This window comes from Sus scrofa, chromosome 13, assembly GCF_000003025.6.
Source record: "Sus scrofa isolate TJ Tabasco breed Duroc chromosome 13, Sscrofa11.1, whole genome shotgun sequence".
Classification (NCBI taxonomy): domain Eukaryota; kingdom Metazoa; phylum Chordata; class Mammalia; order Artiodactyla; family Suidae; genus Sus; species Sus scrofa.
The window spans coordinates 106,814,450-107,967,882 of record NC_010455.5 but is presented as its reverse complement, the minus strand read 5'-3'; the positions used below and the strand labels follow the sequence as shown (position 1 = coordinate 107,967,882).

The window sequence follows — 1,153,433 nt, the reverse complement described above, 5'->3', positions numbered from 1 at the left end:
TCTCAACCCATCTTAGTGCCATTGCTTCCATTTTAAAAAAAAATCAGTTGCAACAAAGCAAGGCACAACAACTTTAGATGTTCAATAGGGGTTTTAATTGCAAAGATTTCCTCTGACGTGAGTGTTAATGAATGTCAAAGCAATAGCATAAAAAGACATTACTAGTTTAATGATTGATAGAATAAGAAAAACACAAGGTCTTTTGTCAGATAAATGACTACTGTTTGGTGTTCCTTTACCTTAGGGATATCAAAAGTGATCTCAAGATAGGTAATAATGGCCCAGGAACAAGGCAGCAAGTCATAATGTAGCCTGTTATAAAATAACCAAAGTGGGGAGGCTAATTAGTGTGTATTAGTGTACTTATTTTCTCACTTGGCAAACTTTGCCATTATTTCAGCTTTTCAGGTTTGTTTGGATTCTTTGTGGAAACTTTCTATTTCTGAAGACTTTAAATAAACATATAAAATTTTATGCGACTGCCTTTGTACATCTTCAGTCTAAGTGTATCACCAAGGAAAACTTAAATATTGCTTCAACTCTTTGAAAGAGCACAGCTGGTAGTGTTTGGTTTTATAAGATGATGCTGTGACACAAATCCAGAAGATGAAAGGACAGCAGTAACATCCAACAATCCCAGAGTAATGGTCATCAATGAGTTTTGTCTTAAGCAGTAGTTTAAAACCTTGGGGTAGCCAATGCTTGCTATGCCCTGCTCTTAGAATGCTGAAAGAATCAGTAGTGGTACATACTCTACCTGATTCAAATCAACTTTTGCTCCACATGTTGTTAAATATGAGAAACTTAGTAGGTTAGTTCTCAGGTTTCTTACAGGAAAACAGCCGAAATTTCTAAAGTGCCCAGTTGATTCTTGTTACTTCCTTTTCCTCACTCCTCTATTCCTGTCATTTCATTTCTTGTCTGCAAATCAAGTCATTTTTTACTCCTTGTAATTGACACTACGAAAAGCTAGTCAATGATACCGGAGTGAGTTTCAGGGAAATGGGGCATACATTTCAGTGGGAAACTCTGCCAGTTTGGCTAATTGCTATTTGCTCAGAATATCATGTGCCTACTGATGGTCTATGAAGAACTTGCATAGATGTAATCTTGCTGGCAGATCCACATCTGATACCAAGTAATCTTGGCATCTGAAGGAGCAAATTTACTGCAGCTGTTGAGGGGCCGTGAGAAACCTTTCTTCTGTGTCCTCCAGCCTGTCACCAAAAGGATCTCTTTGGCGTTGTTACTCTCACTCCCACTCGCTGTTCTCCAAAGATGAAGGAGTGTTACAGGCCGCCCCTAGTCTCTCCTGTTGATTCTCACATGTCCAACCAGCAAACTTACCTTAAGATCATTGCTATGAGAAAGGAAACAATAACTTCCGGGTCGCATAGCCAGAGGAGAGGGGCAAGGGATACCACATTATGCTGGGAAGGGGTCTCTGAGGGTCTGGCCAAGAAGCAACTGAGCCTGAAAGGGCTCAGGTTTCATTTCCCCTTCACTCTCTAGGTGTTTCACTTACTGGAACAGATTCCTGAAAGCTAAAGGTATTTTACCAACCAGGGTATTGTCAAATCAGGCCAAAGCAAGGTTAGGGTGGTTAAAGTGGACAAAACCATTGAAGCTTCACCTCACTGAGCTTAGCTGACATAGTACTATTATGTGAGAGCTGAAAGGCTTGAAAAGGAAGTCTCACCTTCTTCCTCCACTCCTCCACAAATGTCCTTGTAGTTGGAGTAGCTTTGTTTCCTATTCTCTTTGTGTAGTCATTTATAAAGGTCTGAGAGAAGGTATCTTTACTTTTTTTGCTTTGTTTTATTTCTGTGGAAGTGGAGAGTGGTCTGGACGGAATGTCCCAGATAGAATTTATCCAGGAACTGAGTATTTATATTACCTCTAAGAAGAAGAAATGAAACTTTTTCCCAGGTTTTTGAGGAAAAATAAGATGGATGTTCAAACATTAAAACAGAGAATTCTCAGTTTACTTTTGAAATTTTATTTGGCCTTGCCCTCAGTATACAGAAGTTCTGGGGCCAGAAGTCAAACCTCTGCCACAACAGCAACTCAAGCCACAGCAGAGACAACATCTCCTTAATATGCCGAGCCACCAGGAAACTCCTCTGCTTGTTTATTTTACCTTACTGCAATGTTGTTTTTAAGGCACAGTGAAAACATTTTCTATAAGTAGTATGAGATCCGTACAACAAAGTAATTCTTTTGTGGAATCTTAACTTTCAAGGACTATCACATTGCATTTTGACAGTGATACTGTACTTTTTAATGCATATTTCCATAATTATACTTAATCCTCTGACACATTCCTGATACTGCTTTATAATTTTAGGACAGCAGATACAACTTAATCCTCTGCTAAACATTTAAGTATGTTGAAATTTGGGTATGCTGCCACCAGGTGGTGGCAAATCCTTTGAGTCATGTGTTAACTATAATTTAGAAGGTTTTCTTTTTTTTTTTTAGCCTTTTTAAATAAAAGCAATTAAGAATCTTTCTTTAAGGAATACCTTACTCAAAAGTCCAAATAAAAGATGGATAAATAAGTTACTACAGCAAGAATGGGGTAGGAATTTCAAGACCCAATGTCTGTGCCCACCTTTTTTTCTTTGATGATCTCTGAGGAACTATAGGAGCACAGTTTGAAAGTTACCACTCTTAATTATAATGTGTGCTTTTTACCTGGCATTAGGTATTTTTTAATTAAAAAAATAACAATTTAAACTATTAAAATGATGATCATCTAGAACAGGAAGAGTCTAGGAAAGCACTTTTTAAAGCTGGGAGGAGAGGAAAGATCCTTAGGATTCAGTGTGGTCAGGTGAGAGAAACAGACATGAGCAAGAGCATAAACAGAAGCCCAGACTGCTGAGAGCCATGTCCAAACAAAGCAAGCTCTATCTGGGCAAAGTTAGGACATACAGGAGATTCTGGAAGAAGAAGAGGGGCAGGTGTGTGTGTGTGTGTGTGTGTGTGTGTGTGAGATTCTCCTGAGAGACAATGATTGGTTGAACTTCTTTACATTTTTAGATTCATTATTGTCCAATTAATTAATTAGTCCAAAAGCTAGAGCCTGGGATCCTAAGTGAGAGGTCACCATCTTCCAGACTGCCAAGTCCTAGGCACTCTTCTGTTTTTCTAGTGCCTTCTGTCACAGGTGACTAGAGAAGACAGCTAGAGTACAAACTACGTGTCTGCCTGTTTACCCGCTCCATGCGATGGGTCTCTCCAGGCTATTGCAGCCACTTGTCTTGGGCCATGTATTGACCATCCTTTTTGCTTTGTTGGTGATTACACACCAGCTCCCTCCCAAACAATCAATGTCTTAGTTAAAAGCAGTGTTTTTATCTGCCTTTGTCTATCTTTTCCCAGGAAATACATGCATGTAGATATCGCAAACTCTCCCAGATGCTATTTTTCTAAAAGCATTCTTTTCTCTCAAACTATCTTTATTTATTTATTTATTTGTCTATTTATGGCCACACCCAAGGCATATGGAGGTTCCTGAGCTAGGGGTCAAATCGGAGCTGCAACTGCCAGATTATGCCACAGCCACAACAGTGCAAGACCTGAGCCATGTCTACGTGTTGCCACCTATACCACAGCTCACAGCAACGCTGGATCCTTAACCCACTTAGCGAGGCCAGGGATCAAACCTGCCTCCTCATGGATACTAGTCAGATTCCTTTCCACTGAGCCATGATGGGAACTCCAGAAAATATCTTTAAATGCAGAATCTAATTCATCCTTTGAACAGAGAAGTAGATAAGGTAAATATAATAATATAACTATCCTACAATACAGGAAACCAAGATTGTGGGATCATTGAATGGGAAAAAATCACCAACCAACCAAACAAAACCCCCAAGAAACAGTTAATGATAAACCAGTGAAACAACTAGGGCATCTTACTAGAGTTATTCTAAGTTACATAGTTGCTGTAAGAAATATATGTATGCATATGTATGTATGTATAGATAGGTTGACTTGTAGTTCATAAGACTGTCAATTCATTGATTTAACAAATATAAACTGAGTACCTACTATGTTCCAGGCCCTATTGTGGAGTGTAGACAAATTACATGCCCTCCTGAAGTTTTTTAGTGGGAGAAAAGACCAAATTGACCAAATTGACCAAATTTGACCAAACTGACCAAATTGACCAAAAATGGGCCAATAGATAAACCTTGGTAAGGAAACTGCTCTCAAGATAATGAAGATGAGCAAGGGGACAGAGGGTAAAGGCAGAAGGGTAGCAGGCAGAGGAGCTGGTACTCCAGAGAAGGGGCAAGAATAATCCCTCCCAGAGGGGACGTTTGAACAGAGACCTGAAGGCCACAATAGAGTGAGCCATGTGATAGATGTTGGAAAAGACTTTCAGGCTAAAAGAACAGCAAGGGCAAAGAGCCCAAAGAAGGAACAAGGTTGTTGTTCAAAGGCCCAGTGTCCAATCCCTCCAGGCTAGAGTGAATGAATGAGGGAAGAGTGGTGAGATAGGAGGTATCATCTCTAAGGCCATGGTGAGGGGTCTAGATGGAGTGTGATGTAAGAACAGGACAAAACTCCCACTGCTGTGTGGAGGTAGATGGTAGGGAAGTGTGGAAGCCCAAGACTGGGTTAGGAGCCTCCTCTGAAATTCCAGAAGAGTGCTGATGGTGGCTTGGATTGGCAAGTACTGCTCATGCCAGCCTACTCTTCTCTCTGAATCTGTGTGCTCTGTTGATTCCTTTCAGCAAACTCCTCATGGGACAGGTATTCTCAAGACAAGGAGTAGCCATTTATGTGATAGTCATGAAAATATCTGCTGTTGGTTATAAGATGCCCTGGAACTGAGGTCTCGGCCAAGTCCCTTCACCTCACTGAGCTTAGGTGGTCTACATAGCATCTTTCTGTCAGACCTTTCTCATGTCTGACAGCCTCTGAGTCCTAATTTCTGTGATTGAACCTTAATGAACTCCACCACCCATGATGACCACAAGTGTAATGGAAGCCATTAGAATGCCCCACATGCCTCTGAATTGAATATAATTTGATCCAGATCTTTTCCACTCCTTGAGAGTCCACAGATATTCTGCAATGCCCCATATCCCCAATATCCTATCAGACTTATTTGGGGAACTCTGATGACAAGAATGGTCTCTGGGTAGAGAAGGTCTCACCAGAAGTCCCCTCCCCTTTCTAGACCCTATTGTCATACAACCTGTGGCTCGCTTAGATGTTCATTTGAATTTTTAAAGGCCCTCTTAGATGTTCATTTAAATCTGACCTTGAGGGTCTGGGAGGTACATTGGGACTTGCTTGTATCTTCTAGAATTAGCAGAGAGATCACAGTAAAATTCTGGCATCTTCTTCAGCAAACAGAAAGTAAGGGGATATCAACAAATTTTAATCATGAGTTTCAGGAACGGTGACTGTAGCAGCATTTCATCCTTCCTCATTAAATAGATGCTTCCTCATCCTCTCTCAGTTCAGTCTCTTTAAAATGTAAAATACTGAATCAGTTGTCTAAGCATTTGCAGTCTAGTATCAGGGTCAAGTTTCATGTCCTGGACACAAAAGTTAAGCAGTAAATTCAACAATATAAAACTATTGACATAAATATCAGCTCTTGAATTTTGCCTGAAGTACACAACTCTCTCTGACATTAGTCATGTGATGCAAATCTGTAGCTTGGGATACCTGATGGTCAAGGTGACACTATCATTTGGACATAGACTCTAATAGCTTATGTGGAACTTGCAGGACAGCCATCTCCACCCCAAACAAAGCAGACAAACTTATTGGGTCGGTGTGTATGCACTGCTTCCAAAAAAGCCTTTCAGGAAATTTTGTACATTGGAAGCATGAAATAGAGCCCATGAATAGATGCTCTGATGAGGACTCTATGAAATGGGCTAATGAACTTACCTTTTAGTTTTGGAGATCTTGGCTTAGGTTACAAGGAAACAGATTTCTCAGGTTTTAATATGTTCCATACCAGACATTTGCCTCCTTCTAAATATAAACTGGTCTCCCTCACTACTGATACAGAGGATTGAGCATTTCTGAAGCAGGCTGAGGTAGCCAAGGAGAAATCTGAGAATTTCCTGAGGAACTTAGAGGAAGGCATAAGCCAGGTTTTATGGCAATTGTATTTACTATTGAAAAAATTAATAATCATTACAGTCTTATATAGTATATAATATTATAATTAGTTATTATATATGACCAATTCTCCCAGGAACTCCATTATTCCTTGATAGTGAGTTGGAGATTGAGTATTATAGAGAAAGCCCTGGGGAGCTGGGCTTACTCAAGTGAGGGAAATGAAGGATAAAGAGTGATTTACTGACTATATTCAGATAATGGGTTTTTCCCATAAAGAGATGATGTTGGACTACTGTTCAGAGAAGTTTGAGTAATATGAAATGAGCTTAAACTGAAGGATGCAGGATTTAGGTAAAGTATATACAGAAGGATTTCCTATTAATAAACGGAATTTAGCAGAGATGGATTCCTAGACACAAAAGTGGTAGTGGTGGTAGGAAGGTGGCTAGTATCTGTTGAAAACATGAGAAAATCACCAAAAGTAAATGAAAGTATGGAGTGTAAATCATGATTTTGTTTATTCTGGTACATTCCAAAAATTGAAACATTTTCATCAGGATAGAACCAAAAACCCACCACCATATCCAAGTATATCTCATGCCCCATGGAAAGGGACTCAAAATATAGAGTGATAACAGATGTTGCTCAGACAGAAACTAAAAAAAAAAATGATTTTTACTATTATCGAAGAATGTTTACAGTATTTATGAATCTAGAAATATTGCTTTATTTGACTTTCATGGCAGAGCCTATTCAAAATTAAAATATATATCATCAGCCTTATTAAAGTTTGTTGAGTCACCCAAGAGTGTATTTCTTTACTTGCCTCCACAGTGTCTGAGACAGATCACTTTTAAAATTTGTGTATGTGGCTGTCACTAGGAGGTTCATCTCAGGCCCAAGTACCCAGTCTTATAAATTCAGAATTATTTTTAATGTGTCCTGTGGGTACATATTTGTGGACTCCACAAACTATTTTTTTCTCTATACTTTTAAAGATTATTTTAAACATTTGCAATTATGAGATTATATTCAAAGGGAAAGCTAGTAAATCTGGGTGAAATGCATTGCCTCTTCTTAAAAATAATTCCATTATGAGACATCTATAACCATCCAAATCAACTTTTTTTTTTTTTTTTGTCTTTTGTCTTTTTGTCTTTTTTTTTTGTTGTTGTTGTTGTTGTTGCTATTTCTTGGGCCGCTCCCACAGCATATGGAGGTTCCCAGGCTAGGGGTTGAATCGGAGCTGTAGCCACCGGCCTACACCAGAGGCACAGCAACGCGGGACCGAGCCGCGTCTGCAACCTACACCACAGCTCACGGCAACGCCGGATCCCACTGAGCAAGGGCAGGGACCGAACCCTCAACCTCATGGTTCCTAGTCGGATTTGTTAACCACTGCGCCACGACGGGAACTCCCAAATCAACTTTTGATTTCAGTTTTTTTCCAGCAAATGTGTTTTTCCCAAAATTCCTTGAGAGTGTTCCCGATAATATAAAGAGGCTTTGTTAACATCTGAATATAGTATACTTTAATCCAGGTTGATATGCTTAAGATTAGTGATGTTGGCTTCTCAAGATGTAGTCTATGCACAGAACCTTACATTAGAGGGCAAAGCAATCTCAAATAGTTAGAGCTCCTGAAGCCTTCGCTGCGGTGGAATCATGTCCTGGAGGATGGCTCATAAAGTTGCTTTTAAATTATATCGCAATCTGATGGCTCCAATAGATTTTAGCCTCATTCAGAAGCAGGGTTTATTTTCACATTTCCATAGATAAGACACATAGAAATGACTAGCTGAATAAAAGTTGCTTCCCAACATTGCATGGAACGTTGGAATTTCTCCTTTCATTTCCTAAGTCCTCCTGTGCCCCTACCCAAGCACTACAAAACTCATCAGACATCTGATCATTTGATTTTAGTCAACTCCAACTGGCCACTTAAATGCCTGGAGAAATGAAGGTTGCATAGCCTTTCAGGAGTAGCTCAAATGGCTGTTTGTTCAAAGTACTTGCTGAAGCAGAAACAACTCTTTTTGTTTTGAAAGTATGTTAATGTGATAATGAAATGCACAAAGCAAAGAGGTTCATCCATATAAATGGGTCATTTAAATAATGAGCAAGGAGGAAGGATGTGGTTTGGTGTCAGTACTGATTAATTAGGACATAAAAATAAATAACCATCCCCACACTGGCTGCCTCCCTTGAAACTTACTCTATTAGTGGGCAATGAAGTTAATGCAATTGACAGTATAATTACAGTTAGTTAACAGAACAATCCATGAAGAGGCTCTTGCTTCTTTTACAGCTTTAATTAGCTAGATAGCATCTCTGTTAATTTTTTTATCTCTACCTTGCTAATCTTCTGGTCTTCATAGAGAATGCTCGTGTTTTCTACTAATCTCTCAGATTGCATTGGATGTTAGATATAAATATATAGTTTGTTCTAGGTCTTCAAGTCAACTTTTATTAAATGTCTTTCATGTGACATTCTCTGAGCACACATGTGGTGGTGAGTTTATAGGCATACACTTCAGAAAAATGCAACAGTGTTAACCAGTGACTTTCTTCTACTCTAACCCTTTTCTCTGGAATCTTTGCACCTTTCACAGACATATTTTCAGAATTTATTCCCTCACCGAAGAGGTAAACCTCAAGGGAAGTTAATTCAGGCTATTTTACACAATCATGATTGAGGATAATGTAAGGTAGTTGAAAGTTAATAATCAACTCAGCTTCAGATACTCAAGAGATCTATTAGCATCACTAGAGGTCACAGAGACTACTGGAAGGGCATTTAGAGCGCCCCCCCCAACACACACACATACACACACCAGATTACATAAGACAACAAAACCTCCCATAGAACCACTAGGAATGTCTCCCCATTCCCATAGTATATCAGTAAGAGTGAATGTGATTTGGTTAATATTTTCTTTTTACTGTTAAATGATGAATCTGAGGCTGGTTTTCATGTAGAACAAATCAGCTGTAAGTTGGTGAATATTCTTAAAGAACTAATTTCATTCTGGTAGAGAGAACCTTTTCAGTGTTATTTTCGAGAGCCTATTTCACCCTTCCAGTGTAGACATAACTTTCTTATATTGTGCAAGGAAAGAAAAAATCAAAATTGAATTGTGTTTTGGAGAATAAACAAGAAAAATGCTCTTCATATTGCAGCAATGATTGATGTCTTCAGATCCCTTCTCTAAGATTTATATTTTATTTATTTATTTATTTTCCCTGCATATTCCCCAGGTTTTCAGTTCAAAGTAAATTTTCAAGATTTTCTTGACCAAAACTTGCCCCTTTTCTCTTTCCCTCTCCTCTCTCTCTCTGTTTCGCTCTCTCAGTGTAAAACACAGAGAAAGCAGAATGTTCTGTTTTTTTCACAATGGTTCATTTGTATTCTCTGAACCCAAGACTAAGGCAAGTTGTAATGTCTAACTGTTTTATGTCACCACTGAGGTAGCAGTGACATGCTGACTGCTGATGAATAAATATATTTATCTGGCTTCTAAACCTGCATACACTGTTGAATAATGAGCAGATGTTAACAATTACTCTAAATGTCCTGGATATTTTGTAAAACTTTTATCAAACTTAGGATGGTTTATTGATTTTGTCAGAATCATGCCTTGGGCACAAAACATATTGTCATTTGGGATTCAACATGGGCAAAATGGATGTCCATTAACATTTTAAACTCAGACACCAGGGTCTTGCTTCTGGAACCTTCTGAACAATAGGTCTCTCTAATACATTCTCACTCGACCTGCATAAAACAAAGCATGTCCATTGGCAAGTTTTCTATAGCCTCACCTTTTAGGACATGGCACAAAAAAAATAGGACTGAGAAGTAATGGGCATGAAATTCTAACACCAGCTCCATGCATTTCAGGTAAACATTATATCCCAGCTCAGTGAAAACTACCCATGTTTGTTTTTAAAATAAATGAACAGAAATCTATATTCCTATTTCTCTGGAGTTATGTTTTGTAACATCAAGCCATTTTAGTTGAATGATACAAAAAGTCACTTTGAATTCAAATATAAAATAAGGCCATCCATCATGTTAACAATTTAATTACCTGAGTATATATTTTTCCAGCAAAAAACCCCATTATTTGTTGTGTATCTTATTACTGAGCCGTTGCCCCGGGACAACTTGGCTGTCATGGAGCAGGCCTTGTGGTAAGAAAAGGCGAGATAGGGAGCAGATAGGCAAGCCGTCCTCGGCCGCCCTGCCAGGCCCACTCGAGCCTGTATTTGCTTGAGGCCTCACCTGTTAGAGTCCCTGTAAGCTCTGACAGGGAAATGGTGACTTGTAAAGGCAGCCAAGCATGACGGAGAGAGTGAAAGGGTCGAATGGAATAGAAATGTGATATTTTCTATCTTCTGAGGGCCCAGGAAATAGGACTCCAGCTGCCCGGCTGGGGTTTGGCATTCGCCATCACACTGAGTGTGAGGAGAGCAGGAGATTTACTGTCTAGGACTCATGGAGGAAGCCAAATAAACAAGGCCCGGGCTTTCTCTGATCGTTCAAGTATCTGCCTTCCCAGTACTGGATTGAGGACTAAGGAATAATTTCATCATAGAGGAAATGAGGAGATTAGAATAAAGGGAGGCAAAGTGGAAAAGAACAGCTTCTGGGCCTGCTCAGGGCACTGAGATTTCAGGGACTCCCCCACCCCCCAGCTCTTACCAGGTGGTGGGCAAATGTCTGTGATGCCAGCCTGTTTGCTTTTTTTCCTTAATCGCACGCTCTGTTACAAATACCTATAACAACACACACTAGTCAAATGACAGTATAGCAACAATCCTGTTTTGGGGATTTCATGGGCACAGGGTGGGTGGCAAGGACATTTTTTCCTGCTTTTACTGTTTGGTACAACATGGTGGTGGGCAGTTTGATTTTGGCCTGCCCCCTTGCAGGGAGCATTGTCAACTAAGGAAGACAGAAAACAAAGACCAGACTTCAACCAACCATTTATTCATGCTGCCTGTTTCCTGGCTGGATAATGTTACAAGAAAGGAAGGTGTTCTGTCCTTACTAAGGCTCTGAATGGAGGATAATTCTTGCATTTCAGAGCTGGGGCCTGATGAATGACTCAGACAATAGCGCTTGCTGGAAAACTGTGGGTATGAATCTTCCAGGTAGCAGGGGGTGAGCTGCCCAGTGGAAAACCTTTGCTTCTGAACCTTATCCAGGTGGCCCTCCTGGGCCTGCCCCCGCCCCTCCTTTGTCTTTTAATTTCAGGACACAAAATTTGAGAAATAATCCTCCAGTTTTTGCCTGAAGAGCTGCTGATCATTTTATGGTTAAACAAAGGCATGGCAGTTTCTTCCCAGGAGATTTCACCAGAGACAAATCAGCAATCACCAAAGATGACAAGGAGAGGGTAGTAGTTCTCCTGAGTTCCTTGATAACTTTACAAATGCCTCTGAGTTTCACAGCAAATGCATGTTTTCATAAATGGAAACAAATAAAACAGTAGGCAAGGGCTTTCTCAAAAAGCTTGCCAAGTACATTAAACGCACAAAAGTACATTCACAGTGAAAGTTGGTTGAAAACAGCTGTTTTAAAGGATTTGGGGTGGATGCAGTTAACAGCATCATCATTATAAGGCCTGAAGTGAACGTGTTACTGATTACACCCCATTAAGAAGTTGGAATGTGTTCCCCACAGCACATGCTGTCTGAAAAGAACAACCAGCTCCGAAACACTTTCTGAGAGGTTGTGCAGACCTATCTATAAAGATAAAATTCTCTGGAAAATGAAAGTACACCTTATCTTAACCAATCAGAATATTTTTAACAGCGTTGTTTGAGTGGCACTTTCCTTAACGTCCCTTACCTTTCCCCCAGGCCTTCCCTGCCTTCTCCAGTCACTCTATTGAAGTTGTAGGAGAAACCAGAGATGAAGGAAGTGTGGGGCGTCAATTGGTTACAGCATGCAAACCCAGCTGGCCGGTTTGTTTGGATGTAAAACATGAGGCAGTACTGGCTCAGCCCCTTATAGAACGTGTTTGCCCTGGGAGCCAGAGCGCTCTTCAGGGTGGGTCGGAAGGCTGCGGTGGGGTGTGTGAAATATGGAAAATTTAATAAGGACCGTGGGATTACGGCTCTGAGGAGTCGTGTTCACGTGTTGAAAGGGCACTGTCAGAGCGCCGCGGAAGCCGGGCTGCCGCATGTCTGCAGCTCGGCTCTTATTGTTCGGCCCATGTGCGTACTGCCTGTCCACCGTGGCACTGGAGGGGCTCCGCAGACACTTTTTCTAATGGCTCTGAAGCCTCCCAAGGGCCCTTGGGGTTAGTTGGGAAGGAATTTAAGTCCAAGACTCTGTAAGGAAAAAAATGGGGGGGGTGTTTTTCACCTTTCCACACATCTTTAGGAAGGGTCAGGTTTCTCCTCGTGATGAAAGAGACACCGCTGGCGACTAACCTCTTTTCACTCCGTGGGGGCCACTCTGTGGGTCACCTTAGGAAGGGCAACCTCTCCTCTCCCACTTCCAGAGCTGGGAGTCACTGTCTGAAATGAGGGGAAGCACCCCATTGGCGGGGGAGGTAGGGGTGTCCTACATGCACATGAAACAGATTCAACTGCAACAACGCTAATATCTAATGCTATGATTATAGAATAAGAATTTTGTTATTATTTCACGTCTGTGAAGCATGTTCAAGTCCCGTCAATGGGACTTTAATAAGCTCTAGAAACTTTGTGAGCCCCTGTGTCCTTAAAGAGAAGAACAAGACCTACCATATATAATTTTAGTGAGCAGCACATAGTAAGTATACATGCAGATGTGGAAATGTACATATTTGTGTGTCTAGCTTATCTATCTATATATATATATACACATATACAAGCATATGTATGTATGAACGCGCACGTGTATGTATTTTGTGTGCACATACGCTTTAGAAAAATAGATGTCGGCATTTTTGCTGCAATGATCCCTTGGGGACTTAGGGACCCTTTGAGATTTCAGATTGTGAGAGAGGTCTCATTGTCTGCTGAAAGGAGGAGAAGGGTTCCTGGGAAAATCCTTCTCCCCCAACCAATTTGGGACTTTGGAGACCCTCAGGGTTAAGCTGAGGCAAAAATAGACTTTTTCGACTAGAGCACAGCCCTGCCCAGAGTGAGCAGTGATCCTAATCTAAACACTCAGGCTTCCCAAGGCTGCTAGAATGTGACCTAGGGATTCCTGAAAGGCTGCTGCACACCAGACTGTAATATCTACCAGCGTTGGAGTATCACAATGCAGTTCCCTGTGTGGTAACCTCAAGTGCATCTTCCTTTAGGGCAAGGTTCTCAGAGTGTGAAGGGTTCTAGTCCAGCAGAATATTGATGGGAGTGTTCTGAACTCAACAGAGAAATCTGGTGGCAGAGCCTGGTGCGGGTCTGTGCACCTGAAGGAACTGTTTCTAATGGGGACACACTTTACAAAGCACCTTTTGTCCCAGCCGACAGTGAGTGTGGGGGAAACTAGTGGAAATGGCGATAAGTTTATTACACCAAAACTTTGATGTCACAGATAAACACATTATTGATAACAGTGCACCATGACTCTTAGGAAATGTTTTTGATAACGTGACACAAATATTAGTATTACCAACTATCAGTAGAAGTCGTTTGCCACACACAAAAAAATACAGTTGATTCTGAACAAAGGGAATGGTTATGGGTGTCAGCTCTGAGGCCATGTAACTATGTAACTATGTCTATCGCCATTTCCTTTTTCAGTGACTTATGGAGAAGGTAAATCATTTTAAGATGATCTTAAACTTGAGCTACATGGGAATGCATTTCAAAAATCATTTGGTTTTTATAGTAAAATTAATTGATTACTCATTAAAAAGGAGAGAGAACCTAGGAAGATTGGACCCAGAAATTCTGAAGATGAGATTTATGATGAAATATTTCAGCTTGCCAAATGGTATTGAGCTAAAGATGGGTTCTTTCACATGTGAACTTTATTCTGTTTTATTATTAGTATTACTGTAATTTTAATAATTGAAATAATTTGTTTTATCCTGGTGAGCAAGCTGTTTCTTCTTAATGTAAATCATTCTTAATGTAATAATATACTCATTCTCTCCCCAACCTCTCATTCTTCCCTTTTCCCCTCAATTCTATAATCACTTATTGAACATCTACGCTCTATTTGCAGTTTAAGTAACTAGACATATGAAAAGAAAATAGATTGAGTTCCTGATTCTGAGCAATTCATATGATTTCTTTTGTCCATATTCTGGAGGTGATTGAAGTAATCATATCCTCTGGAAAACATTGCCCCCATGGACAATATTTTCTTATAGGAATTACACTCCGAGACGGATTCCCTGACTGTGTTGGTCACATGCCAGGGGCTCCAGAAGATGATTTTTCAAGGTCATCTTTTTTTTTTTCTTTTTTTTTTTTTTGCCATTTCTTGGGCCACTCCAGCAGCATATGGAGGTTCCCAGGCCAGGGGTCCAATTGGAGCTGTAGCCGCCGGCCTACACCAGAGCCACAGCAACTCGGGATCCGAGCCGTGTCTGCGACCTACGTCACAGCTCATGGCAATGCTGGACCCTTAACCCACTGAGCAAGGCCAGGGATCAGACCTGCAACCTCATGGTTCCTAATTGGCTTCATTAACCACTGAGCCACGACAGGAACTCCTCAGTGGGTTAAGGATCTGGCATTGCCATGAGCTGTGGTGTAGGTCACAGATGCGGCTCCAGTCCTGTGTTGCTGTTGCTGTGGCTGTGGCCGGTGGCTGTAGCTCCGATTTGACCCCTAGCCTGGGAACCTCCATATGCTGTGGGTGTGGCCCTAAAAAGACAACAAACAAACAAACAAAAACTACTCACTCTAATAAACCATTAACATGTGGCAATGTGCTAGTCACCATATATTTTTTTAAAACGACTCTGATGGTAATATTATCTTTCCCCTGTATTTGAGTCTGTGGGTCTGTGCAGCACAATATTAGAGGGAGATCTTCTGGAAGGAATAGAGACTTGGGATCCCTGAAACCACACCTTATGGGCTACTGTGTGTGCTGCTTACTTGCTTGGGCTCGAAAAGAGCCTGTTGAGATCTAACACTGGATAGGAAGGAACCCGAAATGAACCCAAAGAAGGTCATCCAGTCTATCGTCCCTTCCTTTCTAGGCTGGACAATACAGACAGATAGGTTTGCACTCTAAATGATCTCTACATCCTACCGCAGGCACCTCTAAGTGATGGAATTTGGGTGTAATTTTAAAGATAATGGTTATTTGACCATGAAAAAACATGGTTAAGGACAAGCTCCTTGGGCTTGTTGAATGAGCAGCACTTAACAGGTTCTTTTTCCTCTTCTTTGTTTCAGAAGAGTGGAGGAGGGAGGGTTGTGAATTCGTGGAAAGCTTGGAAGTACAGGAATACAGTCCAAAGGAAATAATATGCAAAAAAAATCCAAAACAAACCCAACAACCCTGGTGACTAATGTTCTGATGTTTTCTCTGCAAATTTGTCCCTTTGACCATTTCTACATTTCGAGTTCAAAGAACTCTTTTTATAGACAAAGCATATGAATTTGTTATGAGACAAGATGATCCCAATGATAAAATGACCTCATGTCTATCTGGTATGTGCTTCAGAATTCATGAAGCGTTTTTACACTTGTTATCACATCTAACTCTTTTAGCTAATCACGACTTGTATCCTAAGTTTATGGAGGAAAAAGTGGAAATTCCAAGAAGTAAGTGACAGAACTAAGGACCTTGCTCTTTTTAAGCCTATAGATATTTCCTTGATCTCAGTACTTCTCTAACTGTAATGTGAATGCATTTCCCTCAGGGGCCTTTTTTAAAGAAGATTCTGTTTTGGCAGTTCTGGGATGGGGCTGAGATTCTGCATTTTTAACAGGTTCCCAGTTGATGCTGATGCTTTTATCCACAGATCATTCTTGGAGTAGCAAGATTTTGCAGCAAAACTGGTTCCTATGCAATGTGGTTAAAGACAGGTTTGCTGAACACCTTGGTGTAGTAGATTTCGGATGATCAGAGCAAAAATTTCAAAAATGGCTATCTCTGTTTTTCAGCTGGGCCACCACAACAATCCCTAACTCTCTTAGCACCTCTTCCCTGTCCTCAGCTTCCTCCGCTGCCATCAGTCTTTTCTGTCTAAAACACTCTCATCACTTCATTCCCAGCTGAAAGGCCCACAATGATGCTCCATTTCCAATAGGAGGAATTGGGACTTTTGAGCACAGCATATTAGGGCCTTCACTCTGCCCTTTCACCTTCATCTCCTGCTGCATCCTACATCCCCCCGTCCATGTACGCTTTCTTCCATCCACCCCCAGTACAGTTTGTCTGCTCTTTTGCTCCCATGGAATTTCATTTCTAAATCTCTTCTAGTTCTTCACCCAATTATTTGTTTATACACATCTCTCATTAGGCTGAGAAAAGTCATAAACAATTATGTTTGTAAACTTCTTACAAGGTAGTAGTGGAGTCTTAAATTTTGTGTGTGTCTGATGTCTGGCATTGTTCTTTACATAATGAACACAATAAATATTCATAGAATGGGTGCAGTAGATGCTTATAGAACCACAGGCATGTTGGATTAGCAGGTGAGATTGGTGAATAGTTATAAAACTTGAAAGAAAGTGAATAAATCAGGCTTTGAAGCTTGCCTGGATTTTGCAACAAATTGCTTGAGATAATCATTTTATGGTTAAAGAAATGCTTGAAAATTACAGACCTCACAGAGTAGTTTATTTGGCTGGTCTTGACCAATGAATGGCATGTTCAGAATAAAAGAGAAAGATAGCTCTAGCTCTAGATTGCGCCTCATCTTGTGGCCTATTTCAGAGATTTTTTTTCCCCCTTCCTGCCAACTTTATTTCATTCAGAAGAGTTATAGTTTGGATGACTTATGACTGATTATGATAGCTGGCCCATTTGTCTTTCTCCCCTTTGCCCCTCTGTTCTGTAATTTCTATCTGTGGGACTACTGTTCATTTCAAAGAGATCTCTTTGGAAGAACTTTAAGGGATGGTGCATTTAAAAATTTTGACTCTTTCCTAACAACAATAAAACACTAGTTGTTGGTTTTGCAGGCAAAATAGCAGAGACTTTGTCTTTGGGAAAGCAACAGAAATGTCAATAATCAGAGTGGTAAGATTGTTCTTTTAGAACAGCAGTATTGTGTTTTGGTTAAGAAAAGAAACAAAACAGAAAGTCACCAGGCAACCTTACTGCTAATTAAAATGTAGACTGAATATTAGATAGGACTTATAAGATGTGCTTAAGTAAGTAGATATTAACTAAATAGCATTATCTTTGATTTTGTTATCACAATACAAAAATGATATGTGTCTACAGTTATATTCTCACTCCCACAAACACATATCCACATACATATACACACATGTAAAATATCTTTAATTTCCTGGAATGGAGTTCTCCAGCATTTCTACTGTTGGAAATCCAGAATGTCACCCTTTTCTTCTTTTTTTCTTTTCTGCTTCCCAAATTTCTTTGTGCTTCTCCCACCACCCACTTAGCCACTCTCTCTCCTCTTCTCTCCCTTCATCTGTAGCACACATTTCCCTCTCAGCAACTATTTAACAGATGACTTGCTCTGATCTTCTGTGTGCAGTAGGAGGAGGGAGGGGAGAATGATACTGAAGAAATTTACCCAATAAATTCCAATGTTATAGCCAGGGAACAAGACCTTTGATCCTAAATACAAGGCCAAAGCCTGATTCAAACCACAAGAAACGTTAGGATTTGTGGTCAGACCCTAGTCTGACTCTGAGTTGCTGAGGTCCTGGTTATTATAATGGTGGATGAGGTGTAGGGAAGCAGAGCTCCTGACCAATTTGGAGGAAATGCTTAGAATTTCAAAGTAAAGGAGTTCCCGTCATGGCACAGTGGTTACTGAACTGGACTAGTATCCATGAGGACGCAGGTTCCATCCCTGGCCTCAGTCAGTGGGTTAAGGATCTGGTGTAAGGATCATGAGCTGTGGTGTAGGTTGCAGAAACGGCTTGGATTTGGCTTAGCTGTGGCTGTGGTGTAGGCTGGCAGCTGTAGCTCAGATTTGACTCCTAGCCTGGGAACCTCCATATGCCTTGGGTGAGGCCCTAAAAAGACCAAAAAAAAAAAAGAAAAAAAAAGAAAAAGAAATTCAAAGTAAAGATCAACTTAGAAAGACACTTGGGTGAAGTAAACCAACCCTAAATGGATGGCTTAATTTAATTTAACTAAACTCTTGTCAGATAGAGAGGGTAAAGACTGTTCAGCTTTTCCATTCAGAACCAACTTAGGTAAGTACACCTGAGCCTGCCCTGGACAGCACATAGGGGGCCCTCTACTGAGAGGTGTTGGGTGTGGCCAGCAGTGCAACATTGTTCATGGTTGGAATGTTCAAGTTTTCAAAAGACTGAGTGTTTTCTGAATGTTTTGACACCTCTGGAAAGACTCAGACAGTTTCCAATATTTGATCTTTCAGGGTCAGATAAATGCTCAGTGGCTGAGGCAAGGAACTGACTGGAAGCAGAGTGAGTGGGTCGCTTGTCAGAGACCTTGTTTCTCCCTCTGGACCATGCTAGCCGAGGCTTCTCTAGAGCAGCTCCGTCTGCCCACTCAGCTTCCCCCTTTTCCTTATTTCGTTGTCTGTCATTCTAGCATATTGGTTATCAAAGTATTAGAGAATTCATATGAATAACCTTGTAGTTGTGTAAGTGAAACTACTGAAAATTTCCATTCATCCTTTGGAAACAACCCTTAGGTTAGTGTCTCTGAGATTATACAAAAACTTTTATTTTCTATGTCGAGTTTTATATTACTACTCTCAAAATGTATTTGGAAGCCCACTATGTACTTACTGCATTAATTTGGCACACTGTGGTGTAAAATTACATTGAAGCACTAAAAATAAATTGGACCCCATTGTAGGCATTTAAGATTGGATTTGTGGAACTGGACTTGTCTAATAAGCAAACTGACTACATTACCAGATATTTTGGCAAAATCAAGACTAGCCTTGGGGTGAGCACAAAACTCTGATGACAGCCTTGTGAATGTCAGGACGCTTACAACTAATATAGCCCTTTAAAGAGAGAGCAAGAAATAATGGAGTATTAGGGTTCCTGCTGTGGCACAGTGGATTAAGAATCTGACTGCAGTGGCTCAGGTCATCACGGAGGAGTGGGTTTGACCCCCTGCCCAGCACACCATGTTAAAGGATCCAGCATCTCTGCAGCTGAGGCATAGATCACAACTATGGCTCAGATTCAATCCCTGGCCCATATGCCATGGGTGTGGCCATAAAAAAGTAGTTGAATTATTGGCAAACATATTGGTACAGAACCTGGAGGAAAATGTAAATATAATGCACGAATGAAATCCCCTTACATCCTCCTTGTAAAAATGTGCTATCACTCATTCAACAAATCCTTCCTGAGAGTTTGCTTTGTTGCAGGAACTATGATTGGTAATGTGTTTATAAGTGTAGCATCTATGATGCTTCTCCACTAAGAGAATCTTGAGTTTGTCCACATAGAAACACTTTGAATCAGAAGGATAATTAAGATTGCTTAGGGTTAGGAAAGGAAACTTGAAGACTGACATGATTAATGGAATGGATCTAAATCTTGCTGGAGCAGATGGCACAGGGGGCATCTGTCTGGGAGAAACCCTGGTTAGAAGTCAGGAAGACTGGTTTGTGGTATGAGTTCCCTTGCTGCAGTCTTATTTCACAGCTGGAGCAGAGTTCATGTCTGGGGCCCCTCTGAGAATTAGCCATCATGGAGAACAGAGAACCAAGAGGAAACAGAAGTAATATATATTGAAAGGCTTAATCTGATCCCTTGCCTGTCTTCAAAGGAAGCTTCATTTGTAAAGGACATGCATGATTGTAAGAAAGGACCCCCATTAGGCACTGTAGAATTAATGAAAGACTCTGTGTCCAGTGCCTCTGGTGCAGGGAGGTTAAGGGACTTGCTCTGTGTTAAGTTGGGATACACTGATGGAGCGGGACTAAAATTCATCTCTTGGATCCTTTGCTCAGTAGAGCACAATTCCTTTCTTTTCCTATAAATTAAGATTTATCTGACAAGATGCTTCCACATGGTAACAGAAGAGTTAGAACCTGGCATAACAGGGTTCACGCTCAGTCAATTTTGTTGGTTTCTTGTCTCTTATTCACTTCTTTGTTTAGGGGAAGGGGTGATGTTTGAATTCTCCGAGTGCTTATAGAGTCAAGGACAAAATGAACTATTCTGGAAAGCTACTAAGGGTGAGGATCAGAGAGACACCATTGGGGCAGATAAAACTGACATACCTGCTTCCTCTCTCACTCTACTGTGTTTGAGAATTACCCTCATAACCTAAAAGAATAGAAGAAGCTTCATGGAATGAAAGAAATCCTGGAACTCCCAGCAAATATGTGATGTCAGTGTGTGTGTGTGTGTGTGTGTGTGTGTGTGTGCAGACTTAAAACATTCTTTTAAATCACAGTTAGTTTGATTGTTCCCTAAATGTTGTATATTTAGGGTGCTTCCAATTTTTGTTGTTGATATGAACAGCGTTTCGCAAAATCTCCTTATGCATGCCCTTTTGGATATGTGTGAGCAGTTGCAAAAGAATAAAAAAGACCTAAAACACATCATCTGATGACAGTGGTTGTCTCTGAGGAGGGAGAGAGGACATGAACAGAGTTGTGGTTAGAGGGGCTTTAACCTTATATATAATGTTGTACACAATTTTCCAAGCAAAATGCATTGCATATATTTCTTGTGCAATTAAACTTTTTAGAAATGAATTCTTGGCTAGGTATCCTTAGGCATATAATCTAATGAATCTGATTTTTTTCTTCTCACTTTTAAGATACCACCTGCCATAAAATCCTGGATGTGAGGTATGGCAGACAAATGCAATGTTAAATGTTACAGTGCTTTGTAAAATGCTAAATGCATACGTTCAAAAGACTCTTATTCTAACATACCTGGATTTCAGTCAAAGTACCAAGGTGTCTGCAAGAAGTAAATATTCCAGTGAGTGTTCCCTAGCTTTGATGAAGATGTCATCTGGATTGAAAAAAAAAAATTGAATTGTATTGTAAAACTGTAAATAATCAATTCAATATGATAATGAACATATAATTTGAAATTTCACAATCACTGAAACTTGATTTTATTACCATTGTACTACTTAGAATAGCTATACTTTTACAATTTGCATTGCAGATTAGTTTAATCTCTAACTCACCCTGGATATTATAGTTTCTGGAGGCTTAGTTCTGTACAGCTGTCATAACCATGTGACCACTCCACATATGTGAGCATATGGACCCACACATTATCAAATGATAGCAGTAAAACAGAAAGAAAAGGAAGGGAGTGAAATCAAATAGTGTATTTCAAATGGATATTTGTGTATCATTGGAAAAATAAGATATTTACCAGGATATCCATTTTCCGACATAGAGAATGACCTTGGGACATTATCAAGCCCTCCTGCTCACAAGATATAGCATACTTTAAATACTCCAGGCAGGAAGCTTTCCAAAAACAAACTCAGTGTGAACACCTGGCCAACCATTTTCATCCTGAGCAAATGTCAGTAGTAAAAACTTTAGCACATCTTACCCCATAAAGAAAGAAAATGCTGGAATTCCCATTGTGACACAGCAGAAACGAATCTGACTAGGAACCACGGGGTTGTGGGTTCGATCCCTGGCCTTGCTCAGGGGGTTAAGGATCCAGCGTTGCCATGAGCTGTGGTGTAGTTCACAGACATGGCTCAGATCTGGCCTTGCTGTGGCTGTGGCATAGGCTGGCGGCTATGGCTCCAATTGGACCCCTAGCCTGGGAACCTCCATATGCCTCGAGTGCGGCCCTACAAAGCAAAACAAACAAAAAAACAAAAAGAAAATGAAAAAAAAAGAAGAAAAAAAAGAAAATGCCTACTTGCTCTATTCTGCTTAAGAATGACACTTTCTGTGGCAATCTGTTTTGAGGCCAGATCAAATGATGCCAGGTAGTTTTGACTTTGTGTTTTATTTAAAGTCCTTGCCTTAATGTCATTACTCTGGGCCATCCACACCCTCCTGGTAGGTCCTAGGGTGAATATTTCTCTGTGTAATGTCATGCTTTAGCTACTCCAGAGGATATTCATGCACACGCATGCACACACAGACACACTCATACTTACACATGTACCTTTCCAGGTTGAAGGACTTCAGTGTGAACTCTCCCTGAAACTTGGCTACTTAGCCTAAGTATTGTCCTGACTGTTTTCTGATTTTTTTTTTCTCTAAATAAGGATTAAGCCAAAGCAAGAATAAATGTTTTTATAGTTTGAATACGCCACTCCCTATTGTGCACTTTTATGGGGCCATGGCTTTTTATTTCAGTTTATATTGTGTATCAATGCTCACTTTAAAGTCCATTATGAGCTCTGGAATCTGACCTGTCCATTAGGCTTTTCTGCAGTGATGAAATGTTCTATAGTCTGTGCTGTCCAGTATGGCAGCCGTCAGTCCTGTGTAGGTATTGAGCACTGGAATGTGACCGTGCAAACGAGAAACTAATTTTTTTTAGGGCCTCACCCTCAGCATAAGGAAGTTCCCAGGCTAGGGGTTGAATCAGAGTTGGAGCTGCCAGCCTACACTATAACCACAGCAACACCAGATCCAAGCCTCATCTGTGATCTACACCATAGCTCACGGCAATACCAGATCCTTAACCCACCTAGTGGAGGCCAGAGATCAAAGTGGCATCCTCATGGATACTGGTCAGGTTCGTTACCACTGAGCTACAATGGGAACTCTGAGAAACTAATTTTTTTATTGAAGTATAATTGATTTAAAATATTGTGTTAATATGAAGTTTTAAATTTTTTATTTTTTAATACTTTTCGGTGTAAGTAGTCACATATGGTATATACATATATGACAGTATAGTTATAGAGCATTTTGCACATTCATACTGAACTAGAGAAACATAAACATTTATACATTTATAATGTAGCCTTTTCATGTGACAACTACCCTGTTGGCTCTTAACATTATTTAGTTTACCTCTGCAATTTTTTTTTTTTTTTTTTTTTGGCCACACCTGCTGCATGTGGAATTTCTGGTCCAGGGATTAAACCTGCACTGTGGTTGCAACCTGTGCCACAGCAGCAGCATCCCAGGACCTTTAACCTGCTGCACCACAAAGGAACTTCCTGGAATTTGGATTCTAATCTCCAGGGTTCGTTTTGCCCCAATCTTTTGATTTTTCTCTACTCAACCCACAGACCACCTTTAGCTAGTAGGTATTTTTTCTTGAGGTTCATGAGGTATACAATACAAGTTTACAGAATGGCTTCCTTAGACTTCTAGTTTTTTTTTTTTGTAGTGATTTTTATTTTTTCCATTATAGCTGATTACAGTGTTCTGTCAATTTTCTGCTGCACAGCAAGGTGACCCACTCACACATACATGTATACATTCTTTTTTCTCACATTATCATGCTCCATCACAAGTGACCAGACATAGTTCCCAGTGCTACACAGCAAGATCCCATTGCTTATCCATTCTAAAAGCCTTAGACTTCTAGTTTTTATGATCAAATTTATTTGGATTTAAACAAATAATGTTTCTTGAACATGTATCTTCCCTTTCTTGAAAATCAGACATTCCAAAATGAGTATGGATCCTCACTCATCTTTGAGGAACTTAGGAGAGGTGTGACTCATCCCTTCCTGCCCGGCCAGCTTTGGGAATGGGGCTTAGTGGCCTCCACACAGCCATGACTTAGCACACCGGGGACAAAGCCTTTCTTCCTCCCAGGGTTTCCAAGAACTAACTTGCCAGTAAGTAGGCACTTCCGGTTGCCCTGTGGGGTTTAGGATGAGCAATAATTCTCCAGAAGTGGGTAGAATGTTGAAGCAGTAAACACGCAGATTGCATGCTGTCCCCACCCTGTTCTTCACACATGCCGCCTGAGATAATAGTCCTGTAGAGAAACCGCAGCGTTCCCAAGACCTGCTCTCAAGCACCTTCTCTTTACTTAGAGACCAACCAGGATGCCCAGAAAACATAACTGATACCGCCTAGATAATTATTGACTAGTTTTAGTATTAATGGTGGGGGCTGCATTCGTTGTCTCTTCCTGGTTGCGCTTCACTGATGTAGTTTGCTTCTTTCTATGTAGAAGCACGATGGTTTTCACCCTTTGCGATGAGAACTTCAGCGACCCAGACAAAGGTAATTTGCTCAAGCGCCCCCACAGCATGGATGGTTTGGGCATTTCCAAACATTCCCTTTAACATTCAGCTCTGTGATTTTGAATGTGCAGGTGGGGGCCAAAGGACAGAATCATAGAGTATATTTTGTATACCTTCGCTTTTTAACAGATGTCCTGCATTGTAAAATGCCTTATGGGTGGCAGAGGGGTGCTGTGGAAATGTCTTTATAAATATCTAATGTTCACATAAAACGTCACGTGGGCAGCAGAAGCACAGCTTAGTCAATGCTGTTTGTTTGGAAGTTCTCTTCTGTAGCTTTCTATCTCTTTTCATCTTTCTGTGTCTTGAGGAGGTTGATGTTTCTTGCAGAAGTTAATGGGCTAAGGTGTCTCTCTCTGTCCGCCTTGCTCCCTTCTGCCCCAGTGCCTGCTCTTCCCCATCCTTTCTGCCTGCCCCCTCCTGCCCTCACCAGATATGAGGGAGGTAGCACCGATCTCCTGGACGCGGTGCCCACCCCAGGACCCTTTTCTCTCACTTGGAAAAGCGTGATGGATGGGGTGTGGGGAATTACATTGCCAGACAAAGAGAAGTAGCTCAAAATTTACGTTGAAGTAAATGTGTAGCCACTGACTTTCAAAGGTCATGGGGGGCCAGCCAGATGTGTAAATGATTTGCTTTCCCTTTCTTCACACTCTTAACCGTGAAGTTGGCCTCCACCTCCCGTTTCTGAGATGGTCTCCTCAGTATGCAGATATAATTTTAAAATTATACCAGGACCTTATCGGAGTATATCTTAGGGATTATCTTGGTACAGAATAGTTTATCCTCATTTAGCATTATGTTTCTTTAACCATAAAATATGATATTTCCTGTCTCTATAACCAGGTTCCTTGTGTCCCTATTTGTCTCACCTTAGAGTATTTTGGAGGCAGTGAAAAGAGTGATAAGCTGGGTTTCTGTCACTAACAAGCTATTGGTGGCTCGAAAGAGCTGTGCTAGGTGATCACCATGGTTTCTTCATCTCCAGTCAGTAATTCTCTTCTTTCCAGAGCCTATGACACCCTGATTCCCATCTCAGCCACTTCTTCTCTGTCTCTCATGAACCACGTGAGACCTCCGGGAGTCCCTGAGCCTTGCTATGAGAATTAACACAATTTCATATGCCTCAGGAAGGACTCTCTTTGCATTTGCAATGTGAATTCACACTACCCAGGGGTTACTCTTCTGAGAGTATGTGCAGGTTGAGTAGAACAAGAGAAGCGCAATGATTATACCCCGCCATGAGTGGGTGATCAATCGTGCAGGTTTCCAGCCAGATTTTGAGAAGTCTACATCACAAAAGTCACCTTGGTGTCACACCCTGAGGAACTCTGGGTTAATGTGTGGTGAACAGAAATATCAAGTTTATGCCTATAGGGTAGTTTTCATTGGCATGGGTTTAAGCACAGAAAAAAAAAAAAAATGGCCTTGGTAGTGTTAATTTTTTTATGGGCAGTTGCACGATAGCTGGTCTTGGAATGTTAGCAGCACTGTTGCAGAACTGAAAGTGCTACCCTGAGACGTTTTAAAAGGGCAATAAATATCTGGTTTTAAAACACAGACATTAAAAAAATTATAAACTTGGAAAGTCTTTTTTTTTTTTTTTTTTGGTTGTTGTTTTAACTTTGAAGGGTTAAAGCCGCCTTTTCCTTCCCTGACTTCTCAATATCAATGAGCAATTGTTTGGCTTGGTAAGTTAAATGATTCTTTGATGATTTGACATTGAAATGTTTATGCTTTGACAACAACAACAAAAAAAAATTGCCTGTGATGAGACCGTGTCCCCTTATCAGGACAATTTGACTTCACTGGCTATGCCCAGGGCTGGGTCCGTATCTCTGTGCTGTGCCAAGGACAGTCCTTTGATGTGGAAGGAGTGGCTCTCAAGGAGGGAGGTGGTCATTTCAGACCCAGATTAGCTTGAGTTTGACACATGTGCAGAAAGCCAACTGCCACACCAAGGAGCACACTGGGATAGCCATCTTGTTGGATTGGCTCCTATTGGAGAAATAACACTAGTCCCTACTATTATCTATGTGGAGAGGGGTCTCAGGACAGGGAGGGTGGTACCTCACACTTAAATGTGGCCGAGAAGGCCTCCATTTCTTGTCATCACTTTTAAATCATAAAAACAGTATTCTAAAAAACTTTAAAAATTAAAAGCAGTTTTACTATCTTAACTTTTGTTTAGCTCTGCCTAATTAATGTTCTTATCATTTCATCTTTTTCTTTCTTAATACTTTATCTTAAATAAGGGTCTGTGTTTTCCCATTAGCTTTATAATCATTATTGTAATTACAAATATTAGTTTATCCATGTACAATAATTTACTTTCTTTTCCCCCTTTTATTAGTCTCTTGCATGATTTATAATTTTCAACATGAAATGTAATACTACAGCCAGTAAACTAGCAAATGTAGTTTTTACTGTCATTGAAATGGGAAATTCCCAACAATAGAATTATAAAGACAAAGAATGTAAACAAACATTTAAATTTTTTATACACATTATACATATTTTATATATATGTATGTATTTCTTTCCTTGCCACCTCAAAGGCTTCTAACAGTTTTCAAAACCTCTAGCATATGCATGTACTTATTTGCATTGCACTGAGTTTAATATTTAAAATATATTTAAATGTATAAAATTTAAAATTACAATTATGTAACACATTGCATAATTGGCACCTTATAATAATATAATATGGAACCTTAAAATTTCTTTGTGATGAACCTCAGTTATCTGTGAAAATGAGTAATTTGTTTAGGTTCTTAGGATTTTTCTTTTATTTGAATATCTATTCCTCTTCTCTCTCTATTAAAAATAAATTTGACTTAGCAAGCTAGCTAGATGCTGACCCTTTGGTCAGCATCCTTTTAAAACTTTATCTTTCATTATCCAGATTCTGATGCCAGACCTTAGGCTAGAACATTGTGCCTTTCTGATTGGGGGGTCAGTGAATTTGCAACTATTTTCTGTTGTTCATTTTGAATGTTCGCAGTGAAATGATTCTGTTTTAAATGACTGCTAGTAAGAAATGGCAAAAAAAAAAAAAAAAAAGAAAAGACAAAAAAAAAAAAAATGACTGCTAGTAAAAGGCACACAGCAACTATGCTTTGGGCCAAGTGAGTGTGAATAAAAACTATGTGTATATAAACATGAAGGGAAGATTTAGACAACAATGTTTCTGAATCCACTTAATGGTAAGCTGTGTCCTAAGAAAACCTACTCTCTTTTTAAAGTCCAAATAAAATTGAAGAAACCAAAGGTTTCACATAACTAAAAAGAGCACCAAAGAACTAGAATAATTAGCTTTAGTTGTCAGAAAAATCCTTAAAAATTTGAGAACCTTCTCAAGATGTAGTTGAATGCCAGAGGCCAAGGATACTTTCAATTTCCTGGCATTATGTGGGGTTAGATTAAGAACTTCTGTTAAAGGGGGCATGACCAGGACTTTTATTGAGCAGGATGCCAAAAAGATAGGGAACCTGTTCTCATTTGGTAAGAGATTACCTGAAATCCAGTTGTGCTTTCTACCACAACTAACCTGTAGAACATGGTGACAGTTTTCATTTTCCAGTCACACCTTGAGTGTGTTTTGAGTTCATCATAACTGAACTAAGTGCATTTGAACTAAAGCATATTGTCCACCTACTATTCTGACATTGTTAGCAAGGGGATTTTTTTAAAAGGTGACTTCTATGACAATGAGCCTATCCACTGATATGTTTCTTTTTTGAGCTGGATACAAAGATATAGGATAGAGAAACAAGCAATCTTTTCCAGAGTTAGAAACTTGGCCCCGTGATTCCAACACTCATTTAATCATTAACTTAACATGCTACCTTGGGTAGATAAAGCATTCAACAAACTCTCCATGCCTAAGTGTATTAATCTGGGAAAACAAGGGCAGCCACATAATGGCAGCCTAACCACCGAGGAGAGTAGCATTGGAACACACCAGTAAGCATGTGGAAAATGGGTTCTGTGTGGTCCTGAGTAATCCCACTCCAGTTTTATAGTAATTTTATATATTATATATCTATATTATAGCAATTTGTACGTAATAATGCAAAGTATTATTCAAAAACTCGATACGGGGTGCTAATTCCCTTTTTTCCTTACAGAACTCCTTGACAATGCAGCCCCTTGGTCTAACAATTCCAGGCTTGACTTACTGCTGTTTCCTAATTAAATCTACTTAGTAATTGGAAAGAACTTGTGTGTCTCCCTTGTCCCCATCCCTCTCCCTACCTGAAACTCTTAAACAAGCATTGGGTATGTGGTAAATGGTGCGTTTTAATAAATGTTTTGTAAAGGCCAATTATTCAGTCAATATTGAATCGGGTGATAGGAAATACGGCTGCTTAGCTACAGGGAAGATGTCTACATACTATTGGCATCTGTTGGCTAGGTAATGTTCTTAAACGGCCTGGCCTTCCTCCAAACTTTGATTATTCATAAATCTGTTGAGTGTGGTAAATTGCACTATTAGCGTTTAATCTTTTATTGAAGCAAACTCAGGAGACTGAAATCTATTTGCTTTAGCAAGCTTGTTCACTGATAAATGTATGATTTAAAATTTTCCTTTTGTGAATTCCTCAGTGCAAGAAAAACACAGCTGGGCACAGCACAGATCATATTTATCTTTTCATTAACTAAAGTACAAGAAGATAGTATCATTGGAGGCTTATAAGGAGGGATTGCTAAAGAACAGTCCTCCTTCTGTTTGCACACCCACTTGAGAAAAGCTTTCCAAACAAGCATTTGAGATACTTGTGAGAAAAGCTAGTTGAATCGTCAAAAGAAGACCAAGGGAATGTATATAAAGTGGTTGGATTTCAGATAACATTTTCCCCCTGAGTGTTCAGATTGGTTAAATATTAGAGGAAGGGAGATAATGACACTGTTTGTCGCCATAAACCTAGACATACATCTTTTTTCACAAGGTTGGTATGAAAGGCATATCAAAGATTTTCCATCCCAGATGCTTTATTTTCAATGTGGTAAAGGGCATTGTAGGTAGACAAAGATTTCTGGGCTCTGCCAGACTGGAGCACAGAAACTTTGTATAGACTTAATAATAGATATAATTGTTTGCTTCTTGTGAATAACGTAATAAACTAAGTGCCTGTCATTGTGGAGATTTTTTTTTTTTTGCTATACCCATGGTATATAGAAGTCCCTGGGCCAGGAAAATCAGATCCAAGCTTCAGCTATAACCTATGCCACAGCTACAGCATCCTCAGATCCTCAACCCACTGCACCCAGATTGAACCCATGCCTCAGCAGTGACCCAAACCACCACAGAGACAATGTCATATCCCCAAGCCACTTTACCACAGTAGGAACTCCTAGGATTTTTAAATGTACGTATTTAAATTTTTCAGCATTTATTTCTTTTGCTAGAGGAAAGGTTATGAAAAATTCTGTGAGACTATGGGGGTATGTATATGAAATGTGCACTAAACCAGGCTGATAGGGGAAATCTCCCAGAATGGAGTAAGTGACTTCTAGCTTTTATGGGTTAATAAATTCTTCAGGTGGGAGAGTAAGATGAAATTATAGGAATCTTTTCCTCCTTTCCCTGCATCCCTGGATCATGAGGGATGACACTGTGTTTCTGTAGTACCTCCAATCCCTGGCAAAATGGCATAAACACCAATCCAATATCAAGTTTTTTTGTTTTTTACATGGGCATTTAAGAATGCTGTTGGAAAAGTAAAGATGGGCAGTTAAAAATCACAGCTAGTAAAATGAAAGGTATTCCTTAAGCTCATCTAGCCCAGCTTATTTAGTCCATAAAGAAGAGAACTGAGGTCATGAGATGTAAAGAGAGCTTTCCAAAGGCCACAGGGAAGGGCAAGGACTAGAAGCTAGGCCTCCAGCCAATACTTTTTCAACTTCCTTGTTTTTATCTGTATGAGTGACAAAAACAACAAAATAGTGGCTTAAAATTGAAAAGAAATATGGAGACCGGCAGCCAGTCACTGATCTGGCAGTTCTATGATGTCATTAGGAACCCCCATCTTTCTAGCTTCCTACCTTACTATTATTAGTTATGACCTGCATCCTCGTGTTCTCAAGATGGTTGCCAAGTGCCAGCTACCTTGTGCACGTTCTAAGCAAGAAAAAGGTCAAGAATAACAGGGAAGAATGGTGCATGCCAGTAAGTCAATTCCCTTTGAAGGGCATTTCTGGAAGCCCCCACCCATTGTTAACTGTCTATAATCTAATTGACCAGAACCAGTACAGCTGCAAGGAAAATTGGGAAATGTAGTCCTTCTTTCTTTCCTTCTTTCCTCCTTTTCAGCCTCCTTCTCTCTCTCTCTCTATCCCCATCTCCCCTTATTTCATGCCCTAAATAATATTGGATCTATTATTAATTGAGGTCAAAAGGAAGAACTTATTGGGCAGGCAACTTTTTGTCTCTACACCCCTATATTTTATATTAAGTAATTATTTTAGGGTTTGGAAGCATAATACTTGACAACATTTTTTTTCTTTAATTATTTCCTCAAACTCCCAGTATGAAAAGACCAGATATAATATGGGATCAGAAATTCAGGTTGCTTAATGTGAGTGAAACAATGGGAAGTAACTTAGGAACTATGGTCTCTGAATTGTGTGTTGGCTTTCCCTGTTCAGTGAGACGTTGTTTCCACTGGCTTGAAAGCAAGCCTGGCAATGAATACCATGCTGACTTCACTGAGACATGCTTTATAGATAACTAATAAAAACCATTTAAATATTTAGAAGTAAATAGCAAATAATTTGCTTACTTCACCCTGCATGTTTAATGGGTACATAATTTTCAAATGCCTGAAATTACAATCCCTATTAAGTAATTTAGGACCATGACTAACAATGATAGACTCTCCCAGGTCCTACTGAGGAGAAGAAAGTGTACTGACACATAACTTTACTAGCAGATGCGTTTGTGGACCACACTGAGGAGAATTTATTTGCCAGTATCTCATTGGTCCTGAGATTTCCAGAGCTGTCTGGCTATGAATTTGTCTGTAACTAAGGTTACCTTCGTTTGTTAGTTCCTTTTATTTATGTTGAAGATAGTCATTTAGGGTAAGAAATTACCAAAGCGAAAACTCTTCAGAATTCAGGCTGGCCGCCGTGTTCCTCATAACTGGCACACTCCATGTGTAGTGTTTGTTCTTGGCAGGATACAGATAGGAGACCTCTGAAGACATCAAGGAGGTTTTGAGAAGCAATAATGCTGAAAGACTCCCACACCCGGAAATCCATTCATGTCACTGTGTGCCCTTAATGAAGGATGGCTTTACTGCCCAGTGCTACTGACTCCTTAGCCACTGACTAGCCTAGGGCCATAAGGAAGTACAGGAATTGTGGAGAACTGGAGTCTGATATATTGCCTGGAATACATGGGAAAATGTAGGCTGGAATAGGGTAGAACCCATCCTCCCCCATGAGACCTTTCCTAAAGTATTTGACACCAAAGGCATTAACTTACCACTTTATTCTCTTTCTGGTGCTCTCAGATGTCACCCACTCCTTCATTCCAGTTTCTAACCCAAAAAGAACCTAATGGCAAGGCTTGTGAGCCTGACTCCTCTGATTACTGCTGTGTCAAATTCCAAACCCACCATTCTGAAGATCGGGACCTTTAGAACTCCACGGTAGAGACATTCATATCGGTATCTACACAACAGTAGAGCACTTCTTAAGTGCACTTTGCCAGATAGTTGTCACACATGCCTGATATTCCTGCACTATATTGTGAATATAGTGACTTTTCAAATAATAGACTTTCTCTGGAGCCCACATCTGTCTATAGGCACAGCATGTGCGGCCGTCTGTCTGGATTCCATCATGCCGGCTGCCGTATCTTATCAGTGCAGAGCCCTCTGAAGAGGATCCTGTATATTAGTCACAACATGACCTGTATGACCAGGATCAGCCCCCACCAATTACCCCACTGATGTGCAGTGATTTAGAATGAACAAATCAAAGATGCCATTATTTATCACATATGGTAGCCCAGGATAAAGTTGACAAAATCTTTCCCCCAATTGGGCTTGATTTATACATCAAGAATATTGGCAGCTGAGCCTTCTCTAATGTCTTTCTGTTTTGCTGCTGCTTAAGCAGATCCTAATTGGCAGAGATGCTGGCAGGTCTAGGTCCTGACGAATGTAACTGCTCAGAGCAACAGTTAGCCCTGCGCACAGTCCCCAGCCAGGATCCTGGCAGAAGTCCATGGGAATAATCTTCCTTTGGCAGTGGCCTGAACAACTGTGGAAAGGACTACTGTCCATTGGCAGGATGAGAATGGGTCTCTATTTAACACATTAGGTTTAAATACTCACTCTTTCTGTAGAAAGCTTCAAAAGCTTCTACAAAATAAATAGATTAACCTAATATCATATGTGATGATTTGGACACTGTATTTGAGGCAGAGGTATGTCTCATAGTGAAAGGGAATGAGATGCTACAGGAGAAATAGCCCCTGATGATCTGCATTTCTTAGGCAAGTTACTTAACTTCTATGGATCTGCTTCCTTATCTACCTAACAAATGTTTTGGATTAGATAGCTTCTAAATCCCCTCATAACATTCTGTGGTTCCATTTAGAGTAGACAGTTTCAGAAATGGACTCACATTTGTACCTGATACTTTGCTATTTTTAAATTCATTTTTTTAAATTTATTGCACCATTAGTTCCACATAGCACCTGAGGCAGCTTGCAACAAAAATACAAGTACAAAAACAAACAAACAAACAAATAAAACTCACAGACTACTAGCATAAGATAAATACTGAGGAATAGGGAGAAGGCAATATCTTTAATAACCAGTTCTGAAAAGAACTGTAAGAAAGCACTGGCTTTTTATCTCTGAGCTCCCCAGCAGCCAAGGCAAAAAGCAACAGCACTAATTTATGGAAGAGAAAATGGCACGTGGTGTTTATTTTCCCTTGTTGCATGTTAGATTCCCCAAGGATTTGGAAGTATATCATAACATTTTTCAGAGTTTACTTAGATTTCAGGTTATGATTCTAAGGCTATCAGTCCTGGACTAGAAAACCTACCATCTGAATCTATCCTGTGTGGAAGTGATCATATCCCTATTCAATCTGTTAATTAATACCACTGTTTGTTTTCCTATCTCTGCATTTACTTTACCTATCATCTTGGGGAAGAGTTTTTTCCCCACATAAAATAAAAAATAATTTTTGTTTTTTATCTTTCTATCACATAGTATGAAATTTTACATATTAAAAAGAAGAAATATAATTTTATTTAAAAATAAAGTTTTCATTAAGAGTGTAGGATTTATACCCATGTTCCCCTACTTCCCCAATTCCTTCATGCTAGATCAGATATAGGGACATTATTAGGCAAGCAATGGGTCCCTATTTTTAGCTACTATAAGCAATCTTAATGACTCTTTGATAACCTAACTTCCACTTACTTTAAGAAAGCAAACATAATTTTCTTTAATATTTCAGTGGTGAAACGAATTGGAATCTAGAATTAACATTTCTCCTTTCTTTCAACCATGCTATTCATGAGTAGAAGAATGTTTAAAAGTAGGCTGTGTGTGTGTGTCTATGTGTTAGTGTGTGTGTAAACTGCTTTGTGTATGATGTAAAGAGAGATTTACACAAGCAGCTCCTGCTCTTTGAATTTTCAGTGACAGGACTCAAATACTTTTATCTTGAAAAAGAAGTAACAAATAGCTAAGGTATACTCAGCTCATTGTTTAAAGGCAATTTATGGGTTTTCCTGTTTTGGATCAAGAGAAAAGGCGGGAGAAAGTATTTGGTAAAGAGGAAGGCAAACTGGGGAAGGGAGTGCTTGTTCTCTGCCTACATCAGCCCCCACAGAGGTGGCAGCAGCCTGGTACATCTTTAATGTCACTCATTGTCCCCTATAGAGGAGATATGCCTCTTTGGGGCAAAAAGAAAACATGTTATTTTTTCTGTCACTGTATTAGTCACAGTCATAAATGTCAGTTGCCTCAACAGGTAAATCCCACAATCTCGTGGTTTAACACAAAAATTGTAGCTCTCTTGCTTAATCAGTGTTCAGTGCTGGTTGGTGAAGGTTTCCCCCAAAATGGGCTTGAAGACCCAGGTTTCTTTGTGATGCTACACTTGCAACACAAAGCTTGTAATTTCACCCTGGGAGAGGAAGAATGCAATGGAAAAGAACCAATGACTCTAAAGTTCCTGGATTGAAGTGACCTATCACCTTGGTTTGCATCTCATTTGTCAAGCTTAGTCACATGGCTCTAGCTCGGTGCAAGAGAAGCTAGAAAATGAGTATGAAATAAGGAATTGACATGACACGGAAATTGGAGACATTATTTCCTAGCTATCTGAGAAATACATTGTGTAACCTAAAATTGACTTCCAAGATGAATCAGAGAAGGCTTCCTGCAGGAAGCATTTGAAACGAGCTTTTTCATTTGAATAGCAATTTGGTCAAGAAGGACACTTCAGGCACAAAGGCTTATTCTCCTGTTGTGACAAATACCAAAATATTTTCCAGTGTACTGTAAGATAAAGGTGTACTGTAATCACTAAAGTGTCTTTGATCAGCAGTAGTTTTTGGCCAGGAGTGGGAAATTCTTATTATTTTTAAAATTTAAGATGTTGCTATTAGAAGTTACAGTAGAAGCTCCTAGAAGGCAGCTTGTCTGTCTTCTGATTTGTCCATTGACTTATCCCCGGCTGAATTAGAGCCTGGCTCAATGTAGACAGTACATAAGTATTTGATGAGCAAATAACAGAATTTGCAAAGGACTCAGCCCAGTGTGTCTCTTTCCTTTTTCCTGAAAACAAAACAAAACAACCAATGGGTAATCGATTCTATTAACATCATCTCTTCTGGAGTTCCCATCGTGCCACAGCAGAAACAGCTCTGATCTGGCATTGCTATGGCTATGGCATAGGCTGGCAGCTGTAGCTCTCTTTGGACCCTAGCCTGGGAATCTCCATATACCATGAGTGCGGCCTAAACAGCAAAAAAAACAAACAAACAAACAAAAACAAAACATCATCTCTTCCCAGTCAAAGATGGAATATTGAACCAGTATTTTGAAAGGAGTGTGGGTTTTTTTTTTGTGCAGGTAAAATCAGGAAGGTAGGCATTGCCCACCAAGTGGTTAGAACCACGGACACTGTACCACCGATACACACTCCTTTTTAAGTTCCTTAATTTGTAACGTGCATTTAGGAGGAACTATGGCTGGTCTACACAGAACTTTGAATGTCTTACATCAATAATTTGATATGTTGTACATTAGTCAATAAACACAGTGCTCCATGCATGTAAAAATCTGTTATTGAATAAGAGCCAAAGAAAAATAATTCAGATCTTTCAGTAAAACAAAAATAGATTTTTGTCTTCTAGAATACAAAAAAACTTTGTTTTTTGTAACACTATAAAATTACATTAATTTAACGTTTATTTAGGATCTAATAGATCCTAAATCTGTTAAGATCTAACAGACAGAGACTGTTAATGTTTATACTATTCGTAAAGAAACAACTTGAGAAGAAAATTTATTGTGCAACTAGGATCCCAAAGAGAATTAACAGATTACTTAGAGAAAAAGTAGTCTATGATCATGGAATGTTTTTCATTGTTTACTTCACATCTTTGGAATCATTAGAACCAATCTCTAACCTATACACTGAATTCTGACACACAATAGTGTCATCTTTTTATTAGTGATTTATTAACCATCAGTCCTAAGTATGACTAAGTAGTTTAAAACGTTCAGTGACAAAACTTAATAACAAGTACAACCAAACTTGTTTCTCCTGCTTGCAAGGAAATTTAAGAATAAATATTTTCATGTCTTGTTTCTCTCAGAAGCTCCTGTATTGACCAATGAATAGAAAAATATAGATTGTGTTTCAACACATATTATCATCCTTGACAAGTGTAGAAGCTGAAAAGGGGGAAAACAAAGCTCAGTGTATAGCTATTTTAGGAGACTTTGATCATGTTGGAATATGGGCAGTGGGAATAAAGACTGATAAACTCATAGAGTTCTTTGCCATGAAGCCTACTTAGCATGAAGCCAAAATAGAGAAGGATAGGCTTACTTTTCGCAGATTTAACCAAGAACAATGACACCATTTGCAACCACGGTACAGAGCCAAAAAAAAAAAAAAAAAAAAAAAATCACTGCCAGCATGCCAATGTATGCTCCCTAGAGGATAACTGGAAAATGAGAAACGCCTGTCGGAGATTAAGTTCTATTTCTAATGGAAGCACAAAGCAGACTGATGTCTTTTTAATGAAAATGAACATATCACAACAGATAAGTTATTTGTTAGCTTCAGTGGGGACTCTTTAGAACTCCAGTCGTTGGGTATATGCTTCTTAAAAGGCAAATTTCAGAATGCTACGAGCAAATTTAGCGAATTTTGGAACCAGTGTAAATGAAGCACTTAGTGGACCATGTGTCAAAGAATCCAGTGTTATCTAAAAATAAAGGGGCACAAATCTATTAATACCATCAGTGTTGCCACAGCGGTGGCAAAGAATGCAGCTGGGGCTCTGTGGCATGTGTTCGATCCCTGGCCCAGGAACTTCCACATGCCATAGGTGTGGGCAAAAAAAAAAAAAAAAAAAAAAAAAAAAAAAAAAAAAAAAAAAAAAATTAGAAATTAATGACCATTTTCTCCATTTTTATACCTGCTTTCCTCTTAATAGGTAACACTAAAATAGTTACTTTGTGTCAGTCACTATTCCAAACACGTTATAAGCATTCATTCATTAAACTCTCGTAAGAACCCATTTTACAGGGAAGGACAATGAGGCACAAAGAGGCTAGATAACTTGACAAAGGTCACACAACTACTGGACTGTGAAGTTGAGATTTCAGTCCGTACAGTTGGGTTCCAGAGGCTGGGCACTTACCCAAGTACATCACCCTGTGTTTAGTGAATATATTCTTTATTGAATGCTTTTGGTCATATATTCCTGGACTCAGTAGACCCTTTATTGAAAAATACAAGATATTTTGAGGGAGAGAAGAAAAAGCATGGTCAATACATTAATGGTAGAGTGGAGAGTGTTTGAGGGCTGGGATTCCAAACCTCAGGCACCACATTGTCAGTGTTCAGTATATGACCTCAGTCTTATGTATAAAACAGGAATGCTAAAATGGGAACTTGCTTGGGCACTTAAAAGTGTTAAATGAGATGAAACATGTGAATACATTATGAAGGCACTTTTAACTGAATACAGATAATAGTGAATGTTATTCATCTTAACGCCTCATATGACCTGATAGGTCTTAGAATTCTATAGCACACTGAAGGTGCTTCAGTTCTTCATGTAAAATTTTGATTTTATGGCTTTGAGTGATACATCTCTATTGGCCATTCCTCATTCACAGAACATTGGGAAGGGTATACTCAGATTTGCTAGATAAAAATCCTTGGAGTAAGCATCATCTAAAAGGTGACCTAGGGAGTTCCCATTGTAGCTCAGTGGGTTATGAACTCAACTAGCATCTACAAGGGTGCGGGTTCTATCCCTGGCCTCGCTCAGTGAGTTAAGGATCGGCGTTGCGGTGAACTGGGATATAGGTCGAAAACACGGCTCGCATCCGGCATAGGCTATAGCTCTGATTCACCCCTAAAAGCAAAAAAAAGTGAGCTAGTACAACCTAACCAAAACAACAACAACAAACACAAATACCCCCCCCACACACACACCCAAAAGCAATAACTACAACAGACTCAGAAGCCCAAAGATCAGAGAAAGTATCCAAGAAGGATTTGATGAAGAGGTTGGAGCAGGGGAGCATCATCTAAAAGGTGACCTAGGGAGTTCCCATTGTTTAATATGGCCATCAACCCAGCAGAATTCAGAAGAACTGCAATGGAGATACAGATGGATTTATCTTTTTCTAATGAGCAACTGGAAATAACCTAAGACTTGGGCAAGTTGCCTTACTTCCCTAGGCTTCTATTTCAAAACTGTGAGGAAAAGGTGATCATGAGTCAGTCAACTCTAATGTCCCTCCTAGCTTTACACTCTGGTTTCTAAGCTCCTTCTATGATTCTCTCCGAATGCATGTGTCATGAGTTTCTAAAATCTACTTTTTCTTTTAAGGTATCCATTACCTCTGCTTGCACAGGGTAGTTGCCTTCTTGTGAAATAATGTATCAAGATAAGTGTGTGTCAAAATACAATGTATATGTTACATATCTAGAGAGTAGAAGTGATCATCAGCACAATTCAGGCAGCTTTTCCCCAGCTCACTGGTCTTACTTGATGACAGAGAAAAGGCCAAATTATTTTGTGACAGAAGGAAAAATGGGAAGGGAGAAGAAAATAAACTTAATTATCCAAGGTCTTTCCTTAGAGAAGTAATCATTTTTACCCTCCTTGGCTGAATTACCATGGTCCCCAATTTGGAAGAATTTGTATCTAAAAATTGGGCAAAAATTGGTCTGCACAGAGTTTGTTAATTTTCTTCAATGAGGCCTTGAATAAAAACCTGAGGATTGAATAGCTGACTAGCCTTTGTCTAATACTGCATTGAATAAACTATTACACTAACATAAATATAGAGTGGTAACAGGAGATTGATCAACTTTGGTAGAGAATTTCAGCTTTGATGCCAGAAATTCAAAATTCTCCTGGCAGAAGAGAAGGATACACTTAATGTTTTCTGGAAGAAACATGCAAATTACCTCATTCTTAAACACTCCCTAGTGGCCATTATTATTTTCTTATCCCATTCCCAAGTATTACTCACAAAGTGGTGGGAAGGGATGACCAATTTCTTAAAATGCTCTTGACAGTGTTTGGTGTTTATAATGTACATTGTAGCCTTAGCTGAAGGCCAGGTACATTTACACCAGGCTATTCATACTTCTCTGGCTTTGCTCTTTTCTTCTCTTTTCTTTTTATTTCTTCTATTTTCTTTTCTCTTCATTTCTCTTCTTTCCTTTCCCTTTCCTTTCCTATTGCTTCCCTTTACTCTTTATTTCTTTCCTTTTTCCTTCCTTCCCTCCCACCTTCCTGCCTTCCTGTCTTCCTTTCAGCATAGATATTTTAATTCACTTTTTAAAAATCAGCTCTACATTGTATGAGTCATTCGTCTTACATCCATTATCACTGTGCTGGCCGTCTCCCTGGAAGGCGGCCATGAAGCTGTCTCTGCCCAGCTCTTGCTGCCCTAGGACTTATTTCAGGAGACTCAGCATCTTGGCATCTTAGAAGTTAGATGGCTCTAAGCCTGCTCTGCTAGGACTGGGACCCTGGGAAATCACAGCTCTTGGCCTCCCTTTTCACATCTGTAAAATCATGGAAATGAGGGCATGAGAAGGTAAGAGCAGACAGCACTCTCTCCCATCTCCCCTGTCCTGCGGTTCAGAGCTTCCTTTGCTGAACATCCTGCTGATGCCCGAGCATATCTGCTTGAAAAAAAAAAAAAAAAAAACACTTTGCTATCAACATCCAACATTTTCCTGAGTGGAAACATGTCACCTCTTAGACAAGCTCCATCTTCTGCCAACTTGAGATCTGTGCTATTGAATCCACTTATTTTCCTCTTACATTTTCTCAGTAAGTATCAAGGCCTGCATAGCACTTATTTCCTTGAAATGACTGTTAGAAATAATGGATCAAAGAACAAAATCATATGTTGCTGCTGAAATGTGTGTGCCACTGAAGTATTTTTTATTTCAGGATAACATATATAACCTTGAATTTTAAGTTCAGTAGAACAGGCAATGTATTTGTTTGGAGGGCAGGACCATTAAAGTCAACTTTTTTTTTTTTCTTGTTTGAATTGGATAAAATTGTAATATATCCTTGACGTCACAGTAGCACCCTAGTGGTTATCATATTGCATTAGTTACATGAGTTTTCAGGGAACATTATACAGTATATACTGCCTCCAGTAAATACACTAGTCATGCTTATGGTTACATAGTCAGCGCCAGGAAATTTAGGATGACATTCCCTGCAGGTTGGTAATTCGACCCATTATTTATATTGGTTTGATTTGAAACTAGATGAGTTTCAAATATTTTTGAAGAGTTTTCTAACAGAATTCTAGAAAAATTAGAGAAAGAATATTTAAAATGGATTAAACATCTTTAGGCTTTTTTTTTTTTTTTTTTTGATGTCACCTAAATTTTGTCATCAAGTCATGTCATTGAGAAAGTCAGGGGAGATCTTAAGCTGAACATAAGGTACAAACACATCCCATCTATAAATTGAAACCATCCATAAATAAAAGTCTATCTTGGGTGTGTACTTACAGCCTGCTCCAGGGAAACAAAATTATTCCAATTCTTAAAAAATGGAGAAAAAAAATAGTAACAAGGCTGTGATAGAAGAGTTGAAGCAGATGTGGAAATTGTGGAACATCATCTTGGCAGTTGAAGTAGCCTTACCAGCTGGATGTCTTCTGAAAGTGGGAATTTATCATGTTTAAGCCAAAATACAGAAGTCAGGACTTGAAAATGGTTGTCATAACAGCACAAGACTTTGATGCAAACACTAGATGATTGCAATGAACTTGACTGATAAAGTCTGTGTTGCCATAATGAATTAGGACTAGATTTGTCTGAGCTTCTAAATTAACTTCTTGCTCCCAAGGAGGACAAAGTATTTCATTTCCTTTAGCCTATTTGCCTCATAAGAAAACAGAAAAACAAAGAGGCTGGTCATTGAACATTCCCCTGAGTGATGCCATTTTGTTTTTTTTGTTTAATACTCTGCAATTACCTATGTCTCCCCAGAAGAAGGTCCCCATACCTAGTGTCCAAGGGAGGCAGTGCAAGCACAGGGAAAAAAAAATAAAAAAGGTCTGTGGGTTTATTTGCTTGTTTGTTTGTTTTTGCTAGTTTAGAAATGGTATCTGACCAGGAATGGTTGCACGGCCTTCTAATTTATAAAATGGATGCTTCTTGGTTCACTAGATTGTTGTGTTAGTTAAGTGAGATATTGCGTTGGTTTTGTGTCCCTGGGCACTTGGTGGATATCAGCTTTTCTTTCTCTTCCAACTCAAGCTGCTTGCTTCTCTGTCAATCATGAAAACCATTGTAAGCAGTGTGAAGAACTAGTCACTGTGTGACTAGGGGAAAGTTATCTAGACATGAAGGAGTTGGGTTATTAGGAGAGGCAAATAGGTTTCAACTCTCATGCATCCTTTCCTTTAGTAGATCTCTGATCCTTTGGATTATTTTAGAAGCTGCGGTCTGGCTCCACGGTCTGCTAGCAGCAATGCCAGCCATGCATTGTGAGGAGAGAAGGACACACGTGGGTCTTGGTTTTGCCATTGCTGGACTAGATGAAGACCAAGACCACATCTAGAGCTATCATTCTGCTCTCCTGTTTGCACCATTTATCAATCTTCTTTGTCTACTTCCAACTGTTTCCACTGCCCTAGAACATTCTAAATCTTCTGGAATGTTTTCCAAAGGTTTTTTTTTTTTTTCCCTCATTTTCCTTATGATACTCAATAGATATCTTTTTCCTTTTTCATGCCTTATGTGAGGATTTATCTGAAAGTAATAATATCATGTCACTATTAGAATGTAAGCTTCAAAGGGGCAAGAACTCCAGTTGTGAATGTTTGGAGCAAAGTAGGTGAGTATCTGCTGAATCAGGTAAGGAAGGACCCTGGAAGATCTCTTGGCTTGAGAATCTCAGACAGTGACCTCACCACTTTAACAGCACATTGTCTCAGAAACAAAAATTTTTTATGCATTTCATTTTTTTTTATATTAAGAAACCTCACTGAGTGATACTTTCCACACTCTGTGGTGACAGTGAATTATCCTGAGTTTTCCTGTTCCTGAGTTTTCATGTTCTTGACAAACATGATAATATTACTTTCAGATAAACCCTCATATAAGGTATGAAAAACAGACAAAGCTATCTATTGAGATATCTATTGAGTATCATAAGTAAAATGAGAAAAAAAATTCTGGGCTAGAGTAAATGCTAAAAGTCAGTTCCTAGGTTTAGAGGCCAAGTCCTTTGATGATGCGTTCCTGGGATTGCCTTCCCGGAAAGGTATTTGGAATATGCTAGATGATTCATTACACCATAGACCTCAGCCTTTATTTTGCTTCCCAAAGACAGTTTCTGGTCGATTACAGATGTTCACTCCAAGATTTTCACTTTCCCCTCCCTGAGACTTAGTGCTGAAACATTGTTGTACCCTAATGGCAGTGGGAATTCAGAAGAAAGAATTCAAAATGATACAAAAAAAAAAAAAAGGCATATAATGGTGATGAGGACTAACTTATACATATGGTTTTGACAAGAAATTATTAAATATAGGAATTACAGTGTCATTATTCTTTGGATGATCATAATATGACTCATCATTTATGCCATTGGATTCAATTCAGCTTAATCTAATAAGAATGTAATGAGTGCCTGCCATAAGCCTGGCTGCGTTAAGTATCACTGGGGTACAAAGAAGTAGAAAATGTGATGAGGATAGGCTGTTTGATTACTCTTTTGTTAGGGTTCATTTTCTTAATATGTTTTTGTTGAGCTTATATGGAGGCATTAAGTTGTGTTGAGCCACTATAAGAATTATCATTGCCTTTTTTTTTTCTGGGAAAATTGTCCTGAAAATATATAAATTTAGAAAATAATAAAGTATATATGTATTTCATAAGCAATAAAATTTTCTAAATAAATATGCAATGCATAAATCCATATTTTTCTACCATGAAATACATAACTTTAAGGTCCTAATAATTAATATATTTTCTACTGGTGTATGTTCCAAACAATCTTTAGAAAATAAAATCAAATAGCTCAAGAAAAAAAAGTAACAGCGGTTGCTTATTTTGCAAATGGACTTGATGAGAATTCCTTTTTTGACAAGCCAAAGAGATATTTCTTGTGCCTTTCATTAGTCGGCTTTAGTAAAGTTCATTTTTTAAAATTTAAATTGTCAGTCATTGTCTAGATGCAGACAGATTCGCAAAGGCATATGTTTTTAAAAAGATAGCAGGCACTTTTGTGAAGTTGAAATTTCCAACCCAATTCAAAGCTTTTGGCATTGGATTAGCATATTGTGCTCATGTTCACATTCATTTATTCTTGGCAGGTTGCAACTTCCTGGTTTTTTTTGGGGGGGTGCTAAAAACCTTTAGTTTAAAAAAAAAGCTAAAAAAACTTCTAGTTTTAAAAGAGACTCACAAGGCTTTTGAATGTCAAATGGCTCTTACATAAAAAATATCTGATGAGTTAAGTGTAAAAAAATAAGAAACATATGGATTAAATTTCATTGAAAAGGCACATGGGCTTAAAAATTAAGGAAGAAAGTGCTTGGCAAAATGTGGTTTTGGTTTTGCCAAATCCAGAGTTTGAGAATAGATTAAGACATTGAACAAACCCAAAACATCCCTGGCTTTAGCCATCTGCTAGCCTGCCATCTACAAAAGGCCTTCTAAACCTGTTGATGACACCCAAATTTGCAGTGTGGTGTATCCTAGTGCCTTTGTGGGCCAGCTACCTGGATTGTGTAAGTTCACAGCCCCAACCTTTTAACAGATTTGTTATGACAATACCTCTAAGCATAAACTTTTAATAAGGAAGGAATTAGTCTGAGACATGACTATTATTAATTCAATATCTGTTATATTTAAATACACAAAGTAAGCATTTATCAAACTATACATTATAGTTGTAAATGTTAAACTCGTTTTATATAAAATTTAATGTTGTATGTGAAATTTAATATTTATTTGAATGTTACTATATTTAAATATTTTATCATATTATAGTACAGGCTATTTATGTTCTTATGTACTTGGGCATATCTCATATAACTTCACTCTCTGATCTACTGAAACACCTTTTCTGTTCTCTTCTGATGCCTAACATTTATAACATTATCATGGCTAGCTACATCTCTCAGACTTCAAATTCCTTTTGTGAGAATTTTTGTCTGATTTGAATTCTTATGTGTCAAAGACACCTAGGCTAGTATATCTAACATTAGATGAAATTTATTATATCTAGGGATAAATATCTTACAAAGCACTTTATTTATTTGTTTGTTCGTTTATTTATTTATTTATTTATTTATTTATTTATTTATTTATAGGGCAGCACCCATGGCATAGGGAAGTTCCCAGGCTAGGGGTCAAATCGGAGCTACAGCTGTTGGCCTACGTCACAGCCACAGCAACGCCAGATCTGAGCTGCGTCTGCGACCTACACCACAGCTCAGGGCAATGCTGGATCCTTAACCCACTGAGCGAGGCCAGGGATCAAACCCTAATCCTCTGGATCCTAGTTGGATTCATTACTGCTGAGCTAGGATAGGAACTCCCAAAAGTATTTTAATACAGTCTTTAAAAATGAATTATTATAACCATCCTATCCAGAGCTATCTCTTCTGGGTTTCTTGTATCTTTAGAAATAGTATAATTTCATATTTGATTAAAATTAACCTATACCCACTTCTGATCAAGACAGGTTTATAATTAATTTCCAACATCAAAATCTGTATTTAATAAATGTGTAGCAAAGACTATGCAACAGATATACAGTACATGATATATAGGGTTTGAGTTGTCTTTTTTCCTCTGTTTCTTCAAAGACAATGTAGCAATAAGTTCATATTCTGAGTAATTAGAACTACCCTGAAAACATACATGCTCCCACCCACAGTCAACAAGGCTTTTAACAAATGAGCACAGCTTCACTTTGCAAGCAGTAGTAGAATGTGCTTACATTTTAATTACACACATATTCAAAAGTTCCAGGCCTCTCTGTAATGCTGTCCACATTTCATGCTGGAGACACTTGGCCAAGACTCGATTCATATGTCCTACAGGGTTACATATGATGTGGCTCCTCTCCCACTGGGTTACACAGGATATGAGCTGGATCCTGGCGGCTTCTGAAACAAGAATGAGAGAAGCTCTTGTGGAGTGAATTTAAAGAAAGAGAAAACCTTTCGCTGGCATTGAAGTCACTGAAGTTTGGCATGTGGAGCAGGGAGTAGACCTTGGCTCACAGAACTGAGAGATAGCTAAACAAAGATTTGTTCAATTTGATAAACTCCCTGGCTGAGACTGCCTTGCCAACTTTCTTTCTAAAGCAACTTTTCACAGCTGAATTATAAAACCTTGAAAATCAAGGGTTTGTAATGGAAATGCTGACAGATGCAGCTAACATTAAGTTGTACCAACCAAGCATTGCTATCATATTTTATAACTGTCTGAGAAGCCTACAGAAAGGAATGGTACATTTGCTTTATGGGATCCATTTCCTTTGCTAAAAACTACCAAATGGCCTCATGATAGGCTCCTTCACACGTTAGAACTCTTGAGATAAATATATATATATAGATATAGATATCTCTCTCTATATATATAGATGTATGTATTTTATAAAGAGAAATGTTGAAACTACCAACTTCCTACAAAGCTTGAAAGCAACTATTGCCTCTTCCCATATTCTGGTTTCAAACATGATAAAGAAAACTCAGACCCTGCCCTTGGTGCCTCAGTATTCATTATCTCTGTGTCCTTGGAAAACTGTTCAACTTTTTAGCAATTTTACAAAAAAAGATATTCAGAGAGATGAACCTTCTTTGCAACTTTTGAGCAAAGAGAAAAATTTACTTGAATATCAAAGTGTCCATTGTGGGACAGTAAGCAAGAGAAGATTTTAATACAAAGTGTTCCAATCATCTTAAAGGTGGTATAATCTTTGTACAGGTATGTGAGTACTAATTTACATTTACACATCTTTTTGAATTCTTACTGCTTTTTAGTCAATCCTTAAATTTGATTTAAGACCAAATATTGACCATATTTCATGTGTACGCAAATTAGGTTTCATAAGCAATTGTTGGTTAAAGACCAAAGGAATAATTAGGAAGTAATTACTCACAGAAATAACAAGCTACGATGTTGCTAATCCTTCTACAATAGCTGTGAGTGGACACTTGGATTTCCGAGAAAAATGAAGAAGGTTTAAACATAGTTTAAGTTCTAGAAAAATCTGATGGATATCCGTTACTCTAATAGTCATGAAGGAGAAATGATTTCTCTGAAGGCAAAAGAAGGGCTGGTTGGTGAAACATTTGCCTTTTGTTCTTTCATTTTGCATAAAGGCCTTTACTTGGTTTGTGGGTTCCTCAACAGAAAGGAGAAGTTACAGTTAACAAATTAATGAAAACCAAGTGATGCCTTTGAAGAATTCTTAAGTGAACCTTAACCAATGCCTTGGGCTACATGTTCAATGTGAACAAAAAAATTAAGGTGAACTGGCCACTGCTACTAAGAGTCAATTGACAGAATGCATGGGTCATTAATTCTGTGTCCTTTGTTTTGTCAGTGTGTTTTTGTGAGGCCTGGTAAAGAAAGTAAAACCACTGAAGCTGAAAATTGTCTGCTCTGTAGCTCATTTCCCCTCCCAGCATGCACTGACCCAAGGGAGTGGGCTTCAGGTCAGCCACCCCCATTTCCCTTCGAAACACTCCTGGCTCCTGCAAGTTTGATAACAGACCCAATGGGTTGGTGGAGTGGTTAATTCTTGGCAAGTTTGTGCTTAATCATATGCAGAATCTAAGCACCAATAAAAACAAGATGTCCGCTCACACAGTTTTATTGTATTTTTTTTTTTTTTTTTTTTTTTGAAGCAGGGTCTGTAACCTCGGTTTCATTCAATTACAGAAGGGGAGAGAGGGAAACTTAAATTGGTTGGTTCACCTTAATTCCCTGTCATGTCATTACCAATAATCCCTGAGGGCCTCCTTCTGGTTTTTTGTGCTATGAATGAGTGATATAAAATTCCCATAATATTGGAGTGGCATCCTAGGGTTCTGCTGAGCTTTAAACCACGTTTGAAGTCACTGTAACCAAAATGTGATTACTTATCAACAATTCTATAATTCTAATTCAATCAATACAATCCAGACTTGCACATTTTATTACCGCATACCTTTATTTAAAAACAGATTCTTAAGGATCAAAGTTTTTAAAAGCTCATTGCTATATCAGGCCACATTTTCAAATCCCAGCAATGCTTTTACAGTCCTTAAAGTAGAAGGCTATAGATTGGCCTGAATTAGAGTGAACATACTTCTGCCCTGGGCAAGGAGCCAGGCAAGCTTTGCAGATCTTAAGCAAGGAATATTTGTAGGTCTTGTTGATTGAATTGTTCATAGTAGTCCAGAGATCATAGAATTGTGTGTTGTTCTGTCCTTTTCTTCGGCTATTTATGTCTGTGTACTTTGCTTATCAGTAGCACTAGTGGGTGGCACTACACATCAGCCAGAGAAATACAGTCAGAGAAAGTTCTGTTATGAGAGTTTCTTTCCCATTTCTATAAGCACTCATTCTTCATTTATTTGACTTGGTAATCATTTTGGTTTTCGTTCATTCATTCATTCACTCACTCATACAATCAGCAACGATGCCAGGTCCATGGGTGGTGTTAGGTAGACAAGGATAAATTAGTCTGTAATTTAAGAAATTTCAATTTGTGAGCTTTTAGATATATAAATAAATATGATATGTTGTAGAATATATTGGGAGGTAGAACCTTTTGGGTAGGGGGAGCCTGGAACCAAACCTATTGGATTGGCCAATGAATTGACTACGGGAAGATGAATTGACTCGTATTAGTTTTCTAAGGTTACCAATCACACACACACAAAAAAACCCCACAGACTCATGGCTTAAACAAAAGAAATTTATTTTCTCATAGTTTCTGAAAACTCCAAATCCAAGAACAAGGTGATGGCAGATCTGTTTTCTTCCAAGGCGTATCTCCTTGGCTTGTCGATGGCCGCCCTCTCTCTGTGAACTCATATGGCCTTTCCTCTGTGTGTGAGTCCCTGTTGCCTCTTTGTGTGTTCACATTTACTCTTCACTTGAGGATATCAGTCAGGTTGGTTTATCACCCCCCAACCCCCATGATCATTTAACTTACTCAGTTTTACTGGTCCTAGCTCCAAATTCAGCCACATTCTGAGGTACTGGGTGGGAGTTAGGGCTTCAACATATGAAATTATGGGATGATACAATTCAACCGATAACAGTACTGAGAGAAGAGGTGAATGGAGAGATGTCAAATAGACATGAAATAAAAGGGTATTCCCTAACAATGCTTAGAAATGCATTCTTGGGAGTACCCCTTGTGGCTCACATAAGGATGCAGGTTCAATCCCTGGCTTTACTCAGTGGGTTAAGGATTGGCAAGTTGCCATAAACTGTGGTGTAGATTGCAAAAGAGGCTCAGATCCAGCATTGCTGTGGCTGTGGCTGTGGCTGGCAGCTACAGCTCCAATCAGACCGCTAGCCTGGGAACTTCCATATGCCATGGGTGCATGCCCCCCCGCCAAAAGAAAGGAAGAAAGAAAGAAATGCATTCTTGAACATGTTATATATCATGTGTAGAAACAATTCTAAGATCAAGCATTCGTGCCATGTAAATGTAGACTTAGTGGTTTTAGATAATTGCACATCTACTACATACAAATCACTGAGCTAGGCTTTGCTTTAGGAAGACACAAGAAAGTAGCCAAAGCAAATCATTTGGGGATCACCTAACTGTTGAATTTCAAAATCTTCATCAGAGGGTCTCAGTTCTAAGTATGCATTATAATTATCCTCATGGATTTGGATTAATTAGTTTGGAGTAATTTTCACAAATAGTTTTATGTGGTTCTAATGATGTTAAACAGTTTAAAATTTGTTTAAAATTCTGACTTCACAAGTAGTAAAAATAGTAGTAGCTAATATACTGTTTTTCTTCTATGGCAGGTACAATCCTAAGCTCTTACACATATTGTTTTATTTAATCTTCGTAATGATTCCACTGTAGGTATCATTGTAATAATTCTCATTTTAGAGAGTAGGAAATTGAGCAGCTTGGGAGAGCAACTGGCAAAAGTCACCTCGCTAGTATTGTATTGACCCAAGTTTTGGTTTAATTCATTTCCACCACATTTTTAACGAAGTAATTTAGAGAAAAGTGTATTTTGTATAGTCAGCTTTAGTGTCCAGAAATTTAGTTTAAAATTGCCAGTAATGTTTTTTTTTTTTTTAATTTCTCAGTGTCTAAAGTACTATAGCGTATCCATCACTTTTTCGTCTGCATTTTGTGGATTGTGAGTTAAGTACATAGTGTTTAATAAATGTTTATTGTCTAAATCACTAATAAATTTTAGAAATTCTTTTAAGGAATAAATTTAAAACATATTACATTGTTACAGTAGAGTCCTTTGTTAATCCTGGAATACAAGAATTAGGTAGATAGTTACCTTTTCTGCTGTACAAGGATCCTTTTAAATGGTAGGTAATTGCCAGAGCAATGGTTGTGTGTTTCCTATTATTACTCATAGGATCTGGAGCTAGCACCAGAATACATAAAGAACTGGTCTTACGTCTTTCATATAATGAGATAGCTTATTGCAAAGAACAACAGAAGTAAGAAGCAAACATATTGGAGGAGAGGTAAAACGCAGAACGTTAGTAGATGGTATTATTTCCTTGAGTTTTACAGGGAAGTGATAGGATTTAACATATCTCTAAGAGTGGTAGTAGGCTTGTGTGCTGCATCTTAGTAAAGAGTTGCTGTAACAGCTGTGGCTTGGGACGCTTACCTGTCCATGGAGCCTCTAGTTTCCACATCAGGCATCATCTGCCAGATAAAGGGCTTAGGAAGGTTGTCCAAATATAGTCTGAGCCTGAGACTTCTAGCTTCTCCCCTGCCCAATATTGTATTTATGTAGCTTACAATGTGTTTTTCTAGGGAATGGGATAACTTGTTCAATGGCCTTCTTTATTTACCAAAGCAAAAAATTGTTTTGTTCATTTGATAATGCTTTTAGATAAGTAATAGTTTTAATTTTTTTTTTCTCAGCTAGTCTCAAAACCTTCCTCTACACTATGGATTATTTTTGAAAATCTCCTATTTTAATTGTATGGTTGCTTATTATCTTTAAATCAGACTCAGGGTCTGTATCTAAGAAAGTTCCATTAACTCCAAAGAGAAATGTTCACTTTTATTTGGGAAAAAAGCCTTGGCAGACAAGTGGGGAACTACCAGATGGTGAAGGCTGTGCCACATGGATTATAAGTTTTTCCCTCTCTTCTTATTGATGTCTTAAGTTGAACATGTTCCATCTGTACACTCTCAATAATGAATAGCGACTTTTTTATTGTAAAGGTAACAAATTCCATATAGGATAAATTAATTCAAGCATATAATGAAATGTGCAAGACTCAATGCTCTGTACTGTGTAGATTTTGAGGATTATGTAGGGAAGTGTGGAAATCCAATACGATTTCTAGAGCAAAGCATATTTCTACTTGGGGAAGGCATTTAAAAAATTCTCTTCCTAGACCTCAATTTTTATTCTCCGAGGGATTAAAAATCTGAGTGATGGGATGTAGACATTGTTCGAATCCGATTTATCTTTTAACTTATTAGTTTTAGGAAAATGATCATTTAAAACTAATTACTATCCTATCACCCACAGTAAATTATTTTCCTATCACACAACTAAATAAAGAGCTCTAAGTCACCTTTCTTATGTGTTGCCTACTACCTAAATCCAGCTTGTCATATGGAGTATGTAGATAACATTTTAAAATTTCTTTAGTCCTAGTTTTGGTCTTTTGGAGGCTAACTCTTCTGATTTGAATTTTTTCTTCTATTTTGTGGCAAGGATGGTGGTTTTTCTATACCCAAACACTAGAATGACTGTTCTGTTGCTTTTTATGTATTTCATTATCAATGCTATTGTGATAACTAATGCCTACACTTTATAATAAGAACAGCAGATATTAAATTTTGCATATTTTAAATTATTTTGGCAACACTGAATCTTTCTTCTGTCTCTTGTTAAATCGGTACCCCAAACACTTCCAATGGAAAACCAATAAAGAAGTCATACCATTCTTTTATTGTTTAAGCAGGATTAAAATTTAAGCAGCTGTTTGGCTTGGTTACTACATATATTTTTAAAGCCTTGTTTCTTAGGGGGAAGGAGGTTGTATATATCAAGTGTTTGTGGCAATATGCTTTGAAATACTGACTCCTTAAATAGCTCAAGACCCTTGGTTTTAATTTCTGTTGTGACAATCTTTATTTTCTGTGACTGTTTTCTTTGGTCCCCCTTAAATCTGGAATTGGAAGTTACTCTTTTTTTTTTTTTTTGCTTACAGATAATTGAAACTGACCAAACTTGTTAAAGTCAAAACCAACAACGCCAGGCTTTATTACATGCTCCCGTGTTTGGTCCAAGACTCTGGGAGATTCTGCAAATGGCACAATTTATGCAGTGGCATGTCAGAAACTTAATGCTGTGATTTTCCTCTTCCTAATGGAGTATTAAGAATCTAAAGGACCTGAGCTGTTCACGTGGACTGAATCCCCACGGCTTGGGTGCAGAGGTCTCGCAAAAATTTAGTAAGTGAGAAGGAGAACAAAGATTCTTAGTTGGAGGGGAAAAAAATTGGATCGCCTGTGGCTGAGAAGCTGAGGGGGACAGGTAGGCACAGTGGGGTGCAGGATAATGAGGCACATGGCAAATGTGATGCACAGATGTTAAGCCAACTGTAGCTCCGGCTCCCAAAGTTGTGCATGCCACAGCCCCGTGCCTTGGGGCTATGTCTACACCAGAACATTTGGAGCAGTAAACGACGGCAACATTAGGTTCAAATTAATCTATTACTCCAGAGCTGTGAAATGTTGGTTGCTTGTTTCAGAATTACATTGCCTGTGGGTGAAATGTTTTAGGTAGATTTTAATGCAAGCTCATGGCTTGCTGAGGAGATTAAGAGGAGAAAGGGAAATTAGAACAGTTAGGAGAGTTGCGGAGGGGCACATTTCTGGTTAAAGTATATGAAAAAGTATTACATATTTCACGGGCAGGTCTGCTCTCCTGTTGGCCACCTGCTGGGACCGAAATATCCCACATCATAATGAAGGCAGGTTTGCAGAAGCCTTGTAAATACTTGAGCCCTGCAATTGAAGAAGGCAGACAAAGGGGGCTTTGGGGTCTCCTGGAGAATTTTGAGGGTTAGACCTGTCAGGCGGGTGCTCCAAATGAATTCAGTAATTTATTTTTCTGCACTTGTTAAGTGGAACATGTAAAATTTTGCATTCAGGTTTTTACCTTCATGAGTTTATACTCCCGAGTAACAGGTAGCCTTGCAACTTTCCAGAGTATGTTACTGAGTAATCTTGTCCCCCTCCCTCCACCCTTGGTCCTTCCCTGATATTGGCAGGTCCATTTTCACAAATCTGTGTGGAACTCAAACCCTATATTTTCCCAAAGTGGAAAAACTAAACCTCGAATTAACCTGGAATTTTTCTGTCAATTAAATAGAGTTTATTCAATCAGAATGGGGAAAACTGCTTGGAAGTATCTATAAAGAATTTTTTTTTTTTACAATATTGTAGTTTTTCTTATAAAAACACTTAATTGAAATGCCTAAGAGCTGCCCAGCACAAAAGTCAATAAAAACCCTAGAATAGAGTTTATAGGGGTTGTCTATGTACATAATTAAATCCTTCAGGCACTTTAAAACTCTGCAAAATAAATGGTTATGCAAGAATAGCCTGCTGAGAGAAGAAATGCTTGTATCAGCTTTAACCAGCTGCCCTGTGTTCCATGTTCCTGGGTTGGAATGAGAAAGCTATTAGGACACTGGAAGACTGCAAGCCACATACAAATCATCTTTGTTACTGACACTTGGGGGAGTACTTTATGGTGGCTGTCAAGACCAATACAAAACATGGTCTGTGCCTGAAAAAGTCAAGTGCCATTATTTAAGAAGAAGATGTTAGTAATCCGAATAACTGAACAACATCCAGGATCTTCATTGAGTTTAGCTGCTACAGAAGCAGATTTATTACTGGGTCTGACTTAAGTAAATTAACATGTAGGTTTGCATTCTACATTTGATGGAATAACAAAGGTTAATTACTTGCAATGATCTATGCTGGAAAAGGAGTAAAACAGGGAGAACTGTATTTAGATTTAATTTCACTGTTCTTTGGGGAATACTTTTGAGGGGATGGGATTATTATGGGGGGGGGCAGAGGAAGGACTGCTAAGGGAAAAAAAGCAGTCTAATGAATGTAACCAATAGAAAAATTGTAGGTTTGTTTCTCTCCCTGGCCCTCAAAGTTATGATAAATGATAGCACAAGGAAAAGATAACCTACCATGAGAGTAGGATCACCAAGGCCAAATACTAAAACTCCCAGCTGACTGGCCTATACACTGCAGCCTCTGTTCATGTTTATTTTTTCTGCTCACTCTTGGTTTCGTCAATCAGTATGATAGACGATAAGTCCTGACTAGAGCAGCCCGCGTCCTGCTCTCTCACGGTGGGTAGCATGTTGTGGTTGGCGCCAAGCAGTCGGAGGATCGCCCGCATCAGGAGCACCAAGGGATGAGGTTCCGAGCAGTCTTCCAGCAGCCGGCTCCTTGGAGAATAGCAGGCAGCGGCGTTATCAGCCCAGACTGGAGTTGCCAAGAAACTGACCACACATTAGTAGCTTTGTTTGGGTAGAGTCTAAAGGGGCCGTAGCTCACCGACTTGAGACGCTTTCTGTTAAATCATCCCTGGCTTTAAGTGTTAAAAGAAAGCTTGTTCAAAAAGAAACCATGGGCTGATTGCCGCAGGCACTCCTATGACAAGGAGCCTGAGTTAGGGATTTGTGCTGTGCGCTGCAGACGGACATCAATTTCAAAAGCAAAGTAGGAAGAAGACTCCTTCCTTCGGTCTGCCCCTTAACTTCTAAAGAAACTATCTCCTAACGTGCAAAACGATGTTAAAACGCCTTTAAAGGAAATCTGTACACACAATGGGGAGCTTTAGCTAGCTGGTGACATATGAAACACTGCTCAGTGAGCCAACAGCTCATCAGATAAATGGAATTTCCTGAATGCTATTCACAGATCACTAATGTTGTTTATCTACTCTCTCAGCACTAATACTTTTTTACGTTTCATCCTAGAAGAAGATTTTTACTTTTTTTCCACCCATCGGAAACTTTCAGAAAAATTTTAGGATTGTTAATTTTTTTTAAAAATTCATTTTGTAGACACTTGGAGACTATGAAAAAATCAAGAATGTCTCGTCCTGACTTGATTCACTGAAGTAGCCAAAGTGAAATTCTTTTGAAATCTTGTGATGCAACATTGGTCAAACATTTCCTGTTCAACATTTTTTTTCCCTAGGTATTAGGGGTTCTTTTCTCAAGAACAAATGCTTCGGAAATCTGGAGCTCTCCATTTTTGTAGGAAATTTCAAATAAGTGATTAGCCCACCTTCCCCCAACAGTAATGCTGCTTGATAGAAAGAGTAAGGTAAACTTGACAGTTTTCTTTGTGAAGATAATTTTTCTCCATTTTAGAAATTACATTAATGTGCTGAAGAATGTTCCCCCTTACCTTAAGGTCCATTCCATAAACAAAATGAATACTTTGTGATGATAACTCTTTATACCTGGTGTTATTACTTATAGCTGCTTGATGTACGCTAAGATGAAACTTAACACTGGAATATTAGTTTTATTTCACTTAATTATGTTACCAAGAGCTCATGAACCCAAAGATTTAGGGTTGGTCTGTTTCTAGTTATCCTGCCAAGTCTTTTACTTGATGGAGGGGGTCTGTTTCATTCTACTTGGCCTCTCCACCTTTGTAACCCCTGGTTTCCTCTTTTCCTGAATCACAAGTTTACGTTCTCCCCTTCTGTGAGAAGATTGAACGCTTATTCAACTCCAAAATGACTACGGTCACAAAATATCAACAGTAATTTTAATAGATCTTTGCCTATCAAAATATTGTTCCTGAATAATAGGGTAAAGGTAGTTGTGGCTGCTGATAGGAAGGAATCTGACTATTAATAAAAAGCAGACAAGGGTCTTGAAACAGTACTTCCACTGTTACAATTTAGACACTTTATATTACTTTATTTAGTGCAACACCTGCAGCTACTCACATTGCTGGTGGCTGAAATAATCCAGGTCCACGCTGAGAGAGTATTACAATTTCATTGTGCTATTTGTGCTTACTGTTTAAGCCTTTCTCACAGGAGAAAGCATTAGCTAAGTGTACAGTAGATAATAAAAAGGGGGATTTGGACTCATCTGTTCCCTTTAAATCTGTCTAATAAAATCTCCCTTTGTAATTAGTAGTTGACTCCTTTTCTACCACTGGCTGGCACCTGGAAGTGGGTAGTGGCACAAACTGGAATTTGCAGAAGTTTTATCAAATGTCTCCATATTTCATGGTTTTATGGATTATGCCCTCTTCTGAGCCTTGGCAACAGTACACAATTCCTAAGACCCACTTCTGCAGATGCTATGGTAGATTTCGCATGGAAGATGTTTGCAGTCCCAACAGGAGAAAGAGGATGCCTCATTTTAAAGCAATAATAACTCATTCTTCATCTTTAATTGAAAACTTAACTTAGGTTTCACTGGGGTGCCTTTGAGGGATGCACTAGTTTCTTTTTGACCAAAAATGCTGGTAACTGTGGGTCCAAGGACATAGTCTATGAAAACTTCAAGTTTTTAAGAAACTTAAGCAAATTTCTACTTTAGGCAAAAAGGTGGAGTGGGGAGTGTGTATGTTGTGGTGCTGGTGGTGGGGGTGGCATATGCTGTAGGCTGAAACCAAGCCAGAGGTAATTTCTTCCTCATCTTTGTTGGAACAGCTCAGAGTTCAGGGGGATTCATACCCTTTTGACTTTAATTGCTCTGGGCCCACTGAGGCAAAGCCATGGTGCTCTATTTGTTTTGGGGTCAAAGAGGCAATCACAAAGGCCTTCAGAATATTTTCAAACATTTGGGGGAGATAAACAGTTTTCAGACATTTTATAATCATAAAACTAGTTTCTAGATAGTTGTCTAATTTCCTAAACCATGCTTGCTGAAGTTTATTTGGCTATTGAAACATTAAGCTTAACCAGTCATGTTCTTTCTACTTTATGAAAATGTAGACAGGAAATTATCAGCAAATTGCTTGTTTAGAATTAAAGACAGGAAATGAACTTCAGCAGTTGAATTCTTGTAGTAAAAAGCTTCTACCTAAAGCATAAGTAAAGCCAGCAAACCTTGCTTTTATTTTTAAGTCTGGGCTTTGTTATATCAACACAATAGATTTAGATTCTCTGTCCTTTTTTGCCTCAAAATTTCCATGTTGCTTTTTACAATATCCACAACTATTTCTTTTACTAATTTCCTTGTAATTTTTAAAATGTAACTGGTGTTTCCATTCTTTACGTATTTGGAAAAGTATCATTTCTTGGGTTAATCTATTAATGTAGGCTATGACTCAGAATTAGTAACTTTGTTAATTTATTTATTAAGACATAGAACAATCTGAATATCTCCTGAAGTTCCCACATTAGTTTTTTTTTAATCTGAAGTTCTAGAACTTTTTATTGAAATCTTGATTATAATTTAATATATAGTCCTAAATAGTTAATAGTGGTCCCTTGAGGTGAACTTTTGGAGTTATTACTTTTGATAGTTATTACTTAGATTTTATTCTTAATATATTATACTGTTAGTATGACCAATATATCAGTGGTATCTACAAAGTAATTCCTGTACTTAATTTTCTTTTATATTTTTGCTTTGCCATTTTTATTTCTCTATATATTTCAAATACTCTAATATTCTTTAAAGTTTCCCTTATTGGTATTACATTATTTAAATAAACCACAGACATAATTCTTCTCCAACAAAATGATTTGTACCATGTCTGACTATTTTGATTACCTTTAAGGAAAAATGAACTGCTTTGGATTAAACAAGAAAGAACCTCAAACTTTAGCCAAACTTTGAACATTCATTCAACTTAGCTTAAGGAAGTCAGAAAATTCTGTTTTTGTGATTAGTTTAAATTTCACTTTAACAGCAATTCAAATTTCTTAACACTTCTTTCAGTATTTTGGAACTTATGAAAGGTGATAATTACCCTACATTCCAAAAATATATATATTATTCATCTATTATTATAGATTCTTATTATATATCTGTTTTTCTTAAGATGTGATATATTCAAATAAGATTTAAATAAGTATAAGACATTCTTTGTATTTATTTGAAGTTAAAATTTTAAAGGATCAATCATATTAAATTTTATCATATGTCAGTTTATAATCTTTTGTTAAATGACTAAATGGTGGTTTAAATATTTGTAGATATTATTCTGTCACCATTTTGAAAGTAAACACTCACTTTTTTCTTTCTAAATACTCAAACTGAAATTTCTTTAATTGGATTCTATGGAAGATCTTATTTAAGAGAAAGGTGACTTTTAATCAGATTTATTTTTCTGGATGGGTTTAATGTCTTATGCAAATCTTTATAACAAAGTCTAGCTAAACCTTTGGAAAAGATTGTCTTTAAATTATTTTATTTAGTAATTACTTTGTTCAGTGATATATTTGTGGATTTTTTTATTTGTTTATTTTGTGGTTTCTGTTTGAGTTTACCACAGTAATCTGAGGTGAATCGTAAGTTTTAGCTAGAACATGCCTAAGTATAACATTTTGTGGTCCTTTCAGGTTACAAAATATTAAATTAGGTATCCTTAGTGTTTCATAGCTCTCTTCATATCACTGTGAATCTAAAGTAGTTTCCTAATATATGAATCTAGAAATCTAATGAAAGGAACGTGACTATATTCTAACTAGTAAGATGTGTGACTTAAATCTCAGATTTGAACTAGAGCTGGCATCTGAGGATAATAATCGACATTTATTAATTTTGAGGGATGGGGCGTCTTTGTTTTTGTAGGAGAAAAATATCTTAATGGTAAAAGTAATACAAGTAAAATAAGATGCCAATACTGAAAATCTCAGTATAAATTTTAAAGGATGTTGGACTTAAAAAAAAAAAAAAAAAGAAAAGAAGGAGTTCCCATTATGGCTCAGTGGTTAGTGAATCTGACTAGCATCCATGAGGACGCAGATTCGATCCCTGGCCTCGCTCAGTGGATTAAGGATCTGACCTTGCCTGTGAGCTGTGGCATAGGTCACAGACAAGGCTTGGATCCTGCGTTGTGGTGGCTGTGGCATAGTCATACTTGAGCCATAGCCTGGGAAGCTCTATAGGCTGCGGGTGCAGCCCTAAAAAAAAAAAAAAGATGAACTGTAATTAAAACTTTAAAATTAGCTAGGAAGACTTACTTTAGACTTTTGTTCTGGTGTGCAATTATGTGAAACGATGTTTGGAGAGGACATTTGCATTTATGATAGACATTGTTTTGTTTATGTGACATTCAACAACTAGAAAGGGCCAGGTGGTCTTTTTGGTGATGAAGACTCAGCAATTACCATGCCAGACAAATTTCTTGCCCTCATGCAGCTTGTACACTATTGGGGAAAGATAGCATATTGATAAAGATAGTTTCAGATAGTAATTAGTACTACCAAGATAATAAAACATGTTATGGAGAATGAGGGATTAAGGGTGACCAGATAGCATTTAAAATATACCAATTTTATATTGAATACTATATAGTAAGTTATACAATCATTATCTAGGTAAAATCTTTTGGTACCTCTTTCACAATAATTCTTTTTTTTTTTTTTTTGTCTTTTTTTGCTATTTCTTGGGCCGCTCCCGCGGCATATGGAGGTTCCCAGGCTAGGGGTTGAATCGGAGCTGCAGCCACCGGCCTACGCCAGAGCCACAGCAACAAGGGATCCGAGCCGAGTCTGTAACCTACACCACAGCTCACAGCAACGCCGGATCCTTAACCCACTGAGCAAGGGCAGGGACCGAACCCACAACCTCATGGTTCCTAGTCGGATTCGTTAACCACTGCACCACGACGGGAACTCCTCTTTCACAATAATTCTTACTCCCATATTTGAGCAATAAGATAGTAAAATTCAGTATTGTTTACACCAAAAGTGTTTCACTTTTAACTGGAGTAATTTAGTTTTTTAATGTCATCAGACCAGAGAAATATTCTCATGGAAGCTAATTCTGAGTCTTTTGCTTGTAGTCTAACTGTTATGAACTATTTTTATAATAATGTGATGTATCATAGTCATTTCTTAAAAAGTTGTTTTCTACCATTCCCATATCGTCCTAGTGGCTATCCAGTTATTTACAGAAGTCTTGAAATGTTGTATTCTATGTTTCATCTACTCAGACTTAATTCAGGAGGAGCTTCATCCAGATGTTTTGTTTATTTGTTCCCCAATTACATGTATGAGATTTCAGAATTTATGAGATCACAGGTCAAGTGAAAGGTCACAGTGGAGAGGTCAAGTGAGAAGCTAGAATTTGCAAAACCAAAGAAATGACAGGACAGTACCAAATGAAAGGTCGAAAGTCAAGTGACAGACTCAGAGCAGATGAAAGCAAGTGGTATGTTTGTTGAACGTCTGAGCGTAGTGAAGTGTCTCAATATTCATGTGCACAAAGTCAAAGTTTCCTGACCTAGGAATTCACAATTAATAATCACGTGCCACTTGTTATTATACAAGTGTATCTTATTTATTCACAGAGAAAAGCACCGTTATATAAAGTAAAAAGTAAAAAGCATTCTCATTCATTGATCTTCATCAGTCAGGGTTACCCGTTTCCCATGAGAGCTCTTTACGACACAGAGCCTCTGATAGGGGAAATTCTGAATAGCTTTTTCTTTTTTGTCAGGGTAGGAAATATGCACACAGCAGATCATCTGAGATGTGAAAAAGTTTACTTAAAATCAGCCTGAGAGTGGATTTCTTTTCTTATAGACTTCCAACTGATACTCCCATGTGGATTTACTTTTTACTTATCATTCATTTCTCTGTTCACTCATTTGTTTAACACATATTAATTGAAAGCCAAGTCATCTTGGTTACTTACATTGCAAAACTTTAAGATAAAGTTTACTTGTGAGGAAGTTTCTATTTGAACATGGCTGGGCCAGCCTTTCCAAATTGTATGTACCCACTCAAACTTTCTTGATAGTACTTTTTTTTTTTTTTTTAAGCAAAATGACTTGATTCTAGGACCTATGAGTGAGAGAGTAAATTTTTGTTATTTTGGGGAACTAAGAATGAAGGTGTAAAAGACCTCTGTTTTACATGGCTATGACACATATTATTTATGACTACTATATTAATTTATTTGTTCTTTCTGTAAACAAAATTATATATTTTCCTCTGTCCTGGTAACAGAAACATAGCAGTCTCTAGTTCTAATTTAGATATGTTGTCATTTATCCATAGAACCTGTCACTTTATTTTTGAAGAATAATAAACACTATTAATATACTTGGGAGTTGTGTGTGGTGTGTTTGTATGTGTGTGTTTGTGTGTGTGAGTGCATTTGTCATTAACAATAAATGGTTCTTTGGGGTTTAAGGGTATTTTGTCAGTGATTTGTTTTATGGGTCATACAAAGTGACCATTCTTCAAAAGCTAAGTATTTAAGGGGAGTTTCTTTCCATACTCTAGAAATAAAAAGCAACATTTTATGACAAACTAAACAAATAAATTAATATAATAGGGATCTCTAACTCTGAGAGAGAAAAATCCACCATAAGAGATCTTGGTTTATATAGAGCCCTATGTTTTCTGATGTTAGAGCACATGATCTTATTTACAGGTAAAAATCACATTGATGATAATAGAAGTTTGTGGAAAGTGAACAGGAGTTTAGTTTCTACCAAACTATAAAAATCAGCCTTTAAATCATAGAATAAGTACTATCATTGTCCAAAAGCAGTGTTTATTTTTCCTAAGTTTTGCCTTTCATATCACTCTCATAAATTTTTTTTAATATATACTTTGAAAAGTTAAGGGCAAGCCCTGAAGGGTGAAATATTGCAAACCAATTAAAAACAACTGAAGTGAGATTCTAAAATACAGGAGTTTTCCAACTCATGAACAATATTTAGAGAGCTGGTTAATTTTAATTCCTCTGGGAACCATAAGTCTGGGCATTAATAGGCTTAGAGTGATAAAAACGGCCATATACTATGCACATATAGATGGTATTGTCAAAAAAGAAGCAATTAGTGGCAAAGAAAGCATAAGTATGTACACATATGGTGAGCAGGTTGAAATGTGAAATATGGTCAGGAATAAGAGCCAATGACAAAAAAGAAGTGGAAGTTGGGCTACTGTTTTAACTTACACAATGGCAAATCAATGATTTGCACACAAACAGATCAACTTAGTGACTGTAATGTACTAAAGAATTTTTAGTACATTTCTTAGAATTTTCTTTAATCAGCATAGACTCTACAGTATGTAGCTTCTTTCATTTCCTTCTCTTTCCTTTCTCTTTTTGGCCTTTCTTTGTTTTACTTTTCTTTTCTTTCTCCTTTTCTTCTAGTTTTCCTCCTAAATCGCTTTCCTATCTCTTCTCTCTAGCCTTCCTTCTTTCTCTTCCCATCATTTTCTCAATGACATAATTGACTAAATTGATAGTTTAATTCAACTGGCTTAACTTCAAGATATGGAAGCCTCTTGATGGAATCCAAAAGGCTAATTTTTCCCAACCAAAAGAAGGCAGCAGAGAAAGGGGCCAGATGACTCTTGACATCTTTCTCAGGGTTTAGCATTAGGATGGCACAGAGTACCTCTTGGGGGATGTGAATGCACACCTTCATGAGCCCCTTATTTTAGGGCCTGTGTGTCCACCTCCAAAATCTGTCTCTTCTTCTTTGTAGAAAATTATACCACAAGCACGTTTCTATAGAAAATTGACCCGAAGGGACACATTTACATTTCAGTTTTTTAAAGTTTTACAGCTGTCACTATAAAATGTAACAGGCAGTTGGTAACCTTATCTACTATGTTATAGATTTTGTGTCACTTTCAAGAGAAATAAGTGGATGTGAAAGGGAAGTGTATTTTAAAAATCTGATAACCAGCAACACATATTTTACTCCTCCAAAGTTAGGAAATTGGGGGACATGCCCAGGTTCATTTCCAGCATGAAAATCACATTACTGTGACTAATTTAGGTGCAGAATGCATTTTTTTTTTTCTTTTCTCTCTCGCTCTTTTTTTTTTTTTTTTTTTTTTTTTTTACAATAGAAGGCACTGTAGTATGGAATAAATAGGAATCATTTTTAGTATTACTCTCCATCTTAACCCTGTTTATTTTGGCTATGATTCTTTGGGAGCATGTCATCTTTCCCAAAACCCAATTGCTAAAAGCTGGTTTCACTGGCAGAGAAATAAAAAGACAGTTGAGGGAGGTTGAGGGAGCACTGCGATTAGTGTTGCGTGTATGGAACTGCTTATCTGCCCACAACTGGGTCTGAGGAAACTCTGCTTAGTATTTATTAGGAGTTGAATTTATATGAGAAAAAAACAGATGCTCATTTTTTGCTACCTTTCCTTTTAAAGTTTAATGTGCTGTAAAATACAAGGATCTGTACAATTAAGAAGAGGGTGCTTTACCCTTTAACATGTGCCAAATGCCTCTCACCTCCCTTTTCTGCAGATGCCCTTCTGTTTCTACAAAGCATCCAATAATAAGTCCATCTCCAGATGAGATCCCCAGTTCCATATGACCTAAGTTGCCATAATGTAGGTGACATGACTGGAGGAGTTCTCAAATGTGAGAGCAGGAATCATTTTCTGTATTCTTTGGTGTTGGTCTAGGATTGCGTGCTATGTTGGGGATCCAGGTACTAAACAGAGAATCCTTCAAAAGCAGCTCCAGGGTGCCCCATGATAATTGAAATGTGGGAGAACCAGTATCAGACGTCAGTATCTTTCGTTTGGATTTGAAAACAGGAAATGACTTGGCATTTCTAATCTTGACTGGGAGACAGACCCTGACTCCACAATTACAGAGCATAATTACTCCAAGCTCAGTCTATGAAGAACCCCCAACTGCTTGCTGAGGACCTGCCAGGAAACTGACCTGGGTGAATGGTCTGGAAGAGAACATGAGGTGACAAGAGGCTGAGATGCCATTTTCAAGTAAATCTACATGAAAGGGCTGCTTAGAAAGGTAGAGGTTGTTAAAATCAGCTTGGCACAGGGACATGCGAGAGTTTAAGCTCAGAAAAACTGGCAACAGGCAGTGTTTGGGGCCTGAATCAAATATTCATTGAAGTTTTGAATAGTGTGGTTAATACAAAAATCTTTTACTTTTATTTTTTATAAATTCTCATTTCCAAACCACACCACAAACATAGTTAAGAACGATGTATATACATATGTATGTTTTTCAAATGGTTACTGGATTTCCTTGTAAAATGGGGTTGTGGTCCCTTATTCTCCCTCCTGGACCCACTTCCTCCTGTGAACGCATTACTCTCTATTGATGTGCCTGATGTTACTCTCTCCAAATTCAGAGCTCACTGTGTGATTCTTATGCCAGTTGCAATACATAAGTTCTTTGAAGATTCCACCCCCCTCCCTTTTTTTAAAGATCAAACTTTCAGCTATTAAATTGGCTCCTAACAAAAGCTTTTATTGTGGTTTGCTTATATCATGCTTGGAAGGACAGCAAATAATAGGTTACAGTAATGGAGCTGGAAAATTTCAAAAGACATGATTCTTGTGTCCAAGTCATTTTTCACTTTGTTGTAGAATGGCCTCAAAATGGCAGTTTGGGGTATGGTCTTTCAGAAAGCCCACCAGAATTTGGAATAATTCAAAAAGGTGAATTCAAGAGAAAAATGAGAAATTCACAGAACCTCTGGAACTGAATTTCTTCTCACATGATCAGAGAAGAGGAAAAAGCTTTGAATCTCTTATGGGATCTAGCTACAATGGCCTGTCTTCTTGACCTGTATGCACTGGGTTAGGGGCAATGTTGCCTGATGTACGAGGGTACCAGGTATGGTGGGCTTGGGCCCCCCAGAACTTGAGCACGAATGGCTTTAAAGTAGCATCAGGAGTTCCCGTCGTGGCGCAGTGGTTAACGAATCCGACTAGGAACCATGAGGTTGTGGGTTGGGTCCCTGCCCTTGCTCAGTGGGTTAACGATCCGGCATTGCCATGAGCTGTGGTGTAGGTTACAGACGCAGCTCGGATCCCGCGTTGCTGTGGCTCTGGCGTAGGCTGGTGGCTACAGCTCCAGTTGGACCCCTAGCCTGGGAACCTCCATATGCCATGGGAGCGGCCCAAGAAATGGCAAAAAGACAAAAAATAAATAAATAAATAAATAAATAAATAAAAATAAAGTAGCATCATTGGGTATCACATTTTGAATGCTAGAAAGATATAGGATTAACCACTTAGACTGAAAAAGCCTCTTATTACTGAACTTTGAGATACTGTCCAAACTAGACCAAATCATTAGAATAAACACCTACATTTGCATATCATTTCATTAAGCAAACAAAAAAATATGGTGAGTATTCACTCTAAGGAATAATATCCCAATTCCCTGCCTGGCCATGGGGCCATACATGATTTGTCTTTCTACCTCTTCACTCACTTCCAGTGCTCTAGCCACACTGGCTTCCTTTTGGCTCCTTAAAGGTTTTTCTTTCTGGGGCAATTGTTCCAGCTTCAGGTCTTGGCTCAGTATCCCTTCCTCAGTAGAGACTTCTATGACCACAGCTGTCTAAACTTTCCTCCTATTTCTCCTAATCTTATCATTCTATTTGTTTTATTTTCTTCATGGCACTCACCAAGGGCTACAAGTATCTTGCCAGTTTACTTGCATATGTCCTTGTTATGGTGTGTTCTTCAGCCCATGAATATAATCTCCTGAAAGGCAGGGAATTAGAGAGTCTTGTGTATTTTCTCATCTCCAAAGCTTAGCCTGGGGCCTGGTGCAAGGAGGTGTTCAATAAAGTTTTTTGAAATCAATGAATAGGTGAATGAAAAAATTGTATAAATAAAAGAATGAAAATATATACAGTAGTGCATGAATTGTGTTTCTTTTGAGAAGCTTTCAATCAGCATCAACAGATACAACAAAAGGAAAATAGGAGACTATAATTGAGAAAAATCAAGACTGTAGATATAATAACATATAGAACTGTAAGAGATGTCATTTCAGCCAAGAATATTTTGGGAATCCTTTAGAGAGGAAATACTGCTAATGATGGAATGAATGATAAAGGGGAAAAAATGCTATTTAAAGAACAATGTTTTTGAATGGAGATAACAGATAAAAGTTCCAAGGGCAAGTTAAATAATTATATTACTTATGCTATTATGTTCATACTAAGAACAAATTTAGTCTCATTGTCACTACAGCTCCTGTGGGGTGAGGTGGGGCAGTGGTCAGTGAAGAGAAATAACCTTGTATGTGGCAACAACTGTTCTTGTCTACTGTGGAAGTGAGCCAAGGATTGGCCATCACAATAACCAAGTAGAAAATAAACTTGAATTATCCTAGTGTGAGAGTTAGATTATGGACTCTAGAAGTTAAAAGCTCCACTTTCTTTTTTCAGCAAAAACCTTGAGGCCAAACCAGTCAGTCCCATTACTGTGGGTTCTTTCAGACCAGGATATAACCCTTCTAGAAAAGAGCTCAAAGTGTGATTTGGAGTTCTGAGGAGCAAACTTAATTTTAGAGCCTGATGCTTAATAGATGTTCATTAAACATCTTTGGAGATTGAATTTAAAAAAAAATGAGGAATTAAGTAGTAATGAATTGGTATCTTGAAAATCCATCCAAACTTCCTTTAGGAAGACTGGTCTATTTATAATATCCCCCATGAAGGCAACCTTTGACCTAGTTTCCCAAAGAAAAGCAAATGGTCCTCTGTGTAAAGTGCGATCACTTCATCATCATATTACTAAGGAGGCAAGACGCTTCCTACCCACAAATTTCTCAAGAAAGGAAAAATTGGTATACTTGATAAAGGGCGCCCACCAGATGGGCTTTTTTTTTTCTTTTTGGAACTAACAGAGAACATTTAGAGAAGGGCCAAGATGGCAGATTTGAGTAACAAAGGTTTGGCCTAGAGGGAAATGAGGTGAGTATGTGAGTTAATGGCTTCTGAAAAGAGGTACCTGCCTCAAGATATCCAAAAGATTTTCTGTAAGATGAGAGGTAAATGCAAAGAGAATATTTGTATATTCAAGTATAACCTATAAGGAGCCCCGTGAAGTAATTCTTCCTTGGCAGAAAATGCTGTGGCATGGAAAGCAACTCAAAAATGTAATTAAGGAGGTCTCTGGTGGCTCTGCGGGTTAAGCAATTATCACTGCTGTGGCTCTGGTCACTGCTGTGGTGCTGGTTCGATCCCCTGCCTGGGAACTTCCTCATGCCTACCAGTGTAGCCAAAAAGATGTTATTGATTTGAGTTCTTTGGCAATTTTTAATCTTCTTTTATTTTGGATTCTTCTTTGTTTAGTTCTATTGTATTTAATCAATTCCATGTTTCATAAGTATTTTTGACCAACATTAGATGATGACATGAAAAGAATTCATAGCTGAAGGAATAGAGAATTAATTCAACTAATTAGAAAATAGTCTTATATTAATGTGATTTAAAGCACAACAGTGCCTGGTTGTAGAGGCTTATGAGAGAGATACACAGACTCTCATACTCATGGTGAGGGGGGCATGAGCAGAGCAGCTGCCTTAGCCAGGCCACTCAGAGGCCCAGATTTTAATGATGACCTGCATGAAGGGACCAGAAGCTATGAGAGTGGCAGAAATAGAATCCACACCTAGGCCCTCATCAGCTCAGTGGGCCTGTCTTACCTCTAAGGACCCTCACCTGATTCTGTCTGTGGAGACCAGGGGGGTAGTATTTGCAGTCTCTCTGTGGATTCAGCCCATCACTGGAAGCTCTGAAGGCCGAGCAAGAGAGGCCATGGCCAATTGAAGAACATAATTTCTGGGCCTTTGGGTTCGGAGCATTTGTTAGGATACTGTTGTGGCTTCTTTTGTGTCTGTTGACTGCCTCTTCACTGGCCTGTTTGCATGACCACCAGCCAGCTCACAATCAGAGTTGGCACTTTCTAGCTAGGCATGTCATATTTTCAGGTGGCCTAAGGAAGCTCTTCTTATAAGGGGTTGGCAAGGTTGGCAGCTTCCTTCACAAGCAGAGCAGATTTTTATGGACCCCTTCTGGAAGATTTTACTACAAGTAAATGGACAGTTGACCAGAAAGCCAGAACTAGTGTTTTCAAGCTAATGCCATAATGCTTATATATATGTGAGTGTGAAAAGCCTGGATCATATATAATCAGCATGTGTTTTATCGAGTGAGTTTGCATTTTCTTTTAAAAACACTGACTAGCATCTTCACTGTGTCCAATATTGTCATATCCAGTGAGCTAAAATAGTAATGCCTGGTGTGAGCCTCAAGAGTGGTTTGGGATTTAAAAGGTGCATTTGAGTCAAGAGCATAAAAAAAAACTTAAACTTTTAAAACTGCGGACTATTGTATCCCTCTAACTCCAGAACAGCTCTGTCTAATACTGTCCAACTTGGCAATAAAAACAAAATGAAGAAAGCCGAAACACTTTTAGACTCACACCAAGTATGCAGTATTTCAGCCTGACAGGATTATTCCTTGGCTGGAGTGACTTATGTTGGAAAGGGAAGTTTGCATGGAAATGCCTTTGAGGTTAATTGTAATGTCATTAGTGTGATGCTATAATCACATCTCTGAATTTCCTTCATAAATTTCTTTTCTATTTTTATCCTGTTTTTATTTTTAATATACTACTTTCTTGAAAAAGTCTACTGTAGTCTTGCAAAAATACACCCTTTTCTTTTTGAGCCTCTTGAAAAACTGGTCTCTGCATAAATTTTAGTTGATAAGAGCATAGTAAGCTGTCCTCTCCTACTTTTCAGCTCCTTTTTATTCCTTCATCAGAACGTCCTCCTGCATAATGAGTGACTTTAAATGATCAGATTCAAGTGGGGGCAGGTATTGCTCTGAGGTTAGGAAAAATAAGTCATGTGCTGGTATTTCCATGATGACTTCCCACTACAGTATCATCCGAAATAAGGCTTAACCACCATAGATAATTCTTTTTAAGAAAATCATCTATTCAGCCAAATCTGTGGTAGATTTGTGGCACAGACTACAGTAGAGGAGGAACTCGGTGGAAACCACAGAAATTGCTCAGGAACGCTGCAAGATTGTTCTAATCAGATTTCTTCAAGCTACTTGGGCTGTTGTCAGTTCTCTCTGTAGTAACACGGAAGCACAGGCGAGGGGGTGGGGGGACTTGCCACTGGGTTCCCTGGAGTTCCCAGCATTGTCTGTTCTGTTGACCTTTGAGTGCATTTGTCTCAATTGTTCTTGAGCTCTGGGAGAAAGACTCTCAGATGAGAAAACAATTATTCCCACGGGGGACACAGCTCCAAGCCCACCCTTTGTTTGGGGCTCACTTTCACAGTGATAAAAAGTCCCCTTTTTGCCTCCAGCCTGCTGATTCCCACTTCTGGAGATGGATCTTGAATGGGCCTCATCATGAAATATTGTCATGTTTCTAATCTTGCTTCCTTTTCAAGACAGGCCATTTTTATTCCAAGGCTTGGCATTTCTGCATCTGTATCAATGACTCTTGGAGCTGATGTCCCCCCCTCCCATCACATTTCCTGAGCAAAATGCTGCATCCAGCCTGCTGCTTTGGCTCAGCTTGCTGAGAGTAGATCTTAAAGGGCTCACCACTCAGGTGTGTTATGTTGTGGTCCTAGTGGGAGTTACAATGTATTTATGGCATCCGGGTCCCCAGAGCCAGAAAACAGTCATACTGAGATGCCTATCAGTTCCTGCTGTCTGCTATAAAGAAAGGGAAACCTGTACAGAATTTCTCCATTAGAAACAGTTACCCAATAGGGCATTGGGCGAATACATTCTTGGTGGAGGAAAGATAGGATATCGTATCCAAATCACAGCAAGATAGGAGGCAGAATTTTAAAAATAAGAATAGTGAAATTCAGAATTCATACCTATGTGCACTCTCTCCCTTTCTCTCTACACATATCTTATAATCGAAATATTACAGAGAACTTGATTTTGCCTTTTCCAGATTATAAGAACTGAAACTTTTTTTGGTTCATTAAAAACTGTCTAGGCCTTTTCTCTCCGGTAAACCATTGTCAATGTTACTACTCTATGGGGAATCCCTGCTGTGGCTCAGCGGTAATGAACCCGACTAGTATCTGTGAGGATGCAAGTCTGATCCCTGGCCCTGCCCAGTGGGTTAAGGATCCGGTGCTGCCATGAGCTGTGGTGTAGGTCGCAGACATGGCTCAGATCTGGCCTTGCTGTGTCTGTGGCATAGGCCAGCAGCTGCAACTCTGATTTGACTCCTAGCCTGGAAACCTCTATATGCCCCATGGGATTGGCCCTAAAAAGACAAAAAAAAAAAATAAATAAATAAATAAATAAAAAAATAAAAGAAGAGGAAGAACAAGAAAATATTAGTACTCTATGCAGTTTTAACCTACTTATCTCTTCCTCTAGCAACCCATAATCATGGGATATTCTGTAAGATGAAATAATGAGTTTGATCAAATAGCCCCGTTCTTTTTCAAAGAAGGAAGATTCAGTGTCTAGCCGGTGACTTGCCTAAAGCCACACAGTGAAGAGACTGAAGACTGATAGAGGTTAAGCCCCTCCTATGGGGGGAGGAGCCTTTTCATAGTGTATGAACATATTTCTCAGACCAAAAGATGTCAAAGACTCTCCTGCCCAGCAAAACAAAACTTTTCTTCCGAAAATGGGGGAAATAGAAGTGCTTTTAGTACAGTTCCGAGATACACCACAAGTCAGTTAAGTTCCTTGCAGTCTATGTAAGATCTCTGTATGTGAACGACCCAGAGAACTATGCTCACTTCCCTTTCCATTACTGATCATCGTATATAATCTCTTGAATGAAAAGAATACATTCACATTGCATGGAGATATCTAAAGGGGAAAATGTAGTTTCAACCTTATGTTACAGTGTTAGTTTTATGACCTTGGGCAAGTTACCTAAATTCCCTATTACTTCATTTCCTCATGTATAAAACAGGGGGAATAACTGCTCCTCCTTGGCCCATAGTAGATGCTTGATAAATATTAGCTCCAGGCACAGAATGAGTATGAAGAATTTACAGAAAGGTTTAGGAAATAAAATCTATGTGATTCACGAAGTTTAAATAGATAAAATGCTTTATGTGTACTCCTCACAAATGTCTGTATTCGTCTTCATGATAGATCTAGAAAAAGAACTGCTCTTTGAAGCTGCAGGCCCTGTGGAAAATCACATTCTGCTTCTGTCCCTTAGTCTTTTTCCTCCAGGTGAAATTAGGTATAATGATTCCCTTAATGGGTTCATGCTTACTCACAATGTTCATTTCTTTCTCTTTGCACTTAGATTAAAACAGAAGTGTAGAACACTCCTCGAAGAGAAGAAGGAGATAACTGGCCATGTAGGGCAGTGCATAATAGGCTTGATGAGAGAGGTAGTGGAAGCTTACACCCTGGAACCAGGAGCCCTTTGCCAGTTTTCCTTCTTCTATGTCCCAGACATTTTTGGAACCATTCCCGTTGTTTGTTCCTTATTTCCCTTACCAGTCTGTTGCCCTTCGAGCAAGGATCTTAGCATATGCCATCTAATATTTCATCTCCATCTGCAAGACCAGATGATGGGAGAAGGTGCCCTTGGTGTGGGTCCTGTTTTTGTTTGGTGTTGCCTATCTGCAAGAAGATACAGCCAAGACTACTAACCCTTGATAAGGCAGAGATGTTTCTGTCCTAGGTACTTCAGAAACATAAGCGATCCTTCTTTCTCTTACTGACCACTTCAGCTTACTGTGTCTTCATTGGTTTGGAGATGGTAAAGGCCAGGCCTGTTCCTCTAAGTGGCCGAGGTGGCAGAATCCTCACTTAGCTGACATTAGTTCTTAACATACAAGTTATGGGATGTTAAAAGTGGAATCCACATATCTCTCCACTTAAGATATATTTCATTTTTTCCCACAGCTTAGATATTCTTAATACTGTATAATTGTGTATCTCTCATGCTAAAATTCACCTGTGGATACTGAATGATACTACTGCTCTATAAAATTCATTTTTAGAATTTTCAATCCCAAATCAATTGATTCATTAGGATTGTCATGATTATCTCTGTCTTGATTTACTTGAAAAGTGTGTTCACATTAAACAAATATTTAAGTATGAGAAATACTTCAATGTACTTTACAGTCTTTTTTTTTTTTTTATAAAACTTAGTTTTGGAAAATACACACATACATTTTGCCAAGAACTTGCCCCTTAATGTTTAATCTTGTGGCTTTCAGGGGAAATCTAATTTGTATCCTTCGTTTATGCTCAACTCAACAGATTGTTGCAGTGTCAGCCAAGTGCTGGACAGCCTTACCATCCTGTGGGGCTTTTCAGGTTTCTTAATTCTCTGTGGGCCCCGTTGCCTTGCTTTTCAATCTCTGGTAGATCACAAATACTGTAGGTTTAAAACTCAATCTAGCTATTTTAAAATTAAGAGATACTGTAAACAATCACCTATCTCAGCATTTAACAAGACCTGGGAAATGATTTTTCTCCCTTCTTTTGACCCCCAATGGCCTCCCTATTTTTCCTCTGTGGTTTGCTGGGACAGGTCTAAATATGGTGACTGAGGTGTAGGGTTTCCACCAAAGAGAAGTGATTGACTCAGGATAGAACTATGTGTTTCTGTGTATGGATGACAATGACCTGCTAAATGTCTTGAGGCTGGGCTTTGAGAGCACTAAGGTTTTGTGGCTTCTCCCCTGAGCCATTCAAACACAGAAAGCCCTCTCTTGGGTGTGTGTTATTGAATGACCTGCAAAGATCCACCTCACTCCTTGCCATTGCTTTGAATTTCTGGTCACTTGACTCTTGTTCACATGCTTCATCACGGCTGGGTCTTTGCTTTTGCGCAGACACTCTTTGGTTGGTCTAGAACATAAGCTTAAGGAGCAGTATTATTGGTGATGAGAGGGAGAGGGGAATGAAGACTTGAATTGGGCCCTATAGGAAACGATATTCTCCATCACCTCTCAGCTTATTCTCCCCCTAAATTCTAAGCTACTTTCCATCATGCTCTTAGTACAGCTGTCCCACCGCATCCTAGATTGAAGGCCAAAGTCAGTGTGTGTAGTTTGGCTTTTTATGTTTTAGAGCAAAGACTGGGTATTCTTTACCCTGAAGTGGTCTTTGTCTTTTTTTTTTTTTTTTTTTTTTTTTTTTACGAAGTATATATGTTTTTAAAAAAGAAAAACTAGGAAGAACCCTAGGACATAGCAATCAAACAGAGCATTCAAAAGAATGCTTAAAGGGGGCTCAAAAGAAAATTCTATTTTTCTTTTTTTCTTTTTTTTTATTTTTCCTGACCAAAGCTTCTGTGTTTTATACCTGTCAGGAGCTACAGGTCACCCTCAGTGCTTTCCCTCCCATGCCCAGAAGCTCCCTTCCCTATCTCCCCTAACACATCCATCATTTCTATGGCTTTGCCTCTGGTTGGGCCTCTATCCTTTGCCTTGGTTGAACCTCTATCCTGCTGGAGGCCTACCTGAGGTCCTAGGAGTCACTATTAGTGGGTTAGAATTTGAAGGATGATAGAGAGGCTTGTGAATTCTTACACAAAGGGGATACAGTTTTCTGATACCCAGAGTAAAGCATGAACAGTTTTCCTATGTACATATTGTTGAATCAAGTGATTGTTGCTACCAGTTATAGGGTTCTTGTTCTCTTCTGGTACAACTGTATTTCTTTGTAACATCGAATATAACTCTAATGTACTGTGTCACATTATTTCTAAGGGTAAAGGTATCTAATTTCCAAGCAACACACACACACACACACACACACACACAACACATATATATACATATTTGAATTTATACAACCTACCAAAGTTTTAATTGGAAGCTATTTTACTCCCAAATGTCATTTAACAATAGAGGACTTTGAACATGAAATTTGCACAGCATAGAAGAATGGATCCTTCTAGCCATTCTTACACCATAGAAACAGGATTACCATATTCATTCCTATTACTTCATTGATGGAGAAACTGAGGCCCAGAAGGATGAAGTCATGTTTTCTCCGAGTCCTTAATATTCCCTGACTTTGCATTTTCTTTAAAAAAAAAATGTAAAAAAAAAAATCTAATTGTCCTATGGAAGAAGGCACCATTCATTCTTAATGGAATTTCTTTTTATTCAATTTTGCGGTGTCCGCAACGAGATTATAAAAACAATAATTTGATTTAGAAATCTTTCCAGCTTCAGCAAGGTTACTTTGTGGAGTTGTAGATAAATGACCAGAAGAAAACTTCACAAAATTAGCGTTTACACTTAATCTGGCAACGAGCTATAATTTGATTGGTAAAAAATTCACTTGGTGTACCTCTGGCCCTTTGCTGCTGGATAATGAAAATTTATATCTGCGTTTCAGACATCTGGGGAGGGCCTGACAGCTTTGGGGCCGAATGAAAGATGATGTCACACTGACCCCTGTCAGCATTTCCTCACAGACTGGTTACCCAAAACCCAACAGCAGTCACACTTTTTTTTCCCCTGCCAGAGCAGACCCTCATTTTATTTTGGAAGGTTAATGACACTGTAAATCTAATAGGCCATTTTAGTGCCATCATGTGGATATTAAAAAATCATATGACCAGTCAGGGCACCATATGTGGGGTTTGTTGTTGTCTAATGGCAGGAATGAGAGGCTGTAACAAGGCACTGAGGGCAGCCGAGGTTTGGAATTAATTTCAAAACCATAGGTACCTTTAAACTAATTTGGAATCTCTGCTAATGATTATTGCTCACCATTTCAATTAAGTTTGCTTTAATAAACTAGCGAATATTGGGTAATAGGGTACCCCAGAAAGTTCTTTATTACTTTTAAATTTATCAGTAACTCCTCTTCTATGGAGCAGTACTGACCAATGGAACTTTCTGTGATGATGAAAATATGTTCTCTCTGTGCTGTCCAGTGTGGTAGTCTCTAGTCACATGTGGCCGCTGAGCACTTTAAATATGGCTCGTGATCTGAGGAAATGAATTTTTAAATTTAATTAATTGAAATTTCAATAGTGACATGTACCTAGTGCTTACCATCTTGGCTAGAACATCTGTGGAACAACTATGAGAATAGACCTGGAGTATCAGAAAACAACAACAAAATTACCATTTCACCCAGGCCTCTGGTCTGCCTCTCACTGGTGCCAAGCTACTTGGTGACATAGATGAAGTCTGGTTTATCTTTGTATCTTCCATCACACCTTCAAACAGAGTCAAAACATGTAGAACAAAGGCATGGATAAGTGAATGAATGCAGTGAACACATGGGTAATGAAAAAAATGAAAGCAAGAAATTTAAATGATTGTTCCTATTTTACATTTCTTGCTGCCTCTGAAAGGCAAGTTAGGCAGAAATCATAAAAGTTGAAACCCAGATGAATCGTTACCAATTACTTGGCCCAACCCATTCAAAATCAGACCAAGCAACTTCCAAAAGCTGCCTGCTAACCCTCCTTGAAACATGTCTTTCAGCTCCATAGGCCCAAGCAATGCATGGACAGTTTCCAGAGCCATGATTCCAATTCTTGCACAGAAAGAAGTTGGGAAGGGAGGGAACGATTCTCCTTGGATAGTGGGATCTTTGATTGTGTGGCCAGACAAAAGCATGTAAAGAGACACTGGAAGAATCGTTAATTGAAGTATTTTTGAGTAATCATTTATGACTCTTATCTAATGCTACCCTCATAAAATTATGATCAGGGTGATGGTTTAGTGATGATGATAATAATGGTAGCACTATTACTTAACATATATTTACTGCATACTGTTTCAGAAATGGTGATAAATTATAGGCAAGGATTATCTTTGTAATCCTTATAATACTATGAGATAGTTCTGGAATTTCCCTATTTTAATGATGAGGAAAAGGAGAGAGTGTAAATAGCTTGCTAAAGGTTATGCAACTAGTAAAAGGATTTTGAATCCAAACAGCCAGAAACCAGTATCTATGCCCCTGAGCATTATTCTATACACTCTTTCCTTAATCTCTCGCCTTGGTTTTATTGATTCATTTATTGACTGAGAAAAGAAGCAAATATGTTTTATTTTTTAAATAAATATTAAGCCTCCTAATTTTTTTTCTTTTTTTTCTTTTCTTTTTTTTTTTTTTTTTTTTGTGCCTCAAAGAAACTTATAGCTAATGCTATAAGTTTACCTTGTAATATGGGAATGATTTTAGGAAGACTTGATATAGAGTGATATTCAGGGGAAGCAGAACAATAGAAAACTCAGTACCTCTATCCATAAAGTTCTTTTCAAGTGACTCCTTTGATTTTGTGACACTTCATGTGTGCTTGTATAGCAAGTGAGGATAATGTGCTGAATTTTATGGTTGTTGCAAAAAAGGCCACAACAGTGACACTAGAAAGTACTGGTGTGCTACAGACCTGGCAGGTCCGACATACTCAAGAGCACAAACACAGGAGCAGCTACTCAAGTGGGGCTGGGTGGGTGGGTATTATGGAAGAATTAGAGTGTTCATTGCTGAATCTCCAAGCTCACCTAAACCCATTGTAGTGATAAATTTAAATTCAGTAGGGTACAGCATTCCCTGTGGAAATAAAACTGTAAAATTACATAAAGAGAGGAAATTTAAATTCCCAGAACGAAGGTGGGCAAGATAAAGCAGGATTTTTGCATACCTTGTACAGGATGGTTAAGAAATAAAAGTTAACAGTGATACAGACCTCATTGGGTAGCATTTGAACACAAAATAGAAACTTTTCCCAATCTGGCCCGATTTTCCACAGGTTTTGAAGTCAGTGTGTGAGACCACAGGTTATGGGCTTTATCTGAGAGACACTCTGCCTCCCCCTGCCTCCGCATGGGTGCATAGCACTCCTTGGGTCATTATTCATTTCAATCAGAAAGGAAGTGTCCTTTTGTGATCCCTGGCATCACTTCCTGTTTTTCTTTATAAACTTCCCACCCAAGTGTGGCATTAATGGGATCATTGCCCAAAGTAACTTTCCATTACATTGGCAAGTCACTAAGGTTTTTAGTGCCCAGATACACCTGATTTTAGAGCCCTCCATTAAGGATTTAAAAAATGTTGCTCCAAATTAAAGAGCAGCCCTGCTCTTTTGATTACTCTGCTGAAAGTTTTATTTTCTTTATTTAAATATTTTTTCAGAATGTCACAAACTGTCACACAGCTTTGATTCAATGGATCACTTTTACTGTATCTTTTCAGAATTCATGGATTTTAAAAACTTTATTTTATATCCTATTTTTTTTTTTTTTTGCCACATTAGTGGCTGCTATGGCTCAGGGACTGAACCTGAGCCACAGCAGTAACCCAAGCCAGAGCAGTGACAATGCCAGGTCCTTAACCCACTGAGTCATCAGGGAACTCCTTACAAACTTTATTTTAAAAGCACAAAGCAAGACTCCTCTTTCCTCCAACATAAAAATGTAATTTTTCTTCTAGATCCTCAACCTACAAGCTATATTATGAAAGTTTTATCCTGACATGATTTAAGTGGTGAAATTATTACTGTCATAAGTATTAACTTCACTATACAGTTATTAAAAAATATTTAATCAGAAGCACTGAGAATTTATAATGCATAATGAAATTGTTGTCAATCCTTTAGCCAGGCTCTAAATATCTGTTATATTTGAGGTTGAGATAAACTAGTCTATCTTGGTATTTTTATAACTTTTAAATTAGACACCATCTTAGGTATTTCTTGTGAATAGTTTATATTAATTGTGGACAATTTACCAAAACTGAAGAATTTGCTACTTTGTCTTTCTGAACTTGAGCAGCATGAAGTACAATGTTCTAGCTTATTGCAAACCCCCAATGGAACCCTGTGTCTAAATTTTTCCTCTTTTTGTGTTATGCCTTCTTGCATCCACAAAAGCGTTTTATCAAAAATCAAAGGAAGGCCCTGGGAAAATAAGTCCAAGTCTACCTTTAGATCACTTGAATAGGCAAGAGGTAAGAAATAGGATCTGTGGAGGTCAGACCACGTGGTCTGTGCTTACTCTGGCATCATTTTGTCACCAGTTCATCCTCTAAGTCTGTGGAGCCCATTATCTCCATTGTGGATGATTTGCCCTCCTGTTATCTAGCTATGCAAGAAAGTCAAGTCAGCCCATCAGGATGGAGTGTCAGTTGTTCCATATGGTACCACTCCTGTTTGTGTGGCTCTTAGTGACTAAACTAGCTATGGTGGATTTTTGTGATTTTTAAATTACAGGGCAATGTATTTATTCTCTTTTAAGTAATCCATGTAAATAGTGCATGTGGAGAGGAACTTAATTTGCTCTTTTTTTATTAAGAGAGAAGTTTGCTTAAATAAGTAGTGCATTTATTTCTCCTCACTTTAGAAATATATAAAAAAAAAACCCAATAAATTAAATGAAGGAAGCTGGGAGAAAACCACGCCATCTTATGACCTGGTGGCCAGTGATCCAATGTCACTTCAGAGATCTGGGAATGTTTCAATGTTTAACCTTTAAGATACACCTATACCTAAGCACTGCTAGAAATGACACAATTGATTTCTATCTAGGGTCAGTAGGATACAAAGAGATGATTTTTACTTGCTAGAGTGGTTCAGGTAAGTCTTCCATACCCACAAGTTCTGAATCTGGTTAAAATAGTAAATTCTTTAGGGAAAAATAGTTGAAGTGGTGGTCATTTCGACATCAAACAATGGCAACCAAATGCTATTTTCCCCATCCTCCCATTAGAAAGATTTGGAACTTAGGAATCAGTGATAGCAGCCAGCAAACTTTCTTATTGTGCAACAAACAAGAGGTGGAAACACTGTTGAGTTGACTCCACTCAGAGGTCCAGAAAAATTAAGGTTGACACTAAAATAACTTTGGCTTACACACGACTCACAGCAACTGCTAAATAATGAAAAAATATGTCTTTTAGGTCTAAAATTTTCTGGGTTGTGAGAAAATATGGAGCATAAATCATATCAAACTATTCCTGGCATTAGGCCTTCAGGATGCATTTGTTTGAAATCAGGGGCCAAATTGCCTGGAAGAGCGAAAACTGCTAGATGCCAGTTGAGGCGGAATGCCAGCCTTGGAACTGACACATCATTTCTGGAGCGATCCATATGCAGAACCTGAGTTTGCCTTCAAAGCGGTTCCCTTGAATTGATTTTGTAAATTAACAATATTAGGCCTTCTGTAGGCTAGAAAGTACATTAGTCACAAGGCTCTTACTTTACCCAGCAAGAAAATCTATTGTTCTTTTTCAGGAAAATGGTCCTGGGGAAGGTTGAGGGTGATTTTGCCACATCAGGTAAATGGAGTCACAATCAGTTTCCAGGCAGGTTTAATGAGGAATTTTAAGATAGAGAGTGAAAATCAAAGTGCATAACTGCACTAACCGACTCTTAAAGGAACAGTGCACCGGCTTCAGTTTTTACAAGTGTCTGTGACCATCTTGAATGAATGCCAAGCATCAATTGTTCTGAGTGAGTAAGGACATAGGATATGGCAAAAACTCACAGCAATTTATTACCAGAATGGTTTAGAAGAAATGGAGGATTTTAGAAAAGGAGAATTTCCACGGATTCATGTTTAAATTTACCATAAGTGATTAATCTTTGTGTTCTATTTTTTCTCCAAGGTCTGTTTTACACACCATGTAAAATTGCTTCTTTAGAAGAAAGTCTCCTTTTTTCAAAAAAGGAAAGGGGGGTGGGGAAGACAAGAAGCCTCCTGGAAAATACTTCATAAGGCTTCTTCACACTTGTTTTTTGTTCTTTATTTATGGAAGAGTTTAATACAAAGGATATTGCATAAGAAATAAATAAATAGCATAAAATATGATATAAACTTAAACAATCATGGCTACTTTCAGTAAATGGTACTGGTTTTCTAAAAGTTGCCCTTCTATTTTCAAACTTCTATAGGAGAAGCTGGTGCATTTGGCTTTCTGAATCTTCTTGTGCTCTGAGTTTTGCAGAGGAATTCTACCTGGATTTTAAAAACATATATAATATAATATAATATATATATCATATATTAAAGAATATTTTCCTTTATAAACTTTCAGATTTATTTATTTATATGGTAGAAAATAATAATGATATTGGTACCTATAATTAAAGGAAATGTATTTATTATTAAATCCAGGTAAAAATAGATGTTTTCAGAATCATCCACTACAACATTTCTTAAAATTCCTTTTAAATTGTTTATCTCATAGGTTACTCAATGACTTGAAATAATGGTTAAAAAGAGAGAGTTAAAAATAAACAAACAAAAATCTTTTTCTCCTCATTGAAGTGTAACCAAGAGCTTATGAAAGCCATCCCTGAAAAACGATTTAAGAATTTGTTTTTAATCAAAATGGAGTTTCCTAGCATTAATTTTCTTTCTTTTTTTTTTGTTTTGTTTAAGTTAAGAATAAATGTAGTGCTCTTGGGCTCCATTCTTCTTGTTTACAAACATCACTATGTCCCTCCAAATGTGTTTTTTTTTCCATTATTTAATTAAGTCAAATTGGACAAATATATACTGGGCACCCCATGTGTGTTTAGGTTTTGCTGCTGGCACTGCAAGCTGAGTAAGGCTTGCTTAATCCCACTGATACCCATACATGCTACTTTTCTTAAATGTTGGCTTTTACAAAGCCACAAAGGGGAACAAATATAGCTGTATTGCCTGCCTTCAACCAAAATGCTCTAGCAATTGAAAGATTGAGGCAGTGTAGACACGCAAAAATGCTTTGAGATCTTTAGATGAATGGTATCATACAGATGTGTATTATTGCTAATTCTTTGTTCTCAATCACTTGTTTTCAAGGACACTAAAATCCATGTAGCCTCTAAAAAAGATAAATAAGGGCAAGTCACTTTTCTTCCTCCAGTCACAGACTAAAGAAATTATTTCAGATAATATATGGCCCTTCAGCCATGGGAGCAGGAAGTGTTTACTGCTGAAGTCGGGGTCCCAGTTGGTAAAATAAACGGAAACTTCTGGTTTAGTTTTAGGACCCTCTTTCAAATAAAAACTTCATTTTCTCTAGGCAAATAAATTGATTTAATCTTGTATTATTGGCGAAATGTTAATAAAGTCAGGCAGTTTTTAGAGTACAAAAATATAACTTTGCTCTCTCTCTCTCTTTTTGCATTAAGGGCCAGCTAAGTTTGTTTAAAAAGAATCTAAAGAGCCTATGGCATTTCCTTCTCCAGCGATCTTTAAAACTGGTTCAGGCTCATCAGTTGGGAGTTAATCAAGTGTGTCCCTGTTTGAAAATGGTCTCCCATATCACTCTCTCAATAAGGAGAAAGTTGAGAATGTAGAGTCAAAGTGGAACAAAAATGTGGTTGTTTCATATGGAATAAACATTTTTTAAAAAAGGTGAAATAAAAGATAATTTCAAAACATAAAACATGATAAAATTAACTAAGCTCTCATGTATTTCTTTTTTTTTGTTTGTTTGTTTTTTGATCTAAAATACTTATAAACCTGAAACTTGACCTAGCTCTACTTTTCATTGGCATATTTCTCATGTTTTCATTACTTTAAAGACCAATTACTCAAATAGCTATATTTTGAGCACTTAAAACATGTCTAAAAGCTACAGGCCAAGCATAAAGTAGATAGACATTATCTCTGCCCTCATGGAGCTTCCATTCCAGTGGTGAAAACTGACTTTCTATCAGTAAATAAATAAGTAAATTCCAAACATTAAAAAATAAGGAAACAAAATGATGTAATGTGGAGTTCCCATCATGGCGCAGTGGTTAATGAATCTGACTAGGAACCATGAGGTTGTGGGTTGGGTCCCTGCCCTTGCTCAGTGGGCTAAGGATCCGGCATTGCCGTGAGCTGTGGTGTAGGTTGCAGACGCGGCTCGGATCCCGCGTTGCTGTGGCTCTGTCATAGGCCGGCGGCTACAGCTCCGATTAGACCCCTAGCCTGGGAACCTCCATATGCCGCGGGAGCGGCCCTAGAAATGGCAAAGAGACAAAAAAAAAAAAAAATGATGTAATGTGACAGTGCCTGGGGTTAGACATTGTGATGGAGAGCGGCTACTTTAAAGGAGGAGGTGAGGGAAGTTTCCCTGAAGATAAGTTGAGTGAGACCTGAAGGATAGAAGGATCTGGTGATGTGAAAATCTGGCAGGAGAGCATTTCAGGCAGAGGCAACAGCACATTCAAAGGCCCTGAGGAAAGGAGGTGGCCATGTTTCTGGAACATCAGAAAGGCCAGGAGCTTAGTAAACAAGGGGAGAGTGGAATAAAAGAGGCTACTTGGGGGCTAGAATTTGTCACAATGTGGAGGTAGCTATGAACTTTGTCTCCCTGTGTTGTTTTGTATTCACACTGTTTTAGGAGACAATGCAAATGGTCACTTACTTAGTTTGGTCCCCTTACAAGCAGTTAGGCACACGTGTTTCACCCTGTCTTTTATTCATTGACATTATAGTTAACCACAACCCCTGTCCTGCAAACAAGGGAGAATGGTAGGACTGTATATAGGTCATGGTATGAGTCCGGATTTTACTCTAGATGCAGCAGAAAGCCATCAGAACATTTTAACAGGGGTGGCATGATCTGATTATGTTGTCTGAAGATCACACTGGTTGCTATGAGGAGTACCAAGTATAAGGATGTTAGTGGAGAGACTGCTGCATTGAATGGTGGTAGCTTTGAGGAAGCAGAAGGGGTGGGGATGGGGTGGGGGGGAGGGACATGTGGACAGTTTCTAGATATATTTTAAAGAAAGCCTTTCTGATAGATTGAGTGTAGATAGAAAAAAAAGAAATTGAGTGTAACTCCCATATGTTTGGCTTGAAAAAATGGACAACAGGGGGAGCCATTTTGGGGGGTAGAGATGACTGAGAAAAGAGAGGCTTAGTGAGGGAGGGGGTGAGGAAGGAGGTATGGCAGGAGTTCCATATGGAGGGAACTCAGCTGGAGCTATTCTATGCAGCTCTAGATGGAGATGGCCAGTAGGCAAGTGGGTAGAAAGGTTTGGAACTCGAAAGTGAGGTCAGGGCTAATGATATAAATTTGAGAATCATGAGCATAGAAGGTCTTTAGAGTCCTGGAACTGGATGACACATCTTTAGAAAAGAGCACAGAGAAGGAAGAAGGTCTAAATTTAAACTCTTAGGTCCTGCAACATCTAAAGAAGGAATCAGTAAAGAGACAAAGTCAGAGTACTCTGTGAAGTAGGAGAACAATCAGGAATGTTATGTCATGCAAGTCCCTGAGAGAACCTATTTTAAGAAAAAGGTGGTGGTCAGTGGTGCTACCAAGGAAAATGAGATCAGAGAGCTCTGATTGGTTAGCTTGTCAGAAACACAGACATACAGGGGCCCCCTGCCTTCCCTGCCAGTAGAAGACAAACAATTGGGATGGCTGATGTGTAGTGTGGTATTTTGTTTGTTTACTTTTTGTTTTCATTTTGTCACTAATCTGTCTGACCACTGAGATAATGTCTCAAGCCTCCAAGGCCAATATTAGGCCCTTGAAAGTAGAACAATGCATCTCAAAAGAGAAGGATCTCATGCACTGCTGGTGGAAATGTAAAATAGTGCTTCCACTTTGAAAAACAGTGTTGAAGTTTCTTACTGTGTAGCCTAGCAATTCAGTCTTAGACGTTTACCCAAGAAAAATGAAAACATATGTTCACAAAAAGACAGGCAGACACATGCACTGTACTGTTAATCATAGCATCAGAGAACTGGAAACAACCCAAATATCCACTAATAGTTGAATGAATAAACAAATCTGGTGTTTCCTGCACTGGAATACTACTCACCAATAAATAGGAAAGGTCGATACATATGCAGTGGCTGAATCACTCCAACCTTGTGCTGGGCAAAAGACACTGGACACTAAAGAGTACATACTCTCTAATTCATTTATATGAAATTCTGGAACATGGAAACTAATCTATACTAATCAATAATTGCCTGGGGTGGGTGGTGGAGAAGGGGGGATTGACTGCAAAGAGACATGAGGGAGCTCTCTGGGGAAATGGAACTGTTCTGCATCTCGATTGTGGAGTTGTTGCATGGTTTATACACTTATTAAGAGTCATTGACCTGCTCACTTAAAATGAATGAATTATATCTCAATAATATTGATTGCTTGGTAGAGAGAGAGATAGACTGAGATCACTGTTTCTCCTGATTAGTTTCTTTAGCCCTAAGTCATTTTCTTTTCTTTTTTTTTTTTTTTCCCACTGTACAGCAAGGGGGTCAGGTTATCCTTAGAAGTATACATTGCAGTTACAGTTTTTTCCCCCACCCTTTCTTCTGTTGCGACATGAGTATCTAGACATAGTTCTCAATGCTATTCAGCAGGATCTCCTTGTAAATCTATTCTAGATTTCTTATCACATTGGTAAGATATTCTCCTTCTTAATTACTTTGAGAACTATTTTTGTTTACTGTTTAAAATCTATCAATATGTCACTCGATTACTGATGTCTTTTGTATATTGATATCTGTTGAATATTCCCATAGAATTCTTGACTGTAATGCTTCTGTGCCTTTAGAAATAGGTTTCTTCATCTTTACATGACTCTTTTATCCTTTAACATGTAAGGTGATTTATATAAGATATATCGAAATATGTTCTAAGTGCTGACATCATTAGTTTGGGATATCTATAGCAATGTTATTGACTTGACATCAACTATGTCTCAAATTCCACTCTACCTTTCTTTTTCTAATAACTTATGTCTTCAATCAAAAATAGAGGCTGCTATGAGCTTTTTTTAATAGAAAACTGGGGAGAGGGCATTTTATGCAAGCAGCACCACAAATTTCAATAAAAGTACTCAACTCTTTTGCTCAAAAAATTATAGTGTATATAATTTTTAGCAGATTGCATTATAGTAGAAAGATGATGGGCTCTGGAATAGAATTGGACTTGAATCTCAGACTTGCGTGCTACCAGCCAGCCCTGTGAGCATGTGCAAGTTCCTTATGCCCACTGAGTTTTAATTTCCTTATCTGCTGAAAGGTAAAGTAGTAATTACTTTTCTATCTTGTTATAAGGTGTAAAGATAACATATGTAAACTTGCCAGCACAGTGTCTGACTTGTTATAGGGGCTCAAATGTGAGGGTTGAAATTCTATATGTTACTCCTGTTATCATGCACATTGTCAGTGTGGTGGGGGTGGTGAGGGAACAGGGAAGAACTGCTTCTGAATATTAAAAAGAATGCAGGTACTGGTTAAAATATCTCTGAATACTAAACTGTAAGCTTTTCAATGCAGATGAATTGTTAATTTGATGAACTGCTAATTTGATGATTTGATGAATTTTAACAGAAGACACAAGCAATTAGATGTTAATTACCAAAATCTTTTGTGAAGTTCATAAATTTTTAGCTTTTGAAATGATATCAAGAAAGATCATCGATATCATCTACACTAGGAAGCATTCTCGTGTTCTTAGAAACAGATATAACAATCTGCATATAACACACACACAGACCATGCACTCACATATACACATTATATGTATATATGTAGGGGCTTTTTTGTTTGCATAAGAAAATTATATCTTTGGACCTTATGCAAGTAGGATTCTGAAAGCTAATAAAATTTCCTGTTACCTTGTAAAATTTTGTAGATTCTTTCCGTTAACATAATATCTACATTAAAAAAAATAGTTTCCTATGTGAGTAATTGCTGCTCTTCTGATTTTACCAGATATTAATTATAGTTTATTCTCTGCTTAAGCTCAGCTCTTACTGTAAATGTGACTTCCGTCCTCTGTGTATCCAGATGGGATATTCTGAGATAGTCTCTTCTTCCTGAGGATATGGAACTCCTTTCCAGGAAACATTGAGAACTATTCTTAACCTGGACCTCCTATACATCTTGTGTCATCCTTCAGAGATACTGCACCTTTTTCTGCTGCCTGACCTGTCATTTATATGCTCACTGTTTATTTCCCAGCTATTTTAGGAAGACCTTTCTTCCTCAATGATGAAAGCACATTACCATGAAGTGAATAGCTACAGATAATCTTTTAACTCCTTTGTTTAGGAAAGAGGTCACTATGTTTCAAGATCTTTTTGTTCTTTACCATCTATCATCATTTTGTTTGTCTAGAAACAATTTAAAACTGCTCCTCAAGCCATTTTCTTTCTTTCTTCTTCTTCTTTTTTTTTTTTTTTTTTTTTTTTGGCCGCACCTGTGGCACATGGAAGTTCCTGGGCCAGGGATTGTCAAGCCATTTTCTATTATACATCATTTTTCTACCCCCAAATATGTTTAATATTTCCATTTGAATATACTCAAATCATCAATTACCTTCTGGACCAGTGTTTTTAACCCTGGCCATTTACTAGAATCGTTCCGGGAATTGTTTTTCCAATACTATGCCTGGGTCTCACACTTAGAAATTCTGACTTAATAAATCTGTTGTGGGGATCAGGCTTAATAATTTTAAACATTCTGCAGGTGATTTTTGAGTGAAGCCAAGGTCTGAGAACCAGTGTTTAATATGCACAAAAGTTTTGCAAGTTTTAAAACGCCCTACCCTTCGGATAGAGGTTTTCTTGTACCTCTGAAGAGTCACTGCAGTGCAGAACTAAGCACTCTTTAAATCAGATGACCAGGGGTAAAGAAAGCCATAGTTGCTGATGACCCTGATTTTTTGAGTTTTGCATTTATTTTTCACTGGGGTCATCTTCCACTCGGCAGGGAATCGACCAAGTAAGGGCACTATGTTGGAGGAAAATGTGCTGATACTACAGAGAGGGAAATGTGTACGATCTGACCTTACTTCATCCCAGCCTTGCCACAAACAAGCTTGGATTCCTGGGCAAGATAATCTCCAGACAGGATTCACAAATATGATGCATTGGGGCCAGGATGATAACATGAATGTGTGAAACAGGAAGAGTGGACATGGGCACAGCAGAGGACTCACTCCCATTTTAAAGGGAACAGCTGATGCTCCGCCCCAGCCAGTGTTACAATGGGAGAATGCAAGTTATGTGTGTTCAAATCTTTCCATTTTTTAAAGAGATATAGAAATTCTCCTTTTGGGATGATATTTTCCAGTTACTTATTGACATCATTAGATTCCAAATTTTGGTGTGCCTTACTTATATTGGGGGCTTAATTTGGCCCTCTGGCTACCAGTTTGCAATGTCTAGGGTTAGATGATTTCTAAAATCCTTTCAATTGTATCATTCTAAGATTCTAAGAGGTCTAATTTGGATCCAACAAGAAAACACCCTCTTAAGATGGGAAGTTCCTATTTGCATATGTGCTTCTATTAATTTTTCTCTTCTTAAACCTTTCCATTTTCCCCCCTTATTCCACGGGTCCTGGCAGCTCACCCTTTCTATTTGGATTCATCCTAGAGTTGACATCTCAAGAATTTATGCAACTACTGCTATAATACACTGTATTTACAGTGTATAGAGGATCCTGGTGTGGTGTCAGAGGAAAACCTTGTCTTAACTTTTCAGAAGGGAATGGAATGTACAGTACGGTGTGGCCTATAAATCATTTTCAAATTAGTATTCTGTACATCTGGAGAAGAGTACATTTCTACTCATGCATAAATTGCCTATGAACACATTTCAAAAACCTACGCTTAATCTTAGCAATGAACATTTCAAAAAGTAAATTAATATCTTCAAGGGGAAGAAATACAGTATATTAAACAGGAACCCACTAGAAACTCGATAGTTAAGAGTCTGTCAGCGTTTCCATTATAAACTCTGTTTTTTGAGGGGTTTATAACTCACTTATAAAAATTCATCGTAGGCTGGGACTTGGCATGTGAGGTCTCAGCCCGGCCGCTTGACGTGATATTAGGTCTGAAGGACCTCAGACTCTTGTCAACGGGATACTATTTTAAAGCTCCAAGATGAGGTCTAAATAAAGAGAGGGAGTGATTTAAACCCACAGAATTCAGGAACTGCAGAGTAAAACTAAAATAACCTGCTCAAAGATCAGCAGGTTGTGGCTTCATTTTGCAGAGCCCACTCCATTGTCTACTCTGAACTGTACATCTTATACTGTGTAGGGCAGAGCTGCCTTCATTTTCTGATCTGGGTCACACTCAAAGTAACTTTAATTCTCCTTTCAACAGCTTAATATATTGTTTGCTGAGGTTACAGGTTGGGATGAATGTTTATAAATGAGGCTAATTAACATTGAACTTGTAACTCTTTTTTTTTTTTTTTCTTTCCATTTGAAAAAAGGTATTCCTAGGAATGGAATATAAAAATGTCTTAAGCCATTGTAAATTTCTTGTGTAGATAGCTCTGTGATATGTTGCAGAGTTTAAATTAGCACAATATGTATTCATTTAAATATTGATCTTTAAGGAAGTAATGTAATAAATCCGAAGACTTTTTTGCATTACTGTTTATATTAGGCCTACTGTAGATTAAGAGAGACAGTTGCCTTGTAAATTTGCTTGAAGAGTAAGCAGGGGCATATAAATAATTCTGTTTCTAATTATATAAAACAATGATGATAAACTATTGGGAGCTCAGACGATTGTGCAGAGCTTGGCTGAATCATGGACCCACACCAGGCCTGTGAATAACTGATGTGCAGCTGGCAATTGGGACTATTGTTTAGACCAGGAAACCAGTGAAAAAGTGGCACAGAACAAAATTCTATAAATGTAGCTCCTTCAAAATGTAGTTCCTTTCCAGCTGTAACGTTTCTAAAGAGTTACCAAAACTATTTAAAAACATAAAAACACAATTGTTGGGCTTGGTAATGGTAGCAATTTGTCTGTAACAATGTTAAATATGTTGTGGTAACCTTCACAGGGAAAAACCCTATGGATGGACTTGGTTGTGGTTTGGGGTTTCCACCTTCTCCCAGTAGTGGTTCCTGGGCTGTGGCATGAACTGGCCTTTGAACAATTTGATAGCTCAACCAAATTTCAGCTAGGAATGTTAAAACATAATGGCTGAAGATTAAGAATAAATTTACACCTAGGCCATATAATTCCATGGCCAAGATCAACCCATTCCCCTTAACATTCCCATCATCTATTCAGGAGTGTAAATATTCACATGAAAGTGAGGTTGGTCGAAATGTTTAGCTTATATTGGAAAACATATCTGCTAAGCAGCTGAGAAATGTATTCATTTCAGTCTTTCCATTTGACAAGGCTCATTCTCCCAAGTAAAATACTAAGAATGCAATGACAGCAACTGAAGCCGTTCCATTTCCTCTCCTGACTTTAATCTCTCTGTAGGAAAAATATTTCTTGAAATGCTATAATGTGTGCATATTGACACTCTTACTTAGATTGTTAAATAGTTTTGACCTTCCATTTATTCAGCAGAGTTCTTTTAATGGTTATTTAAAAGGGTGTTTATTATTTTCATGATTAATAATGATTATTATAATCATACAGTGCTTTTCAGTTTATAGTGTTGCATTATTATATCATTACATCATTGCCATCATTATAAGAACTTCAAGAAATGAGTTGGATCAATGTTATTATTTTTTATCCCAATCTTTTAAAAGATGAAAAGAAGTTCAATGAGGTTAATTGATTTGTCCATGTTTACATATCTACGATGTGTCAAGCCTAGACTCCAGTCCAGTTATTTGAACTCTAAATGCCATGTTCTTTCCACTGTGGTTTTAAAATGACCCATCTTTTAAAAGGGCTGCATTTAGCATGGGAAGTCCCGTGGAAGATGTGTGTAGATCAACTGGCATAATGCACATCAAGGATTCTTATTCATCTCTGGCTGTTTTCTGTCGAGTTGAAGTGGGTGGAGTGAACCACAGACAGTTCTGGATTTGTTTTTAATCAAAGGTTCCAGCAAAGTTCGTAGGTTCACCTTGACCATGCTTACCTTTGATACAACATGGAAACCTTTAGTAATACAGTCAACAGGTGGGAAAGAAGAGGAAGGTGGGGAGAAAGGCAGGATGATGGCTATGGTTAGTCCCCAGGGCTTTCTCAGTTTACTGTTTTAGAATTTTACTTCTTCATTCTTTGCAGTCCCCTGTTTAATACATTTCAAGAAAATATGCCTAATAAATCCATCTGCTTGCCTGGCAGAGCTGATTTTTTTAAAATGATTTTTATTTCTTCCATTATAATTGGTTTACAGTGTTCTGTCAATTTCTGCTGTGCAGCAAAGTGACCCAATCTCTCTCTCTCTCTCTCATACACACACATACATATATATATATATACATTTTTTTCTCACATTATCCTCCATCATGTTCCATCATAAGTGACTTGATATAACTCCCTATGCTATACAGCAGAATCTCATTGCTTATCCACTCCAAATGCAATAGTTTGCATCTATTAACCCCAGACTCCCAGTCCATCCCACTCCCTCCCCCTCCCCCTTGGCAACCACAAGTCTATTCTGCAAGTCCATGAGTTCCTTTGCTGTGGAAAGATTCATTTGTGTTCATTTGTGCATATATTAGATTCAGATATATATCACATGGTATTTGTCTTTCTCTCTCTGACTTACTTCACTTAGTATGAGAGTTTCTAGTTCCATCCATGTTGCTCCAAATGGCATTATTTTTTTTTTTTTATGGCTGAGTAGTATTCTAGCAGAGCTAATTTTGATTCTCAGGATGTTGGACTTAATTGTTAACTAAATTTTTACTAGTGGCAAGACATTTGGCCAGATGCTCTTAGTGTTGGAAGAGCTTTGGGGAGTGAAGATTAGGGGGGATTTCTTGAGCTGTGTGGAAACTGAAGCAGTCCATTGTGTACTATCTCCTTGGACATTCATGCTTTGCTACACCATGGCTGGTTAGGGAGGACTGTACCATAGCAATGATAACCCTCTTAAAGGGTGTAAAGGCCTCTCTATGCATATCTTGGGGAATCAAGGGTATTATGTATTGGAATAAAACTTTGGATGTTGGACTCTTGATATAAAAGTGCTTCAAACTTTAGCACATAATATGGAGTTTAGTCTGTTTCGTTTCAAGGCTTTGATTTAGTTAAAGATTTTCTGGCCATGCTCTAGGAAGGAAAACATTGTATAGTAAAATAAAACACTAATGACTCAAGAATACTATTTGACACCTAATTTGATGATTGCCACCCAAAATTATTTTCACCAGTTATAAATCAATTACGGGGCGTAGTTATAATTACATTAATAACACTGGTTTGCTTTTCCAAATCCAAATATTTTATGATGAGGAAATGTTCTGACTCTAAATGGTTTTAATTAAAAAACCAACCCTTTTTTTTAAGGTGGTAAGGGAGCATATTTTTTGTCTTCACTTTTTGTTTTTTATGAACATGGTTTTCAAGAAAAAAAAAAAAGTAATGATTATAGTAAATTACGGGAGTCAGGCAGTGGGGTAATTAACAGGTAATTATCAATAAACAATTTAACCACAAAAGCTTGGATCCCACCTACCACTTGTCAACAATAAAAGCTTAGTAACTCCACATGCCATTGGAAACAGTGTCTACAGGGAGCCCCAGAAAGGACTGCTAATATAAATAAACAATTCTTTCTTGGGAGAATACACAAAGGGCAGGCTGTGAGTGACCACATGGAAGAAGGAAAGAAAAATCCAGTAGACAGGAAAAATATTAGGAAACCAAACATTTGGTTTCAGATTTAGGAGAAAAATATGAATGTGCTTGGTACTGAAGCCAGAAAAATTATCTATGAATGTCTTTCTCATCCCATACATAAATTTTATATTTCTTTAAGCATGGTTAGAAACATAAGATTATTTAGCCAACCTGGCATTTTGACACAAGGAAAAAGTGGACCTTATCCAGGTTTAAATATAGTCAGCATGCTTTAAAGATTGAATGATTGGTGAATAATCCACCATAAAATATATTATTATAGAATTCTACAGCTAGGTTTCGAAAGCACCTCTAAACTCTATACAAACCTTGATTTGAAAACACTTTTTCAAAATGGGCCAGGTCTCTAGTACTGTTGCTTGAGGGGGCAAAGTTTTCTAATAGTTAATGAAAAAAGAATCATTTGATTCAGATAAAAAGGCCTTCATAAAATGAATAATATAACCCTGTATTTCCATTTCATTTTAGTTCTGTTAATGTGGTGTTGGAATACAATTTGAAACTTGCTAAATCAGGGATTGAATTTTATTCTAGAAGATATTTTTCTCTTTCTGAATTTATTTTGTCTAAAATATAGACACATATACTTCCTGTGTGTCTCAAGTGACATTTGAATATGTCATAATCAAATGAACTTGTTGAATATCATCAACACCTGGTGGTGTGCTAGGAATAAAGCAAAATGCATTAAGTATATATGTTCTCTGTCATCTAAGGTGTGAGAGATAAAACTGTCATAGAACACATTTGAAAGATGTACCTGCAACTGAATAAACATTGAGCAGATGTACATATTCAATAAAGACTTCATTATCTACAGGTCAAGGGCTATGTGTAGATTGTGGAGTGATGAGAGTAAGCCAGCTTGTGGGAGTTGTAAGATTTGATAAGGGAACCTTGAGGAGAAATCACCATCTGACTGCTGGTTGGTCAGGAAATTTGGGGGGAAGGTAGATTCCATGCACCATTTGAACGATAGTTTGCAACAAACCTGGCACAGAAGGGCGAGGGAGACCATTCCTGGAGAGAGACAGCAAAGCTAGGATGAAACTATGGTCTCAACAAAAGGTGCAAGTCTGGGTAAGCAGTTGCTGCTGAATGATCTGGGGCAGACCTAACTCTAAGGCAACAATTTCAATGTTTAGTGTAATATTTAAAGTCTCACAAGACTTAATTTTGCAAATACCTGACTTTACTGTGCCCTGCATTTTGCCTGAACTTCACCTAAGATCGTTTTCATTTCTCTCTTGCTTGGCATTATGTCTGCCTAAATTTTTTCCCTCAGATTGCCCACATCCAATTGCATTCATTAGAACTTAGCTAAATGCCCAGTTTCCCATGGTTTTCTTAATTCCCTTTTGAATTTTTTTTTTTGAGACAAACCTAGATCTTGTTAAAAAACCCTCCCACTGTGTCTTCTGTTTCTAAAAAGTAATTAAATAAAAAGCGAGGTTTGGATCCATCTATCATTTAATTTGAAATTACATATGAATATAGAGAGGAAAAGTGACTTTGAAAGATCAATTCTTAAATTTTGATTTAAGAACTGTGTTATTAGCTGAAATAATATGAACTGAGTCCATTCTTTTGACCTTTGTAAAGTCTAACCTAGTCAATTATTGCAGCAGAGCAGGGAACCAAAGAATGGCTTTGAATCGGTCAGACCCAAACTGATTTAAGTTTGCATGTGGTTAAATAGACATTAGTTAAAAATAATTAATTCTGTCTTTGACCTTTGAAATGAGGAAGGACATTCACAGTCCTCCTCTGCACATGTGAATCTACTTAACTCATTTCATTACTTAAAATAGAGGACATTTTAGTATGCCTTAATATTAAATATCTTAAATAACATAAGCAAAGTTGTATTCTTCCTAAATGGATGCTGTCAACAACTTTCCCTTAGATATTTAGAGTCTACATTTTTCACAGCTCACCAAGCTGACTTTTGAAAACATGTGTATATTGAGAGTGTGTTTTATGAAATGACCACTAGTCAAATCTCTTTAGCACAGTTTGGCAAGATTCCTCTTGGGAACTTATGAGATCATTGATTGTTCCCCTCTAGGTTTTAGGAAGACCCAGAAGTGGGTGTGGTTATACTGTGGTGTATGTAAAATATACAGTGTTTTGAGGAGAAACTTCTAAAGTGCACCAAAAATGCTTGCTGTCAAAAGAATGGTTTTCTTTTCCCCTTTCCTCCCATCATTTTTCCTTCTCCATAGTTATCGCTGGAGTCTACTCAGCTATTGCTGGGGTAGAAACAGAAGGGAAAGAAGTACCTCGAAGTAGACTTTAAACTAACAGTAACTCATAATGTAGCCTTCATTTCATTCTCCACTCTTTCCAAAATTAATTTCTAGGTCAGGTGTATTTGGAGGGTTTAAAAAGTATGCTCCATATTTCCCCAAACATCAGTTTTCAATCAACAAATGAGAGACCAGGACAGATGTCATAGGAGACACAGAAGAAACAGGCACATAGGAGCCTGTCAATAAATATTTGGTGAACAAATTAATAAATGCACTTCATCTGGGCCCTTCTACATCCCACCCCTGGTTCCCTCTTCTTTATCTAGAAAAGTCTTATTTGTCTTTTGGGTTTCCATTTAATTGGTACTCACAGGAAAAATTCTCCTGACGGCTCTTCACAGACTAAATTATCTTCCAATACTGAATTTCTACCATATCTTTTATCAAATTTTATTGGAATTTGGTGTTCAGTGCCCACCTCCTCTACTGACCAAACCTACTATGTGTAGTGTTTTGTCCCCACTTCCTAATAGAGTAATTGGCAAAAAGGCCCTTGAACATGGAAAGGTCGGAAGGAAGAGTGGCCAGGAAGGAGTTCCTGTTGTGTTGCAGCGGCAACGAATCCAACTAGGAACCATGAGGTTGCAGGTTTGATCCCTGGCCTCACTCAGTGGGTTGAGGATCTGGCATTGCTGTGAGCTGTGGTGTAGGGTAGACACAGCTCGGATCTGGCATGGCTGTGGCTGTGGCATAGGCCTGCAGCTGTAGCTCCAATTTGACCCCTAGCCTGGGAACCTCCACATGCTGTGGGTATGGCCCTAAAAAGACCAAAAAAAAAAAAAAAGAGGGAAGAGTGTCCAGAAAGTAGATTTCTACTGAAAAGAGAAAAAAAAATGAATGTTGGAAAATATCTGCAAAAGAAATGAATCCATGGTGAAGGAAGTAGTTAGATAAAGGAAGAGATGCTTGGAATAAAATGTGGGGAAGAGAAACAAAGACTTCGCAATGGAACCTTCATATCTAAGCCGTGGATGAAGTTACGGCACCAGAATAGGAAAAGGAAGTAAGTAAACAAAAAAGAGACTAAAGAAAAATTTATAGCAACAGTAACCATAATTTAAAATAAAAAACGTATTGTAACAGTGATGATTTCATCCATTTTTTTTTTTAATCTGACCTTACCACCACCCCCAGGCAAGGAGAAAGCAAAGCAGAGTGAGGGTTTGATTTAAGTTATGTATCCCCCACAGAGTAAAAATCCTATTTTATAATAGGTAAGTATAAAACATTTAAACCTTTTAAATAAAGATGACGTCTATTGTTATAAATTGGTCCCACCGATTTGATATCATCTTTTATTGTCATAAGAATCATAAATAGTGTACATATCTTTAAAATCCTTTTTTTTTTTAACATTCACACACACACCTTTTTTTTGGGGGGGGGGCAGGGCTGAGCCTGGGGCATGTGGAAGTTCCCAGGCCAGGGATTAAAACTGCACCACAGCAGCGACCTGCGCCACTGCAGTGATAATGCTGGACCCTTAACCTGATGCAGCACAAAAGAATACCCCCACACATATTTTTTTTTAATCTAATTTAATGTTGGTAAATGAAATATATATTTTAAGATTTCCATGAAAACAAACATGCTTTTTATAACATTTTGCACAAAGGCGTATAACTTGTATTTGTTTTATTAAAATCTACCATCCTCAGAGATGAGTTTAGCATGGACTTTTTACTCTGCCTCCAATTAGATAGCTATAGCACAATAGCTCATTAAAAATGTCACAGAAAGATCAATGATAAATCAAATTCATGTCATAATATTACATTGATACTCTCCTCAGGGTGGGGGGAAAAGTGATGTCTGCTATGGCATAGTAGCAAACCACAGTTTTTACTTCTTTTTTTTTTTTAGGGCCACCCCCAAGGCATATGGAAGTTCCCAGGCTAGAGGTCAAATCGGAGCTACAGCTGCCAGCCTATGCCACAGCCACAGCAATGCAGGATCCGGATCTGCGACCTACAACACAGCTGACAGCATCGCTGGATCCTTAACCCACTGAGTGAGGCCAGGAATTGAACCAGCAACCTCATGGTTCTTAGATTCATTTCAGCTGTGCCACGAGGGGAACTCTGCAAACCACAGTTTTTAAAAAGGGACAGTTGGGAGTTCTCTGATGGCCTAGTGGCTGAGGCTCCTGAGTTCTCACCTCTGTGGCTCTGGTTGCTGCTGTGCAGCATAGGTTCAATCCCTGGCCCAGGAATTCCCACATACTGCCTATGTGGCAAAAAAGAAAAAAACAAACAAAAAAAAATAAAACAACAACAACAGGAGAGAACCTGAAATAAACATTGCAGTTCTCATTTAAAAAAAATTAAAAATAGGGAGTTCCCGTTGTGGCTCAGTGGTTAATGGATCCCGCATTGCTATGGCTGTGGTGTAGGCCAGAGGCTACAGCTCCGATTAGACCCCTAGCCTGGGAACCTCCATATGCCACGGGAACGGTCCTAGAAAAGGCAAAAAGACAGAAATAAATAAAATAAAATAAAATAAAATAAAATAAAATAAATAAAATAAAATAAAATAAAATATCAAAAAATAAAAAGGGGCAGTCATTTTCAGAACTCGTTAACTCTGAGCATTTATTTAGATCATCACTTCTCAAACCTAAATTGTCTTCTTCATAGTTTGCACACATGAAATGAGCACGCATGCCCTGATTACTCTACAAGTTCACTTGCCCTCTGTAGGTAATTCTAAGGAGCACCTATATGAATAGATAATTTTATGATGCAAATCCCAGTTTCTTGTGACTCTAATGTGGACCTTCTGGCTTTAAAATTATATAGTCTATAGTGGTCACTAACATTTGACTGGGATAGCCTGTGCTCACAGAAGCATGACTGCAGTCCAAAGCTGCTAGGAAATGTTTCCTAAAACCTATGAAGCCACAGGATGAGCAAATACCATCTGAAGTGGACGGGGACATACTGGCAACTCTAATTATTTATTATAGGTCATACATTGCATATTATTTTTATTTAAAGTGTGAACATGCCTCATTTTTGTTTTTGCCCTCATTACCGCTAAGCATGATCCTTGTTATCAAGACTTCTCAACAATTAATTCCAAAATTAGAAAAATGGTCAATACATGTACTCAGCAAAAATAAAAACAAGACCATATTAGTATTAAAGCTTTATGAAAATTTGAAGCATTCTTAAGAGTGAGCAGGGGCGGTGTGTGTGTGTTTATGTATTTATCACAAAACATTTGTATCTAAAAACTCTATTTTTCAAATTAAGGCTTTATTATTGTTGTTTTTAAATTTTTCTTTCCTCTTACTTAGAAAATGATGTTTCAGGACATATGATAGCTGGAAATTGGGAAGGAAACAGAACTTATGAGCATCCAGTGAGATAGAGCTATAAAATGCCATCTCATGTAGGTCAGTCATATTTAAAATTATGTTTCCTTTAGTGAAGAATGTACACACTGATAAGCTATCTCAGATAATCAATGGGCATAACTTCCTCTGAGCTCTGCTCATGCTGGATCCCTATAATTAGTTAATAGTAATAGGAGAGAAGGAACTTGAAATACTCACTTCTATTTGATAACTATAGAATCCTGGCTAAGTACGAGGTTTAGCCAGAGAGCATATTGGTTTCAGCAGACTATGGTAAAGTTAATTAAGGATGATTAATGGAGCATTTTCCTTCCAATGATATCTGTGACAGAACAAAGCTGTCTGAGGCTTGTCAAGCAGAATTTGAGTTGAATGAGTATTTATGTGATCAAATCTGAAGGCTGCCTCTTGACAGAGCGAGGTTTCATCAATCAATTGCTCTGGCTCGCAGTGGTGGGAAATTGGTCTTTCCAGTAGGTTCTGTTCCCATCCCCCATTTTTTTTCATTCAATCATCCCTCAGGCTACAATGCATCTTTAGCTTTTACCTCTGACCACCTTAAGGGCTATCAGAGAAAAGTAACGGCAAGAGGGAAAACATCTATTATGATGGTTATTTCTCAGCTGAACTCATGCAATTGATTTCTTTTAAGCAGAGGGTTATAAAGTGACATGGGGCTGTGCAAGGAATTAATTGACATTAATAAAAGTTATTTTACAGCCTGACGAGAAGTGATTGTGGGCTTAGTCAAAAGCTATCTATCACATACCTGTACCCTCCTTTTGGGGCTTGTACCTTTTTCCTCATGAAATTGTAAGGTGTTTCCTATGCTTCTGAACGTCGGTTAATTCTGAGAATAGACTGAAGAACAAACACAGCTTATACTTCGGGTTTTAGCTTTTAGCCATATTCTACAACCTGAAGTAGTCAGATTTGGATTCTCCATGCAATGGCCACTCTCCTCGCAAGGAAAGACACAGCTGGCCAGATCTCCCTGGACAGCAGGTTCATTTCGCACTGAGGATATGCAGAATCTTGTCCAATTACAATGGAACAGTGACAGTGGAGAGATATGAGCAAGGATTAACTGAAAGAGAAATATTTATTTTGCAAGGTTTATTTATGCAAGTGATTTCCCATGAATTATCTGATTTGATGCTCACAAAAGTTTATGCAAACAGGGGAGCTGGAAGGTTTCCTATAAAATGGATGTGGAAATTGAGGTAAAAGAGGTTTTAAAACTTGCTAGAATGATAGGGTGGTACGTGGCTGAGTTGGCCTGTGTGTTTAATTCCAGGCACTCTCACCATACGTTTCTATCTCTTTTGTGGACTGTGGTCTTTTTTGTGTCATGGCCCACTGCCTATTTTGCTCTCTTTCATGATGGCATAGAATTTGCACCCAGAATCTAAGTGTAATCATGTGAGTTTGTCATGGTCAAAGCCACTTGAGCAAATTCAAGTCTGCTATTATGCGAGCTGATGCTATATTTAATTTTGAAGTTGAATAACTGCAACTGGGAGCAGAATATTCCTGGCACAGATAAGCATAGGACTGTTGGTGCTTTCAGGAATAACACCCAAAGTGCATATAATCTCTTCACAGTGTCAGCATGAGATAATACCAACAAATTCAGCTTCCCAAGAGTAGCCCAAAGCAATTCCTAAGGCATGTTGTTTAGAAGAAAAAATATATGCATGCATGCCCCATTATTGTTGTTGTTATTTATTGAGATGTTTATAAAGAGGCATTTTGAGGATTTGGTTTTTATATAGCAGAGAAGATTCTTTTTTGGTTAATTATTTGAAAATTTCACTTGTTTTGCAGATCATGCTTACTCATCTTGAAATATCCATTGATTTTTAAAATCTCCATTCTCACCACAATTGGAAAGCGCATCTGAATAACCAGGCAATAAAATTCACATTTAGTTTTATATAAAAAATGTTGTAACCATTAACCAATACTGTATTAGTATTTGTGGGGAAGGGAAGTTTTGTTATCTTTGTATTTTCAGAGGGCAAAGTTAAATACAAAAAAGGAAAGTAATTTACTAAAAGGATTGTCATTGGATTAGATCAATTCCACTTATAAGTTACACAAACACAAAAGGTGATTAGTTTTTTGTGTCTGAACTGTGAGTTGAGACTTGTAAAATCTTCTTTAAATGAATAATTATTTCAAAAATTCAAGGTAAGCTTTAGCTTTTCAACCCTATTATTCTTAAATATTTCATGAAAAATGTTATTAATATTTTTCTTCAAATCTTTTCCTGTGAAAATATTGAAGAGTCTTGCTTTCATTGGTTTTCCTTGTCCATTTTTTTTTTTTTCTTTCTAGGGCCACACCTTGGCATATGGAAGTTCCTAGGGTCGAATTGGAGCTGGCCTACACCCAAGCCACAGCAATGCCAGATCTGAGCCATGTCTGTGACCTACACCACAGCTCAGGAAATGCTGGTTCCTTAAGCCACTGAGCGGGGCTAGGGATCGAACCTGAATCCTCATGGATACAAGTCATGTTCATTTCCACTGAGCTGCAATGGGAACTACTTTTTCCACATATTTTTGTGTAATAATATCAAAGACCTCTTTCGTGTTTCTAAACATTTTTTAAACTAGTAATTCTTCACTCTATAAAATCTTTTAAGATATGAAAACTTATTTATTTTAGCTTTAGAGGAAAAATACAAAGCAGAGAGTGTTGATCCAAAGACAGCAACACAAAGAACTGACCTCTTCAGTCCTTAGTTTATTCATGCTGTCCATTTGATTATGCCAGCAAAGCCAGGGATGTCCAGCAAATGCGCAGGAGAGAACTATTTATCTCCTTGTTATGTGCACTGTATTTCTAAGAATACTCTTGGATTATAGTGGCTTTATGGGTAATCATACCACGGTCTGACCTATAGAATTTGCAGTGTGACAAAACCCCTAAGTCTGTGTTGTGTGAACTGTGTCAGGTCTTTCTCCATTCAGTATTTAGACAATTAATTTTTAAGATGCATGTGCAGGATATTCAGGTCTATTACATTGTAAAAGTGAATTTAGACATATAGCTCTGACCTGGTGAAATAATCTAGTATCTAGGTTCTGTACTTCATGGTCTTTCCATGTTTAACCCAGGCCTACTCCTTTTCTTGGATTTCTATCACTTTGATAGCATCTCCTCCCCACTTCATCCAAGTCACTGCTAAAATGACTGAATGGGATCAGGCAATTTTCAGGTTGCTATTGAACTATTGGTTGTCCCTATTTGCATATTTTTGAGCTCCAATATCCAACAGACTCCAGTGATAAAAATGAACAAAACTAGGTACCACATTCATATCTTGCATGAACACATTTGTCATTTTCTGAATTAGAGTAGCAGTATAGGCAGTAGTAATTCAGGGTGGGTCTTTCTGCAGGTTTGGTGACAAGCACTGCAGTTGAAAATGGATGTTCACACTATCTGCGATGGTATGAAAGCACTTCCAATTAGAGGAGAAAATTTGGTTATTCAGTGGACATCTTTAATTTGGCAAGCTGGACCAGTTTAAACTCTCTTGATTAATTCTACATTATCCAAAGCAAATATGGCAAAATACTGGTTTGGCAGTTGACAGTTTAAAAATGAAAAGGAATGTCTGTGCACATTTTTTGTATATTCTTTTACAACAATATCCATATTCTTTTATAATATTTTCAACTGGGTTAATTACAGGATAATAAAACAGAGCAAAATGGTCATAATTTTCTTCACATGGAAGAGGGCACAGGAGTATAGGTTAAAAAAAAATATTTTTTTTGGCACATGGAAATTCCCTGGCCAGGGATCAAAACCACACCACAGCTATAACCAGAGCTACAGCAGTGAAACATAGGATCCTTAACCTGCTGAGCCACAAGGTAACTCTGAAAAAAATGATGAAATTTTGGAAAATGCTGAGAAAATTTTCTCAGAGAGGAAAAAATGATATATAATATATGAATATAAAGAGAAATACATAAATAAGAATAGATATGATATATTCCTTTAAATTACTGGTAGTTATATCTGAATAGTGTTATGTCTAAAATTTTCTGCATCACTACCTTGAATTATTAAATCCATTTTAAGTATGGGCTCTGTAGTCCCAATTCAATAGTTCTAAAAAAACTTTGAACTAGAAACAAACAGACAAACATTAAAATGTGGGTTCTCAGTGAAAAAGTCAAGACTTTATTCCAGACCTACAATGAATCTTTGGCTTTGATCTCAAAATTTGTGCCCTCGGTTTTGCATTTTTAAGTTTACTTAGTGCCTGAACAGTTTAGTAAGTAAAACGTTTTCTTCTAAGGCCAGACAGAACCAGCAAAGAAGACAGCTATTTTCTGCCTTTGAAATGGCACTTCTGTCTACCCTAGTCTTTAACCTCAATGCACATGCATTTTTCCCAATTTTTCTGAGCAATCCAATGTATTTACAGTGTAAAAAATCCCACTAAATGAGATTTTGATGCTTTTGATGGTTTTGCTTAACATTCCTCCTTTTCACGATGTGACAGAGATTTTTTTTTTCGTTCTCATTTATCCCTTTCTCTCTTTTACCCCTTTCACTGCCCATTTCCCTACCTTCTTTTTTTTTTTTTAAATAACAATCCAAAAATTTATATGGAACCACAAAAGACCCAGAAATGCCAAAGCAATCCTGAATCCCTACCTTCTTCTGCCACCCCAAACAAAACCACCTCAACATGTTATTCTTCATTTCATCACCAGCCTCTAAGACAGAACACTGCCCTCTTCCATTTTATCTGGTCAACTCTATTTTCCTTTAGGTTTTAACTTAGACCTGACTTCATCTGAGAAATCTTATATATGCCCTCCTGGACCCTTTGCCTTCCACCCTCACCCCTGGTGCAGGGAGGTACTCTTCTTATGTGCTTCCTTATTATTTTTTGGTTTCTTGGTCCAGGGATCAAACCCATGCCACAGCAGCAGCTCAAGCTGCTGCAGTGGCAATGCTGATCCTTAGCCTGCTGCACCACAAGGTAACCCTGTACTCCCTTAGACCTGACAGTGCCTCCTTATGTGTATCCACCAGCATACTAGACATTCCCTGAAGCCCAGGCCCACAGCTACCTTGTTCATGGTCATGCAGCTTTGCATAAAATAGGAGCTCAGTAAATAATAAGGAATGAGAAGAAGCAAGGAAAAAGGGGAGAGAGGCACAATCGCATTTTATAAAGAAGAATTTTAAGAATTCTCTCAAATACAACTTTAGATGGAGCACAGCTACCTACCAGGAATCCACAGCAGAGCTGGATAAGGAATTAGCACTCCAGATGGCAACAGGCCCTCCTATTTAGTGGCAGAAGCAGTACACCAGATCACAGACTTCTTATGTGTAAAATCAACAGTTTTCACACATGGGAAAGTCTGAGAGTAAATTTTTCTCCTTGGTAAGGTGAATTTATATTGACACACAACATAATTAGCTCCAGGGCCCCCTTTTCTACCAGGCTGGTCATTTGTAGTGGCTTGGCTCCTGTACATCTTTATCACCGGCCATCTTCAGCCTATGAGCTGAGGACCTGGGCTGCTTTTATGGATCATAAAATCTATTCCAAATGTTTCTGAGTTGCCATTTTTACCCTGCTTTCTAAATTGGCTGAAGTATGATTAAGAGAACTAGCACCTGTTTAAGAATCGAAAACCTCTGTTGAAATCTTGGCTCCATCATGTATTAACAGGTGACCTTGGACAAGTCATTTCTCGGAACTTATTTTCCACATCTGTGCAATTGTTCAGATTTTTGAGATGATTAGACTCATATGAAAATATGTTGTAAACACTCATCACTACTGAGGTCACAAATTGGTACAAATTGACAATAAGATCATGGATACTAAGTTGTCCATCAAGAGGGATATTGAGTTTCTTATGTCGTGAAAAATAAATCATAATTTAAGAGGCTTTACTTAATTCTGGAATTATAAAATGGGATTCGGAATGGGTGGGTGTCTATGTAAAGAGACATTCTTAAGTGCTCCCTCTTGTTTTGAGTACCTCTGGAAAAGGCCTCCGACTTTATTGTTTGCTACTCTAAAAATTTACCCAGATTTTTAAAATACCTTGAGTCCTGAATGTTTAGATTTAGATTATATTTATATTATGGTTGAGCACCATTGCCTAGATATGTGAATACTATTTTTGTGTGCAAGTAAGCTTAAAAATTGACTGTCTAAATATTTAACCAGAGTTATTTTAAAAGAATTTCATTATTTATCTTCTTTATGATTTATATTATCACATTCTGTGTCTGTAGTTATGGTTTATCATAAGCAGCCCATCTGCTGCAACAGCCAAATTGGAACATTCATATAAGATGAGTTCAGATATCATAAACATGACAAGAGATGGATTACATTTAGTCTTTCTCCATGTTTAACCAATTTAATTTGTTTCCTATGCAGAAGAGGCTCTAAATTTACTTAATATATGTTAGCACTTAGGAACATAGTTAGAAACAAGGTGAAGGTCTTAACCTATTCATAAATAAATGAGAAGATTCCTGTCGGAGTGAAAGAGAGAGAGAGAATTTATGTCAAACAATCAGGAATTTAATACATAGTGGTCTTTTAGGATGTCCAGTTTGTGTACATACTCTTAAGGCGTGATTACGAATAACTTCACTTCCTATAAACAATGTGACTAGAGAAATTACTCACAGATACAACAAAAAGGGGAAGAAAGGTAAGACGTTTTAACTAAAGCCAATAAGTGAATTACTTTCCCTGAAAAGGTTAAAAATGGCAGATTTATTTTTCGTTGCCATAATATTTGTCTTTGTTGGGCCAGCTATCTGAGGTATTCTCCAGAAGATTCAGGGCTCATTGAGACGTCACCACATGACCCCAGGTTCAAAGTTACAGCAGAGTCCCAAAGGATTTTTCCCTTCTGCAGTTTGGGGACTCAAGGAGCCCTCACTGAAGGCTAAGTCTGTTGGCTGAATAAAAGTATTGATAGCGCTGTAGGGAAAGCTTTCAGTGATTATACTGGATTTCCTTCTGCCCTTGGTAAAGGTCAAGTAAAGGACTTTTTAGTGCAAGCAAAAGAGTCATTCATTTTTCACTCTTTAGGTAAAGGACTTGTGTCATATTATTAGTGAAAATGTGATTAACTGTTAGAGCAACATAGGTCTTAATGATCTATAAAGCCATTTCTCTCCAAGTTATGGATTCATTGCTCTGCAGTACTAAATATATGTTGTTCTAGGATCAAGCAAGTCATGAATACTAAAAATAAAAATAAACATATTTCTTTGATGATGATTTATGACCAAACAATTTGGAGCTAATACATTCACATTATAGGATGCAAATACAAATGTGACACAACTGAGTGGGCCTTTAAGATGAAGTGTCATTACTTTAGGAAATATGAGCAGTGCCTCAACTTCATCACAGCTTTTGCAACATAATGTTTTGAGAGCCTGTGACTGATGTTTCAACTTGCAGCAGTTTGGTTCTTAAGTTCCGTACTTAGGAAGAGAATGGTTTCATTCAGCCTCGTTGATGACCTAAAAACCCATATGTGGGGATATTATATGCCATTGTGAATTAGAATTTGAAGTTGGTAAATGGGATTGGGTCGCTCTTTTCTGGTTCATAATGAGCACAAAGCAGAGCCATGACAGTGGCAGATTCAGCCACCAGAGCATCACAAACCTCTGTCCATGAGAGCAGGCACCCATATTCCTTTCACAGGCATCACGAATACTCCTGTAGTGGTGTTGCTATCTTGGTGATCCAGGGCAGTTATTTTCCCATAACAGGGCAAAACTGTCCAGTTACCCCAAAATTACTCAGCACAGTAAAAAGCTATACAGAAGCTGAGCATGTGTATGTCAAGTTTGACTTTGTTTTCTTTTTTCAGGCTCTGCCTCTTCTCCTTCCAGGTCCACAATTTCCTATTTATCTCATCATTCCTCTCATTCTTTCTTCTGTTTATTTTTTTCATCCCCTCTCCTTTCCTTTCTTGGATTTTTCTCTCCCTTCCCCTTTCTCCATTTTGACCTGTTTCTTGCTTTCCGAATCAGGGTGGGAGACAAGCTGACATTAGGTATATTGATAGTTATAGTCTTGGCTCTGTCAAGAACTTGCTTCAAGGAAAGAGGTTTTCTGGTGTCCAGAGAGAACCACATTCCTGAAAACTGATTACGTGACTCTCTGAATTCTTGTTTTGGTATCGCTAATTTTACTACTGGAATCTAAATGGATCCATTATTTTCTCAGCAATTCTTTTCCATTGGCACAAGGTGAATAATAAGATGGCTAAAACGGTATTTGCGCAGAGGTCTTGAAAAAAATAGCTTAGCAAGTCAGAAGGAGGACAAAAGGAAGCAAATGATGGAGCAGAGTATGCGTTCTCTGAGCCCTGCAGACGGCTGTACAGGTTAGACTGCCCCAGTGTGCATCTAATTTATGTAGCTGATAACCCAAGTTAACAGAGACCCTGGCACTATTATGGAGGTAATATTTTCTCAAGGATGTACAGTCTTAAACAACTTCTTCCTGTATTAGGTTTATACATGCTTTTCTTTAACATAAAGCAGGTATGTCTGTTCTCTTGTTCCATTTCATTTTCTTGGAAAAATAAATTTATTGCAGGCCAGCTGACTGGAAATTCTGCTTACTGTTTACGACTGAAGTTGCTCTCCCCCCCTCCTGTATTACCCAGGGAATTAGTTCAATATAGAGTCTTATTCCACACCCATTTCTTTATTTTTCCCCTCTCCATCCTTCTTTTCGGGGTTTTGTTTCAAAACCTATATTGCCACAGAGCAGCTGGTAGCATTTAGCAACCACCTGCACAAGTAGTTCTGTTTCCAATGGAAGAAAATTTAGCTTACATAAGGCAAAAAAAACTGTAAGGTGTCGGCTTTTCCATTTTTATTTGTATTTGTGTACACTCTCTTACTCATTGATGAATGTTCTGCTAAGTGAAACTTAACTCCTTGGTAAAGAAGGAGAAACAGTGTGGTGTGGCAGTCATTTGTTTCAGTAAGGGTTGGTTAAATTGAAACTCTGTCAGTAAGGCGAGAGGTTGATCATAGCCAGGAAGAGACTCTTAAAGTCTATAACTTCTTTGAAGGGTGAGAAGGCACCCTCTTGCATTGGAAACTTCTACCACGATTTTCCAGGCAATAGTCCCTCTACAAGACCATGATGAGCATCACAACGTGTGCTGGGTTCCCATGAAAGGGATTGTACAGTCAGACCTTTAATACCTAACAGGAAATAAATTACCTTCCTATTGCTTGGGAATAGGTTTAAATCTCTAAGTTTTTATTAAATTCTTCACATAACTATACACTGAATATTGATCGTAACTGCACTAGCTATGACTAATGTGTCAAGTAGTGACTTTTCTTAAATCAAGGTAGCTATTCTGTTAATGAAACTCCAACCTATGGCTAGCCATCTACAAGTAATATCAGATGACTAACTTATGTAAAGCCTACTGCAGCTCATAAGTCATTCATTTTTGCTGCTTACCCCTCTCATTTAATCCTCAGTTGCCTTTTTTTTTTTTCTCTAGGTAGAGGAACTGAATTGGGGAAAGGCTATGTCACTTGGTCAAAGTCACTTAACTAACTAGTAAGTGTAAACTCATCCAGAGTTCTGGCATTGTCATCTTTTAAGGAGAAAAGTTAGCAGGTAATATTGATTCACTGAGGCTTAAAAGTTTTGGGGAGCCTCAGAATATAGTTATGAATTATTCTATTCAGGAATATGAACCATGCATAAATGCTAGATTTCATTTTAGGGAGTTCCTGTCCTGATGCAGTGGTTAACGAATCCGAATAGGACCCATGAGGTTTCGAGTTCGATTCCTGGCCTTGCTCAGTGGGTTAAGGATCCGGCATTGCCACAAGCTGTGGTGTAGGTTGCAGACACGGCTCAGATCCCGCGTTGCTGTGGCTCTGGAGTAGGCCGGTAGCTACAGCTCCAATTCGACCCCTAGCCTGGGAATCTCCATATGCTGCGGGAGTGGCCCTAAAAAAGGCAAAAAGACAAAAATATATATATATATATAGATTTCATTTTAAATCCCTTTGTGAGAAGGACAGGATCCTAGAAGAAATTTAGTATGATATCATGGCTTTACAGATTCACCAAAATGTATGACCAAGACAACCTACTAGTTAATGACAGTGCTGAGGTTAGAACCAAATTAATTCATTTTCTTCTTTCTTCTTTCATTCTTTCTCCCTTTCTTTCTTTCTTCCTTTTTTTTTTTTTTTTTTTTTTTTTGTCTTTTGCCTTTTTAGGGCTGCACCAGTAGCATATGAAAGTTCCCAGGCTAGGGGTGGAATTGGAGCTACAGCCGCCGGCCTATGCCACAGCCACAGCAACTCCGAATCCAAGCCACATCTAAGACCTACACCACAGCTCATGGCAATGCCAGATCCTCAACCCACTGAGCGAGGCCAGGGATCAAAGCCGCATCCTCATGGATACTAGTCGGGTTCATTAACTGCTGAACCACGATGGGAACTTCCTTCCTTCCTTCCTTCCTTCCTTCCTTCCTGCCTACCTTTCTTTCTTGCTTGCTTTTTTTCCTTTCTTTTTTCTTTCCCTCTCCCTTCCTTCCTTCTTTCCTCCATCCTTCCTCTTTTCTTCATTCCTCTTCTTTTATTCACTCCTCTCTCCCTTCTTTCCTCCCTTCTTCCTTAAATATTTGAGCCATATTCTGAGCCAGTTACTGCTCATCTAATCTAGGTATTGGAGATAAACCATAACTGAGTCATACTCCTTCCTTGCCCTCAGGAGTCCTGGTCCCTCAGGAGGAACTGCTACCATGCTGTCATGGCAAAAGTATAAGATATTATGTTTGGGCAATGATTGGGAGGGACATGCACCAAGTCTAGAGGGAGTCAGAAAATGTTTCCTTGAGGGAGGATATCTAAACTAACACTTGAAGGGTAGTTGACTTTGTTCCAATGAGGGGGAGTTACACAGTGGCGGAAAAGAATGTCCAGGTCTCATCCCAGAGGCAAAAGAAAGCATAGTGGAATCCGTGAACTAATAGAAGTTCAGCGTGAATGTGGGAGGACAGGCATGGTAGTGAGGGATGAGACTGAGTTGAACCCCCTTTAATAATAAATTTAATTCAACTGGCATTTGATGCTTATAAGATACCATCAGGAGATATGAAGTTTGTAAAATAATACTCTTTAATTAAAATACAATAGTCTAGGTTAGTGAGTGGTAAAATGAAAAGTCCCCAAACAAAGGATAGAGATTGTGAACTTCCCTTGAGGGGAAACAGAGGAGAAAAGGGTCATGATGGACCACGGTAAGCAAAGAGGGCTTTAAGGAAGATTTTGAAAGGTAGGTAGCATATCTCTAGATTATTACCTTTGTGCATTCCTTTTCTCCACCCAAGTCTATTTCCTCAAGTTCCATTCTGTCTTCATTTACGGTGCCCTGTTTTACCTGTGTTACTTGAAAAAGTCAGTAATGATCCCCAAAGACAAATTCAGGGTATTTTTCAGTCCTTGGTCCATTCTAATGTTCTTTCTCAGGACAATTCTCTATTTCTTTGACACTGTTCCTCCTCTGGCTTCTGGATAACCACTTCCTTCTGGGCTGCCTTCTAATTTTGTCTCCTTATCTTCCCCTTCACAGACCTCAAATGGTCCCCAGGGTCCAGACCTTAGCCTTCCTTTCTTCTTGTGGTCTTTGATTTTCCTGGGTGATAGTCACCTAAAAATGTCATTGATTTATCGATTGAGGACACTTAAATTGTCTTCTTATGCTCCACACCTACAAGTCCAACCTCTTGCTGAAGATCTCAACATGAGTGTCTTGCCCCACTTCAGATGAAGTGAGGCCTACCCATCCTAATGGTTAATGGTTTCATCATCTATCTTGTTTTTCAAGATAGAACTTGGAAGTCTGTTTTGCCTTCTTGAATTTCATTTTCTCTTTACCCACGTTCACTGACTTGCTAAATTTAATATTCTACACCCCAGAGCTTTTTTGAGTCTGCCTAATCTTCTCAAATTATACCGTCTTTCCCTTAATTCAGAGCTTCACCACCTATTGCTAAAATTGGTCTCCCTTCCATGCCAGACCAGACCATCCTTTCCAAACATCAAATCTCAAAATTAAGATAGTCTTTTATTTGCTTAAGGGACTACTCTTAAGATTTTGCTTGGGGAAAAAAAGTGTTCTGCAGCTAAAATGTATTGCCTTATGATATAGCAATACTACTTCTAGGCCTATATTTGGAGAAAACCATATTTCAAAAAGATACATGTCTTCCAATGTTCATTGCAGCACTGTTTACAGTAGCCAAGACATGGAAACAAACTAAATGTCCATCAGCAGAGGAATGAATAAAGCGGATGTGGTACAGGAGTTCCCATTGTGTCTTAGCAGAAACGAACCCAACTAGTATCCGTGAGGATGCAGGTTCAATTCCTGGCCTTGCTCAGTGGGTTAAAGTATCCAGCATTGCCATGAGCTGCAGTGTAGGTCACAGACAGAGCTCAGATCTGGCATTGCTGTGGCTGCTGGGGTGTAGGCCAGCAGCTGTAGCTCCAATTCGACCCCTAGCCTGGAAACTTCCACATGCTGTGGGTGCAGCCCTAAAAAGAAAAATAATGTGATATATATATAATGGACTATTAGCCATAAAAAAGAATGAAATAATGCCATTTGCAGCCATGTGGATGGACCTATGAATTATCATGCTAAATGAAATAAGTTAGACATAGAAAGACAAATATATGATATAACTTATATGTGGAATATAAAAAATGATGCAGATGAACTTATTTACAAAACAGAAACAGACTCACAGACTTAGAAAACAAAGGCGAAATGTGGGGAGGAGGGATAATTAGGATTTGGGATTAACATGTAATCAACAAGGACCTACTGTATAGCACAGGGAACTCTACTCAATCTTTTTTTTTTTTTTTTTTTTCCCACTGTACAGCAAGGGGGTCAGGTTATCCTTACGTGTATACATTGCAATTATAGTTTTTTCCCCCACCCTTTCTTCTGTTGCAACATGAGCTCTACTCAATCTTCTGTAATAAGCTATATGGGAAAATAATCCAAAAAAGAATATATGTATATGTGCATATATAACTGAATGACTTTGCTGTACACCTGAAACTAACAAAACATTTAAAATTAACTGTATTCCAATAGAAAATAAAAATTAAAAAAAAAAACTTTCAAAAATTAGGAAGCCAAACTCTGCAGCCTGATATACATGGCCTTTGGTGGGCCCTAACTCTGTCCCCTCTCTCTGGCCCTCACTCTAATTTCATTCACTCAAAGTCCTTCTGACAGCACTGTGCTCCACCACTCCATGCCTTTGATGATGCTGATATCTGCCATTGGAGGTCCTCTGTGTTTGCTCTCCATTTTCTCCACCTTCTCTATCTGGCAAATTCCTGATAATTTAACTCAAATATTGATCTTCTGGCTATCCCTGAGAGAGGAACCTGCAAAAAGACATTCTTCACAAATCTCTTCTACAATCCTTAACATATAAGTTGCCTCTACCTCCAGATGGCTTTTCCCATGGCAGAGAGTGAGTCTTACTCATATTTGTACCCTAGCTGGTGGGCGGGCATCTATGATGCAGGAAGTGCTGCTCAGTTCGTGCAAGCTCTGGCTGCAACTCAACCTGCTACTGTTGCTATAATCACAAAGCCAAAAGATATTTTTTGGCCAAAAGAGTGAAATGTCAAGAATGGTACTTTAGGAGTTCCTGTTGTGGCTCAGCATGTTAAGAACCTGACATAGTGTGTGTGAGGATGCAGGTTTGATCTCTGGCCTTGCTCATTAGATTAAGGATCTGGTATTGCTGCAAGCTGCAGCATAGGTCACAGATGCCGCTTGGGTCTGGTATTGCCTTAGCTGTGGCATAGACCTCAACTGAAACTCTGACTTGACCCCTGGCCCAGGAACTTCCATACCCTACAGGTATAGCCCTAAAAATTAAAAAAAAAAAGAGAAAGAATAGTATTTTAGGCATTTAGGATGATTTATATTAAAGTAAAGTGTAGAATGAGTAAAAAAGGAAAAGTCTGGAGCAGAGTGATGGAGTTGCACAGAGATTCTCAATCTGGAGTTCCCACTATGGTGCAGTGGGTTAATGATCTTGCTTATTTCTGTGAGAGCACTGCTTCGATCCCTGGCCTGACACAGTGGATTAAGGATCTGGCATAGCTGTGCCTATGGCGTAGGTCACAACTGTGGCTCAGATTTGATTCCTGGCCTGGGAATTTCCATATGCCATGGGTGTGGCTGAAAAAGGAAAAAAAAAAAGAAGAACAACAAAAACCTATGGCAGATTCATTGCTGAATTGATGACATGAGAGAATATATCTCAGAAGAGAAAGTTGGAAGACCAAAGTGTATTCATTTTCTTTGATTATCTCAGCTATGGCAATGAGTGCTTTTGTCCATTGCTCTCATTGTGTATTCACTCCATGGATTAGCTATTGGTTACACCACCCCTCTCCATCCCCATCACATTACTGGAGAGATAATAGCAATGGCAACAACCTACCCTAGCCTAGTGTACACTGGGCTGGACATTTCACTCCCATCCCCGTGTGAGAGATAGTGAGATAAGTACTATGACCTTCACTTTAGAAATGAGGACCGTGGGCCTCAGAGACATTAATTAGCTCAAACAAATCCTCTTAGTTAGGAAGTTATAGACCTAAGGTAGGAACTCAAATCTGTCTAATTCCAGAAACTTACCTCTATTGCTCTCACTTCTCCATCTCAACAAGCTCTGTTTAGCCAAATATTTTTTGGATCGAATATCTGAATACTCACAGGGGTTCAGGTAGTATTTCCTTTGTTAATGCAAATCAGGGAAGTTATAGTTCCAGAGAAAAGAGTTCTCTAGATATCTGAAGCTCACGTCTTTGAGCTCTGTAGCTTCTATAATGGTACCCTAAATCATAAAAGTTTTCTAAAAACTGTTCATCCAACAAGCTAGATAGTCAATCTTGTTGGATTCTTGTCCCAAATCAAAGTAAACTGGCACTAAAAAAGACTCTCTTTTTTAAAAAAATGTGTACATTTTGTCACAGGGGCTTAATTTCTGTGCTGCCTAAATTAAAGGCAACTTTTCCTGCATTTTGTCAGGGTTCACGTAGCTGACGTTGTTAGACAGAATTCCTGCAACTGTAGACTCACATTTGCTTCACTGCTTTAAACAAGTTGAATCTGTTAAAATTTTCAAAGTGTGGTCCCTAGACCCTGTGCATTAAAAGTCAAGATATTGTTTTAAAAACGCAGATTTCTGGACTCAACCTCAGATCTGTTGATTTAGAACTGTTGGGGATGAGGCCCGAGAATCTGCTTATTTTTATGAAATAACAGTCACCATGAACAGGAGTAGAGTGATGGCCCCTTGAATCAAGTGAGACTAAAAGTGCTAAGCATGGTCGTTAAAGTATGCAGACATTTAATAATAGCTGTTAGCCTTGGCAGCTCTATTTTATAGTATGGCCTGCCAAATGCCTTTCAGCTAGTGACCTTCTGTGGTAATTAATCTCAAGCATATCAGCTCTGTAAATGTTTAGATTCAGTTCAAGCAGCTCTAGCACCTGCCTAAGTAATCCTTCTTACCCGTCTCTATTTTGTTTCTTAGCTTTGATTTGCATTTCTCATCTTAAAATATGTAGAAGTCATTTTCTAAGAGCCTCCTCTGAGCCAGAGTTGTCTCTATATATCTCATTTAATTCTCCTAAGAACCCCCAAAAGAGACATTATCAGTCCCATTGCCCAGATGGGAAAGCTGAAATTTTCTTTGCTCAAGGTCACAGAAGCAGGGAGTTGGGACTAAAGTTTAAATCCAGGTCACCTGACTCCATAATCCATAATCAGCTTTTTCCAAGTACTCCAGGTTGCTTCATCTCAGTTAGCTTCTTTCATGATGTTTCCAAAAGGGGGATCCAGATGCTTGCCATTCAAAAGCCCATACTCAAGAGGCTAGGTTGGTGGAAAAGAAAGTCTGCTTTATTTCAGAGGCTGGCAACTGGGGGAGAGGGTGGACTCGTGTCCAAAGGCTACCTCCTTCCTGACAATCAGTGGGCAAGAGCTGGCATTTATTTATTTATTTATTTATTTATTATTTTTATTTTTTTTTTAATTTTATAATGATTTTTATTTTTTCCATGATAGCTGGTTTACAATGTTCTGTCAATTTTCTACCGTATGGCAAGTTGACCAGTCACACATAAATGTATACATTCTTTTTTCTCACTTTATCACACTCCATCATAAGTGACTAGATATAGTTCCCAGTGCTATACAGCCGGATCTCCTTGCTTACCCATTCCGAAGGCAGTAGCTTGCATTTACTAACCCCAAATCCCCAGTCCATCCCACTCCCTTCTCCTCCCTCTTGGCAACCACAAGTCTGTTCTCCATGTCTATGATTTTCTTTTCTGTGGAAAGGTTCATTTGTGCCATATATTAGATTCCAGATGTAAGTGATATATGGTATTTGTCCTTCTCTTTCTGACTTACTTCACTTAGTATGAGATTCTTTAGTTCCATCCATGTTGCTGCAAATGGCATTATTTTGTTCTTTTTATGGCTGATTAGTATTCCTAATCCAATCATCTGTAGATGGAAATTTAGTTTACTTCCATGTCTTGGCTACTGTGAATAGTGCTGCAATGAACATGTGGATGCATGTGTCTTTTTCAAGGAAAGTTTTGTCTGAATATATGCCCAAGAGTGGGATTGCTGGGTCTTATGGTAGTTCTATGTATGTTTTCTAAGGTACCTCCGTACTATTCTCCATAGTGGTTGTACCAGCTTACATTCCCACCCACAGTGCAGGAGGGCTCCCTTTTCTCCACACCCTCTCCAGCATTTGTTATTTGTGGACTTATTAATGATGGCCATTCTGATTGGTGTGAAGTGGTACCTCATGGTAGTTTTGATTTGCATTTCTCCCATAATCAGTGATGTTGAACATTTTTTCATGTGCTTTTTGGCCATCTGTATATCTTCTTTGGAGAAATGTCTATTCAGGTCTTTGGGCAAGAGCTTTGAAAGGGAAGTTTCAGGTGTGTATAGGTGGAAGGAAGGGACTACATGCAGAAATAGCACAGTCAGCTCTGACAGTCATCTTAAAATTGGTCATGCAGTTGTCTGATCAATGTTACCTTGAATGTTTTAAGTACAGTAAGTCTTAAATTCCAGAGTTGATTTGTTCCCATTTCTTTGAGGCATGTTCTCAAAAGTGTGGCAGTTTATGTCATGACTATAGTCTAGTCATCATGTAGTAAACTTCATTCATCTAATGGGGGTCTCGGTATCTATAAGACAGTTCAAAGGATATGACTCAGAATATTATCTATAGCCTGTGAGGAGGAGGAACTAAAGGTCCCTGACTTTGCTTAATGGCTAGAGTATTATTATTTGGTCTTGTTTGACTATTTTCCTTTGCCTCTGCATTTTCTCGCTTCTCTTATTAAATTTATTCTTTGACTAAAGTTTTTCTACAGACAAAAGACAGGCAGAGGACATGGTGGGGGAATGATCATAGGGTCCTGCTCCATTTCACTGATAGATATAGCTTCAGTTTAAGCATCCTGTCTAGGACCTCTGGGATACCACTGTCATCAAGACTATTTCTGTGACACATATGTATGTGGTAGTTTTCAGATCCTCACCTTACTCACAAAGTTATATCCTAGGGAAGAGCAAGTAATTGGTATCACTTAAACATGGAGGCATAATTGGAGTTCCCATTGTGGCTTAGTAGTAATGAACCCGACTAGTAACCATAAGGACTCAGGTTCAATTCCTGGCCTTGCTCAGTGGGTTAAGGATATGGTGTTGTTGTGAGCTGTGGTGTAGTTTGCAGACTCAGCTCAGATCCCACATTGCTATTGCTGTGGTGTAGGCCGGCAGCTGTAGCTCTGATTCAACCCCTAGATTGGGAACTTCCATATGCTGCAGGTGAGGCCCTAAAAAAAAAAAAAAAAAGAAAGAAAGAAAAAAAAACTTGGAGGCATAATTAAAATCTGGATTTATTTTTAATAGAAGGTTTTTTTTTAATATATATGTATTTCTTTTTACCAGTTTCACTAACCTAATGTGCATGAAGAGATGACCTTTCTCCCCCAGCATCTTTGCTGATTTTTTAGTCAGTGCTGACTAATAGGGTTTTCTGCAAAGACAGAAGTGTTTATATCTGCATTGTTTACTACATTTAGCATGAGCCACATGTGGTTATTGAAGTAAATGGTTGATGTGACTGAGGAACTGAGTTTTTGTGAAATCAGATTGTTATGATCATTATACAACTACAGATGTGATAAATTCATTTAAGTAATAAAAAATGGAAAATAAAATAAAATAACATTTGAAACTTAATAATTTATATTTAAGTTTAAATAGCTGCATGGGGCTAGTGGTCACCATGTTGGACAGCATAGGCCTAGATAGGTCTACAGGAAGACAATGATATCTCGTAGCTAAGGATTCAAATCTAAAGCCAAACTGGCTCGTTAGCCTGTGTGACTTTGTTCAAGCTCCTTGATATCCTTGTTTTTCATTACCTTAAATATAAAATAACAATAATAATAGTACGTGCCTCACAGGTTAGTTATGAGGATTACGTGAGCAGCTTTATGTTAAGATAAGCATAATGTTGAGCACATAGTAAGGGCTTTATCAGTGTTAGCAACTATTATTTTACTGTTATTAGTTTGACTTCCTAAATAATTCAAAGTTTTCTGCCTTTTTTTGTGATGTGAAATCCATTTAGAAATGTTGACAACATGGTAGCTGCTTAGTAAATACATACTGAATCAAAGGTTTTAAGTTGGCCAGATTTAGGACTTTTGATGCAATCTTGGAAAATGCCTTCTCTTCTTCAGTGATGCAATAAGAAAGTACAGGTCTGTTTGCTGGTCAAGATGCCTGAGAAGAAAAAGAAGTTAAGAGGATCTAATTCTTACTAAGAAAAAATAAAATTCTCTCATCTCTTGTCCCATGCGACTCAAATACCCATGATGTTAAAAAGTTCCTTTCAAGTTTGATATGTGTGAGGAGGTGATCAAGGAAAGGGGCATGTTAATAGGACACATGATAAGGAACAGGCAATCATTTCTCATCAGGCATTATAAATTGATCTTGGTAATTTTTGTCAGCTAGTCAATATGTAAGTACCTTGTGTATTGAAATAATCACACACACCTAATGATACTTGTGCACCACATATAGTATGTGTATGTGTGTACAGATATTAATTTTGACATTAAAATTAGATAGTAAAACCTTTTGATGTAGTGCCAACTAAGTCTGGCCACAATAAATTGAATATTTGAACTACCTTGGCATGCCTTAGTTCTATAAGGCCTTGTAAATGGCTATACAAATATTTTCTAAATGGAAATCGTATTAGACCTGAGGTTTAGAGTACAGCAGATAGGAAAGAGAAGTGAATAATCGCCTTTTTATTTTGTGATCATATTAGAAATGCCAGACAATGGAAAAACTAGTAAAATTAAAAAGGAATTCCTAAAGTAAAACAACATCCTGGCTCACAAATTGTCTTTCTTCTTAGTCTGCATTGCAGATCGATGTTGACTACACTCCTAAGGGCTCAGTTGCATAGAGAATGACTCAGGCTGCTAAGCTTAGGCTGGGCTGGACAGAGTTGGAGCAGGGGGTGGGATTCAGGAGACATGGTGCTGTCAGTGAGAACTCATGCCTGCTTGGCTGGCAGCTTAAAAAGAGAAACCAAAAAAAAAAGAAAGAAAGAAATATTATATGTCCTTTTAACAAGCTGAATTGAAGAACTTTTTCAGGAGAAAGGAACAGAGGCCCTTCTGAAGAGTTTTACTGGTCACAGTTGCCAGCTCATACCTTTAATAGCTGGCAAAAGGTGCCCTGCATAGATGTTTTCCAGTTTACTATAAAGTGATTCTCTCCTTTGAAAAAACTTTGGGTGGCATGCTCTTAGATGGCCCTATTGGTACAGTCTAGTTTAACTGTTGACTTTGTGGTGATTTTATTATTCAAGTAGGCCCCACCTATTGTTGCAGAGGTCAATGAGCTTTTTCACTGCATTTCTTCTGAACTGTAGCCCCTGGTCAACCACACTCTTTCTTCTTAGGCAAACATTCTGCAGCAGCTGGGTTGGAAACTATCATTCCACACATCACAGCAGATCTCAGACAACTTGAGTTAATTATTCCCTGTTGACTGGCTTTGCCATTACTAAAATCTCTTTTAACACACTGACATTGAGAGTGGAAGTGTAGGGTTTCTGAACGCTCAGCACAAGAGCTTTTGCATTAATATCTCATGGTTTATTTCATACAGCGAAGGCCTGTTTGTGGTGTCTAAAATTTGTTTAAACATAAATTGCAAAGAAAAGCATGGCTGACATGTTATAGCCGTATATAGTTAAGAGAAAGGTTGTGAATAGACTTAGATGCTTTTTAAAAAGTCCATTGCTTTTATAAAAAAATTTTTTTTCTGCCTTTCAAGTGCCTGTCAAAGAGATTTTAATCACCCTTTTTTTTTCATTTTTAAGAATACATTTATGTTTTATTACTCTGTTAAATAAATAATGTAGGCCCAGTGCATCTCAAACTGAACTTTTCATGATGTTTAATACATTGTAATTTTGCGATTAATAGTGCCTAATCTGAATGTCCCGTGAAAGCTTTGTGAGTGAGAGGTGTTCAGTGTTATTAAAAGTTAGCAACCTCACAAAAGGGACAGTTTGGTGATTGTTTCCAAGGAGCTTTATAGGCTCACAAGTTATAAGAAAAACAATAAAACTTTGGCATTGGATAGCTGGCATAACATATCCTAGGATTTATCACTACCTAGAAATTAAGTAAAACAGAGAGAAAGAACCAAACAATTTATGTTTCAAGAATTTATTTTGAAATATTAAGCATGGAAGAACTTAACATGTGGGCACTATTGTAAAGACAGCGTATGTTTAGTGAATTTTATTTTAGCTGGCAAACACTTCCCGATCCACTAACTACCTGGCCGGAATCTTCTGCTTCTTTCCTGGCCATACACTATTTTCCCCACCCCAGCTCCAAGCTTCTACCTTGTGCTGTAGACCCACTGAAATGTGGTAGGATTGACTCTGAGGAACCAGGGTCCTCCTTGACAGTGATATCTTGACTTTGTTCTATTTGCAGGTTAAGGCACATCATCAATTTCACATGTAATGTTAGATCTGATTATGTCTCTCTTCTGTCAAACCCTCCAAAGGTTCTCCATTGCATTCATGATAAAGTTCAAAGTTCACATCATCACTTATGAGCCCCTCCATCATTTGGCTCCTGCCAACTTCCCAGCCTCCCATCTCTCTCCATTCTCCAGCCACTGTTCCTCTCTTAGTTCCTTAAACTGCCCACAGTCTCTTAATAATTTTGTATATAGCCATTCATTCATTCATTCATTCATTCATCTATCCCATATATATTGAGTACTGATTGCCGAGTACCACGCTGATTGTTAAGGGCTATAATAGATGGTAAAACAGACATAATCTGTAACCTCCTGGAGTTTGTAGACCAGTCAGGAAGCAGAAATAGAACAAATAACCACAAACGCTGTTCTCTCAGATTCTTTTCCTTGCACGTGGCTATCTCATTCTTATATTTCTTGTCTCATCCTTTCTTGGGCAAGGCTTTCCTGATCCTTCCTCTAGATTAGAGCCTATTGATATATGTTAAAGCAATAAACAGAATCAAATTAATCAAAATTAGACTTGCAGACTTAATAAAAGCCCAACTTGATTCTGTGGCTTGTGGGTTCCTCTTTAGTCTTCACTAGTCATCTTTAATCCCTGGGTAGTGTTTGGCTCCTCTGGTATAAGGCCTAGATCTTTGGGTGAGAGTCTGGCCTACAAGACAGAAATGAATGTCTGAAAAAGTTAGAGGGAATCATTTGTTGAGTACCTATTTGTCATAAATATTTTACTCCAAATAAAATAAAGATGACTCTTGAAACCATGGGCTTGAACTGTGTGGGTTCACTTATATATGGATTTTTAAAATAAGTATGAACTCTATTATTACATGATCCAGATCCATAAATGGCTGAATTGCAGATGCAGAACCACAGATAGGGAGGGCTGACTCTAAAGTTATATGTGAATTCTTGACTGTGCAGAGGGTGGGTCCCCCAACCCCCCCCCATGTTGTTCAAGGTTCAAGGGCCAACTATATTTGATCTTTATGCAAACATTGTGAAATGCGTACAGAGAGGGGAGAATATAGGACTACAGACGAAAACTCTAGAGACAGACCATGTAAATCTGCCACTGGGACCTCCCTGTTTCCCCAACCGTAAACTGAAAATAATAATACCTCTTTCTTAGGATTGTTGGGAAATTTTTCATTGTATAAGATAATATTCACAAAATCATCAGAATATGCCTGGCCCATTTTGAGTGTTGGCTCTCAATGCTATTCCTACATTATAGATAAGGAGAAGGCTTGGGTAATTTTTGAAGATCATAAAGCTAGAAACAGAAGGTAACAGAGGCAAGATTGAAACACAAGTCTATCCAGTTTCAGACTATTAGTATCTACTCTCTACACCAGAGCAGGTAAATATCTGCCCAGTAAATGAAGGTGACAGAAAGAGCAGTCAATAGTTACCAGAAGAGAAAGTGTCTGCATTTAACTGAGTTTAAGGAAATGGTCTTCATGCTTGGTTTCTGTGAATAAAGTTGTGCTTGATTTCTTAAGTAATGGCAGCAGTGGTCATGTGAGTTATATACCAGATAGTGGCTTAAATCCCGGGGAAGCAGCATATTCTTCTATTTAATTTAAAAATACTATGTGTCAGGTTGAAAAGGGAAGATAACAAAGGAATGACCTTGTCTTGTGCTGATAAATTACTTTCTCCATATATACCTTCAGGTGGACACCACTCTACAGAACCTTGGATCTGGTGCCTTTTCTTAGGAGGCACAAGGAGTCATGGTTTGACTTGATACAGATAAAATGTCTTTTAAAAATTGTCCATAATTAACATATTCTTGATGTGACTGATAATTTACATGTAAAATTATCGAGTATATATTTTTCTTTATGTAAAGATGATTTTACTCAAGTTTTTTTTTTTTTTTTTGCATTATGTCCTTTACAATTATTATTTGTTTTCTATCTATCCTCTGTAAGAATCCAGAGTATTAGAAAGGGAGCCTCTATAATTTTGATGTCATCCATCCACTCACATTCCTTACATTAATATATAACTGTATAATGTGTAACAGTGCTTACTGGTATGATTATTACCAATTTGTTCAAAATTTAGTTCAACCTTAATTGAACAAAAGTATAAGACATTTTTTTTTTCTGGCCTGGGAAATCTTAGAGTTTACTGGTAAATATATATAAATAGATATTAAGAAAACAGATGTGTGGCTATGAGGCTGTGAAAACACAGAGAAATGCCAACGGCTGGGAGTTTGGGAGTTTGCCCTACATTTCTGGAGATGAAGACTTTAAAATGATGCGTATGAGTTTAGCCAGGTTAATAGAGGGTAGAAAGGAGGTGCTGAGAAAATAGAGTCTGCCTAAGCAAAGGCTCAGAACATGAATGTGAGGACTTAAAGACTGGTCTGTACTTATTTATAGACTGCAAAGCATGAGGTAGAGAGTAAGATCATAGTTTGACACAATTGGTGAGGAATGCATGGAGTGTTCTGAGTACCATGTTACGTTCCTTGGCCTTCAGTCTGTCAGTAATGGACAGTCAGTGAAGGATTTTTGTTTTATTATAGTTGATTTACAATGTCAATTTCTGCTGTACAGCAAAGTGACCCATATATATACACATGCTTTTTCTCACATTATTCTCCATCATGTTCCATCACAAGTGATTAGATATAGTTCCTGATGCTATACAGCAGGATCTCATTGCTTATCCACTCCAAATGCTAGAGTTTGCATCTACTAACCAAACTCCCAGTCCATCCCACTCCTTACCCTTCCCCCTTGGCAACCACAAGTCTGTTCTCCATGTCCATGAGTTTGTTTCTTTTTATTGAAGGAATTTAAATAGTGAATCAACATGGTTCAATTTGTACACAAACTAAATCACTGGCTGTGTTTGGCAGAATGGGTCTAGTGTAGGCAAGAGCCTGGATGCAAGGAATAGAGTGTGATAATTAAAGATAGAGAAGGCAAGCAATAATAAGAAGCACTAGATATGAGAAATCTTAGGAAATACTGTTGATGAGGCTTGGGGATTGGCTGGATTTGGGATGTAAGAGAAGTATGGAGTCTAAGATGGTGCACACCGGAGAAAAGATGTGAATGCAAGATGTTCTCAGAGTTGGCCACTCTGAATTAAGGTGCTTCTAGGAGTTCCTGTCGTGGCACAGCGGTTAACAAATCTGACTAGGAACTACGAGGTTGTGGGTTCGGTCCCTGGCCTTCCTCAGTGGGTTAAGGATCCGGCGTTGCTGTGAGCTGTGGTGTATGTTGCAGACTCGGCTCGGACCCTGCATTGCTGTGGCGCTGGCATAGGCCGTGGCTACAGCTCCAATTAGACCCCTAGCCTGGGAACCTCCATGTGCTGCGGGAGAGAGGCCCTAGAAAAGGCAAAAAGGCAAAAAAAAAAAAAAAAAAAAAATGCTTCCAGAACAACTGGATATACCTTTCTGGAGTCCAGAGGAGAGCGTGTGATAAGAAACATTGTCAGCAAATTATCAGCTTAGGGAGAGAGGGAGGATGAAAGCTTTGAGAAAGGGTAGAAGAGAACCTAGGGGGTATATTAAAAGGAAAATGGGCTGAAGACAAAACCCTGGGAGAAACCCAGCATTTACTCAGCAGGGAGAGAAAATAACCCCAGTGGAGGATCCAGAAAAGGAATCAAGAGTAGGTGAGTCATGAATGCCAAAGAAGTAGACCATTTCAAGGAGGAAGTAGCTATTAGTGTCAAATGCTGTCATGTTCCTATGCTAATTTTTTTTTTTTTTTACTCCATTACTAACAATGAAAATAAGTATGGTTACAAATAGGGCCAAATATAAAAATATGGTCTCTCCTTAGGGTAAGCTATGGAAATACAACATTTTCATGTAAATGAAATAATTATAATAACCATTCTTTTATTTTTTTAAATTTTTTAATTTTTATTTATTTATTTTTTTTAATTTTATTTTCCCACTGTACAGCAAGGGGATCAAGTTATCCTTACATGTATACATTACAACTACATTTTTTTTCCCCCACCCTTTCTTCTGTTGCAACATGAGTATCTAGACAAAGTTCTCAATGCTACTCAGCAGGATCTCCTTGTAAATCTATTCTAAGTTGTGTCTGATAAGCCCAAACTCCCGATCCTTCCCACTCCCTCCCCCTCCCATCAGGCAGCCACAAGCCTTTTCTCCAAGTCCATGATTTTCTTTTCTGAGGAGATGTTCATTTGTGCTGGATATTAGATTCCAGTTATAAGTGATATCATATGGTATTTGTCTTTGTCTTTCTGACTCATTTCGCTCAGGATGAGATTCTCTAGTTCCATCCATGTTGCTGCAAATGGCATTAGGTCATTCTTTTTATGGCTGAGTAGTATTCCATTGTGTATATATATATATATATATATATACCACATCTTCTGAATCCAGTCCTCTGTTGATGGACATTTGGGTTGTTTCCCTGTCCTGGCTATTGTGAATAGTGCTGCCATGAACATGTGGGTGCATGTGTCTCTTTTAAGTAGAGCTTTGTCTGGATATATGCCCAAGAGTGGGATTGTGGGGTCATATGGAAGTTCTATGTATGTTTTCTAAGGTATCTCCAAACTGTTCTCCATAGTGGCTGTATCAGTTGACATTCCCACCAGCAGTGCAGGAGGGTTTCCTTTTCTCCACAGCCCCTCCAGCACTTGTTATTTATGGATTTGTTGATGATGGCCATTCTGACTGGTGTGAGGTGGTATCTCATGGTAGTTTTGATTTGCATTTCTCTTATAATCAGCGATGTTGAGCATTTTTTCATGTGTTTGTTGGCCATCTGTATGTCTTCCTTGGAGAACAGTCTATTCAGGTCTTTTGCCCATTTTTCCATTGATTGATTGGCCTTTTTGCTGTTGGGTTGTATAAGTTGTTTATATATTCTAGAGATTAAGCCCTTGTCAGTTGCATCATTTGAAACTATTTTCTCCCATTCTGTAAGTTGTCTTTTTGTTTTCTTTTTGGTTTCCTTTGCTGTGCAAAAGCTTTTCAGTTTGATGAGGTCCCATGGGTTTATTTTTGCTCTAATTTCTATTGCTTTGGGAGACTGACCTGAGAAAATATTCATGATGTTGATGTCAGAGAGTGTTTTGCCTATGTTCTCTTCTAGGAGTTTGATGGTGTCCTGTCGTATATTGAAGTCTTTCAGCCATTTGGAGTTTATTTTTGTGCATGGTGTGAGGGTGTGTTCTAGTTTCATTGCTTTGCATGCAGCTGTCCAATTTCCCAGCAATGCTTGCTGAATAGACTTTCTTTTTCCCATTTTATGTTCTTGCCTCCCTTGTCAAAGATTAATTGACCATAGGTGTCAGGGTTTCTTTCTGAGTTCTCTATTCTGTTCCATTGGTCTGTCTGTCTGTTTTGATACCAGTACCACACTGTTTTGATGACTGTGGCTTTGTAGTATTTCTTGAAGTCTGGGAGAGTTATGCCTCCTGCTTGGTTTTGGTTTCTCAGGATTGCTTTGGTGATTCTGGGTCTTTTGTGGTTCCATATAAATGTTTGGATTGTTTGTTCTAGTTCTGTGAAAAATGTCATGGGTCATTTGATAGGGATTGCATTGAATCTGTAGATTTCTTTGGGTAGTATGGCCATTTTTACAATATTGATTTTCCCAATCCAGGAGCATGGAATATCTTTCCATTTCTTTACATCTTCTTTGATTTCTTTGATTAAGGTTTTATAGTTTTCGGCATATAGGTCCTTTACCTCCTTGGTCAGGTGTATTCCGAGGTTTTGATTTTGTGAGGTGCAATTTTAAAAGGTATTGTATTTTTGTATTCATTTTCTAATATTTCATTGCTGGTGTACAGAAATACAACTGACTTCTGAATGTTAATCTTATATCCTGCTACTTTGCTGAATTTATTAATCAGTTCAAGTAGTTTTTGGGTTGAGTTCTTAGGGTTTTCTATGTATAGTGTCATGTCATCTGCATACAGTAACAGTTTTATCTCTTCTCTTCCTATATGGATGCCTTTTATTTCTTTTGTTGGTCTAATTGCTGTGGCTAGGACTTCCAAAACTATGTTGAATAGCAGTGGTGAGAGTGGGCATCCCTGTCTTGTTCCAGCTTTGAGTGAGAAGGCTTTCAGTTTTTTCCCATTGAGTATTATATTTGCTGTGGGTTTATCATAAATGGCTTTGATTATATTCAGGAATGTTCCTTCTATACCCACTTTGGCGAGGGTCTTGATCATGAATGGATGTTGGACTTTGTCAAATGCTTTTTCTGCGTCTATTGAGATGATCATATGATTTTTGACTTTTTTTTTTTGTTAATGTGGTGTATGATGTTGATTGACTTGCGTTTGTTGAACCATCCTTGTGAACCTGGGATGAACCCTACCTGGTCATGGTGTATAATAACTATTCTTTAATTGATAATTATGCAATTCTTAGAGTTTATAAAGTGCTCTGGTAACCCATATCACTTTTTTTTTCCTCATGAATCCAATAAGACAAGCACTGAGCCCTCAAATTTCTCCCCTTTTTCCCACCTTAGAAGCTGATGCCCAGTGAGGTTCAGAGACTGGTCACAGCTAGCTGCTGGTGAGCTGCAGAGCTTGGACAATACAGTGTAATGTCCTCAGCCTCCTGACCCACTGGGCGTCCATGAGGAATCCAAACATGACGGATTGTATGTATTCCTTTACATATTCCATGGATACAAAATCTTCACATCCGCTCTTCAGGTTTATTGCTTTCCTCCTAATCATGAGCACTCAAAATCTTCAATTTCATAAAATTGCAATCATTAACATGTCAAAAACCATTTTATATAATATCTTTTCTGTTCTTTTTTCCATATCCGTAGGAAAAAAAATACAGTCACAATTTGTGTCTTTTGAGATTCAATTTATTTGGGGGATAATGTCTGAACGCTTAAGGCCTTTATATACAAGGATATCTGCAGAAGAGAATAAAGCAAAATCCCATAATACAATGGAAAGAAGAAAAGAAACTGTCATTTGTCCCTGTTTTGCAGAATACTGGGAAACCTTATATTGAACAAAATAGATAATAATCTGTATAAATCAACTCAAAAAATTAATTCCAGTCTTTAGAGGTGGCATGACTACATTACCTGGTACAAGGTCTCTGCCATACTAGCTCTTAAACAAGAATAGCATTTCTGTGTCAGGTCAAATTGTGGGCAGACATTTAAAGGTCTTTTTTGCATGTATCCTTCCTAGTAAAAATTTATAACATCTAGGACAAATAGAGAGTTCCTCTGGTTTCTCATTCCTTGATTCTTTCTTTGTCAGTGTTTCCTATTAGATTTCATTTGAGTTTCCTGTCTTGTATTCCACTCTGGATGGAGCCCATTGAATGTTGGTTTAATTTCCTATTGCTCATTCTGAAGTGACCTGGTGCTCCTTTAGTATTAATGTTTTTTCTCTTGGGAACTTTCTATTTTGCTGGAATCAGTTTTCTGGCTTCCCTTGAGAAAACTAAGGCCAATAGTTCTTCCTCGCACCACCCTTTCACCTATGTTCTTAATAGTTTTCTCTAGTACTTCTTCCAGGCAAGTTTCCTTGTTTCTCTTAATGGACTTTTCCATTTTACAATAGTTGAGGAATAACTTCTTATCCTTCTTATTATGCATTTTTATCGTTTCCTTCCTCTGCCTCAGAGTAACATGGTATAAGTGCTTGACAAATGAATATCAAATTATTTATTGTAATGATCATTTATTTCATTTCTAATTATTTTCTTCTGAATCCATTTCTAAATAGATATTTAAGATTATTTTTATACTTTTTTTTTTAAAAAGGAATACAGTAGCTGTGCTACAAACGTTAAAGAGCTTAATAATGGTGTTCTAACACAGTGTTTCAAACTTGTATTCATCAAACATGTATTGGGTACTTGCTACATACGAACCATGGAACTAGGCATTAAAAGAGATATGAAAATGACATGGACCATGTCTCCAAGAAGAATGAAATCTAACTGGGAATTTAGGATTAATAAAAATCTAACATTCTACCTTGAATTTTTGTTGGTTATTAATAGATTTCTTCATGAAAACCAAAGTAATTTAATTCATTCTTAATAATCTCAGCAAATATTTCTAACAGAAAAATACAGTAGCACTTTACTTGCAAAATTTTCTTCCTATGGCTCTTCACTATTGCTTCTCCTTTGCTAAATAAACAAACGAACACATAGATAGATAAGGTATTTTTCTGGTAGAAAATTGGCATGTTTAAAATTATGTATGTCTGTACTTAGAAAAGAGAAACATTCTTAAAATAACACAAGAAATTTGTACGCTTACAATGATATCAAAATGAAAAATTCTAGGAGTACATTTTGAAATTTCCAATTAATTTAACAACAGGGTAAGCCAAATATCTACTTCAGAGTTTTATTATATGTGTATAGAAGATAGTTCTGTATTTTACAAATGGAAAACATTGCCCACTAGATTTAGAATTTGTAGTCTCAGTCTCAGAATGGAAAATCAAAAAATCTATAGTGTTGGCCATTTCTTGGTGGAAAATGACATTATGGATAGAATCTCAAAAGCACCAGTAAGTTTATTTAAAATGGGTTAGTACAATTAGTTTGATTTTCCTATTAAGCTGCCGAGTTCAACAGTGTACCCTTCTTCAATAATATGAGGGGGAAATGACTCCCCAGCTGCCACTTTTATTTGAAGAGACATGGAGTTCTCCCAATCCTAGGTAAAGTATTGGGGGAATTCCCTTTGGAGCTTTGTGCAATATTTCCAGAATTAGAAAAGCTGGCTCATAACACAGAGTATAGAAATCACCATAGCATTAGCTACTTTGTGCAGAATGGAAAAAAAAAAAAAATTGGCCAAGTTCACATTTTTGGCACTCACAAAAAAATGTATATACCTTTGAATTGTGCCTTCATTTGGCTTGGTATAATTAAGTGCCATGGGAAACAATATAATTTCAGGGTTACTTCTGAGAGAACGGGGAGGCTCTGTGTTGACTTTTAAGGTCTCGGAGAAACAGACAATTTTAGTGATTAATTTTAATGTTATCGCTAAATCAACAGAGGTAAAAATAGAATGATTCGATCAGAAGGGGAGTTTGCAGCATTAGGCATGTATATGAAATAGCTTTTGTGACAGTCTAGGGATTTGATTTCCAGTATGAACTACATAAATGGCTAAATATAATTTTCCTAAAATATTACTTCATTGGGCCAGTCGTAAGATATCATCTTGGCCTTTGTATTTTGACTGGCTGACATTTTCTTCTTTCCCATGAAAAAAAAAAAAGGAGAACTGCCTTCATAGAGAATTGAACAGAACAGACTATGGTGCTGCCCCTGTCTGTTTAGTAAGATAAACTTCTGATAAGATGGTTAAGCAGGAAGTTGAAATAGTTCAGGGAAACTAAAGGCTACCTCTTGCTCTCACTATCTGGGACATATTATTTTACAGTTTGAAATTCTATTTTGAAGGTTTCTTTTTTTTTAAGTACAAGATGTACTGAGGTTTCAATGATACTTTAGGTTTCTTTTCAGTGGGTATTGAGTAAGTGTGTGAAAAATGTCAATATTTTTATGTGTATTAACACTCTGAGGTCAGAATAAACATTTAGTAATGTGAGAGAAAGTATGCCACTTGGGTTCTGGAATGTTTGGAAAGAACATAGCAGAACACACTTGAAAGTATAATTACCATAATTTCCACTAATAAATAGTTTTTTAAGTATATTGATTTTTTCAGCCCAAATTAATAACATTAACTTCTTGATAACCCCAGATGTTGGTTTTCTTATCATAGTTTCACATCTTTCTTCTTTGTAATATGTCTGAATTAGGGAAAGATTTCACCTGTGACCCAGGATAAGATACTAAGAATCATATTTCTGCTAAAGATCATGTGTAATTATTTTCCCTACATCAAGAAATAAAATAGAAAACAAGTTCTCCTTGATAGCTATTTTCTCAGCTAAAGCACATTATCAAATTTAATTTAATCTATGCTTCTGGATTGAACTTGCGCTGGATAAAGGAGAAATATTACCAACAGCTTTTTAAAGTATAGAAACCAAAATCTGAGCAAGCATTATTTTCTTTGTTCTTTCCCACATGGCAATTTTTCTATTAATAATATGTCTGAATTTAACTTGGATGAATTTTATCTGTTATGTATTCTAATTCATAAATATTTTGCCCTTACTATAGCCTTTCAATTTTTATAAATGTTAAAAAAAAGTTAATTCTTTGTATGGAAATTTGACTTTTTTCCTTGTATTGCAACTCTTCTATGTGACTTGCTAATCGTCTGGTTTTAGTCATAAGAGCCCCCTCAATGAAAACCAATGTATTGTTTTGTTATTTCTAGCCCAGTCTGACTATAAGGTTTAAGTACCAAGAATCTCACAAAGTGGACTAATGAGGTCTCCAAGAGTTTTGACACTGGAAAAAAAAAAAAAAGATTATAGATGTAGGGTCAGCATAGAAACTTTAAGTCAATATAAGAAATGAATTTAGAAACTTTTTGGTAACCAATTACACTGCAGTTGATGTTAACAAATCTGACCTAGCAGGATTTTAATCTAGAAACTGATGGCACTTACCGATTACACACCTACAATTCTTTAATATCTCTCAGTCAAACCAAAATAAAACAATACCATAATTTAATAAAGAACAAAGTAGCTTAATTTGAAGTAGCATGAAAGAAAAAAAACAGATAGCACTCTAAGATGGGAAATTACCAGCATTAGCTCTGGAATCTAAGGCATTTTCAACAAAAACTCATTATGAAAAGTCTGAAAGTGATTTTAAAAATTCTTCTAAAAATGATCAAATTATTTAACAATAGACTTGCAGTTATTTTGAAAGTATCTTTTTTCCCTACCAATGTTTTCACATGAGAAGCTGCTATTCTCTTTCATTTCTCAGGGATTTTATTTATTTCATTTATTTCACTTATTTCATTTCACAGAGAATATTTTAAAGACATGTTCTCTTAGGGGATCAGAGTCAGTAGCCAAGTGGGTAATAACACTGTTGATTGAAATATGGAACCTGGAAGGACAAATACTCAAAAGCCATTTGAATGTGTACATTCTGGTATGTTTTATTAAAAACAATTTTAAAGTTGTGGTGGGGGCGTATGTGTGTGAGACACAGAATTAATTTTCCTTACATTAGGGTTGCATGTCTATTCATAGATATATAGGTCTTATATTTATAAAGTTAACTTTCAATTATCTAAGAACAAGTTAACTTTTCTTGGAGTGCATAGATTAACTACAGTGAAAAGCAATCATCGATGATTTGTGAAAGCCATTTACATGACTGTTAGTTAGCTACTGTATTCAAAGTTATTTATTATTTAGAACTTCACAATAGGTGATAAATACCAAGCATCTTTTCTTCTACCATGTGGGATTTTGTGTTTCTTGGACCCTCCAGTGTGTCACATCATGGATTCATGCTATCTTCCTCCACTCTCTACCCATCCTCAGCACTTTGCAATGGCCCTTAGAAAGGCTAGAAGCTCCCATCGCTTGGAATAGAATGAATAGAACAGGAGGAGGTAGGTGAGGAAGGGAAGGTACAGGGAATGAAAGATACATTTCTATTCAATTCAACCCCTAAAATCAACACAAACAGAGAAAGACAAAAGTGAAATTTTCTAGGAAACAAAAATAAATAACAGATTATAAAAGCAGACGGTGACATTTTTACCGTTTCTTGCCAAGCAGTTTACATAATTTATGTACGTTTATGAACATAGTTTGTTTACATGGTTCGTACGGAGAGTCTGCAAACTTTTGAACCATTGTTTTTATTCTTTGGGTAGTAAAATAGTAAACCTGCTGTTAAGTGTATGATGCACTTTAGCTCAGTACACTCACATTAAATAACTATTCTACAATATTTTGGCTTTTTTTTTTTTTTACAGTGATTACTTTTGTTTTCACATTGAATTGACATGTGTGGTTGCCATCCTCACACTCCTTGTTACCTTACTTATTACAGTCACATTAATAAGTACTGACACATAAATACACTTATATACAACCCCTTGTCTGGGAAGGGGTTTCAAAAGAATTGTGAAATATTTAGCTCTGAAAAAACTCCACTTGAACATTCATTTGGAGGGATGTTGAGAGAGTGACAAAAATTTAGGCACTTCAGATAATATGTACTGTGATGTTCATTTGCACTTTTGAGAAAGCTGTAAGAGATTCTGAAAATAAGAATGCAATCCCCTCTCACTGTCACACTGTTATTATTATTCCAATGTACACTAACCTGTTGTTTTCTACAACTGCCATACATTAAATTAAAATACTATATTTTTCAAAGAAAAATTTTATGTTTTGTTCAAGGATAAGTTCTTTCAGCAATCACTGTTGTAAGCGTGACCTATGAGAAAGCTGGAATAATAATGGAAAGCTCTTAATACGAACAGGCGGCAAGAACAGGAAGAAAAAGGGGAACCTCTCTGTGCAGGGAGAGATGGGATCCTTCAGTGAGAGTGGAGTTCATGATACACATAGTATGGCCCAGCTGTTTGGGAACATTAAAAATCCCTTCACTTAAGCTGTTGAAAGCTGCAAAAAAGACCAAATGTTTTCCATCTCAAAACACATTTTACTTAGCTGTGTTTTGAAAGCTGTTATCTAAACACTAAAAAAAAAAAAAAAGAAAGAAAGAAAAGAAAAAACATATTTTAACATGATTTCTTCCTTGGGTGCAAATCAGCAGTTATAATTTAATTTAGGGAAGAGAGTGAAAAAGGTAGAAGGAAAAGGCACATTTCATTCTCTTACCTTCTTGTTTATCTTTCCTTAAAGTACTTGAAGGACATAAAACTGGGGAATAAAAAAGTCACCAGCATACAGTTTTGTTAACTTATCTTGTGAACATTAAACATTATGCCTCAAATTTCGTATGGTACATAAAGTGTTTCGCCTGCAAGATCGTGTATACAGCACTTCAAAAAAGCCAGGAGGACAGCTCACTAAATGTAATGGATGTGTAACGGCAGATCTTTAGATCTCTTGTATTTAGCATGACAACTCCGGGTTCTTTAGGTGCTTTAAACATGATATCTGAAACCATATATTTTTTTTCCTAGTGATGAAAAACGTGGACTAATTACAAGCTTCTCTTATGCTATATAAATGGCTTGACCATCCCGTGCGATTGGAACATTTTGATTAGACTGTATCTCCTTTGGTTGCCAGCATTAATCAGTTTTACAACTTCATTGTCTTCATACATTTTCATGTTAATTCTCCCTAAAGGGAATACTCACTGAGCATAGTCACAGTGGAAGTGTGTTGTCTGATGGTGCCATAAACAATTTATTTCTGTTAACTAACAGTTTTAAAACACGAAGTCTTAGAAGCTTTCCTATTACATCCATCCTCACCAAAACTTCAAGATCTCTCATTTAGCAGTTTCCAAAAGATATCCTGAAACAAAGGAACCTATTCCCACTTGAAGACTTATTTTCACAAACCGCTTTCTTTCCTGTGAAAACTTAATGCTGGCTATTATGTTGACAAACCTTTTTCGGGAAACTTCACCACAAACGTGGCATAGACAAGGAGTATGACGTGAGGTCAGTGCCTTGCACCCAGGATGCAGATCACAAGTGGTTTTTGATGATAAAAGCACACGGAAGTTTCAAACGGTGTAGATAATCAGATAAGGAAGCAGATAGCGTGGGCAGACATGCTAGATTTAGGAGAAAGCCACCACTAATGACCTTCTTTGGGCTATGAGACGTAATTATTGTTTAATGACATCATGTTAAAAATCAAGTTTTATTGTTTTTATTAGCAACCCTATTATGAAATTTATAGTTGAGGACAGAAAAGTAAGATTTTTTTCTTTTATTTTTTATGTTTTTACACAAATCTAAGTGGAGAATGTAGGATACACTTTCTAGGGTCATTTTTGAAAACCTTAGTGGATTAGAATTTTACTTCTAAGAAGTGCCCCTCTTCTCTATTTCCAGTTCTGAATTCCCTTTTTGTGTGTATTTTCCTAACAGACTATAACTAAAATAATTTAATCAATGAAAGGATAATTGAAAAAATGTAAGATGCCACAAACAGGCATTGGTACACATTTGTTCTTACTCCGGTTATGATTGATGCTTGGGAAAATCATGTTGCTTCTCTGGCCTTCGTTTTCACATCTACAAAATGACTGTGTTAATTAAACATGTGCAGTATAAATGCACTTGTGTCCCAGGAGTCTAACTGGAAAATATCCCTAGTGAATATTTCCTTTATTTATCTGAGATTTATTATTAAACTGAGGTTAGTCTTCCTTAGGATCCCTATCATCCAGTGGTTGGCTCAGACTGATGTTCATTGTCATCTCCCAATTTCAGACAGATGATATCTTTGGCAAATTATCAGGCCAATCTTTTAGGTCTTAATGTCTGAGGTGGTATAGCCTTGAGAAAAGGTCATAGCAGACTATGTAGTCAGATTAATCAAGATTTGAATCTCATCTCTAATACCTACCAGTTGTGTAACTTTGGCCAAGTTATCTATTCCATCTTACAGGGTTCATTTTTGTCATCAGTAAAACAAGGATAATAATCACTTATGGATATTGAGTTATTAAAGGAAATGATACATAATAATCACTTGACATAGACTAGACAATATTTTACCATCTCGCCATCATCTTTTGTTTCCATTACTTTCAATAGCTGGCTAATTGGTCACCAGTGTCCACTTGCTCCACTCCAATATGTTTGCCACATTGTCGCCACTGTGGTTTTTATTTGTTTTATTTTTCAAATAATTTTTATTTTTTCCATTATAGCTGGTTTACAGTGTTCTGTCAATTTTCTACTATACAGCAAAGTGATCCAGTCACACGTACATATATACATTCTTTTTCTCACATTATCCTCCACAACGCTTCATCACAAGTGGCTAGATATAGTTCTCAGTGCTATACAGCAGGATCTCATTGCTTATCCATTCCAAAGGCAATAGTTCATTGTGGTTTTTAAAGATGAGAATTTGGCAAGGACCATGTCTTGTTTCTTTTAAGAATGAATGACTAAACAAGTGAAATTAACAAGACTGACTAATGTTAGAAGTAAACTTTTTTTTAGGGCCACAGCCACTGTATATGGAAGTTCCCAGGCTAGAGGTCCAGTAGGAGCTGTAGCTGCCATCCTATGCCACAGCCACAGAAACTTCAAATCCAAGCCATGTTTGCGATGTCCACCACAGCTCATGGCATAGACAGACCTTTTAACTTACTGAGTGAGGCCAGAGATCGAACCTGTGTCCTCATGGATACTAGTTAGGTTCATTATCACTGAGCCAGATGGAAACTCCAGAAGTAAACTATTTAAATACATTTTATTTTTTTCTAAGCTAATGGATCTATTTTACCTATATTTCCAATCAAAACCAAATAATTTACAAAAAAAAAGTGATTACAACACAGAAAACAGCAGTGGGTAATATGTATTTAGACATTATGCTTATGATTTAAAAATGTTTTCTGATTTTTGTTATGGTTTTTATTGTTGTTTCTATAGAAAATCAGTTGACTATGCCTGTAGTTGTTTAAAAAAATAGGAAGACTTTATCTGAAAAAAATGTTTCTAGTTTATCTGTACAGCATTACCTAGAGATGTACCTTCAGTATGTTAGAAGTTATTCTTAGATTAAAAAATAATTATTCCAGAAATTTCTTTAGCTTACTTACTGTTTTTAGATTTTACAGAACAATAATTTTTCACTATTTCTTTAATTTATGCTGGAAAATTCACCTAGCATAGAGCATAAATCTGTTTGATACATTAGGATACACCAGAAAAATTTATCTCTTTGTTTAGTATACACACATGAATAGACTATACCTAAACTACTACAGTCTGTACTTTAAAAACATATGAAGATGATATGGGGATGACAAGGACTGATAGGATGCTGAATTTTATCAAATATATTGAATAAACATTAGAAATACATTTAACCTAATTCTGGCACATGGAGTGCTCCTTAGGAATATTCCATTCCACTCTCCCCAGCCACTCAATGAGCAAAAGTCTCACTTCTTCCATAAAGCTTCCCCCACCACACCAGCCTTTGTGCACCTCTTTCCTCCCTGATCTCTGTAGTGCTTAACTCGAGCCACATAACGTAATAATTAATGACTTACACTTGTGTACTATTTGATATTTCTTCAAGTATCTTAGTTTTTTATCTCTCTAAATAGATCGTCTGGTCCTTAATAGCAAGAATGATGGTTTATAGTAATGTTTCATTCCTTCTGACTTCTAAACTTTAAACAGCAACGTATTTAGTAGGTCATTTTCAACCTGTGAATCAAGAGCCAAGGAATTGAAGAGAGTGGTGTGGGATTTGGGAGATATTCCAGAGTTATTGTGAACCCCAGAGTCCATGTAAAATGGTCTGTGTGTACGTGTATGTACATGTGGCTATATGTACACAAAAGGAAATTAGAAAAAGAATTTCAAATTTGATATAAACTTTTTAACTTGTAATAAGTTCATGATATATTGTCACATGCAGAGAAAGGAAGTTATAGAGTAATACATACAGTATAACTGTTTAGGTGAAAACAAAGCATATATATATATATATATATATATATATATATATATATATGTATAGATTTATTTTGTGTGAACAAAGAATACGACAAGAAAAAAGCCACACAGGACTGAATATCAACTACCTCAGCATGGTGAAATGCCTTTGTATTGTGTTATTTATTTGGTAAAACAAGCATGCATTGCTTTTACAATTAGAAAGACCACAAAGAAAATGTTTAAAAATGAAAACTGCAAAGGAAAGATTAAAGTGAAGTAGAAAAGTAAATAAAATTAAATTTAAATCCTGCCTCTTTGCCTGGATGGATGGAGAAACACTAGTACAGGAGAAAAAGCAGTAGCTAAGAAGTTCTGTCTTCTGACCATTAGTCTACTACTTACCAGCACTGGAACTTTAGACAAGATCTCTAATGTCTGCATCTCTTTTATAATTTCTATTGTGATAATATTACTAAGATACTTGAAGAAATATCAAATAGTACAAGTATGTCACACCTATCTCATGGATTTACATCATTCATGACTTAACTAATTTAAGTGAAAGCCCCTTGCAAAAGATAATGTGTTATCCCTACTATACTCTCTGTCACATTTGATATGGTTTGTTTGTTATGAAAATCTGGCAATCTTTCGGGGAGTCTGTAGAAATGGAAGCCAATAGTCACTCTACAGAAGTGGTTGCAGCTCCCAGGAAAGCTTCCGCTACAAAGGAAAAGGGGCAAGGTCCTAATCCATGGCAGTGATTGGAAGGGAGAGAAACATTGACTGCTAATATCATTTTTCATTGTTGCCTTTGACACTGATATTGTTGTATTGCCTTTTTTCTAAGTTTGGGCTAAAATTAGGGAAACTCTTGCTAAACAATTTTCTAGAGTACTTTTATGTTCAAAGATCAACATCATAGATCATTTTATACATAATAACAAAATCAGTCTGAATCTACAAAGCAACTTAACCCTAATTTGGTCCATGCTCCAAAACCAGTTGAAATCTACTAAGTGATGGCTCTGTAAACAGGAAACAAATCTTTCTGAAATTCTGTTGCCATACTCTCAGCACTCTGAAACTTATGATCACTTGTTTTATTTGTTGGTTTGTTTTCTTCTTTCAATCTAAGATAGCCTGAATTCCAACAGGCTTTGGAACTCTTTCCATTTGGCCTTCTCAAGTTTTATTCACTTGCCTCTCAACTTTATGGCTCTTGGGATATTCTAATAAGTTTATTGGGCAATAGTTCACAAAAGGAACAAGAGGCAAGCATTTGTTAGATGGGGGTGTGAAACCACCCCTTTCTAGCTGCAAAAGGGAGAGGGAAGCTGAGGCTTAGGGCAGGCTCCGGGTGGTGCTCATCCATGGGCCTGATTCTCTGATAATCAGGGGAGACTAGGTGACTGAATTCTCCATATCCACCAAAGGTCTTTGGATGGTGTTTTCAGTATTGTTACATAACAAATTACCCCAAAACTTAGTGGAAATGTATTGTCCTCAGAGTCTATTGCTTAGAATTCAGGAGCTGCTTAGCTAGCTGGGTAGTTCTGGCCAGGGATCATCAGGTTGTGATGAAGACAGCAGCTATAGTCATCCAAAGAATTGACTGGCACTGGAATATCCAACTCCAGTAACCACCCACTTCTGTTTCTAGCTGCAAGCCAAGAGAACAAATTCGTATACTCCAAACTGAACAACTGCTGAAATCCTGTAGATTCACACCAACATCTTACTCTGTATGTATGTGTGTGTGTGTGTGTATATATATATATATATATATATATATATATATATATATTTACCTTTTCATTGACTGCTTTAGCGTCCATTTCTCCTGTTTTCTTCACATTTTGAAGAACTGTATCTTTTAATGACCTACTTCAAGTACTGACCAAAATGTACTTCAGTCTTAATTTGTTGAAGATTTGTTTTAAAAACATATATAACTTCCAATAGAATCCTGATGATTCCTAGTTCTCTTCATGTGCTTCCTTTTACCTATGTCCAGAATATTCCTTTCTTAGGAAATATTTCTCCCCCACTAGGATGGGGATTCCTAGAGTATTTGCTAAATGCCATAATGAATTTGCATTTCCACCAATTATTTTGGTTATTTTTCTCTGGTTCTATATGTTTCCATTTTGTTTCTCAAAAAACAAACTTCTGCCTGAGTGACAGCAAATAAATTAGGATAAAAAAGTGCTTGTTCCTCTTCTGATGTAAAGATGTCTATAGAAAAAAACATAGAGGGTGTTTATATAGAAGGTGACAACTATTTCATAGAGTTCATTTAATATTCAAAATGCTAATTTTTATTAGGTGCTTGTAGATTATATTCTAAGCACTGAGCTAAATTCTGTGCATGGATTAGCCTGTTTAATACTCTCAACAGCCCTATAAGACACTATCATTATCCTCATTTACAGATGATGAAACAGAGGTGATAAGTGATTTGGCACATGTCACTCACCTAGCATGTAGTGAGGCTGTGATTTAAATCCAGGCTGTCCTGAGTTCCCATTGTGGCGCAGTGGTTAACGAATCCGACTAGGAACCATGAGGTTGCGGTTCGGTCCCTGCCCTTGCTCAGTGGGTTAAGGATCTGACGTTGCCGTGAGCTTTGGTGTAGGTTGCAGACGCAGCTCGGACCCTGCGTTGCTGTGGTTCTGGCGTAGGCTGGTTGCTACAGCTCCAATTCGACCCCTAGCTTGGGAACCTCCATATGCCGTGGGAGCGGCCCAAGAAATGCCAAAAAAAAAAAAAAAAAAAGATAAATCCAGGCTGTCCTAGTCTAGTGTATATGCTTATTATACTGTTTTCCCTCCTTGTGATTTCTACTGGGTTCTGTCAATTTTTGTTGTACAGCAAAGTGACCCAGTCATACACACACACACACATATACACACACACGCACATACATTCTTGATAGATATGATATCTATATTATATATGGATATATAATATCCATTGTTTAGTTCTAATAACTTCCTATGACATAGGAAGCATTACCACAATTTAAAAGAGATTGAAAGAGAAATTCAAGTTTAAGCACCTAAGTACCACATAACCAGAAGCAGACTCTATCCAGGGCTCTAACATCAGAGGGCTATGACTTAGCAGGAGGGGATAAGACTGATTGTCCACGAGCCCAAGTGATTTCATATTTGCAGAGAGGAAACCTGTGGCCTACAGAGCCCTGGGCAGATCTTGCTTCATTATGGTAGCTAACCACATTCAGCCCATCAGCTTCCCTGCTAAAGGCCATAAGAGGTGGGACATTTGTGAAAACAGACGACTGCATTGCCACCACATCCTAGTTGTGAATGATTTGACAGCTGGGTCATGTGAGTTATGAGCCACTGGGATCACCTGGACCACATTAAACAAAATTATCTGGAACAGGGGAGTATTTGAAAAGAAATGTTCATTTGTCTTCCACAGGTTCTTTGACTGGAGGACACTTTATTTGTCTTAATATTTATCTTGTCACTCGAATAGAATACTTTTCAAAACCTAAACCAAGTTTAACAAATATACATTTTACTGAGGGCTTGGATTCTACAGTGAACAAGTAATCGAAAATTAAGTATAATCAAAATTTCTCTTGCTCAGCCCTTAAATCCTCTGATGTTGATATAGGTCGCCTTGGCTTTGGTTGAGCATCAGAGAAAGTGGTGTATTTGCATTTAGGTGCTGCATGGTGTGAAAAATACATATCTCTAAACCTAGGAGTCACACTCAAGGCAACAAGATACCCAGTACAAAAGGCATTGAAACACTTATTCCTACTGAGTAAACGAATGATTCATGTCTACATCTCATGCTCTTTGCTGGATAAAGGATCATTTTTTTTGGCCTTTATCTTGCACTCTCTCCTCTATCTTCTCCATCTCCATCTCTCTCTCTTTCTATTGGTTCATAATGGTTGAATATTAGTAACTTGAATGTGTATATGTTATGTTACAATGCCACTGGGCTTTCCAAGATGGAAATTTAGCAAAATATATTTTATAAAGGCTTTTAATGACTTAAAAAAATATTCCAGCTTTGGTTATTAAGGAGATATGTATAGGAAATATTAAACATTTATTATGATAATTTCTACAGAGACAACAAAAACGACAAAATTAATGTGAATGGACATGTTACTTAGCTAAAGGACTTAGTGAATTATTTAAATTTGATTCACCCAGCTTCTTTTTTTTATTTTTGAAGACATATGAAATTTGCTAGCACTTATAAGAGTGGGGAATAGGGAGGAAGAATATGAAACTGAATAAGATACAAAGTAGTATTACACAAAGCATTAATTTAAAAATTAAAATCTCTAGTCATTTTGGTATTACCTTACTAGGCTCATAATTTTGATTTTCTCCATCTCAGAACTAGGTTCCATGGTTTATTTGTAAATTGATATTCCAGATCGCATGGGGAGAGAAATTATGTGTGAATCAAAGTGTGTTTTCTCTTTTCTTTTTAAGTTTTCATGTCCTTTCTGGCATGTTCCTTTCTAGTAGGCACTTCATTAGCAAGTGTAGATTTTTTTTCCAGTCAAGAACTACACACCAAAACACAAATACCTTTGAGAATCTGCATCTTGAAAACTGACCAGTACTTAATTCTTGAGCTTATAGACAGCCTATATCAGGATTTTATTTGAAGTTGAAGAATCGACTCAACAAAATTTATGGAAAGGTTATTTTTAAAGTCACACCTGAAATCATGTCTATGTTTTCATAATAATACTGAGATTATTGGTACTTTAACCACTACTGGGATGTTTTGACATTTTACCATTTACTATGTATCAAAAGTTGTGACACTCACTAAATGGATTATAAACCTCACACTTTTCTGGCTCTATAGAGGTTTTAGTTTTTAGTTTCAAAGTATCTGGCTATGGTCATTGACATAATAAAATGGAATTTTCAAATTTCCAATGTAGAGAAAATATAAATGTTTCACTAAATCATTGGTAAGTACTTAGTATATTGATTGTTTTTTGGTAATCCTGCAACAGGGACATCATAACTAGGGCCCACTATCAAACGTGGAAGTAGTGCAGTAATTCCAGGCCAGAATTGCCTCACCATCCTCTCCCTTTGTTAAGCATTTGCCTCTTTAGCTATAAGCGCACCCTTTCAATAGATCACCAGTTAATTCCAACCATTAGTGCTCTTTACAGGGGAAATTGCGTGGTTGCTCCCGTGAAACGTCCTGTTCCACAGGATGATGAGTTAATTCATCTGGAACAACATTGGTTCATCAAGGTTTGTGGTTTATCTAAAGATCCAATTCCTATAATTTTGTATCCCATCTGATTTAATGTCCACTTAGTTTAGCAGTTAGACAGCCATTGGCAGGCATGACACATGAATCCAGTATCAAAAAACTGGGGACAAGGCCAATTCTTAAATGTTTAATTCAGGAATTCATAGACTAAGATTAAATGACTACTTTCCTTTCTCCTGGGTAAATGCATATCTAGATAATGCCAAATCTTGTTAAGAAAATCCTAAATAATATAAAACACTGTGGTGTAAATAGGCCCATGGTAAAAAAAAAAAAAAAAAAAAAAAAATCTATGCTTTAGAAGGGCTTATATTGGAACAGGAGGGGGAGGGCTTGTAATGGAAGACGATGGTTGATTCTCAAATGAAATTATACACATTCCTCTGGAATATTCTCAGACCATATACTCAAGTAAAATTGTAACAGTTCACAGGCAAAGGATCAATTGGCTGGAGTTTACTGATAACCAACTTTCTTTGTGTGTTTGATAGACCTTCCAAATTCAAGTTGAATGAAAAGTTGAGGCTTGATTTTGTCTCTCTTTATCCATTATTATTATTTTTTTTTAGTAACTTTTTTTTTTTTTTTTGCTATTTCTTGGGCCGCTCCTGCGGCATATGGAGGTTCCCAGGCTAGGGGTCCAATTGGAGCTGTAGCCACCGGCCTACGCCAGAGCCACAGCAACGCGGGATCCGAGCTGCGTCTGCAACCTACACCACAGCTCACGGCAAGGCCGGATCCTTAACCCACTGAGCAAGGGCAGGGACCCAACCCACAACCTCATGGTTCCTAGTCGGATTCGTTAACCACTGCGCCACAATGGGAACTCCTAGTAACATTTTTTATCAAGAGTGAAAACTGTAGGTTAATAGAAAAAAAATAGGGGAATGCTTATCAGTTTTTTTTTTTTTTTTCAGCTTTGCTGAAACAGATGAACATAATATAAAACTTTATTTCCAAAATTGTTCCCCTTGGGTGTTCTGGTAGAAGGGGGAAGAGGCTTTCCTATGTGCTTAAATATCTTTATTGATGCTCCTTTAAACAAGCCTGAATAGGTTTCTTTGCTGAAGGATTTCTTAGATTTCTAGAGTCTTAGAGCATTTACGAAGTTGATGGAGTTGATGTTCATTGTGAAGCTCTAAGAGGGAGCCATCTCTTCCTCATTTGACCATAGAACACATGTTCAGGGAATACCTGGTAACAAGTTACTTATGAGAAAATGCTGATGCCAAGTGTCTTTCTTGCCACCAAGCAGCTTATAGGTAGGTTGGCAGATGACAAAAATATGCCAAATGACCCTAAATATGATAGCTGACTAGTGAGTGATTTTAATAATGAGTACTGAAGAATTTCAAAGAAGGGAGCCTGGAAGGCTGTGTGTGAGCTTGATAAATAGAACTTTGACTTCTTTATCTATTGTTTCATCTCTTGAATGCTCTGATAAGTAAAATGAAGGGCCCGAATGAACACAGTTAAAGGGCCCAGGTCTTCTACTCACAGCTTGAGTTGTTAACTGGTGCTAAAAATTTGTTTAGTGGGAAGAAGCAGACAGTGGGGCCTAGAATGATAAAGTTGACATCCAGTTATAGAGGAGATTGTATTTGAATTAGGAGGATTATTTTCTAGCAAATCAGGAACAATTTGTGCTTTTATTAGTATGGTTTTACTTTTTCTTCTCTCTCTCTTTTAACCTTTTGTCTTTAGGTAAGACACAGCATTGTCATAACTTTGTTACTCAGGAAGACTAAATTTTGGTATAAAGATGCCACAGAATTCAGGTCTAAAATGACAAGGGCCTCCATCAGTTCAGTGCCAGTGTGAAAGTGAAGGTCCTGGAGAAACAATTTAATAGATTGACCAAGCCAACGACTGCTCAGTCAGGATCAGGAAAAGGGAAGCGTCCCAGATGTTGTCCAGGGTTGGTACCCAGGTAAAGGGCCAACTCAGATGGTTGTTACAGACACATAAATATGAGTGTATAAGGGGAGCAATGAAGTGCTACTCCTAGGAAGTGGCAGTGATGGAAATTTCTATCTCTACATTTCCTAAAAGAGAGTTACTGGTGCATCAATTGATTCCTATGGGGGAACAATAGTAAATCATCCAGTTTCCTTGGATATTAAATATATCAATTCCTCATATATTTGGCCATAATTAATTCATCTTGCCATGCAGTTCAAAGGTAGTTTTGCCTATTATGGAAAGATTCTACTCAGGATACGAATATGAATAAAACTTGAGTCCATCCTTAAGAATCTTACAATGGGGAGTGCCCATCATGACTCAGCGGAAAGGAGTCTGACTAGTATCCATGAGGACACCAGGTTCAATCCCTGGCCTTGCTCAGTGGGTTAAGGATCCGGCATTTCCATGAGCTGTGGTGTAGGTCGCAGATGTGACTCTGATGTGGCATTGCTATGACTGTGGTGTAGGCTGGCAGCTACATCTCTGATTTGATCCCTAGCCTGGGAACCTCCATAAGCTGCAGGTGCAGCCCTAAAGAGATCAAATATAAAGGATTTTTTAATGACCCTTTAACGAGCACCACTCATGATTTTAATAATGGATACTGAAGAACATTACAGATCCAACTGTAAAGTAAAGTAGGACTGACTATTAACTAGGAAAGAAGTATGGATGATTTGGGATAGAAGATAAAAAGGTCAGACCCAGTTATAGGGATCAGTGTACATAAAAAAGTGGTGGCTTTGAAGGGTAGATAAGACTTCATCTGAGATAATCAAGGCAAAATAAATTATAGTCTGAAGAACAATAATGATTATAATTACATTAATAATACTACTACTAATAATAATAGCTATTTTTAATTGATCGTATGTTGTGTGCCATGCATGGTTCTGAGTGATTCACATACATTGCCTCATTTCATTTTCAAAAAATAGTTGAAAATAATTAGGCAACTGGAACCCATTGAAGAATTTTGTGCTGGGGAGTAACAGCTGATGCTTGGGAAGATTAACAGTGTTGAGCATGAACTGGTGGGTAGGTGAGTGATGGTCAGAATAGCAGGTCATTGTAACATTCTGACTAGAGGTGACAAGCAGCCAAGCTAAGCATCCAAACTAAGCAGGAATGAAAACCAGGGAAGGACCTGATACATTTTTTTTCAACAAATGCCTGTTGAATTCCTACTACATGTCTGACATTATATTAGGCTCTGGGCAATAGAGACAAATAAGTTGAACCCAATTCCCACTCTCCTGGTACCAAAAGTCCACCAGAGGACATAGTAGAAAATAAATTTCTGGGCCTTGATAACAAAGACAGATAAAACTACTCTTTGTCTGTGTGTGTCCATGGCCTCCTACCCCAGTTTTTAGGGCTCTTGGATCTCAGTGATATTTCACCCCTGTCTCAGAATCCTCCCTCTTCCTGATTGGCAGAGAACACAGTGGGTGGGTCAGAGCAAACTCAGCTGCAAGCCAGACAGAGACTGACATCCTCGAGGGTAGCACAGCTTGAGAGAAAAAAAACATTTTTCTTAAAATTCTTCTCTTCCATAGGTCATGGTAAGGATTAGGGCAACTGACTCTGGAATGGAAGGAAGAGGATAGAAAAATACTTATACTTTGCCTTTCCCCCAAGTATAAACCAGACTATCTTCCTCATTGTGTGTATATGTAAGCCTATTCTAACCCATTAGACAAACACAAAAACTGTGAAACTTATAGTGCTTTGACCTGTTCCCATGAACTCAGAGCAGTTCACACTCATATTACTCAATTCATTTTCCCAACCTCCTATTTAGGCTGATATTATGAAACTTTCATAGAAACCAACCCAAAGGTTAAGTGACTTACCCAAAGGCACACAGCTAGGAGAAGAGAAAGGTCTTCCAATTCACTTTTTCCACAAGATTGCAAGTCTAAAAGAACATTGATTTCACACTGGTGGTGTTCCTAAAACCTCAGGAAAAAAGCTGATCCTGGATTTCTTACATAATGTGCTGTCTTGAAAGATTGAATTAATTTAAATTGATAAAATAATAAAAAATTAATTCCTAACAGTTGAGGTTAATTCCCAAAGCCTTAATTTAGTACCTTAATTCTTTGGCCTTCCTTAAAGTTAGGAAGAAGGAGGCATTTGTTTTTTGAGACTAATTATAGTCAAGATCCAAGTTGTCCTCCATAAAATAAAAAAGATAATAGTAATTTTTGCTTGATGATCTAAAAGTGCTTATTGTCTGAACAACCAGATTGATGCATTACATGTTTTTTGTGAATATTCATTTCTCAGTTTTACGAATGTTTGTTTGCTCATCATTTTTTTTCCTGAATGTATCTTTTCATGCCTATGCATCATCACGTTGAACATCTCTACTTTCTGGGAATAAGAAAGAGAAAAGTAGTATTTTGTCTCCTTTTCTCTACCAAAATTTTACAATATATTTTTTTAAAGTTTTTATTTTATCGAAGTATTTTTATTCAAACTTGGTATAAATTTTTTGTTGTTGTTGTGCTTTCGCCACAAAATAACCACTCAGCGTAATAGCTTAGGACTGAAATACATCAAAATAGACCAACAAAAAATGTTTTAAATATGGCGGCCTTAATTGGAGTTTAGGAAATAAATCTTCGGTATAATAATTTATTCACTAGAGCTGTTGTCTCAGCAAAGTATTTCATCTTAGTTTCCATAGCACTGCTAGGCATTACTAAATATATTTAAAGTCAAAGTAAAAAAAAAAAAAAAATCGCTTTCTTTCTGGCCAAAGATATTATATGTTAAGAGAATGGTCTGCATTTTTAAAGAAAGATCAGATAGGTGATTATGTTTGCGTAGTTAATTAATAAAAAGGGAGGTAAGTAATGATTCACTGGGGAAACTTCTATCACAGTATCTATTATGAGGGATCCATGCTGGAGGGACAATAACGGGGTGCTAATTCTGAATGCACACAGGGCCATCCAACCAGGACATCAAGATTTGTAGGAAATCAACCCTCCAGCAGTCCTGGCAAGCCAGACTGACCCCAGCAAATGAAAATAATCAGAAGTAATTAGAAGCGTGCTGGACTGCTCCTCGGAGAGCCGGGCGGGAGAGTAAACATGCCTGAATCCTCGAGCCACTGCAAAGGCCCATGTCTGAGCTGTTAGGTGCCCTGACCTTGTCCACATAAAGATGTGATTTATGAAGTGCAGGGCACAGCAGCAGGGCTTCTGTCTTCTCCTGGAGAACCAAATTACCGAGGTGGAGATTAACATGCTTTCAGTCGGGCCCATTTCCAAACCAAGGGAAATTTTTTATTTACATTTTTTTTACCTTTAATTTCCTCTTTTCTTTTCTTTCTTTCTTTCTTTTTCTTTCTTTTTTTTTTTTTTTAAACAGCTCCCCTACCCCCACCGATTTAAAAAACAACAAACAAACAAACAAAAAAAAAAACCAGCAAAGTCCATCAAGAGAGGCCGGAAATATCTCTCCTGGGCAGTTGTAATGTGTGTTGGTGACAGGACATTCAGCGCTCTTTTTGTTTGTAAACTCTTATTTCGTGTGACTGTTTGGCTGGGTCTACCTACCCAATATCACAAAATTCACCTCCAAGTTTAGGAAGGCCAGCTTGTGGATTACTCCCCTGATTAAAACATATACATTAAAATTAAACAAAATGTTACTTTTGATTGCATGGCTTTCTGATCTAGTTTCTCTTGCCTAAATGTGATGCTTCATTACAAGCCTTACTCTAGTAATAAAGAAGATTTGATAGAAGAAATTGTAGATGGTCAAGAATTTGGTAGGAAAGAAAAGGAGAGAGAAGTTGGAGTTTCTGAACTAGGAGAAGTATTTATATGTGAATTAGTGGGAAGTCTCCTGAGTCCTAAAGACACATTAATTTTTTTTCCTTATCTTAGTCTCAGTTAAGCTAGGTAAGGTTTTACAAAATCCAGTTCTGACATGGAAAAGGAAGCATTGATTTTCTTAAACGCACATCAATATCCATACATGAAGCTAATTTAATTAGCAAGCAGTTATTGTTCAGCCAAATGTCAATTTCTCAGATTATTTCATGCTTCTTGACATGAACTGTATGCAACAGGATTTAACAGGATCTCCATGAATGGAACTGCACTTGAGAAATGTAAAAATGCACTTGTACATTCTTGAAAAGCTACAAAAAAACAGTGTTAAAAATGTCAGGCTTGGAGTTCAGTGCATATTTAGCCTCCTCTAGAAACCCAAAGCTGCAGAATTAAGGGAACTCTACTTAGGCTGAGGTTATAAAGTGCCTTCCTCTATAAACTAAAAACGTAATGTTAGGGTGAATGGGAACATACTTTATTAACTTTATGGTATTGAAAACTGCCAGCAAGTTGTCTTGTTTTTAAATATTGTCCTCTGCAGAGTGTTACAGGGCTGTTTGTCCACAGGAAGCCTATTAAAAGTGGACAGTGCAGTCATTTCATCTGGCTTTGGCTGGACTGCTTTTCTTTCCTTTAATGATGTGCTGGAATGTACCATGCCCATAGGGTCTCCATTAGCAGAACTTTTACTTCTGGGACAACCATGAAGTTTAAGGCTTAAAAGAGGCATCAGCTTACAGTCTTGTGGGAATCACTTGAATACTGGAGCACTAACTTCTTACTGCTTTAACTAATATATTGACTTATTTTAAATAAACAGTTACACAATGAAGGCAGAGCCAGTGGCCTTATTGGAAATCTTTGAGCCTTTTAAAGATTCTGCAATCCATGCAGATGGGAGAGGAAGGAAGGGGGTCTGAGGAGGGTTTATGCCCTTTTCAAACCAGGAAGAAAACGCATTAACCTCTCCCACCCCAACCCTGCCATCAGCCAAAGGGGGATCTTTACAGCTCCCAGAAAATCTATCAACTCACACTCAAACCTCATATTTTCCAATGCCTTTTTCCTGGTAAATAACAATTAACAGAACAGGGCGGAAAAAATAATCATTCCTTCTGGAAAAATGTTTTTAAAATATGATTTTTTTTTAAACACTGCTGATGGATCACAGTATGTTCTGCTTTTAAGGCTATACATTTGTTATTGTATGTTCTCCTATTCTGCCCCTTAATATTTAGATCATCTGTGCTGATACATGTTTGCAAATTAAAACTGGTTTGAGATTATAGTAAAACCATTATTTTTAATAGCCCATTTGGAGGGCAGCGCTAAACACTGCAGAACACGCATGTTACTGATTACTGCTGAGCAGACAGCGGCTTTTGCAGATTAATTTGTAACTGGGAACTACTGTAAACAGATTTCACCAGAAATCCCAAGGAATAAAGGGAATTGGTGGTGGTATTTGTCTCCTTGTATTTATTTATTGTTTTAGAAACCTCCTGATGGAAAGCGAGTTAAGCGGGGAGAAAAGCAAGACCCCCTGCAAAAACCTTTTCCTCCAGCCTTGTCTCCTCTTCCTTGTCACTTTTAATCAGGGGAGGTAGTCAGGGTCTTCTCTTAAAGGGTTATTATTGAAATAGCCAGAGGCTCCTTTCCTGAAAATCAAGGCCTTTCCAACTACTCTGGAATTTCAGACCCTATCTTTAAACTTCCAGTTGTGTCGTCAGAAAAAGGGAGGTGATTTGCCTTTCCGTGAAGTTATTACAATACAATCAAAGAGGAGAGGGGGCAGGGTGGGGGAAGGAGAGGGAGAGGAGAGAGAGAAGAAATATTGAGATTTGATGCAGGTCCTTTAATCTTTCTCACAAGTTATTCAATAGAGAACAAGACATGATGATGATAATAATGATAAAATAATGATGATATTAATAAAATAATGATGATGAGGCTAAATAACCCCCTATCTCTCTAGATCAATCTTCCAAGGACTCAGAGAGAAAGTGTTAACTCTCTTGGCTCTATTTGGGGAAGAGTTTCATATGTAGAAATAGCCTTAGCTCAGGCGTGTGTCTGAGGGTCTGGACTGTAGGGTGTGCACGCGACCGGGCTTGAGGCTCCGGAAGGCTCGGGATCGTGCGCGAAGCAGAGGGCAAAGCCCCGCTGCCCGCCCCGGGAGGGCGGCGGCGGGTTCACCTGGGTGGCTGGAGCCTCAGGCGCTGCGACTTAATTCGGGGCGCAACGCCATCTACCGTCCTCCTGACGCACATGCAAGTACCCAGACCTTGAAAGTCGCCCCGCCTCCCCGACCCAAACCCAATATAAGGGAAAAAACTCAGAGGCCCTTTCCACGAAATCTTAATTTAGCCAGGACCTGCCACTGATTCCACATGACCTTTTGTTTATCCGCCGACGTTTCCTCCTTTTCAGAAAAGCTTTGTGAAGGGCAGGGAGGTGGGGGCCAGGGACTCGGGCGGGGGATTGGGGTGTTGAGCTCTCAGACCCCCTGATCAGGCCGCACTGTCTGAAGCAATCGGTTCCCCAGATTACTTGTATTTAATACACAATGCATCATAAAACAAATCCCTCATCCTGACAGGAAGAAAATAGAACAGCTCATAGCTCGAGCCGGTCCAATTTATGGCTAAATTAAAAAAAAAAAAAAAAAAAGGCTCCTACAATGGGCAAGTTGAGGAAGGGCAGGAAATCAATGGCAGCAAACCCGGAGCTCTTAAAGGTTCTCAAGCGCCGAACTCTATGGGAATATCTGACTAGGTTTTAGGTTATTTACAAAGGATTTTTCCTGTCCTACCTACCACTGCTGTGCGATTTTCCCTCAAACAATGGCCATTATCTGAAATAACAGTTCAATGTCACAGATAACAGGCCACCGAAATGAATTAGTCACCACCTCTTGTCATTTTCTACCCGCCCCCCAACATCCCTCCTTTTTGTTACTATTTTCGTTTTTAAATCAGCATTTTGGGGAAATATAGATCTACTAGGTTTATGCGTCTGTTTGCACTTGGAGAAAACAAAAGGGACTTGTACTGTCTCCTTTTGCAGAAGTTTAACATAAACGTGCTTTCCATTCCCTCTGTCTTCCCTCCTCCCCTTCAAGTGTCCCTTGACTCGCTTACTTTGCTTAACTTTCCATTGTTGAGCTGAGAAGTTGGATTTTGTCCATTTGTTTTTATGAATGGGGTTCTGTGATAAAAAGTGTTTATTTCCATTTAACCAATGGATTTTAACTAAAATTTCCAAGGATGGCTAAAGTAAATCCTAGACCCTTTTTATTTTTTCACCCATTCCCTATATTCTTTCTCCTAATGTTATTTCTGAAATGTGTTGATAAAAACTCACTATATGTCTTAGAAAGTTATTCATCACCATGTAGTCTCCCTCACCCCGACAACATTTATGATGTTAAAAGTTAAAAAATAATCTGAGTTATCAAATTGCTTAATTCCTCTTTGGGGCGTTCATGATGTTTTAGTTAATGTATCAAAGAATATGGCAAAAACTCACCAGACATTTGCCAACCTCTCTAAGCCCCATAATACACTCTATTTGGTCAGGTTATATGCGAGTAATGTTTCAGATTTTTAAAATCCTTCTAAGAAAAAATATGATTTAAAAAATAGCATGCTCTTCTGTTGATCTAACTATATGATAATGGAGGGAATAGAGTAAGAAATTTCAATGATAATAAGTACTTAGCAGGAAACTGGAAATGTCTTTTTCAACTTTTTAGATTACTGTTTTCTGAGAATTTCCTGGCTAATTATGTTTAGCAGAAGCCAGCCTCTCTTAACCTTAAATCTCATCCTCGCCCCCTCCAGCGCCCCCCCATTGCACACACTCTCACACCCCGAAAGCACTTCTCCACCCATCACTCCCATCCCCCAACACACACACACACACACACACACGCACACACGCACGCACGCACGCACACACTTATGCTCTCGGACACCCGAAACAGAGGATATTTCCCTGGGGAAAGAAATCCTGCCTGGCGAGATCTCCCCATTGGTTGTTTACCCGGAGAAATCTACATGTTTAAGGGGGATGGTGCATCCATAATCAGTCTGTCCCTATAGGTCTGGGTCTTGGCGACCTTTTTGTGACCTCTCCCGCCGGAGGAGGCTGCTGTCACTTTAAAAATTTACTGAAGAGGATCTTTCTGGGCGGCGGGAGATAGCTCCCTTTCTCCCTCGCCCCGGGTTCTTTCTGGATGGCCGAGCAGATCCTCTTTAAAGAGACAGTTCATGAAATAGAAACCCGGCGGCAGAGCTAGGAGTTGCGAAAGGGGACGATCCCGTGAGGGCTAGGACCGGGGAAGGCGCAGCGGAGGATCAGAAAGGGGGCTAGAGCTTCCCTCGCCTTCCCAGGCCCCCCACCTTTTCAAACTCTCCTCCTCCTGCCTGTATCTCCCCCTCAACTCCCCTTGGAACTGGGAGAGAGAAGTGGAAGAAGTTTTAGTGGGTTTCAGATAACTTTCATTACACATCGTGCTGATAAGAGCAAGAGAAAGTGAGAAAAGAGGGAGGTGATGTGAACCAGAAGGAATAGCTCGGAGCTCATTTAGGAGGGGGGGGGGGAGCCAAAACACACCAAACCCAGGTCACCCAGACGAAAGGAGACTTCATTTCTGGTCTTAAAAATACACTGTTGGCGGACAATAAATCTGAAACGCGTGGTCCTGGCGAGCAGATCCCAGAGACGGACAAAGTTATCAGAGACCGTTCGGAAACCGAGACGCGAGGCTTTTTTTTTTTTTTTTTTTTTTTAACATCTCGAAATGTGGCTCAGGATCTTATGAAAGGATTTTCATGCAGGAAAGCTGGGGCTGCTGATTATTTTATTTTGTTTAATTCTTCTGTGATTGCCTTTTATTGCTGAGTTGAGGCCATAGAAATCTTAAGGTAAGAGAACTCACTTTAAAAAAAAAAGTCTTGGCGATGTGCATAGTTTGTTACTTCGGACAGTTTCCTGCCTTGGCACCCCTTCTCCGGGGCGCCCCCCGCCCCCAGCCTCCTTTTCCTACTTGCCCGCAGTCTCGCGGAGCCCTGTGCTTATCTACGTTGCCGGGACTGGCGATTTCCTTGTTCCTCCTGTGCAACGGTGCGGTCTGGACGCGTCTCCGGGGTGGGTCGTCTGGCCTTCGGTGGGTCTCTCTGCGGGCTGTCGGCCTCCTTTCCTCGCGCTCTTCTCCTACTTCCCCTCCCTCCGTGTGTCTGTCGGTCGGTATCAGGGACGCAGAAGGTGGGGTTGCCAAAATCTGAATTCCTGGCACCGGCCACGCGACTTTGGAGCCGCTTTCGGCGGAGTTCCACCTTGCCAAGTAACAGCTTTGCTGTCCAACATCGTGTGCTGCTTCGCGAGAAAGTCACATTCGGACCCTTTGGCTAGGTTGTGGGGATTTTTTTTTTTTTTTTTTTTCTTTTGCTGTTGGTGTTTTGAAAGGGCCTTTCTCTAAAGTCCACCTAAAGGGAATTCTTTTTTTTTTTTTTTTTTTAAGCTATCTTTGGAACTCGACAGCTTTTAAAAACACAGGAGTGTGTTAGATGAAATGACAGAAGATGTGTTACTTTATTTTATTCGAGATTTCCGAGACGATTAAGACATTTGGGAGACAAATGCAGTTCTGTTAGCAAATCAAAAGCGAATATTCACGGGGGGGGGGGGACGTTTCTGGGTAAAGTTAAGCTTTTGTCTTGGGGCAAAAATACGGAGAGTAGGAAAGTTAATATGTTGGTGAAATATTTGAATAATCATGTAATGTATATGTAAAAAGACATTCTTTGGAAATGAACCTGTTTTTAAATTAATTTCACTGTTGACAGTGGCAATGGCAATAATGTTAACACGGAGTAAAATTACACCTAGAATTTTCATATGCAGTACCTAACTCCCTGCCCGGCAAAAAGGGGATGCTGGAAAGCTAAGAAGACAGATGATTTTTTACTTTGAAATTAGCAAGTTTTCCATGTCTTTCTGCAAATATGAAATGGAACTAGTGTTGCATTTCACTAACTTCACCCTATTTCCTTCATTAAATATTTCTCTAGTGTGTCAGTAGAACTGCCTTTCTTCTTTTTTTGCTAGTCAAGAAAACAAACAACAAAGATCAACAAGAAATCAAACAAACCAAAAACAACAACAACAACAAAAAAAAACAGAACAAAAATCCCAGCCTCTTATTATTTTTAAGTGTGTATTGCTGTTGTTATTTATGCTCCTTTTAGACATCTGAGGAGGGGGCAGATCTCAAGTTGCCATTTGAGTTGCTCATCATTGAGTGTTGAAGAAAACAACTTAAAGTTTGTAATTTTATAAATGAGAAATTGTTAAAATCTGTTTTTCTCACTAGAGAGCATATTTTAACATAGACTTTTTGCTATTGTTAGTGTGAAGAGGTGTCCTTGAAAAAGACTTGATGTGTGTGTGTGTGTGTGTGTGTGTGTGTGTGTGTCTGTGTGTGTGTGTGTAGCAATTATTATCCCTATCTTCTGTTTCAATTTTTCTTTTTGAAATTGTGGGACTACTTATTGCCCTTAATTGCCTCATGGCCAAAGACTTATTCATAATGCCTCTTGACTAGAGCCCTCAGAGCACTGGGCTTCTTGAAGTTTGTGGTGAGTTAATAACTTGAATCTGCAGCTGGGTGATTGCCTGAATTCTGTGCAAAATTACTTTTGATTCTGTATACCCATGAGTTTAGTTTTAACTTTTATAAGTATAGATACAGCAGAATTCTGGGGGGGGGGTTAATTCATTAATTTCTGTTCTAGACTATATTGTTTAGTCTTTGATAGGAAACTTCCTCAAGTTCTCATTAACTGATTGACATGAACATTTCCAGCCTTCCTAGTTATTCACCATCAGGTCAACTACTCTGCGGCTTTTATTTAATATTGATGTTTAAAACATTATTGCTGCTAGTGAATCCGAATAGCCTCATTTAAGTACACAAAAAAAACCTTAAAAATGGACATTTCCTATTTCAGTTTTTGTTTAATAGGTCTTGTAAGCAGTGATTAATATTTAAGGTAGGCCAAATGTAAAATCTTGTGAAAATAAAAATATACAACCATAAATAATGATGACAATTTACCACAATATTCTTATATATTTCTTACTTATTCACAAGCCAGGTTTGGTCTTTTACTTACAAAACGTGAAACTGAAATATGCATTGGCATGTGTTAACTAAAACTTTAGGTTAACATATTTTGCATAAATGTTTACCAGTTATTTTCATCTGTTTTTCTTTAGTTTGGTCAGAAGCATCAATGAGACAAATATTATTATTTCCTTCAATTAAGGTTGTGATTTAATTGCTTCATGGTAGTGCGATGAAGACTGAAAAAGAATTTAACAATATTTAGATTAAAGATTTTTCACTGAATTAATTTCAAGTGCAAAAATGTGCAAAGTATACACTTAAAAGAGAAGATTGTCAGGATCTAAAATATTGACTTACTTGGTTTAGAATTATTATGTTAATATATATTGTTAAATATTATTTTTTGTAAAAATCACTTTGGATAAAATTCAAGCAGTAGCACTCATTTATGCACAACAAGAAATTGAGCATTTTTTGAAACCAAGTAATCATTTTTTGTAATAATCTACAATTGCTTTTCTCCTTTAAAAGAAGTACCTTGACACTTCTAAGATAACTTACTATTATTCCTTCTCTACTAATATGCATGGTGTCTGACTTTTTTTCTTTTAAGGATTCAAAGGAGGAAATATACATTTGAATAAAATAGTTTCAAGCAGTTAGCTATCCTAATGAAAGAACTGATATGGAAATTGATTGTTCTCATCTTCTTCCTTCTAGATCTTAGATGAGTTTTGCAATGTGAAGTTCTGCATAGATGCTAGTCAACCAGATGTAGGAAGCTGGCTCAAGTACATCAGGTTCGCTGGCTGTTATGATCAGCACAACCTCGTTGCATGCCAGATAAATGATCAGGTATGTTGTTAAGATTTTCTTGTCTTTCTTTGAGAGCACTAAAGTATCAGTGAAGCCTGAAGAATAAAAATAACAGTGAATTGCAGTAGACCCTTGTGGCCTGTTTGTTGATTTGGTGAAAGGTAATGCCCAAATATAAGATGCAGAATAAAGTCATTTTCAGTACTACTCTCTTTCAGTACTTCTTTTGTAAAGTGGTTTATTCACCTTGTGGTAGTAAATTTCATAAATACTGGGTTTTTTTTAGTGTGATTGAATGATTTAAAAACTGAATACTACTTATTACTAGCTGTACTTTACCTTTTTTTTCTTTGCCATCATAATAGAGAGACATTCATAGAAAGAATTGAACTAATCAAGAGCGCTGAATTTATGCAGAAATTGGAAGTGATACACTTAAAAGATTATATAGTATTTTATTTTAACTAGTAGGTAGATATACATGTATGATCTATGTGTGAACTTTGCTGATTATGCATTTGATTTGCCAGGTTTTAAATGAGACACTTTTACTTTTAGATGAATCAAATACATTTTTTTTGTTGTTGTTTATGTGAAAAGTTTAAAAATATCACTGCTGAAAATTGCTTTATGGAGGCCCTGCAGTGAGGTTAATGTCAATAACAATAACTGTGAAACAAGATCATGAAAATATCATGAAACATATTTTGCACTCAATAAAGTGAGGTTATGAATCTTGTAACTTGGTATGACAATCCCTAAAACAACAAGAAGTTCACTCTGTCAATTTTTGTTTTATAAACATCATTGGGTTAGAATATAATTATATTATCATCATTTATTTCTTTTAAACTGATGGTCACCTAAATCAAATATGTTTTCAAGACCATATTAAAATGGTTGCTTGGCAAATCTACTATGAAAATCACCATCAAGAGAAAGAAAACTTTAAATTAGATGTTTCCAATTGAAAGCTGGTAAGTACTGCTAGTGTCATATGGTCTAAGACTCTATTTCAATCAATGCTATGAAATTATTCTTTGACATTTAACCAGCTACCAGATAATTTTTACTGACTAAACTGTAGAAGAGGTAGTAAATTATAAAATTAGGTTTAAATGGGAATCATTTAAAAATCTTCAACATCTATCAAAAATAATCAACCAATCAATTGTTTTTTTCCCTGTGCCATAAGAAAACAAGAGGCATTATTGACAAAGGGAAACATTATTAAATTAGCTATTGATTATGAGCAGAAAATAACCCAAGTCCATCATAGGAGTTACTGTCACCATCAACAACCTTTTTTTTTTTTTGAGCACTGACTGTTTAAAGATGCGAGAAACACAAAGGTGTTGTACATAGGTGTTGTAAATGGGTGAATTGTGGGTGTGATGTTTCCCAAAAATGGAACTGGAGGACCTCAGAAGGTAGCCTTAAGATGAAATAATGTAATTCTATCATAAACATTATTTGCTATCCATATTTATTGATAATAGGAGCTATTTCCTTAGATAAAACTGTTGTAGGATCCGAGGAAAGATGGTTTAAGAAGGGGAATTGTGGCCAGTGTATTTTTTTCATTTAATATTTATGTGTCTAATATTTTATCATAAACATACTCTTGTCCTTGGGAAATGTGATTGCATTAAAAAGGGAAACTATTTTGTTGTTCCTAAGTATGAATTAGATTGCTTATTAGAGTAGGCATTTATAATTTTCACATAGTTACTTTTGACGTACATGTTGTAAAATGCATTGCTTTGGAAAGAACATACACTGGCTTTGTATCTTAATGAATAGCATGTTAACCTATTTTAACTGAAGAATCAGGGAACATAGTTAATCAGGAAAAACATAAAATGCCAATACTAGATGTATACTATTATTTCTGCAAGTTCTCATTTTAAACTTATGTGTTTTGCTGGCAGAAATCTAAGATGGTTACAGAGTGCATATCAAATAACGTAATTGTGAAATTGACATTACATGGTCAAGTAAGTTCACCCATAAACAACAGAGAGAAAAAAGTCAAAGTCAGATTTGTGTGATAAACATATATGCATATGCTCACACTTAACCCAGTTGACAAGACAAAAGAGAGCAGTCACCCAAATAGTGTATGCATATGTTATAAACATACTCATCTATAAGCATGTATGCACATTTCTAAAAGCCAATTAAGACTAGCAATTCCAGGCAGCTTTGAAATGTGAATGTTGGACTAGGTACAAGGATAAAAGAGCTGACTAAAGAGATTCTCTAGGTCTATTTTTTCACTCTCTTTTCCATGAGGAATAGGAGCTGCCAAATGGTGAATAAGCACAACTCATCATATAATGAACTGTCTCCTTATGTAAGATATTATTTAATATCCAGATATAAAGAGAGACCCTGGATCAGGAGTAATTATTAAACAATAACAACATCCACTCACCTGCACAACACAAAAGCAAATGAAGCAGTCAACAAGAAACTGTAAAGTCTTCCTCTTTGCCCTGATTCTTAGATAGAGCTCAAGTTTATGAAATGAAATTTAAGTTCCGGGCTATATATAAAAAAAGAAGAATTTCAGAGGAGTCTTTCAACTGCAAACTAGTCATTGTAAGAATTAGGGCATCTAACAAAGAAGGAAAAGGATGACCTAAAACAAAAAAGAGCGTTTAAGTTATAGTTTACTTTTACAAAGGTATGTATTTTTTAAAATTCTAACATTAAAAGATCAAGGTTGGTAATTTTAGATCAGCCTTATAATGACGTGAAGGGATCCTATAAAAGAGAATAAATGTGTCTGCTAAAGATGATAATGCAGTTTGATAATAGTGGGACAGTCAAAACACGTAACTGGATAAAACTCATATTTAATTTGTTGGGGTGAAGAAATACTTAGAAACGGCCTGGGTTTTGATTTTCAGGTCAAGCTGATAAAGTATGTAATCTGTTTTGTATCATAAAAACAAAGGCTATTCAATTAACATTTTCCTAATACCTCTCTACAAACATTTTATTTGAGAAGATTTTCCTGAGTTTAAATCTTCCATGAGATTTCTTTGAGTTATTTTATTGCAGACTTTTTTTTTTTTTTTTTTTTTTCAGGCCAGAGCTCTGTGGCAGCTTGCTTTCTTGACAGTGCTGCCTAGAAGACTTGAGTTTATCGTTTTTAGATGTCTTTCTCATTTCATATTTTCAAAATTATTGCAGTGATGTTTTTGGAGGTAGACATTCTGCAAACACTGGCGTACCTGCTAAACCGTAATTTCTAAGTAGCTGTAGCTTCTGACTGATATTCCTATTCCCTCCTGAAAATATTGTATTAACTAGAGTAATTTATCTTTGTAAAAGAAGGCCTCACCAAAGACACTAGTAAATTAAGACCACAGTCACACTTCAGTCTTAAAATAGTAGATCCCTTAAAAACACTCAAAGCTCTTTATCCTTGAAGTTCTAATTATTTTTTCCCTTTATTCCTTAAAATTCCTGTTCAGTGTTACGTAGCTATACTGCTAAGGCCCAGCTTTTAGCTGGGAATCTTACTAAGACAGACAATGCTTCACCATTTTTACATTTTAAGGGTCTGAATTTGCCCCTGGTTGAAAATTCAGACCTGGCACTGAGAGGCACATCAGGGAAGGAGCAAAAGCAGTGAGTTGAATGATGAAAGTTCTTCCCAAAACAGGTCCTCAAGAGAACCGAATATGCAGAGGAAGCATGAAAATGGTTTATTAATTATTTAGAGGTTTCATTTACATCTGCGAGTACCCAGGTGCTTAATGTCAAGTAGGCCAAACACCTAAATGATTTGCTATTGTTGTTAACCTAGATGTTTTGATGTCCTCTCCTTTGACATCTTGAAGGTATCTCACTTTTACACACCATTTTGTTGGTTGCATGGAACATGTTGCTTAAGTTTGGTCTCACCCTGCTCCTGCCTTTCCTCCATCATTTGGTACATTTCCTCACACCTCTGCTGTGCCCTTCACCTAGATCTAAGGCAGAGGAACTCATGGAGCCCCTAGGGACCTCAAATCAGGCCAGTTCTTTTCTATAATATGTTCACAAGTTTTGTGTGCTTAGGAACACTTGTGTCTCTGGACACAAGTTTTCCTCTGATACTTCTTCCTGGTAAAACCATATTGGTGATAATCAGACAGGTCACTATGGCCCAATATGTGTAAGTGGACTTTTAAGATTCACCCAAGACCTGCCTTTCCACTCATGATAATTAGAAGGATCTGGGTGTGTGCTTTGGGGTAGCATTTTCTAGGTGTGTGTGAATTCTGTACCTTAGGAGGGAACACAGTTTCGTTCAGACTCCTGGCCTGCCCTAACATGGTCTCCAAGTGGAATAAAGTTCTCAGAAACCCAAGACATTATTAATCTTGTCATTTACACAAGGTGATAAGTCCTTTCATTTTTAAACAGGCCCTTGACAGCTGGTATTTAGTAAGTAGAATAAGAGACGTCTGCTGTTCACTCTGAAGAAAACGAAATGTGTCGATAAGAGATTATCTAATTCCTGATGAATATTTTGAAGAAATAAGATCTAGAAGGAGTGCCTCTAAGAGAATACAAGGTCAGAATTCTCTTAGGAGATTCTGCCAGCTCCTTTGTGGTTGAGGAACAGCAGCAAGATTCTACAGTGTTTTCAGTTGGAACAGGCATTGTTCTCGTTTGTGCTTTACCTTATAAAGTTTTAACTGCTTCCAGGACCATCACGGCCGAATTGGCACACCCACTTTCCCTCCTTAGGTCCACATCAATGGTTCTATCAGGCTGCAGTGACACTAGGGTAGTATTATTAGTGCAGGCTTATTATGGGCTCAATTATCACGTTATTTTCTTTGGCTTTTTCTGAGAAAAAAAGGTATGCTTGCATCATTCAATTAATGCAGTTTGTGCAAAAAAGCAGGGAAGATCAGCCATGTAAAAGCAAAAGGTAATATCTTAGGCTCTTTCTACTTTTTAAAACTGTTGGCGTCAACTGTCAGGTAATTTGTTAATTTGCTCTTCCTTTACAAGGATTTCTGTCCACATTTTCTATGACCTCTTTTGATGTTAGAATTATTATTGGCTTTGGCCATTTTTTTTGCTTTGCTTTTAAGTCAAGTTCCACTTTTATACCAAAGTTATGCTCTGCTGTTTTAAGATGAATGCCAGCTGGCAGTGCCCAGAGATTGGCTTTGTGAGCGGTGCCTAAGCTGACTTTGGGGGATGTTGTCTGGCTGATAAGTTACTTCCTTCACCCCAAGATGAAACTGTCTCAGACATAGTTTGTCATTTGATATTTACATGATAAAGCGAGTACCTCCCCCTCCAAAAAAAAAGTTTCCCTCATGTAATAATGCCCAGCACACAACATAATACTACACAGAATAGGAATTTGCATTAAGATTCACATACCACATAAGGTGAAAAAAGATGATCTGAGGTATTCTGTACACATTTTAAGTAATTAATGTTTACATGTACACAACAATTCAGGAAGATCCCAAAGCTTCACAGCTATACTAGACTTTAGCTATTTCTAGCATGGCATCAAAAAGACAGTCATAAGAATGCATTATAAACCATTAAGGAGTAAGATGTGTTGGTTAAGAACATAAGAAAGCCTCCAGCCTAGTAAAAAAACCAAGGTGGTCTTTAGCTTCCTCATTGCATAATGATGGAACTCTTCCCAATCATTCTGAAACTGCCCAGAGTGATCAACTGTCAGAGTCAGATGGAATGGCCACATTAAAGACAGGTGGCTAATAGTATTTCTTGTGGGGTCTATAGAGAGATCCTTAGAGGTTATTAAACAAGACAACTTGCAGAGCTTCTGGACTGGGTACACCATAGTTTCCAGGTATAATAAATAATTAGTGGATCCTTATCGCTTGTCCTATTTTTGCAAACTAGAACAACAGTCAATTCTCACTGTTTTGCTTCATCCAATAAATTATACTTGCTTTCTCTTCATGTTATTAACAAAGGGATAAAAATGCGTACGAGTGGGAACTTCCCCTTTATTAATAATTTTGTTCTGAAAATAACCAGCGGATACCTGTTTATTTTCTTTTAGAAGCAGATATAGTGAGACACTATACTATTTTATAGTTTTTAGATTTTTCCTTAAAAATAAATACAGGATATTGTATCTTTGGAGAAACTAAGGAAACTAAGGATGGTTTGTTTTGGCGATGCTTAGCCATGATAATGCTTCCATTCTGTTGGACAAATATCTTTACATTCTGTCATAAGTCTCTCTGTCTGCTGGATATTTTTTGTTATCTCTTACTAATCAGGATCAGAATGTGTAATAGGGTCCTTCTTCCAGGGGTTAAAAACTTGATATCACTCCTACTTTTCCGAATTGGGATGCCCCACGTTTCTGTGGAGAGATCAGGGGTCCAGAGGTACAGACTGTGTTTCCTAAGGCCAGATCTTGTCTCTGTGGACTAGATGTTACCTCGGCGGCACCAAGACTGACAGATGTGTTCATATCAAATGTTGACTTTGTTCAGATATGCAAACTGTCATCTACCTCCCCTCCCACTTGCCCTCCAGACGTTAAAGTTCCATTCAGCTTTTCCTAGTCTTCAGACTGATAAATGGAATGAAGCTATGGAAAATAAAGCATTCAGGCAGAATGTTGGGAGCTGGCAGGGGAAGGAATCAACTGTCAACTTCAAAGTGAAAAGGCAGCAATAGTCTGAAAAAGTTGTCTCTCCGTACAGATTTTGCAGGGAGTATATTTCTCTATTATTTCAATTATTACAACTTCCTGGATAGGTTGAAGGTCACACTTCTACCATTTTCAGACATGCCAAATGCAGTCTATTAAGCATAAATAAAACTTCCAGTGCTTGACCAGGAAAAATAAACGGGGATTCATAACAATAAGTCCTTATTCATCTATTTAAAAGTAAATGATGTTTTCTTTCTTTCTTGTTTTCCCTCTTGTGCACTGAATTTTTCTTCTGTCTCAATAGTGCAAGTGTAATACTTTAAATTGATTCAAGCGCAGAAAACTAGATACCAAGTCTGGTCTGATAGATTCTAGATTTTTCTGTTTTATAGGATAATAAACAAGAACTCACATTATTTTACCATTTATAAATTCGAATGGTAGCATCATCAATTTGATGGAGGAATAGGGTGAACAAGGCTCTGACAGTATACAACAGAATTAATCTGAAAGTATTTTATAGACTATTACCTTTCCTATCAGAATGTTTCTAAGTGTCCATACTCTCTTCAGTAGCTGTCCTCTTGGGCTTAAATAACAAAAGAAACTGACTGTTTAATGAGATGTGATTATTATATAGCATATGGTTATATATAATATATATTACATATAATATGCAATTTATAAAACATACAATTATATATAACTTATATGATATATAATTAGAACTAATCATATACCATTAAACATTAATTTATATTTGTATGTAAAAATAGATTACCAATACCTTGTATAGATTTTTAAATTTCCCCAAAACATAAACTTTGCCACATTTATAAGCCATATATAAAATATAGAACATATCCAAGCACATACATACTTATATGTAACATTGTGTGAAAGTATACCTTTTGGCAGTCTAAAATTTGCTAAATCAAATCCACATCACCACTGCCTTTTACTTCTAGCTTAGCTTTGTGACTATCAAATGACATCTTTTTGACTTTTGGAACTGATTTCAAGGTTTGATTAAAATAAATTAATAATAATAATTTTTAGAGTAATTCTTCATATATGTATAATATTATATTCATGCCTTAAATTTGAATTTTACCAGTAGTAAAAATGAAGAGTTTGAGGGATTTCTAGTTATTGTTAAATATCTGAATGATTTAGCCTTTAAAAAGCACACTAAGAAATTTCACTCGGGTGGTATTTTAGCAAATTTGAAAAATGAAAGAGTACAGAAAGATCCATTAAAGCATTTACTATAATATTTATTATTATATACTGAAGTATTCAGAGATTCAGATATAATATCCACACTTACAAGGATAGAGATACAGCTTTCTGGAAAAATTTTGAAGAGTTCAGCAAAATATTTGGAAAATTAAATTTTTTTCTATGGTAAAATGAAGAGCACCTCAGCTTTCAAAAGTTTCCAATGCAGGGAGAATTAGGCCATGTTCATAACATGTTGTGTTTTTGGAATTTGGTGTATTAGCCACCAAATAGAAAACTCTAAAGGAGTTAACACAGTTTTAAAATATTTATCATGACTTTTAAACAATGGAACTCTCGTATAATTCCATTTTTTATACTTTAAGGCCCTGTTCCTCTAATTTCTCACCTTATATTGGGAGGGATTGAGTTTTTCTGTTCCAATAGAGCATTCTGAGAGAGACACAGCAAAATAATAAATCAACAACCCTTTTGTATCCATTCCAACTTTTTTGAAGTGTTCGAGACTTTTGAGCCCCTCTTTAAATCCTTGAATTGAATTCATCCCAAACTCGCAGATCCAGGACATTTTGGTTCCAGATAACTTTTTCCATAAAACCCCCAATGGAAGAGACAAGTTAACTCTTTTATGGAATTTAACAAAGTAATTGATTCCCTTCTATTTTCCTCCAGCACGAAACCCAGCAGTTACATTAGTAGTGTCTCTGCTTTTGGCATATAACTCAGATGACATATAACTCGTAGGACTGCAAAATTTTGAGAATACAACAGTTTTAAAGACATTTAGATGATATTTTTATAAGCATAGCCAAGGGTATTTAATAGACAAATCTGCGGGAGACGCTACATAAATCACTTCTGTACTTTATTATATCTTTATTTGCCAAAAGACCGACTTTATAATATAAACGCATAGATGTGGTATCTTATTTTCTGAAAGACTTGATTCCTCCAAGATTACATTCCATCTCCCCCCCACACACACATAATTGTTTTGAGGTGACAAATTGTCATTATGTGTTCATTTAAACTACTCCTCACACTTCTCAGACGCCTGCTGGTGTATTATTATCTCTGTTAACGTAAACCCTCTTTATATGTGGACGTCTCTGGATTCGAGTATTCGAATTATACTTTGGGGCCGTTGTGATCATAGGAGGAAAAATGTAATTTTACTTAAGTCTCTCTAGAACCCGAAGGGATGGAATGTTGTGAAGATGGTAAGGGGTAGCAACACCTTGAGGAAAACACTGGGTTCGTAAGGGTGGTAGATGGAACTTGGAGGCACTTTCTTCCTGTGATATGAGGAAGCATGCCCAGAATTTGCCCTCATTACGCCAGGCGCTTGCCAGTTCTTTTCAAACCTCAGTTTCATGAGCACCATAAAAACTCATTTAAAATTGAAAAGAACACCCTGAAGTTAAAAACCCACTCTGCCTTGCCTTGCCTCTCGTGGCCTGGAATGTCACCTTTTACCTCCAGTGAAAAAAGCCAACATCAACACTCTTCTGTGTCTTTTATTTTTTATGTACTCAATACGGTTCACATGACAATCTGGACACTTAAAGGGAAATTACAATAGTGATCTATGTCCCGGCAGAGAGAATTGTCTTTCTATTATATAGTTGCAATGTATCCATCATTTTCTTTTGTTTCTTGCACTGCTCGTTGGATTGAGTAAGTCTAAAATGGAATTAAAAGAGACATGATTAATAGTAGACTCCAAAGCAATCATGATATCCTCGTACTTTCTCCCAGTGATCTGGCATGTGTGTCTGGGCAGCCTTCCCCTGCAGAGACAGTTGTACTCATTTACAATCTTGCGGGATATTGTCTCTTTAACCTCACTATTTCCGAGAAGCCACCGAAAAGTTCTAATATGTCACAATTCAAATGTCAACATGTTGTTGGAAAGGAAGCTAATAAGTTAAACCTTTGAGAGATGCCAAAAGAAGAGGTGATTCAAACTGTTGAGAGAAGTCTATTGTTTTCAAAGGGGAAATAGAACTCTAGAATGAAACAGGGTACTTATGAGCATTTAACTGGAAGGTTTAGGGGAGAAAAAGCAAACGCACACTCATTTTTTTTTTTTTTAACCTGCTATCTTTTGAGAGGAACTATTCCTCTCCGTGTACTTCCAAAGAATGGAAAATGTGAAGGTTAGGATTAATAAGGTACAACCTGCAAATTTTCAGGTTTTTGATAGAACCAGCACATAACAAAAAGTGGTTTTCCTAAGATAGTCTGGATTCTATCTGTGGATAGCGATAAAGACTCTAAGGTTATTATAAAATATTAGAGCAACATTTTATGTTTGGCATTATTATCTATAGACCAACCTCATGGTAAAATTACTGTTGCATGAAAAAAAGTGATTTTATTTTGACAGGAAAGAAACTAAGCAGAAAATGCTCCTCATTGAGTTATTTTTTGAATTTAGCACAATTTCGTGCTCTGGTCCTTTTAAAGAAAAATAAACAATTGGACTTTAGAGCCACCTACTGGAATGAACAGGCACGTACTTATGTTTAATGTCCTCTGTTTGCAAAAGAAAAACAGATAAATATAATTAAAGTTATGCACTCTCTCTTGATCTTATAAGACATTAAATTACTCAACTTTTCTCAGTTTGAAATATCAAGTGGTCCTGCAAGAAACCACAGAACAATGTTTTCTGAAACAGATGCCTCCCATTTGTTAGTATGGTGTACCAATTGTGTTATGTGACTTTTCTCCTCATTGGATCAAGATTGAGTAGAATTGAATCCCTACTTTTGTGGTTGTCATTGTTGCTTTTGGTGGTGGTGGTGGGGTGTGTGAATGTAAATGCTTTCATTTTCACCAGTTAACTGTGTAACTTTATTCTTCATAACGTCTATCTGGTTGCGGAATTGTTGCTTGATAAATAATCTTAGAATTAAAGACTAAGAACATTTTATGTTAAAATGGAAAAGCACCTTAAATATTTTCATGATTAAATCCTTTTTATTTTGACAAATAATTGACATATAACATAACATTAGTTTCAGGTGTACAACATAATGATTCAATGTTTGTATATGCTGCAAATTAGAATTAAGTGCTTTTATGAATGAAAAAACTCTAAAGCCTGGACAAGTAAATTGGGCAATGACTTAGCTAAGGTCACAGAGCTGGTCAGGGGAAAGGTGGGCAGTGCTTAGAAAATATAGGTCAGGGTTTTTTCCACACTTGCCCCACTGCTTTTCAGTAAGTCATTAATGGATTTATTAAATACTTCCTCTCATCAGCAATTTGCTAGAAAGTAAGGGAAATAAGCACCACCCCCAAACTCTGGTAAATGAATCAATTGAAGGCATAATGCCTGCTTTCAAAGAGTGGAATCAAGAGCTGGGTTATGAAACCAGGTCCTGGATGTGCAAGTACCACATCTGAGTGGTGAAAGAGGGATTAAGTTTTCAAAAAAACAAAATACTCTCCTTTGACTATGTTCTGTACAGAGCTTACTGTCATGGTTCTTTATGATGTGTCCCTCCAACCTAGTACCTTAAAAGCACTTTGTTGAGAAGGTGCTATTTTGGAGAACATACTCAAGGAGAGGGTACTTGTGCCCCTGTCAGCCTTGGTTGGACCACTGCTGAATAACAAGAGACACATTCAACTCTCTGAGTACATGTGTGGTTCACTAGCAGAAAGAATTCAGAGAAGGGATAGTTCTTTGTTAAACATTACACAGGGTGTATGTAACACAGCAAGCCTTGCCTTAAGGAAATTTGACTTGTGAAGTGGGAGTTGGAAAAGATTTGTGAGCTGGCATGAGAGTCACAGCTTTCCATGTATCATCAGGGGGCTAATTTTCAGTATATAAAACAGGATGTCATAGTTCTTTTGATGACAATAAAAAGGAGTATTTCTGTTAAGGTGTGGGAAAATGTACAGTTATCTGAGTGGATATCTTGCCCTTTCTTAATATTCACTTCTCTTACTCTCTTTCCCACCCCACCCGTTCATTGTCTCTTGAAGATATTTTACAGAGTAGTCGCAGACATCGCACCGGGAGAGGAGCTCCTGCTGTTCATGAAGAGTGAAGACTATCCCCATGAAACTATGGCACCGGATATCCACGGTTAGTACCACTCATGCTTCCATCCTACCCACCCTCATTTGGAGCTTGTGATGGAACACTCAGAAGGATCCATCACACTTGGTGTTGGTTAGTTTCCCTGGCTCGTCAGTGTCAGTTTTAAGGAATTCCTTCTCATAGAGTGGTTATTTGCTTGGTTTGTCATCTGGCTGCTATTGCTGTGAAGCTAAAGTAAGCAGAGGTCTCCTTTGAAATGGAGGGCAAAGGAATTTTGAGTATTTGGACTGAAGCATCACATAGTTAAACCTCCTGTCTATGCTTTAGGTTGTGGTGAGAAGGCTCTCACTGTCTGAAAGTCCATCCAGGGAGCTTGGTTTTGGGCTTTTGTAAACCTAGCAGTTGTTCCTCCTGTCTAATATTCTATTACTGGGAAGCATGTTTCTAACGTGAGTAAAGTCCTAGCATGGCCATGTGGGAGGGGGCTGGGGGTGATGAGGGTTGGGAGAAAAGTACAGATGAGGAAATTTTAGAGCCAGAGGGATTTGTGTTTGTCGGAGATCTGTTCTAAATCAAAGAAAGAGGGATCGAAAAAGAATTATAATCACTAGTGATACATAATCAGGTCAGAATAAAAGGAAATTTTATTTGTATTGATTTGTATCACTGAGATGAGAATTTAATACTTTTTTCTTTCTTTTTCCTATTTGTCTCTCTTAATATGATTCAATTCAACATAATCTAGTGGTGTCTTTAGAGTGTTTTATAGTTGGAAGGACAACTGGATGGGTTCCCCATCCCAACTTACCAAAGAGGTGGGGATCGCTCCACTTCCCAAATGGGAGAACCTCAGCCTCTGCTCCTGCAGCTCCTATGAAGGAAGCGACCACTGTTGGCTAGCTCTTTGCTTGAAAACTTTTTCCTTTGGCTGAGCTGCATTTTGCCTCTATATAGACCACACTGGTTGTATTCTGGGGAGACTTTTGGAAACTGTTTTCTTCTTAGAAACTGTGACAAGTAAATGACATTAGAAACCCAGAGTTGTCAGCTAGCCTGGTAGAGTTTGAGCCTGAATGGGGAAGCTGACCCAACACAAAAGCACTCTTTGTCAGCAAAGTATGCTTAGATGATTAAAAAAAATGTAGTTTTAGCTTGAGACATCTTTCATCAGTGAATGTTAGCTCTAAAAAGATTTTCAAACACTTTTTTTTTGAAATATAAATGGTTAGTTTATTATTCTAAAAAGCCCAAGTAGAGGTGACTATTTTTCTTTTAGGGTTACCCTTTTATAAATTACTTGTCTTTATAACACACTTGAACACATCAGTTGCTTATACCACGTATGTTATACATAATGTTTATATGATTTGTATTTCATACTTCTAGGATTTCATGTTTCTTAGGAAAGAAAATAAAACACATGCATTTTAACCTACTGTATGCTAGATGTTGTATGCTCACCATTTAGTGTCTTATTTAATCTTTTATACATGGATGAAACCTGTAAGAAAGAGATTGTTTCCATTATGCAGGTAGGGAAACTGAGGCTACATAAGCCTAAGTAAATTGGCCGAGACCACATGACTAGAAAGTAGTATAGAGTCAGCAGTCAAACCAAAGTCTTGCTGTCTCTCAAGTCCATGCTTTTCATGTGTTATGTGACCTGGAGGCTCTGTTTGTGTTCACATGACTGGCCAAGATCCTAAATTTAGATCTTAAATATGTGAATGGTGTCACGGACTGTAGGAAATGTTTCCATTACCTAGTTTAGGCCATTGAGAAACCTGTCTTTAGAGCTGAGGTGATTTATTTTAGAACACCTTCCTCCTCATTAACCCTCTGAGTCCAAAATGGACAAACCCTACAGAATCTGCATACTGATTTCTTTACTCTTCTGCCCCCTCATTATTGGTTTAGTTTAAACTAAGCTAGTGTGGTATGTGGATTACAGCAACAACATCTCATTTGACCTCTCCGCTTGGCTTCTCACACTGAAGGGGGCAGGCCCACTTTCAGTGGCTTTCTGCTCCCTTCTTAGCATGAACCAAAAAAGCCCCCAGTGACCTGCTACCCTTGCTAACTTCATTTCCCACTCTTCCCCTACATGCGCCCTATAAACCTGTCATATTCCACTCCAGTTTCACCTCTCCACCAGCCTGCCCTGCTCTTTCTTGCCTTCATCATGGGCCTATGCCAGTCCCTCTGCCTGAATTGTCCTCCCTCAGCCTGCGTCACCTGGCTGATTCTTCCACATTACAAAGCCTTTTCTGAACCTCTCTCCGTCAAGATAGATGGATTTGGCACATTCTTCTGGATGTGCCTTCGGTCCTCTGCATGCATCTGTCATAAAATCTATCACACTGTTTATTCACATGTATATCCCCTTAGGTTTCTTATGTATTCATTCCCTAGCAAAATTTTGCCTCACCTTCAGTAGGTAACTAAAATATCCCCTCAAAAACATTCGGTCAACAAATGAGTGGCTGTAGGTCCTGGCTGCAGGTCTGTAACACAGGGATTATGTACTGTGCTGTTGTCCTCCATGGCTGTCTGCACTATGAGCTATTTGCAAGACTTCTGTAATTGTGTCTGTGTGGTCAGTGCAGAATATGGCCTTATGTGTGGGCCCAAAGCTATTCCAATGGAAAGAATAGAAACAATGCCCTCACTACCTGACTCTGTAACTTTGTTATCTCTGGTCTCCACTATTACCATTTCTTTATCTTACTGATTTAAAGTGCAAATTCATGGTATGTTGGCTGTTTGACAAAGCCATGCCAATTAGCACTGATCCTGGGGGAACATAAATGAGCTTAGAAAAGTGCTAAAAACATGCTGTGTCCCACTCTAAGTAATGATGAATGTTAAGGCATTTCCAAGTGGATTGGTATTAACCAGGCTTAAAGATGCTCAGATAGGGACTCTGCGTCCCATGTACCCTACTGGTAATGAGCCACAATGAGAAGAATATGGGACAGAGATGGCTTCAAATTCTGACAAAATCACTTATATCTATAATCCCTGACTAGTTACTGAACTTCTCTGAGCTTCAAAACCCTCATCTGAAAATTGGGATAAACATCTGACCATATAATTCCTCTCAGTCGGGTTTTAAGTACTATCAGTAATCCATGTACAGGGTTGAGGAAGTAGATAATGCCCAGTAAGTGGTCATTATTACTTTTACTCTCCTGTGCATATTAAACCCTGGAAGGGTTTCATCATAAAGTTTTATTTGATAATAAGACTACACAGTAACCATAGCCATCATTTATGTTATTGCGTTAGGCTGTATCCTGGCTTCTTTCTGTATATGATTTCTTATCCGTGTTAACATGGAAGTAGTGGAAAGGACAACCAAATACTTTCTATTGTGTCCTCCACAATTCAGTAAGGACTGCTGGTTTGTGGTCATGCTTCCTGATTGCTCCATACTGGTAACACCTGAGTTATTTTTGCAGAAGAACGGCAATACCGCTGTGAGGACTGTGACCAGCTCTTCGAGTCCAAGGCTGAACTAGCAGATCACCAGAAGTTCCCGTGCAGCACCCCTCACTCAGCATTCTCAATGGTGGAAGAAGACTTTCAACAGAAACTCGAGAGTGAAAATGATCTCCGAGAGATACATGCAATTCAGGAGTGTAAGGAATGTGACCAAGCTTTTCCTGATTTGCAAAGGTTAGACATGGCATGTTGCACTATAGAACGTCTTTATTTACTCCACAATAAAATGCCATTATGCTGAATTTTCAGAATTTATGCAGATGAGAATTTTGGAACAGCAATGAGTCAGGCAAATGTGTTAGTGACAAGTTTAGAAATCATTTTTCTCTAGAAATTCTTACCTGCGATATATTTGCAGGGAAGTTTGAACTAGTTATTTTGATGTCAGATAGAAAAAAAATAAGTTTATTACTATTTAGATAGTGTTATTGGCAACCAAACATTTAACATCACAGTAAACATAAATTAGGAGAGGAATTAAGAGTGCTGGAGCAACAACAATGCTAATTAATCTAATTATATACCAAGCAGTCAAGCTACCCCCCTCTAGAAACATTCAGATGATAAAAAAAGAGACAATTCTGGTACCTACTTAAGGAAAGATAGATGGTCTTTTGATCGATCAATGTAACCTGTGGATTTAATTTTTACTAATTATCTAACCCGCACCTACATAAAAGAATAAAAGAAGCATGCTCAGGGCAGAATAAGTTGAATTTTCTAAAAGGGAAAAAATAAGCATTATCTAAATGAAATAATTCTTTAATACTTTTTTTTTTTTAATGTTGCACACATAGCATATGGAAATTCCTGGGCTAGGGATTGAATCCAAGCTATATCACAGCTTCAGCAATACCAGATCCTTTAAGCTATTGTGCAGGGCCAGGGATTGAACCCGTACCTCCGCAGAGACCTGAGCCGCTGCAGTCAGATTCTTAACCCACTGTGCCATGATGGGTTACTCCCTTAATACTTGTTTTTTTAAAAAATAAAAATCATATTTCAGTGATGTATTAGCTTTTTATATAGCCTTTTGAATTTAATCAAGAATACTTTTTATTTCTGGTAAAGAAAACATCAACCCTAGAACCTATGTTTTGAAAGCTGTATTGATAATTATGCTACAAAATGGGCTTTCAGATTATAGAGGTGTTTCACCAGCTAATAAGTTTTTTTGTTTGTTTCTCCCTATTAGTTTTTACCTTGGTCCACAAGCAAGTTTAATAATTGTATTCATTACTTTGCTTTTAAATCTGGAATCCACAATTAGAATTTCCACTGAACATAACATCATTGTATTTAAATGGGTCTGAGGGTGTATCAACTGGCCTGACTCAAAGGTGTAATTACTCACACTCCACTTCTTTCAATTTACCTTTTTGTTTCCTTTCTTTCCTTACTTCTTCCTCCTCCTCGTCTCCTTCTCACTTCTGTTGATTGCTTTGTATCTCTCTTCTCATAGGAAAGGATTTCATGTGGCAGTCTTTCATTTTAATGCATAGATGACCAAAACGGCATCAACTACATAACCCATTCCTTAAGGAGACTGAATCAAAGGAATGATTCTCCCAAGCTTTGAAAACCTGGTCTTAATTTAGTTGTTAGAGAGAAAACATTAGGTGGCCTAGGAGGGCTTTCCTAGGACCCTTTAAATTCATCTTTACTACTTAATATAAATCCACATAGAGAATAAATCTGTTAGGTAATACATGGATTTGTAATAAAAAAAAAAGTCACAGCCTGTCTCCTAAATGTATTATGTCCAAATTAAAAACTAAAATGAGGTTAATAAGTATCAGTAGGTAAGAAATGTATTGATACTGTGAAGCAGTATCTCTAATGCCAGAGAGTAAATATATTTCCTTCTATTTTGTTATCAAAAATAATGGACAGTATTATAAAACAAAAATTGACAGACTGAAAACTAAAATACTTCTTAGGCAGAGAAAGCTTCTTATTCTGACTCCGTGTAAGAGTAAGCCTTGAGTCAACGCTACTTAATGCCAAAACCAACTGTCAGTTTAGTTCCTTCAGTCAAACATTCAGTAGAAAACAGTAAGGAAACCTAATTATCCAGCATTGGATGAACCCTCAAAACTCACTTTTCAGTAGCTTAGCCAGCTGTATATATCACGTCCATTATGCAGCTTGCTGTCGATCATCCAAGTGGTATTTTGGGTTCTATAATTTAGCCAGTGTAGAACATACATGCCCTGAATATTTCCCACTTTATGGAATCAGATATTGTTGCTTTATATGTTAAACAAATGAGAAATCCTTTTTCAACATGGTACATGATTATGTTTTGTTATGATTTGGTTTTGAATCTTTTGCATAAAATATTGAGAAACAAATAACAAAAAAGGGGGAAGAAATACAGGTTGATATGTAAAAGATGGAAAGAACCCAGAAGGCTAAATAAAACTATACGTTGGGATAAAATTCTACAAAAAGTGAAATTTCGCTAATGACCAAATGGGTACTTCTACTTATGAAAGCAAGGTACTTTTGCTTTTGTGAGAACTGCTTGCCTTTTTACTTTCTGTCACTGATTAGCTGATAGCTGATCATTCTACAGAGGATTATGGGTTTTATGGTAGATTAGAAAAAGCAAAGAAAAGAAAATTTCCCTTGTTTTGCTGTCTTTTTCCCCCTTTTGTGCTATGTATTATACCCTTAAAGTAATATCATGTGGTTGGAGTTTGGAGACAAAAATAAAACTCAGTGCAGAGGACAGTCTTTTTCCACTAGGTTTCAGAGTTTATGATTTGAGATACATATTGGAATAAAATATATGCCATAAAATGCCATGCCTTGATGGTTTGCTAAAGACAATAGTTAGAATGGCAGTCTGTACAATGATTTTGGAAGATGTCCCTGACTCAGCTCAGTGTTAACTGCTGTTGTTGATATCTTTCTCTTAACTCTCTTATTAACATTTCAACTTGTGTAACAAACAGAGGATTACATATTGTAGATAAAGATAGGGCCGTTCTTGTGACTTCACACACCTGTACTCTCCTGGTACCTTTTGTTCGCAGAGATATCGCCATTGGTGCTCAAATAGAATAACCTTACCAAGTCGACTGACTCATAGGGCAGGAAAATTAAGTTCATGTGCCAGTATGAATAGAATTGGAAGGAGGAAGCTGAGGAGGAGAAAAATATAGAAAGGTATTTCCGATTTATCAAGATATGAGAAAGGGCATTTCATTTTTTCATACACACTCCCACACACACAGTGTTTGCAATCACTGGATAATACATTCTAGGCGCACAGAGGTCTTAATTGATTCTCAAATGTATAGTGTTAGCTCACAGAAAAGTAAAACATGGAAAAGAAAGAATGCTCACAGGTTTTTTAAATACCTTTTTATTATAGAAGATCTCAAATACATACAAAACTAGGGAAGATAGTGTAATAATCCCCATATAATCAGGTTGTTCAATAATTATCACATAAGGCCAATCTTGTCTCAGCTATACTCATTTTGAATTATTTGAAACAAATCCTGGACCTTTTGCCGTTTTACTCATAAATAGCTGAGGATGTGTCTTGTAGAAAGTAAGGACTATAAAAATAAATTCACTTTAAAAACAATGGTTCCTTAATGCTATTAAACATTCAGTCAGTGTTCAAATTCCCCTAGTTATTTCATTATTTTTAGAGGTTTTTTTTTTTTTTTTGGTTCTAATTAATATCAAAATAAAGTCTACCTTTGCAGTTGATTGGTCTGCCTCTTCTATTTCTCAAGCTACAGGTTTTCCCAAGTCAAAATCAGTAAGTATTATAGTCTTGCATTAGAGTTTATATATAGAAGAAATGGAGTGTTTTTTACTATAGCATTTCCTCTGGTGTGTATTTTACTGATTACATCCCCTTGATATTGTTTAACATCTTTCTCTATCCCCTCTATTTCCTGTATACTCATAGTCACATCCCAAGCCTTGATCAGACTTAGGCTTAGTATATTAGGAAGAATACCTCATTGATGACATCATTTATTTTCTTCAGGGGGCACAAAATGGATTGCCTAGTTTCATTAATTCTTTAGGGGCTGCAAAAAGAATGTGTTCTACTTCCCTCATTCTTTCATTATTTATTATCTGGATTAATTCTATGTAGAGAAACTTCCCCTCATTGTTTATTTGCTCACCCTGAAGTACAGTTCGTCTAGGAAAGGCAGGATATGAGCACGAGTTTTTTCCTTTATTTACTAATTTTCAGAATAATGATTTGGCTTCTCAGCTTCTTCCAGGGGTAACTGGTGAGGTTGCATTTGTGTGTTTTTGACTATCATTACTGTTAAAAGATAAGTTTATTATTTTTATTAATCCTTAAATTTCCCCATGTTTTGTCAGTGGATGTCTCCCTCAGGCTGGCACCCTAATTATTTGACATGATCTATGACTTTCTTGTTTTTGGCCTTCATAAGATGTTCTAGGCCCATCTTGGGTATTTCATGCCTCAAGTTTGAAATCAGCTCTTTCTCTAAGGGCTTTGGTTACTTCATTTGGGAGTAGTATCCTAGCATGTTATATGTGTATATTCAATTATCAAAAATGTTGCAAATGTCTTCTGACTATCACATTAGTCCATTATCTATAATATTTGCTTTTTATTATATTCATGCAGATTCCATATTCAAATCTTAGAGGGGGGAAACATTTTGAAAAGGTCAAAAATTCTAAGCTTTAAAACAGGGGGAAAAGAAAATAGTGAGTTCACGTCATGACTCAATGGGTTAAGAACCCAACTAATATCCCTGAGGATGTGAGTTCAGTCCCTGGCCTTGCTCTGTGGGTCAAGGATCCAGCATTGCTGAAAGCTGCAGCATAGGTCACAGATGCAGCTCAGATCTGGCATTGTGATGGCCATAGCATAGTCTGGCAGCTGCAGCTTGGATTTGACCCCTAGCCTGAGAATTTCCATATGCTGCAGGTGTGGCCCTAAAAAGAAAAAAAAAAAGAAAAGAAAAGAAAGAAAGAAAAAACATAGAAAACTATGTGTGTGTGTGAGAAACTTCTAACCATGTTTTTCTTTTGAGGGGCTTTTTAGTACATTCACTAAGAATATCATATGTTTTCTTTCCTCCCTAATTCATATGTTGTATATATATTAAAAACCTTAGGTTATTATATATATATTTCTAGATAATTGTTCTATTTATGTCTACTTCTATATCTACATATGTATATATTCATTCCTTGGTCCATCTGTCCAACCATCTGTTATATTGGTTACACTGGGAAGTTGCCTGTTGAAAGTGAGCTCACAGCTCACTTTCCCATATGGTGAGATGGGTAGGAATAAAAGTACTTTTTTGAATGTAGGGGTTTTATCCATTAGGTAGACTACCTTCCTGCATGTCCTTAAGCGCTTTCCTAATGTTTTATGTTTGAGTGTTTGTGTTTGAATTAAGTGAATTACAGCAATACGTGTTGCAGTTAGAATTGTGTAGTGAATCCAGAACTGGACAAACAGCTAGTTGTTTATCATGCCTCTACACTGGCAACTAATCTCTGCTAACTGAATCATATTTATTTCCTAACCACAGGGGTACGTCTCTGGATTGCTGAGAGACACAGCCTTGGGAACATAAAATGTACTTATGTCTGTTGCAAGCCTGTTTCCTCTCTTTCCTCCCCGCCTTGACTCCTTTCCCTTCTTCTTTCTTTAATTGCCAGTTGGATTAGTAATAAAATGACGTTCTGTTTATGAATGTGTTCTCAGTCACCATGTCCTATTAAATCAATTGTTCTCTTAACAGCCTGGAGAAACACATGTTGTCACATACTGAAGAGAGGGAATACAAGTGTGATCAGTGTCCCAAGGCGTTTAACTGGAAGTCCAATTTAATTCGCCACCAGATGTCACATGACAGTGGAAAGCACTATGAATGCGAAAACTGTGCCAAGGTACAGTGAATTTGTAGACTACTTGGCCTCTCCTTGTCATCCTGCTCTCTCTTAATCCATCATTTGCTACGATATATAAAAACAAGCCTTGAGAAGGGAAACTATAAATATCTTGAGAAAAGTAGACTGAGTGTTGTATGCTAAAAGGCATTAGTACAGTGTATAAAAACACTTAGTGGGTATCCTTTTATTTTTGTAAGGGAGGAAGTAAGGCTTAATGGTGAGTTCCAGAACTAGGTGTCAGACATCCTTGGTAAATTCCTGGTTCCGCTACTGGCTTTCCAGCGTGGGGTTGTTTTATAGCCTTATGGAGAATGAAAATTTTATCCAATGCACATTACTGATTTCTTTTAATAGCAGTTTGTGAGGAAGTCACATAAAGTTTCTGAATGCCTATTCAGAAAGAATGGAAGACTCTTACATTTGCAGAGTTTTTTCCACCGAAGTCCCCACTGTAAATTATGACTTGGTTCTAATTAAAAGTGTAGTGCCTTAGTGGCCAGGGCTGAACAATGTTAAGAGTGAAAGGAAAGCACTCCACCTTGACCGTTTCTCTGAACTACGGGAACAGCAATTCACATCATTGAATTTTCATGTTTCTCAACTAACTAAAAGATGTCCTGGTGTTATGAAAATTGATTTCTAAACATTTTTATCGCATTTGAATATCTTTTTTTCCTGCCAGTAGAAATGGTGACACTTGACATTATATCTAGGGACGTTTTGCACCCTGTGTGGGTGGCTTTTTCCTTTTTCTTTTTTGTTTGTTTGGTTTTTTTAGTGCAATGTCCAAAGGAATGATTTTAGCTTAATGGTAACTTAATGAAACACAGTGTTAGAATTTAACCCCTAGGGGAACTCCTTGACTAGGTTTGCGACGCTTTGCTCAAAATCCTCCTAGTTTTATACCTAGAGGGTCTTTGTTTAAAGGATGAAAATACCACATCATTTTTAAGAATGTCATAGCTGGCATTTTTAAATTCGATTCCATTTACTCTAAATATTATCAAAAAGCCCTTGAATGCACTATAATAATGCCATTAATTATTTTGTTCAACTGATACCAAGGAATCCTTTGTGCTAAGGATACAGAGCTAAATAATTTACAGCCCTGACCCTAGAGAGGCTCACACCTGGAAATAGGCATTTTGTTTGGTCTTTGGCGAAAACCAACATACAAGAACAAAACAAATGCACAAAATTCCTTTTTGAGTCATTCCCGGTCTTCTTTCTTGCATCCTTGAGTTAAGTTTCTTGATTAATCAGTACTCATTTCCTAGCAGGTTTTCACGGACCCTAGCAACCTTCAGCGGCACATCCGCTCTCAGCATGTTGGCGCCCGGGCCCACGCGTGCCCGGAGTGTGGCAAAACATTTGCCACTTCGTCGGGCCTCAAACAACACAAGCACATCCACAGCAGTGTGAAGCCCTTTATCTGTAAGTTTTTAAACACTCCAGCCCTCCTTCCTGCATCTGTCTCTCATCCAAAAGGCACTGTGATCAGGAGAGTGGCCACGCATGGCCGTGAGGGGGACCTCCGCATTAGCGGTTTATGATCTCATCCAGTTGGGCTATTTTCTGTTACAAGAAAATCTTTTATAACTAGATCTGTGGAATTTTGTCTGTGATCCCTGGGGTGTTTTCTTTTAGATGAAATCAATAACAGGTAGAGAAAAGAGACGTCGTTAAATAATGTAAAGGAAGCGTCCCCAGGATGTGGGATTTAATAGAGACGACCAGATTTGTCTCACACTAAAAATGTGCGTGGCTTTGTAAAACAGCAAATAGCCAACACCACTAAACAAGATGAAGGGATTAAAAACCTCTTCTGGATCAGAAAGAGCTAGAAGAACCCCACCTGGCAAGTAGGCTTAGGAATCTGTGTGGATGTGTATGACCGTATGTGTGTGGAGGGTGGGAGGATGAAATACCCTTTAATCTGCCCTGTGCTGCTGAACACAAGTTGTGGAGGGGTAGTTCTCAGTTACTTAAAAAGCAGAACATTTTCACTTTGATGCAGGACAGGCTGCTTCTGTGAGCCACTGCACTAAAGCCAGAGTACAGGCAGTGGGCTTCCAGGGGACATCCACGCTGGCCATGTACTTAGAACTTTCCTGTACGGAGCCCTTTTGTAGCACACTTCGAGTAAAGTACAGCTCAGCCCTCCTTTGCTTCTTCTCCAGCCCACCCACCCCTGTTCTCTGTATGGTCCTGAAATATTTCACATGGAAAATCAGTTGTTCTCAGTCCACTGGGCAGAGGCTCTGGACTTTTGATCCACTACTTAGCCGGGCATAGAAACACAGTGACTCACTGAGTTGTGTTACAAACTTGAAGACAGATTTTGGATCCCGATAAGCATAGAACTGGATGAGGCATACAAAGTAGTTGGCCAGTCCTCCAACTTGGGAACCCTGGCAAAACAGTTTTTAAGACAAAGACTTGATGGTTTGTAGCAGGTAGAGGAGGCACTATGACAGGACCTGGTGGAAAAAACCTAAACTTCAGTGCCAACATGGAGATGCTGGAGACTAACTCTCCTCCTTTTTGCCTTGACACAGCTCTCTTTTGTGCTTCCAAGCACCAGGAGGGCTTTTCCTTCCTTTCCAGCTCACCTTCGTCCCATTTTGCTCATATGTTCTTCTGTTCCCTGGGTAGAGTGAAGAGGACTAACAGAGAAATAAAAGTGTGCTCCAGTCTCCCTTGCAGAAGCTCTGTTGAAAGTCGTGGGAAATAAAGTATACAATGGAAATTTTAGACCTCTTGTCTCAAAAAGACATTCCTGACATTACATTCACAGTGCCCTAAAAATGCACTTGCAAGTGCTACAGGCATACGTAATTCATTTATTTCTGAAAAACTTTTGATAAATATATTAGGTTTTGATGGAAAATAGAGAGGGATAGACCACAATGAATCCCGATCACCTATTGAATGCCTTCTTTATTATTTAAAATAAAAGTCAGAAAATATAGATTCCAATCATCTACAATTCTGGAATCTGGAATTTTAATTGTGTTGAGATCAAGTGTTTCACTTTCAAGCACTATAGGGTGTTCCTTTCCAATCAGATTGGGCAGACTCTTTCCCATGAATGTATTTTCAGTAATTATTGGTAAATTTAAATAGCAGATGGCATTCTTCAAATATAAAATCTGACAGAGGACCATGGGGTAATTATGAATAATAGCCGTGTAATTTCAGAACAAAAGAGAAGTTGGTGTGGAGACTTTGGAGTGGAGGAGGTTCACCTAGAGTTGATATCTGTTTCTCACCAGAAGGCCACACACCACGATTTACCCCCACTGGTGTGTTTATGGCAACTGTCTCTTATTACAGTGTACCGCCAAGCTTGAGCCCAGAGTCACCAGTGCTAAGGTAATTACTCACTGCCTTTACAGAAACCTCCAGCCTTCCCAAATAGAAACCACATGCTCTAATAGGCCGAATATATTCAAAATACCTCTTAATTTGTTTAATAAGTAGAAAAATGCAATGTTAACTGCTGGCTAATTCCTTATTACTGAGAAAATTACAGTAGAGTATAGACTTCAACATCAATTGATCCACTTACCTGGAGGCCTGGTGGTTTGTGGTGGGCCAGGCCAGGCCTTCAAGTGAGAAAAACAAAGCCTTTGCCCTAAGGAGACATCCTAGATTCTATGTTCCTGAGACCTGACACAAGCACTGTTCATAACAGAACATACAATCAGCAAAGTCAGATGCACCTTCGGTTACTCCAAGATAGAGGAACTCTCGATTTTCTTAAATCTATCCAGCTGTAAGAGAAGCTATAAGGCAGAAGTTTAGAGAGCAACATTTCTTTGCCAAAAAAATTGCAAACCTTCCAAAAACTTACACTTTGAATGCCCATCAAGGTATTTTCTCAACGCCTTCTAATGCCCAGAGGAGAGGTGTCATTTCCTTAATGAGCACACATTTATAATTCCATCTACATTTTATTTACTATTTCTTATTATTGCTCATAGCTGAATTAGTATAACTAGTGTTAAGTCTCAGGTTTCTACCCTCTACTTCATATGGTTTTAATTAGTGTTTCAAAGAATTTAGTGTATATATTTATTGTATATGGTTAACTGGTATATACTTTTAGAGCATACTCTGGTCAGTATATTCCAATAGAATAATTTGAAATCACTCACATTTCTTCCCGTTAAAACACGTGTTACAGTCTCTACAATGTCATGAATCATTCCCCAGCTGAAAGCGCCTTTAATATTATTAAGCATGTTGATATGTGTAGCAATGCATTTTAATTGTTAGTAGTAAAAGAAATAGATATGGAATCATTTGCTACTTCCTGTTTGGTGGTATGTGGGGAAATCCAGGTTCTGGATGAGTTTTGCATGACTGAAGGTCTATGAAATCTTCTTTGAATGTTTTTTTATTTTTAAATTGTCATCGTTTTGACTTAGAAGCTTAAAGGCAGTCATCACATGAAAGAAATAAATGTTGCGTTTTGTCTTCAATTTCATTTCTTACAAAACTTTGTTTTAACAATTACCAACAAGGCATATCATGTTTCTGCATGTGTGAAACGTGCACAGAAGCATTAAAGTACGTTCACACAGAAAGTGGATTCATCTTTACTAAGGTAACACAAAAGACATGATGCTTAGGAAATGGATACTGTTATCCTGAAGGACTGTGAAATGAGTGGGATTCTTACCTAGCAAAGGAGTTCATAAGGTTTATGGGGCTGGGTCTTAAAATGTACTTAGATCTGTTCGCACATATGTGAGGAAGAAACTGTTCTACTTTTGGGGGCAGATTCTAGGGGAAGAGGGTTATTTCCCAGCCACACCCACTGTTGTGCTTTTACTGAGCTAGTGCATTCAGAGCACTTTCCCCTGCTTACCGCAGCTGGCTGTACCACAGAGAAGTCAAGCCCCCAGATAACCAGTGAAGATATGACAGCGAGTGGACATGTTTCCCAAGGACGGGGGTTTCATAAGTGCAGGAAGGTTAGCACAACCACTGGTGTGAGGGGAAGTCAGAGGACGTGCTCATAGTTCATGGGAACCAGCAATGCAGGATGGGCTACATTCAACTCAGTTTCCTTTGCCGGCTTAAAATAGAGCCATTGTAAATTATGTCAGTCTTTCTCAAATCTTGAAAATGATTGTTAAAAATGTCTCAGAATACACAATGTGCATTGTTATGTGGCTTTGATGTGTGAATGATGAGAGCATATGATATAATACAAATTAAATAATGGTAGAGCAGTCACAAGTTTTTTTTTTTTTTTCCCCCCCACAAGGGGAGAGGGAATAAAAGTGAAGTTTCTGGTCAAGGGAAAGGCTATTTCATTTTGTTTTGGTGCTACAATACAGAATTCTTTAAACGGTCTAAAACTATAAAAGGGTTCCTGTTCTGTTTCATGTTTAGTGTATCTTATGAATTTAATTTTAAAGATTGTGTTAGTGTAGAAATTGGGTGGGAGATCGACGCGTGCTGGAATTTGACTTTGGAAATAAATATTTAAATACGCAAAATATGTGCAAAATATTATGCAGTGGGGGTGACAGAATATTTATATATATATGAAATATTTGTGCTGTCTCAAGACATTTGTCAGGTTGGATGCCTTGCTTTGGAATCTAGTGAAATGGGGTTTTCTGTGTTGGGAGCACCCAGATTGGTGCCTCCAACGTCTTTTCCTGGCTTCCTAATTGAAATTTTGGGTAAACCAATTGTGATACTTGCTAAATTCAGAAGCAATTGCCATAAAGCCTGAGATTCTTTTTTGTTGTTTGCACACAGGTGAGGTCTGCCATAAATCCTATACTCAGTTTTCAAACCTTTGTCGTCATAAGCGCATGCATGCTGATTGCAGAACCCAAATCAAGTGCAAAGACTGTGGACAAATGTTCAGCACTACGTCTTCCTTAAATAAACACAGGAGGTTTTGTGAGGGCAAGAACCATTTTGCGGCAGGTGGATTTTTTGGCCAAGGCATTTCACTTCCTGGAACCCCAGCTATGGATAAAACGTCCATGGTTAATATGAGTCATGCCAACCCGGGCCTTGCTGACTATTTTGGCGCCAATAGGCATCCTGCTGGTCTTACCTTTCCAACAGCTCCTGGATTTTCTTTTAGCTTCCCTGGTCTGTTTCCTTCCGGCTTGTACCACAGGCCTCCTTTGATACCTGCTAGTTCTCCTGTTAAAGGACTATCAAGTACTGAACAGACAAACAAAAGTCAAAGTCCCCTCATGACACATCCTCAGATACTGCCAGCTACACAGGATATTTTGAAGGCACTATCTAAACACCCACCTGTAGGGGACAATAAGCCAGTGGAGCTCCAGCCCGAGAGGTCCTCTGAAGAGAGGCCCCTTGAGAAAATCAGTGACCAGTCAGAGAGTAGTGACCTTGATGATGTCAGTACGCCAAGTGGCAGTGACCTGGAAACAACCTCGGGCTCTGATCTGGAAAGTGACATTGAAAGTGATAAAGAGAAATTTAAAGAAAATGGTAAAATGTTCAAAGACAAAGTAAGCCCTCTTCAGAATCTGGCTTCAATACATAATAAGAAAGAATACAGCAATCATTCCATTTTCTCACCATCTTTAGAGGAGCAGACTGCGGTGTCAGGAGCTGTGAATGATTCTATAAAGGCTATTGCTTCTATTGCTGAAAAATACTTTGGTTCAACAGGACTGGTGGGGCTGCAAGACAAAAAAGTTGGAGCTTTACCTTACCCTTCCATGTTTCCCCTCCCATTTTTTCCAGCATTCTCTCAATCAATGTACCCATTTCCTGATAGAGACTTGAGATCGTTACCTTTGAAAATGGAACCCCAATCACCAAGTGAAGTAAAGAAACTGCAGAAGGGAAACTCTGAGTCTCCCTTTGATCTCACCACTAAGCGCAAGGACGAGAAGCCCTTGACCCCCGTACCCTCCAAGCCTCCAGCGACGCCGGCCACAAGCCAAGACCAGCCCCTGGATCTAAGTATGGGCAGTAGGAGTAGAGCCAGTGGGACCAAGCCCACCGAGCCTCGTAAAAACCACGTGTTTGGGGAAAAGAAAGGAGGCAACGTGGAACCAAGGCCAGCGTCTGATGGTTCCTTACAGCATGCTAGACCCACTCCTTTCTTTATGGACCCTATTTACAGGTAAGGGTGGATGGGAGACCACTCCATGTGGACAGACCGACAAAAGGTTGTTTTTACATGCTGCAAAGTTATGGCTTTTAACAAACCGTTTTTATTATTGTTATAAAGCAGAGAGTGAAGTTGTTTGATCTAGTGAATGCATTTTTTATTCAGAAAGTCAACTCATTAGGTTTGGACTTATTTTTGGATGTCTCTGAATTTGGGGTTTTGGAATAGGCCCATGGAGTTCTTTCCCTTGACAATAAATTTATTTTTAAACACATTTTTTAAAGTGGAAAATATGGGAAAGCCGTATTTAAAGCAAGTTGTCAAGTGGCGGCAGAATGAGGCTCCTGAAGGATTAATGCAAATATGTGTGGGTACTTAAATGGGTCAGGAAGGAGATAGGGCATAGAACAGCAAGAGTTTACTCTTTGTTAACCTACCAACACATCCTTAAGAAGTACTGGTGCTATTTTGTTCCCCAGTAAATCTCTGAGGAGCCCCATGTAAATGAAATATTAATCACAAAAAATGCCTTGTACATAACGTGAGTGGTCAGCTTAAAAGATACATCTCTGTTTAATGCCTTCATTATTCAGTTTCGTTTCATGCATCCAAAGTTTCTTTTTTGGGGGGTGGGGAATAATGTGTTTAACAAAAAGTCTCTTTGGCAGTACTCTGTAACACTTGACCATTCAAAATAATTTCATTTTCAAGTACTAGTTTTCTTCAAAATGTATGAATAACAATAATTATGCTTATTAGTACATCTTAAGTATTACCAAGCATTTTCACATTTACTTTCGCATTCAGATCTTGAACATTGTCAAGATTTAATGGAAAAATGTGGATAGTTTTTTATTGGCCTTACTTAAGCTGGCAGTATTTGATATTTTTGCCTGATTCTTTTTTATAAAGAGATAATTTTGTTCAACTCCCTCATTTAACAGTATTTATTGAGTTCCTATTAGTTAATAGTTACCAGAGCTGCAAACTCTTTTCCCTTAAAACTCTTTTTCTACCCTTATTATTTATAGTACATTCACCAAGAAACACTGACGGTCTGTTAAGGATCACCCCTACTTGAACGTGACAAGGAGACTAGGAAGGGACAATACAAAAATGTCTCAGAGCCATCCTTACCATGCCTAGGCACTATTTCCAATTATTATGTTTTAATGTCTGTGACAGTCCCTTTATGGAGAAAGAAAAAGAAGAAAAATAAGGGCTTCCATACTTTGTGTGTAGCTTGTATGTTACACATGTCTCAGCCCTTTGTGAAGATATGCCTCAGCTTTTCTTTCTTAGACCCTCCCAATGGCAATGGACTTCCAGTTCCTCCACATACCCATTCCACTCTTCTCCATCACCTCCTCACCTTCCTCTTGTTTACTCCAATCTCAATCTGCTCTCTGGTATGTCAGTCTCAGTTAAGGTCTTGGACATGTCATTTTATGAAACTCATGAAAGGCCATAACAGTTTTATTGTGAGACTTGGGTTGAAATCCCATGTCTTAAACTTTTTTTATTCATCCATGAAATGGGTATAAGAGTACCTATTTCATTAAGTGAAACAGTGTAGACAAAACATAGCATCTAGGAGTTCCAGTCATGGCTCAGTGGTTGGTGAATCCAACTAGGAACCATGGGATTGCAGGCTTGATTCCTGGCCTTGCTCAGTGGGTTAACGATTCCTCTTTGCCGTGAGCTGTGGTGTAGGTTGCTGATGCAGCTCGGATCCTGCGTTGCTGTGGCTCTGGCGTAGGCTGGTGGCTGCAGCTCTGATTAGACCCCTAGCCTGAGAACCTCCATATGCTGCGGGAGCGGCCCTAGAAAAGGCAAAAAAAAAAAAAAAAAAAGACAAAAAAACAACAAAAAAACATAGCATCTATACAATTTTAAGAAGTAGGAGCTGGTTTTTTACATTCATTTTTTTATTTTAATGATCTTAATTTTTTCCATTATAGTTGGTTTACAGTGTTCTGTCAGTTTCCTACTGTACAGCAAAATGACCCAGTCACACACACACACACATATACATTTTTTTCTCACATTATCCTCCATCATGTTCCATCACAAGTGACTAGATATAGTACCCTGTGCTATACAGCAGGATATCATTGCTTAGCCATTCCAAATGCAATATTTTGCATCTGTTAACCCCAGACTCCCAGTCCATCCTACTCCCTCCCCCTCCCCCATGGCAATCACAAGTCTGTTCGCCAAGTCCGTTTTGATTCTATTTTCAAAATACACCTGTTTAATGGTTTTTTAAAGGAAATTACCAATAGTTGGTGAAAGAAATTAATTCAGTCTCCAATGTCATTTCCTATATGCCTAACAGATAATAGAATGACAAGCATTTCTAAAGCAGAAGGGATATATAGATATGTTTTATAATGTCTCTCCCTATTTTCAAAACTCCCTCGTCCTCTTCCTACCACCCCCTTTTACCAGCTCTGTGCATCAGCAGAAGCAGTGTCCAAAAAAGACGCTTGAGTCTCAGAGTAGCTAGCAGGGTGTAGAGGATGCTTAGAAACTCTCCTGCTGTCATTCACAAGTGGAGAAGAAATGTTGTGACTATTTGAGAAGCACCTTCTTGATAGAAAATGACTTTAATTTTTAAAATGAACCCTATTCTGATGCTTTTGAAATTACCGAGCATTTTTGTCTACGTTTGAAATGGAAAGGTACGAATTTGTGACCAAGGCCTCTGATTTCATGACTTCATCTTTTACATTTCCTCATTATTATTATTATTACTAGTCATTCAGTAAGATTTTTCCATTATAAAAAGGACCTTCTTTCTTTGAGTGCCTAGAAGTGCCATGAGTATTCTTCAAGAACTGAACAGATGTCTTTATATTTTTTATTAGTGTGCTTCCCAGCAGCCTACCATTTGCTTTATTGTTAACTGTTCTGAATGTCAGTGATTATGCAGTGATTGATATATGAGACCGATTCATCTCCAAAATCTAATTTTAACCTTTCAGAGTAGAGAAAAGAAAACTAACTGACCCACTTGAAGCTTTAAAAGAGAAATACTTGAGACCTTCTCCAGGATTCTTATTTCACCCACAAGTAAGTATTTTGAATTTGAGCCTTCAAGCTTGTAAACTAACTTGTTGATCCTGAAAAGCAGGTGCAACAAAATGAAAGAAATCTTGAGAACATTAGGATTTCCTATGACGCTGGTGTGGAAGAACACAGGAAATTCTAGCAGAATTAAAACCCAAACTCTTTAAAGAAAAACTAATTAATATAAGTGTAAAAATAACATGGTTTGGGTGTTAAATTATTCTCTATTAACTACATACTGAGCCAAAATGTATTTTGGAGTGAGCAGAATTCAGTTAAGTAATTAAATATCGATGTTGTCTTTCAGGTTTAAAAAATTGTGATAAAAAGAAATGGATCATACTGTGTCTTGTCCCAAACTCATGAAGGTCGTTTGAGTTCTTTTAGGGTTTAGATAAAAACAGGAAATGAGTCTACCTGACAAGTTGTTACCATAGAGGGTGAAGGAATTTATCTAGAGACCACTGGGCATTCCAGCAAAGTTCTGTAATTGTACAAGAATTCACCACAATACACAGAGCTATTTGCTGGATGGAGTTGTGTCCATTTATCAAAATGTATATAGTTTCTCATTGCAAGGAAAATAGAAAGCAGTGTTATCTAATTGGTTCCTCTTTATGTCACTATGTATTTGGTCATTTTTTAAATGACCAAATCAAAATATCAATCAAAATATGGAGAATTGTATTGAAAGAAGAAAGATACCTTGAACCTGGTTTCTTAATGATACTTTATTTTTTATTTACTTATTATTAAGGATACAAGTTCCTATCTTTGTAGATAGTAAATAAACAGTATTTTTATGAAAATGCTTGGGAAAAGAGTTAACTAATCTATTTCATTATATTCAAATCCAAAAATTATGCTTCTCTAATAAAAATGGTAGACTTCTACACAAGCTGTCCAATAAAAAGTTATGTGGTGATTAAATTAAATCATCTTAGAATATGATTCTCCCCCTCCCCACAGCCCCCACTTTCTCTGTTACCTCTTCTTTTTTCATTTTTTCAAGTCCCTTCTCAAATTCTGGACAACAGAGTATGATAGCTGAAATACCATATTCTGGGTTAGTTAGAGAAATCTATCAGAGCTCAAAAATTCTATTTCAAACTGAAAATATATGCTTTAGTATAAAAAGTGTTAAAATATTCCAGTTAGTATTCATTTTATATAGAAAGAATAAGGAATGGTATCTTTTATTAAATTACTTTATGGAAAGAAGCACATTCTAAAATAGTAAGTGTTGGAGTTCCCGCTGTGGCACAGTGGTTAAGGATCTGACTTCAGTGGCTCCTGTCACTGCAGAAGTGTGGGTTTGATCCCCAGCCCCACGTGGTGGATTAAAGGAGCTGGCATTACCGCAACTGCAGTGTAGATCACAGCTGCTGCTTGGATTCGATCCTTGACCCTGGAACTTCCATATGCCACAGGTACAACCATAAAAAATATAAACAAACAAACAAATAAATAAATAAATAAAATAGTAAATGTTTATCAGGTACTTATATTTAGGTTGATCTAAATTGCACTTGTTGTTCTCATAGGCTAATAAACCTGAACATAATATTCATTTTGTGTTAGATATTAGACAAAAGTATGTCCCTCTTGAGAACTTTCTGACTGAATGCTTATAAGGTTATTATAGTTATCTATGTTTAATTACAATAAATTGTTTTCTTATCCTAATTATCTTTAAAATCTAGTGACTAATTTCAAAATTAAGTGCTGTGGATATATGCTATAAGGGAGAAAAAAAAAATTGGGATTCAGTGTCTTTGAGAGGTTCAGTCTACTAGGCTCTTGGGTTCCTTACCTGTAAGATAAGGGATTTGGGCTTAAGGTCCATATCCTCTCTGAAATTCAAAGCTAGCGCAGGTAAATTTACTGGTTCATCAGATGGGCAGTTTTGCCTACCAATAACTTTATGTGGCCACACAGCTATTATGAATATCATATATGCATATTTTAATCAAATAATATAAGAAAATCTGCTGTTTTTGTTTGTTTTCGTTTTGTCTTTTTAGGGCCTCACCCACGGCATATGGAGGTTCCCAGGCTAGGGGTCTAATCAGAGCTGTAGACGCCGGCCTACACCACAGCCACAGCAACTCGGGATCTGAGCTGCGTCTGTGACCTACACCATAGCTCAGGGCAACGCCAGATCCTTAACCCACTAAGCGAGGCCAGGGTCGAACATGTGTCCTCATGGATACTAGTCAGATTCCTTTCCGCTGAGCCATAGCGGGAACTCCAAGACCTGCTATGTTTTAATATTCCCAAAGTTCGTGAAGGATCACAAAAGATGCAGAACATGTACAGTGCTGGGAGCACAGCACTCACTCGCTCAGATGGTTGTAAATACGCCTGTGGGAGCACAGTGCAGAGCATTTCCTCCCTCCCTAGAATGTTGTGTCTCGATGTAAGGGACTGCCTACTGCTGCATGTTGCTATCAGAACAGGCCCCAACAGTGATCATCACAACATTTAACACATCCTATGTCACGAGTGCTGACCAGTCAGAATGATTCTCCTGCCATTCTGGAGCGGGGTCCTGGAAGCCCCTGCGGCACTAACCGTTAAGGCTTAGCTGCTGGCCAGTGGGCTGTCTGAAGGGTCCTTTGGGAGGAGACCCACTCAGCAGGAGAACGTTCAGGGTGCCAGGGGCAGAGGCTGTTTACCAACAACTTCAGAAGCATTTTGCTATGTTGATAACCATCACAGCCGTTTTCATGTATAACGACTGTAACACAGAGACACCAGTGACATAAAGAGTGTCACCTGGGAGAAGCTCAGGTCTCTCTGTTTTCATCAAGCCTTCAGACCAGTCTGTTCTTTAAGAAAATCTTTTGCAAATATTTCGAAGTTTCAACTGAACTTTTTTGTTCTTTCTAGTACTCTAATAATTCCATCCAGCCTCAAGATCCACCTTCCGACAAACAAACAAAAACAAAAACAAAAACTACCCAGGGTTTGGGGCCAGAAATAACTGCTTTCAAATGATTTTACTACTGATTAGCAAACATGCTTCCATCTAAAGCAATGCAGTTCATCTCTCTGAACCTTCTCTGTCAGTGTAGGGAACACCCCCTCCAGCCTTACTCAGGGAACTGTAAGGATCAGTGTTTGTGTAATAACATGTTTAGCATTGTGCTTGGCCTGTGGAAGGACCTAGATGAGGAAGAGCTGCTATTTTTATTGGATGCAGATATTCTACTTCGAATACAAAGGAGTGTCAGTAAAGTGTCCTCCTGCCATCCCCTGAGCCCAGTTTCTTTGGTGGGGCTACCAAGTATCTAGAAGTACTTGGAAAGATGCTTACTGTATGGTGCTGCCTTGTTAGGTGGCACGTAAGGGTGGCACAGAGCAAGAAGCCACAATGCAAGGACTTGCCTCTGCTCCCAGGGCTTGCCATGATAGTATAGCTAGATAAGTGCTTGGTCAAGGCCATTTATTACTTCATTTTTCACTTAAAGTGTATTGGACCAAATCACTTGTTCCCTCTAGGCCCTCCTTCTGTATCTTCATTTTCAGAATGAGAATAATACCTACGCTATCTATTTCTCAGGGTTTTTATAATAATAAAAAGGAGACTGCATGTTCTCAACACCTTAGGGAAAACATAAATAAATAGATATGTAATTACTTGGTAGTGGTGTTCTCTAGGCAAGCCTGATCTTACAATTTTGGATGTCTTTGTATTCTGACCCTGTCCCCACCCCACCCCTTGTCAGTGCACAATTCCTAAGTAATGATGGGCGAACACCTCAATGGATATATATTTTTTATATCTTTTATTTTAGGTCCGCACCCGCAGCATATGAGGTTCCCAGGCTGGGCCACAGCCACAGCAACACCAGATCCAAGCTGCATCTGTGACCTGTACCACAGCTCACGGCAACGCCAGATCCTTAACCCACTGAGCAAGGCCAGAGATTGAACCTGCGTCCTCATGGATGCTAGTCAGATTCATTTCTGCTGAGCCATGATGGGAACTCCAAATCCTCAACCCACTGAGCAAGGCCAGAGATTGAACCTGCGTCCTCATGGATGCTAGTCAGATTCATTTCTGCTGAGCCATGATGGGAACTCCATCAATGGATATTTATTAAATTTTATTGAAAGATTACTAGGCCATCTTACTGCCTTTTGGAATAATATGTATTTTTTTAAAAAATTCTTGTCAAAAAGTGTCTAAATTCCTCTCATTTCAATTCTTTTTTTTTTTTCGGTCTTTTGTTTTTTTAGGGCTACACAATGGCATATGGAGGTTCCCAGGCTGGGGGTCAAATCAGAGCTGTAGCCAACGGCCCAACAGCCACAGCAACACACAGATCCAAACTGCATCTGCCACCTACACCACAGCTTGCAGCAATGCCGGATCCTTAACCCACTGAGGGAGGCCAGGAATCGAACCTGCATCCTCATGCTAGTCAGATTCATTTCCACCGAGCCACCATGGGAACTCCTCATTTCACTTCTTAAAGAAGTATGTTTGCTCTGCCAAGCCGCTAGAGGACATTTAGCCCTCATTTTTTTTCTTACAAATAAATTGTTTTGATATAGGAGTGAAATAAATACTGTAGACCTTCTCCTTGATATGTGGTTGAAAATTACTTGTGGAATCTTAAATTATAATTTTGGAAAGAAGATGACAGCCACAGGAGGTGAGATGGAGGGAATGGTTATTACCCTATGGTCTTTGGAATGTTCATTTCACTGGGTACTTTGCACTTCAAGTACTTTGCATTCACATTGCTGGCTCATTTGAATTGCCATAGAAATCACTTAGCAAGTACACTGTTACATAACTGGCCATTATTCCTTTATTTGATTTCCCTATACTTTAAATACTACTTATGGTTATTTATCTATTTTATTTTCAGATATTTGGCTATTTGTAGATTTGCAACAAAGACTTTGTTTCAGTTCCACTTGTCATTTATTCATTTTTTTATTGTCTTCCTTTTAAAGTGTCTACTTGTTACTACATCCCAAAGAAACTTAGTCTTTTCCCCAGTTATCATTTATATATTGATGTGAAAATCACTTGTCTTCTGCCCTTCATCTTCTATTTTGCTTTCAACAAGTGTTTCTTGTGTTAGTTTTCTTCTGTCATAAAACTTTGATCCTTAAAATCTGTGTATCTTCTTTATTAAAGATGCCATAACTTAGGAAAGCAAAATATACTCCCTTTAACTAAGCAAAATGATATTTTTAATGATATAACTTTGTGTTTCCTGGAAAAGCTTTTGACTCACTGAAGTTTTCTCCAATGATTCTTGTCATAAATAACTAGACATTCATGGTTCTTTTAATTAATATCTTTTGATGTTTGGACTACTGTTGATCCAGTCCCAGGCTAATAGAAGTCAAGTAGCCTATTTCCAAGTGTGTTGCCTTTTTATTACTCAATGAGTTACATTTGAGTAAATATCTTATTTTCCTTGTTAACATTGTAAGAATGCAAGAGACTAGATTTTTTTTTTTTTTGCAAGGAATTGCTTGTTTTAGTTATAAGTAAAATTTAGGAATCTCGTTCTGCAGTGAATAGAAACAAATAAAAAAGGAAGTATCTACTTTGCTACTTAAGATTTGGTAGTAAGTAGTATTTAGCTTACTGTATTACCACTAAAGAACATTCTGTTTATAACCTTGATTCTAAAATGTAATTGAGGTAAATAGAGGAAACTCAGCAGTGTTATAAAAATATTTAAATTTCATTTCCAAAGCTTTTACTCAAGATATAGTTACATGATAAGCAAAATTACTTAGTATAAATGTCAATTTCTCAAAGGATAGATTGCAATAAAGATACCGATACAGAAGTAATTTTTTGTTTTTGTTTCAATTTTGCTCCCAGTTCCAACTGCCTGATCAGAGAACTTGGGTAAGTTTCCTACTTATATTTTTGACTAAAATAATATAGCATTAAAAGGAAAATGACTAATATTATAAATTTCTGTATAAAGACTTCAGAGCCCCTTTCCATTAAATGATATGGCTTTAGCAAACATATTTCCAGCTTTGTCAAGCTGCAAAATACTTTCTGTTATAGTTGGACATTTGGTGTGCTATAAATTGTTTACAGAAAGGAATTTACTCTATAAATCTGATCCATTCCATGATGTAGAACTCTTTCTGGGCACTTGGGAGCATGATGTTAAAAGAGGCTTTGAGATGGGGCACCAGGTGGAAACAACCATTATTTGGGGGAGCCTGTATCAGCATGTTAAAGATGCTTTTGATAAAGGCTTCAAAGGATAAAACCTGAACTTATGTGTAGACACAAGCCAACACTGGAATTCATATCCATGTAACCCAGGGCAGAACTTGGTACTGGCTGTTTGGAGCAATAAGACCAAATGTTTACATTCTTATCTAACTAGTGAATGTTTCTGTAGCGGTGAATCCTACTTCCATAACTTTCAATTAATATGTCCAGATACAGTCAATTGTCAGTTGATATTACTCAGGGGCAGCTTTATTTTTTATTTAAGATACAAAAAAAAACATGATTTATTCAGTTTTCACTCCCAAGTTAAGTCAATGGAAATATACATAAATAACATATATGACAAAATTTCCTCTAAGTGCATGTGATTTTACTCCTTCATTCTCTTCTTCACTCAATATTATGCTTATTCTGGAATATGGGTAAAGTCTTGGAATATAGTTCAATTTTCCTTTAGTCACCATATCATTATATATAAATTAAGTTAGAGCACTTTGGCACTTACCTATTTCCTCTATCTGATGTTAGTTTTCCTTTACCAGAAATTCTTCCATTTTATTTCTTCTGTGGAATATGTGGTGAATGGTGATTTTTCTCATCCTATTGACTTTAAAGGATTAAGTTCATTTATTTCAAAAGTGTACGAGTAGTGCAAGACAGAGACTTCCTTATTAGGCAACGTTATGCTGTAGACGATGTTGTTCTTTGATTATCCTGGCCTATATTTCCAGTGTTCCTTGTCTGCCTTTCTTGGCAAAGGTCTGCCCTGAGTGTCATGCCTCATTGTCCTCATTCTTTCTAATGTAGAGTAGTACTTGCTCATAGCTTTGCTGTTAGTGGCTTCAGGCAGGGATGCTGTCTCCTACATGAATGGCCAGTGTTTCTACCAACTTACAAAACCAGCTCTGATATAAGTTAGACACCCTTTCCTAACAATACAATGGTATAGCAACTGCCATTGCAGTGCTTTGGAATAACTCCCATTCTTTGAATCAGTTTTTTCAGAGCAATAATTTATATTTGTATCATAAAACCTAGATATTAGTGGGAACTATTAAAATATTAAGATTTATAAGTTTTAGTGGTTAAAAAGCCTACAATTTTATAATCATGACTGCAGAATGTGATACATGGAACGAGACAACCCTAAAACATGAATATTTATTTTTCGCCCCCAAATGGCTGGGTTTTTAAGATTTCTCAAGATTATCGCGTGAATAAATATAGAAACCTACCAAATCTACAAACTTTCCCATCATACGTTATTTACGAAAAGTTAGTTATTTTGTGATAAAGGCATGTATAATCTAATTTGTGCAACTTTAGGTCTCATAATTCATGGTGCCATTGGTCATATCATTTTGTATAATCAGATTGTCACTTTAATAGTTTTAATGAGAAACCTCTTTATGTCATCAATTATTGGCTGCCAGATTAAAAAAAATGTTAAGCTAAGTGCTTCAGACCCAGCTGATGATATCTTGCCTGCTGAAATGGTTTTAAAAATACTTTATTTGACTGGAGAGATAGCTACATTTTTTGGTAGGAGCTAGGGAATTGTGTCTAAATATTAGTTTGCGTCAGTATAAAGTTAATAGCCTCTTGGGGACTGGAAGGGGGTGAAATGACTTCCTTTTCCAGACATCTGGCTGCAGATACCATCAACAACTATTATATATGTAAATAAAAGTCACCGTTCCATAGGGAAAAAACCTTTCATTTACTGATCAGAGGTTAGCCTATGACATTAATAGGACGTAGGGCAATACGTTTCAAAGATATATGATCTGACTTTTTCCTCCCCCCCTTCTCAGCAAATTTCATATTGATAATAGTACATATTGTCCCTTTCATTGTTTTTTTCCTTATTGAAAAGTCTGTCTAGCTAGATTGTGTATCCCAATTAACCTTGATTTTTAAAATACCAAGTCAGACTTTAAAACGAATGTCACGGAGTTCCTGTTGTGGCAAAGTGGAAGCAAATCCAACTAGTAATCACGAGGATGCCGGTTTGATCCCTGGCCTTGCTCAGTGGGTGGAGGATCTGGTGTTGCCGTGAGCTGTGGTATAGGTCACAGATGCGGCTCGGATCCCACGTTGCTGTGGCTGTGGTGTAGGCCAGCAGCTGTAGCTTCAATTTGACCCCTAGCTTGGGAACTTCCATGTGCCATGGGTGTGGCCCTCAAAAGCAAGGGAAAAAAAAAAAAAGCAAATAAATAAATAAATAAATAAATAAAAGAAATAAAATGAATGTCACAACTTGCTACTTCTACCAAAATGCATGTATCCCAGGAGGAGTATCATATGAGTCAGCCCAGACAGCTAGAGAAAGTTGGAGTTTTGACCTATACACTGGATAAAGCTTGTCTTAATCCAACACCTTAATCCAAGATACAGACTATGATTGATTTTTGGTCGCAAAATTACTAAACTACACCAACTAGCAAATATCTGAGTCACTTCTATCTGTCCTAATGGGGAAACTTATTCCTTTCAGCTGAGGTCAAGTGCTATGAGAGCAGATCTTAGAAAGATGAAAGAAAGGATTTAGTTATGGCTTTTATGTTGCTTTGGTGGTGCTAGCTAGAAAGAAGGTGGTGTGTGTGTGTGTGTGTGTGTGTGTGTGTCTGTGTGTGTGTGTCTGTGTGTGTGTGTCTGTGTGTATGTGGTGTTAATAGCTCCCCTCAGCTCACGGCCCAACTTCCTTCTCTCTCTCTTCCCCATTCCAATTTAATCCTCTTTTCATTTGACACCAAGAGCCGAAGGTGGGGGTGGCTTATAAGAGAGACAGTTGGGCAACCCATATTCTTTTTCTTATCATCATTAAGAATGCTGTTATTTAGTCATCAAGCCCATAATATATTTTCTTGTTTCTTGATGCTTTTCCCAAAATGAAACCGTTTGAGGTAAAGTAATCACAGTGATCATTCTTCAAAAGGAGCTATTAGCAGCTACTAAAGCAAGACACATTTCTCAACAGCCAATTGCTCTTAAATAACTTGAAGGACTTGTAGTTTATATGTGCTGGAGATGAAAGCCGAGAATAATAATAGTCATGAGTAAGCTATTTTCCATATAAAAGGAAAAGTGTTTCTATAAGATGTATTGCCCCAGGAATCTGAGTGTGTCAGCAGGGCGGACACTCAAATGATTTAAAACCACTAGATAATGAAACTTTACTCAAATATTAAATGTACATAAATAAAACATTTATAATCATCACCCATGCACTTACTATTCTTCCCAACAAATATATGCGATCATGACCCTTACCCCTGCTTGTTACTGCTAATCAGCTTGAAGGCCAGAGGTCATTTTTCACTCAGACAGTTTATTCCACGGAGGGTGGAATATCAAAGTGATTTTCTGCAAGGAACAATTAGAAAGAATAAATGCAAATAAAATAGTATCATAAAATATTTCTGGATTGATTTTTAATAAATAAAATCCAAAGTCATATGAAAATGCTAATGCTCTGGCTAGAGGGGGATAATAACCATATTCTGTAGGGACAGAGTTCCCGCCAACCTCTCTGAGCGGCATCATCATTCCATATCTCTGCCCTGTGATCAGTATGTGTCAAAATCCTTCATAGTGACAAATGTGCTGTCCACTTGCATCTGTGGAGAATGTTTTAGCAGCCGAGTGATTATGAATCAAACCCCTGAGCTTATAGCCCCTACCACCTCCCAATGCATTCACATTTGTCGTCTGACAAGTAAATGTATCTTGACTTTCCTCTGAGATTTTTTTTGCACTGTGTTTGATGAAAGACATTTGGCAAATTGGCAGTGGTACCCTGTACGTTGCAATTTGTAGCTAGCATTAGGAGTCCGGGCATGAAATGAGAGGGCAGGCTCCAGGATAAGGGAAAAGAAAGAGAGCTAACTACGACATGAATAGTCATTTGAGGAATCAAGCATACAATATTCCCTTTGTAAGAAGAGAATCATGTTGAGGCCATTTCTGTTAATATTTTGCTCTAGCTTAAGAAGTCCTTGGTATTCTCTTCAGCCTTTGTCCATTTAATATATATTTTGTTAATTTTCCTTTTGAGTATAGAGCATTGCCTTTTATTTTTAACCTGAGTGCATAATAAATTAGGCCTCCAACTCTGTCTTACTATCTTATCAGCAAAAGAATCATTTTCTTGGGTTGAAGAGTTGCTTGAATGTGCAGTTGTTACCATTTTTAACCCTTGCGTGGAGTCTTCTGGTCTACCACCCCAGTCCTTTGAGAAACATACAGAGTGCCTATAGAATGTAAACACCCTTTTAAAAACAGCTTTCTAAGTTCTCCAGTGGCATAGTGCCCTGAGAACCAAATAAAAAAAATGCGTGAGTCGATTTAACAAGATGGCCTGAGAGTTTGCTTTTTCTACTTAAAAATTCAATAGTAAGCAGCTTCTAAATAAAATGTGAGCATGGAGGAAACAAAATTTTTGGAGGGTTGAAGGAAGGGGAACAGTGGTCTACTATAGGCAATAAAGATCAAGCTACCTTTAAAAGTAGTTGCCATCCTCAGATTATGACTCTGTCAAATAAGTGTGCAAGTGGACAAAAGCTTGAAGATTATAAGCAAAATAAATGAGGTTGTTCAAGCAGAAGCTCTAGGCAGGATAGTTTTTCTTCAAGAATACTGCTCTAGGAGTTCCCATCATGGTTTAGGAGTAATGAATTGGACTAGTATCTATGAGGATGTGGGTTTGAACCCTGGCCTTACTCAGTGAGTTAAGAATCTGGCATTGCCGTGAGCTGTGGTGTAGGTCGCAGACACGGCTCTGATCCGATGTTGCTGTGGCTGTGGTGTAGGCTGGCAGCTGCAGCTCTGATTGGACCCCTAGCCTGGGAACCTCCATATACTGTAGGTGTGGCCCTAAAAAGACACGCACGTGCGCACACACACACACACACAAGAATACTTCTCTAAGAGTGTGGTTACACTAACAGTTTCACTTATAATGGCCATGCCAAGTTATATGAAGTTATGATAATATATAAACTGTCATTTCAAGTCAATCTTTGTACAGAACAAATTAATATTTTACCAAAACTCTTTGTTTAAGATCCCACTTAAAAATCCAGTATATCCCGGTATTAATTTAACATAGTCTCAGGCGAAGGACCTCTTACACATTTAATTTTTTCTTTCTTCATTACATACCTTTGGCTTAAGCTGTAACTTTGGAACATTGGATGTTTTTCATGCTGTGAGTTTTTTTCATGGGACTCCCTACTTCCTATGGTTTTTAACACCTAGGGAAGGCATACAGGATCTTTTCCTATAATTTCTAGTTCACTCTCGATGTCCATAGAGTGATATTAAAGCTGTCTCTTAATTTAATGAAAATCTAACCTGGCTTTATTATGTCTCATGTATTTCATGGCTCAGTTGTATAGCAAATTATTACAAAACAGTCTAACCAAAGTCTTGTGAAAAAGTTCACTTAGCATTTTATAACCTTGGTTCTACCTTTGTTATCTTCAAAATCAGTGAATTCTCTGATTTGTTTAATGTTGGGACACTCCAGTCTCTTTCTACAGCCCCTTGCATTCAGAAGATTTGATGCTTCCGTTTTTATTAAGGATTTCTCAGTTTGCTGTAGATGGGAAAAAAGATGTCTGACTTGTTCTTCATGTTCTTGTGCTTTGCCTTTCAGATGTCAGCTATTGAAAATATGGCCGAGAAGCTGGAAAGCTTCAGCGCTCTGAAACCTGAGGCCAGCGAACTTTTGCAGTCAGTTCCCTCCATGTTCAACTTCAGAGCTCCTCCCAACACCCTGCCAGAGAACCTCCTGCGGAAAGGAAAGGAACGCTATACCTGCAGGTAACTGCAAAGTTAATCATGGCCGGCTTTCCAAAAATCTCCTCCCCTGATTTCAAAAGGCCCTGCTGTTTGTTTTGGAAATTATTCTTGATCGGATGATTAATAGCAACCATGATAGATCTCAAGCACTTCAAAGTATTCTTTATGTAGAGATATAAAAATAGTGGCTTAAAAAATTATTATTAAATGAGAATTTTAACACAGGCCATTTGGTTGTGATAAATGAGCTTGGAAGCAGTCCAAATGCTATCTACTTGTTTCACTTTGATATTTATTAATTTTCTTTCACAGTTAATTATTTTCATCCAAAGGTATAATACTACTGTCCTCAAGCATGCATTTATTAATTGTCATGGCATTGAAGAATAAGGCTATAAATGAAGGACGAATAAGGTCAATAAGTGAAGAAAGCTAGTTAATAAGTTTCTTGTTACTCATCAGTAGTACAGTAAAGCTTTTTTTGTTGTTTCTGTTTTCTTTTTTTAAAAAATAAATTGCGCTTATAACTTTCGAATTGTCTTCAGAAATCTGTGGCATCTGACACAGGCATATCAATTTATCTGCTCTTTGGAAAACGTGTCACTTTCTTTCCAGAAAAGCTTTTATAGGAACATACCTTGATGGATGAGGTCTTAGAATCTTGTCTGATCTGATACCACTCAATGTACAGAGAGTTGTCACTGTGACTAACATGTAAAATGAGTTCAAACATTTGAAATCTGTTTACATCAACCTAGAATCACAGGCTCTTGTCATTTTTATCCCCTTGTCTGGTTCAGTTTTGCGAATGTGAAGATACAGAGTTAATAAAAGAGGCGCATGGGGGTCATCAAAACTCAAGTCTATTGTCATAAACTGCTTGCTTATGCACAAGCAAATTCACCCGAACCTCGTAAGGCAGCCTGTAGTTGTAGAGTTATTTATATCTGTAGAATGGCTTTGTTGCAAATTTTAAATACCAAGGACATGTGAGTTCCATGCAAGATTAATTAAGTCAGGAATAAGCATCTGGCTTCTATGCAGTCTGAGTAAAATATAGTCGATTGTGCTGACTTTCTCTTGCAAACATCTTTTCGTAACAGATACTGTGGCAAGATTTTTCCAAGATCTGCGAACCTGACACGGCACTTGAGAACCCACACAGGAGAGCAGCCTTACAGGTTTGACAATGATTTTTGCTAAATATCTTGATAAATATTATAAAATTAAAGTGGACTCACTGCTGCAATTTTAAAAGAGGCTACTTTGGTGCAGGTCTGAATGAATGTCTGTTCAATGTTGAGTCAGAGAAGAATTAACTAATGGCTAGGATAAAAATCTAGAAAAGTCCTAATTTCTTGGATCAAGTCTTCTTACATCTCAGTTTACAAGTTCTGGCAGTGTTTAATACAGAATAAGCATCTAAAAACTGTTAGCCATTTTTAAAATGAAGTGCTCTCTCTTCTAAATAATTCATGCTATTTTTATGCATTGTGCATAAATTGGGCATCATCTAAATTCATGCTATTTTAATTGACAATAATCACAACCTTGCAGTTTCTTTTTTCCATGTCTTAAATCTCTCTTAGGAATTAACAACCTGTATATGTCTCAGTACAGCTAAGTCAGTGTCTGTGGGTCCCATTAGGAGGGTTTAAAGAATAAATTTTAAACCTGGAGAAGAGTAAGAAACTGTGGCGCTATAGATAGAAAAGATAAAACAGAATATGTTACAGAAAGGGAACAATTCCATCAACAATTTCGCAAGTGATTTTTTTTTTTTTTTTTTTTTTTTTGTCTTTCTGCTATTTCTTGGGCCGCTCCCGCAGCATATGGAGGTTCCCAGGCTAGGGGTCGAATCGGAGCTGTAGCCACCGGCCTACGCCAGAGCCACAGCAACGCGGGATCCGAGCCACATCTGCAACCTACACCACAGCTCACGGATCGTTAACCCACTGAGCAAGGGCAGGGACCGAACCCACAACCTCATGGTTCCTAGTCGGATTCATTAACCACTGTGCCACGACAGGAACTCCGCAAGTGCTTCTTAACTTATTCTGTTGAATGTCAAGATCAGCCATATGACACAGGACACGTGTTTAATATTTTTTGTTTTCTAAGAAATGAAAATAATCACTAGTCTCACTTCTGGTTTTAAAATGTCACCTACATTGTTTAATGTGCAGTGCCTTGCACACAGTATTAGGGCCTCATGAATATTTCTTCAAAGAATGAATGTTATTTATCTTAAGTAATAGTGTACTTTTATTCTTTATTTTTATTGCAATTCTTAGGTATTGCATATATGTAAAATTATTTTTATCTAAATGTGTACTTTTTTCATTAAAATAAATTGGTTATCAGCTTTCAAAGACTTTTTTTATGTGCAAGAATAAGAAAATGGGCAGACCAATGTTCCTTTGAAGATAATTGAAAATTTAGGAGAAAACTAGAGGTATTTGAACTCTGAAAATCACAAAATGTTTTCTTACAAGTTCGTGTTTTGTACGTCACTAATCATAAGTGATATATTTAATTTGTATGTGATAGAATGCACTTGCTATAATAGGTCTCAGAGAGATAATAAAAAAGGGAAGTGATTGCCCTTTTTGAGAAAATGTCATGTCCAAGGAATTCTGCTTAAGTGGAGTAAAGATTTCCACTTACATTTTGTTATGGCCCAGGGTCTGGTATGCAATTATGATATCATGCTCATTTTACTCTTTTTTTTTTTTTTTTTTTTTTTGGTACCTGAACTCAGTGGTTTTATTCTATTCCATAAATGGTGCTATTATTGTAAGTGTATTTTTAAAAACTCAAACCAGAATTTTGCATAGCTGAAGATCTTAAACAATTATTTGTCCAGCTCCTCTGTTTTACCAGTGAGGAAATTCAGAGCCACAGGTGCTAATTGCCTTCTGTAAAGCCTAGTGTTAATAGATCTAGAGTTGGGGAGTTTCCACCATGGCTCAGTGGAAATGAATCTATCTAGTATCCATGAGGACGCAGATTTCATCCCTAGCCTGGCTCAGTGGGTTACCAATACATCATTGCTGGGAGCTATGGTGTAGGTCGCAGACACAGCTCTGATTCTAGCCTGGAAACCTCCATATGCTGCGGGTGCAGCCCTAAAAAGACACACACACACACAAATTGAATCTAGAATTAAGAGCCAGGCCTGGAGCTCTCAAGTCAGGGTTTTTAATCTCAGACCATGATCTCAAAGGCTCCCTTGATCCTGGCAGGAAGGCTTAATAGTTATAGCTCATGAGAGTGTTATATACTCCTTTGTAGAATTTCTGAAACTTAAGGTCTGATTTGAGTTGTTTTTTAACCATCTACTAATTTACTGGAGTAGAATGGAATAATTTTTTATTTAGGAGCACTCAACCTTTTGGCCAAGATATATATATATATATATATATATATATATATTTAAATTTTTTTGCAGAGGAAAGATACAAAATAACAGTTAATTTTTGGTCAGAACTTCTTAACAGATTTTGCTAATATTAGCGTAGATGATATTTATTAGATTTAGAGCATTTGTGCATAGCAGTGGGTTAAGGAGCCAGCATTGTCACTGCAGACTCTTGGGTCACTGTTGTGGTGCAGATTCAATACCTGACCTGGGAACTTCCACCTGCCCTGGGCACTCCCCCCCCCAAAAAAAAAAAAAAAAAATTAAAACAAAGCATCTGTGCATTTAAGGGGTCAGTTGGAAGCATGTCAAAGACAAAATCTCTCTTCATAATTTGTGTAGAAAGTATTTTGAGTGAAAATAGTCCTAAAGAGTTTGATGGGAGTTTATATTTTCTTCATTAGTATTTCCTAGGTTGTTCTAGATAGGATAATGCAATTGTGCTAATTGTACTGTGGTTCTCATTGCAGTGGGCAGTTCACAGAGTTATTGCAGAGGAGGCTAACACTCCATGTATATACTTATGTTTTCCAAAAGCAGAGGCTTAAATATTACAACTACTATCAATGTGGGGTTTTACCTATTTAAAAAAATCAATATTATATTTAGGAAAGTTGAGGAAACTTATGATGCCAGAACGGTTTTTTAGGGGGGAAATTAAATCAGCCCTTCAGTTGGTTTACTGATACTGTGCCAAAATAACTAGCTCAACATATTTATTTTCCCCACTGAACTAATTATACTTCTGGCATCATGTAGAGACAGCCGTAGCGGCCCAAACACTTCAGGAGGCTCAGGGTGGTTTCTAATATAGAGCATTCGGAAGTGGGAGGAAGGAGGGCCCTTCACACATGGAAGAATGAGTTGAGTTTTTTGGCTGCTAAGTTGGGAATTTTCACTTAAAAGTCATCTGGGCAAAGTGTTTTGTTTTTTGTTTTTGTTTGTTTTTTGTTTTTCTTTTAAGCAGCGTACACATACAAAAAAAAAAATCATAGAAACAAATAATGAAATTTTACTTTAAAATGCCAGAGAAGAAAGTCTCATCAAGAACTACTTTTTTTTCCTCACCGTATGAACTGGTAGGGAAGGGAAGTGGGGGTTACATTTTTATTTTATGTCTAAAGGAGAACTTGAATAATTTATTTTTTACCATAAATATCATGTAAGGAAGAAACAATTTAGCCAGCCAATAGCAAGTGCTTTCCTGAAAAAACATACCTGGTTCAGAACTGCCATAGAATCTAAGAAAAATAGAATGGGAAACGAGGGGAGGAGATAGGGGGAGCCTGAAAAGAGGAGGTTACCAAAGACCGTTGTTTTTATTTGAAAGGAGAATTTAGCAGCCCTCTTACTTTCTTTTGTAACAGTTTAAAGGGTAATAGAATGAAGGTTTTGGAGCTCCTATCGCTGCAGATTATGAAAACCAGTATCGTTGGTATCAGACTAAACTATTCACATTACTCTGGTTTTAAAAGTTTGGAATATTGATTGTTATTTTGGGGACCATAACAGAATTTCCTTTAGGATTAGCAATCGTGAAAGTGAATTTGCTAAGTGAATTTATTTAATCAGGCTCTGAGAAATTAAAAAATGATCTTTTGTACTTTTTTTTGAAGAACATGTAAATCTGTTTCATGGTTGTAACAAAGTAATTAATTGTATTGTCCTAAACATAAGATAAAACTGTTACTGTTTCTTAATGTCTTTAATTTCATGAGCTTTATTTAAAATATTAGAGCTGATTTCCCTCATAAACTTGTGAGTAATCAAATCATCAATATCTTATAATGGTTTTTCACAATGTCATGAACACATTTAATGCCACTGAAATCTGTTTATTGGGACTGAAATCTTGGCTGTGTGAATAGTACCCTTGCTATGCCTTTTCTCAGCTCTGTTCTTTCGTAAGTGTTAGTTTTTTTGGGTTTTTTTTCCCCCCTTTGGCCATGCCCTCAGCCTTTGGAAGTTCACGAGCCAGAGATCAAACCCATGACACATGCAGTGGCAATGCCAGATCCTTAACCTGATGTGTCATAGGAGAACTCCCATGGATGATAATTTTATAGATCCGGTTTACCAGTCTTGAGAAATGACTTTTGATTTGCTTGCAAATATTTTCTGTGTTTGTTTTTCAGATGCAAATACTGTGACAGGTCATTCAGCATTTCTTCTAACCTGCAGCGGCACGTCCGCAACATCCACAATAAGGAGAAGCCCTTTAAGTGTCATTTATGTGATAGGTGTTTTGGTCAACAAACCAACTTAGACAGACACCTAAAGAAACATGAGAATGGGAACATGTCTGGTAGGTAATCAGTTGTGTTAAGAGGAGGAGATGGTGGTTTATTTCTCTTATTTTCAAAGACAGTTGTGATCTTTCTTCTCTCATTCCATTTTGACAGGAGAATCAGATCCTGTCTCCTGTTGTGAAAATTTGCAGCATGTTCCTCTTGGGATATTTTTTTGCTTTTTTTGTTTGTTTGTTTGTTTGTTTGTTTTTTAGGGCCACATCTACAGCATGTAGAGGTTCCTAGGCGAGGGGTCTAGTCAGAGCTACAGCTGCCAGCCTATGTCACAGACACAGCAACGCCAGATCCAAGCCTCGTCTGCGACTTACACCACAGCTCACAGCAATGCCAGATCCTTAACCACTGAGCAAGGCCAGGGATTGAACCCACAACCTCATGGTTCCTACTCGGATTTGTTTCCACTGTGCCATGATGGGAATGTCCCTTGGGATTTTTGAATGATGCGGATGATGTGATCGTTGAATAACATCCAATTCAGAGCCTTTTGGGGATGATTTAATATTCTCTTGGATTAATCTCAGTGGTTAATTTCAAGCAAAGAGAACCGTGACCCGAACTCAAGAGGGACTGATGAGTCAAGATTTCCTAAGTTGCAGGAAGCAGACTTTCCACCTTTTTGTACAGAATGTGACCCCCAGCCTGGCAGGATGTCCACCACAGAGCCCCAGAATATCACACTCTGAGTGTTAACCTAGAGAGCAGGGCTGCTTTTGCAAAAGTCCTGCAGTTCAGAGAACCTCTCCAAGGGAACTTCTTTTGAGATTAGTAAGAGAAGATTATCGACAGGATCAGAGTAACCCATTGCAAATGGCAGTGCTGGGTAGTTTTGGTCACAAATTCTGATGTAGAATTAAGTTAGGATTGGCAAAACAAAAAACCAGAACAAACAAACAAACAAAAACTACCTTCCCTTTAATCCAGACATAACCAGTGCATAGTTAGCAGAAGACATGGTAGGTTTTCTTGCCTTCAGCTTCTAATACTTAGATAATAAGGCATTAACTAATATTAACCAGCTGGCATATGTTTGTGACACCAGCCTCTGTAGCCACAATTTGTTTCTGGAGAATTAAGAAGATGACTTGGCGGTGAGGGGAGGAGGCGTACATAGTGTTCAGGAAAAAAATTTTAAGAACAGAGAAAAGTTGGATTTATACAAAGTAGTAATCTTTACTAAAGGAAATTATTTTATTATTAATCCTTCTTCTACTGTACAGGCACGTTGCTTATGATTTTGGATGAACTATATACTGTTTGTTTCCCTTAAAGCCAAAAACCTAACGATCTTGGTTTAAAAATAACAGATTTTTAAAGACAGTGGTCTAATCACACACAAAAATGGCCATGCTTTCTAGTTGTGTACACCCTTACATTATACTACTAACATTTTTCTATCGTTTCACAAAAAATTAAGTTAAAGGTATAATATGTCAACGTTGAATACTTACTTTTTGGCCCAGATTATAACCTCCTTAAGCTGAGGGGTGTCCAGACCTCTCATTTTTGTCATCTAGACTATTGGGATGCACTATTAAACTGTAGATATTTTGTAGGCAAGATAAACAACGTGAAGCAAATGTTGGTATAAAGCTTGGCCACGTATTATAAAGTGTTTATAATTTGTAAATTTATGGAAATTTTAGAACAGTCTTGGGATACAAGTATTTTGATTCCAGTTTTATAAGTGAGGAAGCTGATGATCATTCTGTAACCAACAGACCCAGTATATTGTCTTCTTAATACTATATACCAAACCTATGTTGGGACTGTTATGGTCTGCATCTACTCACGGCTTAGCCCACCAAGTCAGAATGCAGCATTTCCAGCATGTTTTCAGTCTTTTTTGGTAACATACTTAAGCACAGGGTAATAAATACATATTCACTGCAACACAGAGGCATCTCCTCTGGCATAATGTATTTAAGATCTCTCTATAATTTGCCTTACCCTATATTCTCACGCTATGAATAAAACTGTCCCCATGTCATGGTGGGAAGTGAATGAAGCTACTAGGAGAAACAGCACCTTGGGGAGACTGTACTTCATGGTTTCAGTGGTTCAGAATATCCCCAAGGGACTCTCATGTGCATAGGGACTGTGACAAAAGTGGGAAGACCTTGACCTTCTAAAGTTGTCATTATTAATATTCAAATGAGCTTGTTATAGGAAACAACACTGACTAAATGAAGAAGGCATGAGATTCAAAAGAAGTTGCCACATAAATGATAGTCTTTTTCACACAGGGTCCTCTCTCCCCACAGGTACCGCAACATCATCGCCTCATTCAGAACTGGAAAGTACAGGTGCGATTCTTGATGACAAGGAAGATGCTTACTTCACAGAAATCCGAAATTTCATTGGGAATAGCAATCACAGCGGCCAGTCTCCCAGGAACACAGAGGAGAGGTAAAGTCAATGATTTCTGAAATGGGCATTTTCAAATGCATTTGCCATGCTCACTTTTGTGAAGCTGCTGTTACTCCTGCCACCAATGGCTGGTATTTACTTAGTGCAGATTCAATGCCAAATATTCTTTTAACCATTTTATGTGTATTAATTAACTTAATTATTCTAATAATCCTATGAGATAGGACTGTTATTATGTAATTTTATCAGTGAAGGATGGAGACATCAAAGGTTAAATAACTTGCCATAGATCACAGAAGTAATAAATGGGATTCAGCCTGGGCTATCTGGTTCCAAAGCCCATGCTTTTACCTTTCTGTTTCTCTTGCTAGCAAATTAGAATATTTTATCAAAACTTGCCAAGTAGAAGGGAAAGCCAGTGCACAGGTTGAGGTGAATCACTGATGAATAGTTGTTGCTATTATATATCATATGACACATAATGGATACAGATGGTATGTGGCCATACATATTAAATAACTATATATATATATAATCTGTATGTACAGGTATATATCTATAATATGTAGATATTTAGATGTAAAATATTAATTGTCATCCAAATATATTTTTAGAATCCATTTGTAACTTCTTAATAAGATTCTGTCACTCCCTTATATGCTTTCAAGTGGATCCTCATTTAATTCTGACATGTTTGTTTCAGTGGATATGATCGTCCTTGTTTTTAATGACCCAGTATACTGGCTTACCCTTGTCATTATCATCATTGAGCATGTATAGCTTAATTCATAAATAAAAACCTTTAATGCTGCTGATAATAATAATTGACACTTATCTAGGTATGTTACATTTTATGTGATATAAGCAAAAAATTATTTTACCCAAACTACTGGATTTAATTTTTCTTATCTATAATTAAATATCTGATATTAAGAACTATGTTTTTCTGAACATAACTATACAATGGCCTGTTAAATTAAGACGCTCCAATGTAAATTTTAATATAACATGAAGTTCATTAATGAAAGTCCCATTACTTTTTATCATGCAGGTGTTGTTGTTAGTGTCCTCCATTTTTAATGCTCCTAAAAGTCAAAGTTAATTCTTTTAGGGAGTTTTTCCACTAAGGCAAGTATCAAATAAACATCATTTTCCAAGATTACATAAAATTATATGAATACTTCTGTTCCTCACCTTGTATAACAGTGTCTTTAGGGGAACAAGAAGAGGGTAGCTGTTATTACGTGACCTTTCCCAGACTCTAAGAAGTCTGATAAAAGCTACAACGGTGTGCAGTTGGATGTATCTTTCCATCTGCTTAGCCATTTGTGTGCTTGTGTGCATGTGTGCATCTGTGTGTATGTGTGTGTGTGTGTGTATGTGTATGCGTGAGAGAGAGAGAGAAGTGAGGCAGAAAATCAGAAATACAAAGTAGTAAGGACAAGTAAGAAAAGCAGTCATGCTCTTACATTTTGGTAATGCTATTTACATGATACAAATAAGAAATATTGAACACAAAGCACCATTTGTGTTCCGAGATGCCTATTTAGATTTCGAGCCCTTAGTGGGAGATTCGTGAACCATATAGCTCAACATCTGGCTTCAACATGTCTAAACAGCATGGAAGTAAGAAGACTGAGTCATCTAACTTTTCTCCCCTCAACTCCTATCAGGCTATTTTTGATGAATAATTTATCCCCCATAAATTGCCGCATTTGAAAGCATAATTAACAAATAGATTTTCTTAATCGCGTTGCCTTTGTTACTTTTGGTTTTCATCCATGCACGCTTTTGTTCTTTTACTTTTTCTTTCATTTTTTTTAAAAATAACAATTTTGATCCATTCAAGCTAGCAAGTTGGCAGTGTAACTGGAAACTAATAATTTATGTCTGTGCAAAACATGTTTTCATCATTCTTTGATAAAAGAAGTCAAGAGACTGGTTGTATTAAAAAAAAACTTGATGATATGGCTTTTCTGGTCAAATGAATTTATATTATGTGCATCTGTCACACCCAGGATTGTTTTATTTGTATGTTTTTTGCCCTGGGAAATCTAAATATTAAATTATACTCATTTTTTTTAAATGTGGGAAAATGATAGGGGTCCATTGCTGATACCTAATTTTCCATAATCTGAAAAATAGTTACATTAAATATGAAAACTGTACATGACTATATCAGCAATTTAGCAGTCTCAGCAAGTTTTCTACATTGGTAATAGGTAAAGGAGCAAGACAAAATGGAAAGGTTACGAATGGGCCGGGAATGAACATTCCTGGATGCCTGTGATGGTGTAATTTCTAACAAGCTTTTTGTACTTGGGCAGGTGCCTTAACTTCCCTGATCATGGATCTTTAAAAGGAGGAAGTTAGGAGGAGATATTCAAAACATTTATAATGGTTTATAACTTCATTTCAACTTGAAAATCTTACAATGAAATGTAAATTCAATTTACACATATTTCAGTGTTTACTTGAAAGCCCCCAAAGTTTATCTTAGTTTCGTAAATACTCTCAAACATATTAAAAGAAGACTATTATGTTATTAAACTCTTTTTTTATGATTAAACTTTTGAGATCACATATTTCAATCCCTGCAACTACAGACTAACATATTACAAATGACTTTTTAAATATAATCTTCTTTTGCATCATTATATTATACATACTTGCTAAGTAAGCTTGAAAAGATATTTGTACAATTACATTTTTCTGTAATGGTACATACCAATCTCAGTATTACCCTGGGAAACACGGAATATTTTTGCATTCAGACATTTTACATTTATTTGAACAAAGTGCAAATAAATGAGCTCTCAGTCACTTCCAAGTGCCTTATACCACCAATGTCACCTAGAAGTAGCAAATGCTGATTGGTCCTTGGCAGCTACTTTAACTTTTTTTTTTTTAAACTCTTAGATTCACTTTAAGCATATGTGTTGAAGTTTTGGCAGTGTTGCTCAAGGATATGGGTTTTCCAGAAATCTATTCTTTTAAATGCTGCATACTTATATGGTAATTAGGTAACATTTTGTAGAGAAAACATTTGTGTGCTTTTTATATCATATATAGCAATATAATTTTATCAACTAAAGGCTGATAAGAAATAGGAGGCTGAGATTGTTTTCCTAGTTCTGCCAGAGGCTCCATTTATAATATGAATAATCATGCAATTATTTTTTCCTTCAGTTTCTCATTTATGAGGTTACATTGTGTTCCCACGGTTGCCGTAATCATAAACAACAAAATTTACTCTAGAAGTGTTGAAAATCTAAATTGTTGTCAGGAAGACAAGATAATAGACCTAACTTCATATTTTAAAAAGACACCAATTAAACCTCTTTCTTTTTATGCTTTCGAAAGAATGAATGGCAGTCACTTTAAAGATGAAAAGGCTTTGGTGACCAGTCAAAATTCAGACTTACTGGATGATGAAGAAGTAGAAGATGAGGTGTTGTTAGATGAGGAGGATGAAGACAATGATGTTACTGGGAAAACGGGAAAGGAACCAGTGACAAGTAATTTACATGAAGGAAACCCCGAGGATGACTATGAAGAAACCAGCGGCCTGGAGATGAGTTGCAAGACATCCCCAGTGAGGTGAGAAGCAAGAGTAGGTCCTCATAGGGTTATAATTCCTGCCACTCTATTCTCCCGTTAAAGCAATATTCCAGGTGATAAGCAATTGGTGAGCAATAAATCATAAAAAGTAAATTTGAATTAGCAGGGCATACACAGTGGATTAATTTTTAAAAGACGGAAATAAGGTGGCCATCAGCAAATCCGCAAGCATATAAATACATTGGCATTTGTGGAACTCTGCTTCGTCTGAAGAAGGAAGTGTAAATGAAAGTTATGAAAGTACACAATCCTTTACTGAGGCACTACCTCTAAAATTCAAAGAAAAATAGAGATTTCAACATTATCTAATTTATCCATTTTATCTGATGTGTTATTAGTAGGATATTATTGAGATAAATTTCACTTTGATAGTTATGGAATCTGTGTGGATAAATAGATGTTTAAATGGAAAAAATTACCCCAATAATTAAAGTGATAAGAGTATTATATTTTCATATGGATAATTGGTGCCAAATGAATATCATCATAACTGGCTTTATTTTAAATGGGAACGATAAACGTATGAATTCTGTCTCCACTGCATTGCTGACTTCACATGTCATTAACTTTAATTCTTTATTGAAAATATATACTTGCTTTAGTTAGGAAAAATCTTAAAAGAAATATTCTTATAAGATAGAATATTTGTAAGCTTTTCAAAGAACCCAGGAATTGATGCAGGTGACTTTATACTGCAAATATAATAAGTTTGAAAAGTATATAGACTCCAATGAAAAGTGGTTTGGTTGGATAACAAACTGCAAAAGAAAAAAAAACCCTCTGTGCTTTCCCATTGGTTCATTTTAGGTATAAAGAGGAAGAATATAAAACTGGACTTTCTGCTCTAGATCATATAAGGCACTTCACAGATAGCCTCAAAATGAGGAAAATGGAAGATAATCAATATACTGAAGCTGAGGTGTCTTCTTTCAGTGCTTCCCATGTGCCCGAGGAACTTAAACAGCCGTTACACAGAAAGTCCAAATCACAGGTACATACTTTCCTGCAGTATAGCATCATGGTGACACTGTGCCTTTGATTCCCAAAGGCAGATACTCTTTGCAATGTTCTCAAATCTGAGCAGGTTCAGATGTTTTGTATGTGACCAAATCCAAGATAGTTAACCACCACAGCAATTAATATGACTGCATTCTGCACAGAAACTTCTGTGACAAACTCTGACTTCCAGTAATCCTCCTTTTACTTTGCAATTACCTTACTTCTATAGATGCTCCATAATGTTTACTTGCACCTATTCGTATATGACTTCAGAATTATTTTCTAGTTGCTTTTGTGTCTATAATTTTTGTCACCCTAATAGTATTTGGAGATTTTTGGAAAGTGAGTTCTGCCCTCTATTTTTATTTCTGGTTATATATAGTTAATTAACAAGTCATCTAATGATAGAATTTAGCAGTCAACAGAAAATCAGGGATGAAAATGAACTGCCAAAAGTCTGTAGCAACTTAACAGCAAACTTGGAAATACACCCTATCAGTTTTTGTTGAATGAGTGAATGAAGAGAACAAGTTCACTGGGGTCTACAGCATTCTATCAGCACTATGGTAACTAAAATAAATCCACTTAAGGATCTATAAATACCGTTGAAAAGAGCCTCAGTTCTTTTTTCACAAAAAAGGGAGGTCAGTCCTTTCTACTTGACAACCGCACTCAACCAGGTTGTTTATTCAGGTCAGTTTTCAAAAAGAAAAAAAAGAAACTTTCCGTTGTGACGTATCTCTTGGTCACTTTGGACTAATTGTTTGATCCAGAATTCATTTTGGAAATTCCCTGACATATTAAATCATGTGACCATAGTAACTTCTACATTTGGAAATTTCCTATTTGGCTTAGAAATTTGGGGCTGGTCCTAACAGCAAATGTCATATCTCAACTAAAATGAGGAAAACAGTATTCCAGTGGGATAGTTCCTATTGTGGTTCAGCGGGATAAGAACCAGACTAGTATCCATGAGGATGCAGGTTTGTTCCCTGGCCTCCCTCGATCAGGGGATCAGTGTCATGACTTAGATCCCATGTTGCTGTGGCCGTGGTGCAGGCTGGCAGCTGCAGCTCTGATTGGACCTCTCATTCACCTGGGAACTTCTATATGCCACAGATGTGGCCCTAAAAAAATTCTTTTATAATTATTGCACCCCAAATTATGAGACATTATAAGACACAATACTTGAAAATTCTGGGATTGTTGTAAGTGATAGAAAACAAAGGGTCTTGGGAACCCTGAGATAAGGGAAATGATGGATTTCAGTACCAGCATGTTGATGAATAAAGTAGGGGTTTGATATAGCTCAGCTGGGCTAACAATTATTATCACAAGAAATACTAGCATTTTGCAATTTTAGCTCATCGTTTTTTGTTACTTGATAATGTCATAGATATATAATCAGTTTGAAAATGATCAGGCCTTTTTTGCAAACTGACTTTATCTCAGGAAACTATTCATTCATTCATTCAGTCATCATAACCTGTCAGTTATGTGCTTGGCCTTGATCCTTGTGCATGAAAATGTTTATTTCCTTTGATTACTAAAAGGCTGACATTCCATATTTACCATTTTCTACAACTTGAATGGAGTTATATGCTTTACTCAAAACTCACTTATTTACTCCATGATTTGTATAGTGATTGAATCCAAAATAGTTGACCAAGGTAATAGTGGCTGCCTTCTGCATGGAGTTTTCCCTTAAAAGCCCTCTCCTACAAAAAATTAGTTTCATGATAGCAGGTTCTATCAGTACATAGGTGCGCTGAACTAAGCACTTTATATAAGTTAGTGTTTGTGGTTCCTCTGTAACTATTGGAGGTCTTTGTTTTTAGTCACATTTCATCTGAGGAAAGTGACCTCGAAAGGTTATCAATTTTCTCTGTACTCTCTTTTTTCTTTCCACGTATCAGAATGAGTTTTATTAAAATCATTTTGGAATATTCTTTATCTTGATCTCTGAATGTGGGTACATAATTAGAACAAATAAAGTTCAATGCTCACTTCACCCATCCTTTAAATTCTGCAAAGGACAAGGACTCTATGTTATTTATCCTTGATTCCCTGGGACCTAGTACAGTGCCTGGCATGGAGTAGATGCTTAAGAAAGATATGTCTGCTGATGAGATTTTGTAGAGGTCCCGAAGGCAACTTTTTGCCTACATAAAAGTCAAATGTATACATTTAGAGCAATGACCCAGCAAATCAAAATCAGCCTGTGAGGGCAGATTTTCTAACTGAATGCCATGATTACAGAAGAAACCACAGACCGGCCACATGTCTCAGCATGACTCCCAGAGATGAAATTCTGCTTAACAACAGAGGCATTTTGTCTTTGTTTACCGACAGTGGAATGTCTTTGGCAGGACTTTAGTGATTCCACTTCAGCAGCATTTTGACAAGCAAGTTTAGCAGTGGATGAGACCAACAATAGCAAATCAACAGTGAAAAGTTCACCCACAAGTCAAGACCAAACATTTCATTTGAATATTTGACTTGGCAGCACATGGGGGGATTCTCTGAACAGTCATGTAGGATTTGACATGATAATAGGGGAGAAAGAGAACTTCCTCACAGAGCACCACTGTGCACCTCCTGCTTGGCAGGGATTGGAGCACAGGGGTTAGAACTTTGCTGGGTCTTGCGCTTTGTTCTGTTTTTTTGGTAGAACCGACTAGATCGATCTCAGCTTTCAGGGTCTTTGGGTGTCAGCATTGTATGTTTCAAGCATGGAGAGAAAGTGGAGAGAGGACACCGGGTTGAAGGTTGGGCAGAAATGTTTCACTTATTCATCCTCCACTGTCTGGCTGAGTGGCTTTGGACAGGTTGTTTCACCTTTTGTGCTCTCAGTTATCAAGTGCAGGAGTCGGCTGGACTATTTCCTCCATAGACCTCAGTGCTATCAAGGCAGGCCTGTCTCTTATTTGTATTTGTAGTTACAGTCATAAGTATGCAGTAATGTTTTTGGTGAGTTGCACATGTGCATGAACAGTGGATGGATGGTTATTGTATTTATGGTTGGGGAGGGGGTGATTCCTGTTTCTTAATAGAGGCAATCTTGACACTTTAGGTAGGATCATTATTTTTTTGTTGTTGTTCTGCAGATTGCATCACTTTGTGGCCCCAAGGCGCTGAAGGCCAGCACTAACTCCATATCATTATAACCACAAAAAAATGCCCCGCACTTTTCCAAACACACCCACAAGAGATGCTCTTGCTCGGGGTCCCTTCTTTTCCTAACATTCACCCGTGGTAGCCTTCAAATTTATAAAGTGATGCTTTTCAAATAAATGCCATTTACCGAGTCTTTCCTTTTCACCCCAGGCATACGCTATGATGTTGTCATTGTCCGACAAGGAGTCCCTCCATCCTTCATCCCACAGTTCTTCCAGCATGTGGCACAGTATGGCCAGGGCTGCGGCGGAATCCAGTGCCATCCAGTCCATAAGCCACGTATGACATTCCCAAGGTCGACCAGAGTGGGACCAAGTCCAACAGTAGCATGGCTCTTTCATGTAGGACTATTTAAAAGACTGCTGAGCAGAATGCCTTAGAAACCTGAAGGGTCACTCATGTAAAGTCTGGGGACCTTAAACTGAATGATTGAAAAAAAAAAAAAAGAAAGAGAAAGAAAGAATGAAAGAGAAAGAAAGAAAGAAAAAGAAACTATTTATTCTCGATATTTTGTTTTGCACAGCAAAGGCAGCTGCTGACTTCTGGTGGATCAATGCGACTTAAAGTGATTCCGTAAAAGTGAAAAACTTGCTGGGCAGAAGGCATCTTCCAATTCATCTTGCCCTTGGGAGTGGGGGGGTGAGAGGGTGGTGGAGATGGCAGCATTGATAGGAATGAACACTCCATAGAAACTGAATTCTTTTTTTATACAAGATCACCTGACACATGATTGGGAACAGTTGCTTTTAATTACAGATTTAATTTTTTTTTTTTTGCTTTGTTAAAGTTTTATGTAATTTAACCCTTCAAAGACAGAAGTAGTTGGATGAAATGCACACTTGATTATTATAGAAACTGATAACAGGGAGTATTTGTTTCCTATTAACTTTTGCCTTCTTAAGTACATTGTTTAAAACTAGGGGAAAAGGGTATGTGTATATTGTAAACTATGGATGTTCAATGCTCAAAGAGGTTACGTCAGTGAAGTAGCCTGTTCATCACCAGTACCGGTGTACCACTACACGAATAGGTTTGCCAAATCCTTGTAATAACATCTTAATTTTAGACAATCATGTCACTGTTTTTTAATGTTTAATTTTGTGTGTGTGTTGCGTGTATCATGTATTTATTTGTTGGCAAACTATTGTTTGTTGATTAAAATAGCACTGTTCCAGTCAGCCACTACTTTCTGACATCCGAGGCACACCCCTTTCTGAATTTCAAGGACCAAGGTGACTCGACCTGTGTATGGGAGTGCCAAATGGTGTTTGGCTTTTCGTAACATTCCTTTTTGTTGTTGTTTTGTTTTCCTTCTTAATGAGCTAACTACGAATAGATGCAACTTAGTTTTTGTAATACTGAAATTGATTCAGTTGTATAAACGATTATAATTTCTTTCATGAAAGCATGATTCTTCTGATTAAAAACTGTACCCCATATTTTATGCTGGTTGTCTGCAAGCTTGTGCGATGTTATGTTCATGTTAATCCTATTTGTAAAATGAAGTGTTCCAGACCTTATGTTAAAAGAGAGACGTAAATAACAGACTGTATTCAGTTATTTTGCCCTTTATTGAGGAACCAGATTTGTTTTCTCTTTGTTTGTAATCTCATTTTGAAATAATCAGCAAGTTGAGGTACTTTCTTCAAATGCTTTGTACAATATAAACTGTTATGCCTTTCAGTGCATTACTATGGGAGGAGCAACTAAAAAATAAAGACTTATAAAAATGGTTATTTTTTTTCCAGTCTGGTAGTTTCCCTTCCCATGCAATTTTGGTTTCCCTTTGGGACCCAGTGATTTAAAGATATGCTGCCTGGGACCTTGATGCCCTAGTAGATATGTGGAATGTAGAGCATGTGTGTATAGTTTTGAGATGACATGAAAGATAGCCCTTGCCCCAGAGGGAGTTGGACTGTCTCCTGCTCATTGTTCTGGACTTTCTCCATGTGGTGCAAAGCCAAGGCTCAGGTGCTACATGGTCCTTGGGATCAGTCCACATCTTTGGCACCCATTCTGGTTAGGACAGAGCAACGTACAGTTTTTCTTCTCGATTTTATGTAACGTGTGCCAAAAGGTGTTCTGTTTCTTATCTTTGTTTTTAATTACCCAAATTCTGTTAACTCCTTCACGAGGGGGTGGGACCCTTTAACTTTCCTATGATCCTTTCAAGTCTGTGTCCACATGCAAAATATCATGTTTTTATGGCTATAATCAAAGAGTAGATGTGATTTTTAAGTTTTTCCTTTACAAAAAAAAAATCCACTGCATATTGCTGTAACTTCTTCAAAGTAATCATTTTGCAGTTGCTCTAATAATATTCCATCAGGTTTGATCTACTATGAGTTCTTCAACTATTTCATTTTTTGTTGAAAATTTGTTTTTTGCTTCTCCCTAATGTATGCAATTTTAATTTTCATGCACCTAATTGTTTCTGAGTGTTCGTATATGTACACACAGGGTTGGACTGTGAAGCGTGGTGTTTCTGTGTGATAAATTCTCTCATGGGGGAGCCATTTTGAATATTTTTTTGTACATTCAGTACGATGCCAGTGGTTTTAGAATATGGTTATTTCAATGTGGCTGGCTGTAGAGGTTTTAACTAGGCTTGCAGATTCAATAAGTATGGAACATAGAAGTAGATCTAATTGATTTGTTTGTTTATTCATTCTTAGCCACAATGCCAGATACAGAGAGAAACTTCCTCACATCCTTTTTAAATGTCTGTAGTATAGGAATTAAATATATGCGGTAAAAGTGTTGATTTTTTAAATAGAATGTGGGTGGAGGAAGTACTCAGAAAATACTCTAAAGCTATAAATCTGGTCCATACTGGGGAGAAGAAGAATCTAGTGTTTGAGATGTAAGAACATCGCATTTGAGAAAGTGGAGACTGGGAGCCCATTGTGCATTTTCCTTTGTTTTAAACAAAATACCTATAAGTTCTGAAGCAATTTGAATACTCCCCATTACTGTGTTCTTGTTAGACTGTGAGCATGACATTTCAGTTGTTTGCTAATGCTAGTCCTCCAAATTCCAAAGAGGCTTTTGAGCCTTACATTTCTGCTTTCTTTCGCATTCATCTCGCCAGCATTCCTCCCCCTGCATGGCCCTGTGGGGAGGCCATGAGATGCAGCGGAGACAACATTGGATTTGGAAGCTGAAGGCCTGGGTTTGAGTTCTGGCCACTCCATTATTTTAGTGGCTTTGAGGTCTCAGGCAAGTCACATACCTTTCAAAATCTCATCTGTGAAACCAGGGTAATAATATCTGCCTTTCCTGCTACTTTTCTGGGTTTCTGTGAATGTTGAAAATCAAAATACTTTTTTTTTAAATATTTAATAAAAGTTCTACACATGTAGGCACTCTAATTTTTATAGTCAAAGTTAATAGAGTGTGTGTGTGTGTACAGGTATGTGTACACACATATACATATACAAACACTATGCTAAGGAGAAATTTTTAGATTATAACAAATCTATTCCAGGGTATACAAAAATGGATATGAACTGTTTTGGGGGGAAAGGAAATGTTACAGATGTTTCTTGAATAAATACATCACTTTGAAAAACAAATTCAGCCTCTTGAAAATGGGAGCCATCTTGTCTAGTTGTTCAGAGCCCTCAAAAAATTCAAAGACAATTAAGAACACACATTCAAAGAATAACACACTCATATTTTTATTTTCGGATAATGACCATCAATCTTTTTTTTTTTCTGTACAGAATAAATAAAATGAGTTATTCATTTTTTTATATCACTTGCTATGCCAATGTCATGCTGGGAATGTGTTTCTCCATTACCTCAATCAATCATCACAGCCAGCCTGCATGCAGGAAGCACTATTCCTGTTTCACAGATGAGGAAACCGGAACTCAGAGAGCTTAAGAACCTAGTTCAAAGTCACCCCACTGGGAACTGGCTGGCAGAGAATCCAGGGGTGCCTGGCTCCTTAGTCCACACCCACTTAAGTGTCTCAGACCTCCTGGTTTGGGCACAGCTAACTAATTCCAGGAAGGAATGTTCCAAGCCAAGGCTATGTGCCCACAGAGTAAGGCTGTTGGAGATGTACATATGCCCCAGAGACAGTTAGGCGTCTGAGTCTTGGCTGTGAAGAGTTTGGAAGGTGAGCGCCAAGCACTGGTTCTGAAGCTTTTTCTATTCAGGTTATCTCAAGTCAGAACCAACAACACTAGTCCTTTTAAGAGATTCTAAATACTTCCTTAATAAGAGAAGGGCCTGAGTAATCTTGCTTATAATTTTTAGCAGGTATCTTGAGCTTCCTCCTCATGCTTTTTGAAAAAAAAGAAAAAAGATTTACTCCAAACTACATTTTGAAGTTATTAATATGGCATGAGTTAAGCCCTTTCTAAGATGGTTAGCCGACTCATCGTGAGAGAAAGCAATTGTGAAAGAAAGCATCGTGAGGGAAAGCAAAAAGAAAAAGCAAACATTAAAAAGCATATTTATGTTATTTTATTCAAGTCTAAAGAGTTCTTAATGGAAGGATTGTGGGGAGAAGTGGGAAGAGTAAAAGAAGAAAACTAATCAGCTGGGTCCAGGAGCCCCTAAGAGAGTTTAGAGAGCCAGCCAGCTCTTCCTCCAGAGACTTAGGTCAGTATTTAACTGTTCATTATATTCTGCATAACTCATTTCTGAATACAAGAAATTGTCTTTGGTACAACATTTAGAAAATGTATGTAGGATGGTAACTATCAGAAAAATCCAGAAAATAGCAAGTGCTGACAAGAGTATAGCGAGTTGGAAAACTTGAGCATCATTGGTGGGACTATGCAATGGTGCAGCCAGTATGGAAAATAGTAAGGCATTTCCTGAAAATATTAAAAATGGAATTATCATATGATCCAGCAATTCCACTTCTGGGTATACATCCAAAAGGAAGCAGGGTCTCAAAGAGATTTTGTACACTTGTGTTCATAGCAGCATTATTCACAATAGCCAAGAAGTGGAAGCAGCCCAGATGACCACCAATAAATGAATTACATAAACAAAATGTGTAGTATACAATTAGTGGAGTATTCTTCAGTCTTAAAAAGGAATAAAATTCTGACACATGCCACAACATGGATAAACACACTAAGTGAAATATGCTAGTCACAAAAAGACAAATACTGAGATTCCTCTCACATGAGGCACCTGGAATAGTCAAATTTATGGAGCTGTGATGGAATGGTGGTTGCCAGTTGCAGGAGGCAGGGAGGAATTGGGATTGGTTTTTTAATGGTTATGGAGTTTCCATTCTGCAAGATGAAAAGAGTTCTTGGAAACTGGTTGCACAACAATGTGAATGCACTACTGAATTGTACACTTAATACAGTTAAGATGATACATTTTATGTTATGTATATTTTTTACCCCACCTAAAAGGAAGAGAAAGAATACAATCCCTCCCTCTTCTTAAATGTGAAAGAACCTAATTCAGTTCAACTCAGAGAAGCAAATTACCTGGTAGACATAAAAGAGCTCATAACAATTGAAGGGAAACCTGGAGAGCCATGCCTAGAACATAACCCAGAACCTAACCCAGAACCAGCAGGTAGACAAAGCCAGAACCCACAGGCAGCCTCTTAGGCTGTTATCATCAGGATGAATCAACTACCATTATGTTCAGCTTTTTTATTGTCACTCTATGTCAAGATTAAAATTCTATAGATAGAGCAGGAATTTGGCTCTACTTGAAACCCTACCTGATCAAGAGCACCATTAAACTCATCTAAAGGTGAGGGGCAGGAAAGGCCAGTTCTCATACAGTCAAACTGACAGCATCCTCCCAGATAAGTGGGAATAATTTTTGGATGTCAAAAACAGCATATAAATATCCACACCATCTGCATGATAGGGAAACCAACAGATACATAAGGGGCAATATTGTCAGGGCAGGACACAAGAGTTGGTAATGTCAAGGGTAATCAGAGGGATAGCATGATAGCACATGCAAAAGTAGAACTGTTCCAGAAAACATGGGACTTATCCTCATAGGAACAATTGTTTCAAAGAATTCTTAAAGTCAGGATTGTGGTTATATTTTTTTAAGTGTTTCAACTATGACTCCTACTGATGACTGTACCAAGACTCACAACAAAACTATAGCCAAGCAGTCACGTGCTACCCACGATTCAAGCAAATTGATTCATAAAAAGATTTTGCAAACCATGCAATAATCATGGTGAGTAGGAAACTAAGGCATTTCTTTGAGTCAAAAGCATTCAGTAAACAAAAGTCTGGAAAGGAAACCAGAAAGGACTCTACATTATTTTAGGCAAAGAGGGATTGACTGCAAAGCGTTCCATAAAAAGCATCAAAAGGGCTGGAAGAGCAGAAGGAAGAAAAAGATGTAAGTCAGAGACTAGGAAGTGGCCTGTGACCCTCACCATGGAGTCACTCTTAGTGCTGCCTTCTCACCTCCCACCACTGCCTTCCATTGCATCTCACTGGAAACAGCTGGCAGGGGAGTTTGGGAATGAGGTTTTTAAGCATCCAGGCCCCTGTGATACAGAGGAATTCTGGGAAAGGTGCTGAGTGCCAACAGACCCTACCTGGCATAGGACAACCTAAACTAGATGTACATATTTGTTTACTGGGGGAATCCTCCAAAAACTTCACATTTTTTTAAAAATTTTTTACTTTTTATTTATTTATTTATTTTTGTCCTTTAAGGCTGCACCCATGGCATATGGAAGTTCCCAGGCTAGGGGGTGAATCAGAGCCTGAGCTGCTGGTGTATGTCACAGTCACTGCAATGCAGGATCTGAAACACATTTGTGATCTACACCGCAGCTCATGGCAATGCCAGATTTTTAACCCACTGAGCAAGGCCAAGGATCAAACCCTTATGGATACTAGTTGGATGCATTTCCACTGAGCAATGATGGGACCGCCCACATTGTTTTTAGAACAGATGTCAACACATCATCACGGTCTCCAGGGCCCTCTGTGATCTAGTCTTTGCCTACCTCTCTAGTCTTTCCCACCTGCCTATCTGACTCACATGTATTCTATTACTTTCAGTCATCAAGTTCAATTCCACTTCCAGGGACTTTACACCTTGTACTCTGAACTTGGAACACTTTCTTCTGTCTCCTTCTCAGTTCAGACTGACGTCTCCCACCTCCAACCCCAACTCCCACTGCCCTATTCTTGGCTGGCTAAATTTACCCTTCAGGTTTTAACTTACCTTTTACTTTTTCAGAGAAACTTTCCTTGATAACATCTCACTCTTCTCCATCAATTAATGTCAATTAAGTAGCCCTGCTGTTGTCTCTCATCAAATCATTTACCACATGTTCAACGCAGCCATTACAATTTGTAATAGATAGATAGATAGATAATTTAAGATTTCTGCTCCTAAATTCTTAAGCTCCTTGAATGCACTGACTACATCTACTTGACCAATGTTGTGTCCCCAGTGACTAGTACAGAATGTGGCATGTTGTGGCTATTCTCAAATTTTATTAAATCAATGGATAAACTCCAAACCATTCTCTGTGGTTACCTCCAGGATTAGAGGAGAGAAAGTAACTTTTTATAATGTATACTTTTATTGAAATTCTTTCAACAAGAATGATTTACAACCGTGTTTACAAAAAACAAAACCATGTATTTCATGCATACCTCATGACCAAGAGACTCTCAATTCTAAGAATTCATCCAGAGACATTGATTAGCATTACACACTAATATCTTTATGCATGGATATTTAAGAAATATTAATAATAAGAAAACATTTTATCAACATAGAAGTCAAAAAAAAAAAAAAGAAACTCAATGAAGTAAACTGAGCTATGTGTTCACTACCATAGTTAAGCACATGGACAGATAATCTCAACCAATTTTTTTTTTCTTTTGGCCACACCTGTGGCATATGTAAGTTCACTGGCTGGGGATCAAATCTGAGCCACAGAAATGACCAGAGCCACTACAGTCACAACACTGGATCCTTAACCCATGGCACAGGAGAATTTCAACCTATTAATAACTGAACAATCAGGTTAAAAATACCTGGAGACTATATACTCTAACATTAGTTAGTAAGATTATGAGTGAATTTCATTTGTTTTTTCTTTTTGCTTATCTACATTTTTACATTATCTAAAAATAAATATGTGCTGCTTTTTAAATAAGAAAAACATTATAAAAACCAACAAAAAGGCTTCTCCCAAACTATTAAACAGTACAAAAGAGGATAAAAAGGCGTTTTGTCTGAGACAGTGACATATATACTTTCAGATCATCAATTTTGAGAGTTGGATGAGGCCAAACTCCTCACTATATAAGTGGCAAGTGTGAGATCTAGAAAGAATGATAATGATTTTTACAAGGTCACAGAGCCCATGTGGAGCCTAAACTCAAGTTTCTGCCTTCTAGGCTACTTCCTTGTAAACCATTCTCAGGGTGAAGAGTGGGGTGGAGTGGTGTGCGGTGCAATTCTAGTGTTCCTCAAGGCAGCTGGGGTCAAGGGTTTCTATACCGAGTTCAGGGGCTGGAGTTCCTCTGGATAACCCTAAATCAACACCAATGCCTTAAGTGCCAGACCCTACTTGAAATTGTTGTTATATTCAACATAAAGAAAAGGATATGCATCTATCAGGCAACACACTTTTGCATCCTATAAAAATAGAGTCATGGTACCCATTTCAAGCATGTTGATTCATGTTGATTTCATTTCATTTGGAGTTCTAACTACTCATCAGAAATGGGACTGGTACCAAGCTCATATGAGCAAGAAAGAAGTGGTCAGAGGCATCTTGTGTAAAAACCCTGCCCCAGCATGTCATCTCAGAAGACAAAGCTGACTATTAATATGTTCTCTACATTATCTCCCTGCAGAATAAGATTTTGGCTTCTTCCAACCATCTCTCATAGGCAGAAACATTGCTAAATCAGGATAAATAAATGGTGAGAACGAGGAATCAGAGACCCCCTCAAAGAAGCAGAGTTAGGAGTTTCCGTCGTGGCACAGTGGTTAACGAATCCGACTAGGAACCATGAGGTTGTGAGTTCGATCCCTGGTCTTGCTCAGTGGGTTGAGGATCCGGCATTGCCATGAGCTGTGGTGTAGGTCACAGATGTGGCTCGGATCTGGCGTTGCTATGGCTCTGGTGTATGCTGGTGGCTATGGCTCCGATTAGACCCCTGGCTTGGGAACCTCTGTATGCCACAGGAAGCAGCCCCAGAAAAGGCAAAAAGACCAAAAAAAAAAAAAAAAAAAAAAAAAAAAAAAAAAAGAGAGAGAGAGAGAGAGAGAAAAGAAAAAAAAGAAGCAGAGTTAACAGGGCTGGCAGGGGCCCAGCTAGTGTCATGACCTTGTCAAAAAATATCTGTTCGCTACCATCATTGAAGTCACCCCGGCCTGTGACAGTCACATGCTCCTCACTTAAAATAATAATGGAATATTCTAGAAGGCGTAACATAGTAAGTGATTTCAGTCAGCATTATTTTGATTATATTATATCAGTGAATCTGATCCTTTTCTCTGTGGTTAGCAAGGGGAGGCCATATGTTTTTGAAGAGGGCAGAGTAGGGTGAAAATGGAATGCAGGGGACAGATTTGAAACTCCCTCTGAATGGGCAAAACCGGGGCTGGTAAACCAGGAGATGTCGGCAGCAATCTGAGTGGGCTTCTGTTGACTGGCATGGGAGAAGGTGTTTTAAGATGCAGAAATGAGTGAAGATTGTTTTATTTTGTTTTGCTTTGTTTTTGTCAAGGTCAAATTCCTCCATCAAAATTCACTTGCCAAAGGCAAAAGTAAGGATTAAGGTCTTCAATTAACAGATTGGAAAAAAAAAAAAAAAACAGAACAATAAGTTGGAAATCTCAGAGAAGAATTTCTGATAAGCAGATCCATGTGACAGTGTACATAGGATGTTTCAATTAGCTCTGTGGCTTTGTAAACCTCTTTTGAGTTAAATTGATAAAGATCCAAATTATTTCATTCTGAATTTCTTCAGGTTGGTCTTTACAAATAAGTATTCTTGTGTGAGTGTTAGTGATTCAGTGTCTACTGTTATTTAAACTAGTAAAGCGTTGGTATTTTCTTTACTGTTCTTTCATGTTCTTAAAATCAAGTCCAGGAGTTCTTGTCATGGCTAAGTGGTTGGTGAACCCAACTAGCATCCATGAGGACTTGGGTTCGATCCCTGGCCTCGGTCAGTGGGTTAAGGATCTGGCGTTGCCATGAGCTGTGGTGTAGGTCACAGAGGTGGCTCGGATCCCACGTTGCTGTGGCTGTGATGTAGGCTGCCAATTGCAGCTCCAATTTGATCCCTAGCTTGGGAACCTCCTTATGCTACTGGTGCAGCCCTAAAAGACAAAAAGATAAAAAGACAAAAACTAAAAAATTAAATAAAATCAAGTTCAAAAAACATTGTAAATATGACTAAAACGTAGTTGCCAGGTCATTTCATCTGTTTTCTTAAAATGACATCCAAAGATATTTTTTAAAAAAAGAATAACTAGAGAAAGTAGAATTTCTCTCATGAATCTGCTCACTTGTAGAAGAGATTTAGGATTAGCCCGAAGGCTTCATTTGCAACCACAGTTCTCAGAAAAGCAACTGCAATACGGAAAGTGCATGGAGGTGGTATCATTTTTGTCACAGACTGGCTGTGTGATCTCATCCAAGAACAGCTATTCCCAATTTTAATAATTTAGATATCACTACAATTTTTGCTCCATTTGCATACCACCATCATTGTTTACTTTACATGTCTTACTCTTGATTTACTTTTTTATACTTTGATAATTTTGTCTTTTTTTTTTTTTTTTTTTTTTTTTGGAAGCATATGGAAGTTCCTGAGCCAGGAATTGAATCCAAGCCACAGGTGGGACCTAAGCCACAGCTGCAGTGATGCCAGATCCTTAATCCACTGCACCCAGTAGGGAATCAAACCTGCACCTCGGCAGCAACCCGAGCCCCTGCAGAGGCAATGCAGAATCCTTTACCTTCTATGCCACAGTAAGAACTCCAAGAATTTTATAAGTAGAAACACTTTTTTTCATAAATATCACTTAATTGTAAAAATAAATACAATGAAAAACTATGGCGATATTCTTAGATTCTAGGGAGAGGTTTGTCATCAAAGTTACTACTTTCTGGGTGTATGGAAAAGAACATGTTCCTGTTGGGAGGGTCATATGACTAGCTGTCTAACAGACTGTAAGGCAAAGTGACATATAGCAGTCTTGTGCCAAATAATTTTGTTGAAAATACACAGTTCTTTCATCCCCCTCCTCTGATGTGGCAAAGAAGAAAGCTGCAGGTTGCTGACAATGTAGCTATAAGATGGTAAAAGCTCAGCCTTGGTCTCTCCATTCCAAACAGCAACCCATAAGGCTATGAACTGTGACTAAGAAATATACTTTTGTTCAGTTCAGGCACTGAGACTTTGAGTGTGTTTTACCCACATAAAACCTGACCAATTCTGATTAATTCAATACCGTTGCCCATTTATGACTGTGGTCTACTTATGCTTAATTGGAAAAGGGGGATATGAGGAAGTGTTAGGAGGATGTTAGAGAAGTATTAGCTCTAGTTTGAGACTTCTTGATTATGATGAACAAGTTAAGAATCATTGAAAAAAGGAACAATGTCAAAACATACTGGGCAAAATATGAAAACTCTTTGATCTTTTGTTACTTTATCAGAAAATGACAGAAAATAGTTGGCTCCATGATGATGAAATAAAAATATATGAAGATGGCTATTGCTGAGAGTACAATCAGAACATTTTAGTGGGTATTATTTTTAAGCTGTATACTACACAATGTAGCACAAAGATATACTGAAGGGCAAAGATGCATTTAACACTGCTCTAGGCTCTAGAAGATATATGAAACAAAATGGTACTTGATGGGGCAAGTCTCTTTGAACTTATGACATTCCTGTAGAGACCCGAATGTTGGAAAGTACTTCTCCATGAAAAATTTGGCTGGACTGTGTAGAAGGCAGAGAGGAAAGTGTATAAAGACCCTCAGATACCCTGAGAGGTGTGGTGAAAGAATAGAATTGGGGATATCAGATAACCCAGGTAATAAGTCACAGAAGAGGTAAAGAAATATCTCATTTGGGTCAGTTTTTCAAGGGAGAGCCAATAAGGACCTACTGATGATTTGGCCTGTGGGGTATTCAAATAGTACTTAAATGATAATTATTATTTGTTGAATCTTTAGTATGTATCTAGCACTAAGGATAATGCTTTTATTTCTTTTTTCGTTTGTTTTGTTTTTGCTTTTTAGGGCAGCACTCATGGCATACAGAGATTCCCGGGCTAGGGGTCGAATCGGAACTACAGCCTCTAGCCTGCACCACAGCCACAGCAGTGCAGGTTCCAAGCGGTATCTGTGACCTACACCACAGCCCACAGCAATGCCAGATCCTTAACCTTTGACCAAGGCCAGGGATCAAACCTGCAACCTCATGATTCCTAGTCAGACTATTTTCTGCTGTGCCACAATGTGAACTCCAGCTTTTATTTCTTTTAATTGTCAGGACAATCATACCCATGAGTTAATATTACTCTTCTCATTTTATCATCTGGAAAACTGAAGGTAAAGAAGTTAAAAAACTTACCCAAGATTACATAGCAGGTTAATAAAAGAACTGGGAACCCATCCAGTTGTATCTGTCTCCAAAGACTATGAACTCAACCTTTTATCCTGGTGATAGGGGATGCTATTTTGCCTTCCCATTGATTAATCAGCAATTACATTTTTCTACATCCACTGTATTCTGCTTCTTGTCTTTTGAATATTTGGAATCTGATCATGAAGACAACATAAGATATATATCCTTGTGCTCAGAATTTTGCCTGTGTAAACAGAATAGCTTGCTAGAGGAATGCAAGGCTTGAGGGTTGCATGAACAGTCCAGCTATGCAGAGTAGGATGGATGCCACTTAACTTTGACCAATTACTCACATATGTCTTGAGCATGAAAACTATTTGTTGGTTTCCTACAATTATCCATGGAACAGTGCAAGGTTCTGGGTCACTTCAGGGTAGGTGGTTGATTTCCAAACAAAGTCATTTCTGTATGTACATGAATTTGTGTGAGTGTGAGGGGGTGGAGAGGGAATGCAGAGGGCCAAGTGAAAAGATGGGTGGATTAGAAGTTGACTAGTGGGATGTGTCACCATCCAGTTAGCTTTAAAGAGGATCTCAGTAAATACATGACAGCAAGAGAAAGCACAATGCAAAAAGTTCATGATTTGAACCAGACATACCCGTATAAGGATTGCAGCTTTGTTATTAACTAATGTAGGGCAATGGGGGAATAGCAAGAATAACAGTAACTACAACACAGTGGGGAATAAGATTGCAAATATTTTTGCATATGAAGCTTTTGGTGTATAACTCATGGGTTACTATAATCTCTCTCTCTCTCTCTCTCTCTTTTTTTTTTTTTTTTTTTTTTTTTTTTTTTTTTTTTTTGTCTTTTTTAGGGCCCCACTGGTGGCATATGGAGGTTCCCAGACTAGGGGTCAAATCGCAAATGCAGCCACCAGCCTACACCACAGCCACAGCAGCACAGGGTCCAAGCTGCATCTGCGACCTACACCATAGCTCACAGCAATGTTGGATCCTTAACACACTGAGCAAGGCCAGGGATTGAAACTGCATCCTCATGGATACTAGTCAGGTTCATTAACAGCTGAGCCACAATGGGAACTCCCCCCTTTTTTTTTTTTTAATTTCATTAAGTTATCTCATTCATCTTGGTGTATAGGTAATACCTGCTTTTGGTAAAAATTTTAAAAATTGTAGGAGTTCCCATAGTGGCACAGTGGTTAACGAATCCGACTAGGAACCACGAGGTTGCGGGTTCGATCCCTGGCCTCGCTCAGTAGGTTAAGGACCCGGCGTTGCCGTGAGCTGTGGTGTAGCTCGCAGATGTGGCTTGGATGCGGATCCCAAGTTTCTGTGGCTCTGGTGTAGGCCGGCGGCAATGGCTCCGATTCGACCCCAAGCCTGGGAACCTCCATATGCTGCGGGAGTGGCCCTAGAAAAGGCACAAAGGAAAAAAAAAATAAAAATTATAAAAGGGAACACAGTAAAATATAAATTGTCTTTCTCCCTTGTATCTCAGCAACCTGGTTACCTTTCATAAATGTAAATTCTGTTGTATAATTCTTATATATCTTTCCAGAAGACATGCATATTACTTTTTTACTTTTTTTATTTCTCCCACAGATGGTAGCATAGGATATTGGTTTTTTAAAACTTAATTTTTCTTAGAAATTATTACATGTAAATTCAAACAGTTATCTTACTTTCCTCCTTCTCCCCTCCTGCCTTCTCTTCTCCTTTTTTCAAGTAATATTTTGCTGTACAAAATTTGATTGACCAATCCCCTACCAATGAACATTTAGAGGCGTTTCCAATATCTTGTTATTGGAAACAATATTTTGTTTTTTTGTTTTTGTTTTGCTTTTGTTTTTGCCTTTTCTAGGGCCGCTCCCACGGCATATGGAGGTTCCCAGACTAGGGGTCTAATCAGAGTTTAGCCACCAGTCTATGCCACAGTCACAGCAATGCCAGATCCAAACTGCATCTGCGACCCACACCACAGCTCACGGCAATGCCAGACCTTAACCCATTGAGCAAGGCCAGGGGTCAAACCTGCAACCGCATGGTTCCTAGTCAGATTTGTTAACCACTGCGCCATGACGGGACCTCCTGGAAACAATATTTTAATGAATATCCTGGTAAAGAGTCATAGACTTGTAAGGTCAATAAGTACAGGTAGGAATTCCATTGTAGCACACTGGAAACAAATCTGACTAGTATCCAAGAGGATGCAGGTTCGATCCTTGGCCTCAGTCAGTGGGTTGGGGAACTGGTGTTGCCATGAGCTATGGTGTAGGTCTCAGATGCGGCTCCCGCACATCTGTGGCTGTAGCATAGGTGGTTAATGATGTGGCTAGCCTAAAAAGGAACTTCTGGGTGCTAACGTGTTCTTGTTCTTAACTGGGGTGATGGTTACACCTGGATTTTGGGAGTATTCACGTTATGATCATTCATTGAGGTAGGGCTTACAATTTGTGCCTTTTCTATTTCTGCATTATAATACATATATATGTGGGGTTCCCACTGTGGCTCAGCAGTAACGAACCCAACTAGTAACCATGAGGATGCAGGTTTGATCCCTGGCCTCACTCAGTGGGTTAAGGATCTGGCATTGCTGTGAGCTGTGGTGTAGGTCTCAAACACAGCTGAGATCTGGCCTTGCTGTGGCTGTGGCATAAGACAGCCCCTCTGATTGGACCCCCTAGCCCAGGAACCTCCATATGCCATGGGTGCAGCCTTAAAAAGCAAACAAACAAATAAGCAAACATATATATGTATACCTATGTAAACATATAGATACAGGCTTTTACCTTAATCAGCTTATTATTTAACTATTAAGTTTAAAAAAATCAAATCATTACATATCTTAATAAATATTTTTTAAGAAAATCCACTGGCCTCTTGTCTGAGTCCCTTTTCCTGCTTTTATATGCACATAATTTGGTTTTCAGTGTTTAAATAATCATCTATAAACAACATTCTTACATTGCTATAAGAATTTATTATGTTCTGTTCTTATATATATTCTATATTTATATACTTATATGCTTTAAGTTATATTTATGAATTGGTTTCAGTTTTAGATACTATCCTCAGATTCCTGCTATGGAAAATAACAATTTAACTCCTACATAATCCTTCCATAGTACCTCCACCTATCTTCCCAGCATAGTTATATAACAATTACTAGATAGCTCAAAATTAAATGTTTTAGGAGTTCCCTACATGGCGCAGCAGAAACAAATCCAACTAGGAACCACGAGGTTGCGAGTTCAATCCCCTGGCTTTGCTCAGTGGCTTAAGGATCTGGTGTTGCCGTGAGCTGTGATGTAGGTCACAGATACAGCTTGCATCTGGCGTTGCTGTGGCTCTGGCATAGTCTGGCGGCTACAGCCCAGACCCCTAGCCTGGGAACTTCCATATGCCATGGGTAGGGCCCTAAAAAAGACAAAAAAAATGTTTTAAAATTATGATAATATTATATATATTATTATATAAATATTATGCTGATGAATATATTTTATATAAGATTATGTAAATATTATTCATAGCTGAATCATGCATAACATTTTATTTTATGTTAACTATTTCCCTGCTGGGAAAACTTGTCCTAAAATCTCTAAATTACATCTAAACTTTTGAAATCTGTTCTGATACATCTTACCAATGAAATTTTATTCTAATTTAATATACTCATTTTATATATTTCCTCCCACTTGTTTCCCATAATTCGTTAAACTCTGAATCCTTCACCTATTGTCTGCAAGTTGAAGCCTCCTCATATGGTTCTACTAGTGCCAGCTTAATGCTGTTCTTGGCAAAACTTCCCTCCAGGATGTTTCCTCTGTGTTTGGGTTCACAGCATCACCTCATTGAAACACCCGCCTCTACCTGGAATCTTTGACCGAGGCCTGTCATTTCCTCCTCACTAAGTTCTCTATCTGTTCCATGTCTCCTTGCTCCTTTTTTTCCTCACCGTCTCTACCTTATTTTAGCCCTCTTTGTCTCTTGTCTCTTGCCTGGCTGATCAAGTAGACCTCTGCCTGATTTCTCTGGTTCCAGCATGTTCATATTCCCACCAGCTCTGCCTACTACCAGCTGCTTTATTTTTCAGATCAGAAACCTGATCATACATTTTAAAGACATGTAAAATGCTATGCTAAAACAAGAATGAGATAACCTGGAAAAATTCTCATGGTCCATGATCAAGTAAAAGGCCCCAAGCAGAAATGTGTATAATGTGATTAAAATTTTGTAAAAGTTAGCATATACCTGGAAGAAAGACATCAAAATGTTCATTATGTATGTGGCGCATGAGAGGATGTGTGGGTCTCCCTGCCCCAAAGTGAGGAAAAACTGGAAATTTTGCTGACTACCATGCAATAGACCATGGGCACAGGCACAAAAGTCTAATCAAGGACATCTCAGAATGCTCCACGGACCCCAGTAACATAAAGCATACATGCTGTGGAGTTTAGTCAGGCAGATTATGGAAGGAAGCACATTTTGAACAAAACAAATGGCAGTATAAGAGGCCAGAGCCCCAGAAAGAATGCTGGGTTCAAGGAATTGCAGAGAGCCTGTTTTGATTGGGAACTGTCTGTGTATGCTTACAGGGTAGCAGATGAGGCTGGAGAATCCACATGGCTACATATATCTAGAGCTATGTGAACACCTGGGATTTCTACTATAGGTGACCAGGAGGAGCCACGGGAAGAATTTAGCCATGCCAGAATGTGATCAAATTGAGACTCTGGAAAGCTTACCTTAGGAGAAAAGTCTGCAGTGAGCAAGACCGGAAACAGAACAATTCATTCGATAGTTATCAAAATTTGCAACTGCTATTCATAGCAAAACAATAATTTTTAATTTGCAACCTATGTGTGGTACTGGGATTTATAATAAGAAATATATATTTGGTTTTCATCCCCAATTCTGGCTCAGAGCTTTAAAAAAAAACTCTTGAAATTTCCTAAGTGATGAGAGTCAATAAATGTATCTTGTTATGTTAATGAGGTAACTATAGATCACACCTAACAATGGAGGCTGGTTGCCAATGGATCTGACCAGGTGACTAAAGGGTTGGAAAGATTAGTACCTCCCCTGTCTTCTAAGGATGGCAGAAGGGCTGGAAGTCAAGGCAATCAGCAGTGGTTAACGATTGAATCTATCATGTCTCAGTAATGAAGACTCTATAAAATTCCCAAAGGACAGGGTTTGGAGAGCTGGTGAACACATGGAGATTCCAGAAGAGTGACTAGTGCCAAGAGGGCATGGATGCTGTGTGCCCTTTCACTACTTTGCCCTCTGTGTCTCTTCCATCTGGCTCTTCCCGAGTTCTATCCTTTTATAATAAACAGATGATCTAGGAAGTAAAATATTTATCTGAATTCTGTGGATTGCTCTAGCAAATTAATGAAACCTGAGGAGGGGATGATTGGAATCTCTGATCTATAGCCAGCTGATCAGAAGCACCGGTAATAATCTGGACTTGTGATTGACATCTGAAGTTGGGGTAGGGAGCACCCTTGCTTTCAATCTGTGGAACATGATACTAACTCTGGGAAGACTATGTCAGAATTGAGTTGAACTGTAGCCCATACAGCTGATGCTGGATTGGTGTTTGTTGCTTGGATGTGTAGGGAAACCTCGCCCCAAACACAAGCACTGGAATGCATGTCAGAATCCTTACTAGGCAATAAATACAATCTATATATCTGTACATATGACCATGTTTGTACAGAAATACAAATGAATCAAAAGTTTCAATAAATAGCAGTTGCTTTTAACTCATGCATTTCACTCTGATATTTTCTGCCCTATTCTATTCCAGTTTTTAAAAAGTGTTGGTCTTGGGAATTCCCATGGTAGCTCAGTGGGTTAAGAATCCAACACAGTGTCTGTGAGGATGTGGTTTCAATCTCTGGCCCTGCTCAGTGGGAGAAGGATCCAGCATTGCTACAAGCTGCAGTGTAGATTGCAGATGCAGCTTGGATCTGGTGTTGCCTTGGCTGTGAGGTAGGCTGGCAGCTGCCTCTCCAATTTGACCCCTAGCCTGGGAAATTCCACATGCAAATACAGTTACAAAAAAAAAAAAAAGAAAGAAAAGAAAAGAAAAGAAAAAAGGTGGTCATGATTCACTACATGAATTTTATAACCACTAACGGATCTCATTCTAGAGCATGATCAAGACTGAATTGAGGAGTGTTATTATAATCCATGGGAGAAATGGTGGCTATGTATTAAAAACTCAATGTCTTAAGAACTGTCTGAAAGAGAGTAAGGGAGAGATGACAGTCAATTGGGATTTAAGAAGTACTGTCAATAGGAGTTGGTGAAAGACTAGATATGAGACAGAAAGAAAATCATACTCAAGAATACGTTCCAGATTTTTGTTTCAGGAACGAGGTAGAAAGTAGGGCCATTTGTCAAAGTGAAGAATGCAATGGGAAGAATGTGTGTGAAGGCAGGTGGAGTGAATAACTAGTTCAACATTGCCCATTTTGAGCCTGAGGGGCGTGTGAGACATTAAGATGGTATTGTGCAATGGAAAGAATTGTCTGGATACAGGAAAATGGGTCTAGGCTGAGACCCTTTGAGGTAAACTATAGAATTGAAAGTGAAAAATCTATAAATGATTGGGGAGAATTAGACTGAGAAGAAAATAAGCTCAAGGACAGAATTCTAGGAAATATTACCATTCAGATGATGGACAATAGACTAAGCACTCATGAAAGACAAGAAAGGGCAGAGAGGAAGAAGGAAAACCAAGAGACAGCTGTGGGATGCTGAGGGAGGACAGTCTAGAGGAGAAATTGGCCAATAGCGTCAAATATAAAGACCTGGAAAAGGATCTTTGGTGACTTTAATGGTAAGTATTGCAAGAGAATGGTAACTATGGGAAGCTAGCTTACCCTTGATATTAACGGGTCCAGGCAGGAGTATTAATAAGGGCAAACATACCCTATGTCTAATATCTAAAAGCTGTGAACCAATAGCACAGATTGTTAATGATGTTCTTCCTTTTTTTCTTTTTGTCTTTTTAGGGCTGCACCTGGGGCCTATGGACGTTCCCAGGCTAGGGGTAGAATCAAAGCTGCAGCTGCCAGCCTACACCACAGCAAGGCAGGATCTGAGCCACATCTGTCACCTACACCACAGCTCACAGCAACACCGGATCCTTAACCCACTGAGCGAGGCCAGGGCTCAAACCCACAATCCTCATGGACACTTGTCAGGTTCATTACCCCCGAGCCACAATGGAACTCCATTGTTCTACATTTCAAAGTTGACAAATATACCCATACCACCAAAGCCAGGCTTGAATTTTTAGCTCTTGGATTCCACAGAGTTCTGCTCTGGATTGTGTTAGCTTGGAGAGGTCAACCCCAGCCTACAGGAGCCCCCACCACCTTTTTTTTCCTCCCACCCTGTAACCTGCGTACAATGAGGAACTTTGCAAACATAACACAACTACAGCCACCCAGCCCTCAAGTCCAAATTCCCTCCACATCTCTTTCCCTGGCAATTTTCCCCCTTTAGCTACCCCTTAGCCCTTGGGGTACGCCCACCAACAGTGCAGTCTGCTTTCTAGAGAGCAGATGGGAGAAGCAAACCCCAAGCTCCACACTCCCCCAAGAAATAATGGGGGAACAAAAGCTTATTTACATGCTAGAGGGAAAAAATTAACCTTGAGGGACTAGTTGAGAGGTGGAAAAGAGTGATTAACTGACCTAGCAAGTCCCTGTTGGAGATAACAGGGGTCAATATGTAGCACACAGTGGGGACAGGAAGGGAAGGAAATTATGGATCCAGGGTAATTTGTAGGTGGAGAGGGATTTTGATAGGGCACAAAGCTTATGCTTTTGTTTTCTCTGTGAACTGGGAACCGGTCTCTGTGGAGAGAAAAGGGTTGAGCTTGAGGGGGCCTGAGAAGAGAAACCCTGAAAAATACAGTTGCTTTTCTGAAAAAAAATCTCCATTGCAGTAGCAGGGAGAAGTGCTCAGAGAGGCATGAAAGCCCACCAAGTGGCCGTCAGGACCAAGCGAAGTTTGGAATAAAAAAATCCCAGGTTGCTACAAATTGCACGACTGAGAGATTTTTCTTGGCTGTGAAGGAACAAGAGATGTAATGTTCACTACAAGGTAAATGCAGGATCTTTCGCTCAAAGGTGCTTTGGTGAACATTTAATGGGTAATTACATGATTATGTCTGAGATTTTTTCCTTAACATCAAGTCACAGAAAATGGAAATGGAAAGGCTCTCCTTCCTCTCTCCAAAGCGAAATGGCTTGTTATAAGGGACTCCAAGAATGCATGCCTCATTTCCAGTGTCCAGCATAAGGAAGAAGTCTCCCCTTCCCTTAGGAATTATTTCATAGCCTAACAGTTATTGTAGCCAGGAAGCTTATTTTTTCTCCTCTTGATATTTAGTCCAAATTATATTCTTCTTGATTTCAACCTATTATTGTTAGTCATTTCCTCATGGTTAACTTAGGAATCTCTATCCCTTCCTGGTATTTGCACCTTCCAAATATTATGTCGACTTATCACCTGACCCGGCGATAACTGTTCAAAAATATACATTTTTGGTTTATATATAGGATGATGGTTTTACATCCTATAAACACACTATACATGGATGTCTAGGGACTCAAGAAAATACACTTTTGTGTGAATGAAAATATGTAGGCCATATATACCTGATATATGTAATTACAATCTTCATAATCATTCATTTCAGATTTGCCAACTCGCACATGTGGAAATGTTCAATTTGTAATGTGATTATAACACAAAAACAAAGCATGTTTGATACCTGTGGCTTGGTCGTTTCATGGTAAGTGCAGAAATTTCAAAAAACCGTGTTACGTTTCATATTCCTGGCCAAGTCAAACTCTGAAAGTAGCTCTATAATTCTTGGGGAATCTCTTTAAGCAGACTTGTGTCAAGGCCAATTAGAATCCAAACAGCCTTTTTCTAATTGGGGTGAGGTATGCAGCTGAATAATTCTGTCATTAAGCAAACCCCTTATAAAGGTTACAACTCCAAGGCAAACCTCAGCCCCAGGGCTGAATAAACACAGGAGGGTAAGGAGTGCAACATTCCATGCCTGGCACCTTCGCCCCAGAAACCCTGGAGAGGGGGGTTAGGGATTTCTCTTTATGCTATATCACCATCCACTTCTCCCCATGTTCCCTGCCTTTTTTCATACCTGGCAAAGATATAACAGAATTTAAGGGGGCAAATTTAAAATTTTCATTAGCTTTCACCTTATCAAGAAGCCATATTGTTTTTTTCTTTGTGGAGGAAAAGGGTATCATTTGAGTGTTTTACAAAACTGTTTCAATTTTGGGGTAAGCCCATCTCTTCCAATGGCATTCTTGGTTTATTCCAATTTGAACTCTTGTTTTTCAGACCTAATTCCTCCTACTTCTCATGTCTCCAGCAGAGAGAGGTGCTCAGAGAGGCATGAACTAGGATACTCCGTACAGTTCCTCTCTCTCTCTCTCTCTCTCTCTCTCTCTATCATCTATCTAATTTATCATCTACCTATGTCTTTGTTCATGCAATTGCCTCTCTTGGAAATACTCAGCCATTAATAAAACTTTGCACAGGCTTGAGAAGTTTGCTAACCTGGTTCAGATCTTGACTCCACCAGCTATAGATGATGTGATATTGGGTAAGGTATTTAACTTCTCTAAGTCTCACTTTCATCCACTGTGATGAGTTGACTTTCACATTAACCTTACAGGTTTTTGGGGGTATAAATTAGATTAATATAGACTAAGCATTTAATAATAATAACATTTCATCCCATGGTGTAGGTTGTGATCTCTGAGAAAAACTTTGAAATGGAGACTTGTATTCAGGGGTTTTATTAGGGAGTGTTCTTGGAATCAATACTGTTGGGAGTGGAAGAAAGAAGGACTGGAGAGGGGAGAGAAAAGTAGAACTGTGATGGAGCTACAATGAAGATCTCAGCCCATTTTATGGAGTGCTTTGGAGCTAAGCTGACCTTTCCAGTTGTCCCCAGTTGGGGCAAGGGGCAGGTCCTTTATATCCAGCATCAACCGGTCATTGGATGAGGGCAGGTCCTAGGAAGGGAATGTGGTCTTGGGTAGGGTGATTCCTTTCATCTGAGGGCAATTTCCAGTAGCTTATGGACTGGGTGATTAATATTGAAGTGGGAAAATATGCATACCACATTACAACATGTATGGAGATCACTCTTGGCATTGCTTAAATCCACCTTCTGGGAGTAGCTCCTTCATGATTCTGATGCCCATATTTTCCTGGAGAAACCTAAAAGAAGAATGTTAGCAAGATGAACTCCAGCTGCTACTGTTGTAGCTGGTATTGAGGCTAAAACATAGATTATTCTCCCAACTCTATCAGCAATTTTAAAATTCCCTTGTCTAGTGCATATGCTTGTCTAGGCAACTTACCTTGTGCAGATGACCCAGACTGATATCTCTTGATCTGTGTTGCTTCATTTCTCCATTTACGATCAAAATTGGTGAAGAAGTATCAAGAGACAGCCAGGTAGATCACATGAGTTCCAAGCATATTCTTCCCTGCTCCCTTCGTGTGATGGCAACTCTCCCTCACCTGGTGATCAGGGTTAATTCTCCCTGATAGCATAGTCACCTCTTTCCTTGATGCTGGTCTTTTGACATGATAAGCCCAAAGTGACTAGGCAGCAGCTGTGGCTTCAAGTTAAATGTAATGTTGACTGATGAAAGCATTTTCTTCTGGGAATCAGGGCTTCTAAACCTGCAGGTGTGGAAAATACAAATTCCCCTAGTCTCTGGGAATCATGGTAGTGGGACCATTCCTATTTCTACTCCTTGGATCGTGAGTAGATTCTTCAGGTATTCTATGTACTGAATGTGTCATTTCCAAGCTGGTCCCTTAACTACACTCTTCCATTATTCTATTAGGCCAGGTAGGTGGTGCAGCACAAGAAATGCCCTGTGGATTCCATGGTCTTCTGTCCACTGCCATACTTCCTTTGCTATAGAATATCCTTTAGTCCAATGCAGCATTGTGTAGGATCCCGTTTTAGTAATGAAACCCTGCACACCCTCAGCTAACAATGCTAGTTTAGGTCCTCAAGCAAAAAAGACAAATCCATACTTAGAATTTCCTACCACCAATTTCCTTTTTCAGTACCACCCATGAGTGATGCAGAAGCACTGTTGTCACTCATTTTTGGCCTATAGAAACAGTTTAAGTCAATCCATCCATGAATCTACCTCATGGGAAGTTTTGACATGTCTCAGATCACTGCAGCCCAAAGATCTGCATTGCTTGGCAGATCTAATCTTCACTGGGTTTATGTCTAACCTGGAATGAATATGTCTTACAAAGATCTCTAATATACTTGCTGCTTCTTGATCATTCTAATTAACATGACATCACCAATATGTAGGACAAACATGATTTTTTGCATAATCAGTAGAGTGCAGATTTCTTGATGATCCTCTGACAGGGGGTAAGAGTTAAAATAATCACAAGGACAAGGTAATACATATACACTATTGTCTGTCCCAAGAGAATGTGAACTATTCCTGATCTCCCATTCTGGTAAGATCAGAAAAGAATGCACTTTACTAGATCAGTGGCCATATTCAATGTACTTGAGGCCTTATTATCTATTCTAGTAAATATACCGTATCAGGCATATCAGCTGCTAGTGGGGCTACTACTTGGCTGAGATTTAATAGTCCATCGCAATCCTCCAGAATCCATGTTTTGCCCAGTTTCTAGACCCGAGCTTCTACCATTTACTTGCAAAAAGCGAAAAGCAAGCACTTCAATAACTATTAAATGCCCTCTTACCAGCCTCACTGACCTTGGTGCTTACTATAACAACTGCCCCACCTGGCCTCTGTTATTATTTTTGCTCCTATCATCCCTGTTGTTATCAGGGAGCACAGTTCCAAGGTCACTACCAGTGGACATTTTAACAACTGCACTAGTGCACAAGTGGAATTTTTTTTTTTTTTTTTGCTTTTTTGGGGGCCCACCTGCAGCATATGGAGGTTCCCAAGCTAGGGGTCCAATCGGAGCTGAAGCTGCTGGCCTACATCACAGCCATAGCAATGCAGGAATCCAAGTTGCGTCTGCAACCTACACCACAGCTCCTGGCAACACCAGATCCTTAGCCCACTGAGCGAGGTCAGAGATCAAACCTGAAACCTCATGATTCCTAGTTGGATTAGTTTCTGCTACACCATGACAGGAACTTCCACCAGTCAAATACTATTGGTGCTCTCTTATCATTCTTGATGAAATCTTCAATGCTGAGTGTACAGGGGTGATTCAGCACCAAAATTCCACTTGTGAGGCTGTCTGGATAGATAGATAGATAGATACATACATACATAGATACATAGATACATAGATACATAGATGGTAGATAGATAATAGATAGAGAGACAGACCAGTAGATAGATAGATAATGTCTTCTCTCTCTTCAGAATTTGACTTTTTTGGGGGGTCATACCTGCAGCATATGGAGGTTCCCAGACTAGGGGTTAAATCAGAGCTACAGCCTCCAGCCCACACCACAGCCACAGCGACTTAGGTTCTGAGCCGGGTTTGCAACCTACACCACAGCTCATGGAAACGCTGGATCCTTAACCTACTGAGCAAGGCCAGGGACTGAACCTGCATCTTCATGGGTCCTAGTTGTGTTTGTTAACTGCTGAGCCACAAAGGAAACTCCCAGAATTTGACTATTTTAACACCTTCTATTACTTTTATTCAAGCCATCCCAATATCCTGTCTTGGTCCATAGTACTCTCTTTATCTGAACCCCAACTCTCTCTCTGCACTCCTCTCTGAACTTTCTTCTCCTAGCTCACTCTATTCTAGCATAAATGTTACCTTAAGAGACAAGGCATATGTGGAGTTCCCATCATGGCTCAGCAGTTAGCAAACCTGACTAGCATCCATGAGTACATGGGTTCGATCCCTGACCTCGATCAGTGGGTTAAAGATCTGTTGTTGCTGTGAGCTGTAGTGTAGGTCGCAGATGCGGCTTGGATTCCGTGTTGCTGTGGCTCTGGTATAGGCTTGAGGCTACAGCTCTGATTGGAACCCTAGCCTGGGAACTTCCATATGCCATGGGTGCACGTAAAAGACAAAAGGACAAAAAAAAAAAAGTCATATCTGCTCTGCTTATCCTAAAGCCACTTCCCAGTATTCTCTATGTCCTTATACTCTTATATTTTCTTTCACAGCATTGTCATTAACATTATACTAGACATGTATTGGGTTTTTTAATATTTTATTTTATTTTATTTTATTTTATTTTATTTTATTTTATTTTATTTTATTTTATTTTATTTTATTTTAATGGCTGCACAGGTGGCATATGGACGTTCCCAGGCTAGGGGTCTAATCAGAGCAACTGCCAGCCTACACCACAGCCACAGCAATGCTGGATTTGAACCACATCTGCAATCTATGCCACAGCATGTAGCAACACCAGATCCTTAACCCACTGAGCGAGGCCAGGGATCGAACATGTATCCTCAAGGACACTATGTTTGATGCTTAACCCTGTAAGCCAGAATGGGAATTCCAACATGTTTATTTTCCATATGCTTATCTTCCACACTAGATTGTACTCTGTGTGAGGTCAGAGTTTGTTTTATTCCATTCTTTATCCTCAGGTACTAAAACAGTACCTGATATACCATAGGCATCAATACATACATATTTGTCAAACGAATGAATGAATTATTGACTTCTTAGTGTTATTTCACATTGATGATCTTTGTTAGGCATATTTATAGGTTCTGACTGAACCAATGTGGGAAGCCGCAGACCTCTATTAAGTTCAGAATTGTCTTCTCTCAGTTAAATTTGGCTTGAATTTTAAGACAAAAAGCAACATTCTATTTTCTAAGTGGCCCAATTTCCTTTTGCATCGACATCCATTTTGAAGCATCTATTGTGCTGTGAACTTTGTTCTCACAGAGTCTATTGTTTGCCTTGCACCAACATAGAATCCCTTGGAATTAAAACAAAAGGGATTAAAAGAGATATCGTATCACCCCTTTTGCCAAGGTTTCTTTTCAGCTCTTGGCATCTAGATTCTCACGTATTCCCATGGACAGTCTGATCTGTTAAGCATCTTGTTCTCTCCATAATCTTTCTGCTACCCAGCTGGGTGTTAGAGAAAACAAAGAGAGGTGGGGGTCACTAAAATTAACTTATTCTTGTAAATCTCTTCAGTCGAATTATTTAGTGTATGATGCATGAGCATCTTAGCCTTTTAGTTGCTTTCAATGTTTAAGTCATCCAATTTCAAATAATATTTACCTATTTAGATATCCACCTCTCAACTGGCAAATCTACAAAGAAGTTACATCTATCTGTGCTTTAGATATTTATTCAAAGTCTTTTCCTTGTGTTTCTAGTCAATATCTAGTGGATTCTCAAGGAGATTAATGCATAGGAAAGAAAACACTAATGTTTTATAGGTCAACTTCAGAAATATTCAAGTTTTAAAATTTTGGCCAAGCTGGGTGAACACCTCATTGTTTCCATTTTATTTTCTATTTTTGTATATTTGATTAACAATGCTATTATACTATAATATAAACTCCCAGAGGGCAAGGACTATTTTCTATTTTTTTACCCTGTATCCAAAATATCTAGAATAATTCCTGTCATATATTAGGTACTTGATGTATAAATTTCTTGAAAGAATTAAGATCTGTAATTTTTCCTGCTTGTCTGACATGTCTTTGTACAAATGTTTAGTTATACCAAACATAAAATTTTTATTGCTTTTCATCTCCATGGAGAAATAATCTAACATTTTTTTTAAGGTATGCTTTTGATTTTAGAAGTTTTCACAAAGTATCTAGCTTTCCTTAATTATGTTTACGGGTTTTTAAGATGTGTGAAATTTCCATCATCTCTGAAAATATAAGGGAATTAGAAAGTCACATCTTCAGAATGCCTGGCATTAGATTCTAGATATCCCCAATACTTTGTTTTCTTCACAATATTTTTTGAGTTATATTTTAGATCAAGCACTGTTCTCACTGGACATTAGCAGGTATCCACATTGAGTTTATACTCTGGAGGAAAAGACAGACATTGAACTAGTGAATTCAACTGAGTTGAAAGTTGCAAGAATGATGACTGTGTGCCATGGGTGCAAACATTCAACAAGTGTGACCTCCCAGAAGACATACTACTTAATTTGAAATATAAAGGCTGAGGTAAAGTTATCCAACTAAGGAACAAGCATGTTCAAAGATCTTAAGGGGATAGAAAATTTGATAAATTTCCTTTTTTTTTTCTTTTTTCTTTTTTTTTATATTTTTAGGGCCACACCAGTGGCATATAGCTCCCAGGCTAATGGTCGAATTGGAGTTACAGCTGTCAGCCTACACCACAGCCATAGCAACACAGGATCCGATATCCGTCTGCAACCTACACCACAGCTCATGGCAGTGGCAACGCTGGATCCTTAAACCCATGGATTGAATTGGCCTCCTCATGAATACTAGTCAGGTTTGTTACCACTGAACCATGATGGGAATTCAGTAAATTTCCATTTTTCAAAGTAATCTGTATGGCTAGACCACTGAAAACAAGGAGCAAAATGGTATATGGCGAAGTCAGAGAGAATGGCAAGACCCATACTGTGTGGATTCTTGAAGGATATTTGATTTTGACCTTAGAGACAGATAAGTCATTTTAAACATGACAACAAAACTGGAACTGATTGGAAAAGTGGCTCTACGTGCAGTGTGGAAAATGGAGTTCAAATGACCTTGAAATGCAATTTAGGAGATATTTGATATATTTCAGGTGTGAGATAATGGTAACTTGGACTAAGGAGACATTAAGAGTGGACATAATAATGGACTAAGGTGACCTTAATGCCAAGGGATGATTATTCAGTCTCTGCTCTACTTCCAGCAATAGGGCATCACTTTCATGTTCTAGAGATGCTAGTCATCATCTCCCTCATACTCTCTTTTAAAAGGATCTGCCCCTTGTTCTAGCACTTGGCTAAAGGTCTTGGTAACTGGAACAAACCCACTTTGCACAACAAATTGACTCAGGTGTGGTAAACTGGACTCAAAGAAGAACCAACAAAATCCTGTTGAAAGAATTTGAACCATAAAACCTAGAAATGAAGGCGAGATCCTACTGGGTCTTAGAATGCTAAGGGAATATTGAGACGGTCATGGGGTTGTTGCCGTGGCAAACCGAAGCCACATGCAAGTTGAAATTATGGAGGCAGAGAAATCAGAAATTTCTGAGGATCAAAATCATTCTGCAGAGAGAAAAATGTAGTGGATTTAAAGAGAGGGACAGGAATCCCCGTCGTGGTCTAGTGGAAACAAATCCGACTAGGAACCATGAGGTTGCAGGTTCCGATCTCTGGCCTCGCTCAGTGGGTTGAGGATCCGGCATTGCCATGAGCTGTGGTGTAGGTCATAGATGCGGCTCGGATCTGGCATTGGTGTAGGCCGGCAGCTACAGCTCTGATTAGATCCCTAGCCTGGGAACCTCCATATGCTGAGGGTGCTGCCTTAAAAAAAAAAAAAAAAAAAAAAAAAAAAAAAGGGACAAAAAGATTAAAAAAAAAAAAGTAAAGAGAGAGACAAAAAAAAAAAAAAAAAAAAAGATGAGACTGTTTCCCAACAGAAAGAAAGAGTAAGAGGAGTCCATGTCAGGTCAAAACTGTGTCAAATTTTGGTTTCTAGGAAGCCCGACTGCACTGCTTACAGCTGAATTATGTGTCTCCTTATTCTTTTTGCCCTCAAAAATCTACTGAAGAAATTATTCCAGTGTAAGAATTTGTTAATTGCAGACTTTTGATAACTGTCAGAAGTATTTTCATAAAGAAGATTCTCATTTTTAACATCCATTGGTTACAGTTTTCCTCTATACACAGAGTTGCATCTTCTTGTAACTTATGTGGTTCTTGGGAACCATACCTTCTAATTCCTCTATCGTATCACTGTCCATTGAAGATCTTATCTCCATTTTCTCCTCTCTACACAAAATATCCATTAATACTTTAATTGTTCTTAACATGATTTAATTTTCAGATCGCTCCCCTATTTTGTCATACTTATGACTTAATCCTTTTGGAATAAGTGGTCCAGAATTAAATGAAACACTTCGCATATGATCTGACAAGCTCAAAGTATCATAAGGCTCTCACTATTCGAGGTAACTTTACAGTTAAATAATTGTTTTTCAGAAGATTTCTTTTTTTCTCTTTCTTTTGCTTTTTTTGTTTTTTTTGTCTTTTTTTCTTTTAGGGCTGCACCCACTGGCATATGGAGGTTTCCAGGCTAGGGGTCCAATCGGAGCTGCAGCCCCCAGCCTGCCAGAGTCACAGCTACATGGGGCTCGAAGCTGCGTCTGCGACCTATACCACAGCTCACGGCAACGCCGGATCCTTAACTCACTGAGCGAGGCCAGGGATGGAACCTGCATCCTCATGGATGCTAGTTGGGTTCGTTAACTGCTGAGCCACAACAGGAACTTCCAGAAGATTTCAGAATTTGCAGCTTTTGCTAACATGAATGTTTCTAGGGAAAAAAAAAAAAAAAAAAAAAAAAGAGGGAGTTCCCATCGTGGCGCAGTGGTTAACGAATCCGACTAGGAACCATGAGGTTGCGGGTTCGTTCCCTGCCCTTGCTCAGTGGGTTAACGCTCCGGCGTTGCCGTGAGCTGTGGTGTGGGTTGCAGACGCGGCTCGGATCCTGCGTTGCCGTGGCTCTGGCATAGGCTGGCAACTACAGCTCCGATTAGACCCCTAGCCTGGGAACCCCCATATGCCGCGGGAGCGGCCCAAGAAATAGCAAAAAAAAAAAAGACAAAAAAAAAAAAAAAAAAAAAAAAAAAAAGAAAAAGAAAAGAAAAAAAACCTTGAAAAAATAATTCCTTTGGATTAAGACACTGTCAACCAGCAACGTGAAAATGCTCTTCTACAACATTGTTACCATCTATGCAGACCTTAGCTTCTTGCCTGTGGGTCATCTGAAATCTCCTTATCAAAATGAATTGTAAAACATACATTTGGAGAGAGGAAAGGGGAGTCCTGAGCTAGAACCTAGGCAGCAGTTCATGAGAGTTGGGTGGGGACTAAGCTTCTAAGTCAACAAGAACACTGGGTGGATTGGATGGATTTAGAAGAGGGTTCAACATAAGTAAGGACAGTAAGTGAGAAGCAGAAAGATTTAAAAATCCATTAGTTCCCATCTACAAGGCACTGTCTAATGCTCTTTTGAGATATAGCTGCCTTCTTAAGAGTCTGGGGAGAGGAGAGTAAAGATCATGCAATTTTTTGTACTTCCAGTCAGAGGGATTGCCCATAACCAAGGAGAAGGATAAAAATGTAACAAAAATCTTTGCAGTGCCAGTGACTGGATGTAGACTTACTGGTTTCTGCAGCCAGGCCTCACGAACTGGTATACCACTCTCAATATATCAGATCAGGTGATTTGTTAATATCCGATCCCCTCAAATCCTTATAGAGGACAGTCAATGATCAATTGTTAATTTCACTTTCTTTGTGTGTGTGTGGGAAACTGAAAGACAAGTGTAAGAAAGCTTTTTCCAAAGTTGCAGATAACTCCAGAGGCAGAGCCAGGAATAGACAACCGTTTTTCATACAAACTTCAATTTCCATTCAGGCCTAGTCCTGCCAGTTGCGAAGTGATCTGGAGCATGGTCAGTCCGCGTGGACTAAGTGAGCATGCTCAGCACTTTCTGCAGGCATTAGCATCTCCTGTGACAAAGATTGCCTCTGCGGGTAGAAAGGCTGTCAGACTGAGGCTGAAGCTAAAGAGGTAAGAGTTTCTCCCTGTCCTTCTGAATCAGATAGGCTTAGGGAGAGAAGTGCCGCATCAAAATAAGAAATGAAAGTAAGACTCCTTCTACCCTCTCAAGTCTGTTTTGGAGACACTTTCTGGAGCTGAAGGCTTCATTTAGCTTTCATAAGGTTACAATGCTTAATCTCAGTAGGGTTATCAGTTCTGTCATGTATTATAAGCCTTCCAATCAAGGCAGTGGGAAACAGTGTTTCTATTTAATACCGGGAGAAATGGTGGAAGTCAGCGATTGATACTAACACAATGATGGGAAAAAGTGTCCAGAGGTGCTACTCACATAATCTCGTTTTACAACATCTTGAAAATTCAATAGAAAGGACTCCACTAACAATACCATTACACACCACTGATTATTGTTCTCAAATGTTCCTAAAGCTCTAAAAGCATAACCCAACAATAAAAATGCTCTATAAATACATCCCAACAATGTACGTAACTCTATTTTTTCTTTTGAAAACAAAAGCACACAGTGTTAGTCACAAGTTGTATAATTTCACTTAAGTAATTTCTTGACTAAAAGTGCATTATGATCTCTTAAACACTATGTAAACATAAGTAAATCAGCTATTCCTTGACTTTGGAAAGTATTTCTAAATAATTTAGAAAAGGTGGGGAATATCACACCTTGGGTTAACTAGCTACTAAATATGTGATCTTTATTAGGAGATACATTTTGTTTATCATGTGCTCCATGTTATTTGCATAGGCATTTGGGGGGGGACGGAAAATTTCCTTGTAAAAAAGCATAAGAAGTATAAGTTTTCACATTTCCTGCTATAAATGTGTCAGTGAGTCTTGGTTTTATCTTTTGCCATTAAGACTTTTTGAATACATATATTTTTCAAATGGGTTAAAATTGTAGGAAGTTACTGCTACATCCTGTTTAAAAAACAAACAAACAGCTGAGAGCCATACATGTGAAGTGTGTTCAGTTCTTGAAAAAATATTTCAAACTAGTTTAGAAAAATGTGTTTTGTGCTTGCTATTTGTGCTCACACCATGGAGGGGAGTGAATGAGGAATGAGGGGAAAGTACATACCTGCCTACATTATGGAGAATAAGAGGTCAATATTATTTCCCTAAGAATATGATTTCATTCTGTAATAGAAAGAAGATTATTTCATTATGTAATGGAAATAAATAATTGTTTTAACAAATAAATAATTTTTGATTTAATAACATAACACTAAAATACCTAAAAGTGTTAACTTTTTAGTTTAACAAGTTTCAGAGTTTTTATTAAATTATTTTAATGCTATTGGCAAAACAGAAATATAAAGTTAGGAATATTCTTAAGATGATTTTCAAAACCATTGGAGAAGTGTGTGTCCTTTTAAAAAATTCACATTTATAACAGCACTTCAAAGTGTCATATGGAATTCCTCAAAATTTGTTGACTTAAAAATGTCATGCAAATTAAAATTTAATAGTGATTTTAAAACAAAATCTACATATTTTACTTTAAACAACATCCTAAAAGTTTATATGATTACATTATGTTAATTTCTCTCATCAAGGAAATCGGGTGTGTTATTAAAATGTGTATCTAGAATATCTTTTTCATAGTTTGACTATTTTTGAGACAAATTTCCAAAACATGTTTTTTACTAAGCTTCTGCAATACTACCACCTTAAAATACTTTTGAAAATGATTATTTTAGGCTATATTCTTAGACGGTAATTTTCTATATTAAGTCAGATTTGTTTACAGTTTTTATAAACAACATTTATTGGTGAACACAAGAAGCACTAGAAGAGAAAGTTTTAGCTCTCTCAAACATAGTAAAAGGATCAAACGTTTGGAGTAGAAGCAAATTGTAAAAATGTGTCTTAACTGAGACGCTTTGCCCTAAGGAACCAAGCCTTTGTGTTTGATGATTCTTCCATAAACCTGAGTTTATTTTTAAAAATTGATCCTTTTAATGTAAGAAAGTTGATGGAGAAAGAATTCCACTTACGAGTTTTTCCACTAGACACTATAAAACTCCGTCATAGCACCTTGCATTTTTGGCATCTGCAGTTGAACCCCACAGTTGAATGTTGCCAGATCTTATTTTGAAAAATGGTGTGTCTATAGGATGCAATCATCTGGATGAAAATTCAAGTCAAAGAGAAAAACCTGCTTGGTCCTAGATGCTCCATTTGAGTTGAGTAGTGAGAAGGCCAAAACTTCAATGGGACATGAAAAGAAAGGGAAAAGGCAAAAGGCAAAAGTGAAAAGCGAAAGCAAAGAAAGCTAGGTTTGATTTGGAAAGACAGATTCCATTACAGGTTTCTTAGTACTGCTCCACCCAAACGATGTTGCCTTTTCCCCAAATACAGGGATGGCTGGTGTATAATGTAGCCTCTATGTCATGATCACCCTTGTTGGAAATATTTGACAGTTAGTTGATTAATTTTTGATTTTTTCCTTTAGATAGCTAGTGTCTTAATGACTTTTTCTTTGCTGAAGAAGTAAGACTCACATATCAATAAAGAATACTTTTCTGAACTAGGTGTTTGGATTTTTTAAATACTAGAACAAAACTTTTATTCATTTGAAAAATATGGGTAGGAAAACTTTAGAAAGCTTGATCATCATTGATGACTCATAATTTGATAAAAGCTGGAGACTCTTCTGCTTCCAGATAGAACTCTTAAAATGGAAAATTAGTCTTTACTGTTTTCCATTATATTGTAGAGTTCATACCTACTTAAATTCTCATTTTGCATTGAGAACTTTTATGCATAAGTATAAGCTTATGGAGAACTATTTTTGCATAAGTAGGAGGCTTATGTGGAATTCAGTCTTATATGAGCTTTAACCCTTCTAAGGACAACAGTTCAAAACTGGTGTTAAAATCAGCAGAAGGAAAGAGTTACAGAGTAAGAAACTCTAAATAATTCATGGATGTGCATGGAAATAATGTTTCACAACTGAAGTCAGAAGCAGCTGCTGGGGGAAAATGTTTTTTTTTTTTTTTTTAAAGAGTCAACAACAGTCATATTATTTCAGGTTAGCTCACACCATTGTGTGCATTTACAATGCAACATTTGTATGCTTTCATTGGTTTAGGAAGAAAATTTAGAAGACTTAACACACATAAACAGCAAATATAAAGAATCTTTTCTAGTTCTCACAAGACTGTATGACTCAGTAGTAAGAAATAGAGTTATGTTTGCAGAATTTACTCTAAAACATGAGTCTATACTTTTAAAAGTAAATCCAAACCCTGAATCTTAGGCCAGAGAGTTCTCCATTCACATAAGAATAGAAATAAAACAAGTTATTGTTTTCTGTTTTCTCCCTTTGTTTATTTCACAAATGTTCCTTACTCTGACATAGGTTTAGGGTAAAGCTCACTGGAGACTTGACTAATGAGAAACCACTCATTATCCAGGTAGGTCATTCACAGTTCTAAAAATGAATAATGACCTAGAAGCAAATTATTTATTTTTCATAATCTCTAAGTTAGAAGTGTGAATGTAATAATGGAAAAAGTAAAGTAATCAAAACTGTTTGAGGAGGGATAGTCAAGTAGAACAGGATATTCTTCAAGGTCACATTTGAAAAAATGATTAACTGATAATTATTTAGGTGAGACCATTCCTCATCAATTCATTTAAATTGGTTTACTCCATTCCTCTTTTCATGGTAAGAACTGTTGATCTAGCTCCCTGGACTGTCATAAAGGTAATACCTAAAAATATAGTAATTGGATTTGGGTATTAGATGAATCTAAATTTCTCTAACATCTTAAATAAAATGATGAGTCATGGTGGTGAGTACAACGCTTAGTGGAAATAGTATCTTAAAAATACATTCTGGAAAGTAACTTTTATATTGATATTTTAAGGTTATTTATACTAAATATCTTCCTTGAGTGATGGTGAGGTTAACCCTGAAATTAATTGGGGAAAAACTTACTTTTTATCTTTTAGATTCAGGAAAGAACTAGCTTCTTATCTCACATAACTCAGTGAAAATTTCCAAATTTATAAGTCAGTCTGTCTTCCTACCAGAATATATATTTGACCTTGTTAAACCATGAGCTTTACATAGTATATTTTGAGATTTTTCAAGGATATTGAATACACTGAAGCCATTTCTATTGTTGATTGCTAAATGAAATGATTATATTTTACATATTAATTATTTCTAGTCAAGCTTTACATTTTTTAATTCACACCACTAGTTAATACTCAAATATTGATTTTATTTTATCCTAGATCTATGATCATGTTGTGATTGAGTCAGAAGTAAATGAACACCTGAAACTGCAATTTTCTTTCTTTTCTTTTCAATTATTTAAGATGTTTCCTGTTTTACTTGTTATTAGTTCTGATACTCCCAAAAAATCCTCTGTGCAGTGGGTTCAAATCAAAGTCAAACATTTCATCTGGTCTGTGACTTCCCTTAATCATCTGTCCCGTAAAATTACAATTTTTTATGGCTACACCCACAGCATATGGACATCCCTACTCTGCCCTGCACCTCCTTTGCCACCCAAACTAGTGCTGCAGATTCTTAACCTACTGTGCCAGAGTGGGAACTCCACTGTTTGAAATAACACCACACACCCCCACAAGTTGTAGTTTGAAAAAAAAAACCAAAAACATCATATACCCTGTGACTTGGTGGCAGATGAAACAGGGTAAATTGGGGGATGTGGATTTGATCCTGACTTCATGGAAACTTCCCATTTTCATTTCACTATCGTTGTGTTATTGACTTACTGTGCATCCATTAGCTTAATTTGGATAAAGTGTGAAGGACAGGAGTTCCCGTCATGGCGCAGTGGTTAACGAATCCGACTAGGAACCATGAGGTCGCGGGTTCGGTCCCTGCCCTTGCTCAGTGGGTTAACGATCCGGCGTTGCCGTGAGCTGTGGTGTAGGTTGCAGACGCGGCTCGGATCCCGCGTTGCTGTGGCTCTGGCGTAGGCCGGTGGCTGCAGCTCCGATTCAACCCCTAGCCTGGGAACCTCCATATGCCGCGGAAGCGGCCCAAGAGATAGCAACAACAACAAAAGACAAAAAACAAACAAAAAAAATAAAGTGTGAAGGACAAAAATGAGCTACTTTTCCTTCTCTCTCTCTTTTTTTCTCTTTGTACCATGTCTAGCTTCTCTGATCCTCTGTGTTTTTCAGTCCTGGAGATTTTCCCTCCGCTCTCTCTTTGGCAGTTTATTGAGAACTTGTGACATGAATGGGATGCAGAGATGCTATTTCTCATTTGTTTACTCTCCTATGAGAAAACTCACTTCCATTTGCACACAAGTAAGGAAGAGCAAGAAGTTTCATCTCCTTACTGGTGCCCTCTGTGGTGAGGTTTCAGGCAGGCTTAAAGAGTATGCTATGATGGAGGGGTGGGGGGTGCCAACTCTTGATTTCAAAAGTGAAGAGCCTGCCATCCAGATATATGTGCAAAGTTCACAAATGACCAGCCATGCTCTGCCCAAAATCAGAAAGTGATTTTTGAGTTGTTTATACGCTTTTCTCTGGCTTGGTCTAGGAAAAAGAAATACGTAAAAATAAACGGTGTAAAAATACATATATAAATTTTAAAAAGGCATGTGGATTTTTCTATTAACACTTTCAAAGAATTGGTTGATAATGGGCGATGACTTTAGCTTAGAGTCAGCTCTGCAGTGAGCTTGTTCTGAGGCTGTAGGTTTCTATAGAAGAGTGGGGGGGAGGCAGCATCCAAAAAAAAAGGTTACTCAGTCAAACATTTGGCTTCAAAAAGAACCCTCTGTTGGTCTAAAACAAATGTGAATTCATTTCAAGGAAACATCTAAATATTCTAAAAGCTAATTATGATCGGATGCTTTATTCTGTGAGATTGAAGACTTCTTCAACTTTTTCTTTCTGGTTAGGCTTCAAATGGGGGCACTATCAATTGTTTCCATCTTACAAGTAGACCTACCTACTTTTTTCCCCTTAGATAAGTCATAAGAAATAATTCAAATATTCTGATTATATTTAACGGTTAGAAAGAGTTCTGTAACAGGTCTGATTAGTCTTGTTGTATTTCTTTTTCCTTGGAGGCATAGCTAATGAATAGTCATTAGGAGGTTTTAAAATTATTATTATTATTATTTCTGTTTTCTAGTTGTGTTCATGAAGCAAAGAAGAGAAACCTCCTTCTTTCCTATAAAAGATTGGAAATTTCAAAGTATGTTTTTGTAAGTTTTCTCACAAGTACACAGTCACTATTTCTCATCAATAGCATATGTACAGATACAACAGCCCACAAATGTGTCTGATTATTGGGCCATCAATTTCACTCTTACCAAATAAAGTAGTTTGACTTTATTATTTACATGAGTCTTAAAATATGCAGGCCACTGACCACACAAATAAACATGTGCCTTTGGATCAGTAGAAAGCCTGGGTGTTTATGAACAGAGTTCTTTGTATTTTTAACAATATCTGGCACATTGAAGCAAAACTCTTTACTGAAACATGGAGCCTGGATAATTGTGTGCTTCGTGATCTATGCTGGGCAGGGGCCCCAACCTCTGCTCTTTCGGCAGACAGGAGTACAAAATCTGTTATTGCAGTTTGACATTTTCTTTGCGTGATTAGGTCAGTTGGTAACTCTCCACTTTGCAATTCTTAGAAGCCCAGATTTCCTGTTACAAAGCAATGTGGTTCTGATTACAGCCGTATTGAAATCCAGACTTAGGACCTACGTTCTGCTAGCAGCAATACTTCTCATTTTTCATGTTAACATGAGCAGCTTATTGATCCTACCTTCCTCTTCTTTGCCTACAATGGCTGGGGAGCTTGAGCATCCAGAGGGTCATAGCGAGGGGGTGAAGGCAGGATAAGTATTATCCATGTAACCAGTGCTGGTACAAATACTGTCAAGTTGGAGAGAAGAAGCGTAATGAACTGAACTCAAAGAGAAAGTGATTTTCTAGTGTGGAGCTGTGGTTCGTCTGTTTTCTGCTTTAATTCTGTCACCAGCAAATCATTTGATAAAGCAATTATCATTATCTTTTAAAGGATCATTGCCAAAGTATTCTATATGTATCGTAAAAAGCCCCAGTCCTACCCAATATTAAGTGATGAATCTGGTCCATGGCATCATCTTTGCTTACCTGACTTATATAGCTTCTTACATAAATTTATATAAACTTCTTACATAAACTTATATAAATCTACAAGCTCACTGATAAAGTTTCTTAACTCGTCTCCTTCCTTTCATTCGGGCTCCCCTCCAATCCATTCCTTACAGAGGAGCCTGAATTTTCTTTCCAAAATGAATATAAATAAGATTTCTTCTTTCTCCTGTGAGAATCCTCCATGACTTTTCATTGAACACTGGTCAACATTCAAACTCCTTTTGTGACATCAAAAACCTGATGTAAATCTTGACTGTACCATTTCCCCGACCTCAGTTCCTACCACTTTTCCTCTTTGCACACTCTTATTTCATGCACAAGGGCTTTCTTCCTGACTCTGCCTTGAAGACTTTCAACTGGTTCTTCCTTCCTTCAGAAAGACTCTTTTTCTGCCTCATCACACTGCTGACTTCTCATCCATCCTTCAAGTTTCAGCTGACCCATCATGTCCCCCACTCAAACAGCGCTTTCCGGAGCTACCTTATCTAAAGAATCCTCTGAGGGTTTCTCCTTCGACTACCTTATTTTATTTCCTTCACAGTACTTGTTACTCTAGTATTTCTAGTTACTTCATTGACTTACTTGTTTATTTTTTGGCTTCCTGTCCTGTACAGGAATGTGTGCTTCCTGAGGAAGAGGGTTTTATCTTATTTTCAGTGGGCTATTGCTTGGCCTGGTAAAGCCACTGCATGCTTTTTTTTTTTTTTTTTTTTTTTTTTTTTTTTTTTTTTTTTTTTTTTGTGGCTGGATGGATGAAAGCCCAAATCATTGAATTTATTTAAGCCCACTAGTCAGAAAAAGCTTAGGACTGGTCTTTATATCTAGACAACCAACTCAGGGCCCATTAATTTTCATTCCCTTGTTTCTACAGTTACCTTAATTCTTGCCAGAGCCTTACATTCATTTAATTTCTATTACCATACATTCATTTAGTTTCTATTAGTGCCTAGAGAGAGAACCCAATACAGGCTAGGTACTTTGTGAATGTTAGTGGAATTGGAATTGGATACTTTATTTTAATTCAGTTGAGCAACCTCATACTTGCTGTAGAATGTATTAACTCTACTTAAAAAGCCAAGTGCATCAGCAAGGTATATCACCATGATTTTTGGAATTTAAAGGCTAAGCAAGGTGAGAGATAAAGATAATAGTTGGGGTTTTTATGGGAACATTTTACAGAGGTTTTATATGTTATTGTATCTGCTCACATAGAATTTCTTTAAGGAAGTGTTCTTACATCCCCTTTTTCAGGGGAGATGATGTTAGGTGACTCACCCAAGCCTGGTGAGCTGGTAGAAAAGGAAGTACCCATGCTTCTAATGCCCCACCTCACTCACAGCCCTTCCCCCGCCCCCCACCCCCAATCTCCTATGTCTCTGCCTTCCTGCCCATTCGCTGTTTGAATGTCTTTGCTCTGTTTGGTTACCTTTGGATTTTTTTTTTTTTAAGTTCAAACTTATTTTCTTGTTTTCAACATATGGTTTTAAAGCATGCATGGACAAAAAGCCTGGGGTTGGGAGGAGAGCAGAGTTTAGGGAATAGGAAAGAAAGGGGATAGGAAGAGACTATGGATAAGAATCAAGAGATCCTCTGAAGTTCAAGAAACCTCTTTACCAAAGAAGGTAAAGCTCAGGGCATGGTGAAGTCATTCCTTTTCAAAGGTAGCCAGAAAAGAAGCCTGGAAATGACCAGTGCATTTACTCATCATTGATGGCAATGCTGTCTGCTTTGTGTGGCTGTCTTCCCCATCCTGCTTCTCAGCCATCCTAGGAGCCACACAGTTGAGGATATTTAAAAGCACTGATTATCAAACACAATTTGGTTGGCAGCTAAAAACTTATTTTTAGATGTGATGGATAAAATAGAGAACTTACTTCCTTTTTTGCCTTTGTCTCCATGACACAATTTTTTTTTTTAATTTTTCTAGGAAGGATAAAATACATTTTTAAGGGAGCTACAGTTGTAACTGACCAAAAAGGGTGGCAACAACACCTCTTCCAATTTCCAAAATAGGGAACCATAAAGTACAAGTGAGCAGTTACTTCAGGGTGATTCAGGCCATTGGTGCTAAACTGGGGAGGGTCTCTGAACTGGCACCCTGGGCTGCTTTACCTTGTACCCACCCCCACAGCCCAACTCTCAGTTTTTGCAAGTACAGGCAGATGTTGCTCTTCAAAGGCATCTCATAGACTCCTTTCTTTCTTTTTCTTCCCTTTCTTTCTTTCTTTCTTTCTTTCTTTCTTTCTTTCTTTCTTTCCTCCTTCCTTCCTTCCTTCCTTCCTTTCTCTTTCTTTCTTTTTTCTTTCTTTTTCTCTCTTTCTCTCTCTCTCTCTTTCTTTCTTTCTCATTTTATTTTATTTTTTATTTTTTGCATCTGGAAAGGTTCAGTGGTAGGATTCAGTGGTAGAAGGAAGAAAATGGGCCTCGAAAGGCTGAGAAAATACTATACACTGTGAAGAAAAGAATAAACAGGAGTTCCCATTGTGGCTCAGTGGGTTAAGAACCCGGCTAGTATCCATGAAGATACCAGTTCGATCCCTGGCCTCAGTCAGTGGGTTAAGGAACCTTCATTGCTATGAGCAGCCATGTATTTCACAGAAGCAGCTCGGATCTGGCATTTTTGTAGCCGTGTTGTAGGCTGGCAGCTGCAGCTCTGATTTGACCCCTAGCTTGGGAACTTCCAAGTGCCTAAGGTGTGGCCCTAAAAAGACAGAAAAAAAAAAAAAAAAAAAAGAATAAACAATTGGAAAAAGGATCCCTTCCATGTCAAACAAACAAACAAAAATGCAAAGTTGGGGGCCCCAAAAGTGCAAAGGTTACCCTCCTACTTCCACTATGCCATTCACCCATTCACAGTATGGAGCCTCTCTGAGCCTGCTCACCATCTTAAATTGAAGATATTTATCTTGCAGTTTGTTCAGAGGTCTAATCCAGTACTAGGGTCATAAGAGATATTCGACAGTTGATAATTCTGAAGTCATAATTTGAACTTGGTTGAAAAATGAAGAACTGTTAATATAGTAGGAAACATAGTATTCTTTTCCGATCTGCAGTAATTGAAAAGTTATCCTTACAGAGGAATTCTTTAGCTACTCGGAAGCCGAATTCAGTAAAAGCCCCTTTGAAATACATATTATTATTTTAATTGTAGTTTGAACATGGGCCTGAAAATCAATGAAAATATGATCATTTAGAACACCTAGAAATATAAAATAGGTTGGATGTCAGGTCACTGGTTGCTCATGGGTGCAAAGAGGTGAGGATAATTTGTTTTCCTCTTAAAAAGCAATGCTATTTACAATAAGTTAATCAACCATTTGAACGTTTGTTTTTAAATTTTTATTTAGTTATATTAGCATATGGCTATATATAACCTTATGGCTTATTGTGTAGTTTTCTTTCACATTACTGTATTAAGAAAATGTAGATAACCACAGATCATATTTTATTAATCTGTGTTCTCATAGAAACTTGCTAGGTGAAAGCTAAACTTCAAGCTTCTTATAAATTCACCAAATCAACTTTTAAGGTTTTTCTAAGGACTTTTTTTTTTCAGGTATAGAAGTAGCTTTTTGTGTGTGTTTACAAATTTTATAAGTAAGTTGTATCATTGATGAAAAATGCAGATGTAGAGGCTACAATAAGTTCTATAGAAGAAAGGAAAAAAAATCATCTGTGCAACCATTACCCACAGATAATTATTATTTGGTGTATTATCATCCAGCCATTTTTCTCTGTAGTCACTCACGATTTCTTCCTATGTGAAATCATACAATGCTGTTTCCAATCTTATTTTAACTTAAAATATATCAATGGCTTTCAATGCCAGTAAATACATATTTGTAGTAGTTTTAATGATTTGAATAATAATCTATTTGTATGGCTATGCCCTGATTTAATTAACCTATTCTCCTTTTGAAATAATTTATTTTTGTTTTCCCAATTCTTTTCACTATTGGAAACTGTACTTGTAATTGATTCTTTTTATAGGAAGAATAATAAGTTTCTAATAGCAAAATTGCTAGGTCAGAGAAAATTTGTAATTTTCAAGTTTTTGATATATATTTCCAAACAGCCCTCAGGAAAGTTTTTCCAACAAATGCCTCGGTGTTTATGAGTGGCTGTCCTCTCTTGCTAACATTGGACATTATAATTCTTTTAAATCTTGCTTATCTAGTAATATAAAAGTATCCCAATTTAGTTTACATTCTTTTGTTTCCTGTCCAGCGTGAATAATTTTTTTCATATATTTATTAACTAGCTGAGATTCTACCTTTGCAAATTGCCTGTTTACATCCTTTGTCTATTCTTCTACTCATCATTAATATTTTTCTCAGACTGATTCCTAAGAGTGTGCCGTATACTGGAGCTAGCTCTGATCATTTTGCAAATACAGAATTTTTAAATTCATTTTTAAAATTCATGGCATCCAAAACTCCAAGTAAAAAGTGGCAATGTTTGTATGGGCAGAGAAGGGCAGGGCATCTAAAGAAAAAAAGAAGGGCCTCGGGGGAAAGACCCAAGGTCTCCCTAGGTATTATTTAAAATAGTAGCTAAATTACAACACAAGGGGATAAAATTACACATAAAAATATATTTCCTCATACTTAACATTTTAAAGTGTTGGCCATGTTCTAGAACAGGATGCTGGGTTCTTCTTCTGAGGGCCTCTGTAAATGAGTTACATACCTTTCTGTCAGGCTTGAATAATCCGAAGGGATGGGCCGGATGACTGCTCAAGATGTCCCTTTGCCCAGAGGAGGTACTTTCTTCTATTTTCACACCTGAACTTGAGGTTTGTAAAAGTCTTAACTTAAGGTTTTTTTCAGTAATTCCAGCTAATGCTATCAATATTGCCCTTCCTAAAGCCGTTTTAAAAATTAAGAAATTCTAAACTATATTTCTAAACTCAAGAACAAATAGAAATAAGTCTGTCTTTCAATTCTTCCTAATAGCAGAACACATACATATAAAGTGTGACTATGAGTCATCTTCCTAAGCTTTAATTTCTTACTGCTCTCTTGTGGCCATTCAAATGAACTGTCCAGATGCCTTTTTTTTTTTTTTTTAAACATCTCATAATATTAATAGGAAAGAATTTTTTTCAAGCAGAGTCATCCGATTTTGTTTGTGTAGAAAATTTAGTGTCTCTGACAACATCAAGGCCATAAAATAATTCTTTACTTTTTTAAATGAAGTACTTACTGCAAAGGGGTGGAAGAATAGGAAAAGCCTGTTTCTTCTTCTTCTTCATCCTCTTCGTCTTCTTTTTTGTTGTTGTTTTTTAGTAAAACCTACCACATTGTTATTCATCTGTGAAGTCATCAAAAGGCTGAAGCTTGAATTGATTCTGGCCATTCTGAAGGTTATTTTACCTGCATTATTTTATGCAGTTTCCAGTTTGTTCCTTTATTGGGGTTTTGGGAATATCAGATGGCCTAAGTTTAATCATCCTAATATAAAACAGTTGTTTTTTTTAGGGAAACATAATTCAAAGGCTGGTTATATATTAGAGCGCAAATAAGATAAAGCTAAGGAATAAAATCATTCTGTTACATTTTGGCCATGTAAAACTGACCAGGAGTAGACAGGGTCCAGGAATTGCAGTCTCAGCAATCTTAAGAAGTCAAAATAAATTGAAATGCTTTATCCTTCCAGGCCTGAGTGTCAGTCATGCCAATTATGATGTTTTCTAATACACCTCTAATTCCTAAGACATCGATTCTTGTGATATCTATTCAAACATGGCAAGTTTTAAGCAGAATTAGTAGTTACTCAGCCATAATTAGCACATATATATATTCATTCAAGTGGCTAATTCTGGTAAAATGAGGTCTGTGCGCTCCAGGCATTATGCTATAGAGATAGAATAGAGTTAAGTTACTGTGAGTTAAGTTACTGTAAACGATCTATATTGGAGCAGCACCTCTACGCAGTCCTGGGGATACAATAGTAACCACCCTTCCCCAAACACATCGCCTCATAGAGTTTACAGTCTGCTCCATGAGACAGATAAAAGCCATGAAGGAATGTGAAACTACAACCATGATAAATCCTAGAAAGAAAAGAAATATGAGGAATTTATCTGGTCAGCAGGGTTAGATGGCTTTCTTGATTATGTAATGCTTTAGCCAAGTGGTCAAAGTGAATAGAAGCTGGTGGGATAAAGAAGAGAGAAAGAGCAGAAGGTCCAGCATGTACAAAGGCCCTGCAGGGAGAGGGAGTAGGGAATTTTTTTTTTTCTTTTTTTTTTTGTGTGCTTTTTAGGGCTGTACCCATGGCATACGGAAGTACCCAGGCCAGGTGTCAAATCAGAGTGCAGCTGCTGGCCTACACTACAGCTCACGGCAACGCCGGATCCTTAATCCACTGAGCGAGGCCAGGGATCAAACCTGCATCGTCATGAACCTCATTATCAGTCAGGTTCATTACTGTTGAGCCACAACGGGAAATCCTTTTTTTTTTTTTTTTCCTTTTAAAGGAACTTAATGAACTAAAACTGTGGTCAGTGATTTGATAGTATGAAAGCAAGAGGAGGTGTGAGAAGATTTAAAGCTGCTGAGATACAGTTTTGTGAGCTCAGTTAAGGAGTTAGTTTGTCTTTATTATAAAAGTACAAGAAAGATATCAAGGTGTTCTAAACAGATAATAATAGGACCTCTTTCTGTTTAAAAAGATTGTTCTGCTTGATGTACAGGGTCAGAGTGACAAGAAGAGGGTACTTTGACAGCTGTTGCCTTCTTCCAGGTGAAATATAGTAGTAGCGTTGATGGGGGTTGAGGAATATCTAAAAAAAGGACATGGGAAGTATAATCTTCAGGGCTTAGTGATGGATTGAATACTGGAGGTGAGTGTGACAGAAGTATCCTGGTTGATACTTTGGTTTCTAGCATCAATAACACATTGCCTGGTAGTTGTATTTGCTAAGAGGAATACCAGAAAGTGACCAGTTTGAGGATGAAAGATTGGGTTTAACGCGTATGTGAGATATGCAAGTGGAGAGATTAAAAAGGAAGGTAGATATGTACATCAAGAATTCTAGGGAAGAGTCTGTCATGAAAACATATATTTACATGAACTTGGTGTCCTAATGTGTGACTTTTATGAGATTGCCCAGGGACTGAAAAATGATGCAAATAATCTACTATGTAAATGAAATGAGAAGAAATTAAACATTTATTTGTTAAGTGGGAAAAAAAAAGAATGAGCATCTACCAAGGGGAATGAGAAAATTCTTGGAGAGGATAGGGCAAATTAGTGAAAACATGGTGCCATGGAGATCAACGGAAGGAAGACTGAAATTAAAGACCAAAAAATAGTTAACATGCTGAGCAGCTCAGGTAATAATAAATAATAACAGCCAACACCTACTATGCATCAGACACTTTTTCAGGGTTTTACTTATATTAAATCCTTGAATCCTTCCACCTCTGCTATGATGCAGATGTTATTATCATCCTCATTTTGTGGATGAAGGAAGTGAAACAGAGAGAGATTAAGTCCTTTGCTTGAGATCACACAAGGAGTAAATAGAGGAGTTAGGGTTCAAAACAAGGCAGTCTGACTTCAGAGTTCTAGGCTTTGTTTACCACTCTGCTCTTCTGCCTCTTGACAAGTCAAAGATAGAGAAAAAGAATGTCTTTGACTTAGGTGACATGAAGGTCAATTGTAACCTTACCTCAGACTGTTTGAATGGAAGGAAAGGGCCAGGCCAACAACCACACTGGGGTGAAATGCAGGGTGGTGGGAGAAGAGGAGGAGAAGAAACAGACGCTGAACTAGACACAGCTAGAAAAACATCTGTCCAGAATCATGGCACTGAGAAATGTTTTTTGAATCAGTATTAAGAGAGAGTCACGCAAGTAGGACTTTTTGAGGCCTGGCAACCATGGACGACTCCAGAGATTCTAATCATCTTGAGTCGGATATGAGGGAAGGGAAGGATTATGAAATGCATCAGGCTCGTGGTTCTGTTTTAGACTGAGACAAATCATTGGGTTACTTCTGATATTAAACTTCTGAGGTGAAAAGCTATTTTATTCATCTGATTCTTACTCCTATTTTTCAAACTCAAATATTTATTCCAGTGTTTTACAGGGAGTAGGGAGAAATGGGGACCTGGGGAAAGTCACTCTGGGGTTGAAGACTTGAGGGTTTACATGTGCCTTGCTCTCTACTGGCTGTGACCTCAGACAAATCCAAGTCTCCTGGTTCCTCAGCTGTCTGAGAAAGAAATAGTCCCCCTCTGTATTGCTGGCAGGGTTAAGATTAAAAACACTTGGTTAACTACATAATTCTATACACTCATTAGGTGCTAATAAACTGTTCTTGGAAGAGGAAAGGAAGGAGAGGAGGGACCTTGGTCTGAGTGTTTCATCAGATGAGAGGAAATATGTCTACTAAAACTGTGGGTGCAATTTAGATGTTCAATAACTATTTTGGGGGGGATTTGTTGATTTTTTTTTCCCATTTGGAAAGGGCTAGAAACAATAGCATGAATCCAGGGGGATCAGGCAAAGATCACCCTAACTTTTGCCTGAACACAATTCACACAAGCACACTGGTCAACAGAGCTGGGGTTTCATGTTAGCAGTAGTGATAGAACAGGCCTTTAACATGTATTTTTGTTGATTGATTGATTGAACTGGGCACATCGTCAACACTGTAGCACAAAATATTTCGACAAGTGATCTTGGGAGATTTGAGAGGAATAAGCCTGCCAGCCCTTCAGCAGGCAGACATTTCCTGAATAGTCACACTGTAACACCCCTGATGAACTGCCCACCATTGCCAATTAAATGTAGTTGTAGTTAAACTTTCAGGGTGGTAGAAAATGATCTTTAGGACAACTTCACTGGGGAGCAGCAAGTTCTACAATGCTATAGTTTCACTCATAATTTGAACAAGAGGTGGAGGAAGATGAAAGACAGCTGATTGATGTCTGCACAGACTATAGATTCTTCCTTCAGAGAAAGTCCTGAATGTTTAAATGTTTTAGAAAGATTCAGACTTCTGGCTCTTTTAGTCATTATACAGCATCCTCTAAAATTTTTTCTTCAAGTTTTTAAAAATACCATCTTTTTGGAGTTCCCTCTGTGGCTCAACAGAAACAAAATCGACCAGTATCCATGAAGATGTGGGTTCAATCCCTGGCCCCACTCAGCATTGTTGTGAGCTGCAGTGTAGGCACAGATGAGTCTCAGATCTGGCGTTGCTGCGGCTGTAGCTTAGGCTGACAGCTACAGCTCCAGTTTGGTCCCTATCCTGGGAACTTCCATATGCCACAGGTGTAGACCTAAAAAAAAAAAAAAACTTTTTTAGAATATTGACTTTTCAAATGAAAAAGACAAACAAATGAGCGCAATAAGAACCACAAACACAGCAAACAAACCAAAGAGAAGAATAATGCAATTAAGTAAGAATACTTGTCTGTGTTTGGGGCTGAAGGACCTGAGATTTTTAAAGTGAGACATGCAAAACTCTCAAGAATTTTCTTCATCATATCTCTGTGGACTCTTCATTCTGGAACATACCAAGCATTTCCTGTCCATGATCTAGGCATCTCCAAGTACAAAAACACAGGAATGCCAGGTAGGATCAGGCACTGGACAGGTTAAAGTAAACATGGTTTTTTTTATGAGGTTGCTGAAAGAAGTAGCCCAAAGGAGGGCTATTTCTTTTTTCTTTCTCTTAGATACACATATGCTATGTTGGCAGGGGCTCCTGAGATAGTTGCATTTCAGGGCCTAGTGTTTTACTCCATGAAAATTCCACTTTGCAATGGGACTTTCACTATTTGGACATAAAGTGTCCACTAAGTTAATTTAAGTCTGGAGGTCTGAAATTAAAAGCTGGCTACTGCAATGTAGCACCAGTTGAACGTAGGACTTAATATTATATTTGAAACATAACAATGTGATTAATTTTAGTAATAACTTTTTTTAAATAAAGAGGCCTTTTATTTTATTTATTTTTTTCACCATGCTGGACCAGGGATCAAACCTGTGCCACAGCAGCCTGAACTGCAGCAGTGAGAACATAGGATCCTTAACTGACTAGGCCACCAGGGAACTCCCATCAAAATCATTTTAAAAGACTGGTATGAGAGCCCCCATCATGGCTCTGTGGAAACAAATCTGACTAGTATCCATGAGGATACAGGTTCGATCTTGGCCTCACTCAGTGGGTTAAGGATCCTGCTTTACTGTGAACTGTGGTGAGGTCACAGATGTGGCTCAGATCTGGTATTGCTGTGGTGTAGGCCAACAGCTACAGCTCCAATTCAACACCTAGCCTGGAAACCTCCATATGCCATGGGCAAGGCCAAAAAAAAAGACAAAAAGATAAGACAAAAAAAAAAAAAAAAAAGACAGACTGGTATATTACTAGCGTATATATGGGCAGTCAGGCCCCTAAATGTCCTTGCAAAAAATTCATGATTACACTCAGCCCTATGATGATATCACCCATATTCCTTCTTAAAGGTAACAGACACTTACCTGGAATTTATATCTACTAGAACCCACTGGGAAAATTGCTGTTTCTCCTTAACTGGAGAAGTTAAATGCAGTTCCTTTGGACCCACAGGTCTTCAAAAGACAACTCCATTCTTCTCTTGTAGCAATACAACCCTGCCTAGCTCAATCCTGAGACTTTTCCTTAGCCTACAGAGTTTTCCCTTTGCCCGCTTCCAGTGGGTCAGTGTTAAATTTAGCCTGCTCTGGTTTGACTAATACCTGTCAATTCCGTATTCTCTGAATAAAATTGCATTAATTTATATGAAAAGGAAAACCACACTTACCTCCATTCTTAAAACCAGACAACTAGGTGATCTGTCAGTTCTGACACAGACGGCATCATTTTTTTCCCATTCCAGAAAACATCAGAATGAAAAATGGTAAGAAAGTGGTAAGGATGATGTTGTAATAGAGATGACACCGAGTCCGCTCTAACAAAAGTGAAGACAGCTGAAGTTCCCTTGTGGTTCAATGGGTTAAGGATCCAGGGTTGTCACTGCTGTGGTTCTGGTTACAGCTGTGGCGTGGGTTGGATCCCTGGCCCAGGAACTTCCACCTGCTGCAGGTGCAGCCGAAAAAAGAAGGGCAGCTAATAAGCATTGGTGGTTACTTATTAGTAGTCACTGGTGATTGATTGCCCCCATGGCTGAGACTCTTTCCTAAAACAAGTGCCCCAGAGAGAGGTATGGCTCAGAATGAAGAGTCAGACCAGCTGATGGGTTAATGTCTGTGCTCATCACCACCTCAAACTCTTACCTAGTAAATCTCCAAGAACCAGACCGAGCAGCTAAGGCAAGAGCTCTGTGCCTTGACTGTACGAGAAGACAGGCAAGGGAAGGAAACCAAAGCCCAGGTAGACTTTGATGATTCCATATCTGTCCTGACATCAGTCATTTTAGCTCATGACTCAGTACTCATTTTGTAGTACTTTTCCTCACACTTCAAACTACTCACATATCCAAGTATTAAATGAATATTTAATAAATGTTTATTAAGCATTTGTTACATTCTGAACTCTATCCAATCTCTGCAGGTTCAACAATGAGCAGAATAATTTATGTCTTCACAGAGTTTACATTCTTAATGGGGAAATAGATGAAAGAAAGCAATTATAACAAAGTTTTCTAGTGTTACAGGGAGTAAGTGCCAGGTGCTGTTGGGACAAATAGCAAAAGGCACATAATCTCATCTGCAAGTAAGAGTACCCTGACTTCCTAGAAGACATGATAATTCAACTGCTGTCTGAGGGATGGCTAGAGTGAGTCAGGAAAAAGGATCAAGGTTAAGGAAGTGAGTTCTAGTCAAATGGATTGTCATATGCAAAGGCCTTAAGATGAGGGAGAGATGAAACATGCAAGATACCAAAAGAGATTATCTGTGTCTGGAGTCAAAAGTTCAGGATGAGAAGGGGAAGCATTAAGTAGAAACCAGAAAATGGAAGACCTCTCAGCCATGCTAAGAATTTGGACTTTATTATACAGGCAGTAGGAAGCCATTGAAAAGTTTCATATGTGGTAAGATTAGATTTATATTTTAAGAGGACTGGGTGGTCATTACTGTAGAGGATAAGGAATCCCTTGACACCCACATTATCCTTTGTGCAGCTTATAGTGTCTCAGTTCAGGAGTGAGGGTACTCAGATAAATATTTTTTTATCTTTTTATTTATTTATTTATTTTGCCTTTTCTAGGGCCACACCTGTGGCATATGAAGGTTCCCCGGCTAGGGGTCTAATCGGATTTGTAGCTGCCAAGGTTTTGTCAGAGTCACGGCAACGTGGGATCTGAGCCACATCTGCAACCTACACCACAGCTCATGGCAACACTGGATCCTTACCCCACTGAGCAAGGTCAAGGATCGAACCTACAACCTCATGGTTCTTAGTCGGATTCATTAACCACTGAGCCATGATGGAAACTCCCCAGATAAATATTTATATTAATCTCCCACTCTCCAAACTTTTGCTAGTCAATATGCCAACTATATTTAGAACTTAAGGTCCTGCTCTATCTGAATTCTTGTCAAAACCAAGAAATCAAATTGGTGCAGAAAGTGAATATTCATAAATTTAACTGAGATAACAATGGAAGGTAGAGACATAATCAAAGTAATAAATTGGCAGTGATCTGAAGATTTGAGAGGTGTTTAGAACAGAGGATCAATAGGCCACTGTGATAGGTTTGATATAGAGGGGAGTTCAAGCAAGATGGAGGCAGAGAGTGAAGAATGATGTGAAATCGTCTCTTTGGGAGAAGTCTGTGGTGTTTCTACTGCTGTGATAGGAAAAAGGGAAAAGGACTCATTTGTGGTTAAATGGCGTATGGGGATCACGGGCTGTAAAGGATTATAAAATCTATTTGAGAAACACTGAACTTAAGGTGTAAGTGGGAGATTGAGGTGGAACTGTTTAGTAAGCAGGTAGATGTTTGAGTCTGAAGCTGAGGAAAGGGCTCTGGACTGAGGATACAGCATTTCTAGCCTTTGTATTATAGATGGTGTGGCAGAGACTGCTAGTTGTCCACTGAAATCCTCTCCCTCTTCTCTCTGAGGATGTGCCCAACCAAAGTCCACATTTCCCAGCTTTCACTGTGGAGCCATCTCATCATTTGGCGTCAACTTCCAAGATGCAACTTCCATGTCATTGGTTTAAAGAATAGTCCCTACTCCTGAACATCCTTGTTTCTTTCCTCCTTCCTCAGATACCTGAACTAAACAGAAAGCCAGCTTCAAACAGCAGGCAACAATGCTGCAGAAGAGTCAAGGATGCAGAGCAGCAAGACAAAAGAACCTGAGTTACTGGGTTGACAGTGTGGAACAAGGTTGCTGCCATCTTGGACCATGTGCACCTTCACTCTTGGAAGGAGATACACCTCATTCTTTAGGCCACTCTTCTTTTCATAGTAGCTTAGCCATCACCCTAAAGAATAGAAATGATAATCCTATGAGAGTATATTAGATACACCAGGGAAAAGTACATAGAGTGAAAACAGAAAGACTCTAAGATAGGATCTTGAAGAACATCATTGAAAAGGTAGGTAGACAAGAATTCCAAAGAAGGAGGTAAGAAGGTGTAACATGAAATATAGGAGGAATCAAGGTTTGTGTCTCTGTATATAAGCTTAAGAGAGATTGTTTCAGGAAGAAGACAGTGGTTGCTAGTGTCAGATGATGGCTAAATATATCAACAAAATAAGGAACAGGGGGAAAGTGTTGGGAATTTAATGTCAAGTGAGCTACTGGTGACCACTGTAAGAGCAGGTTTGGAGGAATGGTGATGTGAAGAGATGGCAGAGGGGTAAGAACATGGAGGTCACATGGGCAGCATTTTAAAGAAATTTGGTGTGGCAGAATGGACAGAGATGGTGTCAGAATTATAGAGGGAAATAGGATCAGCATCTAATAGCTAACATTTTCGCAGTGTTTATGAGAACCCAGGAAGTGTTTCAAACACTTTACACATGTTTTCCCACCCAATCCTTACAATAGCCCTATTAAGTTTGTTCTACTGTGTATATTTTATGGACAACTAAGGCACAAAGATGTCAAATAACTAAGCTTGGGGACACCATTAATCACCTTGTATGATAGCAGCTGGTCAGATAGCTTAGGCAAGTTATATATGTTTGTTCCTTCTAAATAGATAACACTTGGAGACTTCTTACTATAACTATTTTTGCTGAATATAAGCTGAAATTTAAAGTTAGACTCAAGAAAATGTTTAACTCTGAAACAAAGCAAATCAGTTGCTCCACCCCAAACAAGGCTTGGGACCTCTCCTATTTGCCTCAGTCTCCGAGCCCTGATTAGTTAAGGAAGGATGCTTCCAGATGTTCTGCACTGATAATAATCACCATTATCTTTTAGTCACCACATGAATTACAGAGTTGATTTGTGGGTCCATTTGGAACTGCTTGCCCTGAATGCCAACATTATGAAGCTTGTTGTTTGAAATAAGTACCAAAGAATCTAGGAAAACATAGGAGAAAGGATTTCTGGGGAGTGGTGAGGGCCCCACTGTTATTGTGAAGACTATTAATTTATTGTGGCATTTATCTGCACGGTTACGTGATTTCCTCCAAATTACATTCAGTCACTGAGATAAATATGCTGAAAGGGAGATGGTTGGAGTTCTCTAGGCTTGGGCTTCTGCCAGTAGATAATGGAAGAATAATAAGAAAAGTAGTAAGGATGTTAACAGAGTTGTTGAAATGATGGACCGTGAAACTTAAACTGTGTAGAAAAGGAAGATACAGTAGGTTCATAAAAGCAAGCTTCTTTAATTTCTGTGTTAACTCTAGGAAATCCAGTGTCTAAAACAATGCAGGCTATCAAGAGTGTTCTCTTGATAAGTGTTTGCTAAGTGGCATAAAAATGAGATGAAAAACTGAAGTATTGGAAATAATTAAGCAACAGTCAGAGAATAAGGGTTTTGGATCAAATCACTGTAGATTCTGCATTTACAATTTAAGAGCTAGACTGGTTTTAGGGAAAGAGTAAGGTCCCAGATTTATAACTCAGTGGTGAATGCATTGCACAGGAAAGGAAGTCACTGGAGATATGGTCAGCACTCTGCGAGTGAAGATTTTTTTGAGTTGAACACATATCTTCCCAGGCACTCAAAATGATAGCAGAACCTGTGGAAGAGGGGGGAATTGTAAACCCAGGTGCTGAGGGCATCAGTAAGTGAAAGGCAATGAGTAGATCTGTAGACAGCAGCCTGTGAATGACAGAGAATGGTATACAAATCAAAGACAAAAATTCCAGCTAGCATCACTCAATAAAATAATAGTTAATGTGTTCCATTCACCTGGCTAAAGAGAGTAACAATGGATACTTTATAACCCGATTTACCCATTTTCATGGTCTAAAATGAAATATTGATTGCCTGTCAGGAAAATTATTACACTCTGTGCCATATGACATGAATCTTCCTTCTTTTTTTCATATGCCAAAATTGGATGAATCTATAATGGTATATTTAGTTGGTAGTAATGATCAATCAAAGAAAATCCAAGCCAGTTTATGAACAAGGGTATTGTCTAGCTTTGAGTTTCTTATATTTGTCTAATAATGTGTTCAGAAAATCTTATTATTTACTGTTCTTTCAGATAATAATTTTCTATTTATTCTTCATTTTTTTTGCACCATAATGCATAATTTGGGACTATCTGAGTTACCCCGTCTTTCATTTTTAGTTGTATATTGTTTACTTGATATAGTTTGAAATTAATCAAATTTAACAATACAAATATTTCCTTTTTAAGTGATCAATTATTTTTGTGATGATATTATGTATAATGCTAATTATTTTGTGGCATGTCTTACAACTAAAATTTATCCCAACTTTTTAATAATGTCTAGAAATAAATAAAGGTCATAGGCTCCTTCATTTGGACACCTGGAAGAGAAAATGGAAAATGGAGTCAATCATACCAATAATTTAAGTATATAAGTGACTTGGCTATTTTTTCAAAAGTACTTCTACATCTGTGTTATCTACATATTTTTTAAATTTTTCTCATCTTCTCTTTCCATAGAGAGAAAGTGTCTGAATCAGAAACCAAAGAAAAAGTTTCTAATGCTTCAGTGAAGACAAAAGTTCCAATGTCTGTGTTATAAATGTCACAGCCAAAAAAATATTAGCAAAGGATCCTTTACCTTGATTCTCATCAGCTAGAATTTAGGGCTAGAATCCCACCAGTGAGTAGACCGTTTCAGAAAGCGTGTTTTCATGCTAAACTCTTGATTCCTTTGCCTTTGTGAAGCTGAAAGTCACCAGACACTGATAGCTTGTGCCACCATTCTCTACCCCTTTTCTTTTCACTGTTTCAACTATGTTAGTCAAATGAGTTTCCATGGTCCCATCGTCAAAAGTTGTACAGGGCATGATGGCTTGTTTTGCTTGGCAAAATTCTCTAGAATGTGATTCATTGTCTGCAGGTGATTCATGGTTAGGAAATTAATTCTGAACCTGCCAGTGATTGCGGTTGATTAAAGTCCAGAAGTCCCTGCCGTCTATTCACTAGCACTCCTTGTCAACTGGAATATTTCTGTAATAAAAAAGAGCAGAAAGTAGACGTGCTTGATGCATGGCATTTACATGTGTGTTTGCATCTTCTGAAAGAGCTACTCAAGACTACACAGTTTTAACACTTGGCATGAAAATCATTCTAAAAGTGTCTGACTGAATGAATCACATTTTACAAATAAATATCTGTCAAATGGTGCAATTACTTCAGATCCAGTCATTAAGCAATAAAATAAAGCAGTAAATAGGATACATCTGCTGCAAAGTGCTATAGAAATATGAGTTTCCTTCTCAAGTTACTTGTCTTTTAATATTTTAGCCTAATTGGTGGAATGATTCACTAGAAACATCAACCATTCAATCTAATTATGGTACCAAAAAAGGAGGGAAAAGAACTTCCTAAACCAGTCAATAGGACAAGAAAAAAACACCCACTTGCACAAGAAAAGAAAGTAAAAAATAAGGATGGGACAGAAAACCTTGCTTTTATGTGCCACTAAGAGGCATGCTTTGAGATAAAGGTTAACACATCCTTTGAAAAGCAATAATAGCATCTCAAGGTTTCCTACCATTACAAAGCATCTGGTTGTGCACATGGACAGAAAAGTAAATTTAAGGAGATTGTTAACTTTTTGTCAACCAACTGAAATTCCTTTAAGTGTTTGTTTTTTAAAATATAAAGTAAATACATAAACATGGATGATATTAACCTCATCATTCTCTATCAATTTAAGTTTACTAGTTGCACAGTTTTTACCGAAAGGCCAGGCCAGGCAACATGCTTTGTAATTATGATCTTTTAACATATGAATAGACATAAAATATTGTCTTTTTTGGCCTCCCTGCTATATGAGTAATTATAAAAAGGAACACAAGAAATAGGGAATGTATATCAGTTTGATATATATATATATATATATATGTATATGTGTATGTGTGTATATATATATATTTTGTTGTTGTTGTTGCTATTTTTAGGACCGCACCCACGGCATATGGACATTCCTAGGCTGGGGTTGAGTTGGAGCTGTAGCCACCGGCCTCCACCACAGCCACAGAAATGCAGGATCTCAGCCACATCTGCGACCTACACCACAGCTCATGGTAACACAGGATCCTTAACCCACCGAGCGAGGCCAGGGATTGAACCTGCATCCTCATGGATCCTAGTCAGGTTCATTAACCATTGAGCCACAAAGGGAACTCCCAGTTTGATAAAATATTTAAAAGAAGTTTTTGTTGGCATTTGATTAAAAAAATACACTTTTGTTGTTGAAAGTTTCAGAAAAAATGAACAGAAGAAATTGAAAATTATGTAATCCTTTCATTCAGGTAACTAATGTTGGTGCCCAGGTGTCTTACAATTTTTCTACATTTTTCACTGTATATTCCTAAGCTTTGACCTAAAGAAACCTCCTTGGTTTCTGTTTTTTCCTTTGTACCTCTGTTACTACCATAAAAGGGTCATGCTCAGACTAGCACACTGTTCTAAGGAGGATGAAAAACATGTGGGACAGAGCTGTTCCAGCCAATTCACATACCAGTAGTGAGGTGAAAATGCATGAGTGATAATAAATTATTGTTATTTTGGATGGTTTATTATGCAGCAATAGCTAACAGGTGCAATGTGTGTGTATATTTGTGTGTGTATGTGAGGATATACATATGCATGTGTGTGTGTGTGTATATATATATTTAATAAAATCAAAAGCATAATGTCCTCTAGCCTGTTTTTTTCAGTTAATATATATTAACTGAATTAACATAGAATAACCACACTTGTCTAAGTATAAATAAGTAATTATTTCCATTTTTGTCTTACTGCTAGAGTGTGAAGTCTTTGAAAGCAGATATTACTATGTCAGTGCTCAGCCAGCATCCATCTAACAGTAAGAACTAAAGATATTATAAGAAAAAATAATGTATATAGATGTATAACTAGGTCACTTTGCTGTCTAACAGAAATTGACAGAACATTGTAAATCAACTACAATAAAAATTTTAATAAAAGAACTAAACAAGTATGTATGGACTGAGTTAAAGTTTTCAAGGACACTATTTTAATGGGTGCAGTTTTTTCATTGTATATATGCATGTGTTGTGATATTTCTAACCAGTCCCCTATTTTTATTTGTGTTGAAGTTCTTTTGTCACATATATGATTATTTCCTTAGAAAAACATTCTTATAAGTAGAATTTGGGGGCAAAGGTGTATAGAAAATACAGCTTATTTAAATAAAATCCTCTTTTTATCAGCATCTTTATAATCATAGTTTTGTAAACTTTTTTTTCCTTCTGAATTATTTGATTCATAATGTGGCCTTTCTAGATTAAGATAAAACAAAATGGTCTCAGATCATGCTTTGTGCAAGGGAAGGTTAAAAGTATTTTTCCCCCTTTAAAAAATAAGCCGTAACCACTCCCTATTCTATTACTTTCTGTTTTCTGATTTTTAGACTTTCTTTCATGTCCAGTCAATAAAGGTCTATTGAGGTTCTACTGTGTGTAGGGCTCTTCTCTCATCAAACTTTAAAGGCTCTGCCCCTCCTCCACTTCACACTCAAGGGTATGACTACCTGGAGTGGCAGAGTACAGAGACTATTAAAAGCAGGTTGAAATTTCCAAAGATAGGACTTAACAAACCCAGGAAAGTGGTGATCTTATCTGCTTGGGGCACACTCCTATTGCCTCATTTGAGGAGATCTTTTTTTGCCTTTCAGTTTGGACAGGCTTTAGAGCAAAGACCTGGATGCTGACCAGAGGGGCAGAGGACTTACTGGTGACCATAATGAGGGTGGGCACGCTATTGCAGAGGAACTTACTCCTGCATAATTATACTGAGCATCGCCTTTCAAATGGTCCCTAATTCCATCTGAACCTCTTCCTTCTTCATCTGTAGGGGTCATTCTACAAGGCAGACTTCATGGCGAACAAAGACACTTGCTTTCTCACAGTACCTGTTCAAATACAATAGGCTTGTCAATCCATGGTAATGTTATTCCCCCCATTCTGCTAAGCACTATATTTATTATAAAACAATAAAAAATGGTAGACTGACAGTTTTTTTGAGGACAGTCACTAGATGTTAACTATGCCCAATATATTTTAATTGATGTGTATTTCTATAGGTAAAAAACCCTTTTGTTAGCTGTTTTCTGAACTATACTGACTTCTATTTTAATGCTGATATTATGTTCACTTCAGGGCTGTAGCTAAGGAAATATAAGCAGAGAACTTAATCTTACCTTGAAATAGGTATATGTTTTGTAAAGATCAGAAAAAAGAAGAAAGGCGGGTTTCTTTTAGTGTCAAATCACTGTAATTTTGGCCCACTCCTAGTATCAGAATTGTCTTGGACCAATATGAATATAATCCCTTTTAATGGAATTGAAACATTTTCTCCAAGATCAGAATTTGATTCTGTACTTAGAATAAAAGCTAAAAGGATTTTGAACTATGCCCCACCCCCAATATGCACCCACAAAGGCCATGGCTTGTCACTCCTATATGAAGTGTTTTTAAGCAGCCTATTTCAAACCAAAATTACAGTTGGAAGTACCATATTTCAGTAAAGATTTTCCCATTTATCCACAAACTTCAATTTAATTTTTTAAAAAAGCCACTAGATTTTGAAACAAATTAGAAGGGGAAAATGAAAACTAATACTCTCTATTTATGTTGGAAAGATTGGAGACATGATTCAAAGCTTGTCCCCATCCCCTCCCCCCACAAAAGACCAGATTTGTACATATATTTGAAATATGAATAATTGGGCAATTATTCAGATATTTGGCCTGAAATATTCAGACATACTACATAAAAGCATTTTGGTACCATTGGGCTTGAATTATTGAGGTAATTGGACCAATTCACTATATCATTTTGCCCCTGTAAGTATGGCAGTACCTTAATTATAGTCTAATTTACAGGGTTTCTATTCCTCTACAGACACTTTAAGAATACTGGATTTCAAACCAGGAGACCTGAATTTGATTCTCTTTCATCCTTATTAGCCACATGACCTTGGGACAGGCCACTTTCCTTCAAGAGGTCTGTTTCTTGATCTAGAACAAAGCTATGATCCATACCCTACACATCGCATAAAATGTTAAATAACATGACAGGAAGAGCTGCTATTTATCAGCCATACACCATTTCATTTAATTTTCTCAATAATTGCAATTGTGTAGAAGAATTGATGTTTAGAGAAATTAAGAACATTGCCAACATCATACAACTGGAACTGTACAGAGCACAGACTCAAACCTTAGACTTGGATTCTTATGTACATGTTATATAGTTTCTCTAATGAGACAAACTTCTACACATACATAAATGATTATTTTTCATATGATTCCAGTAAGTGCAATGAACTAGGCAACCTACAATGAGTTGAACCAACTTCCACATCGGTGGGTATTTACAATTCATGGATTTTTTACCTTTATTTTCAGAAATGATTCTAGGACACTTGAACAAATGGCTCTTAACGATGTCGCTGTTGGGGCTGTAACCATATGTTCATGAAGGACATGTGAAACCTGTTAGCTTTGGCACCATCATCAATAATAACTTTGCCATTTCCCTCAGCTTGGGAATCAATCCCTGAGGTTGGATTTGCTAACACCAGCATGAGGTCCCTTATCTAATCAGAGCTAGACCTAGCCATATTTCAGTGCATTTGACAAGGCATGATGTAATGGTCTTAGTTGAAAATGAGATATGCATTTGACATTTGAATATCACACAGTAATATGATTGTCAACTGAATTGCCGATAATAGGTTTAGTAAAAGCATAGTTTAAAATAGGGTAATGGTTTTATTCTAGAACTATTCTCCCCACCGGTCACCATGTTACTTACCCACGCGCATGAATATATGTGTTGATACACTTATATATTCACTTATCTGTGAAATAATAATGATATGCCTGTGAAAACAACCAGATTGTGTTGCTTTTAAATATGGAGAAGTCACTATTTTTCCACACTCAAGATTTTCCCACATACTGATGAAAAAATAAGAAATATTCTTGTTTGGATTCCAGTGGTGAGAATTTCTCCATATGTTCACCATCTCTTTACCCTTCAGATAGTTTGAAGGTAACAAAATAGTCCATTTCATCCTCAGTAAATTTCCACCAAACTTTCCTATCACGGATAAAGATTTTAGGTTAACAAACCAGAATCTGACACAAAATGTATGCAGAAGAGACTAATTACCATTTGCATAGCTTAAAAAGGAGTGTTTGCAATGAGTAAAGGGGATATTTGACCTTTTGAGAAATAATAGATAAAGTATAACACATAGCTTAAACTCCATGAAATGTAGAAATGCTACATATAGGCTAATTTTACATTAAACTATTGCTAGAAAAACTGCAAACGGAGGTCAGTCTTTGACAGATCTAAAAATACAACCATGTGGATCAAATTTTCCAGTCACAGCTTCATCTCTGTAGATTTTCTTTCATTTGTAAAAATCTTGCTGTTTCTGCAGAGGAACTGATTAGACTGTCCACTTTAGTGCTGAGCAATATATTTTTGAAAATGAGCTTCAGCCTACAACAATGCAGTCTATTTGCTGTGTATTTTTTTAATCTGTCCAAGACCAGCTTTTAGGCCTTACAGCTCAGATTTGACAATTTGCCTTCGGCATAAACTCTCTCTTAGTGGCAGCTCCTTGAATTTTCACATAAATGGTTTTCCAGTTGAGAACTGTATCTATACAGCCATGTCATTGGAGCATACATTTTAAGTCTCTTCTGATGATTAACGTACATTGCCATGTATTACTCTTACCAAGTTTTGCCTTCTACCTCAGTATTACAATAATATTACCCACGTCTACTTCAACTTATAAACGAATGCTTCAGAACAATTGAGGTAGGAGAGGAAACAGTCACTGGAATATTTTACAAAAATGCCATTTTATCAAGGACTCAGTTTTTCCCTAGGATCTCATTCACATCTGAAAGGGCTTTGTTTTTCTAGGCCACTTGATTGGTTTAGCAATATAATGCTCTGATAGTTCTAAGACACTATTGGCAAAATGTTTCAACTAAAATATCTCTTGTCCCAAATCATTAAACAATGAAATGCCCCAAATAAGTACAGTTTTCTAGATAATTGAAGCTTATTCCATTAAGTACCCAGCATTTAATGTTTAATATTTAAGTTTTGGTAGAAACTTTTCTCTAAAAATTCCTAACTCATCTAAAGGTCAAATGTAATAGATGCTAATTGTGATGTCTCCCTGGCTTATAATTTCCTTTCCCTATAGCCAAGGGCCCTAATATACAGGTTGGTCCCTTAGGGACCATTTTAATTTATATGAACCCTTTCTCTTGTACACAACTGACTGACACATTGTTAGACACCTGACCTAAACTAAGTAAAGTATTTATCCATGCTTTTCAAATAAAACTAAAGTATGTAGTTCCATTGTGGTGTAGAGGGTTAAGGATCCAACATTGCAGCGTGGGTACTATCCCTGGCCTGGGAACTTTTGCATGCCATGGGCCCAGCCAAGCAAACAAAAACCAAAAAAAAAAAAACCACTCAAAACCAAGGATGGCAGTTACAGGAGGTGATGCTAAGGTATTACTGGCAACTGTTTCATACAGTATAGAGGAAGCCAGTCTGTAGTAGAAGATGACACTGGGGGAGGCCAAGGAAAACAGAAAGACAAGATAAGAAGAGGGGCTCCTGGAAACAGCATCTGCTTTGTTTACTTATCTCTGAAGCTTAATTGTACCTTTGTCTTTCCTGAGGTTAGAAAAGTAGCCTTCTGATAAGTTTCCCTTATTGTGGAAACTGGTTCCATTTGAATTTCTGGCACTCGAAACCAACCATGATATTACATGTTAATAGGTTAATATGTTAATAAATAATATCATGATAATAATATCATGTTAGCATGATAATACATGTTAGTATTATCTACATCTGATTCAGGAAAACCTCTGAACTCCATTGCAGACTAGATTAGGTGATTTTTATGTGAACCTCAGTCAGTGTAATTTTACAAAGCAATGGAATATTTTTTTTTGCAGTTTTTTTTAAATTTCTTTTTTCATATTTTTTATTACTCAAATGAATTTATCACATCTGTAGTTGTATAATGATCATAACAATCTAATTTCACCGGATTTCCATCCCACAGCCCAGGCACATCCCCCCACCCCCAAACTGTCTCCTCCAGAGACCATAAGTTTTTCAATGTCTATGAGTCAGCATCTGTTCTGCAAAGAGGTTCCGTCTGTCCTTTTTTCAGATTCCACATGTCAGTGAAAGCATTGGATGTTGGTGTCTCATTGTATGGCTGACTTCACTTAGCATGATAGTTTCTAGGTCCATCCATGTTTCTAAAAATGCTGGTATTTTGTTCTTTTTGATGGCTGAGTAATATTCCATTGTGTATATGTATCACCTCTTCTTGATCCACTCCTCTGTCGATGGACATTTAGGTTGTTTCCATGTCTTGGCTATTGTAAATAGTGCTGCAATGAACATTGGAGTACATGTGTCTTTGCGAGTCATGGTTTTCTCTGGATAGATGCCCAGGAGTGGGATTACCGGATCAAATAGTAGTTCTATGTTTAGTTTTCTGAGGAATCTCCATACTGCTTTCCACAGTGGTTGCACCAATTGACAATCCCACCAACAGTGTACTAGGGTTCCTTTTTCTCCACACCCTCTCCAGCACTATTGTTTGTAGACTTTTGGATGATGGCCATTCTGGCTGGTGTAAGGTGGTACCTCATCGTGGTTTTGATTTGCATTTCTCTAATAATGAGTGATGCTGAACATCTTTTCATGTGTTTCTTGGCCATCTGTATGTCTTCTTTGGAGAATTATCTGTTTAGATCTTCTGCCCATTTTTGGATGGGGTTGTTTGTTTTTTTGGTATGGAGATGCAGAAGGTGTGTATAAATCTTGGAGATTAATCCCTTGTCAGTTGATTCACTTGCAAAGATTTTCTCCCATTCTGTGGGTTGTCTTTTCAATTTGTTTAGGGTTTCCTTTGCTGTGCAGAAACTTTGAAGTTTGAGTAGGTCCCATTTGTTTATTTTTGTTTTTATTGTCAATACTCTGATAGGTGGATCTGAGAAGATGTTGCTGTCGTTTATGTCAGAGAGTGTTTGGCCTATGTTTTCCTCTAAGAGTTTTATACTATCTGGTCTTGTATCTAGGTCTTTAATCCATTTTGAGTTTATTTTTGTGTATGGTGTTAGGGAGTGTTCTGATTTCATTCTTTTCCATGTGGCTGTCCAGTTTTCCCAGCACCACTTATTGAACAAGCTGTCCTTTCTCCATTGTATAGTCTTGCCTCCTTTGTCATAGATGAGTTGACTGTAGGTGCATGGCTTTCTACCCTGTTCCACTGATCTATATTTCTGTCTTTGTGCCAGTACCATGCAGTTTTGGCGACTGTTGCTTTGTAGTATAGTCTGAAGTCCGGGAGCCTCATTCCTCCAGCTCCATTTTTCTTTTCCAGGATGTCTTTGACTATTCTGGGTCTTTTGTATTTCCAAACAAACTTTAAAATATTTTGTTCAAGTTCTGTGAAAAATGTCCTTGGTAATTTGATAGGGATTGCATTGAATCTGTAGATTACCTTGGGTAGTATAGTCATTTTGATAACATTAACTCTTCCAATCAACGAGCATGGTATATCTTTCCATCTCTTTGTGTCATCTTTGATTTCTTTCATCAGTGGCCTGTAGTTTTCAGAGTACAGGTCTTTTGTTTCTTTAGGTAGGTTTACTCCTAGGTATTTTATTCTTTTGGATGTGATGGTAAACAGGATTGCTTCCCTAATTTCCCTTTCTGCTTTTTCATTGTTAGTATATAGAAACTCTATCAATTTCTGTGTATTGATTTTGTATCCTGCAACTTTGCCAAATTCATGGATAAGCTCTAACAGTTTTCTGGTAGAGTCTTTAGGATTCTCTAGGTATAGTATCATGTCCTCTGCAAATAGTGATAGTTTTACTTCTTCCTTTCCAATTTGAATTCCTTTTGTTTCTTTTACTTCTCTGATTGCTGTGGCTAGGACTTCCAGAACTATGTTGAAGAGTAGTGGTGAGAGCAGATGTCCTTGTCTTGTTCCTGATCTCAGCGGGAATTCTTTCAGCTTTTCACCATTGAGAATGATGTTCTCTGTGGGTTTGTCATATATGGCCTTTATCATGTTGAGGTAGGTTCCCGTTATGCCCACTTTCTGAAGGATTTTTATCAGAAATGGGTGTTGGATTTGTCAAAGGCTTTTTCCACGTCTATTGAGAGGATCATATGGTTTTTATTCTTCAGTTTGTTAATGTGGTGTATCTCACTGATGGATTTGCAGATATTGAAGAACGCTTGCATCCCTGGGATAAATCCCACTTGATCGTGATGTACAATCCTTTTAATGTATTGTTGGATGCGGTTTGCTAGTATTTTGTTGAGGATTTTTGTATCGATGTTCATCAGTGATATTGGCCTGTGGTTTTCTTTTTTTGTGGTATCTTTGTCTGGTTTTGGTATCAGGGTGAAGGTGGCCTCATAGAGTGTGTTTGGGAGTATGCTCTCCTCTGCAATTTTTTGAAATAGTTTCAGAAGGAGGGGTGTTAGCTCTTCTCTAAATGTTTGATAGAATTCGCCTGTGAAGCCATCTGGTCCTGGACTTTTTTTTGAAGTTTTTTAATCACAGTTTCAATTTCAGTTCTTGTGCTGAGTCCATTCATCTTTTCTATTTCATCTTGGTTTAGTCTTAGAAGATTGTACTTTTCTAAGAATTTGTCCATTTCTTCTAGGTTTTCCATTTTATTGGCATATAGTTGCATATAGTAGTCTCTTATGATCCATTGTATTTCTGTGATGTCTGTTGTTACTTCTCCTTTTTCATTTCTAATTTTATTGATTTGTGTCCTCTCTCTTTTTTACTTGAAAAGTCTGGCTAGGGGTTTATCAATTTTGTTGATCTTTTTAAGAACCACCTTTTCATTTCATTGATCTTTTCTTGGTTTTCTTTGTTTCTATTTCATTGATTTCTGCTCTGATCTTTATGATTTCTTTCCTTCTACTAACTTTAGGTCTTGTCTGTCCTTCTCTCTCAAGCTGATTTAGATGTAAAGTTAGCTTGTTTATTTGGGTTTTTTCTTGTTTCCTGAGGTGGGCTTGTATTGCTATAAACTTTCCTCTTAGAACGGCTTTTGCTGCATTCATAGGTTTTGGAGTGTTGTATCTTCATTGTCATTTGCTGCTAGGTATTTTTTAATTTCCTCTTTGATTTCTTCAGTGATCCATTGGTTGTTTAGTAGCATGTTGTTGAGTCTCCATGTGTTTGTGTTTTTTGCAGTTTTTTCTTGTTGTTGATTTCCAGTCATATAGCATTGTGGTCAGAAAAGATGCTTGATATGATTTCAATTTTCTTAAAGTTACTGAGGTTGGATTTGTAGCCCAGGATGTGATCAATCTTGGAGAATGTTCCATGTGCACTTGAGAAGAATGTGTATTCTGTTGCTTTTGGATGAAATGTCCTATAAATATCTATTAAGTCCACCTGGTTTAATGCTTCATTCAGGGCCTGTGTTTCCTTATTGATTTTCTCTCTGGTTGATCTGTCCATTGCTGTAAGTGGGGTGTTATTGTCGATTTCTCCTTTTAAGGTTGTTAGAAGTAACCTTATATATTGTGGTGAACCTATGTTCGGTGCGTAGATATTTAAAATTGTTATATCATCTTCTTGGATTGATCCTTTGATCTAATGATGTAATGTCCTTCTTTGTCCCTTAAAATATTCTTCATTATAAGGTCTATTTTGTCTGATAAGAGTATTGCTACTCCAGCTTTCTTTTGATCCCCGTTTGCATGAAATATTTTCTTCCATCCTCTCACTTTCAATTTGGATATGTCCCTAGAAGTGAAGTGGGTCTCTTGAAGACAGCATATATATGGGTTTTGTTTTTTTTTTGTATCCATTCACCCTGTCTATGTCTTTTGGTGGGGGCATTTAGTCCATTAACATTTAAGGTAATTATTTATATGTGTGTTCTTATTGCCATTTTATTAATTGCTTTGGATTTGTTTTTGCTGCTCTTTTTCCTTTCCTTCTTCTCTTGTACTTTTCTGCCTAGAGAAGTTCCTTTAGTATTTGTTGTAAGGCTGGTTTAGTGTTGCTGAATTCTCTTAGCTTTTGCTTATCTGAGAAGATTTTGATTTCTCCTTCAAATCTGAACAAGAGCCTTACTGGTTAGAGTAATCTTGGTTGGAGGGTTTTTCCTTTCATCACGTTGAGTATATCATGCCACTCCCTTCTGGCCTGCTGAGTTTCTGTTGAAAAATCTGCCGATAGCCTTATTGGGGTTCCCTTGTATGTTATTTGTTTCTTTTCCCTAGCTGCTTTCAAGATTTTCTCTTTTTCTTTAATTTTGGTCAGTTTGATTAATATGTGTCTCAGGGTGTTCCTCCTTGGGTTTATATTGTATGGTACTCGTTGTGCTTCCTGGATTTGAGTGAGTCGTTCCTTTCCATGTTAGGGAAGTTTTCAGCTATTGTCTCTTGGAATATTTTTTCTGTCTCCTTCTCTCTCTCTTCTCCTTCTGGCACCCCTATAATATGGATGTTGGTGTGTTTCACGTTGTCCCAGAGTTCTCTGAGACTCTCTTCGTTTGTTTTCAATCTTTTTTCTCTATTCTGTTCCTCATCTGTGATTTCCACTAATCTGTCCTCCACCTCGCTTATTCGTTCTTCTGCCTCCTGTATTTTGCTGTTAGCTGCTTCTAATGAATTTTTTATTTCAGTTATTGTATTTTGCATCTCTTCTTGTTTAAGTTTTATATCTTGTATCTCTTTGGTCAGTGTTTCCTGTAAGTTTATTTGCCTCCAGTTTATTTCCAATGTTTTGCATCTTCTTCAGTGTCAATAGTCTAACGTCTTTTTTCTGGAGGCTGAGAATCTCCTCATGGCTTAGCTGTTTTTCTGGGGTTTTTTCTTTCTCCCTCATCTGAGTTATAGTTCTCTGTCTTTTCATTTTTATAGGTTTTTGGTGTGGTGACCTTCTTACAGATAATAGAGTTGTAGCCTCTCTTACTTCTGATGTCTGCCCCCCTGTGGCTGAAGTCAGTATGGGGGCTTGGTGTAGGCTTCCTGATGGGAGGGGCTGATGCCTGCCCCCTGGTGGGAGGAGCTGATTCTAATCCCTCTGGTGGGTGGGGCTTAGTCTCTGGATGGGATTAGAGGCAGCTGTGTGCCTGAGGGGTCTTTAGGTAGCCTGTTTACTGAGGGGTGGGGCTGTGATCCCACCTAGGTTGTTGTTTGCCCTGGGGCTTCTCAGCAGCTGGCTGACGGGTGGGGCCAGATTTTGCCAAAATGGCCACCTCCAGAGAAAGGCACTGCTGCTGAATATTCCCGAGAGCTTTGCTTTCAATGTCCTTCCCTCACAACAAGCCACATTCACCCCCGTTTTCCCAGGATGTCCTCCAAGAACTGTGGTCAGGTTTGACCCAGATTCCCTTGGAGACTTTGCTTTGCCCTGGGACTCAGTGCAGGTGAAAGTCTGTGTGCGCCTTTTAAGAATGGGGTCTCTGTTTCCCTCTTTCGTGTGGAGCTCTTGAGCACAAGCCCCACTGGCCTTCAATGCCAGATGCTCCAGGGCTCTTTCTTCCTGTGCCAGATCCCCACACATGACAGTTTGATGTGTGGCTCAGAACTCTCACTCCTGGAGGTGAGTCTCTGAGAACCAGTTAGTTTCCAGTCTGTGGAGCTTCCCACCCAGGAGGTATGGGGTTGTTTATATTGTGAAATCGCCCCTCCTACCTCTTGATGTGGCCTCCTCTTTTTCTTCTGGAGTAGATATCTTTTTTAAGATTTCCGGTCCATTTTGGTGAAGTGTGCTCAGTCTTTAGTTGTGAATTTTCTTGTTTTTAGGAGAGAAGTTGAGCTCCAGTCCTTCTATTCTGCCATCTTAATCCCATCACAATGGAATATTTTATAAGAAATTTTTTCTTCAAAATAGCAATGGCATTGATCTTCCTAGATATAGTATACTGAACACACCCTCTTATTTTCTTAATGATGTAGAGTTTGCATACTAAAATAAATTTATCTTGGTGCTCTTGTATTTCAGTGACACATTCAAGGGTATTGAAATAAGAGAGGCTGTTTATACCCACACTCAATGGCCCTGGACAGCTGTGCTTTGTAAGATATTGGATCTGATTTATAAGAAATCTCTGCCATTCCTTCATTAAATTTTTTTGGTTCTCATCTCCTACCACTGGAAAGACGGTTTGAGAAATAGCATGGCCATTAGAAATAGAGAGATCTGGGTTGGACAGAATGTGTACTCTTTTACTTACTAGTTGTTTGACCTTGGGTAGGTTATTTCAGTGACTGATCTTATCTTTCCTCTTACAAAAGTGGCTTATAGTAGACTTTTAAAAATTAGATAATACGTGTAAAACATATGCTAGGAATTCGATATATGTTAGGTCATTTCTAGTAACCACTTTCCCCTAATTTACTACTCCTAAATTGTTCATGGGCTAGGAAAACTAATCGGAAGATAGAAAATCTGAAGTTTTGATGGTGAAAATCTGACGTTTTAAAGGTGACTCAGTTTAAGAAAATCACTTTAAAGATGATTTAAAAGGTTACTTAATTAAAAATCACTTGACCATAGTAAATGCTCCATGAAAAGTCTCCAACATATGCTTAGAAAAATGCTTCCTCACTCTACCCCAAAGGATGCCTATTTGCTCATTCCACTCTTGGAATGCCAGGATTATTAGCGAGTTCTAGTAACGCTGAGCTCATCATACATTGGAATTGTTTCCACCCATCACTGCCATGTAGGTGGAAGTGTTTCTGTATAATGACTATTCAAGTATTTGAAGGATACTTTATTGTCCCCCAAACTTTTTTCATTCATGTTAAAAATGTCTACTCATTTTACTTCATCTTCTTTAACTAACTTCTCAATGTTACCCAGTTTATCATTTTGGACTACAACGGAGAAGTATTATCTGAGTCATTTCAGAGCAGCCCCAGATTTCATTTTTTAATAACTAAGCAGATAGTGCTCAGAGAGATATTTGTACTCTGAATTAGACTATCATTAGTGAACCTAGATTACAGCCTAATATTATTCCCAAAAATCAGTTAGGAAAATTTGTTCACCATCAATCAAAACTAAATCTGGTCTCTTTTTACTTTTCCATAGATATATATCCATGTACCAATTATAAAGCCCTTTACCTTACCCATTTTTGAAACTAGATATTTGCATCTTTCTGTGACTTTTTCCAAAATTACCACATGGTTCTGTCATCTCAGTTACAAATGATTTTAGTACATTGAACTGGATTTATTTAGGACATACAGAATACCAGGAGGTAGTCTTATAATCATGATTGTCATTTTGACCTAACTCTAATCAATTCAATACTTTTCTATATATTTCACTGTGTAAAATTTTCTATCTTCAGAGAATTGTTTTCTCTATGTCATTTACAAAAACTTCTTCAAGTAGGGATCCAATTTTTTTATTGCTTTTCTCTCAATATCAATGAAAATTGAACAACTCTATTTGATATATCTTCTGTGTATGAGTATTAAAGAGTTAAATGACCAGTGTGAGAGTTTAAGCCAGTTGCAAAAGTTTAGAGGAAAAGGTCCCCACAAGAGACCACCCTCAAGTCTGAAAATTTTTAAGAAGGGTCTCAGAACACACTGAAAATGATGATAATCATGGTTACAATTTGTCTAGGGAAAGGATACCAATTTAAAACCAACCAAGGAAAGAAAGGCATAAGGCAGAATCCAGGAGACGTACCAAATGTGGAATTTCCATTGTCCTCTTCCTATGGAGTAATAGGTCTCTTGCTTTCTTGACACTGATTTGTTGTTGTTGTTGTTGTTGTCATTATTTTTTAACAGTTATTTCCCCAATACAATTTTTTGTTCTACTGTACAGCATGATGACCCAGTTACATTCTATTTTTGCATGTTATCATGCTCCATCATAAGTGACTAGACATAGTTCCAAGTGCTACCCAGCAGGATCTCATTGCTAATCCATTCCAAAGGCAATAGTTTGTATGACACTGATGTTTGACAATGGATTGCACATGAATTGATAACACGTGGGGTACAAGGAAGCTCACTAGATACCACAGTGTCTTGATTTTGGATCTTCCAGACTCCAAAACTGTGTGAAAAAAAAATATTTCTCTAGTGTATGGTATATGTTATATCAGCTCACGCTGCTTAATACACTTATCATTTTTCTCCACAAAACATGTAATACATGCTCAATAAATATTTTTGGAGTAAATAAATTAACATATGCACAAAACTTCTTATTTTTACTAGGATCTTACTACTTTCTTACATTTAACTTTCCTTATATGCGCTTATCATTTATCATATGTTCTTAGAAATGCAGAGCCTATTTTTTACATAAAACCAGATCTCTATCTTCTCTTGTGAAATCAGAAGCCCAGGCTGAGTCCTAAATAACGACAGCTTTTGAAGCTGAACGACACCCCCACGTTCATCCATTGAATTTTCTGCTATCTCTTCATTTTGTGGTAGTCATCCCTTCCTAATAAGAATGTGTTCACCTTGGAGTTCCTGCTATGGCACAGTGGGTTAAGAACCCAGGTTGCTGCAGAAGCACAGGTTCTATCCCTGCCCAGCACAGTGAGTTAAAGGATCTGGCATTACTGCAGCTATGGTATAGGTCACACCAGCAGCTCAGATTCAGTCCCTGGCTGGGGAATTTCCATATGCCACACATGCGGTCTTAAAAAAAAGAAAAGGTTCACTTCATATCACAGGGATTCTGACCTATTTTGAAGTTTCAGAGATAGCTTCATTGGGGCAATTACCAACAATTATCCGTTTAGAATAATAAAATTGGGAAAGAAAGTGCACTTGAAAAAGACAAAAAAATTATACCTGAGAATAAACTCAATGATATAATAAGAATATCTATATGAGTTTAAAATTTTAACGAGAAGCTACAATTAGGTTTGATTATATGGAGATATATGTCATGTTCCTGAATGCAAACATTATAATGATGTAAGTTGCCCCAAATAAATATACAAATTCAAAGAAATTCCAATAAAATGGATTCTAATGGCCTTAGAGAAGAGTAAATATGTGAAAACAAGCAAAAGAAAGTTATGAAAGAATTATGAAAGTAACTTTAAAAATTAGACACTGTAATTAAAGGTCTGTGAAGCATTGGCTCTGGTGTGGTACTAGTGTAAGGACAGATGAATTAATGGAAAGGAATAGGAAAGTGAGAAAATAATCCGAGACACATTCATCACTTTAACTCAATCAGTTTGTTGCTATTTAGAAAATATCATATGAAAATATGAAATGCATGCTATATTTGAATAAATACAAATGTATTTCTTTGCATATGTAAGTAAGAGAGGTGAACAAGTAGCCCTAGATAATGAGGAAAAATATGTATTTACTAATATAAGAAAGAATCCATTTTGATTAATGAGAAAGAATGGCTTAATCAATGGAGGGGATGGTATAATTTGTTGATTAATTAGAAAATATGAAGGTTTATTTTTACTTTATAATATTTTTGAAAACTGTAGACGGATTAAAATGTTAAAGAGGACATGATTTTAAAGTCATAAAATAAATAATAGTGCATAGATGAAAATAAATCTGATTCTTGATAGAAACGCAAATAAGCAAAAATATAAATGTTAGCAAATTCAAGTACATAAAAATCAAAAATTATTTTCATAAAACATCATAAATAAAATAATGGTAAACTATGAAAAATAATTGGAAAATATAATAAAAATAAAGAGCAATTGTTCCTATTTACAAAGAATTTTATAAATTAATAAGGTACATTAATAGGAGGGCATTGTTAAAAGAATACAACTAGCAACTCACCATACAAGTTATGAAGAATAGAAGAGAACTACATTCCAGAAGTCAAGAAATGCCTATCAAAATATTAATAAGATATGATTTTTCACATGTAACATCAGCAAAGATTGAAAATAATCCTTTTCAGTTGGCAAAGGTGGTGGGAAATGAGGACAGTCATACATTATTTTTAGAAATGTGTAAGATAACAATTTTAGAAAGCAATATGAGTATGCTGTAACAGAAGCCTTAAAAATATTCACGCATTTGAGCCAGCAAGTTCACTCTGATATATTAAAAAAAATTATGCTCTTTTTTGTTCTTTGTAATATTGCTTATGCTGCTATACAGATTACTCAGCAATAGAAGTATGGTTAAGCAAATTATGGTCAGTGAATGAATTCAGTATAACCATGAAAAAGTAAATTGAACAAGTAGAATATAAGCAAAGTTTTATAAATACATATATAATTACATATTTATAAAAAATAGGAGTTACTAGAATAACACACAAAATCTTGTTATATGTAGAATTTGTTTTTTCTACTATATAATATTTTTTGTTTTAAATTTCCATTTTATTTCTATATTTTAAAATTAAAAGTGATACACAAATACATTCTTATATAAAAAACAAAAACAAAAATAACAATGAGATGAAATTACCCTATAGCCTCACCTAACTCCATCCATTTCCCCAGAAATACCTGTATTTGTATGTATGTATATATCTCCATGGACTAATCAAATATCAAATACGTATTATTATTGTGATTGGAGGTGAAGGCTACTTTAATGAGTGTTGATCCAGACAACAGAAAGTATTCTTTCTCTTAAACTCATAGGTGTAAATGTTAAAGGTAGTAACTATGACAAACCATGTAATAATATAGGGAAAACATATAATGGGCTGAAACCATATACTGATATTAGAGCAAAAACATCATTTTGCATTATACTCAGATAAATTGCTAACCTCGATTATCCCCATCTCACCACTCCTTAAAATAGACTTTGAGTGTCATAAACATTCTCAGAACCTAATGTTGATTTACTGTGGATTTTTTCGGATTCCACACATAAGTGAAGTCATACAGTATTTGTCTTTCTGTCTGACTTATTTCACTTGCATAATACTCTCTAGGTCTATCCATGTTGTTGAAAATGGCAAATTTCATTCTTTTTAATGGCTGAGTAATACTCTATTCTATATGTATATGTGTGTGTACATACATATACATCACTTAGACATGACAGCCTCAGGGCACCGTTTGACTCTTCTTGTGTTTCCATGGCTCTCAGAATCCCTTTCATAACATTTACCATGGTTAAACTTCTATCCTCATCAAGACCCACAGCTCCACAAGGACAAAGAACTTTCCATCTCCTTTATAAGACCTCCAGAATGTAATATAGGGCATTTTATGTAAAAAAATAAATTAATAAGGGTTAAACAACAACAAAAAAAGATCTGCTTTTTCCCCTCACTGTCAAAAAATATATATACACATTTTCTTTACCCATTTATCTATTGGTGGGCCCTTTGCTTTCATAGCTTTGCCATTGTAACCAACACTGCAGTGAACAAAGGGGTACACTTATCTTTTCTAAATTAATACTTTTATTTTCCTCAGATAAATACTCAGGAGTAGAATTTCTGGATCATACGGTACTCATTTTTATTTTATTTTATTTATTTAATTTTTGTCTTTTTGCCATTTCTTGGACCGTTCCTGCGGCATATGGAGGTTCCCAGGCTAGGGGGTCTCATCAGAGCTGTAGCCGCTGGCCTACACCAGAGCCACAGCAACTCGGGATCCGAGCTGCATCTGTGACCTACACCATAGCTCCAGGCAACGCTGGATGCTTAACCCACTGAACCAGGCCAGGGATCGAACCTGCAAACTTATGGTTCCTAGTCGGATTCATTAACCACTGAGCCATCATGGGAACTCTGGTACTCATTTTTAAAAGAAACACACTGCATGTAAACTAGGACCTCACTCTCACCTTATAAGGAAAAACAAGCAATGGACAGGCAGGTGAGTATCAATGATGACCCGTCCTGTATCATTGTCTGATGCAACCGCACTAAGTCACTTATTAATACCAGATTTCCGCATGATTTTTGTAAATTAAAGAATGAGTACGAAAAGAGAGGATTGCTATAATGAAATACATAATTTGGTAGCCAGTGATACTTTTAAATTTATCCTTAAAATGGCTAGCTTGACACCGGGAGCATGTACTCAGCAGTTAAGACCATGGCTTAGCATTTCATTTTAAAAGATGATGTTATTAAGCTGAGAATTTTGACAGTGAGGGGATAAAGCAGAATCATTTTCTTGTTTAACCCTTATTCATTGAATTTTTTTTATGTAAAATGCCCTGGAGGTCTAGTGAAGGAGATGGAAAATTCTTTGCCCTTGTGGAGCTCTGGGTCTTGATGAGGATATACGTTTAAAGATTTTCACTAAGGTAAATGTTATGAAAGGGGTTCTGAGTGCCATAGAAACACAAGAAGAGTCAGACGGTGCCCAGAGGAAATGATGTCTAAAGTAAGAACTGCAGGATGAGTAAGCAATGGGTGAATGCGTGAGGTTGGGATAGAGAGGCATGTTGATTGCTAAGAGAACGTTTCAGAGAAAGGGAACATGATCCTCTGTGAGAACTGAAGATAGTTTTCTAGGGCAGCAGAGACCAGAGCTGAGAGTGTAGAGGTAAGCAGGGCAGATGGTGAGTGGCCTTACAAACCCATGAAAAGCAATTAGAACGTAATCCTGTGGGCAGTGTGGTGCCACTGCAGAGCAAATGACAGCTCCACTTGGGAATTAGATCACTGAGGCAGGAAGAGAGAGGCCAGCTCTGAAGCTGCTGCTGTCCTCTAAAAAAATAAGGTCACGTGATCTAAGTAAGCAGAGGCATGTGGATGGAGAGGAGCAGAAAGATTTCAAAGGTGGAAAAAACAGGACTGAGTTGACTACGGATTGTTGAGGAAATGCTATACTCAAGGCTTTGGTGTGTAGTACTGAGATAGAAAAAAACAGTGTGGGGGAAAATTATGATGAATTTGAAGAACTTCTGAGACATTCAACTGGATGTACAGAAGGCAAATTTATATAGAGAGATGGAGAAAGAGGCATTACAAAAGAGAAGGAAGAAATATAGAGTCAGATAATTTTGTTAAAAAGACAATATTTTTGGAGTTCCCGTCGTGGCGCAGTGGTTAACGAATCCGACTAGGAACCATGAGGTTGCGGGTTTGGTCCCTGCCCTTGCTCAGTGGGTTAACGTTGCCGTGAGCTGTGGTGTAGTTTGCAGACATGGCTCGGATCCCGCGTTGCTGTGGCTCTGGCGTAGGCCGGTGGCTGCAGCTCCGATTCAACCCCTAGCCTGGGAACCTCCATATGCCGCGGGAGCGGCCCAAGAAATGGCAAAAAGACAAAAAAAAAAAAAAAAAAAAAAAAGACAGTATTTTCTTCTTCAATCCCCACTGTGCTTGTTGCCAATAAGAGACTAAAGAAAGATTTTCTATTTATTTATTTATTTAGTCTTTTTAGGGCCACATGTTCAGCATATGGAAGTTTCTGGGCTAGAGGTCCAATCAGAGCTGCAGCTGCTGGCTTACACCACAGCCACAGCAACACTAGATCCAAGCCGTGTCTGCAACCTGCACCACAGCTCATGGTAACGCTGGATCCTTCACCCACTGAATAAGGCCAGGGATTGAACCCACATCCTCATGGATACTAGTTGGGTTCATTACCACTGAGTCATGATGGGAACCCAAACTTTCATAATTAGCTTTGTCGAGGTATAATTTACATGCAATAAAATTCATCAAATTTGGGTGTACAACTTGATGATTTTGATATACACATGGTTGTGTAATCATCAGCACAGTCCTCATAGCAGTCATTTCCATAGCTCCCAAACATCCCCTGTGGCCCTTTGATTTCATATTTGCCCCCATTCCTAGCCACTGACTACTACTGATCTGTTTCATGTAACTATAATTTTGCCTTTTATAGAATTTCATGTGAATCACACCATATACTCTATCTCTCACTTCTTTCGATTCACTTTTAAGATTTGTCCATGTTAATGTGTCAGAAGTTTATTCCTGAGTATTAGTCCTTTACATGCACATACCACAATTTGTTTATCCGTTCACCAGGGGATGGCTATTTGAATAGGTTCCAGTTTTCTATGATGATGCATAAGTTTGCTATGAACTTCTTTTTCAATTTCTAGACTGTTTATTTATTTATTGAATACTTCTTAAACAAAAAAATTCTTCATTAAACAGACATTTATGGGGGCAAAATAGGTGCAGGGTATCAAAAGGTATAAACTTCTAGATATAAAACAAGTCAGTCATGGAGATGTAAATGATGATTATGTTTTCCCATTTTTAAAAATTTTATTTTTGTTAGTGTATAGTTGATTACAGTGTTGTGTCAACTTCTGCTCTACAGCACAGTGACCCAATGATACATATATACATGATTTTTCCCATATTATCTTCCATCATATTCTATCCCAAGAGAATAAATACAGTTCCTGGTGCTATACAGTAGGACCTTATTGCTAAACCATTCTAAGTGTAATAGTTTGCATCTACCAACCCCAAACTCCCCCTTCAACCCATTTCTCCCTACTCCTTGTTGCTGCGAACTTTTGAGAACAAGCCTTTAAGTGAACATATATTTTCATCTCTTTTGAGTCAATATGTAGGATTGATGGGTTGTACGGAAAATGTATTTAACTTTATAAAAAACTACCAAACTGTTTCCTATTATGAGTATATACATAGCATTCCCACCAATAATGTATGAATGTTTTAGCTTTTCCACATCCTTCCCAATATATACCTTTAAATTTCAGCCATTCCAGTGTGTGATATTTCACTATGTTTTTATTTTTTATTTTCCTAATGACTAAAACATTCTAAGCAAACTTATGTGTGTTTTTGTGCAATTTGTAAGTCCTCTATGGTAAAGCTTATACTTTAAACATTTTGCTTATTCTCTTTTGTCTTATTGAGCTGCAAGAATTCTTTATATATTTTAAATATAGAGCCTTTATAAAATAATTCTGCAGAGATTTGCTTCCATTATGTGGCTTACCTTTTCATTTTCTTTTTTTTTTTTTTTCTTCTGTCTTTTTGCCTTTTCTAGGGCCGCTTTCCGTGGATATGGAGGTTCCCAGGCTAGGGGTAGAATTGAAGCTGTAGCCACCGGCCTATGCCAGAGCCACAGCAACGCAGGATCCAAGCCGTGTCTGCAACCTATACCACAGCTCACAGCAATGCTGGATCCTTAACCCACTGAGCACAGTCAGGGACCGAACCTGCAACCTCATGGTTCCTAGTCAGATTCGTTAACCACTGCGCCACGACAGGAACTCTCCCATTTTCATTTTCTTAATGACTTTCGAAGGCAAGTATTTTTTTATTTTGAACAAATCAAATTTATTCATTTACATTTAAAAGTTTATGCTTGGTGTGTTCCATTCAAGAAATGCTTACCTGGTACAAGGTCACAAATATTTTCTCTCTTGATTTCTGTTAATTTTTACAGTTTTACCTTTTAAAATTTAAGTCTATTATCCATTTCAAGCAAATATTTCTGCATGGTGTAAAGCTCTAGGTTTATTTTTTTCCTCATGTAAATATCAAATTTTTATAGTAAAATTTGTTTAAAACACTATGCTTTTTGCAATTGAATTATCTTAGTGCCTTCGTCAAAAATCATTTGACAATGTATTGCACCAATATGTGATTACTGTACCTTCTTAATAAAACTTGATATCAGGTTGTGTAAGTCCTCAAACCTCACAAATTATTTTCGTTGTTCTACACCCTTTGATTTTCAATATTTCTTTTAAAATCTATTTATAAATTACTAGAAAAGAAGAAATTCTGCTGGTCTCTTAATTGGATTTTTGTTGTATCTATAGTTCAATTTGGTAATAATGATACCCTAAAAATGTTCAGTTTGGGAGTTCCCATCATGGTGCAGTGGAAACAAATCCAAATAGGAACCATGAGGTTGCAGGTTTGATCCCTGGCCTTGCTCAGTGGGTTAAGGATCTGGTGTTACCGTGAGCTGTGGTGTAGGTCGCAGATGCGGCTTGAATCTGGCATTGCTGTGGCTGTGGTATAGGCCAGCAGCAACAGCTCCACTTAGACCCCTAACCTGGGAACTTCCATATGCCACTGGTGCAGCCCTCAAAAGACAAAAAGACAAAAAAATATATTGAGTCTTTTGATCCATAAACATGAGACATATCTCCACTTCCTAAGCTCTTCCTTAATTTCTCTCAGAAATTTTTTATAGATTTCAGTGTACAGATTTGCATTTTTTTGATCAACTTATCCCTAAATTTTCATATTATGCAATAATACTGTAAATAATATGCTTTTTAAATTTTTAATTTTTAAATGTTTATTCTTAGTATAAAGAAATGTGATGTGTTTCTGTATATCAACCTGATTCTTGCAAACTTGCTAAACTCACTTTTTAGTTTAGCAGCATTTTCATAGATTCCTTAGGGTTTTCTATGTAGACTATTTACTTCTTCATTTGAAAACAATGTGTTTTTATTCTTCTATGGCCTTACTATGCAGGCTACAGTTAATACAACACTGAATAAAAGGAAAAGAGAAGAAATATTTGCCTTGTTTTCAGTGTTTGTGTGATGATAGCTGTAGGGTTTTTGTTGATTCCTTTTAGGAAGTTGAGGAAGTTTTCTTTTATTCCCAGTTTCCTGAGAGTTTTTATCATGACTATCTTTTGAATTTTATCAAACATAAAATATTTTTCTTTATTAACTGTGTTAATGATGTGTAGTTATTTTGGTAGTCTCTAAATATGAATTACCTTGATTTAAAAAAATTAAATCAACCTTGCATCCTTTAGTTAAAATCTACATTGTATTACCTTTTGTATATTGCTGGATTTGATTTGCTAAAATTTTGTGAGGATGTTCACGAAGTTTAATGGCCTCTAGTTTTCTTATATTGTCTACCTATTTTGACCTCAGGATAATATTGGTCTAATAGAGTTGACACTTGAGCAACCTGAGTTTAACCTTCAAGTGTTCACTTATTCATTGATACTTTTCAGGATTAAATACTACAGTATTACACGGTCCATGATTGGTGGAATCAAGGAATTTGGAAAAACCCTAAGGACTCAACCCCAAAACTACTTGAACTGATTAATAAATTCAGCAAAGTAGCAGGATATAAGATTAACATTCAGAAGTCAGTTGCATTTCCGTATACCAGCAATGAAATATTAGAAAAGGAATACAAAAATACGATACCTTTTAAAATTGCACCTCACAAAATCAAATACCTCGGAATACACCTGACCAAGGAGGTAAAGGACCTATATGCCGAAAACTATAAAACTTTAATCAAAGAAATCAAAGAAGATGTAAAGAAATGGAAAGATATTCCATGCTCCTGGATTGGGAAAATCAATATTGTAAAAATGGCCATACTACCCAAAGCAATCTACAGATTCAATGCAATCCCTATCCAATTACCCATGACATTTTTCACAGAACTAGAACAAACAATTCAAACATTTGTATGGAACCACAAAAGACCCAGAATCGCCAAAGCAATCCTGAGAAACCAAAACCAAGCAGGAGGCATAACTCTCCCAGACTTCAAGAAATACTACAAAGCCACAGTCATCAAAACGGTGTGGTACTGGTATCAAAACAGACAGACAGACCAATGGAACGGAATAGAGAACCCGGAAATAAACCCTGACACCTATGGTCAATTAATCTTTGACAAGGGAGGCAAGAACATAAAATGGGAAAAAGAAAGTCTATTCAGCAAGCATTGCTGGGAAACCTGGACAGCTGCATGCAAAGCAATGAAACTAGAACACACCCTCACACCATGCACAAAAATAAACTCCAAATGGCTGAAAGACTTAAATATACAACAGGACACCATCAAACTCCTAGAAGAGAACATAGGCAAAACACTCTCTGACATCAACATCATGAATATTTTCTCAGGTCAGTCTCCCAAAGCAATAGAAATTAGAGCAAAAATAAACCCATGGGACCTCATCAAACTGAAAAGCTTTTGCACAGCAAAGGAAACCCAAAAGAAAACAAAAAGACAATTTACAGAATGGGAGAAAACAGTTTCAAATGATGCAACCGACAAGGGCTTAATCTCTAGAATATATAAACAACTTATACAACCCAACAGCAAAAAAACCAATCAATCAATGGAAAAATGGGCAAAAGACCTGAATAGACATTTCTCCAAAGAAGATATACAGATGGCCAACAAACACATGAAAAAATGCTCAACATCGCTGATTATAAGAGAAATGCAAATCAAAACTACCATGAGATATCACCTCACACCAGTCAGAATGGCCATCATTAATAAATCCACAAGTAACAAGTGCTGGAGGGGCTGGGGAGAAAAGGGAACCCTCCGGCACTGTTGGTGGGAATGTAAACTGGTACAGCCACTATGGAGAACAGTTTGGAGATACCTTAGAAATCTATACATAGAACTTCCGTATGACCCCGCAATCCCACTCTTGGGCATCTATCCGGACAAAACTCTACTTAAAAGAGACATGTGCACCCGCATGTTCATTGCAGCACTATTCACAATAGCCAGGACATGGAAACAACCCAAATGTCCATCGACAGATGATTGGATTAGGAAGATGTGGTATATATACACAATGGAATACTACTCATCCATAAAAAGAATGACCTAATGCCATTTGCAGCAACATGGATGGAACTAGAGAATCTCATCCTGAGTGAAATGAGCCAGAAAGACAAAGACAAATACCATATGATATCACTTATAACTGGAATCTCATAGCCAGCACAAATGAACATCTCCTCAGAAAAGAAAATCATGGACTTGGAGAAGAGACTTGTGGCTGCCTGATGGGAGAGGGAGGGAGTGGGAGGGATCGGGAGCTTGGGCTTATCAGACACAACTTAGAATAGATGTATAAGGAGATCCTGCTGAATAGCATTGAGAACTATGTCTAGATACTCATGTTGCAACAGAAGAAAGGGTGGGGGAAAAAATGTAATTGTAATGTATACATGTAAGGATAACCTGACCCCCTTGCTGTACAGTGGGAAAATAAAAAAAAAAAAAATATATATATATATATATATATATAAAAAGGAATTTGGAGAAACTACATGTTATATATGGTTATATACGTGGTCTTATATATATACATATATTATATATGTAGTATATATTGAATATATTTATATATTATATACAAATCAACCATCCCTGTGTTCAGTTGTAAAATGAGGTGAGAAATATCTTCTCCTCTTCAAATTTCTGGAAGAGTTTCTGTAGAATTGGTAGTCTTTCTTCTTTTTTTGTTTTCTTTTTTCAGCTGCCCTGCCACATGAGTTCCCAGGCAAAGGATCAGATCCAAGCCGCAGTTATGATCTAAGCCACAGTTGTGGCAATGCCAGATCCTTGACCCACTGTGCCAGACCGGGATTTAACCTACATCCCAGCAGTCCTAAGATGCCTTTGATCCCGTTGTGCCACAGCAGGAACTCTGTTTTTGGTAGAATTTGCCAGTTAAGCCACCTGATGTTGGAGTTTTGTTTTAATTTCGTTTTTGTTTTTGCTTTTGGAGGGAAGGTTTTATGTTTTATTTATTATTATTATTATTATTTTATCTTTTTAGGGCTGCATGCACGGCATATGGAGGTTCCCAGGCTAGCGGTCTAATCGGAGCTGTAGCCACCGGCCTACACCAGAGCCACAGTAACGCAGGGTCTGAGCCGCATCTTTGACCTACACCACAGCTTATGGCAACAGGCAATGCCGGATCCTTAACCCATTGAGTGAGGCCAGAGATCGAACCTGCAGCCTCATGGTTCCTAGTCAAATTTGTTAACCACTGAGCCATGACGGGAACTCCTGAAAGAAGGTTTTAAACTATCCATTCAACCTCTTTAACAAATGTCAGGCTATTCAGATTATCTGTTTCTTCTTGAATGAGTTTTTGAAATTTGTAGTTTAAAGGAATTTGTTCACTACATCAAAGTTCTCAAATTTATTGGTGTAAAGTTTTTCGTATTTTTTCATTACTTTTAAAGTATCAGTAGAATTTGTCATGTTGTCCTCCCTTTCATTTCTGATATTGGTAATTTGTGTTTTTTGTCTGTTCTTCTGATCAGTATGGCCAGAGCTTTTCCAATTTTATTATTCTCTTCAAGGACATAAATTTTAGCTTTATTGACTTTTTTTTTCTGTTCTCTCGGTGATTTCTTCTCTTATTTTTATCATCCCTCTCTTCTGGTTATTTAGTGCTTAATTTCCTTTTCCATTTTTAGTTCTTAAGGTACAAGCTCAAATCATTTTTTATAGATCTTTATTTCTATAAACATTTAAAATTGTAAATTTTCCTCTAAGCGCTGCTTTAGCTACATCCCACAAATTTTTTTATGTTGTATTTTAATTTTCATCTAATCAAAATATTTTCTAATTTTCCTTGTGATTTTTCATAGACCCATGTGTATTGTTTAACTTCCTATTATTTTGAGATTTTTCTTATTATCTTTTTGGTTTTGATTTCTCTTATTTCTATAGTCAGAAAACATGCTTTGTATTATTAGGAACCCTTAAGTTTATTGAAACTTGTTCTGTGGCTCAGGATATTTGTATTCTCCTGTTTTATAGGTGTGTCCTATAAGTATTAAATGAGCCACATGTTGATAGTGGTATTCAAGTCTTTAACGCTACTATATTTTTGTTCACTTCTATGAATTATTTAGAAAAGAGTGGTAAAATTCTCAACCATAACAATAAATTTACTACTTATCCTGTCAAGGTTTTTTTGTTTTGTTTTTAGTTATTGCTTCATGTATGTTGAAGCTTTGCTATTAGATTCATTCACATTTAGAATTTTTTTTGTCCTTTTGATGAATTGATCAGTTTTTCCTTGAAACCCTCTGCTCTCTGGTAGTCCATTTCTAAATTGCAGTTGCCTTGGCCTCCCTAAACTTTTTTCTCTGTTTTCTCAACTTAAAGAGACTGTAAGGCACTTTTGGATTTTTCTTCCTGAGTCACAGCCTGGAAACTGCCTCCAGGCATTAGGCTGGTAAGACTGTATGGTTCCCCTGGTTTGTTTCCTTTCTCTCTGAAATTACAGTCCTGTGGTTATGTGTATATATGTGCGTGTGTGTGTGTGTGTGTGTGTGTGTCCATATTCACATACACAGTTGACCTTTGAACTTGTGTTTGAATTGTGGGGGTCCCATTATACATGGATATTTTTTTCAATCAATAGTATAGTATTAGTGCACAATCCATGGATGATTAAATATGCAGATGCATACTGAACCATAGATTTGGAGGGCTTATTGTAAAGTTATACATGAATTTTTGACTGGGTAGGGAGTTGAAACCACTAATCCCCAGGTTGTTCAGGGTCAACTATGCATCTTCCCCACCACATCCCAGTTTTCCAGTTATTTAACATGAGAAGGTAAATCTTGGTCTTTTACGTCATCTTGTGCACTAGAGTAAGTCAATATATATTTACTTTTATTATGGAAAACTAAGATTTTGAAAAGGTTTTCATCTACTAAATGAATTAACCTAGGCAACTTAATTGATCAAAGCCTTAATGTTCTTGCACATAAAGTATTAATGTTTCCCTACTTGATAATTGGATTGTAATTAGGATCCAATGTGATATAAGAAATTCTTTGTACACTCTAAAGCTCTAATGAGAATGAGAATGTTGAGGATCATGGTGGGAAATCTATTCAGAGACTATGTTTTAGAAAGATTTACTTACAAAAAAAAATCCTGTGAATATTAATAGTAACATATACTCTCAGTCTTATATGTGAGCAAACAGCATTCTTATCCAAGCTGGTTTTAAACAAAGAGAGTGTGTATTTGCTCCTTAATTGGGAAGGCCAAGTAGTGGGCCCAGCCCAGCCAAGCCTAGAATTTCAATGTTGTCAGTGTTCTCCATCTCTCTTTATGTCTTTAGCTCTCTTGCCTCTGCTCTGCTTCCCTCTCAGACTTTCTCCAGGTGGCAGCAAGATGGTTGTTGGCAACTCCATCTCATATTCCAACAGCTTGGCAAAATGAGTAGACAGAGTGAATCTTTCAACAATTGTTCTGGCAGAAAATTTCTGAGTCTTATTTAAGAGATTTTTACTTTTTCTGAACTAATCACTGTGACCAGGAGAAAGTGATATTCTAACAGACCAGGTCTCTGAAACCAGGGACATTTTGTTAGATACTGAGGATTCAAAACCAAGATGTGATCTTTGATATTTCAGATTTAATATTTATAGGGCACAATGAGTCATGAAGGAGGGTATGGTCAATTCTACTTAATTAGTTATCAGGGAGAAAGCTATAATATGTTTTCTATGTTTTGGTATTTTCTTTAGCATCCTTTCTTGCTACCATAATACCCTGTGTAACTTTGCTACGTGGATAAATAGGAAAACAGGCAACATGAAGCAAGGAAGCTTTGATGAAAGAATCTACACAGGAAAAAAAAAAGCCAAATCAAGATACTACATACATTACATGAATATAAGGTAAAAACAATACCAGCATTGGCCTGCCTCTTTCTTCTCTCCTCTTCATATATAATATATTAAGTGATTTTTTAATGCCATCTGATGTTGTTATTTTTGTTTGTGCCCTATCTTCCATACTAAACGGCTAACTACTTGAAAACAGAACAAAGCTGCTTTTTTACCTTTGTGTTCTCACAAGTCCAGAGATGGTGCTTTGTCTGTATTAGGTTCTCAGTGAATTATTTGTTGAATGCATGGATGAATAGCTAATTATTTATGGAGTTTGAGGTGTCATTCTAATTGCTTTACATATATTTGCTCATGATATCCTCCCAGCAATCCTATGAGATAGATTCTAAGAATTCCTTATTTAACAACTGAGGAAATTAATGCACAGAGAGATTGTTACTTGCCCAAGAGCTTGTACCTAAGAACCAGGTTTCAAACTGAGGCAACCTGACTCCAGACTGACCTATTTGCTCCCTTAAAAAAAAAAAGTTATTGAAATACTTTATTAAAGAATAGGAGACAAAGAGAAACATGAATGTTGTACATTTTAATAGTCAACAACCGCTGGCCATCTACAAAAGAACCAGAAAGCATATTCTTAGCTTAAAAACTGTCATACCACAAGGGTGTTATCCATTAATTGGATGAGTCAAATGATGATGAAAGGAAAATCTTCAAAGGTGAGCTAAGGCAATCACCTGAGAGGTTGTTGGTGCTATATGAAGCCTGAGAAATGATTCTTTCTTTGTTCCTAAGTAACCATGTAGAAATAAACAAAATTAAGTAACAGGCTGCTTCAACTCTTGGTGATGCAAAGAAACCACATTCTGAATTCATTGGACAACAAATTACTTGATTCATGCAATAAAGTTTAATAAACTTCATATATTGTAGAGGAAACCCAAGGTTTTAACAATAGAAATAACAGCAGCAACAGTAGGTTAAAACACAGGACCACCACCAGAGCAACCTAGGACTCTTGCTTGCAACTATATCTGGAGTTGTTTTTATTGTTTGTCTTTTTGATCTGTGATTACTGCTTTTATCTTAACTCCTATCTAGATAACTTGGGTCAAATCCAGTCATAATCATGAAAGACTTCAGAAAAACTGTAATTTGAATAGCTTCTCTGTGTTACTTCTGTAGTCTCCATTCTTTGAGTATCGTCTTAGTTTACTCTTGTCTCTAAGTCACTGAAACCCAAACTTAAGCTGAAATAATAATAAAATTGTTTTATGTTAAAGAAAGTTTAGAGGTAGGGCAATCAGGTCTTTGCTCTGATGCTACAGTGTCAGTTAACTTCTCAGGCTGATTCTCCTACTGGTCACAGGATGGCTGCCAGGAGCAAATGCCATCTTTATTCATGGAAAATAGGTGAAAGAGTCTGGCTATGTGCGACAACATCTTGAAAAATGGAAAAAACATATTATGTGGAAACAAATTACTACAGGCCACAAAATCCTCGATTCAATAATGAATACAATCGTAGTTAAATTCACGGACCATAAATTGCAAAGCTACCTAATTAAAAGCTTTAATGAAAAAGCTGCTAACACAGGATTTTAGAAAATATGAAGCACTGGATTAGGTATTAGTCTTTTTGAGGGGAAAAAAGAGGAAAATGTTAGAAAAAAATGGCATACTCTTGCCATAAAATTTAAGTTCTATCTATAGTTAATCTTTAACAGTCATCATAAGTTTCAGTCTATTTTGAGTGAAAAAGCTATGAGGTTTCCTATGATACTCAGTTTACTTGAATAGTTATCTTCCGACAATGACTGACTTGAGTCATCCAGACATAGTTAGAATGTTGTTCAATCTGTTGTGGAGAATTGTGTTTGTTCCCTAGGCATCGTAAACACTTTGTTCTTTGAAGTTAATTTTGCTTACCAACCTTATGACGCATAAATGATGACCACGCTGTTCCTAACGCCAAACCAGTAGGTAAGAATTGAACATTTTCTTATTGAGTCAGGAACATATTTTGAAAGCATTTCTTCTTTTCATGTAAGCGAATGCACAACTAACAATTAAAGTAATGACTAATTGATTCATTTAAAAACACAATGCAAAATCTTATTTTTCTGTACCTAGAAGTCTTCGGCATGCCTCCTCTCACGGTATCAGTAGTTATTCACACACACCAATACCACACAAGGTTAACTTGATTTTATTAGTAGGATGTAAAGATCGTTACGTTGTATCAATCCGCTGTACTCTGGTTTGTGAAATCTTATACTAAATGAGATTGTTTTCAACTTTTATAGTTTTATTAAATGCTATAGAACATGAAAGAGCTACATTCAGGGACTTTATCATCTATTTCAGAAGACAAGCACATTCGTGAGCAATAGGCAACAATGCAAAACTGTGAGTAGTTAGTCCCAATCTATGTGCTGGAAATTTAGGCACCACAGGGTATGTCCCAATAAACCAGTTAGGCTCAGTGCAATGTAGAACTTCCTTAAGTCTGAACTCTCCTCCAGCCTAGGGGTTTCAATAAGTGGAAATAATTAGTCAAGTGTATTTGGTCTTAGAACTTAGGATCACAAACGAATAAAAGAACTTTGAAAATTGTTTGTTTAACCAGAGTAAATACAAAATAGCCATGACTAGATTAAAGTCTATAAAGTTGAGGGGAAGATTCTGTCAATTAATTCTAAAGACACTCATTCTGTAACTGTTAGGATTCTGAACTTTTATGAACTTTATAAAATAAATATTATAAAATATATAAAATATAGGTACAAATGAAATATTTAATGTTCTAGATTCTTCATAATTTTGATTATAAAATGTAAATATATAAATCAGTTTGTGTTGTGATGTTATTTTTTTTAAGAAAAAAAAGGAAATTGTCTTATTTCCAAGAGGGACAAATCCTTTAAATTAGACAGTCAAATACTTCAGACTATCCATTAACAGTGTCCAAAGCTATGGGAACTCAATAAAAAATAAAACATCAAAACTTTATAATCTAATGAGGTAGAAAATAGAGTGGTATTTAAACTCACAGAAAAGGAGTAAAAAAGTAAATCATGTCTTCTTGTGAAGACATTTACTAATTCCAACATGGTTTTTAAAATTTAAAGTGATTCTTCCATTACTTGTTTTACTTGCCTAATTTTATTTATTTACTTATTTTATTTTTTTTTTCAAGTAGTGTTAATTGTAATCAATTATTATTTCACCAATACATTTTTTTTCTACTGTACAGCATGGTGACCCAGTTACACACACACATATACATTCTTTTTTCTCACATTATCATGCTCCATCATAAGTGACCAGATATAGTTCCCAGGGCTACACAGCAGGATCTAGTTGCTAATCCATTCCAAAGGCAATAGTCTGCATCTATTAACCCCAAGCTCCCCATCCATCCCAATTTTTCCCCCGCCCACTTGGCAACCACAGGTCTATTCTCCAAGTCCATGATGTTCTTTTCTGTGGAAAGGTTCATTTGTGCCGAACATTAGATTACAGATATAAGTGATATCATTTGGTATTTGTCTTTCTCTTTCTGACTTACTTCACTCAGTATGAGAGTCTCTAGTTCCATCCATGCTGCTGCAAATGGCAAATGTTTTCTCAGGTCAGTGTCCCAAAGCAACAGAAATAAAAGCAAAAATATATCAATGGGAACTAGTCAAACTGACAAACTTTTGCACAGCAAAGAAAACCAAAAAGAAAACAAAAAGACAACTTACAGAATGGAAGAAAATAGTCTCAAATGATGCAATGGACAAGGGCTTAATCTCTAAAATATAAAACAAATTGTACAACTCAACAGCAAAAAAGCCAATGACCCAATTAAAAAATGGGCAAAAGACTTGAATAGACTGTTCTCCAAGGAAGATATACAGATGGCCAACAAGCACATGAAAAAATGCTCAACATCACAGATTGTTAGAGAAATACTTGCCTAATTTTAGACATGGGCTATACCAGGATACTCTTGAGCCTGAGGAGTATTTTATTTAATAGTTATTTTCTAATATTAATTTCCTCTTCTGTGTTTAAGAATTAATCCCACACCTAGGGTTAGGGAAACCTCAGAATGTTTTCTACTGAGTCTTCAGAGGAAATTCTTTAGAATATTGTATATATACTTGGCTCTCAAGAACTTGTTCACTTAATCTTGTTTCTATTCTAGTGAAGGTCAAATCATATTTTGAACTTATCTTTAGGGTTTACCCTTTCTTTGATATTTTCTTTTAAGGGTGAAGACGTATGAAAAGATCTGCAAGGAATATCTATCTATTTTATACCTTGCCATAGCTCCTCAAAATTTTGAGTTGAGAGTCCCATCATGGTACAGCGGAAACGAATCTGACTAGAAATCAAATCAAAGGAAAATAAGAGAAGCAAGCAAGCATGAGTGACTAGGATAAGTGCTTTGAAACGACGCAGAAGTCTGTGTTTTTGTTATTGTTTTTGCTTTACTTTGTTTTTCAGGTAAGAGAAAGAGAAGAAAAATCACTTGCTCTCCTGAGCAGACCACATTAAGTCCTGAGCTTGCAGTGAAAGTGAAAATAACATAAAAAAAACTCCTGGGTCTCCATCCTGTGCTCTAATCACTAGACTGCCATTTCCTGCTTAGTTTCCAGAAATATATTTTATCAATCCTGAACCTATTTGATATGTAAAATGAATAGTAAACTTAAGAGTCATAAATATAAAATATGATTTATCAGTTCAAAGAATTTCCTGGCCGAAGGCGCACTGCATTACCTTAGGAACATACCCTCAAACCATATCATTTCTCTAATGGTGACTTTTAAAAATTCCTGACCTCCCATCACTGCTGCTCTCACACATTTCCCCTGTTTTAGTAGGAATCTCGTATCCCATCAAACGGCTTTCAGTGGCATTCTTTATTTGGGTAAAAACAACAGAAGTGTAGATGAGGGACTCATCAATTACAACTCAGACAGAAAAATGACTAGAATTATCTGGTTCTGGAGTTACTTTCTTTTTCACTTCATAAAACATCCCAAACATTCATCCCATGTCAACTTCCTGATTGCATTTCAACCTGACTGTTGTGTCTCTCAGTTCAAATAACTTTCGCAGCCCTGTCGCTGTTTGTCTGCAGCTGCTGTTTGTCTGAAGCTGCTGCTTATACCTTGGTTTTCTGCTCTCAGTCTTCAAGACTCAGCATGAGAACGGAGCTTCACCACCAGCTCCTACCGCTATCTCTGGCTGCCACCTTACCCTGTTCCCTCGAGTCAGAGCCCTGTGATAGGAGCTGCTCTTAGGAGGACCAACTGGGGCCTCAGGGCTAAGTGGTACATTTGGGGTGAGCAGGAAATGTGCTTCTAGACTGATCCGAACGCCTTAATCGAGGGAATTTTGCCAAAGCGGGCAACAGCACTGGTCTGGGAGTGGCCTCAGTAATCTGAGCAGTTACCAAGTGTCTCTGATCCTCAATCCTCTCCTTTCATTAAACACAACAGTAATGAGTTTGGTGTGAATAAATACAAACTATTGCATTTGGAGTGGATAAGCAATGGGATTCTGCTGTATAGCACAGGGAACTGTATCTAGTCACTTGTGATGGAGCATGATGGAGGAAAATGTGAAAGAAAAGAATATATATATATATATATATATATATAGAACCCTTAGGCACTTCACAAATTATCAGCTTTCCTGAACATAGATTCCCTGAACACTCTTTAGCAGTTTGTCCCAGGACGGTGGCTGTGGAGTTAGCTTCCTTGAGTCTAGTTACACGGCCCCTTTTCTCTCCCACCTGACCCAACACCAGTCACCACAAAGGTAGCTGGAAATCTGTGATAAGAAGGATATTGTCTACTGCCCCACACCATACTTCCTGATGAAAACAGAAACTCCCTCGTTAACATTTCCCTCTACAATTCTTCAACCTGTGAATGTTTGGTGATAGTTTGGATGCTGGTGATGTTAAAGAGTTATCCCAAGGTGTTTCTCTTACAGGAAAAGATTTAAGACATCTGTGGCTGACGTGCTAAGGTGGTCATTGGCAACCTCTCTTCCATTTCCGGGTTGGCTCATTGTTTACCTAATTGCCAGTAATAATATTTCATTGTGTAAAGAATGTTGGCACCAGGGGCCCAGGTTCCAGTTTATTGATGGCTCAGAGTTTATGAATTGATGCCCTCAGCAGGTTGCTGCCCTGATGAATGGCAATTACTGTGACTCCCACAGAGGCAATTGTAGCCAGAGCATTTACTCCTTTCAAATAATTGCCCCTGAGAAGCTGAACAGGTAATTGTAACATCTGAAAACCATGCTTTTGGCTCAGAATCAAAGAGTATTAATCTCCATAACAGAGGTGTTTTGGAATGACCCAAAAGAGTTGTTAAAGAATGGTCCCCAGAGTGTTTAATTTTAAGATGAATTGGAGAAACCTTAGCAAGACTCCCCTCCCTCCCTGATGAAAATTAAGATGCTGTAGAGACACCCAGGTAATAGGTGCCCACCTTTTTGAAGTTGTAATACCTTCCGCTGACTGGTTGATTTTAGACTTTATACCTAAATTACTCCTCCTTAAAATACCTTAAGCACTCTATTCCAACGAGGCTAACTGGCCCATTAACCCCTGAAATGTTATGTGTTCATTCTAGCCACTGAACATTTGTTCAGGCCATTCTTTAATACTATTTGACAAATGCATGCTATGAAAAAGTGACAAAAAGGGTAAAATTATTTGAGGAGTTCCCGTCGTGGCTTAGCAGAAATGAATCTGACTAGCATCCATGAACATAGATTCAATATCTGGCCTTGCTCAGTGGGTTAAGGATCTCGCATTGCCATGACCTGTGTTGTAGGTCACAGACATGGCTTGGATCTGGTGTTGTTGTGGCTGTGGCGTAGGCCACAACTATAGCTCCTATTCGACCCCTAGCCTGGGAACCTCCATATGCTGTGGGTGCAGTCCTAAAAAGACAAAACCAAGAGTGAAATTATTTGAAATAAAATTTAATTTTCTCTGTGATTTAGGTGAATTCAATTAATTACTAAAAGCCCTTCGGTACAGAGAGTGCTATAATCTTGGAGCCATGCATGTACAGAATCAAAATGCTAACAAAATTTGACCTTCTTCTCTATTTATTTTGGTGCCAGAGGAGAAATGAGAAATGGCCACATAGTATAGCTTCTTTGCTTAAATTTGATTTTGAGGAAAATATTACACATAATGGGGAAGAGATAAAAAGAGAATAATCCATAATGTCTTTAGGAAAAAAGTAAAGAAAAGAGTAACAAAAAAAGAATTTAAGCACACCTACAACTTTGAGGTCTTTTATGCAGAAAGGAGAGTCAGAAAAAACAAAAACGAAAACAGAAAAAAAATGGAGTTCCTGTCATGATGCAAAGGAAAAGAATCCAACTAGAAACCATGAGATTGCGGGTTCGATCCCTGGCCTCTCTCAGTGGGTTAAGGATCTGGTGTTGCCATGAGCTGTGGTGTGGGTCGCAGACATGGCTCGGATCCCGCGTTGCTGTGGCTGTGGTGTAGGCTGGCAGCTGTACCTCCCATTCAACCCCTAGCCTGGAAACCTCCACATGCCGCTAGTGTGGCCCAAAAAAAAAAAAAGGAAAGAAAAGAAATATTTGAGAGATTATACTGAGGAAAGGAAAGAAATTATACAAAGAAGGAAAAATCTTTCAAAATACATAAGGATGTGGAAAGATCATAAACTAGTTTTGAATTCCAGAATACTTGATGTTTAAATATTTCTTCTCAAATTGTTGGCAATAAGTTCTGTGTGCTGAAGCGAGAAGTACCAGGGATGTTCTCCTTGAAGGCAATCCGAGCCTCATCATTCAAAGTGCCAGGGGGTTAAGAAGTTTTAGTATCACCATATTTCAGACTGATTAGTAATGCCAGGAGGGCTGAGACGACTTCAGATTGAGTGATGGGTCAATGCAGAAACATTCAATGATTAGAATAAAAAATTTAAAAAAGCAATTTTGAAAGTAAATATGGGATAAAATTATGAACATGGGTAAAATTAAATATGAAGTAATTCTACAAACACACACAAGCGTGTGTGCAAAACTAGAAGGACCTAAAGGATACTCAAAGTTCCAGTTATCCATGCAACCATAGATATAAATTAAAGAATCTTGATTTACTTTAAGGCTTCAAGACTCAAGAATTTCCTTTGTATATAATTATGACCTTGTTCTGCTAATTAAATGATTGGAACTGAGAGTTTTATAGGCCCATAGAAAGAGACATGAATTTTAGAGAGCATGTGTTCCAGACGCCTGCCTGAAGGCAGATAAATATTCAAACTGAGGATGACAAATAGGTTTTAACTTGGAGGCTAGCTAGTTCAATCCATTTATAATTGACTGGTTAGAGGTATATGTTGAGGTGGATTCTGAGGTTGAGTTCAAGTCCAACAGGAAGAGGGACTGAGTCTGATTGGTAATGTAGGGCCTACCTTGCTCAGGCCCAGGAAATAAGGACCCAGACACATACAAGGGTGCAGGTTGGCTCCAATGCCATGCATTAGTTAGTCCTTCTCAATCTAAACCCTTTAGGTATGAGAAAGGTGGCATACAATACAGGTACTCAGTCAATAGGTATTCTGGGATACAACATCATGGCAGATATAACAGATATATTCAACCTACATTTTCTTTTACCAAAATTGTCTTCTGAATCCTGAGAAAATCTAAAAGGTTGCATGCCACAACTCCTTGCCCTTCATTCTTTTAAGATTTAGGGGTTTTAAGGGGAAAAACAGTGCAGAAACAAGAGACATGTTCTTTAAGGGAATGGCATGTCATGTCAGTGGCTATTCTTTACTTCTTGCTCTTGTTATTCCCAGGGTTACATAGCTTGAGTCCTCCCCCTGCTTCATCATTTTTTTCCATAATTAATTCGACCAAGTGCTCAGTTAAGCCATGCAACCATACATGGTAGTTAGAGTCAATGATCTTAACTGCAAACTATTTATACTTAAAAACAAACTACTTAGACCTATTGAACCAACAAGAATTGCTCATATTCAAGATGTGTCTGATTCATTTTGTGGCATGCTTTATGTATCACAAAAATGAACCCTATTGGTTCTAACTCCTTTTTCACAGAGGTTCACCTCTTTGGAATTGTCATCTGCCACCATTTAAAACAATCAGAGGACATTGAAATCTTCCATAGATACTCTTGACCCTGAACTATTCTTGCTCTCTTCCAATGGCTTGTGGACTCCTCCTGTGTGTCTTTTCTTTGCTCTTTACCTTCTTCTTCCACTCTAATGTATTTATTTATAAATTCAGCAAACATTAATTGATAATTACATTTAACCAGTTGAATAATACATATTAATACATATTAGAGTAGGCACTTTTTTTGTACTTTTTCTTCTTCACAGCATTCAAAAGAACTCAACATTACTATTCTCACTGTATGGTTGAGTAAAATTGAGGTTCAGAGATGTCAAGTGACTTTTTCAATATCACACAGCTAAAAGCCCAGATTGGGAATGGTGTATAGCAATCCTCTTTCCAGTGATCCACTTTCACTTACAAATAGTGCTTAACATTATGGTATCTACATGACACAGAAGACATTATTCACACTTCTATGGAGCTTAAAAATTAGAAACATATCTAATTCATTATCTACCTGTTTTATATCCTATATCTACCCAATCATATGGTTTCATCCTGTCTCCCAACACCACTGCCAATTGCCTGGTCCAGCCCTGTGACTTTAGAGCTGGGACAAAATCACTTTCACTAACACCCTAGACTGTGTCATATCCTTTCTTGTACTCAATATGCATGCAGATTTCTTCTTCTGCTCAAAGACCTGGAGTGTTTTTCAACTCATTTGTCAAGCATTACTTAAGTGGGTCAAAAGCCAAATATGTAATTTATAGTTTACTCCACATATGTTGATTAGTTTCTATCATATCCATTCATTCAATAAGTAATATTAAATGTATAGCCTTTATTAGACTCTGTTGAAGCTGTAAAGAAGAGTCACTTTTGGACAAGATGCTTTTGGAGAAAAGTGAGAACCCAGGGCCCAGATGCCAAGTTCTATGACAGAAAGTAAAAAATAGTCCTGCAATATGAAAGGTGCAGACTCAATAGGCAAGACATGGAAGCAACCTAAATGTCCATTGACAGATGAATGTATTAAGACAATGTGGTACATGTATACAGTGAAATACTACTCAGCCATAAAAAAGAAGGAAATGATGCCATTTGCAGTAACATGGATGCAACCTAGAGAGTCTCATACTAAGTGAAATTAGTCAGAAAGAGAAAGAGAAATACCATATGATATCATTTGTATGTAGAATCTAAAATATGGCTCAAATGGACCTATCTACAAAACGGAAACAGACTCACAGGCATAGAGAGCAGACTTCTGGTTGCCCAGGAGGTCGAGGGAGGGGGAATTGGGATGTATGGGGAGTTTAGGGTTAGTAGATCCAAACTGTTACATTTAAAATGGATAAGCAGGAGTACCTGTCATGCCTCAGTGGTTAATGAACCCGACTAGTATCCATGGGGACGCAGGTTCGATCCCTGGCCTTGCTCAGTGGGTTCAGGATCTGTGTTACCATGGGCTGTGGTTTAGGTCACAGATATGGCTCAGATCCAGCACTGCTGTGGCTGTGGCATAGGCTGGCAGCTGTAGTTCCAATTCAACCCCTAGCCTGGGAACTTCCATATGTCATGGGTGCGGCCCTAAAAAAAGACAAATGACAAAATTAAAAAAAAAAAAAATGAATAAGCAATGAGGTCTTACTGTATAGCACAGGGAAACTATATCCAATCTCTTGGGACCATGATGGAAGACAATGTAAGAAGGGGGATGTATGTCATATGTATGACTGGATCATTTTGCTATAGCAGAAATTGGCACAACTGTAAATAAACTCCACTTAAATAAAAAATAAATAAAAAAGAGAAAGCTGCAGACTAAGAGGTCACAAAAAAAAAAAAAAAAAAAACAGCTGGATCAGTCAGGAATCATGATGTAAGAGGCATCATCTGAGGCAGACCTTGAGGAGATACATTTTGGGTGTATGGAAATGAGAGAAGTGGCTAAGAAGACTTTGTAAATATGTGGCCAGTGGAGCTGTGTGCAGGACAGAGTTGCCATGGAAAGTGGTGCCCAGAGTTGCTGGGCCTGGAGCACTGTCTGTTTTGATGGCGCTTGCACTGTGCCTCTGCTCTGGGACATGATGGGAGTTGTGGGGAGGGGCGGAGGTCAGAGCTGCTCTTTGGTTTTGTAATGCTCTTCATTGCCTGAGCTCTGCTTGTTTAATTTCTGGGGTTCCCTCAGAATGAAATTTTTTTCTCATTTTTTTTAAACCACATGTTAGATATTTTCCACACTCCAAAAACTTGATTCTATTTGGTCCAGCCAAGGCTGCTATCATTTCCATGTGCCAATTGTCTTCCCAATTGGAAGATAGTCTCTTCATGGCCACAAATGCATTTTTTTTCCAACTCTCACATAAAACAGAGCCTAGAGCTGAGCACACAGCAGGCATTCAATAAACACTGGATGATTTATTGGGTCTTTAGTTATGAAGGAATGAAACTGTCCACAGAGTATGTGGTTTAAAACTGTTAAATGAATATTTCAAAATTATCCCAAAATGTTAGCTATGGAAAAAACTAAACATCTACTGAAGAAAGACATGACCAATAAATTCCTGGTACATCCTATTTCTATTAAAGATGTTTCTTCAATCAAAATCACTTATGTTGGATGATTACTGTGGTATGTATCTAGCTTTGAAGATCTATCTTAGGAAGACAGGAAATACAAAAAAAAATTTAGTCATTTCGGTTTGAAAGCAACATTCTCAAGGTTATGTTGAAATGATTCATACCTCATTACCTACTAAGATTGGGTCATATGCTTTTTGACCAGAATTATTTCCACAAATATAAAGAAGTCTATTTCATATTTCCCGACTGAAATTCAACTTCAATTATTTGTGAAGAATCATCACCAGATTAAAATTTTGAATCTAAAACTTCTGGGAAATTTGTACAAATTCTATTGTTGAAATCTGCCTATGGGATCCCTTTGGCAGAATTAAACTCAATCAGTTAAAACAATAACTTACGGGAGAACTGTCAGAAAAGATAAGAACCCAAATGTTGAACACACACCATGAACACACAGTGTCTAAGCTGACACCGGAACTGCTAAGTTTTACAAGTCTATCATCCAAGAAAATTAAATGAAGAACTTTGCATTCTTTCTTTGACGTACACTTGCTCTGACGTTGATTGTTGCTGCATCTTGACTAGGAATGTGTGCTATTCCCCCAGAGAATGATTACCTCTTCCTTCCCATCCTAGCAATCTGCTAAATCTCTTCTCATGTCAGAGAACGTTTCACAAACTACATACTTAGTTTTTGGTATTTCCTATAGTTATTTATAGTTTCATGCATATTTTCTGTCTTCCCAACTCAACTGCGACTTTTCTTACTGCAAAGCTGGCATTTTTCTTTGTCTTCCAATTCACCCTGTCTCAGTGTTTTCTACAAGGTTTATGAGTTTTGGAAGAAAGCCAGTAGGAGATGAGATGTAACAACTCAACTTATCTTTTAAAATAGGTTTCTAATGAAAGTGACAATTCCTTTTTTTTTTCTTTAAACTACCAATTTAGTAAAATACCTCAAACTATTGTCTCTCTAGAAATGTGACCCCAGACAAGGTTAAACTACAATATAGGGGCACAAATTCTAGATGATCTTAAAGTGCCTGCTACAGAACATACACTGTTTAGCTGCTCATACATACCTGGCTTGTAGATGTGGGCCTGGATCAAAAATCTCAGTGAGTTAGGATTTTTCTTTGATTGAAGAATATTGCCTTTGGTTGAATAGGTTGAGTTTCAATGCATGAAAAATCTACGTATATGATCAAAATTTTTGGTGGAATATTGTTCCCATGCCATCAGTACATAGATCAGATTTGAGCTCCTTCCCAAACAGTTACCTGTAGCCAAAGCAATCTTGTTGAAACATTGATTGAGGTTCCTGGCACCATTCTTTTACACTTTCCCTTTGATTTTTCAATTTTGTGGCAACCACTTTGCCCTCAAACTCTTAATTTTAGAAGATGCATATTGGTGGCAATATATATATTTTTTCTTACACAATCTGTTTGCCACAATTAGTCAAAATTACTTAAATATTGAAAAGAATTGCAAGTAGTCAAAGGTGATTAAAAATATGTTTCAAGATGATAATAAACATACATACATACAATTCAGCTCTCACATCACAAATTTAGTGCCAAATAATGCATATCTTTGTGAGAAATACTTTTTAGACATTATAACAAAAAAGTATATTTTACATATGAAATTTGGAAAATGGTTCTATATGGTGATGGGGGAAAATTCATTAAGGAAACAACATTGAGTGCTGGATATTAAAGAATAAACAGTATTTTTCCAGGGGAAGAGGAAGAGCTTAGGTATAGGGATATGCATGAGCAAAATGAATATTTAGAGAGAAAATTCAAAAATCAAAAGGATTCCATTAATTACATTGTATAAACTATGGATGAAGGGTTGAAGGAAAGCGATAATGAATAAAAGGCGGTCCCCAGCATTGTAATCTGGTAGAAAAAACAATTTAAATAATTTAGTTATTAAAAATACAAAGAGGTTGAATGAGTACTCATCTAGCAAAGGTGTATATTATTTTGGGGCTACAGAGAAGGGAGAGAACAGGGTGACTGATACCGAAATTTTCTTAGATAAAGTGGAATTTTAGCTAGCCCCTGAGAGATGAGGAAGGAAGTGAGAGGTGGATCAAGGGGCAAAGGGCATTTCTGGGAGAGAAGAGTGTATGAGAGTATATAGAAGTGGGCAAAGGATGTTTGCACACTGGTGCAGGCGTCATTGAGACAGGAAAGTGTCAGACAGGTTGCCAGGCGGGGAAGAAGGGAATAATAACAGTAAGTTGGAGTAGAGGGGCAGAATTGTTTGAGTCATGGATCAAAGACCTTCAGCGATGAGGAGTTAGCTCTTTGTTGAAGAGGAGTGTCATGATTTGATCTCTGTTTTGAGTTCATTGAAGAAGCCAGGCTTAGAGGTTTGGGGGAGTGGTCCATAAAGATAGTTATTTGGGGGTGTGTTTAATATGAGGAGACCAGGCTGAAGATAGAACTTGGGAAAGTCTTCCATGGACACAGAGAGGGAAGTAACAGAGAATCCAGGAAAGACTCAGAAAGGCACTGCAGGAAGATAGAATATCTTGTGCAATAAATATTCATTCTTTTTCTTTGAAAACACATTCGGACAAATCATCCATGAACCTGTGGTACTTTAGCCTGTAGGACCTCAGCATAGAACGGATAAGCAATAAGGACCTACTGTATAGCATAGGGAACTATATCCAATCTCTTGGGATAGAACTTGATGGAAGATAGCATGAGAAAGAGAATGTATATGTATATATGGCTGGGTCACTACACTGTACAACAGAAGTTGGTACAACACTATAAATCAATTACATTTTAATAAAAATTAATAAAAAATTTTTAAAAAGCTGACATGTATACCAAGCAACTCTCTGAAGTATTGGGATGATGTAGGACCTTCAACTCTCTGCTTTTATTTTCTTCTTCACCATGTCATCCAACCCAAAATTCATTTATTCTATGAATCTATGTTGTCACCCTCTAAAACATCCCCATACATAACTTAGTAGTTAAAATCCTAAGGGGTAATTCTGTATCTTAGCTCTTCAAGGATTTCTTAATGGCCTCTGCTTAAAATGAGAGGCAAAAAATGACTGGAATGGAATTCTGAATAATCTTAATTATTTTAGACCTGCACAAAGTACTAATCTAAAACCTATTTCTTAAGGTAGTTTAATATGAAGAAAATAATAAGTCTAGCACACCATCATGTAAATAAAATCTTGACACATGGCCATTTATTAGCATAAAATTTCTCATAATATTCTTTTATTTTTCTTTTTAATTACTGTATGATTTACCATTCTTCTTTCTTTTTTTTTTGGTCTTTTTTTTTTTTTTTTTCCCCAGGTCCTCACCCATGGCATATGGAGGGGTCCCAGGCTAGGGGTCTAATCGGAGCTGTAATCGCCAGCCTATGCCACAGCCATAGCAATGCCAGATCCGAGCTGTGTCTGCCACCTACACCACAGCTCATGGTAACAACAGATCCTTAACTCACTGAGCGAGGCCAGGGATCGAACCTGCAACCTCCTGTTTCTTAGTTGGATTCGTTAACCACTGAGCCATGATGGAAACTCCTACCATTTTTATTTCTGATACTGGTAACTAATGCCTCTCTCTCACTCTCTCCAGTTGATCAGTGTTGCTTTGTTAATTCTACTAGCATTTTTTAAAATAATTAAATTTTCTTTTTATTGAATTTCTCCATTGCATATCTGTTTTCTATTTCATTATTTCCTGCTGTCATATTATGATTTCTTTCCCTCTACGTTTTTGGGGTTTCATTTTTTTTGCTCTTCTTAAAAAAACTTTTGAGATATTTTGATAATTCTTCAAGCTTTCTTTTTTTTAATAGAATACCTCTAAAAATAAATTTAGCTGATATATTTTATAAGGTTTGGTAGTTACATTTATTAAAATTCAGTTAAACTTTTTTTCTAGTTTTCATTGTGATTTCTTTAACCTACAGGTTAATGTAGAAGTGTGTTATTCTACTTTTCAAATTTTGGGGGACTTGAAAATATTTTTAATTATTGATTTGTAGCTTCATGCTACTGTGGTCAGATAACATTTCAATCTTTAACATTGGCTAATATTCACTTTAAAGTTCATCATATGCTCAATTTTGGTGTTTCAAAGGGCATTTGTAAAGAATATACATTCAACTAGTGTGTGGCACTTTACAGATGTTATTTAAGTTAAATCTGTTAATCATGTTAATTTTTCTGTATCTTTACTGATTTTTGTTTGTTTTTATCAGTTTCTGAATGAAGTATATTAATTATATATATTTTAATATTTCCTTCTAGTTCTATCAATTTTGCTTTTACTAAGTAGAAAGAAATTCAGAATTCTAAACATTAAGAAATTCTTATTTTAGATATAGCAATGATTCCAATTTTAAAGTCTACTTTAACATTAACATAGCTATTTCAGATTTCTTTCATTTATGATTTGCAAGATGTAACTTTCCCCACATTTAACCTTTGAACATTTTTTTATATTTAAAGTATGCCTCTTGTAAATAACTTAATGATTTTGTTGTTGCTTTCCTTAAAACTACAACTTGATAATATTTGTATTTTATTAGAACATTTACTCCACTGAACTTTAATGTCATTACTCATATTTTTGGCGTTAAATCTACCATCTAAGTATTGTTTTCTATTTGTTTCAACATGTCTACATTCTTTTTCCTTTTTTCCTTGCTTTAATTTCTCCTTTATTAGCTTATTAACTACATCTTTTTATTATTTTATTGATTACCCTAGATATTAAAAAGTATTCTTGATTTTTATACTTTAATATTATCACCTTTCCTAAACATTGTAAGGACCTTAGAATACTTTTACTTAATTTATCACCCTCATGTCTTTGTTGTTATATATTTTAATTTTACATGTTTTAAATTCAAAGGGTCATTGTCTTTATTGCTTTAACCAGTCAATATTTATTTAGATTTAGCCTCATATTTACTATATCTGTGACTCAATCATTATTCCTTTCCATTTTTCCATGCTTTCCTCTGGGATCATTTTCCTTCTGCCAAAGGAACTTCTCTAATATTTCCGTCAGTGTGCATCTGTTGATGATACACTATCTTAGGTTATGGTTGTCATAAAAGGCATTATTTAACAAATAACTGTTTTTTAAAATATTTTCATAAGGTATAGAACTTCAATTGGTAGTTATTATCTTTAGCACTTTTAAAATGTAATTCCTTTGATTTTTGACCTTCATTACTGGCTCCCCATCTTACAGTCAGTAATTTATAGGAAATGTACCTATTTTCTTTGGACTACTTTTAAGATGTTTTCTTTATTTGGGTTTGAAGTTTCACTGTGAAAGGCCTCAGTGGTGTTTTCTATATGTATAGTCCATTTGGAGTTCACATTGACTCTGCTTAATGATATTTTTGTTTACATTTAGAACATTTGCTCCTTTCCTTCTAGGACTCCAATTACAAGTACAGTAACCTGTTTCCCACCTCCGCCCCATGTCTTTTTTGTTGTTTTCCGGGTTTGTTTTAGTTTTTCACCTTTTTTTCTCCCCACGTTTCAGTCTAGAGATACCTTTTTTTTTCCTGATCTGTCTGCAAATTTAATAATGCCCTCCTTAGCTATATCTAGGTCAATACTAACCTAATCTATTGTTTCTAATTTCAATTTTTTTATTTTTCATTTTTATAGTATATGTTTTATTATTTTTGACTTTCAAGTCTATGCTGTAATCCTCTTATTTAATTTCTTAAATATACTAATTATGGTTATTTTATAAGTCTGTCTGATAACTACTGTATCTGGATTTCTCTGAAGTCTTTTCCTCTTGTCTTTTTTTATTTTCGTTTGTATGTTTGGGGGCTATATAATCTTATAGGCAGTTAAAGTAGGGACAGATAATTTAAAACTATCAAATGAATTTAGTTTTTGTTAAGTTCAGTCTAATTCCAATTTACTCCTACACTTAAAGTGTAGGACATCCTTTGGGATGTCCCTGTTGAAAGCCTGGGTCTTTTGGAGAATTCCTTGTTGATAAGGCCTAAACTTTACTACCCAGTTCTTCCAGGTGATCAGTTCACACTCTCAGCCTCTTAGCTTCTGCTTGCACATCAGTGTAAAGTGAGAAGAAATGGTCCAGGACATTGGTCCCAGTTTTCTGCCTCTCTGCACTTTTTTATCTTGGAAATTTTGACTTTTGTTATCCTCACTGCCTTGATAGCTCCCAATTCCTGAGCACAAAAATTATCTATCTATTTATTTATGTATCTATTCATCCAGAGAGGAAGAGGGAAAGACTATGTGTATTTGTATGTCTGGGTGTTGTCCACTTTTTTTTATTTTTGGTGGGATGGTTCATCAGCAATAAGCCAGTTTACCATTACAAGAAGATATAAATGCCTGATATTAACACTTAAATATTCACTGTTTGTTCAGTTAAAAAAAATTCTCTAAAAATAGTTTGTAAGAAACCCTGATGTATATTCCTGAACTTGAAATTGTGTTCATTGAATTGGTTGCTATAAACAGAAATTAGGAAAGAAAAGTGAAGGGATGAGGGGTACAACAGTTTTGCCAGAGAAATGGGAGAAAGAGAAAGAGGAGATACCAAGGCAGAACTGGGACGACAGAGCTGCAGATAGTTTTCATCCTGAGGCTGCATTCTGTCTTTTTTGGATTTTTTACATCATGTATCTTTCTCATGTCTGTCATGTCTTGCCTCCTCAGTCAACCCATCTGGGAAATTTGTGGCCAACCCAGTCACTGGATGCAACGCACTGTCCTTTATTCAGACTCTTTTTTGGACTGTAGATCTAAGGCATAACTGCCAGCACTTCTTGTATGTACTCCAGCTGGGAATAGGACTGCCTGAGCTCTCCTTTTTTTTTTCCTCCTCCACTTCTGACCCTCTTTCAGGCTTGTCTTGGTGTTCCTGGCCATCTGCCTGACATCCAGAGTTGCCTGCATTCTGACAAGACAGAGTGGCTCACCTAGCTTCGGAACAACATCAGAGGTGCCAACACCAAGTAGACCAGATACACCATCCAAAATACCCCTCCATCATTATTCCAAACGCTGCACTAAGCCAAGAGTTGTTCCAAAAATACATCACTATATTTTGGCTTGAGTGTCACTTCCCCACTTGGCAAGCTTGGGCTAGAGAAATTGGAACAGAGATTTCTTGTTAGCCTCTCTTATATTTTCTCCATTGGGATATACATCTTTTACTTGTTCCATCTCTAATATGACACAGTTGCTCCAGCTTTTACCATGATTTATAGTATATCAGGAAGAAGTGAAAACTTCACCTTTTGTTTCCCATCTTCTCCAAAAGAGTTTCAGCTAAATTGTTCTCTTTGTATAAATAAATATTTATGAGTGAATAAATGATCAACTAAGTGAATATTGGATTATATTTGTACTTTTGTATTATGGTTTAGAGAATTCTCCAACTACATATGTTTTCTCTTGTTCAAGAACAGTTGTAACCATCTTTTGAGGGCCTCTCAAATCTTGAAGCCTCTACTCACCATCCTCTTGATATCTTTTGTATATATAATAATTAAAGCAATATACCACTCATTGTGATTTATCAAAAACTTCCTTTATTGGTACCTATGCCATTTGATGTAAAGATACTTTGCTTCCAGAAATGGATGGAAAGCTCCTTTCGAGCAGGAAAAAGTCCTTATAATGCCTATGTTGGCCCCACACTTATAATTTACAAAAGATTGTCATCTATTTAGTATTTTCTCTCTTAATCCTCAAGATCAGAGTAGAGTAGGGTAGTGGTCTTATTTCAATTTTTATTTTTATATTTTATTTTATTTTATTTTATTTTATTTTATTTTATTTTATTTTATTTTATTTTATTTTATTGTCTTTTTGCTATTTCTTGGGCCGCTCCCACAGCATATGGAGGTTCCCAGGCTAGGGGTCCAGTCGGAGCTGTAGTTGCCAGCCTATGCCAGAGCCACGGCAACGCAGGATCCGAGCCGCGTCTGCAACCTACACAACAGCTCACGGCAACGCCAGATCCTTAACCCACTGAGCAAGGGCAGGGATCGAACCCGCAACCTCATGGTTCCTAGTCGGATTCGTTAACCACTGCGCCACGACGGGAACTCCCATCATTTCAATTTTTGAAATGACAAAACTGAAATACAGAGAGAATAAGTGATTTCTTCAAGGTCATATCCTTGCTGAATGAAGAAGTCAGGATTAATTTAAACATTCTTATTCTAAGTCTGTGACCTTTCTACTGTAACATACTGTTTTCTACTTTTTAAAATTCTTTTCAGCCTCCAACATTGTCTTTCACAAGTTATAGGGGCTCAACAAAGGATGAATGGATAAATGAACAGATGTGTACTTTTTTCAACTAGGTATATATCTATTTAGAAATAGATCTAGTTAATATTTGCTTCAAGTAAAAGAAGAATTCCATTAAGAGAATGGAATACATACATAAAGATATGACCATTAATCTATGTAAGAAGTGACTAGCAACAATTGAAAACCCCAGTGCAAAGGATGGATTCCATGCTGTTATGTCATTGTTTCTAAATTTTGAATCAAGCTGTTTCCAGACCTAGATAAATGGGCTCGTTTACAAACAGGCCACTTTCTGATCTTGTGCCTTAACTTACTCTTATGCCTTCCACTAACAGGCCTTGCCTTGTGCATGGGTACACATGTAGAGACCCAGAACACAGGTGGATAACACAGTCAAACTGATAGTATCATCATCTTTCCTGATCTAGCTCTCTTGGTGATGCTGTGAGGCATTGTGAGCAAGTTAATACTGCAGTGGGGGTGAAAAGAAGTTGTTTTTTTGCAGGCTGAGACCAGATCTTCCAGGAACTGGAGAGGCCAGTTCCTGGAAAGTTTTGAAAATGTTAGACTATCTGTGCATTGCTTTTCTGACCTGTCAATAGAGATTGCAAGGTATTATCACCACCACTAATTTACTATTCTGACCAAGAAAAAAGTATACTTAAAAAAAAAAATGAGAAAAGAGAGACAAATTGTAATGATAGGTTTTTGAACGTTATCAGCATTACCATATATTAGCTTTTGTGCTCGAACAGCCTGTTTGGTGCCAGGAACAATTCAAAAGCTTTATAATACAAAATGGTGAGGTTTTAACACAATGTAGTCTAGACAGAAATTGTGTGACACTACAGTCAAATCATTATTGGGAAGTTAAAAAACAAAATAAAATAAAGGATGCAAGATTACTATTAATTATTTCTTGGTGCCAGATTTTGTCCGCCTAAACTAAGCTACTTTTAACTATTATTTTTTTTCTGTCCCAGAAGTTTTACTTTTTCAAGTAACTACATCGGCCACAGGCAGTGATTAAAATACTAGGGTTGAGGCTGCAGTTTTACTTGTGCCCAAATTCAAATTGGCCATCCGCTCTTCAGCTCAGGTCTGCATTGCCAGCTCTTCAATATACCTGCGCTGGGGAATTTAGGGCCATCACCCTGCCAAGACCAGAGCCAACTGTTTCCTAAGACGGCAGGCCAGAGAGCTGCTGCGAGTCAGGACAGTGTCCTAGCAACCAAGTGACTCACCTCTTAAATTATCTCATTATTCTCTTACCCTCAATTGGGAGAAAGCTCATAATTTCCTTCCAATATATTTTCCTGCCACAATTTGGTTTCTCTTTTAATTACATGCAGAAAAAGAGGTTTTCATTGTGGTCATGGCTTTCTTTTCTTACCATTTAGAGACTTTTAAATTAGAATCCATTCTTCATGAATATATACATATATATATACACATGCACACACATACACGTATAAATTAAAACTTCATCTGTTGCTTCCTTTAATCTCTATATTTTAAAAATATACATTTTTTTCTGTTAGTTTAGGACTGGTTCCAACTTGCAATCCCCAATTTAGATTACATGCTCTGAATCTAACTCCAAACATTTACTGAGTTTGAAGGTCACAGTGCTATTGATTGATTTCTAGTTTTAATGTATGTTGTCCTAACATGAGTTGTGCTTTTTTTTCTATAACTTTGGGCCCAATCCAAAAATGCAAGGATCAAAGCATCTGGACTTGTTGCTTTCATGTTTGGCATATAAAGGGGCTGGCAGTCACCAATGTGGTCTTGGCTGGGCCCTACTTGTTTTCATTCTCTGATGTGAAACAGTTGGGAATCACAGACCCTCCAACAGCTAGAGTGGACTCAATAAAAATTGGCTTAATAATCTGCCAAGCATTTGGAAGTGCCAGTCTCCACAGTTTTTCAGCAGTTATTGGCCATGACATGTTTCTTTCTTTCTTTTTTTTTTTATGGAAAGAATTTGCTGTGAAATTAGTTTTGAGATCAACATTTGCAGTAGGTAAACTATTCCTCTTAGTAAACTGACTTTATCATCTTTGATCTTATTTAATTCATTATTTTACATATTTCATTTTTCTTATTTGATGGTTCTTTTTATCCATTTATTTGTTTCTGATGAAAATCAAATGTGAAATATAACAAAGAATGAAGAGGGCTTAAATGTTTGACAATTCTATCTAAAATGCACACTAATTTTAAAAAGTTATCTAGTCATCTTAAAGTTTCCAGTTACTTGGATAGAAAGTGTTCCATATTAAATAATTGAAATTTGACTCCAGTAAAAAATATTGAACATACTTATAAAGCTCTATCATATACATGAATATCTATCTTGATTAAAGTGAGGAATTTTCCAAATAGGTTTTTTTTTTTTTTTAAACACTAAACTCCAGGGAAATGTTTTCCTTTATATTGGATTTTATTGCTGTGAATACTATTTTAAAAGGTGGAAATGTTTGCTAAAGCTTGTAAATATTTTCATTATTTAGGAATTTCATTGGCTTTCATATAGTTTTTAAATTTATCACCATTTTTACCTTTTTCCACTACCTTGTTTTCCACCAAAAATTAGTTGTAGCTAACATATATTCTCTATGGATAGTTATGCTCTTCCGAGAGAAAGCTGTACCAGGATAAATTTAATAGTGCTGAGAATGGGAGTGGGAGGTATGGAGTAAAGTTGGGAGTGTATATTAATGTTTTTTAGTTAAAATAGAGCCCTCATTTGAATTTGAATTTCTACTCTACTCATTGCACTTGGAAATAAGGAAGCAATACTAAGCTTAAAAATTGGAAAAGGAGAAAATTATCACTATTTGCTAATGATACTTTTATTTATCTAGAAAATTCTAGAAAATGAATTAAAAAACTTCGCAAGTGAGCAATGCATTTGGTAAGTTAAAATTCTGAAATCATGTATAAAAACAATGGCAAGTTAAAAGAGCAAATAGAAACCCCTTTTACAATAGTGATAGCGACCAAAAGTGAAAATAGAATAAATTAACAGAAAATGTATAAGATTGTAAGAATAAAAGCATAAGATGCTACTGAGGAAATAAAATAAGATTAAGATGTACATAATGTTTTTGAATAGGAATACCTGTCAGAGATTTTTTTCCTTACTTTATATTTAATATTAAATTTATAATAAAAGAATATTTTTCAGGAGCAGATATGCTGTTTTTAAAGTTCATGTAGAAAAATAAACAAGGAAGAACAAAAACAATTCTGAGAAATGAAATAATGAGGGACCAAACCCAAAGACGAGCCATCTTATAATGCTACAATAATTAAAATAATGTATGCTAGACCATGACTAAACAGATTAAAGGAATAGATCAAAATGGCCAAAAATAAACTCCAATATGGATAAGCATATAGTATATGATAAAAGTGGCATTACAAACTAGTAAGGGGAAAGGGTTTCTTTAATAACTCTGTTGGAACAACTGAGTAAACATCTGGAAGAAAATGATGTTGAATCCCTACCTCACATGCCACACCAAATGAACTCCAAAGTGGATCAAACATTCAAATCCATAGGAGAAAGTTTTTATAATCTGAGTGGAGAAGGCCTTTTCAATTTCATAAATTGAATTGAGTTGCATACATAAATTTAATTAAATGTAAAAGAATTTGCATGAATTAAAAAAAAACACAAAACCTTAACTACGAATTCAAAGATTGGAATATATAAATTACATAAGAATAAAGGAATCTCCTAATACTTGAAAATTTAATTTGAATCCTTAGGTAAAAATGAATACAATGAAATTTGGAAAAAGAATATCAAGTATAGAAAAAGGAAACTAAATGAATGTATCACAAATGAAAGATTTTCATCCTTATTATTTATAATGATAGAAATTAAATAAGTATGAAAATCTTTCATTTAGAAATTTAAATTAAAAGTACACTTGGATCTACCTTGTGCTTTTCAGTTTGGAAAACAAAATCTAAAATTTTATGTGTTTCATTTATAAGAATGTGGAGAAACCTTTTTCATGAGTCGATGTCAATAAACTGGAACAATTTCTATGGCAAGCAATTGGGCAGCACCTAAACTTTCTCAGTGTGTGTTCCCTTTGCCTGAGCAGTTCTGATTCTAGGACTTCGTTGCACAGATACATGTGTTCATGCACAGATTAACATGAACATAGATAACATCGCAAAATTGTCTCTAACGGGACCATTAATACAACATAACTGTAATTTAATGGGAGATGAGAAATAAATTATACTACATCCACAAAGTAGAATATTATGCTGTTGTTAAAAGGATGAAACATAAATTAGGAATTTTATTTTTCTAACAGAAGCAGTCTGGTGCTACCACAGCCTTACCACTTTAATGGCAAAAATCCAGGCTATTTCTTTCTTTCACAAATTTTCCTGATGTGACTTACCACCTCCTTAACACAGATGGTTGTCCCAGTTCCACTATTTTAGTGACATTTCAGGCAGAGAGAAGTGAAACTGTACATTCTGCAGCCTTCCAAAGAATATTCCCTAAAACCCTAAGTCTCAATTTCTGTTTCCCTCTCATTGGCCAGAACTGTATTGAATAACTGCTCAAATGGCAAGGTATCTTGGAAATACTGTATTTTAGCAAGGCATATTTTCCCAAGAACAGAATGAGCTTCCATTATAAAAAAGGAAGGATTGTCAGGGTTGTGTAAGGAAGAATGTTGGGGGGGCCCACATGCACAGGTGCTCGCCTGCATGCTGGTGCTTATAATCATGGTGGGTATTTATGAGGAGGAACAGGTGCTTATAGTTTCCTCTTCGGAGGAAAACCAAGGTGTATAGGTGAGAGTGAAGATATATTTTTTACTGTATAATCTTTTCTAACTTGAATTTTATACCTCATGTATATATTGTTTACTGCAAAAATATTGATTAGGAGTTCCTGTTGTGCTCAGGGGTAAGGAACTTGCTAGTAACCATGACGATGGGGGTTCGATCCCTGGCCTCACTCAGTAGGTTAAAGATCAGGTGTTGCCATGAGCTGTGGTGTAGGTTGCAGACGTTGCACAGATCTGACATTGCTGTGGCTATGGCGTAGGCCAGCACCTGCAACTCTGATTCAACCCCTAACCTGGGAACTTCATATGCTGTGGGTGCAGCCCTAAAAAGATAAATATGTGTGTATATATATATGTATACATATATATACACACACACACACACATATATCTCCTTTAAAAACATTTTTAGTGAAATTCTTCAAAATTTCTAGTTCACATAATTTTCTTAATCAAATTCGCTGATATTAAAAGGTTAATTTCTAACATTAAATTGCACCACTATAAAATTCTGTTAACTGTTTCATAGAGAAGGATTTGGGCTAAACTTCAGTTTTGTCCCTTCTGGGTAGTATGGCTTACAGCAAATTACCTGTAATTTCTAAAAGTTTCCATTTTCCTCATGCACAACATGGGAGATAAAGTTATTGTTGGAGCATTAAACTAGATAATGTATTAATGCATTAATATAGTACCAAGCACAGAGTCGATGCTTCATAAATGGTACCTACTATTTCTATTACCATTAAAATAATCACCATTCCTGAGAACATTCATATGAGATGCTGAACTTTTTCTCTAAATAGCATTAAAGGGACTAATAATAAAAAGATGGGCCAGTTTAGAAATAATACAGGAAATCTGCAATAAGGAACAACAACCCTACATGATGTTTTAACCACAGTCTGAGAGCATCGTAGTTTCTATAACCTTCATATCATGTGATATGAGCAGTTAAGACCCAGACTCAATTTAGAAAACAGATATATATTCTCTCGGTTAAATACTATTAATGTTAGGTTCTGCACACTGCAAATGAAAAATCAGTCTTGAATACATTTCCGCCAGATTTAAAGGAAAAGGAAATTTCCAACTCAACTATAAATTTATAACATTCTAACATTCATTGGCAATTAGTTACAAAAACTGACTTTTCAGAGTCAAAATGAGTCAAACTATAGACAGTGGTAGTTAATATAAGTGAGAGACACATTTGAAAAGTGAACCTAAGGCGGGAAAACATCCTTGCACTTTGACATGGTATACCCAAATTCTAAGTAGCACTATCAGTATACATCATACAACTCAAATTCACTGTATTATAACTGGAAAAAAAAAAAAAAAACCTAGATGTCTCCTTTTGGTAAGCAGTTGGCTTACTTTGGTGATCTATTTTTGGCGAAGAAACAAAGATTTCCTATCATCTAAAAAGACATTTTTGCCTATAGAGGTGAGAGAAGAAAATCAGCTGCCCGAGTAGATACAGACTGGTTTGTGAAGCTCAAACACTTTCCATCATATCAGCTGTAAAGTATACCCATCAAATTTGTTCCTCAGGAGAAAAGAGGCAAGGGTTCATGTCCTGGTTCCTAAGGTTTGCCAGCAAATAGCTTTTAATGTTAACCTTTAAAAGCCAGGGGTTTGATCTACTGGTATGGCAAGTCTAGTACAACATTTAACACAATTGGCTATTTCTAGGTCTTACTGCTTTTCTTTTTCACTTACATATACACTGGACTTGAAGAGTGTCTAGTACTGATGTAATACTATGGGTATATAAAGTTTCAGAAATCTTTGTTATTCAACCATATATTCAAAATCCCCATTTTCTTTGGAAACTGGATATAGCATTTTCAATATATAGGCAAGGTAACTGAAATCTATTTGATTTAACCCTAGGGTCTCAAAGTTCTCGAGTAACAACCTCAAAAAGTAACCAAGTTTTAGTTGTTAAGAAAGGTTGTCTTTAACTCTTGGCCAAAATATGCAAGTCTTGCAGTTTTCCAAACCATTAACTGTATTAGTAACATAGATGCATAGAGCGAAATGTTGAAACCAAAAGGCGCTGAATATGTTTCTTTGTGTTCCTTTATCCCGTGTCCTTTACCCGCATGGTTGTGTCTTATAGATTTTCGTCTTTAAGATGTTCGCTTTCCCCCTTCCTTCATTCCAAAGCTGCTGAGGAGGGTTCTGAAGAGGGAAGGGACTATAGTAACAGCATGGCATCAGGCATAAGAAGGAAGCAGCTAGAAATCATGCCTTAGATATTTGCATACTAATACTTCGCTTCTATAGTAAACATTTTGGCATTTATTTTAGTTTTTTTTTTTTTTTAGGTAAAAACTTTAGGGGTAGAGGCATTTCTTTCATCATTTCTTCAAAGCACCAGCAAACTTTCAGGTTTTCACAATTTGCACGTATAATCTTTAAAACCACAAAAGGTACCTCTATGAGGGCGCATATGTGAAAAATAGGGAGGGGGCTGGGAGAGAGGAGAGAAAACAATGTTAGGTTATACAACTCTTGTATCCTTAAAGGCAGCTTGGAGACATGGAAACCATATGTGAACTTTTAGCTAATAAAGTAAAATGCCAAAATGTGGTGGCTAAAGCTATTGCACCCAAAATGTAATTGGACATATGCTCATTTACTTGCTTATAATCAAAACATTAAAAATAATGTTTTGAACTCATGCTAGGTGTAAGTATTGGACGAACTTAATTCATATAATTATCTCACATGGAAAAAATGCATTTATGCCATGATGTTATTATTACATTAAGAAAAGTAAACAATGTATAAGCTGGAATAGATAATACTTAAGCAAAACCAAAAAGTTCCTATTGCCCATGTTGAAAAAAAAAGGGAAAGAATTATTAATTTTACAGTAAGCTGAAGCTATTTTCCAATGAACAGCTAGTTGGCTAGTGTGCTTGTTGTAGATTGATCATATTCTCACAAATGAATGTCAATCTGTTTATGTAATCAATGCAAATTTCATTTCTTCAGTCAAAAATACCAGTTTTTACAAGTTTGGTGAAATTGCCAGTATGTCAGCCTTTGGTTGCTAAACTCAATTTGTGTACCACATGGATCTAGATTTCTCTTGTGAATTCATTCAAGGATATTAAAATGGGACTGGGCTTCCCCTACCCAAAGGCCCCTTTTAGTTCATTGATCTGATCTATTTATCTTTATTTACTAGTTGGTTGGCTGGTTGGTTTGTGGAACACTTAGAATGAAGCACAGTTATTAAAAAAGTAAGATCCTGAAATAGGTCATATATATAGACATTACTTAAGGATTAAATATAAAAGAAAGGGCAAAAGTAAATCAGAATTTTTTAATGATTTTAATTTTTTCCATTATAGTTGATTTACAGTGTTCTTTCAATTTCTACTGTACAGCACAGTGATCCAGTCATACACACACACACACACACACACACACACACACACATATATTCTTTTTCTCACATTATCCTTTATGTTCCATCACAAGTGACTAGATATAGTTCCCAGTGTTGTACAGAAGGATCTCAGTGCTTATCCACTCCAAATGCAATAGTTTGCTTCTCTTAACCCCAAACTCCCAGTCCATCCCACTCCCTCCCCTTCCCCCTTGGCAACCACAAGTCTAATTTAAGCAATTATGAGGGATGATAAGAAGTTTGATTTAATTAGGAATAAAGAACTATTCACATATTTTTATTATCTCAGAAAACATTTGAGTGGAAACATTACAGGAGACCAGATGACAGAATTAAGTGTAATAAATTAAAAATCAAGTTTTCTATACTTAAAAGAGACACATGCACCCGCATGTTCATAGCAGCACTATTCACAATAGCCAGGACATGGAAACAACCCAAATGTCCATCGACAGATGATTGGATTAGGAAGATGTGGTATATATATATATACACAATGGAATACTACTCAGCCATAAAAAGAATGACCTAATGCCATTTGCAGCAACATGGATGGAACTAGAGAATCTCATACTGAGTGAAATGAGCCAGAAAGACAAAGACAAATACCATATGATATCACTTATAACTGGAATCTCATAGCCAGCACAAATGAACATCTCCTCAGAAGAGAAAATCATGGACTTGGAGAAGAGACTTGTGGCTGCCTGATGGGAGGGGGAGGGAGTGGGAGGGAGTGGGAGGGATCGGGAGCTTGGGCTTATCAGACACAACTTAGAATAGATTTACAAGGAGATCCTGCTGAATAGCATTGAGAACTTTGTCTAGATACTCATGTTGCAACAGAAGAAAGGGTGGGGGAAAAAATGTAATTGTAATGTATACATGTAAGGATAACTTGATCCCCTTGCTGTACAGTGGAAAAAAAAAATCAAGTTTTCTTCCTCAAAACAAAGTAGCATAGGATGCTAAACAACCACATATGAAATATGTCAGTAACATTTGTAAGGCAACTTTTCAACCCACGGAAAAATGTGATAACAAAATGAGTAAAAATGACAGGGCATACCTTAAATGTAGAAGAAAGGGTAAAAATAAATTAATTTTTTTTAATTTAAGCAATTATGAGGGATGATAGTAAATTTGACTTAATTAGGAATAAAGAACTATTGAACACAGTTTACTGATTCTTGTTTAAATTTCCAAAAACAAACCTTGACTATATGACATATATTGAAATATAAGAACAATATATAACTATATATTAGATTCTCCTATTCATTAAATGCTGATATGCCAGGCAATATGTCAAGTGACTTAATTATACCATAGTGGTTAAAAACATTGGCTTTGGACAAAAATAAATCAATAAATAAATGATTGGAGTTCCCATTGTGGCACAGCAGAAACTAATCTGACTGGGAACCATGAGGTTTCAGGTTCGATCCCTGGCCTTCCTCAGTGGGTTAGGGGTCTGGCATTGCCTTGAGCTGTGGTGTAGCTCACAGACACAGCTCAGATCCTGCATTGCTGTGGCTGTGGTGTAGGCTGGCAGATACAGCTCCGATTTGACTCCTAGCCTGGGAACCTCCATATGCTGCAGGTGTGGCCCTAAAAAAGACAAAAGACAGAAATAAATAAATAAATAAATATAAACATAGGCTTTGGAGTCCAACTGCCTAGGTTAAAATTCTGACATTATCATTACTTACTGTGTTACCTTCAGTGAGGTGTTCTTTCTCTTATTTTTCTTATCTTTACAACCCAAATCACTTTTGTTTCATATCTCATAGGATTATTATGAAAATTAAATAGAATATTACAAGCCAAGTGCTTAGAGCAGCTGCCAGCATATGATAAGCACTCAATACCTGTTAATTCTCATAAGGTTGCAAAGGGTGTGAAAATTGAAGTCATGGATTTTAAGAACTATGTCCAAGTTCATCCATCTAATTCGCAGTGGAGGTGGAATTTTAACCCAGGTATGTCTGGCTAGTTGGTCTTCATAGAGCTTTGTTACTTAATACAACTTCGCCCTTGGCCTCCCCCTTCAACTTACTGGCTGGCTAGGGCTTGGTGCAGGTACACAGAAATGGATCAGCCCCACGGAGCTCCGTTTCCCTCCTGCTCAAGGACTGTCTTACATTCCTTACTCTCCCCTGACCTCTGCAGAATTCAGTGAACCTAATCTACACCTCCAAAAACTTAACTCATTAAAAAAGAAAAAAAAAAAAAGTTCAAATGTCTCCAGAAGAGCATGGCTCTTCACTTTGTTTGTTTGCTTAGGATCATGTAACCTTCCAAGGAAAACATTTCAGATTTTGGAGAGGCATTGATTTTCAGTGTTGAAAAAAAAAGGACATGATAACTGGACAGCGCTGGCTCCGGAGGGGGCAACAGCATATAAAATCATGAGACACTTCAACCATCCTGTTAAAGTTAGAAAAATCCATTACCAAGTTGTAGAAGGAAAACAACTTGCGGAAATATCATCGAGGGCCGACCGTTTCCAATCACTGGTACTCCATTCATTATACGCTCGAGTGGTTCCAGGAACAACAGAAGACTGTGCACTGTTACAATGCCAAGGACAAGAAAGGCAACTCAGCCTGTCGGGCTGACTTCCCCTCACAGCAATCCCAACATTTCAGCCTTTGGTTCCCTTGCCCAGATGAGTTAGTCACTGGGGAGGTGAAACCCCGGCCAAGGACTGGTTTCTCAGAGAAGACTCACTGCTCTCTTGTGGACCATCAGAAGCTCACACAGCCCTCAGGCCTGGTACACACCGGCTGAATTTGGAAGGGACAGGAACAGCTTTTCATTCATCTTCTTCTAGCTTCCCTTAATTCCTCATGTGAAGAGCTTCCATCAAGTTGAACACTATCTTTGCACAGTATCTCTCATTCATATAACTACCTCTATAAAATGGTTTCACTGTCTAGGTGAGGAAACTGATACTTAGAATACTAAGTTTAAAAGAACATGTAGGAGTTCCTGTTGTGGCGCAGTGGTTAACGAATCCGACTAGGAACCATGAGGTTGCGGGTTTGGTCTCTGCCCTTGCTCAGTGGGTTGATGATCCAGCGTTGCCGTGAGCTGTGGTGTAGGTTGCAGATGCGGCTCGGATCCCGCGTTGCTGTGGCTCTGGCATAGGCTGGTGGCTACAGCTCCGATTTGACCTCTAGCCTGGGAACCTCCATATGCTTCAGGAGCGGCCCAAGAAATGGCAAAAAGACAAAGAAAAATAATTTTTTTAAATAAAAATAAAGTAAAAGAACATGTAAAAGTGCTAGAAAATAGGCTTGGACCCAGGTCTGCTGAGTTCCAAGATCATGACTCTTGATATGGCAGAGATAATGAGGGTGGTTTGGAAGGATGGAAAAATCCAGGCAACAGTATAGAACCTATATTAGAGTGTAGGGGAAAAGACAAGTTTTGTTTGGGCAAATCCAAAAAATTGGTGCCATTGAAAGAAATGGAAAATTTCTGTGAAGAGAGCAATCTGGATAAGACAGAAAAAACAAGACTGTATAATGAATATTTTCTGAAAAAAGAATGGGTGGGTCAAGGGAAATTAGGAGTCTAGCTTGCCTAGAGGTCCCGGATATCAGCTTTAAGATACATTGTCACTGACCAAAAGTGAATAAATAATGCAGCATGATGTTAAAATCACCATTTGATCTGCTTTTTCATTTGTATTTCACTCACATTGTTGTACTAACATAGTTAGATTCTTGCTGAGCTTAAGCACCCACATCCCAAACCTGCTAAGTTTAGTTAGCAATATGTTTTGTTTTGGTTTTACTTTTTTAAGGCTGCACCTGCGGCATATGAAGGTTCCAGGCTAGGGGTCAAATTGGAGCTACAGCTGCCAGCCACAGCTATGCAGAATCTGAGCCATGTCTGCGACCTACACCACAATTCACTGCAACACCAGATCCTTAACCCACTGAGCGAGGCCAGGGATCAAACCCACAACCTCATGGTTACTAGTTGGATTCGTTTCCACTGAGCCACAATGGGAACTCCCAAGTTAGCAATATGTTTATAAGTTAAATCTTTCTCATGAGATCTTAAACATGGTGAAGAATCTCTAAATGCCAAGTAAAGATATTTTGATACTCTGCTGTTAAGACTATGTTACGGCTAGATGTTAAAGCCACAATTATCCCCAAATAAAAGTTGCTCAGTGTTGAGATGGCAGTATTTGATTCACATATCTGGTAATAATTGCTTAAATATGTTGGAGACCCTTATGAAAAGAATTAGCAACTGAGGTTTATCGTGCAGGGATGCCTTGAAAGCTCTCCCACTATAGGATAGCCCAGAGCCTTTATTAGAAACCTATGTTCTTACCAAGGTGCTGTATTGAACTGTGGTTAACTCATCCCTTAGCATTCTTGTTCTCTAAAAAATTTGAAACTTAGAATAATAAAAGTGGCTTCATTGAGTCACCTTCCATTTTCCCTTCTCTTTAGGTTTTTTATCTCCAGCTCAAGAAAGAATCAATTTCTGCAGGGCTCTAGTTAAGGAACAGCTGGTATTGAGAATGTTTCTCTTCTTTAAGCCCTCTCCCTTCCTTATCCAAACAGAGAAAAGACAGATCTGTTTTCTCCTACTCAAAAAGAGTGGAGTGAAATCCAAATCCTCCAAAAAAGAGACAGAATGCTGTTCTACCTCACTGTTCACTCCTGCCTCAAACTTTAAATTTTGGACTCACATCATTTTTGGAAAGTTAAACCATTTTTCAGAGACATTAGCTTCCCAGGAGGTAGGTGAAGATTGGTTCCAGTTGAAGCAATGTTTAAACACACAATTTAAAAAAAAAAAAAAAGCAAAACAACAGGCTGGACCCCTTTTCCTCTTCCTTTTAGACAATGAAATTATGCCATTGAAAACAACCCCGTTTGCAGCATCTCAAGTTGTACTCCCCTGACCCTCTGATCCTCCAGAGAAGTCTGGGAAGACATGAGCTATTGAGTAGTTGCCAGTTAAGAAGTCAGTTTGGAAGCCACTTTAAACCAAAATTGTGAAATCAGAACTGTTAGTCTTAAGTATGTGTTTGAGTAATGTATTAAATGGCATTAATATGGACAGTAAAACTCTTGCATTATTTTCTTCCCTGGGGGCTTATAATGCAAAACTTCATTGACTAGAGCCAGTTTGGTAAATGGGGCAGAAAATGCCTGTAGAACTGATGTAATGTTATGCAGAGAGTGGAGCATAAGATGGCATATAAACTCTTAATGGCATTGTTTCCTAGGTTCTCCATGTGCAACAAAGTGGAGATTTTTGCTGCTTTTAAGAGAACAGCTGATTACAATTAAAGCACCAGCGTGTACCTTTCCTGGCACACATAGGACTATGGGGCACAGATTAGAATTTATTTCATCGAGCTTTAATTTCATGTTCAGCCCCTTAAAAGTTCCATATCTCTTAAATATGCTGCCAGCAACCTGTTATCTGGTATAATGAAAAGCAGTGTAACCACTCACCAAATAAAATCCCATATAAAACCTAGACCTCAGTTTCACTTTTCAGGCACTGATTTCATTGCTTCTTCCACCTACTCTTTCTCTCTGCCAGAGCCTCTAATGAGCAGCAACTCAGGCCAAGCCCTGCCAAGTGTGAGCAGGTGGGGTTGATGGGATGTGAAATGTAGTTTGCTTATAACCAGACTACCATTTGCTGGCAAGACCACATGGGCATTAGGGAGAGAGCGAGATCATTTAAGCAGGATGTTTACAAACACGACTGAAAATAAATCATCCTGTTTAATAATACTACATTATTCATTGAGTAATACTCATTATGTTTAATATTTAAAGAAATATTTCCAGAAAGGTTTCCTTTGTAGTTGGTTAACTATAAAATAAGTAGACTTCTAGAAGGAGGAGGAGATTTCTCTCTTCACCAAGCCCAGAAAAGCAGAAGCTGTTTGGATGATAGGACCATGCGGTCCTTCTTTCATTCATGCATTTAGCTAAAAAAAAAAAAAAAAAAAAAAAAAACAAAAAAAGAAACAAAGAAATTCCAAAACAATTAACCTTATTTCTTAGACAAATCAGTGAATACCACTGTAGGGTTTATGAAACAAAAACAAGATTATTTTACTGTTACTCTGATTTGATTATCTAGTAAATTTTTTAACAGAGAGATCTTATATTTTCATGGCTAATACTATGTTTGGTTTAAATTATGCTCTATGTATGTTATGAGAAGGAAGAAATATGCTAAAGAAATTCAAGGGTGAATGTGAGAATCAAAACAGATGATGTGATGTGGAAGGCATTTTCAGAGTGGTGGTGAAACATTTCACAGACTTACAAACTTATTATCTTTTGAGGTAAGATGGTGAAAGGAAAAAGTAGACAAAAAGTGAAAAGTCAGGCATAATCTATGCAACTAGCCAGTGTGTGGACCTGTATAGGTCATTTACCTTCTTAAAGACTTAGTTTCTGTTTAGTTAAAACAGTCCCTCTACTAACTGCCTTATCCATCTGCCACTCAAGTTTCCTGTAAGAGTCATATATATTTAAAAGTACTTTTTTGAACTGTAAAGCGTTATAATTGACTTGATTATAGCCAATATTTAGGAGAACTAAAAGCACAACTAAATTTCAGAAATTGGGAAATTTCAGAAGCCTATTTTCATCAAATGCAGGAATTCAGGTGCTTCAAAAACTTTCATGTATAAGCGTGATTAGTATAAATAAAAACCTCTATTTAATTGGGATGGCTTTGAACTAGTATAAACACAAATACAATTTACAGATTTCTTGACTTGTTATATTAATAAATTATTTTAAATTTACATTTTCCTTTTAATACATGTAAAAATATGTGTAATATATGTATTATAAAATGATATACAATAATAGATGTTATAAAGTAGAAGAATACATATACCCAACAAACATGAGCCTAAGAACTGTGATATAAGCAAGAATGTATGTATTAGTCCAAGTAGGAAATAGATGAGATACAAGGGTGTAACTGAAAAGAATTAATATTACACCAGCAATGACTAAGCATTTCAGTCTCTTCTCCAATTACTGTGTTGTCAAATTCTGTTTCTACCAATCTAGTGGGTAAATGGTGGCCATCTCCTTGAATCTTAATTTTTATTTCTCTTATTATGAATGAGATTGAATTTCTTTTTATAATTTTACTTGACAAAATGTTTCCTCTCTTGTGAAAACCCTGTTCATAACTTTTGCCCAGTTTTCTACAGAGTAATTGTGTTACAAACTTACAAGTTTGTTTTGCTTTGTTTTTGTCTTTGTTTTTGTACCTGAGGCGTGTGGAGGGTCCCAGGCTAGGGGTTGAATCAGAACTGTAGCTGCTGGCCTACACCGCAGCCACAGTAGTGTCAGAACTGAGCTGTGTCTGCGACCTACACCACAGCTCATGGCAAAACTGGATCCTTAACCCACTGAGCGAGACCAGGGATTGAACCTGCGTCCTCATGGATGCTAGTCAGATTCCCTCCACTGAGCCACAATGGGAACTCCAACTTACAAGTTTTTTAAAAAAAATATTAGAGACAATAATTTTTTGGCAGATATATATATATATATATATAGTGCAAATATCTCCCAGAGTTTGTGACTTTATTTTCATTTTCTTTTAAGACACAGCTGTTAATGTAATCAGTCATCAGTCTTTTGTGGCTAATGCTTCTTATACATTATTTATGAAAGTCTTCTTTACCCTAATTTCAGAGTAATTTCTCTTAAATTTTCTCCAAAATTTTTAGTTTTATGTTTCATATAGACATCTTTATACCATTAGCGACTATATTTAATATGGCATGAGGAAGGGGTCAATTTAATTTTTTAATACAAATTTAATATTCTTTAAGCTTCATTTATTGAATATTCTTTCATTTCCCTAGTGATCTGACATGTCACCTCTGTATTTATCCAAGTTTCTTCTCTGCCTAAATCTGTATTCTGTCACATGGGTCAATCTGTGCCAATACCACACTTTCTTATTTACTATGGTTGTGTCTTAAATCTTAATATCTGGTAGGACATATCATCCCTCTTTATTCTTCTCTCTCATGAATGTCTTAACTAAGCTTGGCTCTCTTCTATGTAAAAATTAGAATCTGACTTTAAAATCCTATATAAAACTGTTAGAAATTTAATTAGAATAGCATTAAAACTATCTATAAATTTGGGGATATTTGATATCTTTTTAACAATGACTATATCTACATAGAAAACATCTCTTCATTGATTTAGGTCTTGGTTAAATTATTTGTATAAAGTCTTAAAATATTAAGTCCTACAAGTCATTTTTATTATTTCTCCATAATAGATTATATATTTTATTGCTATTACAAATGCCACTTGTAAAAATACATATTTTCTGATCTTGTTACTGTTTTTTAATGATGCCAGTGATTTTATTTTATTTTATTTTGTCTTTTTAGGGCTGTACCCATGGCATATGGAAGTTCCCATGCTAGGGGTCAAATCGGAACTTGTAACTTCCAGCCTATGCTACAGCTACAGCAACATGGGTTCCAAGCTGTGTTTGCAACCCAAACCACAGTTCATTGCAACACCGGATCCTTAACCCACTGAGCAAAGCCAGGGACCAAACCCAAGTCCTCATGGATAATAGTCAGGTTTGTTACCGCTGAACTACCATGGGAACACCGATTATTGCATTTTAATTTAGTTTTCTGCTACCTTGCTCTATATACTCAGACTATCCTTAACCACTCAGTTGGTTTTATTTACTCCTTTCTGATATCTTTAGTTTCTTTTTACTTTCTTACTGAGTACCATTTTGTAAATATTATAAATGTACTTGAAAAGAATGTAAATGCTACAATTTAGGATACAGTGTAATACATAGTTCCACCACATCAAGCTTATGAAAACTTTCTGTCTATATTAATTTTTTTCTGCTTTGAGCTATCAATTATTAAAAGTCTGTTGAAATTCCCATCATGGAAATGGATTTATCAATTTTACCTGGATGCAAATTCATTTTTTCTTTATATATTTTGAAGTCATTTTATTAGGTTCATGCAAATGGTATCTTTCTATATGAATTGAATGTTTAGTATTAGATAATGATCCCCTCTAGACCTATTAGAGCTATAAGAAAAAAGTTCAAAAAATCATTTAAATCATTTTTAAGAGTACAATTCATTGGCATTAATATATTCATAATGTTTTGCTTCTATCACAACTATCCATTTCCAGAAGTTTTTTCATCAATCCAAACAGAAGCCATGTAGCCATCAAATAATAACTCCCCATCCCCTCATATGTCTAGCCCCCAGGAACCTCTATTCTACTCTCTGTTTCTGTGAATGCATCTATTCTATGATTTTACCTATTCCCCATCCAAGTAAAATCATATACTATTTGTTCTTTTTGTCTGGATTATTTAATTTAGCATAATGTTTTCAAGGTTCATCCATGTTGCAGCATGTAACCTAATATAACTTTTTGTCTTAAAGTCCACTTTTACTGCTATTACATTACTTGCCAGCATTCTTTTAGCTAGTGTTTGCCTGATATATCATTTCAAATCTTCTACTATAAGCCTTTTCAGTCTTTGTGCATTAGGTGTGTTTCTTATTCTCTTCATGTGGCTTTATTTCCTTACTTCAATCTGAAAAATCTGACTTTTACCTGACAAATCAAAATTATTATTATTGACATTTATTATTTGATATAAATTTTTATTTTTACATTATGGTTTTTATATCTCTTTTTTCCTCCTTTCTTAAAGATTTTTTAAAAATCTAATTGAGGTTGAGATTTCTATTATTGTTTTTATTTTCCTTTATTGAGTTTTATTTGTGCACAGCATTGGACTTTGCAACCCTTATTTTATCATATTTAACCTAAACAAATCTAAAGTTGAACAATGTATTAATCCCTACTTTATAAGCAGAAATGTCTTAAAGAATATGTCTTGTAGTCCATATTATTCCTTTAGAGACATTTGTCTAAGTCTCTAATATAAGTGAATAGCACACATTATATCATTTATTTTAGAGAATAAATGAGAAGTATTTACAGACTGAATATCTGTCCCCCCCAAAAAAAAAAAAATTCAACTGTTGAAATCCTAAGCCCTAATATGATGGCAATTGGAAGTGGGGCCTTTGGGAAGGTAAAGGTGGGGCCCTTATGAATGGGATCAGGACCCTGTAAAAGGATCCCAGATTGCTCTCTTTCCATCTTCTGCCCTGTGAGGACAAAGCAAGAAGATGGCCATCTATAAACCAGGAAGCGGGCCCTCATCAGACACCAAATTTGCCAGCATACTGATCTTAGGCTTCCCATTCTCCGCACTGCAAAAATGAATTTTTATTGTTGAAACCATCCAGTCTATGGTAGTTTATTAGGCTTCCCGAATGGATTAAGCCAAGAAGTAAAAACATTGTGAACTAGAGACTGTAGCATATAATAGCATGCATTGACTTTTGAAAGTATGGGCTCAAGTTCCAGCTCCATGTTTATTTGACCTTGGGCAAGTCCTTTATAGCCTCTAGGTCTAGGTCTAAGTTATTTCTATAAATAACATGGGTGCAGGGAGTTCCCATAGTGGCTCAGTGGTTAACGAATCCTACTAGTAACCATGAGGTTGCAGGTTTGATCCCTGGACTAACTCAGTGGTGTTGCTGCGAGCTGTGGTGTAGGGCACAGATGCGGCTTGGATCCCACGTTGCTGTGGCTGTGGTGAAGGACGTGGGCTGTAGCTCCAATTGGATCCCTAGCCTGGGAACTTCCATATGCTGAGGGTGCGGCCCTAAAAAGACAAAAGACAAAAAAAAAAAAAAAAAAAAAAAAAAAAAAAAGATGGGTACAGTAAATATCTACTATATATCTACTATGAAGCATTATTTTTTGTGCATTTATTTATTGATAAATATATGTTTGAAATACTATGTGACTGTTCTGTATCAATTGCTGGACATGTAGTGATAAATAGAATGTATTTATTTCCTGCCAAGTAAAATTTAGTCTTGGCCATACAAAATTTTTTAAAAATCATACACATAACTGAGATGAATCCTCAGGAAAAACTGATATGCACTAAGAGGCTATTATAATGATACTGCATATGACATGTACAATATTTTTGCGGCATGGAAGATTGGAAGCCCAAGATCTGTATGTTGGCAGATTTGGTGTCTAATGAGGGATATAGTCAGCACTCAATAAATGATGATATTATTATGAAGCATAATAATTTTCCATAACTCAGAGTGACTATCATAAATACATAAGTGAGTAATATGTTATATAATGAAATATTAAATTATGTGTTAAAAGTATTATTTTCCTTAATGATGTCAAAAAAATTGAGATTCAAATAATAGTCTATATGATTTTCAAAATCAGATCTCAATGCATCATAAAATTGGTTAAATAAGCTTTTACCAATTTTTTTATCATTCTTGTCTGTGTAGAATTCCATTTATACAACAGTCATCCTGCCTTTTCCAAAGGAGCAATTCAATATCTAAACTCTATTTACAAATTTTCATAAGTTTTTATGCTGTTCTTTTTAATTGATCATCATCATTTGCTCATTGAATTATTCAGTAAATGAATATCATTAAGCACTTACTACATACAAACGTGTGTTATACTAGGAGTCATGACATTTTGCATTGGAATTTGAGTATTGGGCAGTTAGGGGGTGGAAATAGCACAGAAAAAAAGGAATGTGAGATACCTAATGCAAGTTATCAGATTATGAGTCATGTCACTTTAGTTTTTTTTTTTAAAAAAGAATAGAAATCAATTAATTCATTTATTTATTATACATTTATCAAGCATCTATATGTGTTAAACATTGTCCAAGCTCTAGAAATGCAAAAATTAAGATTCTCTCCCTGCTCTGAAATTTTCAACAATTAATTGGGAGTTATGGATGGGTATAATCCAGTATGATATTTGAAAGATGAGTACAATGGAGTATGATATTTAGAATACTTTATTACAAGGATTCTAAAATAATTCTTAGACCAGGAGAAGCAAGTCTAATTGCATGCCACACTGCTTTATTCCAACTGTTTTTATCCATTCTAAAACCCAGTTACTCTAAAATGATCTCTTAAAAATTATCAAGATGAAACTATTGAAACCATGTCATAGAAACCTGTTTTTGCAAGAGATTTGAGAAATATTCATAATGCTTATAATTTGAAGAAAAAACAAAAGATATTTTGAAATTTGATATTTCTTGGCGCATTCAGTATTTGTATCCAACTCAACCAGTGTAACCTCAAACTTATCTATGGTTTAGGTATATCAACAATTTTGCAGCCCCAATGAAAGAATTCCCTATGAGTGTCCAACAAGAGTTAGAATTTTAAACTATTAGATTCTGGATCTAGTTCAGCCATGAATTTATTTTTCAGGAATTAAAATCCACTAGACTATTTGACACTCAAAATTTATCAAATTCATCCTTAATGAAAATGACTGGATAATCAAATAATAATTGGATGAGCCTTACAGTATAAATGATTACTGGGAATATTGAATAGGCTAATCGCAAAGAGCTGACATTTGTCAACATACAGTTATTTCTTGAATATTCTGCTCTGGATATGTGGCAGAAGTTTTTGCTACACTGGGTTTGCTTTGGGTGTAATCATATATAAATCATGGTTCTTTGTGGAATCAGAAAGATTAACATGAAAGCGGCAAAATTTTTAAATTAGGAAGAAGTAGTGGGATTGATGTTACAATGACTATAAAATATTTTCATCTTTTAATTTCTGTCTTCATTGTCTACACTTTCATTTGTTTATTCTATTTTTCACTAAAAATGGATTTTATGGAATCATGGAGAGCTAAACTTTCACAGCAGTTTTATATTTATCTAAATGAAGTACTTGCCATGGATGGAATTAGTGTCTATATAAATATAATATTTTTATTTCTTACCCAATAAGGTATATCAGGGGAAAAAAACTCTGCAAATAGAATGACTTTTGTTTACTTTTCCTCAAATGTTATTTGAAAACTCTAGCATAGTCAGAATCTAGATAAACAGAGATAGTGAACTATATTTTAAATGGTGCTCCAAATAATTTTCTTGCAATTATAGGCACACTCTTCCTTATACCAAAACAATAATAATAACAAAAAATAGCTTTTAATTAATGTGTTCATAACTTACATGGGTGTATACACTTAAATGGGTGAATTTATTGCATATAAATTATACTTCAATGAGTTGATTTTTAAAACTCTCAGCTTAATGGAAAGATATATGCATAAATAATATACTAAGTGCCAATATACTGTATCACAATAGCTTTTAAGATCATAGGAGAGTTACTCATTATACATTTCAGCAGCTAAGCCATTTAATTCTCTAGTTTTCTAATTTTTTTTTCAAAATTTCCAACAAAATTTAGACTTAAAAAGGCACTGAACCTCATGGACTCAAGCACCAGGTCCATCCCAGTGACAGGCTGGCCCCCAGAAAACCAGGAATGCAAGAGTCATTCACATGCTAATCAACTAAATAATATACCACATTAAAAGAATGATGAAAATATATGATCACCTCAAAAGATACAGAAAAGTAAACATTTGACAAAATTTATCATCCTTTCTTGATTAAAAACTCTCAATAAACTAGGTATAGAAGGAGGGTACCTCACTGTAATCAAGGCCATATAATGTCAACCCCACAGCTAACATCACTGTCATTGGTGAAAGCTAAAATGTGTTCCTATAAGATCAGGAACAAGACAAGGATGCTTACTCTTGCCACTCTATTCAACATAGTACTGAAAATTGGAGCCTGAACAATTAAGACAAGAAAAAGAAATAAAAGGCATACAAGTTGGAGAGAGGAATTAAAATTGTTTTTTTGCAGCTGTCATAGTCTTTTATAAAGAAAACCCTAAAGACTCATTAAACATCTATTAGAACTAATAAACAAATTCAGTAAAGTTATAGGATATAAAATCCACATATAAAAATCAGTTGTGCCACTACATATCAACAACAAAGAAATGAAGACAACAACCATATTTATAATAGTATCATAATAATAAAATACTTATGGATAAATTTAAGCAAGATGGTAAAAGATCTCTGAAAATGATAAGGCAGATGAAAGAAATTGGAAAAGACACAAATAAATAGAAAGATACCCTGTGTTCATAGATCAGAAAGCATATTATTGTTAAAATGTCCATACTACCCAAAGCCACCTATAGATTCAATGTAATCCCTGGGAAAATTTCAATGGCACTTTTCACAGAAATAGAAAAAAATAATCATAAAATTTGTATGAAATCGCAGAAGACCCTGAATAGTCAAAACAACTTTTTACCAACTAGAATAAAGCTAGAGGCATCACACTTTCTGATTTTATATTGAAAAGCTAAAGTGATTTTAAAAATACTATTCATATATAAACAGACACATAGACCAATGGAACAGAATTGAAAGCCCAGTAATAAACTCGTAATAAACTCGTATACATACATCAATTAATCTTCAATGAAAGCACCAAGGATATAAATTGGAGAAAGGATAGCCTCCTTAATAAATGATGTTGGGAAAAACTCAATATCCATATGCAAAAGAATGAAATTGAACCCATGTCATACACACCTGAACTCTAAATGGATTATTGATATAAACTTAAGACATGATACCATAATAATATTGGTGAATAAAAATTTTCTTCCCAAAGAAGATATAAACATGGCCACCAGGTACATAAAAGATGTTCAATATTACGATCATCAGGAAAATGCAAATCAAAGCCACAGTGAAATATCACCTATTAGAAGGGCTATTATTAAAAAACAAAAGATAACAAGGGCTGGAGAAAATGTGGAGAAAAGGAAACTCTGGTACACTGCTGGTAGGAATTTAAAATGGTACAGACATTACGGAAAAGAATTTCAAGAAGAAATTAAAAATAGAATAAACATATGACCTGGCAATCCCATATCTGGGTATTTATCCAAAGGAATTGAAATCATTATCTAGAAAATATACCTGTGCTCCCATATTAATTGCAGCATTATTCACAATAGCCAAGTTATGAAAACAACCTAAATGTCCATTGATGAATGAATGGATTTAAAAAATATGCAATATAGGAGTTCCCATTGTGGCTCAGCTGGTTAAGAACCCGAGTAGTATCCATAAGCATGCAGGTTCAATCCCTGGCCTTGGTCAGCAGGTTAAGGATCTGGCAAGGCTGCAAGCTGCAGTATAGTTTGCAGATAAGGCTTGTATCTGGCATTGCTGTGGCTGTGGTGTAGGGTGGCAGCTGCAGCTCCAATTCATTTCTTAGCCTGGGAATTTTCATATGCTGCAGGTGTGGCCCTAAAAAAAATGTGCAGTATATATAGAGTGGAATATTATTCAGCCTTACAAAAGTAGGACATCTGCCGTTTGCAACAATATGGATGAAACTGGAGGATATTATGCTAAGTGAAGTAAATCAGACTCAGAAAGACAAATACTGTATAACTTCATTTGTGTATAGAACGTAAAATAGCCAAGCTCATAGAAGCAGAGAATAGAATTTGGGTTGCAGGGGCTATTAGAGGGGAAGGGAGTAGAAATTGTCAAAGGGTACAAAGTTTCAGTTATATAAGATAAATAAGTTCTGGAGATTGATTATACAGTGCCTATAGCTACTGTACCGTATATCTCTTAGTCTGCTTATGCTATAACAAATGACCACAGATTGGGTAACTTTGTGTGTGTGTGTGTGTGTGTGTGTGTGTGTGTGTGTGTGTGTGTGCATTTAACCACTTTATTGAGGTATAACTCACATATAAAAGTTGAACATATTTAATGTATACAACTCAATGAATTTAGGTTTAAGTATAAACCATCAGCATTGTCAAGCCCATAGATATATCGAAGTTGCCATCTTAGTGCATCAAAAACGAATCCAACTAGGAACCATGAGGTTGCGGGTTCCATCCCTGGCTCAGTGGGTTAAGGATTACAATTTATTTTAATGTATAAATTTTATTTTATATTTATTTTATTTATCAACAAAATTTATTTCTCTCAGTTCCAGATGCTTTGGGAAGTCCAAGATCAAGTCATCTGCATGGCCGCACTTTTTTGAGGGCTCTCTTCTTGGTTCCTAACCAGTGCCTTTTCACTGTGTCTTCACATGGTGAAAGGGGCTAAGAAGCTCAGTGGGATCTTTTCTTATGAGATTAATCCCATTAATGAGGTCTCCACCCTCATGACCAAAGCACTTCCTAAAGGCCCCACCTCTTAAAACAATCACATTGGACATGAGGATTTTTTTTTTTTTTTAAACAACACTCTTTTTATTTATTTATTTATTTATTTTTTGTCTTTTTGCTATTCCTTGGGCCGCTCCCGCGGCATATGGAGGTTCCCAGGCTAGGGGTCCAATCGGAGCTGTAGCCACCGGCCTACACCAGAGCCACAGCAACGCAGGATCCAAGCCGCGTCTGCAACCTACACCACAGCTCATGGCAACGCCGGATCGTTAACCCACTGAGCAAGGGCAGGGACCCAACCCACAACCTCATGGTTCCTAGTCGGATTCGTTAACCACTGCGCCACGACGGGAACTCCGACATGAGGATTTTAATATGAACTTCAGGGAGACTTAGACATTTAGACTTTAGAGATACTTAAAATTGTCTGAGAAAATGGAATTTATGTTGTATTCTTAGCACACCATACAAAAGAATAATAATAATGATAATAATACAAAGCAAGAGGAAACTTTAGGAGTGATTGATGAATATATCTATGATCTTTTTTCGGGGTGGGGGCACGCCCACGGCATATGGAGGTTCCCAGGCTCGGGGTCCAATTGGAGTTACGGCTACTGGCCTACGCCACAGTCACAGAAACATCAGATCCAAGCCACATCTGCTACCTACACCACAGCTCACAGCAACGCCAGATCCTTAACCCACTGAGCCAGGGATGGAACCCGCAACCTCATGGTTCCTAGTTGGATTCGTTTCTGATGCACTGAGGCGGCAACTTCGATATATCTATGGGCTTGACAATGCTGATGGTTTATACTTAAACCTAAATTCATTGAGTTGTATACATTAAATATGTTCAACTTTTATATGTGAGTTATACCTCAATAAAGTGGTTAAATGCACACACACATACATACACGCACAAGAATTTTTTTAACACTTTCTCAGGTCTATTTGCCCTATTGATGATATAGTCTTCTTTACTTAACTAACAATGCCTTGGCTTCTGATTTAATCAAGTTTTAAAAGTCATTTTATATTAAAGTCAAGTAATGAAGGGAATGGCAAAAGCAGTTTATGGAGGATGATCTGCCTTCTTTGAAGCTGTGCTCTTTATATCACTTGTGAGAAGATGAGATATTTTTCTTCCACAAGACTAAAGGCAGAAGTCTGCTTGATGCAGCAAACCTGTAAATAATTGCTTGTAGATCTGAAATCATATCCAGGAAGGGAAAAGGACTCATTGGAATGGATTAAATGAAAAGTAAACAATATAACGATAGACAGTTGTTTTGACAAGATTCAAAGTGACAGAAAGTACTAGTCTTTACCTCACTTGGGATGGATCTTCCATTCCACATAAGGTTTACTGACATGTGAAAGGAAGTAGATAACATCAACATGAGAAGTAGCCTTTAGACATAGACAGTCTTCTGTCTATTCTTACATCATGATTTTATGTACTTGCTCTGCATTCTTTCGGGTGGGGAGCAGAATATAGAACAAAAGTCTCCACTTACTCAGGAAGCATATGTCCATTGACTCATCCTCCAAACTGGTTCTTGTGGCCTTGCTTTTTCCCTCTCAATAAGTGGGTGGCATCACCAGATTCTTGTCTTAGTAAGTAACATGCACTATCACCTCTATTTCTCCCATAGTCATATTTATAGGAATTCAGGAAAACAAAAGATACATATTCATCAGGAGAAAGTCAGAAATGTTATTTCCAATGTTAGATTCCATGCATTAGCCTGCAGTCCAGAAGTATGGGCAAGGCGGGGCGGGGGTGGTGATGCTCCATAGCACAGTGACAACACCAGCAATTGGTGAATTACACAGGTTTAGCTTTGTGCTCTGATCTCCTGAAGCCTGCTCCTTTGTATTTCCAATGGGGATTCTAACATCTTCCTTAGAGTGTATTGTGAGGATTCAAAGAGGTAAAGAATATAAATTACTGACTTCAATTGCTTGTACCTATTGACTTCAAATGCCCATGGAACTACCCCAGCAATGAACGATTATTAATGCTTGTCTCCTTCTCTCTAAATTGGAGAATTATACCTTTCTCATCTATCTGATGAAATCATTAAAAGGATTCCATGTAATGGTACTTTGATAATTGCAATGGGCTGATCAAACGTATGCCCATTTACTTTTTGCTTGTGCTAGGACAAAGAATGAGAATCATGAAAAAGTGAAATTGTAAAATAATCTTGTTTTCTATTTGGATGAGAAGACATTTTGCGAAGAGAAATTTACAATTACATATTCGGTTGAAAAGTTAGTTGTGATTAGGAAGGTGAGAAACATGATCTTAATAAAGTCAGAATTGAAAATCATAGATTATGGAGCTCCCTGGTGGTGCAATGGGTTAGGGAGCCAGTGTTGTCTCCACTTGGGTTCAATCTCTGGATCCCAAACTTCTGTTTGCCATGGGTATGACCAAAAAAAGAAAAAAAAAGAAAGAAAATCATGAATTATCATGAATGTGTAAACAAATGAGGAGAATATTGGACTCCAAGAAATTATTGCTCAAGACTACTACGAAGTGAAACTCATCTTGGTTCTTTTTTTGACCTATTCAAACACACACACACACACACACATACACACACACACACACTTGAGTCCATGTAATTAAGCAGCTTTGTTTCTGTCATTTTCAACAGGCCACTGCTTCCCAGAACTCGGGGAGGTTTTGCAGAACAGCGCTCCCTGGTTCTCAAGTGTCCCTTCTTGCATAACTCTGGTTTTTGAAGAGGTGCACCAGATGCAAAGTGCACATTGTGTCATTCCCAGGATTTACAGGGAATCAAATGCTTAAGTCAGAAGTTGCCAAAAACACATTTCATTTTGATTTAAAAGACAGTTAATATCTAAAATTAAAAAGAACACAAGTGATTATTAATAAAATAGGTAACAGGATCCAACAATTGAGAAGCAGATCTTCTACATGCAGAAGATGATGCTGATTGGCAATTAGGTTGCAAAAGCAAGCTCCCAATAAAATGAGAGTCAGGTTTCTGAATTATGGTATTCTGTGACTGAGTGCTGGATCTTCTTTGATGATGAAGAGGCAAATGGGGCATTTTGATCTGTTGCTGGAAAGATCATTTTCTCTAGCTGTACTATAAAGCTCTGTTCATTCCCCTAACTTCAATGCCACAATAACTTGGCAAGAAGCTACAATGGCTCACAAATGGATGCCTATAGAGGCATTTAAATTGTGCAGACTTAGTTGCAGCCTGGAGAAAATGAAGGGGCGCATGGTTACTGTAAATGTGGACCTTTCTATTGAATGGTGATATATAAGACTGATGACTAATAAACATACCCTGCATGGGAAACATTTGAGTGATGACATCTTTCTTCTTTCACCCTTTTAACTAGCCACAATGGCTGGGATTTTACTTAAGGAATATATGGGAAACAGACTAAGCCCCAAGGCAGGTCACCCTGGCAGCTGTAGAAAGAGAAGGCTATACTTTCCCACGTATGTTATCTGCATTTTTCTATCATTCTAACATCTGCCAGTGAGATCAGCATGGTCCCCTGCAAGCTTTACACTGAATGCCCAAGTCTAGTGGACAACTGTGGCTTCCTGCCTGAAGAGAAAAAAGGGACAGGCTATCAGACTGTGACCTTCAAGCCCCCTGACACCAGCCTGATCCATGCTGCTTAGCTTTGTGGATAAATGTACTCACAAAGGTTCCCTGTAATCTTGGGCACAATTCATTGTTCAGTTATCTTTTATCATGTGTCCCCAACAAGGAAGATGCTGGTACTTCCTTGATCCTGATGAGATTCATCATGATTCCAGTGACAAGATGATTGTAATTTTGCAAAGCATAAAGCAAAATGTGAAATGTCGTATTATTGGCTAATGCCACTTTGAAACAAAGTAAGGCATTTATTTTACCTCTCCATGTGATTTATTATGTTTAGTGACCTAATTTTGCCGGCAGATATACATTTTTTCAGGTTGTGAAACTAGCCTGGCTTGCCATTAGACTCTCTCATATCACTGAGCATATTCCTATTCTTTAATCTACTTTGTTTTCTCCTGTGTTGCTGAGATTTTTCAAGATTTTCCTTAATTAGTACATGAAAGCCTTCCTCATTCTTTTTTAATTGAGATATAATTGATATATAACATTGTATTTGTTGTAGATGTATAACACAATGATTTGATATTTGTATACATTGTGAAATGCTTACCCTAATGTCTAGTTAACATTCATCAGCTCATGTAGTTAGAAATTTATTTTTTCTTGTGATGAGAACTTTAAGATCTACTGTATTAGCAACTTTTAAATATATACTACAATATCATTAACTATAGTCATCATGCTTAAATTATATGCTTAGGACTTATTAATCTCATAGTTAGAAATTTATACCTTTTAACCACCTTCATCCATTCCCCCCACCTGTTATCCCCTGCCTCTGACAACTACCATTCTGTTCTGGTGCGATGAGTTTGGTTTTTATTTAAGACTACACATATGAATGAGATCATACCATATTTGTCCTTCTCTGACTTATTTCACTTAGCGTAATACCATCCAATCCATCCATGTGTGTTGAAAAATGCCAGTATTTCCTTTTATGGCTGAATAATATTCCATTGTGTGTTTGGATTTCTTTCCCATATCTTGGCTATTATAAATAATGCTGCAATGAATATGAGGATGCAGCTATCTCTTTAAGATAGTGATTTTGTTTCCTTTAAATATATTTAGAAGTAAAAGCTGAATCATACAGTAGTATTATTTAATTTTTTTGAGGATTCTTCATACTATTTTCCATAGTGGCTGCACCAATCTATATCCCCCACTGACAGTAAGGGTTCCCTTTCCTCCCATCCTTCCTGACTTATCTCTTGTTTCTTTTGATGATAGTCATTCTAACAGGAGTGGCGTGATATCTTACTGTGGTTTTGATGTGCATTTTAGGATTAGGGATGTTGAGCATATTTTATGTTCCTTTAGGCCATTTGTAAGTCTTCTTTGGAAAAAATATCTGTTCAGTTCCTCTGCCCACTTTTTAATTGAATTGTTTGGGTTTTTGTTTTTGTTTTTGTTTTTTTTTTTTTTTTCCCCTGCAAAGTTGTGCGAGATCTTTATATATTTTGGATATTAACCCTTTATCAGATAAATTATTTTCAAATATTTTCATCCATTCTGTAGGTTCTCTTTTCATTTTATTGATGACTTTTGTTTGCTATGCAAGAGTTTTTTAGTTTGATGTAGTCCAAAATCTTTATTCTTGCTTTTATTGCCTTTGCTTTTGGTGCTAAATACAAAAAATCTTTTTCTTCTAGAAATGGTATGGTTTCAGGTCTTTCATTAAAGTTTTTAATCCACTTTGAGTGGATTTTTGTCTATGGGACAGGATAGGGTCTAGTTTCATTCTTTTGCCTACGGCTGTCCACTTTTCCCAACACCATTTATCAGAGACCATTCTTTCCTTTTTGTATATTCTTGCTCCTTTGTCATAAGTGCATTTATCATAAACATGAAGGCTTTTTTTCCAGGCTCTCTATGCTGTTCTGTTGATCTGGGTATCTGGATTTATAACAATACCATACTATTTTATTACTATAGCTTTGTAACATGTTTGAAATCAGTAAGTGTGCTGCCTCCAGCTTCATTTTTCTCTCTCAAGATTGCTTTGGCTATTCAAGATCTTTTGTGGTTCTTTTCACATTTTAGAATTATTTGTTGTATTTCTGTGAAAAGTGCCACTGGAATTTTAATAGGGAATGAATTGAATCTGTGGATTATTTGGGGTAGTATAGATATTTGAACAATATTAATTCTTCTAGTACATGAGTACAGAATATATTCCCATTTTTTGTGACTTCTTCAATTTATTTTATCAATATCTTACAGTTTTCAGTGTATATTTTTAATTCCATAGTTAAATTTAGTCCTAGGTATTTTATTCTCTTTGATGTAACTGTAAATGGATTGTTATTTTAATTTCTATTTCTGATAGTTCATTGTTGGGGTGTACAGTCATGGCTTATTTTTTAAATAGGGATTGCAACATTACTGAATTCATTTACTTGTTCTATTAGATTTTGGTGGTCATTTTTCTATTAAAAAATAATTAACTTGCTTCGTCCTATTTCTACTCTTGAACCCAAGTTAGATGAATTTAAGCACAAAGCAATTTACTCCCATTTTCTGGTTTCCTTCCACATTTTGCTTTTATGCTACTAGAATTAGTTTCTTTAGAATGAAGAAAAGCAGGAGTTCCTGTCGTGGCACAGTGGTTAATGAATCCGACTAGGAACCATGAGGTTGCGGGTTCGGTCCCTGCCCTTGCTCAGTGGGTTAACAATCTGGCGTTGCCGTGAGCTGTGGTGTAGGTTGCAGATGTGGCTCGGATCCCGCATTGCTGTGGCTCTGGCATAGGCCAGTGGCTACAGCTCCGATTCGACCCCTAGCCTGAGAACCTCCATATGCTGTGGGAGCGGCCCAAGAAATAGCAAAAAGACAAAAAAAAAAAAAAAGAATGAAGAAAAGCATATACCTGCATATGGAGCCAGTCATTCTAAGATCACATTATTTTTAGGGAATGGAAAGTGGTAAGTCCTTGCTTAGATACATAGAATGTTAACATGAATATAAACCATACTTAGATGTCTAGAGTATCTCAAACACTACAAGCCTTCTTATTTGACGTTTTATGATATACCACTCAAGGCAGAGCCTAGAATTCAGCCTCCTGAGAATTGAATAGAAGATGTGGAGGTCAACATAACCTAACATACTAGCAGGTCAACATGACCATATTCAGGACAAAATACTAGTCCTGTGGTCAGCAAAAAAGAATAGTGCTATCCCCTCAGCCCTTCCTTTTACACTTGTTGCTAAGACAAGCAGGCATTTAGAATCAAGATGGTATGTCAAAGCTGATTTGGAAAAAGAGATTATGAAGTTACAGAGTTAAAAGTTCCTGCTCCTTCCACTCTACTCCCACCCCCACCCTGCCCAACTACATAAACATTAAAATACTATCTAGACATACTTCACTGTGAGCCCTAGGAAGGTATGTTTCGATTGGCAACCAAGCTCCTAAACATCACTGCACACTGACTAGGAAAGAATCAGGACTGACGAAAGCACAAAGGTAAGATTTGTTCTAGATGATTTATTCTTCTGTAATTTCTTCCAAGAGCCCCCCACCCCAACACATACACAGACACACACACACGCAGACACACACACATACACACCCACACACACACCCTTTTTTCTCTTAAATAAATAATGCTTTGGAAACCCTTTAACCTTTTTTTCTTATAGACATCATTCTAAAGGAAAATAGAGCCCGTGTATTTTGGAAGTTTACATAAGTTCCCAAAAAGGAGCCACTCTGGTGCAGTCTCAGCCTTTACTATAGCAGGTTTCTTTATGGTGAATATGACAAAGGGCAGGCTGTGCTGCAAAAATGCCAGCCATCTCTGTGTTCGCAAACCTTCTATCACTCTTCTTGATTTGACATGAAATATTAAACACCAGTTACCAGCAAAAAGTTATTGAACACAGATGTCCACTATCACTTTCAAATTGCTAAAGTCATTTTAGGTTTATATATTTTCTTTGCTTAAGCATTCGCATGCAACGCAAATGTTCTGTGACAGTAATGATTTCACAATATACCCTTTCAATTAAGAAAGCACATCGTATATGTGTTTTCGTTTTTTAAATGCCTTTTTTTTTTTTTTTATATTCAAAAGTTCTGTGTCCCTCACTAAAAATTGGACCTGGGATTGAAAAAGAAAGAAAGAAAGAAAGAGCTCCACCTACTGATTCATTTTAAAAACTTTTTTTCCCGCTCTCTTTGAATGGAAAATGCTCTTTAGCACCACAGGGATCTGGTGAGCACTATGTTCAAACTGTTTGGTTTAAAAAAAAAAAAAAAAAAAAGATACAGGAGTTGCCCCCATGGACAGGAGCAGATTAGAATGGAGCTCTGTCTCTGTAACTAAAAAAGCTCACCCATCCCCACCTCTGCCATACCCCTCAGAAGCCCTAATTAATAAGTCTGCTTCAGGGTTAGTGCTCCCCAGGGAAATGGGTTAACTGTAGCATTCACTTTGGCTGGATTTAACAGAATCTCCGAGAGTCACACATTTTGCTCCATTACAATAATCGTATTCATGTCACTGGCTGCCTCTTCTTTCTGAAGGACTTGGTGGGCCTTCTTTGATGGATTTACGGGGGCATTTCTCCTGCTGGTGAAACTGGGAATGTTCAACACCTACCATATTACTCCCCTGCCCCCACCGCAGCCCAGACTCCAGTGATTTCAGAGGGAGAATGAAGAAGAACATCCACTGGGAACCTGGGGGATTTTAAGGAGGCCAAGAGTAGTTCCTCAAGCAGGAACTGCTGTGCCAGCCTCCTGGGGGCAAGACCAGTGAGAAGCAGCTGAAATGGTGGCTCTCTGTGACTTCTACCAGCTCTCACTCTGCTACCTCTGTCATTGAGTAGCTTCCAGAACCATTTTTAATTTCTTCCTTGGAGCCTCTTTTGAGAAGGGTGTGTCCCCGTGAGTCTCCCATTGTGTGCCAACCCAGGCAGCCTCCTTGGGACATGGCAAATGTGACTATTGGGGGAATTTCCTGGCTGCTTTGAAGGGTCATGATGTTCTGGATCTTAGATACCTACCACGTCCAGCTTGGACTATGTTTCCTGTATTATAGAATTTCTCTTAAAATGAACAAAGAGCAGACTCTATTCACCTCATATATCTGAGCAGTAGGTATAGAAAATATTACCACAGGGCGACAAGATGATATCTGGAAACACACAATAGGGTAATTGAGATTAAAGACTCCTACCTTTGAATCTGTCTGCTCAGTCATGCATTCCTATAGACATGATTAACTAACCATAAGACCCAGGAATTCAAAGTCTGAATAGAAAATGTCTGTTCTTCCCCAGATGAATCACACATCACCTATCACTGCAGAGTTGCCAAACTCTATGGTTTTCTTGTCAAACATAAATTCAATAGCTGACCACAGTCAGGGACAGAAATTTCTTATAAATCAAATAACTACATACATTATAGGGAGATGCAGGGACCTACTGCCACATTTCAGTCAATCAAACATGTAGGTAATGAACATCTACCATGTTCAAGGTGCTGTGCTTGGTGCTATGGGGGTATTTAATAAAATATGGCATGGCCCTAACCTTCAAGCAAGGAAATACCTACTTCCATTTGCTGCTGGAAGGATTATACACAATTACCTAGCACAGTGCCTGGCACATAGTCAGCGATAGGTTAATCACCACTGTTATCATTACTAGTAATAATAAAATATTTAGGTAATACTAAAGACCAAAATGGAAGAGATACCACATGATGGATGGGTTACCAAATGGTTGACCCAGACGCTAATTGTTCTGAGATCAGAAGAAAAGGGAATTCCTGGAGCCTGAAGTAAGTGAGAGAGTTTCATACATACAGTTTCAGCCCTCATTACAATTTAGCATTTTGGGAAAGCTCATTAAAGCCTAGACAATAGATTGGGTAACGGACATTTTGGTCTTTTTTTAACTTTAACAATCAAATTTCTCATCTGATAGATGAGAAAATGAGGCTCAGTTCTAAGATACTTTGTATCACAAAGGCCTGATGCTATATGCTCATGGTTTTTTCACTTAATCAAATGGCCTCTATCAAAGAAGTATAGGTTATTAGAGCTGAAAGGAAATGCAGAGACCAGGTTGTCCTAATTGCTCACTTGACAGGTAAAGAAGCAGAGGTCCAGAGAACAAAAGTAATTTACACAAGTTCACACACCTAACTAATGACATAACTGAAATTAGAAACCAAGGCTCTGGTTTCAAGTTGGTATACTTTCCAATATTTTTTCCAAGTATTTTCCAATATTTGCCCTAAGTCAATAGCACTTTCTAAATACAAAGAGGTTATGCTAAGAGAAATCTCTGTCCTCCAAGTCAATTTTATATAAATTCTCTTCTCTGCTGAGAAGGTACTTAATGATTTCCTATTAGTGGGAAATCATTCTTCTCCTCACATCCTACCTGACTCCATTCCTTACACACACACACACACACACACACTCAAACTGCAAGTATATATACCCTTTTTTTACTCAGAAGGTAAAATGCAGGCTAAATTTATATTTACAGTATTGAATCCAAGTTTAATGGAACCATTACCTCCCCCAATTCATCTTTTAGCAGGATTTGGAGCTAATTTTTTTCTTGGGAATTAGGTAGTTTTGAAAAAATATGGCAAATATCAACTAAAAGTACATGCTAGGGCCTGAAAATGTGTGTCCCTATCAATTTATATGTTAAAATGCTAATGCCCAATGTAATGGTATTAGAAGGTGGGATCTTTGGAGGTAATTAGGTCATGCAGATGGAGCCCCCCAGTGCCTTATGAAATGGACCCCACAGAGCTTCCTAGCCCCTTCTACCATATGAGGACACAGGGAGATGGCACTGGTTATGAACCAGGAAGAGGGTCCTCCTCAGAAGGCTTGTTCCCTAATCTTGGACTTTAGTCTCCAAAACCGTGAAAAATAAATTTCTGTTGTTATCAGCTACCAGTCTGTGGTGTTTTGGAATTTTGTTTGTTTGTTTGTTTATTTGTTTTGTTTTGTTTTATAGAAATGGACTAAGAGAGTAGATATTAATAATTAATTACAAAATAATTTCTTCTTTGGCTCATGAGTGGTTCCAAGATCAGTCTGAGTACCTATTCATCAGATTGTCGGGTGAGAAAACTTTTGTTCTCCCTGATCACAGGGTCTTCTTCTTGGTTTGACAGAATCGTTCTGCTCTCTGTCCCTCTTGTTTCCTTTTACAATGCAGTACCAATTTCTAGAGTTGATCCAAGCAGAAAATCAAAAGAAACATATAATAGGACACTACAGTAAGCAGGCTTTTTAAACAAGGGAACTACAGCAAAGCAAAATTTAGTTGCTTTTTGAGTTTACTAATTCAATCACTTTTTTCTTTCCTGAGAATGCAATTACTATTTATCACAAAGCAAGTACTGTTGTAACTATCATTACAACCATAAAATAAAATATTGTCAGCGCCCAGGAGGCCCTTTGTGCCTTGTCTCAATTACTCCCTCTCCCTTAAAATTACTGATAGTTGAATGTTAGGGTAATGATTTCCTTGTTTTTCTTAATACCATCATAGCCTGTATTGTTAAATATTCCAGTTTTTCCTGTTTTTAAACTTTATTTAAATTTAGTCATACAGCCACATATATATAAAATCCTGGCCTCGTTCACTCAACATTACATCCATCCATTCACGAATATGCCGTAAGTTATTTAGCCATACTGTTAAAGGACATTTTTCTCGTTTTGACTATGGTAAGTAAAACTGCTATGAACATTTTTGTGCATGTCTCCTAGTACAAATGTGCCACATTATCTTGCATATATAATGAAGAGTAAAATTATGGAGTCATAAAATGTGGTCAGTTTCAGTAGAAATATTTTTCCAAAGTCATTATAGTACTATACCATCCAATACTAGTGTGTGAGAATTCCCATTGCTCCCTAATACATACTATTTTAAAATTTAGACATTCTTTAGGTGATTTTAATTTGCATTTTCCTGATAACTAATGAGTTTGAATATCTTTTCGTATACTCCATATGTTACTGCATATTTGCTACCACAGTGTGTGTATGTGTGTGTGTGTGTGTGTGTGTGTGTAGTGTCTTTTCACTTTTCTTGTTCTTTTTGTTTTTACCTGTTAGGTTATCTGCCTCTCTCTTACTCCTAGATGAGAGTTCTTTATATAATGTGTAAAAAACTCTTTACAAGTAATATGTGTTAAAAGCATGTTTCTTCTCTTGGTGGTTTGTTTTTACCCATCTTAAAGGTATATTTTGATGAACAGAAATGTTCACTTTTAGTATACATCCTCATTTATCAATATTTTCCTTATGGTTAGTTAATATAATTATGAATATATTCTCCTATATTATCTTCTAGATACTTTATTGTTTTACCTTTCACATTTAAGTCTACAATACATGCGGAACTGATGTTTGTATATGATGTGAAAAAAGGTTAAGTTTCTTTTATTTTTTTCTATGTACAATTTTCCCAGTATCATTTATTTTAAAAAGACCATATTTCCTCACTATTATGGCACCACTGTAGTTATAAATCACATGTCCATTTATGCACCTGTCTGTTGATGGGGATCTTGATTCTATTCATTCGATCTACTTATATCTTTAACCAATACCATGCTCTTTTAACTACTCTACTGTAGCTTTCTAAGTTGGACATCTATTAGAGCAATACCAACTCTTCATGATTATTTATAAAGCAGATCAGTTCGCAGAAAATACACAAGAGGAACATCAAAGGAAGAGTGAAAATGAAGAGATGCTGGGATATCCTAGGTTTACTTTTCTTTTCTTCACACACTCATTGCCTAGGTCACTTCATCTAGTCTCCTGCTTTGAAATACCATCTATATGCTAATGGCTCAAAACTCTATGTTTCTCTCCTAGACTTTTCTTCTAAATCTTGGATTCAACTCTCAAAGAGCCTACTTGACATTTCCACTGGAAAATCTAACAAGTATCTCAGACTTGACTGACCTCCTGATATTTGCCCCTCCCCAGTAAAGTTCTAGCTCTGTAGTCATTCCCATTTCAGGTTAATAGTAATTCAGTAGTAACGCTTTCATAAATCTTGCTGTTGTCTTTTTGTCTCTTCTCTTTCTCACTCTCCACATCCACTGCATCAGCAAAATCTCTTTGTTCTGCATGAAATTATATCAAAGAGTAACAACTTCTTCTCACTCTATTCCACATTCTGGGTACCAGCTTCTCTTGCCTGGATTAATGCAATAATCTCCCTGCTTCACCCCTTAGTTCTCCACAATTTATTCTCTACCCAGAAAACATAATTATTTTCCTATTCCTTCCCTTTTCAAAAACAGTTTAATGGATTTCCACTTCACTCAGAGTAAAATCCACAATTCTATGTCAAGTAACCTCCTAAATGACCTAGTTTCCTGATAGCTCTTTGATTTACTCTCTTAATATTCTTCCCTTCATTCTCTCTGTTCCATCTACCTTGTCCTTAAATATGCCAGATATACTCCCTCCTTAGCACTTTCACAATGTTTCCCCTGCCTGGGACATTATTATCATTTCCTTGCAGATGTCCACTTTCACAATGTTTCCCCTGCCTGGGACATTATTATCATCTCCTTGCAGATGTCCACATGTCTAAATGTCTCATTTCTTTTACTTCTTTTCTTTATAGTTAATTTTTCAGTGAGACCATCACTGGACACTTTGTCTAAAATTTCAAAGTCTCACATTTCATATTACCTTTCCATGCTTTATTTTTCTCCTTAACAATAGCTAAAATACATACTTTATTTATTTATATGGTTTATTTGGTGCCCTTTTGAAATGATGTGATTTGAAGCCCAAATGGAGAAATTACCTTTAAAAGAAGTAACAGCAGTGTATGCACTGCAACGTGTCAGAAAGAGGATTGGATAAATGCCCACATAAGTGGATTTATAAGCCTGGTTGGTTGACGAGACAGACAGTGCTCTTGATCACCTACCTATCATCCCCAAAGGCTTGGCTGGGCTGAGCATATTTCTTGGAACTAAGTTTTGAAAAACACTTTATGACTGCTCAGTTTCTGTGCTTTATCATCCTACACTTTGACTATTGAACATGGCTGGAAGTTGGGAAGGAGAGGTGGTGTGGGGACAAGAAGAGAGAAAGTGAATCTTGCATCACTTTCAGTAAGTAGTAGTTGTAGGCGTACCAGAAAATTTTAGTGCTGTCCTTACAATACCATTCCCATTTGGTCACCCGAGGAGTGAAGTCACTTCCTAGATGACCAGATATTTAGAATTAAAGGCAGTGTTTGTTATGGGTTGAACTGTATTCCTCCAAGAGGTACTGAAATCATAACCTCCTGTACATATGAATGTAACCTTATTTTAGAATAGGGTCTTTGAAGATGATTAAGGTGAATTTATTAGGGAAGAACCTAATCCAATATGACTAATGTCCTTGTAAAATAAACATTTGAGGAGAAACAGACACACACACAGGGAGAATGCCATGCAAATATGGTAACAGATCAAGGCAATGCATCCATAAGCTAAGGAATGATAAAGATTGCCGGCAAACCCTCAGAAGGGAGGCAAGAGGTATCAAACAGATTTTTCTCCTTAGCCTCGAAAAGACCTACCCCTGCTGCCATCTTCATCTTTTTTTTTTTTTTTTTTTTTTTTTTTTTTTAAATTTTATGGCCACACCTGCAGCATATGGAAGTTCCTAGGCTGGCAATTGAATTTGAGTTGCAGCCACAGGCCTACTCCTCAGCTGTGTCAATGTCAGCTCATTTAACCCACTGTTCCAGGGATTAAATCCAGGCCTCTGTAATGACCTGAGCCCTTGTAGTTGGATTCTTAACCCACTGCACTGCTGTGGGAACTCCTTGATTTCAGATTTCTATCTATAAGAACTATGAGACAGCTTTGTTGTTTAGCCACACAGTTTGTGTTACAGCAGCCCTTGAAAACTAATATAGTCCCTATTCTTTTAGAAAAACTAAAGCAAATAGAATCCAACTTACTAGAATTTTAATCTAGTAAAATTTCAAAGGTTGAAGAGTCATGTAAAAAAATAAGCTTTCTAATTTAGAACAATTTTAGATGTAAGGAAAAATTATAAATATAACTACAGAGAATTCCTCCATGGTTTCCTCTATTGACATCTTACATTAGGAGGATACATTGTTGTATCCTAACTAATGAAGTAATATTGGTGCATTATTATTATTATTATTAACTAAAGCATGCACTTAACTCCAATTTCTAAGTTTTTATCAAGGATCCTATCCCATCCAGGATACCATGTTACATTTGTTGCCATGTTTCTTTATGCTCCTCTTGGCTGTCACAATTTCTGACTTTCCTTGTTTTTGATGACCTTGATCATTTGAAAAGTACTGGTCACATATGCTGTGGGGTTTGACTTATGTTTTCCTCATAATGAGCTGTGATGATGAGTTTTAGGGAGAACATCATAGAAGTAAGGTATCATTTTCATCACATCAGATCAAGAGTACAGACTACCAATGACTTATCACTGTGGATGTTCACCTAGATCACCTACCTGAGGGAGTGTTTGTCAGATTTCTCCAGTATAAAGTGACTCCTCACTCCACCCCCGCCTTTCACACTATATTCTTTGAGAAAAAAATCACTATGCACAGCTCATGCTTAAATTATCGACAGTTAGAGTATCTACCTAATTTTTTTGAAATTCTTTGGCATGGGAGATTTGCCTCCTCTCCTCATTCTGGATTGTCATTACCTGGAATAACTATTTCAATACTTACTCTGAAAATAGAGGGACTCTACAGAGAGGATATCAGAACACAATAACATTTTTAAACCTCTTTTATCATCACATGGAGTGTTTCACATCTTTATGACCCAATACTTCCCTTTCTTCATGTTTACTCTCCTCTTGAGGTAGAACAGAGAATAGAGTAAGAAGGAGAAAACCCTGAGTCTCCACAAGATAGCAAACTGTGTCACTAACCATGGGCATGCCTCAATTCAGATGTACTAGAGTTTGTCTTCCAAAGTATGATGTTGTCCTTTTTATATAAAACAAGCAACATGGTATTATGGAAAATTCATGCTTCAAAAACTCTGAGTATATTTAATGCCTCAATTTATTCATCCAACAAACATTTATGGAGGGCCAGCCATGTTCAAGGCACTATGTTTTGCTCCAAGGAAATAGCTGAGGAAGTATAGATAAGGTATCTGTTTTGACATGGTTTTCAACTTAGTGGAGAAGACAGTCACTAAGCAAGGGTTATAAGAAATTTAGGGTACTATGGGGGTATAAAATGTGATTGGGTAGTGAGGTAGTGGGTTGGTTAATTTAGTGCTTTGAAATAGATGGTTTCTTTAAGAAAAGTGTGTTTAAACTAAGTTCTGTAGGATGCACAGGAGTCAGGTAGGCATAGGAAGTCATGTTGGGAAGTTAATTAACTGATATAGTCCTATTAACTGATATAGTCCTGCTTTGAATGAGGGTTAAATTTCTCCTTGCTTCACAAGACGGAAAGAAACTTCAGAAAAGATCTCAAATAAGGCTAAAACTTGAGTTTATAATACTTTTGAAAGACAGTTGAAAACTCCTAACCCTGGAAGTTTATTATAAATTAATAAGAACAATTCATACCATATCAGTACCCTCTCTTCAAAAACCCCATGGAAATAGCAACACTACAATACTTCTACAATCAATGTAGTGGTTTACAATAGCCGACTTCTCATGCAAATGATAGAACTGTGTGGTTTTCAGGATGTTTGCTGCAAAGGGAGGAAAAAAATACCCAAGGAAGCAATTTCCCCAAATGTGGTGACAGCCTAGTCATTAAAGAACATTCTACTTCTTTGTTATGAATAAATGAATCATTCTAGTGGTTTACTGTGAATATTTTTTTTTACCATTTACCAGAAAACATCTGCTACAATTAAATGAATGATTAGCTGCAAAGTATATAACAATTTTTTTTTAAGGATGACTTTCCAAAGTGCCATCATTTTACCCTTTATTTCATTCAGGTGCATGTAGGATGATATAGGGGTTCACTTCTAGAATTTTCTGGTTTGGAAGAAGCAAGTTCTTGAAGAGCTCATAAAATAAATTCTCTCAGAATTTGAGCACTTCTTTGTGATTGCTCCATCCCATCTTCAAAGAGTTCTATCCCCCTTCTCCAGCCCTCCCAGGATATAGATTTAAGGTTAATGTTTAAGTGTGAATTAAGCCTAGCCAACCCTTAAGAGATTCGTAAGTAAACAGGCTCACCATGATAACAAGGTTTCTAAGACTGGACATCAAGGAATGTTAATGCATCTTTCATGATGGAAACAATACGCTTAAATCTTAGACTTAAAGTAACTATGGTTACAAAGCTTTGTACTGCTTTACCTTCACTTGTTTCCTTTCACTGGGGATCCACCTCTGTCATCAGGAGAGAGTCTCCTTGGCTAATGGCCCTCCGTGTGTCATCATGAAAATACAAAGATTAAACACCTTATGAATAGAGAGTGTAAATTTCTTTATCTGCTTCAGAAGAGTCTTTTCAATAAGGAAGACTTGGTCAACAAAGAAGAGAGAAGTGTTCTCAATTTCAATCAACTTTCTAACTAAAAAACACTGGCTTTCTATTGTACCTTAAGTGTTTTTTTTGTTATCGGTGATTACCTGGCAAATGCTTTAAGTCTTTATAGCCATAGTCCTGATGTTGACTGAGTGCTTCAAAAAGAATTTCTGCAGATACTTAGGGTGAAGGGGTCAAGAAGAAGATATTATCAAAATAGAATTGAGAATACCAGATTTAGGATGAATTACCGCAGACATCTTCTTCCAGAATGTTGAGGAAATAGGAATTTGCTCAAACACAATATTAGAAACAATGCAGAGCTCAAAATTATACATATAATCTATTCTATTAAAATGATATAGGCAGTTCGTGTTGTGGCTCAGCTGGTTATGAACCCAACTAGTATCCATGAGGATGTGGGCTCAATTCCTGGCCTTTCTCAGTGGGTTAAGGATCTGGCATTGCCATGAGCTGTGGTGTAAGTTGCAGGTGCACTTCAGATCCTGCATTGCTGTGGCTGTGGCATAGGCCTGGCAGCTGCAGCTCAGATTGGATCTCTAACCTGGGAACTTCCGTATGACGCAGGTGTGGCCCTAAAAAAGCAAAAACACTAAAACAAAATAAAAATAAATAAAATTACATAAAGTTTATAAAGATGAAAAGAAGCACATGGAAATGTAAGCAGTGGTTATCTTAGGGGTTAGATTATGGGTGGTTTGACACAAGAAACATTACTACTTAAATATACAGGATAAAACAAAGTTTTATCTAACAATCTATTTTAAACAACAGCTACAGCTTTGGCAATTAGGAAAAGGACTCACTGTTAATCTGGGACACTTTCAGAAGAGGTTAGCAAATAAGATCAGAAGCAGATAAAGCACCAATGCTTTCTCACCTGGAGAAAATAAAAGAGTATCAGAACATGAAAGCTGGCTACAATAATTTGAAAGACTGTCAGGCACAGGAGTAACAAAACTTATTTTCCAAAGAATAGAAGTTCTGCAGAGCTTAGCACCTGTCTTAATTTAAGAAGGACATTTCTAATAACAAGGGAACAGACTGATTGTCAATAATTACTGAAGGCATTCAAGAAGAGGTTGATGGATATTAGACCAATGGTTATAAAAGATTGCTTCACTGAGTGAGAACTAAGACTATGCTGTTTTTAAGGTCTTTTTAACCGTTGGATTCTATTATTTTAAACATTGCTAACATATTTGCCCAACACTCTAGAGGTCAAAAGTCTTGGTTTTTCTTTTCCTCTCTTTTCTTTCCCCCACCCCGCTCCCTCTTCCCTCCCATATTGACAGAAAATGCTGACTTGTGCTAGGAGTCACAGGGGCAGATCGCTGTTGAGAAGAATGCTAAAAGAGCAGTAAATTCCTCGTGATAAAGCCTCTGATTTAAAGAACAGAGGTGACAGAATATAGTGGCTTGTCTAATTTATCACAATGTGTTTTGTACCACAGTGATAGGGTTCCCTTGGCTTGGGATTTGCAGGGGCTTAAGACAAATCAGAAAGTAAAAGATGGGCCCAGATTTCTGTCACTTATTTGACCACACATTTAGACCTGACCCATTCTACCCATCCTTTTCTTTATACTATCAATTTCCACAGCATCTTACTCAAAAATGGACAAAGGCGTTCTCTGATCAACCTTTCCAGACTCCCAGCACCCCAGTTCAAAATGCCCTTTGTGTCAAGTTCACGCAGAGTTTTTCATGCCATAAAGTATTAAGGAAAGTAACACATCTCAACAGTGAAAAGCCCCAGATACCTCTGATTTTCTGCAATGTCTTTGCCTTTATAGGGTATATATTGAAATTTATTTTTATTAACATATAGAATTTTTCTTTGCTAACTATTAAAATCCCGTGAATGAGTTATATTTTAAATGATCCTATTGGTACATAATGGGGAAAAGCATTCATCAAAATTGAAGTCTGAAAATGGAGACAGGCAACATTGGCCAAGAAAGAAGAAAGAACAGGTGTTTGATCTTATTTCACACTCCTTCAGAATGGAATATGAAAGAGCAACACTCTTGTTTTTGTGGACATGTTCTAAAGAAAATGGAGAAATCCAGCCAAGTTGTGCAGTGAGTTTCATGAATACATGGAGAAATGTTTACTTGTCTTGAGCTGAGGATGGAATTCTAGTCCCCTTAGACAATGAGCCAGATTTTAGAAGGCCAAGCAAAAACCCACTTGTATTGTCTAATCATTCTGTCTTCTGGGAACATTCTAATTCAGCTAAAACCAGGATTTGGATTTGGCCTAGCTATAAATTAAAAGAATACTACATGACTATGCAGCTCTGCTCAAGAGTTTATTTGCTCTTACATTAAAAAATAACTCAAGTTATTCTCGATGGATTCATTAAAAACCCGATTTCTTCACTTTATAGCTATTTTGCCTGGCAGATGGGATCTGGTTTTTTCCTTATGCTGCATTTTTCGAACTAAATATATATGGTGGGCTAGCAGTATACTCTCCCGCCAACAAAAAAGCCACATGAATATTTCAATAAAATTGCATTATTTGGCATCTACTGTCCACATATGTTCGTTTGGCTATTGCTAGTCCAAGCCAATTATAGCCACAAGGGGAATGAGTGTTTGAAATTTAAACAAGGAGCTCTAAATTTTGTAAGAGAGAAGAGGCCTCCTGACAGGTAGATCAGTCTCTAATTCATTTTTAATGCAGTTGACAATTCTATAAATCATTGTTTCCCTTCCATTACGTGTCAGCTTCTGTGCTATAGAAGCCTGAAAAGAAAACTTTATACTTTTAGTTGTGGGGGTGGGGGGGGAGGACTAGGTCACACTCTTTGAATGAGCTTTTAAGGATGAATAGCCTCACCATGCAGAGAATAAAGAGTTTTTCAAGGAGAGAGAATGGCATGAAGGTGTGATGAGTTCAAGGGCAGAGCAAGGATGTAGAAATATAAGTTGGAAGGGGATGGTAGAGATGATGGATTTCTTGGTGCAGTCAAAGAGCCATCACCAAAATTTTAAAATGGGAATGATAAGCTGTATCCTTATGAATCCTGAGAAATGGAGTATGACATTCCCAAAAATTTGAAAAGAAAACCTGATTCCTTTTCCCAGCAAAGAATGTCTGTAAGATCTGAAGTTAAGAGGACAGATAAGTAGGGGAAAGAAATATTTGGAAATACTGTTGTCAGCTAAAAACCAAAGAAGGCAATACCTTAGTTAGATTACCCCAGGATTTTTTTTTTTCCCATTCTGATTTTTAAGAATCTGGTTGGGAATTGGAAGAGAACAAGGTACAGATGGAAACAGTATGAATATTCTTTGTCTAAAGTTAAGGTCACTTAGAGCTACTATTTGTTTAATCATTGCTTGTATACATGTCAAATAAAAGCACACACACGCATTTTTCTTATGTGCCAAATAAGGTTAGTGGTTGAAAATGTGACTAAATCCACGTGTCTTGATCAAAATCTGGAGTATGAACCCACTCATTTAGATTTATCAAAATTTTCTTACTTTTCCAAATTTTTAGCTATAGATTTTTATTCTATATGGTAGTGTTTTAGAATTGCATGCATAGTCAGTCAAGAGCTGGGCCTCCAGAATCAAGCAAACTGAGCTCTGTCCATTTAGGAGTCATATGGCCTCAGAAAGTAATTACATTTGGATCTCAACTTTCTCAACTGTTAAAAAGAAAAATCAGATGCAAACTCATATCTACCAAATAATTATTGTGAAGATTAGGTAAAATGTTTGAAAATGCTTATGATGGTGTCTGGTGTATATTCAGAACTTGATAAATGTAATTAGCCAATTATATAATTATTATTATTACCCAAAGATAAACACACATAATCAGTTTGAGAAGAAACATCTGCAAAAACCACTTTATCTATACACTGAGCCAGTTGATTCACTGCATTTTGCTTGATTAAACGCTAATGAAAAGGGTAAAAATAACATACAACTAATACATTAGTGTTTAAGAATATTCCCTCATGAACAAATAATTTGGCACCAACTCTGTGAGTTAGAAAAGATAAAATATTCTTATTGTTTACAAAGGGGAAGGAAAAAAATCAGGATATGACATCCAAGAGAAAAAAAAAATCATAAATGTCAGAATGGACCAAGGGGATTCAGGAGAAAGGGAAACCTCCCCAAAAGATTAATTTGTCACAACAAACACTTTCGAATAATCAGAGCGGGGAAATCACCATGTCAGTCAGTGAACTGACATTGTCAAATTGGCTGATAGGGGATCTAGTAAATGTCAGACTTATTTAACCTTTCCTTTATTGCTAGCAATTGATTTCTCAAGTTTAAATAATTCATTCCAAAATTAATATTTCAGTTATCCTTGTGCCTCTTAACACATTACAGAGAAAATATATCATAAAAACATTTACTTAAAATAAGCGCCATTTTTACAATACACAGGTTTATTTTTTAAAAGTACATTATTAAGTAAAATGTTATGTTTCTATTTTTAAAAATCACATACTTATAGTTTGAAATACAGTCCACATTTAACTATTATTTACATTATTGATCAACAAGGCATAATATAGACTTTGGAGCCAAAGTTCTCAAACTATACAATGGTGGGCTGAAAACTTGGGTAACCGTTCCACTTAGTTCCACTTAGTTGAATATGGCCAATCATTCTTCAAGTTCATATCTGATTAGATTTTGTTTAACATTTTGACCAATAAAACAACTGATGCCCGATAATTGCTGATAAGGTGAATGTCCAAGTATCATAAATTATATTTTGAAAGAATTTTTTAAAAAGGTGACTATGCTTAGTTGGACACTTAGTAAATATGTCTATGATATTTTTGTACCATGTGCCTATACTAGAATTACAGTATCTCTAAGAAGCACTGATTCCAGCTCATGCAGTATGAGCAAATATGCTAGTAATTCTTATTCCGCCTTGAGCGCCATGATATTCACATGCTTTCAGATCGAGTCTGAGAACCACTGGTTTAGAAGTATACACATATGCAGATCATTCATTTTTATTTAATTATGCTAAATTTCCTTGAATATGTCTTTGTCCAGTAAGTAAAACATAAGGCGGTATACTTGGTTCAATTTCTGTGGAATAGATTCATTGTTATCGCTGAGGTTTCCATTTCAAGTGCTCTCAAACTAATAAAAAAAAGTTAATGCAACTTTTTTTATGGCTACAGGAGGAGGTATTTCTAATGATGTTTCTCAGGGGATTCTTTGGCACTTATATAATAAACTTAAATAGAGAATTCATGCACGTATGGTTTGAAATGAGGAATTGTGCTTATTCTTCATTACAGAAATTGATAGCTATGGCAAATTAAAATATTGTTAAAACATGTAAGCTAAACTGTCTTTTAAACATGTAAAATATAAGGTTTGAATATATGCCAAAGAAGATATAAAAATATTTAAAATTTAGATTATTTTTCTTGGAAGGCAGTGAAATCATTATAAGAACAAGACCTCTCCTTGGCTTCAATTCCTTACATACTGTGTAAAACTACTGCTCCCAGATAGAGCATCAATATCTAATAAATGATGACACAGCAAGTTCGGAAGATCTATGACACTAAAGCTAGAATTCAAAGGGATTTCTGTAGAGCAAAGTTCACTGCTCCTCCTGACCCAGAAGAATTGTTAATATGTCTTGGAAAAGGAAGACTCTAAAGGCAAAAGGTGAAAAAAGGATGGGAGATGATAGATGAAAAAGTTTTTGTTCTATGATTCTCAGTTTACTTGCCTATAAAAAAGACCAGAGGATCTTTTTACAGTCTTTCCTGTTTCTGCACTTCTATGATTCCAAGTACACAAAATTCTCTATTCCATAATTGTTGCTTCCTTGTTGTGTTTCTCTAACACATAACAGAGATGGATTGTAATATCTCAAATTATGAATGGAGGGTGTATATTAGCCTGATCCAGTATGAATTGTGATTCAAATGGGATTGCAATTTACTAATTTTTAAACTTATGCATAAAAGTCATGTAGAACTGGAGGTGTTTACAAGTAAGGAGGATGATTTTTCTGAATACTACAGTCTACACATTTATTTGTAATAATTTGGAATTTTTAATGGAGTTTATCAGAAAATATCTAAAATATATAATCCAAAAGGAAATTCTGCACATTTCACCACCTTCAACATATATAGGTCTGTGTATGTATGTATGTGTGTGTAAAACTGGAGATAATTTATGTTAAACATTTAATAAATGATATGATCATTAGTGAATAAAAGATAATAACTTTAGAATCACTAGAATCCACACACTTCAATCATGAAATGACAACAACTTATGTAACCATTTAGTGATTCTCAAAAAGAAATTATGTTCATTCCAGTGTGCTATTAAACATTCTTGCTTTGGAATTTTTAAGGCATTTAAATAATCCCCACGGGTTGTTCAAAGTATGGTACGTAAAACTACTATAAAAAAGCCCAGATGTTAGAAAAACTTTAGTTTTTTTATTTTCTAACACACATTGCTTTATAATTTTCATAATATTCCATTTAAAAAGAGTACAATTTATTTTACATCTTCGTAATTGTCCTTAATGTTTAAAAAAGTATTTACTCAACTTTACATATTAATTAGATAAACAAAAAAGGCAGATCTCTTTAAAGAGTTTCATTAACATTTTATTTTGTATTTCAAAGCTCCATTTTGAGAAATACTTAGTGGCTCATAGCAGATCTGTGGGAAACTATAAAGTAATATAGGCCTTGCTTAGAATTCTCTCAGGCAATTACTAGAAGCACCATAAAAAATGTGTGTTCAAGGTATTCAGACCCAGCTTGTTTCCAAGGACTCACACAAGTATACATACATTCACACTTTTCAAAAAAGGTGTGTTTTGGTACACAAGTTTTTCAAAATGCTCTTCAAAAAAGAAACTGTCTAGTGGACCAATGTGGAACTCTTTGAGTACTGTGCCTTCCTGTTTGAAATTCACAATCCATATTCGCACTCCACACAGGTATTGCAGTGACGTATACCATTTACCCATATTTAACCCAGAATTTTCTTGTTGGTATTGTTTTGACTGTAAGACCCATGCAACTTTCCTCCCATTCCCCTTTTTCTCCTTCTTAAATATTATTAATTTGTAATTCCATAGCATACTCATTGCTTGATATCTCAAGGCCTTGGGACATGCATCGCCTTGATACTGGGATTGCCTCAAGGCTAGAGTGGAGTTCAGGGAGCAGGTACTGAAGAAAAGGGTACAAATTTGGGAAATTCATGAGGGCCATGATAAACAGCACTATAAGTTCGATTAATATTTCATAGCTTGCCGATTGTTAGACATTTTCTGATTGTGTTTAGAAACATAGGAAGGAGGTAAGCTGCAACTGTGATATGTGTAGTTAGGGATGACTGTTTTTCAGGTTGCACGATCTGTAAGAAATTGTAATTCCTTAAGGATGAGAAATGTCTGTTTCAGAAATGCCTAGCAAATAGGAAGAAACTTAAAGCATATTTTCAAACAAAGTATTTAGAGAATATGGAAAATTTCACAAATGCAGGCAGTATATGAGTTAAGTTATTCAATAGGCCAACAATTTGCACTGAGGACTCTACATGTTACTCAACTGGCATCAGGAAGTTCTTCCTACATTAAAAGAAATACTCCTTGGTGACTGTAGCACAGCAATGTGAATGGTCTTAATACCACTGAATTAGACATGTAAATTGGTTAAGATGGTAAATTTTATGTTATGTGTATTTTACTACAATTTTTCAATAAAAGATAATCTAATCTTGTTTTAAAACACCATTAAAATAGTAAGTTTTTTTTTTTTTTCTTAATGCTTGAGGGAATTACTTGCCTTGTTATGAAATCAGATTCTTAAAAAAATGTCTAAAAACTCCTCTTCCACCAGGAAACACTGATAACAGTAGTGGATGCTGAAGGAACATGACAGTTTTCAGAATAAGAGAAATCTTTTTTTTCTCTACTTCCCTACCTAAATCTCCATGCCATTAGAGCTACAATAACAGATTTGAAGTGGACTTCCCTTTTACATTCCAAAAATAATAGAGTTTTTTTATAAATGTAAAATGCTATTTCATGAGTTTTTTAAAAAAATATTTCATTTCCTGTAGTGGCATTAAGAATAACACCTGGTATGTGGATTTTTTAAGGTTAGGTAGATACATTTGATTTATCAAAGTATGTATTAATATAGGAGAATTAACAAATTTGTGAGAAATAGACTTAGGAAAGGATTAAAGAACTATAAAAGGATTGATGACCTATAAAAGGATTGATGAACTATATAATTCACTGCAAAGCTAAAAGTGTTTTAAAAACATTGTTCTCCTTGGCTAATATCATATACTAGACTGTAGGTTTATGAGGGCAGGGGATACATCCATCTTGCTCACCACTATTTTTTTTTCCATGCCTCCAATAGTATCTAGTGTTGTAGAAAATAAATATTTGTAAATGAATTAATAAATTCAGGAGAGAGGTAAAATATAGAAAATTGATTCTTAAGTAATGGTTAAAAAGTGACACTAACAAAGGCCATTTTTCAATCAATAAAATGATTTGAAATATTACCAATGGACTATTTATATATCTAATCAGTTACAGGTTCCATTATTCATCAAATACATGTTAAAAACTAGCTACCAAATTCATCCAGATCTTACATATGGAATTTTATTCACCAACCAAAACTCTACATTTCAAAAGACCAGTATTGTCAACACTTAAGCACTTAATATCCAATTCTTCACTTGAATCTTTTTGTTTGATGGACTACTGTTGAACTTTTCTCATGGAGTCTCAGCAATAAAACTATATTTCATAGATACTTTTAGATTATTTTGAAGTAGAGGTATTATGAAATTTTCTATGTATTTTCAAGATATCCAGTGGAGGAATATTACTAAAATGTTAATGTTCATCATGTGAATTAATTTCTTCAAAATGAGCCATTTGCACATAAACATTAGAATGAGGGATGGTTAAATGGTGTTCCACTTAATCCTGAGAAAAGATTTAGAGATGAAAGAGCATGTCAGTATTTGAAAGAGTATAGAAAAGAGATAGCTGCTGCTTTTAAATGTATTTCCCAGACCTTAATGATTGGTTTTTGTGTTTTTTTTATTTAGAAAAACTAAAATATAAGCAGAAAAAGTAGAACATAGTTTCTGCATGATTAGCAAAAAAAGAGTCAAAATTTTGGAATCGCTTTGAAATCTATTTTAAAAGCTCAGCTACTTTGATTTTTTTTTCTTATAGAACCATGAAAAGTTATTTCAACTGAATTGCACACATAACTCCTAGAGTGTAGACAGTTGCTATTATTTGTTCACTTCATCAAAATGCTTTTTTAAATTCTTGCTACATCTGTATTACCAGGTCCTGGAGAAACCAAGGTGAAAGAGGCCCAGGAGAAGCCAAACCCTCTTTGCTATTTCTAACAAAGGAAATGCCATTCTTGCCACTAACTCTTGGAATGATTTCCAAGTTCTCTAAAAATAATTTAACCTGTGTCAAATAGCTGTCTCATCTGGAAAACTCAATAAATGAAAGTAAAAGAAAGAATAAGGGGAAAGTTAGGTGTTAAACTGAAATGGTATATCCCAGGCCCTTTAGGTTGGAACTCCAAATTAGCTAGCACACTTCCATACATCTGCTCACTTTTCTTTAAACTTGAGCTATAGAATTGCAGAAAAGCATAATCCCCACTCTGATTTTGTGTTTCGAATGAAAGAAACTGAAATGTCACGGCACAGACACCTTTGTAAAAGGGTATTGGGGTGGGTAAATTTCTTTGGGGGTCAGCATTTCTACATTCAAAGGGCAGATTATATAGCGCAGGTAAGTAGAAGGAGCAGTATAAAATATTTCCCCCCAATGACAATGATTTTAATCTGACATTAGACTTGAGTTTCCAAAGGACATGCCTATTAAATCACGCTTCACTTTAAATAATAGCCGAAGTTTTAAAAATTTTGTGCAGATTATTTCTTGGTAGCCAAATTGCACTTCACTGTACCTGATTAGCTGTTGGCATATAGAAAGCTCAGGTAATCCCTCATAGAGATAAAAAGTATACTGTATTTATTCGTTTGGGAATGTGGGTCATTGTTTACTATTTTCTTAAAGCATTTTTAACATTCATTAAAAATGAATTTAAAAATTCTGTTATGTGATTTTGCAAGAAATTTCAATTTTATAATTTTCCATCTGTTAAATTATTTAAGATTAATATTTATTATATGCTGGTCCATAAATGAAATGTAATTGCCTACAATGATTTTTAGACATCTGCTAGTGTCCTCAAAGAGAAGAACTGGAATATTTTTAGAAAGGATGACTTACCACATGACTATTAACTTTTGCAGGGTCCCACTTAAGATTTTTCAAGGTGACCAAAAGTAAAATGGAAACCTTCTGGATTTTAAATATTTTTCTATTTTCTTTTGAGATATGAAAGTGAAAGCTATAAAAATTTTGTAAAGAACAGGGGCTATAGTAACTTGTATTAGTTCCTGTTGACTGGCATAACAATGAAAGTGAAACTCAATTTGTCTAATGGGTAACAAAGTCATGAAAATACAGGTTCATACTATGAATCTGCTTCCAACTCTCCTAATTTGTTTTAGAGCCTGGGGTGGAAAAGAGAATAAAAGGAGATAATGTATGGACCATCTGCTATTTGCCAAGAACTGTGCTTAATATCTTACATACAACTTCTCATTTATAAGGAGTTAAACAATAATACATTAGAAAAAAAAATCAACCAAAAGAAATCTCTTACTTTTTTTCCACTGCCAAATTCTTTTCTATCTTACTAGGGTAACATCTCTAATAAGGAAGAGAAACCTGGTGCCCTTGCTTTTTGTCCCTGCTTGCGGTCACTGTTTTTTTGTCTTGAAATGAAGGGAGTTCAGTGGTGGATGGGAGCCCGAGAAAGAATGTTGTTTTTCTATATCTTATTCTCTTTACAGGTCAGATGAAGATAGTTGAGAGAAGCTTGAAAAATAAAAGGTAAGGAAAAAGAATAAATTCAGAATAAATAAATTCATAGTTTTCAATTGATTAGATAAAATAATTAAAATGAACTTAAATATGTATACAAAATTTTTATTTCGAATAATATAGAGAATAAAAAGATAAGTTGCTCTTTAATTTTTAATTTTTTTATTTTTTGTCTCTTTTTTTTTTTTAGGGCTGCACCCGTGGCATGTGGAAGTTCCCAGGCTAGGGGTTGGAACGGAGCTATAGCTGCCAGCCTACACCGCAGCCACAGAAGCAACACCAGTTCTGAGCTGCATCTGTGACCTATACCGTAGTTCACATAGCTTACAGCAATGCCATATCCTTAACCCTCTTCATATTATTTAATAACATTAAATTTGACACGATTGCCTATTATAGGTATGCTATATTTCTTTTAAATGTGCTGAGATATAGGAGGATAAATGTTAGGTAAAGATCAGAGACTACACTAAATTGATAACACCAAGCATTTTCATAAATTCTTCAGTCAATTGTATCTTAGATACATTTTGATTTAAAAGCTACTATAGACATAACATATTAAGTAAAATATCTAGTCATATAATTTCCATATCCTCTATCTTTATCCCAGGAAAGCATGGATGTCATGAGGAACAACATTTCCAATGAAGAAAATAATTATTATTCTTTACTGTGAATTAACCAGTCATCTGAAATTTTAAGTACTTATAAATCAGTTGGGAGCAAAAGCACAGTCATATTTATCATTGTATCTTTCTTGGGCTTACCACAGGGTTTATGCTTACAAATGCTGTAGAGCTGACCTAAACATTGAGTACTTTGGGTCTCCAAGTAATTACAAACTAATTACAGTGTGAATTCTCAAACTAATTACAATGTGAATTAAAAGCCTCATTCCAGTCAGGCCCTACTTTCTGGCTAAATCTGGGACACAGATTTCCCCCAGAACAGGTTAAGCATTTGCCTTGATAACTTTTTCTTCCTGTCTGCTGACCAATGATAGGGAGAACACCACTAAACATTCTGATGATTCATTGTAAGTGTGCACATCATACTTTTACCCCAATCTTTATGTGGCTAAAGTCTTAGTAGTCTCCCACACCAAAAGTCATGTTTGAAATACAATACATTAACAATCTGAAGCTGACTTAGCTGTGAAGCAGGATACCGAGAATAAAGAGATGAAATTCTAGACATTTCTAAAGAGGATCCAGCTACTTAATGGCCACTGAGGTCTTCAGTGAATAGGTGTGAATATTTCAGTGCAGTCCAACCTGAACTGAAAAGCAGTTCTTACTTTCCAAATTTAAATACCGCCTGTGCATATTAAAAAAAAATTTCATTTATTAGTCCAAAATGTTACTACGATTGGGATCTTGAAAAAACATTCTCTTTTTCTTGGACATGTTCTTCAGCAAAAGGAAGTTGGGAAGGGTAGGCTGGAGGATGGAACTTATGCTTAGAGGCCATAAAGTTGAGACGTCCTGTTTTTCACCTCACAACAAGAGAGGTTGGGCTGAAGATGGTTGAGTTAAGTACATTTCTCTGCCAAAGTTAAGATGATGATCCATGGGTGAACCTCAGCAAAGTCTATTCATCCACTGAAAAGCTATTTGTCTTTGGTTACTGAGGATTGTCCAAACTGTTTTCCTCACAGGTTGGACCTATTCTCCTCGCCGGGCAAGAGCAGCTCCCATTGAGAGGGTTACAGTGGGCTGTGTGGACACACTGACACTTCAGGGAACAGTTAGGTCCGTACTGGCCTGACCTGCATTCTGTGAGGGAGAAAATAAAAATAAAACAGTCTCAAATACCCTTTTCTAACTTACAGTCTTTTTACTACTATGTCTTGGAATTCAATAAGATAATGATAGGCTTGTAAAGAATTCTGGTTAACCATGTGGTATCTTTTTCCCATACTAGAATGTTATATAAGAAAAGTAAGGTCTTTAATGGAAAACAGGAGGAAGCTGGGGAGTATCAAGGAAGTTAGTGACAAAACTGAAAAGAGAAGATAGGACAGCAAGTTATATTTTTAAAGTGCCTCCTCAGAATTCAATTATTCAATAGAGTTATAACAGTGCATTATGAAGGGCACTGAGAAAATGGATTAGTTATCTTGAGGTCAGAAAAAGGCAATGCTCTCCAGAATACAAAATACATGGAAACTGTCTTTAGGTTAAAGCATAATTATTTGTGCTTATGTTGTTAAAAATGAAATGACTTCAACTCTTTCATCTCTTAAAATATGTCAAAAAGGCCTTAGACCCCTTGTGTAAAATCCTGCCATAGGAACTGAAGGGATATGATTATCCTTAGGTTGAACTGCACTGCAATCACAATCAGTAGAGAGATGAAGAAAGGGCATGAACAGTGTTAGCATCATCAAAATAATAAAATACGGACTAAGAAGGGTCCCCCAAACATCGCACGCGAGCCTGTGTATTTGGTCTTAGCCTGATATCCAGCAGAGAATTAGCACAGAATTAACAGATTCTGTTTCTGAAGGATTGTGAGGTTGGGAAGAAAGCCAAGCCCAGCCCATGGATACAGAAAACGGTTTCATATTTCCTAGGCAGTCAGGCAAGACTGGGAAGTAACTCAATTTACCAATGTTTAAGGACGAGAGAAAAGTTATAGTAATAACAGTCAGCTAGTGCTGTGTGTTATTAGCATTTTCCAAAATGGGTTTCTAATACATTATCCTAATTGGTTCCAACAAACACCTGTGAGGTGGGAGAGGCAGTGAGATAAGCTCTCTCATTCTAGAAAGAGATAAACTCGTATATCTTATGGGATCTCCTCAAATATTAGATTCCTGGTAAATGACCGAGCTGGATTGCTAAATTCTTAACTAGTGCACATTCTTCATTCTGCACTGCTCTGTGGAAAGACAAAAGATAGCAAGCATATGTAGGAGAAAGCCCAAATCAGGAAATGCAAAGCTGGAAAGCAGAAATTTAGAGATATGAATATCAAGATATGGGTACTAGCGCAAATTCTGAGTCTGTGAGCAAAACTTCATCAAATGTTTCTTTATTGCCTCAAAATTCTTTTTGCTGGGTTGGAGATTCACCCTAAATAGTCCATGAGCAGTTGGATGTTTATTTGATTTTATTTTTCCTTTCTTGGACTATGAAGATAGGTTAAGGTGGGGTCTAGCTCTTGTCTTAACTAGTTAGATTTTTATTTATTTATTTATTTATTTTGCCTTTTCTAGGGCTGCTCCTGGGGCATATGAGCCACAGCAACGCCAAATCCGAGCCACGTCTGCGACCTACACCACAGCTCACGGCAATGCTGGATCGTTAACCCACTGAGCGAACCGGCAACGTCATTGGTTCCTAGTCGGATTCATTAGCCACTGCGCCACGACGTGAACTCCTAACTAGTTGGATTTTAGGTAAGAGATAAACAGAAACATATTATCAATTTTGCAATTAATTCTTTTTACAGAAGTTGGACATGAGCAAACAGTAATTCAATCCCTTCCTAAATCAAGAGACAAGAGGTAAAAAGGGCTTTGGAGGGGGTGCAAATTCTGCTCTGAAATGAATCTTTTCTTTAAACCATCAAACTTTATGAAAATGAAAAAACAATCTGCATCATTTCACATTTAACCTAATACACACACCTCTGCCCAGTGTGTGGGAGGATTACTTAGTTTGGTGGTAAGACGTAGCTTTCTTGTTTGAAAAAGAGTTATGAGTCAGGATCTCTCCTGAGCAGTTCAGAATCTGATTTTAATTTATAAAAATACCACATTTTCATGTTAATAATGATGTGTATTTAAGACATCTGTTTGAATGTCTGCAAACGTTAATTTACCAAGGGGGTGGGGAAGTAATCCAATAAAAAGCTGCTACATTCTTTTATGAATTAATATTATGGCTGTTTAATAGGTCCTTTACCAGAGTTCAAATTAAAATGAGGTCTTTTATCTTTATAGTGCCTGCATAGACACAGCTGTTCACAGTTAATATCACAGATGAACTGTGCCTAATTGAAAATAAAAATGCAAATAAAAGAGCCTGCAGTATGTCTGTGTAGGCCATGGGTACCCCAAAAGCTCACCATAAGAGAGGCCTTAAGTTAGGTGCCACCAAGAATGAAAAGTAGACAAGTTAATACATAGAACCCACGGTCATGTGGTGAAATACTTGTGAATGAAATTGAGTCTATGTGAGAGGGAATTTAGTCTATTGAAATTCTGTGGAGTGAGGCTTTAATTTCCACCCTGTCCATAAGCTTTCCTGGTTTGGTGGCAAATTTTAAGCTCAAAACTTCCCATTAGAACTTTCTGGAATGATGAAATGTTCCACACTGACCAATAGCTACTAACAGCATGTGGCCACTGGGCACCTGAAATAGCATGTGTGACTAAGGAGGCGAAATTTAATTCAAATTAAACAGCACCTGTGGCTAATGGACAATGCAGTTAGACAAATGAAATCAATTCCTATTCCTCTCTTTTTCTTGAGAGGCAGTAGAGTGAGGTTATTAAAGAGTCTAGCTCTGGACCCAGACTGCTTGTTTCAAATCCCTAACCTCCCAGTTGCTAGTTGTGAAACCTTGGGCAAGTTACTTAACCTTTTTGTCCCTCAGCTCCCAGCTTCCTCATCTATAAAATGGGTATGGTGATGATAATAAAGGTGCCTGGTATAAATGAAAACGCCTGGCATAGAATATGCATTCAGCAAACATTAGCTGGTTTTCTTCAGGATTCAGATAAAGCACAAATGCTATACGGACTCTGCCTTTAGTGAGCCTTGCATCGGTGATGTTGGTACTATGGCTTCACCAAGATGTCACGTGGATGTTTATTCCAGCAGACTTACTTTAGATTTGACAAACTTGAGGTACTTCTGTCTACCATGACTCCATGAAGAAAGCAGACAAGGGAAGCAAGAATTCCTTCAACAAAAATTGGCTGAAGGCTCTCACATGCCAGACCTTGTTCTAGACATTTTTGGTAAGAGATAGGTAAACATGAATCTGACTTTTTTTTTTTTTTTCCTTTCAGGGCTGCATCTTGCAGAATATGGAAGTTACAAGGGTAGGGGTCAGATCGGAACTGCAGCTGCTGGCCTATGCCACAGCCACAACAGCACAGGATCTGGGCTGCATCTGTGACTTATACCACAGCTCACAGCAATGCTGAATCCCCAACCCACTGAGCGAGGCCAGGGATTGAACCCACATCCTCACGGATACTAGTTGGAGTCGTTTCTGCTGCGACAATGGGAACTCCCTGGATCTGACTCTCAAGAAACTTTCAGTGTGGTGAAACACAAGAATTATAGATTTAAATTAAGCAGCTTTGCAGAAAAGTCAGTATCAGTAAGCTGCTTATTTGGGAGAGCTGAAGTATTCTGAGACAATACTCATAAGCCTTTGGCCATATTCTATACATCTACAAAAAAAAGGGAAGAAGGAAGGGTAGGAAGGAACACAAAACTCTTAATGAACCACCAGAGTTTCCTTATACTAGAATACATACTGATATTTACACAAACAGCATTATCCATTAGCACCATGACCCAAAGTCTGAAGGCAGACTGCTTGGGTTCAAATCTTGGCTCTGCTTCCTCATCTGTGCCTCGAGCTTCCTCATTTGTCAAACAGAAATAAGAATAGTATCAATCTCATAGGGTTGTGGTAAAGATTAAATGGATACATGCAAAGTGATTAGTGGTGATAAGGAGTGAATGAATACAAGCCAAGTATTTCTGGCAGTCAAAGAAAGTAGTTTTATTGCTATTTCTCAACAACAAGGTAGAGTGGGAGATGATGCAAGGTGGCCAGAACTCTCCTGTAGCCTGGAAGGTTACTGTGGCTTTCTCAGCATTATTGAAATCCCAGGTTACATAATCATTGATTAGTGCTGAAAATGATCTTAGAAATACTTAACCTCAACCCTGTTCTTTGGCAAGTGAGGAAAGTAAATTCTGAGATTCAGTGCTTTCCTTTGGGTCATATCTGTGGCAGGGTCAGTCCTTCAGGGGCATTGTGAATTTAATATAAAACCTTTTCATCTCATAAGCCTCCATTAAGTTGAAGAGTCAATGATAAGCTAATGATTCACACTTTCTACATTCTCCTTTTTTAAAGATAATCCCTGAAGAATTAGAACTTTACATTCAAGGCTATTCTTCCTGTGAGTAGAAAGAAAAAGTATAAATCTCAATTCCCAAAGAATAGCCAAGAACTTGGTCCTTAGGAATTCCACCTGGACTGTACCTTAATTGCCTTAATTCTAGTTAATTCTCTGAATCACCTTTGTGATCATAATGTTTAACTGAATCATTTTGAGGTACTTACAAGGTGTCTTCTGTCAGCTGTGGTGCTGGTTTGGGGTACCTCTGATGTAACAACTACATACCCTGATTAATCATATGAAGGAGAGTTGACAAGAAGTTTGGGGGTGATGCTCTTTGAGTATCATACTCAGCATGAAAATGCTACATATTTCCAAAGAACCCATGAATCAGGGAGACATCCTAAGGTGCTTTGGTTCATACCAGCATCACATCTGGCTCCGGTTCTCCCAGGGGGGCACAGGCACTTTCCAGTCACTGGGTGGCAGAGGCTTGCTTTTTCACAGTCACAAAGTTGACGGCAATTGTCTCCAAACATTCCAGGTGAACACTCTACCCAGGGAAGAGAAATCCTGAGAAATTAACTCCTTGAGTTTCACTGATGCACCAAAATTGAGATTAAAGTTACTTATTGCCACAAGAGCAAAGTGGGATGATCAAGTGAGATTGGTTGGTTAGAAGAAAAGAGGAAAATTTTGGAATTCTCAGAAAGAAGTTTCATTTTATAGACAGTTTCACACTCAGGCCTTAAAGCTGATTAACTTCAACATGGTTTGTACCTATTAGAATGTATGTAAACTTTTTGAGGACAGGAATTTAAGGTATGAGACTGAGTCTCCTAGCCAAGTATATTACTTCCAATATTTTTCCTTAAAATGTTACTTATTTACTGTCTATTTCTCCAGAAAAGGATAAGCTTCATATGGTCTCAGAATTTAACACAGGAAGAGGCAGATAATAAGAGAACATTGCATCAAATCATTAAATAATGACTTCCTTGGTGGCTTAGTGGTTAAGGATCTAGCGTTGTCACACTGTGGTGCAGGTTTGATCCTCGGCCCAGGAACTTCCACATGCCTCGGGCATAGCCCAAAAAAAAAAAAAAAATCGCTAAGTAGTAATTATATTAAATGAATAAGTGAATAAAAGATGAACAATACATACTATATGTAAAGTTCTAGTGACATATGAGAACATGGTTTGGGGCTAATATAGAGTTCCTTTTTAAAGGTAAGAATTTTCAATCACATGAAGTCAAAATACTACTATCGTTATATTATCATTATCATTACTGTGGTGGTTGTAACCATATGCACAAGAACAAACCTAATAAAGACTAAAATGGGACTTGGAGTTGTTTACTGAGTACTGCGTGGTTTAGAGTCACTTTGAATGGACCAGAGCTACAGAATATCTCATTTCAAACTGAGTGGTCTAAATTCTCACTTCTATATCTTAATCCACATATATGGCTGCTATTATTTACAGTGACAAATACCTAATTCACATCCTCAAGTATTTTTCATAGAGCCTTTGAATTGGTTTCAATAGCACTAAACCCAAAAGATGGCATTCTTTTTAAAGCATTTAATGAAATATTTCTCATTTAGAGTAGAATCTTGGTCTGTTGAAGATTAACTGCTTTAGCGGTGTTTTTAGACATTAAATAGTTTATCTAGAGCAGAATATAAATTGTGACCAATCAGTAATAAAATCAGGACTCATTATGTTGGCTATAGAGTGAATTTATGTTACTTTAAGGTCCAAAGTCAGAAGCTCAGGTGATTATTCCATGTTTTAGATTTGGGTTTACATGTTTGCCCTCAGATGGAAAGATCTCATGGTCACACAGAATTCTCACGTTCACATGCTGAAAAATGCCCTAGCTATACCTTTTTCACATTGGCTGCCATGGACACCTGCTGGGCAAATGCACTGTCCACTCTCTGCATCACAATTCGCTCCATTTTTGCAATCACAGATATGAGCACAATTCAAACCATAAAATCCAGGAAGGCATGCTGGAAAAGAGCAATGTCAAAATGCTATTCTGGCTTAAAGAATAAAGAAGGGGAAAATTAAAAGATATGCTGTAGGTTATTTGTTTTCTAGGACCAAAGAAGTAGAGCAGGGCAGAGTTGGAAAGTAAAGAAAAACTGCATGGAGAAGCATACTGACAATACTTTAGTCATGAAGATATGTGCCTATATCACACCATTCTCTCCACCTAGTCTAGAAAAGTCCATCAGAAAATTTAAAATACCTTCAAGTAGATAAAATTTATTTGCTGTAATGTGCTATAGTTTGACAAGGACTTTTACCCTCTAATAACCTAGACTCCTAAACTAGCAATGTTTTCAAACTTTAGACCTAGGCTAAATTTAGTGAGAATTTTAAACTCTTTAAATAAATAAGAGAGTATCTGCAGAAGGTGATTCACACAGCTCTTGATATTTGAAGTCCTTGGAATGGATGGCAGAAGTGGGCCTAAGAGAAGAGGGTGAGGAAAAGAAGGAGGAAGGGACTAGAAGACAGAGAATGTGGTGCATGTAGAGTAGGTTCTGTTTTAAAGTCAGTGAAATTCAAGCTTCAAAAAATTTCCCTAGAGAATCCATAGGATATAATATAGAATTGTTTTTTAGTTAAGTCCAAAATAACCTGTTTCTCCTCCACAGATGGAGAAGATCAATAGTTTTGTGGCTGACCCTCAGAAGTAATTGGTTTAGATTTAGAGAACAGGTAGTCCAAGCAAATGCACTGAATGCTAAACTTGGCCTCTGCCCAGGAAGATGCTCACCTGAGGAAGGGATGCGAAAGCTCAATTTGACTCAAAGAATTCTCACTTCCTACCTTGAGTTTTCTTTGGGAGTGTGCTCACCAGTGGGACTAGAAAGAGGATGCAATTTCCTCACCCTTCAATTATTCACTCTCTTTCTCTCTCTTGCTCTCCCTCTCACTCTTATTTTCTCCTTGCTCTTTCTCTCTCTGTGGTCCCTGGCCCCATTCCCAGGCCCCTAGAGTTGAATTTGCCAAGACTTCATGTGTGTGAATGGAGTTGCTCAGGACAAATTCAAAATTAGGAAAAACTCACATTCAGAGAAAAAGGAAGTAAAACCAAAATGAGATAAAGAATGAATTATTTTATATAATATATACTCTTCATTTTCAAATATCATTTTAACTCTTAAAAAATGAATAATAAAGGAAGAGCCAGCAAAAGTTCTCTTCAGCTTGTTCTTATACAATCATTGTTGACAATACATTAAAAAAATCTCCTTTATCTCTCTTATTTTAATTACATGTGAAACTGAGCTCATAAAGGTTGGCTTGCTCAATGTTTCCATTTGTCTAAATAATACTATAATTCTTTCAGGTTCCCTGGCTTAGAACTTTAAAATTATCTTTGATTCCTACATCTTCCATATCTCTATGTCCAAATCAATTGCCAAATGCATTTAATTGTTCTTCCAAAATATTTTTCTGTTCATTCATTTCTATTTTAATCCCAGTATACATGTTTGAAATCCTAGACTATAGCTTTCTACATGGACACTACCAATGACTCCTTTTTCCTATTAATCAATAATGTATCCACTTTACAGATGCCTTTTGCCAGAGTGATGTCCCTTGTCCGCTCAAAATGTTCCTTGATACCCTACTACATGTAGGATGAAATCTATGGGCCTTGAATAGATATTTTTCCCTCTTTCATATCTTATTCCAAATTTGAAAATAAAACAAACAAAAATTATAAGATGTTTGCTTCCATGCTTCCTGTTCCAAGAAACTTCAGAGTAGTTGGCAAGAGTTCTAAACCTCGAAGGGATTAGTGGGATTTGTTCCTATGAAATATGTATTCTAAAACCTAAAAACAGATTGAAGAAAGTGGGACTAATTTAAATATTGTTACTATCATTACAGAGGCTTTAAAAATTCTTTACTTCTAAATATTTAATGTTCATCATGCTTTTGCGACACACCTCAGTAATAAATGCTTACATGTAGCTTCTTATTTAATCCTCATGATAAGCTTTTAAAGTAGGTGTTATTATTACCCCCCTTCTCTAGACAATAAACTGAAACTTATAGAAGTTTTGTTTATACATATTTTATACAACAGAACGAGGTCATACACAGCTAATTCTAGAGACTAGTTCTAGAAGCTATCACATCTTAATCTATCAATTGTGTTGTACATCAGGGCTCTCTGATGTCAAGGACAAATTATTGAAAAATTCTCCCTTTTCCTAATTCTAGTTGAAAATATTGAGTCCAAATGAAGAAGTGATATAAATATATTCCAAGTAAAACTTAAGGGCAGATCTTTTAGAGTTAACCCGAGGTTAAGCAGTTCCTATGTCTATATTTTGTCTAAAGGCAGCCAGAGGAGAGAATGATTTTATTCAAAAAGACCAGCACCTGACTCCTTTGAGTGCATCTGCCTGTGTCTACTCATGTGTCTGCCTGTGTCTACTTGTGTGTCTATCTGTGTCTACTCTAGATAATCATAGAACCATAGAATTTTTTTTGAACAACTATTCCAAAAAGAAGAAGTCCCATTACTTCATCGTGATAGTTGCCAACATTCAGAATTTAAATTAGAGCTATGAAATACATTGTAAAAATATACATTAAAATATTAAGATTATCTAATTTGACATAGTGTGAATATATGGCTTTTATGATTTAAAAACCGTTTTTAAAGCTTAAAACTTATAAACACCATGATATGCCCACTCTCATTTTCTTGGTTTACCATGTTCACAGTCTCTTCCATAGTAGCCTGGGAGGCACTCACAGCTTCCAGAAAACCTATTGCAAACTCCATTGTTCTGACACGTGCAATTAAAATGGCAGCCTGGACCATAATAACCAGGAAAACATTCTGAAAAAGAAACCACCCAGTAATAATTCTACTTAAGACAACTGAATTTGTAATAAGTTTGATGACAGAAATAAACAGAATTAATGAAAAAATAAAGGCAGACAAATCATCAGTTAACATAATCATGATAAATGAGAGAAAGCATATAGTTTTTTAAAAATGTAGAATGACCATAAATAAATGTAGAATAAGTAAAAAAATAATGCAAATAAGTATACAAATATAAATGAAATGGAAAAGTTATGGAAGACAACTTACCGAATTTGTCCTAATCTGAGACAGAAAACTTAGACAGTCTAATTATAGTAGAAAAACTATAGAGGAAATAGTAAAATAATTCCAATCAAAAAAAAAAAAAAAATCCCACCAGTCTTAGGCTTCATGGGGAAATTCTATAAACCTTTCCTGTTCAGATCATCAACTTACTACTTTACTATTCCAGAGCATTGAAAAGGAAGAAACATTTTAAATACATTTCATTGAGTAGAACCCCAATTTCAAAACCTAAAAAAAGTATAAAAAACTATAGCTCAATTTTACTTATAAATATTGATGCCAAATTCATAAAAAATAATCACACAAAAACCAACAGCATATTATAAAGTAATGTATAATAACTAAGTTGTATTTATCTCAAGAATGTAAGGTCTGGCAATATTATAAAACTTACTGGTAAGTTCTATCACATATATTGGCCTAAGGAAAAACATCGTATTATTAACTTCATGAACAAATTTGAGAGACATTTGAAGAATAAAGCCATTTAAAAGTTCAGTAAAAACATTTGAATATATTTAAAAATGAATAGCTATCATAATATGAATATTGAAATTAGCATTTTACTTATTGGGGAACAAAAACTTGAACAAATGGAAAAGTAGACCATGTTTACTCTTGAATGAATTCATATGTTAACATGTCATAAATACATTAATTTTCCTTAAAAGAATAAACCTAGAGGACAACAAAACAGTGAAAATTTTGATTTTTTTTTACATCTAGACAATTTGATTATAAATTTCATTTGGAAGGACAAATAAACAAAAACAGTACCAAGAAACTCCTGAAAAAGAGGTGCAATGAAGTGTGGCTAGCCCTGTTAGTATCAAACATATACAGTGAAGATCTCATAACACAAATAGTATTGTATTTTCACATAAATAGACAGATGAATAGAACAGAGCATCCAGAACCATATTTAATTGCTTTTAAATGCTTAGTATTCGATGAACCCTGCATCTCCCATCAGTGGGGAAGACAGACCTGTAAAAGCTGGATTATGATAATTGAAAAGCCACATATGGGAAAAATGGATCTATTCCTCACACTGTACAACAGGAAAAATATTTAAAATTGATCGGAGAACTGAAGGTCAAAAATGGTATCATACGAATATTAAAATAAAACATGTTGAATTCCTCTAAAACCTGAGAATGGGAAACCCATCCCTAATTATGATAGAAATTTAAAAACAAATAGAAGAAAGATATATTTTGTTACAAAAAAGGGAAATAAAACCTTTTGAATCATGCAGAATCTATAATCCAAAGATACTCTTCATGAACCATATCCCCTAGGATTCACACCCTTGCGTCATCAATTCCACTATGGAATGTGGACTAGATCCATAACTGACTGTATCCAAGAGAATGTGGGCAAGGTGGTGTTATATCATTTCCAACCCTCAGGAAAACCTGACAACTTCTGCTTTAAGAAGTCAGCCCTCATATAAGAAATCCAATTATCCTGTTGAAGAAAAAAGCCATGTAGGGATGGTGGAGTAGAAAGACCCTGAACTCAGCTCCTCCTGTGGGCACACCAAAATTACAACTATTTACAGTGTAAATAGACAATATATAGAAAAAGAAATGCAAAAGATCCTGTAGTAATAAAAATTAAAATCAAAACTCCACTAATATAACACTTCTCGTCAAAATTTTGATAACCCCGTGAGGAAACAGGTATTCTATATATTGCTTCTGAAGATGCAATATGGTGCAGCCCCACATGGAAGAGAATTTGTCAATATGTTGCAAAATTACCATTGTATTCATCCCATGACTCAGTAACTCTTGTATTTGTTTGGAATGTTCCATAATAAAAAGTTTAAATGATAGAATCAAAAGTTAAAATATCCTACACCCCCAAATGCTAGAGAATTATCCAACTTAGAATTAAAAACAAAAGCAATGTGAATGCACCTATTCTAAATGGATTATTACTCTCACTTAGCAGTCCCACATATCACAAAATTGATAAGCGCTATCTCTCATGAAATAGAGAGGATATCCATGTTTTTATAAATTCCATGAAAAATGGTCTTGGATGTTAGATTTAGAAGTGCTATCATTTCAATGTCATCATTCTCACTCTCAGATCGGAAACTCAGGGACAAGTCATGAATTTCCCTGAGGTACAGAGCATGGTATCAACTGAGTGGGGATTGGCATACTGGGCCTGTCCACTCCCACTGCAAGGTGCTTTCCTCTGTGCCATGCTGCCAAGTTTTGTGAGAGTCAAGTTAGTGGCAAAAGATTGTGGGTAATCACATCCATCATGATAGTATGTCAGGGTTGCAGATCTAAAGAGCTACAGCCCTCATAGTTGAAATTATCTCGGTAAGAGTTCACTGTGGATGATATTTCACTCAAGGTACCCCAAGTTCAGGCCCCAAGCACAGAATTGTCACCCACGCTCTGCCTCGTTGACCTTTCTTTCTATTCCGTCAATACATAACAATATTTCCTACAACAGTGTGCTCTAATGAGGGTGCATGCTCCCCAGTGTTGTACAAAATAATCAACTGCAGTTTGAAAAGAAAGCATTAGAACAACTACCAACATTTATCTTTTATCCATGCCTTATCAAGTTAAACCTCTATAATGCACATATTAGTGGAGAAACACAGGAATGTCCCTTCTAAATAAAAATGTATTTATGGTGGTACATGATTAATATTTTCCTAATGAGGTAGAGTTTGGAGACCTCTGCCCCAGAGTCCTCATCTTTACCCCATTGCAGCTGGGCCCGCTCAATGTGAACTGGCTCTGTCCAGGGCCCGCATACTCCACCCTGCCTGCCTCAAGAACTGGCTGGCAGGGAGTGGGATTTAGGTCTCAAAGGAGCTCTTTCACATTAATACTACTTCAATTACTTAAGCATTTTAAGAGTTTTCATGTGGTATTCCGGTAACAAGGTAACAAAATCAATCAATATTAACATAACACTATTTTTATTGGAAATGCAGTCATAATTATAAACAACTTTCATAAATGTCTTGGAAAATAGCCCCTTCACAGACTTCTACTATATTTTATCAACCAATGGCAGTATGCTGCAGATATTTATTAAATGAAAGAAGGTAGTAATCAACTTACCTTTTTCACAATCATTTCCTGTCCATCCAAGGGTACAGGTACAGCTCCCATCCACAGGATCGCAAAGACCACCATTTTTACAGGTACATTTTAGCTCACAATTTGGCCCATACCTTGTCTGGGGACATCCTGCAGTAAAAATAAAAAATATCAAACAGAATAAAAATGTCACATAAGCAAATATTTTTCTCTGCTTTCAGATGGAGTAATCAAACCTATACAGGAAAAACATTTTTTTAGATGTTCAAATTTAAAAAAAAAACAACTATTCAGATGTATCCTTAGGATGGTAAGTACATTACTGTCACCCATTCATATTTTCTTTATCTCTGTTAGTGTTTTTTTTTTTTTTTTCTTTTTTATAGCCACACCTGAAGCATATGGAAATTCCCAGGCCAGGGGTTGAAACTGAGCTGCAGCTATGGTCTATGCTGTGGCCATGGCAACACAGGATCCGAGCCATATCTGTGACCTATGCCACAGCTTATAGCAATGCCGGATCCCAAACCCACTGAGTGAGGCCAGGGATCGAACCCCACATCCTCACAGAGACAATGTTGGGTCCTCAACCTGCTGAGCTACAATGGGAACTCCCATTCATTTATATTTTCATTCACTCCATAAATATTTATTGAGCTCATTGCTATATACCTGGCAGACTTTGGGAACTGGACATGCCCTATGAGCAAACAGAGGTCAGTCTCAGACTAGCCATGGGGGACTATGTAATTAATCTCATAATCAATAAAGAAGGTGGGTCAGTCATTTGCTCCTTACTGTCCCCATGCTGAAATCTGAAAAACATTTCAGCACAAAGTGGTGGGTAACACAATCAAAAATGCACTGGCAAGAGGAGTTAAGAAACAAGTAAGTGAAGATGACCAGACATAAGGGAAATTGACTCTTCATCGTCAGGGGGATATAACTGATGGGAAGTGCCACTAATGGGAAATAACCACTACTCACATTTCCTTGGTTTTGCCATGAAGAATATGGTTTTGCCATGAAGAATATAGTTTTGCCATTGTAGCTAGCTCATATGATTTTTTCAGAAAAACTCAAAATCCATATTTTATGTGAAATCATCCAATATTTGAAAGTTGGCAACTAATTAAAATTGTTTTATAGCACTGAGGAAGCCAAAACTATGTCAGCCAATTCAAACACATTTGTGGCTAGATTTGGCCAAAGGCCTGCCATTTATACCCTCTAGTTTATAGTATTTTTACATAATGATATTTTCCACATGAATTATCTCATTTAATGCTTACATATATTTCTCTGATGTGGGTAAGAGAATTCTTACTTTACACTTGAGAAAACTGAAACAGAAATTTAAGTCTTGCTCAGGCTTAAGCAGCCAGTAAAGATAAGAACCAAGATTCAAATCTAGAACTTCTGACTTCTCTTTCTATTTTAGCTCACAAGAAAGACATTAGAGACATTTTTTATAACTTGCCCAAAAGCATTTGGTTAATATACAACAAAGCACATACTTGAATTTCATTTGCATTAACAATTTCTTTCTTGCCTTTATTTAACTGAATAACTTAACAGTTTAACTGAATAAACTGCATTTAACTTTAGTATCAAATGAAAGAAGCATTTAAATTTTGTTATTTAAAAAAACAGGTACAGGAGTTCTCTTGTAGTTAAATTTTGTTATTTAAAAAAACAGGTACAGGAGTTCTCTTGTGGTCTCTTTAGGTTAAGGATCTGGTGGTGTTACTCCAGCAGCTCAGGTCCCTGCTGTGGTGCAGATTCAATGGTTCAATCCTTGGCCACATGCTGCAGGCACGGCCAAAAAAAAATTTTTTTTTAAATTAAAAAATAAAAACAAGACCAAAAAACAGGTACAGTTGTATAATTAATGGTGCAATCATTATCATATGTGTTTTTGCCTTAAAGACAATTAAGCAGAGTCAATGATATCAGGTCTTACACCATTAAAATAAACTTTCATCTGTGTCCCTTTCACCCCTCCAAAATAATCTCATAGCCAGGCTGCCCATTCATCTTCCAACCTAAATGTTTAAATTGATTGATGAAACTAGTGAGTCTGTGAAAATATGGGATGCCAAGATAAGACTTTGGGCAAAAAACACAATTGGAAAAGTGAGGAGTGTTTAGAAATGTTTCTTCCCACAGGCTTAAGTCTTAGAACAGTATTCACACAGAATTGTGTAAATAACTTCATTATTTTCTAAAAGTTATGGTAATCACATGATAAATATTTCGAACAGCATATAAAAGTAGATGATGGAAAAAATATTCCATCCCTGTGCTCTAGGTTTCCAGAATCCCTTCTAAAAAATATCACCTTGCTGTACACCTAAAAATGACACAACATTGTAAGTCAACTATACTCCAATAAAATTTTAAAATAAATAAATTAAAAAATAAAACACATCATTGCTACCAGCTTTTTTATGTATCATAGGTTTCATTTCTTTCAAAAAGACTTACCCCTGACCACTCAACCTGAAATTTCAACACACCTAGCACTCTTTTTTCTCTGTTACCATGGATTTTATTCTCTGTTAACTTATAATTCACTTATTAATTATAAAAATTAACTTTTTTATATTAACGTCATGACCACTGCTTTATTTTCACTCACATGTGTTTGGTATGTCTGTACCCACTTATTTACATTCATTTTATTCTGAAATCTTTTTTTGTCTTTTTAGGGCTGCACCTGTGGTATATGGAAGTTCCCAGGCTAGGGTCGAATCAGAGCTACAACTGCTGGCCTATGCCACAACCACAGCAATGCCAGATCTGAGCTGCATTAACAACCTACACTGCAGCTTGTGCAATGCCAGATCCTTAACCCACTGAGTGAGGCCAGGGATGGAACCAGCATCCTCATGGAATCTACGTCCAGTTCTTTTTTTATTATTATTATTATAGTTGATTTACAGTGTTCTGTCAATTTCTACTGTACAGAAAAGTGACACAGTTTATATATATATATATATATATATTCTTTTTCTCATATTATTTTCTATCATGTTCTATCACGAGATTGACTATAGTTCTCTGTGCTATACAACAGGACATCATTACTTATCTATTTTAAATGTAACAGTTTGCATTGACAAACCCCAAACTCCCATTCCATTCCACACCCTCTCCCTCTCCTTTTCCCTACAATGGGTTCTTAACCTGCTGAGCCACAATGGGAAGCCCCCCTAATTTTTTTTTCTTTTTCTTTTTCTTTTTTTTTTTTTTTTTTTTTTTTTTTTTTTTTTTGCTGCACCCATGGCATGTGGAAGTTTCCAGGCCAGGGATCAAACCAGAGCCACAGCAGTGATGAGGCTGAATCCTTAACCACTAAGCTACCAAGGAACTTCTGGAGACTTTTTCTTTCCAAGCTAAGGTGGGCGTTGTTTCTCTCTTACTGTTTTCAAGATTTTTTTTCTTTTTCTATTTTCAGAAGTTTGATGTTGATATGTCTTTTGCAGATTTATTCCAGTTTATCTTGCTTGTCATTCACACAGAGTTTTCAATCTGTAGATTTGCATTTTTTTGTTCATATTTAGGACATTTTAGTCATTATTCCTTTGACTCCTTTTTTAGTCCTGCCCTCTTTCTCCTCTCCTCTGGGACTCTGATGACATAAATATTCAAGCTTTTTTTAGTTCTGAAGATCCCCAAGGCTCTGTTATTGTTATTTTGTGGGAGAGGATTGTTTTCATTTTCCTCACTGTTGTTTAGATTGGGTAATTTCTATTGATTCATCTTTGAGTCCCTGATATGTTCTTCTGTTCTCTCCATTCTCCTAGTAAGCCCAAACATTGAGGTGTTTTGTTTGTTTGTTTGTTTGTTTTTAGTCTTATTGCTATTTCTTGGGCCGCTCCCTCAGCATATGGAGGTTCCCAGGCTAGGGGTCGAATTGGAGCTGTAGCCACCGGCCTACGCCAGAGCCACAGCAACGCGGGATCCGAGCCGCATCTGCAACCTACACCACAGCTCACAGCAATGCGGGATCCTTAATCCACTGAGCAAGGTCAGGGACTGGACCCACAACCTCATGGTTCCTAGTCAGATTCGTTAACCACTGCTCCATGACAGGAACTCTGAGGTGTGTTTTTTTTTTTTTTTTAATTTCTTTTTTTTTTTTTTTTTCAGCTCTAAAATTTCCATTTGGTTCTTATGTCCCTTAGTTATTGCTGAATTTTCTATTAAAAAAAATTGTCTTAGGCACATCCATAGTCGCTCACTGAATCATTATCATGATGGCTTCTTTAAAATTCTTACCAAATAATTTTAACATGGGTGACATCTGAGTGGTGGTGTCTGCTGATGTATTTTTTTTCTTATGTAAGTTGAAATTTTCCTGGTTGTCAGTATAATGAATAATTTTTTATTGAAACATGACATTTTGAATACTATAGCATGAAACTCTGGATATCATTTAAATAATCTGTTTTAGGAGTTTACGTTGTGGCTTAGGGGAAACAAATGAGACCAGCATCCATGAGAATGCCGTTTCAATTTCTGGTCTCACTCAGTGGGTTAAGGATTGGCATTGCCGTGAGCTGTGGTGTAGGTTGCAGACATAGTTTGGGTCTTGTGTTGCTGTGGTTGTGGTGAAGGCCAACAGCTGCAGCTGTGATTCCACCCCTGGCCTGGGAACTTCCATATGCCATGGTGAGGCCCTAAAAAAGCAAATAAATTAATAACAAATCCTCTGCTTTAGTAAGTTTTCAACGATCCTGCATTGGCAAGGAAAGAGGTTCATCAGTTAGATGTTGAGGTCAAAGTGCCCACACAGACTCTAAGGGAGCACAAGGGGTTCATGCTCACTGGGTTGGGCAAGAATCCCAGCTCCCCACGAGGCCTCTGCTGATACCTCCTGACAGACGGCTAGGAGCGCCTTCCATGGCTCCCCACTCACCCTCAACCAACACTGCGTGGGGTGGTCTTATTTCTGCTTGGTGGTTGTGAAAGGCAGTCCTGACTGCCCACTAGACCCCTCCGACACCACCCTAGTACAGAGGGATGTGGTCTCCTTACATCTGGTAGGGGTGGAAGTTCATGCTTACATCGTGTTTTCCACTCTCACTGCCAGGGTGGGGGGTCCATTCCTGTCCTGTCTGGCAGGAATGAAAGTCCCAGCCACATAGGCTTTCTCTCACCCCATCCTGGTGCAGGGTGAAGGGGGCTCATATAATCCAGAGGAGATTGAAGGGTGGACTCCTCACTTGGCCTTTGCTAAAGGGGTCAGGATTAAGGAAACCATTTATTCTGTTGGATGGAAATAGACCCTTATTGCCTAAGAGTCTCTGTCTCTCTTGGCTGTCCTTTTCCTGATCTTTCAGTTAGAGAAAGCAAGCTTATCTTAGATCTTTTATGGTCTTCACCCATTGGCCATTCTGGGTTTCTGGCTCTCCAGACCCCAGTTCAGGGTATGCGAAAGGAAAAATAAAACACAGGATACTCACTGTCGTGGTGACCACAGTTGTAGCAGGTCTGCCATCCTCTCCACATGTCAGAGAGGCTTATGTTTTCTCTCTAGTGTCTAGAATTTTTACTGTGTTTAGAAGGAGGGGAGTTCCCGTCGCGGCGCAGTGGTTAACGAATCCGACTAGGAACCATGAGGTTGCGGGTTCGATCCCTGCCCTTGCTCAGTGGGTTAACGATCCGGCGTTGCCGTGAGCTGTGGTGTAGGTTGCAGACGCGGCTCGGATCCCGCGTTGCTGTGGCTCTGGCGTAGGCCGGTGGCTACAGCTCCGATTCCACCCCTAGCCTGGGAACCTCCATATGCCTCGGGAGCGGCCCAAGAAATAGCAACAACAACAACAACAACAACAAAAAGACAAAAGACAAAAAAAAAAAAAAAAAAAAAAAAAAAAAAAGAAGGAGGAAGAGGAAAAAGTGTGTGTATTCCAGCTATTCTAAGTGAAAATCTTATATAATCTAGATTATATAATCTTATAAAATATAAAAATATAAGATTATATAAAAAATATAAGATTATAAAATATAAGATTATATAATCTAGAGAATCTTCTTTAGACACTGCACATAATATATTGAATAATACATATATTGTTCAATAAAATATAATGAATTTATTTAGTATATATTAACTCTCTAGGATGTCTGGTGGTGGAATTAATGTAATTTTGCTTATTTATTTATTTATTTATTTGGGCTACACCTGCAGCATGTGGAAGTTCTCAGTCCAGGGATCAAAACTACACTACAGTTATGACCTGCACCATAGCTGAGACAATGCCAGATCCTTAACCCACTGAGCCATAACTTCCTCTCTGAATTTTTCTCATTCCTTTTTTCACCTGATTTTTCTTGCTGTATTTTTCTTCTTAAATTCTCAGTTATAGCATTCTAAATTCAAACATTTATGTTTATACACTTAAGCATACTTATTGAGCTCTCATATTTAAACACTGTTTTGACACAATTTGTCCCTCCCATTCCACAAACTTTAATGAAGACATAAGATCAAAATACTTATACTCCTCCACCTTCTCTTCCCTTTCAGCTTATGCTTCCGATGCTAAAATCTCAACATTTTTAATCATGCAAAATATTTATATATCTTACACAATGTAACCATAATTCTCACATTTGTTTTAAACTTAGCCTTAATTAAAATAGATTTAATACTCAATTTAACACTCAATAAATGACTTTTTACCAGAGATTTTTCCATGTATTACTTGGTTGATGAATTTATCTTCTAAGTTCTTCAAAATACTTTATGGCTACTCTATTCCAGGCAACTTTTGATTATTAAAATTTGTTGTTTATTTTCCATCATGTTATACTTGAATAACAGTGTAACTGTTAAAAAAAATACTTGAGATATATTTTTCTCTTGAACTTTGTAGGCTCTGATAGCCATATGCTAGCAATAAACACTGCTGTGAGGTATCGGGCCAGAATGATTTCCACATCTCTTCATATGAGAGCTCATGTTTTTTCTTATATCCCCAGTAGGGTTTTCCCTCCCTTATGATCAGTCCTAACTGGTATTTCTAGGGATAAAATGAATTCATGTAATGTGTAGTATCAGATCTTTCATTTTAGAGAAAAAAATCTTGATTATATTTGAATATTTTCTTTTCCATTTATACATTTGCCTGATTCTTTTTTCATTTCATGTTGTCACTTTCTTCAAGTATATTCTCCATGCATGTGGCTGTCGCATCAATGGATTCCATTCTCCCATTACTTGCATTCAATGTGGTCTACATTTAATATGATGCGAGGTTGAATTTTAATTTTCATTTCTACTTCTTTCTGAGCTCTGCCAGCTTACTTTTTCATTTCCCTTTGTTGTCTTTTCATTTATTCCATGAACCCTTGTATATCTGCACTGCACTCACAATTTATAGAGAATATTTTTTCATTATGTCCTTCACATACTTGGAAGAAATTCCAGTTAATATTTCTGTTATGGGCTCCATAACAAAACGCTTCTGCTCCATGTCTGTCTGCTTTTTGTTTTCCTATTCCTTTTCTCCTTTCTCCTTCTTACAGAATTTGCATTAAAAATCCTTCAAATGGTTTCATATTTTGTTTCTAAGATGAGGGAAGGATCTTTTCATACATCAGTTTTTTGGGGGTTTTGTATGTGTATCAGATTCAATTTTTGTGTACCTGCAATTTTTAGGAGGTAGTATGGATCTGGGACTAGAAAAAAATGATTTTACCTATTAGGATGCCTCTTTGGTCCAGAGTAATACTCCATATGACACAAAGTCATGAGATGTGTATATGTGTGTGTTGGCTTAGCCTCTCTTTAGCTGCAAGGCTGCTGCTGCTGACAGTCCACAGAGCCCCCTATATCCTAGTGAAGAGTTGAAAGATAATATGTCTGCACTTCTTGGTTTTATCCCACTTTCCTACCACCCTGTGATGCCTTGTGGAGTTTAGGAAATCTCCTGCAGCCTGCCCATGCATCCAACTCTTTTTTTTCAACAAGGGGTTATTAACTTTGCCCTTCCGTGTGTGCCATGGAGAATCGGCCACTCTGCTGGTCCACTCAAGAGCTGGAGGGACTCAGGGTCCTCTCTGCATGTCTTTTCATGGAACCTGATAGTTCTTGTGTTATTATGATTACTATTATGATAATAAATAATAGGAGTTGGGACAAGAGAAGTCTTGCAGTTTTAAACAAAGATCATGTGTTTTTTATTTCTTTTTCTTTTGTCTCTCATTTTCCTTACAGTTTTTAGTGGGCTTCTGAAAGTTGAGGAGGACCTAAAACTCCAGTTCTTGAAACTAGACCCCTCTGACACACAATTTGAGGTTGTTTTACAAAAGTTAGCCAAAGTTAGTTTAAAATTTGCTTCTAGTCAAGAGTATGCATAAATTATTCTTTGTTTTTGTTTATAATTTTCATTTATCCCAGTAGACTGTTTCCTGTATATTTCTACAGGAGCATGTACTTTCATGTTATTAAAGTGACATTTAAGAAGAAAAGGTTGTGAGAAATACCCATTTAATTATATGCCCTGGCAACGCATCTGCCTTCAGAGTTTAGCTTAGTGCCTTGACAAACATGGTGACCCTGCCATCATTGTTACCTTGCTGACACCTGGCTCCCATTTGGCCAGGGGGACACTGGCACCCTCCAGTCACAGGGTCACATTGTCCTGAGCCACAGGAACACCGTTGGACACAATCCTGCCCATAATGATCTTTAGGACAAGCTGCAGGAAGAAGCAAAACAAAGCAGAGCAAAAGGAAACCAGATTTTTCTTATTAAAACTTTTCGCCAGTCAAAATTTTTAAAAATGTGTAAATATGTGACCTTTTCTTTTAATCAAATAGATTCCTCTGATTTGCCTTCAGTTTGTTTTTCAATTTAAAAGTTTACTTAAAAAAAAAAAACAACGGAAGAAAAAAAAGCACCTGTTCAAATTGTTGCTTAGTGCAATTTTAGTTACATTAGGAATTCCAGCCAAATATCTAGTGTCAGACACTTATGTATGTATATGATATAAATGACACTTACAGACTCAGTCTTGCTTTGCTGCACGGCTGTCTTAGCCTGTGTGTGTGTGTAATAATCTTGAATATGTTTCTTCTTTTATGTTTTTTTTTTTCTTTTTATGGCCATGCTTGTGGCATATGGAAGTTCCTGGGCTAGGGGTTGAATCAGAGCTGCAACTGTGGCCCATGCCACAGCCATGGCAACATGAGATCTGAACTGCATCTGCGACCTATGCCGAAGCTTGTGGCAATGCTGGATCTTTAACCCACTGAGCAAGGCCAGAGATCGAACCTGAAAGTTCAGAGAGCCAGCACTGGGTTCTTAACCTGCTGAGCCACAAAGAGAATTCCCATTGAATATGTTTCCTCTTTAAGTCCATTCTGAAATTATAACTTATTCTTCTGTGCATTGACAAAGGCTCCATTATGCTCACATCTCCAAATATTTATTTATGTATTTATTAATTTGTAAATATATTATGTATTTATTAAAAATCAACAAATTTGTAGATTATATCAATTAAATTAATTATATTAATGAAGCAAATGAAAAATCAATTTTTCATAAATTAACACATTTATTAATTTGCTTGCATTTTTTTTTGGCTGAAACCTCATTCCACAAGTTCATTGAGATGCTTACCAAAATACAGATAAAACAAAGATAAAATATCTGTGCGAATTAAGGGAAGGGAAAATATAGTAACAGTGTTTACATAAATGAGTATCGTAATTCTTTGACCTTATGAGAGGTAGACTGCAAATATGGCTCTGACCTCCTCAGCCATCAAAGCAAAGAAGGAAAAGTGCTCAGGTACAGGATTATAGCTTTCTGAAGACAAAACTACCTTCACTATTCAGGGAAATTATAACTTTTGAAGATGCTTTGGCCTAAGGAAATCAGAAAATTTCCCCAATGATTCTCTTTGAAGAACAAACACAAAAAAAACCATCAGAACCTTCTTTGGGAGATATTTATGGGTTGGCTTTCACTCAAAGATAACTTGGCCACTGAGACCTTAGAGGCAGTAACCATTAGGTTTCAATTTTCTGCTACTGGAGCCAAGGCTTTGTCTTATTCATCTCTTACAGAAAAACAGGGTACTAAAGCAGGGTAATTAAAATTACCCTTCTACCAAGAAGAAAGAGCAACTACCTGTGTGAGGAAGATAAGAATTCTGGATATCTTTAGTACATAACTATTTATACCCTGCTGGATCACAAACTTCATTATCGTTCTTCCAAATAAAGAAATCTCAAGTTCACGATCACAGTCCTTCTATCTTTAAGATCACTTGATGGTTCTTTCCCTCTTTTAATGTGAAGTACAAGATACAGAATAGTACACAAAATCATAAACGCACAGATCAACAAAGGGTCACAAACTGAACATTCTCATCAATAGCATCGGGGTTAAAGAACACACACTGCCAGAACGATCTCCCCAATACATACTCTCCTCCATCCAATTCCTCCATCCTCTCTAAAGATCATTACCATCTGCAAACTGTCCAAATATTTAGAATATGGCAGATCTGATGAAAGTAAAATGTCTTTGCTAAGGATATCCCCATAATACCTAAGCCAGTGCATTTATAAGGAATCTCTAATTTACATCCGGTCCCTTGATTTTTATGTCAATAGTTCTTTTATGATCGGTAGTTAAGGTCTTCAGATTTTCGGGAACTGTTTACTTTTTGGTAAGTAGGGGAATTACTTAATTTTGAGCTGGAAAATTGCTGAGGATAAATGAAATTGTGGAACTTTGGACACTGAGTTGTATACACAGGAATCTGTCCTGATCTTGCCAAAGAGATTTTTCTCCTGCTGACTTGAATCTAGCATTGCCGGGGAAAGAGAGGTTGTAACCAAAGGGCTCTCTTGGCTGCCTTCACTGACTTCAGCTCTCAATCAAACTCCTATTGTAAGTATTCTGCAACCTAAAATTTAGGTTAGTTGGTGTTTGCTGCTACTGCACAAAATCATTAGGTAAATGAAATGCAACAACCTTTATTCTCTAAGTTCCATTCTTAAAAACTCTGCCTTAGCATATCGACTTCATAGTAGGTAAGTGACTTACGTTGACTGCAGTCTGCCCCGATGAAGCCAGGAGGGCAGTCACAGGTGCCAATCATGGTGTCACAGCTGCCACTGTTCAGGCACTTACACTTCTTTTGGCAATAAGGGCCGTAAGTGCCTTTTGGGCATCCTGTTGAGGAAGAACAAAACCATACATGATACTGTAACTTGAAGCAATCAGTGTTTGAAGTCATGCCCATAGATATGTGGTTAACTCAACATTCTCATTATTGTTCTTCTACTATTTTTATTCAATTTCAAGCTATTGATTCAAGGTATGAACGTATCTGAGGATACAAGTTGATACAGATAGATGCTTTAGAAATAGAGAGGGGGACAGTACGTTCATGAGGCAATCCACTAATAAGATATAGGAAATTTAACTATGGGCTTCCTTGGAAATCGACCCACATTTAGAGAATGCTCACAATAAAAGACAATTCACCAAATAAGGGGTACTTCATTCCAGCCTAGAAAAATTCATTATTTTGATTAATGTTTAAGTATTATAGTTTGTCTTATCTGGAAGGAGCTGCGTTTAATACAAGTAAGAATTCAACATGACACCAAACACAGAAGAAGCATCTTCATTTTCTGTTAGTTTCTCAATTTTCTACTGTCATATTCATGAATGCATGGCATACCATGATGATTACTTGTGTAAGAGGCAGATAAATGACCAGACTTCAAGATTAAAAGTGATTGAAGAGGACAAAAAGGGACCTGAAGACCACATTATCCATGCAATGATTGAAAGATTGGGAGTGTTTAGCCAGGAGAAAATAGACCTAAGAAGACAGAGCTGTCTTCAAGCATGAAAAGGAAGTCTTACAGAAAAGGAGGAAGACATCTTATCTCAAAAAGGAAATACTTTCTGAAACAGCTGTCCACGACTGAAATAAGCTTTTTGCAGGAGGTAATGAGTTACTCATCTCTGTAGAAGCTCAAGCAGATATGGGATAAATACCTAGCAGAGAAAATGTAGCAGGCATTTAAGTAGTTGATTAACTTTGAAGCACTTCCAAACATGATATTCTGCTTTATTAAATGCCTGGGACTTCAAAGTCTTAAATCATAAACATTTGAATTTCGAGACCTCATGTCCATATGTTTCAACTCTTAATTTAAGATTAGGAAGTTGAGGCTTACGGAGCAAAATGACTTGAAATATTTACGCACAAAATTTTGTCACCTTTTAAAGATAACTTTCTTTTTTTCCTGTTTTATAATTAAAATAGAAGGCTGAAGGAAATTCTGAATAAACTGTGATTCAAACCCTATATCTTCTACTTGCTAGTGTTATGGTCTTGAGTAATCCTGTCTTTGAGCTTCTGGTTCTTCATTCCCAAAGGAGGTGATAACAAAATCACAGGCCCGTTGTGTGAACCAGCCAAACTCATATGGCTCCCAAGTCCCCGGTCACCATTCTTTATTGATGATGTCAGGATCATTGGCGGACACATGGCAAAACCTTTCCCAGCCAGCTTTGCCTGAGTGCAAAGGTTTGGTATTTGCCTTAGGTCCTTCCTCTTGGAAACTCTTCACTTGGAAGCACAGCTCTAAAAATGATTAGAGACTGAAAGATGCTTCCTTCCCTTTTATACTGTATTTTTATATAGTAATCAGATGGTGAGGAATATTTTTGAGTATTGCACACATAGCAGATTTCAGAGGTAGAAGCCAAAGAATGGCTTTTATTGAGATTCAGATCGCCTATAATCCCCATTTATATATATATACTGTTTGAAAACTCACTGCCTCACCTTGAGTCTCAGCCCCAAAGAATGGCTTCTGCTTCCCTCCCTTCTCTTTATTTTAAAATAAAATCCTCCATGATGGAGATGGAAAGCAAAACACCTACCAAAGATTATTTCCCTGTTGTAGCTGATGTATTTCTTTATTCCTTTCTATGAAAAGTAATGGATGCACTTCATAGTCTCTTCTGTCATTCTCTCCTTCCAATGAATGTCAGTTCTCATAGCTAATGGACACTTCTTTGGTATATAACATTCTTTAGTCCTCCTAAGAAGTTATTTTTCTCCCTCACAAAAATTCAGTAGACTGTACCTAAAAACAGAACTAGTGATTAATAAAGAGTCTCTCCTCTTCTTTTATTCACCAAAAATAAAATGATTTCATGTCTATCTGGGCCAATCTCTTAGAGTGTAATTTTTCAATAGTTTTTATCACTACAATGTGTGGTGCTTAAAAAGAAAGTTAGGTGCTTAATAAGAAAGAAAAAACACACACAAAGCAAGCTAAATGTACACGGTTGGAAACAGTGAAGTCTGGTATACATGGCTGTCATGTTGCATCAAAACAGAGGTTAAATTAATAAGAAAGAGATGAGTGGTCTGGGAAATTCTGTAGTCACATGACTGGGAAGTAAAAGGTGACATGGATTTTTGTGACAATAGGGAAAAAGGAAATACCTGAAAAAAAAGTGAAACTTACACATTAATGAGGAAAATGTTCTGTGGCTATAATCATAGTTATAAAATAATCAGCCCCTCAGTTAAGTGGAAAAAAAAGAGTTTATATATAATTATTTGATGAATTTATATAACTGATATGTGTAAAAATCTACATCTTTGAGATTACTTTCGCTTGAGTTGAAGCTTACTTGGAAAACAGAATTTCTCTTTGACATACTCATTTTTCAAACTATCTGATTGGTGGTTTTGCATTTGATAAAGTTATTCCTTTCTCTTCCTTCTTGGCATATAGAAAATAAAAGGCACCAGATTTTTAACCTTCAATTTAATTATCCTTTTGAAATCAGGACACTGAACTTGATGAAATTAACCTCCTAATGAGTATAACATCTGCTGAAAGATAGTACATGTGCTAACCTCTTAGTCCCGGAACTCATTAAATTTATATCAAGAGAATATATGTTTACAAAAGTGCCCATAACTTTTTTTCCCCAAGAATAAGTTAATTTACTGACAGTTTCACTTTCTCATATAACCCTGTATCTATGTGAAAGTTTGAATTCTGGAATCATGCACACATCCTTTGCTCAGATGTCCACTAAATTTAACAAGGAAACTTGCGCCCAGGACATAACAATTTCCTTTGGCTTGTGTGAGTCTTTGATCTCCCCTCCCTCATTTCCTAAAGTTCTATTTTGATCATTACTTGGCCTTTGCTCTATTCTCTACAATTATTTCTCCCAGGAAATTTCATTCCTTTCGCAAGGGATACTTAAGGTTTTTTCCCATTAGATGACTATTTTCTCCCATCCTTGCACCATTTCCTCTACATGAAGGAGATAAAACTAGGAAGAAGCTTGGAAATGAATTCACAGTTTTGATTTGTTTAAATGTTCAAATCTATTGTATACCATGATGATGTAAGTGATATTTGGGAGTTTTATTAGAAACTTAGAACAAGCAAGGTTGTGACTGTATCTTAAGACACTTAGCTCTGAAGCAAACGAAAACCATGAATCTGTTTTTCAGCGTTTTCCTAGTAGCATTTGATCAGGTTACTGAACACACATACACAAGCCATTGTTATACAGGTTCATTTTATTCTTAAAGATACTAAGATTTGGTCTGTCTGAATTTTTATTGCTATGAGCAACAGCACTAAAGCCAAGCTTCTATTAACATCTTGACACTTTCCTCCCAGCACAGGTGAGCTATTGTGTGTCCCATGTTTCTCAAAGCATCCTAAACCAAGTATAAGGGTGTTCTTATGGATATTGTGAATAGAACCGCTTATGGTTTTAGAGGGCTCCCATGCCTTAAATTCTCTCAAAGAGAGCTCTAATAAATGCTATTGCATGTTGGAGAAACAAAAGATTTCTAGGGTCTGTAGTCACTTTTCAATTTCATTGGTCATAAAATACACAACATGATGAGTTTACACTCCAGCTTGTTTGCTTTTCCTTGCATGCTTTACGTAGATGGGGACTGACAAATTGTGGACAAGTAGTGAGATTCCTACTGCAAACCTGCTTCCTCTGACCTCTGCCGAGAGAAAAGTTTGATTCTCCACTCTGACCTTGAGAACATGAAAGTTCAGTTGTTTTTGGCTGCTGAAACTTCTGCTTTTGAGCCAGCTACACCTTTTATGGATATTTTCTTGAACCTTTTTCATCGTCCTGTAATTACAGTGGCTGTTGCCAAGGAAACCTTGCAGCAACTTCCAACCACGTGTTCCCTGGAACTAAGCCAATTTGACTAGTCAGGGAGTGGCTCCCTGCCCCAGCCTTGCTTTTACAAGGTGAAGCTCCCCCTCCTTTGACCCAAGGTGGCTGGCCTTCTGAAATGGAAGTACTAGCAGCTTTATGTAACTTACTTGTATCTTATTCAGGTGAAATATCCTTGATATCAAGAAGAAATTCTTCCTGAGAAATGTGACAGCATCAAATGTGAGGAAATAACTCCTTATTTCCAAAACATGCTTGAAATTTGCCATGACCAAAAATAATAATAACTGAAACTTTACTAATTTTGTATTTTAGTTCTTCGTTTTCAGTTGGAATATGCAATGGTTATGGGTTCTATGAGTGTATGAAACCATTTTCATACACTCTTAATTGTGTTTTTAGCTGCTAATGTTCAAAATTAGGACAAATGTGAGAAGGGGTATTCGAAAGATACATTCTATGGCTTGTGGAAAATGAAAGCCAATAGGTTTACCATGAGTCTGTGTTTTATGGGTGGGCTTTTTTTCTGGGAAGATTCCCCAAATCATCCCTATACTTGCAGAATTAGGAAAGGCGAGTAGGAAAAAAAAACTGCTACAGGAATGAAGAGGGGAAAGACTAGCAACAGCCAAGTTGGGGGAAAAATGAAACTGAGGCCAAATCATTTGATTCCTAAACCTATAAAAAGTACATTATAAATAATTACGAGCTTAAAAATTAAGTAGCTGACTGAACATTTTAACATGCTCCTTGGGACTTTTTATCATGTGTTCTCCTATAACCATTTCGATGTTAAAATGTCCTAACAAATCAATAGAAGGTGTTTGGTCTAGGGACCGTTCTTTTTTATTACATGACAATAAGCCAACTGGCATTTTGTCATCTAAACCAGTCACTACTTTCATTCCAGAATAACAATTTCTTTAATTTAATTGTTCCTAAGCAGATCCTGGAACTAACTTACTTTATGAATCACTTTAGGTATGTTGTCATTGCTGTCTAGTGATTTCTAATAATTGGTTCATCTTTGCTTATTTCTTTCTCTTTATTTATTTATTTTTTTGGGGGGGAGATTATTTTGAATAGAAAAAGCAAAGTAGGAGAGCAAGTTGTACAAGAAGGTACATTTTCAACCATTCCAATAAAAATTCCCACAGGATTTGCTATGAATTAGAAGCCTGAATTAACATTTGCCCTTTACGATCTGAGCGATGACCTATCCTATCAGTGTCTCCTCAGTAAATTACAACTAAAGCATAGAACACACTTACGGAGATGACAGCGGTTTCCATGGTAGCCAGGCAGACAGGTACATCTCCCTGTGACTGGGTGACACTCTTCATTCTCAGCTGAACACTGACAGACCTGTTTACAGTCCTTCCCATATGTGCCTGGTGGACAAACTAAAGGAAAGAGGAAATGTAAACCCAATGAATTAAATTTGTCTGTGTAAATATAGCTCTAAAAGTGAAAGCAGGGAAAAATTTATTAAATAAGACCATTGCCTACAGAAGTGTGCTGCCCTTTGGGATTTAGGTTTCATTAAATTTACTTGGGGATTACTTCACTGTTTGATTTTGTTTTGTTCAGTCAATTTGTGACCGACTGTCAAGGGCCGGCTGCAATTTTCTTGTCACTGAAGAAAATCATAGGGTGATGTCAGGTAAAATCAACTAAAATAATAGTATAATTCAGGAGGGACCACATATCTGGATAAAGATATTTTTTTTTCTGGTGCAGCCGGTTTAAATTCTCAAGGTTGTTTCTCTCTGTGCATTAGCATGTACTGTATTTGTGTCACTTGTCAGCTACTCTGCTGGTTGTTCTGTTTTCTTTTTACAGGCCGAGCACTAAAAGCTTTCCCTCCGACTTCTAAATAATATCACGCCATTTTGCTAGGGAAAACAGAAAGGTTTTCTGGGTATTTCTCAGCTTACAAAACAGAGTCAAGGAGACATTTTGAGTTTCATGGTTGTGTCTGATGACAATTCAGACAAGTTCAGAAAAAAAAAAATCAGACAATTTAGATTGTTGCAGACCTAAAGTTGAATAATGATTTCTGGATCAACCTTTTAATTTATCACCTCAGGGGATCTGGCATCATGAAAGACCAAACCTTTTAAAAAGACCTCACACTAGAGAAGCTGACGGTCTTGTGTGCTGCATTCATGTGTTTTGTTGGCTGCCCTGTGTGACTGTGGCATTACTTGTTTTATTAGCATCCACTAGCCCTAAAAACATTTCATCTTCCAGTTTTCTTGAGGTAAAAATGACAACAATGGTAGAAATTATAACTTTAAAGCCATTGGTTACTTGCTTAGTATTAAAAACAAAGACCAAGGAAACATAGGGTTATTACTGCCCCCAATAAAAATGAGGATTTTTTTTCTTCCTTTCTTAGCTGGGATATGTACAAATAAGAAAGTTTTAGGTAGAATCTGATTCAGCATCTGAACAGCTGTTTATGTAGTCTGCTGTGGGTCTAGACATTCTTTTATCTAAGAATCATGGATGGTTCAAATACATATCTGTAAAGCACTTACCCTGAGCTTGCCAGTTATGCCAAAAAGCACATCTGGTTTTACTGCCTAAAATGTTTATTAACTTTGTTTGTTAAAAAGTGGCTAAGCCAAAAGAATTGATCACAGCACTTCAGAGGTGGCCAGGGATGGATGTTTGTGAGAGTCTTCCTTCCTTCACATCATCGTCAGTACACACATGAGCGCATCACGTACATTTCACTGTAACATGATGAAAGGTGCTCACTAATGAAAGACTCACAAACAAGAAAAAGAATCAAAGTACGCGTCATCAAAGCCTTCTGGTAACCAGAAACCAAGAACAGCAGTTACCACACATCTTTCCCATCACTGGGAAGAATATTTTTTGCCACCTGAGCATAAAGCTTGATCTTCCCACAGCAAATATGGCCACAAAACCCTGTGCTCTGAGGAGAGTAATAACAGCAAGGAGTCAGAGTGGCCATGCTGAACACAGTAGAGTTTGTGTAATAAGTTCTAGTATCCCCACCTACTTAGCCATCTCCCATCCTGAGGTATGGGGCCCATTGACATAGGCTTTGAGGGAAGTGATATTCCAAGTGATCTGCAATATTGGTTTTCGTATCCCTAGCATAAACAACCCAAACTCCAAAAGGTCTATAGCTTCAGTGCCTCTCACATTACTCTTTGTGTTATGATCCACTTCTGGTCCATTGAGGTGTTTATCTTGTTTTAATGCCACTATGACTTTTAAGTGCTCTCTTTATGAATTATCTATCATGGTATGTATTTGGAGCAGTGCAGAGTTTCTCAGCTAGAACTTGAAACTCAAACTGAGATATGAAGTCCAATATTTGCAGTGTTTTTAAATATTTTATTAAGATATAGAATTTAGCTATTAATTGACAATTTAAAATAATCATGAGCCTCTGGGTTTTAAAAGTGTTTCATAGAGAAAATTAGTTTAAACTGTTTATGCACTGAGAGAGAGAGAGAGAGAGAACTCATGAATAACATTCTGGCCTGCAAGGTCCACTGAAGGTTGTCTGGTCTAGAAGACCTTTGGGTCAGGTGGGCTCAGCATAGCTATAGACCTTGTCTCTCGCTTCAAATAGTTATTTAAGCTCTCAGACCCTCAATTTCCTCTTCTTACAATGGGACTAATAAAAGACTATCTCACAGAGTGTTATGAGCAGTAACCTAGCAGTAACATAAGGAAATCTTATAAAACCTCAGTAAAACTTGTACTAATTGAAACCTTTGTATGCAGAAGCAGAATCAACTATTTCAACTGTATGTGGGCAAAAACCATATACACATTCAGAATAATATGGGGAAAATATCTAATACTTAAAGATCATCTTTATATATATCTGCTTTTAGGAAAAATATTTTCTAAAAATAAGCATAGCAATCACATGGCATGAAATTACTAAAACATATATATTTATCCATATTCTTATTAACTGGGTCATGTTTTGATGCTTCACAAAAACATTCACAAATGTTGATCACTTCTCCATCCCAAGAAGAGCTCAGGCATGTCCTTAGCTTTGATTCTTGAACTTCAGTGGAATCAAAATTGCAGAAGATATAAATAATTATGACGAAAAATTGATCTCTTGAAGTTCTCAAAGTCAGTTCTTAAAAGGATGTTTACGTGTCTTTGAAGTAATTTGCAATTTACATTGAAAAACAGTAAAGTGAAAATGGAAATAAAAGCAAGAAAAACCATTCTTAATGTTATTAAAGAGAATTTTTGAGAAATACTATAGTACTTCTTAGATTATATACAGATAATGAAAAATATCCATCAATTTTCATCTGGCTAAATAATGATGACTTTGACTAAGACTTCAGAGGGAAGCAAAGTTAATACAAAACCCTCCTCATGGTCCCAGATGGACTGCATTATAGGGAGTGCTTTCAATCCATCTTATAAAATGTGCAGAATTTTGGAATGTTCTCAATCAACCAAGAAATATTTCCCAGATACCTACTATGTGTCAGGTTTACAACAGTGAGCAAAACCAAACATGGTTCTTGAACCCATCAAGCCTGCAACAGTAGAAAGATGAACATAATAAAGTAAACATTTATATAAATATCTAATTTTGAAGTTCCCATTGTGGCTCAGTGGTAACAAATCTGACTAGTATCCATGAGGATGGGGGTTCAATCCCTGGCCATGCTCAGTAGGTTAAGGATCTAGTGTTGTCATGTAGGTCAAAGACCAACTTGGACCCAGCGTTGCTGTGGCTGTGGTGCAGGCCAGCAACTGAAGCTCCAATTGGATCCCTGGCCAGGGAACTTCCATATGCTCCCAAGCAGCCCTAAAAAAGGAAAATGCAAAAAATAAATAAACAAATATCTAGTTTAAAAATGTAATAAGAGAGTAGAGTGCTATGAGAGAGAATAACATCAGGAACCCAATTCGGATTGGCAGTCACATGATGGGATGTGTTTTATTCTGCATCTTCTCTTTGAGATCATCATTTAACAGATCTGTATAAGTAGTGCAAAAGGGAAAAAAGATTAGGGAGGAGACAACATTTAAGAGGGGAAGACTCAGGTACGTATGCGTTACTGATACAATTGCTAAATAGCATGTTGGTAATGGTAGGTATGTATATATGTTAGACAGAGGTAAGGCTTACACTAATATAAATACTTCTGTGTTAGTTTCCTACGGCTGCTGTAACACATTATCACAAATTTAATGGCTTTAAAAAACATAAATATATTATCTCACAGTAGCCGGTTAGCTCAGTTGGTTAGAGCATGGTGCTAATATCATAAAATCAGAGTTTGGCAGGGCTGTGCTCCTTCTGGAGACCTGAGGAGAGGATCTATTTCCTTAACTCTTCTAGCTCCTAGAACCCATCTGTATTCCTTGGCTTGCAGCCACTTTCTCCATCTTCTAAGCCAGAAATTTAGCTGCTTCTTTCTACTCTTATCCACTGTCTCACTCTTATAGGAACTTTTTTTGTTTGTTTTTTTAGTGCTGCACCCACAGCATATGGAGGTTCCCAGGCTAGGGGTTCAATTGGAGCTGTGGTCACAGGGCTACACCACAGCCATGGCAATGTGGGATCCGAGCCACATCTGTGACCTACACCACAGCCACAGCAATGTCTGATCCTTAACCCACTGAGCAAGGCCAGGGGTCAAACCCGCATCCTCATGAATACTAGTAGGATTTGTTTCCACTGCGCCATAACAGGAATTCCTATAAGAATGTTTTTGTTAGCAGGTAATCCAGAGAAAGCCCTACATCTCAAAATCCTTAACTAAATCACACCGACAAAGTTCCATTTGCCAAGTAAAATAACATATTAACAAATTCCAAAAATTAGGACGTGCACATCTTTGAGGGTCTATTATTCAGCCTGCCACAATCTTTGTATTTCCAAATATTTTAAGTAGCTTCTGATTTATCCTTAGAGACCATGTTATTATATAGAGTTATGTTCTTAATAGCCTGAAGCACAAGTCTTTATAGAAATCAATACAAATAATTTAAAACCATATAGTATAAAAAGTATTAAAACTACCATCAATTTTTTTTTATTTTTATTTTTATTTTTTTTTTACTTAATGGAACCATGGACAGGTTTTAATATACTCATCTGAGAATAACTTGGGATTCTTGGGAGGAAGTCAGAACTCCGAAAGAACGTGGGGTATGGCCTAAATGCACAGATACAACTACACTAAGATTCAGAAAAAGAGAGCTCTCAAGTGCTTAACCTGAGAGAAATAAAAGACTAAATGCAGATCACAGTGGAATTTTCTATATTGTGTTCTGCCTGCTTTCCTTAGTGCTCCATGCAATGAATTATTTTTCTATTTTAAGAGATCAACTTTAGGGTCTCCCCATCTATATAACAGTGTTTTTTATTAATGATTTTTATTTTTTTCATTGTGGCTGGTTTACAGTGTTCTGTCAATTTTCTACTGTACAGCAAAGTGACCCAGTCACACATACATATACACAGTCTTTTTCTCACATTATCCTCCATCATTTTTTTATGTATAAGGTCACCTTTAAGCAGGTGTTACTGTGCACATAATAAGATAAACAGATATTAAACCATTTGCCCAAATGGCATGGTTAAAAAGTGGAAACAGGAACAACACCAAGATGGCCTTAGAATGAGCCCTGAACTTTTCCCAACTCTCTCATGGATTCCTTCTCAGAAAGTGAGAAGGGCGCTCATTCTATGTAATATTGAAGAGATTATAAAGTTGGACAATAAGCCAAGTTGTAGTTTAACCTAGTGGGTAGGAAAACCTGGGAGTTTTATATTGAAAATTTCTTGTTCACCTTGTTTACTAATTAGCCACCTGGGCCCCTGGAAGAACTGGTCAAACCAGTTTGAAGTAATATAGTTGATGCCTCTTTCTAGTTGAAGTATTCCGGGCAACCAGAGGACCACAAACCTTCTATGGGTGGCTTCTGTGTAGATTTAAGCTGTTTCTCCATATTACAGCTAGATTTCACCCTTTATATTAACCAAATACGAATGAGTTGACAGTGACTATTTTTATTTTAGGTAGAAGTTACATCACTTTGACCACAAAGATATAACCTGAATAGAAGTAAATGCCCAAAAGATTATGGAAGGGGAAATGCTGTATTTTTGATTTGTTGGCTTCCCAGCCATTTGAATGATTTTTATTAAAAACTGAGATGTCAGATTTGCTAAATTCAAGTCAAGACAGACAATTAGAGACAAGTTGACTAACCTTGAAAAACCCATAAGCACTACCTCTCACTTATCTCTTTACTATAGGGTAAACTTTCTAATAATACTTTTGCTTCCAAGAAATAAGAATTATCTTCTTCAAAGTGACTTCTGAGAGGTCATTCATATCTTTACTTTTCCCACTAAAAGTTAAAGATAAATGAGATATCAACTAGGAGAATGCCATGAATTTGTCTCTATTTGTCTTGTCGACTGCCTTATTTTCCATGAGCGATCTATCTGGCTGACAAACATTTTCTGAGATGGCATATAGAATTCAAACCGTACATATAAGAAAATGCAATGAACTGACTTTCTGTTTGGAAATCCATGACTGTCTTACTATTTGATATTGCAGAGTGTAACTTCTTGTGAGAAGACCCTGTATAGCCTGGCAAGAAGAAACATTGTATGTTCCCAGGATTGCTGTGACAGTTACAAACTCCAAGGCCATCTGCAATAGCATAGTGTCCCTGACAAGCTAAATAAGCATGAGCAGACAAGTGTTTTAGACTGTCAAAACCATCTCATCAGTTTTTTTTAAAAAAGCCTCTATAGCCTTCATGATGGGCAGAGAGGTGTATTCAAATTTCATCTAATACTTTACTTCTCACAAATTGAGATTGACCTTAGGTGGTTTATGACAGCATATTTTGCTCAAGTCTTTATCAAAGGCTTGGTGATAGATCAGCTGTCATCTACCCGTTCTTTAGAATGTCTTTGTATTAAACTAATGGTCCAGCAGAGCAGCCAGCCTGACAGGTAGGTTATTTATTTGCAATCTAGTAAAAGAACTGACAACTTCATTGTTTTAATTGTTCATTTTTCATAGGTTGATGCATTAGCTCACTCGGATCTTTGTGCCTCAGTCAGAGAACAAATATATGGGAGTGAGGGCATCAGGTTGACTAGGTCCATCTTAAAGTTCAAGAAGCTGCAGATAACTGTAGCACCAGCTGTGATTACCAGCATCCCACAAGTATCTGGGGATTTTTTTGGTCTTATCTCTGTTCTGCATCTCTTTCCTCTCTTTCAGGAAGACCTATGATGTCAGCTACAGATCTGATTGTTTCTTGAAACAATGTTCCTAGTTCTCATAGCCTATTAAGGGAGAAAGACTGGAGTGGGCCTAGAGTCTCCGTGTTCCAGTCAGGGTGGGGAACTGCCAGAGGCCCAGAGACTTCAGATATTCAGATATCATCAAAAGCAGATATAGCTCAGTCAGAGCCTCTCAGAGTCATAGGTGGTTTTTGTTTGCATGTTCGTTTGTTTTTCCTGAATACACATGGTCTGACCTTAGCTTCAGAGATTTAATTTTAATTCAATGACTATCTGGTAGGGTCTGAGTATATATACATGTTTTTAAAACCCTATGATAAGGAGTTCCTAATGTGGTGCAGTAGGTTAAGAATCTGATTGCAGTGGCTCGGGTGACTGCAGAAGAAAGAATTCTAAAGATAACTTGATCCCCTTGCTGTACAGTGGGAAAAAATAAATAAAAAGTAAAATAAATAAAATAATAAAAAAAAAGAAGAAAGAATTTGATCCCCAGTCAGCCCAGCAGGTGAAAGGACCCAACATTGCTGCAGCTGTAGTGTTACAGCTGTGGCTTGGATTCAATCCCTGGCCCAGAAACTTCCATATACTGTGGATGTGGCCATTTAAAAAAAAAAAAATCCTATGATATGCTCCTGATTAAAATCCATACATCTAGAGTGTGGACCAACACCCCCAATGTACAGATAAGGTATCCAATAGATTGAACCATTTGTCCAAGGTCACAGATAATTTGTAGCAAAGCTAAAACTAGTCCAGGGGTCCTGACTCCAGGGGTCCTGACTCAGATCAATGAACTTTTCTTTCTCCCCAGCAGACACCATTCTCCAGAAACTATTGAGACACTTAGAGGAAGTTATACCTAGACTTTTTGCACATGCTGAGGTGTCAGGGCACAATACAGGGGTGTCCACATGCACTCAAGTTTCATCTCAAATGTTGGCCCTGAGAGGGTAGAAGATATTTCCACAGTCCAGTTACAAACATGAAGGGGGTCCTTTTATGTAACTGATACCCAAATCATATTATTACCTTACTGTTTTTCCTTCATATTAAAACTGAGAGTACCTCTAGTGAAGAGGGAATGTTTTACTATTTTTAACATGCCTGTGTGCCTGACACTTCACATAGACCCTAGAACACAGAAGTAGCTCGATAAATATTTGGTGAAGGAAAGCAAAAAGAAGGAAAGAATGCTTCTCCAGTCCAGTATGCATTACTGTGTGCAAGGCTGATCCTATGCAAAGACAGAACACTGGCTCCCTGTCTGGCATGTTTATACATTCATCTGCTTATCAAACCATTATTCAACATCTACATGATTCACAGAGTCCTATGCTTGGTACTGAAAATATGAAATTGAGTAAGACTATTATCTGTTTTTAAGAATCTAGGAGACTGATTCAGGAAGATGTTTGAAAAATTGATACAGAACATTCTGACAAGTGCTATGAATAGAGACACATTTTTTTAAAAAAAGGCTAAGGACTCTAAAAGAAAAGAATAGTTAACCTGATCATGAGGGAATCATGGTGTCCTCAGAGAGGTAGCATTAGAAATGCATCTGGAAGAGTAGAAATGCATCAGTCAGAAAGGAAGAGAATGAATGAGTAAAGTCTTTTTTTTTTTTTTTTTTTTTTTTTTTTGGTGGCCTCCCCCATAGAATGTGGAAGTTCCTACACCAGGGATTGAACTCACACCACAGCAATGACCTGAGCCACAGCAGTGACAATGCCAAATCTTTAACCCACTGCATCACCAGGGAACTTCAGTAAAGTCTTTTATTGAAAGTGATAGATACAGTTGCTTCGTGACTAGAGAACAAAGTTTAGGAACAAGAATGATGTTGAAGAGTTGCGTTGGTTCTTAAAAGTGAAGCATTATAATATCACACTGAAGCCTTAATCTGGTGCTCACGAGTTGCCATAGAAACATCATGATCAGACTGATGGAAGGGTGTGTATTGGATTGGAGGGTGGGAGCCCAGTTGGGACCATTGCAGGCATCTTAGCAAGGGACAAGAACCTGAATTGGAGATCTGGAAAAGGATGGATATAGGGTTGTACCAAGAGATTTTCTTTGAGATGGAATGGATAGAACCAGATGACAGATTGTACAAGTGATTGGAGGGAATGCTCTCTCTGTTCCTAAATATTTCTTTCATTGTTTATTGGTTTATTTATTTATTTTTTGCTTGTTATTTGCCATATGGCATCTCCCAAAATGGCCCAATATACTCATACTCCAGTAACAAATGGGCTAAAATATATTAAGACAATGGCTTCAGAAGGCCACAGCCAATAAGTAAATCTAAATCAGCATGCAGTCATCCTTATGTTTTCTATAACAGGCCTTTTCAGTTTACCCTGGAGACTAGAGCATTGGCTGGACAGGGGAGGCTGACAGGGAAGGCGCATTACAAGAGCTACAGAGTGTGGGTAGCACAGTGTCTCAGGACTGGAAAGCAGCATGTGCATCAGAAAAAGGAAATGAACCTAAGACAATGGGGCTGGGATAGGTCCAGAAAGCAAGTTCTGCCTGGTTCCTTTCTTTTAGGCTTGTTTTCTGAGTGTATGCATATATACAGTACAACCCCAAAGAAAACATTCGGAGTGTTTCAGTGTTGAAGTTAAAGTGATAATGTTTCTTTTGCAATGGATACCTTATATGCCATGGTCATCAAGCTATCTCACCAGGGCATTGATGTTGGCTGTTGCCCCTTTTGTGGAACCTGGTAGGGGCCATCCTCCAGATGTGCGGACGGTACTAATAAATATCTAGCAACAACATCTCCTCTTCATCAGTGCTCCAGATAAAAGTCAAACAATATATAAAAATTCTAGATCTTTAACATTTCAATTTAATAGCAATGGATTATAGTAATACCCACAGAAGAAATATATCTACTCTGAAAACCAAGGGTTAATTAATCATGACTATTTCTCAAACTTCTTTTATGTTTTACTCAGCTACTAAAAGAAATGTAAGCAGCATGGTTAAAATTGTGCTTAGGAGACTTTAACCTCCAGTTAGATACTCTGAATGCGGGAATTTAAGTGGAGAGAGGAAAAAGGTTTGCATAAATCAGAGAAGGTAAGAATGAGCAGATAGCAGGTTATAAGAAATGAGTGACTTGGAGACCTGGGCAAAGGCTCATGATTAAAGAGCTGACATTTTCTGAATACCCACTATGTGCCAGATTGTTCTAAGTCCTGTATTATCTTATTTGATAACCAAAACAATCTCATGAGGGAACATCTATTATTATGTTCACTTTATAGAAGAAACTAAAGTGATGTCATTTATCCAAAGCTGAGTCAGTATTGATGACTATCATTTTCTCAGACATGATATTATACTTCTTCCCAGGAGTTACTGCACTAATAGGAGGATTGGAACATAGCCTATTGGTTTGTGGGCCCTTAAGACAGGACCTAAGATCTATGTTTTTTTCTCTCATTTCACAGAACCAGGTAGTACAGTGAGAGGAAACCTGGACTAAGCATTGGGAGTTATCAGTTCTGACCAGTGTTACTCTAAGAAAGTCACCTCTCTGAAGCCTATATTGTTTTTTGTCATTTTCATAGCTCTACTTAATTTTGTATTTTAAGTAATTTTTTTTTAAAATGATCTTTATTTTTTCCATTATAGTTGGTTTACAGTGTTCTGTCAATTTTCTACTGCACAGCAAGGTGACCCAGTCACACATACATGTATACATTCTTTTTTTTTTTTTTTTTTTGTCTTTTTGTCTTTTTGTTGTTGTTGTTGTTGTTGTTGCTGTTGCTATTTCTTGGGCCGCTCCCGCAGCATATGGAGGTTCCCAGGCCAGGGGTTGAATCGGAGCTGTAGCCACCGGCCTACGCCAGAGCCACAGCAACGCGGGATCCGAGCCGCGTCTGCAACCTACACCACAGCTCACAGCAATGCCGGATTGTTAACCCACTGAGCAAGGGCAGGGATCGAACCCGCAACCTCATGGTTCCTAATCGGATTCGTTAACCACTGCGCCACGACGGGAACTCCTGTATTTTAAGTAATTTTTATTATGAAAACGGTCAGTAAAACACCTACAATTATGGAACTCTGGTGCGTTCTACTTTGGCATGAGTGTATATATAATAAGTCAACTATGCTACATTCAAAACCATAGCAGCTGATAAGTAAGATTAGATCCTATAACTTTCTGCTTCTCTATGAAACAATTAGATACTAAGTTTGAGCTGCTGTGTCACCAATCATTGCTTTCATCAAAATCTAGAGAATTTGAAGGATAGGAGGAGTATAGAGAAAGGATACCCATATTCAATCCACTGAGTTAGTGGGTGGCACCAATCATACTGGATGCAAGAATTCTACTTCGAAAGAGTAATGGAAGCTTTCCATATTATCTGCTCAAAACTCACAGACTGGATGATGAGCAATATGGTGATTAGAGAAAAAGGGCAGACCAGGTACAGGTTAGGCAAGCAACCTTGGAATCCCAAAAACTCCAATGTTTCTGCTTCAGCTCAAGTGTGTTAGTACTCCCTTCAATGCATACCCAAGATAAATTTATGGAATCCAAGAGAAGCACAACTAATAGCAATTGTTTTCTTTTTTCAGATTTGCTACCTGAAGAGAAGCAATTGTTCCTCACTATTATCCTAGAGTGTTAATATTTGCTATTCATATAACATGAGTCCTTAATGAAAATTTTCTTCGTATCAGTATTAAGGTCAATGAAAGTCAACAAATGATATTCTCATATACTAATGAAACTTCTGTATTAGTGATCAGCTTGAAACCTAACTTGGCAAAGAGACATCTATCCTCAATATTATTATTCTTTTATCACTATTGAAAAATGAAGCATTAAAAAAAATACAAAGAAAGCCGTTAATGTTATTTTGCATAATGCAATAAAATCAAATAACCGTAGTAGAGTAAGCAGATTGTCAGTTCAAATCATAAAAATCATTGTTTTTAGGCCATGGCTTGTGAAAACAAATGCCCTTTCTTAATGCCAATATTTTGAAGACAGATACATTCACTCATAAACATCCACTGTGGCTTCATTCATTCAATTTGCAAGTATTAATTCAATGTGTACTATGCAGCAGGCACTGAATTTATTTCAAAAAAAAAACCTCAAAATTGACTAGATCTTAGCGTTTTCTTTATTTCAAAGCCACCACTTTGTGTGAATTCCTTAAGAATAAGAACAACGAGATACTTGAAAGAAATTGGCCCCTAACTTTTATGAATTGTTCATCTCAACTTCAGCTACTTTACCTGCCAACTCTCCAAAACAAACTCTGATTCAATTAGTAATAAAATACTGCAATTCTTCATGAAGCTCTTTCCCTTTCTAATGGTAGTTTATTTGGTTCAAAGTAAGGGACTGAGAGGAACTACTTCATGTTATCACTCTTTCCTTAAATACTATCCTGAATAAGTCACATTCTTCCTTAATAATTTTGAAAGCATTTTCATTTGTGTCCTGGGAATGATTAGAAGAGCTTTTAATATTATTAAGTCTAGATCAAATCAATCCAGCCTAAACAGGGCATGGGACTAATGCTTCTTTAACCACTTCTCCTTCTTACCAATTATTCACAACTACATTGGTGGCCTTGTTAGGAAATCCTTGACATCTACGATCAGAAGTCCCAGATGCAGGCCACTTTCATACATTTTGCTGACAACCTTTGAACTGAGCTGCCAAGTCAAAGCTTACCATGGTCTTAAAATCCAAATGGTGATTCATTGTTTGCTTACTGAGAGACAGATTACCATTGTTAACTTGACCTTAGCCTCTAACTCCAAGTCAAAAATGCTTGAAGACATGGGCATCTTAACTACAGCAAGGCATAAATCAAATTACCTTCAGCCCCACGAAGAAATGAAAGGTTGGCATCTCATGAACTGTAAGTGCAATGGGTTTTCCATGGAAGATGAAGTTAAGACTGATGACAAAGGAGCCCATTACTTAATTGAGTTTAATAAAATATGGAGGAACAAACTTTGCCATGATTTCAAATACTTTGATGAATAAATAGGGTCATTCTGAGTGCTTGCTAACAGCACCATTCTTGGGAGTGAAGTTTTCCTAAGAGCATGAGGGAGACAAAGGGAGAAGCATTCAGAGACAAGGATAATGTTGTCTTAATTTCTTTGCTACAATCAAATCAATTTTGATTATATTGTTTTTACCAGCTTACTTAGAGAATTCAGCGCAAGATCAAAAGGCTGCTACAGGGGAACAGGAGAAAATATTTGTTTCAGAGAAGACAAATTTTGATAAGTGAAGGAGCTGTAGGGAGGTTAGCGGGGAGCTAAGGCCAGGCCAAGCATGATCATCAAGTAAGAATTTTATGAGCATGTTAAATCTCACCATGTCAGGAGTTAAACTGCAATTTTATTAAATGTTGGTTGAACTGAATTGAGGCAGTGTGGACCCACAATTGAGGAAAAGAAAGACTTGGAGGTTTAAATAACAGATCATTATTGTTTTTGGTATATGACACCAGCTCTATTTTTTCCAGTAAGTTCTAACTAGGAACTAGAGGTAAAAACTAAAATGCGTAGATGAGTTTTCAAAATACTCATGAAATACAGTTTTTAAAACCAAACTAAATTAAAACTGAATCTTGAATGAAGTCCTAATATTGGTAAGAGATAACACTGATCCTAATATTTTAGAAGACTGTAGCTCTTATTGACCTTCTGCTTCAGACCTGGGAGGAGCAGAGAACTCTACCAGTCCAAAAATATGTGACAATTCAGTATTATTGCTCTTGATAGCTCCATAAAAGTACTGATTTTGCAAGACAAAATCTTTTTGAAAATTGGTCTATGGAAAAAAAGCACTTTTCCACACAAACAGCAAATAAGGGCTTCAGAGGTTCTTCCCTGAATGCTCTGTAATTCATCCTTTCCAACAGAAGATGATAGATCACAGAAACACCAGAGACATTTCTCCTTTTAATAGTTTGCCAAAGTGTAAGCTCTTATGAAATCTGAAGGTTTTAAACATTGGCACAAGCTCGTTATTCAGAAACATATGAGCATTTCCTTGGGTCTCTGGAGAATGCAACTTAATAGAAAGTGACACACACATGCACCTGAGGACGTTAACAGTGTGTGCACCTAAGGATACCAGCAAGACATGTGCACACCTAAGGACAGTAATGCAGTCGTGTCCCTCTTACTGTGTGACCTTATCAACCTGCTGCCAAAAGTTCTGGTTGAAACATGAAGAGTTCGGTTTTTTTCACCTGGTTATTTTACCTATATTCACTGGTCTGATTTTTTTTTCTTCTGAATTAACTGCACTGATCAGCTGTGTTCATGTTATGGAATAGGGCTTACATCATCTTCAAGGATTGGAAATACACAGCTTCTTTCCCCTAGTAGCAATTTACCCATGATGTTTTGAAAGGAGTTCCAAGTCAACACTAGAACAGAGTGTAAGAACCACCCATATTTGAGTGTATGTTCATTACATTACAGAATTTTATTCATTTTCAACTATAAGAATCTATTAGATCAAAAATGGTACATGTGTGATGCCCCCATGAACAAGGCATGGGGTAGAACTGCCCATTCTGCCTCCATTGTTACTTTGGCCCCAAACTAGCCAGGGAGAGGTGAGCTATCTCAGAGATGGAGTGACACTTGACTTAAATGATAACAATATAAACCCCAAAAGTCCATCTGGAAAGGCTGAAAATGGAAAATAACAATCAATATTTTCCTTCCTTCCTTCCTTCCTTCCTTCCTTCCTTCCTTCCTTCCTTCCATGTAACCTTCTTTTCTTCCTTCTCTTCCCTTTTAAAAATATAGTTCCTATTTCTATGTCCTACTCTAGTGAGTGACAAATGAACCAACCAACCCTGTTTCTAGGATTCTGGACATAAACTTTTCAACCACTGGGAAACTTTTTAATATTTTAAAAACAGTTTTCCCAATCATATTGAAAAAGATTTGACCCCCTGTCACATTATTCATTACCTTCCTAACACAGAGCATGGAGAATTTTATGCACCATATCTGGTATAGAGAATATATAACAATTTTAAAATATTCAGTCCAAAGGTTATTTTATACAACTGATAAGAAATTACTGCATAGCTGGAGCTTTATAATCTAAAATCACATTTTCAATACAGAAAGTTACAGCATGAGGCAGAAATAAATTTAAGTTTATCTACATAAATCTCTTTCCTTTCTGGTTTGTATAAATGAATTTTTATTAAATTATTATTTTTTACAATAACATTCACACTCAGGAATTCACCCCATATACATAACTCATTTCTCACAAACAAAAACCATATCCATGTATGTAACTAACTCATTTTCCTTATTCAAATGTATTTTCCTTTTCTAGCTATGTCATATTTTTCAAGTTCATAAATTGGCAACAAATAATTACAATTCTGCCTCATTTCATATCCTTTATTTCAAATATATTAATTACTGAAAATGGAACTTACATAGAACAACTGAAAAATTAGAGACTTCGAAATAAGAAACTATTGAGATACTTAAGTCATGTTGATTCTTATCTGGTAGGAGAAGGGGGCAGGAAGGAGGGGGCTATTTCCTCAATTAGCACCACTCAGAGTTTGGCAATATTCCCATACCCAGCAAGGCTGGAATGTGGTTTAAAACTTTCTATTCTAAAGCTGGAAGTATGGATGAGAAAAACAAAACCAAACACACACTCACATACAAGCAAACTATTAAACTGAAAGAAATATTGACACCCTCCCCCAGGACATCTAGTGGTTCCTTACCATTCTACTACATCTGGAATTTCATATTTATACACACCCAGAGATGCTCCATATGAGTAGGCATAGGAAGCACCTAGGATATATACTATGTCTGAAAATACATCTCCTGCTCTGTATTCTAAATTATCCCCTTTAGGGAAGCTCTTCTTTGAGTCTCTGAATGTTCTTCATTTATATGTACTCTCCACACCCTGGAAGACATAGGGAACTAAGACAAGTTCGGATCTCTCCCTTCCAGTGTAGATTACTGGGATAAAGCTAAGCACCGCTAAGTGGAGGGTGGAAGGAGGAAAGAGGTACAACGTGAGGTCAGTATGGTAGGGAAGGGGGTTGGGAAGGGAAGTGGACAACCCTTGCCTGCTTTGCAATTTGCCAAGGTAGGCTTGTCCCTTGATGGGATAGTTCAGGGTCAGGTAGGATATATATGGCTGAGTTTCTGTCAGAGGAGAATGAACAAAATTGGTACAACAAACTAGCCAACCTTTGTTGTAATTATTTTTAACTTGCTACTTGAGAGTATATTTAACATAGTAACAAAAATATTTGTTAGGAAAAAATTACTTGACATTTCAATTCTGGGCATTTTGTTCTTTGCTGCAAACTGAAAGGAAAGGGTGGGTGCTGTAGTTTAGAATGGAGAGAAAAGAATGGGCAAATTGTATCTCTTAGGAGAAAGGGAAAAACAGGCTTAGAAGGTGAAGTAAAACTCACTTTGAGATTCAAGATTCATTACTGAAGTTTTTTATACTGGAGATCATAATAATGACAAAGTAAAAAGAACACTGTTCAAAGATTCATTTTATCTGGATGTTAAAAATAATATCCACCCACCCTCCTTTACAGAATTTTTATAATGATTTTCAAATGATACAGTGTTGTTGGAAATTTTTTTTCTGTTCATGTTGCATTTTATTTTATTTTATTTTTATTTTTTAAAATATTTTAGTTTTTATTTCTCCAATACATTATTTTTTTCTACCATACATCATGGTGACCCAGCTACACATACATGTATATTCTTTTTTCTCACATTTTTAGTATTTATTTAGATCTAGCATTGATTTTATCATCACTAGTTTATGGAAGCCAGGTTAGCTTGATTAATGATTTTTTTTTTTCTGGAACAATTAACTGGTCAACTTACCTCCATCTTCTGATAAAACCTATAAAGCAAATTTTCACAATTTTTTTTTAATTTTAAATTTAATCTGTTAGTTGAAGTTAGCTATCATAGATCTAGACATTTGTAAAAGTACTGCCAGGATGTTATTTTTCCTTTAACAGATTGGCAAAGATTATAAGATTTGACATGCCCAGTGTTTGCCAGAGTCAGGGCTAAAAGGCAATTTCACATATAGTGTGAGTTTAAATCACTGAATCACAGGAGGTTTTTTTGGGGGGGGTGAGGTAGACACACTTCACAATATCTTATAAATTTTAAATAAATAAGTCTTGCTATTAGGTAGCTAGGACATTTACTTTACAGATAAACTCACATCCATGAAAAGAAATAAATGAAAGAATGTTCACCACAACATTGTTTTAATGGCAAAATACTGAAAACAATCTAATCCATCTGCAGGGGATCTATTAAATATATCATTTTAGGGGCATACAGAAGAATATTCTTAAACTATATGGAAGTAAAGGTAGATCTGTGTGAACTGACAAATGGTGCCTACAACACATAGTTTAGTGAATAAAACATAAAGCAAGACATAAAATTAATGTTTGGTTCAATCACATTTATGTTAAAAAAAAATGTGGAGTGCATTGGAAAGGGAAAAATTTAAACTAGCAGGAAAGCTTTCCAGTCTACATACTTCTAGACCATTATTTTTTAAATATATTTTACTTATCATATATATTAATATATATACATTTGAGGGGAAATAATAAAATACCTTTTTTTTTTGGGAGCCCTGGCCCAGATGCACAAGGAAGGAGGGAGCCACTGCCCTCTAGTGGATAATTTTAGCAATGCACTTCTCTTAACTGCTTAATCCCACATTCTAAAGAAACCTCAACATCTGAATTTATTTATGGGTAGAATCAAGTAGAATTGTATATCAAGTGGCATAAAAAATACATAAAATTCAATGCCCTTGAATTTATTTCTAACTTTAAAAATTTTGGAAACATCCTAAAAAAATTTGTATTGATGCACTTTCTATATGCAACAGTACCCACATACTCACTTGCATTTCATGGAAAGGTCTGAGCCCTTCTGTTTATTGTACAAGTATATTTGCTAGCATAGATATTTCGACTACAGGAAAGGCTATTAATAGTTACAAAGGCTTGTTGCTAATTAAAAAACAGTCACTATTGGAGTTCCCCTCATGGCTCAGTGGTTAACTAATCCGACTAGGAACCATGAGGTTTCGGGTTCAATCCCTGGCATTGCTTAGTGGCTTAAGGATCTGGCGTTGCCGTGAGCTGTGGTGTAGGTTGCAGACGCTGCTCGGATCCCACGTTGCTGTGGCTCTGGCATAGGCTTGGCAGCTACAGCTCCGATTAAACCCCTAGCCTGGGAAACTCTATATGCCGCAGAAGCGGCCCTAGAAAAGGCAAAAAGACAAAAAAAAAAAAAAAAAAAAAAAAAAAAAAGCAGTCATTATTTATGCCAATCTCTAAAATAGGATCTATGTAGGCAGCTGTCACCTCAAAACTGAATCACTGTATGTGAATAATGAAAGTGCTTATTTTTATGGGTTAATCTAAAACATTTCTAACAAGAGAAACCATTTCAAAACTATGTATGGCTACGTCAACCGCCAAATTCCCTCGGTCCAGTTGAAGGCGTGCAGAGTTTCCTGTCAACTTGTGCTCTGAAGCAGAACAGTCTCCAACCCAACCACTGGGCTTGCTCCATATTAAGTATTGGCTACCTTGGAAATGTACCGTCTCTCAGTGTAAAACTCCCCAAAGGGCAATTCAAATCACATTTAGAATTTCCTATTTACATTGCAACGGCCATGACAGAAGTTTGAATGTCACAGTGCAAATCTGGTACCAAATGCTGAGTGTATTCAGTAGATTCAGTTTCAGAATTCTCTTCACATGAGCATGTTTTCACCAAGTGCAAGGGGGAGGGAGGGACATGGGATAAGTTCGTGTTATAAACTCTGGTCTTAACTCTATCATTTTGAACAAGTAAACCAGCATTTTTGCCCTTGCAAGGAAAATCTTTATCAGACTACTTCACATAGGAACTTTGCCTTTTAAATGCTAATGCAGAAATGTTGTCAAGCAAGAATAGGCCACTAATATTTGTGGTTAAATTTCCTGTGCAAGAAAGGGAAGTTTGGTTAGAAGAGTCTAACAAATAGAGGTAACCTTCCTGAAGAGGCAACCTTTTTTTCTAGACAAGTAACGAAGGTTACTAATTGTTTTTCTTTCTCAAGCTGTGTCTGTCCTGAGAAGAAACATATTGGGACATCTTTTTTTTTTTTTTTTCATATGTGAACTTATAGGGGTATATTTTTCTAAAGTAGATAATCTGATATAATTTTAAACAAACTTTGTCTTGTGTGCTTTGTTTTGCCTTTTTTTGTTACAGAAAATGATCTGCAAGAAGAAAATGTTATTCCACCTGGACACAGTCACACACATGCATACCATCTTAATCTCCAGATTCCAAGTCCACCCAGCTGAGGTGAACTTGAAAGAACTCTTCCAGACAAAGCTGGAAGGTAAACCTGGTAGTGAGCAGTACTGTTTCATGTCACTTTTAATGACTGGGTAGTTGAGTTCACATCCATCCAACGTTCCCTATTCTAGACATGAACATTTATTTGCAGTAAATGATGATACGCCTAGCCATTTATTACAATCTAACATTGAAAATATTTATTCTGCCTTGTCTCTTCTGAAGTTTGTTTAAAAATAAACTGTACCTAAAGGCAATGTGTATTACCATAGACTTCGAGGCTCAGAAAAAAATACTCTTATTTGGACTTTGCATGGTTATGGAAAAAATAACATAAGCTTCCTTGGCTAAGGTTGCCTTTGAACAATCCTGAATTGAAGACATAAACTGTTGCCTTGATTTGTAAATGGATACAACCCATCTGGGGCTGGGACTACATGTGTTCCATCACACAAAGCACAAAAATTCACAAATATATTGAGGAGAAGAGATCTGTCAGTCTGTGGAGTATTCTCACTCAGGTAGAAGAAAACAAGACATTGTTTTTCATGATCCACTGGGGTAGAAACTATTTTTCTTTGAAAATTTTAAATCTGTTAGAAAACTTTGAACTAGTCACTTATGCTGGGTTTTGATAATACATTAGCATAGCACATTAGCATATTAGATTGAAACTTCTACTTTCTCAAAGAACTAGGATTCATGTTGAATATCAAAACAAATAGGAAAAGAGAAAACTATGTCTTGTTATATACCAGCTTCAAAGAAGACAGAAGCTGAACATTTCAGAAATTTCATACATTAAAATTATTATTTTTAAAAAAGGCTTAATGTGGCCTTATGCATTATTCAGTGCCATCTTGTTTTAATTCTCATTGCCATCTAGTTAAGAGAAATCCTATAACTGCCCTGCCACACACAGTGGGCACCATATAATGGACTCGGAGTTTGACAGATTTGGCTTCTAGCCTAGCTCTGCAAAGGTGACGGTGAAGATGACAACACTTAGCACACATTGTCCTGCCTGGTATTAGAGATAATGCTTAACAACAGGTGGTTCGTGGCCTGGCATAGGGTTACTAATGACAGCAATGAGTAGCTTTACTCCTGAGTGATAAATGGGTTAGCTAAGGAACAGAGGTCAAAGGCGGCAGCCCAGAGCATCTAGGGAAAAAAAAGTGTAAAGTCACAGAACTCACCCACTGCACATCCAAGTCCTAAACCTTAGTTGTTCATCCAAGCACAAGGAGTAACCCATTTCGACCTTCCCCATTCTTAGTTGAATTTAATCAAATTGTTCCCAGAGGAAGGAAAGATTTAGCCAAGTTCCTCATTATGTAGAAACTATAAAATGTAAGCATTTGAGAATTTAATGTCAGTGCTCCTTTTATAGCAAGCCAGGTCATGTCACTTCTCTGTGCAAATCCTTTCAGTGGATCCTCCATGTTATTCAACTAAAAGCCAAAATCTTACTCTTACAATGGTCCACAAGGACCTAGATAATAATCCTTTCCCTCTACTTTCTGATATCATCTTTACAGCTTTTCCCATTTCTCCCTCCATTCCTGATACCCTGGCCTCTTCTTCTTCCTTAGTTCTATCAGCTGGCTCAAACCTTGCCATCTCCAGAAGGTCTGCTTTCACCACTTTTTACATTCTAAACTGTTTTGCCTACCCTGCACTCCTGATTCTCTACCTGTTTGACGTTGTCTTTTTGCAGTAGCACTTATCACCTTATCCTGCAACAAAATGCACTTGTTTTTTATGTTTACTGTTTATTATCTGATTTCTCCTTGCTAGATTGTAAGCTCTAAGGGAACAATGCTCTTTGTTTTACTCACAGAGCCGAGTCATGCTTGGCCCATAGAAACATGGGCATAGGACATAAACCAACAATTCATGGAAGAGTGCACTTGAAGAGACTATGGGGGAAAGGTAGCGAACCTCACCAGTGATCAGAAAAAGGCAAATAATATACTATTTCCTTCAAAAGTCTGACCCAAATGAAACAACGAAGTAACACAACTGTAGCTCAAGTGAGACAGCAAAGTAACACAACGGTAGCTGCCAGGTAACTGGCACTCCTGCCCTGGAGAGTAGCTTGGCATTATTAAACAAAGTTGCAGATGGAATATCCTGTGACTCAGTAAACCCACACTTACACAAACCCTAAAGAAACCCTGACACATGCGCACAAGAAGATAGGCACAGAGGCGTTCCTGAAACTCTGTGAAAAATCAGAAACAACCTATATGCCTCCCTTTAGGAGAAGGGACAACAAATGTGTGGCACACTCATCCAACAGTAGCCCTTGAAGCATTTAAAAGAAATGGACTCAGTCAACACATATCAATACAAATCAACTTCCAAAATAATGTTGCGTGAAAAAACAAGTTGCAGTTTGAGAAGCACAGAATGATGTTCTTTGTTATTCAAAGATTAAAGGCTTACAAAATAATGTTATATGCTGTTAACCGAGTACATGAACTCAACTCTGTATGATGCCCCACACTTTATAAAGTACTTCCGCACCCCATTTCCCAACCCCTAGACCCGTTTTTCTGACTCTGCTCCAAGTTTGGATGAAGTTCAGTGATTCTGCTCCAGGTAAAAAGAATAGCAAGTTGTGCCTCTGAACTGCTTCCATGTTAGTTTTACATAAACAGGCTTGTTTTAGTTGACTATAGGGAGGGCTGCCCTAATTCTCCAAAACTGCACACAATGTTTGCATTAAATAATCTAGGTCATTAGAGTTCAGCCATGACTTTTCTAAAGGGCTGTTTTCATAGACTTTATCTTGTTCCATGTGACATATCTCCAGTAATAGACCATTTTAGTTGTTATTTGCAGATATAGCTCTCAATTTTGGAGGAAATACAACTGTACTACAGTTCCCAAATGCTGGATTATCAGAAAGAGAGCAAGATTTTTAGATATGATCTAAATATGTGAAGCTTTAAGTATATAAACAGTTAGCTCATAGACTTTCTAGAATGCCAACAACTACATTTATTATTTGAAACAGGGCAAAACAACATATCACTTTCTAAATTCTTAATAGAGACCTCCCCCCGCCTCCCTTTTAAAACATTCCAATTTTTCCTTAAATGCTTTACTTAGGATGGAAATGAACAAGAAGCTTCCTGGCTCCCAGCATAAATTCTTCTAATTTTAAATGTGAACATGCCTCTTTTATAGTAAACATGGACAGAAGTAAATCAGGTTGGTATTAGACAAAATTGTTAAGAAACAGTTTGTCTGTATTCTTCAACTTCATCTAAAAGCCCTCCCTCACTGTAACTCTTAGTAACAATGATTCTCATCTGACTTTCCCTAAGTTAGTTGTTAGTTAGCTGGTTTCAGGGGTTATTAACTTGGTCCATGAGCATTAGCTCAGGAGTTTCATAATCCCTCTGGAATTATTAGTAAAAATAAAAGTGCATATATAGTTTTCTAAGGAGAATTTCAATAGCTTTTGACAGATTCTCTTAAGATGTAGAGCAATCAAAAAAACCTAAAAGTAATGTTTTAAGAATTGGACATTGCTTCCAGAAGATCATGACACAAGTGGACCTTGACACAAGAAAGAAATGTCAGTAATCTGAAGAATAAAATTTAGTTTCTTTTGTGTTGCCTTCATGGTCTCTATCCCTAAACTATCTTTCTAGTCTTATTTCTTCCACTACTCACACTGCCCTGCAAATATACAAATCATGCTTCTGCTCATTTATTCTTGCATGCAAAGAATAACTATTTATAGTTATTATAAATTATAGGGGCCCTCTGCTATGCTTTAAAGATCCAGTGATTGATAAACACTCTAGGCACAGGAAACAACCAGCATTTCTTCACATTGTATCTCCTCCTTCTTTACCAGGTACATGCCTATTAATCTTGTGAAACCTAGTTCAAATATTAACTACTTTTTTGGGTGGTGGGCATGCCCATGGCATATGGAAATTCCTGGGCCAGGGATCAAACTCATGCCATAGCAGTGACAACACCAGATCCTTAACCCATTGTGCCAACAGGAGAACTCCCAAATATTAACTACTTGTGCTACCATTCTAGATTGTTTGGGGCCAATTTTCTGGGGGTTTTTTGTTTTTTTCCTCAGTGAATCCCAACCTTTTTTTTTTTTTTAACACCTTAATTATACTGTTCTGCAATTGTTTGTTTTGGTTCCTGGTTTCTGTGCTTCTTCTGGTTAGAAATCATGTAGAAGTCTTTGCCATATCCATCTGGCTCCCTCCAATTGCAATAGAAAATTCCCAATAATATTTAATGAGTGGATGAGGAAGACATCATGTTTTCATCTCTCCCAAGAGTATATGCATTTTAGGGAGATACCCTTTTCTCGTGTGTCTTTTTTTTTTTTTTTTTTTTGTCTTTTGAGGGCCACACCCACGGCATATGGAGGTTCCCAGGCTACGGGTCTAATCAGAGCTATAGCTGCCAGCCTACACCACAGCTCACGGCAACACCGGATCCTTAACCCACTGAGAGAGGCCAAGGATCGAACCCACAACCTCATGGTTCCTAGCCGGATTCGTTTCTGCTGCACCACAACAGGAACTCCCTAGGGAGATTCTCTTAAACCCCCAGAATCTATGAGGAGAAAAAGTAAAGGATTCCCATGCTCGGAATCCTGAGCACAATGGTACGCTATGGGGCCAGAGGCTTCTGTTAGGGTATCGTCATTAAATCTGGCAACACATCTGAAGAACTAGCTCCCCCAGGAGAGTCTGTTGTATAGAGAAGGGTAGGAATATATCCAGACATTGGTCTCCAGTGACTGAAATGACTTTTGGCTCAGAGTGAATATTGTAACCTACCCCAGAACCAATTCTCCTATCAGAAAACTTTAAAGATACTGTCAGCAGTTGAGCTACTGGAATGTTATTAGATTTGGAAAGAAACTATAGAGAAAAACAGAATCTATCTAAAGTTGGTTATATTCCTAAAGTTTTTCAGAAAATCTACAAGTTGTAGTGAAATAAGTAAGGCAGCATTCTCTGAGTCTTGGATACAGTGACCACAGTGAGGGTCAGGCCAGAGAGAGCATGCCTGGTAAAGAGATTCACTTGGTAACACCTGAGCCAGTACTTAGGCTTCTATTAATTCAGCAGTTATTTCTTAAGCATTTCTTTCAGAGCCAGGGATATGTGTGTGTGTGTGCGTGCATGTGTGTGTGCACACATATTAAAACATGATTTTTGCTCCAATTGAGTACCTAAATTTATTCATGAGCTGGATATTTTTGAAGTACTTTATATGTCCTTAAGAATAAGTCACACTGCAAGGGATCTGTATATCCTCATTACTTTTATTGTATGTATACTGGGAAATTTATAAAATTTTTAAGTGTGAAAACATACTTCACATTTGTAGAAAAACTATTATTTTCTTCTCAAAGCATATACATTATTTGTTTTCCCTTTCAGCCGCACCTAAGGCATGTGGAAGTTCCATATATGAGCCGTAGCTGCAACCTACACCACAGCTGCAGCAATGCCCAATCCTTTACCCACTGTATCGGGTAGGAATTGAACCAGTGCCTTCACAGAGATGAGCCAGATTATTAACACGCAGCATTATTCAGTCTGAAGCGTCTTCATGGCTGAATACAGTATTTCCCTCATGTGCTGAGACACTGGATTTCCATGCTTAGTATGTATAAATTTCACAGAGATGAAAACACACACATGCAAATCATTTGCGCACAAGATACGCACATGGTCCTAAATGTGTGTTGAGGTGGACAGCCACAATTTTCCCCAACTGTGCAGCCCAGAGCACATTTGGGAGGTCAGTAGACTGAACAAACAGCTCTCATTTTTTTAATCAGACAGGCACTTAAAATGGAGCTCACACGTAAAACAGGGAATATGGCACATAAAAAAATCTGATTTCTGGCTCTTCTTAAAGCAGTCAGAAGTCCTGGCAGCCGAGGGCCAACCTTCCTGCTTAGCCAGTCAGAGGCATTGGGAAGTTGCTGTGACAGGGCAGGACATCACCATGCCGTCCAAATAGTTTTTAGCACTTTTTAGAGCCTGGGGCGTTTTCACATTTTTTGATTCCCTTCTTACAACTGCATTTTTTTTTTTTTTTTTTTTGGCCGTACCCTCAGCATGTGGAAGTTCCCAGGCCAGGGATGGAACCTGTGCCACAGCAGTGACAACATCAGATCCTTAACCACTAGTCCACCAGGGAACTCTTTAAAACTGTATTTTTAATGTCTGAAAAAGTGGTCTTATATATAACATATACTCACATCAAATTGCTGCTTCCATAGGTGCCAATAATCCCCAGCTGATGAGAATGCGGACTTCACAGATGTTCTGTTTCTTCCTCCCCAGGGGGGCACCCAAGTGCTGGGCAACCATATTCAAAGGAAGTCTGGGTGCCCTTCTCTTCCATTTCCTTTGGCATTTTTGGTGGGCCAGGAGCAGTTACTGACTTTAGTTCTGTCTAGGGAAATGTGTTCATACACCCAAGGACAGGTGCAATTGTCTACAGCAGTGATTCTCAAACCTTAGCAAGCATCAGAATTACCTGGAAAGTCTGTTAAAAACACAGATTTCTGGAGTTCCCATTGCGGCTCAGCAGTAATGAACCTGATTAGTATCCACAAGGATGTGGGTTTGATCCCTGACCTCACTCAGTGGGTTAAGGATCTGGCATTGCCGTGAGTTGTGGTGTAGGTCACAGATGCAGCTTGGATCAGGTGTTGCTGTGGCTGTGGCGTAGGCCAGCAGCTGAGGCTCCAATCGGACCCCTAGCCTGGGAATCCCCACATGCCACGGGTGCAGCCCTAAAAAAGACAAAAAAACCCACAAAAACAAAAAACAGATTTCTGGGTCCCATCACTGGAGTCTCTCTCTGGTTTGGTACAGGATGGAACTGAAGAATTAGAATTTCTACCTACTTCTCCAGGGATGCTGATTCTGCTGTTTCAGGGACTCCATTGTGAGATCCACTTACATAAAGCTATCTATAGGGAATTTTTCAGATTTTTCTGGATATTGCAAATGCCAGATTCATGCAGAAAAGGTCAGTAAAAGTGGCATATCCTAGCAAGCGTCTTGATGGCATTCACTGGGCAGAAGCTAAATCCCTGGAAACTTTTGCACATTTATTAGAAGCATGCCTATACCTCTGTTCAACTACCAGTGGTCATCCCTGGACTATGTGTGGTATTGTGATAGAGGACAAACAAACAAAAACAGAGACAATACTTGGATTATTACAATTTCCTTTTTGTAAGTCAGAGGCCATTTATTTTGATTTTTTTTTTCAATTGAAGGGGATCTTTAAAACCACACGATGGCAGTGTAATCACATGAGTGACAGTTTCAAGATGCCTGAATCGGTCTCTGAACAGTCTACATTAAGAAATGATTCTGAAAGCTAAGCATCTGCGATTTTGGCTTAACAATTATTGGCCTGTAAAGTGTAAATGACAAGTTCTAGTCAGATACCTCTACAAAAAACCTCAGACAGAGCCTTCAATATTTTTACAATGCCTCAGACAGAATACATTTTTTTTCCCCTCTGCTGTTTCCGAGTGTGAAAACAACTTCACAAGAACAAGCAACAGATCATTTCATGCATGAGCTATGTAACAAATTCAATCCAAAATAACTCCTGCTTCAGTTTAGCAAATTACCGTGTGATAACAAACTCACTTCTAGACTTGAATCATCTTTTGAAAAGTAAATTAGTTTTTCTCTAGTATTGCTTAATTTTAGACATTTCCATGGCTATAAAACTTTTTACAAGCAAGTAAAATTGAACTTTTCTAGATTTGTTTACAGAAGTATCTACACAGAACTTTTCTTTCTATGGTGAGGTTTCAAGATATCGTTATGTCTTTGGTGCATTTTAATATGACTGGTTGGCTATTAATCTGTACTTTATATTCTGTATAACCCCAATATCATATAAGGTGTGCAGAATTCTTAGTTCAGGGTCCTGTGAAGTGAAGAACATAATCTGCTATTTCACTCCCTGGCCTATAGCAAAAGATTCTGTATGGTCAGTAGGAATGGTAGGTTCCTGGTGGGGGGAGAGGGAAGGAGTAAATTTACCTTAATATTAAATATAAAAAATGTTCCCTTATTTGCATCTTGATATGATGCTTATCACCTGAGCAATAGAAAAAGACCATTGCAAGTGCCAATAGATACGGGTGTCAACAGAAGGGAAAAAAGGTCCTAGAAACTTCCCATGTGACACAGGGTTTAGTTCCTATTTGATGACAAAAATCTGTCTTTGGCAGAGGTGACTGACCTAAAAAACATCAGCCACCAGACTGAAGGGGGAAAGAGGGAAACATCGCCTTTTCCACAAATTATCCTTACCCATCCTCCTGAAATGTGTAGACTTTTCCCATGGCAGACACCCTAATTCTGGTTTTGGCTGCTGACCTTATATTTTGGATCAAAGGTTCCCTCTGGGCATTAAGAATCACATAAAACACTCTCTGGGAAGTACACTGTGAAAGAGATTTCTTCAAATGCAGAGATCTAAGGGGGAAGGTATATTAAACTAGAAAAAGACAAAACTCCAGGTCTGAAATGATCCCCCCAAATGCAGGCTAGAGAAGTCATTAAAATATTATTTTGAGTCTGTAGCGATTGCTCTGATGTGGGTAATATGTGCTGCACTTTATTACCACGTGTGTTGGGTGGAATGAGAGCTCAGAGGGCCCGCCAGTGCTGTAGTGCTTCACACTACAGCAACAGCATCTACACTTTCAGAGGTTACAACTCCCCAGGCCCTCATTGCAACTGATGGGCTGCACGAAGTGTTCAGATTTCCTTATCTGCCTCACATCCTCTGGGTTTTGAACCCACTCTCCTAGTTGAGCTATTCTATATACAGCTAGCTTCTTTCATATAGGTGCTCAAGTTTTTTCTCTTCTAGAATCACAAAATCAAGATCTTCCATCTAAATTAGGATGGAAGGGAGTTCCCTGGTGACCTAGTGCTTAGGACTCGGCACTCTCACAGCTGCAGCCTAGGTTCAGTCCCTGCACTGGGAACTAAGGTCCCACATCAAAGCCCTATGTGCAGAGGCCAACAATTGAGAAATAAATAAACTGGAATGGATAGTAAGATTTAGAAAATTACACTCTGCAAAACAATCAGTCTCCAACATATATTCAGGCTTACACAAAGACAAGCTTGTATGAGGTAGGTATTTTTTGTTTTGTTTTGTTTTGTTTTAGGGCCGCACCCGAAGCATATGGAGGTTCCCATGCTAGGGGTCCAATCGGAGCTACAGCTGCTGGCCTACACCACAGCCACAGCAACGCCCAATCCATAGGTATTCTTATTCCTGCCCTGGATATAAAGAAAATATAAGAAAAGTCAAGTAACCTGTCCATTGAATACAGAGTCACTAAGCGGTAGTGCCGAGATTCCTATGCAGGTTGGTTTGGTATCTCTAAATCCTGTGACCTTCATCATTAACAGGGGTGGAAAGACTTACCAATCATTACACTTCCTACCTTCAAAAGAATTATTCCTTCTCCCCTCCTTTCTTGTCCATTATGATGACTAAAGAGGAACAAATGATGTATTTTTTGGTTCAAGCATATATTATAGGCAGTTTATAAAAAGCAGATTCTTTTTCCATGTGAATGCTACTTATTTTTAATACTGACACATATGTTAACATTTAAAGAACATTTCATGTAATATTTATATGCATAATATGTATTGGCAATATGATGTTGGACGGTTATAATTTTATCAAAGTGCAATTACAAGGAGTACTATATGAGCTATCATTCTTTTTGACAATTCAATCAGGCTTCAAAATTTCAAAAGAAGTTTAACTTCCCTCACTGATTGACTTATTCATTATTTTACCCTGTCTATTTTTTTAAAAAAGGATTCAAAATAACTTGCACAAAAAAAGATTAGTAAAGCAGAATCATTAAAGCAAGGATGAGAGAATAAGAACCCTGCAATAAAAGAGATAAAAACATTAGATTAAAGAAAATTACTGTAATCATACATATTTTATCCATGAGTTTCTAGATAGCTAAAGCAAAACCAAATGAATAAATAAAAATATAGTTCTCTAATTAAAAAATACCTTTATTTTGGAAAGACATATCTTTGTTACTCAAAATATTTTGGCCTGTATATGTGGTGTGAGGTAGGAGTGAAGATTCTTTTTTTAAAATTTCTATATGAATATTCAAGGAACCTAATGCCATTTATTGAAAAGACTAGTGTATGCCTAGTGCTCTATAGGGTGATTTATTTATTTATTTATTTATTTATTTATTTTTGTCTTAGGTCAATTGACTTTGTATAAGAAGGTCATTTTTCTGAACTTTTTATTATGTTCCATTAGTTCTATTCATATGTAGCTGAACCAATAGTACATTACTTTACTGACCACAGCTTTATGTAGTAATGGAAAGTTCTCTAGCTTCATTCCTATTCTTCAAGATTGTCTTGGCCCTTCTTACTTTATTTTATTTCTTTGGTTGCATCCATGGCATATGGATGTTCATGGGCCAGGGATTGAACCAGAGCCTCAACAGTGACAACACCAGATTCTTAACCAATAGGTCACCAAGGAACTCCTCTTGGCTCTTCTTAGATCTTTACTTTTCCAAATACATTTTAGAGCCAGCTTCCCAATTACAAAAAGCAAAGTAAAACAACAAATCAAAAAACCTGCAGGAATTTTGATTCTGATTGAGTTAGCACTATCACTTCTTTGGGTTGAATCTTCTAATCCATGGCCATGGTATACACTTCCATTACTTAGCTCTTTTAAACTTTCTCTCAATAGGAGTTCCCCATCATGCCTCAGCAGAAATGAATCTGACTAGTATCCAAAAGGATGCAGGTTCAATCCCTGGCCTTGCTCAGTGGGTTAAAGAGCCCGCGTTGCCTTGAACTGTGGTGTAGGTTGCAGATGCAGCTCAGATCTGGCCTTGCTCTGGCTGTGGCTGTGGCGCAGGCCGGCAGCTACAACTCTGATTTGATGCTAGCCTGGGAACCTCCACAGGCCACAAGTGAGGCCCTAAAAAAGAAAAAAAAAAAAAAAAAAAACTTCTCTCAATAATATTTTGTAGTTTTAACTCAGAGGCATTATACACCCTACCCTTAAATTATTTTTTACATTTGATATTCTCTAATGCAATTATAAATCTTTAAAAAAATTCATTTTCTATGTGTTTGTTTCTTGATACAGAAATACAATTAGTCTGTTCATTGATATAGAACCCAGATGACCTTGCTAAAAACACTTATTAGTTCTAATAGTATGTAGTTTCTTTGAGATTTCCTAGACACATTATCATGTCATCCAGGCATAATGGCAATTTTAAGTCTTTCTTTCCAATAAGTTTTTTTCTTGGCTTATTACTCTTGACTTATTATAAGTGCAATACTGTAAAGAAGTGGTGATGGCAGCATCTATGTCTTGTATTTCTAATCTTAAGGGGTAGTTGTAGTATTTTAACACAAAGTATGATGTTTGCTTTATAGATTTTTTTTAAAAATCTGACTTAGTAAGCCCTTTTCCTCATTTGCTAACAATATGTGTGCAAATATATATATGTATATAGGTGTGTGTTCTATTGTAATGAGTATTGAATTTTTCACATATTTTTACTTTTATGCATCTGTTAACATATATAATTTTGCTCTATTTTTTCCCTAATACAATGGTGCACTACACTGATTGATTTTCAATTGCAAAACTGCCTTTGAATTCCTGTTACAAACCCACTTGGGCAAGGCATATTATCTTTTATATATTGCTAGATGTATTGTAGATTTAAATTTGAAAGATAAGGAGTTCCCATCGTGGCGCAGTGGTTAACGAATCCGACTAGGAACCATGAGGTTGCAGGTTCGATCCCTGCCCTTGCTCAGTGGGTTAACGATCTGGCGTTGCCGTGAGCTGTGGTGTAGGTCGCAGACGCGGCTCGGATCCCGCGTTGCTGTGGCTCTGGCGTAGGCCGGTGGCTACAGCTCCGATTCCACCCCTAGCCTGGGAACCTCCATATGCCATGGGAGCGGCCCAAGAAGTGGCAAAAAGACAAAAATAAAATAAAATAAAATAAAAATAAATTTGAAAGATAAGACAACAAAGCTTTTAGGAAAAAACAAGCAAATATATACATGAGCTTGACTAGGCAAATAATTATTAAACAGGGCTCAAAAAGTTAAACCTGACCCCCTTGCTGTACAGTGGGAAAATAAAAAAAAAAAAGTTAAACACAAAGAAAAAATAATGAAAAATCCAATCATATTAAAATCAACAACCTCTGCTCATTGAAGGATATTAGTATTACCAGAGTGCCACTGGATGCCACCACAATGTGGAGGAAGATATTTACAATACAGACAGGTGACAAAGGACTGTACAAGCCTTAGAAAGAACTTTTACAGACCAGTAATAAAATGCATGCAACCCACTTAAAAATCAGGCATGATACCAAATAGGGATCCACAAAAGAGAAAATTCAAATTACAATAAGCATATGAGAAAGGAATAAATGTCATTAACTACTGGGGGGAGGTCAAATTAAAATCCACTGAGATACCACTGATCATACCCCTAGAATGGCTAAAATGAAAAATACACTCAATATCAAGTGACATCAAGGATGAAGCAACTTATAAGTATTACTTATGAGTATTACTTACAAAAGTATACAATTTTACAAGCACTTTGAAAAACTCTTTGTTGGTATCTGTCTGATGCAGAAATTCCATTACTGGGTATATACCTAACGGAAATGCATAATATACAAATATAGTAAAGGGATGTTCAAATCCGTACTATTCCTTTTAGTCAAAAATTGAAAACTACTCCAGCAACCATTGTGATAGCCAGCCTCTGAGATGATCTGCAATGTTCCTGGCTCCTGGTGTTCACCTTCTTCTGTAGTCCACTCTCACACTGAAACTGTTAGTCTGTGTGACCAACAGCGCATGCTAGAAGTGATGGCATGTCACTCCTGAGATTCAGTTATCAAAGACTGTAGCTTCTCTCCTGGATTTTCCCCTCCCCTCCCTGCCCTCCTCTCTCCCGCCCCTACCTTCTCTCATCATTCTCTTGGGGAAGCCAAAGAAATGCTATGAAGATACCTATGCAGTGAGAAACTGAAGCCTTTTGCCAATAAGCGAACTTGGAAGCAGTTCGCCTTGGTCAATTCTTCAAAGACTGAGCCTGGCAGGCAGCTTAAACACAATCTCCTAAGAGACTATGCATCAGAGTCCCTCGTGGCATTGCTCCCAGGTTCCTGATCCTCAGAAACAGTGTAAGATAATGTTTGTTCTTGTAAGGTGCAAGTATGTTGCAAATTAGGGGTAATTTGTTATGTAGAAATAGATAACGAATATATCCATCGTCAACAGTAAAAATGAAAATTGTGGAATACTCATAAAATGAAATACAGAGCAGCAATAAGAATGAGCAAACTCCAACCTTATCCAACATTTCAGATGAAGCTTACAAGTATGTTTAGTAAAAGGAACCAGATACTCAAGACTACATACATCATGATTTTATTTGCATAAAGATCAAAAGCCAGCTGGCAAAATGAATCTATAGTGATACAAGTCAGGAGAGTGACTCTTCCATGAGGCATAAGGAGGCTTCTAGGAATAATGACAATGTTTTATTCCGTAATCTGAGTTTTGGTGACATGGATGTGTTCGCTTTGAAAAACCTATCACCCTGAACTCTTATGAATCTTTCACATTTTGTATGTATAATACACAGTTTAGTTAGGTTAAAGGGGGCTGTGTCATACGGATTTCTGGATGAGGGTCTCTGAACAACACAATGAACTATTGTTTAATGAGTTTCTTAAAGGTACAGAATCACTTTCCACGTCATTTCTTATACTGATTCTTGATAAAAATCAAATGCAAAATAGTGGATCATTGTACCATGAAGGAAATTCCCTAGGGAATTAAATTAATAAGGTCCTGGTATACAGTTTTCTAATAATTAAATTTAATTCCAGGATAAGCTGAGCAGTGTTTCTCAAACTTTCACATGCATAAGAAACATCTAGGGGATTGACTTAAAAACGGAAATACACTATCTCTATTCCCAGAGAGTCTGATTCAGCAGGACTGACAAAGAGCCATTAATTTATATTTTTAACAGATATTCCAGTGAAACACTTTGTAAAATATGAAATAAAATTGTACAGGTGTTTTAGGTAAACCTTGGTACATACTCACATTTCTGAATCCCAACTAGAAACCAGTTTTAACTACAAACACATGGTATTTGAGGGTAGACAAAAATAAAGCTTGAATATAGAAGCTTATGTTTTAAATGGCTTTGGAGAATAAAAATTCTATGAACTAAAAAGAATGACACATACGCTGCTGATTCTAATATATAACTTCTGTTACATGCAGAGAAGCCACATCTATAAAATATATGCACCTGACATAAAATAAAATGTCACTCTAATATGGACACCCCCTACATACACACACAGACACAATCTTAAATTGTGGTTCAAATAGCCAACACAAATAACAACTCAAATAAAACTCACTCCAAAAATTAAAAAAAAAAAACAAAACAAAACAATTTTCAGTGGTTTCTTTGAAGAAACAGTGGTTTCTTCGAAGTTAATCTGTTCCTATATTGTGTCCCTCACTACAGTTCACAAATCTGCACTTGGCTGAGGAAATGACTATAGCCTGGAAAACATGATTCTGACTTGGAGGGAAGAATACACAATAGCTCTCAAAGGGCAAATATCCAAATAACCTGGCTTCATGCAAATGCATGCCTAATAAACAAAGCAAGGCAAAAGGAATCCTGAAGATATAAGATATGTAGGCAGAATTATTTACAAACTGTATTATTCCAAAGCTGCCCAAGAGGCATCAGCAAGTCTTTAAAGGTCCCTTATGATCTCTGCTACAAGTACTGCTGGAAATAACATACAGCAGTAATAAACCATGGGTAGCTACAGAAGCAGGCATACCATTTACTTCACCAAATGGGGTTTATTTTTCCTCTGTAGTCTCCTCTTAATAATATGAGCCCCAAAGTGGGGTCTGTGTCTAAATTTATGAAGTAAGTGAAAACAGGGAGGTCCCAGGTCCAGCAACTCTGTAATCAAGCAACAGCTTGCTGGGCAGCGGGGATGTGGCTACCTCTGTGTTCTGTACATTAGCTAGGCCTGTTGGTGCTCATTAAATTCTTAATGGGGACGATGACACTGCAACCAATAAAAGATTATAAATGCAGCTACCCAGGTGCAAAATTATGGGCCAGATTTAAGACCCCTATTGCTGAGCCCTACAGAATTTTTGATTAGAACTATCACATGAAGGGATGTATAAACACGCTTATTAGTATATTAACTCTCTATAGAGTAACTATTTGAATTCAGCCAGGCAGGTAACATCTCCCCTTCTGGGCAGTGAGGTCTAGAATAATCAGTAGTCAAAGTGGTGCCTCAAAGTGCCAAAGAGTAACAAGGATGGTGGCACACTGGCAGAAGTGGGATAGGAAATGTGTGTGTGTCTGCATGCGCATGTGTGTACATACATATAAACACATATATGCACACACAATATGTAAACATATACCCATACACACACACACACACACACACACACACACACACAGATATATATAAAAAGAAAAAACACTTTTTTAAAAAAATATTTTTAGGGCCACACCTGTGGCATATATAGGTTCTCAGGCTAGGGGTCAAATCAGAGCTGTAGCTGCCGGCCTACAACACAGCCACAGCAACACAGGATCTCAGCACCATCTGTGAGCTACACCACAGCTCACGGCAACACTGGATCTTTAACTCACTGAGCAAGGCCAGAGATCAAAGCTGCGTCCTTGTGGATGCTAGACAGATTTGTTTCTGCTGAGCCACAACAGGAACTCTGAAACACTTTCAGAATAAACTAGTAAAAATCAAAACCCCATTCAATAGAGAAATTTTCTGTATTACATAAAATGTTGTAGAAACACATTAACCAGTACAAAACAATGATATAGAGCTAGCCAGTTATTTCTCTCAAGTGCTACCTTCACTGAGGGCTAGAGATAATTTAAGACTTCACATTTCACTTTTGACCTATGGAGACCATGATGAGTGAAAGAGTTGGCGAGATGTAGTATATGAGAGGATCTCAATACTGCCCCTCATAATCTGAGAAAGTGATGCTGGTGGACTGATTTTTCAAAAGTCCCCAATTCTCCTCCCAGCCCTTAATCCCTGCCCCTTGCAATGTGACTTTCAGCTGCTCCCTCCCAAGATCCAAGGGGTGATGGATCCTGACTGGCCTTGTGACCTGCTTTGTCTAGCTTACTGCCACAGAAGTGATGCTGTGCGGGTTCTGAGATTAGGTCTAAGGGACCATGTTGGGCCAGCCAGATACAGCTGACCTGCCGGCTGTGCACAGACATGTGAGAGAGTTCAACTGAGTCTGGCCTGGACACCACTGCCTAGGCTACCCACAGACTTTTGAGAAATAATAGTTATTATTTTGCGTCATTAAATTTTAAAGCAATGTGTTACCCGATATTATAGTGGAGAAATTCCCTCCCTAAAGAAAAGGTATTTTTTCCATTCCTTTTTTTTTTTTTTTGATCCTAGATCATAGTCACTATTATCATTTTTGCCATCTCATGTGAGGTGCAGTTCAAAGTGCCTCTTATGATTACTAAAATTAATGGCTTTAAAAAACCAGATTTCTGGTAAAGTGCATTACCTAAATGGGAGGTCTGGTTTTAACCACAGAGACACTGGTCTCTTGTCATTGCCCTTCTGCATTAGAAAAGGTAGTTCAAAGCAGCAGCAGATGGTCCAGGAAGGCAGGGGGAAGATTAAAAGTGATCCGGGCGTGGGGTGACTGGGGACCCAGATGAAAAGTGAGTTGCATCATGAATAGGCAAACTCTCTAGAACCTTTTCATCCTCAATTGGCACTTTGAACTGAAATCAACCTCAAAGGCTCAAGATGAAATGTATTCAGAAAAATGACTAGTATCTTTAAACCATCACAGACAGGTACCAACTGGGACATTGGTCCTAGGCTTCTCCTCTGTAAGTGAGCAAAGACAAACATCCTAATATCCTTTCTTCCTAAAAACTAAACTTCGATTGCTGAGCAGACTGTTCCCAGGCAAAGAAATCTGAAAATAACCCCAGTATCCAACCTATTACATATTTGAATTCAAATGAGAAAAGAAATCATAGAATTTTAAACAGGGGCTTTCTAAAAACACTGGTGATCACAACATACTGAAAAATCTACAACTTGGAAGAGATTGTAAAATATCATCAAGACCAAAAAAAAAAAAAATCAAAAAACATTTGTCTTCTTTTGACTGCTGCAGATTTCCTGTCTTGGCTCAGAAATAGCTGCTGCATGAAACCCTCTTCATGAGGACAGAGGCAACCATGGGAGAGGTCACAGTTATTACTACTTTTAACCACTGCCACATGTGTTTCATGGCACAGTCTGCAAAGACCAGCATCACTAGTTGCAAAGAAACACAAAATTTAAATGAGAGTGAATTTCACACTTGAGGCAACAGGCAGCTTTACATTTGGATATGACATTCAGAGCTATGTAAAAATACTACTTTGCATACAGATTATTGAATGCTTTGCCTTGGAAACCAATTCGCATTCTGTATGCCAGGACCAAGGGAAAACTGGTGGTGTTGATTGGCAGAGTCTTTCATTTAAGTTACAGAAGTCTAAGAAGAATATCATTTCCCCCAAAGCAGTTTTTATAAAGAAAGGAAATCAGAAGGACTTGGGTGGGAATGGACTTACAAGCACCTACAAATGAGAGAAACACACCCTTTAAAAGTCAGAGACACTATCATTTCCTCCAAATTGTTAGTGAAAATGACTATGGAAATTCAAACATTGGGCTAAATAACATAGCACAATTCACCAGATTATCTTTTTTTAGAAAATTTAAAGTTCTTGGAAAGCAATATCTGAATATTTAAAAAATCAATTGTCATATTAAGAGTTACTAATTATTCAGGATCTACACGTGAAGACCATGTAGCTATTATTATATAGTAACCCCAGCCTCACAGCAATCCCCAAAACACAGGCATTATTGTTATTCCAATTTGAAAAATGGGAAAAATGAAAAGAAAATTATATGTAATTCACCAGAAGTCATATTTGAAATACATTAATGATTTAAATAGTTTTTTGGAACAATTTTTTTTGCTGCCTTCTAAATTTGCCATTATTTATTTTCTGCCCACTCTATGAAGACATCAATGTCAGAATTATTGAAGAACCAAAATAGACTCTTCTAAGACCTTTCTTCTCTTCCCCATTTCCCTTTTCTATTACCTCATGTCTCAAAATTTTTCTATTCTCCATTCAGATATCTAGTTTTCATTGATTGCCTTATTTTCAAACTTTTGCTCAACTAATACTATGGTTATGCTGCATGAAAACAAGATGCAGATTTTAGACCACGAGGAAGACTTCATGATAGCTGGCATATCTCCAACTGATCCTTCAGTTAGCAAACTAAGTTACACACGTTTCTGGAAGAGACCTGTCTTCCTTTGAGGATGTCTCTGTTACCAAATTTCTTGATTAGTAGGCAAATGGCCATCATTTTCTCATTTAGCTGTTGTCAAAGACCCTTGAGTTAATGTCTATGTGTATGTGTTTTAATAAACAAGAACTCTAGGTTTGCGAAAAAGGTAGAGATTCTTATACTATGTGTCCTTTTCAGAGCATACGCATTTTAATTCAGATAACTTAAAATCACTCGAACTCTTTGACCTCAAAGCTGACACATAATTAATCTTTAATGAGTTATTAATATTCTTTGCAAAGTTTTAAAAGGCCTTGCCAGGGACTAATAAAATTATTAAAATTTGAAAAATTAGCCCTGAACAGATGAGTAGGATATTTTACTATCTTGTCAGGTGGGTAATGTACTTGAATACTAAGTGTGTGGAATGTGCCACTTTACATAAGCCGCCTTTTGCAAACATTTGCAGGGCACTCTTAAAACTATTTGTCATCTAGTCTTTTCATATATTTTCAACCAGAATTGTCTTACTTTTCATTTTCAAAACTCTAGCAGTTTTGAAGAGAAAAAAAGATATAAGATCCAAGATAGTGCAACATTAAGACTTCATATTAGATACCATAAAGAACACATAATTCAAGGTTGATAGTAATATTGGAGACTAAATATAACTGGAATTGGTATCTTCACCATTTCGGTAGTACTGTAATATTAGATACCATTGTTTCCCCTTAGATAATTTTTCAATTTTGAACAAGATAATAAAGGTGAAAAATGCTCTGTAAAGCATAAAGTGTTAAACAATTTTTATCATGATATGATTATTAGAGTACATCAGACTGCTGGATCACAGAGTTTAAGTTATAGACATTCTCTACAGAAATGAACACTTGTACGTATACAATACATGGGCATTGTAGTGCTATCATTTTGTACTCTTACATTTAAATTAAAATTTAGCAACATACAGTTGAAATGTACAATGGAGATATTTCAGATTATATAATATAATGAATTTCCCAGCAATAGCTAACTTAACATTACCCTTGTGGGGATACATAGGCAATTTCAGTGATATTACAGAACTTCTTCCTCAAGATCTGCAAAGTTTCAGATTGAGCTTCCAGAAAATGTATGAATTATGTGGAGATGCTCACAAAGGTAGGCACCCAGAACGTCTGAGCTCCTTTGCTGCTGTGTTAAAGTGAAACACATTAAATGGTCTGCAGGTTTCCCTCCCTTTCTCTCTATATTCAGACAATTGATTAATGACAGTGCAAAAACACAGTTAGTGAGATCGACAATGTCTTAAAATAGCAGAAGGATATTCTCTCCCATTCTTGGGCCTGTCATTTTTATTATATAAAAAAAAGCAAATACAGATATTTCCACCTGAGCGTCACTATTGTCTCTGAAGCCAATAGGCAGTTATTTATTCCAACTTGGAAATAACTACTATGATCCATCAGGCATTTAAAACTGAGCCACTTCAAACTGCTTGAAAATTAATACTCATATTTTACTTGATTTTCCTCTTCATATTCTATTTCTTTTGGGGCTCAATAGATGGAAATTATTCGTGATGTAGTAACAGACAGTTTTCTTCATTGTATTCCTAGAAAATAGACTGTGTTAGAAAGTTACAATATAATTATCTATTGCTATGCTATCAGTTTGTAAGACACTCCTTAATTTTAGAGACGTTAAAATGTCAAAAAATTGTCTCAGGATACATGACATAAATATTGTATATGTGTGTATGAGAGGGAAAGGGAGGAAGAGGGATAAGTTAAAACTTGACAACAGAAAAATTCAATGATGAGTTTAAAAAGTTACATATTTCTCCAAGTCTCTATCAGTACAACTATTTAAATATATTCTTGGCAAAATTCACCTGAGAGCAGATTTCCCGGTATTTGATTTCATGTCAATGTTTATATCTCACGGGGAATCTGAATCCTTTCTATCATGACTACATTGGACCTGACCTTCAGGAGTGAAAAGGCTGGAGAAGGAATAAGATTCATCAACAGGAAAAGGATGTAGGTTGATGACTGGGAGGGATAACATATCTTGAAGAGGCAAGATTATTTTCAACATTCTGTTGACAGAGAAAAACATGGGTTAAGCATTCTGTTTTCCTTCACTGTTGAGCTTTCTGGGAAAGTAGTCTATAAGTGCTATTTTAATTCTTCATTTACCATTCACTTTTAATCCCAAAACGTATGTCATATTTTTTTCAAAAATTAAGTCCTAAGTCACAAATCCTGCACTTGCCCTCCATTTTTTTCTCATCCTTTTAAAGCAGCATATGAGACAATGATTATCCTTTTCTTCATGAAAGTCATCTTTCTATGGAATTATATCTGAATTGTTCTATTTCTTTTCCACCTTTCTCCCGCTAAAGCAGGAGTCACAAATGCAGGTCCCTGAGAGCCAAGCAGGTAACCCCCAGGAGAAAGCAGGTGGAGTGAAAGCAGGTGACTCTCCACAGAGTGATGGGTCTATGACCAATGGGAAAAGGCTGCCCCGCAAAGATGTGTGAGCTAATTAAACGGAGCCATTTGTTCCCACACAGGAATATGGGTCCAGAGTGCCTCTACCTTCTGATTTTTAAGATGTTGAATCACATATTTTAAAACGAATATGCCTGTCATTCAAAATACATCTGCAAGTCAAATTCAGCTCCGAGGCTGCCAGTTTATAACATCTGCTGCTCTAAGTAAATCTTCATCTTGTTCGCTGGTTTCCTTTTCTCTGGATCCCTCTAAATGTAGGGAATTTAGCGAGTTTCTGCTCACAGTCTTCTTGGCTTTCCCCCTTAGCATCTTCTCCTTAGTCATCTCTTCCAACTCATCTCTGTTGATGTTTCTCACCTCTGTACTACTAGCTCTGATCTTTCTTTTGAGTTCTCAGGATATGCTTTTCAAAAAATTGTTGTTCACGTATGTTCCACTCAGGGTATATAACAAGTACTACAGATTAATTTTTAAAGATTGGTAGAGATTTTCTTTAAGGAGACAGGTTTTTTAGCTTGTGATTTACTCAGTATAATTATGTGTCAAATGCCCTTCCAAAGGTATAATGCATATTAACCTATTTAATCCTCATAGCAATTGAATGAGAGAAATCTTTATTAGTCCCATTTTACAGATGAGAAAACTAAGGTTATTAGGTATTTACCTAAAGTAACAGGGATCCCAAGTGGAGAAGCCAGGATAGGAGGTCAGGCAGTGTGGTCCCAGGTTGCGGATGTTCATTTCTATCTTAGATGGCATCTTTGTTGAAGGACTGCTGCCTTCCTCCTCCTCTCTGCATGAAAAGCTTTCCCTTCCCCTTAAGCCTAGTTTACAGGGTATTGAGAAGATGATACGCACCTTCTAGATATAGAAAGATTCATAAGCTGGTGGCAGACTCATGTTTAAAGAGAAGCTAGAGAGGGGTACTTCCAACAAGGATGACGCACAGGAGCACCTGGCCCAGGGGCCCTGTGTCAGCCCCATAGAGGTCATGTTGGAAGGGAATCCACAAGGAAAGAGGCAGGGGATAAGATCAGGATGAGTTGGAGTGAAGAGGCCACTGTCTCTCTCTCTTCCCCACTTCTGAGCTTGAGTTAGGCCTGCGCAAAGTAAGCAAAAAGTATTTGGTTTCTGCATTTTTTTAAGGCCACACCCACAGCATATATAAATTCCCAGGCTAGGGATCAACTCAGAGCTGCAGCTGTCGGCCTGCACCACAGCACACACTGGATCCAAGGTGCATCTGTAGCCTACACCACATCTTGCAGCAACGCCAGATCCTTAACCAACTGAGTGAGACCAGGGATCAAACCCGCATCTTCACACACACCATGTTGGCTTTTTAACCCACTGAGCCACAACAGGAACTCCAGAAAAAAAAAGTTGTTTTGTTTTGTTTTGTTTGTCTTTTTAGGGCCATTACTGTGGCATATGGAAGTTCCCAGGCTAGGGATCAAATCAGAGCTGCAGCTGCTGGTCTATGCCACAGCAACAGAAACTCAAGATCCAAACCGTGTCTGTGACCTATACCACAGCTCACAGAAACACCAGTTCCTTCATCCACTGAGTGAGGCCAGGGATCAAACCTGCAACCTCATGGATACTAGTTGGTTTCATCACCACTGAGCCACAACAGGAACTCCTGGTAACAAGTTTTAAATTGGATTGAAAATTGAAGGTTTGAGAAGATAAAACTATACTTTTTAATTGGATAATACAATTAAGATTGAGCATGACTAGAAAAGTTCTGAGATCTCTCTGGGACTTCCCTCAGAGACAGGGAAAAATTGGTCCACAGGAAGGTTGAGCAGAGCAGAGACTTGATGGTGCATGTCTGCACATCCTGGCTGAGATCACAAGCACTTATTCCTCAAAAACTTCTAGAACCTCCTTATTACCTCCAAAAGAAGAGCAAAATTCTCCAATGTGGCATTCAGGGCTTTTGGCCCTTTGATTCTTATTCTGTCCCTGTTACTTTCATCTCCTGACACATGCAAACCACAATCTAGTAACAGTGCAATGAAACATGTCTGTTGTTTCACACCCTGAGACCATTGCATATGCTACTCACCCCACCTGGCATGAACTTCATACAAGCTCACCCTTCAAATTTTTAACCAACTTCTAAGGTTCAGCCAATATCTCACCTTTACAATGAAGTCTTCAGGGAATCCTCCAAAAGGATTAGTCACAACTTCCTATCACACATCTATTATTTCACCCCCTTTTAAAATATAATTGAAACTATAAGACACTGATGAAAGAAATCAAAGATGACATAAATAGATGGAAAGACATACCATGCTCTTGGATTGGAAGAGTTAATATTATCAAAATGACTATACTACCCAAGGCAATCTACAGATTCAATGCAATTCCTATCAAATTACAAAGGACATTTTTCACAGAACTCAAAAAAAAATATTTTAAAGTTTGTTTGGAAGCACAAAAGACCCACAATAGCCAAAGATATCCTGAAAAATAAAAATGGAGCTGGAGGAATCAGGCTCACTGACTTCAGACTATACTACAAAGCAAAAATCATCAAAACTGTATGGTACTGGCACAAAGACAAAAATATAAATTAAACCCACACACCTAAAGCCAACTAACCTATGACATAGGAGGCAAGAATATACAATGGAGAAAGGACAGCCTGCTCAATAAGTAGTGCTGGGAAAACTGGACAGCCACATGGAAAAGAATGAAATTAGAACACTCCCTAACACCATACACAAAAATAAATTCAAAATGGATTAAAGACCTAGATATAAGACGAGACACTATCAAACTCTTAGAGGAAAACATAGGCCAAACACAAACACTCTCTGACATAAACCACAGCAACATTTTCTCAGATCCACCTATCAGAGTATTGACAATAAAAACAAAAATAAACAAATGGGACCTAATCAAACTTCAAAGTTTCTGCACAGCAAAGGAAACCCTAAACAAAACGAAAAGGCAACCCACAGAATGGGAGAAAATCTTTGCAAGTGAATTGACTGACAAGGGATTAATCTCCAAGATTTATACACACCTTCTGCAGCTCCATACCAAAAAAACAAACAAGTCCATCAAAAAATGGGCAGAAGATCTAAACAGACAGTTCTCCAAAGACAATATGGATGGCCAAAAAACACATAAAAAGATATTCAACAGGAGTTCCGTCATGGCGCAGTGGTTAACGAATCCGACTAGGAACCATGAGGTTGCGGGTTCGGTCCCTGCCCTTGCTCAGTGGGTTAACGATCCGGCGCTGCCGTGAGCTGTGATGTAGGTTGCAGACGCGGCTCGGATCCTGCGTTGCTGTGGCTCTGGCGTAGGCCGGTGGCTATAGCTCCGATTCGACCCCTAGCCTGGGAACCTCCATATGCCGCGGCAGCGGCCCAAGAAATAGCAACAACAACAACAAAAAGACAAAAAGACCAAAAAAAAAAAAAAAAAGATATTCAACATCACTCTTTATTAGAGAAATGCAAATCAAAACCACTATGAGGTGCCACCTTACACCAGCCAGAATGGCCATCATCAATCAAAAAGTCTACAAACAATAAGTGCTGGAGAGGGTGTGGAGAAAAAGGAACCCTAGTACACTGTTGGTGGGATTGTAAATTGGTGCAACCACACTGGAAAACAGTATGGAGATTCCTCAGAAAACTAAACATAGAACTACCATTTGATCCAGCAATCCCACTTCTGGGAATCTATCCAGAGAAAACCACGACTCAAAAAGACACAATTACTCCGATGTTCATTGCAGCACCATCTGCAATAGCCAAGACATGGAAACAACCTAAATGTCCATTGACAGAGAAGTGGATCAAGAAGAGGTGGTACATATACACAATGGAATATTCCTCAGCCATTAAAAGGAACGAAATACCAGCATTTTTAGCAACATGGACGGACCTAAAAATTATCATGCTAAGTGAAGTCAGACAATGAGACACCAACATCATATGCTATCACTTACATGTGGAATCTTTAAAAAAAGGACACAATGAACTTCTTTGCAGAATAGATACTCACAGACTTTGAAAAACTTATGGTTTCCAAAGGAGACAGTTCAGGGGATGGGGGGATGTGCTGGGGGTGTGGGATGGAAATCCTATAAAATTGGAATGTGATGATCATTGTACAACTATAAATGTCATAAATTCATTGAGTAATAAGAAAATAAATAAAATATAATTAAAATCAGTGATTTATTTATACTCCTTCTCATCCACTAAATTTGAATGAATTCCATGAGGATAGGAAGATATCTTTTTTAGTATCCCATGCAGCACTTAGTAAATGATAAGTGCACAGAATCCTCAATAAACAAAAACAAGATTAAAATTTAATGACTATTATGACCTGAGAACTTTCTCACCTTCAAAGCACTGGGCAAAATTCTCAAAATAATCTACAAAGGTATAATAGGTATAAACCCATTTAAATCTCATAAGAATCTAGCAAGCTGGGTCCTTTGTAAGTCCCATTTTGCAGATGAATAAACTAAGGCAAAGTAAGTACAGTCTTATCACATGTAGAGAAAAATAGAAGGTCAGGATTCAAGAGATCTTTGCTTGTGAAAGAAGCAAGGACACCTGGAGACAGTTATATCAAAAATAAATTACAAAATAAATTGCTCTGCATGTCATGCTGGCCCTTATATTTAGATATTAAGAAATTACAGTATTGGAATGAATACATGTCTAATAACTAAAAGTAAATATCCACTCATAGCGGATAAAAATTCCAGAACACAGTGGACCATGAAACAAACTAATGACATACAAAGGGTCTGGGTGTATATGTATATATGAAAGGTGTGTGCAGTGGAAAGTAGAATGTCTGGATGACTCACTGTATAGAAATAAGAATTTATTCTGTGCTCTGCCAGATATTCAATCTAGGGCTCTGGAAGCAAGCAACAAGAGTAATAAAGGATCATGGTAGGCAGCTAGCCAGCTATATTTACCAACGCACCAAGAAAATTTTAAACATGGTTAAGATTGGGCAGCTCTATTTTTTAAAAAAAATCACTTAGCAAGTACAAAATGCATAGAAAATTCTTTGGGTCATTATCTACGCATTATTTATATTAGACGATGAACAGGACTTACATTCAGCCTCTGATTGACAGCATCTGTCAGTAGGCTCAGTCCAGCTGGACTGGCAGATACACTGGCTGGTATCAAAATCCCACTGAGAAGTATCATGACTGAGAGGGTGCAGCCTAGGCTGTGGAAATAGGCTGGTCAAGCTGCACACAGACAAACAAAAAACATCCTCCCTCCATCATTAAACTGAGCATAGGCTGTTATGACACTTGACATTTCATCAATGCTCTTGGCTATGTCAGTCATTCTTTTTGCAACCTACAAATGTGAGGCCAAAAAAGAACAACCTTAATGACACTTCTTGACTACTTAGGTTTTTCCATGGAATCAAATTTTCTCTATTTTCTTTAAATTTTTACAAGCAGTCAGCTACACCACTCAATATTGATAGCTAGAGTCTCATTTTATAGATAAACAGTGTTTGTACGAACTGTGCTGATTATCTAGTCCTCAGTTACTAACTACATGACCCCTGACAAGATACTCAATTCTGCCTAGATTCAGCTTCTTCATTCATAAAATGGAGGTGATAATAGCACAAAACTCAACTAGTTGTTCTGAGGATTAGGTGAGCAAATTGATGAAAAACACAGTGAACAGAGTGGGCATTCAATTAACATGAGGTTTGAGTAATTATTATCATTGCACAGCTTACCACAGTTACCATATGGTGTTACTACACATTAAATTATATATATATTATTATATAAATATTATATATTGTACACTATGTAGTTGAATCCCTTCCTTTTATTTACAAAAACTAAAAGCCAGAGACAATGTATTCACTATTCACTATTCTAGGGTGGTTCTGTTACATTCAGAAGAAAGGGTTAAGTATATTGGAGGTGAGTACATAAAGAAGGAAATCTAGAATCTTGAGAAGAAACTAAAGAATCATTAAAAAACAAAAAACAAAAAAAACCTTCATTTGCTGTTTGCTGTTGTTAGTCATTAAAACCTTTGACAAAGCTTCTTCTGAAAAGCGCTTTCAGAAACGGAGCAAGGAGGAAGCTGTGGTGTTGGTCTATAGCCAAAGCTTCCCTTCTCCTTTTACCACTGCTGTCATCTTAAAAGTCCCAGTGATTCAATCCAGTTTAGCGCAGGCTACTGAATATTTTTCAGGACCATAAACTCTGTTTCTTAGGCCTTTTTTTACTTGGTGGATTATTTCTATGAAACTTTAATGCCAAACTGCTTTACTAAGTTGTCAAGAATGTTCTTTAATTGAATCTAGCAAATTTTTAATGAGCACCCCTTGTAAATCAAGACTGGGGAATCAAAAAATGAATGATAGTTTTAATTATGTATAAACAGACAATTATAATACACTATGATGGGTGACGCAAAGGAAGGAAGGAATTTAGTGTTTGTGTGTGATTGTTTACATGTACTGGAAATAAAAATCCCTTCAGAATTTTAACAGGCAACCAAAACGAAGGAGGAAACATTTACTTAAGGGAGGAACAAGGAACAATAGCACCATGTTTTAAAAGCACGTGGTGCTTGGGAGAATGACTAAGGTACATGAGGTACAGTGAGAGTAGTAAAAAGGATGGGCTTTTAGGGCTTAAAACTCTTTATGAATATCGTAAGGTATCTGGAGGTTGTTGAAAGTTATGATGTAACCAACAGGATTAACTGTGATTTAAAATGTCTGAGAGAGTACGGAAGGTGATTATAATTGGGGAAAGAGCAGCGCGTGGACCCACCACTCCTCAAGGTAAAGTGCTTGTATCACTGCGCAGTCACTCCCTCCCATTGCCTCAGACGATGGGGGAGATGAACGCATTGGTAATGACATACCTATCAGTCCTCAGCCACATCCCTATTTTAAAACTGAATTTGCACAATAGCTTTTTGAAAGGCCTGTCACTGCTTTAGTGTCGCCTCTCTGTCTCACTTCTCTGTGGGAGCTGACATTTTGCTGATACTTCATCAGGCTGGACCGCCTGCCGAGAACCAGATTGGTAAAGGATATGCATCTCACTGCTGGGAAGGATAGGAGATGTATTATTTAAACACGATTTATTTTACAGCAACTTTAAAAAATCAAATTGAAGATTTCTTCAGAGGGGTTAGAAGCATATTATGACACCTCACCTCTTTGTGCTTGGTAATGTTTATTTTAACACTCAAAATTGTCCTTCTAATAGTTTTTCATGTGTTTGTTTTATTTTGTTTTACAAGTACTCTTTTTTTCTGTCTTCGATAATTGTAGTATTTTTTACAACCATGTGTCGTAAAGGAATTACCAGCATAAGTTCAGGGTAGGTGTTTTACAGGAAGTTGGAAAACAGCTTAGGGGTTGTTGGAGAGACTAAATCGTTCCTCCAGATCTAAGACAAAACTCCAGCTACATGAATCATAGAGAAAAAGACTGAGTAAGCTGAGTCCACACATAAAGCAACACCTTTTTTGTTTACTTTTTGAATCTTCAACCAATTAATAGAAACAATTGATTTTTGTTTCAAAAATAAAATAGACTAACTGGATAGTGAATTTTTGTTGGTTAAAACCACTGGTTAATTTAATTCAATCAAAAAGGTCAAATTAGCTACCAATTTAGAAATAGCGAAGTAAAATCAACACCTGGAAAGTAATAATTTCTTAATATCAAAACAGAAAGTAAAGGTTAGGAAGTCATCAGAGTGTTCAGATACAATTATCTGCCAGCCAGCAGTATACTAGCTTATCAGCCTGGAAAGGCAATTGCTAAATTGCAACCTGTGAAATTTTCATAAATTTTGTGAGTCAGTTGACATCTCATTGGTTGCTTGAAATCACCATATTGGGCATATTGTGGGAAATCATCAAATGGCAGAAGCCAGGTGTTTTATATCTCAGAGAACCAGTCGTTAAGCATTTACCAGCTTATGGCTGCAGAATGTTCATACCTGTGTTCAATATTGTCTTCATGATTTTTGATGAAGTTTGACCATCATCCCCTCATTTTGAGTCATCATTTCATGACATTTGATCATATAATGTTTAAAGCATAAGTTATATTTGGAAACTGTATCTCCCTTCCAGCCTCTTCTCCCCCTCTAATTTTCTTGCCTTCAGTAGTGAAGGGCCTTATTTTGTAAATGCTCATAAAAAAATATGGCAGAATTCAGAGAACTATTAACAATGACTGAAGGATAGAAAATGGGATTTCCCAAAAAAAGGGAAATGAAGTGTTCAGAGGAAATATTACTGTGTTCTTTCATTTATTAATTTTTAAAGCATTTTAGTGGTGCTGCCAAGCTATGCTCAATAACCACATCATCTGAAACAGGAGAAAACAGTCTTAAATTAGACAAGCAATAAGATCAATTAGGCTGAAGAAAAAACATCTTTGCTATATAGGAACAGTTAGGACTACCAGACAATACTTTAAGAATAGACAGCTATCTTACTTTGATATTTAGTAAATGATTGATCTGAAGATGATATATTTTTACCCTTGATTGTAAAGGGGGAAAATAGAAAAGTAGTACATATGAGAAAGACAGAAGATTAAAAGGAGAAAAATATTCACTGTCAGTCCCACCATCCAGAGATGTTAACAGCTGCTGTCACTTCTACTACAATTTTCCATATACATACATGGGTACAGGTTTTTAAAAATTTGGGACAGTCTCTATATACAACATTTAATGTCAATTTAATGTCAATTCTCTTGACATTACACTTCCTTCCAAAACATGAATCTTAATGGCCTCAGAATAGCCCACTGATGTGTTATATGATTTGTTTACCTGTTCTACTTCTGGTGGGTAGATTATTTCTATTTTGTATTTTTACTATTGCAAATAATTCTGGGATAAAGAAAAAGCTGGGATCACTTCTGCGATTATTTTGTGAAAGGCCTGATTTGTGATGCTAAGGCCTCAGACAAACAGAGATGGTACATTCTCATTAAGGATGTGAATGTCCATGCAGCCACAGCTGCCCCCAATCCCAATACTGTTCAGCGGAAAGAAAAAAAAAAATGCAATATACCATAATCAAGAGAGTTTTCTTACATAGTGAAATAAAAGCCTTTTTAAAAAAGAATGATTTTCCCAGGTATTTGTATTTATAACTTCCAAAACTTGAAATATACATAAAGCCAATATTTTTCAAACTATCTTTTTGGTCTCTGCTGCCTCTAAAACATATTACCTTATACAGTTCATAAGTATTTTTACAGTTCATTATGCAGAGTAACTAGGTTTTTAAAATTGTGTAAGCACCATTATAAGGTACTTAGAGAACTGTCATATGCTTTTCTTAAAATGTAAGGCCCTTTTTAAATGCCACATACATTAAGCTTTTTTTTTTTTTTTTTTTTTTTGGTCTTTTTGCTTTTAGGGCTGCACCCACGATTCCTGGGCTAGGAGTCCAAATGGAACTGTAGCTGCAGGCCTACACCAGAGCCATAGCAACGAGGGATCCAAGCTGCATCTGCAACCTACACCACAACTCACGGCAATGCCAGATCCTTAACCCACTGAGTGAGGCCAGGCATCAAACCTGTGTCCTCACGGATGCTAGTCAGGTTCACTAACTGCTGAGCCATGACAGGAACTACTACATTAAGCATTTTTAATGAATCCTATTCTTTGGTTTCCTTCATTTTCCTAAATATTCTATTATGATGATTATATAATGTACGTTTGCATATGTTGTGTATAATTGGATAATAGCATATACACTAAAACTGGACTAGGTGTCAGAGAATATTTTTGCCTGTAAGTTCAATATATTATCTCATGAGGTTGCCAATAAAATTAGACTTGTCATCCCTAATCTCTCAGGATTATCATGATATATTTCTCTTGGGGTTTGGAATCCTAGAAGGGAGTTGAAATACAACAATTAAAATTAATATTTTAAATAATGAGCAGTTTATCTCTCTCTCCACTTGTTTTAAAGTAGTCTATTTATATCACCTGACAATTGGACCAGATATATCACTATTTCTTAATAATTATTCCATTAAAGTTAAGTTAGACAAGAGAAAATGTCACTTCACTGTGGAAATAGCAAGTAACTACCTTTTGAATATGTAAATTCTTACCTTTAAGCTTTTTTTTTCTTAAGCAAACAAGTAGGTTAGGGATAGCCAACTGCCGCACTAGCAAACTTTATACTGTTTGAAAGGGTTGTCAGCAGTGCCAGAATGACAGTCCTAAAGTAGAACCTATCTAGTTATATCCGGAAAAATCATCAGGCAATGACCTTGTTCTTTCCCTCTAGCTTGAGGGTATCCTTTGAAGCAGCGATGCATTTCCCAAATGATCAGATGATTAGCTGAGTACTAAATACTATCCTGGTGTTACCTTTTATATTTATGTTGAAGTTACTGGTTTTATTTGCTTGCTGGTTCATAGAAGTTCTAAGAACTGAAAGCTAATTCAGATCACTCCTAATATCATAGACAATCCAAACAGCAGACTTTGGCTAACCTTTGTCAGACACATTTGAAATAGTAATGTAAAAAATACCATCATTACTATCCAGCCCACAGCTTTCTAAGATTTCCAGTCACTCTGTTTTACCACAGCTGGAACCGACAAGGCAATACAGGCAGGGTTAACAGGTTATGTGGAAATCACAAGCAGAAAAGGAGATAGCGAGGTAATAACCTCCTGGCTCTTTGAAGCAGATTCAGTTTAACTGATCACTTTTTATTAGTCTGTAATTGTTCGTACTCTGACAAGAATGAAAAATACAGTCTAGCAGAATCTTAAAGTGCCATTCAGTGTACCTTTAAATAGTATGCTATGATAGATTGGTTCCAAAGATGTCTACAACCGTATATCCCAACTTGTAGGCCTTTTGAAAGAAGACTTTGCTACTCCTCTCATCAGGTGGAATCTCTTTCTCCTCCCCTTGAATTTAGCTGTCTTTAGGATTTACTTTAACCAATAGAACGTGGCAGAAGTAATTATGTGTGGCTTCCAAAGGTGGCTTTTGGACACGCCGTAACTTCTGCTTTCCCACTTTGGGGACACTCTTAGATTGCTGTCTTGAGGCTGCCATGCTATGAGGAAACCTAAGCTAACCTCGTGGAAATGCTATGTACTAAAAAGGCTAGATTCTCCTGGTGAAGTCAAGTCAAGCCCAGTCCCCAGGTTATCTACTAGCTGGAAGCAGTCACTAGTGACTCTAGGTGAGCTCAGAAGGAGAACCACCTTATCAATCCACAGAACCAAAAGAAATAATAAATCATTGTGGGCATGATTTGTTACAAAGTATTGGAGTGGTTTTGTTACACAGCAATAGATAATTAAACATGTACCCTAACATCATAGCCCATAGAGCAGTTTAAAAAAAAAGCATTTATAAAGCTCACAACTTTAATAACTTCATAAGTCTTCTCGTCTAGGTTAATGACTTACCTTTGGTACAGGCTTTTCCCATGTAACCAGGAAGACAATCACAGTTTCCAGTTTTTTTGTTGCACCAGCCTCCGTTCTTGCAGGGTCCACAGGAGAACTGGCACTCTGGTCCCCAGAGGCCATCAGGGCAGGCTTGTAAAATAAAAAGAGAAAGAAAGGAGCTAAGACTTGTAATAAATCTCAAGGCAGTCCCAGATTTCCGCTGTTGCCTAAGTGAGTTGGTAAAGTGCATGTGTATGTACGGATGTGAGTGTGGGTGTGTGTGTGTCTGACTGAGCTGCAAAGAAAGAGGCATTCAGAGTTGCCTCTAAGGATTTATAGCACTTCCAAAAATATTCCCTGAAGAAATCAGCATGATGCCGTATCTTGTCACTTTGGAAACACAGATACAGAGGTTGGCTTTTTGCTGAAAATGTGGTTTTTCAGACAGTAACAATGGAAGCAATTTTGATATGTATCTTTGGAGGCAGTTGCACAGAAAAAAAAATCTGAAATGAGATGTAATTTGTAAAGGAAGCTTAGGAGGCTCAGTGCTTGGGAAGTTGTCCCCAAATGGTTACCTGAATCCTGTTCTCCCAGTCTTTGCTTATTTTGTAAGCTAGAATAATCACCCTAGTGGTTTGCAATTTGTGTATTTTATGAGTGTGTGATGTATAAGGGGGAGAGAGAGGGACTTGTGCTGTTTTGTGGAAGGCCCTTTGAATGAGAAAAGGATGGCTGATGCTGCAGGGACCACTGAGTGCTCAGTTAGAGGTTTCAGCCTCCACTGAAACCTCTGGAATTAGCAACCTGCTGGAAAGCATGCTTTCCATCCAGAGAAAACTATGAAACATTCCTAAACATGTGACAATTATAAAGTCACATCAAACCAAGTAGGGCTATAATATGTCTTCTTCTCCCGAGCAGAGTTTCTGAATAACGGAATTATTACACTTCCTGTGATGTCCACACCACCATACCTGGCTACTATCTGTGGATCTCTTCCTCTCTGCCAAATATTTTACATAAATTAGCTCACATTTCCATAAAAATCACTTTATGACAGAAGTAACCTTGTCTCATTTTATATAAGAAACTGAAGCTTGGAGGGGTTGAGTGACTTATTCTGGGTCACACAGCTAATAAGCAGCGAAGTCAGTGTCTGAATCCAAATTTTATGGCCTCGGAAACTGCTGCTCTCAGCCACTACACTCAGGTTATGCTAGGACACTAGGTACTCAGCACATTTTATTTTATTTTATTTTATTTCCTCTTTTTATGGCCACACTCGCAGCATATGGAAGTTCCCAGGCTAAGGGTCGAATGGGACCTTTAGCCACTGGCCTACACCACAGTCCCAGCAACCTGAGGTCTGAGCCAAGTCTGCAACCTATAGCACAGCTCACAGCAATGCCAGATTCTCGATCCACTGAGTAAGCGCAGAGATCAAACCCACGTCCTCATGGATACTAGTTGAATTCCTTTTCTGCTGCGCCAATATGTTCGAGATTTGAGGTTCATCAATGTGCAACTACTGTAACAAAAATATGTCTTGTTTCTGATGACACAAAGGTCGAATAGGCCTCCTAATATGGACTCAAGAGGCTTGCAGGGCCAGAGCCCTCCAAGTTCATGTCAGCCTGCACCTGAAGTCCAAAACAAAACACCCTAGGCTGCAAACTAATCAAAACAAGGCAAAGACACTGGTTACCTCTCTCTCCCTTTTTTCTTTTTTCTTTCTTTCTTTCTTTCTTTTTTTCCTATTTCACAGATTAGTTTAGAAACCAGCTCTTCTACTCTTAAAAGTCATCTGTAATGGGCTAAATAAGGACTGGTACTGATTGTGGAGAGCACTGTTGATTAGTGCCATTGAAACAATTTGCAGTCTTTAATTAACTATTCATCGGCAATTTAGACACAGGTCTGGAGTCAAGATTTTTAAACATACGTCTGACTCTAGGAGCACTTGGGCTACTTCCCTCTCTTAAAAAAGAGAAGCCAGAACAACAGGCCTGATTTTCATCATGCACAACTCTTGGAGAGCTCTTTTTGCCTTGATTTCAGCTGCCAATCATGGCGATCCCATTCACCTGCTCCAGTCTGATTCATAATTTCATTTTGTGGTTAGACAAAAATATCAGAATTGGACAAAGTTATCTGATTGAAAAATAATATGTTTTCCTGAGATTATGGTGACCTCTCTATTTTGCTGATTTACATATACTTTCAACTCATTTTCCTTCACAGTGGGAATCACAGAAGCATTTTCCAATAGAGTATATTCAGCAGCTGCTTTAAGAAAATGTTATCAGAATAAATTAAATTTACCCAGGGGTGTGTATATGGTATTGTCTCCTCATGTGATGACTTCAGGGGCACGGCTTCTCAAGTGGGGGAATGACAAAGGGGCTGACTCTAGGCTTAAAAATCCACTGAAGCAGAAGTATGTGTAGCTATTAGAATGGGACCTACTCATATTAAACACATTTGTGCAATGTCAGCCTTCTGTTTCTCCAAGTTCTCTTCCCCATTGCCTAGGAAGTCACAATCCAGCTATAGACATAAGCCAAGTATCTACAGATTCTTGATGGACATTGCTGCTCATAGACTCCACTTTCAAGGAAAATTTCATGGCCACAGGACAACCTGGAAGACTTTTACTTCCTTTCAGGCAGCTTGAACAAGCCCTGAAAACCCTCTGAGGATGACAATGCAGGGAGCAAAGTGTAACAACGAGAGCCAAGGACAACCTTCCATCCCAGTCCCTGCCTTTGGGAGTGGACCAAATAGCATGAGTATAAAGGCTTTCTTTCAAACCTGTTATCTCCTCCTGATTTTAAACATTGCTTTGGATCTCTTCAAAGGCAAAAACTTCACTTGCCATTTTGCTATGATAATTTTATTTGTTATATGCTCAATCTTACTATGTGTTGAGGAAAATAACTGCTGTGATAATTTTTCCTAATAGTAACAAATGTGTAATTCAGAGTGGATGATAACATGGGAAAAAATGAGTAAAGAATAAAAATCGGTACATGTGTATATTCATTTAAGAAAATACATATTGAGCTACTTCTGTATGTCCTGATTGTTCTAGGAGTTTGAGGATACTGCAGTGAAAAAAAATGAATAGCTATCCTTCCCTTGTTGGGACTTAGCTTTGTTGGAGCTTAGCCTTGTTGGGGCTTAGCTCCTAGCAGGAAGGGAATAAATGTTAGACATTATAAGAATTAGGGTATATTGTAGGTTAGAAGATGATAAGCACTTTGGAAAAAAGTGTTCAAGGAGATTTGCAGGGTGCAGTTTTAAGTAGGACAATGCTGATAAGATTCGGTGAAAAAGTAACATAAGATCTGCTGAGAAAATGAAAGAGCCATAGAGAAGCATTCCATGAGTCCACAAACCAGAGCCATTACTAATATCTTGGAGCATTTTTTCCAAATATTATATGCACCTCCCACATACATATCCGTACATGTTACCTATTCTTAGAACTATGCTGCACATAAACTTTTATATTTATAGATTCATAAATTATTTTTGTAATACTTAGAAATTTGAGAAAGAATTACACTGATAATCACAGTTAAATTTTCTACAACTTTTCTGTGGTTTCTATCGCATTTGTTTGAATAATCTATCTTTAGATATAAAGAAAACTATATATTCTTTAACTCTGGAAGGTAGCAGCCCTTAGATGATCAGTTCAGCTCAAAGAAGTGATTGGCCAGCTCTCCTCTGTCAAAGATAAGACTCTAAAATGTGATCTTTCTTCCCTTGCTCAAGCCAGCAAGGGGACAGATAACAGCAAAGGCTGAGAAGACAAGGCTAAATGACTTTATTGCCCTGTGTCTCGGTTTCCTCACCTGCAAACAGGGGATTAATAAAGCTTACCGATCTCCTGAGGACACTTGTGGATTAACTAATTAATGATCATATGGTGCTAAACAAAAGCCGAGCATTGTTATTAGAGAATAAAGAAAATTTATCATCAGATTTTACCTTTCTGGCATCTGTTGCCTTGGTAACCAGATTTGCAGGTGCAACTGCCATTTTTGGCACTGCATTCCAGGGTGTTCTCCTCCACACACTGACATTCTGAAGAGCAGCCAGCTCCGTAGGACCCCTTGGGACAGTCTGCAAGCAGATTGAGGCAAACCGGTCACTTGAAAACCATGCTTTGTTTCTTTTACATTGTTAGTGCACAAGCATGTAGTTCTGTGGGGCCTGATTATGGGGAAAACAAGGGGATCATCCTGACTGCCAACAAAAAAATAGGGAAACAAATGGCTTTCAATTCAGGCAATTCATTTGCTTTTTGGCAACTGGATGTGAATAGTGAAGACTAAACTACTTAAAAGGTTTTGGTGCTTCCAGGAGAGAAATTGCTTCTCAATGTGCTCCGTTGGTGCCTGTAGTTAATATCCTCCAAGGACCTCTAAGACCTGCCATCGCAGCACAGTGATGATGGACAAGCATTGATGGGACGGCTCACCATGGTTTTCATTCCCTTTCATTACATGGTAATCCAAAATAATTTTACATCGTGTCGATGACACAAAACTTTCATCCTGACAGCAGCATTATCTTGGCCACATCTTTGGCAAATGGTGCTTGTCTTCCCCTCAATATTTTTCCCATGGCTTTGAGTTTTAGGGATAGTAGTCAGCACAGGAATTCTAATTTGAAAAAGCCCCACCTTTGCATTCAGGAAAACATGTCTTTAGTTCTCTCTTTGGGGAGTTACTTAGGGTAATTCAATTCCCTTTACAAAATATGACAATTTTTTTCTCTCCTACAGATGTCTTAAGGACTCAAATAAAAGATCCTCCAAGTGCCTTTCAGACACAAAGTAATTGTATTATATGCCTGTATAGGCTTTGCTGTGGAAAGATGCTTGGAGAGAACAAAATAAGCCCCTTGACTTTCTCATGGATGGAAATTATTAGGATCTGCTAATATTTGCCATTATTAGCAAAGATAATTTAAAGTGGTCATTACGATGCCAGCATGGAGGGTTATCCTTATCTCAGTTGTCAGGGACAGATAGAGTTACTCCTAAGGCAGAATAGAATTATATTATCATTATTATTATTATTATTATTTGCTTTTTAGGGCTCTACCCATGGCACATGGAGGTTCCCAGGCTTTGGGTCAAATCAGAGCTGTAGCTGCTGGCCCACGCCACAGCCACAGCAACACAGGATCCAAGCCACGTCTTCAACTTACACCATAGCTCACAGCAATGCCAGATCCTTAACCCACTGAGCAACCTTCATCCTCATGGAAAAGCAGAGCAGAATTACTAACAGGGCCTCTTTTCACTGTTAGCAGTACCCTGTCTGGATGATAAATTTTACAATACCTCTGTCATCTTTCCTGCATCTTCTAAGTGTTGAGTCTTTTCCCAGACCCACCAAGCCCCAGGGTCTCTCAGAGCTACCATCTTCCTTGGTGTGGTCCTCTTCTTGCTCATTCTAGAGAACATGCTTCCCTAGGTTGGCTTCCATGCCCTACTTGTCCCGGTTTAGTATGCAGAACAGTGGTTTGGGGACAACTCAGACACCATGGAATACTTAAAAGTTGTCACTGGGTGTGTTGAGAACATATAACTAGGGAAATAGTCTTAGAAAAAAGAGAAAAAGTGAAAGCAGTAACATTTTTGGCAATCTAGGGTCTATTCCAGGTTTGCTATGCATTGAAATGTGTCTTCCAAAAATGCATGTATTGAAATACTTACCTCCAATTCCTCAGAATCTGACCTCATTTGGAAATTGTGTCATTGACAATGTTATTAGTTGAGATGAAGTCATACTGAAGTGGGCGGGCCAATACTCTGACATGACTGGGGTCCTTATAAAGAGGAGAACTTTGGACACAGAGGTACTCACACAGGGAAAACACCATGAGAATACCAGAGTTATGCTGTTACAAACCAAGGAACTATGGGAAGCTAGAAGAGAGGCCTGGTATAGATCCTTCCCTAGAAGGAGCATAGCCTGCCCACACCTTGATCCCAGACTTCTGCCTCCAGAAATGTTTCTGTTGTTTAAGGAACTCAACCAGAGGTACTTTATTATGCCAGCTCTACAAAATTTACATAGGATTGCAAATTCAGGCTTCTTAGGGCCCAGCAAGTGGCATTAATACAGGAAGGTTCAAGTCTGAGTGATAAGAGTTCTGAAGACCGGGAATGTGTATGTTCTTTCTAAAGATGGTCAAATTCCGAATGCTAACCACCATCACCACCAACACTATCTGCTTTTGACATTTTTTGCACAGGTAAATTATGACTGAAATTTTTTTCATCAAAACCTCTAATATTACCTTATAAATTATTCAAAAGTTATTACTAAAACGGCATGTGTCTTGTTACCCCAAAGGAACAATAACAGCAACAATGCTATCATTGTTTCTGGGTAGGTTTCTTCCCTTGGCATGCTCTTGGGGGGAACTTGATGCTCTGGAACACACTACCAGCACCTGCATGGTCCTCATATACCACGGCTTCTCCCCTTCTCTTTGCTTTGCTTGTTCAAACCTTTCCCTATGACCCAGGATCAGTTTCCTATAACACAATCGCCGGCTCTCTTATTGGAGAATTCGCAGTTTACTGTGTGTTTTTAAGGTACCTGCCTTTTCTGAAATAGATAAAATCCATGAATATTCAACTAAAAATATGGTATAAGACTCTAAAAGGTCTGTGTTCTTAAAAATGGGTCGTGGTGTTATTGCAGTTCACTCAGAAAGGCTTTTCAGAGAGGGCATATGGAATAGATGGGGAAGCAAAGTGCAGATTGTTTCAGGCTGGCCAGCAATGCACACAGTTGCAAGATGGGATGCGTGGTAGGCATCCCGAGCTGTCTCACTGGGAGACATCTTAAAGTCACTGATGGGCTGAAACATCTATTGGTGACTGTGTTTTCGCAAATGTTTTGCAGGATGTGATTGCTGATCAAAATGCAAAATGAATAGCATGTTTTATAAATTTTAGAGAATGATATCTTCCTGCACTAGAACCCAGAAATAAAGGACACTTGTTCTGGGCCTTTGATATAACTTTTGTAAAGTGTGGGATGTTCAACTTCAAAGAACTATTAACAATCCTCTCTCAATAATCAAGGTAGATACTAACTAGGAAAAAATGTAGACTCCAGAAGTATTTTTCTTTCATTCATCAAAATGTAGATTCTATAATGTAAGGGGGATTAAATAAAGACTAGAATGTAAATTACTATGATACGACCATATAAAATATGTCATGCTGTCTTCCTTTGTCTAATGTAAACAAAGAACAGAGATGTGTTGCTCACTACCCATTTCCACAAGGGTTAAGTCCAGTTAGTGAAGTTGCTCACTAACAGTGCACTGTGAGGGGAATTTGGGATGAAAAACAGGATGAGGCACTCTGTGCTTTAGATTAACAGAACCTTAGATGGTTAGAGAGATGCATATCTAAGGAAGAATTTACCCCAGATTCTTTATCCAACATGTATTCAAATATATGTATATATATATATATGTGTGTGTGTGTGTGTGTGTGTGTGTGTATGTGTGTGTATAAACACACATGCTTTCTTATTAAACAGTGTTTATTTTTCAGTATAACTTTTAAAAGGTATTTTAGAGATACAGACTCACATAACTTGCAAACATTTTTAAAATGTATAAGTAATTTCATATTATTACACCTTTTGTAATATATAAGGCATTTTATTTTACATAAATAAAGAATAATGTATGATACCATACAACAGGTGTGGGGACAATTAAGTCAAATCTAAAATTAAGTGAGATGTGTATGCGAAGTGAGAAATAGATACTAATACACCAGCTTCTCAGAGTTCCCGTCATGGCTCAGCAGAAATGAATCTAACTAGTATCCATGAGGATGCAGGTTTTTTTTTTTTTTTTTTTTTTTTTTTTTTTTTTTTTTGTCTTTTTTGTCTTTTTGTCTTTTGTTGTTGTTGTTGTTGCTATTTCTTGGCCGCTCCCGTGGCATATGGAGGTTCCAGGCTAGGGGTTGAATCGGAGCTGTAGCCACCGGCCTACGCCAGAGCCACAGCAACGCAGGATCCGAGCCGCGTCTGCAACCTACACCACAGCTCACGGCAACGCCGGATCGTTAACCCCCTGAGCAAGGGCAGGGACCGAACCCGCAACCTCATGGTTCCTAGTCGGATTCGTTAACCACTGCGCCACGACGGGAACTCCAGGATGCAGGTTTGATCCCCAGCCTTGATTAGTGGGTTAAGGATCTGGCATTGCTGTGAGCTGTGGAGTAAGGCGCAGATATGGCCAGATCTGGCATTGATGTGCCTGTGTTGTAGGCCAGCAGCTACAGCTCCGATTTGAACCCTAGCCTGGGAACCTCAACATGCTGCAGGTGTAGCCCTAAAATGACAAAAAACAAAACATAACAAAACAAAACAAAAAACACTGGCTTCTCCCCTACTTCTTGGAACAGTTTCATTAGAGCTATCTGAGTGACTGTTTCCTGGACTAGAGTTCCCAGCAAGAACCAGAGTACAATCTAAAACTCACAACTGATGATAGGTGTCTTTCTTTAAGTTGACACTAAGATATTTCAGTATTTTTCTGAGCTTCCTTGCTTCACCAGAGAGAAAATTTAGTGCCTGTGACTTACTCAGATGACAAAACCTCCCATAGCGTCCTGGCTCACACATGCAGGCACCATACACCCTGTGGCAATGGCCATTGTTGGCACAGTTACATTTCCTTTTGCAATTGTTCCCAAAGAATCCTTTTGGGCATCCTGGAGGGTAAAAAGACAAATAAAGCAAGGATTAACCAGCATGCAAGTCTTGCTAGAGCTCTTATTTCAAAAAAGCAGAACCTTGCAAAAGGCAGGACGTTTCTAACCTGATTGGACTGAGCCTAGAGAAATCTTTTAAAAACCACACCTATGATTTTATATCCTCTGCCAAAGATTTCGGCAATGACCTGCCATTGCTGTCAAGTTAAATACTCCAAACTTTACACAACAAACGAGCCTCCTCTGCACTGGCTGATCTCATGTTGCACTAATATCTCCCTGACTGACTTTCACTCCACCGGCTGACCCTCCTCAGGTGCTTCCAATGCACTTCACTCTTTCCCACTTCAGGGTCAGGCAACACATGGCCCCCTCAGTGTGGAATGCTTTTCCCTCTCTCTTTTGCTACCTCACATCTTCTCATTTTGCAGGCTTTGGCTTAAGTCTCACTTCTCTAGAAGTCGCTCCCTGGCTCACACATTCTGTGTTGTCCTCATGGTCTGAGCTCCCAACACACATTAATATTTAATTTGTGATACCTACCAACATTTGTAACCTATGTCTGCTTTGAACAAGACTGTAAGTTCCATGTGAAAGGACCAGGAGCTTTTTTATTTTTGTTTTGTTACCATATCATAAAGCTCAGCACAGTGCCTTGCAAACACTTAATACGTATATTTTGAATACATGAATAAATATTATGCAGGGGGATAAATAAGTAGGATGGCACCAGGAGCCTTTCTGTACCTCTCAGAGAGAGAAAGAAAACTTTGTTTCCATCTCCCCAGTTCCATGATCTGTGAGAATCTAATAAACTCCTCATAATTTCTGGTGGTCCCTAAAGACTTACGTCTTCATTGACTCTCTTCCTTCAGATCCTGGGCCTGTTTAAGCAGTGTTTTTTGTTTGTATGTTTGTTTGTTTTATCTAGCCTTGTAGAAAACGTCATCTCTTTATTGGTTTCCCTGAAAAATCCACACTTAGCACTCATTGGATTGGTATTTTGTGAGTGTTTCATCCATCTTTTCTCCTCTTTTTTCCTTTCTCTTTCCTCTCCATTTCTTCTCTGATTTTAATCTTACTTCTGTCCTGATTGGCCCAAAGAGCTTTATTTCTTCTTTCTTTTATTATGCAGAGCAAATCAATTCAGCCCAGCCCCTAAGCCCAAACCTGCACACGCAAAAGCAACATTTTGCTCGATGGATAAAAAAGGCTCTCTCTGTATCAGAATTCATCTTCTTAGAGCACAGGTTGAGATTTAAAATCACTTATTTTGTTCTGTTATACACGTCATTAGTCAAGGAAATTATACTCTTGTACAGACAGACACAGCCTTTTTCTTCTTCAGAAAAGACCACCTCGAAAATACAGATGTACCTTCCATTTCATTCATTTACCATTAGAAATTTCAAGAAGTTAAAGAGTGGTCTCATATGACCAGCACCAGCCATTCCTACCGTTTCCACAGGTTTTCCCATGAACCCCCAGGGGGCACTGGCACTGCCCAGTCAGAGGATCACAGGTGCCTCCATTCTGACAATCACAGATGCTGTTACACTCTGTCCCACTGGTCTCTGGGGAACAAGCTACCAAGAAAATGGAGAAGGTGAACATGCAGTCTAACATACTCATTGTGATATAAATGGAGAGAAAAGAGAAAAGCTCGTCTTTCTATTAGAATGGATTCTGAATAATTAGAATTGCTGCAACTAGCAGTCCCAGGAAGAGTCTCTAGTGTGTTTCAAATTTGAATGACATCATCATTCCTGGGGGAATTACTGATGCACCTAGTTAAAATGATGCTGACTGAGGAACTGCTAACAAGGTTTGCCTGCAAAATTTTACCTTGTTTCTTTAACTCTAATCCTCACATTTTCATAACTACCTAAACATTTTTGCTGTATAGCTGTCACTAACCACAATGAGAAACAAACAGCATTTTCTATTTTGAAAAATGGGAAGAAAATATAGAAAAATATCTGTAACCAGAAATGAATGTAACTAAGACTGACTTGCAGGTCCCAAGATATTCTTCAATGTCAAAGACTGATGAAGTCCAGCAAACAACTATTTTCTTTGGTTCGTTGTTTTCATGAAGGAATGCTTATTATTCTATTAAAAAAATAAACTGGGGAAAATGTCTATGACTTTAAGCTTAACTTGTGTAACTATAGCTGTTGAGATAGTTTTTGAAACCATTTAAATTGACATTTTACCATAATCAGCTAAATACTATAAAACTACATTTAGGTCACCTCCTGTATACACCCCTACCATTCCAGATGCTAATATGGAAACTTGGCTTCTTATTCACTTTTTTCCTTTGCTTTCAAGGAAAGCAAAAGGGATAAGAGAGAAAGAAATTGGCAAAGAGGTTGAGGCCTACGTTGTTAATTTACATGTAGCAAGTCTTTGAATTCTTATAGTAACTATGGGTGGCACAAATGAAGAATATATACCTGGAAAATGAAGCTAAGGAAGTTTAAATGGCTTGCACAGTATCTGGGTTACAGGAAGGCATCAACATTGATAGACCAACACTATCATTGGGTACTCTCCCACAAAAAGAAGAATATGCTATCACAGAGAAATGGGATTTTTCTGAATACTTCATTGACATCAAACAGAGCAATTATCTAGGAGAAAAAAGTTTTAAACAAACATGCCCTAAACCATAGCTGGATAACATGGAAGAAGTCACAAATCCTTCCTTCCATATAATACACAGTCCATTCTTTTGTCATATGAAAATATCTATCTTCTCTTTCTACTGAATAGAGCCTCACATAACAAATGAGATAGGTATGAAGTCTCTTCAAAAGAAATGGAGTTCTAAAATGTGCTATTATGTGGCAATTTTTAAATCATTTCATTGTAACTACTTGGACAAATTCCTAAGACAGCAAGGTAGAGGTTTTCATTATAGACCAATAAAGACAATGGAAACACTAACTCTCCAGATCCCTGCAGAATGTTCTTTTTTTTTGAAGAGCTGGTACTCTCAGAAATACTAGTGATGAGTGATTGGTGACTTCCACTTACTACAGTTTATAGGGATCATTAAGAAAATGTTCTCACTCTCCTCTTTGTTAAAGAAGTACTGAGCTTTTTTTTTTTCCCCAAATTTGGATTGTTCTTTTTTCATTTTTGTAGAAAAAAAAAAAAATGAAAGATAGAGGAAACACAAGGAAGATATAAGCTTCTGCTTTCAGGGGCAGACTCCCATTTATAGGACTATGTGAACACTTAGAAGAATGTCAGGTTTTTCCAAAGTCATAGAAGGGGTTATGTCATTTTCATTTTGTCAGGAGGTTCATTTTCAATATTTTATATTAATTTTGTGTCAGACTTTTATTCTGATGCCATTCATGATAGATTGTTAGTTTCATTTCTTATGCTGACATGCTAAGGATCAAGGGTTTGGAAGATGCACCAACAAAATTCACAAAATGTAAGGCAAACATTTACTTCCTTAATTCCTAATACTCATGCAATAATATTTATTCGATCCCAGTTTGATACAGTTGACTATGTCAAGTGGCAGGTCAATATAGCTGAGTGTCTCAATACAAACTTTGATTCATTCATGCCCTGGCTGCCTCTAATTTGGAGAAATGTGAATAGGACCTTGCCAACAGGCTCCTAGGCTAGTAAGGGAAATAGAACAGGAGCATAACTAACTAACTCTAAATCAATAGAGAGAGAGAGAGAGAGACGGTAAGTGCACCGAATTATAAGTAGTTGTGGTTAGACTGGGGCCATCAAATAAAGATTCATGTGGTAAATGGTGACAAAGACGGCAGTTTAGCAAAAGACACAAAGCTGCAAAGTATTAAGTAGTGAGTGATTTGGTTTGCTTGAAATGATAAGCTGGTCAAAAAGTTATAGATAAAAAGAAAAAAGCATTTATGAGGGCCCCATATTAGATGGTTGCCAGTGACTCGGTTAGTCGCATGTCTAGGTTAGTTTCTGAATCAGGAAATGGGACACTCCTGAGGCTTTTTGAGCAGCCAGAAAACTGGTCAGAGCTATACTTGAGGAAAATCCTCAACACTCTAACTAGTAATTCTGGGCAAACCACTTCATGTTATAAGCCAACTTTTGCATTTATCTCATAATAGAAACAGTATTTGTGTCCTTCCTTCCCCTATGCAGAGGGTTAAAAAGAAAATCTGCTTACATCATCTTCCAAGTCATTCACAGAGACTAAGAAAACTCTTTTATTAAAAAAAATTTATGAGGGAAATTTTAAAAGAGAAAGAGGAAATAAGGATAGTCAATATATTATGTTTTTATTACTTGGCAGTTTTAGTACCTGCAAGTAAACCTCCATTTAAACTATAAAGGAAAAATTTATTAGGGGTAGTATTTCTCAAATCATTGACATTTTCTCATAGGAGACGTATTAAAAAATCTAAAGTGTCACTGGCTGTACTTACATATTGTTTAAAAGAAAAAGAAAGGCAAACACAAACAAAACATTAGGCAGCAAAGAGTCAAGTAGTTCCATCAATTGCACTTTGCAACACAAATCTTTTCATTTTTTTCTTCATTGGGAATAGTCTGCCAGGGCCTAATGATTTATTTAAATGGAGGGATTGTTACAGGCCTCGAATATCAGGATCTTTTATTAACTTTTATGTTCCATGGATAAACAAGAGACAGAACACAAAATCCCCCATTTTCATCACATGTTCACTTTGAAACCTCAGTGCTTCATAGATGTTCTTTGTGCAAATGAATAAATTGACTTCTCACCCATCTCAGTTGCTAATTTTGTTAAAACATTTTAGGGAGAATGCATGTAAACTCATCACCAGTAGTTTACCAGTAGTAAAGGAGAATTCATCACCCTCTTACCACCTCTTCAAGGTATCACTTATTTCATTACAAAGAATGTCTCCCCAGCCAACTGGGCAGGAGCACCTACTATCTCCTTCCTGGCACCTGCCTCCATTCATGCAGTCCTCACAGCTCAAACTGCAATTGTGTGCTCAGGTCTGATATAAACAGACTGCAATGTGAGACCACCTTAGTGGATCCACACTGTTTACATCACTGAAAAGGAAGATGAAAACCTTCATTTCCCAAAAAACAAGCACACATGATCCTTGGGCATATTTCTTAAAGAGTCCCAGAAAAAGACAATAGTAAAGAAATGCCTTTGAAAATAGAACTTGGGAAATAGTCCCAAAAGAGTATTTAGGATATTTAAGAAAGTTAAAAAAAAAAAAAGAAAAGAAATTAGCATGGATTTCTGAACATAAAAATAATCAATGTTCCTGACACTTTAGTGTTTTTCCATCCAGGCTTTTTTTAGGCAAACTTTGTTTTTTTTTCCCAAGTAAGCCTTTTTACTGAGATTTAGTATACTTTCAGAGAAGTGCACAAAACTCAAGTGCACACTTCATATTTTTTCTCGGTAGTGTAAACAACCCCAAGCAAAGGTCTCCCAGATCAAAATATAGATTAATATCAGCACTACAAAAACTCAAATGCTGATTCTCAATCATTAGCCTGCCAAATTAAGCACTATCCTGATTTTTATCACAATAAATGATTTTTCCCTTTTTTTTGAACTGTGAACTGAAGTTTGGCACTTGCCATCAGCCTCTCCATGGAGTAAAACATGAGCCACTGCAGCTGCAAACCCTCAGCAGCCCCTGAGTGGAGCTCAGGGTAGAGACCAGGAGTGAGGCACTCTGCGCTCTCGGAAAACTGGAAGAACAGGCCTTCAGATAGTCAAGATATTTTTAGGAGAAGATATTATGTGCCCAATTCTTGTATCTCCTCATATCTAGAAAAACACTAAACTCCTTCATGGTGATGTCTGCTTCTTTTGACTGATAGTAACCTTCAAGAGATCAGCAACAAACTTTTGTAAAATGTGTGTGTACAGCATGCACCTCCCCCTCACCTTTATCATAGCCTGATATTCCCCCTTTTCCTCCTTGGGTGGTATTTCAGCCCAGTCTGTAGTTAAGGGTAAAGAATGTCTCTAAGTGTGAGAGGCAGTGAGTCTTGCCTGCTGTGAAAACTCAGGATACTGGCCTGGATAGCAGAGGTGCATATCAAAGGAATGATTTCAGTGAGTCCCTGCCTCTTTTGTTCCTGCTCCCTGCCCTTTGTTGCAAAAACTCCTGTACATCCTAGCTCCTCCCCCACTGCCTCAGAGCTGTTTCTCAGGGCTACCTGAAATACTGCCTCCTAGGCTTAAGTCCTAATTTTGCCCCAAATAAAATTTAACTCTCAACTTTCAGGTTGTATATTTTTTTAGTCAACAGAACAATATATAAATGGAATCATAAAGTAGGTACTGATTAACATTAAGTTTCTTTCACTTGACATAATGTTTGTGAGACCCACCCACATTGTATGTACACTATTTTTTATGGATGTGTCATATTGTATCATATAAATGTACCCTAATGTGTTTTACCATTCTGTTTTTGAGGGAAATTATTTTAATCTGAATAAGGATGGAGGGACTTGATTGCAGTTGTTTTAAGGCTATTTTCAAGCTCTGCCCCTAGTTCTAGGTGGGGGTCTTTCAGACATCCTGGTTGAAAGCTTGTCATGTTCAGCCAGGCTGCTCCACTTTGGCAGATTCTGAATTCTGACTCCCACCTCCTCAGCACCTGTGGAGTGCTTAGCTCCTCACTCTCTTAGCAGCTGTCTGTAGACTTCCTGGCTTCTCTGCCTGCACAGCCCATACAGGAGCAACCGGCTCAAGGAGAAAAGTAGTCCAGATTGCCCATCTCACTTGTCTGAATTTCTCCCTAGATCTTGGCCATTCAAGTTCTGATTGCCTTGGTCAGAACTATTTCTATCCTGACTTTGAGCAGCAAATTATCTAATTGAGAAACATTAAAGCATCTCTATTTTTACGCAGATGCATTAATTGATATGATTATGATTGACTATAGCATATAAACAAATCTGCCATTTTACAGATGCTTCTAAAGCAATCATTAAGCTTTGATATTCTTAAAATACAACGAATAGAGGGAGAACAAAAAGAGCAGCTCTATCTTACAAAGAAAAGAAAAAGCAGCAGCTGACTGGCTGCAAACTGTTACTTTTGAAAGAGGTTATGCTAATTTATTTTGATCAGAAGTGATTTGATGCTTGAGTTCTGTTGCATGGATATATAAGAAAACAGCTCACATTTGTAAAGATATTTTTTCTTGGTCCACTTGAGCATATTGAACCATTGGTTCTCAGCATTTTAAAATCTAAAAGGAGACTAGATTTTAAGGCTATTTATGGTAAATTTTAACTATACAAAAATGACTTCTGGTGGAGTTTAAACTGTTACAAGTAAAAGGTCCCAATTCTTCTCTCCATTGTGCTAATTCAAAGATACTTTTCAGCTCCATTTCACTGTATCACATTTTCAATAGCCCCCACCACCCAACACCCCCACCCCAGTCCACACATACCTACATAGCACCCCTTTATTGTGTAAAGGGAAGAAATGAAAAAGATGACTAATTTGACAGGAAGTTTTGAAGAAGCAACTTGGGTTCTACTTTTCTTGCTAATATCACCTTAAAACAATTGATAGCATTAAATATTGATAATGAAATTGCCTATAAGAAATGTATGTGAATTATCTAAAAATAGAGGAAAGAGGTGATTATAATGAGATACATTCTTTTACGCACCAACTCTGTGCAAAGCAGTCGATTCTCCTCGAATATCCTCTCCCTCTTCCTCCTCATCATCTTCCTCCTCCTGGGTGAGAGGCAAAGAGGTAGCCCCATAATGAAGCAGTTGAGGTGCGCTCTTGAATAGAAGACCTGGAAACCTCACAATGTCTAATTCTTCTTCTTCCTCTAGCTCATCATCGTCTAAAGCTAAGACCAAACAGGGAAATGCATGGATTCCACATGCTGGTTACAAGAAGGAAACGCTGAGCCAGGGTTGATGAGAGAAATGAGAGTTTGAACTAGACAGCCAAGGCAGGGAGGCGGCTGAAAGGTAAAAGTCTTTGCGAAGGCCATTTCAAACAGTTCACAGTAAATGAGGTGAGACGCAGCAAGCACAGCGTTGAAACTGCCACAGAGAACAAAAGAAAAAAGAAAGATCTCAGTCTATGAAGAGAGAAAGGGGAGGAGAGGTTGAGTTAAAGAATATCTGGTCTCCGTGTTCCTGAAGAACAAGATGAGGGTCAAAGTCGTTTAGAAAAGATTTGACAAAATTCTTCTCGGCCACTTACAGATGCAAGTTTTTCCATCACTTCCAATTCTGTAGCCTTCCTCACAAGTACACTCATAGGTTCCCACAGAGTTAATACATAGTTGGTCACAGACAATATTGACCTCCAGACACTCATCCACATCTAGGAAAAGTTAAACAATGTCTGCTCTTAGGTATTGAGAGAGAAAATAGACATTATGAACTCATAGGTATATCTATCACCTTTCTTAACCAATGACAATATATTGCCATAGAGAAAGCATAGCCCTGAATTCTTCCTCAAGTGCACCCTGCCAATTATTTTTCTTTCACTCATTTTTCAAGTTCACCATAGTTTATCTACATAGACAAGGTCTTTCCAAAAGCTCGCTTATGAGTTTGTTTTTTATTTTTTATTTTTCTTATTATTATTATTTTTGGTCCTTTTGCCTTTTCTAGGGCCACTCCTGCGGCATATGGAGATTCCCAGGCTAGGGGTCTAATCAGAGCCAAAGCTAGGCCAGAGCCACGCCAGAGCCACAGCAGTGTGGAATCGGAGCCGCCTGCAACCTACACCACAGCTCACGGCAACGCTAGATCCTTAACCTACTAAGCAAAGCCAGGGATTGAACCCGCAACCTCATCGCTCCTAGTCGGATTGGTTAACCACTGCACCACAACGGGAACTCCAAGAGTTTGTTTTCGTTAATGGTCGAACCTGTGGCACATGGATGTTCCGGGCCAGGGACTGAATCTGTGTAGCAGGTGTGACCTACGCTGTAGCTGCAATGATGCCAGATCCTTTAACATAATACACCAGGCCTGGGGTTAGAACGTCCACTTTCCCAGTGACCCAAGCCACTGCAGTCAGATTCTTAACCCTCTGTGCCACAGTGGGAACTCCATTCATGAGATTTTGATGAAAAATTTTAAATTTAAATGATCTCAGGCTGGGCACCATTTTGCAGAATGTTCAATCACTCGAATTATTCAATATCTATGGTGAACCATTTATTCCATACATAATTCTGTACAAGGTTTGTACAAGAATTTTAGAGATGGGAGAATCCTAAGCTTTGATCTCATATGACTTACTGGTGTTATGTCCACGTCTGAGCCCAGACTTGGGTCAATGTGATCATGATACTCAAAGTTCATTTATGAAGTAGAGTTTCTAGGCCTGGCCTCAGATTGTAGATACCTTTTCCATTTGGATGTGTGTACCCAAGTATGTACATTCATGCCATACAATCATCTCTTGGCTCACTCTGCTTAAGAGCAGATGGAACATGAAATTCAATTTTTTTTCTTTTTTTGGCCCTGTTAATTGGATAGGAGGTATAAGTGGTAATATGCTCTACTGTGTTTAGAATATATAGATATCGTAATTGTATGTTCTTTGCTGTTAACACTGCAAGGCTGGGGAGCTTGCCATCTATATGAAGAAATACACCTATCATCCTCAACAGAATTCAAGAATTCATTTCTTTAATCCAGGAAACACTATTTTTCTCTGAGGCATTAAAGTCTTCTTATATAATTTGACTGTTAGTGAAATAGATATGTCTTCCAATTTTTGATTTCATTTCAAGAAAAATACAGTTCAAAGTAATGGCAATAATGATCACAAATGAAAATTTAAAGATTAGATATTTAAGGTAAACTCAAAGTAATTTACAGCAATGAGTTACAGGAGTCCTTTTTAATGATATAAAAAAATGTATTGACTTTAGTCACTAGATTCAAACTCTCCTAGATCTTTTTTTTTTTTTTTTTTTCTTTTTAGGGCTATACCTGCAGCACACGGGAGTTCCCAGGCTAGGGGTTAAATCGGAGCTATAGCTGCCAGCTTACACTACAGCCACAGCAACTTGAGATCCAAGCCACATCTATGACCTACACCACAGCTCACAGCACTGCTGCATCCTTAACCCAATGAGCAAAGCCAGGGATCAAACCCATGTCCTCACGGATACTAGTCGGGTTTGTTACCACTGAGCCACAACAGGAATTCCCAAAGATCTTATAAAAATATATCTATCAGCTGAAAATCATCTAAAGGTAAGTGAACCAGTTTCAACAAATAAGTTGCAAAATTATAAAATGACTGATCTTAAAACTTGCATTAGCTAGATTAACAACAAATATATGAAGGATTCTGAAACCTATTGGACTGTGGTTCATGAACCAGCAATCCTCTTGCTATTGCCCTCTAATTAAAATGATTTTCAGTAATCACATCTCTGATTTTGGTCAAACTTGCCATGAATGATTCCTATGGCAATGTGCTATGGCTTGCTGGAATCTCTCAGTTGCCCATATACATTAAATTTGGCAAAAGGGATTATGGGCCAATGAATATTGTAATAGTAATAGCTACTTTGAGTTGAGTGATTTCCATGTCAATCACGGCAGAAGGCACTTTACATTTATGACTTTTTTTAATTTACCCACTAACCCCTAATTGTCTTCGCTTTACTGAAAAGGATTGGAGGCCCAGAGCACTGTCACTCAAGTTCACACAACAGTAAGTGGTAGATCCAGAGCCTCTTTGGTGTTAAAGGGTTCCTTTCCCCACCCCAACCCTCTGCCTAAGATAGTCCTCCTCCACTGACTGCCCCACCACATCAGTGATTTCATGTTAGGGCTCAGGAATTTACCATCACATGTACAACCATCAGAACTGATCCGAAAGCCTTCCCGACAACTGCATTCATAGCCTCCTAAATAGTTGATGCAGAGCTGGGTACAGCAGGCCTCTCCACTCTCACATTCATCAAGGTCTGAAGGGGAAAGGACATTTCTGTTATGGAAGAGACAGGAATTCAACCAACCTATAGAAGTATCGGAAGCCTTGTGTCTAAATTAAAACTGTTTGACTACTTATTTCCTATTTCTCCAGCTACACAGTACAGACAGTGAAGAAACTATAACACAAAACAAGTGAGGCCTGCATTTCGGTTTATGTTCCTTGTGTGCTTCTCCTATGCCTGGTGTTTATTTTGAAAGCATGTAAATAATCTCCAAATATATTTATAAGCACAGGGAAAGAGATCTATTTCGTCAGTTTAAACAGCAATCTGACTGAATAAACAGAGAACCTGAAGAACAAAAAAAAAAAAAAAAAAAAAAAAAAAAACCCAACCAAACAAACAAACAAAAAAGCTGGAGAAGAAGAGCCAAAAAATTCCTCTCATTTAGTGAATATTTGATAGCTACAAAGAGGAGGCAGTCTTGAGTCCCATAACGTGTTTGTTCTTCTAGAACTTCAGGTTCCCAAGCAAAAGAAATTCACAGGACTGGGAAGAGAAGTGGTTAACTGCAGTTCAGAGAGACGAGAGATAATCATTTTAACATTATGTGTTCAATGACAGAATGTTTCAGGGCGTTTGCTTGAACTTTTCGATGATGTTTTGACCGGGACGAGTTTTTATTATAATCGGTGACACCATTACCCTGAAATGTCCTATCAGATAAACAGCTTTCTAAATGATGATCTTTAGGTCTCCTTCAGCACTGTTATTCTAGAATTCTACAATCCTGCATGTGTCTTCCTAAGATATAATTGCCCTAGGGAAAATAAAGCTGCACCAGAGGATTTCAAACTGAAACCTTTTGGCCAAAGGATAATTCTGTTTATTGCAAGTATTGAAGTGATCACTTATAATATAATTGGCTAAGGAGTAGCAACGGATTCTTCACCCACTGCTTTACCTAGGGGAAATTGTGGGAATTGTGTGGTAAGGGATTTTGGCTACAGGTCTTTGGTTCAATTCTACCCTCTTTGTTTGTTGAGCTGTTAAGTTGGGTGGCTTATAAGTGCAGAGTTTACAAAATCCCATTGTTCCATAACTACATGAACAGCCACAGATATAAAAGGTCAGTGTCTCAATTAACCTTGGAAAGGGTACCAATGTAAGAAAATGCAGACAAGAGAAAGGAAGGAAAGAAAATGCAATCAATCAACCAAGGTTAAGGGTCACCATAAAACATCTAAATGAAGGTCATTTGGACACAAAACGTTTTTTCTCCTGCAAAATGTCACAAGCAATGGTACTCACAAAACTCTAGATGACATTTTTTTTTCCTTTCCTATTTTAAACCTTCCTTTCTCCTATGGATTAAATGGTATGAATACAGAGGACAAACAAACAAAAAACCTTCAAAAATCAGTTTTATTCTACCTAAAACATTATCTTTTATGTTTTTGGGGTTTTCTTATTTCAAAAATATTTCAAGATTTTTTAAAAGTCTTCTCAGGAGTTCCCGTCGTGGCGCAGTGGTTAACGAATCCGACTAGGAACCATGAGGTTGCGGGTTCGGCCCCTGCCCTTGCTCAGTGGGTTAAGGATCCGGCGTTGCCGTGAGCTGTGGTGTAGGTTGCAGACGCGGCTCAGATCCTGCGTTGCTGTGGCTCTGGTGTAGGCCAGTGGCTACATCTCCGATTCGACCCCTAGCCTGGGAACCTCCATATGCCGTGGGAGCTGCCCAAAGAAATAGCAAAAAAAAAAAAAGAAAAAAGTCTTCTCAGATACCACCAGACCCTGTAAACATACACGTCTGAGAATTCCTTGGGCAACTAGCAAGGAGCACAATTGCATCACATAACTAGAAAAATGAGTTCCTTGATCTATCATTGTATGATCCATTTTGGATTCCCCTGTTATCATTCCTTGTGGGCTATCTCTTTCTCATGTTTGGAACTCATCTGAAACTCCATCCATCCTTTCTTAAAATGCCCTGTCCCTTCAACCCTTGTATCACCTGTTTTCCTAAGTTTATTGATTTCTTTTCAGATCTTATTGATTGTAAGTAAGATCTTTGCTTGCTTATTTTTTTTCTTTTTAATTTTCCCCCTTTCTGATGGTCATATTTTTTTCTACATTGGCCAATATGCCAAATATTGCAATATTACAGATAAATTCACCTACGTAAACTTAAAAATTTAGCTTTAATTAAAAAATAGAGCATCCATAAAAAGAATGAAATAATGCCATTTTGCAGCAACATGGATGGAATTAGAGATTATCATATTAAGTGAAGTAAATCGTACAGAGAAAGACAGATATCATATGCTATCACATATATGTGAAATCTAAAAAATGATACAATTGAATTGATGTACAAAACAGAAACAGACTCATAGTCATAGAAAACAAACTTATGGTTATCAAAGGGCAAAGGTGGGAGGGAGGAATAAATTAGGAGTTTGGGATTAGTAGATACACATTTCTGTATATAAAATAAAAAACAAGGAGTTACTGAACAGCACAAGATATTTTCAGTATCTTGTAATAAGCTACAATAGAAAAGAATATGAAAAATAATATATATATATAACTGAATCCCTTTGCTATACATGAGAAACTAATAAAATACAGTATATCAACTATACTTTGATTCAAAAATATTTTAAAAATAGAGCATCAATTCTAGTCAGGTAAAACAAACATTTGACTATGACTTCAGAAAAGCATCAAAAATAAACCTTGATAAAACTTGATCTTCTGTGTCTGCTCCCCACCACACACAGTCACTGAATAATGTGCCAAAGATTAGAATAAAAATTTTTTTCTAATAACTACCAGTTGTTAAATTAGTGAACTTATATCTAGTAAGACACTTGCATTTTATATAGATATCCTCCAAACTATGTTGACACATCTCTAGGTTTTAACCCTAATAAATTTTTACATTTGGGCAAGACTGACCATTTGTAGACTGGGTAACTTATTTTCACATTTATCCATATATTCTCTAGTAAAAAATAGTTGATCTGAAAATAAAGCTAAAAAGAAAATTATTTTAATTTTCTTCATGCATGAATGCTTTTTACAAAGCATCCATGGCCTTAAGTTGTTCTTAGGCAAATAAGTAAGTATGTATATGTATACTCCAAACAAATCACTGCCTTTTTTCTAATGAATATTTAGTCTTTAGGATTGAGTGTTACCTATTGTTGGAAAATGTTTATTTCATTGAGCCATACAAAATATAACATTGTCATGTTGACTGCTGAAATCTCATAAATATGTAATTTTCTACATTTTGACCCTAGCAGATGCCATTTTTCTGGCTATAACTAAGAACTTTACTGCATCATACTTTTAAAGAATAAGGAAAGATACCAAACTATGTTTCAAAAAAATTTAGCAAAATTTCAGTTTCATTTATCCATTAGTCAAAAGAAGAAGATGGATGGATGGATGGAAGGAAGAACAGATGGATGGAGGGAGGAAGGAGGATACAAGTTTCCAGAGATACAAATGCTAGCAAGGTGGAAAATTATAAGCATATTTTTCATTACATAAAAAGAAACAAGGCAAGCAACTGGTTTCATAAAGTTAGCCACTCTATATTCTGAGAAAAATGCAGAAGGCAATGTTGGATCAAGAAATAACAAGTAATGACATTGTTTTGGTTAAAGAATTAATGAAACCAGAATACTTGAAAATCCCTTGAAGCTCATTCTGTCACATTAGTGCCAAACTGAAAAATCCCAAGGACATAGTTCTTTGAAATTGACCTCTTCTTTACAGTACTTCAATTTGTTCCAAACCACACTGAATAACATGAGATGGTCAAAGATTTTTAGTACTCATATCCTAATTTTTAAGAAAGGTGATATAAAGTATCACACACACAAAAAAAAAAAAACAAGCAAATATAGTGTCATAATTCTTGAATAATTCCAAATTGCTTTAGATGCTTGTAGGTGCTCTCAGACCCAGAGCACATAGCAATTTAATTTGATGCCCACTCCTCCTACTTTTAGAAGATATTTCTTTTCCTCAGAAGTTCTAGACCAAACATTTCATTATGAAGTAAGGCTGGGGTGGAATTTATTCTTCTCATTTTCTCAAATGATCTAAGTTTTAATAATATGTTGAAAAAGTTATCTATTAAAAATGAGTTTGAGCTGGGATTTCCAAAGAACAGTATCTTTTAAAGTGTTCTTTTGGAATGTAGCTACCTGCCACACTGAAGTTGAATGTGCATCCAATTTATCACCAAGTTGAAAACCAATGCAGATGATTTACTTCTGCATCAGGTGTGGAAATTTAGGGTCCATGGTAGCATTTGTTGTAGGAAATACAAAGGACATCAAATGGTTAGATAGGCTTTGGAATATTTTCCAGAAATAAAACCGGTAAGTCCACAAATAGTATAATATGTTTTGAATCTCCTTTAACTTCAAAGTAACTATCTAAACACAGCAATATCTTCCATCAATTAACATTTCTTTTATATTTATTCACTAGGAGAGACGCTGCTCAATTTACTTCTCCTTGCAGTTTGAGAGGTAAGGCGACATTATGGCGCTAAGTATTAGACAGGAAAAGACTAAATGAATCCAGGGCAACTTTTGAAGGAAGATGGCATTTCACACACATTACCTATGCATGTTTTCTCATCTGAATCAAGCCGGTGTCCATGGTTACAGGAGCAACGGGGCCCACCAACTGCATGTTCACAGTGATGAGAACAACCTCCGTTGTTCTTTTCACAGCTATTGACAATTTCCAATTCAATCCCTTTCCAAAACAAGTAAAAAAGAGTTATTAGCATAACAACAGAGAAATCTGAATATATGTCAACAAAGGGTAGGGAAGATGACAAACTTTATTGGGAATCTGTCAACACTCTAAACATATAATAGTAAAAGTCTGAGGACTATTAAGGACTGTAAATGTCTGTACCATGTCAAAATACTAAATAATGCTAAATTGATAAAACTGATGCAGAAAGTTAATGAGTCCACCCGTGGTTATTAAACACATCTTAAAGGACACTTACCTCTGTGAATTTTCAGGATATAAAAGTATTTGTTTTGAATTACTGACCAGAAACAAAATACGTGGTTTTCCAGTTGACACACCTGTTCTCAAGCTAATGGTATGTTATTATCTGTTCTTTTTTTAGCTGTGAGTACATGAAAATATTGTTAAAAATAACCTTGGAACAAAAGTATGAACATAAAACCAATGAATTAACTGATTTATATGTAACTAGTATCAAGGTGGTGTGCTAATCAGTCTGATGGACATGAGAGTCACTTACTACATAAACACACTATCACTTTGAATAACAATTTGCTGATCCTGGTACATGCTACTAATTGGGGACATTTGAGGGGCATTTGGAAGAGGGAGGTGTAGTATATGGAAGCCAATTTTTCTGAGTACACTGGTATTATAATCAATGATTTTCTAAGTGAGAAAATGAAAAATAAAGGAATGTTTTGAATCATTGTTAAAAATATGGAATTAGATAATCTGCTATTTTCACCATTGGCCTCTATTGTTCTTCATTTATTTTGCTCGGCCACCTCTTATAAGAGTGACTACACTGGTTCATTTCCTTCCACTCAACTCTTGAATCCTTTGAAAGAAGGAAGATGGGAAAAAACAGCACAAGGGCATGTGGGATTGTGGCATTCCTTGAAAGCCTCTATCACCATTCAAACTGCCCAGGTGTCGCTACTGTTTGTTACAGTTATAGTTACAGTACAGAAACCATCCTCCCTGATCCCAACCTCCAGTCTCTGGTAGGCAGCAGCCCTATGTGCTCTCAGAGCACCCAGGGCACATCCCTGTCATTGTGCTCCTTCCTCTGTGCCTTCATCATCTTGGATTACCCAGATCAAAACAGATGTTCAAAAACAGGTTTTGAATGATTGAATAAAACAAAAGAAGGATTATGCTAATCAATTTATTGTTGAAAATAAGAATGCCTTTGGGTTTAGAAACAGCTAATTTAGGATTGAGCAAAATTAGAAAGCTGAAGGAAAGATGAAAATAATTAAAGGAACTGTTTTTTTTACAATATGTTAACATATACTCTTTAGGGAGACATTTTTCAAATTTTGGCTCCTATTCCTCTTTTTTTGTTTGTTTTTTGTTTTCCCTATGATCAATGCAGCGCTAAGACAGCTGGAGGTAATTTACTTTAAATGTAAATTGTATTATTGTAACTTCATGGAGACTATATGAGACTAAAATAAGTTCATACTTATTTATAACTGGCTAACTGATTATCAGTAATGTTTAACTATCAAAGTTAAGCTTATATTTTAACAAACTTTAAAAACTGATCCCATAGGCAGCAAATAATCATTATTTATTTGACATATTAAATATACATTAAATATGCATGGAATTTAACTTCACTATGTATTTTTTGGTAATTTAGGGGAAGTTTTATTTAATGCTGGATCTGAAATTTTCCATTTCTAATTATCACAAGGTAGTGATAATTCATTTGTAGCACACTTTGAGGATTTGATATTTATGTTATATGATATTTTGAGAGTCTCTGAGAAAAAACCATATAAATGCAAAATGTTGTTGTCCTAGGAAAAAGTTAAAACAATATTTGCCTAAAATACACTGTTACATGAAGGACACATAATTCATTGTTAAACATTACCATGTTCTGAAAACATTCATTCCACCTACAGGCTTTGAAACACTTAAAATACCAGTTTTCGCAAAGAAAGCTTTGCATGTCAGTTAGTAAATACTGAGGTCTGGTGAGAGCTACACAAAGAACTTAGCCAAATATTCACATAAGGGAAATAAATGTGAAAATACACTCCTACCAAATGTATTCAACTCCAGGGCAAATTACTTTCCCAAGTAAATTCTATAGAAAACCCGTACCTCAGAATTCATTAGCAATAATGGCCCCCTCTTTAATGATAACTGAGCACTCACCAGTCAGATTGCAGAAGGTTTCATTTCAGGCAACTGTAAAATATACTCATCTCCTAAACCTCTGGCTACACTAAAAAACCAAAATATTAATAAAAGAGAAAAACCCATTCACATTTCTCTCTGCCTGAAAGGACTCCTCAGGGCATTGAGAGAAAGACTCACTTCAGAAGAAGTTGTATCCTAATTAGTAGTTAATTCTTCTCTCCCATCTTATTTAATTTGCTCTTTAAAAGACAAATATCACTGAAGCAAAACTGCCCTCTCTTTGAGCAGTATAAATATATCAACAGACCTTAAAATTATACTGGCAATCCGGCATTAAAGAAACATAGAATTTTATGCAGTGGAGGGGAATGAAGAATTTAGTGACCTTAAGAATCTCTCTCCATGAGAGCACTTAAAAAAAACACTACATAATTTATTCTATTTATCACTATCTTCATTCTTCTTCCTTGATTGAAATTGGTAAAGAGACATATGATGTATAAAACACGTAACAAAGTAAAAAGGATAGTATATTTGGAGCCAAAAGATAACAGTTCAAGTCCTGGTTCTGTCAGTTCCTAATTTTGCATCATTGGATGTTTGGTTTTGACCCTGAATGAATGGTTTACTAAGATGTGGAGAAGTGGGAAGAGAATCTTTAAACTGAGATGGGAAATCAGACCTTGTCCTACAATCTACAGCTGCTTCTTGTACTGCTGGTTCCTTCGCCTTGGCTAGTTCCTTTTTCCCTGAATTTTACATGGAGATATTAGTGTTCAGCAAATATTGCACATCAGAGGCAATAGGTGAAGGAAGACAGTCTTCATAAAGGAAAGCCGTGGGTCCAAGAGAGCCCCAAGTCAGAAGACCTGAGACTTAGTCCCTGTGGTCTACACTGTGGATCATGAGGCCAACCACTTTCTATTGACTCTGGGCCCTTGTTTCTCCCCATTAAAATAAGGTTGTTGCCCTTCTCAGCTCCCACCCCCACCCTACCTCAGTAGGAAACAATCTCAGGAGTTTCTGCTTTGGCAAGATATTCAGTGCAATTCTTTTGTTTATGACTCTTGTCTAATACTTGTAAAATGCCACACGTTTCCTGAGCTGTGACTGTTATCACTTACTGTAACACTGTTTTCCATCAGCTCCCAGCTCAAAGCCAGGGTGGCAGCCACAAGTGAAAGATCCCACTGTGTTCACACAGTGATGGCTGCAGGGAGCAAGCCCTTCAGCACACTCATTTATGTCTGCAGAAAAAGACACACAAGAGTGGGGTCTTCAGAGCTGGAATTAAGACTTGTCTGTAAACTATAAAAACGAACTAAAGCATCCCCTCTCCCAACATCAACCATGACAGTAAAATACCACATAGGCTCCATATTTGCAAATAAACCAACTGCTAATGACACTAAGTCTAGTGCTGGTTTTATGTTCTCAAACACTTCTTTCTATTAGAACCTATTAGAGTCTATTAGTTTGAAGAAAGAGAAAATAAATAAAAATAGAGTTTTTCTATCCCCTAATAATACAGGTAGAAGTCACTGTAATTTGTCTTTATAAATATACATCAAATTCTTTCTTTTTTTTTTTTTTTTGTCTTTTTGTCTTTTTGTTGTTGTTGTTGTTGCTATTTCTTGGGCCGCTCCCATGGCATATGGAGGTTCCCAGGCTAGGGGTCGAATCAGAGCTGTAGCCACCGGCCCACGCCAGAGCCACAGCAACGTAGGATCCGAGCCGCGTCTGCAACCTACACCACAGCTCACGGCAACGCCGGATCGTCAACCCACTGAGCGAGGGCAGGGACCGAACCCGCAACCTCATGGTTCCCAGTCGGATTCGCCAACCACTGCGCTACGACGGGAACTCCTACATCAAATTCTTAAACAAAAAATGGTAACTCTCTGATTTAAGGCAGTACAAGTGGCCACACACAAGGCAGATTTGGGGCTTTTACATGTAGCCTTCTAACGTGTAGGTTGTACACATGATTGTCACAGGGTAGTGCCATTCAAACACTGGTGCCCTCTCTCTCAACACTGATAGCTAAGTTATTCAGTGTAACATCATTTCGTGGCCCAGGCAGTCCCTGCTCCTTCCCTTTAAATGGATGTGTCTCACCATCACTTCCCCAACAAGAACTTCCTTCTTGTATTATCCTACATATCACACCCTGGACTGTTAAGAGAAATACTCATTCTTCTGAGGTATTTGTAAAACTCTAAGTAAGCAATAACTTTGGGGATAGACTTTCTAGGAATAATGCATCAAATATTAAAATAAAAACTTGAAAAAGATTTTGTATAGATAAACACAGGCATATGTATATATCTATATACTTATATAGTTGTCATTTTTTCACAAATATTTCATAAGGTCTTATTCTGTATTAGATGCTGAGCAAGGTAGGTGCTATGTAAACAGAGGACCACAGCAGAAATGTTCTCTGTCAGTAAAGTATGCTACCACAACCCGCAGAAAATTTTATCTTAGTTTTGGCTTAAAGAAAAAAACACTTAACACTAATTTTTATGTCTAATTCCTTTTCAGTTTATCAAAGTGTTTATCAGTTCCGTAAGTCAGGAAACATTCTGTATTTTCTTAATTAATCCAAACAAACTGTTTCTCATTTCATGGAAATGTCATGATAAAAATGAAAGATTCTGTGATTTCTCAGAAGTTATTAAAACAAAGACAGTCCCACAGGAATGACTTCATTTATCAGTTCTGGTCATGAAGTAATTTATCACTTTCATCTCTGAATTGAAGTATGTCTGTTTTGCTATTTCTAGGAACCAGAAACATGTAACCTTGTATTTATAGAGTTTCTTTCTTTTTGGTTTTAATTATTCCTAACTTCTGAGAGCTCTCATTTGCACATACATGCTTTTCAAAGGTTATCCACATCTTCTGTAGCCTATAATGAAAAACTCCCTGTGTGGTTATAGAAAGTCTGAAATATTAATTCTGGAATTCACTTCAGAATGAAAAACAGAAAATAAAAAGCATTAAGTCTGAAATTGCACCAATTGTTTTTTTGGTAACTAAAAATTTCACTGAATTTTTATAATATCATAAAAATTCTTTTCAAAATGATCAGCTAAGATATAAATGTTCCTTTTTAAGCACAAATGAAAACACCTTTCTCCTAGCTGTTCCGACTATTCAAAACTGAATTACCACAAAATTTCAAATAATTATCCAATTAATCCATCAGCTTCAACTTCCTACCTACACAGGCCTTTTTGTCTTCAGACAGCTGGAACCCTGGGTGACAGGCACACCTGGCCACGCCATTCTCATTCTGACAGATGTGGACGCATCCATTCCCACCTGTGCAGGGGTCCATCTCTAAAAGCAATTAAGCAGTGATAGTTTGTAATTCATTTACTTTACAAAAAAAGATATGCAGAACAGAAGTGTGGAGAAAGGTAAAAGAGACCTGGGGCCATACAGTTTCGCACATAAAGATAGTAAGGACTCTGGAAAGTCTTTCCCCACTTTCAGATGAAAGTAATCCAACCAAAGGTTTCCCATTTTGTGATCTGAATTCCCCAAAATAAACAAATTCAAATATGGATCAAGGTCAAAGAACTGGCTAATTTTACTCTTCTCAAAAGTACATCTGCTGTACAGGTCAGCAGGAACTCCTCCACACACCTTTGCACTCTTTTCTCCTTCTCACCACCTTTTCCATCCCTTTCAGCAGCTGTGGTCCTCAGATAAGCCTTTCACATCCTCTGGATCTCCTCTGCCTTTGGATAAGCAACCATGGGGTGAGGAGAAGGCCAACTAGAGCGACATGTATTAGCTACAGCTGCCATGGAGATGAAATAAAGAAGTTCAGATCCCCCTTGAATTAGCCAGCTGACCTCCTTCTCCCCCAGCTTGCCCTTGTCATAGTCAGTCAGTCATATTCTCTGGAAGTCCACACTAATGTGAAGGCACACATCCTATCAGTGGTACCTCCTCACAGAGCTTACTTGTTGAATTGATGGCTTAAGAAATTCTTGTCTGACTCTGTGAATCAGCCTTATCTACATGGCAGGCTGCTGGGGTGGGAATTTCCACTCCGGCCCAATTCCCCTTTCCTTTTTAAAGATAAAGCAGAATATAAAATGCAGAACAATAAATAAAGATTATCCTGTCCCCATATTCACTCAGTTTCAATGCAACTACTACCATACATTAATATAAACGTTTTCATTAGTTTCCAGTAAATCCTTCCAGACTTTATGAGAATATAACTGATGCTAATATCTATCTATCTATCTATCTATCTATCTATCTATCTATCTATCTATCTATCACAGATGCAATATACATTGTTCTGCTCCTTGCTTTTAGGTAAGGAGAGACTGAAATGAATTTGTAGAACAATTTGGGGGAGTATTGCATTTGAACAATAAGTTATCTGATCCGTGAACTCAGAAGGTCTTTCCATTTATTTTAGTATCTGGCTTATTTCAACAACGTTTTAGAGTTTTCATCACATAATTTTTGAACATCTTTTGTTAAATGTGTTCCTATGTATTTTATCCTTTTGGATGCTATTGTAAATAGAATTAGTTTTAAAGTCTACTTCTAGATTTTTTCATTACTAGTGTATAGAAATCCAATTGATTTTTATTTTTATCCTGAAATTTAGTTGAATTTTTTAACTAGTTCTAAAAGTTTTTTTAAGGTGGATTTCTTTTCTTTCAATGCAGGATCTGAGATTTGTCTGTGACCTACACCACAGCTCATGACAATGCCGAATCCTTAACCCACTGAATGAGACCAAGGATTGAACCCTCAAGCTCATAGTTACTAGTCAGATTCATTTCCACTGCACTACAATGGGAACTCCCAAGATGAATTTCATTTTTTTTTTTTTTTTGTCTTTTGTCTTTTTAGGGCCGCACCCATGGCATATGGAGGTTCCCAGGCTAGGGGTCAAATTGGAGCTACAGCTGCTGGCCTAAGCCACAGCCACAGAAATACCAGATCCAAGCCATGTCTGCAACCTATACCATAGCTCACAGCAATGCCGGATCCTTAACCCACTGAGCGAGCCCAGGGATCGAACCCACAACCTCATGGTTCCTAGTTGGATTCGTTTCTCCTGCACCAAGATGGGAACTCCCCCTAAGATTTCCTGTTACATGATCCTGTCACCTGCAAATAGAAATATCCTTACTTCTTTCTTTCGAATCTGGAGGGCTTTCATTTTCTTGCCTTTTTTGCTCAGACTGGAACTTATAGTACAAAGTTGGATAGAAGTGGCATTAACAGATATCCTTATTTTTTTCCTGATTATATGGGGAAAGCTTTCAGTATTGCACTATTAAGTGTAAAGTTAGCTGTGTGTTTTCCATAGTTTTAATTTATCAGGTTAAGAAAGTTCTCTTCTATTTCTAGTTTGATGAGTTATTTCATCATAAAGGGAAGTTGGATTTTGTCAAGTATTTTTTTTCTGCATCTACTGAGATGATCAGACAGATTTTGATAAGATATATTAATTGATTTTTCAGATGTTGAACCCATCTAGATTTCCTGAGATAAATTCTAGTTGATCATAATGTATAATCCCTTTTATATATTGTTAGATTTGGTTTACTAGTAATCTGTTGAAATTTTTTACATTATATGCAAAAAGGATATTGGTCTGCAGTTTTTTTTCTTGTGAAATCCTTGTCTGGTTTTGGTATCAGGGTCTCTGGTCTCATGGAATGACCCAGGAATTGTTCTCTCCTTTTCTGTATTTTGAGATAATTTATGAAGAATTAGTATTAACTCTTCTTTAAATGTTTGGTATAATTCATCATTGAAACCGTCTGGGACTGAGTTTTTCTTTTCTTTGTTTTTAGTGTTTGCTGATTTTTTTAAATTATCAAAGTATAGTTGATTTACAATGTTTCATCAAGTTCTGTTGTACAACAATGTGATCCAATCACACACATTTCCCTGTGCTGTATAGTAGAATCCTATCACCCACCCATTCCAAATATAACAGTCTGACCTTTTCTTTATAAGAAGCTTTACAATTACTAGTTCTATCATGCTCTCTTTTTTTCCAGGAGGATGTGAATAGATCACATGAAAACATTACACCATTTTATTTTTTTACCTTTATAAAAAATTAAAATACAATTATGTCTATCCAGGTATATAACATAGATATTTGACAATTAAATACATTACAAAATGATCACCATGATAAGTCCAGCTTTCCTTGTTATATGTTTAACCAGATTTCTTTAAAAATCAATTTCTGTAGTTCTTGCCATCGTAGAAATTTGTTCATCTAAATTATCTAATATGTTGTGATACACTTGTTCACAGTCTTACCTTATTCTTTATTTGTCTTCTTAGCGTAGTGGTGATATCCTTCTTTTATTCATGATTTTAGTAATATGAGTTGTCTCTATTTTTTTCCTTTGTCGGTCTAGCTAAACGTTTATCAATTCTATTGATCTTTGCAAAGAACCAAATTCTGCATGTATTAATTTTGTCTCATTTTTCTATTATCTATTTCATCAATTTCTATAGTAATCTTTATTATTACCTTCCTTCTTTTCTTTCCTTTCCTTGTCATTTTTCTCCTCGTCTTGCTTTTGCCCAGTATTAGACTTTTAAGAAACTCCTTACATTCAAATCTACAGATTGTTTGTCCCTAACTTTACAGAAAAAATAAAACTTGCTGAACCCTTTTGGATTTTCTTGTTTTCTTCATTGTAGCTGTATGTTTTGTCACAGGTTAAGCAAAAGATGTTGACCTACACCTTCATGTTTATACCAGAAACTTACTTTCTTTAATCCATATTCTCTTAAGACAATGGGATAGGTAGCTTCTCTCTTAACCCCGAAAAGTGAAGGGTCAGTTCCACCACGTGAAAGATTATAAAGTAGATTGCATTTATCTTTGCTATGTTCTCATTGACCACTACCTCTAGGAACCTCTTCTGTAAATTTAGTTTATCTTCTATTGCCCTTAATGGCTTGCTTATGCCCAAGGTCTCCAACCATGACGGGTTACCCTTCCAGAAAACAGCTACATATCACCTCCCTAGAGCAAGCCATTGTATGGTCAAAAGTCCCTTTTGTTTTGGAGATGGGTTTTTTGTTTGTTTGTTTGTTTGTTTGTTTTAAATTTAAAAAGCTCAAATTTATTTTTATTTATTTATTTATTTATTTTTATTTTCCCACTGTACAGCAAGGGGGTCAGGTTATCCTTACATGTATACATTACAATTACAGTTTTTCCCCCACCCTTTCTTCTGTTGCAACATGAGTATCTAAACATAGTTCTCAATGCTATTCAGCAGGATCTCCTTGTAAATCTATTCTAAGGAGATGGGTTTTAACTATGAACTTAACACATATGGATTGGACTCTAAAAAATAAATCACCTACAATAAAGCATTTGATTATAAACTTTCAGTGTTTATTCTCAGATGCAGAACATAGGAGGACATGTGAAAGTACCATGTGGGACACAAGGTTATTTTCAGTTCAAGATTCTAATGCTTCTTTTGAGTTTAGAATTAATGCACAATGCCCTTTACATAACACTTAAATGGGGCCTGTTCAAATATGGCTTGTGACACTGAAAGGTTAACCATGACTGGGCTTTCATTTTACCATACACAATTTGAAAACTAGGTAAAAATACATGAAATAACTATTTGTAGATATTAAAATGTATAGGAGGTGGAACCTGAGCAAAGAGAAACAAAGCTAAATTATTGCTGAGTTTTGCTGGAGGCAATTTCTAGATCACAGCACAAGAAAGAGAAACAAAAGGAGAGCTCAATGATCTTCCTAAATCGAAGACACAGATCACAGTTCATGACTGTTAAGGAAAGTAGAATTTGTGTAGTACTGGAAAGAGGTTAGGGTGGCAGGATAGTGTTACATAGAGAAAAAACCTCCAGAAACCTATACAATGATCCATAAGAATACCATATCTGAAGTAAAAGTTTCACTAAATGGGACTAACAGCAGACTAGATTAAGATAAATTTATGGAACTTGAAAAACTTAGCAGTAAAAATTATCTAAAATGAAGAACAGAAAGGAAAAAAAAACAGCCTAAAATTTGAATAAAGAAAGTGTGGGTGACCAGTAGGGCAATATTGAGAAGACAGTATCAAGTACTTTGAATTTTAGAAGGAGATTCTCTAGTCGAAGAACCAGGAAAGAGGCAGCCTAGCAAGATAGCAAACTTTTACAAAACTACTGCTTTGCTGTAGCCAAACAACATACAAAAAAAAAAAAAAAAAAAATGGAGCCACAATATGCCCGTGACACCAGAGATTAAGAGGCAAGCCTACGATATTGCCCTCACTAGGCAGTAATGAGGTATTCCCCACCCCTTCCTTGGGTGGTACCAGAGAAAGCTTTTGGAGAGTCAAAACTTTCACCACCACTCAGTGATAATGAGGCCACTCCATCTGGAGGCCCATAACAGCCATGTGGAAATTGTAAAAAGGCACATATATACCTCCTAGCCAAATGGCATCAGTGGAAGCCTAGTGGAGAGGTAAACTCCCATCCCTGTGCAGAAGTAAGGAGGCATACACTACTCAGGAGTCCTCAGACACCAGATAGAAAACCTGGACTTCTACCCCCATTGGCCAATAACAAGGCGGCATTCCTGCCCCTACTCCTTCCAGAGTTGTGTCAAAGAAAGCCAAAGAAAATAGAAGATTTAAATAAGATCCAGAGTCTCACTACGTAATACACAAAATGTCTAGTTTTCAATAGAAAATCACTAATAATATCAAAAATCAGAAAAAAACTCAAAAGGATTTTAAAAATCAATAAGTGCCAACATTAAGATGTTAGAGATCTTAGAATTATTTAACAAAGATTTTAAAGTCACCATTATAAAAAAGTTCCAGTGAGTAATGACATACATGCTTAAAACAAATAAAATACAGTTTCAGCAAAAAAAAAAATAGAAGACACAAAGAACAAAATGGAATTTTTAGAACCAAAGAACCCCCCAAAAAACTGAAATAAAATATCAATGGAAGGTCCCACTGTGCCTCAGCAGTCATGAGCCCAACTAGTATCCATGAGGATGAGAATTTGATCCCTGGCCTCACTCATTGGGTTAAGGATACAGCATTCCTGTGAGCTGTGGTGTAGGTCACAGACATGGTTCAGGTCTGGCATTGCTGTGGCTGTGACATAGGCTGGCAGCTGCACCTCCAATTTGACCCCTAGTCTGGGAACTACCATATGCCATGTGTGGAGCCCTAAAAAAAGACAAAAAAAAATCAATAGATGGGCTGAAAAGAATGAAAAATCAGCACATGGAAGATAGAAAAATAGAAATTAATGAACTGAAAAACTCTACTCAATAACAGCAAAATACACATTCTTGTTAAGTGACCATAGAACATACACCGAGAAAGACTACATTCTTGGCAATAAAACAAACCTCTAAAATTTAAAAGAATTGAAATAAGATATAATGTTTTCTCTGAAAACAATGGAAAAATTGACAAATTAATAACAGAGATTATAGAAAAATCTTTAGTTCCCAGTAGTGCTACACAGCAATATCTCACTGCTAATCCAATCCAAAGGCAATAGTCTGCTTCTATTAAGCCCAGACTCCCAATCCATCCCACTCCCTCCCCCTCCCCCTTGACAACCACAGTCAGTTCTTCAAGTCAATGATTTTCTTTTCTGTAGAAAGGTTCATTTGTGCCATATATTAGGTTCCAGATATAAACACACAGAAACTAAATGAGGCACATCTTCTATGTAATTCATAGGTCAAAGCGGAAATCTCAAGGGAAAAAAATTGCACACCAAGCTGAATAAAAAATAAAAAATAAATACCAAAAACTTGAGGATACAATTAAAGCAGTACTGGGAGTGAGAGGGAAAGGGAGAAGGAGAGAGAAAGAGTGAAATAGAGAGAAAAAGAGATGGATTTGTAGTACTAAATGCATTGGAAAAGGTCTCAAATCAATAATCTAAGCTCCCACCTCAAGAACACAGACTTAGAAGAACAAAACAAATCTAAGGAAAGTAGAATGAAGAAAATAATAAAAATGAGACCAGAAAGCATTGAAATTAAAATCATAAAAATATAGAGAGTATTATTGAAACGAAGAACTGGTTCTTAAAATACATCAATAAAACTCATAATAGTGACTGACAAAATAAGAGAAGATACAAATTACCCATATCAGATATGAAAGAGGATATTACTATAGACTTCAATGATACCAAAGTATAATAAGGCACTACTACAAACAACTCTGCACATATAAATTTGGCAACTTTGACAAAATGGCCTAATTCTTCAAAAGAAATACAAAAACCTACAATTCATTCACATGGAACATAGAATATGTATAGCCCCATAACTCTGAAAAAATTAATTCATAATATAAATACTTCCCAGTAAGAAATCTCCAGGTACAGATAGTTTCACTGAATAAGTCTACCAAACATTTAAGGGAAAATTAATATTGACTCTACAATTCCCTCCAGAAAATAGAAGATGGAATATTTTACAGTTTAAGAAACTAGTACTATACTGATATCAAAGTTCAGCAAATACACTACCTAAAAAAAGAAACAAAAAGAAGAAAAAGAATACTATAGACCAATATCACTCATCAATAAAAATGGAAAAGTCCTTTACAAAATTTTACAAATAGAATCCAGCAATATATGTACACAAATTATGCAACATGACCAAATAGGGATTATTGCAGAATGCAAGGCTGGTTCAATATTCAAATCAATCAATGAAATTCTTCATATTTACAGAACAAAGAACAAAGTTCATATGCTCATATCAGTCAATGTCAAAAAAAATTGACATAATTTAACACATATTCATGATAAAAAGAAATTGGGAATAGGAACTTCCTCAATTTGCTAAAGCACATATACAAGAAACCTCCAACTAACATTGTATTTAATGATAAAAACCAAATTATTCACACCTAGGATTAGGAACAACACAAGAATGTTGATTCTTTTTTTTTTTTTTTTTTTTTTGTCTTTTTAAGGCTGCACCCATGGCATACGGAGGTTTCCAGGCTAGGGGTCTAATCGGAGCTGTAGCCTCCAGCCTATACCACAGCAACGCCAGATCCGAGCTGTGTCTTCGACCTACACCACAGCTCGTGGCAATGCCAGGTCTTTAACCCACTGAGCAAGGCCAGGGATAGAAACCACAACCTCATGGCTCCTAGTCGGATCAGTTTCCACTGTGCCACGACGCAAACTCCAAGAATGTTGATTCTTACTGCTCTATGCAACATGGTGCTAAAAGTTCTAGCTGGTGTAATCAAGCAGGAAGAGGACATAAAAGGATTATAAATTACAGATAAAGAAATAAAAATATTCCTATCTGCATATGACATGACTGTCTGAAAATCCTATAGGATCTACAAACTTGAACTAAAATGTGAGTTCATCAAGTTAGCAGGAGAGAATAAATTGGATTTGCATATATTGTTAATGTACACACAGATGGTGAAATTAAAAAGGGAAAACATCTACAATCACTCACTTACAGGACACATTCTATACCTTTGAATATATTACACAGAATTCTTCAAAGGCAGGGACCTGGCTCATACACATTTATATGCTCATATGTCTAGAATCTATATAGAAGAAGGTACTGCATAAACTGGGGTTTGTTAGAAAGAGGATGCAGCGCTCAGAATTTGGTTTCAGGTATTGGTCTGTCAGTTGCTGGAAAATCAAGTGCTACATTGAATGACACTCATAGTAACACAGTGGTCGACTCTAGATGCATAGGAGCGAATAGGACCATAACCTTGTCCTCCTGGAACATATATTCTGCTGGGTGAAGTAGAGAGCTTATGAGTAAATCAATAAGAAATATAATCGCGGATTATTGTGAGTGCTGTGAAGGAAATAAAAGGGATTATGTGAGAGTCAATAGCTGAAGAGGATAGCCTGATTGGAAAAAAAGAATTTGGGGCAGAGGTCTCAAGACAATGAGGTAGAAAAGGCAGAGCATACTCAGAGAGCAATAGGCAAACCTCTTTGGCTGCCCACATAAGACACTGTGGTCCACAGCAAGGATTCTAGAATTAATTTAAGCTCAGTAGTAAGGCACTGACGATTTTAAAAGAAGTGGTAGAGTCAAAAGTATAATTCCCATGTCTCTTGAATCTTGGTTCAATAATCCTTTTCACTTTAGTAAAGATTGTTAAAATATATGTATTTATTAAGAAAAATGCTTCATTTCTAAAGGTAGCTCTGAAGCCACACAGGATAAAATCTTTCACTGACTTTGAAATCTAAAATCTCTTGGTATCTTTCATTCTTATGCACAGTTAAAGCATTTCAAATTCAGAAGAATTTGTTTCCTTTTACTTCCTATGCATCTTGAACATAAATAAGAATGTAATTTGGATTATGAGTTGGCATGGATTTCACTAAATATGTTGGTTTAACAGTAGTTTAAAATAATATGTTTATCTTGAATAGCTCAAATTCTGGCTAGAAATCATTTTAAAGACTTGATCATTAGTCACAATTTTAGAAAATGTTTAAGTAAAATAAAAAAATACATGTTTTATTTTATGTATTCCCAGTATAATTTAAAACCTTAGTTAGGTTTTTAACAAATATGACATAAAAATATGATTTAAACATTTAGAACTGGGTTATGATTACAATATTTATTTTGTAAAGCAAATTTTCTATCTGGTGAAATAGAAATGCGTAAAATTAAACACATACCTATCTTGCAAATTAAATTAGCCAATTTATACCTTTGAATTTTTAGAAAAATATTTCCTAGAATCTGTACAAATGGACATTGAGGCAGGTAAATGTTATTTAATCATAATTAGTGACACAAATTTTTAGCTCAACACCAGAATTTTTCCCCTTTAATGGTGCTCTATGACACTTCCTCAGATTTTCCAGTGGCCAATCTTTCGACAGTTAAAGACAGAAGGATTAAAAATGTCATGGACAGGATCTGACTACTTCCATTCCTAGTCTTAAAACCTTGCAACACTCTCAGGTAACACTTTCTCAAAAGCACATGTTGGTAAACCCCGTGCACATCCTCATAGGCCCTGGGGTGTTAGAGTCCCTTGATTTCATCTCTCTCCAGATTCTTTCTCACTTCTTGATTTTCAAAGATGCCTCAAAGCCTGTGATTCTATTTGTAAGGTTGAAATATCTATGTTTAAGAAAGTCGCCCTGTGGCTAAACAATGCACATCTTCATATATGAGGGTATATTAGCATTTTATCAGGGAATTTGTTCTAGTCCAAGAAATATAATATTAATCAAAATTACTTGGATATATGGCAAGGAAATATTCACTGTAAAATCCCAATAGCTTCCTTAATTGTTAATATTTGAAACATATCAGTTCTCTATTTGTGCATTAATTCTATATAGAAGATTTCTGTGACCATGGCACTTCTCTTCTCTAGACCTACTCATAATCATCTTTCAAAATTTAACTTAGATATTATCTCCTCTTAAAAGCTTTTAATGGGAGTTCCCATTGTGGCTCAGGGAATCATGAGATTCCCTGAATCCAACCAGGAACCATGAGATTGCAGGTTTGATCCCTGGCCTTGCTCAGTGGGTTAAGGATCTGGCTTTTCCGTGAGCTATGGTGTAGGTCACAGACACGGCTCAGATCTGGCATTGCTGTGGCTGTGGCCTAGACCGGTGGCTACAGCTCAGATTAGACCCCTAGCCTGGGAACCTCCATATGCCAGGGGTACAGCCCTAGAAAAGACAAGGAAAAAAAAAATCTCTTAATGAAGCCCTTTAAGCAGTTTATGTGCTTTTTACTGGGGTTCCTGTAATATGTTATGCACATCTTTACTACTGCGCACTCATTATGCATTTGTCTCCCCCACCAGACTATGAGCTTCTTGAAGGCAGGGAATTTTGATTTTTGTACCTACCAAAGCACTTTTCATTTCCAAGTCCAGTGCCTGGCATATCATAAGAAGTTGGAAATGTCCCCTGCGGGATGGAAATGAATGACAAAGCAACACATGAGAGAATGATGAAGATAAGCTGATTTTCTACCTGGTAAAATACCAAATGACTATCCCAAGCCTGAAAGAAATAAACCCTCAAAGCAAAAAATGAGATAAAACAATCATTTGGCACATGCTCTTTAAAAAGAGACAGAAAACCCCCCAAACCTTTAGAATTCCTTTTTAAGTTTGGCTCATTACTAATATTATTCATTTCCTACTCACTGTATCTGTAAAGTCCCTCAGAGAGTCAAGATTTATTTCTCGCACAGTATTATGGATCCCTTTCATCTAGTCCTAGATAAAATGCAAGAAATCTATTTAGTTCATGGAGAGAAGTGCGCCTGCCGTCGGAGCTTCTCCATGCTTAATGAACTGCATGTTCACTTGAAAGGCTAATCCCAACCAACTAGAGTTAGGGCCATTATGAGGCTTACAAGGGCACTCAGACATGAAATGCTGGCTAAGAATCTAACTGAGATTCATAATTGACAGCATCCCGGTTTATAGGACAGGGAGATTGTATTCATCAAAGTACAATATAAGACTTTGTATTGACTGAATGGAGAAACTAGCCACATCTTCCTATGCTGCTACAGTTTAGTCTAGCTGTCAATTTGGCAGTTCCTGGGTTGCAAATTGTGGACACTATTGCTTAACATTCATGTCTGCTTCACATCCCAGCAGTGGCAGTTCACCATCTACAATCATGTTTCCTAACTGCAGTCCAGCTCAGCTGGAGAGCCAATTTCCAACACAATTGCAGCCAGCTCTGACAAGAGGTCTGGTAGTCAAATGCCACATTCTCTGAGGTACTTGGAGACTATCTGCTTTGTGAAGCATTGATAGATGCAAGGAGAAAACCAATGGACAGGAAGTAAACTTTTTTTAAAATTAAGTATATTATTAAAGAAATTCTGTTTTCCCTCAGAATTGTTATAATAATTATTTCCTAGAATATTCATGTTGACATTTTAATATGTTAAACTTTCAAAACAGCATAGAGAAAAGATCAAAGAGACATGAATTTGCAACCTGTCTGAACCGAGGCTGCTGGTTCTTTGACCTTGGGACAGTCACTTGACTTCTAGGAGCTTTAAGCTCTTTATCTGTAAAACAAGCCTAATAACAACCATTTCATGGGATTGTTGTGAGTATTAAGTGAAATAACATATGTAAAGTAACTAACACGGTATCTAGACAATTGTAGGCACTCATAGTGAAAATATTGTAAGAGAGGAATTGAAATGGATAAAAGGATAATAAGCTAACATCAGATGGAGAGATTTTGGAATTTAATATATTTGAAGTAAAACAACTGTGATGAAATCCAGAGGGTATTCAGGTTTGTGGATAGCTAAACCCGACTGGAGTTGAGGAAATTTAAAAAAATCTTTATGTAGGGAGTTAAAAGGATTAAGACAAATACTAAAATCAGCAAAGATTTACAAAATTCCTACTAAGTGTAAGATACTATGAGAGAAAGATAAATAAGGTATTCCCACTGCCCTCCTGGAACCCACACTATGTGGGGAGGTGTATACACAAACGGGAAAAAATGTGGAAAGAGAAGATCAAGTATTAGAACAAGAACCAGACCAGGAAAGAATAGGGTCTCAAAATCCAAGGGAAGAGATTTTCAAGAGTAAAGTCAAGTGCAAGCTGGGTCAATTGCTGAGGTGAGAGTCAAAATAAAGGGCTAGCATGTTACAAGCGCTTCCCTTTAGTTTCAGGAGCTTCTCACATATTTCAGTACATCATTCAAGTATAGAAGGAAAAGTTTTGAATGGTAGCAGGAAACAAGGAGACAACCTGAAGAGATAATAACTCTAAGCTACATTTGGAAATCTTTAATAAATATTCATTATGATTATGGATTAATAATCATTAAAATTATGGATAATATATGCTTAATATGTTCCAGGAACTGTTGTGTTTTACGTGCATTTATTCATTTAATCCTCAGTGAGGTAGGTAAAACTTAAAAATCTATTTTAAACTTCAAACTCAGGAGGCTGGATACAGAAATGTTTCTTAACTCCTACGCTATGCTGGAGGAGAACAAGTCTGGGCTGTCTTGTGACAGCTGTAGAGGTGGGATGCTTACAAAGATAGGTTTTAAAGGGCAGTGTACCCAGATGATGAGGTCTCCAGATTATAAGAGAAAAAGAGACAGAATAAAAGTTGGACAACAATGATAAATATAGAGGACAGAACAACCAACAGGGATATGGGACTTTTGTTCCTGGGAGATGGGGGAAATGGCATTAAAGAAAAAATTGAGAGTGTATAAGAATTGATGACCTAAACTCAGTAAGCAACGTTGGGAGCCAACAAAGTGAGGCCCTGAGAAAGTTGCACTGGATAGAGTACATGTGGTTTAATCACAAGATTTGATGTCATCAATAACTGAATGCCTGTCCAGACTCTGTCAAGGAACAGCTCTGTAACTCTGCAGTTGAAAATGTATGTCTCTGCATTAGGGTTCTAGCAAAAATTTTTGTGAGTCAAGCAACTTACTAAGCACAGATGCATCATTTATTTAACCTTCATTCACAATCTTATGACATATGTATGATTATTATGCCAAAATCCCAGATGAGGAAATACTAATGAGTTTAAATTAACAGTTCAGATTCACAGTGAATGAGGGGGCTGAGATTCCAACCCAGATCTATCTGGTCCCATAGTCCTTTATACCACTAGATAGTACTGCTTCTTTAATAACAATGTGTTACCAATGAGATGAAATAGGTTTGAGGATTTTGAACACAGCCCACAATGATGGTGCATAAATAGGGGTAACTGTGACAACACCCAATTACTTCACCATCAGCCAATCAGAGAATTGTGCACAAGCTGATCACTTACCCTGCAGTCCCCCTCCATCACCTGACTTTTAGAAATGCTGTACAATTTTGGTTTGGGGAGCTAGGCTTTTTTTCAGGGCATGAGCCACTCACTTCCTTGCATGGCCCTGCCATAAACTTCTTCTCTCTGCTCCAAACTCCAAAGTTTCTGTTAGTTTGGCTTCACCATGTATCAGGCACACAAATTTGTGCTAATAGAGGAAAACAGGAGGTTGAGAACGATGGCAGCAGCAGCAGTTGGGGTAATCAGTCATTTGAAACAGAGTACAAGCATAGCACCAATCCCAAGGACCTCGCTGGAGTGATGCCTAGGGAAACCTTATCCCCAGGGTTGTGAGCAACTTTTTTAATGGGAGCACTGGTTAGGCATGTGGTTGAGGTAAGAGTTGTGCAGAAGTGATTTAAAGAGAATTCAATAACATTGAATGGTCATTTCAAAAAGGGAAAACAATGAAAATGGATCTTCATTGCTTAGCTTTTCCTAAATATGGAAATTATTTCACAAGAGTTTTCCTTTAAATGATGTAGGAGGAATGGCAGAATACTGGTTTACAAATTGGGATACTACATTTTTTCAAGAAAAGGCAAATGTTCAAGTATATATAGAGATGGCAGACCTTTTATTTTAATTCTTGGTTTGGGAAATGTTAAAATACAAAAAGCTCAAATCGTTTCCAAAGTGCTACTGTAGCTTAATATCTTTCATCAATAATTTCCATGTATAAAGGCATTTCCAGACATACCAATACAGAAAACAGGCACACTTGGAAATTCCATTATAGCAGTGGTAGATATAATTCTTTGATGCATTTGCAAAAGGTACAGTAGGTCAACAAAGACCATTTGACTGCAATCCTTCAATATGTCATTTATTCAGCTTCTAGATGATCTCTGCAATTCAAAGGATTCAGGCAAACATTTCCTTAGGTCAAATATCATGAAAATAGAAAACACAGGACACTTTCCAGATCTGGACTACTCAGTCAACAAGCCCTTAGTGAGAACTTATTACATATGCAAAGTGCCTGTATCTTAAAGTTTGCCAAATTTGAATTCATATGAATCATCTTTTAGATTTCCAAAATATTTCATAACTCTAAGGTCAGAAAAGAATTATTAGGCTTGTTTCCAACAAGATACACAGTGGTGATGTGATTTGCTAGAAATCAAAAAAGGAATTGAATTTGGTGTTTGATTGCTTCCAGTTTTCAGTCTGTATGTTAGGTTGAGCTGCCCTAAGATTTAAGTTTGCATAAAAATTTGATGCTATGAATTGTGCTAATAACTCTTGGACTCCAACAATTTTAATCTCTGGGAATTATCTTAAGGAAAATAGCATATTGAGAGTAAAGACTGAGCTATAAGAATACTGTACTTTTCTCCAAAATAATTAGAAAGTGCAAATTCGATTATCCTACATCACAATATTGGAATAGTGCAATTATAAAAGCAATGGTATGCCATGCATTATACATCCAACTTGAAAAATCTTGGGTTCCAGAGGTCCAGTTCCTGGGTTCAAATCCTGGTTCAGCTACTTTCATGCTATGAAATCTTGGGCCAATTACTCAAACTCTACTGTGGTTTATTTCCTCTTTTGTAAAATGGGGATGACAACAGGGCCTACTTTATATGTTTGCTATGAATTTAAATGAGATAATGCATATAAAAGTACTTTTCCATGGTGTCTGACACAAAGGTAATTCTAAATAAATACAAGCTACTATTATAGTGCAGTCATTAAACATCAGATACAAAAATTAAATTTTAATTAAATTTATTACTTTAAATAATGTTTTAAATACTTTAATAAGGCAAAGTGTATAATAGAAGGCAGAATGTGATCTTCTTTCATTTATTTATACAAATAAAACACTTGAGAATATATATACCAATGTGTTAAAAATTGTTAATTCTGTATGGCGGTAGCGGTGGTTTCTAATATTTTTCCTTTGTGTTATTTTGTTATCCATTTTTCCAAATTTCCTTCAGTGAACATGTATTCTTTTTACAATAGAAAGTGTAAAGCAATAAAAAAAAAAAAAAAACTGCATGGCATATATTGATCCATGACAAAGTTAAGAGGACCTCAGTAGAAATTGTGCTTTCAGTATGTCTGTCAATAGTTCCTGAGGCAAGAGATGCTAATGACACCAAAAAGACCACAGGGAGAGGAGAGGTGTGAAGGGAGACTCAGTGTATTCAATATAAAATAACAGAATTTGAGGTTGACGACAGTAGGACCAAAAAGTCAATGTCGGCTGAAGACACAAAAGGTGCAATTTCAACATCAAGACCACTACTACTTAAGCAGAAAATAATTGTTTCCAATGATCTGTAAATAGAGTAATTTTAACTTGAGTTATATGTGTAAGGCCCTGATTAAATTCATTCACTTCTTTCTGCTTCCTTTGGGGTTATCATTTTTAGTTCAATATTAGGTGTCATTTCAGGGTCTGGGCAGATTCATCCCCACGGTGAGAGACAGCTGGACACAACATTGGAAGGACCTTGCAACATTCCAAATGGTGGCTCAACACCTGTTGTGTTGGTTTCCCTCATGTATCTTTCAGCTTGATTGTTTCGGTATCTTTTTATGATGCCAAATTGTTTGGTAAAAATCACTACTAGTCTCTAAGACATCATTGTATATATATATATATATATATATATATACACGTGTGTGTGTACATATACAAATATTTATATATATATACACATATATATCTGCATATATATATATTATCACATTCTTATTGCTCTCTCTTTCCTGCCTTGGGCTTGTCAGCAAAACTACACTGTCATGTTTTCAGCAAAACCACAGCCTTGTGTCTATGAAAACAGCAAATGTCCTTCCAACTGATACATAATTATTTGTGGGTGGTTCTGGATAAAAATTTAGGTGAACCATAAATCATCTCATTTTCTAAAGTCAACTCCTTTGGCATAATCACATAATTTTGAGCTTCTATTAAAACTGGTACAAATCAATGTGCTTAAATCAATGAAATTTCAACCATATGAATTCCTAACTAGAAACAGAAGTGAATATGATTTAAATAATCCTAATAGCTTTTGATAGAAAAAATATGTGTGACAGCAAAGTCCCAAACATAAACTTGAAATAAAGTAATGGAACAGTGTGAGAGAGTCTAAGTCAGTAGTTAGAAAATGGCCCCATTTCCTGTTCTAGGTTATTCAGTATTCCATGAGCTACTTCTAGGAAAAGAGGTGCTACTACCAAAATTTACAGCTGAACTACCCTTTCAATCAAATTTATAATGAATACCTTCCTAGGGGCAGAAAAATCACTCTCATGCTCACTGCCAAACAGAAAGGAAGTGATCTATAAATGTTTGTTGAACAAATAAAGAAAAGTCTTCCCATCCTTTGTTGGATTAGGATTAGATCACTGTAGGCAGAGAACCTGCTTATGTCCACACAGAACCTAATTATGTAGGATAATTGCTAATGTCAATAGTTGCTGGAAGGCAGCTTTTTTTTTTTTTTTTCTTTTTGTGGGAGGGGGTGGACTACATTGGAATTTCCTAGTAATTGGACCAGGATACCAGAGAAAAATGACTCTGTATCCCTAATTTTATCCCAAGTATATAGCAAAACCACAGTCTTGGGAAGCTTATCTATACTATATAATACATCACTACATAATACATCAAGTTTCAGTTCCCCCACATAATTCTAAATGCAAGAAAACTTAATATGTTCATTTTCTTCTCACATCTATCCCAAACTACCACTTGTTACTTATTCATTTCTGGCAAGCTGTTGACATTATCGGTGTTGAACATTAGCCACCAGAAGACCATAAACTTGTAAATTCAGCCCCACTTCTGTTGGTGCCCAGCAAAACGGCCTCTGCTGCTTTTCTTTGGTTACACTGAATGACTGCCCCAAAATAATTCACGACTCAAAATACACATAGATGCTCAGATAAAACATGCATAATTTTGATTGCAAAGGACACTGCTTGTCAACAGTGTTAAAATAGCTAGGGAATTTTTTCTTTCCGTGTATAATGGGGTCTTTGCCTTGCCCCACCCACCTGGCAGTGTTATAAACTTGATCCCAGTTGCCTTCTAGTCTTTTGCTTAGGAAAGTAAATTCTAGGGTATAGAAAAAGCTGTCATTCTTTTGCATGATTTCTAGCGGTTTAAGAAAAATCTCTAGTTAAGGACCCCCTAGAACAGGCAGACTGAATTTAGTTATATTTTTGACAGTGAGACGGCCTCGGGACAGAGAAGCAGTGACACAGTACAAAACCCCAAGGGAGGTTAGTAAGGAGAGCTTAGTTGCCAGGTTGGACTAGGGGACTAGAAAGGCATAAAACATTGTGATAGTCAGAAAAGGAAAAATCACATGAAGACGTAATTTGGGGGAAAAAAAAAAGCTGTAACCATCTGGTGAATAAGCAGTGATTCCAGAATTTCCATAGAGAAATATCTTGGGGAAAAAAATACCCTATTTGGAAGAGAATGCTGTCTTGAAGCTGCATTTTGGTAAAAGCAAGCACACTGTATATATTTAGATTTTATGCTTGAGATTAATAAAAATATCAAAAATCTAAGGGATGGTTATTTACATTTTATTTAGGCCTGAAGAAAATGTACTCCCCATATTAAAGAATATACTTATCATTTAGGAGGTACAGTTGAGAAATAAATGAAAATTAAGGAGGGGTCTAAAGCCTTCCCTAACTCCACTACTGAATGAGTGGAAGTTAGCCTGCAGAGTCTTTTCAGAGAATCTTAATTAATTAAATAAAAATAAAGGAGTGAAGGTGTGCTTTTTATCAAAACACTACTATGAATACACATAACTTTTTCTACTGAGTCTTCAAGACCATGCCTTCCCAATGTACAAATAACAAAATACACAGTGGAAAATAAAAGTGCTCACCCATTCTGCTTAATTTGTGCATTTCCACATTTTCCCGAAATTTTTGTTTAAAAAATTCTTCTTATAAACTCAATGGGATACTTAACATCACTTTAAATTCTTGAATTCTGTCACATCTCATCACTGTGAATCATACTGTTGGCTGCCCTGCATTAAAAGCAAGTGAATATGAACCTAAAGCCACAAATGGTTTTGGAGACAAAAAAAAAAAAAAAGGCAACGGCTGTTTATGGAAAGCAACATGTGAAGTAGATTGTAGGGGAAAAAATGGTTTTTTCAAACCACAATCTTGCAAAATGGTACACAGGGCTGGAAAAAGTTTTATTGCTCTCAACACGTTGTTCCTTTGCATCAGGTAATATGTGTTCACTGTGACTTCCTCTCAGTGTTGGCCGGCTCATTTCTGCTGGCTGTGTGAAAGACACCAGGGCCAGCAGTGTTCATCAGCGATCTGAACACACAGCGGCTCAAAGCCCCCATTGTTAACAGAGCACGAGCTGACAGCTTGAATGCCGGAAGAGGCAAGAAACAAAGTAAAACAGATGTCAAAAAATCCTGTGCTTGTTTGGGCATAACTAGCCTGCTGAGGAATCAATTGCTAAAGAAAATCTATTTCCGTCTATTTCCTACCTACTCCTGAGATTCTTTGGCTAATATATTTTGATACTATCCCTCTCCTCCAAAGAAAACCATCACATACATATTAGTCCCAAACTAAAGACAAACCACAGAGTCATTATCTACAACATTCTCATTCTAATAAGATGTATTTCTTCCTTGGTGACAGTGCCTCTCACTTTGGAGGACAATATCCTTTCAGGGAGTCAGAGTAATGAGAACAGAAATTCCAGCTGCTGCTACAATTCATACTACATACATGCCCACTGGAGATATTAAAAAAAAAAACCCTCAACAAAGGGCTTTTATACAGCTTTATTGGGAATGAATTTTTTTAACGATAAAAAATGTTTCAAATTTTATTTTACCTTCACCTAGCTAAGAGTAGGATGTCTTGCTTACAGTGGTCATTTAACAAATTTTGCTAAATGACTTGCAAGGACATGGCAGCTGAAAAACTATTTTGGGAATTGGAAGTGAGTGCAAAGTAATCAATTTTCTAAAACCAATTCTGAATTAGAGAAGATCATAAAGAACTTCTCTAGGAAATAAATTAACACTTCTGTTTTCTTCTACACTGCATCTATGAGTTCCATAAGGATAGTAACTATGCCAGTTTCCTCCCCACTATCATGCCCCTGCTTAGAACAATATATGTGTTATGTTGTTCAGTCATGGGCCAGCTTTATGGGTGTCTTAAGCTTATGTGGCTGCCAAAGGGCCCCACACACTTGGTTAAATGTTTTGCCATTACCATCTTGAAATTCTTAATATTTTTTGAACAAAGTGCCCACCTTTTCAGTTTTGTACTCATCCCTGAATATTATGTAGCCAGTCTTTCACTCAGTACATATGGATTGAATGAAAACAAATGAACAAAAACAATGACTATCTAGCTTTTTCATCCTGAGTTCTAAAATTTTCAACTGTGTTTGGAGGCGTTCAAATTTAGTCTCTATTATTTCCGTGAAAGTAAAGCCAGCCTAAATATTCAAAGCTTCATAAATGACATCTCTTTAGAAAAAAAAAAAAAAAACTAGGGAAATAAAATTACAATATCTATGTGTTACTTCAGTGTGTTTCAACATAATGCTTTTCTAAATTTTTTCTACCACACTGTAAAGAGCCGAGGAGTTGACACAAAGTAAATGATGATCTTATTCATTCCACACTTGCTAAAAACTTATTTATACTGTATCATGTGCTCAGGCCTGAAGCAGAAATTATAGGGAATTTAAAGATAAACAAGCAGGTAATAACTATTTTCAAAAATTGACTATAATTGAAAAGAAAAGGGGAAAATAAAAGAAGATAAGAGTGTGAGCATTCAAAATGCATTTAAATATTTGTCAAATGGCAAAATGCAAAGACCAATGGTCAGGAGAACTATACCTGTGTCCATATAAGCAAAAGAAGTGTAAAATTTTCACTGTCTAAGATAACCACAATCATATATTCTTGTGTCAATAACTTGTTCTCTCAGGTGGGTTAGCCTAATTGAGGAGTAGGCCATACTATAAAACTATAATAATTCAGGCAATATGTTTCTGACATTAGTATAAACAGGTGCACCAATGCAAAATAATATCTGACAGACAAAACTTGGTATGTAAAAGAAATTAATATACTTAATATATTACAAAGAAAGTCTAAAAATTAGTGAAGATGAGAAGAATCACTCAAAAACTGTGTTGGAATAATTGCTGAACTACCTGGAAAACACATAATTTAAGTCATTGCTTTATACCATGCACCAAAATAAATTCCAAATGGATTAAACATTTAAATCTAACAAAATAAAACCACGAAATTACTAGATAAATTTATCTGTATTTATAAGCTGGAAAAAGACTCTTAAAACTCAAGCAGAATGAAACGCAAAAGGAAAACATAAATATATTGTGTTATACAAAATTTAAAAGCAAATATAATGAAAAAAAATTGGAAAACAGAATAATTGTAATACACGTGACATCTCTCCCCACATACATTAGTTAATGCTATATTACCTACATAGAAAAATGGAAGAAAGAAATATGCAGGCAATTCAAAAAAAAGCAATGCATATGTTAAAAGACATATCAAATAATACAAATTACAGTCATAATGAGATGCCATCTTAAACTACTATAATAGACACCAGAGTTTGTTGCCCAGATTCCATTTTGGAACTGAAACACTCATTACTTCAACTGTTAGAGGTACTGGCAGCTGACAGATTTCAGCTTAGTTCCCTCTAGAGATGTCTTCAGCTAAAGAAAGCCACCTTACCCAAGGTCACATGCTCTACCTGAGCAGCCTGCATTGAATGACTGGGCCAATACTAGAGTACAAAGTCCTGCCACCTATGTGAAGATGGGGCCAATCTGAAAAGCTCCTCTAGCTCTGAAGCTTCCACAGAATTGCCTAAGGCTGGTTGCAACTGCATCTCTATTCATTCATCAATCCTGCTTCCCTCACCTCTCCCATGTGTTATTCCCAAGAGCACTCTTCAATACACGTCCTGTATGCACATCTCAGAGTCTGCTTCCCAGAGAGCTCTATCTACCACACTTGGTAATGGAAGTTAGGTGAGAAAAATCCAGAATTGCAACAAGAAGAAATGTTAAGCACCAGTTTCAGTCTCAAGACTAGCTGCAGTGGCAGAGATTGTAGAGTATTTCACTAAACTTACTCTTGAAAATTTTCCTGGAGAAAAAACAACAACCAAAATCCTGAAGGAGCTGTTCCCACTAAATAGTATACAAAGCAAGTAGATTCTAGTGGTGCAAGGCATGGATGGCGGAATCAGCTCTGGCAACACTACCCAACTGAGCCATGGCCATACTTCAGCTGCTGAATGTGTTGGCAACACACAGCTCATGGCCAAGTCCTTCAGAAGAGCTACACTCAGCTGAAGAAAATCTCCTCATTCAGTCATGCGCCTCCCAGGGCAGCCTGCAAGTTGTTACAAGGGTAACAAGTCTCAAATCCCTCCCTTCAAGATTGAACAATTTGGAAGAAAAACCCCAGCTCTCAAATTCTCTGTAAAGGTCAGAAGAACCCTTGTTAAAATCACATTGCACTTCAGTTTCTCTCTCTGACTTATCCTACTTCCCACTTGTGTTGTTCCCAGTAAACCTTTCACACAAAGATTCTGAAGTCTATTTTTTAAGGAACCCAATCAATGACACCTACCATATTGGGAAAAGTTATAAAAGACATTGCATAGGTCTTTTTTGGACATAATGAAGAAGGACACATTTTCTTAAAACATGGCTGATAGAAATTTAAATTGCCATTTTTTTCCTGGAGGACAAGTTGATAATAAATGTCATTATGAGGTAGTCATTCTACATATGCTAATTCACTCTGAAGAAATAATTCTGGAGCTATTCAAAGATTCTGCCCATCAACAACTGTGTTCACTACAGCAACAGCCAGAGAACACAAAAAAGTCTACAAACAGGTAAATCATCAAAGAAATTCTTTAACACAGAATCGAATATTAGTCATTTGATTTTGTCAAATATGTAATGGCATGGAAGAGGATATAGACTAATTTTAAAAAGAGTTGCTACAAGTTACAAAAATATGATTTTGTTTCTTTTGGAAAAGAAAAAGAAGTGTATGTTAACTCACATTCAAGACTCTTCCACTTTGTCATTTTTCTGCCTTATGGGGAAAAGTTGGAATTAGCAGACTGTGGGCACTGTCTCCTCAAGGCTTATATGCTTCTCTTATGAAACTGCTTTCCAAATCTAAAATTAAAAATAGGGAATTCTGGGATTTCCCATCGTGGCTCAGTGGTTAACAAATCTGACTAGGAACCATGAGGTTGCGGGTTTGATCCCTGGCCTTGCTCAGTGGGTTAAGGATCCGGCATTGCCATGAGCTGTGGTGTAGGTGGCAGATGCGGCTTGGATCTGGAGTTGCTGTGGCTGTGGCGTAGGCCAGCGGCTACAGCTCTGATTAGACCCCCAGCCTGGGAACCGCCTAGAAAAGACAAAAAAAAAAAAAAAAGATTAAATAAAAAAGTAGGGAATTCTGTATCATCCTAATGGTCCTTTTTGAAGGCTGGTGATCATGCTTGTCTAATTGTTCTCTTCAAAGTTTCTTCTTTAAGATCAATGCTTTTAGGCTCTTAAAAAGTATGGATTTTTACATAATACTGTGGAAATGATTATCCACTAATGTCCCAAAGTTTCAAAATATATTGAATTAGTGCAGTCACAGACCCCTAATTTGTTGTTCTGAATAAACCAATCAGAAGGGTTTTTCCTAACAGTTGTTTGGTTGTTCCTTCTAGGAAACCTTAGTGTTTAGCAGCCTCTCTGCAAAGAATTTCTTCTGCACCATCTCCAGGGCCCTGAGAAGAATCCCACTGTCATGTAGCAGCTATGTTAAAGCCGATGAAGTGTGGCATTGATAGAATTAGGGAATACAGAGAGCCGGAATCCTTTGATGAGTTGTTCCCTTGGAGTCCTACTTTCCATTTTGTTACAATTCGAAGAATTTAAAATACAATCTCATCTGCTGAGAAAGGACAGCAGGCAGTGCTAGTATAAAAGTTCTTAAAACTATATATTGATAAGATATAAATAGATGGATGACGGTTATAGGTGATAGGTAGACAGATACATGGATTATAGACAGATAGATAGATAGATAGATAGACAGACAGACAGAGAGACAGACAGACAGCAAAAGAGCTGGAAGGACTTGGACTCTAGATTTGCCTCTAGTTCTGCCCCAATAATCTTTCCAGACTTCAGTACCCAAATTCTCACCAGTACAACAAAAATATTCACACTGGCTAAATTGTGAGTGATAGTGTTGATTTTTTTTTTTTTACTCTTTTCCATTTTACATATACAAATATATGTGAAAAAATTTATATACACATATATTCTAAATTGTGATACATACTTATTCCTTTCATGTTCAGAAAAATTATGACAGCACACAACAAATATGACAGGTGATTATTATACTTGCTACATTAAGTTATATATTTGTACTCATATATATATGTGTACATATGTATGTGTATTTTAAGGATGAGATTCACAATTAAAGAGATTCACAATTAAAAATTAGAAAAAGCACCTTAGTGGCAAACTCATAAAAATAAATATAAACAACACGTGTATTTTTAGAATCTGAACTCAGTGAAAGAAGTAAAAGGATGTGCATAGCACTACTTATCAAATTAGTAAACACTGAAAGGGATAATAAATTTGATGCCAGTAAGAATAATGTAGAAACTATCAGATAATGGTAATGGACAATTAAATTGCATTAAAATCTTGAAAACATTTTGAGAATACATTTCAAGAATTTTTAAAAATATATTTTTAACTTCTTTTGGAATCTTGCGTAGAAAATAATAAAATGTCTGGACAATATATGGAAATAAATATTAATGTTGGCATTATTTATAAGAGAAAAAAGATCCCATGATATATATTTTTATGTAAAAATCAAAAAGTATTTGCCACAATTAAAATGAATTTTATAAATAGTTTTAGCTTAACTAAATATTGAGGTGTGTGTGTGTGTAATATGTGTGTGGTTACATGAATAGATAATAAAGAGTAACATGGTCATAATTATGAAGAGAAAACCTGAAGTGAAAGAGGCTCAAATAACAGCAGCTCTTTCTGGTGGTGGGGTTGTAATTCCTTTATTCTCTCCTTATTTATACTTGTTTGTATTTCCAAAAATTTTCCTACCCTAAGGATGTAATCCTTAGGAAATCAGAAAAAAAAATAGTAAAAGAACAAACAACAATAAAAAAAATCTGAGCTTCCCACAGAACCTTTCATTAAAAGCGTATTATTAAACCAAGGATGGTATTATACGGTATTTAGCTCAATAGAATATTATTCAAAATATCTGGATTTTAATCCTTGCTCTGATCGTTTCTAGCAGCATGACTTTAGTCTTGCCTATTTACTGATTGTTTGATAATGGGAGATTTATTTAATTCCTCCAAGCTTCAGTTTTCACATGTTTAAAATGATTATAATGCGTACTTCACAGGATTGTTGGGGGGATTAAATAACTTTAAAAGGGAAAGCACCAAGCAACAATGCTGGATACCCTTTAGGTGTTCATGAATGTTTGTTGAAGGTAAAATAGTTAGGTGGTTCCACCATTGAAAATCATGTTTTTTAAAGACTGTAGAAACAGTCTTACTTCAAAGTTCTGGGTCACAATCTCCTACCCAGACAAAAGAATATCCTAAAAATATCTGAGCCTCTGGATACTAACCAACTCAACAGAGCAACAGCAGTGTGAATACGTGTTCCAGCTTCAAATCCTTCTTCTCATTTTATTTTCTCTTATTCTTTATTTTCTTTTAACTTTGCTGTCATTTGCTTGCTTGATTGGGGGAGTTACTCGGCCTGAATTATCTTCCAAGAATTGTTCTATTCTTTATGTATTAATTAACAGCGAACTTTCATTTATCACACATTTGAAGCAATATCATTCTATGCATTAAGTTCATGAGAATTTTTTTTTTTCCAAAAAGGAGGAATAAGAAAATAAAAAAGGAGGCACATCTGTATTCATTTTGGACATTTTAGACATGGTAGTTCCAAAGGGCTGTGGAACAGAAATTAATCCCACTGCCTGTGGAGTTCTAAGGATGAGTAGGGCAGCAGATCTCATTTAGAATCCTCCTTTGCCATCTATTAAGAAGTGAGCATGGCAGAGCTGGCCATGGGGAGGCTTTTTGATTCTCAATTCCTCTGAACATTGTCAGTGTTTAATCAATAGCTAGTCTGGGCATCATTAAACATGTGCTCTCAGTTCAAGGTCTTCTGATCGAGGTGGTTGAGGGAATTGCTCAGTTTTGTTGTAAAGTGCAAAAAAGGTTGCCTACATTCAGGTTAGCCTACTTGAAAGAGATATAATTTTAAACCGTATTGCATTAAATGGGTCACGTGGAATATCAATTATTCTTGATCTCATAATTTCTGCTTCCAATGTAGGATGTATCCTACTGAATTTGAGATTCTGCACTTATTAATTTAGGCTTTCTACAAGGAGAAGGGTTAGCAAATATGCCAGTCATTGGAATGAAGGAAGTCTATTCTTCCACACCTTACATTTTCTATTTCAATGATTCCATACAAGTTTAAATTCCTTGTACCACAGGTTTAATCAACTGTGTGACAAAGTGGGACAGTCTCTTTCGATATTCAGAGTGGGGCTGCAGAAACTAATACACAATTTTTTCTTCTGAGTTTTAATCCATTGTTCTAATATGTATGTGATATGGCATATAGTGAAACCATCTTCAGCCTTGTGGAAATACTAAGAGATGAAATAGAGTAGTTCTTACACCATAGGGTCTCATAAAAGTTGTAATGAGAAATAAGGAATACTATTAAATAATTTTCTTTTGGAAATAAGGCAAAGTTGAAATTAGACTATTTTCAAACTTAAAGAATTTTAGAAATGTGAGTTGTAGGAACCACAGCATTCTTCCAGAAAAAAGAGGACGAATTAACCAATTTGGTATAATAATAAATTTGCATTCTTTTTCCTTGAATCCAAGAGAAATGTTGAAATCATAAATATCTTTTCCAACATACAAAAGAGAAAATGTTAGAGGCAGAAAAATCAATCAAACCATTCTATAGTAATTATTAAAAGTTTGAGCCATATACTATATTCACTTCTAAAATAAATGAATTTGGGCACTGAGATTATGGCAAAGTAGAACAGGCAAAGGCACTCTTTTTGCTATTGGTTTATAATCTATGAATCTCATTTGGTAGGGATTAACATGATGAAGGCATCTAGTAAATACAAAAACATACAATATAAAACCTTCAGATCCAAATTCACACAAGGCCAAACAAGAATAAGTTTTAGAATCCTCCCCCTTTTTTTTAACTTTGCTACAAATCATTAGGTTGTTATTATATAATACGGCAAAATTTTAGAGTTTGATGCAAATCCCATGTTCTTAGAATATGTATTTAAATGATTATACTGATTATTTTTTGCTTTCCTCTTTTAAAAATTTTATTGAAATATAGCTGATTTACTATGTTGTGTTAGTTTCAGGTGTACAGCAAAGCGATTCAATTAAATACATGCTTTTTTTACATTCTTTTCTATTACTGGTTATTATAAGATGTTGAGTATAGTCCCCTCTGATATATAATAGATCCTTGTTGGTTTCTATTTTACATATAGTAGTGTGTATATTTTATTCCTAAACTCCTAATTTATCCCTCCCCCCTCATGATTATACTGATTTTGATAAAACTAATTTTAAAACTGTGAAAAATCAAACTATAAAACTATATGTGGTCTATAGGATACTTTTCTTTGTGAAATAAAATGCATAAGGTTAAATATACATAGGAAAAAAAAAACCAAACAAACAACCCTGCAGCTTCCTGGTGTCTTGACTGTTACAAAGTGCCAGGATTTCTCACCAGTCCAGCTGGAAAGCATCATCTTAACTGGTTCTCCCTGATTCTATATATGCTTAACCCATTTTCCATACAGTACTGCATTGTGAGCCCTTTACATTTTAATTGATGTCTTTTCTTTCCTTAAAGTGCTTTAACGATAAAGTTCAAATATCCAAACATCTTCCTTTTGAACCAACATGCTAGTTTTGCCATCACTGGATTTAACTGATCAGCTATGCCCCAAAGGCACATCTACCATTCACAAGCTGAGTGCTCTTCCTCAAGTTGTTTCAACTTTCTAAGCTTCATTATTCACATGGCTTAAATAGTGATAACAACAGCACCCACCTCACAGGGTTTTATGAAGCTGAAATGAAGTGAATATAATCTTAACACTGTGCCCCAATAGATAACCCATGCTCCGTAAATATTGGGCTATTGTTATCATTTAACAACACGCCCACGTTCACACATCTAGTAGGTGCAAAGCCGGGATTCTAACTGAGAGCTTTTTGGTGCTAAGGCTTATGATCTTTCTGCTATGCACTCTGTATATCAGATGTCTTAAGGGAGATTTGGATGAACGCTGGCTTCCATTCAGTTCACAGTCAAATCCTCTAACATAGGCCTGTGGTGCAGAATCTCTACATTGTCGACTGAAATGAATGCCATAAGATTTAGACACCAGACACTGGGGAGGCAAGGTTGACATTCTGTTTTGAAAGCTTAAGAGTCTGACTTGTATTCCTGCCCAGATAAAAAGGCCAGCCCACCGCAGCCCAGACCAACCAGTGAGGGAGTTTACAGAAGGAATCAACTTTTATTTCCAAGAGGGAACACAGAGGATCTTCTTAAATTCCCAAACTTGGGATGAAATAAGATTAAATTACCATACCATGTAACCTGGAAGAGAGAAGCTTAGCAAAGGTTACCTGGCAGATGTACTCAAATACTTTTTCCCCTTGAAAATGTATAAAGCACACATCCAGATACTTCACCATAGCATTTACTGATTTCAGAACAGGGATCTACAAGTCTGTAATCCCAAACCTGATATTCCAAAGCAGTAACATTAACCTTTGTGAACTCCAGTTTCATTATCTTAAAATGAGTCATAATATCTCCATCTTAAGGTTGTTGTGAGGGTCAATGATAATATTTTGAAAATCATAGTCATTAATATTACCAATGGACACAGCCAAAAATATTCCTAAAGTGTAATTACTCAGATTCAAGAGTTTGAGGCTCTGGATTAATTAATGTGACTGAAGAGAGGGTTCTCGGACTATGCCTGTGCAGCCTTGGAATGAGGATTGAGTCTTGAGGAGAACTGCCTTCCTGGGGATGCCTCACACCCCTGCAGCCTTAATCCACCCAAACCAGCAAGACTGCAGGGGCAGGAGACATGTGGGCTTGAATACTACTAGGTCAATATTCTTGTCTCATGATGACAAAGGAGATGGTCCCTGAAAAGCTTTCAATGTCGCAGTTACTTCCTTTCTGGCTTCTCTTCATCTTTAACTCAAATTTTACCCTATCTTGGGCCCATTTTTATAGATGGCACTTCCACCTGCCTTCAGAACTCCAATTCTCAAAATGATATGTATCCATTAAAGATTCAATATGCAGCCTGACTTCAGAATAGTGAATACAGCCCTTTCCCTCAGGTTTCAGGTCTTACTCTTTGTCCTTATCCTGTGGTTAGAAATAACACTCTGGATTCTTGCCACAGATTTGCCCTTAAGTCCCATTAAAAATCATACATATATCCTGTCTTTATGGAATTGGCTGCTCAGCATCAGCTCTAGGCTCTACAAAGCCATAGGTAGTCTGACCACTCCTGTGGTATGAAGGCCATTCTTTGCCCCCCTGACATGCAATGGCATGGATAGCAGTGGGATTTCAGAGGACCAATATGCAATCACCCCACTGAATGCCAGGTTCATATCTTTGCTATACTCGGGGTTTAAAAGACTGTCCATGATGCTTTTACAAGAAGCCAGGTGATAAATCTAGGTTTGAATTTAGTTTTATTCCATTTATATTTCATCTACTCCCAAAGATAATTTTTGAGCAGTGCACAGTCCAAAACATCTATAATAGAACCCCTAAAACTATAGTTTAAAAGGAGTGGGAAAGGTACCAAAAAATCCCATTGTAATAAAACAAGAATCATGTTATGAAGTGGGGTAGAGAAAGCTAAATTAGGAGTATAGATTAAATAGAGTCTCTGCAATTAAGCCTTCAACTTAGTGTTGGATTTCCTAGGAGTCAAAGCCATGCATTGTATAATTATTATCTAATAAAGAGAAGCAGATCAGAAGAGAAGCAAAATGCTCCTCCTTCTAAACAAGGCATAATTTAGTGCAAGGATCTTTATATTTTAAATGTTGCATAAATACAAAGTCATTTAATAGAAGCAAATGTTTTACTTCAGTCATATTCTAGGTTCTGAGGATACAAAATAAATTAAAGTCTAGTGGGGGATATAAACAAGAAGAGAAAACTTTATATAATCCATTGTAAGAGGCTCAATGTTAGAGATGTGCCCTTGGCTCTATGGGGTGTATAATGTAATATTTCATAAGTGCTGACTTGGTTTTGAAGTCATGGCTCCAAACTCTCAGTTCCTTATCACAGACAGTTTGCTAAGCCCCTACCCCAACTACTTCCCTTATCAGACCTTCCAGAGTTAAGATACACACATACCCAACTGTCAGAGGTTCCCAGAAAGCTGACATCCAGGGATGCCTCCTTCTTCCTTGGGGTTGTGGGATTATTCAAAGTACCTAATCCCCAGGAAGACTGTGAGTGTAGCCTTACCTCACCCCAGTTGCCGTATATAAGCCATTTCCTATATGACCAGCTTGCTTGTTATCTAGTCTTGAATGTAACCCAATGACTTCTACTCTTCTCTCATTTGGAGCCATAAGTAACAAAGGCTTCTTCCTGTCATCTACCTGAGTGTCTTTATGTTATGTCCCACTATTGAAAAAAATCTTTCAATCTTATAAAACAGATGACAGATTTGAATTGTAGGTATGGGAGTAGATCTGGAAAGTCTTCTCAGAGGAGATGATTCCAAACTTTGCCTTGAAAGATAGGAAAAGTTAGGTGAGGAGAGGTGGGGGGGGGGAATAATACGAAAAGAAAGGGGAAAGGGTTAACTTGCACTCAAACTTAAGAACAAACATGTGCAGAAGCAGGAGTGTTTAACAGGTGAAACACTAAGACAAAGGCGTAGAAAGGTGGAAACTTCCAGTACACTTAAGGAACTGCAAACTTTTGGTGTGTCTGAGCCTGGAGTATGAAGAACACGATCAAGACATGGCAGATAAGAGAGAAATAACCACGAGTCAGGCCCCAAAGCATTTTGTAAGGCATGGTAAGAATTTGGGGTTAATGTGAAAAGCTATGCAAAGAAAACAAAACATTTTAAGGATGGTAAAATAATTGTATAAGTTACATTTTCAAGAGATGTCTCTGGTGGTAGTTTGGATAATTGATTGAAGGGGGCAAGTATGAAAGATGATACCAGTTAAGAGGCAATTACAATAAACCTTTCCGTAAGAAGCTAGGAGGGCTTGAATGAAAGCAGTCATAGTGGAGACAGCTTTGGGGGAATATTAAGGAGAAATTGTCCATTGGTCTTACTGGGGAGTTTAATTCATGGAATCACAGTGAGGAGGAGTCATGAATGACTCCAGATGTATTAGACTAGCCTGGAGAATGGGTGACCTGAGCTGTCCTCACTACTCAGAGGGAAGAAAGTTGGGAGTAGAGGGTAGAAAGGGAGATATAGTTAATTTCAGGTCCACTGGGTTTGCAGTGCTAGGGAACACCTTCAGTAAGGGCCTCAGATCCTCAATGAGGACCTCAGGCAGTCACTGGATCTCTGGGTCCAGGAACATGTAGTGATTTGATTTAATAATATTTACTTGGACATCATTCATTTCTAGCTAACTATAGTAGGTAAAGCTGTGCAAGTAGAAAAGATCACACAGGAGGGAGGGGAGTGGAGAAAGGGCCAAAGCCAGAACTCTAAAGATCATCAAAATTCTGGAGGTAGGGACAGGAGAAAGAATATTTGAAAAAGATTAGGGAGTCATCATAGAGAAGGAACCAAAAGACAGTTGTATCCTATTATCCAAGGAGTAGAAAACATCAGGAAACAAGGACAGGTCCTTACTTTCAAGATGTTAAGCAGACAGACTGAGAGTTCCCTTGCAGCTCAGCAGGTTAAGGGTCTAGCATTGTCACTGCTTTGGTCTGGGTCACTGCTGTGGTATGGGTTCCATCTGGCCTGAGAATTACTGCACGTGGTGGGTACAGCCAAAAAAATAAATAAATAAATAAATAAAAAGAGAGAGAGAGAGAGAGAATGAAAAGCATTCCTTGAAACTATCAGTGGATAATGTCTAATACTCTAGCAAAACTAGTTTTAGGGAGGCAGTTTGTTTTAAGAGTGAATCTTGCTCCTAACTTACTCTTTTTTCTTCTCTGTCATCAACCTCTTTCTCTCTATCTTAAAATAAAACTCCTCTCTAAAACCAGTTTTGCCAGAGTTATTCATAAGTCGTCCACTGTTAATTTTAAGTAACACTTTTCAGTCTTTTTACTTAAATCTTAAAAGTAATGGCCTCTTCTTTCCTGATACTCTCTCCTCCATGGATTGTAGGACACAACTTTCCCTGGGTTCTCTTCCATTTCTGTGATGACTCCATAAGCTCTTTCATTTAGTCCTTTCCTCTGCCACCTTCAAAATCTTGAGCAAGTTTCTGAGGGGAAGGCAGGATGAGATTAGCCTGAAATAATAGCAGAGCACTCTTTTCTCAGTGAAAAGCAAAAGTACACGGAGCTGAAAGTTAATAGCAAAGGTTCTAGAAGGGGGTAAAAGTTGGGAAGGCCCTTAGCTGAAAATTTCTGTTTTTTTCTGAGAAAATGAAAGACATGCAGTAATTAGATTTTGAAATCACTGAATTTTAAAAAATGTCTCTATGATTATTGCTGTTAGAAAATGCTAACTCTGAAATCATGTGGCTCTTTTCTTGTCAGCTGCTAGAAAATTATACTGGGTTACTAGATTTGGATTTAAGCTTTATGCTCATATCTAGTATTTGTAAGAACTTAATCCTTCTACTTCTTTTAGGTGGAGGCAGTACTATATTATGTTTAATGTCTTTTTGCACTTTGGACCCTGTGAAAATGCATAAGCTGCCTAAACCTTGCTGCCTCCAGTGCTTTCAGAAACAGGGAGATATAAATCTTCAATCCAGTGATAAATGAGAAAGAATATTTACCATATAGTGAAAATATAATTGTGAATATTGCTTTTAAACTCCAAAAGCATTAACTTCCACCTCCAAAAAAAAAAAAAAAAGTGAAACAGGGAGTTGTTAAAAAGAATCAGTGAATGTATGTTTGCTAAAATGCTAGTAACTGGAGTTCCCATTGTGGCTCAGAAGGAACTAATCTGACTAGTCTTCATGAGTATGCAGGTTCTATCTCTGGCCTCACTCAGTGGGTTAAGGATCCGGGGTTGCTGTGAGCTGTGGTGTAAGTCGCAGACTCACTCAGATCTGGCGTTGCTGTGGCTGTGGTGTAGGCTGGCGGCTGCCACTCTGATTCAACCCCTAGCCTGGGAACCTCCATATGCAATGGGTGTGGCCTTAAAAAGACAAAATTTTTAAAAATTAAAAAAAAGTAAATGCTAGTAACAAAGATGTCTAATGGAAGCCATCTGATGACCAAAGTAAGTTTATAACTACAGTGTCTGACCCTCCATAACTTTATTTAGTCCTATGCTTACAGCCAATTGCAAGTATAGAACTGATATTAATAATATGAGCTAATTTTTATTGATTGCTTACTCTGCATCAGGCACTGCACTAAGAATTTCATCTATACTGGAACTTTTCCTCACTATCTCCTACCTACAAAGGAATGGAGTTATTATACAGTCAAGTGACAGCTCAAAGTCATACGGCTTGTATATAGGATAACTATATGGTACAGTTGATATTGTTACCCTGAAAATTGGGTGCATTTTCCCCTAAGATGTGCTGTTTCCAGATAAGTATTATTTTTCTCACAATCCTAAATCCTATTCTCTATTTTCATAAACAAATAATTTAAAGCTAAGCTCCTATACTTCCAGTTGCACACAATTCAGAATCTCCCATTCTCAGTATCTCTGTGCATTGAATGGGTGTTCTAATTGAGGGAAAAGAGTGTAAGAGCAGATACATCATAATCATAAATTACTAGTTCAAGTCACCATTTACTGAACATTGACTATGAGTCAGGTTCTGCTTTAATCTCTTTATGTTTACTTTCATCTCACACAGGAGTATTCTGTAACACACTGTGAAATTATTTAGCAAATGCGAGCCAACAAAATTATTTGTGGTTAAAATTAGGGTTTTATTATTTGATACAATGCATATTATAAAAACCTTACTTTTAACATATTTTATAAATCTAAATAGAAAAAAAAAATCCTAGGGATTTTTCTGAAGGAAGGTCTGTGAAGATGCTTTTGACATAGAAAGAAAGAAGAAAAGAAAACAGGCAAGGAGGAAGACCATGGTGCTAACATTTCATCATTTTTGTTTGTTTTGTTTTAACCTTGGATACAGAAAGTAGAGTTTATCATACGCCTCAGTTCAAGGAAAATTCTTATCACTCCCCAGTCCTTAGGATATTCCCTGTTTTTTTGTTTTTCCTTTTTTGTGTGTTTTTGTCTTTTTCTAGGCTGCACCCATGGCATATGGAAGTTCCCAGGCTAGAGTACCAATTAGAGCTATAGCCGCCGGCCTGCACCAGAGCCACAGCAACGTGGGATCCAAGCCGGCCTGCACCACAGCTCACAGCAACACCGGATCCTTAACCCACTGAGCAAGGCCAGGGATCCAACCTGCAACCTCATGGTTCCTAGTCAGATTCGTTAACCACTGAGCCATGACAGGAACTCCTGATCTTCCTTGTTTTATTTGTTCACTTTTTGCTCCCAAATCCACTCTCAGTCTCCCCGCTTCTCCATGGACAACCATTCAAATGTGTTAAATATATTTCTCTTTATATGGTTTGTTTTCTTAGCCAGGGCATATTGGTTTTTGTGAATTACTATCTTGATTTTAATAGCTATAGATACAGATAGAGAGGAAGAGAAAGAGATAAAGATGATATGAACTCTGAAGATCAGAGATGATGAAACTGGGCCAAATCACACAACTCTTATACAATGCAGTAGAACTCAGACCTCAGTCTGTCTCTATCTAAAATTGTCAGCCTTACCTTCCCATAGTCTAAAAACTGTAGAAAAACTATAGGAAAAAGGCTTTCTAAATGCATTCCCAAAATCCACTGTATTTGCAAAAAGGTTTTGAAATGGGTTACGTGTCAACAAAATGGATGAAACCCTGGGAAGTTCATGATTTTTTTTTCAAGGTCATGGATAGGAGAAGAAGAGGGCAGAGGGGACGTGTTCCTTAAATTCAACTTCTGGGAATTAAATTTATCACCTACCACATAAAAGTGATTAATATTGCGAGGGCGATGAATTTGATAATGACTGAGAGATGCCATCAACCTGACAAACTAAACAATTTTTTTAACCTGACATAGCCCTATTCATGACATCAGCTGTCATCTGAAATGAATTCTGTTTCTAATTGTCTTCATAAATAATGCAACTAATTGAAAGGTAGTTACAATGGAAGTCTTTAACTTCTTTCAACTCTAATTTGAGGGCAATCTCTCTTTGCATTACCTGGAAAGCATCTCCCACGCCTTTTATCAAATAAAATTTAGACATCACTGATCAGAACACTGAGATCAAAAACAAAATAACCCATTGTGTGAAGACAACCACATCTAATGGGTTTCTCAATCTTTTCTAAGTTTAGCATTATTTTAAAATCTGGAACTCATAAAAATCTGATGTAAGAAAATTTATTCAAGCTCAAGTATTACTAAGAATATCTTTGTTTAATCAAGTTACCAGGTTGTACATCTACCCCTTCTTGTCACCTACTGTCTTTTTATTTAGAATTAAAATAGGACCTCTGATTCTGTCATTGCTGTGCACTTAATCACACAGAAAAATCTTTGGTTTATAGCTTCCAGGGAGCCTTCCTTCTTCCTTCCCTCCACCTCATTTAGTGAGAATAAAAAGGAACCAGTCAACAGAAACAGATCCTGACCACTTCCAGCAAGGAGAAATAGAGAATTCTTCTACTAAAGATGAAAATAATTAAAATGTTGTTTATCCAAGGTTTCTCTTTGCAGACACCAGTGATTCCATTTGTTTATTTGTGAGTACAGATGTTAATAAACCTATGTGCCGAAGGCATGAAAGAGAGGTGAGGGAACTATGCAAGCATTAAAACTTTCAATGATTTCATTATTTTACTCCTTTGGGAAGGCCCATTCCAACAAATATAGCAGGGGAAAGACTGGATTACAAATGGAGATTCGAGCTGAACATGTTTCACAAAGTTATGAAGAATGGTAAGACAAGAAAAATTTTGTGAGGTACACCAAACTACAGCTAAAATCTTACAAGTTACTTAAAATGCAAATTATACAGCTAAATACAGAAAATTTGAGTAATATAATTATTTTGGTATCTAGCCCCTGGCTGTTAAAAAATATCCACTGGCAGTAGGAGTTTAGTCTACATTATCACGACTTAGATTTAGTAATATCTACAAAAGCCTGCTTCTCAACAATGAGAAAAAATCTCCAATTCAAAGCTATCAAAAGATATTTTGCCCAAGATCCAAAAGCTAGAAATACTGCAAGTGTGAGTTCTTCCCCAACAAGCAAATCCATCTGGGTGCAGTCAGTCCTTACATCTTTTTACATTCTGTTATAATAATAGCTAACATTTAACTAATACATGCCAGATATTGTATAGATAGTAACTTTTGTCTAAAACAAGAAGACTGAAATGAAGATCAATTAGAGAAGGGGAAATAAAGGAGAAGAGAGGGGAACATGAGTCTGCTTGGGCTGCTATAAAAAAGACTACAGCCTGAGGGGCATAATGAATTTATTTTCTCATTGGTCTGGAGGTTGGCGAATCACAGGTCAAGCTTTTCGTGGGGTTTGGTTCCTGGTGAGAGCTCTCTTCCTGGCTTCAGATGGCCACTTCCCAGCTGGATCCTGTATAGTGGAGAGAGCAAGCTCTCTGGTGTCTCTTCTTACACAGGCATTAATCCCACTGTGAGCATTTTCCACTCTCACAAGCTCATCTAAACCTAGTTCTCGCCCAAAGACCCCATCTCCAAATACACTCACATTGGGGCTTGGGATTTCAACATGTGCATTTGGGAGGACATAGTTCAGCCTGTAGCAAGGAGAGAGGAAGATAATCGAAAGTCAGAGCCGGGTAACAAGAATCTAAGTGCAGGGAGGCAGCAGTCAAAGGTGAAAATTGTGCTGTCAGGAAGTCAAGAGGAACATTTAGAAAAATGAGTGGTTAATAGTGTCAGAGGCCATTGAGAAAGGCAAGGAAAAGACTCCTCTGAAAGCTGATAATTAGAAGGTCATCAGTGTCTTTCATTTGGTCTGAAGCCCAACTGCACACATATAAAACTATATGTTATAATATGTCATTAAGGCAACACTAAATTATATGGTATTAAAAGATAAAGAAGGAATGCTTTTGGCTGGGGGCAACCAGAGAAGGCTTAACGGGCCAACTGACATTGGACATAGCACATGGTAAATTGAGTTTTGACAAGTGGAGACTTGGGGCCAAGAGAGAATCTAGGGTTGAGTAAGGTAAAGTGTGGACATGGAAAAAGGCATAGCTGACTTGGAAAATTGAGAGTAGCCAGGTTTGTTGGATAGAAATGTAGAGGAGAGGTGATACATTTGCACTTATACGGTGATAATGTAAAGTGGATTTCTTTCATCAATAGCTATATGAAAACACATGATTTTAACCCTCAGCTCTATTTACTAAAATAGAATGTAAGGATTTCATTTATCAGTGCATTTATGATTTTTCTTGGTCTTCTTTACATTTTTCAGAAATAATTTTAAAGCATTTGATCAGAAGTGAAATTAGACAGATTTTCCTGAAAACTACTTTTCTTTAGAGTGAAAGCTACTTGATTTCTTTGGATCTCAGACTTCTTAGCCCTAAGATAGATTAGTCTGGATTACTCTTTGGAATCCTCCAAAATAGGATTCTATGATACAGAAAATACTATTTAAAAAAAAAAAGGCACCAAAGTATAATTGTCGTTTCCATTAAAAACATTTAAGTTATGCACTCATTTTTATTAAACTGGATATAAAATTCTCACACTCTGTTTCTATGTAGGATTTTCTAAAGTCTAAGTTCTTTAAATACTTTTCAAATAAAATTAGTGCTCTCTAAAATAATTATTACACAAAATCCAATGGAGTTTAAATATACAGGCTAGCAGATGACTTGTAACGAATTAGTAATTTGGGGAACTCCAGAAAATTATAATACTTTGGAGATGCCATAACTTTAAGGTCACCTTGTCCAATTTCTACACTTAACACATGAGGAAACTGGCATGTAGAGAGATTGAGTGATTTGCTGAAAGCCATATTTTACCAACTTGAATTCCACCAGGCTATTGTGCCTAACCCATGAATGAGATTCAGCAGTGGAGTAATAAGAACATTTCTGTCTTTAATGATTGCTAAACTCTAGTTTCCATTTTTAAGCTCTTGGTTTTCAAGTAAAGGGAATTTCTTTTTTTTTTTTTTTTGCTTTTTAGGGCCACACCTGCAGCATACGGAGGCTCCCAGGCTAGGGGTTAAATCAGAGCTACACAGCAACGAGGGACCCAAGCCATATCTGAGGCCTACACCACAGCTCACAGCAATGCCGCCAGATCATTAACCCACTGAGAGAGGCCAGGGATCAAACCTGCATCCTCATGGATACTAGTCGGGTTCCTTACCACTGAGCCACAATGGGAACTCTGAGCAAAGGTAAGCTTAAAAGTATATAACTTACTTGGTAATATCTGTGTTAATGGAGACCACTGATAGCAAAGCAAATCTGGCTTGAATTTCATTTTGACTGCTTTCCTATGCTGCGTCTATGCTCTCTACCAACCAGGTATAACACGGCTTAAAGACAAGTACCCAGACCCCTGGCCTGGAATCCCATTACAAAGGAAGCTGCAAGGAGAAGCAGTCACTAACCAGCTTTGCTTCAGACTGTATGACAGTATAGAGGGGCTGTATCATGGTATAACAGCATCACAAAATCCCCCCAGATATATACTTTTTAAAGCAGCACCTTCAAAAAGGCAAAAACATATGGGGGATATTTTGAAGTGTCATTGATGTCTTTAAGAATCTGATGAAAATTATAGGTCCTTGCCAACAGAAAATTGACATGTATTCTAAAAATTTGCAAACAAATTCAGGACTCACACTGAGGGTCACTAAGACAAAGATCCTCTGTTTTACTAGGATCACATTTTATCAGCAGTCCAGGCCACACTTTCTAGGGGGCCAAGTGGCCTGTGCACTGATGGCCAGATGTTGTAGCCCCTGCTTTTATACTACTTTGTGCAACTTGATCATTCTGACAGAGACTGACAAGTAACTGCTGGCCATATGTCACCACAAAGGCACAACCCTTAGAGAGGGGATCCTTTCTTGAAATAAAGTCATCTTAAACTCTGTGCTTGGGGTATAAGAAGTTTACTGCAGCTGTGATTAAGAGAAAGTGCAAAAGCACCAGAGGCTCTACTTCAAAAAGTCACACTAGTCTAGGCCTGTCACACTAGTCTAGGCCTGTCATACTAGCCTGTCACAAGATGGGCAGAATGGGACAAATGAAGGGGAAAAAAAGGTAAAGAGGAAAGAATAAATGGAGACAATTAATTTCAGTACTCCAAAGCAGTGGAATCATAAAATTCCATAACTCTGCATTTTCTTCTGTTGACTCTGCTGTAGGTCACAATGGAGTCCTATTTACTACAATTTCCTGGTAAGTACTGTTCTGTTTCCTCTTAGGGAAAAAAAAAAATCTCAAAGGGAAAGTGATCTAACTTTCCCATTTTTAAAAAATCTAACCTTCCCCCACAAAATTATGCAAAACACAAACCAATGTAAGACTCAGTTTTCTACAGTAAACCTTTTCTTTCAAAACAAAAAAGCAAACAGTTCTTATCCTCAGGCTCACATTATTCATACAAAGTGTTTAAATTCTCGGTGAGCTCATCTTAGCAAGACTGCTGTAATTGTGTCAACTGAGATTCTTAAAACCATTCTTTGAAATCAAAGCTTCAGTGTATGCATGTGGGAAGAGCATGAAAATTTCCACAGAGGTCAATTGCACGGCTCTCAGTCAAACCCCTCTGTAGAATGGCATCCAAGGGCTTAAATGCTTAAAATGATTGTGTTCACAAAATCCATATTTCTTATTAGCTCAATTTGTTCCATACATAATATATATAATAACAAATACATGGACACTATGGCCATGGCATATTTATATCACCATGTGCAGATCTTCTTCTTGTGCAGAATTTCATTATAGTGTACAAACTACATATATACACACACATACATATATAGTTATAATTTATGTCCATATATTTGTACAATAGGAACAGAAATACAAAAGACAAATGATAACATTCTTATCCAGGTCCAGTTTCAACGTGATGTCATTACAACAAAAATTGGAAAATTCAAGGGCAATGGAGGTTGGGAACAAGGAAAGAGCCTAATGATTTTAAGAAATAGCTAATAACTCTATTAGAAAATTAATTACACCTGAAAATATAACTTAGTTGGTTACTAGAGTGTTTATTTTGCCTTATCACAAAAACTAGATATCATAAATTTATATAGTTCATTACTTTGCAAAATATTTTTATATCAGATACAAAAATTCCCCAGCTCAACCTTTACTGATAAATACCTCATCTGCATGTACTGGTAATCCTGTAAAATACTGTATAGAAGGTACAATATTTTAAAAGTTATTCTATTTTTTCCTGTGTACCTACTCAATTCAGGAAATTTATAAAATTCAGAAACATATAAAGACTTAAAATGATAATCCTACCAGCCCAAACTGATATCTAGGAAAATTTTGATATACAATAAGTATATAGTAACCTCAGAGTTAACATGTGTAGCTTTAACTATTCTTGAACAACTCTAAACTCCTTGGTATAAAATCTGTCATAATTTTTGCTGTTAAAATCATGAGTCCAGTTCTGAGTCTGGTTTGAAATGAATAAACATTGCAGCTAGTTTATTTACATTAGCAGCCCAGCCTCTTCTCTTCATTGTGGCTCTGTGCTGCCCTTATTGTATATAAGAAATAGTTACCTGGTTTTTACTTGACCGTGGATAGCAGAAAGTGTATGCTGTGGAAATAGTCCCCATATTTGGGGATTCAATTTTTGCTTGTGAATGTTAATTTCTATAGTTCCCTCCCCATCTTTTTTTTTTTTGTCTTTGTATCTTTTAATAGCAAAATATCTTTTTTTTATTATTCTAAGAGATAGAATTGTATTTGAAAACCATCAGCTTCTATAGATATTTTTACCACAGAAAAATCTTTTCTTCCTGCCCCTCCATGGGCAGGTCGATTTTCATTGAAAACGACTTCAAGCTGGTTCTAATATTTACTCACTTATGCAGGTGCGTTCGTCAGCATGGAGTCTGTATCCTGTATCACATTCACAGTGGAAGGTGCCCAGAGTGTTAATACAGCGCTGCTGGCAGCCTCCATTCACCACCGCACATTCATCGACATCTAGAGGAGGAAGACAGATGGCCAGGATTACAATGTCATTCCAATGTCAGCTTCAGAGAAGTGGCACAATATTTCTTTGATACACAGTATGTATTATATTGCACAAAGGCACCATCTCTGTTGCCACAAATCTTTGCCTGTTTGATCCATTTTACTCCACAGTATAAACAAGAAAATGTAGATAGAAATTTTATTGAGCTTTTTAAAGCTCAGCAATGTGGAGCATAGGGATTGTCTCACAATTTTCTATTCTTCACATCCTGATTAATTAGACAGATCTGAGATATAGATATTTCCTTAGGGAAGGAAACCTGGACGGGAGAATTACAATGAGCTACTCTATCTGGAGCAGCACAACGAATAGATAAGCACCTATTATTGGTCTGACGCTGCTAAATAATGTCAGTAATAGAGTTAAGACCTTGACTTTCCTTCTCATGTACTGTGGTGGACATCAGGGCAGAGATAGATACATTCAAATAAAGCCACAGTCTGGAGTTCTTAAAAACACATCAATACATTTGCTCCACTGACTTGGCTTCTTCCTTTAATACTTTCTGAAATATTTAGCATGTTTATATAAAAAGTTATATTAATTTAGAAAAAATGAAAAGAGGTCAAGATTCTTGATCCCTATGTCTTAATGATCAGCCAAGGTGGTGTGAAATGAATATAATGTTCATCTCCCTTTGAAAGGAAAATCAGTTTCTCTTTCGAAACCTATACTTCCTTACACCCTATATATTCATTACTTACAGATCTAAAATCACAATAAGAAGATATCCACAAATTTAGGAAAAGCTTTTCAGATAATCAGTAATTTAAGACCTCCTAAATTTTCTTGTTTGGAGAATCTGTTTTTTTGACATGTGTCAAAGAAAAATCAGGCAGTGAAGTCAAGACTTAGTATGGAAAAGCGCGGGTCTCATGCAGAGAGTGTCCCTGACTTTCCACACTCCCAATGCCAGATACTTTGGCAAAGAATGTTGGGTATGAATACTCTTCATTAAAATAAGTTATCATACTAGATAATTAGCTTTACATAGAGTGAGATCTAATTCCACAGTGGAGGATCCTTACTCAAGAAGACATCAATATTGAGAAGGAACACCATTGCGATGTCTTCTCATATGGCTTTTTCATGCTGAAATCATAATGAATGTTTGTACTATTGTAAAAATTAGGGCATCTGACATGAGGGAAGCAAAAGAGTTTTTTTTTTAATGTGGCTTTTTTCTATGAAAAAAATGAAGAATTTAAATCACAGAATTAGTACCACATTTATAAATTACTAGTTTATAATATTGGACACATTTTAAACAGTCTAGTATTTTCCTTCTAAAATTAGATCTTTGGGAATAATTTTTGATATTTTAAAAGGAATCTTATTTTAGAGATAAGAACTATGACTTTTCAAAGTATTAGAATTTTTATTAAATTTTGAGTTTGTGATAAACATGCTGCTAAGTTTTTCCATATAAACTAATATCAAATCAAAATTCCCCGTTTGTTACTAGTTCTTTGTTCAGGGCTTTAATATTTATGTTAGTTAAATTTTTATCTTTCTGGCTTCAGGGTATTACTCCACAGGGTCGAGATATAATTTTGAATATTAGTTCTGTCAACTCCTGAATTAGATATCCTTCCTGGGTTTTTTACTTTACACACACAAATAAAACTCTTAATTCCCAAGAGCCACACATTTTATCCACATAATAATCAACACATTATTTATCATCTTCAAAAATTATTATAACATACCATGCATATGTATTTAAATATATTAACAGTGTCAGGAAGAGTGTACACAGAGAAAAAGATTACTTCTCAGGAAGGAAGGAAGGGAATCTAAACTGTGGAGCTAGAGTGTAGGATGTATGTGTGGAGGTTTTGGATAAGAGATTTCATCCATATCTATAATGTTCCAATTTTTTCACAAGAAAGTTACTCAGCTATGACTTGTGTATTAAGAGGTGATTTTAGAGAAAGAAGTATAGTAATGGGTATAATAAGACGCCTTCCCCTTGCCCTACTCAAAAAAAGCTTTAATAATTTTCTGACAAAAGAAACCAAGTTAGTGTAAAAAGGCAAAATCATTTGGTTCCTTCCAAAGATAAGAGTGGACATTGATTTTAAGGATGACTCTTCTTTCAGTATGTTTTAAATGTGTTCATATTCTTAATCTACCCCAGAACTATAATTAAAGTACTATATATATTAGAAACACACTCACACACATTTTAACAAACAAAAGCAAACCCAGCTTCCTGTATTTTGAGTCAGTCTTGGGAAAATATCTCAGTGTTGAAATTTATTGGCCAGTCACCTTGGCTCTCTGAGACTCAGTTTCCTCACCTGTAGGATGGGATAATAATGATTGTTATATGTACTATGCTATGCTTTATGTTTTTCTTTTCTATTCATGCATAAGATTTTGGAATAGATTGCTAATGCTTGAGATTATATGTAGAATTAAACAGGTTAATTTTATTCCACTAAATGGAAAGCACATACAGAAGCCCTAAGCTGAATGGGAATTCAAGAAGGGAAAAATGCATTGGGGCTGCAGTGAAAAGGGGATCTTTGAGGTAAAAACTGAGAATTGAATGCATGGAGAAGAGAGTGGATAATCCAAAGATGCAATAGTTTAAATGTGGCACTATCTAAGATTCAGTATTTAGATCTGTCAGTTTGGAGAATAAGGTTGGCAAAAGAAAGTAAAGTTGCAAAACAAACCTAAAATTTTCTTTTAATTACTTTAGATAGCGAAGTGCTCCTCTTCCTGATTTACAATACAATACACTTCTGGGCAGGTTGAGACATAATAGGCTGCATTCACACAGTAGCTAAGCAAACTTATTAACACTTAAAAAATCAATCATTTATAGAGTGGTACCAAATGCAAAGTAATTGGCTTGACTTTCTTATTTTTTTGTCCTTTCAAAATATATTGGACTTGCTGATTATATGGGCATTGTGTAACTAACAATTCTCAAATCTGGCAGCACATTGGTGAGCATTTAGAAAGACCCAAGCCTTGGTCCTGCCCTTAAAAAGTCTAATTTAATTGGGGTAAGACCCAGGAATCAAACATTTTCAAAGCACCTTGAGTGATTCTAATGTGGAGACAGAGTTGAGATCCCCAGATGTAGTTAATGCTTTAATCACCTAGAGATCTTGTTATAAGGCAGATGAGGATCTACTGAGATCTGGGACAAGGGTCTAGATTTTGCATTTCTAACAGCTCCAATTCTCAAGCTGATGGTCTGTGGACTATATTGAGTAGTAAGAATGTAGACAGTCCTCTTTTCAAATATAAATATCACATGGATCACAAATGTCATGATTTGGCTCCACTTCTCAGCTGTTTGACCAGCAAACCAGTTCTGTCCAAATAGACAAATCAAAACTCTGACCAAAACAGTGTTGGTATATACGTACATACATACATACATTTATATGTTAAATTATTTACCAAATACCTCTGAAAATAAACCATCAATATTTCTTACAATATCCCCTCGATAATAATAATTTAAGACAATTTTAGCATTATCGGTTATGAGCGACTTTATTCTGTAAAACATGAAGGACACTTTAGTTTTTTTCTGATGGTATATCCTGATATAGGATAAAACCGGGTTAAATTGCCATGATATTAGACCCTCTTGCTGAAGCTGTCACAAGTGATTTTCTTTTCCATCAAGATTCTGCCCAACAGAGTTAAAAACCAGAAATGTCAATATTACATTAAAATGCTATTATCAGGTGTACTTCATGTGAAGAAACCATTTCTCCAAAATTTCTCTCAGTTATATCTTATGTTAGGTGCTTACAGAAAACGCTGCCCTTAGAACTGGAGCTCGAGAACACTGTTGGGAATAACGATAAGGTGATCAGAATTTTTTCAGCATTATCACTGTGATATGGACCAAGGATTTGATGATTTTACACTGTAAAAAAATGTCAAGAAGAATCAACTGCTGCTATTTTTCCTTTTTACTGTCCTCTCTCTAAGTATTTCTACTGTATTTATTTGCAAAACTATCTCCCCAGACAATCACAGAATATAATAGCTTAAAAGAATTCACATTAATACCAACTGTATCTTGCACATAAAAGCTCCCCGAGACAGCAATGATCTGCTTTTGTTTCCAAACAATCAAGATTGTTTCATATAATTTTTTTTAGAGTGTGCAGCCAGAGTAAGATAAATTATTCTTGCATTTGCCTTTTAATATTCTGTCGTCAGAAACCTGTTGATTGGAAATAAGTATTCCCAGGCTGCTTTATGTTAAACATTCCATCATAGATGCATTAGGTTTGGGGGAAATATTAAAGGCTGTGTTGAAGATTCCACTAGATTTCCAAGTAGCTTTATTTTCATTCTGTACTAATCTACTACTTTCACTCTGATATGCTACAGCATATCAAAGCTGCTGACTTTTATAATTCTGTAGCTCCTGATTGAATGAATTCCTTAAGGTCAAGGATCCTGTGATATTAAGCATTTTCTGGAATAGCATTGATACTCCAGGTTGTCCTATCAACAAATGAATGAATGTGTGGTTTGAGAGCCTGAAACAGTCTTATTCCCTCATACTTTTCAATGAGATTTCTTAGAATTGGGCTCTGCTCCACTTGCCCTCTTTTCATCCCTGCAAGAGACTCTTGATGTTTGTTTTGGACGCTTTACACGTTGCTTAAAAAAATCCGGGGCACGGAATAATTTTTGTTTGCCAATGAACAAATTGAAACTGGGTCTAGAGTGACTATTCACTGGTTGCTAATTTGGGATTCATCTTTTTTTCTTCATCGCTAATTCTAAATAACCCTCAGGTTTTCCTTTGGGGAAAGATATCCCTGTCATTTTAGATTATGTGGGATTAATGCACACTACTGCTTTCTCAAATTTGAGGTGGACTCCACTTGGCATAAACCTGCCTCCATCTGCCACAGTGATTGGGCCAGGTAATGTCTTTATTAGCATATGGCCTTCTTAGGAATGAATGAATTTCAGCTGTGAGCCAATCAGTATGAAGCTCAACATACAGGTTGGGAACCTGGGACACAGAGGCCTTCTTGCTCTGGAAATTTTAGTGTGTGTATATGAGCCATTATGCAGTAGACATTTTGCCCCCAATAAAGAAAAAGTCAACAAATAGGACAGAGCTGAAGGACTCACAGAGAACAGGAGTTGGAGCCCTGATTGAACTCTGCCTGAAGTCCTCCCTACCTCTGATCTTCTCAGGTAAGTGATTCAATACACCATCTTTTTTTACTGTTTAAGCATTTTAAGTCACATGATTCTATTGCTTGTAAAATAAATCATCCTAACTGATGCATACAAACTGTAAAATGAGTGTGCAGTAGGAGGTTACCAAGTGCAACTCTAACTCAGTACACACTTTTCAAAAAGATCTATTGTCCTCCAATCAGTGAAATGTTTTATTCTTTATTTCATCAAGGCTTAGGAAAAGTCATGCAGTTCTTCCATATAGCATTATTAGAGAAATTACATTCCATAAAAATGCTAATAAATTTGGGGATATGTCACAATTTTGGTTCATTTTTATTATAAATATTAAGGGTTTATCAAACTGCCTGTGCAAAATTGTGGTACATCTGATAGTGTCTAAGAGGTTGAAGATGGCTTCTTGAGTGGTTTCCTCAAAATTACTCTGTGAGTGATCCTTCTGTTTTGCTCTGTGTAGAGTAAGGATTAAAGCAAAAAAAAAAAAAAAAAAAAAAAAAAAAAGACTATGCTAAAGATGTGGCTAGGGCCTAATCATGGAGGGCCTTTCCTGCCATACTAAGCAATCATGGCTTTACTTTATGGACCATGGGGACCAGCAGGGTGAAGAACAGATTAGGAAAGTGGGAGACTGAAAGCAGAGAGACCAAGTAATAACAACTGCCAAAATTCAGATGAAAGCTGATAAGGACTTGACCTAAGCTAGTAGCAGTGGAAAAAAGAGATGTGGACACATATAAAAGAGTTTAAGAAGAGAAAATCAAAATGACTTGGTTATTAACTGGATGTGATGGAGAAGAAAGAGTCAAGGTCAGTTGACTTGAGCAATTGGATGGATGCTTATGGCATCCACAGGAACAGCACAGAAGGAGGAACATTTGACACTAGAAAAACAGTTTAGTTTTGGTCATCATGACTTGATGGGCAAGTGACATGAAATGTTAGGGATATATACATAACAGTCAACTGAGTATGTGGACTAAAATCAACAGAAAAACATGGGCAGATTTTTCAGATACCATCCACCAACTTAGGAGTCATCCTTGGTACTTTCCTCTCTGTCACCCATATTTGACCTAATATCAAATTTTACTATATCTAAATAATCTTCTGAAACATCTCAAGTCTGTCCATTTCTCATGTCCACTGACACCACTCAAACCCAAGCTAAAGCTCCCTCCACATCCACCACTGGGTCCTCCAATGTCTTCATGCTATACCACAGTGATATTTCAAATATAAAAATTTGATCCTGTCACATACTTCCTCACTTGTCTCAGTTTTCTTTTTTCTTTTTCTTCTTTTTTGGGCCACACCTGTAGCATATGGAAGTTCTCAGGCTAAGTACATCGGAGATGTAGCTGATGATCTACACCACAGCCACAGCAATGGGGGATCTGAGCCACATCTGTGACCTACACCCCAGCTGGCAGCAACCCACTGAATAAGGACAGGGATCGAACCTGCATCCTCATGGATACTAGTCAGATTCATTTCCACTGCACCACAATAGGAACTCCTTGTCTCAGTTTTATACACTTCCACCCTTCCCTTTTCTCTTAGGATTAAACTGATCACCAACCTGGTCTGCAGGCCCCTGCATGGTCTGGTCTCTGCTTCCTTCTCTAACTGTATCTCGCTATTCTTTCCCCTTACTGTATTTTAGCAACATTGACCTTCTTTAAGTCCCCTAAATGCTTTGTACTCCCTATTTCCTCCTCTTCTCCTTTACCTAGTATCTTTGCATCCTGTTGCTATCCACCCAAGAACCACACTGTCTCAGGGAAGCCTTCATTTTTCCTTTACCCTAGATCCAATTTATATGCCATACTTTCTTAGGACTCTCTTCCTTTCCTTTGGAGTCATTAACTCATCAATAGCTGTGGAGTCATATGTGTGACATCTGCATTCTCTATTTTATTTGATATCTGTATTCTCTCTCAAAAAGTAAGTCCCATAAGAGCAGGAATCATATGGGTTTTATTCACAGTAGCTATCCCAGCATTGGGCACATAGAAAGTGCTCTAAAAATATCTATTAAAAAAGTAAATGAAAAGGTAAAGAGTATTGGGTATCCCAATATAGATAGTAATTCAAGGCATATTGATGGGTAAATACCGTTAAGTGAAGAAGGCAGATAAAGAAGAGAAAGGAGGTAAATAGAGGACCCTGAGGAATATCAATATTGAAGATAGGCTGAGACAGAATACACAGATCTGACCAAGAAGGCCATGCAGAAAAATAGGAGGAAAATTGAGTCTGGCATCATGGAAGCCAGCGGTGGGGGAGTTTCAAGAAGGAAAAAGTGGTCAACACAGGAACTAGAAAGTTTATACCAGATTTAGAAAAAGAATTTCACTGATGACAATGATGAGGCAGAGGATGCTAACAATAACAGTCCACCTGATGATTACTGAACACGAACAATGTGCCAGGTGGTGCTCTAAACTCTTCATGTATAATAGCGGCATTAATACTCACATCAGTCCTATGAAGTGTATACTGCTATTACTCCTACCTACAAAGGAAGAAACTGGGATAAAGAAAGCTGTTTCTAAAGAGGAGCTGAGACTGATCCTAGATTGCCATTTACTGGGCTAAGGAAAAGCAGGAGACAAAGAAAGGAAGATAGAGAGTTAAGACACATACTGTGATCAGTTTAACTATTAAGAAAAAGGAAGATATAGTTGGACAGGAGAGGGAGAAGGAGAGGGTTTTTAAGGTGGATCAGACTTGCAGTAGATTAAATATTGATGGGAAGGGACCATCTGACTTAAAGATGCAAAAGAGAGGAGTAATTTTAAAATTACTGAGAACCTCAAATCTTATGAGTACATTCCAAGAGAAAGTATATGCTGGTAGAAACAATCCACTATGGACCCTGAGAATCCTTACATATTTTATGCCTGATTACTCTTTACCCAAGCCATTTTTGAGGGCTGTGTTTGCACAGAGAGATGAGCTAACATCTCCCCTGAGAAAATGAACAGGCTTTTTTCCACTAAATCTAAAAGTGGTGGATACCCTAAGCTCAGTATTTCCCTTGTATAATGCAACCAATTGCATGTGTAGGCATCCATAATAGGTCCTTTGTGTCACTGCTATGGGATTTGGGGGACACGGGGATTTGACACAAATAAATGATGCTCGGGCTACTGCTTTTGCCAGGAGTAATAAAGTCCTTTGATTCTGGCTCAGGGGTCTTATGTCTTCTGTCAGCATCTATGAAACAGTTGCAGGCTAACTGGTTAGTGTAAAATTCAGGTAGAATCCAAGACCCTGCACTGTTCTTGATAGCACCCAGAACAGAAATCACGTACATGATCATATGCTACTCTGGGTTAGAGAGAACATGTCCCTTACAGAGTGGAAGGATTTGAAGATCCACAGAGATGTTCTTGTTTTCTCCTTATTTCACTTATGCCTGTTGATTGCACATAGCCTTGAAATTATTAATAAAGCAAAATACTGGATAGATCGCTAATCTTCCTGGGCCTGATTTTACAAGCTGATCATTTGTGTTAGCTAAGGAAGGAAGAAGGAAAAGATGCCATACTTGAGTGCCTTCATGAGGTTTAAAAGAACAGTGAGAATTCAGACACCAACCCAGGAAGCCGACAATTTTACTACATTGTTAGCTCCTTGAGGGCGGAGAATGTATGTGTTTTGCTTATCACTGTGTATCCAGTACTTAAGTCAGTGCCTGGCCCATAGTATGCACAATAAATATTTGCTGAAAAAGTGAAAAAAATGAATAGATGAGTAACAGAGAGATTAATCTGCAGAGGAAGAGAGCTCAGCAAAAGAGACTGCGAAAGAGGTGTGGAAATAGGTGGAGAGGAGCAGACAGTGTAGAATCTTAGTACCCAAGGAGGAGAGTCTTTTTAAAAGGGAATGAACAAAAAAATCAATTCTTCTGTAAATTAAATAATATGAGGACTGAAAACAATCAGGCAGATTTGGAAATTATAAAGTCTTTCTTCTATAGTGCAGGATGTGGACAGCAAGTTAACCTTCATGGATGACTATTTCTTTCTTAAAAAGTTCCAAGCCCAGAATAACCTGTTCTTTCTCCTTATTGAAAATTGAGCTTTCAAGGCCATGCTTTCTTGGATCTATTATATTGCTGCTTCATCTATAACATGACCCAATATCATCCTGGAAGACCACAGTGTGATAAGGCTCTGATATATTGTGATACAATATTGTCATCACAGTCTCTCTACATGAGGGAACAGCAAGCAATGAAAATAAAGCATGTACACAGAGCCTACTACAAACATCAGTTTGGCATATACTTAATGTTATGCGAAAGTTCTTTTCTACTTTTATAGCATCAACCACAAATGGCAAAGGAAGGTGAGGGAGCAAGTAAAACTGAGCTGAACAAAAATTTGTCTAGCTGATTTTGCTTAGCTACTTTTCTTTACATCTAGTTCAACTCAAAGTCCAAACGTATTGGTTCTCTTCCAGTTTTCAAGAAAGAGCTAAACCCTCTGTAGGCTGAGAGTTAAGGATACTACTTCCAGGAGTAGAGAAGGCATTCACCCTGGGCATTCTGTCAGAGAAACAGAAACCTTTAGTTGAATTCACAGTTCACTCCCTCGGACAGTGAATAGTACAGTCCTCTGAGAGATTTTAATCTTTCTCCCCTTTTCCTTTAGGTCTATCATAATGCTTACATTTAGATGGTGCTAGGTAAGTGTTTCCCAAATGAGTGGTAAATGGAGACACATCCAGAGGTGGAGAAGAGGGGCCATAGGAGAGGGGAGGACAAACACAGGGCTTAGAAATCAGAGGCAGGTAATAAATAATGATCGGCTGACTGCCTGCTTGATTGAGATAACTGGGTTGATCTAGACATTATTCAAAGACCTCTGAATACCTAACTTTAAGGTCTCAAATGGGACAAGGGTCATTTGGATCTCTGGATACTAGAGAGATCACTGATTGAAAGGTGACCCTTCCCCAGGTATTGAGAATACAGGTCAGAATACACACCAGGTTCTGCTGTAGATAGATAGAGAGATAGATAGACAAACAGACAGAGAGACAGATAGATAGATGTGTTATAAATAATAAATAGGGAACATTTCCTTTCCCAGTAATTATATGAGTGAATGGGAAAACATTCCTGGGAAAGTGAAGTAAGGCAGGCTATTCCCCTTTTACCATGACTTTTGATTAGCATTATTACCACACATCAGATTCAAGGAAAGAGTAAGATCTCTTAGTGGTACTGAGAGAAGAAGAGACACACCAATTGGGGGAGCCAGCAGAGACACTAGGACAGGGGCTGATATGGGGCCTTGGACAGCTCCAGGTCATGGGCAGCTTGGGGATCAGAGTGAGCATCCAGGAGCTGGAAATTAAGACTCAGAAAAGGAGCTCAGACACCAGCTTCTCTTCTTTCTATTACTTCTGATTAAACCTAACTCCTTTTAGTTGACTTCTTTTCTATAACCCCACCTCAAAGGTCACATTGACAGAAGGGAACTAGCCATTTTTAATGTTTTTTATAACATCCAGAAACCTCACAATTCATACCCTGAATAGGAGTTTCACAGAAAATATAAATAACTAATTGATATTATGACTTTGGGGGGTTCTAATAATGATTTTATCTACACAAAACATTTTTATCTCCTCTTTTACCTAATTACAGAGCTCCTTTCTGTGGGTTGGGGCAGAATTAGGCTGTCACCACCCCTCTGTCCCATGACCATCATCTAACTATAGGGTGGGCACAGCATCCCAGCTGAGACAACCTGAAAATTCGGTCTTCCTAACCCCGTGGTTAGATCAAGGAAGGTCATGTGATCCAGATGAACCAGAACCCCACCATGAACTTTTGCTCAAGCTACATACTAGGAAAGAAGCATTAACTTTTCTGTATGATGCTTTAAGTTACTCTTTATATGAGAAAAGCTTAAGTTTGCTTTATATTTTTGTGAATATAGTTAAATTGTGTGCTACTTCTAATGTCAACTTTATTTTCTTTCCTAGTAAAAAAATTATTAAAATGCTAGAAATAACTTATTTATCCAATTGTAGAAATTGTAAAGACTTTCAAAGATAAACTAATCCCAACTCTTACACACAGTAGGAGTCCCTTCTTTAACATTTTTAGCAATGGCTATCTATACTCTGATTAAACACTTCCAACTACAGAGAGTTCACTGGCTTATCCTTTTCTATATCTTCCCCCTCCTATTTCTTCTCCTCGCCTTTGTTTTTTTCTATTTATGTAACACCTCCACATACAAAACAGCTGGTAGGAAAAATATACATATACTTTTTTCATCAGAGAACATTATTTTAAAACATAAAAAATATTATAAACACAGTAGTACAAATAAAATAATGCAGCATTTTGCTACTTTCTTTATTTAGCAAAATTGGTACCTTTCTTTAATTTGCACTTTATTGTTCTCAAGAATGAGAATTTTATGTGTTTATAAATTGTACTTTTTTGGGAAAATATCTGTTTATTTTTTTCACCCATTACTAAATTACATATTCCCTGTTCTTTCTCTGTGTCTTTCCTTGTCTGATGTTTACCAAAACAGGACAACTTATCATAAAGTAATACTAACTGTTATACACTAAAAACAAATCTTTTTTTTTTTTCCTCTTTGCCAGCAGCTTTCAACCAAATTTCCAAGAGAGATCAATTTAATTTAAAGTGCACCTCTAGACTATCCAGGATTTAAGCATTTAATTAGAAATCCATTAAAATAATTGTATTCCCTTTTAACGTAGTCATTTAACCTGTAGTTAAATGCAACTTCTATTATTATAAAATAGCTCATATATAATCTGATGTTATATTGCTTAAAATTATCTCTGAAACATTAGCACTTGTAAATTAAGTAAAAATGTGCTGAATTTAAAACCTGAAGTTCCTGTTCACAAAAATTGGGGCACTGATTATATATAAAAGCCCCAACTGGAACAAAACAATATCCCTTCTCTCCTTTCTTTCTTTAATCACAGTCAAATAAGCTGGAACCAGGTGAGTGTAATTTAGGGATCGGCCTTCTTAATATTTAAGAATCATCTAAAAAGGTTGATTTTCCCCCCCTCTAGAATTTATTTCCTAGGGAACTACCTATTGATGATTTAATATATTGTGTATGTTCAATGAGAAAAATTAAACATAAAAATAAAACTTATGTAGTCCATGACTTGTCTTCTTCTAGAACAAAACTTTGAACCTTTTCAGTTTTTGAATGTTTCAATACCATAGGACCTAGACTATCTCTCATTCTCACTCCAACCTTTCATTTATTTATAAACTCACTTCCCTTGACTACTTTCCACTCCTTTCACTGTGGCTCCAGCCCCTTACCTAACAATTCTTCATTTCCTAGAGACTTCCCATACTCTTCACCACCCAGCCAGGATCTCATGCTTTTCCCCACTGGCTCCAGAATCCTTTCTGCCAACCCATCTCATATCTATTATGCCAGTTCTAAATGAAAACAACCATCCATGAGGGGCCAACTTACCTATTAGGCTCGATGCCTAGGACCCATAACACTTTAGAGGCCCACATAAATGTTTTATCATGGTAAACTCTTCAGTTGAAGAAAATATTTTACTATAGAATATTTATATCATTGCAAGCATAAAAAACATACATTAAAGTTTTTTGGGTTTTGTTTTGTTTTATGACTGAAAGGGCCTTGGGTCTATGAAAATCATAACATGGCTCTATCATCTGTGTACTCTGATTTTCCTCCAAGGCAACCACCAAGGATAGCATAACTGAAGGAACTCTCACAACCATCTCAGATCATGTTGATGCCTTATTGAATTCTACAGTGAATATTTGAAGCTTTTTATAGGACACACACACATGCATACACACCCACACACACACACACCCAAAAGCAGCTTCATGGGCATGCAACAAGTATAATGGCAAAGGGTGTTGGGCTCAGAAGGGCCCAGTGTTTAGGGTTTAATGTTCTATGACCACCATCTTGAAATATATAATACTATCATCTTGGTGTTTGTGTTTCGTAGGTGAAGTCAAAGGGGACAATGGGACCCAAGGACTTGGAACCTCAAGTCACGCACCTTTCCATCTTCTACCAACTCCCTTCTCTCTAGAATGGTTCTGCCAGGCTGCCCAAATTTCTTTCCCCACCTGAACCCAGTGACCATTGGTATTCTCTGCTGCCCTCAACCCCTCTACGAGAGCCTGAATATGAGTTGGTAGAGGGTTAGGGTTGATGAACAGTCTCCATGACATTTTGGCAGTTTACAGCAGCAACTGGCCACCCTCAGTGGTTAGCAGCAACAGAGCACATTTGGAGGGTGAGCTGCAGGGGTGAACCTCCACCTGGCCCTGATCCAGTACTAAGCACATTAAAGCACAGAGAAAGCTTGAGGTTTGTCCATGCATTGTGGGTGTAGGCTGGAAGGAATGAGAGATTGGCTTTCTGACCCCCACTATGTAGGTTCTCAGGCACATACATGCTGAGCTAAATTGCAGGAGCACAGGCCAGTGTGAATATCTGTTCTTCTCCCAGTATCCCATGGTGAGGAGCATACTAGCAAATAAAACACCATGATAAGACAAGAGAAAGACCATTAAAAAACAAAAGTCTCCTATTTTAGTGCCTATGATAGCTGTTTTTCTTTTTGAACAAAAACCATACATTTTCATTTTTGCACTGGACCCTGGGACCCATGAGAGGCACCCTGCACACACTTCTCATGTTCTAAGAGCTGCTCCCCTTTGATCTTACTATGAACCCTGAGCTCATTGATGAGAACCCCTTTGACTTGCCTCTGTCTATCACAAAATGCCTCATGTTTCCCCTTACTTTCCTCTTCTTTTCATGGGTAATAAAGTCAATTTTTCCACATGATGCCCTCAATCTGATTTCATTTCCATCTTTCGGGTTTTATAAAACCAGTTACTCCCTTGAGCTTCACTCTTCCTTTCTCCCGTGTCATTGGTTATTTTTTTCTCTGTCTTCCATTTTCCAACCCTTCTCTTTACCATTCTGCTATTACTCCAAATCCAAAAGCCAGTGGTCCAAGAATTACTGTCTCTGCTTCCTTGACATCCTCTGGAAGCTTAGCCACCTCAGTCATCATACTGCTGTAACTTTCTGATCAAGTGTTACAGGAGACTGCCTAATAGTCATGGACCTTTCTATAGATGTCAATAGTGCCAACAAACTTCCCCTTGGTTCTCTCTCCCACTTTGGATTTGCTCTCCTGGCACTTCCATGATTCTCTCTCACTTTCCTGGCCACTTCTTTCAACTACTGTCCACTTTCTATCACCAAATGGAGATTTAACAGAATACCCAGTAAAGACCTTAACATATCTGAAGTTGGAATATTCCATTTTCTGCGCCCATAAGCAATGCATGCTTTCTAGAGTAGAGACTGGAATTCTCCATTGGAACTAATGTGGAACTAATGTTGCCTTTTTCCTAATTTCTTTGGTCTATGTACTCTTTTATTTAAGAAATCTTTCAAGAACCACAAAATCAATGAGGTAAATCGAATACAGATCCTTTTGACCGAGACATGAAATGTTCAGTTTAGCCATGTAACCTAGATGCGTTGGCAGAACTGTACTTCTGCTGTAACTTCAAAAAATCATAAGTTAAGTACTTTGGCCAAAGTCTGACAGCATCTAAATGTCAAGCCAGGATTCAAACCCATAGTTTCTGATGCTAAATCTAGTGTTCTTTCTCCTTCGTACCAAGCTGCCTACAACCATTTTCATGTGGTCTAAATTAAATGACCCTTGGCATTTAGTGAAATATCTTGGACAGAGTAGATAGCCTAAGAAAGATTTATTAATAAATAATAATACACAGGAATTTAAACTGAAGCACTTGCTTAACATAAAAGAGATGTAATAAACAATTTATTTACCAAGAGACATAGCTCCAATCCAGAAAAGTCAGCAATACCAAGAATATAGTTGAAAATGTTAGAAATATTCCAACAGATATCACAGAAGGATCTTAAATTTAAGTCATTCACTTTAGAGTAGGTCTGATTTTAAAAGAGAGAACTCTGCTAGCACCTGATGTGACAGTGTAAGAAAAATACATTTCCAGGTTTATCATTTAAGAGTCTCTGACTGCACACAAACAAGGCATAGATGAGGTTCTCGGTGAGAACTGAACAAGGAAGAGAAATGGGTAGTAGGGCTGAAGTGCTTTAGTAAAGAAAACATGCGTTCCGGCCCCTATGTTCTTTCTTCCACTAGTGTTCTGAACATGATTTTGTGGATTCACAAAGGCTCCACAAATGAAAGAGATGGAAAGTACAGGCTAGTTACATTCAAAGGGAAGCAAAAGCTGTCTGGATTCAGTCTGATAAGGCTGAATTTGTCTAGGGACGGATTCTCTTGAAATTTGCACTTGATGCTCAAGAGACTGTACCAAGAATTATCAGCTGTAAGAAGGCACTCTAATTTAGCTTATGAAGCAGTTATTGCTCTGCTTGAATGGACATTGATTAGAAATTGGAAGAATGTGTAGGTCAGGTTTTTATAACGCATGGCTCAAAAATGGGAAGTTTAACACAAAAATACAAACTTTATTTAGAGGTAGACTTTAATTTATAGGATTACTCCTATTTTTGAAGAACCTGGCATTTGTTATTACATATTACATAATGTTATAGTGGAACTTACATTGTCAGAAAAGAAGAAAAGCACAGAAGAGACTGCTTAGGAGAAAAGAAACATACAGAAAAGAGCTCAAAAGTATTTTTTAAAAATAGAAGATTTCCTTTACAATTAACAGCCTAGTCTTAAGGAATATCTAAATAACATTGTAATATTTAAAATTTTGCAAGATTTAAGCATCAACAGTGGAGGAAAAAATACCGCTTTGATTTTAGAAGGAAATAAGAATTATTCACCTATTTAATAAAATACATTAACCATAATAAATCAAATAAAGTTAGCTTCAAAGATCACTTATTTACATGTTTTAAACAGGTTAAGTAAAATCGGTAAATCAATCCTATGGAATACTATGCAACAGTTGAAAAATTTAACAAGGCCATTTAAATGTGCCAGCAGGAAAATATGTCAATGTCATGATGCTCAGTAAGACAGAGAGAGGAGAAAGAAAGGGAGAGAGAAAGAGAGGTAGAGAGAGAGAAAGAGAGCAAAAGAGAAAGTTCCGGAAGAACATATATATGGCATGATATAGATGTATACATATATACAATATATATTTATACAAATGTTTAGGATCTGTGAATAAACACACAGATACACTCATGCAGATCCACATATGTGTATGTGTTGTAAATGCTTAGAAGAAGACCACTACAGACACACAGAGAACTGATACCAGTGATTAAGCCTACAGTAGAGGGAAGGATAAGCACAAAGGGTGGAAAGGGTTACTAAAGAGAAAATTGCACTTTCTCTTTATTATTTGTACATATTTTAATGAGAATGAATCACCTCTACATTTTTGAAATTACATGCGTTATGTGGCCAAAACTGGTAACTGAAATCACCAATGGCACCTGGCTGCTAATCTCTATTTATCAGAGAGTGACTATATTACATATTCTATATTTAATATCATAGCTACAACTAAGCCTTTTCTTAAGATGGATCACAGGCAAGGCCTATTGCCCACATTTCAAAAATCTGAACTTAAGGAAAGCCCATCAATATTTAAGACACATTTAAGATTTTTTAAAACTTTAGTATAATCTGAGAACAAATGCTCTTCTTTCAACATTTAGTGTACTTGCAAGTAACTGCTACAAACACCTGATAGAGTAAGTTAGAGCTGATCACTATAAAACACAAGTTTTTTTTTTTTTTTTTTTTGTCTTTTGTCTTTTGTTGTTGTTGTTGTTGTTGTTGCTATTTCTTGGGCCGCTCCCGTGGCATATGGAGGTTCCCAGGCTAGGGGTTGAATCGGAGCTGCTAATACATGTAGAGCATAAAACCCAGGCCTTGGCCCCAACGCAGCACTACTCTGAAGCCCTTCCCAGTTTCAAAACTTCCCATGAGTCCTGCTAAAATTTTTGTGTGTGACTCCCTCACACCCCATTTTCTTCTTCTGCCCATTCCTGTTTCCCTTCCTTATTTTCCACAGTTGTTGATCCCTAGGGTACCTTCTAATCAAATTCATGCACATTAATCTCTATTTCAGAGTCTGCTTCCTGGGAACCTATTTTGTAACTGTTCATTTAAAAATCAGGCAAGAAACCAAATTTGAAACAAAATAATTTACCAGAAAAAAAAATTTCAAAAATATAAGAGGTGAAAGTTGGAAATAAATTTTATTTTCGTTATTCCTATGAACATGTAATATTTCTGAACACATCATGTATTTTATTATTAATGAAACATTAATTTTAGTGAAACATTTTATTATTAATTTTTAAGATGGATTTTTTAGGGGGAAATTACTGAATTTTCTCTATAAGAATCTCATGAGGTGAAAGCAAAATATGTTTATAATAAAGAGAGATAAGTATAATAAGTGAAATAAAAAATAAGTAAGATGTTTATTACTATTAAATGCAATTAAAATTACTGATACTTGAAAATAAGTGCTGAGGTCATTAACGTAGAAGCCTGCAATTAGGAACTTGAACAACTACAGGCATTATAACTAAAGAAGATCAATAAAACACAGCAAAAAAGTAACAAGTTCTTAACCAAGAGATAAAACAGGACACAGAAAAAAATATTTTTAATAGACATAGTTAAGAAACACTCCAACTGTAGATTATTTTAAAAAGAATTTTTGGAAATAATAATGGCAGATAAACATCTGGTTGACTGAATCATTAAAGAGACAATTATTAGTAATCACAGTGTGTGAGGTTATGTGAAGACATAAAACATTAATACTTAACCTCGATCATCAAGAAACTTAAACTGTAGTTTATTAAAACTTCCCTAAGAAAAGGCTTTTCTTGAAAAGGAAATTCAAAAAAATTATGAACTGTGAATGCATTTATAACTAAGATATAATTTTTAAAACTGATCGGAAAGTCATAAGGGAAAGAGATTTTTTTCTCAATTTCTGGTTATTAATTTACATTCCAAGGAGAAAATAATTATATTTTTTCTCTATTGCAATTGCCATTATTTTGACTTATTACAAATTCCTGATAATTGTCTTACATAAATCACTTATTATAATAGTTTAACTATGATTGTCAGCTCTGAACACAATATAGTCAAGGTTCTCTCAAAAAATTCTTGAAATAAAAGTAATAACATTTGGCACAAGTATAAAAATTATATAATAAGGATATTAGAGATTTATTTTAGAAATACATTATTTGAAAGCAAGTTTTAATATTTGCTGCCATTTCCTTTCCTTTATTAAAAATCTAATAATAGGGCTTGACAAATTTAATTATTCAGAAATATATTTTGAGCCCAGAAAAATACTTTAGATTACTATTAAATATTCTTACATCAAAATGTATGTCTAATATTCTCATGAATATTTTCATAGAAATTTAATGCACATCTTTCCAATTTAAATCACACATTATCAAATGTCATCACAAAAGCAATATGCTGAATATTTCTGTTATCAATTTTTGAAAGCTTTTCTTTTGATTAGGAGAAACTTGAATATTAAAAAGCTATTGTTTTCTCCTTCATACAAAACTCACAATGTTCAACACCTTAAACATGATTAATTTTTAATTAATATGGGGGCAAAAAGGAGTAAAGTAGCAACTGGTCTTAAAAACATTTCTAAACAGAAAAAGGGAGAAGCAAATTAGTTTGCAATCCAGTGAATACAGTTTAGCATGCTCATTAGCATCTTATCCAAACCTCTTAGAATACTTTATTAAAAACCCTGACAACATCCCTAAGGGATAGAGATAATGAGCCTTTTTATATACTCATTTTCTGAAATGTTAAGGAACAGCAGGAAGGGTTAACTCACTTTCTCCCTCCTCTACTCTTACCTTTCCCATAAAAAGAAAGACACAGACGACTCCAGTTAATAAGTTCCTGTGGTTCTTGCGATTTCTAGCTCAATGAGATTCTCTTTCTGATGCTGTTGTCATTCTAAAATTTACTTACCCCTTTAAGCTATGTCAATGAGGTCCACGAGAGAATAAAGTGAAGGAGACCAAGGCTACAAGTTGGATTCCAGGATAAAATCTAAAGAAATTTTCCTGAGAAATTATTGTCCAGAGGTTATGTACTATTGTATAACTTTAAGTATCCTCCACAGATATGTGCATTTGGATAATAAAAGGAAAAATATGAATACAGCCCCAAACATGGTATAGCCCCAAAGTTTTATGGCCTAAAACTCATTTAATGCATATATTATTGTGTACCAGCCAGCACTAATATCCCTGTAGAGTGTGACAGAGTTGAAGCTTCTCTTCAGAAAGAAAAGTAGAAAGTAGGATTTTAACACCTAGTTTATATGACTTCTTTATCTAGGGAAAGAAGGCCTTACTCTGTGCTTACTTGAACTTATGTAGGGGGACTTGCCCAAAATAGCCTCTTTGGCTTGAGGATTATTTGGGGCTAATTGTCTTTAAGAAACAAAAGGCTCAGGAAGTTATTCTTTTTACCTCTCTCTTAACTGCCTAAAAGAATTTATATATATATATATAAAAAAAAAAAAAAGGAGTTCCCGTCGTGGCGTAGTGATTAACAAATCCGACTAGGAACCATGAGGTTGCGGGTTCGGTCCCTGCCCTTGCTCAGTGGGTTAAGGATCTGGCGTTGCCGTGAGCTGTGGTGTAGGTTGCAGACGCGGCTGGATCCCGCGTTGCTGTGCCTCTGGCGTAGGCTAGTGGCTACAGCTCCGATTTGACCCCTAGCCTGGGAACCTCCATATGCTGCGGGAGCGGCCCAAGAAATAGCAAAAAGACAAACAAACAAAAAAAAAAGAATTTATATAAAGGGCCTGATCCAGGAAAATCACTGCCAGCAGAGATATCTACAAAGAATATGGCAGGGTGTGGTAGGGGGATCTCAGCAGGGCCTAGAGAACAAAGTCCATTCTGTGTCCCATTGTCTCTGCATGGCTCAGCAAACATTTGCTTTTTTCTGTCTCCTGTCAACTGCCTTCCTCCCCTTTGAAGTCTAGAATGCATTCCCTCTTCTCCTTCTTTCAGATGCCATACAAGCCTCAATTGCCTAACTTGTCTTTGGGCCTCATATTCTTATGGAACCCCCTTGTATGTATGTAATTAAATTTGTTTTTTGTTTTTTGTTTTTTTCCCTGTTAATCTGTCTCATGTCAATTTAATTCTCAGACCAGCCAGAAAAACTCAAAATGCCAGAGACCCCCCACCATCACCACCCTGGCGCACTTACCTGATGAATAAACATTTAAAAATATTTGTATATTCTAAAAATAACATTACCATTGTGGACAAGGTGGACATTACTGAAAATAATTTCTAAAAAGGAAATTAGGAGTTTGTGCTGTGGCACAGCGGAAACAAATCTACTAGTAACCATGAGGTTGTGGGTTTGATCCCTTGCCTTGCTCAGTGGGTTAAGGATCTGGTGTTGCCGTTGCCGTGAGCTGTGGTATAGGTCACAGACGTGGCTTGGATCCTTCATTGCTGTGGCTGTGGCATAGGCCAGCAGCTGTAGTTCTGATTAGACCCCTAGCCTTGGAACCTCCATATGCCACAGGTGCAGCCAAAAAAAGCAATAGTAATAATAATAATAATAAAATAAAGTAAAATAAATAATAATAAAAAGGAAATTAAATATCCCATAAAGCCACTATTGAGAGAGAGTATGTCAACATTTTGGTGTATTTATTTCTAGTCTCACATATCTGATATATATCTGTATTTCTATCTTGATGAATTTCTTTCTCAGCTTCCATATCTCTATATACATCCACATCTACTTCATTTTTTGCTTTATTTATTTTCCAATCTCTGAACATACATCTACCTATCTGGTAGTGAACCTTAGGATGAACCCCCAAGTCATCCTTCCCTTTCCTTGTATCTTGCTTCAAGGCATCCTTACAAGAAACTTTCTCTCCACTGCTCCCTCCCCTATTTTTTTCCTAAGTAAAGTTCTGCCATCTCATGCCAATTATTGAAGCCAAGCAGGGCTCCTGGACTTGGATACACATAACAATACCTTTGAGCCCTTCTACAAAACTAAAACCCCCAACAAATAGGAAGATGTTAACTACTTGATGAAGCATTCTTCATGCCAGAGAGAAGGTCACAGTCTGACAGCCTAGAACCACAGAAGCTCATAAGGAGATCCCTTATACATTTTTTGCTAAACCAAACATAATCTGCATTGATCTCCGTCAGGCAGGAAATTCTTTCTGGGTCTTTTGGTTGGGAAAAGAGGTTCCTCTACTTTGGGGTGACAGAATCCTAGGAAAGGGTCTCCTCTTTGCTCCACAGCAGTATTGCCCACGTAGGGATCTCAAGGGCCTTTTGCTGACAGCATCTTTCCATCACCCCTGTGCCAAGCTTGGGAATAGGATGGGCCCTTTTGCCAAGACTGCATACCTCCACACTAAGAGGCCCTCTTCCTGGTGGCTCTGTGAAGGCCCTGGCATTCTGCAGCCAAGGGGCATGACCCTGTTCCCTTGAGAGATACAAACATGCCCATCTCCTCCCCACGGGTCCACAATATGTCCCCACTTCTTCCTCAGACTGCTTCTGAGGAAGAGGCTCCTGCCTCTTCTGCCTTTGAATTCTCTCCATATTCTAGAGTCCAGTAACATTGCCTTCAGGTGTGTAGGCTAAAGAAACCTGCAGCATGGCAACCATTTTACGAGGCAAATGTACCCACAATCCAAGGATGGGGGTGCCTACGTGTGGGTGGGGGAAAGCAGATAAGAGGAAGGAATGGGTAGAGAAGGCTTCCTTACTTTCTTGACTTCTGAGGCCATGGCAACAAAAAATGTCTTCCTGTCATTACTGGTTCAATGTATTATTTTCACTTCCTCTAATTTTACTGTAGAAAAGTTTCCAACACGTTGAAAAGATTTTGTGCACAAATATAAAAATCCCTCTAAAAGGCTTGGTTATTCGAAATGACTAATTCCTTAAGATACCAAGATTATCTCAGTATCACTGTAGAATTTTTATAAACAGTGGTACATTAACTGATTGCTTTATCCAAAGATACATCCCAATCACTCAGAATAGAATTCACAGACCACAAATAGTTCATTTGGCTAATATTCCTTCAGTCATTCAGCACACTACCATTTGCATGTTGTCAAAGATTTAGTGAAAAATTCGTAGAAGACTTGATTGCACTGATGATTTTGGTTATGCCAACTTTTCTTTATAAACCTAGATAAAATAATGCCATTAAAACTTAGCTTAGGCTACTTGTATCCTATGCTTTACACTATTTTCAAATACAGCCCATTTAGTTACTGTTCTTGGGAGGTGAATTAGTAGATAAGATGTTGGTATATAAGGAAATTAGGCCAATTTTATGCATTGGTTCAGATTTAAATTTTTTTACAACATATTATTGTTTTTCCCCACTAAGCACCAGCAGCTAAATATATACTATACAACTGAAATACAGAAAGTGTGGTGGTGGACTATGGTTCTATAAACAATGCCCATTCATTCTATATTCTTTCTCTAAGTTGGGTTGGCCACCTGCGCCCTCTTGAAAACATATACTCATGCACATGGTATATTTTGATCTGTCCTCATAACTTAAAAGCTTCAGCATTTGTGTACTCCTCTTTTATCAAGCTACTCTCTCTCTCTCTCTCTTTTTAAAAAGTAGCATCCTATATTTATTGCAGGATTTCTTTTCTAGGAATTTAATTGGTCTTTTGAACCACAGTAGTATTTTTATGAGCTTGGTTGTTTTAGATGGAGCTCAGGTTATAAAGTTGCATTTGTTTTTAGTGTTGTGCCTTCTTATTTTTAAAGTTGCATTATTTTTTAGGGTCACGAATGTTTTTAGAAAACAGATGTTACAGTATAAAGATCTGTGCATCATGTTTTTTAATTCTCTTAATAAAATTATGAGGTAGGCAGGACATTTACAGAAGAAATGAGGCTCAGGGAGCTTAAATGGTTCATTCATCAGCATCTGGTAAGTAAATGGTAAATAGCAGCCCTGGTCTGTTGATTCCTATTCTGGTTCTCTGGACATAATACCAGAATCAACATCTTTAATGACTATCTGTATAAATTATTTTATTAATTATGACCTGCTTTATAATGTGGCTTCTCTCGTTGCTTTAAGTTAGTATTTCAAGCTTCATTTTTTTTGTTGTTGTTTTGTGTGTTCACAACTTGTTTGCTTGGCTACTCTTATCTGTGACTCCCTGATTATTATAGATTATAGTAGATAATGGCAGAAGTCCTCTTCCCTACATTCCTGAGCCCCACCCTATCAAAATACAAACACAACTAATCAAGCGCATTGCTCAGACCTTGAGGTCTTAGGAAGAACACCCTAATTCATAAGTGAAAACCCCATCATTGTACACTGGCTCTGGTGTCTCGGTAGCCTGATATTGCCTTGAAAGGCATTACAGATCTTTCTACCCATAAGAAAAAAACACACCTGGATAGAGAGTTTGTGAATTAATGGATAATCTTGTCACCCTCAATAGAGCTTCCTAGGATGAAGAGCTGCAGATTCATCCACAACCATAAAGTGTGTGTGTGTGTGTGTGTGTGTGTGTGTGTGTGTGTTTTATTTATTTATTTTTGTTTTTTATTTATCTGGTTTTTTTTTTTTTTTTTTTTTTTTTTTGTCTTTTTGCCTTTTTGTTGTTGTTGTTGTTGTTGTTATTGTTGCTATTTCTTGGGCCGCTCCCGCGGCATATGGAGGTTCCCAGGCTAGGGGTTGAATCGGAGCTGTAGCCACTGGCCTACGCCAGAGCCACAGCAACGCGGGATCCGAGCCGCGTCTGCAACCTACACCACAGCTCACGGCAACGCCGGATCGTCAACCCACTGAGCAAGGGCAGGGATCGAACCCGCAACCTCATGGTTCCTAGTCGGATTCGTTAACCACTGCGCCACGACGGGAACTCCTATCTGGTATTTTTTTGGCCGCACCTGTAGGATGAGAAATTTCAGGGCCAGGGATCGAACCCACGCCACAGCAGTGGCAACGCTGGTTACTTAACTGCTAAGCCACCAAGGAACTCCAAGTGTGTATTTACCGAACACCTCTCATGATTCAGGCTCATTTTTAGGTATCAGGACACAGTTAGGAACATTGCACAGCCTCCTTGTGGTCTAGCCCAAAGCAAAAAAGACCCTTGTGAAAAGTTCCATTCGAAAGGCATAGTTTAGGGTAGTGGTTCTCAAATTTTAGGATATCCAATGTACCTGGAGGATCTGTTAAAGCAGATTGCTGTTTTAATGCCCCCAAAGTCTCTGGTTCTTTAGGTCTGGCATGGGGTCTGAGAATCTGCATTTCTAACATCCTCCCAGGTGATGCTGAGGCTGCTGGTAACATAAGGCCACCAAGTTTTTATCATCTGTAAAAATGGAGCTTTGTAATCGTGCCTAACCCATGAGTATGTCTTGAGGATAAAAGTAGTCAATAGCGTAGAGCCTGGTACATAGTGAAAGGTCAATACATGTTAGCTTCTGTTATTATTTTTATTATTTTTCATTATTATTAAGGGGTTTCAGGAGGATTCATCCAAATTCTTTCTCTCCTATTTCAGAATGTCTGAAATCCCTTTAACCAAAGACAAACTGATAAAAATTAAATAAAATTCTCTGAGAGAGTTTACTTTTGGTGAAACTAGGAATTAAGTCAGCAATATCATATCCTTCCCTTATTCTGCTTTTGATAAGGTGGAGACCACTGGGGCTCTAAAAGATGTTGATAAAGGTGAAAGTATTATCTGGAGGAAAAGGTAGAAGCAACAACAACAACAAAGCTTAAAGTAACAAAGAGAACACAGGAATTCCCCTGACGTCTGCCATATCCCCACTTATACAACCTTTCCATCCAATAGAACTCTATCTACATTTTATTTGTCTCTGTAAAACCCATTGTTATTATAATAGCAAATCATTAAAGAAGAAAATGTTGGACTCCTTTTTCCATTCGAAGGTCTGCTGTTTCAATACTGAAGCTGTGTCCAGTTCTGTTATATGACAGGCCCCCCCGAACATCTCCTCAGCAGGACATGACACATGTTGAAAATAAGGTTATTGGAAAAGAAATACAGAAAATAATTATTGATCTCCCATGGAAAACAGCTGCTTCTTTCTTGTTAGCAGATAAACAAATGCCCTCTCTTTGGGTTTTGAAACAGTTTTAATACCCAGAAGCAGAAACATGCCAGCAAAAGCATATACAGTCCAAGAGGAATACAGCAAGTGCTTTTTATTAAGGTTATTTCTTTTAAACTTGAACTGTATGAAAATCTCTAAGCAACAATTAATACCTAAGAAAGGTGATAACTGCCTTAGGTCAATGAAAAAAATGAGGCATTTCTTATAGATGGGCTCTTCCTTACATGTTTGACAATGTGGGAAATAAGTCTAAATCCTAAGTTACTTAAACATTAAGTGGCACAATCAAACTAAGAGAGTGTCCATGTGAAAAGTTATTCTTTGTTTTTTTTTTTTGTTTGTTTGTTTTTGTCTTTTTGCCTTTTCTAGGGCCACTCCCGTGGTATATGGAGGTTCCCAGGCTAGGGGTCTGATCGGAGCTATAGCCACTGGCCTACACCAGAGCCACAGCAACGCGGGATCCGAGCCGCGTCTGCAACCTACACCACAGCTCACAGCAACGCCAGATCCTTAACCCACTGAGCAAGGCCAGGGATCAAACCCGCAACCTCATGGTTCCTAGTGGGATTCGTTAACCACTGCGCCACGACGGGAACTCCTCTTCTTTGGCTTCTTGCCAAAGATGTGATGCCCTATTCAAATATAGGAAGAATATACTTGATTCTTTGGATTGTAATTCCTAGGGCAGATTTAATTATTATTCCAAGGGGGAATATTGGGTTAGGTTTCTGCAGTGGTCACATCTTCACCAACCAATCAATACATATAATACATCAATACATATAATACTGTTTTCTATGTGTTTCTGTTTAAAGATGCCATATTCAATATTATTTGGGGACCATTTTGAACACCAAAGTCACCAACAAAAAGCACAAATATGTGAAAAGTGTGGCATTAAATAGACTGAAAAAGACACCCATTTATTAGTATGAAAAAGACATCTATTTATTGGTATGAAAGCTAAAACAAGAAGGCAGAGTGTTGTCCTGTTTGACCCCAGGTAGGAACATATCCATTGGGTAATTCAAATTTTTAGCTGTTCTGTACATGTCCATAAAGGACAATGAAGGCACAGGGAGTACTGATTTGGGGGCTACAAATAAATTTTTGCGAGTTGGTAAGTTCACAAATAATGAAGATTGACTGTATATTCTTCATTTTGAAGCTCTTGCTCCTTTTATTTATAGATTCTACTAAGACAAATCATCTGTCATTTTAGGCCATTTGTCTTTGCTATCTTGTTGCTTTCAGAATTATCTTTTTATGATGTCCTAAAGTTTTACTATAAAGTAGAGAGGCATGAATTTAGATTATTTCTACAATAGTTCGTGTTCATTTCCAATTTGAAAAGATATCTTTCTCTAATTCTGGAAACATATTTTTCAGCCATTATCTCCTCAAATATTACTTTGCTGCCATTTCCTCTTATTTCTAGGACTCAAAATATACAGATATCAGAACTTCTCAATATAACACCTACATATCTTAACTCTTGCTTCATACCTTTCATCTCTTCATATCATTTGACTATGTGCTAAGTGAAGCTTTCAGAACTAATTTTTAATATACAAATATCCACAACTTCTATGAGTTTTATTTTATGATCCTTCTTCGCATCATACCTGCCAGTTTCTATTTCACTGTTTTAATATTCCTTTCCTTTTCTTTCTGAGGATCTTGAACATAATTATTCAAAAGCTACTTATGGTAGATTAAGAAAATGTGGTGCATGTACACAATGGAATACTACTCAGCCATAAAAAAGAACAAAATAATGCCATTCACAGCAACATGGATAAAACTAGAGATTCTCATACTAAGTGAAGTAAATCAGAAAGAGAAAGATAAATACCATATGATATCACTTATATCTGGAACCTAATAAGTGGCACAAAAAAACCTATCTACAGAAAAGAAACAAACTCATGGACTTGGAGAACAGACTTGCAGTTGCCAAGGGTGAGAGGGAAGGAGTGGGATGGACTGGGAGTTTGGGGTTAGTAAATGCCAACTATTGCATTTAGAGTGGATAAGCAATGAGATCATGCTATATAGCATAGGGAACTATACCTAATCTCTTGTGATGGCAGATGATGGAGGATAATGTGAGAAAAAGAATGTATGTGTATGTGTTACTGGGTCACTTTGCTGTACAGAATATTGTAAATAAACTATAATAATTCTTTTTTAATTTAAAATAAAGCCAGGAGTTCCCCCCATGATGCAGTGGAAATGAATCCGACTAGGAACCATGAGGTTGCAGGTTCAACCCCTGGCCTCGCTCAGTGGGTTAAAATCTAGTGTTGCCATGAGCTGTGGTGTAGGTCTCAGACACGGCTCAGATCTGGCATTGCTGTGGCTCTGGCATAGGCCAGTAGCTGCAGCTCCCATTAGACCCCTAGCCTGGGAACCTCCATGAGCCAAGGGTGTGGCCCTAAAAAAAAAACAAAAAACCACTAATGGTATAAACGAGGAATCTGAGACTAACTAAAATACAGTACTATATGTAAAATAGATAAATAATAAGAACCTACTGAAGAGCACAGGGAACTATATTCAATAACTTATAATAAGCTATAATGGAGAGGAATCTGAAAAATAATATATATATATGTACACATATTACTGAATCAGTATGCACCCGAAACATTGTAAGTCAACTATAATTTAAAAAGAAAAAAGAAAAGCCATAAAAATGTCAAAAATAAAGCTACAAAATTAAAAGGAACAAAAGCCATTAAAAATCACTTATGGTATGATATTTGTTCATGGAACTAAATTCAACTCTGTTTTCTCAATTCCTTTCCTTGACATTGACTTTTTTCCTATGGGCTTTAGCATTTCTTTGGGCAACTTCAATTTGCATGGCAGCATTTTCCACTCTTTCCTGTCCCTCTGAGCTCATTCCTCTCCACCTGTGGGTTTTGCAGTCTCCTGTACATGGACTCTCAAGAACAGGTGTTGCATTAGGGCACCTGCCTTCCTGGAGTGCGGCTATCATAGACAAGTCTCTGAACAAGCAGGTGCCTTGGCCTAGTTCTGCTTCCTTCTCACTGTCTGAGGTATGCAAATTAGAACAAGCAGCTTGAGTCAGCCTCCTTTCAAAGGTGAGGAAATAATTCCCTGGCTCATGGTTTCCTGCCGTGATACAGCCCTTGATACCCTGTTGTTATGAGCAGAATTGCATTTCTCCCCAAAATGTTTATGTTTAAGTCCTAAGCCCTGGTACCCCAGCATATGATCTTATCTGGAACTAGGGTTTCTGTAGTTGTAATCAGTTAAGATGAGGTCATAATGGAGTGGGTTTGGCCTCTAACCCAATATTTATAATCTTTACAAAAAGAGTATCATGTGAAGAGAAAGATACTCACCCAGGGAGAGTATGATATGCTGATGAAGGCAGAGATAGGCATGATGCTTCTACAAGCCAGCTAGTAGCATATATTGTTGCCAATAAAGTATGACAAACAGGAGGGAGAGCGGGAAAAGATCCTTGCTCAACACCTTCAGAGGGGGCGGGTAGCATGGCCCTGCTGCACTTTAAATTTCAGACTGTAGGCCAACAGAACTGTGACAGCATACATTTCTTCTGTTTAAACCACCCAGTTTGTGGTAATTTGTTATGGCAGCCTTGGCAGGCTAATAAATTCACATTTGGTTATCTATGTCCAGTTCCTGGTATCTTGCCTGTTTCCAGACTTGGTGCCTCAAAAGTCTGACTAGCCAACTCCATTTCCATTCATCTGTATTTCTCTATCTTTTTTTTAACAAGAAAGGTTTGTCTTTTTTTTTTTTTCTTCTAGTTTGGCTACTCTTACTTTATTTATAAAATATAGTCTATTTGCCACTACCACATCTCTAGAGAGGGTGAAGGAGTTTAATATGAAAATTCATCATACAATAGTTTATGAAAGTGTCCATTTTCTAAGCATTCCATAACATATAGTCTTTTCTTATAATAGAGAAGAATATTTTAAGAGAAAAAGAGACATCTGACCCTTGGTTTTAAGACTATTTTACAGGAGTTACCTGGTGGCCTAGTGGTTAAGGACCTGGCATTGTCATTTCTGGGGCTCAGGTCACTGCTGCAGTGTGGATTGGATCCCTGGTCTAGGAAATTCCACATGCCACAGGTGGGGCTAAAAAATACACTTTATGAAGGAAAAGAAAAAAATGGGAAGGAAAGGAGAAAGAGAGAAAAAGTGAAGAAATAAAGGAAGAAGATACCATTCCTCTCCAGAGCATAAGTTAAGATTCCTCTATACACAAAATTAAAGGAGCGGGTAAGGTGGAAAAAAAAATCAATAATCAAAATCTATTGTCATTTCTGTTTGTCTTTCACGAATACCAAGGTTTTTCTAATCCTCTGCTCTAGGTCCAAGATTTCCTTTAATTCCTTTCCCTGGCCACCCATGTGAATGTCAGGAGAAAAAAATACACACTACATCAGGTCCCCTAAGAAATGGATATGGGTAGTGCCAAACTTCCCAGGCCTTCTGGGAAGCTGAGCATAATATACTTTGTTATTCAGAGACTAATATCCATATGCATTTGTGCTATTTTCACTGATGAACAGCTTGAGGAGGATTCATTAATAAAACCTTTCAATGTTTCCAGCTTCAGAATGTCTGCAAACATCAGTCATGACCCAGAAACAAATCAAAGCAGCCTAGAAAATTTTAAATAGACTTGAACTTAGTTTGAAACACACATTTTAAAATGTCCAATAAACCTGGGATCTAGGTCATAAAAAAGAGACAATGATTACACAAGATAAAGCAATGTTAGGACCTTTCACTAAATTCTCATCTAATTTTTCTTGTATTTATTAAAGGAAGCATTTCTGGGGTATCAGCTAACACATTTTCAACTTAAATTTTTCATTAGAGAGATTATAAATATCTCTTCACAACATGTATGTGGAGGCAGGTGGCACTGTGGAAAGAGCGTTAGATCTGGAGAAAAAAATAAAAGGCTTCTTCTACCATTTACTGATCACAAGCAAATCTTTTAATCTTTCTAAACCCCATTTTCCACACAACTGGAAATAGGAATAATAATATCTCCTACTACATAGTAGGGTATATGCATTACAAAGTGTTATTCAACAATAGGTATTTATTTATATTATTATAAAAATGTAGAGCAACAAACAACTGACTACCTGAAAACAAAAATGAAATTTGCCACAGACTAACGAGCTCCTTGAAGAGCAAAGGCACACGGTGGCTTTGTTATTTGAACTTGTGAAACAGCATAAGTGTGCCAAGTCAGAATGTCCAGGAGACTCAGATGAGTGGATTGGGCTCAGAAAGCCTGGCCCTGATCTTTCTGCTTCATGTCCTGACTCCCAGCATGGTGAATTAGAGGTTTGAATGTGTTGCTTCACATCGAGGGTCTGGGAGAGCAAGGACACATAGGTTCAAATGAATTCCTATTTATGGATATATTAGTAGCTTAAAAACCTGGACTGTTCTTCACAGTGAGTCAGGTGCCTGGGGAGCAGATCTACTTAGGAAACCAAATTATAGATGAGAAGTTGGCAGTGTCCATCTGAACAAAGAAAGTCACATGCCTTTAACATTTGGTGCCCTCAAGCTCAAAAACCCCGCGAATTGCCTTCCTCTACTATATGTTATTTCTCCTTTTTAAGCAGGATGCGTAGAAAAGAAGCTCTTCCTTGGGGGAGTCAGAAACATCAATTAGCCACCATTTATATTCTCTGATCCAAGAGGGTGCTGGGCCAGGGGTAGAATGAACAGATGTCTGGCCTGTACTCAAGGCGTTTTGAGTCTAGAAAGAAAAACGTGAACCACTAACTATAATAAAGATAGGTGAAGCGAGTCTGTGTGAATTTTGTGAGTGTGCAGTAAGTAGTGAAAAAAAGAACAAGGAAACTAATATTTTGGGGGCACTCAAATTGGCAGGACAGTAGGCATTTTCCATATATTTTTCAATTTAATCTTTCCAATAACTCCATGAGCTAGCGATATAACCCACATATCAGTTACGGCCACTTTGTTCTCTAAAATTCTACAGAAGATTGGCTCCAATAATCCTTTTGCTGCAGTAGGCCTTCAGTTGACAGGGTCAGTGGAAGACCTAGAAAATTATAGGCTAGTTCATGAGAGGCTGAAAAGTCCTGCCACAGGGCTTACAGAGAATAGTATGACTGCCCTTGCTAGCCTGGGGTTTTCGTTTATTATATGTTATAAAGCACACATATTTATTTTATGGCATGTACTGCTTTTTTATGTTTCAATACTTCTAACTATAAAATTTTAATTATTTAAGTACCCCTCCACCCTTTATTCTCTGAAGTGTCCTAGTTGGGGCAATACATATAATGATTATCTTACTGTGACCCCAACACTCCCCTGGACCAGTGTCCCTGGCAGCCATCTAAGGGACACTCCTGGAAGCACTAAGACTATCCTTGAAATCCTACCCAGCCATGGGGCCCAGATATTTTTCTATTGATATTTAAGTGGAATACACAACTGCCAACCAGTGCAAATCTCAGCCAAGTGGAGAACACATTTACAGCCAAGCCAAGAAACCCCCTGTGTTTACCTGGGAAGGCTTAACCACACCATCCTCATTAACCTCACAATATAAAGGGAGAGCTTTATATTATTAAAGCCCCAAAATTATTTTTAATGATTGTATTTCATATTGCCTACTTGCCAGAGAAGGAGAAATTATGGATTATATTTCCTGGACCAAGTTTTGATATACATTAATCAAAAATATACTTATGTATAATTTATTTATATAATACATGTTATAAAATAAGCATATGTTTAATAATATCCTTAATAAATTGCCTTCATTAAAAAGAATAAGCTCATTAAAACAGGACATTCTTAGAAAATTTGGTAATGTTTTCATTTATGTTAAAAAAATTAATGCCCAGAGTAAGTGGTTCCAAATTATAAATCATTTGAAGGATCTCCTAAATGATCCTTACTTATTCTTCTCTGGCTTTAGGAAAAGACTAAAAACCTAGATATGAAAGAAAATAAACCCCCAAATCATCCTGAAAGGGTGTCATTAACATGAAAGAGAGTGCTTCTGACTCCTTTAATGTTGAAAATAGCAAACTAAAATTGGTCATAGCAAGTGAGGGTGAGTCATACACAAAGTGTAATTTGAAAAGTCCAGGTGCTGCTTGACACACAGAGATATCATGTAAGCTAGTGTCTGAAATGTAACAGTTACAATAACCCAGGAACAGTACCCACAAAAGCAAACAGATACATCAATGTGGAAAACAGGTATTGAAACTACTATTTTTCATGATAAAGCAGGGGAGCACTTCTCTTCTATGAGTAAAAGAAGTAATTCCTCCAAGGAAACTACATCGTCTCTGCAGGACAGGTAAAACTGTCATTAGCTGAATTGTACATAGGAGAGCCCAGAATGTTAATTTATCTCATTTTGTCCTCGGCTCATGCAGGATTAGGTTATCATTAGGGAGGAAACAATGAGGACAGCAATGAAAGCTGGAGGAGAAATGATTTTAAACATGATATGTTTGCAACTTTGCCCTACATCTAGTCTAATGATCTTTGGGAATTTAAAATAATTTTGGATAAGTGATCAGAATACTAAAATAGATTCAAGAGTTAGAGTTCTCTTGTGGTGCAATGGATTGAGGATCCAGGGATATCATTGCAGTAGCTTGGATTGCTGCTGTGGTGCTGGTTGGATCCCTGGCTTAGGAACTTCCAAATGCTGTGCGTGGGGCCAAAAAAAAAAAAAAAAAAGAGTTAGTCATATGATTTAAAAACTGAGAAATATGAACAAGAATACAATACTAATGTTCATTAAATTCTGTACTTCCAAATCTTTTTTTTTTTTTTTTTTTTGTCTTTTTAGGGCTGCACCTGTGGCATCTGGAGGCTCCCAGGCTAGGGGTTGAATTGGAGCTGTAGCTGCTGGCCTAGACCACAGCCTACAGCAATGCCAGATCTGAGTCATGTCTGCAACCCACACCACGGCTCACAGCAACTCTAGATCCTTTAACCCACTGAGCAGGGCCAGGGATGGAACCTGTATCCTCATGGATGCTAGTCAGATTCATTTTCACTCAACCACGACAGGAACTCCTATAATTCCAAATCTTAATACTCCATCCAAAATGGCTTTATGGATCAACTGACCTATTAGGAACTCAATATGTTGCCAAAATTAATGCCAAAAGTATACAAAAACTGTGTCTAATGTCTAAGTTGTACCATAAAGAATGAATATTATCTAAAGTTCCACTAATATGCGTAGCAGAGAAGGATAACTAGTAGCAGGTATATAAAGTCCCTTTCTGTATTTTTGTTGTTAAATCCACTATGAGTCCTAGTTAACTAATAACAATGGCTTGGATTTCCTTTCATTGCAGTTAATAATTTTTAAAAAATCCTTACATGTTTTGAATTTAATAGTGTATATTTTATCAATTGATGGGATTTGAATATTTTTATTGGACGTAAAATACAGTAAAGTTTAAGGAAACTGAAGAGTGCCATTTTGAAAATGTTTTATTACAAGGTTAAAAAAAAATGTAAACAGTACAGAGGAGAAACCATTGAGAATAAAACATCTTTTCAGCTGCCCTCTTCTATCCTCCCAAGACCCTGAAGCCAAATTCTTAATAACTGGCTATAAATTCAACCAGATATTTTCTATACCAAGTCTAACACACACACACTTACATACACAAGGACAAATATAGTGCAGAGAACTTTTCATGGCAACAAAGATAACTATCTTGTTCTTTTTGATGATTATCTCATGTTCTAATCTGCTAACATCTTTTATCAAGGCAAGAAAGTCTAGGTGACTAAATACTTTTGTAAACAGGTATGAGGCTCAAAGGATATTATTCCCAGATAGAGAGGTCAATAAAAAAGACAATTATATATAAAAGACAAGTGCATGTGTTGAATTTGCTCATTGTGGGTCCTTTCTCTGAACATTAGATTGATAACAACTCCGGCTTTTTGTTTTTTAAAGTATAGCTAACTGAGTGAACATTGTGGAAGCATGGTGTCTGTCATTTCTCACGCATTTATGTTTCAACAAGCTAAGGGGTCTTTTTCTTTTAATCAACCATCTCTTCTTCTGCAAAATCCCTTAGAAACATTGGCATTTTCAACAGACCACATATTTGAGGAACTGAATACAAGTGTGTATTTTGAAAATAAGAACAAAATTCAATTTTGTTTGTTAAGTTACTCTAAATAGCAATTTAACTGGATTTTTTAATAATTGAGCTTCCTGTCCCATCGGCTAGGCTTTTAATATTAAACAATCCCACTAACATTTTGCAGATAATCATGCCTAAAGTAGTGCTTCAAATTGGGCTGTTAATGAGAGTGCTGGCAGATTTGAGCTTCTTGCAAAATCTATTATGGATTGTTTTAAAACTTTATTAAGGGTGTATCAGATGGGTCCATAAAATACAGGGATGTTTCAATATAGAATGTAACTTTTATTAGTCCTCTCATGATGAACGACATCAGTTTGATTCTAGACGGCAATCAAAAATATATAGCCTGTTCTAGGAAACTCCATTTCCCAGATCTTGAGGTTTGTGATTAGTAGGTAAAAAATTTATATGACACAGCAGGCAAGGTAATGGACAAAGTAAAATCTGCCTTAACAAATATTTCCATTGAACGTCAAATCTCTGCAGCCTGGCAGATATAGTATTCCTCCTAACATTTTTTTGTAAACATATTCAAAAATCACATACACTCTTGTCATGCTTAGGATTAAGGATGACATACTGACAAAGAGTTAACAGCTAAGCTTCTCAAAAATACTAGAAAATTTTTGAATTTTATGTTATCTTTAAGGCATCTGGAAAAATGAAAGTTAATGCCATTATTACAATTTAGAATAGGTTCAATCCAAATAATTATTTATTTATTTATTTTTGCTTTTGCTTTTTGCTTTTTAAGGCCACACCCGCAGCATATGGAAGTTCCCAGGCCAGGGGTCAAATTGGAGCTAGAGCTGCCGGCCTATGCCAAAGCTATGGAGATGCAACCACAGCTCACGGCAATGCTGGATCCTTAACCCACTGAGCAACACCAGGGATTAAACCCGCATCCTCATGGATACTAGTTGGTCTGTTACCACTGAGCCACAACTGGAACTCCCCAAACAATTTTAAAACTTACTCTTCTTTTACAAAATAATTACACTATTCTATATATTATGACAAAGATTCTAAACGTTTAGGTTTATGTAGAGGACGTACCTCTCTGATTTTCATAACACATTCTCCTCCATCCTATACTAGCCTGTATTCCTTTTTAAAAAAAATATTGTTATTTTGAATAGGACATCATAGCTGCTTTAAGTCTATTTTTAAGAAATGCATTAACATAAACAGAGAAACTCACACAGCAGAAATTAATCATGTTTTTTTCAGGAGTCTCCTGAAAAATATCTTCAAGTTGACTAATTTTTCTATTAAATTCTAATATAAAATTTGCACTGTGTTGTGTCTCAAAAAAAGTTCCTTAATATTGAAGAAGAGGAGTTTCCACTGTGCCTCAGTGGTTAACAAATCCGACTAGAAACCATGAGGTTGTGGGTTTGATCCCTGGCCTCGCTCAGTGGGTTAAGGATCCGGCATTGCCGTGAGCTGTGGTGTAGGTTGCAGACGTGGCTCAGATCCCGTGTTGCTGTGGCTCTGGCATAGGCTGGTGGCTACAGTTGCAATTTGACCCCTAGCCTGGGAACCTCCATATGCCACAGGTGCGGCCCTAAAAAGACAAAAAAAAAAAAAAAAAAAAAAAAAATGAAGAAGAGCAAAGCTTTGTTAACAGATTACTTATTCCCATCCCTTCCTATTACTTTAATCTATTTCTACCTACTTATCCCTTTATCTTACAGTCAATGAACTTCTACTACATCCCAGACTCTGGGCGAGGAAGCAGTCAGGACTACTAGATCTGGAATTAAAATAAGATTCTTAATTTCAAGGCACTTATGATCTGATGAGAGAGATAGACAATTTATCAATTTCACAAACAATTACAGTATACCATGTGAAGTTTGCCCAAAGGGCTAAGGAATCTCCAGAAACAAAGAGATGAAATGTTTACTAGAGTCTTGGAAAAAACAGAGACAAAGAAAATTCAGAAACAGATGGAGGGCTGAATGTATTCCCTCCATCCCTGCCGCTCCTCCTACCTTCAAACTGCTGTAAGTCTCTTTCCAATGATTCTCTCTCTTCTGATTTTAGTGATAAGATTATATAATTATTAGGGAGCATATAGTACAGTTTGCTACTGCTTGACCACAGTTTTTTAAAATGGGACTTTGGGGAATATGATACTTCCTGATAGTCAAAATTATAATTGGGTTATTAACAACTTCAGAAAAAGGAGAAACTACATTTCTATCTACCCTTACCTTTAAGGCCTATCCGAGTATCTTGTGTTTCTTTTTGTGATAGGATGTATTCTGAAGATTATTCTTCTGATTAAGTCTTATCTTTGTCTAGGCTCTAGGTTTAATGGGATTTAGGAAAATACCAGTGTACCAGCAATCATTTCATAGTATCAAAGCCTTTACATTTGCAAATATCTTTACAATTTGCATATCCTTTCCACTGACACATTTTCATTTGATTCTTAAAAAAAAAAAAAAAAATCCATGAGTTTATTAGGTAGATATTATCCCCACTTTAGAGTTGAGAAAACCAATATTCTGTATGCTGAAATAGACATTGTACCTTTTTTCTACCTCATGAAGATGTCTTTCATTCACTTGTCCATTTTAATTATAGGACTGATTATTAATACAGAAACAGGGTCTGAAAACCCTAGCCAATATTTAAAAATATACAGTAGGAAGTAATATCCCTCACACTTGAGAAAAATGTTAGAAATACTTAATTTTTCTTTAGTTGTACATACATATAGTTTGTACACATGCTAGCATTTGGCCCATACTTTTAAATATTCAATGATTAAAATAACACAATTAAAATCATGTGACTTCTTATTTCTGATTTTTGTATTTATGTCTTTTTTGGGCAGGGGGCGCACTCACGGCTTATGGCGGTTCCCAGGCTAGGGGTCAAATCGCAGATGCAGCTGCTGGCCTATGCCACAGCCACAACAACACCAGATCTGAGCCAAGTCTGTGACCTAAACCACACCTCAAGGTAACGCCAGATCCTTAACCTACTGAGCGAGGCCAGGGATCGAAACCATATCCTCATGGATACTAGCTGGGTTCATTAACCACTGAGCCACAACAGGAACTCCTCTTATTTCTGATCTTAATTTAAAAATTATTGAGCAGCAGCATATTCTTTGTCTGAATGAAGGCTGAAATATCTAATCTCAGATGGCAGCTCGTGTGTGTGTTTTTTGGGGTGCCTTGAGATTACCAAATATAATAATAGCAATGTGTAAGACATCAAGTGTAGTAATAATGACTAACAGAACAAGGAGAACATAATTTCCTATCAATGAGGAATGAGAAAGTCCCTATGTGAATATGAAATTTTCGAAATGTAGTGACAGCTGAAGAATTCATACAACACTGTCAAAATAACATTTCTTCCACAAAAATTTGAATATCATTCTACCAAATCTAGTTAAGAATAGCAAGTTATCTTAAGATAAACCACAACCCAGAATCCCAATTAATGTGGGGACATTTGATTACGATAAGGTAAAATGAAGTAAATGATAATCTTGACAGCTGGTCATCAAAACTGGCAAAGAGAGAAGAGTGATAGCATTGTAGAGGGGCCTTTTGCAGTAAAGAAACAATTTACTATAACCTTTCCATCTCTACCCTCCCACCAGGGAGTTATACTCAACCAGGGCCAAGATGTCATCTGGCAAATACCAGCTAGAGGCCTCTTGAGACTTCTTTCAGATTGACCCTGCTAGGATGAATTTCCCTCAATCCAAGAATAGGTCTTGTCTCTCCATTCTCTTTTCTTAGGCCAGGTAAATATGTAAAATCAGAAAATAACACAATAATTTACACTACAGTTTAGGCAGCATGATCATAATTAGCCAAACCAAAATCAGAGGTGTTGGTCAAGCATGGAAACAGCATTAGTCAACTTTTTTTTTTTTTTTTTTTTTTGAAATAAAAAACAACCCCAAGCCTCAGGGGTGTATAACTATCAACACCTTTTCTTCCCTTCGTAGTCTACAGGTTGCCTGTGGCTCCACTCAGTTCTGGACCTCATTCTGGGACTAAGATGAAAGAGTAGCCTCTGTCCAGGACTTGCTTTCTTCACAGCAGAGGGCAAAGAAGCAAGAGGCCATGCTGAACTACACAGTCACATTTAAAATCCTGCTCAGATCTGGTGTTGTCTCACTTCCACTCAAAACCTATTGGCCCAAGAAAGTCACATGACCAAGTTGGCAATGGATAGGAGAAGTAACTGTCTTCAGGGGAGTATCCAAGTCTATGCATCAAAGGACATGTATTTATAATCACTGTATGAGCATAGCTGGGAATTATGCTGATTGCCGGTTTATTACTTCCCAGCTCCAAATGTACTTTTTGCCTTCTCTGTGAAAATGGATCTGGGCCCTTCAAACAATTTTCCTTTCTCAGTAGACATGATGTTAAACATCTCCAGTAGAGGGCACTGGAGAGACATTGTGGAGGAAGGGGTTTGCCCTCTCGGCTGCGGCTCACTGTCTAGTTACCTAATGTAACTTCTCCAGTGCCTGGCTCTCTAAGCACAGAGGTCTTCACCAGCGTCTGGCTCTTGCAGGATGCTGGCTTTCCTACTACCTAGCTTTGTAATGCAAGCTCTTTGTCCAGTGTCATGCTCCTTTCTGCAACACAGGTGGCTTCTCTAGCACTAGGATGCAGTTTTTCTGTGCACAGCTCCACCAGTGGAGGCAGCTTTTTCAGCTCCTGGCTCCTGCAGTGACAGGGGGTCATCAGTACCCAGCAACAGGTAGCTTCACCTCACACACACTTTGGGCAATGTTGTAGTGAAGAAACTCCTCTTCATGAACAGTTTTCTCCAACACCCTACAGTGCAGATTTCCAGCAGGTTCCAGAGGTCACATTTCCAGCAAGTTCTGCAGGAATGACATCACAGTGGTCTCTCTGGTCTCCAGTGAGCCAGAACCATATCCTCTCCAACCAGTATCTGGATCTTAGTCCTGGAGAATCTCTTCCTCAGCTGTTCCAGGTTTTAGACCTGGGGTTGTAGTTATAATACTGTACCCTCTAAAGTTCTCCATTATTTCTTACTGGCCAATTCCTCTTATTCCAATCTCCTGATATGGTTAATAATTCTTTGTATTAAATTCCCATGTTTTAATGGGAATTTGTTGTCTGTCTCTCTTAATTGGACCCAGGCTAATACAGAAATCACATTATAATCTATCATAGAAATCTACTAAATGGAATTACATGAAAATTCTTGTTCATTGGGATAAACTAGCCTAACCACTGGCAAACAAGACTGAAATTCTCAAAGTCTGTTGGTTTAAGGCTCTATTTCTCCCCAGTGTGCTTGGATGGGCTATCCTCTTTCTACATTTTTGTGTCTAACCACCCTTGATTGACAAACTCTTTTTCAAGCTCTGTGAGTAACTTAAAGTTGTGGCTGGCCTTTCCATTTTCTTTGAGAACAGAGTTAATTGTAAAATTTTTGTGTAAAATCAATTAGTATAAAAATAATTGTGTAATTCTTAAGTTTGGCCTCACTAGAACCCTTACGTATGCCAATACTATGCACATGTTATAAATTACCCATAAAAAGCAACTTTTTAAAAGTTACCATACCCTTTGAAGATACAACTGCTACTTTTCCTTACTCATGTATTTATTAACCTATTAAAAACTAATAATTGAATTATTTGAGCATATTTCAAGTATACCCAGAAAACACAGGATACATTTTTTTTTATTAATTCTTGTGTTAAAATAAGAATCACATATCACTTTATGGTTTAAATTTTCCCGACAATCAGCACAGAAAATGTAAACCATTTGATCGGATAAAAAGGAACTAGACTTTATAATATAATTTATAGAAATGTTTATTGACTTAGGCTGCATCTATTTCTTGCAATTTACAAGTGAGCAATTACAAATTAATTGATGAAATACATAGTGTTTTCTTTTCCTTCTTTCTTCTTTTTTTTTAGGGCACACACACACTATATGGAAGTTCCCAGGTTAGGGGTCCAATCAGAGCTGTAGCTTCCAGCCAACGCCATAGCCATAGCAATGTAAGATCCCCATCTGCGACCTACACCACAGCTATGGGCAACACCAGATCCTTAACCCACTGAGCCAGGGATCAAACCTGCATCCTCATGGGTGATAGATTTATTTCTGCTGAGCCATGACAGGAACTCCAATAGTGTTTTATTTTCTTATCTAATATTTCTTCTAGACTGATTACTGATGTAAATAATTGATAATAATAAGCCAAACTGAATATATTGAATATGAGGTAGGTGTCTAACACTATGCTAGAGCTGTGGGAATCCAAGAGGACTTTTTCTTTTCTTTTTTTTTTTTTTTTTTTTTGAGAGCTAGAGAGCTATAGAAACAAGAACTTACATGGAAAACAAGGTTATCTTAAAGCTATTCCTAAAAGGCAGGTAGAATCCATGACTTCTATTATATCTGCTAAAACTTAATTGCTGCTTATGGTTTCCTCTTTCCATTCTCTAATTTACTCTTTACCATCCATCTAAGTAAGATGATTTCATATCGTACTAGATAGCTTAGGTTCTCTGTGTGGTCCCAGGACTAATGGTGAAAAGCTGTAGGGTTCAGGAAAGAAGACTTTAGACTGTCCCTCCACCTCTAAAATCCCTTTCTGGCCTCTTTCACAGAATTCCAGCCTTTGGATTACATTGAAAGTTTTAGGTTTATACTTTCTGAATTATGGAATTTATAACCTGGATGAATCTTTGAGATTTCCCAATCCAAATGTCTCCTTTTACAGATGAAGAAATTGAGGCCCAGAGAAGGGAAGGGGTATGTTCTGAGTTTAGAGTAGGTAGATATGAAAGATAACTGAAGTGGTTTCCTGTTGTCCATGATATTGATATTCAGAGACTCATGTGGGCAACAAGGGCAAATCTTTACAGATACTGGAAAGCACCACTTGAGACTTAAGTAGCTATAGCTGAAGAAAAAATGCCGGTCAGAGGGCTATCTGCATGTGGTGTGTCACAATGACAATGTGTGGCTCTTAGAGATCCACTTTTCTCCCTAATTTAAGAACTACTACCCATGCTTGTCATACTCCTCCTGATATGAATGAGTATATAATTAACACACTGAGATTCTGCCTGTGTTTTTGTGTTTTAAGCAAAAGTTTTTTCTTTATTTTTTCAACTTAAGCTAACATTCTTTTTGTTTGTTTGCTAGCTTGTTTGTGTATATAAAGAGTCTTTTAAAAAATATTGTTGCTCACTTTTTGCAAACCATCTGGCAATTCCATTTCCAATGACAAAGGAAAACAGTAAATACAGTACTGAGAACAAAAGTGAAGGCAGGTCATCTCTTCAAAGAGAGAACTTATTTACGGCCAGATTTGAGCAGTGTTAAATAGTGTGCCCCAACAACATAATTAATAATAACATTTAAGGGAAATTTTCATCTTTAATCCTACTTCTCATTAATTTGAAATTTACTTAGGATTTAATGAAGAAAAATAAGAATCAGCATTTAAAAAGCCTAGGTTCATAATGAAGATGATAAGCAGACTGTGCCAGATGGCAACATCAAAACCCATGGCAGGTTACACACAGAAATCAAGCACTGATTTTCAAAGGAGGAATAGAAAGGCTGGGTTTTTCTTATAACGGTAGAAAATTTTATATAGATATTCCAATATATCTGGTTTAAATGTGGTATCACTGTTCAATATGTTTTCTATCATATTACATGTGGCATTTCTGCTATCCAAAACTTATTACATATTATTTTTCATCTTATTTACAGAGACTTTGCTATTTCATCTCTCCCTTTGGTCTAGTAGATCATTGGAACTTACTGGTTCTTATCTCCTTTTGCATTTATGAACGTCAATAGCTGGGCTGTATCAATGGTCTCCCTACTATTTCCATGACTTCCGCCTATACCATGGCCAGCACAACTTTCAGAAATCACAGTTTCATCCTATTAAAAGTATGGAATTTACAACCAGCCTTTACTCAAATATGTCCCATTGAAAATCATAACCCTTCCCATGTACCTATAGAATTTATCTCTTGGGTTTAAGTTATCCACTGTTTAGCCCAAGCAAATCATTTCATGAGTACACTGAATAATGTTCTTTGCCTCATCCAATAGCTCTTCTACATCCAGAACATGAAATTAAATGATTTCTCAAAATGCATTCTATGAACTACTGGAAAGAGTAGAATGCAAAATACATGTTGCATTCTCTCAACATGTTTGGGAAACCTGAGTTAAACAAAGTTGGATGATTCCTCTCTTGCCTGTTTTTCCTTAACAGAGTTTTGGTATGTAGTGTTCCTCAAAATTATTTGACCAAGGACTTCTTTTTGTTTGATGTATATCTACCCATATGCATACCCATATAAATATATATATTTCTAAATCTTATTTATTTCAATTAAAACTCCAGGAAAATTAAATGCAGTGTTACCATATAACACAGCAATCCCATTCCTAAGTATACACCCAAGAGAAATGAAAGTATGTACACATGAAAACTTGTACATGAATGTTAATAGCATTATTATTCATAATAGCCCAAAGGTAGAGATAATTCAAATGTCCATCGATTGACAAATGGATTTAAAATGTGGTATATCTATAAAATGGAATATTATTCAGCCCTTATAAAGGAGATTTGACACAAATTATAATATGGATGAACTTTAAATTAAAAATGTTATGCTAAAGGCTATTCACAATAGCCAAGACATGGAAACAACCTAAATGTCCATTGAAAGATGATTGGGTTAGGAAGATGTGGTATAGATACACAATGGAAAACTACTCGGCCATATAAAATGAAATAATGCCATTTGCAACAACATGGATGGAACTAGAGATTCTCCTACTGAGTGAAGTAAGTCAGAAAGAGAAAGACAAATACCATATGATATCACTTATATCTGGAATCTAATATATGGCACAATTGAACCTTTCCACAAAAAAGAAAATCATGGACTTGGAGAATAGACTTGTAGTTGCCAAGGGGGAGGGAGTGGGATGGATGGGATGCTTGGGGTTAGTAGATACAGACTATTTCCTTTGGAATGGATTAGCAATGAGATCCTGCTGTGTAGCACTGGGAACTATGTCTGGTCACTTATGATGGCGCATAATAATGTGAGAAAAAAGAATGTATACATGTATGTGTAACTGGTTTACCATGCTGTACAGTAGAAAATTGACAGAACACTGTAAAGAAGTTATAATGGTAAAAAATAAAAATCATTATATAAAAAAATTGTTATGCTAAAGGAAAGAAGCCAGTCACAAAAAGCCACATATTGTATGATTCTATTCATAGAAAAGTCTGGAACAGAGAAGTCTATAGAGACAAAGAGCAGATTTATGGTTGCTTAGATCTAGAATGGCGTAGGGGAAGATAGGGAGATGACACTAAAGGGTAGAGGGGTTTTTTTTGAAGTAATAAAAATGTCTTAAAATCAACTGTGGTAATGAATATATTAAAAACCATTGAATAGTACATTTCCCAAGGATTGCTTGGAGGATATGTGAATTACATCTCAATTAAGCTGTTTTTTAAGACAAGTTTTTTATATCGCATATGAAAAATGCTACATAAATGTAAGATATCATTATCATCTTTATCATTTTATATAAAAGACATATCATTATTAGTAGTAATAAACAAAAAAGAAAAGTTTTTTAAATGTTGAGAATAGCAAATATCATACTATTTTGTAATGCCTGACTATGGCCATATTTTAATTAGCAAGTGATTAGCAATTACCCAACAAATGAACTAAAAAAATAAAAGGCTAACAAAAAAGCCTTTCTACTCAAGGTGATCTGTGGCCCTGGGAGCTCATTAGAAATGCAGATTCTCAGGCTGATTCCACACCTGCTAAAACAGAATCTGCACTTTCATAAGATCTAAGGTGATTTATACACATATTGAAGTTTGAAAAATATTGAACTATAGTACTTTCTAATTGTTAGAGCACTAAGCTGTTACATAGCTATTTTGCTTTCTTGTGCCTTAGGGCTTTCAATAGGGATTAAATCAGTTCACTTTCAATAAGGACAGCATCTAATGAATTACAATTAGCCTAATTTTCTCAGCTGTGATTTTAATATGTTTCCAGTGCTCAGTCAAGCCTCCAAAATGTGATGATTATTTAAAATATACAAAATTGTATAAAAATAAATAGATAAGTTGTTCAGGTCTTTTAGTCCCTTGAATTTTACAGACATGCCATGTTTTATAATCACTGATTTAAATGCAAAAGCCTGCAGTTACCTTGTTCAAAGATAGGTAACAAATTATTTTAAACCAGCTTATTTTCTCATCAGTGAAAAGCAATTTATAACCACCTTTTTTTTTTGCTTAGTATTGTCACCAGTTTTGATGAATTAGCAAGGGTCATTTTGGTTATGCTCAAAAAATATTAAATATACATGAAGCAGAGAAAAGACTTTTTTTTTTTCAGAACTCCACTGGTTTGTGCTATTGCTGGGAATGCTGTATGTCTATAAGCTTGTCAGAACCAGAGAAATTTATAACTGAGAAATATGTACTTAAAGCATAAAAAGTACATATAAAATGCATTCTTTTCAATGATGATAGTTGTTTCTCCTCCTTGCTGCCTCTAACCTTTCATACCCATGCAGACAGGGAAGCCTGAGATGTTTTTATTCTGATGCTCTCTCCAGCCTGACCCAGAAATAGGGGTCAACAGGACCCAGTGACAAACTCAGACCAACCAGGGCACAACCTATCACAGATGTACGCTTGGGAAGTGAAGGTCTCCTATGAAGAACAGTGCCACCCAGCACTGTCAGGTCATCTATTACTGGAGAGTTGTCAAAGGGTTTTAGAGAATCCAGCTGTCTTTCTCAGTCTGCAAGACAGACTGCTAGTGACAATTCAGTTAATCAATTACTCTCAATATTTTGATAAACAATCAGAGGGGCATATGCTTTTACACAATGCCAGAAACCCACCAATACACTGTGGTAAAAAGAGAACAACACCACTTAGAATAATTCTTAGATACGATTCCTTAAAATATATCTTTCCTACTACCTATGTGGAACAGTAAGATATATGAACATTTATGTTTGTAACAGCATGAAGCACTCTATATATTTGTAGTATTTACTATTCTTGGGAATATACTCTTACCAATGGGATACCTGTATAGAAGATATAAAGTAAAAATACAAATAAATATGCTTCCTCTCATATGCTTGGTTTTACTGGCAATGCATTTGGAATATATCCAAGTGTAGCCACAATAAATAAATGAAATGCGTGATGTCTTTTTATATCGATATTAGTGGTATTCAAGGAAGCGCAGACTTGGTCTGAGAAAAAATGAATAGGAATAAATAATAAAAAGTGAAACCATTTGAACTCATGAACTAAAGTACACAGTGTTTTTTGGAAATGAGTAGTTTCAATTCTTCCTATGAGATCCTATACTGAGGATCCTATACTGAGGAAGTTCTGGTCTTCAGAAGGTCACTAGAAATACAGACATATGAAAACCAACAGCAAAAAAAGAAGTCCATTTTAACTGGCTTATTTCCTGACTAAGCATTACACACATACACACATGCACGCACACACAGACACAATCAGAGTTCTCCTAAGAAACTGATGAAGAATTTCTTATAGCAAGAATATTTAAAAATCAGTTATACATTACTGTTTTTATGATAGGAACAAAAAATAATATGGATGTTTGCAAAGGTAGGAACTAACTCTCCACATCTCAGAAGTCTAAAAAGATCACTCTTTAAAATACAGGATCATTCTACTGTATAGCTGTGTCCAATCTTTTGGGAAGGAACATGATAGTGGTGATATGAAAAAAGGTATATATATATATACATACACACACACACAGAACTGGGTCATTTTGCTGTACAGCAGAAATCGGCACAACATTGTAAATCAACTATACTTTAATAAAAAAACCTCAGAAAATAATCAAATAAAATACAGGATTGTACTGATCCTTTAGTGTGTGTGATTCTGTAATCTAAATAAAAATATTTAGAAGGAAAACACATATATGATGAATTCAGAAAGGGTGCCTCAGTTGGGGAGTTTCTCTCGGAAAAAGCAAAAAAATGTAAATATAAAATCTTTCAAAAAGATCAGCTCATTTTTCAGAGGACTAAATAGAGAAACTCAAAATAATTGCGAATTAAACAAAATGGTTTTATTCTTAAAAATAATAAATGTATGTTGTGCTTTCTGATACATGGTAAAATTTAAGGATCATGAGCCAAACTTTAGAAGAAAGATCCCTTGATACCTGTCATTCCCAGATACTCCCATATAGCTAGTTGCCCTGACTGGCTGTTATGTTTCATCGTTTTTGCAAGTCGCAGGGGCTCCTGAGGCAGTAGGTTTGCCTGTAGGATTTTTGTCCTGGTATATTACCAACAAGAGGCCCCTGTGAGCAATGTCTTTGTTTGTCTTGTTTGGTGACCCCTTTTTTTCTACCACCTATAGGAGCTATGCCATAAATCTGTATGTCTCTAATGAAATTTGTGAAATGAACCAGCTCATCTTGGAACATCTATATCCATAATGGTTTCTTCCCACTCACCTCACTTCCGAATACACTTTTGACTGTAGTAAGTATTAGCTAAAAACTGAGGTATCAAAACAATTACTCTGAATTACTAGGGGGAAAATTATGGGCTTTAGTTAAAAGATTAACTTCAAAGCGAATTTCCACTTTCATAGCAGAGTTTTGGATTTGAATTATATGTGTTTTCTCTCTAGATGAAAAGACACAGATACTTAAGCATATAGTCAGAGTTTCTACAAAGAATGATCATGGTCTGGCAGTGGCAGCTTTGCTGTTCAAATCTCAGATGCCTTCCAGTGTCAAACAAGAAAGAAGAGTGACAGCAGGGCAGGTAGTATGAAGCAGCACTCCAATAAGATTTTTTTTAAGGAAATTAAAGAAATGGAAGGAGAATTGTTCGGTCCCAGGACTGAATGATTAGTGTCTGTCCCTGTTCTTTGCAGGCCATTTTTGATTCAACCGTGGGTTATCTCTTTCTCTGGTTAATTCCCATAGCACCTTGCTTGTGCCTTCCATATATTTACCCCTGCTATCTTATACTATAGCCGTTTGTGTATCCATCTTATCTTCTTTATTGAACTGGAAGCTCCTTGGAGAGAGAAAGATAACCTTACACATTTTTATCTTCAGCAACATATAGCATAGGAGGAAATTAAAAAATGAGGGAAGCAGGAAAATTTCTTGAGCATGTATTATGCATTAGGCAAATGCAAGGTGTTATTATGTAAAAGGATACGATAACGACTGTGTTCCCTGCCTGACTTTTGAATTCATCAAGATCTAATCCAAAATAGGCAGATGTAGACAAAATATCAGCTTTATTTTTGTTAAGGTTGAAATTGGAGAAAAGGATTTAAGGGTTTTCTAAAAATGTATGCAGAATTAGATAAATGCTCCCACCTGGTCATAGGTATAGCTGGAAAACCTCAATCTACCCCTGGTGGGGGTGGGGGGAATGGGTCCTGATCTATTTAAACATGCATCAGAACAGGGCAGACCAGCATGGGCATTTCCTGCAGGCATTTGCTGATCCTAAAGAGGAGATAGGAAGGTGGACTCAGTTTCTTTCCCCAAACAAATAATTTCTTTCTCCAAACTCCCCAAGTGAGATAATTAACTCCTCTCCTGGGAAGAAAGGAATAAGTGAGGGGACAGGGAGATGTCAGGGATGGACAATATCCCTCTTAATGTGGTCACAAAGTAGGGGAAAGGAGATTTCCCACCACCAAATTTTTTTCATACAGTATCTCATTTACTCTCTCAATCTCTATCAGGTTAAATATTGCTATTCTGGTTTTACAGATGAAGGGACAGCCCACAGATATTAAGTAACTTGCTTTAAGCCTTACAGTTAGTGAATGTCAGAGTCAATATTCAAACCTAAAGTGTGTGCTCTTTGTTCAATATGGTCCACAGTGTAGGAGCCAGGTACATAATTTGGTGGATGGATGGATGCATGGATGGATAAAAGGAAAGAGATATTTGTATACATTTATGTGTCAAATATGATAAACCCAAAAATTTTAAGTGGTTCTAACTTGTAAAGATAAAGAATTTCATATTATAAATGTGTCTTGATAAATTCAAAAAAGATACTGTCGTGGCTCAGTGGTTAATGAATCTGACCAGGAGCCATGAGGTTGCAGGTTCGATCCCTGGCCTCACTCAGTGGGTTAAAGGTCTGGTGTTGCTGTGAGCTGTGGTGTAGGTCGCAGATGCAGCTCAGATCTGGCATTTTTGTGGCTCTGGTGTAGGCCGGCAGCTATAGCTCCAATTAGACCCCTAGCCTGGAAACCTCCATATGCTGCAGGTGCGGCCCTAGAAAAGACAAAAAGACAAAAAATTTTTTAAAAAGATAGGTTTTTTTTTTTTTTTTTTTGAACATAAGGATAGACTGTATAGGAATTTTCTTAAATTGTTCTTCATTTATATATCATCCCATTAGACTGTCAGCTCCTGGAGGCCAGGAAACTATTACTACTATTTTATGCTCTCCCCTAATTACTAGCAGAATTTCAAGATGCCCTTCGTAGATGACTATTAAGAGAAAAAGTATAGGGAAGTAAATAAACCCTTGACAATGACTTATTCAAGTGAATTTTATGAACTCAAAACCAAATATGTGTGTAGATAGATAGATGGATGGACAGATAGATAGATGGGAAGACAGATAGATAATATTTTTTCTTCAAATACTGACAGCCTCTAGTAATTGGCACAATATTTTAACCAAGTTGAGAAGGGCACATAACTGTGCTACAAGTGTGGAAAGAATTTGCATGAAGGAGGATTCTGATTAGTTATGTCTTTCTGAGCTAAGAAGAAACTAAAATCAAAAAGGTTTAAACATCAGCAGGAGGAATATAGATGACACATAAGAAAGGCTTTCCTGGTAGCAAGGGTTATTAAGACTGTGAAAGGAGCTGCAGAACCTCTTCCCTTGGAGAACCCTAATACAAGGATAAACAACAAGCTGGTTTAGATACAGTGGTTTGGAGGAAAGAAGCTGATCTGGGTGAGCTCTCAAAGCATATAGTATAATCACTTGTACTTGCATTTAAAATGTCAGACAATAATTTCCTATCTACATACTTAAACGCTATGATGGAAGAAAATATATTTTGTACTACTCGAGTAGGCTCAGACTACCCAACACAGTGCTGAACATTTACTAGTTACTCAATAATATTTATTGACCAGATTGATCAATCCAGTGGAAGAATGGGAATTGAGAAAAGGAGAACCTGATTTTATTCCTAGCTCTATAGATAAATTGTCTGGGAATTGGAGGAAAGCAATCTATTGCTTCAGGTCTCAATTTCCCTCCTCTGTGGATCATGGCCTCCACAAGTTGTAGGCCTCTGGGCTCCTGCAGCACTGTGACTCCATGGTTCTGATTGACCTGCTCTGAACCCAGGTCATGCTGCCTCTCAATCTAATCAAGAGGAAATAAGAAAGCTTGGTTTCAAGGGTCACTTTGTCTACTAATTAGCATTTTGAGTTTGTTTAAATCATTTAATTTCCTTGGGATTCCATCTATAGAGACCCTTTTCTTAGTTAAAATTTCTATAATTCTACATAAAGTCTTGATGAATTACACAGTTTATTCACATTATCATTTCTAATGTGTTCCAGGAAAAAATTGACTAAAATATTTTCAAATTACTTTAAAATAGTTTAACCACTGATTCATTAAACAATATACCTTTATGTTGATTTATTTCTTCCAAATGGAAGATTCTATCCTAAATGTCCAATCAATGTTCATTATCTTTATCAGTTCACTTACTAAAATGTACAATAATGTTAATTACCACTTCATTTAGAAAAACTCCTTGACTCTATGGTACTACCATGCTCAAACAGTCACACTATGGTACCACACCAATAATATAATTTAAACTAGCTGCATGGAAACACTTCAGAAAGTTCAAACTAAACTGAGACTTTGATTTGCCCTTTAGAAATAAAAAATATAATTTGCCCTTTCAAATGTAATAGATCTGTTATCAGCAAAAGTTTACACAGACCTACTGATAACCAAATAGTTTAACTAGTTAGACTTTAAATGACAAACCCAGCATGACTAAATGAATAAAAGGTAGACTGACAACTATAAAACAAGCATACAACAAAAAAGAACTTATAGCTTTGGGAAAATGAGACTTCTAAAAGTTTAAATTGTTGATATTTGAAAATCAATAAGACTGAGTAATGCAGTAAAAAGAGAAAAGAAAATAGAGTATTTGGAAGCAGCATACAAGATAGAATGAGAAGGTCCAAGACATGTACAATCAGTCTCCAGTGATACACAGTTATTTCTCCCTTTACTTTATACATTACAATAATCTACCTACAGAGTAAGTTAGAAACCATAGTTTAGGTTCAGTTCTATATTTGAGAGAAGGGGATACTCATGTAACTGAGTTAACAGAAACCTTCACTACAAGTTTATGGCTTTTTAGAGAAAAGGTTAAAGAATAAGATTAGCTTATAAGGCCATTTACAAATGTTTCAGTTCCATGGAAGGGTAAAACTCTAGTTGTATTTCAATGCTATAATAAATGTCTACTAAAATTTTGACTTGTATTTTAAAAAGCAATCCAAATAAGTTAAATCCAATTTATATTAATGCAAAGAAAAAATCTTTTCAAATGACTGTTTAATTCTATGTCTGCAGCATTCAACAAAATGGTCTTTGAAACCAACTGACCTTTACTGTTAGCATCCAGTAAATAAATGTCATTAGTACCCTCACATGAAATGAAATGCTCATTTTCAATGGCTTTAGAATGCATTAATTTCAAAATGACTTCTATTATTTTTATTTAATTATGTGTATAAACAAATCTGAAATCATCGAATGTTCAACAATCAAGCAAGATGAATCTCAGGCATCACTATGTCTACCAAATGGTCACTTAAAAAAATGAAAAAGAAAAGATGCTAAGATATGAGACTTGAGAGAGGTATTCTTTACTGGTGAGTTGCTCCACCCAATAACACCAACCCTAGTTCTACATCTCAGTAAGTAGGAAGTCAATGTTAATTCAGTCTCAAATCCCGATTCTCACACATACTAATGTTAGTTCTATTCAGACAGCACGAGTGGACATCAGTTAAATGAAAGCATGGAAATCACTTCTCTAAATATTTGATGTTTATAGGAAGAGTGACTAATTGCAATTAAAATACGAGATAACTGCATGTAAATGAATTAATAGGTGTAAGGTTTAACATGCCTTATCAGCCTAATAGTTGTTACAAAAATAATAACAATAATTGTCGAAACTAACACTGCCTAATTGCTGTGCTGGGCACTTCAAATGTAGTATAATAATGATCATGTTAATAATAATAATAATCAGCCTAAAAGAAACACAGTTCATAGCCTGTCAGGCAAGGGAGAGGTTGTGAAAATAGTGTTGTCATCAGGTAGACCATGCTATCTTTAGTGGCCAAAATGAAATGAAAGTTTCCTAGCTTTCATTTGGACACCATGAGTGCTTAACTCCTCTGGTTCTCTGATATTGAACCAATACTGAAAACACCATTGCCAAGCAATCTCATCAGAAATAAAGATGACCTCACTAGAATATAAAAGAGTGTGGGTGAATTTAGGGCTTGCTTTTATACATTTATACTCTTCTAGGCAAAGGACCCTGCCTGGAGTGAAGTCTTTCTCAGAAAGTCCTGGGTGCAGTCACCCTTGAACATCTGATTGTCTATTTGGAGCCCTTCCTGTTGCTGCCTTCCAGAGCCTTTCCAGAAGGGAATGAGCTACATTGCTTTCTGAGAATCTGAGAAATTCTCCAACTTACTCACACCTGCAACTTGTCTTGTGTAGGCAAGTCCAAATCAAACCCACAGTTCCAGGTCTAGACACCTTCAGTTGGATGTCTTTGGTTTGTTTTGTTGTCTCCCACCAACTTATTCACATATGTCCCATAAGGAATAGACATTGTCAGGGGAAGAAAAAATGACTTTGATTTTGTAAGATGAATAGGAAAACATAGAGTAAATGCATTTCTATCTGATCTTATATTTAAAAAGCCTGAATACATAAAATGCTCAAGCATTTTAATAGTATGAATAGATAGGTCAAAGAGTCAGAAAGGACAGTTATAAGACATGGTACAGAGGATCATTTTAGTTTGGTATCTCCCTTTTTAGAGAAGAAGGGAAAGTAGTCACTGGTCCTAATTATATTCCCAATTTAGGAAACAACTGAGGTCATAAATGAGAGTACAATTTAGAGTTATCATTTTAATACCTACTACATGCTACCCACTACCTTAAGTATTTAAATGAATTATCTTATTTAATTCCCACAGCAACTTTTGTGGTTTTAGGAACTACCATTATCCTAAATTTTACAGATGAGGAAAGAGTCTTAGCAAGATTAAATAACATGCCCAAGGTTACATAAATTTTAAGTGACAGAGCTGAGACTCAAATCCAGGTCTCTTTGAATCCAGTGCACTTAACCTCATTCTATAATGCTTTAAAACACTCTTCTGTAAAGTTTTGGCTTATGTTTCAATCTTTGCCTCTAATCAGTGAGCTCCTCCAGGGCAGAATTTATTTCTCATTAATTTTTTATCCCCATAGCATGGAATAATGCCTGATACAGAGCAGTTACTCGATGATTGTCAGATGAACATAATGATGAATTAATAAATAAAAGAAAGAAGAAATTAATTTCAAAAGGAGACTGAAAATGGAAGTTGTGGGGAGGGGGACTAATTCTACACCAAGACTATGATTCCTGTGGTTAGTTTTGTGTCCCTCCATCTCCATTGTAACAATATATAAGTATTTTATAATAAGCACCATTTTCACTTTAGAATTAAACGAAATGCTTTCACAAATGTGTACTTTACCCAGGGATTTAAATGAACGATTGAAATTCCATAATCAGAACATGACACAACCAAACCAGCGTATAATCACATGTTTCTTATAATAAGCTACTTGAAGTGTTCTTAAGGTTACAATTTTATAATCTAGACATGAGAGGAAGATCTGTGCTCTTGACAACATTCAGCACAGGCATTTCAACTGGCTCTGGATTAAAGACAACCCCCTCTTTTGCATTGGATGTTCTCTTTCCTTATCAGGAAACAGACAGTCCTAACTGTTACCTTCACATCCTCTGCCATCTTTCTCCAGCTTCTGGCCAGCTTGACACTTGCAGTAATAGCTGCCAATTGTATTACAACATTGGTTCTGACAGCCTCCATTGTCAGTGGTACATTCATTTATATCTGCAAATGAATATTTAAACAGAATTAGCTCCCTATAACTAGACACACATAAAGTCTTCAGTGGCTCTCCTAAGTGTACCATTACAGAGTGACATCATTCTTTGACCTTGGGTGAAATGAGATAAAACTATATTATCTCATTTTAATTAGAGCTAACACACTCTTGTCTTTTTTTTTTTTTCCTTTTTCTTATTTTTTTGGCTGTGCCTATAGCATGTGGAAATGCCCAGGCCAGAGATTGAACCCGAGCCACAGCACTGAAAATGTCAGACCCCTAACCTGCTGAGCAAACAGGGAACTCTGATTGATTGATTGATTGATTGATTGATTTATCAATCACTCTAGTCTTGATGTAAAGAAAAAGACAGGTCATAATCTTTAGTATTTGAAATATTTTTGAACAGTGTACTAAGAAGTTGTCTAATCTTATGGAATTTGGAGGCTTATGATACAGATCCAGAAATTTTGCATCCAAGTCATCATTTAAGGATGCAATTGAGAAGAAAATGAGGAACTAGCAATCAGAATACCAAGTCACCTATTTATCCACTAAAAATATTCTTACTGGCTTCACAGATAAATAATTATTGAGCACCCACCACAGTGTATTTGGCATTGTGCTAGATAGTATGGGAAAGGTAAAAGGGTAGTTCCATGGTTCCCAAAATCCAGCTGAGGTTGAGGACCAAAGAGAAGTGTGATGTGCTTGTGTCTGCATGCTGCATATGTCCACAGGCCACTTCTTAACCTGTGGCCAGAAAGTATCTTTACAGATAGGGCTCAGTTTTATGCACACCCCCATTCAGCTTCCACTGTTAAGACATTACAACCCATCTGTAGGTGTGATGGTGATTGGCTTGTTCTATTCAAAGTAACCACTTCTACTACGTGTTGACTAGCTGACAATAGTATTTGTTTCGCGAGTGAGTGTGGCTAGAAGAGAGAGAGGGTGGAGAGGGCAGAGAGGAAGTGGGGAGGGACAGGTAAGGATAGGAGAGTAAAAGAGAGAGAGACAGAGGGAAAGGGGGAGAATGAGTTAGGACCAGACAAAGAAACTAACAAAGCAGAAGCACCAACAAAGAGGAACTGAGTCTCCATAATGATGGAACCATGAGGGCAGAGAACCGATGCTGAAGGAACCAGGAAGTATCAAGCAGAGTGAGGTGTGGTGTGTACCTCACCTCAAATAGACAGAACTGATCTTGTCTGAGGCCTGGCTTTGCAGCTGTTGAGACGGCTTTTTTTGTTTTTAGATAACTTTTCACTGAAATATCTCATATATATAGAAAAATATACGTCTTAGGGATACAGTTTGATGACTTTTCTGAAATAAAATATAGTAATACAACCCCAAGAAACAGACCACTGCTAGGACCCAAGTCCTGCCTAACTGAAAGTAAAAGCTATTCTGATCTTTAACACTACAGGTTAGTTTTGTCTTTTTGAAATATATATATATATGTATATATACATACATATATATATATATAAAATACTATGCATATTTTTGTGTATCTGTCTTTTATCCAGCATTCTGTTTAGGAGATTATGAGATGATACATGTAGTTTGTTCATTCTTATTCCTGTATATCATTTAAATCTATTAATATACCACCTTTTTTTTTTTATTTGGTTGCACCAGTGGCATGCAGAAGTTCCCAGGCCAGGAATTGAACCCATACCACAGCAGTGATCTGAGCCACAGAGGTGACAGTGCTGGATCCTTAACATATTGAGTCACCAGGGAACTCCACTATTCCACTCTTATATTTATGCATTTCACAGCTGATGGAAATTTGCCTATTTTTTTATTTTTGGTTATTCTAAAGAGTGTTGCTCTGAATATTCTTATGCATGCCTTCAATGAACTGAAATATAGCTTCTGTTGGGTAATATATCTAGGACTGGAATTGCTGGGTCAAAAGATATGAAATGCTCGGCTTTAGTAGTGACAGCCAAATAGTCTTCTGAAGAGGTTATTCTAATTTACACTTCCACCAGTGGTGTATTAGAGACCAGATGCTATTCATCCCTGCCTGCCAATGTTTGGGATATTCTGTTTTGTTTTTCATTTTAGCTCTTCTGGGGAGTGTATAATAGTATCACATTGTGATTTTAATTTGCATTTTCCTTATGATTAATTAGGTTAAGCACCTTTTTTTGTGTTATTGGCCATTTGAATATCATCTTGATGAAGTGCTTGTTCAAATATTTTGTCCATTTGTCTAATTCTTAAAATACTGGTTCCTTCACTAGTGGGTCAAGTAGAATTTTAAATAGAAATGGTGGCAGTGATTATCCCTGTCTTTCTTCTGAATTCAAAAGGATAGATTTTTAATATTCCACTAGAGGTATGATGTGTATTGTAGAGTTTTTAAAAATAATTTTATCAGATTAAGAGAGTTCCTTTCTACTTCTAGTTTCTTAGATATTTGTACTATAAATAATGTGTTATCCACTGCTTTTTCTGAATCTATAAGGATAATTACTTTTTTTTTGTTAATTCTGTTAATGTGATAAATACCACTGATTGATTTTTTTGGCATCCCTGATAATAACCTAGTAATGAGAAACTACCATTATTTATATATTCCTGGATTCAGTTAGCTACTATTTTGTTTAGGATTCTTATCACTTACTCATGAGAGATGTTTTCCACCACTTTTTCTTTCTTGTAATATTCTTGTTAGCCTTTGTCATCCAGGTCATACTGGAGGCACAGAACAAATGAGGAAGTTTTTCCTCTTTTTCTACTATCTGAAATAATCTGTTTGAGATTGTCTTCCTTACTTAAATGTTCAAAAGAAGTCACTTATGATGCCACTTGGCCTAGAAATGTGTGTGTGCATGTGTGTGTGTGTAGACTTTTAACTACAAATTCCATTTCTTCAGTAGACATAAGAATATTTACACTTTTATTTAATCATATTGTATAAATTATGTATTTTGAAGAATTTGTCCATTTCATATAACTTTTCAAATATCTTCCTGTTAGGTTGTTCACAGTGTCCTCATACTGCCTTTTTAATGTCTGTTCAATTTGTATCAAGGTCTCCTTTCCTATTCCTGAAGTAAATAATGTGTGTTTTTTCTTTATTCCTTGACCAGATTTGGTACCTATATATCTATGTATCTATCTTCATCTTCTCTAAAAACAGATTTTTGGCTCTATTGATTTCACTGCTCTAAGTTCTTGAGACAGAAATTTAGATAATTAATTTTTGGCCTTTCTCATTTCAAAATATTTCCTGTATCTATAAATGCATAATGAGCCAAGCTCTAAACCCTTTTCATTTATGGCTATACATTTTCCTAAAAATAAAGCATTTAGCTGCATCCCAAAGATTTTGTTGTTTGATGATTTAAGTATCATTTAATTAAAATTTTATTTCCTAACCTAAATTAACATTTTTTGTTTGGATGATTTTGAGGTATTTTGGAGGGTTTTTCAAACATTTGTGGAACTATCATTTTGTTATTATGTAATGCTAGATTAATTCCACTGTGGAAAGAGAATGTGCTCCTCATGATTTCAAGTCTTCAAAATTTGTTAAGTCTTGCTTTAGACGTCAGCACATGGATAATTTTGTTCTAAAAAAACTATGGAAAATAAAGTGTGTTCTATAATCACCAGGTGCTATGTTTTCTGTATGTATAAATACATGCACACACAAATTATGTATAAATACACATATTTATACACATATATTTCAAATATGCACAAGTGTACAATTAGCTCAAGTTCATTAATCATGTTTCTAATATTTTTATATTCTTAGGAATTTTTTATATGCTTGCTATATATCAGTGAGAGAAGCACAGTAAATTCTATTTGATTCTATGTGTCTTTTTCTAACTGCAATTTTTGTTTCATATATTTTGAAGTCTTGTTATGAGCAGCATACAAGTTTAAAATCACCACATCTTCCAACAGATTAACCCTTTGTTATTATAAAATGTTCCTATTTCATGTACCTACTTTTCTTTTATTTATTTATTTATTTTTTTAATTTTGCTATTTTGTGGCATATGGAGGTTCCTAGGCTAGGGATAAAGTCAGAGCTACAGCTGTTGGCCTCCACCACAGCCATAGCCACTCAGGATCCAAGCTGTGTCTGTGACCTACACCACAGCTCATGACAAAGCCGGATCCTTAACCCATTGAGCAAGGCCAGGGATTGAACCCACATCCCTGTGGATCCTAGACAGGTTTATTAACCACTGATCCACAAAGAAAACTCCCAAATCTACCTACCTTTCTTTCATTAAGGTTCAGGTGCCAGCAAATACGATCCTATCTAAAACATGCCTAAGTTATTTTGTCCAAGCCAAAAAATCTTGTTCAAAACTTCCATAAAACATTTGGTCCACACCAAAAGGTCACAGATACTTGGTCTTGTCCAAAACCATCTGGCACTGAACCAAATATGTTCATGGATGTTTTGGACAAGACCAAATGTCTTGCAAGGAAATTGAGGTTTTGTGATATTAGTAGCTATATCGGTTTTCTTTTGATTTGTGTTTGCATGGCATCTTATTATCTAAACATTACTTTATTGTGTATATATATATATATTTATTATATTTTTAAAAATATATTATATGTTTTTTTCTTTTTTTATGGCTGCACCCGTGGCATATGGAAGTTCCCAGGCTAGGGGTTGAATTGGAGCTGCAGTTGCCAGTCTATACCACAGCCACAGCAACACCAGATCTAAACCACATCTGTGACCAATGCCTCAGCTTATAACAATGCTAGATCCTTAACTCACTGACTGAGGCCAGGGATCTAACCTGTATTCTCATGGATAGAGTTGGATCTTAACCCAAGAACTCCCTCTGTATTCATGTATTTAAGAAATTATATCCACATATTTTATCTATATGTTATTTTAAATATTCTAACATCTTTAAACTGTGGTATTATATTATTGACTTTTAATGTAATTATGAACATATTTGGATTAAATTTACCATTTTATTATTTTTCTAAATTTCCACATATTTTACATTACTTTTATTCTCCACTCTTATATCCTTTAAAATTTGTTATTTTTAGTGTTCCATGTACACTCTTTATTAGGTTGTCACTTATACTTCCTTTTATTATTCTTTTAGTGGTTACTTCAGATATTACATCTATTATTAAAGGCTATTATAAATTGGAATTTTAACCACTTCTCTGACAATGCTAGAAATTTATACTTTAATCTCTTCATGCTTTTCCTGCTTTTTATGTTATTATTATCATTTATGTTAACTCCAGATATTTAGAACCCATTGGGCTTTATTGTTATTATTTTATGTAGTCAACAGTAATTTAGATTTATCCATATAATTGCCTTTTCTGATATTTATCATTGCTTCTTGGACTTCTGTGTTTCTTTTTGGAATACTGTTCCCTCTGCCTGAAAACTGCTTTTAGTGTTTCTTTTCATACAGATCTGCTGGCAACAATTTTTTTTTTTTCAGATTTTGTTTGTCAGGAAATGACATATTTGCACCTGAATTTTTGAATAAATTTAAAAATTTTTAGAACATTTTTAGATTTAAAGAAAAACTGCAAAGACAGTAGAGAGTTCCCCTATATACCATTTATTCCATATCTCACTATTATAAATACCTTACATTAGTATGGTACATCTGTTATAATACTTTATTCCAACCTTCTTAGTCTTTTGGGGTTTTTTGTTTTTTGTTTGTTTGTTTTTTGGTTGAACCCACAGCACGCAGAAGCAGCTCCTGGGCCAGGGATCAAATCCATGCCACAGCAGTGACAATGTTGGATACTTAATCTGCTGAGCCACCAAGGAACTCCCAGACTTGCTTAGTTCTTAGCTAATGTCCTTTTTCAGTCACAGGATCCTTTCCAGGGCATTCTATTACATTTAGTTGTCGTGTCCCCTTAGGTTCCTCTTGGTTGTGATGAGAGTTTCTCAGACTTCGCTTTTGATGACCTTGACAGTTTTAAAGCATACTATTGAGAAGTATCAAGTATTTCATAGAATGTCTCTCAATTTGGATTTTGATGATGTTTATCTTATCATTAGACTGAGATTATGCATTTGAGGGGGAAGGCCACAGAGGTAAAGTGCAGTTTTTATGGCATCACGTTAAGGGTACATACTCTCAGCACATGACTTAGCCCTGTTGATGTCAGCCTTGATGCCCAGGCAGACACAGTGTTTGTCAGGCTTTCCACTATAGGTTTGCTCTCATTCTTTCCATATTATGTTCCTTGGAACAAAGTCATTATGCACAGCCAATATTTAAGGAGTGGAATTAGGTTTCCTACTGCTTAAGGGTGGGGTATCGACATAAATTATCTGGAATTCCTCTGCACAGATTTGTCTATCCTCACTCCCCAAGTTACCACACCTGAATTTTTGAAAAATATTTTCATTGGAGTATAACTGTAGATTGACAGTTATTTTCTTTAAGCATTTTAAAAGCAGCATTCCATTACCATTTAAATTTCGTTTGGAATGTAACATGACTGCTTTTCTGTCTGCTTTTAAGATTTTCTTTTTGTTCTGAGATGTTTTACTATGATATGCTTTAATGTGGGGTGGTTCTTTTTTTTCAGTTTTAGAGAAATTGTCATCACCATTATACATTCAAATACTGCTTTTGCCCATTTTCTCTCTCTTCTTTCTAATACTGCATAATGCATGTTCCTAAGAGCTTTGATCCATGCATCACTTCTCTTATGCTATTTTCTGTTTTGTTTTATTATGTTTCTTTATTTGCTTCAGTCTAGGTAGATTCTACTGACCTGTCTTCCAGGTTGTTATTTCTATAAACAACTGTTTATAATATACCATTAATTCCATCTACTGCATTCTCCATTACAGTTACTGTCTTTTTCATTTCTACTATACACGGTTGATTCTTTTTATAAGTCCCTACTTCTTAGGTGAAATTTTCCATCTAATCATCATTTTTTTTCATTTTTATAAATCCACTCTTTAATGACTTGCTTTATAATATTGAAGCTGGACTCTGTAAACATTTGTCTCTCTTGCCAGCTGTCACAATAATAAGCCTTCTTAGCAGAGGGCACTGAAGAAACGCTGTAAGAGGAAGGGAATTATCAGTTTGATTCCAGTGCTTTGTGTTTCACAGGCATGTACACTGTAGGCGCCAGTAGGCTGCTTGCTTGTCAGTGGGAAGCTTATGTATCAGTAAGCAGTATGCTACCAGTGGTGCATACCATTCAGCAAGTCTCCCCAGTCCTCCAGCAGGCAGTTACCAGTGACTCTCACAGACACCCAAGTGGGCAGCTTCCTGCCCACCATCTCTGGCCAGTAGGACCTCAGCAAACTTCTAGGTCACCCACTGGGCTTTAGCCACAACCCCTTCAATTAGATCTGAATTTCAACTCAGTGGGGAGAATGCTCCTAAGTTTGTTCCTTTCTTCGGTACTCTCCTTCAGTCCTAGGTACTGTGGCTTTTCCCTGCATCTGCTATTCCTGTATTCTTCAACATTCTCTTAACCCTTCTTAGTACTTTAAATTCAGTTTCTAGTTGAAAATTTTTATAGCTTTTTTTTTTCTTCCTGATTACATTCTTGCTGTGGTTTCTTACTGGACTCTGGTATATTCTCTCTCCAATATCTTGATCCCTCAGGTTATGGCTTCCATGATAGCTCTGAATTCCAGTTAGCATCTTCCCAGCCCAGTGAGACTGAGGACTGCCCTGCCTGCCTTTTCTTCATATTGGCAATAATTTTCTTCTCATCTTTTGGCATTTCCCACCATGTCACTTATGAACCAATCCCTCAAGGGGAAACACATCTCACTGACATTCTTGGCCACCATAATATTCTCTAATATCTTTAGGTGAGTGATTTTTTATATTACATGCAACTTTTCTAGTTGTACTCAGCCGGAGAATTGGTCTGCTGCCATATAAATCATTGTAGCCAGTGAAAGAATGCCTATTCACATTATTTCTCAATTCCTATTACTTTTACTCTGTTAACTGAGGCACTATGGGCTTGTTTTATTTTTCTTACAACTTGACTTTGCCAACAAGCCATGAAATGATTAAAAAGGGATACAAGACTCTATAATGCATCCTGACCTTTGTGTTGTAGACTATCACAGAGAGAAGGATTAGTGAAGGCTGAATTCCTAAGGAATATAAGGAATATATATTATTCTCTAAGCTAAGTCTGCTGAAAAAAAAGGAGATATGTTTGAATAAGTCATCTATCAGGAGTCCTGTGATTCCACTTTTAAGTATTCATCCAAAAATATATTCCAGTGGTATTAGACTGTGTTAGACAATTTTCCATACATAATATCATATGGATCCATAATAAACTGATGAGATCATAAAAATTATGCTTATTCAAAAAAGGTATAGCCATTAAAAAGAAAGCTGAAAGTCATATATATTTAAGCAAAACGTTTATTGTACCTTAAATGTTCACCAATATGGAAATAAATAAATTAAATATACCACTTCGATGCAGTCATTTTAGGTTATAATCATAATGGCTGTAAAGCATCAAGAAAAACTGTTATGTTGAAATATATAATAAATTGTTTCTGTGTTTTAGTTGCATCTATAAAAGCCATATATTCTTATGGAAAAAGCTTGGAGAGATTTTTAAAAAGTAAATAATTTGACCTAACAATAGTAGAGTTATATCTTTTAAAGTTTTAATTTTTGTTACAATATTACTTATACCATCATTAAAAAATAGGTCTGAGCTGTCTGACGGGCAGTAGAAAAAATAAAATAATGGATTACATCATTTTGGGTGGCTGTTCAAAGGGAAATAATTTGTTTTTCAGGAGGGATGAATTTTTGCTGGCGTTAAATTCTTCTGGAAATTTGTTTGAACATAAGGATCGCTGGGAAAAAAATAGCGACAAAGTCTTCGACAGAGGTTTTTCCAAAAATACCAACATTTTCTACATCCATTTTTGACTACTATTAACCTGTACTAAAAGGTAAGACTTGATGGAACAGCATATTATGGCAAAATTACTTAAGTTGAAAGCTAAATACATATGGCTCAGTCAAATTGCTTCTGCTTGGTTTTACCTGAAATAAATCTAGAATTTTTAAAAGGAAAGTAATGCTGGTTTGCATAGCCCTAAACAGGGCTTTGGAAAATAACTGATGCATTTGGACCATACCCATTCTTACTATGTGTTTTCCAGTCTACCGCAGTCTTTCCCACACCTATTCCTTCCCACTGGGCAATCCCACTCCTTTATTTTATTAGATTGGCTCAGAAGTCTTTTGACTTCACCCTTCCTGTTCTGAAAGATGGGACTTCAAATCCTTAAGGATTCACAGGTCTTTCTCAGGGGAGGCATAGATAGGGGTGAAGAGGAGGATGGGGAGAAGGAGCACCCCAGCACATCGTCTTTAAATCAACAAGTGAAAATTTGATGTTACTGCTTTTATTTTGGGTAGCTCTCAAGTTGAAATTTGTTCAAATAAAGTAGTTGTCTTCACTATAAAAATATTTGAAAATCGCTTCCCTAGACTGTTCCACCTAATTGGGGGGAGTTGAAGGCAAGACCTTTTATTTCTAAAGAATGTGAATAAGGGAGTTCCCGTCGTGGTGCAGTGGTTAACGAATCCGACTAGGAACCATGAGGTTGCAGGTTCGATCTCTGGCCTTGTTCAGTGGGTCAACAATCCGGCGTTGCCCTGAGCTGTGGTGTAGGTTGCAGATGCGGCTCAGATCCCGCGTTGCTGTGGCTCTGGCTTAGGCTGGTGGCTACAGCTCCGATTTGACCCCTAGCCTGGGAACCTCCCATATGCCGCGGGAGCGGCCCAAGAAATGGCAAAAAGACAAAAAAAAAAAAAAAAAAAAAAAAAAGAATGTGAATAAATATAATTGTGGGAGATACAGGAGAGAAAATTGACCATAAAGATACTCATTTTTGATTCTGAAATATTAAAATAATAAATATCATGTGCAAGGACTGCTTTCCACATATGTCTATTCATTTTAAACCCTAAGAATTATGTGCAATATTAACAAATGTCAAATTCCATTTGGCTCTTTAGAAAACTCAAAATCAAATTGATAAGGTGGGTCATATATTAGCAAAAGTTAAAAAATAAAAGACAATTAGAGGTTTTGTTGGTCAAAATGATTAGCATATAAAAATAACTTTTAGGGAGTTCCTGTTGTGGCGCAGTGGTTAACGAATCCGACTAGGAACCATGAGGTTGTGGGTTCGGTCCCTGCCCTTGCTCAGTGGGTTAACGATCCGACGTTGCCGTGAGCTGTTGTGTAGATTGCAGACGCGGCTCGGATCCTGCGTTGCTGTGGCTCTGGCTTAGGCTGGTGGCTACAGCTCCGATTTGACCCCTAGCCTGGGAACCTCCCATATGCCGCGGGAGCGGCCCAAGAAATAGCAAAAAGACAAAAAAATAAATAAATAAACAAATAAATAACTTTTAAAGGACTGGAAATCTCTTTCTTCTGCTCAGGAAGAATTTCAGTAGCACACACACACAAAAACAAGCTAAAGATATCTTCCAAATATGCTTCATGTTTTTGGAACTAGAGTAACACCAGTAGTAAAAAACATAAATGAAAGAAGCTGAGCGATTGCCCCACATAAACTTTAAAATCTTGCACTCTAAGGGACCAAAATTAAAAGAGCTATATAAAATGAAGAAAACAGCATTGAAACATAAAAGGCAAAAAAGACGAAAATCATTAATACTTAAAAAGTTAATATAAATTGAAAGGAAAGGTGAACTCTCACAAAGTTGATCTAATGAAATTAAATAAATTGAAAAAATCAGAAATACAAATGTCTAACATGTGTCAAATGTTTTTGAACCTAACTGAAAATTTAAAAAACCTTAAAATGAAAATAAAGTTAATACTAGTCCTTCTCTATCAGACTTAGAAAGATTTAAATCAATACTAATGTGGAAGGATTGTAAAGGTGTGATGAAAAAAATGCACCATACTTTGCTAGTAAGAGCACAAACTGAGAAATAATTTCTGAGATTCAAGTGTCTACAAAAAAATCAGAATATGTATGTACTTTTCCACCCAGCAATTCTACTTTCAAGAATATACCTTAAGGAGGTAATATGTCCATAATGATTTATGTATTTTTAATACTAGAGGAGGAAAAACTAAATATCAAACAGTATTAAGTCAATTATAACATATATTAATCAAGGATGACTGTACAATAATTAACCCTATGATACTCCAGGAAAACATTTATTTACCTCTGCAAATGTCATGACATACTAAGGGTGTGAATGCTTGCATATACATATATAATGGTAATCCCATGTATCTACTCATCTGTCAATATACATTGCTTTTTTTTTTTAAATACAAGAACATACTCAAATATGCTAAAAATGCTTATATTTGAATGAAGTGATTGTGGATGGTTTTTGTTTTGTTGCTCTACAATTATCTGTTTCTCAACTTCTTTGCAATGAGCATACTTTCAGAAAAACAGCACACTAAATGCCCTCTCCCCCACCCCCCAAAAAATAATAAATAGTCAAGACTAAAAGGCTCCTAATAACTTCCAGTCCTTTTTTATATACTCCCTACCATGGTGCACACTTTCAGTGTGTTCACTTGAATTTTAGAATATGCAGTGTGGTTTTTTAAAAAGATGAATGACTAAAATTTTACTTATTAAAAGCTGCTTTGTAAAGAGCTTAAAGCTGCTCAATGGCAAAGAATACTGGCATTTCCCGTGGCCAAGGCTGCGTCATCCACAGAGTTGGATGTTCCACATTTAAGAAAGCAGCAATACGTGCAAATGCTTCTGATCTCCAGAGGACTCTTCACATCAAATGATAAGGACAGCATTCTAGAATACACTCTGTGAAAGGTATGCAAGAGACTACTATTCCACTGTAAACTAGACCCATGCTTATGTACAGAAGATTTGATGAAGGGAAAGGATGCCATACCATCTATACCAAGAACCTCCTGCCAAAACTAAAGTAGAAATTCTTTAAAGACAACTAACTGTAACAAGCAAATGAGTTCCCTGGGTAGGCAATAATTCCAAGTGCAATGGCTCTTGATATCACATTTAAGTCTGGATCTGCCAGGACACAAATAAGCACAAGAATAAACTTCTTTATGAAATATTTGAAGCACAGTTCTTAATTTTGTTATCTGTACAGTAAGGGAAAAATCAATTACTTTATAAGGCTATTGTGAGGATCAAATTATACAATACATTTAAAATAACATTTTCTAGCTTAAAGTAGGCTCTTTAAATAGTAGCTCTTGTTATTATTAACTAAATACATATTATTAGCATTAGTATATTATTATCATATATTTGAAAATTAAAGCTTGGTTCATAGAAAGCATTCAGTTGCTTTCTTGTTTAATTTGTATTGAACATAAATTCAGTTTTAATATGGATGGAATTATAAATTTATAGTAACATATACCATATTTTTTCCTTTGCACACAGAAAGCTCAAAAACAATTTTGCTTTTCCCTTTATAACACTATTTATATGCAACCATGTTACATTTATGTACAATCTGAGATTTTTTTTCAAAAATTGACTGAACAAACCAAGCAAAAGATAGACTGCCTTACTAGTGTTTGTTCACTATTCAGTTATACATCGACAATAAATTTTTAAAAAAACATGCATTTTTTATTCTATTGTTCTCTGCTTTTCTGTAAAAAGTAAATAAGAAAGCATGATGCATATTTGGTGACCTCGACTACTCAGAAAAAAATTAATGAAAATAGAATATTATTTTTATCAACTGAAAATCAGTGTTCATAAGTAAAAAATTTGAAAGTCATTGGCTTTGAAGATAGTTCTGAAAACCAAGTCAATACTCAGGATTTAAAATTGCAGTTTTATAAAATACTCACTGCATGATAGATTTCAGGCTGTTTCATGTGTCCAATGTCATTCAAGGTTGCAAATAAATTTGGCCTTTCAAAAGCAAGATGAATGACAAAAATTCTCTGACATATAGCAAGTCTTCCAGGTTAGGCATGACAAAAGTTCAATGATATCATCAAGGCTATCAATTCATCTGTAATGACATACTGCAGTCACTTCAAGAATTAAATATGATGTTGGCAAGAACAGTGTTACATTTTTGGCTGTAGGACACAAAATATAATAGAACTACAAACACATAAAAGATCTGTTAAATTAGCTATACAAGTAAGCTATTAATGTCTATCTTTAAACAAATCTTTGAATTTGGGTCCCTTTTATTTGATCATTTTCTTAAAACTTGAAAACATCCATTGTAAAATCTTCTATTCTAAAATCACATGATCCATTTGGTCCATAATTCTTAGGTTTTGATAATTGCTTGTACTGCTTTCAGGGTCGTAGCAAATATTGAACAGAGTTAGCCACAGTGCAGAGTAAAGAGACAAAATCAGACATGTTTCCATTTTACTCACATCTTTCTCTAAACCAGATGTATTTGGCTCAACTCAGGATGCATGTTTTCTTTTTAAAGGATTGTGAATTTGTTTTGTGAAAATTACCACCCCCCCAAATGCATACACATCTTAGGTATCATAGTCATTTTCAAACTGGTAGACTTGATTGGGGAATGACCTAGGCTCCTTATTGCAATTAACTTTTACAGCAAACTAGTGTATTTCTCTTTAGGTCTCAGGCTACATGTGATTTTCTATAGGTTATGATATGGCAGTAATCAGCATCTTTGAAAAATTTATACGTGCCCAATATACAATTGGAAAATGCATTTAAACAATGTCTGGGCCTTTATGATCTTATTTTGCAATTATAACATTATAAATGGAGTATATAACAATATACATATTCTGAGAAATACTTAGAATTACTTGTATATATGGTTTTAATTCCAGGATTTTCCTTAAAGTCATGCATCTGTGGTTCCATGGCAAGACTGCAGCAACTTGTTCTACTCCTAGTCATTAAGGAATAAACTGAGAACCTCAAAACAGGAATTTTGACCTTCATGAGTCTCCTGAGGCCCAACTGAGTTCTGTCTTCTACTATTCATTATTGGTGGTGAACAAAAAGAAAGGAAATATTTTATACTACCAGAGAAGAGGAAAGGAGGTCAATTCTTACAATCCAGTGACCTCCTTCCTTACATAGCCACTCGACAGGAGGAAGAAACAATCACTGCTCTAAAGCAATAGAACAGTGAACTTCAACCTCTGAGGATCTAAATTTGAATTCAAGTTCTAAACCTTATGTGAGAAACTGTGCAATTCACTTCACATTTTTGAGCTGCTTCTTATTCATTTGAAAAAGAATATGATGACACTTCATAGAAATATTGAGAAGTATAACTGATAACACCTATAAAAATGCCATGTAAATTTTGAAACCCAACATAAATGCACTCTCAAATACTAAACACAAATGCTTTGTTTTTCTTTCATATTTCCACTAAACGACTTCTTAAAAAGATTCAACAAATTAATCTAACAGAAAGAATTGTGGAAAAAATAAATTATATTTTTTAAATTTTATTTATTTATTTTTATTTTTATGGCCGCACCTGTGGCATGCGGAAGTTCCCAGATCAGGGATTGAATCTGAACTACAGCTGCGGTAACACTGGGTCTTTTAACCCCACTGCACTGGGCCAGAGCTGGAGCCTGTGCCTTGGCAGTGACTGGAGCTGCTGTAGTCAGATTCTTAAGCCACTGTACCACAGCAGAAACTCTGTATATTTATATTTTAAGAATTTTTCAAAAGGTGACAAAAACATTGAAACTAATGCTATGCTTACTTTAAGCATATGTCATAGCTCACTAACTTGCATTAAATCAGTGAAGTTATGTAACAGTTCTAAAATTACTACCTTCCTACTATAATTTTTATCTGTTAAAAATTAGATATGTTTGAAATATTTTGGGATATTTATAAGGCTATTTTTCACTAAAATTCTCAATTGAAACTAATAACAACATACTAACCATAGTGATATGGTCAAGACTATGATGCTTACTTTGGGGGAATTCACTTATCCCCCCCTTTCCTCATTTTCCTCAACTGCAAAATGAGGGTAATAGAAATAATACCTGCGTCATTGGTTTGTTGTGAAAATCAAACGAATTATTGCATGTAAAATGAATGGAACTATTTAGTCACACTGTAAGGCTGACCAATTACTATTATTTTCTAAATGTTAGTTACAAATAAAATTTGCACTCTTTATCTTCTTCTTTTTTTTCTTTTTGTCCAATTCATAGCAAGGTAACTTTCCAAGTGCAATTGCCTTTAATTCCAATTCCCTATGCAATTTACATATAACCCTTAACAAGTAGCAAAAAAAAAAAAAAAAAAAAAAAAAAAATAGCTCCACTGTGATATGCTGGAAGGCTGAGAGTTTGTGGAAAGCACAGTCTTACTGAATTGTTAGCTCTTGTCCTAACGTTGACTTGAAGTCAAAAAGAATAAGTCTACCACACAACTAACAAAAATCAGATGAGGCTCTAAAACTGATTTGTTCTTTTGGTCTATGATATTTCCCTTAAGCTGTCAGCAACACAAATTAGTCATGGTTAATAATTTTAATTACCAATTATATCTTGCTTCACATAATTAACATTTGTATATTTGCATCATATTCTCACATTCTGGGTTACATTTAAACTTCACAAATCAAGGAAGTAGAATGGGCCTTATTAATAATGGTACAGTGTAACTTTCTAAATCGAGGTATTCATGGTTGAGAAACCTCTATCCCAGAAGATTATTAAGAAATCACATGAGCCTCTGTTGCCTGAAGTAAAATGAGATATTCTAAATCTATCTTTTAGCTGGATTCTCAAATCCTCTTTCATTCATGCATCATTAGGACAATGGGAGGAACAGATGTCGCATTAGTGCTAATAGTGTTTGTTTTGCCCATAACATTGATCTATCCTCCAACGTGTCAAGAAGATAAATTTAAAATGTAGCTATTCATTTATTTATGAAGTACAGGTCCCTCTATGACCTAGAAAATTTCCCAGTCCAAGGTATGACAAGTGTTGATAATTTCTGGATTACGAACTATTGATTTATATTTTAGAAATAAGGCAACTGATGGTCTGAGAGGTTATAATCATTCTTCTTTTCTAATAAATTTATTGAGATATCTCTAGCATATACAAAGTGTATATTTTTAAGATATGCAACTTGATGTTTTAATGTATGTAAAGATAAAAAAGAACTTATCTATCACCTCTATATTATTTCTATCGTGTGTGTGTGTGTGTGTATGCACGCGCGCGTGTGTGTGGAAGATTTACTATATAGGGAACTCATACAACTCAGTGGAAAAAAACCCCAAATATCTTGATTTAAAAAAAGGCAAAGGATCTAAATAGACATTTCTCAAAAGAAGACATAGATAAGTTTTCTTCTACATTCTTTACCATATTTATTAAGGCCCCATTACAATCTCAAAAAAAAAAAAAAAAAGGTAAAAGAAGACACAGAAATAAAAGAAATAACCATCAGGTATTGAAAAGGTACGTAACACCACTAATCATCAGGAAACTACAAATAACAACCACAAAGACATGTCACCTCACACTTGTCGAAATGGCAAATATAAAAAACAAAACAAAAAAATTAACAAGTATTGATGAGGATATGGATAAAAAGTAACCCTTGAGCACTGTTGGGGGCTTTTTGGGGGTAACATAAATCTGTATAGGCATTATGGGAAACAGCATTAATGTTCCTCAAAAAATAAAAAAAATAGAAATCTCAGGGGATCCAGCAATCCTACTTCTGCGTGTATATCTAAAGGAAATGAAATCTGAATCTTGAAGAGATATCTGCACTTCCAAGTTCACTGCAGCAGTATTCACAATAGCCGAGACAAGAAAGCAACCTAAATGTTCATCAATGGTCTAAAAGATAAATAAAATGTGGCAAACAATGGAATATTATTCAGCCTCAAAAAACCCCAAGATATTCTACCATCTGCAACACATGGATGAACCTGGAGGACATGATGCTAAATAAGTCAGGCACAGATGGACAAATACTACATAATCTCACTTTTATGTGGAATCTAAAATAACCAAACTAATAGAAGTAGAGTAGCATGGTGGTTGCCAGGGGCAGAGGGAGTGGGAATGAGATATTGGTCAAAGAGTACAAAGTTTCAGTTATAATAAGACGAATGGTTTGGGGAGATCTAATAAACAGCACAGTGATGGCAATTAACAATACTGTGTAATAGAGTCATTCCTTCACTTAGTAAATCTTTACCAAATGTCTTTTTTTTGGCTTTTTAGGGGCGCACCCAGGGCATATGGAGGTTCCCAAGCTAGGGGTCAAATTGGAGCTGTAGCTGCTGGCCATAGCCACAGCCACAGCAACGCAGGATCCGAGCCGCATCTATAACTTACACCACAGCTCCCAGCAATGCTAGATCCTTAGACGACTCAGGGAGGCTGGGGATTGAACCTGTGTCCTCATGGATACTAGTCAAGTTAGTTAACTGCTGAGCCATAACAGGAACTCCCCTGAATGTCTTCTTTATGCTGGGCCTGGAGGATCCAAGGATCAAAACCATCATTTTTCTAAAAGATAAGCTACCTTCCCATACTAAGCTTACTGGCTAATGTGGAAGATGCAGTTCCACAAATTGCTATATAGGTTAAGGATCGGTGTTGTCCCTGCAGTGGCTCAGGTCACTGCTGTGGCTCAGTTCGATCCCTGGCTTGAAACTTCCATATGCTGCAGGTGCAGCCAAAAAAACTAATAAAAGTTGCTATAAATAAACTAAAGGTGAGGTTGAAATTTAAGCTCAACTAAAATCCAAGCTTTCTGGATCCAAAGCAATTTCTGTTTTTCAATTCCAAGCTGCCTCAGAAATAATTCAGAAATTATTGCCTATTAAAAAAAAATTCACTGTCCCCCCACCATCCAAACCACCGTATCATTTTAATGTAGTTGGGAATCATTAATCAGATGATGCAAAATATATCTACCCAATCCCTGGACAGTCAGCTTTCACAATTATATCAGTTGATGTGTTTATGAGCCAAACATTCTCTTATTCTTATTTAATTTTCAATCATAAAAGAAAGACTTTGCTAAGCAAAAACATTTCTTGCTCTCTTGGACTACTGACTTAAAGGAGAGGTTTTTGCAACACATTCCTATAAGATGAAGATTTTTGTTAAACTTGACTGAACATGCATAAATCTCAAGCTTTACTTTCTGGCATAGGGGTAGGAGTGGCTCTGGAGTCAGAGTGGCTCCAAATTCTGGCTTATTTGCTATATGACTATTCCCAATAGTGTTGCTGTGTAACAAAGCATGCCAAAATTTGGTCTTTAAAAACCTCAACAAATTTTTTGTTGTCTCAGTTTCAGTGGATCATGAATTAGGGACACACTTGGGGAGGCAGTTCTGACTTCACTCATGTAGTTGTAGTCAGCTAGCGGCTGGAGCTAGAAGAGCAGAGGGGGACGGGGGCTGCTGGGACCAGCAAGACACCCCTCCCTCCTTCTCTCTCTCCTTGTAATCTCAAGATTCCCCAGGTGGCCTCTCAATCGGGCACTTTGTACTTTCGGAAAGCACAATGGCCTCAGGCAGCCAGACTATCAGCATGGCAGCTCACCATGAGTGTTTCAGGGATCAAAGTGGTTGTTGCATTTTTCTTCCTGACCCAGCCTTGGAAGTCACTCAGTGTCACTTCTGCCACATCCTATTGGTTTCATCAGAGTCCCAAATCCATCCAGATTCAAGCAGAGGAACTAGACTTCTTCTTCTTCCCTCTCTCTTTTTGGCCACATCGGGAACATGTGGAAGTTCCCAGGCCAGGGATTGAACCCACACTGTAGCAGTGACAATGCCTGATGCTTAACCCACTACATCACAGGGGAACTCCTAGTCTTCTCTTAATATGGGAACAGCCAAGTTTAAGAAGAACATGTGGAAGAGAAGACACTACTACAGCATCTTTGGAAAATAAATTCTCCCTCCCTGACCTTGGTCAAGTTAGCTAATTTTTCTGTGCCTCAGTTTCCTTATCTATAAAATAGGGATAACAGGTGGTACTTCACAGGGTTCTTAAGATTTCAAGGAGTTAATTCAGTTTAAGTACTTAGAGCAGTGCCTAGCACAGAAAATGTCATTTCACAAATTTTATTTTTAAATTTAATTAAATTTAAGTTTTATTATTGTTAATATCTTCAAGTCTCAGCACAAGTTTCACCTCTTCTGTGAAGCCTTCCTATTGCTCACATTGATATTTCATTCTTTCTTCAAGCTAATCATGGCTTCAAAATCCTGTCTTTTCAGATTGCATTGCCATTCTGTGTTCTCACACGCTGAGATCCTGTAGTGCATGGTGAACTTCTCAGGAGCAGGAAACACGGTTGCTCAGAAACACGGGTCTGACTCATTTATCGGGGAATGACTCAGTCCAAAGTACAACCACAAATAGTGGCAATGAAAATGTAGATTAGAAAAGATGGCAAAACCAAGGAAAGATAATGCAAAATAAAAAAGGGGGGATATATAGGAATAAGGAATGTTTGACTTCCACTTAGGTTTACCCTTGGAGCAAAGCTTTAAAGGTTACATTTGCCTTAATAAGGAGTTGCAAGAGATGGCAAGATTTCCAGATGAGAAAACAGAGTAGTGAGTTAAAAGCTGTGGCCTCAAATTAACATCTAGAAAATAGATTAAATTTGTTGTAATAGACTAGCTAAAATTTAACTAGCTTTCTGATCACTGTAATTTCACACTTAAAGTGTCCATAATTAAAAACATTTGCTGAAAGAAAACTGCATTTGAGAATGAACATAAGCTGTGAACCTGTAAATGATATAAATCTGCAGCATCCTATTCCTTTTAGAAGAGAAATCAACATTAATGTCAATATAATACAACAAAAGTATCTATCCTCAGGTATCATAGAGACATCCACGAGATTGTGAGCAACAAAGAAGACTGGCTGTCAGCTCCTTTTCCAACAAGAATGTATTTGTAAATCATAGGAATGTTGTGCAAAATTATGAAGGACTTAGTCTCCTACACCACGAGTAATTTAAATTTAATAAAATAAGAAACTCATTGTATATTAAAATTTCAAAAAGCCATTTATAAATAATACAGCCCCAGAATTTTCACTTTTTTCACCCCTCCAGAGCCCAGAGATGTTTAAAAATGAATTTTGCAGTTGAACTCTAGGAATGTCAGAGCTCAGAAACAACAGAAGAAGAAACCCTAATTAGCTGTGATGAACGTTGATTATAGAGCATGGATATAACAATGATTACAAAAGAAAAAAAAAGAGGTGATGCGTCGGGCCCACATATCAAGTGTGGTTCTGTAATTAGAGAAATTTAATCACAGCAGGCAAATGGGATGTATTTGTATCTGTACCATTTTGTAGATTCACGGCAAAACTGTCCTCAGAAAATACAAAGGGAATAAAAGCATGTCTATTTGATATGCTTTCTCTTCAAACCATTTAATTCATGAAGGTGGTTTTTTTCTTGTTCTTTTCCCACCTCCTCTCCACACCCCACAGAAAACCCATTTCTTTTTCAGAAATACAGTACTTAGGGTGTTCTTTACAGAATGCCCCTAGCTCATTAGGATTAATAGAAGCTACACACATGCTCAAAGGGAAAAATAGGCTCTGTTTTACCTGATATGGTAGAATTTAGTTTCATTTGAGTTTCCGAAAACAAAGTATATAACATCTGTCCTGAAAGAAGGAGCCATGAACAGAGCTAGAGCTCTCAGATTCCATTTGCTGGTTCATGAATAAATCCCCAAATATAAGAAGTCACTTGGTCAGCTGAACTCCCACAGAAGACTCAGTAACGTGTTAGAAGGTCACAGGGTTTATCTTGAACAAGAGTCTGTCTTGCAGCTTGCTGTCTTTTGATTTCCTGATTAAGTGATGGATGAGAAGAGGTCACCCAGACAGTACAGAACTGGAAAAAAAAAGAAGAAAAAGAAAAAAACCCTCACAGAAACCTTGGCTGGCCCGTATTATTCCCAGCAAGAGATTTCTGCTTTGCACTGATTACTCATAAAGCCTTTTCCCCAAGCAAGCCTTTTTTTCTTTCTTTTTTCTTCTTCTTCTTCTTTTTTTTTTTTTTTTTTTTTTTGCTAATGTTGTTCTATAATTAGGTGTTTCTGCTGGAGTTAGGAGCAAACACGAAAAAGCTGTTCTTGCAATACATTTGTAAAAGATATCTGAGTCATCATTGGTGAAGTTGGATTAAACTATATAGTTTATCATTATGACAGTACAGATGCATCTGTGTTTGCCCTGAATACTCCACTTAAGTATAATAAAATAGAGAAATAGCATGAATCATTAGAAGATTACACACACCTCTTCTACATTAATACTTTATGCAGATATATATACATATATATATATATAAAATCATTTTCCTGGACTCAGCCTGATCCAATGCAAATATATTCACCTATATGATAATCTTGCTTAAGATATTCAGGAGTCTATCACCCTGCAATTTTAACTGCAGGAAAGTTTCTCTTTGCTGACAGAGCTGAACCGAGTAGATTAGAACCCTACTCCTAATGACTTCATAGGAAACCCCCGGCTGGGGTGTGGGACACATCCAACTAAAGAAGTCAGATCAGTAACTCAGAGACCACTGGATGGGCAAAGAGTAGACAGATATTGGGGTGAAAGGAAAGTTATCAATATGGAGGTGCCAAGGAGAGCTGGTAGTTATAGAAGATACTGATCAGCCCAGGGGCCCAAAGAAAACTGGTTCGTCAAAGGCAATCATATATCAAATGTTGTTCACAGGAAAGGAAACAATAAAGGTTCAGAACAGCATTAAGAATGAATGAACTCTGTACATCAGCTGTACTTCAACAATAAATTTTAAAAAAGAATGAATGAACTCTGACAACACTTATATCAAAGGGAAAATCTTCAAGCCACTTTTTGGATTCTTAAAATCATAGGTGCCAGGATGGGCCCCAGAAAAATGGCCTGATAGAACATAAACCTCTGTGAAAAATCTGTCACAGCAAATGCATAGTTTGTTGGCTGACAAATTAAAACAGGGACAAACAAGCTTTATAATTTAAGAGTTGACAGAAATTGCTGTGCAGAAACATGGCAATTGAAATGTATGAATCTTTTCTAAGAATCTGCAGTTATTCACTTTACTGGCATCCTCTTGTTGTTTAAATATGAGGATGAAAGTTAAAACCCTCAGTTTTAATGCCTTTCAGCATTCTCACATTTAGCTGTAGGAATATGGCATAGATAAAAAAGAAATGGCACAAAACCCTTCTACGCCATCTTTAGAAACAAGCCATTAAATGTGAAAACAGCCTTTCAATAACTTGAGAGCTTTTCTTGGACCATGGTTTCAATGCCTTGACAGTCTGAGAGGGCTGAAGAGGACTGCTTGACGGGGGAATGCTCAAAAGCAGGTTGAGCATAGGTCACCAGGAGGATGGATTGGGCAGCATCTCTGCATTCAACTTAGAAGACAAGCAAGGGCAAAAATAGCACCATGGCCATCTCCAAGGTAAGAGAAAATGAGAGTGTTTTCTTAAAGAATCTGCTACTTAGAGAGTGAAGGAAAAGTGAGTGTTGGATTGGGAAGCGAGGTCAAGCTAATAAAATCAGTAAGTAGAAACTGTCACTCTGCTTAAAAAATAGCCCTAGATTTCAAACCAAATTAAGGGTAAATTCTAGTGCTGCCCTGCAAAGCCCAAACTATAAAGGAACGAAGAAAAAAAAAAAAATCAGACTCCCCATGGCCCTTCTCTGCTAGCTTTAGTTCTCTTCCACAGTTCCAGCATAATAAGATTTTAAGAATAAATGGTACTCAAAGCACTGTTTGCATAAGAATTCACACTTTCCTTATCATAATCATGGCAGGCTGTTAAGATCCAGATTTTCTAAGAGGGAAAATGAAACTCAGGGGAGTTATGTTAGGTGCCCATGGTCACCTAGTTTGTCAGCAGAGAATTTAAGATGAAAGTACAACAGGTCTTCAGACACTTAGTGTAATGACATTTTAAATGCACTCAGATTTTTGTCTCTGTGGGTATATATTCTTTCAATTTTATCCCATCTGTTTGTTATGTTTTTTATCTTCATAAACATTTGTCTGATTTCTCTGACCCTGAAGTCCTTGGTTAACTGTCCCCCAAGCAGTCTAAGGCACCTAGTCCAACATCATTCTGATCCCATTACTTCAGGTCAAGGCTACAGTGAATTGTTAAGGGGTTTTCTAGTTTGTCTGGCCCGAACTACAGGGCAGAGGCAAAGACAATAGGGACCACAACAAGGAAAGCCAAATCTCAAAATGGGAGGGAAAGAAAATGTTAAGCTGCCATAGTAATAAGACTGGAGAAAAGTTGGAGGTGGGGGTGGGAGGATCAGAGCTTGGAGCCTAGCTCTAAAGACTAGAAAAAAAATCTGGAATGTTCAAATTTGAAAGAAAACAGTGAATTTCAGAGACAGGGAGAAAAGCATGCATATGACAAGAAATAAATTCCATTTTACTCATATGTCCCTAAAGGAGCACCAGGGAGAAGCACCAATTTGGCAAATGCATCTTTTGTGTTTAAGCATCAATTTTGATTTGTGATAGATACTTGTCTTTCAAATATTTCCATTTTCCATAACTAGAAACGATCAGAAAAATAAACTCTCTTAGCTGTTTATAAACTAAATTCTATTTTGACTTTTAAAAGAGAGAAGAATTTCAATAAGAGTAAAGATCTGAGATAAAAGGAAAAAAAAATACACACTGTGCTTAGTTCATTTTCTTTAAGGACCAGGATTTCTCAAAAACAGAAGCTGCTAGAATTTGGTATATCATAGATCTAAATTTATTTTTGTGAAAAGAAACAAACCACCTAGACCAAACATACACACACACACACACACACACACACACACACACACACACACACACACACACCCCACTCATGTAGCAGACTGAGGACAGAATAGACTTGCTTTTCTGAACCTTGGAAAGTGAGAAGTGCCTCTCACCTTTCACCTGCAGCCTCATCTCCCAAATGACAGAGCTGCTATTGATCATGATCCATTGTCGGGTGCTCGAAAGCTAAAATCCAAGTAATTACTGCTGGTGGCTGAAGAGTTCCCTTTGGGTGAAGGGAGAGAGCTAGACTGAGATCATTATCCAACAACTTACAATTCTTTCAACTTCTGGTCAACCCGAATGTCTTTGAAACTAAGCATCTAAAGCATTTTAATTGCAGAGAAACTTTCAATATAAAAATCTGCTCCTGGTATGTAGGCAAATTAGTTCACTTTCACAGACACACTCTAAGTATCCTTCCCTTCACTTCCCTCCCCGAGCCTGCCTGATTCCCAACAGCCATTGAGTCTATGAATTCCCTTCCTGTGGAGGACAGTTATACCATAAAATTTAACTCATGAAAATATTAATCAACTTTCTATTTTTGCTGGAGGCTTTTCTTTCAGCTTGTTGATACAAGTCAGCTCCCTCCTGCCTTTAGAAAGAGAAAACAAGGGACCTCCCAGTTCACCTCTTTTATGGGCCCTCATGAAACATCTGTCGCTTGGGAAAGTGGACTCATTCACAAAATTTATCATCAAGAAATGGAAACATTTGCTGAATCCCCCAATGAAGATATGCCTAAACTTATAATGGTGAAACTCCCCAGGCTTGGAGACTACTTGGTTGAAGAACTGATTTTTCTAGGGTCCTTCCTCTCAGCAATTTGAATCCCCCCCCCAAAGTCACCAGTTTCACTGTTGACACACACTCATGTTGACTGTGTATTATTCCTGTACTGTAGTACATGATGCATGACTTAAAAAATTAGAAATGATATTGCTTCTTCCTCTGGCTACATTTTAATTTTTTCCATTTCCTGCTTCAGCCCTTGTTTTCTATATTCATTACATCTCTTTACATCTCCTGAAATTTCTTCTCAAATTCTCTTTAAGTTGACAGCTATTTCCATAATTTTCTTGAAAAATACAATTTTAAAGTCATCAAGAGCCTCCTTATTGGGAGCCCAATGGCCTTTTCTTCCCTGAAATCTGCCTTGAGTCACACTAGTTAAAAAAGGAAGCTTCTGAGTTGATGCCAGGTTCTCCCTGTGATACAATGTCTCTTTGTCTCCCTTTTTTTTTTTTTTCAATCTGTCATTCCTATCTTATTCTTGGTTTCCAGACTAATTGTCCTTAAAAGGCATTTGCATATCATCATTCTCTTGCTCTGCTACTATCAATCCCTCACCCTCTATTACTATATCAGACCTAAATTCCTTCATTATCTCACATGGTCCTCTACCAGTTTGTGCACAGAAGTTATTTATTGAGAGCCAGATTTAAGCAAGATTAACCTGCTGCCTTGCATGCTGCAGCCATTCCCTGTGAAGAATGAAAATATACAGGACATGGGAAGGGCAGTAAATTTTTTTTTTTTTTTTTTTTGGCCTCATCTGCAGCATGTGATGTTCCCAGGCCAGGGATCAAACTCACACCACAGCAGCAACCCAGGTTGTTGCAGTGACAACACCAGGTTCTTAACCCACTGTGCCACAGGGGAACTCCCGGAAGTAAAATTCTTATTTTATTTCAGTTGTATTTATATTTAATCTCAAATTTCAGATTGTAATATGTTAGAACTTTAGTCCTTATAAAAGAAAATAAATTTCTTGAAGAGAAAAAAAGAACATCTTGTGGTAGCTGAAGGGTTCATAATTTCATCCTGATAAAATTATTTATTATAGTTTCCTCCAGCTGTCTTATTTTTTAAGAAATGCATTGATGGCTACGAGCGATCAGAGCAAAGCTTCGAACTACTCATACATAAGTCTACAGTTAGCACATGTAACATAGGGAAATGGTTACCACTACAAACTCAATTTATTTGTTAATACTTTATTAGTTTCATGTTAATATTTTTTTTTTGAAGCCTAACCCACAGAGAATTTCATTACTACTACCATTCAGGTGTCAAATCCCTCTCTAAAACAAAACAAAAGAAACTCTTCTACAAAAGTGGATCTTTAGTTTTGCAGACAAAAGAAACTGTGAAAAAGAAGATTAAATCTTCATCATTTTAACTTACAAAGCAAATGCATAGGGAAATAGCATTATTCACCATTTAAATTGCCTAATTAGTCTTGGGAGTTTTTTCAGTCTGTCCAAGGTAAAGGAATTCTACACCCAGATATAATAATGTTAAATGCCTAAATAGCAGACTTAAGTAAATCCTTCATTGGAAAAAATAAATCACCTCTGTGCTGAGGAAGCTCTATTCAGATACCATCTGAAAGATCTATCGAGCCCTGAAGTGAAATACATACATTTTTAAAAGGATAAACATAGAGAAAAATGTCTGTCCTGCTCTAAGGTGAATATAAATATCTATCCAAATGTTCAAGAGCTCCCTGATTTATTCTTAAGTAACAACCTGGACTCTCTAAACATTGTTTATGGTGGTCAAATGAGCATGTACACAGAGTTTCGATACAAGATATCTGCTAGTATACTTCCTTTTGAGAGTAAAACATTCTTAAAGCATCATTTACTTTCACAAACAGCATCTGCTCACCATGTGGCACCATTCTTGTTAACACCAAAGTAGCAATTTGAGCTTAACAGCTTGGGAGCTCTGTTTATAATAATAATAGTATATGATGTCAAGTCCTCAGAGTCTCAGATGTCAAAGGTGATCATGAACCTAAATGCAAATTCCCAAAAAGTGCTCTGCTGGGAAAAGGATTCTTACCAAATCCACAGATTCCAGTAGAAATAGAAATACTTGGTCTCTAGCTTCTAATAAGCCCAGGAATTGTCTTTCCAATTTCACAGCATCACCTTCATCTGGTTCTAATGTACACACGTCTAGTGAATTAGTTCCCCTTGGGGGAGAATTTTGTTGTCTTAAGAGCTTGAGATTTTCAATGAAGTGTCAATGATTTTATACAAATTATTGAAAGTTTTATATTACAACTGTTCTCTTTCTTTTGTATGAGCTGACTGTTTACTTTTTGAGCACCTTCAAACCTTCTAGCATTTCAGAATAATGTTTAAAACATGGCATTATTAAGAAACTTTAAGATTGCAGCTGTGAAAACAGACCTATGTCATTATAATCAGTGAGAAAGTCCCTTAAGTGGGATTTCAGAATATAAAAGGAGCCCATGCAGAGAAGTGGCAGGGTAAAAACCAGAGAGAAAAGAAGGAAAGAAAGAGGAGAAAAAAATCCATCAGGCAAAGAGAGGGGGTGTTTCTATTCTTGACAGCCCATTTAAAAATATTAGTAATTCAGTATTTGAGTAGAAGACTTCTTCTACGGGGGAGGAGATATAGTTACTTACTGCATTGCTTTGCATAATCACTTTATATGTTACATCTATTAAAGCACTTATTCTTGTTTATTCTAAATGGTTATTTACCTATCTGTTTTTCTTGTAGACTGTGAGCTCTTCCAGTGCCAGGACTATGTGGTATGTGTCCTACAAAATAGGACCTATTACATTTCAGGCATTCAACCTTTATGGTTAAATAAGTGGTAGAGTCTAGCAATTGTATAGAAAACACATTTTTGGTCAGACTAAGATGCAGAAGTAAGAAAATATTTGGGGAAGGAAAAATTATTCTGTCTTAGCATTGTTATTAATGGAAGAAATGTTCAATATACTTTAACATGCTGTGGTAAGATGACCACAGAGACTCAGCAAATTAAACGACACTTCTCTGGGTTGTCCTCATCTCCTGGGACAGACAGTAATTCTATAGTGAGTGTTTTTCCTTTGGACATTGAACTTTTTGCCTGAACAGATTTGTAGGAACAGAGAAGGCAGACTATAGTATATTACTCATGTGATATATTTTGTAGCCTGGTGTCCTGAGAAATGAAGATAATGAGACACTTAAAGTTCCTCCTTGAAAGAATAGTTTAGATAAATCCAAACTCCATAAGAAGGAAGAGATTCCAAAAAGGGGCCACAGTGGACTGGATTGGGGGAAAGTGGTATCCTATTTCAGCTGGGCCCCAGGCACCGCCTCTCAAGTCTCTTACCCTGTCCTTTCTTGTCAAGTTTGCCAGTTTTCTTAGTGTCTACAAGGAATCTTCATCTCTTTTCTCAAGGTCTATAAACAATATTTGCAATTCTTCCCCTTCTTCCATCCTAAAAAAAATACCCTCCCTTTAGTCTGTGTCCGTTAAAACACTGTCATTTTCTTCCCTTTCCTTTTGGTGCACATTTCCTTCCTCTTCATCTCCACTTCCACATCAGCCTGCAGCTCCTCTACCACCGGACTCTAGCTTCCAGTTCCATCACTCTAAGATACTGCTCTCACCAAATCTGCCGGTGACTCCCTAACTGCCACATCTATGGACACTTTTAGCCCGCATTGTACGGAAGGTTTGATATTGTTGATTCCTCCTTCAATACAGCTCAAAAGAGCTGACAAAAAATAGGCTAGTTATGAGGAATAATATTAGTAAAGTGCTTAGCACAGCTCTTTGCACATAGTAGTAAAAGCTGTTTGCTAATGTTATTATAGTACTATTCTTCTCAGATGCCTTCGTGAGTCCTCTTTCTGCATCTCCTTTTTAACGCAGGTGCCCCTAACCAAGTGCCCTGGTGGTCCACACTCTGTCACTGGGTAATTTTCCCAGCCTTTTGATTTTAACAACACTCATGTTATGATGCTCACCTCTACATCTCCAGCCCAGTGACCGACTAAATCTTTCTATGTGTACATCTAACTGCCTGTAGGAAATCCTCACCTCAATTGGCAATACATCCTTGGGGGGTAAAACCACCCCCATTTGAGAATAGGTGGTTCACATAGATGGTTATTTGTGTCTTTCCTCAGGTGACTGTGAACTTCCTGAGAGCTGGCAGTGTCTCATTCATCACTGTGTCTTTCAGACACAGCACAGAGCCCCATACACACTGAAGCCACAAATCTAACACTACAATTCTCAATTTAGAAGATCTTACTTTAATGAGAAAGCATATTTACACCCTCACCCCACCAAAGTCCCTGTATAGATTGTTACGTCTAGTCCCGATTTCTCATAAAAGGAAGCATCTAGAATATTTCAATAATGAGAAAAAATACATGTTAAATGGATGGTGACTAAAATTTTGAGATAAGAGCATACTGTTAAATTTAGAAATCAGATGAAACTTTACTTGAGAAAAGGTTTGAATAATAGTATATTCTATTAAAAGAATGATTTGCTGGTTATTTTAAAAATAATCCAAGGAAACAGGAACTTCTAAAAATTTCCCAGCAGCCTAAGTCCAAAACTTGAAAGAAATAATAAAGTACTGGGGCTGTTACATCTGAAGCCATCGCATCTATGGCTCCCTGTCAATTTATAGTGGTAAATGTGCCACAGAAACAAATTTGTCATGGGAATTTTCACAGCAATAAATATCACAGTCTGGTGGCAGTAGATGGAGTTATGGATCACACCCTCACAAGTCTTAGGCCTAGTTTGGGGAATGTGACATGTGTAATGCACATTAGCTGAGACCTTCAAGTCTTTTCATGCTTCACAAACCAGACCAGATTGGCTGAACTACAGAATATATTTGCTGCAACACAATAAGTTAGCCTAAGTCATACCCCAGCTGATTGTGAGAGACAAATTAGCTGAAATCAGATTTTCAAACCAATGTGATACAGTGGGAATGTGGATCAATCTCAAAATCACTTTGATCCACAAATCATAATGTTCTCCATTGCTCAAAGGCATGAAACCACTTAAGTGGAATAGGATTTACTAAGAATACCATCAATTAAAAGATAAAGTATTAGAATGTCTAGGTTCCAAAAGTGTGTATATCATTGGCCTCTAACTTAGAAGCTTTATAATCATGGCTGTTATCTAACTTCTCTTTTGTGTTTCCTTCTCTTCTCTTGCCTTATTCTTCGGCAAACATCTCCCCAACTACAAAAAAACAAACAAACAAACAAACAAAAACAAAAAACAAAAAACACCTTGACTACCTTCCCTTCTTCCACAAAATTTTTTTCATATTCCTTTAAATTCTTAACAAATATCTTTATTCTAGACAAGTCATATACCTCAAGAGAGTCCTAAAAGAGTCAATAATAGACTTGCCTTCAAAAAATTAATGATCTAATATTTAAAACAGGAGTACAACATGATCACAAAACCAGGTAATATTTGAAGGTAACATAAACGGGGCAAATTAAGTGCCAGGGAGGTTTCAAAGTAAAGAGACATTGCATTTGATAGAAGGACACCAGGATTCTTGCAGAGGGAGATATTTTAGATGAGGTGATGTATCACAAGTAGAAATTGGGTTGGGCTCTGTTCAGAAAAACACCAATAAATCATTTTTTAATTTATGTGAAAGCCTAAAACACAGTGCTTGATTCATGGGAGGCACTCAACAAACATTCATTTTCTTCCCTCCTGTAGGGGTGTTGTGGACTGAACTGTGTTCCTCCCAAATTCATATGTTGAAGTCTTAACCCCCAGTGCCTCAGAATGTGCCTGTGTTTGGAGACAGGGCCTTTAAAGTGGGAATTAGGTTAAAACGAGTTCATATGGATGGGTCCCAATTCAATATGACAGGTATCCTTACAAGGAGAGGTTAGGACATGGACACACACAAGGGAAACCATGTGAAGATACAGGAAAAGAATGGTCATCTACATGTGAAGGAGAGAGGCCGCAGAAGAAACCAGCCCTGCCAACAGCTTGATCTGGGACTTCTCCCTTCCAGAACAATGGGGAATTTAATTTCTGTTGTTTAAGCCATCCAATCTTTGTTACTTTATTATGGGCAACCTGGCAAATTAATACAAGGGGTCAGTGAATGCAGGGCTAAGAAGATGACTTGGATATCTCCAGTGAAGGAGATGAAGTTTGGGGGCTTGATTTATGAGTGGATAGGAAGTTGAACCAGGTGTGTGAGCTGAGACCTGAGCTTAGATGAAAAAGATTTGGCTTTTGTGTTTGGGTTGTGACAGTGAGGGAGACAAATTTAGAAGACCAGTTTAGAGAGTACTGGGTCATTCAATCAGCCGAAGTACAAAATATTCGGGATATGAACTGGTTCACTGATAGCAGGAATGGGAATTAAAGTGTATTTAACTTAGCTATTGACTTTACAAAGGAGAGCCAGGGAATGAGAAAGCTCAGTGTTTCCAAGTGTTTAGCATGGTAAAGATATTAATAATAAGGATGTTAGTATAATTGTTAATAAGTTAAAAACATGGTTCTCTGTACATATAGAATACATATGTTAAAGATTTTATTCAACTTTTTAATTAATGGGAAAAAAAAACGGTGATGCACACATAAACACATACCCCAAAAATGGTCAATCAAGAATGCTGATATTAATTTCCTAATAAGTGACAAACTGGTTAATATATTATAAAGGGTGATAGAATTACTTGGGACATTTTTTTCCATATTATAGTGATCAAATGTTTCTATGGGACAAAATACCCTTGTACTGCTGTGGAGAAGAGTCATCTGCACAGCTATCAGTTTTCTACAACTTCTGCACTTTCAGAGTGTAAAATAACTCAGTCAACAGAAAGATAATAAAAGATGTGCACTCCTATAGAATTAGATAATCCACAGAGGGTCCCCTAGGTATGCTTTTGTCCATTTCCAAGTCGTGTGTTATTTTTTCTGACAAATACAGGAGAGGTTATTTCCCATTTTAGGTATATTAAATATGTAGCTCCAAAGACACACTCAGGGAAGAAAGTTCAACATGCAATCAGAAGGGTAGAGGCTGCACCTCAGTAGAATAAATGCTTTGAATACATTTATCAGCTCTGCTTCATGTGTCCACATACTTCATCAGTGATCTCATCAAATTGAGACATGATTAGAGCTGAAATTGGAGGCAATGGCCGAGGGCTCCACCCCTTCTCTCCTCCTTACTTTTCAATAGCCTACTTTACTGCAATCCCTGTGTCTAACTGGCTTAAAAATCTTCCTTCTGAGTTCTTGACATGGCTTCCCTTCTCTGGCACTTTGATGTCTGGTATTTATGTCTCCTTTCTGGTATCTGGATCTCAGCTTTCCTCTTCTGCAATGCTAGCCTCTTGGACCAAGATTTCAGCTGATAGTTGTGGTAGGAAAGGCTTGCTCTAGTCTAGACCTAAACAGGGAAGAACCCAAGTCTCATGTTAATCATTTGGTTGGTGCTCAGGTCAGCCCTGTCCAAAAAGAGATGGGCTGGAGAAGTAGATTTGAGAGATGAAATTTTCTACATAAAAGTCAAGATTTCCAATTTTCTCTTTGTCTTTTGGCCTTTGCTGTGGCTCACTGACAAAAAGTCTCCTTTTCTTTCCTGTGTGTTTGCTGGATAATTGACATGTCAATTGAAAATAGTTTGGGTAACCTCTAAGTAAAACAAAGTGTTTATTCACTCACTCATCCATTCATACATTTGTCAAAAAGTACTAAATGTTTCATATGCGCTAAGTACCATACTAGGTACCAGAATATATATATACAAATAAAACATATCCTTGCCCTCTAAAAACATAACCACTGAAGGCTATAAAGCAATGTTTTTTTTTGTTTGGTTGGTTGGTTTTTGTTTTGTTTTGTTTTACCTTTTCAAATACCTTCCAGTGCCAGAGTAATAGTAGAGTAGGGTGCACTGGTGTGTACCTCTAGCACCTCACTACCCCCTCCCCAATGAAGAAACAACTACAAATAAAGTTAAAATAGGGAGATAAATATAGAGATATCGCTGTAGACGTAGGTAGACAGATATCTCATATATAATAGGGACATAAGTACAGCATGTGGCCTTTGGATGTTGTACATTTTGGGATTTTAGATTTTAGAAAGCCTACAAAAGATTTTAGAAAAAACTTTCTCTTTCAACTCATCATGGTAAGAAAATGACAATATCAAAATAATATCAACACTGAAACAAATAAAAAGTTGCTCTGTAACCATGTCTGATGAGGAAGGCTTTGGAGAAAAGACTCTAAAGAGGAAGAAAACCCCAAAAGGGTCATATTTATTTTGAACCATATTCTTCTGCCTCTATTGCTATAGGTATTTTTTAATGCCTACACAACTACTTACCGTTATAGATGCAACAACATAAACCCCCATCTGTTCAGAATTTCATTTTAAAATTATCTTCAAGTAATGGAGTTGCACAATGCCATGCTGACCTTTGGCATGCATAAAAACCTAGTAGGTTGCTTTGAAATATGTATATATACATATAGTAGGTGGTGCATTTTCAAAATTTACCAAGGTCATTAATACACCAAATGTAAATGGTCGCCCATTTATCAAATGCCCAAAGGAAATCAGGAGATAAGTGAAATGATAGATGAAGAGATGAAACTCTAGGCTAATGGGCTGTATATCAATGAATCAATGTCACATTTATGAAAACTTTCGGAAAATGATTCCTATTCTTTGCTTATTTTAAAGTTTTAAATCTCAGGAAGGTATATGCAGGAGGACTAAAATCCGAATTAAAAAGAGATCCATCAGAAGCATTTCTCCAATGATTTTTCTCACGATAATCTGCATTTTCCTACATTAACTTCGGCAGAATTTAACATTATCTCCACTTTCCTTTTGTAGTCCCTCTCTTTTTCTTTGTGTGAAACCATCAGTACCTAGATTATCTCATCCAGAGATTATTTCTCCTACTTCCTCTTGACAAACATAGGGACTTTATGAAAGAAAAAAATGCCAAGATTAGCATGCTGAAAAGTGATTTAAAAACAGAAGAAACTTTCAATTTGGTCAATTATAAACTATCTTTTATGGACAAAAAAAGTCACTAAAATGAATTTAGGATGACTTATAATTAAACTTGGCAAAGAGTAAACTTATTTTCTAGAATAAGTTATTTAAGGTTAAATCAGACATAGGTCCATGGGAAACAAATGATGCTCAGAAACAAACTTTCTCTGCTCCCAGAAGTGACAAAGAATTGAGACAGCAATTCAAATACTGACTAAGAGGAGACATGTTAAAAATAGGGACGTAAAGGCAAACCATTAACAAGTTTCAGGAATGACAAATGTGTTTTCCCTGGGCAAGTGGGGTTTTCTGTCTACTGGACAAATGTGTATTTTTGACACCTCTAATTAATAATTTAGAAAGGTGCCTGTAATGAGTCATGTTTCCTCCATGTCAGGCTAGATGTCGGGGCTCACATGGCTACCAGAACCACGGAGTGATTTAAAGAAGAGCACTGATAGGTGACAGTGGACACAGGTGATCAGCCCCAGAGGAGGGGGTCAGGGGAAGAGATCTCCTCCAGTTATAGGACCAGGTTAGTACCTTGACAGTTGTTTCCATCAGAAACCACACAGGACATGATCTTTCTGATGGTTTCACCAGGACAGTTATAATTGTCCCTCTTAGGGCTTGAGCTGGGAAGCATGACCAACCAAGGTCAGCCAAAAAACAGAACCCTGGGACTCAAAGGGAAGGGATAGCAGGAAATGCCAAGAAGTCTCATAATTGAAAACAGTAGATTCAAAATAATATTTCAGAATCTGAAATCCCAGACACAAACTCCCCAAATCAGTACTCTATAAGAATTTAGTTGCTTATATGCACACTGGTTGTTAAGATACTGATGTATTTCCATACTAGTTGGATAGTAGTGCCTATCTTGAGATCACTGAGTGCCCCCCACCCACTGGGTTGCCCCCTCTCCCCAGTCCCTGGGACCTCACAGTCTTCATCCAGCTCAGATAATAAATTATCAAAGCAGGGGCCGTTGAGGATGCTGGCAGCTCTGGCATCTGCTCTGAATTTGTGGATTTCCTGTGTCATACAGGTTCCTAAATAACTTTTAATATCACGCTTCCATAAATCCAACACTTCAATTATATTGGTTTTCTCACTCCCTCTTCACCACAACCACCCCTCTTTTCATACCAGCCTTCCATGTACTTGACATAAAAGTAAGCTCCCCCACCCCAGCACCTGTATCTATAATGTTAACAAAAGGAAATATTAATATCACTATTTGGTACTGAATTCAAAGCTCTGATTATTGCTTCTAATTCCAGTGGTCCTTTCTGAGATCGACACTGCATGAAATAAAGGAAATACAAGATGTGACTATAAAGTGATGAAATTGATTTTCCCATGTGGCTTGTGGGATTTCCCTGATTACTTTTTAGTCATGCCTTGTGTTAGTCAGTAAAACTAGCCTTCTGAGCAGGAAGATTCCTTACACGGCCCCAATAAAATGTGCATTATTCTCCTCATGTTCACAAAGGTCTTTGCACAGGAAAATTTTGTGCTTATAGAGAACTACAGAGCCTAATTAGTCTTTTTTGCACCACTAATCTGTTCCTTTAAAATATTTTGCTCCAAGAGCTTTACACAGAATTATATCTGGCATAATAGAATACTATCAATGTCCCTAATGGTCAGCAAATCAATTAAGGACAAAAATAGCAAAGCCATATTTAATACCCAGTTTTTATGAGCATAGAACTTTCAAAGGATGACAAACAAATTATACTAGGTGGTTTGGTCTTGTCACCACCAGTCACTCCCTTGTAAAACTCCTCAGACAGTGGCCAAAAGGTACATAAGAAGGCAAAAGTGGCAACAAAAAATTTTTTCATGGATAGTACAAGATAGCCATTTAGCTGAGGGTTTTATTTATTGGGATGAACTTTGCAGAGTTTAGAAATTAATGGCATGATGTTTTAGGGTGTATTTGAAAGGATGCTGAGTGCTTCCTAAAAACTTATCACTAAACTTCGTTAATGGTACAGCCAAAGAAAGAGGAAATAGCAGCTTTGGTGCCAGAGTTTCATTTTCCTATCTGAACAAAAACCCAATATCTTAAGAAAGTGAAATCTGCCATTTTCATTTTTATGCTATTGAGGCAACCTCCTCAAAATAATTTCATCTAAAAACAACTCTCTTTTACAGTAAAAAATCAGAGAGAATAAAGGAAAAGACCACTGCAGACAGCTGCTTTATCTCAGCGTGTTTACACAGACATATAACATGTAATATAACTAATAATATATGTGTCTATATATTAATATATTTTATATTCCTGTATATTATTATAGACATAATACATGGAGATAATGAGGTAATCTTCACTAATGTTTTGTTGGATATCCTTCAACTCTTTCCCTCTGTAGAGCAAAGGAAATAATATATGACCATAATACTCAATGCACATCGTTTTACCAATATGGGATCACATGGGACATTCTCTTTTATGAACTACTTAATTTTATTAACTTAATAATATTTCATGAATATTTTCTAAGGTTATGACCATACTATAATCTTTTAATAATTATAAGAAAGTACCATGATTTATATAGAGAGCTTCTTCTTCATGGAGTTTAGTCTATTTCTTTTTTTTAACTATTATGAATAATACTATTACCATCCTTCTAGCTAAATATTTATACATATTCATACTTACGATAGGACTCCTTAATGTTGGCGAGAACAATCAGACACAACTGAGGCTACCCTGTCATTTGTATGCTGGTCTGAAAGATCTGTCTGCAAAGGAAATATTGCAAGCATACTCTGCACTTGATACTGTAATAATGATTTCAGTGTTCTCTCCTCAGAGAGCTATTTCAAAGTGTCTGTCATGTGTACCTTGCATTTGAAATGAATATCACAATATTTTGCATTTTTTTAAAAAAGTGTTTTGACTTTTAAAATTTAAACTTAAAGTAATTCTTTAGACCAGAGATAGTTGTATTCTCCGTAAAATCTGAATCATAGATAGAGCATCACAAATCACCAGGGATTGGTAAATTATTCAATAATTTATGTTTTAATAAATGATAAGCAATCTTGGGAAAAATCCATTTAGAGCCTCACCTCACACCATTTAACAAAACAGATTTGGGTGGATTAGAGTTAAATATTTTTTAAAACAAACTATTGAAAAACTGGAATTGGATATTCATTGAATCTCTGAAGAGGGGAAGAGCTGTTACAATCAGCAGTTGGAAAAATCACAAAGAAAATAATCAATGAATTTGTACTCAGAAAACTGTTTTTTAAAACTTTTGCATGTTATAGAAACATAGAACAAATAAAAGAACAAAGTGTAGTGTTGGAAAATGTGACATAATGACAGATTACCATCCTCATTAATGAGAACACAATCATACATAAGAAAATCACTACACAGATTTTAAAAACAGAAATTCTAGAGGCAATTCACAAAAATCGGCAATTCCCAACATTTTAAAAACACCATTATCACTAGAAAAACTAAGCAAATTAATATAATGATGATAGATCATGTTTTAACCTATGAAATATGACAATTTCAAAAAGAAGGTAAGGTACAATAAAAGAGTATTTACTTTTTCAGATATGTGTACATGTGTTTTTCTAAAATTTTGTAAAGAAATATGTTGGTATTAATCAGATGCTATAGAAAATACACATGGCTTCACTTATTGAAAAACTAGTAATAACATAAATAGCTAACAATATTTTGTAAATTTGAGTACTCATGTTCAGAGATGTTTCAAAACCTATTAAGTTACATATATGCAAGTATATAAAATCACATCAAATGAAAACAAATGACTGTTCCCATTGTTGGCTAGGAGAGTGTACCTGGCATAAGAATTCAATGACTTTCCAGGTTACGCCTATTCTATAATGTTTTAATAATTGTTTTACAGTGCTTTAATAAAAAAAGATTCTGGAAAGAAATGTACCAAAATGGCAAAATATTTATAGTATGGTGGTATCATGGGTGATTATTTTTCATATTCCTATATTACTTTTTAGTTTTAATTAAATTAAAAGCAAAATTATAATGCAAAAAACATGTATTTTAGACTCTCTCCTATCACAGTTTAACACTTCCAAGTTGTTCTATTACATAGTGTAGTTTTTTCTAATCTTGAGAATGCTCCTTGTAGAAGCATAGAAAAAGTTGCTTTACATAAAACATATTTTCTTCTATTTATTCAGTAAATAAATCTCATATTTTATTTGGGAGATAGAAAGGATTTCTGGAAAGAACTCTTGGAAGAGGTAATGTTTGCAAGATGGCTTTCATTTCCAAGTTTCCACAATATATAGGTTATTCTTGTATCAGTTTTACTTATATATAATTACCTATAGAATACTTAAGCGTGTAGGCGTAAGAACATCAAAGCCCAGAGAAGAAAGCCAATCAGTGTTGTAGGATCACTGACTGATTTGCCAGAGTTGATACTTTGTGCAAGGTATTTGGTGGAAATCCAGATTGAATTTGACAAGCACATGAGAAGCCATTGCGAGCATCTGAGCAGGGGAACCAGAAGAGCTCACCCCTGCCCTGAGGTTGTCTTCATGTGCTCCTGGGAGGTCTCTCCTCCATGCCCAGCCCTTTCGTACCACTGCCTTTAAAAAATAATTGATTTGTATGTTTATTCCCTTGGTACTCTTCTTTCTGCCATATAATGGCTGGTTAGTCTGAACTGAGGTATCAGTAAGTCTCCCCTTCACCAGCATATTTTAACAAAGTCCTTCTGGGATAGTACCTAGCTCAAGAAGGACAAAGGGATTTTGTGTGTCAGCTCCAATGGATTAAATGTGGCTTCCTAAACACTGTGGTAAAATAGGATCTGATACCATTTCTAGTCTTGGCAGTAAAAATTACCATGAATAGTAAGTTTGCCACTGGCATAGGATAGGGTCCGTGATGGGCCATCTATAGTGCTTGCCATTCCAGATTTATCCCCAAAGCAAGACAATTACTTTAAACAATGGCAGGGAAATAATTTGCCATACACAATAACTCACACCAAGTGTGTGACCAGTAACACACAACAGTCACCAAGCAAATATGAATTGCGTATATGCTTTAGAAGATGCAAAAATAAGCCATTCCCAGATATTCAAAATTCTTCAAAATGGATCAGTGGCTAAACATCCATTCCCGGACTGGTGTTGATCTATAATCAAGTTTTATGCTCATTTGCACCAAAATGGGAAAAACAAAACAAGAAAAGGAGAAATATAAATTTTCTTTGTAAAGTTTAACTCTTTCTCAATTTAAAGGTTTTTTAATTTCTGAAATTGTGTCATTCCATTTTTAGGTACTAAAATGATTTTTATATGAAATGATAATTTAATGGATTTTCCCCCCCAATGCCCTTGTTATGTTAAAAAAAAAAAAGTGGAGCTTGCAAAATTTAAAGTCTGAGCAGCACTTTTCTAGTTAACAAAGTGTTTAGATAGTAGATCAGAGTTTGTTGCTTTACTTAATGTTACATTTTTAACTATGAACACAAAGATAAATCAATCTGCCATTTCCTCCTCATTAGAAAAAACACTCAACATAATTTCCCTTTTCTTGAGAACTCAGAGGCCATCGCTATGCTCATTATTTATTGGACTCTACTGTAACAAGAAGGAACTCCTTAAGTCTTTCTTAAATGAACCCAGGCTATCCATGACTTGAATATTTCTACAGAATTTTTCTCCTAATTTTTTTTCCCCTTTTTCAGTTGCACTCATGGCATATGGAAATTCCCGGGCCAGGGACAGAATCCAAGCCATAGGTGCCACCCACGCCACATATGCAGCAACACCAGATTTTAACCCAGGGATCATACCTATAACTCTGCAGTGACCTGAGTCACTCCAGTAGGATCCTTTAACCCACTGCACCCCAGAAGAAACTCCACTCCTATTATTTCTGTATCCTTTACTTCTGGTTTACCAACTATGAGTGCTCCCTGTTGGAGCTTGCAACAATTCGTTTGTTCTACTGCCTCCTCACTAGCAACAATTCTGGTTAAAAACTGGGCAACACACTTGATGGAGGAAAGTGAAGTTCCTAACTTTTATTGTTTTTGACCTTTGAAACATCTAATTTGGTTTGGGAAAAAAATATTTGTGATAACTTCAGGGTTCCAAGGGTGTGTTCTGGAGAGGTATGCGGCAAATTCAAGTACTGGAGACAAGATGACTCAATATCTATTTTCTCCCTGTTGTTTTTGTCTTCTGTAGAGGCCTGAAGGCTTTCATGCAGCTAGTGGTGGCCATGTGATACAATGGCAGTTTACGGAATGTAAATAGAAGCTCACAGGATATTGGGGACATTTCCTAATATAGACACTGACCCATCCCACTTCAATGCCTCATCTTTTTGAGAATGGAATGTAGATGAGATGCCTGGAGATGTGAAAGCCATCTTAAAACTATGAATGAAAAGTATGAAATGAAAGTGAACATTCTACAGATGTTAAAGTGGGAAAGTTAAAACAGCCTGAGTACCTGGAAGCATTCTTGAGCCATTTTACTAGTCCCGCATGTCTTCCCCAGACCACTTGTAATGGGAGACAATTACTAATTGTGTAAGCATCTCTTAAATTATTTGCAGTTGAACGTATTCTAAACCACACCTGAGTATCTTCCACACGACTTCTCTAGGGGTAGATTCCACTGAATTTGTTTTATCCTTGAAATATTCCCCAAGGAGATTTCAGAATTAAAAAATAGGCGTTCCCGTTGTGGTGCAGCGGAAACGAATCTGACCAGGAACCATGAGGTTGTGGGTTCAATTCCTGGCCTTGCTCAGTGGATTAAGGATCCGGCTTTGCCGTGAGTTGTGGTGTAGGTCGCAGATGCAGCTTGGATCTGACGTTACTGTGGCTCTGGTGTAGGCTGGCAGCTACAGCTTTGATTAGACCCTAGCCTGGGAATCTCCATATGCCACGAGTACGGCCCTAGAAAAGGCAAAAAGACCAAAAAAAATTTAAAAATACAGTCAAGGTTACTAAAAAAATTGATGAAGAGAGTTCCATGAGAACAGAGTGAAAATGTATACCAAAAGTACATTAGTAAATGACACCTCAGTTTTCATTTGAAGAATGAGAAGAGTCTATAAAAGTAAATATTTCTAGGACCACAGGCTAAAAAAGTCTTTTATTACTACAAAATGACTCATTCCCGTTTTTTACTGTTTCAAAACTCAAATTAATAAAGAAAAATTTCTGATGTCAAATTGAATGCAGAAATAATTTGAAAATTTCTTCTCTGGAGCACCTCTGTTATTTTCTTAGGGGCCACACCTGTGCCATATGGAGGTTCCCAGGCTAGGGGTCGAATAAGAGCCATAGCCACTGGCCTACACCACAGCCACAGCAAGGCCAGATCCGAGCCATATCTGCAACCACAGCTCAGGGCAACATTGGATCCTTAACCCACTGAGCAAGGCCAGGGATTGATGTCCTCGTGGATACTACTCAGATTTATTTCTGCTGCACCATGACAGGAACTCCATGGTGTATCTTTAAATGACAAGTCATACATTGTGGAGGGAAAAATGTTGTCAAAAAGTGTTAGGAAACTTGAGGTACTTTTTCAGAAGTCAAAAGCACGAAGAATTGAAGTTAAGTTGCATAGAGCTGCCCAATGGATTTAATAACTAACCATTTAGTACAAATCGAAATCAAATGGGTTCCATCTATAGGATGTTTATCGTTGAGTTCCCCCCCCCCTTCATTTCAATAATAATGACATAAGATTTCTTGTGAAATATCTTTAGACACTGAAGAGCTCATTTGGGGAATTAAAAAGAAAAAGCTAATGTAAATAAAATAAAACAAGTGCTTGCATCAGCTTCTCTTCATTTTGCATTTTATTACCTGATCACTCATGGAAAGCACAGAAGACAGAATACTGAGGTCCATGTATTTAGCCTGTACAACCATTTGAAACTTTATGATAAAACCTCCCCATTTTAGCGATGAAGGCCTGAGCAGGAGCACCTTTGTCTGTCTGGAGGAATTCCCTCAGCCTTCAAAGGTAGGGTGCCTGCATAAATAAGACTAACAAATCATGCTCATTCAGAAGTCAGAGACTGAATACAAAAAGAAGGTAATTGCACCAATTGTCTGTCATTTAACAAAAATATCTTTAAAGTACTATTATAAATACAAAATTACCATGTTGTTTCTATTTATTTATTTATTTTGTCTTTTCTAGGGCTGCACCCACATAGCATATGGAGTTCCCAGGCTAGGGGTCCAATCAGAGCTGTAGCCTCTGGCCTAAACCACAGCCATAGCAACATCAGATCTGAGCCCCATCTGCGACCTACACTACAGCTCATGGCAATGCTGGATTCTTAACCCACTGAACGAGGCCAGGGATCGAACCCAAAACCTCATGGTTCCTAGACGGACTCGTTAACCACTGAGCAACGACGGGAACTCTGCCATGTTGTATTTAAAAGTTAGAAAAGAGAGGAAAGTCACTAGTTCCATCCATGTTGCTGCAAATGACATTATTTCATTCTTTTTTTATGGCTGAGTAGTATAAAAAAGAAAAAAGAAAAAAAAGAGAGAGGAAAGAAAATCATTGATAAACACACTAGCCTGAAAAAACATGGCTCAGCAGTTATCAAACTCAACGAGTATCCATGAGGATGCAGGTTCAATCCCTGGCCTTGCTCAGCAGGTTAAGGATCTGGCGTTGCAGTGAGCTGTGGTGTAGGTCGCAGATGTGGCTCAGATCCAGCATTGCTGTGGCTGAGGTGTAGGCCAGTAGCCATAGCTCAAGATTCTGATTGCTAGCCTGGGAACCTCCATATGCCTAAAAAAAGACGAAATAATAATAATAATGATAATGGTAATAACTGCTTTGCTATTAGCATTTTTTGTATTTTCTTTGGGAAAATTTTCCTTTGCTTCTTTTGACATTTAGAAAATCATTCTATACATATAATTTTGTATCTTGCTTTCATTGACTTATAAGGATTTTCATATTGTTATAGTTTCATAATCATCATTTTACTGATATTATAATTCACATTTAATACAATATAATTGTCTTATTTATCTTGGGTATTTGTTTCAAGTACCATAATGTGTTGTTAAAAAATTCTAAACTAGAGAGTTCCCGTTGTGGTGCAGTGGTTAACGAATCCGACTGGGAACCATGAGGTTGCAGGTCCCATCCCTGCCCTTGCTCAGTGGGTTAAGGACCTGGCAATGCCGTGAGCTGTGGTGTGGTCACAGACGGGGTTTGGATCCCGTGTTGCTGTGGCTCTGGTGTAGGCCGGCGTCTACAGCTCTGATTCAACCCCTAGCCTGGGAACCTCCATATGCCGTAGGAGTGGCCCTACAAAAGGCAAAAAGACAAAAAAAAAAAATTCTAAACTAAAAAAAAAGTTGAATATCATGTTCTCTATTTCAGATTTTTAATTTTGGATATATTTTCCAAAGTGTTATTACTGGGTCAGGAATATGAACACTTAAATGGTCCTTTATACATACTGTCAAATTGTTTTCTAAAATGGTTGTAACAATTATACTCCATCATAAATATGTGAAAAATATCTTTTAAGAATTTATGCTGGCAAAGGGATTATGACTTTTTTTACTCAGGCAGGTGGGAACCATTCAAATACCTATTTTCTGTAATAACCTTTCTTTTCCACAAAACACTTCTAAAAACACTCATCTTTACTGGCGCTTTGAAGAAGGTTTTGGGGGTCAAATACAAGGAAAGTACATTCTCACTAACCTCTCAGAGATTTGCTTTATACAATAGTATATTCAAAGCTCTATGATACCCTTCAGAAAGTCAACTATTTAACTTTGTTTAATTATGTGTTTCTCAAACACACCTCCCACTGAATGCTCCCACTTTTTTAGAGCACCTGCTCTCATTCTGACTTATAATAAACGTGCTCTCACAAATATGCCTTCAGAAAAGGTGAATTACACATCCTTTGCGGTTGTTTAATAGACACGGAAGAATCTCCCTGAAATCTGAATCTCTTTTAGAAAATTCCTCCTGAAAAATGACAGCAGGACTAAACTAAGGCAGCTTTAAAAAACCTAGACATTGGTAGATCAGGATTAGCTCAAATTTAGTCTGTGGTAACACTTGTTACTAATAGTAGCGTCTACACTTGCTCCTCGTTAATAAAAGGACTAAACAATTTCCCTGCAAGATAATCTGGCATTTTCTGAGAGTTTTCTTTTCATTTGATATCAACAGACATTGATATCTGTCCCATTAACAACAGACAAATACCATTTTCAGATAGTAAATCACTTTTTTTTTTTTTGGTCTTTTTAGGGCCGCATCCTTGGCATATGGAGGTTCCCAGGCTAGGGGTGGACCTGAGTTATAGCCGCTAGCATAAGCCACAGCCACAGCAACATCAGATTCAAGCCACATTTGTGACCTACACCACTGCTCATGGCAATGCCGGATCCATAACCCACTGAGCAAGGCCAGGGATTGAACCTGCGTCCTCACGGGTGCTAGTCAGATTCATTTCCACTGAGACACAATGGGAACTCCTAAATCACTTTTTAACAACAATGGCTCAGATACTTAATAAAAGTTTGGCAACTGAATGAGATACTTGTACTCCTACAAAGATAAACAGATCAAGCCCTAAGACATCAAGAGCAGAAAAGAGAACTTGTCAACAGAAACAGAACCGAGGCAACAAAACTGAGCAAAAACAGAACAAAACAATGTTACCTGAATAAATTAAACAAATAACATCATCCGTGAGGTGGATAACTTGTTCTGGTTGAGAACTTGAATCTCTGATATGTGAAACAGTATTCAAATATAAAAATGAAGACTTACTGGACCATCAGAGAGACACAGTCAAAAAATATTGTTTTGCAAAGTTAGACCTAAAACCCTGTCAGTAAAATTTTCAACCTTATCATGTCGCTCCCTAATAAATGATCTAATTGATAAAGAAATAAGGAACCCAGTCCAAATAGTTTTAATTGAAATATTAGTATTCTGTTTTAAAATGTGGACTCTGAAGGCAAAAAGCCCTGGATTCTAACTATTCATAAAATTTCAGGCCTTCAGAAAGATGCTTATTTTCTCTAATGTTTTCTTCATATATAAAATACTACTTACCTCAAAGGCCTGTGAGGATTAAATGAGATAGTGAATATAAAGTACTTAACACAGCGTCTGGTACATAGTAAACAGTAAATATTAACTATTATTAGTTACAGCATTATAAATTTTATTTGGAAATACAAAGGACAAAATACAGGACTAAATTTGAATTGAGACCCTGACTAAAGCAGTAGCTATGGAAAAGAGCTACTGAAATCCCTTTTGGGCTGAGGCCCTTAGAGACCTGAATGGTTTTCCAAACTGATACAAACCAAGAACTTTAATTCCTAATCTGGAATCTCCTGACATGACTCTGCACTCCTGTGCCTCTAGGAGTTGCAACTGTGTTATACCTGACTTCTAACAACAGGAGCACTTTCTCAGTGACAACTCTGAGCCATACTTAAGATGGCAAGGATGGATCACTAATACATAATAAGATCTTTAATGAAATTAGTCCTCCAGGACTAAGGAATTATTTCCCAATTTTCTTATTCCTAACTTAAATTGAGAAGGGACTACCAAACAATATCAAAGGAAAAGTTGGTAATAAATTCACACAGGACATACCCAGAGAAATGAGATTGTCTTATTGAAAAGACTTCTTAAATTTTTCTATTTTATTACCGAAACTTGACATTCAGAATACGAAAGCTGAAGCAGATTTCAATCTGTATAAGATAGTTTTCCTCATGAGTATTTCCATCCTTGTTTTTAAAAAATAAAGTTAGGAAATTCCCATTGTGACTCAGTGGGTTAAGAACCCCACAAGTGTCCACGATGATGCAAGTTCTATCCTTGGCCTTGTTCATGGTTAAGGATCTGGTACTGCCATGAGCTGTGGTGTAGGTCACAGATGAGCCTTGGATCTGGTGTTGCTGTGGTGTAGGCTGGCAGCTGCAGTTTTGATTCGACCCCTAGCCTGGGAACTTCCATATGTAGAAGTGTGGCCCTTTTTAGGGCCCTTGCTTTTTAGCAAGCAAACAAACAAACAAATAAATACATAAATGTATATATACATTAATTAAATAGAGTTAGAAATCAAGGCCGTCATTTTTAAAGATCTGAATCATTTAAAAAATTTTGAAACAAGGTACAGTATTGGATCTCATTTCCTCCACATGAATATTGGGATACAGAAAGTAAACTAGAGATAAAACAACATTTTCAAGTGTAATAGTACCAGGGGAAAGGAATCGGTGAAAAGCTGGCTCTACCCAGGACCAATGAAGTTCTGGGATGAGCATTTTAAAGAGTATATGTCCAGAATTCCTGTTGTGGCCCAGCAGAAACCTGACTAATATCCATGAGGATGTGGGTTCCACCCCTGGTCCCACTCAGTGGGTTAAGGATCCAGCGTTGCCACGAGATGTGGTATAGGTCGAAGACGCGGCTAGGATCTGGTGTTGCTGTAGCTGTGGCTTAGGCTGGCAGCTGTAGCTCCAATTTGACCCCTAGCTTGGGAACTTCCATGTGGGGCACTTGCAGCCGTAATACAAACAAACGAACAAATAAATAAGTATATAAATAAATAGGTGTCCTGTTTCCAGAGATGCTACAGTTGATGACACATTTCCACCATTACTATGATGAAGGCCCCTACCTCCTGTTTGTTTCATCTCTCTTGGAGATGCAAAAAAATGGATGAAAAGAGCCAAGGTGACAGGATAATCCATTTGCATCATAATCACAACATTCATCCGTTGTACTCAGAAATGTGAGAGGAGATGTGAGGCCAGAAGTGCAGGAATAGGGAACCAATGCATAGGACCTTCTTAATCTTACCCTTTTTGCCCATAAATCCAATAAATAAACATCTTTTAAAAAACACCTGCTATCAAGCATATTTAATGGAGTTAAACCATATGTGTGGGCTGGGAAAATTGTAATGGACTGTAATCTTTGAAATTACCTACATAAGTCATTCTGCATCACTTGTTCTTAATGGGAATTCCCAAGTTGTCTTTAAAAATGAGTTTCATATAAGAGACTCCAAAGGTAGAGAGTGATAAATCAGTCATGCAGTACCCAAACAAGGAATGGTCTTCTTGGACAACAGCAAAGGGGAATGAAACAAAGAGAATCTCTAAAGTCAAAAGAGTATAATCAGTAACCTTGGCCTCAAATTATTGGATTTGAATGTCTGTGACAAGTTGTTAGGGGACTTTTCCTGTCACCCTGGAATGGATGACTTTCCCCCAAACTAAGGCCAAATAGATATTGAGTATCGTCTGCTCCAAGAAGAACTGCTAATGGTGGGGACTTCTTAAGAGGTTCTCACATTAGCCTTGTTACCCAGAGGCCCCCCTACCTTTGTAAGCAGAAGGCTGAGAGTGGATGGAGCAGCCTGCCTGCCAATCACTTGGCCCAGCAATGTTATGATTGCTGAGAGACCTCCAGAAAAATAGCATTCTGACTGTATGACCAATGCTTTCCCAAGACTATGGCCTGCCTGTTGAGGAAACCCCAGCTATGGCGTTCCCCGGTCAAGAGGAAATAGAACGAGTGTGATAGAGAGTCAAAGATATCAAGGAGAAACCAGAATCTCCATGAAGAAACCAGACTTTCCCACAGCAACCCCCAATAACACATATGAGTGCCCCCTGAGGAAGCCAGGTGAGGTGCTCTTGCCATACAGTTCCTGCTTTTCCCATCACTGCCTACTTTGTCATTTCACTGAGATAATACTATAGCTAACATTTCTCAAACATTTTACTATGTATGAGGCATGGTGCTTTAAATTCCGTAATCAAGGAATCCTCACAACAATCTTTTAAATCACTATTGTGGAGTTCCCACTGTGGTTCAGTGGGTTAAGAACCTGACATAGTGTCTCTGAGGATGCAGGTTTGATCCCCAGCGTCACTTGGTGGGTTAAGGATCTGACATTGCCATGAACTGTGGTATAGGTTGCAGATGTGGCTCAGATCTGGTGTTGCTGTGGCTGTGGCATAGGCCAGCAGCTGCAGCTCCAATTTGACCCCTATCTTGGGAACTGCCATACGCCACAGGTGCTGCCATAAGATACATACATACATACAGACATAGATTACTACTGTAAGAGAGCTAAATTTGCCACCCCAAAATGTGTCTCTTTGGCATGAAGATTATTTTAGCCTGATTGCTTTTAAGAAACAAAAAGCTCAGTGAGAGCATTTACCACCTCCTGTTTAACAGCCTGAAAGGATTTAGATGGGGCGGGGGTGGGGGTGGGGGGAATGTCCCAGGAAGGGAGCCACAACCAAGCCAACTATAAAGGATCTGAGCGTGGTATGGGAGACAGGGAACACAGCAGGGCCTGTTTGATAAAAGTCCTCTCTGGGTCCCATTGTCTCTGCAGGGCATATCAAACATTTGTTTTTCCCATTTTCCTATAAATTGTTTTCTTTCCCTTTGACGTTCCAAAACTTTAGCCTTTCAGATGACCTATAACTCTCAATTACCTAACTAGGTAACCTTACCCAGTGGGTCTCAACCTTACCTTCTTGGGTCTCATTTTTCTTAAGGGACCCCTGTATGTCATTAAAATACTTATTTTCTCCTATTAATTGGTCTCATGTCAATTTAACTCTTAGAACAGCCAGAAGAACCTAGAAGGGCAGAGGAAAGTATTTTCCTTCTCCAACACTGTTATCACTCCCATTTTATAGATGTGGAAACTGATGCATTAAAAGTTAAGTAACTTTCCTATAATCACACAACTAGAACATGTTAGAACCATGCAGCTCAAGTCCTCACTATTAATTACCACAGGCTTCTACCTCTCCAAATTAAGAGGTTACAAAAGGAGACAACATATGCTTGAAGGAGAAGATTGGAAAAAAACGAAACCATTTCCTATTACTATCCTACTGAGTTCTGCTGCTCAACAAACTGGTTACATGTCTATAGGAAAGGCTTAATAAATATATAATAAAAAATTTTTAATTATTAAGGGACTAGAGGCAATCTACTCATCAGACCATTTTCAGATATTCTAGTATTTCTTACTATAAAACATTATCACTGGTCTTATCCTTGTATTCTATTACTTGAAAACAACATAAAGCTAAATACAGACACATTTCCTATTTAAAACTCAGTAATTTTCTAAAAAGATACTTGGTTCGTTCATCTAATTTTCTAATGACAAACCTAAACTTATTACTAATTAAGACACGAATATTTCACTTGGGAAGAAATGGTACAGTTTCTATCTAAGAATGGGGGAAAAAAAATGGTTCAAAGTTACATATTCCAAGCATCTCCTACATTTAAAATCAGTTACAATGATTTCATCTCTACCTATTTGATAATAATGGCTGAGTTCTCCCAAAAGGACTCTCAAAAGTCTGATTTGTAGAATTTTGTCCAAACTTAAATTACTCAGTCAAAATGTAATCTTCAGAAAGAATATTCTCATCTACCTCATTGATTAGTATGGATAATCTACTGCATTTAGTCAAAGTGAGTAAAGTCTTTTTTTTTTTTACATTTTTTAAAATTTATTTTTTATAAACTAAGTAAAGTCTTAATTGCTTTATTCTTTCCTGGAAAGCCTACCTGTGAGCCTCTAACTGCAGGTAGTATTCAGTTTCTTGGTATTGATGTTTATTTTCTTGGTCATAATCTAAAAATAAATAGATAAATGACCTAGGGCTTCCTTGTATCATGCTATTTGTTCCCTTTTAACAAACTAGGGAGCCTGTACTTCCTTCTCCCTTGCTCTTGTTTCAAATGTGTAATGAAAGGCTGGTTCCTTTTCCTGGGTGACCTGCTCTAATTGGAACTCATTTTGTGTCTCGGCCTCTCTGACCGCCCTGGAGGTTTCTGCTGTTCCTTTCCTCACGTCCTTGCTGATCTGCCCTTGTTCTATTCAGCAGATAATTGCTTTTTGCATTTCAGATCCTAAAAACAGCCCGATGCTCAACAGGCGACCTCCTATGGTTTTCTTAACTTTCTTTTCATTGGCACAGTAATCTCTATGCTTTGCCTTTCATACTGTCATAGTTTTTGTTTGTTGGTTGGTTTGTTTTGCTTTTCAGGGCCACACCCACAGCATAGGGAGGTTCCCAGGCCAGGAGTCTAATCAGAGCTGCAGCTGCCAGCCTACACCACAGGTCACTACAATGCCAGATCCTTAACCAGCTGAGAGAGCAGGCCAGGGACCAAACCTGCATCCTCATGGATCCTAATTGGGTTTGTTAACCGCTGAGCCACAAAGGGAACTCTTTTTTTTGTTTGTTTGTTTGTTTTTGTTCCCACTTTTAAAGAACTTCCCAAAACTAGTTCACATCCCTTTTCCTCTGAGAGTCAGTGTCCAGAGGACAGTCCCGTCAAGTATGCTAAGTTCACTTGTGGGTCCATTTTATCCCTCTCTCCATTGTGCTCCTTCATTTCTTCCCCTTCCTTAGTGCTCTGCCATTTCCCCACAAGTGACTTAAAAGGTGACTCAAAACTGTAATTAATTCTACCTGCCATGTGGTGAATTACTGGTGTGCTTGTAGCCTCTTTCATTGAAAGCCACTTGTGTAACTTCAAACACATATTATTCCTATTGTGATGAGTCTAAGAAAATATAACTAGACCTATATAATCCAGTACATTCTCTCCCGATGGCTGTATTTTTAAAAATCTGGTTATTTTCTCTCATAAAGGTCCTTTTATAAGAGTCTCTTTTCTTTATCCCAGTTCAGCTAATCATTTTGTTTTTATTTACATATTTATAAGCAGCTTTAGGCACATATAGCATTTTAAGAGCAGTAAAGAGAACCAAAACCAAAACATGGTCTCTGCCCCAAGAGCTTACAATTTTATTTTCAAATTTCCAGTATTTTTCAAAACTGCCCTAAATGAGTCATTTAGGAGAAAGCCTGAACATATAATAGTAATTGCAATATCTGCAGAACCCAGAGAATTCAGAAATACATTTATTTTATCCCAGACACAGCTATCAGGGTTGTGAATATGTAAATAGTTTCCATCCTTTCACACCACCTGAGTGAATGGATTATATCCTGCAGAAACTGCCTTGGTTTGAGAGATTTAATTAAGACAGGAATGCAAGAGTTTTCTTGGGACAAACAGGATTACAGCATTTCAAAAATGTATGAATGTGTTGCAATCACCAAACTTAACATTAGTCGGTTGGGTCTTTTATGTTGTACTTCGGGGTGACTTTTAAATACAGCATTGAACAAAAATCACAATAGTGATGAAAGTCTTTGGTAGGGGGACATGGTAGTGTGCAAACCAGGAGCCTTGGAACAAACAAGCAGGTGGAAACCTAGGATTAACACACCCAGTGTTTATTACGAGAAGCTTCGAAGCCACTTAGAGCTAAAAATATATTCCCAGATGAGAAGAAGACTGCATCTTGTAAACATCTACATTAAAATTAAGAGAAGTGAGAACTGTAAGCCCTCTGAGGGAAGGGAATATTTTCTAGTTTGGACTATGTTTTGGTCACCAGTGGGCACATCGCCATCCCACCTCCCACATGGTTCTCACACAACCTATGACTCATTGCCTTTATTACCTGCTGCCTTAGGTGCTTCCCAAGCAGAAAACCTATGCTACCCTCAGGTACTGCAATTACATCTTTGTCTTCACCACAAGACTATTAATTCTTGGATGGCATCTTTGATTCCTGGATCCCCAGGGCTTTACACAGAGCCAGACACAAAATAGGTTTTTCAATAAATGCTGGCTGATTGAATAAATGAATTAAGGGATGGATAGATAGATGGAATTAATTGAACTGAACTAATCATAAATGGTAATTTTATGTTCTAAGCTTAATCACTGTTCACGCTAACTCTCTCAGGAAATCTATTCATGTTCCTCATTTCTTTTCTCCCTAAACACACAGGCATCAATTGAATGATTTTAAAGGGTGCCACACTGATTAGAAATCCTACTTTTGCTCCCCAAATAGAAATTTTAAAAAGTCTTTCTGTGTCTGCATCACCAAATATTTTATTGCACAATGTGAACTGCTGCCGTGCTACTCAAGATTAGAAATAAATACATGGGCAACTTTGCTATTTGGTTCTACTATAATTATCCAGATAACATGAGTATCTTTTTTTTTTCTATGAACATTCTTCTATGGAGAGAGAATCATCTTTCAAAACACTCTGGAATAACTTACAGTATTTCAGAGATTAAAAGGAGATAAAAATGCAACTCCATTTTGCACTTAGAGAATGTTATTTCTGTTTGCATTAAGAGTAAGTTTATTAATAGCCTTTTTTTCTATGCCCATATTCTGGGTATTGTGTCAGACATACATGAGCTATACAAGGACAAGAACAAAGGAAGGGTTGGTCTCCAACCTCCTGGATCTCATAGATTCAGTGATGCTGGATGGCTCCATGATGTTGGGATCTCCGAGTCAGGAGCACAAACGTATCCATTCCTCTCATCCCTGTACCTCACTGTTTTTTGGTGTTTGGTGCATATTTCACCAGCCCTGCACTGTCTACGTAAGCTACCACCTGCAGTCCTGCTGTCTGCCACATACCACATCTTACAGAAAGGGGAAAATTAAGCTCTCATTCAACAAATAATTATTGAGTAACTGTTAAGATAAAATGCAGAGTGCTAGAAGCGTAAGGCAGTTTTTCATCAGTCTTTTAATGTCTTCCTGTCAAGTTACAGGATGGGAAGGGGGAGTTGGCATGGGGGAATTAGGGAATTGGTGCTTGTCAAGAAGAACACAATTGAAGTCAGAAACCAGAATCAACTACTAAAAACAATTAAATCAAAATTTTTTATGTTACAAGGAAAATCATTCATGCTTTACCTTCCCTTAAAAGAAAAATCACAATATATATAAATTTATGGTAAGACAGAGATAGATGGTGAAAGAAAGACATGTTTTCCATTTTTTTCCCTTGAGGCATACATATGAATTTAATTGCACAATGTCAGTGGTGTCAAGAAAGTAGCAAGTTTTGTTTGCAAAATTTCAATTCGCAAATGGAATCAATTACAGTAACACAGAGGGATTTATTGGTAATCTTTTAGACAACCGAATCATATTTTAATTTCAAATATATATGTCCATTTTCTTACCAAGAATAACTCTCTTCTCCTTGAATATAGGGCACACTGTCCTTTTTGGTCATTAAAGAAGTAAAATGTACAGATGCATTCTTGGTGTTTTGCGAAAGGCAATTCACCAGAAGTGTTGAAGAAATAAAGCAGTGACCTATAAGAAAGTGTCATATTTTAACACAAGACCCAGTTACCATAATGGGGAAATTTATCTTGCTTTAAACTATAGATTATCATGAATTCATTCTCATCAAATGACATAAAACATGATCCAAGACTCTGTTCTGCCCTCCTTTGGGAAATTCAGCTGAAACGAAATCAGTTACTGACTTCCTCTTGTTCAATTTCTAAAATTCAAGAAAAGCTTAAATTTCAGGCTCTGATTTAGCTTTAAACACAGAGTATAGGAAATGGGAGGGGAAAAAAAAAAAAAAAAAGATCTTCACTAGAAACTTCCAAACTGGAAGATGAGAAGCCTTACAAGTTGAGTGATGGTCTAGCAGCTTTCACTGTGAGGTTCCTGATTTGAATTCTGCCTAAATCAGCAGTGATCAGAATTGCTACCAAGCAGTGAATCCATGAAAGCATTTATGGAAAACAATCATCTCTCACACTGCCGGATTGTTAGCACAATGGGAAATCTAAGTGGCAAGGAGAGAGTCAACATGGGCCCAAAGAATGAAGTAATCTTTCAGAGATTTTTTCTTTTTTTTCCTTTTCAACACTTAGTGATAGTAGAATAGTAGCAGTATCAGGATGCTACCAATCCATAGCTAAATCTAGTATTTCTATTTCTAGGCATGAATTCAACCACTGAAGTAAAATCATTTATCTAATTCTCACATTGTAAAACACCAGGAGAAAGGTCATTCTGCAGGTCAACTAAACAAGAAACTTAAGAACTGCACCTAAAGTATAGAAAGTAATCAAGACAGTAAGAATAAATATAACATTAAATAGAAACCTCCATGAAAGTCTGGAGTGAGAAAAGTTATAGCCATGGAGCATAAATAAATTCAACAGCAAGAGAAAATCTGGGTTGGGTTTTTAGAGACATATAGAAATGTACTGTTTATAGATGGAGGAAATGAGGATTAGAGGGGGTATCATAGGCAATGTTACTCTACGGCTTCTGTGGGTTTATGGGACAGGACAAAAATGATTAATGTGTAAACTTTCTCATCTCCTACAACTTGATTTCTCTATTCCTCTTCAGCTTCTCCCCTCTGCCCCCAGCCTCTAAGTAGGATTGCCCAATGAAAGGATATTAAATTAACGTAATAGAAAAAGAGAGAGAGAGAGAGAGAAAAGATCTAGGAAAATGAAGAGTAAAATCCAGGAACATTAGGAGAAAGGAAAGCACTTTTCTTAGAGGCCTTGAAAAGGAAGCAGAGCCCTGTGAAAACAGGGAGTAAGAGGCACTTATTCCAACAACAACTGGATAAGGTTTTCCTCTCTTAGAGGAGTATGATGCTGAGGCTCTAAGAAGTAGGTAACCTTGTTAAGATTGAAGAGGATCAGAATACACCAACCTAAAATATACCATTTTGGCATAAGGATTATTTTGAGCTGAAGGCAACTGAGAAACAGCAGACTCAAAAAGAGCTCTCTGCTTTGCTCTCCCCTTATTTGCCTACACTAGACTTTGACCAGCCCAGAGATGGCGCTAAGGAGTATTACAAAATAAATTAGACAACTCTTATCCTCTGTTAATTTCCCCGTATATTTACCTTCCCACCATTTGTCATCTCTAAAGACCTAAACTTCTTTCTCTTTGTTTTGTTTCTTCTCTATAAATTTACTTTTTTATTTTTCTTTTTAGGGCCACACCCACAGCACACAGAGGTCCCCAAGCTAGGGGTCAAATCAGAGCTGTAGCTGCCAGCCTACACCACAGCCACAGCAATGCCAGATCTGAGCCACAACTTCAACCTACACCACAGCTCACAGCAATGCAGGATCCTTAACCCACTGAGAGAGGCCAGGGATCAAACCTGTCTCCTCATGGATACGAGTTAGATTTGATTCCAATGAGCCACAACAGGAACTCCACTTTTCTATAAATTTATTGATCTTTGTTAAAATAGTATATTATCCTCAGATTCCAGCCATTTATTTTGGGTCTTCCCTATTTTTCTAGGAAGGCCTCTCTATGAATATTATGTAATAAGCCATTTATCCTGTTAATTTATCTTTTGTCAGTTTAATTTGCAGTGCTCCAAAAACTGAACATAAGAGGGTAGAAGAGAAAGTATTTTCACTTTGTATAAAGGTCATGGAGCTGGTAAGTGCCCATATTCAAGCACAGGTTGAAGTGATTCCGATCTGATTCTTCTCTATACCAAATGCCTTCCCTTTGCATAGGCAGGGGTGTGGTGTGTGCTATGGCTAAAGCATGGGGTAAAGAGGAGAACAGGAGTATGACCAAGGAGGAGTCCATAGCAGAAGATCAGAAGATCTCGGTAGGAAAAGAAGGTAGTGTTTTCGGGTATAAATGAAGTAAGGAATCTTCCCCCTAGCATTCTTGGAAGAGAAGAGAATCTGGTCCTAAAAGTTAGCATGAGGAAATAATGCACAAAGTGATGATTTAAGTCATGTAATGTAGAAATCAAAGAAAGATTCCTGGGATTATAATGGCATATAAACCTGGATTCATGCTGCAAAGTTGTGTATGAATATCCTCTGGTTTACCATCCTTGGCTCCACTGCTACTGGTTTGCAGATGCAGACTCTGCTTCTGCATTTTCTGGCACCATTCTGCTACCTGCAGAAGTCCTAAGAAGATCAACCTGAGCCCTGCTTTTCAAGTTATAAAACACGAGAATAGCACCTGCCCAGTGTTGAAGCAGCAAGTACAACAGACACATTAGTGTCTAAATGAAGCTTTCTCTTTTCTCTCATGTAATCAGAGGAATCAGGGAAGGAGGTGGAGGTGGAAGAAAGCAGTAAAAAATAGAAAGCTCAAGAGACCCATTACTTCAACTGTCTGAAGCACTTTGTAAAAGGCATAAATACACTTAGAATATTTTTCTAATATTTATAGTGTATTTTAAAACATATCTCTTAGGAATCAAGAGAGTAGCCTTTGCAGTAAAGCTGTCTCATTTCTATCTCAGCAATTATTGTCTAAGAATGAGAAAGAGAAAAGAAAACATTCAGGTATGTTTTGATTGTGTTTATTTATTCTGTCTTTACCTGTCATCTTCAGGCTCACCTCTTGTGATTTAATGACTTAACTTTGCTTATGGCAAAGGCTCAACATACCTTTTATTTAAGCTGAGAATTCAGTGCTTAAAAAGAGACCTAAGCAAAACATTTTACAGACTATTCCTGAGAGAGCTCAGAATTAAATTGTTAAATGTTCCACTATAATGAAATTTTGTATAATCAGCAGGGAAGTAGCTGTTGGCCATTTATCAGTTTTTCAAGTTGCATTTTTTTATGCATGGAAAGCATAACTAGAAGTCTCTACAAGTAGAAAGTCTTATATAATAGTAGTACATTTTATTGGAATGGTACTTTTTAATTTGCAAATTTTAGAGTATTTTACAGTGATGATCTATTAGCAACCATAACTAGCACATCTTTAAATATTTTAATATAGAACCATGTGTTGAAGAGAGAAAGCACTTACAGAATTCACTAGACTTAAATAGGGCACATTGTACCCGTGATCTCAATTACTGTGAAATATGTGCAAATAGGTCAGCATTTAGATCTTATATGTGAGAAGGTATACAAGGATGGAAAAATGTACACTAGGAAAAATGACTGGAATAAGTAAATTTATATCTTCAGAGTGCTTTTTAGTTTTACAAAGACATTTAAACATAGTCTGTCCTTTAATTCTCATTACATCTTTCTATTTTAGAGACGGAACAACTCAGACCAGGAAGACAAGAGCTTTGCCTGAGGTCCTCTATTCGGTGACTGTCACCTGTAATGAGGCTCACACCCTCCTGAGTAGAGGAACTGTCCTCTTCATTCCCTGGCTACATGTTGGGCTTCCCCATGGATCTGCTGTGGGATGGAGCCTGTCACCCTAGTTTTCTGAATCAGTTTCTTCCTCTGTGAAATGAGGCAGTGGTTCCAAATAACTAATTTACCTTCTCCTACAGCTCTAAAAAAAAAAAAAAAAAAAAAAAAACCTCTACAAAGTTGTCTAAATTCTACTCTAATCAGGAGGAAAAGAGCCTATATTGCAACTTAAGCAAAATTTGTGCTTAAGAAAAAAGCACTATGACTTTTATAAAAAGCATGATGAAAAAAGCATTATGACTTTTATGAAAAGTCGCATCACTTTATAGAATGCTGAGGTTCCTGAATACAGATTGCTAAAGCTCTTTCTTCTCCCCAACCTCTTCCCCTTAGCTTTTCATTCATAAGACAAAGAAAAAAGTCTTGCCTCATTCTGGCAGTGCTTGGTGCTGTCCTATTTTTACACTGGTGTAGCAGTCTTTAAACCAAGTCATAAGCTACTTACGGCATAGAAAAATAACTTAGGGAGATAGTATCAGCTTTTAAAATTTAAAAAGGACACAATAGAAAATATCAGGGTGCATGCCATTAGGAAAAAATTAACCAATTTGTAAGGCAAGAGTAAAACATTTGGGGACTATGTTTTTCAAAATCATGTGAGGGCATTATTTAAGCCATCTGGCCAAGAATTACTTACAAGAATAATCTTTGTTTGGGTCTGCTACTGAAACAGTGTCCAAGATTTAATGAAGGTACACATTAACTTGTAGATTTTTGCACAGCAGCTATGCAAATAATTTCTGTCCAGTAGGAAAAATAACCCTAAAGGTGACTGATTGAACTGCAGCACGTTAGCCAGTTTTGTATCTAAGTTAGCCATCTTAACATCTTTTATTAAATTGCCTATAAACACTCAGCTCCTCAAATAACCTTTTAACCAGTTTTAACACTGCACTGGTTCTTTCATTAATTAAGAAGTTGAATGAAACCTTTATTATGTGCTCATTTTATTTTTGTATGAAAATCATATTTTTAATTTTAAAAATATTATACTTTGACAAGCCTATGTAATAAGGATAGGTTTTATTTTATAAAACTTTGGTGTCAACTGAATCATATATATGAATATAAGAAGTCACACTGTAAGTTGTATTTCTTTCTTATTACAAATCTTGTTCAAAAGAGCTTGAGAGCCCCTGAATTAGAAATTTTATCTCATGACCTCTTGAAGTCACCTCTATTTCTCCAATTCAAATGATCCTGCTTTATTACTGCTCCTTATTTTTAAGTTGAAGCTTCAAACAACCAATATTTTTTCATGTTTCTCTAAGAATTACCTGCAAGAAGTCCAAATTCTGGGAGTAATTTTTAAAGTAACCAGAGTGTCAGAAGACTGATAGCAAATCTCTTTCTGGGGTGCACAGTCCCCTGGGGTGTGAATTAGTGGTTAGGCCTGCAGCAGAGGACTGTCAATTGCTGAAAGGAAGCGCTGCTTCATGGCCAGCTGATTTGCAGGGAGAGACTTGGAAAATGTCAGAAAAAGGGTAAAAGCATAGAGATTACAAACACAAAGTAAATACAGTGGCGGCACGAGTCATTTATTGACTTAGCACAAAATATCATGTGGCATTTTGCAATAACAGCAAGATAACTACACGGGAATTCAATTCATAAATAACTGGCATCCCAGTAATAAAGACAGGAAATCAGGGCGCAACTGGGCTATATTAACACCACAGCAAGAGGCCTGGCTCAGGATTTTCTCATTCAGACTTGGGTTCCATCTGCCTGTTTGCATCATTTTAACTTTGGCTTTTACAGAAAGCCTTCCTTGTGGCTTCTCCAGTGGGAACACAGTTCCTCTTCTTTGATTCTCAATCAAAACAAGGGAGATGCAAAAGGTTGCTGAAATTCTGATTGAAAACTGTGTGGCTTTTTCAGTTATAATTCTTTCTGAGAATCTGCAATGAGAGAAATCACATTGTTCTCCTAGGGGAGAAAAAAAATAATGTAGTGCATTGCAACTGGTAGTATGGTGGATGTTTTAGAATTTCCTCTGGTCTGTCATAAAATGCCACTGTTTTTTTGTGTAGTCATCTAATATTTCAGTTAGTTTGTTGTTGTTCAAGAAGTCCCCATTTACATTTTTTTTTTTCAATGCAATAGCACAAAATGCCTGTACCTGCAATGGGACATATTCTCAACCTGAAATTTTGGCAGTGGGTAAACTGGACAGATATTACTTGTAAAATTCTTTAGCGCTGTGATTCAGTCGTGTTATCAGAAAGCAATAAATAGCCATGATGATCAAGAAAGAAAGCTTGATATGTTCCATAAAATACTCCTCTGATAACAGGAATAATGTATTACTTTCTGTGTATTATAGCTGAGATGATATTCAACTACACTTAGGGTTTTTGTTTTGTTTGGGGGTTTTTTTGCGATTAAATAGCCACATGACCTTTCCTTGATCAAGTCAACCTTCTCACTTCAATCTCCTCAGATCCAAATGAAACAAATAGTACAATTTCCATACTGAGTTAAACAATAATGAAAAATAAGTGAAATGGTGTAAGTGAACGTGCTTTACAGGTTATAATACGCAGGAAAATATGAAACATTTTAACCTGTATCTTAAGAAATATTTTCTGTGCATATTCCATGTTTCAATTAATTTATAATTTGTAATAGTAAAGTTCAAGATTATAGGGGATGTTATCAAAAAGTTATTAGCTTTATAGTATACAACTTAAGTAAAATTCCTAATTTCTCCAAATTCATTAAAAATTGAACTGCTCTTTAGGAGTTAAAAGGTCTCAAGGGCAGATTTAATAAAATGTTCACCTTATCAAGTAAAAAAAAAAAAAAAAAAAAAACTATATGTGATTCCCCAAAGTCAAATATTCTTAAGGGGAGAAAACTGATAAATCTAGTGGCAAAATGGAGTCTCCCCTAAAAACCGGGAGTTTTTACAATTCTCACAGGTCTGCAAACATAGTACTATATGAGATGGCTGAAGAACATTTGAGTGCACAGAATTTAACATAATACCTTTCATTATATAAAAAACCTGAGAAATTACACATTATATCCAATTTATTACCTAATGGCTTGAAGAAGAGACACGGACAGTTAGCACTCTGACAAGCCACTCCTTAGCTATGGAAACAACCAATATAATGAGATTAATGCTCTCAGGTGGCAAGCAATGGTTTGGAACTTTATCACCTACAGAAACAACCAATTTTCTTCTTCTCTGAAGACAGAGCTTCCATTAGGTCAACAAAGCATGACATCTGCAGATGCCACACAACCACACTCTGGCCAGATGGCATCTGCCACAGAAGGATTTATGTATAGCAGAAACCCTTTAATATAGAAACAAGGATATTCCACAAAAGTAGCCAGAAGGTATGGAATTTGAAAGAGCAGCTCAGTGCCTCCTCCTCAGGTTTGTTGCCATAGATGTATTGTAGTTTCTAGAACAGTGAATAAATACACTCCGCTAAGTTGTAAAACAAATAACACTAATCTGTTATTGCATTTTGAAAAACAAGAGAACATATACATTAAACCTCTGAAGATGATTGTTTGATCTAGACTAGGTTGAAGTGCTAAGAAAAAAAAAGGGATTTATAACAAACTCTTTAAGAAATTAATGTTGTAAATATTCCTTTGAAAATGGTTGTGGTGCTTAAAAGAACAGTTTTAACTTAACTGTCTTGACCATGGCTCTTTGAAAGAAGTCAGCAGATTTTGTTTTTTAATGCAGGACAGAGTCTCTCTCAAGGATGTGTGTGTGTATATGAATATATATATACACACACACACACGTATATATATATACATATATATAATATATATAAATGCCAAAACCACATTTTAATGGTCTCTCATAATAACTAATAATATTTACATAACTGCAGACAAGTCTCACAACAAACAACTCTATGACTTGAGTACTAGAGTACTACAGCCTACCTATTTTATATACCTCGAAAGTGAAAATTCCACAAAGCAAAGTGGGCATCCTCTTCCTAGGCATACTCTGCTTATAACTACTGGAACCAGCATTCGAGTTCAAATTTCATTCAAAAGTAAATGAACATTCATTCAGAACAAACTTTTGTATGTATTAATCTGAATTACTGAAGATGCACTATATTTAGCTGGGGTGCTATTTCAGAGATACACAGTGATGTATAAACTTGCTAATTTTCAAATAGTTTTACCCTACCTCAAAGACAGAATAAGCATGTTCCCCCGGCAGAAATATTTGAAAACAGCACACCAAGCCTGATTATTAACACCAGTGCGGTAAAGAGTTCCTATAATTTTTTAAGAATGTGTCAGTGGCCAGAGTGCCTAAAAGAAAAACCGTAATTTAATGACAATCAGTTTCTTCCAGCTTCTTCATCTCAGAAGGTATGAGAAAGGTCTTTCTTGTTTCATTGTTCCCCTTCTACAATAACCAGAAAGGATATCAATTATTTTTGCCGGACAGGCTGTCACTGCCCCTGGTAAGTAAATACATTTTTAGAAAGCTTCATCTGAAAGGAAGTAAAATATATGTCACTCTCCTAATCAGCTGTCAGGCATCTTTTATTCTAACATGTTTTCAGAGAAGAAGATAGAATTGCCATTTTAGAAAAGTGATGGAAACTTTGGGTGTTTTCTGAGAAAATTATTCAAGAAAAGATGATCTTCAAACATGTGACAATTGAGACGAAGTATTTTTCCTCTTTCAAAGAAGAAATGAAAAGACTTAAAGAGAGTATGGAATTTTACTCTGAGGGGTGATAAAAATGGTAAGTGGTAAATCATCAAGTACCTGTGATTTGGTGAATAAAGAAGGAGGACAAGAGGTCTTTCTACAATAATTGCACAGGTCATTATTGTAAATGTATGGTTCTGGGTCGGAGCAAAGTTTCATTTGCAAAAGGCAGGCTTGAGTCAGACTGCTGAGGACTGTTTATGCCTGGCTAACTTGAAGAATAAACAGACAGATAAAAAACAAACAATCCACTCTGGGTCTCTTGACCAGCCCCTGAATTTTGCTCTCTGTTTATATCCTTAAGAATGAAATGTGAATGTGTTCCTACAAGAATATAGAAACTCAGAGACCACCCAAGCAAACAATAAACACAGAAACTCAATGAATTGCTTCTTTTGATTTATCTTATTAACAGTGAGCAAAATGAGAGCTGACAAGAAAAATATTGACAAACAGTGTTTCATGTAACTACCACCTTTGGTGCTTCATCATATAGTTACCAGAGAAGAACAGAATTAGGGGCCCATTTTGATCAATCTAACACACAAAACAAAAAGCAAAGAAGAAAAGAAGGAGGATGGTAAAAGTATGAACTTATAAGCACTTTTGCCATGATCTGGTTCCCATTCATATTGTTTGCCTGTGAAACGAAACTCGAAGTTTTACTGTGATTCTGGTTTCTTTCCATTTTTGCTGGAACTTAAACTACTTTAATAGGAGACTGAATTTTTATACTGATCAATGACATGATTATGCTTATGAAACTGCAGAATGTTTGTTCCCTCTGTAATCTGAATTCTTTCATGGTCTTAAAATGGTTGATAATCTCTGAAAAGTGGGCTAAGGACAAATGCAATTATTTTAATTTGACATATTTATTTCTAAAACTAGAAATATAATTTTTTTCCTTTGCTATGTCAGGTTGGTTTTCCTGGACTCACCCAGTTTAATCATTGATTTCATTCTATTCCTGACAGTCACAGCTGTCAAAAATATTCTTAAAATTGTCAATCTTTGGTCAAGATGAAAATCTTAAGATTAATGAAAAGAGCTAAAGTGTATTTTTTAAATGGAAAGAGAAAATGATGAATGTTCTAGGTCATGTTGTCAAAATATTTAAAGGACATTATATTCTTACCAGAAAAGGACAATGCCAAAATACCTGACAACTAGGCTAGAAACTTTCTTAGAGAAATAAACCCTATCTATACTCCAAAGAGCTATGCACATACACTCAGACACATAAATCTCCTAATGCATCAACTTCTTGACGGAGATTATGAAAAAAATAAGAGTAAAGCACTCTGATGAATAAGATCTGAAGAAATATTAATGAGAATTAAAAAAAAAATAAAGACTTCATTTTTATTGACATTTCATCCAGTTTGGTATGTTAATTGACCACAGAAATCCAAGAAAGACTAAAAGAAAAGGAACTGACAACCTGAGTACAAATTTAAAAACTATATTGCTATTTTCAGGAAGCCAGTGATGATTTTAATTCTCCAGCTTAGCATACTGGTCCATGGTATAGCACATAGCTGGGACATAAAATGGCAGTTTATGACCCCATGTTTACAATTATGTTAGGATGCTGACATTTCTGGAGACTTCCAATTGCCTGGCTCTTCTGTGAAGACAACAATGGACCTGCTAGCCAAACACAAAACATAATAAGCACTAAAGGAAATTCACACCGCAATAGAGTCTGTCACTAATCTTGTATATTCAAAATGAACAAATGCCCTTTTTTAATTTTAATCAGTACATTCCATGGGAAAGCTAGTTTTGAGTTTCCTTCCCATTTTCAAAGCTTCCACCAAGTAGCACTAATGGCAAATTGATGACTCTGTGTAATGGAAACTGCCTAAAATTATTTTTTAATCAGTAAATAACATGTAACAGCAGTTTCTAACCCAATGAAAGATCTTCAGTTGGTTGAGGAAGTCTTCACAGACAAGCTCACTGAAAGAGAGCACTTAGCAACAGCAAATCAAATGCAGTCCTTCAATGAAGCTGTTAGACACACAACCTCAGCAACTGCTGCCATACCGAGGGCTTGTTAAAAATCGATTCATTCTAGTGATCAAAGCAGAAAAATCGTTCCACAGCCTGCTTCATGTCAATAGACAATTTTGCGTAGTACATCACGCACACAAAAATAAGGTCGAGTAGCAGTGGAGAGCGTCAGAAATCTAGCTTCCAAAACAATATTTAACATGGATTTTTGTTAGATGATAACGGACAGCTTAAATAGAACCCAGTGTTAAATACAAAGGTTGAGGCTGTTAACATAATAAAAACAATCAATGAAGTTTCTTTTCTAGGCCCAATATGCAAAAAAAGAGGGAGGGGCTTATTTTTCAGACTGGGGATGCGACCCAGACCTATGGCACTTTAAAAAAAAAAAAAATCTTATCAAGGAATACTTTGCTTCCGACCTCTGGACACGTTTACATATATGTGACTGAGTGTATGTCTATGTACGTTATGTGTGCATACACCTATAATACCAAAAAATTAACCACTGACATTAAGAAACATATGGTTGATAGGTTTCATTCTTTTTTCTTTTTAATGAAACAAAATTCAAATTGTTGGAGCTGCTTAGACAAAGCCACAGAATAAACAAATTATTTTCCACAATGCAGTAAGGGGAAATAATATATCAAGTGTCCAAGTCTGTAATCTTAATTCTATGTGGTAAAAATAGGTATCTTATATATTTATGTGGAAAAGAGTCCCTGGTTATTATTGTAAAGGCCTCAACTAAATTAAACCACACCATAGCCATTCCAATAAGAATTGAGCAATCAGTCATAATTACAGCCAAAATAAATGAATTGGAAAATAGCTGATTTAGAGAGGTCATACATAGTCTGAGTTTTAATTTGAAATTAATAATAGCATGAATTTTGCTGGTAACAATTTCTTATTAAAAATGAATAAAGGCTGTGCCTAGAAGTAAATGTTTCCTATTTCACAGCTTCATTCTCCTTATCATTGGAAGGGTTTGATGAGAATGGGAGACATGGGTTTGGCCCTCTGTGGCCCCTCTCTTGCTACAAGATAATTGGAATTATATGAGTCAATAAGGGGCTGGTAAGGGCAGAGAAATCCCAAGGTTAGTAACATCGGTTTGTTTTATTAGGTTATCTCTTCCTCCCAGGAGATCCCATCTATGGATAGGCACGTTCTACAGTCCTCATTATTTCAAAGCCTGAACAGAAGTGGTTAAAATGGTTATGATCTTTGGGAATACTCCAGGAGAGGCTACCATCTTTGGAGAAGCCATGTTCCCCTTTAAACTGAGGGACACCTGGGACCTGCCCCATCCCTGCAAGGCATTATCTCTGTATTAAAGTGCATCTCCTTGTAGATCACTGTCCACGCCTTGAGCTGTTGTGGCTGGTGCGGAATGATGTACAATTGCCTTTTGCGTATTGTATTTTCAAAAATAAGAATGAATCACAACCATAATTAATTCTCCATGCTGAAGCTCCACATTTCATAGGCCTCATGATTAGAGACTCAAAACATGATTCTTGGAATTATGTGCCACATATTAATCATAGATTGGATGTATCATAGAAACCACTCTCTAATAAATATTTTTCAAACCCCTGATTAGTTTATATACATATCATAGGAACCACTCTTTGATGAATATTGTTCAAACCCCTGATTAGTTTAAAAGTAATTAGCATCCACTCTATAAAATATTAACCAGAATGTGTGTTATAGAATTTTCCCTTTCAGTTAGGGCAATTAGTTACTTCTAAATTATGATATCTTCTCATTAACACTAAGTGTGTTGCATTTCTATTTTGTTTATTTAAGCCTCTGGCTCCACCTCAATGTTGCAAGCAAATAGAAGACAGAAGCTATACCTACTAGTCCTCATGGAATCAGCACCCAGGGTAGAGTTTACACACAATAGGCCATCAGGAAATATCTGCTGAGTTAATAAACAACTTCAAATTTCAACCAGCTATTCTATAGTGCAAAAGAAAAATGTCTAAAATTCTCTCGTGGTTTATCTCAACTCCCCCTTCTCCTCCTGATGCCTTTCTAGTCACCCATGAGTCCAACAGGTCACCTTTTCTTTGGAACATTCCAGTGACATTATTTGCTTCTCACTCCAATTTATCAATAATCATCACTCCCCCACGTACTTTCTCAAGGCTACAACATAGTGTATCCCTACATATCTTTACCTCCTTTCTGTCCAGAAAGGACACCGAAATCACTGAGAAAGTATGACAATGACAATGACACTTACTACACAAAAAAAAGAGAATGGGGAAGAGGTCAACCGATCTGTAGACCCCAACTCCCACCTCAGACACAAAAAGGAGAAGAGAAAAAGAGATGCACAAGGAGAGGTGGAAGACAGAGTGAAACTCGTGGAGATCATCAGGTACATCTCCTTCCCTTTGAGAGACGGCCTCCTGAAGATTAGCAAACTCATACACCAAGTCATTAGCAAGAGTGCAGAGCACAGATCTCAATACTGGAGTGTCTCCCACAGCAGCACAGGGCCTCCAGGTCAGGGAGCCACCTGTCCTCAAGGTTTGACAGTTCTCTGAAGAATGACAGCATGACTTTGACAGGCTTCTTGCTACAGGCGCAAATCACGTGAGATCAGAAAGAAGTTATTGCCTACTTCCCTGAAAAGCTTTTTCAGTTGCCTTGGTCCACAAAACCATTCTCAAAAGGTCCTTCTAGAATTTTATAGACAGAAAAATACTGACACTTACTTTTCAACAAACACGAATTCTTGACATTGGCATGATAGATGGGAAGGTATACTGGATGGGTTATTTGAGACAATGTGATAACTTCCCTGAGTTGCAGTTTCTTGAGATAAACTGAGAAGGATGCCACCTACTGAGAGTATAATTGAGGATTAATAGTGGAAACCTACACAAATATTTAAAGACATCCTTAATACACAAAGTACTCATAAAATGTTAGTTTTTCTGTTTCTGTGTATTATTTTATAGTATTCTGGCGTTCCTTATACAGTGAGCTAATTTGACAGATTTAAATTCACCTAATTAGATTTTTTTTAAGAGACCATGGATATTTACCTCAATTTTGTCAATTAGATCTTGGATAGAAGCAAAAAAATATATATGAAATCTTAAAGTAATGTTCTATGTTATCTAGTGCAACTCTCCCTCTTAATATACAGAAATTTACTTACCAAGAAGTAAAGTGACTCACTGAATGTCACATAGTCAATAAGGGGCAATGATAGGGATTGAATCCAATCTTATAAGTTCAAGTGCAGAGCTCAAGACATTGCCTAAGTTAAATTAACTAGGTCTCAGCTTCTTTACCATGAAAGAAAGAAAGAAAGAAAGAAAGAAAGAAAGAAAGAAAGAAAGAAAGAAAGAAAGAAAGAAAGAAAGAAAGAAAGAAAAGAAATGTATTTATACCCAAGGATCCTTCCTTGCAAGTATAAAAATTCCAGAATTTGGACAGAAGGAAAGGAACAAACATTTTCTGAGCACTGACCAAGCAGTAGGTACTATACTAGATGATTTGGAAAACAATCTTACTCCTATTTATGAGACTCGATCCTATTGCTAAGACTTATATACAAATGTAACCGTCAATTAGATCATATTTTCTATGGGAAACTTGAACTGTTTTGAAACCCATCTGAATCATACCATTAAAATCATAATCAGGAAGACAATATGGTAATAGGAAAAAAAATGCTGGAAGTCTAACAGTAAGTGAAAAACTAGTCTAGGAGTTCTCATTGTGGTGCAGCAGAAGCGAATGCGACTAGTATCCATGAGGATGTAGGTTCCATATCTGGCCTCATTCAGTGGGTTGAGGATCCGGCGTTGCCGTGAGCTATGGTATAAGTTGCAGACACAGCTTGGATCTGGTGTTGCTGTGGCTGTGACATAGGCTGGCAACTGTAGCTCTGATTCAACCCCTAGCTTGGGAACCTCCATATGCCACAGGTATGGCCTTAATAATACAAACAAAAAAAAGAAAGAAAGAAAAAGAAAAACTAGTCCATAAAATTTCTTGTTTTGTATAATTCCAACTTTAGGTACTAGTCTCAGAGTTTCTTCAGTGAAGAAGCAAGTCTTCACCCTCGTCTCTGTGTGTCTGTGCCTAGTCCAAAAATCGTATGTTGAATTAAATCACATTAGGTTAAAACAAACAAAACAAAACAAAACAAAACCTGAGGCTATACCCAGTTAGAGCCTGAACTTATACACAAAAATGATACTGCCTGCTCCTGAGTTATCACAGTAGATTGTGAGTAAATGTTCCTTTCATTTTTAGCTTTTCACTAAATTAGAAGTAAAAGAGAAGACTGTCCTTGGTTTCCGACTCTCAGTTCAATCCGCTAAAGTGTTTAGAAGACTAGGCTGTATGGTGTGATTGACTCCATATTTCCTTATGGAGAATATGTCTGCTTTCCTTAGCTTCCCAATTATAGAGGAAATTTAGTCAGAAGAAATGTGGGGAATTTATCCCTTACTGTTATCTCTTCTTTCCTATTATTGTGCATCAGCCTCTATTTCTTTTTCAAGAATCGTAAGTGCCAATCAGGAAAAGATACAGTCAGCTGAGAAAAATGTTGTCCTGTAGAAAATAGAGTGAAGCCTTCATTAAAATGGTCACAGTGACAGATAATGCATGTTTTAACGTTTCTTCACCATTTATTTTTAGATTGAAAAAATTCAAATGTAAGAAAGCAAGAATGAAAGAGAGGCACAAAAAAATGTAAAAACAAAGCAGAGCTCTAGCCTAGCTCAGAATGTCTGTTTCCTCTAGGTGTATTCTGGAAATATAAATCAAGTATCTGTTAAAAACCCTTGTATTGCATGGAAAAGCTCTTTGCATTATTAAGATAAATTACCCAAATTTTGGAAAAAAGAAAAAAAGAAGGCTGTCTTTCATTGTCATACCAGAGTACTAACAAGCCTAATAAAGATTTACTTCTCTAGGGCAGTTTCTCAATGGGAACACCACTGAGACTTTGGGCTGGATGGTCCTTTGTTGGGGTGTGAGAGGAGGCAGGAAGGGCTTCCTGTGCATTGAAGGATGTTTAGCAGCATCCCTGGACTCTACCCACTAGATGCCAGCAGTGCCCTCCAGGCTCCCAAGACCAAAAATGTCTACAGACTTTGCCAAATATCCCCTGGGGGCAAAATCACTCAGATTCCCAATGGTTACTGCTTTGGGGAAATACACCCATTTGATTTACTCTTTACTACACAAGTTACTTTTAAGTTGTAGGGTTTTTCTTTCTTTCTTTTTTTTTTTTTTTTTTTTTTTTTTTGTCTGGTTAGAGATACAAATGATTTCTCTCTGGTACAAAAGATACATACTCGAATATGATTTTATTGCCCTGTTGGTATTTTCTCTAATTTAGTAAACTTTTTCAGCACACATTTTCCAATTAACTACATAATCTCACTTCTTCAAAGGCTCTTTAAACCAGCTCTACCATGTTCATTAACTCATTAATGAGTTAAATAAACTATGATGCATCCTTACTTGATATTTGTATGACAGTCATGGGTTTTTATTTTTATTTTTTTGTTTTTTTGTTTTTTGTTTTTTAGGGCCGCACCCATGGCATATGGAAGTTCACAGGCTAGGGGTTGAATCAGAGCTACGGCTATTGGTCTACACCACAGCCACAGCAACCCTGGATTGGAGTCACGTCTGTGACCTACACCACAGCTCACAGCAACACCTGCCAGATCCTTAACATACTGAGCAAGACCAGGGATTGAACCTGCATCCTCATGGATCCTAGTCAGGTTCGTTAACTGCTGGGCCATAACGGGAACTCTCAAGAGTCATGTTTTTCTAAGATTTTAAGAATTATACTTTCATAGCGCTTTCCACTTTTTAAAGAAATATGTATGTCATCTTTTCCCCTAATAAACCATTTCCATAAGCCACAAGCAGCTGTGGACTCCAGACTGTTCCACCAAGAGCCATGTAAGTTTTTTTTTTTTTTTTCATTTAATGGATGATAGACTTGTATGTCTGTAGATGGAAAGATAATCTATCTAATCCATTTAATTAACATTTTTCAAAGATTAATTACACAATTACTTTCCCTGTAAAAAAACAACCACCAAAACACCATCCAGTAGATCAAATAAGCTTTGTTTCAATTAGGAAAATAATCAGGAAACTTATACATTTATATAATTTGAAAGTGTAACCACCATTAACTCCATACCACCAACCAACACAGACACATAAATTCATGCAGACATGTATGTGTGCAGTAAAGAACTAAGGGTTCTTAGCTAATTTCTTCCTAATGAAATTATAAACAGCCTGTAGAGGGCCAATGAAAGGTATTAGATTTAGTAATGTGACCTTGCAAATTGAAGAAAAGGATTGCTCTTTACAATAATGTGGGACGAATGCATCTAAGGTTTTCAGCCTTTACTAATACCCTTTATATAGAGAACAATCCTCTGGCTCAGGTGAAGTGTCTGACTAGGAATTTATAGCATAGTTTAGTATTTATTTTTCAGGTATTTATTTCCCAGTCACCATTTGTTCATGATAAATTATGTTGGCTTTCCAGTTTCCTTGTAATAAACTTTAAATTAAAAATAAAAGAAGTACGGGTGGTAGAAGGGGATATGGTAAAACTTATGAACGTGTTAAATAACAATTAAGTTGGAGGACACTCTGCTGGAAGAAACTGATATTTGAAATGAAATTTGCTCTATAATTGCTTGACCTCAAGTTTCCTTATAATGAATTGTTAACAACAATTTCCTCTAGGAGGCAGTCTTAAAGGCAATGTGGAAAAACCTTCATTCACGTTCTGGGCATGTCTTCAGACAGTTGTGAAATCTTGAACAGGTAAGGCCACTGAAATACAATTTCATCATGTCTGACATTCAGAATAAGTGATTTCTAAGGATCCTTTAGACAAAGTACAGAGATTGGCTGCTATGGTTACACTGATCTCACCCGCTTCTTCACTCCTGTTTTGCATAATAAGGTTTAGCACTGATTGATTTTTAATTATTTCATGCCTGCTAGTTTTGTCTTTCTGGCAAGACTGTAAGATTGTTGATGAGAGGAATCACATAAAATCCTTTTTTGTAACTTGTGGAGTATTTTATGCAATATTGGCCAAAGACTAACACTCAATTACTGTGTGGTCATTGCTTGGTAATTGGCCAGCTTTTAGCTTTCAGCAGAAATCTAATGAGTGCTTTTATTAAAAATACAGTGGCATCCATAGAAAAATTTAAAACTTGGAAAACTGTTACAGCTCACTATTTTGTGAACAGTTTATTGTATAAAGACATGGTAATGAATTAAAACTGTTCTAAAATACATAAGCTTAAGTTACTAATCAAAACCTGTCAAATTCATAAGAGAACCAAACAATGATGCATTTGGTGAATTTTTAACCTAGAAGAAATTGTCTGAATGACTAAAGTATTCCAAAACTGTACTGTCCAATACAGTATCTACTAAATTAGATTACTTAATTAATTCTTTAATTGCACTAGCCATATTTTCAGTGTCCTTCAGCTGTTGGTTACTATGGTAAGTGACCTACCATATTCAAGGTATTAAATACCATCACTACAGAAAAATCTACTGGACAGAACTTCTCTAGACCATTCAAAATAAGCTCTTTAATTGAGATAACAATTCAGAAGAAAATGAATTTCTCCAGCTCATTTCAGCAATAAAGAAAAAGTCTAGGCAAAGAATTTGCTTGGAGTATCAGAACTCAACAAAATGAGGATTTGTCCTTTATTAATTTTTCATATTTACAGATTAAACTACCCTAAGTGGAAAAAAGTAACACCATTTATAAATAGAAAATGTACAAATATGAAAGTCAGTTAAGGAGATACAGAATAAGTCTTTTGGAAACGACTTTCCTATTTCTCTAAGTAAGCCTACCAAATTCCATGGCCAGGAGGTATGTAATATATACTTGGCAACTTATCTTTCTAGCTTATATTTTTATGCCAAGGATCCAGGTCTTCAGAATTCTGGTTGAGAAAATAAAAAGCAATTTTGAAATGTTTCCTCTGGCCTAGGAGATAGCAATACCTATCAACACCACCACACCCATATCACCCTCCCAGCAAAAGTAAAGGTTATAAGGCAAACAAACAGAAATGAATACATACCAGCTCAACAAATATAGTCCACAAACAAATTTTAGCAAAGACACAATGCATGCAACCAAGTATTTAACAATATGTATTTTATTTACCTCAGTTTCTTTACTTCTCTTCATCCCACCAGATGGGTTATTTGAAATCACTCCAATCTCCTACACAGAAAGGGGAATTCTGGCAGATCACTAACTAAAGATTTTTGGCCCTATAGGCAAGCAGCTGTGAGTGGGGCTGGGTGTGTGAAAAATATGTGGTTAGAGAAAGAGTGGGTAGATGCCAAAACATAACTGAGGCCCTGCTAAATCTATACTTTTGTCCTTGCATCTCCATCCATCTCTCTTAGCGCATAAGGAGCTATCCCAAAAACATGGGCAACTGACTACCACAGTGGGACAGGTTGGCAAAGAGGAGGTATGGCCTTAAGGAAGAAGAAGCTTCATATTTGCATAATGTTTTAAAAATCATTAACAGAGGTGTCAAATCATTATCTGTCAGCCTGGTTCCTGTCCTTTAGAAAGTTCTGAAAAATCCCACTGGACCAGAAATGTAAAATGGTTAGGAATTATATCTGTTTCTTTGTTGTTTCTGTCTGAAATAAGACAAGGTTGCCTTGAAGTTTTTGTTTTCTGAGAGGCCTGAATAAACATAAATTGCTCTTCCCCTAAACCGTAGGTATTCTCGCAGCCTCTGAAACCAAGTATGGGTCGCCTTCCTGTACTGCACCAGGTCTCACCCACGCTTGATTTCACAGGCCAGGAGAGCATCTCTGGCAGAGCTTACAGAGGTCTGAAGTCAGAAGAATCAGCAGAAGAGGGTAGACAAATAAGGCAAGAGAAGATGCAGTAAAATCACCAGATAAACAACATTTTACAAAAGAGCCTCTAAAAATGGCTCGGAGGAAGCTATTTCAGGTGCAATTTTCCATTCAGATTATCTGCACTGTCTCCAAGATAATCTGTAGTGACAGGTAAACATCCAACAACTCTTGAAATTTATTTTGTATATATTTCCTTACTGCCTATTTTCTATCATTTGGGAAATTTAACTGCAGAGTCTCATCCATTGTACTTTATAACAATCATTCTGGACTTAAATGTCTAACTTTCTCAATCATCAAATTGTATTTACAAAGTATGCACTTCTATATAGGTTTTTACTGCAGAATACATTTGTACGTGCTACTAAAAGAAAAAGATACAAACACACAATCTAAGATATATTGCCAATGCATAAATCTGCTAAATTTCTTCATAATACCTAACAAATATGATTTAGAAAATGTAGAGCTTTCAAAAAAAAGCATACCATATAATTTCAAGAAATTCTAAAGATTTGAGCAATTTCTGTTAATTGAGGACATTACAGTTATGTATCACAATCATTCAATATAAAAGTGAAGACAGGCATTGGAAACAGAAACCATGCTGACATGACAGTTACTTCTAAATTAGCAAAATGCAATTATGCTCCACACAAGATAATCAAATAAAAATAAGTCAGATTTGTAATACAGTAGAGCTGAAAGATACCTGAAAAATAAATCCATAGTCCAGTTCTACCCCCCCAACCATTTAGTGACCACAAAGCAGGAATTACTGGCCTTTATTATAGCCTGAGTTTAGAAATGGAGCGGAAAAGACAGCTTAAATCAGCAGCCTGTGTCTGTTCAAGGTGCCCAAGCATGATGCGTCCATGTACCATCTGAAAACAATGACAAGCTAAGAAGACTTCATGCCTGATCCTGATAGGGGCCCAGAAACCACCTTGCTCTATTCCCTCCCTGCTCCTATCTAGTTCCGTTTCCACATGACTCCTAGATCAACTTCATCTCATTGTGTCAACCCCTGAGCCAGCATTTAACCTGGTGTTTACATTTTGCATCTTAGCCTTGATCTTCAGTGCTCTCTGAAGACTGTCTTATACTAGCCTCTTTGACTTTTACCTTTCCGCTTCCTGAGACAGAAAGACCCATCCTGTCTGTGTCTCCTCTCCACTAGAATCACCATGACCACTATCCAGCACCCCCTACATGTACACATGAGCTCAGATCCTGGTAGAGATACTCTGTCTCTCCAGTATATCAGCCCTGAGAGAGAGAGCATCATTGTTAACTGTTGCTAGTTCTTTACAAGGCCACTGGGCTTCACTTCTCAAAGCACTGTGTTTTAATATGCTAATAGCATTTTACCAATGTTAGCTTTTTTGTAAGAAGTTTCATGACTTGGTAGCACTTGCTCAAATGGCCCAGGGCACATAAAAATGCTCGGGACCATCACTAATGCATGATGTGGGTGGAAGAAGGATGCTACAAGAGATGAAAAGGGACTTATCAAGTGGACAATTAAAATAGAAAGGGCCTCCCAAGAAGAGGGAGATAGGTGTACAAAGGCAAGAGATATGATAGCTTCGGGGGCTCGTAGAAGTTCATTATCACTGGAGAACAAGGAATAGAGAGGGGCTTGGGGAGGAGTTCAGAAAACTGATGAAAGATTAGGCTTGCAAGGGCCTCACTGTGACTAGCCTTGCTTGCAATGCCAGGGAAGCTGGATGTTTTTACCAGTAGGTGGTAGGATACTAGAGACTGCTTAAGAGAACCACTGCAATGTTCAGGTGAAAAGTGAGGAGGTCATACATGTAGACTTGTGGCAAAGAAGGGGGAGAAGAACACTGGACATCAACAGAACTTGAAGACTGGGTAGTGGGGTGAAAGGATAATACATGATGACATCTGGGTTTCCAGCCTACCTGAACATGTGGACTGCAATGCCACTTGTTGGGAGTAAACAAGAAAAGATAAAGAGCTTTAAGGAAGGTAAGTAGTGAGCTTGATTTTAAATATGATAAGTTTGAAATAGTAGATTTGAGAAACCTGGATTTGAAAACCAAAAAAAAAAAAAAAAAAAAAAAATAGTCAAAATAACCCAAGGACAGCAGGTACAGACAGAGGAATGACTGAAAGACAGAAAAACAGGTACTTCCAATATAAGGAGAAAGTAAAGGGGGAAAAACACAAGACAAAGAACATGCTAGCTTTTGTATAAGCCATAGGAAGTCGCATTATCAAACAGGAACTATTTTAACACATGTTTTTACATTGTTTTACCACACCTCAGTTTTTAACTGCATTTAATATTAATAGAGAAGATGTTTGCATTTTTGTTATTTTGAAAGCTTAGTTTATAGCAAGATTGCAATCCTTCTCACCCACACACATGGGTTCACAACTGAAATAAATACTGCAATATAGTTTTATATTGATTTCCATGTTATATAATTACTTTGAGGACCTCTGGTAATCATTTACTTTACTTTACACTAGGGCTTGGTGTAAAAATTGCTTCCCATATTTATTCAATAAGATTCCTCCATGAAATCAATTACAGAAATAAAATAAATTTGTAAAACTCATTTATGCATACACATCACAGAGAAAAAAGGTTCTTCCTTGTCCTTGTTTACTCATCATCTTTATTTCAGGATATCACACTGTCCATAATCAAAATTGGGTTTCAGTATAATTCTTGATAAATATAACAACTGAGCAGATATCTTACCTTGCCTGGGGCTCCATCCTCCCCACTTCATTGCTATTCACTCTACTGCACAGTATACATACAGATCAGTCTCATCAGCCTGCACTATGCTTTGGACCCCAACATTATTTCCCAGAAAGTCTGATACAACCTTTTTAAAGAACAGGTGGCCACTACACAGAAAAGCAGAGCTTTAATATAACCCCCCTAGACACACATAAAAGACACTACAGGGGGCTGTCAGTATGTGAAGAGTAATCAGTCACATAATCTTTATTAAACACAGCACATACCCCACCTCAAAGAACCGGGAATCCTTAAACACAAAAGGCCTTTTGCTGCAGATTACTTTAGATTTAGTTTCAGGATCAAAGAGGTAATTTTATTTTATTTTATTTTTAAGCCTTAGCCTTAACATAGAGTGTTTTCCTTAGATGGACTTTTTCATCTCAATGCTGATTTTTCTATCCTAGAGATTTGGGTGGAAGCACATAGTCTCAAAATACAGAGATGGCTTCATTGAACCATTTTTCTGGATCCTCTGGTATAAATCAATTTTATACCTCTAACTCCAAAGATTTCATGTCATCTTAAATCTCTGAATGCCCGAATGTATTCTTTACTCCGCCAGTAATTACTTTTTAAGGAGAAAAAAAAAAAAGAAATATTACCTACTTGATGGTTTCACCCAGTGTGAGACATTAATCTTTCACTTCAGGTACAGTATTAGATTACTATCCCCACTCACAATCAAGTCTTGATTTGGGATGACAGTGTTCAGCCATCAAGATACTGTTTTTAATCAGCCACTTCTGAAGGTTGACAAATGAATAGTCCGATTATTTCCATCCTTTGTGAGTAGCTCAGAAACAAACACTCCTTCTGTTCACGATGGAAACTATTAGTGAGAAAGGAGCTTTGCCAGTAACAAGCAAAACTGCAGGGGCATCAATATACAGGCACATTACTATCCATCCCAGATTACTCTAGAGCCTTGTGAATTCCTCAAATGGTGAACAGATCTCTCCTATGTAATACAGTCCAGCTGGACAAATGGTTTACATACTATTTGCAGATCTGTTTTTCCATTTCCTGGTAGAAATAGATTTAAGAATTATTAGAAGAAGGTAGCATAGTCCCCTGCTCCTTTGAAAAGCCTCACTGACCTTTAAACAATACACTTTCAACTCTAGCTACTAGTGAGTTAAGAATAATCTCATTGGGAAAAGAGTACAAATTACAAACCTCAAGTTATGAATTTCATTTTTTTAAACAGAGAACATAAAAGTACATTTGGTATATGAAAATCCTTTTACTACTATTTTATCTCTAGCCATTCTACTATGAGTTTCAATTAGTTAACATCAGCTCAAAATAATGGACTCTCATTGATGCTATTTTACCCTCTACGAATATATTAAAAAAGTTAAGAGCCCCCTCAGAAAATTAGGACACTTTTTCTCCTATCCAATCAAAAAGGAAGGTTAATAATTTTTCTACCTTGAGGCACTGTCAATTTATCAGCTCTGGCTGGAGGCGCCTGTCCAAGCCCAACCTTTCTATATTATATCCCCAAACCTCATTATTTCAAACCATTCCTCCAAATCTCTAACCCTTAAAGCAGTGAGTGGTCCTAAATCCTGGCTGCACATTAGACTCTCCTGGGGAACTTTTACAAAATATGGATACCTGGAAATTCTGATGTAATTGGGCTGGGATAGGACTTGTGCATCAACATTTTTATAAGCTCCTCAGGTGATCTAAAGTGCAGCCAACTTGAGAACCACTGCCCTACAGCAATCTCCTAGCAGTCCCATCATCCATTTTCGCAGCCTACTTCCCCAAACTATAGGTTTAATCACGCTCCCTTCATAAACAAATAGGACCGGAGATCAAAAGACTGTGATTTTCAATAGATTTCTATCAAGTAATTTGAACAACCTCAAAACAACATTTTCTGTATACAAAAATAAACATATTTCTATATTCAAAGAACATATTTGAAAGGAAGTGGTGGGGAAAAAAACAATAGCAGGAAGAAACATATGTGCATTATATACGCCCTCAAATATTCAAGTAATTTGCTTTCCCAATCAAATTACCACAATCCTTCCCCTCTTGTCTACTATTTCTCTCCATGAGTCATCACTAATTAAGAAAAACAACAACAACAAAACAAAGACCCACACTGTCCTGGGTAAAGATAAAAAATGGAGACTGTGTGCCTTAGAGATGTATGATAAATAATTATACCAGTATTTCCTAATGAACTATACTATCCTATATCCACATCCTTTGCAGAGTGACCTTACCGTCTGTCCACTGTGAAGCAGACTCTATTTTCCACCCCTTGTGATTTGCTTTTAGCAAGAGAGTGTGATGGAAGTACCACTGTATGTCTTCTCTGGCTAAGCCTTAAGAGAACTACAGCATCTGTTTTTGTCCTCTTGGAATGTTTCCCCAGTCATTTGAAGAAACCTGGTCTACCTCTTAGGCAATAAAAGGCAAAATAGAGGAGAACTAGGGTGCCACAGCCAACAGCCAGCATCGACTGCCAGGCACAGGAATGAGATACGTCCAGATTCCTTGACCTCAGCTGAGTTGTCAAATATCTCCAGCTGCACAGGTAAGCCCAGGCAGGACTCCCAGCAGGACTGGCAAAAAAACCCACCAGTTGGGTTGTGCCCAAACTGCAGAATCATGAGCAAAAATGGCTGCAGTTTTACGCTAAATAATTGTAGGGTGATTTGTTATATACCAAGAGATAAATGATGTCAAAATTTATGTCATATTCCAAAGAATTGGCACTTCCATAAATGTATACTATATGCAATTTATAAGGAACACGTTTGAAGTTTCATCTTCATAAAGTGTTTTGCAGTTTAATCTCTTCCCATTACATTTCATAAAAATCATACATTTGCTTTTCATTTTCTTCCACAATTACTTGTAGGAAAAGAAAAAAAACCTGCTACAGCCACCTCTAAAAAAGTCAAGAAACAAATTAGCCCGAAGTTCCTCTATAATTACTAAATTATATAATTCACTTCATTTCTCCCTAGAGAACAAGATATAAAAAGAAAAATTCCAGGAGGGATTAAAACAAAATTGTTCTGTTGCTGAACCTAAGGATATTTCCAAGGTTGGCTACCTCTGATAACTTTCACAAACCATTTCACTAAATATTCCACTGAATAGAAAACCTCCTTAGAAATCTTTCTACAAAATAGTGGTAGCTGGAACATTTTGCAAATATTACATCAGAATCTTCCTTCGGCATAGATCTAGATCTGGCCAAAGGGAAATGTGGCTTTGTAACCTTTTTTTCCTTTTTTCTTCTTTCTATGTTTGCTTTAATGTTGCTTTGTAATAATTTGAGGAATAACTAGCTATATTAGTTTTCTATTGCTCTTGTAACAAATTACACTAATTTATTCTTTCACAGTTCTAGAAGCCAGAAGTCCGAAATCAAGGTGTTGGAAAGGCCACGCTCCCTGTGGAGCTTGAGAAGAAAATCTTTTTCCTCACCCTCTCCAAGACTCCAGAGCGGCAAGCCTTGCCTTCCCTAGCCCTTGGCCTCTTCCTCCATCTTCAAAGTCGGCAGTTCAACATCTTCACATCTCCCTTTGCTTTCATCCTTATATCACCTTCTCTTCCATAGTCTCACCTCCCTCTGTTTCCCTCTAGTAAGGACTTATGATTACATCCTTGAGCTCACTTGAGTAATCCAGAATACTCTTCCTATCCCCAGACCTCTAATCCAATCACATCTGCAGAGTCCCTTTTGCCATCTAAGGTAACATATTCACAGGGTCAGGGGATTAGGATGCAGATTTAGGGAGATTATTTAGTTTATCACGCTATCTTGGGTTCTATTCTGCCTGGTCCTAAGGCCAGGATTCTTCAAGTAACTTCTGTGTTCAGCTAGCTCAACTGAGGCAAAGTAATAAAAACCCTTAGTTTCCTCATCCTATACAGTATAGAATAAACTTCCTACTTAGAGCAAGTGACAATTAAATCATCAATTAAACTTAGCTAAAGCCAAATTCAGACTGCCTAAAAAGAATAGTGCATCTGGTCATTGAGATGGAGCTGCTCATTTTTCAGTAGTAGTTCATCCTCCTTAAGAATATGATTGTCATCATTTGTTTGCCAACTTCAATAAAAAATTCATCTAGAATGGCTGCTTCAGGGGATGCTGGGCAAATACTGCTTTTTGTTTCAATTTGAACACAAACACAATTCACTGGCATCCTATCATAGCTTTAACTATCATTTTAAATGTATTCTTACCTAACCTAACACAATTTCATTTTATTAGTAGCATAAAAACAACTCACACCATAATTTTTCTACTGACAATGTGGCCACTTGAAGGCATCATAAACTCCTAAGCACAGATTTATAATTCATACATTATTTAAAAAGAAGAGACTCTTAATACATTTTATCTTCAAAAGAAAGTAATATATTTCAATTGAGAGTAGAGAGAACAATTCAAGCATGTATGCAGAAGTATTCTTACCATATAACTAGATTATAATATTTACATGTATGAAATCTCATTGACTCAGAAAATAAGTAATAATCTCTGCTAAAGGGAATATTTCATAAGGTAAATCAGATAAAGAAAACAAAGCATTAAATGCAAATACTTGTGAGAATGATAGGAGTCAGATGTGCATTAAAACATCTTTTTATAGAATAAGATAAACTTAAGAACATAATCTAAAGTAACCACATTCAAAAGCAACAGTGTATAAATTAACTGTTTTCATTTTATGGTAGCTCTTAGACTGCTTATTTTTCAGGTTATAAAAATAAATAATAAATGGTTCTAGTGGTTTTAGGAGTATGTAATTTGAGAAAGTTAATATCCAAAGTCAAAATACTGTTAACCAAAGGTCTGAACTGATAAATGAATTAATAGCAGTTACTATACAATGCATTTAGCATTTTATTTTATTTTATTTTTGTCTCTTTGCCTTTTCTAGGGCCGCTTCCACGGCATATGGAGATTCCCAGGCTAGGGGTCTAATTGGAGCCATAGCCACTGGCCTACGCCAGAGCCACAGCAACTCGGGATCCTACTCGTGTCTGCAATCTACATCACAGCTCACAGCAACACAGGATCCTTAACCCACTGAGCAAGGTGGGATCGAACCCGCAACCTCATGGTTCCTAGTCAGATTCGTTAACTACTGTGCCACAACGGGAACTCCGCATTTAGTATTTTAAAAGCAGATCTTGAAGTTTCCTTTTTATAACCTTTATCCCATTCCTTACCTAAATCTCACTAAAATGAAAATAAAGGAATCAAGTTTAAACATAGATGTGCATAGATGACAGGAGATGGGACGTCAGCAGACAAGAGGTGACAGCCAAATTTTGGAAAAAAGAAAGTGGACCTAAGTGAGGTTACTGAGTTAGCCAAAGGGAGATTTTGCTGACTTGGGAGGGGAAGTGAATTTACCAGCAGGATGGAAACAAGCTCAGATGCACAGTCCCTGCTAAACTTAGGAATTAATGGTCAGGGACCTTGGAAGTCCAGGATTCAGAGAAGGACAGAAAGCAGGATTATTTTCTTAAGTTCATATAAGCACTTGCAGATACTCAGACCCCATGGTCCACTCAGACTGCCAATCCATTACTCTTTCCACACCTCATAGACAACAGGAAGTTTACTTCCTGGAAGGATTCACAAACTGAGGGTGGGGGTGAAGTGCTACACTGAAAACAAGGGTTAAATATACTTGTCTATATTAAATGAAAGCAAAGAATTCTTTTCCAGGGAAACTAAGTGGCCCAAGCAAAGACCTGGAGATTCTGACTGACATTTGGATGCCCTCAAAAAAAAAAAAAAATAATCTGGTCCTTGCCCATTTACCCAAAGATGCCCCCCACCCCGTCACATACACACACACAAACACACACACACACACACACATACACACACACTCTCTCTCTCTCTCTCTTTTCTCATCAATCTTTTCTGTACTGTTTGGTACTGAGGTCTGGATCCAAAACAAAATGAAACAAAACAAAAACTTGTAAAAAAGAGTGCAAGAAGAAGAAACTAAATAAGTGTATGAGTGTGTGATATATTTGTGTTTGAGTATCTTTAGACATAAAAGAAGAGATATTGCAGATACTGCACCTATATAATTTGATCAGGAAACTATAAATAGGAGCATTTAGAAAACAAGAAAGAATGCTTAGAAATTAAAACGATTGTCAAAAACATTCCAATACAAGCATATAAAGATCGAAGAAATCTCTCAGAATGTAAAAATAAAACAAACTGATGGAAAATAGGAGACCAAAAACTAAATAAAATAGAGAATCAATCCAGGAAATCCACATCTGATTAATTAGTGTCCCAGAAAGAGAAAACAGAGAATCAGAAATGATCCAATAAAATAGAGCACAATTATCTCATACTGAAGGCATGCATTTCTGGATTAAAAGAATCAGCCAAACGGAGAGAGCACAAATGAATGGAAAAGGCTTACATCAAGATAGAATATTGTAAATTTCAGAACATCAGGTTAAAAAAAAATGGAAAATCTTTTAAAAATAACCAGTCACATACAATAGAGGCTATCATGGTTCTCAAACTGGTAGGTAGACAAGACTAGAATGAGACATTGCCTTTAAAATTCTGAAGGGCAATTTTGTTCAACCCAGAATCTTAAAACTAGCCATATGATCAATTCCATGTGGAGGTATAAAAAGACTATTTGTGACAATGAAAATTTTGAGGAATTTATCCTTCAACCAGTCTTTCTCAAGAAGCTACTGAAAAGTGTTCTCCATAAGATATGGCCAAAGTTACTCAGAAAACAGGGGACCAATATGAGGGTGAGGCAGAGGAAGTTCCCAGAGCAATGAAGAAGAGAAATACCAAGCAACAACTGTGCTACAAAAATAAGAGAAACCAACCCCACTGCAGCAGTTGACTTGATGACCCTAAAAGAGCTGTCTATCAAGAAAAAAGAGGACTATTACATTCCTTTCCGTGTTTAGCTTTATTGAAGAGAGCCTATATTTTTTCTTAGAAAGTTTGTATTGAAATAGTTTTACTTACAGAGAAAAATAAACAAATGAGATAAATTGAGGAATTTCTGGCTCTTCCAAAAAAGTCAGAAAAGAAAAAAATGCAACCATTATATCACACCAAATGGCTTGTCTATGATCCATATTTATACAGTTACATAAATACTGAATATTGATTGAATAAAAACACATGGCTTAAGTTTTTGGAGAATGGAGGAGAGAGAAAAATGTATATTGCAAGGAATGGGGATAGACCCAAAGTAAGAAAGCTCAATCATCATTTTCTGTGGTAGGAAGACAATTGAAATAGAAATATCAGACAACAGCAATCTGGTCATTTTATTTAAAAATATAAAATTACATATGAGAAGAAATAGCTATGAAGGAGTTGAAATTTGGTCCAGTTTAGGGTGTACAGACCGAGGAATGAGAGTGGTGGCTCAGTAGAGAGCTTTTGTTCAAAAAAATAAAAAATTGGTCTATTATTCTTTGATTTTTAAAACTATGAACATGTGCAACTTTCACAAAATACAAACACATTTTTATGGAAAGCTAACATCTAGTAAAATTCTATAATCTACTAATGGCCAGCTCTTTTCAATGGAATAATCCAAACATGTTTTGACATTGCATACCAAATGTCACTTGATTCATTTGTTTTCTGGCATTCCTATGACTGCAATTGCAATTTGCAGAGGCTTCAAGATGGCTTTAAGATAATTTCAAAGCTTTCAGCATAAATTGACCCTCTTAAACAATTGCGCATAAATTTTCTCAGGCTCAAGCTGACCAAATGGCAATCAAAATGAAACACAAACAGGATGTTAATATTGCCTTATTGTTCAGTGAGCGTGAGTGAAAACAAAGCAAACTACAACCACTGCTCATACTCTTGGAGGGAACAGTTTCCCATTGGGATAATTATGTGTTTTCAAAATGTATGAATTCAAACGAAGAAACAAATGTGTATGTTTGTTATGCGCCAGGCACTGTGCTGGATAAACAGGAAAAAGAAAGATGCATAAGATGTAGACACTTCATTTGAGGAGTTTGTAATCAAGGAAACTAAAACACTAGAAGCTCTCTTAACTGAGTTCTATTTAAGTGACTTGCCAGACTAACCCTCACTAGCCATTTTCTCCTTGAAACACAAGGAATGCTGTTCATAGCATGTGATACCCTCAAGCTAGTGACTATTCTTTCACCATTAGCTTCTTCACTCACCAGTTGAGTGGTTTGCCTATGTAGGGCAGGGGAAAAAAATTCCTCTACCCTCTTAGATTCAGTATCTGGGCTTGTAAAACAAACTACAAAAGACAGATTAACAAGAGAAAACCAAACAGAATTTATTAATGTGAACATTGTGCATATACATGGGAGGTCTTGGTGATAACTCAAAGAGGTGGTTAGAACTTGGGCTTATACAGCATCTTAACAAAGGGCAACAGTTTTGTAGAGAAGTGTCAAAAAAAAAAAAAAGAAAGAAAGAGAAAGAAAACAGGATTTAGACTTTAAGGGCAGTCAATTGGAAGGTAACTATATAGGGAAACTAATGGTAAATAAAGACTATCTTGTAAGGTTTGTGTAGACTTTCCTGGTACCATTTTGTCTCCAGTGATATGGATATTACTCTCTTTGATATAGGAAATGGCGAAGAGATACCTTCATAAGGAGAATTTATGTTCTTCTTTTAGAACATATTTATAATCGTATATTGTAAAATTCAGTAAAATCTGAGTGCTAAATTAGAAAGAGCTAGCTGAAAGTTTTGAGAAGACTTGCAAAAGGTGAATCACTGAAAAAATTCTGTTGAATTAGCTATGGAAAAAATCATGAAAACCTAGAAGGATTTTTTTTTGACAGATAATTTTGCAGGCATCTTTATATTCTCATTTCTATTTCAAGAAAATGAAAATGGATATGAAGAAGATGCAAAATGGCTACAGCTTATACTAAAAATATACTACCAAACAAACAAAAGAAAGCCTATATTCAAAAAAGTATTAATTCCTCACCATTATGAAAAATATATTTATTATGTCTTAAATTAAAACAAATGCTATAGATTTGTATGTATTATTGACTTTGGATTCCATACTCTAACCAACATGTCCCATTAGCCGGCCAACAACTGTTCCTAATGTTATCAAATAAGAGAGCTGCCTCTGTTTGAAGAAGTCATTTGGACCACCAGGGGATTTGTTTATAATAGATTACCTTGCAGTGGTGATAGATATACTGTTCTGGTCACATTCTTTCCTGAAAGCCCCCAGCTGTGTTCAGCAAAACTAATTGATAATGTATATTTTCAAAATAGCTGTTATGCTTAGTTAAAAAAACTGGCCCAATATTAAAAATTTCACATAAAATATCACCTTCTGAGAAGTATTTTCTAAACCACAGAGCTAATTATTAACACAGGGAAAAAATACAGAAAAAAAAAGTAGATCCAATCTGCAGATCCAATCTGCAAAATAGAAAATAATATCAGAGTACCAGTTTGGAAAGGGCTTTACATGTCATATGATCTACCCAGTTCATTAAGAATAGAGATATATCAAAGCTGAAGAGGAAAGTCATCAGTTCTAAGGGTCTATGGCAGTATGAATTATTTTCTGAAGGCAATAGAGAATGTGTCATCTCAAAACCTTACCTAGTAGTAGGTCAAAAGCTTTGATTTCAGCCATCATGAAGAGAGATTTTCAAGCTATAGCATATTCAATTTAACAACTTGGTCTTCCTTGAAATGATTTGACAATGAAAATTAGAAGATATATTACACAATGCTTATATTTTACTTTGTTTTATCTAATTGGGTTTAATTAAATTAGAATATGTTGACTCAAGTAACTCTTATTAACTACATTTAAGGAATGTCACAATTGAATCCTGCAACACAAAGATCGTCAACTTCATTGAATATATCTCAGAAAACTTGGTTATAATTCTCATTTTCTATTAATTTTCATTATAAAATCAAAAGCATTGTCCCAAATGGTTAAATACAAAATACATTGACTTAAAAGACTGGATAAATAATGGATTGAACTTGTGTTATGAGAATTGTCTTATATTTGGTCTCATGAGAGCGGAAACACTGGCCTACACAGTTCACTTCACCTTCTGTGTATGGTTTTACCAGCATCTGAAAATTCACCTCTTCTTCCTCTCATCTGGGAGATCCAGCTTCCTTCCATCTCTACTCCACTGTTCCAGATTTTGCTCTCTACTTTTGTTATAATTTCATTATAATCTATTCTAACTGAGCTAACTTGAAATACCACAATTCCCCAGTGTGGGGTCACGTGAAATAGTGCTCTCTAAAAATTTCTTTTTAGATGATGAGTTTCATAAAATATGGGTTTCTTTTCAATTCTGTAAATATTAAATTCTGCATATTGAGTTAGAATATGGAAGAGAGAACTTTATTCTTTCCAAAAGAGAGAAATTTACATTTATACTGTGTAACCTAGCTTAACTAGTCTGGTGTTTAATAAAAGTACACCCTTGAAACAAATTTGTATTAATTATGATTAATAACTAATAAAAACATAAAATCTCAGTTTACAGGAATACGAAATTTATCTAATCCTATCACTTATACTTGAACCCTCTTTGCTCACCAAGAAGTTGTTCAGTGGTTTCAACATCCCCCAAAATAAGGAATTTTATCTTCTGATGCAGCCCCACTCCATTTTTAAGAAAGCTATTACAGAATAATTGGGAGAGAAGAAATCTGTCTGCTATTCTTTTGATCCCTATTCAGAGACCACATCTTCTTAAGCTCAGAAATTCAAAGTCAACCATTTATTTTCGAGCCCTTCCTCTCTCTTCCCTTTTCTCAGCCATTTATTGAAAGAAGCAATAAGAACTCAAGCCAGGCTCCCCAAATCTTCAGTTTCCTGCCTACATCTTTTGATTAGCAAAGATGTTTTCTTAGAATTTTCATACATTACTAAAAGTGCTTTTAGCCCCACTACCTAAATAAGTATTTCAGCAAATTCTACCTCCTAGTGTTACTTATTTTCTTGTATCTGTTATCATGAACCAGTTTTATTCTATGTATAATTACATCTGCCTCTCACTCAAAAGAGAATCTCTGGTTACAAAAACCTATTACTAATTTAAAGAAGAAACAAGATGTTATAAGGACAAATTTTTGAGTCTGGAAGCATGTCACTAAGAATTTTGTAGTCCAATTTCTCCCAAGAAATGTAAAAGCAAACAAATAGACAAAAATATAATACTTTTCACCATGTAATCAGTACAAATGGTTAACAGGGTAGGTGGTTACTAATAAAGTTGGTTCTACTAAACAGGAAACAGTCTAACAAACTGGTATAGATGATAGTCAAGAGTAATAATTTGTTTTTAATAGATAGCATTTACCTTCTTTATCAACATAATAGTTCTGCATTAAAAACTGTCAAAATTTCTGTGTAAAAAATTAAATTATATAATAATAAAAATATTAATAACTATTATTAATAATAATCCAAAATTATGAACTAATGGACCAAAACGTTATAATCTTACCAAACATGAGCTTTTCATTTTAGTGGAAACAAAATTATTTTCTATGGAATAAAAAAAACTGTCACTTTCCTCATATTTATAATAACATTTTAGTGAATATTCTCTTTAAACTATAAAATACGCAACAAAATATTCAATCATTATTATTATTAATTTCTCTTAAAAATCAATCTCTCCTTATGTTTGAGAGACTTTGTTTTACATCTAGAATCAGTTTGCATTTAAATCTTCCATACTAATAAAATTCAAGATGAATTCATTTATTGAAGGTTCAAGGTACAGTAATTTGTTCTCCAGATTTTATATATGTTTTGTCATGATTAATTTGCATCAGGCTTTCTGTTTTGCTTTGTTTTGCTGATTTGGCTTCATTTTCTAATCCCTACACTTCAGAATGCTCTCTATTCTATCCTTTGTAGATCGATCTACAAAAACATGCTACCTAGCAACTGTTCAGGTTTTCTACCTGCCATTGTACAAGTTGTTGAAGCAAAACAGGTATAGGTTGGATATCTGATGGGGAAAAAAATATCTTTTATTTCTCCTTCTCTCATCTACAAAATAAGAGAAAAGGTATTCAGCCAGAAGTACTCCAAAGTAACTGTACCAAATAGAGGCAAAAAATAGCCCTTATTATAAGGAGACTGATAAAATCTTTTTGATGGAGTTATCCAATCATCTGTTATGCCAGTGACCTAGAGATAAAGAAGCAGTATGTACAATCACAGTCCAGTCACAAAGAGGACCTGGAATCCTGTTCAAAACCAAATAAACTCATATTAATTAATCAGGAAAGTCTTTAGTTATTCCTTAGACCTCTATATCCTTCAACCTGAACTTTTCATTCAATGAAATGAAATATTATTCCATGATAACATTTTCCAATTGGAGCTGAATATAAAAGCCAAATATCATAAGAAACTTCACATTTTTGAGAGTTGCAGAAAGTTTTTACTGCCTAAAAATATTTCCATCTCTTTGAATTATTTATGAAAATTATTTCCTTACCTGGGTAGATATGACATTTTCAGCTTTACTGTTAAAAGCACAAATCAACCACCCCTTTTATGAAGCTTTAAGAAAAATGAATATGCAGATGTGATTCTACTCTCACAAAAGATGTATGGGAGGAATATACTTCAAATTATATGCATAATATGCTTGTGATGGGTAGCACATAGAAAAAAATGCATTAGTCTATTAGCATATGGGTCAAGCTAACAGAAATATGTGACAAAATTTGCACTATCGAAGCAGGTAATACAGCTTAGTGTCCAATGATGGGCTTTGCTCCATAAAGGCCTGAATTAGAGTTCAATTTCTGCCTTACACTAAAATGGTAAATTCAGACAGGTCACCTAACCTTCCTAAGCCTCAGTTTTCCCATCATGAACTGGAGATAACAATGTATACTTCATCAAGTTATTATCAGGACTAAAGGATAACACTTTAGCCATTCAACTTTCATTTATTTACTATGTATTGTGACATATGGCAGACAGAATTCTAGGCATTAGCCATACAGCAATGAATAAAAGACATAGACCACTGAGGAGGCAATGTTTGTGCTGAGAAAATGAAAGGTAAAAAGTAACCATCAAGCAAATGGCTTTCTAGGGTGAGAGACACTCCCTCTGAGAGTCTGAGAGGGAGTTTGACAAGAAGGAATCACTGAAAGGAAGCCAGACTGATGGCAGATGACAGGGAGTGAAGAACACACATCTGGGGAAACAGGCAGGGCAAGTTGTACAGGAACTGTAGCTTGGGTGGTCATAATTTACTAGGACCTGTAAATTTACTGGCACATGATAAATCTAATACCATCCCTTTTATTAGCTCAATCAAGCTTTCTTTCTGCAGAGCTAAGACTACTTGATCCTTGGCATCCATTCTACCTAAATCTGTAGGACCAATCTTGAAATCAAACAAGAACTGTGAAAAGGCTACAGAACACAGAACATCATGGTGAGTGACACTACTGTAGTAAAGATTCCAACTGTGGGTGTCAGTATTCCACTCAAATGTCCAGATGGGACCATTCATATGCCAAAGGTGCCTGCCTCAAGAGCAAACCAGACCAGCCACCCTACGGTGAGAGAGATATACCCTCACCACAGGAAACAAAGCCACACACACCCAGGGGGAGAGAAGCAGGGTCAAGGCAGGGAACATCTACAGGTTTGAACATTTTTTCCAAAATGTTCCCATTCATCCAAAAGAGGTCATTAAAATTGAAAGCATTAGTGATGCTCTAAGTGGATAGATTTAAAATTTGTTGCCTGGCCAAGAAAGGTTTCGAGTATTCCACCTCCCAAATATACCTCTCTGGTGTAAGGATTACTTTGAGCAGAAGGCAATTTAGGAAAAGCTGACACAAGATAAGGGCTCTGCCCACCCTTCCATCTGCCTGAAAGCAGAACATAAATATGAAAATTCCCTTCGTGAAGGTATTCAGAGAACTCCTACTTCCTGTATCAGGGCTAACAACCTGATTACTGCAAACAAAATGGCACCTAGAAAGAGTCTAGACAAATAAATGTTGCTAACTGGCCCTTATCTACAATTAGTTTCCCCACGTATTTACCTTTTCACAGTTTGCCATCCTAGAAACTCAAAGAGCTCTTCGTCTTGCCACCTTTCTACAAATTTGCTATTTTTTTTACAAAGATGTTATGTAAGTCCCAGTTCTAACCACCCTTTTGAGTTACTCTGAGATCTGTGAGTATACACAATGCACGCGTTTGTAAACTCTGTTTCCTTTGTTAATCTGTCTTTTGTCAGTCTAATTTGCACCCAGCCAATGAATCCAATGAAAAAGGTCCAGTTTTCCCTCCACTGCACCCATCAACCTTATGTTCAGTAGAATGAGAGCTCATTAGTTCTTGAAAATAAAATTAGAAACAATTATATTTATGTAGGCTAATAATTTCTTTCAAATACACACAAATCATTTCAATCTCAATGTATATTACATAACAAAATTTAAAAAATGAAAGATTATATGTAGTGTTTAAACAGAATTTTGTGCTAAGAATCCAAAAACAAAAAAGCAGAACATGTGAATAAGGTATTGGAAGCAGATCATTTGCATTAAGAATTTTCAGTCAAAATTTAATTTCAGTTGCTTATTTGTAATAAAAGTGCCTCAAAATCACTTATGTTTAAAAATAACAAAAAGAACTGATCATTTAATTGTAAATATTTCAGACATATAAACTTATATAAAAATGGGGTAAAAGACCTCATAGAGAATAAAACATTTATTTTAGTTGATTTCCCTAATCAACCCAATACATCCTTTCCTCTCTGATCTATAATGTTGATATTATAATTGTTTCAGTTATTATTTTTCATTTTCATAGCTTCTTTCCCCTGAAGTAATCTTTTTCTGGGAGAAAGAAGATAACCTAATAGATTTTTCTATCTTTAATTTTGTGCGTTCTGTGAATTTTTAATGCAAATGCTTTAAAGAATTCTTCTTATTTAAATACGATATTTGATAAAAAGTATTCCAGATAATCTTTCTACTAAATCTTTAACAGCAAAGCTTAAACAAAAAGTTATTACCATATGCTCTTTAATGCCTAAAGCAAAGATCTAGTATGGAATTGAGAATCATAATGAGGTCAATCTCAATTCCATCAATGTTATGTTCTATTAAAATCAAATCCAATCACATTCCTCATTTCAACCCAGCATGGCTTGGCTTTGAGGTATGTTCAGAAATGCACTTAAATTAGAAGAGAAACATTAACATTTTATCATATGAATACCACTAATGGCTCAGAAGATTAGCAGTAACACTTTCTGGAGACTTCATCTACTGAAAATGTACTCTTAATAATATTCCCACACACCTAACTGTAAATGTGGGAGGTGTGGTTTCAACCAACAAAGTTCAGGAGCTCTTGGTTAAAAAAAAGGAAAGAAAGAAAAACTACCATCAATAAAAACCCTTTACCCAAAAATCCAGTTCCACTTGTATTTTCACCAGAAAATAAGTTTTCATTTACATCACCCCAATGGAGTGAAATAAAGTGTGAGTAATGGATCATCTTTGATAGATTACCTATGAGTTATAACTAAATTTTTAGGAGGGTTTTTAAGAGGATGGAGGATAGGCAGAGGTGTTTAAATTTTCTCTGCTACCTAGTAGGAAAAACTACAAATTCATTACGATTCCACTACTCTTTCTACACTTTATCTGTCAAGACATATAGCCTAAAAGCTCAAAACATCAAGTTACTACAATCTTTCAGTTTGAGCCTGAAAAAATTAACCCTATTCCAGAAATCAATTTCAGAGTTAACCCTATTCTATACACCAACAATGCATACATCACTGAGAATAAAGAAATATGATCGTCCTTAACTTATGGCAGAAATGTATTCTTTAATGCTTTATTTCCTTTGAATGAATTCAATTTTTGAATGCCTAAATTATAACCAGCAAAGTTCTAGAGATGTCAAATATAGAAGCCACGGCCTAATGGAGGTTTTAATATATACCTGAAGACCAGAAATATAAGGAATTAGTGACCTTTAAAACTGTAAATTGTCTTAAAGGTCACGAAGAAGAAGTCATTTTACATTTGTAGGAACCAAAGCAGGGTGACTTTAAGTGTAGTTGTACAAACCACAAAGCTAATTAATATTCTGCTGGGACTAGAATCCAGAAGACTGACTCTTAGCCCTGGCTTATTCTGAACACAAAGAGAAAATCTGCAGGGAGGGGCTGCTGTGACACAGAAGTCAATGCTATGAGAGCTCAAGGTATGGAAAAGACTCAGGGAAGGGCCATCTTTTCTCTCCCCATTTCAATTACTTCTGAAATCACCCACTCCTGGAATCTTAATCCCTAACACTTTAAGACAGAGCAGATGCACATTTTTCCAAAATGTACTGGAATAGGGATTCCAGTTATGCACAAGAAGGAAACCAAAATATGTCACTCCCAAACATACCACTTTGACATAACAATTCTTCTGAGCTGAAGGTAATTAAGATGCAGCAAATGCAGGAAATGCTCTCTCTTCCTTCCCTTTGTTCTGCCTAAGGCAGGATATAAATTCTCCTTCCACTCCATACAGACTCTTATCAACCCAGAGAAGGCATCAGAGGAATCTGTAAACAATCCAAACTCCATTAGTTCTCTCCCATATATTTACCTTTTCACAGTTTGCCGCTCTTGGGAACCAAAAACCACTTTCCTTTGTCCTGCAATTTCTCCACAAAGGTATTGTTCTTTGTTGAAGACGTATATAAATCGTAGTTCTAAGTTACCATTTTAAGCTATTCTTCAGAAAGGTTTCTCTTGTGTGATGTGCAGGGTACTCAACTAAGAAACTGTTTTCCTTTATTAATCTTTTTCTTCATGAGTTCAGGTGAAGAGAGTTCCCATTGTGGCTCAGCAGTAATGAACCCAGCTAGTATCCATAAGGATGCAGGTTCGATCCCTGATCCACTCAGTGAGTTAAAAGGCTCCCTTGTTGCTATGAACTGTGGTGTAGGTCACAGATGCAGCTTGGATCTGATGTTTCTGTGGCTGTGATGTAGGCCTGCAGCTGCAGCTCCAATTTGACCCCCCCTGGGAACTTCCATAGGCAGTAGGTGTGGCACTAAAAAAAGAAAATAATAATAATAATAATAATAATAATAATAATAATAATAATAATAATGAGTTCAGATGAAAACCTAAGATGGGGAAGTAAAGCTAGGCTTCCTCTAAGCATTGAAAAGGGCTTCACCATCCTTAAGCTCTGCAGAACTGAGTTAAAAAACTAAGCAGCGAATTGGCCTCTTCTGGAACATAAAATACCACCATTTGGGTTGAAGCTAGGGCTCTCTGCACATGGATTCTGGGACCCTTTAGGAATATCTTCCCAGCCATAGCATCTGGTGGTCACACCTTTGCCAGGAAGCTCCACACCTGCTTTGTGGAAGAAGTTCAAGTGTGGAAAGGCAGTAGGAAGAAGGGAAGCAAGAAGATCAGAATGAGGGAACTCCAAAGACAGAAACAATTTCAGGTAGGGACCCCTAAGTTTCAGCATCAGCAAAATTTTTTTTAAAATGTTTTTTAAACCACTGTCTCCTTGATATAAAGGTTACTCTGTAGTGCTAAAAAAAAAAAAAAAAAAATGGCATATTGTAACTCGCACAATTAAATTTTTTCTGAAACTATCATTTTTAGGAGATTTAGAGAGAAAATTAGGTTGATTTTTATTAGTCCACAAGTGCTATACTAAATCTGTTGTCAACTAGTTCTTTACTCTACATTCAAGTACTGCTTATGTGAGTATACTCTTAAATATATGGTCAGTCATTACGAAAACTAGATCAGATATGCCCCAATTCCCCGACTTTAAAAGGGAGGATAATTAGGATGAGAGCTGTGGCTACTTATTTAAAATATATATATACATGGAAAAGCAGAATATGAAGTTTCTTTCCTAACTCTGCACCCCATGATGTCTTGGAAATATGTATATTTCCCAAAGAGAGAGAAGGAAGCGGGGTGGGGTGGAGAACCATGGGCCTGGGACAAAGAGTCAGCCACTCTGAGTGATTCAATCGGGACTCATTTAATGTTGGGACAGTGGCTGCAAGAGCCATAACTTCGTAACTGAAACAGAGCATAGCATATTTAAAAGCAGTTTCTTAAGACAGAAGATAGTAAAATATTTACTATATCATAGAAAGATTAAAGAATATTTCATGTCAAATTCTTCATAATAGTGAAAAGAATATGAAATAACTCAAATACTAAAATAATAATAAAGTAAAATAAAATATTTACTATTGGAAAGGGATTTATGGACAGAAATTTGTTACTAAATTTAAAGCCTACAAAGTTGCATCAATATGATATATATTTAGTGTGTTGCCTTAATTGCTTTATTTTAATGTTCATAAAATATTTATATAAAAGCATTCAGTGGATTACTCCTTACTTCTATCCCCTAATCCTATTTTTTCTCATTAAATCTCAAATAACTCAAACTCTAAGTTGGCTACTTGAAAGGTTTTCAGAAACCTAATTATTATGACAAAGTATACCTCACATGTTTTCTGCTTTATAATTTATCATTATTATGTTTGTTAAATTGTTTCTGAAATCCAACTATTCCATTACATTTTCACTGAGGTATTAAAAAAATATTTTCCCACCTCCAAATAGAAACTTTGATGACTCACCTTTCACTTGCCACTACCTCAAGACCCAACTGTTTTATTCTTACCAAGCAGAACTTTTTTTATAACATGTTACTATTCTATAATTTCATTTATGCCTGTGTATATTTTTGAAAGTCACTCTACTTTTTATCTTACAGGGTAGCCTTTGTTAACCAAATTATATCAACAATGTTCAGGTTAATACCACAAATCTTACTGTACTTAATAGCACATTTGAATGCCAATTACTAGTTTTCTATCTGTAATGTGACAAGGCTAAAGATTCAGTGCTCTGTATTATTCTCCTCCTATTCAGGATGCTCACAAATTTCAATGCTGCCAAAAGTTCCTGCCTTACCACTACCCTTGACCTCTAACTTAGATTTTTACAAAATCCAAGGAAAATGTTTATAGGGCAAGATAAAGAAAGCATATAACCTTTAATGGTAAAATTTTAACAAATTATATGTAAAATGGATTAGGTAAGATTAATTTAAAAATAAATATGCTCAACTGCCAAATGATGAAGATTTACTCAGGGAGTAGGCAACTTATGGGAATGAAAATATCAGTGAAAGAAATGGAAGGAATGGTAACAACCACATATTTCTAAATCTCCAAATGCAAATTCCATACCCCTCTAAAAAAATAAACAACATAGAAAGACACACACATATACACCCACCCAACATCACACACTTCTATAGCCCTTTCATATTAATTAAACGTCCCCTTGAATTAATTTTATAACACAGCATGTTAGGAATGGGAGATGGAATGGAACCCTTCAGTACAGTAAGCCTCCTTTGTTGGAATTTTAAGTAACCCCTAACTCTTCAGAGAGCCACAAAGCTTTGCAAATTTCATTGATTCCTTCGATTGATGTAAATTGCAAGTGACTCTATATTGTGTCAGGCAACTCTCAAATGGTTCCAGCTGACTCTGCAATGAGCTGTGACATGGTCCAAAGCACTATAAGGAACACATCACATCTTTAACCTCAAGCAGTAGAGCTTAATCTGCCTTGTTTTGTGTTAAACATCCTCTAAGTAATTGTACTCAAGATTTGAAAAGTTCTTTGCTTCCTTAAACAGGAAGAGTGTGCACTAATAGCATTGCCTTTTATAATTTTGAGAATAAAAACCATTTGGGAGACCTGAGAAGAAAGGTAGCCTTCAAGGTGTAGGCCTCAAAGCAAGGAATGAAAACATAAAAGCTGTTATGGTCTGCTTTTGACATCTTAGAATACAGAATAATGGTCTCAGCTCCTGTCCTCATTCCTCCTGTGATCAGAGCTCCATTTGCAGTTAATGGCAACTCCTTCTATAGGAGGCCTTTTAGAGGATTTGTGGATTCTGAACAAAATCAGAGAACTGAAAAGCAGCACTGAATGTCGCCTCTGGGCTGCTCACCACTTGCAGGTTCATGGACAAAGGAGAAAAGAGAAGCAATACAATTGGCAGGTATGCCAAGAAGCAAGCAGTCCTGAGATGGTATCCAAGTGGCACCACGATGCAGTACACAAAGATACAATCCTCATGCCATGAGGTTCAAATCCTGGCTGCCTTGCTTACTAGTGACAAGAACTTGAGAAAGTTTCTTAGTCTCTCTTTTCACTTGAGAAAGTATATTGATAATTTTTACACTGTATGGCCATTGTGATTATCATGTGAGATAAAGAAGTCTGTAAGGACATAGGACAGGAGCAGGCCCTAGAAAGTTCTTGGTGAATGGTAACTGTAAGACAACAATGGCAGTAATGATGATGGGGAGAAGGCTGATCATTGATGGCCACTCTCATTAAGACTACTCACAGTCTGGTGTGCTAAGCTGTTTCTTGGCCTTGGAGCTTTCACATGCCTTATTTGCTTCCTCCTATCAGCTTCACCAAAATCACACCTCATCATTCTGAGAAACTAGCTGAAATGGTAATGCTTCCAGGGAGACTGCCCTAAACCCATCTGATTCGGTTCCCCCACACTCCCCCCTCTACTCTTGACATCAGCTACAGCAAAGGGTACATGGCTTGCTGAAAGCCACCAGGAGAAGCAGAGTTCTAAAATTATATTTAAGGCTATTTGGGCATTCCCATTGTGGCTCAAGAGGTTAAGAACTGGACATAGTTTCCCTGAGGATGCAGGTTCTATCTCTGGCCTCGCTCAGTGGCTTAAGGATCCTATGTTGCTGTTGCTGTGGCTGTGGTATAGGCCTTCAGCTGCAGCTCAGATTTGTCGTTTAGCATGGGAACTTCCATATGTCACAGATGAGGGCCTAAAAATAAAAATGAAAGAAAGACTATAAAAATAAAGATATTTGAGTTTCCACACATTCCAGACACTGTCCTAAAGGATGGGGATGGATTTATAGATAAGACATAGTTTCCGGCCATAGAAATTTCCCAGTCTAGACTTAAAGCTACACAAAAATTGTGGCAAGGGCTATAACAGAAGTACATATAAAATCTTGTGAGAACACAAGAGGGAAAAATTAGTTACATCATGGGAAGACAGACTTCAGTTATAAAATAAAATCTGAGTTGGACCTTAAAGGGTGAGCACAAAAAGTTCCCTGAAAGGATCTTACCACAACAGCCTGTCAGCATATTTATACAAGCAAACAACCCTAAGGAATACTGGGGACAGAGACAGCTCCCACTGAAATGACAATAGATTATTTCACTTATGAGCAAATAAAGAGCAAGGGAGAAAACAGGGAGTAGCTCACATTTTAGCCTTTCATTTGTTCCAAGGGTGATTTTTAATCAAAACAGAGCTGGATGATGTGAGCACAGAGGCAATCTGGGTGCTGATACGAGCTCAGGTGTGGTCAGCTTCTTAGTGCTGGGATTGCTGGGTGGTTAAATGAATTGATGGTTGCAAACTGCTTTGAAAATACACAATGCTGAATAAATGCCATGAATTACTGTTGTTCAATATACTCAGGAGATAAACTTGTCTCCAAACAGAAGGTCTCCACAAGATGGACTATGTTTAAAGACATTTAGGAGCTTTCTTTTTCAAAACAAAGATGAAAATTTTAGCTAGATTTATTCTGAAACCATCATAATGCCTAAGGATAATCTTTTTAAAATGCCATTATAACAGAATAAATCTGAAATTGCTCATAAATGCCACTTACAGGGAACTTGTAGAAAAAAATGCATTTAACTAAAACAGTTTTGCCATCTCACTTAAAAACAGATTATAAGAAAATGAAAGCCTCCCATGGGAATGGTAGCTGTGATAGCCAAAAGCAAATAAGAAGAAACAAATGAAAGCTATCTAACCTATATAAACATATAGAGAGGATTCTGTCAAAAAGATGATGGAAGAAACTGCTAGAGGAAACTCATATTTGATAATGATCAATCATTACTTTACTTCAAATGGTTTTCAGCAATGTTTGTAAGTCTCCACCAACTCTATCCAAAATTTTTAAAAGGTTAAACGGAAATGTAAGTAGTCATATAATAATGGTAGTAATATTGATAATATCTTACATTATTATACTTTCTAGTTGATACAGTAAATTTAACTATGTCAATATGAAAAACACTATAAAATGGATAGGACAGGTGTAACCTTTTTTTAATTTTAATTTTTAAAATTTTTAGACAGCAATTGAGGTGAAGATTATATGACTAGAAAGATTATAATCCCAGAGCAGGTAAGTATCAGAATCAAGGCAACAAGTTATTCTAATTTCTAGAACAATAATGTTGACATTACTTTCAAGCACAGAAGATCTTGTAAAAATCTTTATCCAAATAGCAGATAAAGCTTTATGATAAGCTATAAAAGAAATAACAAGTCAGTTTTGATGTTACAACAAAATTAACATTTATAGTAGTTAACTTTTAAATTAAGAAAAACTGTTTTAAGAAAAATATATATTTATATAAAAAAATGGAGAGGTAACCATGAATTAGACAAGGCTTTCCCAAACTGTGTTCTTTGGAACACTCATTCCATAAGATGCCAGCAGGTGAGCAGTGTCAAAAGGGCTGTATGGTAAATATATTTGGGAACTGTTGCTTAGTAGGTCTCTTATTTCTGACTGTCAGTCTATATTAATACACAAAAAAGCTCTGAGAATATCTATAAACAAAAACCTGTGGCCTCCCAAATTCACAATCCTATCTGTGCTTCTTAAACTAGGAAACATATTTTACTGAGTTAAATGTAGACTACCCTGTGACAGCAATACCAAAAGCAAAAAATAAATATAACATATACCTCTGGTGTGATGATTTTAATTGTTATCTTACTAAAGAATAAAAGGTGTAAAACATAATTTTTATTTCTTTTTTTAAATTTTTTCTGTTCTTTTTTATTTTATGATTTTTATTTTGAACTTTTAAATTAAAACAAGTAAAAGGCTATTACTTCAAAGAATTTTTGCTGGTCAAAGGCTGCTCTAGCCTATAACCAGAAGCCATTGTCTTCTGTCATGAGGATGTCTTCTCCGGAAATTTTTGAGATCTGAAATCTGGGAAGAATTGGCATTGAAAACAATACTGGACATATACCTTCTTAGATTTAGATGTATTAAATACAAATAAAAAGAGAACACGCCTAAAGTAACACACTGTGTTAAAGAAAGCTTGTTTGTCTACTATATCTTTTGCAGAAACCACATATTTTTCACTGTCATTGTGAATGCAAACTGTAGTCCTAGTTATCCAGATTTAAACAAGTTCAGGTATGAATCTCTCCCATCTGTTTTAGGGGATGCCTTCAATTCCGTCAACTAACTTGCTTAGAGCAGGTTGGAGATGAATTAGCAACCACATTGAAAAAACGTTTCCATAATTCCTAAGAAAGCTGCTCGTTAATCTAAATATTTAGAGCCATGGATGCCTTTGTTTCTTGAACACATAAGTTTGTATTATAAATTTCAGAAGGAGTTATAATTTGTGTGAAGATATCCTGCATGTCTTTAGTTTGAAAATGTTGACCCTGGGATTTTTCTGAGGCCATACATGTAGGAAAAAGGAAATGCAATTATAATGCTGTACACTGAGGCAAAGAGACCTATACTCTGATTCCTGCTTTGCCTTAAACTAGCTGTCATTCAATTCACTCAGTTTCTCTAGCTGGAATGTGACAGTATTTGTTGAGATGATCATACACTCCATTTCTGGTGGCTGTCAATACACACACACACACACACACACAGAGAGAGAGAGAGAGAGAGAGAGAGAGACATACACACATCAAATATAACATCAGAATGGAAAGCACAGTGAAGAGGCTCATTATCTAAGACTTGGATTTTTCCAAAATGTGACTCAAAACATTAAGTGGTGTTTCACATATACTAGGCACTCAACAGCCAACCAGAAGTTGGATTGATATGGTAAAGGAGGAAAAAATGTTTCTAAAAGTGGCACCAAATCTAAAAGGCTAAAGAAATGATAGCTAGCAGGCATTAAAGAAGGATAATAAAGAAGCAACATAAATAGAGATTAGAAACAAAATTAAGTGGGGCCTGCTAATTACTGATAAGCAAAAAGAAAGAACACCAAGACATTGTGATGAATATTTGGCTTGAATTTCACACACAAATAATAGGACCTTGAGGACCTCAGTCAATCTAAAAGGGATCCTTTAACATTAATACATTATGTAAGAACTAAAAACAGTGGGAGAAATCAATTCTTATTTAAAAACACTTAAAATATTCTATCAGAAGAGAAAGATAGGAGATTCATTTTCCCAAAGATTACATATTTTTTTACTGTTTGAACTTTTACCATATGTGTGAATTTCTTTTTTTTTTATTTCTTTCTTTTCCTTACCTCTTTCTCCTTAGTTTTTTTTTTTTACATTTTCCTGATAAAATACAGTTTTTAAAAGGTTCTTTTTAAGTATTACAGCTTCAATTTACTAGTTTCTTTAAATGAATATATTTGTCTTAAAAAACTTGGAAAATAATTAATTTAGGGGTGAAATCTGGCATAAATATGCCAGATTGAGTCCATAATTAGTTCCTTTTACAAAATAACTGACATGATAGCATAGTAAAATTAATAACTTTAGGATTTCAATACTATTTTGATTCAAAATCTAATGAATCAGTAATTTATTGTGAGAGTTTAGGACAACTTCTTGGGAGTTTAGGCAACTGCAAATTAGAGGGCACAGTCTCCAAATCTGCCCTCACTTCTGACACTAACTATAAGTTAGAGGTATTCTGAAACCACCCTCAGGCTTGATAATTCTCTAGAAGAACTTGCAGAATTCCCTGAAAGCTGTTATACTCATGGTTACAATTTATTACAGGGAAGGATACAGATGAATATCGGTCAAGAGAGGAAGCAGATAGGATGGAGTCCAGGGAAGGACCATACATGGGGTTCCCATTGTCCTCTTTCCATGTTACATTCCTGGCAACAATTTGTGACAACACAGAGAGTTGCCAACAAGAGAAGTTCACCTGAGCCTCAGTGTTCAGAGATTTTACTGGGGCTCCACTATGTAGCATGATTGACTGATTGTTCACATGGTGGATTTCATCTCCATGTTAACTGATACCATGTGACTCAAAGACCCCATTTTAAGTTACCTGTTGTTCTCATATGATAGCTATGACAAAAAATTAAGTCATAGATGTAAAAGTACTTCAGAACGTCATAATTGTACCACAAACAAAAGTTAGTATTAGCTTTTATCTGTATGTTTTCTTTTAGAAATAAGACAAGTCTTACCCAAAAAGAGGGCAACGTGCTATAATATAATTCAATCATGGTTAAATATACAGAAATTATTTTAATTCAATTATTAATGGTAAATTGTCAATTTTACAGTAAATATTATATTAAATATTATAATAAAGAAAATATTAATGGAATGAACATTAATGAATAGGATGACAAATTATTAAAAGCTATTTTTATATCTAAAACAACACCTTAATGGTACACACCAAAAATAAGTTACTATGTAGGACATAATAATTTAAGTCTACCACTCCTTCTCTTTAATGTTCACCAAGATACTACCTTTGACTATATACACTCTATTTTTTTTAGCATTTTGTAGAAAAGTATAATTCTTAGAAATGAGGATGTTGTTCTTACCCGAGTAGGGGTAATATAGAATATGTAGAGAAAACATACACTTTTTAACCATTTTAACTTATTTCAAAAAATTTCAATTTAAAAATTTAGCTGGGAAGAATAATAGGACAGCACACTACTTTGAACATATGACTAAAGGGAATATAAAATCATTATAACTTGAAGTTTTCAAATCATGCATAAATTCTCCTTCTTCAATCAGAGCTAGAAACTTTGCATTGTGATTCATTCCCTTAACTTGCACAGAAACCCAGTTGATGCCACTTGGATGCAAAAGCTTACCCAAAAACCTCTACATGGAGAAAAGCCATAGGATAAGCTACAAACAAATGCAAGATGGAGTAGTAGCATTACATGCATGTTTGCCTGGGTACAAAATGTAAAAGAAGCAACAGCAGAGTGGAGCAAAGGTCATTCAATGAGCCTGTAATGCTCCAATGCACCTTGAGATGCATGGAGTCTGAAGTAGCAGACAGAAAGAGGAGGGCTTTAGAGTTAGGGCTTTTTGAAGTCATTTTCCACTCATTAGTCCTGGCCATGAAGGTAATACCAATCCAGACACCCATGCTTCCTTGTTCAAAAATTGAATATAAGACCTGAGCTCGTTCTAGAATTTAAATCTCAAACCAAACAGCACAAAGACCAAATAAATTTCTTACTAATAACAATTATGTGGAACTTCAGGGCTGCCATATGTTCAACTGTTAATAAGTCTAGGTTTTCTATTGCTCCTCCAATTTCCTGGGCAACTCCCATAACCTTGCAATAGATCCAGCAACATCCTCACTTTTACTTAATTAAGTTATAAATGGTTTCTGATGCTTTCAATCAAAGAGTCATGACTAAAACAGCTCCTATATCCAGGAATGGTACTGACATCATTGGTCAAGGACCTGTGAGCTGGCCCATGTAAATTTTTCTTAGACTTGACATTCATCTCAGTTTTATAAGAGATCTGAGCAGTGTATAAAGATACAGTTTCTAATCCCCAGTATACTTTAAATGTAGCCAGGAAGATAGAAATCACACATGAGAAATGATGACAGAACTATGAATAACTAAATTACTAAAAAAAAATTTTTTAAATACAACTTTCTGTGCAATAGAAAAGAAAGATAATGGAATAGAGCTGAACTTGGGGGACTTTTTAGAAGAAGATCAGGACTGAGTACTGTGAAAGGAAAAATCAAAATGGAGTCATACTGCTACGAGAACTCTCTTTAAATGAAGCCAGGAGGCCATTAAGGACCTGTGGCTTATGTACCTTCTCAGCCTGAATGGAATCTGACCTTTTGATCTGGTGAAGTCATCCAGAACACCTGGGAGAATTCAAGATACTTATCAGACCCTTAACCTAAAATAATTCATGATTCCTTAAGGACAAATATTTTCTGACTAGCGCCAGAATTAATCACAATTCTCACCAGGCAATTTTTAACAACCTTTTTGTCTTTTTAAGCCTGACTCTTTCCCTTCCTTGAAACATTTCTTTGAGATTACTGGAATCTGTGTCTCCCAAACCGCAATTCTCAAAACCCCAAATAAAATATTTTCCTATCTGCCTCCTACTTTGTTGTTGTTGTTGTTTGTTGACAGTACAAAATAGAATCTAAATAAACTGCTCCTGTTATTAGGAGTATAAATAGAATCATCTCTCAGAATCTGCTGGGGCAGGGAGGGGTCGGTTCCAGTGGTTCTACAGTTGCCAAAATCTGCGAAAGCTCAAGTCATCTATATAAAATGGCAGAGTATATGCATATAATCTGTGCACACCTCCAGTCCACTTAAATCATCTAAATTACTTATAATACCAGATATAAATGTAAATACTATGTTAATAGTTGTCAGTGTGTAGCAAATTCAAGTTTTGATTTTTGGAACTGCCTGGAATTTTTTTCCCCATATATACTTGATTCGTGGTTCACTGAATCCACAGATGCAGAAACTGTGGATACAGAAGGCTGACTGTAAATTAATCTCAATGAAGGAAACTATCTACTGCATATACTTATATAAGAAAATAAAACCTAGAATTCCCGTTGTGGCTCAGTGGTTAACAAATCCGACTAGGAACCATGAGGTTGCAGATTCGATCCCTGGCCTTGCTCAGTGGGTTAAGGATCCAGTGTTGCCATGAGCTGTGGTGTAGGCTGCAGATGCGGCTCGGATCCTGAGTTGCTGTGGCTCTGGCGTAGGCCGGCAGCTACAGCTCTGATTAGATCCCTAGCCTGGGAACCTCCATATACCACAGGAGAGGCCCTTGTAAAGGCAAAAAGACAAAAAAAAAAAAAAAAAAAAAAAAAAAAAGAAAGAAAGAAAGAAAGAAAATAAAACCTATCCTGTCAAGAAAGGCTTTGGAGGGATATAATGAAGTGAAGAGTCAGGTCTCTAGTGATAAAATGCACATTAGTAATGCAGCTGGCAGGTACACATAAACAATCCTATCTCTGCAATCCTATCTCTGCTCACCGCCAGACACACCTTGTTCTACAGCTGTGCCCAGTTTTCAAAAAACAGAGGAGCGAAAGACTAGCATGGGAAAGTAACAAGACAGACCCAAAGGGGTGAGAAGGTGGAAAAGAGAACCTTCAAGAAAGTGATGTGCCTGTTTAGTGTAAAGAAGAAAAGAGTTAGAGGAGCTAATTCAACAGTTTAGAAAGGTCATATTTCAAGATATCAGAAATGACAGATTTGCTGTCGATGCAAAATACAAAATACAAAATAATACCATATGACAACAACGAATTTAATGTTTACAAACATCAAGTCTTGGTTTTTGAAAGTAGTCAAGCCCTTTAATTTTCAGGTTTTTTTTTTTTTTAATTTGTTTTAAGGGTTCCATCAGACATAAATTTCCATGACTTTGGGATTTTATGTGTGGCTTGATTGAGGGATGGGCCACTCCCTGGGGTTATCTGTCTACAAAGGTTAAGCACAGGACAGGAAATTTAGGGAGACTGAGAAAAATTTACTTATCACATTTCCTCTTAGGATCAATATGCTGTGGTTCAAAAGACATAACACTGAAGAGCCAGGTGACTATATAATTTATCAGCCAACTCAGGACTCTTTTGAAAATTATAAGGGGTTGTTAATAACTGTGTTAGAACATGGCACAGAACACAGACATATACACTTTATTGCAAGCCTCTGAGGGAAGGACAGGGATTAAGGCTCCCAAAACAGATTCCCCTAAGAATAAGAGAAGTCTGGGCAGGTGTTTGTTTAGCTAAGTATGCTGTAGGTCTGGGGTCAGAGTACATGGCTCAGGACAGCTTTTAAAGAGGAAAGATCCCTTCTCTCTAGCCCCTCAGCTTGCCCTGTCAAAATGAATTGAACACATATTCGAAGAGTATTCATTTAATAGGGTGTTACAATTATTAGCTTGAATTTATAATGTCAAAAATATACCTTAAAAAGTAAGAAGAGATTCCAGAAAGGCAAGACACTGCTTTTGCTAAATTTCCCATCTGCAATACAAAGCTTTCCTTCTCTTCACAAATTTTTCTCCTTCAAACCCTTCCCCAACCTTGTCCTCGTGGAGAGTTTGTCAGAAGTGCCATGCCCTGATTTCATTATGACTCTTTCTTTTTTTTTTTTTTTTTAATCTTTTATTTTTTCTTCCTCTCTACAGCATGGGGACCAAGTTACACTTACATGTATACATTTTTTTCCTCCCTTTGTTCTGTTGTGATATAAGTATCTAGACATAGTTCTCAATGCTACACAGCAGGATCTCACTGTAAATCCATTCCAAGAGCAATAGTTTGCATCTGATAACTCCATGCTCCCAACTCTTAAATCCTGAAACTCCCAAAGAAAGCCCCTAGTACACTCACAGCTGCACCAAGCTAGGCAGAACTCCTGGTGCCTATGTTACATTAACCAAAGAAAACACCTCATCTGTATCTGGCTCAAGTAGTCAGTTAGCTGGAGTAGGTGTGGGGAGTGGGGGCTTGATCACCAGTTTGATTATAGTTAGCTGCCGGTACTAGGTCATTTTCAAACCACAACTGGAGTTGTTCTTTCTATATTTAGCCTGAGACAAAGAGAAGGTGTGTGGAGACATGTAATTTGCCCCATAGACAGAGACTCGAAAGGTCAGTAAGACAGCAAAAGAAATCTCCGAGGAGGAGGTTCAAAACTGTGCTTGGCTCTTTAGCGATCACCTTGCAGTTTAGGGTCAAGAAGTGATGAGATTTAACTTTTCTCATCTCTCCCCTGTGAAGAGGGAGGCAAATGAGTAATAACCGGGGGGAGAGGGCCCTCCAGATGATGGAGTGTGATCACCTGAGCAGTAAGCAAACAGACTTGCTCCTGAGCCAGAAGAAATCACATGGCAAGGAGATCTCATAGTATCTGGAGCCTGTGATTTCCCCAACTAATAGCTCTGCAGAAAATCCAACGGAGGAATGGCAGAGGTCAGGTTGCTGGCTTGTGCCCTCCGTTGGTGACAGCTCCAGGCAATTTTACCATCCAGCTGTTCTGTTTTTCAAAACTAAAGTAATTGGAATTGAACTACAGAGCTTTGCTAAAACCCTAGCAATTAACAGTGCGATTTTCCAAATTGCACTGTAATGGGAAAGTGTCCATCAATCAACCCGGTGAAATAACACATTTTCTCACCAGATGTGAGATTTAATATCTTCATAACTCTCCGGATTTACCACTTATGAATTGTCAGCCTTGCCTGGAGCTCTGAGAATTAATGGACTACATCCCTGCTATGCAAGGAAGGTTTACAGTTGTAAAATATCCCCACCTTCATTTTAGATATATTTACCAAAATATTCTTAAGATGTAATCAGAAAACAGGCTAGATGGGAAATTTTCATTTCTGTTTATTATGTTATATAGTATCATTGTCTAGATAAATATAGCTCCCACAGTCTCTGGGCCACACACTCCTGTAACAGGAATAACCAGTTTATCACTGGCCGTGAACAATACATTACAGTGCAAAAATGTAACAGCTTTAAGTTTTAAACTTTAGGATATCCTCTATGGTTTTGGGGGTTAGAGACCCAAATGATTCTAAGTTTCTAATTCCATATATGTATGCGGGTCCTGCTGTTCATCCTGGACTAAGAAGAGAATTCAAAGATCCCACATATATGCATCTTGTCACTATGGTTATCAGGTACTTCAGTTCTCATTTTTGCTTTCACTCCAATCTCAAATATCTGAGCCATGGCCAGGATGAAGCTGCTTCCTGAAAGCAGCTCAGGCAGATTCCTGTGATGCTAGAACCTCCAGCTTTCCAGGTTTGGAAAATTATTCTTGCCTCCACTCACAGAGGAAAATATTGTAACCATGAAGGCCATGACAGGCTTTGCATGGACTGAATTCATGTTAAGAAATTATTTTTCTTCTACAGTGTTGTTCCAGGCCCTGCGCAGCAAAACGCGCTGGGTACCAAGTGGGTACAGAGGAAAGGCTACCATTAGGAGAGGTCTCCCAGGGAAGACAGTGTCTCACCCTGTCTTCCCATCACAAAGCCTGTATGTTGTCAGACATTGGGCTTGCTGGAATGATTACAGTTATATCAGAGAAAAGAAGTCACAGAATTTCTAGCATTCTAAAGAAACTCACAGAGACCATTGATTTCATTTCCTAATTATATAGATACATAAATGGATTCAATGAAAACTGTCAATCACACCATTGTATCAGCTAATAAAACTTACTTGGCATAATGTGTTATCCTAAATAATCTGTCATTCATTCCTAACTCGTAACGTTTAATTCTCCTTGACCATATTAGTTGACTTTAGAAGCTAATACATCTTTCCTTTTTTTTTTTGAAAGAGGGAACATCAGAGGACATGAAGAGATCATTTTGCCTAATGATCAAATAATTTGATATATTCTCTGTAACTTTTATTCTATCAGAGATTAAAATCACAAAGTGATAATTATATATTAAGAAACAGTTCAAAACCCATAAAAGCAGACTGATAGAATACAACTGAGATTGATAAAATCAATTCAAATGATTATAAGAATCCCCAACAATAGAGAAATTAATTACTATTTAATAAATAGTATTGGGCCAATGTGATATCAGTACAGAGAAAATTACCTTAGAGTCACTTTTCATACCATACAGTGTATTAATTCCAGATGAGTTAGAGTTTAACATTTTATTGAAAACTAGGGCAACAAAAAAACTGTTCCTCTCCAGTTATGGAGAAGAGATACATTCAGGATACTGAAAAAAATAGAATCTATTAGAATCTCATCGGAGGCAAGATGAATGAGTAGAGATATGTGAAACTAAAGCATCTAAACTAGGTAAAAGAAAAAAGCAACATAATGAGATCATGCAATAAATATATCTGACTAAAGCATACTATCACACACACCCATATTTGTGCATGTGTGTAAAGAATTGACCTGTTGTACAAATCAGTACCCAGCAGGTGCCTCACAAATAAAGGAGATATACACAATTTCACATGAATAATAGGATAGAAGACTATCATAAGGGGGTGGAAACACAGCCTTACAAAAAATTTAAAACAATAACTGAAATAGCACCAAGGTATCACTGCATATGAACTGACATGGGCAAATAAAATTAAAAATTCATAAAGCTCAAAGTGGGACACTGGGGAATTGAATGTATAACTCAAGGTCACCAACTGGAGGCCATTCAATGATCTAGATCAGACTAGCACAATTTCTTTCCTCATAGTGTTCAAAAATATGTCACGTGTTTTGCCAGAGCTTAAAAGTTTGAGATTTCATATAAAACCTGAATTTCTAGAGTCTAAATGTGAAGCTGTGAAGTTCTATGCCAACGCTAGAACTGTCTTCTCACAAGGCAACATCCAGGCAGAGCTGAGTAGAGGATACCACCCCTTCTAGATGGTACCTGTGTCCTTCAGGTTGTTTCAGTCTTCACCACCCTCTGTGGTCAAACACCTGGTCAGCTGTGCTTTCTTTCTTTTTCTTTTTTTTTTGTCTTTTTAGGGCCTCACCCGGGGAATATGGAGATTCCCAGGCTAGGGGTCCAATTAGAGCTATAGCCGCTGGCCTACACCACAGCCATAACAATGTGGGATCCAAGCTGTGTCTGCAACCTACACCACAGCTCACGGCAATGCCAGATACTTAACCCACTAAGCGAGGGCAGGGATCAAACCACATCCTCATGGATGCCAATCAGGTTCATTAACCACTGGGCCATGACAGGAACTCCCAGCTGCACTTTCTTATCTTTTTTTATCTTGTCAGTTCCGAAAACTAGGAAAAGCTCACGTATTCATAATTTACATTTAGGATTTATGATTTATACATGGCTGAAGTCATTAAAAAGTCGTTTGTTCTCTCCAGAAAGCTATCTGGAAATGTTTAACAACAGTGAAAAATCTATTAATTTCTTTCATTATAATAATTCCATTTTGGGGACTTTATGTTAAAAAAACCAATATGTATCTCGAGTCTCTGTCCCCCAACACTACCCCAGCCAAAAGAAATAGCTAGATAAACTACCATGCAGAAAAGACTTCATGTAGTTATTACAAATAGACTACATGCCTAGTTTATGAGAATGTGAAAAAGTCACTAAAAAGTGATCATATCAAGTCATGCTAATGACTTAAAAATCTAGGGCTTTTTTTTTTTTACTTATAGTTAATTTACAATGTATTAGTTTTAAGTGTACAACAAAGTGATTCAGTTATAAATATATTTATATGTAATATTATAGATGTCATGAAACATGTTTCTACAATATTTTCTTAGCCTCTTTGCTGAAAACTCCATTTTGCCCTGCTTTACTTCACCCCATCTTCCTGCTTGAAAAACAGTCGCAGTGCTGGTGAATGACTTAAGCTTAAGAACAAAGACCTAAAGGCATAAGCTATTCATAGGGTCAGCTGAATGAGGACATAATGCGTTGGTCTAGGCACGCTGGACCTGTGCAGATGGGCACGCCATTTGCACAAGCACCATATGTCCTCAAAAGAATAAGAGAAAGAGGAACCTCATGGCCAAGTGGTTTATGAGCGGTCGTTAGCAGAATATGCATTAGCAAAGAGAACCAAGGTGAAAACCTAGGCAGGCTGTTTGTGGAAGCACAGTAAGGATTCTCTGAAATGCTATGCATAGATAGCTAACTCAAATGCTAATGATTGTTAAATACCTAAAGGTCAGAGTAAAAGCTTAACCATCTACCAGCTAAGTGACTTTTAAAATAATAAATAGAACTTAAATAATAAAAAAAAAAACCCCTATATCCTCCATCTATAGCCCCCTCCTCACTTGTCGTAATCCTAAAGAGCACAATAAAAGCAGTGTGGTTTCTTGAGGTGGTGCTCTTGGTCCCTGAGACCTTGAGTCCCCTGGTTCCCACCTTTACTTAAGATAAATGTCTCTGTGTCTTAAGTTAACTTTTTTCCTTAAGTTTCACAGCACCTGTTCTTCAGCCCCATCCTGCTGATATGTCTTGGCAATTACATATATATATTCTTTTCCAGATTCTTTTCCATTATGGGTTATCATATTAGTATATTTTGCTGTGCTATAAAGTAGGTCTTTGTTGTTTACCTATTATATATACAGCAGATGCATACATTAATCCCAAACTTTTAATTCCCCTCCATTATCCCCTTTGGAAACCATAGTCTGTTTTCCATGCCTGTGAGCCTACTTTATTTTGTAAATAAGTTTATTTCTATCACTTTTAGTTTACACGTATAAGTGATATATGATATTTGTCTTTGTCTGACTTACTTCACTTAATATATCTCTAGGTCCATGCATGTTGCTGCAAATGGCATTATTTCATTCTTTTTTTAATGGTTGAGTAACAGTCCATGTATTCCAAGGGTCTAGGGCTTTATACGGCAGAGGTGAGATGTGAAGGAGGAATGCTGAAGATTGAGTTCAATATTAGGATATATATTTCACATAAAGGTGTTTAAAATTATTTAAAAAAAAAACCCTCTAAAGGAGATACCTATGCAGTTCTGTATATTCTTTAGAAGATTTACCTGTACAACTAGGAAAGCAGTTGTGACCACTTGCTTGAAGAATTTTAATTCAGAATCTGCACAGCCCCTTTTTTACTTCATTCACTGTTTCCAAACCCTGAGGATTGAGAACTTCCTCCATGCATCAAATTGAAATATCTACTGTGTTCATTAAAAGCCCACTTTCCCTTAAAATTTGAAAGAGTGAAACAACGATCTACACTTACACAGGCAAATTCTAGCATTTTACGTTCCATAAGTCAGTGAGCCAGGGATGTGAAATAGCTAAAGTCCAAGGCCTTGGAAAAGTCAGAACTGGATTTAAATCCTACCTTCAAATCCAAGCCATTTAATCTTTCTGGTTCTCAGTTATCCTGTCTGTTAACAAAGAGGACAATGGTTTTGGTCATTCTAGGATCTAATAAAGAGTAAGGGCTTAGTTTAGTGTCTAGCCTATATAACAAGTTATAGCAGAATCTACTATTTTTATTGAAATCATTCAAACTTTAGCTTTGTTTTCCTATGAATTCTGACATAAGTTTTAGTTTTCTCTCTGTAATATGTTTGTCTTCTTAGAATCCTCCTGGGATTTTTCTGCCTCTTTCTTCCAAAGTGTGACTTTTGCTATGTGGTAGCAAGCGTTCTGCAATATCAGCATCCAACAAGGTCGGTGTCCTAAAAGGTGAGGCAAAGACTTCATAATAATAGTTGTTATGATCAAGGCATGGAAGAATTTACTATAACCTTCACAGTCTGTCTTATAGAAACCTTACTCTAAAGTTGACCAAAGAAGAAAAGAAAAGAAAAGAAAAGAAAAGAAAAGAAAAGAAAAGAAAAGAAAAGAAAAGAAAAGAAAAAGAAAAGAAATCCAGACACTGGAAACTATATTACAGTAAGAGTTTCTCAGTAGGGGCTCATTATCACCATATTAACAAATCAAGTAAGCTATAAATTTGCCCACATACATGCCATACCTTCTAAATCTCCTAAAAGAAAATCTGATGCCAGTGCTAAAGATAGAAGCATGACATTTTCAATTAAATTCCCTTTATTTACTTACCATTTATCATTCAAAGCCTATTTTTAATAAAACTGGCAGCATATCTTTTTTCTTTAATGTTCTAAGAAGTAACATATATTACTTTGCATTTGATCTTAAAAATCATTTAATGAATCATTTAAATGATTGCAGACTCCGGCTGAAGTTAACTTCAAGTGACAAGAATATAGTTGTGACATTTCCCATCACTAAAAAGCTTAAGGAGACCCAAGGCTCATTGGAGGTAAATATGCTTCTGACTCATGGTCAGAGGGAAATATCAGAGATTATCTTACAAGTGGAAAAGTACATCCACTTAAAATTTTAAATGATAATACAAACAAAAAGGGGGTCACTCTTGTTCTTTTTAGTCTTCAAATATGTTTTATTTTTTTCTTCCAGTTTTGTTGAGATAAAATTGAGACACAGCACTCAATAACATAAGCTTAAGGTGTATAACATTGATTTGGATTACATACATCCTGAAATAATTATCACAATAAATTTGGTGCACAACTATTACTTCATATAGATACAGAAGTAAAGAAATAGAAAAAAATTTTCCTTGTGATGAAAACTCTTATGATTTACTCCCTTAACAACTTTCATATACAACATTCAGGGGAGTTAATTATACTTATCATTGTTCATTACATCTCTAGTATTTATTTATATTATAACTGGAAGTTTGTGCCTTTTGATTTTTTCGGTGGTGTTTTTAAAAGTTTATACGCCGCAGAGATTTTAGCAGAAAATTTTTTAGAAGGTTAATATAAATGTTGTTACACATGGGAGTGGGAGTGGGGGTAAGTATGCACTCCTAAGAATTAGTAGTGAGTGTATTCACATCCAAACACAGCCTTAGAGGAGGTAAAATTATACTTTTTATTGCTGAGTATAAGAAACACAGGATGATTTTAAGATACTTGAAACAAACTGCATTTGATACACAAACCAACAATATATTTGCTCTATAACTGTAGAAAAATAAGTGACAAATTTATTTTTGTCAACTGAAAAAAATAAATAAATAAAGGAGGGAGAACGAGTGCCATCTTGTGGAGAGACCTACACTTACCACATCCAAGTTAATCTGTGCCCTAAGCTTTTCCTTCTCTCTTTTGCTTTTACCATCCAAAGTTTAAGATGGATTTCCTTTCTCCTTTATCCACTCTGCTCTTTTCCTAGTATAAAACAAATTACTTTCTCGTGGAAAAGATATTGTGGTTGGACTATACTTGGAAAAATCAATATTGGAGTCTAGGCAATACTAAGAAAAGTCTGCTGAGATGTTGGAGCATTCAGGGATGTACAGACATTTTATAACATTGTATACAATTGCCAAAGGGGCACTATTCATTTTTAAAAGGGTAGGTCCTAAAAGTGACGAAATAATTCATGTATGTGACAATCTGGGTCCCTCCAGAATTTCATGTGTTCTGTCATATTTGAGAAATTGAGGCAGCTTACTAGATTGAGCATTTCCAAATTTTGTACTCAGCAGTTCATCTTATAATGTGTTTGAAGCTCCATTTGTTTATTTATATTGGATATATTTAACCTGACAATTTCCTAGGAAAGGAGTTTACTTTCAGTATATTTTAAAGGATCAACTGCTAAATACTACAGTCGTAATCATAATCACTCTGCGAATTATTCTGGTAACAATATTAATGATAATAAGAATAGTAACTATGATATATTAAATATAGCATGACAACTACTTTAAATATGATATAGAAGTTTTTTAACAACCCTGCAAGGTAAATATCACACTATTAAGCAAATTGGTCAAGACCACAGAGCCAGCAGTAGCAGAGCTGAAATCTGAGTCAAAGCTTACAACTTTCCTCAACACTAAATTTATTCTCAGGTCTGAAATGTTTGAGACTTCAGAAATAACTGCAGTCGCAAACAACCATCCTGAAAAATAGAAGCTTTCCAAAATATGGCCTTAAATCCCATTTTAATTATTCTGGCTATGTTCCATTTTCCCAACATCCCAGCCAGGACTAGAATTATGAAAATCACTGTATGCGCCACTGAAAAACAGTTTCATTAGCATAGAATGAAATCCAGCTATTTCTCAGTGGGGGACAAAAATTACCCTCAATTGTAAAAGCTTATTAACTAGAGATCACTTTTTAGCGATCTCTATTCAACATTAGATAAATGCTCCTTAACTATAAGCCATGAAGTGATTCAATATCAACAGCTACCTCCAAGCAAAATTTTCTAGGCTTCAAGTTTTGTATCTGACCATAAAGCTTTTTTTGGAGTGGAAACATTTCCTCCTTAAATAACAAAAAAATTAAAGATTCAATAATATAACTTGAAAATGTACTCTGTAATTCTCATTCTCTCACCTTTGCTGGAAATGTATATGAAAACTTGGTTTTGTTGATATTGTTCTTGCCATTGTGACTTTTGTTTGTTTGTTTTGGTTCCAATTATCTACCTTAGCAATTTTTATAATAAATCACAAGTTTAAGTAATTAGCATAGGACATTATTAAAATTACAAATATTATTCATAGCAGCACATTTTCTGATGTTTCTTTATATCAAAGCAAGATAGAGGGCTCTCATCTGAAAAAATAAAATCTGTATGTTCCAGGAAATGTTAACCTAAAAACAAACAAATAATTTTCCATCCTTTTAGGGTTTTTCTATTTGTCTCAATGTATGGATATCAATGAAGGCAAATCAAATAATACATTTTTTATTCACACTTTTCATTTTTATTGTTCAGTTTCTGACATTTAAGTAATCAGGGATCCCTTTAGGCTGCATTTTTTCTCATCTGATTGATAGTGATCTTGAAAATTTTAGAGCAAATAGTCTTCAACTTGTGAGTTTCAGACAACTGTAGATAAGCGCATTGACTACAGAGAATTTGGAAATTCTTATGTGCAAATATTTTTGTAGGGTGAACGAATGTATGATAGGTCACACGCTCTTGAATATATACATAGAAACGTCGTTTATCAAATGCATGTGTTGCTTTTGATTAATACAATGGAAATTCGTTTATAGCTCATTGTCCTCATCATTGTCATTATTCTGTATATTCTAAGTTACACAAGATGAAACATGAAACTATCTTAGATAGAGTCACATTGGGAGACATTGTCCAGAGGTGACAGAATTTCTTTTTCTTGGTGGTCATCATCACAATGTCACTCAGAACAAAGAGATTCATGGAGCTGCCCAGGCATAGATTGATAAAGAACACCGAGAATGAAAAGGAATGTCATGTATCAACAACTAGCAGTGGCCCTTGCCTGGTTCATTACTTTTCTATTTCTTCTTCGAAGATGATCTGTAGGTCCTCCCAGATCAAACGTCACAATTCTAGCTAACTGAATGTGGTGGTTAGTCACTGCAGATAAAAATGCCCGATATTTTTTTCTATTGCTTTCACACAATGGCCCAAACCAACCTTTGGAAATTTTTCCTAGGGAAGAAAAAAAAAATTCTTCCTTACTGTCAGCCTCCTCCTCTTCATTCCTCCCCCCCCTTTTGGAAATTAAGGATTTGGGGTGGGGTTGCCCATTATTCAGAGAATGATCAGTGAGAAAATGCAGGAGGAACAAGAGCCTCTGCTCTTTGGTTCGGGGCAGTAAGGCAGAGCTGTGCAGCCCAGCATCCTTAGCATGGAGGTGCAGTGACCACTGAGCCTTCCTGCTACCATGTGCAAGTTCAAAAAGAGTAATTTCAATGTAATGGTTCAGTTGGTTGCTCTGTAGTGAAATAAATTATTTCAGCCGCTACATTTTTGAAGTTACTCCATCAGAATTTTAAATCCTTTTCCATACATCCCCTAAGGGTGTGTGAGCTGAACCAAGCCTCCTTTCTGTTTTATGATTTCTATGCTGATGGGAGTTCACAGCAAAAATAACTTCCAAACATCAATCAGACCCTGTCTGTCTGCTCTTTTATTCGACATGCTTCCTTTTCATTGTGATAATATACTCCTTTTACATTTAAAATATGACATTCAATACAAATCACTCGTTAAGAACTTCGTATGAAATACAAACCTTATCAAATGCAGGAAAATTAATAGAAATCATGAAGGCAAAAATGAAAGAGCATAATACAGATTCGGTGAAATTATCTTTTATTGTACTTAAAGGGAATGCAATACAATTGCATGATGTATTTGAGTGCTTTTGCACTCTTATTTTAAACAAAATTACCTTTAACCAGTGTGAAAGGAGGAGGGGCATATTACCAAAGAGAATGAACTGGCATGAAAATGGAAAATACTAAAATGAAGTTCATAAACCTTCCTAAGATTTTTCTAGGTGTTTCAAACAATTCCTTGATTTGATTCTGGAAGGAATTCAAAAGTGAAGTGGTTACTTCTTAAAATCAAGTGTTTATCAAACTGCAGGTTGCAACATTTTAGTGGGCTGCAAGACCAATTTAGTGATATTAGTTAATGAAATAGGATAGAATGGATCAGAAAATACAGAACCTTGCATATGGCAAAGATAAAGCCTTTGTTGTTGTTGTTAAGAATGTATATGTGCTAGCTAGCAATAGAAAATGTATTACTTAACAAGGTACCAGACCAGACCAAAATGTCTAAAAATTGCGCTAGTACATTTTACATCACCCTGATAGGATGTGGCAAGTCAGCTTCTAGTGAAAAAACAATACCTACCGCATCTCTGTATATGCTCAGAGGATCATGGATGGCAAAGTGTTTTAGAATTATTCCATGGAAATATAATTACAAATCCTTCATAGTGTATATTCCTTAACCTAAAGACAATGTGCAAAACCCAGCAGGGTATTCTTGGAAATGGATTAGTCAAGAATCAAGACTTTTCACTTTAATTTTAGTTAATATATCTCTTATTAAAATATAAGTTGGGGTTGCCAAGAGATATAATTAAGATCATGGGCAATAAGAAAAAGACAAAACAGCACCTTTTGAGCGCCTTAAGCACAATTAGAATATCCATACATTCTGAATACTAGTTTGGCGTGTCCATTACATCTAAGGGTCTCAAACTATCTGTAGAAGAAGCCTCTTAACAATCAACAGAACATTAATGTTTTGCTTCACATATGGATTTTTAAGCACTCTAATTTTTGCTGAAAATTTTGGTTTAATAATGTTGATAATATAAATGATATGCAAAACACTGATAATGGCTGCATTTGTTGGGTAATCTGCTATATGACGAGGCACTGTAAATATATCTCACTTAATTTTCAAAATAATCCTATGAGGCAGATTTTATGACTTCCATTTTGAGAAAAAAAAAAAACTCAGAAAGACTTAATAATTAGTGGAGTGTCTCAGGATTTAATTCCAAATCCAAGGTATCTCTCATTGTCTCAGGAAAATGAGAAATAACAGAAAAACCATTCCTTTTCTTTATATTAATACTTTAGATTTCTTAGTTCTTTAGATGAAAAGATGGAAGGAAGGAAAGGATGAAGGAAGAAGGCAAGAAGAAAAGGAATAAACAGATTCAAGATGAATTTTACAAAACTAAAGTATCAGAACCTGAGATAATGTACGTTTTGTAATAACTCGTGAAAACAATAAATGTGTGATTTTTAAATTGCTGTAGCTCTGTTGCAAACATGAATCAGTAAATGGGAAGTAACTCCACACTGGCATGAGATAATAAAATATTCATTCTTAGTTGTTGCTCAGAAAACAGGGAAAGGATAAAGAGAAGGGAGGGAATGGAAGGAGAAGGAAGGGAGGAGGCTGCTCAAAAGCTGTCTCAACAGTGTTGAGGTGTGACTGAGGACCCCACTTGCTATTCCTTTGCCTGACCTCCAGCATGCACACGGCCTGATGACCATTAGTAGAGTGATTCCTCTGAATTAAATCTTAAACTCATGTGACCTAAGAGATGAAAGGTAGCCTGGCATGGAGGAGACTGCAAAGGCTGAGAGGTGAGCAAGCTCTGGATTCATAACCTTGCTTTGCTCTTTCCTGGCCTTGTGACTTCAGGAGAATTATTGAGCATGAATTAAAAGCAGTAATATATGAGGAAGTGCCTTTATTACCGTTTGGCATACAACCAGTTCTCACAAAATTGTGGCTCTTATTAATTAAAAAGATTTAAAGCTTATTCCCCTTCAACAATATATTAACTTCTAATATATAAAGAATAGTCAGTTACAACCTATTAAAAGTATTTGCCATATTTTTCTCAACTCAACCTTACTTACTATTTTTGTCATTTCAAGTAGTACCTCCCATATCATGGTGTTCTTATTATTTTTCTTTAAATCAATATTATTTACACTTAAATCATAAAGTTTTTACCATCAATGGAAAGTTGGGAATGAAAAAAGAAAGTTTCTTTCCTAAAATAAATATGTGACCATTAAAATTAAAACAAATTGTTCATCCATATTACTGCCTTAAATAATGAAGAGACACACTTGGAGAAATCACATTTTAGCAAATACAGAGAGAAAGGCCTTGATGGCATTTAAAAAAACATAGTTTGTTTCAACAAATGATGGTGGAACAACTGGATGTGAATATGCAAAAGAATGAACTTGGACCCCTACTTCATGCAATACAAAAATTAATTCAAAATGGATTAAGACCTAAATATAAGGCTAAAACTATAAAACATTTACTGAAAAAATACAGGTGTAAATCTTCATAACCTTGGACTAGGCAATGGTTCTTTAGACTTGATACCAAAAGCACAGCCACAAAAAAATCAATAAATCAATAAACCAATAAATCAAACCTCATCACAGGTAAAAATTTTTGTGCATCAAAGGACAATATAAAGAAAGTGAAAAAACAACCTATAGAATGAGAAAAAATATTTACAAATCGTATATCTTGATGAGGGTCTAATATCTGGAATATATAAAGAATGTTTAGAACTCAATAATAAAAAGACAAATAACCCAATTTTAAAATGGGCAAAGAATTTGAAGACATTTCTCCAAATAATAAATACAAATGGCCAATAAGTATATGAAAAGATATTTAACATTATTAGTAATTAAGAAATGTAAATCAAAGCTATAATGAGATATCACTTCATACACATTATAATGGCTATTTTTTAAGTGACAAAAACTTTTGATGTGAATGTGGAGATTTGGGCATCTTCCTGCATTGCTGATAGAAATAAAAAATGTTATAGCTACAATGGAAAGTCAGTTTCTTAAAAAGTTAAACATAGTTATATGTTCCATCAGTTCCATAACTAGGCATCTTCCCAAGAGAAATAAAAATGTATGTTCTCAAGAAATCTTGTACACATATCATCATAGCAGCATTATTCATATTAGTCAAAACTGGAAAAAGCCAAATGACCATCAACTGATGAATGGATAAGATTCCCATGAACTAACGAAGAAAAAAATGTGGTATACTCTTACAATGGAATTATTCAGACATAAAAAGGAATGAAGTACTGATAAAAGCTAAGATGTGGATAAAACTTGAAAACATTATCCTAACTAAAAGAAGCCAGGAAGGAGAAATGGCCAATGGTTATATGATTCCATTTACCTTAAATGTCCACAGTGGGGCAAATCCATGTAGGAAGAAAGCAGATTAATGCTGCCAGAAGCTGGAGGGAGGGGAGAATGGGGAATGGCTGTGAATGGGAAGTGGTTCTTTTTTGGAGGGGATAAAAATATTCTGGAATTAGTGAAGATGGTTGTACAACTCTGTGAATATACTAAAAGTGACTTAATTTTATACTTAAAAATAGTGACTTTTATGGTATATAAATTATACCTAATTTTTTTTAAAAGCATTGTTTGGAAGCATGTGGAAGGAACAGGAAAAGAGTCTTGGAAAAGTAGTTTGAACATGAACAGTATGGTTTCACTCAGTCACTCAACAAACATTTATGAGCACCTACTATGTGCCGGGCATTTTGATAATCACTGAAAATGCTGGGAGGAGCTAAACTGGAAATTATCATCTAAGTTTAATGTTATTGTAAAGACTCCGAGATTTTAAAGGGTCATGTTCACAGGATGACAAAGCTAATTTAAAGAACATGATAAGAAGATTCCAAAGATGAACAGTATCTCTATACTAATTTTGCTTCAGGCTAGGAGGTCAATAGGTAAAAATCATGAAAAAAATTAGTATAGTAGAATTATGCCATAAAGTTTTCATTTAAAATTCATTATCATATTCTTAATCATTTGTACAGCTTAAAAAAAATAAAACCTGTATACTGTCCTTTCCTGACAGTGTACTCACCTTACCATGGCCTGACTTGTTCCTTCATTCATGCTGAAAGCCAATGCTCAGAGAGGGAGAGAATCAAAGTCTGAGGGTCTTTGACCTTTCCACTCCATTCTATATATTTTGTAGAAGAGCAAAATATATAGAGTATATATATATATACTTAGGGTTCTTAGGTTCTTAGGGTACTAAATAAGTAACCTGAAGAAGGCCAGGGTGGAAATATATAACGTGTGCATGTGTGTGTATGCTAACACTTGTATCTTTTTTCTCAGTGGTCAATAATAAATATTTGTTCCTGGCTTCCTCACATTGACATTTGTCCCATCCTTCTCAAATGATATTTCTTGGAGTGTGGAGAAGTGGACCATTTTCTTTACTGTTGCATGGTGACAGGAACACTTTATTATACTAGCAGCATCTCATTATGCACAATCAATGCAAAAGAGTCTTATTTTAGCTGTTCAGCATTTGCTTTCAATGATGAAGATGAACACCACTGTCCTACAAATAAAAGTGTGAGTCCCCTCAGTCCACAAATTCTCTGCTGAAATACATTTATGAAATAGTACACAAAAGGATTATTAGGCAAAAAGAGTTTTAATGTAATCTTTTTACAAGATGATTCTTGTTCCCAAAGCCTTATCGTCATCATTGTTACCTTCTTGAGTACCTGTAGATATTTATTCAATGTTAACTAACAATGAAAGACACCCCTGAAGCTACATATGAGGAAGTGCCAAAAGTTACATTACCCAAACAGCAAAGCTCATAAGAGCAGACAAATCAAAGCCTAAGTTGAAACCTAGCTTAAACTGCCTGCATACTTAACTGAACATTCTTGTGGCCTCTAGACCACTAAAAAGCCAGAACAAAATTTAAAAATAAATCTGCATCAGATGTAAGATACTGCCCAAACGTGTAAGACTGTTTGATTAATACAACTAATTTTGTTTTATTCCTCTTCTAAAATGCTTAAGATTTACCTATATCCATCAATTGGGATGGCTATAAATGCACTTTTCACACTTGTAATGTGGTAAAGCAAGAAAATAGATCGCAAAATTTTTCCTTTCTGGCAATGATGTTTGTTGTTAAATTGTAGGAGACAAAAGAATATTAAAATACGGACTATAGAAGCAGCAGAAAACGAAAGTCACCATAAGTTGCAGAATATAAAATCCACAGTATCACTGGCTTTGCTGTAAGAAATTAGGCTACCACTGAGCAGGCCTTTTCTCCTATATAGAATAGATTAAGTATAATCATGCCCTGGCAAATTTACTGAATTTATTTAATTAGATAAATTATTATGTGAAAACAAACAGAAAGAACAAATACATGATGCCAACTAGTCATAACAAATATCCAAAATAAATAAGGAAAAAAAAATCTATCCTCGTGTTGTATCCTTTTGTTTGTGAAATTTATGTTAGATGAGAGCAGGGATTTCTGCCTGGTTTGTTCATAACTATATCTCTAGCACCTAGAACAGTTCATAGAACAAGGGAAACTCAGTAACAGGTTGTTGATCTAACAAATGAATGAATATGTAATACGTATATTACTTTCTCTTTTGTCTTTTCTTAAAAGTATCAAGTATTTTAATTTCTGCTCAATATACGTCATAAAATATTTTATTAGGTAATTTAATAACCTGAAAGCAATAAAAGAGCATATTTCCAGTACAGAAAGGAGAAATTCCATAATATGCATAAATTAGTACTTACTGAACACATTACTTTGTTATACTAGCAAGAAAGAAGCCTTTGAGATATTTCTAATGATTTCTCTTGATTTACATATTAGAGAAGACTGTGGACATCAAATCAGCAGGCAAGGAGTGACAAAACTTAGTAATATCTGGAATCTCTAAATCTATACCTTAAGCCTCAAAAAAAGTGCATTGCTTTTTTGACAGTTTATTGGAATCACACAAGAGAAGTATAATGAGGGTCATCAAACTTTTGAAAAATGTTTTCCTAGGAAAGGGGATTTTATGGAGAAAATATAATAGCAGACATCTTTCTGCAACAGGGAAGTATCTTTATTTAAAAATAAGATTTGGGAGTTCCCATTGTGGAGCAGCAGAAACAAATCCGACTGGGAACCATGAGGTAGCGGGTTCGATCCCTGGCCTCGCTCAAGGATCCAGCATTGCCATGAGCTGTGGTGTAGGCCACAGATACAGCTCAGATCCAGTATTGCTGTGGCTGTGATATAGGCTGGCAGCTGTAGCTCTGATTTGACCCCTAGCCTGGGAATCTCCATATGCCTCTAGCGTGACCCTAAAAAAATAAATACATAAAAAGCAAAAAAAAAAAATTAATAAAAAAATAAGATTTGAAAATACATGAGACATCCCATGTCTGAATCATGTTTCAAGAGTTTTTCGCATTACCACATTTTAAAATTATATCAGATAGGCATTTTATTTGCATTTTATACAGGAGACGACAGAGCAAATAACTCACTCACAATCTCATAACTAGAAAGCAGTAGAGCCATACCTGAATCCAGGACTCTGACTTGACCTCCCATACTCCTTCCCTTGTGTCTCTTCTATTTATTATTGGAGTAAAAGAACTAGAGCAAGCCAACAAGTAACATCCACCATGGAAATTCTCCCATGGCTAGGCAAGTAATGAAAGTTGGATGGACGTCATGAATGTTACTGGCCAGTGGGGAGCCTGGCTGATTTGGGAACCATTAGCCAGCTAGATGGGGAAAATGTGGTGCATAAACTTGCTCTAGGGACATGGACTGGTGATCGATCAGTAGCTGCAGGTGATTTAGAGTGCAGGGTGATATGATGTCTTTTACATTGCCTCAGCCTCCTGTGGACTCATCTAGCTCCTAGGATATGGAATTGTCCAGTTATCATAGGAAAAGGAGTTACCAAAACAGGAGCAAGTAATTTTATCTTTTGTTTTTTTTTTGTTGCTATTTCTTCCGCTCCCGCATATGGAGTTCCAGCTAGGTGAATCGGAGCTGTAGCACCGCCTACGCCAGAGCCACAGCACGCGGATCCGACCGCTCTGCAACCTACACCACAGCTCACGCAACCCGATCGTTAACCCACTGAGCAAGGCAGGACCGAACCGCACCTCATGGTTCCTAGTCGATTCGTTAAACTGCGCCACGATAACTCCTAATTTAAAACTAAGTGCTGTAAGAAATTGAGAGCAGCTGCAGACCCTTCTACTGTTTTTTTTTTAAATTTTTTGAGCTATACCTATGGCATATGGAAGGTCCCTAGCCTTGGATCAAACCCGAGCTATTGCATTCACTACGCTGGATCCTTAATCCACTTCCACCACAAGGGAACTCTCAGACCCTTCTTGTGAGCAGCTGAATAACAGAGCTCAAGAGTTTAAGCTGGGAACTAGGAAGCTATTCCCGTGTATACATGGTTAGATATGTATCTATGCATATACACAATGTAATACACAAACATACCTCATTAGCCTAGAGATGATGCAGAGAGCAGAGGGGAATGGAAGGCATTAACACAGAAAATAAGAAAGGAATTTATATTCAGGAGCAATGATATCCAGCCAGGAAGCAAGGAGCAAAAAAAGGGATCAGACAAACAAGGATAAAAGGTGTACGAAAGTCTTATTGTGCATTGTTGCTGATGGTGAATTTAGCCCTCGTTGCTGGGATTGGAGGGTAAGAAAAAGGACGAAAAAAAGGATAACTTCAGTCTCAACATAACTCTTTTGAGATCCAGAGAGAGTTAATAGTCACCTCTGCTCCATGAGCCCCTGGGGATATTCCTAGCCTTCCAAGAACTTTCTTGGCAGGGAGGCAGTCCTTATAAATTCCCTACTGGAAGTAGTTAGCGCCTTGGCTCATTCTACAAGGTCTTGAGCTGTTTCTGGCCCCTCAAAGATGCTCCCGTCTAAGGAGGTAAAAACATAAAACAATAAGAAGAGCTGGAGAACTGGCTGGGCTAGAGTTTAGATCCTGGCTCTGGATTTATATACCACTTCTGTTGTAAGACCCAGGGCACATATACCTCTGGGGGTCATGAACACAAAGAAGATAATGCCTGTCAAGGGTTTGATACTTTATTTTCTCATGCAAGGAAGACGTTTTATATGAGAACAACAAAATCATCTTCACCACTGTTATGAACTATCTGTAGATTTCAGCTGCATTTTAGAACTACATAGGGGAGAGGGGCTAAATAATACCAATGACTTGGTATCAATCCAGACCATTTGTGTGGAAACCTAGAAGCCAGGCATGTTTTAATTTAAAGTCCCCTAGCTGACTCTGTTATTCAGTCCTGGTTGAGGACTACTGATCTAACATGAGTCAGTTCCTCACCTTGTTCCTACAGAGGTTCTTACTCCCTCTGGAATGACATGCTTTTAATGACAGTGTTGGGAGCACTGTTCTATACAGAGATGGGTTTAATATGAAGTTTCTGAAACCTAAGTTTCAAGCCTCCTCAATTCTATGAGCCCCTTCCAAGACCCCAAGTCTAATTCTGCATCCATAATTTTTTATAGTATATATATTAAATATGATTTCCTTCATTGAATTAGTTTCAAGCTCCACGAAACACAAATCCTTAAACTTTGTTCAACTTCTCTTGATGTAAACAACCAGCAGAAAGCCTCAAATGCCTGTTTTTTGCCTGGATAGAATCTGCTGTTCAAACTTGGCATTGATGACACTTTGTGGGCCTTCCTTGAATATTTGAAGAGTTGATGTTACCTTGAATTCCTATTAATGCTCATTGAGTCCTTCTCCCCTTAAAATCGACTCTTTTGGTCTTTCTATTGTCAGCCTTCCAAACAGCTGGCCCAGCTGGACAAACTACCTCAACCACCAGCTGAGAGCTGACCTGGCCAGTACGTATTCATGTATTATACACATCCAGTGGGGCCCTGAGAAAATCTGGAAGACATTTGTAGCAAACTGAGCATTTCTTCTGGTCATTTTCCAAAATTCAGAGTAAAAATTAATATTTCCTAAAAGAAATGCTACTCTCTAACTTCCACTCTAGTGTCTCATTTTCTCATCAAATAAAAATAACCAAATCTTTTTCTTATTTTCTGAGAAATAATCTTTCACTATCTATCCAGAATCAGAAACAGCTCCACTTCTCTCCAGCTTCTGCTCCCCTAAAAGCTTAATTATCTTGTCCACTAGTGTTTTTGAAAGAAACTCTACTTCAAAGGTAATACATAAATGCTATTTTGAAAGAGGCATTGTTCTTACTCTTCTTTTAGAATCTGGGGTTTATCTCACTATATAAAGTAGTGTGTTTTTTCAGTATGATCCTCCTAGAAGAAAAAAACTAAAACCTCATCACCTAAATTATTCTGTTATTTCAAAGGCTGACAGTTCAATCTCTGTAGAGAGATGGAGGGTCAAGCTGAAAGAGCAAAAGTAGCAGATTTCTACCCAGTGTAATTTGGTGAGGACAGAGTGGAAAAGGAGCAGCAAATCATCCCACCAGCTCCCATCGGGACAAACATGTCTGCTGATGCCTTGAACTGTGCTTATTTCGAGGAGACGCACATCCACTGGATGAGGGTATCATTTTACATTAGAAGCAAAAATTAATAAGCAGAAAGCAGAGAATCTAAGGAATGTGACTCCAAATTGAGAAGGCTGAATAGCGACACAAAGGTCAGGAATAGTTTAGAAGCAGCCCCCAGTGCTTTAGAAAAGACACCACTGGGAAAGCAAAGGAGCAGGTCATATTAGATGGTGGTTTGGCAAAGCATGACTGCAAATATTTCCATATTTCTTCTCTTTGGAACAGAAACATAATCTGAGGGAATTATCAAGAAAGACAGTAATTTCAAAAGTACAAAACTTTAAAAACAGATTTTTTTTTTTAAGGTAGTTCCCAAAATGTCCCTTTAAGCAAACAGCTGGTTTTTTTTTTTTTAACTAAATCATCATCCTGGGTTTAAACTATTGACATCATACTAATCCAGACAGCAAATATTCTTTTATCTCATTAAGAAGCTTTATCATTTAGCAACAAGGGACTCAGAGTTAAACCTTGAAAATAAAATAAAAAGCTTTACTAATTCAAATTAATCATCTCTCCCACCTTCTTTTTCTCTCAGTATATATCATTTTAAGAAAGTATCTATTCATATTTTTAATACCTTTGTTTCATTTGTTCTCTTCTTTGACTATCCCTTAGTTAAGAGTGTTGGTTATCCTTGACTTAAAAGGTTTTTCAATACCTAGGTAGGGAGCCACTAAATATCACAGAGAGTATCTGCTCACCTCTACCCAGTAGGAATGTGGCTGCACCTTTAAGAAATGCCACTCTGAGTTTTGCTGAGTCTTGACGAAATGCACTAAGTTGTTTAATTTGCAAACAAATGTTTTCCTCTACTTTGAAAGGCCTAATTGACAGCACTGCAGCATTAGCTCAGTGAAAATAGAACTATTTTTGCAAAATTCTGTTTATCACCAGGTGACAAAATTATGCACTTTCAGGGGGAAGTAGCTTAAATATGGTGCCAGCTGTGCCACATCACTGCCTCAGGCAGTTAGAAATGTTCCCACTGATACCTCTGAGAGAGAAAATCAACACTCAACCTAACCAAAAGAGCTATAGAGAGACAAAAATCAATCATTCTAAAAGAGCAAAGAAAAATATCATGTATCATAAATATATACTGGAAGCTATACATTAATGATAGGTACATATTTATTGTCTAGACTTATAAAGCAGCATATCTCCAAAGAGTATGCATTTAACATGTGCCCATACATATCAAAAGTGTAAGTATTAAGCAAGAACAAACATTCTCATACCCAGACATAAAATAATTATCAAATAAAAAAATAGAATTTTATATTTTAAATCCTTTTGCAGATGAGAATAACAAACTTGGAGGCATACAGTTTCAGTGCTTAAATGCATACATTATAGCACTCTGTGTGAGTCTGCATTTTAATAAGATCACTGAAGACTCAGAAATGTTTTACAAATTGGCTCCAGTCCACAAATCTTTAAAATTTATGGTCAGATTTGCTTTATGTAGCCAGGTACCATTTCAACTTTTTAGGTGTTTGCCTCTCTTTTTCTCCAGAGGTTACAGATTTTGGATTTCTGCAAAGTTAGAAAGACTTAATAAAGTTAAACTTCCATTACTATCACCTTATAAATCATAATTCAGCTCTCAAAAAATAATTTAAAACTTAAATTAAAAGTATTAAGCTTTTCTAAATCTGTACTTCTGCAATATCTAATTTCAATGATACCCGATTTCCCCCTTTTCTTTTTTGCATTAAAGTGATATATTAAAATCTCAAATTATTTTCCATAATTTAAAAATGTTAAAAATGCAAAGAGCCCAGAACCACTAAATCCTCTTAATCCTGACAAAAGCAATCATACTACATTGTAAAATGTCATCCTTAGAAGACCAATGTCAGGAGGGAAGGGAAATACATACATGCAAACATACTTTCATGCATACATTCACATATTTATGAGTGGTAGATATTTTTTGAAGGTAATTTATTCCCTCTATTGCAAAACTCAGGTTCAGTTTCCTGCCTATCAGTTATTAAATAAACAAGCAACATCAATAAAAATAGAACAGATGTTTATTTTCAACCAGAGATGATCTTCCTTCTTACTTTTGAGAGTTATGCAGAAAGGTGTAATAACCATCCTTGAGAAACTATAACATCAGAATGATCTGTTCTCATGATGATAGACTAGGTTCTAGAACAGGAATTTTATAAAGCATGATAAAATTTGTTCCCAAAAACACTCCTATAGGCAAGCTGTGCTCCCCCTCATGATTTTCCACACTGAAAGAGGAAAATGAGTTGAGGATGCAGAGGTACAAGATCATTCTATATGTGGTTTATTGTCCTAACAATATACCTTATAAGCCAGCTTTCATGGGCTCTGAAAGAGGTGCTCATTCCTTATTTATAGAGAAGGCACATTAAATTGAAAACCCTCTTCCCTAAACTAGAAATATTTTCTTGGCTTCAATAAGGTCAAAACAAAACTAGTAGTGAAAATATACCCACTAAATTTAAAAACTCTTAAAAAGAAAGTCATACTAAACTTAAGTGGATTGTCCATAATTTTCAACAATTAGAAATAGTTTCTTCTTCTTAGGAGCAATGGAAATGTACCAGCCAGACTTGAAGGAACTTCACTACTATGGTTAGTACTGCTTACTCTTTATGATTAGCATTAGGCATTCCTGCAGGTTGCTGTCATTCCATCTTTCCTTTTCTATTAAATATTGTTAATTAGTGATAACCTTTCCCCCAAAAGATACACAAGACTTATCATTGGGGTATTCCTCTAATCTATACTTGCAACACACTTGACTCTGCAATCACCCCTGACATTCTCAGTGCTTCAGACTTCATGGAGGAAAAAGATGGATGGAAAAGAGCAGAAACAATTTCATCTTCTCATCACTTATCCTGCCAGTGTCTATGTATCTGTACCCACATTCTTTGCATTCCTGAAAGACACATCCCAGCCCTGCTCAGACGGAAGTCTACTCTCTTCACTTGAGCCTCAGTTCTCCACCCAATTCACCTCTTGGGGTCATCACTCCAATAATTATCCCCACTCCCTGCTGCATCTTCATTTTTTTCTCTATCAACTCAAGTATTTCCACAAGTATACAAACTGCTCTAAGAGCTCTTTCTTAGAAAACCTATTTTTGGTCTTCTCATTCCTTCCTTCTAGACCACAGCCTTTCTCTGTTCAATTTTCTCAGTAAAACTTATCAAAAGAGTGGTCTATTGGCATTTGCATTTCATTGTCTCCCATTGACCCTTCTATAATCAGCCTTCAGTTAGCTCCCCCAACAGAACCTGCTTTTACCAAGCTTACCAGTGACATTCATACTACCAGCTCTCATCAGTCAGTAGGAATCAATACCTTATACTGTCTTCTCTTGATTGAAATGTTCCCTCCCTGCCCCCCGCCCCAGGTTTCTGTGACAGTACACGCTTCTGGTTTTTTGCCAAGCTCAGAACTTAATAAAAGTCAGTCTGTGATTCACATACACCAAAGGGTGCACATAAGGTCTTTCCTGGACTCTTCTCTCTTCAGCCAGATCTTTAGATGACAGGCTGCCCCTGGCCTTGGTCCTGAACTCAGTTCTTTTTTCCTTTATTCTTTCTCTGGAGGTGATGCTAGCCAGTCCCATAGCATTCATTATTATCTTCCCATTGAAGACTCCTGGATTTATAAACTCTGACTCAAACATATTTCCTTCATCTCCAGACAAAGCCCAATAACATCCTTGACATCTCTATATGAGAACATTTGGTTTCTTTCTGCAAAACTATTGTTTTCACAGACTCTCATTTCTCATTATACTCCATCAGCATTCCCACACTGCTTAGGTTAAGAACTGAGCGACCTTTTCCCTCACCTCCAGATCCCAGGTATGAGCAATACCCATTGGATTTACTTCCAAAATGTGTTTAGAATCATTCCTCTCTCCATCTCCACTACTACCACCTTAGACCACATTACACTCATTTTGCTTCGCCAACTGCCAGGTCCTCTGAGTGAGTTTCCTCCAATTCCACCCATGCCCCCTTTAAAATCCATTCTTCCCACCAGCCAAAATGATCATTTGAAAACAATCAGAGCAGGTCACTCAGCTACTTAACTTTGCAGTGCCTTACTGGTGCTGTTTGATGACAATGTACTTTGATGGCTTCCCAAACACCTCCCAAATTACTTCTCTCACTTCATGTCCTGCTATTCACCATGTCACCTACTGTGCTTCAGCAAAAACTAGTCTTCCTTCTGCTTCTCAGATATGCTCAGCTTGTTTCCACATCTGGTAGTTGAATTTTCTCTTCCCTTTGTCCTGAAACATCTCCCAGACCTTCACATAATGGATCCTTCTTACTGTTTAGTTCTCAACTTGCCTATCATCTCCTGAAAGAAGCTTTCTATGTCTGTCCTCTCAAATGTTACACTCTGCATTGCACCTAACACTACCACACTGACCTTTTTATTTTAACTTATTAATCACTATCTGAAATGACGTTATTCAGTTTGTTACTCACTGGCTTACTGTCTTTTTCCCTTGAGACTGTAAGCTACCTGAGAAACTCAGGTGCCTTTCCTACCACGTTTAGAACTGTGTCTGGCAACTTGTAAGTACCAAAAATAAAAACAAAAATACAGTGGAATAAGTGATCAAATGAATAGGGATGTTTTGCATGATGGCTATCTAAAGTGATATGCTCTGCCATATTCTTTTTTTTTTTTTTTTTTTTTTTTTTTGTCTTTTGTCTTTTTTGTTGTTGTTTTGTTGTTGTTGTTGTTGCTATTTCTTGGGCCGCTCCCGCGGCATATGGAGGTTCCCAGGCTAGGGGTTGAATCGGAGCTGTAGCCACCGGCCTACGCCAGAGCCACAGCACTCAGGATCCGAGCCGCGTCTGCAACCTACACCACAGTTCACGGCAACGCCAGATCGTTAACCCACTGAGCAAGGGCAGGGACCGAACCCGCAACCTCATGGTTCCTAGTCGGATTCGTTAACCACTGCGCCACGACGGGAACTCCTGCCATATTCTTAATAGCCAAGACATGGAAACAAGTTAAATGTCCATCAACAGATAAATGGATTAAGAAGATGTCATACATATGTACAATGGAATATTACTCAGCCATAAAAGGACATAATGCCATTTATAGCAACATGGATGCAACTAAAGATGATCATACTAAGTAAGTGAGAAAGAGAAGGGAAAATACCATATGACATCACCTTTATGTGGAATCTATAATATGGCACAAATGAACCTATCTAAGAAATAGACTCACAGACATACAGAACAGACTTGTGGTTGCCAAGGTGGAAGGGGTAGGGAAGGGAAGGATTGGGAGTTTGGAGTTAGTAGATGTAAACTGTTATATATAGAATGGATAAACAACAAAGTCCTACTGTATAGCCCAGGAAATTCTATTCAGTATCCTGGGATAAACCATGATGAAAAAGAATGTATATATGTATAACAGTCACATTGCTGTATATCAGAAATTAACACAACATTGTAAGCCAATTATACTTCACTTAAAAATAAATTTAAGGGAGACGAGATTAAGATGGCAGAATAGAAGGACTGGAGCTCAACTTCTCTCCTAAAAAACAACAAAATTCACAACTAAAGACTGAGCACTCTTCACCAAAATGGACTGGAAACCTTAAAAAAGATATCTACTCCAGAAGAAAAAGAGGAGGACACATCAAGAGGTAGGAGGGGCGATTCTGCAATATCAACAATCCCATACCTCCTGGGTGGGAAGCCCCACAGACTGGAAAGTAACTGGCTCACAGAGACTCACCTACAGGAGTGAGAGTTCTGAGACCCACATCAAATGCTCTCGTGTGGGATCTGGCATGGGGAGAAAGAGTCCCTGGAGCATCTGGCATTGAAGGCCAGTGGGGCTTGTGCACAGGAACTCCACAGGACTGGGGGAAATGGAGACCCCATTCTTAAAAGGCACACACATACTTTCACGTGCACTGGGTCCCAGGGCAGAGCGAGGTCTCCATAGGAATCTGGGTCAAACCCGATGGCAGTTCTTGGAGGACATCCTGGGAAAACAGGGGTGAACGTGGCTTGTTGTGAGGGAAGGACATTGAAAACAAAGCTCTTGGGAATATTCAGCAGCCATGCCTTTCTCCAGAGGTGGCCATTTTGGGAAAATCTGGCCCCACACATCAGTCAGTGCTGAGAAGCCCCAGGGCAAACAACAACCCAGGTGGGATCACAGCCCCACCCCTCAGTAAACAGGCTACCTAAAGACCCCTCAGGCACACAGCTGCCTTTAATTCCATCCAGAGACTAAGCCCCACCCACCAGAGGGATTAGAATCAGCTCCACCTACCAGTGGGCAGGCATCAGCCCCTCCCATCAGGAAGCCTACAGCAAAGCCCCATACAGACTTTGGTCACAAGGGGGGCAGACACCAGAAGTAAGAGAGACTACAACCCTAATATCTGTAAAAATGTCACCACACCAAAAACCTATAAAAATGAAAAGACAGAGAACTATAACTCAGATGAGGGAGAAAGGAAAAACCCCAGAAAAACAGCTAAGCCATGAGGAGACTCTCAGCCTCCAGGAAAAAGACATTAGACTATTGATGCTGAAGATGATGCAAGATATTGGAAATAAACTGGAGGCAAAGATGGATAACTTACAGGAAACACTGAGCAAAGAGATACAAGATATAGAACTTAAACAAGAAGAGATGCAAAATACAAGCACTGAAATAAAAAATTCACTAGAAGCAGCTAACAGCTGAATACAGGAGGCAGAAGAACGAGTAAGCGAGGTAGAGGACAGATTAGTGGAAATTACAGATGCGGAACAGAAATGAGAAAAAAGATTGAAAACAAATGAAGGAGTCTCAGAGAACTCTGGGACAATGTTAAACACACCAACATCCATATTACAGGGGTGCCAGGAGAAGAGAGAGAGAAGGAGACAGAAAAAATATTCCAAGAGATAACAGCTGAAAACTTCTCTAACATGGGGAAGGAACCACTCACTCAAATCCAGGAAGCACAATGAGTACCATATAAAATAAACCCAAGGAGGAATACACTGAGACACATATTAATCAAACTGACCAAAATTAAAGAAAAAGAGAAAATCTTGAAAGCAGGTAGGGAAAAGAAACAAATAACATACAAGGGAACCCCAATAAGGTTATTGGCAGATTTTTCAGCAGAAACTCTGCAGTCCAGCAGGAAGTGGCATGATATACTTAATGCGATGAAAGGAAAAAAACCTCCAACCAAGATTACTCTACCCAGCAAGGCTCTCATTCAGATTTGAAAGATAAATCAAAACCTTCACAGATAAGCAAAAGTTGAGAGAATTCAGCAACACTAAACCAGCCTTACCAGAAATACTAAAGGAACTTCTCTAGGCAGAAAAGAACAAGAGAAGAAGGAAAGGAAAAAGAGCAGCAAAAACAAATCCAAAGCAATTAATAAAATGGCAACAACAACATACATATCGATAATAACCTTAAATTTTAATGGACTAAACACCCCAACCAAAAGAAGTAGACTGGCTGAATGGATACAAAAACAAGACCCATATATATGCTGTCTTCAAGAGACCCACTTCATTTCTAGGGACACATACAAATTGAAAGTGACAGGATGGAAGAAAATAGTCCATGCAAACGGGGATCAAAAGAAAGCTGGAGTAGCAATACTCATATCAGACAAAATAGACTTTAAAATAAAGAATATTTTAAGGGACAAAGAAGGACATTACATAACGATCCAAGGATCAATCCAAGAAGATGATACAACAATTTTAAATATCTACGCACTCAACACAGGTTCATCACAATATATAAGGCAACTGCTAACAACCTTAAAAGGAGAAATCGACAATAACACAATCATAGTGGGGGACTTTAACACCCCACTTACAGCAATGGACAGATCAACCAGACAGAAAATCAATAAGGAAACACAGGCCCTGAATGAAGCATTAAACCAGATGGACTTAATAGATATTTATAGGACATTTCATCCAAAAGCAACAGAATACACATTCTTCTCAAGTGCACATGGAACATTCTCTAAGATTGATCATATCCTGGGCTACAAATCCAACTTCAGTAACTTTAAGAAAATTGAAATCATATCAAGCATCTTTTCCAACCACAATGCTATATGACTGGAAATCAACAACAAGAAAAAACTGCAAAAAACACAAACACGTGGAGACTCAACAACATGCTACTAAACAACCAATGGATCACTGAAGAAATTAAAGAGAAAATTAAAAAATACCTAGTAGCAAATGACAATGAAGATACAACACTCCAAAACCTATGGGATGGAGCAAAAGCTGTTCTAAGAGGAAAGTTATAGCAATACAAGCCCACCTCAGGAAACAAGAAAAAGCTCAAATAAACAAGCTAACTTTACATCTAAAGCAGCTCGAGAGAGAAGAACAGACAAGACCTAAAGTTAGTAGAAGGAAAAAAAGCATAAAGATCAGAGCAGAAATCAATGAAATAGAAGCAAAGAAAACCACAGAAAAGATCAATGAAAGGAAAAGCCAGTTCTTTGAAAAGATCAAGAAAACTGATAAACCCCTAGCCAGACTTATCAAGCAAAAAAAGAGAGAGGACACAAATCAATAAAATTAGAAATGAAAAAGGAGAAGTAACAACGGACATCACAGAAATACAAAGGATCATAAGAGACTACTATTATGCAACTATATGCCAATAAAGTTGAAAACCTAGAAGAAATGGACAAATTCTTAGAAAAGTACAATCTTCTAAGACTAAACCAAGATGAAATAGAAAAGATGAATGGACTCATCACAAGAACTGAAATTGAAACTGTGATTAACAAACTTCCAACAAACAAAAGTCCAGGACCAGATGGCTTCACAGGCAAATTTTAAATGCCATGTTCTGTCTTTTTTTGTGAACAGTTTTATTGTGCTATGATTCATATACCTGTACAATTCATCCATTTAAACTGTGCAATTCTGGAGTTTCCTGGTGGCTCAATAGGTTAAGGATCTGGTGTTGTCTCTGCTGGTAACAGAGCTTCCACATGCTGCAGGCATGGCCAAAAAAGTAAATTAAGTAAATAAACTGTGCAATTCAATGGTTTTTTTTAGTATATTCATGGGAATCATTACTATTATATAACTTTAGAAAATTTCATCACCTCAAAAAGAAATAGTCATTTCCTGTCCATCACCCATCCCTCCAACCCTTGGCAACCAGTATCTCTATAGATTTCCTTTTCCTAGACACTTGATAGAAATAGAATCATGCCTCAGTGGGTTCAGCATCTGGCATTGTCTAAAGCTATGGATGGCATAGGTCACAAAGGTGGCTCCGATCCAGTGTTGTTGTGTCTGTGGCATAGGCCTCGGCTGCAGCTCCAATTCAACCCCTGGTCCAGGCACTTCAATTTTCCACAGGTGTGGCCATTAAAAAAATGATATGCTCTGTACCAAGACATCCATCCATACAAAGTATCCAGCACCATCTATAATTTTTTTGTTATACAGATTCTGTAGAATACAATGAAACCTCAAAGGACAGGCATTTCTGAATTGAAACAAAATCTACTTTGTCATGTTGCTTTTCTTGTAGTTTCCAACAACGAATCTACTGTTTTTCAGGAAATGTTTTAGTGATGGGAAGGAGAGCCATGGGGTTGTAAAGTGTTCCAATGGAAATATGGTTTATTTGTATTTTGACTTATATTAACTCTCAATCAAAACACTCTTTTAATAGTAGCCTTCAGAAACCTGTCCCTTCCCCAATATTCTCCATCTTAGTACATTGCACCACCATTCACTTAGCTGCTTGAGCCGAAAGTGTGGAAAATATTCTTGATCCCTCCTTACTCACTCCACCAGTACCCAATTCATCACCAAGTTCTGTTGATTATACTGTCAAATATACTTTGAAAATATACACTTTCCTTCATATTCACTGTTACCAACATATCTAAGCCATCATTTTATTCTTCTTGAACTACAGCAATGTCCTCAATTTTATTCATATTACCTACCAAACCCATTCTCCACAGAGTAATTGCAGTAGTCCTACTGATACTTTTAGTTACTTCCATAACCTGAGTTTTTGCCAAGCATCTTTGCCCTTGGTGCTTTATCTGCCTAGAAAGCACTTTCCCTCCATTTTCATTTCACTGAGGCTTTCTTATTCTTTAGGTAGTAGTTACAGTTTTGGTGGATGCTCTGATGTGCTGCCTTGATTCCTCTTTAGAATGGAGGCACATGCTCCTGTGTTGCTGGGAGTGTCAGTGATTGAGTTTCTAACCAGGCATTAGCCTTACTGGAGGAGAGCAATCTTGTCCAAGATGATCTCATTTGAGGGGCAGCCCATACTCAATGCCTGGTAAGGTGGATGGGGGTGGTGAGTATTGTACAGAGGCCAAGCCAGCCCCCTCGCCCCCCTCATCAAGGCAGGGACAGCTCTGAAGGACCACCTCAGCTCCATAGGAAGGGCTAAGCTTCTGCTGCACCTGCACCACAATTCAACCTCCACCCAACACTGCTTCCCTCATTGCTCATCATGTCATCCTCAAAGGTACTCCATAACCAAAGTCTTGACCTCAAATCTTGCAGTTTGTTTCCTGGGATCCCAATCTATGACAATACCTCTTTCAAAATGTTCTTCCCTGACACTTGTAACCAAAGTAAAATACCCCTATTATCTCCACACATACCATTATCTTCCCTCAGAGTATCTTCTTCTTTTCCTTTGCAAGGCCTAATTCCCAAATTTGAAATTCTTCAGACTGAAAGTCCCCTGGGACATCTCTATTACAATGCTAGTTAATGACACCCTGTGATGGACTCATCTCTGATCTCCAGATTACTCAAGAGTGCCAAGGAACCCCTGCTATCCTTGAGCACAGGGTCCTAAGAGCTGCGACAATTCAAAGCCAAATGGAACACGACAAAGTTGAGTTTCATTATTGAAAAGTAATCAGTTTAATAAAGATATTTCCTTACTATTTTCATAAATCGAGCAAATATTTAAGATAAAGACTTAAAGTTATATATGAAAGTACCCCGCCAAAGAAGGAATATACTTCACTTTTCAAAATCCAGTTTCTTCAAAGTTCAAGCTCCCAAGGCATAATCCCAAGTACCTCTTATACTTCTGACTTTAGAATATACAGTCCTAGGGAGAGGAGAAAATAATTCTACCCAAGTTTTATTAAAAGATAGAAGGAAATAAAAATATAAAGAGTCTCCTACTCACCAGAAGAATGAAGTAAAAATACTTAGTGTATGCCTTTTCAGATTTGAGTCATGAAGGTAATATTCTTACTGAGTAAAGTAATTTTATCCCTGACCTTGATCTAAGACTTAAATCTAGCCCAAAGTTATTGATGAAATCACAGTTCAAAAGTTTTCAAGGTAATTATTATGAAAATCCCATTTTAGGAGTCATCTTAAAGAACAATATCATACTAGGATAATAACTTGATTTTTTTTTTCCTTCTTTGGAGAATTTCACAGAGTAAAGGTCATTGGGTCCACTTTTTATAATTATCATATAATCACTGGAACTATGAATAGCATTCTCTATTCAAGTGTCTCAAATGCCTTACCCTCATTAAGTTTAATCAATTGAAATTTTTAGGCCTTGACCCTGAACTTGAAATATGCTTCAATTATCTGTAAGTGAATAAATGTCTGTGTATGTGTGTAAATGATTTTCTATAAGTCACATTATCTTCAAAAGGAAATGGAGATTGTGGATTTTCACTTGTGATAACTTCTAAATGATGAAATTTGAACAAGTAAACTCAAATCCTTAAGAAATTAGAAAGCCCTAACATTTGAATAAACATAAGCTACTATCAAAAAAGTGAAATTAAAAATATATAAGAATGAAAAAGGGCTAAGAATTTCTTGCTTAAACCTCACAAGTGACTATTAGTTTTCATTTTTTCTTTGGAAACAGTATAGTTCAAAGAATCTTAGACAAATTAGTGCTACCAACTTAGAAATGTTTCCCAGTTGGCAAGAAAAAGAATTATTTAACAACTAGTTTTCACAAAATCCTGCTAATCATTTGTTCACGAAAAAGAATAAATGCTGAAATTTCACAATATTCCAGAAAAAGATATAAACATAGCATTGAATGAAACTCTAGAGTAATCATTCATTTAACACTATATTAATTTCTAATACTTTGCTGCTGGAAGTATTTATGTATAAACCATTTTTAATGTTTATGTACATGCAAAATACAAAAAGAAAACCTACACCCCTTGCCCTCAATGAGTATGGGTCATATGCAGCATGAACCACTGAATCAAAACTGGTCATAGTTGTAGGCCATAAACACATGGCAGTACATTTTAGACACAGTGGTTCATGCTATATAATATCATAGCACCTACAGAAAAATAAGTCTATAAGATTAAATACTAAAATTTTAACAGTGATTATTAACGCAGATTTGAACTTTTTATTGTATTTCCAAAAAATGTATATTTTAAGTAAACAAACATTTTTACAAGCAGGAAAAGTTGTAAAAAAAAAAGTGTCTTTTTATTGAAATGGGTAATCGGAATTGAGCAAGCAATCTGGGGAAATTTATGTTAGTATTTGGTATAAAATAAAAATTTCTCTTCCTTCTTTTTTTATACATAGAGTTTGTGTGTGATTTTGCAGTGTCTGAATTAAAGTTTCATTAAGATATCATATTCATCAAGGATGCATTCATCTGAAGAAAAACCTGCCAACCAAAAGGAAAATCCTTAAATCACAAGATATCATTGCCAAAGTCAAAGAGCATATGTGAAGTATGTGTTCTCCAGCCAAGTTGAAACTGATCCAAGCTTGTTCTTTGTCATAGTCATATCATATTTAAAAAAAAGAAAAGCAAACTTGAAATGTAAAGATGTTCTTTAGTTTTTCTATTTCTTCTGGAATGAAATCAGAGGTGCCCTGCCAACCCTCTTCCATATCAGTAGTAGCAACAAATCCAGTTACAAAATTGGTAAAGTTAGGGGTGACTAATACCATCTTAAGAAGTCAACACTTTATAAAAAGAATATACTGTAGGGTTCAAATCTTTGAAAGATGAGCATTTCCCTTAAAGATATAAATTGGTTAACCAAGACTGTAATTAGTTACAACTTTTTAGAGACTGTATATATTTTGCATGATGCAAAGTATACTTATATATCATTTTACTTATATTTAGAAGTGGAAAATATATTTCTACTCTGTTTTCTTTTGATATTAGCTGTTACAAAAGAAATGATAACAAAAGCTTCTATCACCAGTAGTAAATCTGTGGTGTTAGAGAAGATAGTTTGAAAACATGTGAAATATTAATTCATTTATTCACTCATTCCTTTAACAAATATTAATCGAACACTATATTCTAGGCATTGCAATGCCAATAGACAGAAAAAACCTGCAAAGCTCTCAGATGTGAAGATGCAAGTAAAGCTTTATAGGATTGTCTTCAAGAATAAATGATACACCAAGTGGGAAAAGGGATATTGCAGCAGAAGTTCAAGATGTACAAAGGCAAGGAATCATGAAGCACTAACTTTTATATAAGGAACTGCAAGTATTTAGGTTGAACACAAATTTGCTCTTGAATAGAATTTATTATTTTGTACCTTAAAAATGATAGAATATCCACAATTTTAAAAGGCTTATTTTCCTAGTTGAGAGTGACACAAAGTGAGGGTATACTTGAGGGAAAGGGCAGAAGAAGGAGCTGGAGACATAGTTAGAAACTATTATGTCGAGCCTTATTTTGACGTGCTTAGGAATTGGGACAGAACCCTCAACATAAGTGTTTCTCAGTCTTTAACTGCAAGTCAATTATTGGAGTTTTTTGCTAAAATGTAGATTCTGACTCAGTAGGTGTGGGGGTGGGGCTCTGGAGTCTAAATTCCTAACAAGCTCCCCAGGGATATCCATGCAGCTGGTTCTAAGACTGTTCTTTAAGTAGCAAGGCTCTGGGGCAGTAAGTCTCAACATTTTGTGTAAGAGTCAACTGAAACCTGTTAAAATGCAGATTTGTGGGCATTTGACTGATACCATGGATCTGGAGTAGGTCTAACAACCTGCACCTTTCTATTGAGTAAGTACTCTGAGTAGTCCTGAAGGAGGTGGTCCTTCATTTAGGGCACACTGAAAAGCACAAAGTAGGGAGGTGTTCGTTCTTGCACTGCAAAATGCCAAAGAGATCTCAAGATGAAGGAAGAGTGAAGGATGCTGATTTATTCAAAAAATAAGGCAAGAAAAAGACCATGTGGAAATGTATAAGAAGACCCTCCATCAGAAAAAAAATAGTGCCCAAAATGACTATAACAGACTAACACCTTAGAACAGTGTCAGTAACTCTATCTGCAGTACAGACAATTTCATGATTCTCTCCTATGGCCAAATCTTGGCCCATGAAGTGACTGTGTCAATTTATACTTTTAAGACCTGCCTAGTGATCTATTCCAAGGATTCTGCAACTAATTATAGCTCATAATTCTTGGAAAGAAAATACAACATAACCACAAATTGACCTAGGATAAAAACAAATGCACAGATGTTTCTGTAGCCTGCATTTAGCACTTCTGAATATGCCCTCAGCCAAAATGAATGCTCCTTAGAGTCACATAAAATATCTATATATTATGTGTACTGTACACTCAGTTTAGGTTGCCTACATGGGTTTAGGTTGCTCAGGAGCTATTATAAATATGCCAAATAAGGAAAGTTTATGTTACTGTTTTCTAACTTTGGTTAAACATTCATAACATCAAAACAATACCATTGTGATTCTACAAACTGAACTTAAATGTCTTCCTCTGTGAAGTTCCAGAACATTATCATGCCCAGGACAGATCTGGAGCAAAGCCGGTCTGGATGAACACCTGTTAACATAAGCCTGGTGGCTGGGGTGAATCAAGTTGGAAAAAGGATTAATGAGTCTCTTAATCAAAGTAGTAGGTACTAAGATGTAGTGCCAACATAAGGTTTGATAAAATGCTGTCTTTTCAGTGTTCTGGATTTTTGAATATACAGACATAAAATTTAGATTTTAGAGATTTAGATTGTCCTTCCAAATCCGAGATTATATACACTGCCTTTTTTTTTTTTTTTTTTTTTTTTTTTTTTGCCGTCCCACAGCATATGGAGTTCTCAGCCCCAGAGCCCCAGGTGTGGCAATGCCAGACACTTAGCCCACAGTGCTGGGCAGTGCTCCAGAGATGCCATGGATCCTGTTGCTCCACAGCAAGAACTCCTTTTTTTTTTTTTTTCCAATGGCCATACTCATGGCATATGGAAGTTCCCTGGCTGGGGACTGAGTCTGAGCCACAGCTGCAACCTGAACCATAGCTGCAGCAACTCCAGATACTTTAACCCATGGTGCTGGGCAAGGGATCAAACCCATACCTCCACAGAGACCCCAGCCACTGAAGTAGGATGCTTAACCCACTGCACCACAGCAGGAACTCCTGCACTGTCTTTTTTGAAGTGAGGCTGGGAAGAAAATGTAGTGTATAAAGAGATTTCGCCATTTGATTTTTCCTTGCTTTCATTTTTTAAAATTCAACAATGTACTTTTATCATCACAAACATTTAAAAGAATAGAATTTTTACAGAGTTAGGAATGATTAGGATGATAACTCTTAAAGGCCTAGCTTGTCAATTGCAAAACAAATGGAGTACAAAGCACACCTGGGCTATTTCCTTGATTTTGTTAATATTGTAGTCCTGCCTTAAATGGCTTTAAAGGGCCCATGATCTCTGCAGCAGACTGTATTCCCAAAGATAACTGCAATGATAATTGGCATCTCACATGCTCATCTCAAATGTGATCCTGACACTCCACCAAAAGAAGTGGAATTTAATTCCTCCCATTTTGTATCTGGGATGGGCTTGATGATTTGCTTAAGGAGTGGAATGTGACAGTGGTGATGCTTCAGGATTTCTGAGACTATAGGTCAGAGAAAGCTCTAAAGCTTCGACCTGGACCTTCTAACATTTACTCTTGGGAGACTTCCCCTGGGAACCCAGAGGCCAGGTTCTGCGAAGGCCAAGCCCCAGCAAGAGAGGCTCTGGTTGATAGCCCCAGCCCATCACCAGCATTAACCCCTCCACACACTCCTCTTTTACCCTCTGAGCTTTTGAAAAGCCATAATGAACAGCTCTCACCTCTCAATTAAACAAGAATCTCAGGGTGAAGGGCCCAAGCATCAATATTTATAAAATGATTTCCAAGTGTCTGCAAGCTGAAGCCGGGGTTGAAAACCACTGACAAACACCATGGTCCAATCCTCAGAGGAAAATAAGCAACCTCCTGATATTCTCTCCAGGCCTTCAAACCTGAAAAGTGATAGAATACTCAAGCAGATATCAAGAAATTGTATACATAAGTACCTCATGCCCAAATTAAATAATCTAGAAAATAGGATTCAAGTAACATTCCTTGAGTCATGTATTTTTGTTTGTTTTGCTTATCCTATAAGAAAACTATTATGTGTGATACATCAGTGATAAATATATTTATATCATATTATTAAATATATTTAAATAATTAAATGTTATTTATAAATAAAAGAAACTCCAAGAATGATACCACTTCTTCCACCAGACTGCTCATCAGTGGATGATCTAGTAAGGAGAAATGCTTGTGAATAAATATTTGTAACGGTAAGCAAAAAATACAGTAATTGAAATAAGCTCACAACAAAAAGAAAAGTTATCTTTCAGGGAGGGTTTCAAGGGTGTGCATCCAGTACAGTTTTGAGAAATGACTTTAACACTCTGATCACCATCCTGAAATTCTTAATCACTTTCTCTTTGAGTCTGTGCTTTGTAAGTGAAGTTCAATGGACTGATGTAGCATGCACCAGAAGTTCAGAACTTCAACTCACACAGTGTCCTGTATCCCCTAAATGGGTTCTCACCTCTTTTCTTGTAGGCCAGCCCTGCTTCACTGTGGGCTGCTGCCCTCTGCCTGGGATGGGAGCAACTGGGTTGGCCCCTGGTAGGGAGCCTGGGTTTGGGTGCAGGGAGGCATGTCAGGAGCACCTGGTACTCAGGTAGGCTGCCAGCCAGCTCCATGATGGACTCAGCGGTCCACCGGTCAGGAACCTCTTGCCCACCCCCAGATCCACCTCTAGGACACATCCAATCCATGCATCTAGTGCCAAAGGATGCAATCCCTTGGAAGTCACCTGTACACTTGACTGTGGGAAAAGAAAATGGACTTCCTCACCTCCAGGTAGGGCCTTGTTTTTTTGTTATCGTTGTTGTTATTGTTGTTGGGTTTTTTTTTTGTTTTAGGGTGTTTTTTTATTTTTTGGTACTTAGCTCCACAAAGTATTTAGCTGGCCCTAGTATCTTTGTTTCTGAAGAAGTGATGTTTACATCAACTCTTTGTGAGAAATTACTGAAACATAGATTCAGGCAAGTCTGTCTGCAGCATTTTGTTTCAATTACATATGTGTGATGTGTTAGATAATAGCATAAAATTGGACTAATCACTCTATCACATTTTTCAACAGAGGTGACAAAACAAAACTGATGTGCATTAATTGGATGGCAGATAAGAGATGAGTTAGTTCAAGGCAGGCAGGAGGAAGACGAATCGAGAAATAACTTCTGTTTGGAAATGCCCCAACTTTTTTCAGGTGGGAATTTGACCTTTATCTTCTTGCAGGCCGGATAAAAAGAAATAATCCCCAGGCAAAGAATAAGTGAAAAGGCTGGGGTAATTGTTTTCAAAGGTCTAAAACAGCCACAAGTCATTAAAAAAAAAGAACCTTGTGACTTAAAAAGCCATTATTAGAATATTGGAATTTGCCATCTAATTTCTGGTTATAAGACTATCCATCCAGTGACAAATGACCTGGTTACATAAAGATTCCCAAGGTAAGCACTGACCATTATCAAAGATCAATGAGAAATCTGACATAACAGCTAAAAGGAAGTTACTCTTTGACAAGGGAGTGTGTTAAATATTTGAAATTCTTTATGTGACCTATTATAAGATAAAATTTGATATTGTAGAACTCTGATTAGCTTTGGAAATGTTTCACAAGTTTATGTGACTTGAAGATACTCATTACAGACAGTTTCACTTACCAGACCAGTGTTAAATTAAGGTTTCAGCATACCAAAATATTTCATTAACATCATATCACAGAAGTCTGGGATTGGAGGATTTTTTTTCCAGTTCTCTTGACAAGTTCCCACTTTTAAAATGGTTGCCATTTGTGGTATTAATTTGGAAAGGAAAATACAGTAGGGAAAAAAGTTAAGAAACATAAGTTGCATGTTTCTCAGTATCACAGCCAATAAACTGTCTCTAAAACAGACTGGCAGACATTCTGAAGTGCTACTAAAACAGGAGGCAGGGGAACATGAGAAGCCATACAGAGAATGCTGAAATACTTAGAGGAGAGATCATTTATTGCTTTTCTCACTCTCTCACTCTTCAATGTGAACAGCAAGTAAAGAAAGATAAATGCCTTCTGAGACACATTTCCTAATGTGTAACGGAAAACTACCAGTCCCTAAGCAAAGAGATGGTTGTCCTTGTCTTTGATTAATTGGGTTATGAATCCTGTGAGGATAACCTGTATATTCAAGGACTACTCAGGACCGCAGAAGAGAGGATAGAAAAAGTGCAGAGAGCATAAGATTCTAAAAACAAAGAGACTCAAAGGTCTCCCCCCTAATCCTCATAGCAAATATCAGAAGCGGAATTTGGAAAACTGAAAGGCATTTCCAAGGTTATCTTCTCCATCCAGTGCCACTAAGACAGCTTCCTTTAACCTGCTTAATTGCTTTCCCTAAAAACTGGGTCCAGAGTAATACAGGTCTTTACAAATCCTTTATCGATGTCAACCCTTGCAGTGGAAAAATATGTCACAACTTCATACTTCAAAGAGCTAGCACATTTCATAAAGAACATACTACTTCAAACACCTAGCATGTTTCCACCGCATTCCCAGACTTCCTTTCTTAGAAGTATAATATTTGAGAACATAGCATGGGGTCTCCAGTCTGCTTTACCACATATTAACTGGATGGCTTTGAACAAGAAGACATATTTCATGAAAGTGAAACCACCCGTGAATGTAAGATATGCAAGTGTGTGCCATTCATAAAAATAAAACAAAACTGCCAGTTATCTTCATAAAATTCTTAAGTAAGTAAGATGAAGTTCAATTCGAGAAATGTTAAAATGTGAAAAATGTATTTTACGGTCTGAATGTTTGTGTCCTCCTCCGAATTCATACTTTGCAAACCCAGTTACATAAAGATTCCCAAGGTGATGGTATTAGGAGGCAGGACCTTTGGGAGGCTCTGCCCTCATAAATGAGATTAGTGCCCTCATAAAAGGGGCCTGAGACATCTCCATAGCCCCTTCCATCATGTATGGACCCAATAAGAGGTCAACAGTCTGCATGGTAGACAAGAGCCTTCACTGGGAACTGACCGTGCCTGACCCTGGTCTTGGACTTCCAGCCTCCAGAACTATGAGAAATAAATGTTTATTGCTTATAAGCCAACTAGTCTGTGCTATTTAGTTATAGCAGCCTGAATAGACTAAGACAAGGTACATCTCAAAATTGATGAAATATGTTAATGTTTCTAATTCACAGCCTCCATACCCATAGCTAAAAGCTATTTGACATTATTGAAAATTTAATGAGATGGAGCAGGCTGCACAGCAGCTAACAATTCATACCATTTCAGACATAACTATTATGGTTGTTGTCATTATTTTTATTGAATCTAAGTGGACCAAATTATTTAAAGGTACTGTAGGACCAATACACAATGACCACAACAGGCTAGGAACAATTGTGGGAATATTTCTACAAGAAATCCAGCGAGCACACATAATCTTCTTGAGAAAGGCAGAGTTGCAGAACTGCCAGAATGCAGTGTCACAAACAAGATCACCAAGAGTGCTTCTGACCACCTCTTGGCTCTCCCATAGGGTCGTCTATTTAAAAGATGGAGCCAGCTAGGCCCTCCTCAGATAGGAGACCCGAGATGGTCACAGCCAAAGGTTAATATGACTGCAGGTCATCGATCCTTTCTGTTTTGTGTGGTACAACCATTCTCTGTGCTCCTCACATGAAACCTTCTCTTTTCACTTGTGTATCAGGTGAGAAGGGAATGCATGGAGGGGTGGAAAGTGCACGTACTTGTCTAAAAGTTCTTAAAATTTTTTTACGAGTACTCAAATGAAATCAGCTAAGTGAATCTGTACTACAGGTACAAAGGAGAGATTCAGGGCTATTTTCCTGTGAGTGAAACACCAGAGGCTCAATGCCTTTGAAATGCACTTGTAAGAAGCATGATTGGCATCAGCTGTAAGGACAGAGTGACCAATATAAAAATAATGAGAAGGAGAGGCCTGCAGGCAGAAACACCATGAAGAGTATGATGAGTATGTGCATGACTGAAGATCAATATGTTCAGAAGATGATGGAATGGGTTTCAATGAGGGGAAAAAAATTGATTCAGAGAGCTCAAGTATGTGCAGGAAGACCTGGGCAGACTGACAATCTGATCCCTGCCAGCCCTGACATGAGTGACACGGTGGGAGAGGCTGGGAGGGCCTCTGCCTCATACACCAGCTGCTTTTCAATACGGAGTAAAGCAGGGAGTGAGGATAAATGAATAAATGCATTCTCATGTCTAGAACCAAGGACTTTGCATCTTCAAAACCATTTTCAAACACATGAGTCAATTCTGCTAAAATTAGTTCTAAAGGGATGGCAAATTTGTCTAAGGCCCATGACAACAGTCTACAAGAATCAAGCCTTGGAAATACAAGTTAAGTTTAACGTCTGTTTTACAGCTTACAAATCCAAGATGTGGTGCTAGACCTAACCATAGCTTACGGCTAGACCCAACTATGTCCACAGTAACATCACTGTTACACTTTCTTCTTACTATCAAAGGTCTCTGGTCATATTGTAAAGGATAGCTACATGTCAATTTCTTTATTTAGAGATCATTCAAGGAGTAAGCAATGGACTTGAAGACCTGTTTGGAAGGAAGGGCTTCTTGACCCAAAGCTTACAAGAGCTAGATACTACTAGTATAAACTAGTCCAGTGCCCATCTCATTTTATGATACGGCTAGATTTCCTCCCTTGATTTTTTTTTTATCACACTCCCTTAAACTGCACATTAGATTTCTTAACAAATTTTGTGCTATAACAAATAACATATCATCATGAACCTTCTGTCTTTTTCCTTTCCCTCCATATTTGTATTTAGAAGATCTAGACCCTAGAAATCCTTGTGTAATGATATCTTGAGATTGCTTTTGAAAGTCATTAATAGTAATGAAGAAATTAACAGCTTTCCAAAACAAATCTCTAGATAAATTACTTTAACTATTTCACAACTGTAATAAGAAATTAAACAACATATTTGAAGCATGTTCTCATGATGTTACATTCGGCAACTCTATATTTCTTCTCTAAACATTTCAAGGAAGAGCTGTTTCAATTGTGCAAAGCAGAAAATATCAGTCTCCACTGAGACCAAATGAAATATTCTTTCAACAACTACATGGTCCCTGACTCCACAGAGGTTAAAGTCCAGAGGCTGTTACAGGCAAGTGCACCCACAACTTAAATACACTAAAACGAATGCTGTGATGGGGGCATCCTTGTGGGAGGGAATATACAGAAGGGGCACCTTACTAAGAATAGTGGCATAAGCAGGCCGTCTCAGAAGTATTTCTAAAGTGGAGGTTGAACTCATTGTAGGGTGAAGAATATGAGTTTCCAAAGTACCTCTTTTGCTTTTCCGGCTTCCCAGATCATTTATTGTACCAGTTCTCTCTACTTCCCTGTTACTGAGGAAGCATTGTGCTCAAAATGTCAACCAATGTTCCAGATTTAATCTGTCCTCACATCTTATTCACAGCTCTCTTGGTTAAAAGTATCAGAATCTCTTCAACCTAGTTTAAGCCAAGAAGAGAATGTGTGGGGAAGACAATGGATTAATCACAGAAATCCAGGGGAAGAGGGAAACTGGCAGATGTTCAAAGCAAAAGAAGAGAAAGCCAGCAGGACCATAGGTAGTGTTTGCAACTTTCTGCCCCTCCCGACTTCACTCCTCCCTCTCTTTCTGCCTCTTTTCTTTCTCTCCCTCTCACCTCTTGACTGATTCTCACCGCTGTGATGTACATAGTCAAATAACACATTCAGAACTTGAGTTTACATGTCCTCATTTCCTGTCACCCACAGAAATAAATGACACATTTTTCAGGCTCACTGATGAATCCCTAGAAAAAAAGAGAGACTCTAATTGGCCTAGGTTGAGTAGGTGCCCATTTCCTCTCTCTGAAAATACATTGTAGCCAATACGGTGAGGTCACAAAACAGAAAGGGGTTTCCTGGGCTCACCCCAAAAGTAGGCTGAGCATATCTCATGGAAGAAGCTGTGATCTGATAGACATTCAAGGGGACCTCCTACATTTACCTTCTCAGGAACATTGCCCCCTACTCTTCTATGGCCTTTTTCTATCATGTAACCACTTCAAGATTAGCAAAACTAGGAATTTATCTTCTCACCTTTAATGAGCATTCCAGTTCTGATTCAAATTCCATTGCAAACTCTTTGGAGTAAGTATTCCTTATCTTGCCCTTTCAACTTCTATATCAATTTTTATATTGCAGAAAAAAAAATCCCCAAACTGTATTTGCTATCATGGAATTCTTTTTCTTTCCTTACCATAAAATTCCTCCCCTCTCTAGTGTATACAGTTACTCTGTTATAATGGTTCTGCTTTCCCTTCCTCTGCTCCCTTACCTTTTCTCCACTACTATAATACAGGAATATCTTAAAACCTGGTCCATGGCCCTGTGCACTTTTCCCTTGGGGGTGGAGAGGAAGCCACCTAACCCACTGGTTTTCATTACCCAAATCTATATGCCTCAGTCAATGACTCCATGATTCCATTGTCTTCCTGGTCTTCATGCTTGAAATCTTAACACTGCCTTTATCTTGTTAGCTCCTCACTTCAGTCATTCACCAGCCCTGCTCATCCTTTCCTTGCAATGGCTTTCAGATTTGATTCAATCCACATTGAGAATACCACTGTAGATTCCTCATTATTGCACACCTGGTTAACTAAAATAGTCATCTTTCTGGTCTTCATGCCTTCTTTTTTAGGATAATTCTCAAAGTAGCTTTCTTATCCAGTATTATATCTATGTGTTTCTTTAGCCCAACAACCCAAAACAACAACTTAATGCATGTCAAAATAAAGCCAAACTCTAAAGAAAGCCTTGAAGCTCTTTACTAACTGAGCCACTACATCATTTGATCTATTGCTAACCTGGTCCCTCCTACTCTAGCAAGACCAGCTTCTAGGTCTGTTAGTTAATACATAACCTGTTCTTTCCTAACCCTGCTGCTAATAATATAGCTCTACCCAAACATAATATCCTTTAAGTTTCCTTTTGTCAATATAAATCCTTATTTTTTTCAAGACATATCTTGCTTCCCTCTGCAATGATCATCCCCTAAATCCCTATGTAGCATTTGTTATACTGCGTTGTTCCCATATTGCTTTACAGACATTCTTAAATATTTAATTCCCCAATTAGACTGAAAAAAAAATGACTAAAAAGGACACGAAGCTTTGAATAGAATCAGACATGTAACAGACAAGTGGCTGTAAAAAGGCAGCCTGTAGGCCAAAAGGGAACTACAAAGATGCTATGTATCTTATAGAGTTAAAAAAATTATAATTAGTTTTAAACATTTAAATATTCAGATATTTCACTTAAAATATGGCTTTGCAATTTCTTTTAAAAAAATGGAAATATTTTCCACATTAGTCAGAACAACCACCACCCCACAAATATCTATGCCCTAATCCTCAGTACTTGTGAATGTTACATTACATGTAAAGTGGGAATTAAGGTTCCAGATGAAGTTAAAGTTGCTAAAAAACTGATGTTAAAATAGATTATCTTGGATTATCTAGGTGGATTGAACATAATCAGAAGAATTCTCTCTTGTGATGGAAACGGGAAAGCAAAAAAATTAGTATTAGAATGGTGCAAGTTGAGAGATGCTTGATCACCACTGCTGAATTTGAGGATAGAGGGCAAGCAGGAGCCAAGAAATTCTGGCAGCTTCTATAAGGAAATAGATTACCCCTGAGAGCCTCCAGAAGGAACACACCTCTGCCAACACCTTGATTTTAGCCCAGTGAGACCCATTTCAGACCTTTCACACCTAGGACTATAAGACAATAAAATGTGTTCTTTTGAAGTCACCAAATTTGTAGCAATTTGTTACAGCAGAAATAGGTAGCTAATACATATGCACATGTTAGGCCCCTGCTGCTACCCTACAGGATTCTAGTTTCCCACAATTATCTCCTCCTGTACTATTGACATCATAAGCATTTGACTTCATGACACTAAAACAGCCAATCAATGACTGGCTGACCAAGAGAGATACTAACATTGTTCGGTATAATAGTAAAGGCTGAAGGTAGTTGTGGTTTTTTTAAAAATAAAAGCTAACGGGGAAATGTGTTCACAGTTGAATAAAAATTACAGAATACTATACCTTCAAAATATAGCCTATAAAATTGTAAGCTTAAGGTATAGCTTTATGTGGTAATATAATTGCTGAGTAGAAATATTTTGATGGATGACAACCAGATTTCAGTAGGGCTGGATAATTTCATTAAAACACAATGTGAAAGCATTACATACTATAGCAAATTTCAGAGAGACTTTCCAAGGCATCATAAACTTGAGATGGAAAGAAAAGTTGAGCATCACCACAGTTATCCACAGACAATTGAGCTAATTAAGCATGTGTTCTTCATCCTGTTATTTAAGAACATCTGATAGCAAGTGTTCTGCAAAATGAACAACTCCATATGTCAAATACTATCCATTTCTATGTGCTTTACAAGTCTGAAAAGATACCGCATGGTGCTCTTTTCCAGACCAAATTCAGATGTTTAAAGCCTTTTATGATCATAGAATTGCTTTCTTTTATAGAGTAGTCAGAAAGCCTTACAGAACATTTCTGTTGTGGTTGGTCAAATGATTATTTCAGAATTAGGGTGACTTAAAAACAAGTGAAAGAAAGTCCATGCTGCAATTATTGTAAAACAAATTGGGGTATGGGGGGTTGGATCAAGACGGCAGAAAGTAGCATGTGGCACTTACCTTCTCCCACAAACATATCCAGAAAACAACCATTTACATGTAGAACAATTTGCACAGAACATCTACTGAATGCTGGAAGAAGACCTTAAACCTCTAAAAAGGGTAAGAAACCCTTCACATAACTGGGTAGAACAAAAAATAAAAAAGAAAGAAAAAAAAAGAGATAAAGATAGAAGAAAAAAAAAAGCAATCATGCCAGGACCAGCACTCCTGAGAGGGAGCTGTGAAAGAGGAAAGGAACCCACATCCTGGCAGGCCATGGTCCTAGAGGGGGAACCTCAAAGTCTCAGAGAAAAATGAAGCAGTGGGACTGAGGAGGCCAAAGCAGAAAGAGAGCTGCACAGACCAATGGTACCACTGCCCTCAGACACCACAGTCTGAGAAACTCAGGTGGGGCCTGGCCACTGACACTCAGGCTTCAGAGGTCAGTTCCTGGGAAAGGACTAGGGTTGGCTGTGTGGAGACAGACCAAGAGGATAGGGAGCCATGTGCCAGAAGCTAGGGAATAGAACACCACAGCTGAGGGAGCACAGAGGAGGTCTGAGTCTATAGGAGAAGCCACCACTGTTGGGGAGGGTGAGAGGAGGAGAGGCGGGACAGCTATAGGAATATCTTTCTCTTCCTATATTCGGGCTCTCAGATTAGGTGGGCAGGTGCCTCTTGTGCCAGCTCTTAGACAGTGTAGCCCTCTCGTGTGGGCTACAAGCAGCAGGGGAAAACCTCCTCTGGCATCTCAGATTCCAGAGCTGTCTGTGAATAGGTACCACCTATGGCCCCAGTCACCTCTGGGGTCACTGTGAAGGAGGGCACTGCAACCAGGTGCCACCTGTTGCCCTCACTCCCCTGTGAATGCACATGCCCTGCTGTTGCCACTGCCATAGGCTCTGGGAGCTGCATACACATCCTTGAGGGTCACTGCTGCTTCCCAGGCCCCTGCAACCAGGTGTAGCCTATGCCACCTCCTGGCAGGTTCTTGCCACTGTGAACGGCCTAACGACTAGTCATTGGCTAATATCCCTGCCCAGTGCCCCCATATTCCTGGAAGCAAGCACAGGCCTTATATTTACACACCCCCTATCAAGGGGATAACAGCTTGCACACAGTGAGGAAAGAGACAGCAAGCATCCAAACCAAAAGCAGCACACATGCCAAAAAAAAAAAAAAAAAAAAAAGAGTAAGCCCTCACAAACTACCCAGGGGGACTATTGCACATAAATTGCCCTCCAAGACTACAATAGTTGTCTTCCCTAAACTCACAAAATAAGAAAAATATAAGCAAAATGAATAAACTCAGGAAACACACCCAGTTAAAAGAAAAGGAGAATTCCCCTGAAGGTGCAGTCTAACAGACACCAAGTTCAAAAAGGAGATAGTGAAAATTCTGAAGTAATTAAGAGTGAATATGAAAGAATTAAGAGTATATATGAACAGTAATGCAGATTACTTTAGAAAAGAACTAGAAAATATAAGGAAGAGCCACAAGCTGAGTTACAGGAATTGAAGAGCAGACTGAATAATGTAGAAGAACAAATAAGTGACTTGAAAGATAGAATAATAGAAATCATCTAATCAGGACAGCAGACAGAAAACCAAATGAAAAAACATGAAAGCAATATAAGAGATCTATGGGATAACGTAAAGTGGGCCAATCTATGCATAATAGGGATTTCGGAAGGTAAAGAAAATGAAAAGGGGATTGGAAATATATTTGAAGAAATTAAGGCTGAAAACTTTCCAAATCCTAAGGAAATCAATATACAGGAAGCACAGATGGCCCCAAACAAGTCAAACTGAAACAGACAAACACCAAGACACATTATAATAAAAATGTCAAAAGTTAAAGAGAGGATTCTAAAGGCAGCAAGAATATGTGAAAAAAAGGACATCAAAATCATAAAATGTGGGGAAATAAAGTAAGAAAATCTGGATTCTTTCCTTTTACTATGTGTTTAAGCCTGTAAGACTATCAGGCTAAAACAAACAGATATAGGAAGAGGTTAACATAGTTGAAGAACAGAGAAACCACAAATCAAAACCAAAAAATACATTCACAAAAATTAAAAAGGAGAGGACACAAGCGTAAAATAAAGGGATATAATCAAACAAAAAAAAAAAAAGAAAGGAACAAAGGAGAAACACAGAATCAACTGGAAAACAAGGTTTAAAATGGCAATAAATACATATGCATCAGTAATTACCATAAATGTCAATGGACTGAATGTTCCAATCAAAAGAACAGCAGACTGGATTAAAAACACAAGATCCTACAATATGCTGCCTATAAGAAATACTCTTTAGGGCAAAGGACACATTAAATTGAAAGTGAGGGGATGGAAAAAGATATTTTATGCAAATGGAAATGAGAGGAAATCAGTGGTTGCAATACTCACATAAAAAAAATAGACTTTAAAACAAAGGCCATAAAGAAAGGCAAAGAAGGACACAATGATAAAAGGAACAATTCAAGAAGAGGATACTACACTTGTCAATATATAATCCCGTAATATGGGAGCACCCAAATACATACAAGTACTAATAGACATAAAAGGAGAAATTGATGGGAATACAATAATAGTAGGAGATTTTTAACACCCCAATCACATCAATGGACAGATCCTCTAGACAGAAAATCACTAAGGCCATAGAGACCCTAAATGACATAATAGAAGAGTTAGACAATATTTTCAGGACATTACATCCAAAAAAATCCGAATATACATTCTTTTCAAGTGCACATGGAATATTCTCAAAGACTGACCACATACTGTGGCAGAAAACTAGCCTCAACAAATTAAAGGGTATAGAAATTATTCAAGCATCTTCTCTGATCACAATGCCATGAAACTAGAAAAAAAACACATGAAAAGAAATGAGAAAAAATTACTACATGCAAACTAAACAACATTCTACTAAAAAGCCAATGGGTCAACAAGGAAATCAAAACACGAATTGAAAAAAATACCTCAAGACAAATGACAATGAAAACACAACCATTCAAAATCTATGGGATGCCACAAAAGCAGTTCTTAGAGGGAAGTTCATAGCAATACAGTCCTCCCTCATAAAAGAAAAATCTCACATTGAAAACTGAAGCTACCACTTAAAACAATCAGAAAAAGAAGAACAAACAAAACCTAAAGTCAGCAGGAGAAAGGATATGATAAAGATCAGAGAGGAAATCAATAAAACAGAAATTCAAAAAAAAAAAAAAAGGAAAAAAAAATAAAACCAAGAGCTCATTCTTTGAAAGGATAAACAAAATTGACAAACCTTTGGCCAGACTCACCAAGAAGAGAGAAAGAACTAAAATAAATGAAATAGGAAATGAAAAATGAGAAATCTCAACAGAAACTGCAGAGGAACAAAAACCATAAAAGAATACTATGATCAATTATATGACAAGAAACTTCATAACCTAGAAGAAAGGGACAAATTTCTAGAGACATGCAGCCCCCAAAACTGAATCAGGTAAGAAACAAATCATTCGAACAGACTCATCACTAAAATGAAATTGAATATGTAATTAAAAAAATACTCTCTACAAACAAAAGTCCAGGACCAAATGGCTTCACAGGTGAATTCTAACAAACATACAAAGAATTTATACCCATCCTTCCTAAACTTTTCCAAAAGGTTGAAGAAGAAGGAACACTCCCAAAGACACTCTATGAAGCCATCATTCTAATACCAAAACCACACGAAGATACTACCAAAAATAGAATTATAGACCAATATCTTTGACGAATATAGACACAAAAATTCTCAACAAAATTTTAGCCAACCAATTCCAAAAACACATAAAAAAGGTCACACTCCACGACCAAATGAGATTCATTCCATGTTCATGAGGTTGGCTCAACATACACAAATCAATCAATATCATACACCTAATTAAAAAGAAGAAAAGTCAAAAGCCACATGATCACCTCAATAGAAGCAGGAAAAGCATTTGACAAAATCCAACATCCATTCATGATAAAAACTCTTACCAAAGCCATTTATGACAAACCCACAGCCAATATAATACTCAGCAGAGAAAAGCTGAAAGCCTTCCTGCTCAAATCTGCAACAAGACAAGGATGCCCACTCTACCACTTTTATTCAACATAGTATTAGAAATGCTAGCCATAGCAATCAGACAAACAAAAGAAATAAAAGGTATCCAAAAGGAAGAGAAGAGGTAAAATTGTCACTCTATGCAGATGACATGATACTATATGTAGAAAACCCTAAGGACTCCACACAAATACTACTCCAAGTGATCAATGAATTAAGGAAAGTAGCAGGATACAAGATTAACATTCAAAAATCCATTGCATTGCTGTATACTAAAAATGAAATATTAGAAAAGGAATATAAAAAAACAATAAATTTAAAAATTGTACCCCCAAAATGAGATCCCTAGGAATAAACCTGACTAAGAAGGTGAAAGACATATGCTGAGAACTATAAAACATTAATCAAGGGAATTAAAGAGGATTCAAAGAAATGGAAAGATATCTCATGCTCCTGGATTGAAAGAATTAATATCATTAAAATGGCCATATTACCCAAATCAATATACAGATTTAATCTGATGTCTATCAAATTACCCATGACATTTTTCACAGAACTGGAACAAATAATTCAAAAATTTATATGGAACCACAAAAAACACAGAATTTCAAAAGCAATCCAGAAGAACAAAAAATCCAAGCAGGAGGCATAAGTCTCCCAGACTTCAGGCAATATTACAAAGTTACAATAATCAAGACAGTGTGGTGCTGGTACAAAAACAGACATATGGACCAATGGAACAGAATAGACAGCCCAGAAATAAACATCAACACTTACAGTCAATTAATCTTTGACAAAGGAGGCAAGAATATAAAATGGGAAAATGTCTCTTCAGCAAGTGGTGCTGGGAAAACTGGACAGCTGCATGTCAATCAGTGAAACTAGAACACACCTTCACACCACGCATAAAAATAAACTCAAAATGGCTTAAAGACTTTAACATAAGACAAGATACCATAAAGCTCCTAAAAGAGAACATAGGCAAAACATTCTCTGACATAAACCATATAAATATTTTCTTAAGTCACACCCCAAAAGTAATAGAAATAAAAAAAATAAACCAATGGGGCCTAATTAAACTTACAAGCTTTTGCACAGCAAAGGAAATCATAAATGAAATGAAGAGACAACCTACAGAATGGGAGAAAATAGTTTCAAACTATGCAACTGACAAGGGCTTAAACTCCAAAGTATACAAACAATTCATACAACCCAACAGCAAAAAAAAAAAAAAAAAACCAAATCAATTGAAAAATGGGCAGAAGACCTAAATAGACATTTTCCCAAAGAAGACATACAGATGGCCTACAGACATATAAAAAAAGGCTCAACATCACTAATGATTAGAGAAATGCAAATCAAAACTACAAATCAAATGCAAATCAAAACTCACCCCAGTCAGAATGGGTATCATTAATAAAACTACAAAGAAAAATGCAAGAGAAAGTGTAAGAAAAGGGAACACTACTGCAGTTGGTGGGAATGTAATACAACCACTATGGAAAACTTTATTGGGGCTCCTCAGAAAACTAAATATAGAACTACCATCTGATCCAGCAATCTCACTCCCAGGTATATATCCAGACAAAACTTTCATTGAAAAAGATAACATGGATATAGAGGGACTAGAGCTCAACTTCTCTCCTAAAAAACAACAAAATTCACAACTAAAGACTGAGCAATTCCCACCCAAATGGACCGGAAAACTTAAAAAAGATACCCTATTCCAGAAGGAAAAGAGGAGGACACATCAAGAGGTAGGAGGGGTGATTCTGTGATATATTACCTCCCAGCTGGGAAGCTCCACAGACTGAAAACTAACTGGCGCACAGAGAGAGACTCATCTACAGGAGTGAGAGAGAGTTCTGAGACCCACATCAAACCCTCATGTGTGGGGATCCGGCACTGGGAGAAAGAGCCCCTGGAGCATCTGGCATTGAAGGCCAGTGGGGCTTGTGCACAGGAGCTCCACAGGACTGGGGGAAATGGAGACCCCATTCTTAAAAGGCACACACATACTTTCACGTGCACTGGGTCCCAGGGCAGAGCGAGGTCTCCATAGGAATCTGGGTCAAACCCGACGGCAGTTCTTGGAGGACATCCTGGGAAAACAGGGGTGAACGTGGCTTGTTGTGAGGGAAGGACATTGAAAACAAAGCTCTTGGGAATATTCAGCAGCCATGCCTTTCTCCAGAGGTGGCCATTTTGGGAAAATCTGGCCCCACACATCAGTCAGTGCTGAGAAGCCCCAGGGCAAACAACAACCCAGGTGGGATCACAGCCCCACCCCTCAGTAAACAGGCTACCCAAAGACCCTTCAGGCACACAGCTGCCTTTAATTCCATCCAGAGACTAAGCCCCACCCACCAGAGGGATTAGAATCAGCTCCACCTACCAGTGGGCAGGCATCAGCCCCTCCCATCAGGAAGCCTACAGCAAGGCCCCATACAGACTTTGGCCACAAGGGGGGCAGACACCAGAAGTAAGAGAGACTACAACCCTAATATCTGTAAAAATGTCACTACACCAAAAACCTATAAAAATGAAAAGACAGAGAACTTTAACAAAAATGAGGGAGAAAGGAAAAACCCCAGAAAATCAGCTAAGTGATGAGACTCTTAGCCTCCAGGAAAAAGACTTTAGATTGTTGATGCTGAAGATGATGTAAGGCATTGGAAATAAACTGGAGGCAAAGATGGATAACTTATAAGAAACACTGAGCAAAGAGATACAAGATATAAAACTTAAACAAGAAGAGATGCAAAATACAAGCACTGAAATAAAAAATTCTCTAGAAGCAGCTAACAGCTGAATACAGGAGGCAGAAGAACGAATAAGTGAATAAGTGAGGTGGAGGACAGATTAGTGGAAATTACAGATGTGGAAGAGAAAAGAGAAAAAAGATTGAAAACAAATGAAGAGAGTCTCAGAGAACTCTGGGACAATGTTAAATGCACCAACATCCGTATTATAGGAGTGCCAGAAGGAGAAGAGAGAGAGAAGGAGATAGAAAAAATATTCCAAGAGACAATAGCTGAAAACTTCCCTAACATGGAAAGGAACCACTCACTCAAATCCAGGAAGCACGAGTACCATATAAAATGAACCCAAGGAGGAATACACCAAGACATATTAATCGAACTAACCAAAATTAAAGACAGAGAAAATCTTGAAAGCAGCTAGGAAAAAGAAACAAGTAACATACAAGGGAACCCCAATAAGGTTATTGGCAGATTTTTCAGCAGAAACTCTGCAGGTAAGAAGGGAGTGCCATGATATACTTAACTTGATGAAAGGAAAACACCTCCAACCAAGATTACTTTACTCAGCAAGGGTCTCATTCAGATTTGAAGGATAAATCAAAACCTTCACAGATAAGCAAAAGTTGAGAGAATTCAGCAACACTAAACCAGCCTTACAACAAATACTAAAGGAACTTCTCTAGGCAGAAAAGAAAAAACAGCAAGAGGGAAAAAAAATTCCACAAATGACAAGGCTCACCAGTAAAGGTATCTATACAGTAATGATGTGAAATCATCCATGCACAATTATGCCACCAAAATCAGAAATCATGAGAAGAGGTGGGTACAAATGCAGGACACTGGAGATGCACTTGCAATTAAGAGAACAACAACTTAAAACAATCTCATATACATATAGACTCTTACATCAAAATTTCAGAATAACTGCAAACCAAAAATCTACAACTGATATACAAACAAGGAATCTCTGAAGAAGAAATATATCTCACAGTAAATAAGTGCATAATCCACCATGAAGGGGGTCATTTGACATCATTCTTGGAATACTGAAGTCTTCTTAGATCTGATTCTGATTTCCTCTCCATCAAATAATTTATGATAATTATAATTAAATAATGCAACTGTACAATTAAATGATATAGTTCTACAATTGTATTATTAATAACCATTTCTCTCCATGGTACAATGTAAAGTCTATAATGTCTTGTTTATCATATCACCTAGAATGGTGTAATGCCTTCATTGAAGAATCAATAATATGTAACAAATTGTGAGGACATATTTATATAGTTTCACTGTTTTTTAAACAATTTATGCATTTTATATTTTACTTATTTTCAGAGTATTATTTTTGCTATTCTTACCAGTTAAGTTATTCTTTTTATTATGCTATATAAAATATTTAATGGTATATAAGGCTTTCTTCTTTATAAATTTTAGCTGCATAATATACACAATTTTAATATAATGCTAATTTTTAAAGAAAAATTGAAATGTAATAGATAATACCAAATAGTAAAGATGAAAGCCATACAAAATGGGATAAAGTACAGAATAAATTTCCTATTTGTCTCAGCATATTTTCCATTCCACTTCTCCAGAGGGAGTCACTTAATCTGTTTCTTAAGATCCATGATATAATAATCTGTGTGCATGTAATTGTGTTTAAATATTTGTATTTTTTTTTGTTAAAAAATAAATAAATGGAATAAATAGCTTGCTAAAAAAAAAAAAAAAAAGATAATATGCTCAATGTTCATTGCAGCACTATTCACAATAGCCAAGACTTGGAATCTCCCTAAATGTCCATTGACAGAAGAATGGGTTAAGATGTAGCACACATACACAACGGAATACTACTCAGCCATAAAAAAAGCAAAATAATGCCACTTACCGCAACATGGATGGAACCAGAAACTTTCATACTAGGTGACATAAGTCAAAAGAAACAGACAAGTACCATATGACATCACATATCTGGAGTCTAAAATATGGCATAGATGAACCTATCTACAAAATAGAAACAAACTCACGGACATAGAGAACAAACTTGTGGTTGCCAAGGGGGAGGGGGAGGGAGTGGGATGGACTGGGAGTTTGAGGTTAGTAGATGCAAATTGTTACATTAAGAATGGATAGGCAATGAGGTCCTGCTGTATAGCACATGTCCAATCACTTGTGATGGAACATGATGAAAGATAATATGAAAAACAGAAGAGTTTTTAGATGTATGACTGGGTCATTTTGCTATACAGCAGCAATTGAGAGAACAAAGTAAACTAATTATAATACAAAAATTTTTAAAAAAGACACTTGAATCTAAGTGAGAATGGAAGAACATTCAAAAAGAAATAAGTAAAAAAAAAAAAAAACTAAAAAAAGTAAAACAAAATGGACTCAAAGAAGGAAGAAAGCAAGACTGAAGGCAAATAAGACATTGCTTTTTCAAGCTGAATTTAACCTTAGGATCACTGTAACCCCAGAGGAAGCCCCCACTTCTGTGTCCTAGCTGAACAGATGCACCAACAGTGACACCGCCAAGTCCAGGTGTTGCTCTAACACTGGATTTTTAAATAAAGACTCAGATAGTAATCACCATTCAGATACTTCTGAATTGATTAAAGACATGTTTAATTACATGTCAGAAAGAGCACTGTTGTATTTAATGCAATACTTCAGACGATGTAATTCCATAAAGCTGTTTTAAGCACTTCCTTTCCCCTACAAAAATTGTTCTTTTGAAAAGTGAGCCATGATTTGTTTCCTCAATGTAAAGATTATTTATGGTAGTCAAATCAATATAATGATGATGAAATTCCAGCCTGATTTCCCTACTCAGTAGTTCAGTCTTTCACTGCCAGACTTGTTATTCTGCTTCTAAATCTCTTCCTTCAAATGGCTGCCAATCAAGTTAACCTACTAGATATGAAGTTTCTAGGATGAAAACCCAACTTGTTCTCTAGTTGAAAGAATCTCTGTACTTGTGAACTTATCAAAGTCAAATCTGAACCCAAACAAATGATAGAAATTTGAAAACTCACTGTTCCATCGCTGTTTGGTACTAAATTGAATAAATTAGCCTAAGACCTGTTCTTGGAGTTCTGTGAAAGAAAAACTGCTTGAGTTTTTTTTCCTGCTGTGAATTCACTCTCTAAAATGGCTACTTTTGAAGCCATTAGCCTTTTCAATAATTAAATTTGAATCACCAAGGGAGACTCCAAATTCAAGTACAGAGCTAATATTCATTGAATCACTGCTATTTGGCAAGCATTTTCCTAGGCACCTTAAATATGCTTTTTATTTAACAACTTTAATGGGTATTTATTATTATTTTCTCCAATTTTCAGATTAGAAACTCAAGGTCCAAAGAGGTCACACAATCCAATGAGGTGAACAGAAAGCCATTCTGACACCCCGTTCTTTCCATCACAGCTCAACCCCCCAGACTATCCACTTTTATACCATAAAGACAGTGCCATGGAGGACCTCTGTCAAGTCCCCTGACAAGCTGAAATTGTCTTTGCATGATTTTCTGTTGGTCCATGAACTATTTTCCATTATAAACAGTTTGTATCACAAAAATTTTAAAACAGCTTTATACACAATAATGCATTCTCATTTATTACCTCTAAACTGCCATCTGATTTCATTTTCAGGATAAGAAGTGATTGTGGATTCAACTGTTTTTCTAAGGCTTTGCACATTGATGAAGTTTCTACATTTCTTTCACAATTACATGTTCTTGGTCATTACATGTTTCTCCCTTAATACGGTTTTATTTGCAAAGAGGCTTCTGGGAGGCTTAATTCTTGGCAACAATGTAACACAATTGGGTAAATAGAAATATACTGGAATCAGCCTTTCCTGCTTTATAATTTCTTTTTGTTTATAAGCATGACTTCTTTGACAGGCACCTACTCTTTTTTAAAAATTGTTAATTTATAAGTTTTGTATAACTCTATTACGATTTCTTAAATTCATATTTATTAAAGGTAATAAAGAAAAGGAAATTTAAAATTCCATCACTAAAAATTCACCATTAATATATGCATATTCTAGTAGCCTCTTTTCTTTCACATAAAGAAATAATTTTTTTAACAAAAACAAAAAAATATTATATGGTCTTTTAATCTCCTTTTACGCTTAATTTATCTGCGATAGTTTCCTATGTAATTAAATATTGTTTTGGATCATCATTTTTTTGCTTACTTAGTATTACATTGTTTGAAAAGGGTGAAAGTCAATTAACCTGCTATCATTGAAGATAAAGGTGGTCACCAACTTTGTGCCAATATAAAGTGGAATTGCTGGGTAAAAGAGTAATGCTTTCTATAAAGGATTCTCTCCCAGCAGCACCCATGAGAAAACAATATCCCACACTTCCACAAAGACTGGAAATTGTATTTATTTAAAATACTTGTCAACGTGATCATCCAAACAGTAGTTTATTTATTTAATTCACTTGCCCCTCATATTCTCCTCCTTCTGCCCTATACTGCCAACTCTGACCTACACCTCAGGGCAACGAAAATGATTTGCAGTGAATCACCACTAAAATACATTTTATCAGCCCTTCCTGGTCTTCAAAGTGGAGTGATAATGGGCCTCGCAGGCCTGCTGACTCAATGAGGTGGACAGATTAAAAGGAAAGCAGCACTTAGAAAAACAGATACTTTCACAGAAAGGACACGTGTGTGGCTAAGTGCACACCATGCAGTCAGCTCACTCTCCTTTCTTTTACTGAGCTGTGCTTTTACTGAATTGACAAAGAGGGCACAGGGTTCATAAATAGGCTCTCTTAACAGCACTTTTGCAGCACTTCAGTTCAATTATCATGAATTAACTTTAAAAACAGCATTAACTTTTCAGCACAGACAATGTGCCCAAGAAAAACAACATACTTAGAAATCCATTCTCTATTATTAAACTTTTCCCCCTTTTGTTGAAACCAATATGTAGCCTTTAAGAAAGCATTCTTCGTTTTACTGATGAGATGTCACTTATTTTAAAATTCTGCCTGAGACCATTTCTGGTTTGAGAAGGGTGATTGATTGGGCAGTGCGGATTTCTGAGGGAAAAGTATAGTCTGTTTCTGGGCAGAAAAGTAGATTAAAATGGGTTTGAAAATCAGTTCCCTGGCCTCACCACCTTGATGTTCTGTGTCCTCCTGTCTGCCAGTCTGAATCTTAATAGCTCACCTGAAGATGAAGAGTGATTAATTTATAATCCACAAGAAAAATGTGACAATTATACTGTGTATGTTTCCAAAGCCAGACAAATCGTGCCATTTCCTTCACAGGCCCTTTTCTTGTCGTCAATGTACTCCAAAAAATATGTAACTGTATTATGCCAATTCTCCAATTAGAATCATATGAGAATCAGTGGAGAAGCTTTCTTCAAATTATACATCTTTTGTAGTTTTCACTATTTCACCCAGATATCCTAGTGTCACCCAGGAACTGCTGGCACATGCCTCTGTTAATAATATGACATGAAGTGGTACCTCTATGCTGTGGTGAAACAGACAAGGATGCCCATCATAGTGTCATAACAGGAGCTCAAGTGTTTCCTGGGTCATTCCAACCACATTCTAAAAAGAGGTAATGCCCATAAATACTTAACACTTATGATGTGCCAGAAATGAAGTCAGGTAATTTTACTTAATTTATTCCTCATACAATCCTGTGGTCGCATCACTGATCTTACTTCAAAGATGAGAAAGAGGACAGAGTTGAGAAACATTCCTAAGGACAGATGGTTAACAAGTGGGGAGATAGCATTCAACACGTCTCCTGACTCCAGATCAAGTATAATATTGGTTTTATAGTACAGAATACACTTTTCTACTTGCCAAATACTTACATCCACTAGAGAGGAGTATCTCCCCCCAACCTGAAAGTAAATTATTTAGTTTTTATATCCCTTATTATCAGCCAACCAGAAAAAAAATCCTATATTGATGATATTTTAGTTCTATCAAAGATAACCATTATCTTTTTTTGCTTGAGATTTAGAAAATAACCTGTATTTCCTACAAGTCCTAAAAGTCATCAGCAACATTATATGCAAACCCCTCTTTATAAGCTGCAATACATCTGCAGATGCAAATCTCACACACTGTAAATTGATGCTTATTAACTTCTATCAGGTGACAATTTTTAACTGAGTCCATTAACTCCATGGTCACATCTACAGTGCTCAAACATACTGAAGTTTCCAAGAGACGTCTGACTACTAAAACATTTCTCTTTAATCTTGCACTCTGCTATTTTACATTGGCAAATACAATGCTTATTAAAAAAACAAAAAAAACAAAAAAAACTTATCTAGAATGTGTCTGTTTTCCAGTCTGGAAGAAAGTAGCAAGTTTAGGAAAACACAGTATGACAAATAAAAAAATCCAATCTCTATACTAGACCAAAATGCCTCTAAAACACTAAGTCAACAACTGATGGAGAACAACTGCAGGATTTTATAAAAAGCAAGAGTAAATTACTCAGTATACACAATTCACTATTTTAAAGTTTGTCACTAGTTAAATGAAAACCAAAATTGATTTCTCAGCTACCTTTATTTTAATTCATTTTGCTAATTCACTGCATGTCAGCCAAGGAAAAGAGATCCCAAGCTGGACACTTTACCAGCATGCATTAGATGGTTTAGATTCTGGTGAACAGGACATCTTAGAAACTCTTTATCTTTTAAAATGAAAGACTTTCCCTCGGAAGCAGATCTTAATAAAGTAGAGATTTTTATTATAATTATTATTACTAAGAACATCTCTCAGTAGTCCTGGGGAAACATCTGTCCCTACTAATGAGTAGGACAGGACACATCTATTATATCTGCTACCATGTGAGTCCCTGAGCTCAGTAAAGTGATTATAGGAAGATTTCAAACCTTGTTACAAAAAAAGGTCATGGGTAAAGTTTTGATATTAATGTGCCAGACAAAAACTCTGTAAAACAAGAAAAATATGCATATATCATAATGAACTTAATGACTTCAGTAACATCCTGAAAACTGCTTTAAGTAACTACTACTTTAAGTAATTGTTGCATTTTACTACACTCTCAGGATGTACTCAAATGTCTTCTTTTATGAGTACAGACAAAGCTTACAGTCTTTCATTTCAAGGAATGCCTGCTCTTTCACATTCATCATGTTTACTGGCAGCCTCATCCACTGGTTTTCAGACATGCCCACACTTGTCTGATCCCTCGTTTGGGCAAAGCATTCTTAAAACTGGGTTTCCCACTTTCTATCTCTGACCTTTAAATTGTTTTTTCATTCATGATTTTCCTCCCACGTCTTAGAGCACAGTATCATGAATCCACAAATTCTCCACTTAGAGTCCTTCAATTTCTCATTTGAAGTTTGTGTATATATTTGAGGCACAGAACAACACACTCTACTAGTTTGTTTTCATGAAGAGGAAAGTCTTTTCTCAATTGCAATAGCTACACATGAGGAAAATCAGATCTGGATGATAAAAGATCCCTCTTGTGGGCAGTTAAGAGCAATGTTTAATATAATTAAGGGCTACCTACCCTCTCTGATCCGCCCAAGTCAACACTTCTCCAACCTTCACCCAGCACTTTATAATTTACATAGAGCACAGAACATGTCAGACCTTCTGCTTTCAGTAGGTTAAATGGTCTCTGGTGGCAGGAAGCATACTTTATTCATTTTAGAATCATAGTTCTTCATAGCTGCCCTAATTAAAATTATTGGTTTGAATCTAATTCATCTATTTTTCTGCCAGATGTTTTCTCATAAAAATTAACAGAGAAAACTCACAACTTTCACCTAATGGTCAAACTTGTGGGAAGATGACACGTGAACACCTTTATTGATAAAAGTTGAAAAAGGCTTTAAAAGGGCAAAAAGACTGCTGGCTGCCCTGTTTAGTAAGGCCTTCTTGGCTACCCCTGCCCTTCACTGTTTTTGAGCTATTTGATAACCTTGTAAATGACAGCAAACTGAAAATATTGGAGACCACTCCTGTCTATAGAAATGCACATGAATTACATCCTATGAAATGCAATTCATTGTTGCCTCATGGACAGAGTCATTTTATATCTACATGTACATTCATTTCAGCTTTCCTCATTGCTCAGATATATGTTTCTATAAATTCTTCTTTGAACTAACTAGTTGTAGCATCTGCTGGTTTTCTCATTAATCAATGAGTCAAACAAAATTTCTGACATAGGCTCATTTTATATTTGTATAAGAACTGTGATTTTATCTTTTTAAAAATTATATTTTAACCATACACTTACAATTTTTTTATCCAGATCATTCAAATCAAGTGTTTCTATAAACTTAATAGGTTATCCTAGAGACTTACTCCCTTTTCCAAGGAATAATGAACATATTTTCTGACCTGAAGTTCTTAATGGTACCAGAATATAATAATCTAATATATACTAAGAAATTTATAAAAGAATGAAGTAAAGAGTCCATTTAAATGCATCCTTTAAGCTACAAACAAGAGCTTAGAAATTGGTGTTTTAAAATCATAATCACAAATACAAGTGGAAAAGATTATACTTCTATTCATGTTTGTCAGAAGGACATTTTCCAGATTCATCTCTCTACAGACCTGTATATAATTTTCTTCTTATTTCCTTTCTCTGACTTAAGTAGTACATTTTTAAGTTTTTGCTTTAGAAATTGACCTCAGTGAGAAATATCAGAATCCTTCAGTGTCCAACACCAGTGGTCTGATTGTAAAGAGCTATATATTGAGAAATCCTGCATGATAGGGAATACACCTAATTTTTAGAGATCTTCTACTGCACAGCAAAATGTTAATCAAACTCTCAGCTCATTCCCAAACAATTATGCTGACCATGATACCCTGGTAAGTGTCCAAAAGTGGTAAATCCTTACCACTGCTTGAAGGATTCTCTCTTTGGGGCAGTTAACATGGTCAAAGGGAGGTGACAGAACTGGTGTGTGTGTGCTTAAGATACTCATGTAACCATTCCCTCAGGTCCAATTTTGCCCATGCTGGAAATAAACTCATCACTGGGAATTTGTTTAAAAATTGGAACATACTTTGCAACTTTATGAAGCACCCAGAGCACAGAAAATGTGCTGCACAAAACTTTTTCCAACTTGTTTCATTAAGCCAGTAAAGTGTAAATGGTCCTTCAGGAGATATCAAACTCTATTGGACATAGGCAATGAGACTAAGGACAAGAGGGTTTATAAGTGTGCCTAAAGTATTGGCATATTTTCACTCTGAAAATATCTATAAAATGTTTTCGAATGTATGTAAAGATTCTAGCTCAGACTGAACCACAGAACTGGCTGTTTGTATATTTTATTACTTATTTCATCAAAAGGAGTTTTTGAAGGTCTCTTTATCTAATCCCCAGACAATGAAATTACCACAATTAATCTTTACATTAATAAATGGTTTCTAAGCATCTCTGTGAATCACCTTGGGAACCATAATTTTAAAATAAAGTTGATGAATGATTATGTTTTTCAGAAGCCAGTCATTAAAGCCAAAAGGGAGTGTTACCTGCTTCACTGTTTAACAAGACATATTAGACTAAAAACATGAAAAACAGTCACCCTGAAGGAGAATGGTTAGTCATAAAATATCAGATGTATAATTTCATTTCCGAATAGTGTTTCTAAGCAAAAAGAGAAAATGTCCTCTTCCACCAGGAGGTGGGAAAGGAGTCTTACTACCTCACACTATCTATGTTAGATGGACAGTCTCTCTGAACACTAAGCCAGGAAGTATTTCAAAAAAGGAGATGACCTCATTAGCCAAAACTTAAAGGAGGCAGTAATAACTCAAAGAGATGAATGTATCAGGCTTCATTTTCTGGGGTTATCAGCTTTAATTAATAGAAATTATCCAGCAGAACAGATAGCTACCTAAGCAATAAGAATGCACCTAGGAAAAAAAATATCCAAGACAATGAACTTGTTCCTTTTGCTAACTATCAATGCAGCAATAACTGTAAAATTATGATAGTATTAAAGCTTCTGGCCTAATATATTTACTCTGTAAGAAATGCACTTGGTTTTAGCTAATATAGGCAAATCCAATATTGAACTGCAAAAAAAATGTGAATTTTAATAGAAACAATTTAAATTTGACCTGTTTGCTATCTGCTTGGTGGTAGGGAGGGACATATATGTAGTTAACCTCTTCAAGAAAGTTAAAGAAAAACTCTATTCTTATTTTAAAAGATGGCCTTTACCCAAATTCAGAAACTGTATATACTGACCTGACCTATACTCCCACACTTAAGGTAGGCTTTCTTTTCTGGTCGATAAGGAGTGACATCAAAGAGCATAGAAGATTTAGAGAAAGGATAAGACATAAAATTAGCTATTCCTTCCTTGATCTCATAGTTTCCTAATAATTATCAAGTTAGAGGGCACAGTTACTCTGTTCTTATAACAAAGAGAACCATTTATCAAGGTCAGTAAGAGGATGAATAAGTTAGATACTGACAAAGAAAGTGAGAAAATGAAATTAAAAAGTGATTTAAAAGTTGACATTTCAACTGGTGGAAGGAAGGAAGACTCCAAGGGCAATCGTGCTATGAAAGTTGTTTTAAGGCACCTCAAATAAATCAAAGATCACACAGTTTCAGGTGTGATTCTAACCACTGTTTTATGAAAAAGCTGTTTAATTGCAGATAAAGGATACACATTGGAATTGAATCTCAGTATCCAAAACTACATGGTTTGTATATACTTTTACAACATAAACCAAAGAAACCAACATAAAGCATATAAGTAAAAGGAATGAAAATAAAAATAGAGTATCCTCTAAAGAGTTTTATTTGGGTCCATAAAAAGGGATGATAATGGCTTCGACACCAAGTGTATATTAAGAAATTATGCTTTCAAAAATATATAGTGATAAAATCTAATGAAATTATCTACTCTAGAATAATTTAAAAGAATTAAATCAACCATGTTTTTAGGTCTCAATTTAATATTCATTACATTACTCAACGATATATTTTAATTCACAGAAATCCTATGGTACTACTTACCTGATCTCTTGGCATTTTCAACCACAAGATTCCATTCATAAGCACAATCCATTTAAGTATTTTGCACTTAAAATTGAATTAAAATTTCTTGTCTGCTTCCACAATAGTCAAAGGGAAATGAGTTTGAAACAAACTCGACTTGAATTCTGTTGGTATATATCATTAATTGGCTCAAAAATTAGAGCCGAGATGGTTACCCAAACCTAATATATGAACTGTTGTCAAATAATATAATAAAATAACATAATGATATAATTATCTCATTAATGCTGGAAACTTTTGATGACCTCATACCCCAGGTCGTAGAATTATCCATGGGTTTGTACTTTAAAATAGTTCATTTGGCAGTTCAATAATTAACTTCATTTGGATAAATATCTTCTCCATTACCAAAATAGAAAAATATACAAAATAAAATAAACTTCCTTTCAAGTTTCAAACAATATAGAGTTAATAATGTTCTTATTTAATTGGGGGGGGTATCTTGTTTGCTACTTTTTAGGTGTTTTAAGCTCTTTTCTTAATTGCCATATACTCTGACCAAAATTCTTATGGACTTATTCATCACTCTACTAACAGAAGCATATGGTTTTCTTCAGAATTAGAAATTTCCACTTAAATTAAAACTCTATCAAGCCATTGATATTCAAGTCATTAATAAGCTAGCTAGGCAGACAGCTATTATTTCCAGAAAATGAGAGGAATGGATAAAGACGATGTGGTGTGTATACACACACACACACACACACACACACACACACACACACAAATGGAGTATTACTCAGCCATTAAAAAGAATGAAATAATGCCATTTGCAGCAACATGGATGGACCTAGAGATTATCATACTAAGTGAAGTAAATCAGAGAAAGACATACAACATGATACCACTTATATGTGGAATCTAAAAATAGGATAAAAATGAACTTATTTGCAGAACAGAAACAGACTCACAGACCAAAAACAAACTTATAGTTATCAAAGGGGACAGGTTGGGGGGAGGGATGGACTGAGGGTTTGAGACTGGCCTATGCACACAGTGGTATATGAAATGACTAGCCAATGGGGACCTATTGTTTAGCACAGGGAACTCTACTCAATATTCTATGATAATCTGTATGCGAAAATAATTTGAAAAAAAGAATGTGTGTATATGTATAAAGGAATCACTTTATTGTACTACAGGAATTATCACAACATCATAAATCAACTATACTTCAATACAACTTTAAAAAAGAAAGTACACTTCAACATGGACTTCTTAAAATACTTTCTTTTTCCAATAACACATGTTTAATACAGGAAAGTTTAAAAGCAGAATTGTGGAGTTCCCGTCGTGGCACAGTGCTTAACAAATCTGACTAGGAACCATGAGGTTGCGGGTTCGATCCCTGGCCTTGCTCAGTGGGTTAAGGATCTGGCATTGCCGTGAGCTGTGGTGTAGGTCGCAGACGCGGCTCAGATCCTGCGTTGCTGTGGCTCTGGTGTAGGCTGGTGGCTACAGCTCTGATTTGACCCCTAGCCTGGGAACCTCCATATGCCATGGAAGCGGCCCTAGAAAAGGCAAAAAGACAAGAAAGAAAGAAAAGAAAGAAAGAAAGAAAGAAAGGAAAGAAAGAAAGGAAGGAAGGAAGGAAGGAAGGAAGGAAGGAAGGAAGGAAGGAAGGAAAGAAGGAAAGAAGGAAAGAAGGAAAGAAGGAAAGAAGGAAAGAAGGAAAGAAGGAAAGAAGGAAAGAAGGAAAGAAGGAAAGAAGGAAGGAAGGAAGGAAGGAAGGAAGCAGAATTGTAAAAAAGTACAATCTCATTCCCCAGATATAATCACTGTTCACAAATGACCACAGAAGACTAACTTAAATTTTATTTTGAGTAATATAATTGTGGAGATTGTAAGCAATTTATGAATTCTAGGGTGACAAAGAGACTTTTCCCTTAAGGGAATTTTTCTTCTAAAGGGGATCGCTTTTGCAAGCCTTTAAGTTAACCAAGCATTTGGTTGGTACCTTTCCATTATTATTGGGAAACTTGCTTCAGATTAAGGCACTGGGGGTTCTTTGCAAGTGTTTTAAGTTATTTAGTTCTACTGGCAGGATTGTACCTTTGCAGAGTTAGAAAATATCTTGTCCCCTAAATTGACATGTGGTTTATTCTATGATAAAATCTACCTTCAGTGCACAGTGTACCCTCATACAAGCATTTGGTCACAAAGAAACTGGGGGATTCAGTCATGATGGGAAGGGTATGTCTTCCTGATCAGCCTCCCCACCACTTCATATTCTAGGGGTTTATCACCTATTGCCTCACATCAGTGTTATTTAGGACATTGGAAACTGTGCTGTGGATATTGTGATTAACATAGTTGTCCTGAGGATCCATGCATCCTTCTTATGAGAAAAATTTCCTCTGTGGGAAGTGAATGTTTCTATCATCAACCATTCTGGATCAGGACACTCAGAGAGGAACTTCAGGCAGAAAAGTCTTTTTTTCTATGGCTTTCCATGGCTACAGTGCATTAAGACCCAGATTCTAGCTATGAAAATGCCTATGCATTCCCATTTCTGGAAGTTCAGCTATTACATGGATATCTCCTGAGAAGGCTAGATAGAAGATTACATTTAGATGATAAGTGCTATGAGTATCCACGAATAGCAGCAAATCTCTGCTCTACTATGACTCCAATAACTACAGCCAAGTCTGGGGGATTGTGCTGTGGGTATTAGAAACAGAGGGTCCCCACTGTAGAAGCAGTGTGGCCACAATAATCATTAGATAGCAGCCAGTCCTCGTGAAGTGAAGATCTCACAGGGTCCAGCAAGCAGCAAAGCCAAGACACCAAGACCAAAACAAAGGCCAGAAAAGGACCTGTTACAAAACATGAGCAGACCTGCCCATGAGAAACTCTCAGAGTAACTGAAGGGCCTGCTTTCTAGCCTGTTGGCTGGTGTATAGAGATAACATATAGTCACTTTTTACGCTGGTGAGGCTGATGGCATATGGGAGTGCATATGTAAATGTGTCATTATATCTACTTCCAGTTTTGTGTCCTGCTTTTGCTTTTAATGTAGCACTGTAATACGAGCATCTGTATATATCATTGAACTGTAACTGAGTGTATAGTTCTATTGGTTGTATAATATTCTTCTGTACCACAATAACACAATTTAATTATTTGTTTATTGATGATTTGTTTTTCCTACTAAATAATTTGGTTATGTATCTATTTGTACATGAATATTTTTCTGCATCTGTGATAATTTTCTTCCCTGAATCAGAGTTCCTGACTCTTAAGGTAAGATATTCCAAGTCTACGTCTAGGACAGGAAATACTGATATCCAAGGAGAGAAAACAAAAATTTGGCTGTCCAAAACAGGGTCTAAAAGGGAAACTTGGGCATTGAAGCAACTTCCTATTCTCTCATAGATTTTTTGGAACGTATCTAATTTCTGGTCCTCACTTTTAGTCTGTTGCACTGTCCTGAATTTCTCCTCAAAGCCATTTATTTGCTTACTTGTGGTTCTTCTCCAGCCAGATTCAGTTTTTTAGTGACTCCAGGCTTCTGCATAAACCCAGGCCCCATATTAACATGGAGTTTCTTCTCCTTCCATTTAATAGAAATAGTGTCTATATTACTTGGTCAAAATCACACTCTAAAATATTCAATTGGCACATTAAGCCCAGTATTGGTTTCATATAGATTCATTACCAGGCCAATCATTTATGGGTAGAGAGGGGTGAGGTGTTGTATTTTATAAAGCTGTGCATATCAGCTGTCCTGCCTCATTCTACTTCTGCTAAAAGTCGAAACTGAGAATCAACTGAAATTGGATAAAATTTTCATATTTTCTTCAGATATAGACATGTTATTTCTCCACTTATTTGAATCTATGAGAAAGAAACCTACAAACATTTGTTGAAATATATGTATAATAATATTGCATATTAGGGTAATTCTTAGATTTTTTAAAAATATAACTTAGAATAGATTCATATCTTATGGCTATTGAGTATTACTAGTATATAGAAAATATTACTATTGTAGTTATTTTGTTTTGCTATTTTCTTAAATACATTCATTCCAATTCTAAGAACTTTCATGATGATTCTATTAGATTTTATAGATAAAGAATTACCTTATCTTCATATGATGATAACCACATAATTCCATTCCAATTCATGTCTAAGCCTCTGATCTGAGACCCAGAATTAGATAACCAACTGGCCACTGGAATCTCCACTTGAATATTCACCAAACAACTAATTTTCAAGTGCTCCTCACAAGTGTTTTCCTCCTCCATCTAACTGCTTACATGCAAAACACATGGTTTCACCCTTGGTTTCTCTCTGATGCCTCACATATTACTCCCAAGCCATCACTCTGACCTATTAGTTTTCCTCCAAAATACATCCCAACTGAACCATTCTATTCATCTCTACTCTGATCACTCTACCTCAAGCACTATTATTTATTATCTGAAGTACCAATAATAACTTCCTAACTGGCTTCCTTTTTTCCCATCTCTTTTTCTTCACAATCAAAGCTTACAAGGTGATTCTTCTAAGACGTAAACCAAATCAAGACACACTCATGCTTAACATCATCGAAAATCACCCATTAAAATCAGAATTTTCTACACTCTAGCTAAGGAAAGAATTCCAATACCCAACGAGTGGCCAAGCTATGAATTATGAAGCATCAGAGATATTCTGTGTAGGAAACTTATCTTGAGAACGAAAACCCTCAATCAAAAAAGAGAAAGGAGAGCTAGAGTTCTGTTGTCACTGGGTGTTCCCACTCCTGATGTTCCTGATGCCAAATGTGTGTTTTCCTTCACTCACTTTATTACTCAGGCTAAAACAATCTACATTTCTGCCTTAGCTATTCTGAATTGGGTTGCTCTCACTTGATGGAATCTCGACCACTCCAATCAGTGTGTGATACTCTGGGATGAACTTTAAAATCAAACACATAAAGTCTTTTCCTTTTCTTCTTGGGTATAGCAAAAACTAACAAGTATTAGTTTTTCTTTAAAACAGAATAGAATCTATTTTGGATAATACATATCAGCAAACCATCTAGATGGTGTATTTATTTCTGGTTCTAGTTCTTGTCCTAGGATCAGGCCCAGCACTGTTCATGCTTCTGGCACCTCCTGACCAGGTGGCATAACTGTAGCAGCAGGGACGAAAGTAGCCAAGGAACAGGAGCATTAGCCACAGGGTCTCCAGGACTGGCAGCAAGGGCAGACAACTGTATGACAACAATAATGATAACAATAGAAGTTGACGTACCAGTGCTTATAACTGACTACAGAAGAAAAAAGAAATGAATGGCTTGGAGTTGCAGAACTAGGATGTAATTTTGGAGCAGAAGAACGCTCAGAACCTGAACTAAAGGGCATAAGAAGCTGATCAAAGGAAAGAGATCTAGACTGGGAATTCACAATTTCAACCGCAGTAAACAGAAAGGGTAATAGTATGTACATCATTAAGAAATGGCATTCTTAATAGGGCCTTAGACAAGTTAAGGATATTCGGAGGCACATCCAGCATATTTTGTCTTTATAAATATGAGGAATATTAAATACCAAAATTTAATCAGTATTAATAAGAGTCCCAGTTCTGGACTTTGAGAATTAGGATGCTCAAAACTTCTTGGATTGTAATTATTGTGTACTTTGATGTTGCATTTGTAGATTAATTCTATGAGGCTATGCATCTGATTCTTGGGCTTAAATGACAACAAAAAGAATTTAGGCTAATGATGAAAAAATCTTTTTTGACAGTTCAAGTTATTAAACACTGAAATAAGTTATAAAAGAGATTACTGAATCATTTTCTCTCAAAACCTAAAAGAAAGAATAGATTCCCATCTCACTGGGATGACTTAATAATAGCGGCTTTTATTGGAGGCAGATGGAGGACTGAATAACTGCCAAATTCCTTCAAATTTAAAGATCTAAAGCCTATACAATTCAAAAAAAGACAATTATGTAACAAAGTTCTTCAGAGGCACCAGAAGTCTACATCTGAAGGCCACCCTAGAGCACTTATCACTTTTGTACTTTCTTTTTGTCTTTTGTCTTTTTAGGGCTGCACCCACAGCACATGAGGTTCCCAGGCTAGGGGTCGCATTGGAGCTGTAGTTGCCAGCCTACACCACAGCTCACAGCAACGCTGGATCCTTAACCCACTGAGCCAGGCCAGGGATCAAACCTGCATCGTCATGGATGCTAGTCGGGTTGGTTAACCATTGAGCTATGACGGGAACTCCCATGTACTGTCATTTCTAACTCCCATGTACTGTCATTTCTATTAGTGTTGGGAAGAAATGAGGAAGCAGGGATAAACAAAGAACAAATAAAAGGATACTTATTACATTCTGTATTTACCTACCAGGACTATCAGAATTAGAAGTCATATGTCATGAGCACAAATTACAAATACTATATAGGCTTACAAAGTTCTGCCTATGCACACACAGGTTATCACTTGCTATATTGTTCTACACAAAGCACAATCACCATGGCATGTTTTTACTTTGAATTAAACAGTGAGCTATAGATTTGTCATTTGGAGAGACAAAGGAGAAACTCTCTAAGTAAATGCAAAAAAAAAAAAAAAAAAAAAAAAAAAAAAACCCTCAATTTAACACTACAACATGGATACTTAATGGTTCCAGGGTAATGCCAGGAATCTGGTTTGAATACAATCACCTAAGACTACTTAAAGAAACAGTTAAGTATCATTTTAATAAGTGCTTGCAATGTTTACCCAAAATATTTTTAAGAATTCCATGTGTTCTTTTAAAATGGAAATTAAGAGAATTATTTCATTAGTTTGTGGAGAGTATTAGGTTTTTCTAGCAAGATATACCTTTTTTCTCAGACTCTGGCTTTTTTTTGGTTTGGTTTTGTTTTTTGGTATATACTATATGCTTAGAAAATTTATTCTTAAAGAAATCTCACATCTATAACTGAACTTTTGCTCATCAATTTAGTGATTGGATGGGAAAAGGTAAAATCTTAAGTTTAATAATACCAATAAAGAAAACACTTGAAACGTGTGAATTGCTTTGAGACTTAAATATTAAGTTGGGCCACAGAGACAATATAAATGCAAAGGCAAAACCTGGAAAAAAACAGATTTCTAAGAAAGATGATTTCAGATTCTCAGTAAAGTTACCCAAGAAATTACAAAAGATGGATTGCTTTTTGGAAAGAAAAAACAAGTGACAAAGAAACAAAGAAAAGAAAGAACAGAAGAAGGGAAAAAAAGGACAATACCAATACATCTTAAATCACTGAAATTTTAGGCACAAAAGATATAATTGTTTAGCGACTTTAATATACATTATCATTGCTGATGACTTCTTGGAAGCAAACAAATGACTAGTAAGTCTTAAGTACACCACGCTGCCTGTGAACATGCAGTTGTAGTGACAATACATAAAGCACCACAGAGTAAATGGCGCATCACTCTGATTCAGTGCTTGCTGTCATTTTCACAAAGATACATATACAACCCAAGGCAATGTATGAGTGATTCTGGAAGGATATTGAAGAGATGCTGAGCAAATACACACAGCTATATAAATCCACTCTCATCCGAAGATAATTTAGAGGCAGAAATAAACCACGTTATTATAACACAATGTAGCTACTCTTGGTACCATAAAGACAATAAACATCAAAAAGACACTTTGAATGGCTCTATGAAGTCATAATGGAAATAACTTTCATATGGAAAATGCTCAAGCACTGTTTTCAAAGATTAATTCACTTGAAATTGATTTATTTAAAACCATTTCCAACTCCTGCATCCTGACATGCTTGGTTCTTAGTCATTAAGCAATGAACCCTTTTGATGTTAGACCACATAATCACATTAGTAAAACTGAAATGTGCAGCAAAGAATTTTATTTAAAAAGTATAACTGCCAAAAGAAGATGGAAATTAAAAGCACTTCTACCCAATCACTGCAAATTGTATTCTCAGTAATTTCCTGGGTTAAAGTACCCACAACTACAATATCTCTGCACTGGCATTTTAAATGAAGCAAACAACATTCTATTACCACTAGCTGCTAACACACACAGAAGTTTATTGTTAAGTAAGGGAAATCAGTTATCATGAATAAGTTGATTCACATTTATAAAATATTATCTTGCAATTATAGACGAGAGGCAAGAAGCCAGATGAGGCCAGTGCAGTTGTCTTTGTTTTGCTACCTCCTCACTGTACAACTTCTTGAAAAATTTACATAATGTTCTGTAAGTCTGAGTTTTTTCATCCTAAAAATAGGAGATAATTAACTGTGTCTACATAGATGTTTTGTGGGAACTGACTACAGTAACAAGTAAGTATGATGGCAGAGTCTAACTTAGAAATATCCCTAATAAAATATTTCAAATATTACTATTATTATTATGAACCAAATTTTTCTATCATATAGGAAAAGTAACAAAATTTCATTGGTCCATTTATATGTGAAATGGGTAATAACTAAAATGCAAAGCTCTATAGGGAACTTAATAGTTTCTTTCTTCAAGAGTTCTTCATGGATTGCCTGTTGTGGTGCAGCAGGTTAAGAACCCAACCAGTATCCAATCCATGAGGATGTGGGTTCGATCCCTGGCCTCGCCCAGTAGGTTAAGAAAAAAAAAATTTCTTCAGTAACCTAGGGGCAAAGCTATTTGAGAGAATATGGGGAGAGGAGATGAGGGGGAAAGAAGAAAACTAAAGTGAGGGAAGAAATACTTACCAAGAATCAGTGCAGTTTCTATGTCAGACACTCATATATTACTACATTTAATCCTTGGATCAATCTGGTAAGATACCCCTTTCATGCATAAGGATTCTTGAAGATATCCAGGATTTTAACAAATGCCCCTTTTTCTACCCAATGATGTTTCTGGTAAAGAAACTATAAATACAGGATACTAATAGTAGCAAGAAGACTGTATCAGAGGAATTTCTGAAATTCACAAGTCTTATGTTTAATACCAGGGATCAGTCCATTCCCTAATAGAGTCATAATTCTAATAACATCAAGGGTCTCCTTTAAATAATTAAATTTAGGATAAGACTATAAAAAGCAGCTTCATTTGTAAAAGCACTGCATTCCAGCAAGAGATGAATTTTTAACAACAACAACAAAAGACAGGTAGAAGGAGTATTCTTAAGCAATATTCTACAAAGTGTGGTCAAGAGATCACATGCTAGATTTGGGATAACTGCTAGGGCAGATTTGCCAAAGCTTAAGCTTCTGGGATTGACAGTGTACCTAATTTTATACTTGTAAATTTGTGTTATTTTCTTTCAGAAGAGCCTTCTCAAAATTCTATTAAGTTCTAGCTTGAAAAAACTTAGATTTTTTCCCCCCACTTTTGTCTATCCAAATCCAGATTCCTGAGTCCCATGCCAGATTTATTCAGTTTAAACCTCTGAAAATATCTAAAATACCTTCATTTTGAATAGGAGACCCCAGATGATTTTACATGAACATTCCATTCTGAGAATCAATGTCCTGGATACTTAATATGAATTGCAAAATAGGGAGCATTTTATGTTTATTCACTTCCAGCCAACTCTCCATTATTCACATTACAATACTGTAAATAAGCCATCAGAACTACTCCCATTTAAATATCACAGTCTATATTGGTACTTATACTTGAACGTGAATTTGTATGTTGTAGTGACTTAACCCTTCCCCCAAGAAATGTCCACCCAGAATCTGTGAATGTGACCTAATCTGGAAAAAGGATGAGATGAGACCATCCTAGAATGCCAAAGTGGGCCCTAATTCCAATAACAAGTGTCCTTATAAGAGACAGAAGAGAAGACATGAATGGAGAAGAGGGAAAAGCCATGTGAAGACAATGCTGGCACAAGATTGGAGTGAGGAAGCCAGAAAAAGAAAACAAGAGCCACCAGAAACTGGAAGAGGCATGGAAAGATTCCCCCCTCCAGAAATTCTGAGGGGGTGTAGCCCTACTAACACCTAACATCAGACTTCAGACCTCCAGAACTGTGAGAAAATACATTTCTGTTTTTTTCAGGCCACCAAGTTTATGGTTAGGACAGGTTTAGGAACTAATATACCTGTGCATCCCAATATTTCACATGACATCTCGCCATAGCACATTGTCCCAGCTTCTGTGTATTCTCAACCTCTATCTCAAATCACTACCACTTTCTGTCTTTCCTTTTCTTCCTCAGAAAAAAAAGAAAAGATAGGAACTAGGGGGAGAAGCAAAACACTATCTTAGAAATTACTGTGGTGAAAAGCTCCTGAAGAATGGGAATTTTTCCACTCACAAATACCAGAAATATCCTCTGTGTTAAAATATGGAATTTGTTTTTGCCCTTTTATGGCCATAACATTTCAGTTGTTACTACTGAAATATTCTATTAAGCTAAATAAAATAGGTAAGACCAATTTAAAAATTTACTTCCTTATGGCCATTATTAATTCTGGCAAACCAAATGAGTTTATTTTTCATTAGATATATATGCCAGTCAAGTATAGTGATGTACTTTTTTCAAAGGAGTCAAGTACTAATAAAAAATTAGCCCCATCCAAATCAAATACTACCAATACTTTGAAGATGTAGAACATTTTTTGTCAGAAATATTTTAGTAAGATGTGGAAAATGTTGAGTCACCATCTCCTTTCAGTTTGCTGATAATAAAGCAATCATCTAATGGAGGAAAATTAAACTAGTAAGGTTAGCATATCTAGCACTGTTATTCACTGAGTATTTCAGAATGTCAAGAAAACAATATAAGTCATAACACAAAAGCAGAAAAGCCATTAGGCTGCACTAGGAAAATATTTTTAAATATATATTTTAATTTTAAATCAAATCTAAATTAGCTTTGGAAGGGTAAGCAAATATAGGTTAACGCTACTGAGGATATTTTATGATGGATAGGATATTCAAGAATATGCTAGTTCTATATCATTCCATGTGCTGAAGACAGTATTTCTGGCAGTTTCATTCTACCTTATCTGTTCATTCAGCAAATACTTACTGACTGATTGAATGTGTTAAGAATTGTACTAAGCCAATGGACTTAAAACCTTTTACCAGTGAAACCACCACCACAGATCAAAATACACAACAAATAAAATTGGAGCTACTCTAATTCTAAAGTCAGATAGAAGAATGTTGGCAGAAACCCTTAAGTGTGGTCAAGGAACACACAGTGTACTTGGTGTATAAAGTTAAAAGGAATTGATCTTTGCCTTTTAGGAATCTTCAATAAATAACATTATCAACATTATCAATAAAGTTGTCACTCTATGCAGATAACATAATACTACATATAGAAAACCCTAAAGACTCCACTAATGTACTCTTTTTTTCTTTGTCTTTTAGGGCTGCACCCATGGTATATGGAAGACCCCACGTTAGGGGTCAAATCAGAGTTGTAGCTGGCAGCCTATGCCACAGCCATAGCAATGCCAGATCTGAGGTGCATCTGCAACCTATACCACAGCTCAAGGCAATGCCAGGATCATTAACCCACTGAGCAAGGCCAGGGATCAAACCCACATCTGCATGGATACTAGTCAGGTTCTTGCTGCTGAGCCATGATGGTAATTCCCAATGTACTCATTTATTTATTTGACTAATTTCTTTAAGTATGTACTATAAGTAAAGCATTATTCTAAATTTCAAGATACAGTACTAAAAAGTCCTAACAAAGACCTAATATTTACATTGCAGTGAATGAGAGAGGCCAAAACAAGCAAAAGAATTATTAATATGCCAAGCAATGATAATGCCAAGCAATGATAAGCATGATGAAGAAAATTAATGGTCAAAGGGAAATAAATAAGTGGGTTTTAATGGTCAAAGGGAAATAAATAAGTGGGTTCTACTTTAAATTGCTTAAATGACCTTTGAACAACAGGTTGTATGGAGCCATTTGGACATTAGTGGGAAGAACAATCCAAATTGGAAGAGAAAAGGTAAAGTTGTCACTCTATGCAGATGACATAATACTACATACAGAAAACCCTAAAGACTCCACACAAAAACTACTCAATCTGATCAATGAAATCAGCAAAGTAGTGAGATACAAGATCAACATTCAGAACCAGTTGTGTTGCTGTATACTAACAATGAAATATTAGAAAATAAATATTTTTAAAAATACCTTTAAAATGCCCCCCAAAAAAGATACCTTGGAATAAATCTGACTAAGCACATGAAAGACTTGTATTCTGAGAACTATATAACATTAATAAAGACTTGTATTCTGAGAACTATATAACATTAATAAAGGAAAATAAAGAGGATTCAAAGAAATGGAAAGATATCCCATATTTCTGTACTGGAATAATTAATATTCTTAAAATGGCCATACCATCTAAAGCAATCTAAAGATTTAATACGTCCCCTATCAATACCCATGACATTTTTCATACAACTAGAACAAATAATCCAAATATGTATATGGAACCATAAAAGACCCAGAATTGCCAAAGCAATCCTGAGGGGAAAAATGCCAAAACAGGAGGCATAACTCTCCCAGACTTCAGACAATATTACAAAGCTACAGTAATCAAAACGGTGTGATACTGGTACAAAAACAGACATATGGATCAATGGAACAGAAAAGAGAAGCTAGTAAGAAACCCAGACACCTATGGTTAATTAATCTTCAACAAAGAAGGCAAGAATATAAAATGGGAAAAAGTCTCTTCAGCAAATCGTGCTGGCAAAACTGGATAAGTGCAGGTAAATCAATGAAACTAGAACACTCCCTCATACCATGCACAAAAATAAACTAAAAACAGCTTAAAGAATTAAACATAAGACATGATACCATAAAATCCGATAAGAGAATATAGGCAAAACATTCTCTGACATAAACTATACAAATGTTTTATTAGGGCAGTCTCCCAAACAAACAAAAAAAAAAAAATGGGACCTAATCAAACTTACAATCTTTTGCACAGCAAAGGAAATCATAAAAATTAAACAAAAAGACAACTTACAGAATTGGAGAAAACAGTTGCAAATGATACAACCTACAAGGGGTTAATCTCCAAGATATAAAACAATTCATACAACTCAACAACAACAAAAGCCTAATTGAAAAATGGGCAGGGAGTTCTTGTTGTGACTTAGTGGGTTAAGAACCGGACAAGCATCCACGAGGATGTAGGTTCAATCTCTGGCCTTGCTCAGTGGGTTAAATATCCGGCATTGCCGTGAGCTGTGGTGTAGGTCATAGACACAGCTCAGATCCCGAGTTGCTATGGCTATGGCACAGGCCAGCAGCTGCAGCTATAATTCAACCCCACCCCCACCCCAGAATGGGAACTTCCATATGCCACTGGTGGGGCTGTAAAAAAGAAAAGAAAAAAGGAAGGAAAAAAGAAAAAAATGGGCAGAAGACCTAATTAGACATTTCTCCAAAGAAGACATAGGGATGGCCTACAGGCACATGAAAAGATGCTCGACATCACTAGTGATTAGAGAAATGCAAATCAAAACTACAATGAGGTACCACCTTACACTGGTCACAATGGCTATCTTTAATAAGCCTACAAATAACAAATGCTTGGGAGTTCCCTTTGTGGCGCAGTGGTTAACGAATCTGACTGGGAACCATGGGGTTGCAGGTTCGGTCCCTGCCCTTGCTCAGTGGGTTAACGATCCGGCATTGCTATGAGCTGTGGTGTAGGTTGCAGACGCAGCTCGGATCTCGTTTTGCTGTAGCTCTGGCGTAGGCCAGCAGCTATAGCTCCGATTCGACCCCTAGCCTGAGAACCTCCATATGCCGCAGGAGCGACCCAAGAAATAGCAAAAAGACAAAAAAAAAAAAAAAATGCTGTAGAGGGCGTGGAGAAAAGGGAACCCCTCTACGCTATTGGTGGGAATGTGACTTGGTACAACCACTATGGAAAACAGTATGGTGGCTCCCCAGAAAACTAAATATAGAACTACTATTTGATCCAGCAGTCCCACTCCTGGGCATATATCGAGACAAAACTATAATTCAAAAAGATACATTCACCCCTGTGTTCATTGCAGCAATATTCACAATAGCTAAGACATGGAAATAACCTAAATGACCATTGACAGATGAATGGATTATTAAGATGTGGGTAGATACATATCATGGAATACTACTCAGCCGTAAAAAAGAATGAAATAATGCCATTCACAGCAACATGGATGGGCCTAGAGATTAACATACTAAGTGAAGTAAGTCAGAAAGAGACAAATACCATATGATATCACTTATACGTGGAATCTAAAATATGGCACTAATGAGCCTTTTTGCAAAAGAGAAACAGACTCAGACATAGAGAACAGACTTGCAGTTGCCAAGGTGGGGAGGCGGAGGGAGTGGGATGGACTGGGAGTTTGCGGTTAATTGATACAAACTAGTATATTTAGAATAAATAAACAATAAGGTCCCACTGTATATTACAGGGAGTTATTTTCAATCTCCTGTGATAGACCATGATGGAAAATAATAGTTAAAAATAATATATATGTATATATGTATGACTGAGCCATTTTGCTGTACAGCAGAAATTGGCACAGCACTGTAAATCAACTATACTTTAATTAGAAAGAGGAAAGAAAGAACAATGAACAAAAGAAGGAGGAGAGGGAAGAAAGGAAGGGAAAGGAAAGAAAGAAAGAGCCAATGGCTGGATCCTGCAGGACTGTAAAGGCCACAAGAAGTACAGATATCCCTCACTTTCCAAACTCTCTCTCTTTAAATTCAGGACTGAATATATTTAGATAGCAAAAGATAACGGTTCACATTTTGTGCTAAATATTAGAGAAAACCATAAGAAGCAATAAAGTCACATGATCTGAGGTGCCACTTTCTCTGATTACCTCGGAGACTGCTCTAAACCACCCTAAGTGGCCCTACTTGATCCCCATTATATAGATGTAAATAAAGAGTATTTGCCCAACAACACAAAGCTATCAAGAGCTGGACTAAGGGTTCAAACCCAGAGTCCAAACTCCAAACCACTCTGCTATCCAAATTAGGACAACTTGCCTGTTAAAGATACTAGGCTAAATGTACATGCACAGTTCCTTGGGAGGAAAGAGTGCTCAGTTGCCCTTGAGATTTCTGGTAGAAATGCTACCTAAAGCAGTTGATTTTTTATGGCAGCCATAGAGGATAAGTAGGAGTTTCTTAGGAAGATAGGAAAGAAAAAGGCATTTTGAATAGAAGAGGCAGTGCAAATAGTCTTGGAAAGGTGAAACAGCATGATGCATTTAAGAAATATCTCATTGTTCTATGTGGTCTGGACATGAGTTTTAAAGCAGAGGCATGTAGAGAGATAAAGCAAGGACAGGCTAGCTTGGGAGGGCCCATCATGGACAACAGGATGTTGGGATTGAAATGCAGAAGTGGAGGCCATGGCAGGTTTTTAAGAAAGGTAGTATCATGAACAGATAAATGCTTTAAAAAGATCACTCATTCTGACCTTACCATATTGTAGATGGATTGACGGTAGATGGATTGATGGGAGTGGGGGAGCACTCACTACAGGGAGAAAGAGCTACTGCAGGTTATTACCAGAGATCACTGAGAAATGCAATGAACCTGGACATAGGTGGGAAGGGATGGGGAAATGCTGTAGAATGAAAAGAGCTCGCTTACTAATTGACTGTTTTTACAGAAATGCAGACAGTAAGAGTGGCCCTAGGCAGGCCATTTAGTCACTCTGTGCCTCAACTTCTCATTTATAAAATAGCAACATTAATAGTACTTACCTCATAGGGTCATGTGGGGATCAAATTAATAATAACTACAATTTATTTAGTGGTGACCATGTGTTGGGTACATGTTATTCTGGGTGATCGACTGAGTGATGGTGTCAAAACTAACATAAGAATTACCAGGGGAAAAGTAAATGTGCAGGAGTGGGGGAAGATTAAGTCTACTTCCAGGAAAGATGAATCTGGGGAAGATGGAGACTCCCATGGAGACATATTTATTAGGCAACAGGATACTATTATGTGGATCAGGAGCTCCTAAGTGGTATCTGGCTAGAGATTCAGATCTATGAGACTGGAGCACAAGGGGAGCAGGGAGAGAATGAGACGAGTGAAGAGAAAAGACGGGCAAGGCAAGCCTTGGGGACCACCATCCCATCTGTATGGGCATAGGAGGCTGACAAGGAATGGTCAGAAAAGAAGGAGAAATACGAGAAGAGGAGCATGTCCCAGAAACTAAGAGAGCAGGGAGTTTCAAGCATAGGAGAGTGTTCACAGTGTAAATTCCAGAAACAGGTCAACTCCCATGAGACCTAGTGACTATGAGTGGAAGCATAATTGAGGGATGTCGAAGAGTAAATAGGGGCCAAGGAAGTAAAGGCAGATGTTGTAAAGGAGTCTTATAATGAGGATGCCTGGAAAAGGAAAGAACAGAATAAGGTGGTATCTTAAGTGAGCTGTGGATGGGTTTTGTAAGATTCAAAAGACTTGAGCAAGTTATGGCCAGTAGAGAATGAGCCAGCAAAATGACAGTGAAAAGTGTAGACAAAGGAGAAAAAAAAAAAAATGTTGGCAGCTGTTTTAGGTTCCAGCGGAAAAGGGAAATGCCAGGATCAAGAAGAGAGATGGGAGGCGAATCTTGAAAGGGAGAAAGGACATGTTTCCTGAGGCTGGGTGTAATTTTAAAAAGCCACAAGCATTAACTATAATGTTTACTTCCCCCGAGAAAATCCTAGACATGTGCTTATTTTATTGCTTGCAATGTTGCGGTAACACCTGTTACAGAGTGAGTGAGAAAGACAGGAGAAAGAGAAAAGACTTTGAAGTCAGATACGAAATCATGTGTGGTCCTCTCCACTTGCTTGTTTTGAATCTTAAAATAGGTTAATAGGTTAAACTAAGGTTATAGCCTTCGTTTCTTCAGCTATAAAATGGAGATAATGATATTTATCTTACATAGTTGTTGGATCAGTTACTCCCAATTTAAGGAGAGTGTCTAGACTAACACATGATGGGTACTCAATAAATAAATGGTGCTTTATATGATTTTAACCATCAAAACAACCCTCTGAGCTAAATACACATGGGAAACTAAGACACAGAGAGCTGAAACGACCTGTCCGGGGTCATTTGGTTGAGCAAGGTTCTCAACCTTTTTTACATTATTACCCTCTAAGGAGCCCATTTAGACATTTTCCCCCCTTAATAGGCCATCATCACCCCCATGAAATTTCGGTATCACAGATATACTATATATCTCTTTGAGTAGGACTGGCTTTTGGAGGGCACAATCCACGGTAATATCTAAAATGTTTTTTGCCCATGAAGAACCAATTTTTGTTCCCTCGAAAATTATATTTCCCCCACTGAGTAAGCATAGCTTAGCCACACATTTTTAACACTGTACCATTTATCTTAACCAATCTATAGATTCAAGTAGGGCTTTTCAATCTCAGCACCATTGATCTTTTGAACCAATAACGGTTTATTGTGGGAGTCTGTCCTGTGCATTGTAGGATGTTGAGTAAGTATCACTCCCGCCTCTAACTGCTAGCGGCTAGCATCTTCCCCCCCTCCAGTCATGGCAAGCAAAAATGTCCCCACGGGAGTTCCCATTGTGTAACAGTAGAAACGAATCCGACTAGTATCCATGAGGATGTGTGTTCGACCCCTAGCCCTGCTCAGTGGTTAAGGATCTGTCGTTGCCTGAACTGTGGTGTAGGTTCCAGATGCCGCTTGAATCTGGCATTGCTGTGGCTGTGGTGTAAGATGGCAACTGTAGCTCTGATTAGACCCCAAGCCTAGGAACTTCCATATGCTGCAAGTGTGGCCCTAAAAGGAAAAAAAAAAATGTTCCCAGACATGGCCAAGTGTCCCCTTTGGGAGTAAGTGGAGGACATTCTGCCCTGGTTGAGAATTTCTGGGTTTAAAAAACGGACACAAAGGAATTAAATTCTTCTTCCAAAGATACAAGAAAAAAGAAAACTCTCCACTATAAACTAGTGGTTTTTCATTTCCCTCAAAAAGAAAAGTAAACAGTTTCTAACAAATGTTACAGAGAAATGATTTATCTTACAAACTATCATTTTCTAAAAATCTAATAAACTTCAGTTTTATAATTCAGTACAAATTACTCAACTTACCTCTCTCTTACACTCTGTTCTGAATACCTAACCTGGCTTTTATTTAAAAAAAAAAAAGTGCTATAATAATATAAAATTTTGAATGTTTTTACCACAGTCCTGCATCTATGTCTTTAAAGTCATCTGTGTAAAATTTCTAGGACTTAAATAGACCAAATATGCTAAAATTACATGTTTGACTCAGAGAGAGCAAATATATTAAAACCATGAGCATTTATAGTAGCAATAATATGTAAGAAAATGAATCTAGGAAGAAAATAATGACTCATCATATAGATATTTTATATGTTTTCTAACTGTATATAGTTCTGCAGGTAGATATTTTTTTTTCCATTTAACAGATTGAAAAGTCAGTTCAGAGTGTGAAAATAAATTGTCTAGGGCCTCATACACAGCAAGTGTTAGGATCATGGTTAAATTCAGCCTTATCCAGCTCCAAAGTGTCTGCTCAGTCCATACCAGGCTTTTACATTCAGTTTTCCTCTCGAATAAAAATCTCTTATTTTCCTTTACTCGAATAAATTCCACAGGAGATGATGGAAAAGAATTTTACCTTACTTGTAAAGGATGTTTTGAAAAGCTGAGGCTTCCTTTCAACATGAGAGATGCCACTTTATGGATGCTTCAGATGGATCAGTCTTATGTTAAAGCTACTAAAGCAAGAAAAAGGCAAAGACCAACCTTATATCCATCAATAATGAATCCAAGACAGTTTTTTTTTTTTAAATAACTTCTGATGTTTTAATACCAAAGCAAAACCAGAAGTATGTTTTTTGTTTTTGTCTTTGTTTTCTAATAGAAGATCTACAAGTGCAAAGAAACTTCAAAATCAGTACTCTGATGCAGATTTTTTAAGTAATAAACATACAAGCATTGTGGGCCCACTGTGTACCCTCACGTGTGACTTATTTAAGCCCATTTCCTATTCCTCAACATTTAACTGTGTGATATTGACCAACAGCCTTCTCTTCTTGAACCTCAAGTGGAGGAAATAGATTTTCACAGACCACCAAGCACAAAGGCCTTCAGAGGCTAGGTGGAGCCTGAGGAAAACTAGATTCAGATCCATTTAAAAGACATTCACATGTAATGTTTCCTTTGAAAAAGTTGAAGGCTTGGATTCTCAGGTTGAAGCTAGATGGAAGATTTCTGGATTAGTTATCTGGAAGGTAGCTTCCAAGTTTGGTATTCTATGATTTGAGATTTTTACCCTTTAAGAAGCTTATGTTTTAATCATACAGATAAGATTTTAAACATAAATTATATTAAAGGTACTGTATACTTATAAATCTGAATCATATGGTATTAACTACATAATCTAAAACCATACTACTCAAAATATTGTAGCTCCTAAAGTCTTGTTAGAAATAATCCCACCCAAGGAGTCCTGTTGCGGCCCAGTGGTCAGCAAACCTGACTAGCATCCCTGAGGACATGGGTTCGATCCCTGGCCTTGCTCAGTGGGTTAAGGATCCAGCATTGCCGTGAACCATGGTGTAGGTCACGTGGCTTGGATCCTGAGTTGCTGTGGCTGTGGTGTAGGCCAGAAGCTTCAGGATTGGACCCCTACCCTGGGAACCTCTATATGCTATGGGTGCGGCCCTAAAAAGACCAAAAAAAAAAAAAAGAAAGAAATAATACCACCCCAAAACTGCTACACCAGAATCTAAATAGTAACAAGATACCCAGGTGAGCTAAATTTACATTAAAGCTTGAGAAGCCAGGTCAAAAATAGTGTTTTCCCAAGGTTGGGTCACTGACGAAAATCACTCTAGTGGCCACTTAATAAAGATGTAAATACCTGAGCCTACTTCAGATTTACCAAATCAGAAGCTTTGAAAATGGAGCTAGGGATCACCACTCTGAATCAGCAACCCAAGAGACACTCATCCACAATAAAATTTGAGAACTACAATTTGACATAATTTAAAGATCTCAAAGTGAGAGCTCAGTGAGATGAACAGAGCCAAAAGGGACAGAAAAGGCTATGAATTTTACAAGAGAATATTGAATATTGGAATATTGCTTTCAAAGTTCAAGACAGCCAGGGCAAATTAGCGCTCATTATCAACAACAAGCAATTAAGCAGAGGTTAGCTGCAGGGAAGGAAGGTTGTCTGGATCGCTTGCATGCAGTTTTATTTTTCTAAAAAGTTAACAAAAAGGACTCCCGGGGGAGCTATAAAAGGCAGTTTTTCAGTACTAGACCTGGGAGATAGGGCCACTGAAGGAAAGCTTCCAGTGACCAGAGTTATATTTATCTTCCTGCCTAAGGCACTCACCAATTATATGCACTATAAATGCAAGTTGGCCTCCCTGCTAGGAAAAAAAAAAAAGGCATAAGGGTCGAGGAATGCCTCTCCATGCCCTGGTTTATTAGAAAGGAACAAGTTCTTAGAAAAACTTGTGGGCAACAATCCACAGAATAGGAAAGAAAAAAAGAACCTGGGAAAGCGGTATGGAATTAAAACTGGCACCAAGGTTCTGGAGAGTGGGGAAATACGACAAAGAAGGGGAAAAGAGGAGAAATTCTAAATGCTATTACTCACAGTGTCGTGCATCAACCAGCAGCACCAGCCTCCTGTGGGAGCTTGCTAGGAATGCAGACTCTTAGGCTCCCACTTACAGACCCCCTGATTAGGAATACACAGCTTAACAGGATGCCCAGGTGATTTGTATTCAGTGATGTTTGAGAAGCACTGAGCTACAGCAGAGTTTCTCACTGTTGGCTGCATGTTAAAATCACCTGGGAAGCTTTTGAAACTTTGGATGCACCATATTTTCACTCCAGAATCTGTGAAAATGGATCCCAGGTACCAGCACTTTTTTAAAGCTCTCCATGTGTGGCCAGGGTTGAAGTCCACTGCTTCATATCCTTGAAGTTCTGAAGTTACATAAGACTTGGACAGTTTTCAAGGAAAGTGACTTCCAGCCTTTCTGATCAAGCCACAGTACTCTATATGTCACAAAAATTTAAGGTGCCAGCAGATGAACAGAACTATGATTTAGTTAATGGCTGCTAAATACAGGGATGATACCACATATTATTATATATTTGACAGCTAATAGAGAGGTTTGCTCTCTCCTTACCCAAGTGCATGAAACCCATCAGATGCTCATCAATTCAGGAAATCTTCTGAGAATAAGTGGAAAAGCCTAAAGAAATCTAAAATGCTCCTCTAATGGCTTAAGTATTTGTGAGAACAAGTGGTATTTGCATCTCTTCTTCCAGTTAAAGGTCATGACATTATAAGAGAACTGAGGATTTGAAATGTGAGTGTGTTTTAATAATCAGATAATCTGAGTCTAAGGTGAAAGGTCTTTGCTCAAATCCACAACACACATGTTCTAACTACTTGGGCAATGAAAGTACACTGACACTTTTACGTGCTGGAAAGCACCTTTTAAATATGTGAATTCCTCTGGTAATTCTAGTGTGTTCTTTATTGTAAAAGCTACTTAAAATTCAAAGACATGATATCATCAAGTAGATATTCAGTAGAATCTTTTAAACTGAAATATGAAAGAAGCATAATAAAATGCTCAAATAAAACTATACAATTGGATGTTATGAAGGCACCGCACACAGCCCATAAAGTAAAAGTTGAAAGAGGAACTCGTTTATTCTCAGTTACAAATAACTGGAAGGATGGTCAAATACAATCCTAAAAACTAAAAAAAGGAGAATGAAAATTTATAAAATATGAATAATTAATAAATTAAGTTGAAAATTTAATAGTTTAGTAAGCAAACTCACTGATTTCCTTAATACACTGGATAAAACCCACGATGCAACACAACAATAAGAAGGAAGGGCATCCTGCATAAATGCTAGGTGACATGTAGAAGACAGGCACTGAAATCTACAAACCTGAGGGCAGAACATGGAGAAAGCACATGGCTGAGGATAAGGAAACAACAGAAGAGGTCTAGGTACATAGGCAACTGGACCAACTCAATCAATTATATTACTCAACAAAAATGTATTGACCCCTAGAAAAGGCAAAGAAAAAAAAATGTATTGACCAACTATCAGGCACTGCACTATTACAGGCAGGTGGAAGAATGGATAACCAGGAGTTTGTGTCCCAGTGCTTTCCTAATAGTGATGAGAAGATGAACTCAGACATTCCAAGTAGAAAAAGCAAATTTCCACCTAGCAGGATGTTCTCCAGCTAAAAGTAGAACACTTTACTTGCCCAGCTGACAACTAAATCTCTCAGGAAGTTGATAAAGCAATAAGTATTTATCACAACACTATTCAGATGCAATGATTGATTGAGGAAATAATTGAGACCTTGGGAGAAAATGCTAACACCACTGTGCAAGATATTAAGTAGTGCTATACTTAGGAAATTTATAAAAGTTTCAAACTTCAGGAAAGTAAATGTCAAAGATCTCAGGGGAAAAGTAAGGGAAAAAACTGTAAGAGAAAAGATTCAGGAGTTTACCTTGTGGCTCAGCAGGTTAAGGACCCAAATTTGTCTTTGTGAGGATCTGGGTTTGATCCCTGGCCTCACTCAGTAGATTAAAGACCAAATGTTGCTTCTAGACTTGGTGTAGGTCAAAGATGCCTCTGGGATCTGGTGTTGCTGTGGCTTTTGGTGGACGCAGTAGCTGCAGCTCCAACTGGATCCCTGGCCTAGGAACTTCCACGTGCCACAGATGCAGCTGTTAAAAGAGAAAGGGAAAAAAAAGATTCAACATTTTCCAGACCATGTTTTCCGTCAGAATGGGTGTGTTCCCACCAAGAGATTTGCACATTGCATTACCCTAGTAAGAAGATACACAATAGGAAATTCAACGGATGCAAACTATTGCTCTTGGAATGGTTTTACAATGAGATCCTGCTGTGTAGCATTAAGAACTATGTCTAGATACATCAATACAACGGGAGGAAAAAGTAGGTATACATGTATGTGTAACTTGGTCCCCATGCTGTACAGCGGAAAAAATATAAAAAAGATAATAAAAAAAGAAATTCAACAGATTAAAATGCTGAAATTAGAAAACTAAAATTCAATGAAGAAAAAGAAAAGAACCTAGCAAAAAAATAGCACATATGGTAAATACAGACGATAATAAACATGTGGGGAAAACAACAGGAAACAAATAGTTGCTGAGGGATTCTGCATATTGTGATTAAACTATCCTTAATATGCAAAAATGGTAAATAACTGTGATACTGTGGAATAATAAAAAAAATTTGGTCTTCATCCCAGTTCCTGGTATGGCTTGGAAATCCCTTGTAATTTCCTGAATGATAGGGGTGAGAGATGTCTCTTTTGTTACTCATAATAAGCCCCCTTTTCTTTTTTTCCTTTTGCTATTCTTTATTATTATTATTATTATTATTTTGTCTTTTTGCCATTTCTTGGGCAGCTTCTGCGGCACATGGAGGTTCCCAGGCTAGGGGTCTAACCGGAGCTGTAGCCAATGGCCTAAGCCACAGCCACAGCAACGCGGGATCTGAGCCGCATCTGCAACCTACACCACAGCTCATGGCAACGCTGGATCCTTAACCCACTGAACAAGGCCAGGAATCAAACCCGAAACCTCATGGTTCTTTGTCGGATTCATTAACCACTGAGCCACGATGGGAACTCCGACCTTTATTATTTTTAATTAAAGTATAGTTGATTTACAATATTATACTAGTTTTAGGTGTACAGCATAGTGATTCAGTATTTTTACAGATTATATTCCATTAAGTTATTAAAAGATAATAGCTATAATCCCTTGCACTATATAATATATCCCTGTTTCTTATCTATTTTATACATAGTGGTTTGTATCTATTAATTGCTTACCCCTATCTTGCCCTCCTCCCTTCCCTCTCCATTCTGGTAACCACTAGTTTGTTTTCTGTATCCTTGATTCTACTTCAATTTTGCCATATATTTATATATTCATTTGTTTTATTTTTAGATTCAACACATAAGTGACAATATATGATATTTGTCTTTGTCTGATTTATTTCACTAAGCATAATATTCTCTAGATCCATCCACCTTGCAGCAAATGGCAGAGTTTCATTCTTTTGTGGCTGAGTAATATTTCATATTGTGTGTGTATACATATATATGTGCTATATATATAATCAGATTGTGTATATATATGGTATATATGTATATCTATATTGTATATATATGATATATATGTCTATATCTGTATTGTATAATATATAATAGCCATTCTGACAGATGTGAGGTGATTCTCATGATTATTTTGATTTGCATTTTTCTATTAGTGATGTTAAGCATCCTTTCATAGCCCTATTAGCCGTCAGTATGTCTTCTTTATAAAAATGTCTATTCAAGGTCTTCTGCTCATTTTTTGATTTATTTCTGATATTGAGATGTATGAGCTGTTTATATGTTATGAATATTAACTCGTCAGTCATATCATTTTAAAATATTTTCTTCAATTCTGTAAGTTGTCTTTTAGTTTTACTGATGATTTCCTCTGCTATGCAAAAGCTTTTAAGTTTAATTAAGCCAAATTTGTTTATTTTGCTTTTATTTCTTTTGCTTTAGGAGACAGATACAAAAATCCCCTCTCCTCTAGAAATTGTGGATACTTATACTTCCCTGAATATTCTGTGATTTCAACTCCACTCTTAGAAAAATAGAAATGGAGCCTATCACAATTCACTAAATGACACTTCACTCAAAATTTAAATAATCTTGTTTTAAGAAGAGTTTTTTTAACTATCCACATTTTGATTAATCTGCACAAAAGCCAATATACCATAAGGTTTTATTTTTCTGATAGGCTTTTATATGCACTTTAGGAAATATTTTGGGAAATGGTTAGACTTAAGAGCTACCATAAGAGATGGATGAAACCTGGCATTTTAAATTCAGGTACAATTGAAATACAAAAATAGATTGAACTTCTATTAACTTCTAAAAGTAGACCACGCAGGGTGAGTTTTTACAGCTTTCATTTGAAAGGAAAAATACATTGAGTTGTCATTCCTCAAAATTATTCACTCAGCTGTCCGTGACCATTCATTTGATTTGGAAATACATATTGAGCCATCTAAATTTTAATATACTTTAAAGTATGACACTTCATATTCAGAGTAAAATAGTATATTTGTCCCAATTTAATAGTAAAATGTTTAAAAAATATTTGTTCTCTGAAATATGTAGAAGCCTTCTCACAGTAGTGGTAAGTGAAATACCAATTTTTAGACTCTTTGAACCAATTCCTGAAATGTGGATCATTTAGAATTGATCACCCTCTGATATGAAATGGTAAACAAAAGGTTATGGTTTGATTCAGTAGTGCCCAGTGCCATTTGGAAAGTCTTTTAATCTTCCTTTCAACTATGCATTCAAAAATCCCAAATATGATTCATCTAAACTACAAAAATATTAGGTTGACCAAATTTTTTAATGAAATTCACATTCAATCTATTTACATTAATAATTGTTTTATCTGGCATGTAAATATCAACTAATTTCAACTCTTTCCCTATTGCTGTTAAGATGAAAATGTGTATGCATATAAAATAATTTAGCAGAAGGAAAACAGAATGACATCATATACCTTACATGCAGTTTATTTTAGATTCTGGGTAGGCTATTGCTCTTTTCAAACCTGAACTACTATAATCTCATGTTTGCAACAAACCATATATATCAAATAATATTTTCTAAACCTAAGCCCAAAGTGAAACTTTAAAAGATACTTTAAGAAAAAAATAATCCACATGTACCCTATCCTAGATTTATTTAGACAAGTGATATCATCAAGGGAAAAAAATAAATTTTGACTGACCTTTTTTTCAGAATACATAATATTAAACAACCAGAAACTTTTTTTAGCTTCCAAAAAACAAGCAGAAAAAAGCAGAAAACAATAGCAACAAAACAATTCCATTTTTCTTGAAGCCTAGGTTCCCTTTTGTCTTTACGTATGTATGTATTATTTATATATGTATGTATTTTACTTTTGATAGATAAGGTTAAAAATCCTTCCCCCTTAAAACCTCTCTCAGAAAATAAGCAATGCAAGAACAATAAACATGGTTACAGGCACCTAATCAGGGAGATGGGGTAGTGGTGGTTGGTAAATGGGAGACTTGCCATGCAATTTCATAAAGGGGATATCTGCTATTTGAGCTCTCACCAACTACTTTCTAGCAGGGATTAGGGAGAAATGTTGTCAAATCTTCTGATTAAAAAAAAAAAAAAAAAGGATTTCCAACCTGTATGTCAACTCTCAATGTTAAATGTCTACAACTATAGGAGTCATGGGGTGTCCTGCGTTCTGGGCACACAGTGGAACTGTACTGCCTAGGCTCCTCCTGACTGGATGGGGCCATGTGAATAGTTCTGTTCAGTAACATGTAAACCAGATTTTAATTGCTGATGTATGACCTTCCAAAGCTCTTGGCACTCTGCTCCGGTAACTACTAACATTCCAGATAGTGGCTGTCTCATCAAGGTAGGTCCAGAGTGAAGACAATTCAGTGCAACTGTCATGATATATATGCTACACGTGTGAGAAAAAAACTATTATTTTAAACTAAGGTGTGTGTGTGTGTGTGTGTGTGTGTGTGTGCGCGCATGTTTGCATGCATGTGCATCTGTGCTCATGTGTTTGCTGTAAATAGCTTATTCTGGCTGCTATTGCCACTGATTCAATTAAAAACACAACACAGTGTGGAAGAACACAAATCCACACACAAGCGTGGGCCAGAAGTTACCGCCGGGCCACAGATCACACTGAGGGTGCTTCAAAGGGGAGCCCAGGTACTCCAAGTTCAATAAACAAAAAATCTTAGATGGCTCCATAAAATGTATGAACCTGGCATTAGTGAATAAGGATGGGAAAGATGAGGGGAGGAAGGAGGAGGTGAGGAAGGGAGAAGAAAACAACAAAAACCGCCAGAAGAAAACAAAGTGGACAAAACAACAGATGGATTAGAGTGGCCAGACCTGGCTCATGTTACAAAACAGGTCTATTCAGAAGCCCATGTGGGCCCCCATCTTACTTTCCACAATTCCTTTTCCCAAATATACTTAGAGCCTATCTGAAGCCTTCTTACTCCACTTACATCCTGAGTTTTAAACCTTTCTGCCCTTTCTTCCCTCTAGTAAATGTCCAGGTCCCAGTTCCCCGCTGGGAAAGCCAGTCAGGTCTTTACAAGACTTTTACATTGTTCAAAGTTACATATTTATAGCTATTAATATATCATCCTTCTCCACTGTGGCCTTTTCATCATTAAAAAAATATAATCTGTGCGTGTAAACTCTTAGCTTAGAGAAGCTGAAGTACATAGTTTAGTAGCTGAAGGTACAAATTCTCAAGACAGACTACTTGAGTTTGGGTACTTACAGTGTTACAGTGTGTGGTCTTAGAAGAATGATTCCCTACTTTGTTGGCATTTTCTCATCTGTAAATTAAGGATAATAAGAGTATATATCCTAGAAAGTCCTCTTACATACCTAGAACAGTTCCTGACATACAATAAGTGCCATATAAATGTTTGTGCAATGAGCAAACAAGTAAATATATACATGTTGAGAATAACAGCTTTAGATTGCTGTGGAATATTGGCTAGGAAAGAGGGGGAACTTTCATCATCCTTCAAATTCTACTACTTACATGCTTAATATACAACCTATTCATCATTTTCAACAATAAGAGTTGTACTTATTGTTTCATCTAAGTCAATATTCCTATATCAAGCTCACACCACTGGTGGTAAGCACTGAGTTATTTACAGCCATTTCCATTTTGATACAACAGATAGAAAATACGATTTAACAATAAAAAGGTAAAAGAGAAAGAGAAAATCTTCTCAGAAGCTAAACAAAACATCTCTCATGACAGTCAATATACCTGAAAAGCTCTAACCCAACTCTCCAAATGCCTTGCCTCATTGTGTGAAATCCAGCGCAAAGGAAAAATACATCATTTCAATAAGTATTTGTTCTTAACTTAGAAAATGACTTGGTCTTTCAGATTATCTCTTTTTATGCAGTAAAGCATAAAATTTAAGAGATGCCTTCCATCAAAAGACTACTTCCTCATAAAACATCCTTCCCAGTGTGTTCTGTATTCACAAGTCCTGCTATAAAAGTCAAGCCTGTGTTGACTCTTTCTACACCCCAAGATGTATTTACAGACTTTCTGTTTGACAGTCATCCACAAAAGTAACAGGAAAGGCTGCTGCTTTGCCCCTCACCTTTCCTCAACCCCATCAGTTTTTTGGAAAGCTTGTTGCTGTTGTCTTCACACTGTGATAACCAAGAAAAAGGTGGTTCACGGGTCTATGCAATAAATCTGTGCTTCTGAACACTAACGTCTCCTAGTTATCTCTTTCTCCAGGATGGGAGGTATACAAACAGAACTTAAAGGAATATTGGATTTTTCCAACAGATTCAGAAAACTGATTCTGTTTGATTTTTCAAAGTGTAAGACTATCTAGGTGGTAATCTCAAGAAACATATTTATAAGTAATGCAGGAAACAATTCTGAAACAGCCCATGGGAATTTGCAGGGTTGAAAATTACCTCAGACATTCAGAAAGGAAACCTCTGAAGCAAATTACAAACTAGACATTCAGCATATTACACTTAATGCACATGTCTTTTGTATCATTCCGTGAATCTCATTTATTTCCTGGAATAAACAAAGTCTCATTATGAAAATTACTACTTTATAACATTTGCTTTTATTTCTTCCAGACTTGACCTTATTGGCAATATCTGGGAGAATTGGTAGGCTTGAAAAACCTATTCATCTTTCTTCAAAATACTATATTTAAAACTGAAACAGTTCTCTGGAGTAACTACTTCCAATCCTTATAATACCATAGTTATCTCTCTTTGCTTTATAAAATAGATTTTCCATTTGTTGTCTGAAATCTCTACAAATATCTTTAAGCCATAAACTTCCCAGAGATAAAAAGCATGGAAATACAGCTTTTTGATGATAAACACTGAATTACACAAACATCAATATATTGTTTATTTTGTCCATTTGGAACACTGTATGAAATATTAAAAAAAGCAAAAATTTTGTCCTGTTTTATTCTGTACCTCATGCTAATCAATATCCAAATACAAGGAACTTTAAAGCTACCAATAAAAGCTCAAATGATAAAAAAGCATTGAAATAATTTGTTTGATTAACAGCCTAGTAATACACTTTTGAAACTAGAGGTCATCTACATTTTTAAGTAATATTTCTCCTTTTATGTTTATACAGCAAGAGCCTCTTCTGCCTTAAAGGCATTCACTCTTATAATAACCATTCAAAATGATTGCCCTATTAATTCTTCTTCTAAACTGCAAATACATTCATTTTAATGAGAGGAATCAGAAGCCCAATGGAACATACAGAAATAAAAGCTATTTTTCTTACAATGAGGCAAAATGTTTAAAGAAGTAATTCTAGATCTATGCGAAGGAAAAGAGGTATTCAGGGACTGAATTCCTATATCACTCCATACCCCTTCCCTTTTAAATTTACTGATATAACCAGTAAACCCAACTCTTTAAAGGGAGAATTGGAAGAAACTCATAGCAGGCTTATTAAACTATTTGGACTTTGCTTTGGCTGTTAAGCAATAGCCATTGCAGAGGCAAATGTTTCCTTTCTCACTGTATCAATTTGCAGAGAATCACCTGTAGGGCTGCACAGAATAATAACCTGACAGCGTGAAGACCAGGCATGCACAGAGCCCTCACGAATCTTAGGGTGAGTTCAAGCCTTGTGGCCTTTGGATAACAGTCTAAGCTGGTACTCTCACCAAACTGGGGCAAAACAGCAAGAATAACCATGAGAACCAGCAAGAAAAGAAAAGCAGGCTAAGCATTGGCAGGAAAGCAGGTATAAGGAAAGGCCATCTGAATAAAGGGCTGCCAGTACTGCATTTCAAGTACTTAATGCAGTCACTAACTCTAGGCATAGAAGAAGATCAGTCAGATGAAACACAGGCAGAGAATCTGAAACTTGTAAGATCTGAAGGTTCTTGGAATATTTGGAGCAGGTAGAATTCATGCATTCATTCAACGTATTATTCAGTACCTACTATTGTACAGAATGTTGAGACAACAAAGGCAAAACAGATGTGGCCTTATACTTCAAAGAACTAGCAGTGAATTGAGGAAGTCAGGCTAGTAGAGGGATATATTTAAAATACAGCCCAATAATATCTATGATGAAAAAAGGTATAAGATGCTTTAGGACCCAAACCAATTCAAACTGAGATTATGTAAAATTCTTGCTAAAAGTTCAAGATGTCCTAAAGAACAAAATAATGCTTTTTATGATACACGTTTGTTTGTTTGCCCTACAACAAATTGAAGTGGAATTTTGTCAGACCACAAAGATGTTTAGAGCCAAGACAGTCTAAGTAGAGGAAACTAATGTGAAGACATGAAGATGAAAATACCTGGAGCTCATGTGGGTCTGCGACCTACACCACAGTTCATGAGAACACTGGATCCCCGACCCACTGAGTGACACCAGGGATTGAACCCACATCCTTATGGATACTACTCAGATTCGTTTCTGCTGTGCAACAACAGGAACTCCAAGTTTGCATTTTAGTCTGTAGACTACGGGGAAACATTGAGAGAAGTTAGCAGAAGAGTGATATGATTAGATTTGTGTTTCAGAGTATCTGCTGGCAGCTTCAGAAAGAGCAGATAGAAGAGGAAGGGAATGAACTGCTGAGCAATATGTTAAGAGACTACTGCATGGAGAAGACTTGAGAGCTTAAACCAAAGCAATGAGAGTGAGGGTAGAATGAGGGGATAGATTCATGACATTTAGGAGACTGAATCAATGTGATAGATTGTTTAAGGCAAAGAATAAGGCTAGTATGGAAACTGGATTTCCTATTAGGATGTGCTGTTCCCCTTCTTAGAATATAAAGGATGAGAAGCCTGTTGGGAGGGAGGGGAATAAAAGATTTATTTAGAGGTCCCTATAGACTATTCAAAAAGATCTGGTATTGAAACTTTGAATTCAGAGATTCAGAGTCTAGAGAAGCAGTCTGGGTTAGAGATAAACACTTGAGTGGTATTCTAAGCACTGGATTTGTGAGAAGACATAAAGGAGAATACGGATGCAAGAGAAATAGAGAACCTACAATGGAGCCAAGCAAAACAAAAGCATGTGAGGGCAGATGCTTGTGTCTGGCATACCTGTATATAGGTATGCCATGAGGCTCAAAAGGGCATGAAAGCGTTCATCACAAAGTTACCATATGATCCAGCCATCCCATTCTTAGAAATATACTCAAGAAAAATAAAAATCTATGCTCACAGAATATTGAATATGAATGTCCATAGCAGCATTATTCACAACAGCCAAGAAGTTCAAATGATCCAAATGTCCATGACCTGATGAAAAGATAAGTAAAATGTTGTGTTTCCAAACAATGAAATACTAAAGAAATGAAGTTCTGACACATGTTACAATATATACAAACTTGAAACTATTATGCCAGATGAAAGAAGCCAGCCACTTATTATATGATTCCACTTATATGAAGTATCCAGAATACACAAATCTATAGCAACAGAAAGCAGGCCATTTTGGTTGCCTAGGGCTGGGGGCACAGAGGAAGTGGGGGATGATGGCTAAAGGGTGCAGGGTTCCTTTCTGGTGTGATAAAAATGTTCTAAAATTGATTGTGGTAATGGCTGCACAATTCTATGATAACGCTAAAAGCCACTGAACTATACACCTTAAATGAGTGAATTGGATGGTATACGAATTATATCTCCATCAACTTGTTAAAGGGTGGTCTGAAAGGACAGTTGAAAGCATAGATAAGACAAATGGAAGTACAAGGGCTTAAAAGTTATCAAAATCGCTCCAAAAGTTTATCTAAAGAAAATTTCCATTCATTACAATAGGTATTAGAGGACATGAGGAATAGTAAGTATTGGAGTTGAGGAACAAAAGAGTTTAGTCTAGTCCAATAAAGATTCCCCATCTGTTTGGTGAAAGCCATGTTCAAAGGGCAGATGGAAGGCTACTTGAAAATGCATATAAACAAGTAACATTTTCAAAAAATTTAATTTGTTTTACATGTAAATATAAAATATTTCAGACGACAGCCTTTACATGTTGTATATGTTAATTTATGTAGAGAAACTCCACACTGGTAGTCTAGTAATTGTTAGTCCTCCAACAGGCTCCCCTTTCCTTCACGGCTATAAGGCCTGCTCTGTGGAATGGAGAAAGCGGGCATCTCCAAATAGGCTTAGTTTACAAATTCTATTTTCAAGATTTTCCCTGAGGAAAATGATAAAACAGGATAGCCACTCAAAAAAAAAAAAAAAAAAAGCCTCATTTCCTTTTTAGTTTCAGCAAGGCAGTGTCATTGACTCTAGCCTGATTGTCTCTCCCGAAAGGTCTTGCTCTTCACATCTCCACAACTTTGTTCAGGATCACCACCCTTCCATCTGCCCTCTCTCCCTCTACATATTCCACACTTCTTCATTTTTTAAAAATTCTTATAGCTGCACCTGCAGCATATGGAAGCTCCCAGGCAAGAGGCCCAATCTCAGGTGCAGCTGTAGTCTTACACCACAGTCATGGCAACACAGGATCTGAGTGGCGTCTACAACCTACTCGGCAGCTTGTGTCAACACCAGATCTTTAACCCACTGGACGGGGCTAGGGATAGAACCTGCATCCTCACAGAAACATTGATCCTTGGAGTTCTCATTGTGGCTCAGTGGAAATGAGTCTGACTGGGATCCATGAGGATGCGGGTTCTACCCCAGGCTTCACTCCGTGGGTTGAGGATCCGGTGTTGGTGTGAGCTGTGGTGTAGGTCACAGATGCAGCTTGGATCTGGTGTTGCTGTGGCTGAAGTGTAGGCCAGCAGCTGCAGCTCCAATTCGAACCCTGGCCTGGGAACCTCCATGTGCTGCAGATGCAGCCCTAAAAAAAAAGAAACATTGATCCTTAACTTGCTGATTCACAATGGAAACTCCCATATTCTATTTTTTTTAAATACGAAGTGAAGATCTTTTTATTTTTTAAAATATTTTATTAAAGCATAGTTGACTTACAGTGTTGTGTCAATTTCTGCTGTACAGCATAGTGACCCAGCCATATATATATGCATTCATTTTCTCATTCCATCTTCTGTTATGCTTTACCCCCAAGAGACTGGACATAGTTCCCTGTGTTGTACAGTAGGACCCCATTTCTTATCCATTCAAAATGTAACAGTTTGCATCTACCACCTCCAAACACAAAAATAATATTATTTCATTCTCAGTCTACTTGAATCATAAATGTTTCCATAAGTTTTCCATTCTTTTTAGAAGGAAACATATCTGGAATTCCCTGGTGGCAGAGTGTTTAAGGATGTGGAGTTGTCACGGCTGTGTTTCTGGTCACTGCTGTGGCTCGGGTTCAGTTCATAGCCTGGGGACATCCACATGCCATGGGCATTGCCAAAAAAATATTAAGAAGGAAGCATATCAGTAATTACAGAGGAGTTAAGGCATTTTTCAGGGTATTAGTGCAGATACGCATTTGCTACAATCTGAGGATGTTAAGCTTTTCTTCAAAGAAATGATAAGGGCATCCCAACTACACTATCTAGTTCTTATTAAAGGCCAAGGTGTGTATTTTATTTTATTTTATTTTATTTTTTTGGTCTTTTTTTTTTTTTTTTTTTTGGCCTTTTCTAGGGCCACTCCCATGGCATATGGAGGTTCCCAGGCTATGGGTCGAATAAGAGCTGTAGCCACGGGCCTATGCCAGAACCACAGCAACGCCGGATCCGAACCGCGTCTGTGACCTACACCACAGCTCACAGCAACGCTGGATCCTTAACCCACTGAGCAAGGCCAGGGATCGAACCTGCAACCTCATGGTTCCTAGTCAGATTCAGATTCATTAACCACTGTGCCACGACGGGAACTCCCAAGGTGAGTATTTTACCACCCATATTATATATCATTCCTGATGCATTCTTAAATGAAGAGTACTTCTTAATTTCTTCTGCAAGTTACTTTAAAATAAGAACTAGAAAATGGCAAGATAAAGCATGTAGGTTTTTTGAGAGTGTGTCTCTATGGGGGGCCAGTGCATGCTTAGGAGTGATGAGGAACAGAGTAAAGATGAGGGAACAAAGATGTTCATCTAGGATAATTCTTTAAGGCATACCTCTTTGGCACTGCACTCTTGTATAATAAATATCTTTCGCAATCTAAAATCTAGACTCATTTATTCTTTTTAAGGAAAAATCACATGGAGTTATCTACCAATAATGAATAAAGTATGAATAGTGATTATCTTTTCAAAATATAATTAGGCTTATAGAGCAATGACAGTGAAATGTATTGAACTTTTTCCATAACAGCCCACTCTCCTCACTGAATCTGAGCAAGGGACTCAAGCTAAAATGTAGCCGGAAAACTCCAGCATCTCCCAGAAAGGACTTCCAAACTGTACCACAACCTACAGAAGAAAACTCTCTATACACATGCTTGCTTCATTTTCTTAGGGGCTAGACCAACCCTGCTAATGGATTACAAAACATAACTGAGTTTCATTTTTACTGTAGGTTTGACAAATATTTATTGATTAACCACTGCATGACTGTGTTAGGTAGGGTTATCCAGAAAAACAGAACCAATAGGATACACGTGCAAAAAAAGATGCTTTGTGCAGAACTGCTTCGCACAATTATGGAGGCTGAGAAGTGCCATGATCTGCCTTCTGCAAGCCAGATACCCATGGCAACTGCTGGTGTAGTTGTAGCCTGAGTCTGAAGACTTGAGAATCAAGGGAGCCAATAGTATAAATCCCAGTCCAAAAGCAGAAGATCAATGTCCGAGCTGAGCAAGCAAGTGAAGAAGCAAAATGGGGCAAATTCCTTTTTCAGCCTTTTTGGAGTTTTCTGTTTTTTGTTTTAATTTTGGGGGGCTGCACCTACGGCATGTGTAATTTCTTGGACCAGGGATCTAACCCACGCCATGGCAATGACAAAGCCAGATTCTTGACCCATCAGGGAACTCCTGCCTTTTTCTTCTATTCAGGTCCTCAAAGGATTGGATGACATCCATTCACATTGGAGAGATTAAACTACTTTGAGTCCTCAGATTCAAATGCTAATCTCATCTAGAAATGTTCTCACAGATACACCGCAAAATAATGTTTAATTTGGGCACCCTTTGGCCCAGTCAAGTTGACACATAAAATTAGCCACAATGACAGTACTATAGGGATACATCTGCACATAAGAAAGAATTAGCTTTCCTCCTGATGCTTTCACTGTAGTCAAGAAAATAATTAGTGGGTAACCATGCAATTTGCATCCAAAATGGGACATTTTTGAGAATTAAAGGAAGTCCTATTAATAATTAAGCTGTGACAAAACTATCTGGGGTAAACTAGACTATATACTCATATATTTACCCTTTTGATAAGGAAATAAGTACAATGATTTTATTCAAAAGTTGACAAGAGAAGGGGCAATCCTTAAAAAATGTATTTTCTTCATGGATTTTTTTGAACTTTGCTTCCCTACCACTGTGTGAAGTCTGGGCAGATCCCATAACTTCTCCTATCTTCTTTAGTCAGCAGAAAAGTTCATTTCAGTAATTTGAATATCTTTTTCAGTGCAGTAATGAAAACTCCAAACTTCACTTCCCTTAACAGTGGTTTTCAACTAGGAGGGAAGTCTGAAAGAGGAAGGGCATTCTGCCCTCATGGAATATTTGGCAATGTCTGGAGACATTTTTAGCTGTCACAATTAGGGAGAGTGGATGTTACCAGTATCTACTGAGTATATGCCAGAGCTGAAGCTATGGGATCAATGCACAGGGCAGAATTCTCAATCCTAAAGTCTCAATAGTGCTGAGGTTGAGAAACTGCTGTTTCTAGTTGGAGCTTACTTTAGATCTGGAAATCTGCAAAAGCAATGGGGGGACACTAAGATTCTTCCTGCTATCTCAGCTTCATTTCTCAACCACTCTTACCAGCAGTTTCTGATCCTCATATTCGGGTGCAGGGGAATAAGGGATTAGGGATCAAGAGCATGTTCTTAGAGTTGTTACAGTTATAATTTGGAATTTTTCTCTATTGAAGTGGACACACAACTACTGTGGGTGTTTGGGTGAGAGGTGTTGTTTTAGACAATGTGGAAGAGTTAGTGGTGGGCAAGGTCTACAGGTCTAAAGATGAGGATGTGTTGATTAAATTTAGAGAAAAGGAAGTGCTTGATGACCTTAGTTGGAGCTGTGTAAAGGGGAAGAGTTATCAGCAGAAGCCAGAACAAAGCATGAGCAGAAGAGAAAACATAGGGACACTGGTCTATAAATTCATTTTTCTAAACATTTTCAAGAGCAAAGAGAATAGAGAAAGGTGTTGAGTCTTCAACTAGGAGAGATCTGAATCAGTTTTAATCAAAATGAGTAGTGTTCCCATTGTGGCTCAGCAGGTTAAGAACTCGACATATAGTCCGTGAGGAAACAAGTTCGATCCTTGGCCTTGCTCAGTGAGTTAAGGATCTGGCATTGCCACAAGCTGTGGGGTAGGTCGAAGATGAGGCTCAGATCCAGTGTTGCCCTGGCTGTGGTGTAGGCCAGCAGCTGTGGCTCTGATTTAACCCCTAGCCTGGGAATTTCCATATGCTGCCAGTGCAGCCCTAAAAAAAAAAAAAAAAAAAAAAAAGAGAGAAAGAGAGAGAGAGAGAATAAAAAGGAAATAAATGGAAATGGGCAAAGAAAGAGGGGCTAAGGGGGGAGACAGTAAAAGGAAGAGAGACAGAGAGACTGAGAGGAGAATTTTGGTAAAGTGTGATCCTTGAATAAATAGGAACAGGAAGGGTTAGTATGCAGGCCATGTTGTTGGGGAGAGTGGGTCTCTTGTAATACTTTTTATGAGGTTGAATAGAACTAGTTTGGTTCTGTTTTATTTATATCTTGAGTGAGGGTGTTTCTGGATTTAAGTCAATGAGACAGCTGCCTACATAATAATCTGAGAGGGAAAGGGCCTAAAATTTTGTTTCAGTAGAATAATTCCTTGGTGTTTTTGAGGCTTTACCTCCTGAAGGCTCTCTATTAAAATGTAAATATGTTACCTGAAAAGTCATCATTTGCAAATCCATTAATACATTTGCAAGAATTAGTTTATTAATTCCCTGGTTCAGGGCTGGGCCAGGACAAGTTTACTGTGATGGTGCTGAGAGTATGAATGCATGCACACAGGCATAAGCCCAGAGTTCTGTGGGAGAGGATGATGTCATGGATAGAGAAGGAACCAAGGTCTGAAACACAAAACAGCATCTACAAGGTTTATGTCAGGAACAGTATAAAGATGCCAAGAACCTAGAAAGAGGGGACAGAACAGCACCTTCAGAGACAACTGCAGTATCCAATCCAATCTCTTACTCTTAGCAAGTTGATCCAGATGCTCTCAGATACATACAACCCTGCATGGGAAAAGTCGAAGTCCTGAGGTCCATCGGATTCTGTGGCTGGCAGGCAAGGTTGCCTCAGGGTGTGGCTGGCTTCTCCCAGAGGTCATCAGGATTTTCCATACACCATCTCTACAATTGACTGACAGTCTAAGCAGAGACCATATCCAACCTTCAGGTCTCTGGCCTTACCTGGGGTCTTGGACACTCAGACACTTGAAACTTAAGACCAAATTCTCCCACCATACCTCACTCCCAAAGCCATGCCACCCTACTGCTGTAACACTGTTCATCCTCTTCTATGTGCTCACTGTGTATTGGCTACCTCCATGTGTCAGGGGGAGTTTCTTCTTTACAATACAGATTCCTGAGCTGCCTCATTCTGAGTATTTTGAACCCAGTAAACCTAGGTGGAATCAAATGTCTTAGACAGCTTGGACTTCTATAACAAATACAATAGACTGAATGGCTTAAACAACAGTAATTTATGTCCTTATTGTTCTGTAGGCTGGGAATTGCGAAATCAGGGTGCCCACTGATTTGTTGGCTGGTGAGAACACTCCTTCTGGCTTCCAGATGACCCCTTCTTGCAGTGTTCTCTTATGGCCTTTCCTTGGTGCACGTGGAACAAGAGATGTCTCTCTCCATCTACAGAGAAGGCCACCAATCCTATCAGATTAGGATCATACCCTTATGGCCTCACTTATCATTAAATATCTTCTAAAAGCCGTTTGCCAAATACAGTTACATTGAGAGTGAGGGCTTCAATACATGAATGAGGGTGAGGGGAGACAGGGACACAATTTGGTTCATAACACCAAGGAAATCTGCATTTTCAGCAAGCATCCTAGGTGAGTGTAAGGCTTTAAGAGGTCAGGTGAACTAGCTTTAAGAGGTCTTGCTTTAGAACCTATTCCCATGAATCCTTCCTAAAAAGAATACAAACTAAGTTACAACTGGATGCAATTCTAAAATTCTATAACACCATGTACATAACTGCAATTTATGTCAGTGCTGATAAGATATTACATATTACCTAGTACAAGCCCTCAGGTAGATGAGGAAACCGAAGCCCGTGATGCTGAGTAATTGAAAAATGTTTTCCTTGAGTAGGACATTTAAATAACCTTTGAGAAGCACTGAGGTATGGCGAAATCTTTAAAAAGTTACTAAATAAGGCAAACACATTTCCAAACATTTACTTAAAAGAAAACATTACACTAGCAGAAACTGTTGCTAATTAAATGCAAATAGTTGGTTAATGTGCAGTGCAATTATCTCTTACTCAAAGAATTACATATGGAATATTGCATGCACCATTTCCTTCCTGTAGGAAAACAAATTCCCTTAAATCCACCATAAAATTACCCAACACAAATGGTCCAAACCTTTCGCCAATGGGCTAAAAGCCAGCTGACATACTTCCATCCACACCACTCAACCATTCCCCTTAGAGACTCTGCACAACATGCTTGAGCATTATCATAAATGTTTGTGTCACCCAATTAACAAAGTCACCGTATGTTTTCTTCTTCTCTCTGAATGTATTACCAAGCAAATAATTTAACACATGAATGCATCTTCTATTATTTTTTCAGCGAAGACTGAATGTGTCTTGGTAGCCTTCAAAACTAAGGAGCATTGCATGTTAGAAGATGTTTGCAACTGGGCAGTCCAGCAGTGCCTGGATGCAATGAGTAATAAAGAGTATTTCAAAAGAAGCACTCAGCTTTGCCTCCACAATGTGAAACCCAAAAATTTCTAGGAAGAAGTATATTTCTATGCAAAGAAAATGTGTGGTAACATATTTTTTTCTAATGCTCACCTAGTTTAAACTGGGCCAAAGATAGTGTTTTTGGTCTGCTGCTAAGGGGATTTTTCTGTGTGGAAAAAAAAAAAAAATCCAATTGTGAGGATTTTTAGAGAAAAAAAGGAAAATGTTACCTGAGAAGTGTTAGGGATACAGAGAGGACCATCTAAATAAATAATTTATCATTAGCCATGAAAGTACATTTCTCACAATGCAATATGTACATCACCTTTATTAGAAATACCTAAGGATGTTTTTTGAAAAATACAGATTCCGGGTCCACACCCCTTCACTGAACTACAAAATCTCTGGAATTGGGTCCTGGACTGAGCAATTTCTGATAACTTTCCAACTGATTCTCATGCCCTAAAGTTTTACTCAATGATGGATGGGGGGATAAAAGGAATTACATTATCATATTTATCCATCATGTCATCCATGATTCTAAAGCCCAAGAAGACCTGAGATGAGTTAATGAAATAATAATAATTCCTTTACTGTAAGTCCTTCATCTGCCAAACCACTCAGTTTCTATGTCTCCTTTCCAGTAGCCTCAGACGGTTCTTAGGTACCATGGTGGTCTTTTGTACCACCAAATGATTCTCAAAGTCACATCCTTGACCACTATTAGGCTCCCCAAATAGTTGAAGATTGACCTAGGAAGCTTGTCTTCAAAGGAGAAAATAGTTTCTGTCTCATTGTTTATCTGGTCTCTTTTTCTCTCTCCTCACTCTTTCACAGAGATAAATGAGCAGTTCTCTCAGTTTTCATTTTTCTCTATGGCCTAGTTGCCTTTCAACACTCAATATCTAATGACATCACAAAGCTCCAACTTATTGCATTACATACCCCCCCATACACACACGTACCCTATTTTCTCTATTCAAATATGCAGTTTCCCCAACATTTTATTACCTCTGAAATCAGGGTGTATCTTACAAATGTTTGGTCTCTTCTGACAACTGAAAAATTGCTCTGATACTACTTCCTGAATCCTTTCCCACTGTGAGATCAGAGTTGTTCCTTTTTTCTATCCTTCACTCTCCAAACCAATCCTGAGAACCTCTGGACTATAAATCTGGGAGTTTTATGCTAAGTTAAACTGCTGCAGGACCAGATAGATTTTTTTGGGCCATTGCTGGGCTCTGATATCTGCCAGTTGAGGTAATACAACTATTATAGACTCTTCTTTTACGTTGAGTAAAGCAGAATCCGGAAACTTACGTGGCACTCCAGTGGCCTTTGAAAGGGTTCTTTCAGTACATGCAAAATAAAGTGATAACAAAACCTTACTTTCCTTTTTTAGTTATACCTAAAATAATGACCCTTCTTACATTAGTTACATGTTAGTTCTGATAAAATATAAGGGATAGTGGCAAAATTTATAAACAGCAAGGTGAGTCCTTAGAATGGTTAGGAACAAAGGATTTTGTGGCCTTCTTAAACGGGCTATGGCACACATAAAAATTTTAAGATCATTACATTTAAATTTTTCCTTTTACCTCCTCCGGTACAATATCTGAGGGCTCCCTCAGAAGCTATTACCATTTCTTGCCTAGGAACTGGCCTTGAAGTCCTTCCTTTGTGGGGTATTGTCTCCATACCGCCATACCTATTAATCCAGTCATGCTGCTTCCATGTTCATTAATACAGCCCTCCCAGAAAAGGAGATCTGTTTCCACCAGTGGAACAGCTTTTCCATTGCTAATGCTGACCCCCCCCCTTTTTTTTTTTTGCTTTGCTTTTTTTAGGGCCACATTCATGGCATATAGAAGTTCCCAAGCTAGGGGTGGAATTGGAGCTCTAGCCACTGGCCCATGCAACAGCCACAGCAACACAGGATCTGAGCCATGTCTGTAACTCACACCACAGCTCATGGCAACACTAGATCCTTAATCCACTGAGTGGGGCCAGGGATCAAACCCATGTCCTCATGGATACTAATTGGAATTGTTTCCACTAAACCACAAGGGGACCTTCCTGCCCTTTTTTTTTTTTTTTTTTTTTTCAGTTTTCTCTCTTGCTTGCTTGATAAAGTGAACTTCTCTCTTCAGAGCTGGGTTGGAGGACATTTTGAGGTGCATCATCCAGAGTCACACCAAAATATCTGTCAATTCTGAAAACTGATGTGCTTTTTAAGATAAAGGGCAGGCATATATTTTATCTCAGAATGAGCTCCTTGCCTTTTCTGAAAACTCCCACAAAGAAGAATCCTACAGCCAGAGGGTCAGACTCTGAGTCTTTTCATCTGTCTTTCCAAAAGATGTGTGAGGTCCACAGGCTGTGACACCTCCTTAAATACGTATATCAGAAGTAGACAAGCAGACAGGTCGTACCCAGTATTTGCCACACTGTATTAGAGTTATTTACTGCCTTCTCCTCTAGGCTGTATGCTTCTGAAAAATAGAGTTTGTTGCTACTCAGGTATACTCTTCTTTATCTGTACAAGTAAAGTCCTGGTACCAAGTGACTATAAATATTGTCTACTGAACACAGTAATGAAGGAGTATCGTTAGTGAGCACTAAAGCAGAGGATACTGGAGCTAGAAGTGATATTAAACATTGTTTAACACAAAAATCTTATGGAATGGATCAGGAGACTCTATTCAAGCAGTTAGACAACTCTCTCATAACCACATAGGTAATAAATGACAGAACCACAAAAATTCAGACTGGATCTTCCAATGATGGTTATTCAGTTCTTTCTCCTATAAAACACTATAAACTGCCATATCATCATTCACAATGTTAGTAAGATTCCTATAGATAAGGCTATTAAATCATTGCATGTATTACTCCCTCATCCTGCAGTCATGTACACTAGGCACTGAAAAGACCTCCACATTTTCTCACTGAAACCATTAGAAGCAAATAATGAGTTTAAGTCTTTATAAACCTTTGATTTTCACATCACTAACTATAACAGAGCAAACATATAAGTTTTGAAATGTAGATTTTTTTTTTTTTTGGTCTTTTTTGTCTTTTCAGGGCCACACCCGTGGCACATGGAGATTCCCAGGCTAGGGGTCCAATCAGAGCTACAGCTGCCAGCCTACACCACAGCCACAGCAATGTGGGATCCAAGCCACGTCTGTGACTTACACCACAGCTCACAGCAACACCAGATCCTTAACCCATTGAGCGAGATCAGGGATCAAACCCGCAACCCCATGGTTCCTAGTCAGATTCGTTTCTGCTGCACCACGACGGGAACTCCTGAAATGTAGATTTTGAAATAGGCAGGACACCTAAAATAAGAGTGGGATTAAAATTTATATCATGTGTCCCACCTCTCTTAGAGGGTTGTACTTACAGGCTCCAACACTGCCATCCAGAAGGAAACAGACAAAAAATGAGAGGATAATACCCAGGTACCATCCACTGTCAGAGACCCTTGTCAGTTTTTCAGTGGGATGCAGTGGAAATAATTCTGGAATGCTGATGCTAAGTACCAGCTTTTGCAATAAATGTTTATAGATCCTCAGTATTAACTTCTAAATAACATTGCATCACTTTATTATAAGTGCAAATATCAAAAAAAAAGTAATGATAGCCACAATTTTCAATCATTGTACCATTTAGAAAAAAAGAACTCTTCACTACATATAAGAACATTTCCTCCCTGAGGTTCCATGTAGCAGAGAATTAAAACTGCTGACTGTTACCTGATCTATAACTGACTTCTACTCACATAGTAGGAAACCTTCCAAATGTAACCCTGCTGTCTCTGCCCCATATTCACCTGATTCCTCCTTAAGGTGCCAGTTGAATTTATCTGACAAAGTCTTGATTTGGGGAGGGAAGGGCAGGAAGACAGACCATTACAGTGCTAATATTAAGTTCTGGCCATCTCTCAAACTGCGTAAGACACTGATTTCCTTGCACAATAAAATGCGCAAAGGCATATCAGGATCATTCATTTCAGCTTCATTACTGGTAATTGATCACACTGCCCAGAGGAAATCAGCCCATTTGTTTTTCATGAGCCAGACTGGACAGAGGTCACTATTCACATCTCTCCTCTATAATGAACTAATTATCAAAACAATAGGCACTTAATGAAAAGCATGGTCAAGGAAACATGTTTGTCCTCATTCTTTTGAACTTTCAAACTGTACAGATATATGGGACTCAGATCATTTTCTCTACTAAATCCTTGTTAAACAAAACTTGGTTTTTATCTTCATTCTAATTTTCCTCCAAAAATTGATCATAAAGTTCTTGATCTTGCTCCCCCTAATACAACAGATGCCCACACCAAACATTAAAAGAAGTATCCACCTCCTCAAAAATGTTCTAAGAGAGCCTCACTCTAATTGGTTTGCATGCCATGCAAAGAAAACACCAGCATACGTATAAACAGACTGACAGGTTGTCTGATTCCACTGTAACGCTTACAAGTCCCTGCGTTCAGTGAGCTTCCAGAAGGTCCTCCGGCAATGCTCATTAGTAAAACACAGCTGATACCTCTCCAAAGGTAATTGGTTGGGGGTAGGGTGAGAGGAAAAGGGCATATCCTTTCTTTCCCTGGATCCAAAAATCCAAAGACCATAAAATCCTATACATACCTCAACACTAAAATACTTAGAATCATTAAAAAGCAAAAAGAAAAATCAGAAACTTCTCTCCACTAAGCCTGGAAATCTGGCTCATACCCTTTCAGCAAAAGTTTCAGATCTCATTTCCTACTTTGAACCCTGTGAAAGATAAGGGCCAGCATATATTGGCACTATTCAAGTTACTGACTACAGATACTAACCCATAGTCAATGATGACCTTTTCTGACAGATTTTAATATACTGACTTCTAAAAGACTATACACAGTCTTAATATACTATCTATTACCCTATCCCCAAAAGGCTGTGATTCGTTTAGTTACAACCTCTTTAAAATGAATCCAGTATATACTGCAATATGTTCAGAAGTGGCTTATGGCACCAGGGAGTATATAATTATCCCCTCCTAGCTATTCAGTTTTGCTGACAGCAGATAATAATTGTGTAGACCTACACCCTACATAACCCTAGGGAGCCTTTCAAAGCAACAAATTTTGAAACAAAAATTTAATGAAAAATTTTCTGAAAATGGCAGCAGCCACAACCAAGCACAGAACACTTAAAATACAATCGGCGTTTTGTCAGGAAGGATGTGGGGAGCTGGAAGAGAAAGAGAAAAATGTACATCCCTCCCTATACAAATATACATATATGAGATTTAAAAGAAAATTTTGCATATGGTGATTCTCTGAATTTCTATGTGAATTTCTAAAAATTGTATTTCCTTTTGTAGGAATACATTAAAGATGATAAAATGTCCTCCGGGAAGAGAGAGAGAGGATGTTTTAGCCTGTTACTTAGCTCGCCTATTCCCCCTCCCCCCCACCCCACACTGTGGCTACCAAGGTTACAAACAAGTCCTCAAAAATGTCAAGGAACATGCTAGAAACCTGTACCACAAGTCCCCAGAGGTGAGCCACAGACTCATCACTCAGAGCTGTGACTTCTCACTCTGTGCTCTTTGCTAGGAAGCTTTGATAAATACTCAACTCCTGTGTGCCCTAGTTTTATATTTTAAAAATAAATTTCTCCCATTTCTCTTCCTAGAAAATAATAATCAGCTTAAAAAAAAATCACCTAAGTTGTGACATAAAGATCACTGGGACAAGTCACCTAAGTGCTGTGACCTTAGAGCCGTGACCTCAGAGGGAATTCCTGGGCCCTATAAGAAGACATGGTCTCAGAGGGAAAAAAGGAATGGAGTAATTTCTTCTAAAACTGAAAAGCAAGCATAACAGACTCCTAAAGATGAATAAAATATAGAAAAAAATGAGTTCAATCTCTGAACTCCGCAGGCAATAAGACTATACTGACAAGATCCAAACCCTTCCTCTAATCATTAATCATGTTCCTATGTTTTGAGAATTTCTGGAAAGAGATTTAATTAACATATGCGAATATTCTAATACTGATGAGGTGATTGTACATACATCTTGATACTCTTTGGTTCCATAGCAGTCTCATTAGGTCTGTGACTTGAAGAGGAAGGACCTCTGAACACCACTTTCTTCTGTAACACTCCTTCTAATAACCAAGTGGGATGGGCCAGAAGGAAAAGACTCCATGAAAAAGCCATCATCTGATTCTACTGATAAGTGGAGTCCATATGAGAGGACGTTAATGCCACTGAGGGAGAAGTAAAGCTGGTGGAAATAATTCATGGGTTGCATAAAAGATGATTTGGAGTTATACTGACTATACTGACCCAGATAAAATTAGCTTATTTTATTATCTCTAATTTCCTTTAATTTCTCTGAACCCTGCAGGATATCTGTAACTATCCGTTTTTTATTGCACGGTTCTTATTCTGTTATCATTACTTTTATAAAAGTCTGTTCTTAGGTGACTTTTGGGATGAAGCAAAGCATAAAAATCATAGGGTAACTGAAGTCATCAGCTTGAGTTAAGGGATCTCATAAACATAAAATAAAAAGGTGAGTATCAAAAGCCTAAGCTAAATATACTTAGAGAAAAATGATCACAACATAGAGCTCTATGCTTTGTAGTGGACAATGCAAAACACGGCATATGACAGATTTGTCACCATTCATTACATAATAATGTACAAGTAACATTTCATTAAGGAAGACACACCTTACCTAGCACAATATTTTAAGATTAATTTATTATGTGGATGCTTATAGAAAAGATGGCCAAAAAATAATGAGTATAGTGTGCAAGATCTTCTCATACACTACTAATAAAAGCTACACAAACTTTCTTCATATGAACATGTCAATCTATCAGTGAAGTCAAAGTGTTATGTTAAAGCAGATTAAAGCCATCTTCATGAGGTCTAAGCATATGAATACTTGGGGGTCTGACTTTACCTAGGATTGAGAATCCAGAAGAATGGATATTTGACACCTCTACAGTCACATCCAGGAATAAACAATCTTGGCAACAGAGTGCCTACAATGAAGTATCTATGAAGGAAAGACACCAGGCCTCCTGAGTGAGGACAAGGTTGTCAGAAGATATCTCCATGAAAATTTTCTAAGTAGAGAAATTCAAGATAAGGAGGCTAGAAGGACAAAAGGAAATGCCAGGGTCAAGAAATAAGCAACTGAGAAGGGCTTGGGCAAGCAAGGGTTGACACTGAGAAGCAAGCAAATGCATCAGTATAAAAACGGGGAAGATTCCAGAGAGAGGACAAAAATGATGGTCAGTCCCTGAGGATATTCATTTTATTTGAGCTCCACAGCATCTCTCTGGACTGAAAATTATATAGAGCAAAATGACACCTAGACTTTTTTGAAAAACCCTGGAGAGCTGAAACTAAAGTCACAGAGAGTGGATGCTTGAAATAACACACCTTTTTATATAGAGACCAGATACACAAGTGGCAAAGATGACATTTTCTTTTGAAAAATAAAAAATATGTTTGCATTCTTATTTAGAAAGCAGGAGAATGCCCAGAAGACATTCGAAATGGTGGTGTTCAAAAATCAGTGTCACTAAACTTCTCCACCAATTTCAGTTTCCCAACATGACCTCTCAGAGGTTGTTCAGAGTCAAGGAGGGTGGTCTCCACAGAGGACTGGCAGAGGGCAGAGGGGTACATTGATCTCTGTTTCAGGACCACATGTCCCTGATGAAAGGGCACCATTTTTTAATTATTACAAATGCTCTAAAACAAAGCTGTCAGAGCTCTGGGGGCCACAAAGAAGAACTGAGTCAGAGTTCAGGTAGAGAAAGGGGTTTGGCAGGAAGAGAGCAAGTGATCCACTGGGGATAGATCAACTACAGGAAACAAATTCCCAGAAGAGCCAGAAGTAGCTGCAGAGCTGCATAATTAATGAATCAGGAAAGAAGCCATATTGGTGGGTACCATAATTTGGCATAGTCTCATACAAAAACTGAAACTATAAGCAAGGAAGAGCTATTAAAAGCCACTGGAGACTGAACTGTCATAATGAGTGGTGTATAGGAATATTGAAATTTCAGTACTGATTGTTAATATTGCATGAGATATATTATAGCAGTGATTAGCAACAAATCATAGAAGCTGCTTAACAATACCTGTTTTATTTATAACCTACAATAGCAATCATTAGCAGTAATTGTCATAACAATATGCTCACTAAGAATTGAGATCATTCAAATCTGGAAGAAACAAAGAAATGAAAAAATTGTTTAGAGAGTGTCTGAAAGCCTGAATAGGCACAGGTGTGATAACTGAAAGTCAACTCTCTCTCAAGAATAAATGGTTGATGACTGCTGGGCATGTCAAGAATATTTCAGAAATGCATACAAGATTCCTCAAAAGTCCTACTCATAAGCACACACCATCACTACTCAGAGCCTGCTAAATGCCAGACAGATGAAAGTGACAATCAAGCAAGAAATTATTTAGGATAAAATTATTTAGAAATTATTTAGAGATCTGAAAAAAGCCCATGAGCTTTCAAAGACTGAATATAGAAATATTTAGGAAAAAGGACTTTGGGGCAATCAGATATTAGTTCAAGTCCTACCTCTGCCCTTTAGTAGCATGTTGCTTTGAGCAAGTCACTTAATATTGTACAACATTACAAGTTAAAAGAAATTGTGGCAATATTGAATACTTCCTTACATTTTAAAGATTAAAGAACCCAAAGAGTTTCTGCCTAGGTGTACACCTCAGTATTCACCATATTAGAAATTTAAACTGAGAACTTAAAAAAATATATTTAGACATTATTTAAATATGACAATAATAAAACCACATAACACATTTTATGAAAAATAAATATATAATCCAAAAAACAATAATATCAAGTTTTGCAATGTGTAAATATATTGAGTGTTCTGACTTAATAGAAGATAGTTGGATTCTTATATCTGCTTCTGCATTTAATAGGTTGTTTTTAAAAATGGAAGAAAGGGTACCTACTTACTCTCTATATTTGACAAATTCCTGAAACATAAAAGTCAGATTACGGAGTTCCCGCTGTGGCTCAGCAGGTTAAGAACCTGATGTCGTCTCTGTGAGCATGTGGGTTGGATCCCACTCAGTGGGTTAAGAATCCAGCATTGCTGCAAACTATAGCATAGATGACAGCTGCAGCTCAATCAGGTGTTGCTGTGACTATGACGTAGGCCTCAGCTGCAGCTCTGATTCAACCCCTAGCCTGGAGACTTCCATACGCAGCACATGTGGCTATAAAAAGAAAACAAATTTTGTTAAAAGTCAGATATAATCTGATTACAGGACAATACAGAGCAGAGAAAACCACAGCATCAAACACCAGCGCCTGGCAGCATTTTCCCCAAGGGAGCTCTGTCAGGTTCAAAGTCAGTGAAGACAATGACAGAAAGGAGCTAGATGTCATATGAGTAGATTAATTAAAGCGCTGTGTGTATTTAGAATAGCTGGACCAGACAACCCCTTCTCTTCCTTTGCAGATAGAGGCTAGTGACTTTTCCCTCAGGAGTAAGCCCAGAGAATTTTCTCCTAAGAAACTGTGTCATCGCCCAGAGGAGGGACAGTACCACATGGGGGTGTTGAAGTCTGAGAGAAAGAACACGGCTTAAGGTCATGACAAACCTCTATAATATATGGCAAGAAAGAATACACTGTTTGCCTTAGAAGTAAGATTCATGAAGATTCCTACTCCCAAAGTAAAGCCCTTTCTTGGCAACAGAGCATCATGGGACGGTCTATGCTGCCCAACAACACCACTGAGCAGTGCCTCCAGTCAGCAGACAGTGCCTTTAGAGATTGAAATTAGAATCTCACATTCAAGGGCTGTTGAGAACACAAACCTATAAAGCTATATGATAATCTCAAGCAAGCTAGCTCTAATAATTAAACTAGTCTTTTATTCATAAATCTAAACAGTCAAACAAGGGTCATCAGATATTGAAGGAATATTAAAGCATGAAAACGCAAAGTCAAAATGAAGAAATAAATTAACGAACCTGGGATAAAACTGAATCAAATCAGGGGAGAAGTTGGTTCTTTAAAAATATTAGCGTCTTCAGAGAGAGCAAGAGAATATTACATCCATAAATCAAGAAGAATCTTCTATGACTAGGGAGCATTTCAAGCACAAAAAGGGTAAGATTTGGAATTCTTAACCAAAAGAATTAATCATTGACCAAATCAGTGGTTTTAAAGCTTTTTTGACCAATAAATACATTTACCCTTATGACATATTGTGTATATGTATGCATATGTTCTATGTATAAAGTTTCACTAAATAATAATTCCTTATACAGTCATTAGTCTATAATAATTCATTTTTTAAAAAAGGACTCATGACTCTTTGATATGTTGTGATCCTAAGTTTGAAAACAGTTGATGATAGAATAAAACAACTGAAAATCAAGGGAGTAGTCTATAAGATAAAAGAACAACTCAAAGAATGAAAAGCAAAGAAATGGATAAAAAAGTAATAAGTGAGAGTTACAAAAGAAAAAATCCAAGAGGTCCAATGTCCATTTTTCTTTACACACACACACACACACACACACACACACACATACATATGGTAAAAAAAAAAATCCTAATGGTATAGAAGGGAAAAAAATGAAAGACAAAAATTTTCTTTTCTACTCTCAATCCTTCCAGTCCAGCTCACTAGAGATAATCACTCTTACCAGTATTTGTAACTTTTTGGAGACTATTACTGAAATCTTAATGTCTTCCTATCTTTGTTTATTAATTTAAACAGCATTTATCAACTTCCCTTACGAAAAATGAAAGGTTTAAAGCACCTAAACTTCCCTTCCAACTTTCCAACTTTTATTATTTTCAATTCTTCTAGGTTTCTTGATATATATATATATATGTATATATATATCACAATCTAAAAAACTGCTACATTATTACCACTACTATTATTATATTGTCAGGTTTAATAATTTTTAAATTATCCTCTGTAAATATATTTATTTTGTGTTTTGCCTGTAGATTGAGTCTAAAGACTATAAAACAGTAAACATGATTGAAATATCATAACACTTTCAATTATGTTTACTGGTTTTTAGTCTAGAGTTGATAAACAAAGATATGGACAATTTTCAGACAATCTACAATTTTCCACATTATATGCTGATACCCTTAAAACACCTTTTCTATACCTGAATGTGTATTTCATATATTAGGTGATGCAGAATGATCCTAAACCATTCCACTGATCTGGGATAAAATTCTAGGTACTTTACCAGGTACCTAGAGTGCCAGAGAAGGGCAGGGAGGACTTAGTTTCTGGGATATTCTATATGGATAGAATTTCACCCAGACCCATCTCTCAGGCAAAGCTTAGGTGAGGGGGTCTTAACCTTTTGCTCATGTCATTCTCTTCTTCATTTTCATTGTGGGGAGACACCAAGAGATCACATGCAGTGGTGACAAGCAAGGGCAAAACGGGCCAGGATGCTTCAACTACAGGGTATGGAAAAGTGCTGGGGGAAGCTGTCAGGAAGAAACTCACAGAATACTGTGCTGTCCAAGACCAAGATGAACAAAGCCCACTTTTCCCTCTCCCCCTGCTCCAGGGACCTAGCAGGTCCTGGAACAGAGGTTTAAAATCTGCTGTTTCTCTGGTCTCTGACTGTGAAGTGATGAGGGGACAATCATGGACAAGAAGAGGAATGTTTGTCTTGATTTGATCTATCCTAGAGGAAAACAAGATTGACTGGGGGACTTAAAGGCAGCAAAGAATCCCACTGCTTATAAAAAGATCTTAAAAGTCCACTGCCCCAGGAGGGCAGTGAGTGCAGACATATTGGGGATTTTATCACTCTTTTTCAACTTATTAACAGGACACATTCCTCCCTAAATAAGTGGGCCTAGTAGTCTCCTTTAGAGCATTTAAATTTCAAATACATTTTTGCTGAATATTACCTACTAATCTTGGCAAGATCTCATCATACTTGACATTATTTCTCAATTGGGAAATTTGTTCTAAACCTAGGATATAAGTTTTATATTCACATAGTTCTTTTTAGTTTTGTTTTTGTTTTTGTTTTTTGTTTTTTCTTTTTGGCCATAAGTGCTACACATGGAAGTTCCCAGGCCAGGGATCAAACCTGCACCACAGCAGAGACCCGAGCCTCAGGAATGACAACACCAGATCCTTAACCCACTGAGCCAAAAGGGAGTTTTTTCTATATTTTAAAAAATTCTTTTTATTTGTCCACTTTTTAAATTATCTGTTTAATTCATGTAGAATTCATTTTGACATATTTGTATATTTGTGTGAATATATTATCACTTGACTTTTCTCCATGTAACCAATTTTCATGATATCATTTATTGAAAAATACAATCTTTCCTGTCCCATTATGGATAACTACAGTTCCAATTTATTAATGTATTTATGGGACTATACTTTTATTAGTAATGAAAATACTCAAAGACTTTATTCATAGGACACACACATCCATACCTTCCCAGGACCAAGATATATGAAAAGCCAAATAAATCATCAGAATGTTGCTAGGTGGAGATGAAATCATGACAATAGATGATAAATGTCCTTAAGGATATTTCATCTAAGTCTTGATGAAAGATGATTTAAAAAACCTTACAACAGAGCTCAACAGACCTCCATAACTACTGGGATTATTCTGTTTCAGAGCCAATGTCTGTCTCCCCTGGATAGAAATAGATGCTTATTACAGTTTTTGTCTCTTGATAAACTTCCTTAATTTTAGATGTGCTGGTGCTACCCTCACTGTGTTCTATGGGATCTCTGTATACTCTGTTAATTCCCTTAAATCAGACAATATCTATTTGTCCTGGGGCCACTTTACTGATCATTCTTATTAATTCATTGTACTCTCTTGGGATTTATACATATATAATCATATTCTTTTCAAATAACAGTATTAATTTCATTTTCAAAATTTATAATTATATTTATATTTCAGCATGTATTTCATTGACTAGAAATTCCAGATCAGTATAATAATAGTAATAATAATAATCACCCTCAACTTGGTCCAACCACATCTAATGGAAATGTCACCAGAATTTTAGTCTTAAAATTTAACACATTCATCCAAATTTACTTACATATTTAAAAAGTCAGTACTGGGTGTTAATTTTTGTAGCATCATCAGACTTTGTGATATGCTATAAGAGAGTTCTTAATATTAGATCATTTTTACTTCTTAAAATAATTTTTAGTTTCAAATCATTTAAGTGTGGTGAGTGATTCTTTGCATGAATTGTTTTATTTTTCTTTGCTAATATTTTATTTTAAATTTTGGCCTTTATTTCAGACGAGTGCTTTCAGCTATAAAAACAAAGCAAAACAATGACAACAAAAGACTTGTAACAGTGACAGCGGTGTGTTTTGTCTGTATGCGCCTGTGTGCGTATGTTAGTTATTTCGGTTAACAGGAAAAACACAGAGATGGCTTCAGCCTGCTTCAGCAGGTCAATTGTGTCATCAGTGCTTTTCCAGGTACTCTTCAGCAAAGCTCCTCTTGAGTTCAATTAGCTAGAACTAAGTCAGTCACCCAGACTCAACCTCTAAGGAGGGCTGGGAAGGTGAATTGCTGGCAAAGAGGAACATAATTGTCATCTTTAGTTTAGAGTTAGACCAATCATGATTAATCACCTTGATCTGGGAAGATCACAGCACACAGAAAATAAGGATTCTATTAGTAAGGAAAGAGATGGAATAGAGATGCTTCAAGGATAAAATTAATAATATATCTGCCACCATAGCTATTCAATTTTTGTGAGTCAGGTCCATCGTCTTTTTGTACTGACTTTATCATTTTCAGTAATCCAAGTTAATGCTGCTTTCTTAAAATGGGAGGTTCAGTATTCTAAAGGTTCCATGTTCTGCAATATACAAGGAGGTCTTCAGAACTAGGGTAAAATCATCTGATTCCAGAAATTTTTGTGGAGGGAATAATCTTTTAATGTATACTATTCTATTTACATTATCAATCTATCTAATCTTTGATTTCTGCTAGAGTAAACTTTGATTATCAGTGTGTTTTCAGAGATGTTTCACTTACGTTTTCAAATAATAATAGCTTGGAGTTTAATATATTACTTATATATTACTAAAAAAATTATATCACAGTTAAAATATCTGTATGTTCACTCTAATTTTCAAAATGGGTTGTATCTTTTATTCTTATTGATTTTTAATAGAACAAGTTCTAGAATGTATTTTGATTTTCTAAAGAACAAGTTTTTGAATGTTTTGGTTTTCTTTTTAATAATTTATTAAATTATTTCTACTTTGTGTTTTATTATTTTTTACTTAACTTCTTTAGGCTTATTGTTTTACTTTTTCTGAATTTGTGATTTAAATACTTAATTTATATTAATAATTCCTATTTAACAACAAAAGGATCTAAAACTAAGATTTTTCCCCTTACATTCTGTTCTGGCTTCGCAGCTTAAAGCAAACTACTTCTAGTTCCCGTTTTCCTTAGAGTATAGATTTTTAGTCTTGGAGAATTGTTTTTTCTCTAAAACAGTTATTACTTCTAGCCTATGTGTCACCCTTAACATTAGTTTGATAAATATTTATGTTACCAAAGAATGTACCCTGTACATTTCAATGAAGTCTGAGAAATAAGTAAATTGCTATTTCTCTACTCTTTAAAAAAAGGGTACAGTCTTTGAAAGGTACAATACTCTATTTTATTTATATTTCCTTAACTTGATTAATTTATCCCAGTCATGTTTATTTTATTTTACTTAATTTTTTATTGGCTGAATAGAATATTAAATTCTTCTAAAGCATTTGATTTATCAATTTTTGTATATCTAATATTAATTACCTAATTTATTTTTCTGTTATTATAGCTTCACCAACTGGAAATTCCTAGAGGAAAACATAGGCAGAACATTCTTTGACATAAATCATAACAATACTTTTTGCATCTGTCCCCTAAAGCAAAGGAAATAAAAATAAACAAATGGATCTAATTAAACTTAAAAACTTTTGCACAGCAAAGGAAACCACTAACAAAATGAAACCAACAACCTAAGAATTTTCCTAATGAATAGGGAGAAATATTTGCAAATAATATGACAATAAGTGGTTAATACGCAAAATATATAAACAGCTCATACAACTCATCAGCAAAAAAACAAACAACTCAATTAATACCTAAGCAGAAGATCTGAAGAGACATTTTTTCCTGAAGATGACATGCAGATGGCCAAGAGCACATGAAAAGATGTTCAACATTGCTGATCATCAGGAAAATGTAAACCCAAACCACAAGATATTACCAAATGGCTATCACCAAAAAGGAACACAAAAAGTTTATGTTGACGAGGATGTAGATAAAAGGGTACACTTTTACACCATTGGTAGAAATGTAAATTGGTGCAACCACTGTGGAAAAGAGTAGGGAAGTTTCTCAAAACACTAAAAATAGAACCACCATATAACCCAGTAATTCCACTCCTGGGTATATATCCAAAAGAAATAAAAACACTAATTCAAAAAGATATATGCACCCCCAATTTCCAAAGCAGCATTATTTACAATAGCCAAGATACAGAAGCAATCTAAGGGTCCATCAGTAGATGAATGGCTAAAGATGGAGTATAAATATACAATGGAATACTATTCAGCCACAAAAAAGAATAAAATTTTGCCATTTGCAAAATATGGATGGACTTGGAGAATATTACACTAAGTAAAATAAATCAGAAAGTATATGCTGTATGATATCACTTATATGTGGAATCTAAAATAGCAAACCAGTAAATATAGCTTCACCAAGATTGCAATTTTCCTTTAAATCAAAGAAAAATAAATTCATCTTGGAAAATAAATTTGTCTGAAATTAATTTAGCATCTCTGTTCTCTTTGTTAGGATATTACCCTAACCATTGAATCTTTTTAAAATTCTCTGCCCTTGGACAAGTAAAAAAGAGTCGCACTTTAGTTTTTAATCAAATGTGAAAGTTCTATATTTTAAATGAGTTTAATTGCCAGAACTATTATATCTAGTCTTCCATTATATAGTCATATGCTATATTAAAATGCTTATTTTGATTTATAACTTTTGATATTTTTATATTATCCAGTAATCTGTAAGGTGAATTAAATATTTTAACTCCACTAATGGTTATCTTTAAATATTTAACCTATAGGTCCCAAATCTGCAATACTCAAAAGACGCCTTGTAGCTTTTGACAATCCATCACAGAAGATAAGGAAATAAAGATGATTTTGCCTCTTCTTATCTTCTACTCACTCCATTTAGGTCTTAGTTAATATAATCTCTTGGTTTAATCTAGTTTCAATTAGATTATTGGGTTTACATTGTCCTTAGCAATTTAAAAGTTTTTTTTTTTCATTTTTCCAGTGAGCTTTATTATCAAAATTTTTTAAAATCATTATTTTTTAAAGTCTTTAACTAATTAAACCTTAACTCAAATATATGTCCTTTTTTTGAGAAAAAAAAATTTCCTCATTTTTAACATCCCCATTTTAGGTCATCTCAATTGGTAGAATTATTCTAGAGTAAAGTTTTTAAAACAGTTATTTCTACTTATATTTTCAAAAATTTTGCCAGTGAATAGCTAGATTTACATATCTCCTCAACAATTTTGTGAATTGCAATGAGCCCTATCCAAGTTAATCTGTTTATTTTTTCACTTCAGTAATTATCACAAATTGTCCCCATATTCTGGCAATAGACTGACTGTAAATCTTGGCTTTCACTCTTATGAGTTGGCTTTTTTTCCCACTATGTCCTAATGGGAATTTTAATGGGAATTCAGGGACTGTGCACAAAATGCTATTTTACCTCAAAACTTGAACATTTCCTTCTTATTTGACAATTGATTCTACAGCTGAACATTCACTTTTTTTCTTAGAAAAAAATTGTCCCAGAAAAATAAGCAATACATAAAGGAAATAAGAAATAGTAAGCAAAGGAAATCAAAATTTAGAATCCTGGTGGCATTTTAACTGTTTAAAAATAAGAAGAGCAGGAGTAGAGGCTATGAATGCGGTGAGCATGGCTGGGAAGGACACTGGAAAAAGTTTGTTGGCTTGGAAAATGTTTAATTTGCACTAAAACAAGTTAACATTTCTAACAAAATTGCCCACTTCCAAATCTCGCCCACTGAGTCCAAATTCCAACTCTCATTATTCCAAAGCTCTCATTAGGGACAGTAATCATAAAAACATGTACAACTTTCTCTAACCTCATTCCAAAAGTTAACAAAAACCCACTTGGTCACTAGTAGAAACTTAATGTCCTCCTCTTGGGGTCTCATAGAGCCTAAGCTTGCTGATTGCCAGAGTCTATTTAATATATTTTCCTAAGCAGTGTGGATAATGAGATAAGATATTCGAGGGAATTAGAATGTTAATTATGTGTACAGCTTGGTAAATATGCTCAGTGATTTGAACTGATTCATTATATGAGTTTAAATTATTGCAACAGTGAATGTCAACCATTCATGATACATACCTTTATCACAAAATATCAATGACCAAATTCAACTATGTAATTTCCAAAAATCCACAACTACTGTAAAATTGTTCTCAATTTGCTCTTAAATAATTTAATTAGAGTTCTGACATAAGCATTCTCCAAAATATGTGTGTCCAATTTCTCTTTTATCTAAAGAGCTCAGGAGGAACTTCAAATAATACAACATCTGGGCTTAGTGACTAAGTATGTGCTCAAAGTCATACAGCCAATACGCAGCAAATATAAAATTTCCATGTGAAAGTAACTGACTTTCTGTCATTATTTTGACTCCCTTTTATACAAATAACAATAGCTACCAAGTACTCAGTATTCAGTACACTTTATCCATATGATCACATTTGCTGTTCACAACAATCCTTTTCAATAGATTTAGTTTTTCCATTTTGCAGAAAGGAAATTGAAGCTCAGAAAATTTTAAATGTATAAGCAACTCATGAAAAAACAAAAACATGTACATTACTTCAAATCACTATATCTGTGACTTGACCAGACCGTGTGAAATCTGTGTTAAAATACCTTAAAGAACAGCATTTTTTTTTACCTTTTTTGGCTGCACCCGCAGCATGCAGAGGATCCCAGGCCAGGGACTGCACTCAAGCCACAGCAATGACCTGAGTCATAGCAGTGACAATGCCAGATTTTTAACCTGTTGAGCCACAAGAGAACTCCCGAGGGGTAGCATTATTGTTTGGAGAACAGGAGGCATGAAAAATCAAGTCAGATTCTTATTTCAGAAGACAAAAATAAAAAGACAGCTCACCTGGTCACAGGGACCCAGCTGGGCACAAGGAGATGCTTATGTGAGTTATTCTGGTGTGGCTCTCTGACCTGACAGTCAGGGTAGGACCCAACAGCACACCAACACTTTCCACTTATAAATACTATAAATCACTCTTCTCTGTATGGTTATCTTTTCAGCTGCCCTTGGCATTTCGGGAAGTGAAAGGTCCCAATGAGCCAGTTACCTTGTTGCTCAGGGCTAAGTGTACAAGCTTTATAGTCCTATCTGCTTGCCCACTGCCTGTGATATGTTCCAACTTTTTTTTGTGTGAAACACTAATAACTCCCATGATTCAGTTAAAGAGTAGCCCATAAAGTAAAAGATAGGATTAAATCCATACCTTATGGAGAAATGGTATTGCTACACTTTTTAACTGGATATTAGGAGAAATAACCATGGTAGCCTAACTAAGGGATAAAATATGTTCTGTTTTTTTTCTAAAAGATTTATGTTCCAAGTCATAGCTTTGTGGTTTAATTTGAAATGTTTATGTGAAATACCAATTGTGTAATTTGTACACATATCAATTTTTGAATCATGTATTTTCTGTTTCTGGTTAATCACATATGAGCTCAACCTTCCTCATACATCTGTTCACCACTTAATGACCAGATTTCATCTGACCTGGCTGAATTAAACAGAATCCCTTTTTACTTTCACTGGTTGCCCAGGGACATCATTATTCTGTCAAAGATTCTATGCTATACATTTATTAATTTTATGTTATACGCAGTCTCATCCCTCAACAGGTCATGATCTCCATCAACTGAGACCTTATCTTAACAATGCCATGTAATCCACGATACAGCCACCCACTCCATGCAGAAGGAGCAGCCATAGAGCAGTTATACATGTTTTATGAGCACCACCTCTACTCTAAACCCTGTTAATGATGAGGGTATTTTAAGAGAATAAGCAATTAATTAAATATTAAACATTGTGGTTTACCAGCTGGCACCTGTACTTCCTGTTTTTTGTGGCCTTGTATCAGGATTTTGACCTCTCAATTCCTTGATAGTAATGAAAAAAACAAACAAACAAACCTATAAACCAGTCCTTGCCTATCCCACAGGGTGATCAAAAGAGACCATGGGAAGCACATCTATAGACATGGGCAGAACATTATTTATAGTGCTTAAAAATTGAAACCAATCTAAATATTCAGTAAAAGGTGAATGGTTTTGTAATGTTAATACATTCATATGATGGATGATGTCTATTAAGGGACTTCCAGTCGAATGAATAGATGTTATAATAATATTATTTTTAAAGGATAAAGTAATACCTATTAGGTAAAAAACATATTTTTTAAATCCTGAAGGAAAACACACAATAATGTTAACAACATCTATCAGTAGATGGTAATAGTTGAGTTAAAACAATAATTTTGTTTTTCTTTTTTCAAAACAATAATTTTTAAAATAAAGTTGAGAAAAAAGTTGCACACATCAAAAAATAATAATTTTCTTTATTTTGCTTTTCTAAAATAAATACATATTTATATCATTGTAAAAGTATTTAAAATATGTGCAAAATACTTTGAACCCCACAATATGCTACCAAAATATATGCTAGTTAATTACCTGAATAAAGATTAAGGTAAATAGTCTATTTTCTGGTTTGTTTAATTTCCAAATATAAGTTCAAGTTTTTTAATCCTGATAAATCAAAGTGCTATTATTCTAATATTGCAATATGAAGTATCAAAGCATTAATATACATTAAGCATAAGATAAATATAACATGTGTCTGGTTCATTTAATTAACTGTTAGCATACAATCCCGCTGATAAAATCAGAGAGTTCAGAATAAAGGCTACCTAAACATGAATTTGTTTATATAAATGTGGTGGTCAAGATTATTTAGTTTTATTTTCTTAATGAAAATTTGTTAAGAGTTTTATTTTCTTAAGGAAAATATTACACATGCTAAAGAAATTTTCATTAGTTAGTGTTGAAATTGAAATAACAAACTAACTAAAAAATTAGAAATAAATTAGTATTATACAATTATTTTAAGTAATTTAAAATAAAGAGTTACAAACTATTTATGGAGAAAATATATAACAAAATTTTGGATCAACAGATAAATAATTTTAAGATTAGTTAAAATTAAGAGAATACTCAAACTGTAGCTACAACATTTATTCAATGAGCTTTACCTGTAATGAGAGTCAGAAGAGTCAAAATTATAATTAGTCTAATTTTTCTAGAATATTTAAAATATCATATCACATTATGAAACTATTCATGTATATTCTATTAATGCACCAAAATTACTTGTGTGTGTGCACATATTTGATTTTTTTAAATTATAAATAAAAGGAAACATGTTTCAAGTACTCTTTTCCATTAGTCAAATTGAAATTAAAAAGCAGTTAGAACAATCTTGATATGTATTTCTCCACATCAGTAAGGAACATGAGCTATATCCAAGATCATAAGACCAGTAAATAGCAGCTTGTGTGCAGTCAAAGCCAACTCATTTTTTTTTTTTTTTGAACCCACCCATGGGCACGTGGAAGTTCACAGGCCAGGAATCAAACCCACGCTGCATCTGCAACCTGCTCCACATTTAGGGCAAATGCCAGATTCTTAACCCACTGTGCCAAAGCTAATTCATTTTTTTACTACATCACACAACTACTGAAATTACTGCAAAAAATAATAATAAAAATAAATAAAATAAAATATTTAAAAAATAAAATTAAAAATAAATTTAAAAAAATATGAAATGATCACCATTAGGATATACCCCCAAAAGGAAATTCCCTATGCAGAAATAGAGAGATAAACCAATAATGGAAAATTACCATATCAACAATTCTAAAATAATAATTTTTTCACATTTTAACATCTCTAAGTTGAAATGCATCTTAAATTAGTGAAGCATTTTATAATGGTACTTCTCAAACTATCTGGAGTGAAAGTTAAATATGTTTGTTTATTCCAGATTCTTATATAGCTGTATCCTGTTCAATGTAAGTCCACAAACATGCATATGAATGTTTGAAAAAAGACAGATTACTAGTAACACTTCTAAATGCTTTTTTCAAATTATTTTAATGAATGTTGTAACAGTTTACAAATCGCATTTTCAATAATATGTTGTTAGAGTCAATGAAATATTGTAATAATCAAAGTTTACTGCATATAATTTTTAATCCCTTTTAATCAATATTTTATTACATCCAATCAATATTAATCAATATAATTTCTTAAATTGGGACAAGTAGTAAAATCAACCATTTCACTTTCTTTGCCAGAAATACATTAGATGGCTGAGGGTAGGGATCAAGAAAAAGGAGAAAAAATATTGGATAACCCACCAATTTGAAAGATGGTTCATGAATAATCAAGAATTAGCTATGTCAGTCAAATTAAATATTTCTTGCTTCCAAGTGCAGCCACTTAATATCTCCTGCTACTCTACGTTACTTTGGTCCTTGAGTTATCTCGTCACTGATGAGATACTTGCCCCTCTTCTGCAGTGAAACTTGTGTGTGAAAAATGATTTGTTCACCCACTAAAAATAAACTGTAACTGATGTTTACTTTCTAATGGTAAAGCTGAATAACTTCTGGCATGAAAAACAAAATATGCTGTATTTCACTCTCTGCTAAACAATCCCATAAAATATGAAAGATCCTGCGAATAAAAAGTAAAATGAGATAAATCAGTCAATAAATGTATCTAGGAGATGAGGGAAGAAGTGGATAAATACTATAAACATATGTAAAACCAAGCCTGTCATTCATTATAAGATCTTTCAGTTTAAATTATTATTCCTCTACTATGCACTTTTATTATGACAACTACTTACAAATATTGTTTTTAAAATTCTTTTGTATGTGGACACTCTCCAAATACTGTACAGGTTCTCGCTATTGAAATGGTTCAGAATTTGGAAATTGATGTAAATGGAGATTTAAGTGCTTTCTCAAAGGTACAGTCTTGTTCACTGCATCTACTATGTAGATGCTCAATCCATGTTGGTAGACTTCTGAATGAATGACAAAGAGATGTGTCTTCAAGAAAGAAAAAGAGCCTACCATACCCTGATTTCTCTGACTATACAAGTGTGGCTTGTGCCAATCACAAGGAAAGAAAAGAATGTACTCCTTTACATCCAGGAGGGCTCAATAGGAAAGAACACAAAGAACACATGAAAATCCAATCCTGGCAACCTGGTCAACACAAAGGTGGTTTTCCCCATAACATGTCTCACCACATCAGGCACTGAGGCTGAATAATAAATTCTTCTACCTGTTGGAAAAGACAAACATTGAGTGGCCTGACTGGCAAGTGGAAATCCCAGCTATATCCACAACACAGTATAACTCACAACTAGGAATGTGCTCTGGAGGCTCATTATTTAATTAAGAGTAGGAATTACAAGAGCACTAAATGCAATGAAGCAGCACAATTTGCAAGGGCTCTGAATTTATGGTTTTCATTAATTAACATAAAGTAGTGTAGGCAAGTGAAATCAAGTGATCTGCTCAGCTATTAGAATTTTGAGAGTTAATTAATATAACAACACAGATCATTGAGCTTAGAAATTATGAGTAACATATAGAATTTTAAAGAGTATCATGATGCTTTATAATTATAAGATGCTCCTCTGCTCCTTCCAACTGTATTCTTTTGAAGCTTGGTCCCTTAACTCAATTCAAGATCAGATATGGCTAAACCCACACGAAGGGAAAACAATTAGAAAATTTGTGAATTCAATTCTGCAAACTCTTCTAATAAATGATTTATTTACATAATCAGCTGTGATGATTACAGACCATTAGTGGCCATTAATAAATAAAACTCTTTGCATTTTACAGATGCATTTGACTTCCAGACTTCTTAAATTTCTCATTGGGAAAAGAAACAAAAACAACTGTTCCTATGACCCCAGCTTAAAATGCGGTGGAGTAAATTCTCATTTCTCCTCTGGAAGTGAGGCAAATATGAGGAAAATTGAAGGCTGAGCAAATTGCCACCACTGCCATTCTATATATTCTGGATCCCCTGTGCTCCTCATTGGGCTTCTTAATTGAAGAGCTCTAGAGCATTGAGACTATTGTTCCTCTTCAGCTGAGCAAAGAGCTGTGTAAATAAAAGTTGAGTCATACCATTGATATTGAATTCTACTTGTTAAAAATAGACATGCATTGTAACCTGAATTGCATTTTCTGTGATGTCTTTATAGATTCCTATTACATCTTAGTACATTTTATAGTCAGGACATCAATGATCTAAAATCATTTTCTCTTTACAAGCACAGGTTTATGAATTTCACAATTACAATCATTATCATCTATTGAGTACTTAAAATGTGCCAGATGCTTTACTATTGTTTTATATAGATTATCTTATTGCTGAAAAGAATCTTGAAAAGTAGATCCTCAGGAGTTCCCTTTATAGCTCAGCAGTTAATGAACCCAACCAGGATCCATGAGGATGCAGGTTCAATCCCTGGCCTCACTCAGTGGATTAAAGGATTCGGCATTGAGGTGAGCTGTGGTGTAGGTCACAGATGTGGCTTGGATCCTGTGTTGCTATGGCTGTGGTGCAGGTTGGCTACAGCTCCAATTCGACCCCTAGCCTGGGAATTTCCATATGCTGTGGGTGAAGGCCTAAAAAAAGCAAAAAAGAAAAGAAAGAAAAGAAAAGTAGATCCTCATTTTATAAAAAAGGAAACTGTTAGGAGCTGAATTTTGCCATTTGCCTCAAATTTATATATGAAGTCCTTATTCCCAGTATTGTAAAATGTGACTGTATCTGAAGATAGGATCTTTAAAGTTGTAATCAAAGTAAAATGAGACTATATGGTGGAGCCCTAATCCAACACCACCCATGTCCTTACAAGAAGACAAAATTAGGGCATAGGCTATATGCAAATCATCGGCTACCCATATGAGGACAAGAGAAAGAAGAGCCATCTGCAAGCCAAGGAAAGAAATCTCAGAAGAAACCAAACTGTCTGACACCTGATCTTGGACTTCCCACCTCCAGAACTGTGAGCCAATAATTTTCTGTTGTTTAAGCACCACCCCCCACCATTTTCGCCTGTATTGTTTTGTCATGGCAGTCCCAGTGAACTAACACGGAAACGATGTTAATGTAGTAATTATCAATTCTAATAGCTGATTATTTCACTTAACCTGGCTTACCATCATTACTAATATGTAAAACATTTAGGAAATGGGTGAGAAAGATGTGAATTCCTTCTTTTCTGCTGGGAGAACCAGCTCTATCACTCCATTGCTTTAAAAAGTCATCCAAAGAAAACTTGTACAAAAGCAGATATTAAAACAGACAAAAATAACTCTATTTTGAACGAAGCATGACCCCACTGCTAGGCCATTCCCTTGAAGCTCCCCACTGAATTTCTATCCTTGATGGCAGTAAACAGGGGATGTCATTGGGGAATCACTGCAGGATATTGTGCTGCCAATTTCAAGAAAGCTTATCTCATTCTCATATTTAGGCTTTCAAATATTAAAGATTTTCTATAACAATTTGCATTTTCTTCCCAATCAGTAGAAATATTAAGTAGAAACTTCAACACACCCAAGAACTTTCTAAGGGCAAGGACTGTCCAAAAATATTATATACTCCTATTAAAAACTAAGTTTCCTATTTAAACATAGCTAGGATGACAGAGCACCTGGCAAAGTGGCTGGTTAGGGCATGATGGTCTCATTGATGCTGGAGACTAGAAACTGAATTGGCAGAATGTTTAGGTATTACAGAGACACTTCCAAAGATGAAAAAGGACTCAACAGAGAGTATGGCCACTTGGTCAGCACTGATAGGCATCTCTATTCATTTTGCTCAAAGCTAAAATGATCTGTTTGGGAAGATACTCAATAAGAGCTGGCAAAAGGTAGCAGAAAGCCCTCATAATCAGCATTTTTAACAGTGTTATCGAAGTATAACTGATATGCAACAAATCACACATAAAGTATGCAATTTGATAAGGTTTTTTTGATGTTTTGACACACATATATGATCCTGAAATCACCATCAAAATCAACATAATGAACACAGTCATTAACCCCAAAAGTTTTATACTGTTTCGTTATAATTTCTCCCTCCTGCCTTGCTCCCCCATCGCATTAGCCCCACCAGGCAAAAACTGATCTACTTTCTGTGACTAAATATTAATTTGCATTCTTCATAATGAAATCATGCAGTATGTTCTCTTTTATGTCTGGCTTCTTTCATTTAGCATAATTACTTTGTGATGCATCCATTTTACGTGTATCAATAGTTCATCCCTTCATATTGCTGAGTCGTACTGCATCGTGTGAATACATTGCAGTTTTTAAGTCCACTCATCTATCAATAAGCTTTAGGGTTTTTACCAGTTATACCTAATATAAATAAAGCTGCTATGAACATTAATGTATAAGCCTTTGCATGAACATATGCTTTCCTTTCTCCTGCCTAAATGTCCAAGAGAATAGCTCCGTGGCAAGACAGGTGTGTGCTTAAATTTTTAAGAAACTGCCAAACTTGCAAGATGGTTGTATGATTTCACATTTCCATCAACAGAATATGAAAGTTCCAGTTCCTCCACATCCTTGCCAACACTGTCAGTTTTTTGGGGTTTTTTTTTGCCCGTCCTTTTAACTGTAGACATTCTAGTAGGTGTGCAGTGATATTTCCTTGAGGTTTTAATTTTAGTTTCTTGAATGGCTTATAATGTTGAACATCTTTTCATGTGCTCATTTGCCATCTGTATGTCTTCTTTCATGATGTGTCTATTTAAATCTTTTGCCAATTTTTAAAATTAGGTTTTCTTATTGTTGATGTTTGAGAGGGCTTCACATTCTTTTCTGTTCTTTTTTGCTTGCATATGGATATCCAAGAGTTCCAGCACCATTTGCTGGGGGAAAAACTATCCCTTCCCCACTGAATTGGCTTTGTAGCTTTGTAGAAAATCAGCTGTCTGTCAATGAGTAGGCCTATGAGCTCTCTCTTCTGTTCCACTGATACATTAGTCTATCTTTGTGCCAATACCATACCATCTTGATTATTGTAAGTATTGATATCAGGTAATGTTAGTTCTTCAACATTTTTTCCATCACAAAGCTTTTGGGGCTATTTTAGTCCCTTTACATTTCCTTGTGACTTAATATATTTGTCAATTTCTACTCCCCCCCCCCCAAAAAAAATCCTGCTGAGATTCTGACTGAGATTTCATTGAATCTATAGATCAGTTTGGGGAAATTTGACTTCTTAATATTATTGCATCTTCTGACTCATGGACATAATATATCTCTCCAATTTGTCTGGATCTTCTTTAATTTCTGTCTGTAGTGTTTTTCGAGGTTCAGTGTAAAGTTCTTTCACATCTTTTGCTACATTTATCCCAAACTATATCAAATTTTTTCAGTCTATTATATATGGTTTTGCTTTGTTAGTTTTAATATCATACGGTTTCTTGCTAGCATATAGATATATTTGATTTTTGAATATCTTATATCCTACAACCTTGCGAATCTCACTTTTAGTTCCAGTAATGTTTTCACTGATTTTATCAAATTTTCTTTTTTTTCTTTTTTTTTTTTTTTTTTTTTTTGCTATTTCTTGGGCCGCTCCCGCGGCATATGGAGGTTCCCAGGCTAGGGGTTGAATCGGAGCTATAGCCACTGGCCTACGCCAGAGCCACAACAACACGGGATCCGAGCCGCATCTGCGACCTACATCACACCCCACGGCAACGCCGGATCATTAACCCACTGAGCAAGGGCAGGGACCAAACCCGCAACCTCATGGTTCCTAGTCGGATTCGTTAACCACTGCGCCACAACGGGAACTCCCAAATTTTCTACTTAGATAATCAAGTCACTTGCAAATAAAGACCATTTTACCTCTTTTCAAATCAAGATGCTTTTTATTTCTTTTTCTTGCCTGATTTTACTGGCTAGAACCTTTATACAATGTTAACAGAAGTAGTGAAGGAGAAGATTTTTCTCTTGTTCCTCATCTTTCCAGGAAGACATTCAGTTTTGTAAGGATTTTACCATCAATTATGACATTAGCTGTAGAAGGTTTTTTTGTAGATGCCATTTATCAAGCTATGGAATTTCTTGTCTCTTCCTACTTTGCTCAGAATTTCATTGAAAGGAATGTTGTATTTTTCAAATGCTTTTTGTGTATCTACTGAAATTAGAAAATTTTTAATTTGTTGATATAATGAGCTACATTACATTACAATCCTATTTGTCATTTTGGATTATCTTTTTTACAGTTGAATTAGATTTTCTAAAACTTTAATTTAGAATTTTTGTGTTAAGGGTTGTGAAGGATATTACTCTTTCAACTCTTTCATTTTTTTGTTTGTTGTTTCTTGGAATGTGTCTGTCTGGTTTTGGTATCAAGACAATGCTGGTCACAAAGAACGAACTGGAAATTATTCTGTCAAATTTTATGCAAGAGTCTATGCAGAATTGGCATCATTTCTTCCTTAAATGTTTGGGAGAATTTGCCAGTGAAGCTTTATGGGCCTAAAGTTCTCTTTGTTGGAATTTCTGAACTACAAGTGTAATTTCTTTATGTATAAAGAGCTCTTCAGGTTATTGATTCATTCTTGAGTGAGTTCTGATCTTTCAATGAAGACCAAATATAATATACCCATTACATCTCGGTTGCTGAATATATTGGCATTAAGTTATTCATAATATTCCCCTTTCTGTCCCTTTAATACATCTAGCATCTGCAATGATGTCACTTCTTTCACTTCTGATATTGGTAATTACAGCTTCACTCTTTTTCCTTATCAATCTGACTAGGAGTTTATCAATTTTATTTTTTTTCAAAGAACCAGTTTTTGATTACACTGATTTTTCTCTATTGTTTTTGTTTTCTATCTCATTAACTTCATCTCTGACCTTCAGTGTTTCTTTTTTCCTGCTTACTTGGGGGTTTAATTTGTACTTCTCTTCTAATTTCTTAAGTTGGAAGATAAGGTCATTGATTGTAGATCTTTTATTTCTTTTTTTTTAACATATATATATATATGTATATATATATATTCTTTTTCTCACATTATTGTCCACCATGTTCCATCACAAGTGACTAGTATAGGGTTCCCTGGGCTATACAGCAGGATCTCACTGCTTATCCACTCCAAATGCAATAGTTTGCATCTAATAACCCCAAATTTCCAGTCCATCCCATTTCCTCTCCCTCCTCCTTGGCAACCACAAGTCTGATCTCCAAGTCCATGAGTTTCTCTTTGGTGGAAAGGTTCATTTGTGCCATATATTAAATTTCAGATATAAATAGTCTTTGTCTTTCTCTTTCTGACTACTTCACTTAGTTCCATTCATGTTGCTACGAATGGCATTATTTTGTTATTTTTAAAGCTGAGTAGTATTCCATTGTGTATATATACCACATATTCCTAATCCATTCGTCAGTGGACATTTAGCTTGCTTCCATGTCTTGGCTATTGTGAATAGTGCAGATGGCCAACAAGCACATGAAAAAATGCTCAACATCACTAAATATTAGAGAAATGCAAATCAAAACAACTAGAAGGTACCACTTCACACCAGTCAGAATGGCCATCATTAACAAGTCAACAAATAACAAATGCTAGAGAGGGTTTGAAGAAAAGGGTACCCTCCTACACTGTTGGTAGGAATGTAAATTGGTACAACCACTATGGAAAACAGTATGGAGGTACCTCAGAAAACTTTTCTCATTTCTAATATGGGCACTGAGTGCTAAAACTTTCTCTCTAAGTGCTGCTTTACCAGCATTCTACGAATTCTAATTATGTTGTATACTCATTTTCACTTAATTCAAACTACCTGTTTCCCTTTTTGATTTTTCCTTTGACCTCTGGATTTTTTAGAAGCATGATATAATTGCTCTTCAAGTGCCTGGGGGGATTTATCCAATATCTCCCTGTTGTTGATTTTATATTAAATTTCATTGTGGTCAGAGAACTTACTTAAATGATATGTTTCTGCTACTCCATTAGGAGATTTATTTATAATATAGTGTTACTCATTGTGTGGATAACAATGATAGGTTTTTAATTTTGAATAAAGAAATTCAAGTAAGAAGGTATTGTTATGAGCTCGAGGCATTGCAGCATTTGAGAAATGTCTGAACTGAGATAGAGTCAATACTAAGTTTTACTAGTAAAAGGTAATACCTTAAGCAATTAACAATTTAAAGTCAAGCCTGTCATATATATATACACATATGTTCTCCGCGTTGTACCGCAGGGAAAAAAAAGTGTGTGTTGGGGGAAATAACAATAAAAAATAAATTAAAAAAAAGCTAAAACTGAATATATGGAATAGCTTACATAATATGTATCATAGAATCCCCAAATATTCTCTAATAAATAATGTCTGCAAAAATAAAAATAAAAAAAAATGAAGTCAGGCCTGTCGACTTAAAAAATAATTAGGTTAGAAATGATCTTTAACCTGTCTCCTATTAAATTCAATAATTTAATACTTCTGGGAAGGCCAGGAATGGGATAATGGGGTAGAAAACATTGGATATGTGATAAAATAAGAGAAGTGGGAAGTGGAAGAAGGAAAGGGAAGACGGGAAGTTGGAAAGGTGTCTAGGGAAGAAAGTAGATGGGCACTTGAGTTATATCTACAGCCTCTGTGTAATATTAAAAATTCTCTCCATACTGCTTCTGCCATTGTCACAGGTTGTCAAAACCAATGTTAGGACATCAGTTATAGTTGAAAGATTGCAACAGGGCTGTCTAGTCTCCCTGACATGTCCAATCCATTCCTCATTACTGAACCCCTTCCTCTTCAGCACAATGTCATGTAATTTGTTTGGCCAGAGAGGAAAAATGAAACAATTTTATACTTTTAAAAAAGGATATAAACCTATAACTTTATATAGGGAGAAGTGGGGGGGGGGATCCAAGAGATTGATTACTTAACCTTCCATGTACTTTTTCTAGTCTTGTTACCTTTTATAAGTACAGTACATTACTCATGGAAATTCTCACAAAAAATAAACCTTGTTTCTTTTTTCTGATAGGCTTTTGCATTATTAAGAGATAATATATATTTTAAAAGTCATATACTATACATGTACTGAAAAATCATTGATATCACTCATTGTATTTTTCAATATTCCTTCCATCTAGAAAAACAAAATCATTTTAGAATTTAGAACAAGTAAAAAGCCCCTCTTTCTTACAAATGTGAACATTGCCTTTTCATTAGATAATGAATATAAGCCACTATGTAAAACGCTTTCTCTTTGCTTCTGGAAGCTCAGAACCAGTAATAGTTAATGGAGGAAAATATATGGCATGTGTGCCACCCCACCTGCTCCTCTTGCAGACATCATTAATCAAGCATGACAGGCTTTTCCAGCTAAACCCACTTGGACCCAAAATGTTTCTCAATATTATATTCTGGGTATCCTCAACCAACTGAGCAGAATTCACACATGATGTGAAATGGTTTTCACTAGCCTAGTTGATAACTATATATTTGCTACCCTTCCTGCATATGATTTCTTAAATTTTTCATGTGTTTGTTAGATTTATTGACATACTATTTCATCATAAGTATAACCAAATTGTTTTTGGAAACTGAGGACTCAACTCCCATTCCTGACAAAGTTTCTGAGTACATTTGTGAATGTACATAAAGAGATCCCTGAGGATAATTACAAATAAAATGAGGTTATAAAACTTCATGCTTCTTTACACTAAAAACTATGAAAATAAGTTTATATATATATATATATGCATATGCATGTGTATGAATGTATACATATACGTGTGTATATACATACACACCTAAACACATATATAGGCATATATTATATATATAATTGCAACTGTGCACTAGTTCTTAAAAGTAAAGCATGGGAGTTCCCGTCGTGGCATAGTGGTTAACGAATCCAACTAGGAACCATGAGGTTGCGGGTTCAGTCCCTGCACTTGCTCAGTGGGTTAACGATCCAGCGTTGCTGTGAGTTGTGGTGTAGGTTGCAGACGAGGCTCGGATCCCGCATTGCTGTGGCTCTGGCATAGGCCGGTGGCTACAGCTCCGATTAGACCCCTGGCCTGGGAACCTCCATATGCCGAAGGAGTGGCCCAAGAAATAGCAAAAAGACAAAAAAAAAAAAAAAAAAAGTAAACCATGACTAAATCAAAAGTGCCATGTTGAGAAAGTAGTGTTACTTTTTCTAATAAAATTGATTGTTAAAACTATGCAACCTAATTCAAGGCTGTACAAATTGAGGACTGATGCCAGTTTACAGAATAATTACAGAAGTGTTCTAAAACAGAATATGTACAGAATTGAGGGTAGGTGTTTAGAAACTTTTACAGCAATTGTATGATATTTTTATTGCATGTTACAAAGGTATCAGTCTACATTACTTGAGAAAAAAGGGAAAAAAAAGTGGTCGGTTGAGAAATTGTGACATTCTTTTTGAGGTTCAAAGCAATATCATAACAAAAGTCATATTTTAAAAATGTTTAAGGAATTGCCCAACTTTGGGAAACAGTCAAGCCTTCCATGCCTAAAGTGTCCTATCTATAGCACAGGTATTGTACTGGAATCTACCTCAAAGGATTATCATGGGGATAGAATAAAATAACCCTTGAGGGGCAGAGCTTTCCCGTGGTCACTTGATTGGCCAGCAAAAAGAAATACTACATTTTACCTCCATCCTTGCAGGTAAATGTGGCCAAGAGACTAAGTACACAGTGATGCATAATAGCAAAGATGATACATGAACTTCCAGTATAAACACTTAAAGGAAAGAAAACTGTGATTTGGAGAAATGCACATCAAGAGTGAGATTTCTTGGATGATACCCATGTGGTGGACAGTCCAGGGAAACAGAGCAACAGCATGGAAGGAACTGGATCACAAGAATTTTGCTGAGCAGCACCACTAAATCAGTTCAGGTTAAGAAAAACAAACTTCTAGCTTATCTACAATAGGGTTCCTGAGGCCCTTTGCAACACTGAGCCAAATCAATAGCCCAACTAAGATAATATATAAAACACTTGGATTAGCACTCAGTGCATGGTACACAATAATAATTTATTGTATATTATTATTATTATTATATATCTTTTAGATTTCAAAATGTTGACTTTAAGAGCACTATCTATGATCATCCATGGTGATTTTTTTCTTCTTCAAATGATAACTAGTATAACCCTGCCAGGCCCTTGTTTGTTAATAATCTTTAGTGTAGTTCAAGGATTTCTCTAGCACTGTTTTTACGAACTTCATGAAATCTCATTTTTTTCAATGATTACTATTTTCACTTAGAAATAATTAGCATTTTACTTCTCACCACAGCCACATCTAACAATATGGAAAACAGTGACCAGAAAAGATGGTGAGGATGGAATGGAATAAGCAGGAAGTCTGCAGGAAGGGATGACTAAGTAGGGGTAAACTTTCTGATTGGTTCATTAATGGATGGTTCATATTATCTTTTTTTTGTCTTTTTAGGGCCGCACTTGCGGCATATGGAGGTTCCCAGACTAGGGGTCTAATCAGAGCTACAGCTGCCAGCCTACGCCAGAGCCACAGCAATGCCAGATCCAAGCCACATCTGCAACCTACACCATAGCTCACGGCAATGCCAGATCCTTAACCCACTGAGCGAGGCCAGGTATTGAACCTGCATCATCATGGTTCCTAGTCGGATTTGTTTCTTCTGCGCCACGACGGGAACTCTGGCTGGTTCACATTATGACTCTTGTTCTTCTTTGTTAACTAACATAGTTCTATGACAAAAACATTCTTCTCATCAACCATTTGGTTACCCTGAGGAATAATTTATTCAAGAAAAACAGGACAGATTCTTGATTCTATTCCTTTACTTACTAATTTTCAAAATTCTATGTAATGATGGCATATTCAAATACACTGAATCTACAGAAGCTTATATCTTGGGCTTCTAACTTGACCTAGAATCTCCATAACATAAAACCTTTTATGACAATATTTTTTATTCTGGTGGAAATTAGATGCCCGAGAACAAATGATAAATTCAGAACCAATAATGATACATATTAGCCTGGGCAGCCCATCTTGCCAGAGAGCTAAAGAAAAGAATATAGATTAACTTTCAGCTCAGATTTTCTAAAAACTTTTCCCATTATTGTAACTCCTTTGAGATATATATATACACACACACATACACATACACAGATATATATATATATACACATATATATATATATATACACATATATAATTAACCTAAGTGTCCATCAACAGATAAATGGATAAAGAAGATATAGTGTATATGGATTCATATACATGTATGTGCATATATATATATATATACACACACACACACACACACATACATGTATACATATTCCATCAGTCTGATTGACTGAATGTATAAATGGCTTGTTCTAATTCTCCATAAGACTGGCAACAACACTGCTTCAGCAATCCTGTTCAGTTTCAGGATTTAAACAATTAGATATAAGACAGAATGCCACATAATTAAACATTGGCACTAACTCAAAAGCAGCCTCAAAGTTAAGATAGCATAGATGTGAGGGACTGGATATATACAGAGACAGGAAAAAAAAATAGTCCAACTGCCACACTGTTTGCTTGCCTGTCTTCAATTGCAACTTTATGCAACTTTTTCCAAATAGAAATCTTTGGAGAGATTTGCTAATTTTTCTTAGCACCTAGATTATGACCGGAAAATAAATGAAAAGAAACCCCAAACCAAAAACAAACTCCTATCTAAATAAACAGTACTTTAGGAAGATTAATTATTGCTAAGAACAAATTAGAGCAACTCCTGTCTCTGGCTCCAGTTTTGGTAACCTCAAATATTCAAAACAAAGTCACTGAACTGACGGCCTACAAAGAACATCTCAGCTCTAAGCTTAGAGGAAACTGTTTATAAAGAACAGTCATTCCCAACAAGACAGTATTCTACCAAGTGATTTCTGTAGGATTTTGAGATATTGATAGATAAATACCAAAGAAAGGGTTCTAGTATCAATACTAGCTTTTAAAAAAATTCTTTATTTTTGAACTTCTTGGAGTCTTTATTTTAAAATGACTATATATAAGACTCTCTCTTATATAGAAAGAGACAGAGACAGAGAGCAACAGAGAGACACAGAGAGAGAATGAATTTTCCAAGAAGGCATACAGTAGGCAGTATTCCTCAAACTGATTTTGGCCATGAACATCACAACTATCACTACTGCCCATCCCAACCATATTTTTCCAGCGCGTTTATGGCCAAATTCACTTTGAGAAATTGATAACTCTTAGAACTGAGCCCATAAGTTTAGAATTAAATGTAAAAATCAAGAACTGATTTAACAAACTTAAGTTGGTTAGGTTTTTTTTTTCTCCTAGAAATCTTGAATCATCCTTAAAGCATGATAGCTATATAGACACAGAGTAAGAAAAAAAGGAAAGATGCATATATAGAAATGTAATAGCTGTTGACCCCAAGACAGAAAGGCCAACAAAAATATCAAAGTTGCCTGATTTGCTTTCTTTGGGGGGAAAGTTAAGTGCAGGACATTTCAAAGGCCCCTTGGAACACCATGTCATTAGAACAAATTCAATTTATATCATAAACAAAAGTTATGCATTATGCATTATGCTCAGTATAATATGCTATGTTGAAAGGATGTGTTAGTTTTCTAAGGTTTCTATGACAAAAGTTCCACAAACTGGGTGGATTAAAACAACAGAAATTTATTCTCCCACATTTCTGAGGGGTGGGGTGCAGAAGTCAAAAAGCAAGATATCAGCAGGATTGATTCCTTCTGGAGGCTGTGAGGGAAAAGCTATTCCATATCTCTCTCTTAGCTTCTAGAGATCGCTGACAATTCTTGGCATTTCTAGGTTTGTAAATATGTCACTTCAACCTCTGTTCCTGTATTCTTTTTTTTTTTGGGGGGGGGAGCTTCACCTAAAGTATGCAGAAGTTGCTGGGCCAGGGATCTAACCCATGCCACAGCAGTAACTCAAGCCACAGCAGTGACAATGTAGGATCCTTAACTGCTAGACCACCAGGGACCTTCTCTGTCTGTCTTCACATGGTATTCTCCTTTCTGTGTCCTATGTCCAGATTTCTCTCTTCTTATAAGGGCATCATATTAGCCCACTACATTGGGACCATAATAATCCAGTATAAACCCACTTTAATTACTTCTGCAAAGATCCATTTCCAAATAAAGTCATATTTACAAGTTCTGGGTGAATATGAATTTGGGAGGAATACTATTCAACTCAATATAGAAGGTATAGTATGTTGTGCATTTTACAACTACTTTCACCATAATGATAATCCTTTGTAAAGTAAAATATTTTTTGTTTAAAGAAGAAATTATCTAAAAGCAAGTAAATACACCGGGAAGCTTACTTTTCAGTATTTTAATAAAGGAAAGGCTTCTATAAAAAATGTGGAAAATTATCCCTGAAATTATTTTCAATGTTTTGAATCCCTATAAAAATACTCTCAAAGGGAATACATGTGTAAGCAAACACTTAACAAAAGAAAAATGAAAGAAAACTTAATCTTGAAAGTGAAACATTGTTCCATCTCCATGGGTACTGTACTCCTTTGGAAAAACATCGCATTTTATGTGCTATGCAACCTCAGAGATCTGGCACCTAAAGGCTCACCAAAGCAGAATGAAACAGACTGTGATTTTCATTTCACTCAGAGTAACACAGAAAATGAATGCAGCATAACCTCTTCACTTTGCTGCCAACGACATTTTATTAAGTGATTTTACTCTGGATGTTTACATATCTCTTCATTTATTTTTTCCTTAAGTTATTATTAATTTTACCATTGAATGAAGGGTAAAAAGAAAAACAAATAAGGGAAGACTGAAAAGCTTAATTAACCCACACTCATCAAAAGAAAAAGTTGAGTGGGGCATGCATTTAATGATTCTGATTGGGCTGCTCTGATGGTCTTTGGATTCGATAAATTGCCCCACACCACATTAAAAAATCCTCTAGTTTCTCAAAAAATCTTTTTAAAAATCAAATGAAAACCACCGAGAGGGAGCTAAATCAAAATGAAATCACTGCAATTTGTAATAAGAGAGGGATTACACATGATGAGTCAGAGGTTTAATCTCATTTAAATTAAAGACTTTCTGACTTTTCATTAAGACAAAGTTCTGAAGTTCAGGTGTAAATACTCACTTCCTCTGCTTTAAACGCACGATAATTAAAGAAACACATACACACACAGATTTATAACTTTATGTTATGTAATATATAGTTAATATATTGAAAAGACAAAACTGGACTCAGACACAAGGTAAACATCTTTGAACAAAAACACAAACAGCAACAATTATTTATTAGGCACCTAAGTAGAAACAGGAAATTTCAAATTGGGGAAAGGGATAATGGGAGCCCAAAGCATTCCCTCCCCTTGTGTCAGGGGTCCAGGGCCAGACTCAGGCCAGGAAACCAGAGGTGGGTTTTAGTTTCCCTGACTCATGAAAGGAGTCTTGACAAAATGGTGACCTTTGCCTCAGGCTAAGACTCTAAGCTTCAGTCAGGGAAGTGAGTGGGAACCAAGACTCTCTTCTACTCTGACCCTGGCTCCAGGCATCCTCTGACTCAGAAACAAGACCTGAAACACACCAATACCTCTACAGGACTGGAGACCCAACAAGCAAATATGTGACCTAGTTCTGAATAGAAAGTTCCATGGGGTAAGATACAGGTAATGAAAAAACTGGTAGGCAAGGTATATAAGCCCAGAGAGGACATTAAAAATAAAATAACAGCAACAACAGGAGTTCCCATTATAGCTCAGTGGTAATGAACCCAACTGGTATCCATGAAAATACGGGTTTCATCCCTGGCCTCACTCAGTGGGTTAAGGATCCAGCACTGTCATAACCTGCAGTGTAGACTGCAGATGTAGCTCACTCTGGCTGTGGCATACACTGGCAGTTCTGGCTCCTTGACCCTAGTCTGGGAATTTTCATATACCACTAGTGTGGCCCTAAAAGGACAAAAAAAAAAAAAAAAAAAAAAAAAAAATATATATAGCAGCAACAGCAATAAAACTCTTACTCAAAATGAGTTAGCAAACACAAAGTTTATATCATATAAGATAGCTGACAGTCTAGACAATTAAAGAAATTCATTTTGGAGAAATGCAAAACAAAAAATTATTACCTGAAAATTATTTACAAACAAGTATGTTCAAAATACTCATAGAAATAAAGAGATAATATATGTAACTAAAGTACAAAAAATTATAAATAATCATTATAAACCAAGAATAAATGGCTATGATGAAGAAAGAGGTATAAATCTGCAAAGTAAATTATAGTTGCTAGAATATGACCTAAAAAGGGACTAATCCTGAGCTTAATACAGTTAAAAACAAAAAATAATCATTCAACTGAAAGACTGTATCAGAGAAATAAATAAATGAAGACTATGAAAGATAATTTCATGAGACATGCAGCACAACAGATTGAGAGACTTCCTATTTTATTCAGGATAGGAGAGGCCACACTGCAGTAACAAAAAACCCCACATATCAGTGGCTTAATAAAAGTTCCTTTATCAATCATTCAAGGCCCTATTCCATAACTACTGAAGCAGAAGAAAAAGAATAAAGTTGTACAGGGCCTTTTCCCTACCTTAGCCTGTAAATAACACACATCACTTCTGTTTATGTTTCATAGTTCTTCTCAAGTGCAAGGAGCAAAAAGGCAGTCACTTATATGCCCTTCAAGGAATAAATATCCAGATATTGGTTAGTACTAGTAATCATATTTTGCTTCCACATATTGCTAATAGATATTCCAGACATAGCAAAATGAGAGAGTGACAAAGAAGCTATATTTTCTAAAAATCATAATTATGACTGAGAATTTTCAAGAAATGAAGAAAAATATATCTTCAGAAAGCAAGAACTAGGAGAAAACAGGATAAATTAAAAAATAAATTCATATTTAAATTAATAGTAATGAAAGTATAACACAGTAAAGATAAAAATTTTAAAAGCCTTCTAAGGTAAAATATAAATTATCTAATAAATTACAATTAGACTGTTAGCATATATCTCAACAACTACAATAGCAGCCAGAGTATTTCAAAATACTGAGAGTAAGTAACTATCCATCTAAAATTATATACCCAGCTAAACTAACTTTTAATAACAGGAGTTGTGAAACAAAGACCTGTTTCAGGTATATAACAACAAGGAGAGATGACCACCTGTAAGAATCAATAAAGCACATACTTCAGAAAGAAGAAAAGCACAGAAAGAAGGAATGGAATGGATAAAACAGTGCCAAAAATATTTATAAGGTATATTGGTAATTCCAATCAAATAGTGAGTGTAAAATGTCAGTTTGGAGGGGGTTTAAAAAATGTAAGTGGAAATAAAATTTCAGACATTAGAAAGATATTAAGAAAAAACTATGGGGCTAGATAAGGGGGCAGAGTTCCTTGTCTTATTCTGGAAGAAGATAGAAATATTAATAAATTTAGATTTAGGTAGCAAAAACATAAATTAAACACGTATATTGAATTAAATACTCTTATGTATTAATATTTCCCAAAAATTACTTTTGAGTTTTTATACAAAGTGATAAAACAAAATGTGGTCTGGTCACTGTAATAGTTTCCTTTGTATTTAATTGATATGATGGGTCTAAGGCTGGTTTGACTAAATGAAGAAGCTGTTTAATGCTAAGTGCTAAAAAATAAAAAGTGAAGTAAAGCTCTACTCTCAATGACAATATTCACAAAGTTTATATTGCCAGGTGATCCACAGAATAATGATAATAGTACATTGTGAGTTCAAAGGAAGGAGACATAGCATCCAGTCACAGAAACCAGTTAATGTAGGTGGCATCTGGCTGTGACTGGAAGGGTAATGAAGATACATGGCAGGAGATAGAATGAGGGGAAAAGGAGTTATTTCAGAGTGAGAAAAAAATACCAATCAAGGAGGGCAAGAAGCAGTCTGGGCACAGGTAATTAGGGGGTACACTGCCTAGAGATATTTTAAAACTTTTAAATTTAACAAATTTAAAATTTTAACAAGGTCGTTTTCTTTAATTATTCCCATGTGTCAGCACTTTAAAAACTGTTAGTGACAAAATATCTTTAAAAAATATTTTTGTTCTAATTTCTAAACCATTGTACAATTTTGATTGATTTTGAATAATATATGCAAATTCTAAAATCACATGATTTTGTTATGCCCTTTCATAAACATTGGATTCTACATAGAATTTTGGAGAACTTACAAGTATATCAACTAAATTCAACTAAGACAACTAACCCCTAATAATGCATTAAACTACACACATTCAAGTGTAATTTTATAATAGTTCAGAAGCATTTGAGCCTCCTCAGGTGCAACTCATTTCTCTAACATATGTGGTACTATATGTTTCTACATTTATTCAGTAGATTCAAAATAACCAATAGTTGCACAATCTTAGCAAAGAGAGAGAAAAAAACAGATCTTGAATTTAATTCTATCCTTCTACACAATGACTTGGAATTTTCATTTGTGTTTAAAACAGAAAAACAATATAAACTATAAGGTTTAATACTGTCATATGTAAATTGTTTTATAATATCTACATTAAAATGAAAGTTAAAATAAATTTTTTAAAACTAAAGAGCAAATAAGAAAATAACTATATTACTAGCCCATAATCCTTATTGAAAATAGTCTTGTTTTACATATATAAGAGAGTATTAAAAAACACCAATGTGCTTTGGTGCCAAGTGTCCTAGGTATGCAAGATATGAAGGCAAGAAATCAAAGTAATGTATATAGCACAGCAAGCTGTATTAACCCCAAATAGTTTTAAAGTCAAAGTTTTGCAATTCAAAACTCTGTTTCATAATTTATCTATGTAAAATAAAAAAACACAATATAATCTTAATAAAATGGAAAGAGCCATCTTTACTTTTTCTGTAATCTTAATAAATTTACAAAGAGCTATAGTTTCTCTGAACAGTGAGTAAACAGAGTTTTAATTAAAATTCTCTAATGAGATCCCTCAAGATCCCTTTGTAATGGTAAGTCAAAGAAGAAGTTAGGTAAAGAAAGCAGCACCTGGGCCTCAATGGGAAACAGTCACATTTGGAATCCTCTCCAATCTCCCCCTTTCCTGATTCTACCACATCCTAATTCAAGTCCCCTTTGCACTAGTGTAATAACTCACTATTTGGTTTCTTTCCTTCCATCTCCACCTCCCTTACCCACCCACAATAACAGTGTTTTCTAACACACAGGAAGGTCACTCCTTACAGCCTACAGAGCCAGGTCTCCATGAAGTGATCACAAAAGAATTTTAAAGGTAGCTAAACAATAATGGCTCTAGGACCTATTCTCCACCCACAGTAGAGGGCTGACCACAAGACCAAAAGAGATGTGCTTTCTCCAACATGTAAGATTTTGATTTCCAGAGCTCACCCAACCAACAGTGCCCTTCCCTTTACTTTCTTGTGCTTAAATCTCACTTGCTCCTCAAGACATAATTCATACATTTCCTTTGTAAAAGCCTTCCCATTTTCTTTAGTCATGATTGACTCCTCCTCCCCCTTCATTCGTACAGTTTGCTGCTTACTACTTAAATGTGTTTGTGACACTTGGATTCTTTGAGCCTCAGATTTGTGCTCTATAAAACTGACATAGCTATGATACCAACCTCACAGAATCATGAGGGTAAAATGAGATGCAACAATGCTTTTATAACTATACAACGTTAATGCTGCACTTCTACCTTTCTGCCAGCACCTTGATCTTAGATTTCCCAGCCTACAGAACTGGAAAATAAATGTTTGTTAGTTAATTCAATGATATTTTTATTATAGTGACTTAAAAGGACTAAGACATCCTCCTAATTCTGATTTGCAAGAAAGTTAATGTCTGTGTCCCTCAAGGCATGCAGCTCCCTCCTTATATCCCTCTTCCCTTCACCCCTGGCCCTACACCAATACCATGTCTGGCCCAGGGGAGGAAATCAACTTTCGAATGAGAAATAAATGTGATTCCTTATACTACTGATTTCTCAAAATCTGATCATCAAATAATGCCCTAATGATTTTAAAACTACTATTCTTAAAATTCCAAGCTTTTTATCCTAACATCTCTCACTTTTTTCTCTCTCTCAACCACAAGTTTCAGAAGCACAAAAGCCAAACCTAGGAAGAAACTTTCTACACTGAAAAAGAAATATGAGGCTGCCAATCAAAACATTCCCAAATTTACCTGTTTGACTTGTCTGTGAAATAGAACTAACTCTTTGCCTTTTCTGAACTTTAGGGTTAAAACAATACTGCTGCTTTAAATTTGATCCTGAGTTCTATAAATTCTGAGTACAGATTGAGAGCAAAATCTGTTAGTAATAACAACCATTCATTATCATGGGAGAGGAAAGTTAAATCCAGAAAAAAAAACTGCCTATCTCCAAAATGAGAATTAAGTCCAGAGTCTGAAATCAACTTGTCTCGATGTACAAATAGGATGGTAAGAGGAAGTATGTGGCCAAATGCAAGAGCTCTAATTTCTCCAAGTCCCAATTCCTTCTTAGCACACCAAAAAATGATATAATAAGCACCTCAAAAATTGGTGCAATCATTACATAGGTAATGCAATTCAAACACTTAGAGCTGTGTCTAGTACAGGAGATTATCATCATCATTGACAATATTTTGTAATGATGTTGAAAAATAATTCTCTTGCTTCATGGTATTATAATCTTTTAAAAATAATAACATTTTACTTTAGAAGATAATGCTTTGTTTTTTAATTGAAGAATGATATTCAATAGGAAAGTACACAAAGTACTATCAATATACAGCTTGATAAATTTTATCACATCACATAACCATTACTCAGATGAAGGAAGAAGAACTTCACCGGTATCTCTGAAGTCCCCACTTTGCCACACTTCCACGTACCACACCAAGGGTAACCACTAACCTAATTTCTTTGATCATATAATAATTTTGTCTGTATTTGAACTTTATGTAAATGGAATTATACTGTACCTACTTTCTTGTGCATTGTTTTTTTAAACCAACATTGTTTTCTGAGATTCATCTGTATTGCTGTGTGTAAATGAATAAGTTTGTTTGTTTTATGGCCATACCTGGGGCATGTGGAAGTTCCCAGGCCAGGGATTGAATCTGATCCACAGCTGAAGCAATGCCAGATCCTTTAACCCACTGTGCTGAGCCAAATATCAAACCCACACCCCCAGATGCTTAACTCACTGTGACACAGCAGGATATCCTAGAGAAGTTGTAACATGACATTTTCAATGCTATAATTATAAAACCTAAATGTTTCAACCATAGTTCTCAGGAAATATAATTATAGCTCTATATCACTTAGCCTTACCTACTTGGTTAATAAGCAACAAATAGAGTCCAACCAAATGTTAGGTATCAGCATTCTTTGGCTTTTACATAAAGTAATATTTAAAAAATCATCTGGGGTACCATCTCTTGTTGATTCTACTATTCAGTACCAAGTACACTGGGACTCATCTAAGGGGAAATGGAAGCTCATGAAACAGGAGAACACCAGAAGGAAGTCCACATGAACAGTAATTACTGTTCAAGTATATCCGAACTGTCATGAACAATAAGACCTTTGGGTTTTGTTCTGACAGGCATAACAAGAACCTCCAATGGCACCAGTTCCAAATCTGACTCTGACATGGGATAGAGGAGACTGGTGACAGATGGGGAAAATTTAGCATGCAGCTTGGATGGTCTTTGGGATGGAAGACTTGTTATCTCTAACTTGCTGCCAAGTCCTGCATGTTGCTTTATAACAGACACCACTGGGAAACTCTGTAACCTCAGCCAAAAACACAGACTTGAAAGAACCAGATTTCCTCACTGTTGGTATTTGTAACATCTCACCCATACAGGCTCTGCTGAAATAATGAAATAGTCACTAGTATATATCTGAATGTGAAAAAACATTTTGACACACCAGACTGAACTTTTAAGACTTTAGTGGCTTCTTAGACATGGAATTTGCCATTTCCGAACCAATTCTTTTATAGTCTGCTGAGGTATTTCAAATTCATTATTCTTTATGTCAAGTCTTCTTCTTTTTTATTTTATATTTTTTATTTTTATTTATTTATTTATTTATTTATTTATTGCTTTTTATGGCTGCACCCATGGCATATGGAACTACCCAGGCTAGGGGTTCAAATTGAAGCTGTAGCTGCTGGCCTACACCACAGCCCACAGCCATACCAGACCTGAGCCACGTCTGTGACCTACACCACAGCCCCGAGCAATGCTGGATGCTTGACCCACTGATTGAGTCCAGGGATCAAACCAGCATCTTCACAGATACTAGCAAACTTTATTTCTGCTGCATCACTATGGGAACTCCCTATCCCAAGATTTACTCCAAATATAGGATCAGCTTTACAGAACAGCAGAGAAACTTGATGTTGAATATCTAAATAAAATATGTTCTCTATCTGTTATGTGTTTATCAGTGTGTCTGCTATCTTTATGGTAACTACATCCACTTTGCTACCACTTGGTCTCTACTACCTTGGGGTTCAGTTACTCTCATTGTTTTTGTTTTTCAACCAAGTGGCTGTAGTTCACACTGTAAGGTCTGGCCAACAGAGAAGAGTGAACACAGGGCTCTCCAAGGATGCTGGGGCACCCCTCACAAATGTGAACATTATTTATTTGTTCACAGTGTGCCATCTTTTGGTCCAACCAAGCAGTTAAAGCCTTTCTAATTCCTGAAGCCACAATGTTAAATGCAGAATCTCTGTTAACAGAGCTCATATCAATAAATTTGGTTTGATCCAATTTTACTTGCCTTCCATCATTAAACCCACACCCAGAGCATCCATTCCCACACATGTTCCCTAGACTTCTGCTTGTCTAAATTAGATAACTCAAGTAGTTTTTTTCAGAGTGTAGCATACCTTCTCATAGGTCACACTTTGAGCTTCACTTTTAGTGTCTAGTTATAGGTTTAGAAGCAAAGGAGGGGTGGGTCCTGAAGAGATGCTTTGTCTTACATGGCAATTGCTTCAGGGGAATTATAGTTTCCTAAGACCAAGCAAGACTAATCCCTTTAGTCAGATGTCAGCAGAGAGATCTCTACTTCTGGGGATGGGGAAGAAGTTACTACAATGGGTGAGGAGGTAACTTCCATTAGCAAAAAAAGACTTATTGGAATTTAGGGGCTCAATGTCCCCAGCTTAATCAGGGTCTTCCCTCATCTCAACCTACAGGATCCCATTGTTTCCAATCAATGCCCTTGCTTTGATGGTTATATTCCTTGAGGGTAAAAATCAAGCTACTGTTATCATTCAGCCAACACTAGGATGAGGTTCAGCCCTCCAGCTATAGAAGACAATGTTCTCCTTCAAAGGCACGTGAAGCTCTTGGGTCATTCATGAATTTGAATTCTTGCACATGTCTTTTCTTTCACCACTCTCTCCAGAGACATTAGAAGCAACCAACCAATGCCATATTTCTAAGTTTTTCAATAATGTTCAAAAGTGTATAAAAATCACTTGGTTCCTTGTTTCTTATAAGTGGTTGATTCCAAGTATCCAATGCAGATGTTTTTATCTATCTCTATAAATGGTTCACACCCACAGATTATCTGTGCTCTCTTTTCTACTAGAAATAGTTATTAGCATCTTTTAGCTCTAATCAGATTAAAGAGTCAATTCAAGAAACAATAGAACAAATTCCTAAGACTCATCTTTAAAATCCTGCTCATCTAGAACGAGTCTGATACCTGAATCTATGTCAGCATTCTCCAGAGAAACAGAACCAATGGAAGGAAGATGATAAGTAGATAGATAGATAGATAGATAGATAGATAGATAGATAGATAGATAGATAGATAGACAGACAGACGATACATGAAAGACAGAAGGAAGGAAAGGTGGGAGAGGGGAATTGAGGGAGGAAGGAAAGAAGGGAGGAAGGAGGGGAGGAGGGAGGGAAGGAAGAGATTAGAGAAATTGGCACATGGTATTATGGAGGCCCAGAAGTCCCACTCTCTGCCATCTACAAGATGGTATAATTCAGTCCAAATCCAAAAGCCCAAAAACCAGATGATCTGATGGTACAAGTCCCACTCCAAGTCCAAAGGCCTAAGAACCAGGAGTGCCAATGCCCTCTGAGGGCAGGAGAAGATGGATGTCACAGCTCAAGCAAAAGGAGAAAATTCTAGTTCCATTCATGTTGCTGCAAATGACGTTATTTCATTCTTTTTTATGGCTGAGTAGTATTCCATTGTGTATATATACCATTCCTAATCCAATTGTCTGTCATCTAATATACAACACAAATGAACCTTTCCACAGAAGAGAAAATCATGGACTTGGAGAATATACTTGTGGTCGCCTGGGGGGAGGGGGAGGGAGTGGGATGGATTGGGAGCTTGGGGTTAATGGATGCAAACTATTGCTTTTGGAATGGATTAACAATGAGATCCTGCTGTGTCGCACTGAGAACTACGTCTAGTTATGACGGAGCATGATAATGGGAGAAAAAAGTATGTATACATGTATGTGTAACTGGGTCCCCATGCTGTACGGTGGGAAAAAAAAAAAAATTGTGTTGGGAAAATAAGAATAAAAAAAATTAAAAAAAAGAGAAAATTCACCTTTCCTCAGCCTTTTGTTTCCTTGTTCAGGCCCTCTATGCATTGATTGGAATGATGTCCACCTACACAGGTGAGGGAGATAGTCTTTATTCTGTCGACTGATTTAAATGCTAATCTCTTCTAAAACCAATTTCAAGGACACACCTAGAAATAATGTTTTACCAACTCTCTAGACATCCATCAGCCCAAACTAATATGCAAATGTAACTATCACACATAGTATCAGCCATGTTTCAATACCAATATTTTATGTATATTTGACTATATGTAACTCCAGTATTTTATGAATATTTTAATAATAATATATACCAGTATTATATGAAGAGCTTACTATATGCCATGCCAGTATTTTATAGATGGTTCAAATTTCAGAGGACCCCAAATTACCTCCACTACCTCAGGCTCTCTCTGAATCCCTAGGGCCAACTCAGATGGGGAATGAAATCTTTTAAATGTCTCTTGAGCCTGCTGTATTCCCACCCCAAACCCTGAAGGCAGTTCAAAGGTCCCTGAAGTTAACTCAGTTCAGTGGCAACCAACTAGTGAAAGCTGTCATGTGATTCTGGTAGCCCCCAGCATCCTCTGGAGATGGCTGGATTGACACGAATCCCCTACCTGCTAGAATAATCTAATTATGCCTAAAGGTTTCCACTGAAAAGGCTCTATCTACTCCAGGTCCCTGTCACTTTCCCTGTGGGTGAAGTCAGCTATCCAGTGACTTTCAAACACTCTCTGCAGGTGGCTTTGTAACACATGAAGAAGCTCCTGAAATGTCAATCCTAAGGGACAAGTGTTCCTGTCACTGAAGCAACACACTATAACCTCTGCACTTTCTGGATCTTTCAGACAAAAGCCAAAAGCTATGAAGGCCACAATGAAATTCTTCTTGCTACCCAAGAACTGATATTTCCAAAGAGAAATATATGTATGTTAGGAGAGTTTGGGGGATAAATTTACACTATAGTAGCTCCTGCAAAGCCTGTTCTATGAATAAAAAGCCTTCGGTTTCTAAAGCCTAAAAATCTGATAACATTCAGAGCATATGGATATTCATTTAAATTGGAAAAAAAAAAAAAAAAAAACCTTTGTGTGACAGTTCTTTTAACCTACAATTTTGCAGCTGGAAGAAATCCTTTCCACTCTTAGATAGTATAATGTGACAATCCAAGCAACCAATTTTAAGATGTGTAAATTCACCACTTTTCTTCTACTACCAAATTCCAAGATTTATTAAGCATCTCTCATACTACTTAGGGCTTTATGAGCAAACCAGATTTGACCTTTACCATGGTAGATGCATCTGGATTATTTCAACTGATGTTCTTACTGGAAGTTTCATTAATCCCTTCTTACATTTTTACTTTCTATCTAACTCCACACACAAACTATGATGGGAAGTCTAAAGGAAGCAAGCATTTCACATTTTAATACTTTAAGATATGTTAAATTAAAAACACCTGGCCCATAAGTATTGGTGTATTGCCATACTAGATTTCAAAATGCTCCTTTACATCCAGCTGCTGAATCAACTTTACTAGCCCTGATTTCAATTCATCCTTCTCAATCTTTATCCCTCTCAAAAATGCTCTTTCATATCCCAGCAGCTGTTCTAAGAGCATAACTCCATTCTGGCCCAAACTCAGATCATTAAGATCAAAGACAGATGAAAGGAAGCATGACTTTGGCCCAGTGTTACACTCTTAATGATATACATTCAGGGTCTTTTATCTCAAGATCTCAAAGGGAATCTTCTTAATGGGGTTCTGTAATCATAACAGATCGAGGAGAATGCCAAAGGGCCACAGGGCACTGTGGGAAAGCCCAGCTACAAGTCATCAGGACATCCTTGACTCTGAAGGAATGAGATAATATTAAAACTGGATGAGAAGCACCTCCCCTGGAACAGAGTCACATTGACTGGACTAAAAATTGGTCTGTAATGCCAGGTCATCTCATTTCTCCTAGCCCTCATTTTCTGAACATAAAATAGATGGATAAGTCAAAAATGTGATTGTATCACATGTCCTTCGAAGTCAACATAATGCAACAAGTCCATGAATTTGTGTCATTGTGAGAAACGAAAGATTAGAGAATTATGGAAAAATACCAACAAGTGGGCAAATCTGGATTCTGCTTCCTACACAACTATGTACTGATGTTGTCTCAAGTAAGACTTTTTTTTTCCCCTAGTGTATAAAGGATAGATGATCTTGTGGACCTTTTCATTCATTCCTCCAGTCAGTCATCTGTTCCTTCATGTGATTGAGCTGTGTCCAGTACTGTGCTGAGCAGTGAGGATTCCAGCTAAAAGGTGTTTCTACCATGCCATATTTTTCAGCCACCAAAACATCTCAAAGCTTGACTAGAACAGACAGAAAATACATTTAATTTTTCTTCATCAACAAGTTTACTAACTTCTGTTGTAAAGTGAGAACAGACACATTTTATCTAACTTGTGGAGGATATTTATGAATACTTTTTCAGATAGGTAAATTACCTATATCACACTGCCTGAATAATAATAACTAATATTTATTCTGAATTTATTATATTCTGAACACATTTGCTAAAATGCTTTACATGCATTATCTCATTTTACCTTCATAACCCTTTATAAAGTAAGTAGAATTTGTGTCCCTGTTTTATGGATTACTCTACAAAAATAAATTCAGGGAACTCTGGTAGCTTACCCAAGGGGTAAAGATTTGTACCTTGGCCTGTCTGACTCCAAAGCCTAGTTTCTTTAGTTTGTATATAAAATAATTTCAAACTTTCTGCATTTCTCAACAAAGACTGCTTCAGGGTTTGCATAGATCTATGTTCATATTCACAGCATAGATTTAGAAAGTATAGAATTGAAGAAATGAGAGAGATTTTAGAAACCACCTAGTCTGAACTATTCCTTTACAGTTAAAATGTAGGTCTTAAAGTAGGGGTAAAGATACATATTGAATGAAAAGCTAAAAGAAGGGAAAAAGCTGAATAGAGAAAAAAGGAAGTGAGGAATCTTTAACTCTCCATCTCTGTATTCCTAGAACTTAATACAGCCCTTGGCAACTAGTGAAAACTCAAAATATGTTTGGTCAATCTATGTTATAGATTTTTTAAATGAGATCCCCAAAGGTCAAGAGAAGCATGGAATATTTTCATTTATTTAAGGCTTAAAAATGAAACTGTGAAATATTTTTTTTCCTGTCTTTTTAGGGCCTCACCCACAGCATATGGAAGTTACCAGGACAGGGGTTGAATCTGAGCTGAAGCCTCCAGCCTTCACCACAGCCATAGCCACAGAGATCTGAGCTGCATCTGTGACTTACACCACAGTTCACAGCAATGCCAGATCCTTTTATCCATTGAGTGGGGCCAGGGATTGAGCCCGCATCCTCATGGACACTAGTCGGGTTCATTCTTGCTGAGCCACAAGGGGAACTCTTGTGAAATATTTTAAATGTTCAATCCTCTTAGTTGATCTTTGTAATTATGCCTATAACCTCATTTGAAAGTAAAGCCTAAAGTATGGGTTATAGCCAATGTGTGACAATGAAATACTATACTATCTCATGTAAGCCTTCCAACAACCCTATCGTCTTGATATATCATTACCTTCGATCACAAAGCAACAGAGTTTACATACCTTTTATTATGTTTGTACATTTGAAAGTGATGTAATACTTTATATTATATCCCCCTTAAACTTTTAAAAGTCAAAAACAGTGCTCATGTAAGATTTTTAAATTAGCAAACACAAAAACACACTAATTTCAGAGATAGTAAATCATTAAATTGCGTTATAAAAAACTAATGAAGTTTAAAGTAAAACTTAAAAAAAAACTTTCACCCCTGGAGAGTTTTGAGTTCACTGACTCTAATAAACACATTTAGAGACATTGTAAAGATCATCCTTTTAAAATACACTTATAGAAATAGTACTAAACAACGGGAATGCTTCAAGTTTCCTCATGTGTTGATTACCCAAATGCATGTTAGATTTTGCAGGAATTAGATTTGATATTATCTCCTAATTATGCAAAACCATGAAAAACATTTAATTAAAACTTAATTAAAATCTCCATGATGCTTCAACCCCATGGAGTCCATTTGTCAACAATGAGCAGCAAAGAAAGCCTTTAAGACAAGTGATTTTTGAAAAGTGGTGTATAAGCACTCGCTTTTCTCAGCACATATACCTTGCTAACAGATCTTGCATCTTCTCAATTTTTTTTCATTTTCTTCAGCCTACAGAGTGACAGATTTGTACTAAAACTGGTGATCATCAATTACAAACAAGTATGTAGGTTTAGATCAGTTACTGATACTTTATTTCTTCTAGGTGTTTAACATATAATTTCAAAACACATAAGAAAATCCATGCAGTATAATGTCTGCTACATAGTGTGCTCCTGATGGATATTCGTTTAATGAAATTACTATTATATGGGTATCAAGGAAAAACTCTAAGGCTCAGATAAAACTTTCTTTTAAAATATTTATGGAGTTCCCATTGTGGCACAGAGGAAACAAATCTGACTAGGAACCATAGGTTTCAGGTTCGATCCCTGGCCCGTCAGTGGGTTAAGGATCTGGTGCTACATGAGCTATGGTGTAGGTCACAGATGGGGCTCGGATCCCATGTCCCTGTGGCTGTGGTGTAGGGTGGTGGCTACAGCTTCGATTGGACCCCTAGCCTGGGAACCTCCATATGCTGCAGGTGCAGCCCTAAAATGCAAAAATAAAAAATTTATGGCAAAATATGTGAACTATTAGTTGTCATTGTGATTGAATACATTTATTAATTATTCATTTTAGGTTATTCATTAATTATTCAATTATTTTATAGGAATACATAGTGTAATAGTATATGTAGTAAGAACTGGTCCACATGGGAGGAAAAATACTGAAATGTGGGCTTGTTCTCTAACTTCTAAGAAGACAGTCCAGTCTTCCCATATAATTTTAAATTACATCATAAAACAAGAGGTCATAACAAAAGCATTCTTACTTGGCAATAAAAAGGAATGAACTGCCAACACATGCAACACCATAGAGGAACCTTGAAAAACATTAAAATATTATGCTGGGAGAAAGAACTAGGCACAATAGAGGGCATGCTTTATGATGCCGTTTACTGAACTTCGGGGACAGGCTATGCTGAAAGGTATCAGTAGTTGCCTGGGTGATGGTGGAGGTTCAATTCAGAGAATGAGAGAAAGGAGCAGGACAAACCCTATGGTGATGGGACTGCTCTATATTTTGTTGGGAGTTTGGGTTACACAAGTGTGTGCAATTTTTTAAAGCTCACTGAACTGGATACTTACTACCTGTGAATTTTACACTCTTTAAATTATACTTCAAATTTTAAAAAGTAAATATGTGCCAGATATAATTCATCTAAAGGAGATTAGTCCTCCAGCTATAATATTACTGTAGCTCAGAGTTTTTCGAACTCCTCTTTTTGGAATTGCATTCAGAGGCTACTATGCATTTCTTTAACATCAATGGCAGCAAATCTCATAAAAATGGAGTTAACTTTCAGAAACAGCCTGCCAGGGTCAAGTCTGTTCATGACACATGATTAAGCTTGAAAAGAAAATTTTTGCTTGTCACACAGCAGTAGAGACTAATTTAATGAGGCTGATTTTTCTCACATGATGGTAACTCTCAGAAAAACACAAACAGTTATCCAAAACTGACTGGTAAGTTCAACTTAAGCATTCCAAAAACTTTTTAGTTAAATGTGAAATCCCTGAAATAACTGTCAAAGCCTCCCTAATTCACTACTTTAACAGGAGTATCTTTAATCACCCATAGAAGGGACAATAGAGTATAACTGTCCTGGTAGGTTCATTATACCTGTGCTGCGATGCACTGTACTAAAAAAGAAATGTCTCACATCTTTTTTTTTTTTTGTATTATATAATATCTGAAAGACACAAATATTCTCAAAGCAAATTTCAATTTGCAATTATACTCAATTTAATCCCTATTGGAGTTCTCGTGGTGGCGCAGTTGTTAACGAATCCAAGATCCATTAGGTTGTGGGTTCAATCCCTGGCCTTGCTCAGTGGGTTAAGGATCTAGCACCGCTGTGAGCTGTGGTGTAGGCCATGTTGCTGCGGCTGTGGTGTAGGCCAGCGGCTACAACTACAATTAGACCCCTAGCCTGGGAACCTCCATATGCCGCCAGAGCAGCCCTAGAAAAGGCAAAAAGACAAAAAGACAAAAAAAAAAAAAAAAAAAAAAAAAAAATCCCTACCAACAGAGAAGAGGTCTTCTCTCTTTACCAAAATTTTCTACCGTCTAATATGTATAACACAGTGATCCCATCTGCCCTCCGAGTTACACCTCCTGAATAATACCGTAACAGGATAGAATGAACTTTTTACTCACCATGTAGGATAGTAGTCTCCACTACCATATCTTATTTTATTCTATCATTGAGATAGATAGCATAGATTCTCATAATATAAAACATCCATTAAGAAAATAAAAGAAGCAACTGCCAAAATGACCATAGCACAGTCCTGGAAGAGAACTGGGTATTTAAACTTAAATAGACTATAAAAAATGTTAATTCTTTTACTACACAGATCTATGAAATGTTATGTTTTGGGGCCAAAAGCAAACAACCAAAAACAAAAAGTTTTGGGGTCAAAAACAAAAAGTCAAATTGAAAAAGTTAGTTTTGTGGAATAAGCAATAGATTTGAAATTCTAGTCCTTTACCAAGTGTAGAGAAATCCAAGACAGGCTTATAGTATCTCTATCTTAAATATTAAAGGCCTGAACCAGACATCCTCCTAAGTCCCTGCCAATGCTGTCATAACATTTTCCTATCAATCTATTCAATTAAAGTGAGATAGTAACCCGGAATCAATTAAAGTTTCTTCAATAACTCTCTTAAGCTAATGACACACGATGTGATCAAATAAGTAAATGAAATACAGATGCACAATCTTGAGTTCCTCCTTCACAAAACCACAAGTTTCTGCACAGGTAATAATAGAACAGGTAAATGTATTCTAGAGATTTCAATAGAACATAAGGATAAATCTGTTAAAAACATATTATCTCTGCTGTTTAAAATTTATGTAGCATTTCAAAATAATTAAACACACCACTAATAGTTTTATTAGATGTTAATCAACCATGTTTCCTAGAACACCATATTTTTCAAAAAATTCTTACCCAAGAAGACAAATGCATCAAGGACTGATATAAAAATCAGAATTCTGAATTGTTGGTCTGCTCGTGTCCAATCCTGTACCAATTTTATTTTCAAAGACAGTTTTACATTCCAAGTTGTTCATCTCCCAGTGCCTATAGAATACCCTTGTTCATATTTCTATAGAAAGCCATCTCAGAAAGATGAAAATTTATACTATTTTTACAAACTTTCATAGAGAGTCCACAAACTGCCTTAATAATTCAATCTAAAATGTAACCATTCTCATAGTCAGGAAATCATCTTTTGTGTCAAACATAAATTATGTCATCCAACAGCCTCCTCTTGGTGGAGTTAAGCAATCCCAGATAGCTTTACCTGTGGGTCTTTTTTTTCTAATACCTCCTCTACTAGGATCCTATTTTAATCTTTGTGATTACTCTTCAGGATTTTTAAACCCCACTTAAGATCAGATTCTATATTCTAATGAGGATCTAGCCCAGGGGTTGGCAAACCACAACCCCCAGGCCAAATATGTTTGTTTTTATAAATAAAGTTTTATTGGAACAAAGCCATAATAATTCATTTGTGTGTTTATATATTATCTAAGATGGCTTATGCACTTACAACAGAGGCTCTATGACCTACAAAGCTGAAGGTATTTATTATCTGGCCCTTTACAGAAGTATTGGTGGACCCCTGACCTAGTCAATGAAGTTATTTCAAATGCATAATTACTCCAGGTTCCGTCTTACGTGTGAGCAAACAACGCTTCAGCAGTATTGTCACACCCTATCCAATGTTCATAGACCCTCTCTCTCTCTACTCTAATTTGGGATTTATTAAGCCTGATCTAGCATAATATCTTAAACTATTGGTGGATGGCAAATGCTCACACGAGATGAGCAATACAAGTTGGTGAGCAATTCCCACCATCTACTCCAAGTAAAGGGATTATTTTCAATAAAAAGTGTTAAATCTTCCTCCATAATCAGGGCACACACTAGAACACAGAGAACCTCAGAATTCTCTCAGTAAGGGCACACTAAGGCATGTCTGCTTGTCATGGGTCATCTCCTTATTATCTATGCTCCCTCTCCAGCTGAAATGTATTGTGTACAGCTGAGGACATCATATCAACTGCTTCCAGAGGCAAGAAATCCTTACAAATGTGTGAGACAGGCTGGCGTGAGACAGGAGAGCATGGTGGAGACTGTGAAGAACCTGAAGGCACATGTGGAGAACCTGCTGGGCCATAATGTGGGCCCAGACTAGACAGGTCTTCGAATTGTTCAAGGGAAACTGAAAATCAGGTTCAAATTTCTCAAAAACAGATCATGGACATGGAAGGCAGACTTGTGTTTGCTAGAGGGAAGGGAGGAGGGAGTGGGATGGATGGGGAGTTTGGGGTTGGTCAATGAAAACAATTACATTTAGAATAGATAAGCAATGGAGTCATACTGTACAGCACAGGGAACCATACCAAACTCTTGGATTAGAACATGATGAAAGATAATACATGTACGTAATATGGCATACATATATACATATGACTGGGTCACTTTGCTATACAGCAGAAATTTACATTGTAAATCAACTATATAAAACTTTTGATATTCAAATTTCTTAACACATTGTGAGGGCCAATATTGCAATAGCAAAAAAGCCTCATCCATGAGTATCTAGATTGAAAAATTCTTCAAGAAATATTTGTTGATTGAGATACTACTTTTGAAAAGATGTAGTTGTAATTAAAATCCTATTCTAGAAAAGAAGAAATTGATGATTAGAAAGATTAAATTATTGGTCTAAGATTGCATGGAGTACAGCTACTGTAGGGCTCTAATTGTAGCCAGTGGTACTTTCAACATACTACTCCAAATGCTTCTTAATTTAGAGGGATTCAAGGAACCCATTGAGAATCTGATAAAAGCTACAGACGCTAGGAAAGACAAGCATACATAAATGTAAACTCAAGAAACTGGCATATAATTTGAGAGATTTCACATACTCAAGAAGCTTATCCTTGTACATCCTCAGGGAGCAATAGTCATCAGGCTCAGTATTTTTCAAGTCTTCATTATGAAGAATTAATAATATTCCAGTTATGTCATATAAAAATAATTAAAGCCTTTACAACTGTCTAGATAGGTTTCATTCACTACTTATATTTACTTATGTGACCATTATGTCACCTCATATATGAGAACAAATATTTCAGATAGAACAAGTTCACAAATTTATAACATGGATGATATATTCTTTGTTATGATTGAAAATGATCAGAACTTTTGTTCAAATAAATTATAGTCTCTCTTAGGATAAATTATCTTTTGACTTCAACCATTCTAAAAGATATGGAGAAAAATCTCTCCTTTCTTGGACACATTGATTTGCACTTATTTTCAAAAGGATCTCACTGACCAGATCCCTTTGGGTGAAGTGAGTATCTTTCTCTTGGCCTCAAAACATCTTGGATACTGCCCTTATTGGCTTGTTTTCAGATTTTTGCTTATGTATCTCTCTAACTATATTTTGAGCTTTTTGAAGATAGTAACTTATGAAGGTCAGAGTATAATGCCTGCCACGGAATAAGCTCTCTATTAATGCTGGATGAGTTAACATTGCCCTCTCAAGAGATTTCACTAAGTCTGAATGAAGTGAAGATTCCCTTGAAAATATTATAACAAGACAAGAGTAGTATTTAGGGGGAGTTCCTATCATGGCTCAGCAGAAACGAATCCGACTAGGAACCATGAGATTGTGGGTTTGATCCCTGGCCTCACTCAGTGGGTTAAGGATCCAGTGTTGCCATGAGCTGTGGTGTGGGTTGCAGACATGGCTTGGATCTGGTGTGGCTGTGGTATAGGCCAGAAGCTGTAGCTCTGACTGGACCCCTAGCCTGGGAACCTCCATATGCTGTGGATGCGACCCTAAAAAGACACACACACACAAAAAAAGAGTGGTATTTGGTACTTTGTCTCTTTTATGACTTCTATTTTTTTATTTTTTATTTTTTTAATTTTTTTTTGTCTTTTGTCTTTTTAGAGCAGCACCCATGGCATATGGAGGTTCCCAGGCTAGGGGTCCGATCAGAGCTGTTACTGTCGGCCTACTCCAGAGCCAGAGCAATGCCAGATCCGAGCTGCATGCGACCTACACCACGGCTCATAGCAATGCTGGATCATTAACCCACTGAGTGAGGCCAGGGATCGAACCCGCAACCTCATGGTTCCTAGTCAGATTTGTTTCCACTGCGCCACAATGGGCACTCTGACTTCTATTTTTTTATAAAGGAAATAAGAAGCTAATGATGATTAATTTTGAAAACATCTGTTTATGGAAGAAGTGTGGGTACTTAGGTTATAAACCATTTACAAAATGGTGTCTGGCAAGACAGAAGTTAATCATGAAGAAAATTTCTATTGTCCTTATCCAGCCCCAAATTTCCCAACATCCCTTAGGATGGCAAACTGACAGGTAACACACAAACCACTTTGTTGGAACATTATTTCAGACAAAGGGACTCACTTGCACACTTACTCTAAATTTTGCAAATTACATTATATAAAATAAAGAATATATATAAATTAAATTACTAAAAAGAAGATAATCAAAAAGTAGATAAAATTTTAAAATATGAATATCATTCAATCCATGGTATTCTCAGTGTGAGAATAACAACACTGTTTTGTATATATTCCTCAGTTGGTGTCTTAGAAATTATATTTTACAAAAGGGTAATTTTACAAAAGGTTAAGGCTGAGATTTTTAGAGGAAACAACTGGCAAATTCATTATAGCTATTATTAAGTATCTATCTATGTTATACTAAATGCTATGCTATAGGAATACAATCAGAGTCTTCCTACCTGGGAGACATACCCACTAGAGCCAATTTAAAAGAGCTAACATTGGGTAAATCTGGGATAATTTGAGAATCAAAATAAATAAATGAGTAAAGGATTATAACACATTAAATAAGTATCTGCTATCCCACCCCTAATTATACCAACAAAGAAATAAAATAAAAAGGGGAAAAAAAGGAAAGTTCTTCCTTATAATAGAATTCCAACTAATAAATGTAGAAGAAAAAAATTAAATTAGAAAATTCAGTATTTGCAAGAATTACCAATAGACACTAAAATCAGAAGATGAAAGTTTGAGAAACAACAGATTATTTCCACTGCTTCAAAATATTTCCAAGCCAAATACTTATTAATCACAAAAGAAAAACACACTAAGTTGACAGTGGTAAGACTTGGCAGACACCACCTTAAGCAAGTGATCAAAGTTAAGGTCACCAGAAAGGAGCACTGACCTCATGAGCCTCCTGAAATGATGACTTGAGAATCCATCCTAAGTCCATTTATAAGGAAGTCTACCAGCAAAACCCAAAATGATGAATATTTTATAAAATGATAGCCTATACTATTCAAAAATATCAGTATCTTAAAATATAAAGAAACACTTTCTTTCTAGATTAATAAGGGAGCACTCCACATTACAAAGACCAAAGAGACATGGCAACAGAATAGAACACAGGACTTAAAATTCCCTTCTGGTACAAAGGACATCCAGCTAATTGATGAAATCTGATTAAGGTCCATAGACTATAAAATTGTATCCATGTTAATTTCTTGATTTTGATAATTATCCTTCGTTGTTTAAAAGAATTTATTTGTTCTTAAAAAATAGCTGCTGAATAGATTTCTAAGGTATCTGAACACTGTTCTCCATAGTGATTGTACCAGCTTACATTCCCACCAACAGTTAAGGAGGGCTCCCTTTTCTCCATGCCCCCTCCAGCATTTGTTATTTGGGGACTTATTAATGATGGCCATTATGATTGGTGTGAGGTGGTATCTCATGGTAGTTTTGATTTTCATTTCCCTAATAATCAGGGATGTTGAGCATTTTTTCATGTGCTTGTTGACCATCTGTATATTTTCCTTGGAAAAATGTCTACTCAGGTCCTTTGCCCATTTTTCAATTGGGTTGTTGGTTTTTTTGCTGTTGAGTTGTATAAGTTGCTTGTATATTCAAGATTAAGCCCTTGTCAGTTGCATCATTTGAAACTATTTTCTACCATTCTGTAAGTTGTCTTTTTGTTTTCTTTTTGGTTTCCTTTGCTGTGCAAAAGCTTGTCAGTTTGATTAGCTTGTCCCATTGGTTTATTTTTGCTTTTATTTCTGTTGCTTTGGGAGACTGACCTGAGAAAATATTCATAAGGCTGATGTCAGAGAATGTTTTGCCTATGTTCTCTTCCAGGAGTTGGATGTCTTGTCTTATATTTAAGTCTTTAAGCCATTTTGAGTTTATTTCCGTGCATGGTATGAGGGTGTGTTCTACTTTCATTGATTTGCATGCAGTTGTCCAGGTTTCCCAGAAATACTTGCTGAAAAGACTTTTTCCCATTTTATGTTCTTGCCTCCTTTGTCAAAGATTAATTGACTGTAGGTGTCTGGGTTTATTTCTGGGTTCTCTATTCTGTTCCATTGGTCTCTATGTCTGTTTTGGTACCAGTAACACACTGACTTGATGACTCTGGCTTCGTAATATTGCCTGAAGTCTGGGAGAGTTATGCCTCCTACTACCATATGACCCAGCAATCCCACTCTTGGGCATATATCTGGACAAAACTTTCCTTAAAAAAGACACATGCACCTGCATATTCATTGCAGCACTATTCACAATAGCCAAGACATGGAAACAACCCAAATGTCCATCAACAGATGACTGGATTAGGAAGATGTGGTATATATACACAATGGAATACCACTTAGCCATAAAAAAGAACAAAATAATGCCATTTGCAGCAACATGGATGGAACCAGAGACTCTCATCCTGAGTGAAGTAAGTCAGAAAGAGAAAGACAAATACTGTATGATATCACTTATATCTGCAATCTAATATAAGGCACAAATGAACCTTTCCACAGAAAAGAAAATCATGGACTTGGAGAACAGACTTGTGGTTGCCAAGGGGGAGAGGGAGGGAGTGGGGTGAATTGGCAGCTTGGGCTTAATAGATGCAAACTATTTCCTTTGGAATGGATTAGCAATGAGACCCTGCTGTGTAGCACTGGGAACTATGTCTAGTCATTTATGATGGAGCATGATAATGTGAGAAAATAGAATGTGTACATGTATATGTAACTGGGTCACCATGCTGTACAGCAGAAAAAAAAATTGTATTGGGGAAATAACAATTAAAAATAATAATAATAATAATAAACACCTGCTGAAGTATTTAAAGACATCAGGCTTGCAGCTGACTCTAAGTAGCTAAAGATATTAAAACACAAATATATACATATGTGTGCGTGTGCATATACCTGTCTATTTTTTAATCAGTGGTTCCCTTTGATCCTAATCTGATTTGACTAAGAAAAACATGCAAAAGTTTTTTTTGTGTACCCAGTTTCCTTCTTGTTAGTAATTTAGGAGCAATGGGCAAGGAAAAAGTAGAGCAGTTCAAGTAGAATTCAAAACAACAATTTTGTGTCTAGTACCACAGATAATCCTGAGTTAGTATATAAGCAGACAGTTGTGTAAATTTGGTCTGTATCAAATCTTCACTTTCCATTCTAACCCACAACTCCTTTTTCATAAGAGGAAAAAAATCTATACACTGTATGGATATATATATATATATATATATATATATATATATATGGATATTTTATACCAATTTACAAAGAGAAGAACACACACCCCTCACTCCATCAGTCACTTAAAAATAAAAAAGCACAGCAATAAACAAAAAGAAAACAAAAGTTGCATATACTGGTCATTTTGATAGTATCCAACCTCCTTATCCTAGCCCCCATTTCCCATGAACACTGTGGTCTCTCTCTTTAAGGGAAACCACCCATTTGGCATAGTCTTGGCAGTAGAACCTAGTTACTGTGACCTTTCTCTAATAAGTAGATGACAGAATTTTCTATTGCCCACTAGCTGGTATCCTATAAGGCACTTGCTTCAGACTTCAGCTATTGACTGTACCTCCTGCTTCCCCCAGAGCTCCTTGGTTCCTGCAAATTTTCCCTCCCAGAATCTGTACCTTCCCAAAAATTTGTGTGCCCTTTTCCTCCCCTACTAGGCTCCCAGTGAAATCCTTTGGGGCTTAAAATAACCAGCCAGTTTCTATTGCTTAGAGCCTAGAATCCTAACTTACAAAAAGTTATTAGACTTTCTAAAAATCTCGACTTAAAATAAGTTACTTATTTTAGCTCTACTAATAGGAATCCAATAGGGATCTGTTTACGTATGAGCAAATCTCTCTGGGGCACTTGCAAGTGTGGAGAGAAGATTGGCTTCACATTTGGGCACGGCCTTTCTGGCTATTTAGAGATAGGCTTCCATACAGATTAATTCCTATAAGAGGCAATTAAAGCTAAATTCTTTTGATGTGCTGGAAGTTGAGATAAAGATGAAAAACTACCTGACTCTCACTAAATTTACTAAAATATTTTAATTGAACATGTGGCTGTTTCCAGAGACTGTCCAACTGGTAGAGGCTCTCTTTACCTGGAAAAATGCAATCACTCTTGGCAAACCACAGTCTATCTCTAAAATGCCATCCTCCAACACTTCCTCCCAAAATAAGATGTCTTCCTCTAGGGGCTATTTTCCTGTTACTAAGAAAAGTCTTTGTTTTCACGAAGCAAGTAGATTTCATACTGGAAACTTCTAGTCACTTTTTCTTTACAAATGCCAAATGAAAAGTAATTGAAAATGCTGCTAATTAAAAGGAAAGTAATCATTTGCCCTTTAGCTGCAAATAATATCAAAGCACACTGAATGATAATGAAGTACAGCAACAACTAGCCTGTTGTGATGGCAACACAGGAACATCACATCAGTTCTTAAAATTCCTAAAACTGTGATAGGGTCCAAAGGCAGTTATTTTACATAGGTCACAGGCACCCTTGTTCATGCTCAGATGTGCAAACACAGACATGTCTGTAACTTTGATCCAAATTTACATAAGCTATAAAACTTTCCAAGATACTGTTTCATGATAATTATATGTTGAGAAAAACTGTCCTTCGTTTTCATCTATATATTTGAGGAGTTTACAGTTTTTTCAAAAGAATGTACCCTGCAATGATTTTACTTTCCCAAAATGCTAATCTGAGCAAGTCAACCCCTGTGCAATCTTCTAATGATTCACCTCCATCCACAGGATAAATCCAGGCACCATGACATGATATACAGGTATCTTGAGGATCTGTTGGCTATTAACCTTTTAATATTCTTCTCCCATTAACTATCCCTCATTTGTACAATGCTTCATCCTCAAATCATCACACACTATACTCCCACTTCTCAGAGTCTTGCAAAATCTCTTCCTGCTGCCTGAATCTTGTTTCTCATTGTCTATTCAAAGTCCACTCATGAGTCAAGACCAAGCTCTTATGTCAAATGGCCCTAGGCACAGAGAGGAGAATCAATGACCAAAGCAAAGATTTATCCACAGTAAGCAGTAGATAAATGAGAGTGGTTATTATTTGACATATGCTATGTGCTAAGCACTGTTCAGGCTGGGAGTATGATGTTAGACAAAACCGACAAAAATTCCTGCCTTCATCTAGCTGGCATTCTAGAAAACATAAAAAGAAAATTGTATAGTATACTTGTCAGTGGCAAATGCCAGAGAGGAAAACAAAACTGAGCAGAGTAAGGAGGATGGAGAGTGCAGGAAGCTGTGATTTTTAAGATAGTCAAAACACCCTGATGGGAAAGAGGCATTAAATGGGGGAGCCCATCATATATGAATATCTAAGAGAAAAGTGTAAGAGAGAGGTAGAAAAGAGCCACTGCTCGGCCTGAGGCAGGGACATGCCTGGCTTATGCTAAGAACAGCAATGAAGCCAGTGTGGTCAGAGAAGGGAGAGGGAAGAGAGTCAAAGGAGAGGAGAGTTCAGAGGGTGGTAGGGGAGATCATGTAGATTCTCATATTCTGGGGGCAGTGGGGAGCCACTGTAGCACTTGATCAAAGGAGTCACATACTCTAGCTGTGCTTTCACCAGGATCACTCTGGCTCCTTTGTAAGAAGAAAGAGGAGAGCAAAGGTGGAAGCAGGGAGCTGGTTAGGAGGCCACTATAATCATCAAAGACAAAGATGACTGTAGTTTGGATGAGGGCAGTAGCAGTGGAGGTGGAGAAAAATGATGGGTCTGGACATAATTTGAGCATGGAATCAAAAGGATATTTTTCAAAGATTGGGCCCACGATGTAAAAGAAAGACAGAAGTCAAGGCCGATATCCACATGTTTGGCCTGAGCAAGTGAAAGTTGTCACCATCAAGGAGAAGTGGAAGCGCCTAGGAGTAGTAAGGTCAGGAGGAAGTTGGAGAGCTTCATGGGGTGATGTTCAATCCTCTTAAAAAAGAAACAAAAACAACAACAACAACAACAAAGAAAAACAGTGTAGGGAAAATGGCCATTGAAAACTATTTCAGTTCTTAAAATTTTGGCACCTAGATCCAGGAGATAAGACAAGATAGCAAAGTAGGAGTTAGTGTTGTGGCTCAGCAGCTTAAGAACCTGACTAGTATCCATGAGGATGCAGGTTTAATCCCTGGACTTGCTCAGTGGGTTGGTTAAACGATCCAGCATTCCTCCAAGCTGTGGTGTAGGTCACAGACAAGGCTCAGATCCCACGTTGCTGTGGCTGTGGTGTACGCTGGCAGCTGCAGCTCCACTTTGACCTCTAGCCTGGGAACTTCTGTATGCTGCAGGTGTGGCCCTGCCAAAAAAAAAAAAAAAAAAAAAAAAAAAAAAAAAAAAAAAAAAGAGAGAGAGATGGCAGAGTAGAAGGACTTGAGCTCACCTTCTCTCATGAAAACATGAAAATCACAACCAATTGCTGAATAACCCTTGACAAAATTGAGTTAAAGCTACCAAAAAAGATATCCTACACCCAAAGACAAAAGAGAAACCACAACAAGATGGTAGGAGGGGTCCTTTCACATTATATGCAACCCTATATCCACCAGGTGGGCAGCCCGCAGACTGGAAAATAACTATACTGAAGAGGCTCTCCCACAGGAGTGAGAGTTGTGAACCCCATGTCAGGTTCCCCAGTGTGGGGATCTGATCTGGCTTTGGGAAGAGGAGCGCCTATAGCATTTGGCATTGAAGGCCAATGGGGCTTAAGTGAAGTAGCTCTTCAGGAATGGAGAAAAGAGAAACTCCATTCTTGGAAGGCACACAGAAGTTTTCATGTGTACTGGGTCCCAGGGCAAAGCAAGGACCCCCTAATAATCTAGGCCAGACCTACCTGCGAGCATTGGAGGGTCTTTTGGGTAGGCAGGGGTTGGCTGTGTCTCACTGGGCAAGCAGAACACTGAGGTGGAGGTCCCAGGGAATAATCATTGGCATGAATTTCTCTGGTAGATGCCATTTTGGAAAAATCTGGCCCCATCAAACACCATGCCTGCTCTGATAATCCTCAGGCCAAATGACCAACAAGGTGGGAACATAGCCCCACCCATCAGCAGACAGGCTACTTAAAGTCCTCCCAGGCACATTAGGCACCTCTAGTCACACCCAGCAATACAGCCCCACCTACCAGAAAGACAAGACTTAGCTCCATCCACCAGTGAGTTGACACAGTCCCTCCCATTAGGAAGCCTGCCACAAGCCCCTGTATCGACTTTACCCACTAGGGTGGCAGGCATCAGAAGTAAGAGCAAGTACAACCCTAGAGCCTGCAGAAAGGAGATCACAAACACAGAAAGACAGACAAAATGAAATAGCAGAGAAATACAATCAAAATGAAGGAACGAAACAAAACCCCAGAACAACTAAATGAAGTAGATAAGCAATCTACATGAAATAGACTTTAGAGTAATGATAGTAAGGACGATCCAAGATTTCAGGAAAAAAACTGGAGGCCAAGACAGAGAAATTACAAGAAACTTTTAGCAAAGAAACATAAGATCTAAAGAACAAACAGAGATGAACCATAGAAAACTAAAATGAAAAATACACTAAAAGGAATCAATAGCAGAATCCATGAGGCAGAAGAACAAATAAGCAAGCTGGAAGACAGACTGGTAGAAAACTTTAACACAGAACAGAATAAAGAAAAAAATGACAAGAAATGTGGATAGTCTAAGAGAATTTTGGACAACATTACACAAACCAACATGCCCATTATAGGGGTGCCAGAAGAAGAGAGAGAGAAAGGACCAGAGAAAATATTTCAAGAGATAAAAGCTAAAAATTTCCCTAATATGGAAAAGGAATTAATCACTTAAGTCTAGGAAGTATGAGTACCATATAGAATAAACCCAAAGAGGAACACCTGAGACACATATCAATCAAACTCACCAAAATTAATGACAAAGTGAAAATATTGAAAGCAGCTAGGGAAAAGCAACAAATAACATAAAAGAGAACCCTGATAAGCTTATCAGCTGATTTTTCAGCAGAAACTCTGCAGGCCAGAAAGGAGTGGCACCAGATACTTGGAGCAATGGAAGGGAAAAATGTACAATCAAAAATACTCTACCCAATAAGATTCTCATTCAGAGTTGATGGAGAAATCAAAAGACTTACAGACAAGAAAAAGCTAAGAGAATTCAGCACCACCAAAACAGCTTTACAACAAATGCTAAGGAAAACTCTTCCAAAAATTTGCAGAGGAAGGAACACACATCCTGATATCAAAACCAGACAAAGATACCACACACAAAAAAAAATACAGGCCAATATCACTGATGAGCATATATGCAACAATCCTCAAAAAAATACCAGCAAATCAAATCCAACAACACATTAAAAGGATCATACACCATGGATTAAGTGGGATTTATCCAAAGAATGTAAGGATTTTTCAGTATCTGCAAATCAATCAGTGTGATATATTAAAATAACAAATTGAAGAATAAAAACCATATAATCATCTCAATAGATGCAGGAAAAGCTTTTGACAAAATCCAACACCCATTTATAATAAAAACCCTTCAGAAAGTTGGCAAGAGGGATACCACATCAACGTAATAAATACCGTCTATGACAAACCCATAGCTAACACCATTCTCAATGCTGAGAAGCTGAAAGAATTTTTGCTAAGATCAGGAACAAGACAAAGATGTCCACTCTTGCCACTTTCATTCAACATAACTACGGAAGTCCTAGCCACAGCAATTGCAGAAAGAAAATAAATAAATGGGATCCAAATTGGAAAAAAAAGAAGTGAAACTCTCAGAGTTTGCAGATGACATGACACTATACATAGAAAACCCTAAAGATGCTATCAGAAAACTGCTAGAGCTCATATAAATAAATCCATTAAAGTTGCAGGATACAAAATTAATACACAGAAATCTCTTGCTTTTATATACACTAGCAACAAAATAATCAGAAAGAGCAATTAAGAAACAACCCTATTTACCATCACAAGCAAAAAAAAAAAGTAAAACATCTATGTTAAACCCACTTAAGGAGGCAAAAGACCTGGACTCTGAAAACTATAAGATGCTATTGAAAGAAACTGAAGATGGTACAAAGAGATGGAAAGATACAGCATATTTGTGGATTGGAAAAATCAATATTATCACAATGACTATATCACCCAAGACAACCCACAGATTCACTGTAATTCCTAACAAATTACCAATGGCATTTTTCACAGAACTAGAACAAAAAATTTCTAAAATTTTTATGGAAACACAAAAGACCCATAGCTAAAGCAATCCTGAGAAAGAAAAACAGCTGAAAGAATCAGGCTCCCTGGCTTCAGACTATACTGCAAGACTATAATCATCAAAACAGTATAGTACTGGCACCAAGGAAACAGAAATATAGATCAATAGAACAAGATAAAAAGCCCAGTGATAAACCCAAGCACCTATCGTCAACTAATCTATGACAAAGGAAGCAAGAATATACCAAGGAGAAAAGAAAGTCTCCTCTATTAGTGGTGCTGGGAAAACTGGAAAGTTACACGTAAAAGAATAAAATTTAAACACTCTTGGAGTTTCCATTGTGGCTCAGGGGGTTAAGAAATCAACTAGTATCCGTGAGGATGCAGGTTCAAACCCTGACCTTGCTCAGTGGGTTAAGGATCTGGCATTTCCATGAGCTGTAGTGTAGGTCAGACTCGGCTTGGATCCTGTGTTGCTATATCTGTGGTGTAGGCCAGCAACTGCAGCTCCAATTCAACCCCTAGTCTGGGAACTTCCATATGCCACACCTGTGGCCCTGAAAAAAAACAAAAAAACAAAACAAAACAAACAAAACACTCTCTAATACCATATACAAAAATAAATGTAAAATGGGAGTTCCCATCATGGCACAGGGGAAACGAATCCAACTAGGAACCATGAGGTTGTGATCCCTGGCCTCACCCAGTGAGTTAAGGATCCAGCATTGCCATGAGCTGTGGTGTAGGTCAGCTCGGATCTGGCATTGCAGTATCTCTGGCATAGGCTGGCAGCTGTAGCTCCGATTAGACCCCCTAGCCTGGGAATCTCCATTTGGGGCGGGTGCAGCCGCGGCCCTAAAAAAAGACCAAAAGCAAAAAACTGCAAAATGGATTAAAGACCTAAATATAAGGCCAGATACTACAAAACTCCTAAAGGAAAACATAGGCAGAACACTCTTCAACATAAATCACAGCAACATCTTGTTTGATCCATCTCCTAGAATAAGATTAATAAAAACAAACAAACAAAAAAAAACAATGGGCCCTAATTAAACTCAAAAGCTTTTGCACCAAAAAGGAAACCATTAAAAAATCAAAAAGACAACTCACAGAATGGGAAAACATCTTTGTAAATGATGTCACAGACTAAGGCCTAATCTCCAAAATATATAAACAACTCATACAACTCAACAAAAAAACCAAACAACCCAACTGAAAAATGGGCAGAAGACCTAAATACACATTTCTCTGAAGAAGACCTATGGATGGCCAGCAGGTACATGAAAAAACTGCTCAACATCACAAATTAGTAGAGAAATGCAAATCAAAACTACAATGAGGTACTACCTCACACCAGTCAGAATGGCCATCATTGACAAGTCAACAAATAATAAATGCTGGAGAGGGTGGTTGGGAATCAAAATTGGTACAATTACTATGAAAAACAGTATGTAGGTATCTCAGAAACATAAATATAGAACTAACATATAATCTAGCAATCCCACTCCTGGGCATATATCTGGACAAAATATTCATTCAAAAAAATGATTCCCTATGTTCACTGCAGCACTATTCACAATAACCAAGACATGGAAACAAACTGAATGCCCACTGACAGAAGCATGGATAAAGAAGACATGGTACATATATACAATGGAATATTACTCAGCCATAAAATGACTGAAATAATGCCATTTGCAGCAATACGGATAGACCTAGAGATTATCATACTGAATGAAGTAAGTCAGACAGAGAAAGACAAACATTATTTGGCATCGTTTACATATGGAATCTAAAAAAAGAATACAAATAAATGATCTTTTTTGCAGAACAGAAATAGACACAAAATTTGAAAACAAATTTATGGTTACCAAAGGAAACAGGCTGGAGGGAGGGATGGATTGGGGCTTTGGAACTGGCATAAACTCACTGTGGTATACGGAATGACTGGCCAATAGGGGCCTACTATACAGCACAGGGAACTCTACTCAATATTCCCTGACAATCTGTATGGGAAAAGAATGAATGTATTTATATATATAACTAAATCACTATGTTGTACAGCAGAAATTATCACAACATTTTAAATTGACTATACTTCAATAAAACTTTTTTAAAAAAGAAAATTCTAGATACTATATATTCCCTGTTTGCAAAGAACTTATTACAGGCATACCATCATTCATGCATCATTAAAAGGAGGCAAACTTTCATTGAAATGATGAAGGAATAAAATTAAGAGTTAGTGCTCAGAAAATAAAACACTAAATCAAAAATATCAAAAATATATGGTCCAAAGTTTTAGGGACATCTGGGAAGGGAAGACACCCTTAACTTTTTTTTTTTTTTTTTTTTTAGGGCCACACCCACGGCGTATGGAAGTTCCCAGGCTAGGGGTCTAATTAGAGCTGTAGCTGCCGGCCTACATCACAGCCACAGCAATGCAGGATCTAAGCCACATCTTCAACCTACACTATGGCTCATGGCAACGCCGGATCCTTAACCCACTGAGCAAGGCCAGGGATCAAACCCACATCCTCATGGATACTAGACATATTCATTTCCAGCGCACAATGGGAACTCCCACTAAGTTTTATTTAATGATACAAATCTTTTTAGTTAGCTCCTCCACTTACAGACATGAAAAGAAACATTTCAGATTTTTTAAAAGTCAGTAAGATTTTAATAGAATATATGATTCATATCTGCTGCTCAAAGAAACTTTTTTGACAATTCTAATATGTTATCATGGAGTAATGCGATGCCATGGGGCAAAGAAGGGAGCCCACCAGACACCCTTTTCCAGAATACACCATAGGCTAGGTGAGGAATAAACATTAGAATTCAGATATCAATACTTTTACCACATATTCTATACTTGTTTTCTGCCCTATCCGGTGCTTTACTCCTGGATTCAGGATGGACTCCTTGCACAACCTGAGTCTACTGGGCTGTTGATCAACAAAGCAGTCCTCACCTGAAGAGCCAGACCTTACAATTACTTATTTGAAAGGCCCAGGGTCATTTCTCAAAGGGTAAGTTGCCATACATAAGATATTTTCTGCTGTTTTTCAAATCTTTAAGTTTTCAGAGTTTTTTCAAAACTCTAGGTATATGTTATTCTTGAACACTTAGATTTACAGGCAGTTACACAGAAAGACGTTAGGAAGTAAAAATTAAAACAGTTCCCTACCTTCTAAATGCTTATCAGTCCAGGCAATCAGATAGAGGGTGGAAGCTAGTCAATTAGATTAGGAACTATTATTTTTTACTAAAGTTTGACCTTATATAAAGGTTTGAATTTCAATATATTTAACATATCAATTAAATAATGGATAAAGTGACTTCTCTTTTATTATATTCATCTTCCTAATCCATTTTATCATCAAATTTCAAAGGCTGAGAACTAACAGTAAGAAAGAAATGGCTAAGTGCATAAAGATATTCTGATTTGTATCCACTTTAAATAGCGACACAAATGTGTTCCTTCAGTTGAAATCAACTGTTGCTACTTCCTTCTTCTCATCACACACACACATACACACACAGACAGAAGCATATATATCTCTCCACAGGTTGAATGCATCAGGAAGCATATGGGAAGCACTTCCTGTGAATCTACTAAAACTCTATCACAACCAATAAAAAATTAAAATATGTCTCCCCTAGGACTGAAGAAAGAATTAAGCCAGGAAAGATATCATTAGTAATGCAAAGAGTAAAGCACAGAGCCAGGCATCAGGTGGGCTCTTTTTTAATATAAAGTGACATTTCCTGTAACCTCTGGATCATGAGTCTACATGTTTGATATAGATAATTTCTTCAGAAATTGAGGACACCAAATTTGTGAGGAATAGCAGTAAATTGGGGTCGAAACTGAGGGTTCCTGTTTGTTTCTGAATCCTCTCTGCAATGTTTCGGTTATATTTTCATGCATTGGCCCATAGTTGGGTATTAATAGGATTTGGGGACAATTATGTGTACAGGAATGCAAAAGTAGAACCCATAGTCTGACTGATGAATGCTGTCTTCTCAAATTCTGTCAGTTTTCCTAAACTTGGAAACAGCACAAGATTACTGTGAAGGAAAACAGATTCAGGTCAGCAACCCTGAATATAAAAGCTCCACTTGCAATATATTTGTAATAGTGAGAAAAGAAATTGCCCATGAATTCCTGGTGAACCAAAAGCAATTAGATTGACAAAAAAAAGGAAACTGTTAGAAATAAGTTTTCCATAAAAAAATAGCACAGATACCATTCCCATTACTAAAGTACATCAGAACTGATAGTGTTTATATCAGAATACTCCAAACTTGTTAAAAATAAATGGCATCATTTTTACTCAAGGTGACTAAGAAATAAAGTTGGTGTTTTCAACTTTGTTGATCCTGTGACTGGGGCCTGTAGGAATGCATTTAAGAGGTGAATTCAAAGTCTGTCAGACAAGGCAGGGTTTAAATCTCTCGACAAAATGAAATCTAATACTGTTCCTTTAACGCAAGCAGGAAGGAGAGTGTAAGTAACAGTTTAATCAACCCCCAACAGCTAAATGGATAGATGAGAGTAGACAGGGGAAGCAGAGCTGCCTGGCAGAGAGAGGAAGAGGAAGAAAAACCCTGAGAGATATCTTGCATTATAGACAGTGCTTTTCTTCTAGGCTTGCAGAACACTTCAAGTGACTTCTCCAATTAATCTCTAAAGCACTTTATGAAGACTAGGCTGGGGTGAGAAGGGTTATCTTCCTTTAGACCTAAGAAAACAGGAAGAGTAAATCCCAGCCCTCTCAAGGTCAGACAGGAGAGAAAGCCATGGCCAGAACTTGGATTTTTTGGTTCCCTCTCCTGTATTCAAACTTTGAGTTCCTATGTTTGTTGGGGTGGGGGGGGGGGACTTCAAGATGAACAGGGATTAACAAATATAACCAAAAACAGACAAAAGAATCCATATGGGATTTAGGAAGGGCTTTCTTTTGAATCATACTTTAAAAAACAGGGAATCTTTTTATTTTAATTATTCTTTGTTTTCTTCATCAACACAATGCAGGACAAATTCCCTCAACACTTTTGAACCTCAATCTGGTAACTAAGCTACCCACAAAGGGAGCTGTGATTCAGTCAGCTAATGTTATCACACTTTAAAAAAAATGTATTTATTGGATCACACAAAGAAATTAAGAAAATGATTACCAATTATCTTGGCAAGGATTCCTTAATTAATTGCCAGCGCTAATAACATGTTATCTTCCCTATTATTAAAACAATGCGACTTCTATTAAAAACTATTCATTAAAGATTCATTTGTTCTTTATTGCATCCCGCTGTTTCATATCTTATGTAGCTAAAGGGCTGCTTCCTAGAGTATGAAGTACTGCTGTGCGGAGACACAGTACCAGCTATAGAATTTATGTTGACAGACGTTACACTCCTGAATGCTCTGTCTAGAGTATCATAAGGATATTATTCATAAAAGCAAACAGAACTAATGTATAGAGGTCTAGAGGGTGTGTGCAAAAATTATATTACCTTCCAAAAGTAACTTAGCTATATTCCTCTCATAGACAGAGGCAGTGGTTCTCAACAGGGTGCGATTTTGCTCCCCAGGGTACTTATAACAATATGTGGAGACATTTTTGGTCTTCACAACTGGGGGAGGGGGCTACTGGCATTCAGCGATGTCGCTAAACATCTTACAATGCACAGGACAGTCCCCCATGACAAAGGATTGTCTGGCTCCCAAATGTCAGGGGGCTGCTGTTGCAGTGCTGCTCTTGAGAAACCCTGATTTAGAGGCAAAATATTAGATTTCTGCTGCCAGTAGCCATTGTTGCTCTTAGCCAGCTCTGTCATAGCTGTGGCAGAATCTAAGGTGGCACTTTGGCAATGCTACTAAGATAATTAGGACATAAGGATTATTTCCACATTTCTCCCATGAATGAGCCAAATGAAGGATGGGGTCATTAGCTAACTAAGTATTTCTATAATTGCCACGATGCCCCCCACTCTCAAACTCTCCCCCAGCTCACCCCCATGCTAAGAATGGCTAACATTTTATTAAGTTAGAATAAGATCCTGTGTCTCTGACATATTTGAATCGAAGCCACTGAGACAAAACCAAACCTTAGTCCAACCTCCCTTGGGAAATTTTTGTTCATTTTAATACTTGTTCAGTCAGCTGTCTGCCTGAATGACAAGGTTTTTATCTCTAATGTGAGTGGCTTTGAAGGCTACTTGCATTATCCATTCCTCAGCAATTGCTGCTGAAACCACAACACTGCAAGCTGATAATTAAATCCAGCTGCCTCTACTATGAATTCAATCATATCAACATTAGCAGCAATCTTAGTCGTTGTTGGTGGGTTTCTTTTTCCATTTCCAGACAACATAATTAACTTCACTAGCCTTCTTAAGCAAAACTCAGAGCTAAAGAACATTATAAATTAAACTACTATAAATACTCTTGGTATGAAGGAATGCAATTGAATCATGAGGATATTGAACTGGTGACAATGCATTATTTATTTGTATCAGGCTATTTGATCTTATACACATTATGTTCAATCTACAGGCACAGTTTCAGATTTCACTTGTGAAATCTTATGTTAACTGACAGTTTAGTACTCATGAAAAATTAACTCCAGAAATGTAAACAAGACATAGTTCATAATGCAAAAAGTCAACATGTCAAACATTGAAATATACCCACTAAAATGATATCAAAGTGCTTTCACATCATCTGAACTAACAATTCAAGAGATATATTGTAATTGACTTTAAAATAATCTTTCACAGCACAAATATTTCAAAACCATCTGATTTTTAAATTGTGATGGCATTGTAAGAATACCCCAAATATACCTTAATATAAGTATTTGACATTAGTAGTGAGGAAGTAACATTTTTCTCTACTGAGTAATGTTTTCTTGCACAAGTACAATAACAGTTGCTTTATTTTTACAGATTAAAAGTTTTAAAGTAAAGAAAATGACAAATATGACTACAAGTAGAGTACCCTTTGTGGCCCAGTGATTAATGAACCCAACTAGGAACCATGAGAATGAGGGTTCAATCCCTGGCCTCGAACTCAGCGATTGGATACAACATTGCCGTGAGCTGTGGTATAGGTCACAGATGCGGCTTGGATCCCACGTTGCTGTGGCTATAGCATAGGCTGGCAGCTGTAGCTTTGATTCTACCCCTAGCCTGGGAATTTCCACACGCCACAGGTATGGCCCTAAAAAAAAAAAAAAAAAAAAAAAAAAAAAAAATGACTACAATCTTGTTATAAGTATGGCTTATTCAACAATCAGTGACTGCATTAATTTGCAATTGCAGCTGGAATAAACTATTACAAACATAGTGGTTTAAAACAATACAAGTATATGATCTCAGAGTTCCATAGGTCAGAAATCCTATATGGGCTAGAAATCCTCACTGGGCTAGAGTGAGGTTGTCTACAGGGTGGGGTTCCTTTGGAGGCTCTAGAGGAAAACTTATTCCTTTGCTTTCTCCACCTTCTAGAGGCCACCTGCATTCCTTGGCTAGTGGCCCCTCCCTCTATTTTCAAAGCCAACAGCATCACTTATTCATTATTGTTTTCTCTGACTACAGCTGGGAAAAGTTCTTCACTTGTAAAGATTCCTGTGATTAGGTCACAGCCCCCTTTATAGTCCAGGATAATCTCCCTAAGTGCTTAACCTTAGTCACATTTGCACAGTCCCTATCACCACTTAATGTAACATATTCACAGGTTCTGGGGATTAGGGTGTAACCATCTTTGGGGAGCTATTATTGTCTCCCATGGTGGTTCTTTTTACACCAAAAAATTATCAAAATCAAAGGCATATTCCCCTTCATGTAAGAATATTTGCCTTTAAAAATTCAATATTCTTTTTCTTTTAATCACATATTAGGAAAGAAAAAAATCTTTCCTAAGGAAATACCAGCAATGATATTCAAAGTACGTTCAGTGCAAATGAGAACAAGTAAATGTCACAGAAGGAAGTGAAAGTGTAATGGTGATCAGTTTGATCTAGGTCAGTCCCCAGGACTGTCTGCTTCACATTCTTCTGCTGTTATAGGTATGATGAGTCCTAAGGATTTAGTGGCATAAACAGAATGTTGCCAATCTCAAAATACTGGATGATGAAACTTTACATCAAATGGCCATTCTTTTACCATTCCAGGGGTCTTATGACTTTACAGGTTGATTTTCATACTTCACCCTCTGAAGGGTATATGGTTTGTTACTGTGTATGTATCGCCAGGGTACATGGAAATGATGCTTTCTGTAGGTGCCATTTGATGGGAGAGGCCTTTGTCTGGTCTGCCTACTCTGGACCCAGGGCCTTTTACTATGAATATCAGGTGCTGATCCATCAGTTAACATATTTCTCCTTAGCAGTTTCTCAAAGAGCTTTGTAAAGTCATGAACAGACTGACTGAAAATAACGAAATCAATACTAGGCAATAGACTATCAATTCTACTTAAATGGAATATAAACCCATGAAAATTTTAATTTACGCAAATATAAACTGTAACGGGACTCATTCATTCGATACATATTCACTGGGTACTTCCTAGGCACAAGGTACTATTCTAGGCACTAGGATATCGGCAGTGAAAAAAACAGATAAAAATTCTATCCTTAAAGAAGTTTGCATCTGGGGGTGGGGGATAAACAGTCAACAAGCAAGATATACAGTATATTAGACATTGTTAAAAGCTAAGGAGAAAAATGAAGTTGAGCAGGGGACAGAAGATGAGCAGGAACAGAAGGTGAAGTTTTGGATAGGAAGGCCAGGGAAGGCCTCACAGAGAAATTAGCAGAGCTCAGTGTGGACTGACAACCTCACTTCATTAAGCAGGACTAGCTCAGGGGAAACACTTCAGCTGGGGATCTGCTCTGATCCCTATTCACCTATTGACATTTGGTCAGCTGTCACCTGCTGGTGCCCTTCTGAATCCCCAAATTGGAACAAGTCCAGTGTTCATCTTGGCTCCATCATGTCAGGGCTTTATATCACCTGTTCCTGAGATTTCTCTTTCTGTCTAATAGTTTTCAAAGCTGAGGCTTTAAAGTCCACTGTGTCTCAATATCTTTGGCTATTTCTATAATTATGTAGCAAAACTCACATACATATGAGTGTAGGCATTTTAAGGAGACAAACTCTTTTCCAATTATTGTACTTCAAAATATGGACAGTCTTTTTAATTTCCTCTCTTGGCAATGGAAGCATTGTGTTTTAACAACATGGTGCCTGGCACATCCCCTCTAAATCCTAAGACTGGCACCCACATCTGAAGGGCAGCGTATATTATAGCTGGTGCTTTGGAAATACTTGTTGAACATACGACCTCTCGTGTATTATGTTTTGCATAGAGTATAATCCTCAATTTAACCCTACAAATTGAGCTTTCTAGCCCCCATTTTATATGAGACTAAACTGGCTGAGAAAGGTTAAATCACCTCCCTAAGGTTACACAGCTGATAAGCATAAGGACAGGAGCTCTGCCAAACTCTGAGTCCCCCTCCCTAGCCGGGAGCATCTGGGGCCAATGGCTTCATCCAACACCCACCCCCAATCCTCCACTCCCTACAAAAGGATTACCACAGTGCTTCTTATTCAGTCACAGAGCAGCTGCAGGGTTAAATCATGACTTCCTGCCTTCCTCAGTATTTTGTTGTAATCTAACTGATAATCTACACTACATTTGAATGCAAAGTGGTAGTGCATTAAGATGGAAAGTTAAATGGGCATTACCCACAATTCCTTGAGAATGAACCATTCTAGGTTTAAAAAAAAAAAAACGCATTTCTAAATAGCTAAGTCTAAACTTTCATCTCCTAAATATAACTTTTAATATAAATAATTTTAAAATATACCATGAATCATGCTTCTCATATACAAGATACCTAATGAACATTAGGTAATATCTTCTTCACTACTCAAAATCATCACTGGGTCACTAGTTATTCACTATGTTCAAATATACTTGCAAATACAGATGCACATACAGTTGATTGTCCTATGAAGATAACCATGTCTAGAAAAAGGCCACTCAGTCAGGTGACTCTATGATTGACTTGTCCCTTTCACAAAAAGGCAAAAATGGTACCTAGCTGCCAGATACTGTAGCACAGTTACATTTCTGCCAAATCAGTGATGATGGCAGTGAGAAAAAGATGCTGATGATGACAGCAGTTACTGGGTGCTTGCTGCATGCCAGGAATAGTATCAAGTAATTTATATAGATTCTTTCATTTAATCATTCAATAATCCTATCAGGATTTCTCCTGTTTCTCTTTTTCCACTGTATAGATGGACACACTAAGGTGAAAGTAAATATAACTTTTCCCAAGTCACCAAATGGAAATCTGTAGAATTCACTAAAAACTCACGCATTCTAATTGTAGGACACCATTTTAACTACTTCATTCTATTGCCCCAAAAGTAAAGGATGAAGCAGTCTTTATACAGATGCTCACCTTCTCTTATTCACTGTTGCCTTTGGTTCAGTACTACTGAGAGCAGCAGAGAACATTAGTAATGTTGATTAGCTAATAAAGTCAATCAGACAGTCACTCTGGGGCTTGTTCTCATCTGCAGAGACAGGATATATTGGTAAAATACTTCAACTTTGGGCCAGGTTGCCTTTGAATCCAGGCTTTTCAATTTGCTAGCTGTGTGACCTTGGGAAAGTTATATAAAAACTCTAAAGTTCAGGTTTAGAAAATGGTGTTGAGTATTTCCTTTACAGAGACAGTACAAAGATTGAATATACAGTTTATAGGCGAAGTGCTTGAAACAATGCATGGCTGACACTGAGTTCAATAATTGAATTATTAGTGTCTCATCTGCACTAATGAGGAGGAAAACACTGTCATTTTTTAAAAATTTTATTTTATTTTTGGTCTTTCTTAGGACTGCACCCACAGCATATGGAGGTCCCCAGGCTAGGGGTCATATCAGAGCTGCAGCTGCTGGCCTATGCCACTGCTGCAGCACTGCAGAATTCAAGACACGTCTGTGACCTATACCACAGCTCACAGCGACACCACACCAGATTCTTAACCCACTGAGTGAGGCAAGGGATGAAACGCGTGACCTCATGGATGCTAGTTGGGTTCACTAATCACTGAGCCACGACGGGAACTCCCACTCTGTCATTTTAAAAACTCATGCCATAATATACTGGGGATAGTTTACAGCATCAAATTCAGCAACTGAAAATTCCAGCAGAAAAGAAGGAAATCAGAGCACACATATACTGGGATTTCATAAAGCTAAGAGTTGGAGCCAAACATTCTGAAATGGAGTCCTCCATCACCAAATGGAATCATAGCCAGCACTCAGATGTGCTAGAAGACTGAATTTTTTTTTGTGAGCTTGCCCTAGTGTCTTGGGGGCACATGCGCCTATCTGGAAACTAGTAAATGACTTACCATTCAACAAATTAGTATGTGCCTCTGGTGATTAGTCTGTTCTCAGCATTCTATAATCACATGCCTGTGGTTCAGAATAATTAATGAAATACTCATTCTAGATCATTTCCTTTTGGTTTTAAAACATTTACTTCAACAATTTACAAAACTTTAAGCCAAAACCAGTTACTTCATTTTCTGAGTTATTACACAAAATACACAGAAGATACAGTCACAAAGAAACCAGGAAATTTAAAGCATCAAGTACATACTGTGAGGAGAGCAAAGACATATAAGACATGATCTCAGGCTTTAAAAGTTTATATCCAGTTGGAAGGACAAGACTCAGACCACAAATAGACTACTGACCACAGCAGGGTCAGGGTGCTGTCAAATAAGTGACAGGCAGCAAATGCTTCAGACTTGAGAGGACAGAAAAATAATAGCTAGTTGGTGAAATCGGCATAAATTGTATAGGCAAATGTGGACTAAGATCTGAAAAGTCTACAATTTATAAACTTGAACTCATTGTCTAATCCCAAAATGCAATTTCCTTTGAATGTGTCCTCTCCTGTTGCTAGTGACTTTGTGTAATTCTATGTTCAGAAGGAGCCTGAAGCCAAATGCGGACTCAGTGGGAAGGCATTCTATAAATGGTATTAACATCTGCTACTGGGAGAGGAAGCAGGAAGCAAAGAGAGCCCAATCCTACCCTTTTCTGACCAGCTCTGTTTTCTTCCCACATTCTGCATTCTTACTTTCATTCCTCCTTTGAGGCCACTATCTACTGATCTCTTCCTTCCCTCTCTTCCCTCTTTCTCTTTCCTTAATTTCTCTCATTCTCAGTTCTTTCTAGCAAATCAACAAAGCTTTATTTTTTTTTTAATTTTATTTTTTTCCAGGGTTAGTGAACCAGTAAACCCTATGTCCCATTCAACCCTGAAGTTTCAGATAGTCTCAGGAGTACTAAGCACCAAGTTCCTCATCCCTGGTTTTGCAATTTGAGAATCCAAGTGATGATCCTCGTGATCACTAGCATGTCAACCAAAGTTTACTTAGGGTGGTTCGCAAAAAGATGGGAGCCATGAAGGTTGCTGATTCAGATACAGCAAACTACCTGTACTACTGCCTGCCCCTTTTGGATCCATAGAATCCATAGAATGTGAGGCCAGGAGAGACATAAGAAATCAAGCTTAATTCCTTCCTTGTACAGAGGAGGATGATCATGCCCAGGAGATCACATCATTTCCCCAAGGGAAACACAAAGATTTTATAAGAGAAACAGGGCTAGGGCTTAGAACTTCTAAACTCATGCTCTTCTGAATGAATGGTTCCAATTGCACATTATGTAAAAGATGATGTATCACCCTGCTGGTCTATCAAGTCTGCATTGCATTTGCCCTCTCATTACTTGAGTGCCCAACAGTTTCTAGTGGAATCCTGAGATGCATTTATAAATTTATTGGAGTCCATCTCTGGATGCTTCCTAAATCTCTGGCACATTTTCATCCAAGCACTGAAAATTTTATGTGCCTTCTTCTTGGCTTCTCAACACATGGTAGGAGCCAGATTATACTAATAGTTAAAGAATTCATCACTAAAGCCAATATAATTTGGTACCAAACAGTAGGGCATGTTGAGATCCATAAAATCCAGGTATCAATGTTCTATATAGAAATGACGGTTTGGTGTTTTCATTAATTCTCATCAATGCTTTAAAGTAGTGTTTGTTGCACATAGTTAATACTTATATTTGTTCCCGAAAATAAAAATAGGCATCTTTCACTGGGTACCAACTATCTGCCAGGCACTGAAGCGAGTGCTACCCATACATTATCTTATTTATTCCTCCAACAACCCTGAAACTAGGCATTAATACCTCCATATTTCAGGTGGGAACAAGATAGTAGCAATTCAAGATGTGTAATCCTTTGGGGTGATTTGTTGAGTGAAGTCACAGATTTCTTAAACTCATTCAAATGAAATCACATTATAAAGATGCCCCACATTGTTTTATACCCTGCACATTCTAATGTGCTCAGAGGCACAGGTTAAAAACAGCAGCTCTCTCTCTTCCAGAACCTATATTTTACTCAGTTCTACCCACTGAGATACAAAGGGTGCAACTTCCATGCAGTCTGGGTAGATTTCCTGGGAAAGCAGTTCAATTTTGATATCCTTAGTCCTCTTGTGGCCAAAGAAGTCCAACAGTTAGCAGGGCAGCCTCAGAAATGCTTCCTGGCCTGTGATAAAGGCTTCTCTCTCAGGCTGAAACTCTCTGACCCAGATCACAGTTGAGCCCGTGACCCATTGTTTCATTAGTATTGGTTTCTAACTGCTCTAACTATCCCAGACAAATTTACATAATTACACAGCTGTTGAATATATACTTGAAAAGCCTTCAAAGAAAACAGTTTACTCTCTATAAACATCCATTTTCACACCTCAAAACCATTTCCTAGACCCTTTATTCCAAGGAAAAATTGCTTGAAAAATGTATACAGGATATTTAAGTGGTTCTTGTTGAGGCTTGCAATGGGATGTTTATGCCTATTTATAAACTTCTGCCATCAGAAATCCTGGTGCCACTATGGAATCTCCCTCAGTCTGTCTCTTCCATTTTGATTAGGAGAAAAATGCAAACAACTCTCTTCTCTGCTCCACTTTTACAAGGTTAGCTAGCACTTGGAGCCAGTAGCAATTGAAAGCTAGTAGCTAGAAAGTAATTTACCTTTTGAGTCTCAGTCTACAGAGCCAGTACAATCTGAGCACATTTTGCACCAAAGACATTAAGGGAGAATTCCTTTTCAAGTGGTTATTCTTGAATTCATTTGCTTTTGACACACACAATGAAATCCCAATTCTCCTGCAGGCTGCAGTGCCTTTGTTTGCTATTTTGTGCACTGTCTATCTCCCTGCATCTTTGAATGAACAGCTTGCAGAAGTTTCAGAAACTTGTGAGTGCTTCTTCAAGATGGACTATTACCACCGAACCTAGCCGGCTGATGATTTTTCAATCACATGCTGCTGTTTCCTTTTTAGAAAGAGTGAAAAGGGACAGAAGATCTTCACTGTTAAATAGTTCCATAAAGCATTTGAATCTGTGACTAGGGCACTTTTGAGTAATAAAATGCTTTCTGATAAATGGCACTAACTATGATTTATAATGTGATAAAAGCCTAAATCTTGTCAAATCCATAGAGGATATTCCTGTTGCCCAGGAGTCATTTTAAAAGCCAGAGGCAAGAGAATTTACATTATGCAGTTAAACTATGGAATCTCTAACAAGACGGATGAAAAGGACTTTGTGGGACTAGAAACACAGTGGTTTCGACTGCAAACGGGAAGTCACAGAAGCATTCAGTCTAGGATTAAGAGGCAGAATAGTGTTCAGATCAGGGGCTCTTGATTTGAGTCCCATCACCTACACATACACTGATCTCAAGCAATATATTCAGTTGCCCCTTGCCACCATCTTCTCATCTCTGAAATAGAAATAATAATAAAATGCTTCTTGCATAGTGTTCCTATGGGGAGTAAATGTATTAATATCTGTCTGTCTCTTCCATTTTGATTAGGAGAAAAAAGCAAACTATTCTCTTCTAAAATACTTATACTACTGTATGGTGCACAGTAAACAAATATATTTTAACTTTTATTTGTAAAATTGGAGGTCACCTAGAGGTTTAAATTAAAATGAACTATAGTACTGGACTGGCCCTTTTATATCCAATCTTGTGCTTATGCCTGGCACCCATCCATTTCAATACAGAAAATATAAAGCCACTCAGCGTGATTAATCAATCCTCTTGCAACTGCGACCAGCCTGAAGAAATACCTTTGAAGAGCTACAAACAAAATTGGCAGAATTTCCCCCCTCCTATCTTTGACTTTTTCAAATAAATCTCTCTCAGTTTCATCCTTTTCATTTCAAATGTTTTACCTTCAAAATGCACCTGCTTCCTTCTTGTTCTCAAGTACAAAAGTGTATTTGCAGTATTGGAAAAGTCACATTTTTATGATAAAGCATATAGCAAGGCTAGAAGATTTCTACTATTTTAAACAGGTGCCTTAATACTTTAAAGAATCAGAATAATTACAATTTGTCCTCAGTATTCACATTTTAACCTGAAAATTGTCAGCAAATAAAACAATAAGCATAAATTTGAAAAATACCTTAATTACAGAAATGTGGTATGAATTTAAATGCCGACGGCAACTAGCCATTTTGTACTTACTCCTCTTTGAAGAGAGACCTCCTAAAGGGGCAGAACTGAAGATAAAGAATGCCACAAGGCTGGCCTGGGCAGAGATGCTTTCCAAAGGTTTATGCCTGTGGATACAGACATGCACATTCAATGCATGCAAGCATTTGTGAGCAACTATCAAGCAGGGGCATCTGGTGGACCAACGCCTCCTCTCCCTCCCCCGTCCCCCAAGTCAAGCCAGTACAGGAAATGAAAATGTCTCCCCAAATACCAATTTGCCAGAAGACATAATGAGAAAGAGGCACATCTAGACTATGAAACCACAACATCAAAGGCAAATATATACTAAGAAGATTAGATAGGCAGATTTGCATCCAACTAGTTTTAGTCTGAAATAAGCCAACGTGGAAAAAGATTTCATTTTCAAATGTCCATTACAATTTCATCTAAGTACCAAGATCACCTCTAGAGAAATACAAAAGAAGCATAAGCCATAAACGCACATTCTCTTTTCTTTACCCAACAGTCTCACTCTAAAATCAGTAAAGAGAAATATGGCAAGCATCTGAGATTCTCACTCTCAATTATTCAATAATAAATATATACAATGGGAAAGGAATCATTAAGAATTATCATTTAGTAATATATTAGATCTATATTTTAAAATTTGGTCTATCCTACTTAAATGCCTACAGGTAAAAGGGAGATCAGTTGGTTTTTTTTTAAAGATTTGAGCTTAAAACTGTCCATTATAACTGCAGTAATCCTGAAAGAGTTGTTAAAATGGAATCTTAATTCAATACATAGTAGCTTCACAATTGCTGGCTACAGGGTTGGGAATTAGGCAAGAGAAACAGGTCAAGTGGAGTGAGAATGCTAACATAGGGAGTCATACTAGAGACTGCCATCAGAATGCTTCTGTAATCCTCCTCTGAGTTACTAAAGCCAAGCACATAGTGTCAGAAAAGACTGTTTCTCCTTGTAAGAAAAAAAAAAAAAGTTGCAGAGTAGACAAAGAAACAAGAGAATGAAATTGGAAGTCTTCCGATGGCAAATTATTAATGCCTTCTCTTTGAGAAATTGCAAGCAGGCAGAAAAAGGTCTAACCTGAAGAGAAGGATCAAAGACTTGAAATAAAAGCTTTGATGCCCAAGTTGCTCTGCAGCCCCAAAGCACTGTAAAGTCACAAATGCAGCTGGGAAGATTGTTAACTCCAAAAAAAATTGTGGAATGAATTGGTTACTTAATCCCTGGGAGGATACAGGAGTGGGATTAGGCAGTGATTAGTCGCTGCTAAAATTTAATAGTGGCATTTAATTTGAAGGCTAGATATTTATTTTTCTTTTGATTTTGCTCAAGTTTTTACATCTTTAAAAGCATATGCCAGTGTTAGGGATGCATTGATGGTAATGTTTTCTTTGAATAAAAAGTCTATTTCTAAAAGGTAATTTTATTGATCAGGTCATATGGTATAAAGTGGAACTAAGATATGTATCCTAGGAAGAGCCCAGCAGGGCTCATCAGGTAACCACAGCCTTGCAGAACTATTCATCCTGAGACCAGGCCCCAAATGACTGACACAGTGACTCAAAGAAAAAGAAACCACCTTTTAAGCCTAACTTTGCAGCCTCAAACTTAAAGTTACACAATAAGCTTAATAAAATTCTTAGTAATCTATTAATTCACTCATTCAGTATGCACAATTTAAAGCTCAATTTGTTTCAGATCCCTTGTTAGATAAAATTCAATCCTGGCCTCAGAATCAGCAGGTAGAGATCACAGAAACTTGGATTTTGAAGTGAATGTAGAGGTCATTTTTTCCCCTAACTTTGCAATCTCTTTACACCAATCCTACCATGTAGTAATTCATAATCTAGGTGTCGATCTTCGATCTTCCGTGAGAGGAAACTTACTACTTCCCTTGGAAGAAAGTTCTCCTTTTTTGTTTAAAAAAAATGTAGAGCTCAATGTCATGTCTCAAAATAAATAAATAAACTGAAGGAGCTACTTTAATTACGCCTCTGAAATTGGATTTCATGCATTTTCTTTTTGCTTAGAAAAAATGTTTGTCTAATTCAGTAAATGCACACATATACTCTCTTTGTTAACAGTCAGATACCCCAAAAAAACTGCCTTTAACATAAAAGGCTGTTTAGAATCACAATATTGAGTCTCACCTACTGATCCCCAGCTGGTTCCCACAGGCAACATATCTCAACAGAGATAAATTAAAGCCAGAAGCACCATAATATAGTTTAAAGTCACAAAGATATTTCCTGGAAGTCTGTTTTTTGTCTAACCTGCTTCCTTTTTCCAGGACTCAGGGTCAGAATGGTATATGCTGTATTTCTACACAACAGAGTAAGGAAATCAGACAATACCTTTTTAAACAAAGGGGGAAATTTCTGAGCATAGTAACAACAGACATTTCGGTATGATGGAGGCCAATTTTCCTGACATTTGAAAGGCTGTTTGGTTGTTGTGCTCTTATTTTTCTTGAACTTAATCTTTACCATTTCATTATAGTAAAATACAGTTGGTTCAGGATGGCTGACGTATGTCCTTATTCTCTGAAAAATATGATTACCTTAAGGTCACATACATTTTAGAAGTATTTCAAAATGTTTAAGAAGGTAATAAAATATTTATTACTAGCTTATGCCTAAAGCTGCAAAAGGTACTGAATCATTTCTCTTAACCACCAAGAAAATTTCTTAACCCTAAGAGCATTTAACCCTTGTAGTCAAAAGATTTAGCCAAGTATCTGGCATAACAACTTGTTGAATGAATGAATGAATGCATGAGTGTTCAATATCTCCCAAGAGTAGCAGAAAACCCTTTAAGTATCATAATATCAGTGACTTCACTGAAGACTTCTTCATTCTTTTTCAGTACAAAAATGATTCTGAATCATGCAAAATCTCATCTATCATTTCCTATTTATTAAATTATAAGCTTTGTTCAGCTTTAATTTCCTTATTACCCAAATTTTCTTATTTGTTAATTGGCTCTGAAGAAGCTTTCTTCACCCTTAAGGATGGCATCTGCCCTGCTGTATTTATAAAATTTAATCACTGCTTGTCATGAAAAAACTTTGAGTGACATTCATAGAAGACACATTTCTCCTTCTTTATCGTGCCATCATTATGAAGTAGGACTATCTAAATGAGAAAAGAACTTGAAAAAGAAAAAAGACTTTCAATTAACTCTTATATTCCTCACATTCATGTATCAGTCAATTCCCTTTTCCTTCAGTGTTAAGTTCTTTGATAGATGTGCTTCCTTTTTTGTGTCTTTTTTTTTAAGGCCACACCCACAGCAAATGGAGGTTCCCAGGCTAGGGGTCGAGTCAGAGCCACAGCAATGCCAGATCCGAGTCACATCTGCAACCTACACCACAGCTCATGACAACACCGGATCCTTAACCCACTGAGCGAGGCCAGGGATCGAACCCACAACCTTATGGTTCATAGTTGGATTCATTTCTGCTGCGCCACGACAGGAACTCCCAATGTGCTTCCTTTCAATTTTAATTTCCATCATGTTCACTCTTCTTCTGGTATTCTTTGGCATCATGACTTCCTCTATAGATGCCATCAGCATTTACCCATAATTCTCTAAGTTAACAATGACATTACTATTGAGGTTACCTGATCTTAAGATCTTTACATTGTCAAGGCATTTGAGCTTCTCATTGGGTACTGCTTCTGTGTAAGTGGAGATAATCCCAGCTGATGCCTTATCTGAGTATTTCCTCCTCTGTGTATGCGAGTAACCCAAGGCTAGCAACCATGTGCTTTCTTTATTCTATGGACATTTACCCACAATCACCAAAAAGAAGAAATGTTTCTCTGTTAAACTTGAGTAGATGGAAAAGGAGTCACATGGACTTGTACACAGGCTGGAGGAGAAGAAAAATAGTTTTAGTTTTCTCTTCGGGGATTCTTGACATGCTCTTCAGCCAGCTGTAATGTATTCTTGCTTAATTCACAGATTTATTTTGACCCTTCACCAAGGTTAGGTGTAATATAAGCATCTCAACAATGCAGCAATTGCAGTATCCTGGAGAAGATTATTTGTGATAAATGAAAGCTAAGCAGGGGTCACTAGAACTCACAACAGAACAAAACATATCATCTTCTCTGTCAGAATGAAAAAACAGCCTTTATGTAAGTCACATAACTAAATCTCCAGTTGTTAAATATTCTTCAGCAGAGAGTCTTTAAAACCATTTTAAACTATTACAATGACTTCAACAAATGTTCATTAAAAATGCAGGCAGGTTCTTAAAACCTCAGGTCTCATGTACTTTCTTCTCCTACTCCCCCGCATCCCCCAGTCTCCTGCGTTGTTCAGAACTAACAGATGATAAAAATGTTATTTTTGCACTCGCCTTCTGTAGTTTGCCATCTGATTCAATAGATGGAAGGGTTAAACCATTTCTTACAAGCCACTGAGGCAGTCCAGATACTATCATTCTTCACCTGTGATGAGAAAAAAAAGGAAGAAAGCCCTCATCCAAAACCATCCTGCACAACTGAGTGGCCACAGAGTGTTATTTAATTCTCCCTGTGCCCCACACTCACTAGGAAGAACAGAGACCCAAAGCACTTTACGGTTAAAGCAGAAGAAAAAGAAGAAGAAACTCCTGCTGAGAAGTCAGAGGGAACCATCCTTATAAGAACCACCCACATTTCTGACACCAACTGCAAGTTCAGAGGGTTCACGAAACCACCCTCATGTTGAGTCATTTACTAGAAGGACTCACAGAAGTCACTTAAAGCTATTGTATCAAAGTCAACCAAGGAAAGAATGGAGTCAGGAATTATCAAAAGTGGACCTTCCATTGTCTTTTCCTTGTGGAATCAGGACCTGTTACTTTCTGACATCAGTGTGTGACAACAGACATGGACTGCTGCCAATCAAGGAAGCTCAAGGGGGCCCAAGTTCAGAGTTTTTATAGAGAATCCATTATCTAAGCATGATTGATTAATTGTGGTCAATTCCAGTCCCCAGCTTCTCTGAAAATGACTTGAAATCCCTACCCTAAATCATGTTGCTGGTCTTTCTGGTGTGGCAAGACCTCAACCTAAGACTACCAGGTATATTGTACACACACCCTAAGTAATATTGTCAGAATAGCCAATGACCCAAGGGCCCCCGGAAAGTAAAATGCTCCTATGAGATATTGATATTCCATGGACTTAGAGATTACCTTCCAGAAGCTGAGGTCAAAGGGCAGAAGTCTTTATGCATAAAGTTATTTAGTACACATCTTCCTTTTCTCATAAGCTTTTGACTTGGGGAATTTATCTCAGGTAAACATACTCATTATGATTATAACTATGCCCTTGGGCATTTTGAAGGTCAGAGGAGATTTATTCAATAAAATAAAGACTAAGAAAGATAGTTTATGGTAGAATATGTTTGCAAGGGATGGGGTGGTGGGTAGGTGTAACATGCAGTATGATGTCTTAACCAAAAACCAAGACTTTGGGCTTGGAACAAAGAGCAGAAGCTCTTTCACTTGGTAGCAATAGTGATGGAGTGAATTACCACCAACATCTAGTGTTTGCCTGGGAAGGGGCAGATACAGCTAGCTCTGTACCTCTGGATGGAAGGAGCATAAACAGTAGTCTACAGAGTACATACAGAGGGATTCCTCAAAGTTCCCCTAAATGACAAGAATGCATTAACTGCTGACTTTCAGAACTCTGTCACCATTTAGGTTAAGCTGCTCCAGTTGCCCCTCTGTGGGATACTGGTTCCAGGACTCTGCCAAGGTTATCAAAATCTTTGGGTACTCAAGTCATTTACATCAAACAGCTTGGTCCTGCTGGCCCTCTCTATTATGGATGCAAAACCTGCAGATATGGAGGGCTGACTGTATGATAGACATGTAGTATCCATGAATAGTTTAGTTGAAGTTGTTTCTAGGAGAAGCAATGGAACTATTCTGATGGATGATGGATAGAAAAGAGAAAAATGTAAATTATGAAAACTGCATGAAGGCCTGAGTGGAGAAAGATGAGAAAGAATTTCCCAACCCCATTTTTCTCCCTCCATTTCTTAGTCCAGCACAGTTCATAGTATAGTCAAAAAAAACCACAAAAAGACAAATGCTCTTTTTTATGGCTAAGTAGTATTCCATTGTGTATATATACCACATCTTCCTAATCCAATCATCTGTCAATGGACATTTGTGTTGTTTCCATGTCTTGGCTATTGGGAATAGAGTTGCAATAAACTTTTGGGTACATGTGTCTTTTTTAAGGAAAGTTTTGTCCGGATATATGCCCAAAAGTAGGATTGCTGGATCATATGGTAGTTCTATGTATAGATTTCTAAGATATCTCCATACTGTTCTCCATTGTGGTTATACCAGCTTACATCCCCACAAAGAAAAAAAATTGTGTTGGGGAAATAACAATTAGAAAAATGATCTTAGGGCCCATGGCAACCCCTGCTTATTCCCAAGCAAGGAGTGTGTGTGGGTATGGGGGGGCAATACCCTAAAACACTGGAGTTAAAGATCCAGGTTAAAGCCTTGGCTCAGTTACTAACAAGCTGTGATGTGGGCACATCAATTCATCAATTAAGCATTCTGAGTTTCAGTCACCTCAATTCTAATTTGCAAATAATATGAACTCCCTCAGAGAGTGGCTATGAGGCCTAAATGAGACAACATGTGAGAAAGCACCCTGTTAAATGCATGTTTTTTAAAATTATTATACATCCATATTACTAAATAATTAGCCTCTATTTTGTATTTTGTAGACCACAGAAATCACCATTGTCAGATCATTACATGGTCTGCTTCTGAATGCTTCTGAATTCTTATAACCTGTATATTGATTTAGGACCATACAGTACATTATGTAAGGCTTTATGTATACTATTTATGAACTTAATTTTAATTAATATGTTAATTAATAAAACTGAGCAGTTTAATTTTATATATATTATATATATATATAAATACACATTAGCATATTAAGCCTCTGGAAAATCCTACAAGAATGAATACAACATAAAGTTATTTGACAGAATTTCCCAAACTCATTTGAACACAGAAATTTCATTTCCTGCAACACTTCTTAAAATCCAATGGAAACAGTGATCCAGAAAATAAATTTTGAGAAGTATAACACATATTATTCATGTTTAAAAATATAATAATGCACCATGTCCCGCAATCCAGTTTTATCTTAGCTTCACCAAAAAGAAAGAGGGCACCCTGTGCAGATTCTCCCATTAAGAAAAGATCTGAATATGCGCAGCTAAATTGGTAGCTTCAATATCATCTAGTCTCTCAGTTCTCTAACTACCACCATTCTCCATGCTTTACCTTACCTAGAATTTGGCTTCTGGCTTTATCTCCTCTAGTCTTCTACTTTGCCCCTTTCAAAATATGTTTCTTTAAGTAACCCTCAAAACCTTCTCGTCTGGAGAACACCATCAAGACAGCAGACTAGCAAATGTGCTTCCCATCTCCTACTCCAATCCTCCACCATTGTCTTACTGACTTCCCTGAGAGCATAGAATCTTGGAGAGAAGTCTCATTTTTCTTTACCTAAAATAAAACAGCCTAACCACTTTAGAGAATTTAATGATTGATTATCATACTAGTAGTTTCTGACACTGACCAGCCTAAACTCTAGTGGAGAAGCATGGAATGTTCCACTCTATCTACAGCCATTACTAGTAGGAATGTATGGTCTCAAAAATGACTAAGAAGAAAAGTGGCACCGCCCAAGCCAAGTGATATATCCCAATGGCCAATACTGGTGGTGATGCTGTTAGTGAACGCCTAGTTCACTTTGCCCAGATATAAATAACCTTGAGTAATTAAAATACTCTCTCCACACACAAACACACCATATATTTCAATTCAAATGTCAAGCAAAAGTTCAGAAACATTATTCCAGAAAATAGTGAATGGTATTGATTTTTGGAATAAGGTATGTTAACCTTTTTTAGCCAGAATTTCTTCTTTCAAAATTTAAGATAAAATGGGACTTAAACTAATCAAAAAACCAAAAAGGGTATTTTTAGGTTTTACTGTATACCTGATAGAATAAGAGAATATTATATTCTGCTATTTAAAAAAACAATAACAGCAACAAAAACAAAAGCCTTTTGACAGCAAGCAATGAAAAAGAAGAAATGGCAAATGACTACATGCCAGATTTGGCCATTTCAATGACTTAACATTTTATTTTCCTTTGGATTTTTAGCCTCTTTCCATTGTGTTTGCACTATATCTTTAAAACACACTTTCAGGAGTTCCCGTCGTGGCGCAGTGGTTAACGAATCCGACTAGGAACCATGAGGTTGCGGGTTCAGTCCATGCCCTTGCTCAGTGGGTTAACGATCCCACGTTGCCGTGAGCTGTGGTGTAGGTTGCAGACGCGGCTCGGATCCCGCGTTGCTGTGGCTCTGGCGTAGGACGGTGGCTACAGCTCCGATTGGACCCCTAGCCTGGGAACCTCCATATGCCGCGGGAGTGGCCCAAGAAATAGCCAAAAAAATAAATAAATAAATAAAACACACTTTCACAGACAAAATGCCCATTTGAAAATCTTCAGTGGCATTACATATCTGAGGAGTTGAGATCCAAACTGTTCACTAGGCAATAATGAGTGGCATGGCATTAATATGTATCTTATTTGCTGTAATTCCCCAAATCCAACTCTTCGGTATAACTTGGTTCCAGGGTGTCTTTTTGTGTATTTCTAAGAACACCAGTCCTCACATTATTTTTCTATCTCTGTAACAAAAAAGTAGTCTTTTCAATACCAGAGCTCTCTTTTTCTTACACAGGTTCCAAAGAATCCCTCAATATGTGTATGCATAACCAGCAAAACCTGAAGTGAAGAAAATCATTTGCTCATGCTTTGTGCTGAAAGATTGTTTTCTCAGCAAGCTAACCAGGTTTAAATACTAAAAATAAAGGGAAAAGATATCAACTTATATTTTTCATAAACAGGAGAGTTATTAGATTTTAAAGAAGCAGCATCCCATAGTGGTTCAAAGGATGAACTCAGGAGCCAGACTGCCTGAGTCCACACCATGGCTCTGTCATTTACTGCACATATAACCTCAGTGAGTTTCTTCACTTCTCCTTACTTCCAGTGTATCACTGTATAAGGGGACTATTAATGGCACTTATCTTATAGCATTGTGGTGAGTAGTAAATGTGTTGACATGCATAAAGCATCTAGGACAGCATCTACCATGTGAAAAGTATGATTTATGTGTTAGCTATTATTGTCATTATTATCCATCTTCAACTTTTTCTAGTACATCACTAATTGCACCCCATAGAATCAAATAACCCTGGATGATGCTAGGTCATTCTCTTCCAATGTTGTCGTATTTGCAATATCAGGCGATTCTCATGCAGCCTTTTTAAAACTGTATCTTATGGTTGCTAACACTGGCCATGCAAAGCATACCTAGAAGGGTATGTAAGTAAAAGCACTGCCAAGCCTTCTAATTTCAAATCAATGTCAGGGCAGTAAATCTTCTGCACGGATTCCAAATAAAATGTCCCTTTACTAGGCTCACAGGAAGATGTCAAATAGTTATTGCTTTACTTTCCTCATAGACAGTCTGGCTGTCCCTTTACTGTACTCGTCTCAATCCCTGTCAATACTACCATATCCTTCTAGCAAGTTATGTCAAGCAGAGTGTGGTTGCCTCAGTATGGACTTGCTAGAACCCTGCTGAGGGCTTAAGGCTCTAATGCAATGCATCTTTATGTGATGAACAGAATAATACTGAATTTTACGCTGTCAGCTCAGGCTAAGAATGCATATCAATTTATCTCCATAATATAACCTGTGTTTCATCTCACACTGTCTCCTAGTAATGCTCATTTAGGACTGCAGATTAATGGGCGTGTTCAATTAAGGATTTTGCATTTTTTTTCCAAATTAAACCTTCTTCCCACACTAATTTTATAATTCAATTAAAATAAGCCATCAAGTTTTCTTAGCATGATTTGCTCTTTATAAACCCCCTGCCACTTTTCCCCCATTTTCACTGTTTCAGTAGGCCTACTGCTGAAATGAAGTCATAGATAAAGAGAAAATGTTTTCTAAACTTCCTCAATTAGTTTGCCAGAGCTTCTGTAGCAAAGGACCACAAACTGAGTGGGTCAAACAATAGAAATTTATTGTCTCCCAGTTCTAGAGACTCGAAGTCTGAGATCAAGGTGTCAGGAGGCAGCTTCCTTCTGAGCACCACAAGGGAGCATCTTTCCCGTGCCTTTCTTCTAGTTTCTGGTAGTTTGCTGGCAACCATTGGCATTCTTTGGCTTACAGATGCATCGCTCTGATTTCTGCCCTCATCTTCCCATGGCTCTGTGTCCAAAGTTCCCCCTTTTAATCAGTATACCAGTCACATTAGCTTAGCGGACCACTTTAAGATGATCACATCTTAACTAATTACATCTGCAAAAACCGTATTTTTAAGCAAGGTCATGTTCTGAGCTATGGGAGGGTTAAGGTTTCAACATACAAATTTTGACAAATTCAACCTGTAACACTTCTCAAATTCAAAATGCTCTTGGGGACATGACATTTTAAGAAAATTCTTTGGTCCAATCTCTTATCTGCAAGGGATAGATATATCATGCATGAGAGTTCATTAAATTCCTTGACTGGAACCTACCGGTTGGCTGAAAATCATACCTATAACCCAACACCCAAAGTTTGTTCAGTGGGAAGCAAAGCAACAGCAGGAGACCTTCCCCCTTCACTTTGTGCACTTCCCCTAAAGATTCCCAGGAAATCTACAGTTAACAAAAAGAATTAATGCTTGGATAATGCTTTTCAACTTACAGATCACATGTATTATCTTACATGACTCTCAAGTAACAAACTTGCAGTTATGTCAAATATTATTATAAAAGGACCATGACTTCAAAGTTAGACTTGCAGATTTTGAGCCAGAACACTTGGACATGGAACCCAGATGACCTTCTTCCCAGTTGTCTGACCTTGAGAAAGTTTATATGCTTAAGTTGAATATAAAAGTGGACAACTAATAGTGTTCAACTCATAGACTTATCGTAAGGATTAATTATTTAATCCATATAAATTGTCTAGAGTAGTGTCTGGTACATGGAAGGTGCTCAGGAAAATTAGAGTGTTACTATTTTACAAATGATGCATTGAGGCTTAGGAATATAAAATGACTCTCCACAATAATGTAAGAGGTCATTGGTAAGACACAACCTCAACCCTAGAATTTCTAAGGGCTTTCCATGTCATTTTTAATGTACATAAACATCACACTTTGAAGTAATGGAGATATGGAGGGGGACTCTGGCATAAGAATAGAGTACCAACCAGCACTCTCTTATGTTTAGGAAACACCACCTGCTGGACTGCCTGCTCGGGGACCAACTTAGGGAAGGCAAAGTCCTTGAAGAATAAGTAACCACCTCTGTGTAAGGTTCTAGAAGAACTGATTTGGCTGAACAAAGAAAAGCTATGAAATCACTGCTCTGGACATAAGCAAAGCCATGTCCCATGTTCATCTCTTACTGCAGCCAAGAGATCTACTTGCATTATTTTATTATTATTATTATTATTATTATTATTCCCTCACCTTGTTGTGCTTTTAATGTCTCTGGGAAATATTCTATTCCCTATACCCAATTTCATAGTATTGTTATGTTTATCTTTAATAATAAGTTGTACTTTGTGTCTTCAGCTCTTTTCATAAAACTTTATTTCTTTTCATCACAAAAAGCAACCCTCTCTAGTTTCCTTTAGGACAGAACCATCTTCCATCATTACACTTGGGAGATATACTATAATCACTGATTTCCTGGTCTCTAATTCCCACTGCACTAAGGATATCATATTTGTTTTAGTATCTGCAGTATCTAGCACACAGTTTGATGTATTAGCATCTACTGACTAAATGGAAGATTGACTAGATGAATGAATAAATGAAGATACAAATGAAAGAAATAAAAAGACCTCTGAGTCTTAGCATCCCACCACTAGGAACATTATAATTTAACCTAACTTGTGATGAGGAAAAGGGAAGATGGAGTAAGGGATGAGGAAAGGAGTGACTTTGTATGTGATATTAATCAGTTAATGAAGCTCCAAGTTGTTCTGCCTGAATCCATAGAATTAAAAAAAAAGAAAATTTCACCACCAGCTATCTAGCTTGATTTGCATGTGTTCAAATCTTCAAAGTATTCCCTTTGATTCCTTTAATCAATAGCTATTTTAGAAAGCTCTTCATTACTTCCTAATTGTCCAAATTCATTTTCTTCATTTTTCCTTATTAGAGGCAGATTTTTCAAATGAGTTAAGTAGATCAGCAATTTTCAAATCATTATAAACCTCAAGCATTTCTCTCAGTTATTAGCACGTCCCTTCTCTCTCCAGGACTGGATTCTTTTCTCTATTTTTAAGAGGCCATCTGGTTCATTTTATTGACTTATTTTTCCCATACATCTTAAATAAAGTCAATTTACCCTGTGCTAAGAGTAATCCATGTTTATAATAACTCTGATCCTAGATGTTTTAATTTGTCAGATTCCAGTTTTGGATAAAAATGCAAGTAAATTCTCTATTTTGTTAGCATACCAAAAAATAAGTAAATAATTAGCATTTATCTACATTTTAATCCATCCCAACCAAATAAGTTGTAAAGTCATTGCCATGGTCCACAAAACATATCACAAGTAATCTAAATGAATATTTTGATCCTTAAGTATACTAAAATTAGAAATACACATATCCATTGAACCCAACAATCCCACTGCTGGGAATTTGTATCAAGGAAATAAAAGCACCATATTATTACAGCACTGATGTTGTGACAAAAAGCTGGAAACAAAATGAATGTCCATCAGATAAATAGGTTGTTGAAAATGTATGGTATATCAATACTGTGGAATATTAGGCAGCCGTTTGTATATGATTCCATGAGCCCAGAGAAAAATACCAAAAATATTCAGAACATTGTTACTAGGAAAGGGAAAGAAAATTGGGTGGGAAGAGGAAAGAAGAAAAAGCAATGTAAGGAACAAAAGAGGCATTCAAGACAAAACATTATATAAGATATGATCTCATTTATGTAAAATTTCATGTTGCATGAATATAATTAAATATGCACAAAAGGATGACCACATGGTTTTCTGAGGGCAATAGCACTATACATTTTCACTTTCTTACCTTATACTTACTATTAATTTTTAATAATTCAAATTTTAAAATTTAAATTATTTTTATCATTTGAATAATTGTTCATACAATTTGAAAAAATAAATTAATTTTCACTTTGAAATGTATATACCATATCTAGAAGGAGGAAGAGTCATGTCAATCAGATCAAGGTGTATATATATTCATAATTTGGAACTCAAATCCAGCCACCGGATAAGAGTTAGGCTATAGGCAATACCTCTGCACTATAATCCACCTGCTTGCTAGAGTAGGTACATGTCCTGTAAATTATATTCTTTTAAAAAACAATCTTCTCAAATTTTCATTTTTGATCTACTTTTAAGACTCAGCTAATGTCATTCCTTCTTAACTGTTCTCCACTTGTTTCCCCAAATATTTTATTTCTAGAAAGTCTTTACCATTTCTCTATCAAACCCTCCTAATGAATATACTTTGTGGTATCTCATTTTTGCTTGATGAAATGTGATACCATATGGGAGAAACCTGAACTTCTACTTCAGGATGTAAGACCCTCAGGGTTCATCAATTTTTCTTTTTAAATTCAATATAAGTTCTACAGTAAGAGAAGAAATATTGTCAAAATCTAAAGATCAACACACTTGGACAATGCTACTTAAAGCTGCAATGCAGAAATGGTATTTTGGATGGCTTGCTTTTCCTTATAACCTCTCTGGAAATTTTTTGGTGTAAAACTGTTTTGTGGAAAACACACACTGATTCTGCCTATGTTTAAAATAATCCAGTATTTTCACCAACCTGAAACTGAAAAATACAAAATCTAACTACCTGAATTTCAGAAAACATTTTAATTACTTTGGCAAATAAAGGTTGTAAAGAAATTGGAATAATCAAAATATTCAAGTACTGATGTAGAAAAACAAAAAAGAAATTAATCCAGGTGTAATTTCTAAGCTATAATCATTACCATATGTCTCTTTAATTACCTTCCCCCTCAGGGACTTGATGTTTTGCAAGATTTACTCTACCAAAACAAATGAATTAATAAAGTAATAATTGACTTCTTTTTTAATTTTTAATGAATCAATGGCATGTGTAATTGCCCATCGCAGATACTGATCAAGATGAGGAAACCAGTGTTGCACATGTAGCTGAAACAACTTATTTAGGGGCAACTAATTTGGTGTCATGGATCAACGTATATTTTCTGTTAACATCTTAAATATAATGCAAATGGCTGAAGATACACTGCAGAGTTCAAGATGCTTCATTATCAGTGGTTCATAGTCAAAGAATAAATTGGGATTGAAAATAAGCTTTATTTTAATTCACAAATTAAAAAAAAAAACCTAGAAAAAAGTATCAAGATTAATTTACAAGAAGCATAGCTTTGAGGGGACCCACGAAAAACATGAGCCTGAACCTTACGCCAAGGGCAGAGGAAACAAATGGACATGAGTGATGAGCTCTCAGCCACCTTCAATTTCACTGACAAAGATTCAAGGACTAGATAAGAGACGGCCAACATATCAGCAAAGCATAATGAACACAATATTTTTTTCACTTTTTACACCTATTTCTTTAATTTCTATACAATAGGTCTGGTTTTGTTTCCTCTGCCCTAAAAAGACAAATGCAGATGCATTCACATTCTTTGGAGACCAGAAGCAGATAATCAAGTCAAAACAAATCCCTTTGAAAGTACCTAATCTCATAGCAGATACAGTAAAAGATAAATCACTGGCCATTTTGAAAATTTCCTGCACAGGAAACATCTTAAATGCACATGTCCAAAATTGACAGGTGATTAAGCTCCAACCTTGAAAACTACGTTACTGAGTTTTGAAACTTTGAGAATCATGCAAGTGTCAGGTTTTTTTGTGCCTATTTTTTTTTTAACAAAGGACACAAAAGTAGTAAATATCACATCAGACTGAATTTGTCTTAATCCCCACCTTGTTCATTCACAAACCACATAAATCTCACAGAAGAACACTGTACCAGCACTTCTAAACCATGGCTCCCTTAAAGATTTAACATCTGAGGTCAGAAAGAGGTTTTCTTATTAAGCTGCCATTTCCTTTACAAAATAGACTATTTTGTACTTAATGCTACCCTTTGAACTCTTATAGTGAATAATTAAAACTAAACTGCAAAGCATAATTTGCAATGCTGAGTACACTGTAGGTTGTAGGTTTTTGCTTAGTGGCCATTTTAAATGCTCCCCAATCCCCGAAGGGATAACCCTGCCATTAGTCTGAATTGACAAAACTGGCTGGCCCCTAAAAGCAAGGCAGACAGCTCCAAATCATAATAAAATGGTCCTGCTGGCGACTCACCATATTGACAGCGGGGTCCCTGAAAACCCTCGGAACACTGGCACTGCTGGGCTTCGCCCTCCGAGCATCTCCTCCCGTGGAAATAAGTCCCCGCTGCAGAGACAGCTAAAAGGAAGGTAGACAAGGAGGTGAGGGAGGATGGAATTGAGGGAAAGAAAAAATCCTCAATATAAGCACCAAGTTGCCAATATAGATATCATCTAGAAATTTCCACCAGCTCCTCTGTACCCCCTACATAGAAAATACTGTTTTCATTACACATTAAGGCCTTGCTGTCTAAAGCCTTGTAGAACTCTGTATGCGGTAACATCTGTGTCACCTTGAGGCTTGTAGAAATGCTCCTCCCCAGATCTACTGAATCAGAATCCGCACCTTACAAGGTACTAGGTGATTGCGTTCACATTCAAGTTTGAGTAGCACCAGTCCAAAGAAACTCCATGGAGAAAGATGAACTGTGCAGCCAAAACAATCTTAAAAACAAGCAAGACATACGAATACTTACCAGAGGCAAAGGAGAGTGTTGGGTGCCATACAACAATATAAAGAATTCATCCCACAGTCATTAATTTCCAGGAGTTTATAATGTAGTTGAGATGACATTGTGGGTAATTGCTTTTGCTGAGCTGACACCAGCCAGCTGCAGTGGCCAAGCACTGCATGCAAATCCCGTGACCTCTTGTGCACCCCTGGACACTAAATCTGCTTAACATGGAAAGCCTGAGGCAACTTCACTAAGATCTCTCAAGAGCAGAAATACCAGTGGGTAAGGAAGCAGAAGGCCCACAAACTCCCGCAGGTGCAGGAGAGCAAGAGAGATGAATTGCTGGGCCTCAGTGCTGCACTGATTGCAACACTCCGAAGCATTTTAAGTGACTTCACAGTAACCATAAACACTCAGTTAAAGGAGTTCCTAAACAGAGCCGTTTCTCCTGGTGTGAATGAACTATATCATGCCACTAGTTCTGCTGCTCGAGTGCTGTCAAACACACTCCAAAGGTTATGGAATACCCTCACCAGAGGTTTGGAAAAGGACTGCATACCTCATCTTAAAAAGGAAACTGCCTCCCAAGTTCTGCAATTAATCATGACAGGCGCAAGTCAAGAAATCCCATTTAGATTTAGTACGGTGATTTCCCTCCAGACTTTTGAATCAACTGCAGATTACCAATTTGATGATATTGGGAAGGGGCAAACAGAAAAGGGAGATGGAAGTCAAGGTGTAACCTGTCTGGCTTTAAATAAACTGTCTTTTACATAAAGAGACAGAATATAAAGCAGCAGTTCTATGGGTCCTGAGTTCTGACCTATCATTAGAAACACATAACAGGAAGGCTTTTTGTGCATTTTTGCACCTGTCATGTGTGCCTTTTTCAGCCCAAAGAGATGCTCTGAATCTGTGGTGATTCTAAAGATGCCTAAAACTTGACAGGCATGATATGATTGAAGCTCAAAACAGAGTGAAACCATTACTTCTAGTGACAGAGAGTTAGACAAGAAGAATTATAACTTACATCGCGGGCAGCCAGGCTCACCGTCCCACTGGCTCCAACCAGGGCAGCACCTGTAGACGGTCTGCTGCTCCACGCTGTATGCCTGTCTGTAGACAGTGTAGTACCGGGTCCTAGAAACACAGGAATCTCTGTCAGTAATGCTTCCTCTGAAGGCCAAAGCTGTCTCCTTAAACGCACTAAAAAATTTTCCTTCCAACCTAAATACTGTCATTTATACACATACACACACACAAACAAAAATATATTATTTGTATATGTTATACATACACATGCACCCCCTCACTGAATATGTCACCAAGATTCACTATGAGTATAGGCTATGGAAAATTAAAAGAAACCTCCAGTCCTGTGGTATAAATTATCCCAAGAGTCAGTCAAGCTATCAAAAATGAAACCCCACATTATGAAGAGAATAATGAAAGCCTGAAGGATAATAAATAAGGCACATACTTTTCAATTTGATAGTGAAGGCCCCTCCTGTACTGGACCCACGATAGCATGCATTCTCAACAGTGATGACATCACCCACAAGGGAAGGACAATTGGCTCTTGAGTGGGAGGGGAGAGAAAAATTGAGCTAATACAGTGATCTGTGGTCCTACAACCAACATAGTATATAAACAGAAATAAAGTTTATTTGTGGTATTAACATTTCATGGGGGAAGGGGATGATTACTAAAAAAAATTTTTTTAAGTTTATGAAGGCTCCTTGGGGAGCAATAATGAACAAAAGATTGAAAATACTAAACTATATATAGCTATTTGTACTGACCTCTTAATAGACCATAATACCAAACATCTCTAAACCCAATAACTTTCTTTCTATCAAACTAATGTCATATTTATTCTTTATCCCCAAAGTATTATGCCCTCTCCCTTTCACATAACCTATCTTCATATCCCCCATCCAAATCCCCTTCACATTCAAAGCTAATTTCAAGTTAACTTCCTCCAAATTCTCTTTCCCCATCATGCCAATGTATGCTGCTCTTTATCTTTCTCAAAACTAGGGCTCAATGGCTATTCCATTTTTTATGACACTTAATTATTTACCATCTTAAGGTAAATATTAAGGCCTAATATTTTGGATGGGTATCTCTCCAACAGGTACATAAGTAAAGGTTTATATACTTAATATAAAAACAAAGAGATATTAGGTTGGAAAAAGTGCCAAATATCTTTTAACAGTACCTCAACTCCAAACTCAGGGTCATAAATATTTGCTGAATAAAGGAATATATAAAATTACTAGGCTCTTGAAAATAAAAATATGAAACATGTTTTACTTATTCATGTTTACCTTCCTAGGTCTGAATGTCTATATGGTAGTGGATTTCTTTAGTTTAGTCTAATATCAACAATGGTTACGAATTCCTAATGGGAGGAATACCAACAAATCTAAATGAAAAGCCATTTCATTTTCAGAAACAGGCTTCTCTAACACCTGCTATGCACCAAGCATTGTGTCATCTATGTTAAATATGTTTTCAGTTAATCATCATAATATCCATGTGTGGTATTATTTTCCTAACTTCACAGACTAAGGCACAGAGACATGTAGGAACTTTTCCCAGTGCCACACAGCTAGTAAAAGCCAGAAATTTTCTGATTTAAATTTAATTTAAAGGTCTTGACTATAGCCGGAATAAACTATTCATCTAAAGGTTAATCACACATGCAAACACAATGTATATCTGAATATCTACAATTATAAATGATTTGGTCTTATTCTATTTAATCCTATATTACCAGTATTCTGCTATTTTTATGCAATAGCAAGCCCAGTTATTTACAAATGTCCTCAATTTTCTTTTAGCAATAGTAGTAGTAGTAATAGAAATAATAATAAATTCAATCTAGATCCACACTTTTTTTGAACCTTTAAGTATCCTGAATTCAGACCAAATTGATTTATTTCATAAAACTTGAAGCCATTAGCAACTATCTGCATTAGGAAGTACTTGGATATTTTATAAAACTATTATTTGGCTATGCCCACGGCATGTAGAAGTTCCTGGGCCAGAGCAGAGACCTGAGCCAGGGCAGCAAGACTGCTGGATCCTTAACCCACTGCACCACCAGGGAACTCCTTATATAACTATTTTAAAGCCTTTTTAAGAGTCTGTATGAAACCTTCCCCCCTAGAAAGCACATACTTTCTTTTTCTCTCCTCTCCCAACCAGCCAAGTTAATCCTAATTCAAAGGCCATAATAAAGTTCTCAGTTTCAGTTTTACAAGAGAACCCAGGGCAGGTCAGATGGTGGTTCACAACTGCAGATGCCCCAGATCCAAGTCATGCTAAACTTAGCAAACCAACACAATATTCTTCGTTTCTCTGTCTTTTGATCTTCCGCTTTCAATAGTCCATCACATCATGAGGTAAAATTAGCAACATCTAACCCAAAAGATCTCACACATAAATGACGCCTGAACTAAAGCAACAACATATTCTGTTTTCAAAGGAAAATATGTAACTCTGGAAGTTCCTGGTCAGCATTGTTTATGCATGTCTACTTAGTTATATAATTATTTTCTAAAATCTATTGGTGACATCTTTAGATGCAGGTAAGGCTTTGGTGTTGATCTTTAGGAATCACAATGAAACAGCAGAGGCCCGCTTACCTTCTTTCATAACCCACACACCCTCTCGGGCTGGTACAGCCCTGTTTCCAGATCTTGACAGTGTGTGTGAATGCTTGGACACACGGGTGTGGAAGTCCAACCACAGTCAGCTGCTGTTCTTCGCAAACATTTGGCCTTAAAAAAAAAAGAATAGTAATGCAATAAAAATAGATTGCTTATGTTTTATTCATAAATCATTTGTTCCTTCATTTTCCACAGAAAGCTTGTGGTGACTTACATAAAGTAAGAGAGAAAAGTACAAGCAATATAAAAAAATCAGACCCACGAAAAAGAAAAATCAGAATAGATTTTAAAAACAAGTGGAAATTTAGAAGACAAGTATAAAAAATCATAAATTCCCATGTGCTTGGGAAAACCGAGCTGCCAATTAAGTTCTGAGCTCTTTGGTAGCCAAGATGTATAAAGAAACACAACTGCAGGATCCTCAGTATCTGTGAAGAAAACGCAGGCTGCTTCATCAAAAGAAGTTAAACTTTTCCTGGAAGTTATTTCTGAACAATATTTTCCATTGACATGTTTATTTAACTAAGTTTCACACATAATGCTTGTTTAAACACAAATATTTTTCAACCAGCACAATTATATGAAATATATCCTATAAAATATTATGTGACATTTACAGGATTTCAGATATAGCATCTTAAATGTTAAATGCATGAGGCTAGATAACATCCATCACCTGAAATGTCAGAATTCTTTTGTAATTTGAAGCATGCTTTACTTAGTGATGAACAATTAGTCCATACCAATTATTCTGCATTTGAAAACAATAATAATTGTAAAAGCCAGTAAACACACAAACTTTTCATACCTTCAAGTTCACCTGCATGCTGTACACTGACCTAAGGTCAGACTTTGATGTTCCTTTTTTTCTTTTATTTTTGGCCATCAGGAAGGTCACAATCTAGCTTAGTTTCTAAACTCATAATCTGCTGAAAATAGATTCCGGATTCGAGTCTGACCCCAAAGCACTCTGTGAACTTGTCCAGTGAGAACACTGAGAAATAGTACTTCCCGCACTACATCAGTTACCTCACCCTCCACAGCTGCAGTCCCTTTTTGCGATCACTTCTTTCTGTGGCTCTGTGGCTCTGACTAAATCTCATCATCTGATTTCACTTACAGTCCAATTCTCACTTACGGATGTATTTCTGAAAGGTGATTTCTAAACTGTTAACCTCACCTAAACTGATTAAATTTGTGTTGAACCCTACAACAAAAAACATTTTGCAAAATGTTTGCAAAAAAACATTTTAATGCTTTAGGTAAATACTTTAATAAAACAATACATGTAAAAACTGCACCTATATCAGGCATGCATAAAATCATCAAGACTTGGGCAGTGGACTTAAAGAAAACTTAAGCTTTTAAAAATGCCACATTATGACTTTCCTGTAGCCTAACGGTTAAGGAGTTGGCATTGTCACTGCTGTGGTACAGGTTCAATCCCTGGCCTGGGACCTTCCATGTGCTGTGGGAGCAGACGAAAAATTTTTTAAATGGAATTTTTAAATGCCATATTAGATTGTCTATAAAATGCAAAGACCTACACCTTCATGTGGGCTTTCATGTTTAGGGGGGCCAACAAACCCCAATTAGAATGAGCTCATCAAACATTTGCTTTTTCAGTCAATAGTTTGAAATGTTACACCTCATGCAGCCTTGAACTCTGTTGGGTAACCTACTTTTTATCTATTATTCCATTCATCCACCCACCCATCCATCCAGTCATTCAACCATTCAACAAATACTTACTGTCACCTACACATAGCTGAAGCCTTCCCACACACAGGGATTTGAGTATAAGTAGTTTATTTGGAAAGTGCAGAAAACACTAGTAAAGAAGTGGTGGAATGAGGCAGAAAAGGAGGATCAGCCAAGAAAAAGATGCATTATTGAGTCAGCCAACACTTCAGATGACTTGTTCCCCAAATGGAGGTGGGAGCCTAAGCATGTGCACATTAATTCCTATCAGTGACCGGCTGAAGGCTACTCCCTCTCCAGCATTTCAGGTAGAAGCACAGGTAGGCAGAGTCCACTTCGAGAGGCCAAAGTCTTCAGGTACAAAAATGCAAATGCTGGCAGTTGTAAACTTGGCAGGTGTGCAGTGATAAAGGAGAGGGACACAGGTGCTGCACTGACAGTTTCAGTGGCAGGTGGTACAAATCAAAGAAAGTCTATGTTCACTTTGCACTGACAATCTACATAGAAGGGAAAATAAGTAAAAGCACCTAGATAAATACAAAATGTGAGGCACTAAGATGGAAACAATCAAGACACTGAAATAGAGATGGGGGAATCTTACTAAGATTCATTAATTAGGAAAGGTCGCACTGAAGAGGTGACACTGTGACCCGAAAGGGTGAAGAGAAGCCAGCCACAGGAGAGACAGCAATGCCATTCAAGTGGAAGAAACAGAAGGAGCAGAGGTTCTAAAAGGGGAAATGCTTGGCCTCTAGAGATCTGAAAGAAGGTCAATGATGAGATGTTTGGTAGGACACACAGGGCCTTTCAGGCTGAGGAGTGCTGATTTAATTATCAGGACACTGGAAGCCACAGAGTGTTTAGAATCTAGAGATGGGACTTGTGATTCTCTCTAACACCCACTGCAGCGCCTCATTCCCACCCCCAACAATGACATAGGTTATATCTATTCTTGCTACCACCAAGTAACAATCCAGCCCCATCCAGCAACTGGCCCCCAAATTCTAAGAATCTTCCAGGCCTTCCTTGGGGTTTTCTTAATTCCTACAAAGAAAGAAGTCACCAAGGGAAATCTGACCCTTCAGAAGACCCCAAATCAGCAGCACCAGGCAATAAGAAAAGGCACAGAACAAATTTTATGCATCATGAGGAAAATGTATGACATAAGTTTCTAGGAAAATTGTTTGTAATTCAGATTGTCATCAAGTAATTTCCCTGATAACATCATAAGAAACGGTAATGTGACTTCAGAACTTCACATATTGTATTACTGAACCATAGTTAACAACAACATAGTTTTGGTTGAGATAAGTTTTTATTTTAGATTAACTCATGCGAGGGAATGCTTTGGTAAATCAGTAACATCTCTGACTCCCAAGCAGATGAGGCTAAATAAAATCAGTTACTTGGTTATTCAGATGTCCTGAGTATATTTCAGTTTAGAAAAATAATATCCTTTCTTGATGACAAAAGCCACAAGTCCTAGTAAAAAGAAGCCTAACAATGAATAAATATAGAAAGTCAAGTTTACCCCTAAGATGTTCCCAGATATAATCACTGCTCATAATCTGACATATTCTTCTCTGATTCTAAGGGTATGCAAACATTTGCATAAATAGGATCACAATGTACCATTTTTTAAATTGTGTATATAGAATTTTTAACTTAGCAAACAACATAGTATGACTATTTTTTCATTTTGAAACTTATAGAATCACTTCAAACCTTTTTTTTTTCAGAACATGGTTTATCAGAATAATACAAAAGAATTAACTTAGCCAACATCCTATTGATATATATTTAGCTGTTTCTAAATTTTTGACTATAACAAACTCTGATACTAGTCCTTTTGTATTAACAACTGAATTACAGATTAATTTTTCCAGTATTTCCTTATGAAATACTTGTTTTCTCCGAGTCCTTTCAGTTCAGGATTTTTTAGCCTCCCTCATTGTATTTTAGGATTTCTCAAGCATCATCATTGCCTTTCTATATTTAAGCAGGAGGCACGAGAACTGTGATAGAAATGGCTTATAATTGATGGGTTCACTGTTAGGTGATTAGAGGTGATCTTTATTTTTTAGAAGCTCCTGGATGTCAATGTATGAAAATCTGATTCTTAAGGCCATTCAGTTTTGTTTTGTTTTTGTTTTTGTTTCAGAAAAAAAGCCCAAATTTCCTGCTTATAAAAGCAGACAGCATGTGGCTGGTGCTTGGGGACCAGATAGTGGAAGGGAGACCTACTCTTTTTAGCCCATACCCACCCCTAGGCAGTGTCAGTCTGCAACCCTTCTGAAGCGTCTCTGGTTTGTGTTCTCCAGAGGAAAGAACAAATCCAATACACCACCACCACCCAGAGCCGGAGTACAGCATGGTTATTTGTCCAGCTCTATGGTTTGGGGACAGGGATCTGGGAGTCCACCAATTTTACATTCAGTCTTTGAAACAACTCCCTATCTTGAGCCCTGCACATCTCCCCTGTGTATTCCTTGCCTCCATTCTAAATGCTTAATGTTGAACCTTTCCAGAATGTCATGTGAAGAGATCAACCACCTACAACAATGGCATTAGGATTACATCAAAGTGAAAATATCTGAGCTACAGGTGCAGAAAAAAAAAATATTTTTCTGAACTTCTCCTGAATGAAGCAGAGATTTACAAGAGTCATCTGCCACATGTGCCCCCTCCCAACCCTCTCTCCACCACTCCAGGGAAGTCTCCAGTCAGGGGGGCAACATACCTCGGTCAGGGGGACATTTCAAAGCTAATTTATGTAAACAAACCTCATCAGAACCTTCATTCTTTGAAGACCTAACCCCCTCCTTAGGAAACTAGTATATAAATCCTTATCCCTAGCTGTTCAGAGAGCTACTCCCTACACAGCACTCCTGTATGTGTGAGTAATAAACTTTTCTCCTGTTAATCTTTTTGTTCTCAAAGGCCCCTTAACAGTCAAACCTCATTTAGTAGAGGAAAAGATTTTCCTCCCAACAGCTTTGGCCACAAGGACTGAATGGTCAGAAATCCTCATTCACTCTGGAGGCTACAGTTGAGCTCTTGGGGTCTCTGACCAAGCTGGCGAAAGAAATCAGCTTTCTTAACCACAGGCTCTCAAATCTCTGCTTGGGGTCCAATTAAGCAAAAGTGATAGGAGCCTCTCATCTTTTCAGAAAGGAATTTTCCAAAATGTACATTTACAGGAGAAAACTAGTTTTGATTAGAACTTACCTTGTTCTTTAGGTATTGTGACTCTTTGGTTGGCTCTTTCAATGCATAGTCATTGTGTTCTCTTTTAGTCACTGTCTTTCATGCTGGTGTTTTGTGTTGAGGTGTCTAAAAGTGTTGGCTGTCATAAGAAGAACAGTCACAGCCTAGAACACAAGCATAGGAACCAAAAGCCTGTTTGAGCCAAGCTCCCAGACTGGCAGGTTTGTGATTCTCACTAGATCAGCATCTGCTTGAAGAAATGTGCTCTGGGTCACCAATGAAACTGGATGAGTTTTTTGTTTCGTCTCAATTTTGTGTCCTGAGAGTCTGGCCTTGGAAGCATGATGTGCACAATCAAAATTTCCTGCCAACAACTGCCAACTCTCAGGGAGTTTGTCTAAGCCTGAATCCTAAAGGATCTCAAACCATAAGGACCATTGTCATCTTCTTCCCAATGCCTCTGTAGTGCTGAGACTTCCTATCTCTGTATCACCCATCTGGTATCAGAGCCTGTGACTGAAGATGCCTTACTTTTGTGGGAGGACTAGAACTAAGCATTCTTAGTACCTATGGCAACTTGGTTTCCTTCATTTCACCTCTAGCTGGAATTATTTTGATTAAGGAGGCTGCATCTTCTGTGCCCTCTTTGGAGACAGCTATTGTGATCGTGACTAAGCTACAAAAAGGCTTATTGGTTTGAGTCACATTTGGAATGAGCATCCTAATTGTCCGTGGCCATATGATGGATTCTTTCAGAAAAACTTTTAAGTTTATTTAAAGGATTTTTAGGGAGTTCCCATTGTGGCACAGCAGAAATGAATCTGACTAGCATCCATGAGGATATGGGTTCGATCCCTGGCCTTACTCAGTGAGTAGGGGATCCAGCATTGCTGTGACATATGGTGTAGGTGACAGATGCGGCTCGGATCCCACTCTGCTGTGGCTGTGGTGTAGGCTGGCAGCCGTGGCTGTGATTCAACCCCTAGCCTGTGAACTTCCATATGCCACGAGTGTAGCCCTAAAAAGCAAAAATAAATAAGTAAATAAATAAATAAAATAAAATATAGGATTTTTAGAGTGTTCATCCCAAGAAAATGGCCTATTAATACCTATAAGAGATCAACTGGAAAGAACATAAAAAGTATCAAAGCTAGCCTAAAATACTCCCTTAACAAAATTAAAGAGCAGAAGTCACTCAAACTTTAGGCCCCTTGCCCCCTTCGGGGATTCTCAAGGGACTCAAGGACCCCTAAAAGCAACTATCTGAAGCTGAAAAAAGAGGGAAGATGACCGACTAAAACCAGACTGAATCTTTTATTTACACAGAAGAATTTGGAGAAACCCAGATAGCTACTTGATGTCTCTTCAATGCCCTGCCCAAATTCTGGTCTACAGCTTCCATAAGATTATATATCATGGCCAAAGAAAATATTAAAAATTTTCTTTGTAGATATTGGTGGGAAGATTTTGCTCTCATGTTGAGCAAGTAACAACTTTTTCCCTCTGCCAGAAATGTAATTAGGATAAAATAGAAAGTGAGGCAAAGACAAGAACCAACTCTTTTATGAACTAGTACATTTTCCATTATTATACTCTGCCTACTCACAGCTAAAATTTTAGAATCGAAAGGCATAATATATTTGCATCTGTTTGTATATATTTTTTGCATGCTGAGTATACATGATATTATCCTATCTCTATATCAATTTATAAAATCCCTTAGCAGAGTTCTATTGTAATTGCCTTAGAGAAAAACAAGCTTTTTTATAAATTAAATATTCCTAAACCTCCCAGACATATAGGAACTATCCCAAATATTTTTCAAATTCATGTGATTTGAATAAATCTTTGGTAAATAATACTGGTGTAATATTTTTAGTTTAATAAAAATGGGTTTGTCTTCTGAGTTATCAGCATTAAGTATAATACAAGCATAAATTTTATTTTACCAGATTTACTAGCCAAATGAGTTAATATTATAGCTACTAGATATTTAAAATTATAAATCTGGAGTTCCCATTGTGGCACAGGGGAAACAAATCTGACTAGGAACAATGAGGGTGTGGGTTCGATCCCTGGCCTCACTCAGTGGGTTAAGGATCTGGTGTTGCCATGAGCTGTGGTGTAGGTCACAGATGTGGCTTGGATCTGGCATTGCTATGGTTGTGGTGTAGGCCAGCAAGTGTAGCTCCAATTAGACCCCTAGCCTGGGACCTCCATATACCACGAGTACAGCCCTAAAAACTAAAAAATAAATAAAATAAAATAAAATAAATAATTATAAATATAATGAATTTGATTTTAATCAAATGGAGTCATTATTTTGAAAACTTTATTTCAATAATGATAATGTTTTATAATATGCCTGCCCAAAAATAATTTCTGAAGTCTTTTTGGTAACTCGTAGCCTTAAAGTGATGATAAGTAAAATATTAATTAGTTAAATCACTTCTAAATAAGATCAAATATTGATGCATTCATTATTAAGCATAAGGTAAATTGTATATACTTTTGGCTCCTTATTTTTATACAGTATAAAGGAGTTAAAGATATGAATCTATAAATAATCTTTTGCAACATTGACAAATTATATCATACAGAGGCAAATATCTTTAAAATTGTGAGATGGAAGATTTATAAATTTTGCTAATCTGTTACAAAATGCTGGGATATGACAGTTCACGACTGTCTACTTCCTAGTTTTCTCTGTAAAAGAAGGTCTTCATATGAGTCAGCTCAGCTGTCATAACAAGATTCCACAGACAGGGTGGCTTAAACAGCAGACACTTATTTTCTTGTAGTTCTGGAGGCTGGAAATCCAAGATCAAGGTGCCAGCAAGGTTAATTTCTGACAAGAACTCTCTCCCTGGCTTACAGACAGCTGCCTTCTGCCAAAGCCCTCAGGTAGAATTTCCTCTGTGTGCAGGCACAGAGAGAGAAGGCTCTGGTGTCTTTTCTTCTTCTTATAAGGACACTAGTTCTATCAGATTAGACCTAATAACCTCACTTAACCTGAACAACCTCCTTAAAGATCTTATTTCCAAATACACTCACACTGGGAGTTAGAGCTTCAACCTAAGAATTTGAGGAGGATCCATAATGGTTACTAATTCAGTCAATAACAATTTTTAATGATAAAAATAAATTATAATACAAATTCGAATGAAAATACTAAACATAATAGGGTGAAGAAAAACATGACTGGTATGCAAGGAATGTAGGACACATTATTTTTAAAAGAAAAAGGAAAGTAATGTTGTCCTAAAGTAAGATGATTGGTAGTTCACAATGAGAAAGAAGAAAAGAATAGGACAAAACCTGAGTAGCACAGGAAGTTGTCGGTTTGTAGAAAAGGAATCTTACGCTGAATGGTCAAAGCTGCCTAAGGTTGAATGGGTTCATTTATACTATTTTAATGAGCTTTATTATTAACAGTGTCCTAATACAAAACTAGAGTTTGGTTTTCTCTCTTTATTAAAATGACAAAGTTTTCTTGGGCTAACAGTCTGCCCTTAATAAGGAATTCTAAAAGGTTTTCTTTACCTTTTAAGTAATCTGCCTAGAAAACAAAGATTCTGTGTCTTTCCAGAATAATTTCCTGTGTTGTCTTCATTACATTCCTGACTGCTCAAGAGAACCAAGTCTTCTTTCAAAAGAGCTAATAAGCTTTATCTTATAATCATGTAACTTCCTATAATTATTTTTACAGTCTTGCATTTTGAATAGACAAATAAGTATTGTTTTTTGATTTGAGGTGTTGGTTGTTGTTTTTGTTTTGTTTTGTTGTTTTTGCTGTTTAGGGCCACACCCATGGCATATGGAGGTTCCCAGGCTAGGGGTCGAATTGCAGCTGCAGCTGCCAGCCTACACAACAGCCACAGCAACATGGAATCCAAGCCACATCAGCAAACTACACCACAGCTCATAGCAATGCTGGGTCCCTGACCCACTGAACAAGGCCAGGGATCTAACTCGCATCTTCATGGATACTAGTCGGATTTGTTTCCACTGCACCACAATAGAAACTCCAACAAATAAGTATTGTTAAATAGTGACCCCTGATCCTATTTAATCAAGTGTGCAAACTTTCTGATTTTTTGCAACTTGATACTTTGCCTTCACAAAGTCAGATCCTAAATAAAATCTTGATCTTGAACTGACTGTGAAATATCCCAGAGGGACCCAGAAAGTCTCAAAGGATTTATTCTTTCACCTTGCAAAAAGAGAGGTGTCAAAAATAATTAGGTACGAAGAACTGCATGAAAATTATTGTCAAATAAAAAGAGATGCTTAACCTTCCCTAGGTTATACTTGTATGGATAAGTAGTACTTATATAAGAATCCAGAAATGATATCAAGTTTCTAGAGATTTATCAATGTCCCCACTGTCCATGATATATACTGGTACTATTTTGCCTGATAATAGAAAACAGTGGTAAATGTTATTAGTCATGACTCCACTTTTTATTTTAAAATTCTGTATGTCACGGAAACAACCAAATTTCTTTGCCAACTGCATTATTTTTATAATCAACTCTCATCAGATCTTTAACCACAGCTATTTTTTTTTCTTTCAGCCACAGATGGTTATTGTTTTACTTGAGGCTCTTCTGAAAGCTCTTACAATCAGCTACAGGCCAGAGTGTTTACCTTTTAAAAAAGAACTTTCTTGAAGACCCATAAAAAAGTCTATGCCAGATACTCTGGGATACAGGATTCTAATGGCAGTGCTCAAATAACTTTGAGATCATACCACTGAACAAAGTCATGATTTCTAGAACTCCAGTGGAAAAGCTGATAAGTTAGTGCAAGTACTAATCAAAGATCAAGCAGAACAAGAATTAACAGGGACTGTCACAAAGGATAATTATGGCTTTTATTTGTAATATTGCTGCTGGATTTTTAGAAAACCTTTATCTTTCCTCTTAAGCTATCTGTAGCTTATAATTTTGTCAATTATACTTCTGTAAACAAAAATGAAACATTTTAACATTTATCTTTTGCTTTCTGCCTGATCCCTCCAGACTGTGGAAACTCTCACTGTATTCTTAGTTTCACAGTAACATACTTATTTGCATAAATTTGATAAGAATCTGTTCTTGGAGTTCCTGTTGTGGCTCAGCGGTAATGCACCTGACTAGTATTCGTGAGGATGCAAGGTCCATCCCTGGCCCCGCTCAGTGGGTTAAGGATCTGCGTTGCCATGACCTGTGATACAGGTCATAGACTCGACTGAGATCCTGCATCACTGTGGCTGTGGCATAGGCCAGCAGCTGTAGCTCTGATTCTCAGATTCTACCCCTAGCCTGAGAATTTCCATATGCTGTAGGCACAGCCCTGAAAAGCAAGAAAAAAAAAAAATCTGTTCTCCTTGTAACAAAGCATAATTGGAAACACTGGTAATACAGCCAAAGCTTTGACTGGAATTTCATATTTTATAATGATGCACAGAATCATATATGATCAGACAGTTTGAAGGAACTAAGGTTAACTTTATGGAGCCAAAACTTAACAAAGCTCTGTTGGGAAAACTAGACTGGCACCTAGCTTAGAAGGTTCCCAGCCACGCAGATAAATAAGGAAAATTACTCTCGAATCAGAATTAGGGGACCTGAAGAACCGAGGAATTTATTCACATATATATTGCAGGGTGAAGTCCAGTGACAAGTTTTTGCCTTGGCTTCCTAAACTTGAGAGGCTTTTTTTTTTTTTTTTTTTTTTTTCTTTTTATGGGGCTATGTCAGGTCCTTAACCTGCTGAACCATATTGGGAACTCCCCTAGCCTTGAGAGGCTTTTTATAGTTGATTTACAATGTTCTGTCAATTTTTGCTGTGCAGCAAAGTGACCAAGTTATACATATATACATACATTCTTTTTCTCATAATATTTCTCATAATGTTCTATCACAAGTGATTGAGTAGAATTCCCTGTGCTATATAGCAGGACCTCATTGCTTATCCTCTCCTAGTACAACAGTTTGCATCTACAAACCGGAAACTCCCAGTCCATCCTACTCCTTCCCTCTCCCCGTTAGCAACCACAAGTCTGTTCTCTATATCCATGAGTTTGTTTCTGTTCTGTAGATAGGTTCATTTGTGCCATATTTTAAATTCTACATATAACAATATCGTATATCACTTTCTAACTTACTTCATTTAGTATGAGAATCTCTAGTTGCATCCATGTTGCTGCAAATGGTATTATTTCATTCTTTTTTATAGCTGAGTAGTATTCTACTGTATATATGTACCACATCTTCTTAATCCATTCATCTGTCAATGAACATTTAGGTTGTTTCCATGTCTTGGTTATTGTGAATAGTGCTGCAATGAACATAGGGGAGCATATATCTTTTTGAATGAAAGTTTTGTCTGGGTTTATGCCCAGGGGTGGGATTGCTATATCATATGGTAGTTCTATATTTAGTTTTCTGAGGAACCTCCATACTGTTTTACATAGTGGTTACACCAATTTACATTCCCACCAACTGCGTAGGAGGTTTCCTTTTTCTCCACATCCCTTGAAAAGCTTTTAAAGTCCAATGTGAGATTCCTTATAAATAAAAGTTCCATCAAAATTAAATTTTAAAAGGCCTACTTAGTCAACTGCCATCCTTGAAGCACTTATGCAAATAATCAGGCCAAATATAAGGCCATATTTATTTTGTGAACAAGACTAATATTTCCTTGATTTTTCTTTTCTTAAAATCAAGATAATTATGGAAAAAAAAATTTATGTTTCAGTGGAAAACTATAACCCACACTGTGGGTTACCAGATTCTAATCCTGTTCATTGTCTTTGAGGTTTTACTTTCTTTCCATAAACTGGACTGGATATTGCCATCTTACACATTTTGTCAATTCTTACCAAATTCTCAATTCTTCCCGTTTCCTTCAATATCTGGATACATCCCTCCAAGTTACCATTTCCAACTTTTCTCCCACCGTCCTGATTGGAACTCACTGAGAGCTAAAACCTGAGTAACCTACACAATTCTAGGATGTCCTGGAGCTGCCCTCTTCCCCTAGAATCTAAAGAAGCCCTGCAAGAGGAATCTGAAAGACTTGATGTAAACTTCACAGGATTCGGCACAACCCTAGATTGTATGTGGGCAACCTCTGTGCCTGGAGCTGCTGCTCTACCAACTGCTCAGGAAATTCAATGGAACACCTTCCTGCTTCCATGCTCTCCTCCAGGAAATAGCACTGTGACACTAATATTTACACTATCACCAAAGACATTCAAACTTCAAACCAGAAATCCATCAGATTGCCCCTGACATCCTCACTCCACCATCTAAAAGTGCTTCAAACCCAGTGTTGAAAATCTTATTGACTGGCTGCACTCTGGACTCAGACACTGGATTTGGAGTTTGCTAAATCTTTGATTTTCTTTCTTTTTCTCCTAATCTATGCTCTTCTGTACTTCTGCAAATCTCTTGCCTCATATCTTCTAACTGAAACCTTCTCTCCAGAGCCATCAGTTCAGCTACTCTACAGGAAGTTTCACATGGGGGAAAGGAAGCAACTAATGGCCCACTAAAATGATATAAAGATTACTTCAAAGTGAAAACATCTGAGCTACAGATGCAAAAAGAAATCTTATATCAACTTTGCCTATTGAATAAAGCAAAGATTTATGACAGTTATCTGCCACAAACCCCACCTCCTCTACTCTGGAGTTCTACGGTAAGAGATGCAACTGACCTTGGGCATCAGGATACATCCCTCCAGGGCATCAGGATATTCAAAAAAAATCTGGGTAAACAAACATCATCAGAACAGTACAACCTTTGAAACCTTAAGCTCCTCCTCCCCACTTATTAAGCTGGTAAATAAACCTTTACCCCTAACTGTTCAGGGTGCTATCCCTATGGAAGATTCTGGTAGGCATGAACTCTTCTGCTGTTAATCTGCCTGTTGTTTATTAATTTGAAGCCTTCTAAACCACCAAACCTAAGTTGGTAGAGGACAAGTGCCTTTCCTCTCAACACATTAAAGAAATGACTGTTGTTGATTTCTAACTAAATTATACAGATGTCAAAGACTACCATCCAGATGATAATGATTCTTCAAAATCTATGAATATCCAAATATCTATCATTCTTGTGTAGTGGTGTTTGAAAGTTTTGCGTACATGTTCATTCAATAATATGTATTCTTGGTTGATAAGAACATGGATATTTGCATACATACATAAACAATACACATTCAAGCGTGTGTACTTTGTTGATCAAGACTCTAAGTAAATGTTTCTCTGCTTTGTTTTGGATCATGAGAATGCATACTGAAATCTCCCATTAGTTACCTTGGACATTACTCTATAATTTTGACAGTTTAGTTCTTTATGTATTTTGAGGCTATGTTATTAAGAGTTTACAAGATTAAAGATTATAGTTGACCCTTGAACAACACTGAGATTAAGGGCACTAACCCTCCATGAGGTGGAAAATCCAAACAGCCCTCCATATAGCTAGTTCCTCTGAATCCATGAACTCAACCAACTCCACATCATGCAGCACTGTAGTATTTACTGTTGAAAAAAAACTGCATGTAAATGGATCTGTGCAGTTCAAACCTGTGATGTTCGGGGGTCGACTGTATTGTATATACTTTAGCATTATGCATTGTGTCTTCTAATCCACAACAATGTGTTTTGTATTGTTTTCTTTTACCATAAAAGGTGTTTGCCTGATAGTAACATTTTTATAGCTAATTTCATTTACTCATATCTTTTTCTATTACTTTAAATCTTGCTATGCATTCTTTTACAACTTTAGCTACCTTTAAAAAACAAGTTGTAGGAGTTCCCGTTGTGGCTCAGTGGTTAATGAATCTGACTAGGAACCATGAGGTTGCAGGTTTGATCCCTGCCCTTGCTCAGTGGGTTAAGGATCCGGCGTTGCTGTGAGCTGTGGTGTAGGTTGCAGACGCAGCTAGGATCCCGTGTTGCTGTGGCTCTGGCGTAGGCCAGCAGCTACAGCTCTGATTCGACCCCTAGGCTGGGAATTTCCATATGCTGTGGGAGTGGCCCAAGAAATGGTAAAAAGACAAAAAAAAAAACAAGTTGTAAGTTTCTATCTTTTAATAGGTAACGTAAATATAGTTAATACATTTTTATTACAAGGGTACTTAATTGTATCATCTCATTTTGTGGCTTCTGTATACCAGCAATTTGTATTTACTCTTTTTCTCTCTCACTCTTAGGTCTGTTAGCAAATGTTTTCTACATTCTCTGGTTTCTATAATCTATTTTATTTAGGTCTAAATTATGTCTATAATATTTTAATGGTGGTTTTACATTGCCAGATACCTTCTTGGAAGCACTTAACATGAGTGTCCTGATGTTATGGAGATTTATGTAAATGAGGACCTGATTTTGGTCCATAGATATATGAACCAAAGTTGGGAGACCCTGCAAAAAAAGTTCACAAGTAGGTTTTACGGGTACTGAGTTGCAGTAATTCCACCCCATCTCAGTTCTCTGCAACTTGGAAGGCTGCTTTTGTTTCAAGCAAAGGAGATTGAAGATGACAGGAGGGGAATAAGTCATTGGGCTCCCAGTGGCTACTGGTCAAGTGATCACATAGCCAACCAAAGAAGCTGCTGGGCATGTGGACCACAGGCAGATCCCTGTGGGAAACCGTGCAGCCCTCTCTGTGAGGATCCTCACAGATAGACTGGTTTGAAGATGACTACTCTCCCAGGAACACAGAGCACCTGAAATAGAGAACACCAGCTTCAGACAGAACCAAACCAAATCCAAGTAACATCAGGTACCACCTCCATGACTCCAGGAAGTAGGCCTCTTTCACCTTCTCCCTGCCCTTCCCAAACCAGGAGGGGCTAGGGCTTTTCTGGGAAATGGGAGAAAAATTAGATGCCTCAGAACCAGACCACAACCAGCCTTTGCCTTCGCTGATCACTTCAAGCTACCAGGGCTCAAGCTACAGTTCTAGCTTGTGATGGTAGAAGGAGGCGCCAGATATTGAAGATTTAAGTTTTAAATTGAGGTGGAATAAGTTAGTAAATGAAAGTGATTGGAAAACTTTGGAATCAGCTAGTGACTTGTAAGAATGGAAAAGGGGGGAAGAAATTTAATATAATTAAAAGTAACAATTAGAAAAAAAAAGTAAAAACAAAAACAGACCCATGTTACACCCCAGCACACAGAAACATCTTCTCAATCAGTATCCCAGGCTAATCTGTAGTTCTTTCCACCTGTGCTCCAAGGCACTCAGTGCAGAGCTAAGTGTCTTATCTTGTTGTTAGCTCAGAGTTACTGCCTCTAGGATATGACAAGGGCTCTTAGAGACCCATAAACCAAGGCAGCAGGTGGCTGGTTCAAGTCCTGGTCATGGAATGATTCTTGCCTCCCAGGCCTAAACTATACCACTTCCTAGAAATCAGACTCCCAGGCAGCAGGTGAGGGAAGCAGAACAGCCAGGGAGGGATGACTCTTCATTTCATGTTGTTTCATGTTTCCAGCTTCAGTGCACTCTTATTCTCCTCTAGCACCCCCAGCCCTTCAGCTACCTCTGTCTGCTTCTAGACCCAGAGTCTAGCAAGCCCACACCGGACCTCAATTCACCACTGATTGGCAGTTGTGTCCCCTCTCCTATCCACCTAGAATTTTAAAATTTTACATTATATTGGTTTTTTTTTTTCATTACTATGTTTTTAAAATAGTTTATCTAGCTTTGGTGTATACTTCAAGCAGAGGGGCCTCAAAATAGGAACTTATAACACCATCTTGACCAAAAGTCAGACTTATTTTTTATAATCTCTTAAATATGATCTTTGATTGCTACCTTCCTCTAAAACATTAGTGCCTGCAAACTAGTTCAGTGTCTGGCATGGACATGGTGTTCAGTAAGTAGTACCAGAATTAGTAGATACATGACTTTGTCTAAAAAGGGCTCCAGTACTCAAGGAACACAGATGAGTTAACACATAGTAAGCATTTAAAATAGTGTTTGAGGAGTTCCCATCGTGGCTCAGTGGTTAACGAATCCAACTAGGAACCATGAGGTTGCGGGTTCGATCCCTGGCCTTGCTCAGTGGGTTAAGGATCTGGCATTGCCATGAGCTGTGGTGTAGGTCGCAGACGTGGCTCGGATCCTGCATTGCTGTGGCTGGCAGCTACAGCTCCGATTAGACCCCTAGCCTGGGAACCTCCATATGCCGCCAAAGTGGCCCCAGAAAAGGCAAAAAGACCAAAAAAAAAAAAATATATATAGTGTCTGAAACATAATAAATGCTAAGGAAACATTAGCTATATATTTTTTAAGCTCATAAAGTCTGAGGCTAGGTTTCTCAAAGAATATATATTTAAAGATGTGAACTTCAAACATCATTGCCAATTTGTAGAGTGGTGAAACAAATGAAAGTAGAGAATGTGTCATTTTTTAAGAAATCAGAATCTAATATGACACTTTCTAATAAAAATGCTAACCACAATGAATAAAAGTCACCATACTGCCACTGCTGCCATCTAATCCTCTCCCCCTCTAGGTATGCTTAAGCTTGTATTTTACAGTACAATCTGAGAAGGCATATCACCTCTACTGTTCCTTAAGCTGTTAGTATAATGTATTATCATAATGTTCTGGAGTCAACAAACAAAACTGTGATGACCTGAAGGGTCCCATAAGGTATTGAGAAATTGGAAACAAATCAAGAGGAGGGGTTAAAAACGAACCCACTCTTAGGTTCCAAAAGTTTACCATTGGATGCCACTTTCCTCTTTGTTTTAACATGCTAGATCCCACCACAGCTGCAAATTAATTTTCTCTGCTCCCTAAATGAATTAAACGTAACTGTTTCTAAAAATGACTATAGACATGAAAGTCATTTTCACTTAATAACTATTAATCTCATATTTCTTGGTGTCACTTTAGGATGAAATGCAAACGAAATTATGCTAAACATTGCAAATTTATGGCAAACACCAGCTCTTGATTTATATTATTATAGATGGTTTATCACCAGAAGCAATCTAAACAAAACTCCATCAGATAGATGTTATAATTTGTATTTATTTCTCCCAGCATTAAATGGTTCTTCAATTTCAGAACTATCATTAATTTCTTATAAATGCAAATCTTTATTTCTTATTTTAATCTACAATGATTTCTCTGAGTCTTCAGAAGATTAACTTTTACATAAAATATTCAAATACCAATTATAAATGATACTTTGTTTTCCCTGGGCAATCTATTGGCTATTATGCATAAACTATTTAAAAGGAATGGGTGGTCTACATTGATCAGGGATATAATGGACTAATGGTCCTCTGTCCTTTTAAATGATCCTTTCACAACTACAAATCCAATTGTAAAGAAAAACCTTTTCAATGTTTGTGACTATCTTTAAATCATTTTACCTATATCCTTAATCTTCTGCTTTTATTATATTTTCTTTCAGAAGCTCTAGAAGGACCCAAGCTTCTGCATCAACCTTAACCAAGAGAAAGCTGCTATTTATCCATCACTTATTATTTACTGCCTTCTCAAAGTAGAATTACTTGTGAATCTTTACCTGAAGGCACATACTTGACAGCAAAGGAGGTTAAATAGCTCTGACCAGGCTCCAGGATCCAGCCTCACATGTCCTTCTGCCCCGAGTCCATCCTCACCTGGACCTGGCCTCCCAGGCCCAATGCCCTGCAGTAGCCAATGCTCCACTAAAATTGTCCAGAAAACAAGAACCTCCCTAGAGCAAATTCTCCACCACTCAAAACCTCCCAGGCCTGTCTCCTCTAAAAAGTGGAAGACAGAACAATAGAATCTTTGGAATTCCAGGCTAACCAGCCTTGAGTTCTATGTTAGATTTATCCAGGTGAGATCCTCCCTGGCCTAAGCCATTCATCACTGTTTTGTCTTCACCATTCATCTCCTTAGCTTAGGAAGGAAGACAATGTGTTATTGTTTCTACATAGAAAAACATAGGTTGATTTAGATCCTGTGTTTTCTCAAAAAAACAAACAAAAAACAAACCCTAGTGCTAATATATATTCCACATCGTCATAGATAGTAACATCAATAGCTCAAAAATAATGAAAATCACACTGCTTTGAAATGGTATGATGAAGAATTCATGAATTCACTCCACAAAATTTCCTTGAGTATCTACAGTGTATCAGCAATTGTGTCAAAGCACCGCAATACAGTCAGAAGTGAACTGTCCTTGAAGCTAACCTTCATGCCCCCTCACTAGCCTGGGCTGCTTCCAGCCCTAGAAGAAGTGAATCATATTTTCACATTGGCATACATTTTTTAAATAAAATTTGCAAATATAAGATATATATTGTACTCTTTAAGAGGGCTGCCCAGACTTTATAAATCTCAGGTTACATAAAAACTAGGATTTACCCCTGATATCCAAGGAAAAGTTGCAGTTATTTCACAGGCGAGGTGTTACATGGGGCATTCATCATTTACTAACTGGAAAACACAAATGGCAGCAAAGTGCAACCAAATAATTCTCTGATATAAAGCCTTATGTGAAAGAGGTAGGCTAAATTAAAGTCACTTCTGCCTGTTATGTCTGGCTCAGATAAACTTCCTTTCAGGAACATGGATGTCTTCTGTTAAATCTTTCTTATGCAGGTTAAAAGAGTTCAGCTTTCTCTCATCAAAAATAATTGGCCTTACCATTCAACATCCTTTTGTTTATCCAAATTAAATTAAGGCCAGAATTAGGGTCCTAAGGCAATACATTACTTAGACTGGGGATATGGGATGGGAGGAAACAGAGAAGACTGATAATGATCTTCAATTACCATATGATGCCACTTTTCTAAGGTCAAAAGGTCTAGGACAAAGATGAGGTAAATTTCAGATAAAGCTTTCTAACAGATGTTTTTTTCATTGAAAAATCATTTGAATAAGTCATGAGAAAAGTGATTGTCTCCCTCCCTGAAAACACCTAAACACAGCTGATTTTCCAATCTTCCACAGAATCATGGCTATTCCAAATGAGAACCCATCCCCAATAGTTTTCTTTTTTTCTCTTTCAAATTTACATATGTAAAAAGTAATCATAGTTTTACCTAGTAAGGGAATCTCCTAGGTTAGTGCTCCTCTAACTGTGGTCTCTGGACCAATGGTATCAGCAATACCTGGGGCAATTCTGGGGCCCCAACTCCATGTGCTGAATCAGAACTTCTTGAGGTGGAACCCAGTAATCTGTGTCTTAACCAGACTCTTCAAGCAATTCGTATGCCTGCTACAGTTTGAGAATCACAACCCTAGAGATCTACTGAAAATCAATCCAATCAATACAAGACACTCTTTCCCCATGATCATGAGAGAATAGATAACTTCTACAAATTCAAAAAAAGTTTATCTTGCTCTACAAAGGTCAAAAGCCAGAACCAGTTCTGTCTACAGTGGCAGACTCACAATGTTGTATAATTTGCAGTCATGAAATACACATTTTATTGACACATGTCCAGAAACAATTTCAGTTGGAGCTCAACATCCCTGATGATTCTCCAACAGTGATGAGGATCTGATCATCTCAGGAGCCTGACAAATACCAACAGTGGAAGATCACTGCTCAGTAAATCTATCCCATCTCAGAGCTTCAGGAACTGCTTCTACCGTCCTGAAATATGCCTCTAAAGAGTTTTGGAAGAATAATAAAACTAGAAACGTCCCAAGTCAAGTTCTTTGTTTAGTGAGATAAAATATCGAACTGAGGAGAAAGCAGTATGTGAAAGGACTATTCCAAAGAAAACATTGTGGAAGTTCCCTTCATGGCATGGCAGAAATGAATCTGACTAGTATCCAGAAGATGTAGGTTCGATCCTTGGCCTTGCTCAGTGGGTTGGAGACCCCATGTTGCCATGAGCTGTGGTGTGGGTCATAGACACAGCTCAGATCTGGTGTTGCTATGGCTGTGGCGTATGCCTGCAGCTATAGCTCCGATTCAACTCCTAGCCCGGAAATGTCCATATGCCATGGGTGTGGCCCTAAAAAGAAAAAAAAAAAGGAAAGAAAGAAAGAAAAAAACACGCTGTAAAAATAGCAAGAAAAAAAATGACAATCATGCTCAGGTTTCAAAACACAAATAATAGCATGAGAAGCCCTGCATAATAGAAGTTAAGTGCAAAATTCTGCTTTTGATAAAAGGCATCGGTAAGTAGATAAATACAGCATGAGATCATTCAACAATGATCCATTAGGACCCACTCTCCACTGAACTCTCATGACTGAACCAAAAGCATGACCCCACGACTAACTCCAAAACTTACATTAATGTCCTTAAAAATGTATCTCTCTGTATATTAAGTTTTTCCTGAAGACAAGGACCATTTCTATTAGTCTTTATATCTACATATTCTGCACAGTATCTGACACATGGCTGGTGCTTAATAAACACAAACTGAATCAAAGAATATTTGCTGTCAGTCATTCAACACAGAAGGACATGGATTTCCTGGATCGCCATATGCCTAGGGACTTTGCATAGAATCCCTAGTCAGTTCAGATACCAAGGACCTTCCCTCAGACAAGGCTCCAAAAGTTCTCCTGAAATTTTTTTGATAGTTTTGGGGCTTCAAAGAAATAATCAGTACGGGTACCAAGTGGGGGTTGGGCGAGGGAGACTTTATTTTTTTCTTTTATTATAGTTGATTTAAAATGTTCTGTCAATTTCTGCTATACAGCAAAGTGACCCAGTTACACATATATATATACATATTCTTTTTCTCACATTATCTTCCATCATGTCCCATCACAGGTGACTAGACAGAGTTCCCTGTGCTATACAGCAGGATCTCATTGCTTACCCTCTCCAAATGCAATAGCTTGCGTCTACTAACCCTAAACTCCCAGCGCATCCCACTCCCTCAGGGGAGAAGTAGACTTTAATACCTCCTTCCCCCACAATTTCTACCAGACTCCCCAAAACTATCCCAAATAAATATACATGAGCAAAAGTTCTGGGATTAATACTCTGTCTCTGTTTCCAAACTTGTTGCCACCCTCACCATTCATAGATCTGAGCTCAGCATACACAGTTTGGCATAAACGCATTCAGTCACTTTAATATGCAGATGAAAGGAAAGACAGTGGAATATAGAAGTCTTCTGTCTAAAGATGCTCTTGGAATGTTCTCTCTCATCCCATCTCCATTTCTATCCCACAAGTCCACCATCTTTGGGTCATTTCAGGTCCTAACTTGTCATGCTGCTTGAACATGGATCCTAGGACGTGGGCAATTAACTCGTGTTTCTCTTTCTGACCCTACCCAGTCAGCCCTCCAAGAACCTTTATGCCAGCCACCTGCCATAATTCATTCCCAGACTGAGCAACTGCCCAACAGTCTGCCCACCAGGCACAGAGCAGAAGTTCTTCCCCGGCCACTCCCTGGCCATCCACACTCTGCAGAATGACATGATAGGAGAGAAAAGCCTTGTCCTAGAGTGCAAAAAGGTTCAAAGACAGGGCTTTTCTCTATGGACACCTCAGGACTATTGTGAAGGTGAGTAATGATTATAAACTGAATCTCACTTAAAAACACTGTGTAGCCAAATCCAAAAAAGTATAATCCCAACCAAATATATGCAATGCCTATATTATAAATAAGCATTTAAGTGACTAGAAGAACTTGGAACCAAATGCTAACAACCGTTTTCTCCAACTTGTAGGATTACGTCTTTTTGTTTTTTAATACTTCCTTTATTTATTTTACAGATTCTCCATGGTGAGAGTGCACATTTATATAATTTGAAAAATTATCTTTTTAAAAAAATGCGTGGAAGGCTGAGTCTTAAGTTCAGTCTTTAATTAAATAAGTATGAGTCCGACTGGCTGTGGAAGATTTTTATCTGTTACAGAATGATTAAATTTAAAAAAAATAGAAAAAAGTTAATATGATAGAAATATCTCTTTCAAAAATATCCATCCCAATTACTTAACAGTGTATGTGGTTTGCTCTAGATACATATGCATTTTAATATACTTACATCATTATCTTCCCTCTAAGAAGTTCAGAAATGCTTAGCTATAATTGACCAATCACTGTAATATTGAGACACTGGCAGGAATTGACCGTTGAGCATCAAATTTCTTCCAAATAGTCAAACCTCAATCTTATTTTTATAGTCCCTCCCACATAGGTTTTTCTATTTTCTCCCCAGATTGGATCACTGAAGTCTTGTGGGAAGGTGGGAGAAAAGGGTGGAGAAGAAAACTATTGTTCACTAAGCATCTAGAATGTGCTAGCACCATGCAAGTTCCTTTAGATCCATGACCATGGTACTACTAGAAGGATCCAGAACGCAGGTTTCATGTGGTTAATATGAAATGCCCTAAACACCTAGCTGGTCTATACTTCTATTCTCCTATTCTTTAGAGTAGAAATCTCTGTGTTGTAACCAGGTATGCCTGATTCCATGCCCAAGGTATCAGAAATACTAGCAGGAAAAAAAGGAAGGGAGGAAGAGATGGAAGGAAGAAGGGATGGAGAGAACAAAGGAATGAGAAGAGAAGGGAGGAGAGGAAGGGAGACATTTGTGATGCCTGATTTATAAGTATAGAACAGTTAAGTGTGTGTGTATGTTTGTGTATCAACTAAATATATCAGCTGTGAATGTATTTAATTGATATTCAGTCCCTTTTTAAACAGGGGTCAGAGAATGAAGAGAGACTCGATTTAAAGGTCAATTTCAAAGTGCAAACTAGGATTCCTGACCACCACTCTTTTATAGAGCAACTGCTAAGCAGAAAAAAATACTGATACTATAATTGATTTCCTTATGAAACCCTCTTCTACAATTCTTATCCATAGTGATCACACCCTTTCCTAAATTCTTAGGCCTAACTTCACTGAAGGCCTAACGTATATTACACAGCAGTCTATTACATTCTACCCCTGGCTTTCCCTGCTCTTTATTATTTTCTCAGGTTTTAATGTTCTCTTTCCAGCAACACTCCATGGTCTTTGAGGACAGAGGCCACATCTTAGCATCTTCCATCACACCTAGCTACCAGACATCTACCTAGGTACCCAATAAATTGTCACATGAGCCCTAGTCTCGTAATTATCCCCACCTGAATGCCCATGGCACATGGCTTCTCCCAATGTCAGCACAAGTAGGACACTAGGCTTTGTCTGTCAGCTGCTTGGGCATAAGTCTGTCTGTTTACAATGCTTTAAACGCTTAGGGGAAGGGTCAGTGCCTTATTCATTTCTGCAGCCTCCTCTGGGCTTCAGAGTGCAACTGGTGCCTCATAAGTTCTCAATACATATTGACTGACTTAGATTAAGGACAGAACTCAGATGTATCCTCAAATCAGCTACGTATAAGCAATATTTTCTGGGACCAAAGGGAGGTCAGGAGATTCACCAACCCCTCTTATGGGATTTTCTTTCTTTCTTTTTTAACATTAATCACACATTTTAAAAACCACATAGTTTCAAAGAAACATAAATGTTGCAGTCAGACAGCCTTAGGTGAAATCAGAGATGCCACCACTTTCTTAACATTCTCATTTTCAAATGTTCATTCTGGCAGCAGCAGTTCTCTCTGGATCTTTAAGTTTGTAATTACCCAAGGAACACATGAATTAAAGATTATAACAATGTAAGAAATTAATGAAAAAACTTGCAAAAATCATTCTACTTGTCCATCCCCCTGCTTAGCCACCTCGGTAACCACCGTCAGCCACCTAGTATGTTCAATTCTGGTTCTTTTCATCTGCATTAATTAATGTGTGTGTGTGTGTGTGTGTTTATCCACAGATTCTCTTTTTGCATTTTTACATAAATACTTGCATTTAAAATGTTATTTTGTGTTAGATTTTTGTCACAATTTTTCACATCTTTCAATACCTGATGCCAATTTATATGATCTATCTTTCATTTTAATAGCACTAATAGGAGTTCCATCATGGCTCTGGGGTAACAAACCTGACCAGTATCCATGAGGACACATGTTCAATCCCTGGCCTCACTCAGTGGGTTAAGGATCCGGCATTGCCATGAGCTGTGGTGTAGGTCATAGACTCCGCTGGGATCCCACATTGCTGTGACTGTGGTGTAGGGTGGCAGCTGCAGGTCCAACTTGACCCCTAGCCTGAGAATTTCCATATTCCTCAGGTGGGGCCCTAAAAAGAAAAAAAAAAAAATAGCACTAACATTTTGTAGCTATGTGTTTTTGGAAGGATGATACATATTTTGGGCCTCAGTTTCCACACCAGTAAATTGGAAATAATATCTTCTTCTAAGAGATGGGATAAAAATTAAATAAAATAATGTCTGCAAATCACTTCAATAATTGGTGCTGACCTGCTGTATAGCACAGGGAATTATATCTAATCATTTGTGATGGAACATGATGGAGGATAATGTGAGAAAAAGAATGTATATAATGTATAACTGGGTCACTTTGCTGTATAGCAGAAACTGATAGAGCATTGTAAATCAACTATAATAAAAAAATTTTTTAATAAAAATGAAAGCCCAAGAAAAAATAAAATAAAATGAAAAATTAAAAAAGATAAGTTTAAGAAAAAGTCTACAACTAATAAATGCTGGAGAGGCTGTGAAGAAAAAGGAACTCTATCGTAGGAACGTAAATTCATGTAGCCACTATGTATAACAGCATGGAAGTTCCTTAAAAAACTAAAAACAGAGCTACAATATGATCCAGCAACCCCACCTCTAGGCATATATCTAGAGAAAACTCTCATTCAAAAAGAGTCATGCAACCCAATATTCATAGAAGTATTTGCAGTAGCTGAGACATGGAAGCAACCTAAATGTCCATCAACAGAGGAATGGATAAAGAAGATGTGGTACATATACACAGTGGAATATTACTCAGCCATAAAAAAGAATGGAATAATGGCATTTGCAACAACATGATGGACCTAGAGATTATCAAACTAAGTAAACTATTTCAGACAAATAACTATCATATGATGTCACTTATGTGGAAATCACTTATGTGGAAACTTTAAAAGTGATAAAATGAACTTATTTACAAAACAAAAACAGACTCACAGGCATAGAAAACAAACTTATGATTACCAAAGGGGAAAAGGAAGGAAGGATAAACTAGGAGTTTGGGTTTAGCAAATACAAACTCTTGTATATAAAATAAACAACAAGTTTCTACTATATAGTACAGGGAAGTATGTTCAATATCTTGTAATAAACTATAATGGAAAAGAAAAAAAAATTGGTGCTGAATAAAATATAATCATTGTGGTTGTCCTTGTTCTTACCTTTGAGCCAGAGCAATTAGATTGGGAAATTCCCAGCTGCCTTTCAGGGCTGATCTTTAGCAGGATTTTAGGGAATGAACAGGAGAACAAAAACTGCACTATCCTCAATGTCCTAATTCACTGTTTGCAGGAGGACTTCTTTCCCTCGCCAATGAAACAGGAAGTGGCTGGGCTCAGTGGGAACTTGGATTTGCTCCTGGCGCCTTTGTTCCCTCAGGGCTACAGAAACATAGGGGTGAGGAGAAATAGCTCCCTCCTAATCACCCTCCAGGGAGTCAGCCTAGCGAGTTCACCTTTTCATTAACCAGAGCCTAAGATACAAAGACCTGTGCACAGCGGTAGCAGCCTGACATTAAATTGTGACAAAAACAATACCCACTAGTGGCTCCAGTCTACAGCTGTTCTCCCTTCCACATCTGTCTTCCTGCTACAAGAAGTTGAGCCCTGCACGTCTATCAAGTCTGTATTTAAGAGAGCATCTCAATACATACATTTTAAATCAGATCTGAATTGCTGATCAAAACTGTTTGAAGTATTCCAGATGCAAGAACATTTATTCTACAGCACTTCTAAAAAAAAGGGGAAGAAAAGCCCAGAGCCTGTCATAGTTAATTAGATTCATACAAAAAGCTTAACAGTCCAATGCAATGTTTTTACTCTATTACATATAAATGTACAATAATTCCGTGAACACTGGGTTTAATTGCTCATAATATTTTAATTAAGGTTATGCTTTGTATAAATATCAACTCATCATTTACCGAGACTACAGTCCTATTTAAATGATGAAGTCAATTTGACAGTACATTCATGAAAAAGAGAGCCTTTTAAGAGTTTTGCTCTTATGTGGTCTAGAATACTAATGGAGGTTAATTGTCAAAACAAGCTGAGCACAGTCTTCAGAATTATCTTCACATTTTAGTGACGGAGCAACGTGACCACATTTTTATGTGACCTGCTGACCTAATACCCTGAATAACATAATGGCTATTATAAATCTCCATGTCTGCTTCCTGAAAACCAGAGAGCTCTCCTTTTTAATATTTACATTTTGCAGCTGCCCTTTAAACAGACACCCTTTAACTACTGTATTTGCGATTCAGATGATCAGATAATTAGATGTAAGATTAGATGCGCCAGAAGAGATGGCTGCCTCAATTAATCTTACAGTCTGTGCCTCTGCAAATCACTACTTGGTGTGTAACACAAAATATTAAATTAAGTTTTCAGAGGCAGGGAAATTTCAAGTCTGCAGTCATTTTAATTCCATCTGAAGCAAGGATATAATTTATTACTGTATTCAGAATTCTTGTTCTTCTTTTCCAAAACACCAATTTTAATTAGAGAACAGAGACCCAAAAGAGGAGAAATAGGGAAAGAAAAATGCCTTCTACTGTCCCACGGGGATCTCTATCTATTCCTTCTAGAGTCAGTACCTGTTCTGAAGTCAGCAGTTGCCCAGAGTGAATATCAAAAGATTAGATTCACCGAGCCTTTTCCTATCAAGTGGCCCTCACTGGCCTTTGAAAGAGCAGTGAGGCATCTCCCATTTGGCAAAAATACCTGCACTGCTTTTCTTCTGTGTGCTACTGGTTTTTCATATTCAAATTGCATAAATCACTATGTCGTCCAAAATGATCTAGTAGTTTGTCTCATCAAATCCATGAAGATGTAAAAAAACCTCCTATTGCCAACTATATGTACTTCTTATAAATAGAATCTTTAACAGAATAGAAACAGGACATAAAAATAGACCTAGAAACTAGAAAACAGATGGCAACAAAGCATACCGGTATTTATCCCTGGGTGCTATTAAGAGGGAAGTGAAAAATAACCAGCCCATTTTAGATTCTTTTTAAGATTTCTGAATAAGATAAATTCTTAGAGCTTTTACTGAAATCACAGGTCCTTTAAAGATAGGGGGCAGGGGCATGTTGTTTAAGAATTCTAGGTCACAACTGCCAGAAGTGAAATCCAAAGCTGGCATCCCATGCTAAGACACTACCACGATAAATCTGACCCTGAAATCATTTGAAGGCTTCACTTCATCTAGAAATGCTGTACTTGAAAGTTGAGGTTAAATTAATTTAAAAAGTCACTCTATTGGTTCCTTCAACAAATATTTTTGAAATACAGGAACGCTTTCAAAACGAAGCATCTGCAAAGTAATTCCTAAGGGAAAAGAAATCTCCATAAATAAAAAGAGAGCAGGAATAGCTTGTCATAAACTTATTTAATATTCCTCTGATCTCTGAATAAGAGGGTGACGACACATGGAGACATGCTAATATCTTCAAGGATACCTGAAAGAGAAATCTGTTCACAGCCAACTGGAACAAGAACCAATGAATTTAACCCCATTTAACTACCTGTACACAACTAAAATAGAGTACACTTTGCATATTCGCATCTATGGTTTAGCTTCTGCAGGACAGAGACCTCAATCCATCATTTTTTCTCTTTGGCACTCACACAGTAGTTCTCTTTAACTGTGTGTTAATGATTTTCTGAGTGTGCATAGCTCACATTGCCCAAACTAGATGGTGAGCAACTAAAAGGCAAGGGGATGTCTTCTGCCTATTTTAATTTCCCTTCATTACTTTACCTTGAGCAAAACCTGGCACAAAGCAAAGGCTTCATGCAAGAGATGGAAGGAGGGATGGGAAGGAAGAAAGAAAAGCAGCCAGAAAGAGAAGCAAGTTTTCATTCCAATGACTTGCTTGTTAATATCCCTTCTTTCTCTCTAGTTTTTATCAGTGACCTCAATACCTTACCAATTATCCTTCGGTTTTTGGTTCTCTCTGCATTCTTCCTTTCTACCTGCTCAGGTCTTTCTCACAGTCATCATGATGGACAAGCAATCATTTCTTTGCCTACACTAACCCAGCAGCTGCCTAACAGGTCCTCTTGTCTTATCCCCCAGCCCCACGCCCAGGTTACAGTGCTCTTTCCTCCTCAAAACCCTTTGTTGGCTTTCAGGAAACACCACACGTGACACAAACAGTTTTCATGTACTACCACCCACTGTTCTCTGCTCCTAAAATGCCTGCCTCCCTCTGCCTGCACATTTCCTCCCTCAGTCAAAAACTCCATCTCTCCTTCAAGGTCCAGCCCAAATGCCACCCCTCCAGGAAAGCCTCACATAACCCCAACTCATATCTGCCAGCCCTCAGCTCTTGTAGAAATGCCTTCAACTTCCCAGGGGACCTTACAGTGTCTGCTTCAGTCAAATCTTTCTGAGGACCTCATAAGCTCCTTTTACAAAATATATCACGTCTTTGTATCCCAAGTCTTTTTCCTTAGGAGTTGTATCATAAACATTTGTCTAGTGATACCCACATGCACTGGGAATCTCATACCACACACTCAGCACCAAAAATCACAATAATGATGAAGGAATCATAATTTAAGAATTGATTCTAGGACACCACTAATTTTATTCTTCTCTTTGAAGGCACATAAATATCTCACCCAATTAAGAATCTATCGCTATTTAATATTCTTCAAAGATAGTAACTCAAAATATTTTAAAGAGATATTTACATTTTACACATATTTTTAAGCCACCAAACCAAAATATTTCTGTGGGCACATAACTGTTTCCTGTAAACAGAGCAAGCTAACATTTGAATTCCTCTCCCTCGTTCTTGATCCTTCTTTTTCAGTGTGCTTGGCCTGTCTAGATAGTTCCTTCTGTGCCTCTTTTATATTCTGATGTGCATTAGCACCCCCACTCTTCTGCCTTTCCTGAGATGATGTGGGGTGGTTTTTTTTGTTTTGTTTGACCTAAGAGTGATTCTTTGTTGTTCCTCTTACTTTCTAACAAGTCCCACAAATGCTTTGTAACCACAGCCTGTCTACTTCTTCCATGTGACTTTTGCTCTCTAAAGACTTTTACTGCAATGCACTCAGAGGTCAGGTATACCTGCAACTAACTCCTCAGTCCCACTTTTAGGTCTGCAATGTCTCTTGTGTAACCCTTTCTGATGTATAACTATCCTACCAGAATATTATTCCTTATATCTAACCAAGCTCTCTCACACTGTAGTTTGCAGTTTAAAGGTGTTTTTCTCCTCCTTCATTCACCTTAGGAGGTGGGGAGTACAGCAATTTTTCTCTGTATAATCAGTAGGTAGAGGGGAGAGTTCAAAGTATGTCCCAAGAAACTCTTTGCTATTACTTTGGTTTTCTTTTAGACAATATTGCCTTTTGTATTATTTATCTGCTGGAAAGAGAGAGCATGTCAAATTTTGTCCCTGCCAGCAACGTCCTATTTCTTTTATCCTATCTGCATCGTTATCTGTCTAAGCTGATGGCTCCTGTTTTAAAAGTCTATGAAGGATTGAAAGACTAGCTTTAAGCTTGGTGAATTGTGGTTGCTAATCCAGCCTGCACACCACATGATAGTATGGCCAACTCACCTTGAGATATGTGTGATCTTAATGGAGAAATGGAGAATTCTGAAAGAGCTTATTAGCTTAGAGGATTTACATGTATTAGCTGCATACTTGAAGTGTTCTATTAATGCTGTGTTCTTATATAAGAGACCAAACAAGCCCTAATAAAGAGTTCACTCACCCGAGGCTGGAGGTTCTATCCCAGACAACACTGGACACTGTATAAGCCTCATGAAATATCCTGCTAGGATGGAGAAAAGGTTAGAGGATACACTGAGAGAAGAACTGAGAGCACCGCAGAGGGTCTATAACCAGGTCTAGAAGCTTTCTTGCCATTGCCTTGAACATGGCATAGCTATACAAAGAGCCTTTGGGAACAGTGGATCATTCACCTCTTCCCTCAATTTGAGGAATAAGGAAAAGTTAGCCAGAGCTGGAATATTTTCCCAACAGATTATTCAGAACAGAGTGAAAAGAGACTCTGCTAATGACACCCATAAATTTTAAAAAGCTAATAAACCAATAAAAATCCACAATTGGCAGTCAAAGATACGCTTCCAGCTCCTGAGATCCACTTGAATGGACTCTGTTATATCCACTTGCCCTTGAGGACAAGCCCCCCTAATGTCTATCCATCTTCTCAATCAAGAACAAGGTTACGGTGATAGACTTGAGCTTCTGAAAAATAACCTGACTTATCTTCTGCTACCAAGCAAGGAGATCACTTCCCAACTTAATGGTACTCTCATACATCAAGCTGTCCACCCACCTGGTTTGGAATGTCCATTCAAGGCAGAAGCCTGATGTTTATGACACCATGTCACTTACTCCACCTGACTGGCACTTAAATCTAAAGTACCAACTGAACACTTACCAAGAAGCCTAATTCTCTTTCATTTTTCAATCCACTCAGACATATAAGAAACTTCAGTACATTTTTGCATTTTCATAACTAACCCCACATATTGCCTGTCATTTCATAAAAACATTTAGAGATAAAAATAAAAGAGTTCATGCTTTCTCCAAAGTTAATAAAGCAAAGGGTGTCTCAGTGAAGTAATTATTTCCCACTTTCACGCCACATAGCAGTTTATGAGATGTCTGAGGAAATTACACACAAACACACACACACACACACACACACACACACACACACACTTTTTTTCTATTTCAGTTACTTTTTTTTTCCATTTTAGGTACCAGTTTTACAGGTGTTACATAAGAAAAAAGTCAACCATTTGGGGTAAGCTAATATATTGCTGGTGGCATTTTAAGGTAGTGAATTTTTGCAGAAGGACAATTGAAATCATATATATATATATAACATATATATATACACACACATAACACACATTTGCATATATACTTATATACACATACCCACACACATATATCAAGAACCCTAAAATTTTGACTCAGTAATTCCACTTCCAGAAATTTATTCTCAAGAAATTATGAGACTTCCACTCAAAAGATAAGGTACAAAGATGTTCATCATATTTTATAATTGTAAAACAAACAGAAATGACTAAAAATATCGATTGTAAAGAGAGATGAATACATTATAGAATAACTACAAGATAAAACAATTTTCTGCCCTAAAAAAAAAAAAACACTTTTTTTTTTTGACTTGGGAAAATGCTTATAGTTAAAGTCAAATAAAAGTGATACATACAAAGCAGTGGCTAAATGAGATCCTGATTTTTAAAAAAAGAAAGATATATGTTCTTTACTATGCATGAAGATTCGAGGTAGAAAAGTCATTTGCTCAAATATTAACAACTGCAATCTCTAGGAAGTAGGTTTACAGGTGATTTATAACTTATATTTTTATATATTCCAACTGGTAAATAGTGTTTTATTAATTTTAAAAAATATTCCTCCATCTTCTTAACCCTTCATAGACTATTATTCCTGAACCTGTGTATACCTAGATTTGGGAATACCATACATGGAGTTTGTCTAGGACATTTTCTTCCACCTTTGCTTGTTGTCTTGTCATTAACCTCCATATTCAAAGGTATTCTGGTTTACATAATAAATTAATAGTAACTCTATCCTAACAGGATTTGTAGGATCAAGGATATAAAATTTTGAGGAGGGTCAAAAACTCTAATATATGACCAGTCTTCCGTCTGAAGATGTGCTAAGGCTCTATTCCAATTACAAAAGAGGGATTGAGAGAGAGAGACCTCATCTCTATTTACCTCTATTTTTCCATTTCATAACAGATTAAAGGTAGCACTTTATTCATCTTAAAGTTTCCTTAACTCTAAGGACAGGAGCCAAGTGTGATCTGAGTTGCATGATATCAGTACAGATACCATTTACTGATACTTATGCAAAACTTGCAAATTTTTATATTGGAATAATGAGGGTTTCCAAAGCAGATCAAGTAATATCAATTGGTGTGTGAAGCATGGCTGCTGTGTTTCAGTGTCTTAAGTTTGTTGTAAATAATTGGATAAATTGCATATAGTCTCCATTTCCATAGAAATTAGAAAAATAATTATTCTCCTATATTTTGATGCACAGTATTATTCTCATTATCCTAGTCTGGGCTAGGAACCTAGAATCTTAGGTTGGTCTAGGAATATATCATTTGTTGTCTTCTAGCCAAAGTCCAAATCACTAGGTTATAGATTAGCATTAATTACTCTAAAACTAAAATAAGTATCATGGAAATTTTTCTTCAAAAGGCAATTTGAATTTGTTTGTTTGTTTCCCCTATTCCACACCCCTTTCAGGAGGTACTCTACACAACTAATCATTTGGCTAGATCTTCAGAAAAAAATTCTTGTTAAGCCAATCCACAGAGTTTATTTTGAATTTCTTTATTGCTAGGATGTGTCAGTGAACAATATCACTATAGCCATGCAACATGATAGCAGTTTTCCAAATTTTTAAACAAAACAATTTCCTTTATTGTTCATCACATAGTCTTTTGCAGTAACTCAACATATAAAAATAAGTAAAGCTGAACTGCTTATTCTTATCCCTCAGATCTTTCTCTTTCCTCACACTCTCACCAACCAAATGCCCTGGCACATCTAATGAACTCAGAGCTTCAAGACTTGGTATAGAAGTAAATTATAGTTTTCCTCATAGAGGGCTGACTGTACTAGCTCTAGCTGATTTCTAAAGCATACTGGTCTTACTAAAACTCCCAACCAGAAATATTCCTACACCTGTCCCTTTTTTAACTAGAGCTTATTATCTACCTTCTCTCAGACTCTGGCTGAGAGAAGTGACTTTAAAAACATTGTTGAAGGACATAGAGTCAATCTTGAAACTATACCTCGGATCAAGTTAGACCACATGAAGTTCACATGCACACACCAAATTAGCTTAGCCTTTCATAATAGCGCATTTGCTGAACAGACACTTAACAATAACCTTTAGACTTTTTTCCTAAGGTTAAGAAAGAGCATTTGCTTCAAATACCATTGAAGGAACTGTCTATTAAATCAGTGCTCATTATTTACAGTTCTGTGTCATAAATCTCTTTTAAAAATCAGTACTAGGGAAAAGTCCCCTGAGGAACCCATTTACTTTCCAGATTGCGACAATGACAGTGATTGTAGCTCCTTGGTCATCTTTGTGGCTGAGAACCTGAGCTCAATCTAAAGTTCAGTGGAAGCATATGGTGTTTGACCTTAGGTCCCATAGTGCCAATTTTCTACTTTTATTTCTTTCATTATTGGTATTTGAACTGTAAACACTTTAAAATTCCTGATGGGACAAAACCATTTTTCACGAGCTATTAATTAACACTGTAATTGTATGAGTACAAATCTGCTAATCCAGCTAACAGTATTATCAGGTCCACAACATTATCATTAGGTTTTATTGGATGGCTTTTGAAAATATCATTTGTTTCTTGTTTCTTTTCAGAAATATCTCCAAGCTTCCAGGAAGATTACCAAAAATGGATCTATCTTAACCTATACACATTATCTCAAGAACCTGGACTGTAATTAGTCTAGGATTGCAAACCTCAACCTGGGCTTTCTTACTGTCTCCTGACATCTAGAGATTCAATTCCTTTTCAAACGACTATTCTACCCTTTTAAGTCTGAAGATTACCCTTCTTTTTTAATGGTAAATCTAACCCATTAACAATCATTTAGTGCTTACTATGCACCAGGCACTGTTCTAAGTATCTTCAACTCAATACCTAAATCTGCATAACTAGTATTCCTCAGTTTTAGAGAGGAAAACACTATAGCCAAGTGAAGTAAAGTATTTTACCCAAGGTCACACCCAAGGTAGCAAGTGTCCCTGTCATGATTGGAACCTAGGTGGTCTAACTCCAAAATTTGCGCTCCTAACAACTATTCCCTTTTGCTTCTCTTGAATAGGATATAAAAGAGCAAGCTTGGATTCTGCTGTAAGAGATTAAGTAACATATTAATAAGAAAGTTATAATCACTTGACTTATTATATTTGGAAGGAGAATACCAGGAAAAGTTTTGAAAATAATTTTAATAGCTTCCAAAATAGGGCAGCATTTCATTTTCTTGAGCCGTCTTCAGTGTGAGACTGCCTCGAGATAAGAATGGGGAAGACATTCTGAAGGTTTCTTCTTATTCAGTCATTTTAATTTTTATACCTTAGGATGAAAGTTTTATGCAAATCATGGGCAATCCCCAAGCCACTGTGTCTTCAACTCCAGTCTTGCGTAATTTTTAAAAATAAGTAAGTATGGTTACTATAACAGATAACAAAATACCATTACCATTCAGGTGGCACTTTTGCGCAAGGGTAGGGGTTGCAATAAAAGGCAATAAAATGGAGGAGGGACATTCTCAAGAGATAAAAACTCTTTTGAACATATTTTCTGCAACCAGGGAAAATACACCAACACCCAAAGGAATATGGGAAACTTTACACTACATTTAAGCACAAGCACATTTTCTACTTCTTAATTTAAAAAAGGAAAGGACAGCATTAAAATGCGCATACAAATAAACAAGTCATTTATTTACTCCCACTAATTAACATCTCTTGAGATCTCCAGGGTCTCTTAACTTCTCTAGGGCCTCTCTCAAAGGATATTCTCATGGCAGGAGAACCAATGATTCAAAAACTTGCTGAGTCCAGAGGGAGAAATGTCAGAGAAGAAAAGACACCCTAAAAACAAACATGTTAATTAAAAACATGAGATAAACACCAGCATCTTCCACCTCTACCCGCTACCCCTGGGAGGCCAGGGAAAACAGTCTTCCTTCTTAAAACTTTTAAAAGACCAAATTAGTATAAATTCTCTAGAAACAGTTAACATTGGCTCCACACAGTCATTACCTCCCTGAAAGGCAGCTCCAAAAATGAGAACTGAAAAGCAAAAGTAGAAATTTCCAGTTGCTCAGATTTAAAATATCTGAGACTGAAGGAGTATCACTTCCAAAGAAGCACTAGAAAGTCCCTTGGCTACTTCCAGTGGTAGACTGGTCAGAGAAAGAATAAACTAAGAGAGGTGGGAGCATCCAAGAGGAAATAACTAAGGTTGGGAGAAGACCAGTCAGGAACAGGGGTGGAGACTGGGTGAGGCAGTGATTCATTTATCCACCAAAACATGGTCTTAGTAGAAATACGATTCTTGCTGGTTGAATATTGAAAGCGATGAGGTGGAGGACACATGCCCCAAAATAGAACATCTTGGAATATTGAAGATTTTAAGCTAGATTGAGAAAACAGCAGAAGCAAGAAGATCTCTCTGACCTTACCCTTTCCCACCTTCCCTTTTCTGAATCAAGTCAGAGGTCTCTCCCATGAGACGTACCCTCCCCTCTACCTGGAGGAAAAAGGAACATCCAAGATGCTAAAATTCCACGTTGGAGAGACTCTTGAGAAACATTTGAAGGAGTCAACCTCAGCTTCCACAGTTTACTACATTTGCCTCCTACTCTTTGTCCTATCATTTCTTTCTACAACTGTCCATTCTTCATCAAACTTAGCATAAAAACACTCAGGTTTACCATTTCCTTGAGTCTTCATTTCCCTATGAAGGTTCCTGTGTCACATAAAGCTGACATTAAGTAAGTGTGTAGGCTTTAGTCCTGTTAATCTTTGTTGGTCTCATTTTCAGACCCAGCCAAGGACCCTAAGGGAATCAAGGAAAATTTTTTCCACTTCTACAAAAGAATGGGGAAGGAGAAAATCATAGGAAAGGAAAGGGAAGAATGAATGAAGTATAGGGAAAAATGAAAATGGAAGAAAATTAAAGCTGAATAACATAAGTCAAAGAAAAAAAGGTTTATGGTACTATTCTGGATTTCTCGTTTATTTTCCTTATAATAGCTGTGTGTACATTAAGTGTTGAAGAAATTATTTTGTAGTTTTGGGGGGCTTTTAAATTTATTTATAATAGTTTTTATTTTTTCCATTATAGCTGGTTTACAGAGCTCGCATGACTTGTGATTAGCAGCTCTGCATAATCAGCACTTGCAAGTTTACTTTAATGTTAAGGTATGGTCTTAGGAGGCAGAAAATCCTGAGATCAGATCCAGCCTCTATAACTGTATAGCTGTGTGAACTTAACAAGTTACTTAAAAGCACTAATCTGCAAAATATTTATAATAAGAATAATTAAATGACTATTTTCTATAAATTTATTTTCATATACATATTTGTGAAAAAATAGGAGTAAGTTATCTATAATTTTATCTGTGTAGGAATAATTTTTCACCTAACAGAGCAATTTCTATGTTGCTAGGACCTCATAAACATCAATTTCAATGCCTCCCAAACTTTACCAAGTGTACACATCACATCCTATAGGTTTCTTTCAGCTTCTCCTTTCTTTAAACAGTTATGAACTTCTTCACACTGATGTTGTTTCTTCATAGTTTGGGTTATTCCTTTAGATGAGAAGAGCTTCCTTATAAAACTGTACTGACTCAACAGAGGGTCTGAACAACAAGAAAAGGAAGTAGAGACTTAGTTCTACCCTTGCTCATTTTGAGTGTCCGATTACATCAATATTACTAATCATCATGATCTCTAACCAGTTCCAACTTGCGTCATTTTGTCATCCTTGCAGAGGCTCCTGTGCTCTCCAAAATTATCTTGTGTGAATTCCAGACTCCAGATCAATAGTCAATTCATGAACTTTCCCAACATTTTCACCCTAGCTTCACAGATAAACATCCTAGCACATACACAGTACCGGATGGAGTTTCTCTAGAAAGCTATTTCAACCCCTATCTGCAATCACGGGGCTCTCCAATCAATATGAAGTGAAAAATTGCAGTTTAGTGTATTCAGCCAAAATTCAGCTATGAGATGTTTGTCCACGGCAGCTTGTATATTATTTAACCGAGACCTTTATGACAACTTTTTCCATTGTGGTTTGTGATAGATGCAATCAATTGGCATATACACACAGATCGATCATCTAACCACTTTGAATTGTCTGGAAACTTGGTTGAAGTGCAAAGAACAATAAGAACTATAATCAATGTAATTGGTAATGCTGGAGGGAAATCAGACTTGGATATTTTAAGTACACAAGTGTGCAACACGACTCCTCATTTATTCTTTGTTGTCCCTGCAGGCATTTAAGTCGAAGGTTCACTTAGTATTTTTAAGCTGTCACTTTTCATATTAATATCTGCTCCTTCATACTACTAGTACTTATATGCAAAGATTACATCTACCTCCTGCCACATATAAATCTCACACTAATAACTTCTTGGGCAAATAACATTGGGAGTGTGTTACTCCGGGTTTAACCACAAACCTTTGAAAGGTCATGACATGAAAGACATAAATTTTAAAAAGAACATAAAATCAATTTCTAAATTTATGAAAGAGTTGTGCCCATCTGGATTTTGCCTAAGATTATCACTTCTAAAGCACTTCAAGCTAAACAGTAAGATAGAGAAGTATAATCCCATTTTACAGACGAAAGGAAAGTAAAATATAAAATATGACAACATGCACTTGAGTCTTAGTAAACCATATGTGATAGCATTTTAGAATAGAGGGAAAAAAACTATGAACTGAATAGTATATAACTCATTTTTAAAGAGACCATGAATGGAGAACAGAAGTCAGAGTCTTACATATTCTTATTGACACAAAAGTCTCCTCTTCTGGAAAGAACATGGTATAGCAGAAGATGTCCTGGATTTGGAATCAAAAGTATCTATGTGGACTCCATAATTTATCTGTGTGACTTGGTCAAGTTCACAATTCTCCCAACCTCTCTGAAGATTCCTTGTCTATAAAGTGGGATTACATCTCTCTATCTCACTGAACAGTGTTTTGTGATCATTAATAATATCTGTGAAAGCACTTGGTCAATTATAAAGAAAAGCATGAAATGTAATTATGAACCTGTTCCTTTGACTTTCTCCAAATGACATTATCATTTCTACTTTAGGAATCAATGTTTCCTATGTCTTATCACTGTTCAGTTCTGCATGGATGGTTCACAGATATCACACAATTTCCCTTTGTTCCCAACTCCTGCTGTATTAGATGAAGATTAAGAGACACTAGTTCCATCCATGCAGTGGACGCTTTCTATAGATTTATGGGTTGAATTGTGGACTCTTTCCATGGACTTATTTTCCTCAAACATTTTCAAAGGCACTAGGCATAAGAGATAAGATAAAAATTCTACCTTTAAGGCATTCCCCCATCTGATGAAAGAGATATCTAAATAAACATATATTTAACCTAAAGTCTGATAATGAATAAATATGCAAGTGAATACCATGGTTGCATAGAAAATAAAGAATTTGAACTTTGCCTCAAGGTCTCAGAGGCTTCACAAAGAAGACTCTTAAAGGATGAGTCCCAAATGTCCCCATTCATGATGGCCTTGTCACACCTTTCAGAACATTTAATGATTAGAAATAATTATGTGGATTTAAACAATCTCTTCCCTCATAAACGCTAAAGGCCTTTAAGTCACCTAAAAGCACACATTGCCACCTGCACCTAGGACTACCAGGAAAGAGGCAGTAGGCATTTGCACAGAGTTAAACATCCCTCTCCCAAAGGAGGCAAAGTGACATCTGGGCTTAAAGACTTGGGCTTTAAGACTAGACAGAGTCACTTCTCCACTCTCCCTCTCTTCATAGGTTTTAAATTTTGACCTCAGATTTTCAAGTGTCACCTTTTCTCAAACAGTCAAACCTCACGCTTACATTCCTCCCTCTTCTCCAAGGCAAAACAGTGAGACGTGAGGTGGTGTGTCATTATGTGATAAACAATTACACACAGAGAAAAGGGAGGGCAAAGTATATGCACAGCTGAACAAATCATCACAAACTAAACCTGTGTACTCACCACCCAGGTCACTGACACCACTCCAGAACCACCCCCCAATCCCCTTTCATAAGCCTTCCTCTACCCCATAGAGCAACAGCTATCCTGACCTTTTGCTAATTACTTCCTTGTATATCTTTAGCATTCCATCATCCCAGTGATTGTTATGCATGCCTAAATCTAATAGTTCAGTTTTGCTTGTTTTTGAACTTTCTAAATGTAAATTGGGAGAAAAACCAACAGACAAGAACAGGTAAGTTCCATAATGAGATGCTTTCGCAATGCTATAAAGTGAGAGTTTCATTCCATCTCACCCTATCATATTCTCCAAGCAGACCAATATCAGAACTTATTTAGGGGAGTTCAGCATATAAACAGCTTGTAGAGTTTTAAAGAGGATAATTTTAGGAGGAAAAAAAAATTAGACAGAGCTAGGTCTTAACTTCTGACAGGTTGTATGACTTTGGGAAATTTATTTTACCTCACTGAAGCAGAGTTTCATCATCAGAAAAACAGGAGTATAATGGTGAGGGACTAGCAAGGTGCCTGGCATATCAGATTCTGGCTAAACGTGCACCTTTCCACCAAAGCCACCAGAGCTTGCCTCTACCACAGCACTTAGCACCATGTACTGTAACTACTTGAATTTTTCTTCAGCTGCAAATTCCCTGTGGGCAGCACTTGCTTCCTACTCATCTTTGATTTCTCCTGGCTGGTGTTAGAGGTGATGCCATATTGTTTGGAGATTAATATGTTATCAACACTTTAATAGAGACAGCTATTTCCAAAAAAATAAATAAATAAACACTATTGTGGAGAACACACAAACAATATAACCATGTCATGAATATTAATATGAAAAGATTAATTTTTCATTTGTTCAACAAGTATTTACTAGCCACTACTATAGGCTAGGTACTTTTCCAAATACTGGGATATAGCAGTAAATAAACTGGACAGAATATTCTGCCCTCATGAAGCTTATATACTAATGCAGGAATTGGACAGTAAATAAATAAGCAAAATATAGAGTGCATGAGATTGTTGCAAGTGCGATGAAAAAGGAATGAGGAAAGCAGGGAGAGAGGGTCAAGATCTTAGGGAATTGGAAGCTTTACTGAGAAAGTGACATTTGAGCCAAAATCTGAAAAAGCTGAAGAAGTGAGCCATGTATATCTATATCTAGGGGGAAAGCATTTCAAGCAGAACAAAAAACAAATGCCAAATCCGTGAGGGAGAAGTCCTGGCAAGGAGATGAGTGTGCATAGAGTCAGGTAAACATAAAAGAGCTGAGTTCAGAAAGATGGGCTCTAGGAAGCAGGCTGGATCACACCCGGAGATTTGCACCACAGGGAGGTACTGGCTCTACTCTCAGAGTGGTGGAGCCAATGGAGGGTTTGAGTAGAGAATTGACATGATCTGACTTATATTTTAAAAGAATCTCTCCCCAGACAGGGAGAAGAGGGGCAAGGACATAAACGAGGAGGCAGCTGGGAGGCTAATCAGTAATCTAGCAAGGATTTGATGATGGCTTGGACCAGGGTGACTACAGTGACGAAGGGTGGCAAAGCAGTGGTCAAAGTATGGAAGTATTTTGAGGGTAAACCTCACAGATTTGGGTATGGGGTGCAAAAGAGGCAAGACTAAAGCCTAAGTACTTTGAAAGACAAAGAACTAACAATGAAACATGAGTTATCCGAGGTTCTAAAAACTAAAATATAGGTGGCAACTTCTGAAGAATAAAGGATTAGCTAAGATCTAAAGGGGCAAAACAGCAGCAATCCCGATGGAGAAATATCCCTTTGACCACATCCTAAAAAGCACAAATGTTGCAAGATGGAGTGTGTAATTCAATAGAGTTTGGCGCGTTAGAAAAGATGCAGGAAGATATTCATGCTCAGCTGAGGACCAGTATCAAGTGTGGCAGGAAGGGCAATACAAGGAGCTAAGGGGTGAAGGGGACAACTGGAAGGAGGAGCACTCCCAGTCAAAGAAACGGAAGCCCAGAGTCCCTGAGGTTGCGGAATACAGGGTCCCTTGATAGTAAGAGAAAAAAGAAGCAATAAGGGAATGCAAAATATCCTCATTCCTGGAAAGGTGACCAACGGCTCTGAATTTTGGAACCAGAAAGGATTTTAAATTGCTTTTAGGAGAATCTCAGAGAAGCTGGAATCCCCCTCAACTCCCAAAATCTCATATACCAGCATAGGACACTCCAGAAGTGAAGAAAGTAAAACTGGATATAATCAAATCATCAAGAGTCCCCGAAAACTGTGTTGTGTATACAGGTATGCGTGTGTGTGTGTGTATGTGTGTGTATACATACATATATATAATTTTCCATTAAAAGTGGTGGTTCAGTGGGTTCAATGGGTTAAGAACCGATACGATGTCTGTGAGGATGTGGGTTCTATCCACAGCCTCATTCAGTAGATTAAGGATCTGCCACTGCTGCAAGCTGTGGTGTAAATCACAGATGTGAACCCACATCCTGTGTTGCTGTGGCTGCGGTGTAGGCCAGCAGCTGCAGCTCCAATTCAACCCCTAGGCTGGGAACTTCCATATGCTGCAGGAGCAGCCTTAAAAAGAAAAAAAAAAAATAAGAAAAATTTTAAAAAAAGAGGTAAAAAATGAAACTTTGAAAAGAGCTGTTAATCACATCAAAGTAACCTCCCCCTCCCTCAGCATTTTAATTCCTTTGTCCCTATGGGAATGAGATAGTAAAGACACACAGTAAATGTGAATGAGTGAGTGAATTAAATTTACACCACACACCCTACAAATCACCTCACAAAGGTCTGTACATGTCACTTTATTTAATAACAATAGATGAAAAAGATTCTATTCCTTCCTTCCACAAAAGGAAGGAACACGCATGCACGCACGCATGCACACACACACACAAAATGTTGCTGTGTCTAGGGACCTGAAATAAACTAATTTTCAAATTTTGATAATCCAGTTCCCATAGCAACTGTAAATCACCCTTTGAAGGACACATACAAAGGATGTTCTGGCTGGAAACAACACTCTTTGACCACTGAGAAAAATGAAATGAAACCAAAGCCAAATTATAACCACCAACGATGGCATTGTTTTACAGGTCCCTAGTTTCTTCTCTTTGACAGTGTTAATGCTGAAGCAGGCAGGCGTCTGACCACCGCTAAGGAAACCTTGACTTCCAAGGAGTGCTAAGTGATGTCACCTGGCCAGCTGCCACGGAGCCTCCCGTGGCACCATGATTGCTTAGAGACCCACACACGCTTGCCTCCTGTCCATGTTAGGTAGGTCAACAGTGATTTTGTACTAGACATTGGCCATACTCTTCGGGGCAATCCCATTTCCTAACAAATGTAGCACGGTGCATTTTTACAACATCCTTCATCTCTTTCAGAATTCAAACACACATCAATAGAGCTTTACTTTGAGACAAAGACAAATACCATATGATATCACTTCTATCTGGAATCTAGTTTACGGCACAAACGAACCTTTCCACAGAAAAGGAAATCATAGACATGGAGAATAGACTTGGGGTTGCCAAGGGGGGAGGGAGTGGGATGGATTGGGAATTTGGGGTTAATAGATGCAAACTATTGCCTTTGGAATGGATAAGCAATGAGATTCTGCTGTGTAGCACTGGAAACTATATCTAGCCACTTATGATGGAGTATGATAATGTGAGAAAAAAGAATGTATACATGTATGTGTGACTGGGTCACCTTGCTGTACATTAGAAAATTGACAGAATACTGTAAACTAGCTACAATGGAAAACACACACACACACACACACACACACACACACTATAAAATTTAAAAAAAAAAAAAGAGTGCTTTACTTCCACACACTCCACCGCAAATAATTGCTGGAAAACCTGAGCACAAGAGTCGAGTCTCTCTGGATTTGCTCAGGAACAGCTCTAAGGAATGTGAGTGTCTCCTGCTATTTTATCTCAAAGAGAATGTTGGAAACTTCAAACATTTGCTAGTATTCATTGAATGGAAATAAAAAATCAAATAGGCAAAATCAGTGCTCAAGCTGCTGGAAGAACAGCATCTAGGACTTACCTGGTTTGTTTTGGCCAGTCAAAAACAAGACACTGGAGCTCATTATTGTTAAGCCTAGAATTAACCCAATTAACTGGGTTCAAAGGAGCACTCATCAAGGGAAGTTGGTATTCAATCTAATTTTTTTAAACACTCGCTTCTAAAATTCCTTGACACAAATGCTTGGAGTTCTCTCAGTACTGTATCTGTTGCATCTCTTCACTGCCTTTCCAGCTGCTGTCCCCTGCTCTGTCCTCTGAAGCCTATCCCTTTGAAAATTTAGTTCATTTCCTTTAGACTATGATGGTCCTTCTCAAATGAGCCTCCTTCCAGGAATTTCCAAGAAATTGTTCAGTCCATCATCTGCTTCAGTTTAGCAAATTAGTTTCTTCTTCCAATGCATTCCATTCTCCAGGGACATTTCCCATGCAGTGGTCTCCAGGCTTCCCCAAAGCCCTGATTCTAGCTTCTCCCTTGCCCTGCCTGCACCTTGATCCACCGTACTTCCTGTCCTTAGACTCCTTTCCAGCAAATCTGCATTCTGAGAACAGCAGCCTCCCAGGACATCCTTCTCCCTCTTCTGCCTTTAGACAGCAGGAGAGAGAATAGCAACAGCACTGTTGCCCAGTATCACTTAACTAGTCAGAGGGAGGGTACCTTTCACATACCCGCCTAACCAAACTTCTCTCACGTTCTGAAAAGTTTCGTAACTCCAGTCTCCACGCATGCTGATTCCTCTACTTACAAAATTCTTTCTCCTGTTCCCTGCACCTGGCTAATCCCAAACTACCTGCCAGCTCACTCTTGCCATCACTTCCTGGGGAAGATGCCCTGACTTCTCTGCACAGAACTGTGGGTCTTCACTCTCCTGGCAGGAGCATGATGGTTTGTTTCATTGCTGCTCTCCCTCACTGGAATGTAAGCTCTTTGGCACCTCTCCCGATGCCACTGTAATTCCGGCCCATTGCATACTGTGTGGCACAGAGTGTTCAATGAATCGTTTTGTTTCTTCTTTTTACTTTTTATAATGATTTCTATTTTTTCCATTATAGTTGGTTCACCATGTTCTGTCAATTTTCTACTAGATCGCAAAGTGACCATCAAAGTCACACACACACACACACACACACACACACACACACACACATATATACATTCTTTTTCTCACATTACCCTCCATCACGGTCCATTTCAAGTGACTAGATATAGTTCCCTGTGCTATACAGCAGGATCTCAATGAATAGTTTTGAATGAATGGATAAACGAATGAAATAAGCTTTATGTTATCTAGCTTCATGTTCTTTCCAAGACACTGCTGTGCCTTTGAAAGAGAAAGAATTCAAGTGAAAGGTGTTAATAATGGTCACACAGGGCACAGCTTCGTTAGCATGACTGCAGAGTAGCCAAGCATTGGGGGCGGTCCCCCATTGGGGAGGCTCCCTACATGGTGGTCTGATTTGCTGGAGGAGCTACTGAGATGACCTCATATACTTCAGGTCAACACCATGCCTTGCCACTCACCCAGGAGTCCTACCACCCTCAACCTAGATCAATACTCCTAGGAAAGGGTCTCAGCCATGAGGAGACATAGTCCCTCCCACGCCTAACTTCAACATCAGGGTATTAGAGGTCTGGCCACGTCCCTGCATATACAGCCTCTGACCATAGTTCCCAGAGGGTTGACTCAGCTTTCTGCCTGCTGCCAGACACAAAAAATACTGGGGAGAAATCCTATGAATAAATAAGTGGTTCTTTTAATTCAATGTTTGGTTTTCTCCCCATCCTAGTTCTTTCCTAAATAATATGAAATGCTTTGAATTCACCTATATATACATTCACTCAATTCTGTATCTCCCCCTGAACACCATGCTAATTCTTTGACTTCAGTTAAGCCCCTTGGAAAAGTGGTCTCCACTTGCTCACTCCATTCTTAGCTTCTGTTCATTTCTCAAACCAAGATGGGGATCTGGGCTCCAACCCACCAAAACCACAAGCAGACTTCTGTAACAAAAAACAGGACATATTCTAGCTCTTACGTGGTTATTTTTCCCGTAACACTAATACAATCTTATTTTCCTTCTGGTCCACCTTACTTCTTACGACCCTCCGCCCCCGTCACAGATGTTCCCCTCTACACTTTTGACAACACCTATTCTGTATTTTCACTGATTCTCTTTGTTTTGGCCAGGTTTCCCTTAACCATCATAACGTTATAGTAAACTTTTATCTATTGAATTTTTACTACAAGCCAATACTATTACATATACTTTAATGTACCAACTTATTTTATGGTTCACAGCTATCCTATGACTGAAATGTGTGTCATCTCCATATCATGGATAAGGAAACTGATGGATAAAGAGAGTAGGGAACTTGTCCTAGTAACTTGTAGAACTAGGATTTGAGGAGTTCCTGTCGTGGTGCAGTGGTTAACGAATCCGACTAGGAACCATGAGGTTGCGGGTTCGGTCCCTGCCCTTGCTCAGTGGGTTAATGATCCAGCGTTGCTGTGAGTTGTGGTGTAGGTCGCAGACGCGGCTCAGATCCTGCTTTGCTGTGGCTCTGGTGTAGGCTGGCGGCTACAGCTCCAATTAGACCCCTAGCCTGGGAACTTCCATATGCTGCAGGAGCGGCCCAAGAAATCGCAAAAAAAAAAAAAAAAGTAAAAAAGAAATAAAAAATTAGAATGGGGAAATAACATTTAAAAAAAAAAAAGTAACTAGGATTCGAGTCCATCTAGCACAGCCCATATCCTTAATCAGATCCTTTAATGATAATCACAAATACTGCCTGAGTGATCCTACCCCCTTCCCTTGTATCATATTTGTATTCCGAGACAACCCCAATTTTATTGTTCTAGTCCACTGCTTTCTCTCATCTCAAGAGCCACACATTCAGCTGCCTGCTGAACACATCCAAAACAAACTCATCATCTCTGACCTGTCTTCTCCTTGGGTGCATTCTTCACTTGCAGAAGACACCATGGTGTACCCAGTCACTTAACCTAGCGATGATGATGTCATCCTTTTCCCACCTACTCCCTTGCCTCCCACATCCAACAATCAGCAAGTTCATCAGTTCAACTACTTTCTCTCCAGCACCTTAATGCAGATCCTCATCATTTCTTATCACAGCTGAGAGCCTCTTTGTACAGCTGCCAGAGGGATTTCTCAAAACCATAGCTATTCTCCTTAAGGCTCCACTGATAATACTCCCAACGACTTCTCCTTCCTTCAGGATGAAGTTCCAGCTCCACAGCATAGCACACAATGTCCCCTTGATAGGGTATGGTCATTTCTCAAGCATTGTTCCACCTTATATCCTAATATCCATGACCCTAAAAACAGCATACTTTTTCTCTAGTACCCCAAACCTTTTAGACATGGGGTCCTTCTACTTAAAACATACCTCATCATCCTCCTTCCCCTCACCTCCCACCTACCTTCTCACTCTCAATCCACTTCTCCATGCAGGGACCTCTGTGCCTAAAGAACTTTCCCGTGTGCTCCTATCTCCCCCTAAGCTCACCCTTCTCCCTATACCTTCCCTCTGTGTTACTGAATTGTAATTACCTTTTCATTTGGGTTTTTTTTTTTTTCATTATTAGATTTCATGTCTCTGAGTACAGAGGGCACATTCTACACCTCTTTGCATTAAATAAACATCTCACCCAGGACCCACACAAAGTAGGTGTTCAATAAATCTTTGTCAAATGAAATAGCAAATGAAAACATAGCTTTTGGAAGCTGGCCCTGGCCCTCCCCCTGAATTAAGTAGGCTGATGGATACAAAGCTAACGGCATTTCAAGTAAAAGAAGCAGATGGCTTTAAATCACATCAGCTCCAGCCAGGGAATATGTACTCTTCCTTTCAAAACACTCTTAAATTATCACCCTCATTATTGATCCTTTTTTCTTTACAAAAAAAAAAAAAAAAAAAGAAGTTACTTTAAAAGGTTTAATCTAAATAGAGGAGAACAATGGGAGCTCTGTGGCATAAAGATAACTCAAGTACATCAGTGCCTCACTGATATGGCATAATTAAGAAATGAACTGATTCATATGGAATTCTTTTCTAGATTAATAAGCATCAAATAAATGTTTGAGTTGTATTCTTTCTGGAAGAAAATTATTCTCAAATATACACTTCTTTACTTTTATAATCAAATGACATTTTAAAATATGCTCATAAAACAGTATATGAAGACAATTTTAAAAAGTAAATCATGATCCCATTTTGTTAAAACATAAACATGCATATTTATATTTACATGTGTATTTATATTGTGTAGCTCTTCCAAAATGTTCACAGTGGATATCTCTGTTTGTGAGATTGAGAGATTTTTATTTTGTTACCTCATAAGTATATTCTAATATTTCCACAATAAAATGTAGAAATTATATAATAAAATTAGATATTTATAAAAGAAATTAGGACTATATTGAACCTAACATTTTCCTGAGAGGATAAATCTGCCATGATAAAGTTCCTTATTTACTCATTGATACACTTAATAAAGTGGACAAGATGCCTTACCTAAGCAATCCAGAATATAAACTTTCAGAAGTCTTGGGAATATATTCTAATGTTTTCAGCTCCTCTCACTTTCAGTCTATAGCCATATCTTCTGTTTTGCTATCAATTCCTGCTTCTAGAAGTCCTCTTTCCCTCTTATCAAATATATTGTCTATTTCCTAAAGTCATTTGAAAAACAGAATGATTCTTTCTTGGGAACTTGAAGTTTAAAATCCAGCATTTTCTGAGTAAAGATTTTTATGACATCTGTTTGCATTTTTTATTTACTGTAATAGTCAACCAAATGCTTGGACTTTGAAATGTAGTAAGCTTCTAGATCCAGAAACTAGTATGTGACCTTAAAGAAGCTACTCAACCATTCTGAGCCTCAGTTTTCTCGTCTATAAGTAGGAAGAGCAATACAATTACATACAATTATACAGAGCAATACAATTACATACAATTATACAAAGACTAAATGAGATAATGAGATAAAGCACTTTACAGAGTTTAAAAGAATAACAATGAGAGTTAGCTATTTCTATTTATGTTACTATTATTATTTACTTCCTGATTCTCAATTATTTTCTAGGTAGATAGGCTGCCAGAAAATCGAATTCTAGGTAAGCAAAATATTTCTAAATGTCATCAACTGGTTACAAAAGTAAGAATCACCTAAAAGCCAAGTCAAAGTATGCTCATCTTTTGGATTAGGGAAAAAGGTGATATATTTGTTCAAGTATTTAGCAATCTACAGCACCACTAATATCTAGTAAATTAAATGTAGGACTGTAATTCTGAGTCATTAACAATGGGTGTGAAGAAGCCATGTTTACGGCCCACTTGTTCCTGAATATGCTTATGTCAGTAAATTGGGAGCCAGATTACAAGACACTGAGTCAGTTGGTAAAGCTATCTCTTCCCTCTTGCTCTAGGATGCTTCCAGAACCTTTAAACAGAGGACAATGTTATCTTTTTGGGGGGGGGCATCACTAGAATAAATAATAGCAACCCAGATAAAGACTACATAACGGCATGTTTTTAATGAAATACAAATGAACCATAAAGGTTCTTTTCAAATAATCTGGTGGCACTGGTGTCCTCAACAGTAGTCTTACAAAGTTGCCTTCAAGTGACTGCTCAGTAACATATGTCAGGTCAGAAAACTATTTTAGAAGCAAATAGAATTTTTTTTAAAGTATTTTTCCTAATAAAAAAGTAATAGATATTCATTTTAGAAAAGTTGGCAAAAAATGACAACTGTAGATGAGGGGATTAAAATTATCCATAATTCACCACCAAGAGATAAACACAATTAAAACACTTTGAGGTATTCTCCTCCTTTCGTGCTTATTGTCCTTACATTTATACATTTATATATAAAATCATGCTGTTGCAGACATTTGCATCCTGCTTTTTTGATTTATTATAATATAAGCATTTTATAGAGCATTAAAATCCTTTGTAAACATCATTTTTAATAGCTACATAAATGTTCCATCGTAAGGATATACCATAATTTACCTTACTATTTCCTCACTGTTGGACATTTAGGTCATTTCCAATTTTTCTGCTAACACACAGAAATTTTAAAGATGATTTTCAAGAGAAAACAAATTTTATTTCGTAGGCAAATGAAGTACACAATGAAACAGACTGTGATGATATGTTCGTGTAATAGATTCGCTGCTAGCCTCAGGTTCAATCAGACTAGGCATTTATCTTTCCTTCAAGCAATAATTTATTTTAATTCAGACTTTCCATTCCTAGCTGCTTCCTCACAAATATGTTTTCCATCTCACACAACTGCAGAGACTCGGCCATAAGACTCACTTTTTTGACAGGTGGCATTTAATTTGTCTGTAGGTCAAAAGCCCTACAATCTCTTGTTGTCACACCGAACAGAGGCCGGAAGCCCCACTTACAAGCCTACCCATGTGTAACCCTCCTCCTTAGTGAGACCATTTACTTCTTCCTCATGTTCAATTCTTGGCCAGTGTGTCAGATATAAAAGTGCCTTCCCTGGGCTTCTTAGTTCCTTTAGAACTAACTTTTCTTCCAGGCCCTTAGGCTCTCTTGAAATGTCTGTTGCCCTTGGGGACCCAGAACTCCCCTACCCCACCTTAAGAGGACCCCTGTTTTCTTCGGCACAGGCCTCTTTCCTGCCATGCTAGAAAGTCATGGCAGAAACATAAATTCCCACCTATGCTACCAGATGAAGAGCTTAAACGCTGAGATAATTGAAGTAGTCACAGTAAGAAGAAAAGCCTTGGGGAGGCCATTAATAATGCAACATGTGGTCATGCAGATTCCACGTACAAAAAAGAATATCATAAGCATATTTAATATGAAATGCAAAGACTACAGCAAAGTGAGTTAGGCATTTTGGTTGACTCTCCTTGGAAACTAATAGCTTACTAGGGTCTAAACAGCTATAGATCTATCACAAATAAAAGCTAAAAAATATAATAGCTTGTTGGAGTCAAAATAAAGATTTCACAAAACAAAATAAAATTTATGAAGAAAGTGAAATAGGAAAGTTTATGAGGCAGAGGAGAGCAAAAGACTTCAAAGTCTACTTCTATTAACATTGAATCGAGTACTAGGGGGTCCAGCAGACTGATCCTAACCAGACAATCCTACCCTTCAATAGACCAGTTTACCTTCTGGAATTAAACATCATGAAAAGTAACTAAGAGTAGGATGAAATAAGTTTTGTTCTTCCTGCACAGAGAATGAAATTGGAATGAATAAAATATCTAAATTGTAGAAAATTTTTTGCCTTATTTGCTATCCCTAAATAATGATTTTTCAATATTGGAGGCATAGTACAATTGCACGATGTTTATAGTTCAGATAAAATAAAATGAAACAATATAGAAAGCCCTTGCCATACTGTCTGGCATGGAGATCCTGTTCCATGGATGTTATTGATTTTGCTTCTTTCATATAGATGTCATGGGCTTGACAGAATTACAACAGACTCATTTTCATACATTACCCTTAAGAGATTATCTAATCTCTATTTTCTAATTATTAAAGTGGAGATTTTTCCAGTGATAAAATCCACTAACTTTGTTTTTACCTTTGACAAAGCACGTTATAAAATTTTGGGATCTCAGATTTTAAAAAATCCATTAATATAATGATAAAGCTTTTTCTTTAATTTTTTCTTTGTACAGCCCCACCAGCAGCATATAGAAGTTCCTAAACTAGGGATCAAATCAGAGCTGCAGCTGCAGGCCTGCACCACAACCATGGCAACATGGGATTTGAGCTGCATCACAGCTTGCAGCAATGCCAGATTCTTAACCCACTGAGCGAAGCCAGGGATCAAACGCACAGCCTCATGAACATTATCCTGGGTTTCATAACCTGCTGAGCCACAGCAGGAACTCCTTTTGAAGTTTTTTTTTTTTTTTTTAAGGTGGGGGGGGCACAAGAAGCTGAACTTTACCTGCTTTATACCAACCAACATCCAGAATTTAAACAAAAATAGGTGGTACACTTTACTTAAAATCAATTCCTCATTTTATATATAAAAAAGTGTCCAAATAAGAAAATTTTAAAGTTTAAATCACCTTTTGAAATCAGTATGTTCTTCAAATATCATATTTACAAACATAGGTTAGAAAAAGTATATGAGTTCCTTGGGGCAAACTGCTTTGGAATTCAGAATTGTTCAGATTTTAGAAAGCCAATATGGTGCATACATGCCCAGAAGTGTTGAGTCACACCCTAACCAAACCCATTAATATTTCTTTAAAGAAACTTAAGCATTTTCATATTGAATAAAGTCTATAATTAGATTCACATCAGCTCAGTGTAGGTTTTGCCACCAAATTAGTTTGTGACAGATGACAACAACAAAATACAACCAGCCAGTATTTAGAGCTTTTTGAATTTTAAAATTATGGATAAGGGATTGTGAAACTATTTTTAATTTGGAACACATACTGTCAGGTAAACCAGTCTACTGTATAAAGTTAAGATGAGTAAATAATTTAAGGAATAAAGAGGGAAGCTTGTGTGCTGATATCATGTAGACAAAATGCCACTGGAAAGAGAAATAAATTTTATGAAAATTATAAGATAAAAAAGAGTTGGTGAAACTGACATATGTACCCCCTAAAACAAAAGGATTTCAGGAGCCTCTGGTGCAGATTTGGCCTGTAAAAAGCACCATGCTGGGAGTTCCCATCGTGGCTCAGTAGTTAACGAATCCAACTAGGAACCATGAGGTTGTGGGTTCAATCCCTGCCCTTGCTCAGTGGGTTAAGGAAACCGGCATTGCCATGAGCTGTGGTGTAGGTCACAAACGTGGCTCAGATCCCGCACTGCTATGGCTCTGGCTTAGGCCAGCAGCTATGGCTCCGATTCGACCCCTAGCCTGGGAACCTCCATATGCCACAGGAATGGCCCAAGAAATGGCAGAAAGACAAAAAAAAAAAAAAAAAAAAAAAAAAAAGAAAAAAAAGCACCATGCTGACATAAGATTCCTTAAAATCTACTCTGTTCATTATTTATTACTACAAACCAAAATCTTCTGTCAATGAGTGGAAAACCATTTTTCAAAGACAAAATAGAGTATGTGGAAACTGAACACACAATGTGGGCAAAGCCCATAGAAAGTACTTCCAGAAACACCACACAAACATAGTTCACCTCACTCTTCAGGTTTATAAACACACAAAAATCACATGGTAAAAAGGATAAGGGAATACATGCTCCCAGTTATTACTGTCTTTCTATAATCTGTATCCTAATATCACTGCCAAACCCAGGATTAAGACCTGATTCTCAGGACCCCAAATAACAATTCATAGTGAGATGATCTTGGAACTTCCTGGTTTTTAATGCACTTTGATGGTACAGGCTTCTGTACCATTTTGATATTAGTACTTACATACCTCTATCGTAGTTTTCCCTTAGGAAATCAAATATTTTATCTCCATAAGCAAATGAGGATGTTTCATTATTACCAACAAGAAACATTCTTTAGAGAAAAAGAACCCTTCAACAACATCTTCTGAGGGAAGGCAAACAGAAAAATAAAGTCTTAGGCAGACATTGCCCTACATTTAAGTAACCAGTGTTAAATAATTGCACATAACAAGTCACATTAGGGACAAATTTAAGGCTGGTTAATCCTTGAAGCATATGTATCTCTTGGAACATTTGTTTTAACAGACCAATGAGAAACTAGAAACCAGAGAGGTTACAGTCACACACAGCTAATTTCTGGCACAGCCAGAACAAGAACTCCCAATGTTTATGAGAAGTTCCTGTTATGGTTCAGCAGATTAAGAACCAACATAGTGTCCTTGAGGATGTAGGTTCTGCAGGTTCAATCCCTGGCCTTGCTTAGTGGGTTAAGGATCTGACTTTTTCCACAAGATATGGTGTAGGTGGCAGAGGCAGCTCAGATCTGGTGTTATCATGGCTGTGGTGTTGGCCTGTAGCTGGAGCTCCAATTCAGCCCCTATCCTGGGAACTTACATGTGCTGCAGGTTTGACCCTGAAAAGGGGAGGAAGGAAAAAAAAAAAAAAAAACACCTCTCAATGCTTATAAATAAGTTTGGGGTACATTTTTATCTGGGAGGGGGCAATAGGGGAGCTGCAGAAACATGGGTTGAGGTAAATTATCAACTACCAGTTTAAATTCTATAATTATTGGGCTCATATTTTGCCTTCAATGAAATTAAAATCTCGGTGTAGAATTAATGTGGGAAACCATATAAAAGTTGGAGGAAAATATTCACCAGGACTATAGAAGGCCTTAGGATTCAGATGAGGGAGATGGGGAGAGAATTTTCCAGTGGGACTGAAATGGGGCAATACAACAACTTCCTGGGAGCACACTTAGCCATTACAAAGAATCCCTCAGTTGTTCAGTGAGCCAAACATATATGTAGACCCTTTGCAACCCTCACGAGGTCATCAGAATAGACTATGAAGTCCCCGGTCCCTTAAATTTTAATGAGCCTGAGCCCTTTTAAAGGTGGCACTGAGAGCAACTTTAGCTGTGAAACAATTAAAATGTTAATGGGGTTTCTACGGTAAATAGATTTATGAAATGAGAATGCTGACTGAGTTGTTTCCTGGCCTCAACTTGTTACTGTCAGTTGAATTTCAGCAAGATGTGCTTTATAAGAGATCTAAGGCACACCTTTTAATGGCTGCTGCCTATTGTGTTTCCTATGTCAAAATTCATTTCAGTAGTGCATATACCGTGCCTAAAGCCCAATACAAATACTATTCTGTTATCACATAATTGGCCAGTGTGTATTGCTGTGTCTTGAGTTTCAACTTGTTTTATTTTACATGTGCTATTTCAGTACATTGAAAGGAAACCCGTGTTCATTTTTGCTCATCCCGATACAGAGAGAGTTCAAAAGTTCAAAAGATAAGAAGTGGTTCTCAGCATGAGCAAACCGTGAAAGGCATTAGAAAATAAATTTTTGATGTCAAGATACATTCCCAGTTTATTCATGCTGAGAACAGTTTTCTTATCTCTGGGACTCTGTAAGCTGGGATAGCCAAAATTTCTTTAAACTCCACCATAAATAAAAAAGTGATACAATTTGACTATTATTCTATTATCACATAACGTTTGTCTATAAATCAAACCCTTTACAGTGTGACACAAAATCTAGAAGTACTGCAAATGAAGATTAGTGCTTTGAGGGAAAGAAAAAATAAATAAATTCAAAATTAGGTTGCCTTTCTCCTGATTCCGATCAGAATCCACTACACTGAACCATGAAAACAGTTTTCTTAATAATTCAGAGACACCGAACCTCCAGTCTCCTGGCATTGCCTCTTTCCTCAAGAGTAAAAGCCACTTTTAAAGCTCAGAATTACTGTCAATTCTTAATTAACCATATCAATGAAAAGGAACACTTAACACCACTGAAAACTGTCCACTGAAGAGTGACAGAAGAGGCTTCCCAGATCACGAGTTGACAAGCCACATAATTTGTAGACCAGGAGCTGACTTTTACCAGGAGTTGGCTGGAAAAGCCTTTACTTATTCCAAATATGTCCTTGTCATTATCACATTGTTATCAAACAGATTTCTTTAAAGAAACTGGAGATCTTCACATACCTATGACAAATGCAAATATCAATGCAGATTGCTAGGACGGAAAGACAGCCAATTAATCCAATCTGAGGGACCTGAAAGAATCTGTGAAACAGATGACTTTTGTGCTGGGTCTTAGACATTATAGACTGGAAGAGATGAAGGAGGCAGGAAGTTCACTGAGAATAAAGGAAAGTGTGGCTTGCACTGAGGGCCCCCAGGGTACCCTGGGGAGCACAGAGCTGCAAGGCAATGATGGCAACACCATTTAATAAGTATCCATACTCCCTAGAAAATATTCCCTCTTATGACAGCCTCTGAGGCCATGCCATGCTCTGCTCTCTTCCTGTAATGGATGCTCTTCTGCTCTGAATCCCACCTCCCCTTCAAAGGCCACCACTTCCATGAAGCTTTCCATCATGTCCTCTCATGAATCTGCTTTCTCCTTCCTTTTAAATTTCACTCATACTTTGGTCTAAGTCCTTCATGGTACTTGACTACCCTACCACAAAGAACATTTTTAGAAGTTCCTTGGGGACATAAACAAGCCCATCTTTATAATCTCCACAGAACCAAGGAAAATGCCTTGGTGAAGGTGATTGAGCTTAAGGTATGCCTCACCTGTCATTAATTCTGCTGGAGCAGGACAGCAGGAAGGCCTTTCTCCTGTCATGTCTGGCAATGGGAATCATGACGCTGAGAATGATGGCAGACACGGAATAAATGTTTAGTCCGGCAAGACCGCAGACACACTCCATCATTTTCCAGGGGTTTCCACTTCCTTGTCACCATGACTGAAAGTGAGGGCAGCCAGAGTTAAGTTCTCAATCAAAACACGGTTCTTCCATCAGGTGTGTTTGGGTAACTAATTCAATTACTTTTCAGTAGAGACCCTTTCTACTTTCCATCTTCCTCTTTTACTTTACATTCTTGAGGCCTTCCATGGCATTTACACTCCCTCTTTCCTTCTTCTCAAATAGTTTCTTAATATCCTTGGGTCTTTTTTTATCTGTCCTCCTCTCACATATTAGAATCCCCAAGTTTCCTTCTTTAATAATCTCTTTTCCTCACTTTTATACCTACTTGTCTCCTGCCACTTCAACAGCAAACACAGTTCTAGCCAAGACCACTCTTCTGGCCTCAGGCCCTTCTGTGGAGCTTCTCTAGGATGTCTCCATGTGAGACACAACAGACACATATGTGGGCAGATGGCCACTGCTGAGCCTACCCTCTTCTCCCCTCAGGCTCCTCCAACTCCTGTGTTTCTGATTTTCTCTGTTACCCAGAGGCCAGCTCAACTCTTCTTTCTCTCTCACACACATTCATCAACTCCTCTTGGTAGTAATCTTTGGAATCCTCCTCTTCTTCCCTCCCACCCCTCTTCCTTTTACGACTCACACCACTTCTCTCTCTACTGCTGAAGGGAGCTCCTAGTTGGGCTCCCATCTCTCGTTTCCTCCCTCACCAGCCCATTCTTCAGTCAATAAACACAAATCAGATTAGGTTCCTCTTCTGCTTTCAGACAGTCACTTCCTGGGTCCTCATTATAAGTCCAAAGCTCTCAACTTGATATGCAAGACCCTTACTGAGTTATCCCCTCTTAGTTGCCCTAAACTCATCTTCTACTGGGGCTCCTTTTATATTCTTCCCTTCAGACATACCATTAAGAAAACGGTTTATGGAGTTCCTGTTGTGGCTCAATGGTAACGAACCTGACTAGTATCCATGAGGATTCAGGTTCCATCTCTGGCCTTGCTCAGGGTGTTAAGTATCCAGTGTTGCCTTGAACTGTGGTGTAGGTCTCAGAGGCAGCTTGGATCCTGAGTTGCTGTGGTTGTGGCATAGGCCAGCAAGTGCAGCTCCAATTTAATACCTCCTAGCCCAGAAACTTCCATATGCTGCACATACAGCCCTAAAAAGCAAAAAGAAAATAATTTACAGTTTTTCCTACATGGCAGATCTCACCTTTCTTTCCCAGCAGAACTCACTATACCCTTTACCATCCATCAAACCTTACTCAATGAATCAGCTTAAGAAAAATAAACTCTTGAAAACCTATGCTGAGGCCCTAGATTCTTTCTTTCCTCCAACTAGTTACATGTTCCATCTCTGCCAATTTTTTTTTTTTTTTTTTTTGGATAGGTTCTGGTCTGTTCATTGATCTCCCCCACGTCTATGAGTTGCTCTAGGACAGAGGATCACCTTATCTTCTCTGTATCCCCAAAACCCAACAAAGCACTTGACACTGAATCAATATTTGTTAAATGGAAGTAACAAAAAATCAGCTACATATTAAGTAACTGGGTTAGTGATTTGATATCAGCTTCAGTGGAGCAAAGACAGATACTTGGGATTAGAACATAGCCCCTTGTGTTGACTGATTAAACCTCTGTGTTCATCTAGTTCCAGAGTCTTCCCACCTACTGAAAAAGAACTGGAAAGTTGAGTGCTAGATTTAACAGAAGAGAACAAAATGAGATTTAAGCTATAGCAAACCCCACACTGCTGAAATTGGGAAGGAAAATGTTAGGGGTTTGGGAGACAATTCTTTAAGGTCTTTTACATTTCTCCATACCTTGTAAAAGAAGCTCTGATGGCTTTTGTTCTAGAAGAATGTTTGTATAACAAACAACCTTGGAAGATTTAGAGAGAGTGTGTCCTATCAGGGCAGAAGGAAGAGCCATTCCTGAGCAGGATAATAAAGATGATGTCTCCCTCTAAGGGCAAAAGTTGGGCAAGGCTACTAATAGCCCACTTATAATACTAGATACTTTTTAAGGCCTGGGTTCCTCAACTGTGACATAAATCCACTGTGCAGCAGTATCCATTTGAGCCATTCCTCATTGCCCCATGGAATTTTTTTTCTTTTTTTCTCTTTTTTTTTTTTTTTTTTTGTTGGGGGGCAGGGGGAAAGCCCAATGCACACATGAAGCTCACACTACCTGCTACAGCCTGACTCATAAGGTCCTTTGTCTGATCCAAGAGTCTCATGTTTTCTGTCAGCAGCTATGAACTGTGGCAGACTACCTTGCTACCTTGCAGGTAAAGTAAAATCTTACACACTTCATGGTGCTTGATGAGAAGAAGGAAACCGAGGGAATTTTTTTTAATTGCTCAATAAGTATTTATTAAATTGAATAACACCAGAAAGATAAAATCTTGAATGGAGTGTAATAGTTATGAGCACAGATGCTAGAGTCAAAGAGTCTGGCTTAATATCCTAGCTTTTTTTTTTTTTTTTTTTTTTTTTTTTTTTTAGGGCCGCACCTGCGGCATATGGAGGTTCCCAGGCTAGGGGTCGAATGGGAACTGTAGCCGAATGTCCAATGGCTGGCCTATGCCACAGCCACAGTAATGCCAGATTCGAGCCACGTCTGTGACCTACACCACAGCTCACCACAACACCAGACCCTTAATCCACTGAGCAAGGCCAGGGGTCAAACCTGCATTCTCATGGATACTAGTCAGATTCGTTTCCACTGAGCCAAGACAGGAACTCCATATCCTAACTTTTAAAAATAATAACCACATAAACTCTCCTGAGTTTCATACGCTTTTGCGAAATTTCTTGGGAAAACCTTAACTTCCTTGGATTTCAATATCCTCATTATGAAATGTGGATACTAATATTACCTTCTGATAGAGTAGTTGTGAGGATTTGAGTTAAAAATATGGAAAGTACTTAAGTTGTTCCTAGCACCTAATAAGTGCTATTTAAGAATAATATTCTGATCTTTGAACTTTATTCCATGAACTTTACTTTATGGATATTTTTAAGAAAGGAAATGATGTCAGTAGGTCTTTGCTTTAGAAACCAACTTTGATGAAAATTAAATTGTAAATAAAGCAAAAATAAAGCAGATCAAGAGAATATGAAACAAAAGACCAACCAAGAGACAACCGGAACAGTCTAGGAGTAAAAATAGCATGGCTGGGCTTGAGTGTTGGCAACGGGAAAGAGAACTAATTCAAGAGATATATCATTGTTGGTATTTCTAGAATTTGGCATCTGATAGAAATATAAATATTAATTTCTAGTTGTCCACTTGTCATACACAAAGGCCTTTTCATGATCATCTCACCTAAAGGTCATAATATAACCACAAAGCAAACTCAGAGAAAAGTGACAGATATAAGATTTCAAATAGGAGGAGTTCCTGTCGTGGTGCAGTGGAAACAAATCCGACTAGGAACAATGAGATTGCGGGTTCGATCCCTGGCCTTGCTCCATGGGTTAAGGATCCAGTGTTGCCGTGAGCTGTGGTGTAGATCACAGACGCAGCTCGGATCCCACGTTGCTGTGGCTGTGGCCGGCAGCTGTAGCTCTGATTGGACCCCTAGCCTGGGAACCTCCATATGCCACGTGTGTGGCCCTAAAAAGCAAAAAAAAAAAAAAAAGATTTCAAATAGGAAATGAAGGGAAGATGAGTTAAGTACCTCAGAGGGAGAAAATGCTGAGGGAAACAGTGACAACTAGAGATATTTTATGAACATTCAGAGTCTGAACCCCATGGTGATGATAAATCTATCACTGAAAATGCAAGTCTGTAGCTCTGAAGAGAAGAGAGGTAGAAGTAGAGATCTAGGTCTCACCAGAATAGAACCAATGAAGGAAGCCAGCGGAAAGAGATAAATCGGGTAAAGTACAAAGACTAGGAAGAGGAATAAAGATAGAAGGTGACAGAAAGCAAGGGCCAGTGCAGAAGGAGAATTACAGATGATATTAAGTGTGCAAATATCATGTATATATATCATGACATATTTGCATGTCAACCTGAATTGGATACCTGCATTAGGGAATGGATGTGAGATGTCCTAAACAGTTTAGGAGACTGCTGAGTCACCAAGTAGCCATACCTTTTTAAAATCCCTCCCGAATGTCAGAGTATGCCAAGTTATCTCGAATCTTAGGAGCTTCAGCTACTGGATCTGCCTTTAAATACTTCTGCCTGCATGATTTAACTGAAATGTATCCATGTTTACTGCTTCCATCATGCTATATACAATAATTATGCAAGTGTTTACAAGAGAGCATCACAAAGGATAAATTTTAATAGAGTGTGTTACAGTCATTTTCCTTTGATGTCTCAAAGATCTGGAGAAGGGTTTATTTCCGTCTATTTAATCCCTTAGAAAACATTTGCAGAGACCATTAACATAAGTAAACTCTAATATCCCTTTATCAAAATGCCATCACCAGTTACAATTCCCCAATTCATAATGTACTCGCCAAGGATAGCTTTCTCCATTCCACAATTCCCAACTACAGCCTAGCCCATCATTGTAATACTTAAATACCTACAGCCATGAGAGAGCAGGAGAGTTTCTTATGAAGAGTCTCAACGAGGAGGAGAGAAATCAGATCTTTACTGTAAGGATGGATCTTAGCCACTGCAGGACAATTAGCACACAGACTGCCCTCCATACCCAGCACCAAATGCCAGTAGACCCCTATAGCTTTTACAACAGTCCAAAAAGCCCCTTAGCTTCTTCAATACCCACTAGATAGAAGGTATCATCTGCACTCCCATAGAGAACCCCAGGCAGTAATTACAGAGAACTTCTTAGAAATACAGACTAGACCTGGGTGTTCTGAAAGGGATATGTTGTTAAGAACTCCAGCACTAGAATTTAATCTACCTGGATCCAAATCTCATGAATTCCTGGAGTGTGAACTTACGTATTTCTTTCCTCATCATAAATGGAGATGATAATGGTGCCTATTTTGTAGGGCTATTTCCAGGATAAAATGAAATAATACATTTGGAATAGTTAGAAATTTGCCTAGGCATCAACTAAGAATTCAAAGAGGTTAAGTATTAATCACCTGTGATTTTCAATGTCACTTATATAGAAGGCACTCTTTGTAAATATTGATTTTTTAAATCCACCTAAACTTAGTTATACAAGGTTTCCTAAAAGTGATGAGACAAGGTCATCAGACAGATCAATTATTAGAGTTGGAATACCCCTATGTCATATATCCTTTGCTTCGTTAATCAAATTCCCTTTGAAAATGAGCTCACTTGTGGAGGAATATACCATAATACAATGCACTGCATTTAGGATGACTGTTATTTAGCTGCACAGTCACTTCCTCTTTTCAGTTGTCGCCAAGGCTCCCAAATCTGCTCGAGTACAAATCAGCTACATAAAATTTTATCTGTTAATAACCTATAAGTGCCAGTCAGTAGGATGATGCCTTCTCATTAGTGGCCCTCACCTCATTAGAAGCCTGCTCTCAATGATAATGGACCTCAGAGGTCAATAAAAAAAAAAAATCTCAGGAAGAATTCTCTTCAATTAATGGATGGACAGGTGTGTGGAAGCCAATATAACATGGTTATATTCCACATGCATACAACAATTGCAAAGGCATCTGCAGAAACTTAGCACTAAATCCCAACATGGTTCCTGCTGAAGAAACCATTAACTATAATACCAGGGAGGTCCAAACACAAATTTTATTGAATTTTTCCCATCCAGATTTCAGAAAGTACTAAGAGTCATCAGAGTAATCTCAGTAACTCCCAGAAAGAGCAAGTCTATTAAACACCCAAGAATTTATACTGTTTTAAATATCCAATCTCATCTCACCTGATAAATGAGCTGCAGTAGCAGTGTCCTTTAAAAAAATGCAATGTCATCCTTCCAGCCTTTTCAATAAAAGTATCAGTATTGAAATATGAGGTAAAATAGCTAAGCAATATAAAAAGTGATATGGTATTTCTGTTGTTTCTTAGTGCCCCCCAAAGGGATTATTCTGTCTCATGAGCATAGGTGGCTACCTAATAAGCAGCCAGGGTACACATTAATTATAACACTTGTAAAGATAAGAGCATGGCTAGCCAGCAAGCTTGCTATAAAAGGCAGTTTCTAAGAAGTGGAAGCTTATGGATCCACAAGCTATCCAAAGTAAGATGTGTTTTCTGAGATAAAGTGGGGAGGAAAAACCTAAATCAACCTTCTCTCCAGATAAACAAGACAAATCATCAATGTAAGAGAAATCACCTGCCCAGAAACTCTTTGCATTTCTGCCAAAAACATATTTACAAACTATGTAGGCAAGGACTTGTTCTGCCATGCCCCGGTACCCTGGCCATGTCTCAAGATTTATAGTTAGTGACATATGTAGTAACCAGGTAGCAAATTGAATCTCACATGAGAAGGCTGAAATATGGAAATGTAACATGAATCCAAAAATAGTATTTTTCTGACAAGGAAAAGTCAAGACCTGGAAAAGTATAGATGGCTTTGCGTACTCATCTAAGCCATTTTCCTATTATAAAGCAGTCACATTTCAGAAAATCAAAGATGAAGCAGAGAAGTAGCAAAGACGTTTAAATGTTCAAAATACTCCAGTGTCTATTCATAACAGCTCAAGAGCAGAAAGGAAAAGCAGAATTAGATTTGGCTTCTCTCTCAGACAGTTCGATGATGATCCCGGTGATGCTACACAATTCAGTGCAAACTTCTCCAGCCAGTAGAGACGACCCGACAATTGGTTAAAGACTAGGATTTCCCCAGCTTGACACAGTGACCAAGAACGAATAACTCCCAGCCTTCTCCACTTCTAATATGGAAATGAAACCATCCTCAGAGGATGCGTTTCAGTCATCTTCCTACTCTTTAGTTCTCTCCCAAGGGGGCTAGTATCTAAGTGTCCCCGCATTCAGCCCCTGACATCTCTCCCCAGCCCCTCACTTCAGCGAATAAGCCAAGGTTCGCCTTTCATCAAACCTGTGGAATAATCCACTCCTTCGGAATCGGAGATACTCCTCACGGGGGGGGGGGGGGGGGAGACTATAATATATAACTTTTAGGTCTCTACAAAGAACATGTCAAGAAACGCGCTGTTCAACAAGATTTCATTCAAAACCCTTTCAAAGGCGCAACTTATTATGAGCCAATTACTCTTCCGGAACGGGAAATTCACACACACACACACACACACACACACACACACACACACACACACCCTCTGGGGGTAAATTCTGTCAGGTGGGAAGCACACATCCCCGTCCCGGTCTCTGCCCCGAGGACACGCTGGGGACAGTTTACGGATCCCGCCGGTGCCTGCCCACCACTCCGGTCCTCTACTCATTCCCGGAGGGAACCTCCTGGTTGCAGGAATCGCAGCGGGTCCGGGGTGGGCCGAGGAGCAAGGGGCCGGCTCCCCACTGGCGTCCGGGAGCGCGGGAGCCACTTACATGCCCGGCCGGAGCTGAAGGGCGCTGCCTGGCGGCCAGCCGGCGGCCACCCAGGAGCAGAAGCACCAGAGCCACAGTCGCCAGGTCATCGCTGCAGGGCAGAAAGGCTCCAGCCGCCACCCTAGCTGCGCGCCGCGCGCCACTCCGGCTCCGCCCAAGTCCGAGCCTGGCGCAGAAGTTGAGCTCGCCGGGCAGAAGTTGGTGTGCGGGGCTCGTGGGGCTAGTGAGGTGCGTCTCCCGGTGGAGGGCGCAGCACAGTTTGGCCACACTAGGGCATCCCCAGCTACGGGGAGAGGGCGGGCAGAGCGACGGGGAGAGCCTGGAGGCACCCCGGCCGCAGAGATGCGCGCCCCTGCTCCACCGGGAGAGACTGAAAACCTGCGAGCTGCGCGGCCCAGCAGCCCCCGCAGCCTCGGTGCCATGGAAACGCGCTCACCGCCCTCCGCGCCGGGCCCCTCTGGAGCGCTTAAAGAGACAGCCCCGCAGCCACCGCGGCTCGACTCGCTGCTTGGCGCCCCCCGCCCTCGCGCCCTCCTGGCACCCTCCTCTCCACCCCGCGCAGCTGGAAGGAGGCCGGCGGGGGCTGGACGCTGTCGGGATTGGGCTGGGGTTGCGGGGGCGGGGGGGGGGGAACTGCAGCTGAGACGCGGTATGAGAGACTCAGGTCAATCTTTCCACCTAACCCCTCTCCCCACCCCTTCCTACCCACCCACTTACCCGACAGACAGACACACAGACACACACACACACCACCACACCCAAACCCCGCCAAAGAGGCTAAGAGGCTCTGGCTTCCACTCACACACCAACCTTCTCTGAACCAAGCCAGCTGTGCATCTGCCACAAACAGAGACCAAAGGAAGGTTGACTTTTGATTCTTTTCTGTTCCGCTCCCGCCCATCCCGAGTCTTGGGAGTCGGTCAGAACACAGGCTGGGGGTAGGTGTGTTTGAAGTGGGAATCAGCAGTTGATTCAGTCAAATCTCCTGCCAAATCGACAGTTGCAGGACACATCGTCGGCTCTTCCAAAAATCCTCGTTACTCCAAATGGGATCATCTCCATTTTATTTGGCCACCATCTATCTCACCCGCTTCAGGCACCAGAGTTATAAGGAGGAGCCAACCCTTTTCCAAAGCTACTCCCTCCTTTTCTTTAAACCAGGTCCTCTTCCCCAAATTTGCTGAGGAACAGTCAGTTGCGAGCCCCCAGAGTTCTTCCAGAAGGGAACAGCGTCTGCTCGGATGGGAAGGCTCCGGCTGCGGTGCTGGCTCGACTGCCTGGGACGCACAGCCAAGCGCCGCGCGGTCGCCAGTAGCTCCGGCCCGAAGCGATGCCTCTGCCCGGCGCCAGCTGCTGTCTGGAAGGCCGCAAACCTCTGGAGTCTGTTTCGTGAAAATAAAAATCTATGGTGCATTGTGTCCTCCAACAAGGACAGCCGGCTCCGAAGCCATAATCTCCAGTTCAGCCCGCCAGCAAATAGATCAATCTGCAGCGGGACAACTTTTTCTTTGATTCCTAAACTTAGAAAAGTGACTCTCCAAAGACTCGTTCATGGTCAAACATTTAAAGTGGTATACCACTTGATTTCCTCAGCCCTGGGAGCCCTTATATGATCCTTCCCTAATGGTCTGGTTTTTTTCGGCTTCCCTTTGCCCTTCATAGTTCAATTAACCATCTGGCTCTCGGGTTCAGTCTTCTGAGTCTTTGTTCCCCTTCTCTTCTTTCTGCATTTTCTGCAACTAAAGAAGCATTTGGGAACTTGCAGGAGAGACTGGGGAACAAACTTTCGAAGTTCCTATGAAAAGTAAAAAAAAAGATGATGGTGCCATAGAGTTGAAATTCTCACCACCCTGCAGTGTCTTCTATTTCATATATTATATATATAATTAAATATATATACACAGTTTTTACTTTTAATTGAAGTTTAACTTAAAGTGAAAGATCATAAATATATAACTAGATATCTTTTGACAGATTTAACAGAATTTTGAAGCAGTTTGCATAATAAAAATCGTTATTTGAACCTCTTTATTTGATAAAACAGTGCTTCATTCTTTCTGTTTTTCCTAAATACTGGTTATACATGAACCAGACCTTCTCCAATTGCAGAGTGGATTGGGGACAGTGTTGACAACTGTCCTAGAGATGCATTGTCACTTGGCTAACTCAATTAATTCTGATAATGGGATACCCAGCATGGGTCACTGAAATACATTGACAATTTTAACATCTATTTTAACTCTTAGTTTTAACTTTTCCAGAACCTCTCTGTCACCTTTGTTACCAAGTAACAAAATTGAATGCTGAATTTCACCTCCTCTTCTTTTTCCCCCTCCCTCTTCTAGTGAGGTGCTAATGAACAGTGAAATGACCAAAGGCTGGAAGGGCATGTTGGGGGTGGAAAGGAAGAAAAGAAAACTTGTAATTCAGAGGAATGGTGACTCCTGAACTTTGTGTACTGGCTACATAAGGTGAGGTTGTTTTTCTTTCCTGCTGGATGTAAATCAAGGTGAAAAGATTAATTCTTTCCATTCATTCCATTTCTAGTTTGTCTTTTTGATGGAACCTAAAGATTGCAGGTTATTTCACTACAATTTGATCTTGTTTTAAGGAAATGTATAGTACACCTAAAGATGACATTACAGGTTAACAGTACCCTGAAATTCCTGTGATTTGCTAAGCCTTTCTTTGCTTCTGGACTAGTTCTAACTCTGCAGGGCTCTATCTTCAACTAATCTCATTCCCTCCTGGAGTGTAAAAAGTTTCTAATCATCTTCTTTCTTTATGTTACAGAAAGCCTTGCATAAATAATAGACTTCCTTTATTACAAGGCTAAATTTTATGTAAGTCACAGCTGAAACTCAGAACTATTTTAAGAGCTGAAGAATAATGGGGAAATATGGGAATATATGTAAATTATCTGATTGCATGGTTGTTTAGTAAAGGACATGTTTCCTTTGGGTTACCAGGGAAGTGAATCAGTAAATTGAAAACCTCAAATTAGAAAATTTTCCTTTCATGTACATTAGTGTAAAAATATGTTTATTATAGATGAACATTTACAACATTCTGGATGTGACAGGCTAAATATGTACAATTCGTGTATATTTCATAAAGTGAGATTGATTTCAAATTATAGCATGGATAATAATATAAACACAATTCCATCTACACAATTATCATTAAATGAAACTTACTCTTCCAGCATAAGAATTTAAAATTTTCCATGAACTGGGAAACCTTAATCTGAACTCAACTCTCCTTTTTGCAGTGTATTCATACAATTTAAAAATAATTAGTGATCTGGCTTGATTGTTTGGTTATGCTATTCTCTAAAAAAAAGGATGCAATATGAAAGCTGTTAATTACAGTCTTACATATTAAAAAGAACAATACAGTTTGTTGGTTCAGGGATCCTATGAACACACGAAATGAAGCCAGATACAGACAAAGCAATTAATTCAGCATTTATTGCCCAAAATGAAAGAAATTTTAAAATTAACAAAGCAAAGGAATGAGTCACATATGCAAAGAATCAATTTTTAAAATTAAGAAACAGAGAAGTTTTGTGTTGAGGGCATCTCTTGCTCAAAATAAATTTCGTGTAGGAAAAATTAGAAACATCCTGAATTGGGTTTTATTTTTGTGAATGATCTTTTACACTGCCATCCTGAACAGGTTCTTAAAAATGGATTTGATATAGCGGACAAATGTTCTTATTGATAGGACTCCAAAGGACTAGGGGGGACTTCCAGTGGGAATGCCACATGCTACCCCAATCTCTCCAGACCTGCATCAAAGAAATAATAAATCTAACTAGTTTCTCCCTTATTAGGAGAAGGCGGGATAAGCCAATTTCATGCTTTATGTATGCTGGTTGTAAAAAGGAATGCTTACCTAAAAAGAAATCGATTCCGACCAGATGTTCCAAAATCTTCCTCAGCTGCTGCTTGAAGCTTTACAGTCACCGCATGCTTTATCTTCTCGTCTATCTTCTTCTAATTGAGAAATTGTTGATCCATGCAGTTCGACAGGCAGGCTGCTGCAAAGACCTTCCTGCCAAAGCTTTTCAGTCCTGCTCTCCTGCACACAAAAACTTCCAGAGTCTGTATGGGAACAGGGAACGAGAGCAGACCACTTGATTTGGCAGGTGTTGCGGGTTGAAAGAGTCAGAAAACAGTTCTTCAAAGGACAGATTCTGTCACGTGAAATGTAATAAATCGCCATTATAGAAATGCCTACAAGCACTAATGAGCCATGTATGTTGGGATCTTGATGTCAGGCAAAATAGAATGAAATTCACCCAGGAACCAACTGGGATTGTCACACCAAAATGTGAATAATCATTCTTGTTTTGGTTTCATCTGCCACTATATTTTGTCCCTACAAACCAATAGCTCTCTTTTTAAGGAAAATTATAAATTTGGCATAAAACTCCTAAGATATCTGCCTAGTGATTAATGTAGAATTTGTCAGTACTGTGCTACTCATTGGCCATAAAGTCTTGACCAATCAGGAGTTTCCTTGTGACACAGGGGGTTAAAGACTCGGCATTGTCACTGCTGTGGCTCTGTTCACTTGCTGTGGCACAGGTTCAGTTCCTGGACCACTAACTTCCACACACCACAAGCACAGCCAAAAAATAAAAAAATAAAAAAAAAGACTTGGTAATCATATGTGAGTTAGAATTTCCAACTCCAGAACTAATTATATTTATTAGGACATAATTAGAAGATTAGCCCAGATACACATTCAACTTGTACTTTTTTGGAAACAATACTTTGCACAGCTAATTCTTGCATGTGTACGTGTGTGTTAAAAAACATGTAACATCAAGTTTACTGTCTTAACCATTTTTAAATATACAGTTCAATAATGTTAAGTATATTGACATCGTGGTACAATAGATCTCTAGAACTTTTTCATCTTGCAAAACTGAAACTATTCACATTAAACACTAATTCCCCCTTTCCCTCTCTGCTTAACCCTTGGCAAACAACTTTCTACTTTTTTTCTATGATTTTGACTAATTTAAACATTTCATGAGTAGAATCATATAGTATTTGTTCTTTTGTGACTGGCTTATTTCACTGAGCATAATATCCATGCTGTGGCATGTGACAGACTTCCTTCTTCTTTAAAGGCTACATAATAGTGCATTGTATGTATATACCTCATTTTGTTTATCCATTCACCTGACATTGACATTTAGGTTGCTTCCACCTCTTAGCTATTGTGAATAATGTTGCAATGAACATGACTGCGCAAATATCTCTATAAGACCCTGTCTTAAATTCTTCCAGATATATACTCAGAGGTGAGTTTGCTAGATCATATGGCAATTTCATTTTTGATTTTGGGGAAACCTATATACTAGTAGCCATAATAGCTACACCTTTTGTACTTCCTTCACCAACAGTACTCAAGGATTCCAGTTTCTCTATATCCTCACCAACATTTGTTACTTTCTATTCTTTTGATGGTCACCATCCTAATGGGTGTGAGATTATAATTTTAATTGCATTTCTAATTGTAATGTTCATGGCATTTTTCTTACAATTAGTGATGTTAAGCATCTTTTCATGTATTTGTTGGCTATTTGCATATCTTCTTTAAAGAACTGTCTGTAAAATCATGTGCCCATTTTCTGATCAAGTAATTTGTTGTTGAATTGTGTAAGTTTGTTAGATATTCTAGATATTAACCCTTTGCCAGATATATGACTTGCAAAGGTTCCTCTCATTCCATAGGTTACCTTTCATTCTGTTGTTTCCTTTGATACACAGAAGTTCTTAAGCTTGATGTAGTTCCCTTTGTCTATTTTTATTTTTGTTGCCCATGCATTTGGTGTCATGCTCAGGATATCACTGCCAAATCTAATGTCCTAAGCCTTTCCCCTTTTGTTTTTTTCTAGGATAATTTTGGTCTTATATTTAGGTCTTTTAACCATCTTGAGTCAATTTTTGTACATGGTGTAAGATAAGGGTCTAATAAAGGTTTAACTTCAGTCTTTTGCATGTGGGATATTCAGTTTTCCTAGCAGCATTTGTTGAAGAGACTTCTCTTTCCCTGTTGTGTAGTTGCGGCATCCTCGTCACATTTTTTCTTCAAGGGTTTACATCTGGGTTCTCTATTCTATTCCATTGGTCTATATATGTCTTTTTGCAATACCTACCATCCTCATTACTGTTGCTTTGTAGTATGTCCAGGAGTCAGTAAATGTGAGGCCTCCAACCTTGTTCTTTTTCAAGATTGCTTTGGCTATTTGGGGTGACTTAATGTTAATTATTATAGTTAAAGAGGTTCCTTACTATTATTTGCATAAGGCCCACTTTTCCTCACTTTGTTTTTTTCTGTCAAAGAGGAAAAATTGAACACCAAAATCCCCTCCCTGGGAACTTTTATTCTGAATTCCTACTTTTTATATCTGAATGCCCTGGATAACAGATCACATCCCAAGAGCCACTATCAATGTCTCTACAACTAACCAGGCTAAGATTGTTGAACAGATCTGATCCTAAAGAAGCACAGATGGAGCAACACAGCCTGATGTGTGTGTGCCTCAAAGTGGGACCAGTTATTTAGGCCATTGCTGCAATTAGCTACTCTACTACACCATTAGCTGATCTTTTATAAACTAAGCATTCATATCTGGAACGATCAAAAACAATCATTGATAGTATAAAATTTTCCATTCCTTTCCAATTCAATATGGATAAATCTGAAGAGGATTTCACAAGAGTGAATAAACGAGCAAGGTAGTGAGCCTCAGAGTAATGAACTTCAGAATAAATAAGTAACAACACCCACCTAAGGAAAAATTATCAAACATAATGTGGTTATGGTTCCAGTTAAACCCCACAGAAGAAGATAGAAAGCATGGTTGGCTGTACTCTGGAAGGATAAGCCCAAGTCACCAGCCCAAAGCTAGTGTATTTGAAAGTTCATCATCCTACATTTGCATACATACACATTTGCACCTGGTATATTTTCTACAGTTTTTTGTTTGTTTTTTATGTGTTTGTTTTTAGATGTTATTGAAATATAGTTGATTCACAATGTTGTGATAATTTCTGCTGTGCAACACAGTGGGATTCAGTTATACACGTACACACATGCATTCTTTTTTAGGTTATTTTCCCATATTGATTATCTGTGATTATCACAGAATATTGGGTAGAATTCCCTATGCTATAGAGCAGGTCCCCATTGACCAGTCATTCCATATACCATAGTGTGCATATGCCAATCCCAAACCCCCGTCTATCCTTCCTTCCCACCTTTCCCCTTTGGTAACCAACCATAAGTTTGTTTTTGAAGTCTGTGAGTCTGTTTCTGTTCTGCAAATTAGTTCATTTGTATCCTTTTTTTTAAAAAAATTCCACATATAAGTGATATTTTATGATGTCTATCTTTCACTGTATGACTCACTTCACTTAGTATGATAATCTCTAGGTCCATCTATGTTGCTGCAAATGACATTATTTCATTCTTTTTTATGGCTAATATTCTATTGTATATTTGTACCACATCTTCTTATCCATTCCTCTGTCGATGGACATTTAGGTTGCTTTCATGTCTTGGCTATTGTAAATAGTGCTATAATTGCTATATTTTTCTCTAGTTTTGACTGTGTGTTCTATGTAGAATATGAGACAGGCAGCTTTAGCTATGAAGCTATGAGATCCAAAGTGCAGTCAGAACACTATCAAGAAAATAAAAAGCTAGCCCACAGGATGGGATAAGGTATTTACTGGTAAGGGACTAGTATCTATCAGATATAAATAATGCTTACTCCAAGGATAAAAATGGTAGTATTATTTGAACAGACATTTCTCAAGGAAGATATATAAATCATTAGCCACTCAGCATCATTAGCCACCAGGGAAATACAATCAAAAACCACAATAAAGTACAACTTCATACTTACTAAGATGGTTATAATCAAAGAGACAATAAGAAGTGTTGGTAATGATGTGGAGAAATTAAAACCTTCACACATGGCTGGTGGGAATGCAAAACTGTGAAGCCACTTTGGAAATAGTTTGGTAGTTCCTCCAAACACTAAACATAGAGTTACCATATGACCCAGCAATTCCACTGCAAGAGAAAGAAAAACCTATGTCCACAAAAAAAGTTGTACAAGAATATTTGTAACAGGGTTATTTATAAAAAGTCAAAAAAAAATGGAAAGAACCTAAATGCCAGTTAGCTGATGAATAAACAAAATGTGGCATATTCATAAAATATAATAGTATTCAGTCATAAAAAGGATGAAGTAGGAGTTCCCATTATGGCTCAGCAGGTTAAGAACCCAACTAGTATCCATGAGGATGCAGGCCTTGATGAGGGGGTTAAGGATCCAGCCTTGATAGAGGCTGCAGTGTAGGTCATATGTGCAATTCTGATCCAGCTTTACCATGGCTGTGGCATAAGCTGGCAGCTTCAGCTCTGATTCGGCTCTTTCCTTATGCCACAGGTGCAGCCTTAAAAAAAAAAAAAAAAAAAAAAAAAAAGATGAAGTATTGATGCATGCTACAGTATGGATAAACCTTGAAAACTTTATGCTAAGTGAAAGAAGCCAGACACAAAGGACCACATATTTATTTATGATTCCATTCATATGAAAAGTACAGGGCAGACAAATCCATAGCAACAGAAAGTAAATTAGTGCTTACCAGGAGCTGGGAGAGAGTAAGAGATGGGGAGTGACTGTTCATGGGTACAGGTTTTCTTTTTGGAGAAATGGCAACACTCTGAAATTAGGTAGTGATGAAATACAAAGAAGCACTGAGTTGTATACTTATTAAAGGGCAAATTTTATGACATGTGAACTATGTCAGTTATTTAAGAGCGGTTTGCCAACCAGTGCCAAATAGTAACGTGTTTCATACTGGTGCCTGACAAGATGAGAAGCTTAGGCCAGAATGAAAGCAGACTACATCACTAAGCATACTATTTAGTTCAGCTGACATTTTTTAATGGCAAGACTCTCCCAATGAACTAAGCAGTCCATTGATTTCCTTCTGAGGTAAGCTCCTTATCATCCTTGGGACCAGGTAATGAAGAGTTCACAGATCAGCTACTCTGAGTAAAGCTGCTGTAATCTGCATGCCTGACTTCAAGAACATGCCTGCCATCAGTTACATGACACACTAATGAATGAATGAAGACATTCGCAATTTCCGAGAGAAACTGTTCCAAATTTATGTCCTGCATATTGACTGCATATGGTAACATAATTTCAGCTTGCCATGCCTCTGTATGTGAGGCAATGAGTCTAGTAACAGAAATGAAGAAGAAGGAGGAGCAGGGGGAAGAATAAGAGGAGGAGGTTAGGAAGTTGGGGAGAAGGGAGGGTGGAAGAGGAGGAAGAAGGATCTAAATAATAATAAGACAGGAAGAGCTGACTCTCTTCTACAGAAGTCAGATGTGTGACCTGTCCAATGTGACTATTATAACAAGTAGGAATAAAATAGAGGAGGGAGGGGTTCGTTTGGGGCAAGGTATGCTTTCTATATGGTCCAAAAAGCCTTCTAGAGGATGTATCTGGGGAAGGTGATAAAGGATGAGCAGGCACATACCTCTCTATATGAAAGACTAGAACCAGAGTTAATTAAACTAAAAGTCCATCCATATAAATTGGTGTTCATTAAAGGGTGGTTTCCAAGCCAGCAGCATCAGCATTGCTTGGGTGCCTTGTTGGAAATAGTTCTCAGGGACATCCCCTAACTACTGAATCAGCCATCTGGAGGTGGGGTACGGCAATGTGTTTTAACAGGCCTTTCAAATGATTCTGATGCACACTGAAATTTGAAAATCACCGTTTTAAATAGAGCAATTAGTTTAAAAAGTAGGCACCATGTCCTTAAAAAAAAAGAATGATGGAGTTTCAGTTTAATGTAGTAAATAGATTGCACTATTTTATATTTTCTCCCTCCCCAGACTTTACTAAATGAAGAGTAAAGAAATGTTTTAAGATATTATCCACTGCTATGAACAAGACAGGAGACAACTGGTCAGCTATTTCAAGAAGAGTTTGGACGATAGAAGCCCGATGCAGGATTGTTAACTCTGGAAGATAGAAGTCACAAAAGTTACAAGGTAGGTGCCATAAAAGGTAATGTCTAGGAAAAAAGAAACAAGCTATTTCCCCACAGAGAACACCTGAGAGATCTGGTGTGTGAAGAAATCTGGAAGGAGTGGGTAATGTTTGGGCCTAAGATGAGAGGTCTGGTTGTAAAATATGTAGAATAGCTGACCTCCTGATGTTCCCTTCTCTGTATGCCCCTCAAGACACAGGGGATGTATTCTCTAGAAAAACTGAATTCACAGGATTTTCCTTGACAGAGTAGAAAACAGGGGTTGGCAGAGGCTATACATGAGAGCACTAGGTGAATTGAAAGATGAACTGAAGGCCTCTCATGGCTTTTCTCACTTACGGTCCCCTATATCCAAGTGTGTATCTCTAACCTTCCAGTAGAGTCTAGCGTATCACTACTCCCATCCACAAAAACAGAGATGCTTTCTAATAACATTTGTAGTGTATATTCTTAAATATAATGTCAAGGATCACCAGATATAAAGAAAGCTTCCAGTACGTAAAGACCACATGAAAATAAAAGATAAAAGGAACTTGAAAAAGAGGAAAAACCTCCCTCCCTCCCAAATTATGATTATCATTTTCAGAAAGAAGATTTATTATATATATATATACATACACAAAAATATTTTGCTATGGAAAAGGAACACTTTGAGAAACAGCTTTTTAAAATTAAAAAGAGGATAACTACAATGAAAAGAAAATTCCATAGTAAGCTTAGAGCAAATCAAGGAAATCTCCTGGAAGATAAGAGGAGAGAGACAGAGAAGGAGAGAAAGAAACTAGGAAAGAAAAGGAAATAAAATTAGTGGGTTAATCCAGTAGAAGCAAAAAGAAAGGAAAAGAGAAAACAAAGATGAGAAATTTTTTCAAACAAATAAAAACCAAAAGAATCTCCAGACTGACCTAGTGCACAGAATTTGTGGGACAACAGCTCACACTGATATACATCATAATGAAATTTCAGAGACAGAGAGAAAATTCTAAGTGAGACAGAGATAGTAACACATACAAAGGACAGCATTCAAAGTAGGATGGGGCTTCCGAAAACAAACACCAAATGATATAAAATAGGGGGACAATAACTTCATAGTTCTGAGGGAAATAGTTTTCGACCTAGAATTCTATACTCAGCTTAACTATCAATTAAGTTTAAGAGAAAGACATTTCAAACATACTGAAGCTCAAAAAAACTGGCCACTCACATAAACTTTCTTTTTTTTTTTCACTTTTTTAAATTGTTATTTCCCCAATATGATTTTTTTTTCTACTGTACAGCATGGTGACCCAGTTACACATACATGTATACATTCTTTTTTCTCACATACACTTTCATAGGAAGCTAGTGGAGGAAACATCCCAGCAAAATGGGGAAGTGAACTAAGAAAGGAAAATATAGAAACCAGAAAACATGGAAAAGAGTATTTCCAAGAAGGTGACAAAGGGAAGTTTTACAAGCCAAATTGTGAGCCAGAATTAAATAGCATCCTACAGACTGGAGTAAGTACAGAGTATAGGAAAAAGCTCTGGGAGATAAAAGGGGAAGAAGATTATTTAATGTGCTAGGGAGTTATAGAAATTATTTCTAGGCTTTAGAGCACTTGGGGGGAAATTAACTACTGATAAATGAGAAAAAATACAAGAAAATTATTAACTCTAGAAAAAATGTTTATTGAAAAAGTAAATATCCTAAGACATTATTTGGTGTAGTTGCAAACAATATGCAACTTGTTTGGTGACAAAAATAAACTTAGTTTGTTCTAGAGAGGCAAGAAGACTGGTAAGCATTGTGCAAGAGCAACAATATGGGGAACAATAGACGAAACTTCTCCAAATGGGAAGAAAAGCATTGGAATTTCATGAGCTGCTGTATCTAAGAAGATTCCATGATTCAAAGAAAAACAAGCAATACCACATCTGTTTGTTTTAGTTCATGGATTTCTCCTGCCCTGCATTATTTTATCCTACCTTCTTTACCACTCTAGGACCATCAACCATTAACACCATCGGGCCCCATAACTGTAGGGAACACTCCAAGGGAAGTTCTTTTGGCTAATATATCTGAATTGTTTGCATGTCTGGGAATTAGTCAATGACCACATTAATCATGCCCGCTCCATTTCTATCTACTCTACTCCATTTTGCGTTGCTCAGTGTAATCTTCATCATCCCAATTTCCTATTTGCATTTTAAATAGTAGTAACCTACAAGATTTCACATTTTCAGAAAATACAAGACTCTTGTGTAGAGATTATAATTAGGCTGGCTAGGCGGTCTTCTATTATTAGTAAGAATTGTGATTTTTAGAGTTGTGGGTTAATTGCTAATAACTGTATGCAGTGTTTTCCCTCAAGATGTTTTCTATTACAGTAATTAACTGAGCAGCTGGGAGAGCAGACATTAACCATTTGTCTTCACAGTAGCCCTCACTGGGGACTCTCCCCGAACCTTTGCACATGGCTTTATTTGCAGTTTGATGGGTAAAAATATCTAGGATCTTCATACTTTGGAGTGGATATCCAATTCAAATGATTGTTTTGTAGAAGGGATTCTTTCTCACACATGTGATGAACATATTATGAGACACATAGAATATCTTTTAAATATATAGATTTATTTGACTAGATTTTTATGTGCATATTTCTCTTAGTATCCTCATGTAATGAAATTTTGTCACAGTGATGTGTCAGAAGCCTCTGCTACCCTAAGACACCACGGGTTTATCTGTTTACAAATTAGATTGGACCAGTGAAAGCTGGATGCTACTGAAGAAATCTGTCAAGAGCCACCTTGCCTGATAGCCCTATCCTTCTTCATGACACCTGAATTCCCATTTGATTATTAATTCAGCTCTGGCCCTTGATTTGAGTATCCTGAATCTCCCTCTGGGACTCTTGGTGCTTCCCTGTGTGCATGAATTCCTGTTTCTATCTGCCATGGCCCTGCTCTTAACACTACATGGCAGGCTGATGCTTGACTCAAGGTTCTCCCAACCAGCCCTGCTGTTGCCTGCTCCATCTCCGCAGAATTATTTCCTACAGCATGACTTTCATTAGTGCAGAGACATTCATTGGTGTTTTGTTTTGTTTTGTTAAACAGGGAACATTTTATTAACTTTTCCTTTTCCATGAAATGTCCCAAACCACAAGCAGAGACTAAGCAGAAAAATAAATAAAGCTATGCTTTTAGGAAATTGCTAGGTATATGCTGATTTTTTTTTGTCTTCCCTCTTGTTGAATTAAATAATACATTTACTACTGTTCAGATCTTACTGGTTTTGTTAACCTTATTATCTTAGAAGCCAGAATTTTCTTTCTTTTTAAAATTACCCCATTTCTTTAAATCTAGAAAAGCTCTGTTTTTATACTATCTTAAGTATGTGGTTTTTAAGAGCCTCAATAGAAAGAATGCTATCTGACTTATATAATTCTGCAGAAGCCACACAAACAAGAGCATGCCAGGCCCTCTGGCAAATGAGGCAGGTCACAGCTTTCACTCCCCTCCAAAAAGATTTGGCACCCTGACCTCTATGCAGTGGTTGGTGGGGTCAGCATGACTTGGTGGGGACACGCCCTCAGTGTCAGTGTTCAAAAGAGAGATTCAGCTGTTAGAGACCGTGCTCCTGCTCTGAAGTCTATAAGTCTCAAAGGCCCACCTGACTATGAAGAATGTCACATACTGAGGGTTTGACCCCAAACTCATCTGGAGTGTAACATGAAGGAAACTTCCATACAGGCTAAAAACTGGAAATCCCGCAAGAGCCCAGGCCACCAGCTGGAATGACCCTGGAAACAGGTTGACAAAACAGAGTTGGGTAGAACATGGAGTCCTGTATAGATATATTCAAAAGGGCAAGTTTCAATCCAGTTAGAGGCAAGAGATCAGATAAAGAAGTGTAAGGCTGTGGTATCAGGGTCAGCAAGAGCTTCAAAAAAGAGTAAAGAAGGAACCTGGATACTTCATGGGAGTAAAGATGCTCTGACCATTTGGTTGTGGACCAGAAGAGCTCTGAGTCACCCTGCTTCTTCTTCTAGAAAAATGTGACTCCATGGCTGGCACTCTCCGTACAGCATTCAGACCTAAATGATGTTATCTGCTTACTTTTTTTATAAACAGTGCCTTGTGGTGAAATGCTTTAATGAATCCTTCTTGATTTACTGGTTGGTTGAACCAATTTTGGAAAAGCCCTGCAAAGCATGAATTAAAATATAAATTGAATTTAGAAAATATCAGCTTGCATATGCCAAAGAAGATAAGCCCTTCTTAATTCAACCTCACAATTTTTCCTCATTGCAAACCCCTTCCCAATACACTCACAGCAATAACTAATATTGGAAGGCCAAACAGGAGAAAAAAAAAAAACCTGCAACTTTCCTGTCCACTTAAAATGAATTCCATAAGATAAAATCCAAGTTTATTTTTTTCATATTAGTATCCAAGTGTTTTAATTTTACTGTCCAGTTCCTCATTTAAATGTATTTTGAGCTACTTAAGAAGTGTCTTAACCCTTCATATATATATATATATACCTTAATCCCTCATATATACATATATATGCCTTAATCCTATATATATATATACACCTTTCAAAGTACCAAACTGTATGGGGTGAGGTCATATATACCTTAATCCCTCATATATACATATATATGCCTTAATCCTATATATATATATATATATATATATATACCTTTCAAAGTACCAAACTGTATGGGGTGAGGTCATGTTGATTGACTGAAGTGTTTTAGTTAAAACTCAAGTTTTCTTAAGGCCAGCTTAGAGAACTATTTAACAAATGAGTTGATTTATACAGTCATTTTTATGTTAATTAACAGAAAAAGGAAGCCTAAGATAATAGTAATGCCTCTTTGGGCTAAAATATAAACACTAACTCACTTAAGAAATGAGAACTAAGGACAAAAGTCTTGACATTTGTTGAGTCCTTCAAAAAAACAAGAAAAAAACACATGAGATTTTGCTATAATTCAACAGTCATCCTTGTCAGTGCTTTAAAGGGTAGAAATTAAGCTATATTAAAGCTTGTCTTGGCCCAATTATAAAATGAAAGTGAGGCCTCTATGGAATGGTTCCAGGATAGGTTTCAAATCGGTTAGAATCCAGCTATTTGGTCCTTATTAGGACTTCAGGGGACAGCCAAGAATTACATTTAATTCATTATCTTGTTCTGAAAGTGCTACAGTGGCTGCTACACAAATTGAAAGCAGAATTTACACAGGCTAATACCTATGGTATCTTTCCAATTTATCTTTCAGGCATTATCACCTCCCAGTGTCCCTCCTTGAAAGTTTGACATGTGCCCTGAATTCTCATTTTGTAGGATGAGAGCTCTTCACTCCAAAGAGAACACTGAAGAAAACGGCCCTATGTTGAAGTGCAAAGAATGCTACCTGAAATGCCTTTTCTTAAAATTTGAAAATACCTATGTCTTGGGACAGAAATTGTGTTATCTATAAACTTACCTTCTGGGCAGTCCAATCTTTGTGGATGGAAGCTGTGGCATTACTGACTTAATTCATTGCTGATTTAACTTATGTCCACCAGTCTGGCATAGTTTCACAAAGGAATTACTGGCCCCCTTTGTGAAATATTCACTACCACTGATTTCTGTTTTCTATTGTTTCTAAAAAGAAAAAAAAATTAAACACTGTATTTGTCTCTGATGAGAAAGTAAATATAACCTATTGAAATTCTAGATAGGAAAATGTTCCTTTAGAAAACTAGGAGAGATGATACAGGAAGAAATGTTGCCCACATACAGAGTGATTTCTAATAGTTCATTGATCTCATTGTTTAGCATCCCCTTTGGGAGTGTGCATTAACAAAAACCCTGCCTGGATATTAAATTGACAGTATAATCCTAGAGTATTTTATGTAACTAGACGCTAGCAATAGAGAATTCTGTATTGACTCCCAGATTTCAGGCAATGGCACTTCAAGTGACTTGTATTAATGCTTTATATTGACATAAAACCTTTCTTCGAAAAAGTACAAAGCACTTTCTTAAAATTGCCTTATTGGGTTTTATAACAACTCAGCAATGCACAGTATTGGAGACCACCGTATGTCGAGCTGAGATAATACCTAAAGTTTCCTGATTTCTAATTTACTATTTCAAACATTTAATCATTAGACATCCTTTCAGTTTCTAAAAATGCTCCAAATTATCCATTCTACACAAGACTTGAGAAAGGTTTTATTTCAGGGACAATCCTTTTAAAGTTCATAAACCATTAAATAAAAGTTTAAAAATCAATTGTATGAGAATCCAAGTTGACTTTTTTTTCAGCTAAGGATTTAAGTCCATTATATTCCATCCCAAAGAATAACAACATAAATGTTAAGAAAAGATTAACAAAATCGATATTTTCCAAAAACTACGCAAAATATTCCAAAAGTTAAGCATACTGTCTAGTAATTCAAAATGCTTGACTAATCTTTTAACCGCGGAAAATTTTCACCAGACTTTAAAAAAGCTAAGGATTAGCCATATTAGTAAATACTTAGGATCATTTTTATATAGATATCAATTGGAGAAAGTAAAGTAGTTCTTTCTTTTTGAAGGTAATTATGTCCTACTTTCTTATAATATTATTTCTGGCCTTTGACTTAACAACATACAGTGTTTAAATTAAAAAATCTTCCACCAGATGTAATGAATGCATCCAGAAATGAACTAAAAGATCACCCTCTACACAGATGCAAGATAAAGGGAGACTCTGGTTCAAAAGCAAGGTATACAAGTCAAGACCTCAACCATTCATTTGCCTTCGTATTTTGTTGAATTTAATATGATGAGCTAAGGTCTAACCCAATGCATTGCTCTTCTCTGCTCTTTTAGAATACGTTTCCCCTTATCTCCCTCTTATTCACTTGGTCTTTTAAAGATACTTACACCAATGGGGAGGAAAACCATTTTCTAAAGCTAGCAGCTGACAGCATCTCACTGAAATTTTGCAAGGAGGAACACTGAGCAAGTTCTTTTCCCTCCAATTTTGATAAGACCCATGATAGCCTCACCAACACCTGCCATTACAATTTTGTTTGCCCTTTGGACTAAAACACACAGCCAAAGAAAAAAATGCATACATTTCATTAATGTTCAAATGACCTCACACTAACAAAATCACAGACCATCTTTGCCTTTTCCAAATTCCATACACTTTCTCTTTCATTTGGAACAACCGTGTGTTTGGTTAATAACCTCACTGTTTTCTGCTGTTAAGGGAACTGAAGTACCATTAACACATATTAAAGTACCATTGATTCCATTAGTGCTGACAAGCACTAAATTCCAATTTCTTTTTAAATAAGCATTAAAACAAATGCAGATGTCCTTTATTAACAAGTAACATGCTGAGCAACCCTTATTGCAATAGCTTAATGTATGAAGGATGTCTTAAAGAACAAGCTGGAATCTGAAAGGAGCTGAAATGCTAGAACTTGGGTGTACAATAAAGGACAAGGGAAGGAATTAATATGAATTTTCTACACGCACAGGAACCTATCCACAGTGCCTTTTTATCTCTCAGATTAGAATCATAATCACTTTTCACCTTCATACGTCTCTGCATTTATAACACATATAATACCAAGGCAGTGAAGACACACATCTGTAAAGTACAACAAACCAATCTGTGAATGAGGAACATAACCCCAGGAAATGTGCGTGGCTTAGATGGGCTCTTATTCAGTGACTTCTACCTGTGGTCCTTGTGATTAGTTGTTCCCACAGAGTAGTAAAGCACTTTCAACTCTGAAGCATTCTCACAGGGAAGATAATTCTTTCCCTGGGCACTGGGCCTTCTCAAAAGATATGACCATTCTAGGAACCTTTTCCATACCAGAGGAATTTAGCAGATTTCAGCCTAAAGCTGAGAGCCAAATTTGCAGCAAAAACAAATATATCTCATCTTTATGTATTAGTCTCATCCCTAAACACAATTTTATTTCTTTGCCCATTTTCTCTTTGTTTTTCATCTCTTTTTAAACTATACCTGGTATGGATTATGCTATCTGTATATATTCCTTAAAATATGTTTTAATAGTTTTTTTGAATAAACATGAAGATAAAAAGACAAAAATGAGAGATATTAGCTTGTGTTTTTTACCAAATAGGCGGAACCCAGAACAGTGCCTGATACAAAGGAGACACTCAGTAAATATTTGTCGAATAAATTTTAAAAAATGGTAGATGCAGGTAAGTAAATAGAGGTGGACAGATGGATATATGGATAGATAAGAGATAGACAGATAGATAGACAGACAGACAGATAATAGATAAAACTGGTAGGAAGCCAGGAGGGAAGGAAAGAAGGAAGGGAATGTCTGCATATTTAGGCAGAAGAACAGGCTCACAGCTATGAAAATTTTATCCTACTTAAATAAATTTGATAGAGTGGAGGGAGGCTGGAAGGAGTAGAACACTAAATGAAATAACTACACAAGTTAATAAGTCACCTCCTACAGTTCCATGGATGCCAACAAAAGACACAAGACTCTTGGTCAGGGATAAAGACCTTTCTTACAGCAAAAGCAATAGCAGGTATATCCATATGTATGTGCTGGTTCCCTAAGATGCAAATGCCATAGGGCTATATGGAGAGTCAGACAGAACTTGAACACAGCATGGAGTGTGCCCAGGAGATGAACCACCAGCTTAGGCAATCCATCACTTTTATAACAAGCACTTTTATACGGTCTGGAAGGAGAGCAGACGTGTCATAGAACCTGTGATTCATTACCTTACTTTCCAAGATTGCCACTTTTAGGATTCCCAGTCCAGGAAGATGAGTAAAAAGGGAAAAGACATAATGGAAGATGCATCTGCTAGAGAATGTAGTTTCGGAGATAAAACCATGTTGACCTACACTATACAATTAAGAGATAAGCTGTGATTGCCTGTGCCATGAGAGCTAGGAGACAGACTGGGAGGTGATTGGCCAAATCGAAGAATAATAGCAGAAAAAGTTATTGGCACATTCATCACAGTTGCTTCAGACAACTTGCAATACGGAGCAATGTCCCTACTCAAAAAGAAGTGTGTCTTATGGATGGTTTACACATAGACAAAGGTGAGTAGAGAAGTCATTAGAGTGTTATGTTCAGTGTGACAAGAGGTGTTGGCTTGGAGTCACAGGAGAGTGAGGGAGTGTCAGTGGATATAATTGGTGCATTACTTCACTGGAAAACACTGAAGCTAAAGTTGAGTTTATTTCCTGGTTGTCCAGGATTAGGGGTAAAATTTGGGCACCTATGTCCAGGGCCTCTCTGGTGGCTCATGTGGACTTTCTGCAGGAGCTTTGCTGCTAAACCCATCCCTGGACACTCACTTTGAGGCCTTCGAGGTTGTCACTATCTGCCTCCCTTCCTAAAGAAGCTTTGAAAATATTTTGAGAATACTCTCTGTTGGGGAAAAAATATGGCTCATTATATTTGATTTTTACATGTAACTATTTTCAGAAGGATTTTGTTGTTGCATAGAAGGGAGCTTGGAGACAGAGAGGCAATAATGAAATTTTAAAAGAACATCGTTTTATCCCCCCAGGGTTTTAGTGGTTACTTGTTCATCTCATGAAATGCTAACTTCTTTTTGGTACAGAAATCTTAATTTCAACCCATTGGAATATCAAAAACAAAACAGAGACCATGATCTTTCAGCTGAGAAATAAGCAGCAGGCCAAATGAACTTCTCTGCATACTGCCCTGATGTTTTCATGGTTTGTACTTAATACCTTGTTATTCATTTTACTTTTAAAAAACCTTAAGACTACTATAGTTTTACAGAGAAATTTAGGTCAAGTAAACCAAAAAATTTGCTACACATCTTCTAGATTTGTATATTTATACAGGTGTTTCTAGGTCCAAGATGCATCTGTCAGTATATACATTTTACTTCTATGGAGCTAGTGTCATTTCCATCACTCTGTAGATATCGGGCGTGGCGAAGCATCCTAAGTGAGTTATAAGGGTCTCCTGGACTGTGTCTCCTCCTGTTCATTGCTGCCACCAGATTATTAGAACTGCATGAATAAAGCAATTGTTTTGGTTTGAATTTTAAGATGAAATAATTACAAATCTCCAAGACATTCCACAGATACAGTTTGATAAATATGTCCATATTTGTTTATAATATGTTAGATGGCTTCATTCATTTAGCTGTAAATAAATAAATCTAATGGCAAAAATTCTAAAAAGAAAAAAAACAAAAAGCTAAATATCTGAAGTATGAAATTAGCCTTCTTGCTTCACTCATAAGTTTGTTTTTATCCTGAATCTCACTCAAAGAGCCTTGAATCTCTTCACATGGCTGCAGTCTTGGTGGTCATTCTATCTGGCATGGCTTTACTACTTAGCCAGGAGCCACAAGGTCTTAAATTACTTTGCTTTGTTTATGTTTCAAACATCTTCTTTCATGTTGTCCTCCAACTGAAACACTCTGAAGTGGAAAGATTCAGACAATGGGGTGAGCACCTTCGAAAATACATAAGAAGGGAATGAAGATCCCACATATTTTCCATTTACAAATTTTCCTCATTAATTATTGCTAAATAATAAGTTCAGACAATAACTATAGTAAACTATGCAAAAGTTTGCTCCATACTTACTTAAGGGGAAACAGTTCTATCTAGGGGGAAAAAACATATCTAATTCTCAAACATGCTGGTCAGAGACCACAGTGGCAAAAATCAGTGAAGGATAAGTCTTTCATTTCTTTGCATGGGACACCCTCAAATGACTGTTTTCTTAATGAAATGAAAGTAAATTATTAATCCCTACGTCAAACTAAAGAAGATAAAAGTCATATGAAGAACTTGTCTGTAATAGGCTTGGTCTCCATCCATCAGATAGGCTTTCAAAGGCCACTGAGTCCAGTTAAACAATTGCTGAACTAAAAAAATGAGCCTACACCTCAGGTTCATATTGGCCAGCAGGAGGCAAGGAGGGCTATCTCTTGCCCCAGCTCTCTTTCTGTCTCTGGATGCTTGTGGTTAATAGGCAAAGGCCTCACTTTCAGCAGCCCTCTGTTTTCACAGTGCTCCCTCTGGTATAGGGTTTCCCAACTTTGACACTATTGACATTTTGGGCAGGATAATACTTTATTGCATGCATCTGTTTAACAGCACTCCTGGCCTCTACCCAGTAGATGCCAATAGCATCCTGTCAGTCATGACAATCTAAAATGTTTGCAGATATTGCCAAATGTTCCCCACCCCCGGCAAAATTCCCTGTCCATCCCCCACTCTGACCCCCACTATTGAGATCAACCGATAACTTCTCTGTCCAGGTTTCTTAACTGCTTCCTCCCACTGCCCCTTCAGTCCCAGGGGTAGTAACGCAGCCCTCATTGCTAACTCTGCAGTGCCTCTCCATCCCTAGTTGGTTCCCTTCATTTTTATAAAAAGCCCTTTTGTACAAATTCTCCTCAGTTGCCTCATTTGAGTGTGCATGATGTGTCTGCTCTTGGGATTCTGACCGATATACTCTCTATCCTCCTCCAATCCCAGTAAACTGCTTTCTGTCCACCACTAAACACTTGTTTACCTTCTTGGAGTCCTTGTACAAGTCCAGCTTATAATAGAAATGGAGGCAGCATTAATTGAGAGCCCAGCATATGTCAAATACAGTAGCTGGTGCTTACATACTGTGGTAAATATTGTCTTACCAGTATCCATTTTCTCCTACCAAAAAGTAGCCTAATTTGGGTTCAAATACCAGTCCCTCCCACAAATAACTCAGGCGTGTCACAGCTGGTCCCACCGCTAGCTTCAGAGACTGACTATTCTAAGGATAATCCCCTTTTCCATGCGAGCAATGGGCACAGGAACCCAGGCCTTAAGAATTCAGTGCACCCAGTAATTAAGAGTTTGGCTCAAAAATGAGCGTGTGCTACAATTTGGCCAAACAAGACAAGAAGAGAACATTGATAGGAATTATGGGAAAGATATGTCTTCACTCCAAAGACAGAATCACCAAAAATGTCCTCTTCTTCTCTGAATTTTCTTTGTCTAGGACTTTTACATCTGTCTTGGTATGGCTGTGAAGAAGTCGGCACAGGGAGGAAATCAAAGTTGGAGAATTACCACAAAACAGGGCTATCGATTCAACAATAGCTAATCATTGCCAAGCCTCTGGAGTTTCTCAATTATGTTATCCTATATATTTATTCATTTTGAAGAGCATTTGAGTTGGGTTGTCTGCCGCTTGTGACTAAAAGCCTCCTGTCTGAGCCATTCATTCAATCCACTCAGTAAATGCTTATTTTGTGCTCATTATAAACAGAGCCCTGTTCTGCCATGACCCAAAAAGACCAAAATTAATAAGCAGAATTATGTAGTTAATTTTCATATACCTCTAAGAGTTGGACATGTCTGATGCTGAGAGAAGAAGTCTCAGCCGAGAGGTGGTAGGCGACTTGCTTAAGGAGAACAAACAGACTGGACTAGGTCTGTCTAACCACATGGTTTTCAATTCTACCCCTTTCAGTTTGAATCAGCCATGTTAAATCATTCAGCCGCCACTTACTCTAGACTAGTCTCCGTATAGCAGAGACACAGTTAAGTAACTTTAATAAGAAGGAAGCAGTTGGATAACTCAGGAGCTTGGCGCGGTTTCCAGGAGTATAAGGAAGAACTAAAATAGCTCTGAAGTTGCCCTCTCCCTGAGGATGTGGCCCCACCTTAGTTCTCAGAGGTTCAGGGCCCTCTGAGCCTTGTCTGTAGTCTCCACCTCACAGCCACTGAGCCAACCAATGATGCTCAATCCTCTGCTTTCCTGTAGGGGCCACAGGAACATCTGTATCTTTTCCATGTCACATGGGACTTCGCACAATTATGCCCTGCTTCCACTTTTACCCTACTCCCATATTTTCAATGGGAGCTCAGAGCACAGCTCTACTTTCAAATTTCTTCCCAGAATGACCACCCCACCCCCAGATGCTCTCTTGGATTTTCGACTGAGAGAAAGGAAGTCATTGCAACCGTGTCTGGCCAATGACCTCCCCTCATGCTGTAGCCTTACCTCCTTCCCATCCCCACACAGGGTGGAAGGGGCAGGATTTACGCTATATGTCTTCCGGTTTGTCAAGTGTTTTGCTGTCACATCCCTGACTCTGACCCTCTGCTGGGACCACAGAGTGGATTGAGTGTGGAGAGAAAGCTACTTTTCTGATAATATTCCTCATGAAGCATTCTTGAACTTTTCTCCTCATCTCATTACAAATGCCAACACACAGACCAAGTGGGATTATTTCTAAATAAACAATTATATAAAAGGTTGTATAAAAGCTGATGATAAAGTGTGAAGGACCATAAAAATGTAAGCTCTCCAAGTATTTTTGTTAAGTCACAAAGCAAACAGTTCCTTTAGCCCTGTATTCCAATTCCAATATATTTCTGTCCTGAAAATAAATTATGAAATTTAAAGATGCCAACTATAGGGAGTTCCCATTGTGGCAGAGTGGAAATGAACCCAATTAGTATCTCTGAGGATGCAGGTTTGATCGCTGGCCTCGCTCATTGGGTCCAGGATGCAGCGTTGCCATGAGCTGTGGTGTAGGTCACAGATGCAGCTCGGATCTGGCGTTGCTGTGGCTGTGGAGTAAGCTGGCATCTGTAGCTCCACTTTGACCCCTAGCCTGGGAACCTCCATATGCCACGGGTGTGGCCCTAGAAAGAAAAAAAAAATAAAATAAAAAATAAAGATGCCAACTATATACCTTTACAATATGGAGCAAGAAACCAATTCTATCAGTAAGATAGTAGTAAATCTTTGACTCATCAAATAACATTTTAGAGCAAGGAGCTCTTAATGATGCTCAATCAGTGATTCTCAGTCCTGCTGTACAACAGAATGACCCAGGGGCTTGTAAATCATACTAATGTCCAGACCCTTCAAACTAACTGAATTAGAACTAAGGGTTCCTTTGTGAGAAGGATGACATTTCATGGAAGAAATAAAAGAATCTAAGAGTTATTAATACAAAAATCTTAATTTTTAAAGTTAGCTTCTGGAAAATCAGGACCTCCACATAGATGAGGAAACTAAAGTAAAAAACCTGAGGTCACTCAGCCAGGCTACAATTTTATTTTCAGAGCTGGAGAAATACACAGTGATTCTATCTAGACGTTGTTTCGTATTTAGAGAAAGAAACATGAAGACTTTGTCCAATCTGTTGAAAGTCTTCCTCCACGACCCACATTCTACGTTCCTGGACTCCACCAGGACTCTGAAGACAGCGACCATGTCCCCGCCAGAAACTCTGCCCTCTGACCCAGGCATCTCGGCCTCAGCACACACTTCTCTGCCTCTCACCCAATGAAAGCTCTGCTTCAGACAAATGTGAAGTTGTTTCAGTTCCTCCTCACACTTAGCTTGGCCTAACACACGAGCAGATCAGAAACACAGATGCCTGAGATAGAAATAGTCCTGTCTCCCTGGCTCCCAGGGCCAGAGATAAATGGGGTGGAGGCCAGAGCAGCGAAGGAGGTGCTGTTGGAACCTGCGTCCCAGCAGCAAAGTGAATCATCGCTGCCATTCAAAACGTGTCCAAAAGAAACCAGAGCTTAGGGGGAAAGGAAGCGGGTTTTTTTTTTTTTTTAATCCTGTGACTCCGTAGAGATGGTGGTGACAACAGCTGTGCTGCCTCCCCTTAGAAAGTCATTTTAGCGTTAGATTTTCCCTAAGGAGGAAGCAGATGGAGAGAAGCTTGACTTGCACATATGTGGCTGCTGCTGGCTTTCTTACGCTGTTACTGACCCTGGATTAAATGGAGAAACAGGGCTTTGAGGAGGGAGAGGATGATTAATCAAGGGGCTCTTTCCAGACCCACTGACCTAAAGCTCCAAGGGAGCTTAATACCCAGGGTCAACTGCATATTCTTTGAAATTCTTCTAAAGATGGTGCCAATAGGCTATCCTTTTGTGTTAAAATGATGGTACAAATTTCCCGAGTAAACAGGACAAGCAAGATAGATGTAAAAGGCAAGGTCCACAAAGATGAATAGCACAGAGTTCCTGGCCACAGAGGGGTTATAGTCGAGTTTTCTAGCAGCACAGCGAATTGAATTATAGGCTATATTTTGGCATAATAACAGCATATTTTCTTTTTGCACACAGAGTAGTTCTCATGCTCACATCATCCTACAGTGAAGCACCCGGTCTGTGCCGGGCATATTACCCAGGAGAGTGACATAATTGGGTGGAAAAGCAAAGAAGAAAAAAAGTTTTACTTCTTCTTGACTTTGCTTCCAAAGATTTAAGCCTTAAGGACATAGCAAACCTCTATAATGGATAAAACATTTGCTCAAAAGATGAAGATCCTCCTTTTCTTTCATGGAGGAAAGATGAAAGAGGAGAGGATGAGGGTAGAGAGTTTAATGAGAAAGGGAAGAGAGGGCCAAATCCACTAAAGCCATGCAAACTGAAATATATTTTCAGCAAAGGGCAACTATGCCATTGTTCAGGCATCTGGGAGATGAGTAGGAGCTGAATTTTCATCTTCAGACTACCAGGCTTGCAAAACATTGCATGCTCCCAAGATAATGCTAGCAGTTACTGCCACTGGCCAGTGCATCTGGTGACTTCCTTTCATGGGCATCCAGCACGTTGTCAAGGGGAAACACAGCAGTTGACATTGATCCCAATCCAGGGACTTAACTTTCACCCTTCCCATGTGCTTCACATAAACACACATTTCAGAAGTTCCCATTGTCGTTCAGCAGTAATGAGCCCGACTAGGATCCATAAGGATGTATGTTCGATCCCTGGCCTTGCTCAGTGGGTTAAGGATCTGGCGTTGCTGTGAGTTGTGGTATAGGCCGGCAGCTATAGCTCCAATTCCACCCCTAGCCTGGGAACCTTTGTATGCCGCAGGCCCTTTAAAAAACAAACAAACAAAAAAAACCCCAAAAAACAGGCTTGCTACATCTTGGAGAGTGAGAGTGGGCACTGGTCCCCAGCAGGGTTATAAGGAACCTCAGGAAGTCTTCACACCTACTATTTAGGAATACTTGGGAGAACAAAAGAAAACCTGGTCAACATTTTTCCTGAATAAGGAGACCATTTAACATGTGCCATTATAGGTGTTACAGAGAGAATGGTATAAGCATAAATAGAATAGGATGGAAAAGGAAAAGGGTCATCCATGTTTCTGGGACAAGAAAAGGAATTACTTCTTTGAGGAAGTGACACTGGGCCCTAGCTAGAAAGCTAAGTGTATAGAGACCTTCCAGGTGGAGTGTGCAGCAAAGAAAAGCATAGCATCCATACAAGGAGAACCAGGAAGCTGTGTGACACAAAACTCAAAGATGGAATACTGAAGTAATGGTCAGTCATCAATGCATCAGAAATTACCTAAGAATGTACTGGACATGAAAAGTGTTCTTGAGATTTAGCCACTAGCCATTGGATTTGGCCACTAACCATGTGACAGCACGGATGACTCTGTTCAGAGCAATGTCGGCAGATAGCGAGGATGGAAGATAGACTGTGCTGTACTGAAGAGTGAACTAGAGAAGAGGAAGTGAACAGTGCACATGAAGAGCAGTGGTTCTCAAAGTGCAAACCCTGGATCAGCAGCATCTGTATCACCTGGATGCGTGTTAACAAATGCAAATTCTCACACCTGCACACAAATTCCCCCAGCCAACAATCTGGGGTTTCCAAGCCTTCTGATGACTCTGTGCTTCCTAGAGTTTGAGAACCACCGATTCTTGTGAGGAATTTAGAGTGATCATTTAATGATAATGAGGAGGAATTTATACTAATTCTTTGCTTAAGAATATGGGGGATGAAATTTATAGTAAGAGCATCCCAGTAAACAGTAAAATACTTCTTAATGATTTTTCATAATGGTTAAGGGAGCACATGTAATAGATAAGATCCAAAATAGGTATATAAACCCAGGGAATTCCTAAGGAGTTAAGGGGCCCACCCCAAATCCAGGAAATGGGACTCGGGGGTGTTTTAAGATTATGGACATAAAATTTGTTTGATTAATGTAGTCAGTTTTTGCCCTTTTTGGAAACAAGGTTCTGACAGCTCATATAAAGCCTTCTAGGCAGAGTAAAGGGGCAGGGAGAATGTGGGGATTACTGGTTAGGAGGTAGAGGAGAGAGGAGGACAAGATGGTGAGGATGGAAGGAAAGTGAGTGATGATGAAGCCAAACTTAGCAAGAGCTGAAATGAGGACAGAGCAGTTGGACAGCCCTAATCAGTGTCAGAAGGGCCTCACATTGTGGTCTGGGTCAAGGTCACCAGCCTAGAACACCTGAGACAAATAAAGTCTACTCTGGGCAGCTGGGCTGGCTGCACATCATATTCAGAGTGCCCAGGATCCTCAGGGTTCCACCCAAATGGCTCCAAATCTGCCTCAAGAGTCTATACTGGCTCTTCCCTGGGTCTCACCTCCCAAAGGCAGGCAGAGGAATGGCCAATGGTGGCTGTTTGCTGGTGGCATGGATTGAATTTGTATAGACTGAGGTGCTCACAGCATGGATGTGAGACCCTTGGCAGGACATGGGAAGAACCAGGGATAAAAAGGGATAGATCAGGGGCTGAAGAGCACAGACGTGGCGTCTGAGAGCCATGAAGCTGACTCCTCCCCACAAGAAAAGCGGAGAATCCTAATACTAACCTGACCTTCTGGATTACAATAAAGGTATATCTGTCAAGGTAGGAAGACCGAACATATTTTAATAAATCACATGTTAATCTATTATTTGTAAATACTTAGATAGTATGTGGACCTCGATTTGCACTCTTGCCCCAGGCTCCACACAAGTTAGGGGTGGTAAGTCATAAGTATTCTGGTCATGATAAGAAATATTTCCTATTGTAAATTACTACGTTGGTCGCCTTTTTTTTAAATTACTCAATGAATTTTATTACATTTATAGTTGTACAAGGATTATCACAACCCAGTTTTATAGCATTTCTTATTTATAAATAAATCTTTGGTGGGCTTTCTTCCTTCCTTCCCTTCCTCCCTCCTTTCTTTCTTTCTTTTTAGGACCACAAATGTGGCACATGGAAGTTCCCAGGCTGGGGTGAAATCAGAGCTGCAGCTGCTGGCCTTCATCACAGCACAGCAACACCAGATCCAAGCCACCTCTGCAGTCTACACCCCAGCTCAAAGCAATGATGGATTGTTAACCCACTGAGTGAGACCAGGGATCAACCAGTATCCTCATGGATACTGGTTGGATTTGTTACCACTAAGCCACAAAAGGAATTTCCCTGGTGGTATTCTTCATTATAAATCATTTTCTCAGAATCCTATAGCACTCCCTAGTCCTGTGTCCCTGAGAGCAAGATCCAAACCATAGGGACCAAATAAGACGATGGTGCCCACATGTTTTGCCTAAGTGCTGGCTAGCATCTTGAATGACACTGATTTCTGTCTGTAAGTACAGTAAGAAAGAAGAGCAGAAAAGAGGGATAAATGGAAGAAGCCAGATAGAACTCTTCTTTCTAACAAATAAAAAAGAAAAGTACCAGCCATTACTCAGCCTCATTTTTAAAGTTTAGAATTAATGGTAAGAAACACACGATCTGATACATCAATTTGGAAGAAGCTGTTATCAAGTACGAAGTGTCCCTTAAGTAAAATTACGGAAAATTGGAATAGAAATTCAATATATTGCTCAAATAGAAAATTATGTAGGAGGCATAAACGGAATGCACTAGAATCTACCTAAGCTCTAAAAATTAGGGATATCCTACCTAAGCCATTTCTTTACTACTTACCAGAGACCACTTAAAGTGTCTAAGGCTGACAGTGTATGTAGAACTGCGGTGATGTTAAGGGCAAGTGTGTGTGGAATTGCTCCAGGGCTGAGGTGGGGTAATGAAGGTCCCTGATAACTCCCACCATCAGAGGCAGATCATCTGTACCTTTCTCTTCTGGGGACTCTCCAAGCTGAGATTATTTCTAATGGGAATTATTTATCATAAAGGTAGACAATTTTAATACTTTTCAAAGCTGAAAGGAAGTAGATACAACATGTAGCATTTCAGAATAGTATGTTGGTCTCTGGCACACACAGCTTGAAAACACAAATTTGTCCATCTAAGCTAAAAATCACATGGAATACATCAGGCCAACGGCTCAGCTTCTCATAGATAAATATTTGAGCACTAGTGGCTACAGACTGATGGAATTCCATCCATACTTGTCAACTCTAGTTTTTAGAAAGATCCCCAATATTATCTACTCTATCCTGTACCAATTTTGTCAGAGAAAGTAAAGAGAGAGTGGCGGGGAGGGGGTGGGGAGTAGCAAACAGGAAAGGGAAAAAACATACAGACATCATAGTAACACTAATAATATCTCATACTTGAATATAATGATTCTCTACTTAAAGGATTTTTACATAATTCTGTTATCTGCTTGTCACAACCAGCCCATGAGATTGGTATTACTATATTCATTTTACTGAACTAAAAACTCTGGACCCAGGGTTAAATGACTTGTCCAAGATCACTCAGAACTGTGTGAAGATTGAGCCAGAGTCAGTAAATAATTTTCAGGCCTGTGGCCATAAGATTAATGATGATGCTATTCAACATATTTTGATGGATTATAATCGGTTGGGCATTATAACATTTAATTTTGCAAACCAATGGGGTAGGAATAGTCGAGGTTTCAATTTCATAGAAATGGGGTTAGCGGCTAAGTAACTAGAGGTCACCCAAGCAGCAAAGAGTCAAGAAGCCAGAACTGGCCTGTTCTTCCTGCCTTTGTTCTTCATCATTACAGCCCCATGTGCAGTGCAGACCTGCCTACCTTTGGTTTTCAAAGAGTATAAAGGACAAGTAAGTCATGGTTATCCTTTTCTATTTCTTCACATTATTATTCTTTCTTGTTCCTATTCATTCCACACAAGTCATCCTCTAACCCTTCTAAAAATTAAAAAAAAAAAAAAAATCTTTCTTGGAGCACTTGGTCCAAATGCCAAGTTATTTAGCATTCCCAACGAGAATTTTCAACCATCCACCCATTGCTCTACATGTCCCTCCAAGATATTTTCTTTATACCCTAAGTGGTTAAATATGGGGTCTTTTAGAAATGCATTTTCCTATTCCACTCTGCACATGCTATGGAGATGTCAGTGTGGGCAGAGTTTGCTTGTTACGCCAGCATCTAGTCTTTCCTTCTTCCATACGAATAGAGCATCAGTTTCATGACCAGCTAAAAGCTGATATTTCCAGGCATTCTCCAGAGAAGGATGGTCATCAGGCACAGTTCTTGGTGAACAAAATGCAAGCAGAAAATGACCGGTAATATCTGGAAGAGCTTTGCTTTCCTGATAAGGACATCAGCCTTTTCATGTGGCTTCTTCTTCCATGTCTAATTCTCAGAGAAGGCTGGAGATCAAACATCTGGGTTTCAGGGGGTGACAATGTGGATAAAAAAGTCAAAAATGGAAGAGCAGCAAGAAAGAAAGCATCTAGCTTCTGATGTCACCAAGAGCCACTGTGACGGTCCTGGATGGCTGATCCCTGTCTATTTTCTATGACAGAAAAATAAACCCTTATTTGGATAATTGACTATGATCTGTTTTATGCAGTTGAAAATAATCTTATCTGACACAGTATGTTAATGCTGAGATAATAGTGTAACCACACTGGTACAACAACAACAAGAACGAATCTAATAGCAACAAAATCAACAGCAATTACACTGGAAGAGTACGCACTGTGATTTCAGGGGTGTAAGTTTAGACTCCAAAAATGAGAAATCAAAGCTGATTCCTATGGGTTTGTGGGAAAAAAGAGACACTTATTGACAAAAGATAGAATCAATAGAGAAAACAAAGAGACATTAAATGAAAACACAAGTGTTAAAAAATTATGTAAAATGTACATTGAACATGTTTATCTTACTCCTACATAATCTCCCTATGCATGTTTAACCCTGGATAGTACTAAAGCAAATATCAACAAGCTAAATTCTCTGGGCAGAACTCTACTTAAAGGCAAAATTATGCATTTCAGAAATGCTTTCACCGATGCCCCTAATTTCTTTGCTACTTCCCTCCTGATTTCTTTTTTTTTAAATTTTTTACCAAAGTATAGTTGATTTATAATGGTCCTTTAATTTCTGTTATACAGAAAAGTGACCCAGTGATACATATGTATACATTTTTTTTCATAATATCTTCCAGCACGTTCTAACTCAAGAGACTGGACATAGTTTCCTGTGCTGTACAGTAGGACCCCATTGCTTATTCATTCCAAATGTAACGGTTTGCATCTACCAACCCCAAAACTCCCCATCCATCCCACTCCCTCTCTCCTCCCCCCAGCCCCTGGCAACCACAAGTTTGCTTCCCATGGCCATGATCTGTTTCTCTTTTGTAGCTAGGATCATTTGTGCCATATTTTAGATTCCACATCCTCAGCTCCCTCCAAAACCTCATGACTGCTGACATAGTACCTTATACGTGCATCCTTGGGCTCAACCAAAGACAACACCCAAAATTCATTGCCCTATTTTTCAAACCTTCAGGATCCTGCACATCCCTAGGAAGAACAGGACTATCCTAAACCTCTGTAATATATTAATTAGAAAATTTGCTGCCATCCTCTTCCACTAGTGTAAAATATCCAAGAACACCTAACATAGGACTAATGACAGGAGTTTCATTGAGCCCCAGTGAGCCTTCCAGCTCCCCTCTTAAGTGACCACTGTAGGGAGCTGCCTATTCCTATTTGCAGAGGCAGCCCTGTCACCAGAGGAGGCCATCACACAGGTGATGATGTGACAAAATAGCCATGGTCACTGGCCCTCATCCAATAGCAGACACGTTCAGGATACCCTAAAGTGGCCCTTTCCTGAACTTTCCCTTCCAAGCTCTACATGGGCCTCTGGTGTGTGCTGTGTAACTTCAAAACTGTCTTTGGCTTTTCAGCATTTGACCCCAAGCTTAGAAACCCAGCAGTTTCTCTAATTCAATGCACTATTTTCCTTTCCTAACTTTTGTATCATGTTATTATACTTGTTCATTGAGTCCCTAAGGATGTATGGATTAAAATGGCTATTAGAGGAGCTTTCATTTCTATTTAATTGAAAATTACTGGTCAGAGAAGTGTTCTATGTAATTGTTCACCTGGGATGTTAAAAAAAAAAATCCATACTGTATTTTCCCTGACCTAAGCAGATCGGTATGATTTTCTTTAACTTTGATATTCACTTCTTTTCCAAATAAACCCTGAACTAAATGATCTCACCAGTATAGTTTAAAACTCTAACTGGGAAAAAGAATTTTTGCTCTTGAGGTTCTTTTGTAACTCCAGCCTTTTTTTTTTTTTCAATTGATTAGTGGATGAGAATTTTGAACATTCATTCATCGTCTCTATGATAGATGATTTTAAAAAAATCAAATAATTCTAATTCCAGATGGCTTTTCTTAATGACTCTTTATAACTGCAGCTATTTTATCCATTGTTCCCACTTGTTCCTCCCTCCTGAGAATGAAAAATTCAGCATTTGCTAAAGCCAAGTACCCGATGAGCAATTATACTTAATGTGTATTTTCTCTATTTCTGTCTCATAGTATATGGATTCAGACAGAATCTCTTTGCAAATGTGGACAGTAGACTGCACTCTGTCTTTTCACGCTGTCATATTCCTTTGTTGATATCTCTGTTTTAAGATGAGTTTGCCCCCTGAATCACCAATTGTCTTTTGTTTTCACGCTGCAGGGAAGACTGGGCTAATCCATATGTCACTATGAAACTTCAGGCCTCTCTGTTTGACAGGTAGCAAGGCTGACAGCAATCTATTGAAAATGCATTTCAGACTATCATTTTTTCTAGTCTAATTTACTCTTAATAAAATGACTTTGAAGACAAGGGGTCCACTCTGTGTTGGTTTGCTTCTTTCAGATAATTGCATTTTGAGAAAGACACATTGACAGTTTTCACAGATACAAAATGATAAAATTCCCTTGGGAATAAAATAAGATAGCTTCACAATAAATAGCATCTTTTAGCCTAAGTGATCCCAAAGCACTTTGGGAACTGTGGTCATTCAGATGACTCCCAAGGCTAAGGAAGTATCCAGACATTCTTCCAAGCTCTAGAGCAAGCTCATTCTATTTTGTGCAGTGGAAAAACCCAACACCACCCCCCCACTCACACACACCATTGCAAAACAAGAAATATTTATGTACTCTATGTATGTGTATGTGCATGTTACAGTTGCTGGCCAAACTTTACAGGAGTATACATACAGAAGATAAAAATGTATACACAAAGCTAAGAGTTAATATCAAACTGTTTCTTAACACACCTTCATTTTTAAAAGTTCACTTCATACTGTGCATTTACTCATAGATCATTTCCTTACCCTTCAAAGAAGGATCAAAATAAAAAAAACTAAAATGTACTGTTTCTTTATCCATTTTCCATCACCCTGGCAAAGTCAGTAAGTACCCAGACCTCCAAATTTGAAATAAATACTTATAGACCTTTCTTCACATAAAATTTTGATGAGATTTGGCTAAATTTGATTACCCAGTAAAAAAAAGTGTTAATTTATAAAGAGTGTGGTATTTTTTAAGTTGTTGAACTATTACAAACAATAACAAAACCCTCAAAGTTTCTTAAACTATGTCATCAGCAACATAATTTTTAGTTATGTTGATTGAAGAAAAACTATATACTCCACAGTTAGAAGATAATTCCAAGAAGATATATGTTAATTTCATTAACTTTTGATAATTTAAATGGTCATTCATACTATTTTTGCTATATCACTGATAAATAAATTTTAGAACTGAAAAAAATGATAATTACATTCTAATTAGGGAGAATGGTTAATTTTACTCTTCTGTCTAGCTAGAATGCTGGATGAATAAATTTGTTTTCATTTAATATTAATTATTACTTTGATAAGAGGTAGTTATATTCCTATTCCTGACATGTAGTTCTATAAGAAGCAGAGTTTTAGCGCTAGGAAAAGACAGGGAGGAAAACACAGGTGAGAATGACAAGATACCTAAAAATATTCATGTTCCTCTTTTGTAATGTCCAACATAGCTCATTGTCTAGAATCTAAAGAGAAGAAAATAAAAGATAAAGATCTTTTCCTAAGAAAGGCTCTCTCTTTTTATTTGTGGGCTTAATAATAGTGATGGCCATTCTGACTGGTGTGAGGGGGTATCTCATGGTAGTTTTGATGTGCATTTCTGTAATAATCAGAGATGTTGAGCATTTTTTCATGTGCTTGTTGGTCATCTGTATATCTTTGGAGAAATGTCTGTTCAGGTCTTTTGCCCACTTTTCCATTGGGTTGTTGGCTTTTTTGCTGTTGCGTTGTTTAAGTTGCTTGTATATTCTAGAGATTAAGCCCTTGTCTTTTACATCATTTGGAACCATTTTCTCCCATTCTGTAAATTGTCTTTTGTTTTCTTTTTGGTTTCCTTTGCTGTGCAAAAGCTTGTCAGTTTGACTAGGTCCCGTAGGTTTATTTTTGCTTTTATTTCTGTTGCTTTGGGAGACTGACCTGAGAAAATATTCATAAGGCTGATGTCAGAGAATGTTTTGCCTATGTTCTCTTCCAGGAGTTTGATGGTGTCTTATTTTATATCTAAGTCTTTAAGCCATTTTGAGTTTATTTTCATGCATGGTGTGAGGGTGTGTCCACAAATAAAAAGTGCTGGAGGGGTTGTGGAGAAAACGGTACCCTCCTGCACTGTTGGTGGGAATGTAACCTGGTGCAGCCACTATGGAGAACAGTGTGGAGGTACCTTAGAAAACTATACATAGAACTATCACATGATCCAGCAATCCCACTCTTGGGCATATATCCGGACAAAACTTTCCTTAAAAAAGACACATGCACCCGCATGTTCATTACAGCTCTATTCACAATAGCCAAGTCATGGAAACAACCCAAATGTCCATTAACAGATAACTGGATTAGGAAGATGTGGTACATATACACAATGGAATACCTCTCAGTCATAAAAAAGAATGAAATAATGCCATTTGCAGTAACATGGATGGAATTAGAGACTCTCATACTGAGTGAAATAAGTCAGAAAGAGAAAGACAAATACCATATGATATCACTCATATCCAATATCTAATATACAGCACAAATGAACCTTTCCACAGAAAAGAAAATCATGGACTTGGAGAATAGACCTGTGGTTGCCCCCCAGGAGCGGGGCGAGAGGGAGCGGGAAGGATTGGGAGCTTGTGGTTAATGGATGCAAACTATTGCTCTTGGAATGGATTTACAATGAGATCCTGCTGTGTAGCACTGAGAACTATGTCTAGATACTTACAACGCAGCACAACAATGCGAGAAAAAATTATGTATACATAAGGATCCGGCGTTCAGTGAGCTGTGGCGTAGGTTGCAGACTTGGCTCGGATCCCACGTTGCTGTGGCTCTGGCATAGGCCAGAGGCTACAGCTCCAATTAGACCCCTTGCCTAGGAAACTCCATATGCCGTGGGAGTGGCCCTAGAAAAGGCAAAAAGACACACACACTTAAAATTATGTATACATGTATGTGTAACTAGGTCCCCATGCTGTACAGTGGGAAAAAAAAAAAAGGTGTGTTGGGGAAAATAGCGATAAAGAATAAATTAAAATAATAATAATACTTAAAAAAAGAGAAAATCTCTCTCACTCGCTCTTTCTGTCTCTCTCCTTCTCCCTCTCTCTTGACAAAATCCAACACCAAGTATTCTGTAAGAATGGAATAACTCTCAGTCATAAAAAAGAATGAAATAATGCCATTTGCAGTAACATGGATGGAATTTTAATTTCTGCTGAACTCACACCTGGGGCTGAGCTTCATCCTCTCAGAGTAGAGGAATCTTTGGGTTCTTTTTCTTGAAGGTGCAGTGAGGGCTGAGTACTTGGAATATAATGTTTTGGTGCCCTCTGGTGGATAATTTGCAGGTTTGCAGCTTCACTTAATCTGATGAAATGTTTCTAAGGACAGAAGGAAGCTCCAGAGGGAGGAAGGAATTAACCTCTGCAAGTCATGGAGTGTGGAGCCCTCCATAAGATATACTGGGAACTACCGGTAAGGAGGTGGAGAGGAGGTGGTAGTTTAGATGAGCGCAGGGTCCTGGAGGTGAGGGGAACCAGGAGTCCCAAAGCCAAACTAGCAAGAGTTGAGGCAAGGTCAGAGCAGCTGGACAGCCCTAACCAGCATCACGAGGGGTCACACATTGTGGTCTGAATCAAGGTCACAAGCCTAGAGCACCTGAGTCATCAGATCCGCTCTGGACAGCTGGGCTGGCTCTGAGGTATGCAGGAGGGAGAGCCAAGTCTGAGGGGTTGGAGGAGTAGCAGCAGCCCTAGGCTCTCAGTCTATGGAGACCCAGTTTTTCCACAGAATAAGAACTGAGCTAGGAATGGGGAAATCAGCGGTGCTGGCTGGAACAGAACTAAAAAGGCAAAGCTAAAACCACACTAACTGAGAACTCAAAGGTGCTTTAACTCAAAATTCATGGTCTTCCTTGTCACTCTCAGCCCAATCCTTCATAACAAAGCAAAACAAACAAACAAGGAGTTCCCTGGTGGTGCAGCAGGTTAAGCATCTGGCATTGTCACTGTTGTGGCTCAGGTGGCACCTGTGGCGTGAGTTCCACCCCTGGCCCAGGAACTTCCACATGCCTCCAAAGTGGCCAAAAAAACAAAACCAACAAGCAAAACTATTCCTAGGTTTCCTTTTTCAGTGATGGTAAACCATCTTGTTTCCAAGTCAGAAAGTCTGCTTGATGCCACCCCCGTTTCTTCTCACCCCCCGCAATGCAGTCAATCCCAAAGTCTTGTTGATTTTACCCCTTAGACATTGCTTGACTCCCCCCATCACCCTCCATCACTGCCACCACTTGGTTTAAGCCATGCCTCTCTCACCTGGTTGACTGAATAATCTATTTCCAGCTCATTCTACTCCTCTCACTTCCAACCTGTTATCCTCAGGGTCGTTAGGGCTGTATTTGCAAAATATAGAATCCCTTGCCTTTAGGATAAAGATCACACTCTAACATGTATGACAAGACTGCATGGCCAGGCCTCTGCAGCGGAAATGAATCCGACTAGGAACCATGAGGTTGCAGGTTCGATCCCTGGCCTTGCTCAGTTGGTCAAGGATCCTGCATTGCTGTGGCTGTGGCGTAGGCCGGCAGCTGTAACTCTGATTAGACCCCTAGCCTGGGAACCTCCATATGCTGTGGGCGCAGCCCTAAAAAGACAAAAAAAAAGAGAGAGAGAGACTGGGAACTGAGGGAGGAAGTGGCTGGCTGGAGGTCAACGCACCTCGTGCACCGGCAGGAGAGTCTCCGTGGGGACCCCAAAGGTTGTATAAAAATGGTTGGGAGTAGTCTTAACTGCCCAACCAGGGTGCACACTGTCATCTTAGCAGAAGCAAACAAATGAGAGCTTTACCTTCCCTCACTTCCCATCTGGATGAGAGAGAGGGAAACATCGAACTTAAAACTCAAATCTGGAGCTTTTATCGTTCTATGGGATCACACCATTTTCAGAATTGAGGTGGTGTTGGCAATCTTGAAATCAGAAAAATCTTAATATCTAAAATGAAGCTGATAAACCAACTATAATGGAAAAAATAAAAATCATTTAATTACAAAAAAATAAAATAAAATGAAGCTGAAAATTCATCCATCAGCCTGTGCTTCTAACCAGCAGCAGCAGAAGGACTTCCCTAATTACTAAATTTTTATTTATTTATTTATTTATCTTTTGTTTTTTTGTCTTTTTTAGGGCTGCATCCGAGGCATATGGAGGTTGACAGGCTATGGATTGAATCAGAGCTGTGGCTGCCGGCCTACACCACAGCCACAGCAACGCGGGATCAAGCCACGTCTGTGACGTATACCACAGTTCACGGCAATGCCGCATCCTTAACCCACTGAGCAAGGCTAGGGATTGAACCCACATGCTCATGAATGCTAGTTGGGTTATTAACCACTGAGCCACGATGGGAACTCCCTTAATAAGTTTTAAAATGACAGTGGGAAATTAAAATAAAGATGGTTTCTAGCTGTATCTCATGAGTCCTGCACGTTCAACATACCAATATACACATAGCATTTGCTTAAATTTTCATCATACTGAGGTAGGCTTAGTACTATTAAGTACCTTCCCATTTTAAAGATGAAGAAACTGATGCACTGAGGGTTTACATATGTTTCCTCAAGATACACAGCAAGTAAATTTGAGATTCATGATTTGAACTCAGTAACTGAAACCCGTTTATGTTTAACCACTCTGCTATAGGCACCTTGATATAATTCAACTATGCAAGCAATTAAACACTTTAATATATATATATACATATATATATACACATACATATACACACACATACACATATACGTAGTTTCTTCTCTTCCCTTAAAATGGGATTCTACACTGAAGCTCATTTATTTGTTGACTGAAATTTTTGGAGGCTTCCCTGGGAATCTCAGTGCCCAGGGTCCCACCTCCCTCGGTCGTGGTGAAGTCACCCCTCCCCCCTTAACTCACCCAGGGGCTGCCCACAAGGCTGTGAGTGAAGATCCCTGTTTCTATGGAGACACAAAATTACTTTCCTTTCTGGACCCAGGAGAAATCCCTTTTTCATCTCGGAGAAAACTATCTCTTCATCTGATTCTTTTAGCCCAAGTAGGCCCTCTGTATTAAAAGTTGGATTTCCTTAAAAAAAAAAAAAAAAATGGAAGTCTGGCTTCTCTGGGCTCACGTCCCACAGAACAAAAGCTGGGGCAGCAGGGCAGCTGCCTTCTTTATCCAAACCACATGCCCTCCAGGTCACCACAGACCCATCCAGTGCACTCCTCCCATTACTTTATCTGCCAGACCCTTCTGAGTGCTTCGATTTGTTAACCTTGGCTTAGGCTTTTGGAAACAAAATCCAGGAAGATTTACTGTGACTTCTTTTGGAAAGTGTCATAATCCTCCCTGGAAGGGATGAAGCAGAACAAATGACCCGCCTTTCTGGTTGACCGGGGGAAGGTCCAGGGCAAGAGGGAACACCTTCTAAATGTGACCTATCTGCTCCTTCTCCCCAGTGTAGAAAATGTGCACTTCTTGAACACCTGTGTTTGTGGTATGAAATGCACACCTGCCCCCAGTGAAACGCAATGTCGGCATTTGACTGCCACAAAATAGGACTTCAGTATTAACTGAATCGAGTCCCCAGGTAGATTGGTACGAAGATATTTAAGAGCAGTACCATGCCTAACCACAGACAAGAATCCGTTCTAGAAATGTTTGCTGTACCTAGATTCACATGCACTAACAAGTTTGCCAACTGCCATCCTTTGGAACGGCAAAATATACAACTGAGAAAGACACATTTGATTGATGGCTAAGTAATTAGTTCTCTGGGCCCTAGAACATTATTAAAAAGGGAGTCTTTAGAAAGCTGTCACTTTATTCCAGATGTGCCATCTATGCAGATCAAATCCATGCAAAGTCACAAAGGATTCTGAAGAGTTATCCGGATGAATTAAGTAACCTGGCATCTCCTCTGTTACAATGCTCCTGACTTCATACAAGAAGGGCTTATGCTCATTGGCTAAATTTTCAAAGCAACTCAACATATGGATAACTGACCCAAGAAAGAGAAAATGATAGCAAGGAGGTGCCGAAAACAACAAGCACTCTATAACATGTGGATGTTTAAGAGGATTCATTGCCCTCACAGTTAATTACAGGCTGCCTCTCCAAGAATCCTCTCCAATGCTGGCTTTTGCTACCAAGTCTAGCTCAGCTGAGCTTTCTGCCAGCTTTCCAAACCACCTTTTTTTTCTCTTACTTTTTTCCACAGGACAAAATACTTCAAAGATTAAATCATATGAGGCCTTTAAGAACAAATCCTAGACCCATTATGCTTTCAGATCTAATTTGCCATTGGAAGCCCAGATCTTTTACCATAGAAGTTATACTGCCTTAGCCTCTAGGTTTGGTAAATACAGTGGTAGGTAATTGATTCATTCATCGATTACCTATAATGTGCTAAGTACTTTGCATATGCATGTGTTTTAAATATTATCTCATCAGTTCTTATAACAACTCCTGGAATCAAAACTCAAATAGGCCAAATCACACAGTAATTGATCTGAGGTAAAAGCATCTCTTCTGCTTTTAACTCATGGTCCAATTCACAATGTATCCCTGAATCTAAGGGCCTGGCTTTAAAACACTCTCTGGGTGACCCAGAGAAGAGTCACAGTATTATGACTTTTGATTAAGGGATGGGAAGAGGCTTTGTTCTTGTACTTACTTGAGGAAAGAAATGAAATCTGAAATGCAAGATCCCAGGGATTCATGGCAAAAAAAAAAAAAAAAACCACTTTGAGTTGAGCCCACCATCCCCAACACCAGCCTGCATCCTCGCTGTGGCTGTGCTGCTGACAATGGAAGTACCCCTGAGGGGCTTTCATCTAATCATTCTAAAGACTTAATTACCATCACCCAATGACATCGTACAGTGTACATGACCTGTCTTTCATTTTATCTTAACTCGGAGACAAGAATTAGTCAGGTCTTTCTGGGAAAAAAAGAGAAAAGAAAATGAAGTCTAAAGTTTAAAAAATAACAGTTACAAAATGCCTCACTCAGAAAAGAGTGATTTCGAATTATGTATGTGTAGGGATGCTTTAAGCCTGGGAATAGTGAGAAAAATGTCTCATTTGAGATTCAAATGCCAGTTTCTAAGTATTTTAAAGTTTGGGTCTTGGTCCCTGGAGGTGCCTGGGAGGTAAATTGTTCTTTGACATGCAAATCTAGGTTGGGCCATTGAATTTTATGAATTGAGGTTACTGAAAGGAGAATGAGGCTGGGGAAAACTGGTAAACTCTGGGCCAGGTAAACATTGTTTCTCCTCAGACTTGAAAAATGTTAACAGAAAAGAATTTTGAAAATGAGCGTCTCTTACCACTCACAACAGGCCACTTGGGAGTGCTTATTTAAAATACAGTTGCCTAAGCTCCATCCTCAATGTTCTGCACCCAGGACTCTGGGAGAGGGGCCCATGAGATGGAATTTTTTTTTTTTTAATATATAATGATTTTCATTTTTTCCATTATAGCTGGTTTAGAGTAAATGGAATTCTTAACCAGAACCTCCCTAGTGATTCTAATGCACCCTAAATTCTAAGAATCTCCAGAATGTGAGGATATCTAGAGAATATTTAGAGTGTGTATTGACTAGAGAATATTTAGAATGTGTATTGACTATATGTCTCAAACTATATTCTGACAGATGGTAAAAATTAGTATTGGCGATAACTCTCATGTTAAAATCAATTTTTTTTTTGAAATTTACATGTAAGAAAAACGCTGAACAGTTGTCATCATTATATAAAAATCCCCCCATAAAGAATGGTGTGCCACATATGAGAACACAAGAAAAGGTCACGAATAAAATAACTTACAGGTAGATATGAGGAATTAGGTGGGCTTATTTTTAGTTAGGCACCTTTGCTAACTAACCGTTGCATTCTATCCATCTGTTTATAGTTGGTTATGTTTGGTTTTGCATTTGAACCAGCCCCAATGCCAGCTCCTAAGTCAACTTGACCATCCAAGGCCAAAACTAATGTGAATATTTATGGAGCAATTCTCATATAACAAACAACATGCTTCACACACATGAGATTATGTAATTGCCACAACAACCCTCTGAGGTGGATTTCATTATTAGCCCATTTTACAGATCAGGAAGCTAGGAATTAGAGAAGTTAAATAATTTGGACATGATCACAGAGTCTAAGGAACTGTACAGCCTGGTCTCAAATCCAGTTCTGGAGTTCCCGTCGTGGTGCAGTGGTTAACGAATCCGACTAGGAACCATGAGGTTGCAGGTTCGATCCCTGCCCTTGCTCAGTGGGTTAATGATCCGGCGTTGCCGTGAGCTGTGGTGTAGGTTGCAGACGTGGCTCGGATCCCGCGTTGCTATGGCTCTGGCATAGGCTGGCAGCTACAGCTCCGATTCAACCCCTAGCCTGGGAACTTCCATATGCCGCGGGAGCGGCCCAAGAAATAGCAAAAAGACAAAAAAAAAAAAAAAAAAAAAATCCAGTTCTGCTGATTCCAGCCTAAAGATGAACTTCTTCCCAAAAACAATTTCTCCTTCCTCTCAACCCCATTTCTCACTCTAAGTCATATATCACTCCATCCAGAATTCTTTTCTTGGGTTGGGCCAGGGGGAGGTATTGCTAATCAAATACCATAAGTCTTCCTTTACCTTAAAACACTGACATACTAGCTCTAGCCCTTCAAACCTTACTGTGCCTGAGTCAGCAGTGGCTCCTGCACAACTTGCTGAAGGAGACAAAAGGGAAGTCCACTGACAGGGCAGAGCTTGGTGGTGTGGTGGGGGAGCACTGCCTGCTCAGGAACAGGTGGCAGAGCACCCCTTCTCTGGCTCCCAAGGGAAACTCGCAGGTCCTGAGTGCTTGGGATCCAGGGAAGCAAGGCCACCTGGAGCTTTGTTTAAAAGATTTGAGTTTGAGACCTAGTTCTGCCATATTCAAGGTGGGTAGAGTTGGCCAAATCTTTCCCAACTGTTGGTACCCTCACTTGGGAGTCATGCTTTTTAAGATCAGGGGCTATTGTTAAGAGTCTTAGGAGAGCACTTGGCCCCTAATAAGTAAGACACCATGGGATCTGCCTAGTCTTGTCTTAAGCCTGACTCATTTTTAGGGAAACTTTTCACTAAGGTTTTATTGGTCAGAACCCACCTACTTTTTCAATATTGTCTCTTCTAGCTACCTAATCTCATTTCTCCTGTGTGTGCCAGGTGCCACACCCTACATCCCCAAATGGAAACCAGTACGTAGAAGCTTCTCATATTTGCCTTTTTGTAGCCTCATCTTTCTAACCTCCAGAGCAAATAATGTTATCAGAAACAAACAAACAAACAAAAATTTAAAAAGAAAAAAGACAATGACAACATAACGTAAAACCAATCTCGGATTTTTAAAAATTATTTAGTTTTTATATAAGATATAGAAAACTCAGTTCCCTTTCAGGGGCCATAAAATGACATAGCTAAAGAAAATACAGAATATCGTATTATTATTCTAAAGAATTAGCAGAGAACATAGAAAAGCTCAAGTTTTAAGGTCAGATGGCCTGGGATGAACTCTGTTTAGCCATTTACTGGATGTATGATCTGGAATAAATTAATACTTCCAAGCTTCAGTTTCCACATCTGTATTATATACCCACCATTTAGGGTTTTATAATGATTAAATGTGGTAATGTACATTAGAAGATTTTTGTAAAGCTTACCATAGAACTCAATAGATGGTGGCTAATACTATTAAGAGAAATAAAAATAAGTCAAAGGACAAATAACAGTATTTATTCTTCTATCCTTCCTAGAGTTAAATATCTTTATATACTTACCAGGAATATTTACAGAATATGAATCATGCTCTCATTTCTCTGCTATGTCTTCTTACAAGACTCTAGGAAATAAAATGATCCATTTCAAAAAAATGAGAGAATATGAAGAAAATTATCCTAACAGGTTCACCTACTCTTTCTCAATTTCCTTATCCATAAAAAGGAGCAAGAATACCTATCAGCCTGATAAAAACGCTCCAGAGAGTAGGCATAGAGGGGAACTACCTCAATATAATAAAGGCCATTTATGACAAACTCACAGCTAACATCATTCTCAATGGTAAAAAAATGAAAGCATTTCCACTAAGATCAGGAAAAAGACAAGGATGTCCTTCCTTCACCAATGTTATTAAACACAGGTTTGGAAGTCCTAGCCATGGCAATCAGAGAAGAAAAAGAAATAAAAGGAATCCACATTGGAAAAGAGGAAGTAAAACTATCACTGTTTGCAGATGACATGATTCTATACCTAGAAAATCCTAAAGACACTACCAGAAAACTATTAGAGCACATCAATGATTTGGATAGTCGTAGGATACAAAATTAATACACTGAAATCAATTGCATTTCTATATACAAACGATGAAAGATCAGAAAGAGAAATTAGGGAACCAATCCCATTTACTACTGCATCAAAAAGAATAAAATACCTAGGAATAAACCCACCTAAAGAGACAAAAGATCTGTGTACTCTGAAAACTATAAGACACTGATGAAAGAAATCAATGACAGAGATAGAGGGAAAAATATATCATGTTCTTGGATTGGAAGAATCCATATAGTCAAAATGACAATACTACCTAAGGCAATCTACAGATTCAATAAAATCCCTATCAAATTACCAATAACATTCTTTTCAGAACTAGAAAAAAATATTTTAAAATGTGTATGGAAACACGAAAGACCTCAAATAGCCAAAGCAATATTGAAAAGAAAAAAAAAGAACTGGAGGAATCAGGCTCCCTGACTTCAGACACTACTACAAAGCTACAGTCATCAAAACAGTATGGTATTGGCACAAAAACAGAAATATAGATCAATGGAACAGGATAGAAAGCCCAGAAATAAACCCACACACCTATGGCTAATTGATCTATGACAAAGGAGGCATGAACATACAGTGGAAGAAAGATAGTCTCTTCAATAAATGGTGCTGGGAAAACTAGACAACTGCATGCAAGAGAATGAAATTAGAACACTGTCTAAAACCATACACAAAAATAAATTCAAAATGGATTAAAGACATAAATGTAAAGCCAGATACTATAAACTCCTAGAGGAAAACATAGGCAAAAATACACTTTGACATAAATCATAGCAACATCTTGTTTGATCCACCTCCTTATTAGATACAAATAAACAAATGGGACATAATTAAACTCAAAAGCTTCTGCACAGCTGCTGGGAGCCGTGCTGTAAGAAAGGAATCCGCCTGATGACAAAGTCCAGGAGATTCTGAAGAAGGCTCTGCAAAACAGCACACCTACTAGGCCTCAAAACTCCCACCCGGCATTAGAGACCAGTGCCTGGAGATACATACCTTTGGCTTCTGTTCATTTGTTTTTGTTGTTTTTTTTGTTTTGTTTTTTTTTTTTTGTCTTTTTTTTTTGTTGTTGTTGTTGTTGTTATTGTTGCTATTTCTTGGGCCGCTCCCACGGCATATGGAGGTTCCCAGGCTAGGGGTTGAATCCGAGCTGTAGCCACCGGCCTACGCCAGAGCCACAGCAACGCGGGATCCGAGCCGCGTCTGCAACCTACACCACAGCTCATGGCAACGCTGGATCGTTAACCCACTGAGCAAGGGCAGGGATCGAACCCGCAACCTCATGGTTCCTAGTCGGATTCATTAACCACTGCGCCACGACGGGAACTCCTGTTCTTTTGTTTTTAATAATTGATCCATGCCTTGCTTACTATGCCTTAACTCTGTGTTCTTTTTGCCTTAAGAAAGGAATTTATTATTCTCTATTTAAGCTTCAACCTATTTTTGTTTGTTAGCCTTTAGTTTATCTTTGGAGCTATGGCTCCGTGCTGTCTACTTCCAAAATAATAGCTTCTGGGGAGGTTTCTGTTTTTTCATATGATGATCTTAGATAATATTGGCATGCTTTATTTAGGCAGCACAATTATTTAGTTTTTACAATATAGTATGTAGGCATTAGGAATTGATGATGATCATTACTTTATTGCATAAGTATAAAAATCTATCATAATGTTAGAAGTTAAAGTAAGATTGTTGCTAGGTAGTAAATAGACATTTGTGTTAAAGGACAATGAGGTGTACTATGACATTTACAAGGTTGTTTGTGACCTGTATGTGCCTCTAGCTTTCTGCTTGTTTACTCTTTAATGGGTTTAGGGTGTATTTTACACAGATCATGCCCCTTTTGTAATCTGTAAACTTAATCTATAATTTTTGGAACATGTGCTTCTTAATCTTTAAATTTAATCTGTAACTCTGGAAACATTTCAAGATATTGATCTTATACTGCTGATGTAAGCTTAAATTTTTTCCTATATAAGTTGCCACTGTTCACCAATAAATTTGAGACTGCTTGAGCACTACTAGAGAGTGTCTGCTTCTCTGTTATTCCTGCGCCTGCCTCTCCTCCTCTTCGGGAAATCCCCTGACCGCCGGGGCTGGACCCTAGCACACAGCAAAGGAAACCATTACAAAAGACAACCCACAGAATGGGAGAAAATTTTTGCAAATGACTCAACTGACAAAAGTTTAATCTCCAAAATATACAAACAATTCATACAACTCAACAACCAAAAAACAAACAACCCAATTGAAAAATGGGCAGAAGACCTAACAGACATTTCCCCAAAGAAGACATACAGATGGCCAGCAGGCACATGAAAAAATACTCAACATCAATAATTATTAGAGAAATGCAAATCAAAACTACTATGAGGTATCACTTCACACCAGTTAGAATGACCAACACTAACAAGTCAACAAATAGCAATGCTGGAGGGGATGTGGAGAAAAGGGAACCCTCCTACACTGTTGGTGGGAATGTAAATTGGTACAACCACTATGGAAAACGCTATGGAAACACCTCAGAAAACTAAATATAGAACCACTGTATGACCCAGCAATCCCACTCCTGGGCATATATACAGACAAAACTTTCATTGAAAAAGTTACATCATAGCACTATAGTCATCATAGCAATATTCACAATAGCCAAGACATGGAAACAACCTAAATGTCCATGACAGATGAATAGATTAGAAAGATGCGGTACATAGATACAATGGAATACTACTCAGCCATAAAAAAAGACAAAATAATGCCATTTGCAGCAACATAGATAGAACAAGAGTGAAGTAAATCAGAAAGAGAAAGACAGACACTACATGATATCTCATGTGTGGAGTCTAAAATATGGCACAAATGATCTACCTACAAAACAGGAAAGATCATGGACAGTAGGACAGACTCATGTTTGCCAGGGGAGAGGGGGAGAGAATGGGATGGATTGGGAGTCTGGGGTTAGTAGATGAAAACTGTTGCATTTGGAGTGAATGGGCAATGAGATCCTGCTGCATAGCACAGGGAACTATATGTCTAATGACTTTTGATGGAACATGATGAAGGATAATGCGAGAAAAAGAATAGACTGGGTCATCTTACTGTAAGCAGAAAATGATAGAACATTGTAAATCAATCATAACAAAATTTTTTTATTAAAAAAATTTTAAATACAAAAATAAAAATAACTTTCAAGAGAAAAAAAATACCTATCAGTGTTGAGTAGATAAACTTAGTTCACACATATAAAAATGCCTCATAAATTACACAGTGTAGCATAAGTCCAAGATATCCTTATTTGGAGTTCCCGCCATAGAACAGTGGATTAAGAGTGTGACTGCAGGAGTTCCCATCATGGCTCAGCGTTAACAAAACCGACTAGTATCCATGAGGACGCAGGTTCAATCCCTGACCTCACTCAGTGGGTTAAGGATCTGGCGTTGCCGTGAGCTATGGTGTAGGTCACAGTCGTGGCTCGGATCTGGCATTGCTGTGGCTTTGGTGTAGACCAGCAGCTGCAGCTGCATCAATTTGACCCTTAGCCTGGGAACCTCCGTGTGCCGATGGTGCGGCCTTAAAAAGAAAAAAAAAAAAAAAAGAATCTGACTGCAGCAGCTCTTGCAGCTGCTGAGGCATGGGTTCAAACCCCAGCCTGGCACAGTGGGTTAAAGTTTTCAGTGTTGCCACAGCTGCAGCTCAGATTCAATCTCTGGCCTGGGAACTTTCACATGTTACAGGTACAGGCATAAAAAACATCATAATAAATAAAAAAATTTTTAAAAAGCTGTCCTTATTATTTAGGATAGAAACGACTGAAGATACGGAAGTAGTTTTAAATATGAGAAGAAAGCACACTGATAAACTGCCTCATCAAAAAGTGGCATTTTCTGTCTAATTTTATCCTTACTACTCCAGGTTAACTTATATCAGCTTTTTTTTTTAAACTTATCAACGGAAATGATAAACTATGAGATTAAAAAAATATATTAACTACTGGGAAAAAAGAAATCATTATTACCACAGTTTCTCATGTCTTTTTTTGTTTTGTTTTGTTTTGTTTTTTGTCTTTTTGTCTTTTTTTTAGGGCAGCACCCACAGCATATGGAGGTTCCCAGGCTAGGGGTCTAATCGGAGCTGTTGCTGCCAGCCTCCACCAGAACCACAGCAATGCCAGACCCAAGCCGCCTCTTCGACCTACACCACAGCTCACAGCAACATTGGATCCTTAACCCACTGAGTGAGGCCAGGGATCGAACCCGAAACCTCATCATTCCCAGTTGGATCCATTTCCGCTGCGCCACGACAGGAACTCCTCTCATGTCTTTATAACAGTTTCCCAGGTATGTTTAATGAAGAGAAAATCTCTTAAACTGCCAAAGACGCTTGCCTGCCAGCCCCTATACTCAAAGTTCTAGAAGAGACTTTCCACCAACATCCTTCCTCCAAGAGTCGACGGCTCCTGCATTATATTCTACAATCAGTACTCAAAAATAACATGGACATTTGCTTAGCTTTTTACATGGAAACATTTCCATCTAAGAGGTATTTTACTAGCACCAATTTGAAATATTATTTAATCATGCTTCACAATATTATGAAACCTGGCAAAATGAGCAGTTCTATAGAAGAATGTATTTTTATCCTATGTTTTTACCAAAAAACAAAACAAAACAAAACAACCAAACACATTCTAAGCATCCTTCTAAAAAGGATATTTTTGATCTGTGTGTAAAACCCAAGTGGTTTCCCTGAGTAGGTCTTTGTTAGGACTCACTATGCCTGGCTGATGAGAATATTATAGACTGTACTTAAAACTTGAATGTTTGTGTGTCACAGTTTATTGAAGGAGGTGAAATATTTTTAAACTCTCTCTTTTTATAGAGTAAACGATTTCCCTTGGAGAGAAAGAATATTATTAGCGTGAAAATTAAAAGGTGTGATGACTTAAAGAGCACAGGGGTGATAAGAGCAAGTTCTAGGGTCACACTGCCAGAGTCTAAATCAGGCATGCGGTAGCTGTGTGGCTTTAGGCAAGCTTCCTAACTACTCTTTGCCTTGGCTATCCATCTTTAAACTCTTGTGGTATAGACACTAAATTCTTGTAGAGTGTTGTAGATTTAATCCTTAGGCTGAGTGAGTCTAAAGAATACCAAGGGCAATAATGAGAATTTATATATGTGCACCAACTCTTTGTACAAGAGTTTGACATGATATGTTTCTTGATACATTTTTCCATACAATTTGATGTGATATTTTTCTTTTCTAGTAAGAAGGCAACAGCTTATTCCACTTTGCACAATGTAAGATTTTTAGTTAGTATCTTATTTTAGTCCCAGACTAATTTCTTTTAGCAATGAAGCTAAAGTTATTACCCTGGTAGTAGCATGTTTTAGTGTACCCCTGTGTTTACATACATAGTGGTTGCCTCTCACTTAACAACGATCTTTCCTTCCTGTTGGCTCCAAGAACACTTACACTGAAAGAAATGTGAGCATTTATATGTTGTCTTCTGTGTGCCCTGCACTATCTGGGAATTATGGTTTACATTTCACAGGTAAAACCTTCCTTAAAGGTCCAAATCAAGCTCATAGCCTATTTTTATATAGCCTATGAGCTAAGAATGATTTTGATTCAATGGGTAGGAAAAAAAATTGAAAGAAGACTATTTCATAACACATAAAAATTACAATTTCAGTATCTATCAAAAAGTGTTCCTGGAACACAGCCATGCTTATTCCTTTACCTATTTCTGTTGTCTCGGGTACTTTCTTGCTATAATAGCAGAGCTGAATAATTAGGACAGAAGTCATATGTTCACAAAGCCTAAAATATTCAGTATCTATCCCTTTAAGAAAATGCTACCGACACCTTCGCCCTCCCCCCAGTCTAAATATACCCCAGAAAGAAAGGAGGATTGGCACTCTAACAAGATCATTGGCAAGGTTCTACTAAGTAGAGGATAAGCTGGTGTTTATCTGATGACTGTGGAATAATCTGCTTCAAGACAAGAGAGGAGATAAAGAGAACCAGTTCTTTGTCAATTAAGAAATTCCACTTGCTTTAGCATCATAAGAATTTTCCCCAAACTGTCTTACAGTGGTAATTTGATCCTAATTATACAAAATGAGGACTTGTTTTGGTTGTTCCATCATAATATTATAAAGACAGCAAGTCAGAAATTCACGCAAGAGCGAAAATCCAAGCCCATCCCATATCTCAGGTGGTTGATGACATGTTAAATGTATACCAGGTTAAAACCTCTTCTGAAAAAGTGGCATAGAAAATTCCTCTCCAGAAAGAACTGCCATGATGGGTACTGTTTAACATTCATCAACTCACCTTCCATTCTGTTCCACGCATTGCTCTCAATGCTAAGGACACAGGGATAATCAGAAAAGCAGTGGGAGTCTACCCCTGTTCACACACACAAACCTGTCATTATAGCATTCATACCTCATGACCTCTACTTCCATAGCTGGTAAGGACACAAATGCTTATAAGAAAGAAGGAAGGAAGGAAGGAAGAAAAAGAAAGAAAGAAGGAAAGAAAGAAAGAGAAAGAAAGAAAGAAAGAAAGAAAGAAAGAAAGAAAGAAAGAAAGAAAGAAAGAAAGAAAGAAAGAAAGAAAGAAAAGACGAGCAAGCAGGAAAGAAAGAAAGAAAAGACAAGCAAGCAGGAAAGAAAGAAAGAAAAGACAAGCAAGCAGGAAAGAAAGTAGGGAGGGAGGGAGGGAAAGAGGAAGGGAAGGAGGGACATGGGGAAGGAAGGGAGGGAGGGAGGAAGGAGCTGCTTCCATATGGGACTTAAAATGCACTGGAGTTGACAAACAATAAACAAATGAATAAATAAGAAAATGCTAAAAAAAAAAGTGCTATAAAAACACAAGGTATAAAATACTGTATGATTCCACTTACATGAGGTACCTAGAATAGCCAAATTCATAGAGATGGAAAGAGTGGTGGTTGCCAGGGATTTGGGGGGAGGAGAGAGTGAGGAGTTAATATTTAATGGATTCAGTCTTGCAAAATGAAAAGAGTTCTGGAAATGTTTGGTGTGATGGTTGTATAAGAATATGAATGTACTTAATACCATTGAACTGTACACTTAAAGGTGGTTAACATGGTAAATTTTATTCTATTTGTATTTTATCACAATTTCAAAAATCAGAAAAACCATTAGAGATAAAGAAGTGGTCCTAAAAGCATCCATAAAAGGAAGGGGGAAAAGACAGGTCTCCCACAAAAAAAGAAAAAAAAGAGAGAATTCAATTTATTATCAGGAACATCATATACTAGAAAAAAACGAAGAAAAGTTATTCAAAATTCTATGCTAAAATCATTTTCAACTTGGACATCTATAGTCAGACATATACTTCTAGATTCAGAGTTATTAACTAACCATGAAGGTGGAAAAAATTTATTTTCAGGCAAACACACACACAGATCTAGTAATGATGACTGGCTAAGTGGCTGCTGTTCATGTTAATGTACTTTCAGTTTTAAAAAAATATTTAGAATATGTGATTCATGTACATGGTCAAAAAGTCAGAACACATAAAAAGATACATGGTAAATCGCCCCTCCATTGCTCACCTCCATGTTCCCAGATTGTTGCCACTGCCCCTTCCCAGAAGGGGTCTCAGGTACTTCTGGAATATCGCTAGGCGTACCTAAGCATATTTGAATATAGATTCTTTCTTTCACTTCCCTTCCTTTAAGTGGCTGGTTTAAAAGAGGTAACTAAGAAGGCCTGAGTAACAAGAAGATGGAGCCATGTGAAGGGGAGAAGGTTTCCAGGAAGGAGAACATTTCATGGAGAGAAAAGAGAGAGACCAGAGTCTCCAGGGCAGGAACTGGTGTCCTATGCTTAAGGACCAGCAGGAAGGTCAAAGTGATGGGTACAGAGTGAATGGGGAGGATATGGCAGGAGAAAAGGTAGAAAGGGGAGAAGAAAACATGATTCCACCTAGAATAACAGTTCATAGCTGTCCAACTCTGTCTTCATTGAGAAACTGTCTGCCATGGTAGCCACTCCTGCCCACCCCCAACTAGGACCGGTATGATAATCTGACCTCATAAAAAGGATCCTATGGGTCCCTACTTCTTCCAGGAAAAGGTCAGCTACAGAACACCCCTACCATAATATAAATACATCTTCCTCTTTGGAAATGTCCCTGGATGGCTCATTTGCCCCCTGAAGCCCACCAAGAAATGACAAGTGTGCCTGGAGTCCAAGCAGCAAGTCTCCCTCACTTTCAAATATCTCACCGTTTAAGAGAAAGCTTGCCAATCAGAGATTGCTTCCTCTCTTTTTTCTATAAACAGATTCTTCTTTCTACCACTTTAAAACTCCTGCTGAAATGAAAGTGATGACAGATGGGTTCCCTTACCCAGTTTATGAATCAATGGCCTTTGCTCAATTTGCCTCTGACACAGATTTATCTGTGACATCATGAAACAGTTCCACCTTTGGCCAAAATGCAGGGCCCTATCTTACCCTTACCTCCCAAAAAGGAGAGGGAGAGGGAATGGAGAAATGAGCAGATACTTATTTCATTTCATTTTATTTTATATTAGTATTCTCCATGCTTCTTAAACTCTACTATCTCCCAATTCTATTTCCAAATACTTATTTTATTTTAGTCCCAAATTTGGTATTTAGAGAGGAGTTTGGTTTATTTTCAGACTGAAAAACTCTATTTTGCCCAATATATACATAAAATCATGAAACTTCCCAAGCTTTATTTAAACAGTTTTCTGATGTGGTTTCCATAAAGCAATATTACGACTCAGTGTGCACATTTAGAGAAATTATGTTGATTTCTTGTAAAATTCTAATTATAGTTTAAATGACCTAATTACTATTAAAATCAGGCACATTATACACCCCATTCAATATTCTTCTTTAAAATATTGCCAAGGATTAAAATAAATTATAATGTATAGTGCATAATTTCACCTTAATTATGTATTTCTGTGATTGGTTTCCAGATTCAACTATTTCTGTTATCTTTGTAGATCATTTTCCTTCTCCACACTATTTCTTGCTTGATAAAGGGGTAATGCTGAAAAGCTTAAATTTCTAAATGTTTTTCTTATAAAGTAATGTCTAATTATAAAAATTTAAAACACTATGGAAGTGGGTAAAGTAGGAGGTAACATATGTCCCTGCTTCCACGAATTCTACTGCCATTAAGTAATCCAGATATGATATGAGTGTGTATTAAAATAAAAATTAAGAGTGAGACTGTGAAGAGTTTAGCCAGCTATAAAATAGAGGGCACACAGAAAACTCAAGATTTTCCTCTTTCTGACACCAACAGCAAGTTTGTAGGGATAATTTGATAATTTGATAATTTTCAGATGAACTCCTGAAAACTGCTACACTCACAGTTGCAGTTTATTACAGGGAAGGATACAGATAAAAATCAGATAAGAGAGGAAGCAGATAGGTTGGAGTCCAGGGAAGGACCAGATATGGGCCTCCCATTGTTCTCTCCCCAGGGAGTCAGGACACATTACTTTCCTGGCATCGACATATGACAATACACATGGAGTGCTGCCAGCGAGGGAAATTCACCCATGTCTCAAGGTTGAGCATTTTTACTGGGGATCCATTACAGATATGATTGATGGGTTCCCTGCCCATGTGGTTGTCTGACCTAGCACAACCATAAATAACATAGTTGGGTTTTCCTGGGTATAGCCAGCCCCCATGATGTATTATACTGTTAGATTATAGGGTGAATCAAGACCTAGGAAAACAAAGACATTTTTTTCATGTCTGTAATTTCAAAGATTTAGTGATTATCTCCCAGAAGCCAAGGTCAAAGACCAGAACTCTTCTGGGGCAAGGTTAGATTTTTACTACATAGGTGTCCTAGTGAAAAAGCCATTAGATGAGTAAAAGCATCCACACTGATTATTTTCAACTGATTTCAGACATTATTCCATGATGTTCCTTAAAGGAGAGAATAAGTAATTGTCTTCTTGCCTCCATACCAAGTATCAGGGGCAGTGGGAGAGAATGGATTCTATAGTTTGAAGCTTTTTCTCTTTGTCATCATAGGTCTCTATTTCATTTGATTCCCTTCCTCTCTTACTCCACCTTGACTGCTGTTAGTTTTAATTACTAAAATTAGTCACTCTGGGAGCTCCCATCATGGCTCAGCACAAACAAATCTGACTAGCATCCATGAGGACACAGGTTCAATCCCTGGCCTCACTCAGTGGGTTAAGGATCTAGCATTGCTGTGAGCTGTGGTGTAGATCACAGGCACAGCTTTGATCCAGCATTGCTGTGGCTGTGGCATAGGCTACATCTCTGATTCAACCCCTAGCCTGGGAACCTCCATATGTCATGCATGTGGCCCTAAAAAGATAAATAAATAAGTAAATGAATAAATAAAATTAGTCGTTTGGAAGTAGGGATCACCTGTACAAATGCCCACAGAGGTGAGTAAAGGAGTGAAGCTCCCATTTAACATTGGTTCAACATTGATTTACTTCATTTACATATTAAACATTAAAAATATCCTTTCTTACTGGAAAACAATCTGTTAACCGTTACTTCTCCACTGACTCCTCCTTTTTTTTTATGAAAGGTGACGATCTCTCAGCAAATATTTTACTTTCCTGCTTTTGATGAGCTTTCAGAGAAAAGAGTTCTCTGCTACAGTAAAGTCAACAGCTAGGGTATGTAGAAACCTGACCCTAACTCTTACTCTTAGTCCCAAGTCAACAATTCAGGGTCTGCCAACATGGTCCCTAAAGCACATCTTCTCATCTAAAGGAGTAGTGGCCACTTAGCTCTAGTTGAAGTTACAGAATGAGAATGAGGGGACAGTTTCCCAAGAAAGGTAGAAACTCTAAAATCACCCCATTCGTTCATTTATGTGAAATTCACACAGCATAAAATTAACCATTTTAAATAGTGCCTTTTAGTACATTCACAAAATTGCACAGCCACCACCTCCATCTAGTTCCAAAACATTTCCATCACCCCCAAATAAAACACCACACCCATTAAGCAGTCACTGTCCATTCCCTCTCCTTCCAGCTACTGGAAACCTTAATCTGCTTTCTATTTCTATGGATTTACCTTTACTGAATATTTCATAGAAATAGAATCAATATGTGATTTTTGTGTCTGGCATTTGAAATCACTTCACCGTAAATGCGGTCATGATGCTAAAAAAACAATGAACAACACTGAGTTAGATAAGCCAAACGTGTTTGGGAGAACATGGCCCACTTGCTGCTAGTTAATGCCCTCTGCCCTGATGCAAAGAGTGAGAGAAGAGACCATAACTAAGTACTGATTAAGAGGAAGGAGCCTGACCCCTAGACTGGGAACCTCCATATGCCTTGGGTGCAACCTTAAAAAAAAAGGTTTCCCTCATTTAAAAATTCTCTCGACAGTATTAGAAACCAGCTCTTTGGTTATTTTTGTGGGAGTCTGACTGATTTTCTGGGGTGATGAAAATGTTCTCTATCTTGATTATACCTTAATAAAAATTGTTAATATAATAATTGTTGAATCTAGTTGGAATGTATACAGATGTTAATTGTGTTATACTTTCAATTTTTGTGGTCAAAAATTCCAGAATAAAAATTTTGAATATAAAATAAAATTTAACAAAAAAGAGGAAGGAGCCTGGCAAAGATGTTCACCAGGGGGACAAGGAATTAAGCTAGGTCACCACTGAGTCACAAATTCAGTCAAGGGCCTTCAAGGACACAGAACACAATAAAGACAGCCTGTTAGAATCATGGTTAAGAAGGGCAAGCCAGGTCCAATGTTGTAGAAAGTTCTGGAAAATAGAGAATTAGAAAACTTTATTTGCAACAACTGTGTGTTGGGGGGGGGGGCAGTACACAATTTAGGGCTAATGAATTCCCTCAATCAGAATGTATACATTAAACAAAGCTTTTAAACTTTGTTTTCAATCACATTATATGATTTCAAGGTTGCTGACCGGGTCATCTCATGTCAAAGTTCTGATTGGCAGCTTTAGAGTTCTTGACTCAAAACCTAATAAATGGATTAAGTTTCAGGCATTCTAGAGTTGGCAATCATGTAGACTCCAGATTTTGAAAGCATGCAGGATAAAAAGGGGGAGATTATGGGGTAAAATAGAAATGTTAGGGATGATTCCAATTGAAACTCAACATGAAGCACAGTTTTGCTTTGATACTTAACTTTTTAGTCTCAGTTTCTCCATCAGAAAAATGAGCACAAGTACCAACTGTGCTGGACTGTTGTTAGAATTATATCTACTGTTTATAGAACATCTAGCAAAAAAATGAAAGGTAGTAGGTATGAATTATTATAATAATGAGATGGATAGCAACCAACAGAATTTAAACCACTAATCTTAAGGCAGACATTTGTTCCCTGGGCTGCCTTTCTTTCCCCTACTGGGTATAGGTGAAACATTCTATACAGGTAAGGCAGTTCTTCCAAGGGTTTAGGAGGTCCTTATTATAAGGATAAAGCTGTGTCTTACAAAAGTACATGAAACAACTTTACCACTAGTTTAAGGGAATGGTCATGGGTTTTTCAATTAAATCTAAAATAATTTTACTTATTGGAAAGGATGACAGATGGACAGTGTGACCCCCTGTAATCCTTTTTAGTTGTGGAAATGGCAGTTAGTTGGAGGGATTAAGCCTGTCAATGTCACACTGCCAACTGGACAGATCTCAAATTTAGAAGGACAACTTCTGTGTCAGACTAAGTAGGTCAAATTTTTGTGCCTTTTCCATAAAGTTGTCTCTGCCAAGCAGAAGGTGAAGATTCAGGGGCACTTGTAGGTTTGACAAAACTTAGATTTAACTTTTTTCAAATGTTTTTAGTAATTATTTCAAATTTTAATGGTAATAGAGAATTAAATCAACATGTCCATAGTACAAACATTTTAGTCTACTTAAAATCAATTTTGCTTCATAAAGAAAGAGATTTAAGACATGATATCAAGTCCTAACTGTTATATAATCTTAAATGATGCCTTTTTGAAAAAAGGCAGTGTGCTCTGCATAATGCAGAAATGAGGGGTAGGCACATCTGTTATTCTTTAAAATTCTATTTTCTAATTAGCTCTGTGTACATTAGTGACAAAAGTCTAACATCCTTTCCAGGAACTGTGTTGAGTTAGTTAATGGGGGTAAAGTCTGATTTCTAAAGCTCAATATACCAAAGGAAAAATCAGGTCTGAAACTGTCATTTGTCTCTTTAAAAAGGAAATCCATAGGTTTGTCATGGGCAGTCCTTTCTCTAGGGTTTTCTGTGGTCATTGGGTGGATGTTGGTAAAAAGGATGTAACATCTAGAGGACAGTTTTGGACCCAGTAATTTTAAGAAGTGGGGATGTTAAGGTGAGCCAGTTTCTGTTAGATCCTGGGCCTTAAGAAACTAATAATGCTATTGATTGGGCAGGGGTAGGAGTGAAATTATGTAAAGTAAATTTCTGGGTTCTGACAGATTTAACTGATCAATTGCTTGATTAGGCTAGGATTAGCAAGGGAGCAGGAAGCAGAAATTATTTAACCTAGTACTTCCAAAAATACAACACTCACCACTGGTATTAAATAGATAAAAAGTAGATCATATAAAACCTGACACATTAGTCATTTTAATTACCCTCTTTATGACAAATGATACTGATTCTCTGTATATATTGGTGTGACATATTTTTGTTTTACATTTATTAGGTTAAACGAAAAAAGTTTTATAAAACATCAGAAAATCATGAAGGTTGTGTAGGAATGACTGGTTTTTGAGACATTTATTTCAATTTAAATAGTGGACATTTTTTTAAATGAAGTACGTTTAACCCCAAGAGGCACTGGGCATGTGAATTGACATTCTAAAAATCTCTGGGGTAAATACTTGTCAGAACTACTAAACTGGGGTGGGGGAGGGGTCTGAATTGTTATTTTTATCTTTGTGAGTTTTAAATTTTAAATCCTATGGATATAGCCCAATTGACAATAAACTGAAACAGATAGCATTTCCCCAATATCTAGGATGAAGATGAATACTGCAGAGAATCAGCAAACATCAATACAAACTTGAGGACTTTGAATATGAGCTAGAAATATATATAATAAAAGTCAGCTACCATGGTGGGTACAGATAGCTGTCTCTACCATGCTGATATTTTGGTATTTGTTTCACAAATTTACACCTTATGAACTCAGAATTACATCTACAGTAATACAAACTCAATTCCCAATTAAATGCTGTGTTTAATCCAAATTAATTATATGAATCTTATTTGAAAAATGAATTTCAGCGTTCCCGTCATGGCTCAGTGGAAACGAATTCGACTAGGAACCGAAGGTTGGGGGTTCGATCCCCAGCCTCATTCAGTAGGTTAAGGATCTGGTATTGCCGTGAGCTGTGGTGTGGGTCGCAGACATGGCTCAGATCTGGCGTTGCTGTGGCTGTGGTGTAGCAATTAGAACCTCCATATGCCTCAGGTGTGGCCCTAAAAAAGCAAAAAAAAAAAAAAATACAAAAAGAAAAATGAATTTGTGTGATGGTTTGAGATACAAACAATGGAACAGAACATTTAAAAGGTGGCTGAGGACATTGGCATAAAGAAGAGATGACAGGAATAGAGTGGCATACAGCCTGCCAGCAGTGTGGTCCACGCTGGAAGCAGACTGCAAGGTTGGGTCTGAGCTTCCAAACAACCAAAACAAATACAACTGCGTAATTAGTTACAACAGGGGTGGCAAACCATGGCCCTTCAGCCAAATCCCATCTGCCACTTGGTTTTATAAATAAAGTTTCACTGGAACACAGCTGTGCTCATTTGTTCCTGTATTGTCTATAGCTGTCTGCCCAATTCAATGGCAGAAATGAGAAGCTGCAACATAGACAGTATGGACCACAAATCCGAAAATATTTGCTGTCTGGTCTCTAAGAAATAGTTTGCCAACCTCTGAGTTACAGTATCTAAAGGATTTTTTCAAACTCACTGGCTTAGTGAATTTTTTAAAAACACAACTGTTTTTAATTATTAAAAGCCATTGATACCTATTAAAATGTTTATCAAAACATAAATTTTTGCCATGAAACATGTTCATTTTTCCATACTAATGGATTAGCAGTTAAGTCACACTGTAAATCTCAGTTACTCAAAGCTCATCTCTTCTATAAATAAAATACTATGTATTCAATGCCTCCCTAAACCATTAGTCTAATATATATTCAATGCCTCCATAAACCATTAGTCTATAGGCCCAGATATAAAATAAATCCATTACCTTGTTACACCTTACACTGGATTTTTAAATACAGTATTCTATCTTTTAAGATGCATCACATTAATCATTAATTTCAGAAGCAAGCAATCTCTCAGTGAAGGACATTTCCTTCTGCTTAGTTTTAAGGACAGATCAACAGTAAACGTCATATAATAGCTTGAGAGCAATACACTGGGAGAAAGGATGAGAATGTGAATAAACTTCCTTTAAAATCTTTCTATTTGGACTTCAGAAAAGGCAGACAAAGAAGTAAAGGGAGGCAGCTTTAGCTATGAAGATATGAAGTGTTCATTCTTAGTTCTGACTTGTAGGAATTTAAATTTAAAGCCCATTTCTCTACGTGGTCATACTTTTTTGATCCAAACGTAGACCTGATACAGGTTGGATGGTCAGATTCTTTCTCCAGGGAATTGAGAAGAAGCTGGGAGGCTGGTGCTGGGACACATCAGTGGTGGTACCCAGAAGGAGGCTCAAGCTTAAAATTCCCTGAAGTTTGATTGTTCCGATCTTCCTTAGAGCCTGTGAAATTCTTCATCTTTCCCCAGTTGCTATTCCTTGTATCCAAAGGAAATTTATTTAATTTGTCCAAATGGTACGTTTTCAAATACTTAAGGATATTTATCATATTCTTCTAATCTTCCCTTCTCCACATAAAGCATACTTAATTAGTCCTTTCTTCAAAATTATTTTACTGGGGCAGGGGGTAGGGGAGAAAAATCCTAACAATCTAAACAAATAAATTTTTAAAAATAGACTTTAATCCCCAAATCAGACCCCAGCCTGTTTAAAATCATATGTGGACAATGGAACACAATGCTTTAAACATGGTGTGTTTTCGACAGAGTGGGGCAAGACTATTACCTCCCTTATTCTAAACACTTCTACCAATAGAGCCATAGGCCATATTTACTTTTTTTTTCTTGATAAAACATCATATTACTGATCTTACCTTTAACTAAATCAGTCATGTTTTTATCATTAAGGCTGACACTCAGTTATGTTGTCATTTTTAGATCCAGATATATAAATTTGTATTTATCTCTAATATATTTGATCATATTAATAGACCCATTTTTCCAGTTTGCCAAGACATCTTTGGGTTAGTAATGATTAGTTATATAGTTTCTGTGTGATAGAAAACATGTCAAACATTTTATATCTTTATTATTATGTCATTTTTTCACAACAATCCTATGAGAATTTATTTGTTCCCAGCTTCCTCCACTATCTATTCCCTCATCCTAGGGAGGGAAAACAAATCTTCTGACTGAAGTTAATTTTCTTAGTGGAGGTGAGTAAAAATCTTATCATGATAAAATTATACAAATAACAACAAGTAAATAAAAAAATTTAAATTATACTAATCCTGTATTTAATTAATTAACTAATTAATTAAAATGTTTCATCAGAGTTCCCGTCATGGCTTAATTGAAACAAATCCACTAGGAACCATGAGGTTTCGGGTTTGATCCTTGGCTTCGCTCAGTGGGTTAAGGATCTGACATTGCTGTGAGCTGTGGTGTAGGTCACAGACTCGGCTCGGATCTGATGTTGCTGTGGCTGTGGTATAGGCCGGCAGCTATAGCTCTGATTGGACCCCTAGACTGGGAACCTCCATGTGCTGCAAGTGTGGCCCCAAAAAGAAAAAAAAAGTTTCATGAAAAATGTACATGTCTGTATTATATAAATAGATAAGAACAGGTAGGAAGGTTATAACTAAAAAGGATAATTAGGTGCCAAAGGAAGAAGAAATAATTGAAAGGCTGGACCTCATTAAAATTAAAAATTTTACTCTGCTAAAGACAATGTGAAGGGAATTACAGACAAGCCACAAACTGGAGCATATATTTGCAAAATATGCATCTGATAAATGACTATTATCCAAAATATACAAAGTACACTTAGAACACAACAATAAGGCAATAAAATAACCTGATTGAAAAAATGGGTTAAAGACCATAACAGACACCTCCCCAAAGATAGACACATGGAAAACAGGCACATAAAAAGATGCTCCATATCATTGTCATCAGGGAAATGCAAATTAAAACAACGAGATACCACTACACACCTACTGGAATGGCCAAAATTTGGAACACTGACAACACCAAATGTGGGTTAGGATGTAGAGTACCAGGAACTCACGTTCATTGCTGGTGGAAATGCAAAATGATAGAGCCCCTTTGGAAGATAGTTTGTTGTTATCTTAAAAAACTAAACATACTCTTATCATAAGATCCTTGGTATTTACTCAAAGGAGCTGAAAACTTACATTCGAAAAAAAACCTTCACATAGATTTTGGTAGCAGCTTTATTCATAATTATCTACACATGGAAGCAAGCAAGATGTCCCTCTGCAGATGAGTGGATAAATTGTAGTATATCCAGACAATGGAACATGAATGAGTTCAGCACTAAAAAGAAATGAGCTATCAAATAATAAAAAGACATGTAGGGAACCGAAATGCATACCACTAAGTGAAAGAAGCCAACCTCAAAAGGCTACATACTGTATGATTCCAATTATATGACATTCTGATAAAAGTAAAGCTATGAGAGTAAAAAGATCAGTAGTTGCCAGAGGCTAGAGAGATGGAGGAATGAATAGGCAGACCACAGAGGATTTTTAGGACAGGGAAAAAACTCTGAATGATACTACAATGGTGGACACATGTTGTTATACATTCGTGCAAACTCATAGAATGTACAACACCAAGAGTGAACCCTAAAGTAAACTACAGACTTTGGGTAATAAATGTTTGACTCTGGTGGGGAATGTTGATAATGGAGGGAGGCTATGCATGTGGGGGACAGGAGCATGTGAAAAATTACTGTACCTTTCTCTCAATTTGGCTGAGATAATTAAAATGCTCCAAAAATGAGGTCTTTAAAAAAAAAAAAAAAAAAAAAGGACAAGATTGAAAGAGTTTAGGTAACTTGACAAAATTTACAAAGCCAGTAAGTGGTGAGGCTGATCTTTAAAACCCAATCTAACTCCAAATCCCATGCATCTAACTACTATATTCTGGTGCTTACAAATTTTAACCAAAGAATTGCTTCCTAGATGTCATATCTGTCTCTTTTTTTTCTTTTTTTGGTTTTTCTAGGGCCAAACCCACGGCATATGGAGGTTCCCAGGCTAGGGGTCTAATCGGAGCTATAGCCACCGGCCTACACCAAAGCCACAGCAACCACCAGCCTACTCCAGAGCCATAACAATGCCAGATCCAAGCCACATCTGTGACCTACACCACAGCTCACAGCAACGCCAGATCCTTTAACCCACTGAGCAAGGCCAGGGATCAAACCTGCATCCTCATGGTTCCTAGAAGTATTCGTTAACCACTGAGCCACCACGGGAACTCCTAGATGTCATATCTCTTGATCATTAAGTTTTCTAAGCAGATTTTCTATATGTTCATTTATACCATTGATTTTAAAAGAAATACTATATAGAAGAGGGTCCAGTGACCAGCACCTGGGAACCTTTTCTAAAGCTGGTATCTATATTAATCATCACTCATTGGCACATTAAATCCATTTTATCTATTATCTACTCTGCATTTCTCAAACTTTTTCATAAGGAGGAAGTAAGTCTCTTCCAAATCCTCGTTTACATTCAGTCATATTATACTTATTATTTCCCCCTGATCAAGCAATCAAATTTGTCTGTCAAAAAGAAGTTGTTTAACCTTTCTGGAAACCAATTTAAAAGTACATACTGGAGACTCACAAAAATGCTTTTATTCAACTATCTTACAAAATCCCCCTTCAGGAATATATACCAAGGAAATAATTCAACTTTTTGTACATAAATCTTTTTCTAGACTTTAGATTCTTTTATAGTTCTTCTATTCCTGTGTTCTATTTATAAAGTTAAAAAAAGCAAATACAGTACAATAGAATTATAAATTACATTATAGTACAAAATGAGCTACTGTACAGACTTTTAAATATGACTTTGAAAAATATATATTGACATGGGCAAAATGCACATGATAAGACAAATGAAAACTAAGGATGCAAATGCATACAGTGTAATCTAATTTTTTAAGTGTATTTAACATGTGTAAATAATGTGTATTATATGTATATATAATAAGTAACTAGACTTTACTATGCTTTATAAGTCTGTAGATTATATGTATAAAACCCAGCCCCTGCAAAATTTCTGAGAGTATCTGGAAACACACATGAATATGATCACTCCAACCACCACCGGGCACTCCCTCACAATGTTCTCTTTGGTACTGCTCTACTAAGCACTGCAGTCTTCTGCCAGGAATTGCCCCATCACCTTTTGTCAGACACTACTCTCAAATGACTAAATAATGCTCAGAAAAGAAGAGCTATAAACTCCCAACAGCCCCGAAGGATAATAAGTTCTGCCTTCTTTAAAATGTTCTAGATAACTGTTTTTCATGGATTATTTTCATGATGGTTTATTGCTTGTCTGGAACCTACAGTTCAAGCTAGCGAAAGGCTTAACAAAACAGTAAACCCCCAAAACTTTTTGAACTCTCAGATATTGTTACAGGGCATGCCAGGAAGATTATGACCTGCATTTTCTCAGGATTTATGCTTAGCACCTGTTTGGACACTGAGTATCTCATATTTCATGACATTAGTCAAGCAACAATGCTGAGATTATATCACCAAAACATTTGTTCACATGCCTGCAAAATATTTCTATTTTCATTACATCATCCATTTAAGCTTATTCCTCCCAATAATTCACATCACTAATCATTTTTTCCCTAAACCACTGGAAAGTAGCAGGAGTCATAAACTTGCTTTGGACATCTTTTAAATTCTCATAGAGCCCTATAGGCATGCTGAATGCTATCTTGACCTTTTCTTCCTAAGCCATAAGGATATGAAATATTTCTCTACTGTGTACAGTTGTATATGTTGTACACTGATTGACAGAAGACAGCACAACATCTAAAAGAGTGTCATTTATATCCTAGTCACCATAGATTTGTATAAAATGCCTCATTATAAATAAATCATGACATGAAGGATGTTATTATATATTGTTTTAGGAAGTACAGTATCTCATATAAGGAGGTGACTTTGTCTAATTTTCAGAAAGACATTGTGTCAAACTTCAACGGCCCTAGGATTTATTGCAGTCACTTTTTAAGTCCAACTTGGAATGGCCCTAGCTGATACTTAGGTAACTAAGAGAAATTGGGTGGAAGTTGAAGGACTCCACTATCAGAGACAGAGAAGGAAAAGAAAGAGAGGATAAACTACACTTCAGCATTAGAAATATGAGAAAATAAAGGGTGCAAGTCTAGGGAGTTGAATTTCTGAGAGTGAATGAAATTGCCCAAATAGATGATATGCATATTGGGCAAGCAAATACTTGGGGATAAGAAAAACCAATAACCTAGACCTGAAGAGACAGAAAGGGGAAAAGGTAGTCAGAAACACAAATAGAAAATGGTCAGAGTATTCAGAGGACTAGAAGGAAAATAACATAGAAACAAAGAGAAACTCTGAGAAATAGGCAGTCAGCAATACTGAGTAAAGATGAGTTTCTGAAAAATTCATGGTTACCAAAGGGGACAGGTGGGGGGGGGGGAGGAATGGACTGGGGGTTTAGGACTGGCATATTCCCCCTGAGGCATATGGAATGATTGGCCAATGGGGAACTTCTGTATAGCAGAGAGAACTCTACCCTGTGTTCTTTGATTATCTATGTGGGAAAAGAATCTGAAAAAGAATGGATGTGTGTATATGCATAACTGAATCAATTTGCTGTACAGCATAAATTATCACAACATTGTAAATCAACTATACTTCAATAAAACTTAAAAAAATAATAAAGAAATAAAGATGAGTCAAGGAGAACAAAGATTGAAAAGAGGTCATTAGCTAAGACAAATACAAGATCCTTGGTACCTCCAGCAAGAGTAGATTCCATAGAGGGATGATTGTAAAAATTAGACTGCAGTGAGTGAGAATGGAATGAAAACCGAGTAACCAGTGGTAAAAAATGTAGACCAAATTCTTAAGAAACTTGGTCTTAAATGAAGAGAGATTATTATTTCAAATACAATTTCTTATGGAAAAATGTTATATTAGAGGTTAATTTCCTAGGTCAGCCCACAGCACTTATTTAATCCATAATGAAATGCAGAAATGGCAGATTTATGATTAAAGCTGGAAGAGAGAAATGCTGTTGCAACATCTGTAATAAAACAAAACCAGAATGATATATCTTGATTTAAAAAAACTGCTTTTTATGAGTCTCGAATACTAGTAGGCAACAAAGATAGGTTTAATTAAAGAATTATGACTTGGCAGTTATTTTATGTAAGGATTCTGATACAAACTTCCATAAAATTTTAAGGCCTTAAAATAATATTCATTGTATTTAATTTCACTTCTAAATAAATGACTATGCTTTGACTCTTCTCTGTCACTGGCATTAGTCTCACAGTTTCCAGCTCTATTTGAAGCTGTTTAGGTATTTACAAATATGAGAGGAGGCAGTAAGAAAGAGGTATTAGTGGAAAAGTATACTAAAAAGCCAGTCTCAGGGTTAGTGTGGAGAAAAGAAGACTCTGTGATTCAAAGACAGTTATTATTTTAAGTACATTCATAACCAAGGTGACTACATCTTGAAACAGCCTAGGTTCTGAATTTTACTCAAAAAGAAAAGGGCAGAAAAAGTAAAATGGTAAAAGATGATATTAAAGTTGCAATGGGTCAACAGTGAATGAAGAGTGAGAAGAAAAGGGGCAGCATTCAACTGACCAAGAAATTAAATTAACTTTCCAGAATAGATGAGTCTTATAAGCTATTATCATGGTGCTGTCATAAGAAATGTCAATTGCCCACTGGGTAAAAAACTAAGTGATAAAACCTAGTTCTCTGCATCATCATGGAGAGAAGAGTCAACTGGTAGGGGTACCCTCTTCTTGGATCTTAATGGTTGCTCAGCCACAGGAAAACTGGACTCATTTGAAGACAAAATTGAGTGTGGTAGTATTTGGAAGATTATAAATATAAGGCATTCCGAGAGAGAGAGAGATGACCAAAGTGAATTATTTAAAATCTGAAAATATTAAAGCACTGTTAAGGAGCTCAACCTAAAAAATTTTAATAGGCCTCAAAACGTTAACATCGATGGTTGCTACAAAATATGTAATAAGAAATATTAAAGCAACAATTAAAAAGAGTCTGCTTTACTTGCCCTATCCTTTTCCCCACTTCTTCCTGGTCAAAAAACCCTGCAGGCTCAGATTCCTTCACGGATGAATTCTACCTATATTTAAGGAATAGATAATACCAGTTCTACATAAACCCTCTGAAAATAAAAACACTTTTCAACTCATTTTGTAAGGCCCACATTACCCTAATCTTGAAACAATAACATGATATGAAAAAAACTACACACCAATACCCCTTATGAAAACAGATGCAAAAACCTTAAATGAAATATTAACAAGTGGAATCCAGCAATATAAAAAGATATTATAGTTTGACAACTGGCACCTTTCCCAGGAATACATAATATTAACAAACTAAAAAAGAAAAATCTTATGATCATCTTAATAGATACAGAAAAATTTTTTATAAAATGTAAGCCTATTTCTGACTAGAAAATTCCCATCAAACTAAGAACCAAAAGGAACTTTCTTTTTTTTTTCTTTTTTCTTTTTTTTAGGGCCACATCCACAGCATATGGAAGTTCACAGGCTAGGGGCCGAATGTGAGCTGCAGCTACCAGCCTACATCACAGCAACACCAGATGAGAACCAAGTCTGTGACCTACCCCACAGCTCACAGCAACACCAGATCCTTAACCCACTGAACGGCGCCAGAGACCAACCCGCATCCCATGGATACTCGTTGGGTTTGTTACTACTGAGCCACAACAGGAACTCCCAAAGGGAACATACTTAATCTAATCTAATATTTAATGGCGAAAGAGTGAACATTTTTTTCCCTAAGATTGGGAACAAGGCAAGGTTTTTCACTTTTACTCTTTGATTCAACATTATCCTCAAAAGTTATCTACCAAACGTCTTTATCTACCAAAGTCAATTACAATTAAAAAATAGCTAGAACCTATAAATGAATTTGTCAAGATTGCAGGACACAAGATCAATAAAGAAATCAATTATAATCTACATATTAACAAATAACAATTGGAAATTGAAATTTTAAAAATTTGCAATAGCATCAAAAGACATGAAATACTTAGAGGTAAATTTGGCAATAATGTGCAAAACACATACACTGAAAATTACCAAACATTGCTAATAGAAATGAAAGCATCTCTAAGTAAATAAGGAAATACCAATTTTGTGAAGGTGATTGATCTTCACCTTTAGAAGTGATCCCCTAAATTGATCTGTAGATTTAACACCACCGTAAATAAAATCACGGCAAGCTTTCCGCTGTTGAAATTGACAAGCCGACTTTATAAGTAACATGGAAATGCAATGAAGAATAAAGTTGGAGGACTCTCACTGGTGTAAAGATAGAAAAAATAGCTCAATAGAACAGAAAGAAGTCCATAAATGGATCCACATACATATGGACAATTGATTTTTGACAAATATTTGAAGGCAACTCAAAAGGTAAAGCACAAAGTTTTCAAAATGGTGCTGAACATCTAGATAGCTATAAGCCAAAAATGAACCTTGATTGTTATTTCACAGCATATATAAAAATTACAGTGAAATATATCATAACCCAAATGTAAGAGCTAAAACTATCAAACTTCTAAAATAATATGTAAGAGAAAATCTTTGTGGCACTGGTTTAGGCAAAGATATCCTACTTCAGACTCAAAAAGCACAATCACAAAAACCCAAAAAATGACAATCTGAACTTCACCAAAAATTTTAGGAGTTTCTGTTGTGGCAGAGGGGAAATGGAAACGAATCCAACTAGGAACCATGACGTTGCCGGTTCGACCCGTGGCCTTACTCAGTGGGTTAAGGATCCAGCGTTGCCATGAGCTGTGGTGTAGGTTGCAGACTCGGCTTGGATCTGGCGTCACTGTGGCTCTGGTGTAGGCCGGTGGCTATTGCTCTGATTAGACCTCTAGCCTGGGAACCTCCATATGCTGCGGGTGTGGCTCTAAAAAGGAAAAAAGACAAAAAAAAAAAAATTTAAAGGTTTTGCTTTTTATATTATTTTTCTTCCAGTTTTATTGAGATGCAATAGACATACAGCACTAAGTTTAAGGTGTACAGCATAATGACTCTCCTTACATACACCATGAAATGATAACAATAAATTGAGTGAGTATCCATTATTTAATGAAGATACAAAATTTTAAAAAAGGAAAAATATTTTTTCTTGTGATGAGAATTCTTAGGATTTAATCTCCTAACAACTTTTGTATATAATATACAGCAGCATTAATTATATTAATCACACTGTACATTACATCCTTAGTGCTTATTTATCTTATCATTGGAACTCTGTACCTTATTGACTATATTCTCCACACTGTATATGTCATCTTCATGACTCATTTATTTTGTAACTGGAAGTTCGTACCTCTCAATTCCCTCATCTATTTCCTCATCTATTTAATTTATCCCCCTTCATGTCCTCTGACAACCAACTTCCTTTTGTCAGATAACACAATCGTCTGGAACCAAGAAGTGAGTCCAATGTCATAGGACACAAGATAAACACACAAGAAATTACAGATCTAATAAGTAATATGCAAGAAACAAAATTAAAAATAATTCCATTTGTAATTGCTCCAAAATATTAAATACTTAAGTATACACTTTAAATATATAGAGGATCTGTATGCTGAAAATTACAAAATGCTGATGAAAGAAATAAAAGACCTAAACAAATGACATACCGTGTTCATGAACTGGAAGATTCAATACAGTATAGACATCAAGCCTATTCAAATTGACCTACAGATTGGTGTAATCCCTAGTAAGATCCTAGCACATATTTCTACAGACAGAGACAAGCTTATTTTAAAATTTATATGGAAAGATGCAGGCCTAGAGTCAATGAAGCTATCTTGATAAAGAAGAATAAAGTGAGAGGAATCACTCGTCTCAATATTAAGGTATCCATACAGCTGCAGTATTCAAGACAAGGTGATATTTGGTGGAAATAGAGACACAACAGAGAAGCCAGAAATTCACCCACACAATACACTCAACTGATTTTTGAGGAAAGTACAAAAGCAATTAAATGGAAGAAGTATAGCCTATTCAACAATTGGGCATTCACAGGCAAAAAAAATAAAATAAAATAAAATAAACCCAAATCAAGCCACAGGGCTTATATAAAAACCAACTCAAAATGGATCACCGACTTAAAAGAAAACATAAAACTATTAAGCTTTTAGAAAACAAATAGGGGAAAACCTCTGAGAAACACAAGGCAAAGAGTTCTTAGATTTGACACCAAAATTATAATCCATTAAAGGAAAATCCATTGATTAAACCTCAACAAACTTTTGCTCTGGAAAAGTCTATAAAAGAGAATAAGTCAAACTAAATAATGCAAAAAAAAAATACCTGCCAACCACACATTCAACAAAGGACTAGTATCTAGAATATATAAAAAAACTACAAAGCCCAACAACAAATCAACAATCCAATTGGAAAATGAGCAAATAACATGAACAGACATTTCAGCAAATATACTATGCACATGACTTATAAACACATGAAAAGAGGTTCATTACCATTAGCTCTTAGGGAAGTGTAAATTAAAAGGACAAGATACCAAACAGGATCACTTATGTATTGCTGGTAAGTAAAATGACAGAACCATTCTGGAAGGCAGTTTGGCACCTTCTCACAAAATTGAACATGCAACTACCATGTTCCACCAATTGCACTCCTGGCATTTATCCTGGAGAAATTAAATGTTATGTTCATACAAAAATCTGTAAATGAATGTTTATATCAGCTTTATTCCTAATAACCAAAAGCTGAAAACAACTCAGGTGTTTTAATGGCTGAATGGCTAAGGCAAACTGTACATCTCTAGTACAGAATACTACTCAGCATTTATAAGGTACAAAATCTAGACACTCACAGTCTTTAGAGAATTGAGATGAGAAAAAGAAAAAATCAGTCTCGAAAGGTTATATATAATACTACCCAAGGCAATCTATAGATTCAATGCAATCCCTATCAAATTACCAAGGACATTTTTCACAGAACTCGAACAAAATATACTAAAGTTTGTTTGGAAGCGCAAAAGACCCAGAATAGCCAAAGACATCCTGAAAAAGAAAAATGGAGCTGGAGGAATCAGGCTCCTGGACTTCAGACACTACTACAGAGCTACAGTCATCAAAACCATATGGTACTGGCACAAAGACAGAAATATAGATCAGTGGAACAGGATAGAAAGCCCAGAATTACACCCAAGCACCTACAGCCAACTAATCTATGACAAAGGAGCCACGAATATACAATGAAGAAAATACAGCCCATTCAATAAATGGTGCTGGGAAAACTGAACAGCCACATGTAAAAGAATGAAATCAGAACACTCCCTAACACCACACACAAAAATAAACTCAAAATAGATTAAAGACCTAGATATAAAACCAGATACTATAAAACTCTTAGAGGAAAACATAGGCCAAACACTCTCTGACATAAAGGACAGCAATGTCTTTTCAGATCCACCTCTTAAAGTAATGACAGTAAAAACAAAAATAAACAAATGGGACTTGATTAAACTTAAAAGTTTCTGCACAGCAAAGGAAACCGTAAATAAAATGAAAAGACAACCCACAGAGTGGGAGAAAATATTTGCAAATAAATCAACTGACAAGGGATTAATCTCCAAAATTTATGAACACCTTCTGCAGCTCAATACCAAAAAAACAAACAACCCCATCCAAAAATGGGCAGAAGATCTAAACAGACAATTCTCCAAAGAAGACATACAGATGGCCAAAAAACACATGAAAAGATGTTCAACATCACTCATTATTAGAGAAATGCAAATCAAAACCACTCTGAGGTACCACCTTACACCAGCCAGAATGGCCATCATCCAAAAGTCTACAAACAATAAGTGCTAGAGAGGGTGTGGAGAAAAAGGAACCCTAGTACACTGTTGGTGGGATTGTAAATTGGTGCAAGCACTGTGGAAAACAGTATGGAGATGCCTCAACTAAAAATAGAACTACCATTTGATCCAGCAATCCCACTCCTGGGCATCTATCCAGAGAAAACCATGACTCGAAAAGACACATGTACTCCGATGTTCACTGCAGCAATCTTTTCAATAGCCAAGACATGGAAACAACCTAAATGTCCATTGACAGAGGAGTGGATTAAGAAGATGTGGTACATATGCACAATGGAATATACTCAGTCATTAAAAGGAATGAAATAACGGCATTTTTAGCAACATAGATGGACTTAGAAATTATCATGCTAAGTGAAGTCAGTCAGACAATGAGACACCGACATCAAATGCTATCACTGACATGTGGAATCTGAAAAAAAGACACAATGAACTTCTTTGCAGAACAGATGCTGACTCACAGACTTTGAAAAACTTATGGTTTCCAAACAAGACAGTTTGGGGGGGCAGGGGGATGCACTGGGGATGTGGGATGGAAATCCTATAAAATTGGATTATAATGATCATTGTACAACTATAAATGTAGTAAATTCATTGAGTAATAATAAAAAAAGAAACACATGGCACATTAAACTGCAGGTTATCACCCTACATAGTCGTTCTCTAAAATACTTCAGGGCGAGAAACAAATGAATAGAAATTCCACATTCAGGGTCACCATGTTCAGGTGGGCAAGACTGTTCCCTATACCATTGCACCCAGCCAAGGAGTGGGTGAAATCTAGGTTACACTCTATTCCCCAACCTATGTATCCATGTGTTGCTTCTTCCTACAGAAAGTGCTTTTATCTCATTTTCACATAGGTGTTATTTGGGTTGGGGGAGGTTAGGGTTTCCAAGTACAGTTAATTCTACCGTCAATTTTCTCTTAAATTGACCAAATCTTCTCTACTGCCTAAGTCAGTGTCATTTCATCCCTTACCCAAACCACTGAAACAGTCTTCTAATTGCATTGCATACATACAAAATTATTTAGCATAACATATAAAGAATTTTGCTATATGGCCTCAGTTTAACCTATTGGCTGCACCTAACTTTGCTGTCCAACACGCAGTCTGTGATCTAGTCACACACGGCTATTTAAACAATAAGATCTTTGCGGCCCTAGAAAATGGGGCAAAGGAAGCCCAAGGAAACTTTGGAGAATCTGAGGTCAAAGGGACCTGAGACCCAGTTCCTAGATAAAACCAATGAAAGAAGCATCAAGATGCCGGCATAGAAATGGACGTTCATGTGTCTTAACCAGGTAGGGGAGTACACAGCCTTATAGGAGCAGCAGAATGTCTGAGAAGGTAATGGAAATAGATGAGAGAGAGAGGCAGACTTGAAGAAAGCCTATGCATAGAAACAAGTGCAGGTTCAGCAGTGACTTGTGAGGGCTAATGTCCAAAGAGAGACAGAAACAAAACCATCGCAGAAGACTGTATGTAGACAGCAATGCAGAACACGAAGAGGACACCTCACTGCAACTAAACCCCAGAGCTCAGACCCAACAAGGCTATGAGGTAGGGGCACTAAAGGGGCTGAGATTAAGTTATCATCATCAAATGAAATGGAGGTTTAATTTGGATATTATTTATGTTATGGAAAAATAAAGTTAGGATTCTTGGGCATCTGGATTTGTGGATTTAACTATAAATCATTACTAAATAATGACTATAACTTATTCATGCACCTGGTACATGGCAGGTCCTCAATGAATGCTTATTGAAAGAGTGAATAAATCGCATAAGTAATCTTGAAGTTCTGAAATCCCATTGTGTTCCATTTTCTCTGAATCCTCCAGTTCCCCACTAGGTGGCGTCCATTATCCGAAGTTCTTTACTTCCTGCGTTGCTAGGAAGATTTTTTCCTCCAAGTGATCCATGGTTTCTGGTTCGCAGTTCGCAAAGGTCTTTTCAACTACTTCATTAAACTCTTACACATTTTTTTCTTATTGAGGGTTTTCTCTCTAATCTTTTCCAGGCTGCCTCTAACTGCTGAGGGAAAAGACTGAAGAATTTAGCTCAGCTCATTTAAATACCAGAGCAGCTGCAGTACACACATCCATTTCACTTTCTTAAAAATGTTCTCTGGACATAGATTTTGTAGTATTTTTCTCCCTTCTCCATATAGTTCTCAGGCCTGTCTCATGTTTATGCTCCTCATCCCCAATTCTTCATTAGAAGTAATATTCTATGCTAATTTTTTCAAGTTTTCTATTTATAATTGTTTGAATTTTGGACGAGAACATAAGAAAAGAGCTGTGAGAAATTCCAAAGAAACTAGACAGTCTTCATTAGAAAACAGGATTCTCAAAATGTAATTTAAAATTTTTGAATATTATCATATTTTTACCCTCTGAAAAACAAAACTGAGAGAAAAATCTCAGTTACTTGAAAGGGAATAAATGAAGGACTAGAAAGACCAGTGAAAAATCTTGGAAAGAGTGAAGTGAAAAAAATAAAGCGTAAGTGGAGTTCCCGTCGTGGCGCAGTGGTTAACGAATCCGACTAGGATCCATGAGGTTGCGGGTTTGATCCCTGCCCTTGCTCAGTGGGTTAACAATCCGGCATTGCCGTGAGCTGTGGTGTAGGTCGCAGACGCGGCTCAGATCCCGCGTTGCTGTGGCTCTGGCGTAGGCTGGTGGCTACAGCTCCGATTGGACCCCTAGCCTGGGTACCTCCATATGCCACAGGAGCGGCCCAAGAAATGGCAAAAAGACTAAATAAATAAATAAAGCATAAGTATGTTTAATTCTTCCGGCCTGGACCCAGGTAGTACCTACAGATGCTGTCACTGAATCATCAATGAGCTTTGTGGAATCTCGTAGTTTCTGAGGGTTCTTGTCCTCATTCTAATCTACACATTCTGCCTAGGTATCGTCCCAAGCAATCTTTGTCATCCATAGATTCCAATACCTGAAGGTCATTCCCTGCTGACTCCCCAGCCATCTCTCCAGCCCAGAACTCACCCCCCAGCTACAGACATCCTACCGTGCATCTCCATCTGGATGTCTCCTGAGAACTAAAATTCATTAGGGTCAATGCATGACTCAGCCACCACCACCATCGCCCCCTGTCATCCTGTCTGGGCAGTGACATCACCATCCACTCAAGAAAGAAACTTGAGGAGTTCCCATCATGGCTCAGGGGTTAACAAATCTGACTGGGAACCATGAGGTTGCGGGTTCGATCCCTGGCCTCTCTCAGTGGGTTGAGGATCCGGCATTGCCATGAGCTGTGGTGTAGATCGCAGACACAGCTCGGATCTGGCATTGCTGTAGCTCTGGCGTAGGCCGGCGTCTACAGCTCCGATTAGACCCCTAGCCTGGGAACCTCCATATGCTGTGGAAGGTGGTCGTAGAAAAGGCAAAAAGACAAAAAAGAAAAAAGAAAAAGAAAAGAAAGTTGAGAATTCCCCTCAAGTCTTCCTTGTCCCCACCTCATACCTAATCAGTCACCTGGTCCCGGGTCCCATCATTTGTAGCTACCCTGCATCTCTCTTCCCCATCCTTTCAATTCTATACCAATTCTATACCTAACATCTTTTTCTTGGTTTAAAGTTCATCATCAACTCTCACTAGGAGTATTGTTGCAAACTCTTAAATATCTCTGCCTCACCATGCTCCAACCTCCAACTTCTCATCCACTAGTCCCCAGACTCTTCTTTCCAAAATGCAAGTGTATCCTGCAACTAACTCTCTGTTTAAAACCCTGTTCTATCTCTAGAATAAAAGCCCAAAGCCCTGAGTCAGTCCTTGCCTCCTATAATATCATCTACCCCTGCTCCTGACATGAACCCTGCATTCCAGCCTTCAAAACCACTGACATTCACAAAGGGGCCCTACTCTTTCATGTCTCATGCTTTGATTAGTGCTCAAGTTACATCCCTTCTCCGGAATGTCCTTTCTCACTCTTCTCCCATATTCATCTAGAAAACTCCTGATCATTCTTCAAGACCCAAATCATCCCCTAAATTGATCCTTCCTTCCTCTGTCCTGTCCTGGTATCTGACATAAAAACCTACTACAGTGTCATTATATTATAATATCAAAACTGTGAGTTCCCTGATAGAAAATAGTGCTCCTTATTTGCATATTCTTTTTTTAGTGACAAGCACTATGCCTAGCCCTACCCAGAACTAAGAATATCTCAAACAATGAAAGAATGAGGGAGCAGAATATTATCAGAATTTACTGACTGCCAGATGAGACTAGCACTGTGCTCAAACTTCATAAACATTATCTCATTTAATTCAACAGCCCAGTGAGGTAAGTTCTATAATTACTCTATTTTGCAGATGATACATTTCAGAGTTCAGAAATATATGTAAAATCAATATAAACAAATGAAGGACTTAGATTCTTTTCTTCATTTCCTGACCAAAACTCAGTCTCTTAACTCAAATGTATGCTGTTTCCCTGGAGACTGAACACAAGGAAACACTATTCTGTCAAAAAAAATTTTTTAAAGAATCATGGAGTTTGTAAGCTAGCCACTTGAGAGTTTGATACTGATTCTAGGAAAAAAGCAAGAGTGACTCTCAAACATGGTTTATGAATACTTTGTGAGCTGAGTCTTACTAAAGCCCTTGGGCATTTTACGAGGAAGCAGGATATTTTCTCTAAGAACAAGTAATTCCAAAGCAACTTCTTTTTCTTCTGAAAGACAGGGTTACTTGACAGAAAAACAAGGGAATTAGAGTAGGTATGTTGGGAGGGTGACTCCCCTACATCCTCCCCAGCCCTGCCCCCTTGCATAGCAGCTATGCCATTTGGGATATTGACCCAAGCTCCGAGGGTGAGCACTAGTAGGTCTAAACCAGTGTTTCTCTAGGTACTGGTGTGTAGGGCCACCATCTTCAGTGCTTGATAAAAATTAATTTCCTATTTCCGGGTCTAGAGATTCTGAATCAGTAGGTTTGGTGCCAAAGAACCTGCCCCCAGTGGAATCTGATAAAGGTAGGTCAGATCCACACTTCAGAAATGTGTGTGCAGGAGTTCCCATCATGGCACAGTGGAAACGAATCCGACTAGGAACCAGGATGTTGGCCTCACTCAGTGGGTTAAGGATCCCGTGTTGCTGTGGCTGTGGTGTAGGCTGGCAGCTGCAGCTCCGATTAGACTCCTAGCCTGGGAACTTCCATGTGCTACGGGAGCGGCCCTAAACAAAGGCAAAAAAGAAAAAAAGAGAAAAGAAAAAAAGAAATGTGTGTGCAAACCAATCACGAGTGTACATCCCTTTGCCAGTGGGTTCAGCCAGACAGAATCACGTTTTATCGAGGCAGTGGTCACTGGCCTAGGTGCTAGGGTAACCAACTGCCCCTGCTTGCCCAGGACTTTTCTGGTTTTAGTGTCCTGGGATACCCCTCACCCCCAAGCATATCAGAATGGCTGGCTGCTCTAAAGGTGACCAAGGAGGTTGTCCTAGTCAAACTGAAGGGATAGTCTTCTATTCATACTTTCTCCCCTTTCCACCCTCCCTCTGGACACTAATAGGGAAGCATGCTACCCCCATTGCTGTTGGCAGCCAGCTTACGACCACAAAGGAAGCTGGCCGGAGGACAACAAGGGGGAGAAGGCAGAGAAAACTGCAAACAGCAGGACAGAGTCACAGCTCTGGTTGTGCTGTGTCTGGAGCCTTCCCTACCTCTGTGTACTAATAAATGTCCTTCTTGTTTACTCCAAGCTGATTCAGAGTTCCACCCTTGCAGGCAAAAATATCCTAAACCAGTGCAATTTGGCAAATTATGATGCTAGGAAGAAATATGACCAAGGCTCTTTCAGACAAAACAAAGATGGGAACTAAAAAAACAGGACACAGGGTAAATCTGTCACTTTTGAATGTGTAGAAGGAACTCCTTTGGGTTTTGTCTTATGGAAGTTATGGGGAAATGTGTGAAAACCTGAACCAATATGTAAAATATTCTCTGATAGTTGGCACCAGGGCCTAAGATGAAATTTAGTAATCATAAATGATTACTTTTAGGCCCCAAACAGTAATTAATTTCACAAGTACAACGTGGTGGAAACACAGCTCAGGAGCAGCACGTGTGAAAGATTTAGGGAGTTTGTTTGACTGCAAGCTTGAATAAGCCAAAGGTGTGATGTGGTGGCCAAAAATAATGCTAATATGATTGTATGCTGCCTTACTACAAGTGTAACAAAGATTTCCCCCAGGCCACACCAGCCTCAATAACCTTATACAGAACATGGGTTTTCTGCTCCTACAACCATCTGTGTTCTCCTGTTCAGAGTGTGGAATTCTAGATGCCCTTCCCCCACCAAGTCTTTCTGAGAATCTTTTAGAGTTTGTTTATTGTAAACTTATCCCTCTACTTTTTTTTTTCTTTTTTTGGGGGGGCGCATCCAGGGCACATGGAGGTTCCCAGGCTAGGGGTCAAATCAGAGCTGTAGCTACTGGCCTACACTACAGCCATAGCAACACCAGATCCAAGCTGCATCTGCTACCTACACCACAGCTCATGGCAACGCCAGATCCCCAACCCACTGAGCGAAGCCAGGGATCAAACCCGCAACCTCTTGGTTACCAGTCGGATTCCTTTCCACTGCGCCATGACAGGAACTCCTCCCTCTATTTTCTTTTTGGACGTTATTTCAACCCTGGATGAAGCTGGCTGTCTGCTTTTCATCTTCTCATGTTTAGGGTACTGAACAAAGAAGAAAATAAGATAAACAACAGCACTACAAGCTCTTACTGATCTCCTCAGCCAGGCCCTCCACACTGATCAGCGATCTTTCATTAGCCCAAGACGGGGCTGTGCCCTCTTCCCCACTAACTTTCCCTTCTCTCCTCAAGACCACACCTCACTTCTCTCTGGGGATGGCCCAGCCTCTTTCTTCATGAAAACATAACCTGCCTTAACATAGCCCCTGCTTTCATCTGCTCCCCTAGGACCTCAGCCCCGTGATTTTTCTGGACACCCCCATGGAGTGTCTGCTTCATACAGAGAGATGCAGAGCCCAAAAGAAGCCAAAAAGCACCTCGATATGCATCTTCTGAGCATCTCCAGGTGTTCCATGAATCCCTTTGGTCCCAAAGCCTCTGTCATTGCAGTGTCAAGAGCCAAAGTACCAGGGAAGGCTGAGTTCCAACTAACACTGTCACCTGTGCTAGCTGGTGTCTCCATAGGTCAAGAAAAACAGCCCCTTCAGCTCTTTGCTGAAAAAACAGAGAAGCTGGAAGTTAATGCTTTTTCTCTTTTCCCATTCCCAGTCTCACTGCCTACCCACTCCCAGCCACCTGGGGCAAATAAAGCTTCTCTATTTCACCAAAGAAAAAGCTCCTCTGGAAACTGGCTCATAGAACTGACTGCTCTAGAGTTTGGTTCCCCACTTTGCACATCACACTTAGGTGTGCCTCAGCCTAGCCATGAACACAATTACACAATCCAGGCCCCAAATGAGTCTCCTGTCCTGGACCACTAGAAGCCAGTAAGCAGGAAGTCAGGTCCCTGGCTTTGCTCCTGTGGGCTTCTTCTGCTTGCTCTCCCACCTCAGTGGAAGGGGCTATCCCTGCCTTCATCACTGCTCTGTGTCTGACCTCTCACCTCTTCAAAGCTTGTTTCTCTCCAAAACCTTCATCTTCTCTCTTTGCACCGTTCTCATTTTGTATATAGACTTCCTCAAGTCTTTCCATCTCCTCCAGAAATAAAACAAGAAATTTAGGAGTTCCTGTCGTGGCATAGCAGAAATGAATCTGACTAGGATCCATGAGGTTGTGGGTTCGATCCCTGGCTTCTCTCAGTGGATTAAGGATCCGGCATTGCCATGAGCTGGGGTGCAGGTCACAGATGTGGCTCGGATCTGATGTTGCTGTGGCTGTGGCACAGGCCAGAAGCTGTAGCTGTGATTGGATCCCTAGCCTGGAAACCTCCATAGGCCATGTGTGTGGCCCTAAAAAACAAAACAAAAATTAAAAAAAATATATCTTGACCCGATGGCACACACATACAAAAAAAAAAAAGTGCCTCAAAGTAAAATATAATGTGAACCCTCCTCCAGGAATGAACTCACATCCTTCTTTCTTCTTTAAATATTGCAAGTGGGATTGGCTAAGCAGGAACAGTGTTTTAGGGAGGGGCTGGGGTGGGAGCATAGAGGGTTCAATGTGAGGAGTACAGTGAAGTGAGTAGGGGGTATTTTCTTCCTTCTCCTCCTCCTATAGAGGGGTACAGAAAAGGGTCAGTCTCCTGAACCTGAGAGCTCCGGGGCCACACAGCCCAGAGTGAGCTCTGAGCCAGCCCTGTTGTCTGTCCCCATGGTGGCTCAGCACTGACACACCTTTGTCCTCTTCCGTTTCAACTCCTGGGCCTCCACAGAAAGCCACCCTGACCCTAGCAAGCCCCCTTATTCACAGCCTCTCTGTCTTCAGTTTAGTTTTTCGACCATCCCCATGGATTTCAACCCTGGATTATAGCCCACCTTCCCAATGGTCCACCCCCTCTCACCTCAACCAATTTCATGTTCCACAGCCTACCCTGATCTATGGAAACCTTTCTCACTGTGGTCCCCAATGATCATATTGTTGCTTAATTCAATTCATCTTCTCTGGGCCTTTTATTCTTGAATTCTCTATAATATCCAATGCTGACTTTATCTTTTCTTGAAACTTTTCCTCCTTGGCTCCCATGAAATTACTTGCTTTTGCCCTTCTTTCTACCTCCCAGGTCATTTAATCTCAGTCTCCCTAGTTGTCATCTCTTATTTCCTTAACTATTAGAGTTTCCCAAGATTCTTGTCTTCTCCCTCTACTCCACCTTCTCCCTCTCCATCCTTGAGTGATTGTATTCACCCCTGTGGTCTCAATCACCACCTATAGAACACCAGCTTCCAAAGCTACATCTTTTATCAGTCTCTTCTGAGTTCCTAAGCCATCTTCCCCCTAAATATATGTTAGATATCCAGTAAGAGACTTCACATTCAATACATTCAAAACTGAACTCCAAATCTTTCTCCTTCCACCTTAGCCTTAGGCTTTCTTGCTTCCTCCTCCTGTGATCTGAACTTGTATTAATGATACTGTGTTGGAGACCTGGGTGCCTTCTGGAACTCCTCCCTTTCTGCCACTAACCCGCTTTTCTTCTGTGGGTTAAAACCTCATGTCTTGAGGTTCAACGTGCACTGACTGAGGCTTCGCCCTTTATCATTGTCTAGGTGATGAAAGCACCTCCTAAAATGTCCCATGGCTCTTTCTAATGCCCTACTCTCTCCCCACTCCCTGGCTATTCTCCTCACTATTACTAGATAGCTTTTGTTTCTAACGAGATGATCATCTCATCCCCTTGCTCAAAGTCCTTTAGTAGAGGCTTCACACAAACTTCAACAGAAAAGCCAAATCCTTCATCATGAATTATAAGGCTTTTATCATCTGCTCGTGCTTCCCTTTCCAGCCTACTTTCATCACTCCCAACTCAGTCCTCCTGCTATAGCAACAGGGAGTTATATTCTCATAACCAAGAGAATATTCTAGTACCATAAATAAATAAATACATCATTAAATAGGAGATAGAAAAAGCTTCCCTTCCCTTAAAAAATATCAGCTTAACTCCAGACATGTTTCTTCCAACACTAGATTGTGTGATCATTAAGGCGGTAGTGGATTGTGCCTTGTTCGGTAAATGGATGAAGCAAAAATTTAAAGAGAGAAAATAAATGGAAAAATGAGAGAGAAAGAGGTGAAAGCACAAGAGAAAGAAAGAAGAGAAAAGGGAAGCAAAAGAAAGAATAAAAGGAAAGAAAGGAAGGAAAGAAAGAAAAGGAAGGGAGGGAGAGAGAAAGGAGGAAAGAGGGAAGGAAGGAATGATGAAAGTGAAGGAAGGAAGGATGGACAGAGGGAGGGAGGAAAGAAGGACAGGCTGTCCTTAAACGCACAGTCTTAGAATTGCTTTTGAACCACATTTTGCTCTTGGCCTGTCTCTGTCTGTCTTAGAAATACCGAAAGCCCCTAAAGCTTACCATATAATTTTTTAAGTCAAGTAACTTAATAAAAGAATTTTTATTTGAGAGACGGAAAAAAAATATTTGCCCTTAAGCATCTAAGAATCTTTCAGGAAAGTAAGCATCTAAGCATTTGCAGATAGCTGGGGATTTCTTTAAGAAAAGGAATTGAGCAGAATTATTAGCTTTGTGTCTCATTAATATTTAAACCAGGTATATCTCTAGCAAACAGGAGAGAGAACATTAAAGTTCCCTGGTCTTCTAATTGAATATTCTAAGTATCCTAGACTCCCAATCTAGGCAGAAGCAGGAGCCTGGAGTACGAACTGCTGCAAAATGAAACAGTGGCGTTGAGTTCCTTTCTTCCAGGTTCCTTATCTATAACTCACACCATGTGAGAGCCTTTTCCCTTTGTCTCTGAAGCTTCTCTTTCCCCCAGTTTATATGCAGGGCAGGACATCCTGGATAATGGGGAAGGGATTTGAGCACCAAGGTGTCCAGGAAAATCCCCCATCACTAAAAGGCCTGCCATTAGATGCTGCCAGCTCATTTGTAAAGATCAGAGGGACTTCCTAGGAGAAATTCCATGGCCTAAGGTGAAAATCCTTGGGATCAAGATAATGTGTTCTCTTTCCCAAGAACAGTCATGAAATTTGAGAGCTCCTGAGCTGATGTCGGGAGAGGAAACATTACATTTTTGACCTTTAAAAGCCTTGGCCAGAAATGTATACTTTTGCAAGGTTTGATTTGTTGCACTGCTTCTCTCTTGTTTATGAGGAAGAAGTAGAGATGAAAGTTCACTGAGTGAACCATAATCAGTGTGGTGAAACCAGGCTGCCAGTGGAATTTCAGAGAGTGAATGACCCAAGTGAAGGAGGGGAATGGCTGGCAGGAGCCTTGTGATGTCATTGGGACAGAAAGTACTGTGGACTTGACTCTGCAGGCAGTGAGAAAATTGCAAGATTTTCCAAAGTAAAATAGATCTAATTTTAGGAAGGGGATTCTGGCAGCAGGAGATCAGTTAGAAGGTCTTGGCAATAATTCAGAGTAGGTAAAATAGAGTCCAAATTTAAGCAGCAAAAATGAAGAGTAGTGGTGAAAAGATGAATGAGAAAAAGGGAGAAAATAAGTTAGAGAAATAGTTATGGTAATAGGAGATCTTTTCCCCTAATTCACCTGACTCCAACCAAGTTGTCTAATTTCACTAGCTACTCTCTGACTTTACAAGCATGCAGGGTGGCACATCTTTTATACTCTCTGCAAATCTGTGCATTTAAAGCAGAACTTCTCACCAGCATTGCCCATTAGCAGTACCTTTGGAGCCTTTTAACATTAATGATTCCTGGGCACTGGGCCACTTTCTCTCCTTGTTGCCAATTCTGTTAGGTACCCTTGGTCAACAAAATCACTGCTTTAAAATGAAATTACATCAACAAATACATGCTGCAGACATTAAAAAGATGAACACTTCTTAATGCTTCAGTGGCCTCGCCACACCATGCCTTTTTAAATTGTCCCAATGCAAAAAGTAAGCAAGATATTTACCTGTTAAAATATTTGAAATGCACTTTCTGTTTTATGGTTATTTATAGTCTTCCACTGACTGCTTATGATACACTCCAGGTGTCATAATTAGCTTGGAAATCAGTCTTATCAAAACAGTAAAGAGGCTGATGTCAGTCAGCATTGTGGTGGCATGAAGGACTCTTTTTGTCTCTACCTTTCAATCTACAACTAGTAAAAGGTCCAGAGTTCAACAAAGGTTCCTCTGCCTGCACACCAGAACACCAGAGAGATCCACTTATCTGTACATCTGAAGGTGGATGGAAAGAAATGCATGGAGGAGGCAGAAGTGTGGGAGCAGTGCAGGCATTGCCCACAAGCCCAGATCCCTGACTGCAGAGGCTGACTCTGCAGCCCCAGAGAGCCTAGTAGCAGCAAGGGAAGAGGCACAAGCTACTCCAGCCTCCTAGTTGCATGAGAACCTGTGAGCACAGTGGAAGCAGCAGGGCTCATGAGCCCAGTTCCTCCAGCTGTGGCAGCGCTCAAGACTCCAGTCCCCTCACCACTGTTGGCAGCACCCACAAACCCAACAACTCCAAATGTGGTACAGATAACGGTGACCCTTATTATTTCCCTATCCTTCCCCTCCCCTTGCCATGGCACCAACGCCCACAGTCTACATGACCCTGAATGAGGTGGAAGCACCTACCATCCCAGTGCCCCCCACATCCACACCAGCAACAGCAGTGACACTGGGCAGCAGCAAGGCACCAGTGACCCGAGGTACAGGCAGTGATAATAAGGGCACCAGTGGCAAAGGCAGTGCAGATGGAAAGTGCCAATTCTCTAACACAGCCAGAGACAGCCTGGGTAAGAGAAACCAAAAACTTATAATGCCACCTGGTGAAAAAACAAAAGAAAAGCCTTTAACTACAAACTTGTTCAGTTGTTGAAATCAAAATTTTAAAAGTTGTAGCTAAATAATAAAGGTATTTGCTGCTTCAAATATACTAAGAAAAGAACAGCTCATCAAGCACCATGAAAAATCACAGTAACACGGAGTCATAAAAAGAAAATGACAATTCTCCAGAAATCAAAGTCACAGAATATTGCAATCTAACAGAAAGAAAATTCAAAATAGCTCTCGTAAATAAACACAGTGAGCTACAAGAAAACTAAGAAAGGCAGTTCAGTTAACTTGGAAATAAAATTAACGAACAGAAGAGACATGTTATGAGAGTAAACCCTTTCAAAAAAAACAAAGTAAGCAACATCTGGAGCTGAAGGACCCAATAAATAAGATGGTGAATATATTAGAAAGCATTGGAAATAGAACAGACTATATTGAAAAGAATTAGTGAGCACAAAGACAGAAATACATAAATGATTCAGGTAGAAGACAGAGAATCAAGATTTTAAGAAATGAAGTTCTATGAGAACTATCCAACTCGGGAGTTCCACTGTGGTTCGGCAGTAATGAATCTGACTAGTATCCATGAGGAAGTAGGTTCAATCCCTGGCCCCACTCAGTGGGTTAAAGATCCATGAGCTGTGGTGTAAGTCACAGATGCGGCTTGGTCTGGTGTTCCTGTGGTGTAGGTCTGCAGCTGCAGTTCCGATCTGACCCCTAGCCTGGAAACTTCCATATGCTGTGGGTACAGCCCTAAAAAAGACAAAACAAACAAACAAACAAATAAACAAACAAAGCAAGCAAACAACAACAACAACAAAATCTATCTAACTCTATTACAAAAAGCAGCATAAGGATAATGAGATCCCAAAAAGAGGAGAGGTAGAAGGGAGTAGAGTTTACTTAATGAAACAGCAGCAAAAACTTCCCAAACCTGGATAATGAACTAGATATTCAAGTCCATGAAGCTAAGAGAACATGTAATTTCCTAAATGCAAAAAAAAACCTTCTATAAGACATATTAAGCTGTCAAAAGTCATTGATAAGATTTTTCAGCTGGGGGAAAAAAGTAGGAATCTACAAAGGAATGCCCACTAAGCTTTTAGCAGATTTCTCAGTAGAAACTTTACATACCAGGAAAGAGTGGGATAAGATATAAATACTGAAAGATAAATCTATCAGCCAAGAATACTCTATCCAGCAGTTATCCTTCACATATGAAGGAGAAATAAAGACTTTCTCAGACAAAAGCTGAGTGAGTTCATCACCACTACACCTGCCTCACAAGCAATGATGAAAGGAGCTCTTCTATTTGAAATGAAAAGGTACGAGCACATAAAACTATGAGGAAGGTAATTAATAGACAGAATCAGGAAACTGTAACTCTATATAAGAATAGATTGATAAATACATAGTTATAGAATAAAAGATAAAGGGAAAGAGACATTAATAACTATAGCTACTTTAACTTGATAATGAACTCCTAATATAAAAAGAAATAATTTGAGACAGTAAAAAATTGAAGAGAGAAGAGTTAAAAAACAGAATCCATTTACCAAATAAAGACAGGATACTATCTGTGGGAAAGGGACTGTTTTATATATGAGACATTTTATACAAACTTTACATTAACTGGGAGTTCCCGTCGTGGTGCAGTGGTTAACGAATCCAACTAGGAACCATGAGGTTGTGGGTTCGATCCCTGCCCTTGCTCAGTGGGTTAAGGATCTGGTGTTGCTGTGAGCTGTGGTGTAGGTTGCAGACATGACTCGGATCATGTGTTGCTATGTAGGCTGGCAGCTGTAGCTCCAGTTGGACCCCTAGCCTGGGAACTTCCATATGCTGCAGGTGTGGCTCTGAACAAAAAGAAAAGAAAAGAAGGAGGAAAGAAAGAGGGAGAGAGAGAGAGAGAGAGAGAGAGAGAGAGAGAGAAAAGAAAGAAAGAAAGAAAGAAAGAAAGAAAGAAAGAAAGAAAGAAAGAAAGAAAGAAGGAAAGAAAGAAAAAAGATAGATATAGAGCAATCAGAAAACAAAATGAAAATACTAAGTCTCCATTTATCAATAATCACCCTAAATGTAAATGGGTTGAATTCACCAATGGATTAAAGACAAGACCCATCTATATGCTGCCACCTAGAGACTCAAAGGCAAAGATGAGTATTACACAATAATCAAGAGGAAATCTATCAAGAAGACATAACATTTATTATTTCATAGTCACCAAACATGAGAGCACCAAAATGCATAAAGCAATTATTAATAGACCTAAAGGGAGAAATTGACAGTAACACAATAATAATAGAGGACTTTAACCCCCCCACTTACATCAGTGGATGGATCATCCAGACAGAAAGTCAACAAGGAAACAGTGGCCTTAAATGAAACACTATACCAGATGAACTTAATAGATTTATACAGAAGATTCCATCTAAGTACAGCAAAATACACATACTTCTTAAGCAAATATGAAACTTGGTCAAGAATAGATCATATATTGGGACACCAAAAAGTCTCAAATTTAATAAGGTTGAAATCATATCAAACATTTTTTCTGATCATAATAGTATGAAAATAGAAATCAACTACAAAAAGAAAACTTGAAAATACACAAAGATGTGGAGAATAAACAATACTTTTGAACAACTACTGGGTCAATGAAGAAATCAAAAGAGAAAAAAAATACATGAAAATGAATAAAAATGAAAACATGATATACCAAAGTCTATGGGATGCAGCAAAAGCTGCACTGAGAGTTTATGACAGCAGGCCAACATCGTGACTAGAAGAACTAGAAAAAGAAAAACAAATGCTATCCAGAGTCAGTAGACGGAAGGAAATAATATAAATAAAAGTGGAAATAAGTGAAATAGAGACTAAAAAGACAATAGAAAACATCATGAAACTCAGAGCTGGTTCTTTGAAAAAATAAACAAAACTGTCAAAGTTTTAGCTATACTTACTAAGAAAAGGACACAAGGCTCAGATAAATAAAATCAAAAACAAAAGAGGAATTCCTATTGTGGCTCAATGGTTTAAGCACTTGACCTTGTCTCTGTGAGTATACAAGTTTGATCCCTGGCCTCATTCAGTGGGTTAAGGATCAAGTGTTGCCACGGCTGTAGACCTCAACTACAGCTCCAATAAAACCTCTAGCCCAGGAACTTCTATATACCTCAGGTATAGCCATAAAAAAAAGAGGAGAAATTATTTTAAAAATACCAGAGAAATACAAAAGGCTATAAGAGAATGCTATGAACAACTATATGCCAACAAATTGGACAACCTAGAAGAAATGTATGAATTCTTATAATTGAATGACCTCTCAAGACTGAATCATGAAGAAGTAGAAAAATTGGGAGTTCCCATCATGGCTCAGTGGTTAACGAACCCAACTAGGATCCATGAGGATGTGGGTTCAATCTCTGGCCTTGCTCTGTAGGTTAAGGATCCAGTGTTGCCACGAGCTGTGGTATACATTGCAGATGCAGCTCAGACCCCATGTTGCTGTGGCTGTGGCGTAGGCTGGCAGCGGTAGCTCCAATTAGATTCCTGGCCTGGGAACTTCCATATGCCACAGATGCAGCACTAAAAAGGAAAAAAAAAAAAAAGAAAGAAAGAAATAGAAAATCTGAATAGATCAATCATTAGTAAGGAGATTGAACCAGTAATCCAAAATCTTGCAAACAACAAAAGTCCAAGGCCAGATGGCTTCATGGGTGAATTCTACCACATAGTCAATGAAGTCTTATCCTTCTTCAACTCTCCCAAAAAAATTGCAGAGGAAAAAACACTTCCTAACTCATTTTATGAGGCTGAAAACAAAATCAGACGGGTAGAACATGAAAAAAAGAAAATCATAGGCCAATATTTCTGGTAAATATAGATGCAAAAACCCTCAACAAAATATTAGAAAACTGAATACAATAACATATTAAAAGGATCACACACCATGATCAAGTGGGATTTATTACAGAGTTCAACATCCACAAATCAGTTTAGTGATACACCACGTTAACAAAGAATAAAAATCTCATGATAAATCTCAGCAGATGAAGAAAAAGCATTTTATAAGATTCAGCACCCATTATGATTAAAATTCTCAATAAAATGATTCAATGCAATCCCTATCAAAAACCCCAAAAGCATCTTTCAGAGAAACAGAACCAAAAAAATCCCAAAATTTGTGTGGGAGCATAAAATAATCTTGAAAAAAAAATTACAAAGCTTAAAGTGTTACACTCCCTGCTTTCAAATTAGACTACAAAGCTATAGTAATAAAAACATCACGGTTTGGCACAAAAGCAGACATACAAATCACTGGAACAGAATTAAGAGCCCAGAAATGAACCACACATATATGGACAATTAATTTAGAACAAAGGAGCAAAGAACATCGAATAGAAAAAGGACAGTCTCTTCAATAAATGGAGTCAGGAAAACTGGACAGCCACATGCAAAAGGATGAAATTAGACCACAGTCTTATACAGTACACAAAATTAACTCAAAATGGATTAAAGACTTTAAGATAAGACCTGAAACCATAAAACTTCTAAAGGAAAACACAGGCAACATATTCTTTGACATTGGTCTTAGTAATATCTTTCTGGGTCTCCTCAGACAAGGGAAAGGAAAGCAAAAATAAACAAATGGGACTATACTAAAATAAAAAGCTTCCACACAGCAAAGGAAGCACCCAACAAAAGAAAAAGACAATCTACTGAATGGAAGATTTTTGCATATCATATATCTGATAAGGTACTTAAATCCAAAATATACAAACAACTCAATAACAGTAAGAAAAGAACCTAAATAAAAAATTCAGAGAGGATGTGATTAGACATTTTTCGAAAGAAGACATAAAGAGAACACAGGCATGTGGAAAGATGTTCATGATCACTAATTATTAAAGAAATGAAAATCAAAACCACAATGAGATATTTCTTCACACTCATTAGAATGGCTGTTATCAAAAAGTCCAGAAAGAACAAGTGTTGGCAAGAAAGTGGAAAGAAAGGAGTCCTCATACACTGTAGATGGGAACGTAAATTGGTAGAGCCACTATGGGAAACAATATGGAGATTCCTCAAAAAATTAAGACTACAACTACCATATGACCCAGCTAGTCCACTTCTGGGTATTTATTAAAAGAATATGAAAACACTAACTTGAAAAGATATATGCATCCCTATGTTCACTGCAGCACTGTTTTCAGGAGCCAAGACATGGAAACAACCTTAGTGCCCATCAACAGCTGAATGGATAAAAAATATGATACACACACACACAAACAAACACACACACACACACAAATGCTACTTAGCCATATAAAAGATAAAATCATGCCCTTTGCAGTAACATGGATGGATCCTGAGGGTATTATGCTAAATGAAGTAAGTCAGACAAAGACAAATACAGTATGATTTATTCATATGTGGAATACAAAAATGAATAAATAAATGAAGAAAGGAAACAAAAGCAAATACACAGATACAGGGAAGAGGTAGCGGTTACCAGAGGAGTATGGTGGGGCAGGGGAGTGTGAAATGGGCGCAGGAAGTGAACTATACCGTGACAGATAGAATCTAAGCTTTTGGTGGTAAGCAGACTGTAGTGTAAACAGAAGTCTAAATATCGGAGTTCCCTAGTGGCCTAGCTATCAAGGATTCAACTGTGGCTTGGGTTCAATCCCTTGCTCAGGAACTTCTGCATGCTACAGCTGTGGCCAAAATATATATATAAAATTTTGTACTTATGAAACCTATATAATGTTTAAACTAATGCCATATCAATTTAAAAAAAAAACGTACAAGAAAATCTTCTGACATTTTATTTACTTGGGAGGAGAAAATTATGACCTCTTATACTGTGGTCAGGTCTACAGAGTAGTTAGAGATTAGGAGGGCCTATTCTCAGGCAGTTATAATGCTCACTTCTCTGATTGTAGGCTGGCTCTGGTCCCAACATGTAGGGATTTACAGAAAGAGCACTCCATGCTCATAGGGATTACATTAATATGGCATTTACTGTGAGACTTAGATCAGGATCCAAGAGATAACAAGCAGTGATTCATGACAAGAGTAAGTCTTAAGTCCAGGGCAGAAAGTTGGGTCAGTAATTAGATGAAATGGTCAGAAGATACAGACAGTAAAAAAGGAAGCCAGGCACAAAGGGCCTTGTGTGGACACTAGAATCACCTGCAGAACATAAACCAATGTTCAGATCTCTTCCTAGGTGAACTAAATCAGTAACACTGAGGTGGACTCCAGAGTAGGTATTCTAAAAGTTCTCCAGGTGATACTATGTGAAGGCAAATTTGAGAGCCACACCTCTAAATATTTCCTTTCTCTGAATAAATTGAGGACTTGACAGATACATTCATTGGCCTGGCTGCAAATGAAAAGGCTCAAATTCCAGTACCTTAGGTTGATACCTATCGATCTTTCAAGACTCAGCTCCAGTACCATGTGTGTAATATCTCTCCTAATCTCCATCCCGACGTCTGTGCTCTATCATATAGAGTATGTATGTATATGTGGTTATATCATATAGCACCCATAAATTCCATGCACTTATTCATCTCTTCCCCTGGGCTCACAGAGAGCAGGACTTATGTGTCTTTGTATTCCCACACCACTGAGCAAAAATGTGTATTGAATTCTTAAGAATTTATTTATTCTTAAATATACATTTAACCACCATGTAACTCATTTTCAACATTTATAAAAAGAAGACATTGAACTGTGTTGTCTCTAAATCTTAATCCCTTTGAGATCTAAAATTCTGTGATTTTTTTCACCCTATATCACATGCAAAATGTATATATGATTTCAGAAAGAATGCTTTAGGCTTGTGCTTCCCCAACCTTAATATGCATCTTAGTGATCTTGTAAAATACAAATTTTAACTTGGTAGGTCTAAGATGAGGCCGCCTGAGGTCAGGCTGGTGCATCTGGTGAGTCGCACAGTTTTAAGAGCCAGCGACTGATCACTGCCCTCACTGAGTCCATGTCACACAATATGAAGCAGGGAAGCAGTCCTTAGCACCCAGACTACGTGACGCTAAGGTTCAGACCCTGGCTCTGACACTTCTGTAAGACAAGGAGTCTTAACATATTCGTTCCTCACTTCTTCATCTATAACAACGGGATGATGATGGGGTTTTTGTGAAATAAACGAGGTAACTCATGTGCAGTCTTTATGACACTGCTTCATAGACAGTAAGCCCAATACATGTGAACTTTACAGTTTCACTCCTTTTCTGATTGTTTCAGCAGTGAACAGTTCAATATGTTTAGGAGCTCTTTTTTTTTTTTTTTTTTTTTTTTGAAAACAGAGAGAGGGAAGATATTTTTCCTTCCTTAGACGGAGAAAGCAAATGCTAGATTCACAGACTAAGAGAAGAAAATTTAACTTGTCATTCTCCAGTAACATCATTCTCTGCCTTTTCATCCCACCACTGTCCCATTGAAACATTGAACATTTATAATAATACCATTTCAGAAAAGGTAAAATGTATGGACTAAAATCCATGATAAAAAGGAAACTTGGGTCAGAATATACAAACTGACACACAGAACAGCATACATATCAGCAAAATAAAAACCACTTTTATTTTAAAAATAAGATGCAAAGGTCATTTCCTGATGCTAAGATATCAGTTCTTTGGTAAGCCAATTGCTTTCTATTGAGAGGTATCAACATTTAGGGAGTTGGCAGAATACACAAAGGATCACCTCCACATAAAATAATGTATTACCAAGCGCCAGCTCAGTTTCAGAGAAGGAGGAAAAGAACAGAGTGAGAAAAGTAACCAAGGAAGACAAAAACAGAAAATCTGATATTATTAGACTTGTGTTACTTTAAGGAGAAAGCGAAAAGGAAGAAAGAGGTTCAGGACAATTATTACTGAGTCCTTACTATGTGCCAAGTGCTTCAAGCATATCTGAGTTTTGAGCATCCAGTAACATTCTCCATGGAAGGTGAGGAATTGGAGGGTTACACTTGCCAGGCCTGGATTTGGCAGAGCTGGGGTTGGAATCTACTACGAATGGATACGCTCTATGACTCTCATCAGTCTCATCTCCTGAAACAAACTCTGAAAGAATCTCCAGATCTGAGCTTTCTCAAGTTTAAATCAAGTTTAAGGTTATGTAATACATCACAAGCCAGGACAAAATGAAGTAAGAATGAATACAGAAAACAGTTGAAACTGTGCCAGAGATACATTCCAACTTTTAATAATTTTCACTGAAAGAGTAAATCCTGGGACCCAAACAAGTTAGTCAGGCTTGTTACCCATCCTGTCAGCTTGGTTTACATTTCCCCTGGATTCCAGCCAGGTGCAATATGGTAATGTGCCATCCCTTCTTTTGCTTTAAGGTACATTTGGAGAAGAATGTCTGCCCTGCTGGATGGTGCAAAGTACAAAACGCACCAGGAACTTGGATTCTGCCTCTGGCTTCTTGTATTGAAACTGAGGCTGTTTGGTTGCCAGCCTTGCTTTGATCAGTGTAAATTCCATTGGGCCTCTGAGCACTTGTTAAGTGAAGAAGGTTAACTCAATTGGGAAAATGAATTCAGGGGCTTGAAAGATGATGGATTTAACACTTGGAGTTTAGTTAACCTAAAGTTCAACCTATGTACTTATTTCTAAGCAAAACAGAAGGGAGTCTGGCCCTTTATCACTATGGGCAAGATCTTCTGCATATCCTGATTTAGGTATATTCACTGATTAATTACCTTTTTTTTTCTTTTTTCTTTTTTTCTTTTTGTCTTTTTAGGGCCACACCTGTGGCATAAGGAGGTTCCCAGGCTAGGGGTAAAATCAGAGCTGTAGCTACTGGCCTACACCACAGCCACAGCAATGCCAGATCCTTAACCCACTGAGTGAGGCCAGAAATCGAACCTGCATCCTCATAGATACTACTCAGATTCCTTTCCACTGAGCCACGATGGGAACTCCTGGATTACCTATTTTTAATACTAAACCTAATATGTTCTTCTTGGTTTTAAATACCTTGAAAAATAAACTTAGCCCTAATTAAGATTTTTCAGAGAGTCTATTTTTCACACTTAGAAAATTCCAATTATTTCTCATTCACTTTTAAGTTCCTGTGTTAGAAGAAAAAAGTCACAAATAATGATACTGCAAAGGGGATCAAATAACTTAACAAACTTCATCATTTGGGGTTTTCCTAAATAGAAAACTATTCAAATTTTTCACTTTAACTTTGTTTTCCACATAATATATGACTAAAAGGAAAATAAGTTAGTCATATACTATAATAATTAGCATGTCAGGAATTTCAACAAGCTGTAAAGAAGTACTTGAAGTGGAAAGTGACCGCAAATTCCAAGGTTTCTTTTAAATTGCCTAGGAATAAGTTTTCTGATAAGTAAAGGATTATTGTCTACATTACATAGACAGCAAATATTTCCAAAGAATTATATTTTCTGCACACTGAGGTGACTTGGTAAATATAATTTAATATTCTTTGATAAGCCAGAGAGGATAGCAAAATTTCATACATTTTCAGAGTCATAATAATAAATGACAATTAACACAATTTAACTTATTACTGCCAAAACACAAATGTCACTATTCAGAGAATACTAGGTTAGCAGAGTGGCCAATAAACCATAATTTACTATAACATAACATTCTGGAAGATGTGTCCACTCTTTGTGCTTTCACTTAAAGTATATTAGCAAGAAACAACTATTTTAGTAGTCATGAACCTCCATACTCTAGTAGTCAAATGCAAATACATGTGATTTTTTTGCCCCCTGCATGTTGTCATTACAAAAGTGGGATTTGGTGTCATACATATTTGGTGTGATATAAATCCCATGTGATATTAAGAGCCAAATAAGAGCCACATTTCAAATATACAAACACTAAACTAAGAGATGTAATATTTTCTCACAAATTGATTCTCAGTCTAAGTAGAGGAAATTTCCCACTCAACTTACAATTTGTAAGGAATCAACCATTTTTTCTACATAAACTGGAAACAAACAAACAAAAAACCAGGTATAGCTTCAAAACTATTTGAAGTCATTACGACTCTTGAGAGTTTTTGCAATGTACAAAAGGAAGCTCAACTTTCTCATTTAGAGGATTTATCTGGAAACTAATATTGAGGTATTGACTGTAAAGTGCAGCTATTTTGTAAATGGATTGCATTAACGCAATCGGGAGCATTCTTTGAATGCATTGAACATCCACCAAACTTTAAAACAGAAATATTGACTGGAACATGCACATCCATTATGGTCATAATAAAAACAGACATAGTCAGTCATAGAGAGATTTCTAAAATGTTAAATTCCTTTGTAATAAAAAATAATTGTGTGGGAAGCTGTTTTAAGGGTAAAGAATAATAAAAACATTGTGCAAATCAAATGGATCAAAGGGAAAAAACTCTTGAAAAACCACAACTTTTTAATCATGGAACCATGATGATAAAATCAGAATTGCCACAGGAGAAGGGGAGAGCTTCATGAGACCAGCTGTCTGAGCAGTAGTTCTCTAACTGTGCTCTCAGCAAGGTCCTCACAATTTACACGAATGTGTACTGATTGTGGTTTCATCATCCCCATTGTCACATACATAACATATTTTTATCTTGACTCCCTGAAGCCAATCTTCAAAACATATATTTTTAAAGAAGATGTAAAGAAATGGAAAGATATTCCATGTTCCTGGATTGGAAAAATCAATATTGTAAAAATGGCCATACTACCCAAAGCAATCTACAGATTCAATGCAATCCCTATCAAATTACCCAGGACATTTTTCACAGAACTAGAACAAACAATCCAAACATTTATATGGAACCACAAAAGACCCAGAATTGCCAAAGCAATCCTGAGAAACCAAAACCAAGCAGGAGGCATAACTCTCCCAGACTTCAAGAAATACTACAAAGCCACAGTCATCAAAACAGGGTGGTACTGGTATCAAAACAGACAGACAGACCAATGGAACAGAATAGAGAATCCAGAAATAAACCCTGACACCTATGGTCAATTAATCTTTGATAAGGGAGGCAAGAACATAAAATGGGAAAAAGACAGTCTCTTCAGCAAGCATTGCTGGGAAAGCTGGACAGCTGCATGCAAAGCAATGAAACTAGAACACACCCTCACACCATGCACAAAAATAAACTCAAAATGGCTGAAAGACTTAAATATACGACAGGACATCATCAAACTCCTAGAAGAAAACATAGGCAAAACACTCTCTGACATCAACATCATGAATATTTTCTCAGGTCAGTCTCCCAAAGCAATAGAAATTAGAGCAAAAATAAACCCATGGGACCTCATCAAACTGAAAAGCTTTTGCACAGCAAAAGAAACCATAAAAAAAACAAAAAGACAACTTACAGAATGGGAGGAAACAGTTTCAAATGATGCAACTGACAAGGGCTTAATCTCTAGAATATATAAACAACTTATACAACCCAACAGCAAAAAAACCAATCAATCAATGGAAAAATGGGCAAAAGACCTGAATAGACATTTCTCCAAAGAAGATATACAGATGGCCAACAAACACATGAAAAAATGCTCAACATCGCTGATTATAAGAGAAATGCAAATCAAAACTACCATGAGATACCACCTCACACCAGTCAAAATGCCCATCATCAATAAATCCACAAATAACAAGTGCTGGAGGGGCTGTGGAGAAAAGGGAACCCTCCGGCACTGTTGGTGGGAATGTAAACTGGTACAGCCACTATGGAGAACAGTTTGGAGATACCTTAGAAATCCATACATAGAACTTCCATATGACCCCGCAATCCCACTCTTGGGCATCTATCTGGACAAAACTCTACTTAAAAGAGACACATGCACCCACATGTTCATTGCAGCACTATTCACAATAGCCAGGACAGGGAAACAACCCAAATGTCCATCGACAGAGGATTGGATTCGGAAGAAGTGGTATACATACACAATGGAATACTATTCAGCCATTAAAAAGAATGACATAATGCCATTTGCAGCAACATGGATGGAACTAGAGAATCTCATCCTGAGTGAAATGAGCCAGAAAGACAAAGACAAATACCATATGATATCACTTATAACTGGAATCTAATATCCAGCACAAATGAACATCTCCTCAGAAAAGGAAACCATGGACTTGGAGAAAAGGCTTGTGGCTGCCTGATGGGAGGGGGAGGGAGTGGGAAGGATCGGGAGCTTGGGCTTATCAGACACAACTTAGAATAGATTTACAAGGAGATCCTGCTGAATAGCATTGAGAACTTTGTCTAGATACTCATGTTGCAACAGAAGAAAGGGTGGGGAAAAAAAATGTAATTGTAATGTATACATGTAAGGATAACTTGATCCCCTTGCTGTACAGTGGGAAAATTTTTAAAAAATTAAAAAAACATATATTTTAAAAATATATTTATAATTTCAAAAAATCATCTTCCAAGAATATAAAATATTTATGCAACAAACTTAAAAATGTATTTGTTAATCAAAAAGTTAAAAATAAAACATTCTTAGCATTTTTAATTTTTCCTATTTTTAGTTTTATTTTTGAATAGGCACTTCATTCATAGAGTTTAAGATTTAGAAGTTAAGAACATTTTACAAACTTCTGTATACTGCAGAGAGACATGACTATGCCCCAAGCAAGTGCTAAAAATAATGCATCTCCACTAATATCATGTCTTGCTTCTCTTCCACATCCTGTTATAATATTTCGGTTCTCTAGCTTTAATTCTATACCTGTAGCTTCAGTATTTGAGACATTGCTTTAAACAATATACAGAATTTCATTATGACATGCTTTATAAACTGCATAACTTATAAATTTATATCTATAGTCTTTATGCTATCATTTTATTCCAATGTGGTACCCCTCTAGGCACTAAAATGATTATCAAAGTAAGTTGCTTCTCCATCTCATATGTAGGTAGAGACCACCAGAATAATGGCTGGAAAAGACAATTAATTTTCATTAATAGATGACTAGACTCTATTCCTAGGGTATGGGAACAGCCAGTGCTGAAGGGTTTGATAGGAGAACAAGTATTCAGTACTGGGGCACAAAAAATCGGGTAGGAAAAGGCATCATGTAAGAGGTTGTCATATAGTTTCCAAAGGAGACAGATGGGGGGTGGGGGGATACGCTGGGGGTGTGGGATAGAAATCCTATAAAACTGGATTGTGATGATCATTGTACAACTATAAATGTAATAAATTCATTGAGTAATAAAAAAAAGATAAATGCTAAAAAAAAAAAAAAAAAAAGAGTCAAAATAGAAATGGAAACCCAGCACTGGATCGGCTCCACAGTTCTCTATTCCTCCTCTTTCAATCCTGCTTCTGCTATATTGCACCCAAGGAAGAATATAAGATATCAGTTAAAAAATTTAGGAATTCAGAGTTTCTGCCCTGGCACAGCGCAAACAAATCTGACTAGGAACCATGAGGTTGCGGGTTGATCCCTGGCCTAGCTCAGTGGGTTAAGGATCGGGCGTTGCCATGAGCTGTGGTGTAGGTCTCAGATGCAGCTTGGATCTGGTGTGGCTGTAGCTGTGGTGTAGGCCGGCGGCTACAGCTCCGATTAGATCCCTAGCCTGGGAACCTCCATATGCCTCGGCTGTGGCCCTAAAAAGACAAAAGACAAAAAAAAAATTTAGTAATTATTAATAATTATAAATATGACAAGTAAGGTGGAAGTGTATTCAGGAACACATCACTGAGAAAAAACTCATCTAGTATGCCAATGAAATTTTTTTTTTTTTTATGGCCACACCTGTGGCATATGGAAGTTCCCAGGCTAGGGGTCAAATAAGGGCGCTGCTGCCGGCCTGTACCACAGCCACAGCAACTGAGCTGCATCTGCAATCTACACTGCAGCTTGCAGCAATGCCAGATCCTTAATCCACTGAGTGAGGCCAGGACTAAACCTTCATCCTCATGTATACTAGTCGGGTTTGTAACCTGCTGAGCCACAACAGGAACTCAGAGTATGCTAATGAAATTTTAAAGGAGACCTGAAGGGTATGTTAGAGGAAAGGAAATAGGAGAGAGGAATGATCCAGGCAAAAAGAACAGCCTATGCAAAGGCCCTCAGGCAGGGAGAAATGAAAAAAGGGCCAAGAAGAGCAACCTAGGAGTTTAAGGCCTAGCACGTCCTCAGCACAATATACAATATACCGGGCTTTATTTAGAAGCTGAAGGAATTGAAACAGTGGTACCGTGTTGTCTATCAGGGAATTAGGCCACAGAGTTAGAAACTGAGGTTTGACTAAGTATCTGGGTCCGGTCTTAGTGAGTTGGGGGGTGTGGGTTATACTCTTTCCAATCCCATAATCTTTGGAAGATGTGAAAGAGGTAAAAGCTTCTGCATTCTTTCCCTAAAAATAGGATTTTATGAGCTGACAGCTGGAGGAGAATGAGGTCAGTCTCACTTGCTTCATGTTGGAGAGTCAGAGGTGCTACAGCATCTTGTTTAATCACATACAGTTCCTCGATTGTCTCGATATTAAGATTTTTTTAAAAACTGAAGGAGACCTACCTTCTAAATAGGAACAGGAAGGCTAAGAATAGAATGAAAGACAAATAAAGCAGCTATATGAAAGTCTTAAGTTTTCCAAACGTCTGACTAATTAAATGTGACAGAAAAAGTCATGGCACTGCTGCCACAGTTATTTGTTTTTAATTTGCATCTCCTGCACTCCCCAAATCTATGGAAAAATCTCTAACGGCTGCACTGGTGTGATCACAGCAGAAAGCAGTTTCTATTTCTGAGTTCCTGCTTCCTATTATTCAGAGACACTTTGGAATTTTTTTTTTCCACAATTTCAATCTTGGTTGCTGCCCTGTTACTTCGCAAACATAGCATGATTTTAATTTGAGGATAGCTGTATCTAAGAGGGAACAGGCACCAACTTTGTGAAGCAAACATCATAAAAGCATGGCTCAAGGACTGCTAGTTGTTTTGCTGGCTGATATAAAATTTCTATAGATGTTGGAAACTGAATCATTATGGAATCAAAGTCCCATTGAAATGCTGTATTTATTGGTGCTGAATCAATAGGAAGCAGTAAGTTAATACTGGTTTCCCAGTACAATGAATCAATGGAATATTTTGCAGTTATATATTTATTTCTTATTCAGTTGTACTGTGAGTTTATCCAATGATTGCATAAGCACTCAATTAGCCTACTATTCTGGGTCCAGAATTCCTGGGATAGTCTCCAACACATTTTTCTCCCCCATCAAAATAGTTTATTACTAGTAGGTTATATAACCTAACAGCTTAAGTGACTATTGAAACAAATTTCTTCTTTATGGAATTTAAAACATAAAAATATGAAATTAAAAAAATCTTTTTTTCTACAAATAAGTCAGCACTAGCCACAACTCCAGCACAGTTAACAATAACAATAATAACAAACAAACCTATATTGCAGAGGCTAGAAGTCCCTGCTACTCAAAACCTTTTCTCTTTTTTTTCCTCACCAATGGGACCCTTTTTTTTTTTTTTTTTTTGTCTCAACAATAAGCCTTAAAGTACACCTTCTTAGACTCCCTTGCACCCGAAAGAGACTGTGTGACTTGCTTCTGGACAACAAAATATAGGCTGAAATGCTTGGTGCAGTTTCTAGAAAAGTTAATGTTAAAAGAAGAAAAAAAGAAAGAGAAGGGTGGGGAGGAAGGGAGAGAGAGCAAGAAAGAAAGAAGGAAGGAAAGAAAAAATAAAGAGCGAGAGAGGAGAGAAAAAGAAAGAACAGACTTCCCCTTTCTGTCTGGAGCCCAGAAGTAGTGGCCAGCTGTGAAAAAGCCATTTTGCAAAATTGAGATGAAAACCTCCTTTTACAGAAGCTTGAAACAAGATGATCTGTGTCCTTGATGATTCCCTTGGAGCAACTGTGCATCCAAATTTCTTATCATCTCAGAAAAAGTAACCCCTTTATGGTCAAGGATGAGCGGTCAGGATTTGTGACATGGCTCAAAAGAATCCTAACTGATAAAATACTACGCTGTGTGTCCAGTGTGGTTGGGTGGCACAAGTCCAGGAAGCAACATTTATTTGTACCCTATACGACTACATGGCCCTATAGCTGTCAGATGTTAAGCATTTTCTGAGGATTCAAAATGAGTGAGTGAAATATGGATTCTGTCTTTCAGAAGCTTACAACCTACTGAGACAGATTTGTAAACAGATAGTTATGACATAATGTTATCTGTGAAATCAGGGTCTCATAAAGGACGTTCCGTGAGACAGCACTCAAGTTAAAAAATATTCGGTTATTGTATCAGTTTGGGAAACATACCCCATCTTCACGATGCACTCTGGCATATCAAAAGCTCTGAGGAGTCCTGTAGCCAGAAGGCTATTTAACGTTCTTTGACCTACTGTTTCTTAAAGCTGTTTTCCCTCTACATAGTACTTCTTAATATCCTGCAGACTAGTGTTAAAAAAAAAAAAACACATGAGGAAATATTGTACTAAGTGATTTAATAAAGTTATAACCTTAGTTCTATGTTAATTGTGGAAAGAATTCAACCATATTTAAATCACTTACATATCAGGTCCTTTAAAAAAAAAATCCTGGTGTGGTGTGAATTGTGCCCCCACCCCACAAAAGATATGTTGAAATGCTGAAGTCCTAACCCCTGGTACCCATGTATGTGATCTAACTTGGAAATAAGAGTCTTTGAGATGTAATTAAGGTAAAAGTTAGGATGAGGTTGTATTGGATTAGAGTGAGCTCTAAATCCAACCGCTGGTGTCCTTCTAAGAAGAACAAAGCACACGAAGATGAACAGATTAGAAAGCCACATAAAGACAGAAGCAGAGACTGGAGGGATGCAGCTATGAGCCAAGGACTGCCAGCAACCACCAGAAGCAAGAAGAGAGCCACTGTATAGAGTCTCCCTCTCAAACAATGCAACCGACAAAGGCTTAATTTCCAAAATAACACAAGCAGCTCATACAACTCAATAACAACAACAAAATCCAATCAAAACATGGACAGAAGATCTAAATAGACCTTTCTCCAAAGAAGACATATAGTTGGCCAATAGACACATGAAAAGATACTCAACTTCATTAATTATTAGAGAAATGCAAATCAAAACTACAATGAGGTATCACCTCACAGCAGTCAAAATCACCACATTAAAAAATCTACATTAAAAAATCTACAAATAATAAACACTAGAGAAGGTGTGGAGAAAAGGGATCCTCCTACACTGTTAGCAGGAATATAAAATAGTGTAGCCACTGGGGAAAGCAGAATGGAGGTTCCTTTAAAAATGAAAACTAGAGTTATGATATCCAACAATCCCACTTTTGGGCAAATATTCAGAGAAAACTATAATTTGAAACGATACATGTATCCTATGTTCATAGCAGCACTATTTATAATAGCCAAGGCATGTAAGCAACCTAAATGTCCATTTTCAGATGAATGAACAAAGATATGGTACAATGGAATATTACTCAGCCACAAAAGAAATGAAATAATGCCATTTGCTGCAACATGCATGGACTTAGAGATTATCATACTAAGTGAAGTCAGAAAGAGAAAGGTAAATACCATATATCACTTATATGTGGAATGTAAAATATTTGCAAACATATTTATAAGACAGAAACAAACTTACACATAGAAAACAAACTTATGGTTACCAAAGGAGAAAGTGGCAGGGGAGATAAATTAGGATTTGGGGATTAGCAGATGCCAGCTACTGTGTATAAAATAAACAACAAGGTCCTACTGTGTAGCACAGAGAACTATATTCAATATCTTGTAATAAACCATAATGGAAAATAATTTAAAAGTGCTTTAAAGGACAATGGTAAACAAATGAATACAACTGGAATACAGGTAATGGAGTAAATATAAGTGTTATGTCAATAATAAATGTACTTTAGTTGATAACTGTTTAAAAAAAAAAAAGAATAGGGTCTCCCTCTGAGTCCCCAAGAAGGAACCTTGTTTGAGCTTCCAGTCTCCATGAACTTCCTTCCATGAGGGAATAACTTTCTATTATTTTCAACCCCCTCATTTGCTGTACTTTGTTTCCTCAGCCCTAGGAAACTAACCGACAATCATACTTCCTGTCTGGCTTCTCTCAATTCTATTTGTTTGAGAAATTTGTCTTGGTACTTTCTCTGCAGTCTAGTGGCTGGGCTGGGAAAAGGAAAGGCTTGAAATCTAGAAGAATTTGAGCTCTGATTCAGCCTATGTTTAACTCTGAATTGAGGCAAGTTACTCAGATGCTCCAAGTCTCAGTTTTTTCAAATATGAAATGAGGGTAGAAACTGTCATTCATTCACCAAGTCATCCATTCCGTTGGCAAGTACTGATGGAACAGAAACTGTCTGCTAAGCACTGCAAGGCACACAGATAGATATTAAACGGGAAATCCTGCAGAGGTAATGTAGGTGCTAAGGGACGGCATAATCTAACCATGTAAGCTACTCTTGGAGGTGGTTGTGAGGATTCAATGAGAAGAATGTGAGTGTACTTTACAATCTGTACTTCAAATCTCAATGCAGGTATTATTATAAATAGGATAAGATAGATTAAAGAGAATGGGTGACCCTGTTCCCTTTGGTCAAACTGGCAAATCTCAGGTTAAAAAAAAGTGTTGGTGGGACTTCACAGAGGGCTAGCAGGAGAAACTGTTGGAGATCATAGGGGAGAGAGCAGTATATAAGGGATTTGTGAATTTATTCATCACCTATTCAACAAAACAGACCTGGTCATACACCTCTTGGAGTTCAGTAAAAGCTCATCTCTCATGTATTGTCATTAAGAGAGATGGTTGAAAATTGTTCCTTTTTTTTCCCCAAAAGGAGATAAAATGGATGTTCATTTTGACTCATGAAGTAGTACATATAGGAAATAATATCAGTCTATCAATAACAGGAAGGTAAAATAGCTATTGGTATTACACTGGGAAACTATATAATAGAACAGAAAAGAATAAATTGTCTTAGGTCAAACATCTCTGAAGTCATGCAGCTGAGTATTTGAAAGTTCAAGCTGCTGGTACCTGTATGATGAAGGCGCAAACAATCCTCCTCAATAAACCTGTCAGGGATTATCAACTGATTTCTTCTGGAACCAGCTAGCCACTGAGAAGACTCTTTCTTGGCATCTAGAAGACTTGACTCCCCCATTCTCAAAAAGTAAATAGCCAAGAGTTTACCATGCAAGCGCACATACTGTCCTATTAAAACTTTATGGAGTGATATAGAGTCCTTGTCTTTCAAAAATCAGTCATGCAGCTACTCTATATTAAAATTCCCAACACGAAGGTTCAACCTCTAAATAATGATGATATTGGAGGGTGGAAATAAATGCATTGAGCAGCTCAACTGACTGGCCTAACTCTTGGACTTACTGGCTTCAGGCTAGGGTCAATAATTTACCCCTCACTTTTTCTACCAAAAAAAAAATGACACAAGAACAGATGCTGAAATAATAATACATATTTGTATAAATAAACACACAAGAGCATATATTCCTACCTATTTCCAAAAAAGGCTTTGGAGCTGTTTTTGAAAATATTGTTGATAATAAAAAACAGGCATTCTGCTATTACAGAACTTATATTCAGTCCTATATTATAGGTTTTATTAAGTATATTAAGTTTTCAATAGCACATATTAAGGTTTTAATATTACAACTAACATTTTTTCATGTTAAATCATGGTATAAATTTCATTTAAAAAAACTCAAATTGGATTTCTTTCATTCATTCAAGATTCAAAGGAGAATAATCATAGCTCCAAGCCTCGCCAGCAGTAATTCAAAATAAACTACCTAATCATGAAGGGGAGATTTGTTTCATGGACTCTGAGGAAATTCTAGCTATCAAGGCTCATATGTCTAATAAGCATCAAAAAATTGTGAGAAAAATATAGTGGCATGAATAGTATTTTAGTTATAATTATATCTATATTAAACTATATCAATTTATGTATTAATTGTCCTAAAATCATCCATACTTCTGAAGCTTTTCTGCTATCATATGCTGGCCTCTAGATCCTATTCTTTAACATGTCCATGACAGTTCTTACAGTGTTGACTGGTCCAGCTGAAATCAAAAGTAGCAAAAGTAGCAAATCAAAAGTAGTTTGAATATGGAAAAGATATGATTGAGTAATAAGAGACACTTTAAGGGCCCGTACATTCTACTCAGAGATGGCAAATCTGTGTAAGAGAATATGGACATTTAGAGAATTCATGAGGAATCACAACAGTGTCTAGAAGGATCTAGAGACATATACGTATACACACACACACACATATTTTCAGCTAAGAAGAGACAAAGGATGATATTTAAATATTGTTTCAAATCTCTAACTTCAATTTTAAAATGTTAGTGTTAAAAAGGCCTAAGAGATCATCTACCTCATTTTCTTCATCTTACAGTCATCTTAGTCATCCCAGGTCACTCTATTGAACTACCATAAACTAGATGCCTTAAACAACAAACATTTCTCACAGCCCTGGAGACTGGGAAGTCCAAGATCAAGTTGCCTGCAAATTCAATTCTGGTGAGAGCTCACATCTGGTTTGCAGAAGGCTGCCTTCTCACTGTGTCCTCACGAGGCAGAGAGAAGGCTCTGGTGTCAATTCCTCTAAATAAGGGCACCAGTGCTATAGGATTAGGGCCTCACCCTGATGACTTCAGTGAACCTCCTCATAGTCTTTATCTCCAAATAGAGTCATAAATGGGATTAGGGACACAATATATTAATTTGGGGGATACAAACATTCAGTCCATAACAACAGGCATATCACCAAGGACAAGAAAGGTGAAATTGCTTATTCAAGGTCACAGAGTGTGCAGTTGGATGGAGGTGGGCAAGCCAAAACTGGAAGAGCTCATGTTTAGGACAGGAGCCTAGATGTGGGTGAGCTTGGAGAAGAGGGACTTGACCTGGCAAGATTATGCTCTTAGAGAAAATCCTCCGCCCCGCTTTCCTTTCCTGCCTTCCATGGCCTAGGTGTTCATCTGAAACTACATCGCCAGCCACTTAGTTTCATTCTAAGTGTTCTCACTGACAGTCCAAAGGTTGGTGTTTGTTTTGTTTTATTACTGAAAATTAGCACATCAACCAATAGTAAATCTCAGTAATTCTTTACTCATCTATGTCCAAAAGTTAAAAAGACATGCCCTTTTATTTATTCTATTGCATGATGAGAAAGGATCTAGAGGATTTTCATCTGCTTTTTTTCCCTTTTGCATTTTTTTGCATTAAAATTCTGCATTCTTCAAGGGGAAATGTAACCAGAAATGTATATAAACAAACTAAAGTTTTCATTTAAGTGACACCACTAAGGGTTTTTTTCCTATCCACTACCCATAGCTGTTTTTTTTTTTTTTTTTTAAAGTAATTTTGGAACTCGGTATCATCAATATAATAAAATAAAGGCACAGGGCTGGTTTGTTTTGTGGCTCCTCTGCCTGAAAGGTGTCTTGTCTTACTTTTTCTCCTAAGGCTTAGGCTTTGAAGAAAACAAAGTAGTTGTGGAGTTTCTCTTCCTTCCCCAGAGTCATTATTATCTAAAGAGCAAAGAAAATAAAGCAGAATGTTGCTTCATTGCCATACTTCTCAGTCTTTCAAGCTTGTTTCATCTTGTGGTAGTGGTGGCATTGTTCCAGGCTATGGGGAAAATAGGCTCTTACATGAAGTGCTTAAGCAAAGAGTAATTTATTAATCCTAACACAGAAGAGTACATAGAAGCTAAAAGAAATAAACAAAAGGAAGAAGACCTTTAGGCACACTCACAACAGTAAAGCCACTCTTCCCCCAAAGGCCACCCTGAGAAATAGCATTTTCTCTCTCAGGCCCTTGTCTCTATAAAATGTCACACCTTCTACTGCATTTTCCCAGGGCCCCAGTTTATTCCTAGGTGAAATGGGCCTTCTCTGGTCTATCACAATGGAAGATTAGAATCAGAAGTATATGAGATGGATGATTTCATGAACTCACCTCAGACATAATTGCTCCTTGAAAATTATCAAATTTGAAACTCATTTAGCTTTCCAATATAGAAATGCACATCTGGTGATTTGCGTCTGGTCAGTCATCGAGAGAAAATTAGCCCAGCTGGTTTTCTTCTCAGATATCAGACAATTATCATTTTCCACACAAAATTTTCTATTTCAACACGTTTTAAGTGGAACTCTTTCTAAAGTGCATAAAACATTTTCACAACTCTACCAACAGGGCAAACCCAACATAGTTTAATTTGCTACTAGTCACAGGATTATCAAAGTGGATCCTGGTCTTCCAGATTAAGACACTGCTTTGTCAAAGAGCAACATGGCCTCTTCTAAGTGAACCGTGTCAAGCCAGGCAGCTTCTGGGGAGAAGGGACTCCTATGAGTCTAGGCCAATGATCATCAGGTAGACACTTGGCATCGGGACCTTCAACTGACATGACTATTCTCAGAAGTTCTGGGAAGGAGTCCTATCTAACTCCTCCAGAGTAAAGACTTGACATGAGACCACAGTTACACCCAGAATTACAGATGGGGCCATGTCATGACTCTGTGGGAAGTTTGCTTCTTTACTTGGCTTGTGCTCCACAGTATGTCAGTATGTCATTTTCTACTCACAATTCGGTGAAAAGAGAACTTCTCTGAGCTCCTCTCTAAACACATGAATGCAATGCAAAACCTAGGCTTCTGAGGGCCAAGTATAACTGAATAAGGGGCAGAGGAATAAGATGATCTATCGATACTTTACATAATACAATCCAAAGAATGCACTCCAGCTTCAGGCCTATGGCTAATTCAAGTAAATGTAATCATGGCCACTTGAGTTAAATTGATAATTAAAGGTTATAACCATGTCGTAAAATACCAAAAAATAATTTAAGCTCAGTCATAGTAATAATTCTTCTAATTGGGGTAAAGTTGCAATCAGTGTTTGAGAAAAATTACATTTAGGCTATAGGTCTAGGATAGATTCAAAAGGCAGAAATTGGCAAACCAGAGAATTATGAAAAGAACATTCGAGCAGTGCAGAAAAAAACTGGACCATATGACAGAAAGTAAAGCAGATATTTGGGAGGCATTTTGAAAAAAAAAATTAAAAGAAAGAAAGGCAAGAAAGTAGAATTTTGTCAATCTCTTATAAAAGAAACACATGCCCTGGGACATAATATTATTTAGGTAAAGAATAAAGGAAAGAAATTATATTTATTTTGAATTGTTCCCAATGACATTACTGCTGACAGTTATATAGGTCGTTAGAGTTTACACAGTAATTTCAAATTTCCATTTGGATATAGATACTTTTTGAAATCATGAAATTAAGCAATGACCTAATCTTATATACAAAGGTAACATCTAAAATACAGATGTTTTTAATCATCATTTATGATAGAATACAACTTAATATTGTAATGACAAACTTCCATGTGTTTATTTGGATCAGAAAAGAATCGGCAGTAACAACACCAACATGTCTAAAAGCAAACTTTTCATGTATTATGGATCTTATTTCTTTCTGGATCTCATTCTTCTTCAAGGACCTCATTTCCTACTTTCCTCTTCCCATCCTTGATCTTCCCTTTAGCATTTTAGAAAAACATTCTTTAACCTATTTCCATCATGGGTCATCTCTTCACTTTCCATCAATCTAAGCTGCTGACAAGATAAGTATATGGTTCATATCTCTTTGCACTGGTACTTTGCAATCCATCCCACCTCTGCAAGCGTTTCTCCCTAGAGATAACCCAAACCTCTTATTTGCTATTTCTATTAGACATTTTTCGTATTTACCACATTTGACCTCTTGGCAGTGGATGATAGTTTTGGTTCCTGGTCTCATTCTACTATTTTGCCGCTGTGCCCTTGACTTTCTCCTGCCCTTTCATGTTTATAACCCTCCAGGGTTTCATCCCTCACCCTCTACCCTTTCTTTCTATACTTACTTTCTCTGGAGGAATTTCATCCTTTCCTTCTAAAGCTTATATACTGACAGCAGTCAATTCTGTACCTCCATTCCAAGCCCAAAGCCATGTATTTACAATCAGATGTCCAAAGATGCTCACAAAACATGTGAGGCCCTGAACTTCTTACCAGTACTTCAAGTCTCTTCTTCTTTCCATATTCTCTTCAGAAATTATGGATACACCATTCATACAAGGATCTAAGGTAGAAAAGAGAATTGTCTTTGATTCCTTTCTTCATCCTCCATATGATGGTTAATTTTATGTGTCAACACAATTAGACCACAGGGTACATAGATACTTGATTAAATATTACCTCTGGGTGCATCTGTGACAGTGCTTCTGGGTGAGATTAACATTTAAATTGGTAGACTGAATACAGCATGTTGAGCAAAAACTATTTTCTGTGGGGCTGCATGTTTGCCATCCTTCCTGCAACTATATTGATTTTTCATAGGGATTCTTCCTAACAACCCTCATTCACACAAATCTTTTTTTCAAGGTCCCTTTGAGGATTCCAAGTTAGGACAACCAGTTTTAACAGCTGGTTAATGTTTTTATATACCATTTACACCATAATTTATTTAACTATTTCCCAATAGTTCAGCTTTTAGATTTTTTCTATTTTTCTCTACAATAACTAGCTTTGCAATGATTATCTTTGCATGCGAAAATGTTATCTTGAGTTCTAGATTACTTTCTACGGATAGATTCCTAGAAGGGACATTACTAAATCAAAAGGCATGGATATTTTATAGTGTTTGATCCGTATTGCCAATTTGCTTTCCAGAAAATGTGTACTGAGTCATAGTTTCCTTTGCCGTACATCTTTTTAAAAAATATTTTTACCATACTAAATAACTCAACAGCAAAAAAGCCAACAACCCAATTGAAAAATGGGCAAAAGATCTGAATAGACATTTCTCCAAGGAAGATATACAGATGGTCAACAAGCACATGAAAAATGCTCAATGTCCCTGATTATTAGAGAAATGCAAATCAAAACTATCACGAGATACCACCTCACACCAGTCAGAATGGCCATCATTAATAAATCCACAAATAACAAATGCTGGAGAGGGTGTGGAGAAACGGAAAGCCTCCTGCACCGTTGGTGGGAATGTAAGCTGGTACAACCACTATGGAGAACCGCATGGAGGTACCCTAGAAAACTATACATAGAACTACCATAAGACCCAGTAATTCCATTCTTGGGCATATATCAAGACAAAACTTTCCTTGAAAAAGACACATGCACCTGTATGTTCATTGCAGCACTATTCACAATAGCCGAGACATGGAAACAACCCAAATGTCCATCAACAGATGATTAGATCAGGAAGATGTGGTGTATATATACACAACAGAATACTACTCAGCCATAAAAAAGAACGAAATAATGCCATTTGCAGCAACATGGATGGAACTAGAGATTCTCATACTGATCGAGTAAGTCAGAAAGAGAAAGACAAATACCATATGATATCACTTATACCTGGAATCTAATATACTGCACAAATGAACCTTTCCACAGAAAAGAAAATCATGGACTTGGAGAATAGACTTCTGGTTGCCAAGAGGGGAGAGGGAGGAAGTGGGATGGATTGGGAGTTTGGGGTTAATAGATGCAGACTATTGCCTTTGGAATGGACTAGCAATGAGATCCTGCTGTGTAGCACTGGGAACTACGTCTAGTCACTTATGATGGAGCATGATAATGTGAGAAAAAGAATGTGTACATGTATGTGTAACTGGGTCACCATGCTGTACAGTAGAAAATTGACAGAACACTGTAAACCAGCTATAATGGAAAAAAATAAAAATCATTATATTAAAAAATGTTTTTACTATACTAAGACAATCTTAATGTAAATTTAAAAAAAAATTGTGGCACAATGGATTAAGGACCCAGTGCTATCACTGCAGAAGGTCCAGGCACTGCTATGGCAAAGGTTTGATCCCTGGCCCAGAAACTTCCACATGCTGTCGGTGTGGCCAAAAAAATTAAAATTTAAAAACTTGCTAATTTTATTAATTAGTATTGTTTTCATTCCTTCAATTACTGAGATTAAATATTTTCTCACATATTTACTGTTTATCTTCTGTTTATAAACCTTGCAATTTTAATTATCCTAGTGTTTCTTTAGCAATATTCATGCAATCATATAACTTAAAATTGTTAAATCTGTGTAATTTATGCATTCTATTTAATCCATGCAAATACCCTATCTGCTTTAAGTTTTTAATATTGTTTAAAATACAATTTTGATTTTCAAGTAATCCAATACATTTATTTGTTTTCCATTGTGATTTCTTCTAATGCTTCTCTACTTAAAAAGTTGAACTACACTTAAAATCAGATAAATTTTATCTTACATTTTTCTTGAATTTTTTTCTCTTTCCTATGTCTCTCTTTAACATTTATCTTGTGAATCCCTCTGTTATTTACTTTGACATACGGCAGAGATCGAAAATAGATTCCATCTTGCGTGCCAAGTTTATTCACTCCATAAAAATGTATTCAGTGTTTACTATGTACCAGGCACAGTGCTAGACATGATTGTTAGAGGCAAATGTTGAGAGGGATACTGAAGTCACATTTGAAGTCACTCACTGGGAAAAGGCACTTAACTGACTGCCAAAGGGGGGAAATGTGTGGACTGGCAACGTAGTGCTGAGAATTTTGCCCTCTTTTTGCAGAGTGTGCTATCAACTCACTGCTTACAGAAAAACAGATCTTGTAATCACAGGATATGCTCAATAACATTAAATGTTGCAAGTGAGTAGAAAGCATCACTGTCCTGAAGAGAATAGATTTTCATGAGTAATTAAAAATACTCAACTTTATCTCATTTAACTACTTAAAAGTAATAAGATATAGCAAGTGATTTTTCTGTAAGTATTTTAGCATGGTTGTCATCACAATGTTTATACAATTTTACATTCTTCCTTTTCCATCTAACATTATGAAACACTTGCATTTGTCATAGTTTCTTAATAAACATAATATCTAATAGTGATACACAAAAGGTTTTAAATGGACCAATTATTCTTTTCAAAGCAGAGTTAGTTGCTTTTCTTAATAAATACTTTGTACAGATTCCCTATTTGAGATATTATGAGACAATCATGGCCATCTTTTCAGGCGTACATATTTAATCCAAGTGATTTAAGATAAGCACACTTTTCCTTAGGTCCTCAAGCAAATCTCTTTTTTGATTAGCCAGGCAATGTTTTCCATATTCTTTTTGGTAACTCTTAACATCATTCATTTCATAATTTATTGAGCCTCTAAAATGGAAAAGTGATCTATAATAGGACATTGCCTTGAGAAATAATATTCCATACATTCTAATATATGTAAATATACCATTTTACATCCTTAACCTATTCTTTCTACAAGCTCCTTTCCAAATTTTAAGTGTATCTTAATCCAAAAATGAAAACAAAGACTCCAAAAGCAAACTCTCTCTCAACCTAGTTTCTTTCCCCACCCTATTTATCCTCCTTCTCAGCCAAAAATAGCAAAAGCAGGGTCCACTTACCTTAATTACCTATTACCCATTTATTCTCTAAGTAATCTTCCACCACACCCCTATTCAGTTAACTTCATGGCCTTGTTTAGGTTTTATTTTAACTTGTCCTTCCTGTAGCTCTATCAGTAACACTCTCCTCTCTATTCAAAGCATTATCTTGCCTTCCACTGTTACTTCTCTCACATACCTTGTTCGTAATCACCAATTCCTCCTTTTATCTCATGAGCATTTGAATGGACAGTAGAAACTCTTAACTCCAGCTAACTAATTTCTGGATCACAGGAAGCCAAGGCTCTTCCCTGCTCTGTAAACGGTTCCTCTCCCACCACACTGCAGGGCTGCAGACTCCTAGCACAAAAACCAATCTCCAAACCAGCCTGTGAGCACCTACTGAGCTTTATGCTCCATAGAGGTAAATAGTTTGTTCTAAAAACTGTATGCAATCACACTTGTTATTTTTATTATGTAATTTAATCAAATATTATATAAACTAATGAGATATGAGAGTAAAAAAAGAGTTGTTTCTATGAAAATTAATATGTGTGGTTTGGAAAAGCTCCATTGTGGCTGGCAGCTTAAAGAAAAACTGCACTCATTTAGGTGAAAAATAAAGCCAAGAAAAAAATTTTTCCAATCTAGACATTTATTACATCAACCTAACCATGCACGTGTCTTTAAGTTCTTGCACCACTCAACAAAGCTGAAACAGTAATCTAAATGGGAGCTTAAAAGACAAAGCCGAGCTCCAACCAGTAACAGATCCACATACAAAGCAAAGACCTTGGCACCACATCAGGAGAGAATTAAAGGAAAGTAGACTTATATGTTTTAAGATGTTCATGTTGTTTTCCCACTTGATTTCTGACTCTGCTGATTAACCTGTCCCAATCGTCCAAAAGACCTTCTTTAGAAATATCTTGATTACATCATGAGGCCTCTTCTTTCCTTGTTCCACTGTCTGCTTGAAAAATTTAATTTCCAACCAGAGCTTCAGGTTAGCCTTTAAACAAATAAGCACTACATCTACAAGCTCTTCACAGAGGGGTCCATGGTTCATCAAATCCCCACTACCTGCTGCCCTCCTTGCACTGTGTCTTAACACACAGTAACTCCACCAAACGTTGTTTTTTGTCTTTCTTAGGGCCACACCCGCTCCATATAGAGGTTCCCAGGCTAGGGGTCTAGGGGTCTAATCGGAGCTGTGGCTGCCGACCTATGCCACAGCAACGCAGGATCCCAGACATGTCTGTGACCTACACCACAGCTCACAGCAATGCTGGATCCTTAACCCACTGAGGGAGGCCAGGAATCAAACCTTCAACCTCATGATTCCTAGGTGGATTTGTTAACCACTGAGCCATGATGGGAACTCCTAGATTCCATGTTACTGCAGCTGTGGTGTAGGCCGACAGCTAGAGTTCTGATTCGCCCCCTAGCCTGAGAACCTCCCTATGCTGTGTGTGCGGCCCTAAAAAGACAAAAAAAAAAAAAAAAGAAAAAAGAAAAGAACATCCCTTTGTTTTGAAGTCATAATTTACCCTTTCTTAATAATTAAAGAAGCTCAATTGATAATTATAATTGGAAATTATCATTTTTAATTGGGTAGCTCAAGCTAATTTTTTTAAAAAAATCAACTATCGTTTCCCTGAAATGTACAAACTAATTTAGATGGACAGTGACAAGTACCACTACAGCTTTGAATTTTATATAAATGAAGTCTGAGGTTTTGCTAATCTCTTGAATCCTGTGGGTTTATTCTCTCTGAAGCAATTTCCTCTGAACTAGGTAGGACAGGTATGATTCTCTCTTCCATTTTACAGATGAGAGAATTAATGGTTCCTAACTTATCCATGACCTTATAGTTCATGACTTAAATGTGATTTATACCCAGGAACTAGGCACCTTGCATCACCTTTTAAATGACCTTAAACCTCTTTACAGTTGGGTAGGAGAATCATGAACAAAATGGTGAAAAGTCAAACCCTTCGATCCACAAATATCATTCCTCTTCTCACCAGGCTGTCTAGGATTATGCCATTAGAGTTCGGCTTTTTAACACATTTTACAAACGTAAAAAAATCTGTAAAATGTTGAGAGAAATTCTTGAGAGAAATAGTAAGTTAATAATTCATTCTTTAATATCTTTCTATTAATTAATATATCTAATTTGCTTTCGTTTGATTTAGTAACTTCTTGAAGAAAAGGAAAGGACAGTTATGGGCATTTTGAGAAATAATTGTTTTCTTCCCTTTTTTAAATTTTTAAACGTTGAGGTTTAATTGACATATAATATTATGTTAGTTCAGGTGTACAATAAAATGATTTTATATTTATGTATACTGTGAAATGACCATGGCAGTAAAAGTCTAGATATCATCCATCACCATCCAAAGTTACAAATTTTTTCTTGTGACAAGAACATTTAGGATTTTCTCCCTTATCAATTTTCAAATAAATAACACAATATTTACTGTAGTCATCATACTGTACATTACATCCCCATGAAATTTATTTTATAACTGGAAATTTATACCTCTTTAGCCTCTTCACTCATTCACCCACCCCACCTCCAACCTCTTCCCCTCTAGCAACTACAAATCTATTCTCTGTATCCAGGAGTTTGGCTTTGGGATTTGTTGTTGTTGTTGTTCATTTCTTTTATTTTTTTAGATTCCAAGTGTGAGTAAAATCATATGGCCTTTGTCGCTGATTTATTTCACTTAGCATAATACCCTCAATGTCTACCAATGTTGTCACAACTGGCAACATTCCATTCTTTTTTTATGACTGAAGAGTATTCCAATATAGATAATACCACATCTCTTTATCAATTTATCAGTGAACACTTAGATTGTTTCCATATCTTGGCTATTATAAATAATGCTGCAATGACAGTGGGGTTGCAGAGATCTTTTCAAGTTAATGTTTTTATTTCCTTCAGACAAATACCCGTAAGTAGAATTGCTGGATCATATGGTAGTTCTATTTTTAGTTTTTTGAGGAACCTCTGGACTGTTTTCTATTGGCTGCACTAATTTACATTCCCACCAACAATGCACAAGCATCCCCTTTTTCTCCACATCTGCGTCAACACTTGTTATTTCTTGCCTTTTTGATAGAGCCATTCTGAATGGTGTGAAATAACATCTTATTGTGGTTTCCATGTGCAATTCCCTGATGATTAGTGATGTTGAGCATCTTTTCAGGTGTCTGCTGGCCATCTGTACCTCTTCTTTGGAAAAAGGTCAAGTAAGATCCTCTACCCACTTTTTAATTAGATATTTTGCTATTAATTTGTGTGAGTTCTTTATATATTTTAGATATTAACCTATGTCAGATATATAATTGACAAAGACTTCTCCCATTTCATGAATGGCATTTTCATTTTGTTGATGTCTCTTTTCTTGGATCGAAACTTTTTAGTTTGACATAGTCCCACTTGTTTATTTTGGCTTTTGTTGCCTTTGCTTTTGGAGTCATATCCAAAAAAATCATCTCTAAGACCAATGTCCAAGCAGTTAGGACTTATGTTTTTTCTAGAAGGTTTGTGGTTTCAGGTCTTTTATTCCAATCTCTAATCCAACTTTGACCTAATGTTTGTATATGGCATAAGACAGTGATCTAGTTTCATACTTTTGCATGTGGCTGTCCACTTTCCTAATACCTTTTATTTAAGAGACTGTTCTTTCCCCATTATGTATCCTTGGTTCCTTTGTCACAAGCTAATTGATCACATATTCATGGGTCATTTCTGGGCTGTCTATTCTGTCCCACTGCTCTTCGTCTTTTTATGCCAATAGCGTACTATTTTGGTTACTATAGTTTTGTATACAGTTTGAAACCAGGGAGCATGATGCCTTCAGCTTTGTTTTTATTTCTCAAGATTGCTTTTGCTATCTGGGATCTTTTGTAGTTCCATACAAATTTTTAGAATTGTTCTATTGATGTTTTGAAAGAGATTATAGTGAATCTGTGGATTGTTTTGGGTAATATGGACATTTTAATGATGTTAACTCAATTAATCCATGAACATGCAATACCTTTCCATTGATTTGTATCTTATTCAAATTCTTTCATCAGTGTCTTAAATGTTTCAGTATACAGCTCTTTTGTCTTTTTGGTTAAATTTATTCCTAGGTATGTTTATTCCTTTTGATGTAATTTGTAAATGATATTGTTTTCTTAATTTCTCTTCCTGATAATTTGCACATTGATTTGTACCCTGTAATTTTACTGAATTTTGTATTAGTTTTAACAGGTTTTGGGGGGGTTTTTGTGGAGCCTTTAAGGTTTTTTACATATAAAATCATGTTGTCCACAAATGGTGACAGTTTTACTTCTTTCTTTGCAATTCGTACACTTTTTATTTCTCTTTCTTACCTAACTGCTGTGGATGGCTAGGATTTCCAATACTGTGTTGAATAAAAGTGGCAATAGTGGGCACCCTTCTCTTGTTCCTGATTTTAGAGCTGGAAGCTTTTCACCTTTCAGTATACTTTTGTTTTTTGAAAGGTGTTTGATTACTGTTTCATTCTCCTTACTAGTAATCAGTCTATTCAGAGTTTCTATTTCTTCACGATTCAGTTTTGGAAGAGTGTATGTTTCTATTAATTTATCCATTTTTTCTAGGTTCCCCAATTTGTTGGCATACAATTGTTTATAGTAGTCTCTATGATACTTTGTTTGCCTGGGTATCATTTGTAATTTCTCCTCTTTCATTTCTGATTTTGTTTCAGCTTCTCCATTTTTTTCTCAGTGAGTCTATCTAAAGGTCTGTCAATTTTGTTTATCTTTTCAAGAACCAGGTATTAGTTTTACTGATTTTTTAAATTCTTTTTTTAGTTTCTATTTCATTTGGGTTTTTTGCCATTCTTTTTTTTTTTAGTTTCTATTTTGTTTTTGGCCATGCCCATGGCATGTAGAAGTTCCCTGGGCCAGGGATTGAACCTGAGGCACAGCAGTCACAACGCTGAATCCCAAACTGCTAGGCCACCAGGGAACTCCTATTTCATTTATCTCTGTGCTGATCTTTATTATTCTCTCCCTTCTACAAGCTTCTTTGGCCTCCATTTGTTCTTTCATCCATTATTTTTTCAAATAAGTTTTCTGCCCCCTTTTTTCTCTTCTCTTTCTCAGACCTCTATAATACAGCTGTTTTTCTACTTGATATTGTCCCATAGGTCCATTAAACTATCTTTGCTTGCTTTAAAAAAAAATTTATTTTTTGGCTGCTTTGTTTCAGTGAGTTCTACTACCCTTATTCCAGGTTTCTGTTCTGTTTTTTCCTTCATCCAGCCTGCTTTTGAACCCGTCTAGTGTATTTTTCAGTTCAGTTACTGTATTCTTCAGCTCTGTGATTTGTTTGGTACTTTCTTATATTTTCTCTTTGTTGAAGTTTTCACTGCGTTCATCCACACTTCCCCTCAGTTTGATGAGCATTTTTATGTCTGGTTCTTTTGAACACTTTATTAGATAGATTACTTACCTCCATTTCAGTCCTTTTTCTGAGGTCTTGTCTTATTCTTTCATTTGGAACCTATCTTCTGATTCCTCATTTTGCTTGACATTCTGTGTTTATTTTTATGTATTAGGCAAAATAACTACCTCTCCCAGTCTTCAGGATTGACCCCATATACGAGATAAACCTTTTTTCTTCAACATTGTCCTAGCTTTTGGCTGTCTCTCAAATATTTTGAACATCTGAGCAGCCTGATTTATTCTTGACAGGACCCTTTTATTGAGGGTGTACAAAGACCTATCGGTGTTCCAAAGAGAGAAATCTCAGTCAGTCTGATTGGAAGCCAGACCCTCAGGCAGCATCTTTCAAAGTATGTAAATACATACAGTCCTATTTGACCTCATTTGTAAGCCCTACTGGCTTCCAGGGCAGGAAGTGTCCCATGAGTGACAGTTGCAAAAACTGAAGCTCCAGACAAGTATATAAGCTCCTTTTTGGAGGTACTGGTGAGCTATATTGAGGCCAAGGGTGGTTGGCCTCAACAAAGATGGTTGCTCCAGCCTACTTCCAGAGAAACCCCTATAGCCTCTAAATGTGTGGCAAATCTGAAGCCTGCTCCTCAAGCTGATGTTCTGGGACAAGTAAATAGGCCTTTCCCACATGCAGACTGTGCGTGTATTTCAATCCGATGTATGTGCAGTGCTCTGGGTGGTGGTAGCCTGCCAAGAACTGTCTCTCTAATTGTTTCAATACGTGGGGGCCCAGAAATGCAAGCTCCAGCTATCAAAGCCAGGCAATCAAGGTGCATTTCTTGTGTTTCTGTGTGGACCATGTTCATGTACATATTTATCGAGGCAGCAGGAAAGTACAAGGTCAGGGCATGCCCACCAGCTTTACTTAGGCAGTAGAGCCCATAGGGCTGGGGAGTGAGTGTTCATTGTTTTCTGCAAGGGAGTGGGAGAGCATAGGCATGGGCACACCCTTAGGCTTTAGTGGGGAAGCTGGAGGGGTTGTCAGTGTACATGCCTCAGGTGCTAGCAAGATAGAGGGAGAGTCCAAAAGAGGTACTCACCACTGTCTCCATGCCCAGAGAGAGTTGCAAACAGGCCCTTGACCCTCTAGCAGATGCTTTAAAATTAGCGAATGGACCTCCTTCACATACAGCCTAGGGGCTTTTCAAGCCACTGCTTTTGTGCAGGTCCAAGGGGTTAGTGTACCTCATGCGGTATATGAACACTTCACTCCTCAGGGCAAAGCTCCATGTTTGTGACATTTCCCCTGATTGTGAGTCACTGTGAAGGGGTGCAGTTTCTGGCGAGGTGTCTGCCTCTCCCACCTGCCTCCATGTGGCTCTTTTATCCTTTCTTGTGGAGGAGCTGTTCAGCTAGTTTTCAAGTCTTTTTCAGAGGGAATTGCTCCATGTGTGTATCCATGTGTCCATGGGAGGACTCAGGATTCAGGAGTAGGAATTCAGGATCTTCCTATATGACCAACTTGAACTTCCTCTCAAGACTGTGGAAGGATTATTTTAGATTAGCATACTTTATCTTCAAAAAGGAAAGTCCAATGTATGTATGTGGGTGGGTGGTGAGAAGCGAGGGGCACAGTCATAAGTGAGGATTTTGGGAAACCAAAGGTGACAACTAGATGCTGGATGCCAGGATTTGGATTGAACTAGAGGATAGAATGAAAAGGAGCAGAGTAGCCCAAGACAAATGTTTCTATTTCACAATTTTAATTTAAGCCGAACTTAATCCTGAGGTAACTTGATTCTTCTTATTTATTTGAAAGTTTGCTCTACTTTATTTCTAAGTAAAATCATTGATAGTCCATTTATTTTGACTCAAAATGTTCCTGGAAACTAGAGCATAAATAATGTTTATGAAGCACATTGTGGTTTTTGGCGGGAGGTAGTAATAGTTCTGAAACAGAATGTTGAATAACTGACACAGGACTCAGCATTGGATACATCATAAATATGTACTGGCATGTTTATGACTTGCAAGAGTCACCACAATTAAAAAGTTACTATAAGGTTCCTGTTGTGGTACAGTGGGTTAAGAATCCGACTAGTATCCATGAGGGCACAGGTTCCATCCCTGGCCTCACTTAGTGGGTAAAGGATCCAGCGTCACTGTGAGCTGTGGTGTAGGTTGCAGATGCGGCTTGGATCTGCTGTTGCCATGGCTGTGGTGTAGGCAGCTGCAGCTCCTATTTGACCCCTAGCCTGAGAACTTCCATATACCATGGGTGCAGCCCTTAAAAAGCAAAACAAAACAAGAAGTTACTATAAATACCTGTCATATAACATATGATATGAAACTATATTTGGCTATGGATAAACCAAATACCTCTTTTATATAAATGATTTCAACAAACTATGCATTTAGCGAAGAACAGTGAAATGCATGTTTCACTGGGCACTGATCTTTTCCACAGTCCATCCTCTTATCTGAAGTTTTTGAGTTCCTGAAGGCACTGAGCTAGTGAAAAGCTGCCTGAACTAGGCAACAGAAGATTTGGGAAGTTCCCTTCACTTCTGTCTCACACATGCTCCCTTTCCATTCATTCCAACATTTTATAAAACTAAAATATTTCCTAAAATTCATACATTAGCTATAGTAAAACTTAAGCAAGTTCAAAATGATCACACTCTAAACTGGAAGAATTTAGAGTGTGTTGGATGGTCCAACTTTAGAAGGTTAACGTTGAAACAATAATTTCTGTTTATTTAGTCTAGCTACACATCTTGTGGCAAGTAGGGCTTCTAAAAATTTCCTCCATTATCAAAGTAGTCTGTGTTTACAAATATTGACTTGTGGTGCTGATGGTCTGGTTTCTCTTACTGAAAAGCGTTTTACTTTTCATCTAATCATCAACTTTCCCCTTTACTCTTTTGTAACTCCTTAAATAGTTCAGTTCCCCAGCTGGGAGCTTAGAGACAGACCAAAGCAAGGCAACAAGACACAGGCAGTGGAGTTTCTTATGTGTTTAGCCACAGGCTTACCTTGTTAATCTACTAACATTTACCACCAGGTCATTAGCAAAATCGTATAAAAAAGAGTTATAAAACATCTTTCACAGAATCCTCAAGATAACTTGAATGTATTCCTTTACCCCTCAGAACAGTTCAGGTGTAGGTGGCCTGTGCTAATTAGGTGACAGCAAGAGGTAAAGAGTATTTCCCTATAGAGAAGAAAGAAGAGAGTTCATTTCAGCAATTTTCACATGAAAAGGTTAAAACTGGTTTATTAATACTGAACTGCCATTCAAAATTTTATTTGCTTATTTTAATTGAGGTATAATTGGCATATAGCACTATGTTAGTTTCAGTTGTACAACATAATGATGTGATATATGTATTTATTGTGAAATGAACACTACAATATGCCTAGTTAACATGCATCACTACACCCTAGTCATACCTTTTTTAAGTGTTGATTTCTCTCACAAATTAAAAAAATATTGAATTCAATTTGTATTAAAAAGATTTCAATAAAAAATTTACAGTAGGATCCTCAAAATTATTAGTCATCTATTTTTATAAATTAGCTGTATCCCTCAACTGTATTTTTTATGACTTTCCCTATTTTGAAAATATAGGTAACGAGGATTCCCAAATGTTACTTTAGCCCTTTCACAAATGTAAGACCTTGAATTTCTTTAATTTCTTCATGCCTCAGGAATAAAACATTAAATCAATGAAATTCCTCAAGATTTACAATTTTAAAATTATATATATTGTTAAATATATGGCTTATGGAAATATTAATATATAATACTATTTTTTAAATGCTGTTTTTAAAGTTAAAATAGAACAAAGGACCTAGCAAGACCAGTATGAATAGCTCATCTATTGCAAGCTCTACCCAAAGGCAATGTTATGTAAATTCAATTTATAGGCCTTGGATAACTTCCTCAATGTTGGCCTTTGAAAAGCTCTATACTGATATTTTCAAGAAACTGGCAGCATACTTCACCTTGGGAAAGTAATACTATAAAGACACTGCCATTAGTGATTTTATGTACTTCTACATATCCTTCTTGAATTTGAAATAATGGATAAGTTCAGGTAATAATTTTTGTTCTCTTTCAAATTTTATGACTAAAATATTGAGTTGTGTTTTATGACCTACATTTATTATATTCTGTAGAGTCAGCCAGCAGCTTTAGGCAAAGAATACCTTTGGAGTTTGATGGGAAGGAATCAGAAGTTTAAAATGAGTAATCATGTATTCTGGAAGCATAGGAATTTTCCAAAGATTCTGAAAAACAACCAAATACTACACACTGTGTAATAGAGAAGTAATAATTTTCCAACTCTATATACAATTTTTTTTCTTTTGTGGCTAGGATAATTATCTATTCATGTATACGCCAGGACTGTTGCTATAAAACTTAATTTCTTCCAGAGCAGTTTTGGCAGATTTTTTGGAGGAAGAATTTGTTTAGCAAAATATACACTGACAGCAGTAAGGAATTTTTAGTTATGAGGAATTCTGACAAGGTTGCAGGAATTATTCAGTCTCAAGAGTCACGCTGAAAGAGTAAAATTTAAACAGTGGTAGATTCAATAATCAAGGCTACACTGTATTTGCAAGACAGATTAGAACATTAAAACTTTCTTTTTCTCTATAAATTAGGTTATTTTAATGGACCAGATATAATTTCCTAATATAACTTTCTTTATTTTATAAGAGAAAGAGATGGAAAAATCAGGATTCTGGATTATAACCTTGTCGTACTCCTAGCTTTCTAGAAGGTCCTAGGGTTATCACAGTGCATTGATAAACTTTGCTTTTTATATTTACTAATATGTGAACCTAATACTTAATCTGGTTGTGATAAGTTAGATAGTATATTAGTAAATGAAAGCATTTAAAAAACAATGTGAGTTATCACTTATTAGAAAAAAGCACATGCCAGACACACTTAGTTTTCATGGTAGTATAAATGCCCCAGGCTAGCCAGGTTGTAAAATTCGGTTCATTTTATGGCTTTTAGTATCAGAGTCCATCTAAAAAATTCTGCACAAGGGGCTGCCTTTATGTTATTTTTGTGACTGAACAGAGCTAACCTCATTTTGAGTGCTTGCCATTAGTGATGACTAAAATCGGTTTAGAATATCTTTAAAATTATGCAGTATGCGATAAATTCCATGACACTATTGAGGATTTAAGAAATAATTTACTTTTCTAGAATTTAGGTCAGGAGCAGAAACAACATTATCATTTATGCATAACCTTGAATTTTTTCCCTTAAGTATACAGAAAAAATGCACTATGTATTTTCTTTGAAGAGGTTTGTAGTTTTTATGCTTATTTTACTTGTTTTTACATAGGAAACTTTCGCTGGCCTTTAAAATGTAATTTAGCAATATACCTGATGTATTTTTGCATCAAAAATAAATAAAATACATATAAACAACAAATACATATGACAAAATGAAGGCATGGCCATTTCAGCCTGTAAGACTTGTTTTTTAAATTACTCTATTTGCAGCCAAGGGAAAAATATGAGATCATTTCTTTCCCCTCTGCCAAAGGCAAGCTGATTTCCCCAACCCACGTGTACAGTTAAGCAGTGTGTCTAGAGTGCTAGCGCGTTCAAATCTCAGGACTCCTGTCCTGCCATCTGTGGGCACACACGCATCCACATTAGTACACTGAACCCGGCACGACTCAGTAGGTACAGGCATCTCCGACTCACTACCAAAACTGTGCTGACGATGTAGCTATCTCGTGTGCCTGCCCACTGAATATGGACAGAAAAGGGTGCTCGGCAGAGGGTGCACAGTTGTTTCCATCCATTCTCTCCCACTTCAGATACTGTACTCCTCTCCCCAAGTGCGTTCCGAGTGAGGAATCACAAATACACATGTTCCCGTGCGCACACACACGTGCGCACCATCTCTCCCAGCCGCAAGCCGGGACTCGTGTCCCGCGCAGCCGACTTCCCACGGCTGGCCCCGCCGCCTCCCCCCACCACCCGCACTCCACGTGGGCGCACTAAGGCGCCAAGCGACCTCGCGGCCCAAGGAGCCCCGTGCTCTACCCGGCGCCGGAGGGAAGGCGAGGTCCTGGGGTCGGACGGACAAAGCGGGCGTCCAATCGAGCCCGGCATTGCCTCCCCGAAGGGAGGGAACGGCGGCTCTGACGGGCCCAATGAACGGGGAGCCCGAGTGGGACTTCCTCCCGGAATCCCGTTGGCCAGAATTGCAGGGCCGTGGGTGACACGTAAGTTGGGTGGGAGGTGGCGGCGGCCGAGGCTCGGCAGCCCCATCAGTGACACCGGCCCGCCTTCCCCCAAACCCGGCTGGGGCAGCCTGCCCCCTCCCAGCTACTCACCCCTGCGCGCCGCGCGCCGAAACGCTCCTTTTGTTGTTGCCCCTCCTTTTGGTGGCAACAAAGTCGCGCAGTGGGAGCTGCTGCAAGCGGGCGGGGAGCGGCCGGGGCGGGACTCTGAGCTCTGCCCGGGGCAGCCGGGCCAAAAAGTGGGGAGGAGAGAAAAAGGCAGGCGGCGTCTGGGGACCGCGCGAGGACAGCCCGCTCAGAAGTATGCGGAGGGCCCCCTCCCGGGCCTCGGCACTCGCGGAAAGCCAGCCTCGCAAAAGTTTGGCAGCTACGGCTGCCGTGGCGGCGTCGATGGCTGCGCGCCCCGCGGCGCGAGGAGGCTGAGCGGGCGCCACTTCCCCTCCAGCCCCGCTTTTGTGTCTCGAGTCTCCTCCTCATGCTGCGTCCAGCCACCTCCTGCGGCGGCCGCTGCTGAGGCGCTCGCTCGGACGGGCAGAGGGGCGGAAGGGACAGCGGCGGCGGGGACGGCCGCGGCGCAGAGTCCCGGCGGGACTATGGGAAACGGGATGTGCTCCCGAAAGCAGAAGCGGATCTTCCAGACGCTGCTGTTGCTGACCGTGGTGTTTGGCTTTCTCTATGGCGCGATGCTCTACTATGAGCTGCAGACGCAGCTGCGGAAAGCCGAGGCGGTGGCGCTCAAGTACCAGCAGCACCAGGAGTCCCTTTCTGCCCAGTTACAAGGTACGGTTAACGGGACGCGCGCGGCCGGTGGCCAACTTTGCCCCGCGCCTCCCGCCCCGGCTGGAAAAGTGGCTTTGGTGAGCCGTTGGCACTGTGGGCGCCACCTCTGACCTTCAGGGACATCAGAAGCCAGGGCCGCAGGACCCCGGAGTGTCAGAGATGACAAATCGCCACCCTGCCTCTTCTTCAGGCAGTTACATTAGAAATTGGCAGCAACAACCCTGTCCCACAGGGCTTTGGATGGGCGGGTACACAATGAATGTTTTACCCCAGCACTTGTCAAAGGCCCAGCTGCAATCTGGGCATACAAACCAAGACCCCTGCCTAGTCTCCTGCCAGCCCATCCCAGAGGGACAGGGTTTCCTGGTTTCTAGGTATTTGCTTTCCAGTTGACTTTGTTAGTAACCTAAGAAATGGGGAGTTTGGCAGCACAGTTTGAAAAACACTGTGCTGTTTTTTCAAGGGAAATTAAGCCATGATCCGGGGTCCAAACTAATGGCCCAGTCGAATGGAGCCTAGACCTGCTGGTTTCTCATTTCTTTTAACTCAGTAGTGTGACTTTAGAGATGTTGGATGTGTTGAAAAAGTTCACTATCTTGCATTTATGTTTTTGGAAAAAGAAAAAAAAGGTTTATTTGTCTTCCTGAATAACTTATTTTGTCCTAGAGAGGTAAGTAGGGGTGTGTGTGTGTGTTTTACAGTTAGCCTTGAGAAGCCCAAGAGGAGGAACATGGTGTTTCACTTTGCCAGACATACAGCAAACACAGTGTGACAAGATCTGCAGAAAGACTTAAAGCTCCTATCCCTCTATTTTAGAATCCCATTTAATGTAAATTTCAGGAACATAAATGATGCATGACGGCAAAGTAAGCACTATATGTGCTTCCTAAGAGCAGAATCATCTTGTACATATTTTTGAAAGCTTTTTCTTGTACTTGTGGTTAGTTTTCAACACTTAATGCAGCCCTCTCCCCAATCAAAAAAAGTAATAATAAAGAGCTGTGAGTAGTGAAATGTTGACAGTATTTGCTGATAATGCAAATACAGCTTATGTCATATTACTAGGAAGATACAAGCTGGATGGATGTTTCTGTCAGTGTATACTTTTACAAATATAAAGCAGATGCCTTTTTGTCACTTTAGCTACTTCGAATGTTTTCTAGTAAAAAAAAAAATATGAGAGAAAATGACACACAGCTGATTCTTGGTCTTATTTGCTCTTCCCATCTTAGAAGGGAAGTATTTTTAGCTTACTAAAGCTGTGTAGCTACAGGCAGTGAAAATATGTGAACTGGTCTTGGCTTGAAAGGAAAACCTGTTTCGATTCAGGCTTAGGATAAAATTTTTTTTCCTTAAAATTTTTGAAATTTACCCATAAGTTAAAATTTTTCTTTTAAATTTGTTGGCATTTGCTCACGAGTTACTGTTGGTATGCAAAGTATGGCTTTTTATTTACTTGTTAATTAGAAGACACCAGTGGGTTCCCTGTGAAGTTCGGAGCTATTAGACCAAGGAGAAAACTTGCTGTGCAATAACAGTACAATGGCAGGACAGGATTTTCTCACATGTGGCGGGAAGGGTGTATATAGTGGATCACACCAGGTTGGTGCCTTGTTCTCTTAGTTTAGGAGATTCAGAGCAGTGCTGTTACATCTACCAGTATGCTACCCTCCGCACTGCATAGTGCCTGACACATAGGAGGGGGGGGTGAATGTATATATTTATTCAGTCAACAAACAAAATTGAACTGCGGTGAGAAAATTAATCTCAAGCACTTTTGTCTGCTTTCTCAGACTTCACTTCCCTGTCTCTGGTTGTTGAAAAAAACAAAGTAATAACAGTGACATAGTTTGCCCAGGTAGCACATTGCCTCAGCTCCCAGTGCTAGAACTCATTGACTGTGGTCATGATTTCTGAGTCATGGCCTTTTATTAACAATTTTCCATTTAGAAAGTCAATCTCAGCATCTTTCTCCTTTTATTTGCCTTCGTCTGGTGGTGGTAGTGGGGGAGAGGAGTGGTAAGTGGTAATACAAAACCATTAAAATATGCCACATTTACTTTGCAGCAGGAGACGGAAAAGTGTTGCAGCTAGTTTGAGTGGCCGTACAGTCCATTTCTTAATTTACTCTTTTGCCATTTCCTCTTGAATTGTGGTGCTGCAACAATTACACTCTGATTATGGGTGAGGAATTATTTCTCAAGCAAGTTAGAGTTTCTTCTTTCTTTACAACTCTTTTTTTCACAATTGACTTCTATTCTGTAGCATTTATTTTGGATTTCACATCTGCAGGTCATTTAATGAAGATTTTCTGACGGTATGCAGCTTTTGCTTCCCTTTCCCAATGACAAATGACATTTTACTCGGTAGCACTATGTGCCACCTGCATAAATTTGTTTTTAGGACATCAGACTCTCCATTCTTAAGACTTGTTTAGTTACCTTATATCTCTTGACCCGGCTTGGATTAAAATCAGAGTTAATTATGAGTGGCCTTCTTTTAAAAAAACGCCTCTTGAAAAACTTTAGTTTGGCTGTGTAATCTGCAAGTATACGTTTGTTAAATGAGCATATTTAGGTCATCTTCAGTTTAATAACGGGTTGTATACCAGGCATTATTCTGAAAGTAGGTTATGTCCAATTCCAAGTGTATTTTAGAAGAGAACAGTTCCACAAATAGGAGATGGTGGGGATGATATGGGGAAAGTTTAAGACCAGCAACCCTCTCCACTAAAAACAAATCTCCACCAGCCTACCTATCTTCCACCCACAGTGTACCTTAATTATACTGAGGAGTGGGGCAGAGGTTATCTCTGGTGGCAGGGGCGGTAGTAACAACCTTTGACCACCTCAGTGTTTAATTAACTTAAATTTTAAAAAAAAAATGCTTTCAGGGCCAGGGACCATTCTGGGTGACTATAAACAGTGGTGGCTTTGACTGCCCATTAGAATCACTGGGGCAGCTTCCAGGCCAATTAAGTCACAATCCGTGGGGGTGGAAGCCACCTGGCAATCTCCCCAGGTGATTGCTGTGTGCAGCTCAGGTTGAGAACCACAGCTCTGTAACCTTAAGACTGAGCCCCTTCACACATTTACTTTACCTGCTTGGCTGCAAAGACATTTGAGGTCTTTGTTTTTTTGTTTGTTTGTTTGTTTGTTTTGTTTTGTTTTGTTTCCTTTACCCCTGCCACATTTTGTGTGATTGTAGGCCTTATTTTTCTTATTTATATAATGGAGACTGGAATGACTTATTTCATAAAATACCATAAGGATAAAGTAATACCTATAAAGCTCCAAGCACATACCAAGTAGCACATAATATGGTTCCTTCAAGATTAGCTGTGGTTATCATCAGGCTCCCTATTTGAGATGAGATATTTGATCTCTTTCTCTTCCCAGGTTTGCCATGGGTAAAATTTTGAAATTGGCAGAATTTGTTTTTATAATTAGCTCTGTTCTAAATTATACCTAGATGAACATCAAAGGGAATAGGTAGACTGGTGTAACTGAAGTACTTTACTCTGGAGAAGGGACCCTCCCTGACAATTTAAATTTAGAATTAGAGTCTGGTTACTAATTAACTCTCTTATGTCAGTTTAGGCAAGGCTGTGAGGGACAGAGGTAGGCAGTAGGCAGTAACTTTGTGCAATAAGATCTGGAAGAGGAATGTAACCATTTAGGTTTGTTTTTGTTTCTTTGTTGTGTTTTTTTTTTTTTTTTTAGTAGTAGGAGCAGTCAGTCCCTCATTCCTAAAACACTGTATTACATTATTACCGCGCTCTTGGTTTTCCCAGCGATGACCAGAAACCATCAAGAAAAGATTCATATGATATTTCCTATGCTCCTATTCCTGATAAGTGCATTACAGTTATTTAAAATAAACAGGTTTGGTGCTTCTAAGGGTGACATGGTTATTTAAGTCACTTGTCCTTTGCATTGTGTTCGCCTACACGTAGGATGGCCCATTCACCTGACCATGAACACATGACCATGTATCTGGTTGCTTCTCTGTTTTCAACCTCCCCTGAATCTGCTTTAAAAAATAAAAATGTCTCCTTCAGCTCAGGGCCAGGTTTTTAAAATTCTTTCCTCTCCAGTGCCAGGTGCCTGGCATGCAGTATGTGCTCAATAAATAGTAGGTCTAACCTATGTGATATTTGCTTTCTGCCTATGAATGTGCTTATATATGGTGGGCAGTGAAATGTGGTGCTTGTGGGCTGAGAAGTCAGCGCCTGAATTTGATGTCTTGCTGTCTTTTTTTTAACCAGTTATGTGATCTTGGGTTACTTAACATCTCTGTGACTTGCTTTCACCATATGTAATAGTCAGGATAATAGTGCATATAATAGGTTGTCATAGGATCTGTAGTGTTAGTGGGTATACAATGCTTAAAAGGGTGAAGCTTACATTTTGAACTATTGGAGAACCTCACATACAACAGAGTGATTCATGGACCTCAGTCATTTCATCCAACAACCACAGGCAAGTGCATAGTAGCACTAATTTTCAGGTGCAAAGTTAGGACTTAGAAACATCAATTAGATATTGTCTATTAAATGGACATTTTCACTGAAGTACATACATCTTACCATTAAAAGAGGAAATTTATCAAGCTGTTTTTTAAAAAAAAAATTCTATTTTAAAAAAGGAACGAAATAAACACTCTTTAAGATCAGTTTTATTTGTATGCAAAGCCCTGACTTAAAATTTGTTCCTTCAATAAAAGATAAAAGCTCCTAGATAACTTTTGAAAATATGAATCAATCAAACCCTCTGTTAAATATATATGACTTGCACAAACATGTATGATTCCAACCTGCCTTAGTCATTGGACTTTGCCAATATTGGTTGACCAGGGAAGAGAATCCCTCATTATTTGTGAGTCCTTTGTTTAAGTCCCAGATAGAGGACCCAGATAGGCTATACAGTTTACTACATACAATTAGATTAGAAGCCTACTTGACTTTTTAAATTCCCTCCTGCCTTACCAAGGGCTGGGGTATAAGACCATGTTTTAGAGACTTAAGAAATGAGTGAATTGGAGTTGGAGAATGAAGACTGAAGCCGGGAATGAAAGTACAAGGGATCTGAGAGAAACTAGAAGATGAGAGAAAGAGACAGAGACTAATAATGGTTTCTGACATTTCAAAGCGTAAGATTCTTGCCCGTGTCTTCGTGTTGTGAAAAGAAAGAAACAGAATAATGAAGGGGGAGTGGTTTTGGCATCAGATACTGTTTGAATGCAACTCTGGTGTTTACCAGTGAAGTGACCTTGAGTAGGAAGATAGCCTCTCTGAATTTCGATGTTTTCATAGTTTGCTGGGGATAACAATGTCTATTTTGCACACTTGCACAGACTAGAAATAATACATCTGATGTGACTGGCACGAATCCCAGAGGGCATCACTACAACATTTCCTGGGTAACCAGGACTGCTGTTGCAGGATTAATGTTGGGCTGCTTTTTATTTTGCCTACTATGTATTATATACAGCAGGTAACAGAGTTATTAATTGTGACCAAATAGGGCTCTTTTCAGAGCCATGGCCCAACTTGGCTAAAACTTTTATTCAAGACACTCCCTCTTCTATCTTCTCCACCTTATTGACCCTTTTTTGGTATGCTCATGGTAGCAACCAAGAGTTGCTGGTTTTCATTTTAACAACTAAGTGTTCTTATTTTATCACTGAGGACAAAATGTTTTTGCTACTTTTGCCAGTCAGTGGTTTGTGGGTTTTGTAGCTTTGTTTGAAAGTGAAAGTTATGAACATGAACATGTTCATAACTTTCACTTTGCAGCACTATTCACAATAGCCAGGACAGGGAAACAACCCAAATGTCCATCGACAAATTGCATTCGGAAGATGTGGTATATATACACAATGGAATACTACTCAGCCATAAAAAAGGATGACATAATGCCATTTGTAGCAACATGGATGGAACTAGAGAATCTCATCCTGAGTGAAATGAGCCAGAAAGATAAAGACAAATACCATATGATATCACTTATAACTGGAATCTAATATCCAGCACAAATGAACATCTCCTCAGAAAAGAAAATCATGGACTTGGAGAAGAGACTTGTGGCTGCCTGATGGGAGGGGGAGGGACTGGGAGGGATCGGGAGCTTGGGCTTATCAGACACAACTTACAATGGATTTACAAGCAGATCCTGCTGAATAGCATTGAGAACTATGTCTAGACACTCATGTTGCAACAGAAGAAAGGGTGGGGGAAAAACTGTAATTGCAATGTATACATGTAAGGATAACCTGACCCCCTTGCTGTACAGTGGGAAAATAAATAAAAAAAAAAAAAAGAAAGTGAAAGTTAATATAACTTTACTATGGAAGAAAAATGGCCAACTGTATTTTTTTTTTCTTTTAAGCCATTCTTATTTGAAGAAAATTTATTTTAATAAGATTTTTTCTCTTTTGCTTTTTAGGTCTGCACCCTTTGCATATGGAAGTTCCCAGGCTGGGCTCAAATCAGAGCTATAGCTGCCAGCCTACATCACAGCCACAGCAAAGCCAGTTCCCAGCTGCGTCTGCGAACTACACCACAACTCATGGCAACACCCAGATCCTTAACCCACTGAGTGGGACCAGGGATCAAACCTGCATCCTCATGGATACTAGTCAGATTTGTTACCATTGAGCCACAACAGGAACTCCTTGAAAATTTACTTGAAGGAATTATTTTAAATATATACCATTTATTAATTGTCTTCCATACTCAGATGTTGTGCTAAATGCATTACAGGCATTTTCTCACTTAACACTGACACCAGCATTTTAGCATGAAGGAGCAATCTGAGGGAGGTTAATTAACTTGCCAGTGTCAAGGTCAAATCTAATGAAACTGAGCTTGGAATCCCAATGTGACTTTCTAGCCTGCATTCTTTCTACTGTACTCCATTGCCCTCAAAATTATTTTAGTGTCTCTCATGACAGTATTAATGGTTTCAAGAAAGTGGGTTAGGTAGTCATGTGAGGATTCAAAATAAACTTTAGAATCAGAAGTAACAGAAGTTACTTCTGATTTTGATGCAGCATTCCCAGAGTGTAGGGCATTTAGTGCTGTTGCTAAAGGTGGTTTTAGTTGATACTGGAGTTGATTTTAGGTGGTATGCAGACGCTGCATAAAATAACATCAAATCACATCAGAAACTTAGGCCATTTTGAATTCCCTTTCATTGTTTTCTTGACAAGTCAAGGAGAAACTCTGATACTAGAATCTCTCTCCTAAGTATAGATGCTCATTCGTTTTTCTCAAAAAGGCCAATTTCAGGCAGCCAACAGCCTGATAACTAGACTTTAAAAATTGTTTTGCTGTTTTATTGCATTTAAATTTTACAGTTACTACCCATTAAGATCATGTGAAGTCAGACTTTCATTTACAAGGTGGTAGTGTAGAGTTTTCTTTTTAGAAGTTTATTTTAGGGGAAACAGTGTACATTTGGCAAGTTCACTATTCAGATTTTATACACATACAGTAAGAACTCAAGTTAGGAGTTCCTGCATGTCTGAAGTTTAGGAAGACATTACGTGATCAAGTCACTTAATGATACAGATACTGAATTTTACAGTTAAGAAAACAATCCTGAGGCAGATGAATCACTTAGCATGTGTCTCAAGTTCAGCCCGAGCCCACATACCCGGACTTTTAGAACAATATACTGTTCCTCACTGCACTCTGCTGCCTCTGGAAACTAGCAGCACCCTCTTCTCAGTTCCAGCAGAAATGAATGTTGCTGTTTTTGAACAATGCCATGTATTTCTGAATGGCACACTTGTGTTCTTTGTTTTTATTGGCCTGTGGGTGCTTTTCCAGAGGACATGCCAGCCATTGCTCTACACTAATAAGCCTCACTAAATAGGCTTATAGCCTGGAGGAACATGGCACGGAGTAAATTGCTAGTTATAATACTATGACATTTTTTAAAATATTGCTTTAACTATTTTTTCATATATAAAATGTCACAGTATGATAGGCAGTGAATAGAGAAGTAAAAGATATGTTGTCATTCTGAAGGATGAGGCATTTTAGGATGTTTGAATGACAGACACTATTTCCTTTCCTTTGAGAGATTAAGCGAATTTAAGAAAAATATATAATCATTTTAGGAGAGTCAAGCATTTCATTTCTTATTTCACATCTCATTTAAAACCCTTCAAGTGGAATTTAAAAAAACCAACAAAATCTGCAAATCACGATATGTAAGAGAGCTTTGACATTGCTTGTATGCTCTCGACAGTAGCTATGATACTATAAAATAAATTTTCTAAACATAGATTAAAATTGGGCTTCCAACAATATGATTAGTTAGTTTTTGTTAGTGTAGAACAGTTTATTTAGTTTTATATTAGTGAGTTTTAATATAAAAAATCTGTACTTCCTATTGCATTAATCTTTCAACCTATTAACAAACATTTAGAGGGAATTTTTAAAAGGACTCAATAGCCTTTTTAAAGGTTTGGTTTTTTTTTTTTTTTTTTTTTTTTGGTTTTTTTTTTTTTGGCCACCCCTTGGCATATGGAGTTCCCAGGCCAGGGTTCAGATCTGAGCTACAGCTATGGCAATGCAGGATCCTTTAACTCACTGTGCCAGGTGGGAGACTGAACCTGTTGCCAATCCCATTGTGCCACAGTGGGAACTCCCCTTTTTAAAAGGTTTGATGCTATAAAACATGTTAAATTGTACTGATCTCAAATATCACTTTTATTAAAAGATGAAAAATAAGACCTCTTGATAAGTAATTATCAGCTTAAAATGCAGAAGTCATCTTAAATTTGATCTGGGCGTGTAATTCCTCACATATAACTTCTCAAGTACATGTCCTCTTTATCTGTAGATCTGCGAAACTAAAGAGTCAGTATATCAGACGTTGAGCCAATCAACATGCAGTTTGGAAGATCTATGGCCTTTTTTCATTTAGGACCAACTCTGTTCCTTTCAGTCCAGACGGGCAATGTTTCTGCTGATAAAAATCCTCTCAGAATTTTTGTTGGGTCTCCTGTGAAGCTTGTTGAGGCTTACTCTGTTAGACAAAAACCATGTCCACATAGTTCTTGGAGATAATTCCTTCTCTGCCTCAGACTTCTGCAGAGACAATGGAAAGACAGTGCCCTTCAACTTACCAGAGGCCTATTGAGAGGATCTGTGTGCCATACCCTGACACTTGTAGTAGATCCTGTGGTCTGACTGAATAGTTCTCTGAGATGCCACTCTTCCCAGGGCTTACCAAAGAATTTCAGAAGCTACACCTTTATTCTCATCTTTAAACTATAGTTTTTCAGACAGTTCCCTGGAAATGATCTTTGTTTGGAAGCTGTTTCTTAATTTTAGCATTGTTTGCTGTGTAGAGAGGCTGAGAATTTTCAAAACCTTCAAATACTGCCTCCTTTTTGTTCAGTAGTCCCTCCCTAATTTATCTTCTCACAGTTTGCTATAAACAGCAAGAAGCCAGGTAGTCTCTTCAATACTTTGTTGGGAAATCTCCTTAACTAAATCATCAGGTTCATTTGGCACATTTTTTACTTCTCATATAACTGTAAGGGACTGCAGGTCACATAACTACACATAAGTGTAGGTATTGTTAAACTTCCTGCCAGTACCTAATTTCTAGTTTCCAATAAGATTTACCTCACTTTCATTCATGCCCTTAGTAGAAATTTCTTTAAAGTCCCAAATTCTGTGAACAGTGTGTTCAAGGCATTGTAGGCTTTCACTCACACTCTTCTTAGCCCATTACGCAGTTCCACAGCTGCTTTTAGAATTTTTTTTACGGCAGCACTCTACTTCCAAAATCTGGGTTAGTGATCCTTTTGTATAGTAAGTTGTTCCCAGATTGAATTGGCTTAGAAAACAAATACTTATCTTACAGTTTCTGCTGGAAAGGAATCTGGGCTTATCTGGGTGATTCTCTTAAGATCTCTCATGATGTTGCAGTCAAGCTGCTGAGCACGGTTATAGTCATCTCAAAATTTGACCAAGACTGAAGAATCTGCTTCAAAATCCTCTAATGTGGTTGTTAGCAGGCCTTAGAAGAGCTAAGTCCAATCTCATTCATGTGGGCCTTTCCATAGGAATTTCCATGGTTTCAACCTGGAACCTATAGCATAATTGCTGGCTTTCCTCAGAGCAAAAGATCCAAGAGAGCGCTAGAGAGAAAGTATACATACACACACATATATTTTTAATTAATTAATTTTTGGCCACACCCATAGCATGTGGAAGTTCCCAGGTCAGGGATCAAACCCACACCACAGCAGCAACCAGAGCTGCTGCAGTGACAAAGCTGGATTCTTAACTCGCTGCACCACAAGGAAACTCCAAATTGCAAGTATTTTAATAAACTAATCTTGAAGGCAGTAACTCACCACTTCTGCCGTATTCTATTCATTAGAATTGAGTTACTAAGTTCAGCCTGTGCTCAAGGGCAAGAATAACAGAAAGTAAGGATCATCTGGGGCTATCTTAGTAGCTGCCTCCCACAAGGTAAGAATGTCATTGTCGTTGGCAATGTCATTACCACACTCATCATAAACTAATATTCTTTGGGCACTTGCTATGTACCAGGCACTATTCTAAATTATATTTGTGGAATATCCAACATAATACTTTTGTAAAAATATTTTACTACATATTAAAGTGCAAGTTCCATTTAATTTGATGTATATTAGCAAGCAGTGGAATTTGAAATCATGGCACTTCTGAGGGAAATTACCTGGTATTTAAACCAAATGACCTGGAAGAATTAAAAGAGATTTCCAGGTAACTCACTGAAGTATAAACTTAACTAGGAGGGTGTTAGGGGAAATCCCAAAGTGGAAGCCATCCTGTCCTTGGAGGGTGTCAAAATCCATTGACAACTGTGAAAACTTCCCACTCCTACAAGTGACTATATTTCTTTTGACAAATACATAGTTACGTAATGTGTTTGGTCACATAGCATTTTTACTTCTGAATGTTCCTTCTGACTTTAAATAGACTGCAGTCCTTGGTGAAGACTTCATTATTTTATAATCCGAAGATATATACATATATGTATTTTTTAGGGCCGCACCCACAGTATATGGAGGTTCCCAGACTAGGAGTCCAATCGGAGCTGTAGCCAAGGTCCTACGCCACAGCCACAGCAATGCCAGATCCAAGCCGTGTCTGCAACGTACACCATAGCTTACAGCAATGCAAGATCCTTAATCCACTGAGCAAGGCCAGGGATTGAACCTGCATCTTTGTGGATACTAGTTGGGTTCATTAACCGCTAAGCCACTCTGGGAACTCCAGAAGAGATACATTTTTCGTGGAATTTAACTGGTCTTAGAAAGATAAATAATATAAAGAAAGAGCATTAATTGCATGATTAGTAATCTCAACTTATTCATTCATCCCTATATTGAAAGTTAAGTTTCGAATATTGCAATACATGGGATAGTCTTTTGTGATGTTGATAAGCTAAAAGAGAGCATATGAAAACATCATTAAATGTATTCTGAACAATTGTAAAACTTCAAATCATAGTATGACCTCCCTCTTCCAAACATACTTTAGTAATCAGAAATATAAGAGAACAATATTTCTGTTTGCCATTTGACTTCCATCATACTTCCTATACACATTTCTATAAGAGATTGGATCAGGAAGTGGATAGAGCATATTTTGTCAAAATGTTTGAGTCCATATTCCATTCAGAAATCAAGGAGAGTTCCAACCGTGTCAGTGAGAAGCTGCTCTTGAATCTGCACAGGATCAGTGATTCTCTTTCTGCCCCCCTGCTCTCTACATGGATGTGAGATTGCTGCCATGATCCTAATGGTAGGCCAGGTTGTTGTGGACTAATTCTCTTGTGATACTCACAGGGATTGTAAGTCTCTTGTGACATGTGGTCTCTGTTCTCTGTCCCCAAAACCAAAATGGGAAAATTCCTGATGCCTTCTCTAATGTAGTGCTAACATGTGCAGTGCAGTTCTTAGGGAGACTTATGAGCTGCATATTGCTTATTCTCATTTACCTTTTGCTCGCTGGGTGGGTTAGGGTCCATATGGATTAAGCTAGAGAGTGCTATCTTCTGTTAAACCTGTACAAAGAAGCAGTAACTACTAACCCAGTTAGCAGAAGGATAGTATTTGTGAGTGCCTGTGAGACCCATTATTTGGCCCCCAAGAAGTCTTCATCTGTGGGTCCCATGGTAGCAATACTTTGAACAGAGGCTGAGCTTTTAAAGAAAAACAGCTTTGTTTTTATTGTAGGCATCCAGCTGTTCTCAAAACTGCCTCCTACCAGGCAGCAACCAAGTCCTAAGAACTCTCTGTATATCTTGTCTGTGACCCTCTCTTCCTTAAGGGTGGCATTTTTTATTTGAGATCCATAGGGGTCCATGAACTTTCTGAAAACTTACGTCAGTTTTGTATATGTGACTTTTTCCAAGACAGAAGTCATAGCTTTTATTGGATCCTCAAAGCATCAATGACCTGAAAAAGGTTAAGAACCTCTGCTTTGGGGCAAATTCCTCCTTCCGTGATTTTTTTAAAGTCCATCTTGGAATTTGGCTTCCCTTGGTTCCACCCTATGAACCCTCTAGAAAGTGTTCAACTTTGTAATGGGGTAGTCAGTGTTCACTGCTATTCCTCTAAAGCCCAAACCCACTCTACCATTTTCGAATGTAAGAATCCTAATTAAAGACTTAAATGACAGTTAATAAATTGCATTCCTAGAGTCCATAGTTATTAGTAAATAATAAAAAATGCGTTGCTATCACATGAGAAATTTAGACTTTTCAAATTGGTCCTGAAAATGCAAAGACGTTGAGTAATGCAATATGCTCTATTATTACCATTTTAAATGTGAGGAAACAGAAGTCCCACAGCAAGACAGTGACACTCTTGGAATTATTGCTCGAATTGCTTGGATCCTAACTCAGGAGTCGTACTAATCTTCAGTTTCCAAGGCTTGTTCACCTTGGAACTAAAATGAGGTTTTGACAGTACATTTTCACAAAACAGAATTTCTGACTTTGCTTCCTCAGAGTTAAGAGTACCCAGAAGGTGACTCTCCTGGACTTGAGAGCTGGTCTCCTCCAGTCCACCTGCCATCCTCTGCCAAATCCAATCTCTTTGTCCTTGGAGGGGGCTGATGGCTATTCACGCCACTACTGCCTGCTTCACCTCTGCAGCATTCTGCCCACCGGAGCCTGTTGACTTTGTTCCTTTCTGGATCTCACATGCCCTGGAGGATGGAGGCAGGCACCATCGGATTGGGTCCCAGGGTAATAGGACGGATAGTCACTGGTGATCTTGGCTTCACCACCCTTTCCATCTATCTTTGGCACACTGTCCTTGATCCAAAATTAGGGGCTTGGGCTGTCCCTTACCTTCAGATGATTCTTCCTCAGACTCCTCTGCAACCTGGGGTGTGGACAGGGCTTAAGCCCACACCTCCAGGATCCTGCTAACTTTCACCACAGGCTCTGGAGCTTCACCTTGACTTCACAGGGGGGCTTTGAAGCTCACCACTCAACTGATTCTCCAGCTGTGTTTTTTAGCTTCCAGATGTAGAAGCCAAGTCACTCCTAAATAAATCACAGATTGGGAAAGCAGGCAAGAATGTAGAACCCAGGTTGCAAGGAGCAGCATATGGATATGCTTTGGTTTGGCCCACACAGTGCTCGGAAAAATTTCACAGTAGTTGTCTACATGGAAAAAGATATCTTATGTAAACATCCGGATTTCTGACTTTGTTTGAAAAGTCATAGTATCCCTCGACACTAGGCTGCATTCCTGGGTAGTGAATGGCTTGCATTTTGAGTCGGGTATGTGGGCTTCGGTTGGCAGAAATTTCCACTGGGAATTTTCCTCTCAAAAATTTCTTTACTTTTTCAATGAGGAAAGAGAGCCTTAGAGAGATCAAATGGCTTGATAACTGTTCTGTCCAACATGGTAGCCCCCATCTTGTGTGGCAAAAGCACTTTAAGCGCAGCAAATGAGTGACTGAGGAACAGAATTTCAAATTTTAACTACTTTAAACTTAAAATTTAAAGCAGACGCATTGTGAAATATTTTTCTGTTAAGCACAACCTTATTGTTTTGGTGGCATTACATTTTGATTAACTCTTGGGTCACAATAGATGTTATTGATGTATTGCACAAAGATATCCCACATTAAAAAATACCACTGCTAGAAATTTAAAAATTACCAATGTGGTTCACAGTGCATTTCTGTTGGACAGTGTTGACCTGTCAGAGCTCACACAACTTGTTGGTGGAAAGTCTGGAATTTGTCAGCCAATATCCTCCTCCTAGCACTACTTAGTTCACACCTGTGAGATTTTGAAGAGAAGCTACTCAGAAACTGCCCCAAAAAACAGATAAGCAGTTCTGGAGTATATCAGATAATTAGGGAGATGCTTATTTTCAGTTCACTTAGAGATCTGCTCAGTAAATTATAGACACATTTAATGTTAAAAAATTATAAATTGAGTTTCTTACAGTAAAGTTTATTCAGTATATTATAGTTTATTTCTGAAAAATTAGACTTTATAGAATGAATGTCTTTCTGTGACAAGTTTTTCCTTAAAAATTTCCTTAAAAATATTTCTGGGAATTCTTTGGTGATGCAGTGGGTTAAGGATCTAGTGTTGTCACTGCAGTGGCTGATGTTGCTGCTATGGTGTGGATTTGATCCTTGGCCCTGGAATATCTGTGTGCTGCATGCGTAGCCCCCCCTCCAAAAAAAAAAAAGATTTTTGACTCCATTTTCTGAAATAGAAGATAGCCAAAGAATATTACTATTATTAATTTAGGACAGGTAATCCAAGGATGTGTGATTTGATGTAACTAATGTTACATGAGTAGCATATAAAGATATACTGAGCATCAAGATATTTTTTGTTTTATGTGCAGAAGACCTAAACAGACATTTCTTCAAGGAAGAAGACAGATGGCCAATAGACACATGAAAAGATGCTCATTATCACTAATTATTAGAGAAATGCAAATCAAAACAGTGAGGTACCACCTCACACCAGTCAGAATGGCCATTATTAAAAAGTCTATAAATAATAAATTCTGGAGAGAGTGTTCCAACACTGTTGGTTGGAATGTAAATTGGTGCAGCCACTATGGAAAACAGTATGGAGGTTCCTCAAAAAACTAAAAATAGAGTTGCCATATGATCCAGCAATCCCACTCCTGGGCATATATCTAGACAAACTGTAATTCAAAACGTACATATACTCTTGTGTTCATAGCAGCACTGTTTACAATAGCCGATACATGGAAACTGCATGCATGTCCATCAACGATAAAGAAGCTGTGGTACATGTATACAATGGAATAGTACTCAGCCATAAAAAGAATGATATAATGCTATTTGCAGCAATGTGAATGGACCTAGAGATTATCATAGTAAGTAAGCCAGAAAGAGAAAGACAAATAATATATCACTTATATATGGAATCTAAAATACAACACAAATCAGCTATCTAGAAACGAAAACAGACTCACAGATGTAGAGAACAGACTTGCAGTTGTCAAGAGGGAGGGAGGGATTGGGAGTTTGGGATTAGAAGAAGCAAACTATTATATATACAGTGGATAAACAATAAGGTCCTATTGTATAGCATAGGGAACTATATATTCAGTATCCTGTGGTAAATCATAATGTAAGAGAATATGAAAAAGAATATTTGTATAACTGAATCATTTTGCTTTATAGCAGAAATTAACACAGCATTTTATTTTATTTTTTATTTATTTATTTTTTTTGTCTTTTTGCCTTTTTAGGGCCGCTTCCCACGGCAGTGGAGGTTCTCGAGCTAGGGGTCTAATCGGAGCTGTAGCCACTGGCCTACGCCACAGCCACAGCAACTTGGAATCCGAGCTACGTTGCAACCTACACAACAGCTCACACCTACACCATAGCTCACGGCAACACCGGATCATTAACCCACTTAGCGAGGCCAGGGATTGAACCCGCAACCTCATGGTTCCTAGTCAGATTCATTAACCACTGTGCCACGATGGGAACTCCTAACACAGCATTTTAAATCAACTATGCTTCAATAAAAATTTTTAAAAGATATTTTGCTTTATAAAAATTTAAAAATCTCAATTACTTAAAGAGACATATCCATGGTAACCATTCTGCAGTGTGGCTGTGTTTTGAACATGGTGGACTGGGCTTGTCTGGGCCTTTCTGGACATAGGCGTAGGCCAGCTTGGAACTGGCTCACTGTCACTTTTGTCACACTGGCCAAGCCAGACGAATAGTCATTCCCAACACCGATGAATTGGGGTGCAGAATAATACTCTGCCCACAGCGGTAAGCACTACCACATGGTTGGCAGAGTGTGAGTATATAATTAACAGTAAGGACGGGTAAAAAAATTCAGAGAGATGACCCATAGTCAATTTCAGTTGGTATGGTATGAAAGCTGCTTTCATCTGATGAATTATTTTTACAGTGATTTAACAAAGACTTTTAAAAAGATAACACAGTTTTAGTCATGTTTGTGTTTTCTCAGCAAAAGGTGTGAATTCCTAATGAAAAGGCGTATAAATTATAAACAAAAGGCAATAAGTAAATATGTTCTTTTAATCAACAAGGTTTTTCTGAAGCACGTACTATCCACAGGCTTTCTTGGGGGATATAATCATTTTATAGATGCTGCCATTAAGAAATAGAAGGTAAATGAAGTATCCTTTATAGCTAAAGGCTTTTTTGTTGGATTTTTATGACCACTCTTTCAATGACATGGAATAAGAGAACTTCTCTACTGAAGTATTTCAGCATTTGATATGCTGATTTTAGCAGCAAAAGTAGATGTGATAAAATATAGGATTTAATTTCATACAGTAATTTATGTGGGTGGAAAAAATGAGAATAATTTAGAACTTGGACCCATGGAGAGACTTGGACATTTAAAATTTTTTGTAGACTTTTCATAGATGTATGCCATGGTTGGCATTAAAAAATTTCATTATATATTCACTGGGATTTTCTTTTTAAGAAATTAAATGAAGAGTTACATCTTCAGTATTTACTTGAAGGTTCAAGCACCTACTATGGCAACTATATATTTTAATCCCCAAGGCCTTGGGAAAAGACTTTGAAAAATTTAAAGAGACAGATGTCCAGTCTTTTTGTCTGTTTTTCTGTTTTTTTAAAGACTTGTCTAATTTTAAGCATTTCTTTAAAACACCCTTATTTTTCAAGTGGCATATTTATTCATTCCATTTAATGTAATATTATGTATGACTATATATATGTGCGTATGTGACCAGTCAGTTAAGTATTATCTTGGTCTTCTTTAGTAAGATAATACTAATAGCAATTTGTTTATATTTCTACTTTTTAAAGCTTGATTTTTCATGTCTCAGCTTGAGAATATCAGAAAATTTTACAAAAACAAATAGGGAGGCTGAAGGCTGGTTCCTAGGTACACAAATAAGGCCTTGATTTGGAAATGGCTATATCCTATGAGTTGTTTTGACAAGCTTTTTGTGCAAACAATAGAAGAAACAGTAAGAAGAAGCAGGGTTTTTTTTCAACATGTTCATTTCTATACTTCTTGTGAATAATACCTGCTCTGAAAATTTTTAGAGTAGGAACATGTAGATTCTTGTTAAGTCCCGGTAAGTGAAACTCTAATACTCTATGAAACCAGTGAATAATTGGCCAGCTACCATGTATTTGTTCTTTTACTTAAATACTTCTTGTCATTAATTTTGTCCCTCTAGAAATATGTTGATGCGGAAGGAAAATCTGGCTTTGTTTTTGGTCTTCTTCATCTCTGTTTTATTACTTAATTTTTTTAACTCTGCTAGTTGATTGCTTAAATACTTCTTTCTAAAACAATCTAGTTGACTCCAGTCAGAACAGATACCAAAGAACACATCAGCTGATTGCTTAATTATTTTGTAAAAGGGAGAGTCTTACCTGGCCCCACAGCATTTTAACTTCAAAAGATTATGATTTTTAACTATCCTAGAATTATGTCTTGAATTTTGTGTTGTGTCTCATTTGATCATATCTAATTTCCCCTCTTTCTAAGTCTGTTCTGATGCTATTTAGGTCACTCAAAAACTTGTTGGCATGGTGTTGAATACTTTTCATATAGTTGTGTTGACTCTACTTTCAAAATATATATCCTGAATCTTACTAATCTATAGTATTTCTATTTCTAGCATCCTATTCTGATTCACTGTCATCTCTTGACTATGCTAATTTCAGTAGGTTTCTACCTGGTTTTCTTGCTTCCACCCTGATCGCCCACAGAGTAGCTCCATAGTTTATAAAGATTATTCTTTATAAAACGTAAGTTAGGTAATGCTATTTCTCATCTCTCTTTAAAGGAAAATTTCACTTTACAATGTGGTTGTGCTTCACCAACAAGATAACAACCACATGGTCCTTTCAGCTGTTGCAGTGACACCACAAGCTCACACCCTTCTCAGAGTCTTTATATCAGCTCTTCTCTCTACCTGGAACCTTCTTTGCTGAGATCACTTCATTATTGACTGACTTCTTTTTATTCAGGCCTAAGTTCAGATGTCAGCTTCTACAAAGGCAGCAGTATTAGCTAGCTATTGCTGCATAACAAATTACCCCTACACTTAGCACTTTCACACGACAAACATATATAAACATGAACTGTTTCACACAGTTTCCTGAGGGTCATGAATCCAGGAGCAACTTAGCTATATAGTTCTGGGCCAGGGTCTCTCATGAGGTTGTACTCAATGTGTTGGCTGGGCTGCAGGAGGATCCACTTCCAAACTTGTTCCTGTGGTTGCTGGCAGGCTTCAGTTCCTCACTATTGGGAGATACCTCCATTTTCCATGGTGGAACACCTCTCCATAGATTGCTTGAGTGTCCTCATGACACGGCAGCTGTATTCCCACAGAGTGAGGGATCTAACAGGAAGAGCCAACACAAAAGCCAGTCTTTATAACCTAATCCACTTGTGCTGGATGCTATTAGTAACATAGACCAGCCCTGATATAGTGTAGGAGGGGAACACAAGAGTATGAGTGCCAAGAGGTGGGGGGAATCAGAGGGAACCATGTGGAAGGCTGGCTGTAACAGCAGCCCATGGGGATTTTACTGGTTACTTTCGAGAAGCTGAATCTTTCATACTTTCTACCTCTGAGCAATCTTTAGAAGTCATAGCTACATCTCTTCCTTGATATAAGGGAATAAGCTGGAAAATGGTGATAGTTCACCCACCCAAGTACTTTCTCTCCCATTATCCTACATTATTATTCTATCTCATTAATTGTACCTTGTTTGTCTCTCTTCCTCCATGAGGTTATAAGACCTTGGATTCAGAAAACTGGTATTTCATGTCCATTATTTTAATCCTAGGGCTTGGAAGAATGCCTTAAATATAGTTATTGGACAAATGAATACATTTGCCTTTTAAAGCCCTATGAGTTTTATTTTAGCCACTTCATATGGAAGTTGTTTCTAAATGCATCCCTGTATTCTAAAGTTGAGCATACTGAACATAAATTTCACTAAGGAAAGTAATATTTGATGAGTTTACCTTATGTAAAAGGCACTGTGTTAGACAGTCTGATAAGACATGGTCCTTACCCCCAAGGAGTCCTTTTAGTAAGGAAAGGCGGACTATGATGTGTGCCTATGTGGACAAGTAAAACAAAGAAGAGGGGAAAATTACAGGGTGAGAGGCAAGATGAGAATTGGAGGAGGCATAAGATCAGTATAGTTATTTTGTGCTGTGGTATTGTGTTTCTTTTAGCATGTTCAGAATGTAAGAAGGAAAGAAACCATATTTTTTGAACAACGACAAAAAAGTCAGGAAACGTGGTCTACAAAAGTAGAAATGGTAAATTATTTAGTTACATATTTTTAAAGGTCACCTTACTGAAATGACTAAAAATATAGGAAATTGTGTTTCACTATATATGGTTGATCATCATATTAGAGAGCAGTTACCCATATGTTAAATAGCCTTCAGTCAGTGTATTTTTAAATTAGTTCTCCAAGGAGCGATGATCTTTTATAGTATTCTTCACGATTACCAGCTTCCTAGGGTGGTCATTCTGTCCCCTCTCCTTAAGTTACTTCATCTAATTTTAGTGTGGACTTGAAAGCCTAATAACCAAACTTGATAATTATGTATAATAAGAATAAATGAGACTCTGAAAAAAAAGTTTTCAAGTAATTATGTTAATAATCATATTTTTAGTATAGCTATTTGTGGTTCATTTTTCCATCTTTCTGGTCCTCGCTTGTGTTTTAATAACTTCTCTTAATAGGTTGTTATTTTACATAGGTTTTATGTTAAACTTTTTGTCTCTGTTCAATATACCATAGTTGACTTTGAAGCTGAATGGACTCATAGATCTGCCAAATTTCAATTTTACATCCTTTGCAAGTTGTTGAATCTTTCTGAGCCTAATTTTTTTTTTTTTAATCATATCTTCTTTATAGTGTTGGTGAAAAGAGTAAATGTTAAAGACCTAGAATGTTACCTGGCATGGATATTTTTTCTGTCCTCTCCTCCTTCCCCAGTCAGCCCATCATGTTGAATGGGCTTCATGCTCTACCACCTGGGGTTTACTACAGTGCAACTCAGGGGCAGCTCAGCTCTTGAGAAGGAAAAGACTGTGGGGGTTTCATTGGAGGGAATGTATCAATCCCTACATACGCAAAGTTAACAAAACATTCAGAGCAAAGAATTTTTTAATTAAAATAAGCTGTACGACATCCATGTAATTACTTATATTTTTCCACTCCCTTACATATTTTCTCAGTTTACCCACCCTTATGACTCATTCAGCAGCATAATTAGTGAAGTGAGCATTCTTTTCTAGTCATCAAGGAAAACAGGTCCTCTGCTGGCTTACTGGATTTTCTGGTGCACCCCCAAGAGAAGCTCATTTGCCATGTTACCTTTTTTTTTCCTCTTGGGCTGGTTGCTACCTACCATCAAGAACTTCTCACCTTGGTCAGTTTCTTCACTCCAGATGGCTCTCTTCTGGGTATTGCATTTCTTGTATTTATTCATTTTTCATACCTTGAGGTCCTGCCAAGATTCTGCCCTTTGTCTTGTTTCAAATTCAGTTGAAATTCATTGATTATCTATTCTGTGCTATACATGGGAGCAGGCCCTAATATTTAGATCATGCATTAGAAGAATGAGTTCAGAAAAATTGTGTTCAGAATAACAAAAGTAGTAAATGAGAAAAGGAATTTGAATGAAAATCTGCCAGCCCTAAATTCAGTTTTCTTTCTGATTTAGCACCAAGTCCCCTTTCCTCCAGGTGTGCCAAGACCTGGAGAAACTAATGATGGGAACTGGAAGCCTTCATTAGGTCAGACTGCAATTTGTGCCACTGCTGTAAGCTGTGGGGGACAGACATGCCCCAGGAACCATTTTCTGGGTCCACTTTAAGTCTGTAATGCCAGCTCCTGGCCTGTAAGATAGAAAGAAAGCTGCTATCCTCACAGTTTGCTTTTTTTTTTTTTTTTTTTAAGACTAATCTTAAAAGTAGATTTAATAATCTAGTTAGAAAACCTCCACTCACTAATAGGAGTAAACTCATTAAATGTAAAAAAGTTAGGAGAACTCCATGACTTCAGTTTTTTCAGAATGTGGATTTAATCTTTAATCAGAAAGGTGTTACTCTGAATAAATTAGCTTTCCCTTTCAAGTTATAAAGCCCTATGCTTCAATCTAGGCCAGTCATAGAAAATGTTTCTTCTGTTTTTTTTCTTTAAATTACTTAATAACCCTAATGAAAGTGAAGGTGGTTTCTATGAATTGAAAACAGGCAATTATTGATTAATTATATTATTGGAAGAGAACACTAAAAATAATTCATTTGGAGTTTTATAAAGTGTTTTAGAGATCCTTTGAATCTGTATTTGATGAGGTAGAAGATGACATCAGAGACTAATGAAGCCATAATATGAAACCCAACTCAAGAAATGCTGAAACTATACACTTTGCCAGAATGTGGAATGAGTGCAGACCTGGGTTCAAATGTGGACTCTGTAATTAAACACTTGGATGACCTTTGACAGGTTACCTAGACACTCAGCCTGTTTCACTGCCTGCTCAAATAAGGATTATCCTTGCTCTCTGAAGTTTTTATAAGACACCAACTTAGAAAATAAAAATTGCCAGGATATAAAGCTCTAATGACACCTTTTTAATATCTCCATTAGGGAAAGTAAGTTTAGCATAAAAAAGACATGATTTTTTAAAAGATATTTTTATTTCTCTCACAAATTATATTTTGGAATGATCTTTGAAAGCCTGCTGCTTCAGTTGTTAATTCATTTCAGTTAGAGACTATGAACATCAAAGAGTAAAACTCAATTAAGTGGAATGGTCAAGAAATTAATATTCTCATGAATTTAGTTGTCAATGTTAAATAGAAAACTTATTACCTTCTCTACCCGCATGGCTTCTGGTCTCTGTATTTAAGTCATTCTATTTAATTTGAAGTTGCATTGAAAGTCTGTGCCAAGTTTTTTTCTGGTAAAAGGAAGAGAAATCAATTAAAGAAAATACTTATTTTTTTTCAAGTTATGTTATTGAAAAGCATTCCAAATTGCATTAATTGCTTTACTTCGTTGTTAAGCATGGTCATCATTAGAAACAATTCTCTTTTAGTACTGGAAATGTAGATCAGGTACGAAGAAGATTCAACTGAATGTATACTGTTCCTTGAAATTCCTTGAAATCATCAGTAGATTTTGATCTTTCCCTTTCTGTTAGAACATGAGTACAATAAAAAAAAAAAAATTCCACTTAGTTATGATAAAATGAACATCAGCATAATTGATTATTATGATATAAACTTAGTTAAGAGTAGTTTGTGTAGACATTAGGAAAGTGCAGAAAAATTTTAAGAAACAAAAGAAAAAGTCATATTCCTTAACAATCAGAGAAATCTCTAAAATTTCAGTGTTTTATTTTTTATTTACAGAATCAAAGGCAAATAGATGTACAGTTATTTTCTTTGACTTGTTTGCATTTTTAAAAACCTGTTTAAGTTTGTATTCTCTTTGATTCATATTTCTCCTTGATTCATATTGAGAGAAATAACTTAAAAACGGATGAAAACCAAAAATCAATCTTTCCTTTATGGCTTAAAAAAAAATCTGTTCTTTACTTAATCAACATTGCAGTATCTTATTAGGGAAACAAAAAAATAATAGATTATTATTATTATTATTATTATTATTATTTTTTTTTTGCCATTTCTAGGGCCGCTTCTGCGGCATATGGAGGTATCCAGGCTAGGGGTCTAATCGAACCCTAGGGATCGAACCCACAACCTCATCGTTCCTAGTCAGATTCATTAACCACTGACCCACGATGGGAACTCCAATAACAGATTTTTTTAAAAGTTTTTTTAATTCTGCAAGAACTTGATATGTAACAGAGTAAATCAGGTACCTACTTTCAAAATTCAGGGGGAAAGTTTCTCTGAAAAATAGAACCATTCAGAAGCCAAATTTTAAGAGATTTTTTTTTTTCCACTTTATATTCTGACTTGGAGTATAGAAAGGTTTTTTTGTTTGTTTGTTTTAGTCTTTAGGGCTATACCCAAGGCATATGGAGATTCCCAGGCTAGGGGTTGAATTGAAGCTGTAGCAGCTGGCCTATACCACAGCCACAGCAACACAGGATCCTAGCCGCGTCTGCAACCTATACCACAGCTCTTGGCAACGCTGGATCCTTAACCCACTGAGCAAGGCCAGGTATTGAACCTGCATCCTCATGGATGCCAGTCAGATTTGTTTCGGCTGAGCCATGATGAGAACTCTGAAAGAAAAGATTTAATCTTAGTAATTTTTTGTTGGTTTGCTTTCAGGTTTTCTATTGCAATAAGGAACATAAGCCTACAGAATAACACGTCTGTGAATTATTAGTATTTGTTTTTATCTTATATAGTTTAATTTCTGATGATTGACTGTAAGGAAAATTTTGTGACCATTATTTCATTTCTTTTGTGTGGTATTATCAGATATGTTTTCAACAGATATATATCATTTATAGTGATATTTTATAATCTCATTTTAATTTAGAATGAGAAATTAAGCTCATAACATCTTTTATTTCTTAGTTATAGAGATAAAGAATTATAAAATTATTTTTGTATATTCTGAGTGAAACACCAGGCCAGATAATATTAATATACTCAGGTTAGATTTCATTTATGTTCTTTTCAAGTTCATGAAACTGTGAAAGACAAGATGATGGAAACACTCCCTTTTTTTGCATCTCAGATAAATATCATGTATATTTTGCATATTGATAATGTAAAACTGTCCTTTTGACCTTACAGGATTTTTTTTTTTTTACGAGTCCTGACCTTTTCTTCCCCCTCAAATGCCTGTGTTGTTTTTTGTGATGCATGCAGTATGGGGATAATTTACTGAGTTCTTGTCAGTTCACCAGCAGCTATGTTTAGATGTTTAGATTAGAGGGGTTTTTTGTTGTTGTTTCTTTTGGTTTGGTTTAGTTTTTTTTTTTAAACAGTGTGTGTGTGTGTGTGTGTGTGTGTGTGTGTGTGCGCGCGCGCGCGCGTGTATGTGTATTGGTAGCCTCAGAAGAAAAGCTGTTGGAGTTCCCTTCGTGGCTCAGGATTTAATGAACCCAACTAGGATCTCCAAGGATGCGGGTTTGATTCCTGGCCTTGCTAGGTGGGTTAAGGATCCACTGTTGCCATGAGCTGTGGCGTGGGTTTCAGACGTGGCTCAGATCCCATGTTGCTGTGGCTGTGGTACAGGCTGGCGACTACAGCTCCAATTGGACCACTAGCCTGGGAACCTCCATATGCTGCGGGTGCGGCCCTAAAATAGCAAAAAAAAAAGAAGAAGAAAAGTTGTAATAACTATTTAATGCTATTTTTTTGTCTGTTTGTTTGCTTTCATATATTACTAATGATGTATTTATTGAAGTAACTACCTAATGTGTATTTCTAGGTTTACTGTTTTGGATCAAAGGATACAATCCCTAATTCATAAATTTGTGGTGTTGAAGAGATAGGCTACTTGTACTGTAGTACTGTAGTTTTTATTCTGCCATCGAGTAAGTAACAAAGTAGCACAAAATTATCTTTATTAAAGTAGAACTGAAAAGAGGGTTCTTAAAAATGTTAAAAAATTCACCTAGTGAGTTCTCAAGATTCTAAAGCAAAGATGAAAGACCCAAGCATGGATATTAACAAAAAAATGTCCCAGTTCTCCTATGATAATTCATATTTAGAAGTAATCACACAAAAAACCTTTCTTTTATCTATATACTGAGATTCATACAGCTTTATAGTGGGGTGGCAGGTAAGGTGTATCAATGATTTAAAGGTAAATTTAAAGATGGTAATTTCCTTTCTTTCTCAATCTCTCAAATGACAATCACAAAATTACAATAATACATGGATTCCTTTTCTTAGGAAGTATCTTCCCAGAAGTTCAGAATGGTAGAACAAGACCACATTAAATCTCAAAAAGTCTAATACTTCCTAAGGAAATACCCTTTTTCCGTCCTGTACATGTAAGACGAGCCAATGGCTAAAGAAAGGTCACGGATCTTCTAATGACTAGATAGGAGTAATTTCTAATTAGCACCCTATTCCCCCACAAATTACAGGTGAATTGGGTGTAAAAGCTCTTTGTATATAAATGGTAAAGGACTATAAAAGCATAGTTTATGATGATTGCTACCAAAGTGAGTTTTAAAGGACACTTTTTCCTTCTGAATATATGAACACTCATCTGCAAATGCATTTAACCTCTTAGTGACAGGTTTATCTACAGGGTAATAACCTGAGGTAATAGAACTGAGGTCTTTAGTGAAATAAGTGTTTGCTCTTCCTGAGAAATTCTGATTTACACTTTGTCAGTGGAGAAATAACATCAGAGGTAAAGTGTCTAGTATACTAATGAATCTTGTTTTAAGCTATGGTTATAATTAGTTTTATTCTATATTGTTTAAAAATCAAAATGTAGAATAAAAATAAACATCAGCTACTCATGTCCAAATTACTATAAATATTGAGTCAATTGAATCTGGAACCAGTGAGGTTTTTCTGTGCCTGAACTTCCTGTTTTTACCCACTTCCCAATTACTTGCAGCTGTCAAAATAATTTTAATCATTTTCAGATACTTTGCAGAAGAAAAGGGACTTAAGCCGTTCAGCCAAAAAAGATGTTGCACCTCCTCTTGTGGTCCTTTATAGCCCCGCTGGGTCACCCTATTCTAGTCAAGCCAGCACTCTTTCTGAACATCGCTATTATGCTATAAGATCTTAGACATTTATCCAGGTCATTACACAGTTCTGATTCTGTATCTTTGCCTGTTAAACCACATCAGAGAATCAGAGAATTTTAGAGCTAGAAGAAGTCTTAGAAATCAGTATCCAAGCCCCTTTATTTTATCAGTGATGAACCATATGACATTAAATAAGTCCTCTTCAGATTAAAAATTAAACCCAAACCTCTGGACTTCTAGCCTTTGGCCTGTTCCACCATGAAATGGTGCCTGCAGATATGTGCAAGTAGGCAGGAGCAGAAATCAATCTGCTTACTCCAACGAACACCTGACATTTGCACTCTCCCACTTCTGGATCCAGGCTATTGACCAAATATGCTTGGTTATTCCCCAGTATGTGAGAGAGGAGAGTCATTATGGGGAGAGCAAACTGAAACATGTATTAGGCAGGGGAAAAAACAAAGCAGTAAGAGTGTCCCTTAGACCCATTTGCAATCAAAGTACAAGTTGTATGTACTTTACTGCATCGGAGAAGGATAGTGTGCCTGTAATTTTTGAGTGATACTTACGGAAAAGGCAAGCCATGCTACTGGACACCATGTGACCCAGGGCTTTAGTTTATATATAATAGTTTTCAGCTTATTGAAAGTCATAGATGAGACAGGCTGGGGTGGGGTGGGGGATGCACTGAGGGTTTGGAATGGAAATTTGGTTGTGATGATTGCTGTACACCTAAATGTAATAAAATTCATTAAGTAATTAAAAAAGGAACGTCATAGATGAGAGATAAATACAAAATAGTATTATTTTATCAAAACTCTTTTCCTAAAATATCAGAGCCTTCCTCAGCATTCTGCAAAACTGGATCTTTCATCTCTTATTCAAATTTATTTTACTGAGAATATTCAAAACCAATTTGAAATGATTAATATGTTGCTGATGCCACTTACTCTTCTTCTTTGCTTTAAATATGCATATTTAGAGTTTTAGCATTGGAAGGACCTTGGTGACTCAAATGTCCAACTACTTCATTTTATTGCTAAGGAAATTGAATTCAAAAGGGGAAGTTTCTTAAGTGTGAGCACAGGACTGACTGGTAGTGTCTTGTAGCATGGAGCTCAGGAATCTTGGCTCAGGCCAGTGTTATTATCCCTAACATTACTTGAAAAATTCTCATTAAAGTACATTTTGGCTTTATCTGTTTCTATTTCCTCTGTGAGACTTTCTCTCTTTTTTCTTCTTCCAGTCCTACTTAAGTTACTTCCAGTGGATTTAATATGAATACTAACTATGGAATGGGTTAGAAAGAAAAATGGAAAGTCTAACTCTTAAGTAGAATGCTGACATCATCAAAGATGTTTTTCTTTCTTTTAGCATCCAGTCATGCATCTTTCTACAGATCTTTCTACAGTCTATTGGTTTTGCTGTGCTTTCAAAAAGCCACATGTATTTGTTAAGTGAAACAATATAGATATATATTGCCTCTCTCCTTCATAGAGAAACTTTAAATGTTGCCAATGAATTCCTATGTTTATATTGGTATAGGTTAGCTATATCAAATTTAAAGGTTCTTAAAACTGGGCTCTTAGAAATCTATCTTGATATGTAACCAGTTACATGTTTTATTTGTAAACTTTATGAAATAGTCAATATGAAGAGTACATTGTTATCCTCATGTGATGATTGGCTTGGTTCAATCATTTAATAAACTGTCAGCAGGTACCCACCTTGTACCAGACTCAACGTTAGGTGACAGTGTGCACTGATTTGTAAAATCACTGATTGATACTCTCGTAAGTAGTTCCACAAAGTGGTAGGTGACATATCTGTACAGAAAATAGCACAATAAGAGTAGATAGAGATTAACTTAGGGCCCCGTGGGAAGGTAGACATGGGCATCCAGACTGCCTGGAGAGGCCTCCAGGGACCATGGTGAAGGGAGACACTGATCTCACGTGTTATGTTTCACATCGTGGATGACTGGGTTTACATGATGAGGTCTATTCATTAGAATTTCAAAAACCCCTCTATATCCTCCTCATGTCACATCTCATCAAAAATCTCCCGCTGTCCCCCTACACTTCACATGTCCTGATAAGTAATATACCCTTTCTTAAAGGATGAAGAAAGGATAATGTTTTTATCTGAACTTCGAGGATCTCACCCAGTGATCTCAGCCTTCTGTTCTCATGGGCTTTTGCATACTATGCAGTGAGTAGTGATTAAAACATAACCCCTGCTCCAAATCAGGCAGTGCCCAGTATCTCAGGGTAGTGCCGAGTATCTCAGGGCCGGAGATACTCTTATTCAGAGCCACTTGTGATCGTCTTAGAAAACCTTCAGGAAAATACTCGTTGTTCTAACATGAGGAAAGAAAAGAAGTTATGCTTAATTATACTCCTGTCTCAAGAGAGAGCTTAAAATGTCCAAAAATGGAAAGAGAATGTAGAGTATCACTAAGAATTCCAGTCAAACTGGTGAAGCAGGTTTTAGACATTCGGTGCTGACTTTGTCCACACAGTCTCTTATCTTTTTAGGTCCCCTCAGTGGTAACTGGTATAAGGAGTTAAGCAGTGTGGTTGTGGGACAACAAATGCCAGGAAGAGTAAGAAGTGGCTGTAGAGCATAGGCTGGGGTTTACCTTATAGGGGTCCTTGAGATGGGTCTTCTTAGGCTTGTAAGTGATAGCGAAATAGACCTTCCTAGCAATGACCTTCTAGCTGCCAGCAACTTAAATGCCTCTTAGATTACTCTTCACACTTCCCCACACTATCTTGGTGTCCCTATAAGATATTAAACATGTGGGATGTGGGATGTACCCTCTTAGCCCCCACTGTTCTCCTTGCCCCTGGACTCTCCTTTCACACAGCAGTATATGCCAGAAATCTTGGCACTAGCTTTGGGTCCACTTTCATAATGCATCTTGAGTCCGTCACTCAGGCATTTAGCATTTATTTCCTAAATATATTTTTCTTCTGTGCATTCCTCTCCTTTTGTCAATAATTACTACATATACTTAAATATTATAAGGCAAGATTCCCTTCACCCTGCAAAACCACTCCCCCAAAAAGAAGGGGTATCCTTGTATTGGAGTGAATACAAAGCCTCTGCTATTTCTGGGTGCTTTCCCAACTGCTTTATTTTAAACAGCAGAGCACTATGTGAGGAAGATGCATTGGCCCAAAATGACCTTGTTTAATGCGGTTAGATATTTATGGAGGGCACCTGACAAAATCTTTTTTCTTTTAAAGGATGTAGCAGCATTTAACACAGTGTGGTTATGTATTCCCAGGATGTGCCTTCGCAATTACAAATGCAAAATATAAATAACCCTTTTCACTACCAGCCCCTTAGCAAAAACAAAACAAAAGAACACCCTCTAATACACTCAGGAGTTAGGGTTACCAAAGCATGAATCAGCACCCACAAGACGAAATGTCAGCTATCCTAATTTTTACCAAGTATCTGTGACTTAGGCCATTTCCAGTGATAGCATCAGAGATTCCACAAATGCTTTATCTCCAGTGAAGATGGGTATGCTTCAGAAAACTGTCAAAGGGCTCAATACCTGACCTGAAGTGATGCAGACATAGATGTCAGTCATGCCTTTGAAGAATTTGAGTCAAAGTGTTTGGGGAGATATGAATGAAGGAAAAAAGTGACTTATCTAAATGTTTTATATTGCACTATTAATTTCACTTATGTCACTGAAAATAACAGGGATGGTGATCTTATATAAACACTTACACATTCAGAAAAGTATACAAATCCTAAATAGATAGCTCAGTGAATTTTCGCACAGCAGGCAGTGTGGCCAGCACTCAGACCAGGAATCAGAACATTACTGGCACCCAAAATGCACCCTCCTGCTCTTCCAAGAACTGCCTGGCCACTCGCCTCCCACTGCCACACCCTCAGTGTGAACAGGCTCCTGCATGCTCTTACCATGGACTAGCTTTGCTTGTTTTTGAACTTGCCATGAGTAGACTCATTGAGTAAGTGCTGTCTAGCGTCTTCCTTCAACAGTATGTTTTGAAACTCACATGTGTTGTTACATTTAGTTAGCCCATGTTGCTGAGTGGTATTTCCTTTTGTGAATAACCACAACTTATCCATTCCACTATGATAACTGTTTGTGTTGTTTTCAGTTAGGGAGGGTTGTAAAAAGTATTGTTCTTAAGACTCTGCTTTGTGACTTCTGGTGACTAAATGTCAGGCATTTGGTTGTGTACCTATGAGGGAATGGAATTTATGCACACTCAGGTACCCCTCATCAGTTCTGGCAGATGCTGTCTGTTTTCTGAAGTGATTGCACCAAGCCACACACCCATCAGCAAAGTAGGAGAGTTCCTTCCTCCACATTCTTATTAGTTCATCTTTTAAACATTTTAGCCATCGTGATGGCAGAACCATGATGTTACATTATGATTTTAATTTCCCTAATAACTAATCTAATTGACCACTTTTTCATATATTTAATCGCCATTTGGATATCTTTAAGTGTCTGTTCATGTTCTTTTTCACTTCCCACTCATCTTCTCTTAAATTTTGTATAGTCCAGTTGGAAAAAAAAATCAGTTTTTTAAAATCGGATTGTCTTATTGGTTAAACTGGAGATCACCTTATATTTGAGCAATATGGAAGTCTGACCTTCGTGTTCCTTTGTTTTAGGTTATTGAAGTGACCTCTTAACTATCCTTCAACCTCTACCATCTCTCAGCTTCTCCACTATGTCTTCCCTACTCCCCGTAAAGTTATTTTTTTTTATACGCAGATCTGACCAGGCCATTTGCAGCCCTATCCCATTCATTCTCTCCCCACCCTAATTACCCACCTTCCTATTGCCCTTCCGCTAAACAGTGTTTCCAGAACTCCCCTTTGAAAGTTCATGAGGAGCAGGAGTTGGGTGAGTGCCAGGGCACACTTGCTAAATGTTCAGATTATCAAGCCTCTTCCCTGGAAATTCTGATTCTGGTTGAGCCCCCAGAATCTGTGCTGTGAACAGGCACTCCAGGTTATTCTTACCTTTAGGGAAGTTTGAGGAATACTACAAACAGGTGGTTTTTCTTCTTGCCTCAGTGCCCTTACACATCTCTGTCCACTGCCTGGATTGTTCTGTCCGTCCTCCATTGGAAGGACACATCCACCCAGTTGCCTCCGGGAATCTAGATGAACTCCTGCAGGCTGAGTAAATCACTCTGCAGTCCATAAAGGCTTACTCCTGCTCTTCACCTAGTCCACAGTGGCCTTACTCATCTCAGCTGATTACGTGGCCTGGTTTTACCTTCAGTTTACATGCAGAATCAGCTGCAGCTTGCACGTGGTCCTATTCTGTTGTGATACTTGGGCCTGGATAACTGCAGAAGCCTACTGCTAACTAGCTTTCCTGTTTGCACCTTACATCCATGTGCTCAGAGTGATTATTATTTGAAATTCTCAGTCTGCATCACATGTTACTGCTCAGAATGCGCCAGTGGCTCACCATTTCTCTCAGAGAAAAAGCCAAGTCTTCACGAGGTCCCGCAAGGCCTGTCACCATCTCTCCCCACCCCCTGCCTTCACACTTTGACCTTCTAGGTTCACTCTGCCACAGCTGTTCTGGCCTCCCTGCTTTTCTTAGAACATCCCAGAAATGCTTGCACCCACCGTAGGGCTTTTGCGTTGCCCGTTGCTTCTATCTGAAACACTTACCCTGAGGTGTCGGTGAACTAAATCCTTTACTTTTTTTCAAGTTGCAGCACAAAAGTCTCTGCCAGTGAATTCGGTCTTGACCACCCTATTTAAAGTGAAACCTGACCCATCATTCCCACCACTCCAATCTCTTTTACTCCATTCTTTTTAACCCCGTGGTGCCCACTAACTTCTAATATACTATTAATTATGTTTATCACTTATGTCTCTCTGCAGAATATGAGCTCCCCAAAGGCAGATATTTTTGACTCTTGTGCTCAGGTGTATTCCCAAATGTCAGAACAATGCCTGGTGTATAGTAAATGCTCAGTGAATATTCATTTGACTTGGTGAATGAAGTATTCAGGATGCAATAGATAAGAGACCTTACACACCATCTTGTGATAAGCCAGATTTTTATGAACCCTTTTCCAAGATATGTTGTATGTGTTCACATTTTCAAGTGAAAACCTGACACTGCACTGGGGGTTTGGATGAAGATGGGGTTGCTGGTGTGCTACTGCATTGATTTGAAGGAGAAGCCCATTGCAGCCCAGTTCTTCCTCCCTGAATTGTGGGTATTCTCTGCAATACAGGTTTATGCAATGCAAGAACCTCTTAGGGGTTGATACCTGAATACTGAATTTTAGGTTTTTCCCTCTTTGTTACCATTACTTAAAATGTCTATGGAGGCAGGTTTTTATGAAGAAATCAGATCATTAAAAGATTAACTGTCTTTTATGTTTGGTTCAAGCACATAGATTTTAAAGAGTTTATGCCTTATAAAAAATGTTTATGCACTATAAAACCAATGTGCTGTTGTATATTTTAGCTTATCTGACAAGCATTCTTATACATCCTTACATCAATTTTAGATGACCAGAAACCTAATCCTCCTTCTCTCTCTCATGAATTCTTTCCTGAAATACTATGGTGCTATCTAGATGAAATCTGAATGCCAGATAAGAATATTACTCTAGAGGATCTATTTATATACATCTGAATTTACAAAAAAAAAATACTTCTATTACTATGAGTTCGTAAGTTTCTCATATATACGCATATGTACTTATTTTTATCTTTGAGAAAGTAACTTTTACATTGCGTAGTCCCACATTTTCATGGGACAGGAGGCTGATATTCCTCTTAGCTTACGAAGAGATTATGTATAAAAATCTGCTGGTTTAAATTGTGTGTAAAAATCACCCTGGATCACCTAAACTTTGCTGCTCTCTCACTATCTTCTTAGTGTTTCACCTGCCTTTGCCTCCTCTCACAACCCAAATTTATTGATTACAAGTTTTTATAAAAGTAAATCCTATACTTCAGTGTCTCCCAAGGTGCCTGGAATACTGCTGGGCTATAATGACTCTAACTAGCTAAGAGAAGAATTATTTCATGAGGCGTGAATAAATTTCATCTAATAATAAGAACGATTATTGTGAATTCCTATTGTGGTGCAGTGGAAATGAATTCAACTAGAATCCATGAAGATGTAGGTTCAATCTCTGGCCGGGCTCTGTGGGTTGTGAGCTGTGGTGTAGGTCACAAACACGGCTTGGATCCCATGCTGCTGTGGCTATGGTGTAGGCTGGCAGCTGTAGCTCTGATTCGATCCCTAGCCTGGGAACTTCCATATGCCATGGGTGCGGCCCTAAAAAAAAAAAAAAAAGAAAAAAGAAAAAAAAAAAGGATGATTATTAGTAGCTCATTACTTAAAGAATGCTAAGAAGAAGACTTGTGTGATAACATATATCTTAAGTCAACTAATGTAATATTTGTTTGAAAAAAACAAATCTCAATTAGATAGTACCATGAGGGAAAACCTGGGCATAGTCTCATCCAAAATAGGAAAGGAGTTAAGCACCAATTCAAATCATGGTTAAAATTTCCATAAACAACTTCATAAACCATATGCATTAGCAAACTTAAAAATAGACGCTTGTATGAACTATAATAGGAACTTTATTGTGCAGTAAAAAAATACTGCAATTGCCATGCAGTAGAAAAATACCTAATCAGACTGTCCTTTTTTCCTCTCAGTATTCTGAAAGCTTCTATATTTCAAGGCTATGATTTAAGTAATGCTAATCTTATGAGCTTATACATTAATAGATAAATTTGTATTTAATCTCTATTTTGTTATCTGTCTGTTCTCTGGGATATGTAAGTACTAATGAGCCAAATATGGAAATTTAGTTTAAAAATGCTGGGAATTAAAGGATGGCAGGCAGGAGAATGAAGCATCTTTTAAATGCAATCATTTGTTTCACAAGTATTATTGAATACCACTAGATACTAGGAACTGGGGGATTGGAACTGAAATAGTAGTAAGAGTTTGGGCTATAGAAGAGAAGGAAAGAGGAAGGTGCCTTTGTGGCACATATAGTTCATTTATTTACTCATTCATTATCTATTGAGTGCCTATAATTCAGTGTAACATGGATACAACAGTGAGATAAATCAAACCAGAAATTCTTGCCCTGACTGAGCTTATATTCTAGTGGTATAGAAAGGCAATAAATAGGGCAAAAATGGTCAACAATATAATAGAGTTAAAAGCCAAGGAGAAAAATTAACAAAAGGGAAGGAGGAGACTGGAAGTGTTGAGGGAAGGAAGCAGGCTGCAGTCTTGGATGGGTTGTCCAGGAAGAGGTGGTATCTTTTTAGTAAAGATCTGAGGGAAGTAAGGGAGCTGGTCATGCAGATACCTGGAGAAGGAGCAGTGGAAGCCCCAGGAAGAGGCAGTATGAGGTACTGAGGTGCAAACACAACTGATGTATTCAGGGGATCACAAGGAGGCTGCTGTGGCTGGAGCAGGATGGACAGTGGGATGAAGCCTCATGAGGGCTTTGGGTTTCACTCAAAATGTTGATGGGAGGCTTTTGGAAGGTTTTGCCCCAGGCTGGGATGTGAATATGTAATTTAGCAAAGGGAACTAATTATAGGACAGGGTTCATTAATAATTCAGCCATGGGGTGTGAAGAAAAATGAACCCTCCTACACCGTTGCTGGGAATGTAAATTACTGTAACCACTATGGAAAACAGTATGGAGGTTCCTTAGAAAACTAAAAATGGAATTACCATATGATCCAGCAATCCCACTCCTGACTATATAATTGGACAAAACAAAAAGACATATGCACCCTTATGCTCATAGCAGCACATTCATAACAGCCAAGACATGGAAACAACCTAAATGTCCATCGACAGAGGAATGGATTAAGAAGATGTGGCACATATACACAATGGAATACTTACTCAGCCATAAAAAAGAACAAAACAATACCATTCGTAGCAACATGGATGCAACTAGGGATTATGATACTAAATGAAGTAAGTCAGAAAGAGAAGGACAAATGCCATATGTATCACTTATATGTGGAATCTAAAATATGGCACAAATGAACTGTCTACAAAACAGAAACAGACTCACAGACTTAGAAAACAGGCTTGTGTTTTCTAAGGGAGAGGAGGAGGGAGTGGGTTGGACTGGGAGTTTGGGATTAATAGATGCAAATTATTACATTTGGAATGAATTAATAGGAGTTCCTATCGTGGCACAGCAGAAACGAATCCGACTACGAACCATGAGGTTGCCGGTTCAATCTCTGGCTTCACTCAGTGGGTTGAGGATCTGGAGTTGCTGTGAGCTGTGGTGTAGGTCACAGACGTGGCTTGGATCCTGCGTTGCTGTGGCTGTGATGTAGGCAAGCAGCTGTGGCTTCCTAGCCTGGGAACCTCCATATGCCGTGGGTGTGGTCCTAAAAAGCAAAACAAACAAACAGAATGAATAAACCATAAGGTCCTACCATATACCACAGGGAACTATATCCAATCTTCCAATCTCCATATATATATATGAATACCACTAGATACCACTAGATATATATATCACTTCACTGTACAACAGTACAAATTAGTGCAACATTGTAAATCAACTATACTTTAATAAAAAAATTTAAAAGAAAATAATAACTCAGCCATGAATTGTTGAACGGACTGGAAAGGTTGAATTGTATTGGAAGATGTAAAACTGCAATTGGGTGAGAAGCCGAAGCTGGAACTAACGGTTTAGGAGTGACCTGTGAGAGGTCCTCGTGGGGTTGTGAGGATGGGGCAGAGTTCGAGGTGATGTTGTGGAAAGAGTAGGGTGGAGACACTGAAGAAGAGCTGTGGGGGACTTTTACCCACTTTCAGGAGCTGGAGGAGGGATCCAGTGTGGTCCTCAAAATGGTAATAATCGTTCCTCTTCTTTTGTCTTTTGTTTTCAGTGGGTTGTTTTCTAAGGAGATCTTTGGTATCGTTTCTCAGACCTCTTATGAGATGAAATTATGAAAGTAGGAAGGAAAGATAGTTGGAAAACTGTGTCTATGATATCTTCATGTTAATTACTGACTTGTTCAACAGAAGAGGGGGTGGGCAGGTGGCAGGCCTCCACCCTACCTCTGGCCAATTAGAACCACAACTGAAAGTTGTTCTTAAAGATATAATAGGTATCTATGACTTTAGGCTTAAAAAAAATAAAACCTCAAAAGTATTATGTTCTGAGAGAACTATATTGATTTCAATTTAATTTCCTTTTTTTAATCCTCTTTCTTGCTGGCCTGCTTAAAGATCTTCAGCCACAATTGTCAAAGCACAAATTTGTTCATTTTAATTTTTAGTCACCTGTAAAATGATAAAAATACTGGTAAATCAATGTTTTCACAAGTTGAAATGTGTGACTTTCATACCAGGACTTGTTTGTTTGCTTGTTTTTTTAATAAAAGTAAAACCTTGTGTTATCATCAGGACTGAAAGCAGAATTTCACAGGCTGATGCTTCTGCCCAAGAAATGTTGCCCTCTCTTGGCTTAAGGTGTTAAAACACTTAGCAGTGTTCTCTGTCTAATTTTAGTGTGTTGCTTTCTAATTCTGACTTGGATCCGTTTGCCCTGAAATGTCAGAGATGTATATTTTACTCCAAGTGGATGCATACAGCCTCTGTGCCTTTTAAATGGAAGTCAGAGTTAAAATGGAAAATTGCTGTAGGAAGCTGGCATGTTTTTAAGCTTTTAAGTGTGTGAAGGGGGGAATAAAAACTCTTTCCATTCTTGACTGCGTAGAAGATATTAAACTCCTTGTCAGTAAGCAGGGAAGATGATGAGTATTAGGGATTTTCATCTTTTTCTCATGAGTTCTTGTGATTCACATCGTATCCCTGTTGCAGTGCTGGTCTGCATTAACAATCTTGAATGCCAAGATTGAACCATTATTTTTATACTTATTTTTCCTTGAACCTGTTTGGTGCTTTGAGAATATTCATTATATATCTTTTTGTTGCAAAGGTTCTAGCAGTATGAGTTCATCTTGACTGATGCCCTTGACTTCAGAGTATAAACAGAAAAATAGAGATAGCTGACAAGGATTGATTAGCAGTCCTCCTTCTAAGCGAAAGAGTAAACCTATCTAGATAAATCACCAGCTCAAAAGTTTAGAGAATGTATGTTAAGAATTAAGAGTACTATGGGTGTATGGGTGTGTTTAATTGATAGGGAAATTTTATAGAAGAGCTACAAAAACACAAAAGATTCTATCTGTTCTGTTTTACTGTCCTTCGGTTTTTATTAAAAAAATAGGCTTATAGGCTTTACTATTAGAAAGATTCTTTGCATCCCTTTTTAAGGGATTTTTTTTTTTTTAAAGTAAACAGAAGCCGAGATCAATATTTCACTGCTGTTTTAGTGAAATGCTTTGTTATTAGTAGACTTTAATTGTAGGTTGAAGGGGCTCAGGGAACCACCTGATTGATTCTCTGGCACTTGTAAGCCATCACAGATAGGTGAAAATGTATTTTAGTATTTTCTAGCACTTACACATTTCAAGTGTGTGACGCACTTGATGTATATTAACTCATTCCGCCCTGACATCCACCCAAACAGATGGGCACTACTATTATTCTCATGCACCATATAAGGAAACTGAAGTACAAAGAAGTTCAGCAACTTGCCCTATAAGGAATGGATCTGGGTCTTGAACCCAGACACTGCTGTGCTCTTGACCCTTACATTAATTGCTGCCTGCCCCTTTCCTTCTCCCCTTCTTTCTAGAATTTCCAACCCTAAGGGTAAATTTCTACCCTCACTTTCCTTTACTTAATGCAATTTCCTTCCTCCGCCTGTCGTTTGAGGCTCCTTTTCAGTCTGCTTTCCTTTTTCCTTCCTCTGAGCCTGATGAAGACAGCGCTTCTCCAGCTCTTTGTCCTTCACTGCCGCTCCATTCTCTCCCTTTCCTCCTCAACCATGTTCTCCAGCCCTCAATCCATTTCTGAATTCTTAGGTTATATATCAGGATTAGAAGCTGGTGCTCTAATAATAGCTTGGCCAGTTCAGAGTAAGATAATTAGAGTTACCTCAGAGTAAGTACAGTTACCTCATGGTTTCTACATACATTCCCTGTTCCTGTTACCACATTATTTTTTTCTGTCGCATTTGCAGAAACATAGTATTCTTGCCTTTGGTTGTACTTTTAGTGACGCCGCTTTATGTATTCACGAGTATGTCTCAGATTCCCCAAGACCTTTGAATGTGGACTGTAATCCACAAACATGTTTGCCTCCTTTTGGGCATTATATAGCTTCTCTTCAGGCTATTTAGGAGCATTTATAACTATGTATCCTAGTATCTTCTAGCTCTTGAGACGCACTGCTATTACTATGTTGAATGTGTGAATTTCCATTGCCCATAAAACTGTCGGAGACAGTTGTGTGATTCAGTTTGGTCAGTGGGTGCTTTGGACCAGCTGTTGGCATGTTATCATCCTAACTGAATCCCAGTGGAAGAGGATAAAGCACAGAGCACCATCTCTCACACTCCCCTCAATACCCCAGCCTCCACAGTCCCTCTCTGCTGGGTGTAATCTAGTGGTCCCTCTGCCCTTATCGAAGATGAAATCATCCTGGTAAGTCTTCTGCTTCCTAAACCGAAGACAATCATTACCTGAGGACAAGAACCACATAACATTGAGTTTGCCACCTTGAGTTTAGAGTGATCACTGCTATATTTTATTAAGTCCAAAAGAATTTCACAGGATTGTATTTGTAAATACAGCTTTCCTCCTCGATCCTTACCCTCCATAACAATGGTTCATAATCTAGAATCTGAGGCAGCTGGGATGGGTGGTGAGCGGTTGCCTCACGTATGTTTTCTTGACTGTACTGTTGGGGTTTTTTGTTGTTGTTTTGATCTTGGGTGTTGCTAGGCTGGAGTTGCTTCTCTCTAATGGTCCTGACCTCCACTGAGGAGCCCCCTAGACTCAGGATGCCTGCTACCACATTGGTTCCATTAGAGAAAGATCTGGTCTACTTTGCCTGTTTTTCCTTCTCTAAAAGTGATGCACATTCTTGCTGAAATTATCTGTAATATGTCCAGTTAGTGTACCCAGCTTTCCTGTTAACTGGTATGTTTCTGTTCCTATGACCTTCTACCTAGGCTATGGGAACTTGTGCCAGCGGATTGGAGATGAGGGGGTGTTTTCCTTCCAACTGGGGAGCTTAGGTGTTCCCATGGCATCCTGTTCTTGCCTCTGTATATCATGCTAAGGTTGTAATGTATCTATTTCCCTAAAAGCTTCCTGCACTTGACTGAAACTCTCAAAGACTATGAGCACACAGTTCAGGGCTTGGCCTGGTGAGGTTCTATAGCACTAATCTTTGTATCCCTCCCGCCTTCCAATTGTCATTCAAGATGGTAGTGTTAGTACCAACCCAAGGAACCTCTTGGTTTTAATAGGCTTTTCAATATTGGCTGAGAGACTTTTATATACTGTGCACCGATATGTCTGAAAACAATCTAATTTCTTGGACTTGCAACTAAGCCTTCGGGAACACAACTCTCTTTAGTCCACTTTCAACACCTCTGTGCCTTTGTCCCTGTGATGTCTTCCAGGAGTGCCTTTCTCCTCTGGTGTCCCCAGTCTACCAAGTTGTTCTTCACTCTTAAAGCCATCTCAAGACTCTTCCTTCACTCCTCTCCCATCCAGAGCCTGTCCCTCTCTTTCACTGGGCTTGAATATACTCTTACTATGCCCCAATTATTTAAAATTACTTAACCTATCTCCTGTGTTAGACTAGAGCTTCTTGAGACCAAGGCTCATGCCTATTCATTTTCCATTTCTACTCATAATATGGTGCTGAGTACATAACAGGAAGTCAGTAAATGTGGTGTTGTATTAGATTCCTTCATAATATATACCACTGGGGTAGGGAGGAGGGTGGTGAATAGAATAGGAACCAGATGGAGAAAGGGAATGGGGCAGGAATTGTTTCAATGACTAATGGGAGGCTGAGATGAGGGGAAAGATGAGTTTGGGCAGGCACCATACCAGTCTGGGTGATGGCAGGCATTCTAGGAGTTGTGGACTGAAAAGTTAGCAGAGGTGTGAGTAGAGGTGGGAGCTGTGGGAGTCATAGATGGAGCCTTGGGAATGAATGGTTTAGAAAGGATAGCAAGATGAGAGATTCAGTGTTGGGAGAAGGGGCAGGACCCTGGAGATGATGGCCATGTTGGAAGGAGGACAGCCATAGATGGTAACTGGCGGCAGGGGGCAGGGCGGGTAGTGGGGAAAGGGTGGAGGAAGGACAGGTGATCCTTCAGCAGCAAGCAGACAGCAGACAGGGAGGGGGCAACTCTGGGCAGCCAGCAGTGTTGGCAGTCATATGCACTCTACACCATCAGTCAGTGATTGACGATTAAATTCTGTCTTAGGTAGTCATGGGGAGCTAGAGATGGTAAAAGAACAACTGACAGGCTTGGCTTAGCTTGCCAGGGAAGGAAATCATACGTGACCATAGTGTGAACAAACAGGATTCGAGGGTGCATCAGAAACTTATTTTATTCTCTCCTCCTCTCCCCTGCTCCAACCACTCTGCAGGGCTGGGTTTTCTGTCCCCACATGAAATCTAAGAGAGACTTCAATGTTTTTAAGCTTCCCTCAGATTTAAAAAAAAAAATTTTTTTTTCAATAACTTTTCATAAACACAATCTTGATTTAGTAAGGATCATGTCTGGTCTAGTCCAGTGTAACAATACGTAGTTAATTCATTTAAAGGTAAAGCTTCTCCAACTCTTGCAGCTCCTGTTTGCTCCACATAGAGAGAGTTCTGATGGGGCTGCCCCTTATTTTTCCCCCTTGCACATCTGTTCTGTCTCCCCAACTCCCCAGGCAACTCTGGCTTCCTAAGAGTAGGCCGGAGGTGGGGTTGGTAAAGTGCAGGAAGATCCTATAGCACCACACCAGTTAGCCTTGGGTTTCCTCCCATGGCAGAGATGCCCCAGACCCTTTCATAGCTTCTTTAGTAGGGAGAGTCCCTCCCTCCTTCACCTCTGTGGCTCTCTCACCTATGTTTTTCTTGACGGGGGAATACACCTTGTCTTTCAGCAAACTTCAGTGTGCTGCCTGGGCTTGCTTACCAACCCAGGCAGCTTGATTCAAATACAGCTCATGTTGACTTGGCAGTACTTATGGGATATATGGGTGGAAATACTCTGCTAGTGCCTGAGAGAGAGTTGGAAGCTGGGCATATAGATGGGGGTAAATGCTGGACAGATGGTGGCTGAAGTCAGGAGAGTAGACATGCACGACCAGGCAGAGACAAGGAACTTCACAGAGACTCACTTTCCAGAAGCCAGAGAACAAGGAGCTGGCCGAGAAGCTGGAGGCTATTCCAGAATGTTGGCTGTAAAAGCGGGAAGACTGCATAGGAGTCAGCCCAGAATTATGTCTATTATTGTTTCCATTTTTTACCTGGAGTGTGGAAGTTAAAATGCACACATTTTAAGTTTAATTGTGAAAGGACTCTAAACCGTCTTCTTCCTTTTTTGAAAATTGATGTTAATTTTACTTTAGAATTTCTGATGCTTTGAAAATAAGTTTTAACTTCTTTTTTTCCAGTTGTATATGAACACAGATCAAGATTAGAGAAATCCTTGCAGAAGGAAAGACTTGAACATAAGAAAGCAAAAGAAGGTAAATAAATAACGTAATTTCTGTTCTGTTTTTATCACACTCTTCTTTGAAGCATCATGTACATGTTTTACTACTTTTTTGCTAAGAAATTTTTCAAGTCACCCAAAGTCAGTTTTATTGGTGAAGAGAAAAAGAGATATCAAGCAATATGCTATACATTGTGCAACACAATAATTCCTGCTCAAGATTGGATTTAGAATCTTTCATTCAGTTTGTGCTACTTTGAGGTCATTTATATATAGGTTAGGTGTATTACTGCAGAAATAACACAGTTTTTCATTTAAATATTACATATGTTACTAATACCTGGAACTTCTGTCCACAGATATCTAGGAAAGTGACAGCATTCATTATCTAGTATATGACAAAGTTTTTCTATACATAGACATACATATATATGTGTGCATATATATAAAAAACATAATGATTTCATCTCATTGTATGATGTTTTTTAAGTTTTGCACCTGTTTTTGTATTGTGATTATAGGCTTTATTGGCACAGCCAATTGCTTCAATTAGAAAAATAACATTCAGTACAGGTACTAGGCAGTGCTATTGATTTTTATCAGAATTTTTCTGTAAAGCATGGACTTTATACAGCTTGTGCTTTGAAGTTATCTGCATTCTTATTTTTATTTATTTATATTTTCTGGTAAACCCTGAGATGTAAGTGAGGTGTTCTGTCTGATTACCTTGGTCTGAGATAGGAGGGAGAACAGAGGAGGGCAGTGTGAGCGAGGATGTTTTACTGAAACTTGGATTAAGCCTGTGTGAAGAAGAAAAATTTAACATCATTAAAATGCTTTGATAGGATTTGGATTTTTTCTTGTTTTCCAATGCAGAGTGATTTTATAGAGCCATCTAGTGGATAAAAAAGCTTTAAGAAAGCATTTAAAATGGTTTCTACCACTTGATTTCCTTTTCAGGTCCTGGATGATTTTAGTGTGCCATCTAGTGGCTGGCAGTAAATCACTTATGTCCTTAGGTGCACTTTGTGCTTTGTTTTGTTGTCTCCTTAATTTTAAGGACAGTTCATCACAGAGTATACATTCTAAGTGCACTTTTAATCAGTTGGTTATAATAAGTATTTTGTTGATAAAAAATCCACAACTTTAAGAAAATTATGTAATAGTTCTTTTTAACTCTTTCTAAAGCATTAAAAAACTAGATAAAGTATAGAAGTCACTGAGTAGATTGTTTTAAACCTAAAACATTTTTTTAGGTTTAGGTAAAATTTCCTTTATTCTTTAGATGTCTAAAATGCCACAGTGATTAAGTAACACTCATTTTCTCTATTTTTTTTTATTTTCTAGATTTTCTGGTTTACAAATTAGAAGCACAAGAAACACTAAATAAGGGAAGGGTGAGTATTTGTTTTTCTCCCCCAGTTTTTTATTTTAATTTTTTATTTATTTTGTTCTCTATCCTTTCAACTTGAAAGAGAGGGAAATACAGTCACAAAACTTTTTACTCTATTGATTATTAGTATTGTAGGACTAGTATACATTTTTCTTTCTTTCTTTGTCTCTTTCTTTTTTTTCTTCTTTTTCTGCCAAAAAAAAAAAAAAAAATCCCAAAAGGAAGACCTTACAAGTGGTTCTTTTAAAACCTACCTTCCTTCACTTATTACCTTATTGATGATAGTGATAATTTAGAAATAGCCTTTATGTTCAACAATAAGGAGAAAATTCTTTTTATTCACTTTAATCATTTATAGACTCTTTTCTTTTTTTCTTTTTTGTCTTTTTGTCTTTTTCTAGGGCCACACCCATGGCATATGGAGGTTCCCAGGTTAGGGGTCTAATCGGAGCTGTAGCTGCCGGCCTACACCACAGCCATAGCAACGCAGGATCCCCAACCCACTGAGCAAGGCCAGGGGTTGAACCCGCAACCTCATGGTTCCTAGTCGGATCCGGTAACCACTGAGCCACAACGGGAACTCCTAGACTCTCTTTTCTATAGAATGTGATATTTATTTTGATTTGTATACTGACTGTTTGTGGCTGCTGAGGGCTGGACACGTGCAAGGTCCAAACATGAAAATGCCCCACTGACACACAAATACTGCCGGGGCACAGAATTCAGTGGTAGGCATAGGCTCAAGTTTCCGTCCTGGCTCTGCTTCTGAAGGAAATGTTTGCCCTTGGCCTGTTTCTCAGCCAGAGTTTCTCACTCTGAGCTGGAGTCTAGTTGGGGTAAAGTATCATATGTAGATTTCTTACCCACTGAAGCTCAAGAAAGGAAAGTGTCTTTTCTTTCCCTTCCCTAAAGACATGCTAAGCTTGTGAGGTCTGGCCTTTGTTGGTTTAATCCCCTCTTCCCCTTGGAGCACCTGCCACAGCATATTACCTATTAGCCATGTGTGGTGCTGTGCTGAAGGACAAGTTTCCCTGTGCTTCTGAGCCTCAGTTTTTTTTCTAAATCAGAAGGTGGAGGTAAATCATCTCCAAGGGCCCTGTCAAGGTGCTGTTTGGCAATTCCATGTCCTGCTTTTTCATTACTAAAGTCTAGCAAACTTAGATGAAAATTAAAGCTTCATTTTTGCTATTAAGTAAAGAGATGGCTTTAGATGTGTCCTGGTTCAAGCTTTTAGTGAAGAAAGCAGTCTGCACCCTTCACTAGCTCAGCTAGTAGAGTGGAAGATTGTATACTGGGTGTGTGTAGACAAATGAAATGAGTGAATCTTTCTATTAAAAGTTTTAAAACTATTTAGTAAAAGAGCCAAATCTGTTATCTTTGTGTTAACTATTTGCTTTTCAATTTACAGCAAGATTCCAATAGCAGGTACAGCGCATTGAATGTCCAACATCAGATGCTGAAAGTGAGTAATTTAAAGTTGTTCTTCATGAGTGAATGAAAGGATTAACTCAGTAACTTAAGTGATTAACAAAAGTTTACAGAAAGTTAATTTGTATTGTAACACAAAAATCATTTTTGGCTAAAAGTGATACACAGTTGTAATGCTCCATCTTAGTTATCACTTGATTACAAAGAACATTGTGTGAGTTTATTACACATCTTTTAATAAATTAGCCTAATTATTTATTTTGTTCTCTATCCTTTAAGAATTTTTGTTTGTTTCATTTTTTGGTCTAATTTCTCACAGCAGTTTTCCTTAGGTATTTTCTTTTATCTTAGACACACTGGAGGCAGTAGAAGTGTTAAAATGCTGCCTTTTTGTTACTAGTGTTTAGTAAGTATCCTTTTACCTACCACAGGAATACAATTTATATTTAAAGATTCTCCTTCTTTGGTTCTTAGATAAAACTCATTATTGTGTGTCAGGGAAGACTGAAAAAAAGAGAGAGAGATTGCTTCATTATTTCTGTCAGGCCAGAAGAGATGAGCAGCAGCCATTGTGTCACCCTGCACAGCAGGAAACCTCAGCACCATCTCCACACCCCTCCCACTCCCCAGTGTTTTGTTTGGTATTGTCTTTCTGCCTTTGTCAGTAGGGCATGTGCTTTTTATTGAAACAGAATCTTTCCTATTATCAAGAAAGCAACACATGAATGAAAGCAGACCGCCCTTTTGCATTAAGCATTTGGAGACTAGAATTTATCTAGATTGTGATTACAGCTTAGTATTAGAATGAGGTGTAATGTAAGTAAGAATCAGCCTATAAACAATTGATTTACTACTTCCCCCAAAGGGAAAAAAAGTCTTTTTTCCCCTTCTTTAAACTAGGTTACCAGGAAGACTGAAAATCAAAGAAAGGAAATAAAAAATGTTGCTGGGAAAACATCCAATTGAAAGAGGCAATCTAGAGTATCCATGGAGGGGTAATTTTTCCATTAGCTTTACTTTGTTTCCACAGTAACTTGAGTCCCTGGGAAACCCTCTCCCCCTACCCCCCAGCCTCTGCCAAATCCCTTCCTTTTCCATGGATTCTGGAAACTTCCAACCTCTTGTTATTCACATTAATGTTAAAAATTAAGGAGAAAATTATCTTTGGCCATAATCCCAAACTGTTCATTTGAAATGGAAAGGAAATGGAAGGGAGCTGCACAAATTCAAAGCAACCTGAGGAAAATGAAGCCTACTGCTTCATTTGTGCTATTGGGAGATAGATTCTGATGTAGCTTAGAGACTGTACATCCCAGCTCAAGTTTTCATCTTTGCAGAGTCAACACGAGGAGCTCAAGAAACAGCACAGCGACTTGGAAGAGGAACACCGCAAACAAGGAGAAGACTTCAGCAGGACATTTAATGACCACAAGCAGAAATACCTGCAGCTGCAGCAAGAGAAAGAACAAGAACTTTCTAAGTTAAAAGGTATTTGGCAGCCCAATTAGCCAGTGTGTGTGTGGAAATGAATAGTCATATTAACATTTGAACAACAGATTTTTGTTTGTTTGCTGTGGAGGATTGATTTACATTTTATGTGGTCCTTTACTAGCTCCTTCTTAATTCCTTGTGACTTTTAACATTTACACTTATCTCTTTGGGTTTGTTTAAGGAAACAGAATAGAAAACTTAGTGTTTCTCAATGGGGCACACTGGCCATGTTGGGCAAGACGGTTCTCTTTTTACCTGTGTTGTGAGACATTTAGCATCCCTTACCCCACCTACAAAATGCCATCAGTGTGTCCCAGTCACAGTGATACATTTCCAGATCTCTCCAGGTGCACAGAGACTCCCTGTTGATCACCAACAGTAGCTTCAAAAAGCTCAGGCTCTGGAGTCAGACTGCTCTGGTGAATCTGGGCCTCTTGAGTTACTAGTTACATAAGTAGGCACTTCGCATAAATCACTGCAGGCTTCATTGTCCGCATCTATAAAAGCGGGGTCTTTGTAAAAAGTATCAACCTCATAGAGTAGGTATGAGGATTAAATAATTTATGTAAAGCACCTAGAACAGTTACCTGTACATGGTATATTAACCACCATCAACATCAGCATCAGGTATTTTAATAGTAATATGGAACAAAATGTATCACTTCTGAGTACATATAAGTTCTGAAAAAGAGCAACAGCATATTCTACAATCACCTGTTCAGGTTCTAAAGAAGTTTGAAGTTTGAGATTTAGTTTAAAAAGGTCCATGGTGCTTGCAAAAACAAGGGTGAAATCCGAGTAAGGTCTTCTATAACTAGTTAACTTTGCTGTGCCAAACGATTCCCTAGATTTATTTAAAATGTCATCATAGGGCCAAGTTGTGTAGTGGGTCCTTTGGACTTTTTTCTACTTTTTTTGCAATGCTTTGTGTATAAGTATTCCAAAGTAATAGGTTACAACCAAAAGGCACATGAGTGTTAAGTAGCCACTGAGGCAATTTGAGGTTGTCTTGATGGAGCTGGGCCAGATGGCAGCAGATGATACCCAAGAGATGCAGATATGGAGAAGCCTTGGCTTGTTGGTGCTGTGGCAGGTGGTGAGGAGGCCTTGAGATAACAAAACAGAGAAAGGAGGAAAGACTGAACACAAAGATGGTAGAAAGGAAGGGAGAACCTGAAGACTTGAGTGTCCAGATGGCATTTGCTGCCATGAGGAAGCTACACCTTTGTGTGATGAGGAAAACGACATTGGGCTTATTGGATACACCCTTTAGCACTTGCAAGCCTGAACTAAGCTGAGTAAAAGCATTTAACTATATTGATATTAAGTAGATTCATTTAGGAGTGAGAACTAGAATTTTCTAGGTGCCCAACCTATCTTAGCCTACTTTACAGAATATAGGTCTTTCAATTTTTGCCTGAAAGAGCATGTTATCTCATGTCTACCCTGTATTTGCTACTTTCTTCAAAACTAAGTATAGTGAAATTTTAACAAGAAATCAGAACCATGGAAAAAATGGGGACACTTGTGAATTCTGCCTCCTCGGATAATTCAAGACTGATTGTCTGGTCTGAGCTTCCTGGAACCCAGAACAAAAAGAGAAATACAGTAAGTTATAGGGCTCTTATCATCAGAAGAGAGAATCTACCAGTACCTTGTGGCGTGAGGGAGAAGCAGAGTGACAGAGACGGAGACAGACAGCAACAAAGAGAACAGTATTTCTGATACAAATTTTTGAAAGTTTCTCAGAGAAACTTAAATAATGTGACAGTGCCGTTGATGACATTCAGATAATCAATTTTCACATTAGCACTTTTGTTCAATTATGGTCCCTGACAAATACATAGGACAGTATGTTAATAATGCACACGGTGAGAAAGGCGGGTCTGTAGTGGAAAACTATGAGGTATTTAGTCCAAGTAGTCCTTGGTAGATTAATGTGATATGAAGAGGGAATCTGGAATTTAGAATATGTATAGCTATAGCTGAGATGATTATTCTTCTCATTATTGATATAATAATAGCTGCCATATCTGCCACGTGCCAGTGGAAACTTTTCATAACAACCTGTAAGGTAGGCATTTTATTTAGCCTAATTTCACAAACGAAGAAATTGAGGCCTGCTAATGTTAAGTAACTTGCTCCAGGTCATACAGCAAAGGCACAGGAGCTGCTGTCATTGAGGCTATAAACTGAATTCCTTTAAAAATCAGCCAAGTTTGGGTATTTCAGGGGTGTGTGTGTGTGTGTGTGTGTGTGTGTGTGTGTGTGTGTGTGTGTAGACTAAAGCCCCAGCAGCTGATATGCACACACAGCTACATTTAAGTCCTCTTGTTTTGACCTTTGAGAAAACCCATTATTATTAAACGGGTAACCCAGCCACTGGCCACATTTCCCACCTTGATCTTCATCTCTCCCCTAACCCAGTCTCAAATCCAATGCCCAAGCAGGGAGTATAAGTCTGAAAGTGGACAGAAAATCTGAGGAGAGGTGGGGACTGGTGCTTTCCTTCAATGTTGAGTGCAGCTCTGGAGACTCAAAAGTTCTATCTGCAACGAGTGGCTGCCACTTCGGGGACGGTTGCCCAGCTCAGTCCAGGTTCATACCTGCTTGTCCCAGCATAATTCTTAACAGCACCCCCTTTCACTCTCAAAAGTATCTCCCATTGGAAAATAAATTACATGGCCACCCAGCCACCGTTTAACTTCTGCTGAGTGGTGTCACATAAGAATTGGCCTAATATTGCCAGATCTTATTAGACCCAGATTCTTGATATTTAAAAGATGCAACTGTTCAAATGTGGAAGACACTGTATGTAGGCCAACACTGTACAGCCAAAAAAAAAAAAGAAAAAAGTGTTTGTGCATTGGATTTGACCCAAGGGCTGCCAGTTCATAACATCTAATGTCCAGATACAGAAAATATGGGGAAATTACCAAGAGGCTAAACATAGGGCTTGATGTTGGGGAGATTTTAGGATTTACTGCTACAGTTACGTATTGTAGCCCTGGGAAGAAGTGCCCTGTAGCTACTGAAAGGAGAATTTGGATCAGTCGAAGAACTCCATAGTAGGAGAAAGAAAATATATTTAGAGTTTTTGAGCAGGTGGGGTGTCTTTCAGTGTCTTTATTTCTTGAGTTGCCTTTGTAACAGAAATACCTCTTGAGGACTGTGGAAATTATTCATGCTATGAGAAAAACATTTTGTGCTTTTTGATAACTTTGTTTTTAATTTGTGAAGAGACTAAAATCTTAAATGACCCCTACATGTTACATTTCATTCCTAAGGGCTTGCTTATAAATAGAAATATTTCATTTTTAGTCCAGGAGTAAATAAAAACTCTTAACATATACAGTGTGTAGCTTGTTTAAACATATTTAAACCACCGAACCAGAATGTATTTGGTTGTCCAGCTGAATCCATGTCACAAGCTAAAATGGTACAGGTTTTGTTGATTTGGAATATTGTACTGTCAAAATTCAAAACAAAGCCTAGAAAAAGTTATGTGAGGCTTTCAATGTGAAAATAATAGAATCAAGAGCCTGAAAGTTCCAAGGCTTTATGCATGATTTTCTTTTTTCTAAAATAGAAACTGTGTATAATTTGAGAGAAGAAAACAGACAACTGAGAAGAGCACACCAGGATATGCACACACAGCTGCAGGATGTCAAGGTAAAAAAACGGCACTTGACTGCTTAGTGTTTGCCTACTTTTTTTTGTAAAGTGACTTTAGAAGTCGTTCCCTTCTTGACCTGCTTCTCAATCCACCCTGTTATTTTGGGCTTTGCATAAATTGGACCATGCCCAATAATTTTACCACTTCTGCATTGTAAGCTAAATGATGATCTGGAAATCCCAATGTTTCCATTAGTACTAGAAAGATTCTTTTGCTAGATGGTTGCATTTTAATAAGCTTTTTATTTATAAAGGCTTATTGATAATGAAAGATACTTTTATTTTTGTTTTGATTTCATTATAAGTGATGATGCTATTTGGGTAGCACATTTTAGACCGTGGATTACTGTCTTAGTCAGTAGGCTTTATTAATTTGTAGGCTTCCCTCTACACACATTTTTAAACTTCACAAATGCTGCAGCAATAAGCAAACAGGCAAGCCTGCAACATTTAGGTAGTCATACCCCTGTCTACCCAAGAGGAGTTTGTCCTAGAATGTGAAAACTCAACATGTAAAATTCTTTTTTGTGTAGCAACAGCATAAGAATTTACTCTCCGAGCATGAACAACTTGTAGTGACTTTGGAAGACCACAAGAGTGCACTAGCTGCTGCACAGGTTAGAAGGGTAGCAGCTTCTCTGGGTTCTTTTTAAGTCTGCTTCACATTTCTGAACTCCTCTATGCATGTAGTCTCTTACAAGCCAGTCTCCACTGAGTTCCTTAGGACAGAGCTTTCCTAATCCCAAAGATCATGCATGCTTTCAAAACTCAATCAAAAGAACATTAAGATAAAATCTTTGATTACAATTTTGTACTGACAGTGTGGTGCATATGACTTTTTCTGCACTCCACTAGCCCCTACATGCAGTGATCCAAAATTTGTTTCAATCCCAGAAATTATCCCATGGGTACAGTCTTTTGCTGCTGTCTGACCTGTGTTCACCCTTGCTTTTACAATCTATAGGATTTTATGTTGCTAGCTACCTAAATAAATTATTGTCAGGCTTAATATTTCACCCCTTCCTCCTTTGCTCTTAGCATTACAGCCACAAATATTCCTTTTAAGACTAGTCTTATGGGTTGTTTGGTCAAATACAGGAAATAAGAGACCTCAGGTCAATAGAAAGCAAAACAAAAGTTGTAAGCTTCATTTGTTCAAAGCCTAGAACCATCCTTGGCACAAGGCATGCCCTCAGTAGATATTTACTGAATGAACAAACAAAACAATCCAAGTGTTGGAGAGGTTATTAAAGTAATATCATACTATTTTACAACTTTCTAGTCAAAGCAAAGAAACAGGAATGGCTAGCTTAATTGCTATGTCTTAATCACTGGTCTTTTCTTCTCTTAGAAGAATTTAAAAGGAAAGGGCAAAGGAAAACCAACTATTTGTGCTTACCAATTATTTTTTGTATTTATAAAATTATTGAAAGTATAACATGCTGGGCCCTCATCCATCTCAGAAACTGTAGCATCTGTGTCTTTGGGACCCCTTTTCAAGACATGCATTGATAGGGTATTTTATTATAAAACCGTAGAGCTGTGTGGTAATTTTTCACATGTGTATAAATTCAGTTGATTTTAGAGAGTATTATTACATTCAAAAGCTTCTTTATAAAAATTCTTCTGAGGATTATTATTGTATATGAAACTGCTTTTCATACTGAAAAATGTGACAAACCAATTTGAATACTCTATGTACAATAAAGGCCATAAATTTTAGACTAAGCAATAATTTGAAAAGTCAGAAAAATATAAGTAAAATAGTTCATTTAATGACAAAAACCAAATTCTATCCTAAGCACATGAGGAATATTACTGACAAAGTTTTGTAATAGAAAAAAAATTTTAATTTAACTTAAGTACAGTTTTCTCTTCCTTTAGATACCTTTTTGGCTTTTCTGGGTGAGGCCTCCAAATTTCTCCTGCTTTTTTATCCTCCTATTAAAACTTTCCCCAGATCTCCTTAGAAAACAAATGCTGTTTCAGCACCTATGTTTCTCATGTAAATCATCTGATGAGATATTCTGTCTTGACAACCTGATTTTTAAATGTCATGGAGGAGGGTGAAAACAGGAACAGAGTAGAATTTGAGAGATTATCATAATAACTTTCTATACAGAATTTTACTTAGTAGTCACAGTCTACTGAGTTATATAACATCATACCCTTTTTACAGCTAAATAAAGTAAGGTTAGAAGGCCCAAGATCAGTGCCCAGAACCAAGCTTGAAACTCAGGTCATCCGACATCAAAGTCACACTTAACTCTTAAGCCCGGATCTGTGAAGACCCCCCTGTAGCACAGTCACTTGGGCCTTGCCCCAGACCTAGTGTATCATAATTTCTAGGGTGGGGGTCCAGGAGCCTGCATTTTTAACATGATCCTTCTATGACTTAACATGATTCTTTTTTTTTTTTTTTTTAGACCTGCACTTGCAGCCTATGGAAGTTCCCAGGCTAGGGGTCGAATCAGAGATGTAGCCATTGGCCCCCTCCTCAGCCACAGCTCGCCAGATCCAAGCTGCACCTGCGATCAACACCCCAGCTCATGCCAGATCCTTAACCAACTGAGCAAGGCCAAGGATTGAACCCACGTCCTCATGGACACTGGTCGGGTTTGTTTCCACTAAACCACAAGGGGAACTCCTTTTTTTTTTTTTTTTTCTCTTTCTTAATGTGATTCTTAATGCACGCTAGTATTTGAGAACCACAGCATTACTGCCTTCAAAGATTTTATATCTAGGAAAAGGAGAAATAAGAAAGGCTAGAATATGTATCTTATCAAGAGTATCACTATGTGGATGTCATTTTTTTTTTTTTTTTGACCTTCAAAGTTGGCTTGCAAATGTTTTGATAACTTCTGGGCTAAGGGCCACTGTTAGCCACGTGGCACACCTTTGTAAAGATCATAAAGAAACACTCTCCTGAGACAGATTTAACAAGCAGGCTTCTTCACCTGTGAGTTAAAAAAGGAAGAAAGACACCTCTTCCTTGGGGTGGGAGAGCCCTGCAGGTTCAGTGCTGTTTGGGGGACAACGACTCACCAGCCCCAGCTCCCTGCTCTGCTATGCACACTTGGGGGAGGCAGCTCCGCCTGCAAAGCTCATTCAGAAGCAATTTCTGGGTTCTTGTATATGTTTGTTTAAGCATGTGTTTACACACACAGCATGTCTGTTTTAGGATAACAGGGTTGGTGCATATGATGAGCTAAGTATAAACAGTTTATTGATTTTTCTTAAAGTATTTGATTTTTTTCTTTCTTGCTTCTTGTATTAAAACTACTACATACATACTCTACCACATATTCACATAGATACACACACATATGAGTATATTCCAGTCCTACACCTACATCAGTGCCTTTATCGCTTTAGAAGAAAAGACATTTAGATTGAAGAATAAAAATCCAGCCTCATTTCACGCCTATGTGATTGCTTTCCAGAATGCAGAGCACAATACAGGAAGCCTTCTTCAGAGAAAGGGACCTTATTTGAGCACAAACTGACTGGGGGGGGGGGGGGGTTACTTATTTTAAGCCTGTGATTCTTTTCCACTGGAAAGTATTACTCAGATCATGCTAAAAGATATCTGCAAATATATAACCATGGAATTTTTAAAGTAGGTTTAAATTTCATAAAATTGATTACATAGCTGTCTTACTTTTAATAATGATATTTATACTAGAAAGTTATTTATAAAAACTCTGACTTAGTTTAATGTGGCATGGGAAACTAACATCTGCCTTAGATATTTTTTCTCTGTTCCTTTTTAACTCTAATTCTAATTTGCATGTGCTTAAAAGTGGTTAAGCATGTCCAAGTAAGTATAGTAATGCATGGAAACAATTTGCATATTTTTCCTAAATTGCATTTAGGTGTAATATTTTTGTCTAGTCTTCCAGTGGACCATCTATGAATGATATCCTTTTCCCTCCTTAAATTGTGCAATTTGCTCCAATTGTGCAATCTGTATGCAGACTCAAGTTGCAGAATATAAACAACTGAAAGATACTCTGAATAGGATTCCAAGCTTTCGAAAACCAGAACAAGCAGAGCAGCAAAATATTACCCAGGTGGCACATTCTCCTCAAGGCGACATCACAGCAAGGGACAAGTCACCAGGAGAGCCTCAGGAGGTAAGAGGCGTGAACTAGTAATCTGTGGTTGGGTCACTTTCCCTGTCAAGCTGTCCTCAGATGAACTGCTCTAAATATTGCCAGCTCTTCCTGCAGAACACGCATTCTCAAGTTTTGGCATATATCAGAGTCTCCAGCGTGGTAGTTAAAACACAAATAGCAGGGCCCCAGCCCACAGTTTGCAGTGCAGTTAATTTGGGGTGAGGCCTGAGGATTTGTATTTCTAACTGATTCAGCTGGTCTGGGGATATGCACATTGAAAACTGCTGTCCTGTTTTCTAGAAAAGACTAAACTAGCTTTGTTTTTCTTCATGTGGGTGTATTTGTTTGACAGGAGCTGTTATGTCTGAGTACTTTAAGGGTTTTTTATTTCTGAGTGTGTGGGGTTAGGTGTAGAGAAGGTTAAATGATCATGATGAGGCTATTAGGTGACAATCAGCCCATTCAAGTATTAAAGCTGATAATATATTTGAATTTGATGCTGTACTAGGTCCACATAGAGTATGTCAAAGTTTGTATTAAAAGGCCTTCATAAAACTGTAAAGAGTATAAATGCTAGTCACTGAATCCACTTTTTGTATTCTTGTTCTTTTTAAGCCTTGTTGCTTAAGAATCTCCCAAGTGGAGCATCAGAGGTGCCACCAACATGATTAATTCTTACAAAGGTGTTTTTGCAACCATACCTGTAATAAAAATGGCAAATGTGGTTATCAAAGGTGTTTTTAACAATGACTGTTTGAGAAGACTTGCCCAATTCTTCCAGTCATCTTATAGGAATAATTAAGTTGATATGAGTGGATTTGATCTGAATCTTCAGTTCAAGCAAAGTATTCCTTCACAGACAGGGTCTGTGTCCTCATGGATGCTTGTTCTTTTTCTGGGTCTCACGTTGCTCCTAACTTAAGAAAACACAACCAGAGCCCTGGCCTGGGAATTCGTTCTTTTTCTCTCCCAGTTTAGCTACCAGTTTACTGATTAATCTTTTCAAGACTTAGACTTCTTAGTTTTCCATCCATGAAGTGGTGATACTAGTTATCTGCTCTAACCTTTCTCACAAGGATGTTGTGGAGATAAATGACAGGGGTGTGAAAGCACTTAGGGCTCTTCAGAGAAATATTTCCTACAAAGCCAGGGCACCATCAATTCAAACTTGCCAGGTAAGGACTTGGTAAAACATACACTTTCAAAGGTTGTCCTCAGATATCTAAGAAAGGACTTTTTTCCTTGGTTTATTTATTTATACAATCCAGTTTCTGCTAGTTTGAGAAGAAGCCTTCACATTTATTTCAATTATATAAGAACAACCTGACCAAAGAATGTATTCTTTCTGATAGGAAGGTTGTTGGTAGGAAGGTGGGGAGAGGACTAACACATTTTCCTATTGATGTTCTATCATCTCTTCTTTTTTAAGTAATGAAGACCATATAGAAATCTATGAAATTTGAAGGGAAACTTAAATCATCAAATTTTGGAAGAATTCTCTGTAAAAAATACATCTTTTTGTTGAGAATTTTTTGTATTAATATGAAATATTTGCAAAAGGCTTCCTCTGGTTTATGAAGAAATACCCCTTTCATACATTAAAAATGTCTTGTTGTATCTAGCCTAATGGGCACTATTTTAGCTAACATGGATGTCCATTAATAATGGCATTATTTTTTTATATTAGCTAGCAAAAAACAAAATTAACTCATCCTCAGCTGATTCTTCTCTTTTCAAAATTTATATTGAAGAAAATTAAGTATTTGATCACTTGAAGCATGAGGGTTTTGCTCTTTTTATTCTAGGGGAAAACAGGACTAAGATTGCTTTCGAAGGCAGGGTCTACTGAGTTGTGGTCACGTATAGGCTTTACTTTTGTATAATTTATGGTATTCTTTACCCAATGAAATTTTGCTTATGTTATCTCTATTTTATAGGTGAGATTACACAGTGAGAAGAATTAAGTGACTCTATTGCAGCCATACTTTTCAGTGAGGACTATATTTCTAGACTCCAGGATTTTCTTATGTTATAACTCTGTAGACAGGATAATAAAGAAATTCTGTCACTACTTTGGAAATAGAAGAGTGTCATTTCCAGTGATGTGCTTGACCTAGGTGTCCCGAAATAGTGAAGTATGGCAGAACCATGAAGCAGTCCCTGGAAGAACAGAAGAAATAAAACCTTACCCTCCCACCCAGAAGGAGGCCGACTTTCCGGCTCCCGCAGAACTGACCCAGCAAGAAGCACGACCCAGGGAGCCTGAGGAGCGGCAGGTGGAAGAGGAGCACAGGAAGGCCCTGGAGGAGGAGGCTATGGAACAGGTCGGGCAGGCTGAGCACCTTGAGGAGGAGCATGATCCATCACCAGAGGAGCAGGATCGGGAGTGGAAGGACCAGCGCGATCAAAAAGCATCCAAACTTCTGGAAGGGCAGGCTCGTGCTCAGGTACGAGGCCATCCAGCCAATCACCGGGATAAGGGGCATGGCTTTTTGTGTATATCCAGTTGACCCTTGTACAAGGAGGGTTTGAACCTCTAAGGTTCACTTAAACAAGGTTTTCTTTTTTTTCAATAGTAATAAATACTTCAGGATCCATGTTTGGTGGAATTTGCAGGTGGGGTGCTACACAGACAGAAGACCCCCATAGGGAAGTTATGGAGGAATGCTGTATACAGAGGGCCAACTACAAGTGATATGAGGATTCCCAACTGTGGCGAGGTTACACCCGTAACCCCCCACATTGTTCAGGGGTCAGCTATCTTAAGGAAAAAGCCCTCCCATGTATGGAAAATTTTTAAAATAAAATTTGAGTGATTTTGCTAAATGTTTCATGCATATATTGAAATGTTCTGCTGTGATGTTAGTAGCATAGCTACTTTACTCCAGAAAGATGACTGGGGAAAAAAGAAAGGTGTCCGTGCACGTGTGTGTACTGTCTTTGTTAATGGTGCAGTCAGGGAGACTCGGCCGCATCCCTTTAACAGAGTAGGAGACAAAATGGGCTTCTGATCTAGCACCTTCCCAGTCCATGCTCAAGTCCTGTGGGCATCTTGAGGCCAAGAAATGACTCATTTTCTGTGATCAAAGGTACTTTTCTCCCTACTCACTTACTGTCAAATCATATGTTGGTTTTTGCACACTCATCTCAGGGTGGTTAGTAAGTCATCAAAAAGCTGAACTCTCTGCTCAGGCTCCGCCTACTGGGTACTCCCCTCTCATGTAAGTGAGACTTCATAAAAACATCCATTATTTTTATAAATGATACTTTAAAAGAACTGAAACAGTACTGATGCAAGGAAGTATCTTTATTCCACGGCTTCTAAGCTGACACCTGACAATAGGCTACCTAGCCTTTATGTGGATGCTAGTCACCCTTTATTCATAGTTCTGAGGCTTTGTTTGGCCTCAGACTTTCCAAGACTTCAAGCTGCTAGAAGCTTTGGCTGAGCAGCTGTGGAGGCCTCTGTAGGTTCACTGTTATGTTGTTGCAAACCTACTGTGAAGCCTCTCCCAGTCTTGGGTCCTTTATAGCTTTCCGCAAATGTAATTCCCCGCTAGGTTTAATTTCTCTCAATCATGCACTCTCTTCCCTTTGGTGAAAATTGTATGTGTTTGCATTAGTCAAGAGGTGGAGGAGAGGGTGGTAATAGAGTTTAAGAATGGAAAACAGTTTAAAAATTCCTGTATTGGATTTTCCTTTAATCAGAAAGGCTTCTCTTCTCATTCATATTTGGTTTCTTTGAAGAAAGCTGGTTCTCTGCTTTTCCACCCTAATCGGAAATTTGGCCTTTTTTGGCTCTGTGTTGCCTGATACTGGTATACACATCGCTAAAGTTAATTAGCTTCCCTAGGTCTTTAGCTCTTCATGGAAAATCCTCAGCCTCAGCTTCAGCTCACAAATTGCCCCAATTAGTCTGAGGTTATTAAGTGCCCACTTATAGCAAAGCCTTTTGAACATAAATTTAATTAAAGTTCGAAACATTTCTTCTGTTGTGTCCTCTTCCATTTGAGAGGGAGCACATTAAAAATCTGCCTTAATGCCAACAAATGGGGATGATCAGCTACTTAAAGAAGCCCAGAGTGACTCAAAGAGAAGAAATAGAAGTCCCAGTGCCAGGTGGCACTGGACCTAGTGTATAATTACAGTGTACCTGACAGATAGGTGTGTTAATAAACCAACCCTGCCTTCTGTGCATGAGTGAGAAAGAGAGGAAGAAAGGACCCAGGGGACCTGATGGCTCTTGCTCAGCACCACCTCACTGTTCCCCAGGTGTATCCTTCAGCCAAGCCGGTCACCAAATTCCAGTCACCATACGAGGAGCAGCTGGAACAGCAGAGGCTGGCAGTGCAGCAGGCAGAGGAGGCCCAGCGGCTACGGGAGCACCAGGAGGCCCTGCACCAGCAGAGGCTTCAGGAACACTTGCTGAGGCAGCAGCAGCAGCAGCAGCAGCAGCAGCAGCAGCAGCAGCAGCAGCAGCAGCATCTCCTCCCCAGGGAGACGACCCTGCAGAGGCAGGCTGGGCACGAGGAAGGCCGGCCGCACCCAGAGCAGCCACGGTAGCCTTCTGATGGCCTGATAGCCCCTGCCCTGGTTTTTAGAAGCATATTAAAACCAGCTTCATGCATATGTTATCCATGAACCTGAGGGGCTGTCATTCCTCATGTAGCTGAGGCAGAACCACTACCTGAAAATTACATCCCAAATATTTAATTTTCAAATAATCAGCTTCTTTTTCTGCTTAAAAATAACAGTTTAAATCCCAAAATAGCCTAGCAGGTTTTGTGCTAGCTTTATTTTATCATTTGAAAGGAATTTTATCTTTTTTAAGGTATCTTTTGAAAATGTATCTGGAATCTTTATTAAACCTGGTGGATATGTTTAAGAAAAATTTTTATTGCTTTTAAAAAACTGTCAAAAAATTCATTGATAATTGTTTTTAAAGATAAATGACTTACATCAAACTGTGCTACTTAATTTGTGTCACTGAGTTGATGACCATTTCCCTTGCAGGCAGCATGCTCGTTATGATGCCATGGATAACGATATTGTTCAGGGAGCAGAGGACCAGGGCATCCAGGAAGAGGAAGGAGGTGGTGAGACTTCTTATATGATGAATATTTTAATAAAACTGCTTGTAATATATACTATCAATTCAGAGTTATATGTGTATCTGCATATAGGCTTCTCATGCTATGCTCTCTGACAGTAGAGCATTCCTGTGAAAACTTTTGTAAGCTGAAATGGTGTAAAATGAAGAAGCAGTTACCTTAGATCACATCTTGCTAACAGATACACAAAATAAATTGAGATAAAGCACTGATGCTCACATGCACAATTCAGAGCTCTGGGGGCGTGATGCTGAGATGCTGAGTAGGTCCCAGGGAAGAAGCTGGGCGATGCCACTCCCGCTACTCTGTTCTGGGCATGTGCTGCCATTCTATAAAGGCTCCTTCTCTGCAGAACAAATGCTAATTGCTATTTTTGCTTTTCACCTTTATCATAAAATCAAAAATCCTCTTCTAGTTTCTTTTGGTTAGCCAAAACAGGTACTAATATAGGTTGTTCATAAAAGCAAAGTGGCATAAAACTCTCAAAAAAGTAGAGGATACCCATACATAGGAAGATTTGCATACCATGTGTCTTTTGTGGTTGTTGATATGTTTTTTCTTAATCCTCCCAAACAGTTCACATTGGTAGTTTAAATCACTCAAGATAATCTGTGTCCTCTCTGACATTTTAGAGTAGAGAGGAAATAGGACTTTAAGCTTTTTGTATACTAAATACTTATTTCTAGCACATTGTCATGGGGATACTATGCTTTGGGAAACTTTCACACTTTCTTATTACCTTGGAGGAATTTGGATTACTGCCTTGAAAGTTTTTCACATTAAGTCAATAGTAGCTTTCATTTACGTGCACTTCTAGTATGTCATTTATCAAATACTCTTTAGTGTGATAACAGAATGAGACAGTCACTGTCTCCCTGGCAACGCTAACACTTAGCTGTGTATCCTTTCCTAAAGAATCTAAAGGAAGGTGATTACCCAAATTCCCCCTATAGCCTATTCTGATATTTTATAGCCCTAATAGCAAGAAATTGTTTTCCTTATATCCCCCCATGCAGCACTTTAAGCTTTTTTGTTCCATTATCAGTAAGACTAGAGAACCATTTGTTCTCTCTTTTATTTAATGGGTCCCCTGGTATACTTGAAACCTGATGGTAGGTTACCTGCATCTTTATTTTCTATAGGTTAAATACTTTCCATATATTTAACCTTTCTGCTTATATCTTACTGAAAAAGCTAATTGTTCCTCTCTTTGCATGGCCTTAGCTAAATTCCCTTTATTGAAATATTTTTTCAAAAAGTAGCAAGTAAATATATGTGAGTGTAAATGTGTGGTTTGTGGCACCATCACCACCATCACCTTAGAGAGCATAGGAGGGCTGAATTTGTTTTTGAGCTCCACAATGGGGTTGTCCTTTCTTTCACTTCCTGAAATAGTATCAGTTTCTTTTTATTGTGCTTTGCTATTTTCTCCAACATTACCAAAAATTAGTCAATAATTTTAGCAATGTCCAATTGGCTGGGCTTTATTTTATCGAGAGAGTTTTGATTGTTATTTTTGGCATAATGGGAAAAATATATATTAGCTTCTGTTATAAACATTTGTTTTAGAGAGTCAGAACCACACTATCTCTGTAGACACAAGGCCTGGGAAGAGGACCTAACTTTTCCAGAAAAGCTGAGATGCAGGCCTTATGTTGAGCTAACCTAGCTGGAGGAGAGAGGGGATGAAGTGGTCTGTAGGGAAGCCCACTGATGGCTTTGCTTCGAAAGAGAAGAATCCTGTCTGGTTCATTTGGGCTCATATTAGTTCCTTTGATTTGCTAGCCTATGAGAAAGACAACCAGCACCAAGACGAGGCAGAAGATGACCCAGAGAATGGACATGAACTTCAAGAACAAGGGCCCCAGGAAGCTGATCCAGAATCCGAGGCAGATGTAAGTGTCCTCTCTTCCATTCACGACACTTGGGAAGTCAAAAGGCGGAAAGGCAACATGAATGTTTCCCTGACACGGTGCCTCCGGCTCCAGATATGTCTGTTATTTCCTCAGCACAGAAGGACGGTGGCTTGCATAATTATTGTTAACTATAAACCATGGCATGTGTATATGATGAGAGTGGGTTAAAGATTCTTCTGGGAAAACATCCAAGGAGTTTCCCTCTGGGGACTTTTAGTTTAAGAAAATTAAAACAGAAAAGCAAAAAGAGGCATCAGAAAGGCATATGGTATCACTTTTAGGTGGAATCTAAAACATGGCACAAATGAACCTATCTATAAAACTGAAATATTTCATCTTTTGAAAGACGAAAAAACAAAAAGCAAGCGTGGGAGTTGAAGAAAGAAGCAGAGAAAGCGTAACCACTCTGGAGCACACTGAGCAGTCTGCCAGAGTGTGAATGTGTGGCATGTGATTCTGTGTAATTTCCCAGCAGTCCAGTGACTATTTAATAAATACATGGATAAGAATATGTGACTTGAGAAATGAAAAAAATTGCTCAGTTACAATGATACTATAGAAAAATTAGAATATTAGTAGGTAGACATATAATAACCAAAAATGTTCTTTGTGTTTACCCAGAAAGGACCAAGACTCCCAGTTCATTTGGGTGGCCTTGCCTGCAAGTCAGTGTGTCTCTGTGCTTATGTGTAGGATGATTTTTACAACTTACTCTAGCTTTCCTGTCATCTTTTGCTAGTAGATCAACCACCATGTTTATAAAATTCAGTCTGTGCTATGCTTGGCCCTGTTTATATTTTTCCAGTGGGTTGAGAGGATGACCCATATTCTTTCTTGGCAAGTACTGAGGAAGTTTTCCTGACAGCTGCTTAGAGTTGCCCTGATGGAAATGGCTTTTCCGTGTGGCTTTTGTGCAGAGAGGTGGCAGAACGCATCTGCATACCCACCCCTGACCAAGCATTTCTGAAGGAATGCTCCAGGGAAACACAGCCCTGAAATATTTTCAGGAAAGAGCTAGAGCTATAGATATCAGGAAAGTAAAAGAGTATCCATGAGGGAACAAGGAAGTGAGTGTCCAAAAGCCTGGGAAAATCCCAAGAGCAGTGGAGGGAACAAGGGAACAGTGGGTATTCCAGTCACTAGCATTTGGGAAACACTGTGTGCTTTGACTGAGTACCTGACTATGTAATTCTTTCCTCTCCTCTCCTCAGTCCATTTGCTCTAGATAACACATTGGGAAACTGTGGCCTTTCTACCATGCCTTCTTTTAATTAGAAATTATTAGCCTTCTTGACCCTCTCTATCTCATCTCACTATGTCATTTTATTTCCTCATTTTTAAATTAAAAACATTTTGGAGTTCTCTTATGACACAGTGGGTTAAGGATCCAGCATTGTCACTGCAGTGGTATGGGTTTGATCTCTGGCCCAGGGGGCCAAAAAAAAAGAAAAAGAAAAAAACCAAGACTTCTATAACAATAGCAAAGACCAATCAATAAACGAAAAATCACAAGTATTTAAAAAAAAATGTTTGCCCACCTTTATGGAGGTTTAATTAGTATTTGACTATTTTATTTTATTTGAATATAGCATCTGAACCTGTAAAACTTTACTTATTACTTGGTCAGAGATGGAGCTAGTGTATACATTTTTATAAACTTTTGCAGAAGGCATTTGGAACTGTTTTCCTGAAGAAACTATGTTACATTTTCCCTGTATTTCCACACAATTTATTGATAACACACAAGAAGAAATTCATGTGACAAGAGATTATGAAGTGATTTGGACTTTACTGTGAAGGTGATGATTTGTCACTCTCTGTAGTCCCAAGAAAAGTGTTATTTTGCTCTTGAACGAAGTACATAGCCAGGGATGTGCCGAGAATACATCAGCTGAGGCTGCCGCGAGCTCTTGAACATGTTCAAGGCTCCGAAGTGAACTGAAGTAGAATCTTGTGGTCTGGAGAACACTGGCAGAGACTAAAGCTAACGGCTGAGGCTTCCTGTCTCAGGGAAGCGTCCTGCCCATGACCCTGGTGTAATCTGGGAAGTTCCCACAAGCATCACCACTTCTGCCCAGCTCAGGCACTAAAATCTGAACCTTCATGAAGACATGTGTTATTTTCAAAGGTGCTTTGAGAGCATAAGCAAGACATCCAGATAATTCTCAAGTTGATAATATGAAGGGCATTAACTGAACACAATAACTGAGAACTACTTGAGAGGTGGGGTGGTATGAGGAAGGTTATTTTCAAAATAAATTGCCGAAAGTTGGCTTTTCGCCCTTTTCTCCTGTCTCTTGCCAGAGCAACATCTCTCAGCTCCACGTTATAAAGTGTGATCCACACTAGAACATGATTGTCTGCTTTTGAATTAGCCCTCTTCTTATCTCCTCACAGGCCTTTTTCTTGGGTCCTTTCTCTTGTGGCTTCCTCTCTCATCAACTGCCTTTCACCCACTTATGTGAAAGTAACTGATTTGCAAAGGATAACTGGTCGGTAATTTAAAAAAAAATACCAGTGAGAGAAGCTGCTGGTTTGCCTGTCTAGATCTCTCATTTTCATTATTTCTTCTACTTGGTCCTTTGGCTGATATTAACTGTTTTTCTTGTTGTCTAGTTAGTTATGCTCATATTACTTGTGATATTCAAGTTTGGAGACTATTTTGGAGTAACATGTAGGAAAGAAGTGCTATTTGAACTTCATTCTGATTCATCAGCCTCTGACAAATAAGGCATGGATTTTATCTTTTGACAGTGAGATGGGTACTTGTGGAACTTGGCGAGAATGTATCTGAACAATCTGGTGAAGGACAATTTCATTTTCTGCCAGTGTGTGGCCTTTCAAATGAAATTAAACTTGATCCTGGATTTTGAAGTGGTGGTTGCTTTTCATTAAAATTTTACAGAGGGCAGCTGTAGAGGATATAAACCCAGCAGATGACCCTAATAATCAAGGCGAGGATGAATTTGAGGAAGCTGGGCAAGTGAGGGAAGAAAATTTGCCAGATGAAAATGAAGAGCAAAAACAAAGTCATCAAAAGCAGGAGAATGCAGAAATGGAGGAGCATTTGGTGGTAAGCAGATGCCATGTTGGAGGGTGGTTTTAACCCCCTGGGGTATTTTGCTAAATGTCTGGTTTAAGCCAAAGGTTAATCGTAACCTACATAGACAGGAAGTTTGTCTCTTCAGCTGACTTTGGGCTGGGCCATCATATGAAATGACATGCCCGCATTCAGAGACCAAGGGTGATAGGCCTCTTGGGCTTTGTGTTGGGAATGATTAGTCATCATTTCCTGGCCACTGATGCATTGAAAGTGCATGGTGGCCTGACTATTCTTTGTCCCAGGGGACTGGAAAATGCATCTCCAATGTTCAGTAACCTGAGCCTCCCCTTTTGTTTCAACAGATGGCAGGAAATCCAGACCAGCAGGAGGACAATGTGGATGAGCAGTACCAGGAAGAAGGGGAAGAGGAGGTAGGAAGCGGGAGGGCTGGGAGCCTCACACTCACCTGAAACAAACCTCTGCAACAGGGCTTCTATAGAAATGTTCAGAGAGCTGTAGGCTGGGTACAGAAGGGTGGTCTTGAGGGGAAATGGACCATGGCAGTGGAGACATTTAGTTAGAAGATAATGAAAATGGGGTGACCGAATCCTCCTCTCTGGTTTTCCCTAGAGATTTTCTTGACACTTGGGTGTCCAGGAATGGCAGACCTAGGTTGATGGGGTCTTTGTAAGGATATTTTCTCCTCCCTCTTTCACTCACAAGACAGAACAAAGCTCTGTACATTGAGAAGTCTGGACTAACCCCAGAGGCTTTGTAGATTTTGCCACACTGCCCGCCTCACAGGAGTACCCCGTGGTATCTGTCAGAATATACATAACACCTTCCAAACACTTAAAAAAATGTTTGCAGCCTCTACTTTCAGCTTCTTCCCTCCTAAGAATTTAACATTCTAATTAAATTTAATGAAGAAAAGGAAAAATATGTAAGGAATTCAGTTGAATAAAAGGCTTTGGGGTAGAATTTCTTAACATTTCATTTTACTTTGCTTTTTATGGTAAACATCTGGCGTATTATTGCTAACTAGGTTTATAGAGCATCTACCATGGTGCCACATTTGTATAATTGATTGATGAACACTGTTGGTTGTGGCTGGCTAGTCACAGCCAGGGCTGTGTGGACTGCTGAGGCTCAGTACTCAGGAATATGATGTGGATGAGGCCAAGGCCTCGTGCTTACTCTGTCTCTGGACCCAGTAAATGGTCCAACAAATGAAATCCCAGATTCAGAGGCACTTCTCATCTAGGCCTCTTACAAGTGTGTGATTCTGGCCCTAAGAGGAACAGCAGGAGAGGATGGACAAATGGCAGCCTGGATAAACACACCCACTCCTGAGATCCTGCTCAGAAGGCATGTGCTACTGGGCTCATGGGCACAGTTCCCTTGACCAGGGCTGCTGTTTCGTTTAAATTGCATTTGTCAGCTTTTCAGAGCTGATGCAGAAATTTGTGCTTATACTAGGAAAACAGAAAAGGATGTCGTTCTTTGCAGCCACTGGCAACATATACCTCTAGTCACGTGCAGTCTGCTTGGCTTGATCTTTTTATTCTCTCTCTTTTTTTTCATCCTGCTGTTCATCCTAATCAAGCCCCCAAGCCATGTCATCAGAAGAGAGCATTCGAGAAAGCAGCAGCTTTGAATATTAAGACATTTGGCAAGAGAAAGATATTCATCTGGGCCTCTCTTGTAACATGATGTCTAGACTAATATTACTTTGTTTCATTATGTCAGATGCCAGGAATCTTTGAGGGATTAAAAGAGAAGAGGTTCACCTTGGCTTCTTTTTAAAAATTCAGAAGGGTAAACATAAAATTTTAATCAGTATTTACTGATTATTTTTTTACCCCTATATTCTGTCAGTTAAGGTAGAAAGAAATCTTGCAATCCAAGAGGGATCAAGGATAGGAAGAAAAGAAAGGCAGAAAGTCCTGAGGGAAGAAAGACCAGGGAGAGGCTGGTGCCTAACCCCAGGCAGTCACTGCTCCCTCGGGTGGGCTGTCTGACCAGAGCCCTTCCTCTCTCCCTGCACCTGGCCCCAGTTCCTGGCCTGGAACTCCTAGCTCTGGCACCCTGTCCCCACCTTCTAACCCTCTCCCCAAGGTTCTAGGTCACCACACCCTCCTATTTTGGATGGTTGCCCCATGAGCTCACAGAGAAAGCCAATTGTGCCTTTCTCCTTGACTAGATAACTTCCCCCTCTGCCCCCTAAGCACTCCTTGTTCTGGCTGTGTTATTTTTTTTTTTTTTCTGGTAGTTGTGAGGTGATTAGTTATTGGATTTTCCTTTCCCATCTCTTTCCACTGTTCTCAGTTCTTCCCTTGAAGAGGAAGAAGAATTTCCATATACCAGTCAGGGACTAGCAATAGAGATGACGGTCTCAGCAGAATGCAGCAAAATCAGGAAAGTAAAGAGGGACACGGTATGTGAGAGCACACAGTGTACTGTTGATAAGCACTGTGGGTGAGCACTCTGAAAACTCCACAGTGCTATGTGATGTGCGTCGTTCTTAGCTTCCATAAGCCTAGGAGTCTTCCAGCTGTCCCAGCTGCCCCTGGGATGTAAGGCTCGTTGCTGCTGTTGGTCCCTGCCTTTCTAGCCCACAGTCAACCTGACTGCTGTCATATTTGCTCCTAGGAAGGAGTTGCAGCTTGCCTAGGTTATACCTGTTCAGAGGTACAGCCCATCAGACTTGTGACTTGAACTCCGAGAGTAGAGGACCCAGACAAGCATGATTCTAGGAAATTTGCGCTATCCCTGCCTTCTCTTATCTTAGTGCAACAGTGTTATCCTTCCAAGACCTAAAACGGATGGCAATTAACAAGCATTCATTGCTTATTGCTTAGGATTGTTAGAGTGAAAGACATGGATGTGGTGAGCCCATCCTTCCCAGATTTTTTATCTCTTTATGAACAAACGAGACAAATTATGACATTGCCAAAAAGTGTTATGTGTGCTTCAAAATTACTTAAATGTTTAATAATACATAGAGATTAAAATGACTACTTTGAAAAACCTGAATGCTGAGTTTCCCCAGTCCAACTGAAAACAGATTGATCTGCACGCTCAAGAAAGAGCACAAGGTTATCTGGCTACCTTTAGTGGTACCCCAAACTGTGATTACCACACCATGAAGCCATCCAGACAGTGATGGCTGTTAAACATTACCAGCAAGTGGGAGTATCCATCACTATGGTGGACATTGCTGAAGGCCTGTCTGTTGTCACATCCCATTCCATCTCTGTGGATCCCAGCAATCTTGACTACTTAAGGTGCATCCTTCTGGTTCCTGGCTGATCCCATACATCTGTGATGTATCAGAGAAAGACAAGCATACATACTGGGACTGGGTTGCTAGCCAAAGCCCATTTCAAACTCAGGAGATCTGTTTTATTTTTGTTTGTTTGTTTTCACTATTTATTAAACTTTGCCGCATCATATAGGGACCGTTTCTAAAATGCCTAAAATATTAGATTTCAGTAATGACTAATGAGGAGCAGTGTAGGGAAATCGTTAACAAAATGTTTGCATCAGCTTTAGCAAGATAATACAAAAGGTCAAATGTGGAAGACATAAATGACATGTCTACATTTTAAGAGTAACATTTGGCTTCTGGTTATTAGTCTGAGCATATTTTAAAGTGAGAAACTCTATCATTTACTTCCATTTCAGTAATGCCTTTAAGATGAGTTTGAATTACTTTTGCCCAAACATGAAGAATATGTTACTAGAATAGTACAGGTGCATCTATAAATTTGAAAAATTACAAAGTTTTTGTCTGTGTGATACCTAAATTTGAAGAGTATTCAAAATCAGTGGTTTCCACCTCAGATTATACTGACAACTGGTAAACAACCTAAATATTCTACAACAGTTCCCAAGAGAAGGGAAGAAAAAAAAAATCATAAAAGGGTGTTGCTCTCTCTAGCCACTTTTCTTTTACCTTTCTTTCTCTCTCCCAATTTTTTTTGTTTTTTGGGTTTTTTTGGCCACACCCATGACAGGCAGGAGTTCCCTGGCCAGAGACTGAACCAGAGCAACAGCAGAGACACTGCTGGATCCTTAACTGCTAGGCCTCTTCCAGGGAACTCCCTAGCCAGAGACATTCTTAACCCAGCACCCATTGTCCCTCAAGCGAGGGGCTCTCAGGCTTTGCTATGGCTAAGAATCACCTTGGAGAGTGTGTAAAACATACAGATTCCCTTACCCTTGGAGATTTTTTTTTCCTTTTTTTTTTTTTTTTTCATTTTTGGCCACCCCATGGCATACTGAGCTTCCAGGGCCAGGGATCAGGTCCAAGACACAGTCTCAATTTAAGCCACAGCTGCAGCAACACCAGATCCTTAACCCACTGTGCTGGGCCAGAGACTGAACCCACATCCCAGTGCTCTCAAGACACTGCTGATTTTTTTGCACCACAGCAGGAGCTCCATCCACCCTTGGAGATTTTGATCCTATCTATGGTAGGTCCTAGGACTCAGAGTTCTTCACAAGACCTCAGCTGATGCTGATGTTTCAGGGACATGCTATTTAAAGAAGTCCTAGGACAGTTCTACAAGTGGACTTTGGGAAATCTGAACCTCTTCAAACTTCTGTGCAAAACGATGTGTATCTAGGCCCATTTGCTAAAGACTCTCACCAAAGTCTTAAAAGGGTCCATGACTCCTTCTACCACACACACACATGAAAAATTAAAAATCACTGAATTTCATCTAACCCCCTTTCTTTCACAGATAAGAAATTTGAGTTTCAGAGATATTAGCTAAATTTTCAAAAGTCACACAGCTTGTTATTGTGAGAACCATGATTAGACTGCACTCAATTCTGATTTTAAAAAAATTGGTATCTCTAAGTATACTTAATATACTTAATATACTTAGGTATACCAAGCATAGTAATTAAGTAGTTGATAAGGGTATGTTTTTCTTTATAGAAGTTAGTGAATACAGAAGGAATGATGGAATTAGAAAGTCATCACTTTGTACCCCCTTATTAAAACAGCTGATTTAGGAGCAGTCATCAGTGGATAATATCACCAGATGAATGGAGGTCAGGGAATTTTACCATGGAAAGGTCAGGCTGTAACCACCTGAGCTCATGACCATCCTTAGCCTCTCTAAAAGTGGGACAGGAGAAGGATCAAGATGGTGGAGGAGTAAGACGTCACACTCAACCTCTCCCACAAACACATCAAAAAAATACATCTACATGTAGAACAACTCACACAGAACATCTACTGAACACTGGCAGAAGAACTTAAACCTCCAAAAAGGGCAAGAAACCTTCCACACAACTGCACAGAACAAAAGAAAAAAAGAAAGATAGAGAAAAGGAATCAGGACAGCACTAGCACTCCTGAGAGGGAGCTGTTAAAGAGGAAAGGAACCCACACTGGGAAGCCATCTTACTGATGGGGAGATCAGCCGAGAGGGAGGGACCCCAAAGTTGCCAAGAAAAGAGCAAGAGCTGGACTAAGGAGGGCAAAGCTAAGTGAGAGCCGCACAGATCATCTGCACCACGGACCTGGACACCACAGCCAGAGAAGCTTGGGGTGAGACTCAAGCTCCGACCTCAGTTCCAGGGAGAGGACTAGGGTTGGCTGTGTGGAGACAGTCTGAGGGACTAGGGAGTGGTGTACCACGGGATGGGGAACGCAACGCCACAGCCGAGGGAACCCGGGAGGAGGTCTGGGCCTGAAGGAGAAGCAAGGCACCACTGTTGGGAAGAGCAAGAGGAGGAGGGGCTGAGGGCCATAGGAATCTCTTTCCCTGCACATGTACAGACTCTCAGGGGGCAGAGCACCTCTGGCACAGGCTACAGGTGGCAAGGCACCACTTGCTCAGGCTATGGGAGACTGGGCACTTCTTGTGAAACTAGGACAAGCCTGCAACAGCATCCTGCAGGTCCTTGCTACTGTCAAGAGCCCAGCACCCAGGCACTGACTATTAGCCCTGCCCATTGCCTCTGTCTTCCTGGAAACACACTGAGCACCCTATCAAGGGGATAACATTCTGCTCACACTGAAGAAAGAGCAAATATCCAAGTTCCCACACCAAAAATAAATAGTAATCCACCACAAAATACAAAGGGGCGCTCTTGCACAGAAATAGCCATCCAAGACTACAGTAGTTTTGGTTTCCCTAAACTCACAGAATAAGATATATATAAGCAAAATGAAGAAGCTTAGGAACCATTCCCAGTTGAAAGAACAGGAGAATTCACCTGAAGCAGCAAACAATAAAACAGAACTGTGCAGTCTGACAGACACTGAGTTCAAAAGGGAGGTAGTGAAAATACTGAAGGAATTAAGAGAGGATATGAACAGTAATGCAGATTCCTTTAGAAAGGAACTAGAAAATATAAGGAAGAGCCAAGAAAAATTAGAAAATTCATTTTTAGAGATGCGAACTGAGCTAAAGGCAGCAGAATGAATAATGCAGAGAAACAAATTAGTGACTTGGAAGATAGAATCATGGAAATCAACCAATCAGGACAGCAGACAGAAAAGCAAATGAAAAAGCGTGAAAGCAATATAAGAGATCTATGGGATAATGTAAAGTGGGCCAATCTGCACATAATAGGGATTCCAGAAGGAGAAGAAAAAGAAAAGGGGATTGAAAATATACTTGAAGAAATTATGTCTGAAAACTTTCCAGATCTAAAGGAAACAGATATCAAGATACAGGAAGCACAGAGGGCCCCAAGCAAGTTGAACCCAAACAGTCCCAGACCAAGACAATAATACATAAAAACGGCAACAATAATAGAGAGGATTCTAAAGGCAGCAAGAGAAACACAGAGCATTAATTATAGGGGAACCCCCATAAGGCTATCAGCTGATTTCTCTACAGAAATGCTACAGGCCAGAGAAGAGTGGCAAGATATATTCAAAGCTCTAAAAGGAAAAATTTGCAGCCTAAAATAATCTACCCAGCAAAAATATCATTTAAAATAGAAGAAGAAATAAAGAATTTCTCCAACGAACAAAAACTAAAAGTACAGCAATACTAAACCATTTGAAAAGAAATATAGAAAGGGCTTCTCTAAATATAAAAAGAAATACAAAATAGGATGGAAGAAATCACATTTGGAAAGCAATCACTTAAATAAGCCAGTATACAGATCTAAAGGGGGAGGGAGGAAGCTATTGCAAAAGTGACAGGAAATACAAGGAACAGCAAAAGGACAAACATGAAAATGTTAAAAAAGGACTTCAAAATCATAAAATATGGGGGAAGGAAATTAAGAAAATCTACTCTTTTTTTTTTTTTTTTTAAATGTGTTTGAGCCTATATGACTACAAGCAAATATAGGAAGGGGTAAGATACATGTCAAAATCAGGGCAACCACAAATCAAAACCAAACGTTACATTAAAAACTAAAAAGAAAAGGACACAAGGATAAAATAAAAGGAAATCACCCAACCAAAAAAAGGAAGAGGAGTTCCTGTCATGGCTCAGTGGTTAACGAACCCAACTAGTATCCATGAGGATGTGGGTTTGATCCCTGCCCTCTCTCAGTGGGTTAAGGATCTGGTGTGGCCATGAGCTGTGGTATAGGTTGCAGACACAGCTCAAATCCTGCATTGCTGTGGTGGGGTGGCATAGGCCAGCAGCTGCAGCTCCAATTCGACCCTTGGCCTGGGAACCTCCATATGCCATGGATGTGGCCCAAAAAAGAACGAAAAAGAAAGAAAGGAATAAAGGAGAAACATAAAGTCAACTGGAAAACAGGTTTAAAATGGCATTAAATACATATTATCAATAGTTACGTTAAATGTCAATGGATTGAATGCTCCAATCCAAAGACATAGAGTGGGAGATTGGATTAAAAAGCAAGAGCCTACAATATGCTCTCTACAAGAGACTCACCTTAGGGCAAAGAATACATATAAATTGAAAATGAGGGGATGGGAAAAGATATTTCATGCCAGTGGAAAAGACAGGAAAGCAGCAGTTGCAATACTCACGCCAGACAAAACAGACTTTAAAATGAAGGCCATAAAGAAAGACAAAGAAGGACTCTATTTAGTGATAAAATGATCCATTCAAGAAAAGAATATTACAATCATCAATATATATGCCCCTAATATAGGAGCACACAGATACATACAACAAATACTAACAGACATAAAAGGAGAAACTGATGGGAATATAATAATAGTAGGAGACTTTAACACCCCACTCATATCAGTGGACAGATCCTCTAGACAGAAAATCAGTAAGACAACGGAGATTCCAAATGACACAACAGAAAGGTTAGACTTAATTGATATTTTCAGGATATTACATCCAAAAAAATCAGAATATATGTTTTTTTCAAGTGAACATGGAACATTCTCAAGGACTGACCACATGCTAGGGCACAAAACTATCATCAACAAATTGAAGAGTATAGATATCATTTCAAGTATCTTTTCTGATCACAATGGCATGAAATTAGAAATGAACCACAGGAAAAGAAATGAGAAAAAACTGACTATATGGAGACTAAGCGACATGCCTCTAGAAAACCAATGGGTCAATGGGAAAATCAAGAAGGAAATTAAAAAATACCTCAAGACAAATGATAATGAAAATGCAACCACTCAAAATCTATGGGATGTGCCAAAAGCAGTGCTTAGAGGGAAGTTCATAGCTATACAGGCCTTCCTCAGAAAAGAAGAAAAATCTCAAATCAACAACTTAACCTACAACCTAAAAGAATTAGGAAAACGAAGAAAAAACAAAACCCAAAGTCAGCAGAAGAAAGGAAATCATAAAGATCAGAGAGGAAATCATTAAAATAGACATTCAAAAACAATAGAAAAAAAATCAATAAAGCAAAGAGCTGGTTCTTTGAAAGGATAAACAAAATTGACAAACATCTGGGCAAACTCACCAAGAATAGGAAAGAACTCAAAAAAACCCAGCAATCCCACTCTTGGGCATGTATCCGGACAAAACTTTCCTATCAAATTACCCATGACATTTTCCCCAAATGAACAAACAATCCCAAACTTTATATGGAACCTCAAAAGACCCAGAATTGCCAAAGCAATCCTGAGGAACAAAAACCAAGCAGGAGGCATAACTCTCCCAGACTTCAGGCAATATTACAAAGCCACAGTAATCAAGACACTGTGGTACTGATACCAAAATAGACATATAGACCAATAGAACAAAATAGAGAACCCAGAAATAAACCCAGACACCTACAGTCAATTAATCTTCAACAAAAGAGGCAAGAATATAAAATAGGAAAAAGACTGCCTTTTCATTAAGTGGTGCTGGGAAAACTGGACAGCCACTTGTAAATCAATGAAACTGGAACACACCCTCACACCACACACAAAAATAAACTCAAAATGGCTTAAAGACTTAAACATAAGACAAGACACCATCAAACTCCTAGAAGAGAACATAGGCAAAACATTCTCTGACATCAACCTTACAAATGTTTTCTCAGGTCAGTCTCCCAACGCAACAGAAATAAAAGCAAAAATAAACCAATGGGACCTAAACAAACTGACGATCTTTTGCAAAGCAAAGGAAACCATTAAAAAAAAAAAAATGGGAGAAAATAGTTTCAAGAGATGCAGCTGATAAGGGCTTAATCTCTAAAGTATACAAACAACTTATACAACTCAAGAGCAAAAAAGCCAACAACCCAATTGGAAAATGGACAAAAGACCTGAACAGACATTTCTCCAAAGAAGATAAACAGATGACCAACGAGCACATGAAAAAATGCTCTACATCACTGATTATTAGAGAAATGCAAATCAAAACTTCTGTGAGGTACCACCTCACACCAGTCAGAATGGCTATCATTAATATGTCCACAAATAACAAATGCTAGAGAGGGTGTGGAGAAGAGGGAACCCTCCTACACTGTTGGTGGGACTGTAAATTGGTACAATCACTATGGCAAACAGTATGGAGGTACCTTAGAAAACTAAATATAGAACTACCATGTGACCCAGCAATCCCACTCTTGGGCATGTATCCGGACAAAACTTTCCTTGAAAAAGATACTTGCACCCACATGTTCCCTGCAGCCTTATTCACAACAGCCAAGACATGGAAACCCAAATGTCCGTCAACAAATGAATGGATTAAGAAGATGTGGTATATATACACAATGGAATACTACTCTGCCATAAAAGAACAAAATAATGCCATTTGCAGCAACATGGATGAACTAGAGAGTCTCTTACCAAGTGAAGTAAGTCAGAAAGAAAAAGACAAATACCATATGATATCACTTATATTTGGAATCTAATATATGGCACAAATGAACCTTTCCACAGAAAGGAAAATCACGGAGAACAGACTCGTGGTTGTCAAGGGGGAGGAGGAGGAAGTGGGATGGACTGAGAATCTAGCGTTCATAGATACAAACTGTTGACTTTGGATTGGATAAGCAATGAGATCCTGCTGTATAGCACAGGGAACTATATCTAGTCACTTGTGATGAAACATGATGGAGGATAATGTGAGAAAAAGAATATATATATACACACATATACATATATATATGTGTATGTGTATATATATATATATATATATATATATATATATATATATATATGTATTACTGGGTCACTTTGCTGTATAGTAAAAATTTACCTAACCCTGTAAATCATGTATAATAGAAAAAATAAAAATCACAATTAAAAAAGCAATTAAAAAATAAGTAAAGGTGGGACAAACATTATATTTTACCTCCTGATGTAATGAAAATATGAAATCTATAGCATCACCTCTGAAAAACCCTTGCTCTGCAAACTGAATCTGAATTCATTCAAGTCTTTATGCTAACTTCCTTTTATAAGAAATACAGAGGCTAAAGAAATGGGTTAAGTGGTGATATCATAAAGAAGCAGATAAATCCAGAATGTGGGTCATTTTATTGGACTACAATTCAGCATAGCATTAAGGAAAAAAAGCAGGGAGTGGAACTGATGATAGATGTGGCATTTGTTTGGACCATGATTAAAACAAACTGACTGTAAATAGACATATTTAAAACAATCAGGAAAATGTTAGTAAAGATTAGGCATTAGATGATACCATGGGATTACTTATCAGAGGTGATAATGGCATTATGGTTAAATAAGAAAAATCCATTGTTTTTAGAGATATATACTGAGATGGGTAGGGGAACAATTACATGCTGTCTGGAATTTTTAAGAATCATCAGAAAATAAATAAAAGTGATAAATGGTGCTAGTGTGGCAACAGCAACATTGAAATAACTTTTGAGCTTTGGTGATGGCTATAATTAGTTTTTTGAATTATTGTCTTATTTTGTGTGCTTGAAAATTTTCATAATAAAAACAACCGAACTTAGTGATTATACCACCTGGAGAGTCACAGAGCCAAGGTTTCAATCCCAGTCTCTCTGAATCCATAATCTTTATTAGGGGTTGGCAGAATAAAGGACTGGGCCTGTTTTGGAAGTGAAGCCTTACTGGAAGCCAAGCCCATGGCTTTTTGTGTATATATTATCTAAGGTTGCCTCTGCACCACAACCTTAGAGCCTGGGTAGAGAGACCTTTTGGCCAAGAAAGCCTAGATACCTGCTGTCTGGCCTTTTATAGAAAAAACTTCCCAAACCTGATTTATATATTTTCATCATGTCACAGTTTCAAGGCAGTTCCCCTACCCCCAACCTCAACTAAACCATTTTTAGTGTTCAGTAGTATATTTTCATTATTACGACTATAGAAGACGTGTCTCTGTTCACAGAAATTGCCTGGGACACTTTAGCCATTTAAAGATGTTTCAATTAGTGAGAACTTAATATAGTTTAAAATAAGTGCTTCACTGTTTTCATCACAATGTCCTATGGAATGTTGTGATGCGATTCTGTGACTAAGGGCAGCAGAGATATTGTGGGACACTCAGAGCCTGCAGGTGAGCAGAGGTGTCTTTTTTTTTTTTAAGCTTGTCTCACCAGGACACCTGAATACAAAATATACTCTGTACCTGTCCTCCGAAGGTATTTATTTGGTGCCAATGTGGTGTAGGGGCTGAGTCCAGTCAAACATGGGCTCATTAGAAGAGGTTCATGAAGGCTGGGCTCTGTTAGGGTATCTTTGAAAGGTCATCTTTGTAGGCTCCTAACAGACTAGAGTCCCACCAAAGTGTGACTGGTGGGTTTGGGTTCATCCTGTTGCACCTGGGTTGGACTCCCTGAGATAGCCCTTACTTTGTTCCTTAACTATTACACTTGCACACTTTCCTTCCCCTGCCCATTTCTGGGATTTTTAACACACATGCCCCCCAAAAGTAGGTACTTTTGGGTATTATTCAAGAAGACTTAACACTGTCCTTAGAAGAGATATCGGGGGGGGGGGTTGGTACCAAGACACTGTATTATGCTTAATTGGTGGTCAGCAATTTTTTGAAATGTATTCAGAAGATTTAAACCTTTTGGAATATGTATGGTTTTTGATATAAAGTTAGAAAATATTTTACTCTCTATTTTTGTGGAATGTGATCATTAAATAGAGAGTATTTAGCAGAAATATTTGGATGCTTACTTTGATTTGCATTTTGAAAAAAAATAATCAGGATCGGTGACATATAATAGCATACATAAAAGAGAACTACTTAGAACTGTGTTAGAACACTAAAGAGATGTAGGGATTTGAGGTGGCTTAACTATTTTATTAAAAAATTGAAATGATCGTGTCCTATGTTCTAGATATTTTAGCCAAAGAAGTTTATTCTTAATTATAGAAGTGCATATACACAGGTTTTCCTCAGTTTTCTACTGCATTGTATATAGGTAGCGGTTTCTGGTTTCTGTGCCTTTACAGAGCATTTTTTTTTTTGCGTTGACTCATTTATTCATTCATTGACTCATTTATTCATTCATCGACTCATTCATTCAACAATATATATTAAGCAATAAGTTTGCCAAGCATGCATGTAGATATTGAAGGAAGTTAAGACAGATGGTTCCTATCTTAGCAAGAACTTACATTCTGTCAGAACCTTCAGACTTCCATAGCTCTCCATTTTGGAAAAAGGAGTTTTTAATTTTATAAGGTGAATTTCTTCAGATGTTCTATGTGGAGTGTTAACTCCTACTCAAATAACTCAGAAACTCAAAACACAAAAATCAGAGTTTCTGTGATTCTGAATCACATTTTTTTTTTTGCAGTAGGTATATTACACATTTCTTCATGAATAATGTAACAAGTCAAATCTCTGACTTTCCTTTTAAACTTAGTTTAAATTTCCTCTTCTTTGAGAGAACTTTTGGGAAACCAAAACATATTGTTGCAAGTGTTGAAATGATCAAAGTGTCACCTGTTATCTCTGGTTTGTTTTAGGTTCAGGAAGATTTGACTGAGGAGAAAAAAAGGCAACTGGAACATAATGCTGAGGAGACCTATGGTGAAAATGATGAAAATGTATGTGTAGGGTATATATTCCTACCACGCGTGTGTGCACGTGTGCAGGAGATACATATGTAGAGTTGGGTACATCTAAGGTACCATGGAGTTTGACAGGCCATCCTAGAATTAGGAAAATTTTTTGATAATGTGAAGATAGAAAAGACTAGCACTCTTGCCTCTTGGAACATTTTTCTTCACTTGTTTCCTTTCCTCAAAAATGAATGACTTCCTGCTGGGTTTTTTTTGTTTGTTTTAAGAAAGAGAATTATTTATACCTCTAACTTGGTGCCCTACCTCTTAGTTTTTCTTTTTTTCTTTTAACTTTAAGGCCGATGAGAAAAACAATGATGGAGAAGAGCAAGAAGTTCGAGAGGACAACCGCCCCAAAGGCCGAGAGGAGCACTATGAGGAGGAGGACGAGGAGGAGGAGGATGGGGCGGCTGCTGCTGAGAAATCACGGCGAAGAGCTGAAATGTAGCAGTGCCCAATCTCACAGACAGTGCTCAGCTGACGGATTCTTTTCAAGCTGCTCAAAAATAAATCTGCCTACTGAACTCTAGGATATTTAATTACAAAAATTAAGAATTTAGACTTTTTTAACTTTTATATTAGAAATGCTCATACATTTATATGAATATATTTTGATAACCTAGCTTAGAGCCTCTTTTTATATTCAAGCAAAACATGAATGAGAAGAACAACAGCGAAGCAGACCTTAGGCTATGAATCTCATTTTTCATAGATTATGTGATGTTGGAAGAGACATTGATTTTGTCTATGTTTTAACTTGTTAACTTCTCTGTCTTCTAGTTTTCAGGTGTTCTGTTAATTTGCCTTTGATGAAATGCAGGGTTTCAAAATAGGGAATACTGCAAAATGCTGTGCAGACTTTAAGAAGAATGGTCAGTTTACTAACTGCTGCCTTTCCAAGGTTCTTGTGTATAGTTCTGAAAGAATTTTCACCAGTTTGTGTATCTCTGGGATAAGAGCCATGGACAGAGTTACACACAGAGAGATACTTTTGTTATAAAGACACTGTTTTTCAGGCTTTTTAGATCAGTTAGAAAAATGTTTGGCTTTACTTAAAATCACAGCTCTTCCTCTTGAAAGGAATTACATTTAAAAGTGAAACAATACTAAAACTCACTTGACAGTATTCTAGACTTAGATATTTCAGTATTCAAACAAGGTATGACACATCAGTGTATTAACCTTTTTGAAGGACTGACACCTTGTTTAATAACTAATTTAGTGTGTATGGGTGGTGTCTTCCATGTGAACACCCCTTCTTTCCTGGAGTCACCCAGTGATATCCTTTTTTAGTATCTAGTTCTCTACAGTAATATATATTTCCCCTACAGGCTCTGTGCCCTAATATGTAATCTTCGGTGACCAGCATGAATATGAAGACATGCCAAATTGTATAATAGAATAGGATATTTTTCAAAAACATTGGTGAAATATACATGGTGATATAGTTGACCCTCATGATTTCTCCATTTGCTGGGATTGGGTCTGAATTATGCCCATGGATAGACATTTTAATGATTATGAATTATTTTTAAAAATCCCTTAAAATAAAAAAATTAAAAATCAAAAATTTCTCATTGGGTATAGACATATTTCAGTCTTGAACATAGATTTTTAACTCTATAGAACTAGGTAATATGATACGTATGTGTGTGGTTTTATAATACTACTTTCAAATTAACAAAAACATTCAATTTCTACCATTGTTGTAAGAATGTAATTTTATTTTTTAATAACCACACTCATGTATGGTTTTGATTATCCCAGTTGAGTGATTGTGTATGTATGCATAGGAATGTTTTATTCAAATGTATTTTGGATTTTCAGTAATCATAAATCAGATCTTACTTTTATGTATAAAAATCCTTTATGTAATGTAAAATGTATAATATTGTACATAATATTCAGAATACAATTATTTTGGTAAATTAGTTTGTATTTTTAATGTCCCAGTTCCAGTATTTAATTATTTGAAACATATTGAAACTTGGTAATAGTCAATAAAGCTATAAAAAGCAAGTGGTAAATCTTTTAAAGTATATGACTTCTTATTAGTTTCTGGTCTTAGATCTTCGTCAAAAAAATGGGAAGTTCCTGTCATGGCACAATGGAAACGAATCCAACTGGGAACCATGGGGTTGCAGCTTCGACCCCTGGCCTCACTCAGTGGGTTGGGGATCCAGCATTGCCATGGGCTGTGGTATAGGTCACGGACGCCACTCGGATCTGGGTTGCTTTGGCTGTGGTATAGGCCAGCAGCTACAGCTGCGATTGGACTCCTAGCCTGGGAACCTTCATATGCTGCAGGTGCAGCCCTAAAAAGACAAAAAACAAACAAACAAAAAACACAAACTTTTAAGAGATACCAGTGCATATTAATGAATTATAAAGTGCCTTTTCCA

The 1,153,433-nt window shown here is 37.3% G+C and overlaps 3 protein-coding genes and 2 long non-coding RNA genes across 20 annotated transcripts in view; 2 read left to right on the top strand and 3 right to left on the bottom strand.

The window, feature by feature from the left end:
* The window catches only part of MECOM (MDS1 and EVI1 complex locus), a 582,930-nt gene extending 368,254 nt beyond the window's left edge, over positions 1 to 214,676 (top strand). The window contains exons 1-16 of one of the 12 annotated variants that reach the window (XM_021071143.1): positions 22,942 to 24,341; positions 153,321 to 153,455; positions 165,328 to 165,430; positions 168,847 to 169,063; positions 174,661 to 174,808; positions 176,089 to 176,245; positions 180,593 to 181,949; positions 184,925 to 185,012; positions 190,870 to 190,896; positions 196,901 to 197,067; positions 198,150 to 198,227; positions 202,603 to 202,772; positions 205,038 to 205,182; positions 208,507 to 208,743; positions 209,572 to 209,755; positions 213,091 to 214,676. In XM_021071143.1, coding sequence (XP_020926802.1) covers positions 24,315 to 24,341; positions 153,321 to 153,455; positions 165,328 to 165,430; positions 168,847 to 169,063; positions 174,661 to 174,808; positions 176,089 to 176,245; positions 180,593 to 181,949; positions 184,925 to 185,012; positions 190,870 to 190,896; positions 196,901 to 197,067; positions 198,150 to 198,227; positions 202,603 to 202,772; positions 205,038 to 205,182; positions 208,507 to 208,743; positions 209,572 to 209,755; positions 213,091 to 213,225 — 3,375 coding nt within the window. In that variant the 5' untranslated portion in view covers positions 22,942 to 24,314 and the 3' untranslated portion in view covers positions 213,226 to 214,676. The other 11 variants (XM_021071145.1, XM_021071148.1, XM_021071149.1 and 8 more) reach the window with 11 other exon arrangements.
* On the bottom strand, positions 235,388 to 260,686 carry LOC102159375. Of its 2 annotated transcripts, XR_001300433.2 has the most exons (4): positions 256,217 to 260,686; positions 245,455 to 245,513; positions 235,974 to 236,301; positions 235,388 to 235,830 (listed from the first exon to the last, which is right to left on the bottom strand). It is a non-coding gene; the product is annotated as an uncharacterized LOC102159375 (long non-coding RNA). The 2 variants fall into 2 exon arrangements; XR_001300432.2 differs by lacking the exon at positions 245,455 to 245,513.
* On the bottom strand, positions 370,485 to 951,357 carry LOC100153543 (multiple epidermal growth factor-like domains protein 6). The gene is made up of 26 exons (XM_021069816.1): positions 951,259 to 951,357; positions 950,785 to 951,079; positions 949,698 to 950,301; positions 886,992 to 887,126; positions 884,369 to 884,478; positions 882,858 to 882,962; positions 578,415 to 578,537; positions 524,351 to 524,473; positions 483,089 to 483,208; positions 480,985 to 481,107; positions 477,557 to 477,694; positions 472,820 to 472,942; positions 470,200 to 470,322; positions 469,646 to 469,837; positions 463,436 to 463,564; positions 461,850 to 461,978; positions 457,205 to 457,339; positions 453,224 to 453,355; positions 401,189 to 401,320; positions 395,760 to 395,888; positions 393,271 to 393,396; positions 384,707 to 384,835; positions 381,201 to 381,329; positions 378,337 to 378,465; positions 376,868 to 376,996; positions 370,485 to 372,121 (listed from the first exon to the last, which is right to left on the bottom strand). Exons 1-26 carry the CDS (start codon positions 951,355 to 951,357, stop codon positions 371,970 to 371,972), a joined length of 3,993 nt encoding a protein of 1,330 aa, XP_020925475.1. The 3' UTR covers positions 370,485 to 371,969.
* Positions 953,152 to 1,057,685, bottom strand: LOC102159187. Its single transcript, XR_307028.3, has 6 exons — positions 1,057,619 to 1,057,685; positions 965,280 to 965,440; positions 963,901 to 963,986; positions 957,628 to 957,797; positions 953,595 to 953,803; positions 953,152 to 953,487 (listed from the first exon to the last, which is right to left on the bottom strand). It is a non-coding gene; the product is annotated as an uncharacterized LOC102159187 (long non-coding RNA).
* On the top strand, positions 1,072,674 to 1,153,058 carry GOLIM4 (golgi integral membrane protein 4). 4 transcript variants are annotated; one of them, XM_005669985.3, is made up of 16 exons: positions 1,072,674 to 1,073,516; positions 1,115,378 to 1,115,452; positions 1,116,766 to 1,116,815; positions 1,118,220 to 1,118,273; positions 1,119,577 to 1,119,727; positions 1,123,320 to 1,123,402; positions 1,123,939 to 1,124,022; positions 1,127,383 to 1,127,541; positions 1,129,641 to 1,129,970; positions 1,131,796 to 1,132,082; positions 1,132,537 to 1,132,616; positions 1,134,420 to 1,134,529; positions 1,137,456 to 1,137,623; positions 1,137,956 to 1,138,024; positions 1,150,936 to 1,151,016; positions 1,151,330 to 1,153,058. In XM_005669985.3, the coding sequence occupies exons 1-16, from the start codon at positions 1,073,330 to 1,073,332 to the stop codon at positions 1,151,477 to 1,151,479; spliced, it is 2,118 nt and encodes a 705-aa protein (XP_005670042.1). In that variant the 5' UTR covers positions 1,072,674 to 1,073,329; the 3' UTR covers positions 1,151,480 to 1,153,058. The 4 variants fall into 4 exon arrangements, with proteins under 4 accessions (XP_005670042.1, XP_005670041.1, XP_013837638.1 ...); XM_005669984.3 differs by having other exon boundaries at positions 1,072,682 to 1,073,516; positions 1,132,537 to 1,132,619; XM_013982184.2 differs by lacking the exon at positions 1,123,939 to 1,124,022 and having other exon boundaries at positions 1,072,687 to 1,073,516.

What these genes read in the sequence shown, in the direction of transcription:
- GOLIM4 (XM_005669984.3), top strand. Translation starts at nt 1,073,330, where the DNA reads ATGGGAAACGGGATGTGCTCCCGAAAGCAGAAGCGGATCTTCCAGACG. An exon ending in CCGCACCCAGAGCAGCCACG is followed by an intron (nt 1,132,083 to 1,132,536) that starts GTAGCCTTCTGA and finishes TTTCCCTTGCAG; the next exon opens with GCAGCATGCTCGTTATGATG. An exon ending in ATGGTGAAAATGATGAAAAT is followed by an intron (nt 1,151,017 to 1,151,329) that starts GTATGTGTAGGG and finishes TTTAACTTTAAG; the next exon opens with GCCGATGAGAAAAACAATGA.
- LOC100153543 (XM_021069816.1), bottom strand. Translation starts at nt 951,357, where the DNA reads ATGAAGGGCAAAGGGAAGCCGAAAAAAACCAGACCATTAGGGAAGGAT. An exon ending in TGTGTGGGTTATGAAAGAAG is followed by an intron (nt 884,479 to 886,991) that starts GTAAGCGGGCCT and finishes CTGTGTTTCTAG; the next exon opens with GACCCGGTACTACACTGTCT. An exon ending in AGGCAACAGATGCCAGAAAG is followed by an intron (nt 453,356 to 457,204) that starts GTAAAATCTGAT and finishes TTATTTTACAAG; the next exon opens with CCTGCCCTGATGGCCTCTGG.